Consider the following 995350-nt stretch of genomic DNA (forward strand, 5'->3'; position numbering starts at 1 on the left):
AGCTTATTCAGATAATGTTAAAGTCAAGTATCTTTCAACAATTTAATTTGGACTTAAATACATCTATGCTTTTATTGTGTGATTTATAGATGTTAAAATCATAAAATGTTTATGACGAGGATATGTAGTCTAAATTATACAAAACAACTTTGTTTATTTCACTTTTAAAAAAGGAAAGTGTTTAATTTACATTAAAGTGACAGTGTAGGGCGGAGCTGACCACAGAGGCAGTCAGACGTGTTTTAAAAGAGCTCCGGGCTTTTGGATATAAATATATATCTTCAATTGTACATAATTGATCTATATATCTATGATAACACACCACTACAAGCTTGATCCACTATTCTCCTCAAGAAAGAGATAAGTCAGTTTGAAAATACACTGCCGGGATCTTCCTGTCAAATGTCTAGTTTTAGCTACAAACAGATATGTAGCATGTCTTAGCTTAAATGGGCAGGTAGAGAATGCAATTTAACCATTTTGTTTTAATTTTAGCAAATGTCTGCTTTATGCGAAATACGCATAGGTAGCATGTTTTAGCTTAAATGGCCAGATAGAGAATGCAATTTAACCATGTCATTGTCTCTTTCCGCAAATGTCTAGTTTTAGTTCAAAACAGATATGTAGCATGTCTTAGCTTAAATGGGCAGCTCTAGGATGCAATTTAACCATTTTGTTTTTATTTTAGCAAATGTATGCTTTATGCGAAATACGCATATGTAGCATGTCTTAGCTTAAATTGGCAGATAGAGAATGCAATTTAACCATTTTGTTTTTATTTTAGCAAATGTCTGCTTTATGCGAAATACGCATAGGTAGCATGTTTTAGCTTAAATGGCCAGATAGAGAATGCAGTTTAACCATGTCATTGTAACTTTCCTCAAATGTCTAGTTTTAGATCCATACAGATATGTAGCATGTCTTAGCTTAAATGGGCAGATAGAGAATGCAATTAAACCATTTTGTTTTTATTTTAGCAAATGTCTGGTTTATGCGAAATACGCATATGTAGCATGTCTTAGCTTAAATGGGCAGCTCTAGGATGCAATTTAACCATTTTGTTTTTATTTTAGCAAATGTCTGGTTTATGTGAAATATGCATATGTAGCATGTCTTAGCTTAAATGGCCAGATAGAGAATGCAATTTAACCATGTCATTGTCTCCTTTCTAGTTTTAGTTCAAAACAGATATGTAGCATGTCTTAGCTTAAATGGCCAGATAAACAATGCGATTTAAACATATAATTCTTTTTTAAGGAAAATGTTTATTTTAGGGGATTTTCGTGTACACAAATGAAAAGTATTTAACATAATAATTATTTTATAATAATTATAAATAAATTATTAATATTTGTCATTTTGTTATGTTCATTATTTATAGGTGATTCTGGTTACATGAGCAGGCCTTGGCTCATTACACCGTTGCGTAACCCCACCGACGAGGCCCAGGAGCGCTATAATAGGGCGCACAAGCGGTCTAGGGCTGTAGTGGAGAGGATGTTTGGACTCCTCAAAATGAGACTAAGATGCCTGGACAGGTCTGGAGGAGCCCTCCAATACAGCCCTAGTAAGGTGGTGAAGATCGTTATAGCCTGCAGCGTCCTGCATAACATTGCACAGCGGGCTGAGATGCTGCAGGCCATCCAGGCGCCCCAATGCCTCCTCCAAGATGAGGAGGACGACCCTGTTCTAGAGGGGCCATTCCGGGATGAGGGGCTCAATGTCAGAGCAAACATCATCAACCACCACTTCAGACGGTAAATAATGGAAGTTAGATAGGAGTATTGCGAATATGTGTGAATTCTAGGGAAATGAGAAGTAGAGAATTGTGCAAACATGTTAGGATTGTTCATCAAATGATTATAAAAATGTATTTGGATTATTATAGGTGATGCTCCTGGCATTGGGTCCTGTAACGACTTCGCCACCTGGTTTTTAAAGACATCAGCTGGTAAGTATAAATAATGTATGGACTGTGGCTGGCGAGAATTTGGCACAATCACCCATCATATGGCATACATTTTACAAAGTAGTATTTAGTTTACACATTACTATAAATTTGGATACTCAGAAAGGGATCCTCTAGCAAGACTATATGCTTCAAAGTCATATTCAAAGTCACACATCAGAGGTTAGGTCTGCACAATGTATGACTCATCTTCACACTTGATTGATAGAACATAACACAAGATGCTACACATGCTTAGTAAGCTAGTGATAGAAATAGTTTCAGAAATTGGGGGGGGAGCAGAACTAATTCACACACTTCTATTAATATTTTTATTTTCACTTTTTCTGCCATTAGGGAGATTACTTCATCTAAAGACTGAAAGTGAAGAATTCAAGACTGAAAGTGAAGAATACCAAACTGAAAGTGAAGTATCCCAGATTGAAAGTGAAGAATCCCAGATTGAAAGTGATGAATACCAATATGATCATGTCTGGCATTGTCTTTCAAATGTGCTGACCTTGAAAACTATACAAAGACATGTTCACATGGTAAGTGGCAACAATTGTATGGACTAAGGCTGTGGATGCATCCTATTTGAGACACTTAGATTATTTTTCTTTTAGATGGTGTTTCACAATCCTCTATTTTGAAAATGATGAATAAGACACATAAGGAAGATAAACTGATATTTTGAAGATAATTGCCTTTCAAAGACCATACATCCAGGTTAGTTTGCACAATGCATGCTAGTTAAGAATCACAAGAGGAAGAATGCTAAAAGAATTAGGAATAGATACATATCCTATATTAGAATATGTTTATTTTACATACATTAACCCTACTTTGTGCTAGAGAGGATGCACATTCTGACCAATCAGACAAAGGAATACATTTTATAGTTGATATAGAGGTATATTATTTGAAGGGACATGAAATATTACATTCAATTATGTTCAGCATACAATATAAATAGATTTTTATAATGTGATATGCATTATTTTGTCTAATTTAAAATGCTAATGTTTAATTCTAAGATTGATTAGACAATATAATTATGGATAGATATAGATTTCATGTCTGAACCTTTTTTTAATATCAAGACCAAAAAAATACATGTTAAAGCAGAGACACAAGATGATTTAACAATTATTTTGTATTTAATGAATATCTTAAGACATGTGTTCATGAAATAACTAATATTTATAATATTTTTCTTTCTTTTTCAGAGTTTCATCTGTGATGATTTTTTTTTAAGAAATTTTATTTATTTTCTTGTCAATAAATTTATTTTCATACTATATCTTCTATTTTTTGTATTAAAATACATATTCTTAGAGACATATCTCTATCACAGTAAGATAAGAAGAAATATATCCATCTAATCTGACAAGTAAACAAAATATTACTCCCATGACTGTTAGTCATCTATTTGACAATCACATGCCTGATATAAAATAGAATAATTTTGGTTAATTTATTGAATGTAAAATATCAACACAGCTTATTCAGATAATGTTAAAGTCAAGTATCTTTCAACAATTTAATTTGGACTTAAATACATCTATGCTTTTATTGTGTGATTTATAGATGTTAAAATCATAAAATGTTTATGACGAGGATATGTAGTCTAAATTATACAAAACAACTTTGTTTATTTCACTTTTAAAAAAGGAAAGTGTTTAATTTACATTAAAGTGACAGTGTAGGGCGGAGCTGACCACAGAGGCAGTCAGACGTGTTTTAAAAGAGCTCCGGGCTTTTGGATATAAATATATATCTTCAATTGTACATAATTGATCTATATATCTATGATAACACACCACTACAAGCTTGATCCACTATTCTCCTCAAGAAAGAGATAAGTCAGTTTGAAAATACACTGCCGGGATCTTCCTGTCCTAAACTACGCCACGTGGAGTCACTGGAAGGTGCCTATATCTAACCAAACACGCCAGTATGGAAGCCTTAAACTCATGGGAACGTCGCACCACTCAGATTCTGGAGAGGCATTATCAGTGTTTGAGAGGGGACCTCTTGTCTTAACGCTACTACATGCCTGTATGCCAATGTCGGAACCTACAACCAGAAGCACAGAGCCAGTGCAACGGAGCAGAGTCTACACTATAACCGTATCCGACTCTACAGATATTGAAATAACCCCCTCTGCGGTATTCATAGAGAACATGAGTTCCTGTCATCTGGGTCGAATATCTTATCCGCTCAATAGATTGGCTAAGTGGGATGTGCTGGACATTGAGGTGCCATTATATTCTGATACACAGCATACCCAAGCAGAGGCACCTATGACTGTAGTAGCTCCCTGTGACATCAAGGGCAGGCACTTACCAAGCACTCCAGCTTTAGAGTTTTCCTCAAAATGATCTCACTGCACAGCTGAAGCCACGGCCTATGATACGAGAGCCAAAAGTGTCAGATCAATTCTTGATTAGGCTGAATCACATAAGGAGACGTGGTTTGTCCCTATCAGTGCCTTAGTCGGCATTATGAGCAGCATCAGATCGGGTTCAGAAACAGACTGGGAGATAAGGTGTGATACTAACCCGTCAGCAGCAAAGGCATTACAATGGAGACTTGTCGGACAGGTAACCCCTAAACTTAAACAAGCAGTGGGAGTTGGCTGAAGCAACGGAGATCACTGATGTTTAGGAAAGTTGAAACCGCAATGCTTTTGAGACTCTCCTCCATCGAACTTTTCACTTATTGATCCCTATCCTTACCCTTATAATGTTGTGGACTTCCAATGTTAACACTGTTTTTCAGCGTCTCATGCATATTTGTGCAGCTATTAGACATGGAAGATCACCCCACTGTATTGTCTTTTATTACAGTTTTGCAAGTTTTCCTGAATTTTTTTACTTAAATTTATTGTTATATATTGTAGATGTGTGACACCTAGTTTCATTGCGACACTACCTTCTTAGTACAAGCAGGGAAATATTCATGTAATGCTATTATTGTACATTTGTACCTTCTAGACTGGATCCCCAATAGAGGATATGGGATTAGTTTTGGTATTCAAGTAGGTTGCAGAATAAGCCTTCATGTTAACTCCACTTGCCCTCACTATCTTAACCCTCTAGTGCCACATAACTTTCACATAGAGGATTGTCTTTACTGGAATATGTTTTTTTTTTTTAGGAGGTATGCATAATCCCATGTAACGAAACAGTAGATCTCTATGATATGTCACAATTTAGGAGATTTTGCATAATGTTTTGGTTTAGAATGTTCTGTTTAGCTTCATATTATTATATTTATGTAATGCTTAATCCCTGCATGGGACCTAAATACTTCATATAGGTTAAGTACAGTAGTGGTGCTTTTTGCTATTTAATCTGCATATACATATATAATATCTGGTTTTAGGCAGGTGCTGATTGTATTATCTTTACCACATGTCCCTGGAATTATATTCGGTTCTCCCTATATTACTTATTTTGTGTACCTCAATATTTAATCTTTGAATAGGTTACTTAGTATGACACTGGCCACCGCTTATATTAAAATATTGCTTGAGATACTAGGCAAACTCATATAGCTATCACTAATAGCCCCTGTTTTGTATCTCCTCTTATTGCAACCCTTATAGGCAGTACCCCACAGTTTAGAATGTAAGATATTATTCTCTGACATACGTGTGCTCTATTGAGAAGACAGGGGAGATGTACCACCTTGTTACTAACATGAGCATCTCTCTCAGACTATTTCTTTTGTTCTATATACCTCTGTATCATATCCAAGTATACTATTAGTCTCTAGCTAATATTATGTCAAAATTAGGTATCCATAAAAGCATTCTTCTGGAGTATATTCATGCGATAACTCAGATGTAGGCTTAACGTCACATTCCATCATATCTATAGTAATAGCTTGTAAAAGGATGCAGATGTATTATACAGTTAACCTGCTATTGATGTTATATACTATAGTACCTTAGTGCCGCTGTTAATTTGTGCTTGTGACTATTATTTCAAGAAAAATCCTAAGTGTAGCAATTCAAATCTACCCCACTATTGTAAATTATATTACTTATACATGATGCCTTATATATTCCCCCCTCTGTGCATGTCACCAACCCATTTCTCCACTTTCTCAGATATATCATTGTTTCAATATAATTGGCTCCGCCCCCCTTCTTTTACTTCCCTTTATTTTAAAGCTGCTCTCTGCCCGCTGACTATCCCCTCCCCCCCCATATATATCCATCATAGGGTCCAGATGGGGCCCCCCTAGAGACTACCATGCTTGCATCTTTATTATGATTATCTGACCCATACGTGGTCTGCTAAGTAGTCCCCCAATAAGCTCTTATTATCATAAAAAGGAGGATTCAGAAGCTCATGTCACTTCTTATTTCAATTTCTAATTATAATATATCCTATACTTGTATTTGGTATGTTTTTTTTTTTGAGTTTACAATTGTATTTTCTGTGACTATTACCTACTGCTGTATTGTTTGAAAATCCTCAATAAAAAACTAATTTAAAAAAAAATAAAAAAGTGACAGTGTAGTTGAATGTTAGATTTACATAATAATATCTGGGATTTTCCTTAGGAATCCAAAAACATTATTACAATAAATATAGGTTATTCATCTTTAATTCTTTTTAGGTAATATGTTAGAAATTATCTGTAAATGAAAAGTAAGTTAATTTCATATTTAGACGAAGCTAATTATTGTATGCCATATTGATTACTTTTCAGTTCTAGTGGAGTCATTTGAAGGGTAATTTAACTATAGATAGATCAAAAGATAACTTTTAGCAATTATTCTCCGTACCTCTTGGATAGATATCCCATATCTAGATGTATTTTCAGTCCCCTTTAGTTTCTTTATACAATGTTAACTCCACATATTCCTAATGGTTTGGTCCTTAAAGGGACATTCCAAAAATATTTCATTTAGTGAATTATAGACAATACAAATTTTATTTAAACACCATTTAAATGTACTATTATTATCTAATTATATTCAGTCTTTAGATATCCTTTGTTAAAGAAATAGCAATGCACATGGGTTAGACAATGACATAAGGCATCTATGTGCAACCAACAATCAGCAGCAAAAGAGTCTATCTAGATATGGTTTTCAGTCAAGAATATCAAGCAAAAAAAGCTATTGAGAGAATAAAACTTAATATGACGTTGTTTTAACATTGTAACTATTATCCATCTAAATCAGTATAGAACAAATAGCTTAATGTCACTTTAAGGTAAAGCTGTATAAATATAGCCATTAGAAGATATTTCATTCACAGTGGGGCAAACTATACAGAAGGTAATACAAATATGCTTGATTCTCATGTTATACTCATTTTTAGAAAGGGAGGTGCATAGGTTTATGATCAGCAAAGTATTACTGGGAAATATCTACTTAATTGTGGCTGGCCAACAATGCATATTTACAATGTTTAGACAGATGTATTTAGAACAAATTCAAGATTGCATATTAGCTCATGAAAGGGACGGTAATTAAAAAGCATTTCTTTCAAGAATCATAAATAAAATTTAATTTTAAGCATTAACATTTAATTCTATCATCGATTTTAAATCATTATTTTTGGATTATTTCCTTTACAAACATATCTAGATTTGCTCAGTAGCTGAAGATTGGTGGATGCACAGAGATGCCTTGTGTGATTGGCTCAACCATGTGCATTGCAATTTCTTCTGTTAAGAATATCTAAAGATTAATCTAAATTGATAGTTACATTTTAAAGTATAAAAATGTATTCTCTCTCCGGATCATTTTAAGAAAATATTTTGTTGTAATGTCCCTTTAAAAATAAAGACGCCATTGCCCAATAACAGATGTGAGCAGTTCAGACAAATAAAAGCTTGAAGTTTATTTACTAATAATAAACAAACGGGTAGTTTAACATTTATAAACAGATTATACAAGTTCCGGCCATTATAACCAGAAATTACGCATTTCAGAAATCTCGCATGGGAAACGTATCTTGCAACACGAGATTCGCATCTTTAAAAATTCAATTGGAATGTCACGCAATAGCACACAATCGATGTGCATTATAAATACATTTAATAGAGCAATGTCAATACGTCACAATAAGTCACAAAATTTATTTAATAAATAATAAATACATACAATGTTCAATTTGTATTAATAAAACTTATTTGTATTAAAGAACATGATCGATATTAAACATCGAAATGTGTAAAACATTTAATAATGTGACAGGATTATATATATTTTTAATAAATTGTAAAATTAATATGTAATGGATCACGGATATTACATCTGCGTCACACATATCTGCATAACAGTCCCATGAGTTACAAATAAGTCTACATGAAAAATGTAGTAACAGCACCCCCAGGAGGTATGTGTATGGAAGTTACTAAGAGTTGAAACATTAAGGAACAACCAATCAGAGTTCATCACACAAACATAACTTGAGTCATTATGGTCTCACAGACATGATAACAAAATTTCAATATTTTTTAAAATCAGATGTACAGATACCATGTCCCATGGTGCATCTCATGTTTACTTCACCATATAAAAGTCCATTACATGTTGCCATCTTTGTCAGTTCTCTCATGCCTGCTGGCAGTTTATATTTTATATATATATTCTATTTTGTTGGGACTAGCAAGCATGACGCCTCCCAGGTTCACCAAGCCGGAGAGTGAAGCACTGGTCAATGCTGTCCAGGACTTCTATCCGCAGCTGTTTGGGAACAAGAAGAGGTCGACAAAGCAGAGTATTAAGAAGGCCCTCTGGGTGTCTATCACCAATGATGTTAATTTGGTGTTGGGCGTCCAGAGGAGCCAGGATCAAATCATGCGGAGGTTCGGAGATATGAGGTTTCGTCTGCACAAAAAAGTCGACCTCATAAGGGAGTGGGTAAAAGCCCGTAAGAGGGATGGGGAAAAAACTTAGCCCCAATGGAAACTATACCTACTCCCTTATGAGGTGACTTTATGCGACCTCCTCAATCTCCGGGTCCCTTGCAGATTTAGATCCTCTCACTCCTCAGCCTCTTTTTCTTCCCCCCCAGCTGCTGGATCAGAAAGTCCTGACCCGGAGGCCAGTGCAGCTGCTTCTCCGTCCGGTGGCCTGGGAGAGGATGATAGGGAATCTGAACCAGGTAAATATCCAACTTCATATAATATATTAATATTTGAGTAGACTTTTTAAGAAATGTGTATATAGTCATATATTCAACCTATATAGATCTCACAACATACGCTACATATGATGTTCAGATATCTGATTTTAGATTCGTCACACATGAAATAGGAGTGATGTTTCTTGCGCTCTACAGAATATGCGTCACAGAGCGAAAAAAGAATTGCGCATCTGTGAAATCCCTATCATCCGCCATTTCATAAATTGACCATCGAATCATAACACAATTCTAAATATTATTTGTTATTGTTCAATATTAACAAATATACGATTTGAATCTGTAATACACCCAATTACCAATATATTTGAAGTCTTTATAAATGATACTCATCACACTACTATATCCAAATCAATTCTGAATCACGGATGCGCAATTCTGCTTGGAATCATTGCGCAATGATCACGAAAGATAGAATTGCGCACACACATGAACATGTGTTTGCTGTAACTGGCATCGCTTTAGACATGTTAGTCAAATCACAGATGCACAATTCCGCTTGGAATCATTGCGCAATGATCACGAAAGATAGAATTGCGCACACACGTGAACATGTGTTTGCTGTAACTGGCATCGCTTTAGACATGTTGGTCAAATCACGGATGCGCAATTCTGCTTGGAATTATTGCGCAATGATCACGAAAGATAGAATTGTGCACACATGTGAACATGTGTTTGCTGTAACTGGCATTGCTTTAGACATGTTGGTCAAATCAAAGGTTGCGCAATTCCACTTGAAATCATTGCGCAATGATCACGAAAGATAGAATTGCGCACACACGTGAACATGTGTTTGCTGTAACTGGCATCACTTTAGACATGTTGGTCAAATCATGGATGCGCAATTCTGCTTGGAATCATTGCGCAATGATCACGAAAGATAGAATTGCGCACACACGTGAACATGTGTTTGCTGTAACTGGCATCACTTTAGACATGTTGGTCAAATAATGGATGCGCAATTCTGCTTGGAATCATTGCGCAATGATCACGAAAGATAGAACTGCGCACACACGTGAACATGTGTTTGCTGTAACTGGCATCGCTTTAGACATGTTGGTCAAATCACGGATGCGCAATTCCGCTTGGAATCATTGCGCAATGATCACGAAAGATAGAATTGCGCACACACGTAAACGTGTTTGCTGTAACTGGCATCGCTTTAGACATGTTGGTCAAATCACGGATGCGCAATTCCGCTTGGAATCATTGCGCAATAATCATGAAAGATAGAATTGCGCACACACGTAAACATGTGTTTGCTGTAACTGGCATCGCTTTAGACATGTTGGTCAAATCACGGATGCGCAATTTCGCTTAGAATCATTGCGCAATGATCACGAAAGATAGAATTGCGCACACACGTGAACATGTGTTTGCTGTAACTGGCATTGCTTTAGACATGTTGGTGAAATCAAAGGTTGAGCAATTCCTCTTGAAATCATTGCTCAATGATCACGAAAGATAGAATTGCGCACACACGTAAACATGTGTTTGCTGTAACTGGCATCACTTTAGACATGTTGGTCAAATCACGGATGTGCAATTCCGCTTGGAATCATTGCACAATGATTACGAAAGATAGAATTGCGCACACACATGAACATGTGTTTGCTGTAACTGGCATCGCTTTAGACATGTTGGTCAAATGTATACGTTAATTGAGGAAACAATGAACTCATGTGAATACAAATAGATGTGTACTTTGTCAATTAGAATTAAAAAATCTGATTGTTTGTCTCCATGACCTGATTTGTATTAATGATATCAAATCCTCATTGAATATTTTACAGATCCTGATGTTGGTGCTGGAACCTCAAGCCAGGGTTAGTCACAGCACGGTATGTCTCATATTAATTTACCTTTGTCTTACAAACATGGACATAACATTACATAATACAATCACATTGATCGATATTTATATGGATACTCTTATTATCTTTTCTGGTTATTTTAAAATAAGAATCACGAATCAAAGTTGGGATTACATTGTAATATGAATCTAAAATTATGAGTATTTGAAGATATCCCTTCTATTCTTGATATCTTCACTTTAATGTAAGCTTAGGTTCCTGCCCATTTTATATTCTGCCCCTGTGTAGTTCTTGCAATTTTTTGGATACATTTAGACAACACTAACACATTTTTTAAAAAGTGCAGATTCTAAAAATATAAATTTCATACGTTTTTTGTTTATTCTTATCATTAAAGGGACATGAAAACAAACATTTCACTTTTAGGATTTAGACACGTGATTTCAAAATAATTTCAAATTGTATTTGATTATCTAAATTGCTTCAGTTTATTGTTATCCTTATTAGAAAATCATATCACATGATGTCATAATGACATATTTTTCATAATAACTTCAGTTTTGCATTGTGATCAATATGTGTTGTGTCCTAAAAGAGATTAATGTACATTGCACAAATGGATCTATGTGCCACATGGCTTTGGTTTGATTTTTCACCAGTTGTTATTCAAAGTGTTGTTTGTGTGTATTATTTAAAAAACAACGATCAATAGGTATATTTAGATATGTAATAGAATCATATGAGATGAATAGTCGGTCTAATTTAGTAAGAAATTAAACATATGTTAAAGGCATCATTTTCTTTATAATCACCTTGATTAACTCATGTATTTATTTTTCATATTAGTGGTCTATTCTTCACATTTCTAAGTATATTATTTTGAAAATTCGATACTGATGGGATTTAGTGATGTCCAAACTGTGTTCACTAATATATATCTATATCATTAATAGATGTAGTTGTTGTGGGGAGACCAGAGTGATCCAGCACCAATGATGAGATTCCTTTGCAGGCTTTGGGTAAGTCCATTGACACATGCATATGTAATTGAAGGTGTATTTGTAATAAATATTATGATCATGATTCTGATGAAGAATTACATTTGAATAAAACAGATAATTTACTCCTCTGATTATATATCTATTTATTTTTAATCTTGAAAGATTAAGATCTCAAAGCTTCTTAGTCTACACCTTCTTCAGAACATGGATAACATATGTTTTTTTTATTATAAATTTAGACAACAATCATCAAGTGATACACACATGAGAACTCTTAAACGTTCCATGTACTCTGCTTTTGAGATAATTGTAAAAATACAGACACTAAAATGTAATTATTACTCATCGAGACACTAAAATGTAATTATTACTCATCGAGAATAACAAATCTAATGTCTTTTGTATGCTCCATCAAAATGATGTAATTCATAACTTTGGCTCAGTATATCTTTAATGCAACATTGATGTGTGTCCGTGAGCCACAGTAACTAATGTTATAATATCTGATTTTAATGTGTTCACAACATGTTATGTTTTACAGAGATCGATGTAACATGTGAGACGGAGGAGGAAGTGGCTCCCTTGGAGTCTGATGGTATGTCAAATATATATAACATTTATCGAACATGTATTATTGTTTGAAAACATTCTCTGGAAGAAAATCAAAGTCTACAGCTTTGGCACTTTAAAAATTATTATTCCATTATTTTTAGAAAACACTACTGCCCCCCTTTTTATATCATGCAGCATGAACATATGTTTGTATTTTTCTTTTATTTATGTATGTTTTGTCATTAATGACATCATGATGTTGCATGCATATTCCATGCCAAACCACAATAATCATCTTCTGATTGTACAGTCATTGCTATTCATCTGAGTGCCTATATGCAGACCATATCCTTTTGTCATCATTGTTTATAAATTCAAAAGCACTTCTAATTATACATAAAACATAATCATGTTTAAATGCCTTGATTTCATTTTATGATGTATGAGATGTTAATATATTTTTATTATATATTTCAGATGGACTTTCCTCTTCTGGGCATCAGCTTCTGACCCTCCCCAGGCCCCTCGCAAGGTAGAAGTCCCTCCCCAGGTAGAAGCCCCTCCCAGACCTTCTCATTCCTCCTGTCCTGTCCTTCCCAAAAAACGCCCCTTTGCCCTCCCTTGCCGCTCTCCATGTATTTTGGCCCGTACAACTCCCCCTCCTGACCAGCCCCCAACTCACCAGGCCCCTGATTTCCCAGCTGTACGGGCTAACCCAGAGTGGCAGCCCATCCCTCCCCCTTCCCTCCCCAGCCCAATCCCATCCCTCTCAACTTCCCTCCAAGCCCAATTCCAGCCCTCCCCCCTTTCCTCCCCAGCCCAATCCCATCCCTCCCCCCTTCAATCCCCCCAGTCCCCACCTTCATTGTCCTCGGTTTCGGATTGTCCTTCCCAGGCACAGTTGTAAGTATCATTCTAAATCCACATTTTAACATATTTGATCTCATATCACTCCATATACCAATCACCACTACTTGGATAGAACAATAGAAAAATAACTTTTTCTTAACTTATCTCTTCTATAACCCACTGGGAGTGTAATTTGTTCTGCTTGCTGTGTTTACTCAGCTTGGCCTCAAGGCCAAAAGGTTTAAGGATAGGTGTGGATACCACAGGCTAACTAAACTTTTTCAAATGCCAATGTAAAGACAATGGAAATAATTTTACACAATTTAATACACTCAAGCTGGTAAAGTGGATCATTGTGAACCAATTAAAGGGGAGAACATGTTTGAGTAAACTGTCCCTTTAATGGTTTATGTCTGAAGAACATATTTAATGTGTAAATCTTCGAGATAGAATATTTAATTATAATAATGTATTGTCTTTATTATTACAATGTATCTTTGCTCTCTTTTTATTATGTTATGTAATTATCATTAATATTCTTTTTTGCTTTATTTTAGGTTGTGACTCAGCATGGCTGATGCTATAGGCTCTAGCACGTATAGAGCAGGACGTGCTGAGGAATGGTCTTTTCCTGGGAATGATGCATGACACCATACATGCCCAGCTACAGGTTCAGCAATTGACTCTACGACGTATGATGCGTGTAGAGTCAATGCTTGAATCTGGAGCTGGACATGCACAGGACGATGAGGGTGATGCTGATGAACCATAAGTGGAGGATCAGGAGATGCTCCGAGGGCGCAGATACGAATCTTCCGTCCACATGTTACCTTCTTTACAGTTGTTGTTGTTGCCATTTGGCCTTTTTTGTTTTTTTGTGTGCCTGTTGCACTCTTTTACCTTGTCAAATGGCTCCAATGGGGCTGTGTTGGTCCTTGTCAAGTCCCTCCAAGGACTGTGATGCACTCTTTTTTTTTTTTTTTTTTTTTATAATTCTTTTTATTGATTTATCAATTCTATTATACAAAAAAGAAACAGAGCAGAAGTGTACAGATAAAAAAAAAAAAAAAAAACAACAAAGAAAACACAATAATACAAAAGCAGTGCACCAAAACATTCAATAGCAGAGGCGCCATTTTCTGGTATATCTTAAATCAAAAAACATGTTCATTCTATATCACCAAATAATACATATACCGTTACAATAAATATCAACAGCTTAACTTTTTTTGACTTTGTTCTCCCTCTTATTCCTTTACCCTTCCCCTGCCTTCTTATTTGCCTTCCCTAAAGATAAAAAATACATCTGCAATAACAACAAAAAAACAAAACAAAAAAAAAAAAAAACCCCACAGCCCCCCTCCGCGTGCCCATCATACAAGATAATACCTTGCACCCTCTCCTCAGCCAGAATACAACTACAAATGTACACCCAATTATGCCGCCGAAACTAACCAGGATGCCGGGAATTTCCCCAATAACACTAATTCAGCAAAGCAAACCGATGATCGCACCGGGTCAAGAATCTGCCTTTGTATCCGAAGCGGATAAGACAAGATAATTGGTAACCATCCCTGCAAGAACTCCTTGGTTCTCTTCTCAGATGCTTCCAGTAAATGATATGACTCAAATATAATTTGACCTTGGATTTCTTTAAAAGACCTCTCAAGGCTCGGTGCTCTCCTCGATTTCCAATTTAATAAGACAAGATGACGCACGGCTAAGATAATCGTATTCAGAATACGAGTTAATGACCCCAAGTTTCTATGTGTTTCTGTGATCAATAAAATCACATCTTGAAGTGTGAGAACACAATTTACCCCATACAATGTATTAAACCAGTGACCCAATTTACACCACAATTGATTAATTTTGGGACAGGACCAAAACATATGAAATAAGTCAGCCCTAGAATTTGAGCATCTGGGACAGTTATTTGTTCCAATATGAGAAAATTTTTGTAATTTCAGGGGATGCAAATAAAAATTATTCAAAAGCTTTGTGTGCGATTCCTTCCAGGACATCGAGACCCTACATTTATACGCCCTATTGCAACTCTGAATGATCCTCTCCTCGGAAACATCAGTGATAACCGGAACCAACCAATTACTTATATTCTGCAGATACTTATCACTTTGTTTAGAAAGCATCATATCATACATTAAAGAGATAGAGGAGCTTCCCGTATTAAATTTCTTAATTACAGCTCTAATGAGGGACCATTCTAGTGGCACACTATTCTCCCAGCTTTGTTCACGCATAAAATGGCGAATCTGAAAGTAGGCAAATAAATCGGACCTTGGAAGATCATAAGTTTAAAACAAAGACTCAGCGGACTGAATCAGATTATCGGGCCCTAATAATTGCTTAACCCACAACAAGCCTTTATTTCCCCATACTTTAAACACCTTATGATATAAGCCCGGGATGAAGTTCGGATTACCCTGAATCGGAAGGTATTCTGAGACAGAGGGATCTACTCCGAGACACATACAAAACTTCCGCCACGCAACTACGACATTTTTAAAAGATATCATTCTACTAATGTTAGAGGGCAACTGTTTTGTATTACAATGTAACAGTGCTTTAAGCGCAAATGGGCGGGTATAAAAGGCTTCCTCTTGACTAACTGCTAACCTGTCGGAATCCGCTACCCAATCCAAGGCGAACTTCACCAGCGCCGCCGTGTTATAAAGCCTAACATCGGGCAAGGCGAACCCGACGCAGTTTGATTTCTGCATAACCTTAGCTAATGCTATCCTGGGTCTCTTATCTTTCCATATAAATTTGGAAAAACAACTATATAAATTCCTCATATCTGCATTGGAGATGAAGAGTGGCAGATTCTGAAGCACATACAGAAGACGGGGAAAAACAATCGTTTTTATTAGATTTACCTTTGCCGAAATTGATAAGGGAAATGAAGCCCATAATTGAAGATCTATTTTAATTTTTTTTCAGCAAAGGGACAACATTCGCACTATACCATAATTTCGGATTTTTGTGCAACTCCAGTCCGAGATAATTAATTGCGTTAACCACTTTAAAAGGGAATTTTCCCGGGCAAAGTGAGTTATTACCCAAGTACATGAGTTCACTCTTCTCCAAGTTCACCCGGTAGCCGGAAAAGGAACTAAACTGTGCTAGGAGTTGGAGAATAACTGGGATCGATTGCAAGGGCTTATCTACAAAAATCAACATATCATCCGCATAGAGGAGAGTTTTTAAACGGTGGAGACCCAGAGAAATACCTATTAAAACCTCACGGAATCTAACTGCTAAGGGTTCTAAGGCCAAGTTAAACAAGAAGGGGGATAATGGACACCCCTGCCTGGTGCCACGCTGTAAAACAATCCCCTGTGAACGTATCCCATTAACCAAAAGATAGGAAATCGGTTTGCAATAAAGTTTATGAATGAAGAGCTTAAAGTTACCAGAAAAGCCGAATTTCTGCAGTGAGCAGAATAAATGCTCCCAGACAATAGAGTCAAAAGCCTTGACTGCGTCAAGGGTTAAGACTGCTGAATCACGAATTTCGTCATTACTAGACTCTGGTAGCAAATTCGACATAAAATCTAAAAACGTAGTAACCTTACGTATATTCCGCGACGAATTTCTAGAGGTCATAAAGCCAGTCTGATCCGGATGGATCAGACCCTGCAGGCAACGATTCAATCTGGAGGCTATAATACTAGCAAGAAGCTTGTAATCAGTATTAAGTACTGATATTGGCCTATATGAGGCCATATCCTCTGGATTTTTATTTTTTTTCGCAATAAGTGAAATATTAGCTGCCGCGAAATTATCAGAAATCCCATTGTCTGAAAGATAATAATTGTTGAATATGGCCTCTAATGGTGATAGCAGTTCTTCTTTTAATAACTTATAGAATTCGGCCGGAAGCCCATCAGGGCCAGCGGCTTTATTAAGCTTAAGATTATCAATAGCAATACCAATCTCCTCACGCGAAATCGGCTGATTCAGCATAGCCAACTCTTCTGCTTGTATCTTTGGAATACATATTGCAGACCAGAAAGACTCTAGGCTGTCACGGTCAAAGGTGACGGCCGAATATAATTCTAGATAATACTTATAAAATTCCTGAGCAATCTCTGCTGGGTTAAAAAACCTGTCCTCGCCCTTTTTTATTACTGCAATATAATTTCTCTTTTTTCTATTCTTAACCAAGCGCGATAGATGCTTCGCCGAACACCCGTAAAAACTCCTATATTTAAGATTCAATCTAGCATCTTCCTCCAAAGATTTCTGTTTTATAAAAATCTCTCTCTCCTTTCTGGCCTCAAGATACACTGCCCAGTTCCTTACAGAGGGATCCGACTGAATATCGCTGTACACTGCTCTAATTCTTGTAACAAGGGAACTCCCCTGTTCCTTAATTTTTTTTGAACGCATGCTCATATAAGCTATAATTTTGCCTCGGGTTACAGCTTTAGCCGCCTCCCAATAAACCTCCGATTTATAACTATAATTCGCGTTAAATGATACATACTCCTGCCAGATAGTCTTAATCCAAGATAAGAAGCTCGGATTAGTGTATAAGAAGCGAGGGAAACCAAAGACCTGTGTTGGTAAACGTACCCCCTTCGAGTCGAGAATAGATAGAGAGATTATAGCGTGATCTGATATCTGGAATTCCCCAATTCCGGATTTAAACTGGAAAATTGTCAGTGCTTCAGAAATTAAAAAAAAATCTATCCTCGAGAAGGTCCTGCACGACTTAGATTCACATGTGTATACTCTAGCTAACGGGTTTTGTAAACGCCAGATATCTGTCAATGACAACTTACTACAAAATTTTTTAAAGTATTTAGCTTGATACTTGTATTTAGCACAATTCTTTTTTGAAAAACGGTCCAATTCAGGACACAAGGTAACATTGAAATCCCCACAAATAATTAAATTCTCCCTTTGAAAGGGGAAAATTATATTTTGAATCCGGTCCCAAAATTTTGCTGAAAATTTATTGGGGGCATAAATATTACAAAATATGTATTTGACAGAGTTTATCAACAATTGTAACAACATATATCGGGCCAAAGAGTCATACTCCACTTTAATGATTTGATATTCCAAATCTTTATGCAGTAGAACCGCAACTCCACGTTTTTTAGATGGAGAAGATGAGGCAAATACCTCGCCAACCCATTTCATTTTAAGCTTTACAGCTTCTATTGCGTCCAAATGTGTCTCTTGTAAGCAAACGACATCTGGATTTTCTGCAGCCAGTGTTTTGATAACCAATTTGCGCTTTGCGGGAGAGGAAATCCCCCCCACATTCCATGAAAGAATTCTACAGCCCACCGCTATACTTTAGTCTAACTCGCATACCAAGCCCTATAGCAGACATATAACTGGCGATATCAACCAACAAAAACAGAAGAAAAACAAATAAAGGGGGGGCACGGGAGGGAGGAAAGGGAAAGAAGAGAAAAACAAACAAAAAAAAAAAAAAACAGAACCCAAAATATTGACTCATTTTCAGAGATTTTTGTAGAACAAATTTAGCATATACATGTCTCTCAAACAACATTGAGGAAAAAAAAAAGAAATTTACTAAAAATAAATAAAAATCAGGAAATAACCAAAAACCAGAAAAATCAAAACTTTCCTGAGAGAATATATGAGCCTAAACTGGCCTAAAAACAAAACCTAGCTTAATAACAAGCCCAAATCTAGGAGTCAAGAGTTTTCAGAAATTCTTTAACCTCAGCAACTTCATTAAATGTAAATTTGGCTCCCTTATTTTCCACTATAATTTTGGCCGGATAAAATAAACTGGCTTTAATACCTTTAGAAATCAATTGAGAACAGTACGGGGCCATAAGTCTTCTACGAGCGGAGGTCTCCGCCGAGAAGTCCTGGAACAGCAAAATCTTGCTGTTCCCAAATTCTAATGAACCAGCTTTCTTTGCTAACTTTAGGATCTCAAGCTTATCCTGAAATTTTAATAACTTAAAAATACACATCCTGGGTTTACCCAGACCACTAGCTGAATCCCTTCTGGAACCCACTCTGTTGGCTCTCTCTATTGCTAGAGGGAGAGACTGGGGTATAAAACCAATGGCGAGGGGGAGAGTGGAGGAAGTGAATTTAACAAGATCCTCAAATTCAGGCAATTCAGGGAGACCTATAACCCTGATGTTGTTGCGCCTGGAGCGATCCTCAAGATCCTCCAGGCGCGACTGCATGCTATTGAGTTTGACTTCCTGGGCCTGGATAATAGCACCTTGGGCTGTTAGCCTGTCTTCAGTAGCAGAAATTCTATTTTCTGCTTCTCCAATTCTCTGCGAAAATTTTTTGACTTCTACTGAGAGTGTAGCTAACTCTGAGGAAATACCTCCCAGCTCTTTTTTAATACCCTCAAACTGGGGAGAGAAGATTGCTGTGAGTTGAGCAATCAAGACCTGAGTATCAATTACTGTAGGTGCACTTTCTGCGGATATATCTACACTTGTGTCACCGCATTTAGAGTTTTTCTTGTCCCTAGATTTAACAGGCATTTTAGGTGTAGTGTTGTTACTGTGAGTTATAAATTTTTCCATGAATAGTGACAAGTGAAAGAAAATAACAAAAACAAATACTGTGCACAATTAAACAAAATATAGGTCCCCTCTGTGAGGGAGAACAATAGTGAAGCCAAACTTAGTGAGATAAAAAACCTGACACACAAAAATTTGTCTCTTCTTTTTTTTCCCCTTTTTTCTCCCTTTCTCTTCTCTCCCTTTCCTTCACCCCCCTTTCTCTCTACTATTTCTTTCCTTTCCTTTCCTTAACTTAAGTGCACACTTACATTAGTGCTTGTGCGTGGATATAATCTATATAGTGGAAATTAAAAAAAAAAAAAAAAGCCCCTAGAAAAATTGTGCTATATAGACTTTCAAAAATGGAGCCTAATATCAATGGCCAGTGTTATTATAAAATAAAAAAAATAAAAAAAAACGTGCCTTGAGGAAAAACCTATAAACAAATGCCTGTACTTTTATAAGAAAAAAAACAAAAAAAAAGCACACCCCTTTATATTCTTATGTGTATGACAAGATAAACACCTGTGTAGAAAAACATTGCCCTATTAAACCTTCCAGCATAACACACAGGATATAAAGTATTATATTGATATAAGACTCAGGGTGACAGTCCCCACTCTGCCTAAGCCCCAGGCAGAGTCCTTTAAAAGTTCATAGGGCCCAGTAGACTTCACGGCCTTGTATCATACAGCTTCACTTCTGAGGAAATTAAGTAATCTCTGGAAAGAGAAATGTTAGTACTTGATAAGGCCACCTCTAGGCTTTTTATATCTCTGGGACCAAGAACCATGAAGGAGACTATATCCTGGGGTATTTATAGGGTACCTAGGGAGCTAGGCTGAGCCTGAGAGAAATTGGCCTCTGACCGGGGGAGCTCCTACCCGGAAGAGCAGTACAGATAAAGCATAAAGTACCTGAATTGAAGCACCCCGGTGCCTTATCTCAAGTCCGGACTAACGGCTGGCCAGTGGCAGATGCAGGGCCGGTTATTATAGCAGCCTCTCCTTGGGTAGTCAGAGGGGATGTAAGCTCCAGGTACCTCTGTAGATTCCAATGCGGCAAACCGGCCTTCAGCAATAGGCCTGCCTCTCTCCCCGAGACCTTTTTCTCTACCGTGGGACAAATCTCCAGGGCTGTCCCTCCCGGGCTGACTACCGACAGGGCCGATACACCTGTCGCTCACGGTAGCTATTGGCAAAAGCGAGGCCGGCTATGACCACGATCTCTCCTCAGGTGGCCAGAGGGGATGCAAACTCCGAAGTCCCCAGCAAATTCCAATGCGGCGCACCTGCCTCCAGCAGCAAGCCCGCTTCTGCTCCTGGCACAGCTTCCTCTATAGTGGGACAAGACTCCAGGGCCGTCCCTCCCAGGCTGGCTGCTCACAGGGTCGATTCACCTGTCACTCACGAGGACTTACTCCACCTCCTCAGGCTATCTGCTCCGCTCCTCCACCAGCCCCACAGAGGGGCCGCGAGACCGGCGATTCACTCCGGCAAGCAAGATAGAGGCAGGTTAGTGCTAACTCCTTGGCAGTTCCGATAATTCTGGCAACAGTTTGTGTAAAAATAAATGCGGATTTACCGCTGCTAATTCAGCAATAGAGGTTTCCCTTAAGCTTGCGGTGTCGTGTCAAGCTATAGCCCAAGCCCAAACAGGTACAGCGGGCAAATAGTGAAGGCTGTGATGGCTGCTGTCGGCTCAGACGCCGAGTCGGAGCACCTGTCTTGTTGCTCCGCCTTCTCACCAGAAACCTCTCGAGTGATGGATGCACTCTTATACCTTGTCAAATAGCTCCAATGGGGCTGTGTTGGCCCTTGTCAACTCCCTCTAAGGACTGTAATGCAATCTTTTACCTTGTCAAATGGCTCCAATGGGGCTGTGTTGGCCCTTGTCAACTCCCTCCAAGGACTGTGATGCACTCTTTTACCTTGTCAAATGGCTCAAATGGGGCTGTGTTGGCCAGTGTCAACTCCCTCCAAGGACTGTGATGCACTCTTTTTCCTTGTCAATGGCTCCAATGGGGCGTCAACTCCCTCCAAGGACTGTGATGCACTCTTTTACCTTGTCAAATGGCTCCAATGGGGCTGTGTTGGCCCTTGTCAACTCCCTCCAAGGACTGTGATGCAATCTTTTACCTGGTCAAATGTCTCCAATGCTGCTGAGTTAGCCCTTGTCAACTCCCTCCAAGGACTGTGATGCACTATTTTACCTTGTCTAATGGCTCCAATGGGGCTGTGTTGGCCCTTGTCAATTCCCTCCAAGGATTGTGATGCACTCTTTTACCTGATCAAATGGCTTCAATAGGGCTGTGTTGGCCCTTGTCAACTCCCTTTAAGGACTGTGATGCACTCTTTTACCTTGTCAATGGCTCCGATGGGGCAGATTTTTAAATATGTTTTATTGTAAATTTATATTATTTCTTATGTTTTATGACATAATAATAAAATACATGTCATTCCAATATTATTTGTCCTCTTTATTCATGTCATTGATTGAAATCTATAGTTTATGTGGTTAATCCTTAAAGGGACATAAAACAAAATAATGTTGGCCCTTGTCAACTCCCTCCAAGGACTGTGATGCACTCTTTTACCTTGTCAAATGGCTCCAATGGGGCTGTTTTGGCCCTTGTCAACTCCCTCCAAGGACTGTGATGCTATCTTTAACCTGGTCAAATGGCTCCAATGGGGCTGTGTTGGCCCTTGTCAACTCCCTCCAAGGACTGTGATGATATCTTTTACCTTGTCAAATGGCTCCAATGGGGCTGTGTTGGCCCTTGTCAACTACCTCCAAGGACTGTGATGCACTCTTTTACCTTGTCAAATGGCTCCAATGGGGCTGTGTTGGCCCTTGTCATCTCCCTCCAAGGACTGTGATGCACTCTTTTACCTGATCAAATGGCTCCAATGGGGCTGTGTTGGCCCTTGTCAACTCCCTCCAAGGACTGTGATGCACTCTTTTACCTTGTCAAATGGCTCCAATGGGGCAGATTTTTAAATATGTTTTTGTAACGTTATATTATTTCTTTATGTTTTATGACATAATAATAAAATACATATCATTCCAATATTATTTGTCCTCTATTCATGTCATTGATTGAAATCTATAGTTTATGTGGTTAATCCTTAAAGGGACATGAAACAAAATAATGTTGGCCCTTGTCAACTCCCTCCAAGGACTGTGATGCACTCTTTTACCTTGTCAAATGGCTCCAATGGGGCTGTGTTAGCCCTTGTCAACTCCCTCCAAGGACTGTGATGCACTCTTTTATCTGGTCAAATGGCACCAATGGGGCTGTGTTGGCCCTTGTCAACTCCCTCCAAGGACTGTGATGCACTCTTTTACCTGGTCAAATGGCTCCAATGGGGCTGTGTTGGCCCTTGTCAACTCCCTCCAAGGACTGTGATGCACTCTTTTACCTGGTCAAATGGCTCCAATGGGGCTGTGTTGGCCCTTGTCAACTCCCTCCAAGGACTGTGATGCACTCTTTTACCTTGTCAAATGGCTCCAATGGGGCTGTGTTGGCCCTTGTCAACTCCCTCCAAGGACTGTGATGCACTCTTTTACCTGATCAAATGGCTCCAATGGGGCTGTGTTGGCCCTTGTCAACTCCCTCCAAGGACTGTGATGCACTCTTTTACCTTGTCAAATGGCTCAAATGGGGCTGTGTTGGCCCTTGTCAACTCCTTCCAAGGACTGTGATGCACTATTTTACCTTGTCTAATGGCTCCAATGGGGCTGTGTTGGCCCTTGTCAACTCCCTCCAAGGACTGTGATGCACTCTTTTATCTGATCAAATGGCTTCAATGGGGCTGTGTTGGCCCTTGTCAACTCCCTTTAAAAGGACAGTATACACTCATTTTCATATAACTGCATGTAATAGACACTACTATAAAGAATAAGATGCACGGATACTGATATAAAAATCCAGTATAAAATGGTTTATAAACGTACTTAGAAGCTTTCAGTTTAGCTCTGTTGAAAAGGCAGTTAGAAAGCCCACTGCAAGTGGGAAATAAGACACTTGCCCCCTCCCCCTTCTTTTGCATATGAAAAGAGCCTTTACACAAACAGGAGCAAGCTGGAGAAGGTAGCTGACGGTATTCACATAAATCTTTGGGGCTTGGTTAGGAGTCTGAAAATCAGAGTAATGTTCTTTAAAAATAAGCAAAATTATACATTTTTTTAAAAACAAAAAACTTTATGGGCTTTATAAATAGATCATCTACAAAACATTTATGCAAAGAAAAAATGAGTGTATAATGGCCCTTTAAGGACTGTGATGCACTCTTTTACCTTGTCAAATGGCTCCAATGGGGCAGATTTTTAAATATGTTTTTTTGTAATGTTATATTATTTCTTTATGTTTTATGACATAATAATAAAATACATGTCATTCCAATATTATTTGTCCTCTTTATTCATGTCAGTGATTGAAATCTATAGTTTATGTGGTTAATCCTTAAAGGGACATGAAACAAAATAATGGTCTTTCATGATTCATAAATATAATACAATTGTCAATAAATTTAATATTTACATCTCAGATTGAATTTGAGTCATTTTCTTGATAAACTTTTCATAAAGGTTTATCTTCGCAAGATTATGATTAGCATAGGACTGAAACATATAATGTTTGCCCTTGTCAACTCCCTCCAAGGACTGTGATGCTATCTTTTACCTGGTCAAATGGCTCCAATGGGGCTGTGTTGGCCCTTGTCAACTCCCTCCAAGGACTGTTATGCACTCGTTTACCTTGTCTAATGGCTCCAATGGGGCTGTGTTGGCCCTTGTCAACTCACTCCAAGGACTGTGATGCACTCTTTTACCTTGTCAAATGGCTCCAAAGGGGCTGTGTTGGCCCTTGTCAACTCCCTCCAAGGACTGTGATGCACTCTTTTACCTGATCAAATGGCTCCAATGGGGCTGTGTTGGCCGTTGTCAACTCCCTCCAAGGACTGTGATGCACTCTTTTACCTTGTCAAATGGCTCCAATGGGGCAGATTTTTAAATGTTTTTTTGTAATGTTATATTATTTCTTTATGTTTTATGACATAATAATAAAATACATGTCATTCCAATATTATTTGTCCTCTTTATTCATGTCATTGATTGAAATCTATAGTTTATGTGGTTAATCCTTAAAGGGACATGAAACAAAATAATGGTGGCCCTTGTCAACTCCCTCCAAGAACTGTGATGCACTCTTTTACCTTGTCAAATGGCTCCAATGGGGCTGTGTTAGCCCTTGTCAACTCCCTCCAAGGACTGTGATGCAATCTTTTACCTGGTCAAATGGCTCCAATGGGGCTGTGTTGGCCCTTGTCAACTCCCTCCAAGGACTGTGATGCACTCTTTTACCTTGTCTAAAGGCTCCAATGGGGCTGTGTTGGCCCTTGTCAACTCCCTCCAATGACTGTGATGCACTCTTTTACCTTGTCAAATGGCTCCAAAGGGGCTGTGTTGGCCCTTGTCAACTCCCTCCAAGGACTGTGATGTACTCTTTTACCTGATCAAATGGCTCCAATGGGGCTGTGTTGGCCCTTGTCAACTCCCTCCAAGGACTGTGATGCACTCTTTTACCTTGTCAAATGGCTCCAATGGAGCTGTGTTGGCCGTTGTCAACTTCCTCCAAGGACTGTGGTGCACTCTTTTACCTTGTCAAATGGCTCCAATGGGGCTGTGTTGGCCCTTGTCAACTCCCTCCAAGGACTGTGATGCAATCTTTTACCTGATCAAATGGCTCCAATGGGGCTGTGTTGGCCCTTGTCAACTCCCTCTAAGGACTGTGATGCACTATTTTACCTTGTCTAATGGCTCCAATGGGGCTGTGTTGGCCCTTGTCAACTCCCTCCAAGGACTGTGATACACTCTTTTACCTGATCAAATGGCTCCAATGGGGCTGTGTTGGCCCTTGTCAACTCTCTTTAAGGACTGTGATGCACTCTTTTACCTTGTCAAATGGCTCCAATGGGGCAGATTTTTTAATACGTTTTTTTTGTAACGTTATATTATTTCTTTATGTTTTATGACATAATAATAAAATGCATGCCATTCCAATATTATTTGTCCTCTTTATTCATGTCATTGATTGAAATCTATAGTTTATGTGGTTAATCCTTAAAGGGACATGAAACAAAATAATGTTGGCCCTTGTCAACTCCCTCCAAGGACTGTGATGCACTCTTTTACCTTGTCAAATGGCTCCAATGGGGCTGTGTTTGCCCTTGTCAACTCCCTCCAAGGACTGTGATGCTATCTTTTACCTGGTCAAATGGCTCCAATGGGGCTGTTTTGGCCCTTGTCAACTCCCTCCAAGGACTGTGATGCACTCTTTTACCTTGTCTAATGGCTCCAATGGGACTGTGTTGGCCCTTGTCAACTCCCTCCAAGGACTGTGATGCACTCTTTTACCTTGTCAAATGGCTCCAATGGGGCTGTGTTGGCCCTTGTCAACTCCCTCCAAGGACTGTGATGCACTCTTTTACCTGATCAAATGGCTCCAATGGGGCTGTGTTGGCCCTTGTCAACTCACTTCAAGGACTGTGATGCACTCTTTTACCTTGTCAAATGACTCCAATGGGGCAGATTTTTAAATATGTTTTTTTGTAACGTTATATCATTTCTTTATGTTTTATGACATAATAAAATACATGTCATTCCAATAAAATTTGTCCTCTTTATTCATATCATTGATTCAAATCTATAGTTTATGTGGTTAATCCTTAAAGGGACATGAAACAAAATAATGTTGACTCTTGTCAAATCCCTCCATGGACTGTCATGCACTCTTTTACCTTTGTCAAATGGCTCCAATGGGGCTGTGTTGGCCCTTGTCAACTCCCTCCAAGGACTGTGATGCACTCTTTTACCTTGTCTAATGGCTCCAATGGGGCTGTGTTGGCCCTTGTCAACTCCCTCCAAGGATTGTGATGCACTCTTTTACCTTGTCTAATGGCTTCAATGGGGCTGTGTTGGCCCTTGTCAACTCCCTCCAAGACTGTGATGCACTCTTTTACCTGATCAAATGGCTCCAATGGGGCTGTGTTGGCCCTTGTCAACTCCCTCCAAGGACTGTGATGCACTCTTTTACCTTGTCAAATGGCTCCAATGGGGCAGATTTTTAAATGTTTTTTTTGTAATGTTTGGCTCCAATTGGCCCTTGTCAACTCCCTCCAAGGACTGTGATGCTATCTTTTACCTGGTCAAATGGCTCCAATGGGGCTGTGTTGGCCCTTGTCAACTCCCTCCAAGGACTGTTATGCACTCTTTTACCTTGTCTAATGGCTCCAATGGGGCTGTGTTGGCCCTTGTCAACTCACTCCAAGGACTGTGATGCACTCTTTTACCTTTTCAAATGGCTCCAAAGGGGCTGTGTTGGCCCTTGTCAACTCCCTCCAAGGACTGTGATGCACTCTTTTACCTGATCAAATGGCTCCAATGGGGCTGTGTTGGCCCTTGTCAACTCCCTCCAAGGACTGTGATGCACTCTTTTACCTTGTCAAATGGCTCCAATGGGGCAGATTTTTAAATGTTTTTTTGTAATGTTATATTATTTCTTTATGTTTTATGACATAATAATAAAATACATGTCATTCCAATATTATTTGTCCTCTTTATTCATGTCATTGATTGAAATCTATAGTTTATGTGGTTAATCCTTAAAGGGACATGAAACAAAATAATGGTGGCCCTTGTCAACTCCCTCCAAGAACTGTGATGCACTCTTTTACCTTGTCAAATGGCTCCAATGGGGCTGTGTTAGCCCTTGTCAACTCCCTCCAAGGACTGTGATGCAATCTTTTACCTGGTCAAATGGCTCCAATGGGGCTGTGTTGGCCCTTGTCAACTCCCTCCAAGGACTGTGATGCAATCTTTTACCTTGTCTAAAGGCTCCAATGGGGCTGTGTTGGCCCTTGTCAACTCCCTCCAATGACTGTGATGCACTCTTTTACCTTGTCAAATGGCTCCAAAGGGGCTGTGTTGGCCCTTGTCAACTCCCTCCAAGGACTGTGATGTACTCTTTTACCTGATCAAATGGCTCCAATGGGGCTGTGTTGGCCCTTGTCAACTCCCTCCAAGGACTGTGATGCACTCTTTTACCTTGTCAAATGGCTCCAATGGAGCTGTGTTGGCCCTTGTCAACTTCCTCCAAGGACTGTGGTGCACTCTTTTACCTTGTCAAATGGCTCCAATGGGGCTGTGTTGGCCCTTGTCAACTCCCTCCAAGGACTGTTATGCACTCTTTTACCTTGTCAAATGGCTCCAATGGGGCTGTGTTCGCCCTTGTCAACTCCCTCCAAGGACTGTGATGCAATCTTTTACCTGGTCAAATGGCTCCAATGGGGCTGTGTTGGCCCTTGTCAACTCCCTCTAAGGACTGTGATGCACTATTTTACCTTGTCTAATGGCTCCAATGGGGCTGTGTTGGCCCTTGTCAACTCCCTCCAAGGACTGTGATACACTCTTTTACCTGATCAAATGGCTCCAATGGGGCTGTGTTGGCCCTTGTCAACTCTCTTTAAGGACTGTGATGCACTCTTTTACCTTGTCAAATGGCTCCAATGGGGCAGATTTTTTAATACGTTTTTTTTGTAACGTTATATTATTTCTTTATGTTTTATGACATAATAATAAAATGCATGCCATTCCAATATTATTTGTCCTCTTTATTCATGTCATTGATTGAAATCTATAGTTTATGTGGTTAATCCTTAAAGGGACATGAAACAAAATAATGTTGGCCCTTGTCAACTCCCTCCAAGGACTGTGATGCACTCTTTTACCTTGTCAAATGGCTCCAATGGGGCTGTGTTTGCCCTTGTCAACTCCCTCCAAGGACTGTGATGCTATCTTTTACCTGGTCAAATGGCTCCAATGGGGCTGTTTTGGCCCTTGTCAACTCCCTCCAAGGACTGTGATGCACTCTTTTACCTTGTCTAATGGCTCCAATGGGACTGTGTTGGCCCTTGTCAACTCCCTCCAAGGACTGTGATGCACTCTTTTACCTGGTCAAATGGCTCCAATGGGGCTGTGTTGGCCCTTGTCAACTCCCTCCAAGGACTGTGATGCACTCTTTTACCTGATTAAATGGCTCCAATGGGGCTGTGTTGGCCCTTGTCAACTCACTTCAAGGACTGTGATGCACTCTTTTACCTTGTCAAATGACTCCAATGGGGCAGATTTTTAAATATGTTTTTTTGTAACGTTATATCATTTCTTTATGTTTTATGACATAATAAAATACATGTCATTCCAATAAAATTTGTCCTCTTTATTCATATCATTGATTCAAATCTATAGTTTATGTGGTTAATCCTTAAAGGGACATGAAACAAAATAATGTTGACTCTTGTCAAATCCCTCCATGGACTGTCATGCACTCTTTTACCTTTGTCAAATGGCTCCAATGGGGCTGTGTTGGCCCTTGTCAACTCCCTCCAAGGACTGTGATGCACTCTTTTACCTTGTCTAATGGCTCCAATGGGGCTGTGTTGGCCCTTGTCAACTCCCTCCAAGGATTGTGATGCACTCTTTTACCTTGTCTAATGGCTTCAATGGGGCTGTGTTGGCCCTTGTCAACTCCCTCCAAGACTGTGATGCACTCTTTTACCTGATCAAATGGCTCCAATGGGGCTGTGTTGGCCCTTGTCAACTCCCTCCAAGGACTGTGATGCACTCTTTTACCTTGTCAAATGGCTCCAATGGGGCAGATTTTTAAATGTTTTTTTTGTAATGTTTGGCTCCAATTGGCCCTTGTCAACTCCCTCCAAGGACTGTGATGCTATCTTTTACCTGGTCAAATGGCTCCAATGGGGCTGTGTTGGCCCTTGTCAACTCCCTCCAAGGACTGTTATGCACTCGTTTACCTTGTCTAATGGCTCCAATGGGGCTGTGTTGGCCCTTGTCAACTCACTCCAAGGACTGTGATGCACTCTTTTACCTTTTCAAATGGCTCCAAAGGGGCTGTGTTGGCCCTTGTCAACTCCCTCCAAGGACTGTGATGCACTCTTTTACCTGCTCAAATGGCTCCAATGGGGCTGTGTTGGCCCTTGTCAACTCCCTCCAAGGACTGTGATGCACTCTTTTACCTTGTCAAATGGCTCCAATGGGGCAGATTTTTAAATGTTTTTTTGTAATGTTATATTATTTCTTTATGTTTTATGACATAATAATAAAATACATGTCATTCCAATATTATTTGTCCTCTTTATTCATGTCATTGATTGAAATCTATAGTTTATGTGGTTAATCCTTAAAGGGACATGAAACAAAATAATGGTGGCCCTTGTCAACTCCCTCCAAGAACTGTGATGCACTCTTTTACCTTGTCAAATGGCTCCAATGGGGCTGTGTTAGCCCTTGTCAACTCCCTCCAAGGACTGTGATGCAATCTTTTACCTGGTCAAATGGCTCCAATGGGGCTGTGTTGGCCCTTGTCAACTCCCTCCAAGGACTGTGATGCAATCTTTTACCTTGTCTAAAGGCTCCAATGGGGCTGTGTTGGCCCTTGTCAACTCCCTCCAATGACTGTGATGCACTCTTTTACCTTGTCAAATGGCTCCAAAGGGGCTGTGTTGGCCCTTGTCAACTCCCTCCAAGGACTGTGATGTACTCTTTTACCTGATCAAATGGCTCCAATGGGGCTGTGTTGGCCCTTGTCAACTCCCTCCAAGGACTGTGATGCACTCTTTTACCTTGTCAAATGGCTCCAATGGAGCTGTGTTGGCCCTTGTCAACTTCCTCCAAGGACTGTGGTGCACTCTTTTACCTTGTCAAATGGCTCCAATGGGGCTGTGTTGGCCCTTGTCAACTCCCTCCAAGGACTGTTATGCACTCTTTTACCTTGTCAAATGGCTCCAATGGGGCTGTGTTCGCCCTTGTCAACTCCCTCCAAGGACTGTGATGCAATCTTTTACCTGGTCAAATGGCTCCAATGGGGCTGTGTTGGCCCTTGTCAACTCCCTCTAAGGACTGTGATGCACTATTTTACCTTGTCTAATGGCTCCAATGGGGCTGTGTTGGCCCTTGTCAACTCCCTCCAAGGACTGTGATACACTCTTTTACCTGATCAAATGGCTCCAATGGGGCTGTGTTGGCCCTTGTCAACTCTCTTTAAGGACTGTGATGCACTCTTTTACCTTGTCAAATGGCTCCAATGGGGCAGATTTTTTAATACGTTTTTTTTGTAACGTTATATTATTTCTTTATGTTTTATGACATAATAATAAAATGCATGCCATTCCAATATTATTTGTCCTCTTTATTCATGTCATTGATTGAAATCTATAGTTTATGTGGTTAATCCTTAAAGGGACATGAAACAAAATAATGTTGGCCCTTGTCAACTCCCTCCAAGGACTGTGATGCACTCTTTTACCTTGTCAAATGGCTCCAATGGGGCTGTGTTTGCCCTTGTCAACTCCCTCCAAGGACTGTGATGCTATCTTTTACCTGGTCAAATGGCTCCAATGGGGCTGTTTTGGCCCTTGTCAACTCCCTCCAAGGACTGTGATGCACTCTTTTACCTTGTCTAATGGCTCCAATGGGACTGTGTTGGCCCTTGTCAACTCCCTCCAAGGACTGTGATGCACTCTTTTACCTGGTCAAATGGCTCCAATGGGGCTGTGTTGGCCCTTGTCAACTCCCTCCAAGGACTGTGATGCACTCTTTTACCTGATTAAATGGCTCCAATGGGGCTGTGTTGGCCCTTGTCAACTCACTTCAAGGACTGTGATGCACTCTTTTACCTTGTCAAATGACTCCAATGGGGCAGATTTTTAAATATGTTTTTTTGTAACGTTATATCATTTCTTTATGTTTTATGACATAATAAAATACATGTCATTCCAATAAAATTTGTCCTCTTTATTCATATCATTGATTCAAATCTATAGTTTATGTGGTTAATCCTTAAAGGGACATGAAACAAAATAATGTTGACTCTTGTCAAATCCCTCCAAGGACTGTCATGCACTCTTTTACCTTTGTCAAATGGCTCCAATGGGGCTGTGTTGGCCCTTGTCAACTCCCTCCAAGGACTGTGATGCACTCTTTTACCTTGTCTAATGGCTCCAATGGGGCTGTGTTGGCCCTTGTCAACTCCCTCCAAGGATTGTGATGCACTCTTTTACCTTGTCTAATGGCTTCAATGGGGCTGTGTTGGCCCTTGTCAACTCCCTCCAAGACTGTGATGCACTCTTTTACCTGATCAAATGGCTCCAATGGGGCTGTGTTGGCCCTTGTCAACTCCCTCCAAGGACTGTGATGCACTCTTTTACCTTGTCAAATGGCTCCAATGGGGCAGATTTTTAAATGTTTGTTTTGTAATGTTTGGCTCCAATTGGCCCTTGTCAACTCCCTCCAAGGACTGTGATGCTATCTTTTACCTGGTCAAATGGCTCCAATGGGGCTGTGTTGGCCCTTGTCAACTCCCTCCAAGGACTGTTATGCACTCGTTTACCCTGTCTAATTGCTCCAATGGGGCTGTGTTGGCCCTTGTCAACTCACTCCAAGGACTGTGATGCACTCTTTTACCTTGTCAAATGGCTCCAAAGGGGCTGTGTTGGCCCTTGTCAACTCCCTCCAAGGACTGTGATGCACTCTTTTACCTGATCAAATGGCTCCAATGGGGCTGTGTTGGCCCTTGTCAACTCCCTCCAAGGACTGTGATGCACTCTTTTACCTTGTCAAATGGCTCCAATGGGGCAGATTTTTAAATGTTTTTTTGTAATCTTATATTATTTCTTTATGTTTTATGACATAATAATAAAATACATGTCATTCCAATATTATTTGTCCTCTTTATTCATGTCATTGATTGAAATCTATAGTTTATGTGGTTAATCCTTAAAGGGACATGAAACAAAATAATGGTGGCCCTTGTCAACTCCCTCCAAGAACTGTGATGCACTCTTTTACCTTGTCAAATGGCTCCAATGGGGCTGTGTTAGCCCTTGTCAACTCCCTCCAAGGACTGTGATGCAATCTTTTACCTGGTCAAATGGCTCCAATGGGGCTGTGTTGGCCCTTGTCAACTCCCTCCAAGGACTGTGATGCAATCTTTTACCTTGTCTAAAGGCTCCAATGGGGCTGTGTTGGCCCTTGTCAACTCCCTCCAATGACTGTGATGCACTCTTTTACCTTGTCAAATGGCTCCAAAGGGGCTGTGTTGGCCCTTGTCAACTCCCTCCAAGGACTGTGATGCACTCTTTTACCTTGTCAAATGGCTCCAATGGAGCTGTGTTGGCCCTTGTCAACTTCCTCCAAGGACTGTGGTGCACTCTTTTACCTTGTCAAATGGCTCCAATGGGGCTGTGTTGGCCCTTGTCAACTCCGTCCAAGGACTGTTATGCACTCTTTTACCTTGTCAAATGGCTCCAATGGGGCTGTGTTCGCCCTTGTCAACTCCCTCCAAGGACTGTAATGCAATCTTTTACCTGGTCAAATGGCTCCAATGGGGCTGTGTTGGCCCTTGTCAACTCCCTCTAAGGACTGTGATGCACTATTTTACCTTGTCTAATGGCTCCAATGGGGCTGTGTTGGCCCTTGTCAACTCCCTCCAAGGACTGTGATACACTCTTTTACCTGATCAAATGGCTCCAATGGGGCTGTGTTGGCCCTTGTCAACTCTCTTTAAGGACTGTGATGCACTCTTTTACCTTGTCAAATGGCTCCAATGGGGCAGATTTTTTAATACGTTTTTTTTGTAACGTTATATTATTTCTTTATGTTTTATGACATAATAATAAAATGCATGCCATTCCAATATTATTTGTCCTCTTTATTCATGTCATTGATTGAAATCTATAGTTTATGTGGTTAATCCTTAAAGGGACATGAAACAAAATAATGTTGGCCCTTGTCAACTCCCTCCAAGGACTGTGATGCACTCTTTTACCTTGTCAAATGGCTCCAATGGGGCTGTGTTTGCCCTTGTCAACTCCCTCCAAGGACTGTGATGCTATCTTTTACCTGGTCAAATGGCTCCAATGGGGCTGTTTTGGCCCTTGTCAACTCCCTCTAAGGACTGTGATGCACTTTTTTACCTTGTCTAATGGCTCCAATGGGACTGTGTTGGCCCTTGTCAACTCCCTCCAAGGACTGTGATGCACTCTTTTACCTTGTCAAATGGCTCCAATGGGGCTGTGTTGGCCCTTGTCAACTCCCTCCAAGGACTGTGATGCACTCTTTTACCTGATCAAATGGCTCCAATGGGGCTGTGTTGGCCCTTGTCAACTCACTTCAAGGACTGTGATGCACTCTTTTACCTTGTCAAATGACTCCAATGGGGCAGATTTTTAAATATGTTTTTTTGTAACGTTATATCATTTCTTTATGTTTTATGACATAATAAAATACATGTCATTCCAATAAAATTTGTCCTCTTTATTCATATCATTGATTCAAATCTATAGTTTATGTGGTTAATCCTTAAAGGGACATGAAACAAAATAATGTTGACTCTTGTCAAATCCCTCCAAGGACTGTCATGCACTCTTTTACCTTTGTCAAATGGCTCCAATGGGGCTGTGTTGGCCCTTGTCAACTCCCTCCAAGGACTGTGATGCACTCTTTTACCTTGTCTAATGGCTCCAATGGGGCTGTGTTGGCCCTTGTCAACTCCCTCCAAGGATTGTGATGCACTCTTTTACCTTGTCTAATGGCTTCAATGGGGCTGTGTTGGCCCTTGTCAACTCCCTCCAAGACTGTGATGCACTCTTTTACCTGATCAAATGGCTCCAATGGGGCTGTGTTGGCCCTTGTCAACTCCCTCCAAGCACTGTGATGCACTCTTTTACCTTGTCAAATGGCTCCAATGGGGCAGATTTTTAAATGTTTTTTTTGTAACGTTATATTATTTCTTTATGTTTTATGACATAATAATAAAATACATGTCATTCCAATATTATTTGACCTCTTTATTCATGTCATTGATTGAAATTCATAGTTTATGTGGTTAATCCTTAAAGGGACATGAAACAAAATAATGGTCTTTCATGATTCATAAATATAATACAATTGTCAATAAATTTAATATTTACATCTCAAATTGAATTTGAGTCATTTTCTTGATATACTTTTCATAAAGGTTTATCTTCGCAAGATTATGATTAGCATAGGACTGAAGTTCTCTATATATATTGCTGGTTGTATATATATATTTTTTCTTTTTTTTGCACATCCATGTGTTCATTTCTAAACTATTTGTGAATTGATGCACCTTTAACAAATGATCCCAGGATTGATATAATGAGATAATCTATGTTAATTTTAAATTGTATGTAAATAGTATCCTCTCTGTGAATCCTGAAACTTAATTGTTTGTATTTCATGTCCCTTTAAGTGATGCTGACCACAATTCTTAAGGAATGGATATGCATTTCTAATGTATTTGTGTCCTTTTTACATCAACATGGACATATAATATTTATAAAAACAGACTCTTATTTGAATGTTGACAGCACATGTATTCCAATTTCACTTATATCTTCTTGTAGTAGTGTACAAAAATCAATCACTGTGTGTAATGTGCATATTTTAGATGATTAATATCTTTCTCTTATTCTTTTTTCTCTTTAATTATCCTACAATATATTGCTATAGGTAGGCTGACCATATTTCAACTTGAATTAAGTGACACGTTTGATCAATACATGTGTCATTATTGTTATTCCAAATAAATCTTAACATATCTTAAAACATCCCTGACATATGTATTTCTCATGTGTCCCTTTTTAAACGGTAAAGATGGACACCATAGCTATAGGTAACATATAATGTATAAACAATTCCTATTTTCATAATGTATCTCCTAGCATTATTTCTCATTTAAAGGGAGCTTGATACATATGCCCCTTAGTATCCTATTCCAATATTTTCATGTTTGAACAAGTACATGTAGATATACCAACAATCCCTAAGGATTAGTATATGATAGCATATGTTATTTTTTATAGGGACAAGTCAAGAAAAACAGTAATGATTTTAATGTCCAATAATGCAATTTTTACAAAAATATATCTCAAACATTTATCACCAATTTATCTTAGTTCTCTTGTTATTCTTAGTTGATAGCTAAACCTAGGAGGTTCATCTGTTCATTTCTTAGAGCTTGAAGAGTGCATCTAATATGAATGCATTTTCACCATTAGAGGGCATTTTTTTGCATTTTCATATAGAAAACATTGAGCTCATACAGAATAGTTACCCTGGATTGATCAGTGATTGGCTGAAATGTTGGTCTGTCAAAAGAACATAAATAATATAAGTGGTCATTTTTCTGAGGCATAGATACAAGGTTACATGAAGTAAAGCATGTATCTCTCTAAGTGTTGTTTTTCCAAACTTGATAATGCATAATAAAGTGTTTTCTTTGTAAAAAAAACAATAATGTTCTGACTGTCCCTTTAAGCTGTGTTGTTGGCATTCAAGCAGTAATATGCCATCATGTATAATTGTAATGGTCATTTTGATTGAGATTAGGGAAACAATTTGGACATCACATCACAGAAACCAATCAATGTAATCAACAAGAATAGGTATGTGATGATGTGGTGTCCACACACTTGTATCCCACACTCTGCAAACAATCTGCCTCCATGGACCCAGTCCCATAGAAGCAGATTATATACAGAGTGTGGTCCAAAAGTGTAAGAAGACCAAATCATCACATACCTATCCATTACACATTAAATAAATAAAAATGTATATAGCAAAAAATACTTACTTCCTCTTCCTTCCCCTCTTCCCACGAGACTGAAACCCTGAGGGGGCAACTGCCCCCCGCTGACGAGTTCTCATGGGAGATGTTTGTGGAAGAGGGGAAGGAGGAGTACTGGGATGACCCGGCTGAGGAGGAGATTTAGGAGTACCAGGAGCAGATGGCCCAGGATCAGATGGCCCAGCAGCAGATGGCGCAGGATCAGATGGCCCAGCAGCAGATAGCACAAGAGCAGATGGCCCAGCAGCAGATGGCGCGCTATGCGTCTCCTGGAGGACCTGCAATATATCTCTGAGAGTATGCAAGATCTTGTTTTGTCCTTGGATAATGTCTCTTTGGCCTTGTATAAGCTCTCTTTGGCCTTGTTGAATGCCATGAATGTCTTCTGTCATCTGGATTCTGCTTTGAAGATTTTCACTCCGGGAGGCACACATCTGTTCTTGAAAATCTCAAAATATCTGCACCTCTGCTATCTCCTCCTGAGGGGCTGCAGGTGCACGACGGGCTGCTGGTGCACGGTGGGCTGCTGGTGCAGGAGGGGCTGCTGGTCCAGGAGGGGCTGCTGGTCCAGGAGGGGCTGCTGCAGGGATCTCTTCTGCAGTTGGGAGGAGTATAGAGGGATGTCTTCCATGTCTCCCCGAGGTGGCGAGTCATCTCCACCACTCTCATACCTGGGTGAAGGAGGAGCCTGTAGTTGCTGTGCTGCCTCCTCCCCAGACTCTGTATATTGTAAAAAGAAAGAAATGTATATATTAGCATAGTTCTAAATAAAGATGTAAATGCTTTTGCTTACAATAGAATTACAAATGCAGCCTCATTAATCCACTTTGAAATATAACAATCAATACGATTTCCGCATTTTGCAAACCGTGTTTCTGATATCTATCTGGTCAATGTGAATGTGTTTTTGCGTTGTTTTCAGTCTGTTTAAATGCACACCTAACCTGTAGCCTAGATACTAATGTAATCGCAAGGTAATTGTGAATGCGTTTAGGTAATAATGTGTAAAAAAGCACAATTGCGTTAATCATATCGTTGAATACATTCTTTATTTTTGATGTACAGAGATTATTACATGACCTTACCGTCAGATGAGAGTGGTAGGTTCCTGGTATCGACTCCTCCGATCCCGATTATGGCCACCTCGGAGATGGTGGGATGGAACATTTCCTCCCATCGGGAATACTCCACCATCATTTCAGGCCCGCCACCGGTCCCTGTTGTGTATTGGTACTCCCGGGAGATCTTTCTTTTGAGTTCCATTTTGCAGTCCCGGTAGCGATGCTTTATAGACACAACATCCCTGTTACGTGCCCCCACTTCATTAACTGCATCCCTGATCTCCAGCCATAGTTTCCTCTTCTCCCTAGGGGTGGTCTTCTGAGCCTGCAGCCTCCTAGCCCTCTGCATATAAGCCTCTATGAGGGCCTCCTTCTCCTCCATAGTATACCTCGCCTCCCTAGTCAGCTTGGTTTTCCCCTGTGATGGTGTCCTCTGATTCCCGGACTGTGAAGCTCCACGCTGTCCGTCACTGGGCCCAGCCACTTGTTCATCTTGAACAAATTGGCCGGGTCCACCCACCGCTTCCTCCCCCCATTCCTGTCCCCCTTCCTGTCCTTTTCCTCTTCTTCTCCCTCTCCCCCTCCTCCCACTCTCCTGACTAAACTCCTGTCTGACCTCCTCTATAAACTCTCGTCTAAACTCAGTCGTGAGGAACTGTAATAGTTCCGGGCTAATCTGTCCCTTATCCCACCCTCCCGACATACTCCAACAAAAAGTGAATGTGCACAAATGAAAGGGGGTCAAAATAAATAACAAACAATAAAAAGTGCTCAAAGTGTGAAAGGGATATAAATAAAAGAGGGTAAGGAGTATTTAACAAACAAATATGTATAAGAAGACTAAAATGAGGATATGTAAACAAAATCTAACTATGGGATGGGTATGGGCTTACAGGGAATGGGGTATGGAATGAAAGGGAATGGGGTATGGAATGAAAGGGTATGGGGTATGGGATTACAGGGAATGGGGTATGGGATGAAAGTGAATGGGATTACAGGGAATGGGGTATGGAGTGTAGTATGAGAGGGGATGGAGTATGGAGTTTATATAGTGTTATTGATAAGTGTATGTATGAATTGAATGTGTTTGCATGTTAATGTGTTAAGTATACAGAAAAACCACTCGCACACTCACCCAAGCCAACTCTCGCTCACTACTACTAACTCACTATCTCACACTACCGCTAACTAACTAACTCTCTCAGACTACCACTAACTAACTTTCACACTACCACTAACTAACTCTCACACTACCACTAACTAACTCTCACACTACCACTAACTCACACTACCACTAACTAACTCTCACACTACCACTAACTCACTCTCTCACACTACCACTAACTCACTCTCTCACACTAACACTTACTAACTCTCACAAGAACACTAACTCACACTAACTCTCACAACAATGCACTAAATCTCTCTCTATAATCTCCAAAAACCAACCAGCAACACAGTCAAAGATGCTATGCTTGTAGCGTGCTTATATACCCTATGTAAATGTTTAATGATGTACCGGTTTGCCTTGTAAATTCTGTCCAGGTGTGCTTTGTTAGTAATTAGTATGTGTGAAATGTGTATTAGTTGTGTGAATTTGCGCACCCCTTCTAACGCAAAACTCGTAATCTAGGCGTTAGAATTTATTAGTTTAGGTAATATGGGTTTATTTAATGGGTTGTTAGGTTAGGGGGTGTTAGGTTAGGGGGGTTTAGTTTAGGGGGTGTTAGGTTAGTGTACTTAGTTATTTAAATAGTTATTTGCATTGTGGGTTTTGGTGGTTTAAGGGTTAATATGTTACTTAGGTTTATTGCGATGTGGGAGTTTTGCAGTTTAGGGGTTAAGTTAATTAGGTTTATTGCGATGTAGGGGTTTTGCAGTTTAGGGGTTGATAGGATAAATATTTATTGCGATGTAGGGGATTTGCAGTTTAGGGGTTCGTAGGGTAAATAGTTTTATTGCGATGTAGGGATTTTGCGGTTTAGGGGTTAATAGGGAAAATAGGTTTATAGCGATGTAGGGGTTTTGCGGTTTAGGAGTTAATACTTTGCGTAGGTTTTTTTTGTTATATTTCGAGCGGGCGGTATTTTTTAAAAAATTAATGCAGGCGGTTAGGTTTTTTTGTAATACTTGATGCGGGCAGTTAGTTTTTTTTTTTTTAAATACTTTAATGTGGGCTATTAGTTGCTGCTTTTGTAATGCTCTGTTTGCCTTCACTGAATCCAGCGGGATGCAGCTTGCGCTGCATCCCGGTGGATTCTATTTACCTGGATGCAGCTTTGCTGCATCCAGGTGAATTCTTTTCTCCTCGCACTGCCAACATTCCATTGAGGATGCATGCGCAACTGCCAACAGTGACGGACATTACAAACACAATTATAGTATAGATTTGTCTGGAAAACTAAAGCTCAATACATAGAGAGAACAATGGAAAGTTATCATTTTATTACTTAACTATCCTGCACCCCACTGTGAGTTTAATTTCTACTATTGGCTGTGTTTACTTAGGCTATTCAACAGATGAGACTCCAGTATCAAAGCTTTCAGTATAGGTTTGGAAACCACAAGCTAAATCAGCTATTTCAAAGGCCAAAATAGGGGTACAGGAGCTACTTGTAAACAATTTAATACACTCTAGCAGGTAAATGAATAATTAGGAACAATTTAAATGGGAGATTTTTGGGGGGTAAACTGTCCCTTTAAGATAACTTTTCTGCCTATTGCTTCACTCTGATGTTTGCAGCTTTCTAGGATCTGCAGTTTGAACAGCATTTATCTACTGATGTGGATTGAATTCCTGGTTACAGGTTGGGTTAGTCTCTCCAGCATGGCTGGGGGTGCCAGTTTTAATAATTATTTATCTATGCTTAGAATTTTATTCTAATTTTTTATATTGAAATTAGAGTATAAGGGATATAAAGGGCTATTTTATTTATTATGAATGCCGACCCAAGCTTTCTCTGTCAGCCTTCTTCTAACATGTCCCAGTCTTTGACAGATTCACATGCAGTGCCCTGTGGTTCCTCTCAGTCAGTTTCTGGTAGTGTTTGTTTGCCTAAAGATTTTGCTGTACAGTTGACTTCTACAGTTTCTGCTGCCCTAAGTGCTTTACCTAGTTCTGGTAAAAAGAAGAGGAAATCTAAGAACATTTCTATGGGTTCTGATTCTGCCAAGACAGATTTGGTTAGTCTTTCTCATTTTTCTCATTTATCTAGCGAGGATCATTCCTCTGCAGCTTCTGAGGACGAGATCTCTGATTCAAAATCTGCAGTTCCTAGTACAGTAGATTCTGAGGAGGTTAATTTTAAATTTAAACTGAAGCATCTCTGTTTACTTTTAGAGGAGGTTTTAGCTACTTTGGACGACTCTGAAACAGTTGCAGAGGCTCCTAAAAGGGCTAATAAACTAAATAGAGTTTTTTATGTCAAACCTAAATTTGTGGAGGTTTTTCCTGTTCCAGATCACATGTCTGACATTATATCTCAGGAATGGGAGAAGCCAGTGTTCCTTTTAACCCATCTCCTGTGTTTAAAAAATGTTTCCGGTGGCTGATCAATTGCGGGATCTGTGATGCTTTGTTCCTAGAGGAGAGGGTGCTATATCTACCTTAGCCAAGAGAACTGTTATTCCTCTTGAGGATAGTTCCTCTTTTAGAGACACTATGGATAATAAACTGGAGGGTTATTTAAGAAGGTTTCTTCATCAAAGTTTGATGTGGCAACCAGTTGCTAGTATTGTGACAGTTGCTGGTGCAGCCTCTTATTGGTGTGACTCATTGTCTGATCTAATTTCAGAGGAGACTACTATAGAGAAAATCCAGGATAGGATCAAGCCTCTAAAGCAGTGGCGTCACTACAGGGGGGCAACGTGGGGCATTTGCCCCACCTAAAAAATGGCTTGCCCCCCGCCAGCCCCGGACTGCAGTATTGTTGATTTAAAAAAAAAAAAAAATTAATTCCTATTGTGCCCTCCACCAAATGGTAATCACGTGACCAAAATTTCACCCAATACCGGCACAGTCAGTCAGTGCAGTTATTGGCGCATGTGACTACATGTGCTGTGTAATCTGGCCTGACTCTCTCAGTGCGGACAGCGAGGCATGTGGCCGGGGAACAGCTGTGGCAAAGTGTCTCTGAGGATGCTTTCACGACGCCAGTGATCTAGGTCTCTAGTCCAGGAGGTGGGTATCTGACACAGAGTGACTGTGTGAGTGTGTGTTTACGAAGCAGTGAGCACAATAACATTATGAAAATAAGTTTAAAAAAAAACTGCATAACATTTGCGGTACATTTAATATTATTAAATCCGGTGTTAGCAATTTTTAAGATTTAGTGCAAAAACAAGTATCACTAATATTGAGTTCCTTGACACCATGGTATATCTCTCAGGAGGTAAATTGGAGACAGATTTATACACAAAGCCTACTGATCGCAACACTTTGTTGCATAGATCTAGCTTTCACCCCCCTAGAACATTCAAAAGCGTACCCAAGTCCGAACTCATACGAGTTAATAGAATTGTCAGTGACCCAGAGAAACGTCAGGCAAGATCAGGTCAGATGGTGGAGAAATTCATCAAGAGAGGGTATAGCCCACATGAACTTAATCAGATCCAGGTAGATACTACTGTTGATCCTGTAGCTAAAAACACAGGGTATTCAAATAGGATCTCTTTTGTGAGTACTTTTAGTACCATGAGTAAGAGCATTTTTCATATAATCAAAAAATATTGGTTTGTGCTGAAGGAGGCCTGTCCAGAGATTTCAGAATTTAAAGAAGTCCCACGAGCAGCTTATCGTAAAGGCAATACTATGGGCAAAAAATTGGTGCATGCATATGTTAATACCTCTATTAAGGGTCAAACGTTTTTGGGTACCCCTAGGAATGGAACTTTTCCATGCCTGGGGTGTGCACAATGTAACAGCATAATTAAAGGTGGAGAAATATCTCACCCATACACAGGCAAGAAATTTAAGATCCCAGGGTATTTTACATGTAACTCTACATACATAGTCTATGCCCTTAAGTGCCCATGTGGTTTACTATACATAGGCGAGACCACCCAGAAGGTCAAGGACCGCTTCTGTCAGCACAAGTCCAGTATTGGCAATATGAAATTGTCTCATCTTCCTGTCCCCTCACATTTTCTGGAAAAAGGCCATCAAGCCAATCAATAAAGATTCATGGTGATTGACCATGTCAATAAAAAACCCAGAGGAGGAGACAGGTTGAGAGACTTATTGTATAGAGAGGCCAAATGGATTTGGCAATTAGACACCATGTCACTTAAAGGACTCAATAGAGAGTTTGATCTCTTGCCACTAATTTAAAATAATGTTGCTGTTTAAGTATTTTGCTTTTTATTTTTGTTTAACATTTTTATTTTTGATCCTATTATGCTATCTCCAGTCTCTGTGTAATTGCTTTTGTTTTATTATTGTATTTAGTTATTGGACCAATCCTCCAGTTAGTCTCTTATGGGTTAACAATTGAATTTTTCTCTGTGAGTGTGATGTCATAGTGCACATGCCCCTTGTGAGCTTGGGGATTGGCCCTCCACTAATTGCCATGTGAATAAAGTCTTGTTCACTTTTCAGTTTGTGTAAGCTTGAGAAAGAGGCAAGTAGCCTCGAAACGTTGCTCCTATTAAAGGTGTTTTCCAGTTGCTGAGAGTGCTACCTTCATCCTTTTGTCCAATGTGATTGTATTACAATCACACTGCTAATACCGGATTTAATAATAACTCTTTCTATGTAGATTGAATTTGTCACTGACTCACTGATAATCATGGCAATTGTCCTGCTGCCCCCTCCCTTCATTGAAGTTTACATGTGTGCACTATTTTAATTTGTGACATATTTGTATAATTTCACCAGCATTTTATAATAAAGTGTGTTTATAACAATATTTTAAAATATCGCAGTGCGGACATTGGGTGATACACAGTGCCAATTTACATACATTTTGTCCTGTAATATATATATGCATTTTTTTTTATTTAGCTATAAAATGTGTTCTATTTGGATCAACTGTCTAAATTTCTTTGCAAAGTTCAAGAACAAAAATGAACATCTCAGTAACTAAGAGAAGTCAGGAATTGTTTTGTAGGCTGTGGGGCTGCATGTCTGAGTTGGTCGGCACCATTGATAAAAAATGTACATCAAAACAAATGGCCTGAGTGTCAAGAGTGGTACGTGCAGGCAGCAGGGTCCTGTAAGGGGAGAAGTCAGGAATTGTTTTGTAGGCTGTGGGGCGTGTGTCTGAGCCGGCACTATAGATAAAAAAATGTACATCAAAACAAACGGCCTGAGTGTAAAGAGCGGTATGTCCTGTAAGGGGATACAGCTCAAGTCTCCCACACAAAGATCGTTTAAAGGTACATATGCCAACACTCATTAGTTTTGTTATACAAAGAAGTCAGAGCACAACTAGTTCCCACTGAGTGAGACTGGGAGCTCTTCAAGCCAGTTCAGCACATTGTTAGGAATGGAAAACCTGTATGTTATGCTATAAGGGCAGTGACCTACATTAACACCCTTATGGTGGGTCCAGCAGCCATAAAACCGCAATCTCATTAAATGCAGTTCAGTGGGTTGCTAATGTATATGTAAGTAGTAATGCTCCTGGGGTCACTAAATTGGATTAGGCGACTGTACTGCTCTTGATTTATTCCTCATATTGTTTCTCACTCAAGCTTTTCATAAAGTTTTTGTTTTCCATGTTTTTATTTGTAAACAGACAGTGTCTGTGTGTCTATATGTGTGTGTCTGTTATGTGTGGCTATGTTTGTGTGTCTTAATTTTATGTGTGCCTATGTATATGTGTGTGCACCTCTGTTTGTGTGTCTGTGTGCTTCTGCACATCTGTGTTTATGTATTAGTGTGTGCTTATCTGTGTTTATATGTATCTATGTGTGTGAATATGTGTATGTTGTGTAGTGTGTGTGTGTACATGTATATGTGTATGCTGTGTGTGTATATGTAGTGTGTGTGGAATGCTGTGTAGTGTGTGAACGTGTGTGTATGTGTATGCTGTGTAGTGTGTGAACATGTGTGTGTGTATGCGATGTAGTGTGTGAACGTGTGTATGTGTATGCGATGTAGTGTGTGTTTGTATATGTGTATGCTCTGTAGTGTGTCAATATCTGTGTGCTGTGCAGTGTGTGATTGTGTGCGTGTGTATGCTATATAGTGTGTGTGAATATGTGTGTGCTGTGTAGTGTGTGAATGTGTGTATATGTGTGTGTATGCTATGTAGTGTGTGAATGTGTGTGTGTGTGTATATGTGTAGGCTGTGTAGTGTGTGAATGTGTGTATATGTGTGTGTATGCTATGTAGTGTGTGAATGTGTGTGTGTGTGTATATGTGTATGCTGTGTAGTGTGTGAATGTGTGTGTGTATGCTATGTAGTGTGTGAATGTGTGTGTGTATATGTGTATGCTGTGTAGTGTGTGAATGTGTATGCTGTGTAGTGTGTGTGAATATGTGTATGCTGTGTAGTGTGTGAATGTGTGTGTGCATATGTGTATGCTGTGTAGTGTGTGTGAATGTGTGTGTATATATTTGTATACTGTGTAGTGATTGTATGTATATATGTGTATGCTGTGTGAATGTGTGTGTGTGTATTTATTTATTTTCTAGTACATACATTCACATTTAACAAAAATATCGTAAATTACACAAATTCCATCATGTATAACCTACAGTAGAGAATATATTTTTTTGCACTTTTTCAATAAAGTTTTACACTGACTACTAATTAAATGGACAGGAAACCCCAACATTTTCTTTCATAATTCAGAGCAAGGTATGTGATTTTAAACAACTTTCTAACTTCTGTTATCTAATTTTCTTTGTATCCTTTGATGAAAGTCATACCTAGGTAGGCTCAGGAATATCAATGCACTACTGGCAGTAGCCTGTGGTTTAAAGGGCTCCACTAAATGTGAGCAATTGTTCTTCCAGTCCTCAGTATTACCCAACTGTCATATACACACACATAAACACTGGCATATACACTAGAATTGACACCTTTTCTTCAAGCCCAACCAGAACACTAAAGGGCAATCATCAAAAAAACTGAATAAAATGGCTAAATCTGGATCACAACTTCATCATAAACCTGGGCACATAATTCAAAACCCAAACTGTCCGGGTCAATCCTGGACAGGTGGCAACTCTTATATATACACACATAAAGACTGACATATACACAGACACATAAAGACTGACATATATACACACACACATAAACACTGACATATTTACACACACACACAAACACTGACATATATATACACATACACACACACAAAACATAAAGACTGACATATACACACACACATAAACACTGATATATAGACACACACACACACATACACTGACATATATACACATACACATAAACACTGACATATATACACATAGACCTAAAGGATGCATATCTTCATTTGCCTATCCACAAGGAACATTTCAGGTTCATGAGGTTTTCTTTTTTAGATCAGCATTTCCAATTTGTAGCCCTGCCACTTCTCCTCAAATCTTTATGAAGGTTCTAGGGGTTATTTTGGCTGTGGCCAGATCTCTAGAGATTGCTGTGTCTCCTTACCTGGACACTATCTTGGTACCAGGGTATGTTTCCTGGGGACAATCATAGACTCAGTATCTATGAAGATTTTTTTGACAGAGGTCAGAAAATTCAAACTTCTGGAGGCCTGTAGTTCTCTTCAGTCCTCTGTTCGTCCATCAGAGGCAGTATGCATGGAAGTAATTGGTCTCATGGTGGCATCAATGTACATTATTCAGTTTCCTCACTTCCATCTGAGACCTCTACAGTAATGTATGCTCAATCAGTGGAACGGAGACCACACGGATCTCTCTCAGAGGATAGTTTTAGACTCTCAGACAAGGATTTCTCTGTCTCCCAAGACCATTTGTCTCAGGGCACTTGTTTTCTGAGAACTTCTTGGGAAATTGTGACCATGAATGCCAGCCTGTTAGGCTGGGGAGCAGTTTGTGGGTCCCTAAGAGCTCAGGGACTTTGGACTCAGGAGGAATCTGCACTCCCTATAAGTATTCTAGAATTGAGAGCAGTTCTCAATGCTCTAACAGCTTGGCCTCAACTGAAGTTTAGTCCGGTATATCAGATTTCAATCGAACAACATCACTTTGGAGGCGTATATCAACCACCAAGGATGAACTCAGAGCTTTGTTAGCTATGAAGAAGGTGACTCGCATTCTTCAGTGGGCAGAGTCTCACAATTCTCATCTCTCTGCTATTCATATCCCTGGGGTGGACAAAAGGGATTCAGATTATCTAAGCAGGCAGACTTTTCATCCAGGGGAATGGGCTCTCCATACGGAAGTTTTCTAGATGTTAACCCTCAAATGAGGAGTTCCAGAGCTGGATCTGATGGCATCTTGTCTAAATGCCCGCTTACAAAATACAGATCCTCAGGCAGCTATGGTAGACGCCCTGGCAGTGCCATTGAATTTCTCTATAATTTATCTGTTTCCACCGGTTGCCCTCCTTTTTCGGGTGATAGCAGGTTTCAGTGATTCTAATAGCTCCAGCATGGCCTCGCAGAACTTGGTTTGCGGACCTAGTGAAGATGTCATCATTTCCCCCATGGAAATTTCCACAGAGGAAGGATCTTCTTCAGGGTCCCTTCCTCCATCCGAACTTAGCCTCTCTGAAGCTGACTGCTTGGAGCTTAAACGCTTAGTCTTGTCCAGAAGAGATTTTTATGTGAAGGTTATTGAGACTATGATTCAGGCTCGTAAGCCTGTTACTCGCAAGATTTATTATTATTATTAACCCCTAAACCTCTGTCCTCCCACATCACTACCACTAAATAAATCCATTAACCCCTAAACCTAACGTAACCCTGACACCCCCTAACTTTAACATAATTAAAAAAAGAGCTAAACTAAAGTTACAATTATTAACTAAATAATAACTATTTAAAACTAAATACATACTTACCTGTAAAATAAAACCTAAGCTAGCTACAATATAACTAATAGTTATATTGTAGCCAGCTTAGGTTTTATTTTTATTTCACAGGTAAGTTTGTATGTATTTTAGCTAGGTAGACTAGTTATGCAAATATTTATTAACTATTTACTAACTACCTAGTTAAAATACATACAAACTTACCTGTGAAATAAAACCTAACCTGCCTTACACTAAAACCTAACATTATAAAAAATAAAAAATAAACACTAAAATTACTAAAAATAAAAATAACTAAATTACATAAAAAACAAACACTAATTACAAAAAATAAGAAACAAATTATCAAAAATAAAAAAGAATTACACCTAATCTAATAGCCCTATCAAAATAAACCCCCCCCCCAAAATAAAAAACCCTAGCCTACAATGAACTACCAAGGGCCCTTAAAAGGGCCTTTTGTGGTGCATTGCCTCAAAGATATCAGCTCTTTTACCTGTAAACCCCCCAACAGTAAAACCCACCACCCCCACAACCACCCCCCAAATAAAATAACTATCTAAAAAAACTAAGCTAACCATTGCCCTGAAAAGGACATTTAGCTCTTTTACATTACCAGACCCTAAACTAAAAATAAAACCCACCCATTTAAAAAAAAAAACTAACACGACCCCCGACTCCCACAGTTCTTGAAGGATCCATCAAGCCGGCGAAGTCCTCATCCATGCGGCAAGAAGTCTTCATCCGGTTGGCCTCTTCCATCTTCATCCAGCCAGCAAAGTCCTCATCCAGGCAGCAAGAAGTCTTCATCCAGACGGCATATTCTATCTTCATTCATCCGGCATGGAGCGGGTCCATCCTGAAGACATCCGGCATGGATAATCCTCTTCATACGGTATAGGTCACCGCCATAAACAGGAACTTCAATGCAAATGACGTCATCCAAGGATGAGAGCTCAATCCTATTGGCTGATTGGAACAGCCAATAGGATTTTAGCAGTTCTAATCCTAATAGGAATGCATGGGACGTCATCTGGGATGATGTTACTTGCATTGAAGTTCCAGTTTACGGCGGCAACCGTATAAAGAGGATGCTCCGCACTGGATGTCTTCAGGATTTACCCGCTCCACGCCGGATGGATAGAGATAGAAGATGCCATCTGGATGCAGACTTCTTGCCGTCTGGATGAGGACTTTCCCGGCTGGATAAAGATGGAAGAGGCCGCCCGCATGAAGACTTCTTGCCGCATAAAATCCTATCTAAATAAACCTAAGCTCCCCATTGCCCTGAAAAGGGCATTTGGATGGGCATTGTCCTTAAAAGGGCATTTAGCTATTTTACATTGCCCAATTTATTATAATTAATTTAATAATAGTGTAGTGTTAGGTTTAATTGTAACTTAGGTTAGGATTTATTTTACAGGTAATTTTGTAAGTATTTTAGCTAGGTAGTTATTAAATAATAACTATTTAATAACTATTGTACCTGGTTAAAATAAATACAAAGTTGCCTGTAAAATAAAATTAAATCCTAAAATAGCTACAATGTAACTATTAGTTATATTGTAGCTATCTTAGGGTTTATTTTATAGGTAAGTATTTATTTTTAAATAGGAATAATTTAGTTAATAATATTAATTTTTATTTAGATTTATTTAAATAATATTTAAGTTAGGGGGGGTGTTAGGGTTAGACTTAGGTTTAGGGGTTAATAAGTTTAATATAGTGGCGGCGGTGTAGGGGAAGCAGGATAGGGGTTCATAAATTTAATATAGGTGGCGGCGGTATAGGGGGGGGCAGGATAGGGGTTAATAAATATAATGTAGGTGGTGGCGGTATAGGGGGGGCAGGATATGGGTTAGTAGGAATTATGTAGGTGGCGGCGGGTCCGGGAGCGGCAGTTTAGGGGTTAATATATTTATTATAGTTGCGGCGGGGTCGGGGAGTGGCGGTATAGGGGTAAAATCTTTATTTAGTTGCAGGGGGCTCCTGGGGCGGTGGTATAGGGGGTATAACAGTATAGTATAGTGTGGATGCTTAGTGACAGGGGTATCAATAAAGCTGGGAAAAAGCCGAAGAGCAGTGAGTTCAATGACATAAATATCACAGTCCGCTGCTCATCGCTCCGTACTTGGTGCGCGGCTTTTTGACAGCTTTATTGATAAATTTGGCGAGCATATTCAGGTCCGCGGCAGCGAGGTAAGGCAAACTTAGGCGGGCGTATTGGGGCCGGTGAATGCAGGTAAGTACGGAGCTTAATAATTAGAGGCCAATGTAATTATTAGTTATATTGTAGCTAGCTTAGGGTTTATTTTACAGGTAAGTATTTATTTTTAAATAGGAATTATTTAGTTATGAATAGTAAGTTTTATTTAGAATTATTTGAATTATGTTAAAGTTAGGGGGTGTTAGGGTTAGGGTTAGACTTAGGGTTACGTTAGGGGTTAATATATTTATTTAGTGTTAGTGATGTGGGAGGCCAGAGGTTTAGGGGTTAATAACTTTAGTATAGTGGCGGCAGTGACGTTGGGGGCAGCAGATTAGGGGTTAATAAGTGTAGGTAGGTGGCAGCGACATTGGGAGCAGCAGATTAGGGGTTAATAAGTGTAATGTAGGTGTCGGCGATGTCGAGGGCAGCAGATTAGGGGTGTTTAGACTCGAGGTTTATGTTAGGGTGTTAGGGTGTTAGGTTTAAATATTATTATTTTTTCCTATAGACATCAATGGGGCTGCGTTACGGAGCTAGATGTTAGGCTTTTTTTTAGCCGGCTCTCCCCATTGATGTATATGGGGAAATCGTGCATGAGCACGTCAAAACACTGCTTGTATTTGGGTGAGATATGGAGCTCAACGCAACCATATCGCCCGCACAAGCTGGGTTTTTGCAAACCTGTAATAGCAGTGCTATGAAAGGTGAGCGGTGAAACTAACTTGCAAGTTATTAGCGAGCCAGTCATAACGCAAAACTCATAATCTGTCTGTTTGTCTTTTTAAATCCTATATGCTTAGTCACGGTGATGTGGCAATTTAGCCCAAGTAGGTTCTTACCAGGTGGAGAAAAATAATGAAGGCCAGACCAGAATATTTCATTCAACAGTAATTTGCTTAAAGGCTGATGTTTTATTACTGCTAGCAGGACTTCCCTAATAGACAAACTAAAGAGTAGTGAGCTCTTACTACGTGAGGAAACTTATAAACAGTACCATAAAACTTTTGTTGATAAAGGTGAGATTCATTTCTCTAGATAAACTATTTTCTTTGCTACATTTTATGTAACTTGGGCTAATAACAACTATTATATTATAACAAATATTATACATTATATTGTTCTCTTAAAATATATTAAGTAATAAGAGTCCTCACCGGTATTCCTGGCTGCCCTACAGTGCCAGGTGATCAAGGCCTCTACTAATCTACTGCATACATATAGGATAAGGAGTAAAACCCCCTCCCATCAATTGTGACAGAAATTATAAACCCTGGCCATTTGCATAGGTAAACTGTCCATTTCAGTAGTATCTAGGTCAGGCTTCTGGCAGCAATCTGTCAGCTGGAACCACAGGGAGTTGGGAAACCTCTGCACCTAGGGAGGATAAAACAAAAAAGTATAAATACAAAGTAATATAACACTGTCAACCATCATTCTATAAAATACTTTCACAGAGAGTAAACAAAATACTTTCACTGCATTTCTAGATAGAACACTTCATAACACCTTTTCGCATTTTCATTCACATTTACTGGTTACCAGAGGAATAGGGAATGAAAGAGGTAATAGGAAAGATGGTCTACAACTAGTTGGGCCATCAAGGTAGGGGATGGATTGCGGCCTGTTCGTGGCCTGCTCCTATAATATAGCTCAAGACCATCCGTAGGATGTACTGCAGCCAAAGGGCTAGGTAAGGCGTTAAAGAGAAGAATAAAGGGATAGCTGGTGACCCATCTAAATAACAAATCAGTGATTTTAGCATGTAATTTAAAAATACCCCTTAACATGGCCACAAAGCCAGGGATACAGTGGGGGCTAGTTATCAAGCCGTCTACTTTTCTGGCTTCGCCGGCCCAATACGTCCGCCTAAGCTCGCCTACCTTCGCCGCCGCGGACCTGAAAAAATACGCCTAAGTTATCAAATAAAGCTGTCAAAAAGCCGCGGGGCGATGAGCAGCGGACTGTGACAGTTATCACTCATCCGATCTCGCTGCCCTTCGGCTTTTTCCCAGCTTTATTGCTAGCCTGTCACTAAGCACTCACACTAAACTGCACTGTTCTACCCCCTATACCGGCGCCCCCGGAGCCCCCCGCAACTCAATAAAGTTACTAACCCCTAAACCGCCACTCCTAGACCCTGCCGCAACTCTGATAAATGTATTAACCCCTAAACCGCCGCTCCCGGACACCGCTGCCACCTACATTATACCTAGTAACCCCTATCCTGCCCCCCCTATACCGTCGCCCTCTATTATAAAATTATTAACCCCTATCCTGCTGATCCCGCACCTCTCCGCAACTAAATAAATAGTTTAACCCCTAAACCGCCGCTCCATGAACCCGCCGCAACCTATAATAAATTTATTAACCCCTATCCTGCCCCCCACTACGCCGCCGCCACTGTAATAAAATGATTAACCCCTAAACCTAAGTCTAACCCTAACCATAACGCCCCCCTAACTTAAATATTAATTAAATAAATCTAAATAAATTAACTCTTATTAACTAAATGAATCCTATTTAAAACTAAATACTTACCTTTAAAATAAACCCTAATATAGCTACAATATAAATAATAATTATATTCTAGCTATCTTAGGATTTATTTTTATTTTACAGGTACCTTTCAATTTATTTTAACCATGTACAATAACTATTAAATAGTTATTAACTATTTAATAGCTTACCTAGCTAAAATAAAGAGAAATGTACCTGTGAAATAAATCCTAACCTAAGTTACAATTACACCTAACACTACACTATACTTTAATAAATTATTCCTATTTAAACTAAATACTTACCTGTAAAATAAACCCTAAGATAGCTACAATATAATTAATAATTATATTCTAGCTATCTTAGGATTTATATTTATTTTACAGGTAACTTTGTATTTATTTTAGCTAGTTAGAATAGTTATTAAATAGTTATTAACTATTTAATAACTACCTAGCTAAAAGAAATATAAAATTACCTGTAAAATAAATCCTAACTTAAGTTACAATTAAACCTAATACTACACTATCATTAAATTAACTAAATAAACTACCTACAAAGAACTACAATGAAATACAATTACATAAACTAACTAAAGTACAAAAAATAAAAAAAGCTAAGTTACAAAAAATAAAAAATTAAGTTACAAACATGTTAAAAATATTACAACAATTTTAAGCTACTTACACCTAATCTAAGCCCCCTAATAAAATAACAAACCCCCCAAAATAAAAAAAATCCCTACCCTATTCTAAATTACATACATTTCAAAGCTCTTTTACCTTACCAGCCCTTAAAAGGGCCATTTGTGGGGGCATGCCCCAAAAAGTTCAGCTCTTTTGCCTGTAAAATAAAAATACAACCCCCCCAACATTAAAACCCACCACCCACATACCCCTAATCTAACCCAAACCCCCCTTACAAAAACCTAACACTAATCCCCTGAAGATCATCCTACCTTGAGTCGTCTTCACTCAGCCGAGCCACCGATGGAACTGAAGAGGACATCCGGAGCGGAAGAAGTTAATCCTCCAAGCGGCGCTGAAGAAATCTTCCATCCGATGAAGTCATCATCCAGGCGGCGCTGAAGAAGTCTTCGATCCGGCCGATGTCATCTTCAAAGAGGCGCTGAAGAGGTCTTCTATCCGGGCGAAGTCATCTTCCAAGCCGGGTCTTGAATCTTCCTTCCGCCGACGCGGAACCACCTTCTTCACCGACGGACTACGACGAATGACGGCTCCTTTAAGGGACGTCATCCAAGATGGCGTCCCCTCAATTCCGATTGGCTGATAGGATTCTATCAGCCAATCGGAATTAAGGTAGGAAAATCTGATTGGCTGATGGAATCAGCCAATCAGATTGAGCTCGCATTCTATTGGCTGTTCCGATCAGCCAATAGAATGCGAGCTCAATCTGATTGGCTGATTGGATCAGCCAATCGGATTGAACTTGAATCTGATTGGCTGATTCCATCAGCCAATCAGATTTTCCTACCTTAATTCCGATTGGCTGATAGAATCCTATCAGCCAATCGGAATTGAGGGGACGCCATCTTGGATGACGTCCCTTAAAGGAGCCGTCATTCGTCGTAGTCCGTCGGTGAAGAAGGTGGTTCCGCGTCGGCGGAAGGAAGATTCAAGACCCGGCTTGGAAGATGACTTCGCCCGGATAGAAGACCTCTTCAGCGCCTCTTTGAAGATGACATCGGCCGGATCGAAGACTTCTTCAGCGCCGCCTGGATGATGACTTCATCGGATGGAAGATTTCTTCAGCGCCGCTTGGAGGATTAACTTCTTCCGCTCCGGATGTCCTCTTCAGTTCCATCGGTGGCTCGGCTGAGTGAAGACGACTCAAGGTAGGATGATCTTCAGGGGATTAGTGTTAGGTTTTTGTAAGGGGGGTTTGGGTTAGATTAGGGGTATGTGGGTGGTGGGTTTTAATGTTGGGGGGGGGGTTGTATTTTTCTTTTACAGGCAAAAGAGCTGAACTTTTTGGGGCATGCCCCCACAAATGGCCCTTTTAAGGGCTGGTAAGGTAAAAGAGCTTTGAAATTTATGTAATTTAGAATAGGGTAGGGATTTTTTTTTATTTTGGGGGGGTTTGTTATTTTATTAGGGGGCTTAGATTAGGTGTAAGTAGCTTAAAATTGTTGTAATATTTTTAACATGTTTGTAACTTAATTTTTTATTTTTTGTAACTTAGCTTTTTTTATTTTTTGTACTTTAGTTAGTTTATGTAATTGTATTTCATTGTAGTTCTTTGTAGGTAGTTTATTTAGTTAATTTAATGATAGTGTAGTATTAGGTTTAATTGTAACTTAAGTTAGGATTTATTTTACAGGTAATTTTGTATTTCTTTTAGCTAGGTAGTTATTAAATAGTTAATAACTATTTAATAACTATTCTAACTAGCTAAAATAAATACAAAGTTACCTGTAAAATAAATATAAATCCTAAGATAGCTATAATATAATTATTAATTACATTGTAGCTATCTTAGGGTTTATTTTACAGGTAAGTATTTATTTTTAAATAGGAATAATTTATTAAAGTATAGTGTAGTGTTAGGTGTAATTGTAACTTAGGTTAGGATTTATTTCACAGGTACATTTCTCTTTATTTTAGCTAGGTAAGCTATTAAATAGTTAATAACTATTTAATAGCTATTGTACATGGTTAAAATAAATTGAAAGGTACCTGTAAAATAAAAATAAATCCTAAGATAGCTAGAATATAATTATTATTTATATTGTAGCTATATTAGGGTTTATTTTAAAGGTAAGTATTTAGTTTTAAATAGGATTCATTTAGTTAATAAGAGTTAATTTATTTAGATTTATTTAATTAATATTTAAGTTAGGGGGCGTTAGGGTTAGGGTTAGGTTTAGGGGTTAATAATTTTATTACAGTGGCGGCGGCGTAGTGGGGGGCAGGATAGGGGTTAATAAATTTATTATAGGTTGCGACGGTGTAGGGGGGGCAGATTAGGGGTTAATAAATGTATTATAGGTGGCGACGGTGTAGGGGGGGCAGGATAGGGGTTAATACATTTAATATAGGTTGCGGCGGGTTCAGGGAGCGGCGGTTTAGGGGTTAATACATTTATTATAGTTGCGGTGGGCTCCGGGAGCGGCGGTTTAGGGGTTAATATGTATAGAGTAGCTTGCGGTGGGCTCCGGGAGCGGCGGTTTAGGGGGTAATAACTTTATTTAGTTGCGGCGGTGTAGGGGGGGTCAGATTAGTGGTGTTTAGACTCGGGGTACATGTTAGGGTGTTAGGTGTAGACAGCTCCCATAGAAATCAATGGGATGTCTGTCAGCAGCGAACTTGTACTTTCGCTATGGTCAGACTCCCATTGATTCCTATGGGATCCGCCGCCTCCAGGCTGGCGCTTTGAAAACCAGGTACGCTGGGCCGTAAAAGTGCCGAGCGTACCTGCTAGTTTTTTGATAGCTAGCAAAAGTAGTGAGAATGTGCCGCACTTGTGTGCGGAACATCTGGAGTGACGTAAGAATCGATCTGTGTCTGACTGAGTCCGGCGGATCGAAGCTTACGTCACAAAATTCTACTTTTGCCGGTCTCGAGCCTTTGATAACTAAGGCGTATCAGCCTCGCCACAAATACGCTGCGGAATACGCAGCGTATTTGAGGTTGACGGCTTGATAACTAGGCCCCAATGTATGCAACAAGTTGTCTGAGTTTGTTCAACTCTCTATCCCTGTTCTCTTGATTCATATAAGCTCATATAACTGACTGTATGGCCCTTCCAAAGGAATACCCATTATACTGTGACACTATTGTGGTAAGGGATGTAGGATCCAAATGCCTGGCATTACAATATCCATAAAACAAATAGTCACGTTACGGAGTATAACAGACAAGTTTATGGCCACATATACAGAACAGTCCTTTGGGACATTTAGTCTGTAGGGAGTTAACTGGAGAGACAAAACTGCAGTTGGAGCCTTATAGGAAACACAATAAGTCAGTAAGATTAGTATCTGAGCACATACATTTAGCCACCAATCAGCAAGCGCTACCCAGGTGGTGTACCAAAAAATGGTCTGGCTCCTAAGCTTTGAATTTCAAATAAAGATACCAAGAGAACGAAGACAAATTGATAATAGGAGTAAATTAGAAAGTTGCCTAAAAGTGCATGCTCTATCTGAACCATGATAGAAAAAAAAAATGGGTTTCATATCCATTTAAAACAACATTAATGAATCTTTGGTATGTGACTTGTATCAGTAAAAGAAAGCTATAAATCGCCCAACCACTGCCCGGCACAAGCTGTGTAAAATAAATCTTAATGCGACTTAATTTTCAACCATTAAACCATGTGATATTATTTTAAACTCTTTTAAGGCAGATATTTAAAATAGCAAACAAACAAAATTATGTATTTCCCTTTAGCTTTTCAAGGGATACTAAACCCAATTTTTTTCTTTAATTATTTAGATAAAGCATGCAATTTTATTTTTTTTAATATTTATATTCTTTTATTGGTAATCCAGTTCAGGGTACAAAAAAAAAAGGAGCAGGTGTTAACTCACTGTTTACAAGATAAGGGGCAAAGTACAGGCCAAGCTTGCAAGAGGAAAAACAAACAAGAAAAAAAACAAAAAAACACAAAGCATAAAACCATGTTTAAGGCTGTGTTGCGTACTTATAAGTGCTTCATGATCAGCCCTCCCCTTAGGCAGTTGCCCAAATATAAAAAGACTATGTAAACCAAAATACCACTGCTACCTGCTCTAGAAAATAAGGTCCTTAGAGCCTATACTATAAGCTGCGGCTCATCTTAAATTACCCCTGACTGGAGACCAAGGTTTTATTTTTTCCGAAACAAACAATTATGATCAACAAAATTCAAGACATGTACACAGACAAAACAAAACACAAAAAAAAAAAAAAAAACAAAAAAAAAAAACGCATATCTCGGGAAACACATGTACAGAGACAAAGACAAAAACAAAACAAGGAGAAAAAAAAAAAAAAAAAGGGGAAAGGCGGAGGCTACATCGGTTTGTAGGGGAACAAATAGGACATGTTCAGAGTTTACCATATCCCTAGTAGAATAAGTTCGCTGTCTTTAAAGGGATAAATTATATACTCAATCTCGCTAGGAGTAAGTGCTTTGATAAATTGTGACCACTTGGAGAAAAAGCTCTTTATGTCTTTGTCATTTTGTAGGTTAGTATCGAGTTGTTCAATGATACATCGCTTTTTTAAGCAATTTTTAACTTCAGTTAAACTCAGAGTGGCTTTTCATTTCCATTTCTTCAAGATTAGATATCTAACCGCTAAGATAGCCATGCTTATGATTTTTTTTTATTAATAATTTTTTATTGAGGTTTTTGCATAAAATATACATAAAACACAGAACACCTTTTTGTCAAAAGATCGTAATACAAACACAATTAACCGAAACAATTCGGTCTCTATATAATACATTGGTGAAAGGTTAATGAGACCTCATTTTTTAATAGTGTATCATGTATAGCTGGCCAGTTAGAAACCCAATTTTAGGCCCCATGGACCAAAAATATAGAAAAGAATAGATGTCTGATGACCAGAAGTCTAGCTCTTTAAGAGCTTCAAAAGGAGCGTGAATACGTATGTAGTGGGGCGGGGAGGAGGAGATTCAGCGGGTAAGCACCGCTATGTGTAGTAGGGAGAGGGTGGAGGGTGTAAGAAATCACTTGTTTATGTGACAATTCTTTACTTATCTTTAGTACTTTAGAAGTAGAACTGTGGTAATATGTTAATGTAACAAACTGGGAAATATGCTTGCTAGTAAGGAAGCATATAATCCTAATCTGTATTTATATTGCCTCAATAAGCTTCCAATATCAAAGAGTAATGAATACAGGAATGCTTTAGAGGCAGAACAAAGGATATATATTTCTCAAGACAGGAGCAGTAACTAGTTAAGGAAAATACCCTGATTAGTACTCATAGCATGTTTAATATGGCACACTGCAGGTGAGGAGTTAATATAACCATTTAGTAATGGTAGTGCTAGTAGCTTGCTGGCAGATTTATACAGTGTAACACATAGAGGAATGTCAATATTATGGCAAGCTTAAATATGGAAGTAGTGAGATTAGCAGACTTAGAACACTACAAGTAAAAGCTTATACGGAACCTGATAACCTCATGTGTCGCTATACTTGTTGCAAGCTGAAGGCACTGTGAGTGCTTGAGATCCGGAAGGCTGTGTCAGAGCAGCTGGAAGTCTGTGCACGCTGTGAAGTTGGAACGCTGCCAGGCCTGAGCAGCGTGTGAGGAGTGAATGGCTTGCAGTGACGTCAGAGGAAGCCAGGTAGGAAGACAACAAGCAGCGCTTTTGCCAAGGTGTGCAAGTGAAGTAGTTTAAATGCAGCCGAGTACTTTCTTACACCAGGATACAAGCTGGAGTTGTGAGTTAATCACTTCAATAAACCAGCAAAGAGTAATTAGACAGTGCAGGCTTTATAGGCAGGAGGAGACAATGTTAAGGTGGTATAGGCTTGATATGGCAAAGTATATATTAAGGTGGAATGTGTGAGATAGGACCATGACATACTCCCCCCCCAAGGAAACATCAAAGAGGTTTCAGGGAGAAGGACAATCCGGATGCCTCCGATGAAACAAAGAGACCAACCTATCTGCAGAGAGATTTGAGGCGGGTTCCCAAGAGTCCTCCGAAGAGTCGTACCCGGACCAATGAACCAGATACTGCAGTTCACCAAGCCAACGTCTAGAGTCCAGAATGGCCTGGACCTCGTACTCAGGATCCGGGGTAGGAGAACCCAGGGAAGTGGCTGATAGAGGGGTAGAAGAGTAGCAAGGCTTGATGAGGGACACATGAAATGTCGGGTGAATGCGGTAAGTGGAAGGAAGCTGTAGAGTCACCGTAACCGGGTTTGGAAGAGCAATGATAGAAAAAGGACCAACAAAAAGTTTGTTAAACTTCTTGCAAGGAGTTGGAATCCTCAGATTCTTTGCCGATAACCAGACTTTTTGTCCTACAGCGTAGGTAGGATGAGGGCGATGGCGTAGGTCATAGAACCTCTTTTGGGTGGCCTGTGCTTGCTTGATGTTATCCTGTATGGCGACGTAAGTCTGCTTAATGGAATTGACGAGATCATTCACCTGAGGACAAGGTGAGTGTGTCATAGGCAATGGATGAAATCGGGGATGGTAGCCTGAATTGATATAAAAGGGAGAAAACCCCGTAGAAGTATTGGTGGTATTATTATATGCAAACTCAGCATGTGGGAGGTACGTGGCCCAAGATTCTTGTTTGTGGGAACAGTAGCAACGTAAAAATTGCTCCAGCCACTGGTTGGTTCTCTCACACTGTCCATTGGTCTGTGGGTGGTACGATGTGGTCAAACACTGATGTATGTCTAGTGAGGTACAAAGATGTCTCCAAAATTTTGAGGTGAATTGTGAGCCTCTGTCGCTGAGTACTGTAGTGGGTATTCCATGTAAACGAATAATCTCTCTAAGAAATAACTGAGCTGATTTTTGTGCAGTGGGTAGAGTTTCGGTTGGAATGAAATGTGCCATCTTTGACATGAGATCCACAACAACAAAAATGACGGTGTAACCTTCAGATTTAGGCAAATCAACTACAAAGTCCATGGAGACAGAAGTCCACGGAAATTCGGGAATAGGGAGGTTCTGTAGTAAACCCAGAGGTGGTTGGTGTGAGGGCTTACAGGTTTGACAGGTAACGCAGAGTTTGATGTATTCTTTAACAGTGGTTCTCATAGAAGGCCACCAAAAATACCTCTGTAGAAGGTCAAGTGTCTTGTGTATACCCATATGACCTGCTAATAATGAATCATGGGCAATGGACACTGCCTGATCTCGCAGCGAGGGTGGAACATATAGCCTTGAATCCTTGTAGAGGATTCCAGCATTATCAGGGGTAAGCGTGTAAGCGGTCTTAGTAATGTCTTGTTGTTGATGTGTTTTTAGATCTGTGAGATCATTTGATAGAAGACCTACAAAAGAAGATTTTGGAATGATGGTGGATGGAAATTGAGTAGACTCAGGCTTTTTATCCCTTCTAGATAAAGCATCTGCCTTTCCATTCCGTATGCCAGGACGGTAGGCGATGTGGAAGGAGAAACGAGAGAAGTAGAGGCTCCAGCGGAGCTGTCGAGCAGAAAGAGTTCTGTTTGTCTGGAGATACTGTAGATTCTTATGATCAGTAAATATCACTATAGGTTGCTCCGTACCCTCCAATAAATGCCTCCATTGGTCAAAGGATGACTTAATAGCCAACAACTCCTTTTCACCAACTGGATAATTCAGCTCAGCTGGTGTCAGGAGCCTAGAGAAATAAGACACAGGATGTAATGAGTCCTTAGGAGTGGATCTCTGGGATAACACGGAGCCAATGGCATATTCTGATGCATCAACCTCTAATACGAATTGACACTTTGTGTTTGGTAGATGGAGTATCGGAGAGGTGGTAAAGAGATGCTTTAATTGGTCAAAGGCGGTTTGAGCCTCAGGTGTCCAACAAAATGGAGTCTTTCCCTTAGTCAGATTTGTCAGGGGTTTTGTGATGGCAGCAAAGTTTTGAATAAAGCGTCTATAAAAATTTGCGAAGCCCAAGAACCTTTGAACTTCTTTCACAGAAGAGGGTATAGGCCATGATGATATGGCTGAAATTTTGTTATCCTCCATCTTAATCTGACCCTTACTGATGTGATAACCCAAGAAAGACACCTCTGTGACGTGAAACAAACATTTTTCTAATTTAACATAGAGTCTATGTGTTTGTAGTCTAGACAACACAAGCCTGACATGTTGTATATGTTCTGTCAAAGAGGGTGAGTAAATAAGAATGTCGTCTAAGTAGACAACCAAAAACGTGTCAAGGACATCTCTAAAAATATCATTAATGAAGTTCTGGAATGTCGCCGGGGCATTGCACAGACCGAATGGCATAACCGTATACTCATAGAGACCATACCTAGTCCTAAATGCGGTCAGCCACTCGTCCCCGGCTCTTATTCTGACAAGGTTATAGGCACCCCTCAGATCTAGTTTAGTGAACACTGTGGCGCCACGTAACCTCTCAATCAGTTCTGGGATGAGAGGTAGTGGGTATCTGTTTTTTATTGTTATTTTGTTCAGCTCGCGATAATCTATTATCGGGCGTAAAGACCCATCCTTGTTCTTTACAAAAAACATAGCTGCTGCTGCAGGTGAGGTGGAGGGACGGATGAACCCTTTTTTTAAATTCTCAGTAATATAAGTTTTAAGGTGTTGTAACTCAGGTCTTGAGAGGGGATAAATATGACCATGAGGTATGGTTGCACCAGGCAGCAGATCTATGGGGCAATCGTAGGCCCTATGGGGAGGCAATACCTCTGCCTCTTTTTTATCGAAAACGTTTGAAAAATCAGAATATTCAACTGGTATGACAGGAGTGGATGTGATCAAAATATGTTTCCTAGGGAAGCAAGTGTTAGAACAGTAAGAGGAGGGGAAGGAGAGAGAAAGAGTGGACCAATGCAGAGTGGGTTGGTGTAAACGAAGCCAAGAGATGCCCAGTACAATAGGGTAAATAGGAGAGGATATGATATCGAAAGTAATTGTTTCAGTGTGACCAGAGGGAGTTGTGACTAACAGAGGGACAGTTTGATGTGACACTGGACCAGAAGCTAAATGTGACCCGTCAATGACTTTGAGAGGCAGTGGAATGCTTTTTAACTGAAAAGGAATTTTATTAGAATGAACCAAATGAACATCAATGAAATTGGTACAAGCGCCTGTATCAACGATGGCGTTACTGCTGATCCTGTGCTGATCCCACTGTAATTGTAAAGGTAAGGTAAAGTAAGTTGATGTAGCTGACTTTGTGTGAAGACAGTTACTATTTGATTTTGTCTTACCTCGCTTTTGCTTCAGAAGCAGGGGACAATCCTTAACCACATGCTGCGTACCAGCACAATACATACACAGATTGAGATTACGGCGTCTGGTCTTTTCTTGCATAGTGAGAGGTCCTCTCAGAAAGCTAATGTCCATAGGCTGGTCAGGGGGAGCAGTAGCAGTAGGCGGAGTCGGGAGCAACCGGCGTGTGGGGTGGCTAGAACTACCTTTTTCCTGCCTTCGCTCTCGGAGCCTGCGATCTATAGTAGTTGTTAAAGTATAGAAATCCTCTAGGCGATCTGGTATGCCAGTTCTGGAGAGTTCGTCCTTTACTTCCTCTGACAACCCCATTCGATACTGATTCTTGAGAGAGACCTCATTCCAGAGCGAATCTCTGGCCCAAATCTTGAAACGAGTAATATACTCCTCCACTGGAGCTTTTAACTGTTTGAGTCCTCTGAGTTTAGTTTCAGCAGTAATCTGACGATAAGGATCATCATAAAGGTTGGATAAAGCCTTTAAGAAGGCATCAAAAGAATTCAGAATTGGGTCCTGGGACTCATAAAATGAGTCAGCCCAGGCCCGAGGTTCCCCTCGCAGGTATGAGAGAACAGTTAATACTTTGGATCTGTCTGTAGGATAAGTTCTCGGTTTTAAATCGAATAACAACAGGCAGGCGTTTCTGAACTGGCGAAAAGTGGATCTATCACCAGTAAATTTCTCAGGGTAAGAAACCTGGGGCTCAGCCTGGTGGTCATTTCCAGCATTCCTATTGGCCAACACTTCTCTAAGACAGGCTTTGAGACTTTGGTTTTCCACCTGTATATCTCTAAATGCCTGAGTTAAGTTGTCCAGGCGCTGGTTTAAATTATGTAGCTGGGGGGCCACATCTGATGGCTCCATAGTAAAAAAAAATTTATTTTATTTTTTTTATTTTTTTTAAGGCTGGTTTATTATGTAAGAAATCACTTGTTTATGTGACAATTCTTTACTTATCTTTAGTACTTTAGAAGTAGAACTGTGGTAATATGTTAATGTAACAAACTGGGAAATATGCTTGCTAGTAAGGAAGCATATAATCCTAATCTGTATTTATATTGCCTCAATAAGCTTCCAATATCAAAGAGTAATGAATACAGGAATGCTTTAGAGGCAGAACAAAGGATATATATTTCTCAAGACAGGAGCAGTAACTAGTTAAGGAAAATACCCTGATTAGTACTCATAGCATGTTTAATATGGCACACTGCAGGTGAGGAGTTAATATAACCATTTAGTAATGGTAGTGCTAGTAGCTTGCTGGCAGATTTATACAGTGTAACACATAGAGGAATGTCAATATTATGGCAAGCTTAAATATGGAAGTAGTGAGATTAGCAGACTTAGAACACTACAAGTAAAAGCTTATACGGAACCTGATAACCTCATGTGTCGCTATACTTGTTGCAAGCTGAAGGCACTGTGAGTGCTTGAGATCCGGAAGGCTGTGTCAGAGCAGCTGGAAGTCTGTGCACGCTGTGAAGTTGGAACGCTGCCAGGCCTGAGCAGCGTGTGAGGAGTGAATGGCTTGCAGTGACGTCAGAGGAAGCCAGGTAGGAAGACAACAAGCAGCGCTTTTGCCAAGGTGTGCAAGTGAAGTAGTTTAAATGCAGCCGAGTACTTTCTTACACCAGGATACAAGCTGGAGTTGTGAGTTAATCACTTCAATAAACCAGCAAAGAGTAATTAGACAGTGCAGGCTTTATAGGCAGGAGGAGACAATGTTAAGGTGGTATAGGCTTGATATGGCAAAGTATATATTAAGGTGGAATGTGTGAGATAGGACCATGACAGAGGGCGAAGCCTTATAAATATGAAAGTACTTTAGGAACTTGGTGAGGACTCTTAGTGTTGTCCATATAGTAAAGTAGGTAGGCTATGACACCGTGTTATCCATCTATGTATTATTAGTCATGCATGAGCATAATGGGGGTATATAAAAGGGCAATTTAATATTAAACATGTAAGTTAAGTAATCTATTGGTAAACAAATAAAATATAATGTATTAGCTCCTTAATTAGCTGAGAGAGAGAAAGAGGGCTATGGGAAGATGGGTATTTTATACTTAAAGGGGGATAAAGTGGAGAGTAGGCCGTAGGGTTATAAAAGTGCACGTTAGGAATGAATATCAAAATTATGCAATAATCAACATCATATCTATATTATAATAGCAAGAACTCTGAAACTGAGTATACTAAGGAGTATATATAATAATAAACTTGGTGGGTAGCGTATCAGGGTTAAGCCCAACATCGGTCTTTGGAGGGGCATGGGCAAGTACAGTCTTACATAAATACAAATCAATCACCATCATGGAGGATTGCCTTACAACAATTAACGCTAGAGTCACATTTGATACAGGTTAGAATCTAGGAGCAGTTGGCCTATTCCTATTCTTAAATGGGACAATGTAGTAGCAAGTTTTCCAGGTAGGGGCGTGAGGAAGACAATGTGAAATGTAAGTCCATAGAGGATAATACCTAGTCCTCCACCTCCAGACCATAGTTGCATATACAGCCAATTCCCTGTCTAATGTGGATTATAGGGAGAGCTGCGGCAAGTAGGAGTCTTAGATAATGCAGCTAGTGCATATTAAGGATTTTATGTAATAAACTGCTCGTGAACTGACTGTTTATACTATATGATAACCCTCTCAGATATCGCCTTGAAAGGTGGCATATAATACTATAGTATATAGAAGGTGGTAGTGTTGCGTATAAATATGGAGTGCCAAACGTGGCAATACATGTTAGTATTTAATATATGACCGTAGTGCAGTAACTGAATCAAACTTAAATAATCTAACAACAGTGCTATAATTTCCCCCATGAGAAGTATATTATCTCTGATTTACGCTGACTGTGCATGAAGTTCATTTTTACAGCTCTGAAGTGACAGTGCGCATAAGCCTTTACATAAGTTATACTCATAAGGCACAAGTCTTAATAGTAAACAGGTCAATATATAACAGCAGTAAGAGGGGGTGAGTGCCTCTGCCTATATGGCTAGTGTAGGCTAAAGAACAAACTTGGGTATGACATATTGATTACTCTATAAAAGCTAAGCCAGTATTTTAGCTAGTCCACTCAAATAAACAAGTGTTCAAGTGTAATATGGGTATTAGAGAATTCAGCAGCATGTGTATAATTACTTTTCATCAAATAGTTCTATAGCCTGTTGCAAGTTTAGAATAGACCTGGGGAGGAAAACTTTAATTCAGCTAAAGGAATATATAAAAAACGAAGTATACTAATAAACAAGCATGAGGTACAATATGTTGGGCACTCTTATCAAACTGGTCATCATTCACCAAAATGCCCCAACAGTAAAAACCTGGCGTCTGAATCAGGTTACATATACAAAATTATTTGCAAGACATTAAAACATTTGATGCCATCCTAAAAACATTTGCTTGGGGCATCTGTCTTCTCAAGTAACCTATCAGGAGTGGTTTACACCTAGTGTCTTGTCTACATAATCTATGCATATTGAAGCATTTACCCAGGTATATTATGACATATAGATATATATAACACTTGATATACAGGGGGATTATACTATGATTAAACGCATCTAAACATGCCTTTCTTAGGTACCGAGTTAAGCAGACTCTGTGTAGACAGACTAAGAAGAGAGACTAATAGAGCTGTTCGTTTTTTTGTTTTTTTTTCCCATATGTAAAGAATAGCAGTGTGTCTCTTTTAAAACTCGTATCTAGATACCAATTTAAACTATATTAAGGGTCTGTTGGTGTGCATATTTTGAGATTGAGTGCACATATTGTCTTAAGGCAGCTGGTGGTATTGTCTATACAATCTGATCTCTTCAGACATAATAACCGAACTGAGCTGCCAGAAACTCACAAGAAGGCCATCTTCTAGCCCACTCCAGTGGCTGCTGCGACACCAAGCTCCGAGTGCCACACTGGGTCATAAAAAACCCAGAACCGTGGAGCAGAGACCTGCTTAACTTCACCACAGCCCAAGGTCTGGTGCACTCCGTCTTCCATGCGGTGAATCACTGTGCCGTCTGCGATGGTTTTTATTTGCGTATGTGCGCCTATTGATATGGCTCTCTGCTGTTGTAGTCTGGTCTCTATGGCCATCCAGGCTCCCGCCGCTCTCAGATCTTGGTCGCTCCGAAGTAATAGTCCAAAGTAGACTGTATTAGTAGCAGGAGCCTGTGGTGCCGAGGGCTGTGGGATCCCCGGCAACTGCGTAGAAGGAGCCTCCTTTTTCTTCAGGTCGTCCTGACCTTTAATGGCAATAGCTGCGTTCCGGGTTTGAGTGACAGCCTCTGTGCAAGCGTCGGGATAGATGGGCCACAGGGGCCGGTGGTGTTGGACTGAGCCACACTGAGGCAAAGTCTGGAGAAGCGAGTCGGTTTTTACTGACCGATCTGACGTTTCACAAGGCACTCCCGCCATTACCACTGCCAGCGTGTCAGATAGGTCTGAGAAGCAATCATCCGCCTGATGTATCAAACCCTGCAGTAGAGCCTGTAGGGTCCCCTGATGTCTCTTTATATGAGTCATCGTAGTCCTGTAGTTGATAGCTAGCTTTTGTGTAGTAGTTGTATCTTTCACACCGGGAGAGGTCGGCGAGGATCTTTTGTATGTAGGCCTCACTGGCCTGATTTAGGTTATATTCTCAATAAAATCCACAAAGCCAGGTATTGTCCTGATCAGTAGTTTCTCATGCAAGTGATAGAATCAGATTTTCTTATATCTGTTAGCTAGTTTTCTGAAAAAGTCAGGATTTATGAGATCTCTAACTGGAGCTGATAAAATATGCGTCCTCTCCCGGTGGTGCTTGGCCACGCCCCCCCCATGCTTATGATTTTACTAGTGCAGTGTGGTATAGCTAAGTTGTCGGCAAAGAAAACTATCCTCCTGGGAGAGAATGTGAAGGAAGGAGCCCTGACTGTGTTATTAAGCCAAAATTGCACTTTCAACCAAACGTTATGAATTTTTGGACAGTCCCATATCATGTGCATTAGGCCGGCAGCTGGAAATGAACATTTTGGGCATTTGTTAAACCCAATATTCTTGCATTTAGAACCTTTTTCTGGGGTAAAATAAGTCATGTGAAGAAGCCTTACATGTGACTCCCTCCAAGTGGCTGAGAGAGTGGCTCAGGAGGCCTCCTGGATTGAAAAGGTAAAGAAAGCTGGATCTAAAGAGTCCTGTCCAAGCATTGAGGACCATTTACAGTGAAGTTTCTCCAAGGTGCCAGAGCCCTTAGAAGCAGTCAAAGTTTGATAGATGAAAGAGATTGATGTGATCCCATTTTTAAATAATATCAACCAATTCTCTAGCTCTCCAAGCGACCAGTCCCACCCGTAATCAGCTATCTGCTTAAGAGCAAAGTGTCTCACTTGCAGATAAGCAAAGAAGTTTTTATTGGGAATATGGAATTCCTGTTTAAGGGAGTCGAAAGACCTAATATATCTCCTCTCAAAATCTAAGAGTTGTTCAAGTTTTACCAAACCTAGCGATGCCCAATTGGAGAATAAAGCAGACTGTAGCCCTGCTGGGAACTGGGGGTTATTGGTTATTGGAACATGACTTGAAACTTCAGCATTCACATGAAGACCAAGGCATAACTTCCTCTACATAAGGATTGGGTTAAATATAGAACTCATCTTCTTTATTTTAGTGGGTATTGTTTTACTATTACAGTGGATCAGTGCTACCAATGAGTATGGATATACCATATTACTCTCTAGTTCGCCATTTGTAATGTAGTTGCTATTGGTAAGCCAATCTGCCACTATTCGTGCCAGAAAAACTTGGTTATAAGAACGAAGGTCAGGGAGGGAAAGTCCTCCCTGATCTCTAGACAAAGATAGTCTGGTTAGCGAGATTCTTGATTTTCTCTTCTGCCAACTAAATGCTCGTAAAGCAGAATTAAATGAAGTGACATCCTTTGTTCTAAGAAGCAAAGGAGTGTTCTGAAGAACATAAAGAATTCTGGGGAGAAGAGACATTTTGTACAAAGCTATGCGCCCCGACAGCGAGAGTGGAAGATTCTGACAATTTTTTAACGTTTCCTTAACACTGGCCAAAACCGGAAGTATATTCATGGGATACCAGTTATCAGGGTTCGCTGATATCCAAATACCTAGATACTTGAGGGAATCTTGAATAATATTAAAGGGGATAGATGTTGATGAGTCCTGGGTTCGTTTAATCCAAAGGAGCTCGTATTTTGCGGAGTTGACGCTGTAGCCAGAAAATGATCCAAACTGTTGTATTATAGAAAGAAGTTTTGGGATGTTTCTGGAGGTGTTTGATATATAAATTAATACATCATCAGCATATAGTGCGGTTTGCAGGATTTTTTTTGTTGATCTTGATCCCCTCTATGTGCTGCCGAATTTGATTTGCAAGGGGTTCAATAGCTAGATCGAATAGAAGCAGGGAGAGAGGGCAGCCCTGCCTTGTACCTTTCTCCAGCTTTATAGTCTGTGTAAAGGAGCCATTAACTATAATCCTCGTGCAGGCGTTCTTGTATAAGTTATTAAAGAAGCTTAAAAAATGGCCCGTGAGCCCAACTTGTTGTAAGGTGAATGCTATATGGTCATAATGTACTGAGTCAAATGCCTTACCCGCGTCTATTGAAATAATCGCCAGGTCGGGAGTGCCCATTCTACTCACCTCTTGCTGCCCCTCCCCTGCTCTGAAATGGTCTATTGCAAGAAACACTTCTCTTATTTTAGCTGAAGAATTACGATTCTTCAAGAAGCCAGCTTGATCCTTGTGTATAATTGTAGACAGATAGAATTGCAGCCTTTGCGCCAATATTGCTGATAAAAGTTTATAATCTGTGTTGAGGAGTGCAATGGGTCTGTAGGATTCTTTTTCAGCTGGATCTTTGCCACGTTTAAGAATTAGAGAAGTGTATGAGGCCACAAAATCAGGAGAAGGGATGCTACCCTTTATGTAAAGATCATTAAAAAGTAGCGTTAGATGTGGTGTTATTACAGAGATGAGAATCTTATAAAATTCATTTGGGAGGGCATCCGGTCCCGGAGTTTTATTAAGGACAAGCTTTTTAATTGCAGCAGATACCTCAGTCTCTAATATCGGGGCGCATAGCTTTTGGATATTCAATTCTCCCCCAAAACTCCTCCCGTTCTTTAATATCCGAGGTCTTATGTGCATAAATAGAATTGTAATAATCTGCAAAGACACCAAGAAGTTCCTCGGGTGTCTTATAGGTTTTACCTTTAAAGTGTATTGAATTTATTAAAGGTGAGGCCCTATCTCGACTGACCAGGTTCGCAAGTAGCTTCCCAGACTTACTCCCAAAACGATACAGCTTCGCCTGTAGTCTAAGATCTTTTTGAGATGATTGATAAAGAAGAAATTAGTCCCTTTCTGCTAAAGCAGTTATATACTTAGCCCAATTCTCAGGTGATTTAGAGAAAATAAATTGATTATAAGCATTTGTGACTGCTTTTAATAGTTCCTTTTCTCTTAACTTAAATTTTTTTGTCCTTGCTATGCTGTATGCTAAGATATCGCCTAGCAGAACTGCCTTAGCTGTCTCCCAGAAGACAGCAGGTTTGGTGATGTACTTGCGGTTAAATACCGCAAATTCACGAAATTTGGCTATGAGCCAATTTTTGAACTTAATATCATTAGCTAAATAACGAGGGAACCGAAAGCCAGTGTTCCTTGGAGAAATGGAGTTTAGCTGAAAATAAAGAGAGATCGGGGCATGGTCCGAGATAGTAATTGGAAAGATTTCTGCAATGACATTTGACTTAGAGAGCCTATCGTTAAGTAAGAAAAGATCTATGCGGGATAGTGATTTATGGGCCCTCGAATGGCACGTGAAGTCTCGTAGAAGAGTGTCCCAGAAGGTGGGGTTGAAAACATTTGGGGCATAAACATTACAGAAAGTATAGAGGATTTTATTTATTTTAATTTTTGCAATTATGTATCTCCCTTCTTGATCTGTATCTACATGTAAAATCTCAAATTAAAGTTTTTTCCCCAAGAGGATCACGACTCCACTCTTTCTATTAGAAGAAGAAGAAAATAGAACTTTTTTAACCCAAGAGGTCCTCAATTTAAGCACTTCTTCAGCTTTTAAGTGGGTTTCTTGCAAGAAGGCTAAATCAACATTGTTTTTCCTCAGATAACATAAAATTGCCTTACGTTTAATAGGTGAAGTTAGACCCCCAATATTCCAAGAAATGAATTTGATTTTATTATCAGTAGCCATTTAAAAATAAGAAGATTATAGAACAGGAAGGAAAAAAAAAAACCACCAAAAGAAAACACAGCACAAAAAACACTAAAACAAAAAGTATTTCAGAAAGAAAAAATCCAATGTCCCAATGTGGGCAGACTGCTAGGGGAGGTTTACTCCAGCTCCTCTCCCTTCTCCTGCTTCCAGTTATTCTATACAGTTTTATAATAAATAGAATGTCTAAATTGTCAGCCGTATCTAATCTCATTTTTTAATCGTGTCCTGAGGGAAATATTTCCTCATAAAATTTCGCTGCATCTTGAGCTGAGTCATAAAAGTATGTGCAACCCTCCCTTTGTATTTTTAATTTTGCTGGATATAGTATGGTGGCCCGTACGCCTTGGCTTATAAACCTTGAGCATACTGGGGCAATCTCCCTTCTTTTTGCGGCGACATCTGCCGAATAGTCTTGGAACATTAAGATTTTTGCATCGCCTAGGAGTATGGGTTGATGTTTGCGGTAGGCCTGGAGCATTGCCACTTTATGCTGGAAGTTCAAAACCTTGGCAATTATGGGTCTTGGTCTCGTGTTGATTTTATTTGGGGTAAGTGTCCCTATTCTATGAGCCCTCTCAATATCTATCCTAGGGTAAGACTCAGAAAGCTGCAGTAGTCTGGGTAATGTTTCTGTGAGCAGTTTGTCTAAGTTTTCAAACTGTTTCTCTTCTGGAACACCAATGATTCTTAAATTATTCCTTCTAGATCTATTTTCAAGATCTTCCACTTTATTCTGGAGTTTTAATAATGTTGTATTTATGGCCTCAAGGTTATTTTTGTGGGCTATATCAGTGTCCTCGAGATCTGAGATTCTCTGCTCAGCCTCAGCGAGTCTATGTGAGAAGTGCTTAACCTCATTTGTTAGGAGTAGAATGTCTTGCTTAATTTCTATTTTTAAACCATCAAATTTAGGAGCCAGGGCTTCTGAGATATTGCTAACTAAGGTTTGGATGTCTAGTGGCTCTGCTGGGGGGTGCCCCCAGATGTATGTACCTCAACTGAGGTTTCATGAGTCGCTTTATTCTTTTTATCTCGTTGCCTTCCTGCCATGGCTGGGGGAGAATTTTTAGAGTGGGTATGGAAATATTTATCCATATGCTGTGTTTAAGGAAGATTTCTCGCTTTTGCTCCTTCCCCCTACCTCCTTTTTAAAAATAGTGATTTTGTGGGGGGGGGGGGGGAAGGGAAAAAAGAAAGGACCCTTAGTGTGTGTGAAAATTAGAATTAGTGATGTAGGTGCGTGAATTATGTGATTATAAATTGTGAACAGTTATGTGCAGACACTTTAAGTGAAGATATGGGGTATATACTACCATAGGTGAAAAAAAAAAAAGAGAGTGGGGAAAAGGAGGTGGGTGAGTGTGTGAAGGAGTGAGTTTTTATTCTGCGTGTGTTTTTCTTGTAATTTCTGTGCAAAAAAATAGGAGGGAGATCGAAAAGAGAAGAAAAAGAGAAAAAAAGAAGAAAAAAAAAAGAAAAAAGGGAGACGCAGGGGGCAAAAGAGAAGAGAGAAAAAGAAAAATCTACTTAGATATGGAGGTAGGGAATTTTCCAGTGGCCTTGAAACAGTCTTGGGGGGCCCTTACTCAACCCAAAAAAATAACCAAGCGTATTATTTACCTCTACTCCTCCTTAGCTCGTCAGGCATTTGTTTATAACAGAACTTATGTGCAATTAAGAGGGGAGTAAATATTAGATGCAGTACTATCCAGGAGTTACTAGCTATTTAAAGTACTTTCTGTTTCAATGATGCGTTGAATTTAGATTTAATTTACACCTAAGGGAGTATAGAATGTGTGGAGCAGAGTTACCCCTGCCGCAGAGTTGAATATATGGAGGGACCTAAGCCCAAGTTTAACTGAACAGAGCCTGTTTTGACCCTTTCCTTTCCCTATAACCTTCCCTCCCTTCCCCAGCCAAAGCAGTGGGGCCCAATTTATGGAGGGGTGATTCAGAGAGAAATAGCAAGCAGAAAAACCAAATCAAAAATATCAGGCATTTACAGAGCTTTAAGTGAAAACAGAAGTTAACAATATCTAATACTGTTTTCCCCAATCAAATTCACCCAGGTATGACAGCCCTCCTTTTATGATCACAACCATCTACACGGCCTAGGCTGATTAATGTAGGCTTATGAGGTGGGAGAAGAAAGTTAGATATTTCAAGCTTCTGCACAATCTTTCTCCAACTTTTGATTAGTTTTTATATAAAGCACAGAAAGAAAAACATAATAAAAATAAATAAATAAGTAGATAAATAATGTAGCAGTGATTTATAACCTATTATTAGTGGCCCAGAGTATAGCTTGCAAGGGCTAAGCTTAATTTTTTGCCATATAATTTTTTTTCCATATTTAAGCAAGTGCCCAATTATTTATTGACCCCAGGAGAGAAAGGAAGAAAAAAAGGAAGGGAGAAAAAGAAGGACAAGAAAGTAACTGTTTGATGCTTTATAACTAAGATAGCATATAATTAACCAAATCAACTCTTCTACTACAATAAACGTATCTATCTTAAAGATAAGAGTCAATTGTAGCGAGGTTGTGGATTAGAGTTCACTTAATTCTGAGTGCTTCCCAAGTTGATATGGCCCAGCTGGGGAGAGAGAAAAAAAGTACCTGACCCTTTCCGTATGATCCTGCTGACACTGCTGCTATTGTGGCTGAGGAAGAGAGATGCTGCAGGGCCAGTACCCCCCCGCGCAGCACCGGTGGGGGGGGGGGGGGGAGAGCTGGTGTTGTAGAACAGATGCGAGCAGAGTGGGCCAATTACTGCCCTTGATGATTTGGCTCCAAGATCACAGACCTCCTTTCAAGAAAGCTAGCTTTGCCACAAGATCGGAAGGAAAAAAAGGGTGCCACAGAGTTAAGGCCGGGCCGCTTGAGTAGCGGGACTGCTGCTCTCAGTGAAGAATTTGAAATTAGCACGGTGGCCCCCAGCAATCCCCCCCTCACGCAGCACCGGTGGGAGGGGAGGTGTCGTCCAGAGAGGCGGGGAAGCAGACCGGAGGCAGGCACCACAAGGAGGGATCCGTGCGCAGGGCAGGCAGAGGAAGAAAGGGCAGAGAGCCGCACAGGCGCACCAGGGCGCAGAGCAGATCCACGGCCCACCCGCAACCACGGCAAACAGTAAAAGGTGAGTGAAATCTCCGCAAACCCCCAGCAACTCTCGTCGTGGTCACCTAATAGATTGCAGGCATAGAAGCCGTGGCGGAATGATATCAGGTGAGCACCTCTCGATGTCCCACAGTTGGAGCGGGAGGAGAGAGAAGGGGGGAAGAATAACCAGCCCAAGTATGTAGTCAACGTAGAAAAAATGCCACCAGCCTTAAGCGATAGTGGAGGACCAACAGGGCAAGTTATCTTGGGGAAACACTTGGAGTCAGCAAGGGTTTGGTCATCTTGACTGGAACAACTGTAAGATAGCGTCTGCCCCTTCACACTTAAACTCAGCGTCCAGGTTCCGACTCAGAGTTTTACCCGCAGTGCAGGGTTGTAATATTATAGTAGTAGGCAGACTGTACTTTCTAAACACAGGAGAGTCCAAACGAAGTCTGAGTCACAGAGTGTTAGTGCAATGGTGTGGCACTATGAGGCTCGAGTAGCGGCAGCAGTAGTTTCTCGCAGTACAAGCCGCCTCTGGTCGTGGGGTTTAGGCGCAAAGCTCGCCAATGGCTTGTAGGAGGATAAGTCAGAGCAGGTGCAGCACCTGACCACACACCTGCGCTCCTCCCTCTAGAGCCTCCCAAAGCATGCAATTTTAAACAACTTTCTAATTTACTCCTACTATAATTTTGTCTTCGTTCTCTTGATATCTTTTTTAAAAAAAGCAGGAATTTAAAGCTTATGAGCCAGCTCATTTTAGGTTCAGCACCCTGGATAGCGCTTGCCTATTGGTGGCTACATTTAGCAAACCAATAAGCAAGCATAACCCAGGTCATCAACCAAAAATGGGCTGGCATTTAAGCTTTACATTCCTGCTTTTTAAATAAAGATAGCAAGAGAATAAAGAACAATTGATAATGGGAGTAAATTAGAAAGTGGCTTAAAATTGCATGCTCTCTCTGAAAATTATTAAAGAAAAAATGTGGGTTTAGTGTCCCTTCAAATGCAATTTAAAGAGTTGTATTTATTTTTTAGCTACTAGTCTGGCTCTCTGCCAATGCACTTATTATCTCTTTTAGAAGCTAAGAAAAATCTCCTCTGTGCACAAAAGAAAATATGTAACAGGCTGACAGAATTACAGAACAATAATGAACTTTTCAAAGTGAAAAAAATGTAACCATTGGATGCTTGGACTCTGATGTCACTTCTGACTCTTTTGAACACCTGAATGCGTTTTCTGCTATAGCGGGGTTTGTTCATAACAGAATTCTGTTTGACCCAAGTGACTTTTACATGTAATAAATATGTTTTTATATGTTTGGAGTCCTTATCGGTCCTCTGTTTATTTCTCAGGGATGCATTACATGGGCTTTTAAAACTAAGAGCTTAGTTATAGCTCTTGTCTGTGACATTATTACTGAAGACATCTGGACTGCATATCCTATCTTTTGGTGCACTTATATTAAACATTTCTTTGTGTTCCTGAACTTTTCAACAACAAAAAAAAACAACCTAGATTGCAAGTTGTGCGTTCGTGTTTTAACGCTGAAAAAATTGTCATTTCAGCGTTAAAACAGCAACGCAGCCATTACAAGTCTTGTCGGTATAGCTGTACTGCAAGCCTTTTAGCCTGTAATGCAACGTCAGTCCCGCATACGTAAAATTATGTTTTTTCATGGGACTTCCATAGCCCAGCCATTATTCGAGTTTTGCAGTGAGGCTAAAAAGCTTGCATTACACCCTATTCTGACACGATCCGTTTTGCAATCTGAGAGCAGTAGTTATGAGTTTTACGCTACAAAACTGTTACATAGGGACAGATTTCTAGCCAGAGTCTATTCGAAAAAAGTAATTAAAAAAGGATACAAAAGGGCCAGTGAAATTTCTTGTGAAATTTTTTTGTATAAAACAGTTGATAGACACTCTAGCTCAGAAGTAAGAAAACATTGGAATGTCCTTACCACAGACACAGACTTACATAATATGGTAGGGGACTACACACTAATGACAGCTAGACGTGCTCCTTCCCTTAAAGGGACACTGAACCCAAATTTTTTCTTTTGTGATTCAGATAGAGCATGCAATCTTAAGCAACTTTCTAATTTACTCCTATTATAAATTTTTCTTCGTTCTCTTGCTATCATTATTTAAAAATGAAGGCATCTAAGCTTTTTTTTTATTTAGAACTATGGACAGCAGTTTTTTATTGGTGGATACATTCATCCACCAATCAGCAAGAACAACCCAGGTTGTTCACCAAAAATGGGCCGGCATCTAAACTTACATTCTTGCATTTCAAATAAAGATACCAAGAGAATGAAGAAAATTTGATAATAGGAGTAAATTAACAAATTGCTTAAAATGTCCTGCTCTATCTGAATCACAAAAGAAAAAAATTGGGTTCAGTGTACCTTTAAGGATAAACTGGTACATAGTTATTATAAAGGCAAGAATGATTGGCTAGGTAAGCATCAAAAGAAGGATGGCTGTTATAGATGTGGCAAATGCAAAATGTGCAAACATCTAACAAGAGGCCAATATATGATTGCCATAACAGGGCATTCACACAGAGTAAAGGGTCACATAATATGCCTTAGTGAGGGAGTTGTATATGTAGCCTACTGTTCTTGTTATATGTGGGTAAAACATACAGAGAATTCAGGGAACGAATGAAAGACCACAGAAGAGATATCCTTAATGAAAAAATTAAGGACAGTGGAGTAGCGAGACATTTTTATGAGGTACACCAAAGCAGCAAACAAGATATAAAATGTATGGGTTTTGAACTTGTAGATATTAAAGAAAGAGGGGGTGACTGGCATAATCTACTCCTTAAATCTGAATGCAGGTGGATCTACAACCTCAATTCACTACAGCCTAAAGGGCTAAATGAATAATTAAATTATGCCCCTTTTCTTATCAACTGATATAATCAATGAATAGATTTACTTAAGGGGCCTATCTATGTGAATTTTAAGTGGTTAGGAATGTCTATTGATAGATACTTTACGTATATATAGTAGTCCCCTCTATCTAATTATGTCTTAGAAAGGATAAAGTATGAAGCAATGTTAGCACTTCCCTTCAGGTGCTCGCTGCCAGCCCCGGTTCTTCCAAACCGTGTATAGAAGCAGAAAGTGTTGGAAATGGCGGAGCTGTGTCACCTCCAGGGAACCAAGCTGCCCATGTCCTCTGAGTCAACCTTGTTGCTTTCACCTCCAAAATAAAATAGCTCTCAATAGTGTAGCAGATTTCAGACAATGTGGTAGGCGCACAAACTGGTTATACTCACAAGATTGCAGTTAAAATAAGCCTTTTATTAAAATCATCACAAAGGTGTTTTCAGGTGCAGCTTCAGGTTTTATTTAAAATACAGCTCAACGTGTTTCGGCTAAAAGAAGCCTTTATCAAGCGCATAAAGTTAAAAAAAATTTTGGATAACTATTTGTTCCAGAAATTGTTTTAACTTTATGCTCTTGATAAAGGCTTCTTTTACCCGAGCTGTATTTTAAATAAAACGTGAAGCTGCACCTGAAGACACCTTTGTAAAAAGAGCTCTTTGTGAGTATAACCAGTTTGTGCACCTACCACATTGTCTGAAATCTGCTACACTATTGTGAGCTCTTTTATTTTGGAGGTGAAAGCAACAAGGTTGACTCAGGACGTGGGCAGCTTGGTTCCCTGGAGGTGACACAGCGCTGCCATTTCCAACACTTTCTGTATCTAATGATGTCTGTCTAACATGTTCATCTGAACCAATCCTGTAAACATTAATATAATGCAAAGTAATTTGTAACATTGATTAGATATGTTATGGTGACAATGTATTATTATTGGGGACATATTCTTGGTAAAAGATTTTTGAAAATGTATATATTCTTTAGATGGATTAGAAGCTGCTGATCACGGATGCTGGTTAGTTATAAGTTAATAATATTGCAGCAAGTTGTATGTTTATGTATAATTTATTTTTTGTTTCATTGTGCAACAAAGCAATCAAGTATCAATTCACCTGTGGGAGTCATGGTAAATAGGACAGACTCCATGCAATAGTCATTGATTAATTGTGCCTGAGGAAGCCCCAAGTGTAGGGGGAAACACGTGTTGCAGTGTTTGCATTGGCTGGTGCCAATTTCCATGCTGTCTGGGATTACAGCGTTCTTATTTTCTCTCATTATAATAAATCAGTATATTATTTCCAGATATCCGTGGTAGTGTCTATCTGAGGATTTGTAGGCTGTTACATATTTTTTTTATTAAGGCTTAATATGGGGTTGCTGGATAAGGTTTAATTTTTTGTTTTATATATATATATATATATATATATATATATATATATATATATATATATATATATATATATATAGTTCCAGGAAGAGACTGCACTCACTGAGTTTGTCTAAAAAAAAACACTTTTATTTCAAAAATACAAAATTAAACATATAGTGACCTGTACCACTACCTATATCGTATATCTTCTGAATTGTCCATGTGGCAAATACTATACCGGCAAGACGACAGACGATGCCAGGACTAGGATGGCAAACCACCGGTCCAGCATTAGATCTGCAATTCACAGTGGCAAATCAGACCAACCGGTAGCTCGCCATTTTCTAGAAGCTGGACATACGGTCACGGATATGAGGTTCCGGATTATTGACCATGTTCCTAAACTAAAGAGAGGAGGTGATAGGGCGACAATCCTCCTAAAGAAAGAAGCCAGATGGATGTTTGAATTGGGGACATTACAACCAAGAGGCCTCAATGTCCATACAGGATGGCAATGCTACCTTTGATGGGAGCACACTGATCCATTTTTTATTATGGGAGTCCATGATCTACAGATGTCAGTGAGAGTCCACGTGTCCTTATTTGATGTAGTTTTTGCCTTCATTTCATAAATATTAACTAATATATCTAGTTGGTTACTTAATTTGGTCCTTTGATGTTAAGATATTAAAAAGATGTTCAATGGGTATTTTCATAATGATTACAATAGGTTACTATTGTTTTTAATTTGTTCGTTTGTGTATTTTGTTTTTATTCTACAAGTAGTTCCTGGTCAGCAAATGGTTAAGTCATAATCACAAGAGTGATTGGCCGGATGGGCATGGAATTGCACACTCGCGACCAATTCCATTTGTTTCAGTATCATGGTTAAAGTTAACCAATGTGTTTTCTGTTGATTTGATTAGGTGTTATTTCTTTACACTTTAAGGTTGGGGTGATTTTTCGATGATAAGAATTACTATTATGATTATTATGGTTTAGTGTGTTTAGGATCCTGGTTGGATCTACACACTGTGAGGGTTTACTAATTAAGGATTTCACTTTTTACCTTTATTTGACACTGGGGTACATTAGCATTTGTTTTCTATTTGTTTTCTATTTTTTATCTTTATTTTTATTTTTTTATTTTAAATAATGGGATAGCCGCATGACAATTTTATGAGGATAAAGGGATGGGTTGTGACCCATGATCTATGATATAACATGGTTAGGGCTTATCGGTTGGTAGCATAAATATGCTCCAAATGATTGTTTAGGGCACTCTTCATTGTTTATATTAATTTTGTATATATATACATAGGGGATCTATATTTGTGAATCACACACTATAGGTCACGTTTAAATTTAATTTTATTTAACACATAATATTGCTGAAATGACTAAACAGTAATTGCACGAGTAGTACTAGGTCAGTCATTCCTACTTGTTGTGTTTTGTTTGTTAAAGTAATACATTGTGCGATATGGTGCCGCAGCAGCTCTTAACTAATGGAGACAGATGATTCTTTCAATAGACAGTTATACTGTGTTAGATATGGGCGTGCATGAATATTTGGTAGCACACGATTGGTTGCACAGGGGTGTGTGGTTTCACTCGATAACACCCGTTGATTGTAGACTAGGCTAGTGATGCATTACCATAGTAGCGAGTCAACAATACGTATGATTGGTGGACCGGCGGTGTGTGTCTCCACACTGATATATCATTGGCCGGTTACGCACAGAAGAAAACAAACACTGGCCTGACATGTATAGTGGACAGCGAGATTCTCTCTGCTTATTAGTGATGTGGGTATAATGCGGTATTGTGGCGAGCGTGACATGGGTGCGCTCCCGGTAGTCATGGTGACATCACTTTGTTTCCGGCGTGCATTTACTGACATACTGATATAATGGCTTTGGGGTTCTGTGAGTGACCGGTAATCCTTTATTTGGGTACATAAATGTGAGAGCCCGTTGTATAGGCTAAGATCTATAATTGGATACACAACCTGATTGACATAGATGGTCTGATGCAGTTAAACTATGTTACACGGATAAGCCAGTAGGTGGAGTCGAATAATGGTGACTCATTTTACCCTCCGGCTGACAATGAGTGTGATTGGCTGCCCGGGCACATACCTTTTGCATTGATTAATTCTATTGGTTGGTGTAATATGCAATTCTTGCGCCAACCGTGCCTCATTCAAACATTTATATTGATACCCTTTGTTGTCTATATATGCTTTCTACCATTTGCTGACCTGGCACTTTGTTTTTAACACACTTTTGTTCACTTTTATAAGCCAAACGAATATGCACGTTTGATTGACAGGTTTCTGTCCAATCAATTTATCTGATTTTTGATCACAAACCTATCAAGAGACTTGTCTCTCTAATTTGTTCACGCAGACTATAGTGATTGGTTTTTCACAGAGGGGAGGGCTTTTTTCACCTTTAAAAGTTTGACATTTTGTATTGTTGTTTGTCAGAGGAAGGGACTGTTTGTGTCCCGAAACGTCACCAATAAATACTGTTTACCACACAGATGACTGAAGTCCAGTGAGTGCTTAACTTTTCTGAAATGACTATTATACCTTAAAGCACCCTGGCAGCTGTTGACAGATGGTGAGAGTGCACACACTCACAACAAAAAATTCTTTATATATATATATATATATATATATATATATAGTTCCAGGAAGAGACTGCACTCACTGAGTTTGTCTAAAAAAAAACACTTTTATTTCTCAAGGGTTTAAAATAGGGAATAGAGCATGTTTCAAATGTCCAAAAAAAGTGTCAAGATAGCAACATACCAGCATGATGTCCCAAAGGAGGTCTGATTACAACTGCAACAGTTCAGGCTTTTATAGTCACTCCTCTGTGAGCAATCGGTAAAGGGAACCACATTCAGCAGTGTACAATTAAGTTTGCCGCTCAGTGTATAGATTGATATGTTCAGCACGTTGCCAGATTGGTGCTTCATGCTGATTGGATCCTGTAAGTAGTCACACGTGCCAATCACTATTGGGAAACAGAGAGCCGCATGGCTAATTAACATATTTTCAACACGGCCGTATAGCCACGCCCCTCTGGCGTACGTCATAGAGCTGAATGGCGATGTAGTCAATGGGAATACAAACAAACAAGCGATCGGGTAATACACACGTTAGTGTTTCTAGTGGCACCACAGTCACCTTTGGAAAACAAGACTTCATAAACGTGCCCCACATTTCATATAGCAGGTTATCCCGTGTTGATACATGCAGCCCCACAGGACGACATTGCCACCACCATGTTTTACTTTAGGCACCATGCATTTTTCCTCACATTTGCGACGCCATACAGTTTTGAAGCCATCAGTTGCAAAAACGTTTATTTTGGTCTTATCACTCCAGTGTACAGAGTCCCAGTAGTCTTTTTCTTTTACAGCATGTGTCCTGCAAGTTCTAGGTTGGCTTTTTTGTGCATGGGCTTTAGGAAAGGCTTCCTTCGTGGACGACACCCATGCAAGCCATTTCTCTGCAGTGTGCGCTGTATTGTGTCACGGGAAACAATCACCCCAGTTTGGCTTTCTACTTCTTTAGCTAACTGTAGTGAACTTGCATGGTGATTTTTTTTCAACCCTTCTCATCAGAAGACGCTCCTGTCGAGGCGTTAGCTTCCATGGATGGCCTGGACGTCTCTGTGAGATGGTTGCAGTTCCATCTGTTACATTTTTGTATCACTTTTAATAATAATATCATCAGTATATCATTTAAATAGTACAAGATTTGCACCAAGCTCAGAGAACTGTAGGAATCTCTGTTTCCAATCTCCAATGAACAGATTTGCATAGCTTGGTGTGAATCTTGTACCCATTGCTGTACCCTCTATTTGCAAGTAAAATAATTATGTTTGAGTATAAAACGAATACTCTCAAGTAGAAATTCAAATTAACACATTGTAACTATCTAGGAAGGAGATAGTCCAACAAGAGAGGCTTGTTTTAGGTAAAGATCAGCGCTTCACTTCACACACATAAAAAAATACTTTGTAATTACACTCACCTGTTGCATGATTAACCCTTAACCATTAGGGTCAAAAAAACTTTTCAATCAAAAGTTAGACTTTAAATATTAACTTATATATAAAAAAAATTCATTAAAGATGAATTATGCACATTATTGGAGTGTTTCCTGTATTAGAACCCAGAGTTGTCACTAATTGTTTACAAAAAGAAAACTTTATTTTGGAGTTTAGACTTAAAATCTCATAGTTATGTATGCATATTTAAACTGATACAAAATTACCCAATTTTTTTTTAGTAAAACAAATCAACATCCATAATAGAATTAAGATAAAAAAAACACCTCCCTTTGGTCTAAAAGTCTCTTCCTATCTCATCCCCTTCTGTGTCTAGGGACATGGTCTATACCCTGAACTGTCAAAAGGGAATCATTTGAATTGTGTTCCTGTCTAAAATGTTTAGCTATTGGTTCCCTATATCTTAGATGTTGTGGTAGATAACATGTGTGGTGTTACATGTAATGCTGAGACAAATGCCATATTCCTTGTTGGTGGTGCCTGATACAAAGTTTGTCCCTTGTTGTATGTGTGTACAAGTTTTACAAATTCTCCCATTGCAGTTCATGCAACCTATTTTTCTGGAAAGCCAAGTTTGGTTTTTATTTGGCTGTAACATAGATAGCGCTAATATACTTCTCAATGTCTTGGCTTTACGAGCAGAAAAAATGGCAGCCTTCTGCAACAATTTTACTTAGTTTGGCATCACTTTTAAGTATGGGTAAACAGTTTCATACAATACCACATATTTTCTTGTAATCCTAACTATAGATAGTAACAAATATTGGTCTGTTATTATTTCTTTTCATCTATTTTTTTTTTGTGTAATAGATCCTCTCTATTTAGTTTGTCTACTCTGGATTTGATATGTTTTAAAAGATTACTGTAAAATCCACGGGTCTCTAGTGTCACACCGCTCCTCTGTCTCCGGTTCTGACCACCAATCCGTTGTCATGGCCGTTGCCATGGACGCAGCGGTTGTTTCAGGTGCATGCGATGACGTCATTGCCGCACGCCCTCTCTTTCCTGATGCCGGTCAGGATCTCACCTGTGCTCCCCTTGGTGTGAATCCTGCCTCCTATGTAAGTACCTCAGTTGCTCTCATCTCTGCCCAAGTATAGGTGTTACTGTGTGTACTCCGGGATGCTTATATTTTGCTGAACCACTTTTGCCCTAATTATTACTGAACTCTGCCTTTCTGAGCACTCTTGGAAAAGAGAAAAGGAAACCAATGGCACTACTAGTATAGATTGAGAAAAGCTCTCAATCACTCAATATCTAATGATTAGTAGATCTTACTAGATCACAATATATTCAATATCTGAGTTAGTGGTGCTATCTATGTACTAGTTACAGACTTTGGCAAGTGGATAGTGGATACAGGAGTAACCACTAGAAAGAGTACATCTCTAGCACTCAAGAGCTTTATAGATTCAGGTTACTGTGCTATACTGTTTCAATTGTAATCTTTAATTAAGATTGCATATCTGAAATCTCTGTACAGAGAAAGATCTATTTAATAACTTTGTAAATATCTCTCAAATGGAAAGTGGTTATATAATATTTGTAAATATATGTATATGACCTTTGGTTCAATGTTAAAGTGCAATTGTGTTTAATATTAATAGGCGATTGGCAGTACTTGCAATAATCGTTTGTTGAAAGTCACATTGTATTTTTGTAAAATCAAAACCAACGTAGATCCTGGGAAACAAAACAAACACAGTAGTGCTACCTACACTTTGATGTCCAACACTTGTCTTTAGCGGCACTCTTTCTCAGAAGTAATATGTCTGTTGGGATATAATGTATATGATCCATGTGCAGGGATAATGGGACCTCCGTGGTGTAGGCCAGAACAATAGTAGACACACTCTGCAATCCCGTATCTCCAGACATAAAAGAAAGAAATAATTTAAAAATATCCAAAAACTTTATTAATAATTTTTTTTTCTCAAAACTATAACATGTAAAAACATGATTATAAAGCAAATAACTCTGTAACACAGACTAAATTGAGTGCATCCAACACTTTATTATAAAACATAAAATTATTTTACACTCACAAAGGTGCCCTCAAACATATGAGGTATGTGTATGCCTTAAGAGATTATGAGGCCTATTTATCATATGTCTGTCGGACCTGATCCGACAGTGCGGATCAGGTCCGACAGACATTGCTGAATGCGAAGAGCAATACACTCTCCATCTTCAGCATTGCACTGCAGCTCACAAGAGCTGCTGGTGCAACGCCGCCCCCTGCAGACTCTTAGCCAATCGGCCGCCAGCAGGGGGGTGTCAATCAACCCGATCGTACTTGATCGGGTTGAATTCCAGCGATTCCTGTCCACCTCATCAGAGCAGATCGTTCGAAATTGTAATATTATAACTTTAGAATGAAATGTATGTCACATATTATGATTAGGTTACATCACTAGTTGTGTTATTAACACTTGCACACCCATTGTTTATGCGCTTTTGTTGCTGGTGTGCTGTTTACTACTCAAAGTTTAATTGAACTTTGAGGTTATTGTGGTTTATTATTACCATTTTTATTTAAAGGGACACTGAACCCAAATTTTTTCTTTTGTGATTCAGATAGAGCATGTAATTTTAAGCAACTTTCTAATTTACTCCTATTATCAAATGTTCTTTATTCTCTTGGTATCTTTATTTGAAATGCAAGAATGTAAGTTTAGATGCCGGCCCATTTTTGGTGAACAACCTAGGTTGTCCTTGCTGATTGGTGGATAAATTCATCCACCAATCAAAAACTGCTGTCCAGAGGTCTGAATCAAGAAAAAAAGAATAGATGCCTTCTTTTTTATATAAAGATAGCAAGAGAACGAAGAAACATTGATAATAGGAGTAAATTAGAAAGTTGCTTAAAAACAGAATTTATGCCTACCTGATAAATTACTTTCTCCAACGGTGTGTCCGGTCCACGGCGTCATCCTTACTTGTGGGATATTCTCTTCCCCAACAGGAAATGGCAAAGAGTCCCAGCAAAGCTGGCCATATAGTCCCTCCTAGGCTCCGCCCACCCCAGTCATTCGACCGACGGACAAGAGGAAATATATATAGGAGAAACCATATGGTACCGTGGTGACTGTAGTTAGAGAAAATAATTCATCAGACCTGATTAAAAAACCAGGGCGGGCCGTGGACCGGACACACCGTTGGAGAAAGTAATTTATCAGGTAAGCATAAATTCTGTTTTCTCCAACATTGGTGTGTCCGGTCCACGGCGTCATCCTTACTTGTGGGAACCAATACCAAAGCTTTAGGACACGGATGAAGGGAGGGAGCAAATCAGGTTACCTAAACGGAAGGCACCACAGCTTGCAAAACCTTTCTCCCAAAAATAGCCTCCGAAGAAGCAAAAGTATCAAATTTGTAAAATTTGGCAAAAGTGTGCAGTGAAGACCAAGTCGCTGCCTTACATATCTGGTCAACAGAAGCCTCGTTCTTGAAGGCCCATGTGGAAGCCACAGCCCTAGTGGAGTGAGCTGTGATTCTCTCAGGAGGCTGCCGTCCGGCAGTCTCATAAACCAATCGGATGATGCTTTTAAGCCAAAAGGAAAGAGAGGTAGAAGTCGCTTTTTGACCTCTACTTTTACCAGAATAGACAACAAACAAAGAAGATGTTTGTCTGAAATCCTTTGTAGCCTCTAAATAGAATTTTAGAGCACGGACTACGTCCAAATTGTGTAACAAACGTTCCTTCTTTGAAACTGGATTCGAACATAAAGAAGGTACAACTATCTCCTGGTTAATATTCTTGTTAGAAACAACCTTCGGAAGAAAACCAGGCTTAGTACGCAAAACCACCTTATCTGCATGGAACACCAGATAGGGCGGAGAACACTGCAGAGCAGATAACTCTGAAACTCTTCTAGCAGAAGAAATCGCAACCAAAAACAAAACTTTCCAAGATAGTAACTTAATATCTATGGAATGTAAAGGTTCAAACGGAACCCCTTGAAGAACTGAAAGAACTAGATTTAGACTCCAGGGAGGAGTCAAAGGTCTGTAAACAGGCTTGATCCTAACCAGAGCCTGAACAAATGCTTGAACATTTGGCACAGCTGCCAGTCTTTTGTGTAGTAAGACAGATAAAGCAGAGATCTGTCCCTTTAGAGAACTTGCAGATAATCCTTTCTCCAAACCTTCTTGTAGAAAGGAGAGAATCTTAGGAATTTTTATCTTATCCCATGGGAATCCTTTGGATTCACACCAACAGATATATTTTTTCCATATTTTATGGTAAATCTTTCTAGTTACCGGTTTCCTGGCCTGAACCAGAGTATCTATCACAGAATCTGAAAACCCACGCTTCGATAGAATCAAGCGTTCAATCTCCAGGCCGTCAGCTGGAGGGAGACCAGATTTGGATGTTCGAATGGACCCTGAACAAGAAGGTCCTGTCTCAAAGGTAGCTTCCATGGTGGAGCCGATGACATATTCACCAGGTCTGCATACCAAGTCCTGCGTGGCCACGCAGGAGCTATCAAGATCACCGAGGCCCTCTCCTGATTGATCCTGGCTACCAGCCTGGGAATGAGAGGAAACGGTGGAAATACATAAGCTAGGTTGAAGGTCCAAGGTGCTACTAGTGCATCTACAAGAGTCGCCTTGGGATCCCTGGATCTGGACCCGTAGCAAGGAACATTGAAGTTCTGACGAGACGCCATCAGATCCATGTCTGGAATGCCCCATAATTGAGTTATTTGGGCAAAGATCTCCGGATGGAGTTCCCACTCCCCCGGATGGAATGTCTGACGACTCAGAAAATCCGCCTCCCAGTTTTCCACACCTGGGATGTGGATCGCAGACAGGTGGCAGGAGTGATCCTCCGCCCATTGTATTATCTTGGTTACTTCCTTCATCGCCAGGGAACTCCTTGTTCCCCCCTGATGATTGATATACGCAACGGTCGTCATGTTGTCTGATTGGAACCTTATGAATCTGGCCTTTGCTAGTTGAGGCCAAGCCCTGAGAGCATTGAATATCGCTCTGAGTTCCAGAATGTTTATCGGGAGAAGAGACTCTTCCCGAGACCATAGACCCTGAGCTTTCAGGGATTCCCAGACCGCGCCCCAGCCCACTAGACTGGCGTCGGTCGTGACAATGACCCACTCTGGTCTGCGGAAGCTCATTCCCTGGGACAGATGGTCCAGGGTCAGCCACCAATGGAGTGAATCTCTGGTCTTCTGATCTACTTGAATCATTGGAGACAAGTCTGTATAGTCCCCATTCCACTGTTTGAGCTTACCCTTGTTCCAGCCTTGCATCGGTTTCCAGGCTGGTTTGGGTTGTGAGGCATTACCCTCTTGCTTAGAGGATGCAGAATTAGAGGCCGGTCCGTTCCTGAAATTTCGAAAGGGACGAAAATTAGACTTATTTTTAGCCTTGAAAGACCTATCTTGTGGAAGGGCGTGGCCCTTTCCCTCAGTGATGTCTGAAATAATCTCTTTCAATTCTGGTCCAAATAGAGTTTTACCTTTGAAAGGGATGTTAAGCAATTTTGTCTTGGATGACACATCCGCTGACCAAGACTTTAGCCAAAGCGCTCTGCGCGCCACGATAGCAAACCCTGAATTTTTTGCCGCTAATCTAGCTAGTTGCAAAGCGGCATCTGTTACGGTTACCCTTAGTCTCGCTGAGAGATGGACCGCTTAGTAGCCTGGATCCCTATTGCTAAAGAGGGGAGAAGCTGCTTTCCATAGTATTCTATATGAGTCTCGCAAATATAGAATAATCTCCCTTAGCTGCAGTACAGCTAGGATACCCTTCTGCCCACAAAAACGAGTCAACGCTGCGATTGAGGGTCAAAACAAGAACTCAGGACTGGGATGCCCAGCCTGCTTTTTATTAAGGTTACATGCACACAGGGCACTCCCAGGGGGAGAGGGGGGGAAGCACAAAATCCCCCATCACACATTTAGATAGAGAGCACTGTCCTTTGACAGGCCACAATAGGATTACAGTACTTAAGATAACAAGTTTACAAGTTCATCTTATCAATTAGCAGTCTGGCTCCAGAGGTGATTAGACAATAGTTTCTAAAAGCTGAAAAAAAAGAGTTAACTCTTTATGAAATGAAACTTGTTACGGTTTTCTTGGAGCCCTTCTTAGGCGCTGGCTTGCTGGTTCAGGCATTGCTGCTGGGAAATAAGCTTTTCACAACAAAATAACTAATGCTTCTGTAACATTGCTCCCTTTCTGTGGAACACTCTGGCAGACACGGTCTGACCCCTTTTCGGGGCAGACTAAGGCTGTCCAGACCGCTGGTTATGCGGGGCTGAGGTCGGTTTGTCTGGACAACCCGTCGGCGTTGCCATTCTGTTTCCCAGGTCTGTAAGTAATGGTGAAATTGAAGGTTTGCAACGATAAGCTCCAACGTAATAGCCTGCCGTTATCTCCAGAGACCCGGTTCAGCCACACCAACGGGTTATGGTCGGTGACCAGAGTGAACTCCTGACCATATAAATAGGGAGTCAATTTCTTTAATGCCCACACCAAAGCCAAACACTCCTTTTCGACCGCTGCATAGCTGACTTCGCGGGGCAGGAGCTTCCGGCTGATGTAGGCAACTGGATGCTCCCCTCCATCTTCGCCTACTTGGCTGAGGACGGCTCCCAGCCCGAACATGGAAGCATCGGTATGGACGATAAAACGTTTGTTAAGGGCTGGGGCCGCCAAGACAGGAGCGTTAATTAGAGCATTTTTGAGAGCCTGGAAAGCCGTTTCACAGTGGGGAGACCACAGGACCTGTCGAGGTAAGTTCTTCTTGGTCAAGTCAGTCAGGGGTTTGGCAAGTGTGCTGTAGTCTGGTACGAACCGTCTATAGTACCCTGCCGTGCCCAGGAAGGCTAGGACCTGAGTCTTAGTGATGGGGGTGGGCCAATTGGCGACAGCTTCTATTTTGGCCGGCTCTGGTCGCTGCTTTCCACACCCCACCCGGTGACCCAGGTACTGTACCTCGGCCATCCCAAAGTGGCATTTTTCTGGCTTCAGAGTCAGGCCAGCAGCCCGGATCTGATCCAGAACCATTCCCACATGAGCTAAGTGGTCCTCCCAGGACTCACTGTGGATCGCTATGTCGTCCAGGTAGGCGCAAGCAAAACTCTGGAAGCCATCCAGGAGCCTATCCACCAAGCGCTGGAATGTAGCTGGGGCATTCTTCATCCCAAACGGCATTACCCTAAACTGATATAAGCCGAATGGGGTGACGAATGCCGACTTGGGGATAGCCTCCGGGGCCAGGGGAATCTGCCAGTAACCTTTGCAGAGGTCAATAGTGGTCAGGTAATTTCCCCTGGCTATACGATCGAGTAGCTCGTCTACCCTGGGCATAGGGTAAGCGTCCGTCACGGTATTTTCATTGAGCCTCCGATAGTCTACGCAGAACCGGGTGGTCCCATCTTTCTTGGGCACCAAGACAACTGGGGAGGCCCAGGGACTATCGGAGGGCTCAATTACCCTGAGCTGGAGCATCTCATCGATCTCCTTCTTCATTCCTGTCCTAACTGCTTCGGGGATTCGGTACGGAGCCTGGCGCAAGGGAGCTTGTCCCGGAGTATCTACCTGGTGGGTGGTTAAAGTAGTGTACCCTGGCTTCGGGGAGAAGGTGAGGTGTTTGGACTGGAGGAGTTGGTTGAGCTGCTCCCTTTCAGTGGGGCTAAGTCGGTCCCCTATCTGAACCTGAGCCACTATACCTGTGGGGAGGCTCTTTTCTAATAGGTCTGGAATGGGTAAACTGTCGGGGTCTTCCTGAGGGGAACAACATATGGCCGTCACGTTCTCTGGTCGCTCAAAATATTCCTTGAGCATGTTTACATGGAATGTCTTTCTAAGATTGTTGTCGTGGCAGCTAGCTATCACATAAGTGGTGTCTCCCCTTTTCTCTACGATCTGGTAGGGACCCTGCCAGGACGCCTGCAATTTGTCTGTCTTCACCGGCTTAAGTACTAACACCTTTTGTCCTATGGTGAAGATTCTCTTTCGGGCCCCCCGATCGTACCATACTTTCTGTCTTCTCTGGGCCAACTGGAGATTAGCCCGCACGGATTTGGCTAATTGCTCCATTCGGTCCCTGAGTTCCAGCACGTATGGCACAATTGGGACACCGTCAGCCTCCATCTCTCCCTCCCAGTGCTCCCGGATCAGGTTTAGGGGTCCCCGTACCTTTCTTCCGTAGAGCAACTCGAAGGGAGAGAACCCTGTCGTTTCCTGGGGCACCTCCCGATAAGCAAATAGGAGGTGCGGCAGGAAGCGTTCCCAGTCTCGGTATTCCTGAGTGAACGTCTTGAGCATTTGCTTGAGGGTCCCATTGAACCTCTCACACAGCCCGTTCGTCTGGGGGTGGTATGGGGAGCTTAGGAGGGACTTAATTTTGCAAACCTGCCAGAGTTGTTGGGTCAATTCAGCCGTAAATTGGGTGCCTCGGTCGGATAGGATTTCTTTTGGAAATCCTACCCGGGAGAACACCTGTACTAGTGCATTCGCTACCGTATCCGCTTGTATGTTGGATAGGGCGACAGCCTCTGGGTACCTGGTAGCGTAGTCCACTACGGTAAGAATGTATCGCTTACCGGAGGGACTAGGGGTAGCCAGTGGTCCCACTAGGTCAATAGCAACCCGGCTGAAGGGTTCCTCTACAATGGGCATATTTACTAGCTGGGCTTTAGGGTGATCGCCTCGCCTTCCTACTCGTTGACACACATCGCAGGTGTTACAGTAAGTTCTAACGTCAGCGTGCACCCCTGGCCAAAAGAACGTGTGAGTAATGCGGTGTAGGTTATGGGTAACGGCTAGGTGGCCTGCTAAGGGGATGTCGTGGCCTATTTTGAGGATTTCTTGACGGTATTTGTGGGGCACTACCAGCTGTCGCCTACGCTGTCCCCTTTTCTCTGTCCAGCGGTATAGTTTCCCTTTTTCCCATAAGAATGTTTCGTTATCTGCCCCGCCCCCTCCGGTCTCTGCTTGTTCCCGGTACTTTTGTAAGGTCGGGTCAGTCTTAGACTCTGCCTTGAAAGCATCTGGGGTGTCCCAGGGTATGGGGCCTAACCTGTCAGGCAAGGTCGGGGTAGGTCTTACCTGTGTCTCCCGCACTGGTGAAAGCTCTCGCTCCGTCCGGGCTTGGGCCCGTGTAGTCACTGGGTCCGCCTCGTTGTTGCATACTGGAGCATAGGCAGAAGTCATGGGGCCCAAATCGTTGCCCAGTAGTACTTCGGCAGGTAAATTATCCATTAGGCCCACGTTCACAGCCCCCTTTCCCGCTCCCCAATCAAGATGCACTTTAGCTGTTGGAATTTTGTACACATCCCCCCCCGCCACTCTAACGGCCACAGTCTGTCCGGATCGCTTGTGCTCTGGCACCAAATGACTCTGTACCAGCGTGATAGTAGCCCCTGTGTCTCGCAATCCCTCGGTAGATCGCCCCTCGAGCCATACCCTCTGCCGATGGTGCTGGCGGTTATCTGAGGCAGCATATACAGGGTCTGCCTCGTGAAGCGGCCCCACATATCCCTCCATAGGGGCCTCTTGGTTAACACAGAGGGCCCGGGCCGGACGATAGGACCCAGAGGGGTCATTGTAATTCCTGGGTGTCTGGTGCGTATTAAGGGGGCAGCTAGCCATGAAATGCCCTGGTTGCTTGCATCGGTGGCAAGTCGGTCTGGGACGCTCAGAGCTGTTATTGGGTGGTCCTGAGTGTCGGACGGGCCCTGTGGGCACCGGGGCTCGGAATTCAGCACGAGGGGGTGCACGGTAAACCTCTCTGGGTTCGACCCGTGCTGGAGCTCGGTAGTTCATGGGTTCGTGAAGACGGGAGTCATAATGTTCATCGGCCAATTTGGCTGCTTCTTCTAAGGTAGAAGGCCGCCTGTCTCGCAGCCATTCCTTCCCTTGCTGTTCCATGCCATTATAAAAATGTTCTAAGAGAAACAATTGTAAAATTTCCTCCCCAGTCACCGCTTTACTTCCGCTCAGCCAGTGATTTGCCGCTCTCCGCATTCGGTGCGCCCATTCCATATGGGTATCGTTAGGCTTCTTTTCCGTGCCCCGAAACTGTCGGCGATACGTGTCCGGAGTTACAGCGTACCGTCGCAACAGTGTCTCCTTAACTAGCTCATACTGTGTCACTTCCTCAGCACCCAGAGTACGAAAGGCTTCCAGGGCTCGCCCGGATAGTTTCCCAGACAATATCGTGGGCCACTCTCTGTTGGGAATCTGGTGCAGGGCACATTGCCTTTCGAAGTCCGCCAAATATTCATCAATCCCTGTCTCGCTCTCTAGGAAGGGTCGAAATGCCGCATAGGGTATCTTGGGCCTCCCAGCATTTTCGACAGGGATGATTACCTGCGGGGCTTCAGCATTGCGGTGTGCGTTCGCTAGGTTGAGTTCGTGGGCTCGAGTCTCTCGTATATCCTCGTCCGCCTCCGCCATCAACTGCTGTACCAATTCCATGGAGGGGTTCGGCCCGTATAATGAGAGCCTTTCCCGAACAATCCTGGTTTTTTCGTCACTAATCGTGGTCGGTGTTTCCGCCATTGTGAAGCTCTGATCCAGTTCGGTCAATTCTGCGATCAGCTCTCTCCTCGGCCGGTTGCTGGCGTACCCCCCTCTGCTTTCAAGTAAATCCTTTAGGGTTGTACGCTTCAATTTTTCGTACCTTTTTCCGTTCTGTACCTCTCCTAGGAAATCCAGGAAAATCCCGCCGCTGCCGCCAAATGTTACGGTTACCCTTAGTCTCGCTGAGAGATGGACCGCTTAGTAGCCTGGATCCCTATTGCTAAAGAGGGGAGAAGCTGCTTTCCATAGTATTCTATATGAGTCTCGCAAATATAGAATAATCTCCCTTAGCTGCAGTACAGCTAGGATACCCTTCTGCCCACAAAAACGAGTCAACGCTGCGATTGAGGGTCAAAACAAGAACTCAGGACTGGGATGCCCAGCCTGCTTTTTATTAAGGTTACATGCACACAGGGCACTCCCAGGGGGAGAGGGGGGGAAGCACAAAATCCCCCATCACACATTTAGATAGAGAGCACTGTCCTTTGACAGGCCACAATAGGATTACAGTACTTAAGATAACAAGTTTACAAGTTCATCTTATCAATTAGCAGTCTGGCTCCAGAGGTGATTAGACAATAGTTTCTAAAAGCTGAAAAAAAAGAGTTAACTCTTTATGAAATGAAACTTGTTACGGTTTTCTTGGAGCCCTTCTTAGGCGCTGGCTTGCTGGTTCAGGCATTGCTGCTGGGAAATAAGCTTTTCACAACAAAATAACTAATGCTTCTGTAACAGCATCTAAAATAAAAGAGTTAGCCAATTTAAGTGCGTGAACTCTGTCCATAACCTCCTCATATGGAGTCTCTCTACTGAGCGACTTTTCTAGTTCCTCGAACCAGAACCACGCTGCTGTAGTGACAGGAACAATGCACGAAATTGGTTGTAGAAGGTAACCTTGCTGTACAAAAATCTTTTTAAGCAAACCTTCCAGTTTTTTATCCATAGGATCTTTGAAAGCACAACTATCTTCGATAGGAATAGTAGTGCGTTTGTTTAGAGTAGAAACTGCCCCCTCGACCTTAGGGACTGTCTGCCATAAGTCCTTTCTGGGGTCGACCATAGGAAATAATTTCTTAAATATAGGGGGGGGGAACAAAAGGTATGCCGGGTTTTTCCCACTCCTTATTTACTATGTCCGCCACCCGCTTGGGTATAGGAAAAGCGTCGGGGTGCACCGGAACCTCTAGGAACTTGTCCATCTTGCATAATTTCTCTGGAATGACTAAGTTGTCACAATCATCCAGAGTAGATAACACCTCCTTAAGCAGTGCGCGGAGATGTTCTAATTTAAATTTAAATGTCACAACATCAGGTTCAGCTTGTTGAGAAATCTTTCCTGAATCTGAGATTTCTCCATCTGACAAAACCTCCCTCATGGCCCCTTCAGATTGGTGTGAGGGTATGACAGAACAATTATCATCAGCGCCCTCCTGCTCTTCAGTGTTTAAAACAGAGCAATCGCGCTTTCTCTGATAAGTAGGCATTTTGGATAAAATATTTGCTATGGAGTTATCCATTACAGCCGTTAATTGTTGCATGGTAATAAGCATTGGCGCACTAGATGTACTAGGGGCCTCCTGCATGGGCAAAACTGGTGTAGACACAGTAGGAGATGATGTAGTATCATGTTTACTCCCCTCATCTGAGGAATTATCTTGGGCAATTTCATTATCTGTGACAGTACTGTCCTTACTTTGTTTGGACGCTATGGCACAATTATCACATAAATTTAAATGGGGAGACACATTGGCTTTCATACATATAGAACATAGCTTATCTGAAGGTACAGACATGTTAAACAGGCTTAAACTTGTCAACAAAGCACAAAAAACGTTTTAAAACAAAACCGTTACTGTCTCTTTAAATTTTAAACAGAAAACACTTTATTTTTTTCTTGTTGGGGTCTTTATTTTTATATATAAGTAAATTTTTTCTTTCTTTTAGTAGATCAAAAAGAAAGTAGTAGTAGATCAAAAAGAAAGAAAAAATTTACTTATATATAAAAATAAAGACCCCAACAAGAAAAACTATAAAGAAGAAAAAGAAATGTTGCACTAATTACAGATTACAATAGTGATCACCACATTTTACAAAAAATTGTCAAGAAACACTGGCATCTGGTTCAAACAGATCCCTTAATAGGCGAAAAAATGAAAGATAATCCAACAATCATATATAGGAAAGCTAAAAATCTGAAACAGATACTTGCCCCCAGTGAGTTTAAACAGAAACAAAAAACACATATAACACAAAAGGATCTAACAGGAAACAGATTATCAGGTTTCTTTCCTTGCTTTGGTTGTAGATCCTGCAAATACAGCAGTAAATACAAGAAAATTATATCCAATACAAATAGGTCAGTACACCATATAAAAGAAACCATCAGGTGTCAAGACAAAGGGGTCATTTATATTATACAGTGCACTTGCCAATTACAGTACATAGGGGAAACCACAAGGACTTTACGGGAACGAATACGGGAACACTTGTCATGTATAGATAAGGGAAATTTAGAAACGCATCTATACACTCATTTTAGAGAAACACATAAATATAATCTAAAAGACTTCAAATTCTGGGGTATCAAAAAACTAAAGCCAGGATGGAGAGGGGGAAATTTCGAAGAAAAGCTATTAAGAAAAGAAGCAGAATTAATTTATAACATGCAGACCCTATACCCATCAGGATTGAACTCAGAATTGGATCTTTCCCCATTCCTCACCTAATAAATATAAAAATCGACAAAATCAATAAAAAAATAAATAACATTTTAACAAGATTATAATAACTATTAAACAGATCGATTAAATTCATCTTATATCAATTACATAAGTAAATTATCAAAGAATAATTTATCCTTGATCTTATTATTTCAAAAATCTGAAATTGAATTGATAATCTTAAAAATAGAAAAATTCATTGATAAATTAGAATAATTTATGAACCAAAATAATATGACCAAATAAAGAAATAAAAAATTCTGGTAGAATATCCTTTTTTAAAAAAAGTTGAATATCTAAAATCTAATAGGATGTATTAGACTTCACATCCCAATATCATATAAAGTGAAGAATTATATTAAGTATATGAAAGGAGACTATGTAAATGGGACAAATACGATCTAGAATTATATAGACTCGTAAGAATGATATCTTTAATCAATACACTAGTTAATTGTATAAATGCATTACAAATATCCGTGTACATATCATCAGAATATAAAAATCCACCTTATATTAATAACACATCGCTATCTATACCACCATTAAAGATATGTGTAACCAAATAATCCACCTTAAATCTTTGGTAAAAATCCACCTTGAACAAACCACCAATCAAAAAGAAGAAAGCACAAACCAATCAGGAAGAGAGGAAGGCTTTTTAAAATACCGGGTTTCAGAACACAAACTATCCGTCTTGATAAAGCCAACCGGCGAAACGCGTAGACGTTATTCTATTGCAACTCACACATCCCCTGCAAGATCTCAAAGACAAATTGAGTACGGGGGAAGAAGAAGGTAATCAAAACAAACGGCCGTTTGTATACTGAACATCGGAGGAGCTGTTTACACGCCGGAGCGTGCAGCGCAAGTTCATACCCAATCGAAAAGCTTGCTGCCGGAACTGACAGCCAAAGATAAAACATAATAGAGGGTATTGAACCACCGGAGCCATACAGGCAAATACAGGCTCAAAAGAAACAAACTTCCAGGAGATTCTTGTATCGTACAAGATTAGAAAGCAGAAAGGAGGCATACAAAATCTTCCCGGTAAGATTGAAATACCGCCAGACACAGCAAGTGTCAGAAGACCCGGTAAGCCCTTTAATAACACTGACAAATATTTGCAAAAAAGACTTAAGTATTACAAATTTATAAATAACATTCCTGCATTTTCTTCTGAGAACAAAAGAACAAAAGTGTATCGGATTACATAGTATATATGAACTTTTAGCTGGAACTCCGCAACTTTGTATCAATATTGAGAAGAAATGAACTTTTAAAAATCAAAGTTTTTATGATGAACATTTTATTCATTTAAAAACCATGAAAGTATTATTTTAAAAAAACCGTTTATATAAGGTGGATGAAGGTGGTATTTAAGAAATAATTGATTAATACAAATAAATGATATAAAGTATAAGATATATTGTGTTATAAAGTATAAGATATAAGATAGGCTAGATATAATAATTTTGACATAGAGGGAGACGTCCCATATCTGAACAGATTGTTTTTATAGTCATTATCTTACACAAATCACGTGCCATAAATCTCAATATATGTTTTAATAATACAAATCTGTTTTAGTAATAGAAATCTGTTTTTATAATGTTCGTAAAGGTTTTTTAACATACTTGTTTTCTAATCTATGTTGTAAATAAATTACATATATATAAAATATCAATCTCCATATCTTCCTTTAAGCTTTTCAAGCGCTCCCAAACTATATAAATTTAAAGGTATCTGCTCTCAAAAAACAACTGCGCAGTAATGGCATGAAAATGAGACTCAGTCTACAACTAGGAAGGCCCCCTGACTGGAAAAGGTGTCTAACACAGTGCCTGCCGTTTAATAAACGTTCCCCAAGTTTATAAATGCAAATTGTCAGCATAAATATGAATAAAATGCCCAAATAAAGCAATCGATTTAGCCCATAAAAATGTCTACCAGTTTTTTAGCCCATAATAAGCCCTTTATTCTGTTTGTTTGACTAAGAAAATGGCTTACCGGTCCCCATGAGGGGAAATGACAGCCTTCCAGCATTACATGGTCTTGTTAGAAATATGGCTAGTCATACCTTAAGCAGAAAAGTCTGCTAACTGCTTCCCCCAACTGAAGTTACTTCATCTCAACAGTCCTATGTGGAAACAGCAATCGATTTTAGTTACTGTCTGCTAAAATCATCTTCCTCTCACAAACAGAAATTTTCATCCTTTTCTGTTTCAGAGTAAATAGTACATACCAGCACTATTTTAAAATAACAAACACTTGATAGAAGAATAAAAACTACATTTAAACACCAAAAAACTCTTAACCATCTCCGTGGAGATGTTGCCTGTGCAACGGCAAAGAGAATGACTGGGGTGGGCGGAGCCTAGGAGGGACTATATGGCCAGCTTTGCTGGGACTCTTTGCCATTTCCTGTTGGGGAAGAGAATATCCCACAAGTAAGGATGACGCCGTGGACCGGACACACCAATGTTGGAGAAATTGCATGCTCTATCTGAATCACGGAAGAAAAATTTTGGGTTCAGTGTCCCTTTAATGTGGCGCGGTCTATATGGTTTTTTGTGTTATGTAGAAACATGATGTTTAAGTTACAGCCCTGTAACCAAGTTAGAACTAACAGCCAAGTCTTAATATGTGTATATAAATATATTAACACATAAATATATATGTATATCAGCATATACATATATATTTACTGGCAACACACAGTTCCCATAGACTGCAATGTAAAGGCACTTTTCAGTGCTGTTTTTTTCTAACACCCCACTCCCACCAACTGTAACCCCAAAATGGTGCCTTGGGCAGTAATTTTATTAAAAAAATAAAGATAAAAAAATATAAAATAAAATACACTGCTCAGTATTTTGGGGGCATTTGGTAGCTATAACCAGCCACGTAATGGCAGATTAAATATTGCACGATAATTTAGCACTCCATTTGTAATCTAGCCCAATATATTTAAGCAAACAACAAGATGAAATATATACAAAATATTTCATAAAATGTAGAAATATTTATTTTTAAACACTGCAATTATAGTCTGTGGAGATAGGACTTATCCTAATTATTGTAAATTAATTAATGGGATATTAAAGTCATGTTTATGCATCAGAAATGATTAACAGCATTACAAAAAGATTTGCATGCAAAATAAATGTTTCAAAAAAGATATAAAAACTGCCAGGCCTGGGATACAACCCTTAAAAATGCTCTTAAATGTTGTCTATCTTAATCCCTTTCTTGGGACAATTAGGGGGCGCATATCATATTAACCAATCACAATAAACTATATGGCACTCCAGCTTCTTTGAAGGGAGCGAAGATAGTACAATATTAAAATACAGGAAACGTAGACAAAATAAACAGGAACAGTGTATCAGAATTTTTTCTTTTTTCATTATGCATGATTAAAGGGACACGAAACCCACATTTTTTTCTTTCATGATTTAGAAAGAGTATGTAACTCTAAACAACTTTCTAATTTACCTCTATTATCTAATTTGATTCATTCTCTTGATATCCTTTGCTGAAAGCATATCTAGATAGGCTTATTGGCTGCTGATTGGTGGCTGTACATAGATGCCTCACGTGATTGGCTCAATCATGTGCATTGCTATTTCTTTAACAAAGAATATCTAAAGAATAAAGCAAATTAGATCATAGAAGTAAATTGGAATGTTGGTTGAAATTGTATTCTCTATCTGAATCATGAAATAATTTTTTGGGGTATATTCTCCCTTTAAACATTTTGGGCTAGATTAAGAGTGGCATGCTAACTTTTGAGCACAAGGGATATCTGCTTTTTGCATGCAACAGAAATAACAAAAACATGTTATGGAAAATGCATTTGCTCAAGAGCAATCCCGATTTATGCTTGTGGGGTTAGTGCAACTTGAAAGTGTAAAGGTTAGGGGAAGAAAAAGTTGCATTAAACACAACATAAATACACTTAAAAGTACAGTTATACTCATATAAACCCTAGGGTCAAGATTACGGGGTAGATTTAACAAGTGCTGGGCGAACATGAGCTCGGGTTTGCATTGCGAGGAAGCATTATGCACACAAGAGCGTGCTTCCATAGGCTCCTATGGGAGCCTAGTTCTGATGCCGTCAGAGACCTCAGAACCTTTTGAAGCAAAGGGGGGTAAGTAGCACAGCGATTGGCAGCATTTTTAAATATATATGTATATGAATATATACTGTACATATTTATTTATGTGTGAATATGTGTATATACACATATTAACACATAAATATATATGTATATAAGCATATACATATATATTTACATGCGGTCTATGGGAACACACAGTTCCCATAGATCGCAATCTAAAGGCACTATTCAGTGCCGTTTTTTTTCTAACATCCCACTCCTACCAACTTTAAAGCCCCAAAACTGCCTAGTTGGAAAGTTGTTTAAAACCGTATTCTCTATCTGAATCATGAATTTATTTATTTTTGTTTCATGTCCCTTTAATTTTCAGATTTTAATTACAGAAAAGGGGGCAAAATGGCAAAGCAATGTTTTACCACACATAATTAAACAATTTATATTAAGATTTCAAATAGTTTACTTTCCCTTTAATGTGATAGCTCATAATATTGTCTGTTCCTTAGGCTGTTTTAATTGTCAGTCATTAAAATGTTGTCAAAAGACTGCATAGCCCAACATTGGCCAGAGCTTTAAGGATATATAAAGTTTAGATACAGTTGCTTCACTACAGAAACAACAGAAATTAATTTATATGAAGATTTATCTACCATTTGTTTCTGCCAGTGCATCCAGCTTATCTAAATCCCCTTACAGAGTAATTACATCTTGAGCAGTATGCACTGGAAAACATTAGTATTATAGTGAAAGCCAAGGTCTGTGTGTTTTCCTCCAGATCGCTAGCAAAAATGTGTATATACTGCATTATTTGACTTCACAACCAAGCAAAAATATAATGGACGCCCATATTAGAAGCTCATACTAAGCAATGAAACAGAAATGAACACAGAGTTTGTAGTGAGCATATTAAAAATAGAGTTCTACATTTTTAATTTATCCCAATAAAATGTTGACTGATCTCTAATAGGTGTTCCTTTCCTTTAACATATATATTTTTTTTAAATGGCCCATTACATGATATTCCGCTAAAAACTTGGACAAACAAAAAAATACAACTGCAACTTTGCAAAACAGGATCTGCAAATCAGTTTCAATGTTAAATGAAACAGAGTTTTACAGTGGTTGTTCCAGGATGTTTCAGGCATTATCAAGGGGAGGTTGGGACAGTCAACACTAAAATTAAAAAAATTAAAAAATTACCTAGCTTTGCACAACCAACATTGTTATAGTAATATACTTTATAACATTCAAACCTCTAAATGTCTGTCTATTTCTAAGCCATTATAGACAGCCTCTTATCACATGCTTTTTTATAAGCTTTTCACAACAGGAGGCTGCTAATTCATGTGGGCTATATATATATATATATATATATATATATATATATATATATATATATATATATATATATAACATGCTTACACCCTGGGAGTTATTTAAGAGTCAGCACAACACAGCACCGATTGGCTAAAATGCAAGTCAATAGATAATAAATAAAAAGTCATGTGATCAGGGGGCTGTCAGAAGATGCTTAGATACAAGGTAATCACCAAGGTAAAAAGTGTATTAATATAACCGTGTTGTTTATGCAAAACTGGCGAATGGGTAATAAAGGGATTATCTATAATTTAAAACAATACAATTATTATTACTATTGCAGACTGTCCCTTTAACAAGGACTCAAAATGCAAGATTCCGAAATATGCATTAACCTGTGTGTAATGTATCTTGTCTTTTGGTTGTGCATCACCATCTTAAAGCTGACAAGGTTGTCTTTTTTATATTATTTTAATTTTCTTTACCCTTTTTCTAGGTTTTTTTTTTTATATGTGACAGTGGAGTGTGTTACAGTGTGTTGTTTATATTCATCTTTTTTTGTTTTGACATTTTTTTAAAAAAAATTGTGACACCGGTATCCTTAACAGGAAAAGTTGCTCTTATACTGTGTGAAGTAAACAGTTGCTAAAGAGACATGGCTTCACCTTATTTAGTGAAGCTGATCTTGCCATTGGCTGATATGATGAAGGGCAACTACAAATCTCTTTCAGTCTTGCCATTTTACAGTGGTTATGGTGTGGGTGGTGATTTTTTTTGTAGACATGTGTGTTTCTTTTCGAATCGAAATTCGGACGAATATGCCAAATTCGGAGATTCAAAATAATTTAATTTTCTGAATTACCCTAGCAACGAAACTGAACTAATCCGAATGTATTTGTAACGAATAAATTCTAATTAGTTCAGATTTATTTGTTACATTCGAATGGCCATGGACAAATCACAATTCACTATAAAAATTAAATTTATAATCACAATTCAATATAAAAATTTAATTTAGTGAGATTTATTGAGATAGAACAGTAAAATAATTTTTTGTGTAACTTGGAACCATCTGAACATAACTCATACCGAACTTATGAATTTACAAATCGAATCTGAAACGAATACATCTGAATTTATTCAAATCCGAATGAAGACGAAACAAATATATTCTAATGTATCCGAATAAAAATTTATCCGAAACAAAATTCGAAAAAATCCCAATCGGTTCGAAACAAATTTTTCTGCTGCGCACATGTCTAATTTTTTGGCATATTATTTTAAAATCATATGGAATTAAAAACTTAATTTTTGTGATTCACAAACGTCGTGCAGTTTAAAAATAAAGACATAAGACCTTTTTTTTAGCTCATTTCCATGATAATATGCTAATTGCTAAGCACAGGCTCAAGACCATAACTTAAAATGCCAGCAGTTTGTAACAATGTTATAGTGCTCAAAATATGTGCCGGCTTCCGAGCCTATTAGATATGCTCTCATGGGATGGATAAAGGATAACAAGAGAAAAAATAGATATGGTAAAGTAAATTTTAAAGCTTTTTGAAACTATACAATCTTCCTAGCTCATAAAAGTTGAATTATGACTTCCATGTTTCGTTAAAACAGTAAAGAAATCAGAGTTTTTAAATCAGGAAAAATGTTCACAAATAAAATATTAAAATTAGAAGGCTATTAATCATTACAATTAAGTGACTAATTGCTTTTAAATAATATTTTCACAAAATGGCATAAATTCCAGTTATCTAAAGTTTGCTGGCAAAATCATGATTCTCAATTTATTTTTATTACAATGGTATACAAACCTATTCAAACTGTCTCATTTTGGAAGCCAGAATTGTGAAAGCAATAATGCCAGAACCTCTAGGATTTCTAAACTTGAACTTGATAAACAAACAAAATCCTGCATGCTGGAGAAGCTCTTGCAGGCATTTTGCAGATCAACACAGAAGCAAAACTAAGTATTCACCAGAAAAGGATACACATACACCCACACAATTGGGCGACACAAAAGGAGATGGGTGGCTGACTTGACCAAACAGGCAGGTCAGGATAATGGCGAGAGTGGGGCCAGTGATCGTTTAAGAGGGTCAGTTTACACTGAACAGACAATAATCCCTCATTACTGATAAGAATAAAACACCCCCACATGAAATGGTATTGCTTCTAAGATTTATGCTCTTTACATCAAAAAAACCCCAATTAGTTATTAGTTATAGTTGATGTATGTGATTGCTGCTTGTCAGAATCTGTTAACATACTTGTTTAGGGATAAAGACAACTGCACTAACATATTTCAAGGGGATGTTGTAATCCGAAATGTTACTTTATGCATATGAAGTACCAGAAAATCAAATTTTTTTTTTTTGTCAAAATATTTTTTATTGAAATTTTTTCAAAATCGAACAAGTGATCATCATATACATAATGTATGAACAATCAATTAACAGAAAGATAAACATTCAGTATATCAGTGTATAAAATATAACATTTAGGTATAATTGCTTAGAATTGAATGTGGCATGTCATACTTCAGTTATATTTCTCATTTGTATTTACCGTAATGGCATTGTAGATTTACTAAGTAATTAACATTTAACCAATATGAGGTCTGTGTCGGAACCATAGCAATAGGGACAAGCGAGAGTGGGTAGAAGAGCAGGAAGGGAAAGAGCAGAATATAGGGTAGAAGAGTAGCGAGAAAAAAAATATATATATTTTTCTTCCCATGTTTTTCCTCCCCTCTCTCCTCTCACTATTAGAATTCGTCACCAGTATAAAAAATGTAAACTTCTATTTAGAGAGCCTAATGTGGGCTATAAAATAATCATTATTTATGGAGCCATATGTCCCAAATTAGCCAGTAGATGTCCATTTGATCAACCAAATTAAAAAAGTATCTCTCCATGTTAGCCATGTAGTCTATTACTGCTTTATTCTTTGAGAGGTGTGGATGTTCAAGAGTTTTCCAAGCCCGAGCAATGCACAACTTTGTTGCAGTGAAAATGTATACCAGTAGTCTTCTCGACATCTGCGGTATGTCAGTTGCTATAACATGTAACAATGCATTAGCAGGCGATATATCAGTGATAAGTTCCAGAGAGTTACACATGCTGCCCACCCCTTCCAATAATGTATTCAGTTTTGGGCATTCCCACCAAATATGTAGATCTGAGCCGGTTCCACCACAACCATGCCAACATAAGGATGAGACCTCAGGGTACATCTTTGCAAGCTGTATCAGGGTTCTATGCCACTTCAGGAGTACTTTTGTATATACTTCCAGCATGGTAACACAGTGTATGGTCTTTTTAGTGAGCGTGATCGCGCACTCCCATTCGCTATCAGATATATTAATGCCTAACTCCCTAGTCCATGCTTTATATTGCCATGGTATCCCAGGAGTAATATCCGACAGGAGTAAATTGTAGTGAATTGTGAGGGGTTTGGGGAACTTAATCCCACATTTCCATCTAGTCTCCCATGGAGTGGATCTCCGAATAGGATTTGTGAGGAATCCCCAGGATTTCAAAAAGCTCTGAACTCTAAGAGATTCAAATGGCAGCCAAGGAGGGCAAGGCTCAAATTTACTAGCTATTAGAGGCAAATCAGGGGTGTGATTCTGATCAAAAAAATCTTCAACAATTAAGAATCCCTTCTGTTTCCATTCATTGAAATGAGTATTTTTAAGATCCCAAAATAAACTTGCCATGTGATGAACTGGTGATGGATGGGGGGCGATTAATGATCTATTTCTCAAAGATTCCCATATTAATAAATTATGTCGAACCACAACGTTAGAGATATGTGGGAGTAGTTTCCTAATGTTAGGGACCCAAATTAAATCAGGGAGCTCTAAATTGTCCGGTACTCCCAGGGCCTCAAGGGGGTACCAACCTGGCCTATCTTCTCCAATGCCCCATACCGTAATATGTGATAGTCTTGCTGCCTCGTAATAAGTAAAAATGTTAGGAGCCCCTATCCCTCCACGTGAGTATTGTCTCTGTATCGTGTTATAGGCTATACTTTGTGCTTTGTTTTGCCATATATAATGAGAGAATAGTTTATGGATTTTAAATAAGATAGAATGTGGAACATTAAGTGGAATACAATGGAATAGATATAGTGCCTTCGGAAGCAAGGACATTTTAACTGAGGCAACTCTCCCTAACCAGGATAGTTCTTTGAAGTCCCATTTTTCCAGTAACGTTTTAAAATTATGGATTAAGAGGCCGAAGTTATCATGAATCAGACCTTCCGGGTTAGCACTCAAGACTATCCCTAAGAGGGATCCCGGTTATAGAATCAGATTGTCTAATCTTTTGGGAAAAAGGTTCCATCATCAACGCAAAAATAAGTGGTGAGAGTGGGCAGCCTTGTCTGGTCCCGTTGGAAATCGGGAACTCTGGGGAGCAGAATCCCATTCCCTTTACCCGACAGGGTTTTAATTGCCATGATAAAGGGTTTGGGAAACCCAAAAGCCTCCAGAACCACCCAAATATAATCCCATCTGACCCTGTCGAAGGCTTTCTCAGCGTCTAACGACGGGGCCACCATGGGGATGTTTTTGTGCTTCCGTGAAGACTGAGATTAGTCTTCTAGTGTTATCTGGCCCTTGTCTGCCTAACGTAAAACCTACTTGGTCATGCTGTACGATCGTTGGCAGGAGATGAACTTGCCTATTTTACTATGAGCTTAGAGTAAAGTTTTGTATCTAGATTAATAAGCGAAATGGGGCGATAATTACTACATTCAGTCTGATCTTTCCCTGGCTTTGGGATAGGGATGATAGTAGCCTCCAAAAATTCTCTTTGGATCTGGCCTGTTCCCTTAATCTCATTAAAAAGGTTTCTCAATATTGAGTCTATTTATGGTTTGAGTTTCTTATAAAACGTCCCTGTGAAGCCGTCTGGTCCAGGGGCCTTGTTATTTTGGATCTGTTTAAGGACATCTTCAACCTCTCTTAATGAGAACGGTTGTGTTCATTTTTCTCCATCCTCGTCTTTGAGCTGTAGTAGATGCAAACCTGTCAAAAATTCTGAGATGTCCTGGGGTGATACCGATAAAGGGGACTCATGTTTTTTGATAGTATATAAATTTGAATAATATTCTGCAAACATCTCCCCAATATCTGCAGGGGTGTGTGCAGTTTGACCGTCATGTGATATGTAAGGAATTCTCGCTGCGGCTGTTCTTTGTCTAAGCTTTTTTGCAAAAAGGGAATCCCCCTTGTTACTTTTAGAATACATGACCTGTCTAAATCTCGTTGCGGCCTCTTGAATTTTTTCGGTTTCTCTGTCCTTGATAATAGCCTTGAGTCGAAATATTTCGTCTGAGAGAGCTGTGGTAGGGTTAATTTTGTTTAATCTATCTGCCTGTCTAAGGTCACACATCAGCTTTCCTAGGGGGGTTCCTCTATCTTTTTTAGCCTTAGCTAGCTTACTAATACAGAAGCCCCGAATATATGCCTTAAAAGCACTCCATCTAGTTTGTTGGGAAATTTCCTCTTCTCCGTTATTCCGGACAAAGTCTGTGGTTGTTTCTTGCAGTGACCCTAGAAATAGAGGATCCGCCCAAAGGAATTGAGGGAATTTCCATCTTGGTTTGGATGTAAGCGCCGTATTTCCAGGTAAAGTAATGGATACTGCATCATGATCCGACCACGGACAAGAAGAAATTTTGGCCTGTCGTATGCAGTTTAAGGTCCAAGAATCGGTAAAAAAATAGTCTATTCGGGAATATGATTTATGTGTTGGGGATAAATATGAATAGTCTCTATTTGTTGGATGTAGGGACCTCCAGATGTCGAAGAGCTGATACTGGTACACTAAGTCCCAGAACTTTGGGGCAGATGAATTAATGTATGCATCACTTGAGTCCGGATTGGAAAACCTCTTATCCATCTCCGGATCTCATATTAAATTGAAGTCTCCCCCTATAAGTAGAGTCCCCTGTTTAATTTTATCCATCAGATCAAATGTCTTCCTTAGGAATTTTAATTGACCTTGATTGGGAGCATAGAGATTAACTATGGTAAACATGCAGTTATTTAGTTTACATACTAACATTACATATCTCCCCTCCTTGTCTCGCTCTACATGTAAACATTGGAAAGACACATTTTGGCTGATCAAAATAGCAACACCTCTACTTTTTCCTATATAAGAAGCCGAATATACATAAGGAAATAATTGAGTTTTAAGTCTCTTATCGTCTCCATCTACCAAGTGTATCTGCTGGAAAAATCCCACATCTGTTTTTAGTAATGTCAGGTATTTTACAAGTAGACTTCTCTTTGTTGGAGAGTTCAATCCTCTGGTATTTAACGTAGTAAACGTGAGAGGGGGAGAGTATGCCATAATGAATGATTGATTATTTTTTTTTTGGACCGGGAGAAAAAAAAAAAAAAAAAAAAAAAAAGGGGGGGTTAAGGGGAGATGGTTCGAGGGGAGAAAGTAAAGGGGAAAGGAGAGAGATTAGTGATATGGAAGATGATATAGGTAGCGGTTAGGGGTAGGACGAAGGATTAGGGGATAGAAGGTTCGGGGATAGGGGAGGTTCAGAAAGGTCACGTCTCTTTAGATTACTAAGAAATCTGACAAAGCTTACAAAGCTTGTTTCGGTAAACCAAACACAATACCAATTAATTGTACTAACAGTGAATTATAAAACATACATAACGATCTAGGTAAGTTTCTACAGGATATATTTTCTGTTGCTTACGGAGTAAGCTCAGGGGTGTAAGAAGTGGGTAGGGAACTTGGGTATCCAAGGGTAGGAGAATAAGGAGGGGGCAGTAGTGGATGGATTTTATGATACCTTGGAGGGTAAACGTTGGTTCTAACTAAATGGAATCCAATTGCATCTCCGAGGTTAAATGGAAATTGGTGGAATTATGAGCATAAGGGCCTATTCCCCAGAGGGTCTATATTTTCCTCCACTAACGGAGTAAACTCAAAGGTATATATAGTTGGGGTAAGAGGTAATAACCATACAATATGGTAATGGAGAATAATAAGGGGGGGAGGAAAGGTTGGAGTGATAATGGGAGGGGGGGCAGAGCTTTTAAGGCTATATGGGTTTGAACTCAATATATATAGTAACAGGAATATAATATTTTCTCTAAAAGGGCAGATAGAATCGGAGTAATATAGAGCATAGAGCATGGGGGCTTGTCCCCAGAGGGGCCAATATTTTGAAATTAAGATAAAAAGAGTAAGTGACATCTCGTGGGATTAATGAGATTAATAGGGAACATATTTTGGCTATCAGGGGGGTCGGGAAACATTTCTTATTTTATCAGACCTGGGGAAGAGCCCCGGGATATGAAAGCATGGGGGGGGGGGAAACATATAATAAAGTATATCACAATTCGGTAACAACAACAGTTCAGTGATTGTAAACAAACATGCTGAGAAGATTTGATCCCATAAATAAAAAAATAAAAAAACACAAGGTACTAACTTATCTGAAAACTATATGATAGATGAGTAAAACTAGGTGCCTAGGGGCTTATATATCAGCTTTTTATGTACCCTAGTGTGTGGGTCTCAAGAGGAGCTACTATCACAATGGATAAAGATGTACTGCTAGGGGGAGATTCCAGGTTAAAGGCATGTACACTATATAATGTATAATGGGTCTTCCCTGTTGGCTAGTAGAGATTCAGTTAACTGGTCACCCCACATGGTCTGTTCCAGTAAGGTTGCACATAATTTGGAATAGTATGGAGTAACGTGTCCTAAGGGGGCTTTTGTATCAGATAACATCTTAAGTAGCTATATCCCAAGTGTATGGGTGAACAGCCATTCTATTATGTCCTAGACTTCAGTTCTAAATCCAGAGTCTAACAAGGGCGTGTCCTAAAGTCACGGGGCTGAATTCGAAAAACTGAATATTCAGCTGACAGCAATCATTTAGAGGCACCATTAAATAAGAACTTAGGGTGAACTTGTCAGAATAGAAAAAACTAGTGTAAATTGGGAGAGATACACTTCAGCGGCCCACATCCCCAGGTCCCTGTGATGTATAGACTATCATCCCAGGGAAGCTAAGTACATCTAGTTACTGTCAGTTAAAGTCGGAGATAGAACCCTGATTTTGCTGTTTAAATTCTAAGTAATAAGGAAAGCTTCATCAGGTTACTAACTACAGGTGTTAGAGTGTTCCTATAACAATGGAGTCCCTCCCGTACAACATGGAGTCACCCTGGGGTATTTCCCCTAGCCATACAACCTAGCTGGGCCCTCATGGATCCCCCCCTAAGGAATGGTGTTGTGGTGAGATAGCAAACAATTCTCAACAAATAAACAAGATAACCATGATAATCATAAAAACAAGAGCATGTTAGGATTAAGTGTAAATATACATTACTGTTTGACGTTCACAGGTCTTCGTTATTGGTTACAAATGCTAAGAAGCACAGCCAAGTCCACATTTGCTTAGTCCAGAACAAAGTCAGAGTCCTGATTCTGACGCTTAGCACTTGGGGCTAGCAATCTCTGTGGGAGAGGAGCCCACTCCCTAGCTGTGGGGCTGAGTCTCGCAGATCTATGGTGTCCAGGGGTTTGGAGGTCCTGAGTCCCAAGAGGTCTAGTTGGCTGTGGATCGCGTGGTCTCGGCTGTCCTTGGGGCCACCGGTCCAAGAGATCTCTGCCTCGGGAAGGGTCGTCTAGAGTGATTAGAAATCCATCTTTATGTATAAGGAGCTTTGTTGGATATCCCCAGCGGTATTTAATGCCCCGTTTTCTGAGAGTAGTTGCAATTTCCCGGAAAGAGGCCCTTTTCTTCATTGTATATTGTGAGAGGTCAGGAAAGACCTGTATGTGTCTGACCCCTTCAGGTAAGGAGGAGGTGTTGAAAGCTGCTTTCAATATTTGTTCTTTATATGTAAAGTAATGGAATCGTACAATTGTGTCTCGTGGTTTATTGGCTGAGACGTTCCGCCCTCTCGGGAGTCTGTGCACTCTGTCAATAAGTGATTCAGACTGATTCGTGGAAGGTTTGAGGTGTTTACAATATTCTAGAACGAAGTCTTCAAGTTCACTGGGCGACACCTCTTCTGATATGCCTCGGAACCTAAGATTGTTCCTTCTAGAGCAGTCTTCGAGATCTGCAACTTTTGCCTCAATAATGTCCACATGGTCTACTATATGCTGTGAGTGGGTTAGCAAGTTAGCTTGTTCTATAGCAAGGTCCTCTTGCTTTCATTCAAGAGCATCTGTACATTCACTAATAGCTCCAATGTCTCTCCGTAGTTCAGCAACTGATCCTCGGATCGTCTTAGTAAGAGTTTCTTCTAGGTTTTCATTCTTTCTGTTAGAGTGTCAACTATAGCTGACGTTGTTGCCCCTTCCATAGTTGCCAAGGAGGTTATCGGTGGTGATAAGTTGGGGATCGGAATCTCAGATTGGGGATTCACCCCAGGGCTCTGACGGTTGCTTTCAGTGTGAGTAGCGGCCTTGAAGTGATCCGCAAGAGATTTCTTTGGGAGTATAGCTGAGTGTCTCCTTCTACTGCCTTGTGGCATGATAATCCTATACAGTCCCGTATAAACTTATATGAGGGTCCGAGACTCTGGCGGGGCCCCCAGGTAGACATTGCCCAGATGGTTTTTAGGCCATGGCAGCACTTATTGAAAGTTCCATAGAGAAAGAGGTAGAGCTCGTTGAGTGGGGGGTGATGTTAGTCACAGAAGGCACTTAGTATCCTTAATCTTGCTCTAGGATGTAAGCGTGTCTCTCCCCAGGGACTATGTCACCACTGGACACTGATGGCAAAGGGATAGAGGATATGATCCGCTCGTGACTTAGGAGTGGGAAAGGGTGAGGAGAGACACAGCTGAATGATCTATAGGTTAGTTTTCCCGTTTCCTTTTTTTTTTCTACTTATTTCTTCTGCCCCTTCTTCTTTTTTGTCTTTCTTCTTCCCTTCCCTCTCTTTCTTTGTTCCTCAATAGAAAAAGGTAACTACCATCTATTAGGGATGTAGTTGGGGCTTAATCGCCAGACAGAAGGTGTAATATATCTCTCCATGTAGTATGAAATGTGGGTTTACAAACAGTCCCTTTCAAATCTTTCTCAGCCCTTGAAAAGCAAGAAGGGAGGGGGAGAGGAGTAGTTCTCACTGATTAGAGTGTCTGAGGATTCTTTATTCAGAGGCTTGTCTGTCTATGTGATTGCTTTGGTCTGATGTCTGTTGTGATATACAGTGTAGGGTAATCTGCCAGTAGTAACTCTGTATAGGTATCTTGGAGCTTCTTGAATTACATCTAAGTAGCAGTCAAAAATTAAGTGTTCCCTTGGATTTGCCCTTAATATAATAGTGGCCACAACAGCTGAGGATTTGGTAAAATTATAAGTAACTGTAAAAATGTTACCAGATCTTCACAGATGTCTCTCAAGTTGGTTAGAAATATCTCCCTGAGAGAGTCACTATAGCATGTAAGGATTGCTATCACATGGGAGATTCCTCTGTATTTAACGTTAATTGCAGGGCTGTATGGTTTCGAGCTATTCCTTTCACTCAAGCAATTAATGGGCCTTTAGTCAGCAATCTGAGCAGGCAATATGGCTCAACGTGTTAGGGGTTTAATGTGCTGCGCACTTAGCAGGCAAGATGGCGACCCCCCTCACTATGAATGCCTCACCGGGTGTATGATGTGTCACCGCTCACTTCAGGATTAGCACACTGGTCCGGTCTAGAAGGCTGCTGGAGGTTGGATAAAGTAAAACCCTGTATACCCGATATAGTGAAGGAATCCGGGTGATCCGTCGGCACTGGTGCACGTCCCTGGTGCACGTCCCTGAACGATCTGCAAAGAGTAGCTACAGACCTCTGCCCCTGATATCTTAGATGTCTCTTGTGACCTCACCAACTCCGGAGCGGAGTTCTAGGAGTAAGATGCTGACCGGAGAATTTATAGGATTGTCCTCTGTCTGTCACGCAGTCAGGATATCCGTCGCTCCTCACTCCGTCACATATCCGTTCCACGGACCTTAAAGGAACACTGAACCCAAATTTTTTCTTTCATGATTCAGATAGAGCATGCAATTTTAAGCAACTTTCTAATTTACTCCTATTATTAATTTTTCTTCGTTCTCTTGCTATCTTTATTTGAAAAAGAAGGAATCTAAGCTATTTTTAGCTTCAGCCCTGGACAGCACTTGTTTATTGGTCAGTTAAATGAATCCACCAATCAGCAAGAACAACCCAGGTTGTTCACCAAAAATGGTCCGCATCTAAACTTACATTATTGCTTTTCAAATAAAGATACCAAGAGAATGAAGAAAAATTGATAATAGGAGTAAATTAGAAAGTTGCTTAAAATTGCATGCTCTATCTGAATCATGAAAGAAAAAAATAGTGTTCAGTGTCCCTTTAAGGTCCATGCAACGGATAGAGTGAGGAGCGGCGGATATCCTGACTGCGTGACAGACAGAGGACAATCCTATAAATTCTCCGGTCAGCATCTTACTCCTAGAACTCCGCTCCGGAGTTGGTGAGGTGAGGTCACAAGAGACATCTAAGATATCAGGGGCAGAGGTCTGTAGCTACTCTTTGCAGATCGTTCAGGGACGTGCACCAGGGACGTGCACCAGTGCCGACGGATCACCCGGATTCCTTCACTATATCGGGTATACAGGGTTTTACTTTACCCAACCTCCAGAAGCCTTCTAGACCGGACCAGTGTGCTAATCCTGAAGTGAGCGGTGACACATCATACACCCGGTGAGGCATTCATAGTGAGGGGGGTCGCCATCTTGAGTTTATTTCACTGCGGCTCAGTCCTTAGTAGTCGGCAATACTTCCCAATCAAAAGTTAAAGGGCTAGATAAGCTTTAATAGTTTTTAATATAATTTAAAAATGATCTGGGCCCAGGAGCCTTCAGAAACTGCGTCCGGTACGTTTAACTGTTAGCTCCGCCCCCAGAAAATCAATATTTAATAAATATATTTTGCATGAAAAAAGATGGTTGAAACCACGTCATTTTCTTTACTGCTGATAAAACATACCATTTTAATCAGTTATCCAATTTACTTCTGTTATCAAATTTGCTTCATTCTATTGGTATCCTTTCTTGAAGGAGCTGCAATGCACTACTGGGAGGTAGCTGAACACACTGAGTATGTGCAGCCACCAGTCAGCAGCTAGCATCTAGTACTGCATTGCTGCTCCTGAGCCTAAATAGGTTTGCTATTCAACAAATAATAACAAAAGAACAACGCACATTAGATGTTACAATTCAAATTGAAAAGTTGTCTAAAATTGCATCTTAATCATTAAATTTTAATTTTGACTTTAGTGTCCCTTTAAATTTAGATTTAAACTGTTAAGACATATATTGCTCTTAGGGACTTATTTCTTACTGGCTGGTAATGACAATCTCTGCAGACTAAAGAGTGGTCAGGGACAATTGTCTACAAGGGTGGCAAGAAAAAGTGACAGAAAATAAAGTCTGCATGCCTAGGTATTAATGCTTTGTGGTTGAAAGGGAAAATCCCCTCACAACTTTTAGCGGAACATTAAAGTGATGGTTAACCCAAAAGATAAGTTTGTATATGTGCGCTGACAGCTGGGGGATATGGTTAAAAGTGGGTATATATACAATAAAGAAAATGCTAAGTATAGAAAAAATCTATTATTTATTACATAAAATATTCTATACCCTTATGAGTAATAACTAAAAATTTTTAAAAAATAGTGAGATTCACTTACATATGACCGGTCATCTAAAAGCTATAACAATATCACCTATTATGTCAAAAATGAAATGATATAAACAGTTTCAACATTGTGTATCAATTCTGGTAACTGTTACCATATAAACTTAATTGTTAGTAATATACTGTGGTGAGTCCAAGGATATATATAGCCTTTATATTGTAGCTAGTAGATAGAATCTTCATTCTTCTCATTTAAAAGCTAGTTTGCACAATATAGACTAGTTTGCACAATTTAAAAAGTCCTTTAATAAGGATCCATATGAAATGTCTTTCGTTAAAATACTTATTTGCAAATATTGCAGGATTGTGTTTTGTGTGATTACAACTTGTCAGTAGTGATGTCCCGCGAACGGTTCACAGCGAACATAGCTTGTTCGCGTTCGCGTTTGTGGGCGAACACATGGCGATGTTCGATCCGTCCCTATGTGTCATCATTGAGGAAACTTTGACCCTTTATGTCACAGCCGTCTGACACATTAGAGCCAATCAACATCAGACACTCCCTCACAGACCCTCCCAGCTACTCGGAATCCGCCATTTTAGACTCATAACGACCTTGCTTTCTTAATGAGAGGACGTGTTGTGTTTTTGCTCCTGACATTAATAGGAAAAACATAGCTAGGCTAGTGTATTTACAGTCCAGAAGGACTCCACTCATCTCTGCTGCATGCACAGCACCCCAAAAAGCCCTTTTTAGGGCTATATTTCGTGCCGTTATTTTTTTTTTTTTTTCGTTTTTTTTTTATTAGCATTTGGCTGGCTTTCAGGCTGTGTGTTTAAAGCTCACAGCATATGCTGCTGTGATTAATGCCACCACTGATATCTCCCTAACAACATTAGTTTAAATTTAACTAACCAAAAAATTTAATTATTTTGCTAGTGTAATTTTTTTTCATTTTCTATCAGGCCTGTGTCACACAGCATATACTCTGGTTCATTGCTCTGTGCCAGCCACCAGTGTTAATATCCGTTTATAACATTATTTTAAATTTAAAAAAAAAAAAAAAAATATTTTGCTATTGTAATCTAATTACATTTACTATCAGGCCTGTGTCTGTCAGGCTCACTCAGCATTAATATACCTCATTTTTTCAGTCTTTTGGTTAATTGGTCTGTGCCAGGCATCCACCCAGCACTCATATCTTCTTCACCTTAATTTAAATTTAAAAAAATAAATTTTTAAATTTGTTTGATAGTGTAATCTAATATAATTTTCTATCAGGCCTGTGTGTTTTGCTGACATACAGAGCCTACTGTGTTTACTTGCTGCCCTCCCTAGTCTATGAGCCATGACTCATATGTGTTTAACCTTTTTTTAATTCCCCCCCCAAAAAAATAATTTAAATCATTTTTCTAGTGTAATCTAATAGTATTTTCTATCAGGCGTGTGTGTATCTGACTTACAGAGCCTACTGTTTTTAATAGCTGCCCTTCCAAGGCTAGACAGCCACGACTCATATTTATGTGCTTAACCTTTTTCTTTAAATTGCCAAAAAAAAGTCTTTAAATCATTATGCAAGTGTAATCTAATTTTATTTTCTATCAGGCCTGTGTCTAACTGTCTATCTGACTAAGGCCTAGATTTGGAGTTTGGCGGTAGCCGTGAAAACCAGCGTTAGAGGCTCCTAACGCTGGTTTTAGGCTACCGCCGGTATTTGGAGTCAGTCAGGAAAGGGTCTAACGCTCACTTTTCAGCCGCGACTTTTCCATACCGCAGATCCCCTTACGTCAATTGCATATCCTATCTTTTCAATGGGATCTTCCTAACTCCGGTATTTAGAGTCGTGTCTGAAGTGAGCGTTAGAAATCTAAAGACAAAACTCCAGCTGCAGAAAAAAGTCAGTAGTTAAGAGCTTTCTGGGCTAACGCCGGTTCATAAAGCTCTTAACTACTGTGCCCTAAAGTACACTAACACCCATAAACTACCTATGTACCCCTAAACCGAGGCCCCCCCACATCGCCGACACTCGATTACATTTTTTTAACCCCTAATCTGCCGACCGCCACCTACGTTATCCTTATGTACCCCTAATCTGCTGCCCCTAACACCGCCGACCCCTATATTATATTTATTAACCCCTAATCTGCCCCCCACAACGTCGCCGCCAGCTACCTACACTTATTAACCCCTAATCTGCCGTCCGCACGCCGCCGCCAGCTACATTATAGCTATGTACCCCTAATCTGCTGCCCCTAACATCGCCGACCCCTATATTATATTTATTAACCCCTATCCTGCCCCCCACAACGTCGCCGCCACCTACCTACAATAATTAACCCCTAATCTGCCGTCCGCACGCCGCCGCCAGCTACATTATAGCTATGTACCCCTAATCTGCTGCCCCTAACACCGCCGACCCCTATATCATATTTCTTAACCCCTAATCTGCCCTCCCTAACATCACCGACACCTAACTTCAATTATTAACCCCTAATCTGCCGACCGAATCTCACCGCTATTCTAATAAATGTATTAACCCCTAAGCTAAGTCTAACCCTAACACTAAAACCCCACCAAAGTTAAATATAATTTAAATCTAACGAAATAAATTAACTCTTATTAAATAAATTATTCCTATTTAAAACTAAATACTTACCTGTAAAATAATCCCTAATATAGCTACAATATAAATCATAATTATATTATAGCTATTTTAGGATTTATATTTATTTTACAGGTAACTTTGTATTTATTTTAACCAGGTACAATAGCTATTAAATAGTTAAGAACTATTTAATAGCTAAAATAGTTAAAATAATTACAAAATTACCAGTAAAATAAATCCTAACCTAAGTTACAATTAAACCTAACACTACACTACCAATAAATTAATTAAATAAAATACCTACAATTACCTACAATTAAACCTAACACTACACTATCAATAAATTAATTAAATACAATATCTACAAATAAATACAATTAAATAAACTAACTAAAGTACAAAAAATAAAAAAGAACTAAGTTACAAAAAATAAAAAATTATTTACAAACATTAGAAAAATATTACAACAATTTTAAACTAATTACACCTACTCTAAGCCCCCTAATAAAATAACAAAGACCCCCAAAATAAAAAAAATGCCCTACCCTATTCTAAATTACAAAAGTTCCAAGCTCTTTTACCTTACCAGCCCTGAACAGGGCCCTTTGCGGGGCATGACCCAAAGAATTCAGCTCTTTTGCCTGTAAAAAAAAACATACACTACCCCCCCCCCCACATTACAACCCACCACCCACATACCCCTAATCTAACCCAAACCCCCCTTAAATAAACCTAACACTAAGCCCCTGAAGATCTTCCTACCTTGTCTTCACCTCACCGGGTATCACTGATGCGTCCTGGCTCCAAAATCTTCATCTAAGCCCAAGCGGGGGCTAGACATCCATCATCCGACGGCTGAAGAAGTCCAGAAGAGGCTCCAAAGTCTTCATCCTATCCGGGAAGAAGAGTAGATCCGGACCGGCAACCATCATCTTCCAAGCGGCATCTTCTATCTTCATCCGATGAGGACCGGCTCCATCTTGAAGACCTCCACCGCGGACCCATCTTCTTCCGACGACGACTTCCCGACGAATGACGGTTCCTTTAAGGGATGTCATCCAAGATGGCATCCCTCGAATTCCGATTGGCTGATAGGATTCTATCAGCCAATCGGAATTAAGGTAGGAAAATTCTGATTCGCTGATGGAATCAGCCAATCAGAATCAAGTTCAATCCGATTGGCTGATCTGATCAGCCAATCAGATTGAGCTCGCATTCTATTGGCTGATCAGAACAGCCAATAGAATGCGAGCTCAATCGGATTGGCTGATTGAATCAGCCAATCGGATTGAACTTGATTCTGATCGGCTGATTCCATCAGCCAATCAGAATTTTCCTACCTTAATTCCGATTGGCTGATAGAATCCTATCAGCCAATCGGAATTCGAGGGATGCCATCTTGGATGACGTCCCTTAAAGGAGCCTTCATTCGTCGGTAGTCCGTCGGGCCAGCAGGATGTTCCGCGTCAGAGGTCTGCAAGATGGATCCGGAAGAAAGAAGATTGAAGATGCCGTTGATAGAAGACTTCAGCCGGATCATGTACCTCTTCAGCTCCAGCTTGGATGATGACTTCAGCCGGATCATGGACCTCTTCAGCTCCCGCTTGGATGATGACTTCAGCCGGATAATGGACCTCTTCAGCCCCCTGCTTGGGCTTGGATCAGGAAATCGGAGGAGCTCTTCTGGATCGATCGGTGAACCTGGTATGGTGAAGATAAGGTAGGAAGATCTTCAGGGGCTTAGTGTTAGGTTTATTTAAGGGGGGTTTGGGTTAGATTAGGGGTATGTGGGTGGTGGGTTGTAATGTTGGGGGGGTATTGTATGTTTTTTTTTACAGGCAAAAGAGCTGAATTTCTTGGGGTATGCCCCGCAAAGGGCCCTGTTCAGGGCTGGTAAGGTAAAAGAGCTTTGAACTTTTGTAATTTAGAATAGGGTAGGGCATTTTTTTATTTTGGGGGGCTTTGTTATTTTATTAGGGAGCTTAGAGTAGGTGTAATTAGTTTAAAATTGTTGTAATATTTTTCTAATGTTTGTAAATATTTTTTTATTTTTTGTAACTTAGTTCTTTTTTATTTTTTGTACTTTAGTTAGTTTATTTAATTGTATTTATTTGTAGGAATTGTATTTAATTAATTTATTGGTAGTGTAGTGATAGGTTTAATTGTAGATAATTATAGGTATTTTTTTAAATTTATTTATTGATAGTGTAGTGTTAGGTTTAATTGTAACTTAGGTTAGGATTTATTTTACAGGTAAATTTGTAATTATTTTAACTATTTTAGCTATTAAATAGTTCTTAACTATTTAATAGCTATTGTACCTGGTTAAAACAAATACAAAGTTACCTGTAAAATAAATATAAATCCTAAAATAGCTATAATATAATTATAATTTATATTGTAGCTATATTAGGATTTATTTTACAGGTAAGTATTTAGCTTTAAATAGGAATAATTTATTTAATAAGAGTTAATTAATTTCGTTAGATTAAAATTATATTTAATTTAGGGGGGTGTTAGTGTTAGGGTTAGACTTAGCTTTAGGGGTTAATACATTTATTAGAATAGTGGTGAGCTCCAGTCGGCAGATTAGGGGTTAATGTCTGAAGTTAGGTGTCGGCGATGTTAGGGAGGGCAGATTAGGGGTTAATACTATTTATTATAGGGTTAGTGAGGAGGATTAGGGGTTAATAACTTTATTATAATAGCGGAGCGGTCCGGTCGGCAGATTAGGGGTTAATAAGTGTAGGCAGGTGGAGGCGACGTTGTGGGGGGCAGATTAGGGGTTAATAAATATAATATAGGGGTCGGCGGTGTTAGGGGCAGCAGATTAGGGGTACATAGGGATAATGTAAGTAGCGGCGGTTTACGGAGCGGCAGATTAGGGGTTAAAAATAATATGCAGGGGTCAGCGATAGCGGGGGCGGCAGATTAGGGGTTAATAAGTGTAAGGTTAGGGGTGTTTAGACTCGGGGTACATGTTAGGGTGTTAGGTGCAGACGTAGGAAGTGTTTCCCCATAGACAACAATGGGGCTGCGTTAGGAGCTGAACGCGGCTTTTTTGCAGGTGTTAGGTTTTTTTTTTCAGCTCAAACAGCCCCATTGTTTTCTATAGGGGAATCATGCACGAGCACGTTTTTGAGGCTGGCCGCGTCCGTAAGCAACTCTGGTATCGAGAGTTGAAGTTGCGTTAAATATGCTATACGCTCCTTTTTTGGAGCCTAACGCAGCCATTCTATAGACTCTCAATACCAGCGTTATTTTAAAGGTGCAGCCAGAAAAAAGCCAGCGTTAGCTACGCGGGTCGTTACCGTCAAAACTCTAAATCTAGCCGTAACAAAGCATACTGTTGTTAATTGCTGCCTTACGTAGCAGCCAGCCAGTGCGACCACTCATATGTGCATTGCACTTCTTAACATTATTTTAATATTAAAATCTAAAATTTTAAAATATTTTGCTAGTGTAATCTAACTTAATTTTCTATCAGGCCTGTGTTTTTGTCACTTACACAGCATACTGTGTTAAATTGCTGCCCTACCTACCATCCACGACTCATATCTGCCAGCCTGTGTGCCAGGCCCAACTAGCCAATTAGTGGCACCAATCATAATTCTTGTAACAGTATATACAAAAATAAAAATCATAATTTTTTGGACTGCAAATATTCAGTCTCCTAGTGTCCTTGAATTGCATTTACCTCCTTCCTGCCAGCCTTTTGTGCCAGGCTGTCTTGCCAACTATTTACACCAATCCTAAGTGTTGTCACAGTATAGTTACTAATTAAAATTAAAAAATATTTGATTGTTGATCTTAATCCTCAGTTTGCTCGTGCCCTAGAATTGCACTTTTCTACTGCCTTCCAAGCCTGTGTGCCAGGCCTACTTGAAAAATATTTACACCAATCATATTTGTTGTCACAGTATTCTTATTAATTAAAAATTAAAATTTTGGGTAATATTTGTGGCGAATCCTCAGTTTTCTGGTGCCAGTGAATTGCACTATTCCTCCTGCCTTGCAGCCTGCTGTGTGCCAGGCCCACCTAGCCAATTATTGCCAGCAATCCTATTTCTTTTAACAGTATTGCCAAAATGGTCAATCATCACTGTTTTGACTGTCAGTAATCAGTCTCCTAGTGTCCTTGAATTGCATCTACCTCTTGCCTGCCAGCCTTTTGTGCCAGGCCGTCTTGCAAACTATTTACACCAATCCTAATTGTTCTCACAGTATAGTTACTAAATAAAATTAAAAAATTCTTGATTGTTGATCTTAATCCTCAGTTTGCTCGTGCCCTAGAATTGCACTTTTCTACTGCCTTCCAAGCCTGTGTGCCAGGCCTACTTGAAAAATATTTACACCAATCATATTTGTTGTTACAGTATTCTTATTAATTAAAAATTAAAATTTTGGGTAATATTTGTGGCGAATCCTCAGTTTGCTGGTGCCAGTGAATTGCACTTTCCTCCTGCCTTGCAGCCTGCTGTGTGCCAGGCCCACCTAGCCAATTATTGCCAGCATACCTATTTCTTTTAACAGTATTGCAAAAATTGTCAATCATCACTGTTTTGACTGTCAGTATTCAGTCTCCTAGTGTCCTTGAATTGCATTTACCTCCTGCCTGCCAGCCTTTTGTGCCAGGCCGTCTTGCCAACTAATTACACCAATCTTAATTGTTGTCACAGTATAGTTACTAATTAAAAAATTCTTGATTGTTGATCTTAATCCTCAGTTTGCTCGTGCCCTAGAATTGCACTTTTCTACTGCCTTCCAAGCCTGTGTGCCAGGCCTACTTGAAAAATATTTACACCAATCATATTTGTTGTCACAGTATTCTTAGTAATTAAAAATTAAAATTTTGGGTAATATTTGTGGCGAATCCTCAGTTTGCTGGTGCCAGGTGTTAGTACCCTTGAAACAACTTTTCCATCACTATTGTGGCCAGAAAGAGTCCTTGTAGGTTTTAAAGTTCGCCTGCCTATTGAATTCAGGTTCGCGACATCACTACTTGTCAGTTGTAAGGGCTCATCCACACAAATGGTGAAGTCTAGATGTTATAATTGTACTTCCAGTTGCTGGCAAAAAGATAACCCACAAAGGAAGAAACCACACTCACGGGCTGTTACACCTCTGTGTGCCTACCTGCATCTAGTTGTTTACTTGCCGTATAGTGTAGCAGGGCACAGGTGTCTGTACAGCTCTGTGTCGCTGGTTTCCCGGGTCCGTGACGTCACTCGCTGTAAGTAGTTCTGCATGAAAAGATTATCCTTACTCTGCACAGAGTTCTGTTGTTGAAATATAGTCCCTTTTAGGATCCGTGTTAATCCTATGAAATGGCTTAAAGATTTTATCCTCAGCAAACTGTTAAATCACTACCAACGCTTTTCGCCGCGTAAAAATCTAAATCTTCTTACACAGATGAGTCTTTAATTTTAGGATAAATAAAAAATAATGCACACAAAATGCTTTAATTGACATTCACTTAAACATTCAGGGATAGATTACAAGTGAGGCGCAAACGTTTTTGCGGTAGCACAATCGTGTTTTTGGGAGTTGTTATTTTGCTGATATTACAAGTGTAGTGAAATGGTGATTGCGCTAGCGCAATTGCCATTTATGCTTCAATCCTTACAGACAGCTGTGGTTAACTGTTTTCCAAAACTACTAAGTTGCAAAAACACTTCAAAAATACATTACAAAGTACAGTTACACTCATGTTAACACTGACTAATAAAAGTTATTTAAAAAAATATTGCTCAAAAAAGTTATAAGGGCTCAAAGATATGAGATCTCAAGTTTTAGAAAAAAAAAAGGCAGGCAAATGGCTTTTAACATTGAGACACATACATTGCTAAATATGTATTTGTATGTATATATATATATATATATATATATATATATATATATATATATATATATATGTGTGTGTATGTGTGTGTGTACATATATATTAATGAATTTATATGTGTATATACTGTATGTATTTACAGTCATATATACCCATATAAAAACATTAATATATGTGTACACATATATAGACATATATAAGTGCATTATAGCCCTTTGCAATTAAGCAGATAAAAACAAGGGGAATGCGAAAAGGTGATGGAGTTTGTGCTATCTCGGGTATTGTTTTTCCACTTTTTTTCTCCATTGATCTATATGGGGGAATACATTCACGCACACGCGGACAATTAAGTTTGTTTTTTTGCGCTATTAGGGTTACAGCAAGCGCAAAATAAGTATTTTTTGAACTTTTAATACGAACGTAAACCTGCAAGCACAAAAATTAAAATCCAAGTGGAGTTTTTGATTAAAAAAATAAATAAATACTGCACCATTTTTAATCCATCCCTCTATTTTTCATTTCATTGATGTTGAAGTGTACTCAATATAGTATAAAGTTATAGATATCTTATTGTATTCTCTTAAGTCCAAGATGTATGCTAGATCTGAGACTTTACAGATAAAACCTGACATATAGTAGAGTTAAAGAGACACTGAACCCAATTTTTTTATTTTGTGATTCAGGTAGATCATGCAATTTTAAATAACTTTCTAATTTACTCCTATAATCAATTATTCTTCGTTCTCTTGCTATCTTTATTTGAAAAATAAGGCATCTAAGTTTTTTTTTGTTTGAGAACGCTGGACAGCACTTTTTTATTGGTGGTTGAATTTATCCACCAATCAGCAAGAACAACCCAGGTTGTTCACCAAAAATTGGCCGGCATCTAAACTTACATTCTTGCATTTCAAATATAGATACCAAGTGAATGAAGAGAATTTGATAATAGGAGTAAATTAGAAAGTTGCTTAAAAATTCATGCTCTTTCTGAATCACAAAAGAAAAAAATTGGGTTCAGTGTCCCTTTAAAACTCTTTTATAGAGTTTTATTAGATACATATTGCCCAAAAAAATGTGATTATAAGTGCTGAATGTTATATTCAAAATATATGTCTTAATGATAGTGTAGGGCTGCTTGTCAGTAGGGAACGTATTAAGGGCCTTACCCCCTGCCTGACATGGGATCTAGCAGTGTGTCTGTATACCATGCAACATTGTTGCAAGGTAGGGGGTGGTTCTTTGGTACTCAATATTTAAGCAGATGCTTGTTTCGGATTGTTCAAGTGGTTTTTCTGCAGCTACAGTCAGGATGGAGCGTTCCAGAAGATCTGCAGCAGTGCCCAGTCGGTTCAGAGCTCCTTCAGGGGCCCCTGCTCGTCGTGGATCACCTGCAGAAAAACGGATGAGTATTGTGCAAGATTTGTCACCCGGTCCCACTTCCCCTCCCAACCCTCCAGCATCTCCTTTGATAACTGAGCTGTACCCCATTGTTCCTGTTTCTGGGTCACTGGGGGAGGTTAGCCCGGGCCCTGCATGTCATGGGCTAGGCCCGGGATTCGCCCCTGATCTCTCTAGTACCCCCTCCTTGTTTTCCCAAACTCCCTCTACCAGCAGTGGGGTTACCGCTTTTCCCGTCATTACCCCTGGGCAGAGATCGAGTGGTCCGGAGGTGGGGGCTGCGATACAGGCCGCATTGGCACCGACAGGCCTGTCAGCGTAGAGGCCTTGTCTGCAGTCATGTCCCTGGTGCAGTTAATCGCAGCGGCGGTGTCCTCCGGGGGCGTGTCCGGGTCTGACTCTCCTGCTCCTTTAGGCCCCTCGTCGGTTCAGGCCCCCACAGTCTTTCCATGCCCAACCAGAAGTGCGGGCCTCGGCAGCATGGTGGCCGGGCCCTTCACTTCTGGTTTGGCGGCCCTCCTGACGCGCGGTGATGATGTCACTTCCGGCATCATCGCAAGGAGCGCAGCTGTGCATGGCCAAAAGAGAAGAGCTTCTCCAACACCGGGAGGTAGGATGGGAGTCCCCACAGCCAGCAGAGCAGGGGGGCACCTAAGGGTACGGCGCAGTGGGCAGCAAAGGCAGTTAAAGGGGCAGCAGTGACCTTGAGGGGTAAAGCTATGAAGCAAGCACAGGCTAAGAGATTGCAACAGTTAGAAGGGTCAGAAGGGGCCATGGGTATGCAATTGTGATACCCGGTTAGCGCAGCTGGGGGCAAATTTGGCAACTTTGTCTACCCCTGTGCAGCAAGTGGGCCTGTTAGGTATGAGAGAGGGCATGGGGGGCGTGGATGGTACAGCAGCTGGGAGTGATGTCAGTGGTGTAGCAACTTATGCTCCAGGCCTGGGTACTCCCATCTCTTTTTTGTCTCCCCCTCAGGTGCGGGCTGTCTGTTCCGGAATCATGGCAACCCCTGCAGGTCCCTCAACTTCTGGTGCAGTGTCTGTTGCAGTTCCTTATGAGAGGGGCAGCTTCCAGGATCCGGTGTCAGCGGCCAGTAGCCCAACTTTGGAGGACAAGGTGAGGTGGTACCTTTTGGGAGGAGACAGGGTTTAGCAGTGACTCTGATTCAGACAGTGGGCGAACTCTAGGATTAAATTCAAAAGGGCAGAGAAGGATGTATCGCATGCTCAGGGCGCTAACGGCACATCAGGGTACGACAGCAAAAGGGTTACCCCTGCAAGCTGGATCTTTGGGGGATTCATTCTTGGGTACAGTACCACTTATCCAACATGGGGGGGGCTCCGCCCTAATGGGGTATGGTCAGAGTAGTAGCAGTGTTAGCGCGGCAGGGCAAATGGTGCCGTATGGAGCAGCTCAGAGTGGGGGTGCAGGCATCCATTTGAGGAGGGTTGCCATGGGGGGAGACTCTTACCCATGCTTTGTGCCGTCCCTTCATGCCCATTTGAAGCCCAAAGTGATTGCTAAGATCAGGGATACCAGATACGTTAATGTATTTGAACTATTCCTAGAGGCTCACAGGGGTAAAGAAAGCAGCAAGGATGGGACAGGGCCTAAGAATATCAAGCGCCTGGACAGTTATCTTGAATGGCTGCTCTGTTTTTGGGTCCTGGCGTCTTGTTACATCGAGCAGCACCCTAATAGGGCCATAGATATTATTAAGTACATGGACACAATAGACTATGTCCATGCCAGATACGAAGAAGGTTTCTGGTGCAGTTATGATATGGAGTTCCGGCGTAAACTCTCTGGTAATCCCGTGTTGACATACGGGGCCATGGACATGCATCTGTGGGCGAGATTAGGTCCAGAGGCCCAGCGCCTCACCACAAGTCGGAGCTTGCAGGGTGTTCGGCGCAAAGGGAGGGAATGTTGGGAGTTTAATGACAAACAGTACGACAAAGGGAGCGGATGTTCCTTTTGGCACGTCTGTTTGTACTGCAGTGGCCCACACCCTGGCGTTGACTGTGCCAGAAAAAGGGACACCGGAGGGTCCAAGGGGCTCAGCAGAGGCCCTGCTGCAAACAAAGGGCCCAACGCCCTTGAATCTGGCCGCACTTAAGCTGTGGTTGGATGCCTACACTGACAAGGGGGCGGCAGCAACGCTGTTTAAGGGGATTAGGGACGGTTTTATTATTCCTGTGTCATTGGTGGTGCGGGGCTCACTTAGGCATCACAATCTGAAGTCTGCCAGTGAATACCCCTCAGTGGTGTGGGAGAAATTAGGAAAAGAAGTAGCACTGGGACGCATTGCGGGTCCATACTTCCAGTTGCCCCTTCCTGATTTGGTAATCTCTCCTTTGGGAGTAGTTCCAAAGAAGGAACCGGGGAAATTTCGCCTCATCCAGCACCTATCATATCCCAAGGGACAGTCGGTGAATGACGCGAATGATCCGGCGGTCAGTTCGGTTCATTACCAGTCCTTCGACGAGGCACTGAGATTGGTGAGGGAAGCAGGTCACAGATGTCTGATGGCGAAGCTGGACATCGAGTCAGCTTTTCGCTTGCTTCCTATTCACCCTTCTTCGTTTAGGTTGATGGGCATCAAGTTTGATGGCCTGTATTACGTGGATAGGTGTTTGCCAATGGGCTGCTCTGTCTCTTGCGCATACTTCGAGTTGTTTAGTACCTTCCTGCATTGGGCAGTGGAGATGGCGACTGGCGGAGGCTCCGTCGCCCACTACCTTGATGACTTTCTGCTGGTCGGGGCGCCTAGGTCACGGGAATGCATTAGGGCAATGGGGTTAATGAGGGAGCTGATGAAAAAATTTGGGGTTCCATTGGCGGAGGATAAAACCCAGGGACCCTGCACGAGGCTCACATTTTTGGGTATCGAGATCGATTCTGGGGCTAGGCTCTGCCGTTTGCCCGAGGGCAAGGTTAGACTTAAGCTGGAAGTGGTTTCAATGGCTGCTGCAGCTTGTTCGATACCCTACGGGACTTGCAGTCCCTGCTTGGGCTCCTGAACTTTGCTCGCAGGGTAATTCCAATGGGGTGGATATTTAACCACCGTCTGGAAGAGCTGCTGAAGGGCGGAAGTAGGAAGGGTAGGCAGATCAGGATTACGCCAGATATGAGAGAGGATCTGGGTGTTTGGTACCGTTTTCTGAGGGAGTTTAATGGTGCTGTTATGGAGGGAAGGCCCTGTATCTAGTAAGGCACTTCACTTATACACTGATGCAGCTGGAGCTTTCGGGTATGGATCGTTTTTGAATGGAAAGTGGAGTGCGGAGCCATGGCCTAGTAGCTGGACAGCTTTAGGGCTTACCAAAAACCAATCGTGGTGGCGGTGGAACTATGGGGCGAAAGGTTAAAGAACCGCTCTATAATTTTCTGGTCGGACAATATAAGGGTTGTCTTTGCCATTAATAGACTATCTGCTTCATCCCACCTGGTGGTGCGATACTTGCGATACTTGGTACTTAAATGTCTCAGTTTGAACATTAACTTCTGGGCACACCATGTGCCTGGCATAGAGAATGTGGTGGCTGACGCTCTATCCAGATTTCAATGGGGACAGTTTAGGAGATTGTAACTAGTGCTTCAGTGATGGGGTCACTCAATGCACTAATAAGATGCGCCTAGGATGGATGTTAATAAGGATAAATTATTAAGGGAAGTATAATTGATATATGAACTCAAAAGAGTAATATGATTAGTACATGTATCAAATTGCAACGTCAATATAGTAACATCAGTATAATTGCATTCAAAGTGAAGTAAAAACAACAATAACAACTGTACAGTCCAGGGTATATATTCTCTAATATAAAGTTCAGGAATATAAAGTAAGTAATTCCAACAGCTGACAGATGGACAGCAGTAATCCAAACAAGTGTAGGCCGCTCCTCCAGGGTGTTGTGCCGCAACACAGATGATAAGTCTAGGAAGGAAAGGATAGAGGGCGCCACATAGTGCAAATCAAATGGATAGAACAAGGCAACAATTAGATCACAAGAATCTTACTCACACAATGTAAGGCACCAATGTGCAGTATGCGCAGTCCGGAACCACACGTCGTCCGGTAGACCTCCTTTGGAATATATCGTCAGATGGGGTTCCTCGTCTCACCAGGGAGAGTCCAGGGAAGCTCCAAGGATGGTGTGGTGGGAGCAAATAGGTGTCAGGTAGGTGTCAGGTAGCTCACACCAAAGATCCAAAAAGAAACTCCAAATATAATAATTCTGGCCTAAGCCAAGAAGCTGCAGCAGATAGAGAGTTAAAAAATAAAATAGGATTTTATTCCAAATAAAAACAGCCAGTTTAGGAGATTGGTGCCGAAGGCAGCAGCTAAGGGTCTCCCGTGTCCCCCTCTTCTTTGGCAGATCGCGCAAACAGGGATGCAGTTTTGAGTCTGGTGCGGGCTTCTCTGGCCCCGTCAACTTGGACGTCTTATTCGCATCATTGGGAGGAGTGGCTTGTTTTCTGTCAGGAAAGGTCAGTGGCGCTAGTTGAGAGTTCACAAGAATTGCTATTGGAATGGTTGTTGAGTTTGCGAAAAGAAGGGGTTAAAAAAGGTGGAGTGCATGGTAAATTGGCGGCTTTGACATTCTTTAATAAGATGTATGGGTTACCAGATTTCTCTTGGTCGTTTTTGGTGCGCCAGGTGGTGAAAGGTTGGGGCAGACTGGAACCATGTCAGCAGGATGTGAGGGAACCCATTACAGCGCGGCGCCTGCAGAACCTCATTAGGTGCCTGGATCAGGTGTGCCCTTGTGATTTTGAGATCAGGCTTTTTAGTCTAGCATTCGCATTAGCCTTCTTTGAGTCGCTGAGGGTCGGTGAGTTAGTGGCTCCTGCTAAAAGGATCCAGGGACAGGGGATACAGATGAAGCATGTGAGAGTCTCAGAGGAGTCTCTCCTGCTTTTTGTGCCATGGTCAAAGATGGACCAGGATACACAGGGGACATGGCTATCCCTTCCGGCCCAAGTGGTGGGGGGAGTTTGCCCGGTAGTGCTTGCAAAGTCTTTCATGGAGGTTAGGCCGATAGGAGGGGCCCAGTTCTTGGTGCATGAGGATGGATCCAGTTTATTGAAATATCAGTTCCAGCGAGTTTTGGCCAATGTGGCGGCTCTGGCAGGGATAGATACAGCGAGGATTGCACCACATTCTTTCAGAATTGGGGCCACTACTAGTGCTGCGGCATTAGGTTGGCCTGTGGAAGCAATAAAGAGGTTGGGGCGATGGAAATCCCTGCGCTACAAAGGGTACCTCCGCCCATCTGTAGGTAGTTGAGTAGCGCATGCCGTTGTTGCTTTGTCTGCTCAGGTTCTCTACTTCCCCCCCTTTTTTTTTCCCCTTACCCTTCACCCACCCACCCCCACTTTTTGTCAGCTGCATAGCATGGTCCAATTATGTTCATTGTGATAATCATCTTCATTTATCCTAGGTGTCGCCAATCGGCCAGTTAGGGTCTGGATAGTTGAGTACTCCTTTATTCATTGGGCCTCCATCAGAGCCCTATCCCTCCCAGAAGGACAGCAATTAGGATTCCCGCTTTCTCGGGCATCTCTGAGATGGCTTGGTCGCAGGGGACTGCGTTGGTCTGATTTACCCCAATTGCTTCAGGAGGCTCGACATAGATGGGGTGTTCCCCAGATAGTTTTGTTACATTTGGGGGGTAACGATTTAGGCTCTGCCCCGGCTTTAGATCTTATATTGGCCATGAAGTCTGATATTCGTTGGTTAGCAATGACTTTTCAGGTAGTCAAAATTGGATGGTCTAACATAGTGGCCCACCTTCAGTGGCGCGGTTTTCCCCCTAGAGCAGCGTATAGAGTGCGTAAGAAGGTTAATAGGGAGTTGGGTAGAGCGTTCATGGCCACAGGGAGGTTTGTGGTAATGCAGCCGATAAACGGCACCTGTACAGGCCGGATGGGGTTCACTTGTCCGATGAGGGCTTGGGGATTTTCTTGGCTGACCTAAAGAAGGCCTTTTAAGGGTGGTGGCGGCAAGAGCTTCCTGTAATTTGTTTTTTTTAAACCCTATGCCACCGGGGTATGGCCAATTAAAATTCATACTCCCCATCTAGTGCTAGAACTTGCTATTTTATTAAAATTAGCACTAAAGTCAAAATTAAATTTTAATGATTCAGATCGAGAATGCCGTTTTAAGAGACTTTCCAATTCACTTCCAATATGAAATTGTGCACAGTCTTTTTAGTAACTACTGAGCATGTGCAAGAGTACACAGTGTGTATATATATATATATATATATATATATATATATATATATATATATATATATATGATACAGGGGGCTGCAAATTGAAGTGCATTTTGAAATTTGACAGAATATAATCAACTGTTCATTTAAAATTCAGAGTAAGTGCTATTGCATTGTCTTTTAATTATACACTTGTCAATTATGCAATTCTACTGTAGTTAATAGTTCTTTGATAGATTGTGCTGTTTGGTTTTTGATTGGCTGTAATGTCCCTTTAAATATTTGAAAGCTACATTTTACATGAACAGACTAATTTGCTCTTTTGCACAGCCATAATAATAATATTTTTCCCTGTCTTACCTACTTGTGTTCATTAAGTTTCCCTATTGTATTTGCTTAATGCATGTATTAGGGTTTGAACAACACGATTATTTTGACTGCTACTAAATCAACATTGTACTAACTCTATGTCCTCTTATAATATAATGATTTATCCTGTAATCATTTATTATGTATATAATGTGTACTTATGTGCTATTGGCTACTTCAGTTAAATATTCTCCATCTAGGCAAAGCTTTCAAAACAAGCTTAAAGCTTATGTATTTAATCAGATATTAGGTTTTTGCACCAAAACCAATCTGACAGAGATCAATCTTTTTCCTTCTGCATTTCATTATGTCTGATATTTAGTGTGTGCTTTATTGTTGTGTCACTTTTCTCTAGTGATTTTTAGCTTTCTATTTAGGATAGATAGCTTATAGATAGATAGACAGAGAGATAGATAGATAGATAGATAGATAGATAGATAGATAGACAGACAGACAGACAGACAGACAGACAGACAGACAGACAGACAGACAGACAGACAGACAGACAGACAGACAGACAGACAGACAGACAGACAGACAGACAGACAGATAGATAGATAGATAGATAGATAGATAGATAGATAGATAGATAGATAGATAGATATACAGACAACAGAGAGATGATATGTAGATAGAAATTGAAATAAATAATTATATATATACAGCATAAATGATTCTCTCTCTCTGTCACTCTGCCACACACAATTACAGTATATATATATATATATATATATATATAGATATAGATACACACACAACACACACACACATACGTAGCCAATACTATCTATTTAACAGCAATAGTTTATTTAATGTCATTTTAAAGTATTAGCAAATACAAATAGATATATCCAGGTGCTTTTTGCTGTAGAGAGCAAACAATAGATTCTTTAAAAGGCAGAATGTTGTTTATAGCAACATAGGGTAACTACTTTTCATTGCTGTTTGATAAAAATACACCATGAACACAGGTCTTAGACCTTAACATTTTGGAGTGCAGAAAACTAACCACGAATAATCAACTCTATTTGAGATTTGAGGCTGCTGCAGTAATAAATGGGTATGTACAGTATATTCCTCTCTAGAACTGCCTCTGCATGGATGATGTTTATCCTAATTTATCCTTCCTAGCCACAGATGATTAGCTCCAGAATATTAATTTACAGGCATAGGCTTTATTCAAAATCGGCAGTAAAATATTACACAGAAGGTGTATTGTGAAGCCCTCCTAGTTTGCAATTAACAACTATATACCTTAAATACAGTTTATTTACAGGATATAAGTAATACAATTATCAATATAATCTTGCAGAAAATAGATATTTTAAAGAAAAATGTTCTCTCTTATTTTTAAGAATCTTTATTCAATTGAACCTGGCTTTCTAAGGTTTGAAAATTCAAGTTCTGCAATCAAATAAATTGATTATTAATATACGTCATAAAATCAAGGCAATACAGACATTTAAGATTGTATATCATAATTTTATGGCTAAAATGTAACTACATATTACAATTTAGAAGAAGCAACAACGCTTTTCAAAAGACAACTCAGGTATATAGTATTCTTGTATTATCCGGCTTAAAAACCTGCATGCAGGTCAGATCAATGTTATTCAGATTTTCTAGAAATCCCTTGTCTTTGTAAACCTATAAAAGTGCAGATGTCCATGGAACGCTCTTTGTCACATGACCAGAATTTATCTAACACCCACCAACCCTCAGCAACCTTTGCTAAATATAACATATTTTTAATCAGAAACTGTGGTCCCTGGTTTGTGAACTTAATGTCTAGCTTGGTATTGTTTTCCCTTCTGTCAACAGACATGATTTCAACTATGTACATTTTCGGGACTTTTAATGTTTGTCTGCTAGATGACCTTAGTGCACCATTTCTTCCTTTGAAATTGACCTGATAATTCAGTTCCCTGTTGGAGTAAAAAGTCACTGAGCAGCATTTGTGGTTTCTTGTTTGCGTTATGTGATGATTATGTACAGCATTTTATGAATTGAACATTAGTTGCCTGCTGTATTTTTTATTGTGTTTAATAAAGCTAAGTGATTAACAGTTGACATGTGCAGATAAACAGCCAGCTTGTTTTGTTTGTGTATTTAAATAGGTTTACTTACACTTACCCATGATTTAGACAAAACAAGCCAATATAACACTACAAGGAAGACTTAGGTATAACAGTGTCTGCAGTCTTAGAGGCAAAGTCAATATAAAGGGTTTTAATTTCTGTATAGTGTAAAATATTTAATATTATTTTATATTTTAGTAAGAATACTCCTACAAGCAGCTACGTCCAAAGGATTGGAAAAAAAGTGTTACTGTAGTAGCTGGTAGGGTTTCTATTAACACAGCTAATCAATACGTAGTTCTATTTTGGAAAGGAAAAAATACTGTAAGTGGTGAAATTTGAGTTGACTGTGCAAGAATAGAAAAATTCTGCAAGCCGACACTGCAGAGCCTGATACACAGAACTGGTCAAGGTGACTGAGCTCAGGGATAGAAATGGGAGAAATTAATTAATAAATAGGAGAGAGAACTGAAATGAGAGAGGTCTGGGATGAGAGAAAAGGAGAAAGTGGGATCAGATAAGAGGGAAATGTGCAATAAGAGAGAGAGATTGAGATAGAGAGAGAGCAATGTTCGATTATAGACAGAAGACAAAGAGAAAAAAGAAGAGAAAGAGAAAAAAGGAAGAGAAAAACAAAAAAAGAGGACTGGGATGATATAGAAGCAAGACAGCCGTTGGATAAGGGACAGTAAGGAGTAAGGAGTGAGAGATGATATAAAGTAGAGACATGGAAGAAATGTAATGAGTTTAATTAAACAAAACAGAAAAAAATTAAAAAAAATTTATGAACAGCAAAAAACATAACATACTAATAACTGTGGTTTGAAATTAAGAGAATAACAAGTGCATATCCATTAACTCTTTCATATTCAATGTACATCAACTTTCTATTTTTAGTGCAACATATATATTGAATACTGAGCCCAAGATATACAGAATATTACTTATATATTAGGGATAATCTTCCAAAGCTGGCAACAAGTTAAAATGTGCATTATTATGCAATAAATCACATAAAAAGATTAAACATTACTTCAATATACTTTAAATAAAACAAGGATTTTGGTTATATTCTTTGGCCATAGTATAATAATAAACCAGCAATTCGTACCAAAGTAATCTTGATATGCAGGTACTAACATTGGGATAAAATTTTCCAATCACGTTTATTTTTTTATGTTTTTTCAGCTCTTGATATATGTTTTTTAAAGTTCAGAGTGATCACAATGCAAATGATAACACTATTTAAATATTGGGAACAGATTGCAACAGATCAGACTGGATATTGGAAAAGTCTCAGATATTTATTGACTTTGGAGATCACAGTCCACCTGACCAGAAGTTTTCAAATATCGACAATAAAATGGACACATCAAATTCTACAGTGAAAGGTGCTTGATAAATGTGACACAACCACAAAACAAGCAAGAATACATATGAGATAAGCTATAACAATATTGGACAACCTGTGCATGCTCAGATCAAAAACAAGACGAAGCTGCTCTTGCCAACAACAGCGACAGCCATTTTTGATGATGTTTGAAAAGTGACAACTATCAAACAATGCCAAATACATCAGCATTAATTTCATGTAAAAATAAATAAACATAACTACACTATATTGACACTTGCAAAATTGATACAGATCCCAAACCAATGCATATTTTTCGGAGAAATACATTAAAAATGAAAATTTGGCTACAAAAAATACAACACCCATTGCAACCCACATATAAACTCAATTAACCCCATTAACCCATAATAAAATAAAGTAATAACTGATAAGGGCTGTGTGCCTTCGGAGATTGTATGTGGAGAGTTTGATATTGCAATGCAGAGATACAGAATGACAGGCAAGGAGTAAAGAATGTTGACAAATGTCCTGGTCAGTTGGTGAGAGCTGCTGATCAGTAAAGAGTGCATGTGGGTGAAGCTGGCCATAAGAGAGTGCATGGGAGGCCTGCCTAGTTGGTGAGAACTGCTTGGAAGCCTGGAGAGCAGGAGAGAATGAGAACCCCCATACACTTAGAGGTAGGAACAGGACCCATGAGATACTACGTCAGATGGTTTTACTTCATATCTTGAGGGATGTGGAAATAATTGAGAGGTATCGTTAAATACATGTAAGTCCCCTTTATCTATTTGACCTGATGAAGAATGGCAAGCAAAGTCAAAGCCCAAATGGGAAACCAGATGTTAAGGAGCCAGAAGCAAATAGGAAGCACAGGGCACACAGCAGGTAATGGAGATAATAGGACCATTTCCACCAAGGAGGGTAACTGGGATCTGAGGTAACTAATAACTTGTTACTAGAATAACCAAATAAGGAATGATATGCTTCAGATACATTTATAGGGTCTAGTGTGCCATCATCATGTAGTGCAGAAGGAACACTTGAATGGTTGCAGTCCCTTGGCATACACTAACTCGCCAATTGCTCCTTTAAATATTAGTGAGGTCTTGCATGAGCGGGTATCAATTAGCACACTTCCATTAGCAGAGGTAGTCCATTAAAAACGTAATGTCCACAGCACCTATGTATAATGAATATTTCCTTTATTGAGACATGTTAAAACAGCAACATTTCGTGACTGTGTGTCACTTAAAGGGACATTATACACTCGCCAATTGCTCCTTTAAATATTAGTGAGGTCTTGCATGAGCGGGTATCAATTAGCACACTTCCATTAGCAGAGGTAGTCCATTAAAAACGTAATGTCCACACCTATGTATAATGAATATTTCCTTTATTCAGACATATTAAAACAGCAACGTTTCGTGACTGTGTGTCACTTAAAGGGACATTATACACTCATTTTTTCTTTGCATAAATGTTTTGTAGATGATCTATTTATATAGCCCATAAAGTTATTTTTTTTTTTAAATGTATAGTTTTGCTTATTTTTAAGTAACATTGCTCTGATTTTCAGACTCCTAACCAAGCCCCAAAGTTTTATGTGAATACCATCAGCTACCTTCTCCAGCTTGCTCCTGTTTGTGTAAAGGGTCTTTTCATATGCAAAAGAAGGGGGAGGGGGAGTGTCTTATTTCCCAATTGCAGTGGGCTTTCCAGCCACCTTTTCAACAGAGCTAAACTTAGAACTTCTAAGTACGTTTTTTAAACAGTTTTATACTGAATTTTATATCAGTATCTGTGCATCTTATTCTTTATAGTAGTGTCTATTACATGCAGTTATATGAAAATGAGTGTATACTGTCCTTTTAAGCATGATTAAGTGACACACAGTCACAAAACGTTGCTGTTTTAATATGTCTGAATAAAGGAAATATTCATTATACATAGGTGCTGTGGAAATTACGTTTTTACTGGATTACTGGAGGGGTTTGGCAGTTTTACCCAGTCTTCATGAGCACCTTTGCAGGAGTGCTGGCCCTTACTTTGTAATTTTGATTAACAGAGGTAGGAGAGACAGAAGGGGTTAGCGTGGCCGACAGATTTTGGGTCCAGCAGTGCACCCAGGCATAGCACACCAGAAGACTCCTCTGAAAATAGCGTGATGGAAGGTACCTAGCAAAAGAAACCAGCTTTCAGACTTAGCGCTCTTGGAGAGGTTAGCATGGCTACCTGGTGACCACTCTGGTAACTATAGCGCTGACATAACCCCTTCCTTATAGGGACAGTATACACTCATTTTCTTATAACTGCATGTAATAGACACTACTATACAGAATAAGATGCACAGATACTGATATAACAACCCAGTATAAAAGTGTTTAAAAACTTACTTAGAAGCTCTCAGTTTCACTCTGTTGAAAAGTGTCAGGGACTCTGTACCTTTAAGCAGTAGCATTCCTTTCTGTCTTCCTATTGGTTGCTTCCCTGTTAAATACCTGCTACTTCCTGGCAATCACTGCTTAGTAATTCTTGTTGTTTCTACATTCACCTGAAGACCTGAGCTAACATACCTACTACCTGAGAAGGGATAAATTCACTACTTCAATATCTTCTAAAATTCATGGATAATTAAACTCACACCGACAGAGGCAAACTAGTTCAACTGTTGCAGCCACGGCTCTCCGCTAACCATAGAACACATTTTACAGACCTACAATCAAGTAGCAAGTATATTACCATTTCTCTCACTGTTGTCTCTACCTTGTAATCTCCGCTGTCAGTTTATTTGTTTGCTAATTCAGCTCCTCCGCATCAGCCGCACTCGGGAGCTGCCCCCTCCCCCTACACAGACTTCCGCCTGCACACGCTGCTAGAGAACGCCGCGGTAAGAATTCAGTTCAACCGAGAACAGGGTAAATCCAACCGCAAAGGAATTGGCAGGTAAAACAAGTATTTATTTCAATTGAATTTCTGACTCTGATAAACTGTATTTAACCGGACATTAATTACTCTCTGAAATAATAATATTCATATGAAGACAGTTGCTTGTATCAAAAAGTATTGGTTCATGCTGCCAGTGGAAATCATCATATAATAAGAAAGGCCTCAACATTATACCAACTGTTATTCTGGGAATTATTACCAATCTGTACAACGTGTTATTTGTTACAGACTTTATAACTCTATTACTTGCTTGCTAGCAATACTGATTAAATCACTGCAACTAAAGAAACCCTTTTCACATAGGGGAATTCTGAAACCTCAGTGACACAAACACAAAACAGGTTTACCACTATTGCCACTTAAATAAACTGGGCATTACCAACTATATTATAAGCATTAACAGCTCAAGAAGTAAACTGCAGTTGTGCTCCCTAAAGGGATACTAATCTCCTTACATAATTACTAAGCCACTAGCATGGAGCCAGCAGAGCTTCCTCAAATAGTGTATAACCTCACACAGAAGGTTGATCAGCTAGCACAAGCTGTGCATGACTTACAAATTGAAAATCAATCCCTCAGGAACATTATTAGGGATTCAATTTCAACTAGACCCTCACATCATGACCCAACTCCAGAACCACAGATTGCACTTCCAGAGCCTTTCTCAGGGAATCATAAACTTTATAGACAGTTTAAGAGCTCCTGTCAATTGCTGTTCAACCTAAAGCCTAGAACATACCCCACTGAGAGGGTTAAAGTATTAAGTACAATTTCTTTCCTCAGGGGTGAACCTCGCTCTTGGGCAGACAACCTCTGTGAAACAGATGATCCTTTACTGGGATGCTTAGAGGATTTTTTTTCTTCCTTGGATGAACTATACCAAGACACTGATGTGCAACTCACAGCTGAAGCCTCCATGAGGAATCTAAAACAAGATAAGAGACCAGTGGAGGATTACATAACTGATTTCAAATTGTATGCTAAAGATTCACAATGGAATCAAGTGGCTCTCAGGAACCAATTCAGGCTTGGATTGACTGATAATTTAAAGGATGAGCTAGCACGGATTGAACTACCTAAATCTTTGGAAGCACTCATGAGGAAGGCCAACTTAATGGATCGTAGGTTACGTGAGAGACGCGCTGAGCGCTTTGCAATAGAAGCTCGTCCAAGACCCTCATCTTTTCCACCACCCAGGGAGAATCCCTCCACTACTAAACAGTTGGATCAACCTATGGAAATTGGAATAATAAGAGGCCCTTTAACTCCTGAGGAATGACTTCGAAGAAGAGTTAAGTCCCTATGTATGTACTGTGCCAACCCTACACACTTACAGTACAAGATTGCCCTACTCTACAAAAGAACAAACGAAGCAAGTCTCAAAATGTCTATACATCAGTAACTAATGCTAACAAACCTGCTTACTGCATTTGGTCTCTTTCCCTACAGTGGGACCAAAGCCAGCTGACACTTGATGGAATTATTGATTCTGGAGCCTACGGAAGCATCATTGATTTACATACTGTAAAATCAAATAAAATTCCAATTATTCAAAAAACAAATCCCATCTGTGTCCGTGTCATTGATGGTTCTACAATCATTACTGGTCCAATAACTCACCACACCATACCCATAAAAGTTTTCCGTTGCTGGTCATAGTGAATTACTTTCTTTTGATGTGTTACCTTCTCCTCATTTCCCTGTTGTTTTAGGTATTAAATGGTTGCGGCTCCACAACCCACAAATAACATGGTCTCCTTTGTACTCATCATTGCAACCAAGATCAAATTCTGTTAAATACCAATCCTATTATTCCGGGTTTGCCTGTTGAATATTCTGATTACTCCGACGTTTTTAGTAAAACTGAGTCAGAGACTTTACCACCACATCGTCCGTATGATTGCCCGATAGACCTTCAACCTGGAGCAGCCATACCCTACGGACACCTATACCCCCTGAGTCAACTCGAATTGGACCATTTAAAGACTTACTTGGAAGAAAACCTTAAGAAGGGGTTTATCAGGGCTTCAAATTCACCAGCTGGAGCGGGCATCTTCTTTGTTCGTAATAAAGATTCAAGTCTCAGGCCTATCATCGATTACCGGCAGCTGAACAAAGTAACGATTAAAAATCGTTATCCGCTCCCTCTAATACCTGAGTTAATTGAGCGTCTCTATGAAGCTACTATATACTCTAAACTTGATCTAAGAGGAGCCTACAACCTCATAAGAATCAAAGAAGGTCATGAATGGCTCACAGCGTTCAGAACCAGGTATGGATTATACAAGTATTTGGTCATGCCCTTTGACCTATGTAATGCTCCTGCCACCTTCCAGCATTACATCAATGACGTATTTCGTGACCTCCTGGACATTTGTGTGGTCATCTATTTAGACGACATTTTAATTTATTCAAAGTCTTATACAGATCATATTTCACATGTAAGAAGTGTTCTCTCCAGGTTACGACAGCACAAGCTTTTCGCAAAACTAGAAAAATGCATGTTCCACACTGACAGAGTATCATTCCTCGGTTATAATATTTCACCAATTGACATAGAAATGCAGAAGGAAAAGGTTGAAACCGTGATAAATTGGCCTACACCAAAAAACAAAAAAGATCTTCAGAGATTTCTTGGATTTTCCAACTATTACAGGAAATTTATAAAAAATTTCTCAAAACTTGCAAAGCCATTGTCCAGACTCACTAGTTCATCTGTTGTATTTCATTGGACTTCAGACGCAAACTCAGCTTTTCAAACCTTAAAAAACTGTTTAATCTCCGCACCTATCTTAAGGTTTCCAGATCCATCCTCTTATTACGTTCTTGAAGTAGACTCCTCTGACTACGCTATTGGTGCGATATTATCACAACAGACTTCATTGGACAGTCCTATTCACACAATATCGTATTATTCTAAGGTCATGTCTACAGCAGAGAGCAACTACCCGATTGGGGACAGAGAGCTGTTAGCGATAAAACTCTCCCTGGAACATTGGAGACACCTTCTAGAGGGCACAAAATACCCCATTAAGATCTATACTGATCACAAAAATCTCCAATACTTGCAAAGCAACAAGACTCTTTCTGCGAGACAAGTTAGATGGAGCTTGTATTTCTCTAGATTCTCCTTCAACATCATTTACAGACCAGCTAATAAGAACGGGAAAGCTGATGCTCTGTCACGTTTACCTGTAAAGCCAGAAATTGAGCATATCAACTCTGACATAATTCCAAAAGAAAGATGTATAGGATTAACTTCATCCTTTATGTCACAACTCAAAGAATTTACAATAAAGGACAGCAAAGATGTAACACTTGACCATTCCACCCTTACAAATAGATCAGGGGTTCTCTATCATGAAGGAGAAATATACGTACCTGAAGGCATGAGACCAACTATATTGAAGATATTCCATGATACACCACTCTCTGGTCATCCAGGCTTTCGAAGGACATCAGAACATATCAAGAGAACCTTTTGGTGGCCCAAAATGGATGATACTATACACCAGTATGTCAAAACCTGTTTAATTTGCACAACCTCCAAATCTGAAAAGAAACCTCCATACGGGTTACTCATGTCTCTTCCAGCTCCTACAAAACCATGGCAACATTTGTCAATGGATTTCATTGTGGACTTACCAATATCAAAAAAATCAAACCACTATATTTGTTGTTGTGGACATTTTCACCAAGATGGCTCATTTTCTGCCATGCCATAAACTTCCAACCTCTTCAGAGACAGCTCAACTTTTTTTGCATCATATAGTTAAACTCCATGGAATACCACCAACTCTCACAACTGACAGAGGTTCCCAGTTTACCTCTCGATTTTGGACCAACCTCTGTAAGGTGACACACATGGATCATAGGTTTTCTACCTCCTTCCATCCACAGACAAATGGACAGGCAGAGCGAATAAACCAGTGGTTGGAACAGTACCTGAGATGTTTCTGTGCTTATCATCAGAACGACTGGATGGACTACCTCTCCATGGCAGAGTTCGCTTATAATAATTCGGTTAACTCATCTACTAAACTTACTCCTTTTTATGCGAACTACGGATACCATCCAACCTTTGCACTATCCTCACAAGAAACCATTGATTCACCTTTAGTGGATGATTTGCATAATTCACTTGTTGATAACTTTAACTATATACATCAAAATATTAAAGATGCCCAAGACATCCAAAAGAAGTATTATGATCTTCGTAGACGGGAACCCCCTGCATATTCAATTGGAGACAAGGTTTGGTTGTCCACAAAGAATCTTAGGTTACAGATCCCCAGTAAGAAAATGGCGAGTCTTTTTATTGGACCTTATCCGATAAAACGGATAGTAAATCAAAATGCAGTTACTTTGGATCTACCTGATAATCTAAAGATCCATCCCACTATACATGTCTCTTTATTAAAGCCTTACAGACAATTACGTGACACCAGCACTCTACTTCCTCCACCTCCAACTGTTCTGGATCCTAACGAATATGAGGTCCACTCTATATTGCACTCCCGTATGCGCTCTGGCCAGTTACAATATTTGATACGCTGGAAAAACTTCTCATCAAAAGATGACACCTGGGAACCTGCTTCCAACCTCAAAGCTCCCAGATTGCTTTCTGTTTTCCATCGGAGACACCCAGACCGACCTTGTCTGGTAGCTGTGGAACAGCTCCCTTAACGGGGGGGTCATGTCAGGGACTCTGTACCTTTAAGCAGTAGCATTCCTTTCTGTCTTCCTATTGGTTGCTTCCCTGTTAAATACCTGCAACTTCCTGGAAATCACTGCTTAGTAATTCTTGTTGTTTCTACATTCACCTGAAGACCTGAGCTAACATACCTACTACCTGTGAAGGGATAAATTCACTACTTCAATATCTTCTAAAATTCATGGATAATTAAACTCACACCGACACAGGCAAACTAGTTCAACTGTTGCAGCCACAGCTCTCCGCTAACCATAGAACACATTTTACGGACCTACAATCAAGTAGCAAGTATATTACCATTTCTCTCACTGTTGTCTCTGCCTTGTAATCTCCGCTGTCAGTTTATTTGTTTGCTAATTCAGCTCCTCCGCATCAGCCGCACTCGGGAGCTGCCCCCTCCCCCTACACAGACTTCCGCCTGCACACGCTGCTAGAGAACGCCGCGGTAAGAATTCAGTTCAACCGAGAACAGGGTAAATACAACCGCAAACCTACAAAGGAATTGGCAGGTAAAACAAGTATTTATTTCAATTGAATTTCTGACTCTGATGAACTGTATTTAACCGGACATTAATTACTCTCTGAAATAATAATATTCATATGAAGACAGTTGCTTGTATCAAAAAGTATTGGTTCATGCTGCCAGTGGAAATCAGCATATAATAAGAAAGGCCTCAACATTATACCAACTGTTATTCTGGGAATTATTACCAATCTGTACAACTTGTTATTTGTTACAGACTTTATAACGCTATTACTTGCTTGCTAGCAATACTGATTAAATCACTGCAACTAAAGAAACCCTTTTCACATAGGGGAATTCTGAAACCTCAGTGACACAAACACAAAACAGGTTTACCACTATTGCCACTTAAATAACCTGGGCATTACCAACTATATTATAAGCATTAACAGCTCAAGAAGTAAACTGCAGTTGTGCTCCCTAACTAATACTAATACTAATCTCCTTACAAAAGGTAGTTGGAAAGCCCACTGCAAGTGGGAAATAAGACACTCCCCCTTCTTTTGCATATGAAAAGACCCTTTACACAAACAGAAGCAAGCTGGAGTAGGTAGCTGATGGTATTCTCATAAAACTTTGGGGCTTGGTTAGGAGTGTGAAAATCAAAGCAATGTTATTTTAAAATAAGCAAAACTATAAAAATAAAATGTAAATAAAACTTTATGGGCTATATAAATAGATCATCTACAAAACATTTATGCAAAGAAAAAATGAGTGTATAATGTTCCTTTAAGCACCAAATCCAGGCGCCTAATGGGGAAAGCTTGGCTGGATGAGCTCTCTGAAAGTAAAGTAAAAGCTGGGGAGCATGTATATTGGATCATGGTTCCCAGGATCTTTCTTAAGGACCATAGCCTTTTTTTTTTTTTCAAAAAACTTTATTTAGAAGATCATCAAATATACAATATGCTTTTCAGGTTAGAAGGGAAACAATCCCTCTCCTCCCTCCCTTCGAAATAAATCTTTCAAGTTATCATCAACATTTGCTTTTCATTTCTCTATTACTGATTTTAACTTTATGTCCAACAAGGCATCATAACATTATTAACAAGTGTCCAACCGCACTGTCTGTTTCTTACAATGTCCATTAGGCAGTTCAAAGCTAACTACGTTCAGTTAGCAGGTATTATATCAAATATCATAATGTTCAGCATTACCATTAATAAGCATATTACAACACTAAATGCATGTCTATGTATTGCTAGTATAGCTATCAATCTTTTGGCATATTTCAACTTAGCCTGAGTAAGATTATTATATCATTCCCTTTGTTACCATTTCTCACCAATATAGCTTGTGCTCTGACCTCTGTGATGTTATAGTGTGAGGCTATTAATCTCTTGGTCTGTAAGATTCTCGGCATTCTTTCCACTGCATCAGCATTATCTCGTGAGTGTCCAATGTGTCATTCTGCATGTGGTGGTACCTTTCTAAATGTAGTAATGTGTCTACCTGTTGTTTCCACTCCTCAACTGATGGTGCGACTTTATTCGTCCAATGTTTGGGGATCAGCATTTTTGCCCCATTCAGCATGACTAGTCTAAGGGCATTCGCCGCCTTACTTTCTAGGCTGGGTAGCGAGATAAATAACAAGGTCTTGGGATTATTCTGCAGTGATTTCCCTGTTGCCACTCGAACATACTCGAGTATTTCTGTCCAGAACCCATATAACCTAGGGCAATCCCACCATATGTGAGTCAGTGTGCCTTCACGTCCACATTCTCTCCAGCACTTCCCTGTGGTTGTTTTATATATTTGTTTTAGTCTGACCGGGGTCAGGTACCATCTTGATAAAAATGTATAGCTTGATTCTTGTACCCTATTTGAGATTGAAGATTGTTTTGTGGTTTGAAATGCCACTAGCAATTCCTGCAGTTCTATATCTGTATGTAGTTCCTACTCCCATGCTCTAGTGTATGTGGGCAAGGTTTGCGCATCTTCTGGTATCAATATTTTGTATAAAATAGATGTGGCATGGTCTGTGGGGGTTTCACGTAAGCAGAGAGTTTCAAATGCAGTGACTTGTCTGAGTAGATTATGTTTATGTTTGTGTGTCGCCAGATAGTGGTTCACCTGTGAATACATCAGCCAATTCATAAAACCTATCTCAGTCTCTATAATGTTCTCAAGTGATTTCATTTTACCATCGTCAGTAAAAATCCTAACTACTCGGTTTTTAATGTGGGGGTTTTGGTCTAAATCTGTGTCCCTGTAATTCCAAGGCAATGCAGGGTTCTGGCATATTGGTGTCATGGGTGAGAAGTGTGATGAAATCTTTTCTAAAGTGCTCATAAGTTTGTCCCATATAGTGAAAAAAATCTATGAACAATGGGTAGTTTTCTACCGTCCGTGGTCTGTCCTTTTTTGCTAACCATGCCGAGTTTCCCACGTTCCCTGTGCCTAAAATGGTGTGATCTAGTTGTACCCAAATTTTGTTATTATCATTATGGCACCAATCAAGCAAAGTGCGCAGCACAATCGCTTGCTTGTATACCTCTATATTTGGTAGTCCCAACCCTCCTCTGTCTCTTGGCAGGTAGAGCATTTTTCTTGGGATTCTTGGTCTAATGTCCCCCCAAATATATTGTTCTATTATATTTTGAATTCTCTTTAAGTATCTAGGTGGCAGAGGTATGGGCGTTGTTTGTAAAAGGTATAAGATTCTTGGTAAAACGTTAATCTTAATGACGTTTATCCTACCTAACCATGATATTGTTTTGTTTTGCCAATTAGACAGATCAGTTACCAGATTTTTTTCCAATTGTTTATAATTTGCCTGAAAGATTTCTTGTTGGTCTGGAGATATATAAATGCCTAAGTATTTCATTTTGATCTCTTGTCTTCTGAGTGGACATATTTGTAGTGTGTCATTAAGTGTTGTCATATCACATGTTATATTTAATAGTTCAGATTTTGATAGATTTAGCTGGAAGTATGATACCTTTCCGTACTCTTTGAAAATTTCTAGTGCCTTAGGCAGCAATGTGTCTATATTTGTTAAAGTGAGCAGAATGTCGTCTGCATATAGTGCCAATAGATATATGAAACTAGAAGCGCTTGTCTCAACCAAATTATGAATAGTGAAAAAAAGAGGAATCAATAAATTTCCGGTAATCTTAATAATAGTACACACTTATGAACTAATCAATTGATCAATGTTCTTACTGATATAAATGTCTGTAATGTCCATAAGCTTTGATTTTATAAAGTGTAGCAAATGTTCTCCAGCGTTACACACTTTGTTTCAGTCACCTTTCAAACTGCTGCTCACAGGGGGTTGGCTGTTTGTCCTGCAGCTGAGTAGAATAATCCAAAGTAGAAAAGATCTGGAGCGCAAAAAGAAAAGGGAACTGCAATAGTGTGAGATCCAACAACACTTTTTATTAGCACGCAATTAAAATCTACTCACAAAATTTCCAAATAAGTCAAGCACATAGCATCAAACATGAAGAGTATTCCGGTGCTTCTCTCACGGCTGTATCCTTGCAAGACTCGGCGTGTGACGTCACCACCCGATCTACTGCCGCGAGATTTTGATCACACCTCTCTACTTCGTCAACGTAATTATAAACGCATCCTCCAGGGCAGTGGCACTAGGCACTGGGGCAGGTCAGCAGCTCCTCTTACTCTCTGAGTCCTAGGCAGCTTGGAAGAGTCAAGACTCAGCAGGGGCAACACAACTGGCACCCACTCCGTCTCCTTGTATCAGATAGTGTAGAGATGGAAACAATCCTATTCAGACTTGCTGACAGGCTGCTGACACACTGAATCAGAGTAGGCTGCACTGAAGCTGAATGAACAGAGAGTGATGTCACAAAAGGGGGTGTGGTTAAGTTCCGGTTTTACAATCCAGTTTTCCTCTTTGTAATTGCTTTGGTTTTCTTCTGGTTAGTTGTCTTGTACTCAGGAAACAACCACTAAGTGCCAGTGGAGTTGTGGCAAGAAGGGAGCGCAAGAATTTATAATGTCTGTTTGCTATGTTGAGACCGGTTACTAGTTTATCCTCCCGGATTCTCTGGGCCAATGCTTCTATTGTAAGTGCAAAAAGTATAGTGGAAAGTGGGCATCCCTGCCTTGTGCCATTCTTAATCAAAAACTTTTCAGAAAGCACTCTGTTCACTTTTACTTTTGCGGTGGGGTTCTTATACAGTGTGAGAATTAATTGTATAAACCTGCTGCTAAATTTCATTTTACAAAGGACTGATTTAAGGAATTGCCAATTTACCCTATCAAATGCTTTTTTCCGCATCTGTAGATATAAGGGCCATTTGTATTTTATTTATTTGCACATATGAGGTTAGTTGGAAGGTTCTAAGTGTATTGTCACATGCCTCCCATCCCGGTACAAATCCCACTTGGCCCGGGTGCACTAATCCCGGGAGATAAGTGTTTATTCTAGTGGCTAGAATTTTGGCAAATATTTTTATGTCTGAATTTAGGAGCGATATGGGTCTATAATTTTCAGGTCTATCTGTTGATTTCCCCGGTTTGGGGAGAACTGTAATATGGGCTTCTAACATATTCTCTGTAAAGCCCCCTTCCTTGAGCAGAGAGTTGAATAGTGTGGTTAGGGGAGCCAGTAAATGATGCATGAATGTTTTATAATATTTAATACTTAGGCCATCTGTTCCTGGACTTTTACCGTTTGGCATGTTTTAATGGCTATTTTTATTTCTTCAAGTGTTATTGGCAGGTCTAAGGATTCAGAGTCTTCACTATTTAGTTCGTTAAGTTGTATGTCCGCAAGGAAACAGTCTATATCTTCCTGTGTAATTTTCGCCTTAATATTGTATAGCTTCCCATAGTACTGTCTAAAAATGTCAGAAATTTGCATACTGTCTTTTTGTGTTTGGCCTGCCGCATCTAACATGTTGTATACATGGGCATCTAGTTGTTTTCTTTTAAGGGCTTTCACTAGAGAGGAGCCAGTTTTGTCATTAACATCAAAGTACCTTTGCTGCAGTATATTTGCTTTCCTCTGATATTCCTTCATCAAGTAATTGTTAAGTACTGTTTTACTTTTGGTTAGATTATTTAATATGTCAGTGGACTTAGGGTGTTTTTTGAGTTCTGTTTCCCAATACCTGATTTGGGAGGTTATTGAATTTGTGAATTGCCTATTGTTTTTATTTTCCCTTGCTTTATGTCTTATAAATTCTCCCCTCATTACGCATTTATGTGCCTCCCATAGTACCGAGGTGGCAATATCTTCGCTAGTGTTTTCCCGGAAATAATGGCTTAAGGTAGAATCTAGTTCTGTCCGAATTAGTTTATCATTTAGCATGTGCTCGTCCAATCTCCATATGAATGGTTTTACCGGTATATTTGGCCATCTAATTGTGCATTTTACTGGGGCGTGATCTGACCATGTGGTCGGCAGTATTGTTGAGTCTTCTATCAATGTTAACCCTACCTGGTCTGTGAGGATGTAGTCAATTCTGGTGTATATGTGATGCGAGTGTGAATAAAATGTATAATCCCTTTTGTGTGGATTTTTGGCCCTCCAAACATCGTGCAATCTAAGTTGTTGCATTTGAGTGTGTATACCCTATATCACCTTGTGAGATGTGCTGGTTTTACCTAGAGAGGTATCCTTTATTGGATCAAGTGGGATGTTGAAATCTCCCCCAAGCAAGATAACACCCTTCAAGTGTTCCAGTATCAATTAGGGGACTTGTTTGAATAGCAAGTGTTGCCCTGCATTCGGCAAGTAGATATTTACTAGTGTGACCTGCGTGTTGAAAAGTAAGCCTATCACTATTAAGTAAGCGCCATTGGGGTCCTTAAGTACATGCGATGGACAGAAATGGATATGGTTTCTCATAAATATACCTACCCCTCCCTTTTTTGTGGGGCCTGATGCCATGAAAGCTGTTTTGTATCTATTATGGATAAACTTAGGTTATTTTCCCTTTTTAAAATGTGTTTCTTGTATGTACACTATATCCCCTAGTTCCTTATGCGTGTGATTGAAGGCTATTGAGCGTTTCTCCGGGCTGTTTAATCCTTTCGCGTTAATGGTTATCATTTTTATTTGTCTCTGTTGCATGATAGTACTTAGACTTTAGTTCTGTGTTTCTAGATGCGTTGACCTACGCTGTGTCGGCCGTTGTTATGTTTCATATATGAGGAGACCTTAGCTGTTGCCAACAGTCTATATATTAAGTTGTCAAGTACTATACTAACTAGATAGAGAGCAGTGTGCAGTCTGTTAAATAGTGTTTTCGGGTATGGTATGTTCCCTTGTGCGTCTGTGTGTTATCAGTACTGGTATATATGCTTATGCACTGAACTTCTTTTAACTGAGAAATAGAAAATAGGTGTATTCCTTACAAATATAAATCTAACTTTTTTGTTTGTCAGTTAATTGCAAAAACTTATGGTATCAAACACAATTATTAACCTTTATCTCAATGCAATGCAATATGAAACAATGCAACTGAACACAATTCAAAAAATAGTTGAGGCAGTATCCCTGCCCCCCAAACCCAACCTGTACATAAAAAATGAAAAGTTAAACATTATTAGCATACGACCTTATGTCATCTGTCCAATTTCCAAGTTTACACTTCCGTTATCTCACAACAGTCAACCCCCAGTTCATGGGTCAGATTCTGTAATTACATCTGCTGTTATCTTGTGCTGAGGGGTTTTCTCTATAGTGGATGCAATCTTCTTTAGAGGTGAACGGGAGCTGTTCCCACGTGGTGTTAGTCTTGTTTCAGCGTACCTCACTTTTTCCAAATGTTGCAAATTGAGCTTCAAGGCCTCACAGAAATGTGGCAAATCTTCTTGGTTTTTAAGAACCACGGTGGTGTTGTCTCTGGTGGTGATAATACTGACTGGGAAACCCCATGTGTATACAATCTTTTGCTCTCTTAAGATGTTTGTAATGTAGTTGAGTTCTCTCCTCTTTTGAAGAGTTGTCGGGCTAAGATCCTGGAAGATTTGAATGTGGTTTCCCGCGTGTGTGATATTTTGCTTCATCCTGGCCTGTCTCATTATTTCTTCTTTATCCTTGAAGTGTAGCAGTTTGATTATTACATCTCTCGTGGTGCTTTGGGTGGCGGTTTTGCACGTAATGCTCTACAGGGAGTGCAGAATTATTAGGCAAGTTGTATTTTTGAGGATTAATTTTATTATTGAACAACAACCATGTTCTCAATGAACCCAAAAAACTCATTAATATCAAAGCTGAATATTTTTGGAAGTTGTTTTTAGTTTTTTTTTAGTTTTAGCTATTTTAGGGGGATATCTGTGTGTGCAGGTGAATATTACTGTGCATAATTATTAGGCAACTTAACAAAAAACAAATATATACCCATTTCAATTATTTATTTTTACCAGTGAAACCAATATAACATCTCAACATTCACAAATATACATTTCTGACATTCAAAAACAAAACAAAAACAAATCAGTGACCAATATAGCCACCTTTCTTTGCAAGGACACTCAAAAGCCTGCCATCCATGGATTCTGTCAGTGTTTTGATCTGTTCACCATCAACATTGCGTGCAGCAGCAACCACAGCCTCCCAGACACTGTTCAGAGAGGTGTACTGTTTTCCCTCCTTGTAAATCTCACATTTGATGATGGACCACAGGTTCTCAATGGGGTTCAGATCAGGTGAACAAGGAGGCCATGTCATTAGATTTTCTTCTTTTATACCCTTTCTTGCCAGCCACGCTGTGGAGTACTTGGACGCGTGTGATGGAGCATTGTCCTGCATGAAAATCATGTTTTTCTTGAAGGATGCAGACTTCTTCCTGTACCACTGCTTGAAGAAGGTGTCTTCCAGAAACTGGCAGTAGGACTGGGAGTTGGGATTGACTCCATCCTCAACCCGAAAAGGCCCCACAAGCTCATCTTTGATGATACCAGCCCAAACCAGTACTCCACCTCAACGTTGCTGGCGTCTGAGTCGGACTGGATCTCTGTGCCCTTTACCAATCCAGCCACGGGCCCATCCATCTGGCCCATCAAGACTCACTCTCATTTTATCCGTCCATAAAACCTTAGAAAAATCAGTCTTGAGATATTTCTTGGCCCAGTCTTGACGTTTCAGCTTGTGTGTCTTGTTCAGTGGTGGTTGTCTTTCAGCCTTTCTTACCTTGGCCATGTCTCTGAGTATTGCACACCTTGTGCTTTTGGGCACTCTAGTGATGTTGCAGCTCTGAAATATGGCCAAACTGGTGGCAAGTGGCATCTTGGCAGCTGCACGCTTGACTTTTCTCAGTTCATGGGCAGTTATTTTGCGCCTTGGTTTTTCCACACGCTTCTTGCGACCCTGTTGACTATTTTGAATGAAACGCTTGATTGTTCGATGATCACGCTTCAGAAGCTTTGCAATTTTAAGAGTGCTGCATCCCTCTGCAAGATTTCTCACTATTTTTGACTTTTCTGAGCCTGTCAAGTCCTTCTTTTGACCCATTTTGCCAAAGGAAAGGAAGTTGCCTAATAATTATGCACACCTGATATAGGGTGTTGATGTCATTAGACCACACCCCTTCTCATTACAGAGATGCACATCACCTAATATGCTTAATTGGTAGTAGGCTTTCGAGCCTATACAGCTTGGAGTAAGACAACATGCATAAAGAGGATGATGTGGTCAAAATACTAATTTGCCTAATAATTCTGCACTCCCTGTATGTGCTCTTTCAAACACCAGATCTGGTGCACAGTTATCTCCTTTAACTGTTCTGAATAGATCTTGCAAACACCCCTCTAATGCCCCCAGCTGAACCGTTTCTGGAATACCCCTTATCCTCAAGTTGTTTCTCCTTCCTCTATTGTCCAGATCTTCCACCTTATCTAATAGATGTTGTATGGTCTCTTCCTGATCGTATGCCTGACGTGACATGTGTTGAATATCAGTGTCCATGATATTATGGCTTTCTTCCAGATTTGTTACTCTCTGTGTCACCCTAGATAAATCTCTTTTTAAGTCTCCGTACCAATTTTTCACTTCTGCGACCATCTCTTTAAGGTCATTCTTAGTGCATAGTGGTAATAAGTCCTCTTTTGTAAGCCCAGCCCTATCATATATCAATGGGGTGCTCTCCACCATGTCTTCTTGTGGGTTGTCTGTGTTGGTGGTTGCTGGTGTAGAATCTGACGTGTGGTCTATTGGCTTCAGGTATTGTTGTAGCATTTTGGACCTTGGTGTGTTGTCTAGCTTATTGGGCTTGCGTCCTGACATTTCACTTATGTAGGGTGAACAGATGCTCCACTGAGTGTGTCTGAAAAAATAAAAAATGTGCACAGCCTGTGCGGTTGCTTTAAGATGTTCTTGAAATTGTAAGACAGTGGGGAAAGTCTAGCTGGCCCAGCTTGTGAGTTGAGATTCTGTTCCCCTCTTCCCTGTGAACTTTTCAAGAGTGTCTCTTTTTTACACACCCGGTTTTAGCTTATTTTCCCTTATGTGCCTTTTTGTTTATTTTATTCTCCACCTCTGTACAGTGTTGTTTCCCCCTGTAAGTTGTCTGTGTTTCCACTTTTCTTTTTATTTAATTTATAGAGCTTAGGTTTTGATGCTCCTGTCTATGACCAAAGTTCCCAGTGAGTGGTGTTAAGTATTCACTTACTATTTGTTAACGTCCCTCTTGCTTTTCGGAGCTGCCGCTCATGCAACCTTACTCGCTCCACTCCGTTATTATGGGCCTTCTCTGGTCGCGTGACCACGTGGTGTTGCGGTTCCGTTTTTCGGCCTCTATCTCCGCTGTTCACCGCTTCTACTCTGGATCCTCACGGAGCTTCAATTTGAGTGTCTGCACCTTTTGGTTCCTGTGCCTCCAGTTCGGCACTCTATTTATGCAGTTTTCTGTGTTTTTATGCCCGGTGCCTCCAGTCAATCCTCTCTCCTCCACTGTTTCCCCTTATTTGCCTGTTTCCTCTTACTGCCGATGTCTGTGAGGTGCTAGGTGACAGATGTTGCTAACATGGGGGTATAAAAATGCCAGTGTCTGCTAATTTAGTTGGGTTTGGGGTGCTAGGGCATGGGAGCTATTGAGTCACGCAGCCATCTTCCAGACCGGCTAAGCCCCGCCTCCCAGGACCATAGCCTTTTAAATTAATTAGATACGCCAACCAACCTCTTTGTGAATGGAGTAAAAAATTCCTTCTATCTCAAAATCCTCACTATCACTGAGAATCACTGGAAGAGGAAGGATAGTTCTCTGAGGGAAAGGATTTGGCTTTCAGGGATTGAGTAACAACATGAAAGACTGGATGGATCTTATATCTTGTAGGTAGAGCCAAGTGCACCACAACAGGAATGATACCTTGTGTGGTGACATTTTATCACTGGAATATTAAAATATTGCATCACAGATTCTATCCCTGGCAATTCACATAGCTGGTTTTACAATTGAATATTCAAGTAGTTATTTTGCCTAGTGTCTGTCTAAGAAGGACAATCCCAATAGCTTTTGAATGGCATTTGATAAACCACTTCCTATTGAATTGGGGTATAAAAAACTGGAACACCATCTCCCTCTTCCATCTCCTGATGAAAATGATGGCTGATGTTGGACACATTGGTGAATTTGGCTAAGTATATTCCTAGGATTATTTTGGCAGTATTGCACAAATTTGGGTTGTAGTAGAGTTGCCCTGTATTAATTATTTGGACTGTTTTGCTGTAAAATAGATGTGTATATATACCTGTAAATATTTCTCTTATTATTAACATATATTGATTCCCAGAAGCTAAAAACCCCAAGTGTAAAAGTTTTTTTTAGAGATACTAACACAGGTAGTAACTCTTAAAAAGATTAATAATAATAATAAAAAAATGTATGATAGTGCAGGCAGTGATTTCAACAACAAACATTATTGGAGACTTGACAGAGAAAAATAAAGATCTGAAATTAAAGTTAGATAAAACACAGTCTGACAGAGATTGTATTAAGCTTTCTGCTTTAACTAACACCATACAGATCGGTAAATTACAACGTCAATTAAAATCAACAGAACACAGCAGAAATGAATACTCAAATAAAATTACTTACAGTTACAGAGTTACAGATGAAAATATAAAAAGAAGAAAAAATAATTAGTGATATTTCTGGGAACAAAGCAGATTGTGATCACTTACTGTCACAAAGGAGATAGCCAAAACAAATACAAAAACAAGATAATATGCAAATGGGTCCCACTAAAAACCGAAGGTCTGTTCCAATTGCCCCTGTCATAATATCTGAGCATTTTAACACCCTGAACGTTCCTACACGGTTTTCAAATCAGACTAGGCCAATGACTGTAGCAGATAAATATTTTTTTCAGAAATGGTGGGGCACAATCCCCACAAACAGCTTTAATAACTTTTCACATTGGTTTTACAAGGGGTCTGAAAAAGCCATAAAAGTAGTTATGAGCATGCAGGAATGGACAGAATTGCTTCAAGATGTCATGGGCCCCTATGCCAACAGGTTATTAGGATTCAACTCAATCATATCTGATCAGGCTGGGAGAATAGTTAAAACCTTTTCCAACTTTACTAGTCTAGAAAAAGAGATTAGTAAAATTAACATGAGACCTCTATATCTGCCATTTGAAGTAGCAAAAAGAGGGTACTTGAAGCTCTCCCTAGAAAATGTCAGGAGTTTGTAAAGCTGTATAATCCAAACTCTATAAACTTAGGAATGGTGCTCACTAGAGCTAAGTGGTGGAATTATCACCCATACACCATTAAGGTACTTTCTGTAGTGAAACACTCAATGGAGAACAATCTGAATATTCACAGGCAGGAATCAGAGAGGGGCATCAGGAGACATGTTTGGGGATATCAGAATAGTAGAGCATTAAAAACAGAAAACTGGAGAGACAGGAATTTAAATGGCGATATTAAAAGAGGAGAAAATAAGTATAATTGGAGACCAAGGTCAAATGAGATAATCAATAAGGCCAACTTAAGTTATTGGGAACTCAAACAACAAAACAGGAGAATTAGAGATGAAATTGGGTTTCTAAAGAAACAGCTGAAAGTGCTCAAATAAAATCATTCATTTTTGTTTATAAGCATATTTGTTTGCAGTGCATTTGTATCATGTAATTTGTACTTTAGTTTTAAGTTCAATTAATAATTTTAAGTGTTTTTATTATTAAGTTTTAAATATGCCAATATTTAAAATGCATAGTTAATTGATGAATTTTCTTTCTAAAACACAAATAACAGATACCTCCATTGTGATTACTTTTGGGAGGCTACATGCAAGAGAATTTCCATGCAAACTGTCTGAAGTCTTATCTTGCAGGAAGAAAACCAATGAAGATAGAAGGCTTCTCACCGTTCCTTCCAGCTTTTCCCAATAACACATATTATAGTAATTTATAGATTGTTGTTTTTCAGGTGTCATCAGGACTGATCTAACCAAGAATCTATGATGGTGGTGTTGGACAAATTAAAAAGGTATTAAATGTATCACAATGGAGATGTAAAATGGGGCATTAGGCCAAAATAATATATGGCATAAAGGGGTAAATAATCATATAGAACAAGCAACATACGTTTAAGTAAGGGGGTGAGTGGGATGATGCAATGTTAGAGGCACATCCCAACTTAAAGTTAATAACTGTGACTGTGGTTTCTACTGCAGATGGAGTGTTGTAGTATGAAGTAAATAGAAACACAAAATCCTATGTAAACCCCATTAGCAACATTTATACAATGGTCTTAAAATTTGGAAAAATGTAAAGTGGTTTTTAATCTCTTTTCATTCCTTCGAGGGTCCTGAAAAAAACTAAGTGGTTCAAAGAGAGGTGATTGGTAAAGCAAATGCAAGGACCAGATGCCAAGAGCAAGGACCAGATGCCAAAAGATGACAACAAACAACTTCCGTGAACCATTAAAACTTTTGATTTACAGTCACAATTCACACTTTATTAATAAAGATTTACTACACGCATACCCATCTAATGTACCCACACTCACGCACTTGTTGATGATATACTTACCCTGGACTGAATAACTTCTTCAGACCAAGACAGGTTAAAAAGAGTTTGTTTATTGATTACACACTGCAGTATGGAGAGAAACAATACAGTTTTCTCTGAGGGGGTCAGTCCCCTTCCCAGGTATTTATACATTCCACATCTAGGCTATTTACAGTTTATGATTAGCTAGCTAAAAAATGCAAGGGTTTTAACAAATATGGTTACAACATAAGTAAATAACAGTTCTACACATCAGAATTGTGTTTGACAATATATAAAAAAAACAAAGGTCAGGGATGAACTAGATACATTCCCAATGTTTACAATGAGTTGTGTACATACATTCATATATTTGGCCTACCAAGATAACCATGTATTTACTGATACTAGCTGGAATGCAAGGACTTAAACAAGGATAGAAAAAGTAAACAGACACACTCAGAACTAGCTACATTTTATGGCCCCATTAACCAGTTGTGGCCGATCCTGACTAATAATGCCCGCATACAAATTAACCCATTCAGACCTCACAAGGCACTGCAAAAAACAGATATTGCTTATTATTTTCAACAGTCCCTCCTCTGATGCTGTTAAACTCTGTGACAATAGCATCAAACAGCAATATAATTTAGTCGGGTGAACTCCATCTCAAACTGCAGTGCAGAGTCGGCGTGGTCATAGCGATGGGGCACATGCAGGGCTGAATCTTCACAGGAGGGCATCAGTCTGCTGGTTGCTGGGCTGACAAGGCTGCAGAGCTTGTGTAGCATTAGTTTGAGACAGATTACTACGAGAGAAAGAAAAACACTAGTTTATCCTGACAGGCCAAAAGTCAAATCAGAAATAGTGATGTTGCGAACCTAAAATTTTGCGTTCGCGAAAGGCGGACACGAACTTCCACAACTGCTCGCGAACGGGCGAACCGGGCGAACCGCCATAGACTTCAATAGGCAGGTGAATTTTAAAACCCACAGGGACTCTTTCTGGCCACAATAGTGATGGAAACGTTGTTTCAAGGGTACTAACACCTGGACTGTGGCATGCCGGAGGGGGATCCATGGCAAAACTCCATTGGAAAATTACATAGTTGATGCAGAGTCTGGTTTTAATCCATAAAGGGCATAAATCACCTAACATTCCTAAATTGTTTGGAATAACATGCTTTAAAACATCAGGTATGTACACTACTGTTACACCAGATATGAGTTGCACTGGGGTGACACTGTGCCCTGGCAGGCAGGCACTGAAACGCACACGTGTGAAGGAAACTGACTGCTATTATTTAGCACAGTCAAAAAAGTGGGTTTTTTTTAAATCTACACTACTGTTACACCAGATATGAGTTGCACTGGGGTGACACTGTGCCCTGGCAGGCAGGCACTGAAACGCACACGTGTGAAGGAAACTGACTGCTATTATTTAACACAGTCAAAAAAGTGTTGTTTTTTTTAAATCTACACTACTGTTACATCACATATGAGTTGCACTGGGTTGACACTGTGCCCTGGCAGACAGGCACTTAAACGCACACGTGTGAAGGAAACTGACTGCTATTATTTAACACAGTCAAAAAAGTGTTGTTTTTTTTAAATCTACACTACTGTTACATAAGATATGAGTTGCACTGGGATGACACTGTGCCCTGGCAGGCAGGCACTTAAACGCACACGTGTGAAGGAAACTGACTGCTATTATTTAACACAGTCAAAAAAGTGTTGTTTTTTTTAAATCTACACTACTGTTACACCAGATATGAGTGGGGGCACTGGGCAAGTGGGCAGAGTATACGCCATGAGCCTGACACACACGCTGGCAGGCAGGCAACTGCAATTAGATTACACAGGAAAAAAAAAAAAAAGCAGGGCTTTTTGGGGTGCTGTCCTTACAGCAGAGATCAGATGAGTCATTCAGGACTGTAGTGGACACTGAATACACTAGCCTAACTATAGATTTCCCTACTAAATCATCAGCAACTACACTGTCCCTCCTCTCACTAAGAATGCAGCTTCCGAATGAATCTAAAATGGATGCTGTCTAGGAGGTAGGAGGGTCTGGGAGGGAGGGTCTGCTGCTGATTGGCTGGAATGTGCCTGCTGACTGTGAGGTACAAGGTCAAAGTATTACTTAATGATGACGAATAGGGGGCGGATCGAACATCGCATATGTTTGCCCGCCGCGGCGAACGCAAACATGCTATGTTCGTTGGGAACTATTCGCGGGCGAACAATTCGCGACATCACTAATCAGAAACCAAAACACTAAACTAAGTATCATGCAGAATGGGTATGTAATAAAATTATAATTTTTCCATTTTTCTCTCTAAGTATAGAGCTTTGGTTCTCCACATAATTAAAAGATAAGGATGTAAGTCTGTGTAAATAAAGTGATAACATAATGGAATATGATATTACCTGAAGATAGGCTGTAGTTTTAAAGCACAAAACCAGCTACTTCATATACACAAATAAACCCGAAAATGCAATTTCTCATAAATTGTATACTCTGCAGCTGCTCTTACAAGTCTAAAATAGATTAATATAAAAATAATTTTTCAATGTACTGTCCCTTTAAGATACTGGGGTTGCCACAGACATACAATATATTGCTTTGTAATTTCTATCTAATAGCTAAACAGAAGTACATACTTATTTGAGCACAATTATATTAACACCTAAACTACCTTGAATGCTCACTGCTATTAAATGGATGCAAAACTAATAATCCATCTGAAAATAAACAAAAAAACAAATAGAGAATGTGGGGAAGGTGCAATATACAAAACCTCCCAGATACATTAGCCAAAATAATTAATCCAATCATCACTGGGAGAAAATTTAACAAGTATAATTTTTATATGTAAGCAAAATAAAAATGAATGTATAGTAATGTTTCATTAATAGTGAAACGTTGTATACATTGTTGAAATGCCTAATTTAATAGTATTTTAACTAAAAGAACATTAATACAGAGGTACCAGACTCATGGATATGTGGTATGAAACCACAGATCCATCATGCACCTGTACCATCAGTGTGGCAGTAACTATAAATGCATTGTCTTGTTCCCATGGGTGGTATGGCAGACATAACTGGAAACAATGAGAATGCACAAAAATATAAAAGGATACATGGTGAGTTTGATATACATATAAAAATTACACAGTAATAGAATAAATAAACCATACAAAAATGAACTGTTATTATCTAAGTGACTATTAGAGGGTATATAAATCAGGGAATTTTCCTTACACTCTAGTAAACATCACCAGAGTGTAAATGCAGCATACAGGAATAATAACAAGTAAAAAATGAGTCAAATCTCAGGAAATAGTCAAGCACTGTCAAAGAATAATACTTCCCAAAGGCTCAATCTTTTTGGACTTCCTTGCCAGTGATAGGATCAGTCTTCGGTGGCACCAATTTACAATGAGATACGTGGATCCACAATTTAACTTCTGCAACTTTAATGGCTGTATGCGTGATAAGTAGTACACGGAAAGGTCCCTTCCATTTTGGCTGTAGAGCTGTTTTTCTAGAAAAACTTTTAACCATTACGAGATCACCAGGTGAGATGGCATGCACTGCACAATTATCGTCCTGTGACTGCGCAGCACGTACCTGGAGATGGAGAGACTTAAGTATTGATGTTAGTTACATGCAATAGTCTCCAAAATCAACATAACAGATATTATATTTACAGCCTGTTTCTGAGCAATGTTAAACTAATAGTCATCATCAGCATTTTACACAGGGGGTATTGTAAAATACAGGGTAATTTACATTTTTCTTTAAGGGGTCAATAAAATTAAACTTTAATGATTTAGATAGGGCATGCAATACCAAACAACCTTCAAATCTACTCTCATCATCAAATCTGCTTGGTTCGCTTGGTATTCTTTGTTGAAGGCTAAAACCTGGCAGGCTCATAGGCTGCAACACTAATTTCCAAATTGCAAGTTTATAAAAAAGCACTGAGATAGGTGGGTAGTCTGCAGAGATTTGGATACTAAGTAATCACAGCGGTAAAAGAAGTCTATCAATACCACCGTGTTGATCATGCAAAACTGGGGAATGGGTAACAAAGTGACCATCTATTTTTTTTATTTTAAACAATAAAAATGTCAAGTACCGTCCCTTTAATTTCAATAAAACATTTCCCCTGCTGATTTTATTAGTCACTAATCTTTAACACATAGATTCTGCAATTATCACTCCAAGGCAGGTATACACGTTCTTGTTCCCCTCCAGACACATTAAGGAAAACTTTCCCTAGTTTACACAGTAAGTCTTTCCTAATGACATTATTGAACAGTTTTGGAACATGTCATTCTGTATCAGGACCTACAGTTACACTCAAAGGTTCTGATATGTGCTTATTCCCAACTCCAATAATCATTAAAGCTTTTGGCTATATTTACAAAGGGCTATGTACTTTGTCTATCAAGAACTGACAGTCAGTCAGAGTCTACATTCTCCCCTCCTCCCTTTTCTTATAGCACCACAGCTCCTATGTTTTTACTGTCTGACTGCTCAAAGTCTTATCTGTGTCACATTTTTTTTAATAGTTAAAAAGTTTTATTCCACTTGAAAAATTAAGTAAAAGAAGTTAAGCAACCATATACAAACATCTTCATTAAGATTATACCTGGTTTAATTGTATTCATCCACTAAATATTATTTGAACTAAATGTTGTCTTTGAATAATTATTGCAGCTGGCCAGTTCTGCAAATCAATACAAGACAACATGCATATATGAAAATTTGCAGCATATAATTTACCATCAATAATTCTGTGTAATTTCAGTGGAGATCACAATAAACCTTATACACACAAAAGTTAAAAATACAACATTTACCTTTAACTACACATTGTACACTATTGCTCTGACAAAATCATACAGCAGAGACACATTGAACATTGACAATCAACCACTAATTAAAACTTAAAAAATTATTCATTCCTAATAAGTGGAAAAAAACCTACCATACAAACTTCTAATATCTCCTTACATACCTCCAGTACTTCTTCAATATTTATACACATTTTCATGAGCATTACATTCTGAACCATCTAACAGAGAAATACATTTCATCTCAATTATTTCTATTTTTACAAAATTGTGTAATATACAATTACTTTGTCTATGGGTATTCACTGATAACAAACACTAAAACATGCTTTACCCTACTTAAAATGTCACTTAAAGAATATAAAGCACAGTTTTAATTTATTACTTAATCCTTTAATCATTAAAACACAAACTTTTCTAACACATACTTTTGTCAGTCCATCTATCAGTATTCCTATACCCCTTTTACACGCAGCTCTTGTGTTTGTATTTTAGTGCTGCTGGAGTGACCAACAATCTTTGCTCATGTGTCCCACCTTTCCACTTTTGAAACATTTTATTCTTTTACCCCTTGCACTCTTTTTCTTATTTTTTTGCTCTTTTTCTTCCCTTACTAGGAGATTTAAAGTTAAGTTTTTAATTTCTTTTTGATAATCCTTTAGTGAAGCCTTTAACGACTCACACTGTCTTTTTACTGCCTCAGTATTCCATTTAAAATATGCTTTCCACTCTTCTGATGTAGGGTTGTTCTTTTTTGAAACCTCTATTAAAACATTACTTAGGGTATTTATTTTATCTAGGTTCCAAGAGCCACCCTCTGGCCATATATTGGACCCTTTGTTTTGAGTTAGTCTGGACCATTTAGTATGATACGTATTACAAAAAAGTCCATGGTGTTGATTTATATATTCTGCTGGGGAACCCTTTGGCCATTTAGGATTAGTGGAACAGCTGTCACTTGGGGTTTTTACTTACAATTAACACAAATTCTTAAAAACGAAAACAACAAAAAACAACAAAACAGAACAAAAGAGAATTGTATTGTATCAGGGGAACCTCCACCCCAACCTGGCAACACTACACCACGTGTTTGCCCTCAAAGGGGCATTATACACTCATTTTTTTTTTGCATAAATGTTTTGTAGATGATCTATTTATATAGCCCATAAAGTTGTTGTTGTTGTTTTTTTTTTTTTTTTAAATGTACAGTTTTGCTAATTTTCAAATAACACTGCTCTGATTTTCAGACTCCCCACAGTTTTATGAGAATACCATCAGTTACATACTCCAACTTGCTCCTGTTTATGTCTTTTTCCACAGAGCAAATTGAGAGCTCTGAGTAAGTTTTTAAACAGTTTTATACTGGATTTTTATATCAGTATCTGTGCATCTTATTCTTTATAGTAGTGTCTATTACATGCAGTTAAATAAAAATGAGTGTATATGAGTGTATACTGTCCCCTTAAATGACTGCTGCAGTCTTACGTCTACCTAGGATACCCCCTTCCTAAGATTAACAATATTTTCTTCACTGGGAATACTATCAGTGCTCACACAAGAAATAAAGCTGTCTAATCAGGACTTATCCAAGAGGTTTTCCTAAACATATAATCAGAACAGGTAACTATGTGTCCTTTTAGGGTGTCTGCCAGGTCACAGTTTCGGATATAAGTTTGTCACAGTTCCCCTTGCATTCAAACACTGACTGGTTAACATCTGGTGGGACTGCAGTCAGGTTGGGGCGGCTAGAACTGTAAACCCAGTTTCCTAATCCCAGTTGCCTTTAAATAGACACCCTCCTAGGTCACAAGTTTTAATTTTTTACAAAAAAAATTTCCACAATACAACACATAACATTAATAAATCAATAAACAAAGCCTCTTAGGATAGTGTCACCCAGAACGCCAAACATCTCTGACCCCTTACCCAGAGACACTCAATTACTGTTAAACTAAAAACAAAAATGTTCTTATCATTCAGAAGACCGGTCTAAATTGAGTGTCCCTGGAGCAGAAAGTCTTTGCCACTTGGACTGCTGTCTGAGATTTTGCCATCCGGCCGACTACGCCATGTGTTGGTGATATACTCACCCTGGACTGAATAACTTCTTCAGACCAAGACAGGTTAAAAAGAGTTTGTTTATTGATTACACACTGCAGTATGGAGAGAAACAATACAAAGTTTTCTCTGAGGGGGTCAGTCCCCTTCCCAGGTATTTATACATTCCACATCTAGGCTATTTACAGTTTATGATTAGCTAGCTAAAAAATGCAAGGGTTTTAACAAATATGGTTACAACATAAGTAAATAACAGTTCTACACATCAGAATTGTGTTTGACAATACATAAAAAAACAAAGGTCAGGGATGAACTAGATACATTCCCAATGTTTACAATGAGTTGTGTACATACATTCACATATTTGGCCTACCAAGATAACCATGTATTTACTGATACTAGCTGGAATGCAAGGACTTAAACAAGGATAGAAAAAGTAAACAGACACACTCAGAACTAGCTACATTTTATGGACCCATTAACCAGTTGTGGCCGCTCCTGACTAATAATGCCCGCATACAAATTAACCCATTCAGACTCACAAGGCACTACAAAAAACAGAGACAGACATTGCTTATTATTTTCAACACACTCATACAGGAACTTTACATTTTTCCAAATTTTAAGACCATTGTATAAATGTTGCTAATGGGGTTTACATAGAATTTTGTGTTTCTATTTATAATATTGAGTGATTTTTTTAATGAATTGTATAAAGTTAGACTAGGAATTGACAGTCCTAGGATAGTACAGAAGAGCTTGTATCGCCGAGGGAATGATATTCCGAAGGGATGGTGGGAGAATTTTGGACTGTTTTGCTGTAAAATAGATTTGTATATATATCTGTAAATATGTATCTTATTATTAACAAATATTCGGCTAGATTACGAGTCCTGCGTTAGCCTCAAAAAGCAGCATTTAGGGGTCCCAACGCTGCTTTTTAATGCCTGCTGGTATTACGAGTTAGGCAGGTACAGGTGTACCGCTCACTTTTTTTCCACGATTTTAACATACCGCAAATCCCCGTACATCAATTGCGTATCCTATCTTTTTAATAGGATTTTCCTAACGCCAGTATTGCAATCCCCTGAAAAAATGAGCAGTAGACCCTCTCCTGGCAAGCCTCCTACCGCATTTAAAAGTCAGTAGTTAAGAGTTTTATGTGCTAACGCCAGAACATAAAGCTCTTAACTAAAGTGCTAAAAAGTACACTAACACCCATAAACTACCTATTAAACCCTAAACCGAGCCCCCCCCCCCACATCGGAAACACCTAACTAAAATGTTTAACCCCTAATCTGGCGACCGGACATCGCCGCCCCTAAACCGCAGCACTCCCACCTCGCAACACTAGTTAAATTTTATTAACCCCTAATCTGCCATCCCTAACATCGCCGACACCTACCTACATTTATTAACCCCTAACCTGCAGCCCCCAATGTCGCCACTACTATATTACATTTATTAACCCTAACAATAACACCCCCTAACTTAAATATAATTTAAATAAAACAAAATAAATTTGCTACTATTAAATAAATTAATCCTATTTAAAACTAAATACTTACTGATAAAATAAACCCTAAGCTAGCTACAATATAACTAATAGTTACATTGTAGCTAGCTTAGGGTTTATATTTATTTTACAGGCAACATTGTATTTATTTTAACTAGGTAGAATAGTTATTAAATAGTTATTAACTATTTAATAACTTCCTAGTTAAAATATGTACAAATTTACCTGTAAAATAAATCCTAACCTAAGTTACAATTACACCTAACACTACACTATCATTAAATTAATTAAATAAGTTACCTACAATTAACTACAATTGAATACAATTAAATTAAATAAACTAAAGTACAAAACCCCCCCCACTAAATTACAGAAAATAAAAAAAGAATTACAATTGTTTTAAACTAATTACACCTAATCTAATCCCCCTAATAAAATAAAAAAAGTCCCCCAAAATAATAAAATTCCCTACCCTATACTAAATTACAAATAGCCCTTAAAAGGGCCTTTTGCGGGGCATTGCCCCAAAGTAATCAGCTCTTTTACCTGTAAAAAAAATACAATACCCCCAACATTAAAACCCACCACCCACACACCCAACCCTACTCTAAAACCCACCCAATCCCCCCTAAAAAAAACTAACACTACCCCCTTGAAGATCACCCTACCTTGAGCCGTCTTCACCCAGCCGGGCACAAGTGGACATCCAGAGGGTCAGAAGTCTTCATCCGATGCGGCCAGAAGAGGACATCCAGACCGGCAGAAGGCTTCATCCAGACGGCATCTTCTATCTTCTTCCATCCGGAGCGGAGCGGGTCCATCTTGAAGACAACCGGCACGGAGCATCCTCTTCCATCCGATGGCAACTGAAGAATGAAGGTTCCTTTAAGTGACGTCATCCAAGATGGCATCCCTTCAAGTCCGATTGGCTGATAGAATCCTAACAGCCAATCGGAATTAAGGTAGGAAAAATACTATTGGCTGATGCAATCAGCCAATAGGATTGAAGTTTAATCCTATTGGTGGATCCAATCAGCCAATAGGATTGAGCTCACATTCTATTGGCTGATTGGAACAGCCAATAGAATGCAAGATCAATCCTATTGGCTGAACAGTTGCATGCGAAAAGGCGGTTATCATGGCTCTTTGTAAATGTCAAAAGTAGTGCACATATTACAGGTTGAAAGTAAACACGTTCAGTCAAGCCCAATTGAATTTACCGTGCATCAGGATATTGCGACTTCAGAGCTCTGGTTAATTGTTACGCTTGACTAAAAAGTTGCCCAAAAAACATTAAATATACATTTAAAACTACAGTTAAACTCATAATAACACAATATAATAAAATACTTAAAAAACTATTGCATAAAAAAATGAATAAGGGTTCTTAGTTATTAGGTGTTAGAAAAAAAAAAGGCTGCAAAGGGCTATATATACAGGGAGTGCAGAATTATTAGGCAAGTTGTATTTTTGAGGATTAATTTTATTATTGAACAACAACCATGTTCTCAATGAACCCCAAAAAACTCATTAATATCAAAGCTGAATAGTTTTGGAAGTAGTTTTTAGTTTGTTTTTAGTTATAGCTATTTTAGGGGGATATCTGTGTGTGCAGGTGACTATTACTGTGCATAATTATTAGGCAACTTAACAAAAAACAAATATATACCCATTTCAATTATTTATTTTTACCAGTGAAACCAATATAACATCTCAACATTCACAAATATACATTTCTGACATTCAAAAACAAATCAGTGACCAATATAGCCACCTTTCTTTGCAAGGACACTCAAAAGCCTGCCATCCATGGATTCTGTCAGTGTTTTGATCTGTTCACCATCAACATTGCGTGTGGCAGCAACCACAGCCTCCCAGACACTGTTCAGAGAGGTGTACTGTTTTCCCTCCTTGTAAATCTCACATTTGATGATGGACCACAGGTTCTCAATGGGGTTCAGATCAGGTGAACAAGGAGGCCATGTCATTAGATTTTCTTCTTTTATACCCTTTCTTGCCAGCCACGCTGTGGAGCACTTGGACGCGTGTGATGGAGCATTGTCCTGCATGAAAATCATGTTTTTCTTGAAGGATGCAGACTTCTTCCTGTATCACTGCTTGAAGAAGGTGTCTTCAAGAAACTGGCAGTAGGACTGGGAGTTGAGCTTGACTCCATCCTCAACCCGAAAAGGCCCCACAAGCTCATCTTTGATGATACCAGCCCAAACCAGTACTCCACCTCCACCTTGCTGGCGTCTGAGTCGGACTGGAGCTCTCTGCCATTTACCAATCCAGCCACAAGCCCATCCATCTGGCCCATCAAGACTCACTCTCATTTCATCAGTCCATAAAACCTTAGAAAAATCAGTCTTGAGATATTTCTTGGCCCAGTCTTGACGTTTCAGCTTGTGTGTCTTGTTCAGTGGTGGTCGTCTTTCAGCCTTTCTTACCTTGGCCATGTCTCTGAGTATTGCACACCTTGTGCTTTTGGGCACTCCAGTGATGTTGCAGCTCTGAAATATGGCCAAACTGGTGGCAAGTGGCTTCTTGGCAGCTGCACGCTTGACTTTTCTCAGTTCATGGGCAGTTATTTTGCGTCTTGGTTTTTCTCCACACGCTTCTTGCGACCCTGTTGACTATTTTGAATGAAACGCTTGATTGTTCGATGATCACGCTTCAGAAGCTTTGCAATTTTAAGAGTGCTGCATCCCTCTGCAAGATATCTCACTATTTTTGACTTTTCTGAGCCTGTAAAGTCCTTCTTTTGACCCATGTTGCCAAAGGAAAGGAAGTTGCCTAATAATTATGCACACCTGATATAGGGTGTTGATGTCATTAGACCACACCCCTTCTCATTACAGAGATGCACATCACCTAATATGCTTAATTGGTAGTAGGCTTTCAAGCCTATACAGCTTGGAGTAAGACAACATGCATAAAGAGGATGATGTGGTCAAAATACTCATTTGCCTAATAATTCTGCACTCCCTGTATATGTGTGTGTGTGTGTGTTTATATGTATTTATATGTGTCAATATATAATTCAATAATGAGCACTCTCACCTTAATGGCAACTGCCAGGGTGCCAGCGGTTAAATATATCAAGTAGGAGAAGGCACTCACTAGTCTTTTCAAGTGTACTTTATTTCAAAAGCGTGACGTTTCAGGGACACACTCCCCTTCCTGTATTTGTATGGGTATATTTACAGACATACAGTATATACACATATAAACACATAAATACATATGTATACACATACACACACACACACACACATATATATATATATATATATATATATATATATATATATATATATATATATATATATATATATATATATATATATATATATGTGTGCATTGGAGCCTTTTGCAGTCAAGTAGCTGAAAATATGTAAAATCATATTTATGTTTAATAAAGTATTTAACTATGAAGTGCACCCATGCACATTTCAATTTTGACCTTCCTATCCCTTTAATATTAACAGATATGACTATGTTTAATATTATAAGATGCATACTAAAGTCCAGATTGGGTCCCCCAAATAAGAGTCCCCCAAATAAGTGTTTGGTGGAATTGCACCAAAGAAAAATGTGTTTGTTTTTATATTATTAAACTGAACTGTTGAATAATTACAAGATGTTCACTGTCCCTTTAAGATTATATGTAATTTATACTCACTCCTATTGATGAGTTAATATCCAATGTGTGATAAAACAAAAAATAATCTTTTTTTTAATAATATAATTATAATGAATATTATCTTAAATATAAATTATTAGACCATTGCATAAATATAAACTTATAGGGGCATGTTTATCAAGCTCCGAATGGAGCTTGATGCCCCGTGTTTCTGGCGAGCCTGCAGGCTCGCCAGAAACAGCAGTTATGAAGCAGCGGTCACAAAGACCGCTGCACCATAACCTGTCCACCTGCTCTGAGCAGGCGGAAAGACATCGCCAGAAATCAATCCGATCGAGTACGATCGGGTTGATTGAAACCCCCTGCTGGCGGCTGATTGCCGCTGAGTCTGCAGGGGGCGGCGTTGCACCAGCAGCTCTTGTGAGAGGTCTGGCGGGCCTGATCCGCAGTGTCGGATTAGGTCCGCCAGACCTTGAAAAATAGAGCCCATACCTGGACTGAATAGTCAAGAAGTAAATTTATATTTATATATAAATATATATATATATATATATATATATATATATATATATATATACACACACAATAACAGAATCTACCCTCCAGGGCCAGCCACCTGTGTTTCTACTCAAATAGCATAGCCCACACAAACAGTGAAGTCACAGGATTTTCTCCGAAAAAGTAAAAGTTTAATTGACGTGCACAACTGTTTTTCTCAGCAAAAGTAAAAGTTGAATTGAGGTGCACAACTGTGAGTGTATGTGTATAAAGTATAATAAAGGGAATACAATTATAAACATATAAACACAAAATACAAAATAAAAAGTACATAAGTTCAGTGGAAAAAAAGACCTGTTCCTGCAATACAGATTACTGTGTCAGTGAGATGATATCTCTCAACTGATGATAATTACATTAAATGAACAAGTGGTAATGTTGTATACCAAGCTCCAATGTAAAGGGGCAAACAAATAGCTAATAGTAACAGGTCTATAGTACTATGTACAATCATTGTCTGTAGACATCTCCAGTTCTCCTCAGTATACTGTTGCACATTTGAGTATGCAACCTGCACAGATTGTACCAATAACCAGCTCTACTTCTGAGGATATCATCACAGAAGAATCAACTTTCAGTATACAACAAGTACAGCAAGTTACTGTTTCTTTTTCTCAAGAAGATGCAGCGAGGATCTTGTTTGCTCCGATACAGCGGACAGTAAGTGAGACCCCTATTAACCTAAATTACAGTTTGCTTAAACTTAAGAAAAGAGAAATCGACCTCAGTTTACATGGTAGCTATCTGTCAGAATATCACCGCTTAAACCAGATACCCCATGGGTTCAGAGTAAGAAATATTCCTACATTTGGTAGGGATAACCCCGAATTTGAAAGGAAGTGGTATAACATCCTTAATAAATTTTCTTATGATTTGATACTACTTGTCATTGAGGAAGTCACTGCATTACTTAATAGAGTTAAACTTGAATCTAAGGAATTTGAGGATTTACACAAACACACCCTAAGTCTAGACACCACTGATGACTGGTTACAGAAATTAAAACAACAGACTGACACATACAGAAATGATCTGATTATGTTTAAGAACAGGAAATTAGATACAGTTAAGAGTGATTATGAGAGGGGGCGGGTTTATAGGTGGTTGACTAATACCCAGGAAGGTAGGATTCAGAAACCATACCACCAACAGAGGGTTAGATTCGACACCATTGACACCAGTGGAGGTGAGACCTCAGACTCTGATAGAGAAACCTCCCAGACTGGACAATATAATTTTCATTCACAAACAGGGTCTAGATCCAACCAGACTGACAATAGGCAATCTTTTTTAGGGGTTACCACCCATTCAGGAGTCAGAGGCAGCGGCCCTCCATCAGGTCCAAGAAGGATCACACACAGACCTCCCAGGAGAGGCAGATGAAAGAAGACAATAATAATGTCATAAATCTTAGCTCTCACTTTATTACTGATGGAGAAAAATTTCTGTTAAACAGAGGTTTGTCTTTTGTTCCTAGTCGTAATTTAAGTGAACTTGATTTGATGATCGATATGTATAAAATTCAAATACAATTGAAAATTAAAGAATATTTTCAATCTACTACTATCACACAACCCAAGGTTTTAAAATCACTAAAAAAGATAATCTTTTTGACCCGGTTAATTTCAGTGCAAACATAAAAACATACACGCATATGGTACAGAATGACATTCTAGTATGGATCAAAAATGGAAAGATAATTTGACCAGGATAGAGAGGGAAGCTATCAAAACCCTCAGGAATGACACCACCCTTGTCATTCGCCCGGCTGACAAGAGTGGTGCCATTGTCTTATTGTACTATGAGTTCTATAGACAGGATATTTTGCACCAACTGAATGAGGAAGGGACATATCAGAAATTATATGTTGATCCTATATATAGGTTTAAGGAACAGCTTGATACATTACTAAATTTTGGTTTTGAACAGGGATTCCTCACAGAGAAGCTCAAAGATTTTATGATTACAAAACACCCAAAGATCCCTATACTATTATCAGAATAACCTGTTTTCAGATTTACCTGTGAAAGAGGTTTTATTTTATAATTAGGTAAATGGATCTCAACTGCAGAACTAAATTTAATACTATAAGTTATGCATGGTGTGTATGTAAGTTTCCCTGCACATGATTAAGGAGTAAGCTTAAGTTCAATGTGTGAACTATATAATGGCTGCAGGGAAACAAACAATTAATCTGTGGCTATCGATTGACAACTACATAAATACTGTGATGTAGTTGTTTTCCCCTGCCCCTTAATACTCATGAGTAGAATAACATGTTATGATAATCATATATAAGAATAATAAGCTTGAACTGAGACTAGTATGAATTAAACAATGAATTATGCGTTTGTCTCTTTAAATATAGTAGCAAGCGTGACACACATAAGAATCTGTGAGTTAGGTAGTGACAAGAAGATCCTTGAAAAAGTAACACGTCACAAAGCACACTTCCTACAAAAATGACAGAGTGCCTAGTTGCTATCAGTAAGTAAGAAGTCTGACCTGTTACAGCTCGCAAGTATCGAGGAGCGTGAGCGGGTTGAGTTCGGCACCGCAGGAGATTGATGATCTGTCGGCGTGTGACGTCACTGCTAGGATACGGACAGCTGAGAGATACAGTCAGCTGGTAGTATGCTGGAGACGTGCTGAGGCTTGCGTCTGAGACAGTTGGAAGTCTGCTGGAGACGTGCTGAGGCTTGCGTCTGTTAGTAGGAGGGGCTTGCAGGGTAAAAGGCCACAATAAATCTTAAAGGTACAGCGCACATTTTATTCAGAGTATACTTGAATGGAAGTTAGAGGGATAAGTGGTGTTGAGACTTGGTGTCATGACAGGACACCCCCTCCAATGATCACCTCCGGAGATCGGGTGAAGGTTGATCTGGATGTCGACGGTGGAATAAGGCTGTCAATCTGGGTGCGGAGACCTGAGAAGCGGGTTCCCAGGAATCTTCCTCTGCTGGGTATCCTCTCCAATGTACCAGGTACTGTAGTACACCCCTAACTCTTCGAGAATCGACAATATTCTGAACCTCGTACTGATTGGAGGAGTCTAAGAGTTCAGGAATGAGAGGTTTACCAGGTGTGTGTCCTTGTAGGCTCTTGTATGGTTTCAGAAGAGAAACATGAAAGGTTGGATGGATTTTCATGTTAGAAGGTAAGGATAGGGTAACCACATTTTGGTTGACAATTCTTGTTATCGGAAAGGGTCCAATGAAGGCTGAAGAAAGCTTCTTTGAAGGATATTGTAGTTTCAAGTTGCGAGATGAAAGCCATACGTAGTCACCTATGGAATATCCGGGGGAAGCCGTTCTTCGTGGGCATAATATTTCTTTTGTTGAATCTTTGCATGATCAATATTATCTTTGATAAGGTTAAATGAGTCACATAGGGTGTTGACAAGGTCATTAACGACAGGACAATCACTTTCTTTGGTGGAATCTCAATGGAAGGTTGGGTGAAATCCATAGTTTACATAGAAGGGTGTTAACTTAATGGAATTATGGTATGAATTATTAAAAGCAAATTCAGCATGGGGAAGTAATTCTGACCAGTTGTCCTGTTTTGCTGAGGTGAAACAGCGTAAGTACTGTTCAATCCACTGGTTTGTCCTTTCGGTCTGTCCATTGCTCTGTGGATAATATGCAGTTGAGAGTCTTCTTTTGATACCTAATTTAAAGCATAACTCTTTCCAGAATCTACTGTTAAATTGCGTTCCTCGGTCAGAGATGATGGATTTAGGAAGTCCATGCATTCTGAAGACATTATCAAATACAAGGTGAACTGTCTTGAGCGCAGTGGGTAATTTATGGAAAGGCACGAAGTGCACCATCTTACTGAATAGGTCCACAACAACAACAATAGTTTTATGTTTGTTTGATATATGTAGTTCCACAATAAAATCTAATGCAATATCTTGCCCGGCCATTCTGGAGTGGGAAGAGGTAATAAATGACCATAAGGGGAATTTTTCCCTTTTTTAGAAATGGCACAGACCTTGCAGGTCTGCACATAATCTGCCACATCACTGAATAAACTGGGCTACCAAAAGAACCTTCTAGCCAAGTCCTGAGTTTTTTTTATTCCTGGATGTCCTGTGAGTGTCGAGTCATGTACGGTCTGGTATATCATATTCCGTAGGGATTGAGGTACATAGATTCGGTCATCATGATAATACAACCCATCTTCACGGAGATGTAGTTTTGATCTGGGAAGTAAAGGATCAGATGATTGTTTAGATTTAAACAGCTGTTTTTGATCAAATGAGAGTCTTTAAAAGCGTTTGGTTGGTATTATGGCACTCTCTTCTTTGATGTTATTCGCAGTATCAAATTGGCGTGAGAGAGCATCTGCTTTACATTTTTTTATGGCTGGCCTATAGGTAATCAAGAAATTGAACCTGTTAAAGAATAAATTCCAGCGGACTTGCCGTGAGGTTAGAGTTCGGTTAGTTTTAAGATACTGCAAGTTCCTATGGTCGGTATAGATGAGAACGGGAATAGAAGTACCTTCCAATAAGTGTCTCTAATGCTCTAGGGAACTTTTAATAGCGAGAAGTTCTTTTTCCATAATTGGATAGTTTCTTCGGCTGAGGAGAGAGTACGAGAGTAAAAGGCGACTAGATGAAGGGGTTTAGCTAGGGTCTCTCTTTGTGAGAGTATTGCTCCTATTGCAACATTCGAAGTATCAACCTCTAGTACATATTGTAATTTAGCATTAGGAACCGCAATATGGGAGCACTTGTGAAAGAACATTTTAAGTTATCAAAAGCTGATTGTGCTTCTGAACTCCATAAGAACGTAGTTTTACTTCTAGTAAGATTTGTTAATGGTTTAGTTAGGTGTGCAAAATTGTATATTAATTTTCGGTAAAAATCTGCAAACCCCATAAACCTCTGTACCTGTTTTTTACTAGTGGGTATGGGCCAGTGTAAGATGGCTGAGATTTTATCGTCTTCCATGTTTATCCCAAGAATGTTATTTTATTGGTATGAAAGATACATTTTTCCAGTTTGACATAGAGTAGATTTTCACGTAATCTGGACAGAACTACACTAACATGTTGAATATGTTCCTTGAGTGTCTTTGAGTAAATTAGAATGTCATCTAAATATATGACAAGGGAGATGTCAAGACGGTCCTTAAAGATATCATTGATTAAATACTGGAACGTTGCGGGGGCATTACACAACCCGAAGGGCATCACAGTATACTCATACAACCCATAACGGGTTCGGAAAGCTGTTAGCCATTAGTGCCCAGATTTTATACGGACAAGGTTATAAGCACCCCTGAGGTCCAGTTTTGTGAAATAAGCAGCGTCTTGTAATACTGTATGTCTATCAAGTCAGGTATTAATGGTAGAGGTTAGCGATTTTTGACTGTGCGTTTGTTCAGTTCACGATAATCCACTATTGGTCTGAGACTCTGATCTTTGTTGCGAACAAAAAAAATACCTGCTCCAGCAGGAGAATTTGAGGGCCTAATGAACTCCTTCTTTAAATTCTCCTGGAGGTATGTTTTATGGAACTCAAGTTCTGAATCTGACAGAGGAAACACATGCCCATAAGGAATGTCCATGCCAAGTAGCAAATCTATGGGACAGTCGTATTTCCTATGGGGAGGTAGATTCTCAGCCTCCTTTTTATCAAACACATCTGAGAATTTCTCATATTCAGGAGGAATTGCTGGTGAATCTGTTAACAATACATGTGAGTGGAAACAAGTATTTCTGCAATAGTCTGAAGGGAAATCAATAGATTCTGACCAGTTTATCTTGGGATCGTGTAATGTGAACCAGGTTATTCCAAGTATAATGGGATAGAGTGGTGATGGTATAACATCAAAAGTTATGTACTCAGTATGAAACTGATTGGTGTTTACTCGTATGGATATGGTTTGGTAATGTATGGGACCTGACAAAATTTCTTTACCATCAATAAAACTTAAAACTGTAGGAGTAGATTTTTTTATCAGTGGAATTTTATTAAGGTGAATGAAATGTACATCAATGTAATTCAAACTGGCTCCTGAGTCAAGGATTGCCTGGGTTTTGACTTGAAGATGATCCCACTGCAAAAGAACAGACAATGAGCAGTGAGTAGGATGTTTATTTAACGTTGACAAACAAGTAGTGGAATGAATTGGCTTACCCTTCCGTTGGCGCAATAGAGGACAGTCTTTTACTGTGTGATCAGGTGCACCACAGTACATGCAGAGGTCTTCTTAGCTTTTCCTGCTGATTTTAGGGCCCTCTGATGAATCCTAAGTCCATCGGTTCTGAAGAATCTTTAACGATTGACTTGGTACTTGGTTCTGGGTATAGTGATGTAGGCATTTTTTTAATAGGGTATTCAGTATGATATTTTTCAACTCTCCTCTCCCTGATCCTCCTGTCTAGGGTTATGCATAGGTTAATTAATTCTTCAAGAGAATCAGGTAGCTGTACTCTAGCCAACTCACCTTTTAATGGATCGGATAATCCCAAACGGAACTGATTCCTCAGTGAGAGGTCATTCCATAAAGTGTTTTTCAACCACTTTTTGAACCCAGTGATATATTCCTCCACCTGTCTTTTGTTCTGCCTTAAAGGCCTCATGGCTGTCTCAGCAGTTAGCTGTTTGTTTGGATCGTCATATAACTGACTCATGGCCTTAAAAAAGTTCTTGAGTGAATGGAGGATGGGGTCACCAGTTTCAAAAAATGTATTTGCCCAGCTTCGGGGCTCCCCCCTAAGTTATGAGATTGTGGTGAGGACTTTTGTGTGGTCATTGGGGAAAGTCTTAGGTTTCAGAGCAAAATACAAAAGACAGGCATTTTTGAATTCCCTGTACTGCTTACGGTCACCTGAGAATTTATCTGGGGGACTGGGTTGTGGATCAAGTGATGAATCTGTAAGTTTAAAGGATTGCAGTTTCTCATTAATATAATGTTTTAAGTTAGTGTTCTCTTGGTGGAGCCTATTATATCCTTGTGTCAGGGTTTCAACTTTTTCAGTAAGTACCTGCACATGATTCACTAGATCTGCTGGATCCATGTTTGTTTTTTTGGGCTTGGTATTTCTATCAGAATAACATGTTTTTCAGATTTACCTGTGAAAGAGTTTTTATTTTATAATTAGGTAAATGGATCTCAACTGCAGAACTAAATGTAATACTATAAGTTATGCATGGTGTGTATGTAAGTTTCCCCGCACATGAATAAGGAGTGAGCTTAAGTTCAATGTGTGAACTATATAATGGCTGCAGGGAAACAAACAATTCATCTGTGGCTATGGATTGACAACTACATAAACACTGTGATGTAGTTGTTTTCCCCTGCCCCTTAATACTCATGAGTATAATAAAATGTTATGATAATCATATATAAGAATAATAAGCTTGAAATGAGACTAGTATGAATTAAACAATGAATTATGTGTCTGTCTCTTTAAATATAGTAGCAAGCGTGACACACATAAGAATCTGTGAGTTAGGTAGTGACAAGAAGATCCTTGAAAAAGTAACAAGTCACAAAGCACACTTCCTACAAAAATGACAGAGTGCCTAGTTGCTATCAGTAAGTAAGAAGTCCTGTAAGACCTGTAACAGCTCGCAAGTATCGAGGAGCGTGAGTGGGTTGAGTTCGGCACCGCAGGAGATTGATGATCTGTCGGCGCGTGATGTCACCGCTAGGGTCCGGACAGCTGAGAGATGCAGTCAGCTGGTAGTATGCTGGAGACGTGCTGAGGCTTGCGTCTGAGACAGCTGGAAGTCTGCTGGAGACGTGCTGAGGCTTGCGTCTGTTATAGGAGGGGCTTGACACGGCATATTCTTAGTTAGGAATACCAAGCGAAGAAGAGAAGGCAGGAAGGAAATTTATATGCAGGGTAAAAGGCCACAATAAATCTTAAAGGTACAGCATGCATCTTATTCAGAGTATACTTGAATGGAAGTTAGAGGGATGAGTGGTGTTGAGACTTGGTGTCATGACAACTATATACAATACCTAAGATACACAAGTGTCTCACAGAACCCCCTGGCCGTCCTATAGTTTTGGCCAGGGAATCCATTCTTCAACCGGTGGCACAATTCCTTGATTATCTTTTACAGCCTACAGTAAAAGCAGATAGATCCTTACTGTTGGACACTAATGACTTACTTCGTTGGATGAAACAGATCAATGTCATGGAGGATGATTTATTGGTCACACTTGATGTTAACAACTTGTATACCATCATCCCCCATGACATCAGTCTAGCAGCCGTTAGAGAGACTCTTAGTCTGACTGACAAATATACAGGTCCTCCTGTTGAATATGTTATTGAAATGCTTGAATTCTGTTTAAAGAATAATTATTTTAAATTTTAAAAGACATTCTTCCTCCAAACATCCGGCATGGCTATGGGGTCCAATGTGGCCCCAGCCTATGCCAATATGATTATGGCTAGTTTTGAGAGAGAATATCTTTGGTCTAAGAATATATCTCCTGTTATTTTTTACAGGAGATATATTGATGATATTTTCCTAATATGGAGGGGGGATGTAAATAGTCTTCTAGATTGGTTTTCAGTCTTTAATGACACCCCAACCACAGTTAGATATAAAATGAACTACAGTTCATCTTCTGTCCAATTTCTTGACTTGCAAATTATGAAACATAACAATAAACTTGAAACCACTCTATACACAAAACCCACAGACCGTAATTCGTTACTAAGGGCCGAAAGTTGTCATCCCCCTTCACTCACTAAAGGGATTATTAAATCTCAACTTTTACGCACGATACGTAACAACTCAGATTTAGGGGTAGGGGTCTCACAACTGAGTGGAATGAAATCTAAATTCCTAGCTAAGGGATACAAAGACTGACTCCATACTTGAAAATATTAAAGGCCTCACTCAGGAGGATGATCTGCAAGAGAAGACCAGCAATAAAGATGAAATTCCAAGAATAATTTTCACTACAACTTTTGCTCCAAACACCAAACATTTAGGCCAAATTGCTAAGAATAATTGGACTATTCTACATTCTGATCCTAAACTACTATTTGCAAAAACCCACACTCCTATGGTGGGATATAAACGAAATGCCAATATTCGAGATCTTCTGGTAAAAACAGATCCTGTTCAAGCATACTTACCTTTTAATACAACCAGCATCAGAGGCTGTTACAAATGCCCAAACTGTACAACCTGCAATGGCTTAATAGCTACCAAAAACATTCAGTCACCCACATAACAATAAGAAATTCAGCATCTTACACTCTATTACATGTACTATGGAATTTGTAGTCTACATACTGTTTTGCCTGTGTGGGAAACACTATATCGGAAAGACGCAGGGGACACTACAAGAATGCATGGCCACAGATCGGCCATGCGACAAGCTCTCGCTAAAGGATGCTCTGATCAGCCTGTAGCTCATTACTGGCTAGAAGCCAAACACTCGGTTGCGGCAGTAAAGGTGATCCTGATCAACCATATCCCTATGCCACCTAGAGGTGGGGATAGAAACAAGCTCTTACTCAAACGGGATGCTGAATGGATCCTGAGATTGGACACTATAGCCCCAAAGGGACTGAACTCTATGCCAGATCTGGGTACATTAATGTGACCAAACTGAGTGTTGAGGGATAGTAGGGTAGCTGGATGTTTTTCCATTCCTAGGAGGGTTGCAGGTGTTTGTCATCTTTTGATGATGGATATGTGCATGTACACTCCTACCCAGGGTGCCGCTTTGAATCTTATGGTCCAGGGGTGGCACCCTGATTACTGGATATATACATTCCTTGCCATAATCCCTTACTAGTATGAGTAGTATCCCCAACTAACACTTATGCCTTGTCTGCTACACAGTGAAGTCCTTTACTCTATTCTGCAGATCCAGATAGTGTCCCGGTAGTGCCACAGCTTGCTGGGCGTGAAACCAATAGCCTATTTTTTGTCTTTAATGTGTTGTGCCTATCACAGAATTTGTATATATGTTTATTTTATGTGATTACTTTCTGTGTGTGTCATCATTGCACAGATACAAAAATTAGTGCTGTATCAACAGGTCCTCTTGTTTTTCTACAGACAATGATTTTACATAGTACTATAGACCTGTTACTATTAGCTATTTGTTTGCCCCTTTACATTGGAGCTTGGTATACAATTTTACCACTTGTTCATTTAATGTATTTCTCATCAGTTGAGAGATATCATCTCACTGACACAGTAATCTGTATTGCAGGAACAGGTCTTTTTTTCCACTGACAGTGAACTTATGTACTTTTTATTTTGTATTTTGTGTTTATATGTTTATAATTATATTTTATAATATTTTGTTATGTTTAGTATGCTACAGATGTGTATTGTCGGACCGGAAGTGATGTGATATTGAACTTCCGGTTTGACGATTTTGAGCATTCAGTGTGTATGTGTATTTTGGCACTTTTTCACAGGGTTTGAGGTATTGTGGGATCATTTGTTAAAATATTTAAGTGTGTTGTTATGCACCATATTTGTGTTCTGAAGAAGGGGAGAATATATCTCTGAAACGTCAATTAAACTTTTACTTTTGCTCAGAAAATCCTGTGACTTCACTGTTTGTGTGGGATATATATATATATATATATATATATATATATATACACACACTTATATAATAAGCTTAGGATATAAAAATATGGGCAGCAATTCTCAATGTAAACATAAACTTATTTCATTTTATTTTTCCTCCAAAAAAAGATCAGCTTTAGTTTGACAATTTCTGAGCATCTAGAAGTGGCTATGATCAGGAAATGGTGCATGTAATCACTGCTTTCCTGCAACAGTGTTGCATATTGTTCTATTTTTCCATTTTGCGTCCAAGCCGAACTCCCAATAGAACAGTGTTAATAGCGATCGCTGGGCCACCGGCTAAATATTATATATATATATATATATATATATATATATATACACCTATGTATAATCATCTATATAAAGGTATAAATATATATTTGTTTTAAAAAAAAATCATATATATGTAGAAATATTTATTTATGAATAAATAGACCATATTCCATTACGTAAAGAACATTGGAATTTGAAATATTCATATTTTCATGTCGGATTAGCGCTAATGAGAATATGTAATGGTGTTTGCGCAAGAGTGGGGTGTTAGGTTTTTTAAACTTTTTTTCTCCATTGACTTCTATGGGATAATACATGAAGGCGCAGGTGATATTCTAAGTTCAGATTTTTGCATTAGTCGGGTTACCACTAGAGTGGAAACAGTTCACTTGGAGCTTGTAATACCAGTGCAACCCAACTAGCGCAAAAATCTTAATTCAAAATACCGCTCCACTTGTAATCTGGCCCATAATATTGTAATTCTGTCTAACATCAAATATATTTGTAAAAGTTGAGCTTTCATCTACTCACGTGGAGCAGCACTATAACTAGCAATGTATGATGCACACACCTACTTTTATAATGGTAGGTAAACAGTATCCCTTCGCAAAGTGTTGTAAAATTTATTACAAAAACATGGATTTAAAAATGGCAGATATTAAGATCAACATTGTGTACATAGGGTAAATATGTATTACAGAACACAAACACTGTACAGAGCTTTTATACCTGGATGGTAACAGATTGAATGCAGTATCGATTTTGCCTCAAAAGCCACTATGGCCAAATGGAAAGGTCATTGCTCAGCCCTGACATCACCTACACATTGTGGAGATTATCGCTTCCTGGGAACTGTAGCTTCAGTTATCTGTACCTTTCATAGCTGTGGTAACCTGGAAAACATGGAAAGGGAAAAATAAATATGTGTGTTGCCATGTGTGCTACTGCTAGTCTTCTCACATAGCATTACTGGGCCTTTACAATGTTGTGTTTGTTATTACTTATGTCTTATTGGGGACTTTAGATTCTGTGATTTATCCCTTTCTTTTGATTGGTGATCTGAAAAATATGGAAAAAAGATGGAAAATGTAATTATGAAAGGTTGACATATGTATATGTACTAGTCTTGACACATAGCAACAATGAGCCTCTCGTGACTTTAGCTCCAGTGATCTGTCCCTCTTGGTTGATTGGTGATCTGAAAACATAAAAAAAAAATAGTATGAAAGGTTGGCATGTGCACTTCTTTTACTCTTGTCACATAAGATTTTTTTATTTGTTCTTTGAACGTACTCAAAAGTTTTGGGGATCTGTCCATTTCTGATCCTTTTGGATCTGTAAAACATTGAAAGAGAAGGAACTTGTAAGTATAAAAGGTTGACGTGTACACTTCTCTTACTCTTGTCACAGTTCTTATTTAGCTCATGATGTTACAAATGTTTTTCAGTCACACATTCTCCAACTTAAAGATATAACTGGTCAACTGAAATGACCCAATGGTGTTTATGTGAAGTGTTATGCATCTTGACCTCTTCTGATATGTTCTTTCATTCTCCATGTATCCCCCGGAACAACCAAGAGAATGTGTCTTATCCTCTACATATTGTATTTCTGCACCCTAGTGGGTATGATTTCCTGGGTATGCATATTTTTATCCGTGAGTTGCTTGGATCTGAATATGAAGAAGAGTGTAGTCTACATTTCTCAAGATATCCTAGTGTGTTACCTTTAATTGACCTAAGGCCCGTGACTTGATAAGACACTGTTTTCTGCCCCTCTGTTGTTGACATTATGGGGCCATAAACTGACTTTAGGCACCAGGCCTCTGGTTGTGTGTAACAAAGTCTGCCCAAGTTAAACTTAGAAACTTTTTATGATAGGAGGTCTGTTTTTTTAAGGATAAAAAGGGAGATACTCATCTGGAAGAAAACCCCTCCACAGATAAAAGGTTAACTCCTCACTACCTAAAATTATAAGGTCTTCATTCATGACACCTCCATTCATCAAAATTATTCTTATTGTTTAGATTTGTGTTAACGTAAATGTTTTTAAGTGTAAACTATCAGATGTGTGATGTGCCTTTTAGGTTTCTGTATTGTTTTGTGTGTATGGGAGATTTTGTGTTTAAGGTGTCTATATTATATGCTGAATGTTGTATATATTAATGACATTTTAATTATTTTTTTCAACTCTCCAGGCTTTCTGGGTATAGATGGATTATCAGTATTTATGCTATAATGTGTGCCTCTGACCACCTCTGGTGTCATTGCCTTTTACAGCATCTCCATCCATTGAACTTGATATTATAATTTCAATAATGGCCTTCTGCAGGTTTTTTAGAATACTTAGAGATCATGGGCTCCATGTACAAAGAAGCGTAAGCTGCTTTGGAGCCAATCTGGGGCAGGTTCGCAATGTTAAAAGCATCAGTGATTAGACTGCTGCGTTTTATACTCTGTCACCTCTGTAGTGGCGTCAAGAAATCACCCCGCACACACTTACTTGGGGTGATTGACAGGCCATTCACTATCGTGATTGGTCCGGCAAGAGAAGGGGCGTGCATTACATGCTTGCTTGAGTGTGATATATATACAGATAGTTTACAAACAGGATCTGGTGAGCAGACAACTTCTCAAATTGATAAGATTGAATGCTAGCCTTATAATACATGGAGGCCCATGTCCATTTTTTCTTTACAACAGCTTTACAGTCATAATATCTATGTTTGATAGAAGCAAGAACCTTGCACTCCGGTGTATGTTAAAAATGTAAAAAGTTACTTTTATTCCCTCGCTTAATCATAGCTAAGATAACAACAGCAGATATGATCCTTTTAATCTAATAGCAGCCAATCAAATGTAATTAATCCCCATTATCTAAATTTGGTTAACTAATTAACTCCTTCAATCCTATTAATACATTAGGCTGCATGCTGAAATCAAAATACATTAAAACAACACTAAAAAACTAAACAACAAAAATACACATAATATGATATGTATGACAACATAGTTATGAATAATATCCACAAATCCTTCACAAAACTCTGAAAGAAAAACTAATCAATAAAATAAAAATATCCTACTGTAATGTCCGCTGTACCTTTAAGGCATCCTTCTTCTTCCCCTATAAATTCTTGAGTCTCCCAGAATACTTTGCTTGGTATTCTGGTCTCAACTTAGGTATCAGCCCTCTCAGATATCCTGTGTTGCATCTGTATCCTGCCTACCTCCTCCCTCTCTCTAGGGAATTTCAGATTGCAACGCTATTGCACTTCCTATCCAGCACTCCACTACACTGACTTCTCCTACCTGCTACGGAACCAGCGAAGCTCCCCCGGACTACCCGGTGACGTCACCGCCAGCTGCTTCCTGTTCCTTCAGACGCTGACACCGCTCTGCCATTCACCTTGTGTGTTCAGCGTTCTCACTGACAATTACCCTGCTTCATCCTACGGTTAATCCGGTGTGAGTACTTGGGAGAATATTATTTTAACTCCTTCATATTATTTACCTTATTCTTATTTGCGCAATGTCCACATGCTGTGTATTTCAATCACTGTTACCAAACTTATACTATAAGCTCAATATTAATAACTGAACCGAAGGTTATATTAACTAGTAGATGACAGAGATAGGGTTATCTACTATATCTGTAACCATAGTAAATCTCCTTGCTTATACCTACTTATATTCAGCCATAATATAAGGGCTCTATTAAGGAACAAATACTTAGGCTAAGTTGTAAATTACATGAATACTACCTAATATAACTAACAGATGTAACCAGAGACTAAGTTGCATTTAACCCCTTAATGACCGGACCATTTTTCAATTTTCTTACCCTTAATGACAATGGCTATTTTTACATTTCTGCTGTGTTTGTGTTTAGCTGTAATTTTCCTCTTACTCATTTACTGTACCCACACATATTATATACTGTTTTTCTCGCCATTAAATGGACTTTCTAAAGATACCATTATTTTTATCATGTCTTATAATTTACTACAAAAAAAATAATAAAATATGAGGAAAAAATGGAAAAAAACACACTTTTTCTTACTTTGACCCCCAAAATCTGTTACACATCTACAATCACCAAAAAACACCCATGCTAAATAGTTTCTAAATTTTGTCCTGAGTTTAGAAATACCCAATGTTTACATGTTCTTAGCTTTTTTTGCAAGTTATAGGGCCATAAATACAAGTAGCACTTCGCTATTTCCAAACCACTTTTTTTCAAAATTAGCGCTAGTTATATTGGAACCCTGATATCTGTCAGGAATACCTGAATATCCCTTGACATGTATATATTTTTTGTTAGAAGACAACCCAAAGTATTGATCTAGGTACATTTTGGTATATTTTATGCCACCATTTCACCGCCAAATGCGAGCAAATAAAAAAAAAACTTTACATTTTTCACAATTTTAGGTTTCTCACTGAAATTATTTACAAACAGCTTGTGCTATTATGGCACAAATTGTTGTAAAAGCTTCTTTGGGATCCCCTTTGTTCAGAAATAGCAGACTTATATGGCTTTGGCACTGATTTTTGGTAATTAGAAGGCTGCTAAATGCTGCTGCGCACCACATGTAAATTATGCCCAGCAGTGAAGGGGTTAATTAGGTAGGTTGTAGGGAGCTTGCAGGGTTAATTTTAGCTTTAGGGTAGAGATCAGCCTCCCACCTGACACATCCCACCCCCTGATCCCTCCCAAACAGCTCTCTTCCCTCCCCCACCCCACAAATGTCCCCGCCATCTTAAGTACTGGCAGAAAGTCTGCCAGTACTAAATAAAAGGAGTTTTTTGTTTTTTTTATAAAAAAAAAAAAATATTTTAGCTCTGATGGACTCCTGCCTTAGCCCCAACCTCCATGATCCCCCCCCCCCAGCTCTCTAACCCTCTCCCCTATCTAATTGCGGCCATCTTGGGTACTGGCAGCTGTCTGCCAGTACCCAATTTGCCCCAAAAACAAGTGTTTTTTGTTCTTTTGCTTTTTTTTTTTTTCTGTAGTGTAGCAGCCCCCCACAATACCCCTATCCCCCTCCCCCTCCCAGATCCTTTTATATTATTTTTTAAAAAAATATTTTCCCCCCCCCTCTTCCCTCCTCATTGGTGTCAGTGTCAGTGCCAGCTAATGCGCGATCGCGCACGCGCGCACGCGCGCCCCCACACGCTCCCGGCACCCGGCGTGCACATTGCACTTCAAGGAACCGGATGCCGGGTAGCGATGGGCCGCCCACCCGCCTCCCTGTTACGCTCCCACCCACCAACAAACCGGCACCATCGCTACCGGTGCAGAGAGGGCCACAGAGTGGCTCTCTCTGCATCGGAGTCTTCTAAATGGTATTGCAGGATGCCTCCATATGGAGGCATCACTGCAATACCCTGAGAGCTGCTGGAAGCGATTGCGATCGCTTCCAGCACTCTCTTAGACAACTGACGTACCAGGTACGTCCATTGTCATTAACTGTTAGTTAATGCATGACGTACCTGGTACGTCAGTTGTCATTAAGGGGTTAAAGGACTTATATTAACTACAATTCATGTTTGGGTTATTATACCTACTTAAGACTTATTTATAAACCCAAAATATATTAAATTTTATAAGTAATTTATATATATTTCCCCCTTTGACAGGCCATTTGATCATGTAAATTACTCTGATGTTGATGTTTGGGACATAGGTGAAATGGTCACAATAGAAATATCTAGCTATTGATTAGTCTTTTTTTATAATTCTCAATATCTCTTAGATGCTCTGCCTCTAAGCTCTCTTGAGGTTTCTCCTACATACTGTATCTGACATGACTTGATGTTTTGGTCTGGTAACTTCTGGGCCTTGTTTAGTGTCAGAATAACAGTTGGTATGTTCACAACAAATGTTGTTTTTGTGTCTACATTTATAAATACCACATTTTCTTGTATCTCATAGTGTGCTTTTTATCTACCTTTTAATGATTACACGAGCTAGATATGTTTAATAAAATGAACAAATTTCAGAGCATATCTCTTTATTTTTTCATGCAAAATAGTTTTCAAATGCTTTGTTTTAAAATTCACCATTCATGTTATATTTAAAGGGAAAGTCTACACCAGAATTGTTATTGTTTTAAAAGATAGATAATCCCTTTTTTACCCATTTCCTAGTTTTGCATAACCAACACAGTTATATTTATATATTTTTTTACCTGTGAATATCTTGTATCTAAGCCTCTGCAGACTGCCCCTTTATTTCAATTCTTTTGACAGACTTGCAATTTAGCCAATCAGTGATGGCTCCCAGGTAACGTCACGTGCATGAGCACAGTGTTATCTATATGAAAAACATGAACTAACACCCTCTAGTGGTGAAAAACCTGTTAAAATGCATTCTTAAGAGGCGGCCTTCAAGGTCTAAGAAATTAGCATATGAACCTCCTAGGTTAAGCTTTCAGCTAAGAATACCAAGAGAACAAAGAAAAATTGGTGATAAAAGTAAATTGGAAAATTGTTTAAAATTACATGCCCTATCTGAATCATGAAAGGTTTTTTTCTACTAGACTGTCCCTTTAAGAATGGTTGTCGTTGTTCCACCTATACAGTGCACTGCTTATATAACCCTGCCCCTGAGCTTCCTCAATATATTATGTTTCATTTGCTCTACATATCACTAAAATAGCATTCTTGAATAACTAGCATCGTATATCTCTATTTCAAATGAAGCTGTAAGTGAAAATTATACACTGGAGCAGCAAATTGTCAGTCAAATTCTCAGCACACTTAATATAAAAATATTTGCAGCAGATAACAAACTGTAGTAGTCACTTGACCAACAAGACAGAAAGCCCTAGGCAACCTCCCACTTCGGTGAACAATATATTTGGCTCTGCATGTTTCACAAGTTAATGCATAGTTTTTATCTCAATGCTAGTATCTCAATGATGGATTATATTTTAAGACAATTGCACAGTACTTTAGACAAAAATATGTGAAATTGTGAATCTTCCACATACCATTATAAAGATAATGTTAGTTTTCTTGATACTTGTTTGAAACAAAAAAGATAAAGATCAAATAAAAATGTTATTACAGACTGAACCTTAAAGGGACATGAAACACCAAAATAAAATTATTTCATGATTCAGACAAAAACACAATTTAAAAAACTTTCCAATTTACTTCTATTATATTATTTGCTTCATTCTCTTGGTATGCTCTGTTGAAGAAGCAGCAGTACTCTACTGGGAGCTAGCTGAATGCATTGTTGAGCCAATAATATCAGGCATATATGTGCAGCCACCAATCAGCAGCTCCTGAGTCTACCTGGGTATCCTTCTCAACAAAGTATACCAAGAGAAAAAAAAGAAATGAGATAATAAAAGTAAATTGGATTGGAAAGTTATTTAAAATAAGGTTCTCTATCTGAATTATAAAAATTGTGTTTCATGTCCCTTTAAGGAATGTAACGCAATATCAATTTCTGAGACTAAATAGACTAAATTTGTTTCTGGCTTCCAAAACCACCCACATTTTATATCAGTTGTAGAAGGTGGCATTGCAAGAAAAATGTGAAAATGACAAACCGAGATCAACACGTGTATGTGAAAAGTAAAGTGTTACAACATACGCATGAGTCATACATCATTTATTTCAAAGTGTGTATGTGTGTGTGTATATATATTTCACATTGGAAACATTTATTTGTAGTTGTTTTCATACCATTTACATTTACATTGGGCAGAACACATTTATGCATTGTTTGACCGGCCATGTACTGATAACTATAAACACAGAAATATTTAGTCTGCAGACTCCATTGCAAGCAAAACATTTTAATTTACTCTTGTTGTGCTTTCTGGAATTCTTGTGTTTTGTTTGCATTAAATAAATTATTAGAATGTTCCATTTAAATGGACATTTAATGAAAATGAAGCATTTTTATATGCATACATACATGTAGAATTGGAATTGTCCCCTAGTCTGGACAAGTAGCTTTTTTCGGCTGAATATTAAACTTTCCTGCTTTGTATTTAAAGGGACTGTCTAGTAAAAATTAAACCTTCATGATTCCAAAAGGGCATGCAATTTTAACCAACTTTCCAATTTACTTTTATGATCAAATTTGCTTTGCTCCATTGGTATTCTTTATTGAAAGCTAATCCTAGGTAGGCTCATATGCTAATTTCAAAGCCGTTAAACTGACTCTTATCTCAGTGCATTTTGACAGTTTGACAGTTCACGTGTGCCTTATAGATAAAAATTGTGCTCACTGTCGTGGAGTTATTTAAGGGTCCGCACTGATTGGCTGAAATGCATGTCTGTCAAAAGAACTAAGATAAGGGGGCAGTCTGCAGAGGCTTAGAAGCAAGGTAATCACAGAGGTAAAAGGTGTATTAATATAACAGTATTGGCTATGCAAAACTGGGTAATGGGTAATAAAGGTATTATCTATCTTTTTAAACAGTACAAATTATGTGGTAGACTGTCCCTTTAAGTGTAGTATGTATGTGCGTGTGTGTATGTATGCATGTGTGTGGAAAAATGATGTGGAAAAATGTGCAGAAGTGCTCTACACTGATCTCTCTCTGTATATATTGGCTGATAGGGAAATTCAATCTATTATAATTAGTTAGGAAAATATAAAGCTTATACAGTATATCAGACCAATAGTCACAACAAAATGTTGAAATATACTCTTTTATGTCCAACAGAGAAAAATGGCTTGATATGTCCATTTAAGGTTAACACTGTGATGCTGTGGTTCAGTAGTAAAGCGTAGCTTCATATACAGCGTGCTGCACTGCACATCTTCAGATATGCTTCACTGCACTGTAGCTATCATACAACTACCGCATCATAATGAACACACCTGGTCTGAATCTGATTAATATAGGATATAGTTTGATAATAAACAGCATATTCATTAGACTGTACTTTAGGCACAGTGACAGCATTTTAAACAATTGTAGAAGAGTTAGTAAATAGCAGCTCCATGCTGAATACATTATTTAGCACCACAATACCACAGACTAAAATAGCTGTGCATTTTCTTTTGATGACGCATGTATCTTATGCTCATATCATTTTTAACCCTTTACAGAATTAGAGGAGACCCATAATACTGGGTTTTCCATAAAGAATGAAATATTTACCTCCCCCCATCCTGCATTAGCTTGAGCTGCCTCTTTTTTTGCTTTCCTTTTCATCTGAATCCCCATTACAATCACAGCTGCTGACTGCAGCATAAGATGTTCTCTGCATACTAATACGATCTCAGAAAAACCTGATTGGCTGATAAGTGAAGAGACAAGAGCATAAAGCAGGTGTCTCTATTCATGTTATATGTTTGTATGTATGCACCAACACAGTCACAAACACTTCTATTGATGTGTTTGTGCTAGAAGTCTGAGGAGACAGCAAACGAAACCTCAAAATCACAGAAGAGAGAGAGAGAGGACAGAGGGAGAAATTAGTATCAAAGACCTCTGTTCAATAAACTGAGAAGCTCAGAAACAGTTATTGATGCATTAACATCTATGTAAGTGAATGAAGGTTACGTTAAATATATATGGGAGGATGATGAGGGAGAAAGAACAAAGGATACTGATATTTGTATTAAAGAAGGATTTTACCAGGCGATAGAATATGGATGTATGGTCAGAACAAAGTAGGCTCTGTAATCATAGTCTACAGATAGGTGGCATTGCTATGCTACATGTTAATATAGTACACTGACTGCACATCTGACATAGACTAGCAGAAGTACATCTCCTTTACCAGTTTTGGAATATCTGAGAGAAAATAAGTTTCATTTGTGAATATAGGCACAAAACACCTGTGCAATTCTAATTTCTATTGCATGGACAAGAGAAGCATACATTTTTTTTCATGCCGTTAAAATATGTGTATCTAAATGGATAGATAGATAGATATATAGATTGATGATAGATAGATAGATAGATAGATAGATAGATAGATAGATAGATGATAGAAAGAAATAAAAACAGACAAACCCACTCACGCACACACACACACACATATATATACAGTATCTCACAAAATTGAGTACACCCCTCACATTTTTTTAAATATTTATTAATATCTTTTCATGTGACAACACTGATATTTTATTATTTCTTTTCATGTGACGACTACAATTTAAAGTAGTGTGTGTACATCCTGTATAACAGTGTAAATTTGCTGTCCCCTCAAAATAACTCCACACACAGCCATTAATGTCTAAACAAAAGTGAGTACACCCCTAAGTGAAAATGTCCAAATTGGGCCCAATGAGCAATTTTCCTTCCCCGGTGTCATGTGACTCGTTAGTGTTACAAGGTCTCAGGTGTGAATGGGGAGCAGGTGTGTTAAATTTGGTGTTATCGCTCTCACACACTCATACTGGTCACTGGAAGTTCAACATGGCACCTCATGGCAAATAACTCTCTGGGGATCTGAAAAAAAGAATTGTTGCTCTACATGAAGATGGCCAAGGCTATAAGAAGATTGCCAATACCCTGAAACTGTGCTGCAGCACAGTGGGCAATACCATACAGCGGTTTCACAGGACAGGTTCCATCAGAACATGCTTCCCATGGTCGACCAAAAAAGTTGAGTGTACGTGCTCAGCGTCATATCCAGAGGTTGTCTTTGGGAAATAGACATATGAGTGCTGCCAGCATTGCTGCAGAGGTTGGAGGGGTGGGGGGGTCAGCCTGTCAGCGCTCAGACCATACGCCACACACTGCATCAAATTTGTCTGCATGGCTATCGTCCCAGAAAGAAGCCTCATCTAAATATGATGCACAAGAAAGCCCATAAACAATTTGCTGAAGACAAGCAGACTAAGGACATGGATTACTGGGACCATGTCCTGTGGTCCGATGAGACCAAGATAAACTTCAGATGGTGTCAAGCATGTGTGGGGGCAACCAGGTGAGAAGCACAAAGACAAGTTTGTCTTGTCTACAGTCAAGCATGGTGGTGGGAGTGTCGTGGTCTGGGCCTGCATGAGTGTTGCTGGCACTAGGGAGCTACAGTTCATTGAGGAAACCATGAATGCCAACATGTACTGTGACATACTGAAGCAGAGCATAATCCACTCCCTTCAGAGAATGGGCCACAGGGCAGGATACCAACATGATTACGACCCTAAACACACCTCCAAGATGACCACTGCCTTGCTAAAGAAGCTGAGGTTAAAGGTGATGGACTGGCCAAGCATGTTTCCAGACCTAAACCCTATTGAGCATCTGTGGAGAATCCTCAAACGGAAGGTGGGGGAGCACTCCATGATGTCGTCATGGAGGAGTGGAAGAGGACTCCAGTGGCAACCTGTGAAGATCTGGTGAACTCCATGCCCAAGAGGGTTAGGGCAGTGCTGGAAAATAATGGTGCCACACAAAATATTGACACTTTGTGCCCAATCTGGACATTTCCACTTAGGGGTGTACTTACTTTTTAGACATTAATGGCTATGTGTTGAGTTATTTTGAGGGGATAGCAAATTTACACTGTTGAACTGGCTGTACACGCACTACTTTACATTGTAGCAAAGTGTCATTTTTTCAGTGTTGTCACATGAAAAGATATAATAAAATATTTACAAAATTGTAAGGGGTGTACTCACTTTTGCGAGATACTGTATATACAGTATACAACAGAAGTGAGTACACCCCAGTACAATATCACTTAAATGTCAAATGATTCAAAATTGTATAACCTAACAGTAACTGCATTATGTCTAAGTTTTACAGTAGGGTATTTGCTGTTATGTAAAATTTAAAACTAACAGTTTAGATTTAAAAATACTGGCCCCAAAGCAGGAAATCAATTAAACAAAAGTCAGTGCACCTTTTATTACTAAGATTCAAATCTTTACTTTTTTTAATACTTTGCATGTCCACCTTTATTTTTGATGACAGACTCAATCCTCCTTGGCATGGAGGAAACCAGTGTTGTACAAATTTCTGGAGAGATGTTCTGCCCTTCTTCAGAGATATTTTTTTTCAGCTGCTCTTTGCTGGAGGGGTTGTGTTGCTCTACCATTCTCTTTAAAATACCCCAAAGGTGTTTTACTGGATTCGAGTCAGGTGACATACTTGGCCTGGTCATAGTTTTCACTTATTTCTCCTTAAGAAACTCTTTTGTGATTTTGGCAGTGTGCTTTGGATCATTATCATGCTGGAATATTCATCCTCTGCCAAACTTCTGGAGATTGGGAGTCATCTTGTCAGCCAGTATTTTGGTATATTGCAGGCATTCATGGTGCCATCTATAAATGTCATCTCCCCAACACCTTTTGCAGTCATGCAGCTCCATATCGTCATAATCCCACCTCCATGATTCACTGTTGTGACTATGCATTCACTGTAATAATCCTGACCAGATTCACATCAAACATGCTGCACCCCATCTGAGCCGAAAAATTGTATCTTGGTCTTGGCCATCTTACCAAATATTGTGCTCCCAGTATTCATCAGGCTTTTCATGTTGTTTAGCAAAGTTTAATCTTGCAGTTTTGAAGAGCAAGCAAGGGTTTTTTCCTTGGATGCTGTCCATAGAAGTTGACATCATGCAATGTCCTTAGTAATGTCTGAGCTGTTACAGAAACTCCAAATTCTATCCCTGAGCCAAATCTAAAGAACTTGCCTTGATGCAAATCTGAAGCACTTGCCTGTTACCTGTTTTTCAGAGCTAGATTGTGCAAGTAGCGCACTGTCCGTGGCGTCATTTTAGGAGGACAGCCACTGAAGCTCTGATTTTCAGCACTGTGTATCGATCTATACCTCCTGATTACTGCTGCAACTGTGTTTTGACTGATTTTTAGTTGGTCACCAATCTTCCTGTATCCTTTTCCATCTTTGTGAAGTCTCACAATCAGATTTTTCAATTCCTCTGGCAATTCTTTTCCATGTGGAGACATGATGCAAACTTGCAGATAGACACAGCGCATTGGTAAAAAAAAAGACTGTTCTGGTAACTATGCTCATGCAATTAGGCTAATTGGAAATCATAGGTGTACTCAATTTTGTTTCAGTGACCCCAGGTGTATTCACTTTTGTTGCATTAAGCTTCTACTTTGGGGCCTGTATTTTCAATATAATTTTTCTAAAGTATTTGTTTGTAATAGGAAACACTCTACTTGTCAACTTAGAAATAAAACAATTATTGAGAGGTGATACAATTTTGAATAATTTTATATTTAAGTGATTTTGCCCAGGGGTGTACTCACTTCTGTTGTATACTGTAGCACAATACTTTGTATAGAGTAACCCCTGTCATTCCTCCAGGGGATACCCAGCATGTGTTTAGTTTGTGAACCCTAAACAGAGATATTTCCGGCATCAAATAGATTTAATTCTGCTTCCTGTAATACACTCTTGGTTTCCTCAGAGAGACAAGCTACAAACAAACAAAACACAGCAGCGCAGAGACTCTAAGTGGAGTATTTAATGGAAAGAAATAAAAGCGCATATAAAAACACACTTACAAAAAATAAAATGCTAAAACCATATTCCCAATAAACGGTACACCTCACCCAATCCCCTTCTGTCTGCCTGTGTGATCCTGCAGTGTTTATACGGGAACTCATATAACATAGATGTTACACTCCAAGATACAGATGGTTAGAAAGGACGTATAAGTCCGTCTTGTTGAAAGATAAAGGGATATGGAATTCATCTTTCACCAAGATGGACATTTCCATCCTTTCTAACCATCTGGGAGTGGATTGGTTGAGGCGTACCGGCTATTGTGAATATGCTTTTACTATTTTATTTTTTGTGTGTTTTTATATGCACTTTTATTTCTTTGCACTTAGAGTCTCTGTGCTGCTGTGTTATTTTGTTTGTTTAAATTACGTATTTATTACAACATTTTCAAACAAAAAGCTATCCTTATATTACATAATTCTGCACTGTGTGCAGAATTATGTAACGTTACCCAATACTTATGGTCCCTTTCTTGTTTCTGTCCATTTCTGAAACATTTGAAAAAAAAGAATAGAATTTTTTTTTAAAATTTTCATCTATATACTGTAAGTTGCAGAGAGAGCTGTAGACTTGAGCCATTTAGCTTTTTTTTTTGTCACAGATATATTTCAGATATCACTTAGATATTACTTAGCAAAATGGTCTGCTAAATATTTTAATTTGTATTAAATTATAAACACAAAAAATGATAATAAAAGTTGTTCAGTATTCTGTTTACTTCTGGATTCAGAATAAAATAAGTTGTAGGCTTGCTGATTTGTAATTATGACAACAATAGTACTAAGAAACCAGTAAAACAAATATTATAAGACAAAATTGGCACCTTAGAATTTTGAAATGTCAATAATTATTGTGTTGTTTAATATATTGGAAGGACACTAAAATATTTTTAAAAAGTACAGAATTCAATTCTTATGTTAAGTGCTGCCTGATTTCATTGGACTAACTTGGTCCCATGGTTGAACTGGCCCTGACAAGACTACCGAAACAGTATTTTGTGTCCCTTTAACAATTTTTTTATGTAAGATCGTCCAAGGTATACATTTTTCTATTGTGAAAAGGGACATGAAACTAAATGTGTCCCATGCCACGTATCATGAAACTACACTTATTTCCTAAGTGGTATGGTCCTGACTACCAAATGGAACATCATGAATTCCATGATGCATCTTTCCTAGGAGCACAGTGCCAGCTACCTAGGAACTAGATACACACTTCACTTACTATACTGTATGTACACATTGTATAAACAGAAAAGTCATATACCTTACTATGAGGAGAAACACATCTACACCCAGCTGCCTATTTATTCTCTCCTACAGAGTCCCCATTATAATGGGATGAAACTATTTGCAGGGACACTTTACTACAGAACAATCATGTAAGAAATTTACAGGTGTAGCGACCATTGCCATGGTGGTTTCTAATACACTTCACTTTCCCAAACACCTATATATTATGCTGTTAGTATAATTTAGCTATAACTAGCAGATGTTGCTCAGGTGGGAAACATATGGAATAATGTTACAAAATAAAAATATAAATAGCTTTGTAGCATTCATACAAACTCTAGAGCATACTTATTATTAATATTTTACTTACAGAACACACTTCTTTCACAGTACATCTGGGGCACTCATTTTTACACTGCTCCTCAAGGACATTCTTTAATTAAAACACCTCTAGGACACACATTTTTAAGAGCATCTGAAGGACCACTATTTAGACAATGTTTAAATTACAGCACCTCTTTTCATTATGAGACACATTTAGAGCACAATCCCATGGACTAATGAGATCAGAGGAACACCCATCATGAAAGCTTATCAGAAATCAGCATGTGGATCTTTGATTTTAAGATAAGAGACAGACATGAAAAGCAAAATACAGTGATGGTATGTATGGCCATGTGAAATGCTTGATAGCATAATAAATAGTTAAGCCTCCCTACCCACATGCTCAAAATTTGATTATTACAAGCTTCTGATATTCATACATCAGTGGTCTGTTATGTTCCAGACAAGAAAGAGTGAAGAGTAGTGATGTCGCAAACCTAAAAATTTGGGTTCGCGAACTGCGAACGCGAACTCCCGCAAAAGTTTGCGAACCGGCGAACCGGGCGAACCCCCATTGACTTCAATGGGCAGGCAAATTTTAAAACCCACAAGGACTCTTTCTGGCCACAATAGTGATGGGAAAGTTGTTTCAAGGACTAAACACGTGGACTGTGGCGTGCCAGAGGGGGATCCATGGCAAAACTCCCAAGGAAAATTACATAGTTGATGCAGAGTCTGGTTTTAATCCTTAAAGGGCATAAATCACCTAACATTCCTAAATTGTTTGGAATAACTTGCTTTAAAACATCAGGTATGATGTTGTATCGATCATGGAAGTGTAAGGGTTATGCCCGCTTCACAGTGACAGACCAAACTCCCGCAGCAGGTACAACATCATCATCATCACACCGTACGTCCATGTGTGTAATGCTGCCTGACTGAGACATATCCCTGTTATCTACATACTCTGGCAATAATGGTTGCGCATCACTCATTTCTTCCAACTGATGTGTAAATAACTCCTCTGACAGATCAAGTGAAGCGGCTGTGGTGCTAGTGTTGGTGGTGGCGGCAGGCGGGCGAGTGGTAACTTGAGAGGTGCTGCCCAAAGATAAGCTGGAGAAGAATGGTGCGTCAAGGTTCGGAGCGGAAGCTGTAGAAGATTTGGTGTCCTGTGTTAAAAAGTCAACTATGTCCTCAGAACTTTTCGAGTTCATGGGACGTGGCCTCTGAACACTGGGCATTATTCTAGGGCCAAAGGGAATCACAGCACCATGACCACGACGGCACCTGCGGGGTGGCCTGCCTCTGCCTGTCATTTTTTTTTTAAATGTACACTTACACTACTATTAAACAAGATATGAGTGGTGCCACTGGGCAAGTGGGCACAGTATACACTGTGAGCCTGACACAAAAAAGCAGACTGATGTTTCACAGTCCAAAAAGTTTTTATTTTTTTAAATGTACACTTACACTACTATTAAACAAGATATGAGTGGTGGCACTGGGCAAGTGGGCACAGTATATGCTGTGAGCCTGACACAAAAAAGCAGACTGATGTTTCACAGTCCAAAAAGTTTTTATTTTTTTAAAAGTACACACACTACTATTAAACAAGATATGAGTGGTGGCACTGGGCAAGTGGGAACAGTATACGCTGTGAGCCTGACACAAAAAAGCAGACTGATGTTTCACAGTCCAAAAAGTTTTTTTTTGTTTTAAATGTACACTTACACTACTATTAAACAAGGTATGAGTGGTGCCACTGTGCAAGTGGGCACAGTATATACTGTGAGCCTGGCACAAAAAAGCAGACTGATGTTTCACAGTCCAAAAAGTTTTTTTTTTTAAATGTACATTTACACTACTATTAAACAAGATATGAGTGGTGTCACTGGGCAAGTGGGCACAGTATACACTGTGAGCCTGGTGCACACGCTGGCAGGCAGGCAACTGCAATTATATTACACAAGCAGACTGATGTTTCACAGTCAAAAAAGTTTTTTTTTTAAAATTTACACTACTGTTACACCAGATATGAGTGGTGGCACTGGGCAAGTGGGCCTGGCACACACGCTGGCAGGCAGGCAACTGCAATTACATTACACAAGTAGACTGATGTTTCACAGTCAAAAAAGTTTTTTTATTTTTTTTAATTTACACTACTGTTACACCAGATATGAGTGGTGGCACTGGGCAAGTGGGCCTGGCACACACTCTGGCAGGCAGGCAACTGCAATTAGATTACACTAGCAGACTGATGTTTCACAGTCAAAAAAGTTTTTTTTTAATAATTTACACTACTGTTACACCAGATATGAGTGGTGGCACTGGGCAAGTGGCTTGGCAGGCAGGCAGGCAACTGCAATTAGATTACACTAGCAGGCTGATGTTTTACAGTCAAAAAAGTTGTTTTTTTTAATTTATACTACTGTTACACCAGATATGAGTGGTGGCACTGGGCAAGTGGGCCTGGCACACACGCTGGCAGGCAGGCAACTGCAATTAGATTACACTAGCAGACTGATATTTCACAGTCAAAAAAGTTTTTTTTATAATTTACACTACTGTTACACCAGATATGAGTGGTGGCACTGGGCAAGTGGCTTGGCAGGCAGGCAACTGCAATTAGATTAAACAGGAAAAAAAAAGAAAAGCAGACTGATGTTCTAGCCCTAAAAAGGGCTTTTTGTGGTGCTGTCCTTACAGCAGAGATCAGATGAGTCCTTCAGGATTGTAGTGGACACTGAATACACTAGCCTAGCTATCAATTTTATAATTAAATCAGCAGCAGCTACACTGTCCCTCCTCTCACTAAGAATGCAGCTTCCAAATGAATCTAAAATGGATGCTGTCCAGGAGGTAGGAGGGTCTGGGAAGGAGTGTCTGCTGCTGATTGGCTGGAATGTGTCTTCTGACTGTGAGGTAGGGTTCAAAGTATTACTCAATGATGACGAAAAAGGGGGCGGATCGAACATCGCATATGTTCGCCCGCCGCGGTGAATGCGAACATGTTATGTTCGCCGGGAACTATTCGCCGGCGAACTATTCGCGACATCACTAGTGAAGAGTAGGAGTCAGCAAAGGGGAAGTGAGAGAAGCTGGGAGAAGATGGAAGGCATCTTAGTGGCAGCACTAAGTTGGCAAACACTTCTTCTAAACTAACTCTAACCCTACAGATGCCAGCCCTCTATGCTTTGACCCAGGTACAGTGTGCTGTCTCTTATTGTGACTAACAGCACTGTGCACTAGTGAAGCCAGGAAAGGGGAGTAAAACCTTCTTTGTAGATTTTAACAACCCTGGAAGGTCAATTATTGACAAACCTTTGGAAATGTAATAGCTACAGCACTGAGTGGAACCAGCTACACTTGCAGCCTGATCAGCATATTATACATTCCCTCCTTTTAACAGATTTTGCACTCAGTTTCCTGTCTGCAGCTGCCTGCTCTTCCCCATGCCACAAGAAATGTCCGTGCCAATAAGAGAAGGAAATGGAATCTCTGCTTTGCATAAACTACCAGCAATAGGGAAGGGGATGTGAAGATCAAGTGTGCTACTCACCTTGTAGTATCTCCCTGACTTGCTGCTGAAAAGGTCCAGGAATGAAACTGGAACTGGCTATACCTGCAGCTTTTTCCTTTTGCTCACAGATCAGCATTCCCTCCTTTTAACAGAGCCTGTGCTCTGCTTGTCTGTCTGCAACTGCCTGCCCTTCCATTATACAACAAGACATGTCAATGCCAATAAGAAGAATAAATAAAATATGCTCTGCACAACTTTAGCAGCAATAAAGAAGGGGATGTAAGGATCACTACAATATCTCACTGACTTGCTGCTGCAGATTTCCCTGGCCACTTGTGAGATATTTATTGCATATAATCATAGAAAAAGCACAGCACAGCACCTGCTTGTGTGAGTGCACACTGTATCCAGGATGCCGCAATATCCTCCAAATCCAAAAACCAACAGCCAGCAGCACTTCTTTGGATAAAAAAGACCTTTATTGGGAGTAATGGGTCACCAGTACAAAAACAAGCACTGTTTCAGATTTCTAATCCTTAGTCATGCTTAATCAGCAACAGGTAATGTTGTAATTTATACACCTGCAGTCATGATGTCAACCAATCACAGAATAAATCACATATGCTCCCGCTAGCAACCATTCCTCTGACAAGTAAAAAAAAAGTTGCTGTCCCTTCATACTACCCACATCTGTATGTACCAGCTCAGCCCTTAGATTTTTCATTCTCCTATATGCTGGTCTAGGTGGAGTATTAAATTCCACCACCTCAGGATGGCATGACTGGAGAATTGGGCCAATTCAATTGGCCAATGTTTCCTAACTATCAGCTAGATTACAAGCTGTGCGTTATGGCCCATAACGCATCAATTTCCATAACGCTGCCATTACAAATTGAAAAACCTCCATAACGCAACGAAAATCCCCATCTACGCACAAATCCATAACGCTATCCAAGACCAGTAGTTATTGATCTATCCCAACTGAAAACCTACACTAATTACTTCAAAAATATTATACAAAGTACACTTACACTCATACAAACACTGTACAATAAATTAATTTTTAATAAAATATAAAAATAATTTTTGATACATTGACTCACATAGACCTACATGAACATACACTCATTTAGCTATAGATATGTACAAATATCATCACATACATAAATAATTAGCTACATACAAACAATATACAGCAGATTACGTACACAAAACATTTTTTAAATATGAAATTATCACAATTTCATGTACTGTTTTACGGAATGACATGACATCACTCAGCGCTGTTTGAAGCTTTTTTTTTTCTATTTCTCTCCTCAATTGACTTCTATGGGGAATACGTGCTTGTGCACGTGATTGGCCTCTTTCCGTAATGAATGCAATAATTTTTTCTTTTTAAACTCGTAATACTGGCAGTCTACGGTTAATTAATTCTTGCGTAGGCCCCGAATGACAAATAGATCTCAAATATACTATTTGGCACTGTAGTTATGTGTTTTACATGTGTGAACATCAGTACATTGAGTACAAGGTCAAATCATTTAGGAAATTACATTACATCAAGTATAAATCATGATCAATTGAATCATCACAAATAGGAAAAATGAACACATATTTAAAGGGACATAAAACACCATTTTTATATTTCATGATAAAGAGTATGCAATTTTAAACAGTTTTGTCATTTACTTCTATTATATCATTTGATTTATTCTCTTCATATCCTTTGATGAAAAGCATATCTAGATAGGCTCAGTAGATGATGATTGCACATAGATGCCTTGTGTGATTGCCTCACCCATGTGTATTGATATTTCTTCAACAAAGGATATATAAATATGCATTCTGTACAATTTAAATCATCTATCTCTCTTTAAGACAATTTTTACATAATCCAGACATCCCACATATTACCACAACATCAACAACAAGGAGAAGGGGGGGGGGGGCAGCCTGGGTGTGACTAGTATATGAGATCCCTATCGTACTATATAGTAATCTAGATTAAGGGTTTAACCCCTGCCTCAGGAAAAGAGGGATCCAACCCAAAGGAAGGGGAAAAGGAAGTGGGAAATGATCCACCCAGACAAGCTGAGCAGGAGAGGAGAACGCAGGAGTTGTGGCCCACCCTGAACACATGAGCTATATCTAACTGTCTACCTTGTTAACTTGCCTTCTATTCCTGTTCTCAATATACATGATCCAAGGCTCCCAAATAGAGAGGAATTGATCTTTAGGGGCCTATTTATCAAAGCTTTAACTATGTTGCATTCTCCGGCGTCAATACGCTCACGAGACATCACTGCGGATCTGAATATGATCTCCTTATTTATAAAAAAAAGCGCGCGTCAAGTACGGTATGAAGAGCATCGGACTGATGTTAACTAACATTCATCGATGTTGCGGTTATTCAAGTTTTTCCCAACTTTATTTATACCATTTCATTACTATCCATGAACAAGCACATTTTTCTAAAGCTAATCTTTTATTTTTCATCTGTTGATGTCCAAGAAATAGATTGATTTATAGCTCAACAAACAATATCTAATAGAAAGTTATTTTTATATTGATTTGTTATATGATACTTTCACAGAAATTAATGTGTATTTGTATTTCTAGGAGTCATATTTTTTATTTATTTTTTAAATTATTATTAAGCCTTTAAGGACACAGCTTTCAGTTTGCTCAATTGTTTTGTGACGGAAAAATTCCGTCATTTGTCCTTAAGAGGTTAATGCTAGAATTTGTACATATATCCTTGCACATACTTGTATATAAATAAATACATAAATAAACATATATGTGTGTGTGTTATGTCAGAAATCTTTAGCAAACATATTTGCATGTCTCTAATTTCCTTTTGTTGTTCTAAACAATGTTGTTTGTCATAGCTCTGTGTTTATTTATACCACTATATGTATATATTGTAAATGTATTATTAGTCTGAGCAGGAATCATTGCAAATATAACATGTAATCAGAGTATCATATGTATTTATTTCCAATCAATGGATATTTTAAAGGGATAGGAAAGTACAAATTTAAGTTGCACTAGTGGGAGCTAGCTGCTAATTGGTGCCTGAACACATGTGTCTCTTTTGATTGACTAAATAGATGTGTTCAGCTAGCTGCCAGTAGTGCAATGCTGTTCCTTCAGTGAAGTATAACAAGAGAATGAAGCAAATTTAATAATAGAAGTAAATTTGAAAATTGCATGTTCTATCCAAATCATGAAAGAATATTTTGGGGTTTCCTGTCTCTTTAAGAGCTGGACCAGTTTTATCTCTGCACCTGTCTAACCCCTCCTGATTGCAATCTATTTTTAAAAAACACCCCTACACAGGTGTTATAAAATGGGCTGGCATTATAAGATGACATTTCTTACTGAAAAGAAATTCAAGAGAAGGAAGAAGTACACTAATAGCATGACAGTAAAGAGGTGATTTTAATTTCTGCTGTATCTGAATCATGACAGTTTAAAATCAGGTGGTCTATCCCTTTGAGCTATCAGTTTAAGATTATATTGAATCAAAGATCAATTCAAATTTTAAAATCCTTGTCTAAAATATTACACTGTGTGTCCTAATGTCAGCATCAATGTTTATCTTAAATACTAATTTCACATTAAAAAAAAATACTTTGCACCGAATATGAAGAAATAATATTGTCCCCTTGCTTTGTAATGAGAGACAAATTTGTAGCATAATCCATAAGTAGTAATGTATTTTTCATTTTTATCCCTATATCTACTAGTGGACCAAATGTGGAGCAATAATATTATTTGATTTAGAAAGGGTATACAATTTTAATAGAGTTTCAAATTTACTTTTATTATGTAATATACAGTACTTTATTCTCTTGCAGCATCGAACATAAGCTTTCTGTGTTTTCAGACTCCCTTTGAGTTCTATGGCATCCACGACCTCAAGGGTGCCGGATAGAAAACTAGGTATGCTGAGTCGGAAAGACGTGAGCGAAAATGTAGAATTTTTGATAACTTCATGAGAGCTTCAAATAGTGTCGAATAGGAGGTGAGAATGAAGACAATTCTGCTCGAATACCACGGTTTTTTAACTCGCATCAATCTGCGTTTGATTGAGATCGCGAGATCGTATTTTATGTCACAAATTTCAACATGTGCTGATCTTGACGGTTTGATAACTACGGCGGATCAATCTCACGACAATTACGACGCGGAATTGAGATCGTATTTTCAGTTTACACTTTGATAAATAGGCCCCATAGTGTCCAATAAGTCTGCAGAGGCACTACGCATCTGGTAATAGAAATTAATCTTACTCTGAATTATCAGAAATGTTGGAATTATGATTTTCCGGTATCTTGCTATACTTAATTTAGCTATAGTACAAATTATAGCTATCAGTTTATTTGCTTTAGAATTTAGGCCTGGAATTGGCTTGTGTAAAAGTGCCTGAGTAGGGGTCGAACAAATTAGTCTGTCTAGCAATTTACTCAAAAGGGCTGAAGTTTGAGTACCACCACATATCAGGATATGTACCTCTGTCAGCACAAACACGTAAACCATTATTGTTAGTACGATCTTTATTATGTATTCTGAAAGGGTGAAAGTACCATCGGAACGCTACGTTAATAAAATTTTCTTTTAAAGGAGCACAAATTGAAAAAGAAGAACCTGACCTCAATGTGTCACACCATATTTCTGCCAACTAGTTAAAATTAAAGTCAGACTTCCATTTCAACATAAAAGGTAGTTTAATTAATTTAAAAGGAATATTAAACTGTGTATATAAGTTAGAAATAGTAACTCTTGAGCGCCCTGGTGTTAAACAGATATGCTATATATAAGAGTTAATACCAAGCTTGTTAGTTCCCATAACCACAGTTATTCTAGCTCTCAGTTGGAGATAATGAAACCAACTTGATTTCTCCTGATTATTAAGTTCAGCATATTGGTTAAATGTCAGAAACTTATTAACTATAAAAGTATCTGCTATACGATATAAGCCTTTGTTAGCCCATTTCTCTTGAAGGACATGATCATAATCAGAAGACAGTGTTACCAGAGGAGTTGCTCTTGAACCCCTCGGAACCAAAGAATATTTAACTTTCAAGGATTACCACAATGATAGGGTATGTGAAATAGCAACAAATGATCTCCAATTAGGAGGTCTATCAATTTTATCAGACCAAAGCAATGTATATATAGGGTGTATCATCATCATATCTAATTCAATTAGGACCTATTGAATATTATCTAACTGATTATGCCATAGGATAGATTGTGCTACTCTGGCAGCATAATAGTAGGCAAGTAAATCTGGGAGACCCATTCCGCCTCCCTTCCTATGACGAGTAAGAGTTTTTTTTTTTATTGATTCTAGCCCTTTGGTTCTTCCAAATAAATTGAATCAGGTCATTTTGGATTTTATGTAAAATTGAGGTGGGGATATTTACAGGAAGGGAGCAAAACAATTATAGAATCTTAGGCAAGATTATCAACTTAACTGTAAGCCTTTGTTAGCCCATTTCTCTTGAAGGACATGATCATAATCAGTAGACAGTGTTACCAGAGGAGTTGCTCTTGAACCCCTCGGAACCAAAGAATATTTAACTTTCAAGGATTACCACAATGATAGGGTATGTGAAATAGCAACAAATGATCTCCAATTAGGAGGTCTATCAATTTTATCAGACCAAAGCAATGTATATATAGGGTGTATCATCATCATATCCAATTCAATTAGGACCTATTGAATATTATCTAATTGATTATGCCATAGGTAAGATTGTGCTACTCTGGCAGCATAATAGTAGGCAAGTAAATCTGGGAGACCCATTCCGCCTCCCTTCCTATGACGAGTAAGAGTTTTTTTTTATTGATTCTAGCCCTTTGGTTCTTCCAAATAAATTGAATCAGGTCATTTTGGATTTTATGTAAAATTGAGGTGGGGATATTTACGGGAAGGGAGCAAAACAATTATAGAATCTTAGGCAAGATTATCAACTTAACTGTAATCAGTCTACCAAATAGGGAAATATTAAACTTACTCCATCTAGATAACAACTTTTTGATTTGTGAAAATAGGGGTGAGTAGTTGAGTTTATATAGTAGTTCCAAGTTATTAGGAAAGGTGATGCCCAAATATCTCATACCCTTATCTGACCACTTGAAGTCGAAATTCAGTTCTAATAATTTTTTAGTATGTTGTGGGAGATTTATGCTAATTGCTTCACATTTATAATTATTTATTTTGTATCCTGAAATTTTCGCAAATTTACTAATAGAGTATATTAATGGAAAGGAAATCAATGGGTTTAGTGACCGAGAGAATGACATCATCCGCAAATAGAGTAATTTTATGTTCATGGGTGTTTTTTTTTATTCCTGAGATATCTACATTTTTCTGAATATGTGCTGCTAAAGGCTCAATACATAAAGCGAACAGTAATGGCGATAATGGGCATTCCTGCCTAGTTCCATTAAGAAAGCTTATAGACTTAGATTTGTAACCTGCTATTTTAATAAATGCAGATGGGCAACAGCATATTGATGAAATCACAGCACAAAAATTACCTGAAAATCCCATAGTTTCCAGTACCAAATCAAGATAACCCCAGCTCACTCAATCAAATGACTTCTCTGCATTCAGTGAAAGGAACAGAGAAGGCATTCCCTGCTTCGCTAAAAAGTCTATTAAATCTATCATTTTTCTTATGTTATCAGGGGCATCTTGACTTCGAATACATCCAACCTGATCCGGATGAACAAGTCAAGACATGACTAAGGACGAGAGGTCCGAAACGTGTCTTTCCTTTGATGTCTCAATAAAGATGGAAGCTTTTGCATAAGTGGTGAGTGCTGCTGTTTTCTTGGACTGTGCTATATTATTGGGGAATTGGTGTGGAACCCCTAAAGCTTGCACCACCCACTACCTCAGTGCTGTGCCGCATGGACATTGTAGGCACACATTATAGACAAGTATGCACTTTCAATTATTTGAGCGTGGACATTGTGTTTACTAAGTATTTGTTACGGATATGAACAAACATTACGAAGATACACTGTTTATGTTATATTTTACACTTTTAACACTTTCACATTACGATTTATTAGGAAAAACTAAATTTCAACAAACACAAAATAAAAAAACGCCCACTTTGAAAGCATTCGCGCAGCTCAGATACAATCAAGTATATACAATCAGCAATCTTTACGAACATGCTACCATTGGACATTTTGCACTATAAATCACTGAAACACCATGGCCAATATGTCCCTTATGACCGACATTGTATCAGATCGCTTTTGTGTGTTTGAATACCATGTTACTAATTTCGTGTTTGCTCTGCTATTTGACTTCTGCTGCTTGGCCCTGCAAATATGGACAACCCCCAGTTAGATTGTGTTGTTGATGTTAGACAAGTTATGCACAACAGACTCAGACATGCCCAGCACTTCAAAGAGGATCATATGGAATGCCTGAGGATTAGGGCTCCTCCTGTTCACAGGGTGAGGCTCACCTTGGATAACATGAGCAATGCCAAGGTTTTTGACAAGTATCGGTTCAATAGGCAGCAGCTATTGAATCTGTACGATGTACTAAGACCTTATCTGGAGCCAAGCAGATGTATGTGCACTGCAAACTCTGGCATGTCCAAGATGCTTTGCTGTATACATGTCCTGGTGTCCGGAAGCTTTCAATCCACAGAGGGTTACTTTTCCGTCTTGTCTCAAGACACCTTCTCTTTGGTTTTTGAAAGGTTTCTGAACGCCATGAAAAGAATTTGTAAACTTTTCGTAGGATTCCCTCAAAATGAGGATGATTGGAGACACCTCAAGAGGGAATTCTATGGAATAGCTGAAAGGCCAAACTTTTTGGGAACAATAGATTGCACCCATGTTGCTCTGTGGGCTCCAGCAGAAGAGGATCCTTTCCTAAATCACAAACACTTTCATAGTTTGAACGTGCGGTTCATTTGTGATGCACGGATGTGAATTATCATTGTGTTTGCGAATTTCAGGGGTGCCAGTCATGATGCCCGTATCCTCAGGCAGTTCTTACTCTGGCAACAGTTTGAGGACAGTTCACCCACAGGAGGCTCATTGGTGAGTACTTATGCACAGCATGGTTAAGAAGTTAGACAATTGCCACTGAAATGTTCGCAAACAGTTGTGTTTGTGTAATGCGCAAAATGTGCAGATACAGGCCTCTAGTTATCAACGTGTCTACTTACCTGCCTTCGCCTGCCCAATACGCCCGCCTAAGCTCGCCTACCATCGCCGCCGCGGACCTGAAAAATCTCGCCAAAGTTATCAAAAAAACTGTCAAAAATCTGCGCACCAAATACGGGGCGATGAGCAGCGGACTGTGCTAGTTATCACTCATCCAATTTCGCTGCTCTTCGGCTTTTTGATAGCTTTATTAACAAGCTGTCACTAAGCACTCACACTAACTATACTGTTCTACCCCCTATACCGGCGCCCCCGGAGCCCCCCACAACTAAATAAAGTTATTAACCCCTAAACCGCCGCTCCCGGACCCCGCCGCAACTATAATAAATGTATTAACCCCTAAACCGCCGCAACCTATAATACATTTATTAACCCCTATCCTGGCCCCCCTACACCGCCGCCACTATAATAAAATTATTAACCCCTAAACCTAAGTCTAACCCTAACCCTAACACCCCCCTAACTTAAATATTAATTAAAAACATCTAAATAAATTTAACTCTTATTAAATTAATTATTCCTATTTAAAACTAAATACGTACCTTTAAAATAAACCCTAAGATAGCTACAATGTAATTAATAATTACATTGTAGCTATTTTAGGATTTATATTTATTTTACATGTAAATTTGTATTTTTTTTAGCTAGTTAGAATAGTTATTAAATAGTTATTAACTATATAATAACTACCTAGCTAAAAGAAATACAAAATTACCTGTATAATAAATCCTAACCTAAGTTACAATTAAACCTAACACTACACTATCATTAAATTAATTAAATAAATTACCTACAAAGAACTACAATTAAATACAATTAAATAAACTAACTAAAATACAAAAAATAAAAAAAGCTAAGTTACAAAAAATAAAAAAAAGTTACAAACATTTCAAAAATATTACAACAATTTTAAGCTACTTACACCTAATCTAAGTCCCATAATAAAATAACAAATCCCCCAAAAATAAAAAAATGCCCTACCCTATTCTACATTAAAAAGTTAACAGCTCAATTACCTTACTAGCCCTTAAAAGGGCCTTTTGCGGGGCATGCCCCAAAGAAAACAGCTCTTTTGCCTGTAAAATAAAAATACAACCCCCCCAACATTAAAACCCACAACCCACATACCCCTACTCTAACCCAACCCCCCCTTAAATAAACCTAACACTACCCCCCTGAAGATCATCCTACCTTTAGCCGTCTTCAGCCAGCCGACCACCGATGGAACAGAAGAGGAGATCCGGAGTGGCAGAAATCATCATCCAAGGGGCGCTGAAGAAGTCTTCCATCCGACTAAAGTCATCATCCAAGGGGCACTGAAGAATTCTTCCATTCGATTGAAGTCATCATCCAGGCGGCGTCTTCAATCTTCATCCATCTGGAGCGGAGCCATCTTCAGACGAGCCTAGGCGGAGCCATCTTCTTCCACCGACGACTGAACGACGAATGACGGTTCCTTTAAGTAACATCATCCAAGATGGCATCCCTCGAATTCAGATTGGCTGATAGGATTCTATCAGCCAATCGGAATTAAGGTAGGAAAAATCTGATTGGCTGATCCAATCAGCCAATCAGATTGAAGTTCAATCCGATTGGCTGATCCAATCAGATTGAGCTTGCATTCTATTGGCTGTCCCGATCAGCCAATAGAATGCGAACTCAATCTGATTGGCTGATTGGATCAGCCAATCAGATTTTTCCTACCTTAATTCCGATTGGCTGATAGAATCCTATCAGCCAATCGGAATTCGAGGGATGCCATCTTGGATGACATCACTTAAAGGAACCATCATTTGTCGTTCAGTCGTCGGTGGAAGCAGATGGCTCCGCGTAGGCTCGTCTGAAGATGGCTCCGCTCCGGATGGATGAAGATTGAAGACGCCGCCTGGATGATGACTTCAATCGGATGGAAGACTTCTTCAGCGCCCCTTGGATGATGACTTCTGCCGCTCCGGATCTCCTCTTCTGTTCCATCGGTGGTCGGCTGGCTGAAGACGGCTAAAGGTAGGATGATCTTCAGGGGGGTAGTGTTAGGTTTATTTAAGGGGGGTTTGGGTTAGAGTAGGGGTATGTGGGTGGTGGGTTTTAATGTTGGGGGGGTTGTAAGTAGCTTAAAATTGTTGTAATATTTTTTAAATGTTTGTAACTTATTTTTTTATTTTTTGTAACTTAGCTTTTTTTATTTTTTGTACTTTAGTTAGTTTTTTTAATTGTAGTTATTTGTAGGTAATTTATCTAATTAATTTAATGATAGTGTAGTGTTAGGTTTAATTGTAACTTAGGTTAGGATTTATTTTACAGGTAATTTTGTATTTCTTTTAGCTAGGTAGTTATTAAATAGTTAATAACTATTTAATAACTATTCTAACTAGCTAAAATAAATACAAACTTAAATGTAAAATAAAAATAAATCCTTAGATAGCTACAATGTAATTATTAATTACATTGTAGCTATCTTAGGCTTTATTTTACAGGTAAGTATTTAGTTTTAAATAGGATTAATTTAGTTAATAAGAGTTATAATATTTAGATTTATTTAATTAATATTTAAGTTAGGGGGGTGTTAGGGTTAGACTTAGGGGTTAATAAATGTGTTATAGGTTGCGGCGGTGTAGGGGGGGCAGGATAGGGGTTAATAAATTTATGATAGGTGGCGACGGTGTAGGGGGGGCAGATTAGGGGTTAATAAGTTTAATATAGGTGGCGGCGGGGTCCGGGAGCGGCAGTTTAGGGTTAATACATTTATTATAGTTGCGGCGGTGTCCGGGAGCGGCGGTTTAGGGGTTGATAACTTTATTTAGTTGCGGCAGTGTAGGGGTGTCAGATTAGGGGTTAATATGTATAATGTAGCTTGCGGTGGGCTCCGGGAGCGGCGGTTTAGGGGGTAATACATTTATTTAGTTGTGGCGGTGTAGGGGGGGACAGATTAGGGGTGTTTAGACTTGGGGTACATGTTAGGGTGTTAGGTGCAGAAGTTTCCCATAGGAATCAATGGGATGTCGGGCAGCAGCGAACATGAACTTTCGCTATGGTCAGACTCCCATTGATTCCTATGGGATCCACCGCCTCCAGGGCCAGAAAAGTGCTGAGCGTACCTGCTAGTTTTTTGATAACTAACAAAAGTAGTCAGATTGTGTCAAACTTGTGTGTGGAACATCTGGAGTGATGTAAGAATCGATCTGTGTCGGACTGAGTCCGGCGGATCGAAGCTTACGTCACTAAATTGTGCCGAACTTGTGTGCGGAACATCTGGAATGACGTAAGAATCGATCTGTGTCGGACTGAGTCCGGCGGATCGAAGCTTACGTCACTAAATTCTACTTTTGCCGGTGTGTAGGGCTTGATAACTTAGGCGAATCAGCCTCGCCACAAATACGCTGCGGAATTCCAGCGTATTTGAGGTTGACGGATTGATAACTAGGGGCCACAGAATGTGGTTTAACCATTTACTTGTCTCTTTCAGCATATGTCTAGGTTTAGCGCCAAACATATATGTAGCAGGTCATAGCTAAAATGTGTAGATATAGAATAAGGTTTAACCATTTACTTGTCTCTTTCAGCAAATGTCTAGGTTTATATAAACAGATATGCAGCAGGTAATAGCTAAAATGTGCAGATATAGAATGAGGTTTAACCATTTACTTGTCTCTTTCAGCAAAAGTCTAGGTTTATATAAACAGATATGCAGCAAGTGATAGCTAAAATGTGCAGATATAGAATGAGGTTTAACCATTTACTTGTCTCTTTCAGCAAATGTCTAGGTTTAGCTCCAAACAGATATGTAGCAGGTCATAGCTAAAATGTGCAGATATAGAATGTTGTTTAACCATTTACTTGTCTGTTTCAGCAAATTTAAGTGACATCATCCAAGATGGCATCCCTCGAATTCAGATTGGCTGATAGGATTCTATCAGCCAATCGGAATTAAGGTAGGAAAAATCTGATTGGCTGATCCAATCAGCCAATCAGATTGAAGTTCAATCCGATTGGCTGATCCAATCAGATTGAGCTTGCATTCTATTGGCTGTCCCGATCAGCCAATAGAATGCGAGCTCAATCTGATTGGCTGATTGGATCAGCCAATCAGATTTTTCCTACCTTAATTCCAATTGGCTGATAGAATCCTATCAGCCAATCGGAATTCGAGGGATGCCATCTTGGATGACGTCACTTAAAGGAACCATCATTTGTCGTTCAGTCGTCGGTGGAAGAAGATGGCTCCGCGTAGGCTCGTCTGAAGATGGCTCCGCTCCGGATGGATGAAGATTGAAGACGCCGCCTGGATGATGACTTCAATCGGATGGAAGACTTCTTCAGCGCCCCTTGGATGATGACTTCTGCCGCTCCGGATCTCCTCTTCTGTTCCATCGGTGGTCGGCTGGCTGAAGACGGCTAAAGGTAGGATGATCTTCAGGGGGGTAGTGTTAGGTTTATTTAAGGGGGGTTTGGGTTAGAGTAGGGGTATGTGGGTGGGGGCAGATTAGGGGTTAATTAGTTTATTTAATTGTAGTTATTTGTAGGTAATTTATCTAATTAATTTAATGATAGTGTAGTGTTAGGTTTAATTGTAACTTAGGTTAGGATTTCTTTTACAGGTAATTTTGTATTTCTTTTAGCTAGGTAGTTATTAAATAGTTAATAACTATTTAATAACTATTCTAACTAGCTAAAATAAATACAAACTTAAATGTAAAATAAAAATAAATCCTTAGATAGCTACAATGTAATTATTAATTACATTGTAGCTATCTTAGGCTTTATTTTACAGGTAAGTATTTAGTTTTAAATAGGATTAATTTAGTTAATAAGAGTTATAATATTTAGATTTATTTAATTAATATTTAAGTTAGGGGGGTGTTAGGGTTAGACTTAGGGGTTAATAAATGTGTTATAGGTTGCGGCGGTGTAGGGGGGGCAGGATAGGGGTTAATACATTTATGATAGGTGGCGACGGTGTAGGGGGGGCAGATTAGGGGTTAATAAGTTTAATATAGGTGGCGGCGGGGTCCGGGAGCGGCAGTTTAGGGTTAATACATTTATTATAGTTGCGGCGGTGTCCGGGAGCGGCGGTTTAGGGGTTGATAACTTTATTTAGTTGCGGCAGTGTAGGGGTGTCAGATTAGGGGTTAATATGTATAATGTAGCTTGCGGTGGGCTCCGGGAGTGGCGGTTTAGGGGGTAATACATTTATTTAGTTGTGGCGGTGTAGGGGGGGACAGATTAGGGGAGTTTAGACTTGGGGTACATGTTAGGGTGTTAGGTGCAGACGTTTCCCATAGGAATCAATGGGATGTCGGGCAGCAGCGAACATGAACTTTCGCTATGGTCAGACTCCCATTGATTCCTATGGGATCCACCGCCTCCAGGGCCAGAAAAGTGCCGAGCGTACCTGCTAGTTTTTTGATAACTAACAAAAGTAGTCAGATTGTGCCAAACTTGTGTGCGGAACATCTGGAGTGATGTAAGAATCGATCTGTGTCGGACTGAGTCCGGCGGATCGAAGCTTACGTCACTAAATTGTGCCGAACTTGTGTGCGGAACATCTGGAATGACGTAAGAATCGATCTGTGTCGGACTGAGTCCGGCGGATCAAAGCTTACGTCACTAAATTCTACTTTTGCCGGTGTGTAGGGCTTGATAACTTAGGCGAATCAGCCTCGCCACAAATACGCTGCGGAATTCCAGCGTATTTGAGGTTGACGGATTGATAACTAGGGGCCACAGAATGTGGTTTAACCATTTACTTGTCTCTTTCAGCATATGTCTAGGTTTAGCGCCAAACATATATGTAGCAGGTCATAGCTAAAATGTGTAGATATAGAATAAGGTTTAACCATTTACCTGTCTCTTTCAGCAAATGTCTAGGTTTATATAAACAGATATGCAGCAGGTAATAGCTAAAATGTGCAGATATAGAATGAGGTTTAACCATTTACTTGTCTCTTTCAGCAAAAGTCTAGGTTTATATAAACAGATATGCAGCAAATGATAGCTAAAATGTGCAGATATAGAATGAGGTTTAACCATTTACTTGTCTCTTTCAGCAAATGTCTAGGTTTAGCTCCAAACAGATATGTAGCAGGTCATAGCTAAAATGTGCAAATATAGGCCTAGATTTGGAGTTCGGCGGTAAAAGGGCTGTTAACGCTCCGCGGGTTTTTTTCTGGCCGCACCATAAATTTAACTCTGGTATCGAGAGTTCAAACAAATGCTGCGTTAGGCTCCAAAAAAGGAGCGTAGAGCATTTTTACCGCAAATGCAACTCTCGATACCAGAGCTGCTTACGGACGCGGCCGGCATCAAAAACGTGCTCGTGCACGATTCTCCCATAGGAAACAATGGGGCTGTTTGAGCTGAAAAAAAACCTAACACCTGCAAAAAAGCAGCGTTCAGCTCCTAACGCAGCCCAATTGTTTCCTATGGGGAAACACTTCCTACGTCTGCACCTAACACCCTAACATGTACCCCGAGTCTAAACACCCCTAGCCTTACACTTATTAACCCCTAATCTGCCGCCCACGCTATCGCTGACCCCTGCATTACACTTTTAACCCCTAATCTGCCGCTCCGTAAAACGCCGCCACCTACGTTATCCCTATGTACCCCTAATCTGCTGCCCTAACATCGCCGACCCCTATGTTATATTTATTAACCCCTAATCTGCCCCCCACAACGTCGCCGACACCTACCTACACTTATTAACCCCTAATCTGCCGAGCGGACCTGAGCGCTACTATAATAAAGTTATTAACCCCTAATCCGCCTCACTAACCCTATCATAAATAGTATTAACCCCTAATCTGCCCTCCCTAACATCGCCGACACCTACCTTCAATTATTAACCCCTAAACTTCCGATCGGAGCTCACCGCTATTCTAATAAATGGATTAACCCCTAAAGCTAAGTCTAACCCTAACACTAACACCCCCCTAAGTTAAATATAATTTTTATCTAACGAAATAAATTAACTCTTATTAAATAACTTATTCCTATTTAAAGCTAAATACTTACCTGTAAAATAAATCCTAATATAGCTACAATATAAATTATAATGATATTATAGCTATTTTAGGATTAATATTTATTTTACAGGCAACTTTGTAATTATTTTAACCAGGTACAATAGCTATTAAATAGTTAAGAACTATTTAATAGTTACCTAGTTAAAATAATAACAAATTTACCTGTAAAATAAATCCTAACCTAAGATATAATTAAACCTAACACTACACTATCAATAAAATAATTAAATAAACTACCTACAATTACCTACAATTAACCTAACACTACACTATCAATAAATTAATTAAACACAATTGCTACAAATAACTACAATTAAATAAACTAGCTAAAGTACAAAAAATAAAAAAGAACTAAGTTACAGAAAATAAAAAAATATTTACAAACATAATAAAAATATTACAACAATTTTAAACTAATTACACCTACTCTAAGCCCCCTAATAAAATAACAAAGCCCCCCAAAATAAAAAATTCCCTACCCTATTCTAAATTAAAAAAGTTACAAGCTCTTTTACCTTACCAGCCCTGAACAGGGCCCTTTGCGGGGCATGCCCCAAGAATTTCAGCTCTTTTGCCTGTAAAAAAAAACATACAATACCCCCCCCCCCCCAACATTACAACCCACCACCCACATACCCCTAATCTAACCCAAACCCCCCTTAAATAAACCTAACACTAATCCCCTGAAGATCTTCCTACCTTGTCTTCACCATCCAGGTATCACCGATCCGTCCTGGCTCCAAGATCTTCATCCAACCCAAGCGGGGGTTGGCGATCCATAATCCGGTGCTCCAAAGTCTTCCTCCTATCCGGCAAGAAGAGGACATCCGGACCGGCAAACATCTTCTCCAAGCGGCATCTTCGATCTTCTTCCATCCGGTGCGGAGCGGGTCCATCTTGAAGCAGGCGACGCGGATCCATCCTCTTCTTCCGATGTCTCCCGACTAATGACGGTTCCTTTAAGGGACGTCATCCAAGATGGCGTCCCTCGAATTCCGATTGGCTGATAGGATTCTATCAGCCAATCGGAATTAAGGTAGGAATTTTCTGATTGGCTGATGGAATCAGCCAATCAGAATCAAGTTCAATCCGATTGGCCGATCCCATCAGCCAATCAGATTGAGCTCGCATTCTATTGGCTGATCGGAACAGCCAATAGAATGCGAGCTCAATCTGATTGGCTGATTGGATCAGCCAATCGGATTGAACTTGATTCTGATTGGCTGATTCCATCAGCCAATCAGAAAATTCCTACCTTAATTCCGATTGGCTGATAGAATCCTATCAGCCAATCGGAATTCGAGGGACGCCATCTTGGATGACGTCCCTTAAAGGAACCGTCATTAGTCGGGAGACATCGGAAGAAGAGGATGGATCCGCGTCGCCTGCTTCAAGATGGACCCGCTCCGCACCGGATGGAAGAAGATCGAAGATGCCGCTTGGAGAAGATGTTTGCCGGTCCGGATGTCCTCTTCTTGCCGGATAGGAGGAAGACTTTGGAGCACCGGATTATGGATCGCCAACCCCCGCTTGGGTTGGATGAAGATCTTGGAGCCAGGACGGATCGGTGATACCTGGATGGTGAAGACAAGGTAGGAAGATCTTCAGGGGATTAGTGTTAGGTTTATTTAAGGGGGGTTTGGGTTAGATTAGGGGTATGTGGGTGGTGGGTTGTAATGTTGGGGGGGGGGGTATTGTATGTTTTTTTTTACAGGCAAAAGAGCTGAAATTCTTGGGGCATGCCCCGCAAAGGGCCCTGTTCAGGGCTGGTAAGGTAAAAGAGCTTGTAACTTTTTTAATTTAGAATAGGGTAGGGAATTTTTTATTTTGGGGGGCTTTGTTATTTTATTAGGGGGCTTAGAGTAGGTGTAATTAGTTTAAAATTGTTGTAATATTTTTATTATGTTTGTAAATATTTTTTTATTTTCTGTAACTTAGTTCTTTTTTATTTTTTGTACTTTAGCTAGTTTATTTAATTGTAGTTATTTGTAGCAATTGTGTTTAATTAATTTATTGATAGTGTAGTGTTAGGTTAATTGTAGGTAATTGTAGGTAGTTTATTTAATTATTTTATTGATAGTGTAGTGTTAGGTTTAATTATATCTTAGGTTAGGATTTATTTTACAGGTAAATTTGTTATTATTTTAACTAGGTAACTATTAAATAGTTCTTAACTATTTAATAGCTATTGTACCTGGTTAAAATAATTACAAAGTTGCCTGTAAAATAAATATTAATCCTAAAATAGCTATAATATCATTATAATTTATATTGTAGCTATATTAGGATTTATTTTACAGGTAAGTATTTAGCTTTAAATAGGAATAAGTTATTTAATAAGAGTTAATTTATTTCGTTAGATAAAAATTATATTTAACTTAGGGGGGTGTTAGTGTTAGGGTTAGACTTAGCTTTAGGGGTTAATCCATTTATTAGAATAGCGGTGAGCTCCGATCGGAAGTTTAGGGGTTAATAATTGAAGGTAGGTGTCGGCGATGTTAGGGAGGGCAGATTAGGGGTTAATACTATTTATGATAGGGTTAGTGAGGCGGATTAGGGGTTAATAACTTTATTATAGTAGCGCTCAGGTCCGCTCGGCAGATTAGGGGTTAATAAGTGTAGGTAGGTGTCGGCGACGTTGTGGGGGGCAGATTAGGGGTTAATAAATATAACATAGGGGTCGGCGATGTTAGGGCAGCAGATTAGGGGTACATAGGGATAACGTAGGTGGCGGCGTTTTACGGAGCGGCAGATTAGGGGTTAAAAGTGTAATGCAGGGGTCAGCGACAGCGTGGGCGGCAGATTAGGGGTTAATAAGTGTAGGTAGGTGTCGGCGACGTTGAGGGGGGCAGATTAGGGGTTAATAAATATAATATAGGGGTCGGCGATGTTAGGGGCAGCAGATTAGGGGTACATAGGGATAACGTAGGTGGCGGCGATTTGCGGTCGGAAGATTAGGGGTTAATTATTTAAGTAGCTGGCGGCGACGTTGTGGGGGGCAGGTTAGGGGTGAATAAATATAATACAGGGGTCGGCGGGGTTAGGGGCAGCAGATTAGGGGTACATAAATATAACGTAGGTGGCGGTCGGCAGATTAGGGGTTAAAAATTTAATCGAGTGGCGGCGGTGTGGGGGGACCTCGGTTTAGGGGTACATAGGTAGTTTATGGGTGTTAGTGTACTTTAGGGTACAGTAGTTAAGAGCTCTATAAACCAGCGTTAGCCAGAAAGCTCTTAACTCCTGCTATTTTCAGGCGGCTGGAATCTTGTCGTTAGAGCTCTAACGCTCACTGCAGAAACGACTCTAAATACCGGCGTTAGAAAGATCCCATTGAAAAGATAGGCTACGCAAATGGCGTAGGGGGATCTGCGGTATGGAAAAGTCGCGGCTGAAAAGTGAGCGTTAGACCCTTTAATCACTGACTCCAAATACCAGCGGGCGCCCAAAACCAGCGTTAGGAGCCTCTAACGCTGGTTTTGACGGCTACCGCCGAACTCTAAATCTAGGCCATAGAATGTTGTTTAACCATTTACTTGTCTGTTTCAGCAAATGTCTAGGTTTAGCTCTAAACAGATATGTAGCAGGTCATAGCTAAAATGTGCAGATATATAATGTTGTTTAACCATTTACTTGTCTCTTTCAGCAAATGTCTAGGTTTATATAAACAGATATGTAGCAGGTCATAGCCTTGACAATACTTTTATTTGAATTTTTTTTTATTGATTTTAAGCAGTAATACAGAGTTCTACTAATTTACATGTACAAGATAAAGTCTCTTTGACACAAATCAGTAACTTCTGTCATGTAAACATTGTGATACAAAAACTGTACAGCAATGGCCTAGACCAGACACCTCTACATTCTGCCATTTTGGGCGTTTACCAACATATATTAAGAAATTTAACTCCCCAACCTATAAAACTCATCCCCCCACCCCCCTTCTTCCAGGCTGTTACAACATGTCTCCCCCCCACAAGAGGGTTATTATGTTTCTCTAACCTTCCTCATAACTGCCCCTTACTAAACGGGAAATGTCACCATTACCTATACTAACAACTTTCGCTACATCTCTCAAGCTCTACCACTTGTTCTCTTATAGTCCACCCTGTACTCACAGGTTCTGTATCTCACCCTTCCTTAACATCCAATAAAACCATATCTTATTAAACTGCTCCAGCTGACCTTGTGACCATGCCGCCACCTCTGATAAGTGGAAGGTGTCTACTATTTTATCTGTCACTTCCTGCCATGTGGGTGTCCCTGCCTTCCAATGTCTTGCGACACATATTCTCAGGCACGTACAAAGGATTCTAATGAAGCAATTAATTGTTGAAGGGTTTCACCCTGTCGTGTAGCAATGCCTGTGATATTGTAAGTGTAACTCTTTCATTCAGAAGCTGGCTCACCAGCGTTGACAATTTTACCCAAAGTGTCTGGACCCCTGGGCAGTCCCACCACATGTGTCTAAATGTCCCTTTCTCCCGACATCCTCTATAGCAGTTACCGTCAAGTGTTGGCGCATAGTGCGCCATTCTGGTAGGCGTAAGGTACCATCTAAATGACACCTTGATAGTATTCTCTCTCAGGTCAGCGCTGATTAAACCCTTACCTGCATCCCTCAATAAGACCTCCCATTCATCCTTCTCTCTCACTTCGCCAATATCCCTTTCCCATCTCTCCATTAAGGGTGATTTAGACCGGCCCCTCGCTCCTTGCAGTAGCAAATAAATTCGGGAGATCAGTTTTTTCCCCCTGAATGGAGCACCTAACATTCTCTCCAGATCAGTAGGTGGTGAATACCGTTGTGTTGACATGTAAGTGTGTATGGATGAACTAACCTGTAAGTATAAATACCAATGAAGGGGTTCTGGCTCTATTTTGTCTCTGATCTGATTATATGTGAGTAGTTTTGAATTCTGTAGGAAATCTGCCACTCTGTACAAACCTTTATTTTCCCATTTTCTCACCGACCTCCTCAGATCTCTAGGTATCAGAAATTTAATGGGTTTCAACAAGGACCCTGGTCTACATGAGTTTTTGTCCATAAGCTTAATGCCTCCCTTGTGACCGGTGATTTATATTCTTTAACTTTCAAAAGCCTCTCTTGGTCCCATATGATGTCTGCAGCCCTGTCATTTCCTGCTATTTCTGCCTCTATCTTAGGCCAAATTAATTCATTGTCACTCTTCCCCATTACAACTGACTGAGCTAGCCTAGAGGCCCTATAATATTCAGCCAGATTTGGAACCCCCACCCCCCCCAAGTGTCTATGTTGTTTTAACACCTGTGCCGCTATCCTAGTCTTACCGTCCCCCCTTAAAAATTTTACTAAATCATCCTGTAAGGCCTCTAGGTCTTTAATTGGGACACCAATGGGTAAAGCTCGAAAAAGATACATTAATCTTGGAAGGAGGTTCATCTTGATTGCCATCAATCTGCCGTACCATGAAAAGTTCCCTTTTTTCCATTTTACCAGGTCCCCTCTAATGGCTCTGTAAATTGGGAGGTAATTTAACTTATATAAATCTGATAAGCTATCACTTAATTTGACCCCTAGATAGGTGATGTGTTTTTTCTCCCCCGCAATATCAAAGTTTAATTCGATTGCCTTGACAATACTTTTAAAGGGACGGTGTAGCTCTTTAAACATAACTAACGTAGATAACAGTTTAGCAGTTTGCTGATTTTACAGAATCTTTCAAAGTCACTAGGAGAGCAATTCAAGTTTATTACATATAGACATTTTAACTAGGTTGTGTAAACATTTAACCCTCATTTTAATTTCATTGAGTTTATGTAGTTTTCATATGCACAAATGCATTGTATCATTTTCTTTCTTTAAATGTATTTTTTCATCTTATTATTTATCATATATAGTATTTATAATATTTAAATTTCATAATGTTAATTATTTATAGGTGATTCGGGTTACATGAGCCAGAATTGGCTCATTACGCCTTTACGTAACCCCACCAATGAGACACAGGAGTACTACAATCTGGTGCACAAGTGAACTAGGGCTGTAGTTGAACAGATGTTTGTGCTCCTTAAAATGTGCTTTCGATGTCTGAATAGGTCTGGAGGAGCCCTCCAATACAGCCCTAGGAAGGTGGCGCAGATCATTATAGCCTGCAGCGTGCTTCATAACATAGCTCAACAGGCAGAGATGCTGCAGTACATCCAGGTGCCCCAAGCCCTCCAAAGAGATGAGGAGGACAACAAAGTTGTAGAGGGGTCATTCCAGGATGAGGGGAGCAATGTCAGAGACAACATCATTGACAACCACTTCAGAAGATAAATACTATAAGATATATAGGCACATTGCGAAAATGTGACACTTCTAGTAAAATTAAAGTAGAATCATGCGAACATGTTAGGATTGTTCAAGAAATTACTATATCAAAATCTAATATATATTTTATAATCATAGGTAAATTATACTTCATATGTCTCTGGCATTGGCTTCTGTGATGACTTTGCCACCTGATTTTTAAAGAGAACATCAGATGGTAAGTATACACAATGTATGGACCAAGACTGGGGGGGGGGGGGGATTTGGGCTACCGATCCATCATATGGCACACAATTAGTTTACATGTATTATTCATTTTAGACATTATTAGATTTTAGATAGTCTGAAAGGAATGAATGCCACAGATAGCAGATAAAGGGATACTCTGAAGCACATCGAATTGGCAAAGTCATACATCAAAGGTTGAGTATGCACAATATATGTGACTCAGCGTCACACTTGATTTTTATCACATAACACAAAAGAGTAATCAAGGAAAAAACCCTATTAAGAAAATAGGGAAAAGTATGCTCTTTGTACGCATAAAGTATATATTTGTCCACTTAAAATTGAACCTCTCTGAGGAAGCGTATAAGTGAAACGCGACCACGTCAGGGGCTTCATGTTTATTTTAACTGCACTCTGTTAATTTCTGACTATCTACTAAATGATATTTTTTATTTGTTGTTTTAACATTTGTTGTAACATTTGGGGCATATTGTGGGAAGGATAGGGAAGGGAAATTTAGTATATTTAGTGTAAAAAACTGGCTTATCTACCCTAATATAGGGCAATACAGGACACAGTTCCTAAATAGAGGCTCTTACATTTACCTAATATCGTTGATTTTTTCCCCTCCTCCTCATATGTGATAGACAACCAAAAATCAGCAACATTGAAGTACTTTATACAAGTCACAGTTACAGAGTTATTATTATTATTATTATTATTATTATTATCATTATCATTTATTTGTATAGCGCCACCAAATTCCGTAGCACTGGATGTGTTTTTAACTATTTTTCTGGCACGCTAGATACAACTTCTATTTCTGCTGCCTTTTTTTAACTATAAAGTAGTAAAAGTTAAATTTTAAGTGGAAAAATATATACTTTATGTGTAGAAAGAGCATTCTTTTCCCTATTCTCTTAATAGGGTTTTTTCCTTGATTTAAATGTTATAATATGCTCTAAGCACACTCCCAGCCAGTTACCTCCTTCTATAATATAGACAACAAGGTCAGCTGGGAGACAATAGAATTTTTGCCTTTTCCAGCAAATCTGGGATCACTTCCCTTTATTTTGTTATAACACAAAATAGGCTACATATGCTTATTAAGCTATTGTTAAGAAACATTTAGGAAATAGTTAGTGTTATGGGGAGGGATGCAGAACTATGTACCACTTTATTAGATATTTTGATTTACACTTTATTTTCTATTAGGGAGATTTACTTTATCTACAGACTGAAAGTGAAGAATACCAATGTGATCATGTCTGTGGCATTGTCTTGCAACTGTGCTGACTTCTACAGCATCTAAAGACACGTTCACATTTTAAGTATACACAATGTATGGACCAAGACTGGGGGGGGGGGGATTTGGCTACTGATCCATCACATGGCACACAATTAGTTTACATGTATTATTCATTTTAGACATTATTAGATTTTAGTCTGAAAGGGATGAATGTCACAGATAGCAGATATAGGGATACTCTGAAGTGCATCGAATGGACAAAGTCATACATCAGAGGTTAAGTATGCACAATGTATGTGACTCAGCTTCACACTTGATTGTTATAACATAACACAAAAGAGGCTCCATATGCTTATTAAGCTATTGCTAAGAAACATTTAGGAAATAGTGTTAGGGATGAAGAAATATGTACCACTTTATTAGATATTTGATTTACGCTTTATTTTTGATTAGAGAGATTTACTTCATCTACAGACTGAAAGTGAAGAATACCTATGTAATCATGTCTGTAAAATATCTTTCTTTTTCACATAGAGATGTTCAGGTGATATTTTCTAGTGAGCTTTTAACTGCTATACTGCTTCACTTTCAAGTATTTCAACATTTGGGTATCATGGCCCTTTAAGTTTTAAATGCTGACAATAATACTGTTAATGAAAATATGGAAAATCTTGATATCCTGTATGCAATCATACCAAATTATCACAAAACTTAAATTGACTAAGAACTTAGAAGATATTACAAGCATTGTTTAATTTCTTTTGTTTGTAAAATATATTCGTTGTAAAACCAAAAAGACAATTGGGCATATTTATCAAGCACCATACGGAGCTTGATGCCCCGTGTTTCTGGTGAGCCACAGAAGTTATGAAGCAGCGGTCTAAAGATCGCTAATCCATAACCTGACCACCTGCTCTGAGGCAGCGGACAGAAATCAACCCGATCGAATACGATCGGGTTGATTGACACCCCCTTCTAGCGGCCGATTATTTGAAAATGAAGCTGCAATGTACTTTAAAATCATATATTTTATTTTCAATTTAATGTCATTAATGATAGCCCATCAACAAGGGCTGTTCTACTTGAAATATATACGGACAAACAACTACATAATATTTGCACATTTATTTTTGGTCTTCACGCTCAAGTCCTCATGTGCAGTGCTGTGCAATGCATCAGTCTCATAGAAGGATTCAATGAACATTTATAGGATTTCCTAAATTCATATAAATTTAATTTTTAAACATAATTTGTATGGGGAAGAATGTATATGTATATTATAATAAATATGTTTAATTATTTATTTTGCCCTTTAAAATAAAAATTTATAATATATACATATTTCAATGCTTGTTATGACCCCTTAGTTTTCCCTCCCGCTTCATTAAATAAATAACTACTAATACTGAAAGATGGGTTGAAAAGTCCGCAGCCCAACTTTATTAAAAAATGTTAATACAATAAATAACCTATTTACATAACCATAAAAACCCAGGGTGCTTGCCCACTTAAAACCATGTGCCGACAATCTCTGCTAAGCACACCCACAGACCATACCTCTTCTCTTCTGCTCTACCCAGCAGGAGGTACCAGCAAACACTTACAGCCACCCAAAATTAGCAAACACCCACCAATCCATAGCTGCGACATGAACTTCCAAATAAACATGGAAGGGAGAGAGATTCCTGCTTCTCCAATTCTTTTTAAAACCTGCTGCCACTTCCTGTTGTCACTCCCTTATCATACCTCCTAATCTCCACCCTCCACACCTATACTTCACCCCTTATTTTTGCAGGCCCACAGGGAAGGTCACCCCCCCCCTCCTTTCATTTTTGTCATACAGGGTGCCTATCCTAAGGGTGATTCAGTCTGCCAGCGCTCTATACTTACCTATAAAAGCTGCTTTTGCTCTGTACTACTCAATGTCAAAGATTGAGATCCTCAGATCCATGGAGAGCACTGCAGATGTGAGAGAGACACCACTAGGGTTGTCAACTTTTCTTGAAAAAAAGGGAGATGTAGGAATCAACATAATTTCACGCAGGAAATCGACAAACTATATTCACATACTCTGGATTGACTTGCTGGTTTCTGCACGAGGAATAAAGTTAAAGAACTCTGTTCTAGAATTAATTAGACTAATATTGTACTAAAGTGTCTTTCCACACAGTACAGGAAATCAGGGCATACATGCAATTTATGGTGCCATTTTCAATGTTATATTTAATATAAAAAAAGGGAAAACAAAACACAAAGGAAACCAGAAAGTAAAACTGCTTAAAATACATTTTAATTAAAATGATACTGTTCCAAAGGATCATAGAAAGACTGATGAAAATTGCCTGTTTTCAAAAACCTTTATTGGATATGTCATTGATACAAACAGAAAAAAAAAGAGGCGAGTAAATATATATTAACAGTGCATGGACGTATACTGTCCTCAAAACAGTATAAAATTACATAGTTATAATAAACAAAACTCTGTTCAAAGCTATATCAACAACTCCGTATTTGGTCCTAAACCATGATGGTACCATTTACCTTGTATAAAGGAGACTCCAGAGTCTCTCAACTCAGGGATAGGGAAGAGAGGAAATGAGGCTAGAAAAGGGAGAAGGGGGGGGAAGAAGGGAGAAGGGGAGGGTTATAGACAGTCATGGGCGGGTATGGCGCGTAAGCTATCCGCTGTCATATGTATTAGGCCATGGATGAGGTCTTATGTCGCCAGAGGGAAGCTAACTGGGGGATAATACATTAGGTTTCCAGGTTGTGTCAAAATAATCTTTCCAGTCAACTCATGTAAGCTCAAAAAGATTGGAATTACCTAATCTATAAAATATGTCTTTTTCCATGGTATAGAGATAGGCCATATAAGAGCAAACTCTTGACCAGCTGGGTGGAGAATCTTTTTTCCAATCACAAGCAATTAGGTGTTTAATGGACATAAAAAGATAAATGCTTATGTAAGCATGATGTTTAGGTATGGCGTGGGCACCTATGTGTAGTAGGGCTACTACCGGTGAGCTACGTAGTGATACTCCTAGTTTAGAAAGAACCCTAAAGCATCTTAACCATAAGGGGCGAATTTTGGGGCATTCCCACCAGATGTGTAGAGAGACCCCCCTCTGACCACATCCTCTCCAACATATAAGGTTGCGCAGTGTATGGCCTTTTTGGTGCGTTCCAAGGTGTGTCCCAAAACTCTTCTGGGAATGATTTATTGAGTAGGGACTCCCACTTTGAAAGGTGGGGAGCTGTTTCCGAACCTAGGTTAGGGTCTAAGAGAGTATAATGTCTGGAGAGAGGTCGACATAACCTGTTTCCCTGACTCCAAGTGGACTCCCAGGGGGTTAGTGGATAGGCTAGTTGAGGCTTAAAGCCCCAAGTGGTCAGGAAGCTCTTGATTCTGTGGTGTTCAAATGTTAGGATATGGGGTAAGGCTACACCCTCTCCTAACTGAGAGGCGGTTCTGAAACCACTTTCCGGTGGTGGGAGCCAGAGGTCTGAGACCATATTCACTCCGATTTGAGCCCATTTCCGTGGATGGGTATCTTGTAACCCTGCCAGTAGGCCAGGGATATAGGTAATGGGAGATGGATGAGGGGCAATATGTCTGGAGTGGCGGATTTTGTCCCAAAGGTGCAGGCATTCCCGAATAATGGGGTTCGTCAAGGTTAGATCTCTACGACAATGTGTGGGCGTCCAGATCAGATCTCGTAAAGTTAGGTTGAAGGGCAGCGAAGCCTGTTCAATGGAGTGCTAATTGGAGTCAGACTGTCTGACTCCCCACTGCGAGATATGGGTGAGCATCGCCCCCTCATAGTATCTTATTATCGAGGGGGAATCTAGTCCCCCTTTTATCCTGGGCAATTGCAGAACTTTCTGCACCACTCTTGGAGGTTTGCCTTGCCAAATATGCTTAGTGAATTCACTTTGAAACTGTAGGAGAGTTTGTCTAGGGACTCTTATTGGAAGGCATCGGAATAAATATGTGAGCCGGGGTAGGAAGGACATCTTTAGAGCTGCGATCCGCCCCATCCATGAGACATGCGAAAGATTCCAACTCTTGCTGAGGGAGCGAAGCTCCGATAGCAAAGGGAGGTAATTGTCTCTGACAGTCCTGGGGAGATCATTGGAGAGCCTGACTCCTAAATGTGATACTGACATTTCCGACCACCGGAAAGGGCACTTGGCTTTTAAGGGAGCCAGGTACGATTGTTGGAAGCCTTGGGTATAAATCTCTGTTTTAGATATGTTTAGTTTATAATAAGAATGGGCATTAAATTCCTTATCTATCTGCAGGAGTCTGGGGAGAGTGGTCGAGAGATCTGAGGAAAAAAGGGTAATGTCATCAGCAAACAAGGCAATATTATGCTTGGTGCCACACAGGGTGATCCCACTCATGTGTGGGTCTAATCTGATTTGCTCTGTCAACGGCTCAATGGCCAGCGCAAAAAGCAGGGGTGATATGGGACATCCCTGCCTAGTCCCGTTTGAAATGTAGAATGGGGGGGTTTGGAAGCCAAGACCTCTCATCGAGGCGGAAGGAGTGGAGTATAAGGCCTTTATTGCACCCATAAGGGAGCTTGGGAATTGGAAGGTTTCGAGTACTTCCCAGAGAAACTGCCATCTCACCCGATCGAAGGCCTTTTCAGTGTCCAATGAGATAATCGCCATAGGTTTGTTAAGGCTAGACAACAGGCTCATCATATTTAAAAGTCTTCTAGTGTTGTCTGGCCCTTCTCTTTTGGGAATGAACCCCACTTGGTCCGGATTGACCAAATGAGGTAATAGATTGGCAATACGGTTAGCCAAAAGTTTTGAGAATAATTTTATGTTAGTATTGATTAGTGAGATTGGCCTGTAACTGGCACAGAGAGTAGGGTCCTTATTAAGTTTCAGAATTGTTATGATAGTGGCTTCCAGGAATTCTCTCTTGAATTTACCCTCATCTCTGGCTAAATTATGAAGTCTAAGCAGCAAAGGAAGAAAGTTCTTGGATGTAAGTTTTATAGAAGTACACTGGAAAACCATCAGGGCCTGGCGATTTAAATGATTTAGAGTTCTTAATAACGTGTTGTACTTCTCTAATGGAGAATGGCAAGTTTAAAGAGTCCTTTTGATTGGGTGAGAGGGACGGGAGATTCAAGGCCTTTAAGTACTCACTTATTGCGTTTGTTGGGGTCGCAGGGGGGTTCTCAGACTTTTCTATGTTATATAACTTAGATTCATTTTAACAATGCTGTGTATGCGCGAGACACTAGTTCTGTTTCTAATTTTGTTGGCCAGGAGGGTGTCCACCTTATTACCCTTATAGAAGTACAGTTGTTTTAGTTTAACTAGATTATCTTGGGTTCTCCTAAGCTCTTATTTGCGAAATGTGATTTTTAAGATCAGTAATTTGGGCTGCTAAAGAGCTAGTAGGCTTAACTCTGTTTTGGGATTCTAAGTTTCTTAGTTTAATATGGGCCTGGGATAACGAGAGTCCCGCCTGCCTTTGGAGTTTGGCCTGTTCTGAGATCATCATGCCTCTGATGGTTGCCTTAGCGGCTCCCCAAAGGGTGTCATCTCTAACTTGGGCGTTGTCATTAGCTTCTATAAAATGTTTAATTTCTGAGCGCAAATTTTCTCTAAGGACAATATCCTGTAAAAGGTTATGTGGCATGCGCCAGGAGGCCTTAGAACAAGTAGTGTTTGTGGAGATGAGGTCAGCAGTGCCACAGTCATGGTCAGACCAGGGGCAGATAGAAATGGCTGAGTTGGTAATCAGGTCTAGAGAGTCTGCCGTAGAGAACAGGTAGTCAAGTCTGGCATATTGTCGATGTGGTTGCGAATAGTGCGTGTAGTCTCGATCCTTAGTGTGAGTGGCCCTCCATATGTCAAAGTAACCTGAGCCAGTCATGAGAGTGCAAAATTTCGCAGCCAGTCGCTCTGTAGGAGGAGGAATCTTGGTCGAGTCAGAGGATTTTCTATCTACTTTCGGGTCCCAGATCATGTTAAAGTCTCCAGAGATAATAACTCTACCCTGTTTGTGCTGGGAAATGATATGAAGTATGTTTTTGAGGCACTTAGGTTGGTGTGTATTAGGCAAATAGACTGATACGAGGGTGTATAGTACATGGTTGATTTTACAAATCAGGATGACATATCTGGCCTGAGGGTCTCTAATGGTCAGGACTGGATCGACAGCTAGCCTCTTGTGTAAGAGAATAGCCGTGCCTCTGGCTTTTTTTGTGAAAGGGGCGTACTCTATATGCGTGTATTCCCTAGAGTAGAGTCTAGTCAGCTCATCAATTAACCATTAATGTGTCTCTTGGAGGAACACTACGTCAGGGTTGTGGTGTTTCAGTGAACGTAATAAAAGACTTCTCTTAAAGGGAGTGTTCTGAGTGAGAAACCTTAAAGGGGAACTAGCCATATCTAGAACCAGGTAGGAATTGGGTACCGAAGGTGAAAGTACCAACATCTAGGAAACAGAATGGGGGGAAAGGTAAGGGGAGAAGAGAAAAGGAGCAAGAGGAGACACTTAAAAGTGCCTCTGGAGCAGTGGAAGTAGTCCACCTCAAGGGAGCCCTAACGTGGGCTTCAGTGTGGGGGTGAGCATACAGCTTCGGATCTAGTGCAGTGGGGCAAGAACGTCAGCCCCGCTCTAAGAACTGAATCATCTTAACATGAAGTACAAAAACTTAAGTAGTTACAACACAGCAAATAACATTGAACTTATAAAATGAACAAACAGTTAAGCGGCTCTCTAAGCCTCACAATTACCTCGCCTGACTCAAGGCGCAGGCTGGATTGAGACTTTTTGCAGTTAAGTCCTAGGAGCCTGTATACGCTCCGACTAGGGCCAGTGGCTCCTGTCGGGGCCTACGGAGTAGACTTAGCGTGTTCTTGGGATTCTAGAGATTGTTGCATCTTAGGTCTCTTTGCCCTCTGTTCCTTTATCGACCATTCAGGAGCTGAGGCTCTCAAGGCAGGTTGGGGTTGAGCCCGCGTGTTCAGGGGGTCCGAAATCAACCCCCATGAGGCAAGAAGAGACATACCTTGAGAGGGTGTGGTGATAGTTATGGTCTGATTGTCTTTGGTTACCTAAAGCCTGGTGGGGAACCCCCAGCGATACCGAAGATTGGCCTTACGTAAAGCAGTGGTGACTGGCTGATAGTGCGACACTTCTGGAGGGTGTGTGCTGATAAGTCAAGTAAAAGCTGGACTCCCTCGAACCTGCCACCAAGATTTGTTTTTTTGTAGGCGGCTTGTAGCAGGCGGTCTTTATACAAGAAGCTATGGAAGCACGCTATGATGTCTCTCAGCCTATCAGAGCTCACTGTCCTGGGGCGCAATGCCCTGTGAGCCCTCTCCAATGTGCTAGACAGGCCATCAGGGGTCCCTATGAGTTCTTTGAAGAGATCTTGAAGATAGCCTTGAATGTCTGCCGGGGCTACGGACTCTGGGACTCCTCTGAATCTTATATTACTGCGTCTCGACCTGTCCTCCATATCAGCCAGTTTAGCTTCCAGTTGTGAAATTTGCTCAGCCAGATTCTCAGCATAGGCCAAAATATTGGATTGATCTACAGCCTGATCATCCTGCTTGTGCTCCAGCGCATTGACTCTGTCACCAATTTCTGAGATCTCTTTCTTAAGTTCTGCAGAGCTGCATTGGATCTCTTGAGTGATGGACTTAGTCTGAATGGCTAGGAGTTTCTTGAGAGATGATTCTGTAATATAGTGTTGAGAGGCAGTTGCAGAGTGTAGGCTGGATTGAGACTCCTCATCCTGAGAGTCCGGTTCGCTCATTTCAACACCTGGTTGAGGTAGGGACTCCCTAGAAGATTGCACAAAATGGTCAAACACTGTCTTCTTAGGTTTGGGGTTTGACTTTGAGTGTTTCTTCATTATGTGAGGCATGTTAGGTACTAGGAACTTGTTCCCAGAGAGACAAAGTGAGGGGTCACTGAGGGCTCGTAGGAAAGATACTGCTGTGCTGGTAACAAAAAATCAAGGGTTATGCATGGCACATTCAAGTATACAGCTTAAGGATATCCTATCACTTGGTTAGAGCGGGGCTGAGTCACACTTCATAATAAGACCTACATCATTAGCATAAAATAAACCTATTACAGAAGAGTAGGGCCCTCGTGTAATTCCCTCACCTTGGGGAGCCTAGGGGATATGACCCGAAGGATGGGGGAAGGAAGTTGGAGGTGACCCACCCAGAGAAGCTGGGCAGGAGCGGAAAGGTGAGGGACCCACGTAGAAGGATTCTCAGGCAAAGAGTAGTAGCTCAGCAGAAAGCCAAAATTTTGTAAACATACAGTGATCCTACTGTAAATGTGCTGGTGGCCTACTCAAGCCCCTCACCTAGGGGAACCTAGGGATACAACCCGAAGGAAGGGGAAAGGGAATAGGAAGTGACCCATCCAGACAAGCAGGGTGGGAGCGGGAAGGTGAGGGTCAGACGTGCAAATTTCTCAAACAGATAAGAACAATTTACAATGTGGGGATGCTAGGTACACAGATAAGTAACAAGTATTTAGTATACGTTAAGTATCACAATTAACACTACCAGGTGGGCCTCCTCTGTTCTAATAAACTGCCTCTCAGCTCAGGAAAAGGGGATACGACCAGCAGGAAGGGGAAGGGGGGGGTGGTGGTGACCAACCTAGATTAGCTAGGCCGGAAAAGGAGAGCTCTGAGGAGTTGATGGTGGAGGACCCACTTACTTAAATTACAACCAGTGGACCTGTAAAGAGCAAAATATGATTAGCATAACAGTGAAATAAAGAAACACTCCACTTTGGGTTAGGAACCCAAAGGCACATAGACTGTCGCAGCAGCCACACACTAAATCTTAGTAGACAAATCAGATGCAACCAAGCAAGCAGTAGAGGTGTAGAGGGGGGAGCATAGGATTTAAACCCTTGCTATTAAGGTGTGAAGGCAGTAGTTCCCAAATATTTTGAGAGTCTAGAGGCACACGGCAGGATTGTGTTATATATATCTGATGCCTAGTTTTTATGTTGTACTGAGAAGGCACTGAGTTACTTAACTGCCAAAAGGCAATCTTTATATATATGTATACTGCCTGGGCCTGGCCTAGGTTAATAAGGCAGGTTTAATTCTGGCTTCAAATGTTCAGTGCACTCAGACCCTATGTGAGAGCAGAGTTGGCAGGTAATGAATGCCCTGATGGGTCCTGTGTGAGGTGTTTTGATATTTAATGAGGGTAGTTCTTCTGGGTGTGTTAGCGTCACTTCCCCTGAGAGAGGTATCACATGCAGAGAAGGCTGTATCAGCCACAAAAACAATAGTGGGGTGTGGGTAACTCACACACCTCCAGTAGGCATTCACCCCAGGCTGTGCATTAAAACATTACACATGAAGGCCCCAAGCACCTAGCCAGAAAATGTGGAGAGTGTAAAGGTGCAGTCTCACCAATTTATGAGGGGCAGCTGGTTGATATATCCTCCTCAGCAGAGGGAAGTCCACAGTCTAGCCACCGGGGTCAGAGGAGAGAAGGGTACGTCCGGTGCAACACAGGGCCTGAAGTGCGTCCCAGGCACACACAGAGAGCCGGTATGCCACCCGCCCCCAAGCTGCTTCAACCTAGTGACTCCACAAAGATCCAGAGTCAAGTGAGGGGAGTTCCTCTGTTCCGGTGTATCCAAACTGTATGGGCCTCAGAAATCTAACAGGCACTGGGGAGGGATGGTGTGAAGGCCCAAAATGGCCACCATTCGCGAACTTCTGGGCTGCCTTACCGGGTGAGCAATCCTCCAACTGCCCTCGGAGGTGAAGCTGGTCTCCCGACACTTCCCTTACTATGCCTCCGCCTCTTCACAAAAGCGGGTCACAGCAGCCAGACTCTGTAGTGCCCTCAGGTCTCAGTTCGGGCCTCCCACGTGTAACACCTCCTGAAGTCCCTCTGAGCGGGTAAGTAAGGATCACTCGGTATCCGACAGATACCAATCAGGAGGTAAGTGCTCCTGAGCGGGTCCCCGGCCCTCCGGAGCAAGGTAAAGTACAAAGCTGGAGGTGGGGAAGGGTAATCCAGGGCGGGCCAAATCTTGAAGTGGAGGATACCTAGGAGCTGGTCTCTATATTCCGGCGAAGTTGATGAGGGTTATGTCCCCTTCCTAGATCTTCTGCTGAAAGTGGTTGCTAGCCCACCGGAGTGGAGCCCCAACCCTCCGGAGAGCAGATCCCCCCTCTGTCACAATCAGTAGCGCCTTAGGCCAGGAGGCGATGAGATGTAAGGGCTACAAGTAAAGAGCCCACAAACACTTTTAGCAAAGTCATGGGTGTTCAAAGTTGGTAGGGCAAATTAGGGAAGAATAAAAACAGAATTTTCAATTTTATCTATTAATTAATTAAAGATAACTATTTTTCTGGACAGAGCTTCTAACAAACACGTCCTATCACTGCAGTGGCTAACTCCGCCCCCCTAGAGTATCCTTTTTAATTACAGGACATATGATATGCTAAATCACTTGTCTGGGACAAGCATTTTGATTGGATTAAACAAGCCAATAACGCTTTAAAACAAGCAATTAAGCAATATCATCCCCATCTGAGTGCCTCTCAATTTAGTTTTATACTTAAAAGGTATTTAAGGTGTTAAAAAGTATTTAAAAGAAAAATCAATGCTCACACTGTTGAAATGATAATATTAATTATCATCAGTTTTAAAACCACTTGTGTGTTGCCACCTGGGAAGTGTAAAGTTATATATCAATAGGATATAGCTGTTCTTAAAAACATCAAACATGCTTGCAGAAATACAACAAAATCCTAAATCTTACACTACAAATGTGAGCTTTGTTTTTATGCTACAATAAAAAAAGAAAACAGTTCACCTGTGTCCACCCATAACTTGAAAGTATCTGAGGGAAAACAATCCAAGCTTTATGAGAAATTCTACTAGAACCATATAATCATGTTACCATTTAGTACATTTTGGCAAACATAGGAAGTCTGACAGTGGAGACAATGGGGAAGTTTTAATAAGTGTAAAATGCTTGTGTGATGCTACCCCCTGCACATTCCCAGCCAATTGGCCGCTAGCAGGGGGTGTCAATCATCCTAAAAGGTGGCAGAGAAGTTAAGGAGAAGCTGTCTTATGACCACTTCGGTCGATTTATTTAAGTTTAGAAATAGCGGTTGTAAGACCTTTTAGTTGGCAGAATAAAATTATCCCGATCCGATCTGATCAAAATGATTGACACCACCCAGTTAGCGGCCGCTTGGTCGTGAGTGTACAGGGGGCTGCATTGCACAAGCTTTTTACAAGAAATGCTTGTGCAATGTTAAATGCCAACAGCGTATGCTGTCGGCATTTAGCGAGGTCGAGTGGACATAATTTGCTACAGAAAGTCATGTCCGCTCGACCTGTAAAAAATCTACCCCTTTGAGATTTTCACATCACAGGGAACAGTACAGCCCTATAGTATTTTTATCTGGGCACTACATGCTAAACATTATAACATTTGTGTTTGAACAAGCATACATTTCAGCTATGCTGCATGAAAAATTTGAATTGCATATGTGCATGACATTATAATGATTACTATTACTCTACCTTTCCATATACAAAACACAGAACTTCCACCCACAAACTGTACCTTTGCAACTGACACCAGACATGGAAGAGCATGCTTCTCTTGCCTTGTATTGCCTGACAGATCGATCCTTGTCCGCGTTGTTGGGGGTGACCAAACGGATGAACAGGTTTTATCTGAAGCCTCTAGTCTATAGCATGAGGCTCAGGATAGTAACACTGATGGGATGGGCTGGCTGCCTCATTGTAGGAACAAGAATTGCTCATGAGGGCCGCAGTCAAGTAGAACAGAAGCGAGTTACCCCAAATCCTCCTGAAGCAAGTCTAGCAGCAGGGTTAACCAAGAGTGTGCACACTGATAATCCTTTCTGCAATATTGAAGTGGAACTGGGAAGAGCACATGCTTTCTAGAGAGAGTGCACATTTACTCTGCTTCCCTTTGTATAACTTCACTTCCTGATTTCCAAAAAAAATACATATTTTTGCGCCCCTGACCTGCTACCGGTCTCTCAATACTCTGAACCCACAGCATGCACGAGAGATTTAGGACCAGAGAGAGGTATAATACGGTAGCCGGGAGAAATGGAAAATAGCCATGCAAATAAGAGAGAACCTTGAAAATACGTGAGAGTTGGCAACCCTAAATGCCACTGATAACGTCAGCGGTTCTGACTGCTCATGTGCAGCATCGTAAACTCTCTGCCATACTCCTACCCGGGTACATCCCCGTAAAAGGACTCATATAATGATTTTTATGGTGGGTTTTGAAAGGCACACATTTTTTAAATATAAAAATATAGAAAAACTGAAAAATATTAATACAGTGAATAAACAGTAATAATTTCATATTGAAACATTCTTTTTAATGATACGTGTTTTTTTTTACAGTTTCATATCCTTCTAAAGTCCAGCTACAGCAGATATAAGCTGGACCTTATTGCAATCCTTGCAAAGCTAATCAGTGGAATCTTGAGTTTACAGCCACTTTCATTTTATACCAGGAAACTGTTTTTAAATCTTTTTCTGCAATGAGTAAGCATTTCCTATAACATTGCTTGATCTTTGACCACTTCTTTGGAGTTTGATTCTGCCCTGGATTACTCTTTCTGATCACGTATTCCCTTTCATATTCCCTTTAACATCTGACAGTTCCAACTAGTATTGTTGTTATTTTTAGACCTTGCTTAACATTGGCAGTTCATGACCACAAGTACTTATAAGAGACCACAAGACTGGTTTAGTTTTTCCTGATACAACCAGAAATTTAAGCAAGATACACTTGGGCCCACTCTATTTACAAGCACAGCCCAGCAGATAACATTTTTGTGTACAAAGCACATAACAAATAAACTCCTAAAGATAGTATACAAAAAATAGGGAAATTGCCCATTGGGGATATGCCTGTGTAATATAAGTAAGTTCACAAAACAAAAGTCTAGCTTGTCACACCGTTACAGAGCATCCATATTCCCTCTACCACCCAGTTGTAGACAGTAAGGTCACTATAGAGGGTCTGTGGGGCCACACTATGCCTCCAAACTCTATAACCAAGACAGTATTGGATAAATCCAGAGGACCGGGAATATCTCCCTCCTATCCCTATGTTAATGTTCAATGTTGCTGGGTCGGATCAGACGAGGTCTGTGTATGCGGTGTCAACTCCGTGAGTAGTAACACCGGGACTCACCAACTGTCGTGTCCGTTCAGGGATCCGGGAACTTTGGCACTTCAAAAACCTATGGTGGGGAACATCTCACTCCACCTACTGCTGTGGCAAACTTGTTCTCCGATCGACCTCCCTGCTGCAGTGGTATCTGTCTGTATGTTAAATTGAAGTGGTGACATCACAGGCAAATCTATGAACAGCTAGCGATTGGCTCCTGGCTCAAGGGTAATGGATGCTTAGATGCTTAGGGAACCACAATGCTCCGTATTAAACGTGAAGAAAAGAGGATACAAACTAAAGCAATCCAGCCTCACATCGTAAAAAATAAAAAGTGAAAGTTTATTAATCCATATAAAATCATGGCAAAACAATGTCAATGCCAGTCTCTAGGTAAAACATTCAGCCAAGAGAAGAATGGTCTAACCGGTTTTGGTCCTGACGACCATAATCATAGACGTAATTGTATACAGTTAGGTAGTGTTTAAAAAGAAATAAAAACACATTCACCTAGATTACGAGTTTTGCGTTAGCCTTAAAAAGCAGCGTTGAGAGGTCCCAACACTGCTTTTTAACGCCTGCTGGTATTACGAGTCTGGCAGGTACAGGTGTACCGCTCACTTTTTTTCCGCGACTCGAACATACCGCAAATCCACTTACGTAAATTGCGTATCCCATATTTTCAATGGGATTTTCCTAATGCCGGTATTACGAGTCTTGGAAAAAGTGAGCGGTACAGCCTCTCCTGTCAAGACTCATACTGCATTTAAAAGTCAGTAGTTAAGAGTTTTATGGGCTAACGTCATAACATAAAACTCTTAACTAAAGTGCTAAAAAGTACCATAACACCCATAAACTACCTATTAACCCCTAAACCAAGCCCCCCCCCCCCACATCGCAAACACTTAAATAAAATTTTTAACCCCTAATCTGCTGACCGGACATCGCTACCACCTTAATAAATATATTAACCCCTAAACCGCCGCACTCCCGCCTCGCAAACATTAGTTAAATTTTATTAAATCTCTAATCTGCCGTCCCAAACATCGCCGACACCTACCTACATTTATTAACCCCTAATCTGCCACCCCCAATGTCGCCGCAACCATATTAAATGTATTAACCCCTAAACCCAAGTCTAACCCTAACACCCCCTAACTTAAATATAATTTAATTAAATCTAAATAAAAATTATTATTATTACCTAAATAATTCCTATTTTAAACTAAATACTTACCTATAAAATAAACCCTAAGCTAGCTACAATATAACTAATAGTTACATTGTATCTAGTTTAGGATTTATTTTTATTATACAGGCAACTTTGTATTTATTTTAACTAGGTAGAACAGTTACTAAATAGTTATTAACTATTTAATAGCTACCTAGTTAAAATAAAGAAAAATTTACCTGTAAAATAAAAATAAACCTAAGTTACAATTACACCTAACACTACACTATAATTAAATGAATTCCCTAAACTAACTACAATTAAATACAATTAAATAAAATTATCTAAATTACGGAAAAACACCCCACTAAATTACAGAAAATAATAAAATAATTACAATTTTTAAGTTAATTACACCTAATCTAATCCCCCTAATAAAATAAAAAAGCCCCCCAAAATAAAAAAAAGCCCTACCCTATACTAAATTACATATAGCCCTTAAAAGGGCTTTTTGCAGGACATTGCCCCAAAGTAATCAGCTCTTTTACCTGGAAAAAAAATTACAATACCCCCCAAAATTAAAATCCAACCCTACTCTAAAACCCACCCAATCCCCCCTTAAAAAAACTAACACTAACCCCTTGAAGATCACCCTACCTTGAGACGTCTTCATCCAACCGGGCAGAAGTGGTCCTCCAGACAGTCCGAAGTCTTCATCCTATCCGGGCAGAAGAGGTCCTCCAGACGGGCAGAAGTCTTCATCCAGAGGGCTTCTTCTATCTTCATCCATCCGGAGCGGAGCGGGTCCATCTTCAAGACATCCGACGTGGAGCATCCTCTTCTTTCTGACGACTAACACTAAATGACGGTACCTTTAAGTGATGTCATCCAAGATGGCATCCCTTCAATTCCGATCGAAATTAAGGTCGAAAAAATCCTATTGGCTGATCCAATCAGCCAATAGGATTGAGCTCGCATTCTATTGGCTGTTGCAATCCTATTGGCTGATTGGATTAGCCAATAGGATTTTTTTCTACCTTAATTCCGATTGGTTGATAGAATTCTATCAGCCAATTAGAATTCAAGGGACGCCATCTTGGATGACGTCACTTAAAGGTACCGTCATTAATGTTAGTCGTCGGAGAGAAGAGGGTGCTCCGCGTCAGATGTCTTGAAGATGCACCCGCTCCGCTCCGGATGGATAAAGATAGAAGATGCCGCCTGGATGAAGACTTCTGCCCGTCTGGAGGACCTCTTCTGCCTGGATAGGATGAAGACTACAGACCGTCTGGAGGACCACTTCTGCCCGGTTGAGTGAAGACGTCTCACGGTAGGGTGATCTTCAAGGGGTTAGTGTTAGGTTTTATTAAGGGGGGATTGGGTGGGTTTTAGAGTAGAGTTGGGTGTGTGGGTGGTGGGTTTTAATGTTGGGGGGTATTGTATTTTTTTCCAGGTAAAAGAGCTGATTACTTTGGGGCAATGCCCCGCAAAAGGCCCTTTTAAGGGCTATTTGTAATTTAGTATAGGGTAGGGATTCTTATTATTTTGGGGGGCTTTTTTATTTTGTTAGGGGATTAGAGTAGGTGTAATTAGTTTAAAAATTTTAATTATTTTATTATTTTCTGTAATTTAGTGGGGGGTTTTCCGTACTTTTGTTTATTTAATTCAATTGTAATTAATTGTAGTTAATTTAGTTAATTTATTTCATTATAGTGTAGTGTTAGGTGTAATTGTAACTTAGGTTAGGTTTTATTTTACAGGTATATTTGTCTTTATTTTAACTAGGAAGTTAATAAATAGTTAATAACTATTTAGTAACTATTGTACCTAGTTAAAATCAATACAAACTTGTCTGTAAAATATAAATAAACCCTAAGATAGCTACAATGTAACTATTAGTTATATTGTAGCTAGCTTAGGGTTTATTTTATAGGTAAGTATTTAGTTTTAAATTGGAATAATTTAGTTAATTATAGTAATTTTATTTAGATTTATTTAAATTATATTTAAGTTAGGGGTGTTAGGCTTAGACTTAGGTTTAGGGGTTAATAACTTTATTACAGTGGCGGCGACGTTGTGGGCAGCAGATTAGGGGTTAATAATTGTAGTTAGGTTTTCTGGAGACATTGGGGGCGGCAGATTAGGGGTTCATAAGTATAATGTCGGCGGTGTCCGGAGCAGCAGATATGGGGTTAATAATATTATGCAGGTGTCAGCGATGTCGGGGGCGGCGGATTAGGGGTTAATAAGTGTAATATTAGGGGTGTTTAGACTCAGGGTTCATGTTAGGGTGTTAGGAGTAGACATAAAAGTATTTACCCATAAGAATCAATGGGGCTGCGTTAGGAGCTTTACGCTGCTTTTTTGCAGGTGTTAGACTTTTTTTCAGCCGGCTCAGCCCCATTGATCCCTATGGGGAAATCGTGCATGAGCACGTTTTACCTGCTTACCGCTAATGTAAGCAGCGCTGGTATTGAGGTGAGATGTGAGGCTACATTTTGCTCTCCGCTCACTTTTTTGCGGCTAACGCCAGGTTTGTAAAGACCTGTAATACCAGCGTTGTCTTAAGTGAGCGGTGAGAATAAAATGCTCGCTAACACCGCACAGCCTTACCAACAAAACTCATAATCTAGGCGAATGTCATTGGCTGAAAGTTAATTATATCATCCTAGTTAGCCAAATCTACCAGCTACTAGATGTTTGATTATTATGTTTAACTAGTTTGACAATATGGAACTCTGTATTATCCAGTATATGGACAGATGTTAGTTGTCAATATTAACTCCTAGTTAGCCAAATCTACCAGCTACTAGATGTTTGATTATTATGTTTAACTAGTTTGACAATATGGAACTCTGTATTATCCAGTATATGGACAGATTTTAGTTGCCCCATCCTACGCTAACCTCTTCATGGGAGCGGTTCCATGTCTATGGAGATGGCAACCTTTTTATCCTCCAGATCATCAGTTATGTTTGTTACATCAATGACATCTAGATAATCTGGTCTGGTGATCTGAACTCTGCTGGGAAATGTGTTCATTATTTGAACAGCAATGACTTGGAGATTAGTTTCACTTATGAATGGAACAAAGAGAACATCAACTTTTTGGATGTCACTTTCATGTCTGATGAAGTCCTTGAAGTCCAAGCAAGGGTTGTCTCTACTCTCTATAGGAAACCTATAAAAGGTAACTCTCTTTTGCATGCCAGGAGCAATCACCCCAGAGAAGTGTTTGGGGGGATAGTAAAGGGCCAATTCATGCATATAAAATGGAACTGTACCTTGGAGGGGGATTTCCTAAGAGACAGTGGAGACCTTACTAGGCACCTACAACAGAGGGGATACCCCAAGAGAGTGGTGAGAGGTGCTTTTGCTCAAGTACAAAAAATGGACAGAGCTACTCTGTTCAAAGGTAAAGAAATAAATCGTCTGACAAATAGTGAACAACAAATACATAAGAAAGGTCTCACTTTTGTTACAGCATTTTCTAATCAATATAGAGAAGTATGTTCTATAATCAACAAGAATTGACCTATACTGATGGGGGACACTAAATTGAGGTCATATGTGGAGAAAGGCTGTAGATTAGTATACAGAAAGAATCTGTCCTTGGGCAGCCTTTTGTCTACTAGTCTCTTGAGAGAAGACAGCCCAGCCTGCTCATGGCTACGACATAAAGGCACCTTTAGGTGCGGTAAGAGATTCTGCAGATCTTGTGATAATGTGAATGTCACGGACAAGTTCTACTCGGTAGATAGCTCAGCAGAATATAAGACAAAGGGATGTGTAAATTGTACTAGTAAATTTGTAGACTATCTAATTTGCTGTACAATTTGTTACAGGCAATATGTAGGAAGAACAACCCATGAGGTGGGCACTAGAATAAAGGAACACCTCTCATATATCTCTAGTGAAAGACCATGCTCGGCCTTATCCAAACATTTAATCGAAACACATTACAGCAATGTAGGGTCCTTTAGGTTGCATTCTATAGAACAGATAGTGAGACCACCTGGTGATAAACTGCAGATTCTGAGTAGATAAGAGATCTATTGGATCCATAAACTGGATAGCCTGCTACCTAAGGGATTCAATTTTGAGTTCGACATCATTAATATATACTATTGTCTATTATTAATATCTACCACTGTTGGATGTACTTAGGATCATCTAGTGGGGATCTAAGCCCTAGAGACTTGGCTCCACCCACTATTTAACATTTAGTACTATATCAACAGAAGAATTACGTCACATATATAGTACATGGATTCTGGGTTCCTTTCCTATAAGGCAGTAGATAAGAGTAGCAATTCTATTACCTGTAGCGACTGAGGTCAGGACAGTAGCTAGTGTACTTTACTTGCCCCTGGGGCTTGGTTATGGTTTAGCTCGTTGAACTTGAGTGTAGCTGCCTGCTATAGTATATTAAGGTATCCTTTTAACTACCTCATGTAATAGCAGAGGAGTAGGGAATTTTCACTTTTTCTTCACTTTTCCTTTATATCCACTGTAGGATTGATATATATGTGTACCTTCACACAAATGTATTTGTTTTTCATATGTGTTGACATTTCTAATCTCCACCATATCTATGTATGTACCTGTAAAGTGATTGGTAAATATTGTAATATTGACAGCATATATGATAGTATCCATATACATGTTTATAAAGTTGGACATATTATGTAGTCGTTTACCTTTCTCACATGAGGGGCTCTTGCCTTCTGAAGTCACGATATATTGCAAATTACAATGTGTTTTTTCTATGTATGAATATGTGATATATGCATATGTGATAGTTGAGAGTTGTTAATTCTATATATATATATATATATATATATATATATATATATATATATATATATATATATATATATATATATATATATATATATATATATATATATATATATATATATATATAGATACTTGCCCCAAATCATTGTATGCATGTTTTACAACTAACATCTGTCTATATACTGGATAATACAGAGTTCCATATTGTGAAACTAGTTAAACATAATAATCAAACATCTAGTAGCTAGTAGATTCGGCCAACTAGGAGTTAATATTGACATAATTAAATTTCAGCCAATAACGTGTTTTTATTTATTTTTAAACACTACCTACCTTTATACAATTACGTCTATGATTACGGTCATCAGGACCGAAACCGGTCAGACCATTCTTCTCTTGGCTGAATGTTTTACCTAGAGACCAGCATTGACATTGTTTTGCCACGATTTTGTATGGATTAATAAAGTTTCACTTTTTATTTTTTATGATGTGAGGCTGGATTGCTTTAGTTTGTATCATTTTTTCTTCCTAAAGATGGTGTCAACCTTAAACAACTAATTGACATTTGACACAATATGGAAAAAATATCAAAATAATGTATTATTTAATTGTATATGCAAACTGCAGGAGAGTCACCAAATTTTATATATTATTTTATTATCGTGCTCTTCTACTGTAATGTGCAGGATACCCAGATATTACCATATGGAAACAAATATATACAAAGGGCTGATACTCCATAATCCCCATTGTCAAACGTCCATGCCAAGCCCCAACTGCAGTGCATACTTGCATAATTTGAGTTCTGAGATATTATACCATGGTACAGGAGGCTAGGACTGCCCTTGGACAGCTTCCAAGTATGCTATTGTCTTTAAATACTAAGGGCAAGATTACGAGTGGCACGCTAACAGTTGCGTACAAGCGATATCGGGATTATTGCGGCTGTTTGGGCACTTCAGAAGGAGGGCTTATATTACAAGTTAAAAGTAAATGCGAACATGTAAGTGCAATAGCGATTTAGAACTAGAATGATTATTGCAACCTCAGAGCTCTGTTTAACTGTTTTGAAAAACAAAAAATTGTCACAAACCACATCAAAAATACATTAAAAGTACAGTTACTCTCATAACTCATAACTCATGATTTTTAAAAACATTGCACAAAAAAGATAAAAGGGCTTAAAGATATGAGGTCTCAAAAAAAGGACTGCATAGGGCTTTAACATAGAGATGTATACATGTACATGTCTAAATATGTGTATATATATATATATATATATATATATATATATATATATATATATATATATATATATATATATATATGTGTGTGTGTGTATACATAATTACAGACATATATACACATATAAACACATAGATACACATATATATATATATATATATATATATATATATATATATATACATGCATTGGAGCCCTTTGCAGTTAAGTAGATAAAAAAACACGTAAAAACATATTTATGCAATATTAATATTTAGTAAAGTGTTACACCGTGTATTTACTGTAAATATTTCACATTCCAATGTTCTTCACATAGGGGAATATGTATTTTTAAATAGATATTCCTACCTATATCTGTATAAATCTTTACCTATACATAATCATATACTATACATATATAGGTATAAATATATATTTTACCAACAAAACCCATTATATATAAATAAATATATATATATATATATATATATATATATATATATATACACAAAACACGGAAGGGAACTGCACTCTCATACCGGACCGGGTACACATCTTATGACCCTGCAACATGCCCAGCCCTGGGTGCCACTGGCACTCACAGGAAGCTGTGCTGTCCCCAGAGCCACAAGCAGTTAACCCCAGACAGGTCTGGGTGCAAGAACCATAGGGAAAATTACAAAACAAATTAATACAACACACAGAGAAAACCCAGCACTCACTTACAAGCTCTCAGCTAAGATTTAAAAGCAAAACTGGAAAGGTTAGTCACCGCATCTGGCCAAATGGGACAAGCTCAGGTACCACGTCAAGGTCCTTTCCAAATACCTGAGACCCTATAACAGCCACACAATGCAAGCTTTCAAATCCAAACAAACTGAAAACAAAAAAAGGGTGCACAGGAATATGTAATCACCCTAGACATATACAAAACACGGAAGGGAACTGCACTCTCATACCGGACCGGGTACACATATTATGACCCTGCAACATGCCCAGCCCTGGGTGCCACTGGCACTCACAGGAAGCTGTGCTGTCCCCAGAGCCACAAGCAGTTAACCCCAGACAGGTCTGGGTGCAAGAACCATAGGGAAAATTACAAAACAAATTAATACAACACACAGAGAAAACCCAGCACTCACTTACAAGCTCTCAGCTAAGATTTAAAAGCAAAACTGGAAAGGTTAGTCACCACATCTGGCCAAATGGGACAAGCTCAGGTACCACGTCAAGGTCCTTTCCAAATACCTGAGACCCTATAACAGCCACACAATGCAAGCTTTCAAATCCAAACAAACTGAAAACAAAAAAAGGGTGCACAGGAATATATAATCACCCTAGACATATACAAAACACGGAAGGGAACTGCACTCTCATACCGGACCGGGTACACATCTTATGACCCTGCAACATGCCCAGCCCTGGGTGCCACTGGCACTCACAGGAAGCTGTGCTGTCCCCAGAGCCACAAGCAGTTAACCCCAGACAGGTCTGGGTGCAAGAACCATAGGGAAAATTACAAAACAAATTAATACAACACACAGAGAAAACCCAGCACTCACTTACAAGCTCTCAGCTAAGATTTAAAAGCAAAACTGGAAAGGTTAGTCACCGCATCTGGCCAAATGGGACAAGCTCAGGTACCACGTCAAGGTCCTTTCCAAATACCTGAGACCCTATAACAGCCACACAATGCAAGCTTTCAAATCCAAACAAACTGAAAACAAAAAAAGGGTGCACAGGAATATGTAATCACCCTAGACATATACAAAACATGGAAGGGAACTGCACTCTCATACCGGACCGGGTACACATCTTATGACCCTGCAACATGCCCAGCCCTGGGTGCCACTGGCACTCACAGGAAGCTGTGCTGTCCCCAGAGCCACAAGCAGTTAACCCCAGACAGGTCTGGGTGCAAGAACCATAGGGAAAATTACAAAACAAATTAATACAACACACAGAGAAAACCCAGCACTCACTTACAAGCTCTCAGCTAAGATTTAAAAGCAAAACTGGAAAGGTTAGTCACCGCATCTGGCCAAATGGGACAAGCTCAGGTACCACGTCAAGGTCCTTTCCAAATACCTGAGACCCTATAACAGCCACACAACGCAAGCTTTCAAATCCAAACAAACTGAAAACAAAAAAAGGGTGCACAGGAATATGTAATCACCCTAGACATATACAAAACACGGAAGGGAACTGCACTCTCATACCGGACCGGGTACACATCTTATGACCCTGCAACATGCCCAGCCCTGGGTGCCACTGGCACTCACAGGAAGCTGTGCTGTCCCCAGAGCCACAAGCAGTTAACCCCAGACAGGTCTGGGTGCAAGAACCATAGGGAAAATTACAAAACAAATTAATACAACACACAGAGAAAACCCAGCACTCACTTACAAGCTCTCAGCTAAGATTTAAAAGCAAAACTGGAAAGGTTAGTCACCGCATCTGGCCAAATGGGACAAGCTCAGGTACCACGTCAAGGTCCTTTCCAAATACCTGAGACCCTATAACAGCCACACAATGCAAGCTTTCAAATCCAAACAAACTGAAAACAAAAAAAGGGTGCACAGGAATATGTAATCACCCTAGACATATACAAAACACGGAAGGGAACTGCACTCTCATACCGGACCGGGTACACATCTTATGACCCTGCAACATGCCCAGCCCTGGGTGCCACTGTCACTCACAGGAAGCTGTGCTGTCCCCAGAGCCACAAGCAGTTAACCCCAGACAGGTCTGGGTGCAAGAACCATAGGGAAAATTACAAAACAAATTAATACAACACACAGAGAAAACCCAGCACTCACTTACAAGCTCTCAGCTAAGATTTAAAAGCAAAACTGGAAAGGTTAGTCACAGCATCTGGCCAAATGGGACAAGCTCAGGTACCACGTCAAGGTCCTTTCCAAATACCTGAGACCCTATAACAGCCACACAATGCAAGCTTTCAAATCCAAACAAACTGAAAACAAAAAAAGGGTGCACAGGAATATGTAATCACCCTAGACATATACAAAACACGGAAGGGAACTGCACTCTCATACCGGACCGGGTACACATCTTATGACCCTGCAACATGCCCAGCCCTGGGTGCCACTGGCACTCACAGGAAGCTGTGCTGTCCCAAGAGCCACAAGCAGTTAACCCCAGACAGGTCTGGGTGCAAGAACCATAGGGAAAATTACAAAACAAATTAATACAACACACAGAGAAAACCCAGCACTCACTTACAAGCTCTCAGCTAAGATTTAAAAGCAAAACTGCGGTGACTAACCTTTCCAGTTTTGCTTTTAAATCTTAGCTGAGAGCTTGTAAGTGAGTGCTGGGTTTTCTCTGTGTGTTGTATTAATTTGTTTTGTATTTTTCCCTATGGTTCTTGCACCCAGACCTGTCTGGGGTTAACTGCTTGTGGCTCTGGGGACAGCACAGCTTCCTGTGAGTGCCAGTGGCACCCAGGGCTGGGCATGTTGCAGGGTCATAAGATGTGTACCCGGTCCGGTATGAGAGTGCAGTTCCCTTCCGTGTTTTGTATATGTCTAGGGTGATTACATATTCCTGTGCACCCTTTTTTTGTTTTCAGTTTGTTTGGATTTGAAAGCTTGCATTGTGTGGCTGTTATAGGGTCTCAGGTATTTGGAAAGGACCTTGACGTGGTACCTGAGCTTGTCCCATTTGGCCAGATGCGGTGACTAACCTTTCCAGTTTTGCTTTTAAATCTTAGCTGAGAGCTTGTAAGTGAGTGCTGGATTTTCTCTGTGTGTTGTATTAATTTGTTTTGTAATTTTCCCTATGGTTCTTGCACCCAGACCTGTCTGGGGTTAACTGCTTGTGGCTCTGGGGACAGCACAGCTTCCTGTGAGTGCCAGTGGCACCCAGGGCTGGGCATGTTGCAGGGTCATAAGATGTGTACCCGGTCCGGTATGAGAGTGCAGTTCCCTTCCGTGTTTTGTATATGTCTAGGGTGATTACATATTCCTGTGCACCCTTTTTTTGTTTTCAGTTTGTTTGGATTTGAAAGCTTGCATTGTGTGGCTGTTATAGGGTCTCAGGTATTTGGAAAGGACCTTGACGTGGTACCTGAGCTTGTCCCATTTGGCCAGATGCGGTGACTAACCTTTCCAGTTTTGCTTTTAAATCTTAGCTGAGAGCTTGTAAGTGAGTGCTGGGTTTTCTCTGTGTGTTGTATTAATTTGTTTTGTAATTTTCCCTATGGTTCTTGCACCCAGACCTGTCTGGGGTTAACTGCTTGTGGCTCTGGGGACAGCACAGCTTCCTGTGAGTGCCAGTGGCACCCAGGGCTGGGCATGTTGCAGGGTCATAAGATGTGTACCCGGTCCGGTATGAGAGTGCAGTTCCCTTCCGTGTTTTGTATATGTCTAGGGTGATTACATATTCCTGTGCACCCTTTTTTTGTTTTCAGTTTGTTTGGATTTGAAAGCTTGCATTGTGTGGCTGTTATAGGGTCTCAGGTATTTGGAAAGGACCTTGACGTGGTACCTGAGCTTGTCCCATTTGGCCAGATGCGGTGACTAACCTTTCCAGTTTTGCTTTTAAATCTTAGCTGAGAGCTTGTAAGTGAGTGCTGGGTTTTCTCTGTGTGTTGTATTAATTTGTTTTGTAATTTTCCCTATGGTTCTTGCACCCAGACCTGTCTGGGGTTAACTGCTTGTGGCTCTGGGGACAGCACAGCTTCCTGTGAGTGCCAGTGGCACCCAGGGCTGGGCATGTTGCAGGGTCATAAGATGTGTACCCGGTCCGGTATGAGAGTGCAGTTCCCTTCCGTGTTTTGTATATGTCTAGGGTGATTACATATTCCTGTGCACCCTTTTTTTGTTTTCAGTTTGTTTGGATTTGAAAGCTTGCATTGTGTGGCTGTTATAGGGTCTCAGGTATTTGGAAAGGACCTTGACGTGGTACCTGAGCTTGTCCCATTTGGCCAGATGCGGTGACTAACCTTTCCAGTTTTGCTTTTAAATCTTAGCTGAGAGCTTGTAAGTGAGTGCTGGGTTTTCTCTGTGTGTTGTATTAATTTGTTTTGTAATTTTCCCTATGGTTCTTGCACCCAGACCTGTCTGGGGTTAACTGCTTGTGGCTCTGGGGACAGCACAGCTTCCTGTGAGTGCCAGTGGCACCCAGGGCTGGGCATGTTGCAGGGTCATAAGATGTGTACCCGGTCCGGTATGAGAGTGAAGTTCCCTTCCGTGTTTTGTATATGTCTAGGGTGATTACATATTCCTGTGCACCCTTTTTTTGTTTTCAGTTTGTTTGGATTTGAAAGCTTGCATTGTGTGGCTGTTATAGGGTCTCAGGTATTTGGAAAGGACCTTGACGTGGTACCTGAGCTTGTCCCATTTGGCCAGATGCGGTGACTAACCTTTCCAGTTTTGCTTTTAAATCTTAGCTGAGAGCTTGTAAGTGAGTGCTGGGTTTTCTCTGTGTGTTGTATTAATTTGTTTTGTAATTTTCCCTATGGTTCTTGCACCCAGACCTGTCTGGGGTTAACTGCTTGTGGCTCTGGGGACAGCACAGCTTCCTGTGAGTGCCAGTGGCACCCAGGGCTGGGCATGTTGCAGGGTCATAAGATGTGTACCCGGTCCGGTATGAGAGTGCAGTTCCCTTCCGTGTTTTGTATATGTCTAGGGTGATTACATATTCCTGTGCACCCTTTTTTTGTTTTCAGTTTGTTTGGATTTGAAAGCTTGCATTGTGTGGCTGTTATAGGGTCTCAGGTATTTGGAAAGGACCTTGACGTGGTACCTGAGCTTGTCCCATTTGGCCAGATGCGGTGACTAACCTTTCCAGTTTTGCTTTTAAATCTTAGCTGAGAGCTTGTAAGTGAGTGCTGGGTTTTCTCTGTGTGTTGTGTGTGTGTGTGTGTATATATATATATATATATATATATATATATATATATATATATATATATATATATATATATATATATATATATATATATATATATATATATATATATATATATATATATATATATATATATATATATGGCCCTCGGTTTACGCCAGTTCAATTTGCGCTGTTTCAGAATAACAACCTTTTTTTTTCAGTCATGTGACTGCTATTGAAAAGCTTTTGGAAAGGAATGCACTAATTAAAATAGCCAGTAGGTGGAGCTGTATGCTTGTTTTGCAGCAAAGTTATGCAACTTAACAGCCTTAATTTGATCTGTGTACACAGATCAGACCAGATCTATCGAGCAAAATTTAGCAGCCACTTCCCTATTATCTTCCTGTCCAGCTGCTTAAGGTGAGGGTGCCTAACTGCGTATTAATCACTGCAGATTGAAATGCATAGAATAGGTGCAGACCCAATAGTATCTAAAATGCTAACAATGCAGAGAACTTTTTGCAGAAAAATGCAAGAAATTTTTTTTTTGTTCATTAAACTTAGTTTGATGATGATGCAGTCTGTTGTGTAATTATTTTATTAGGTGATGTTTAGCAAATGTTTTTGTTCATTAAACTTAGTTTGATGATGATACAATCTATATTATTAGGTTTATAATGCTGTTTAGCATTTAAAGACTTTATTTCAAAGCTTTAAAAATAATGTATTAGGTGTTACTTATGACAATTTTGAGAGGGGCCTGGAACCTAACTCCCTCACTTCCCAATGACTTACATTATAAACTGGGTTTCAATTTACAACAGTTTCGATTTACAACCATTTCTCCTGGAACCTAACCCCAGCGTAAACTGAGGGCTACCTGTGTATATATATATATATATATATATATATATATATATATATATATATATATATATAGTTAGGGCACTTGAAAAAATGCGATTGGGTTTGCATGCATGTAGGGTGTTTCTTGTCACACTTTTTGCACTCAATTGATGTCTATGGGGGAAAAGTTAACATGGTTGCGATATTAGAAGTTTGGCTTTGTGCGCGTGAGCAAAAACTTTTTCCTTTCAACTTTTAATACTATTCGGCTAGATCACGAGTTTTGCGTTATGAGCGGCTCAGTATTAACTTGCAAGTTATTTCCACCGCTCACCTCCCTATAGCGCTGCTATTACAGGTTTGCAAACACCCGGCGTTAGCAGGCAATATGTCAGCATTGAGCTCCATACCGCACTCAAATACCAGCGCTGCTTTTATGTGTTCGTGCACGATTTCCCCATAGACATCAATGGCGAGAACCAGCTAAAAAAAAGCCTAACACCTGCAATAAAGGAGCGTAAAGCTCCGTAACGCAGCCCCATTGATTCCTATGGGGAAAGAAAACTTATGTTTACACCTAACAGCCTAACATAAACCCTGAGTCTTAACACCCCTAATCTGCCGCCCCCGACATCGCCGACATTTACCTACATTTATTAACCCCTAATCTGCCGCCCCTAACATCGCCGATATCTACATTACAGTTATTAACCCCTAATCTGCCACCCCCGACATCGCCGTCACCTACCTACACTTATTAACACCTAATCTGCGGCCCTAACATCGCTGCAACCTACCTTATACTTATTAACCCATAATCTGCCATCCCCGACATCGCCGCCACCTACATTTCACTTATTAACCCCTAATCTGCCGCCCCCAACGTTGCCGCCACTATACTAAAGTTATTAACCCCTAAACCTAACCCTAAATCTAACCCTAACCCTAACACCCACTAACTTGAACATAATTAAAATAAATCTAAATAAAAATTACAATTAATACCTAAACAATTCCTATTTAAAACTAAATAAATACTTACCTATACAATAAAACCTAAGCTTGCTACAATATAACTAATAGTTACATTGTATCTATCTTTTTTATTTCACAGGTAAGTTTGTATTTATTTTAACTAGGTAGACTAGTTAGTAAATAATTATTAACTATTTACTAACTACCTAGCTACAGTGGGGCAAAAAAGTATTTAGTCAGCCACCAATTGTGCAAGTTCTCCCACTTAAGAAGATGAGAGAGGCCTGTAATTTTCATCATAGGTATACCTCAACTATGAGAGACAAAATGTGGAAACAAATCCAGACAATCACATTGTCTGATTTGGAAATAATTTATTTGCATATTATGGTGGAAAATAAGTATTTGGTCAATATCAAAAGTTCATCTCAATACTTTGTTATATATCCTTTGTTAGCAATGACAGAGGTCAAATGTTTTCTGTAAGTCTTCACAAGGGGTCACACACTGTTGCTGGTATGTTGGCTCATTCCTGCCTGCAGATCTCCTCTAGAGCAGTGATGTTTTGGGGCTGTCACTGGGCAACACGGACTTTCAACTCCCTGCAAAGGTTTTCTATGGGGTTGAGATCTGGAGACTGGCTAGGCCACTCCAGGACCTTGAAATGCTTCTTACGAAGCCACTCCTTCATTGCCCGGGCGGTGTGTTGGGGATCATTGTCATGCTGAAAGACCCAGCCACGCTTCATCTTCAATGCCCTTGCTGATGGAAGGAGGTTTGCACTCAAAATCTCACGATACATGGCCCCATTCATTCTTTCATGTACACGGATCAGTCCTCCTGTTCCCTTTGTAGAGAAACAGCCCCAAAGCATGATGCTGCCACCCTCATGCTTCACAGTAGGTATGGTGTTCTTTGGTTGCAACTCAGCATTCTCTCTCCTCCAAACACGACGAGTTGTGTTTCTACCAAACAGTTCTACTTTGGTTTCATCTGACCATATGACATTCTCCCAATCCGCTTCTGGATCATAGACTAAACTAAACTGCCAATAGCCCTTAAAAGGGCCTTTTGCGGGTATTTCCCCAAAGAAATCAGCTCTTTTACCTGTAAAAAAAAATACAAACAACCCCCCAACAGTAAAACCCACCACCCACACAACCAAACCCCCTAAATAAAATCCTGTCTAAAAAACCTAAGCTCCCCATTGCCCTGAAAAGGGCATTTGGATGGGCATTGCCCTTAAAAGGGCATTTAGCTCTTTTTCAGCCCAAACCCTAAGCTAAAAATAAAACCCACCAAATAAAACCTAACACTAACCCCCGAAGATCCACTTACAGTTTTTGAAGACCGGACATCCATCCTCAACAAAGCCGGGAGAAGTCTTCATCCAAGCGGCAAGAAGTCCTCAACGAAGCCGGGAGAAGTCTTTATCCAAGCGACAAGAAGTTTTCCTCCATGCGGGCAGAAGTCTTCATCCAGACGGCATCTTCTATCTTCATCCATCCGACACAGAGCGGCTCCATCTTAAAGACATCAGGCGCAGAGCATCCTCTTCATACGGTCCCAGCCGTACACTGAAGACAAGTAAAAGAGCTGATTTCTTTGGGGCAATTCCCCGCAAAAGGACCTTTTAAGGGCTATTGGCAGTTTAGTTTAGGCTAGGTTTTTTTTTATTTTGGGGGGGCTTTTTTATTTTGATAGGGCTATTAGATTAGGTGTAAATAGTTTAAATATTTGATAATTTCTTTTTTATTTTGTATAATTCAGTGGGTTTTTTTTGTAATTTAGTTAATTGTATTTAATTAATGTAATGTATCTAATTGTAATGTAAGGTTAGGTATTATTAACCCCTAACTAGGTAGACTAATTAGTAAATAGTTATTAACTATTTACTAGCTACCTAGTTAAAATAAATACACATTTACCTGTAAAATAAAACCTAACCTGTCTTAGGTGTTAGTGTAAGACAGGTTAGGTTTTATTTTACAGGTAAATGTGTATTTATTTTAACTAGGTAGCTAGTAAATAGTTAATAACTATTTACTAATTAGTCTACCTAGTTAAAATAAATACAAACTTGCCTGTGAAATAAAAATAAACCCTAAGATAGCTACAATGTAACTATTAGTTATATTGTAGCTATCTTAGGGTTTATTTTATACGTAAGTATTTAGTTTTAAATAGGAATTATTTAGTTAATGATAGTAATTTTTATTTAGATTTATTTTAATTATATTAAAGTTAGTGGGTGTTAGGGTTACACTTAGGGTTAGGTTTAGGGGTTTATAACTTTAGTATAGTGGCAGCAATTTTGGGGGCAGCAGATTAGGGGTTAATAACAGTAATATAGGTTGCGGCAATGTTAGGGACAGCAGATTGGGGGTTAATAATATTTAACTAGTGTTTGCGGTTTGGGAGTATGGCAGTTTAGGGGTTAATATGTTTATTATAGTGGTGGCGATGTCAGGAGAGGCAGATTAGGGGTTAATAATAGTATTTTAGTGTTTGCGATGCGGGTGGGCCTCGGTTCAGGGGTTAATAGGTAGTTTATGGGTGTTAGTGTACTTTTTAGCACTTTAGTTATGAGTTTTATGTTTGTAACATAAAGCCATAACTACTGACTTTCAGTTTACGGTATGGACTATTATTATATTATATATTAATATAGGCTGTACCGCTCACTTTTTGGCTGGACAGGCAAACTCATATTACCGGCGCTATGGAAGACCCATTGAAAAAGGACTTTTTGAAAGCTGCGGTAGTTAAGTTGTGTTACGGCCAAAAAAGTGGAGCCCCGTAACTCCCTAAACTGCCTGCAAAATAAAACCTAACACCTAACACATTTGCAATGTCTATCTACCTGTCAACCACAATCCCCCACCGCAATACCTAATAAAGTGTTTAACCCCTAAACCGCTGCTCCCGGACCCTGCCACCACCTACATTAAATGTATTACCCCCTAATCTGACCCCCCTACACCGCCACCACCTATATTAAATGTATTAACCCCTAATCTGATACCCCTACACCGTCGCCACTGAAGACCGGCGGAGAAGGTCCTGTTCCAGGCGGTGAAGTCTTCTTCCAAGCGGTGACCTCTTCTTCTTCCAGTTACCAGCCGGCGTGGAGCGGAGGAGTTGAAGACCGATGACCGTGGAGCTGAAGACTGTCCACTCTGGAACTGAAGACCGGCGATTCTGGAACTGAAGATCGGCAATGCTGGAACTGAAGACCGCGGAGCCATGGAGCGTGGAGGATCCTTTTCATACGATCTCCGCCGTACACTGAATAAGAATTCAAGGTACGCGATTAAAAATGACGTCCCTTGAATTCCTTTTGGCTGATTTGAGCCTTCAAATTCAAATCAGCCAATCAGATGAGAGCTACTGTAATTCTATTGGCTGATTTGAATAGCCAATAGAATAAGAGCTACTGACATTCTATTGGTTGATTTGAATAAGCAATGGAATGTCAGTAGCTCTTATTCTATTGGCTATTCAAATCAGCCAAAAGAATTACAGTAGCTCTCATCCGATTGGCTGATTTGAATTTGAAGGCTCAAATTAGCCAATAGGAATGCAAGGGACGCCATTTTTAATCGCGTACCTTGAATTCCTATTCAGTGTACGGCGGAGATCGTATGTAGAGGATCCTCCACGCTCCATGGCTCCGCGGTCTTCAGTTCCAGCGTCGCCGATCTTCAGTTCCAGCATCGCCGGTCTTCAGTTCAAGAGTGGACGGTCTTCAGCTCCGCGGTCATCGGTCTTCAACTCCTCCGCTCCGCGCCGGCTGGTTCCTGGAAGAAGAAGAGGCCACCGCTTGGAAGAAGACTTCACCGCCTGGAACAGGACCTTCTCCACCGGTCTTCAGGACAGGTAAGGAGCACTTGGGTGTTAGACTTAGATTTTTTTAAGGGGGGATCGGGTGGGTTGTAGAGTAGGGGTGTGTGGGTGGTGGGTTGTAATGGGGGGGTTGTTCTTTTTTTTACAGGTAAAAGAGCTGATTACTTTGGGGCAATGCCCCGCAAAAGGCCCTTTTAAGGGCTGGTAATAGAGCTGATTACTTTTGTAATTTAGTTTAGGGTAGGGAAATGTTATTATTTTGGGGGGCTTTTTTATTTTATTAGGGGGCTTAGAATAGGTGTAATTAGCTTAAAATTCTTGTAATCTTTTTTTATTTTTTGTAATTTAGTGTTTGTTTGTTTTTGTAATATAGTTTAGTTAATTTAATTGTATTTTAGTTTAGATAATTGTAGTTTATTTAATTAATTTATTGATAGTGTAGTGTTAGGTTTATTTGTAACTTAGGTTAGGATTTATTTTACAGGTAAGTTTGTAATTATTTTAACTAGGTAGCTATTAAATAGTTATTAACTATTTAATAGCTATTGTACCCTTTAAAATAAATACAAAGTTACCTGTAAAATAAATATAAACCCTAAAATAGCTACAATGTAATTATTAATTCTATTGTAGCTATCTTAGGGTTTATTTTATAGGTATTTTGTTTTAAATAGGAATAATTTAGTTAATAATATTAATATTATTTAGATTTATTTAAATAATAATTAAGTTAGGGGGTGTTAGGGTTAGACTTAGGTTTAGGGGTTAATATATTTAATATAAGTGGCGGCGGTGTAGGGGGATTAGATTAGGGGTTAATATATTTAATATAGGTGGCGGCGGTGTAGGGGGCTCAGATTAGGGGGTAACATAGTTAATATAGGTGGCGGCGGTGTAGAGGGGTCAGATTAGGGGGTAATATTTTTAATATAGGTGGCGGCGGTGTAGGGGGCTCAGATTAGGGGGTAATATAGTTAATATAGGTTGCAGCGGTGTAGGGGGATCCAATTAGGGGTAAATAAATTTAATATAGGTGGCAGCGGTGTAGGGGGCTCAGATTAGGGGGTAATATAGGTAATATAGGTGGCGGCGGTTTAGGGGGGTCAGATTAGGGGGTAATATATTTTAATATAGGTGGTGGCGGTGTAGGTGGCTCAGATTAGGGGGTAATATAGTTAATAATAGGTGGTGGCAGTGTAGGGGGATCAGATTAGGGGTTAATAAATTTAATATAGGTGGCGGTGTAGGGGGCTCAGATTAGGGGGTAATTAACGGCTAGATTTAGAGTTTTGTCGGTAAGGACCCGCGTAGCTAACGCTGGCTTTTTTCTGGCCGCTCCTTTAAAATAACTCTGGTATTGAGAGTCCATATAATGTCAGCGTTAGGCTCCAAAAAAGGAGCGTAGAGCATATTTAACGCAAATGCAACTCTCGATACCAGAGTTGCTTACGGACGCAGCCAGCCTCAAAAACGTGCTCGTGCACGATTCCCCCATAGGAAACAATGGGGCTGTTTGAGCTGAAAAAAAACCTAACACCTGCAAAAAAGCCGCGTTCAGCTCCTAACGCAGCCCCATTGTTTGCTATGGGGAAACACTTCCTACGTCTGCACCTAACACTCTAACATGTACCCCGAGTCTAAACACCCCTAGCCTTACACTTATTAACCCCTAATCTGCTGCCCCCGCTATCGCTGCCCCCTGCATATTATTATTAACCCCTAATCTGCCGCTCCGTAAACCGCCGCTACTTACATTATCCCTATGTACCCCTAATCTGCTGCCCCTAACATCGCCGACCCCTATATTATATTTATTAACCCCTAATCTGCCCCCCACAATGTCGCCTCCACCTGCCTACATTTATTAACCCCTAATCTGCCGACCGGACCTGAGCGCTACTATAATAAAGTTATTAACCCCTAATCCGCCTCAATAACCCTATAATAAATAGTATTAACCCCTAATCTGCCCTCCCTAACATCGCCGACACCTAACTTCAATTATTAACCCCTAATCTGCCGACTGGAGCTCACCGCTATTCTAATAAATGTATTAACCCCTAAAGCTAAGTCTAACCCTAACACTAACACCCCCCTAAGTTAAATATAATTTTAATCTAACGAAATTAATTAACTCTTATTAAATAAATTATTCCTATTTAAAGATAAATACTTACCTGTAAAATAAATCCTAATATAGCTACAATATAAATTATAATTATATTATAGCTATTTTAGGATTAATATTTATTTTACAGGTAACTTTGTAATTATTTTAACCAGGTACAATAGCTATTAAATAGTTAAGAACTATTTAATAGCTAAAATAGTTAAAATAATTACAAATTTACCTGTAAAATAAATCCTAACCTAAGTTACAATTAAACCTAACAATACACTATCAATAAATTAATTAAATAAAATACCTATAATTATCTACAATTAAACCTAACACTACACTATCAATAAATAAATTAAATACAATTCCTACAAATAAATACAATGAATTAAACTAACTAAAGTACAAAAAATAAAAAAGAACTGTTACAAAAAATAAAAAAATATTTACAAACATTAGAAATATATTACAATTTTAAACTAATTACACCTACTCTAAGCCCCCTAATAAAATAACAAAGCCCCCCAAAATAAAAAAATGCCCTACCCTATTCTAAATTACTAAAGTTCAAAGCTCTTTTACCTTACCAGCCCTGAACAGGGCCCTTTGCGGGGCATGCCCCAAGAAGTTCAGCTCTTTTGCCTGTAAAAAAAAACATACAATACCCCCCCCCAACATTACAACCCACCACCCACATACCCCTAATCTAACCCAAACCCCCCTTAAATAAACCTAACACTAAGCCCCTGAAGATCTCCCTACCTTGAGTCGTCTTCACCCAGCCGAGCCAAATTCTTCATCCAAGCGGAGCAAGAAGAGGTCCTCCATCCGGTAAAAGTCTTCATCCAAGCGGGGCAGAAGAGGTCTTCCATCCGATTGAAGTCTTCATCCAAGAGGCATCTTCTATATTCATACATCCGGAGCGGAGCGGCAGCATCCTGAAGACCTCCGACGCGGAACATCCATCCTGGCCGACGACTGAACGACGAATGACGGTTCCTTTAAATAACGTCATCCAAGATGGCGTCCCTCGAATTCCGATTGGCTGATAGGATTCTATCAGCCAATCGGAATTAAGGTAGGAAAAATCTGATTGGCTGATTAAATCAGCCAATCAGATTGAGCTCGCATTCTATTGGCTGATCGGAACAGCCAATAGAATGCAAGCTCAATCTGATTGGCTGATTGGATCAGCCAATCGGATTGAACTTGATTCTGATTGGCTGATTCCATCAGCCAATCAGAATAATCCTACCTTAATTCCGATTGGCTGATAGAATCCTATCAGCCAATCAGAATTCGAGGGACGCCATCTTGGATGACGTCATTTAAAGGAACCGTCATTCGTCGTTCAGTCGTCGGCCAGGATGGATGTTCCGCGTCGGAGGTCTTCAGGATGCTGCCGCTCCACTCCGCATGGATGACGATAGAAGATGCCTCTTGGATGAAGACTTCAATTGGATGGAAGACCTCTTCTGCCCCGCTTGGATGAAGACTTCTACCGGATGGAGGACCTCTTCTTGCTCCGCTTGGATGAAGAATTTGGCTCGGCTGGGTGAAGACGACTCAAGGTAGGGAGATCTTCAGGGGCTTAGTGTTAGGTTTATTTAAGGGGGGTTTGGGTTAGATTAGGGGTATGTGGGTGGTGGGTTGTAATGTTGGGGGGGTATTGTATGTTTTTTTTTACAGGCAAAAGAGCTGAACTTCTTGGGGCATGCCCCGCAAAGGGCCCTGTTCAGGGCTGGTAAGGTAAAAGAGCTTTGAACTTTAGTAATTTAGAATAGGGTAGGGCATTTTTTTATTTTGGGGGGCTTTGTTATTTTATTAGGGGGCTTAGAGTAGGTGTAATTAGTTTAAAATTGTTGTAATATATTTCTAATGTTTGTAAATATTTTTTTATTTTTTGTAACTTAGTTCTTTTTTATTTTTTGTACTTTAGTTAGTTTAATTCATTGTATTTATTTGTAGGAATTGTATTTAATTTATTTATTGATAGTGTAGTGTTAGGTTTAATTGTAGATAATTATAGGTATTTTATTTAATTAATTTATTGATAATGTAGTGTTAGGTTTAATTGTAACTTAGGTTATGATTTATTTTACAGGTAAATTTCTAATTATTTTAACTATTTTAGCTATTAAATAGTTCTTAACTATTTAATAGCTATTGTACCTGGTTAAAATAATTACAAAGTTACCTGTAAAATAAATATTAATCCTAAAATAGCTATAATATAAATATAATTTATATTGTAGCTATATTAGGGTTTATTTTACAGGTAAGTATTTATCTTTAAATAGGAATAATTTATTTAATAAGAGTTAATTTATTTCGTTAGATTAAAATTATATTTAATTTAGGGGGGTGTTAGTGTTAGGGTTAGACTTAGCTTTAGGGGTTAATACATTTATTAGAATAGCGGTGAGCTCCAGTCGGCAGATTAGGGGTTAATAATTGAAGTTAGGTGTCGGCGATGTTAGGGAGGGCAGATTAGGGGTTAATACTATTTATTATAGGGTTAGTGAGGCGGATTAGGGGTTAATAACTTTATTATAGTAGTGCTCAGGTCCGCTCGGCAGATTAGGGGTTAATAAGTGTAGGCAGGTGGAGGCGACGTTGAGGGGGGCAGATTAGGGGTTAATAAATATAATATAGGGGTCGGCGGTGTTAGGGGCAGCAGATTAGGGGTACATAGCTATAATGTAGGTGGCGGCCCTTTGTGGTCGGCAGATTAGGGGTTAATTATTGTAGGTAGCTGGCTGCGACGTTGTGGGGGGCAGGTTAGGGGTTAATAAATATAATATAGGGGTCGGCGGTGTTAGGGGCAGCAGATTAGGGGTACATAAGGATAACGTAGGTGGTGGTCGGCAGATTAGGGGTTAAAAAAATTTAATCGAGTGGCGGCGATGTGGGGGGGCCTCGGTTTAGGGGTACATAGTTAGTTTATGGGTGTTAGTGTACTTTAGAGTACAGTAGTTAAGAGCTTTATGAACCGGCGTTAGCCCAGAAAGCTCTTAACTCCTGACTTTTTTCTGCGGCTGGAGTTTTGTCGTTAGATTTCTAACGCTCACTTCAGACACGACTCAAAATACCGGAGTTAGAAAGATCCCATTGAAAAGATAGGATACGTAATTGACGTAAGGGGATCTGCGGTATGGAAAAGTCGCGGCTGGAAAGTGAGCGTTAGACCCTTTTTTTAATGACTCCAAATACCGGCGGTAGCCTAAAACCAGCGTTAGGAGCCTCTAACGCTGGTTTTCACGGCTACCGCCAAACTCCAAATCTAGACCATAGTTAATATAGGTGGCGGCGGTATAGGGGGCTCAGATTAGGGGTTAATATAGGTGGCGGCGGTGTAGATGGGTCAGATTAGGGGGTAATACATTTAATGTAGGTGGCGGCGGGGTCCAGGAGCGGCGGTTTAAGGGTTAATACTAGGATAGGTTTATTGTGGTGTGGGCTATGGTGGTTTAGGGGTTAATAATTAGGCTTATTGCATTGTGGGGGGTTGTCGGTCTAGGGGTTAATACATTTATTGTTAGGAGTGAGAGAGGGGATTGCGGATAGAGGGGTATACGTGTCGGGCTATTTTTGGGAGGCGTGTTAGAAAGTTATGGGAGATTTAAGACTTTAGTTAGTTTTTTTAGTTTTTCTAAAGTGCCGTAAGTCACTGGCGACTCCAGAAATTTGTACTTATGCTTATTTCTTGACATCGCTAGTTTGTCCGACTTACTGCACTTTAGCAACTGTCGGCGCCGTATATGTGATAGCCCGATGTGCGAAGTGAAACTACGGGCGGTGCAGGTTTCCACGCTTGCGCCGAAACCTGCGCCGTATATCGGATCGCGCCCCAAGTGAGAGTGATAGATATTGCTCCACTCATAATCTAGCCCTAAATACATTACTAGCGTTTGCACCGATTTCCAGTATGTCACAAAGAATCCATTTAATAGATCTGTCTAAACTTCACATCATGTTGGATGTCTCCCCATATTCATTTATTGCTTAATGCTGTGTAAAGCGTTTAAAAATTTGTAGATATATTAAAATCCTTTAAAAAAATGTTTATGTGCATGATTGCTGAAATCAGTTACTTCCTTAAAGGGACACTAAACCCAATTTTTTTCTTTCATGATTCAGATAGAGCATGCAATTTTAAGCAGCTTTCTAATTTACTAATATTATCAATTTTTCTTCATTCTCTTGCTATCTATCTATCTATTCAAAAAGCAGGAATGTGATGTATAGGAGCCGGCCCATTTTTGGTTGAGAACCTGGGTTATGCTTGCTTATTGGTGGGTAAATGTAAGCCTCAAATAAGCAAGTGCTATCCATGGTGCTGAACCTAAAATGGGCTGGCTGCTAAGATTTACATTCCTGTTTTAAAATAAAGATAGCAAGAGAACAAAGAAAAATTGATAATAGTAAATTATAAAGTTGCTTAAAATTTCATGCTCTATCTGAATCATGAAAGAAAATATTTGGGTTCAATGTCCCTTTAAAGAGCATACAATTTTAAACAACTTTTCTATTTACTTTTATCATTTTTTCTTTGTTTTCTTGTTATTCTTTATTAAAAAAGCAGTAAGGTATGCTCAGGAGTGTGCACGTGGCTGCAGTTATACATTAGCAAGAGCACTAGATGGCAGCACTTTTTCCCGTCATGTAGTGATCAAGACATGTGCACGCTACCTATCTAGATATCTCTTCAACAAAGAAAGAACATAAGAACACTGCAAATTTGATAATAGAAGTAAATTGGATTTTTTTTTATTTATCAGAATCATGAAAAAAAATGTTTGGGCTTTATATCCCTTTAACATCATATCCATTATATTTTAGCTCTCTTTCACAATTAGATATATTGCAGATATTTTATATGAACAATGAAATATTTTAAGAAATAATAATAATATATTGCTATTAATAATAAAAATAACAAGCATACAGATATATTTTCTTAAATTCATGTGCATACAAAGACGCAGCAATATGTTCTTCATTACATGGACGGTGCAATTAGTGCATTGCACAAGTCCTATAGCAGCAGAGATCTTTGATTTCACTGAATATTCACTGCTCAGAAAATAACCTTGTTATTCTCACCTCATTTTTATTACATGTAGTTTCACAACAAAAAGTGTAACATTTGTGTACACAGGGTCCTTTCTCGAAATAACTCGCTGATAACACTTTATTTTACTTAAGGTGCAACTTTCTAAGTAACAAGTATTTCAATTATCTACTAATTTATCTTTGTTCTTTCAGTTTGTTCTTCCAGGAATAAAAACGACACATTCTTAAAACCCTTGATCCATTATGCATGTTTCCAAGACTCATTTGATAACCATTAACCACTTTGGCAACTAGAGAAGACGGAAATGTGCTGTGAATTAAGGGGTTAAATAGTTTGATATTGAAATAGCATTTTTTTATTGCATCAACAAAGTTTTAAGAAAACAGTCTTAAAACATTTTATCCATTACCTTAGTGCCTATTACTAGTAGTTATACAATTAGTACTTTGTCCTTCTAATCTAACGTTCTCTAAAGCATCTGAGATATCCTATCTTGATTTTGAACACAGGAGTTATTGGAAGAAAAAATAGCTTTGGACTACTAATTCAAATGAATCCATATGATATCATAGTATCAGGTTTATCAAGATTAAATTAACCATAACGTTTTTAACTAAAAAAGTGAGACTGTTTTAGCTATGGAAGCAGTTTTTGAAGTAGACCATCTAATTAAGAATAGGTCAAACTACCATAAAAATGATCAATTCAACTTACAGTTTAGCAGTCAATTATACATACAAAGAAGGCATGTATACAAATTAAAACACCCATGGAAGCCCTAACCTGATATCCAGTTGTAACATTCCTATTTATGACTTTCCTGAACTGCTGACGTCTTGAAAGACCTAGAGAATAATTGTTAGTAATTTATTATAAGCTGTATTGTATCTTCCAGTCCATGCAAAAAAATAATAAAAATAAAATAAATAAATAAAATATTTAGATGATCAAAGTTGTACAAATATCACTGAGGATCATTCATCCAACAGGCATCTGTATCTACATGTTTATAATAACATCTAAATATAATTTACACATATAGAGATATATAAAGGCCATGCAGGTCAAGACTAGATGCAAATTTTGGGGAGGGATGCAGTCTATGTGAGGTCCATTCCAAGGGAGGAACTCATTAACAAATATATTTCACTTATTGTCCGTTCTATCATAAAATCAGTCTCACTTTTAGTTCAAATACAACTGTACATTGACACCATACATTTCAAAATGTTGGATTTGAATGTCCCCATGGTTCAGTTTTAGGTCCAAACATGCAAAAAAGGAAATGCTCTTCTTCTCTCAAGCACTCTGTATCAAGTGTGTGATAAGTGACATCATGTCAAGCAGTCAAGCAAAGAAGCAATTATTCTTCATGATATCTTGAGACATTAAAGAACCCAGAAAGAGAAACTACTAAACCTTATTCAGCTTTATTGTAATGTGAAACACCAGATAACTGTCTCAGATCCCAGAAGGAATGGATTCACTGTAGCATCCTGTTCCCCGCACAGCACGTTACAACACTGAGTGCCTGTCTGAGTTGCAGGTAGGGAAGGAGGAATATGAATGAGGCAGAAGTTGCTTTGAAAGCCTAAACAAAGAGAATACCATGCTGGTAAAAGGATGGGAGCTGATCAAGAAGGCCTCCTTCAATTGCGTTCCTCGCAGTATACACAGAGGGTTCACACCAGAGATATGGGCACTGGGCTGTGTGGATTAGAGTGTGGATTAGTGTGGACAAATGCTGGATTAATGTAGGTGAATCCAGAAAATTCACTCTGGTCAATGCCGGCCAAGACCATTTGGTCTGGAGGTGTAAGCACAGGAGGAGCTCGGGTGAAGAACTTGTCAAAATTCTCTCCACTTTTCCCACACTGTTAAAAAACAAACAAAAAAAGGAAGAAAATAATACACTGTGTAAGAGTATGAAACAATAAAATAGTCACTTACATTTTAATAAAGTTGAATGATAATGATCGCACCAAATACACTTAAAGGGACATAAAACCCAAGATTTTTCTTTCATGATTCCGATGGAAAATTCAATTTTAAACAAGTTTCCAATTTACTTTTATTATCATACTAGTGGTAAAGCTTGCCCAGAGGGCAGTCTATTGTGGTGACGGAACCACCAAACCACCCTGCCATTTTCAGAAGGGCAGTCTATTGTGGTGACGGAACCACCCTGCCATTTTTGGAATCCACCTTGATGCAGCGAAAATGGCAGAGTGGAGAAAGAATCCACCTGGATGCAGCTTATGCTGCATCCAGGTGGATTTTTCACCACCCTGTCATCCAGATGGATTCCAAAAATGGCAGGGTGGTGAAAGAATCCATCCAGGTGGATTCTTTCACCACCCCTTTTGCTCTCTCTCCCCCCTCTCTTTTGCGCTCTCCCACCATCTCTTTTGCTCTCTCTCCCCTCTCATTTGCTCTCTCTCCCCCTCTCTTTTGCTCTCTCTCTCCCCTCTCTTTTACTCTCTTTCTCCCCTCTCTTTTGCTCTCACTCCCCTTCTCTTTTGCTCTCTCTCCCCCTTCTCTTTTGATCTCTCCCCCTCTCTTTTGCTCTCTCTCTCCTCTCTTTTGCTCTCTCTCCCCTCTCTTTTGCTCTCTCTCCCCTCTCAGTCTATGTGTTAAATTAAAATAAAATAAAAACTACGGAAAAAAATAAAGAAATTATCAAAAATAAAAAAATAAACCCTAATCCCTATGAAAATAAAAAAAGCCCCCCAAAATAAGAACACCCTCTAATCTAATGCTAAACTAACAATAGCCCTTAAAAGGGCTTTTTGTAGGGCATTGCCCTAAGTTAAATAGCTCTTTTGCTGTTACCAAGTCCCGCCTAACAGTAAACCCTCTTAAAATAAATAAACCTTACACTAAAAAACCTAAACTATCCATTGCCCTGAAAAGGGCATTTGTATGGGCATTCAGCTCTTTTGCTGCTTATCCCTAATCTAAAAAAAAAATAAAAAAAAATAAAAAATAAGTCTAACTCCTAAAAATTAAAATATTAGACCTAAGTTTAAATTAACCAAAATTACGGAAATTAAAAAAAAAAAAAACAACATTACAGAAAATAAAAAAACAAATTACCAAAGTTTACAAAATTAAACCTAATCCCTATGAAAATAAAAAAGCTTCACTGAATAGTGAATTCAAGGTACGCGATTAAATATGGCGTCCCTTGAATCCCTATTGGCTGATTTGATTCTTCAAATTCAAATCAGCCAATAGGATGAGATCTACTCAAATCCTATTTGCTGTTCAAATAAGCCAATAAGATGAGAGCTACTGAAATTATATTGGCTTTTAAAATCAGCCAATAGAATTTCAGTAACTCTCATCCTATTGGCTGATTTGAATTTGAAGAATCAAATCAGCCAATAGGAATTCAAGGGACACCATCTTTAATCGCGTACCTTGAATTCACTATTCAGTGTACGAAGGCGATCGTACAAAGAGGATCCTCCATGCTCCATGGCTTTGCAGTCACTGGTCTTCAGTTCTAGGGTCACCGATCTTCAGTTCCAGAATCGCCGGACTTCAGTTCCAGGGTCGCCGGTCTTCAGCTCCACGGTCATCGGTCTTCAGCTCCGCTCTGCGCCGGATGTTCCTGGAAGAAGAAAGAAGAGGTTGCCGCTTGGAAGAAGACTTCACCACCTGGAACAGGACCTTCTCCGCTGGACTTCAGGAATGGTGAGTACCAACCTGGGGGTTAGACTTAGGGTTTTTTTAAGGTTTTTTTTTTTGGGGGGGGGTTGTTTTATTTAGATTAGGGATGGGCAGTAAAAGAGCTTGCTTTATTGCGATGGGGGTGGTTGACGGTTAAGGGGTTAATTACTTAATTATTTTGTGATGTGTGGGTTTGCGGTGTAGGTGTTAATACTTCGTGTGGGAGGTTCGTTTTTTTTTTTTTATACTTCGAGCGGGCAGTGTTTTTTTTGTTGTTGTAATGCTTCGTTTGGCTTCGCTGCATCCCGGTGGATTCCAAAAATGGCAGGGTGAATTATTTTGGCTGCGCGCACAGCCAACATACTGTTGGCTGCCTTGCACTGCCAACATTACATTGAGGATGCGTGCGCAACTCCTGACGGCGACGGACATTACAAATGCAATTATAGTATAGATTTTCTTTGAATGTTCTTGTTATCTTTGGTTGAAAAGCAGGAAGGTAAGTTCAGGAGTGTGCATGTATTTGCAGTAAGATATGACAGCAGTTTTGCAACAATGTTATACATTAGCAAGAGCCCTAGATGGCAGCACTATTTCCTTGCATGTAGTGCTCCAGATATGTGTATGCTACCTATCTAGATATCTCTTCAACAAAGAATAACAATCAAGCAAATCAAATTTGATAAAATAAGTAAATTGTAAACTTTTTTAAAACTGTATTCTCTATCTGTATCATGAAAGAAACATTTTGGGTTTCATATCCCTTTAAGTCATCACATGCAAGGATGAACAAAACAAATTTGTTATCAAATGATTGTAAACTGTATTAAAAAAATATAATTTACTTCGACAAGCATGAACACTGATAATGGAGATGTATAACACAAACATTTTACTAGTTGCAAACAGTATTTTTTTTTTTATGGACATAGATCCATATTACAAGTGGTGTGCTAATTTTATTGCTAGTGTGTAAACTTTGATAGAAGTAAACTGTTAACACAAGTGGGTTAGTGCGCATATTGACCTAGATTACGAGTGGATCGCAAAAGTGCTCTTTAATGAGCCAAATATTTGCTCTCCACTCAGTAATACCAGGGTACACTAATGTGCGCTGGTATTACAAGTTAAGCGCAATGCAAACACAACCTTGCGTTCACATTTCCTGGAAGCTTTGCACTCACAAGAGTGCACTCCCATAGGCTCCAATGGGAGCGCAGGGCAGGGGGTAAGTCACACAGCGTTGGGCAGCAAATTAAAACTATATATGTATATGAATATATACATCTATATTTATGTGTTTATATGTGTATTTACACATATTAACACATAAATATATAGGTATATAAGCATATACACACAGTCATAGACCTCAATGTTAAGGTACTTTTCAGTGACTAATTTTCAAACACCCTAGATCCCCTCACTTACCCCTTATAACTGCTTTGTGAAGTTATTTTTTTCTTTTTTATTTTTAAAAAAGATGCTCATATTTTTTATTTTAATAAAGGAACTGTCCACTTTATTTGGATGCAATTGGGGGACATTTTTTTAATTAAACAGGGGTCCGGCCATAGCGCAAAGTGCTACCTCGAGCTTGAGGTATTTTTACAGGTGCATGTTAAAATAACGCTTCACTTGTAACCTAGCCCATTATAAATTGAAAGTAAAAAGTTTGTGTGTGAGCGAAAAAACCTAATGCGTTATAACTTTAGAACTTTAGATATTGCAATTGCATAAATTTATCCTCCCCATAGACTTCAATGGAGCATGCTGTTAAAAAAATAAATAAAAAAAATACTAACACGTATTGCTCGCCTGCTAACCCAACACCACATTACACCAACTGTGCTAAAGCTGAAGGTAAAAATACAAAATTTACGTTTCAATGTTCTTCAAACAGAAGAATTTTTTTTGTTTGTTTTTAAATATTTATTTCTATATATCTGATTAGTTTTTGTAGAACATATCTATACCTATATGTATCTATATTAATGTATGTGAAAAGGAAAGTACACCCTCCTGGAATCCTATGGTTTTACGTATCAGGACATAACAATAATCTGGTCCTTAGCAGGTCTTAAAATTAGGTAAATACAATCTTAGATGAACAACAACACATGACATATTACACTGTGTCATGATTTATTTAACAAAAATAAAGCCAAATGGAGAAGCCATGTGTGAAATACTAAGTACACGCTTACTGCCAAGTACGGTAAGTCCAGCCCCGAAATACCAGGCAATTCTCCTCTGAACAAGGAACATGACAATCCCAGACAATCGTTTCAGTCTCCTATGGGTGAGGTGCAGCCACATTCCTCTAAGCACACTGGGCAAGGAGCCCTTGTCTGGTTTCCCCCATCACCCATAGGGAGACCTCCATAGGGTCATATTAATTTGCATAGGAAGAGAAAAGCGCTCTACCAGGAACGAACAACAGCTCATCAGCTAGTTCTATGGCGATTTACCACCCAGGAGCAGCCTCTTTAGACCAGTGTGCTTTTCACAGAGGATTTGTATTGCTTTTAACAGAGGATTGATAGCCTTTGGTGAAAAGTATGCCTAGGTAGGCTCAGGAAATTAACTAATGGGAGCTAGCTGAACACATTCGGTGAGTCAATGACAAGAGGCATATATTGTACAACTAGCTCCAATTAGTGAATTGCTGCTACTTCAACAAAGGAAACCAAGTTAATGAAACAAATTAGACTTCTCCAGGATTATTGACAAGCCCTGCACTGGTGCAATAGGTTCTCTGAAAACAGGGGGAGGGGCAGCACATTTAGTCACATGTAAATAAAAATAAATACACATGCCACTTTGCTAGCCACAAATGTAGAGGTATAGATTCCCTGACAGATTCCACATAATGATGAATGGGGGATTCGTTTTTTTGTTGGCAGGTTAATAATAAAATTAGCTGAAAAATGTAAAGGTAGACTGTAGTTAAAAGAAAATTATTTTTGATAGTAATAAAAGAAAAATTCTCACAGGACGTGGTTTGAAAGGTGGTTGGATTTCTAATAGTTCAAGACGCTCCCAGTCAATCCAGCGGAAGAAAGCATGGTCACGTATATCACGTTCTCCATCAGCACCGGAGCCAAGACGCTTCAGAGGGTGTTTTGTAAGCAACTAGGAAAAAAAAAATCTGTTAAATTATAAAGACTCACCTACACCATTATATTTGCAGCACATTAAAAATAATATATATCCAACACTGAAGATGCTATAAATTAAAGTTTTCAAGTTGAAAAATAATCAATTATTGCATTACGTTATAGTGAATGTAACAGTTAAATAAATAATTAACAAATGTATTAAAAAAATGTGTGAAACAGGGAAATGAACACAAAAGTATTGATTCCTTTAGACTTTATACAAAACAGAATTTAAATGCTATTTTATTCCTTATGTTTGTTTATTTGAAAGGGTGTTGTATGCCCCAAATGTGTGTCATTAATATGAAAAAGCAACATTTAAGCATGTTTTTGCCTGAACAACATTAAAAAGTAAAACAAACAGATCAATGATTAGCAATGATGGGCTGTGTGTTTCTTTAACATAATTAAAAAGCTCAGTTCATGATTTTTGCAAACAAACTTATGAGTTTTGCGGTAAGCTGAAAAAGCAGCGTTAACAGGTCCTAACGCTGCTTTTTCACTACCACTGGTATTACTAGTCTTGCAGGTTTAGGGGCACCACACACTTTTTTGGCCTTACCGCAAACCGACTTACGTAAAGTTTGTAAAGCTTTTTTCTATGGGACTTCCATAGCGCCGGTATTACGAGATTGACCTGGGAGGCCAAAAAGTGAGCGGTACATCCTATACCGTCAAGTAGTTATGAGTTTTACACTACAAAGCTGTAGCATAAAACTCATAACTAAAGTGCTAAAAAGTACACTAACACCCATAAACTACATATTAACCCCTAAACCGAGGCCCTCCCACATCGCAAACACTATAATAACAATTGTAACCCCTAATCTGCCGCTCCGGACATCGTCGCCACTATAATAAACATATTAACCCCTAAACCGCCGCACTCCCGCCTCGCAAACACAAGTTAAATATTATTAACCCCTAATCTGCCGTCCCTAACATCGCCGCCACCGACATTATACTTATTAACCCTTAATATGCCTCCTCTAACATCGCCGCAACCTACATTATATTTATTAACCCCTAATCTGCTGCCCCAATGTCGCCGCAACCTACCTACACTTATTAACCCCTAATCTGCCGCCCCCAACGTTGTAGCCACTATTCTAAATTTATTAACCCCTAAACCTAAGTCTAACCCTAACACCCCCTAACTTAAATATAATTTAATTAAATCTAAATAAAAATTATTATTATTACCTAAATAATTCCTATTTTAAACTAAATACTTACCTATAAAATAAACCCTAAGCTAGCTACAATGGAACTAATAGTTACATTGTATCTACCTTAGGGTTTATTTTTATTTTACAGGCAAGTTTGCATTTATTTTAACTAGGTAGAATAGTTATTAAATAGCTATTAACTATTTAATAACTACCTAGCTAAAATAAATACAAATTTACCTGTAAAATAAAACCTAACCTAGGTTACACTAACACCTAACACTACACTACAATTAAATAAAGTAAGTAAATTAAATACAATTAAACAAATTAAATTAAATTAGCTAAATCACAAAAAAAACCCACTAAATTACAGAAACTAAAAAACAAATTACAAGATATTTAAACTAATTACACCTAATCGAATAGCCCTATCAAAATAAAAAAAGCCCCCCCAAAATAAAAAAAAAACCCTAGCCTAAACTAAAATATCAATAGCCTTTTGCTACAAAGAAATCAGCTCTTTTACCTGTAAAAAGAAATACAAACAACCCCTCCAACAGTAAAACTTACTTTTGGAGGGGTTGTTGGAACAGCCAATAGAGTGCGAGCTCAATCCTATTGGCTGATCCAATCAGCCAATAGGATTTTTTCTACCTTAATTCCGATTGACTGATAGAATTCTATCAGCCAATCGGAATCTAAGGGAGGCCATCTTGGATGACGTCATTTAAAGGTACCTTAATTTGTCGTTAGTCCGTCGGATGAAGAGGATGCTCCGCGTCGGATGTCTTGAAGATGGACCCGCTCCGGAAGGATGAATATAGAAGATGCCATCTGGATGAAGAATTCTACCCGTCTGGAGGGCCACTTCTGCCCGTCTGGAGGACCACTTCTGCAGGCTTTGTTGAGGACATCTTGCCGCTTGGATGAAGACTTTTCCCGGTAAGTGAATCTTCGGGGGTTAGTGTTAAGATTTTTTTAAGGGTGTATTGGGTGGGTTTATTTTTTAGGTTAGGGCTTTGGGCCTGCAATAGAGCTAAATGCCCTTTTAAGGGCAATGCCCATACAAATGCCCTTTTCAGGGCAATGGGGAGCTTAGTTTTTTTTAGTTAGGCTTTTATTTAGGGGGTTGGTTGTGTGGGTGGTGGGCTTTACTGTTAGGGGGGTTGTTTGTATTTCTTTTTACAGGTAAAAGAGCTGATTTCTTTGGGGAAATGCCCCGCAAAAGGCCCTTTTAAGGGCTATTGGTTGTTTAGTTTAGGCTAGAGTTTTTTTCATTTTGGGGGGGCTTTTTTTTATTTTGATAGGGCTATTAGATTAGGTGTAATTAGTTTAAATATCTTGTAATTTTTTTTATTTTCTGTAATTTAGTGTTTTTTTTGTGATTTAGCTAATTTAATTTAATTTATTTAATTGTATTTAATTTAGGTAATTTATTTAATTGTAGTGTAGTGTTAGGTGTCAGTGTAACTTAGGTTAGGTTTTATTTTTCAGGTAAATTTATATTTATTTTAGTTAGGTAGTTATTAAATAGTTAACTATTCTACCTAGTTAAAATAAATACAAACTTGCCTGTAAAATAAAAATAAACCCTAAGCTAGCTACAATGTAACTATTAGTTATATTGTAGCTAGCATAGGGTTTATTTTATAGGTAAGTATTTAGTTTTAAATAGGAATTATTTAAGTAATAATAGTAATTTTTGTTTAGATTTATTTAAATTATATTTAAGTTAGGGGGTGTTAGGGTTAGGGTTAGACTTAGGTTTAGGGGTTAATAAATTTAGAATAGTGGTTACGACGTTGGGGGCGGCAGATTAGGGTTAATAAGTGTAGGTAGGTTGTAGTGACATTGAGGGTGGCAGATTAGGGGTTAATAAATATAATGTAGGTGTCAGCGATGTTGGGGGCAGCAGATTAGGGGTTAATAAATATAATTTAGTTGGCGGCGATGTCCGGAGCGGCAGATTAGGGGTTAATAAGTATAATTTAGGTGGCGGCAATGTCGGGGGCAGCAGATTAGGGGTTAATAAGTGTAAGATTAGGGGTGTTTAGACTCGGGGTTCATGTTAGGGTGTTAGGTGTAAACATAACTTTAGTTTCCCCATAGGAATCAATGGGGCTGTGTTACTGAGATTTACGCTGCTTTTTTGCAGGTGTTAGACTTTTTCTCAGCCGTCTCTCCCCATTGATGTCTATGGGGAAATCGTGCACGAGCACATACGACCAGCTCACTGCTGACTTAAGCAGCGCTGGTATTGAAGTGCGGTATGGATCTCAATTTTGCTCTACGCTCACTTCTTGCCTTTTAACGCCGGGTTTGTAAAAACCCGTAATACCAGCGCTCCAGGTAAGTGAGCGGTGAGAAAAAACTGCACATTAACACCGCACAGCTCATAACGCAAAACTTGTAATCTGGCTGTATGACATCCAGACACCAAATTGCATTCATGAACCATCATTCTGATGAAATATTTAATTTTTCAACATTCCATAGTTTAAAAGTGTAATTTGATCAATATTCACACATTTTTACAAAACTAGTAAATTATTGTTTTTTTTTTCTTTTTTTTTTTAATCTGAGTATGGTGAGATGGACAAACAAAAGGAGGGCTAAGATGGGTTTTCAAAAGGGTAAGGAAAATTAGATAAATCTAAAACGCATGAGACAATAGATGTGAAATTGTTTTAAAGATAGATTGGAATACTTCTTGTGAGGCTACTCATTTAAAAATATCTGAACACCATTCACAGTGCAAAGCAATTTGAAAATCCTATGATTTTTAAAAAAATGTTTTTTACATTTTAGACTGGAAATGCTTCAGTTTATTAAAACTGCGTATCACACTGTAAAACACAATTTGAAGAGTTCTCCTAACTGGCTGGAACAAAGCCCTATGTCAGAAAAAAATGTTTTAAAGTAAATAAATTATTGTTTCATTACCCCTTTACATATTGAGACAGCTTCTCTGGACATTGACTTAGGATAAGAGACAGTCTGTTCCATAATGGACTGGAATAATTCATCTTCATCTTCCCCATCAAATGGAGGCTTTAAGATAAATAAAACAATGTAATATATTAGTCCAGATGATAAAAAAGACATTGCTTTTCTAACTTCAATACAATAAACCAAAGAATTTAGGTTGTAAATGTCATTTTTTTTGTATGTCAGCAAAAAAGTGTAATCTGTACTTATGGGCACAAGTGGGATAAATCCAGTTCTGTTTTCATCTTAAATCCTATAGACCAGTGGGGAAGACTAACAGTCAGGAGCTTCCACATGGCCCTCAGAAGATTCTAATACAGCCATATTATGTCCCATGGAGTAAGTTAAGATTCACAGTTCTTAGGTTGGAGCTAAACAGCATTGGGTAGCAACAATCTTCACTAGAGATGATAATCTATATAAAAAAAAGTATTGCTGGCAATCTCAAGGCTCTTTGCACCTTTGGGGGATGCCGGTGCTACAAAAACAATTAGGAAGGCTCTAATAACCCTTTGGCAACCCATAAAACTACTTCTGCACTCTAGATGTACATTTGTATACTTTCTTGCAACTTTGCAAAATACTGTGTAAAAAAACAAATAACATGGAACATAGTTTAGAGGTAGGTGGACTCAGGTTGGAACCATGAGTTCCTAAGTGTAACTGATTTCATCTAAGACAGTCTGCTCCTACCTACAAGGAGGAGTCCTGGCTGTAAAAAGTCATCTCTCTGTACTTTGTTTTCATTCATCTGAAAGGACCTCTGATGGACATTTCTGGAATTGCACATTGGAAAATATCTAGTATAAATTAGTTCGCTTTATTTTCCCTCTAGCTCCTTGCTTTGGCATTATTGTGTACATTCCTTTTAATGTGCTTGTTGCTATATTGTTTGTTTGTATAGGTTTGTTCCTTAAAGGGACTCTCACGTCAAAATTAAACTTTCATGATTCAGATTTTTCCAATTTACTGAGCATGAGCAAGAATTCACAGAATATACATATTTGCAATTGTGATTGGCTGATGGCTGTCACATGATAAAAGGTGAGGGGAAAAAACATAATTTGGAAATTTGTCAGCAAAAAAACTACTACTCATCTGAAGTTCAGACATAGGGGCTGATTTAACAAGCTGTCAATCGGCCTCAATGCATCTGTTTCTGCACGAGCCTTCAGGCTCTCCGGGAACAACAGTTAAGAAACAGCGGTCTTAAGACCACTGCTCCTTAACTCGTATGAGGCTGAGGACATCAATCCACCCGACGGTATACGATCGGGTTGATTGACACTCCCTGCTAGCAGCCGATTGGCCGCAAATCTACAGGGGGTGGCATTGCACAAGTCTGTTGGACATGATTTGGTGAGCAGATCATGTCGGACAGACACTAGATAAATCGGCCCCTAAGTGCTATTGCATTGTCTTTTTATCATACATTTGTCGATTATGCAAACCTACTGTATTTACTGGTCCTTTAACTCAGCTTGACTACTGACTGCCCTCAGACCCCTGGCTTATCTTACTTTGCTCTTGCCTTTAGCGCTCTGTACATTGCCCTAATATCTTCTATATAAGCATTAGATGATTTGTCTGTTTCTATAGCAATGTTTTACTAGACTCCAGTTTCAGCCTTTGTGTTATCAATTATACATATGTTTCAAGGCTCCAGCATCTTCTATGATGTATACCAGCAAGTATTATCATACATTCAATAATACTACCTCCGACTTGACATTTTCCTTTGTAAGGCTGGGATCTTCTGGTCATTCTACAAAACCACAAGCTATTCCTTTTATGGAGTCCTACAAAATTGTTGCCTTCTATTCACAGGTCATTGCTGTAAATTGTGGTAATCTTTGACAGCCAAGTGGTTACATTTTTTCCATGTTTTTGTTTTGTTATATCAGACTTGAATCTAGTTATTTGTCTTACCTGTCCCGCCAACATTTCATAGAGTAAAACTCCATAAGACCACCAGTCGACTGATTTTCCATAGGGCTGATAGGCTATAATCTGTAACAAAATAATAAATCGTATTACCAAAAATATTAACTTTTTTATTTTTAATTTGAACCATTTAAAAAATAAAGACTAAGGGGCCGATTTATCAAGGACTGAATGGCCCCTGATGTCCCTGTTTCCGTGTGAGCCTTTAGGCTCGCCGGAAATAGTAGTAATGAAGCAGCGGTTGGTTGAAAAAAATCCTATTGGCTGATGCAATCAGCCAATAGGATTGAGCTTGCATTCTATTGGCTGATTGGAACAGCCAATAGAATGCGAGCTCAATCCTACTGGATGATTGGATCAGCCAATAAGATTGAAGTTCAATCCTATTGGCTGATTGCATCAGCCAATAGGATTTTTTCAACCTTAATTCCGATTGGCTGATAGAATTCTATCAGCCAATCGGAATCTAAGGGACGCCATCTTGGATGACAGCTTAGGTTTTATTTCACAGGTAATTTTGTATTTATTTTAACTAGGTAGTTAGTAAATAGTTGAAATAAATACAAACTTACCTGTGAAATAAAAATAAAACCTAAGCTAGTTACAATATACCTATTAGTTATATTGTAGCTATCTTACGGATAGATTACGAATCTTGCGTTATTATCAAAAAAGCAGCGTTAAGCCTCATAACACTGCTTTTTTACTACCACTGGTATTACGAGTCTTGAAGATTTAGGGGCACTGCACACTTTTTTGGCCTTACCGCAAATCAACTTACGCAAATTGCGTATAGTCTTTTCTCTATGGGACTTCCATAGCGCCGGTATTACGAGCTTGTCCTGGGAGGCCAAAAAGTGAGAGGTACACCCTATCCTGTCAAGATTCGTACCGCATTCTAAAGTCAGTAGTTATGAGTTTTACACTACAAAGCTGTAGCATAAAACTCATAACTAAAGTGCTAAAAAGTACACTAATATCCATAAACTACCTATTAACCCCTAAACCGATGCCCTCACGCGTCACAAACGCTAAAAGAAAATTATTAACCCCTAATCTACCATTCCAGACATCGCCACCACTATAATAAACATATTAACCCCTAAACTGCCGCACTACCGCCTCGCAAACATTAACATATTATTAACCCCTAATCTGCTGTCCCTAACATCACCGCCACCTATCTACATGTATTAACCCCTAATCTGCCGCCCCAACAACGCCACCACTATACTATATTTATTAACCCCTAAACCTAAATCTAACCCTAACCCCCTATTTTAAATATAATTTAAATAAATCTAAATAAAACTTACTATTAATAACTAAGGCCTAGATTTGGAGTTCGGCGGTAAAAGGGCTGTTAACACTCAGCGGGCTTTTTTCTGGCCGCACCATAAATTTAACTCTGGTATCGAGAGTTCAAACAAATGCTGCGTTAGGCTCCAAAAAAGGAGCGTAGAGCATGTTTTCCGCAAATGCAACTCTCGATACCAGAGTTGCTTACGGACGCGGCCGGCCTCAAAAACGTGCTCGTGCACGATTCTCCCATAGGAAACAATGGGGCTGTTTGAGCTGAAAAAAAACCTAACACCTGCAAAAAAGCAGCGTTCAGCTCCTAACGCAGCCCCATTGTTTCCTATGGGGAAACACTTCCTACGTCTGCACCTAACACTCTAACATGTACCCCGAGTCTAAACACCCCTAACCTTACACTTATTAACCCCTAATCTGCCGCCCCCGCTATCGCTGACACCTGCATATTTTTTTTAACCCCTAATCTGCCGCTCCGTAAACCGCCGCTACTTACATTATCCCTATGTACCCCTAATCTGCTGCCCCTAACATCGCCGACCCCTATATTATATTTATTAACCCCTAATCTGCCCCCCTCAACGTCGCCGACACCTGCCTACACTTATTAACTCCTAATCTGCCGAGCGGACCTGAGCGCTACTATAATAAAGTTATTAACCCCTAACCCGCCTCACTAACCCTATCATAAATAGTATTAACCCCTAATCTGCCCTCCCTAACATCGCCGACACCTAACTTCAATTATTAACCCCTAATCTGACGACCGGAGCTCACCGCTATTCTAATAAATGTATTAACCCCTAAAGCTAAGTCTAACCCTAACACTAACACCCCCCTAACTTAAATATAATTTACATCTAACGAAATAAATTAACTCTTATTAAATAACTGATTCCTATTTAAAGCTAAATACTTACCTGTAAAATAAATCCTAATATAGCTACAATATAAATTATAATTATATTATAGCTATTTTAGGATTAATATTTATTTTACAGGCAACTTGGTATTTATTTTTACTAGGTACAATAGCTATTAAATAGTTAAGAACTATTTAATAGCTACCTAGTTAAAATAATTACAAATTTACCTGTAAAATAAATCCTAACCTAAGATATAATTAAACCTAACACTACCCTATCAATAAATTAATTAAATAAACTACCTACAATTACCTACAATTAACCTAACACTACACTATCAATAAATTAATGAAACACAATTGCTACAAATAAATACAATTAAATAAACTAGCTAAAGTACAAAAAATAAAAAAGAACTAAGTTACAAAAAATAATAAAATATTTACAAACATAAGAAAAATATTACAACAATTTTAAACTAATTACACCTACTCTAAGCCCCCTAATAAAATAACAAAGCCCCCCAAAATAAAAAATTCCCTACCCTATTCTAAATTAAAAAAGTTACAAGCTCTTTTACCTTACCAGCCCTGAACAGGGCCCTTTGCGGGGCATGCCCCAAGAATTTCAGCTCTTTTGCCTGTAAAAGAATAAATACAATACCCCCCCCCCCAACATTACAACCCACCACCCACATACCCCTAATCTAACCCAAACCCCCCTTAAATAAACCTAACACTAAGCCCCTGAAGATCTTCCTACCTTGTCTTCACCATCCAGGTTCACCGATCCGTCCTGGCTCCAACATCTTCATCCAACCCAAGCGGGGGTTGGCGATCCATCATCCGGTGCTGAAGAGGTCCAGAAGAGGCTCCAAAGTCTTCCTCCTATCCGGCAAGAAGAGGACATCCGGACCGGCAAACATCTTCTCCAAGCGGCATCTTCAATCTTCTTCCATCCGGTGCGGAGCGGGTCCATCTTGAAGCAGGCGACGCGGATCCATCCTCTTCTTCCGTTGTCTCCCGACGAATGACGGTTCCTTTAAGGGACGTCATCCAAGATGGCGTCCCTCGAATTCCGATTGGCTGATAGGATTCTATCAGCCAATCGGAATTAAGGTAGGAATTTTCTGATTGGCTGATGGAATCAGCCAATCAGAATCAAGTTCAATCCGATTGGCTGATCCAATCAGCCAATCAGATTGAGCTCGCATTCTATTGGCTGATCGGAACAGCCAATAGAATGCGAGCTCAATCTGATTGGCTGATTGGATCAGCCAATCGGATTGAACTTGATTCTGATTGGCTGATTCCATCAGCCAATCAGAAAATTCCTACCTTAATTCCGATTGGCTGATAGAATCCTATCAGCCAATCGGAATTCGAGGGACGCCATCTTGGATGACGTCCCTTAAAGGAACCGTCATTCGTCGGGAGACAACCGAAGAAGAGGATGGATCCGCGTCGCCTGCTTCAAGATGGACCCGCTCCGCACCGGATGGAAGAAGATTGAAGATGCCGCTTGGAGAAGATGTTTGCCGGTCCGGATGTCCTCTTCTTGCCGGATAGGAGGAAGACTTTGGAGCCTCTTCTGGACCTCTTCAGCACCGGATGATGGATCGCCAACCCCCGCTTGGGTTGGATGAAGATGTTGGAGCCAGGACGGATCGGTGAACCTGGATGGTGAAGACAAGGTAGGAAGATCTTCAGGGGCTTAGTGTTAGGTTTATTTAAGGGGGGTTTGGGTTAGATTAGGGGTATGTGGGTGGTGGGTTGTAATGTTGGGGGGGGGTATTGTATTTATTCTTTTACAGGCAAAAGAGCTGAAATTCTTGGGGCATGCCCCGCAAAGGGCCCTGTTCAGGGCTGGTAAGGTAAAAGAGCTTGTAACTTTTTTAATTTAGAATAGGGTAGGGAATTTTTTATTTTGGGGGGCTTTGTTATTTTATTAGGGGGCTTAGAGTAGGTGTAATTAGTTTAAAATTGTTGTAATATTTTTCTTATGTTTGTAAATATTTTATTATTTTTTGTAACTTAGTTCTTTTTTATTTTTTGTACTTTAGCTAGTTTATTTAATTGTATTTATTTGTAGGAATTGTGTTTAATTAATTTATTGATAGTGTAGTGTTAGGTTAATTGTAGGTAATTGTAGGTAGTTTATTTAATTAATTTATTGATAGGGTAGTGTTAGGTTTAATTATATCTTAGGTTAGGATTTATTTTACAGGTAAATTTGTTATTATTTTAACTAGGTAGCTATTAAATAGTTCTTAACTATTTAATAGCTATTGTACCTAGTTAAAATAAATACCAAGTTGCCTGTAAAATAAATATTAATCCTAAAATAGCTATAATATAATTATAATTTATATTGTAGCTATATTAGGATTTATTTTACAGGTAAGTATTTAGCTTTAAATAGGAATCAGTTATTTAATAAGAGTTAATTAATTTCGTTAGATGTAAATTATATTTAAGTTAGGGGGGTGTTAGTGTTAGGGTTAGACTTAGCTTTAGGGGTTAATACATTTATTAGAATAGCGGTGAGCTCCGGTCGTCAGATTAGGGGTTAATAATTGAAGTTAGGTGTCGGCGATGTTAGGGAGGGCAGATTAGGGGTTAATACTATTTATGATAGGGTTAGTGAGGCGGGTTAGGGGTTAATAACTTTATTATAGTAGCGCTCAGGTCCGCCCGGCAGATTAGGGGTTAATAAGTGTAGGCAGGTGTCGGCGACGTTGAGGGGGGCAGATTAGGGGTTAATAAATATAATATAGGGGTCGGCGGTGTTAGGGGTAGCAGATTAGGGGTACATAGGGATAACGTAGGTGGCGGCGCTTTGCGGTCGGAAGATTAGGGGTTAATTATTTTAAGTAGCTGGCGGCGACGTTGTGGGGGGCAGGTTAGGGGTTAATAAATGTAATACAGGGGTCGGCAGGGTTAGGGGCAGCAGATTAGGGGTACATAAGTATAACGTAGGTGGCGGTCGGCAGATTAGGGGTTAAAAATTTTAATCGAGTGGCGGCGATGTGGGGGGAGCTCGGTTTAGGGGTACATAGGTAGTTTATGGGTGTTAGTGTACTTTAGGGTACAGTAGTTAAGAGCTTTATGAACCGGCGTTAGCCAGAAAGCTCTTAACTCCTGCTATTTTCAGGCGGCTGGAATTTTGTCGTTAGATTTCTAACGCTCACTTCAGAAACGACTCTAAATACCGGCGTTAGAAAGATCCCATTGAAAAGATAGGATACGCAATTGACGTAAGGGGATCTGCGGTATGGAAAAGTCGCGGCTGAAAAGTGAGCGTTAGACCCTTTAATCACTGACTCCAAATACCGGCGGTAGCCTAAAACCAGCGTTAGGAGCCTCTAACGCTGGTTTTGACGGCTACCGCCGAACTCCAAATCTAGGCCTAAGTAATTCCTATTTAAAAATAAATACTTACCTGTAAAATAAACCCTAAGCTAGCTACAATATAACTAATAGTTACATTGTAGCTAGCTTAGGGTTTATTTTTATTTTACAGGCAAGTCTGTATTAATTTTAACTAGGTAGAATAGTTACTAAATAGTTATTAACTATTTACTAACTACCTAGCTAAAATAAATACAAATTGACCTGTAAAATAAAACCTAGCCTAAGTTACAATAACACCTAACACTAAACTACAATTAAATAAATTACCTAAATTAAATACAATTAAATAAATTAAATACAATTACCTAAATTACAAAAAACAAACAAACACTAAATTACAGAAAATAAAAAACAAATGACAAGATATTTAAACTAATAATAAAACCCACCCAATAAACCCTTAAAAAAGCCTAACACTAACCCCTGAAAATCCACTTACAGTTTTGAAGATCCGACATCCATCCTCAACGAAGCCGGGAGAAGTCCTCATTGAAGCGGCAAGAAGTCCTCAACGAAGCCAGGAGAAGTCTTCATCCAAGCCGGGAGAAGTGGTCCTCCAGACGGGCAGAAGTCTTCACCCAGACGGCATCTTCTATCTTCATCCATCCGGTGCGGAGCAGGTCCATCTTTAAGACATTCTATCAGCCAATCGGAATTAAGGTTGAAAAAATCCTATTGGCTGATGCAATCAGTCAATAGGATTGAACTTCAATCCTATTCGCTGATCCAATCAGCCAATAGGATTTAGCTCACATTCTATTGGCTGATTGGAACAGCCAATAGAATGCAAGCTCAATCCTATTGGATGATTGGATCAGCCAATAGGATTGAAGTTCAATCCTATTGGCTTATTGCTTCAGCCAATAGGATTTTTTCAACCTTAATTCCGATTGGCTGATAGAATCGGAATCTAAGGAACGCCATCTTGGATGACGTCATTTAAAGGAACCTTCATTCGTCGTTAGTCATCGGAAAGAAGAGGATGCTCTGCGTCGGATCTCTTGAAGATGGACCCGCTCCGCGCCGGATGGATGAAGATAGAAGATGCCGTCTGGGTGAAGACTTCTGCCCGTCTGGAGGAACACTTCTCCCGGCTTGGATGAAGACTTCTTCCGGCTTCGTTGAGGACTTCTTGCCACTTCAATGAGGAATTCTCCTGGCTTTGTTGAGGATGGATGTCGGATCTTCAAAACTGTAAGTGGATCTTCAGGGGTTAGTGTTAGGATTTTTTAAGGGTTTATTGGGTGGGTTTTATTTTTAGGTTAGGGCTTTGGGCCTCAATAGAGCTGAATTCCCTTTTAAGGGCAATGCCCATCCAAATGCCCTTTTCAGGGCAATGGAGAGCTTAGTTTTTTTTAGTTAGGGTTTTATTTGGGGGGTTGGTTATGTGGGTGGTGGGTTTTACTGTTGGGGTTGTTTGTAAAAAAGATTTTTAAGGTAAAAGAGCTGATTTCTTTGGGGCAATGGTAGTTTAGTTTAGGCTAGGGGTTTTTTTTTGGGGGGGGGGCTTTTTTTATTTTGATAGGGTGTATTTTGATTAGGTGTAATTAGTTTAAATATCTTGTAATTTGTTTTTTATTTTCTGTAATTTAGTGTTTGTTTTTTTTGGTAATTTAGGTAATTGTGTTTAATTTATTTAATTGTATTTAATTTAGGTAATTTATTTAATTGTAGTGTAGTGTTAGGTGTTAGTGTAACTTAGGTTAGGTTTTATTTTACAGGTAAATTTGTATTTATTTTAGCTAGGTAGTTATTAAATAGTTAATAACTATTTAGTAACTATTCTACCTAGTTAAAATAAATACAAACTTGCCTGTAAAATAAAAATAAACCATAGGTTAGCTACAATGTAACTATTGGTTATATTATAGCTAGCTTAGGGTTTATTTTATAGGTAAGTATTTATTTTTAAATAGGAATTATTTAGTTATAAATAGTAAGTTTTATTTAGATTTATTTAAATTATATTTAAATTAGGGGGTGTTAGGATTAGGGTTAGATTTAGGTTTACGGGTTAATAAATGTAAAATAGTGGCGGCGACGTTGGGGGTGGCAGATTAGGCGTTAATAAATGTAGGTAGGTTGCGGCGACATTGGGGGAAGGAGATTAGGGGTTAATAAATATAATGTAGGTGTTGGCGATGTTGGGGGCAGCAGATTGGGGTTAATAAGTATAATGTAGGTGGCAGCGATGTCCGGAGTGGCAGATTAGGTGTTAATAAATATAATGTAGGTGTCGGCGATGTCAGGGGCGGCATATTAGGGGTTAATAAGTGTAAGATTAGAGGTGTTTAGACTCGGGGTTCATGTTAGGGTGTTAGGTGTAAACATAAAATGTGTTTCCCCATAGGAATCAATGGGGCTGCGTTACTGAGCTAAACGCTGCTTTTATGCAGGTGTTAGACTTTTTCTCAGCCGGCTCTCCCCATTGATGTCTATGGGGAAATCGTGCACGAGCACGTACAACCAGTTCACCACTGACTTAAGCAGCTCTGGTATTGTAGTGCGGTATGGAGCACAATTTTGCTCTACGCTCACTTCTTGTCTTTTAACGCCGGGTTTATGAAAACCTGTAATAAAGTGCATGTTAGCAATGCACCCCTCTTACCCCAAAACTCGTAATCTAGCCCTTAGGTTTTATTTCACAGGTAAGAATGTATTTAGTTTTAAATAGGTATTATTTAGTTAAAAATTGTAACTTTAATTTAGCTCTATTTTAATTATGTTAAAGTTAGGGGGTGTTAGGTTTAGGGTTAGGGTAACGGTTATGGTTAGGTTTAGGGTTACGGTTAGGTTTAGGGTTAGGTTTAGGGTTAGGTTTAGGGGTTAATAATTTAGCGGTTAATAGGTTTATTTAATGGTAGTGATGTGGGAGGCCACAGGTTTAGGGATTAATAACTTTATTTAATGGTGGCGATAGCGGGGAGCGGAGGATTAGGGGTTAATATCTTTATTATAGTGTGGGCGATGTTGGGGTGCGAGGGAATAGAGGTTAATAACTTTAGTATAGTGGCGATGATGTTGGGGAGTGTGGAATAGGGGTTAATAAATGTTATTAGTGGCAGCGATGTCAGGAGCGGCACAATAGGGGTTTATAACTTTAATATAGTATTTGCGATGTGGGAGGGCCTCGATTTAAGGGTTAGTAGGTAGTTTATGGGTGTTTAGTGCACTTTGTAACACTTTAGTTATGAGTTTTATGTAACAGTTTTGTTGCGTAAAACTCATAACTACTGCTCTCAGATGGCGTAACGGATCGTGTCGGTATTGGCTGTAATGCAAGCCTTTTAGTCTCACCGCAAAATTCGAAATGCCAGCGCTATGGAAGTCCCATGAAAAAAAGTCATTTTTTTTTAGTGTGGACTGACGCGTTACAGACTAAAAGGCTTGTGGTACAGCTATACCGACAAGACTTGTAATGGCTGTGTTGGTGTTTTAACACTAAAATGACAATGTTTTCAGTGTTAAAACACGAATGCACAACTTGTAATCTAATTGTTTATTAGATTATTGTTATTATGAGTGTAACTGTACTATAATGTATTTTTGATGTGTTTTGTGCAACTTTTTTGTTTCATAAACAGTTAACCAGAGCTTTGAGGATGCAGTAATTATTTGTAGCATAAAACATAATTTATGTAAGAACTTACCTGATAAATTCATTTCTTTCATATTGGCAACAGTCCATGAGCTAGTGACGTATGGGATATACAATCCTACCAGGAGGGGAAAAGTTTCCCAAACCTCAAAATGCCTATAAATACATCTCTCACCACACCCACAATTCAGTTTAATGAATAGCCAAGAAGTGGGGTGATAAAGAAAGTAGTAAAAAGCATCAACAAAGAAATTTGGAAATAATTGTGCTTTACACATAAAAACCATAACCACCATAAAAAAAGGGTGGGCCTCATGGACTCTTGCCAATATGAAAGAAATTAATTTATCAGGTAAGTTCTTACAAAAAATTATATTTTCTTTCATGTAATTGGCAAGTGTCTATGAGCTAGTGACGTATGAGATAGCAATACCCAAGATGTGGAACTCCACGCAAGAGTCACTAGAGAGGGAGAGATAAAAATGAAAACAGCGATTTATCGCTGAAAAAATTAATCCACAACCCAAAATATAAGTTTATTCTTATAAATGAAAGGAAAAAAAATAAATAAAAAGCAGAAGAATCAAACTGAAATGGCTGCCTGAAGAACTTTTCTACCAAAAACTGCTTCCGAAGAAGCAAATACATCAAAATTGTAGAATTTAGTAAATGTATGCAAAGAAGACCAAGTAGCAGCTTTGCAAATCTGATCAACTGAAGCTTCATTCTTAAAAGCCCAGGAAGTGGAAACTGATCTAATAGAATGAACTGTAATTCTCTGAGGTGGGGCTTGACCCGACTACAAATAGGCTTGATGAATCAAAAGCTTTAACCATGAAGCCAAAGAAAAGGCAGAAGCCTTCTGACCTTTCCTACAACCAGAAAAGATAACAAATAGACTAGAAGTCTTCCTGAAATCTTTAGTAGCTTCAACATAATATTTCGTAGTGGGGAAACAGGAAGGCGCCAATAGGGTGATAACGTAAAGGACCCTGACAAGTAGGTTAAAAGGAAAAGGGTACTCACAAGCAGGGCGGCACTTGGACGTGCCTAACAAAGCAGGCCGGGACCTCAGCGTCGCCCGGAAGACTCGCAACGGCAACAACCAATCCTCGAGCCGGACCAAGTTCCGTGTGGCCAATCAGGAACGCTGGATACTAACACACCCTCCTCTTCGTATGCCGAATCCGAACACTGGCAGAAGGGTAGGGGATAGTGATATACCGTGTGTGACTCTCCCAAATACCGAGAGTTGAATAACACAGGCCAACAAGCTGGAAAGAGGAAGGAGCAAACTCCAGCAAAGTTGATTAAAACAATTTATTAAAAAGTTTTAAAAACAATGCATAAAAGCAACGCGTTTCTCGGCTACACAGAGCCGTTTCATCAGGCTGTTATACACATTCTAAAATGCCTACTGCTTTAAACACTTCCTCTAACCAATCAAAACACTTGAAATTTCCACACCCCCTCCCTACCTCAGCGTGCGTGTCAGCCACAGCTGATATGGAGAGTGCAAGGATACATATGCGTTCAACTTAAAATCCAACAATTTGATATCACCTTATATTTTAGTGTCTATTCTAATTCAACATTATATTATTGTTCACATCACAACTGGGATCAATTACGGTTGTTACGATTTTTCATGTGTCTTACCCTTTATGTTAATATACGTAACAAATATTCACAAATGAACATTCACTTCAGGGTTAAATACACCATAGATCTTGCACATTAGCCATTGATCAGAACTGGACTTATATAATATTCTTAATTGGTCAAATAACAAATAAATAAATATTGCTCCTCATTAAAAACTAACAGATTGTACAGTTTATACAGTTCACCAATATAGCACACAATAAATACTCAATCACAGTAGATAATTTAATCAAAACCAAACCGATAGAAAATTATTTAATCTCTAAACTGATGATAATGGACCCTAAAACAGAGATATAATATCTCTGCAGATCTACAGTTACTCATATCCCCAAAAAGAGACTAAATAAAATATATATATATACACTTAGTAAAAAAAAAAAAAAAAGACAAATCAACTATGGAAAGCTGCAAGATCAATATTGGCATTGAGACCTGATGGAAGTCTGAAGCCTATAGATCCAAAAGGTCTCTCTCTGTCTAAGTCTATAGAAACGGTTATAAAAGTCTGATCTTGGAATGTGTTCAATGGGAGTTATTTGTAGACAATGTAAATTTCCACTATGTTTGGTGTTACAATGTCGTGGTACACTATGTAATTTGAAGTTCTTTTTGATGTTTCTAAAGTGTTCTGACCACCTAATGCTCAAGCGTCTGCAGGTGCGCCCTACGTATTGAAACCCACAAATGCAGGACAATAAGTAAATCACATAATTCGACGCGCATGTCATCCGATAACTCATTTTATAAGTTTTGGAAGTTGTGTTTGATTTAAACGTATCTACATTATGTGTTATAAAGTCACACATTTTGCATTTTTTATGGTTACATTTGAAACTGCCCTTTCTTTGTATTTTACAGATAATGTCATTGGCCTTATTGGTATTGCTACTAGTCATGTTGGTCCTATTTTTAACCACTTTACTAGGTGCCAAAATCCTTTTTAAATTGGGTGCTCTTTTGTAAACAATAGTGGGTTTATTATCCAACAGTGGGCCTAAAATAGGATCTTTTAATAGAATTTTCCAGTGTTTCATAATACTCTTTTTGATTATACTGTGATTACAATTATATTCAGTAATGAACATGGTCCTATTGCCCATGCCCACCTGAGTTTGTGTGTCTAATAATATTTCAGAGCTCTCACCACATTCAAAGAATGTAAAGATCTCTCCAAATAATTCTTAGGATTAGGACACAAGGAAGGAACAAAAATTCCTCTATTAATGTTGTTAGAATTCACAATCTTAGGTAAGAATTTAAATGAAGTCCGCCAAACTGCCTTATCCTGAAGAAAAATCAGAAAAGGAGATTCACAAGAGAGAGCGAATAATTCAGAAATTCTTCTAGCAGAAGAGATGGCCAAAGAAACAACACTTTCCAAGAAAGTAGTTTAATGTCCAAAGAATGCATAGGCTCAAACGGAGGAGCCTGTAAAGCCTTAAAAACCAAATTAAGACTCCAAGGAGGAGAGATTGATTAATGACAGGCTTGATACGAACCAAAGCCTGCACAAGACAATGAATATCAGAAAGTTTAGCAATCTTTCTGTGAAAAAAAACAGAAAGAGCAGAGATTTGTTCTTTCAAGGAACTTGCAGACAAACCTTAATCCAAACCATCCTGAAGAAACTGTAAAATTCTAGGAATTCTAAAAGAATGCCAAGAGAATTTATGAGAAGAACACCATGAAATGTAAGTCTTCCTAACTCGATAATAAATCTTTCTAGAAACAGATTTACGAGCCTGCAACATAGTATTAATCACAGAGTCAGAAAAACCTCTATGACTAAGCACTAAGCATTAAATTTCCATACCTTCAAATTTAATGATTTGAGATCCTGATGGAAAAACGGACCTTAAGATAGAAAGTCTGGCCTTAATGGAAGTGGCCAAGGTTGGCAACTGGACATCTGAACAAGACCCGCATAACAAAACCTGTGAGGCCATGCTGGAGCCATCAGCAGCACAAACAATTGCTCCATGATGATTTTGGAGATCACTCTTGGAAGAAGAACTAGAGGCAGGAAAATATAAGCAGGTTGATTCCACCAAGGAAGTGTCAATGCATCCACTGCTTCCGCCTGAGGATCCCTGGACCTGGACAGGTACCTGGGAAGTTTCTTGTTTAGATGAGATGCCATCAGATCTATTTCTGGAAGCCCCCACATCTGAACAACTTGAGAAAACACATCTGGGTGGAGAGACCATTCTCCCGGATGTAAAGTCCGACGCCTGAGGTAATCCGCTTCCCAATTGTCTATACCAGGGATATGAACCGCAGAAATTATACAGGAGCTGGATTCCGCACAAACAAGTATCCAAGATACTTCTTTCATAGCTTGAGGACTGTGAGTCCCACCCTGATGATTGACATATGTCACAGTTGTGATATTGTCTGTCTGAAAGCAAAGGAATGGTTCTCTCTTCAACAGAGACCAAAATTGAAGAGACCTGAGAATCGCACGGAGTTCCAAAATATTTATTGGTAATCTCGCCTCTTGAGATTTCCAAACCCCTTGTGCTGTCAGAGATCCCCAAACAGCTCCCCAACCTGAAAGACTAGCATCGGTTGTGATCATAGTCCAGGTTGGACGAACGAAAGAGGCCCCTTGAATTATACGATGTGATCTAACCACCAAGTCAGAGAAAATCAAACATTGGGATTTAAGGATATTAATTGTGATATCCTTGTATAATCCCTGCACCAATGGTTCAGCATACAAAGCTGGAGAGATCTCATATGAAAACAAGCAATGGGGATCACGTCCAATGCTGCAGTCATGAGACCTAAAACTTCCATGCACATAGCTACTGAAGGAAATGACTGAGACTGAAGGTACCGACAGGCTGCAACCAATTTCAAACGTCTCTTGTCTGTTAGAGACAAAGTCATGGACACTAGTTGATTTGTGTCAGATTCTGCAGAAAGTAAAGACTGAGCAAGTATCAAGATATCATCCAAATAAGGAAACACCGCAACACCCCGCTCTCTGATTACAGAGAGTAGGACACAGAGAACCTTTGAAAAGATTCTTGGACCTGTCGCTAGGCCAAAAGGAAGAGCAACAAATTGGTAATGCTTGTCTAGAAAAGGGAATCTCAGGAACTGATAGCAATCTGGATGAATCTTGATAAGAAGATATGCATCCTTTAAGTCTATTGTGGACATATAATGCCCTTGCTGAACAAAAGGCAGAATAGACCTTATAGTCACCATTTTGAAAGTTGGTACTCTTACATATCGATTCTAAATTTTTAGATCCAAAACTGGTCAGTATTGAATTTTCTTTCTTTGGGACAATGAATAGATTTGAATAAAATCCTAGACCCTGTTCCTGAAAACAGAACTGGCATGATTACCCCAGATAACTCCAGGTCTGAAACACACTTCAGGAAAGCCTGAGCCTTTACTGGGTTTGCTGGAATCCATGAGAGAAAAAATCTTCTCACAGGTGGTCTTACTCTGAACCCCTGAGAGACAATATTCTGAATCCAATGATTTTGAACCGAATTGATCCAAACATCTTTGAAAAATCTTAATCTGCCCCCTACCAGCTAAGATGGAATAAGGGCCGCACCTTCATGCGGACTTGGGGGCTGGCTTTGATCGCTTAAAAGGCTTGGATTTATTCCAATTTGAAGAAGGCTTCCAATTGGAAACAGATTCCTTGGGGAAGAATTAGGTTTCTGCTCCTTATTTAGGAACGAAAATGGTTAGAAGCTTTAGATTTACCATTAGATTTTTTATCCTGAGGCAAAAAAAACTCCCTTCCCACCATTGACAGTTGAAATCATTGAATCCAACTGTGAACCAAAATATTTATTACCTTGGAAAGAAAGAGATAGCAATCTGGACTTAGAAGTCATATCAGCATTCCAAGATTTAAGTCACAAAGCTCTTCTAGCTAAAATAGCTAAAGACATTGATGATATCAAAAATGATATAAAAAAATGGCATCACAAATGAAATTATTAGCATTTTGAATCAAGTTAACCATGCTAGACAAATCATGATCCGATACTTGTTGTGCTAAAGTATCCAACCAAAAAGTTCAAGCATCTGCAACATCAGCCAAAGGAATTGCAGGCCTAAGAAGAAGACCTGAATATAAATAAGCTTTCCTTAGATAAGATTCAAGTTTCCTATCTAAAGGATCTTTAAAAGAAGTACTATCATAGGAATAGTAGTACGTTTAGCAAGAGTAGAGATAGCCCCATCAACTTTGGGGATCTTTTCCCAAAACTCCAATCTTACTGCTGGCAAAGGATACAATTTTTTAAACCTTAAAGAAGGAATAAAAGAAGTACCAGGCCTATTCCATTCCTTAGAAATCATATCAGGAATAGCATCAGGAACTGGAAAAACCTCTGGAATAACCACAGGAGGTTTATAAACAGAATTGAAACGTTTACTAGTTTTAATATCAAGAGGACTAGTCTCCTCAATATCCAATACAATCAACACTTTAACAAAGAACGAATGCACTTCATTTTAAATAAATAAATACATTTGTCAGTGTCAATATCTGAGGAAGGATCTTCTGGATAAGATAGATCCTCATCAGAGGAGGATAATTCAGTATGTTGTCGGTCATTTGAAATTTCATTAACTTTATGAGAAGTTTTAAAAGACTTTTACATTTATTAGAAGTCGAGATGGCAGACAAAGCCTTCTGAATAGAATCAGCAATACATTCTTATAAATTCACAGGTATATCTTGTACATTAGATGTTAAAAAAACAGCAACAGGCAATGTACTATTACTGATGGACACATTGGGGCATATGTATCAAGCTCCGATTGGAGCTTGATGCCCTGTGTTTCTGGCGAGCCTGCAGGCTCGCCAGAAACAGCAGTTGTGAAGCAGCGGTCACAAAGACCGCTGCTGCATAACCTGTCCACCTGCTCTGACCTTAATAATTAGAGGCCATTCTCTGCATTTAAAAGTTTATCATGACAACTTATTACAAACCACAGCTGGAGATATAATCTCCACAAGATTACAACAAATGTACTTAGCTTTGGTAGAACTGTTATCAGTCAGCAGGGTTCCAACAGTGATTTCTGAGACAGGATCAGATTGAGACATCTTGCAAATGTAAGAGAAAAAACAACAAATAAAGCAAAATTATCAATTTACTTATATGGTAGTTTCAGGTATGGGAAAAAATGCAAACAGCATAGCCCTCTGATAGAAAAAAGGCAAGAGGCTTATAGTAATGGGGTTTAAAATAATGAAAATATTTGGCTCCAAGTATGATGCACAAACAAACAGAGAAATTTTTTTGGCGGTAACAACATCCGGAAATGACACACTTGCGTCATTGAAGACGCAAACTTGTGAAAGGACTTGGCGTCGACAAAGACGGCAGAAATGGCAAATTTGCGTCAATTTAACTTCTCTGCAAAAAAAATCTTGCACCAAAAATGACGCAATATAGTTTGGCATTTCGCGCCCTCACGAGCCTAATTCTGCCCACGAATTTAAAATGACAGTCAATTGAAAAAAGACTATACCCCAGGTAAGAAATACATTTTCCTAAAAAATACATTTCCCAGATATGAAACTGACAGTCTGCAAAAGGAAATATACTGAAACCTGAATCATGGCAAATATAAGTACAATACATATATTTAGAACTTTATATAAATACATAAAGTACCAAACCATAGCTGAGAGTGTCTTAAGTAATGAACAGTAGAGGTAATGGAATATGAGAGTATATCGTCGATCTGAAAAGGGAGGTAGGAGATGAATATCTACGACCAATAACAGAGAACCCATGAAATAGATCTCCCGTGAGGAAAATTGTTGCATTCAAAAGGTGATACTCCCTTCACATCCGTTTGACATTCACTGTACACTGAGAGGAATCGGGCTTCAAAATTCTGAGAAGGGCATATCAACGTAGAAATCTTAGCACAAACTTACTTCACCACCTCCATAGGAGGCAAAGTTTGTAAAACTGAATTGTGGGTGTGGTGAGGGGTGTATTTATAGGCATTTTGAGGTTTGGGAAACTTTGCCCCTCCTGGTAGGATTGTATATCCCATACGTCACTAGCTGATGGACTCTTGCTAATTACATGAAAGAAATCACGATTGTTCTCACGCATTCGAGTTTACTGTCAACTTGTAATAAGGGCCCTACACCAGAAGATCTCAAACACCCGCAATGAACTCCTTTTGGTAACTTTTAGCGTGCCACTTTTAATTTGGCCCTATATATATTATAGCCCTTTGCAGTCAAACACCTTGTCATATACAGTATACCTTTCAACCCTTATAACTTTTTTTTTAAATTAATATTTATATGTATATTTTTTATTAGATAATGTATGCATATAGGAGTGTAAATGTATTTTTGAATGTATTTATGTTGTGTTTGGTGAAACATTTTTTTAACCCTAACTCTTAAGTCTTCAGTCGCGCTGACCTGTGAGTTCTTAAGTCGCAAGTTATTTCAATATAGCCTAGTATGTGTGAATATGTGTGTGTGTGTGTGTGTGCATAACTGTAAATATATTTATAAGGATATAATAATATAACATTTATAAACAAAAACAATTTACGCAGAATACTAATTTATAATTAACATCTTGTCTTTACGTAATGGTAAACGGTCTCCTTTTAAATGACCATGACTCATACTATAATTAATTTGCATGTATTTTGCATCGTTTACCAATGACTGCAGGATTCTTTTACACTACACAAAGACCACAATGATTGTTCAACGAAGCAGAAACAACTTGCGTGAAAAATAGATTTTAGTTTGACAAAAAGTTTCCTTGTTAATTAAATTGTATGATGCATCAGTATGTATTTGTTCTACATGCAAAGAATATTAAGGGCCTATAAACTATTTGCAACCCCCTCCCCCCCAAAAAAAGATATCTATTTACAGAAAACAGTCATGCGTAGGGTGTGCTATCCTTTGCATGACTTTGTGCTAAATATAGTGCACAATCTGGTGTTACAACTAGATAGTAACAAAAAGGATTATTAGAGAAACCTATCATGGTCAACATTTTTTTTTAAGGTACCCTACACTTTTAATAGATAGCACAGGGTGCAATATTATAGTGGTGAGTTAAGTGTTTTGCTCAAGTGCAATGTATAATAGTGTTCGAAAATGTAGTGCTTTTAGAGACATCAAGTAAGGTGTTAATGCTTAAATGTATCATAACCAAAAATGTATAATATATTAAAATGACGTATTTAACTCATATGTATACATTATAAATCTAAAATTAAGGTTTATTATTGATTGGTTGTGTGTGTACAAAATCTATCTATCTATCTATCTATCTATCTATCTATCATCTATCTATCTATCTATCTATCTATCTATCTATCTATATCATCTATCTATCTACCATCTATCTATCTATCATCTATCTATCTATCTATCTATCTATCTATCTATCTATCTATCTATCTATCTATCTTTCTGTATGTCTATTTGTCTATGTGTGTGTATATTCATATAGATTTATAACTGCACATATATATATATATATATATATATATATATATATATATATATATATATATATATATATATATATATATATATATATATAAAGGAATAGAATAGGCTGCAGCACTCCAAATTTCTTTTTTATAATTTTATTACAAGCACTGAACCATAGGCGACGTTTCGGGCTTCTGCCCTTTCTCAAGCCTTTCTCTTGGCTTGAGAAAGGGCAGAAGCCCGGAACACAGTTACAAACCCAAAGTGCAGAATACAAAATACAATTCCAGACATACATTAGTTATCTATAAAGTAACTAATATCACATTCCCTATTTATTCAGGAGGGGATTCTTGTTTTTAGTTTTAAAATCCAGAATGATTCTTTTTTTATCTAGAATTTTGTTTTTATTCCCTCCTCTCATAGGAACTCTGGCTAAGTCTATGGCCTATATTAATCAAAGTCTGGCGAACCTGATCCGCCAGTGCGGATCAGATCCACCAGACCTCGCTGAATACGGAGAGTAATACGCTCTCCGTATTCAGCATTGCACCAGCAGCTCACAAGAGCTGCTGGTGCAATGCCACCCCCTGCAGACTCACAGCCAATCGGCCGCCAGCAGGGGGGGTGTCAATTAACCCGATCGTACTCGATCAGGTTGAATTCCGGCGATGTCTGTCCGCCTGCTCAGAGCAGGCGGACAGGTAATGGAGCAGCGGTCTTTGTGACCGCTGCTTCATATCTGCTGTTTCTGGTGAGCCTGCAGGCTCGCCAGAAACATGGGGCATCAAGCTCCATTCGGAGCTTGATAGATAGGCCCCTATGACTTGTACTGATATGTCTGCTTTATTTGTGAAATGTATGCCATTAAAATGGCTTGCTACAGCTGATTCTTTTACGTAATACTTAACATCTCTAATGTGTTCCCCCACTCTTTTTCTTAACTCTCTGGAAGTTTGTCCTATGGCCTCTATTTAACAAAGTCTGGCGGACCTGATCCAACAGTGCGGATCAGGTCTGCCAGACGTCGCTGAATACGGAGAGCAATACGCTTTCCATATTCAGCATTGCACCAGCAGCTCACAAGAGCTGCTGGTGCAACGCCGCCCCTTGCAGATTCTCAGCCAATCAGCCACCAGCAGGGGGGTGTCAATCAACCCAATCGTACTCAATCGGGTTGAATTGCGGCGATGTCTGTCCGCCTGCTCAGAGCAGGCGGACAGGATATGGAGCAGCGGTCTTTGTGACCGCTGCTTCATAACTGGTGTTTCTTGACAGCCTTCTGGCTCGCCAGAAACACGGGGCCTCAAGCTCTATCCAGAGCTTGATAGATATGCCCCTATGTATTGACTGTGCCATAAATTGCAAGTTAACATGTAGATCACCCATTGGGTGCCATAATTTGTATAAAACTTAATCTCAAATTTTTGATTAGCGATACTTGATTTGGGGTTTGCTCCCACAAACAAATTTTCCAGTTTCAGCACCTTGCTGGATGTTAACAAATTCATCAGGTCCTGACTCTGACAAGATACCAACATTATTCCCTATTTGCCTTTTTCTGATGCTTGTGCTCTAACAGCACTGAATGAGTTGTCTAGTAATACCTCTGATCTTACACCCAAGCGATTACAAAAACCTAAAAAGTACAAATCAGATTTTTACCCTATTCGATATAGAGGTGCAATGTTAAATGCTTTTCAAAAAGCAGTACAGGATGACATCTTGGCCTAAAATTAGTGGCAATACTACAGTCTTCCACAAGACCTCGCTAAATGCGGAGAGCAATACGCTCTCCGCATTTAACATTGCACCAGCAGCTCACAAGAGCTGCTGGTGCAATGCCAACCCCTGCTGACTCGCGGCCAATCGGCCGTCAGCAGGGGGTGTCAATCAACCCAATCGTATTCGATCGGGTTGATTTCCGGGGATTCTTGTCTTTAGACCACTGCTTCATAACTTGTCTTTCTGCCGAGTCTGAAGACTCGCCAGAAACACGGCCCTTCAAGCTCTATACGGAGCTTGATAAATATGGGCCATTGTCTTCTATTTACGATATATAGATAACTTGCTTTTTGTAGTCAAAAAACCATTAGATGATTCTTCATACCAAAAATTCATGTGCTATCTGATTGATAACCATATGGGCTTTAAGTTTACAGGCACCTATAGCAGAACAGAGGTCAATTTCCTTGATATAGTTTTACTAATACATAACAATCAAATATGCACAAAAACATATACTGCTAGATTACGAGTCTTGCGTTAGCCTTAAAAAGCAGCGTTGAGAGGTCCCAACGCTGCTTTTTAATGCCTGCTGGTATTATGAGTCTGACAGGTACAGGTGTTCCGCTCACTTTTTTTCTGCGACTCGAGCTTACCGCAAATCTCCTTACGTCAATTGCGTATACTATCTTTTTAATAGGATTTTCCTAACGCCGGTATTACGAGTCTTGGAGAAAGTGAGCGGTACACCCTCTCCTGTCAAGACTCCTACCGCATTTAAAAGTCAGTAGTTAATAGTTTTATGGGCTAACGCGTAACATAAAACTCTTAACTAAAGTGCTAAAAAGTACACTAACACCCATAAACTACCTATTAACCCCTAAACCGAGCCCCCCCACTCACATCGCAAACACTTAAATAAAGTTTTTAACCCCTAATCTGCCGACCGGACATTGCCGCCACTATAATAAATATATTAACCACTAAACCGCTGCACTCCCACCTCGCAAACACTAGTTAAATTTTATTAACCACTAATCTGCCGTCCCTAACATCTCCGACACCTACCTGCATTTATTAACCCCTAATCTGCCGCCCCAACGTCGCCGCTACGATATTAAATTTATTAACCCCTAAACTCCTAACCCTAAATCTAACCCCCCTAACTTAAATATAATTTAAATAAAATGAAATAAAATTACTACAATTAAATAAATTATTCCTATTTAAAACTAAATACTTACCTATAAAATAAACCCTAAGATAGCTACAATATAACTAATAGTTACATTGTAGCTAGCTTAGGATTTATTTTTATTTTACAGGCAAATTTGTATTTATTTTAACAAGGTACAATAGTTATTAAATAGTTATTAACTATTTAATAACTACCTAGTTAAAATAAAGACAAATTTACCTGTAAAATAAATCCTAACCTAAATTACAATTACACCTAACACTACACTTTAATTAAAATAATTACCTAAACTAACTACAATTAAATACAATTAAATAAACTAAAGTACAAAAAAACACTAAATTACAGAAAATAAAAAAATAATTACAAGAATTTTAAACTAATTACACCTAATCTAATCCCCCTAATAAAATAAAAAAAGCCCCCCAAAATAAAAAAAGCCCTACCATACACTAAATTACAAATAGCCCTTAAAAGGGCATTTTGCAGGGCATTGCCCCAAAGTAATCAGCTCTTTTACCTGTAAAAAAATATAATACCCCCCAACATTAAAACCCACCACCCACACACCCAACCCTACTCTAAAACCCACCAAATCCCCCCTTAATAAAACCTAACAATACCCCCTTGAAGATCACCCTACCTTGAGCCGTCTTCACCCAGCCGGGCAAAAGTGGTCCTCCAGACGGCCAGAATTCTTCATCCAATCCGGGCAGAAGAGGACCTCCAGATGGGCAGAAGTCTTCATCCAGGCGACATCTTCTATCTTCATCCACCTGGAGCCGAGCGGGTCCATCTTCAAGCCAGCCGACGCGGAGCATCCTCTTCTTCCGACGAATGAAGGTTCCTTTAAATGATGTCATCCAAGATGGCATCCCTTGAATTCCAATTGGCTGATAGGATTCTATCAGCCAATCGGAATTAAGGTAGGAAAAATCCTATTGACTGATCCAATCAGCCAATAGAATTGAAGGTCAATCCTATTGGCTGATCCAATCAGCCAATAAGATTGAGCTCGCATTCTATTGGCTGTTCCAATCAGCCAAAAGAATGCAAGCTCAATTCTATATGCTGATTGCCTCAGCCAATAGGATTTTTCCTACCTTAATTCCGATTGGCTGATAGAATCCTATCAGCCCATTGGAATTCAAGGGATGCCATCTTGGATGACGTCATTTAAAGGAACCTTCATTCGTCGGGAGTCGTCGGAAGAAGAGGATGCTCCGCGTCGGCTGGCTTGAAGATGGACCCGCTCCGCTCCGGATGGATGAAGATAGAAGATTCCGCCTGGATGAAGACTTCTGCCCGTCTGGAGGTTTATTTAATTTAATTGTATTTAATTGTAGTTAGTTTAGGTAATTAATTTAATTATAGTGTAGTGTTAGGTGTAATTGTAACTTAGGTTAGGTTTTATTTTACAGGTAAATTTGTCTTTATTTTAGCTAGGTAGTTAATAAATAGTTAATAACTATTTAATGACTATTGTACCTAGTTAAAATAAATACAAACTTGCCTGTAAAATAAAAATAAACCCTGAGATAGCTACAATGTAATTATTATTTATATTGTAGCTATTTTAGGGTTTATTTTATAGGTAAGTATTTAGTTTTAAATAGGATTAATTTATTTAATTGTAGTAATTTTATTTTGATTATTTTAAATTATATTTAAATTAGGGGGGTTGTTAGACTTAGGTTTAGACTTAGGTTTAGGGGTTAATAACTTTATTATAGTGGCGGCGACGTTGGGGGCGGAAGATTAGGGGTTAATAATTGTAGGTAGGTTGCAGCGACATTGGGGGCGGCAGATTAGGGGTTAATAAATAGTATGTAGGGTTCAGCGATGTTGGGGGCATCAGATTAGGGGTTAATACATATAATGTAGGTGGCGGCGGTGTCCGGAGCGGCAGATTAGGGGTAAATAATATAATGCAGGTGTCGACGATGTCGGGGGTATAAAAAAGAAAAATAAGGGTAACTCCTCTTGTAAAAATCCCAAAATATTTTTATTAGACAGGATCAGACACAGAACACCACAACGTTTCGGGGTCAGTACCCCTTAGTCATGTGATAACAAACATACACACCACACCTGTTTAAATAGGCTGGGCCAGGTAATTGTTTCATCATATTAACTCTTTAAATTCTTTCTAATAACAATGGCCCATTAGTATTAATGCTATACTGACCCCTACTGGTCAGGGGTGGCGTGACATGCAAAATTAAAATAAACCTGAAATATAAGGAAGCCTCAAGAAAATATTTACACGTTTACATTATTCAATTAAACTAATGTACAGACATAAAAGAAATTGCAACATGTTATAAAATGTACGTTTCACATTATATTTCATTCTGCAAAGCTGGAGAAGATCAATAACTTCCAAAATCAAAATTGGATTGAATCAAATAACAAAAAAGGGGACTGTCCATTTTATTTTTTAAAGGTAGAAGCACTATCTCAAATCAAAAAGATGTCTTTATATAAAGAGGAACAAAGAGTAATAACTCATTGAACCTCAAAAAGACTGTCCCCTTAAATTGCTAAAGATGGCTCTATCTTAAATAAAAGGATGTCTATATATAAAGAGGAGCAGAGAGTGAAAACTCATTGAACCTCAAGGTGAAAAGTTTTTGGCATATAAATATACATGCTATACATTCTATACATCCATGTAAAGAGGGGCAAGCAGGGCATCAATAGAAAATAGACCAGTCAATTTCACGGTTCATACCCTTAGGTTCCAAGGTGTCCAACTTAAAAATCCAATAGGATTCCCGTTGTTTCAGTAACAGAGACCTGTTACCGCCCCGTCTTGGAGTCTTAACGTGGTCGATAACTTGGAAGCGAAGTTGGCTCACATGATGCCCAGCTTGTAAAAAGTGATATGCTACTGGGGCAGTTAATACCTTGCACCTGATATTACTTTTATGTTCCGTGATACGGTCCCCTACCCGTCTAGTGGACTCGCCCACATAGGCGCGCCCACACGGACACTTTATCAGATAGATTACAAAGTTAGTGTTGCAGGTATAATAATACTTGAATTTGAATTTATACCCGGTCTGAGGATGTACAAAATGTGGACTTTTGATTATGGAGCTACAGTTAATACAGCTCAAACAGGGAAAACAGCCCAAATTCTTTTTAGTGATGTAACCTTGTTGGGGTGATCTGCCAGCGCCCACATCAGCTTTAACAAGTGAATCTTTCAGATTTTTATTCCGTTTGTATGCTGGCATTGGGCAATGGCAGAACTCCTCAACATTGGGTATACAGTTTTGTAGAATTGACCAGTGTTTGTGAATTATTCGAGTGATTTGCTGACTTTGTCTGCAATAGCTAGAGACAAAAACCAATCTCTTTTCCTTATCATGATGAGGTTTGGTTTTAAATAGCGTGTCTCTATCAATTGCAGCCACTGTCTGTATAGTGTCATGTACCAATTTCGTGGGATAGCCTCTTTGAATAAATTTATCCCCCATCTCAGATAGTCTAATCATGGCATTGCCCAATGCCAGCATACAAACGGAATAAAAATCTGAAAGATTCACTTGTTAAAGCTGATGTGGGCGCTGGCAGATCACCCCAATAAGGTAACATCACTAAAAAGAATTTGGGCTGTTTTCCCTGTTTGAGCTGTATTAACTGTAGCTCCATAATCAAAAGTCCACATTTTGTACATCCTCAGACCGGGTATAAATTCAAATTCAAGGATTATTATACCTGCAACACTAACTTTGTAATCTATCTGATAAAGTGTCCGTGTGGGTGCGCCTATGTGGGCGAGTCCACTAGACGGGTAGGGGACCGTATCACGGAACATAAAAGTAATATCAGGTGCAAGGTATTAACTGCCCCAGTAGCATATCACTTTTTACAAGCTGGGCATCATGTGAGCCAACTTCGCTTCCAAGTTATCGACCACGTTAAGACTCCAAGACGGGGCGGGTAACAGGTCTCTGTTACTGAAACAACGGGAATCCTATTGGATTTTTAAGTTGGACACCTTGGAACCTAAGGGTATGAACCGTGAAATTGACTGGTCTATTTTCTATTGATGCCCTGCTTGCCCCTCTTTACATGGATGTATAGAATGTATAGCATGTATATTTATATGCCAAAAACTTTTCACCTTGAGGTTCAATGAGTTTTCACTCTCTGCTCCTCTTTATATATAGACATCCTTTTATTTAAGATAGAGCCATCTTTAGCAATTTAAGGGGACAGTCTTTTTGAGGTTCAATGAGTTATTACTCTTTGTTCCTCTTTATATATAGACATCTTTTTGATTTGAGATAGTGCTTCTACCTTTAAAAAATAAAAGGGACAGTCCCCTTTTTTGTTATTTGATTCAATCCAATTTTGATTTTGGAAGTTATTGATCTTCTCCAGCTTTGCAGAATGAAATATAATGTGAAACGTACATTTTATAACATGTTGCAATTTCTTTTATGTCTGTACATTAGTTTAATTGAATATTGTAAACGTGTAAATATTTTCTTGAGGCTTCCTTATATTTCAGGTTTATTTTAATTTTGCATGTCACGCTACCCCTGACCAGTAGGGGTCAGTATAGCATTAATACTAATGGGCCATTGTTATTAGAAAGAATTGAAAGAGTTAATATGATGAAACAATTACCTGGCCCAGCCTATTTAAACAGGTGTGGTGTGTATGTTTGTTATCACATGACTAAGGGGTACTGACCCCGAAACGTTGTGGTGTTCTGTGTCTGATCCTGTCTAATAAAAATATTTTGGGATTTTTACAAGAGGAGTTACCCTTATTTTTCTTTTTTATACTCTATTGCTGGGAGTGTGGCAGTCACTCCAAAGGAGTACCCTCTATCTTGGGGTTTGAAGCCGGTGCTGGATTATCCTCATTTCATAGACGATGTCGGGGGTGACAGATTAGGGGTTGATAACTGTAAGATTAGGGGTGTTTAGACTCGGGGTTCATGTTAGGGTGTTAGATGTAGACATAAATGTTCTTTCCCCATAGGAATCAATTGGGCTGCATTAGGAGCTGAACGCTGTTTTTTTGCAGGTGTAAGTTTTTTTTCAGCTGAATCAGCCCCATTGATTCCTATGGGGAAATCGTGAACGAGCACGTTTAGCCAGCTCACCGCTACCGTAAGAAGCGCTGGTATTGAGGTGAGATGTGGAGCAAAATTTTGCTCTCCGCTCACTTTTTTGCGGCTAACGCCGGGTTGAAAAAACCCCGTAATACCAGCGTTGTTTGTTGGTGAGCGGTGAGCTGAAACTAAGCATTAGCACCGCACCCCTGTTACCGCAAAACTCGTAATCTTGGTGATAGAAAACCCACTGCTGGAATATAATTTTACATGCCACATCACAGCATTCGAAACATTTAGTACAAGCTATTCCCAAGGGACAGTTCATTAGACTTAGGAGGAACACCAAATCAGATGAAGTCTATGAACAACAGGCTATTGAACTTGAAAATAGATTAGTCAACAGAGGATATAACAAAAATAATTTATCCAAATGTCACCAACAAGTTAAAAGATCTGACACCTGTTCTAAACATTGACAACACAAAGATTAAAAAAACCTGTGATTTTAGTGATTCAATAGTGTTTACAATTGAGTACACTATGCAGTACAATCAAATTGTTAAGATACTCAAAAAACATATGCATCTTTTGTTGGGGGATGAAATTTTGAAACCAATTGTTAGAAATTGTAGATTTGTTCCAAAGAAACCTAGAACATTAGCGCAGTCCCTATCCCCCAGTATGGTCAAGAATAATATTCTATCCACAGAATCTAAATGGCTAAAACATAAAGGCAACTTCAGATGTGGCAGTAAAAACTACAATACTTGCATTATAGCCTAAGAGGTGATTCTTTTAAATCAAGTATAAACAATCAAAAATTTGAGATTAAGTTTTATGCAAATTGTGGCACCCAATGGGTGATCTACATGTTAACTTGCAATTTATGGCACAGTCAATACATAGGACAAACTTTCCAGAGAGTTAAGAAAAAGAGTGGGGGAACACATTAGAGATGTTAAGAATTACTTAAAAGAATCAGCTGCAGCAAGCCATTTTAATGGCATACATTTCACAAATAAAGCAGACATATCAGTACAAGTCATAGACTTAGGGCTCCATGTACTAAGAGGCAGGCGGACAGCTTCTTAACTCGCGAAGCTGTCCGCCCGCCTCCGCTACACACGGGCAGCGGATCTATTGATCCGCTTGCCCGTATGTACCATTACACACTCAGCGGAGTGTGTAATGCCCGCCCCTTCAGTCGCGCGACCAATCACGCGACTGAAGGGGCTGTCAATCACCAAGAGCGAGCTCTCTGTGATTTTGCTTCGCCACTTAAGAGGTGGCGTAGGGTGTAGGAAGCAGCGGTCTAATGACCGCTGCTTCTTACATTGCGGGAAGCAGGCTCGCATATGCGAACCTGCACCGCAAAGGCTCCGGAGCAGCTTTCGCTGCTTCGTACATGGAGCACTTAGCCAGAGTTCCTATGAGAGGAGGGAATAAAAACAAAATTCAAGATAAAAAAAATAATTATTCTGGATTTTAAAACTAAAAACAAGAATCCCCTCCCGAATGAATAGGGAATTTGATATTAGTTACTTTATAGATAACTAATGTATGTCTGGAATTGTATTTTGTATTCTGCACTTTGGGTTTGTAACTGTGTTCCTCTTCCTCCTTTTTCCTTTATTATGTAACATTTAACTTAGACAAAAAATTATCTTTTGTCTTCGTGAATGATTTATATTATATAATCTATTATATTAGATTGGGTATCTACCTCCAGATATTCTACTCCTTTTGTTAAATAGTGAGTACCTCTTTCCTCCCTATATTGGTTACTTTTATATGGAGTTGTCTAATAAATTTAGTTTCTTACAATTATAGCCAAAGTGATACAAATCATAACAATTTACTATAGATGCACTATAGAAGTCTAAGGAAAAAAGTAGTTAACATGGTTGTGGTATTCGAAATCCTTTAGTTAGCATGCCTTTTACTCTTGTGCTATCTTTTTACTTTCAACCTGTTATACCAGCCTAAGTACGATCGGCTTGATTGACACCCCCCTGCTGGCGGCTTATTGGCCGCGAGTCTGCAGGGGGCGGTGTTGCAACAGCAGCTCTTGGGAGCTGCTGGTGCAATGCTGAATACGGCGAGCGTATTGCTCGCCGTATTCAGCGAGGTCTGTCGGACCTGATCCGCACTGTCGGATCAGGTCCGACAGACCTTGATAAATAGAGCCCATAATGTGACAGTGCACAATACTTCACAGGAGTGCTGGATCATGGGAGCCCTGCACATGTGTGAACTCAGGGGCTAAAAACAGGACACAAGACAGTACCCATAAAAAAAAATAGGACTATTGGATGGGGTACATCCTTCCAGTGAATTCAAACCCTTATCCTGCTGAATTCAGATAATAGAGATCCCACACAGTGAGGCAGCACAATACATGGCACAATATATACTGATTAATTGCTGCAAATTTATTGATGTGATTTGATCATTGCATCAGCAAGAGTAAATATTGTGTCCTCAACACATCAGTGACAGTTCCATAGGGGTGCTATTCAAAAGCACCTCCATTGAGCTGCAAAGGGCTCTTTCTATTGTGTGTGCTCTGAAAACTTTTTCACTACCTTTGTTAGTCCCCCCCATTAGCCCCCCCCAAATATTAAGTTCTAGAACTGCCAGTTTTTAACATAAGTTCTAGAACAACCAGTGATCAAGCTTCTCAAAAGTATTTAAAAACAAGGTATTAAGGACCAATCCTCCTTTGTCTGATCCTTCAGCGTTGCAACTCTGGCAATAATCCAGCCTTTTCAGAAGCGATTGCTGTGAACAAGCTCTTATTGGGCTTGTCACAGAGTACACAGTACAGCTGACATCATCAGGAAATCCCGTTATGAAAAGTGCTTAGTGAGGTGAAGGAAGCAATCAGGCTATGTTGTGAGCTGGATAACCAATGTAAACATACAATGCAAAAGAGTTTAGTAAGTGGGTTAAAAACCGGGAACTTTTTATTTAAAAAAAATAATGCATTCATTTGATTTATCTGATGCAGCAGCATCATAGATGAAATACTTAAAATGGCATTATAAAAACAATAGTATAATGTCCCTTTAATACAATATTTTTTATGTATTTTATTTGGCACTTTGGGGTCGATCCGATATAAATCGTCGTCCGCAAAAGCCGGCGACGCCAATATTTGCGCGGGTTTGGTATCACATATACGGCGTAACCTAGAAGTTACGCCCGTATATTTCTGCCGTCGCCCGTAGTTTTTTGGGCCATAGGCAGGTATACCAAACCCGCGCAGTTTGGTATCCAATATGCAGCGTAAGGACTTACGTGGCGAAAATGGAGAAAACTTACTCCATTTTCACCTCGCCACAAAAAGCAGCCGTAAGAAGCCTTACGCTGACTATTGGAGCCCCGTAACTCCCTAAACTGGCTGCTAAAATAAACCTAACACCTAACGCATGCGCAGTCTATCTCCCTGTCAACCGCGATCTTCTAAAATAAACCTAACACCTAACGCATGCGCAATGTCTATCTACCTGTCAACCGCGATCCCCCCCCCCCCCGAAATCCCTAATAAAGTTATTAACCCCTAAACCGCCGCTCCCGGACCCCGCCGCCATCTACATAAACTAACCCCCTACTGTGAGCCCCTAAAACCGCCCCCATCTACCTTATCTATCCCCTAATTAGAACCCCTTACACCGCTGTCATCTACCTTATCTATCCCGTAATCTGACCCCTTACACCGCCGCCACCTATATAAAAATTATTAACCCCTAATTTAATCTACCTACCCCGCCGCCAGCTATATTATCTATATTAACCCTAAGTATATTATAGTTAATATAGGTATTACATTATATATATTAACTATTTTAACCCTAATTATATTAGGGTTAATATAGTTAATATAGTATTTATATTAACTATATTAACTCTATCTAACCCTAACTAAATTTATATTAAATTAATCTAATTCATTTATAAACTAAAATATTCCTATTTAAATCTAAATACTTACCTATAAAATAAACCCTAAGATAGCTACAATATAATTAATAATTACATTGTAGCTATGTTAGGGTTAATATTTATTTTACAGGTAAATTGTTAATTATTTTAACTAGGTATAATAGATATTAAATAGTTATTAACTATTTAATATCTACCTAGTTAAAATAATTACCCAATTACCTGTAAAATAAATCCTAACCTAAGTTACAAATACACCTACACTATCAATAAATTTAATAAACTACAAACATCTATCTAAAAATACAATTAAATTAACTAAACTAAATTACAAAAAAAAACAAACACTAAATTACAAAAAATAAAAAAAAGATTACAAGATTTTTAAGCTAATTACACCTATTCTAAGCCCCCTAATAAAATAAAAAACCCCCAAAATAAAAAAAATTCCCTGCCCTATTCTAAATTAAACAAATTTCAAAGCTCTTTACCTTACCAGCCCTTAAAAGGGCCTTTTGTGGGGCATGCCCCAAAGAATTCAGCTCTTTTGCATACAACAAATACAATCCCCCCCCCCCATTACAACCCACCACCCACATACCCCTATTCTAAAACCACCCAAACCCCCCTTAAAAAAGCCTAACACTACCCCCCTGAAGATCTCCCTACCTTGTCTTCACCACACCGGGCCGAACTCCTGATCCGATCCGGGCGATGTCTTCCTCCAAGCGGCAAAGAAGAATTCTTCCTCCGGCGATGTCTTCCTCCAAGCGGCAAAGAAGAATTCTTCCTCCGGCGACGTCTTCCTCCAAGCGGCAGCAAAGTCTTCATTCTTCCGGCGGCATCTTCAATCTTCTTTCTTCGCTCCGCCGCCGCGGAGCATCCATCCAGGCCGACGACTGAACGACGAATGAGGTACCTTTAAATGACGTCATCCAAGATGGCGTCCGCCGAATTCCGATTGGCTGATAGGATTCTATCAGCCAATCGGAATTAAGTTAAAAAAATCTGATTGGCTGATTGAATCAGCCAATCAGATTCAAGTTCAATCCGATTGGCTGATCCAATCAGTCAATCAGATTGAGCTCGCATTCTATTGGCTGTTCCGATCAGCCAATAGAATGCGAGCTCAATCTGATTGGCTGATTGGATCAGCCAATCGGATTGAACTTGAATCTGATTGGCTGATTCAATCAGCCAATCAGATTTTTTTAACTTAATTCCGATTGGCTGATAGAATCCTATCAGCCAATCGGAATTCGGTGGACGCCATCTTGGATGACGTCATTTAAAGGTACCTCATTCGTCGTTCAGTCGTCGGCCTGGATGGATGCTCCGCGGTGGCGGAGCGAAGAAAGAAGATTGAAGATGCCGCCGGAAGAATGAAGACTTTGCTGCCGCTTGGAGGAAGACGTCGCCGGAGGAAGAATTCTTCTTTGCCGCTTGGAGGAAGACATCGCCGGAGGAAGAATTCTTCTTTGCCGCTTGGAGGAAGACATCGCCCGGATCGGATCAGGAGTTCGGCCCGGTGTGGTGAAGACAAGGTAGGGAGATCTTCAGGGGGGTAGTGTTAGGCTTTTTTAAGGGGGGTTTGGGTGGTTTTAGAATAGGGGTATGTGGGTGGTGGGTTGTAATGGGGGGGGGGATTGTATTTGTTGTATGCAAAAGAGCTGAATTCTTTGGGGCATGCCCCACAAAAGGCCCTTTTAAGGGCTGGTAAGGTAAAGAGCTTTGAAATTTGTTTAATTTAGAATAGGGCAGGGATTTTTTTTATTTTGGGGTTTATTATTTTATTAGGGGGCTTAGAATAGGTGTAATTAGCTTAAAAATCTTGTAATCTTTTTTTTATTTTTTGTAATTTAGTGTTTTTTTTTTTTTGTAATTTAGTTTAGTTAATTTAATTGTATTTTTAGATAGATGTTTGTAGTTTATTAAATTTATTGATAGTGTAGGTGTATTTGTAACTTAGGTTAGGATTTATTTTACAGGTAATTGGGTAATTATTTTAACTAGGTAGATATTAAATAGTTAATAACTATTTAATATCTATTATACCTAGTTAAAATAATTAACAATTTACCTGTAAAATAAATATTAACCCTAACATAGCTACAATGTAATTATTAATTATATTGTAGCTATCTTAGGGTTTATTTTATAGGTAAGTATTTAGATTTAAATAGGAATATTTTAGTTTATAAATGAATTAGATTAATTTAATATAAATTTAGTTAGGGTTAGATAGAGTTAATATAGTTAATATAAATACTATAGTAACTATATTAACCCTAATATAATTAGGGTTAATATAGTTAATATATATAATGTAATACCTATATTAACTATAATATACTTAGGGTTAATATAGATAATATAGCTGGCGGCGGGGTAGGTAGATTAAATTAGGGGTTAATCATTTTAATAGAGATGGCGGCGGTGTAAGGGGCTTACATTAGGGGTTAATAATTTTAATATAGATGGCGGCGGTGTTAGGGGCTCACTTTAGGGGGTTATAGATATAATATAGCTGGCGGCGGGGTACGGGAGCGGCGGTTTAGGGGTTAATAGCTTTTTTATTGTTAGGATAGTGAGGGGGGATAGCGGATAGAGGGTTAGACGTGTCGGGCTATGTTAGGGAGGCGTGTTAGACAGTGCGGGCTATGTTAGGGAGGCGTGTTAGACAGTGCGGGTGTTTTAGACTTTAGTCAGGTTTTATAGGCGCCGCCAGTTTCTAACGTGCCGCAAGTCACTGGCGACGCCAGAAATTTGTACTTGCGCAGATTTCTGGACATCGCTGGTTTGTCAGACTTACGGCACGTTAGCATCTGACGGCGACTTATATGGGATAGCTCGAGTTGCGAGCTGAAACTGCGGGCGACGCCGGTTCCCTCGCTTGCGCCGCAAACTGCGATCTATATCGGATCGCGCCCTTTGTGGTTAATTTTTTTTTGTTTATGGTCCAATTTATTAAGCTGCAAATGTAGCTTCAGCCTGAAACGCTTGTAAAGTAGCTGCTTTTATCCTCTCCACCACCTCACATTTTGAGGAATTATATCATGCTGATTTAATTAGGATGATCATCAACAAAGTGCATGACAGCAGGGGGAATGACTGAACAAGCGACTGCTTGTGCATTATAAACTATGGTCAGTGGATGATGCCTAGACACCGTGATGCTGGGTGTACAGGGGTCCTGTATGGAAACATTGTCTGTCTGGCCATTGATAACTTGTTTTTACCATTATGGTATTAAACTAAGCTGTTTTGTATTCTGCTGCATGCAAGAGAGAGAGAGTGTGAATGATATATCAGTAGGCAGCATGACTACAGCTTTTAGAATTTAGAAAAAAGACCATTGGACTTCTGCATGGCACCCATAGAAAATAATTGGGCTCACAGGGAAATAGCATTTCTTAGTTTAAAAGGAACTGGGATGTGGACACTCAGCACTTTAGAGCTTTTCTGCTTGATGCAAATACAAATGAAAAAGCAATATTGTTATGACAGTTGTATTTGTTCAGACACTTCAGCAAGATCATCTTTTATCTGCAAGCAAACATACAAATATTTATTCAGATCAGCCAGATAAAGGGCTAAATAAATACACAAAGAACTTTTAGATCACTTCAAAGATATGTCCTTATTCAGCTTGTTCTCTGATACTTTAATAATTGATTTGTAATAAAACTAATAAATAATAATAACAACTGATATAGCGCTTTTCTCCGGGATGGACTCAAATGAAATACATTTTTTGGAGAGCACAGGAATGGGAACACATCATATCATAGAACAACTACTCAAAATGTGCAGCCCTAGTCAATCACAGGCCTAGTTTGTATGCAGTATATAATTAATGGGAAAACAAATACAAACTATGAGGTGATTAAAACTTGCTTTTATCTGAGTACAGTAAGATATTGAATTAGTCGTTCCTTATCTAGGAACCTTGGTGACACCTACCAAGCGCTAATGTTAAACTTCTCTTTACCTCAGCCTTTACATTAGTGTTAGCAAACCAAATAACTAATTATTCTATGCCAGTGAGGTCTAAAAGGAGTACCATTCCACCCATGAGGCAAACCTAGGTGGTCATCTAGGATCTAGTTTCTCAACCTGTGTTATGTGTACCCCTGGGGGTACTTGGGGCATTGGCAATGGGTACTCTAGGGATTGGCCTTAATTTTTTGTCCTACTTTGTCTTACTGTAAACATGACATATCAACAAAAGCTGTGTTTCTCATTTCTACTATTGAGCACTCCTAACATGACATATTGTGAGTATTTCTCTGCTTAGGTAAGACCAAAGTTCAATCACTGATTCACCTGAAATTAGTAAAACCGTAGATTGGCTTATATTTGGCTTCTTAGTGAAATATAAGGGCTGGAGTTGAGCTTCACTGATATGAACTGAGAAAGTGTATTACTGTGACCAAGTGTCACAGAGACAAGTGGCAGATAAATGTGCCACTGTGAAATAGGTAAAGTGCATCATACTGAAGTGTGTCACAGTAAAACAAGACAAACTGTGTATGAAATGGTTATTAACTTCTTCGTGACCAGACCACTTTTCCATTTTCTGACCGTTTGGGACCAGGACTATTTTTACATTTCTGCGGTGTTTGTGTTTAGCTGTAATTTTCCTCTTACTCATTTACTGTACCCACACATATTATATACAGTTTTTCTCGCAATTAAATGAACTTTTTAAAGATACCATTATTTTTTATCATATCTTATAATTTACTATAAAAAAATAATAAAATATGATGAAAAAATGGAAAAAAACACACTTTTTGTAATTTTGACCCCCAAAATATACACATCTATAAGTACTAAAAAACAACCATGCTAAATAGTTTCTAAATTTTGTCCTGAGTTTAGAAATACCCAATGTTTACACGTTCTTTGCTTTTTTTTCCCAAGTTATAGGGCAATAAATACAAGTAGTACTTTGCTATTTCTAAACCAATTTTTTCAAAATTAGCGATAGTTACATTGTAAAAACACTGATATCTGTCAGGAATTTGTGAATATCCCTTTACATATTTATATTACTAGTCCTAAAACCTGTGTACACGGACCATTTCTTGCAGTACAGCGGTTCCACCCCTTGCTCTCTCTCTATCACCCCTCTCTTTTGCTCTCTCTCCCCCCCTCCCTTTTCCTCCCTCTGTTTTGTGCTCTCTCTCCCTTTTGCACAATCGCTCTCTCCCCTCTATTTTGTTCTCTCTCCCCCTCTCTTTTGCTGTCTCCCTCCTTCTCTTTTGCTTTCTCTATCCCCCCTCTTTTGCTCTCTCTCTCCCCTTTCTTTTGCTCTCTACCCCTCTCTTTTTCTGTCTCTCTCCCTCTCTTTTGCTCTCTCTATTCCCCTCTTTTGCGCACTCTCTATCCCCTCTCTTTTGCTCTCTCTCCCCCCTCTCTTTTGCTCTCTCCCCTCTCTTTTGCTCTCTCTATCCCCCCTCTTTTGCTCTCTCTATCTCCCCTCTTTTGCTCTCTCCCCCCTTTCTTTTGCTCTCTTTCCCCCTCTCTTTTCCTGTCTCTCTCCCCCTCTCTTTTGCTCTCTCTCCCCCTCTCTTTTGCTCTCTCTCTTCCCCTCTCTTATGCTCTCTCTCTCCCCCTCTCTCTTTTGCTCTCTCTCTCCCCCCTCTTCCCCCTCTCTTTTTCTCTCTCTCTACCAGGACTATTTTTACATTTCTGCGGTGTTTGTGTTTAGCTGTAATTTTCCTCTTACTCATTTACTGTACCCACACATATTATATACCGTTTTTCTCGCAATTAAATGAACTTTTTAAAGATACCATTATTTTTTATCATATCTTATAATTTACTATAAAAAAAATAATAAAATATGATGAAAAAATGGAAAAAAACACACTTTTTGTAATTTTGACCCCCAAAATATACACATCTATAAGTACTAAAAAACAACCATGCTAAATAGTTTCTAAATTTTGTCCTGAGTTTAGAAATACCCAATGTTTACACGTTCTTTGCTTTTTTTCCCCAAGTTATAGGGCAATAAATACAAGTAGTACTTTGCTATTTCTAAACCAATTTTTTCAAAATTAGCGATAGTTACATTGTAAAAACACTGATATCTGTCAGGAATTTGTGAATATCCCTTTACATATTTATATTACTAGTCCTAAAACCTGTGTACACGGACCATTTCTTGCAGTACAGCGGTTCCACCCCTTGCTCTCTCTCTATCACCCCTCTCTTTTGCTCTCTCTCCCCCCTCCCTTTTCCTCCCTCTGTTTTGTGCTCTCTCTCCCTTTTGCACAATCGCTCTCTCCCCTCTATTTTGTTCTCTCTCCCCCTCTCTTTTGCTGTCTCCCTCCTTCTCTTTTGCTTTCTCTATCCCCCCTCTTTTGCTCTCTCTCTCCCCTTTCTTTTGCTCTCTACCCCTCTCTTTTTCTGTCTCTCTCCCTCTCTTTTGCTCTCTCTATTCCCCTCTTTTGCGCACTCTCTATCCCCTCTCTTTTGCTCTCTCTCCCCCCTCTCTTTTGCTCTCTCCCCTCTTTTTTGCTCTCTCTATCCCCCCTCTTTTGCTCTCTCTATCTCCCCTCTTTTGCTCTCTCCCCCCTTTCTTTTGCTCTCTTTCCCCCTCTCTTTTCCTGTCTCTCTCCCCCTCTCTTATGCTCTCTCTCTCCCCCTCTCTCTTTTGCTCTCTCTCTCCCCCCTCTTCTCCCTCTCTTTTTCTCTCTCTCTACCCCCTCTCTTTCCCCCCTCTCTTTTGCGCTCTCTCTCCCCTCTCTTTTGCGCTCTCCCCCTCTCTTTTGCTCTCTCTCTCCCCCTCTCTTTTTCTCACTCTCCCTCCACCCCTCTCTTTTCCCCCTCTCTTTTGCATACTCTTTTGCATACTCTCTTTTGCATACTCGCCCCTCTCTTTTGCTCTCTTTCTCTCCCCTTTCTCCCCCTCTCTTTTGCTGTCTCTCTCCCTCTCTTTTGCTCTCTCTATCTCCCCTCTCTTTTGCTCTCTCTTTCCCATTTATGTTGCTCTCTCTTCCCCCTCTCGTTTGCTCTCTATCTCTCCCCCTCTCTTTTCCCCCCTCTTTTCCCTCTCTCTTTTGAGCTCTCTCTCCCTGCTCTTTTGCGCTCTCCCCCCTCTATTTTGCTCTATCTCCCCTCTCTTTTGCTCTCTCTCTCCCCCCTCTCTTTCCCCCCCTCTCTTTTGCGCTCTCTCTCCCCTCTCTTTTGCACTCTCCCCCTCTATTTTTCTCCCTCTCCCCTCTCTTTTGCTCTCTCTCTCCCCCTCTCTTTTGCACGCTCTCTCTCCCCTCTTTTGCACTCTCCCTCCTCTTTAGCACTCTCTCCCCTCTCTTTTTGCTCTCTCTCTCCCCTTTTTCACCCTCTCTTTTGCTGTCTCTCTCCCTCTCTTTTGCTCTCTCCCCTATCTTTTGCTCTCTCTCCCTCTCTTTTGCTCTCTCTACCCTCTCTTTTGTTCTCTTTCTCCCCCTCTCTTTTGTTCTCTCTCTCCCCCCTATCTTTTGTTCTCTCTCTCCCCCCTCTGTTTTCCTCCCTCTCTTTTGCGCTCTTTCTTCCTCTCTTTTGCGCTCCCCCCCTCTCTTTTGCGCTCCCCCCCTCTCTTTTGCTCTATCTCCCCCTCTCTTTTGCTCTATCTCCCCCTCTCTTTTGCTCTATCTCCCCCCCTCTTTTGCTCACTCTATCCCCCTCTTTTGCTCTCTCTCTCCCCCTCTTTTGCTCTCTCTCCCCTCCTCTCTTTTGCTCTCTCTCCCCTCCTCTCTTTTGCTCTCTCTCCCCTCTCTTTTGCTGTCTCTCTCCCTTTCTTTTGCTCTCTCTATCCCCTTCTTTTGCTCTCTCTATCCCCACTCTTTTGCTCTTTTTCTCTCTCCTCCCCCTCTCTTTTGCTCTCTCTCTCCCCCTTCTCCCACCCACGTCACGCCCCCCTCACACCCGGTCGGCCCCAGATGCCAGGTCAGTCTGTTGAAGGCCAGGTGTGTTTGTCCTCGCGCAGTGTCTACTGCACATGACAGCTTTGGACAAACACACTTGGCCTTTTATATTATCGGATTTTTAGTAGACAATCCAAAGTATTGATCTGGCCCATTTTGATATATTTCATGCCACCATTTCACCGCCAAATTCGATCAAGTAAAAAAAAAATTGCTAACTTTTTCACAAACTTTAAGTTTCTCACTGAAATTATTTACAAACAGCTTGTGCAATTATGACACAAATGGTTGTAAATGCTTCTCTGGGATCCCCTTTCATCAGAAATAGCAGACATTTATGGCGTTGGTGTTGCTAATTGGTAATTAGAAGGCTGCTAAATGCCATTGCGCACCACACTTGTATTATGCCCAGCAGTGAAGGGATTAATTAGGTAGCTTGTAGAGTTAATTTTAGCTTTAGTGTAGAGATCAGTCTCCCACCTGACACATCCCACCCCTGATCCCTCCCTGAACCCTCACAAACAGCTATATTCTTTCCCCCATCCCACAATTGTCACCGCCATCCTAAGTACTGGCAGAAAGTCTGCCAGTACTAAAATAAAAGCCTTTTTTTTAGCATTTTTTAAAAAATATATAAATAGATTCTGCAGTGTAGGTTCCCCCATAACCCCCCAATCTCCACAATCCCCCCAAAACAGCTCTCTTAAACTCTCCCCTCTTCCTATTTGTGGCCATTTTACGTACTGGCAGCTGCCTGCCAGTACCCATTTTCTTAACAAATTTGCTCATTTTTTAAAATTATTTTTATTTTACCCCATTTTTCCATAGTGTAGCTGCCCCCTCAGTATCCTACCCCACCCCTCCCCCAGATACCATTCCAAACAATTATTTCTCCCCTCCCTCTCCCTTTGCCTCTCCATCAGGCACAGATTGGTCGATCATGTGCATGCATGCACCCCCTTGCGCACACGCTCTCGCCCCCCCTTCCTTGAACAATGGCCGGAACTAATCCAGCAATGGGCCGCCCACCCGCTTCCCTGGAGCTGCTCCCACCCACCAACGATTGACAACATTGCTGGCCAGTGCAGAGAGGGCCAAAGAGTGGCCCTCTCTGCATCAGTGTGCAAAAAAAAGGTATTGCAGTGATGCCTCAATAACGAGGCATCACTGCAATACCTTGAAAGCGTCTGGAAGCGATCACGATTGCTTCCACCGCTTGAAACCCAAGGACAGGACAGGCCAGAAACGTCCTTGATCATTAAGGGTATTTTTTGTAGGACGTTCCTGGCATGTCCTCGGTCGCGAAGGGGTTAAAACTAGAAAGATGGTACCATAAATTACTTTCCTCATTATGCAGAAAAGTTTATTTTCCTCTTTTTTAATGTAAGAAGCACATTAACTGCATATAATTATTAATATCAATGGACTATATATCTGTGTTTTAATATTGCAAAACATTGAATTCTGGAAAACATAATAGAAATATCAGATTCCTATATATATATACTTTATTAAGATATCTGTTACAAGCTTGTCAAACAAAGTAATACACAATTTCCATTTTTGCTCATGTAAAATAGCAATAACACTTGTGCTACTGTTGGGGTACATAGAAAACAAGTGTATGCCTACAGGGGTACTTGCTACAAAAAGGTTGAGAAACATCGACCTAAGGCACAAAGGCCTTGGGGACTAATCTAACTAGGGGCTTTTGGCTTCTCTTAACTAGCTAATCAAATGTTTAAAATGAATAGGCCTTGCACAATCAATTTTGGTATATATACAAGTAAAGTTGCATATTAGATTTGCTTACATTTCCCATCAACTAGTTTGTCTTTGGCCAGTAAAAAAATGTCTATCTTAGTCACAGGCTGTGAGCAGCAGTTGTTTATCCAGGTGTTATGGCTGCTTACTTTCTTGTTTCAACATATATGCTTTCAAAGCAGTAAATAATAAAATACTTAATTGCTTCCAAAGAAACAATCAATACAAGTAAGTAAAATTATAGTCCTTGGTGTTGGTGTGATAACTACCTCTGTGACAATTAAAAGTTAAGCTCAAGGTTTATCACGACTGTTTGCGTGCGTTGGGATATTCCCTCGTATTATAAGTTAAAAGTAAATGTGATCGCTTGAGCACAATTGAAGTTAACGTGCATCGGGTTAGCATGACCTCAAAACACTGGTTAACTGTTTCACAAAACAAAAAAGTGACATCAAAAATTAAGACATCAAAAATTAATTTAAAGTGCATTTACATTCATAATAACACTCTCTAATAAAAACTATAAAAAAACAACAGCAAAATATTGCACAAAAAATTTATAAGGGCTCAATTAAGATATGAGGTCTCAGGTGTTAGAAAAAAAAAGGCATGCAAAGTGCTTTAACATAGATACATAGAAATGCATGTCTAAATATGTGTATGTATATATATACAACAGTCCAAGAATGGAAAAAGAAAAAGCGCTCCAAGCCTTATAGTAAAAAATATTCAAATCTTTATTAAAAAAAAAGTATTAAAAACATATAGGATAAAAGCGGTCAGCACAAGAAAAAGTGCAAAAATACAGGCGACAGAACAGGTGCTCCCAGCAAACGTTTCGTGCAGTTATGCACTTGGTCACTGCTGATTAGTTCACCTGTTCTGTACTCTATTTATAGCCTAGAATTCCAATTTCTTAAAGAAACATATCAACCTGTATTTTAAATATCAGAAAGTGAGCCTATGACAAGAAACCTAATTGTAGAAGAAATTAAATTACTCAACTCCTATTGTTAGGACAGTATTTGAGATTAGCTTTAGCATCTAACTACTGTTTAAAATCCTAAGAGACATAATAACTTATGAGGTGAACAGGGAGCCTGTGACAAGAAACACATATGTGTACAAATAGATAACATTGGGGCACATGTATCAAGCTCCGTATGGAGCTTGATGCCCCTGTTTCTGGCGAGCCTGCAGGCTCGCCAGAAACAGCAGTTATAAAGCAGCAGTCACAAAGACCGCTGCTCCATAACCTGTCCGCCTGCTCTGAGCAGGCGGACACACAGCGCCACAATACAACCCGATCGAGTACAATCGGGTTGATTGACACCCCCTGCTGGCGGCCGATTGGCCGTGAGTCAGCAGGGGGCGGTGTTGCACCAGCAGCTCTTGTGAGCTGCTGGTGCAATGCTGAATACGGCGAGCGTATTGCTCGCCGTATTCAGCGAAGTCTGGCGGACCTGATCCGCACTGTCGGATCAGTTCCGCCAGACTTTGATAACTAGAGGCCAGTGGCTTTGCTAGATTAACATTAGGGATGGGAGAATGTTTCTAAAAATTCGAAATTTAAAACAAATTTTGATACATTCGTTCGTTCGAATCAAATTTCGAATGTTTATATAACATTCTAACATTCTATTTTCTAATTTTCGTTTTCGAATTTTTCAATAAAATTCGAAAATATTTGTTGGAATAATAGAATGTTTAGCTATGTATTCATTCAATTTCGAAATGTAATACAACTGTGTTTAATAAATGTAATATTCGAATTAGAATGCTACATTCGAATTCGAATGTCACATTCGAATTCGAAATAGTATTTCTAGTCTAATACTGTGTTTTAAATGTGATATTCGATTCGAATGTGATATTCGATTCCAATGTGACATTCCAATTCGAAATAGTATTTCTAGTCTAATACTGTGTTTTATAAATGTAATATTCGAATTCGAATGTGACATTCGATTCGAATGTGATATTTGATTCGAATGTGATATTCGATTCGAATGTGATATTCGATTTGAATGTGACATTCGAAATAATGTTTCTAGTCTACAATTGTGTTTTATAAATGTAATATTCGAATTTGAATGTGACATTCGAATTCGAATACATTCGAACACTGTAAATAACATTCGAAAATTGAATTTTTAAGAATATTCGTTCTTATCAACATTCTATTATGTAAATCTAATTTCTACAATAACATTCGTTCTAACATTCGAATTCGGATATAAACACATTCGCCCATCCCTAGTTAATATATACTAAAAACAAAGACTCACTACATTGAGTAAACATATCAACCTGTATCACAAATGTTAATTCATGAGCCTATGACAAGAAACCTATCATATGTATTTATTTTATACTATGTGAACTTCCCTCACTATTGTATGTACCTGAATTATTTAGCAAACAAATCTGGATCTCTTCTCATGTTTAAACCCAAAGGGTAGGTTGTCTGGAGGTTAAACATCCAAAGCACCTCTCTTCTGTCTAATGTAATTTCCCTGTCACCACCTCTTCTCCAAAGAGGAACACAGTCTATTCCCTGAACAGATAAAGCTGATGTATCAGAATTGTGTAGAGTTTTGAAGTGTCTGGAAACTGGTGTGTCAGAGTGATCATCCTCTATTAAGAGCTATAGAATATCTCTTGAGCCATAATTTCTTTCTGTTTCAGAATGGATTCTATCTCCAGAGACGTGGGACAGCGATGGGGGTGAAATTTGCCCCCTCCTACGCCAACCTTTTTATGGGTTGGTGGGAGCTGTCCCACATCTTTGGAGATAGAAATCCTTATAGGGACAAGATCATCCAATTTTACAGATATATTGATGATCTTTTGTTTGTATTTGATGGAGATGAGGAGGAAGCAGCTGATTTTTGTAAATATCTTAATCAGAATAATTGTGATCTAACTTTCACCAGTGAACAAAATAACAAGCAGATCAATTTTCTAGACATAACACTAACCAGCACAGATTATCATACTATTGAGACCACTATGTATAGAAAGTTGACAGCTGGCAATCCAGTTCTCAAGTATGACTCTTGTCACCCCAGACATGTAGTCAAGGGTATTCTAAAGGGTGAATATACCAGGATAAAGAGAAATTGCACAACCTATACAGAATATCAGAGGAATGCTCAGGAAGCAACAGAGAGATTTCTTGATAGAGGGTACACTAAAAAAAACTTTGAATGAAGCAAAACAAAGTGTAGATCTTATCCCGAGACAAGACTTGCTTAAATACAAAAACAAACGAAAAGGGGAATTACCTAATCGTAAAATTAAATTCATTACTACATATAGTAAGGAATATAACAAAATATGTAATATTATTAAGGAATCAATACCCATTCTACACTCTGACCCGATTCTGAAAGAAATTCTTAAGGAAGGTTGTGATTTTGTACCTAAAAGAGGAAAAACTTTAGCTAACTTCCTTTCACCCTCGGATTTGAAACCTAAGAAATCAACATGTTGGTTACAGAAGAGGAAAGGCGTTTATAAATGTAGACGACCGGTATGCACCACATGTGATTTTGTAAGTGAGGGAGAAGAGTTTACATGCACAGTTACTAATAAGAATTACAAAATTCACCATTTTATTAACTGTACGACCACACATGTAATATATCTCCTCACTTGCAAAATCTGTCAAAAACAGTATACAGGGAAAACGAAACGCCCGTTGAAGGAGAGATTTCTAGAGCATCTGCGTTCAATAGAGGATGATCACTCTGACACACCAGTTTCCAGAAACTTCAAAACTCTACACAATTCTGATACATCAGCTCTATCTGTTCAGGGAATAGACTTTGTTCCTCTTTGGAGAAGAGGTGGTGACAGGGAAATTACATTAGACAGAAGAGAGGTTATTTGGATGTTTAACCTCCAGACAACCTATCTTTTGGGTTTAAACATGAGAAGAGATCTAGATTTGTTTGCTAAATAATACAGGCAAATACAAAAGTGAGTGAAGTTCACATAGTATAAAATAAATACATATGATAGGTTTCTTGTCATAGGCTCATGCATTAACATTTGTGATACAGGTTGATATGTTTACTCAATGTAGTGAGTCTTTGTTTTTAGCATATGTTAACCTAGCAAAGCCACTGTTATCTATTTGTACACATATGTGTTTCTTGTCACAGGCTCCCTGTTCACCTCATAAGTTAGTATTATGTCTCTTAGGATTTTAAACAGTAGTTAGATGCTAAAGCTAATCTCAAATACGGTCCTAACAATAGGAGTTGAGTAATTAAATTTCTTCTACAATTAGGTGTCTTGTCATAGGCTCACTTTCTGATATTTAAAATACAGGTTGATATGTTTCTTTAAGAAATTGGAATTCTAGGCTTTAAATAGAGTACAGAACAGGTGAACTAATCAGCAGTGACCAAGTGCATAACTGCACAAAACGTTTGCTGGGATTACCTGTTCTGTCGCCTGTATCTTTGCACTTTTTCTTGTGCTGACCGCTTTTATCATATATGTTTTTAATACTTTTTTGGAATAAAGATTTGGATATTTTTTACTATAAGGCTTGGAGCGCTTTTTCTTTTTCCATCCTTGGACTGTTGTGTTTGTAATTAGTGCGTGTGCAGACGCACTGGAAAAAAAGGTTGCCGCCTGTGAGTATAAATCAATTGGATATAACTGATTTGGGACCGGATCCATATACATATATATATGTTTTTAATACTTTTTTGGAATAAAGATTTGGATATTTTTTACTATAAGGCTTGGAGCGCTTTTTCTTTTTCCATCCTTGGACTGTTGTGTTTGTAATTAGTGCGTGTGCAGACGCACTGGAAAAAAAGGTTGCCGCCTGTGAGTATAAATCAATTGGATATAACTGATTTGGGACCGGATCCATATACCCTCTCTCATGTTTTACCTTTGCTTATAGACATTTTACTATATTGTTATCTTATGACCCTCTGAGTGCTATGTTGAGCAGGTTTGGGTATCTATATATATATATATATATATATATATATATATATATATATATATATATATATATATATATATATATATATATATATATATATATATGAAAATAGGGGAGTGTTGTCAGCACTTCCAGTATTACCTATAAAAGGGCTGGTAACAGTGATCTGAATTGAAAGTAGATATCAGATCACAGGCGCAAGGGGAAAAGAGTTAAATTAAATTGGGGTTAAAAGGATTCCTAAGCAGTTCCTGTCCAGCACTAACCAATCCCTATAAAATAAATGGATATACTCCCTAAACAGTGACAAATTCCCCTATAGCTAAATAATAGTGATTATTAACCAATGCTCAATAGCATCAATACACTACACGAAAAGGAGCATAAAATTCAGTGTTATATATTATATTTTAACTTTAGATTACTGTATAGCTAAGAGTGTGGGAAATATACCTCAAATGATGGCAAGAAAAGCTTCAAACCTTAAAGACAAACTTGTAAAAAGCCATTTTTCTGCAAATAAAGATGGAAACTGGCTATCACAATATAAAACCAAGATGGCAATATTAAATGTTCGAAATGTTCAGTTTGCCTTAACAAATTCATTGATAAATTTGGAAAGCAATGGCACATCCAGGGACATATAAACTGTCATAGTGAAGGAGTAGTATACTTAGTTTACTGTAGCTGCCCTTGTTATTACGTTGGAAAAACGTATAGAGAACTAAATGAAAGAATAAAAGAACACAAAAGAGACATAAAAAATAAACTGATTGACACTAGCAGTGTAGCACAACACCTTTTCCATAATCATAACAGCAACAAGCATGAATTAAAATTTAGGGGGTTACAAAAAATGGACCTCAAAGATAGAGGAGGAAACTTAGACACAATACTATTACACAATGAGTGCAAATGGATTTTTAATTTAAAGTCACTTGTCCCTCTAGGAATGAACGAGGAAATAAATTATGCATGTTTCTTGACTAAATGAAAATAGTGTTATTGTTCTTTATCTCTATCTTGTGTTCCCTAACAGCAAATATGTCTAATATGTGTTGGGGGAAGGTTTGGTTCATATCAAGGCCAAAAATCTAAAAATCCTAAACTAAATATTCTAAACTAAAAATCCACAATAAAGGATTAAAAATTTCTTTAAATTCAATCAATTTCCAAATATTGAATATTATTCATAGCAAAATTGGTATAATATTATAAATCCGTCGTTTCAATAATCACTTAAGATTTATAAATAAATGACAGATGACACAATTTTTCTTTAATAAAATCCCTTACTTTAAGGTGTAGACAATTTTCTTGTTAAATAAATAGTACACTACAGCAAAAAGGAGCAGATTATATTACCATATTGTTGGTATTCCTTATTTTCTTTTTGTTTAGCACTAAGAAATATGTATCAAAGTAACAAATGATTATTTTCTTTGTATAAAAGTGTTACCATTTTGCCCCAAGAAAGTATGTAATTCAAAGACTTCAAAGATGGGAGGAGCTTTCCTCCATTATTTTTCTTTAAAGGGAATCCTAAGACACCTGTGATTATCTGATTACTATTTGGAGCCGGAAGAAGCCCCAGAGCCTTAGGGGTGAAACGCGCGTAGCTGGCAGCAGTGTTTGTTGGAGACATAAAGGCAAAGAATTCAAGTACGGAGATCTATGAATGCAGCAGCCTGGAGGTGGGAAATGCACCCACAAACAGTTGGTTTATGAAGCATCACTGTAAAGTACAGAGAGGAGCACCCTAGGATAATCACACACCATAATTGTGATATCGTCAGATGTACCTAGGAGGTGTGGCACAGCGATATTGGCACTCTCTTGTAACCGCAAGTATTCACCACTACGGCGGATCACGCTGACATACACAGTGTTAATGTTGCTGAATTTCAGGATTACTGTAGCCATACTATGGGATTGCTAGAAATGCCAAGTTGCATCTAAAATAAGGGTACTGCTATTGAGCTAGCCTGTTAATACCCAGGCTTACTCCATTCATCTATTCATATAAGTATATGGAACATTTCAATATTGGATATTTCTCCTCCATCATAGAATTGGAACCTTGATTGTGACCTGTGAATCTAACATGCGTTCATTTATTATTTTGAAATTATTTGATGTATAATTTGGATAGTTATTTTTATTATTTGCATGCAATATTTCAGAGGGGATTCAATGATCATAGTGCACTATGATAGGAGTTTGAGTCTATCCAATAATTTTGTTTACTAATGGCTTTTGCGAACTCCAATAAACACTGAATTTTATGCTCCTTTTCGTGTAGTGTATTGATGCTATTGAGCATTGGTTAATAATCATTATTATTTAGCTATAGGGGAATTTGTCACTGTTTAGGGAGTATATCCATTTATTTTATAGATATTGGTTAGTGCTGGACAGGAACTGCTTAGGAATCTTTTTTACCCTAAATATATATATATATATATATATATATATATATATATTTATTTATATGTGTATACATATGTATTTATGTATTTACTAGGCAATACGCCTGCCGAGAGGGCAGTCTATTTAGAAAAAAAAACTACAAACCCAAAAGCACAAATAACACAATATAAAAAAATTGAAATTAAAGAAAAAAATAAACAAAGCTATCCAAAATAAAAAAATGTATACCTAAACTAATACCCCTATAAAAAATCCCCCCAAAAATAAAAACACCCCCTAATCTAATACTAAACTAACAATAGCCCTTAAACGGGCTTTTGTAGGGCATTGCCCTAAGTTAAACAGCTCTTTTACCTAAACAAATTACCAATTATCCCTAACAGTTAAACCCCTCACCCACTAAACCCCCCCAAAAAACTAACATTAATTAAAAACTAAACTACCCATTGCCCCTAAAGGGGCATTTGTATGGGCATTGCCCTTAAAAGGGTATTCAGCTCTTTTACTGCCCTTAAAAGGGCAATCAGCTCTTTTCCAGCCCAAAAAACCCTAATAAAAAAAAAAAAGCCACCCCAAAAAATAAAAAAAAGCCTAAGACTAAGCGCCAAATAGGTACTAACCGTTCCTGAAGTCCGGTGGAGAAGATCTTCTTTCAGGCGGCTCCATCATCTTCTATCTTCATTCGGAACGAAGGCGGCACAGAGTGGATGTTTGGAGCTGTCTTCCCCGACATGTGGATCATCAGTGGCGGTCCTCAACAATGGCGGTCCTCGGCAGAGGTCCTTGGCAGCTGCATTCCTCTGTGGCGTGGAGGCTCCTCTTCATCCGATGTCCGTTGTACACTGAAGATTGAATGCAAGGTACCCAGGGTCGGACTGGGAATAAAAAGCATCCCTGAAAAAATTGTAGACCAGCCCAACAGCCCTGTAATCGGTCAAAGCTATATATATATATATATATATATATATTTATATTTATATATATATATATATATGTATACACTGTATATATAGTCCACCAGGTTTAAGCAATCACTGTAACTCAGCAGCCTCCGGGGTGCACTTCAAAAGATACTTATTTAGAAACACTGATATAAGAAGGCACTCAACGTAATTTAAATTAATAATTTTAATCAAACGTGAACGTTTTCGGGGTCACCCCCATCCTCAGACATTCATACAACATATAAATACCTAAATACATATAAATACCTAAATACTCTCCATGCTCCATACAATGATTGGATCACGGCATCGTCACAGCGCAACTGCGCATGCGTGGAAGGGTAAATGAACATCTACAATTCAAAATATCTTATAATGTGCAACACATTCACTTTCTTGATCTTCGGATATATAATTGTGGAGACAAGTTGGGGACAACGTTGTTCCAAAAGGAAACAGACAGAAATTCCATCTTCAAAGCAACAAGTTGTCATCCTCCAAATTTGAAAAAAGCCTTCCCTAAATCCCAATTTAAGAGGGTTGTGCCAAATAACAGTGAAGAGCAAAAAAAATCAGAACTAGTAGAGATGAAGAATAAATTTAAGAACAAGGGTTATAGTAAGTCAATGTTAGATGAGCCATATCAGACCAGTATGAGGACTAAACAATATCAAGTCTTGGAGAAGAAGAATGAGAAAAGAGGTACTGAACGGTTGGTCCTGTCTACAACATTCACTCCAGAGAGAATGAACTTTCCAAGTTCTATATAGAGAACATTGGCAGATTATAGCATCAGATCCTACACTACCGTTTGAGGGGGTTGAGTGCCCTATGGTTGGCTTTAGGAGAGGAAAATCTTTGAGAGATAGATTGATGCGTCCAGACTGCAGAGAGTGCTATACCACTTATACATGGTTAAACACTACTAAATTGGGGTGCTTCCGGTGCAGTGGATGCACTACCTGTAGTGGGTTAATGTAGAGCAAATTCTTTACACATCCTTGAAAGAATTAAAAATTTTAAATAAGGCACAGAGTGATGTGTACTACAATCTACTTTGTATACATGCTGCACTATCCCTGTGGTCGTTATTACATAGGGAAGACCCAGGATGATATGCGCACCTGAATGGCTAATCATAGATCTGCCATTCGGGTAGCTTTAAAATATGGAAAATCAGATCAGCCTGTAGCTAGATATTTTCCACAGAATAAGCACAGTGTAGCTGATTTACGTTACATAATAATTGACCATGTTCCTCCACTTCAGTGTGAAGGTGACAGGGGGAGGATTCTTTTCAGAGAGGGAATCCAAATGGATTTTCCTGTTGGACACCCTAAGTCCTAGAGGTCTGAATGTGCACCTTGATATGCATTTTTTTATTTAGGTTTAATAGGGATCCTTACAGGCAAGGTTACCCTTCCCTTATCCATTTGCCACTAAATTGTCTGTATGTAGATTTTCTGCAGGTAGATTCTGTAGTATAAATTGTGTACATTCTTTACAGCTAGTCTCATGATTTGCATTACTTTTAATATCACTAGGCATCTCTAACAGTTAGTGATAGGAATTGATGGGTTAAACCTCTAAGTATGTACCTGTCTATAAATATGTTCTACATAGTTGTTCTCTTAGTACATCTAAAGCTAGAATGTGACTGACAGCTTAGAGTTAGATTGACTATTAGCAGTAGGGAGTATTGTTTTTATTATGGATAGCTTTCACTGGGTCCTGCAAGTTAGTTCCTCCATTTTGAGTTGAGTATAAGATTTCCCTTAACCGGGATTGGTAGATGCTGTAATGCCCTTTAAGGTTTGCTTTTTACACAGGGTTGGTAGTTTGGTTAGTTAGTAACACCGTATGGACTTCTGCGCATGCACAGTTGTGCTTTGAGGACGCCGTGATTCAATCATTGTATGGAGCATGGGGAATATTTAGGTAAGGTTTTTTATATGTTGTATTTATGTCTGAGGACGGGATGACCCCGAAAAACTTTCACGTTTGATTAAAATTATGAGCTGAAATTACAGTGAGTGCCTTCTTATATCAGTGTTTCTATATATATATATATATACAGTATATATATATATATATATATATATATATATATATATATATTAAAATATTTTCTCATCATATTGCAAATTTCTGTTTTACACTGGCTCCTAGATTTTTAAATCCTCAAGCCCTTCTTATAGCTAAGCAAAAGCACTCACTTGTCACTCTTTTGGTGCTGATAAACTACCTTGTCTAAAATGATGTGCAGCTCATGCCCAAGACAAGCAAATCTGTCTGCTTCACATCTTGCTGGAACTTTTATTATGCTTAACCCCTTAATGACCGACGACGTACGGGGTACGTCAACTAACAAAATACAGTTAACGACCAAGGACGTACCCCGTACGTCGTCGGTCTTGGAAAGCGGTGGAAACGATCCTGATTGCTTCCATCCGCTTTTCTGTTATTGCAATAATGTTTTTTAGCCATCCGATGCAGAGAAAGCCACTCTGTGACCCTCTCTGCACCGGACATCGATGGCCGGAATCTTTGGTGGGTGGGAGCTGATGGGGGAGGCAGGTGGGCGGCCATCAATGGCGTTGGTACGGGGCGGAAGCGGGTGGGAACTGCTACACTACGGAAAAATGTCGTTGTAATAAGTGGAAGAGAGGGTGGAGGGAATTGGTAAATATAAGATTTAAGGGATCTGGGAGGGGGTGGGAGTTTGGTCTTTGTGGGGGAAGCTACACTACAGAAAAAGTAAAAAAAAAAATCTATTTTTTTTGTAAACTGGATACTGGCAGTCAGCTGCCAGTACCCAAGATGGCTCCCAATAAGGTATAGGGGGAGGGTTAGAGAGCTGTTTGGGGGGGGGGGTCAGGGAGGTTGGGGGCTAAGGGGCGATCCTACACGGCAGAATAATTTATTAAAAAAAAAAAACAAAGCAAAAAAAAACTTTTATTTTAGTACTGGCAGACTTTCTGCCAGTACTTAAGATGGCGGGGACAATTGTGGGGTGGGGGAGGGAAGAGAGCTGTTTGGGAGGGATCAGGGGGTCTGATGTGTCAGGTGGGAGGCTGATCTCGACAATAAAGCTAAAATTAACCCTGCAAGCTCCCTAATTAACCCCTTCACTGCTAGACATAATACACGTGTGATGCACAGCGACATTAGGAGGCCTTCTAATTACCAAAAAGCAGTGCCAAAGCCATATATGTCTGCTATTTCTGAACAAAGAGGATCCGAGAGAAGCATTTACAACCATTTGTGCCATAATTGCACAAGCTGTTTGTAAATAATTTCAGTGAGAAACCTAAAGTTTGTGAAAAAGTGAACAATTTTTTTTATTTGATCGCATTTGGCGGTGAAATGGTGGCATGAAATATACCAAAATGGGCCTAGATCAATACTTTAGGTTGTCTACTACACTACACTAAAGCTAAAATTAACCCTACAAGCTCCCTAATTAACCTCTTCACTGCTGGGCATAATACATGTGTGGTGCGCAGCGGCATTTAGCAGCCTTCTAATTACCAAAAAGCAATGCCAAAGCCATATATGTCTGCTACTTCTGAACAAAGGGGATCCCAGAGAAGCATTTACAACCATTTGTGCCATAATTGCACAAGCTGTTTGTAAATTATTTCAGCGAGAAACCTAAAATTGTGAAAAATGTAACTTTTTTTTTAATTTGATCGCATTTGGCGGTGAAATGGTGGCATGAAATATACCAAAATGTGCCTAGATCAATACTTGGGGTTGTCTAATATACTACACTGAAGCTAAAATGAACGCTACAAGCTCCCTACATGCTCCCTAATTAACCCCTTCACTGTTGGGCATAATACACATGTGGTGCGCAATGGCATTTAGTGGCCTTCTAATTACCAAAAAGCAACACCAAAGCCGTATATGTCTGCTATTGCTGAACAAAGAGGATCCCAGAGAAGCATTTACAACTATTTATGCCATAATTGAATAAGTTGCTTGTAAATAATTTCAGTGAGAAACCTAAAGTTTGTGAAAAAATCTGTGAAAAAGTGAATATTTTTTTTTTATTTGATCACATTTGGCGGTGAAATGGTGGCATGAAATATACCAAAATGGGCCTAGATCAATACTTTGGGATACTAGAGAATACCAATTGCCTTGGCAATTGAAAGAATGTACATAAATAGCACTCAACAGCACTGAGGAAAAAATTATCACAAACTGCCATAGGAATCTTGATCCTAGGAAATGGCAGACTTAAAACTTAACATTTATTGGATATATTAAAAACGGGGAATATGTGAATTAAAATTACAGTCAGTGTGAATGAGTGAAGGGCAGCCAATGGCCATGCAACCCACAGGTCACGAATTGTTTCAAATTGAATGAAACTGAGAAGCGTTATGGTGGTACATCACTAGTCTAACAGTAATATAAAAGTCTGTGGTAACAACTTAGGTTCTTGTTTGACTTATATTATTAAATTTCTGTGATGCCCCCCAAAAATAGGTTGAGAAGGAAATGTGAGGTATACTCTATTACTTCTCCAACGGTTATATTGGCTGATAATTAAGGTTGTTAATTCAATGTAAAACAATGGCCTTCTAGTGGGTACCAGAGGAGAATCTTAAACTTCTACTAGAGTACACAGGTGGTGTGCCTAGAGCTGTCAGAGTTAAGATCTAATATATGCTTGGTACTGGTTTATACCGTAGAATAAACTCTTGTAGCTAGGTTGAAATTTAGTTTGTGCGTATCCCAATTGGGTACTTGTATAGAAATAGGGATAACATCAATTGGTAGTCACCACTCTCTGTGCATTAATACAGGGAGTGCAGAATTATTAGGCAAGTTGTATTTTTGAGGATTAATTTTATTATTGAACAACAACCATGTTCTCAATGAACCCAAAAAACTCATTAATATCAAAGCTGAATAGTTTTGGAAGTAGTTTTTAGTTTGTTTTTAGTTATAGCTATTTTAGGGGGATATCTGTGTGTGCAGATGACTATTACTGTGCATAATTATTAGGCAACTTAACAAAAAACAAATATATACCCATTTCAATTATTTATTTTTACCAGTGAAACCAATATAACATCTCAACATACACAAATATACATTTCTGACATTCAAAAACAAAACAAAAACAAATCAGTGACCAATATAGCCACTTTTCTTTGCAAGGACACTCAAAAGGCTGTCATCCATGGATTCTGTCAATGTTTTGATCTGTTCACCATCAACATTGCGTGCAGCAGCAACCACAGCCTCCCAGACACTGTTCAGAGAGGTGTACGGTTTTCCCTCCTTGTAAATCTCACATTTGATGATGGACCACAGGTTCTCAATGGGTTTCAGATCAGGTGAACAAGGAGGCCATGTCATTAGATTTTCTTCTTTTATACCCTTTCTTGCCAGCCACGCTGTGGAGTACTTGGACGCGTGTGATGGAGCATTGTCCTGCATGAAAATCATGTTTTTCTTGAAGGATGCAGACTTCTTCCTGTACCACTGCTTGAAGAAGGTGTCTTCCAGAAACTGGCAGTAGGACTGGGAGTTGAGCTTGACTCAATCCTCAACCCGAAAAGGCCCCACAAGCTCATCTTTGATGATACCAGCCCAAACCAGTACTCCACCTCCACCTTGCTGGCGTCTGAGTCGGACTGGAGCTCTCTGCCCTTTACCAATCCAGCCACGGGCCCATCCATCTGGCCCATCAAGACTCACTCTCATTTCATCAGTCCATAAAACCTTAGAAAAATCAGTCTTGAGATATTTCTTGGCCCAGTCTTGACGTTTCAGCTTGTGTGTCTTGTTCAGTGGTGGTCGTCTTCGAGCCTTTCTTACCTTGGCCATGTCTCTGAGTATTGCACACCATGTGCTTTTGGGCACTCCAGTGATGTTGCAGCTCTGAAATATGGCCAAACTGGTGGCAAGTGGCATCTTGGCAGCTGCACGCTTGACTTTTCTCAGTTCATGGGCAGTTATTTTGCGCCTTGGTTTTTCCACACGCTTCTTGCGACCCTGTTGACTATTTTGAATGAAACGCTTGATTGTTCGATGATCACGCTTCAGAAGCTTTGCAATTTTAAGAGTGCTGCATCCCTCTGCAAGATATCTCACTATTTTTGACTTTTCTGAGACTGACCAAGTCCTTCTTTTGACCCATTTTGCCAAAGGAAAGGAAGTTGCCTAATAATTCTGCACACCTGATATAGGGTGTTGATGTCATTAGACCACACCCCTTCTCATTACAGAGATGCACATCACCTAATATGCTTAATTGGTAGTAGGCTTTCGAGCCTATACAGCTTGAAGTAAGACAACATGCATAAGAGGATGATGTGGTCAAAATACTCATTTGCCTAATAATTCTGCACTCCCTGTATCTGTATATTGTGAGCTAAAGTGGCACAACTAATTACTAATTATCCCAATATTTTGGGATGTCTTCTAAAAAAAAATATATACATGTCAAGGAATATTCAGCGATTCCTGAAAGATATTAGTGTTCCAATGTAACTAGCACTAATTTTGAAAAAAAGTGGTTTGGAAATAGCAAAGTGCTACTTGTACTTATTGCCCTATAACTTGCAAAAAAACCAAATAACATGTTAACTTTGGGTATTTCTAAACTAAGGACAAAATTTAGAAACTATTTAGCATGGGTGTTTTTTTTGTGGTTGTAGATGTGTAACAGATTTTAGGGGTCAAAGTTAGAAAAAGTGTGTTTTTTTCCATTTTTCATTATATTTTATAAAATAAATTATCGTAAATTATAAGATATGATTAAAATAATGGTATCTTTAGAAAGTCCATTTAATGGCAAGAAAAACTCTATATAATATGTTTGGGTACAGTAAATGAGTAAGAGGAAAATTACAGCTAAACACAAACACAGCAAAAATGTAAAAATAGCCCTGGTCCCAAAAGGACAGAAAATGGAAAAGTGCTGTGGTCATTAAGGGGTTAAGGTATTTTATTTGTTTGCCCCTCTGGAAAAAAATTCTGTGGACTCTCATGGTTAAATGCTTTAACATAATATAGCATATTGATTTTTATAAATTAGATTTCACACTTATTTGGAGTTGTGACATTACAAAGAAATAGGATTGGGACCTGTCTCTTCAAAAACAGGTAAATACAGACAAATACTGACATTTGTCAATGTCAAAATTATACCTTGCCAGGCTAAAACGGCTGCTAACATAAAGGTTATATAGGAGTTAAAAAGAAACTTGAAGAACCAGAAACACATTTTGTTTGAGGAATCAGTTTCCAGTGTACCCCTGCATATGTAAATGCTTGATACCCTAATAAGTAATACTGAGAATGCATTTCTATTGACTTATGAAATGATACCTCCATGTAGTATACTATTAACTAAACATAAAAAGGGTAAATACACACTCACATGGACAAATAACCTACATTAAATATTTAAATATTATTAATATTTAATGTAGTTTTGTCCACGTGAGTGTGTATTTACCCTTATTATGTACTATATATACTGTATATATATATATATATATATATATATATATATATGTATATATACTACATGGAGGTATATAATTTAATAAGTCAATAAAATTATTATATAAGGTTTTTGCACTGTTTTCAGAAGAAACAGCAGCCTTGACCAGGGCAGACATTGATAGGTGGATAATAGGGCAGACTAAAGGGTCATGTATATTTGTAACTGTTGATTTAAATTACAAATATAACAATGGGCCATTACACTACTGTACAGTATAGTCTTATTACCCTATCGAATACATATACAGTACATAATTGTGTTCCTTCACGCTTTCCCCTAAACTCAGTATTTTTAATTAACATACCTTAAAGTTTCTTTTTAAAATTTCTTTTTGTGCTAGGCTAGTAGTGCACTGGTCTGTCTCGTGATCCGTATTACCGGTGATTGCCGTCCGACTCCCACGTGGCTTCCAAGTTGCTCCAACTAGGCTACTGAGCTCCCTCCTGACACGTGTGACTGTGTGTAACAACTGCTGTTCTAGCCGGCCCACCCCCTGCCCTATTGAGGGACAGACAGGCAGCCAGTGAGTGACTGAGTGAGTCTGACGGCAGACTGATTGCGGTAGGGGATCGGTTAAGTTGACTTAGCCTAAAGCAAGCAAATGTGTGATGCTGTTGTGGCGCTGCCCCATTGCCTATATTGGAGCGGTGATTGGCTGCCACTGAGTCCTGACCGCCTCAGCTGACAGCTGCTCAAATTGCATGTAATGTAAATGCGGCAATTCGACAAATGCCTGAATGAGTGGCCGAGCCTGTCCATCTGTGTGCAGTGCTGCTTGCTGGCGGCTCTGCCACTGCACTCGCTCACAAGTGAGTCACAACTTTGCTGCTCTTCACACACTTCTGCAGCTGCCCTAGCCGAGCCCAGCATCTGCCGGCCCACCAGGATTTTTCCCGGTATTCCGGCGACCCAATTTGACCCTAAAGGTACCGCATTCAATGTGGGGTACCTTGCATTCCTATTAGCTGAAATTTTGAAATCAGCCAATAGGATTAGAGCTACTGAAATCCTATTGGCTGTTCAAATCAGCCAATAAGATTTCAGTAGCTCTCATCCTATTGGCTGATTTTAAAATTTCAGCCAATAGGAATGCAAGGTACCCCAATAAATATTGGGTACCTTGCATTCAATCTTCAGTGTGCGATGGACGATCGCATGAAGAGGAGACTCCACACCACTGAGGACCGCCCCTGAGGACCGCCACTTAGAACCGCCACTGAGGATCCGTACATCGGGAAAGCCAGCTCTGCACCTCCGCTCCGTGCCGCCTTAGCTTCGGATGAAGATAGAAGATGATGGAGCCGCCTGCAATAAGAATTTCTCCACCGGACTTCAAGAATGGTGAGTACCTATTTGGGGCTTAGTTTTAGGATTTGTATTTTATTTTTTATTTTTAAGTTTAGGAATTTAATGGACTGTAAAAGAGCTGATTGCCCTTTTAAGGGCAGTAAAAGAGCTGAATGCCCTTTTAAGGGCAATGCCCATACAAATGCCCCTTTAGGGGCAATGCGTAGTTTATGTTTTTTTAGTGTTAGGGGGACTTAGTATTTTTTAAATGTATAACAGCTGTTTAACTTAGGGCAATGCCCTACAAAAGGCCCTTTTAAGGGCTATTGGTAGTTTAGTTTAGGGGGTGTTTTTATTTTGGAGGGGCTTTTTTTATTCCATCATTTTTTTTATTTTTGATAATTTTGTTTATATTTTTCTATAATTTTAGAGTTTATTATTTTTTGTAACTTTAGATTATTTTTTTTGTAATTTAATGTTAGATTTTATTATTTTAATTGTAACTTAGTAATGGGGTTAATTTAGGGTGTGTTAGGTTAGGGGGCTTAGTAATTAAATTAGTTATTTGCATTGTGGGCGGGTTCGCGGTTTAGGGGTAATAGGTTAATTAGGTTTATTGCGATGTGGGGGTTTGGCAGTTTAGGGGTTATTAGGTTAATTAGGTTTATTGCGATGTGGGGGGTTGGCGGTGTAGGAGTTAATAGGTTAATTAGGTTTATTGCGATGTGAGGGTTTGGCGGTTTAGGGTTAATAGGTTAATTAGGTTTATTGTGATGTGGGGGTTTGGCAGTTCAGGGGTTAATATTTTAATTAAGTTATTTGCGGATAAGGGGTTAATTACTTTATTATCTTACAATGTGGGGGGTTGCAGTTTAGGTGCTTTTTAATACTTATATTATACTTTGTGCGGGCGGTTAGGTTTTTTTGTTATTTCTTGCAGGTGGTTACATGTTTTTATTTCTTGTGGGCAGTTACGTGCTTTTCGTTATTTCGTGAGATCTGTTGCGTTTTTTTTAAGTCATCGGGTTTGCCTACGCTGCATCCAGATGGATTCTGAAAATGGAAGGGTGGTGAAAGAATCCTTTCACCATCCTGCTTTTCGGAATCAAACTAGATTCTTTTAGCTGCACGCAGCCAACATTCTTTCGGCTGCCTCGCGCAGCCAACATTCAACAGGATGCATGCTCAACTGGCTACGGTTGACGGACACTTTACAAATGCGATTATAGTATAGATATGTATATTTTTGTATTTACAGACATTTAAACACATACATACATATGTATACCTTCATAATTAAAGCCCTTTGCTAATAAGTAGATGGAAACTTGTTAAATCATATTTATGCAATATTCATATTTAATAGTGTTATACTGTGAATTTACTGTAATTATTTCACATTCAAATATAAGTATTTATAAATATATATTCATATATATATATATAAAGAAGATCCAATAATCGCACTCTCTGGGTTTAAAACACAGACGGTCTGAGGAAGGGGTGAATGCACGTTGATAAATGCCGACAGCATAAACTGTCGGCATTTATCATTGCACCAGCAGTTCTTGTGAACTGCTGGTACAATACTGCCCCCTGCAGAATCGCGACTAATCAGCCGCTAGCAGGGGGTGTCAATCAACCTGATTGTATTCGATTGGATTGATTTCTGTCTGCGGCCTCAGAACAGGAGGACAAGTTATGGAGCAGCAGTCTTTAGACCCTTGCTTCATAACTTATGTTCTGTTCTGCTCGCCAGAATCAAGGGGCATCAAGCTCCGTACGGAGCTTGATAAATTGACCCCAGAGAGTGCGATTATTGGATCTTCTTTATATGCTACTTCTGCGCCCTCGTATGATATTTCAAAGCGAGTGAGAGTGTGCTACGTACCACTGTATACATATAAATATATATATATATATATATATATATATATATATATATTTATTTACACACATACATATATATATATATATATATATATATATATATATATATATATATATAACTAGGTATAGATATATATTTTACTTAAGAATATGCAATCATATTTGAGCGAGAGTATGGTGTTAGTTTTTTTTCCACTTTTTTTGTGCCATTGACTTCTATGGGAGAATAGGTTATCGCACGTGTGATATTCTAAGTTCGGCTTTTTACGCATGTTGGTTTAGCATGCAAGTGAAAACAGTTTGCTTTCAACTTGTAATATGAGCGCTACCTGAAGTGCGCAAAAAGCTTACTTCTAGCGCAGTTAATGCTCAAGTGGGAGCTTTAAATAACACTCCACTTTAAATCTGGTCCTTAATCTACAATAATATTTCACAATAATATGAGTGATACCCCCATATTAAAAAGCTGCCATTTGCAGCTTGATTTTGATTTGATTTTTGTTATAGCTGAACAAGACAAGGGGGTAGATTTATCATACCCCAGGCGGACAGGATTCGCTATAGCGAATCATGTCCGTCCTGCATTTCTAAATGCCGACAGCATACACTGACGGCATTTAACATTGCACAAGCAGTTCTTGTGTACCGGTTGAGCAATGTCAACCCCTGCAGATTTGCGGACAATCACCCGCTAGCAGGGGGAGTCAATCAACCCGATCGTATACGATTGCGCTGATTGCTGTCCGCAGCCTCAGAGGCGGCCGACGAGTTAAGGAGCAGCGGCCTTAAGACCACTGCTTCTTAACTCCTGTTTATGGCGAGCCTGAAGGCTCGCCCAGAAACAGGTGCATTAGCCACTATTCGGGTTGTCATGAGATGCAGGACACAGCAAAGATAGTACAACTCTATTTTATTGCAGAGCATGAAAATATACATCTGGTAGCATTGATCTCATTTAGTAACTGCGACACAGACAAATGGGCTAAGCCCCGCCCCCATCCAGTGACATCACTTCCTACTCTCATCACATCTTCCCCCTTTTCAAAGGACAAGGCATACATTTTTTTTTCATTTGAAAACAACTAATAACAAAGTATACAAGAAGCATACAACAACAATTTTGAATAGTATATAACAAATAACAAGTTAAAGAGAATATCTGTATAAACAACATGAATTACATCCTGACTTGAATATCGGGGTAGACTACCCTAGTCCACAGTGACTATGGGATTATTCTGCCCATACTTTCGGTCACTGCTCTAGCTAATGTTAATCCTGATATCGGGCCGGAAGTTTCACCACTCTACATGAACTGTCCTCTGATACAGAAGAAGGTGATTGAGAGTCTGCTGGAGGCAAAGACATATCCCTGCTGTGATCTTGCTGAGGGGAAGGCACCCCTCTTAAAACAGGGGATCCCAGCGGCGGTGGTACTGAGGCATCCAGTTCCAAACTCTCAGGTACAGGCTGAAGATGTTTTCGATTTCGACGTGTGACTGTCCCTCCATCAGTAGGGACTACATAAGACCTTGGTTCTGGAGAGCGTCCAATTACCGTAGCAGGCGTCTTCCATTTCTTTTCATCATCCAGTTTAATTCTGACACTTTGCCCCGCATTCAGCTCCTGCAAGGGCCTCACAGAATGTCTCCTGTCATAGAAGAATCGATAGCCCCTTTTTGCTTCTTCATCCCTCCTAAGGACTTCGTCCCGAGGAATAGAGCTAGTTGGCTGGAAGACACCCACAGTGGGTAAGGTGGTGTGAATCTGGCATCCTAGCATCAGCTGTGCTGGGCTAAACCCCGTGACTTGAATGGAAGTCGCCCTATAGGACAAGAGGGCCAGGTACGGCTCAGATTGCTTCAAAATGAACTTTGTTGTTTGAACTGCCCTTTCAGCCATTCCATCGGCCTGCGGGTAATGTGGACTTGATGTGGAATGTACAAAATCATATTCTCTGCTGAAAGAACTGAACTCTGTAGAAGCGAACTGCATTCCGTTATCACTCACCAACTCCATTGGTATGCCCCACCGGGTGAACAAGCTCTTGAGACGAGTGATAACGGCTTGACTTGTGATTTTATCGCAGGCCACCATACTGCCTTAACTGCCCTTTCTCTGCACTTTGTAATGCCTAAGTGACCATCATGAATCCTGCTTAACATCTCCTGCCACATGCTAACAGGAATAACAATGCGGTCCTGGAACAGCACCAACCAATCCAGCTCCGTGAGCTGCGGCCTTTATGACTGGTAAGAACTTAAAGACATCCAGGCTGCCCGACTCTCGGGCCAACCTTCTTCTTTTTTTTTTTTTTTGTTCAAATAGTTTTTATTGAAAATCGGTACAATGACAAATGGTAACATTTACAGAGTTATTACAATAAGATAACATCATAATAAATTTGCGAGGATTATTGTATCATTCTGTCAGAGATCCAACTTTCTTGGTATTTTCAAGTTATTATTATCAGTGATATTCATCAGCTTAGTTAGTTAAGTAGAAATTTAGTAACAGAAAGAGGGGGAGAAAGGAAAAAGTAAGTGAGGTAAGTGGGATGAGGGAAGGAGGGGAGGGGTAGGTCTCTTGATTGGTTACTTCTGTACGACCACTTAGTTAGGAGATGTTTATGCGTGGTTTTAAGGATTTTGTTCCCAGATGAATTGAATGTTTAATATTGTGTCTGATTTACCCTGATAACAATAGTGCATTTTCTCTAGTGTGAGAACATGAGTGACTTCTGATTTCCATTGTACAATAGTGGGTGTGTCTTGAGTTTTCCATAACCTAGGTATTAATCTTTTTGCACAGGTTATCATTAAGAGTAAAAGTTTCTTGCGATAAAGGCAGGTAAGTTTTGGGATGTGGTTTAGAAGGACTATCTGCGGTGAGAGTGTTATGTCTGTACCTAGTGTTTTGTTTATATGCCTTTCTATCTGTGGCCAGAAGTCTCCTAGTTTTGGGCATGTCCACCAAATATGTGTTAGGGTACCTACATCATCGCATCTCCTCCAGCAACTGGAGGAAGCCATGGGGTAGATCATTCGTAATCGTTGAGGAGTTAAGTACCACCTGGCTAGTATTTTGTAGTTTAGTTCAGACATGATTATTGAGGTGGAAGAGGTGTGGGTGTGGTGGAATCCGCGTTTCCAGGACTCAGGATCTATCTCTGTGTGTAGTTCTTCAGACCATCTTGTTAGATATGTTGGGCGTTTTTCCGGAAAGGAGCCTCTGAGGATTTTATATATCTGCGAGAGGTGGGCTCTGATATTTTTCGAGTTTGTGCATATTTGTTCAAATTTAGTCATTGATCTAAGAATTTCCACTCTGTGTGGGCTGTGGTCAATCGCATGTCTTATTTGAAGGTATGCATACCAGTTGTGGAATGGAGGTCCCAGCTCTTCATTAAGTGAAAGTCTGTCTCTTACTCCACTAGGAGTAGTTATTAAGTATATTGGTAGGTTTGTAAGGAGTTTATTTTCGTTTACATGGGTGTGTAGGCTATGTTTTAAGAATATATGATAATGCAGGATAGGGGTTAAGGGGGATACTGGTGTTGATATTCCTTTTGTACGTGTGATCAGTTCGTCCCATATTGCTAGGGTAGTTTTAATATATTCATTGTGCTGTATAATATGGGGTCTAGAGTCTTTAGGGATCCATGGCAAATCCCTCATGAGGCTGTTTTGTGATAGATGGCTTTCTATTTGTATCCATAGATTTGACGGTGTGGCGTGGTTCCAAGCCACCACTCTAGTTAGGTGAGTTGCTCTATAGTAGTTCGTCAAATTAGGGACATTGAGGCCGCCATCCTCTTTACTGAGGTATAATGTATGTTGGGCTATTCTCGGGCGTTTATGCGACCAGATAAAGGAATTTATCATCTTTTGCTGTGTTTGAAGATAAGATTTAGGTATAGTCATAGGTAGGGTTTGGAACAAGTACAAGTATTTGGGTATAATCATCATTTTCACCGTGTTTATTCGGCCTAACCATGATAGATGTCCTTGTCTATGCCATGAGTCTAATAAGTTCTTGATACTGTTATGGAGGGTAGTATAATTTTCAGAGAATAGCTTGTGTGTGTCTTTGGGAATCACTAATCCTAAATATTTAAGTTTATCTGTCAGTGTGAAATTTGTTTGCTGTGTAATGGACTGTATCTCCTCAGATGTTAGATTAATTGGCATCAGTCCCGACTTCTCCATATTAATGGAGAAGTTGGATACTGTTTTATATCTGTCCAGTGTTTCTATAAGGGCTGGTAGGGAAGTATTTGGAGATTGTAATGTGAGAATCACATCGTCGGCAAACAGAAGGCATTTCTGAGTAATATTACCGAATTTCAATCCTTGAATATGTTGATTGCTTCTAATTTGTATCGCCAGGATTTCGACCGTAAGAGCGAATAGTAGTGGGGAAAGTGGGCATCCTTGGCGGGTGCCATTGGAAATAGGAAAGGGCTGCGAAATGGTGTTGTTTATTCTGACTTTGGCACTTGGGTTATGGTATAAGGCCTGTATTCTAGTGATAAATTTGTCTGAAAGGCCAAATTTTGACAGGGCGGACCACATAAATTGCCAGTCCACCCTGTCAAAAGCTTTCTCAGCATCAGTGGAGAGCAGAATTAGTGGTGTATTGTTATGGGCTGCGTGGTGTAGTGAATGAAGTAGTCTTATGGTATTGTCTTTCGCCTCTCGTCCTTTAATAAAGCCCACTTGGTCAGGATGTATTATATCAGGTAGTATCATGCTCAGACGATTAGCAAGAATTTTCGCATAAATTTTTATATCAATATTTATGAGTGATATCGGTCTATAGTTACCTACTGTGTCGCCGGGTTTACCTGGTTTGGGAACCACCGTAATCATTGCCTCAAGAAGTGTACTAGGGAGAGTGATACCGCTATCTATATCAGTATAGAGTGATAATAGATGGGGACTTATCTGTTTCTGTAAGAGTTGGTAGAATTTTGCTGTAAGGCCATCAGGGCCCGGAGATTTGCCGTTCGGTAGTGACTGTATTACTAAAGTAATATCCCGGTGGGTAATAGGGGAATCTAACAATTGTCTATTCTCATCAGTAATGTTTGGTGTATCCATAGCAGCTAGAAATGACCTTAGGTTTTCTGTTTTGTCTATGGCTGTGTTGTTTTGTATATTATATAAGTTCGTGTAATAAGAGACAAATGCTGTAGTAATTTCTTCGTTTGTGTGAATGTTCTTTCCTGTGTGGCCTTTGATTGTTTTAATAAAATTGGAAATTCTCCTTTTCTTGAGAGATCTGGCTAGTAATCTACCTGCTTTATTACTTTCAATGAAGAACTTGGACCTAGTGGTCATCGCTCTCATATGGGCTTTTTGTATAAGAAATTTATTGAGGTTTTCTCTTGCTTGTGTTAAATTGGTTAGGTTAGGGGCTGAGGTGGGGTCTGCTCTAAGAGCTGCCTCACAGGTGGATAATTCTTCAGTCAGAGTTTTATATTGGGCCGTATGTTTTTTACGTTGTTGGGCATTGTGCTTTATGATAACTCCTCGGATGAAGCATTTGTAAGCTTCCCAGTTATTTGCCATGGATGTATCTTCAGGTTTGTTTAGTAGAAAATATTTGTCAGTGTGTTTTTTGATATCGTCTACTGTTTCTTGGTCAGTAAGTAAATGGTCGTTCAGTCTCCAGCTAAATGTATGTCGTGGTCTGTCAGACCATTTAAAGATAGCAGAGACCATGCTATGGTCCGACCACGAGGTATGAGTGATCTTTGAATGAATGAGGGTTGAGAGGAGGGTTTGATCACATAGGATATAATCTAACCTGGAGTAGGAATGTTGCGGATGTGAGAAAAAGGTATAATCTCTCTTGTCTACGTGTACTGTTCTCCAAGTGTCAAAGAGGTTAATGTTTTGTAAGGCTGTGTAATTAGCTTTGAGGGTATTGTTCCGTAGATATGATCTCCCTGATGATGTGTCTAATATTGGATTTAAGGGGAAGTTGAGATCTCCTCCAACAATAATTGGGCCTTTAGCTATATCTAAGATTAAGTTGACAAGAGGTTTGTAGAAATGCGGGGTAGGTTTGTTTGGGGCATATATGTTGACTAGTGTTACTGGGGCTCCATAGCATAGGCCCACTAGAATCAAAATTCTACCTTCTTTATCAGAGTGTTTCTGTAATAGTTCAAAGTGAAAATTTCTTTTAAATGAGATGCTGACTCCATTTTTCTTTTGTATACCTGAGCTACAATAGTGTTGATCAAAATATCTTTTAGACAACGTAGGTTCGTGATTTTTCTTGAAATGGGTTTCTTGAGTCATTATAATATCTATTTTTCTTTTGTAAAAGTCATGAAATGCTATTGATCTCTTCTCAGCTGATAGGAAACCTTTGACATTTTGTGTAGCGATGTGTATATTACCTGTTTTAAAATGGGATGCCTGAGTCATCTTAGAACTTGGTACTATGTGTAGTGAAGTCGGGTGGTTCGCGTGAACCTTCAAGGACACTAGGGGATATCAATTATACTCCTGTGTATAATCTCGATGTGTATTGGGTCTGGAAGGAATTATATGAGAAAGGGAGGGAAAAGGATGGGTAAAAGAAGGGGGAGGGTATAGTGTTAAAGAAAAAGTTTAGCGTAAATAAGAATATATATAGCAATAACAATATCAGCTGTGTTAGAACGTATCACTATAGCAAAACTGACAATAGCTTCTTTTTTTTCAAATTTAGTATGGGAGCTATATTTTACAGACCGGGTGTTTGCACATTGTGGGGTTGTATAGAAATTCTCTATTCAATCAACAATTGGTCTACATTCTGAAATCTTACTGTAAATTAAAATTAAGCCATAAGAAGTAGGTCTAAATCTACTTCGTATTGCGTTTATTGTATTTCTTGGGCATGTCGATTCTTGAATTCGAATCTCAATAGGCTAACATTAGTATTTTAGTACTAGGGACAGGAACAACAGTATTTTTATACCAGGGAATTATGGGACCATTTAGCAGTTAGTACAAGGTATGTAAGTGCTGGAACAACCAAGTGATCATTCTGTTTCCTTTAAGGGTGATAGAATTAGGTAATGATCATCGGATTTTAAGGGTATGGTTATTGGACTATGGGTGGCAGTTCACTATTTACAGGTAATTAGGCTAAGGGAAGGGTATGAATAGTTGGTTCTATATGTGGCATGTAATAAACATGAATGTGCTAATGAGGTGTGGGGGAACAGCTATATGAGTAGCATGATACTGTAGTGAAGTAATAGGGTTCTCCTACAGCACAATATTGTTTAAGCCTATCGGTCAACATGTAGTGGATTGTGTTCAGTTAAGATAGCAAAGTATTAATAAACTTGAAAAATTACATTCAGTTAACATATTAACCTTTAAACCTGTTGAGCAACATATAAAAAATTAAGTTACAACAAAAAATTGCTAAGTAGTAATGAACTCAAAATACTACACTAAGCAAGTAGTATCATTGTATCATCAATAGGGTGGTCATTTTTTCCTCATATGAGAGTCCCTTGGATTTTTCGGTGTCCAGATAGTCCTCTATCTCCTCCTGGTCAAACCAATAGGGCACTATTTATAGGTAGTTAAGCCAAGGGAGGGGTATGAATAGCTGGTTCTATATGTGGCATTTAATAAACATGAATGTGCTAATGAGGTGTGGGGGAGTACCTATATGGGTATCATGATACTGTAGTGAAGTAATAGGTATTCCCTATAGCACATTATTATTTAAGCCTATCAATCGATACATAGTAGATTGTGCTCAGTTAAAAACAGCAAAGTATTAATAAACTTGAGAAGTTACATTCGGATATCATATTAACCTTTAAACCTGTTAAGCAACACATAGTAAATTGAGTTACATCAAAAAATTGCTAAGTAGTAATGAACTTAAAAGATTACATTTAACAAGTAGGATCATTGTATTATCAATGAGGTGGTCATATTTTTCTCATATGACAGTCCCTTGGGTTTTTCGGTGCAAAGATAGTCCTCTATTTCCCCTTGGACTAACCAATGGGGGACATAATTATCTAGTCTCTTTTATTGAACTATTAGGTATTTCGATGAACAGTAGTTACAAAGAAAAAAAAAATAGAATAAAATAAATGGACATTTATAGTTACTCATCCTGGAGAGTCTGTGTCCTCGATATCAGCGTTGTTCTGAGTTATCTGTCTTCTCTTGGACTGTTTATTGTTAGTATCAGGTCCTGGTCTTCTTTGTGACTTGGGATTTTCAAGCTTGTCTAGTCGAGCATGGGGAGAGGAGGATTTTCCGCTATCTGGTGGGTTGATGTTTAGTAGGTTATAGAACCTGTTGATATCTGCTAGAGAGGAGCATTCGATTTTCTTTCCATTCCTCATAACTATGACTGAGGTGGGGAAACCCCATCGATATGGGATGTGTAATGACCTCAGATGTGATGTTAAAGGCTGAAAATCTCTCCTCTTCTGAAGGGTTCTTTGGGATAGGTCTTGAAATATTTGAATTTTGTGGTCTTTGAAATTTATAACTTGGTGTTTCCTTGCAACATTATATACTTCTTCTTTTTGCCTATAATTTTGGAAGTGTACTACAATGTCTCTTGGAGGCATATCATCCGGAGGTTTTGGGCGAAGCGCCCGATGTGCTCTATCTAGGGGAATTTCTTCGTTGTCTGATATATCATTTCCAAGGATCTCCCTGAATAAAGCTTGTAGATAGTCTCTAATATCGTGGTTTGCAATTGTTTCAGGGATTCCTCGGAAGCGAAGATTCCCTCTTCTTGTACGATTTTCCAAGTCATCAATTTTATCCTCGAGGTCAGTTAGAAACTGGGCTTGTTGTGTTTGGTTGGTAGTAAGTTTCGCTAATCTTTGTGAGACCACAAATTCGTGTTCCTCTAGTGTATCTACCCTATGACCAAGGTCTGTTATCTCTTTTTTAAGGTCTGCACACTCATCTTTAATACAGGATTTAACCTGTTCAATCAGGGCCGCCATAGCTTGATATGTGATGGGAGTGCTATCTTCGTGTGTCTGAGTGGTGGCTGGTCTGTCGTCCATTTTGGTCTGTATGCTGTCTTGGTCCAGTTCTTCTATTGTGGTAGCTTGTAGGTCTTCAGCATCTTTGCATTTAGAGCTGAGGTCTGTTTGTTTAAAGAAGGTGTGTACTGTATTTTGGCTGTTTTGTGGTAACTTTTGCGGCTTGTCCTGTCGAAGATTTTTTCTCTGTGACATTGTGACCGTTGCTGGTTTTTATTTTTGGGTAGTGTTTTTATAGTAATGGTTGACTCTGTACCTCCAATGGGACTTTACCCTCACAGGGCGATCTCTGGAAAAGGTAATAGGGATATGACCCGTCACCACTTAGTGTAACGGGAAAAGGGATAGAGGTAAGTGCCTAATGGTTTGGTAGTAAAGGTAGATCAGATGGTATTGAATAAGTTATATAGTAGTGTGTTTTGTTTATACTGTACTTCTGCAGTATTAATCTTGTCAGCAGTTCAAGAGCTTCTTTTGTGATATTCCAGTGAGTCAGTGGTATCTCTGGTTATACAGAGCAATTAGCAAACAACTAATCTTATGCCCAATTTGTCAGTGCGTCACAGTGTTGTTATCTGAGAGTTCTTTTTAGGCTTTTTATCTTTCTGTTCTTTTATTTTTGCAAATGCTGGTTTTAAGCTCTGCTGGTGCGTTTAAGCTAGTCTTTAGTAGCTGTTAGATAAGTTAGGGCTTTGTGTGCTAAATGCTTGTAGGCTTGTAGAAAATAGCAGTACTATGTAAAGTATTTGCCGGAGGTGCTGTTAATGGATTTAATCTGTTTTTCGGCAATACAGAGTCTTTCAAACACCGAAAAGCCCCTTGATACGGTCAGCTTCTTTTATCTTGTGTTTTAATCTAGTGCGTATGATATCGGCACATGTTAAATGTTTGTAAGCTTGCAGGAAATAGCAGTATTATGCAAAGTATTTGCCGGCGGTGCTGTTAATGGCTTTAATCTGTTTTTCGGCAATACAGAGTCTTTTATACACTGATGAGCCCCTTGATATGATCAGCTTCTTTTATCTTGTGCTTTAATCTAGTGCGTATAATATCGGCACATGCTAAATGCTTGTAAGCTTGCAGAAAATAGCAGTACTATGCAAAGTATTTGCCGGAGGTGCTGGTAATTGCTTTAATCTGTCTTTCGGTATTACAGAGTCTTTTATACACTGATAAGTTCCTTGATACGATCAGCTTCTATTGTCTTGTGCTTTAATCTAGTGCGTATAATATCGGCACATGAACCGTTTACTCACCGGCTGCTAGTTGAATTGTGCGTCACCAATGATGATCTAAGTGGTACGACAGCCTTCTCTCTTGTGTGAGTAATCGGGTTGTATTCGCCTGTTATTTAGGACTGAAGTTGAAGCGCTAGTCCGGGCTGACTTCTTCTGTTGTTGTGAGCCGCGTGGTGCGTATGAAGTCGGGTTCACGGCATAGGCCTTAAGCCTCGAGGAGCTCGTTTCAGGTTAACAACTCTTCCCGGGTATCTAAATGGTCTTTAAAATGTCCTCTGAGATGTTAGTTGTAGGTATCAGATGTAGACTGCAGCCCAACTGTCGATTTCTGGCTGTTACATACTACAACACCCGGTCTGTTTACGGAGCCTCAGCAAGATGCAGCCATCATGGTCGGCTGCTCGCTCCGCCCCCGGGCCAACCTTCTTTTATGTACTTTACAATTTCTTGAAGGTCTGTATCTAAACAGGTCTCTTTCTTTATTTGTTCTAGCTTCCCTGAAGAAATGGATTTGGAGGCTAGAACTGAATCTACATACACTTTCACATCTGATTCCATTGAAGACTCTTCAGCAACCAGCGGGAGCCTGGAAAGTGTATCTGCCACAACCAGTTTCCCCGGCACATGCACTGCCTGAATGTTGAACCTGAGCAGCCTCATTAGAAGTCTCTGGCATCTTAGGGGTGTTTTGTCAATATCATAGGAGTTGATTAGAGGGACTAGTGGTTTATGGTCAGTCTCCAGACTAAATTTCTCTAAACCCACTAGGTAATGCTGAAAGCACTCACAGGCCCAAACTGCAGCCATGCACTCTTTCTCAATTTGGGCGTATTTTGACTCAGCAGCCATCAGTGTACGGGAACAGTAGGTGATGGTCTGTAGTTTGTTTTCATTCAACTGCAGGAGGGTGGCCCCTACTGCTTGCATCAGCACTAACCACAGTCTTTTTGGAAGGATCGTAGAACCCCAACACTGGGGCAGACCCCAGAAGGGACTTGACCTGCATAAAAGATTCTTCCTGTGAAGGTCCCCAGACCTAGGCAACATCTTTCTTTAGCAACTCTGTGATAGGGTGTAGTACTGTGGATAAATCTGGAAGGAACCTGCCCACATAATTTACAAGGCCCAATAATTGTCTCAGCTCATGTACATCAGAAGGACTTTTCATCTGTTCAATAGTAGCTTGATGCCATCCCCATTGATGATATGCCCAAAGTAACATAACTCAGCTTGCCTAAAATGGCATTTCTCTTTATTTAGCTTCAGCCCAGACTCTCTGATAGTCTGCAGTACACAGCTCAATCACTGATCATGTTCCTCCAATGTAGACCCATACACCAAGATGCCGTGCCCATGTGGTCTCTTAGGAGAGAACTCATTTCTCTTTGAAAGATTTCAGGAGTAGAGGATATCCTGAAGGGGAGTCTGCAGAAGCAAAACTGACCTACTGGTGTAATGAAGGTAGTCAGTTTGCGGCACTTTGGATCTAGAGGTATCTGCCAGAAGCTGCTAGAAGCATCCAATGTAGAGAAGAACTTCACCCCAGCCAATTTCGGAGCTATGTCTTCAAGTGTCGGCAGCACATATCTCTCTCTCTTCACCGCCTCATTCAGCCTTTTCAAGTCTACGCAGATGCGTACGGTCCTGTTTTTCTTCGCAACAGGCACAATGGGGGCACACCAGTCAGTTGCTTCAACAACCTCTTCAATAACCCCCATATTATTCATACGCAGAAGCTCCTTCTCCACTTGAGGCATGAGCGGGAACGGAATTCTACGGGGAGTGGTAATGCTGTATGGGACTGCGTCACCTTTAAGTGATATACAGACTGGGTTGCAATTCAGTAGGCCCAATTCACCAAACATATCTTCTGAGATCTCATTCACTCTGGCTACTAGGCCCAAACCACAGGCTGCTTTTCTGCTCAATAAGTTGTTAACACACTGACCTCTAATTACATACACCCACATGGTGAATTTCCTTTGCTTGTACTTGCAGCTGACAAGAAATTTCCTGCACAATCAATGCGGCCACCAGGACTATGGACTTTTGTTGTGACTTTCGCCAGCTGGGGCTGTCGAGGCAGTTTTATGAATGCTGCAAGGGACATAACAGTGATGTCTGCTCCTGTGTCAATCTTAAAGGCAACTTTGGCTCCCCTTACAGTAAGAGTAACCCTCCAATCATCTTTTGAACCCGGCCGTTCAACTACAAACCCTACAAAGGATACTTCTTGACCCTCCTGGTTGCTATCCACCTGCATCTCCTTCATATATTCAGTTTTACACAGCACTTCAAAATGGCCTATTCTGTTACATTTTCTACATCTTTTGTCTTTAGCAGGGCATATGACACTCTGATCATGGGCACGGTTGCACCGTGTGCATCGGGCATGCTTCGCCCATCCTCTTCTGGGCCTATCTGTTGCCCTAGGTCTACCGCTCACACTGTGCCTTTCACCTGCAGCTCTCCTGAACTGCTGCACTTCATCCACAATACTCTCAAACCTCAGATCAGCACTTTGCTTTTTCACCAGGTCACTCTGGCGGGCTATTCTAATAGCCCCATCTAATGTTAAATCAGACTCTAACTGCAGCTTCAGTGAGACTTCAGCATCTGCAATTTTTTATGACTATTCTGTCTCTGACTTGCTCCTCTTTAGCAACACCAAACTCACAGAATTCCGCTAGTTCATACAGGCTGCGCACAAATGACTCCACAGATTCTCCCACATGCTGAGCACGTTTGTGAAAACAAGCCCTCTCATGAATCATATTTCTTTTGGGCACAAAGTGGGCACTGAGTTTATTCATAACTATTTCAAAGTCAAATTCTTCCCTTCTTGGAAAGCAAAGGCATTGATTGAACACTGGCTCCACATCTTTCCCCATAGAGTATAAAAGAGAATTAACTTGTACTTCACCACTCTCCTTGTCCAGCTTGGAAGCAATCCTGAAGCGCTGAAACCGCTGACGCCATGTGGGCCAAGGTGCAGGCTGAGAAAAATCAAAAGGCTCAGGTGGGGTAAACTTCGACATCGTCATCAATCAGGAAACAGAAGCGCAGGCAAGAACCTCTGACACCATGTCATGAGATGCAGGACACAGCAAAGATAGTACAACTCTATTTTATTGCAGAGCATGGAAATATACATATGGTAGCATTGATCTCACTTAGTAACTGCGACACAGACAAACGGGCCTAAGCCCCGCCCCCATCCGATGATGTCACTTCCTACTCTCATCACACGGGGTATGTTAAATCAGCCCCAAGGTCTCTCCTGCCTTCTCTTATTCAGCATAATATTAAAGAGACCAGGAGGAACCTGCAAAACAAGATGATTTTCAGCATCAACAGCATTAGGAGCACCAACATCATTTGCACAGACGGCTAGGAAGGAGTTGCATACCAGAAGAGAGTTCAACAATAATACTCAAATTACTAGTTAAAAAAGCTGTCTGCAATGGTTTATAATTCAATTGAAATCCTGAAAATAAAAATGTTAACTGAACCATGTAATAGGGTTAAATTTGTGTTTAAAAGACACATATACACCATACTGCTACATGACCACAAAACACAATATTCGTGCAGTGAACAAATAAATACTATTGCCAGAATTTTAATAGTGTCATACAAATAAGGCCACAACAGGATCACAATTAAACTGATATTATTTGAAAAATAATGATCATCCTTAAATAATTGACCCTTTATAGCTGGTTCTAATGACCAGATGCCCGCCAAAAAAATAGAAAATAAAAAAGTTGCTTATACATATATATCGTTCAGGTATAGACTGATCCTGCCTAGTAAATCTTACCCACAACTCCCACCACAATAAGCCTTTATTTCAACCTCCAACAAGACCAGCCCTCACACGTTCATCTTAATTTTACCTGCTCCTCAACACAATCAACCAAACTGCATTAACCCTAACCCCACTATGCAACCCCAGCCCCCTTTGCAACCACTTCACCTTACTCTACAAAATGCCCCAACATCCAAGGATCCTCATATAAATACACAAATGTAAATCTCTACATAACAACCCAGTTCTTACAGACTCTCCTCGTACCTCCAAGTACCTCAATATTCCCCTCTATCCCTCAAAAAAAGGACTTACCCTGCCTTATACCTTACTTTTCTATTCCTTGCTTTCAGCTTGATTCTACCACAGTGTACCCCTACTATATATATTGAAAACAAAAATAATAAAACCAAATGGTTTAGGAAAACAATCTGTCAGGATTGTGCTGGGAGATTTCTCTATCGAATCATCTAACTTCCTGCTTTTTGTTAATCGAAGGATTGAACACTTGGAACCAGAATTTTTTTTAATTGAATTTCTAACACCAGTTATTTGTTCTACATGAACAGGGAAATGGGCATTTGCAGAGACCCTACTTTCCCTTTGGTTTTACATAGATGGTCAACACCACTCATTTGAACGTGCAACTAATAAACCTTTCAATTTCTACACCTTGATTCAGTTTGCCTTTACCTGGATTTTGGGATTAAACATTAACAAAATTGTATTTTATGAGGACAATCATTGTTTTGGAGTTTTACACATGTATTAATTGCAGGTGTTATTAATTTATTAATGCTTAAGCAATAAAACTGCATGCATACATATTAGTTGGTCACTGAGTATTAAATTCGCTTTTTAAATTTGTTTTGTTGAGCTGGATTTTCTTGTAATACCATTTTCTAATTCAAATTGCAGTTATTCTAATTGATTGGCTCATTTTAGGAAACCACACAAAAAATCACTTGAATTGCCATACCATGGTTTTATGGGGTCATTCTGATTAATTGGTATGCAGGACATAGTTAATTGTTTTTTTATCTATTCATCTTGTACATACATTGCAAAATGACAATATTACATTTTATTTCCAAAATTTCAGTTACTGATGTAATCCTACATTTTGTGACGGGGAATTGGTGTTAAATGTGAGCAGAAAAGTATACTATGGCAAACTGACTCATAGTTATGTACTAGGTACAGTATAAAAAAATGACAGAAACAACTGGGTAGTTATGTTTTGACATTTTTAGGAACTGTATTTTCTTAAAGATGTGATGGAATATGTATGATTTGTATGAGTCAATCAAAGAAAAAGAACCAAACTGAATTAATAGGAAGAGCTCAAAATTATAAAATAAATAAATCAATGTGCCTCCTTACAGGGAGTAAAAAAAGTTAAATACTGAAGTATTTCTCACAATTATCTTGCTTTTAAAATGTACAACTCAACTTTTGCCACATGGTTGTTGTTTTTTTTTCAGTATGCTGGGTTCAGAGACAGATCTGCACCAAATCTATAGATGCCATACTCCCAACATTACAGTTCTCTTAAGGCCTCCAGTCTGCAAATTGGTTGCTTTAGTATTCCATTTAATAGCATTTCCAAGATGGCTGCTATCACAAAGAAACACTGTGCATATGCATAATTTTCACACAAGCTCTGTGTCATGGCTGACTCGTGTACAACCATCTTGGATAGATTGCTGACAAATTTTGAAAGGAAACACAGACTTCATTAATTTAAAAGTAACACCCCATAATTGCAGGAAAGTACTACAGGTGTGAATGATTAATCAATTGCTTTGTGAGTTTCCCTTTGGGAAATGTATTAAAGTACAGTCGCTGGTTTTGAGGCTTTGCAGTTCAGCCATGCATGAACACACCTTCAACTTCAAATTTAAGAACTATTATCTGCTTTGTTTGCCTCTCCAACTTCTCAGAGGTGGCACCATCAATCACATCAACATTTGCTTGTTCTGGGTGATTGACATGCCCTGCTCTTGCACAATTGTTACATGAGAGCAAGGGGCGGCATTGCACAAGACAGCTCTTGTGCAATGTGAAATTTGCAAGTGGCGATTGTAGGCACAGTTTCTCTAGATAAGACCTTTTCTGCCTGCAATTTTGATACATTTTTACTTTGTGAGTGATAACGGCAACAAACATAGGGGAAAGATTCCTTATCTCTGTACGTTATTGATATGTAAAAGGGGGCAAAGCCACTAATATCTGTATGTTACTGACATCCAGAAGGGGACAAAACCTCTAATCTGTGTATGTTTCTGACATCCCAAAGGAAGTAGACATACTGACACCGATAACCCCCATTAATTAAGAGGTTGATCACAATTTATAATTTGATAATGTCTTTTCGATGTTGACGTGATCACAATCAGCCATTTTCATTGTTTAACAGTAGCACATTTTTCATGGCATCTACACCACTAAATGCTCCTGTTTTCAAACTTTTTATAGAGACATACGAACTGCATGTCTATAGTTTTTGTACACAACAGGTTAATTGCATACATGTCACTATGAAAAGGGATCATTCAACATTCAGGACCTTCAACCTTTAATGTAATCACTAAAACCACAAAAATGCAAGTCATTTTATGTTGCTTTTTTAGGTAACAATTCCAAGCTTTATTGGTATCAATGGCAGAGGCATGTTGTGATTGTAATCACTGAAAAAAAGCACAAACAATACCTGCTCATATTTCACCAGTACTTAACAGTACGTAACAGTGGCCTAGGCAGTAGAGGAATCTTATGCAATTAAATAGGGAGTAAGTATCTTTTTTTCCCCAAAAACAATGGTGAATTAGAATAGAAAGCAATGTCTGCTTTACAGTTGATTGAAAGCAGACCTCTGCTTTGATTGGGTTGTGGAAAATTACATGAGCTTTGATTGAGAAGCAGATCTCATTGGATGTTGAGTACATTTATCATGTTGTGTTTTGAACTGATAACTACAGCTGCCCTGGGCTAAGTATTAAACTAAAACTGAAAGGACAGTGAAGACAGTGGTGGGAATAGCACTGCATTGATAGGTTTTCCTTTAGAAGTTCAATCACGTTGTGCCCACTGCCTTTATGCAATTTTAGACACTGTACATGAATGAGCTGTTTATTCCCACAGCTATCAGGGAACATACCAATTGTGTTTATGCAAAGCTGTTTGACTATTTAGATGAGACAGGGAATACTGATCAACTGTGCATATTTATAATTTTATTAAATATTACAGATGAGATACTGAATATGGCCCCCATATCTAAAAAATATTAGTTCAATTGAAAGAATATTATTACATACATTATAACAGAAAACACTGTGAGAAAGATTACAAGTCGCGCGGAACATCAGTTGTGAAAACACCGCACGCGTTATGGCTTTTTTGTATTTGGGGTTGCGCAGGTATAACTAGTTGCAAAATAACCTATTTTGCGCGTCCGTAAAGCCACGTAATGCAAACCACGAAATTGTGTGCGCGTTTGCGTATTCCCCTTTGAAGTCAATGGAGAAGACATTCCTTTAAAACCAGCAATATGCATACAACATTGATATACAATATCTCACAAAAGTGAGTACACTCCTCACATTTTAGGAAATATTTTATTATATCTTTTCATGCAACAACACTGAAGAAATTGCACTTGCTACAATGTAAAGTAGTGAGTGTACAACCTGTATAACAGTGTAAATTTGCTGTCCCCTCAAAATAACTCAACACACAGCCATTAATGTCTAAACCGTTGGCAAAAAAAGTGAGTACACCCCTAAGTGGAAATGTCCAAATTGGGCCCAAAGCGTCAATATTTTGTGTGGCCACCATTATTTTCCAGCACTGCTTTAACCCTCCTGGGCATGGAGCTCACCAGAGCTTCACAGGTTGCCACTGGAGTCCTCTTCCACTCCTTCATGATGACATCACGGAGCTGCCACACACGCTTGACACCATCTGAATCGAATAAGTTGATCTTGGTCACATCAGACCACAGGACATGGTTCCAGTAATCCATGTCCTTAGTCTGCTTGTCTTCAGCAAACTGTTTGCGGGCTTTCTTGTGCATCATCTTTAGAAGAGCCTTCCTTCTAGGATGACAGCCATGCATTGATGCAGTGAGCGGCGTATGGTCTGAGCACTGACAAGCTGACTCCCCACTCCTTCAACCTCTGCAGCAATGCTGGCAGTACTCATATGTCTATTTCCCAAAGACAACCTCTGGATATGACGCTGAGCACGTGCACTCAACAATTATTTTTTTCAGGTCCTCAGAGAGTTCTTTGCCATGAGGTGCCATGTTGAACGGTTTAGACATAATGACTGTGTGTTGAGTTATTTTAAGGGGACAGCACATTGACACTGTTATATAGGCTGTATACTCACTACTTTACATTGTAGCAAAGTGTCATTTCTTCAGTGTTGTCACATGAAAAGATAAAATAAAATATTTACAAAAATGTGAGGGGTGTAGTCACTTTTGTAAGAAACTGTATATATATATATATATATATATATATATATATATATATATATATATATATATATATATATATATATATGTGTAACAATAGATGTGGGATAATGGAATGATTTGCCGCTCAGCATCAGATCTAATCAGAATCATCCTGCATTCAGGAAAAAAGCATGTCACTTTAACCATAGTTTCCAAAGTAAAAAAAAATGGCCTATTCCTCACAAAAAAGCATTGATTTGGATAGTTGACAAGAATCAGAATGGTCAGTAAACCTGCCAATATTTCACTTGGAAATGTAAGCTTAACAAATTCTTAGGATACCTTTATGAGGGTCTCAGGCATTGTTTAATTTCCAAATGGCTAGATCACTAGTTTTGTCGGTAAGGCTGTGCGGCTCTAACGCTACTTTTTTTTCTAACGCTACCTTAAGCCAACGCTGGTATTACAGGTTTTTTTAAACCTGACATTAGCCGCAAAAAGGTGAGCGTTGAGCAGAATTTAGCTCCACATCTCACCTCAATACCAGCGTTGCTTACGGTAGTGGTAAGCTGGCTAAACGTGCTCATACATGATTTCCCCATGGGAAACAATGGGGCTGAGCTGGCGGGAAAAAAACCTAACACCTGCAAAAAAGCAGCGTCCAGCTTCTAACGCAGCCCCATTGTTTCCTATGGGAAAATAAAAAATATGTCTAAACCTAACACCCTAACATGAACCCTGAGTCTAAACACCCCTAATCTTACACTTATTAACCCCTAATCTGCCCCACCAACGTCGCCGCCACCTACCTACAATTTCTTCCGACCAGGCATCGCCGCCACTTTAATAAATGTATTAACCCCTAAACCGCCGCACTCCAATCAGCCAATAGAATGCAAGCTCAATCCTATTGGCTGATTGGATCAGCCAATAGGATTTTTCCTACCTTAATTCCGATTGGCTGATAGAATCCTATCAGCCAATCGGAATTCAAGGGACGCCATCTTGGATGAAGTCATTTAAAGGAACCTTCATTCTTCGTTAGGACGTCGTTTGAAGAGGATGGCTCTGCGTCGGCTGGGTAGAAGATGGTTCCGCTCCGGAAGGATGAAGATAGAAGATGCCGCATGGATGAAGATTTCTACCGTCTGGAGGACCTCTTCTGCCCCGATCGGATGAAGACTTCTGCCGTATGGAGGACCACTTGTGCCCGGCTGGGTGAAGACGGCTCAAGGTAGGGAGATCTTCAGGGGGTTAGAGTTAGGTTTTTAAGGGGGGATTGGGTGAGTTTTAGAGTAGGGGTGTGTGGGTGGTGGGTTTTAATGTTTGGGGGGTATTGTATTTTTCTTTTACAGGTAAAAGAGCTGATTACTTTGGGGCAATGCCCCGCAAAAGGCCCTTTTAAGGGCTATTTGTAATTTAGTATAGGGTAGGGAAATTTTTATTATTTTTGGGGGCTTTTTAATTTTATTAGGGGGATTAGATTAGGTGTAATTAGCTTAAAATTCTTGCAATTCTTTTTTTATTTTCTGTAATTTAGTGTTTTTTTCTTTTCTTCGTAATTTAGTTTATTGTATTTAATTGTAATTAATTGTAGGTAGTTTCGGTAATTTATTTCATTATAGTGTAGTGTTAGGTGTAATTGTAACTTAGGTTAGTATTTATTTTGCAGGTAATTTTGTACTTATTTTAGCTAGGTAGTTATTAAATAGTTAATAACTATTTAATAACTATTGTACCTAGTTAAAATAAATACAAACTTGCCTGTAAAATAAAAATAAACCCTAAGCTAGCTACAATGTAATTATTAGTTATATTGTAGCTAGCTTAGGGTTTATTTTATCGGTAAGTATTTAGTTTTAAATAGGATTAATTTATTTAATTATGTTAAATGTATTTCGTTTAATTTAAATTATATTTAAGTTAGGGGGGTTAGGGTTAGGTTTAGACTTAGGTTTAGGGGTTAATACCTTTAATATAGTTGCGGCAACATTGGGGGTAGCAGATTAGGGGTTAATAAATGTAATTAGGTGTCGGCGATGTTAGGGACGGCAGATTAGGGGTTAATAATTTTTAACTAGTGTTTGCGAAGCGGGAGTGCGGCGGTTTAGGGGTTAGTACATTTATTAAAGTGGCGGTGATGTCCGGTCGGCAGATTAGGGGTTAATAATTGTAGATAGGTGGCGGTTAATAAATATAATGTAGGTGTCGGCGATGTTAGGGGCAGCAGATTAGGTGTTCATAGGTATAATGTAGGTGGCGGCGATGTCCGGTCGGCAGATTAGGGGTTACATTTTTTTATTATTTTTATTATAATGTTTGCTATGTGGGGGGTCTCAGTTTATGGGTTAATAGGTAGTTTATGGGTGTTAGTGTACTTTGTAGCACTTTAGTTAAGAGCTTTATGTTCTGGCGTTAGCCCATAAAACTCTTAACTACTGACTTTTATATGCGGTAGAAGTCTTGACAGGAGAGGGTCTACCGCTCACTTCTTCCAAAACTCGTAATACCAGCGTTAGGCAAGTCCCATTAAAAAGATAGGGTACGCAATTGACGTAAGGGGATTTGTGGTAGCCTCGAGTCGCGGAAGAAAAGTGAGCGGTAGACCCTTTCCTGCCTGACTCGTAATACCAGCGGGCATTAAAAAGCAGCGTTGGGACCTCTCAACGCTGCTTTTTAAGGCTAACACCAAACTCGTAATCTAGGCGATAGTATTTAAGCCTTACCACCTCTACTGGAAGTCTGTTCTGTGAATACTTGAAATCTACTTCATGAATTAAACACCTTTTCTGAAAGAACCTGAATACATACAGATAACACCAAAACCTGCTACACTCTTCTTTCTACCACCAATTTTATAGCATCCTTCTCTATAGTGCAATGTAAAGTATTTAACTGGTTACAAATTTGTTCTCCTTTTCAAAAAAGCTTTACCAGTTTATATGTTATACATGATATATAGATGATAGATAGATAGATAGATATATAAATAGAGAGATAGATGAGATAGATAGATAGATAGATAGATAGATAGATAGATAGATAGATAGATAGATAGATAGATAGATAGATAGATAGATAGATAGATAGATAGATAGATAGATAGATAGATAGATAGATAGATAGAGAGATAGATGAGATAGATAGATAGATAGATAGATAGATAGATAGATAGATAGATAGATAGATAGATAGATAGATAGATAGATAGATAGATAGATAGATAGATAGATAGATAGATAGATAGAGAGATAGATAGATATATAAATAGAGAGATAGATGAGATAGATAGATAGATAGATAGATAGAGAGATAGATGAGATAGATAGATAGATAGATAGATAGATAGATAGATAGATAGATAGATAGATAGATAGATAGATAGATAGATAGATAGATAGATAGATAGATGAGATAGAGAGATAGAGAGAGATATCGATATAGATATAGATAGATAGATAGATAGATAGATAGATAGATAGATAGATAATTGACAGACAGATAGATAGATAGATAGATAGATAGATAGATAGATAGATGAGATAGATGAGATAGAGAGATAGAGAGAGAGATGAGATAGAGAGATAGAGAGAGAGATCGATAGATATAGATATAGATAGATAGATAGATAGATAGATAGATAATTGACAGACAGATAGATAGATAGATAGATAGATAGATAGATAGATAGATGAGATAGATGAGATAGATGAGATAGAGAGATAGAGAGAGAGATGAGATAGAGAGATAGAGAGAGAGATCGATAGATATAGATAGATAGATAGATAAATAGATAGATAGATAGATAGATAGATAATTGACAGACAGATAGACCGATAGATAGATAGATAGATGATAGAAAGATAGATGATAGACAGGTAGACAGACAGATAGATAGGCATTGTCAGTACTCACTATGGGAATAATTAAAGGGCACTTAAAGGTACATTTATTTTTAATGCCTCGCTTCAATGTCCCTATGAGGACAGTAGTACAAAAAAGTCTTCATACATAGGGGTATATTTATTAATGTGCGAGCGGACATGATATAATATAGCGTATCATGTCCGCTGTACATCGATAAATGCTAACAGCATACGCTGTCGTCATTTATCATTGCACAAGCAGGGGGTTTCAATCAACCTGATCGTATTCGATTGGCTTGATTTCTGTTTGCGGCCTCAGAGCAGGCAGACAAGTTATGGAGCAGCGATCTAAAGACCGCTGCTTCATAACTTCTGTTAACGCTGAGCCTGAAGAATCGCTGGAAACAAGGGGCATCAAGCGTTCCATACGGAACTTGATAAATCGGCCCCATAGTTTAATTTAAATGTATTTGTTTTTTTGTTTGTTTGTTTTCAGTCTCCAGCCTACCCTCAGCTATTCCAGTTTTTTTTTCTTTCATAACTGGTTGCTGGAGCTACATCTGAACAAGAGGCTGTAGTTCTAAAGCCATTACTGTAAATGGCAGAGTACTGTTGCCAACATTAAAATGAATGCAGCACTTTATTATTCCTTTAAACATGGCATCATTTAATATAGTTAAAGTTATTTTTCTAAACAACAAAAGCTCAGTGAGTATAAAGATATTACTAGTTATAGTGCTAGTGAAAACTATCCAGAGCTGTGTTTTTTAATATTAAAGAGCACAAACAAAATACAGCAGTCTCTTCATCCCTCACGACCTATAAGGTCAGATCAATACTGTGAGCAGACAACACGTTTTGTCACTCAGATGGTTTTCAGCACTCTGCATTTTCCATTGAAATATTATCTTTCTATTAAGATCTAAAAGACAAATCCTGGCTGATAATTTGCATCACTGCCAGACTCTTTGTATAGAATGTATCTTCTGTTCAGCAATCATAATTAATTCAAGAAGTTTGTGCTCTACATTTTTCATATATAAAGCATTTTTATTTTCTCTACTTAAAGGGACATGAAACCCAATTTTTTTCTTTGATGATTCAGATAGAAAATACAATTTCAAACAATTTTCCAATTAACTTCTATTATTTAATTTGCTTCCTTCTCTTGTTATCCTTTGCTGAAAGGTTTATCTAGGCAAGCTCAGGAGCAGCAGATAACCTAGGTTCTAGCTGGTGATTGGTGGATGCATATATATATATTGATTGTGATTGGCTCACCCATGTTTTCAGTTAACCCCTAACATAACCCTAACCCTGCTCCTTCAACAAATGATACCAAGAGAACAGATTAGATAATTGAAGTAAATTAGAAAGTTGTTTAAAATGGTATTCTCTATCTGAATCATGAAAGACAAAAATGGTGTTTCATGTCCTTTTAAGTAACATCTTATCAGGTTCGGGAATATTGTCTGAATGCAAATCCATTTGACACAGAGTTTGAATTGTTTAATGTAAGTCCATAAATAATCATGACATTTATGAGTTGCTCAAAAAAACTTGCAAGAAAAATAAATATGTGAAGGAAAATATTTTATTTTGGTGTCGTGTTGATGATTATTAGTCATTATGTAGATAAGGTACATTCACCTAGATTACGAGTTTTGAGCGCTATAGAGAAATGAATAAATGCAACAAAAGTTACGTTATTTAATTTCCTATAGCGCTGCCATTACAAGTTTTAAAACATACGCCTTTTGCGTGCGATATGGTTGCATTGAGCTCCATACCGCACATAATCAGAGCTCTGCTGAGACGTGCTCATGAACGATTTCCCCATAGACATCAATGGGAAGAGCCGGCAGAAAAAACTAACACCTGTGATTGCGGAAACAAAAGTTCCGTAACGCAGCCCCATTGATGTCTATGGGTGAAATAAAAATACTGTTTAAACCTAACACCCTGACATAAACCCTGAGTCTAAACACTGCTAATCTGCTGCCCCCAATATCGCTGACGCCTGCCTACAGTTATTAACCCCTAATCTGCCACTCCCAATATAGCTGCCACTATACTAAATGTATTAACCCCTAAACCGCCAGCCCCTCACATCGCAACAAGCTATATTAACCCCTAACGTAACCCTAACGTAACCCTAAGCCTAACGTAACCCTAAACCTAATCCTAACACCCCCTAACTTTAACATAATAAAAATATAGCTAAATTAAATTTACAATTATTAACTAAATAAACCTATTAACCCCTAAATCGCCAGCCCCCCCACATTGCAACAAGCTAAATTAAACTATATTAACCCCTAAACCTAGCCCTAAACCTAACCCTAATCCCCCCTAACTTTAACATAATTAAAGTAGATCTAAATTAAACTTACAATTATTAACTAAATAATTCCCATTTAAAACTAAATACATACTTACCTGTGATAATAATATTAAAACTAATAGTTATATTGTAGCTAGCTTAGGTTTTATTTTTATTTCACAGGTAAGTTAGTATTTATTTTAACTAGGTAGACTAGTTAGGTTTTAGTGTAAGGCAGGTTAGGTTTTATTTCACAGGTAAGTTTGTATTAATTTTAACTAGGTAGTTAGTAAATAGTTAATAACTATTTACTAACTACCTAGTTAAAATAAATACAAACTTACCTGTGAAATAAAACCTAACCTGCCTTACACTAAAACCTAACATTACAAAAATAAAAAACCTACCATTACAAAAAATTAAAAAAACCTATCATTACAAAAAAAACAACGAAATTATCCAAAAAAATAAAGATTAATCCTATTCTAATACCCTATAAAAAAAAAAGACCCTACTCTAGAATAAACTACCATTTAAACCAGTTAAACAGCTTTTTTTCTCCCAAAAGAATACAAACCCTCACCCCCCAAACTACCAGGCTCCAAAGAAAATACAAACACCCCCTAACACTATACAAACCCCCAGCCCCCAAACTACCAAGGGCCCTTAAAAGGGCCTTTTAGGGGGGCCCTTAAAAGGGCCTTTTGTAGGGCATTGCCCTGAGATAAACAGCTCTTTTGCTAAAAAAAAAAATCACCCCCTAAAAATATAAATTACACAAAATAACAAACAAATTATCAAAAATAAAAACAAAATATTCCTATTTTAATATCCATTAAAAAAAACACCCCAAAATAAAAAACCTAATCTAGAATAAAATACCAATGGCCCTTAAAAGGTCCTTTTGTAGGGCATTGCCCTAAAGATATCAGCTCTTTTATTGAAAAAAAAATTACAAAGACCCACTAACATTACAAATCCCCTCTCCCAAACCCACAAAATAAAAAAAAAACTATCTAAAAAAAACTAAGCTACCCATTGCCCTGAAAAAGGCATTTGTATGGGCATTGCCCTTAAAATGGCATTTAGCTCTTTTACTGCCCAGACCCTAAACTAAAAAATAAAACCCACCCAATAAACCATTAAAAAAGCCTAACACTAACCCCCTGATGATCCACTTACAGTTTTTGAAGTCCCGCTTGAACGATCTTCATCCCGGCGAAGTCTTCATCCAGGAGGCCTCTTCAATCTTCATCCAGGCGGCATCTTCTATCTTGATCCCGGAGGCATGGAGTGGGTCCATCCTGAAGACATCTGGCAAGGAGCATCCTCTTCATACGGTTGCCGCTGTACACTGAATCTTTAATGCAAGGGACGCGACTCAAGATGGCGTCCCTTGCATTCCTATTGGCTGAAAATTTTGAATCACCCAATAGGAATTAGGGCTGATAAAATTCTATTGGCTGTTCAAATCAATAGGATTTAAGCAGCTCTCATTCTATTGGCTAATTCGAATTAGCCAATAGACTTCTGGCAAGAGGGTACAGCAAGAAAGTGATCAAAAAGGCAGAGAACCGAGCAAGATCTACTTCAGGAACAGATATGCTTCATTTCAACATATACCCCAGGAAGTAAACAAGTAGTTAACATCTTGCAAGAGAATTGGTATATACATAAAACAGATCCAATCTTAACACAAATCGTGGGGGACAAAGTACACACAGGATTTAGAAGAACATAATATCTTAAAGATTTAGTAAGCCCAAGTCATCTAGAGGGCCCAAAAACAATTGGATTAACTAAACAGGGCTCCTTTCAATGTGGTACTTGCAGTACCTGTAGCTTGATGCTAAAATTGCAAGAAATAAAAGACCGCTTTAACAAAAGCCACAAAATCCAGTCATACATAAATTGTCAAACAGAGGGAGTCGTTTATGACCTAAAATGCAAATGTGAAAAACTTTACATTGGCATGATGACCAGAAAAATAAGAACAAGGTTACAAGAGCATATGAGGAACATTAAAAATGCCCCACTTGATCACCATGCAGTTAAACAACTAATATCAGTAGCCCATCACTTCCTCTACAAACATAATTCCAGACAATCTGATCTTAAATGTTTTGGTATTCAGAAAGTAAAGAGGAGGTGACTTGGAAAAAACACTGCTGAAGGCAGAAAGTAGATGAATATTTCTACTCAATTCAATCCAACCCTTTGTTCTAAATGACACAAAACAATTTCAGTCCTTTTCTTAAATATTACAAAAAAACTAAAACTTTTAATTAAAGTCTCATATTCCATCCAAGCAAGAGTGTACATAGAGACATGGATTAATAGTGATTCTACAAGACAGGAGTGACAAGAATAAATTACCATGTAAGAGCGATACAAATTGCAAGATTTTAAATTTATACTAAAATAACACATATATGACTTGTCAAGTTGATATACCTTTGGCAATTAACTATTTAAAGTTAGCAATACACTAAAGATATATCTAAAAATCAATATTAGAAAATTTCCAATAAGGATTATAGAAATTAGGATATTAAATCACCTATAGCACAAATAGGGCTAGAAAGATCCTTTAACACTTAATACCACATAACAATGTTTCATCACCACAATTCACAAGAGAGATCACATTTTTTTTGCAAATTTCTATTTTCTTATTCACAGTCGGGCGATGACATATCTTGGTTTTTCCCCATCAGCAGATCTTGGCCTCAGTGCCCGATGTACCCTGTCTATCAAAGCTTCTTTGTTCAAGGTAGGGCCCAGAATTGTTGTAAAGGGGTCTTGGAGGTATCTTTCAAGATCTTGGGGTAACACCGTTTCTAGGACACCTTTTATACGTAAATTATTACGGCATGACCTATCCTCTATGTCAGCCAGCTTCATTTCAAGATCTGATAGTTGTTCAGCCAAATTCTGTGAATACTTCAGTAGGTTGGTACCATAAGGTCCTCTTGTTTGCACTTGAGAGCATCTGTGCACTCCCCAGTCGTGGCTATATCTCTCTTTAAGTCCGCATGTGACCTGATGAGAAGCCAGAACCAATGATTTGAGTCCATCATGTTGTTGGAGAGGTTATCAGCTAGTGGAAGATGGGAAGCCTGCTGTGATAATGCAGTGCTGATCTGTGCATCCGAGAGGCTTCCAGTATCTGAACCCTCTTCATCTGAGCCTGTGTGGGCCACTATATTTGATTGTTAAAAGTGTTCTACTACCGTACGCTTAGGGGTAGAGTGGGGTTTCTGTTTCCTCTTGAAGGCATGAGACATGTTTACCTTGTTAGAAAGGTAGTGATTTATAGGTATCTTTGTTTGATCAGAGTATGCTGTGATTCGCAATCAGACTGGCGGGATTCAAGCCTCTAGGTTGTGGTTACATAGTGAGGAAGATCAGGGTACCCAGATGAATGGTGCTGCTCCAGGTATCATGAAAGTAGGCCTCTCTCAAAGGGATGTACCCATAGAGGGCGGTAGAAGGGCAGGGTAGTTTGAAAATGTCCAGTAGGAATGTGTAAAACGGAAGGGGTGAAAGAGGTCTATCCCCCAATACCACACTGGGCTGTTATATAACAATGAGGCAGGGTATGAGAAGAAGATGCAGGGCCTGTGTCTGTGGCTGAGGTTGAGGTTATCCTGTCCCTTCTCTGTAAAAGGATCACTATAGAGCTTCTGTAATCTGGACCCAAAAGTGTTCCCAATAGTAGGTGGGGTTGGTAGCAATCTCTCTGTATGGGGCTTAGTGTTGGCCCTTTAACAGCAGCGTGCTTTCTGCAAGCTACTGGCCAGTGCTGTGGGCGAGAGCCATGCTGATCCTAGATAAGTAGTTAGTGGCCTGGAATAGCGGCCTACAGGCTTTTAGTGTGATCTAAACCATTATTCGGGAGTCTTGGATTAGCCGGTGCAGGGCCTTATGTAAGTGGGGGTTGTACTGCACACTTACTATGAAGGGTAGAGATTTGATCTAAAAACTGTTAGAAACTCTGTTTCGTGGCTGTTAAGACCTCTCAGGTAAAGGCCTTTCCATCCGGTAGGCTACTCTTAGTCTCCTACATGCTGGTGGGTCAGTGGGTCCCCGTGCCTCGTTAGATGGTGTTGTCTTGTGCGGTGCTTACTCTGATAATCTATGAGGGAGTGTGAGGAGCAGGGTCATGTTATGCTGCTCTGACTTTGCAGATCGTAGGCCAAGGTGTCACTGGAACTCGCTGGCACCTGATTTATCACTCTTTAAGGTCTCAGGACTAATGTCCCTTCAGTATACTGATCTTTAGTTGGGTATTCTGTCAATTTTAGGTGTTATTTTTTTCTACGTGTGCCGAAGTTTAACAGAGGAACTGTAGTTTTGCACATGTACTCTGCCTGCTGGCTAGCTCTGCACCCTGCAGCTTTAGTACTTTCTATTGGAGGCACTGCACCACTTGCTGGAACTTACAGGCCCAGCTCCATTTTTTCTAGAGTTAAGTGAAGTCCACCCATGCAAGGAGAAGAATGATATTTATATCTATGCTGGCAAGCTTAGGGACTCAGAACCATAGAATAAATGGAATGCCCCTTAAAGGGACATATAACTCATATTCTAAATCACTTGAAAGTGATGCAGCATAACTGTAAAAAGCTGAAATGAAAATATCACCTGAACATCTCTGTGTAAAAAGGGAATATAAGTTACCTCAAAATTTCTTCATCTCACTAAAGTAAGTGCTCTGTGAACAGTTTTATTTCAGTGGCTGTCCAGCTGCAAAATGAAAAAAAGCTTTGCTTTGCTGTGATCTATTGAGATTTCACTGAAATATTGGCAGATTTTATAACTTCCTTTAAACTGAATAGGGAAAAAACATGAGAGATGTACACTCCCTTGCAAGTCCTGGGACTAGCATCTTGTTTGGCTGCTTAAAGTCTCTTTACAATGGGGTGTGAATACTTTGGACTTTTTTTGGTAAAATATCTTCCTTTTTTAAATAGAGATGTTTAGGTGATATTTTCTAGTTAGATTTTTACAGTTATGCTGCCTCACTTTCAAGTGCGTCAACATTTGGGTGTAATGTCCCTTTAAAAAGGCCAGGAGGTAGGTTTTCAAATGAATGCATCTTTCTGAAGTGTTCAGAAAATTTTAGATATTATCCAAATACATAATTGAGAATAACTATTGATTCAGATCAATAATTCATTAAATCAACAGCAAATGACCTATATAACTACATGTCTGTGTTTAGAGGAACATTAAAATAGTATGTAGCAGGCTTATTATTTTAAGTCCTTATATTTCACATGTTTAAACTATTTTGAGTTGAGGTAAATGCTAAGCTTGCAAAATATTTCACCCATTACATCAAGATTTGTGAATATAGGTCAAAGTGTTGACTGAATAGTATTAACAAGTCATCTAAATATGTTGTGATTGACATCCCTCCAGAAGTCACAGTGTACATTGTCTGTGTGCAGAGCATGCTGGTATAAGCTGACCATTGAATTTTGCAATCCAAATAAGATGATAGCAGAATACAGGGCTATAGCTATTCAATTCCTTCCACAGAACAATGAAGATCTTGCAACATAAACATACATATTCAGAACACAACACGGCTTCCCAGAGAATATTAATTTATTCTTCTTATTTTAGCCTATCATTTTACACATAAATATCTGCTGAATTTTGTATGATAGAAAACCATTCTGTTTAATGTTTTCTGTCCTAATTTAGAAAGTATGTTCTAGAGAGACACCTACTGCTTCCTGCATGTATTGCACTTTACTATAACCTCCCCCCCACCACTTAATGTGCACAACAGTTATTCAGATAGAACATGACAAGTACAAGATGGAAGAGCTAAGATGAAACAAATGGAGGCAGGTTACATCTTTTGTTTTACATATACCGAGTTAGTGAAATTCCCCTGTGATTTCCTTCAGGCTTACTGAAGCACATGAATCAGCATACACAAAAATAAGCCATAGCAATTACATAGTTATTTATAATTCTCTAGCAACTGAATACACAAAATTTAGTTTGGCAAAAAATATACAGACTTATACAAAACTATATATATTTTTTTATAAAGCAAATGAAACATAATTGCAGAAATTTTAAATAAGGCATTCCTTTTACTGGAGTTTAAATAATGCTCTAAGGATCATAACAAAACCACAATACAGTAGGAAAGAATGGAGAAGAGTATTACTGGTTAAAGGGGTATGGAAGTCTGAATTAAACTTTCAGATAAAATGTAAAATTAAAAAATTCAATTTACTTTTATCAAATATACATCTGTCTCTTTGTACCTTATGCTGAAACAGCTTTTTCATGAGAGCAGACTGAGGAAGACTTAGAAATATGTCTTCAGCACCACATTACAGTATTTTTCATAATAATATTACATAAGCAACATTAAGAGTAGCTAGCTTCAGACACTATATGGTAAAACTCTATGGTAAATTCGCTGTATAGCTAGAAGCACTGTGTAATTAAGAATATTTTTGACACAGAAAAAGCACATCTATCTTTGAACCAGATACAACCAAATGTATGCAGAAGACGTAAACTAAGGGATAGCTCTGTGTGTGTTCCCTGCAATCATTGCTGCTGCAGCCTTCCTCTACAAGTTGCTTTCCAATGGTGGGTCTTGGGGGTCTGTAGTTGCTTAGATCCCTGAGATACAGGCTTCTAAGCAGCATGCCCCCTTTCCCTATCTTGTCCATTGTAACTTTTAAATAAAGTTGCGCGGTGACGTCGTCACGTCATTGCGCATGATGTCCCCGTACGTAACGGGAAGCCCCAGCGATGCCTGTCACTATACAGGCCCGATCGCCGGGGTGGGAGTTGATGGGAGTGCTAGCGACGGCTCTGAGCCATCGTTAGCACTCAAGGTAAAGTGTTGTAAACTCTACCATTTATAAAAACAGATCTGGAATGTTTTGATATTTTAGATGGAGTTTAATTCATCAGTGTAATGAAGTTGCACTATAACTTACTTTTTAATATAGATAGAGGGGCCTATCTATCAAGCTTCGTATGGAGCTTACAGCCCTGTGTTTCTGGTGAGCGTTCTGTTTTGTTGAAATTCTGTTTTGTTAAAAAAAATACCTGTTTGCTCAGGAGCAGCAATGCACGGCTGGGAGCTAGCTGCTGATTAGTCACTGCCCATATATGCCTTCTGGCATTGGTTCCCCAGATGTGTTTAGCTAACTCCCAGGATTCCATTGCTGTTCCGTCAGCAAAGGATTTGAAGAGAACATAGCAAATGTAATAACAGAAGTAAATTAGAAAGTTGTTAAAATCGTATGCTCGATCTGAATCATGAGAGAATAAAATTCTGGTTTTATGTCTGTCTAATGTAATAGTGTAGTAGGTGCCTATTCACATGCAGCTGCTCTCTCATTTCCTCTCCTGTACCCTACACATGTTGGTATTATTTTATCCACCTTTATAAATTAGCACTAGTAGGATTAGTAGAATTGCAAATAGCCTTGAAAATAAGCACTATAGGGTTGAATTATCAATGCCCGCTGAACATCGATAAATTCCGACAGTATACGCTGTCGGCATTTATCATTGCACAAACATTTCACTAGAAATACTTGTGCAATGCCGCCCCCTGCACATTCGTGGCCAATAGGCCCATAGCAGGGGGTGCCAATCAACCCGATTGTATACAGAAGAGTTTTTCTCTTGAGATATTATTGAATGTTTTGTCTTTGGCACAAGCCAATTAACTTTACAATCAAAGGGATAACCAGATACACCACCGGCAAATGGAGTTTGCCGGACTGGTATCAATAAGAGGCGCCAATATAAAACAATAAATTAATTAAAGATACATAGTGATAAACAATAACATGTCAGATATACTAATAATTATAAAAAATACCTTCAACGGATATCAAAATTAGATAATAAATAAAATCAATAAAATAATATATAATTGACGATTTTATCGACCATAAAATTCAAACATCAAATATGTAACACATATAATACACAATAATGCTGTAACAAATTTGGTGGTAACAATTAAGAGTCCTAATAGAACTTATCCAAAGGCATAGGAATGAAGGAAGACCAAGTCCATAGACAGTCCTCAGGCAGCTACTCTGGTGTGTCTCTGCCCACTACCACCTTCCATCTTTTGTTAGTATGATCTGCACCATGTGGCGCCCTCTACTTTTTGTATTTTAGAACTGTACAATCAGCTTGATTGAGTCGGACATTCTATTTATGTGCCCTTGAAGATTTCATAAAATACATTATATATTATCATCAGTAGTTCAAGGTGCTTCAGGCTTTTGTAGAGCTTTAGCTTAAATATGGAGCTGTATTTTGCTTTGTACATGAATCATTTTATCATCATTTATCTTTCCCAAATCAGTAATTGGTGAATAAGAGTTTTTATTAAAATGTATAAGATGATATATCACATAACCTTTAACTTACCTTCTGGTGGTTATTGTTTAATACATGCCTGATATGTTTGTTTCATCTCTTTAAATTATACATGGAATCTTTAGCATTTTGTTGGTCCAGAATGTTTACTATATTATAACTATAATTTTAGATTTAGCAATGTAATCTGAGATAATGCTGGGAAAACAAATTTTAATCCCACTTTCAGTATCCCACAAAAATGAGTACACCCCTCACATTTTTGTGATTTTTTTATTATATATTTTCATGTGACAACACTGAAGAAATTACACTTTGCTACAATGTAAAGTAGTGAGTGTACAGCCTGTATAAAAGTGTTAATTTGATGTCCCCTCAAAATAATTCAACACACAGCCATTAATGTCTAAATCATTGACAAAAAAAAAAGTGAGTACACCCCTAGTGGAAATGTACAAATTGGGCCCAAAGTGTCAATATTTTGTGTGGCCACCATTATATTTCAGCACTGCCTTAACCCTCTTGGACATGGAGTTCACCAGAGCTTCACAGGTTGCCACTGGAGTCCTCTTCCACTCCTCCATGACAATATCACAGAGCTGGAGGATGTTAGAGAACTTGCGCTCCCCCACCTTCCATTTGAGGATGTTCCACAGATGCTCAATAGGGCTTTTGTCTGGAGACATGCTTGGCCAGTTCATCACCTTTACCCCCAGATTCTTTAGCAAGGCAGTGGTCGTCTTGGAGGTGTGCTTGGGGTCATTATCATGTTGGAATATTGCCCTGCGGCCCAGTCTCTGAAAGGAGGGGATCATGCTCTGTTTCAGTATGTCACAGTACATGTTGGCATTCATGGTTCTCTCAATGAACTGTAGCTCCCCAGTGCTGGCAGCACTCATGCAGGCCCAGACCATGACACTCCCACCACCATGCTTGACTGTATGCAAGACACATTTGTCTTTCTACTTCTCACCTGGTTGCCGCTTGACACCAACTGAACCAAATAAGTTTATCTTGGTCTTATCGGACCACAGGACATGGTTCCAGCAATCTGTGTCCTTAGTCTACTTGTCTTCAGCAAACTGTTTGCAGACTTTCTTGTGCTTCATCTTTAGAAGAGGCTTCCTTCTGGGATGACAGCCATGCAGACCAATTTGATGCAGTGTGCGGCGTATGGTCTGAGCACTGACAGACTGACCCGCTACCTCTTCAACCTCTGCAGCAATGCTGGCAGCACTCATACGTCTATTTCCCAAAGACAACCTCTGGATATGATGCTGAGCACGTACACTCAACTTCTTTGGTCGACCATGGCGAGGCCTGTTCTGAGTGGAACCTGTCCTGTGAAACCGCTGTATGGTCTTGCCCACCGTTCTGCAGCTCAGTTTCAGACAATCTTCTTATAGCCTAGGCCATCTTTATGTAGAGCAACAATTCTTTTTTTCAGATCCTCAGAGAGTTCTTTGCCATGAGGTGCCATGTTGAACTTCCAGTGACCATCAAATTTAACACAGCTGCTCCTCATTCACACCTGAGACCTTGTAACACTAATGAGTCACATGACACCGGGGAGGGAAAATGGCTAATTGGGCCCAATTTGGACATTTCCACTTAGGGGTGTACTCACTTTTGTTGCTAACAGTTTAGGCATTAATGGCTGTGTGTTGAGTTATTTTAGGGGACAGCAAATTTACACTGTTATACAGGCTGTACACTACTTTACATTGTAGCAAAGTGTCATTTCTTCAGTTTTTTCACATGAAAAGTTATAATAAAATATTTACAAAAATGTGTGGGGTGTACTCACTTTTGTGGGATACTGTAGGTATTGCTGTAAAATATACCATTTAACAACACACCTTTACTGCTGAATTGTGGTTATACACTGAAAGACCTTATCTGAAAGCTATCTGCTGTTACTATGAAACACACACAATCTCTTATTTGGCACCCAGTATTCACCTGTGACTATTAATGATGAAACTAATATTTTCAGACAGTTGTAAGCCTTCAATTTTAACAGTAATTACCTTCTTCCACTTTTATCAGTGTTAGATGGATGGCAAAACAGAGTCAAATGCAAGTATAGATTATTCATGGATTCTCTGTGACTGTAAGCAGTGCACACATTTGAACAAGAATACTATAACCTTTATTCATAAATATAACTGTATACATTTTAAAAAGTTGCAGCTACATGGAGCATGTTGGTAGAGAAGAGTATTCCCTTTACATTACGGACATTAAGTCTGTACATAAGTTATTATTCTTGTTCCTTAACTGGAACAGTTGATGCATTTTTTTACTACCTTGTTTGTTTTGAAATTGTGTACTTCTATTTTGTATTTATGTTTTAAGAGTGAAATTGGAACAGTTTTTAAAAACAGTACTGAGAGGCTGTGAAATGGTCTGAAATAATAATCTCTAATCAGGACAGTTGGATAGACAGTAATTGTAGTAAAGTGATCCTTGTGCCATCCAGAAAATTCTGAGAGGGGTTTTAGATGGTCTTTCATTTTATCTTTGTGTAACTTGGACAAAATTAGTTTAGGGAAGAAGGAACTTCCAAAAAATGGCAATCCTACAAAATGTGGTATAGTTAGGAATTCTGGTATAGATGTGTTAAAAAAAAATAATGTGAGGATAACAGAGAATCAGAGAGACAACATGTATCTATATACTAAAAGACATCCAATGTACTTCAGGATTATAAAGCAAAGGGCTCCTATAAAGGTGTAGGTATAAAGTAATCTAACTAAGCTAGAGTACTTATTGGCCTCTAGTCATGAAGCTCCGTATTTACCTGCATTCGCCGGCCCAATACGCTCGCCTAACATCGCCGCACTGAACCTGAATACGTTCGCCAAAGTTATCAAGAAAGCTGTCAAGAAGCCTGAGCAGCGGACTGTTGTTAACTGACAGTCATCAATCTCGCTGCTCATCGGCTTCTTCGCAGCTCTCTTGCTAGCCTGTCACTAAGCACCTACACTATACTATACTGTTTTACCCCCTAAACCGCCGCTCCTGGAGCCCCCCGCACCTAAATAAACCTATTAACCCCTAAACCGCCGCTCCTGGACCCCGCCACAGCTATAATAAATATATGAACCCCTAAACCGCCGTTCCCGGACCCCGCCGCTACTATAATAAATATATGAACCCCTAAACCGCCGCTGCCGGACCCCGCAGCCATTATAATAAATATATGAACCCCTAAATCGCTGCTTCTGGACCCCGCTGCCACCTACATTATACCTATTAAACACTAATCTGCTGCCCCCTATACCGCCGCAAACTACCTAAAGTTATTAACCCCTATCCTGTCGATCCCGGACCCCGCCGCAAATAAATAAATTGTTTAACCCCTAAAACGCTGCACCCGGAGCCCGCCACCACCTACATTACATTTATTTCCCCTATCCTGCCCCCCTCTAAACCGCCGCCACCTACATTACATTTATTAACCCCTATCCTGCCCCCCCTACACCGCCGCCACCTACATTACATTGATTAACCCCTAATAGTAAAGCCAGCCATGCTTTACTAATCAAAAAATTAAACACTCACATAAGACACATTCTCATCTCCTTTCACTCACCATCTTTCTTCTTCTTGCAGCTGGTGATGTCTCGCCTAACCCAGGTCCACCCCAAATGACACCTCATACACCTTGCACACGAAACCCTCTAAACCTCATTAACTGCACCTCTATTAGTACACCACAATTCTCGTGTGCCCTTTGGAATGCACGCTCGGTATGCAATAAGCTTACATCTATTCACGACCTATTTATTTCACGTTCACTTAACCTGTTAGCCCTCACTGAAACTTGGCTCTCCTCCTCTAACACAACTGCTGTAGCCTCTCTGTCCTATGGCGGCCTGCACTTCAGTCACACTCCCAGGCCTGGAGACAAACAAGGAGGAGGAGTAGGAATTCTCCTGTCTCCACACAGTACCTTTCACTGCATTCCTTCACCCCCCTCTCTTTCCTTCTCATCTTTTGAAGTTCACGCTATCCGCCTCTTCTCCCCTATAGCTCTTCGTGTTGCAGTTATCTATCGGCCCCCTGGCCCAGCATCACAATTTCTGGACCACTTTGAAGCCTGGCTTCCACATTTTCTCTCTTCTAATGTCCCTTCTCTCATCTTAGGGGACTTTAACATACCCCTTGATAAGCCTAACACGCCTGCTGCCTCTAAACTTCTATCCCTTACCACCTCTTTAGGCCTGTCCCAGTGGACAACATCTCCAACACACTGTGAAGGCAACTCCATAGACCTGGTCTTCACAAATCTCTGTGCCGTTTCCAACTCTCTTAACTTCCCCTTTCCTCTCTCTGACCACCATCTATTAACATTCTCTCTCACTCTACCTGCTACATCTTTGCAAGCCCCCAAAAAAATGCTACCTCACAGGAATTTAAATGACTTGGATCTCACAGACTTTTCCACTCAACTGAGTCCTCTCCTCTCTGACATTTCATCCCTCTCTTGCCCAACCCTCGTGAGTCTACAGTATAATTCGGCACTAAAATCAACACTTGACAAAACTGCACCCTCCACTCTTCGACGTACATCAATCACTCGACGGCAACCGTGGCACACTAAACAGACCAGATATCTTCAGCGATGCTCACGGGCCGCTGAACGGCAGTGGAGGAAATCACGCACCTTTGCTGATTTCCAACATTATAAATTCACCCTTAAGTCCTACAACTCTGCGCTCAGCCTGGCAAAACAAGTCTATTTCTCCTCCCTCGTGTCATCTCACGCATCAAACCCCAGAAAACTGTTCTCAACCTTTAACTCCCTTCTACGTCCGCCTGCCCCCCCGCCCACTACCAACCTCACTGCTCAAATTATTGCTGATCACTTCAAAAATAAAATTGACACCATTAGAAAAGAGATCTGCACCTCGCACCCCGCAAACCCAGCGATCCTACCCACCCCTTCTATTAACAAAAATCTATGCTATTTCCCTCCTGTAACAGAGGAAGAAGTCTATGCACTCCTATCCTCGGCTCATCTCACAACCTGCCCACTTGACCCTATTCCTTCACGACTTATTCCCCTTCTCTCTGCTTCACTAACCCCTACCCTAACTTATCTCTTTAACCAATCCCTCACTGCTGGCACATTTCCTGACACATTCAAGCATGCGACAATCATACCAATCCTAAAAAAGCCCTCGCTTGACCCCTCCACGCCTTCTAACTATCGACCAGTCTCCTTACTTCCCTTTGCTTCAAAATTATTGGAACGACTAGTCTATAATCGGCTAACTCAATTTCTCACAACTAACTCCTTACTTGATCCACTACAATCTGGTTTCCGCCCTAAACACTCATCAGAAACCGCTCTTGCTAAAGTAACAAATTACCTGTTATTAGCCAAAGCAAAAGGCCATTACTCATTACTAATTCTTCTTGACCTGTCCGCAGCTTTTGACACAGTTGACCATCCTCTCCTCCTAAAAATACTACATTCATTTGGCATCCGAGACACAGCCCTCTCCTGGTTTGCATCATATCTTTCAAACCGCTCGTTTTCAGTTTCCTTTAACAACACATCTTGTGATCCTATGCCTCTCTCAGTTGGAGTACCGCAAGGCTCTGTCTTGGGTCCCTTGCTTTTCTCTCTTTATACATCCTGCCTTGGAAAACTTATAGCCTCCTTTGGATTCCAGTACCACCTATATGCTGATGATACCCAAATCTATCTTTCCTCTCCTGATATCTCTCCCTCTTTACTCAACCAGATTTCTGACTGCCTCTCTGCAATTTTCTCTTGGATGTCTTCACACTACCTCCAACTCAATCTGTCCAAAACTGAGCTGCTTCTTATTCGCCCCTCTTCGAGACATCCGACACCTGACATTTCTCTGATGGTTGGAGACTCTATTCTCAACACCTCACCCCAGGTCCGCTGCCTTGGGGTCACACTAGACTCAGAACTCACATTCAACCCACATATACAAACGCTTACCAAATCCTGCCGGTCACACCTACGCAACATTTCCAGAATTCGTCCCTTCCTTACTCAAAATACTACAAAAATACTTATTCATTCCCTCATCCTGTCACGCATTGATTATTGCAATCTACTCTTAAATGGCCTTCCAAAACACCGCCTCTCCTCCCTCCAATCTATTATGAATGCTTCTGCTAGACTCATCCACCTAAGTCGACGATCTACATCAGCTGCTCCGCTCTGCCAGTCTCTACACTGGCTCCCCATACACTCCAGAATACAGTTTAAAGTATTAACCCTAACTTACAAAGCACTCAACAGTCTAACTCCCAACTATATCTCCTCTCTCATCGTGAAATACTCCCCATCCCGTCCTCTTCGATCAAACTCTGACCTACGTCTCTACACTCCTGTTATCTCTACATCCCGCTCCCGCCTCCAAGACTTCGCACGTGCTGCTCCTGTCCTCTGGAACTCTCTACCCCGCTCCATCAGACTGTCTCCAACCTTGTATAGCTTCAGAAGATCCTTGAAAACCCACCTATTCAGAGAGGCTTACCATCTCTCCTCCATCCCGCATCCGGACCAAGCTAATACATGTACATGAACTGCCTGACTCACTGCTGAAAATACAACCGATGTAACAAGCTACCCCAACCTTATGTCTCTGCACCCTAAACCTATAGACTGTGAGCTCTCCGGAGCAGGGCCCTCTTCATCCTGTGCTAGATTTGTTTAGTCTTGTTATGTTTTGTATTGTATCACAGATCTTTGTCATTGTATACCCCCATCATTGTACCAGCGCTACGGAATTTGGCGGCGCTATACAAATAAATGATAATAATAATAATAATAATCTACCCCCCTACACCGCCACCACTATATTAAATGAATTAACCCCTAAGCCTAAGTCTAACCCTAACCCTAACACCCCCCTAACTTAAATATTATTTAAATTAATCTAAATAAATATTCCTATAATTAAATAAATAATTCCTATTTAAAACTAAATACTTACCTATAAAATAAACCCTAAGATAGCTACAATATAATTAATAATTACATTGTAGCTATTTTAGGATTTATTTTTATTTTACAGGCAACTTTGTAATTATTTTAACTAGGTACAATAGCTATTAAATAGTTATTAACTATTTAATAGCTACCTAGCTAAAATAACTACAAAAGTCCCTGTAAAATAAATCCTAACCTTAGTTACAATTACACCTAACACTACACTATCATTAAATAAATTAAATTAATTAAATACAATTACCTACCATTAAATAAAATTAACTAAAAATAACTAAAGTACAAAAAAAATCTAAATTACAGAAAATATTTTTTTTTTAAACTAATTACACCTAATCTAAGCCCCCTAATAAAATAAAAAAGCCCCCCAAAATAATAAAAATCCGTACCCTAAACTAAATTACAAATAGCCCTTAAAAGGGCCTTTTGCGGGGCATTGCCCCAAAGTAATCAGCTCTTTTACCAGCCCTTAAAAGGGCTTTTTGCAGGGCATTGCCCCAAAGTAATCAGCTCTTTTACCTGTAAGAAAAAGAAATACAATACCCCCCAACATTACAACCCACCACCCACACACCCCTACTCTAAAACCCACCCAATCCTCCCTTAAAAAAATCTAACACTACCCCCTTGAAGATCACCCTACCTTGAGCCGTCTTCACCCAGCCGGGCACAAGCGGTCATCCGATCCGTCCAGAAGTCTTCATCGAATCCGGGCAGAAGAGGTCCTCCAAGCGGCAGAAATCTTCATCCAAGCGGCATCTTCTATCTTCAATCAACCGGAGCGGAGCGGAGCCATCTTGAATCCAGCCGACGCGGAGCCATCCTCTTCCATAGACATCCTAACACTGAATGAAGGTTCCTTTAAATGACATCATCCAAGATGGCATCCCTTGAATTCAGATTCGGCTGATAGGATTCTATCAGCCAATCGGAATTAAGGTAGGAAAAATGCAATTGGCTGATCCAATCAGCCAATCAGATTGAAGTTCAATCCGATTGGCTGATCCAATCAGCCAATCGGATTGAGCTCGCATTCTATTGGCTGATTGGAACAGCCAATATAATGCGAGCTCAATCCGATTGGCTGATTGCATCAGCCAATCGGATTTTTCCTACCTTAATTCCGATTGGCTGATAGAATCCTATCAGCCAATCGGAATTCGAGGGACACCATCTTGGATGACGTCATTTAAAGCAACCTTCATTCAGTGTTAGGACATCGGAAGAAGAGCATGGCTCCGCGTTGGCTGGATTAAAGATGGCTCCGCTCCGGTTCATTGAAGATAGAAGATGCCGCTTGGATGAAGACATCTGCCGCTTGGAGGACCTCTTCTGCCCCGGATTTGATGAAGACTTCTGGCCGGATCAGATGAAGACTTGTGCCCGGCTGGGTGAAGACGGCTCAAGGTAGGGTGATCTTCAAGGGGGTAGTGTTAGGTTTTTTTAAGGGGGGATTGGGTGAGTTTTAGAGTAGGGGTGTGTGGGTGGTGGGTTGTAATGTTGGGTGGGTTGTATTTTTTTTTTTTTTTCAGGTAAAAGAGCTGATTACTTTGGGGCAATGCCCAGCAAAAGGCCCTTTTAAGGGCTGGTAAAAGAGCTGATTACTTTGGGGCAATGCCCCGCAAAAGGCCCTTTTAAGGGCTATTTGTAATTTAGTTTAGGGTAGGGAATTTTATTATTTTGGGGGGCTTTTTTATTTTATTAGGGGGCTTAGATTAGGTGTAATTAGTTTAAAATTCTTGTAATTTTTTTTATTTTCTGTAATTTAGAGGTTTTTTTTGTATTTTAGTTATTTTTAGTTAATTTTATTTAATGTTAGGTAATTGTATTTAATTAATTTAATTTATTTAATGATAGTGTAAGTGAACTTAGGTTAGGATTTATTTTACAGGTACTTTTGTAGTTATTTTAGCTAGGTAGCTATTAAATAGTTAAATAATTATATTGTAGCTATCTTAGGGTTTATTTTATAGGTAAGTATTTAGTTTTAAATAGGAATTATTTATTTAATTTTAGGAATATTTATTTACATTAATTTAAATAATATTTAAGTTAGGGGGGTGTTAGGGTTAGGGTTAGACTTAGGTTTAGGGGTTAATTCATTTAATATAGTGGCGGCGGTATAGGGGGGGTAGATTAGGAGTTAATCAATGTAATGTAGGTGGCGGCGGTGTAGGGGAGCAGGATAGGGGTTAATAAATGTAATGTAGGGGGCGGAGGGCTCCGGGTGTGGCGGTTTAGGGGTTAAACAATTAAATTATTTGCGGTGGGGTCCGGGATCGGCAGGATAGGGGTTAATAACTTTATGTAGGTGGCGGCGGTATAGGGGGCGGCAGATTAGGGGTTAATAGGTATAATGTAGGTGGCGGTGGGGTCTGGGAGCGGAGGTTTAGGGGTTCATATATTTATTATAGTTGCAGCGGGGTCCGGGAGCAGTGGTTTAGGGGTTCATATATTTATTATAGTTGCGGCAGGGTCCAGGAGCGGCGGTTTAGGGGTTAATAAGTTTAATGTAGGTGGCGGCGGGGTCCGGGAGCGGCGGTTTAGAGGTTAATAAGTTTAATGTAGGCGGCGGCGGTGTAGGGGGGACAGATTAGGGGTGTTTAGACTCGGGGTACATGTTCGGGTGTTAGGTGCAGACACTTCCCATAGGAATCAATGGGATATCGGGAAGCAGTGAACATGAGCTTTCGCTGCTGTCAGACTCCCATTGATTCCTATGGGATCCGCCGCCTCCAGGGCGGCGGATTGAAAACCAGGTACGCTGGCCCGGAATAGTGGCGAGCGTACCTGCTAGTTATTTGATAACTAGCAAAAGTAGTCAGATCGTGCCGAACTTGCGTTCGGAACATCTGTAGTGACATAACCATCGATTTGTGTCGGACTGAGTCCGGCGGATCGTATGTTACGTCACTATATTCTACTTTTGCCGGGCTGTAGGGCTTGATAACTACAGCGAATCAGCCACGCAACAAATACGCTGCGGAATTCCAGCGTATTTGCGGTTGACGGCTTGATAACTAGAGGCCATTGCATCTTCATTTTATTGACCTGAACAATATTAAATTCTCTATCAAGTGAGGGTGTTCTATATACAGCTAACTAAATAATATAGGGGCATATTTATGATTGTGCGAGCGGATATGATCCGATATAGCGGATCATGTCCGCTGCACATCGATAAATGTTGTCAGCATTTATCATTGCACTAGCAGTTCTTGTGAACTGCTGGTGCAATGCTGCCCCCTGCAGATTCATGGACAATTGACCACTAGCAGGGGGTGTCAATCAACCCAATTGTATTCGATTGGATTGATTTCTGTCCGCTGCCTCAGAGCAGTCGGACAAGTTATGGAGCAGCGGTCTTAAGAGCGCTGCTTCATAACTTATTATTCAGGCAAGGCTGAAGGCTTGCCGGATACACGGGGCATCAAGCTCTGTACGGAGCTTGATAAATATGCGCCATAGTCTTCTAATGGTTGGTCAGTAATACACATTTATGTTTAATTTGTTTTACACTGCTTATGCTTTGCAGAGTTCAGTTTTGTTCTTGGTACTGTTTAACTTAGTTCTTATGCTTGTGGATATGCTTTCATTATTCCAGTCTTCAGTCACAAAAACTAAATTTACACAAATGCAAAACATATTTTTAGTCTATGTTTAATTTGCTAAGCTAAGCTACATTTCTTTAGTTTTATTCAAATTTACAGTTCTGTACAATTATTAGCACTTATTATGCATAGTTATACATGTTTATTACACAATGATTGGATTGAATGCCACCACTGACCTTTCTAATGGGTTATTTAACCCAAGAATGAGTTAGTTTGTTGTAGCTCTATGTCTCACACACTTAAGTGATCTTGGGATGGATTCCTTCATTTATTACTTGGTAAATGAGTATTTGTTTTCTGTGAATGCTGTGACACACCTATCCGACCTAGTTATAAATACAATTATTGTGTAATTTTATATTGTATTTCTTATAACTAATGTCTCAGAAAAGAAGGATAGCACATTAACACTAAACGTCCCATACTCAGTTCCCCACACAGCAATTAGCAATTAAGCCCTATTCATTTCTGACCTTATCCCCCCAATGTAATACTAACTTTTGCCAACTCATCCCGTTATCACATTTAAACCTAACTACAAGCATCTCCAAACTCAGTTAACCTAAGAGTAACCTTCTGCCAGCCGAGTACTACAACACCCACAACAATGACCATCCACATTATCCCTCATTGGTACACCCATCTCTAAATGTTTTCCTCATCATAAATATCCTATTAAAAATATAATTACAAAAAATAAAAATGTCCAATAGTAATAACATTTCAAATGTAATTACTTGAAGTCAGATTAATGAACTTTTATTCTTCAGTCTCTTCTGGTCTGCATCAAGAGGTCCTCTCATAATAATAAACACTTTCACATTGTATGCTGTTCTACTAAATAATCCCCATGGCCTCCTTATCCCTCACCACCATCTCCATCTGCCAAATTAATTGTAATTGCAATGGCTCCAACTACTGCTAATAATTCACCATTCAAACCCCTATCATATTACCTCTTTCCAAAACTTCCCCTACATTAAACCTAACAGCATGCCCCTCTCTACAACTATTAACCCTAACCCTAGAGAACATGGCCTCTCACCTAATAGTATGTCCCTAAAATAACTCTCTAAACAACCTACTGCCTAGCATATATAAGGTCAAACTAGAACTAGGTGCAGGGCCTTAGGTGGCACATGAGGACTAACCAAAAAAACAACAAAAAATAATAAAAATAAAAGTCTAATACCAGTTCCTTTAAATAACGGAATGCTCAATTCAATGACACAAATCCCCCCTACTTCACTCCTAAATCATTTCTTAAAAAGTCAGGATTTAAAAAAAAAAAAATAATCACACATATATATATATATATACATATATATATATATCTATCTATATATACAGTATATACACTGTATGTATATATATATATATATATATATATATATATATATATATATATATATATATATATATATATCAAACATTAGTCAAGAAGAAGTAGAGGTTTATAATAAAACCTCATCAAAGACTGGGGCATCAGCACTCTTTTCAAAATAGAGAAAAAAAGCAACACAAATTACATTTGAAAAGGTCATTTTTATTCTCACACTGTGCTGGGCGCAGACCCGTTGGAATGGCAGCAACCAATCAAGTGGATAAAGTGGATATTGTGGTTAAAAACAATAAATATATAGTATAAGATATATACATAAGTTCAGAAATGCTAGGACCGGTCCATGTGAAAAGACATGCATTTAGTGGAAATTAGAATATTACTAGAAATATACCCAGACATGTAGTACTAATGTCGATATTATAGCTGACTAAGCACAGAATGTAGTTCTCAATCTTACTTTCACAGACCTAAATAGATTTTAGTAGAACTGGACATGAGAGTTACTGCATCTGTGCATAGACGCCTATATCCTAAACGTATCACCAGGTTAACAACCAGGCATTAAAGTTAAACTGCTAGACATAGCATAACTAAACTTATTATACGCATCTACACTGGAAGGTATACAGTATAAAACAATTAGGTGGATTTTCCAATGATACCTAGGATACCAAAGCATTAGACAAATGTAATACAATAAGTCTATAGATAACAAATAGACTAAAATGTCTTTCTGTAGGTATCAACTTCCCCTATAGCCAGGGAAGTGGTGTGTGGTGTGTCACAGAGTAACTTGAGCCATAGTAAGCAAGGGTGTATAATAGATCATGTAGCACTTAAATCATGGATGTTAGTATTGCAGCAAGAGAAACTATTTTGAACAAAGACAAAGATGCAGGAGGATATCTTTTGTTAGTTAGTGTACCCCTCTGTCAACTGCACCCATCTTGTTTGAATCACAACATGTATGAAGCAATGTGGAAGCAAAGTTGTAAGAACAGTAATGGCACAAAGGACATGAGAGTTACTGCATCTGCTCTATCTGATAAAACCTGGGAGACAGACCTTTTAGCCTCTCTGTCTATGCCTAACACCCTAGAGGGCAGTAATACCAGTGGTGAATATATTTGTAAAACAGGTAGAAAAAGACATATGCAGTATGACTCTAACAAACATAGTTGACGATAATCTAAGTCTGAAAGAAAAGCATTAAATTAACTAATAATAGCAGATAATGTGGTGATAAAATCAGTAGACAAGGGGGGCAATGTGGTCCTATGGGACCAGATTAGTTATGTCCTAGAAGTTAAAAGACAACTTCTTAATAGAGATCAATACTTACGTTTAATGTCAAATCCAATACATGTTATTCAGTACTTAATTTTTAAGAAATTAAATGATGCTAAAAGCTGTGGCATAATTAATCTTGCTGAATTCAAACTGCTATTTCCAGTAATGCCAGTTTTTTACTGTAACCCCAAAGTCCATAAAAAATTGAAAAATCCTCCCGGCCGCCCAATAATATCAGGGATTGGTAGCGTGACAGAGAACCTTGGAAATTATATTGACTTTTTTTCTGAAACCCTTTCTGAGCACTATGCCTTCATATGTCATAGACACTGCAGACTTTCTGAGGAAAATCGATTGTCTCTCCATACCACAGGATGCTTTATTAGTATCATTGGATGTGGAGGGTCTTTATTTATCCATTCCACATAATATAGAAATTGATACAGTTAAGCATTATTTGGATTCCAGAGGACTGGCTTTCTGTAACCACACTGATTTCATTATTGATTTGTTGCATGTAGTCCTTGAGAACAATGTCTTTTCATTTGATAATAAGATCTATAGGCAAGTTAGAGGTACTGCTATGGGGCAACTTGTGCCCCCACTTATGCATGCCTCCATCTTGGGGCCTGTGAAATGGAAGAAGTATATCAAAAGAAATTGTTTAATGAAAAAGTCCACTTATGGCTCCGCTATGTGGATGAAATATTTGCTATCTGGGAGGGTACACAAATAGAACTAAGTACCTTTGTTGAGGATCTAAATTTGAATGATAGAAACATTGTTCTTACGGTCAACTCCAGCAAGGTCAATCTTTCTTTACTAGATATTGATATAAAGTTTGAAAATTATACTTTAGCGACCGAAAACTTCCGTAAGGAGACTGCAACAAATAGCATCCTTTCAGCAAAAAGCCATAATCCGAATCACCTAATAAATGGGATCCCTAAGGGACAGTTTCTGCGTCTCCTCAGAAACTGTTAATCTAGATCTAAGGATGACAAACATGCAGCCCTAATGACTGACAGATTCAAAGTTAGGGGCTATCCTAAATGCATCTTAAAAAGTGCAAATAATGAGGCAAGAAATACATACAGGGAAACTCTTCTTTTTCCAAAAGAAAAAAAAAAATAGTAGTAATATTAGACTAGTGACAAAATATAACGGTCATTGAAATGGGATCAGGGAGATTCTTAAAAAGAACTGGACAATTCTACTTAATGATGAGAATGTAGCAAGGGAGGTTGGTACAACTCCCACTCTGACAGCAAAAAGAGCCCCTAATTTAAAAGACAAACTTGTGAGAAGTAGATTCATTACTCCACAAAAGAATTGGCTTTTAATCCAAAAGCTGGTAGGTAATTTTGCTTGTAAAAAATGTGTTGCCTGCAAATTCATGACAAAAACTAAAAAAATTTCGGCTTGTACCAAAAGGGTTTATAAGCTATTTCTTTAATTGCAATACGGAAGGAGTGGTTTATTTACTCAGCTGTAATTGCCCCAGTTTTTATGTTGGGAAAACAAAGAGATTACTGAAAGATAGGATTCTTGAACATAGAGATGACATTAAGAATAAAGTACAAAATAGCAGTGTGGCAAGACACTTTGAAAGTTTTCATAATAGCAGCTCAGACTGCATGAAGGTGATAGGCATAGACAGAGGCATAACTAATGGCAGAGGTGGCAATAATGACAAGGTTCTTCTCCAGAAAGAGTGTAAATAGATATTTAGCCTCTCTACCATTGGTCCTTATGGGATGAATGAAAGGCTTGACATGGCTTGCTTTCTATGGAAACTCTCTAGAAATGATCGATATCATCTATAGGTTTTATCCGTATTTATTTTCAAACAAAAAGGCCATTATATATTTATGACTTGCTATATATGACTTACTCATTTGGATGTTGATAAATCGTTTCGTAAATACTTTTTTATTTTAACTGTTAAGATAATGCTCTAATTCACTTTGTAACGTTCACCTCCCATAAGGGTGGAGTTTGCATGGTTTAAAAATAGACCAAGAATACATCAATTCACAAAGCCCTGAGGAAGCCCCATCTCCCTAGTGACAAGGGGGTGAAACGCGCATCGGCAATTGGCTGGCCGCCCCATGTGACCTGACACGCTTGTTTGTGGATCGGATGGCGGAGCAACTTATGCGTGCAACAAAGTTTGTGAGCCTAAGCAAGGTTGTCCATTCCGGAAATTGTCCTGAGTGATACAGATGCTATCTATTTGGTTTGTGCAGCGGATTCCATACTCCAAATGTAAAGTCATTTGTCAGACGGAAGGAAGAGTGATGAAGCCTGGCAGTAATCAGGTGTAGTTGACAGAGGGATACGGATATACGCATGTAGTATCCTCCTGCATCTTTGCTTTGTGCCATTACTGTTCTTACAACTTTGCTTCCACATTGCTTCATACATGTTGTGACTTAAACAAGATGGGTGCAGTTGACAGAGGGGTACACTAACTAACAAAAGATATCCTCCTGCATCTTTGTCTTTGTTCAAAATATTTTCTCTTGCTGCAATACTAACATCCATGATTTAAGCGCTACATAATGCTATTATACATCCTTGCTTACTATGGCTCAAGTTACTCTGTGAAAGTTGCCACACACAACTTCCCTGGCTATAGGGGAAGTTGATACCTACAGAAAGACATTTTAGTCTATTTGTTATCTATAGACTTATTATATTACATTTGTCTAATGCTTCGGTATCCTAGGTATCATTGGAAAATCCGCCTAATTGTTTTATACTGTATACCTTCCAGTGTAGATGCGTATAACAAGTTTAGTTATGCTATGTCTAGCAGTTTAACTTTGATGCCTGGTTGTTAACCTGGTGATACGTTTAGGATATAGGCATCTATGCCCAGATGCAGTAACTCCCATGTCCAGTTCTACTAAAATCTATTTAGGTCTGTGAAAGTAAGATTGAGAACTACATTCTGGGCTTAGTCAGCTATAATATCTACACTAGTACTACATGTCTGGGTATATTTCTAGTAATATTCTAATTTCCACTAAATGCATGTCTTTTCACATGGACCGGTCCTAGCATTTCTGAACTTATGTATATATCTTATACTATATATTTATTGTTTTTAACCACGATACCCACTTTATTCACTTGATTAGTTGCTGCCATTCCAATGGGTCTGCGCCCAGCAAAGTGTGAGAATAAAAATGACCTTTTCAAATGTAATTTGTGTTGCTTTTTTTCTCTATTTTGAAAAGAGTGCTGAATCCCCAGTCTTTGATGAGGTTTTATTATAAACCTCTACTTCTTCTTGACTAATGTTTGATAAATGTTTAATGAGTCTGCACCATATTAACTAGACGTTGACCTTCTAAAAAAATCTTTTTTGCATATGAGCTGGTACCACTACACCCGCAACACTATTTAAACCTTAGCAGTTTTTTCCATCCCCACTTTCTAGTATATATATATATATATATATATATATATATATATATATATATATATATATATATATAAAGACAAGTAGAATGTCCCAAAACACAGAACACACAGTGGGCTGAATCTTTGGGCAAGCAGCACTGCAAATATGCGCTAGTAAATAAAGAAAATTTGGCAGCTGTTATATTGGTGTGAAATATAATAAAAGAAAAAACTCCTATCATCACCTATAAGAGAAAGATATGTAAAAGAGAGGGAAACAGCGTTAAAGATTCTATACTAAAACAAATAAGAAAAAGGAATCTTCGAGGTGTCAATAATGATAGTTCATAAAGTCTGAGTAGTAAAAAAGTGAAGGAATTCCCCTAACCAGAAATTACCTCAATCTAATGAGGTAAGTTGCTGCTTCTATGAGGGAGAGACCTCCACGTGCTTGTTCCTTTTGGACTGTTGGAGTAGTTTTCATCAACCTCCTGGAGTGTGTTGTTAATAGTAGTTATCCTTTTATCCCCTAATTCAGCGAAAGACACTTAGATAAGTTTGAATAAACAAAAAGAAGTCAATAATTTTTCTGGTAACGAGGATGTGGGGTGTTTTGTTTCTCTTGCTACACAGGATTCATTCCATTCAAGTTCCCAAACACAAACAGTCAATAGTGCAAGCAGCAAACATATATCCTTTTTCAATGGGACTTCCATAGCACCAGTATTTTGAGTTTTGCTGTCCGGCCAAAAAGTGAGCGGTACAGCCTATACCGTCAAGATTCATACCGCCATCTAAAGTCAGTAGTTATGAGTTTTACGCTACAAAGGCCCTCCCGCATCGCAAATACTAAAATAAAATTATTAACCCCTAATCTGCCGCTCCGGACATCACCGCCACTATAATAAACATATTATCCCCTAAACCACCGCATTCTCGCATCGCAAACACAAGTTAAATATTAGTAACCCCTAATATGCTGCCCCCAATGTCGTTGCACTATACTAAAGTTATTAACCCCTAAACCTAACCCTAAGTCTAACCCTAACGTAACCCTAACACCCACTAACTTTAACCTAATTAAAATAATTAAAAATAAAAATTACAATTAATACCTAAATTATTCCTATTTAAAACTAAATAAATACTTACCTGTAAAATAAAACCTAAGCTAGCTACAATATAACTAATAGTTATATTGTATCTAGCTTAGGTTTAATTTTTATTTCACAGCTAAGTTTGTATTTATTTTAACTAGGTTGATTAGTTAGTAAATAGTTATTAACTATTTACTAACTACCTAGTAAAAATAAATACATATTTACCTGTCAAATAAAACCTAACCTGTCTTACAGTTAAACCTAACATTAAATACAATTAACTAAATTACAAGAAAAATTAAACACTAAATTACACAAAATAAAAAAAGAAATGATCAAATATTTAAACTAATAACACCTAATCTAATAGCCCTATCAAAATAAAAAAGCCCCCCCAAAATAAAAAAACCCTAGCCTACAATAAACTGCCAATAGCCCTTAAAAGGGCCTTTTGCGGGGCATTGCCCCAAAGAAATCAGCTCTTTTACCTGTAAAAAAAAATACAAACAACCCTGCAACAGTAAAACCCACCACCCACACAGCCAAACCCCCCAAATAAAATCCTATCTAAATAAACCTAAGCTCCCCATTGCCCTGAAAATGGCATTTGGATGGGCATTGCCCTTCAAATGGCATTTAGCTCGTTTGCATTGCCCAAAGTCCCTAATCTAAAAATAAAACCCACCCAATAAACCCTTAATAAAACCTAACACTAACCCCCGAAGATCCACTTACAGTTTTTGAAGACCGGACATCCATCCTCATCCAGCCAGGAGAAGACTTCATCCAAGCGGCAAGAAGTCGTCCTCCAGATAGGCAGAAGTCTTCTTTCAGACGGCATCTTCTATCTTCATCCTTCCGACACGGAGCATACTCTTCATACGTCCCAGACGTACAGTGAAGGTTCCCTTTAAGGGACGTCATCCAAGATGGTTTTTTAAAGGGTAAAAAATCCTATTGGCTGATGCAATCAGCCAATAGGATTGAGCTTTAATCCTATTGGCTGATCCAATCAGCCAATAGGATTGAGCTTGCATCAGCCAATAGGATTTTTTACCCTTTAATTCCGATTGGCGGAATTCAAGGGACGCCATCTTGGATGACATCCCTTAAAGGGAACCTTCAGTGTACGGTTGGGACCGTATGAAGAGGATGCTTGAAGATGGAGCCACTCCGCGTCAGAAGGATGAAGATAGAAGATGCCGTCTGGAAGAAGACTTCTGCCCATCTGGAGGACGACGTCTTACTGCTTGGATGAGGACTTCTCCCGTCTTCGTTGAGGACTTCTGCCCGCTTGGATGAAGACTTCTCCCGGCTGGATGAGGACGGATGTCTGGTCTTAAAAAACTGTAAGTGGATCTTCAGGGGTTAATGTTAGGTTTTATTAAGGGTTTATTGGGTGGGTTTTATTTTTAGATTAGGGACTTTGGGCAATGGAAAAGAGCTAAATGTCCTTTTAAGGGCAATGCCCATCCAAATGCCCTTTTCAGGGCAATGGGGATCTTAGGTTTATTTAGATAGGATTTTATTTGGGGGGTTTGGTTGTGTGGGTGGTGGTTTTTACTGTTGGGGGGTTGTTTGTATTTTTTTTTTTTTACAGGTAAAAGAGCTGATTTCTTTGGAGCAATGCCCCACAAAAGGCCCTTTTAAGGGCTATTGGCAGTTTAGTGTAGGCTAGGTTGTTTTTTTTGGGGGGGGGGCTTTTTATTTTGATAGGGCTATTAGATTAGGTGTAAATAGTTTAAATATTTGATAATTTATTTTTTATTTTGTGTAATTTAGTGTTTATTTTTTCTTGTAATTTAGTTAATTGTATTTAATGTTAGGTTTAACTGTAAGACAGGTTAGGTTTTATTTGACAGGTAAATTTGTATTTATTTTTACTAGCTAAATAGTAAATAGTTAATAACTATTTGCTAACTAGTCTATCTAGTTAAAATAAATACAAACTCAGCTGTGAAATAAAAATAAAACCTAAGATAGCTACAATGTAACTATTAGTTATATTGTAGCTAGTTTAGGGATTATTTTAAAGGTAAGTAGTTTTAAATAGGAATTATTTAGGTAATGATAGTAATTTATATTTAGATTTATTTTAATTATATTAAAGTTAGGGGTGTTAGGGTTAGACTTAGGGTTAGGTTTAGGGGTTAATATATTTATTTAGTGTTAGTGATGTGGGAGGCCAGAGGTTTAGGGGTTAATAACTTTAGTATAGTGGCGGCGGCGACGTTGGGGGCAGCAGATTAGGGGTTAATAAATGTAGGTAGGTGGCGGCGACGTTGGGGCTGGCAGATTAGGGATTAATAAGTGTAATGTAGGTGTCGGCGATGTCGGGAGCAGCAGATTAGGGGTGTTTAGACTCGGAGTTTATGTTAGGGTGTTAGGTGTAAACATAACTTTTGTTTCCCCATAGACATCAATGGAGCTGCGTTACGGAGCTTTACGCTCCGTTATTGCTGGTGTTAGGCTTTTTTTTTTAGCCGGCTCTCCCCGTTTATGTCTATGGGGAAATCGTGCAGAAGCACATCAAACCAGCTCAAAGCAGCGCTGGTATTTGTGTGCGGTATGGAGCTCAATGCAGCCATATCGCTGGGTTTTTGCAAACCTGTAATAGCAGCGCTATTAAAGGTGAGCGGTGACAATAACTTGCAAGTTATTAGAGAGCCAGCCAGAGAGCCAAAACAACTTTTGCGTTATGAGTGAAAAAGCATCATTATGGCCCATAACAATGCTTTTTCCCTACCGCTGCAATTACAAGTTTTGTCAGAATAGCTGTACCGCACACTTTTTTGCCTCCACGCAACATCAGTACCGCACTTTTAAAAAAGTCCTTTTTCAATGGGCCTTCCATAGCGCCGGTATTACAATTTTTGCGGGGAGGCCAAAAAGTGAGCGGTACAGCCTATACTGACAAGATCCGTACCACCATCTAAAGTCAGTAGTTATGAGTTTTAAGTTACAAAGCTGTAACATAAGACTCATAACTAAAGTGTTAAAAAGTACACTAACATCCATAAACTACCTATTAACCCCTAAACCGAGGCCCTCTCATATCGCAAACACTAAAATAAAATTATTATCCCCTAATCTGCCGCTCCGGATATCGCCACAACTTAAAAAAATTATTAACCCTTATTCCGCCGCTCCCCGACATCGTTGCCACTATAATAAAATTATTAACCCCTAGACCGCCGCCCTTGTATGTATTGCATGCATATGCCCCCCCCCACACCAAAAACGTTGGCAGAACATGTCTAGAATTTACGTTAAAATTTCCGTTTATAACAAATATAATTTGAAATTTAGGACTCATTTTATTCTTGCGTAAAATCAGCACAATAAAGTACCAGCACTTGATTAATCGTCAAACTAGTGCACTGTTTTATGCATTTTTACTTATATATATTTTTAAACTCTTGATTTTATATATTACGTTACCTCCATTTGCAAAAGTCCATATTCTTGTATATATAAAAAAGCAGCAACATACTTCACCTATAAATGATTCTACTCAGACTTTCCAGCAAAAGCCAATAATCAGATCACTCCATTTAAACCATAAAAGGACATACAACTGAAAAAAAAAAAAAAATCTAATGCATTTTAGAATTGAACTATATTGTTACTGTAATTTTGTGCTTAACTCCTGCAAAGGAGTTATACACATAATTAAAGTCAGCTTCACAGCAGCAATGCACCACTGGGAACTAGCTGAACATAGTGACTTTTAAGCAGTTTCAATTGCTGTTCAGTAAGCCCAACTTCAGATGTCGAATTCTCCCAGATGGTTGGGTTCCTGGTCCTTTTAATGGTGTATTTGTTAATACAGCTGTGGCCATTTTGTTAAATCAAAATAAAAAATGTGTGTCTGTTATGTATGTGGGAACTTTTATGTTGGTGTTATGGAAATAGACTGGTTTTTAGTCGATGACTTCTGGGTCACGATTTTCTTGACTGTTATTTTGAAACAACAGCTCTTAGAGTGCAGGTTGATACTGTGGTAACGGTAACAATATTTGCAACTTTATAGATATGCACTCTGCAGTAATTTTCCCACTTACAAAAAAATAAATAAAAATCCACTGATTACAGTAATGACCTATCTTTGTAGAAGGAAACTGTTTCAGTTCTGGCATGGTACGAGAGATGTGGGACAATTGGAGAATACTATTTAAGAATCTGATTTAAAAATATGAGTGTTTTTTAAATTAAAATAAATGATCTGAACATTCAAATGTGTTCATTTTAGACGCACCTTTGCAAATAATGTTTAGCAAATTTGACAGTACTCATTTTTCATATCTATATAATCAGAGGCAATGTACAAAGAAATAAAAACTTAACAAGTATTGACTGGTCTGAAAAAAAATAATATATAATTTTGTTTAAAAAAATGGATATAATACGGAGGACTACAAGGAAGTATGAATAAATGAATTGATTTAAGAGTTAGTAAGGTTTTTAAATGTCTGTCTAATTCTAGAACTGTCTTTAAGAAACTGACACCTTTTTGGATCCAGACTTGAATAAAACGGTAGACACATTAGAGAGTTTCCTTATTTAACCTGCCACCGCAGTCCCTGTAAAGCTAGCTAATCTCTAGTAAGAGGAGACCGATAATGCTACAGACCTGCTAAACTGAAGTACTGATGGATGATGTTCTGTCATCTGATAGATAAATGGGAATATATCCCAGAACAGCTGGTGCTTCCCAGTGAGCTGCATGCATCAGTCATCAGTAAAGATTATTAATGAGGGAGACCCTCGGAGAACACAGAACAGACCATTTATAAGAAGAAAGATCAATCTAGAATTTTATTGCTAGCTGCAATAGGAAGTTGAAAATCCCAGTAGAGTGGCACTTAATTTAAAGTGTCTGATTTTATTGTGTGATTATGTTTGCACTTCTTGTTATTGCCAAATGTAATTTTCTTTTTTTCCCCCAGCTAAATATGTCAAAACATTATTTCGTGTTTAACATAAAACAAATTACCTGTAATATTTTGATTGTCTTAAATAGAACATGTAGTCTCATGTCCTCTGCATATTTCTACAACATCCCTCTTCCATCCTCATTTATCCCCTAAGCTAAGCTGATTTAACCCTCTTCCATGGGGACCAATGGGTTAAGAATTTTGACTCCATGCTCTATGTCTATGAAAAAAGGACATGGATCTTGCACCATCTAGTGGTGACAAAGACCTAATGTCTCCATGGTTAATATATAATTCAGAGTTTGTACATAAAAAAAGCATTCAAGTGTTTAGAGCTTATTAATTGGCAAACATGCATTGTTAAAATTCTCAGTGATTGTATTCTTGTATATTCTGTATCTTTTTCATTATCAGACGCAAATGGTTTTTTTTTTGTTTGTTTGTTTTTGCAACCCATAAAGCATTTAAAACGTCTAACATGAAAACAGCTGTACACAGTACACATATATGTGAGGGCTTGATATTACATTCTGTTAGATTGAACAATACATGTTATAAAAGTTTAGATATAATACTATACTTTTTTAACTATAGATAAAATTGTACGCTACTGAACTGAAAGGAAAGTTACACTAAAAAAACACATGTATATGGAATATCAGCAAATATATCAGCAAATAAAATTGTTAACAATAAAAAAAAATGTGTAGTAGCCTTTAATGTTACTGCAATTACTTTAAAAGCATTGTAGCAAAATATATAGAAGACTTCCTGCAACCCTTCTAACACGCTTCCTTTAGCTAGTTTTATACCCCGACTATTGTTCTTTCCTTGCCCACACTGCCAGCCTCCCTCTCATGGCAAGCCTTTATTTTATTATTATTTTTTTTAGGATGAAAACAGAGCTTACTTCCTGCTGTGCATACAGTGAATTGATGTAGGCTTTAGGCAGAGCAGCACATGCAAATTCTGTTTAGTATATGGGGCTAATAGTACAGTACCCGATTGGCTGTCCTGCTTGCCAACTAAAATCTAAAACAAAAGGCTTGCCACAGGGTACAGCAGAAAGTGCCAACAAGGAGTATACTGCATGGGGCAAGACTAGCTAATGGAAACATTTAACAAGAGCTTGAGGTAAGCATTCTATTGCCTTTGCTGTAATAATGTTTAATGTTTTGCAGTGCAATTTTAGAACTATTGCCCCTTTAAAAAGACTACTAAAGTCAACATTAAAGTTTCATGATTTAGATAAAGCATGCAATTAAAAAAAAAGTACATTTATCTTTGGTTGATGAGACTGACTCTTGCAATTCTACTGCATATGTACTTTCATGCACAAACACAAAACATGGTTTTATTTCATATAGGAATATCCACTTTTAAAAGTGTGATATGAGTATGAGAAAAATAATGTGGATATCCATTGCCCAGCTTTAAACACAGTATTTATTTATATAGAAGGTGTAACCATAGATCTAAGATTATATATTAAAGATTAAGATGCCGGTACATTACATACAAAAATCCCATCAAATGTTTATGCTTTAACTGACACAAATGAAAAGCGAGTGACATAGAGGATTTACCTCTGGAGCAATGTAGTCTGGCGTCCCACAGAACGTACGTGTTGTGGACCCACTGAATATGTTTTCTTTGCACATACCAAAGTCAGTGATTTTAATGTGTCCTTCTGCATCCAGCATAACATTATCCAGCTTCAAGTCTCTGAATGCAAATATGGAAGGAAAAGGGGGGGAATTAGTAATGTTACCTCTAGTTTAAAGGGACAGTTTGTTCCCAATGATCTATTTTATCTGCTTGAGTGTATTCATTTTTTTTTACAAATAGCTTTGTCTTTGCCCTTATTTCAGCATTTAAAATATCTGATTTAGCCTATGGTATTTCTACCTACACTGATAATTTCTATACTTAAAGTGACAGTCTACTGCAGAATGTTTGTAGTTTAAAAATATAGATAATTCCTTTATTACACATTCCCCAGTTTTGCATAACCAATAATAATATAGTAATATACTTTTTACCTCTGTGATTACCTTCTATCGAAACCCCTGCAGACTGCCCCCCTTATCTCAGTTCTTTTGACAGACTTGTAATTTAGCCAATCAGTGCTGACTCATAAGTAACTCCACGGCAGTGATCACAATGTTATCTGTATGAAACAGATGAACTAGCACTGTCTAGCTGTGAAAAACTGCAAAATGCAGTAAGATAAGAGGTGGCCTTCAAGGGCTTAAAAATGTGCATATTATCCTACCTAGGTTTAGCTTTCAACATAGAATACTAAGAGAATGAATCAAATTTGATAATAAAAGTAAATTAGAAAGTTATTTAAAATTGCATAGCCGATCTGAATCATGAAAGTTTAATTTTGACTAGACTGTGCCTTTAAGTATAGGCTATTGGGCTTTAGTTTACAGACATATATAACATAAGGAAGCATGTGTGTGAACACAAAGTGATAAAAATAAATTTATGCTTACCAGATAAATTCCTTTATTTCCTGGCAGGGAGAGTCCACAACTTCATTCATTACCAGGAGGAGGCAAAGACACCCCATCCAGAAACATTAGGGTATAGAGGTTCCAGAAGAAAAAATAAAAGGGAAAGCCGCCTAAAAAATATTACGGGCTTGGTTGTGGACTCTTCCTGCCAGGAAAGAAAGGAATTTATCTAGTAAGCATACATTTTGTTTTCTTTACAAAGGCAGGGAGAGTCCACAACTTCATTCATTACTGTTGAGAACCAATACCCAAGCTCCAGAGGACAGTGAATTAATAAAATGGGAGGGCAAAAAATAAAGGCGAACCCTAATCTGAGGGCACCACAGCCTGTAACACTTTTCTCCCAAAAGCTGCCTCCGCAGATGCAAAAACATTGAATATATAGAACTTTGAAAAAGGATGTAAGGAGGACCAGGAAACCACCTTACAAATCTGATCCATAAAAGTTTTATTTTTGAAAGCCCAGGAAGAAGAAACTGCTCTAGTGGAATAAGCCGTTATCCTCTCAGGAGGCTGTTGTCCAGCCGTCTCATAAGCCAAACTAATGATACTACTCAGCCAGAAAGATAATGAAGTCGCAGTGGCCTTCTGACTCCTGCGCTTACTAGAGTATAACACAAACAAGGAAGAGGATTGCCTGAAATCATTAGTAGCTTGAAAATAGAATTTTAAGGCACGTACAACGTCCAGATTGTGGAGCAAAACGTTCCTTCGAGGAAGAAGGATTAGGACAAAGGGAAGGAACAACAATTTCCTGATTGATGTTACGATTCGAGACAACCTTAAGTAGGAAACCTAACTTAGTACGTAAAACCACCTTATCAGCATGGAAAATAATCACACTGTAAATGAATAGGGGGGTATATGAGCTGCACTTGCAGATGTCTTAAATAAGGCCAACTGATTAAAAGGATATATGCTACGCTTGCAGATGATCACACTGTAAAGCGGAAATCTCAGAGACTCTGCAAGCTGAGGCATAGCCAACAAAAACAAAACCTTCCAGGATAGAAGTTTAAGATAAACAGAATGGATAAGCTCAAATGGAGCCTGCTGCAAAACACAAAGAACAAGGTTGAGGCCTTGAAGAGGAGCAATAGGTTTAAACACAGGCCTGATTCTAGCCAGAGTCGGAACAAAGGACTGCACGTCCGGAAGATCCGGTAATCTCTTGTGCAGTAAGACAGACAGGGCCGAGATATGATCCTTCAGAGAACTGGTGGATAAACCCTTTTCCAAACCATCTTGGAGAAAGGATAGAATTCGGGTAACCTTCACCTTGTGCCATTGCGTACCACACACCAATGAAGGTAAGTACGCAATACCCTGTGGTAAATAAGGCGAGTGACCAGCTTGCGAGCATGGATTAAAGTGTCTATCACACTATCTAAAAAACCTCTCTTGGATAAGACTAAAAGTTCAATTTCTATGCAGTCAGTCCCAGAGAATCGAGATTTTGATGTAGGAAAGGACCATAAGTCAGAAGGTTCGCACGACCAGGTAACCTCCACGGAGTGGAGGAGGACATTCCTATTAGATCCGCAAACCAAGTCCTTTGTTGCCATGAAGGAGCTATTAGAATCACCGGAGCGTGCTCCTGCTTGATGTGAGCCACTATTCAAGGAAGAAGGGCCAATGGAGGAAAAAGATATATGAGATTGAACCTTCATGGAACTGCTAATGCGTCTACCAATTCCGCTTGAAGTTCCCTCGATCTTAACCCGTATCTGAGTAGCTTGGTATTGAGATGAGAAGCCATGAGGTCTATCTCCGGAACTCTCTGAGAACACCCTGGGGTAGAGAGCCCACTTCCCCCGGAAGAAAGGATTGTCTGCTGAGGAAGTCTGCTTCCCAGTTGTCCACCCTAGGGATGTGAATCACTGGAAGAAGAATTTGAGACACCTCTATGATTTCTAGGGAACTTCTTGTTCCTCCCTGGTGGTTGATGTAAGCCACCAAGGTTATATTGTCTAATTGGAATCTGATATACCGGGCAGAACAGAGCAGGGGCCATGCCCTTAGAGCATTGTAAATCGCCCGAAGCTCCAAGATATTGCCTGAGAGGCTGGTATCTGTAGTCACAATCTCCCAGAATGGTCTCAAGAAGCATGTGCCTGAGGCTAGGTGCTCTTGACAGAGCCACCAAGAGAGATAGTCTCTCGTCAGATTGTCCAGAACAATTTGATGAGACAGGTTTAGGTGCTCTCCGTTCCACTGCCTCAACATGCATAGTTGTAGAGGTCTGAGATGGAATCGAGCAAAAGGAATAATGTCCATGGAGGACACCATGAGACCAATTACCTCCATGCACCGAGCCACTGAAGGACTTGTGGTCTGAAGGGACAGACATGCTCCAGTAGCTTTGAGCGTCTCTGATCTGTCAGAAAGATCTTTATGGATTATGAGTCTATGATAGTTCCGAGAAAAACAACCCTGGTACAGGGAACCAGAGAACTCTTTTCTATATTTATCTTCCATCCGTGAGTTCGGAGAAGACACAGAAGAGACTCCGTCTGATATCTTGCTGAAAAAAAAGATGGAGCTTGAACTAAGATATCGTCCAGGGCTACAGAGATAGAGATACCCTGAGGCCTGGCCACAGCTAGGAGAGCTCCCAAAACCTGTGTGAAAAATTTGGGAGCAGTAGCTAAGCCAAATGGCAAGGCTATGAACTGAAATCTAAATAACAACCCTTTATTAATTAGCTCTGCTATCCTGTTAGAGATGTTAATCCCCAAAAACTTCTCAGAAGAAAATTAAATAAAATATGAAATACAGGATGCACCCTAAAAAGGTTGGCTATTTACTAAAACAAATAATATGACAAGCAAAAGGGATAATACAAAATGTACATTTTAATAGGAACTAATATCTGCATATAAAAACATAAAATATAAACCACCGGTGGTTACACACACATAAAAAATAGGAACATATAATCTAAAAATGTTGCCAAATAGTTGCTAGAAATGTGTCTTGAAACAAGGACAAAGAAGCTTAATGGCAGGCTAATATAGCCAAAATTGAAAGCAGTGAATAAGAGATTCAAATTCTGGTAAGTTTGTCAACTTTTTTTATCCTGGAGATTTTACCAAATACCACAATTGAATTGCCTAAAAGTGTGACTCTAATAAGGTGAAATCCTACAGGAATTATTAATTTGAGGGGTAGAATCTTTAAGGTTCCTCTATTTGAATCCAATGAACTTCCAATAAAGTGATTCATAGTAAAGTCAACTTATAGGATTACCAAAGACTGCAGTTTGTTCTTATGAACTTATTAATCCTTTGGGCTACAACTTAATTGAGTGAAGCTACTAGATACATTTCTAGCATCTATTTAGTAGCATTTTTAGATTATATGTTCCTATTTTTTATGTGTGTATAACCACCAGTGGTTTCGATTTTATATTTTATGTTTTTATATGCGGATATTAGTTCCTATTAAAATGCACATTTATTATTATCCTTTTTGCTTGTCTTATTCTTTGTTTTAGTAAATAGCCAACCTTTTTAGGGCGCATCCTGTATTTCATATTTTATTTAAAGGCAATGAACTGGAAATGTTGGTCAAGGAATGCGAACCTCAAAAAATGAAAATGATCCTTGTGGATCGGGACATGAAGGTATGCATCCTTTAAGTCGATAGTGATCATGAACTGCTCTTCCTGGATCAAAGGAAGGATGGACCTGATAGTCTCCATTTTGAAAGAGGGGACCCTGAGGAACTTGAGACATTTTAAGTCTAGAATAGGGCGATAAGTTCCCTCCTTTTTAGGAACTACAAAGAGGTTTGAGTAAAACCCCTGGCACCTTTCTGATGAAGGCACCTGGACTATTACTCCCAAGGAGAGGAGCTCCCAAACACAGTCTAAAAAGGGGCAGAAGAAATCTGCCCCTTGAGGGATGAGATTTGAACCCTATCCTGTAACCCTGGGAAACAACGTCTATTACCCAGGGATCCTGAATGTCTTGGACCCAAGCCTCTAGGAAAAAACTCGATCCGGTCCCAGATCAGGGGCTGGCCCTTCATGCAGTTTGTTATCTATAGTCTTCTTAGCCTGTTTGGATTTGTTCCATGACTGGTTGGGCTTCCAAGAACTCTTGGGCTGTTCAGGTTTGGAGAAGGACTGAGTCCACTTAGTTTTGTCTGAACAAAAGGAATGAAAATTAGAGGATTGGCGACCCTTAGTTCTCGTCTTCTTATCCTGGGGAAGGAAAGCACCCTTCCCTCCTGTTACTGTGGAGAAGACAGAATTCAGGCCTGGCCCAAACAAAATCTTCCCCTTGAATGGTAAGGAAAGAAGTCTGGTCTTAGAAACCATATCTGCGGACCAAGACTTCAACCAAAGAGCTCTACACATCAAAACTGCAAAACCTGAAGCCTTAGCATTCAGATAGACAATTTGCATATTAACATCACAAATAAAGGAGTTGGCTATCTTGAGAGCCTTAATCCTGTCCTGTATATCTTTCATGGGGGATTCAACTTCAATTAGTTCTGACAACGAATCACAGCAGTAGGTAGCAGCACCTGCAACTGCAGCCACAGCAGCCGCTGGCTGAAATAGGAGGCCCATGTGTTAAAACATATTTTGTAGATAACTTTCCAACTTCCTGTCCATGGGATCATTTAAAGAGGAACTATCCTCTAGAGGGATAGTAGTACGCTTGGCAAGAGTAGAAATGGCCCTGACTACCTTAAGGATAGAGTTCCATAACTCTAAGGCCCCAATTTATCAAAGGTCTTGCGGACCTTATCCGACACTGCGGATCAGGTCCACAAGACCTCGCTAAATGCGGAGAGCAATACGCTCTCCGCATTTAACATTGCACCAGCAGCTCACAAGAGCTGCTGGTGCAACGCCGCCCCCTGCTGACTCGCGGCCAATCGGCCGCCAGCAGGGAGGTGTCAATCAACCCGATCATATTCGATCGGGTTGATTTCCGGCGATTCCTGTCTGCCTGCTCAGAGCAGGCGGACAGGGTTATGGAGCAGCGGTCTTTAGACCGCTGCTTCATAAATTGTGTTTCTGGTGAGTCTTAGGACTCGCCAGAAACACAGCCCTTCAAGCTCCATATGGAGCTTGATAAATGGGCCTGTAAATGTGATTCAGGGGCCGAAGCTTCTTAAAGGTAGAAGAAGGGGAGCAAAAGAGTTTCAATCTTTTCCCATTGTCTAGAGATAGTTTTCGCTATTCGTATGGGTACCGGGAAGGTTTCAGGGACCTTATTCTCCTCATAAACCCTATCTAATTTAGGGATAATAGGTACTTCAGAAAGCTTAGCTTCTGGAAACCTCTAGGGTAGACAATACCTCCTTCAAGAGAAAGCAGAGGTATTCAACCTTAAACCTAAACTTTGGTTCCTCAGGAGTAGGAGATTTAATTTCAGATACCTCTGACTCCGAAAGCTCACTTTCAGATGCAACCGAAGTTAGATCATCCTCAGAAAGGTGAGACAAACTAGTCAACTCAGACTGAAGAGAGGTGTTGACCACCAAGTCAGTGGAACTATCCTTAACCTTTCACTTATGTTTTCCAGAGATTGGTAAAGCGTTTAATGCAGCTGATACCGCAGATTGAAGCTTTGAAGTAAAGTCTGCTGGCAAAAAATTACCTCTAGTCTGAGATAAATGTGCACCGCGGGGCACTGCCTGTGTCATAGGGATAAAAGGGAACTGTGACGGCAGAATAGACATCTCATGGACAACGAAGTCCTGAGAGGTAAAAGGCTCAGAGCGCATACAAGTTCCAGGGGATAAACCAGATTTAGACCCCTTCTTGGTCTTTAACACAAAACATAAGCAAACAGAAAAGAATTGTGCAGGTGGGCAAACCATAGTCTCCTCACAATATAAACATGCATTTGTCACAGTGATCGCTGAAACAGAACCCTCTGAGGGGTTAATATCAGAGTCCTCCATAGCGGGTATAAGGTCTCAATATTATAGCAACCAAAAATAAAATTGTTCTTAACACTTAGCGTGGTACCTCTACCCTGAGCCTTGGCTGAGGAACTCACCACCTCCTAGCTAGACAAGCGTGACCTGAATTAAGTCAGAATCTCTCCCAATGCCTGCAGCAAACTCAGTATGCTGATCGCTAAGCAGGAACACACTTCTGACCAGCTTCAGAGAAAAACTGTGCCCTTGTCACATGGTGCGCATCTAGAGACCCCCCCTATTAGAAGAGAAACTGTGCGAAGCACAATATCAGCTGCATAGCAGTAAAAAAGACCCCAGTGGGAAATTTTCCCTAACTGTCCTGCATCGTCTGTCAATGTTCTTAATGAGTAAAAAAAAAAAAAATCTTACACACGTGCTCCGGTTGGCAAGGATCTAAGCAGCACACATAGATTGGCCCCAAATGCTCAGTAAATAACCTCATATTATAAAAGGTATTAAATGTCCTCATATCCGGAAGAGAATAAAGTATCACACTGTGAACTGTATAATTCAATGTCCACATAACCTCAGGGAATTTGCAGCCCTACTAGGCATAATTCCTCAAAGAAATATAAAAGACTTACCCTCCAGTATCAAGGCTGTCGAGCAGATACAGTGCCTCAAGGTCTGACAGTCTCACCAAACACATCTGATAGAGACCTGAAGATAATGGGGCCGATTGATCATATGTCGGGCGGACATGATCCGCTGAGTGGATCATGTCCTCCCGACATCGTTGAATGCCGACAGCATATGCTGTCCTCATTTATCATTGCACAAACAGTTCTAGTGCCGCTAGCAGGTGGTGTCAATAAACCCGATCGTATTCAATTGGGCTGATTGCTGTTCGCCGCCTGAAGGCTCGCGTGGAAACAGCTGCATTGGGGCCGATTGACCGCTTGGTAAATCACCCCCAATGGGAAAACAGTGTAAAGCATTAACACTGATTTCTCAGGAGGTGAAAGCTTTAAGTCTAGATAGTGGTCAGAGATCCTTCCCTGCGACATCTAGATCCAGCGTTCACCACAACTCTCACGGAGAGGATTATATGGTTACTCAAACACCCCAGCCCATACTTGAAGGGAACATACCCATTAATGGACTACAGTTTTCTTCTAACACTTCTCTGCCATCCTCCTATAGTGACGAAAGGAAAAGAATGACTGGGGGATTGGGGATGTTGTAGGGATATTTATAGCCTTTGGCTGGGGTGTCTTTGCCTCCTCCTGGTGGCCAGGTGTTGATATTCCCAACATTAATTAATTAAGTCTTGGACTCTCCCTGCCTTTGGAAAGAAATAAAGAGATTTTATTTTACCTGCAAGCTCAACCCATTTTAATAAATTGTGGGTTCAAAAACGCTATTTTTCTCCTACATTTTATACTCTTCAGCTGATCTAACAACACATCTGGCCTATCTATCAAGCTCCGAATGGAGCTTAATGCCCCGTGTTTCTGGCGAGCCTGCAGACTCGCCAGAAACAGCAGTTTTGAAGCTGCAGTCACAAAGAGGCGGACAGACATTGCCGGAAATCAATCCGATCGAGTACGATCGGGTTGATTGACACCTCCCTGCTGGCGGCCCATTGGCCGCAAGTCTGCAGGGGGCGGCGTTGCACCAGCAGCTCTTGTGAGCTGCTGGTCCAATGCTGAATACGGAGAGCGTATTGCTCTCCGTATTCAGCGAGGTCTGGCGGACCTGATCTGCACTGTCGGATCAGGTCTGCCAGACTTTGTTAAATAGAGGCCATTGTATATAGATTAAAGTGATGGTAAATCCTAGCATTTGTGAAACACTAGGATTTACCATTGGAACACATAAATGGGACTTTTACTCATGAAGTATACCATACTTAATGCTGAAAGCTCCTTTATTTGTTTGCAGCATTCGCCGCACTGAGCTGCTAAGGCCACCCATGTTTCCACCTCTTAGCCAATAGCCGTGTGGGAAATCAGGTGCCAGAAGACACTGTTACATAAAGATATCTGCAGAATGTATATTAAACTTTAATGGGACAGTAAAGTGAAAATTAAACTTAAATAGATTTGATAGATCATGATGTTTTAAACAACTTTCATTTACTTCTATTATTAATTTTCCTTAGTTCCCTTGTTATCCTTATAGAGTAAGCCTATGTGAGCTAAGGAGCGTGCACGTATCTCTAGCCATCTGGTAGTAGTGCTTGCAACATTGTTTGTAACAGTGTTATACATAGTTACAAACCCTCCTGCCATAGACTGCTAAAGAATTATGCAAAATTAGGGAGGGTAAAAATAAGTTTGGCTAAACATCTAACCCCTCACCCCAAAGCAGAACTATAGAAACATAATAATACTATATTATAAAAAAAAACATAATATTAATAATATTATAAATAATAATAATAATAAAACTTTGTCAGGGTACCTGTAAATGATGCCTTTATTGTGTAGAAAGAAGAGTCCAATGGCAATCTCAGCAGCATAGAACCTAGGATACAGTAAAATTGGACAGGCATGTGAAACTCTGCCTGCATGTGTGTCTGTGTATAGACAAAACAACAATGTCCTCAAGCTTCCAAGTGTAAAAACAGAATTTATGCTTACCTGATAAATTTCTTTCTCCAACGGTGTGTCCGGTCCACGGCGTCATCCTTACTTGTGGGAATATTCTCTTCCCCAACAGGAAATGGCAAAGAGCACAGCAAAAGCTGCCCATATAGCCCCTCCTCAGGCTCCGCCCCCCCAGTCATTCGACCGACGGTTAGGAGAAAAAAAGGAGAAACTATAGGGTGCCGTGGTGACTGTAGTGTATAGAGAAAGACATTTTTCAAACCTGATTAAAAAACCAGGGCGGGCCGTGGATCGGACACACCGTTGGAGAAAGAAATTTATCAGGTAAGCATAAATTCTGTTTTCTCCAACATTGGTGTGTCCGGTCCACAGCGTCATCCTTACTTGTGGGAACCAATACCAAAGCTTTAGGACACGGATGAAGGGAGGGAGCAAATCAGGTTACCTAAACAGAAGGCACCACGGCTTGCAAAACCTTTCTCCCAAAAATAGCCTCCGAAAAAGCAAAAGTATCAAATTTGTAAAATTTGGCAAAAGTGTGCAGAGAAGACCAAGTCGCTGCCTTACATATCTGATCAACAGAAGCCTCGTTCTTGAAGGCCCATGTGGAAGCCACAGCCCTAGTGGAGTGAGCTGTGATTCGTTCAGGAGGCTGCCGTCCGGCAGTCTCATAAGCCAATCGGATAATGCTTTTCAGCCAGAAAGAAAGAGAGGTAGCAGTAGCATTTTGTCCTCTCCTCTTACCAGAGTAAACGACAAACAAAGATGAGGTTTGTCTAAAATCCTTTGTTGCTTCTAAATAAAACTTTAAAGCACGGACTACATCTAAATTGTGTAACAAACGTTCCTTCTTAGAAACTGGATTCGGACACAGAGAAGGAACAACTATTTCCTGGTTAATATTCTTGTTGGAAACAACTTTCGGAAGAAAACCAGGCTTGGTACGCAAAACAACCTTATCTGAATGGAACACCAGATAGGGTGGATCACACTGCAAAGCAGATAATTCAGAAACTCTTCTAGCAGAAGAAATAGCAACCAAAAACAGAACTTTCCAAGATAGTGACTTGATATCTACGGAATGTAAAGGTTCAAACGGAACCCCTTGAAGAACTGAAAGAACTAAATTTAGACTCCAAGGAGGAGTCATGGGTCTGTAAACAGGCTTGATTCTGACCAAAGCCTGTACAAAAGCTTGTACATCTGGCACAGCTGCCAGGCGTTTGTGTAACAAAACAGATAAAGCAGAAATCTGTCCTTTTAGAGAACTCGCTGACAACCCTTTATCCAAACCCTCTTGGAGAAAGGAAAGAATCTTAGGAATTTTAATTTTACTCCAGGAGAATCCCTTGGATTCACACCAACAGATATATTTTTTCCATATTTTATGGTAAATCTTTCTAGTCACAGGTTTTCTGGCTTGGACCAGAGTATCTATCACTGTATTTGAAAATCCACGCTTGGATAAAATCAAGCGTTCAATTTCCAAGCGGTCAGCTGCAGAGAAACTAGATTTGGATGTTCGAATGGACCTTGTTCTAGAAGATCCTGTCTCAAAGGTAGCTTCCATGGTGGAACCGATGACATATTCACCAGGTCTGCATACCAAGTCCTGCGTGGCCACGCAGGAGCTATCAGAATCACGAGGCCTTCTCCTGTTTGATCCTGGCTACGAGCCTGGGAAGGAGAGGAAACGGTGGAAACACATAAGCTAGGTTGAACGACCAAGGCGCCACTAATGCATCCACTAGAGTCGCCTTGGGATCCCTGGATCTGGACCCGTAGCGGGGAACCTTGAAGTTCTGACGGGACGCCATCAGATCCATGTCTGGAATGCCCCATAATTGAGTTAACTGGGCAAAGACCTCCGGGTGGAGTTCCCACTCCCCCGGATGGAAAGTCTGACGACTCAAATAATCCGCCTCCCAGTTGTCTACTCCTGGAATGTGAATTGCAGATAGGTGGCAGGAGTGATCCTCCGCCCATTTGATGATCTTGGATACCTCTCTCATCGCCAAGGAACTCTTTGTTCCTCCCTGATGGTTGATGTAAGCTACAGTCGTCATGTTGTCCGACTGGAATCTTATGAATCCGGCCTTCGCTAGTTGAGGCCAAGCCCGGAGCGAATTGAATATCGCTCTCAGTTCCAGGATGTTTATCGGGAGAAGGGACTCTTCCCGAGACCATAGACCCTGAGCTTTCAGGGAGTCCCAGACCGTGCCCCAGCCTAATAGACTGGCGTCGGTCGTGACAATGACCCACTCTGGTCTGCGGAAACTCATTCCCTGAGACAGGTGATCCTGAGTCAACCACCAACAGAGTGAGTCTCTGGTTACCTGGTCTACTTGAATCTGGGGAGACAAGTCTGCATAGTCCCCATTCCACTGATTGAGCATGCACAGAGATCTGAGAAAGGCTAGAACAATGTCTGTTTGAGCCTTTGCCTTGGAAAGAGACGACGCTTGAATTAGAATGTCGTCTAGATAAGGTGCCACTGCAATGCCCCTTGGTCTTAGAACCGCTAGAAGGGACCCTAGCACCTTTGTGAAAATTCTGGGAGCAGTGGCCAAACCGAACGGAAGAGCCATGAACTGGTACTGTTTGTTCAGAAAGGCGAACCTTAGGAACTGATGATGATCTTTGTGGATAGGAATGTGTAGGTACGCATCCTTTAGTAGTCATATATTGACCCTCCTGGATTGTAGGTAAAATTGTTCGAATGGTTTCCATTTTGAACGATGGAACTCTGAGGAATTTGTTTAGAATTTTTAAATCCAGAATTGGTCTGAAAGTTCCCTCTTTTTTGGGAACTACAAACAGGTTTGAGTAAAACCCCTGACCTTGTTCCACTGATGGAACTGGGTGTATCACTCCCATCTTTAACAGGTCTCCTACGCAATGTAAGAATGCCTGTCTCTTTATCTGGTCTGAAGATAAGCGAGACATGTGGAACCTTCCCCTTGGAGGAAGTTCCTTGAATTCTAGAAGATAACCCTGGGAGACTATTTCTAGTGCCCAGGGATCCGGAACATCTCTTGCCCAAGCCTGAGCAAAGAGAGAGAGTCTGCCCCCTACTAGATCTGGTCCCGGATCGGGGGCTACCCCTTCATGCTGTCTTGGTAGCAGCAGCAGGCTTCTTGGCCTGTTTACCCTTGTTCCAGCCTTGCATTGGTTTCCAAGCTGGCTTAGCCTGGGAAGCGTTACCCTCTTGTCTAGAGGCTGCAGAGTTAGGAGACGGTCCGTTCCTGAAGTTACGAAAGGAACGAAAATTGGACTTATTCTTAGCCTTAAAAGACCTATCCTGTGGGAGGGCATGGCCTTTTCCCCCAGTGATGTCTGAAATAATTTCCTTCAATTCTGGCCCAAAAAGGGTCTTACCTTTGAAAGGAATATAAAGCAATTCTGTCTTGGAAGATACATTTGCCGACCAAGACTTTAGCCAGAGCGCTCTGCGCGCCACAATTGCAAACCCTGAATTTTTCGCCGCTAACCTCGTCAATTGCAAAGCGGCATCTAAAATAAAGGAATTAGCTAACTTAAGTGCGTGAATTCTGTCCATGACTTCCTCATATAGAGTCTCCATATTAAGCGACTTTTCTAGTTCATTGAACCAAAAACACGCCGCCGTAGTGACAGGAATAATGCACGAAATTGGTTGGAGGAGGAAACCTTGCTGAACAAAAATCTTTTTAAGCAAACCCTCCAATTTTTTATCCATAGGATCTTTGAAAGCACAATTGTCCTCAATAGGAATAGTCGTGCGTTTGGCTAACGTAGAAACTGCCCCCTCAACCTTAGGGACTGTTTGCCATGGGCTAGATTTAGAGTTGGGCGGTAGCCGTGAAAACCAGCGTTAGGAGCCGCTGGTTTTAGGCTACCGCCGGTATTTGGAGTCAGTCAGGAAAGGGTCTAACGCTCACTTTTCAGCCGCGACTTTTCCATACCGCAGATCCATTACGTCAATTGCGTATCCTATCTTTTCAATGGGATCTTTCTAACTCCGGTATTTAGAGTCGTGTCTGGAGTGAGCGTTAGAAATCTAACGACAAAACTCCAGCCGCAGAAAAAAGTCAGTAGTTAAGAGCTTTCTGGGCTAACACCGGTTTATAAAGCTCTTAACTACTGTGCTCTAAAGTACACTAACACCCATAAACTACCTATGTACCCCTAAACTGAGGTCCCCCCACATCGCCGCCACTCCATTAAATTTTTTAACCCCTAATCTGCCGACCGCCACCTACGTTATACTTATGTACCCCTAATCTGCTGCCCCTAACACCGCCGACCCCTATATTATATTTATTAACCTCTAATCTGCCCCCACAACGTCGCCGCCAGCTACCTACAATAATTAACCCCTAATCTGCCGACCGCAAAGCGCCGCTACCTACGTTATCCCTATGTAGCCCTAATCTGCTGCCCCTAACACCGCCGACCCCTATATTATATTTATTAACCCCTAATCTGCCCCCCTCAACGTCGCCTCCACCTGCCTACACTTATTAACCCCTAATCTGCCGAGTGGATCTCACCGCTACTATAATAAAGTTATTAACCCCTAATCCGCCTCACTCCCACCTCACTAACCCTATAATACATAGTATTAACCCCTAATCTGCCCTCCCTAACATCGCCGACACCTAACTTCAATTATTAACCCCTAATCTGCCGACCGGACCTCACCGCTACTCTATTAAATTTATTAACCCCTAAAGCTAATTCTAACCCTAACCCTAACACCCCCCTAACTTAAATATAATTTTATTCTAACGAAATAAATTAACTCTTATTAAATAACTTATTCCTATTTAAAGCTAAATACTTACCTGTAAAATAAACCCTAATATAGCTACAATATAACGAATAATTACATTGTAGCTATTTTAGGATTAATATTTATTTTACAGGCAACTTTGTAATTATTTTAACCAGGTACAATAGCTATTAAATAGTTAAGAACTATTTAATAGTTACCTAGTTAAAATAATAACAAAATTACCTGTAAAATAAATCCTAACCTAAGGTACAATTAAACCTAACACTACACTATCATTAAATTAATTAAATAAAATACCTACAATTATCTACAATTAAACCTAACACTACACTATCAATAAATAAATTAAATACAATTCCTACAAATAAATACAATTAAATAAACTAACCAAAGTACAAAAAATAAAAAAGAACTAAGTTACAAAAAATAAAAAAATATTTACAAACATTAGAAAAAATTACAATTTTAAACTAATTACACCTACTCTAAGCCCCCTAATAAAATAACAAAGACCCCCAAAATAAAAAAATGACCTACCCTATTCTAAATTACAAAAGTTCAAAGCTCTTTTACCTTACCAGCCCTGAACAGGGCCCTTTGCGGGGCATGCCCCAAGAAATTCAGCTCTTTTGCCTGTAAAAAAACACATACAATACCCCCCCCAACATTACAACCCACCACCCACATACCCTTAATCTAACCCAAACCCCCCTTAAATAAACCTAACACTAAGCCCCTGAAGATCTTCCTACCTTATCTTCACCTCACCGGGTATCACCGATCGGTCCTGGCTCCAAAATCTTCATCCAACCCAAGCGGGGGCTGGCGATCCATCATCCGGCGGCTGAAGAGGTCCAGAAGAGGCTCCAAAGTCTTCATCCTATCCGGGAAGAAGAGGCGATCCGGACCGGCAACCATCTTGATCCAAGCGGCATCTTCTATCTTCATCCGATGACGACCGGCTCGATCTTGAAGACCTCCAGCGCGGATCCGTCCTCTTCTTCCGACGACTTCCCGACGAATGACGGTTCCTTTAAGGGACGATCAGCCAATAGAATGCGAGCTCAATCTGATTGGCTGATCGGATCAGCCAATCGGATTGAACTTGATTCTGATTGGCTGATTCCATCAGCCAATCAGAATTTTCCTACCTTAATTCCGATTGGCTGATAGAATCCTATCAGCTAATCGGAATTCGAGGGACGCCATCTTGGATGACGTCCCTTAAAGGAACCGTCATTCGTCGTCTAGTCGTCAGTTGAAGAGGATGTTCCGCGTCGGCTTGGAAGAAGATGGCTCCGCTCCGCTCCAGAAGAAAGAAAATTGAAGATGGGGCTTGATAGAAGACTTCATCCCGATGATGGACTTCCGACTTCAGCCCGATGATGGATTTCTTCAGCCGCCGCTTGGATCCAGACTTCAGCCCGAGGATGGACGTCACTCTTCAGCCCCCCGCTTGGGCTTGGATCAACACTTCCGAGGACCGATCGGTGAACCTGGTATGGTGAAGATAAGGTAGGAAGATCTTCAGGGGCTTAATGTTAGGTTTATTTTAAGGGGGGTTTGGGTTAGATTAGGGGTATGTGGGTGGTGGGTTGTAATGTTGGGGGGGGGGGTATTGTATGTGTTTTTTTTACAGGCAAAAGAGCTGAATTCTTTGGTGCATGCCCCGCAAATGGCCCTGTTCAGGGCTGGTAAGGTAAAAGAGCTTTGAACTTTTTTAATTTAGAATAGGGTAGGGCATTTTTTTATTTTGGGGGGCTTTGTTATTTTATTAGGGGGCTTAGAGTAGGTGTAATTAGTTTAAAATTGTTGTAATATTTTTCTAATGTTTGTAAATATTTTTTTATTTTTTGTAACTTAGTTCTTTTTTATTTTTTGTACTTTAGTTAGTTTATTTCATTGTATTTATTTGTAGATATTGTATTTAATTAATGTATTGATAGTGTAGTGTTAGGTTTAATTGTAGGTAATTGTAGATATTTTATTTAATTAATTTAATGATAGTGTAGTGTTAGGTTTAATTGTAACTTAGGTTAGGATTTATTTTACAGGTAATTTTGTAATTATTTTAACTATTTTAGCTATTAAATAGTTCTTAACTATTTAATAGCTATTGTACCTGGTTAAAATAAATACAAAGTTGCCTGTAAAATAAATATTAATCCTAAAATAGCTATAATATAATTATAATTTATGTTGTAGCTATATTAGGGTTTATTTTACAGGTAAGTATTTAGCTTTAAATAGGAATAATTTATTTAATAAGAGTTAATTAATTTCGTTAGATTTAAATTATATTTAATTTAGGGGGGTGTTAGTGTTAGGGTTAGACTTAGCTTTAGGGGTTAATACATTTATTAGAATAGCAGTGATCTCCAGTCGGCAGATTAGGGGTTAATGTTTGAAGTTAGGTGTCGGCGATGTTAGGGAGGGCAGATTAGGGGTTAATACTATTTATTATAGGGTTAGTGAGGCGGATTAGGGGTTAATAACTTTATTATAATAGCGGTGCGGTCCGCTCGGCAGATTAGGGGTTAATAAGTGTAGTTAGGTGGAGGCGACGTTGTGGGGGGCAGATTAGGGGTTAATAAATATAATATAGGGGTCGGCGGTGTTAGGGACAGCAGATTAGGGGTACATAGGGATAATGTAAGTAGCGGCGGTTTACAGAGCGGCAGATTAGGGGTTAATAATAATATGCAGGGGTCAGCGATAGCGGGGGCGGCAGAATAGGGGTTAATAAGTGTAAGGTTAGGGGTGTTTAGACTCGGGGTTCATGTTAGGGTGTTAGGTGCAGACGTAGGAAGTGTTTCCCCATAGCAAACAATAGGGCTGCGTTAGGAGCTGAACGCGGCTTTTTTGCAGGTGTTAGGTTTTTTTTCAGCTCAAACAGCCCCATTGTTTTCTATGGGGGAATCGTGCACGAGCAAGTTTTTGAAGCTGGCCGTGTCCGTAAGCAACTCTGGTATCGAGAGTTGCAGTGGCAGTAAATATACCTGTACGCTCCCTTTTTGGAGCCTAACGCAGCCATTCTGTGAACTCTCAATACCAGAGTTATTTAAAAGGTGCGGACAGAAAAAAAGCCAGCGTTAGCTACGCGGGTCGTTACCGACAAAACTCTAAATCTAGGCGCATGCGTCCTTCCTTGGGTCGACCATGGGGAACATTTTCTAAAATATAGGAGGTGGGACAAAAGGTATGCCTGGTTTCTCCCACTCCTTAGTCACTATGTCCGCCACCCTTTTAGGTATGGGAAAGGCATCAGGGTGCACCGGGACCTCTAGAAATTTGTCCATTTTGCACAATTTTTCTGGAATGACCAAAAAGTCACAATCATCCAGCGTAGTTAGTACCTCCTTAAGTAAGGCGCGGAGATGCTCCCTCTCACATGAAGCTGCATGTACTGCATCCAAAAGAAACTGTGCAATTATGGCGCGAAAATGAGGCTCTGCTTACTAGAGAGAAAGGCCCTTCTTGACTGGGAAGGTGTCTAAACTACTGCCTGGCGCCTAAAAACGTTCCCCAATACTTAGGTTTTGTAAAAAACACTTCAAACCTCATATAAATATTAAATAAAGCAATCGATGTAGCCCACAAGAGTGTCAACCAGTATATAGCCCATTAATAAGCCTTCATTCTGTTATGAGTCTAAGAAAATGGCTTACCAATCCCCCAGAGGGAAAATGACAGTCTTCTAGCATTACACAGTCTTGTTAGAAAATGGACTAGTCATACCTTGAGCAGAAAAGTCTGCAAACTGTTCCCCCCAACTGAAGTTCTCTGGGCTCAACAGTCCTGTGTGGGAACAGCAATTGATTTTAGTTACTGCTGCTAAAATCATACTCCTCTTTTAAACAGAACTCTTCATCCTTTTCTGTTTTAGAGTAAATAGTACAAACCGGCACTATTTTAAAATAACAAACTCTTGATAGAAGAATAAAAAACTACAACTAAACACCACATACTCTTCACCATCTCCGTGGAGATGCTACTTGTTCAGAGAGGCAAAGAGAATGACTGGGGGGCGGAGCCTGAGGAGGGGCTATATGGGCAGCTTTTGCTGTGCTCTTTGCCATTTCCTGTTGGGGAAGAGAATATTCCCACAAGTAAGGATGACGCCGTGGACCGGACACACCAATGTTGGAGAAAACAGATATTTATTGTACAAACATGAGTCCAAATGTTGGAACCATGTTTGTACAATGAAGTTCTGTTTTTACACTTGGAAGCTGGAGGGCATTGTTGTTGTGTCATAATTGGGGCTTGGTAAGCCTACTCCATTGCTTTAGAGACTGTGCTGTGTCCACACCTGTATGTGTGTGTATAAATAGACAAATACACAAAGCTAAGGGAGTCAAATAGAAAGGAAAATGAAGGGGTATTAAATTCCAAATTTTTTATACCTCCAGTATGGTGAAATGTATGTAACCCTGTTATAAGCTTATTTACAGCTGTCCCTATCTGGTGTCAAATACAGACACCAGGGACATATATTCGACCAAGCTTTCAAGGAGTGTATTCCTGACTTCCTCTTTTGTAAATCCTTGTAAATTATACCATCAAAATGACATTGTAAATTGTTTAATATAATTTATTTTGCATCTAAATCATTCACAATGCAGCACTAAATCACTGTTACTTTTATATATATATAAATAAAATTTAATGTCCCTTTAATATAAGAGAAACAAACATTTACAGAGTAAAGTAAACATAATTTTGTTATGGCAGAGAAATTAAAAATAAAGCCAGATGTGATCAATTAAAAATAAATGTTTAAATACAAAGGAAAGTTAAAAAAGGGAAAAAAACACTGGAGAAAGAAAGCATTATAAAAAGCTAAAGTTATGATTTAATGAAATAGCAAATAAAATAAAACATAAATGCATTGAGAAATTAAATAAAACAATGATATAATTCATAGTACAACCATTTTTTTTGGAATTAGATCTATATGTTACTTTATTAACTAAAGACATTCCAAGGAATATCTTCAATGTTGTTGTCATTGTGAGGGGAACTTACATGGCATGAGGTTCCTTGAACTTGCCCACCTGCTGGATGTGGTACATAAGATCCCCCCCATTCACGTACTCCATAACAAAATACAAGCGGTCCTGGGAAAATAAAAAGAGAACAAGGGTTCTTACCTGGTAGTTATTACTTAATCTGTGCATTGTTTGCTCTTCCAAGATTGATGAACCTCTGCTACTCTCTCTACCACCATACAGCTTGCTGCAATTGTAGCATCGGGTGACTTTAGTTTTTTTTTAATCCATGCTATATTTAAGCAACAAAGCTAAAAAAGGGACATGATACCCAAATGTTGAAGCATTTGAAATTGATGCAGCATAGCTGTAAAAAGCTGCTTAGAAAATATCACCTGTACATCTCTATGTAAAAAAGGAAGATATTTACTTAAAAATCGCTTAAGTATTCACACCCCACTGTAAAGAACGGTAGTCCCAGGACTTGCAAGGGAGTGTGCATCTGGTATGTGCAGGCACAGTCATGTTATTTTCCTATTCAATTTTAGGAAGTTTACAGTGAAATCTCATGAGATCACAGCAAATCAATGCATAGATGCAGATTGGCTATTGTGTTTTTCTTTCCGAACTTGCAGCTTTACAGTAGCTGAAGTAAAACTGTTTACACAGCACTTACTCTGGTGAGTTGAAGGAATGTTGAGGTAAAATATCTTCCCTTTTTACATAGAGATGTGCAGGTGATATTTTCATGTCAGCTTTTTACAGTTATGCTGCATCACTTTCAAGTTATTTAGCATATGAGTATTATGTCCTTTTAAATTGTTGATATATGTTGTGGATTTATGTAGGGTGACCATATTGCCGCTATAAAAAGGGACACATATGAAAAATACATATGTCAGGGCTATTATACAAAACATTTCTGAAAACAGCCCTGACATATGTATTTTTCATATGTGTCCCTTTTTAAAGCGGCAATATGGTCAGCCTACTTTAATGTCACATTAATATTCCTTTATGTTTTTTAGTGCTCTGGGCACTAGAGAATGTTTTTTTAATATCACCAGTTTAGGGGTTAATAACAGTAATGTAGGTTGTGGCAATGTTAGGGACAGCAGATTAGGGGTTAATAATATTTAACTAGTGTTTGCAATGCGGGAGTACAGCGGTTTAGGGGTTAATATGTTTATTATAGTGGTGGCGATGTCGGGAGCAGCAGATTAGGCGTTAATGATTTTATTTTAGTGTTTGCAATGTGGGAGGGCCTCGGTTTAGGGGTTAATAGGTAGTTTATGGGTGTTAGTGTACTTTTTAGCACTTTAGTTATGAGTTTTATGTTACGGCTTTGTAGCGTAAAACTCATAACTACTGACTTTCAGTTTACGGTACGGATCTTGCCGGTATAGGCTGTACCACTCACTTTTTGGCCGGACAAGAAAACTCGTAATACCGGCGCTATGGAAGTCCCATTGAAAAAGGACTTTTTGAAAGCTGCGGTAGTTACGTTGTGTTACGGCCAAAAAAGTGTGCGGTACAGATATACCTGCAACACTCGTAATACTAGCGGTAGTAAAAAAGCAGAGTTATGAAGCTTTTTCACTCATAAAGCAAAACTCATAATCTAGCCGAATATTTATAATTAAAATGAGAATATATATATTTTTTGTATGTAAAGCTTTAACATATTGCAAAGGTAATCTTATGAATTTACCATAACTATAATATACTGCTGCAAAATTGGAATTCACATTATTCCAAACAAATCTTCCTTAGATGATGTAGAAAAAATGTATTCAGTGTTGACAGTTTAACTTGTATAGGGTACACAGTTATTTACTTTATTTATATTGTAAAATTAGCCTTGCAGCATTTGCAAGTGGGCTGAACAAGGACGTTCTTTGAGTTTATATCAAGTTCCCTTGCAACTGGTATCAAACTGATTTAAGCATATTATGCCTGCAGGTCTTGTAGTTTCATCTCTCAGAATGTAAGCTGGCAAGTTTGTCTCAAAATATGCATTTGCTTATTAAGGTGAAGGAAAAGAACATACAGGTATATGCAAAACTAGAAACAAATGCAAGGTAAATTATGAAAAAACTATTATTTGATTTGCATGTGCATAAAAAAGAAATGTTGTAACCAGTGTCGCAGCACAATGTCAGTTTCCATGTGAGAATATGCATTATAAATTACTTTCTAAGGAGGTTAACTTGCAGCTCACAGGGAACTCCTGGTTTAGTTCCTATTCTTTGATCATTCTGTGAGGTCTGCCCATGCGAAGGTCAACATATTTCTCACCATGATAACAAATTTAGATCATTGTTCCCTTGGTGCTAGCAATATTTTTAACAAAATCTATATGAGGTAAGACACAATTGAATTTTAATAACGTTCCATAAATGTTAAATTAAGGAATATCTTAAACATTTATCTGAGAACGTAAACTCTGAAATTCAAACAAGTTTTTTTTGCCATTGAATGTATTATTTTTTAACACATAAAAATTGGTAATTGCCTAATCCCTTGGCTGATGTGCCTTGGGTTTGAAACAAGAATGTGTTCAATAGATTACATGTACTCTTCTTCTGCCTAATATACACTATATGGCCAAAAGTATCTGCACACTACTAATTATTGAGTTCAAATATTTCAGCCACTCCCACTGCTAACATAAAATCCAGCACATATCCATGAAATCTCCATAGACAAACATTGACAGAACAATGGGTTGTACTGAAGAGCTCAGTAACTTTAAACGTGAGCCTGTCATAGGATGCCACCTTTGCCACAAGTTGGTTTGTGAAATGTTTGCCCTACTAGATCTTCCCCAGTCAACTTTAAGTACCATTACATAGAACAACAGCCCAGTCACAAAGTGGTAGACCACACAAACTGACAGAGCAAGGGCGCTGATTGCTGAAGCACATTTCACAAAGTCACCTATCATCTGTTGCATCTTTCACTACAGAGTTCCAATCTGCCTCTGGAAGCAACAAAAGTACATAAAATGTGCATTGGGACCTTCATAAAATGGGTTTTCATAGCAAAGAAGCTGTACACAAGTCTCAGATCAAAATTTGCAATGCCAGGCACCAGCTGTAGTGGTGTAATGCATGTAGCCACTGAACTCTGGAGTAGAGGAAACGTTCGCTGGTGTGAGGAATCACTCTTCACTGATAGAACAATCTGGGTGTGTGGCGGATGCCAGGAGAGCACTACCTACCAGAATGTGCAGTTCCTACTGTAAGGTTGATGCAATAGGGATAATAGTGCCCTGCTGTTTTTCAGGGTTTAGGCTAGGCCCCTTAGTTTCAGTGAGAGGTTATTTTAATTCTACAGGATACAAATACATATTTTACAATTTAGCGCTTCCAACTTTGTGGAAGGCCATTTCCTGTTTCCACCATGACTGTGCACAAAATGAGGTTAATTAAATGGTTTGTTGAGTTAGGTTTGTAGAAGCTTGAGTGGTCTGTACAGAGCTCTGACCTCAACCCCACTGATCACCTTTAGAATTAATTGGTATGCAGAATGCGAGCCAGACCTTCTTGTCCAGCATCAGTACCTGACCTCACAAATGCTCTTTTAGCTGAATAGGCACAAATTCCCACAGATTCAGGAGAGTGCCAGCTGTTATAGTTGTGAACGGGGGTCAACCCCATACTTTTTGAATGGGCTGTCCAACAAGCTCATATAATTGTGATGGTCAGGATTCCACATAGTTTCGGCCATATAGTATATATGTATCTATAGAGGTTTAGAACACTTGAATATAAGCTATAATAAGTGACTAAAAAAATGCCTTAAGAGTAAAATGAACCATAACACTTATAACACTAGTCAGAAGCTTTGTCCCCAGTTTGGATGGCTTTTGCAGCTTCTAATTTATTATTGAATGCACATAGAGGATTAGCCATTAAGTGTATCATACATATTAACAAACAAACTCTAGATACAGTTTATCTTCCCTCACAGACACCTAGATTACGAGTTCTGCAATAAAAAGGGGGCGAAACTAACGCCCAAAAAAGTTGCGCACAAAATCCAAGGGCTGCATTGACGTGTTCATGCACGCTTTCCCCATTAGACATCAATGGGGAGAGAGTGTTAGAAAAAACCCACCTGCGATCATGGAATGAAAAATCTCCATAACGCAGCCCCATTCATGTCTATGGGGAAAAAAAGTTACGTTTAAACCTAACACTCTAACACCCCAAGTCTAAGCACCCCTAATCTGCCGCCCAGACATCACCAACACCTAAATAAAGTTATTAACCCCTAATTTGCCACTCCTGGCATTGCCAACACTAATAAAAGTTATTAACCCCTATTCCGCCGCTCCCCGACATCGCCGCCACTAAATAAACCTATTAACCCCTAAACCTCCGGCCTCCTACATCTCCGCAACTAAATAAACCAATTATTTTTTTATTTTTATAGGGCTATAAGATTAGGTATAATTGTTTTTATTTTCAATAATTTCGTTTATTATTTTTTGTAAGATTAGTGTTTTTCATTTTTCGTAATTTACTGTTTATTATTTTTTTGTAATTTTAGATTTTTTAATTTTTCTCGCAGTGTTAGGTTTTTTTAAATTTGAAGTTTTTTTTAATTTTATTAGAATAGTAAGGTTAGGTTAATTTATATTTTAAAGTTTTTTATTTCACAGGTAATTTTTGTATTTATTTAAATACAGTTATATTGTAATTTTAATTTAAAGTTAGGGGGGTGAAAGGTTTAGGGGTTAATAGTTTAATTCAGTGTTTTGTGATGTGGGGGGCGGCAGTTTAGGGGTTAATATGTTTATTTAGTGGCGGCGATGTCGAAGGCTGGAGGTTTAGGGGTTAATAACTTTATTATAGTGTCGGCGATGTTAGGGAGCGGCGGATTAGGGGTTAATAGCATTATTATAGTGTATGTTATGTCGGGGGCGGCAGACTAGGGGTTAATAAATGTATTTAATAGTTGCGATGTGGGTGGGTGGCAGATTTGGGGTTAATAAGTTTAATATAGTGTTTGCGATGCAGGAGAGCAGCAGTTTAGGGGTTAATAGGTAGTTTATTGGTGTTAGTGTAACATTTTAGTTATGAGTTTTGTGAAACATTTTTGTTACACAAAACTCATAACAAAACTCATAACTACTTCTCTCAGATGGTGGTATGGATCTGGTCGGTATAGGCTGTAACGCAAGCATTTTAGCCTCACCGCACAACCGGCGCTCATTTTTTTGAGTGCAGAATGAACGTTGCGTTACATGCTAAAATGCTTGCGGTATAGCTATACCGACATGACTCGTAATGGTGCGTTACTGCCATTAAGCTGAAATTGCCATTTTTTCAGAATTAAAAGCCGTAACACAAAACTCGTAATCTACCTGAGAGTTAATTAAAACATGCATTAAAACATCCATTAAAATATACAAATATTCATATCTATACATATCCTATTTTAAATTAAGAGGTTTTCATTGGTGCAAAAAAATAAAGCCTTCTTAGCATTTCTAGACACTTCTAGGCAATTCAGTATTTCTCCCTACCAATTTAATAACAATCGTATCACCTATTTAAGTTATTGTACTATCTAATAATTTTATTGTCATTAGAAAATTACAATATCTCAGGAACATTTGAACCTATTCTCACATCAAAATGAGAAATGTTGAATTTTTTTTATTTAAATGGAGCTATGGCTACACTATTATATAACCATAAAATATATTATATATTTAGTGATGATCTATTATGTCTGCTTAGTACCTAAGAATGACAGCAAATTTATTCAGGGATACTAAAACTAAAAATGAATGACTCACGAACACATAATTGTACTCAAGTTAAAATTATCCTAAAGCACAAGTAATAAAACATTATATTCCTGCCTGAAGATACCTCAGAAATACTTGAGATCTACATTATGGATGCCTTCAAGGCCTTATCTGTAGAAGATTCATCAAGGCTTGACAATATTTATATTGAAAAAGCCTACCATACCTTGAGATAAAAACCTAGCTCTTTTCAACCACCGAGAAATGTTCTAATCAGGATTCTACAACTCTAGATCACATAACAGATTTTGGGATATGCCAGAAAAAAACTAAATTTCTATTCCAAGACAGATCTATTCAAATATTTGCAGATCTTTCTACCAACACACTTAAACACCCCTAATGTTATTGTTATTAAGAGAAAACATTGAATACAGATGGGGTTTTCCTAAACATCTCTCAGTACTCAAAGCCAGCATAAGACATGTTTGCAAACACCCTAATGATATAGCTGACATTTGACCGCAACAAACCTCATCTTAACAACCATCACAATCCTTGCCTCCATTATTGAAACACACAGATGTCACTAACTCTAAGCCTGGCAAGAAATTTGACACAAGAAATATAAGAGGGGACCCTCAAGGGAGGGATTTGCAACAACCATATCAGAGACTAACTCATATTAGTTATTAAATTATATTCTATAAAGAACAAATGGCAGTCATTTCTTATTTGCACTTGTTTCACTAGCCCTGATCAGTAGCAGTACAACACTACTTAAATTCATATCTTACAATTCCCTTACTCCAAAAGCAAATATTCCTCCACATCCCTATCAAACTTGTAGTCTGTAGGGTCTTTAGTATACGCCTCCAGAATTATTCCTTCTTTCTTCAGAGTTTTGAGGCCGGATGGTCCTGTTACTGAAATTCTCATTTTAGTTTTACTTTACTGTTACTCACATGTGCATGTTTATTTTGTATTGTGTTGTGCATTAGACAAGTTAAGTTACTATTTAAATGAGCTGCTATTTTTGACAGTCATGTTGCCTAATATCTATTATTGGTTAATATCTTATTAAAGTATGATTGCTATATCTTTTATTCATGTGTATTTTCTAAGTTTCAGGATGTAAGACTTTCTGAAGCAACTTTCTTGCAGCAGTCAAGATGGACAGATCCCTTAGCTCATTTTACATACCAAAATTTTGAGTTTTAAGGTACCCTAATAAACCCACCATCCCATATCAATTCCAACTCAAAATGTCAAGGGCTTCCTTTCCTCTAAAAAAATATCCATGGCTTTACATGATTTTTTTTTAAGCACCTCCAATCCAGTTGTAATCCAGGAAACACATTTTAAATTGACCCATGAACCCAAAATATCAAAATGTTATTACCCTATTCATTACCTCAGCTCAAATATGAACAAACATAATGGAGTGGCAATCCTAATAACGAAAAATATCCCATTTACTCTGTTATCCCAATATAAAGATGAAGACGGTAGATTGTTCATTATTGTAGGCATTTGTAGGCCTACTTTATTGTAGCCCAATTACAATCACCAATAAATATACCCCAAATAAAGGACATAACATTTTTTTTCAATATAGCACAAACAAACTGTTAGAGGACCCATATTTCTAGGTGGGGACTTCAACCTAACATTAGAACCTATCTTGGATAGTTCTACAGGTCGCTCAAATGTATCTGTGATTAGGTCAGTGGGCAAAATCATTACACCATTTGCACATGCTGCAACACCCCTCAATTAGAGATTATGGGGTAGATTTAAAAAGAAGCTGATGCTGCTTTCTACCCCTGAAGTTTCCGGCTCACCGGAAACATAAGTTAAGAAGCAGCCATCGTAAGACCGCTGCTCCTTAACTTGTCACTGCAGTCATCCTGATCCGATATGACCAGGATGGTTGACACCTCCTGCTAGCAGCCGATTGGCCGTGAATGTACAGGGGGCAGAATTGCACAAGCATTTCACAATAAATGCTTGTGCAATGTTATGTTACAGAGTATCATGTCCACACAATGTTTAATGGATTGGCCCCTATACTTTAGTTTGGATTATTTTTTTCACCGATCACCAGGGATTTAATCATGTGTTCTTCTCACTTTACATAAATCACGTGGTCAGACCATGCTAATGTAATATGTAAACTGGCTCAATACCACAAATTCTAAATTTAATTGGAGATTAGATGATTCTATCTTCACAGATGTTTTAAACCTTAATTCACTACAAAAGTGCATTAAAGAATATTTTCAGTTTAACAGAACAGAAGGTACCACTCCTTTCACAAATTAGATGGCTCATAAATGCTATGTCTGAGGAGAATTTATAAAAAATTAAACCCAGACATATATTATATAACTGTATGTATATACTAACCCTAATTTATATGCAGAGAACAACAAAGCAGGGACACTACTAGCTAGGGCCATCAACAAAAGTATATATGGGCATATGTAAACTTTCTGAGAAATAAGAAGGGTGATACTATCTTCCCTAGCAACAAAATTGCAGAATCCTTCCGAAAATACTACATCACTATACAACAGCTCAAATAATCACAGCATCCTCTCAAAGAATCCACCCCTTCTCTCCAAGAGTATCTAAAAGACACAATAGTACCTAAAATAATGGAGGAAGATAAACAATCCTTAGACTCCCGTATAATCTTACAGGAGGTTTTAAATACAATTAGGAAAAGCGCTAGGTCATGACGGATATAGCACAGTATTATTCTGGCACCTCATTTATTAGAAGTCTTTAATTATATAACTAAAGTTCATCCCCTGCCTAGTAAAATGCTAGAAGTCCACATTTTGGTTCTCCCTAAACCTGGGAAACCGCCGAATCATCTAAAAACTTTAGACCAATATCATTATTAAAAAATTACATATAAATATATGCAAAATTTATAGCAACAAGACTTAACACCCTTCTCCCAAAGTTATTTAATAAAGACCAAGCAGGTTTTGTTCCTGGAAGAGAGGCCAGGGACAATATTATAAAAATGTTGCAACTGATTAACTGTACAAACTATATATTTGAACAATTTATTCTATTGGCTATGGACGCAGAAAAAGCCTTTGACAGGGTAAGCTGTACTTTTATATCCTCTACCCTGTCTCGGTTCGGTTTCAGTCCCTTTACAATCGACGAATTGCACAATTCAAAGTAAATGCAGAAATATCAGACCATTTCACAATACTAAATGATATGAGACAGTGCTGCCCACTGTCACCTATACTGTTTATACTTACCATTGAAGTCCTGGTGAACAGGATTAGGGAAATGTGCATACATTTAAAAAATAAAATGAAAAATTAAATAATAAAAGGTTTGAAAATTGGCTCCTCAGAACATAAGATCTCCCTGTTTGCAGCTGATCTTCTTTTAACCTTTTCCAACCCTACCTGCTCCCTTAAATATCTCGAGGAAGTAACATTGGAATATAGTCATTGGTCCAACTTTTTAATAAACATGGCTAGATCAAAAATTCTAAATGTAATATTCTCTTTGCCAATCTAAACCTTACCAAAAAACTATTTCCATACCAAGGGACATATCTATCAAGCTCCGGATAAAACTTGAGGCCTCGTGTTTCTGGCGAGCCTGCAGGCTTGCCAGAAACACCAGTTATAAAGCAGCAGTCTAAAGACCGCTGCTTCATAGCCTGTCCGCCTGCTCTGAGCAGGCGGACAGACATTGCCGCAATTCAACCCGATAGAGTATGATCAGGTTGATTGACACCCCCCTGCTGGCGGACGATTGGCCGCGATTCTGCAGGGGGTGGTGTTGCACCAGCAGCTCTTGTGAGCTGCTGGTGCAATGCTTAATACGGAGAGCGTACTGCTCTCCGTATTCAGCGAGATCTGGCGGACCTGATCCGCACTGTCGGATCAGGTCCGCCAGACTTTGATAAATAGAGGCCCAAATCTCAGAGCACACCCTTAAATATTTAGGAACACAACTATCCCAATCCATAGACGAAATATACAACAATAATTATATTAATTTACTTGTTCATTTAAAAAAAGATTTGACAACATGGCAAACCAAATCTTTATCCTGACTTGGCAGGATAGCAGCAGTAAAAATTATGATACTCCTTAAACTCTTATATTTGTTTCAAGCTATTCCAATGTTCCCTCCCAATGCCTTTGTTAAAGAAGCACAATCTCTTTTAAATAAGTTTATCTGGAATAACCAACATCCCATAATTCCAGAATATATATCTTATAAACCAAAAGAAAAAGGTGGTTTGGGAATCCACAATCTCTTACTTTACTATTAAGCTTCCCATCAGGTTCATATTTGGAAATGGCATAGAGGCGGCATAGAAAAACAATGGGTGGATTTAGAAGAAAACATCATGTCTGCTAATAATCTTGGTAGTATGGGGTCAATTTATCAAGTTCCGTACGGAGCTTGATTCCCCCATGTTTCTAAAGACCGCTGCTCCATAACCTGTCTGCCTGCTCTGAGGTGGTGGACAGAAATCAACCAGATCGAATAATATCAGGATGATTGAAATTGGCCGCAAATCTGCAGGGGGCGGTATTGCACTAGCAGTTTACAAGAACTGCTGGTGCAATGATAAATGCAGACAGCGTATGCTGTTTGTATTTATCGATGTGCTGCGGACATGATACGCTACATTGTATCATGTCTGCTCGTACATTAATAAATTGACCCCCATGTGTGGACCAAAATGATAGATTTCCATGAAAATGTGAAAATTCTTTAATATCAGTCTCCATGAAAGTCTGGGAAAGATTGTAAATAGGGGCAAAAATATCAACCATACAATCAGCTCTGACTCCTCTGCTAGAGAACCCAAATCTCCCCTTTAATAAAATATCCTCACCCAATGCCTCTCCGGACTTTACATGCAAAATTCTATTTTTTAAAATTATTCATTCTGGAGCTCTTAAACATCTGATAGAACTTAAAGAGGAATTTGAACATACATTTACACACAGGTTATCATTTTTTCAAGTGAGGGATTATATCACTCTCCATAAACATAAGGCCAATTTCTTTCATCCCTTTACCCCATTTGAGCAAATTTGCATCTCGGGGAAACCAGAGAGACATTTATTATCTCTATTTTGTAAATTCTTATAGAATTAGATTCCAGTACAGACCCCCCAATTCTCACCAAATGGTAGAATGACCTTCAAATCTCATTCACCCTCTGCAATAATCAAAAGCTCTATGTCAGTCCTTACCCTAGAATCAAACATTAAACTACTATTCCGCTGGTACCTTACAACAGGTAGGCTACACCAAATCTACCCAAATGCATCATACAAATGCTGGAGAGGCTGTGGCTGGAAAGGTACTCTTCTACATAAATGGTGGGAGTGCCTGGTTAGTCAACCTTTCTAGGATCATATCCATTTTATCACTGAAAAATTACTTAATTGTAAATTCCCTTAAATTCATTAATTATTCTTACTGAATGGAAAAATCAAATTACCATGTAAATTCTGAACCTCTTTGTTTAAGATATTACTTAACTCTGCTAAAAGACCAATACCTCATTATTTGAAAAAAACTCAACCCCCAAAGTTTATAGAATGGTATAATTTAGTGAACTTTACATTAAAACTAGAACAAATTGCATACACATATAAAGGGAGGAAATATTTCTTTTAAAAAACAAGTCCTCTTAAATATTAACATCAGTAGGAGCACTCCAGCACCAGGCACCATGAAACATTTCAGTAACAGCATTGCTTTATTCATTAGATTTTGATTACTTTGCAATAGAGGCATCTGGATATTATTAGAGGATCTGTCTTTAAATACATTTAAACATATTTAATATGTCCCTTGTTCTCTTATGTTATCCTCCTCTCTCTTTTTTGTTGCATTTATACAACAAAATACCTTTATTTCATATAGCATATTCATCCCTTAACTCCATCTGTTGTTTTAAATAGATAAGTATGTGGCCAGCTATTTACCCATTAGCCCTAATTAGCTCTCATGTTATTCTATGATCATTTTGGGATAATTCAATATCTTGGGCAATACATTTTATGCAGCAACTTTTTAAACCAGGTATATCATAACTGACTTTATTTACTTTTTGCTTTTCTATCTAAAAATGTTGAAGCTTCACCTCAGGCAATAAAGAATGACCAATCCATAAAGTGAGAAACTAAAAAAATAAATAAATATACAAATCACTCTTTCTAGACTTTAGTATACATATTGTTATGTGATAGAGGAATGTCCTTGTATACGCACCACAGTCTGAAATGTAGAATGGAGGTGCGTGAGAAAATGAGGTCGGTCAGAAAGCGCCAGCACTCGCTTTTCTACCATGGTACATTCTACATCATCATCCTGGATAATGACATCTTTCTTTAGAATCTTGATTGCATAAAGTTCATCTGACCCCCGTCTCTCAGCCAACATGACCTGTAACAACATGGATTATTGTAAAGATTAGAATATGAAACTCAAAAATCCTTCTGCATTACACAGGGTTTAAAATCCTACTACAACTTTTTCAATCCCTGTTGACAAGCACGTTTTTCAGTGAAGAGGTAAGGCAGGTTCTCCTGAATAGACAACAAGAGTTCTAATCACACAAAATGTGTGTTATTCCCTGCTGGCTTGTGCATTTCTACATTATCTCTATACTACTCATCACTTGAATAGAGGACTGGTTGGTAAAATACATACTTTTTTTTCCCCCTCACATTTTTTAACTTGTATTGTTTTATTAGGATATAATATATGCTTTGCACCTGACAGTGATATATAACAGCCTTTTCTAGAGCCCTTAATTACAAAGTATCTAAAGAAAGCATGTAATTTAATACAATAACGTAAGACATTTCCCCTTAATTTTCTCTGATCTCCTGTTTTCTAAACTATGTAGGATTTCAAGTTGTTACTAGCTTGTTCTTTTTGTAATACCATACCATGCTATTTGCATAATAAATCAGTCACCTCTTCTTCTACAATAATGGGGGGTTTTTCGGAAAAGGAAGCTTTATAAGTTTGCCACTGTTTCTAAATTTATGCTGATTTATATTTTAATGTAAACTACTTTTCCGAGTGTTTTATTTTAGATAAATTTTAGATATTATGTTTCCTATTTGCTAGAAATTAAATCACTACAATTGTGTCCAATAAATATTGGACTAGATGTAGTTTAAAGTGATGGTAAACTCTCCCATTTTTAAAATCAGATCCTGAATGTTAGTGACATTTTAGATGGAGTTCCATTCATCAATTGTAATGAAGATGCGCTATACCTTACTTTTTAATATTGATATAAATTCAAAAGTGAATTTTTCTATGAGCTAAAGGTTTGAGTAGTTCTCCAATAAACACTAGCTACAACAAAAGTGTCATATGGGGAGAGCGCTGATTGGATAACAATTCAAACCTTTAGCTCAGAGAAAAATTGACCTTTAAAGTTGGCAGCAGAGGGTGGGGAATTTTAATTTAATATCTATATTAAAAAGCAGTTATAGTCCATCTTCATTACAACAGATTAATTAAACTCCATATAAAATATCACTAACAGTCCGGATCTGATTTTATAAAGGGGAGTTTACCATCACTTAAATCTTTCTTGATAATATATAATTAGCTATCAGGGATGTTGCTAGCTAACAAAATGCTCTTGATGGCCCCTAACAGAATACAGTACATTCTTGAGTCTTCCCCTTAAAATTACATTAAAGTCAAAATTAAACTTTTATGTTTCAGATAGAGCATGCAATTTTAAGAGACTTTTCCATTTAACAAATGTACTCTTTTTTGTTGGAATTATTTGCTGAAAAGCAAACCAAGGAAAGCTCAGGAGCGGCAATACACTACTAGGAGCTAGCGGATTATTGGAGGCTATACACATATACTTATTGTCATTGGCTCACAAGATGTGTTCAGCTAGGTCCCAGTAGTGCATTGCAGCTTTGGGGCTGACATTAATTATGTGTTTAATTCCTGTGCATGAGTTAAACCTATTAGAGTCAATTTCAATCTATCTAATTTTTTTATTTAATTTTTTTTTGCATGTTGGAAAAATATAAATGGACGTTATTTTTTTTTCATTAACAAACTTTCAGAACCAAACACAGCCGACATTGTTAACACACATGAGATTAAATTTTCCAACAATGGCACACGGAACTGACAATAATGGATGCCAATCATTGAAATAACAAATAAATATTAAACAATGTGAATGACATTTGTATCTGGGCATGTTTGATCAATACTGTTTTTAAAACTTTTTATCTCTATAGTATTTTTTATTTATTTTTTAATTAATTTAAAAAAAAAAATGCTTTCCATTTTGGTGCAATATTCATCTAAATCAAGAACAACAGTACAAGATATTAATTTCCATAAGAAAAGCAGTCTCAATTTATCTCATCTTATAAAACAGGATTTTGACAGTTGTCACACTGTAAATCATGAAACTGCTAAGTGACAATGTTTTAGATAGTGAACACTACCTACCTAGATATCCTCTTTAACAAAGAATACCAAAGAACAAAGCAAATTTGATAGAAGTAAATTGGAAAATTGTTTAATTGCATGATCTATCTGATAAATAAAAGAAAAAATAGCCAAATATATAGCGAACTATTAAATAAATCAATTTCTTGATACATATTCTTTTATCTTTTAGACTAATGTGGACACAATTTATATGGAAATGAATGGAGGTTTAGATCCATTGTATATAAATTCATAGAACTTTAACCACTGATTGACCTATAAATAATTCAATGACACTGTAATCATTGCTTGCATTTTAATCTCATGTTTTTCATGCAGCTATTAGCCTTTTTTAATATGAAATAAGAAGGACGATGACAGCAAAATGATGTATGTGCAAGAGACGAATAAGGTTAAGATTGCACTGTATTTTATTAAGCAACTAAGTTCCGTGTTAATCAGCTTATAAGGCCTCATACATAAACATCTCATTAATAAATTTACTAAATGAATAAACTTATGCAGTGCAAGTAAAAAATGGTGCAGTTTGCATGATTACATTACAACTGTCTTAAAAGGTTATTAAACCAGGTCTCCTCTGTCTATTGACCACATCTGACCTGCCAAATGGTTTTTGTGAGACCTTATTCATTTTTGTTTATAACAATATATAAAAATGTGCATTTGTACATTTTATAAAGCTGAGTAATATATACAGTGTAGTTAAACATTTTAACTAAAAATCTAATTATAATATACATATATATATATATATATATATATATATATATATATATATATATATATATATATATATATATATATATATATATATATATATAGATATATATATACATACTGTATGTATTTATTTTTTTATTTTGTGGTGTCATCTTTAGTGAAATCATGAGAATACTGTAATGTGCATCCAGTGCTACAAAATTTAGTGTCAATGTACAAATAAATGAGTATAATAATAGTTTCAAGTAGTATATATTTATATTGAGATAAGTAACATTAATAATTCCCTGTGTAAATATTAATAATGTGATAAGAATCTAATTTTATTTTGAAAAGTTATAGTTTTCTTGGTAAGTCTGTGGGATAAATGGGTTTTTTTTGGTTGTTTTTTTGGGAAGTAAGTGAATTTCTATCTTTATATTAAAAAAAAGAGTTCATCTGAGGACATCTAACATCTTCCCACTGGGATTTAATACCTACAGAGATACATACTTTGGATCTGAAATGGAAAGTGAAGGCAAAATTAAACTTTCATGATTCCGACAGAATTTTAAACATTTTTTCAATTAACTTCTGCTATCAAATATTTTTTTTGCCAGGTAGGACCAGGAGCAGCAGTCCACTACTGGAAGCTAGCTGTTGATTGGGGGCTGCACACATATGTCTCTTGTCATTGGCTCACTCAACTAGCTCCCAGTAGTTCTTCCTGCTTCTAGGTTTTTTGACTTGATCTGGTATTATAAGGTGTTAATTTAATTGCTTAACCAAAGTGTTTTTTCCATGTTTGCTATAAATATATCACTCCCTATAATTTCAATATTAAAGGGACAGTCAAGTCCAAAAAAATATTCATGATTCAGATATGGCGTGTAATTTTTAATAACTTTCCAATTTACTTTTATCACCAATTTTGCTTTGTTCTCTTGGTATTCTAAGTTGAAAGCTAAACCTAGGAGATTCATATGCTAATGTATTAGACCTTGAAGGCTGCCTCTAATCTTAATGCATTTTGACAGTTTTTCACCACTAGAGGACATAAGTTAATGTGTTTCATATAGATAACATTGAGCTTACGCACGTGAAGTTACCTAGAAGAGAGCACTGATTGGCTAAAATGCAAGTCTGTCAAAAGAACTGAAATAAGGTGGGTAGTTTGCAGAGGCTTAGATACAAGGTAATAACAGAGGTAAAACGTGTATTGTGCTTTAAATAGTGCATTTCAAAATTTAGGCGCCAAAAATAAATAGGTGAGTACTGCCACCTAGTGAATATACTTATTGTACAACATAAGAAGAAATCCAGTGCACTTGCTATATTATATGAGGTTACTCCATCTAGTGGTTGCAATTATAATTTATATATAGCAATATAAACACAATATTCAAATATTACAGTTGTTAGTAAATACTCCCTAAATGATCAAAAATGTTTTATTATAAATATACCCTATAATTAAAAACATTACAATATCAGTAATAAAAGATCTGAAGAAACACAGATATATCCATAAATATATTATGTATCACAATTTGGATGTATACAAATTGCAAAGAAATTAGATATTATGTAGTAAATTAAAGGTATATAACAGGTTATACAAATAAATGTCTATTATATTGTCACCAAAAAAATGTCCAGTCACATTCACGGTTTAGGCCTTTGGGAGTTATGGCATCTAGTTCATTTATCCAATGTACCTCTCTTTTATTTAAAATCCCTTCTCTATTACCCCATCGTCTAGACATTTGGATATGTTCAGTTATTTGAAATTGAAGTTGGCTAATACTATGGCTTGCTTGCAGGAAATGTGAAGAGGCAGGGACTTCTAGATTTTTACACCTAATATTAGATTTATGTTCAGAGATTCTATCTCTGGCCTCCCTGGTCATTTGTCTTACATAAATTAAAGAGCATGGGCATTTCACAATATAAACCACAAAATAAACCAGTACTCAGCTATTTATTTTTGGCGCCTACATTTTGAAAAGCACAATTTTGGTAATATGTGACTAAGTATGAATAAGGGATAAGTGTAAGCCAGAACCATCGCTTTGGTCTGTTGGAACCTGGACTTATGTGAAAAATAAAGGTATTTTAAAAGGTTCAAGCAGCTGTAGGCAAAGAAGGTTTTTCATTAAACAAATGTAAAGGTTACCTAGCTACAGGTGAAAAAGTTTACCTGTAGCTTATACTTACCTATAGTGTTCTGGAGAGCTGTGCTAATCCTGACCCTTTTTCACAGAGCCCCAGGCCGCACTAATAGGAGGCCTAGTGCACCCTAAACCTCCTATTAGTGTGGTCTTGGCCTCTGTGAAGCACAGTTCCCCAGCACGCTATAGGTAAGGTTTTTTTAACCATTAAGTTAATTTAAAGGAAACTAATGAATATTGATAAATTTTGTCAGTATTTATTTGCTTTCTTTACATTTCTTAAAACATTCGTTCATATACTCATTTTGTAAAATGAATATTTGTGTTTTGTTAACTAATTTGCATTTGTAACAAAAAAAAATGCACATGTCTAATGTCTACCACTGCAGAATGCAGGGAGCTGTAGTTCCCGGCTGCAGAGCTGCTAACAGCAGCAAATATTGCCTTAGCGGTGCAATGGACATAAAAGAATACCAGTGTGAGAGTTGTGCAAATATAATAAAAAAATAAAAAGTAAAGGTTATGACAAAACAAACGGCCTCCTTTCAAAAAGTTCTGGGTACAACGGAACAGTGTGTTAAAAATAAGACAATCCCATAAAAAATTGAACAATTCTGTTAATCCTGTAATTTTACAGTAGTCTTATCTTTCCAAGCAATATCTGATTTTTTTCGTATTCTCTAGACTAACTTTTTGTTGCATGTCTACAACACTTTAATTGGTGCACTATTTTTTCAAATCTCAAAAAAGTTTCCATTAATGCCCCCTCCCTGTTTTACAAACCCTTCTTACAGCCGCACCTTTCCAAAGCTCCCCTTGCCGAGCACCATGAGAAAATTGAAATCAGAGATGTGAAAGCGACTAATGCCAAAGAAGCGTTTGGAGTCTGTAGGACTTGGGCTCGGCCCTGGACCTCTTCTCACCTTCTGTATAACAAGAGTAATGGGAAAAAAGCATTAACTGCATTGCTAAAACATCTATACTGCTCTCTATGAATTACATATAACTTAAAAATGGCAACAACAAGACTTAGAACTCATAGACACGAAGAGAAACAACATATAACACTTTGCTAAACAAACAGAAATATGATCCTGCTTAAAAGAACATGAAACGCCCTAAAAAAATATTTCAAGATTCAGATAGAAAATACATTTGTAAACAACTTTACAATTATCTAATATCAATTTTGCTTGATTTCCATTTTTATCCTTTCTTGAAGGAGCAGCAATGCACTACTGGGAGCTAGCTGAACACGTTGGTAAGCCAATCACAAGAGGCATATATGTTCAGCCACCAAGCACCAGCTAGCTCCCACTCCTTAGAATACCTTAGTATCATGTTCTACAAATGATCCTAAGAGAATATAGGAAATTAGATAAAAGGGGTAAATTAAAAAGTTGTTTAAAATTGCTGATAATTATCCTGCAGGGTAAAATGGATTATTTTTTATTTGTTTTACAGCAAGATAAATATGTTCATTCACCATTAAAGCAGGGTTACAAATATAATGGGACATTGGGACAGTATACCGACAAACTGATAAATCTGAGTAGTTAAATAAACATTATACTTGCTGTATACATCCAAGGTCATACAAATACAATAAGGCAATAGCAATTAAACAGTTGTGAGGAACATTTTAACATGAAATCTCCTTTTTCTAATATATATATATCCTCCTAAAAGTAAAAAGACCACTCTTGGGCCTGTGCATAAGTATATAGAATACTGGAGGTGAGATATGATTTCTTGAGCATAAGCCACAATATAGTAACTATATAATGAGAAACAAAGAACATGGATTTGTTGTGACTATAACAATTAGATGCTTAAGTAAACAAAAAGAATAATATGTGTTATCAGAATTTAGAAATAGCATAATAAAAGCTCCCATGAACATATATAAATTCTCCAAAGAGTATAAAGACCGTTCTGGGTCTGTAGATAATTATATAGAGTACTGAAGATAGGATCTAGTATATTCTGTAGGAGCCACTATGTAGTAGCTATAGAGAGTATAGATAATGATGTGGGTGGGGGAAGACAGCGGGCAAGAGCCACTTCAAAAGATGCTCTAGGTATTTGGGGTTAGTGTAATGAGAAGGGAAGGGTATATCGATGAGAGTGGCTATGTCATTGAGCAGAAATATTATAACTCTTAGTTGTAGAGATAAACAATCTAGTAATAATAAATTAGCTGATAAATTTTAGTATGGGGCCACAATGGAGCTGATAGTCCAGCTTTGTTAAGCAGTGAGTGACCTGCTTCGGGTAAAATAATACACTGGTTAAGCCTAATCTATAAAAAATATGACATAAAATAGGCTATCATCATAAATTGAAAAGCACTGTAGATGAACATAAGGGGAAGGAAATCTGTAGTTGACATTGACATTTGGGAGGGCAAAGGAATAAACCTGCATGTCACCTTGAGCGATAAGGAAAAAGTATGCAAGTCTTGTGAACATGGTAACAGTGGATGATACACTCAGCGCCTACCCCAAAGTGACCCTAGCTTTGGGTATTGACTCCTAGTAGTCAATAAATATAATAGAAATTTGGAATAAAAAATCCAAAGCGCCTAAAAGGCTGGGTCTAGAGCTAATAAGAACAGATAAACAAATATATATATAAAAAAATAACAATTTAATAATACAAGCATGGATCCATGTTAACAAACAAAGAACATATTAAAATAATTAAACTAAAAACAAAGGTTTCTGGTAGCGCCTCAGCGGACCGATCCCCCTTCTATGGGATCGTTGATCCTCTGTCACCTTGCTACAGGTGAGGGTCGCCTCGTTAGGGGCTATAACAAAACATCTCTGTGTGTTCCTTGGTATAGCAGTAACGATCAACCCAGAGACTAATTAGAAAACGTGATGTGTAGTGGTGATGCACAAAAGATAAGAGAAGAAGAATGCTAAACCTCGCTAAAGGTAGTGAAAAAGATGCTAAACCTAGTTAGCAGTAAGAGATATATAAGAAGAGATTTTCGTGTGTGTCCCACACACACAATTGGTGTTACCTAATACTCTAAGTTGAGATAGTGATACATGTAAGTGGTGTGACAATCAGTGAATCACGTGAAAAAAATGTACAATCAATGCAAATCAATCAAACAGATGAATAAGGTCAATAGCAAAAAACAAATGAATAAGGTCAATGGCAAAAAACAAAAAACAAAAACAAATACAGTCCTTTAGAAAGTAATGTTCAATCCAACCATCCTAACGTGAAAAGAAGGGGTGAAAAAACAGTGGCCACTGTAATAAAAAGTTTGTTGTGTTCCTGATAAATTTCTGTTAAATCCTGTGAAATAGTGGCAGCCTGAAATAATACCAGGTAGTGGTGATGTAAAAATATATTTTCGTCAGGGGCCCGGCCGACCCGAAAAGTACCTAAAAATAGAAAACAAACACACAATAGTGCAGAGCGTAAAGTCCCAAAATAATAAGAAGGAGCAAGACTCACCAGTACAGACCGAAACGCGTCGACTGGTGAGTCTTGCTCCTTCTTATTATTTTGGGACTTTACGCTCTGCACTATTGTGTGTTTGTTTTCTATTTTTAGGTACTTTTCGGGTCGGCCGGGCCCCTGACGAAAATATATTTTTACATCACCACTACCTGGTATTATTTCAGGCTGCCACTATTTCACAGGATTTAACAGAAATTTATCAGGAACACAACAAACTTTTTATTACAGTGGCCACTGTTTTTTCACCCCTTCTTTTCACGTTAGGATGGTTGGATTGAACATTACTTTCTAAAGGACTGTATTTGTTTTTGTTTTTTGTTTTTTGCCATTGACCTTATTCATTTGTTTTTTGCTATTGACCTTATTCATCTGTTTGATTGATTTGCATTGATTGTACAATTTTTTCACGTGATTCACTGATTGTCACACCACTTACATGTATCACTATCTCAACTTAGAGTATTAGGTAACACCAATTGTGTGTGTGGGACACACACGAAAATCTCTTCTTATATATCTCTTACTGCTAACTAGGTTTAGCATCTTTTTCACTACCTTTAGTGAGGTTTAGCATTCTTCTTCTCTTATCTTTTGTGCATCACCACTACACATCACATTTTCTAATTAGTCTCTGGGTTGATCGTTACTGCTATACCAAGGAACACACAGAGATTTTTTGTTATAGCCCCTAATGAGGCGACCCTCACCTGTAGCAAGGTGACAGAGGATCAACGATCCTATAGAAGGGGGATCGGTCCGCTGAGGCGCTACCAGAAACCTTTGTTTTTAGTTTAATTATTTTAATATGTTCTTTGTTTGTTAACATGGATCCATGCTTGTATTATTAAATTGTTATTTTTTTATATATATATTTGTTTATCTGTTCTTATTAGCTCTAGACCCAGCCTTTTAGGCGCTTTCTATTTTTTATTCCAAGTCTTGTGAACATGCGCAGAAGGTTCGACATAAAACAGTTTAGTTCTTAATAGGATACAAATGTGATAAAACAAAGTTCCTATAGAGGAAAGAAGGCATGTAGAGCGAGACTTAAGGGTATGGCCGTATAATGGCATTATTAGATCCAGACTATGTTCGCGCCGTATTTATTTATGTCCCACCACTTCTTCTTAATGTGGTGGAGAGACTTAGGACAGTGCAGCATTCCAGAGTTCTTGTGAATTTGAGAGGTTGTCTCAGTGATCTGATGGGGATCGGTCCTGCAGTGATTTTCGACTTCTGTTTGGGGCCATCATCTGTCAAAGTGAAAAGCACTGTTGATTGAAGCAGCAAATATTCTCCCAGCACAGACAAGCCAGCCGCCCTCCCCAGAACTGGGGTAAAACTGACAGACGATGTCTCCTCATGGTTCCTTTTGGCAGGGTCCCAGAGAGTATACATTGTGGCTTGGAAAGGTTTTGGTGTTGAGACTCTGTATAGCTCATTAGGGGCTATGTCAGCTATTTTGTTGTGTTCTGTATTTTCACAATTAGAGCGAGTGAAGTTAGATAGTGGGATGAGGTCTTTGAAGCCATGATCCATTTTGTGCCCAAGATCCCTTAAGGCCCTTTGGAAAGTAGCATAGATGTCCTCCATTTGTTCAAGTGTGGCTAGGCGTAAGTTAGCGAATGTGGAATGAGATAGCAGGTCAGAAATACGTTTGGCATACCAAGAGCTGCTCTACCCAACTGATGTTCTAGCCGGGGGGGGGGGGGGGGGGTTGACATAGTGTTGAAGGCCGCCACTGTCAAGCTGAGGATGTCTGATTCAAGTGTTCGGCTTGTGGGATCTCTAAATATATGGGCACGGCTGACTCTGGGTATTTCCCTTATTGAGCATACAGAGCTTTAAAGTAGATAGATGTGCTTGTTACGGTACCAACTGTGTACCAAGGGTTAACCCCAGATGAACAATGTCCTGCATAGACAATCAGCAATTCACAACCCAGCCAGTTTCAGGTTTAAAACAGAATGACAACTTTATTTGAAGGCAGCACACAGATTTATACAGGTTTTTGACCCCCCCTCAGATGGGGGTTGAAAGAATGTTGTACATTAGATAAAAGGGAGAAGCGCCCTTGACATGATACAATAGGATTATATTACTTAAACACTTCAACCACAAGACACTCTTGACTCTTCGTATCACTTTCTCTCTGGAGGTGATCAAACAATAGAATGCTAAGCATTAATTAGATTGTAGCTGGAGCCAGCCACTTGTGGTTAGAAAATAAAGTTAACACTTTCAGTCCTGACCGAAGGGTCTGTCACATAGCTCCCCCCTTGTGGAACACTCCGGCAGACCCGGCTTGACCCTTTTGCGGGTCAACCTGGGGATGACCGGACTAAGGGGTGGTAGGCATGTCAGTTTGCTGGGACGATCCATTTGTATTCCCGTTATGAGAGAGAATTCCTGTCCATACAAACAAGGGTTCAACTTCCTCAGTGCCCAGACTAGGGCTAAACAGTCCTTCAAAATCTCATCAGCTTCTTTACGAGTTTTCTGTACCTGCTCTTTATAGGTATCCACAATCCCTTCATACTGACATAGGGTGCCCTTGAGTTGCTGCACCTCACTATGAGCCAGCGTCAGCTTCTCCTCAAGTGTCACTAAGTTTGTCTTTAAGGTTTCATGTTCCACTCTCAAGCTGGTGTTTTCTGCAGTCTGTCGGTGCAGCCTGTCTAGCAGAGATTCCTGTTCTAAACGTGCTTTTTCCTCTGCGCTCCTCTTCTCCTTCATCAGCGCATTGTAACGGGACTTCCACGTATCAATAGCGGATAGAGATTTACTGAGCTCAGCGTCCTGGGGCTTAGCAGCAGGGGGGTCAGTCTCTGCTGCACGGATCTGAGCACGGGTAGTCACAGGGTTAACATCAGCGGGACCCATGGGAGCATAGGCAGAAACCAGGGGGACCAAGGTATTTCCAAGGAGAACATCAGCTGGTAAATCCTTCATGACCCCCACATTCACAGGTCTAGCGCCCCCACCCCAATCCAAATGCACCCTGGCAACAGGCAGGCGGAACACAGTGCCCCCTGCTACCCTCACAGCCACAGTGTCTCCTGTGTGCTGTTTCTCAGACACCAAGTTCTTTCGAAGCAAGGTCATGGTAGCACCAGTATCCCATAGACCACTGACCTCCTTCCCATTCACTTTAACCAGTTGCCGGTTATTCCGGTGGGCAGCTTGCACAAGGTCTGCCTCATGTAGGATGCTCCAGCATTCTTGCGCCTCTACGTAGCGGGCCGCAGGCTGAGGGTTACGTGTGATTCCGCCGGCAGGTCTTCTCCAGGACTGTGCTTGGTTCGCTGCATTTAGGGGACACTCTGGTCTTTTGTGCCCTAGTTGCTTACATCCAAAGCACCGAATAGGTTGTGAGTAGCCCCGCGAATTGAACCGGGCTCTCTGAGGGTAGTTCGTGGCCAGAGGCCGTGTGGTATAGCGGTGCGCCGGGGGTTGGTAACTGGCAGCTGCTGGGGTGACTGGGGGTCTGTACTCCACTCTGGCAGGGGGCTTAGTGGTAGCAGTGTCCAGTTTGCGGGCATCCGTATACTCATCTGCCAGGCGAGCAGCTTCATGCAGGGTGGAGGGTTTACGGTCCCGAATCCACTCTCGAACTCCTGCGGGTAACTTGTCGAAGCAATGTTCCAACAGGAATAGCTGCAGCACCTCTTCCCCAGATACGGCTTGGCACCCCGCTATCCAGTGAGCTGCTGTGCGGTGCACCTTACATGCCCACTCAAGGTAGGAATCACCAGCCAATTTAACAGTGTCTCTGAACCGTCTCCGGTATGCCTCCGGTGTAACCGCATACCTGGAGAGCAGAGCCTCTTTTACAGTATTATAATCCCTGACTTCCTCATCTGGAATGGCCCGAAAAGCCTCACTGGCCCGGCCGGATAATTTTCCGGATAATATCATGACCCAGTCCTCTGCGGGTACCTTGTGTAGTGCACATTGCCTCTCAAAATCTGCAAGGTACCCATCAATCTCTCCTTCTGTTTCCAGGAAGTTTTTAAAAGCTGCAAAATTTACTTTTCTCTTTTCCACTGGGTTTGCTGCAGCGCCGCTTTGGCGAAGTAGGTTGGCCTCCACAGCTGCTATGACCCGGTCGATAATTTCCGCAGATGGGTTGGGGCCATAATGTGCCAGTCTTATTTTAACCGCCCGATCAAAGCTTGCTTCTGCGGGGGTTCTGTCTGCTATGCTGGGCCCATTGGTTCCTTCTGTCCCTGGTACTCTTTCCATCTTAGTCAGTATTGTAATAATCCCCCTCTTCCTGAGGTTACTGGCATGTGTAGTTGCTCTTCTGGGCGATAAGGTTCATTCCGTCGCTTGCCACCAATGTTACGGTACCAACTGTGTACCAAGGGTTAACCCCAGATGAACAATGTCCTGCATAGACAATCAGCAATTCACAACCCAGCCAGTTTCAGGTTTAAAACAGAATGACAACTTTATTTGAAGGCAGCACACAGATTTATACAGGTTTTTGACCCCCCCTCAGATGGGGGTTGAAAGAATGTTGTACATTAGATAAAAGGGAGAAGCGCCCTTGACATGATACAATAGGATTATATTACTTAAACACTTCAACCACAAGACACTCTTGACTCTTCTTATCACTTTCTCTCTGGAGGTGATCAAACAATAGAATGCTAAGCATTAATTAGATTGTAGCTGGAGCCAGCCACTTGTGGTTAGAAAATAAAGTTAACACTTTCAGTCCTGACCGAAGGGTCTGTCACAGTGCTCAATTAAAATATATCCGGTTAAATATTAAAAGTTTAATCAGAGCTACAGAGTTCTAAGACTTAGCATTGCTGCGGATTAGACACACCCTCTAAAATGGATTATTTTTAACCCCCTATGTATGTCATCTTTGTGATGAATTCATTATTTGTGCTCATTTTATCCCTTTAGTGAGTCTATTTTTCATTTTGAATAAGGCAAACAAATGCCACTTTACTGTTGCTAACTATATATACAGTATATATATATATATTTAGCTTGCACTCAGTTTTTTCAATAAGGATGTTACCACTTCATTCACATATTGTGGTACACTTCACATACAAATACATCCAACGCTTTGATCCTCCACCTGGGACCTTTATCAAAACAAACTTAAACACCCACGTTAAATAGTATTCCACACAGGGATCTATACACACTTCTCATCTGAAAATCACTAAACAGGAACAGCAGACACCAACTTCCTGTGATGACATCATCACCAAAAAAAACTACTAAACTAAAAATTAGAAAAAAGTACTGAAAACTGATTTCCGCTTCAAAATAAACAACAGGAGGGCTAAACCACATCCTTGTGCTATATATTTTATGCATAGATCATCCAAAAAACAGATCAGTTGTCATGGCGACAGATAAACAAAAACCAGTCAAATTACAAAAACGGAAGTTGCTGCCTCCTGTCACTAAGATATATATATATATACACTGTATATACGGGCGCCGCTGCTGGCTGCCACACTTTCCTCAGTCTCCTGACCTCTCCAGGATTTATCTTAATTTTAACCTCCTTATATTCAAAATTCCTCACAATTATTTCAAGGACCAATATCGACTCCACATAACGCACAACTAGACTTATCAAAATTGAACGGATGGCATTACTACACTGAGATATTTAATGGATGGAAATATACTCCCACCGGACCATCTTACTACCAGAAAGAGATACCTTTAGCTGTACAGCACAAACAAGGTAAACTTAAACTAAAAAAAAAACAGACTCAACCCATGCACAAACTGGGTTTTGGATTTGATCATCCATTAATCAATGCTCAGATTTCATTTCTAAACACAAGAAAAACTAATTGATGAAATCTATTTCACTAAAACACATACGGCTAGTTTACGAGTCTTGCGTTAGCCTTATAAAGCAGCGTTGAGAGGTCCCAACGCTGCTTTTTAATGCCCGCTGGTATTACGAGCCTTGCAGGTACAGGTGTACAACTCACTTTTTTGGCCAGACTCGAAAATACCGCAAATCCACTTACGTCAATTGCGTATCCTATTTTTTCAATGGGACTTGCATATCACCAGTATTACGAGTCTTCCAAAAAGTGAGCGGTACACCTTCTCCTGTCAAGACTTCTACTGCATTTTAAAGTCAGTAGTTAAGAGTTTTATGGTCTAACAGCCAATAGGATTGAGCTCACATTCTATTGGCTGTTCCAATCAGCCAATAGGATTGAAGTGTAATCCTATTGGCTGATTGCATCAACCAATAGGATTTTTCCTACCTTAATTCTGATTGGCTGATATAATTCTATCAGCCAATCGGAATTGAAGGGACACCATCTTGGATGACGTCATTTAAAGGAACCTTCATTCAGTCATCGGATGGAGAAAGAAGAGGATGCTCCGTGTCGGATGTCTTGAAGATGGATGAAGATAGAAGATGCCGTCTGGATGAAGACTTCTGCCGTCTGGAGGACCTCTTCTTCCTGGCTTGGATGAAGACTTCTGCCCGTCTGGAGGACCACTTCGCCCGGCTTCGTTGAGGACTTCGGCCTGGTTGGGTGAAGACTTCTCAAGGTAAGGTGATCTTCAAGGGGTTAGTGTTAGGTTTTATTAAGGGGGGGTTGGGTAGTTTAAGAGTAGGGTTGGGTGTGTGGGTGGTGGGTTTTAATGTTGGGGGGTATTGTACTTTTTTTTACAGGTAAAAGAGCTGATTACTTTGGGGCAATGCCCCGCAAAAGGCCCTTTTAAGGGCTATTTGTAATTTAGTATAGGGTAGGGCTTTTTATTATTTTGGGGGGCTTTTTTATTTTATTAGGGGGCTTAGATTAGGTGTAATTAGTTTAAAAAAACTTGCAATTATTTTATTATTTTCTGTAATTTAGTGTTTGTTTTTTTCGTACTTTGTATAATAATTGTATTTAATTGTAGTTAATTTAGGGAATGAATTTAATTGTAGTGTAGTGTTAGGTGTAATTGTAACTTAGGTTAGGTTTTATTTTACAGGTAAATTTATCTTTATTTTAACTAGGTAGCTATTAAATAGTTAATAACTATTTAATAACAATTCTACCTAGTTAAAATAAATACAAAGTTGCCTGTAAAATAAAAATAAATCCTAAAATAGCTACATTGTAACTATTATATTGTAGTTAGGTTAGGGTTTATTTTATAGGTAAATATTTAGTTTTAAATAGGAATAATTTAGTTAATTGTAGTAATTTTATTTAGATTTATTCAAATTATACTTAAGTTAGGGGGGGTTAGGGTTAGACTTAGGTTTAGGGGTTAATAACTTTAATATAGTAGCGGCGACATTGGGGGCAGCAGATTAGGGGTTAATAAGTGTAGGTAGGTGGCGGCGACATTGGGGGCATCAGAGTAGGGGTTAATAAATATAATGTAGGTGTCGGCGATGTTGGGGGCAGCAGATTAGGGGTTCATAAGTATAATGTAGGTGGCGCCGGTGTCTGGAGCGGCAGATTAGGGGTTAATAATATAATGTAGGTGTCGGCGATGTCGGGGGCGGCAGATTAGGGGTTTATAATGTAAGATTAGGGGTGTTTAGACTTGGGGTTCATGTTAGGGTGTTAGGTGTAGACATAACTTTTATTTCCCCATAGGAATCAATGGGGCTGCGTTAGGAGCTGAACGCTGCTTTTTTGCAGGTGTTAGGTTTTTTTTCAGCCGGCTCTCCCCAATTGATTCCTATGGGGAAATCGTGCACGAGCACGTTTAGCCAGCTCACCGCTAATGTAAGCAGCGCTGGTATTGAGATGAGATGTGGAGCAAAATTTTGCTCTCCGCTCACTTTTCTGCGGCTAACGCCGGGTTTGTAAAAACCCATAATACCAGCGTTGTTTTTAGGTGAGCATAAACTGCTCGTTAGCACCGCACCCCTTTTACCGCAAAACTCGTAATCTAGGCGATTGGTTTTAAAACCCCTGCATGCTTTCTTATCTGTTATCTACAATGCAGCCTAAAGTGCAAAATCTCACACCTCACTCTGGCCTGAATCCTATAGAGCAGGGCAATGTAACCAGCCCCCACTGCTAACATCCCTACAAAAACTAGAAGCTATTTTAACCCCTTCACTGCAGAGGCAATGATCACCTATACGCCCTCACATCTGCACTCCCTAAGACTCCAAAAAGCTGTCACGGCACTCAATCCCTCACTAGTGGCTACCCTAAAATCACTCAGCATTTTCAAAGGGACCGACAGGGGCTGTTGTGGAGGAAAATGAAAATTTAAAGTTCTATATCCTGACACTATCACAGCTGCCCGACCACCCTGTCCACCTGCAAGCCCAATTGAATTGATCCAACCTAAAAGCCACAAAAACAGCATCAAAATCAAATCAAGAAAATCTCTTTGTGTGATCCCCATTAGATGACACGCTGTCTCCAAAGTATAGAACAAATGATCTGTGCAAAATTATCCTTAAATCCCAGACAAATATCAGTCCACAAAACCCAATCTTTTGAATGCGTAGCTGCCAGCCTCTCAAAATAGAGAGGATTACGAATACTGCTAATATACAGACCCCCAGGAGATTGGAAGAGATTTCTTCAGGAATACCCAGACCTTTTGGCTGGTTTAATCCTTGAACACCCCAGATGGCTTATTTTAGGAGACTTCAACACTTGGATTGACAACACCCTATCCCTGCTTGGGCAGGATCTCCTCAGCTTGATGAGTACACTCGTCTTCACACAAATCATCACCACTCCCACCCACAGAAAAGGTCATACACTTGATCTAGTGTTCCAGTCTGGACTAGAAGTGTCACCAGTCAGTAACTGTAAACCCAGTTACTTGGTCAGACCACCACTCCATTCACTTCTCCATTGTATCACAATCAACCAGTCACCAGTCTCAGAACCTGGTCAAACACCACTCATTAAAAGGGGTGACACCATTGGATGAGGCATCCCATATGGATCTAAGTGAACTAATGGGCACCTGCGAAGACCCCAGCTCCTTAGTCCGACTCTACAACAAAACACCCTAGAAAGTATTGCACAAACTCGCATACGCACTGTCAAAACCCACAACAATGCACCGTGGTTTGATAGCTCCATCAGAGAAATGAAAAGAACAGGACGTAAACTCGAGAGAAAGTGGAACAGAACACATGATCCAGAGGATAAAGCTGCTCTTATGAAACATCTAAATAAATATCAATCCAAGATTACTCAGAAAAAATCTTAATTTTTATCACTAGAAATTGCACTCTCCCACACTAGACCCAGGCAACTGTTTCACACAGTAGAAAGGCTCTGCAAACCAGCATGCATGCTTAGCCCCACCAACTTTTCTCAGGATAAATGTGAAGCATTTGTGAATTTCTTCAGAGCCAAGATTTCCTCAATCCGAACTGCTATCACAGCAGGCCAAACAGTTACACACCAGATCCACTACAATGGAATGCCAGATTGCCCCAGTTTATGGTCCACTTTTACAAATGTGGATATAATAGGAGTTAAAAACACCATACAAAAGTTGCACCCTACTACGTGTGACTTAGACCCTGCTCCAACTCAGCTCATTTCTGGATGCATTGAAACATTTGCCCCAGCCCTCACAAAAATAGTGCAGTGTTCACTAAAAACAGGAGACTTCCCAGATCCTCTAAAAGAAGCTGTGGTAAAACCATTCCTAAAGAAACCTTTATTATACCCAGGCTGCATGACTAATTACAGACCAGTATCCAACCTCCCATTTCTGGGGAAAATAATTGAAAAAGTAGTGGCAACTCAATTGGAAACCCATCTATCACGCCTGAATATATTCGATTCTTTCCAGTCAGGCTTCTGGTGCCACCACAGCACTGAAACAGCGCTAGTCTGAGTGCTAAATGAACTCCTCATGGCAAGAGACAAAGGTGATTACTCCAGCCTAATCCTCTTGGATCTCTCAGCTGCATTTGGCACCATTGACCATAGGATTCTAATAGAGTGCTTGCAGCACATCTGTGGTCTAGGAGGCACAGTCATTAACTGGTTTAAATCTTTCCTTGCTGGTAGATCACAGAGAGTAATATCAGGATCAAGCTCATCAGCAACAACAGAACTGCCCTGTGGAGTTCCACAAGGATCCATCCTGTCTCCCATGCTATTCGCAATTTACTTACTACCACTGAGGGACATCATTAACCAACATGGCCTAAGGTATCATTGTTACACTGATGACACACAACTCTACTTCTCTTTTGCTCCAGATACTACAGACCCAGCATGCCATATAAACAGTTGCTTAACAGACCTCACAGAATGGATGAATGCTAGCTGTCTCAAAGTGAACCCCGACAAAACTCTTGGTGAGGGGACCCCGGGCATCAAAAATATCTCACGATCACCTAACTGGCCTGGAGCTTGGAGGCTCTGAACTCTTTAGTTCAGCAAAGGTACGAAACCTCTGAGTGCTGATTGACGCTGGACTGTCTGTTAGACTGCAGATTTCCTCCGTAATAAAATCTGCCTACTTTCATCTGAAAAACATAGCCAGGATACAACACTTAATTCCACCGGATGATATGCCAACATTAATCCATGTATTTATATCCTCTAGGCTAAATTACTGCAATGCACTTTACTTGGGCTTCCCAAAAAAAAGAACTCCATCGCCTTCTTTCCCCACATTTGCCTTTTTGGCATTTTTGCTATTTTGCATTTTTTATTTTTATTTCTACATCTGCATTCCCTTACATTTTGACATTTTTTTCACTTTTTCTTTATCTCAATAATACGTTTTGAGTCGTTTTTATTGCTGCAGCAATTACCCTGTAAACATGTTTTAATATAACATTCATATGTCACCGCATTTTAACATGTTCTAGTATGTTACCATATGATATTATGTTCTCATACGTTTTACCAAGTATAAAATGTTTATATGAGATACATAACATTTCATTTTATATTTCATCAAATAAAAGGTTATTAGTAAATCATCATATAGCTTATTGCACTTCCATCTTGAATCTGCAAGGATTGCAAAGATTTAAATCCTCACACACAACGTAGTTTCACTCCTTTTTTCCCCTACAGGACGTATGATTCACACTGAATGTTTGTTAGCGTATGTAGCAATCTGCAACAGACAGTGTTGCAATTTTTACATTGCCACTCCTCTATACAAAAGTAGCCATAAGGCTTCCTCTCTCTTTCTTTTTGATACATATTACTTTTTGATACACAAGTAGCTATAATGTTTTGACTATAAGATTAGTCACTTTCTATTTCACAAACCACTTATTTATCTTTAGGACACTATACACGACTTTAACACAGTGTTACCTCTCTATACACTGTTTGTTATATTGTATTAAGCTTCCTAAGCACGTACTCTTGCATTTTATTGATTACAATTGATAACCACTGATGATTTTTTTTTTTCTTCATAATCTTTATCTGGGTATGGTCAGACATACTGCCAGACACTATATGTAACATAAAGGGACAGTCAAGTCCAAAAAAACCTTTCATGTTTCAAATAGGGCATGTAATTTTAAACAACTTTCCAATTTACTTTTATCACCAATTTTGCTTTGTTCTCTTGGTATTCTTTGGTGAAAGCTAAACCTAGGAGGTTCATATGCTAATTTCTTAAACCTTGAAGGCCACCTCTAATCTAAATGCATTTTGATAGTTTTTCACCACTAGAGGGCATTAGTTCACATGTTTCATATAGATAACGTTGAACTGATGCACGTGAATTTACCATGGAGACAGCTGTGATTGGCTAAATTGCAAGTCTGTCAAAATAACTGAAATAAGGGGGCAGTCTGCTGAGGCTTAGATACAAGGTAATTACAGAGGTAAAACGTGTATTATTATAACTGTGTTGGTTATACAAAACTGGGGAATGGGTAATTAAGGGATTATCTATCTTTTAAAACAACAACAATTCTGGTGTTGACTGTCCCTTTAAATAATGTTACACTTGTTTACATAATACATCTCTACGCCTTAAGCCATTCTTCCTGTGAAGATGGCACTCCTATCTTGTATATCTATATCCTTATATTAGGAACGATTGTGTTGGGCTATTGTTCATCTCCAGTGAGCTTGTGCGGTATTGACACGAGGCGCAGAACACTCTAATTTTGTGTCTAGATTTTGCATTGACGTTAAAAAATCTACAAAAAGTTACACTACACTATACAGTAATATTTGATAATGTATTATAAAAACAGCAAAATCAATAGCTGCTGGTGCAATGCTGAATATGGAGAGCATATTGCTCTCCGCATTCAGCGATGTCTGTCGGACCTGATCCGCACTGTTGGATCAGGTCCGACAGACATATGATAAATAAGCCTCATTGGGTTAGATACAGGGGAGAAATACAAAGAAGAGAACAGAGACATGAAGATGAAGCCTGTTTCAAAGAGAGCTATGACACAGTCAAATAATGGCCTATAGGCATGTATTGAAGGAGGTAAAAATTAGATTTGTTAGTCCAGTTTGAAGCAAAGGTTGCATAGATGTGTTTCCTTTTAAAGGCCTAAAATAGTAGCTTGCAAAATCAAGACAATTTGTATTACACAAACAAGATAATTCTTGAAGATCGGGGGAAAATTTGCAAAGCTAAGCAAGTAACATGAAATTATAGGTTAATATGCATATGGGTAGATAAAAACTGCAACACTAATTAAATCAATTGAAATGAAATGAAGAAGGTTCCATTACTCAAGGCTCACACTAAGCATCATTGTCTGGGGAAAAAGTGGTCTAAACAATTGTATGGAAGTAATCAGGTGTTATGTACAAGTGAATGGAGAGAATATTACAAATTCCATTTTAGAAAACTATATCTTATATTCTAATTTAATATCCAAAAGGAAATGGTTAGTGGATAGTTGATAAAGTGATATATGAGATTTTGGGAAAAGATAAAATGTTCAAGCTTGCCAGTAGAGAAAAATAATTCTTCAAGTATTTAGCTTTAGGTCAAGAACTTTGTCTCATATACTAACAATGATTGGGCTTGTTTCCATTGAGACTCATAATAAGGTTTGCGTGCACTCGCAAACCGATAAATATGCTGTCGGAAGTAACATCGTTTGCCGACTGCTTCCAACGGCCTGTTGTACCTCAGTTTCGGCTACCGGACTCCAGCTGCCGAAAACATTTTCCTGTCCATAAAAAGTTTCAGAAGTCGCTAATATATATATAATACCAGGTTTCCAATGCCCGCACAAACCGTTTAATACACTGTCGCAGGCTGCCAATACATTGAGAAACATTACACCCAGCTCAACTAGGTGTAAAATAGGAAATATTAGCTTTTTGAGACCTATTTCCCATTGAAATCTAACCCGCCTCCCAAAAAATAAACCCCTCTATCCGCCATCCCCCCACATCGCAACTTATAATAAATATGTTAACCACTAAACCGCCAAACCCCCACATTGCAACTAAAAATAAAAGTTATTAACCTCTAAACCGCCATACCCCCACATCGCAACTTATAATAAATGTATTAACTACTAAACCATCATCCCTCCACATCGCAACTAAAGTACCTATTTAAACTAATAACCCTAAACCACCATCCCCCCACAATCCAAAGTACCTATTTAACCTTTTAACTCCTAAACCACCATCCCCCACAACGCAAAGTATTAATCTAATCACTAACCCTAACCTACCTAACACCCCCTATAAATTAACCAAATTACATAAAATAAAATAAAAGACTATTAAACTAATAAATAAATTAATTAAACTACCAAAATTAAAAATCCTCATCTAAAATTTTAATCAAAAATCCTAACATTACATAAAAAATAAAACCTATGATTTAATTTAAATACAAAAGTTAAGATTACATCAAATAAAAAAAATCTAAAATCACAAAAAAAAAAAATCTAAGATCTCATAAAAAAATAAACAAAATTATACAAAATAATAAAATTTAAACCTAATCTAATACCCCTATAAAAACAAAAAAGCCAACCCAAAATAAAAACACCCCCTAATCTAATACTAAACTACCAATAGCCTTTAAAAGAGCCTTTTTTAGGGTATTACCCTAAAGCGATCAGCTCTTTTAGCTAAAAAAAATTACAAAGTACACCTTAACAGTAAAACCTCCCACCCAACCAACCCCTCAAAATAAAAAAAACCTAAGTCTAAAAAAACCTAAGCTACCCATTGCCCCTAAAAGAGCATTTGTATGGGCATTGCCCTTAAAAGGGTAATCAGCTCTTTTGCTGCCCATTAAAAAAATCCCTAAGTTAAAAAAATACCCCAAAAAATAAAATAAAAAACCTATCACTAACCCCAAAAAATGTACTCACCGTTCCTGAAGTCCGGACAGCCATCTTTATCCAGGCGGTGACAAGTATTCATCCAGGTGGCGACATCTTTATCCAGCGCAGGGATGACATCTACAGTATCTTCTTCCTGGAGGTGAGGAGCAGTCTTCTGATGCGCAGCGTGGTCTTCCGATGCCTGGAGCGGTCTTTGGCGGCGGCGTGCTCATCCGACATGGAGCCTCCTCTTCAAGTGATTGTCTGCTGCACACTGAAGCTTGAATGCAATGTGCCAGTTCCGATTCGCGGAAGTACCTTGCATTCCCAAAATCAGCCAATATGATGAGAGCTGCTTAAATACTATTGACCAATAGGATTTAAGCAGCTCTCATCTTATTGGCTGATTTTAAAAATTTCAGCCATTAGGAATGCATGGTACCACAATATAAAATGGGTACCTTGCATTCAAGCTTTAGCATGAGGTGGACGATCGCATGAAGAGGAGGCTCCACGTCGGATGACCGTGCCGCTGCCAAAGACCACTACAGGCATCAGAAGACTGCTCCACGCATCGGAAGTCCGTTCCGCACCTCAGGGAAGAAGATAGATGTCGTCTACGTGCTGGATGAAGATGTCACCGCCTGGATGAAGACTTGTCGCCACCTGGATAAAGATGGATGTCCGGACTTCGGAATGGTGAATACATTTTCTGGAGTTTGTGTTAGGTTTTTTATTTTATTTTTTGAGGTGTTTTCTTTTTTAGATTAGGGATTTTAATGGGCAGCAAAAGAGCTGATTGCCCTTTTAAGGACAATGCCCAATACAAATGCCCCTGTAGGAGCAATCGGTAGCTTAGGTTTTTTTTAGACTTAGTTTTTTATTTTATTTTGGGGGGTTGGTTAGGTGGGGGGTTTACTCTTAGGGGGTACTTTGTAATTTTTTTAGGTAAAAGAGCTGATCGTTTTAGGGAAATGCCCTACAAAAGGCCCTTTTAAAGGCTATAGGTAGTTTAGTATTAGATTAGGGTTTTTTTTTATTTTGGGGTAGCTTATGTTTTTATAGGGGTTTTAGATTAGGTTTAAATTGTATTATTTTGGATAATTTTGTTTATTTTTATGTAATCTTAGAATTTTTGTGATTTTAGATTTTTTTTATTTTATTTAATCTTAGCTTTTGTATTAAAATTAAAGCGTCGGTTTTATTTTTTATTTAATGTTAGGATTTTTTATTTAAATATAAGATTTTGATTTTTAATTTTGGTAATTGAATTAATTTATTAGTTTAATAGTCTTTTTTTTAATTTTATGAAATGGGGTTAATTTAGGGGGTGTTAGGTTAGGGGGTTTAGTGATTAGAATATTACTTTGCATTGTGGGGGATGGCGGATTAAGGGTTAATAGTTTAAATAGGTAGATTGCGTTGTAGGGGGATGGCGGATTAGGGGTTAATAGTTTAAATAAGTACTTTGCGTTGTAGGGGATGGTGGGATTAGGGATTAATAGTTTAAATAGATACTTTGCGTTGTGGGGGGATGGTGGATTAGAGGTTAATAGTTTAAATAGGTATTTTATGTTGTGGGGATGGCAGATTAGAGGTAAATAGTTTAAATTGGTTCTTTGTGTTGTGGGGGGGATGGCCGGTTTTAGAGGTTAATATATTTTTATTGTTAGTTGAAATGTGGGGGGATGGCGGTTTAGGGGTTAATAACTTAAATAGATACTTTGCAATATGGAAGTTGGCAGTTTTTTTATGTAAGAGTAGTGTTTCTCTTTTTTTTGCAGTTTTACTTTGACCATTCTAAGTGTGTATTGAGGAATAGCATAATAACATAAATATGAGCATAGTACAATAAAAGGCAAAAAATGTCAAATTTGGAAATTGTTGTAGTCACTATATTTATGTGGCCACTGTTTATTATTTGGGGTATACTTCGAAAGTAATAAGGAAACATATTTAGTCAATACAAAAATTGCAAGGGTTGAATTTAATTATATTATTCTAGTGTATCTATCTATCTATCCATCCATCTAATCTATCTATCTATCATCTATCTATCTATCTATCTATCTATCTATCTATCTATCTATCTATCTATCTATCATCTATCTCTCTATACAGGCACTTGCTGGATTTTCAAAAAGCAAACACACTGTGTAAGTGATGTTTCAGAGATATCACCCCTTCCTCAGACAGTATGAGGAAGGGGTGATATCCAGAAGTGTAACCTTTTTCTTTTTTTTTTTTTTTAAATCTAGCAACTGATATTTTATATATATATTAGTTACCTGCTGAAGCAAAGAGTCATTAGATAGATAGATAGATAGATAGATAGATAGATAGATAGATATAGATATACATTTATATAAAATAGATGTAGATATACAGTACATATGTATAGCTTAAAAAGCAAACCTCTCATGAACAATGGGTGTCCTGGCCATATGACATTGCTAATTCCTACAAAAGTGCCACAAACCCACCTAAAACCCACAAATTTAGAAACATTTGACATGGCTACTCCAAGAGTTGACAGTAATGAGGTAGTTGTGCAGAAAGAGGAACAATGTCTTACTCATCAAAAGCTGTTAGTTGTATACATGGATTATGTGTATAAAACACACATATATTGGGTTTGTATTAAAAAACAATATTGAGATTGCGTAACATTCAATTTTATTTTTATTTTATCTCTTCAACTATGTATGTTAAATCTGCTCTTAAGCTGGAGGATGCTTGTTGCCTAGCAACAGAGACTGATTTAAAGAAAATAAGGCAACTGATAACGGAAGAACGGAATAAAAAATTGATAATTTCTCTGTGGAGATTAAACTGTCTACCTTATCACAACTGCTGTGCTATTTGGAAAAAAATTAAACAATGGTGTGCAAGGGCCAAGAAGAAAAACAAGTGCAAAATGTATGTCAGGGAAAAATATATATCATGGGAAAAAGGAAAACTATTTGAATAAAATAGGGTTTGGAACGTAAAACTTAGATGTAAAAGTAACAGTTATTACAACTATTTCAGGATGGCTTTTTACCAAGCAACAATACGTACTTTATAGCAGTAGAATGATGTGCCATTATGCTCATGTTAAAGCAGGGATTGGGGACCTTAGCCCTCCAGATGTTTTAGAACTACATTTCCCATGATTCTCAACTGGACTTCAGAGTGCCTAAGCATTATGGGTAATGTAGTTCTGAAACATCAGGAGTGCCAAGATTCCCCATCTCTGTGTTAAAGGGACAATAACGTAATTTTTTTATATATATGTATAACATATATTCAATAAATTACTTTATTGCAACAAATCGGCATAAAACATTTAAAACTTTTGTTAACAAAATTAGAATTGTTTTGCAGTTCAGGGATATATCCATGAAAGTCTCCTAAGTACTGTTTATCATATCTCTGGCTTGATGTGACCAGTTCCATAGAAATATAATTAAGATCCTGTTTCAGGGTTCAAAATCCTGTAGAAGGTACCCCAGACTTACTCGACAAAGTGAAAAAAACCACAACAATTTTTGAAGAGTTAAATTAAAGGACCAGTCAACACAGTAGATTTGCATAATCAACAAATGCAAGATAACAAGACAATGCAATAGCACTTAGTCTGAACTTCAAATGACTAGTAGATTTTTTTCTGACATTTTTAAAAGTTATGTCTTTTTCCACTCCTCCTGTACCATGTGACAGCCATCAGCCAATCACAAATGCATACACGTACCATGTGACAGCCATCAGCCATTCACAAATGCATACACACTTATTCTTGCACATGCTCAGTAGGAACTGGTGACTCAAAAAGTTTAAATATAAAAGACTGTGCACATTAGTTAATTGAAGTAAATTGGAAAGTTGTTTAAAATGGCATGCTCTATCTGAATAATGAAACTTTAATTTTGATTGAGTGTCCCTTTAAAGGAAAAGGGAGCAAAATTAATTAGGCTAGTTAGTATGCTCATTTCTTTTTTGCTACATTTGGACTTGATTACAAGTGGAGAGCAACAGATTAGCAAGACCCTGCAATAAGAATTGAACGAAACCATGTATTACAAGTTTATCAGAGATCCTTAACATGGCCAACATTTATTTGGTGCCCCCTATACTTTGAACGCATAAAGCAGAGTGCACTTTTATTTACAAAAAAAGCGCTGGAACATTTAGTGCTTTTGGAGACCTGATGTAAAGTAAACACTTGAATATCTACATAGCAAACCACTTGTATAATATATTAAAAACTTCTTTTGAGAATGGGGTTGACCCCGAAACATCAACAATAAAGGATTTATTTTGTTATAAGATCCAGTGAGTGCCTTCCGTACCTTGGAGCTTTATATGTAAACATTGAAGCGCACCCTGGGCATTACAGGCTGAATTGCCTTATAATTTAAATACCAGGAGTGCTTTTACCACATTGGACTGATATATATTTCTGTATGTGTGTACTTATTTATGTGTGTGAGAGTGTACTTACATATGTGTATGTATGTGTATATGTGTCTATGTGTATACAGTGGGGCAAAAAGTATTTAGTCAGCCACCAATTGTGCAAGTTCTCCCACTTAAGAAGATGAGAGAGGCCTGTAATTTTCATCATAGGTATACCTCAACTATGAGAGACAAAATGTGGAAACAAATCCAGACAATCACATTGTCTGATTTGGAAATAATTTATTTGCAAATTATGGTGGAAAATAAGTATTTGGTCAATATCAAAAGTTCATCTCAATACTTTGTTATATATCCTTTGTTGGCAATGATAGAGGTCAAACGTTTTCTGTAAGTCTTCACAAGGTTGTCCCACACTGTTGCTGGTATATTGGCCCATTCCTGCATGCAGATCTCCTCTAGAGCAGTGATGTTTTGGGGCTGTCGCTGGGCAACACAGGCTTTCAACTACCTCCAAAAGGTTTTCTATGGGGTTGAGAGCTGGAGACTGGCTAGGCCACTCCAGGACCTTGAAATGCTTCTTATGAAGCCACTCCATTGTCCTGGCGGTGTGTTTGGGATCATTGTCATGCTGAAAGAATCAGCCACGTTTCATCTTCAATGCCCTTGCTGATGGAAAGAGGTTGCACTCAAAATCTCACAATACATGGCCCCATTCATTCTTTCATGTACACGGATCAGTCTTCCTATTCCCTTTGCAGAGAAAACAGCCCCAAAGCATGATGTTGCCACCCCCATGCTTCACAGTAGGTATGGTGTTCTTTGGTTGCAACTCAGTATTCTCTCTCCTCCAAACATGACAAGTTGTGTTTCTACCAAACAGTTCTACTTTGGTTTCATCTGACCATATGACATTCTCCCAATCCGCTTCTGGATCATACAAATGCTCTCTAGCCATACTTCAGACGGGCCTGGACATGTACTGGCTTAAGCAGGGGGACACGTCTGGCACTGCAAGATCTGAGGTCCCTGGCGGCGTAGTGTGTTTACTGATGGTAGCCTTTGTTACGTTGGTCCCAGATCTCTGCAGGTCATTCACAAGGTCATTTTTCTTCTTCACCGTTCTTGTGATCATTTTGACCCCACGGGGTGAGATCTTGTGTGGAGCCCCAGATCGAGGGAGATTATCAGTGGTCTTGTATGTCTTCCATTTTCTAATTATTGCTCCCACAGTTGACTTCTTCACACCAAGCTGCCTTGCCTATTGCAGATTCAGTCTTCCCAGCCTGGTGCAGGTCTACAATTTTGTTTCTGGTGCCCTTCGACAGCTCTTTGGTCTCACCATAGTGGAGTTAGGAGTGTGACTGTTTGAGGTTGTGGACAGGTGTCTTTTATACTGATAACAAGTTCAAACTGGTGCCATTAATACAGGTAATGAGTGGAGAACAGAGGAGCCTCTTAAAGAAGAAGATACAGGTCTGTGAGAGACAGAAATCTTGCTTGTTTGTAGGTGACCAAATACTTATTTCCCACCATAATATGCAAATAAATTCTTTCCAAATCAGACAATGTGATTGTCTGGATTTGTTTCCCCATTTTGTCTCTCATATTTGAGGTATACCTATGATGAACATTACAGGCCTCTTTCATCTTCTTAAGTGGGATAACTTGCACAATTGGTGGCTGACTAAATACTTTTTTTGCCCCACTGTATATCAAAGTGTTGCAGTGTCTTAAACATATATTCCAATACAAAATCCTAGTTTACAAGTAACTGAAAAACTCCATTATTTGGATTTTCAAATTAAAACATCTTTGGCTTACTGCTCAAGAGATAGCCTGACATGAGTTTTTTCGGTTGCACCCCATGGGAGTTATTTCTTGTTTTAAACGTTAATGTTAAAGTGACTGTATTTTGGAAAAGGTACACTATAAAATACTTAAAATTAGCATTTTAAAACAAGAAATATTTTTTGTTCTCACTATTTCTTTTTATTATTCTCACTAATTGACTATATAATGGGATGAATAAATATATTTTCATTTGTAATTTACTTTTTTTTCCACTATTTGTTTTTTACCATTTGTTTCTATATGTATCTTAGTGTTGACCATTGATATATGGACAACTCCTTAACAGATGGACATCAGAACCTTTGATAGATTGTTTTTCCATTAATAATTTGAATGAAAATCTGAAAAATCCGACCTATAACAAGTTTTGTAAATTTCTGGTATCGATGCCTTCTGATTGGTTCACATGCACCACATGACCCACTGAAAGTAAAAAAAAAAAACAGCCACGATGAGTGATTTTTTCATTGAATAAAAACAAACATGTGATCTTCCTTTTAATAACAAGGACTTATTTGGAAACTATATAAAGAAAAATACTTGACTGAGGACCTGATAAATAATGATTGATAATTGGATGTTTTTAAATCTCTGACCAAAATGCTGATAGGTTAATAAGCTGAAACGGGTTTATTTACACACAATGAAAAGAAGGTTTGATTTTAAATTTAGTTTTACCAGAACAAGGTTTGATCAAAGTTTTAAAAGGCATACTTAATTATCATAAGTTTTAAGAATTAAAATATATGATTGGTTGGGAAATTAACACAATATATTATCTGTGATTATTTTTTTAATTGTAAATCCAAACTCCGGTATGAGAAGAACCGGAAAAGGTAATAAGAATACCCTGTATTTAAACCACTTGCGTCAGTGGTAACAACATAGCATTTTCAATGCCTCTTGAAAAAGGATGACTTAGATAGTTGAAACGCGTTGAGCCCAAATAAGAAGATATTTTGTTCTTGTATAAGAAGAACATTCCGACTTTTATTACATTGCTGACATTTTATCCTAGTGAGTATTCTGCTTTTATATAAATTGGGTTTTGTTCATATACACATATGGAGTTTTGTTCCTAGTTTTACCAAGAAGCCATTCTACATTGGAGGATTCCAGGGTTGCGCAGAGATACTCGTTTGAGCCTAAGGTTACCCCTGGACCTGCGCCCCCTATACCGAAACAATTTCATACAAGCAGTTCCTTTTGGGAGAGGCTGTTGGAAGGCAGCGGTTTATCCATTGAGGAGTATTGTGCTTATCCATATATACAGCAGTTTTGTAATCACATCTACTGATATTGCTTTGTATTTGTATATATACTTTTTTATCATTTGAAACCAACTTTTGCAACTTACTTCTATTATAACATTTGGTTCGTTCTCTTGGTATCCTTTGTTGAAGGAGCAGCAGTGCAGTAACTGGTAGATAGCTCAGCACATTGAGTAAGCGAATATATGTAATAGCCACCAATCAAAAGGTAGCTCCCAACAGTGCATTTCTGCTCCTGAGGCTATCTAAGTATGTGTTTTTTAACAATGATACCATAAGAGCAAAGCAAATTAGATAACCAAAGTAAATTGGAAAGTTGTGTAAAAATTCATGCTCTGAATCATAAAAGTTTAATTTTGACTTTACGGTCCCTATAAAATTTAACTACTGGACTGTTTGTTGCTTTTGAATGGACTGATTCATGTGCAAAACATACAGCATAAATAATTTATTTTATGTAAAGTATCCAGTTTTTGATTATGTAAATAGTTATTACATTTCAGTCAAGAAAATGAGAGCTTTATCATCTATTCGGTTTTTCTCATGAGAATGCTGATATAAGTCAAGAAATTACATTAATATGGAAATTTAAAGACCAATTAGGGAAATATTTTAAACTTTAAAAATGATGCTCAAGAAGATTATGTAAAAGGGGGGGATAGAGCTAGCAGCCGTTGAGTGCAGATATGTTCTGATTGAGCTCTGTGACTTAAGATCTAAAAAACACTGTTTTCAGAAGAAATCAAGTACATTTCAAGGAATTCTGGGCCCTACCTTAAAGCTCCATCACACTGAGATCCTGCACACCAGAGGGTCTGGGCTCCACTCTGGTGAAAACAGACATATTGCCTTCATCCTTCTAGTGGCTACTAACGAGAGGGAACTCAGCCAGTATACCAACGTGGTGACTTAGGCATTAGGGTAAATCAGGAGGAAAAAGAAAATACCTACTCACCATCTAGAGAGTGGAACTTAAACTATATTGCAAGTATTAACGTTTTATTGCTGAATAAGGGAAAATACATGAATTAACAGTCTTTAAAGGAGGGTTGTTTGGTGGTACCCGCCATCTTGGATTTAGAGACGCTACACAATACATATTATATAGGCCAGAACTGAGACATATTGATGCTTTAAAATTGTCAGAGACATAGGCTGTTAGCTTTTGCTAAGGGGCCAAGCACAGCCCCTTACTGAACCACCGATATTCACCTCCTAGGCAAAACCTATAGGGGCCTTCAGGACACAGGCCGTCTTGTGGCCTGAAAGATTATACCCAAAGAGAAACAGATTGCAGGTTCTGACAGCTTTCGGAGCAAATCTCCACCTTTAAACAGTAAGTGTGCAGTAAAGCATTCACCTACATAGGGGCCTACACCGGCATTTCTAAGCCTTATAAACAAATCTCTAGACCAAAATAGGAGGCCTTAGGCCGCAGCTGAAGGCCACCAAAAACACACCTAAGGCCGACACAGTACTTATTCATAGAAATTGCAGGTAACAGGCAGAAACCACACTGCATAAGGGGCCAACACCAAACTCCAGTACCTAGCCCCCTTCAGAGAGACTGAATCCATCCCCACTTCCCCTTGCGACTAGTCAAGGATACAGACCATAGAAGACCTACAGTAATTCTCTTACAGTTTGGGGATAGGAGAAATTCAACCACAGACATAGGTCCTGCATCTTCAGCTTTATGCCTTACCTCACCGTCGACCTCTCTCACCCTTCCTGTTTTACACGTTCCCAAATGGACATATACCAACTACCTTGCCCTTTTGCCGCCCTCTATGGGTACGTCCCTTTGAGAGAGGTCCACTTTTCTGCCACCTGGAGCAGCTCCATACATCCTGGCACCCTGATTTCCCTCACTATGTAACCATTAACTAGAGGCCTGAACCCCACCAGTCTAGCTACAATTTTCAGCATACTTTGCTCAAACAAAGATACCTATTCACTACTACCCACCTGGTAAGGCAAAAATATCTCAAGCATATAAAAGGAAAGGAAAAGACCTACACTACCCCTAAACATACGGTAGTAAATCACTTTCATAAACTGAATATGACAGCCCAAACAGGCTCAGATGAGGAGGGCTCAGATCCTAGGAGCCTATTTGATGTACAGATAAACACTGCACTGTTACAAAAGTCTTGCCATCTACTAGAAGCTGACAATCTCTCCAACAACATGATGGATTCAATCAAGTCACTGTTGGCCTCTCATTATGAATCTCTGTCTAAAATATTTAACAAATCACATGCTGATTTAAAGAGAGATATTGCCATGATTGGAGAGCGAACAGATGTTCTGGAGCGCAAACAAGAAGATCTGATAGTGGATCATACCAACCTACTGAATTACTCGCAGAGTTTGGCTGAGCAACTGATGGATCTAGAAATGAAGCTTGCCGACTTAGAAGACAGGTCGCGCCATAACAATATACATATAAATGGCTACCCAGAGATGGTGCTGCTCCAGGATCTTGACAGTTACCTGCAGGAACTCTTTACAATAATTCTTGGACTTAACTTAGATAATGAGGCTTTGATAGACAAAGTACATTGCGCATTGAGACAAAAATCTGCTGATGGGGAAAAGCCAAGAGATGTCATTCCCCGGCTCCATTACTACCTCCCGTGAGAAATTACTAAGAGGCCTGGCCAAAGACAAAGCATTACCAGACAAATTTACAGATCTCCAAATCTATCCGGACCTCTCACCTCATACACTTCAACTCCGTAGGCACTATAAACCTTACACTAGACTGTGGAGAGAAAAAGGCTTCAAATTTCTAGATCCATGGCTCTATATCAATAAAACACTAATGTATGTGAGGACGTCCTGGTAACTAAAACTGTGCTCCTATTTGGTATTACGATGTACACTGACACATAAAAAGTATGTATTATTATTGCAAAAGTCTTGACAATGTACTATATAGACTCTGATATATGCTATACACCTGGAGTGGATTGGGTCTCCTCTTCTCACATCTCTGGGCCAGTAAGAGGGAAGCTTAGACATAAGTAAAAAACTGAGATTCATAACCAGTTGTCAAACATATTGGGAGATGGGTGGGGGAGACAACAATCTACCGGTTACCTACACACTGTTTACCGCTGTTCCTGTCTGGTTGACTTGTTAAACCTTAAAATGCTTCTTAAAAAAAAAATGTTCTTTGCATGTTTAAAGTTCATTACTTGATTTTTCTGCACTTTCTGACTCCTGAAATTTTCTCTGCACTTAAATTGATATCATCACTTACACAATAATTGAAACTCCACTAATAATGACCCAGGTGATTTTAAATTACAGAGCCAGCTAGATGCACCTAACCTTTTATACTGATAAGTATGCTACATTCTTTTTCATATGACTGGCGGGTGGGAGAGCCACACCTGTCTACCTCCTCCCCCCCTCCCTCCCCGCATATTAGTTGTGTTCTCCTAGGTAAAAGCTTGAGAGACCACTCATTTAGAAAGTGTAAATGAATCACTTTTTTTCACACCTTGAGACTCTAAGACCTCATTTTATAGGGGACATACCCATAAGCTGCTCTTTGCACAAACACTGCGCACAATTAGAGTTCCTTCCACGTAGTTCTCATTGAGTTACTAGTACTTTTTCTCCCCTTTTTTCCCCTCTGCCTCCCCTCCTCTTTTCCTTCCCCTTCCTCCCACATAGATTACAACATGGTTCTGATCAAAGTAGCCACTCTTAATGCCAAAGGACTTAATTCCCCTACAAAACGTAGCCTTCTATCATGTTATCTATTGACCCAGAAGATTCAGTTGATCTTCCTACGGGAAACACACTGGACGGGGGGTTCCCAGTTCTTCCAGAATTCTCCATACTACCCAGTTTGCGAGGCAGCCTCAATTCTGAGGAGAAAAAAAGAGGGGTTGCCATACTGATTTGTAGGGATATAAAATATACACTGGAATATATCGAACGAGACGCAGAGGGCCATTTCATTATAGTTGTCCTGCACTTTGAACAACGTTATGTTTTACTCTTGTTTCAGGTTTATACTTCCTAATACCCAACAACTGCCTTCCTACGGAAACTCATTGAACGTATCGACCAACTCAAGAGGGAACATTTGTTAATTGAGGGGATTTTAACCGGGAATGGGATCCGACACTTGACAAAAAATATACTAACGACTCCCCACACTGACAGAAACCAATCCTTGACATCCAACACCTTTCGCAATCTGATGTATCATGATGTCTGGTGATGTTTGTCAACCTCAGAAAGGGACTTCACACATTACTCAAAATTACACAACTCCTACTCACAAATTGATTACCTATTATGCGACTCTTGGTCACTAGGACATCTTTAGTAACTCTGAATCTAAAGGTTTGCTCCTGGTAAGACCATTACAATGGTATGTTCCTAACCTTAGCCTACTACAATCATCTACCTCCTGACCCTCTTGGAAATTGCCTGACCAATAGCCTATCTGACACTGAGATTCCAGAACTAACTGAGACTATCCAAGAATGTATAGCACACAATGACATAGGTAATACAAGCTTAGATATGATCTGGGCTGCTTTAAAGCCTATCTTAGAGGATATTTCATAAAGAAAACAGTGCAAGATAGGGATACGCATTGGCAAAACTTTATTAAGCTCTCTGTACACTTGAAATAGCAGACAAGACGGAACCTAGATCCTTAATAGCTCAACAGAAGAAATTGCTAGGTGAGAAACCTTAAGGGGTCCAAGAGAATCTCCAGGAAACTTAAGCAAATGTACTATTATAAAGGTAACAGAGCAGACAGATTGCTTGCAAACAAACTCATAAGTGCATGCAGAAAAAAGGATTGCAATAATTAAAATGGCTAGAGGCAATGTCCATTCACCAAAAGAGATAGGAAAGGCATTTGTGGAGTTACTATACCTCCCTATACGGCCTCGTAAACTTAGTAGAAGACCCCACAAACCAACTGTAGTACTATCCAGAGCTTCTTGGGGGGGCTTAACTTTCCCACCCTAATTACGGAAGCAATAGAAGAACTAAAAAGCCCATTTACATTAGAAGAAATCAAAGCAGCGGATAGCAGCGATAGCAGCGATAGAAGCGATAGGCAGTTCTAACGCCCCAAAAGGCCAAGAGGCCAGATGGATTTACTAGTATCTTTTTATCAGAGACTAGTGATAACCACTATCCCCCAGCTCTTACTTACATTTTTTTACCAGTGTAGCAGATAGAGGTCACTTCATACAGGATATTCTTAGAAGCAAATTACTATTACCAAAAAAGGGGAAAGACCCGTCACTCTGCTCCAGCTTATCGACCAATTTCTATTATCAATATTGATGTCAAAATGTATGCAAAAGTATTAGCATCTAGATTAGAGAAGCATTTGCAACGATTATTCATTTTGGACCAAGTGGGATTCATTTTAGATAGACAGGGATTGGATAATACCCACCGCTTGCTAAACATTTTTACACATGTGGCAGACATGGAACTTCCCTTACTCACCCTTTCACTAAATGCAGAAAAAGCATTTGACAGGGTGAGGTGGGAATACTTGTTCCAAACTCTTACAGTGTTTGGAGTGCCAGATTTCTTCCGCATAGCCACTGAAGTTTTATACACGGCCCCATCCGCAGAAGTCAGGGGAGTGGGGTTTTGCTCCCCTAGAATCCCAATTAAAAATGGTACAAGGCAAGACTGTCCTCTTTCCCTGCTTCTGTTTGCCCTAGCGAGTGAACCATTGGCAACAGCAATCAGGCAGAATAAAGATAATCAGGGACTCCAACTACATGATACAGAACAAAAATTAGCATTGTTCACTGATGACTTTACCATTTTTTTTACAGATCCCCTAGCATCACCCCCCCCCCCCCAATATCCTTATTGAATCTTTTTGGAGAAATCTTCTATTATAAGGTCAAGGTGGGGAAAACAGAAGCGTATTCCATTAATATCCCCCCAGGGAAGCAGAAAGATAGCTGCCCTTAAGATGATGATTCTCCCCAAACTTACATATCTGTTCAGGTGCATACCAATTCCTGTCCCAGCGACCCTCTTTCAAAAGTTGCAGGCGTTATTCAATTCATACACCTGGAATGACAAAAGACCTCGGGTAGCGGTGCATATACTTCAATCCCCAATAGAGAGAGGAGGAATAGGACTCCCAAGGGTGAAATTATATCATGACGCTGCAATAATATCACATGCCACTGCTTGGGGACCTGATCTCCCACTCACTAGATGGAGGGAACTGGAGCAGGCAACTCTACTTGCCTATGTAGATCTAGCTGACCTTCTTTGGCTACCCTCTCACCAACAGAACAAAATACACATAGCGAACGATATTGTAAGGGGATGCCAATTAACCTGGTTCAAACAACATCAAAATAATTTAATTGCTCCACACCCCTCCCCTGTGCATTCTATAAATGGACCTGCTACATGAACTTTCCAACACACAAATCAAGAGTTGGACACAGGACAGAAATAACCTGCTTAAAAGACTTTTATACAGACAATAGCTATTACCACTCTCGGGACATGCTCACACCTTTCCACAACTGGCCCCCAAATTCAAGTCTGACCTAGCTTAGATTGAGATCTTTGATGAAATCTTGGGGGAGTCCTCAGCAATAGTCTAACGCAACCTTACTCGTCTGGGAGACGAGATGGGCAACAAATCTCCAACTTTACAAGCCACTTTCGACACAGTTAAAAATGTCTACTGGAGGGACCTGATTCCACTTAAAACAGTACACATGGAGGCCTGGGAAAAGGAATTGCAACAAACATACACACCTGTAGACTGGACAAAGCTATCAGTCAGACTAAAATGGTGATTCATTGTTTCACATTGTATGAATTGTATTTAAGCTCATAACCAGATGGCACCTAGTTACCCAAAAAAACTGCAGAAATATCTTCCTGAACATTCCCCTACGGTGCTGGAGGGGATGTGGAGAACAGGGGACCCCCCTTCGACATTTGGTGTTCGTGTCCGAAACTGAGCAGGATATTAGTCCAAGGGTCAAGGGCAGTTTGCATTGACTTAGATCTCCCGGAAGTGTCAAATCCAGCCCTAGCTATACTCCATTTTGGGATTGAGAATCTACCCACACCTAAGCAATATCTTACTGCTGTACATCCTCACCTCAACTAAATTGTTAATTGCGAGAAATTGGGAAACAAAACAACCCCCTAAATGCAAGGAGGTGGTAGACTGCATAAACTACATTAAAATCCTTGAAGACTATATTTTCAGAGACAGGTGACAGATTATAACAACTTCTGCCTCAATAAAATAAAATAAAAAAAGATTATGTAAAAGACGGTTAAAAACAAATTTGCATGGATTTATGTTGTGTAAATAATATGGATATTGCAAGTCACTAAACAGCTCCTGCACCATAGAGTTTCTATGATCATATAGAGGTGGAAAGCTTTAGGCATATGGTCTTTGTACTCATTTACAGAATTTAGAGATGACTTTCATCTGTTTAATTTGTTGAATTTTATTTTGCAACCCCCTTGAGTGTTTCAGGGGGCTGTGAGAGGGGCATACAACAAGGCAGAAGCGGATTTGCTCCCTCAAAATGCACTTTAAGAAACAGCCCAAGTCTCTAAAATCAACATCAACTAAGAAGTATACAGATTTTTAGATTGTGTACATACAGAACATAAGCACTTTTATTAAAGTGACATGAAACCCAAATGTTGAAGCACTTGAAAGTGATGCAGCATAACCGTAAAAAGCTGACTAGAAAATATCACCTGAACGTCTCTCTGTAAAAAGGGAATATATTTACCTATGAATGTCCTAAATATTCAAACCCCACTGTAAAGAAACTTTAAGCAGCCAATCAGGATTCTAGTCCCAGGACTTGCAAGTGAGTGTGCATCTGCATTTGCAGGCACAGTCATGTTTTTTCCTAATTAGTTTAAGGAAGTTTACTATGAAATCACAGCAAATCAATGCATGACCTCAGCACTTCTGATGCTGATTGGCTATTGTTTTTTTTCTTTCAATTTGCAGCTGGACAATAGCTGAAGTATATGGGGGGTAGTTATCAAGCCGTCTACTTTTCTGCCTTCGCCGGCCCAATACGCCCGCCTAAGCTCGCCTACCTTCGCCGCCGCGGACCTTGAATATGTTCGCCTAAGTTACCAAATAAAGCTGTCAAAAAGCCGCGGGGTGATGAGCAGCGGACTGTGAGAGTTATCACTCATCCGATCTCGCTGCTCTTCGGCTTTTTCCCAGCTTTATTGCTAGCCTGTCACTAAGCACTCACACTACACTGCACTGTTCTATCCCTATACCGGCGCCCCCGGAGCCCCCCGCAACTCAATAAAGTTACTAACCCCTAAACCGCCGCTCCTAGACCCTGCCGCAACTCTGATAAATGTATTAACCCCTAAACCGCCCCTCCCGACACCGCTGCCACCTACAGTATACCTAGTAACCCCTATCCTGCCCCCCCTATACCGTCGCCCTCTATAATAAAATTATTAACCCCTATCCTGCTGATCCCACACCTCGCCGCAACTAAATAAATAGTTTAACCCCTAAACCGCCGCTCCCTGAACCCGCCGCAACCTATATTAAACCTATTAACCCCTATCCTGCCCCCCCTACACCGTCGTCACCTATAATAAATGTATTAACCCCTATCCTGCCCCCCACTACACCGCCGCCACTGTAATAAAATTATTAACCACTAAACCTAAGTCTAACCCTAACGCCCCCCTAACTCAAATATTAATTAAATAAATCTAAATAATATTTCTATTATTAACTAAATTAATCCTATTTAAAACTAAATACTTACCTTTAAAATAAACCCTAATATAGCTACAATATAAATAATAATTATATTGTAACTATCTTAGGATTTATTTTTATTTTATAGGTAAATTTCAATTTATTTTAACTAGGTACAATAGCTATTAAATAGTTATTAACTATTTAATAGCTTACCTAGCTAAAATAAACTGAAATTTACCTGTAAAATAAATCCTAACCTAAGTTACAATTACACCTAACACTTCACTATACTTTAATAAATTATTCCTATTTAAAACTAAATACTTACCTGTAAAATAAACCCTAAGATAGCTACAATATAATTAATAATTATATTGTAGCTATCTTAGGATTTATATTTATTTTACAGGTATCTTTGTATTTATTTTAGCTAGTTAGAATAGTTATTAAATAGTTATTAACTATTTAATAACTACCTAGCTAAAAGAAATACAAAATTACCTGTAAAATAAATCCTAACCTAAGTTACAATTAAACCTAATACTACGCTATCATTAAATTAATTAAATAAACTACCTACAAATAACTACAATTAAATTCAATTACATAAACTAACTAAAGTACAAAAAATAAAAAAAGCTAAGTTACAAAAAATAAAAAATAATTTACAAACATTTTACAAATATTACAACAATTTTAAGCTACTTACACCTAATCTAAGCCCCCTAATAAAATAACAAACCCCCCAAAATAAAAAAAAATGCCCTACCCTATTCTAAATTAAATAAAGTTCAAAGCTCTTTTACCTTACCAGCCCTTAAAAGGGCCATTTGTGGGGGCATGCCCCAAAAAGTTCAGCTCTTTTGCCTGTAAAAGAAAAATACAACCCCCCCAACATTAAAACCCACCACCCACATACCCCTAATCTAACCCACACCCCCCTTACCAAAAACCTAACACTAATCCCCTGAAGATCATCCTACCTTGAGTCGTCTTCACTCAGCCGAGCAGCGATGGAACCGAAGTGGACATCCAGAGCGGAAGAAGTTAATCCTCCAAGCGGCGCTGAAGAAATCTTCCATCCGATGAAGTCATCATCCAGTCGGCGCTGAAGAAGTCTTTGATCCGGGCGATGTCATCTTCCAAGAGGCGCTGAAGAGGTCTTCTATCCGGGCGATGTCCTCTTCCAAGCCAGGTCTTGAATCTTCCTCCCACCGACGCGGAACATCCTTCTTCACCGACGGACTACGACGAATGAAGGCTCCTTTAAGGGACGTCATCCAAGATGGCGTCCCTCGAATTCCGATTGGCTGATAGGATTCTATCAGCCAATTGGAATTAAGGTAGGAAAAATCTGATTGGCTGATGGAATCAGCCAATCAGATTCAAGTTCAATCCGATTGGCTGATCCAATCAGCCAATCAGATTGAGCTTGCATTCTATTGGCTGATCGGAACAGCCAATAGAATGCAAGCTCAATCTGATTGGCTGATTGGATCAGCCAATCGGATTGAACTTGAATCTGATTGGCTGATTCCATCAGCCAATCAGATTTTTCCTACCTTAATTCCGATTGGCTGATAGAATCCTATCAGCCAATCGGAATTGAGGGGACGCCATCTTGGATGACGTCCCTTAAAGGAGCCTTAATTCGTCGTAGTCCGTCGGTGAAGAAGGATGTTCCGCGTCGGCGGGAGGAAGATTCAAGACCCGGCTTGGAAGATGACATCGCCCGGATAGAAGACCTCTTCAGCGCCTCTTGGAAGATGACATCGCCCGGATCGAAGACTTCTTCAGCGCCGCCTGGATGATGACTTCATCGGATGGAAGATTTCTTCAGCGCCGCTTTGAGGATTAACTTCTTCTGCTCCGGATGTCCACTTCGGTTCCATCGCTGCTCGGCTGAGTGAAGACGACTCAAGCTAGGATGATCTTCAGGGGAGTTTGGGTTAGATTAGGGGTATGTGGGTGGTGGGTTTTAATGTTGGGGGGTTGTATTTTTCTTTTACAGGCAAAAGAGCTGAACTTTTTGGGGCATGCCCCCACAAATGGCCCTTTTAAGGGCTGGTAAGGTAAAAGAGCTTTGAACTTTATTTAATTTAGAATAGGGTAGGGCATTTTTTTATTTTGGGGGGGTTTGTTATTTTATTAGGGGGCTTAGATTAGGTGTAAGTAGCTTAAAATTGTTGTAATATTTGTAAAATGTTTGTAACTTATTTTTTAATTTTTTGTAACTTAGCTTTTTTTATTTTTTGTACTTTAGTTAGTTTATGTAATTGTATTTAATTGTAGTTATTTGTAGGTACTTTATTTAATTAATTTAATGATAGTGTAGTATTAGGTTTAATTGTAACTTAGGTTAGGATTTATTTTACAGGTAATTTTGTATTTCTTTTTGCTAGGTAGTTATTAAATCGTTAACTATTCTAACTAGCTAAAATAAATACAAAGTTACCTGTAAAATAAATATAAATCCTAAGATAGCTACAATATAATTATTATTTATATTGTAGCTATATTAGGGTTTATTTTACAGGTAAGTATTTAGTTTTAAATAGGAATGATTTATTAAAGTATAGTGTAGTGTTAGGTGTAATTGTAACTTAGGTTAGGATTTATTTTACAGGTAAATTTCAGTTTATTTTAGCTAGGTAAGCTATTAAATAGTTAATAACTATTTAATAGCTATTGTACCTAGTTAAAATAAATTGAAATTTACCTATGAAATAAAAATAAATCCTAAGATAGTTACAATATAATTATTATTTATATTGTAGCTATATTAGGGTTTATTTTAAAGGTAAGTATTTAGTTTTAAATAGGATTAATTTAGTTAATAATAGATATATTATTTAGATTTATTTAATTAATATTTAAGTTAGGGGGCGTTAGGGTTAGTGTTAGACTTAGGTTTAGGGGTTAATAATTTTATTACAGTGGCGGCGGCGGCGTAGTGGGGGGCAGGATAGGGGTTAATAAATTTATTATAGGTGGCGACGGTGTAGGGGGGGCAGATTAGGGGTTAATAAGTTTAATATAGGTTGCGGCAGGGTCAGGGAGCGGCGGTTTAGGGGTTAATACATATATTATAGTTGCGGTGAGCTCCGGGAGCGGCGGTTTAGGGGTTAATATGTATAGAGTAGCTTGCGGTGGGCTCCGGGAGCGGCGGTTTAGGGGGCAATAACTTTATTTAGTTGCGGCGGTGTAGGGGGGCAGATTAGTGGTGTTTAGTCTCGGGGTACATGTTAGGGTGTTAGGTGCAGACAGCTCCCATAGGAATCAATGGGATATCTGGCAGCAGCGAACTTGTACTTTCGTTATGGTCAGACTCCCATTGATTCCTATGGGATCCGCCGCCTCCAGGGGTGGCGGATTGAAAACCAGGTACGCTGGGCCGTAAAAGTGCAGAGCGTACCTGCTAGTCATTTGATAACTAGCAAAAGTAGTGAGATTGTGCCGCACTTGTGTGCGGAACATCTGGAGTGACGTAAGAATCAATCTGTGTCGGACTGAGTCCGGCGGATCGAAGTTTACGTCACAAAATTCTACTTTTGCCAGTCTCGAGCCTTTGATAACTAAGGCGAATCAGCCTCGCCACAAATACGCTGCGGAATTCCAGCGTATTTGAGGTTGACGGCTTGATAACTACCCCCCTAAATGTTCACAGATCACTTACTCTGGTGAGTTGAAGAAATTGAGAGGTAAAATATCTTCCCTTCAGGTGATATTTTCATGCTAGCATTTTAATGTTATGCTGCATCACTTTCAAGTGATTTAACATATATGTTTGATGTCCCTTTAAAGTAGCATGAATGTCAAACTTACGGCTAGATTTAGAGTTTTGCGGCCAAAGGGGTGTGTTAGCTACGCATGTTTTTTTCCCCCGCAACTTTTAAATAACGCTGGTATTGAGAGTTCTCTGAAGGGCTGCGTTAGGCTCCAAAAAGGGAGCGTACAGGCATATTTACCGCCACTTCAACTCTCAATACCAGCGTTGCTTACGGTAGTGGCTAGCTGGAAAAACGTGCTTGTGCACAATTCCCCCATAGGAAACAATGGGGCAGTTTGGGCTGAAAAAAAACCTAACACCTGCAAAAAAGCAGCGTTCAAATCCTAACGCAGCCCCATTGTTTCCTATGGGGAAACTGTTTCTAAGTCTGCACCTAACACTCTAACATGTACACCCCTAACCTTACACTTATTAACCCCTAATCTGCCGCCCCCGCTATCGCTGACCCCTGCATTTTATTATTAACCCCTAATCTGCCGCTCCGGACACCGCCGCAACCTACATTATACCTATGTACCTATAATCTGCTGCCCACAACATCGCCGACCCCTATATTATATTTATTAACCCCTAATCTGCCCCCCCCCCAACGTCGCCAATAGAATGCGAGCTCAATCTGATTGGCTGATTGGATCAGCCAATCCGATTGAACTTGAATCTGATTGGCTGATTCAATCAGCCAATCAGATTTTTCCTACCTTAATTCCGATTGGCTGATAGAATCCTATCAGCCAATCGGAATTCGAGGGACGCCATCTTGGATGACATCATTTAAAGGAACCTTCATTTGGTGTTAGGACGGCGGAAGAAGAGGATGGATCCGCGCGGGCTGCTTCAAGATGGACCCGCTCCGGATGGAAGAAGATAGAAGATGCCACCTGGATGAAAACTTCGGACCCTCTGGAGGACCTCTTCTGGCCGGATAGGATGAAGACTTCGGACCCTCTTCTGGACGGATCGGATGGTACCCGGCTGGGTGAAGACAAGGTAGGAAGATCTTCAGGGGCTTAGTGTTAGGTTTCTTAAGGGGGGTTTGGGTGGGTTAGATTAGGGGTATGTGGGTGGTGGGTTGTGGGGGTTTTGTATGTTTTTTTACACGCAAAAGAGCTGATTTCTTTGGGGCATGCCCCGCAAAAAGCCCTTTTAAGGGCTGGTAAGGTAATAGAGCTGTTAACTTTTTATTTTAGAATAGGGTAGGGAATTTTTTTATTTTGGGGGGCTTTGTTATTTTTTTAGTGGGCTTAGAGTAGGTGTAATTAGTTTAAAATTCTTGTAATCTTTTTTTTTTTTGTAATTTAGTGGGTTTTTTTTTTGTAATTTAGTTTAGTTGATTTAATTGTAGGTAATTGTAGGTAGTTTAGTTAATTAATTTATTGATAGTGTAGTGTTAGGTTTAATTGTAACTTAAAGGGCCACTGTAAGTAAATATTTTCTATGCCTGTTACTAACTAACTACCCCAAATACGCTTTTTATCAATAGCATTTCATTAACATATCTCTACCGTATATCAGAAATCTTGTCTGCAAATTTAATTGTTTTCCAAACCCACTCCGTGGGTATCCTTTGCTCTGTACCAATCCGTTTACAATACCTAGGTTTCAAAATGGCGCTTTAAACACAAAGTTATTGTTTTAAGTATTTTGAACATGCAGTGCTGAAAATAGTGGGCAGGATAACGTTACATCATCGGCGAATGAAACATATAACTTTTAGAACGTTATAACACTTCGTTTTGGAGAAAATATAGGTCAGTAGGTTTTAATTAATGTTTATTAACCTTAATATGTTAGTTGTTTAGCTTAAAAATTATAACAGAAAGTAATCCTTTATGTTAGGATTTATTTTACAGGTAATTTTGTAATTATTTTAACTAGGTAGCTATTAAATAGTAAATAACTATTTAATAGCTATTGTACCTAGTTAAAATAAATACAAAGTTGCCTGTAAAATAAATATAAATCCTAAAATAGCTACAATGTAATTATTATTTATATTGTAGCTATATTAGGGTTTTTTTTACAGGTAAGTGTTTAGCTTGAAATAGGATTAATTTTTTTAATAAGATTTAATTTATTTTGTTAGAATAAAATTATATTTAACTTAGGGGGGTGCTAGGGTTAGGGTTAGACTTAGCTTTAGGGGTTAATACATTTATTAGAGTAGCGGCGAGGTCCGGTCGGCAGATTAGGGGTTAATACTTGAAGTTAGGTGTCGCAGATGTTAGGGAGGGCAGATTAGGGGTTAATACTATTTATTATAGGGTTTGCGAGGCGGGATTGAGGCGGTTTAGGGGTTAATACATTTATTATAGTGGCGGCGAGGTCTGGTCAGCAAAATAGGGGTTAATAAGTGTTGGTAAGGTAGCGGCGACATTGGGGGGGCAGATTAGGGGTTAATAAATATTATGTAGGTGTCGGCGATGTTAGGGGCAGCAGATTAGGGGTTCATAGGGATAATGTAGGTGGCGGTGGTGTGCGGTCGGCAGATTAGGGGTTAAAAAAAATTATTAGAGTGGCGGCGATGTGGGGGACCTCGGTTTAGGGGTACATAGGTAGTTTATGTGTGTTAGTGTACTTTAGAGCACAGTAGTTAAGAGCTTTATGAACCGACGTTTGCCCAGAAAGCTCTTAACTCCTGACTTTTTTCTGCGGCTGGAGTCTTGTCGGTAGAGGGTCTACCACTCACTTCAGCCAAGACTCTAAATACCGGCATTAGGAAGATCCTATTGAAAAGATAGGATACACAATTGGCGTAAGGGGATCTGCGGTATGGAAAAGTCGCAGCTGGAAAGTGAGCGTTAGACCCGTTCCTGACTGACTCTAAATACCAGCGGGCGGTAAAAAGCAGCGTAGGACCCCTTAACACTAGTTTTGACGGCTAATGCAGAACTCTAAATCTAGGCGTTAAACTTTCCAAAGGATGAAAGGAGCTCATTTTAAGAAAATATAGAAATAAAGGAGTAAATTTGATGATAAAAGTAAATTGGAACATTTTAAAAACATATATGCTCTATCTGTATTATGAAACTTTCATTTGAACCTAAATGTCCCTTAATACATACATTACCTCCCAATTGTCCCTGTTTGAGAGGGTCAGTCCCTAACTCATAGCTGTTTCCCACTGTCCCTATAAAACAGCCACATGTCCAAATTTCCAGAATTTCCCTTAGCTCCAACTATAGACCACCAGACATGCACTCAAATCATCCAGACACACACACCGACCTCACAGATAAGATTAACAGATTAACTTTACTTTTTTTTTTTCAAGAACAGGTTATTTGTTAGCTTCACCATTAGACTATAGAATGCTTTTATTAATCTGTAGATGCAGCTTTGGAGCCCATGAAAATTATTGAAGTAAAGAAGCAGCATTCTTAAAACAGCTGCTTCCTAACCTCTCTGCAACCTCATGATTGGCAAGCCTTACTCAAGGGGGCGGGGCTGCACAAGCACTTGTATGTCCAATGTTAAATGCTGGCAGTGGATCCTGTCACGCAACCCCTAAATGTGGGAGAATGGCTAGAATATTGTCTGCTTACAACTTGATAAATGGGTCCCTATGGGTCCCTAAGTCCCTAACTTTGTGAAGGGTGCATGAATCAAGCCACGTAAAAGGTTATCCTGAAGGAAAACTTTCTTCCTTTTGCTCTGACAATCACCCAACTCTGAGGAATGTTTTTTTCCAGCAGGACAGCACTCTATGCCACACAGCTAGGTGAATCATGGTGTGGATGGAAGACCACCATATAAAGACTCTCCATCTCCAGACCTAAACCCTATTGAAAACCCTCTGGAATGGGATCAAGGGGAAGATAGATGGTCACAAGTCATCAAACAAAGCAAAGCTGCTTGAATTTTTGTACCAGGAATACCATAAAATCACCTAACATCAATGTGAAAGACTGGTGGAGAACATGCCAAGAATCATGAGAGCTGTGATAGAAAATCAGGGTTATTCCACCAAATATTGATTTCGGAACATTAGTATTGTTTTGATTAAAAATTAATATAAGGTCTGAAAATACTGCATCATTTTTTATTTTTAACAGTTGTCATTTTCTTCAAATAAATGCTCTAAATGACAAAAAAATTATTTTGAATTTGGGAGAAATCTTGTCAGTAGTTTATAGAACAAAACAAAAATGTTAATTTTACATAGCTATAAATAGCTGTATAGTGTAGGTATATAAACAGTATATATATATATATGTATATAGGCTCCATAAAGGGATATGAAACCCAAAAATTATTTTGTAATTCTGACAGATCACACCATTTTCAAAAGGTTTACAATTTACTTCTTATATTACCATTTCTGGAGCACTAAATGACAGGAAATATTGCTGCCTTCTAGTGCTCTTGCAAATGGATACAATTCTTGCAAAGTAGGTGCCACATAGTGCTCCAGAAATGGACCGGCTCCTAAGCATACATCCCTGCTTTTCAACAAAAGATACCAAGAGAATGAAGAATTGAAAATAGAATTAAATTAGAAAGTTGTTTAAAATGGCATTTTCTATATAAATCATGAAAGAAAATGCTTGGGTTTCATATTCCTGTAATGCATTTGAAATATTTCATAACTAAGCTGATAGAAGAGAAAGAGGTAATACTAAATAAACAACACTAGATGGCAGCAAGCGTGAACTGTAGAAAAAAATGAAAGAACAGAATGTGCCTTAAGGACAAGATGTGAAAAAAAGGAAGATTTTGCTTGTGTCACGACTGCAAATAGCAAAGCAAAATTTCAGCTAGAACTGAACTATATTTATTAAGAAAACTGAACTCACAGAAACCAACTGCAGCTTTTTCTGCCAAGCTTGTTAGAATCACTTTAGATTTGGAATCACAATAAAAGCAATCTTTCTAGAAGTTGTATCAGCCAGTATCACATTCACACGTGTTGTTAGAATCATATTTGATTTTCTTTGTATATTTATCTTCATGAAATCGATTCTTTGTTTTATTAGATTATCATTAAATATTCTGTAGGGTTCCTACAGTAGTGGACCTATTTAACAGAGGGCCCTGGTGAAAAAGTTTTCTTGGGCCCCCAAAGGAATCTAATTATAAACAAATGATCATTTGGTTCCTGATTTATGTTATATAATTAAGTAATAGTAATAATATACATGCTGCTCTGTATAATGATTTTGAAGATAAATACATAGATAAACCTGCAATCTGTTCAAATAAAAGTCTCTGAATTAGGATTCTATACATTCTGCACACACCTGTGTATAAACTGGTTGCTATGGGCCCCCTCCAGCACCTGGGCGGGTCCTTGTGCCACTGCACCTGCTGCACCAATAGTAGATCTGTCCCTGGTCCCATATTTGTGAAACTCCTTGTCCTTCTATATTGGTATTTTTAGAGATAGCAAGCACCTTTAGTGTATTATTATTTACTGTATATTATTGTTCCACCGGACACCCCATGTTCATGATTCTATAAGTTAAGGAAATATGAGCTAATGTCAGCTTCTAATCTGATATTTTAGTATTCACTAAAACATTTCAAAAACATGTCTCCATAATCTGTATTTCCCACTTTACCGTAGTAAATAATTTAATTAATCTGTGAGTTTGGTAAAGGGGAGGATTAATGTAGAAAGGAAGTGTGGGTGGATAATGAACAGTTATTATTTTAGGTAAACATATATGGTCTATATATTCTGGGTTCAAAAACTGAGCATTAATTGATATGTTAATATAAAGGCAGCACCATTCACTTTAGAATATTCAGGGATTCATGTACGTACAACAAATGAATCACTCACCCTTTAAATATATACGAAATTCCCACCCAACAATCTATTAACTATTTCTATGTCAATATTCTTCAAGCTGTCTATACAATAGTGCCACCTAGTGTGAAGAACTTAATACATCAAAATAATAAACTAATGAACAAATAAATGGAGATAGAAATATTCATACAATATCTATACATATTGAGATTCACTGGCTATAATTTGTGAAATCTAATCTCATGCTTTTTTCTAAAAGCATTGTCTCTAAACATTTTCTATTGTATCTTTGATGTGGAATAAAATAATTGAAATACGTAAAGGAGGTAAGAAGGTGTGTGTGCTACTACCATTATATTAAAGGGACAGTCAAGTCCAAAAAAACCTTTCATGATTGAAATAGGGAATGTAATTTTAAACAACTTTCCAATTTACTTTTCTCACCAATTTTGCTTTGTTCTCTGGGTATTCTTAGTTGAAAGCTAAACCTAAGAAGGCTCATTTGCTAATTTCTAAGACCTTAAAGGCCGCCTCTAATCTGAATGCATTTTGACCGTTTTTCACCACTAGAGGGTGTTAGTTCATGTGTGTCATATAGATAACATTGTTCTCACACACGTGGAGTTACCTAGGAGTCAGCATTGATTGGCTAAAATGCAAGTCTATCAAAAGAACTGAAATAAGGGGGCAGTTTGCAGAGGTTTAGATAATAACAGAGGTAAAAGGTGTATTGGTTCTTCAAAACTGGGGAATTGGTAATAAAGGGATTATCTATCTTTTTAAACAACAAAAATTATGGTGTTGACTGTCTCTTTAAGGTTCAGGTCAAAGTTGAACATTAAGATTAAATATAGAAATAAATATGCTATCATGGTCAAATTTATTTTAAGTGCATTGGAATCTAATTATAAACAAATGATCATAGTTCGTGACATGTTATAAAGAAATGATCATATAGTTCCTGACATTAGCCCCTGATCAGGGCTAATGGCCCTGATCAGTATTTTTTTCAGAAACGCTGGCAACCTTAGCTATAAGTGAAACCTCTAAAGGGCCTTATGCAACCTTTGGGCTACTATTTATTTTTTATGAATCTCTGAAGTGTAGACTTTTTAAGAACTTGTAATTATAGTCCATAATGTTTGAAAATAAGATCACAGCAAACTACACTTACTTCTTCTCCAAAATAATTCAAATAAATTCATTTAGACAATTGGAAAAAATAAACTTTAGTTTCAAACAACGTTTCATTTCTTGCCCTCACAAATAAAAATACATACTTAGGTTTATTTTCACACTTTTCGGAAATCTTTGGTCAGTGTTTAGCAGTAACACCGTATTCCCTGAAGTTGGTAACTTCAGGGAATACGGTGTTACTGCTAAACACTGACCAAAGATTTCTTCAAACCTTAAGAAGTCTGAGGGAACCCAGATGAAAACAATATTTGGGCTATAAGAAGAAAGGAAAACAAAAAAAGGATAACTACATCACCAGAACGGATCATCACCCCTGACCTCTGAATCAAAGAGAAGGTCAGGTGACTTATCAGAAGCACCAGGAACAAACAGTCTGTGAATCCCTCACAGTGAAGAATATCAGCGGTTGCAACCAGGACAGATTAAGGTACCTCTACACTAATTTGCACTACGTTTTTTAAAACACGCAAACTGAACTTTAAAGACATCAAGGTAATCATATGTTAAATTAACCATTTCCATTAACCACGATTGTTTTGGCACCTAAATCAGAACAACGGCTGTTTTTTGCCTTTTTAACTATCCAGCACACCTGAGCCAATTATATGTCCAAGGAAAGTAACTATGTAACTTTATAACGGTATTTGTTACTGAAGAACAGTTGAACCTAAGCCGTTACGCTCACCTTCTAATTACAGTTGAATCAATTTGAACATTAGCGCTGAATCTATTTGCTTTTAATATATTAGGATTGATACATTTGTGCCTTTTAAATATTCAATTCACCATTTATCTTAGAAATTTGTTGCTTGCCATATGTTATCTATATAATTAATTCCTTTATACCTGGAATTCTAGGGTTTATCAATATATGGTTCTAGTCTGTTTTTATAAGTGTTGTATAAGGGAGACGTCCCTTTATTAATTAGGAATAGCATTTGCTGTTGTTTTTATGTGTTATAAGAATTTTTAAATACACAAGATTGTATAAAACATAAATTAGATTGGTATCATCATTTCCTAGCTTTTTTTAGCGCTGCTAAATAAACCCCATTTTTTCTTCAGATCTACATTTTTTCCCATTTTAGGTTTTGCTCAAAGTGTTCACAAACAAGTTATATAAGTTAATTATATTCCATGTATATTCCCTTGTGTTCAAGATGTGTGCATAAAATCCACTTAAACCTCCCACTTACATCTAATAACTGGGACATTTCTAGGTCTCCCATTTTATACTGAGAGCATTTTTTAAAAATATTAAAATATAGGCTCCTCCTAATGTTTTATGGGACACACATACACAATGAGTATATGTTAATATTCTTAGTAAAGAGATGTTAGAAGATGAGTGACTGTATAAGTCATAATAAAATTTAGGACCTATACGTGACCATTGACTTTTTTATTACCGTTGACATGAAAGGGATGAAATTATTTTCCTATATTTATTAACACGTTATAAAATAGTCAAAATGAAAAACTGTATTTTAGTAAGGTTAATATGGTGATACTTGTATGTATTTAAGCAGATAAAATGTTACTCAAGTACAGGGATAGGCAGAGACAAAGGCTGTGGCAAACATTTTACAAAGTACAGACCTTAGTGAAGGACATCAAGGTACATTTAAAATTAAAATCATTATTTTATAGTGCTTGGTGTTATTATACTGATGCAGATACCACTGATCCTATAACCAGCCCTCCTCTGGCTATACCCATGAGCCAGTGTCACTACTGTGTCATTATATAGCGCTGGGTGTTATTATACTGATGCAGATACCACTTATCCTATAACCAGCCCTCCACTGGCTATACCCATGAGCCAGTGTCACTACTGTGTCATTATATAGCGCTGGGTGTTATTATACTGATGCAGATACCACTGATCCTATAACCAGCCCTCCACTGGCTATACCCATGAGCCAGTGCAACTACTGTGTCATTATATAGTGCTTGGTGTTATTATACTGATGCAGATACCACTGATCCTATAACCAGCCCTCCTCTGGCTATACCCATGTGCCAGTATCACTACTGTGTCATTATATAGTGCTGGGTGTTATTATACAGATGCAGTTACCACTGATTCTATAACCAGCCCTCTTCTGGCTATACCCATGTGGCAGTGTCACTACTGTGTCATTATATAGCATTGGGTGTTATTATACTGATGCAAATACCACTGACCCTATAACCAGCCTTTGTCTGGCTATACACATGTGCCAGTGTCACTACTTTGTCTTTGTATAGAGCTGGGTGTTATTATACAGATGCAGATACACATCCAGTACTTCAGCTTTATTTATTCCATAACTTATTACCTAATATCGCTAGCAGTCTCTTGACAAGCCACTAACTTTATTCACACCACATATTATTTTGTATTCCTATTATTTAATCAGAAAGAAAATATATACTAAGATTGTGGAGGACACTGCAAGGGCTAGTCACGGACACCAGTGTCCGTGTACGGACACCTTGCCTATCCCTGCTCAAGTAAACCACATTTTTTTTCGATTTAAATTTTTATACTTAATCTTGAGTTTGCTCACATTGTAGATGTCAATAACTAACAGAGAAGACTATAACACAATACTATATATTTGTGTTACAAATTAGTGTTTAGTATTACAATGACTGACTGAATGACGGATGAAATTGAACATAATAAAAGACTCAGATCTGTACCAGTCAGAGGGGTAAATAAAAATACAAACTTTGAATTTTTTCAGCTCCATTTAGCAGAACTCCAAGCTGCTTATTAAAGTTCTGAAAGGTCAGTGAAATACAGAAATGTAGTACTGAAATACACGCTAAATGTGCAAAAACATTCTACTTGTTCATAAGATATTGCATTTTTGTTATTTTATATCAAAAGCCAAGTGCAGCATCATATTCCAGCAAGTCCATTTTTTAAATATGCCATCTCTTGTATTTTCCTGATGTTGTTTCCCAAAATATATTTATATAATACAGTCTGATCTACTCCATATTCTTGAAAATAACAAAATGTCAGCTGAATAAGTGCACATATGTTATCTCTACTGATTTTGAAAACATTCTAACAAGAATATCTGATTGGGTCAGTCTTACAGGTTAACATACATCAATGGAAATTAACACTGTGATGACAGTTAAACAAGACTCACATGTAGGACTTTGTGATTGTATTCACAACAGATAACATTAAAATTACCTCATAAAGTTCAAGAGGGAAATTGCACGCCTGAAATAAAGAGGAAAATCAAAAGTGTGGGAAAAAATAAGGGCAGATAAATGTTGAGAAATAGAGACACAGGAAAGGAGAAAAGTTTGGTTAAAGAAAATAATAATTCTTAAATGTAAAGGTGACTGAATAGAAATATAGGAGAGTGATCTCAAAAAAAATTTAAATAAATTTAAAATATGTATGATATTCGCCACTAAAAAAATGAGTTAAAGGGATAAAAGTTCAAAATTGAAATGTCGATGGGTGCATTTCAGTTTTAAATAGAAATATTTTTTAATTATACTTCCATTTGCAAAACTGCTTCTAGTAAAATATAGAGAGCTTGTGGTGTTATACCTGTGAAAACTTAATTTGTAGCATACAAGCCACTGCTGACTACTTGAGGTTTGGTGTTTGAATACTGCTGAAAGGCCCCTAACAGCATATGTGCATATGCTGCTAAAAATAGTAATAGCTTTTACTAGAAGCATTTTTTGCTAATGGAATATATTGCAAACATGCTGCTATTTGAAAACTGAAATGCACCCATGTACATTTTAATGCTGACCTTTCCATTCCTTTAAATAATTTAATCATGGCAAGATAAAAAATAGCACTCCATTTTATTTTAACAAAATTAGAAGAGTTTTCAAAGGGTTTCCTCTGCATGAATCTCTACTATTTGGTTGAATTTATTGGATGTTTTTCAGTTGTCTGTTTTGGGCCTTGATTTTCATGTCATATTATAATATACCTAACACATTTTTCTTATTAAAATGTAATATTTTTCATTTAAATAATTCAATTTCCTCCTAACAAGAACATGAAAACAATGTGGTCCATGCTAGAATGTAACTAATACAGCAGATAAGTGATGCTAGATTCATATAATAAATGCATTATACACAAGAGCTTGACAGAGTAAGAGGCATTGTCTGATTTAACATATTTAAGTCAGGTGGGACACCTAGTCCAATTAGAGCAAATGTGAACAACTGAAGACAGCTAATCTGGGAACATAGTAGCCTTCTGGCTACCAGTTTAGCATGAAAAGTGTGCTTCACTTGACAGGCAGGTGTCAGTCTTGCTCACAGGCTTAAAGCAATACTAAGCCCAATGTTTTTCTTTTACAATTCAGATAGAGCATGCAATTTCAAGCAACTTTCTAATTTACTCCTATTATCAATTTCTCTTTGTTGCCTTGCTATCTTTATTTAAAAAAGCAGGAATCTGATCTTAAGAGCCGGCCCATTTTTGGTTCAGCATCCTGAATTGAGCTTGCTTATTGGTGGCTACATTTAGCCACCAAACAGCAAGCGCTATCCAGGTGCTGAACCTAAAATGGGCTCTTAAGATTAGATTCCTGCTTTTCAAATAAAGATACCAAGAGAACGAAGAAAAAATGATAATAGGAGTAAATTAGAAAGTTGTTTAAAATTGCATGATCTATCCGAATAATGAAAGAAAAAAAAATTGGGTTTAGTGTCCCTTTAACAATTATACTAGGGCTTGAAGTATCAATGACTTGCAGAGCTGAATTGTGCTGTAATTTTAACTCTAAAGCAAACTAGCATGATTTTTGCTTGCTACCAAAATATCACTATTAAACTATAAAGGGTATGATGAATCTGCTGATAGTGTAATGATGGCATTTTGGAAAGATATACAGGACATATTCTTACTGCTTCAAGTCACAAGAAATGTATTACTTTTTACTAATGTTTAAATGTATTACTTAGTGACAATCAGAAGCAAATATTCTCTTCTGCATACCACAGGAAATATAAAGTATATCTAGGGTGGGGGGGCAAAAGTAAAGAATCGCCAAGAAGATAAATGACATTAACAGATGTGTAACAAACAATGACTGCTTCTTCTCTATACCTGGCCTATGCTACAATTTTTATAGAAACAAATTGTTTTGTACAAACAGTCCATAATAATTTAGCCCTAAAATGTATTGCTAAGGATATGAGGATGATTATAAACAAGCCAGGTATTCCATAGAAAGTAATCGAAGTTGCTAATATTTTAGAGTTCTGTGATTTTGTTGTAAATGAATTGCAGACAACAGTTTGATCTCATGCAAATCCCTATTAAAAGTGATTGGTTTGACACTATTTAGCAAATGTGTTGCTATCAACAGAGACACACATATAATCCAGGCCCTATTTAAATGTTTGCACTTAATCTCTCATACTCTCATGTTATGACTTTTTTTCTGTTAGTTTTTGTGAGTAGGGAATGGCACTTGTTTAAAATCTCTACATGCATATAAATATATAATTGTGGTTGCTGTTCAATATGTAATGCAGGGTGAGTCTTGTTTAACTTTTACTTTTTTGTCATTTATTTAGAGCGCAGAGGAAAAAAGGAATTTTAATGCTACCTACATTCAAAAATGTCTAAACCAAAAGGTTTACGTGGGTCATCACAATATGAAGATGCTGTCTCTATATTGAGGAAACACTTATGTGACTAAAATGGTTTTACATTCAAAGAACCTCAGAAATCCATCTTATTACGATTTGCTTCTTTTCAAATAGTTTTTAAATGTCACCAAATTTGGATTATATACAGTTTATTAAATACATACTTGAGTTTACAATTACCTTCAATATATGTAATGGCTTCTTTATTTTTTTAAAAAGGAAATAAGAATGTAAAATGCAATTGTCAGCACATTTAATTTGTAAATTATATCTCGTTTTTCACAATTTAAATATGGTGAGAGGGTTAAACATAGTTTAAAGCTGTGCACCCAAGCACATCTATGCTGTACGTGAGAATTAAAAGGCTTTAGGTTTTGCACTAGATAATGCAAACCAAAACATATAATAGAGCTGTGAATTTACAGAACGGTTGCTTCATTAAACTATAAAAATGTTGTATCCCTACAATATTACTACAATACCAGCATAAAAAAAATTAAATCAGCTTAAATAAATTATTATAATTATTATGGCAATGCCATTTGTGTAAACACAATTCTTACTCTTACCCTGCAGATGGTGATTGGTGGATACATAAGTGTGGGACTCCTAATTGGCTCACCTACTTTGTCCTTCTCTGGAGCAGCAATGCATTGTGTATGGGTGTGAAACTGACTTAAATACATAATGAAAAAGGGACTTTGTTTAAAAATAAAATACTCTAACAAAAATCTTTTTAATGATTTCCATCAATAAACTTTTTATATTCCACACATCTCAACATTTTGTGTATTTTCTCTTGTTCTATACTACTTGAAAACTCTAGTTACCAAGTCTCTGAATTTTTTCATCCATTTATGTATTGGACTTTTACACTGATATATCCAGTGCCAAAATGAAACAAATTGGAAATCTTAAAATTTTGCCCATGTTTAATATGTATAAATTTACTACACCTCATTGTAGGCCGAAACGATCGTCTGGGGTTGTCATGTTCCTTGTTCAAAGGAAGATTGCCTGATATTTTGGGGCTGGACTGACCTTACTCTTTGGGATCAGACTGATATACCTCAAGAAAGTTCTCCTCTGTGAAAAGTGCTGTTCCTAGGTGTTAACTCACCATAGAAAAAGCTACTGAGCTATTGTTTGTTCCTAGTAGAGCGCTTCTCTTTCTGTATGCATTTGTATTATGACCCTGGGTGATGGGGAAATCAGATGCAAACTCATTTCCCAAAGCTCCTAGAGGAATATACACCTCACTGACAAGGGAAGGTATTTCAGGGCTGGACTGACCTTACTCGGCGGGATTAGACTGATATACAGTTCTGAGGAAAAGTTTTAGGCCACCATTATTTGTTGTTTTAGAAAAGTCTCTTTATTAAGATACAAAACAAAAATACAGGAAAATATGTACACAAAATATATATTAAAAAAAAAAATCAGAATAAAATGGCTTTTGGGGATACTGTCCTGAAGTTTTCTGAAGTAATCCTCTGGTATATTACACCAGGCTTCATTCAGCACTTCCCAGATTTCTTCTTTAGATTTGGGTAGTCTTTTATTTCTTTCTCTGTCCCATACTATTCAGGTCTGGACTCTGTGGAGGCCAGTCCATGAATGTCAGCGTTTTATCAGCTGTTTTTCTCTCCATATATGATTTCACTGCATTAGCAGTGTGCTTGGGATCATTATAATGCTGAAAAATAAAAACATTCCCTATCAGGCACTTTCCAGAAGGAATAGCATGATAAATTAAAACCTGTCTGTACTTTTCAGCATTCATGATCCCATCAATTCGGACAATATCACCAACAATGCTGGCAGAAATGCAGCCGCAAACCAGGACAGACCCTCCACCATGTTTCACTAAAGGCAGCAAGCAACTCTTCTCACATATTGTCGACGATTGGACCCAAAAATTTCAAACTTGGATTTGTCACTCCATAATACTTGTATGCACTGATCTACTTTCAAATCTTTGTGAGCTTTAGCACATCTTAGCCTTTTCACCCTGTTCTCCTTCCAAAAAAGTGATTTCTTGGCTGCTACCCTTCCACAAAGACTATTCCTGATAAAGCTTCTTCGGATTATAAAAGGGTCAACTTGGCATCCCAAAGAAGCTTCCAGATGCTGAGCCAGGTCCTTGTTGAGCTTCTTCCGGTCTCTCAAAGAAGAAACTCTAAGAAACTTCTCATAAGTTTTTGAAAGTTTTCTTGGCCTTTCAGTCCTTTTTTTGTCATTGACCTCTCCTGATACTTCAATTTTTTTTTATAACAGCTTGAATACCACATCTTAAGTATCCAATTTGATTTCCGATTTCCCCTTGACAGTGGCCTTGCTGATGCAAAAGTATGATTTAATGTCTGTCAGATTCTGTTATCTTTGGCAATTTGAATGGAATTATGTGATTGAAAATTGGATTGGTCTTATTAGCAAGTTTCCAATGAATTAAACTCATACACATGTGTATGAAATGTTCAAGTATGTTTTACAAACCTGTTGTAATAAACCTTTTTCACAGCAGTCATTTTGACATGAAATAGTAGGACAAACACAGGTGTTAGCAATGACATTAACTATGGTTCCATTCCATTCCATTTAGATTTACGAGAGCCAGGTTCCTGCTATTGCTCAAGTGAAAGGGGCGGTCACACTAAATAATTGCTGTTTTTTCTGATTTTTTTTTTCTGTTTTTTAATACTGCATACAAATATCATGTGTTTTCTGGTTGTATTCTAATAATGAGACTGATAAATAATTATATATAGTCATTATACCATTGCTAATGCAACAGATCTAATGGTGGCCTAAGACTTTTGCACAGTACTATACTTCAGGAAAGTTCTCCTCTGTGAAAAGTACAATGGGCTAAAAGAGGCTGCTCATAGGTGGTAACTGACCATATAACAAGCTACTGAGCTGTTGTTAGTTATTAGTGGAACACTTTTTTTTCTGTATGCATTTGTATTATGATATTAGGGAAGTCTACATAAAGGGAGTTAGGGAAACCAGATGTCGATTCCATGCCCCATGTACTTAGAGGAACATGACTACACCTCACTGATGACGAGGCCCAATGAAGGCTGAAACGATTGTCTGGGGTTGTCATGTTCCTTGTTCAGAGGATGATTGCTTGTTTTTTTGGGGCTGGACTGACCTTTCTCGGTGAGATCAGACTGACATACTTCAGGAAAGTTTTCCTCTGTGAAAAGCACAATTGGGTTAAAAGAGGCTGCTCCTAGGGGGTAACTCGCCATAGAACAAGCTACTGAGCTGTTTTTTGTTGCTAGTAGAATGCTTCTCTTTCTGTAAGCATCTATATATATATATGTACTACTTAGGAGATAGAGTTCATACGTATTTAATAAACCAAAGCAGGACTAGGGCCGCACTGGATACTTGTAACAACACTATTACTATTATAGTGATACACTCACCGAGTTTGCCTTAACATATATAGTTTTATTAAAATACAAAGCCACAAACAAGAACAGATGATAGTTCCGTACAGAGGTACATATAAACTGTCACAGTTCCCCCAAAGAAAAATCAGCATGCTAGCATGTGAATAAGCCAGCTATTCAACAGTCCACCTGAGTATCCGGGCCCTTAGTGTTAGCAACACGCTCCGGTAAAAGTGAACAATAATACCGTCCTTAACCCTCTTTAACTCTGGATGCTTTTCCGGTACCGGACTCCGTTTTGTCTAAGAGTGTCAGTAATGGACAGTAGATAAATGCCAAACTTCTTATTGCTTTGCGTGATTAGGGGACCACTGGGTGCAAGACTTATTGCTGCACGGCTTACCTTCACTTTTCCAATAACATTACGGGTACCTTCCGAACACGGATCCCTTCCGTAGTACAATCAACTGTGATGTAAACCAGCCTGTGCAGCGCTTCACTTGACATGCCAGTAGTGTGTAGACCGACTCTCACGGAAACCACCAGAGCTGTAAAGTAATCCAATCATTACACGTTTTGCCGCTCCCCCTTTCCGGGCTGGACTTAGGGCTTCATCAGATGTATCGTGTTGCCAGCTCCACTGGTCTTTAAATACTTGTAAGGATACATTGTTTCCTTCCCCTTCACTGGTTCTTTAGATTAGGGGTTAATCAAATTTATTATAGTGTTTGCGAGGCAGGAGTGCGGCGGTTTAGGGGTTAATACATGTATCCTTACAAGTATTTAAAGACCAGTGGAGCTGGCAACACGATACATCTGATGAAGCCCTAAGTCCAGCCCAGAAACGTGTAATGATTGGATTACTTTACACAGTGTGGTAACGCTATCATGGTGGAGCAGCTCTGGTGATTTCCGTGAGAGTTGGTCTACACACTACTGGCATGTCAAGTGAAGCGCTGCACAGGCTGGTTTACATCACAGTTGATTGTACTACGGAAGGGATCCGTGTTCAGAAGGTACCCGTAGTGTTATTGGAAAAGTGAAGGTAAGCCGTGCAGCAATAAGTCTTGCACCCAGTGGTCCCCTAATCATGCAAAGCAATAAGAAGTTTGGCATTTATCTACTGTCCATTACTGACACTCTTAGACAAAACAGAGTCCGGTACCAGAAAAGCATCTGGAGTTAAAGAGGGTTAAGGACGGTATTATTGTTCACTTTGAACTGAGCATGTTGCTAACACTAAGTGACCGGATACTCAGGAGGACTGTTGAATAGCCGGCTTATTCACATGCTAGCATGCTGATTTTTCTTTGGGGGAACTATGACAGTTTATATATACCTCTGTATGGAACTATCATCTGTTCTTGTTTGTGGCTTTGTATTTTAATAAAACTATATATGTTAAGGCAAACTAGATGAGTGTATCACTGTTGCAATAATAGTGTTGTTACAAATATCCAGTGCGGCCCAAGTCCTGCTTTAGTTCATTAAATACGTATGAACTCTATCTCCTAAGTAGTACATATATATTTTGGCACGGATTAATGGTTTTTATATATAGTAATCTGAGTGCCCCCTGCCCTTTGTATTATATATATATATATATATATATATATATACACACTGTATGTATGCACCATTCATAATAACTCATACCTGTGTTTTAAAATTCTACTTCTAATAAGTGTTTTGGTATTATCTTCGTCTTCATGCTTTACTTATAATAAGAAGATCTGTTTGACTGGAGTATAACAAGCTCACAAGCTTAATAAATGCTGTGCATCTTTTTTTAAGGATATTGCTTTTTGTAATTTTATTGTCCCTATCCATCTGTCACATCTTTGCATATTTTAATTAGGCAACTGAGACAGCCTCATTAAACTAACATTTCTATAAAGATTTGGAATTAAGTGGTTATGGAACTCTACACAATAAAGAAATAATACAATATTTTAACAGTTCTGTGCTTTGCTAATTGAATATTTGTACCAGAATTTACTGTGGTAAGGCCATGTAAATCATTATATTATTATCATTGTTTCTAAGATACTGAAGCTATTTAATCCCCTGGCTACCAGGGGAACTGTAAAACACTAGTATAATCTACACTGCAACCATATCTGGCAGTCAAGCAGTTAATTACTGATAGTAAAATAGATAACACTGAGTAATCTGGATAGAAAATATAACTGTATAAGTGCATTAGAGGTCATTTTTATAGTACAAAGTCCAGTTTTATCCAAAGGTACTGGAATCTTAGTTTATGCCCTGATATCTACTTGGGCAAGTCCTGTACCTCAAACTTTTGCCGGAGTCCAAAGTCATCAGCGTCATCAGATACAGGCACATTGTAATACTCGCCTTCTTCTTGGTTCAATAACTTGTACCTGAGAGAGACACGGGCAGACAGACAACCAGGACCAAAGGAAGGAGAAAGGTAACGTGGATAAAGAGCCAATGAAGGATGATGTCAGAAGGAAGCAGCAGAAACCACCAGAATAAAAAATCAAAATATGGGATCATGATGAACAAAGAATAGACAACATTGGATGTGACAGCATGAAAGATGGATGATATATCAAAGGAAAAAATGTGGGTTAAAGAGATTAATATATATATATGTGTGTGTTAATAAAATGTAGTAAACATAAAGTTTATTTTTTTTCCCAAAGCAGTACATTGAAACACATCATTAGATGATGAAAAACAAAAAACAAAACAAAATAGGAAACACCAAGAGAACAAATATAAAAAAACAGAGATAGAAAGATAAAGAAAAAAAGAGAAAGGAAAGTAAGGTAGGTTCTCTCATTATGAATATAATCATGTTGTGATGGATGATTCCATACAATTCCATACTGTTTTGTCTCTACATTTTCATCTGTGCAATGGGACAAGGGTTACAGTATGTTACCTTACGACAGCAAGTTGACAATATAAACGGCAGACATTAAGATAAATGTCATCTACAACGAATATATCATCCAGTAAAAATGTAGAAATCAAACATAATGGGAGTCAAATGCAATTACCAGCCATCCACAGCATTCTTCATTATTTCTGAGACACCAAATGACATGGAGCCCATGAAATCATTTCGTGAGGTGCGGTCCCAGTCCCAGGCTTCTACCGATAGCCTCCTGTCTTCATCACCTGGTTTTAACGGACTAAAAATACGAAAAAAATGTGTGTTTATAAGAACAGTTCATTAAAGTTATAACTTACACATAAAATGGAATGACATACAATGGACTAGATTACAAGTGGCGCGCTAACTAACGGCTAGATTTAGAGTTTTGTCGGTAACGACCCGCGTAGCTAACGCTGGCTTTTTTCTGGCTGCACCTTTTAAATAACTCTGGTATTGAGAGTTCACAGAATGGCTGCGTTAGGCTCCAAAAAGGGAGCGTAGAGCATATTTAACGCAACTTCAACTCTCGATACCAGAGTCGCTTACGGACGCGGCCAGCTTAAAAAACGTGCTCATGCACGATTCCCCCATAGAAAACAATGGGGCTGTTTGAGCTGAAAAAAAACTAACACCTGCAAAAAAGCCGCGTTCAGCTCCTAACGCAGCCCCATTGTTTGCTATGGGGAAACACTTCCTACGTCTGCACCTAACACTCTAACATGTACCCCGAGTCTAAACACCCCTAACCTTACACTTATTAACCCCTAATCTGCTGCCCCCGCTATCGCTGACCCCTGCATATTATTATTAACCCCTAATCTGCCGCTCCGTACACAGCCGCTACTTACATTATCCCTATGAACCCCTAATCTGCTGCCCCTAACACCGCCGACCCCTATATTATATTTATTAACCCCTAATCTGCCCCCGACAACGTCGCCTCCACCTGACTACACTTATTAACCCCTAATCTGCCGAGCGGACCGCACCGCTATTATAATAAAGTTATTAAACCCTAATCCGCCTCACTCCCGCCTCAATAACCCTATAATAAATAGTATTAACCCCTAATCTGCCCTCCCTAACATCGCCGACACCTAACTTCAAACATTAACCCCTTATCTGCCGACTGGAGCTCACCGCTATTCTAATAAATGTATTAACCCCTAAAGCTAAGTCTAACCCTAACACTAACACTCCCCTAAGTTAAATATAATTTAAATCTAACGAAATAAATTAACTCTTATTAAATAAATTATTCCTATTTAAAGCTAAATACTTACCTGTAAAATAAACCCTAAAATAGCTACAATATAAATTATAATTATATTATAGCTATTTTAGGATTTATATTTATTTTACAGGTAACTTTGTATTTATTTTAACCAGGTACAATAGCTATTAAATAGTTAAGAACTATTTAATAGCTACAATAGTTAAAATAATTACAAAATTACCTGTAAAATAAATCCTAACCTAAGTTACAATTAAACCTAACACTACACTATCAATAAATTAATTAAATAAAATACCTACAATTATCTACAATTAAACCTAACACTACACTATCAATACATTAATTAAATACAATACCTACAAATAAATACAATTAAATAAACTAACTAAAGTACAAAAAATAAAAAAATATTTACAAACATTAGAAATAAATGACAACAATTTTAAACTAATTACACCTACTCTAAGCCCCCTAATAAAATAACAAAGACCCCCAAAATAAAAAAAAATGCCCTACCCTATTCTAAATTTAAAAAGTTCAAAGCTCTTTTACCTTACCAGCCCTGAACAGGGCCCTTTGCGGGGCATGCCCCAAAGAATTCAGCTCTTTTGCCTGTAAAAAAACCCCATACAATACCCCCCCCAACATTACAACCCACCACCCACATACCCCTAATCTAACCCAAACCCCCCTTAAATAAACCTAACACTAAGCCCCTGAAGATCTTCCTACCTTGTGTTCACCTCGCCGGGTTCACCGATCGGTCCAGAAGAGGGTCCGAAGTCTTGATCCAAGCCCAAGCGGGGGGCTGAAGAGTGACGTCCATCCTCGGGCTGAAGTCTGGATCCAAGCGGCGGCTGAAGAAATCCATCATCGGGATGAAGTCGGAAGTCCATCATTGGGATGAAGTCTTCTATCAAGCCGCATCTTCAATCTTCTTTCTTCCGGAGCGGAGCGGAGCCATCTTCTTCCCAGCGGACGTGGATCCAACCTCTTCAAGCGACGCCTACTAGCCGAATGATGGTTCCTTTAAGGGACGTCATCCAAGATGGCGTCCCTCGAATTCTGATTGGCTGATAGGATTCTATCAGCCAATCGGAATTAAGGTAGGAAAATTCTGATTGGCTGATGGAATCAGCCAATCAGAATCAAGTTCAATCCGATTGGCTGATCCGATCAGCCAATCAGATTGAGCTCGCATTCTATTGGCTGATCGGAACAGCCAATAGAATGCGAGCTCAATCTGATTGGCTGATTGGATAAGCCAATCGGATTGAACTTGATTCTGATTGGCTGATTCCATCAGCCAATCAGAATTTTCCTACCTTAATTCCGATTGGCTGATAGAATCCAATCAGCCAATCGGAATTCAAGGGACACCATCTTGGATGATGTCCCTTAAAGGAACCGTCATTCGGCTAGTAGGCGTCGCTTGAAGAGGTTGGATCCGCGTCCGCTGGGAAGAAGATGGCTCCGCTCCGCTCCGGAAGAAAGAAGATTGAAGATGTGGCTTGATAGAAGACTTCATCCCAATGATGGACTTACGACTTCATCCCGATGATGGATTTCTTCAGCCGCCGCTTGGATCCAGACTTCAGCCCGAGGATGGACGTCACTCTTCAGCCCTCCGCTTGGGCTTGGATCAAGACTTCGGATCCTCTTCTGGACCGATCGGTGAACCCGGCGAGGTGAACACAAGGTAGGAAGTTCTTCAGGGGCTTAGTGTTAGGTTTATTTAAGGGGGGTTTGGGTTAGATTAGGGGTATGTGGGTGGTGGGTTGTAATGTTGGGGGGGGTATTGTATGGTTTTTTTTTACAGGCAAAAGAGCTGAATTCTTTGGGGCATGCCCCGCAAAGGGCCCTGTTCAGGGCTGGTAAGGTAAAAGAGCTTTGAACTTTTGTAATTTAGAATAGGGTAGGGCATTTTTTTATTTTGGGGGTCTTTGTTATTTTATTAGGGGGCTTAGAGTAGGTGTAATTAGTTTAAAATTGTTGTAATTTATTTCTAATGTTTGTAAATATTTTTTTATTTTTTGTAACTTAGTTCTTTTTTATTTTTTGTACTTTAGTTAGTTTATTTAATTGTATTTATTTGTAGGTATTGTGTTTAATTAATGTATTGATAGTGTAGCGTTAGGTTTAATTGTAGATAATTGTAGGTATTTTATTTAATTAATTTATTGATAGTGTAGTGTTAGGTTTAATTGTAACTCAGGTTAGGATTTATTTTACAGGTAATTTTGTAATTATTTTAACTATTTTAGCTATTAAATAGTTATTAACTATTTAATAGCTATTGTACCTGGTTAAAATAATTACAAAGTTGCCTGTAAAATAAATATAAATCCTAAAATAGCTATAATATAATTATAATTTATATTGTAGCTATATTAGGGTTTATTTTACAGGTAAGTATTTAGCTTTAAATAGGAATAATTTATTTAATAAGAGTTAATTTATTTCGTTAGATTTAAATTATATTTAACTTAGGGGGGTGTTAGTGTTAGGGTTAGACTTAGCTTTAGGGGTTAATCCATTTATTACAGTAGCGGCGAGATTCGGTCGGAAGATTAGGGGTTAATAAGTGTAGGCAGGTGGAGGCGACGTTGAGGGGGGCAGATTAGGGGTTAATTAATATAATATAGGGGTCGGCGGTGTTAGGGGCAGCAGATTAGGGGTACATAAGGATAACGTAGGTGGCGGCTCTTTGCGGTCGGCAGATTAGGGGTTAATTATTGTAGGTAGCTGGCGGCGATGTTGAGGGGGGCAGATTAGGGGTTAATAAATATAGGGGTCGGCGGTGTTAGGGGCAGCAGATTAGGGGTACATAAGGATAATGTAGGTGGCGGCTCTTTGCGGTCGGCAGATTAGGGGTTAATTATTGTAGCTAGCTGGCGGCGACGTTGTGGGGGGCAGATTAGGGATTAATAAATATAATATAGGGGTCGGCGGTGTTAGGGGCAGCAAATTAGGGGTACATAGCTATAATGTAGCTGGCGGCGGCGTGCGGACGGCAGATTAGGGGTTAATAATAATATGCAGGGGTCAGCGATAGCGGGGGCGGCAAATTAGGGGTTAATAAATATAATATAGGGGTCAGCGGTGTTAGGGGCAGCAGATTAGGGGTACATAGGGATAACGTAGTTGGCGGCAGTGTACGGAGCGGAAGATTAGGGGTTAAAAAATTTTATAGAGTGGCGGCGATGTGGGGGGGCCTCGGTTTAGGAGTACATAGGTAGTTTATGGGTGTTAGTGTACTTTAGAGCACAGTAGTTAAGAGCTTTATGAACCGGCGTTAGCCCAGAAAGCTCTTAACTACTGACTTTTTTCTGCGGCTGGAGTTTTGTCGTTAGATTTCTAACGCTCACTTCAGCCACGACTCTAAATACCGGAGTTAGAAAGATCCCATTGAAAAGATAGGATACGCAATTGATGTAAGGGGATCTGCGGTATGGAAAAGTCGCGGCTGAAAAGTGAGCGTTAGACCCTTTCCTGACTGACTCCAAATACCGGCGGTAGCCTAAAACCAGCGTTAGGAGCCTCTAACGCTGGTTTTCACGGCTACCGCCAAACTCTAAATCTAGGCCTTAAAGTTTCTTTGAATTTTTCACACTTCTGAAATAGCGCTCGTATTACAAGTTGGAAGTAAACACATTTGCTCGAGCAATGTCAAGTTAGCTTGACTGATGTACTTGTGTAAAGGGTAGTAAGTTAAAAAAAATGCATTAAACACAACATAAATACATTTAAAAGTACAGTTACACTCATATAAACACTATCGCCTAGATTTAGAGTTCTGCTTTAGCTGTCAAAAGCAGCATTAAGGGGTCCTAACGCTGCTTTTGGCCGCCCGCTGGTATTTAGAGTCAGGCAGGAAAGGGTCTACCACTCACTTCCCTACCGCGATTCGAGGCTACCGCAGATTCCCTTACGCCAATTGCATATCCTATCTTTTCTATGGGATCTGCCTAACGCTGGTATTTGGAGTCTTGGGAGAAGTGAGCGGTAGAGCCTCTACCGACAAGACTCGAGCCGCAAAAAAAGTCAGTAGTTAAGAGTTTTATGGGCTAACGCCGGAATATAAAGCTCCTAACTACTGTGCTCTAAAGTACACTAACACCCATAAACTACCTATGTACCCCTAAACCGAGGCTCCCCCACATCGCCGCCACTGTAATAAATTTTTTAACCCCTAATCTGCCGACCGGACATCGCCGTCACCTACGTTATACTTATGAACCCCTAATCTGCTGCCCCTAACATCGCCGACCCCTATATAATATTTATTAACCCCTAATCTGCCCCCCCCCCAACATCGCCGCTACCTAACTACACTTATTAATTCCTAATCTGCCGACCGGACCTCGCCGCCACTATAATAAATGTATTAACCCCTAAACCGCTGCACTCCTGCCTCGCAAACACTATAATAAATTTGATTAACCCCTAATCTGACCTCCCTAACATCGCCGCCACCTACCTACAATTATTAACCCCTAATCTCCCGCCCGCACCGTCGCCGCTACTATAATAATGTTATTAACCCCTAAACATAACTCTAACCCTAACCCTAACACCCCCTAACATAAATATAATTTATAATAAACGAAATAATATTCCTAAAATTAACTAAAGTATTCCTATTTAAAACTAAAAACTTAACTATAAAATAAACCCTAATATAGCTACAATATAATTAATAATTACATTGTAGCTATTTTAGGATTTATATTTATTTTACAGGCAACTTTGTATTTATTTTAACTAGGTACAAAAGCTATTAAATAGTTAATAACTATTTAATAGCTACCTAGTTAAAATAAATACAAAATTACATGTAAAATAAATCCTAACCTAAGTTACAATTAAACCTAACACTACCATTAAATTAATTAAATAAATTACCTACAATTAAATAAACTATTCTATAATACAAAAAAACACAAACACTAAATTACAAAAAATAAAAACAGAATTACAAGCAGTTAAAATAATTACACCTAATCTAAGCCCCCTAATAAAATAAAAAAGCCCCCCAAAATAAAAAAATTCACTAACCTATTCTAAAATACAAAAGTAATCAGCTATTTTACCAGCCCTTAAAAGGGCTTTTTGCGGGGCATGCCCCAAAGTAATCAGCTCTTTTGCCGGTAAAAAAAAAATGCAACCCCCCCAACATTAAAACCCACCACCCACATACCCCTACTCTAACCCACCCAAACCCCCCTTAACTAAACCTAACACTACCCCCCTGAAGATCTCCCTACCTTGAGTCATCTTCACCCAGCCAGGCCGAAGTCTTCATCCGATGGGGAAGAAGAGGACATCCAGACCGGCAGAAGTCCTCATGCTATCCGGGCAGAAGAGGACATCCGGACCGGCAGACATCTTCATCCAAGCGGCATCTTCTATCTTCATCCATCCGGAGCGGAGTGGAGCCATCTTCTTCCCAGCCGACGCGGAACCATCCTCTTCAACCGACGCCTACTCACCGAATGAAGGTTCCTTTAAATGACGTCTCCAAGATGGCGTCCCTCGAATTCCGATTGGCTGATAGGATTCTATCAGCCAATCGGAATTAAGGTAGGAAAAATCTGATTTGCTGATTCAATCATCCAATCAGATTCAAGTTCAATCCGATTGGCTGATCCAATCAGCCAATCGTATTGAACTCGCATTCTATTGGCTGTTCCGATCAGCCAATAGAATGCGAGTTCAATACGATTGGCTGATTGGATCAGCCAATCGGATTGAACTTCAATCTGATTGGCTGATTGCATCAGCCAATCAGATTTTTTCTACCTTAATTCCGATTGGCTGATAGGATTCTATCAGACAATCGGAATTGAAGGGACGCCATCTTGGATGACGTCCCTTTAAGGTACCTTCATTCGTCGTTAGTCCGTCGGTAGAAGAGGATGGCTCCGCGTCTGCTCCTTTGAAGATGGCTCCGCTCCGCTCCAGATGGATGAAGATTGAAGATGCCACCTGGATGAAGACTTCTACTGGATGGAGGACCTCTTCTTGCCCCGCTTGGATGAAGACTTCTACCGGATGATGGACCTCCTCTGCGCACCTTGGATGAAGAATTTGGCTGGGCTGAGTGAAGACGACTCAAGGTAGGGAGATCTTCAGGGGGTTAGCGATAGGTTTTTTTAAGGGGGGTTTGGGTGGGTTAGAGTAGGGGTATGTTGGTGGTGGGTTGTAATGTTGGGGGGGTACTGTATTTTTATTTTCATGCAAAAGAGCTGATTACTTTGGGGCAAGGCCCCGCAAAAAGCCCTTTTAAGGGCTGGTAAAAGAGCTGATTACTTTTGTATTTTAGAATAGGGTAGGGAATTTTTTATTTTGGGGGGCTTTTTTATTTTATTAGGGGGCTTAGATTAGGTGTAATTAGTTTAAACTGGTTGTAATTCTTTTTTATTTTTTGTAATTTAGTGTTTGTTTGTTTTTTGTATTATAGAATAGTTTATTTTATTGTATTTTATTTTATGTAATTGTAGGTAATTTATTTAATTAATGTAATGATAGTGTAGTGTTAGGTGTAACTTAGGTTTAGATTTATTTTACAGGTAATTTTGTAGTTATTTTAACTAGGTAGCTATTAAATAGTTATTAACTATTTAATAGCTATTGTACCTAGTTAAAATAAATACAAAGTTGCCTGTAAAATAAATATAAATCTTAAAAGAGGTACAATGTAACTATTAGTTATATTGTAGCTATATTAGGGTTTATTTTATAGGTAAGTATTTAGTTTTAAATAGAAATAATTACGCCTAGATTTAGAGTTTTGCGGCCAAAGGGGTGCGTTAGCTACGCATGGTTTTTTCCCCCCGCACCTTTTAAACAACGATGGTATTTAGAGTTCTCTGAAGGGCTGTGTTAGGCTCCAAAAAGGGAGTGTACAGGCATATTTACCGCCACTGCAACTCTAAATACCAGCGTTGCTTACGGACGAGGCCAGCTTAATAAACGTGCTCGTGCACGATTCCCCAATAGGAAACAATGGGGCAGTTTGAGCTGAAAAAAACCTAACACCTGCAAAAAAGCAGCGTTCAGCTCCTAACACAGCCCCATTGTTTCCTATGGGGAAACACTTCCTAAGTCTGCACCTAACACCCTAACATGTACCCCGAGTCTAGACACCCCTAACCTTACACTTATTAAACCCTAATCTGCCGCCCCCGCTATTGCTGACCCCTGCATATTATTTTTAACCCCTAATATGCCGCTCCGTACACCGCCGCAACCTACGTTATCCCTATGTACCCCTAATCTGCTGCCCCTAACACCGCCGACCCCTATATTATATTTATTAACTCCTAATCTGCCGCCCCCAACGTCGCCGCCACCTACCTACAATTATTAACCCCTAATCTGCCGACCGGACCTCACCGCTACTCTAATAAATGTATTAACCCCTAAAGCTAAGTCTAACCCTAACACTAAATATAAAATAATTCTTATTAAATAAATTAATCCTATTTAAAGCTAAATACTTGCCTTTAAAATAAACCCTAATATAGCTACAATATAAATAATAATTATATTGTAGCTATTTTAGGATTAATATTTATTTTACAGGCAACTTTGTATTTATTTTAACCAGGTACAATAGCTATTAAATAGTTAATAACTATTTAATAGTTACCTAGTTAAAATAATTACAAAATTACCTGTAAAATAAATCCTAACCTAAGTTACAATTAAACCTAACACTACACTATCAATAAATTAATTAAATAAACTATCTACATTTATCTACAATTAAATCAACTAAACTAAATTACAAAAAAAACAAAACACTAAATTACAAAAAAAAAACCCACTAAATTACAAAAAATATAAAAGATTACAAGAATTTTAACTAATTACACCTACTCTAAGCCCCCTAAAAAAATAACAAAGCCCCCCAAAATAAAAAAATGCCCTACCCTATTCTAAAATAAATATTTTACAGCTCTTTTACCTTACCAGCCCTTAAAAGGGCCTTTTGCGGGGCATGCCCCAAAGAATTCTGCTCTTTTGCCTGTAAAAAAACATACAATACCCCCCCCCAACATTACAACCCACCACCCATATACCCCTGATCTAACCCAAACCCCCCTTAAAAAAACCTAAAACACTAAGCCCCTGAAGATCTTCCTAAATTATCTTCACCACGCCGGGTATCACCGATCCGTCCAGAAGAGGGTCCAAAGTCTTCATCCTATCCGGCAAGAAGAGGTCCAGAAGAGGGTCCGAAGTCTTCATCCTATCCGGCAAGAAGAGGGCATCCGGACCGGTAGACATCTTCATCCAGGGAGCATCTTCTATCTTCTTCCATCCGGCGTGGAGCGGGACCATCTTGAAGCAGCCGACGTGGATCCATCCTCTTCTTCCGGTGACTCCCGACGAATGAAGGTTCCTTTAAGTGACGTCATCCAAGATGGTGTCCCTCGAATTCCAATTGGCTGATAGGATTCTATCAGCCAATCGGAATTAAGGTAGGAAAAATCTGATTGGCTGATTGGATCAGCCAATCAGATTCAAGATCAATCCGATTGGCTGATTGGATCAGCCAATCAGATTGAGCTCGCATTCTATTGGCTGATCGGAACAGCCAATAGAATGCGAGCTCAATCTGATTGGCTGATTGGATCAGCCAATTGGATTGAACTTGAATCTGATTGGCTGATTCAATCAGCCAATCAGATTTTTCCTACCTTAATTCCGATTGGCTGATAGAATCCTATTAGCCAATCGGAATTCGAGGGACGCCATCTTGGATGAAGTCATTTAAAGGAACCTTCATTCGGACTTAGGACGTCGTTAGAAGAGGATGGATCCACGTCGGCTGCTTCAAGATGGTCCCGCTCCGCGCCGGATGGAAGAAGATAGAAGATGCCGCCTGAATGAAGATGTCTACCGGTCCAGATGCCCTCTTCTTGCCGGATAGGATGAAGACTTCGGACTCTCTTCTGGACCTCTTCTTGCCGGATAGGATGAAGACTTCGGACCCTTTTCTGGACGGATCGGTGATACCCGGCGTGGTGAAGATAAGATAGGGAGATCTTCAGGGGCTTAGTGTTAGGTTTTTTAAGGGGGGTTTGGGTTAGATTAGGGGTATGTGGGTGGTGGGTTGTAATGTTGGGGGGGTATTGTATGTTTATTTAAATGAAAAAGAGCTGTTTTCTTTGGGGCATGCCTCGCAAAAGGCCCTTTTAAGGGCTGGTAAGGTAAAAGAGCTGTTTAATTTTTATTTTAGAATAGGTTAGGGCTTTTTTTTATTTTGGGGGCTTTGTTATTTTTTTAGGGGGCTTAGAGTAGGTGTAATTAGTTTAAAATTCATGTAATCTTTTTTATTTTTTGTAATTTAGTGGGGGGTTTTTGTAATTTAGTGTTTGTTTTTTGTAATTTAGTGTTTTGTTTTTTTTGTAATTTAGTTTAGTTGATTTAATTGTAGATAATTGTAGGTAGTTTATTTAATTAATTTATTGATAGAGTAGTGTTAGGTTTAATTGTAACTTAGGTTAGGATTTATTTTACAGGTAATTTTGTAATTATTTTAACCAGGTACAATAGCTATTAAATAGTTAAGAACTATTTAATAGTTACCTAGTTAAAATAAATACAATGTTGCCTGTAAAATAAATATTAATCCTAAAATAGCTACAATATAATTATTATTTATATTGTAGCTATATTAGGGTTTATTTTACAGGTAAGTATTTAGCTTTAAATAGGATTAATTTATTTAATAAGAATTATTTTATTTCGTTAGAATAAAATTATATTTAACTTAGGGGGGTGTTAGGGTTAGACTTAGCTTTAGGGGTTAATACATTTATTAGAGTAGCGGTGAGGTCCGGTCGGCAGATTAGGAGTTAATAATTGTAGGTAGGTAGCGGCGACGTTGGGGGGGCAGATTAGGGGGTAATAAATATTATGTAGGGGTCGGCGATATTAGGGTCAGCAGATTAGGGGTACATAGGGATAATGTAGGTTGCGGCGGTGTGCGGTCGGAAGATTAGGGGTTAAAAAAATTTAATAGCGTGGCGGCGATGTGGGGGGCCTTGGTTTAGGAGTACATAGGTAGTTTATTGGTGTTAGTGTACTTTAGAGCACAGTAGTTAAGAGCTTTATGAACCGGCGTTAGCCCAGAAAGCTCTTAACTCCTGTCTTTTTTCTGTGGCTGGAGTCTTGTCCTTAGATTTCTAACGCTCACTTCAGCCAAGACTCTAAATACCGGCGTTAGAAAGATCCCGTTGAAAAGATAGGATACGCAATTGACGTAAGGGGATCTGCGGTATGGAAAAGTCACGGCTGGAAAGTGAGCGTTAGACCCTTACCTACAAGACTCTAAATACCAGCGGTAGGACAAAACCAGCGTTAGGACTCCCTAACGCTCGTTTTGACGGCTAAGGCAGAACTCTAAATCTAGGCGTTAGTTATTAATAGGAATATTATTTCATTTAATTTAAATTATATTTATGTTAGGGGAGTGTTAGGGTTAGGGTTAGAGTTAGGTTTAGGGGTTAATAAATTAATTATAGTAGCGGCGACGGTGCGGGCGGCAGATTAGGGGTTAATAATTGTAGGTAGGTGGCGGCGACGTTAGGGAGGGCAGATTAGGGGTTAATACAATTTATTATAGTGTTTGCGAGGTGGGAGTGCGGCGGTTTAGGGGTTAATACATTTATTATAGTGGCAGCGAGGTCCGGTCGGCAGATTAGGGTTTAATAAGTGTAGATAAGGTAGCGGCGATGTTGGGGGGGCAGATTAGGGGTTAATAAATATAATATAGGTGTCGGCATTGTTAGGGGCAGCAGATTAGGGGTTCATAGGGATAATGTAAGTGGCGGCGGTGTCCGGAGCGGCAGATTAGGGGTTAATAATATAATGCAGGTGTCAGCGATAGCGGGGGCGGCAGATTAGAGGTTAATAAGTGTAAGATTAGGGTTGTTTAGACTCGGGGTTCATTTTAGGGTGTTAGGTGCAGACTTAGAAAGTGTTTCCCCATAGGAAACAATGGGGCTGCGTTAGGAGCTGAACGCTGCTTTTTTGCAGGTGTTAGGTTTTTTTTCAGCCCAAACTGCCCCATTAATTCCTATGGGGATATCGTGCACAAGCACGTTTTTCCAGCTTACCGCTACCGTAAGCAATGCTGGTATTGAGGGTTGAAGTGGAGCTAAGTTAGGCTCAACGCACCCTTATTTGAGCCTAACGCAGCCCCTCAGACAACTCTAAATACCAGCATTGTTTGGAAGCAGCGGTAGGAAAAAAGCTGCGTTAGCTACGCGGGTCTTTACCGACAAAACTCTAAATCTAGCTGTATCTGATTAAAATGTATTTAGAAAAAAATTTATAAAAAAGTTAGAAGGGCTCAAAGCTATATGGTAGGAGGTGTTTGAAAAATAAAGGGCTCTAATATATATATATATATATATATATATATATATATATATATATATATATATATATATATGAATAACGAGTGGTAACAGCGCTAAGAGAGTGCAAACATCTAATTGGTATTAAGAGTACTGCGTGTTGGGTATACTCAAAGCGCCAGAAAACACCTATTGGCCTGGGAGAGGTGATACCTAGCTAGCACCTAAAAAGACTACAAGTGTGGAGGGGATCCCGGGCGCCAACTAACGGAGGCTAGGTGTACTACAATTGTTTAAGATACAGAAATTTATTAAAAACAATATAAAAAATACAATATAGAAAATACAATATATGCATATATAATCTCATGGATCCATGGTACAGCGAAAATATTCAGCATAAAACAGTTAACATAAAAACATAGTAAGATGAAAACAGAAACGGATGTTGTTGGTGCAAATTTATGCACTGGCTAATGCAGACCTTATATAGAAATAAAGTAGAGTGGTCTGGTCCAGGGGGGTACAATAAAACCACAAATGATATCCCAACGTGACAACAAATTTGATAGTGATAAAGTTAAACTAATAGTGATAAATAAAACAATCCAAATAATGTCCAAAATCAATCAGAAAATTCTACAAAAATGTTGATATTTGTGAATTCCGGTGCTCCTATCAAATCGAAAAAAAAAAAAAAAAAAAATGAAACTTTGAAAAAATGAATGAAAAAAATGAAAAAATGTGAAAAAAATATGCCCAGATTGAAAATAAGTAGAAAAAAAGGAAGAAATGGATGTGAAAAGGACTTTCCGGTGTAAAAGGTAAAAAGGTAAGTTCCTCAAATAGATAAATAAATAGTTAGTGTTAGTCTGTCAGCAAGTGGAAAGAGCAATTCAGTGTCAGAACTTCGATTGTAGTGTTGTATCCAAGTGAAAAACAAATGAAGAACTCTTATGGCAGCAAAAAATGTGCAATTGAGACCACGGTCTCAAACCCAAGTGCAAAAGACAAAAAATCAGATATCCAAAACGTCAAATATAAAATCGCTTGGCAAAAACAAACCTGTGGAAAAAACAGAAAACAGCAATGTGCAAAAAAATAAATAGCAATCAGCTAAGATCGAAATCAAACTCACCAGTACTGGTCTACGCGTTTCGGCCTCATATAGGCCTTTTTCAAGACTGGTTTTCTAAGCTGACTGGTGGTCTTTTATAGCGTTCCGGCTATCATAACCCGGATGTAAGTTTTACTCATCACTTCCGGTTGCGTATTGTGTCAAAAATACCTGATTAGGATACTTAAGACCATCCAAATGGCGATCTTTTTTACTCTCAAAGCTTTTTCTATCATGTTCTCCTAGTATTACAAATAATCCGTTATTGGGTATTATATGCTAACTGTATACAACTTAACCTCCGTTCGGGCAGTGACGTCACTTCCGGTTGGCGTAAAAACTGTCATAGTTTACAGTGTATTCCAATGTTTATATCTATTAACAGGAGCACCTAGATAATTCTCCCAAATGTTTAGTTATTATTAATAATACCAGAGGAGTTATTTATTATAAAAATTTTTGTGATATTCATATAGATATTCTTTACGATCGCATTCTGCTTATCCAATTGGTCATGACGTCACTCTTAGCCCTAATATTCATTACTGTCTCGTTAGAGGATCCTTGTTGTATAACATTAATGCTGGCTCCTTCTACAGGGGGTCAGGTCCTTACTAAGAATCGCTTGGGTAAACTTGATGATACAATGACCCATATAATCTATCAACACAATAGCGATAAGATACACCTTGGTGTTGGTGACCATATTTACATATTCCTGTATAATACGATGTATGTAGGCGATGTGTTATTTGTAGGAATAATAGGGGGGACATCTGGTATGTCTTGTCTAATCTAGTTATACCAAGTACGGAATTCAGTTCATATGTTTTATTTTGAAGAATCAAGAAGTTGAAAAGTCAAAAAGTTGCCTCATATTACCAACAGAGCAATTAGTGCTACATTTCACATGTTGCACTAGGCCTATATTTTCTTAAAATAATCGAGTCGCTTAGTTAGAACTTATTGGTTATCAGAGACCCCTCTTACTTTGGCAAATGTACCTTGCCAGTTGTTAGGGGAATCAGGCCACTACATCTCTATAATATCGTGATAAGAAATTGATGAAAGAGAGAATAGAGAGAGAGATTATGTCTTCCTGATGATGAAAATATGTCATGTTTAGGAGAAAGGGAATAGTCGTCGGGTGTGTTGGATCTATTAACATTCTGATTTAACTGTGACCCAGGGGAATATTCACTATCATTATCTGTTCGTATAGTTTGCATAGTATTGGATTTTTCAATCCACCCTTGCAATATCGGACACACTTGTTAGTAAAATAATTATAAGTTATTTATGAAGGATCCGTGTCAGTTGTTGTGGAAATATGTGGTAGTGTAATCGTAATTGGTCATGTAGTCATAGTGTATCGCATGATCCCATCGAGCCTGTGTGTCATTAAGATAATGGACGTGGTTGACCTAATGAGGTGCCACCATGGGAGGGGAGCACTGATAATTGTCGAAGAAGAGGACAATATACATAGGGTTAGGGGTAGTCTATGGATTTATGCAAATCTGTTTATAGACTTAGGGCTAGGGGTAGTTACATATGGACATATTAAAATCTGTTTTCCAAAGCCACTGATCTTAGTGTGCTTAAAACCCACTTCGATGATTATAAGTTGGTGCAGTTGAAGCTGAATCTGGGCTATCCATATCAAGCTATAACATATCGGAGCCGGAATATCGAGATAGAGATGTTTTTCGGATTTGGCAGGATATATCAGCCTTTTATTCCATTTTTGATGGTTAGACTCATCAGGTGGTTCAGTCTATGGATGATGCAGTGAATCTAGAAGGGTATAATAATGGTAGACTTCGTTCATCAGGTGGTTCAGTCCTTAGATGATACAGTGAATCTGGAAGGACGTAATAAGGATAAACTTCGTTCATAACTTATTTCTTCTTTGATATTTTTTAATTTTATTAAATTCACAGGGGAGACAGGTTTATGTGTACGGTCTCGTGGCCATCCTCATGCTTTAAGGCTGCTCATCAGTTATGGCTATCCAATTATGAGTATCAGCTCATATTGAGTAGGTGGGAGAGGTCCTCCTTGTTATTTAATCCTTTTGGGAAAAGACAGTCAAGGTTGAAAATCCATTTTGATTCCGTAAGGCGTATTTTGTCTACATAGTTTCCGCCTCTCCAATCTTTTGTTACTTTCTCTATGCCCATAAATGATAAGTCTTTTATGTTTCCTTGATGTTTAGTTGAAAAATGGCGATAGAGTGCTGTGTCCATATTTAGTTTTTCAATGCAAAGTAAATGCTCCCGGATTCTCTCCCTTAGGGTTCGAGAGGTCTGGCCTACATACTGCAGTCCGCAGGTGCATTGCAGCAGATAGATCACTCCGCTATCCCGACATCTGATCAGGTTACGGATCTTAAATTTTTCTTTCGTCTGGTGACAACTGAAGGTTGAGGATTTGATGCCGTGCCCACATGCTTTGCATGATGGACAGGGGAAGAAACCGCTTATTTCTTTACCATAAACGTCCTTGACACCTGATGCTTTTTTTCTCTGTAAGCTAGGAGCTAGTTTACTTTTTAAATTTTTCGTCTTCCTATAAATGAATCTCGGTTTGGAAGGGAGTAACTCGCCAATGATGTCCAAAATAAAATAGAAACTTCAACATTCTTTAAGAAAGTGGATAGCAACAACTTCATTCACAGAATGAGCTGCCACCACAAGTCCTGGAAAGATAACATACCGACCGGACAACTATTACGAATAAGGAAAAATTGCTCTACTAATGAAAAATGGGAACAACAGGCGGAACTCATAAAGAACAAATTCCTAGAGCGAGGTTATAATGAGATTGATTTGGAACAGAAAGTGCAGGATATCAGCCACATTGAAAGAACTAAGTTAATGACTTACAAAAGAAAAGAGAAACCACTAGGAGATGAGACTCTCAACATTAATATGATCACCGAATACAGTGGGAATAAGAAGATTATCGAAAGGATAATCCAGAAACATTGGTCACTTCTAAGGGATGATGACATCATTGGCGAGTTACTCCCTTCCAAACCGAGATTCATTTATAGGAAGACGAAAAATTTAAAAAGTAAACTAGCTCCTAGCTTACAGAGAAAAAAAGCATCAGGTGTCAAGGACGTTTATGGTAAAGAAATAAGCGGTTTCTTCCCCTGTCCATCATGCAAAGCATGTGGGCACGGCATCAAATCCTCAACCTTCAGTTGTCACCAGACGAAAGAAAAATTTAAGATCCGTAACCTGATCAGATGTCGGGATAGCGGAGTGATCTATCTGCTGCAATGCACCTGCGGACTGCAGTATGTAGGCCAGACCTCTCGAACCCTAAGGGAGAGAATCCGGGAGCATTTACTTTGCATTGAAAAACTAAATATGGACACAGCACTCTATCGCCATTTTTCAACTAAACATCAAGGAAACATAAAAGACTTATCATTTATGGGCATAGAGAAAGTAACAAAAGATTGGAGAGGCGGAAACTATGTAGACAAAATACGCCTTACGGAATCAAAATGGATTTTCAACCTTGACTGTCTTTTCCCAAAAGGATTAAATAACAAGGAGGACCTCTCCCACCTACTCAATATGAGCTGATACTCATAATTGGATAGCCATAACTGATGAGCAGCCTTAAAGCATGAGGATGGCCACGAGACCGTACACATAAACCTGTCTCCCCTGTGAATTTAATAAAATTAAAAAATATCAAAGAAGAAATAAGTTATGAACGAAGTTTATCCTTATTACGTCCTTCCAGATTCACTGTATCATCTAAGGACTGAACCACCTGATGAACGAAGTCTACCATTATTATACCCTTCTAGATTCACTGCATCATCCATAGACTGAACCACCTGATGAGTCTAACCATCAAAAATGGAATAAAAGGCTGATATATCCTGCCAAATCCGAAAAACATCTCTATCTCGATATTCCGGCTCCGATATGTTATAGCTTGATATGGATAGCCCAGATTCAGCTTCAACTGCACCAACTTATAATCATCGAAGTGGGTTTTAAGCACACTAAGATCAGTGGCTTTGGAAAACAGATTTTAATATGTCCATATGTAACTACCCCTAGCCCTAAGTCTATAAACAGATTTGCATAAATCCATAGACTACCCCTAACCCTATGTATATTGTCCTCTTCTTCGACAATTATCAGTGCTCCCCTCCCATGGTGGCACCTCATTAGGTCAACCACGTCCATTATCTTAATGACACACAGGCTCGATGGGATCATGCGATACACTATGACTACATGACCAATTACGATTACACTACCACATATTTCCACAACAACTGACACGGATCCTTCATAAATAACTTATAATTATTTTACTAACAAGTGTGTCCGATATTGCAAGGGTGGATTGAAAAATCCAATACTATGCAAACTATACGAACAGATAATGATAGTGAATATTCCCCTGGGTCACAGTTAAATCAGAATGTTAATAGATCCAACACACCCGACGACTATTCCCTTTCTCCTAAACATGACATATTTTCATCATCAGGAAGACATAATCTCTCTCTCTATTCTCTCTTTCATCAATTTCTTATCACGATATTATAGAGATGTAGTGGCCTGATTCCCCTAACAACTGGCAAGGTACATTTGCCAAAGTAAGAGGGGTCTCTGATAACCAATAAGTTCTAACTAAGCGACTCGATTATTTTAAGAAAATATAGGCCTAGTGCAACATGTGAAATGTAGCACTAATTGCTCTGTTGGTAATATGAGGCAACTTTTTGACTTTTCAACTTCTTGATTCTTCAAAATAAAACATATGAACTGAATTCCGTACTTGGTATAACTAGATTAGACAAGACATACCAGATGTCCCCCCTATTATTCCTACAAATAACACATCGCCTACATACATCGTATTATACAGGAATATGTAAATATGGTCACCAACACCAAGGTGTATCTTATCGCTATTGTGTTGATAGATTATATGGGTCATTGTATCATCAAGTTTACCCAAGCGATTCTTAGTAAGGACCTGACCCCCTGTAGAAGGAGCCAGCATTAATGTTATACAACAAGGATCCTCTAACGAGACAGTAATGAATATTAGGGCTAAGAGTGACGTCATGACCAATTGGATAAGCAGAATGCGATCGTAAAGAATATCTATATGAATATCACAAAAATTTTTATAATAAATAACTCCTCTGGTATTATTAATAATAACTAAACATTTGGGAGAATTATCTAGGTGCTCCTGTTAATAGATATAAACATTGGAATACACTGTAAACTATGACAGTTTTTACGCCAACCGGAAGTGACGTCACTGCCCGAACGGAGGTTAAGTTGTATACAGTTAGCATATAATACCCAATAACGGATTATTTGTAATACTAGGAGAACATGATAGAAAAAGCTTTGAGAGTAAAAAAGATCGCCATTTGGATGGTCTTAAGTATCCTAATCAGGTATTTTTGACACAATACGCAACCGGAAGTGATGAGTAAAACTTACATCCGGGTTATGATAGCCGGAACGCTATAAAAGACCACCAGTCAGCTTAGAAAACCAGTCTTGAAAAAGGCCTATATGAGGCCGAAACGCGTAGACCAGTACTGGTGAGTTTGATTTCGATCTTAGCTGATTGCTATTTATTTTTTTGCACATTGCTGTTTTCTGTTTTTTCCACAGGTTTGTTTTTGCCAAGCGATTTTATATTTGACGTTTTGGATATCTGATTTTTTGTCTTTTGCACTTGGGTTTGAGACCGTGGTCTCAATTGCACATTTTTTGCTGCCATAAGAGTTCTTCATTTGTTTTTCACTTGGATACAACACTACAATCGAAGTTCTGACACTGAATTGCTCTTTCCACTTGCTGACAGACTAACACTAACTATTTATTTATCTATTTGAGGAACTTACCTTTTTACCTTTTACACCGGAAAGTCCTTTTCACATCCATTTCTTCCTTTTTTTCTACTTATTTTCAATCTGGGCATATTTTTTTCACATTTTTTCATTTTTTTCATTCATTTTTTCAAAGTTTCATTTTTTTTTTTTTTTTTTTTTTTTTCGATTTGATAGGAGCACCGGAATTCACAAATATCAACATTTTTGTAGAATTTTCTGATTGATTTTGGACATTATTTGGATTGTTTTATTTATCACTATTAGTTTAACTTTATCACTATCAAATTTGTTGTCACGTTGGGATATCATTTGTGGTTTTATTGTACCCCCCTGGACCAGACCACTCTACTTTATTTCTATATAAGGTCTGCATTAGCCAGTGCATAAATTTGCACCAACAACATCCGTTTCTGTTTTCATCTTACTATGTTTTTATGTTAACTGTTTTATGCTGAATATTTTCGCTGTACCATGGATCCATGAGATTATATATGCATATATTGTATTTTCTATATTGTATTTTTTATATTGTTTTTAATAAATTTCTGTATCTTAAACAATTGTAGTACACCTAGCCTCCGTTAGTTGGCGCCCGGGATCCCCTCCACACTTCTAATTGGTATTAATATTGGTGTTTATTTGAAGTGTAAAAAAAACCGCCTCAACCTAAATTCTTAATTATATACAACATATGCAAACATTGTTACAACCTCTATGCAGAGTAGACAATCCCAGCTTTGATTATGCTAGATGGTAATTGCTTATACACTTTAAGATGTGTTGCAAAATAATTGTATCTTAATACATCAATGCCTACGAGCAGTAAAGTACAATAGAAATTGTTAGCAATGATATCAATAACAACATACATACAAAGATAAAAATATATTAAATAAAATAATAAATTGAGTAAAAGTTAACAGCAAGTCGCAACCTACTGGTCTGGCCTGACAACTCAAACAATATACTCACTACGCGTTTCTGGGTCATTCCCCTTCATCAACAATGTTTGCATATGTTGTATATATTTAAGAATTTTAGTTGTGTTATTTTACACTTCAAATAAACACCAATATTAACACCAATAGGCTGTTTGCATCTTTTTAGTGCTGTTACCACTCGTTAATCATTTTGTTCCTTTTTTATAACAGCTGCTTATACACATTTTTTTCATATATTTTTCTTGTGGCGCTCTCCACTTCTTTTTCATTATATATATATATATATATATATATATATATATATATATATATATATATATATATATATATTAGGGTATATATATTAGATAGAAGACAGCACTCACTGGACTTAAATAATGCAATAAATAATTTTAATTACGTTTCAGGGAATGCTCCCCTTCATCAGACCAGGTTGGTCTGATGAAGGGGAGCATTCCCCGAAATGTCACTTAATTAAAAGCATTTATTGAAATATTTAAGTCCAGTGAGTGCTGTATTCTATCTACTGTACTTCATCCTACATTCAGCACCCTGGCAATTGAACACTGTCCGTGAGAGTGCACCTGCCTCTGCAACTATATATATATATATATATATATATATATATATATATATATATATATATATATATATATATATATATATATATATATATATATATATATATATATACAGTATATATACACAGTATCCCACAAAAGTGAGTACACCCCTCACATTTTTGTAAATATTTTATTATATCTTTTCATGTTACAACACTGAAGAAATGACACTTTGCTACAATGTAGTGAGTGTACAGCCTGTATAACAGTGTAAATTTGGTGTCCCCTCAAAATAACTCCACACACAGCCATTAATGTCTAAACCATTGGCAACAAAAGTGAGTTCATCCCTAAGTGGAAATGTCCAAATTGGGCACAATTAGCCATTTCCCCTCCCCGGTGTCATGTGACTCGTTAGTGTTACAAAGTCTCAGGTGTGAATAGGGAGCAGGTGTGTCGTATTTGGTGTTATCGCTCTCACACTCTCTCATACTGGTCACTGGAAGTTCAACATGGCACCTCATGGCAAAGATCTCTCTGAAGATCTGAAAAAAGAATTGTTACTCTACATAAAGATGGCCTAGGCCACAAGAAGATTGCCAAGACCCTGAAACTGAGCTGCAGCACGGTGGGCAAGACCATACAGCAGTTTCACAGGACGGGTTCCACTCAGAATAGGCCTCGCCATGGTTGAGCAAAGAAGTTGAGTGCACGTGATCAGCATCATATCTAGAGGTTGTCTTTGGGAAATAGACATATGAGTGCTGCCAGCATTGCTGAAGAGGTTGAAGGGGTGTGGGGTCAGCCTGTCAGTGTTCAGACCATATGCCTCCACTGCATCAAATTGGTCTGCATGGCTGTCATCCCAGAAGGAAGCTTCTTCTAAAGATGATGCACAAGAAATCCCGCAAACAGTTTGGATTTTTGGATTACTGGAACCATGTCCTGTGGTCCGATGAGACCAAGATAAACTTATTTGGTTCAGATGGTGTCAAGCATGTGTGGCGGAAACCAGGTGAGGAGTACAAAGACAAGTGTATCTTGCCTACAGTCAAGCATGGTGGTGGGAGTGTCATAGTCTGGGCCTGCATAAGTGCTGCCAGTACTGGGAAACTACAGTTCGTTGAGGGAACCATGAATGCCAACATGTACTGTGACATACTGAAGCAGAGGATGATCCCCTCCCTTCAGAGACTGGGCCGCAGGGCAGCATTCCAACATGATAATGACCCCAAACACACCTCCAAGACGACCACTGCCTTGCTAAAGAAGCTAAGGGTAAAGGTGATCGACTGGCCAAGCATGTCTCCAGACCGAAACACTATTGAGCATCTGTGGGGCATCCTCAAATGGAATGTGGGGGAGCACAAGGTCTCTAACATCCACCAGCTCCATGATGTCGTCATGGAGGAGTGGAAGAGGACTCCAGTGGCAAACTGTTAAACTCTGGGGAACTCCATCCCCAAGAGGGTTAAGACAGTGCTGTAAAATAATGTTGGCCACACAAAATATTGACACTTTGGGCCCAATTTGGACATTTCCACTTGGGATGTACTTACTTTTGTTGCCAATGGTTTAGACATTAATGGCTGTGTGTTGAGTTATTTTGAGGGGACAGCAAATTACACTGTTATACAGGCGGTACACTCACTACTTTACACTGTAGCAAATCCTTCCGAGGTCGGTAAGATGAGTACCATTGAGTTGGGTAATAATAACACCTGTTATCAGCGCCATGAGTCGGTTAAGTCAAAGGTTGTGCGCTATACATGTATCCATTATTCTATATCTGAATATTTTTTTTTAAATATATATCTATACCTATAAATCTATATAAATATATACAGGTATAGGTATATATCAGATGTATATAGAAATATATATTTAAATATAAATATTACATATATTTCAATGTGAAGAATATTTGAATGTGTAATATTAATAGCTTAGTTCAGGATAACGAACGAGTTTTCTTTTTCATTTTTTTTGTGTATATGTATGTATGTATACATATACATACATACATATACACACACATATAAATATATATATATATATATATATATATATATATATATAAACTAATAAACTAAACTCCATACTGTCTATAACTACCTAAGATGGTTATAACCAGTGGGAGGGAGGAAAGAGACATGTTTGGGAGGGATCAGGGGTGGGAGGTGTAAGATGGTAGGGTTATCCCTAAACTACAACAACAATTAACTTCGGAGATTTGAATGGTTTAAATTTCCAAATTACCCTAACAACAAAACGAATCTAATCCAAATGGATTTGTACCAAATAAATCCAGGTTAGTTCAGATTTATTCGTTACATTCAAATTGTAATATTCAAATTCGAATGTCACATTCGAATTTGAATGTAATCAAATTTGAATTCTACATTCGAATTTGAATGTCACATTCGAATTCAAAATATTATTTCTAGTCTACAACTGTGTTTAATAAATGTAATATTTGAATTTGAATGCTACATTCGAATGTGACATTCAAATTTGAATGTCACATTTAAATTCGAAATAGTATTTCTAGTCTAATACTGTGTTTTATAAATATAATATTCAAATTTGAATATGACATTCGTTTTCGAATGTCACATTTGAATTTGAAATAGTATTGAACTTCCGAATTTATTAATCGAATCTGAAACAAATACATCAGAATTTATTCGAATACGAATGAATCATAAACAAATGCATTCAAATGTATCTGAATTCGAATCGATCCGAATTCTAAATTAGAAAAAATCAGAATCAGTCTGAAACGAACCAAAACTAATTTTTTCGCTGCATACAAGTCTACTTACAATCTAACTAATTAGCCCCTTTGCTGCGGGGAATTTCATAAGTTTGGTGCACTGCTGCAATTAGAAGCCTTCTAATTACCCAAAATCAATGGCAAAGCCATGCATGTCTGTTGTTTCTGAACAAAGGGGACCCTAGAGTAGCTGTGTGTTGTTTGCAAATATTTCAGTAAGAAACCCAAAGTTAATAATTTTCATTTATATGATAGTATTTGGCGGCCAAATAGCGGTATCAAATATATCAAAATGGGCATAGATCAATACCTTTGGGTGTTAACTTTAAAAATATATAGATTTCATAGGTAAATCAAGAAAACAAAGGCTCTCATTCAGTTTAAAAAGAGTGATAGCAAAACTGCTAAAAATTCTTTTGCACTAGTTTTTCTCTCAGTTCCCCTGAGCAAAGTGGTTAATTACATTCCGTTAGGTTCAGTGTGTCATTTTGCTTGTTTATGAATCTGTACATATTGTTAACCATGAGATATTCTTTAATTTTCTTCCTGAGAGACTGACATATCTAAAACAATTCAAATGACCTACACTATTAATACCACAAATAGATCTGGCGTACGTCTGAGCAAAACCATGTAACATAATTTCCTATTTTCTGTTTGTAAGAAATGATAAATACATATATTATACAAATAATACTCCAAACACATGAACTTACAATATAAAAGACTCATTCCAAACAGGATTAAGAGTTGACTTGACTGTCCTGGTTTTCTGTTTGGTGAGGTTCTTTGGATCTGGTATCAGCTTCAGCTTTACATAAGGATCTGACAAACCATTGGGATCCATAGGAATGAGATTTCGAGCTTCAACAACTAGTAAAAGCAAATTAAAAACATACTTTTATTTATGCATTGTTATATGATGCAAGAAACCAAATGTTTTAACTAATATTGTTTAGAAAAATAACATTGCAGTTGCTATCTGTTAAACAGCTAAAGGTAAGTTGTTTTACTTCATTTTAAAGCCAGAGAGATTTCAGACACAAAACATACTTATTCTTTTCCTTAGTAAATCTGTTTTTTTTTTTTTTTTTTTGCGAAACCACCAGTCCACAATTTCATCCTAAGTTAAAATTAATACACCACCCCATTGTCCAACATGGAAGATATATTGTTATTTGCGGTATGGGCGCTAGGAAAGTACACTCCTTATAGATACAATGGGGCCGATTTATCATAGTGCAAGCCAAACTTTACCCCAAATCACCTGGGGAAAAAAACAATAAGACATTCAACACAGTAGGCTTAAAGGGACAGTCAACACCAGAATTTTTGTTGTTTAAAAAGATAATCTCTTTATTACCCATTCCCCAGTTTTGCATAACCAACACAGTTATAATAATACACGTTTTACCTCTGTAATTATCTTGTATCTAAGATTCTGCTGACTGCCCCCTTATTTTAGTTCTTTTGACAGACATGCAGTTTAGCCAATCAGTGGTCACTCCTAGGTCACTTTACGTGCATGAGCTCAATGTTATCTATATGAAACACGTGAACTAATGCTCTCTAGTGTTCAAAATGTATTTAGATTAGAGGCAGTCTTCAAGGTCTAGGAAATTAGCATATGAACCTCCTAGGTTTAGCTTTCAACTAAGAATACCAAGAGAACAAAGCAAAATTGGTGATAAAAGTAAATTGGGAAGTTGTTTAAAATTCCATGCCCTATTTAAATCATGAAAGGTTTTTTTGGACTTGACTGTCCCTTTAAGGAATGACAATAAACAACTTAAAAAATAGTAATTTGACTTTATTAGTTAATTGCAATATATAGTATCAAGCAAACTATGCAATTTAACTATATCTTAGTATTGGCGTAAATATCTTTATTTAATTTAAATGTTAACTACATTATCACCATAGATTTATCAGTGCAAGTTTGAAAATAAAAGGTATTATTCTAGATAATGCAAAATGGTACACGATAGTCTTATGCAATACATTCTTGGATGCGTTTATCAAGCTGTGTATGCAGGTTAGGAGCCCTTATAGAGCAAGCTTGCTTGTTGAAAAACAATTGTTTCTTGATTCAAATAGAGCCTATAATTTTAAACAACTTTATAATTTACCTCTGTTATCAAATTTGCTTAATTTACTTGGTATCATTCATTGAAGGAGCAGCAATACACTACTTGGAGCTAGCTTCATTTATTGAATGAGTCAATGACAAGAGAGATATAAGAGCAGCCACCAATCACCAGCTAGCTCCCATTAGTGCATTGCTGCTCTGGAGCCTACCTATGTATGATTTTCAAGAAAGGATATCCAGAGAACAAAGCAAATGAGATAATGGAAGAAAATTGGAAAGCTGGATTCCTATCTCCTAACTTGCATATGTTTTTTTCTTTTATTTTTTTAGCTGTTTTTTGACTGGATACTCTAGCAGTTTTTGTTTTTATGTGATACTTTAGTTTCAGATTAAATTGTTGCTATCTATATTCCTATACAAATTATTTCATATTTTTTGTCATATAATGTCCTTTAGGCTGTATTTTTTTTATAGCGCTATGGTGTAATTTCTCTCTGTTTTATGAGGGTATTTTTATATTCCAATGCATTTATAGAGGTTTTAGGGATCCTTTGTTTTCACCATTGGCTTTGTGACTTTTTATTCTGCACTGATGTCTTACTCGAAACTTCTCTATTCAGCATTTATCATTGCACCTGCATTTCTAGTGAAATGCTTGTGCAATGCCGTCCCCTGCACATTCACGGCCAATTGGCTGCTAGCAGGAGGTGTCAATCATCCAGAATCGTATCCGATCGGGCTGATTGCTGTCTGCCGCCTCAGAAATGGTGGACGAATTAAGGAGCAGTGGTCCTTAATTAAGAAATATAAGCACCCCTATATAATTATTAAATTGAGGAAAGTGACCCCCATTTTGGAAACAGGAGACACCTCTCTTTCACATGAAGGGCTGTACACCTGCTAAACCTAATTAGGCTTATAAGCTCATTTATAAGCTACCGAAAGCCGCCTCTTAAATTAATGTATTTGGCAGATTTTCAAAGCTAGAGGGCCCTAGTTTATGTGTGCCAAATAGATAACATTGTGCTAACGCCTGTGGAGTTACCTAGGTAGTCAAAAAGGTAAAAAGTATATTAATATAACCGTGTTGGTTATGCAAAACTGGAGAATGGGTAATAAAAGGGATTATATGTCTTTTTAAACAATAACAATTCTGAAGTAGACTGTCCCTTTAAATATGAAGCTATTAAATTATTAAAGTATTTTACTGTAAACTTTAGAAAATCAAAAAGTATGCTTACCTGATAAATTTCTTTCTTCGCTGGCATGGAGAGTCCACAATTTTATTCCAATTACTAGTGGGAATTCAACTCCTGGACAGCAGGAGGAGGCAAAGAGCACCCCAGCAGAACTGTTAAGTGTCACTTCCCTTACCCATAATCCCCAGTCATTCGGCCAAAGAAAAATTGAAAAAGAAGATAAACACAAGGGTATAGAGGTGACTGAGGTTTGTACCAAAAAACTGCCGTCTTAAATGTAATTAAAGGGACAGTATACACTCATTTTCATATAACTGCATGTAATAGACACTACTATAAAGAATAAGATGCAGAGATACTGATATAAAAATCCAGTATAAAACTGTTTAAAAACTTACTTAGAAGCTCTCATTTTAGCTCTGTTGAAAAGGTAGCTGGAAAGAAGTGGGAAATAAGACACTCCCACCCTCCCCCTTCTTTTCCATATGAAAAGACCCTTTACACAAACATGAGCAAGCTGGAGTAGGTATCTGACGGTATTCTCATAAACCTTTGGGGCTTGGTTAGGAGTCTGAAATACATTTAAAAAAAAAAAAAAACTTTATGGGCTATATAAATAGATCATCTACAAAACATTCATGCAAAGAAAAAATGAGTGTATAATGTCCCTTTAAGGGCGGGTCGTGGACTCTCCATGCCAGTGGACTCTCCATGCCAGGAAAGAAAGAAATTTATCAGGTAAGCATACATTTTGTTTTCTTTCCAATGACATGGAGAGTCCACAATTTCATTCCCATTACTAGTGGGAACCAATACCCAAGCTAGAGGACACAGAATGAAAGGAAGGGAGAACAAGACAGGCGGACCTAAACAGAAGGCATCACCACTTGAAAAACTTTTCTCCCAAAGTAGGCCTCAGCCAAGGCGAAAGTATCAAATTTGTAGAATTTGGAAAAGGTATGCAATGAGGAACAAGTAGCCGCCTTGCAGATTTGTTCCACAGTAGCTTCCTTTTCGAAAGCCCAGGAAGAAGAGACATACCTAGTAAAATGAGCCGTAATTCTCTCTGGAGGCTGCTGTACAGCTGTCTCATAAAAAACAAAAAGATTCCAGCCTCCAAAATCAATAAAAGACCTTTATTCTTCCATGTAGGGTCCCAGAACGTAACGTACACACGTAACGTTTCAGGCCTGCATGTATACTTAATTATACAGGTTCCTGTCTTTTATACCTCCACCTGTTACCTATTCACATGGGAGCATTTCTCGCACAGTAGTGACATCTTGTGGATGTAAACCATATTGCATCCAATTTTGTTCTTATTTAATGCTCCAATGTGAATATTTGTTTTTTTGCATTGCAAAAAAGCATTAAAAACATTATAAACATTAAAAACCCATATACACAATTTAAAAGAGGAGCACATAACATTATCAACAGAATAACCTAAGTTGAAGAGGAGTATATCTCACAATGTGAAAAAATTAATGGAAATAAGCAAAAAAAGTTACAATGTCGTTATAACTTGAAAGAACATGTTCTGGTAATAGCTCCAGCCTAAAGGAGTTGAATTCCCACTAGTAATTGTAATGAAATCGTGGACTCTCCATGCCATTGGAAAGAAATGATGAATTCACACTCAGCTAGATTACGAGTTGTGCGTTTGTCTTTTAACGCTGAAAATATGGCATTTTTAGCGTTAAAACAGCATTGCAGCCATTACGAGTCTTATCGGTATAGTCAGTACCGCACTAGTAAAAATTACGTTTTTTCATGGGATTCACATAGTGCTGCCATTACGAGTTATGCGGTGAGGCTAAAAAACTTGCGTTACAGCCTAAAACTACAAGATCCGTAACACAATCTAAAAGCAGTAGTTATGAGTTTTACGCTACAAATCTGTAACATAAAACTCATAACTAAACTGCAACAAAATACACTAAACACCCATAAACTACCTATTAACCCCTAAACTGAGGCCCTCCTGCATCGCAAACACTATATTAAATGTATTAACCCCTAATCTACTGCTCACGACATTGCCGTCACTTAAAAAAAATATTAACCCCTATTTTGATAGGGCTATTAGATTAGGTTTATTTATTTTTTATTTTTCATTTGTTATTTGTCGTAATTTAGTGTTTGTTATTTTTTGTAATTTAGTATTTTTTATTTTTGTATTAAGATACTTTGTTATTTTTAGAGTAGTGTTGGGATTTTTTTAATATGTAGTTTAGTTTTATTTAATTGGTAGTTAGTTTAATTTTAGTTTAATAATTGTATTAGTTTAATTGTTAGTTTAAACTTAGTTTTTTTTAATTTGACAGGTAAGTTTTAATTTAATTTAAGATAGGAAAATTGTAATTTTACTCTAAAGTTAGGGGGCGTTAGGTTTAGGGGTTAATAGTTTAATTTAGTTTATTGCAATGTGGGGGACTTTTGGTTTAGGGGTTAATAGTTTACTTTAGTATATTTCGTTGTGGGAGGCTTGTGGTTTAGGGGTTAATAGGTTTATTATAGTGGCAGCAGTGTAGGGCTTAATAACTTTAGTACAGTGGGGGAGATGTGGGCGGACATCAGATTAGGGGTTAATGATATTTAAATAGTGTTTGCGATGCGGGAGGGTGGCAGTTTAGGGGTCAATACATTTATTATAGTGGTGACGATGTCGGGGAGTGGTGGAATAGGGGTTAATATTTTTTTTAAGTGGCAGCGATGTCGGGAGCGGCAGATTAGGGGTTAATACATATAATATAGTGTTTGCAATGTGGGACTCGTAATGTAGCTGAGTGTGACTTCATCATTTCTTTCCAATGGCATGGAGAGTCCACAATTTCATTCCAATTACTAGTGGGAATTCAACTCCTGGCCAGCAGAAGGAGGTAAAGAGCACCCCAGCAGAGCTGTTAAAGGGACACTGAACCCAATTTTTTTCCTTTCATTATTCAGATAGAGCATAACATTTTAAGCAATTTTCTTATTTACTCCTATTACTAATTTTTCTTTATTCTCTTGCTATCTTTATTTTAAAAGCAGGAATGTAAATCTTAGCAGCCAGCCCATTTTAGGTTTAGCACCATGGAAAGTGATTGCTTATTGGAGGCTTACATTTATCCACTAATAAGCAAGCATAACCCAGGTTCTCAACCAAAAATGGGCCGGCTCCTATCCATTACATTCCTGCTTTTTAAATAAAGATAGCAAGAGAACGATAACAATTGATAATAGGAGTAAATTAGAAAGTAGCTTAAAATTGCATGCTCTATCTGAATCATACAAGAAAAAAAATGGGTCCAGTGTCCTTTTAAGTGTCACTTCCCCTCACCCATAACCCCAAGTCATTCTTTGCCTCTATCATTGGAAGGATGTGCGAAGACGGTGTCTGAAGATTTTAATCCTTAAAGGGTACTTCCCTGCAAGCAATTATTGGGGCTATACTGTGTCCATGTCAATCTCTTTAGTAAGAGTGTTTTTTAGCAGTTAGAAGACGGAGAGATGGGCTTTGTTTAACTTCTAACATTTTTGCTACCCCTTTATAGAAAACCAGGGTTGGTTACTCTGTTTTTTCTTTGACTGCAGGTCACAGTCAGAGATTGGCTGAATCTGTCACACCTGGAGTTGATGAGAAGAATGAAGACTTCTAACCGTGAGTCCCTGTATCCCTGCCCCCATGGCTTTTTGTCTAATCAAATGAGGCTTTAAGGGTGAGGGACTTATATTTATTTTGCAGGGTACCCTCCAGAGAGGGAAGGAGATATATTATCCAGAACAGATGACTTCTAGTAAAGCTTTTAATTTCTGGGTTTAGATACTCCTCTGGGGCAGCGGTTTCATTTATCTTTCCTAAATTTTTCAGAGACAACCGCACGCTAGCATTTCATTAGGCTGGCAGCTCCTGATCCCTAAGGTAAGGATTTTGTGTTTACGGCCCCTTTACACTCCTTATTTGAGGAGTTTGTGTATTTTATACATCCCTGGGGGATTTAAGGAAATGTTACCTAACTTCTTGGGTGGGTTAAACTTTTTCCTTTCATGTAGATCTTTTAGGCGTGTGATCTGTGTAGCCAAAGCTCTTTTAACAGTATTTTTTGGGCTGTTTGTTTGATTGGTGCTGCCATTTTATCTCCTGCGTTGTTTCGCATTTTAGCTCAGGACTAGGAGATTGGCGCGCTCTTGTAAAAGACTCCGGGGGGATCTTGTGATCTTAGACTTAGCAATCAAATCCCTTGGTATATTCTTATCTCTACTGTGTATTATAATGGAGCAGACTTAATATATTTTGTGTTCATTATATGCTGCTTCATCTGATGCGCCTTTTGAAAATTTGCGCCATTTTATCTGGCATGTACAGCTAACTGAAGTCATGGCGGCAGTAAGTTACGATATTATGATTGCTTTTATAGCGACATTCGTTTGCCCATCTTGCAGCGGTTTTATTCTGAAAGGGCTAACTCACTTTGTAGCGCTTTATTTCGTTGTATATTTTAACAGAAAGCAGCATGGTCAGGAATAAGTTATGTATTATTTGAGCTTAAGGAGATGCGTCTTACTGTTTTATATGAAGGCACCCTTTTTTCCCTCAGGGACAGCAAAGCTGTAGTCATGTAGGCAGTGAGTTGCGTTCTTGCTTGAACAAATGTTAGTGCCTTCTGTACGCACTCCTTGCTCTTGCCAGATCTCTTTCATCATATTATTGAGACTTTGATTTTTTCCCATTTATGTTTAGCACAATAAAAAAAAGAGAGTTCAGGGGAAAAAAAATTCTGAATAGATCCTTTATGTTGAATGCAAGGTACGTGATTCAAGATGGCGTCCCTTGCATTCTTTTTGGCTGAAAATGTTGAATCAACCAATAGAATTAGAAGTGCTAAAATCCTATTGGCTGTTTAAATCAGCCAATAGGATTTAAAGGGACAGTCTACACCAGAATTTTTATTGTTTTAAAAAGATAGATAATCCCTTTATTACCCAGTTCCCAGTTTTGCCTAACCAACACAGTTATAATAATATACTTTTAACCTCTGTGATTATCTTGAATCTAAGCCTCTGCAAACTGCCCCTTTTTTCAGTTCTTTTGACAGACTTGCAGTCTAGCCAATCAGTGCCTGCTCCCAGATAACTTCTCGTGCACGAGCACAGTGTTATCTATATGAAATACGTGAACTAACACCCTCTAGTGGTGAAAAACTGTTAAAATGCAATCTGAAAGAGGTGGGCTTCAAGGTCTAAGAAATTAGCATATGAACCTCCTAGGTTAAGCTTTCAACTAAGAATACCAAGAGAACAAAACAAAATTGGTGATAAAAGTAAATTGGAAAATTGTTTAAAATTGCATGCTCTATCTGAATCATGAAAGTTTATTTTGGCCTAGACTGTCCCTTTAAGCAGCTCTTATATGATTTGAACAGCCAATACAATTTCAGCAGCTCTAATTCTTATTGGCTGATTCAAAATTTTCAGCCAATAGGAATGCAAGGGATGCCATTTTTAAATGGCTCCCTTGCATTGAAGATTCAGCGTACGGCGGCGGCCGTATGAAGAGGATGCTCCGTGCTGGATGTCTTCAGGATGGACCTGCTCCACACCACCGGGATCAAGATAGAAGATGCCGCCTGAATGAAGATTGAAGAGGCCGCCTGGCTGAAGACTTCTCGACGCTTGGATGTGTTCAAGCGGGACTTCAAAAAATGTAAGTGGATCTTCGGGGGTTAGTGATAGGTTTTTTAAAAAAAATTTGGGTGGTTCCCATCCAAGTGCCCTTTTCAGGGCAATGGGTAGCTTAGTTTGTTTTTAGAATTAGGTTTTTAATTTTCTGGGGTTGGTTGGGTGGTGGGTTTTACTGTTGGGGGATCTTTGTAATTTTTTTTATAGGTAAAAGAACTGTTTAATTTAGGGCAATGCCCTAAAAAAGGCCCTTTTAATGGCTATTGGTAGTTTATTGTAGGCTAGGGTTTTTTATTTTGGGTGGATTTTTTTATTTTGATAGGGCTATTAGATTAGGTGTAATTATTTTTTATTTTGTATAATTTTGTTTGTTATTTTTTGTAATGGTAGGTTTTAGTGTAAGGTAGCTTAGGCTTTATTTCACAGGTAAGTTTGTATTTATTTTAACTAGGTAGTTAGTAAATAGTTAATAACTTTTTACTAACTAGTCTACTTAGTTAAAATAAATACAAACTTACCTGTGAAACAAAAATAAAACCTAAGCTAGCTGCAATATAACTATTAGTTATATTGTAGCTAGCTTAGGTTTTATTTCACAGGTAAGTATGTATTTAGTTTTAACTAGGTAGTATATACTTAAAAATTGTAAGTTTAATTTAGCTCTATTGTAATTATGCTAATGTTAGGGGGTATTATGGTTAGGTTTGGGGTTAGGGTTAGGATTAGGTTTAGGGGTAGGGTTAGGGGTAGGTGTAGGTGTTAATATTTTAATTTAGGTTGTTGCAATATGGGGGGCTGGCGGTTTAGGGGTTAATAGATTTATTTAGTTGTAGTGATGTGGGAGGCCAGAGGTTTAGAGGTTAATAGCTTTATTTTGTTGCAGCGATGTCAGGGAGTGGCGGAAGAGGGGTTAAAAGATTTATTATAGTGTGGGTGATGTTGGGGTGCGAATGAATAGGGGTTAATAACTTTTGTATAGTGGCGGCGATATCGGGAGCAGCAGATTAGGGATTAATAGTTTTATTTAGGTGGCGGCGATATCGGGGCGGCAGATTAGGGGTCAATAGCATTATGTAGGTGCTGGCGATGTCGGTGGGGGGCAGATTAGGGGTGTTTAAACTCGGGGTTTATGTTAGGGTGTTAGGTTTAAACGTTATTTTTTTTCCCCATAGACATAAATGGGGCTGTGTTACGGAGCTTTTTTTCTGCGATCGCAGGTGTTAGACTGTTTCAGACACCTTCTCCTTATTGATGTCTATGGTGAAAGCATGCACAAGAACGTCAAAACGATGCTTGCTTTTTGTGTGGTATGGAACTTAAAAGCACCATATCGCATGCACAAGCCGGGTTTTGAAAAACTTGTAATGGCTGCGCTATAGGGGGTTAAATAACGCAAATTTCTGTGCGTTCGTTAATTTCCCTATAGCGTGCATAACTCATAATCTATCTTACTGTTATTAACTAGATGGGCTAATTGAGACAACAAAATAGGGTTGCCAACATTTCTGGGGAGAAAAATGACTGGCCATGCTCATTAGGAAAAAGTTGCAAAAATTAATTATACAACATACATTAGAAAATAAAGCTGTTGGGACTGGTTTTAAACCAAAACTGTTTTTTTTTAATTAGATTCTAACACACTTAGAAGTTTCATCATGATAGCATCTTTATTTCTATATTTATTTTCAGCTTTGACCTGAACCTTAAAAGGACATGCAATACAAATTTGTCTTTAATGATTCAGAAGGAGCATGCAATGTTAAGTAACTTTAAATTTCATTTCTATTATCTAATTTGTTTAGTTATATTTGTATCCTTTGTTGAAAAGAATACCTAGGTAGGCTCAGATGCTGCTGATTGGTAGCTGCATGTATGCCTTGTGTAATTGGTTTTTAGTTGGCACCCAGCAGTTTATTTCTGCTCCTTCAACAAACAATACCAAAATAATTAAGCAAATTAGATGCAATTAGAACAGAAGTAAATTGGAAAGTTGTTTAAAATTGTATGATCTATGTCAATAATAACAAAAATAATGGATTCTGCTTACGTAACCATAGCAACATTGCTCCAGTGGCTACAACCCCTTTTTAGTCCATTTGAACTACCTCTTGGAGTCAGAAAGGGGTAGATACAGGAACAAAGTAACTGTAGCAGTAGCAGTTTTAAATGAGATTGATTTCCCTTCCCTCGTTTTTTGTAAGTTACAAGAAATAAAGAATGTATTTATATTTATATTTACAAAAAAAGAACAGTCACACAGTAGCATTTTATTATACACATAAATACAACTGCAAACATCTTAAAATAATTAACAAATAAATTATGCAGGTATCACACAAATATTTATTTAAAAAAGTGCAGTGCAAAGATTAATATTTATGTTTTGTAATATTTTAAAACCATAAGTATATTTAACAATGTTTTGGTATTACTACTAACTCCATTATAGTATATATCTATTAAATTAAATTTAGTTTTGATAATATTTAGTGGTGTTTTGACATATATACCAAAAGGAAAGATTAATAAACGTAACTTTCAAAGTTTATTTTTTAATCTAAAATTCAATCTTATAAAGCTTAGTTATTAGAAAAGGTTTTACCTCTTGACCTATAGCCATGTTAGGATGTCAGATGACATGCATGGCTATTGGTTTAGAGGTGGGAAATTCCACTTATTGAAGAAAGTGCTGTGCCGTGGGCGGCCGGAGGCCCTGAGTTAGCGATATACTCTTGCCTTACAGATAGGGGGAATTTTAACATAGTTTTTTAAGAAACAATGACAGAAACAAATGTTTATTTCTAGTGATGGTACATCCTACCGTTTGCTATAGGCTTGGATTTACCATCACTTTAGCTGAATCGTCCTATAGCAAGAAGAAATGTAGCAACAGCTTAGAAATATTAGTAGATTTCTAGCAAGCGTTGTATGATATGTTGTCTACAATGCAGAAATACCATTAAAAGTATAGCCAGCCACAACTTCTGGCTTCTCTACATGAGCTAAGCTTCCTTGTTCTTGCTATAATTAGTAGCAAGCAGTGTTCCCTTTAAGGCCAGTTTTGTGAGTGGCCCAGTAGAGAAATAGTTATTTTGGTCAATTAGCAAACACTACACAATGCAGAATACAAGGTATGGTTCCCTTATTAACTGTTTCGCTGCTGGGCTGCTCTCAAAACTGGCCTTAGAGGGAACACTTGTAACAAGTGAAGTTTGATAGCTAATGATTTGCTATTTGTAGTTAGTGCTGAAACAAAGATCTTACTACAGGAAGCTTATTTCATTTAATCCAGCCCCATGGCATTAAAATACTGTCTGGGTGGCATATCAAGGCTAAATTCAAGTTTGCTAACCTGAATCTTTGTTTTTCATGTTGATTAATACATTCAATCAAGCAATCACCTTTTTTCTACTCTGTAAGGTATTATGTGCATGTAATTCAATTCTAATAATATATTAGACTTTGTTACACCTATGAACATGATTTGTACAGGTAGTTTGTTCTTGAGTGAATATCCAAGAAGAAAAACTGAAAACACATAAAGGTAAGGACATGCTTTACTGCAATCTGTGAAAAGTAACAGATATGATTTGGTTTCTATTGTTTTTCATTCATTGGTATTCTTATTGTTCAATGTTAAAAAAAAAAAAAGCTATTGGTTCAGGTAGTATTAACCTTTATGTTAAATAAAAATTTAGATATCTTTATCTATACCCTAAAAATACATACATTATATATCATTTGCAGCTTGAAATAGCAAAATGATAAAAATAGCAAAGGTATTGCTTTAAATAATCCTGGTGCCGTCATTTGTGAACCCCAGAACACTTTAAAAACATAACATTATAATTTTCATTGGCACAGTAGAAAAGACTGAACTGCTGTTTTAAAATGCACACACAGTTGAAGTGAATTCCAAGTATAGCATAAGGGTTATTTTTAACAGGAGCTTGTTGCTAAGAGAAATCTCAGCTCAATGTATGAAATACAAAAAAATAAATGCACCAGAAGGTGGCGCTAGATGAACATGAATTTAACCCTTTTGCTTCAAATACCTGTAATCACTTTGGATCTAAAACAAAAATAAAAGTAATGAATATTAACTATCAGAGGGAGTTAGACAACAAATTGTTTTAAATTAATATAAACTGTGAAATCATCCCAGCTACAGGTTATTTTTCTCACTGGTATTGTTGGAAGTCTGACCATTTTGATCAAGTTCCTTTTTGATGATGATATTTATTTTTATTAAATTTAAAATTAGATCAAATTGGTACCACAGTTGTTTCCAATTTGTTGTTTTATTGAAATTCAGAGCTATTTGTACTTATTTTATTTGTGTTCTTTTTATGAATTTTTTTTTTTTTTAACTGTGTTCTTTCTTATGTGTTCTGCAATCATTGTTTCATTGTTTTATCAAGTAGTCACATACTTAAACCTCCCAGTAATAATGACATTATTTTCTATGGGAGCCACTAGCACATAGCAGTGCCCTCTAATTCTATTATTTGACCCCTTTTATGAAGCAACTATTTCAACTTGTGCATCTGCTTTTTGGTTAGACAATCATGCATACCCTTACTACCCACTGCCCACCTAATTTCCTACCACAGTTTAACACAAACTGCAATTCTGACCATCATAATTCTAACTGCAATTAACCCTAACAGGTTGGGAGCTCTGTCGCCTGCTGTCCTTTCCTCTAATTCCCTTATAGGGCAAATGTCCCAGTTTCCAAAGTGAATAAAGGAACTGCCTCACCTCCACCTAATTTTCATTCTGTATCCACTCAACCAGGAAACCTGTCCATACAAGATTGTGACATCTATCATTGTGCGAGCAGCAGCCCAAGCAATGCTGCCCCCCACTCTAGTACAGCCAGACCTACAAGAGAAGGCTATGAATCACCCTGGTCGGATTTTTATTCAACACCTTAGAGGTGATGGAAAGATTAAGAAACACTGCTTTTAAGACCATTGCTTCTATTGGCTACAGGTTCCATAAGGGCTCCAAAGGTGCCTCCACAGCTTGATAGGTTGACCTCATAAAGCTGATTTTGATGCATTACATTTTCTAGAACTCACAGCTATAATACTGATTGCCACAGACTAATGTTTAGTAAGTGTTAGTGAGTAAGAGTTGGTATTAGAGCAGAGGGTTTCAAATGTGTCCCCAGGCCTCCCTAACAGGACAGATTTTCAGGATATCTGAACTGGAGCACAGGTGAAAATTTCAGCTGATTAGTAAACATGGTTGTTAACCTGTTCAGGACGTTAGGATGTTCTATGCCATCCTAGAAATGTTGTGCAGCCCCTTTCTGCTCTTCATTGTTAAACACTGTGGTAGATCGGATCGGAGCATAGATGCAGTGATGATGAGTCACTGATACAATGCGACAGCCAATAAGTGGAATCATTGGCTGTCAGCACTCTCTTGTCTGATCTGAGGTGAGAGAGGAAGACTGATCTGTGCTACAAAGTGTCCCACAATTCTTTACTGCGATGATATAAAGAAAACAAATCACCATTTCAGTGCTGATAACAGTGCTATTACTCTGATCAGTACAATAGTACTGTTTATTACTTTTGAGGTGTGATTTTTGTTTTACTAATACCTTATTTTTTATGTTTTTAACCTTTTCCTGCACTCTGTCTGATCACACTTTTTTTTCTTCTTTCAATATTAGTTAAAAAAAATAACCCTTTCAGTGCTCTTTAACATTTTTTGGGTGGTGTGTAGGATAGATTCTGTTGAGTGGAAGTGGAAATTGTGGGATGAAGTGGGAAGTGAAGGTGAAGTAGGTATTGGGGGGTGGGTTGAGGGATTTAGTATTAGGTAGGAGTAAAAAAAAGAAATAAACCTTTTCTGTTCTGTTTACAACTGGTAAGAGTACTTTTTTTTGAGTGGTTTGTACGGTTTATTTTGATGGATAGAAGAGATAATTGGGGGATGCAGTGGGAATTGGTGGGTGGGTTAAGGGAAAAAAAATGTTAAAAAAAATCCCCTTTGGCATCATACTATATTCAAAAGAGGCTTACGCCATTCTCACTCAGGATTCAGAGAGTGACACCTTTGCTTTATCTGATAGTGATCTTCTAACAGTGATACTTCTAGTGATGGTGCTCCCAACCTACCACCATCTAAAAGTGAACAATAGTGTTTATGCTATATAGATCTAAGGCATAAAAAAGACTTAAAATATTAATTACGTATACAATGAAAGGACAAATGTATGCGCTTCAGCGACAGGGGAATTTTAGAAAATATCAGGAAATAACTAATGTGCATATGGTATATGTATTGGTACGTATTACGCATGATTGGCTTAGTGTCTTAGTGCCTGCATATAAACTCTTAGATATTCTCTAAAATTCATCTGTCCCTGAAGTGCATACATATGTCCTTTCATTTTATACTTAATTAATATTTGAAGTCTTTGTTATGCCTTAGATCTATAAAGCATAAACACTTTTGTTCGCTATGAAGATACTTTGTTGCATATAATTTCTTAATACTTTAGACTTACCGTCAGGAATGTCAGTTAAGCAACAAAGGCAACAAATGTATCCGTTTGTGCAAAATATGCTAATTGTATTCTACCTAGTAACTCCTTACACACACGAAATATAATTTTGCTATTGGCTAAATCTTTGCCGATACATCACTTTCAGTTTTGGAAAATGGGCGTTGAGCTCAGTGACAAAATCGACCGGGCATTTAAAAGCTGGCCTTTCCAGTTCAATGGCATGTCACCTTTGAGAAAGCCTCGGCAAAACACGTCAGGTGATGCATGTGGAGGGTCAGAGGTAACGCTCTCTCTATTTTTTTAGTACTGCTCTGTCCAGGTCTGTACAACATTGACTTTTTACCGTAACTTTGATTAAATGCTACGTTTTACTTGCTATCAGTTTGGCCTTTATAAAAGTCAGTATCTGCCTTAACACTCTGTTATTACCTACACTTACTTGTTTTACATCGCATGAAGAGTTGAAATTTCAAATAGCACCATTGTGCTTAGTTTTGGGGCTAACACAGCATTTTTTCCAATCTCTGTGTTTTTTTATGTACTGAGAACCCTTGTGCTCTTCTTGGAGTCTCATATCAGTACTTATGAGGTTTAGCACTGTAAAAACACTGCAAATCGGTGAGCACATACAGCTATTGTCTATTGTGGATAGCGTTGAGAACATAGCTACTCAAACAAATTTATATGCCAACCAGTATCTGTTGGCAAATCCAAATTCTCACTAGGTTTAAAAAAAAAAAAAAATCTTGCACCCCACTGACCTAACAGAAATTAAAATGTTTTTGGCACTGAACTTAGTAATGGGTATAGTGAGAAAAAAAACATGGCATTCGTCACCAGCATCTCATTCTGGCTAACTATCCTATTTCCCAAGGGATTATGAAGAGGGATAGGTGCAAACAACTTCTGCGGTTTCTGCATTTTAATGACAATGCCCAGTGCCCCCCTAGAAATGACCCCTTGCATGACAGTCTATACAAGATACAGATAGAAGGGAGAAAAAAAGGAGGCGCCACAATAGTGTGAGATTGTAGATGACAGAGACCCCCACATACGATACATAATCACTTACAAGATTGCAAGCACTTGAGAAGTGCCACAGGTGCAGACTGAACCATTAAAAACTGTCCAGTGAGCTTATCCTCACGATAGAAGAGTCAAAGGGTTAACTTCAATATCCCCCACACGTACTGGAGTCAGATATGAGCCGAACTGGTTTAGGAAATCCCAATCTAGGAAAAATTCAGCTCCCAAAAACTTTAGCCAGTAAGGTGAAAAATCGGCTGATATATAAAAACAGTAAAATAAAACATGCGTGATGACAGGTTAAAATATAACAATTACGTTTATTATAACCTAATACACTATGCGTTTCCCGGTCACAACAACCGTTTAATCAGGTGTAAATTACTAACACAGTCATCACGCTATTTAAAACAAATCTCGGCGTCTCAAGCCTTACAATGCGCATGCACGCTAAAACTATGAACCAATGAGGTGTTCATCTGAGCCGGCTCATTGTTGATAGGGCAATAAGGAGGGGCGTGTGATACCAACCCAAAGTGGGAGTGTTACCTGTCACTCTTAGGAAGCCGCTGTAGAGCTTCGCTATGCTCATTAGCAAAAAAACGCCGACAATAAATACAAACATAATACTTATGGAAAAATCACTAGGCAAAAATTATATAAGTATAAAAATATAAAAATATATATCATATTCTACCTTATGACTCCGCATAACAAACTGGCAATAATACTAACTTGAGGCTTGAGACGCCGAGATTTGTTTTAAATAGTGTGATGACTGTGTTAGTAATTTACACCTGATGAAACGGTTGTTGTGACCGGGAAATGCGTAGTGTATTAGGTTATAATAAACTTAATTGTTATATTTTAACCTTTCTGTCATCACGCATGTTTTATTTTACTGTTTTTATATATCAGCCGATTTTTCACCTTACTGGCTAAAGTTTTTGGGAGCTGAATTTTTCCTAGATTGGGATTTCCTAAACCAGTTCGGCTGATATCTGACTCCAGTACGTGTGGGGGATTTTGAAGTTAACCCTTTGACTCTTCTATCGTGAGGATAAGCTCGCTGGACAGCTTTTCATGGTTCAGTCTGCACCTGGGGCACTTCTCAAGTGCTTGCAATCTTGTAAGTGATTATGTATCGTATGTGGGGGTCTCTGTCATCTACAATCTCACACTATTGTGGCGCCTCCTTTTTTTCTCCCTTCTATCTGCAGATCGTCACTGGTGCCATCAGCCTTGGAAGGAGTGTTTGCTGCCGCACACCCGCTATTTAGTGGACGTTTGGAGAAATCTCCAGTATTTGGATTTTGTATGAGGACTATACTTATGATCTGTAGTGCCTGGGTACCTTACTGTATGTATCCTGCTATACTGTCACCATTGTTTGATATTATTTTTATTGTTAGTCATTTGCACTTTTTTTTCAAATATCTTTTTATTGTTGTCCGGTAAAGCAATACACACATTCCAGTTATTACATTTTGTGCGGATATCATGTCTGGTGACAAGATTTACATTGTAGATCCAAAATTAAACACAGTATGAAACATAGCAATGTCACATTATGAGAGGTGGAATATTTTCTTCACTTGACCACACTACGTTCTTATCTTACATGATATTTACTTGGTCTGAGTGATTGCACTTCCCCGACATAATCTTTTTCCATTTTCTTTAATATACCATTAACATACCTACAACTAAACACTTAAGTAACCTATTCTAACTAATAACCTAAATAAATAAATCCTTGAGGCCCGGCGGAGGAGGAAAAAAAAAAAAAAAAAGAAGAAGAGGGGAAAACGGGAGGGGGGGGGGGGAGGCTGTGGGAAGTGAGGGAGGAGAGGGGGGGGAGTCAGGTCCCCTATGAGACAATTGTCGTTTTAAAATAAATGTGCCCACTCCCCTCTCAGTCCCGCTTCTATGAAAAGAACTGAGTCCCTAAAGGGGATCAGAATAAGTCTCTGAATCTCCAACTCGAATGTAAGTATGAGTCTGCGCCATTTACGCAAGAATAAACCCAGCCTGTTCTGAGTATCCATCCTAACATCCATTTGTTCTGTGAATATTTGTGTTCTAAGTAGGTTCCTAAAGCCCACAAAGGAAGGGCCCTTCCTTACTGTCCACTTTTTTAAGATACATTTTCTAGCTAATAGAATTACCAGGCTTAATATTGCGTCTTGTTGCCTATGTTGTGGTTCCCAATGCAAAAATAGAATAGTTTCTGGGCTAAGCGTGAGGTGTATCTGTAAGGACTTATTGATCCAATATTGTATTTTATTCCAGTACTGTCTGACTGACGGACACTCCCACATATAATGTAAGAGAGTAGGTGCCTCTGCTGCACATTTCACACATTGGTTAGGGCGCGTAGGAGCCCATTTGGCTAATGTTCTTGGTGTGAGATAGGCCCTATGGAGGAAACGTATCTGAGACTCCCTGTACATGGCGGACAATGTGGCTGATTTGGTTCGTTCGAGGCCTCTTCTTATGTCTTCCCAAGTAATACCCTCAAATCCCATACGGGACCACCCTGTCTGTATCGAATCCCTTGTGCTCTGTGCTCTATGTTGTATGAGAGTTTGATAGATTTCCGATAAGGAGAACCTACCCATGGTGTATAGTGTTTGTGAGATGCGGAAGGGGGAGCCCTCCCAAAATTCAGGTGTGCTCCGAGTTAAAGAGTTGATGTAGTGACGTACCTGCAGAAAGGCAAAGAAATGTGTTCTCGGTATCCCGAACTCTCTCTGTAAAGCACCAAAGGTTTTAACCTCTTTTGTTAGCGGGATTAATAATTGTTTAAGTGAGGTCAGTCCTTTCTGCTCCCAGACCACGAAGGGTTGGGTTTCCGAACCCGCCGGGAAATCTGGATTTTTGATAATAGGCAGGTAGCTTGAGGCATGACAAGATTTATTGAGGAACTTATGAGCCTGATGCCAGGCCTTTAGTGGTTCGCTAAATAACATATTAAGGCCTAGGGCCCTCACCGATCTCATGTTTGAGACATGTGGTAGGTATGCCAGGGAGACATCCCCCAGAGTGGCCTGCTCCACAGAGGACCGACAATAATGATGAGTTCCCACTTGCCAGTCAAGCACCAGGCGAATCAGAGCTGCCCAATTGTACAGCCTGAAGTCTGGCAAAGCCAGGCCTCCATTAAGAAAACCCATGCTCAGTTTTTCCCTCGAGATCCGTGGCTTACCCCCCTTCCAAATGAAGCGGGTCGCCGCCGCGTTTAGCATTTTGACATCAGCCTTACTTAATAGTAGGGGAAGCATAAGAAGCGGATATAGAAGGCGGGGAAGTATCACCATTTTAAGAAGATTGATCCTACCTGAGAGTGACAGAGGAAGGGATCTCCAGCTGTCCATCTGCGCCTGTAGTTTTGCGCATATGGGTGTCAAATTATTAGAGTATAGCTTATTTGGGTTAGCAGAAATCTTAATGCCAAGGTAAGTGATGTCATGTTTAGCCACCGAGAACGGAAACTCCCCATTTGAGTTGGTTTTTCCGAGAAGCCACAGGATCTCGGATTTGTGCATATTGACTTTATAGCCTGAAAATCGGCCAAAGTCGGTGAGGGTTTCTAGTATATGCGGTATATAAGTGCGGGGGTTCTGTACAAACAAGAGCATGTCGTCCGCATATAGCGCCAAATGTTGTGGATGCCCTGCCAAGTCTATGCCAGGAAAAATCTGTCTTAACTTGATAGCCAGCGGTTCCAGGGCAATGTTAAAGAGGAGGGGTGATAAGGGGCAGCCCTGTCGGGTGCCTCTATGTAGATAAATGTTCGCCGAGAATATATTGTTAACTAGTATGTTAGCTAGGGGGGCACGGTACAAGTTTTTGATAAAAGTCAGAAATGGGCCGGAGAAGCGAGCCTTAGCCAAGGTGTAGAGGAGGTGGTCCCACTCCACTCTATCGAAGGCCTTCTCTGCATCAAGTGACAGCAGGAAGGCCTCCTCGTCATCTCTCACTACATCGCCCTTCCTTTTGGGCCAAAAGTGTTGGATAACTTGTAGAACCCTGCGGACATTGACCACTGACGATCTTGCGTACATGAATCCTGTTTGATCCATGTGAATGATATCAGGTAATATAAATTTAAGTCTCTCAGCCAGAAGTTTAGTTAGTATCTTGTAGTCGGAGTGCAGTAAAGAGATAGGCCGGTAGGACTCCGGCAAAACACTGTCCTTCCCTGGCTTGGGTATGAGAGTGATATATGCCGCTGAGAATTCTGGCACCGGTGTCTTTTCCCCTTCGAAGTAGGTAGTATATAGACTCGCCAGCGTCGTAGAGACCTGATCTTTTAAAAGCCGATAGAACTCTATCGGCAGTCCATCCGGGCCTGAGGCTTTGCCCAGGGCCATGGACATGATCGTTCTCTGGATCTCTTCTTCCCCTATGGGGGCATTTAGTTTCTCCAATTGAGAGTCTGAGATCTGTGGGAGGTTGATATTGTCCCAGAATTTATCTTGTAGTTCGGTGTCTGAGGCACCTTCACTGGTATAAAGAGTGGTATAATAAGACGCGAATGCTTCGGCTATTGCATCAGCATCCTTCACTAGTTTTCCCTGTCTTTTCAGGGCTGTGATATGTTTGGAGGATGTGCTCATATTCACTAACGCCGCCATAAGTTTCCCTGACTTATCCCCGAATCTATAATATTTGCCCCTGGTTCGCAGAAGGGCTTGTGAGGCCTGATTGGCCAGTAAGGCATCATATTCCTTTTTAGTGTCAATATAATTCCGGTAATTGAGGCCAGAGGGAGTCGCACAGTAAGTGCGGTAATTCTCCGCTAGGCGATCTCTCAGCTTCCCTAGTTTCTCGGTGAATTGCTTTTTCCTACGTGCCAGGTAAGCAACAATGTTGCCCGACAAGACAACTTTCGCAGTTGCCCAGAATAATTCTGGGGTGTTCATATGCTGTGCATTGTTTACCCGGTAGTCATCCCAACAGTGAGTTAGGTGGCTCTGAAATTCCTGAGAATAGAGCAAATATTTTGGGAATTTGAGAGTTCGTCTATTGCAAACCGACGGGTTCTTATCTATGAAAAGCGCAATCGGTGCATGGTCTGAAACCGCCACTTCCCCTATTTTGGTGTCTATGGTACGTGTAATGAGAGAGTCTGAGATCAGAAACATATCTATGCGGGACATAGAGGGTGAGGTACGTGACGCACAGGTATAATCTTTCCCATCAGGGTTCAGTTGCCTCCATATGTCCACCACACCCAGGGAGCTCCCCAGTAGAGCAAAAGTGTCCTTTTCAAATTTTTCTGAGATTTTAGCCACCCTTCTGGGCTCTCCGCTATGTGTCCCTCTTAACCTGTCACAGTGAGGATTAGGGGTGAGGTTAAAATCACCCCCTAGTATAATATGTGTACCCAGGTAGGGGGAGAGGATTGTTACAATATTATTCCAGAACCCCCTATCTTTTATGTTCGGGGCATAAATGTTACAAAGTGTATATGTTTGTTCTGCAGCACATATTTGTACAATGATATATCTGCCTTCTGGGTCTTTAAGCACTTCCTTAACTTCATGTTCAAGTCTTTTGCCTAGAAGTATTGCAACCCCCCTGCTGGCAGAGTTAAATGAGGCGTATTCAACCCTCCCTACCCAGTCAGATCTCAACTTCTCATGTTCCGCATCTAAAAGATGCGTCTCTTGAAGAAATGCGATCTCTGCTTTCTTTTTCCTAAGTAGTGTGAGTATTGTTTTTCTTTTTATTGGGGAGTGGATGCCCCCAATATTCCAAGAATAGACGTTAAATTTTAATACTTAAGTGGATCCTGTATCTTGTTTTTGTATCCGTATATGAGTATGTGAATAGTGTCCCAAGTGCGAGGGTGGGGAGAAGAGAAGGAGAGAAGAAGAAGAAGAAAGAAAAAAAAAAAAAAAAATTTAAATTCCTCACCGTAGTGATCAGACTCCCGGTTCAGTCTTCCACCACTATGAACCACCGCCAGGCCTCTATTAGTGTCCCTAAATAACAGTAGCTTTACCCTGAAAAAACATAAAAGAGTTATTACCCTGAAATGAGTCGTGGACTGTTCAACAAGCATGTGGAAAAGTAGTGGAAGAATAGTAATAACTTTCATACAGGATGTAATAGGTTCCATCATTCTGACTATGTCTGTATGAGTTATGATCTGAGAATACTGCATATATACATATGTGTTCAAAAACCATGAAACATTTAACAGAAGGGTTGTTACATTCCAATAATCAAGCGAGCATATTAAATCTCTCATCAACATTGTACCTTCTAACATAACCTGTGCTTGGGATGGAATTAGGAGCGATGGATTACAAGAGTTTACACCCCTCCCCTTTTCCCACGCAACTGATCCTACTCCTTTGCTTACGTGTTCTAAGTGCCCTGGACCTAGAAAGTAACCTATGTTAACATATAACATTATAAAACTCAAACCTGAACTTAAACTGAACTTCAAAGTTCTAAGTCCGCGTGTAGCTGCGGACCCATTGTCAGTTATTTCAGTAGCCATCAGAACAGACTACTTGATTGAAAACCTAGGGTGAATTCCTATTTACTGCAGTTTCAACCCTCCTCCCCTCTTAGATGATTCTGGCGTGGGCTGTGTGGGGGGGGCCCCCCCACCTTCTAAGAAATTTTGAGCCGCAGTTGGATTGTCAAAGAATTTTGGGCCTCTGGGGGTCATAATTTTAAGCCTAGCTGGGTACAGTAAGAAGGCTTGTCTACCCTCCCTATGAAGTTGTGAGCAAATTGGTGAAAATTCCCTCCGGCGTTTCATAAGATCCGCCGAGAAATCTTGAAACAGGAGCAAGCGTGCATTTTCATACATCACATTGTCCATTTTTCTGTAAGCTCTTAGTAATGCTGTTTTGGTCTGGAAATGTAGAAACTTGATCATAATTGGCCGGGGTTGGGGCAAGTTGTCTAGGCCAGTCCTTTCCGGGCCTACCCTATGAGCACGTTCCACCCCACCCTCGAGGTCTTGTGTAGGTATCTTCAGTAACGTGGGGAGTGTATTTTCAACAAAGTGGATGATATCTGCTGGTTTTACTGATTCGGGGAGACCTAAGAGGCGCACATTATTGCGTCTCGACCTATTTTCTAGGTCATCTAATTTTAATTGCAATGTGACGGCTTGTCTCTCTAAGGCTTCAATTTTATTTGAGTTAGATACATTAGAATCTTCCAAATCAGAGATTCTATTCTCAGCTTCTGCTACACGTGTGGAGAACTGTTTAACATCATCTGAGAGGGTATCAACCCCCCTCTGCAAATTATCAATTTTAGGCATAAATAGTAAAGATATCTGTTTAACAATGGGGTGTGCGTCAAGTGAAACATTATCTAGGCAGCTATCAGTGTTAGCTCCCGCGTTTGAGGAGTCAGCTCCAGGTTTATTTCTGCCAGAGCTAGTTTTGCTGCGACTTGCCATGGTGGTATTCGTCAAATATTTCTCCATATACCTTTACAAGTGAGAAAATGGCTAGCATATATGGATGTTATTCTAACAGCAAACTAGAAAGATCCTTTTCAACCAAAGTGTGGCACAGCGTATATGAATGACTTAACCAGTACTAGCAATATCCCTATCCCTATCACTGAGGGAAACCAAATGTTAGTGGGAGAAAATGGGTTAATACAAATATACAATACAGTAATACAATACAGTGAGAGTTCCATAGATTCTACCACTCAGCCCCCAGCAGAGTACAAGGGGGGTAACCCAAGACTGTCAGCATAGCGTCCTTCATGTGCTCTTTCAGGAGTGTGAGAGTTCTGTATTTGGTTAGGTATGATAACACAGTCTTACAGTTTGCTATAACTTAGTGGTTCTAACTTATGTGAAGATCTTGCCGGGGTCAGGGTTCCCAACTCTAATAATGCCCCTGATGGTATGCTGAGTATCCAGTATCGCCAGCTCTAAGGCCCATTCATGTGCTGACAGGGTTAACATCTGCTATCAGAGGTGCTATAAGTATGTCTTGTAGTGGAAATTGCACAGTGTCCCTGCCAGGGGTGTAGGTGGATGATCGAATGAGCTGAGTGATATACCCCAGAGTTAGTTTCTATATGCAGAGCCTTGCAAAGTCCCAGCTTTCTGATTTTATTGGCTGCCTTTGGGGAAAATTATGTATACACTGGCAGCAGGTAGCCGTTATCTTGGTTCCAGCCTCTCTCATGTGATGTTAGGCCCAGTGTTTGTGGCTATAAGGCCGTTTTCCCCAGTCCCCTATACAAAGCAGCGGTATGCAAGAGTCCCCAGGAGCAAAGATGTGGACTGTGATGTGTGCATGCAATGTCGTACTTTACCCAGTGTGGGTTCTGGCTCCCGCCAGCCTGTGGAGCTGTAGATTCGCGCCCAATGGCGGCCTCTGTATCAGAGGTTCTCCGGTGTCTGTAGCTCCTCACCAATTCGGCCCGGGTAAGTTGCTGAGTGGTGTGTGTTATTCCGGGGGTCAATCCTGGTGCCTGCCTGAGTCCCAGCGTTGTGTCGAGCATTCAGCACCTCTGTAGTTCCGAGGAGGAGCGGGCCACGAGGTGTCAAAATGGCGGCTCACATGTGTGAGAGGAGTCTTTCTCAGCTGAGGAATGACCGTTGCGGTAGTCCTCCAGTGCCGTTTTCGACACGGTCTAGTGTCCCGCTGCTGCAAACTGTGTCCCAAGGGTTCGATGGCACTGGTAGCCGGCTTCGGTGGTGGAGCGGTGTGTGGCTCGCCTGAAAAGGGCAGAAGGATACTCCGTTGAGAGTCCCCTCCACTCCGGGCAGCAATGTCTGCCAAGGATTTTTCAGTGGGCTCCCGGTCGGCAGCAAGACTGATGAGAAGCAGTGTGAGGGCAAAATAAAGTATTCCAAGCCGTTTTATAAGCTCTTTTAGGCACTTTTAAGCAAAGTCTGTGCGGAGCTCTGCTAGTCTGCTGCCTTCCAGGAAGCCCACCCACCGGAAGTCTAGTCATTTGCACTTTATTATATATTTTAGTGTTGTTTGATTATCATTTATATTGCTGGTTATTAGCATATTATTATTTGAATGCATATTCTCTGCATTGCCCGTTCCAGAATCTGAGAATTTTTGCTCTTTTGTTGAAGGACATCAGAGCATATCTCAATAGACTGGCAATGTTTATTACGTTTTATATTTTGTTCACATTTTTTCACATTATTGTGAATCTATTGTCAGTTTTCCTTGATATTTTTTGGTGGATATTGTTACCAAATTATATCACTCATATTTTTAGATTCTCTCATTTTCCTTTGTTGAAAGATTTTTAGAAGACATATCTTTTGCACGCATAACTTTTAGGCACTTTCACTTTTTATATCACATTTTGTCTATACAAGATACAGCCCCTGATAAAACACCTCTCTGAAAAGTTTTCTGAATATTGCACCCCTGACCAGAACATCTGTGTAGATGAATCCATGATGACATTTAAGGGAAGATTTCTTTTTAAGCAATATATTGCATCTAAGCATTCACCTGTGTTATAAATTGTGTGAATGCACTACAGGTTATACCTGGGCATTTTACATGTATGAAGGGAAAGATATCTACCTAGAGCCACCTAGTTGCCCAGATTCTATTGGCACAAATGGCAAGATTATGTGGGATATCCGCCCACCCTTGCTGAACAAATACTACTATCTATGGCTGAAAAACTACTATACCAGCATAGTTTTGTTTAAAAATGTATTTTATTTTGAAAATCTAGCCTGTGGCTCAGTGCACAAAAATCACACAGGTTTCCCCAAAACAATGTAAAGGGAAAGCATCAGCTTTATGCCATGATGAAATGCTGGCCCTTCAGTACACTGAAAAAAAAAAGATAAAGTCTGTCCACAATGCATGATGAAAGTACAGTGCCAGTGTCTGTCAGTGGAAATAATTACCAAATCCATAAAACAAAACTACATTGTTGAGTAGAGCAAATATATGGGGGGAAGTAGATTTAGCTGATCAGTGCATACAACCATATCTGGTTCAGGACAAGACCAAAGCCTGGTACACAAAATTAGCCATATACTTAACACATATAGCAGCCTATGATTCATATGTGCTGTACAAAAAGCAGACAATACAGAAAAAGCAATACACTTTCATGGAATTCGTACTAACGATCAGATATTTTGTTTAACCAGACCTCTAATCCTCCCACATTTGAATCAGAGAATGTCCAGAGACTTTGCGAATAGTACTTTCCTTCTAGGATTCCCTCCAAAGCTTGCAAAGAGTCCACCCCCCAGAAAAAAGAGCAGAGTCTGTTTAAAAAATGGAGTTAGGACTGATTTTAGCTACAATTGCCCATCCTACCAATCTCTACCTGGACTATGTATCACAGATTGTTTTAGAATCTACCATACAGAGAAACTATTGATTCAAAAGACTCTGTATGTGTTATTTATTTATTTTATTATTCTGTATTCCTGACCTAAGCTTGTCCTGATTACTATTTGTCCCAGCTTGGCATGTTCCTTTTTAGGTTAAGCCCAGCTACTCTAAGGTCATGATAAACTAGGTGCACAAAACAACACACAATACCCTACCTAGAATACCCTGGGTTATCTACCTTAGCAAATGTTATGACATGATGGGGGTAATTTTTTTTCCTAGGCTGCCATACTGTCTCAAAGGTAGCGTAGGATCCGAAAATTAATGTGTGAAATTTGCCATATTTAGCCCTGTAACTTCCCAAAACCCTATAAAACCTGTAAATGGGGAGTATTGTTGTACTCATGGGACATTGTTGAATACAAATATGGATGTTTTGTAGCAGTAAAACATATAAGGATTATTATATAAACAGCGAAAAACACACACACACACAAAAAAATGACAACTAAATTTGCCCAGGTTTTGTGACTAAGTGGCTACAAAAAAAGGAAAGTTCTCCTCTGTGAAAAGCATAATTGGACTGATCCTAGGGTGTTACTCACCATAGAACAAACTACTGAGCTATTGATCATTTTGGTACAGTGCTTCTCTTTTAGTATATATTTTTATAAAATAAAAAGACCCCTTTTGGAATTACCTGGGTTGTCTACTTTTACAAATGGTATGCAATGATGGGGGTAATTTTAATTTCTGAGCTGCTATACTGTCTCAAATGCAACATAGGCCCAGAAAATCAATCTGTCAAATTTCCATGTAAATGGGCAGTCCGTTTATTTGGGTCTGTAACCACCCGAAATCCCAGAAAACCTGTACAAATGGGGGTATTGTACTCATGGGACATCACTCAACACAAATATGGGTGTTTTATTGCAGTAAAACCTATTACGATTATAATATTCACAATAAAAAAAATCTGTGTGCTTGCTTGGAAAACATAACATTTCTTAATGTTTCACACTTACTTAGATTTTGTTCAAATTAAATTATAGTTCATATATAAATATTTTATCTCAAAAGATAGCATTATCTGTCCTCTGAAAAATGACATAAGTGTGGGTGCACTTAGGGCCAGATTAGAGTGGCGCTCTAACATTTACGAATGATCGATATCAGGTTTATCACGGCTGTTTGCGTGCATCGGATGTAGCACTCGTGTTACAAGTTGAAAGTAAACACGATCGTTCGAGCGCAATTTAAGTTAATGTGTCTGGGGATATCACAACCTTAGGGCACTGGTTGTGTTTTTCGCGAAACAAAAAAGTGTCACAAAACACATCAAAAATATTTTTTTAAAGTACAGTTACACTCATTATAATACTATCTAATAAAAATTATTAAAAAAATACATAAAAAAGTTATTAGGACTCAACGATATAAGGTCTCAGGCGTTAAATAAAAAAAGGTCTGCAAAGGGCTTTAACAGAAAAACATACATATGCATTTCTTAATTTGTATATGTATGTTTGTGTATATATATATATATATATATATATATATATATATATATATACATATATATATATATATATATATATATATATATATATATATATATATATATATATATAAAAACACTTACATACATATGTATACACATATAGACATTTATATAAGTGCATTGGAGCCCTTTCAAGTCAAGTAGCTGAAAACATGAAAAACATATTTATGCAATATTCATATTTAATAAAGTGTTTAACCATGTATTTACTGTAAATATTTCACATCCCAATGTTCTTCACATAGGGGAATATGATCTATGTATTTTAAAATAGATATTCCTATATATTTCTGTATATAACTATACCTATATATAATTATATATATATATATATATATGTATGTATATATTTTACCAAAAAAACACTATATATATATATATATATATATATATATATATATATATATATATATATATATATATATATATATATATATGTATATATATGTATATATATATATATATATATATATTTAAGAATAAATAAAACATATTCTGCTATGTGAAGAACATTTAAATGTGAAATATATATATTTCAAGTCAAGTAAGCACACTTGAGAAAATACTATTGGGCTTGTGCGACTTTTTGGGTGTTGTTTATTTTTCCACTTTTTGGGCTCCATTGAAGTCTATGGGGGAATAGGTTAACGAGGTTGCGATATTCCAAATTTGTGCGTTGGGCTAGCACTTGTGTGAAAATATTTTTTACTTTTGACTTGTAAAAAGCTTACTTCTAGCGGAATTAACGTGTGCGCGGGAGCACAAACTACCGCTCCACCCGTAATCTAGCCCTTAGTAGGCAAACAGAAACTTTATAGTTGTGGTCCCTAATCCACAGAAAGTAACATTTGACAATGTAATTATGTGACCAGGATGGGTATCCACATATGACATTTTCTGACAATAATATTAGGGAGAAAATATAACAAAAATAATACAAATATAATAATGCTTATTATTGCTAATATATGACAATAATAATAATAATAATAATAACAATAATAATAACAATAATAATAATAATAATAATAACAATAATAATAATAATAATAACAATAATAATAATAATAACAATAATAATAATAATAATAATAATAATAACAATAATAATAACAATAATAATAATAATAATAATAATAATAATAATATATTCATTGGATAAAATGCAAGCTGATATAAAATCTCAAAAAGCCAGAAGAATTATTTGGTGTAGCAGGTTGATTATTTATAGGTGCCACCATTTTGGATCCTAGGTTTCACTGCAGGTATGTGAAGGTGCTGAGAGGTGCTGCACATGTGCAAATACATCAGCAGTGGTATGCAGTGAATTTTAAAATGGCGGCACCCATGACTAGAGGAAGGTAGAGAGTAACCCCAATACTATACTTATAAAATGAATTACATCTTAATGTCCCTTTAAGTAATATCTGGAAGTGGGTACAAGAAAATAGAGAAGGGGCAGTATGTGAACAAAAATGTACTGCACATATGAAATGGTACAGTGAGCACAGACGGATTAAAAGTCTTATACACATTTAATAAACAGTTCTTATGTCACAGATGGCTTGAACATTAATGCTGCATTGAATTGAAGGTGCTGACAGCATTTCTGAACTGGTGCGTGGATACGCTTCTTTACAGTGTGAGAGTCTTATGGACAGAAATCAATTCATTTCCATGTACTCTTTAAAAATATGAACAGCAACCGAGGCATATGTTAAAATATTTAGGACTAGATTACGATTGGAGCACTAACAGTTATGCACGAAAAGGGGTTTATCACAAGTGTCAGGTTATTCTCTCGTATTACAAGTCGAAAGTAAACATGATCGATTGAACACAATTAAAGTTAACACGTGTCAGGTTAGCTTGACCTCAGAGCTCAGAGCTCTGGTTAACTGTTTTTCGAGACAAAAAAGTTTCACAAAACACATCAAAAATATGTTACAAAGTGCACTTACAGTCATACAAAGACCATCTAATAAAAATTCTTTAAAAAAAAAATATTGCAGAAAAAAGTTATAAGGGCTCAAAGATATGAGGTCTCAGGTGTTAGAAAGAAAAAGGCAGGCAAAGCGCTTTAATGTAGACATAGATACATATACATGTCTAAAGATGGATATCTAAGTATATATATATATATATATATATATATATATATATATATATATATATATATATATATATATATATATACGTATATATATGTATGTGTGTGTACATATGTATTTATATGTATATATATTTATTTATTTAGACATATCTGCAGTATACACATATAAACATATGTATAAATATATACACAGTGACAGAGCCCTTTGCAGTTAAGTAGATGAAAACATGAAAAAAAATATATTTATGCCATTTTCATATGTAATAAAAAGTTTAACTGTGTATTTACTATAAATATTTTACGTTAAAGTGTTCTTCACATAGCAGAATAGGTTCTATGTAATTTTAAACAGATATTCATATAAATATCTGTATATATCTATAACTATATATAATCATGCATATATATATATATATATATATATATATAGTATAGATATATGGTACCAAACAAAATACCATTTGGATATATATGTAGAAATATGTTTTTTATGAATAAATGGAAGATATTCTATGTGAAGAACATTGGAATGTGAAATATTCATATATTCACGTCGGGTTAACGCTCTTGACAATATGTGCTCGGGTATGTGCTTTTGACTCTCGTTTACTTTCAACTTGTAATATGAGCACAACCCGATGCACGTAAAAAGCTTACTTTTAGCGCAGATAACACTAAGGGGGAAAAAAAAGACTTTTAGCTCTGTCTCAATTTGATTGCATAAATGAGGCATATGAATAAACCTACATGAGTTTTTTTTTTTTTAATGCAGCTCCATTTATGTGACATATACAAACAAATCATTATTTTTTAGTGATACCTGTAAATTAAAGTGCCAACATGTTGCTGTTTGAAATACGCTGTAAGGGCATAAAATGCATTAAAAATCTTGTTTGAACGTAACGTTTTTTAAGATAAACAATGGTGACTTCTGTACAACAAATCATCTAGCGATACAGCAGCATACCTGCTCAACAGAGGGCCCTGCTGCAAAATGTTTTTGGGTTCCCCAAAGGTAACTCAGTGGTAAACAATAGTAATAATATACATGCTGCTCTGTATGGTGATTTTTGAGAATAGATAATGATAGATAATGATAGATAGATAGATTCTACACACATCTATATGGCTGCTGTACCCCCCCAGCACTGGGCCCTGTTGCCACTGCACCTGCTGCACCAATGGTGCTTTGTTTTTTTGTATCGATTTATATTATCACCAGCAGAAACCAATAGAATTTATCAAGAGAAGTTAATAATCCAGTGAAAAAAATTCAATAAAAATTACGGTTCTGGTTTAAGAAATGATGAGTTTTGCTGCACTTACCTGTGACCTGGAACTCTTCATCATGTATTGCTTCCACCCTGATGTGCATCCTACCCCGACGCTCAGTATGATCCATACCGCAAAGACTGGGCACACTCTGAACACACCGTTTATGCACATTCATTTCACAGCCTGCAGGAAAGTAGCATGGTAAGACTGTCATTATGAGAAATATTTGTAAGGGTTTTTTCTAAGTACTCTGATTTTTTTAGTTAGGCCTAAGAGCAAACTGTCTATGTTCAAAGAAACACTATCAGTTGTGTGGGTATCTAATGATTTGATTTTTCAGCTTCTGTCTATCTGTTATTTCTGTCCATGAAGCAGCAATTTATACAACAAATTTACAGAACAAAACAGGTGAGGAATTATACCTTATCGATAATATTATTTTTAGTAGGGTTTTGTAAATTACCTCAGCAAGAGCATTTTAATGAAAATACAGGCAGACAAAAAGTCCTTTATTTATTTAAAGGACTTGGTAGTCAAAATTAGGGTCCTCTTATCTGTTTGATGGCTGGAAAACTGTAAAATCTATTTTTACACTTCACATTTACCCTATCTCTGGAGGGTACAACTGGCATTCATAATTCAAACGTGCATGTTGTGCCAGGGTATATAATTTTGCAGCCAATTATATTCACTGTTGACACAGGTGCTTAAAGAGTTTTACAGTTCTACCATTTAAAGAACGCTTATTTTGACCACTAAGTATATTTTATCTTTTTAATTAACTGTATTCATTTTTGAAAAATAGAAAAATGGATGTTACATTTATGAAGATAAAGTGCAGTACAATTATACATAGTGGCCTCTGATATGAAACTATCAGTATGGGAAAATATGTGGAAGCATTAGCTTTCCTCATTTAAAATTTCTTTGGTATTTTGTTAAAAAGATAGTAAAGTCCAAATTAAAATTGTATGATTCAGATAGGGCATGCAATTTTAAACAACTTTCCAATTTACTTTTATCATCAAAATTGCTTTGTTCTCTTGGTATTCTTAGTTAAAGGGGAAACCTAGGTAGGCTCATATGAAGGCCGCCTGTTATCTGAATGCATTTGACATTTTTTCACAGCTAGAGGGCGTTAGTTCATGTGTTTCATATTAAAAAAACATTGTGCTCACGCACATGGAGTTATTTAAGAGTCAGCACTAATTGTCTGAAATGCAAGTCTGTCAAAAGATCTGAGATAAAGAGGCAGTCTGCAGAAGCTTAGATACACGGTAATTACAGAGGTAAAGAGTATATTACTATAACAGTGTTGGTTATGCAAAACTGGTAAATGGTAAATAAATCGATCATCTATCTTTTTAAACAATAATGTTTTTGGTGTTTACTATCCCTTTCATCTTCACTGTATATTTGTAAATCACACACACAAATACATGTTTTTTATTTTTAAGTATGACATAAAGGTCACTGTATAGCACATCTGCAAAATCAAAATAAATGAGATTACTTATTTCTAAAGAAAACTTCTGCTAAAACAGTTTGCACTAATATAGGAGTGTCTATCCTTAGAAAGATTGTTATAAGCAAAAACAGAAGGCGTTGTAAAGCTCACTTGGATATCATTGCTGTTTAGTCATTTCCCTACCTCTGAGAAGTATAATGTGCTAGTTTGATTTACATAAGCATTTAAATTGTATAATACCCTTCAGTCACTGTGTAAATTAGGTAGCATTAAATCACAAAAAAATTTTTTGAAAAGTAATTAAAGGGAAAGTAAACAACAAAAATGTTATTGTTTAAAAATATAGATAATCCCTTTATTTACCATTCCCCAGTTTTGCATAACCAGCACTGTTGTAGAAATATACTTTTTACCGCTGTAATTACCTTGTATCTAAGCTTCTGCAGACTGCCTCCTTATTTCAGATCTTTTAAAATACTTGTATTTCATGCAATTAGTGCTGACTCTTAAATAACTTCACGTGCGTGAGCACTGTGTTATCTATATGAAACACATGAACTAACGCCTTCAAGCTGTGAAAAACTGTCAAATGCATTCATATAAGAGGCAGTCTTCAAGGGCTTAGAATTTAGCATATGAGCCTACCAAGGTTTAGCTTTCAACTAAGAATAACAAGAGAACAAAGCAAATTTGATGATAAAAGTAAATTAGAAAGTTGTTTAAAATTACATGCCCTATCGGAATCATGAAGGTTTAATTTGGACTTTACTATCCCTTTAAAAGAAACAAAACAAAACAGGAGCTATTGAATCTCACATTTAAATAAAGAACAATCAAATGAGACCTCCAGTGACCTGATTCACAGTGGACACAAGAAGTCAGTGAGAGACAAGGCATGAACAAATAATAATGCTGGGGACTGGGTGGGGCTAAGGTAACCAGCATGCAACTGCCTTATCCCACCAGGCAAATGCCCTATCCACAGTCTGGCATGTAGTGGAGTAGTTTCTTATTTATTTTGAGAATAAATTAAAATGTACTGGAATTAAAATTATTACTTGTTTATTTTATTTTTTAAGGAACTGTTTTACTTTTGCTTTAGTTATTTTTTGTAATACAATTATAGCACTACCATATGATTATACATTGCTATATTTGTTTTAAAAAATAGGTCAAGCTATTTTCATTGGCTGGGTTTTATTAATGTAAAAAAAAAAAAAAAAAAACGCAACCAGAAACTCATCAAAATAAGGGATTGATAGAAATATATATATACTTGTTAAACTTATGTTACTAGCTATCAAAACACAATTCTGACACTGATAACTAGGGATGGGCATATTTTGCAACATTCAGAAAATGTAACCAATTTTAACACATTCTTTTGTTTCGAATTTCGAATGTACAACATTCTAACATTCGTTTAATGTAATGGTATTTCTAATGCTTTCTTTAAATGTAATATTCAATTTTAATTTTTCTAATATTTCAATTTGAATTATGCAATATTCAAATTCTAAATATTTGAAATTATATATTTGTAAAAAAAATATTTCTAATGCTCTCTTTAATAAAGGTAATATTCAAATTATGCAATATTGGAATTAGAAAAATTTAGATTAATATATTTGTCTATTATGTATTAATTTACTAAATTCCATACCACATGAACTATTGAAGTTCTGAATAGTATTTGTTAAATCGAATGTTACATTATATATTTCGAATCTGGATATTCGAGCAATAATAATGGACATTTGAGAATGAAAGTAACAGTCGAAAACTGGAAATAACATTTGATTACTAAATTTTAATTTATTTTCATTCTTATTAACATTCGATTGTCCAAAACAAATTTCCACTGGACTATTCATTCTACCAAACGCATTGCATTTTCAGCACATTCGCCCATCCCTACTGATAACGCATTGATAATTGATTTAATACTAATGCAGTGACTCTGGGGTTCATTCTAAATTCTTGGGGTTAAGACAGTGAAAAGGGACACGAAACCCAAAATATTTCTTTCATTATTCAGATGGAGAATACAATTTTAAAAAAGTTTCAAATTTATTCTATTATCAAATTTGCTTCATTCTCTTGTTATTCTTTGTTGAAGAGATACCTAGGTAGGTAGGGTCTGCATGTCTGGAGCACTACATGACAGGAACGAGTGCTGCCATTTAGTGCTCTTGCTAATGTATAATATTCTTCCAAAACTGCTACCATAGGGTGTTTTAGAAATGTGTCAACTCCTAAGCATACATCCCTGCTTTTCAACAAAGGATGCCAAGAGAACAAATAAAAATTGATAATAGAAGTAAATTAGAAAGTTGTTTAAAATAACATGCTCTATCTGAATCATTAAATAAAACTTTTGGATTCGCAAAACTGGTGCCATATAGTACTGCAGACATGTACATGCCCCTGAGCTTACCGTCTTGCTTTTCAACAAAGGATAACAAGAAAATAAAGACATTTTGATAAAAAAAAGTAAAATGGAAAGTTGTTTAAAATGATATGTTCTCTCTTAATCATGAAAGAAAAAATATGGGTTTCAAATTCCTTTCATCTAAAGGCATATGCAGTGACTTTGGGGTTCAAGATAAAGTCTTGGTGCTAAAACAGTGGTACTGGGATTCTGGATTTAATCTAAAGGCATCGGCAGTGGCTCTGGGGTTCAGGCTAAATTATTGGGGTTAAGACAGAGATACTAGGTATCAGGCTGTAATATCAAAGCACAGACACACTAGACAGTGATAGACAGTGATAGTAGGGTTCAGGCTACATTATTGGGGTTAAGACAGTGATACTGAAGACCAGGCTGTAATCTCAATGCACTGATGGATACATTATTGGGGTTAAGACAGTGATACTGGTGATTCAGGTGTTAATTTTAAGGCACATACAGTGATACTGTGGATCAGGCTGTCATCTCAAGGCACATATAGTGATATTGGGGATCAGGTTTTAATCTTGTTGCACAGATAGTAATACTGGGGATCAGGCTGTTATCTTAAGGCACAGATAGTAATACTGGGGATCAGGCTGTTATCTTAAGGCACAGATAGTAATACTGGGGATCAGGCTGTTATCTTAAGGCACAGATAGTAATACTGGGGGATGGGGATCAGGCTGTTATCTTAAGGCACAGATAGTAATACTGGGGATCAGACTGTAATCTAAAGGCACAGATAGTAATACTGGGGATCAGACTGTAATCTAAAGGCACCGATAGTAATACTGGGGGATGGGGATCAGGCTGTCATCTTAAGGCACAGATAGTAATACTGGGGGATGGGGATCAGGCTGTCATCTTAAGGCACAGATAGTAATACTGGGGATCAGATTGTAATCTAAAGGCACAGATAGTAATACTGGGGATCAGGCTGTTATCTTAAGGCACAGATAGTAATACTGGGGATCAGGATGTTATCTTAAGGCACAGATAGTAATACTGGGGGATGGGGATCAGGCTGTCATCTTAAGGCACAGATAGTAATACTGGGGATCAGACTGTAATCTAAAGGCACAGATAGTAATACTGGGGATCAGGCTGTAATCTCGATGAGCAGATAGTAATACTGGGGAATGGGGATCATGCTGCTATCTTAAGGCACAGATAGTAATACTGGGGATCAGGCTGTCATCTAAAGGCACAGGTAGTAATACTGGGGATCAGGCTGTCATCTAAAGGCACAGATAGTAATACTGGAGATCAGGCTGTAATCTCGAGGCACAGATAGTAATACTGGGGATCAGACTGTAATCTAAAGGCACAGATAGTAATACTGGGGATCAGGCTGTCATCTCAAGACACAGATAGTAATACTGGGGACCAGGCTGTCCTCTTAAGGCACAGATAGTAATACTGGGGATCAGGCTGTCATCTAAAGGCACAGATAGTAATACTGGGGATCAGGCTGTCATCTAAAGGCACAGATAGTAATACTGGGGATCAGGTTGTCATTTCAAGACACATATAGCAATACTGGGGGTCAGGCTCTCATCTTAAGGCACAGAGACAATACTGGGGATCAGGCTGTCATCTTAAGGCACTGAGAAAATACTGGGGATCAGGCTAATATCTTAAGGCACAGAGACAATACTGGGGATCAGGCTGACATCTAAAGGCACAGAGACAATACTGGGGATCAGGCTGTCATCTTAAGGCACAGAGACAATACTGGGGGTCAGGCTGTCATCTAAAGGCACAGAGACAATACTGGGGATCAGGCTGTCATCTAAAGGCACAGAGACAATACTGGGGATCAGGCTGTCATCTTAAGGCACAGAGACAATACTGGGGATCAGGCTGTCATCTTAAGGCACAGAGACAATACGGGGGATCAGGCTGATATCTTAAGGCACAGAGACAATACTGGGGATCAGGCTGTCATCTTAAGGCACAGAGACAATACTGGGGATCAGGCTGTCATCTTAAGGCACAGAGACAATACTGGGGATCAGACTGATATCTTAAGGCACAGAGACAATACTGGGGATCAGGTTGTCATCTAAAGGCACAGAAACAATACTGGGGATCAGACTGATATCTTAAGGCACAGAGACAATACTGGGGATCAGGCTGACATCTTAAGGCACAGAGACAATACTGGGGATCAGGCTGATATCTTAAGGCACAGAGACAATACTGGGGATCAGGCTGTCATCTAAAGGCACAGAGACAATACTGGGGATCAGGCTGATATCTTAAGACACAGAGACAATAGTGGGGATCAGGCTGACATCTTAAGGCACAGAGACAATACTGGGGATCAGGATGTCATCTAAAGGCACAGAGACAATACTGGGGATCAGGATGTCATCTAAAGGCACAGAGACAATACTGGGGATCAGGCTGACATCTTAAGGCACAGAGACAATACTGGGGTTCAGGCTGTCATCTAAAGGCACAGAGACAATACTGGGGATCAGGCTGTCATCTAAAGGCACAGAGACAATACTGGGGATCAGGTTGTCATCTAAAGGCACAGAGACAATACTGGGGATCAGGCTGTCATCTTAAGGCACAGAGACAATACTGGGGATCAGGCTGTCATCTTAAGGCACAGAGACAATACTGGGGATCAGGCTGTCATCTAAAGGCACAGAGACAATACTGGGGATCAGGCTGTCATCTTAAGGCACAGAGACAATACTGGGGATCAGGCTGTCATCTTAAGGCACAGAGACAATACTGGGGATCAGGCTGTCATCTTAAGGCACAGAGACAATACTGGGGATCAGGCTGTCATCTAAAGGCACAGAGACAATACTGGGGATCAGGCTGTCATCTAAAGGCACAGAGACAATACTGGGGATCAGGCTGACATCTTAAGGCACAGAGACAATACTGGGGATCAGGCTGTCATCTAAAGGCACAGAGACAATACTGGGGATCAGGTTGTCATCTAAGGCACAGAGACAATACTGGGGATCAGGCTGTCATCTTAAGGCACAGAGACAATACTGGGGATCAGGCTGTCATCTAAAGGCACAGAGACAATACTGGGGATCAGGCTGTCATCTAAAGGCACAGAGACAATACTGGGGATCAGGTTGTCATCTAAGGCACAGAGACAATACTGGGGATCAGGCTGTCATCTTAAGGCACAGAGACAATACTGGGGATCAGGCTGTCATCTAAAGGCACAGAGACAATACTGGGGATCAGGCTGACATCTTAAGGCACAGAGACAATACTGGGGATCAGGCTGACATCTTAAGGCACAGAGACAATACTGGGGATCAGGCTGATATCTTAAGGCACAGATACAATACTGGGGATCAGGCTGACATCTAAGGTACAGAGACAATACTGGGGATCAGGCTGATATCTTAAGGCACAGAGACAATACTGGGGATCAGGTTGTCATCTAAGGCACTGAGACAATACTAGGGATCAGGTTGTCATCTAAAGACACAGAGACAATACTGGGGATCAGGCTGTCATCTTAAGGCACAGAGACAATACTGGGGATCAGGCTGTCATCTAAAGGCACAGAGACAATACTGGGGATCAGGCTGACATCTTAAGGCACAGAGACAATACTGGGGATCAGGCTGTCATCTTAAGGCACAGAGAGAATACTGGGGATCAGGTTGTCATCTAAAGGCACAGAGACAATACTGGGGATCAGGATGTCATCTAAAGGCACAGAGACAATACTGGGGATCAGGTTGTCATCTAAAGGCACAGAGACAATACTGGGGATCAGGCTGACATCTTAAGACACGGAGACAATACTGGGGATCAGGCTGTCATTTTAAGGCACAGATACAATACTGTGGATCAGGCTGTCATCTAAAGACACAGAGACAATACTGGGGATCAGGCTGTCATCTAAAGGCACAGAGACAATACTGGGGATCAGGCTGATATCTTAAGGCACAGAGACAATACTGGGGATCAGGCTGATATCTTAAGGCACAGAGACAATACTGGGGATCAGGCTGATATCTTAAGGCACAGATACAATACTGGGGATCAGGCTGACATCTAAGGTACAGAGACAATACTGGGGATCAGACTGATATCTTAAGGCACAGAGACAATACTGGGGATCAGGCTGTCATCTAAAGGCACAGAGACAATACTGGGGATCAGGTTGTCATCTAAGGCACTGAGACAATACTAGGGATCAGGTTGTCATCTAAAGACACAGAGACAATACTGGGGATCAGGCTGTCATCTTAAGGCACAGAGACAATACTGGGGATCAGGCTGACATCTTAAGGCACAGAGACAATACTGGGGATCAGGTTGTCATCTAAAGGCACAGAGACAATACTGGGGATCAGGCTGACATCTTAAGGCACAGAGACAATACTGGGGATCAGGCTGTCATTTTAAGGCACAGATACAATACTGTGGATCAGGCTGTCATCTAAAGACACAGAGACAATACTGGGGATCAGGCTGTCATCTAAAGGCACAGAGACAATACTGGGGATCAGGCTGACATCTAAAGGCACAGAGACAATACTGGGGATCAGGCTGTCATCTCAAGGCACAGAGACAATACTGGGGATCAGGCTGTCATCTAAAGGCACAGAGACAATACTGGGGATCAGGCTGTCATCTTAAGGCACAGAGACAATACTGGGGATCAGGTTGTCATCTAAAGGCACAGAGACAATACTGGGGATCAGGCTGTCATCTTAAGGCACAGAGACAATACTGGGGATCAGGTTGTCATCTAAAGGCACAGAGACAATACTGAGGATCAGGTTGTCATCTAAAGGCACAGAGACAATACTGGGGATCAGGCTGTCATCTAAAGGCACAGAGACAATACTGGGGATCAGGCTGTCATCTAAAGGCACAGAGACAATACTGGGGATCAGGCTGTCATCTTAAGGCACTGAGACAATACTGGGGTTCAGGCTGTCATCTAAAGGCACAGAGACAATACTGGGGATCAGGTTGTCATCTTAAGGCACAGAGACAATACTGGGGATCAGGTTGTCATCTAAAGGCACAGAGACAATACTGGGGATCAGGCTGTCATCTTAAGGCACTGAGACAATACTGGGGATCAGGCTGTCATCTTAAGGCACAGAGACAATACTGGGGATCAGGCTGTCATCTTAAGGCACAGATACCATACTGGGGATCAGGCTGACATCTAAAGGCACAGAGACAATAATGGGGATCAGGCTGTCATCTTAAGGCACAGAGACAATACTGGGGATCAGGCTGTCATCTAAAGGCACAGAGACAATACTGGGGATCAGGCTATCATCTTAAGGCACAGAGACAATACTGGGGATCAGGCTGTCATCTAAAGGCACAGAGACAATACTGGGGATCAGGCTGTCATCTAAAGGCACAGAGACAATACTGGGGATCAGGCTGTCATCTTAAGGCACAGAGACAATACTGGGGATCAGGCTGTCATCTAAAGGCACAGAGACAATACTGGGGATCAGGCTGACATCTTAAGGCACAGAGACAATACTGGGGATCAGGCTGTCATCTAAAGGCACAGAGACAATACTGGGGATCAGGCTGTCATCTAAAGGCACAGAGACAATACTGGGGATCAGGCTGACATCTTAAGGCACTGAGACAATACTGGGGATAAGGCTGTCATCTAAAGGCACAGAGACAATACTAGGGATCAGGCTGACATCTTAAGGCACATAGACAATACTGGGGATCAGGCTGTCATCTTAAGGCACAGAGACAATACTGGGGATCAGGCTATCATCTTAAGGCACAGAGACAATACTGGGGATCAGGCTGTCATCTAAAGGCACAGAGACAATACTGGGGATCAGGCTGTCATCTAAAGGCACAGAGACAATACTGGGGATCAGGCTGTCATCTTAAGGCACAGAGACAATACTGGGGATCAGGCTGTCATCTTAAGGCACAGAGACAATACTGGGGATCAGGCTGTCATCTAAAGGCACAGAGACAATACTGGGGATCAGGCTGTCATCTAAAGGCACAGAGACAATACTGGGGATCAGGTTGTCATCTTAAGGCACAGAGACAATACTGGGGATCAGGCTGTCATCTTAAGGCACAGAGACAATACTGGGGATCAGGCTGTCATCTTAAGGCACAGAGACAATACTGGGGATCAGGCTCTCATCTTAAGGCACAGAGACAATACTGGGGATCAGGCTATCATCTTAAGGCACAGAGACAATACTGGGGATCAGGCTGTCATCTAAAGGCACAGAGACAATACTGGGGATCAGGCTGTCATCTAAAGGCACAGAGACAATACTGGGGATCAGGCTGTCATCTAAAGGCACAGAGACAATACTGGGGATCAGGCTGACATCTTAAGGCACAGAGACAATACTGGGGATCAGGCTGATATCTTAAGGCACAGAGACAATACTGGGGATCAGGTTGACATCTTAAGGCACAGAGACAATACTGGGGATCAGGCTGACATTTTAAGGCACTGAGACAATACTGGGGATCAGGCTGTCATCTTAAGGCACAGAGACAATACTGGGGATCAGGCAGTCATCTTAAGGCACAGAGACAATACTGGGGATCAGGCTGTCATCTAAAGAAACAGATTGTGGCTCTGGGGTTGAGGATGAAGTCTCAGAATAAAGACAGTGATTCTGGGGTTCAAGATATAATCTCAAGGCACTGACTGTGGCTCTAGAGATCGGGTTAAAGTATCAAAATACAACAGACATTAATACTGGGGTTCAGGCTGTAAATTAATGATACATTCTGTGGTTCTGTAGTTTAGGCTCAAGTCTGAGGGTGCAGACAACTGGGGTTGTCTATGTGCACATTTTATAATAGATGTAAAATTGAAAGTTGTTTAAAATTGCATGCTCTGTCTAGACTATGATAGTTTAATTTTGACTTTACTGCCCCTCTGAGTCCCATATTGAGGTTAAATATAAAGGGACATCAAACCTAATTGTTTTCTTTCATGATTCATATAGAGAATACAATTTTTTTTCCAATTTACTTATATGATCAAATTTGCTTCCTTCTTTGTTGAAGAGGTATCTAGATAGGTAGTGTGCACATGTGTGGAGCACTACATGACAGGAAATAATGCTGCCATCTAGTGATCTTGCTAATGTATCATAGTGTTGCAAACTGCTGCAGACACGTGCACATTCCTGAACTTACCTTCCTGCTTTTCAGCAAAGGGTAATAAGAAAACAAAGACAATTTAATAGAAGTAAAATGGAAAGTTGTTTAAAATTGTATGTTCTATCTGAATTATGAAAGAAAATGTTTGGGTTTTATATCCCTTTAAGATAATGCTGTTCTCATTAAGGCATATCTTTATCTGTGCAAAAACCGGGAGGCCCCAGAGCACAAGAATATTTATAAATGCAAAACTGTATTTTTTATTTGTTGTTTCCTCCTAGAAATATTATTTCCAAATGCAAGATCAATGTCATGTTACAATAACTGATTTTGAGATATTGGCCCCTACTTATCAAGGCGTCAACCTCAAATATGCTGGAATTCGCCTTAGTTATCAAGCCCGGCTGCCCGGCAAAAGTAGAATATAGTGACGTAAGCTTCGATCCGCCGGACTCAGTCTGACACAGATCGATTCTTACGTCACTCCAGATGTTCCGAACGCAAGTTCAGCACAATCTGACTACTTTTGCTAGTTATCAAATAACTAGCAGGTACGCTCTGCACTTTTCCGGCCCAGCGTACCTGGTTTTCAATCCACCGCCCTAGAGGCGACGGATCCCATAGGAATCAATGGGAGTCTGACCATAGCGAAAGTTCATGTTCGCTGCTGCCCGATATCCCATTGATTCCTATGGGAGATTTCTGCACCTAACACCCTAACATGTACCCCGAGTCTAAACACCCCTAATCTGTCCCCCCCTACACCGCCGCTACTAAATAAATGTATTACCCCCTAAACCGCCGCTCCCGGAGCCCACCGCCACTCTAATAAACTGATTAACCCCTAAACCGCCGCTCCCGGACCCCGCCGCCACTATAATAAATATGTGAACCCCTAAACTGCCGCTACTGGACCCCGCCACCACTATAAAAAATATGTTCACCCCTAAACTGCCGCTCCCGGACCCCGCCGCCACTATAATAAATATGTTAACCCCTAAATTGCCGCTCCCGGAACCCGCCGCAACTATAATAAATATGTTAACCCCTAAACCACCGCTCCCGGACCCTGCCGCAACTATAATAAAATTATTAACCCCTAAACCTAAGTCTAACCCTAACACCCACCTAACTTAAATATTAATTAAATACATCTAAATATATATTATTCTTATTAACTAAATTAATCCTATTTAAAATTAAATACTTACCTATAAAATATACCCTAATATAGCTACAATATAACTAATAATTATATTGTAGCTATTTTAGGATTTATTTTTATTTTACAGGCAAATTTCAATTTATTTTAACTAGGTACAATAGCTATTAAATAGTTATTAACTATTTAATAGCTACCTAGTTAAAATAAAGACAAATTTACCTGTAAAATAAATCCTAACCTAAGTTACAATTACACCTAACACTACACTATCATTAAATAAATTATTCCTATTAAAAACTAAATACTTACCTGTAAAATAAACCCTAAGATAGCTACAATGTAATTAATAATTACATTGTAGCTATTTTAGGATTTATATTTATTTTACAGGTAACTTTGTATTTATTTTAGCTAGTTAGAATAGTTATTAAATAGTTATTAACTATTTAATAACTACCTAGCTAAAATAAATACAAAATTACCTGTAAAATAAATCCTAACCTAAATTACAATTAAACCTAACACTACACTATCATTAAATTAATTAAATAAATTAGCTACAAATAACTACAATTAAAAAAACTAACTAAAGTACAAAAAATAAAAAAAACTAAGTTACAAAAAAAAAGTTACAAACATTTTAAAAATATTACAACAATTTTAAGCTACTTACACCTAATCTAAGCCCCCTAATAAAATAACAAAGTCCCGCAAAATAAAAAAATGCCCTACCCTATTCTAAATTACGAAAGTTAACAGCTCTATTGCCTTACCAGCCCTTAAAAGGGCCTTTTGCGGGGCATGCCCCAAAGTATTCAGCTCTTTTGCCTGTAAAAAAAAATTCAACCCCCCAATATTAAAACCCACCACCCACATACCCCTACTCTAACCCAAACCACCCTTAAATAAACCTAACACTACCCCCCTGAAGATCATCCTACCTTTAGCCGTCTTCAGCCAGCCGACCACCGATGGAACAGAAGAGGACATCCGCAGCGGCCGAAGTCATCATCCAAGGGGCGCTGAAGAGGTCTTCCATCCTATTGAAGTCTTCATCCAGGCGGCGTCTTCAATATTCATCCTTCCGGAGCAGAGCTTAGCCATCTTCAGACGAGCTGACGCGGAGCCATCTTCTTCCACCGACGACTTCCCGACGAATGATGGTTCCTTTAAGTGACATCATCCAAGATGGCGTCCCTCGAATTCCGATTGGCTGATAGGATTCTATCAGCCAATCGAAATTAAGGTAGGAAAAATCTGATTGGCTGATTGAATCAGCCAATCAGATTGAAGTTCAATCTGATTGGCTGATCCAATCAGCCAATCAGATTGAGCTTGCATTCTATTGGCTGTTCCGATCAGCCAATAGAATGCAAGCTCAATCTGATTGGCTGAATTTTTAAAATGTTTGTAACTTTTTTTTTTGTAACTTAGTTTTTTTTATTTTTTGTACTTTAATTTAATTGTATTTAATTGTAGTTATTTGTAGCTAATTTATTTAATTAATTTAATGATAGTGTAGTGTTAGGTTTAATTGTAACTTAGGTTAGGATTTATTTTACAGGTAATTTTGTATTTCTTTTAGCTAGGTAGTTATTAAATAGTTAATAACTATTTAATAACTATTCTAACTAGCTAAAATAAATACAAAGTTACCTGTAAAATAAATATAAATCCTAAAATAGCTACAATGTAATTATTAATTACATTGTAGCTATCTTAGGGTTTATTTTCCAGGTAAGTATTTAGTTTTAAATAGGAATAATTTAGTTAATGATAGTGTAGTGTTAGGTGTAATTGTAACTTAGGTTAGTTTTTATTTTACAGGTAAATTTCTCTTTATTTTAACTAGGTAGCTAGTATTTAGTTGCGGCGGGGTCCGGGATCGGCAGGACAGGGATTAATAAATGTATTATAGGTGGCGGCGTTTTGGGGGGCAGGATAGAGGTTACTAGGTATAATGTAGGTGGCGGTGGGCTCCGAGAGCGGCGGTTTAGGGGTTAATACATTTATTATAGTTGTGGCAGGGCCTAGGAGCGGTGGTTTAGGGGTTAATAACTTTATTTAGTTGCGGGGGGCTCCGGGAGCGCCGGTATAGGGGGTAGAACAGTGTAGTTTAGTGTGAGTGCTTAGTGACAGGGGTATCAATAAAGCTGGGAAAAAGCCAAAGAGCAGCGAGATTGGATGAGTGATAACTATCACAGTCCGCTGCTCATCGCCCCGTACTTGGTGCGCGGCTTTTTGACAGCTTTATTGATAAGTTTGGCGAGCGTATTCAGGTCCGCGGCGGCGATGTGAGGCGAGCTTAGGCGGGCGTATTGGGGCCGGCGATGGCAGGTAAGTAGACACGTTGATAACTAGAGGCCAAAGTATTTTATATCAAAGAGAACCAATATTTAATTTTTATTTTTACGTTTACTTTTTTAACATTTCCCACATTGTTCCTTTGTTTAAAAAAACAATGTTCAATAAAGTTTTGGTTGGCCATTATAATGCTCCTTTATAATTTTACTTCTTGACTTTTTAAAAAAGGTATAAGTATTTCTACTTATGTGTGCATCCCATACCCTGGAAAGATTAAACACTTTCTATTTCAAAGGGAGGTTTAGAACTTCTAATTCTATCAGTTTGCTGTTGAATTTTTCCTGTAGGTTTTTTAAAGAAGATGTATAGAGCTTAGTGATCTTGAAAGCTTGTATCAGGTTATATTTCAGTTTCCTCCACTCAAAGCATTAGATTCTTAGTACCTTCACTTCTTATACTGGGCTAGATTACGAGTTGAACACTATCTATAGCTTCCGCTCATGCATTAACTACGATCAACTTCGGCTTTTAAAGGATGTCGGGTACCACACGTATTATAAGTGTAAAGAAAAAAAGTTTTGGCTCTTGTGCTAACCCTGCTGCTCGCAAAAAGCAGACTTTATAATATCGCTAACATATTCTCCCATGAACTTCAATGGAGCGCAAGAAGTAGAATAAAAACACCAACACCCAAGCAGTCGTGCAAACGTAATCGCGTTTAACTAAGTGTGCTAAACCGACATGCAATTTGAATACATTCCAACATTCTTCACATAGAATAATATCTTCTTTTTATTCATAAATACACACACATATATATATATATATATATATATATATACATATACAGTATATGTCTGTAAATACACATATACACATATAAATATATAAATACGCACACATATATATATACAGTATATGTCTGTAAATACACATATACATATATAAATATATAAATACACATGTACACACACCTCGACATATATATATATATACACACACACACACATTGTAAGTTCCCACGGGAACAGGGCTCTCAATTCTCCCTGTATTTGTCTGCAAAATGTTGTTTTTTATTGTATTGTTTAACCGTTCTACTTTTTTGTACCCATGGACAGCGCTGCAGAATCTGTTGGCGCTTTATAAATAAAGAATAATAATAATAATATATATACACACATATTTAGACATGTAAATGCTTCATGTATTTCTATGTTAAAGCCCTTTGCAGCCTTTTTTTTAATCAGACACCTAAGACCTCATATCTTTGAGCCCTTATAACTTTTGTTTGTAATTTTACTTTTAAATAATTTTTATTAGCTAGTGTTATTTTGAGTGTTACTGTACTTTTAAATGTATTTTTAATGTATTTTGTGCAACTTTTTCGTCAAATGTAACAGTTAAACAGAGCTCTAAAGTTGCACTATCACAACACAAATAAAATTATTAACCCCTAAACCTCTGGCCTCCAACATCACTAACACTAAACAAATATATTAACCCCTAAACCTAACCTTAACCCTAACATAACCCTAACCATAAATCTAACCCTAACGTAACCCTAAGCCTAACACCCCCTAACTTAAATATAATTAAAATAAATCTAAATAAACCTTACAATTATTAACTAAATAATTCCTATTTAAAACTAAATACAAACTTACCTATAACCCCCCCCCTAAGCTAGCTACAATATAACTAATAGTTATATTGTAGCTATCTTAGGTTTTATTTTTATATCACAGCTAAGTTTGTATTTATTTTAACTAGGTAGACTAGTTAGTAAATAGATATTAACTATTTAATAACTACCTAGTTAAAATAAATACAGTTACCTGTAAAATAAAACCTAACTTGCCTTACACTGAAACCTAACATTACAATAAAATAAATTAAATTATTAAAATACAATTTTCTAATTTACAAAAAAATTAAACACTAAATTACAAAAAAAATAAAAAAAATTAAATTATCAAAAATAAAAATGAATTACTCCTAATCTAATAGCCCTATCAAAATAAAAAAGCCCCCCCAAAATAAAAAAAAACCCTAGCCTACACTAAACTGCCAATGGCCCTTAAAAGGGCCTTTTGTGGGGCATAGCCCCAAAGAAATCAGCTCTTTTACCTGTAAAAAAAAAATACAAACACCCCCCAACAGTAAAACCCACCACCCAACCAAACACCCCCCCAAATAAAAGGGCATTTAGTTATTTTACATTGCCCAAAACCGTAACCTAAAAAAAAACCCCACCAAAAAACCCTTAAAAAAACCTAACACTATCCCCGACGATCTTCATCCAGACGGCATCTTCTAATTTCATCCATCCGGCGTGGAGCCGGTCCATCTTCAAGACATCCAGTGCGGAGCATCCTTTTCTTACGGTCGTCGCTGGAAAATGAAGGTTCCCTTTATGTGACGTTACTCAAGATGGCGTCCCTTACATTCCTTTTGGCTGAAAGATTTCTATCAGCCAATAGGAATTAAAGGGGAAAAAATCCTATTGGCTGTTGCAATCAGCCAATGGGATTGAGCTTTCATCCTATTGGCTGATCCAATCAGCCAATAGGATTGAGCTCTCATGCTATTGGCTGTTCCAATCAGCCAATAGGATTAAAGCTCAATCCTATTGGCTGATTTGCAAAAGCCAATAGGATTTTTTCCCCTTTATTCCTATTGGCTGATAGAAATCTTTCAGCCAATAGGAATGTAAGGGATGCAATCTTGGATGACATCACTTAAAGGGAACCTTCATTTTCCAGCGACGACCGTAAGAAGAGGATGCTCCATGCCGGATGTCTTGACGATGGACCTGCTCCGCGCCGGATGGATAAAGATAGAAGATACCGTCTGGATGAAGACTTCTTTCCGCTTGGATAAGGACTTTGTTTCTGACAAGAGGTCATAATTTAAGGTTGGAGGAAAGGAGATTTAATCTCCTGCAACGGAAACGTTTTTTCACTGTAAGAGCAATAAAATTGTGGAACTCATTACCAAAGGAGGTAGTGAATGCCAATGCCATAGATACATTTAAAAATAGTCTGGATAAATTTCTGTATATAAACAAAATTCATGGATATGATTGCTAGTATTAAATGGGTCACATTTTAATGGGGTTATTTAAGCTTAACTGGAGCTTTTTGAAAGTATTTTAGATTTGTATAGGTTGAACTCGATGGACTTCAGTCTTTTTTCAACCTTATCTACTATGTTACTATGTTACTTTCCCGGGTGAATGAAGATCGAAGAGGCCTCCTGGATGAAGATTTATTTCCACTTGGATGAGGACCTCACCGGCTGGATGAGGATGGATGTCCGGACTTCGATAACTGTAAGTGGATCATCGGGGGTTAGTGTTAGGTTTATTTACGGGGTTTTTGGGTGGGTTTTTTTTTTTAGGTTAGGGTTTTTGGGCAATGTAAAAGAGCTAAATGCCCTTTTAAGGGCAATGCACATCCAAATGCCCTTTTCATGTCAATGTTTAGCTTAGGTTTATTTAGATAGGTTTTTATATGGGGGGGGGGGTTGGTTGTTTGGGTGGTGGGTTTTACTGTTGGAGGGTGTTTGTATTATTTTTTTACAGGTAAAAGAGCTGATTTCTTTGGGACAATGCCACACAAATTAGGAGTAATTCATTTTTATTTTTGATAATTTCGTTTTTTATTTTTTGTAATTTAGTGTTTATTTTTTTTTGTAATTTAGTAAATTGTATTTTATTAATTTCATTTATTTTATTTTATTGTAATGTTAGTTTTTAGTGTAAGGTAGGTTAGGTTTTATTTTACAGGTAACTTTGTATTTATTTTAACTAGGAATTATTTAGTTAATAATTGTAAGGTTTATTTAGATTTATTTTAATTATATTTAAGTTAGGGGGTTTTAGGCTTAGGGTTACGTTATGGTTAGGGTTACGTTAGGGTTAGGATTAGGGGTTAATATATTTATGTAGAGTTAGTGATGTGGGAGGTCAGAGGTTTAGGGGTTAATAATTTATTTTAGTATATTTCCTTGTGGGGGGCTTGCGGTTTAGTGGTTAATAGGTTTATTATAGCAGCGGTGTGGTCGGACGGCAGATTAGGGGTTAATAATATTTAATTAGTGTTTGCGATGCAGGAGGGTGACAGTTTAGGGGTTAATAGGTTTATTATAGTGGCGACGATGTCGGGGAGTGGCGGAATAGGGGTTAATAATTTTATTTTAGTGTTTGCGGTATGGGAGGGCCTTGGTTTAGGGGTTAATAGGTAGCTTATGGGTGTTAGTGTACTTTTTAACACTTTAGTTATGAGTTTTATGGTACAGCTTTGTAACGTAAAACTCATAACTACTGACTTCAGATGGCGGTACGGATCTTGTGGTTATAGAGTGTACCGCTCACTTTTTGACCTCCCAGGCAAACTCATAATAGCGGCGCTATGGAAGTCCCTTTGAAAAAGGACTTTTTTAAAAGTGCGGTACTGACGTTGTGTAACGGCCAAAAAGGTGTGCGGTACACCTATACCTACAAGACTTGTAATAACAGCGTTAGGGAAAAAGCAGCGTTATGAAGCATAACGATGCTTTTTCACTCATAACGCAAAACTCGTAATCTAGCTGTATGTTTTTATGGAAAGGAGCTAAGTTTAAACCAATTACATCAAGTGGAAGGCATACAGTACATTTGATAATAGAAGTGAAGTGGACAGTTGTTTTTTTTTAAATTGTGCAATCTATATGAATCATGAAAGTTTAATTTCGACTCTCATGTACCTTTAATATATCACAACACTAGGCATTTCCAAGTTACACTATAATCACTATATTATACTACTTACAAGCACATTTCATCCCCTGGTGGACCAGCCCATAAAGAAGTGAACCACAGTGGTCACAGAATGTGGGACTGCTGTAGCTGTGGACCTTGAACTTATGTCGACTGCGGGGATCCTGTAAACAACAGAATTGAAAATATTCTTCAGTGGGAAAAACTTATTTCTTTTGAATATTGTAACATCATAAAAACGGTGTTAAAATTATTTTAAATGACCACTGAATACAATAGAATTGTATTACCAAAAAGTGCATGATAAAAAGATGATGCAATAGTACTTACTTTGTATTTGAAACGAGCAGTAGATTTTATTCTGACATATTTTTAAACTTTAATTTAACTTGTATCATGTGACAGCCATCAGCCAATCACAGACTAGTATACATATACACTGTGAACTTGTGCACATGCTCAGTATTTGCTGGTGCCTCAGAAAGTGTGTATATAAAAAAAGACTGTGCACAATGTGATAATGGAAGTAAATTGGGAAGTCTATTAAAACTGCATTATCTATCTCAATCATGAAACTTTCATTTTGACTTTAGTGTCCCTTTAACAAACTTCAAAATACTACAAAAATCTTTATTTAGATTATTTATAAAAAACACAGATCCATTTGTTATGACATGTATTTAAAAACATAATTTATGTAAGAATTTACCTGATAAATTCATTTATTTCATATTGGCAAGAGTCCATGAGCTAGTGACGTATGGGTTATACATTCCTACCAGGACGGGCAAAGTTTCCCAAACCTCAAAATACCTATATATACACCCCTCACCACACCCACAATTCAGTTTAATGAATAGCCAAGTAGTGGAGTAATAAAGAAAGGTGTAAAATGCATCAACAAAGGAATTTGGAAATAATTGTGCTTTATACAAAAAATACATAACCACCATAAAAAAGGGTGGGCCTCATGGCCTCTTGCCAATATGAAAGAAATTAATTTATCAGGTAAATTCTTACATAAATTATGTTTTCTTTCATGTAATTGGCAAGAGTCCATGAGCTAGTGACGTATGGGATATCAATACCCAAGGTGTGGAATTCCACTCAAGAGTCACTAGAGAGGGAGGGATGAAAATAAATAACAGCCATTTTCTGCTGAAAAAATAATCCACAACCCAAATTATAAGTTTATTCTATAATGACAAGAAAAACTTAAAACATCAGCAGAAGAATCAAACTGAAACAGCTGCCTGAAGAACTTTTCTACCAAAGACTGCTTCTGAAGAAGCAAATACATCAAAATGGTAGAATTTAGTAAATGTATGCAAAGAGGACCAAGTTGCCGCTTTGCAAATCTGATCAACTGAAGCTTCATTCATAAAAGCCCACAAAGTGGAGACTGATCTAGTAGAATGAGCTGTAATTCTCTGAGGCGGGGCATGACCCGACTCCAAATAAGCTTGAAGAATCAAAAGCTTTAACCAAGAAGCCAAGGAAATAGCAGAGGCCTTCTGACATTTCCTAGGACCAGAAAATATAACAAATAGACTAGAAGCCTTCCTGAAATCTTTTGTAGCTTCAACATAATATTTCAAAGCTCTTACCACATCTAAAGAATGTAAGGATCTCTCCAAAGAATTCTTAGGATTAGAACACAAGGAAGGGACAACAATTTCTCTACTAATGTTGTTAGAATGCACAACCTTAGGTAAAAATTTAAATGAAGTCTGCAAAACCGCCTTATCCTGATGAAAAATCAGAAAAGGAGATTCACAAGAAAGAGCAGATAGCTCAGAAACTCTTCTAGCAGAAGAGATAGCCAAAAGGAACAACACTTTCCAAGAAAGTAGTTTAATATCCAAAAAATGCATAGGCTCAAAAGGAGGAGCCTGTAATGCCTTCAAAACCGAATTAAGACTCCAAGGAGGAGAAATTGATTTAATGACAGGCTTGATATGAACTAAAGCCTTTACAAAACAGTGAATATCAGGAAGTTTAGCAATCTTTCTGTGAAATAAAACAGAAAGAGCAGAGATTTGTCCCTTCAAGGAACTTGCAGACAAACCTTTATCCAAACCATCCTGAAGAAACTGTAAAATTCTAAAAGAATGCCAAGAGAATTTATGACAAGAACACCATGAAATGTAAGTCTTCCAAACTCGATAATAAATCTTTCTAGAGACAGATTTACAAGCTTGTAACATAGTATTAATTACTGAGTCAGAGAAACCTCTATGACTTAGCACTAAGCGTTCAATTTCCATACCTTCAAATTTAATGATTTGAGATTCTGATGGAAAAATGGACCTTGAGACAGTAGGTCCAGCCTTAACGGAAGTGGCCAAGGTTGGCAACTGGACATCCGAAGAAGATCCACATACTGAAATCTGTGTGGCCATGCTGGAGCCACCAGCAACACAAACGATTGTTCCATGATGATTTTGGAGATCACTCTTGGAAGAAGAACTAGAGGCGGAAAGATGTAAGCAGGTTGATAACACCATGGAAGTGTCAACGCATCCACTGCTTCTGCCTGAACATCCCTGGACCTGGACAGGTATCTGGGAAGTTTCTTGTTTAGATGAGAGGCCATCAGATCTATCTCTGGAAAACCCCACATCTGAACAATCTGAGAAAACACATCTGGATGGAGAGACCACTCCCCTGGATGTAAAGTCTGACGGATGAGATAATCAGCCTCCCAATTGTCTACACCTGGGATATGCACCGCAGAGATTAGACAGAAGCTGGATTCCGCCCAAGCAAGTATCTGAGATACTTCTTTCATGGCTTGGGGACTGTGAGTCCCACCCTGATGATTGACATATGCCACAGTTGTGATATTGTCTGTCTGAAAGCAAATGAACGGTTCTCTCTTTAACAGAGGCCAAAACTGAAGAGCTCTGAGGATTGCACAGAGTTCTAAAATATTGATTGGTAATCTCGCCTCTTGAGATTTCCAAACCCCTTGTGCTGTCAGAGATCCCCAAACAGCTCCCCAACCTGAAAGACTTGCATCTGTAGTTATCACAGTCCAGGTTGGCCGAACAAAAGAAGCCCCTTGAACTAAACTCTTGTGACTTAACCACCACATCAGAGAGTGTCAAACATTGGGATTTAAGGATATTAATTGTGATATATTTGTATAATCCCTGCACCATTGATTCAGCATACAAAGCTGGAGAGGTCTCATGTGAAAACGAGCAAAGGGGGTCGCATCCGATGCTGCAGTCATGAGGCCTAAAACTTCCATGCACAAAGCCACTGAAGGGAATGACTGAGACTGAAGGTGCTGACAAGTTGCAACCAATTTAAAACATCTCTTGTCTGTTAGAGACAGAGTCATGGACACTGAATCTATCTGGAAACCTAAAAAGGTGACCCTTGTCTGAGGAATCAAGAAACTTTTTGGTAAATTGATCCTCCAACCATGTTTCTGAAGAAACAACACTAGTTGATTTTTGTGAGGTTCTGCAGAACGTAAAGACTGAGCTAGTACCAAGATATCGTCCAAATAAGGAACCACTGAAATACCCTGTTCTCTGGTTACAGAGCATAGGGCACCTAGAACCTTTGAAAAGATTCTTAGAGCTGTTGCTATCCCAAATGGAAGAGCAACAAATTGGTAATGCTTGTCTAGAAAAGAGAATCTCAGGAATTGATAATGTTCTGGATGAATCGGAATATGAAGGTATGCATCCTGCAAGTCTATTGTGGACATATAATGTCCTCACTGACCAAAAGGCAGAAAAGTCCTTATAGTCACCATCTTGATAGTTGGTACTCTTATATAACGATTCAAAATTTTCAGATCCAGAACTGGTCTGAATGAATTTTCCTTCTTTGGGACAATGAAAAGATTTGAATAAAAACCCAGACCCTGTTCCTGAAAAGGAACCGGCATGATTACCCCTGAAAACTCCAGGTCTGAAACACACTTCAGGAAAGCCTGAGCTTTTACTGGATTTGCTGGGATGCGTGATAGAAAAAATCTTCTCACAGGAGGTCTTACTCTGAATACGATTCGATACCCTTGAGAGACAATGCTCTGAATCCATTGATTTTGGACAGAATCTATCCAAATATCCTTGAAAAACCTTAATCTGTCTCCTACCAGCTGAGCTGGAATGAGGGCTGCACCTTCATGTGGACTTAGGGGCTGACTTTGGTTTCTTAAATGGCTTGGATTTATTCCAATTTGAGGAAGGCTTCCAATTGGAAACAGATTCCTTGGGGGAAGGATTAGACTTTTGTTCTTTATTTTGACGAAAGGAAGAAAAATGTTTAGAAGCCTTAGATTTACCCTTAGGTTTTTTATCCTGAGGAAGAAAAACTCCCTTTCCCCCAGTAACAGTTGAAATAATAGAATCCAACTGAGAACCGAATAAATTATTACCTTGGAAAGAGAGAGATAGCAATCTAGACTTAGATGTCATATCAGCATTCCAATATTTAAGCCACAAAGATCTTCTAGCTAAAATAGCTAAAGACATGGATCTAACATCAATTTTGATAATATCAAAAATGGCATCACAAATAAAAGGATTAGCATGTTGCAGTAAGCGAATAATGCTAGATATGTCAGAATCCAATTCTTGTTGCACTATATTTTCCAACCAAAAAGTTGATGCAGCCACAACATCAGCCAAAGAAATTGCAGGTGTGAGAAGATTACCTGAATATAAATAGGCTTTCCTTAGCTAAGATTCAAGCTTCCTATCTAAAGGATCTTTAAAGGAAATACTATCTTCCATAGGAATAGTGGTACGTTTAGCAAGAGTAAAAATAGCCCCATCAACTTTGGGGACTTTTTCCCAAAACTCTATAGAAATTGCTGGTAAAGGATACAATTTTTTAAACCTTGAAGAAGGAATAAAAGAAGTACCTGGCTTATTCCATTCCTTAGAAATCATATCAGAAATAGCATCAGGAATAGGAGAAACCTCTTGAGTAACCACAGGAGGTTTAAAAACAGCATTTAAACATTTACTAGACTTAATGTCAAGAGGACTGGTTTCCTCAATATCCAAAGTAATTAACACTTCTTTTAATAAAGAACAAATATACTCTATTTTAAATAAATAAGTAGATTTGTCAGTGTCAATATCTGAGGTTGGATCTTCTGTATCAGATAGATCCTCATCGGAGGAGGATAAGACATCATGTTGTCGGTCATTTAAAATTTCATCAACTGAGTGAGAAGTTTTAAAAGACCTTTAACGTTTATTAAAGGTGGAAATGCAGGCAAAGCCTTCTGAACAGAATCAGTAACAAATTCTTTAAAATTCATAGGTATATCATGTACATTAGAAGTTGAAGGAACTGCAACCAGCAATGTACTATTACTGATACACATTATCTGAATGTAAAAGTTTATCATGACAACTATTACAAATGACACTCGGAGAAATAACTTCCACAATCTTACAACAAATGCACTTAGCGTTGGTAGAACCGATGTCAGGCAGCAAAGTTTCAACAGATACTTCTGATTCAGGATCAGATTGAGACATCTTGCAAAATGTAAAAGAAAAAACAACATATTAAGCAAAATTATCAATTTCCTTATATGAAAGTTTCAGGAATGGAAAAAATGCAAACAGCATAGCCCTCTGACAAAAAGGCAATTGGCAAAGAGCAATGGGTATAAAATGAATGAAAAATTTGACGCCAAGTATGACGCACAATGTAAGTGAAAAACTTTTGGCGCCAACAATATCCGGAAATGACACACTTGCGTCACTAACAACGCAACTGTGTGTAAGGCTTCTGCGTCAACTACGACGCCGGAAATGACGAACTTGCGTCAACGGATGTACTTTTCGCGCCAAAAAAATTCTCACGCCAAGAAAGGCAATAAAGTCTAGCATTTGGAGCACCCGCGGGCCTAATAATGTCTGTATTTTGTAAGACAAGAGTAGTCAGTTTGAAAAAAAGCCTAAACTCCAGGTAAGAAAAAATATTTCTTAATATGTTTATTTCCCAAATATGAAACTGACAGTCTGCACAAGGAAATACATGAACCTGACTCATGGCAAATATAAGTACAATACATATATTTAGAACTTTATATAAATGCATAAAGTGCCAGAGTAATAAATTAAGTAATAAAAAACATACTTACCAAAAAAAGACACCCATCCACATATAGCATATAGCCAAACCAGTACCGAAACAGTTATCAGTAGAGGTAATGGTATATGAGAGTATATCGTCGATCTGAAAAGGGAGGTAGGAGATGAATCTCTACGACCGATAGCAGAGAACCTATGAAATAGACCCCTGTTAGGAAAATCATTGCATTCAATAGGTGATACTCCCTTCACGTCCCTCTGACATTCACTGTACTCTGAGAGGAATCGGGCTTCAAAAAAGCTGAGAAGGGCATGTCAACGTAGAAATCTTAGCACAAACTTACTTCACCACCTCCATAGGAGGCAAAGTTTGTAAAACAGAATTGTGGGTGTGGTGAGGGGTATAACTTTGCCCCTCCTGGTAGGATTGTATATCCCATACGTCACTAACTCATGGACTCTTGCCAATTACATGAAAGAAATAGAAAGTTTAACCATGAAAAAAGAAACCTTAAAATGCATAGGGTTGAGAATCTTAGCTTTAAAGAACAATTAATAAGCATTTTTCTCAACTAAACGGAGCCTGAACCACTGTTTATTTTCAGTAGAGTGGAGAAAAACTTGCAAAGACCTGATTGAGATGTAGCACAACAGTACAAATTTTGGTCTTTATGTCACTCACTTGGCATTTAAATGGTTGTGTTTGCAAATTATATATAAATGGACGCTCAGTACAAGTTGTAAATGCAACAAGTTTTTTGTTAGAATTAGCATCTTACATTTAAAGATAGTAAAACACTGTTTATTAAACCACCTCTAGGTATCACCTCTCTGTATTTCATGAATAGATTATTAAGCACATTTCACTGTAGCACACTTTGTATACCACAATTTACTTAGCGTAGGTAATCAGTCAAGTTTATTTGATACACATTACCATTTCGGTAGGCTACACCTGGTACATTCCATCACATTATATATATATATATATATATATATATATATATATATATATATATATATATATATATATATATATATATATATATATATATATATATATATATATATATATATATATATATATATATATATATATATATATATATTCTATGGATTATTTGATTTTTATAGTACATCTATAAAAATGATTTACATTAAATATTGATATTTGTCAATATTTTATATTTAATAAATACACAAAGCACCTTAAGATAACTCATGTTGGGTTAGTGCACATAAAGAATTAGTGTATTCCTGTCGTGTTTAAATATTTTAGGGTGTGCACGGGTTATGCGCACATACTTATGTAATATTATGACAGAAGGCAATACATATGTTTTTAATGTAAAGCTGATAAATAATATTTATTTAATTTATTTTTGCTTTATAAATTAAATTAGTTTTTAAATAAGATACAATAAAAAATTAAAAAAAAAAAGCCAAATATGGTACTTTAGTGAACACTTGGGGGGTCGATTTATGAAGCAGCGGATGCTGCTTCCGACCCACTCCGCTCCACTTCCCCCTGAAGCGGAAGTTAAGAAGCAGCGGTCCTAAGACCACTGCTCCTAAACTCGTCCGCCATCTCAGAGATGGCGGACAGCAATCAGCCTAAAAGAATACAATCAGGTCGATTGACACCCCCTGCTAGCGGCCGATTGGCCGTGAATCTGCAGGGGGCGGTATTGCACCAGCAGTTCTCAAGAACTGCTGGTGCAATGATAAATGCTGACAGCGTATGCTTCGGCATTTAGCGATATGTAGCGGACATGATAAGCTACATCGTATCATGTCCGTCCGCACAATAATAAATTGACCCCCTATTCTCTGTGCTCTTGTTTGCACCAACCCACTTCCTTTACAGAGGCCAAACCCTTTGCAGGGTTGTAACCAGAAGCTATGGAGCCTGTTACCAGGAAAGAATAAACAGGTAAATAAAAATTAATAAAATACACATGCTTTGATATAGTGTGTGTTTTATTATGCTGTGCAATTGATCTCAGAGGAAATTAGTTATGTTTGAGCAAAGAGATTGCTGCAACTGTTTAAGTCCCTTTAACCCCTTAACAACTGACAATGTGCAGGGTACGCCCTCCAAAAAAATACAGTTAACGACCGAGGATGTACCCTGCACGTCGTCGGTCTTGAAAAGCAGTGGAAGTGACCCTGATCGCTTCCAGCTGCTTTCCGGTTATTGCAGTGATGCCTTGATATCGAGGCATCCTGCAATAACCATAATTGGCCATCCGATGCAGAGAGAGCCACTCTGTCAAATCATAAAAACTAACCATGTCCCCCCCCCAGGAACCCCCCCCTTCACCCCCTCCCTCCGCCGGTGAGCTATGCAATCTCTATCCATGTTGTGCAATTAAGCCAGGAGAGGCAGTGAGCCGTTCAGCTGCCCTCCATTGATTGCGCAACATGGATGCTTGATAGTGTTAATAGCTCACTATCAGCAAACAACACCCAGTGGTAGCTCTTGCGGGCCCATACACGCTCCAATAGAGGTGGTTCTCCAAACCACCTCTATGATGGAGCTAATACCAGACAGCCAAATTAGGCAATCAGCTACCAGTGTTGCTGAGGAGGCGTGCCGGGCATGGACATGAATGACGTCTGGTTGGACTCACTGATACTGGTGCAGGCGCTGGCAGGAACTAACTGAAGAAGCAGGGAGCTGCTGCTGATTGCTAACTGCCCACTCACGTGGGTGTGACTGACATACACTGTGTGTCTGTGTCGCAGTGAGAAAATTGACTGTGACCGGAGTAGAGTGAGAGCCTCAGTCTGAGGGTGTTGTGCCACGTCGGGTGCCAGAGTTCAGTTTAAGAGCGAACTCTGGAGCTGCCCATTATTACAGATACCAGCCAGCAACATTGATAAGTGAATGTTCTTATAATTTGATTCCATCCTACCATTAAAACTGATGTATTAAAAAAAATGTTGTTTTATCTCTGTATCTCTATCCTTTACATAAAAAAAAAATTCAATTCTATTTTTTTACTCAATATTTTGGATAACCAATAAATCACTATACAGCAGAATACCTTAATTTGGGGGCAATCAAAAATGCATTGGATAATATTATAGTCTCCTACTAAGCTATATCTTTTACAGAAAAATCTTCATTCTTCAATTTTAACATCATTTTAGGCGTTATAATTATTGCAATGAACTTCAATGATTACATGTATCTGGCTGTAATATAGAGGGATATTTATCAAAGGTATGTTGGACCTGAACCGACAGTGCGGATCAGGTCTGACATACCTCTCTGAATGCGGAAAGCAATACGCTCTTCATATTCAGCATTGCACCAGCAGCTCTTGTGAGCTGCTGGTGCAACGCCGTCCCCTGCAGACTCGCGACCAATAGGCCACCAGCAGGGGGGGTGTCAATCAACTTGATCGTAATCGATTGGGTTGAATTCCGGCGATGTCTGTCCACCTGCTCAGAGCAGGTGGACAGGGTTATGGAGCAGCGGTCTTTAGAACACTGCTTCATAACTGCTGTTTCTGGTGAGTCTGCAGGCTCGCCAGAAACACGGACCCTCAAGCTCCATTCAGGGATTGATGAATAACATTTACAAAGCAGGATCATCCTCTATAACCTATCCTGTCTCCTGTGTTTAAAGTTACCCCGTGTGTTGCTCTTTCCATCTTTCCTAGCTTTTCCTCTATCATATTTTAGCTGTACAGTCACCTGCTTTTTTCTTCCTTTAGTACTTGTATTAACCCTTTCTGCCCTGAGTGTCTAGATTCCTGCCCTTTCTGATCTCATTGTCTGTAGAATAGGACTAATCAATATTGGCACTGGACCCCAAGTAAGATGGCTGGGTAGACAATTGGATGCAGAAAAATAGGTCTTGAAAATTCCAATATTTTGGTAATTTTGTGGCCGAGGTGCCAAAATAACAACTGGTTTTGCTTAAGCACCACCCTAGAACTGTTACTGCCTAATTTTTAGGTTTCAAGATTATGATGCACAAGGACTGAAGAAGATGAAGGCTCAACCTGAGCCTACAAAGCCCCAGTGAGTGCCCCTACTGCCTAGTAGAACTAGAAGTGCCAGCAGCCAGACCACATGACCAGTGCCACTGACTGACTGCCCTGGATGGCTGGAGGACGCCTCACGCCGCTAAGATAACTACTGTCAGTGTCATGTATGGTGGCGGAGGTGGTCCTATTTACACATTCTCTGGAAAGCATTTACAACCATTTGTGCCATAATTGCACAAGCTGTTTGTAAATAATTTTAGTGAGAAACCTAAAATTGTGAAAAAATTAACATTTCTTTTTATTTGATCGCATTTGGTGGTGAAATGGTGGCATCAAATATACCAAAATGTGCCTAGACCAATACTTGGGGTTGTCTATTACACTACACTAAAGCTAAAATTAACCCTAGAAGCTCCCTACATGCTCCCTAATTCAGTGGCATCACTAGGGGGTGCGGGGGGTGCGGCCTTCACCAGGGTGACACCACTAAGGGGGGTGACACTACACCACACATCATCAAGTTGCTATAAATGTATTTTACTATATTTAGGAATATTATATACTTTTATTTGTAATCTCGTTTGGTATCGAAGCACCGCCCCCCCACTCACACTTGGCAGATTTGGCAGATGCTGGCGCTGGCTCACACATGGTCTCTACTCTAGTCTCTCTCAGACTAGACATATGATGGCCCCCACGTCTGGCACCACCCACCCCATGGAGCACAGGGACACTGAGGCTGCGCAACTGAGGAAATACAGAGAGCAGTAGTCGGACGACAACAGCAGGCTGGACTGTGACTCTGCTGTCTGTGGTCGTGACTGTGGAACAAAAAGAGAGACTGTCTCCACCATCCCAATACCCCATCCACATGCTGCTATATGCTCCTCCGGTTCCAGCCAGGTTATGTTCCTACACTGCACAACCGGGACATGACCGGAGAGGAAGAAGGAGGAGCCAGCCAGGAGCTGCACTGTGCAGAACTGAGGAGGTAGAGAGCGGGAAGAAGGGGCAGCTCCAGCACTGCAGACAGCAAAAAAGTTGTCAGAACAAGTGACTGTCACTGATGAAGATCTGGGGTAAGTGGCGTAATTTTATAATATATTATGTGGTGTACTGTACACACAGAAAGCCTGCAGTGCTCAGAGTCATCATCCTTGGTGAGGTCAGCCAGCACTGTATGAGGATGTGCAATATATTAATATGGAAGCACATATTCTCTGCCTATATATATATATATATATATATATATATATATATATATATATATATATATATATATATATATATATATATATATAGTGAAAGAGTTTATATTCTGCGCCTTTCTTCTGCGGTATACAAAGTTGTGGGGCAAGAAATACCCCCTATATCTAAAGACTTACTTCAACCCTGTTTCATAGCACATTGGATATATTGTTTCACTTACATCAGTGAATCAGCTTACGGACGACAACCTGCATTGATCCTGGAATAACATCTATACTCTGGTGATTACTTACCTCATACGGATTGAGGTTATCTGAAGTAAGTCTTTAGATATAGGGGGTATTTCTTGCCCCACAACTTTGTATACCGCAGAAGAAAGGCGCAGAATATAAACTCTTTCACTATATATTCTTTCTATCCGTGGAGACAAGCTGGGAGTCTCCACAAATCTTGTTTCAGCTGCCTTTCTGAATATCTAAATAGATCTGTGGACTTGTGCTATTACGCATATGTATTTGCATATATCTTAGTTATACTATACTTGATTTATGATATTCTACCTTTCATATTTGTGATCACTAACTGTGTACATATATACATTTATATTTATACGTCACTTAATAGAACTAATACAGCGCGGATATCTCGTCTTTTTTACATATATATATATATATATATATATATATATATATATATATATATATATATATATATATATATATATATATATATATATACCTAGAGAATTTTCCTTCTGGCTCCTAAGATTTAGTACCATACAGATCTGTAAATAAAAATCCTTGACTGGCCCCTTTGTCTGTTTAGGTGCTATCGTTTTTCATAACTTGGGCTGGGTGGCATGATGCTGATGATCTGTTACTGTTATGTATGTATGTGTGTATGCATGTGTGTATGTATGTGTGTATGTATGTGTGTGTGTATGTATGTATAAGTGTGTGTGTGTATGTATGTGTGTGTATTTATGTGTGTGTGTATGTGTGTATGTGTATGTATAAGTGTGTCTGTATGTGTGTATAGATGTGTGTGTATGTATGTCTGTGTATATATGTTTGTAACTATTTATGTGTGTGTGTGTGTGTGTGTATGTGTGGTGTGTGTATGTGTATGTATATGTGTGTGTATGTGTATATATGTGTGTATGTGTATGTCTGTGTGTATGTATGTGTGTGTGGAAACAACCAATATAATGCTGTAGTGTAGGTCATTTACTTTTACTATTCAAAATTGTAATGTGCCTAACCTTACATCAAGCTCCTTCATATTATAAACACCGACCCTTAACCTTTTCAGTTCAGTCTGTGAGGTAGTCACAATGGTAATTCTCAAAATTAATACTAAATAACATAAAATGTATAGTATGTGTGTGTATATATATATATATACATTGTATGTTATTTAGTATTAATTAACGAGGAGAAAAATAGGAGACTGGAAAAGCGGCTCATTATTGATTGTCAAGCGCAAACATTACCTCATAGGATTGAGGTAATCTCTGGTAAGAAGAAAACCATTTACCAATCACAGTGTGTGGGACTATAAATATTGCCTTTTATTGGACTATAAATTTATTAATGTATTGATACTCTATCTGTGCGCTGAGCTATATTGATTTTCTCTTGTCTACTATAATTTCTAACAGTGCTACAGGTACACTGTATCATTCTCAAGCAGCACGATCAGAAAGATTTATATTAAGACATTTTGTGCTTTACACTTGTACACGTGTTATGATATAACAACTTATTAAGATTTAAGTTTTAAGCGCTGGTAATTCATCTTTACTTTTAATATATGTGTGTTTGTATATAAATATATGAATACAGTGTCGTAACTGCTGCGGGGACTGCGGACTGCACTTGAGTGTCATGCTCAGAGGGGGGGACACCATGAGTTACCGCACCGGGTGACAACAACCCTAGTGACGCCACTGCCCTAATTAACCCCTTCACTGCTGGGCATAATACACATGTGGTGCGCAGTGGCATTTAGTAGCCTTCTAATTACCAAAAAGCAACACCAAATACATATATGTCTGCTATTTCTGAACAATGAGGATCCCAAAGAAGCATTTACAACCATTTATGCCATAATTGCACAAGTTGTTTGTAAATAATTTCATTGAGAAACCTAAAGTTTGTGAAAAAGTTTGTGAAAAAGTGAACAATGTTTTTTATTTGATCACATTTGGCGGGGGAAATGGTGGCATGAAATATACCAAAATGGACCTAGATCAATGCTTTGGGTTGTCTTCTAAAAAAATATATACATGTCAAGGGATATTCCGGGATTCCTGAAAGATATCAGTGTCCCAATGTAACTAGCGCTAATTTTTTAAAAAAGTGGTTTGGAAATAGCAAAGTGCTACTTGTATTTATTGCCCTATAACTTGCAAAAAAAGCAAAGAACATGTAAACATTGGGTATTTCTAAACTCAGAACAAAATTTAGAAACTATTTAGCATGGGTGTTTTTGGTGGTTGTAGATGTGTAACAGATTTTGGGGATCAAAGTTAGAAAAAGTGTTACATATTTAAAACATTTTTATAGTAAATTATAAGATATGATGAAAATAATTGTATCTTTAGAAAGTTCATTTAATGGCGAGAAAAACGGTATATAATATGTGTGGGTACAGTAAATGAGTAAGAGGAAAATTACAGCTAAATACAAACACCACAGAAATGTAAAAATAGCCTTGGTCCCAAACGGACAGAAAATGGAAAAGTGTTGTGGTCATTAAGGGGTTAAGGGCCCAAATCCAAGTTTTTCTTGGCTACTTTCTAAAATCTCATGTTTTTCAGAGTTGCCAATTGAACATAGGCTGAGGCTCTCACATAGTTTAATGTTGATGCCCAAGATAAAGTAAGATAAATGAGCAAGCAGAAAATCAACAGTACTGTCAGTGACACAGTGGAGAACTAAACCTTGGTCCTTGATTTAACTTGACACTCTTTAATTGCTTCTTCAGCAAAGAAATTGGGAAAGAAATTGCAGGTGAATCTTGTACTGTGTAAATACTCAGAGAAAAAGCCTGCAGGTGATATGTATGTTAAAAAGATAGTAAAGTCCAAATTAAACTTTCATGATTCAGATAGGACATGTAATTTTAAAGGGACATAATACTCATATGCTAATTCACTTGAAACTAATGCAGTATAACTGTAAAAAGCTGACAGGAAAATATTACCTGAGTATCTCTATGTAAAAAAAGAAGAAAATTTACCTAACAATTTCCTCAGCTCAGCAGAGTAAGTTCTGTGTAAAAAGTTATACTCAGCGGCTGCCCAGCTGCAGGTAAAAAAAATAAAAAAAAATTAAGAAATGAACAGCAGCCAATCAGCATCAACAGTGCTGAGGTCATGAACTCTTTTACTGTGATCTCATGAGATTTCACTTAACTCTCATGAGATTTCATTGTAAACTTCCTTAAACTGAATAGGGAAATAAGATGAGTGTGCACGTAAGCTCACTCCCTTAGCTGTCCCGGGACATACATATTGATTTGCTGCTTTGAAGTCCTTTACAATGGACTGTGGCTATTGAGGAATTTTTGAGGTAAAATATCTTTGTTTTTTACATAGAGATGTTCAGGTGATATTTTCTAGTCAGCTTTTTAAAGCTATGCTGCATCACTTTCAAGTTTTCAACATTTGGGTATCATGGCCCTTTAAACAACTTTCTAATTTACTTTTATCATTAAATTTGTTTTGTTCTCTTGTTATTTTTAGTTGACAGCTAAACCTAGGTAGGTTCATATGCTAAATTCTAAGCCCTTGAAGGCCGCCTCTGCATTTGACAAGTTATTTAAGAATCAGCACTAACTGCCTAAAATGCAAGTCTGTTAAAAGATCTGAGATAAGGAGGCAGTCAGCAGAAGCTTTAGATACAAGGTAATTACAGAGGTAAAAAGTATATTTCTATAACAGTGTTGGTTATGCAAAACTGGGGTATGGTAAACATAGGGATTATCTATCTTTTCAAACAATAACATTTTTGATGTTTACTATCCCTTTAAATGCAAACTATGCATACACCAGAGAATAAATAGATGTAAGATTTATGTTAAAATAACTTATGAAGTCAATAGTAGTTTATGCATAATTATGTTATTATAAAATAAATGTTTATTTTTTTACTTTTGATTCGGATCATACATGTTTCTATATATTATAATCTGCCCTTCATGCTAGAATGCTGTCTATATTGGCATGCAGACCTGTTAACAAGGAGTCTGCTCAATCTCAGTTCAAGTGGAATGGAACATCTGTCGTACCCTCTGGATAGTGGATCAAAAACCTGGTTGCTGCATGGTCCATTTACAAGTGACTTACAGCCTCAACCAATATTTCAATATTAAAATATATGAAAGGGCCAAAACAGCTTTATTGCCCACAAAAGTATTTGATGTAAAATTATCTAATAAAATTATAGTTAATTAATTATTAACTCTTATAAAGACATATCATTCTTTTTTTGCATTACATCCTATTATATAAAAGGCCAAGGCCTCTAGTTATCAAGCCGTCAACCCCAAATACGCTGAAATTCCGCAGCGTATTTGTGGCGAGACTGATTCGCCATAGTTATCAAGCCCTACAGACTGGCAAAAGTAGAATCTAGTGACGTAACCTACGATCCGCCAGACTCAGTCCGACACAGATCGATGGTTACGTCACTCCAGATGTTCCGAACGCAAGTTCGGCACTATCTGACTACTTTTGGAAGTTATCAAAGAAGAACCAGGTACGCTCGCCACTATTCCGGCCCAGCGTACCTGGTTTTCAATCCACCGCCCTGGGAGTCTGACAGCAGCGAGAGCTCATGTTCGCTGCTGCCCGATATCCCATTGATTTCTATGGGAAGTGTCTGCACCTAACACCCTAACATGTACCCCGAGTCTAAACACCCCTAATCTGCCCCCCCTACACCGCCGCCACCTACTTTATACTTATTAACCCCTAAACCGCCGCTCCCGGACCCCGCCTCAACTAGAATACATTTATTAACCCCTAAACCGCCGCTCCCGGACCCCACCGCCACCTACATTATACCTATTAACCCCTAATCTGCCGTCCCCTATACCGCCGCCATGCGAGCTCAATCACATTCTATTGGCTGATTGGATCAACCAATCGGATTGAAGTTCAATCCGATTGGCTGATTACATCAGTCAATCAGATTTTTCCTACCTTAATTCCGATTGGCTTATAGAATCCTATCATCCAATCGGAATTCGAGGGATGCCATCTTGGTTGACATCATTTAAAGGAACCTTCATTCTTCGATAGGACTTCGATTGAAGAGGATGGCTCCGTGTCGGCTGGATAGAAGTTGGCTCTGCTCCGCTCCGAAAGGATGAAGATAGAAGATGCCGCATGGATGAAGATTTCTACCATCTGGAGGACCTCTTCTGCCCCGATTGGATGAAGACTTCTGCCATATGGAGGACCACTTGTGCCCGGCTGGGTGAAGACGTCTCAAGGTAGGGTGATCTTCAAGGGGTTAGTGTTAGGTTTTTTTAAGGGGGGTTTGGGTGGGTTTTAGAGTAGGGTTGGGTGTGTGGGTGGTGGGTTTTAATGTTGGGGGGGTTGTATTTCTTTTTTTTACAGGTAAAAGAGCTGATTACTTTGGGGCAATGCCCCTCAAAAAGTTCTTTTAAGGGCTATTTGTAATTTAGTATAGGGTAGGGAATTTTATTATTTTGGGGGGCTTTTTTCTTTTATTAGGGGACTTAGATTAGGTGTAATTAGTTTAAACTTCTTGTAATTTTTTTTATTTTCTGTAATTTAGAGAGGTTTTTTTGTACTTTAGTTATTTTTAGTTAATTTTATTTAATGTTAGGTAATTGCAGTTAATTAATTTAATTTATTTAATGATAGTGTAGTGTTAGGTGTAATTCTAACTTAGGTTAGGATTTATTTTACAGGTAATTTTGTATTTATTTTAGCTAGGTAGCTATTAAATAGTTAATAACTATTTAATAGCTATTGTACCTAGTTAAAATAAATTCAAACTTGCTTGTAAAATAAAAATAAACCCTAAAATAGCTACAATGTAACTATTAGTGATATTGTAGCTATCTAACGCCTAGATTTAGAGTTTGGCGTTAGCCGGCAAAACCAGCGTTAGAGGCTCCTAACGCTGGTTTTGGGCTACCGCTGGTATTTAGAGTCGTGTAGGTAAGGGTCTAACGCTCACTTTCCAGACGCGACTTTTCCATACCGCAGATCCCCCTACGCCATTTGCGTATCCTATCTTTTCAATGGGATCTTTCTAACGCCGGTATTTAGAGTCTTGGCTGAAGTGAGCGTTAGAAATCTAACGACAAAACTCCAGCCGCAGAAAAAAGCCAGGAATTAAGAGCTTTCTGGGCTAACGCCAGTTCATAAAGCTCTTAACTACTGTGCTCTAAAGTACACTAACACCCATAAACTACCTATGTACCCCTAAACCGAGGCCCCCCACATCGCAGCCACTCTATTAAATCTTTTTAACCCCTAATCTGCTGACTGCACACCACCGCCACCTATGTTATACTTATATACCCCTAATCTGCTGCCCCTAACACCGCCGACCCCTATATTATATTTATTAACCCCTAATCTGCCCCCCCCCAATGCCGCTGCTACCTTACCTACAATTATTAACCCCTAATCTGCCAACCGTACCTCACCGCAACTATAATAAAGTTATTAACCCCTAATCTGCCTCACTCCCGCCTCAATAACCCTATAATAAATAGTATTAACCCCTAATCTGCCCTTCCTAACATCACCGACACCTAACTTCAAGTATTAACCCCTAATCTGCCGACCGGACCTCGCCGCTACTCTATTAAATTTATTAACCCCTAAAGCTAAGTCTAATCCTAACACTAACACCCCCCTAAGTTAAATATAATTTTTATCTAACAAAATAAATTAACTCTTATTAAATAAATTAATCCTATTTAAAGCTAAATACCTGTAAAATAAACCCTAATATAGCTACAATATAACTAATAATTATATTGTAGCTATTTTAGGATTAATATTTATTTTACAGGCAACTTTGTAATTATTTTAACCAGGTACAATAGCTATTAAATAGTTAATAACTATTTAATAGCTACCGAGTTAAAATAATTACAAAATTACCTGTAAAATAAATCCTAACCTAAGTTACAATTAAACCTAACACTACACTATCAATAAATTAATTACATAAAATACCTACAAATAAATACAATTAAATAAACTAACTAAAGTACAAAAAATAAAAAAAGAACTAAGTTACAAAAAAATATATTTTTTTTTACAAACATTAGAAAAATATTACAATTTTAAGCTAATTACACATACTCTAAGCCCCCTAATAAAATAACAAAGCCCCCCAAAATAAAAAAATGCCCTACCCTATTCTTAAATTAAAATAGAAAAGCTCTTTTACCTTACCAGCCCTTAAAAGGGCCTTTTGCGGGGCATGCCCCAAAGAAAACAGCTCGTTTGCCTGTAAAAAAACACATACAATACCCCCCCAACATTAAACCCACCGCCCACATACCCCTAATCTAACCCAAACCCCCCTTAAATAAATAAACCTAACACTAAGCCCCTGAAAATCATCCTACCTTATCTTCACCACGCCGGGTATCATCGATCGGTCCAGGCTCCGAAGTCTTCATCCAAGCCCAAGCGGGAGCTGAAGATGTCCATGATCCGGCTGAAGTCTTGGCCCAAGCGGGGGCTGAAGATGTCCATGATTGGATCAGCCAATCGGATTGAACTTGAATCTGATTGGCTGATTCTATCAGCCAATCAGAATTTTCCTACCTTAATTCCGATTAGCTGATAGAATCCTATCAGCCAATCGGAATTCGAGGGACGCCATCTTGGATGACGTCCCTTAAAGGAACCGTCATTCATCGGGAAGTCGTCGGTGAAGAAGGATGTTCCGTGTCGGCGGGATGAATATTGATCCGGAAGAAAGAAGATTGAAGATGCCGCTTGATAGAAGACTTCATCTGGATCATGGACCTCTTCAGCTCCCTCTTGGATCAAGACTTCAGCCGGATCATGGACATCTTCAGCCCCCGCTTGGGCGAGGACTTCAGCCGGATCATGGACATCTTCAGCCCCCGCTTGGGCCAAGACTTCAGCCGGATCATGGACATCTTCAGCCCCCGCTTGGGCTTGGATGAAGACTTCAGAGCCTGGACCGATCGGTGATACCCGGCGTGGTGAAGATAAGGTAGGATGATCTTCAGGGGCTAAGTGTTAGGTTTATTTAAGGGGGGTTTGGGTTAGATTAGGGGTATGTGGGTGGTGGGTTGTAATGTTGGGGGGGGTATTGTATGTTTTTTTTTACAGGCAAAAGAGCTGTTTTCTTTGGGGCATGCCCCGCAAAAGGCCCTTTTAAGGGCTGGTAAGGTGAAAGAGTTTTTATATTTTAATTTTAGAATAGGGTAGGGCATTTTTTTATTTTGGGGGGCTTCGTTATTTTATTAGGGGGCTTAGAGTAGGTGTAATTAGCTTAAAATTGTTGTAATATTTTTCTAATGTTTGTAAATTATTTTTTTATTTTTTTGTAACTTAGTTCTTTTTTTATTTTTTGTACTTTAGTTAGTTTATTTAATTGTATTTATTTGTAGGTATTTTATGTAATTAATTTATTGATAGTGTAGTGTTAGGTTTAATTGTAACTTAGGTTAGGATTTATTTTACAGGTAATTTTGTAATTATTTTAACTAGGTAGTTATTAAATAGTTATTAACTATTTAATAGCTATTGTACCTGGTTAAAATAATTACAAAGTTGCCTGTAAAATAAATATTAATCCTAAAATAGCTACAATATAATTATTAGTTATATTGTAGCTATATTATGGTTTATTTTACAGGTAAGTATTTAGCTTTAAATAGAATTAATTTATTTAATAAGAGTTAATTTATTTTGTTAGATAAAAATTATATTTAATTTAGGGGGTGTTAGTGTTAGGGTTAGACTTAGCTTTAGGGGTTAATAAATTTATTAGAGTAGCGGTGAGGTCCGGTCGGCAGATTAGGAGTTAATACTTGAAGTTAGGTGTCAGTGATGTTAGGGAGGGCAGATCAGGGGTTAATACTATTTATTATAGGGTTATTGAGGCGGGAGTGAGGCGGATTAGGGGTTAATAACTTTATTATAGTAGCTGTGAGGTCCGGTCGGCAGATTAGGGGTTAATTATTGTAGGTAGCTGGCGGCGACATTGTGGGGGGCAGATTAGGGGTTAATAAATATAATATAGGGGTCGCAGTGTTAGGGGCAGCAGATTAGGGGTACATAGGGATAATGTAGGTGGCGGCGGTGTACGGAGCGGCAGATTAGGGGTTAATAATAATATGCAGGGGTCAGTGATAGCGGGGGCAGCAGATTAGGGGTTAATAAGTGTAAGGTTAGGGGTGTTTAGACTCGGGGTTCATGTTAGGGTGTTAGGTGCAGACTTAGGAACTGTTTCTCCATAGGAAACAATGGGGCTGCGTTAGGAGCTGAACGCTGCTTTTTTGCAGGTGTTAGGTTTTTTTTCAGATCAAACGGCCCCATTGTGGGGGAATCATGCACGAGCACGTTTTTGAAACTGGCCGCGTCCGTAAGCACCGCTGGTATTGAGAGTTGCAGTGGCGGTAAATTATGCTCTACGCTCCTTTTTTGGAGCCTAATGCAGCCATTCTGTGAACTCTAAATACCAGCGGTATTTAAAAGGTGCGGGGGGAAAAAAGCCAGCGTTAGCTACGCGGGTCGTTACCAACAAAACTATAAATCTAGCCGTTAGGGTTTATTTTATAGGTAAGTATTTAGTTTTAAATAGGATTAATTTATTTAATTATAGGAATATTTATTTAGATTAATTTAAATAATATTTAAGTTAGGGGGTGTTAGGGTTAGACTTTATGGGTTTATAATGCATTATATATACTTTTAAATAGTGCAAAGCAGATAATACCGAGATTATGGAAACAGAAAAGAGCCCCAACAATAATAGAATGGCAGTCGCAAATACAATATTCTATATCTATGGAGAAACTATATTATCAATCAGTGGATCAGTTGGATCTGTATTACAATATAAAAAATCTTTTACAAATGAAAACATGAGGAATATATTTATGTATTATATCAAAGTAGTTATAAAAATTATCTGTTGCTGAAGATGTTATAAATAATAACGTAAGGTTATATCCATGGGAATAATTTTTTTTGTTATATCTTTTTCATCTTTTATTAGGCTTTACATAAACTTTGTATTCTTAGCTTGCATTATTGTTAAGGAAAATGATTTTGTGGACAGCAAAAGACCCCAGGGAACTTGAAGGGGTCTATTGATGGACTATTATGGACTTTAATTTAATATAAATATGAGAAAAGAACATACAAGGATCAAATGCGTTAAATATGATTTATTAAGTATGAGGTCGTTTTATAATTGTTCTTTTTGTTAAATATTATTATGTGTAAATGTGGAATAAAGCCTAAATAATAAAAATAAAAAATAAATAAAAAAAAAGACTTTATGGGTTAATTCATTTAATATAGTGGCAGCGGTGTAGGGGGGGTAGATTAGGGGTTAATCAATGTACTGTAGGTTGCGGCGGTGTAGGGGGGCAGGTTAGGGGTTAATAAATATAATGTAGGTGGCGGAGGGCTCCGGGTACGGCGGTTTAGGGGTTAAACAATTAAATTATTTGCGGCTGGGTCCGGTATTGGCAGGATAGGGGTTAATAACTTTATGTAGGTGGCGGCCGTATAGGGGGCAGCAGATTAGGAGTTAATAGGTATAATGTAGGTGGCGGTGGGGTCCAGGAGCGGTGGTTTAGGGGTTCATATATTTATTATAGTGGCGGCGGGGTCCGGGAGCAGCGGTTTAGGGGTTGATATATTTATTATAGTTGCAGAGGGGTCCAGGAGTGGCGGTTTAGGGGTTAATACGTTTATTTAGGTGCAGGGGGCTCTGGGAGCGGCGGTTTAGGGGGTAAAACTGTATAGTATAGTGTAAGTGCTTAGTGACAGGCTAGCAAGAAAGCTGCGAATAAGCCGATGAGCAGCGAGATCGATGACTGTCAGTTAACAACAGTCCGCTGCTCATCACACCGTACTTGGTGCGCGGCTTTTTGACAGCCTTCTTGATAACTTTGGCGAACATATTCAGGTCCGCGGTGGCTATGTTAAACGAGCTTAGGCAAGGGTATTGGGGCACGTTGATAACTAGAGGCCCAAGTGTGTTTGTCCGAAGCTGTCATGCGCAGTAGAGACAGCACGAGGACAAACACACCTGGCCTTTAAGTCCTACTCCCTGGCTGATCTGCAGTAGAAGTGGGTGTGGCCAGGCATGAGAGGGGCATGGCCGTCGTGAATGGGCACAAAAGGGGGCGTGGCCGGGCATGAAGGGGGCGCAAGATAGAGAAGGGAGAGAGATAGAGAGGAGGGGAGAGAGAGGAGGGGATTGAGAGGAGAGGGGGAAATAGAGAGGAGAGGGGGGGAGAGAGAGAGGAGAGGGAGGGAGAGGGAGAGAGAGAGGAGAGGGGGGGAGAGAGAGAGGAGAGGGGGGAGAGAGAGGAGGGGGGGAGAGGAGAGGGGTGGGGAGAGAGCTCAAAAGAGATGGGGAGAGAGAGCGCAAAAGAGATGGGGAGAGAGCAAAAGAGAAGGGGAGAGAGCACGAAGAGAGGGGGAGAGAGCAAAAAAGAGAGGGGGAGAGAGAGCGCAAAAGAGAGGGGGAGAGAGAGAGCAAAAGAGAGGGGGAGAGAGAGAGCAAAAGAGGGCGGAGAGAGAGAGAGCACAAAAGAGAGGAGGGAGAGAGAACAAAAGAGAGGGGGGAGAGAGCGAGGGGTATGGCCAGCATGAAGGTGGCGTGGCCGGGCGTGAATGGTCGCAAAGGGGGCGTGGTCCGGCACGGTCACGAGTTTGAGAGGAGGGGAGAGGAGAGGGGAGAGAGATAGAGAGGAGGGGAGAGAGAGGAGAGGGGGAGAGAGAGAGGAGAGGGGGAGAAAGAGAGAGAGAGAGAGAGGAGAGGGGGAGAGGAGAGGGGGGGAGAGAGAGAGGAGGGGGGGGAGAGAGAGAGGAGAGGGGGGGAGAGAGAGAAGAGAGAGGGGGATAGAGAAGAGAGAGAGGAGATGGGGGAGAGAGAGGAGAGGGGTGGTGTTATGTTTAAGTATGAATTAGTACCCTTGTTTTTATGCAGGACCACTCAGTCTCACACCTTACCTCGGGTTCACTAAGATCTAACTTGTGGAACCCTGTTATGCTCATAGATCTGAGGGTCACTACTGTAGGATACAGTGTGAAGATGGTATACAAGAGAAATGGAATGAGCAAAACCACAATATAGTATGTAATGTAGGATAACTCCAATTCCAAAGTTTAGAGAGATTCAAAAACTTATTCACTTTCCAAAATAGTTGCAGACTCACATCACGGACATATAAAATATTTACATAGCTTGCACACACACACACACACACACACACACACACACACACACACACACACACACACACACACACACACACACACACACACACACACACACACACACACACACACACACACACACACACACACACACACACACACACACACACACACACACACACACACACACACACACACACACACACACACATACACACACACACACACACACACACACACACACACACACACACACACACACACACACACACACACACACACACACACACACACACACACACACACATACACACACATACACACACACACACACACACACACACACACACACACACACACACACACACACACACACACACTCTTTAGTTATAGTTGTGCAAGGTAGGTTCATTGGTCATTTACAGCCGGATATAAGATTTGCAGTAATAAGTAGTTGCTGAGTTAAAGTCAGTTTAAGCACATAATGTACATCAGTGGTTAATGCTAGAGGGAGCAGTACCTTGAAGCATAATGTTAGATTTACAGAAGTCACTATGCAAGTAAATGAAATGAATCACAAACGGAAGAAATGATTTCAAAGTTAGTACATGAAATAAGCTGGTTAATAGCTTGGTATGGCAGGTAAACTTGATTACTTGAGGCTAAGCAGAAACAAATGACATGAGAGGCAAGATATCCTTATTTGTACATAGGTAATACAGACCGGTAAATCCTGATGGTAGAATATATAAACCGGCTTCCCAATTAGTATCCTCAGCGTGGAGCAGAGCGGTATTACCGAAGAGGCAACGCAGACAGCGTGTGCTGAGATTCACTGAGTGTGTGTGGCAGCTGCGGTTTCACACAGAGACAAGTCGGGCGTGACGTCACACGCCAACGGAACAGCATGCGAGTGTACAGGATGCAAGAAGCAGCGTGAGAGACAGGATCAGAGGTGAGGTGCTGCAATTCCACAAGTCTTGAGAAACTGGAAATTAGTATCAGTAGAAGGAAATCCCAACTTAGACAGGAGGGAATAGCTGGGTGTGTAGCGTTCAGGAACAGTGAGTGACTGAACAAATTACCAAGCAACGTTCAACACTAGGTGGAGCCTTAAATAGCAGTATGGTAATTAGAAGTTAAAGGTACAGAATGGTAAAACCCTGACAGGGGGAGAGAGAGGAGAAGGGGGGAGAGAGAGGATGGGGGGAGAGAGAGGAGAGGGGGGGAGAGAGAGCTCAAAATAGAGGGGGAGAGAGAGCGCAAAAGAGATGGTGAGAGAGCAAAAGAGAGGGAGAGAGAGAGCGAAGAGAGGGGGAGAGAGGGCAAAAGAGAAGGGGAGAGAGAGAGCGCAAAAGAGAGGGGGAGAGAGAGCGCAAAAGAGAGTGGGGAGAGAGAGAGCACAAAAGAGAGGGGGGAGAGAGAGCAAAAGAGAGGGGGAAGAGAGCGCAAAAGAGAGGGGGCGAGAGAGAGCACAAAAGAGAGGGGGAGAGAGAGAGAGCAAAAGAGGGGGAGAGAGAGAGGGGAGAGAGGGGGAGAGAGAGAGAGAGAGAGAGAGGGGGGGGGGGGGGGAGAGAGAGAGAGGAGGGGAGAGAGAGAGAGAGAGAGAGAGAGGAGGGGAGAGAGTGGAGAGGGGGGATAGAGAGAGGGGGGAGAGAGAGAGGAGGGGGGGAGAAAGAGGAGGGGGGAGAGGAGGGGGGAGAGAGAGGAGGGGGGAGAGAGAGGAGGGGGGAGAGAGAGGAGGGGGTGAGAGAGGGAGGGGTGGAGAGAGAAAGGGGGTGGAGAGAGAGAGGTGGGAGAGAGAGAGGAGAGAGAGAGCTCAAAATAGAGGGGAGAGAGAGCACAAAAGAGATCGGGGAGAGAGAGAGCTCAAAAGAGAGGGGGAGAGAGAGCGCAAAAGAGATGGGGGAGATAGAGCAAAAGAGAGGGGGAGAGAGCACGAAGAGAGGGAGAGAGAAAGCGAAAGAGAGGGGGAGAGAGAGAGCGCAAAACAGAGGGGGAGAGAGAGAGCGCAAAAGAGAGGGGGAAGAGAGAGAGAGCAAAAGAGGGGGGAGAGAGAGCACTAAAGAGAGGGGGAGGGAGAGCAAAAAGCGAGGGGGGAGAGAGAGAGAGAGAGCAAAAGAGGGGGAGAGAGAGAGCACAAAAGAGAAGGGGGGAGAGAGAGAGAGAGAGAGAGAGAGAAGAGGGGAGAGAGAGAGAGAGAGAGAGAGAGAGGAGGGGAGAGAGAGAGGAGAGGGGGAGAGAGAGCACAAAAGAGATGGGGGAGAGAGAGAGCTCAAAAGAGAGGGGGAGAGAGAGCGCAAAAGAGATGGGGGAGAGAGAGAGAGCAAAAGAGATGGGGAAAGAGAGAGCGCAAAAGAGAGGGGGGAGAGCGCAAAAGAGAGGGGGAGAGGGAGAGCCCAAAAGAGGGGAGAGAGTGAGTGTGCAAAAGAGAGGGGGAGAGATAGCGCACAAAAGAGAGGGGGGAGAGAGAACACGCAAAAGAGAGGGCATAGAGAGAGAGAGAGCAAAAGAGAAGGGGGAGAGAGAGAGAGCAAAAGAGAGGGGGAGAGAGAGAGAGCACAAAAGACAGGGGGGAGAGAGAGCGCAAAAGAGAGGGGGGAGAGAGAGCACAAAAGAGGGGAGAAGAGAGAGCGTAAAAGAGGGGGGGGAGAGAGCGCAAAAGAGAGGTGGGAGAGAGAGGGGGGAGAGAGTGCAAAAGATATGGGGGAGAGAGAGCGCAAAAGAGATGGGGGAGAGAGAGAGCGCAAAATAGATGGGGGAGAGAGAGAGCACAAAAGAGAGGGGGAGAGAGAGAGAGCACAAAAGAGAGGGGGAGAGAGAGCGCACAAAAGAGGGGGGGGAGAGCGAGCGCAAAAGAGAGGGGGAGAGAGACAGCACAAAAGAGAGGGGGGAGAGAGAGAACGCAAAAGAGAGGGGGGAGAGAGAGAGCGCAAAAGAGAGGGGGGAGAGAGAGAGCTCAAAAGAGAGGGGGAGAGAGAGAGAACTCAAAAGAGAGGGGGAGAGAGAGAGCAAAAGAGAGGGGGGAGAGAGAGAGAGCAAAAGAGAGGGGAGGGAGAGAGCTCAAGGGGTGGGACCACTGTACTGCAAAAAATGGCCCGTGTGAACGGGCTTTAGGACTAGTTTACCAATAATTGGCAATAAGTACATTTAAAAAAAAATGTTATACCGTACAATCAAACAGAAAGCAACTGTTCACAACAGCTTTGACCTATTTAAATCTTTTTTTCTGTTTCAAATTACTTATTTGGCTGTTTGAAAAGTTATTTGTAGGGATGGGCGATTGTTTCTAAAAATGTGAAATTTAAAACGAATTTTGATACATTTGTTCATTTGAATCGAATTTCGAATGTTTATAAAACATTCTAACATTCTATTTTTCAATAAAATTCGAAAATATTTGTTCAATGTTTAGCTATGTATTCATTCAATTTCATTCAATTTGGAAATATAATATTCGAATTCGAATGTGACATTCAAATTTGAATGTAACATTAAAATTTGAAATAGTATTTCTAGTCTACAACTGTGTTTAATAAATGTAATATTTAAATTTGACTGCTACATTCGAATGTCACATTCAAATTGGAAATTGTATTTCTAGTCTAATACTATGTTTTTTAAATGTTTTTTGGGCATGGTCGGGCGTAACGGACGGGAGCTCAGCCGTGGGAGGGCCTGGGTGGGAGCGTGGGTAGGACCGCTGCAATAAAGAATATGGCCCGGGTACATGGGCTTCACCACTAGTAAGTATATAAAGGAAAAAGAGAAACAAATGTATTACCAAACAGGCAGTAGTAACAAAAGGTACTAATGAGATTTATGGGTCTAAGACCATACAAACTATTATTAGTTTTACCTACTAGATTGTACCTAGATATAATCTTCAAAAGGCACTCAATTACTATATAGACCTCATTTGTGTTAGTTTTTTTAGATGGAAATGCCCTCCTCAATCAATGAAGGCCACTCTAGGACCTCAGCAGACTAGTACAGTATTGTGCAAGGAGGAGAACACAACTATTAACATTGAACCAGTATTGCCTAGAAATATATAATGAAATGGTTAGACCTGTAGAGGGTACTTGTAAATAGAAATTAGATAACCCTTTTTGGAATGCAATATGGTGCAACTATCGTGTAAGTATAAATGACATAAAAAAGACATGTCCAACATATATACATCTTCTGGATCTGGTAAAGTATATATGTTACCACTTAAGGGGTGTATAATATGAATAATATATGTATAGCCATAATTATTTAATAACCTGGTAAGCCTAAATGTTTCATGACAGATATGGTCAAGAACACTAAATTGTTAACATGTTAAAGTTAAGAATCATTAAGTGCAGCCAATACCACAAGAAGATATGTTTTCCATATTAAAACCAGGTATAAACCGATTCTGAATTCTATATAACATAATAAACATTATCTGAAATAGTTCAAATTGCACAATATATTGATGGGGTAGGTATAAAAATACATATGTATGCGAGTATGTGAGAAATGTTTGCGGTTTTGCAAGAAAGACTGTGCTTTAAGTCTTTGAATATAAATTACAGATACTAGAGTACTTTTGAATTGGTCAGTCACTGACAGCAGATCACCTGTCATTGGAGGGCTTGTATCGCAGTATATATTAGAAACAACTGAGGCAATATAGTTCAAAGCCAAATGGTTTAATTACAAAGCAGGACTATGCAGTACTTAAGAGGAACAGAGTCTAATAAAAATAGTTAAAATATGAACATTACCTGTACTTTGGTTCCTGCATAGCAAAATTTAGACTCAGTTAAATGTTTGTGCAGTGCTAATAGGAAAAAGTAAAGCTAAGAGTATAGTGCATATATGTAAAAGCTAAGGCTTGCCCCACTTTCAATAAAGCATGACGATCCATAATAAGAAAAAAGAAGGTATTCCGTTATAGAAGTTAGTTTTCTCAGTATTCATAAGAATCTTTACAGATACCACTATATTCACAACAAAGTAACGTCTGAAACAAAAACAGAACACAATTAGAAAATGGAGTGTAGTACTTTTACTAAACGTCTATGATATAAGTCCACCAACATAACAGTCTCAGGGAAAAGAAGAAATTAAACCTAAGCTTATAGTAAGGGTAAGGGGCTACTTGAGAAAGTTGCTTTAATCTCTCATTTGGGAAATAAACTTAACCCACACCTGATTTCGCCTTTTCAATGCATATATCCAATTCAAACCTTTCTCCCTAAGCGTGACCCACTGTCCGCGTAGAAATTAACATTACAGCCCGAGTGAGGTGTATATTGCTGCCGCTTGAAGAAATGTGTGCCAGCTCAGGTGTCCCCTTTTCTGATTAAACTGTTTGGGTTTCCCTCGATCTGGTCACCTCGTGGTAGGATCGGGCTCCCATGTCCAGGTTGACATTAACTTATCTCTAAGTTCCTTAGCGAAGGTGCAAATCTCCGCTGTTAGATGGCTGCTTGCTCGCTCCATGGGAATATAACCATTCATATGCCTTTCCCAAGAGTAGTAAGTAGGAGGCTTTAGTAGAGTGTTAGGAGGGAGTATTCCCAAGTATATATAACTGGTTAACCTGATGTATCGGGAAACTTAGGAGAGATAGATGAAGGTCTCAGCTGTTGTTAGGCCTCTGTTGCGCACCTCCCCCCATCCAGGCCCTCTGGGTCAAGTTTTCACATAAATAAGACACAAAGCTGTTTTTTAGGTGTTATCCGCCATATAGCTTCCAAGAAAAACGTAAAATATGAGGTTCAGAAGATATAAATAGCAGATTTATCAGCTCTATTGTTCAGCAGTAACTGAAAGGCTTCCATCTTGGTTGCTGGTCAGAACCCCCCCACCCCGTGTTTATTTTATTTTAAACAACTTTCCAATTTACTTTATTATCTAATTTGCTTGGTTCTCTTAGAATCATTTGTTGAAAAGCATACCTAAGCAGACTCAGGAGCAGCAATGCATTACTGGGAGATAGCTGCTTACTGGTTGCTGCACTTAAATGTTTCTTGACATTGGCTTATCTGATGTGCTTAGCTAGCTCCCTTAAGTGCCCGATTATACTCTTCAACAAAGGTAACCAAGAGAATAAAGCAAATTTGAATATTGTTAACTGCAAATTCATAAACTTCCATTGGCTTAGATTACAAGTGGAGCATAAAAATGGTAGCTCTATAGTACATAGCTCACTAGTTGTAAAATGGGCGGTTAGCATGGGCACACAATTTATATGGCTCGTTAAAAGAAATGTCTGCCACTCGAACATTCTGTAGTAAAATTATTTCACCATTGACTTGTAATCCCAGATTGTGTGCTATAATTAGTGCAGGGCCGCGATATGGGTAGCTAACCGTATACTATCAATAGAGCTCCATTTGTATTCTGGGCCATTATTAGTTAAATGAAAACAAATCTGCATTTAGACATATCTGGCAGTCAATGTCAATAATGAACTAATGAATCTTCTTGGGGTTTTTTTCTCTTTGGTACATATCTTTTGATTAATTAAGGTCTCAGGAAACACCTGGGAAAACCACTTTGAAAAGCCTGTAAAACACCAGTTTTTTGCATGTTTAACCAGATTTTTCTGCTATACCCTGTACTTCAGCGATAGCCAGCTTGTAACCAATGGGCCACATGTGACCCTCTGCACTAGTTTTTGAAGCCCCCAGCAAAAATCACAACTAAAAATGTTTGTCATCGTTTGTGTGGCCCAAGGAAAAGTAGAACTAAAAATGTTTGTTTTGAGGACTTCTGGTGGGTGTGCAAACAAGGCAAACAGAGCTTACCCTGCAACTTTACCTAAATCTGGCCCTATGTAACAAGGGATTTTTAAGAACGATAAGGCTTCTAAAATATTGATCTGCACCTCCCCATTTGTTAAGTTGGTTATCATGGATTTACATAATTTGAGGGGTTTTACTTATTCATTCCTTTGCTTTTTGGTTTGGAGTAACTTGGAAAAGGAAACCAAAATCTACCTGATCATGAACATGATGTTTTCACATTGATATTCTGATGATTTTAATTTGACGTTTGCTATTATTTAACTTATTTTATTGGTGAATAAATAGATTTCATATTACTCACAAATAAGCGTGCAAGCAAATAATGTAGTCCTGGCCAATTCTGTTGTGTGGCATATACCAAATAAAAGCAAACTATCCTTTTTGTTGCTATGTATATTTCTATGCTTCCAAAATACTTGCATGTTATTTTAATGTTTGTTATTTGCAAGTTGTTGGTTTACGATTTGTATTTAATTTGAGTTGATAAATAAATACAGTTAAATATGTTAGTTGGGCAAAACCTTTATTTAAATCACAAAAAAGCTTTTTGATGAATGCAAAATATAGTTTACATATATCTTATGAAGCTCATTTCTTGGGTTACAATGTAGATAAATCAATTTCTTCACACTCATAGCTGAACTATATTCCACATTGTATCATGGCGCTAATAATAGTAGGTAGAACTAGAGACCCATGTATAGACTGCACGTGGCAGTCTTGGACACCTCTTCAAGAAAACCCACCTAACAGTACATTAGGCTTCATTAGCCACAGTAAATAAACAAATGAGTTGAGTCACTAAAAGAAACTTGCTCCTTCCCAGATTCCTATGATTTGAAATTCTCATAGTGAAGCAAATTGGTCAGAGACACATTTGAAGATTTCAGCCCTTTCCAACATCAGAATGGAGGACAAAATGAAAACCAGTCTACTTGGTATCTTTAGTAGCTTTTTATATGTACCTAAGAGCTCAGATGACATGTGGCCCATAGAACCTTCTGATCATTTGATGGATTTGGATAGAGGAAACAACTTAAGAAAAAAGATTCCAAGAGTCCTGGAAACAAATAAGGTCCAACAAGTTCTGAAATGCATTTGGATGTAGACAGAGCAAGATGCAGAGGGTGTCTGCCATGCACTAGTATCCAGCTCTAGTACCCAAGCCCTGCAGAGGGCTTCTGCCAAGCACCAGTATCCAGTTCCAGTACCAAGCCTTTCAGAGGGCATCTGCCAAACACAGATATTCTGCTCCAGTACCCAAGCCCTGTGGAGGGCATCTAACAAGCATCAGTACCCTGCTTCAGTCCTCTGCCCTCGAATTGGGCATCCAGTCCCCGGCCCGAGTGGGCACCCCAGTTCCACTCCATAGCTCTCAAGTGGGCACTCCTGTCTTCAACCCTCAAGTGGGCACTCTAGTCTTTGCCTTAGAGTGGGCATTCCTGTCCTTGGCCCTTGAGTGGGCAATCTAGTCCTCAATTCTACAGTGGGAATTCTAGTTCCAGGCCCTAGAGTGGGCAATACTTCTAACTTTGGCTCCAGTGTGGGCATTACTGCAGACTATCTTGTTTCCAGAATACGACCCGATTTTCTGTACAATAACCCTAACATGTCTGTCTCTTTGCTATTATGTATAAAAAGGATAATTCCTCAAAGAAGCCCATTCCACTAACCTCTTTTAGTGCTCAAGATAGTACTATGTCTGACACCTCTACACATGAGCTTCAAACCCCTAAACCAGCTCTGCCAAGCAGGACAGAATGTCAGTGCCAAACAATGGAGCTTACTAAAGAGGTTAAATTCCTGTTTACTATGATGGCACAAAAGATTCAACAATTTTTTTTAAATGTTTCAGAATCTGCCTAAGACAATCTCACCTGTAACACAGACTTTGTCAACTGGTTTTCAGGCATGGATAATCAGAGACTTTCTGCAACAAAATTTATGCAATCTTAGGCCTAGATTTGGAGTTTGGCGGTAGCCGTGAAAACCAGCGTTAGAGGCTCCTAACGCTGGTTTTAGGCTACCGCCGGTATTTGGAGTCATTAAAAAAAGGGTCTAACGCTCACTTTTCAGCCGCGACTTTTCCATACCGCAGATCCCCTTACGTCATTTGCGTATCCTATCTTTTCAATGGGATCTTTCTAATTCTGGTATTTAGAGTCGTGTCTGAAGTGAGCGTTAGAAATCTAACGACAAAACTCCAGCCGCAGAAAAAAAGTCAGTAGTTAAGAGCTTTCTGGGCTTACGCCGGTTTATAAAGCTCTTAACTACTGTGCTCTAAAGTACACTAACACCCATAAACTACCTATGTACCCCTAAACCGAGGTCCCCCCACATCGCAGCCACTCGATAATTTTTTTTTAACCCCTAATCTGCCGACCGCCACCTACGTTATACTTATGTACCCCTAATCTGCTGCCCCTAACACCGCCGACCCCTATATTATATTTATTAACCCTTAACCTCCCCCCCACAACATCGCCGCCAGCTACCTACAATAATTAACCCCTAATCTGCCGACCGCAAAGCGCCGCCACCTACATTATAGCTATGTACCCCTAATCTGCTGCCCCTAACACCGCCGACCCCTATATTATATTTATTAACCCCTAATCTGCCGCCCTCAACGCCGCCTCCACCTGCCTACACTTATTAACCCCTAATCTGCCTACCGGACAGCACCGCTATTATAATAAAGTTATTAACCCCTAATCCGCCTCACTAACCCTATAATAAATAGTATTAACCCCTAATCTGCCCTCCCTAACATCGCCGACACCTAACTTCAAACATTAACCCCTAATCTGCCGACCTGAGCTCACCGCTATTCTAATAAATGTATTAACCCCTAAAGCTAAGTCTAACCCTAACACTAACACCCCCTAAGTTAAATATAATTTTTATCTAACGAAATAAATTAACTCTTATTAAATAAATTATTCCTATTTAAAGCTAAATACTTACCTGTAAAATAAATCCTAATATAGCTACAATATAAATTATAATTATATTATAGCTATTTTAGGATTTATATTTATTTTACAGGTAACTTTGTATTTATTTTAACTAGGTACAATAGCTATTAAATAGTTAAGAACTATTTAATAGCTACCTAGTTAAAATAATTACAAATTTACCTGTAAAATAAATCCTAACCTAAGTTACAATTAAACCTAACACTACACTATCAATAAATAAATAAAATAAAATACCTACAATTACCTACAATTAAACCTAACACTACACTATCAATAAATTTATTAAATACAATACCTACAAATAACTACAATGAAATAAACTAACTAAAGTACAAAAAAATAAAAAAGAACTAAGTTACAAAAAAAATAAATATTTACAAACATAAGAAAAATATTACAACAATTTTAAACTAATTACACCTACTCTAAGCCCCCTAATAAAATAACAAAGCCCCCCCAAAATAAAAAAATGCCCTACCCTATTCTAAATTACTAAAGTTCAAAGCTCTTTTACCTTACCAGCCCTGAACAGGGCCCTTTGCGGGGCATGCCCCAAGAAGTTCAGCTCTTTTGCCTGTAAAAAAAAACATACAATACCCCCCCCAACATTACAACCCACCACCCACATACCCCTAATCTAACCCAAACCCCCCTTTAATAAACCTAACACTAAGCCCCTGAAGATCTTCCTACCTTATCTTCACCATACCAGGTTCACTGATCGATCCAGAAGAGCTCCTCCGATGTCCTGATCCAAGCCCAAGCGGGGGGCTGAAGAGGTCCATGATCCGGCTGAAGTCCGGCTGAAGTCATCATCCAAGCGGGAGCTGAAGAGGTGCATGATCCGGATGAAGTCTTCATCCAAGCGGGAGCTGAAGAGGTCCATGATCCGGATGAAGTCTTCTATCAACGGCATCTTCAATCTTCTTTCTTCGGGAGCCATCATCTTCCATCCGACGCGGAACATCCTCTTCTCCCGACGCCTACTAGCCGAATGACGGTTCCTTTAAATGACGTCATCCAAGATGGCGTCCCTAGAATTCCGATTGGCTGATAGGATTCTATCAGCCAATCGGAATTAAGGTAGGAATATTCTGATTGGCTGATGGAATCAGCCAATCAGAATCAAGTTCAATCCGATTGGCTGATCCAATCAGCCAATCAGATTGAGCTTGCATTCTATTGGTTGATCGGAACAGGTATCGAGAGTTGCAGTGGCGTTAAATATGCTCTACGCTCCTTTTTTGGAGCCTAACGCAGCCATTCTGTGGACTTTCAATACCAGAGTTATTTTAAAGGTGCGGCCAGAAAAAAGCCAGCGTTAGCTACGCGGGTCGTTACCGACAAAACTCTAAATCTAGCCGTATATCTTTAGACTTCTCCCTCGTTTGTGGAATCCTCTGCATCACCCAGGACTGCCTCTTCTTCATGTAATAGGAGTACTTCAAAATCATATGCAGAGGGAAAAACAAAATCAACTAAAGTGTCTCCTTTTCCTACAGAGAAGATCAGAAAGAGAACTCAAGTACTTTACTTTTACTGTGGGGGCACTGGTAATCTCATTCTGTCCTGGGAGACCTCCAAAGAGTTTTGCTTTACATTCTATCCATGAGTCCTCAGCTCCTGTTTATGAACCTGGTTCATCTGCTGTGGTGGCTGTAGGGAAGAGACTTAAAGGGCCACTGTAAGTAAATATTTTCTATGCCTGTTACTAACTAACAACCCCAAATACGCTTTTATCAATAGCATTTCATTAACATATCTCTACCGTATATCAGAAATCTTGTCTGCAAATTTAATTGTTTTCCAAACCCACTCAGTGGGTATCCTTTGCTCTGTACCAATCCGTTTACAATACCTAGGTTTCAAAATGGCGCTTTAAACACAAAGTTATTGGTTTAAGTATTTTGAACATGCAGTGCTGAAAATAGTGGGCAGGATAACGTGACATCATCGGTGAATTAAAGATGTAACTTTTAGAACGTTATGAAACTTCATTTTGGAGAAAATATAGGTCAGTAGGTTTTAATTAATGTTTATTAACTTTAATATGTTAGTTGTTTAGCTTAAAAATTATAACAGAAAGTAATCCTTTAAGATACACAACGTTTTAAATTCACCTAAGGCTCTATCCTTGTGCCACTTACCAAATTCTACAGCTAAAGCACTTTTAACTATTTACTGAGTACCCCAGAAGTTTGCAAATGTAATATTGGTTTTACACATGTGTTTAACACACTGAAATTACCCCCAGCATACTGAATTACATTAGGGTACAACATATTGTACAAATAATTCAGTAGTAGATAAGAACCAAAAAGGCCCATTAAGTTTACCCATAATAAGTTATGTATTTCTTAGGATAGCCTTATGTGTGTCCAAAGCAGTTTTTATTTCTTTTACAGTCCCTGTGTTTACCACCTCTATTGGAAGTTTATTCTATGGATCCACCACCCTTTTTGTAAAAAACTGCTTCCTCACATATCTCCTGGAAATTGCTTGAAGCTTCCACTTAAGTCTCTTCATATATTTGAAGGCTTATATCATGTAATTTACACTAATACAAATCAGTGAAACTTATAACCAAACACACACACACTATACAGATAATATACTTGTTCAAATCTCTTAAAGGGCCACTGTAAGTAAATATTTTCTATGCCTGTTACTAACTAACTACCCCAAATACGCTTTTTATCAATAGCATTTCATTAGCATATCTCTACCGTGTATCAGAAATCTTGTCTGCAAATTTAATTGTTTTCCAAACCCACTCCGTGGGTATCCTTTGCTCTGTACCAATCCGTTTACAATACCTAGGTTTCAAAATGGCGCTTTAAACACAAAGTTATTGGTTTAAGTATTTTGAACATGCAGTGCTGAAAATAGTGGGCAGGATAACGTGACATCATTGGCGAATAAAAGATATAACTTTTAGAACGTTATGAAACTTCGTTTTGGAGAAAATATAGGTCAGTAGGTTTTAATTAATGTTTATTAACTTTAATATGTTAGTTGTTTAGCTTAAAAATTATAACAGAAAGTAATCCTTTAAGAGACATACACAAATATCTCTATGGTTTTGGAGCACAATGGGTTAATTGCACAACTGTCACCTATTAAAATCACTTCCCACTATTAAAGGGATCAACCAGATTACAGACTCTTCCACCTGTGGTGCAAATACTAATTCCAAGAAATCACCATTTTGTCTGTCGATAAAGAGATATAAAACCCATTTTTTTTATTTCATGATTCAGATAGAGCATGTCATTTTAAGCAACTTTCTAATTCACTCCTATTATCAATTTTTCTTCATCCTCTTTATTTGAAAATCAGGTATGTAAGCTTAGGAGCCAACTCCTAAGGTTACATTCCTGCCTTTTCAAATGAAGATATCAAGATAACTAAGACAAATTGATAATAGGAGTAAATTAGAAAGTTGCTTAAAATTGCATGCTCTATCTAAAGAAAATATTGTGTTTCATATCCTTTTTATTGTGCCCATTTCATTTTTTTATTATGAAATTGCAAGATTAACATTTCAGATAATGATTTTGTGTTTTTTCAGGAGGTATCCATTTCAAGCTTCATTAATAGTTGAAGCATTTTGGTATTTTGATTATAGATGTCTCTGAGGGGAAAACCAGTGTAGCATTTGCCCACTACCATTCCACACAGGACAGATCCACATTCCACTGGCCACGTCTCCCTATGAATGTACACCTGTGAATGTCTGTCCTTCTCTGTGTTTGTGTTCCCTTTTTCCCCCTAAAATACACTTAAATTATTTTTTGTTTAAACGGACAGCTACCACTAAAAAATCGGTGGATGTCCCTGTGCTAAAAAATGAATTGCTAGAATTGATGAGCTAATTTATCGCACCCCTGCAAACTGGCAAATTTGCACACAGTAGCAAATTAATCTGAGATTACATCTCTGGGGTTATTTTCTAAAAGTGCCCCAAATGCCCTAAAAATAGAGGGCATTATATTTTTTTATTTTAAAAAAATGTAGCTTTTTTTAAATAAAAAATAACTGCACTAGGCAGTTTTGGGGCTTTAAAGTTGGCAGGTGTGGGATTTTAGAAATAAAAAACAGCACTGAAAAGTGCCCTGCGGTCAATAAGAACTGTGTGTTCCCTGTAAATATATAAGTTATGCTTTTATACATATATATTATGTGTTAATATATGTATATACACAAATTAACACATAAATATATATGTATATATGCATATTTAGTTAAAAATGCTGCAATCGCTGCGCTTAGGTTCTGTGCCATCTCTGACGGCATTAGAACGAGGCTCCCATTGGAGCGTATGAAAGTGTGCTATTGTGCGTGCAATGCTTCCTAGCAATGCAAACGTGAGATCACATTTGCATTGCGCTTAACTTAGCATGTGATGGTATTACAAAGTGGAGCGCTAATATCCCTTGCATTCAAGCGATATTTAGCGCTCCACTTGTAATCTAGCCCTAAATGTTTATTATTCCTGACGAGAGTGCCACTGCCCACCAATAGAGCTGTTGGAGATAACCTTATTAACCAGTGACCAGCTGTGCACAGAGATAAACTTCCCATTAGTTTTAAAATCAAAACTTTGTTTTATGCTTCAGAGATGTACCCAGGAAATCACATGGGAGGAGCAGATAATGCAGACCCCTCCCCCACAATAAATGAAGCAGGAGGATTGCTTAGCACAGGGCTGGAGCCTACAAAACACCCTTGGCTTCCCGCAAACTAACTCCCACCATCTGCAGCTTGCTGTTGCCAGTCACGCCTAAAATGTACCCAGGTGCGGCTGGTTCCTTTCTAGGCTGCTCCCGTGATGTAGGTGTCCTCTTGCTCCTCTGGCCATGCGGCATGCTGGGACTTCTAGTTCCCTTGACCCACGTCTAGAGGATGCCTACATTATAGCAGAAGCTCACATCTACAGCAAAAGGGGGGGAAATGTATGCTGCAGAAGATGTGCTATATATAGCATACATTGTGAGCGGCACCTGGAGCCTATAATACCTCCAATGACACCTGCAGCACCCAGAGGATATACCACCACTTAGTTGTGTACCTTGGGAGTGACTGGAGGCTTAGGAACCTGACCATCCTCGCAATTATTTTTATTAGTAGAATAGTCTATACAGATGCAGGAGTTGGACTACTGTGGGGGGCGGGGGGTGGACTTTAGAACTGTATAGAACAAATCTCCCAGCTTCCTCTCACAAATATGTAATGGGGATTTTTTTTTTTTTTTTGCATAACTGTCACTAGCATTTTAAAGAGCAAGTGTAACCTCGGCTCCCAGCCCCTCCTTCCTAAGATAATTAAGATTCCCCCTGTGCTGTGCTGCGTTAGGGACATAATACCTAAATGCTGAAACACTTGAAAGTGATGCAGCACAGCTGTAAAAGAAAATATCACCTGAACATCTCTATGTCAAGTATGATTGGGTTGATTGACACCTCCCTGCTGGCGTCCGATTGGCCGCAAATCTGCAGGGGGCGGCGTTGCACCAGCAGCTCACAAGAGCTGCTGGTTAGGGATGGGCGAATGGGTAAGTTTCCGAATTTCGAATGTTAGAACAAATGTTATTACCGAAATTTGAATTATAAATCCGAATGTTGATAAGAACGAATATTCTTAAAAATTCTATAATCGAATGTAATTTACAGTTTTCGAATGTCACTTTTGAATTCGAATGCTTATAATTATATCGAATGTCCACATTCGAATTTCGAATTTAACATTCTAATTAACAAATACTATTCAGAAGTTCAATAGTTCATGTGGTAGGTAGGGAATCTAGAAAATTGATACATCATAGATACAAATATATCATTTAGAATGTTTCTATATAGAATATTGCATAATTCGAATATTACATTTAAAGAAATCATTAGAAATACTATTACAAACATATAAATTCGAATTTTTCAAATTCGAATATTGCATAATTTGAATATTACATTTAAAGAAAGCATTAGAAATACTATTACAAATATAAATTCCAATTTTTCGAAAAGAATATTTTCAAATGTAATCGTAGAATTCAAAACCAAACATTCGAAAATCGAATGTTAGAATGTTATGTAAACATTCTAAATTCGATTCGAACGAACGAATGTGTTAAAATTTGTTTCATTTTTCGAATGTTGCGAAACATTCGCCCATCCCTACTGCTGGTGCAATGCTGAATATGGAGAGCGTATTGCTCTCCGCATTCAGCGATGTCTGTCGGACCTGATCCGCACTGTCGGATCAGGTCCGACAGACATTTGATAAATAGGCCTCACTGAATTCAATGACATAAAAATTATTTTGTGGTGTGAATTTATAGTAAAGAGAGCAAGATTTATCAAAGACTGGACAAACAAGGTTTGCTTCTGCAAACCTGTCCACCCAGCATCGCAGCCAGTGGGCAGCAATACGCTGCCTGCATTTAGCATTGCACAAGCCACTGCTTGTGCAAAGCCACACCCTGCTCATGCTCAACCAATTGGACTTGTCTGGGGTGATTTAAAACCACCAACTCAGAGCTGGTTTATAGGTTTAGAAGCAGTGGTCTTAATATAGGGCAGTTTAAATTCTATAGTGCCCCCCAATGACTTCTAAGACACCAGTAGCAGCAATGAATGTGCTTAGAGAGAAGTGAAAACCATGATCATCTGTTTTACAAAAAAAATGAAATGCCCTTTACATACAACAAAGAAAACATATTTTAGTTAATTAATTAATTATTTTAAGTGTCCCTTTAAGATTTGCCCTATCCCTAATCATTTGCTTTTTTTGGATAGACCAAGACCTAGCTACATGCCAGGTGCTGAGACACAAAATTGTTTTGGCAGAAGGCGGTAACTTTGCACAGCTGGCATACAGTATGAAATAGCAGCTCAAGAATCTATGAATGTGTAAGAGGCACTTGCAATAATTCTATTGGAAGTATTGTATTCCTCCATTGGTGGGATTTCTTCCATGTAGAAACTATATGACATAGCAATTGGATGTTGACAATACTGTTATTATATTTTCCTGTTTTTCCTTTCAGGTAGTTTCTATTCAGACAAAACACAGGACGTCTGCCAGCAATCATGAAATCCACACAAGAGACTTTGTCTTAGTCCTGTTGTTTGGTAAAGTTACAAAATATACAATGTCACCTTCAGGTTTTTAATGAGAGATGAGTAGTGTCATTTTTTTTCAACATCGCAGGAGGTAGCTGCTTTGAAATATTTTACAAATCATAAGCCAAGTGAATCGGCTCATCCAATTTAAACCCTTTTACTGTCAAAAGAATCTGCTCCACATCACTGTGTAATCCTCCACAGGTCATTTGTGCAATCATTATTTATGGAATAAATTGGCAAGATTCCCTTTAACACTTGCCTGCCCAAGAATATCTGAAATTTACATCAGTCTACTAGACCATGGCATGTCATTTAGAATATATATTAAAATATATTATAAATATAAATGCAAGTACTAATATCTCTCTCTATTTAAAATTGTAGAAGGTATTTATTCTAATGAAGCAATATATGTTGTATATGCTGATTCCATGATTATGTTACGTAGGTGTAGTTTGCTGTTTTTGTTCCTTAGCTACCGTAATAATGTGTTGTGGGAAATGACAGCTAAAATGGTTGTGAATAAAGAGACCAAGTACTATATTAGATGCCTGATGTACAGTCATAAAATGATGATCACATTATTTATGAAGTCAGTTTATACACCAAAACAAGGATCTTACTATGTGCCAGAAACTTCCTGTATCTAGGGCTCATTCTATACGTCTTGGTTCATCTTTTTAAAGAAATCCCAGATAACAACTATTAGGTAAACAGTTTATCACCTTCACCCCACATAATTAAATCCGTTATATGCCATGTAATTCCACCTACAGAGAGCAGTAATAGAAATCACTGTAACAAGCAAGAACAGTTATAACCAGTGATTAATGACTGTTCAAAAATGTCTGCATATGGATGTTAAATAATCAGAAAAATAGTGTGACATAATTTGATTATGTGTCGGGTGTTATGGATAACACTCCGGGCTTCATTCCCTAAAGGCTCTGAAATACAGCAATATACATTATAGCTTATTAGTTATACAGAAAAAGAGGGTAAGGAAGCTAAATCTATATATCTCTATGCCTGTATGTCTATCTATCTATCTATCTATCTATCTATCTATTTATCTATCTATTTTCTCTCCATCTGTCTATCTCTCTGTCTGTCTTTCTAGCTATCTAAATGTCTGTCTGCCTATCTATCTATCTATCTATCTATCTATCTATCTATCTATCTATCTATCTATCTATCTTTATCTATCTATATATCTATCCCTCTGTCTGTCTGACTTTCTTTCTATCTATATCTATCTATCTATCTATCTATCTATCTATCTATCTATCTATCTATCTATCTATCTATCTATCTTTATCTATCATCTATTGTTCTATCTATCACTCTGTCTGTCTGACTTTCTTTCTATCTATCTATCTATCTATCTATCTATCTCTATCTATCTATCTATCTATCTATCTATCTATCTATCTATCTATCTATCTATCTATCTATCATTTATCTCTCTCTATCTATCTCTCTATCTATCCGTCTGTCTATCTGTCTGACTTACTTTCTTTCTTTCTTTCTTTCTTTCTTTCTATCTATCATCTATCTATCTATCTATCTATCTATCTATCTATCTATCTATCTATCTATCTATCTATCTATCTGTCTCTCCTTCTGTCTGTCTATCTGTCTGACTTTCTTTCTTTCTTTCTTTCTTTCTTTCTTTCTTTCTTTCTTTCTTTCTATCTATTATCAATCTATCATTCTATATACACATAGATAAAATGAGAGAAATTTATGTTGAAAGGAGGAAAGATCTATATATAAACACTGTTTTGAGGGAGGAAGACACAATGCAATTGCTTTTAATATTCAAACAAACTACCAATAATACCCATTGCTTTTGCGCTAACTGCGCTCAAAATGATATCTTAACGTGGCCGGGTTTGTGCGCGTATTACAAGATGAAAGTAAAGATGTCCACCCAGCCTTTGATAAATCTAGGCATATAGGCCAGCTTCTAAAGCTGGTTGAAACACATTTAACAAAATCACTTGAATAAATATCAAATTTGGATAAAAGAAAATGCATGAAGCACATTTTAATGTTACCGTTTTTTATCAGAAGCGTTTTTCATTATATTTAACTTAAACATGATTGGGCTCCATGTACGAAGCAGCGAAAGCTGCTCCGGAGCCTTTGCGGGGCAGGTTCGCATATGCCAGCCTGCTTCCCGCAATGTAAGAAGCAGCGGTCATTAGACCGCTGCTTCCTACACCCTACGCCACCTCTTAGCTGGCGAAGCAAAATCACCGAGAGCATGCTCGCTCTCGGTGATTGACAGCCCCTTCAGTCGCGTTATTGGTCGTGCGATTGAAGGGGCGGACATTACACACTCCGATCAGTGTGTAATGATACATAGGGGCAAGCGGATCAACAGATCCGCTGCCCGTGTGTAGTGAAGGCGGGCGGACAGCTTCGCGAGTTGAGAAGCTGTCCGCCTGCCATTTAGTATATGGCCTCCAAGGTCTTAAGCATAGTTTAGTTCTGAAAACATGATGTACTCCTAGTGTTGCCAGGTGTCCTGTGTTCAACCAGATAGTCCAGTTTTTTAGCCGACTGTCCAGTAAAATCTTCACTTAAATGTCCAGTTTGTTTAAGTCCATTAGTGTTAAATCTAAATGCCTCCTATTCCTTTATGCATTACAACTATGGAGCAGTAAAAAGTGAGAAGCAGTCAAGAGTGTTAAATCTCTACAGCTTACAGGGGTTGCTGGCAACCAAAGAGGTACAATTATTGGCGTGTATGTTAATGACAACCAAGGGGTAAAATGACTGCCTTTTTAAGAAATCCCAGATAACAACTATTAGGTAAACAGTTTATCACCTTCACCCCACATAATTAAATCCGTTATATGCCATGTAATTCCACCTACAGAGAGCAGTAATAGAAATCACTGTAACAAGCAAGAACAGTTATAACCAGTGATTAATGACTGTTCAAAAATGTCTGCATATGGATGTTAAATAATCAGAAAAATAGTGTGACATAATTTGATTATGTGTCGGGTGTTATGGGTAACACTCCGGGCTTCATTCCCTAAAGGCTCTGAAATACAGCAATATACATTATAGCTTATTAGTTATACAGAAAAAGAGGGTAAGGAAGCTAAATCTATCTATCTATCTATCTGTCTATCTATCTATCTGTCTATCTATTTATCTATCTATCTATCATCTATCTATATATCTATCTATCATCTATCTATATATCTATCTATCTATCTATCTATCTATCATCTATCTATCTATCTATCTATCTATCTATCTATCTATCTATCTATCTATCATCTATCTATATATCTATCTCTCGTTACTTGACAAACGAAGAAGTGCAGGTACTCAGGAGGATAATATAAAAATCAAAAAGTTTATTCATATGCAAAAAATGTAAAAAAACAGCACAAGAAGCTGTAGAACACACAGATATAAAGTCACAAAAGCGGGCAGACATAAGACACAATGGTGTGAAGTGTTTCGCGTCCCCTAGTGGCGCTTACTCATAGACATGTTTGTAGCATAGAGAATACACCTTTTGGTCATCAATAAAAAAAAACATTAATGATAAGGAATTTAAGAAATTTATGTGTTACATAAATAGTAATTCCTTTAACCTTCAATTTACTGGACAACATAGTCCACAAATGGTTAATTATTTAGATCTCACATTGCACATATGAATAAACTTTTTGATTTTTATGTTATCCTCCTGAGTACCTGCACTTCTTTGTTTGTCAAGTAACCTATTGTGTGTGGCCTGGTTCCGCCACAACTACGGTACTCTGTTACCTTAGGAGGTGTGCCTTGGTGACCTGATAGTGGGTTCACTTCCGCTTTTGTTTACGGAGAGATTTTTTTGTTGCTCGGACGGTCATTACACTATTCAGCTTTTGCCTGTGGGAACTTCTCAGACGGTCCTGCCCCAAACTTCAAGTGGAAAAGTGAATATATTTATCGATCCTTTGTCTTATGTTACAAGTGATGTAACGATTCTAACTGTTTGCATGGGAACGCTTTACTGTGACAACGTACAGCGGTATATCAGCACAAAAACAACTGTTACGCATTATATCTCCTGTCATCATTGTTCAGACAGTGTGAACTTGTAGTGATATATTTTTCACGTTCTGGATCCGTTGTTTAATTCATGATAAATATATGTCAAACTGCTAGTATCTACATTACGATCTTTTGCTCACATTGATTTTCCTTTTTAAAAAGCAGTTATTCTCCTCTGCCTCCCATAATTATGTATATAGGATAAAATTGCATTATTTTTAACACACAGCATATATAGCCTTTTTAGCATTTTTCAGCCATGGCAGGTGCAGACTTAAACATGTCAGATCCTAAACCTGATGACACTAACATTACATCTAACCATGAGGACTTTTTTTATTTGGACACTAGAAAAGATTATTTTAATACTATATTTACTATGGAAGAAATCATTATGGAGAATTCGGAAATGAAAAAGCATTTTAGGTCCTTAGAACATTCTCTGATTATGGACTTAAGAATAATATGGGACATCATTGCTTTTAAGAAATACATTAAAACTAAAAGAATACCTAGAGGGTTGCGTATAAAAAAATACCCCTCTTTTCGATTTGATGACCCTGAAGACATTGAGGAGTGGAACATGGCATTAAATGAATGTTCCTTCACATTACTAAGTACTTTGATACGAGTTAAAAACAAGAAAGGTCTTAAGTTGGAACAGACCATATGTTTACTAAAGGATGAAATTCAACCATTCAGAGACAATGCTGATTTTCAATCTCTTAACAAAAGGATGATTGATTCCATAGCAAAACAGGACAAAGAACAAGCCCAAAGAAAAGGGGAAAAATTCCAAAGAGATTAAGAAGATTATGAACAGCCAAAGGTTTATAATTGGGCGGCACTACTTAGACAGCAACGGGCCAATAGAAATAAGAACAAACAAAATAAAGGAAAAAATAATCAAGGAAATAAGTAACAAGAAAAAAATCACCAAAAAATGGACAAAATGCTCCTAAATCCATCCTTAAAAAAGATGGTAAAAATCAAAGAAAAGTTATCTTCAGTGCTTCTGAAGGAGAGACCACTGATTCAGAAACCTGTTTTTCAGGCACCTCTTTTGTTCCTCTCTTTTGTCATCTCCATCTATCTCTCCCTCTTCTTCATGTAATTTTTTACAGGAGGCCACAGAGAAGGAGGAAGCGGAGAATATACCCCAAGAAGTTCGTCCGAAAACACGCCAGGTCATTGCGTTGTTAAAGGGAAACGAAAAAAAACAATGGAGAAATAAAATGCAAAGGAAAGCAATCAAAGAAGGGACAATAATCAGTGCCTTTAATCAACAATGTGAAATTGGCAGTACATCTAAATGATTTATGTCTGACAGCCTTAGCATTATTAACCTGTCTAAATATACTCTAAATGCAGAGGAATCTAAAGTACTATCTAGGGGTTTGGGATTTGCACCTTCTAGTAAATTTTCAAGTTTTAATACACTTCTTGATGTTAATAAATTTATACATAAACTTACCCTTAAAAGGTTTTTTGCTCTTACAAAATCTAATGAAGCACCTTCAGAAGTCCCCATTGAGATCAATACGGTGTCCACTCAAAATTCTGATTTGCATCTTTTGTTTGCTGATGCACAGATGCTTACTACTTTAACAGAATTATACAGTGGTGAAATAAATTCAGTGCAAGCAGGTGACATGATGGGTCCTCATAAAACTAAATCTGACTTTTATCCCACTCATTTTAGAGGTCAAATTTTAAATGCGTACCATAAGATGGTGCAGGAGGACATTCTGGAGTTAGCGGATAAAGTTACTAATGATGCTGCCGCCTTTAATCTGTCTCGTAAGGAACATCTTGCAATTAAACCTTACAGAACAACCAAGATATTGTGATTAAAAATTCAGACAAGGGCGGCAGCATTGTTATCTTGGATAAAGTTTATTACTTTAAAGATACCAATATATATAAAAACTGTCTTCTAATACTTTGATTCTATATAAGAAAAAATTAGAAAAATTGGTTTATGAAGGAGCAGCCCTTGGTGTATTTAAGAAAAGTGACATTGACACACTTTTTCTGACCATCCTTTAACTCCTATCTTTTACCATGTCCCCAAGGTTCACAAGGATCCCTTCTTTCCTCCGGGTAGACCGATTGTCTCGAGGTGGGATCCTTGTTTGAGCCTTTGGGGGAATGGTTAGATAGTATTTTACAACCATTAGCCAAAAATAACTTTCCTATCTTAAAGAGAGTGCACAACTATTATTATCCCTTCAGTCAGTAAAATGGGAAAGTAACTATTCATGGTTTGTTATAGATGTTTGTTCTTTATATACATGTATACCACAGGACTTGGGAATTCAAGCTGTAGTATTCTTTTTGGACAGACTATGATTATGGAAGATACCATCAAATACTTTATAGGGGACGTACTTAGATTTCTTTTGTCCCATAATTATTTTCTTTTTGATGGTGTCTTCTATAATCAAATTTGCAACAATTGTTTTACCCTTACAGCATACTTAATGTCCAAGTTGCGCTAAATATTCTAGCACTGTTTCAACTTTTGCTTGAGTGCAACCTTTAACTTTCAACTTGTAATACCAGCGCTATTTAGCACAGTCACCATATCCATTGAAAGTATAGGTTGCAATAGAGTGATGTCGGACACACTAACCCTTCTCTGGTAAATGAGATTTACCATTGACTTGTAATATAAAGTTGAGTACTTATGATAGCGGGGTCCAGCAATATTGCTAATTGCAACCTGTGCTATCATAATGCACCACTTGTAATCTGGCCTATGATCGGGTATTAGAAAGCTTAAATATTGCTAGAATCATCATTTTAAATTACAAAACACATACTCAAGTAAAATATTTGCTTGTTCATGTTTGTACAATTAGTATTGATTAAAAATTAACACAAAATAAAATAAACACATAACAGGATAGTCTTAATTTCATCATAAGTTAAAGGGACAGTCTAGTAAAAAATAAACTGTCATGATTCAGATAGGGCATGTCATTTTAAACATAGGGCTATATATGTCTAAATGTGTGCATGTGTATGCATGCATGTCTATATATGTGTATATGTGTGTATTAATGTGTTTATGTATGTAAATATGTATATGAACACATACATATATATATACACACATATATATATATATATATGTATACTTTTGGGTTCTCGGACAGAATGCCGATGGACAGAATGCTGAAGCACATTTGTCCATCAGACATATGTCCGAGAGACGGCCGAGGGCAGATATGCTCCAGAGTGCTCTGTTCTAATCAGAGCCTCTGGCGCCGAAACTGCCTCTGGGAAACTAACCATTGGTCCCACCTTTTAACGCACATACAGAATACGTGAGTACTGTGTCCCTTTTTGTGGTTCTATCTATCTAATCTATCTAATCTATCTATATTTGGATCTGTATCAATCCTTATCTATCTATCTATCTATATATCTTGTGACTGGACTGTTATCCAACGGAATATTATCCGTTACCCAAATGGAAGTCGGACAAATGTTCGTCAGATAACAGTCTGCCAACGATACTTTTGAGCCCTTCGCATTCAAATACCTTGAAACATGAGAATATATATTTTTTATAAATTTTTAACACATTTAATGTGTTTTGAATAGAAATACTTTACATTCATATGTTCTTCACTTTGAAAAAAAAATTGTTCTTTTTATTTTTAAATAGATATTTCTATAGTATAGTATCTTATATACTATATTTAGATAGATAGATAGATAGATAGATAGATAGATAGATAGATAGATAGATAGATAGATATAGATGTGTATATATTCAATTTTAGATAAAGAAAGAAAATATACAAAAAAATTTACAAAAAGATAGGGATTTCAGCACACTCATAAAACTAATTAATATTCAAATGGAAGAATCTTTTTTTTATATTTATAATGTTGCACGTGTAAAACTCAAAAGAGGCAGTGAATAATACTTACAGACCACCATGTGTTTGAACAATATTTTTTTATTAAATACAAAAATAAGAAAGAAAAAATTATTAAATCAATATTAATTTTCTATGAGAGAGACGTTTCTGAAGAAGTCCTTGTCAGTCAAGGGGGTTGAAACGCGTAGGCGGCAGCTGTTTTCTCTGATGAGACGCTGACTTGGAGGATTTGCCTACTGACTCTACGGAGTTATTTTGGTTCTCTTCTATGGAGCTATTGTTTGGCCTTTTTACATCCTGATGTGCCACTATGCCTTTGGATTCATGAATGGTTTTACAATTACAAGAGACTGTGAGTGTTTGGTGTGAATACCTTTTTGAAGCTGATTGTTGTGGGCCTTCCATGCTATACTGAGTACCATTGGAGTAAGGACTTCAATCTGGATGATTGCAACAAGTGACACAACATAGTGCTTCAATTTTAGAAACATATGGCTAGATTTAGAGTTTTGTCGGTAAAGACCCGCGTAGCTAATGCCGCTTTCTTTCCCAACGCACCCTTAAGACAATGCTGATATTGAGAGTTGTCTGAAGGGCTGTGTTAGGCTCCAAAAAGGGTGCGTTGAGCCTAATGTACTGCCACTTCAACCCACAATACCAGCGTTGCTTACGGTAGCGGTAAGCAGCTAAAACGTGCTCGTGAACGATTCCCCCAAAGGAAACAATGGGGCAGTTTGGGATGAAAAAAACCCTGCAAAAAAGCAGTGTTCAGCTCCCAACGCAGCCCCATTGTTTCCTATGGGGAAACACTTTCTAAGTCTGCACCTAACACCCTAACATGAACCCAGAGTCTAAACACCCCTAACCTTACACTTATTAACCCCTAATCTGCCGCCCCGCTATCGCTGATCCAATCAGCCAATCAGATTAAGCTTGCATTCTATTGGCTGTTCCAATCAGCCAATAGAATGCAAGCTCAATCTGATTGGCTGATTGGACCAGCCAATCCGATTGAACTTGAATCTGATTGGCTGATTCAATCAGCCAATCAGATTTTTCCTACCTTAATTCCGATTGGCTGATAGAATCCTATCAGCCAATCGGAATTCGAGGGACGCCATCTTGGATGACGTCATTTAAAGGAAACTTCATTCGGCGAGTAGGCATCGTGGAAGAAGGATGTATCCGCGTCGGCTGGAAGAAGATGGCTCCGCTCCGCTCAAGATGGATGAAGATAGAAGATGCCGCTTGGATGAAGATGTCTACCGGTCCGGATGTCCTCTTCTGCCAGGATAGGATGAAGACTTCTGCCGCTCCGGATGTCCTCTTTTGGTCCATTGGTGCCCGGCTGGGTGAACACGACTCAAGGTAGGGAGATCTTCAGGGGGGTAGTGTTAGGTTTATTTAAGGGGGGTTTGGGTTAGAGTAGGGGTATGTGGGTGGTGGGTTGTAATGTTGAGGGGTGGTATTGTGTTTTTTTTTTACAGGCAAAAGAGCTGATTTCTTTGGGGCATGCCCCGCAAAAAGCTGGTAATAGAGCTGTTAACTTTTTTAATTGAGATTAGGATAGGGAATTTTTTTTATTTTGGGGGGCTTTGTTATTTTATTAGGGGGCTTAGAGTAGGTGTAATTAGCTTAAAATTCTTGTAATCTTTTTTTTTTTTTGTAATTCAGTTTAGTTTATTTAATTGTAGGTAATTGTAGGTACTTGTAGTTAATTGATTTAATTTATTTATTGATAGTGTAGTGTTAGGTTTAATTGTAACTTAGGTTAGGATTTATTTTACAGTTAATTTTGTAATTATTTTAACTAGGTAGCTATTAAATAGTAAATAACTATTTAATAGCTATTGTACCTAGTTTAAATAAATACAAAGTTGCCCTTTAAAATAAATATAAATCCTAAAATAGCTACAATATAATTATTCGTTATATTGTAGCTATATTAGGGTTTATTTTACAGGTAAGTATTTAGCTTTAATTTATTTTGTTAGATTAAAATTATATTTAACTTAGGGGGGTGTTAGGGTTAGACTTAGCTTTAGGGGTTAATACATTTATTAGAGTAGCGGCGAGGTCCGGTCGGCAGATTAGGAGTTAATAAGTGTAGGTAGGTAGCGGCGACGTTGGGGGGGCAGATTAGGGGTTAATAAATATTTTGCAGGTGTCGGCGATGTTAGGGGCAGCATATTAGGGGTTCATAGAGATAATGTAGGTGGCGGCGGTGTGCGGTCGGCAGATTAGGGGTTAAAAATATTTATTATAGTGGCAGCGATGTGGGGGGGGCCTCGGTTTAGGGGTATATAGGTAGTTTATGGGTGTTAGTGTACTTTATAGCACAGTAGTTAAGAGCTTTCTAAACCGGCGTTAGCCCATAAAGCTTTTAACTACTGACTTTTTTCTGCTGCTGGAGTCTTGTCGGTAGAGGCTCTACCGCTCACTTCAGCCAAGACTCTAAATACCAGGGTTAGGCAGATCCCATTGAAAAGATAGGATACGCAATTGGCGTAACGGGATCTGCGGTATGGAAAAGTTGGGGCCTGAAAGTGAGCATTAGACCCTTTCCTGCCTGACTCCAAATACCAGCGGCCGGCAAAAAGCAGCGTTAGGACCCCTTAACGCTGCTTTGACGGCTAACGCAGAACTCTAAATCTAGCCGTGTATGAATTATCTAGATGTGTATGAATTATCTTTAAATATTACTTAGCTTCTGAGGTCATTACATGGATCCTTATTTAAATATCATGGCAATATATCCCTGATGTGAATTTGTGGGGTTGCCCTCTGATGGAGATGTTGTAAGTTTCCTCTTTAGAAACTAAGTTTTGCATCTTTACATGTGTTCTAAATTGTTATGAATTAACTATATACGTTTCGATTTCAAGGTTACTACATAGCTCCTCATTTGTATTTCATAGCAACATATCCCTCATTATAGCCTGTGGGGTTGCCCTCTGATGGAGGTGTTGTAGGTTTTCTCTTTTCAAAACCAATATACTAGCTAGCTCCTCTACTTGTTGGCCCCTTTAAGAGACGTCTCTCATAGAAAATTAATATTGATTTAATATTTTTTTCTTTCTTATTTTTGTATTTAATAAATTTATTTTGTTCAAACACATGGTGGTCTGTAAGTATTATTCACTGTCTCTTTTGAGTTACACGTGCAACATTATAATTATAAATAGATTCTTCCATTTGGATATTAATTGGTTGTTTTAATTGTGCTGAAATCCCTATCTTTTTGTATATAAGGACTATTGATCCTTGTATTTTCTTTCTTTATCTAAAATTGAATTAAGCTTCATAGGGTCTGCACTTCTGAATACAATTTTCCAATGTTATTACTTTGTACAGTTCCCTTCAATTTACTGGTTTATGTGTATATATTCATGTAGATATATAGGTATAGATAAATATTTTACAAAAATATAATTGAGAGAGAAAGAGAGAGAGAGAGATTTAAAAATAAAAATAAAATTTTCTTTTATGTGAACATAAGAATGCAAAATATTCCTAACGCACCTCTGGGTTTAGCGCAGTTGATCTAGATTAGTGTTGCCTTAGTGCGTAAGTGATAACTAATAGGTGTATTTGGTAGTCTATGCGGAGGTGGAGTTAGCACTGAAACAATAATAAAAGTCATGAAGTTAGCTCGACTGAGTCTTTCTCTTGCATGTTAACTTTTTACTTTCAACTTGTAATACCAGCAATAATTGGAGCCAAGCTAACATTTTACTTTGTGCTTAGCGCAAGCAGAAAAAAAAATAACAACGTGACAATTATCTGGCCCTGTATTTCTTAGTGTGAATTGAGTAATTTTCCAGTGACAATGCTAGTGTAAGGCTCATTGAGTAGACCAAGAGAAGAGAGTGTTAATGCTTTTTCCTTTCCTGCCCTGCTTTCTTTCTTTCTTTCCCTCCCTCCCTCCCTTTTACCTATGTGTTTCTTCCAGGTTACCTTGGGTGGTGGATATGTGTTATTCAGTTTGCTGGTTGGTTTAATAACTTATATCAGATATTTGTTTAGTTAAACTGACCGTTGTAAGTCCAGGTCCCATAATATTTTACTCCCAAAGGATTGCAGTAAAGCTCAGAAAGCTGAGTCCTTTAGGGGTTACAGATCTCATTACCCCTTTACGCAGGCAAAATCAGTACTAGCTTAGTTATGGAGGGAGTGATAGTCTAGGGGATCACCATGCCAACATGCATAATATTGTGCCCCCCTCTCTGCTCAATTGTGAAGCTGCTGCTGTACTGCACGGGTTCTGAAGCCGCTGTCATAATGACAGGTAAATAAGCAGCATCAGTGATAATCTCACGCAGGACAGCAAGGAAATGTGCCTTAGACAAAGTGAAACTCTTGAAGATAACCTCACCCCTGAGTTTCAGAAAACTTTTCCTGATTGGCTGTCTCCTTCCCTTGCTGAGCTTTATCTGTTTGTTTGTCCCCATAATGTCAGCCTGTCTGAAGACTTAATAAGGGGATGCTGGCCATGACAGAGAATATCATATTCCTCAGTGAATTATGGCATTGGCTGCAAAAGATTACGCAAGTTAAGATTTAGTATAAATGCACAACTAAATCTACACAGGAAATGTGTGAGTATGTTACTTAACATAGAGACTGTATGACTGATCATTTAGTTACCTATTAGTTGTGTTGTGTGATCCTCCTGATTGGAATAAAATAATAAGTTCTAGATATAAGATCTAAACTATTATCTAATTGTTGGTACCTCTACTGATTTCTTAACAGGGGGAATTATTTTTATTTGCTTATTAAGCTATTTTGATGTTCTGTTCAATATGCATGAGTTATGGTTAGTTTTATCCAACACATGGTGTTGTGCCATTGTAATATTCATCCAATTAATGTCACTGTGTTAAGGGGTGACTGAAAAGTTTTTTTAACATGCTAAGAATGGATTCAAATAAACGCTTTTGCTCTTTGCTAGAAGTAAACTTTTTGCGCATGTTTGGTTGCGCTCGTATTGCACGCATAAAGCCGAACCTTGAATATCGCATGCGCAATAACCTATTCCCTCATAGAAGTCAATGAAGCAAAACAAGTGGGGGAAAAACCTAACACCCCACTCGTGCGCTAACCTGAACATATATTCTCAAGTGCGCTAATCCGACATTAAAATATTAATATTTCACATTCCAATGTTCTTCATATAGAATAATATGTTCTATTTCTAAATATATCTGATGGTATTTTGGTACAATATGTATTTATACCTAAACATATATATATATATATATATATATATATATATATATATATATATATATATATATAAAGGCAAAGATATATACAGACAGATACATTTAGGCATATCTATTTATAAATACTTAGAATATATTCCCCTATGTGCAGAACATTTGAATGTGAAATATTTACAGTAAATACACAGTATAACACTTTATTAAATATGAATATTGCATAAATATGATTTTACATGTTTTTATCTATCTGAGAACAAAGAACACCAATACACTTTTATATAAATAAATTTCTAAATATGTGTAAATATGTATTTATGTGTTTATATGTGTATATATGTCTGGTCTGTAAATACATACTGCTGTATATACACATATAAATACATATGTATACATATATAGACATACATACATCCATACACCTAAGATCTCATATCTTTGAGCCCTTATAACTTTTTTTGCATTATTTTTTGGTAATAATTTTTATTAGTATTTTTTTTATAAATGTTACTGTATTGTGTAATGTATTTTTGATGTTTTGTGACACTTTTTTGTTTCACAAAACAGTTAAGCAGACCTGAGTACGCGCTAACAGGATGAGCGTTAATTTAAATTGCGCTCAACCGATCGCATTTACTTTCAACTTGAAATATTAGCCCATTTTTAAATGAGCGCAAACAAACACGAAAACCTGTTATCGCTTGCACGCAAACTATAGAACTCAACTCATAATCTGGCCCATAGTTATTAGATAGATAAATTAACTTTGGCCCTACAATTGTTTTTTAAATAATTTCCTATCCTCGTGATGGACACTAGCTGTTATATATAGTCATATGCTAATATCCTTGAGCTGCTACAATTTTCATCCATTATGTTGCTGTAATAACCAGATTTATTGCAACTGACAGAATAGGAATTTCTCCAATAGATGGTGTTGTACTGATTCTGCTTTAGCAAGTAACTGATTTCTGAATAAATCAGGTTTGACTAGAACAGCAATTATTAGCCTTTAAAAGTGTATTTTAATGTTACATAATGAACCACTGAGAGAGTTCAGATTCAGAGGTGTTTTTCAGTGGTTTTTCAACTAATATTTCCAATGGTTAATTCCCTTTTATTTACAGTTATATATCCGGTTATATTTCATAAAAGATTTACTGTGTACCATCAACTGACCAGTTAAATTGTAATAATTTATTTATTAAAGGGACAGTAAAGTCAAAATGAAACATTTATGATTCAGATGGGAAATGCAATTTTAAACAACTTTCCAATACACTTTTAGAATTTACTTTTATCATCAAGTTTGCTTTGTTCTTTGGTATTCTTTGTTAAAGGCTAAACTTATTTCTAAATTCTTAAAGACAGCTTCTTATCTCAGTGGAATTTATTAGCTTTTCAAAGCTAGAGATTACTAGTTTATATTTGCCTTATAGATGACATTGTGCTCACTCCCATGGAGTTAATCATGCATCAGCACTAATTGGCTGAAATGCAAGTTTGTAAAAAGCAGTAAGATAAGTGGACAGTCTGCAGAGGCTTATATACAAGGTAATCACAGGGGTAAAAAGTATATTTATATAACAGTGTTGGTTATGCAAAACTATAAATATAACTTAAAGGGACAGTCAATACTAAAATTGTTATTGTTTAAAAAGATAGATAATGTCTTTATTATCCATTCCCTAGCTTTGCACAACCAACATTGTTATATTAATATACTTTATTACATTTTAACCTCTAAATTTCTGCCTGTTTCTAAGCCCCTACAGAAAGCCTCTGCCACTACAGACAGCCTCTTATCACATGCTTTTTTATCTTTTCACAACAGGAGACTTTTAAGAGTCAGCACAACACAACACTAATTAGCTAAAATGCAAGTCAATAGATAATAGATAAAAAGTCATGCGATCAGAGGGCTGTCAGAAGATGCTTAGATACAAGGTAATCACAGAGGATAAAAGTATATTATTATAACCATGGGAAAAGGTAATAAAGGGATTATCTATATCTTAAAACAATAAAAATTCTTGTGTAGACTGTCCTTTTAAATAATTTATTTCCAAAGCATTATCATGTGTTATCTTATGCAAACTAGCAAGAGATAATATTTTACCTCATTTTTCAAAAAAGTGCTAAAATTTTAAAGTGGTATCTTGAATTGGGCTCGAGCTCAACACGTAATTTGCCATTGAGCACAATGAGCAAACTAATATTGCCCTGAGCTGTCCATTAAAAGGTGAGCAAAAAAGATTTAGGCCACGTTAAGATGCCTTGAGTAACTTTTTTAACTATCCATTTGTAATACCAGATTATTAAGGCCAAGCACAAGATAGTGCACACTGCATTATCAATTGAGCTTCACTTGTAATCTAGTTCTCTGTTTTCTTTTTGATTTAGATGGAGCTATATGTGACCTGTACCTTGCTCTGATACAAAGGTGCAAGTCCCAGCACTTTACTTACAAAGCTTGTATTTAGGTCTGTAATATCCTTGGATCTTGGATGACGTCACTTAAAGGTACCTTCATTCTGTTTTACCCGTCGATTGAAGAGGATGCTCCGCGTCGGATGTCTTGAAGATGGACCCGTTCCGGATGGATGAAGATAGAAGATGCCGTCTGGATAAAGACTTCTGCCCGTCTGGAGGACCACTTCGCCTGGCCTGGATGAAGACCTCTCCCGGCTTCGTTGAGGACTTTGGCCCGGTTGGGTAAAGACTTCTCCCAGTAAGGTGATCTTCAAGGGGTTAGTGTTAGGTTTTTTTAAGGGGGTATTGGGCAGGTTTTAGAGTAGGGTTGGTTGTGTGGGTGGCGGGTTTTAATGTTGGGGGGGGATTTGTAATTTTTTTTACAGGTAAGAATGCTGATTACTTTGGGGCAATACCCCGCAAAAGGCCCTTTTAAGGGCTATTTGTAATTTAGTGTAGGGTAGGGCTTTTTTTTTATTTTGGGGGGGCTTTTTATTTTGTTAGGGGGATTAGATTAGGTGTAATTAGTTTAAAAATATTGTAATTTGTTTATTATTTTCTGTAATTTAGTGTGGTTTTTTTTTGTACTTTAGATAATTTTATTTAATTGTATTTAATTGTATTTAATTTAGGGAAGTAATTTAATTATAGTGTAGTGTTGGTGTAATTGTAACTTAGGTTAGGTTTTATTTTACAGGTAAATTTGTATTTATTTTAGCTAGGTAGTTAGTAAATAGTTATTAACTATTAGTTATATTGTTACTAGCTTAGGGTTTATTTTATAGGTAAGTATTTAGTTTTAAATAGGAATAATTTAGTTAATTATAGTAATTTTATTTAGATTTGTTTTAATTATATTTAACTTAGGGGGTGTTAGGTTTAGGGTTAGACTTAGGTTTAGGGGTTAATAACTTTAATATAGTGGCATCGATGTTAGGGCCGGCAGATTAGGGGTTAATAATATTTAAAGGGACACTGTACCCAAAAATTTTATTTTGTGATTCAGATTGAGCATGAAATTTTAAGCAACTTTCTAATTTACTCCTATTTTCTTCATTCTCTTGGTATCTTTATTTGAAATGCAAGAATGTAAGTTTAGATGCCAGCCCATTTTTAGTGAACAACCTGGGTTGTCCTTGCTGATTGGTAGATAAATTCAACCACCAATAAAAAAGTGCTGTCCAGAGTACTGAAACCAAAAAAACGCTTAGATGCCTTCTTTTTCAAATAATGATAGCAAGAGAACGAAGAAAAATTGATAATAGAAGTAAATTAGAAAGTTGCTTAAAATTGCATGCTCTTTCTGAATTACAAAAGAAAAAATTTGGGTACAGTGTCCCTTTAACTAATGAGGCGGGAGTGCGGCGGTTTAGGGGTTAATATGTTTATTATAGTGGCGGCGACGTTGGGGGCAGCAGATTAGGGGTTAATAAATGTAGGTAGGTGGCGGTGACATTGGGGGCGGCATATTAGGGGTTAATAAATATAATGTAGGTGTCAGCGATGTCCGGAGCAGCAGATTAGGGGTTAATAATATAATGTAGGTGTCTGTGATGTCGGGGGCATCAGATTAGCGGTTAATAAGTGTAAGATTAGGGGTGTTTAGACTCAGGGTTCATGTTAGGGTGTTAGGGGTAGACATAAAATGTATTTCCCCATAGGAATTAATGGGGCTGCTTTATGGAGCTTTACACTGCTTTTTGGCAGGTTTTTTCAGCCGGCTCTTCCTGTTGAGCACGTTACACCAGCTCACCGCTAACGTAAGCAGTGCTGGTATTGGAGTGCGGTAAGGAGCAAAATTTTGCTCAATGCTCACTTCTTGTCTGGGTTGTAAAAACCCGTAATACCAGCGTTGTCTGTAAGTGAGCGGTGAGCATAAACTGCACGTTAGCACCGCATAGCCTCTAACGCAAAACTCGGAATCTAGGTGTAAGTTTACATTTTGTAATGAGAGACAAAGAGAATTGCTAATAATTTATTACTCTTTTGAGCTTTGTTACGTAGGCAAACAGCGTACCAGAAAATCAATCTGCTCTAAAATTTACTGACAGTACTAAAGTAAACAAACTGAAGTTAAATATTTGCAACTAGTCATTACATGGTTCACAAACTGTTATCTCCTAAAATAAATAAGTGAAACACTCCACACTGCCAGTGCCATCGCTGCTTTCACTGTCGCCCCCGCTCAGAAGCTTCTGGCATACCCCCATCCCATTTTTTTTCAAGATCCCCCTCTTAGCATTTATGTGTAAATGTCCCCTCTAAATACTGGTGCTCTGGGAGCAAGATTTTGCTCCGACTTCCAGCTGCCAAGATAGATTGGAGAAAACTCATTATATATCATTATACATGCAGCATAATTATAACAAGAAATTGGCAAGAGCTAGGTATACAGTTTTAATTTCACTCAAATTTATTTATCCGATTTCAAAACATTGGGACAAAGTATAGTATAAGCACTAAGCTTGCTGTGCCCTTGTCTCCTTCTGTATCACTATATTTACTTGTGTTTTGTCTGTGTCTGTTCATTGTGCATATTGTATAGTGCTGCCGAGTGTGCTGGGGTTTTATAAAGGAAAATAATATTGTGTATCTATAGTTTTCTAACAAAATATGATCAAACAAACAGATGTGTAGTCTCAGTCTCAAACTCTGATCCATTGTAACAGGATAAAAGGTATGAAAATTTTCATTAGAATCTGAATGAATGTTATTCACCAAATATTAATTGCTATTCAAATGTTTACAATAGTAGGGGCTTCACAACATTATTATATTAGTTATTCTGCATATGTTATCGTCAGACATGTACACAAATCTTACAATAAAGAAGTTAAGTAAGCCATTTTGAGGTTATATTTAGAAACAATTCTTTGACAACATAATATGACAACATAATAAAGAGTTCTGTGTTATAAATTCAGAGAGTACATATTTTATATTGCTCTATTTGACCGTTTATGCACCCTGGTCTGTATATTTTGGCGAGTGGGAGTGTGCTATCTACTATCTATCTATCTATCTATCTATCTATTTATCTATCTATCTCTCTCTGTCTCTCTGTGTCTCTCTCTCTCTCTCTCTCTCTCTCTCTATATATATATATATATATATATATATATAGATAGATAGATAGATAGATAGATAGATAGATAGATAGATAGATATAGATAGATAGGCAAAGCCTCTGACGAAGCAGAACTATTCTGTGAAATGCATTAGGCCACGCCCACCTTATGCCACGGAGCAGGACGCTGATCGGGATACACGCTACATTGTAGCACTTTGTACACACAGCTCCGATATTTGTTATAAATGTATCAACTTTTTTGCTGACGGCCACTTGGTTCTTCTGCCACTTTGACTGGGCTGCTTTCTTTGGAACAAATCAGTGAAGATTACCACATTATGGACATATAGGGTTTGGTTCCATCTGCAGCATACTGGTCTATTATACTACTGTGTAAGACACGCATGCAACTTACCTCATACTGATTGAGGTAATCTGTGTGAGTACCCACCCTGAAGGGATTGTTGAAAGTGTGTTTTTTTATGGATATTTATTAAACAGACTATACTATGAGAAGTTTCTTTGTGCGCTTATTTTTCAGATTGGACACGTTTTACTTTGGAATCCCTCACTAGGTATTGGAGGATTTATTCATAAGCTGCCGTTTCTTCTTGGACGTCTAGAAAACTGGATCAGAACATATTCAGATAAGACTGTTTATAATTGTGTCCTTATTTTAGAGGAGCTCTTCTAATCTATTCACTTTATTATAGAGTTGTATTTAGTTTTTCTTGTGTGCGCAGTTAACATTGTTTGTGTGTGTAACATACTAAGGCCTAGATTTTGAGTTCGGCGGTAGCCGTCAAAACCAGCGTTAGAGACTCCTAACGCTGGTTTTGGCCGCCCGCTGGTATTTGGAGTCAGTGATTAAAGGGTCTAACGCTCACTTTTCAGCCGCGACTTTTCCATACCGCAGATCCCCCTACGCCATTTGCGTAGCCTATATTTTCAATGGGATCTTTCTAACGCCGGTATTTAGAGTCGTTTCTGAAGTGAGCGTTAGAGCTCTAACGACAATATTCCAGCCGCCTGAAAATAGCAGGAGTTAAGAGCTTTCTGGCTAACGCCGGTTTATAAAGCTCTTAACTACTGTACCCTAAAGTACACTAACACCCATAAACTACCTATGTACCCCTAAACCGAGCTCCCCCCCACATCGCCGCCACTCGATTAAAATTTTTAACCCCTAATCTGCCGACCGCCACCTACGTTATACTTATGTACCCCTAATCTGCTGCCCCTAACCCCGCCGACCCCTGTATTATATTTATTAACCCCTAACCTGCCCCCCACAACATCGCCGCCAGCTACTTAAAATAATTAACCCCTAATCTTCCGACCGCAAAGCGCCGCCACCTACGTTATCCCTATGTACCCCTAATCTGCTACCCCTAACACCGCCGACCCCTATATTATATTTATTAACCCCTAATCTGCCCCCCTCAACGTCGCCGACACCTGCCTACACTTATTAACCCCTAATCTGCCGAGCGGACCTGAGCGCTACTATAATAAAGTTATTAACCCCTAACCCGCCTCACTAACCCTATCATAAATAGTATTAACCCCTAATCTGCCCTCCCTAACATCGCCGACAGCTACCTTCAATTATTAACCCCTAATCTGCCGAGCGGACCTCACCGCTATTCTAATAAATGTATTAACCCCTAAAGCTAAGTCTAACCCTAACACTAACATCCCCCTAACTTAAATATAATTTACATCTAACGAAATAAATTAACTCTTATTAAATAAATTATTACTATTTAAAGCTAAATACTTACCTGTAAAATAAATCCTAATATAGCTACAATATAAATTATAATTATATTATAGCTATTTTAGGATTTATATTTATTTTACAGGTAACTTTGTATTTATTTTAACCAGGTACAATAGCTATTAAATAGTTAAGAACTATTTAATAGTTACCTAGTTAAAATAATAACAAATTTACCTGTAAAATAAATCCTAACCTAAGATATAATTAAACTTAACACTACCCTATCAATAAAATAATTAAATAAACTACCTACAATTACCTACAATTAACCTAACACTACACTATCAATAAATTAATTAAATACAATTTCTACAAATAAATACAATTAAATAAACTATCTAAAGTACAAAAAATAAAAAAGAACTAAGTTACAAAAAATAAAAAAATATTTACAAACATAAGAAAAATATTACAACAATTTTAAACTAATTACACCTACTCTAAGCCCCCTAATAAAATAACAAAGCCCCCCAAAATAAAAAATTCCCTACCCTATTCTAAATTAAAAAAGTTACAAGCTCTTTTACCTTACCAGCCCTGAACAGGGCCCTTTGCGGGGCATGCCCCAAGAATTTCAGCTCTTTTGCCTGTAAAAGAATAAATACAATACCCCCCCCCCCAACATTACAACCCACCACCCACATACCCCTAATCTAACCCAAACCCCCCTTAAATAAACCTAACACTAAGCCCCTGAAGATCTTCCTACCTTGTCTTCACCATCCAGGTATCACCGATCCGTCCTGGCTCCAACATCTTCATCCAACCCAAGCGGGGGTTGGCGATCCATAATCCGGTGCTGAAGAGGTCCAGAAGAGGCTCCAAAGTCTTCCTCCTATCCGGCAAGAAGAGGACATCCGGACCGGCAAACATCTTCTCCAAGCGGCATCTTCGATCTTCTTCCATCCGGAGCGAAGCGGCAGGATCCTGAAGACTTCCAGCGCGGAACATCCATCCGGACCGACGACTGAACGACGAATGACTGTTCCTTTAAGGGACGTCATCCAAGATGGCGTCCCTCGAATTCCGATTGGCTGATAGGATTCTATCAGCCAATCGGAATTAAGGTAGGAATTTTCTGATTGGCTGATGGAATCAGCCAATCAGAATCTAGTTCAATCCGATTGGCCGATCCAATCAGCCAATCAGATTGAGCTCGCATTCTATTGGCTGATCGGAACACCTGGATGGTGAAGACAAGGTAGGAAGATCTTCAGGGGCTTAGTGTTAGGTTTATTTAAGGGGGGTTTGGGTTAGATTAGGGGTATGTGGGTGGTGGGTTGTAATGTTGGGGGGGGGGTATTGTATTTATTCTTTTACAGGCAAAAGAGCTGAAATTCTTTGGGCTTGCCCCGCAAAGGGCCCTGTTCAGGGCTGGTAAGGTAAAAGAGCTTGTAACTTATTTAATTTAGAATAGGGTAGGGAATTTTTTATTTTGGGGGGCTTTGTTATTTTATTAGGGGGCTTAGAGTAGGTGTAATTAGTTTAAAATTGTTGTAATATTTTTCTTATGTTTGTAAATATTTTTTTATTTTTTGTAACTTAGTTCTTTTTTATTTTTTGTACTTTAGCTAGTTTATTTAATTGTATTTATTTGTAGCAATTGTGTTTAATTAATTTATTGATAGTGTAGTGTTAGGTTAATTGTAGGTAATTGTAGGTAGTTTATTTAATTATTTTATTGATAGGGTAGTGTTAGGTTTAATTATATCTTAGGTTAGGATTTATTTTACAGGTAAATTTGTTATTATTTTAACTAGGTAACTATTAAATAGTTCTTAACTATTTAATAGTTATTGTACCTGGTTAAAATAATTACAAAGTTGCCTGTAAAATAAATATTAATCCTAAAATAGCTATAATATAATTATTATTTATATTGTAGCTATATTAGGATTTATTTTACAGGTAAGTATTTAGCTTTAAATAGGAATAATTTATTTAATAAGAGTTAATTTATTTCGTTAGATGTAAATTATATTTAAGTTAGGGGGGTGTTAGTGTTAGGGTTAGATTTAGCTTTAGGGGTTAATACATTTATTAGAATAGCGGTGAGGTCCGCTCGGCAGATTAGGGGTTAATAATTGAAGGTAGCTGTCGGCGATGTTAGGGAGGGCAGATTAGGGGTTAATACTATTTATGATAGGGTTAGTGAGGCGGATTAGGGGTTAATAACTTTATTATAGTAGCGCTCAGGTCCGCTCGGCAGATTAGGGGTTAATAAGTGTAGGCAGGTGTCGGCGACGTTGAGGGGGGCAGATTAGGGGTTAATAAATATAATATAGGGGTCGGCGGTGTTAGGGCAGCAGATTAGGGGTACATAGGGAGAACGTAGGTTGCGGCGGTTTACGGAGCGGCAGATTAGGGGTTAAAAAAATATGCAGGGGTCAGCGATAGCGGGGGCGACAGAATAGGGGTTAATAAGTGTAATGCTAGGGGTGTTTAGACTCGGGGTACATGTTAGAGTGTTAGGTGCAGACGTAGGAAGTGTTTCCCCATAGGAAACAATGGGGCTGCGTTAGGAGCTGAACGCTGCTTTTTTGCAGGTGTTAGGTTTTTTTTCAGCTCAAACAGCCCCATTGTTTCCTATGGGAGAATCGTGCACAAGCACGTTTTTGAGGCCGGCCGCGTTCGTAAGCAACTCTGGTATCGAGAGTTGCATTTGCGGTAAAAATGCTCTACGCTCCTTTTTTGGAGCATAACGCAGCATTTGTTTGAACTCTCGATACCAGAGTTAATTTTATGGTGCGGCCAGAAAAAAGCCCGCGGAGCGTTAACAGCCCTTTTACCGCCAAACTCCAAATCTAGGCCTAACTTTGCACTATTATATATATATATATATATATATATATGTGTGTGTGTGTATGTGTGTTTGTATTTTACATAAACAGTATCAGATATATATAGAAATATATATTTAATAATAAAAAAGTACATTATTTTCTATGTGAAGAACATAGGAATGTTAAATATGCATTTTGCGCATCGTGTTTTCTCAATGTAGATCTTAATGAGGTTAAACATTTCTGCTTTTTCAAATATAGATACCAAGAGAACAAAGAAAATGGATAATATGAGTAAATTAGAAAGTTGCTTAAAATTGCACGCTCTATCTGATTCATGAAAGAAATAATTTGGTTTTGTATATCTCTTTCAGTTAACAAGGCTAATTAGGGACATGTATGTAGCAGGTTAACATTGAGAACCATCAGGGTGCATTTTATGTTCTGAGAATTATAAAATCCTTAATTTTTAGAGCCTAATAACATAAAAAGGGGGCAAAATAAATAATGAAAGTATATTGCAAAGTTGTTCCATTATGCATAATTAAACATTTTATATGCAAATCTCAAGTGCTAATTGTCCATATAATGACATGTAAGAGATAAACAACAGTGTGTGTGTTTACCTTAAACTCTTTAGTAAAAATAAATGGTTATCCTTATATAAAAGGGACTTTTGTTACTGATATGTAACTTTGATCTGCACATAGTGTCTCCCATCTGCCTCTATTCAAATAAATTGACATTTATTCATGCCAGGTGATCACAATCACCACAGTAATCACCTGGCTATTATAAGTTGTATAGGGGCTTTGTTTTAAAGACAGGCTTCTGGGCCTTTGCGATCAGCAGTTACAGGCACATAGAGACCCTCTTTCTACACAATGTGTGAGCATTTTTATTTAATTTAACATTGTGCTTAAACATTATGAATGAGCAGGTGGCTGCCTTTCAAATGGTGGGTTTTGGGGGTTTCTATGGTTTAAAGGGGCAGTAAACCTAGAAAATAATGTTATATAATTCTGCACATAGTGTAGAATTATATAACATTATATTAGTGCTAGCTTTATACAACATACTATTGCAATCATAATTTATTGAAAACTACAGTTTTTCAGACCGCCGCTCCTTGCTCTACTAAGCGGGTCTGTTTTTTTTTTATAAGAGCATCTGGACAGCTGTTTACTCACTGCCGGCCTGATCACACCATTAAACTCAATGTAGCTTGCTCCTGCTACCAGACTAGAGTGGGAGCAAGCTACATTGAGTTTAATTGGAGCTCCAAAAGAACCCCCCTACATTGAGTTTAATTGGAGCTCCAAAAGACCCCCCCCCCCCGATGATGAAATGTGGTCATCATCTACACTAAATATATACACACTTCAGGGGTTGAATAATTTTCCTTTAATAATTTACCATTTGCATATTTATTCTAGAGTTGAGCAGGTAACATAGTAACATAGAAACATAGTAGATGAGGTTGAAAAAAAGATTGAAGTCTATCGAGTTCAACCTATACAAATCTAGTCTACTTACAAAATGTTGAGCTTAAATTAATCACATTAAAAGGCGGCCCATTTGACTTCCGGTGGGCGGGGTATCTGGCAAGCAGCAGAAAAACGGAGCTCAGCAACTTCATCTCCAAAAAAGTATAACAAACTGCTTTCCAGCTTGCCCCTGTGCCTTGTTCTTGCCTGGTGGACGGTCGGATTCCCCATCGCCACACTTCGGCTGAAAAAAGAGTGAAACTCTCGCACGCAGGACTCTGTTACTGGTCCTAGCCCACGGAGGGAGCGAAGAAGAGGCGTGAACGGCGCCATATTAGGAAGGGGTGCCACAGGCCTTTCCACAGCCTGGATCCCCATTGACCCTACAACCTCAGCTCTGCATAGGAGGAACAGTGGTCTGGCCTGCATACTTTAGGCGGATCCCACCGGCACTCACATTGTTCTCCGAGTAAAGAAGGGCTGCCTCTGCAAGCAGACACCATCTTGGGACACGGTCACAGTCGCCGGCCCTGTATACCCCACGCCGGTTCAGGTGAGCTACTGAGTAAACCGGGCACGTTATCCTGCTCATCCTGTAATTACCAGAAAGGCACCTTTATTCAGAGGCCTAGAATAAAGACATTCTTTTTCATTTTGACACACACTGAGGCTAAAGCTTAAGGGATCTCACAGATACTGAAATTTAACTGCCATCTATGCAATAATTATAGGCTGCTAGTCGACATCAGCTCTATTTACATTTTGTGGAGTGGTGGGTGTGGCCCCCACTTAGATATATAGCATTTCCTTCAGCCTGGACTGCCTACTCTTATAACGTTTGTGTAGGTGGAGGTGGAAAGATAGCAATATCACTGCATCTGAGAAGTTTTATTTGCAAGTCCTTCTTTAGGGCTCTATGAAAGTTAACGATTACTTCACAAGGCTGTCTAAGCCTAAAAAAGATGCCATGAGTCATAGATCTAGAACACAGGATAAGAAGCTCAAACTCTCTGCAGAAACCAAAGCTATAAACTCCTCCCAGTCTGACTCTGGAAATAGCCCTCTAGATGACCACAGTTCTTTACTACAAGAACTCAAAGCTTTTTTCTTGCCAAAGATGGACTCTCTATAAGCTGGGGTAGATACGATAACCAGTGAGGTAAGGCATTCTCCAGACACCTTACTGCTGCGGAGCTGGTGGAGTATAGGCAGCAGGAATCAGATAGTTCCCTTAAAAACCTCTTGAAACAAAATCAATACCTACAGGATAAAGTAGAGAATCTTGAGAACCGCAGCAGACGGAACAATATGCGTATAGTAGGGGTGCCAGAAACAGTCAAGGAGAAATATCTATTGCACTTCACAGTTTCTATCCTGGCTTAACTGCTTTGGATGTCTTTGGAATACTTACCTTTGGACATTGAAAGGTCACATCATATAGGTCCAGACAGGTTTCTTGAAAACTAGAAAGAGAGACCCTGCCAAGTTATCTTCAAGTGCCTAAACTATCAGGACAAATTGGCCATGATGAGAGCTTACAGAGTTATAAAGGAGGTCAAGTATGAAGATCATCACCTCCTGCTGTTCCAGGATTTTTCTATGGAGGTATTCAGAAGATGCAAAGAATTCTCTCTGTTCCCAACTCCACAATCAGGGCCATCGGGTTGCCCTCTTGTACCCAGCCAAATTGAAGTTTCAAACTGCCTCTGGTCCCAAGATATTCCATTCCCCGACAGCACTTCAAGCCTATTTGTCCTCTGAAAGGAGGCAGGACAATGGTTGATAATTATATGTACCTATCTTTTCTAGCCTATATATTGGTTTACAATGTATATTAACCTTTGCTTACAGGTGGTAACCTTATTTCTCCTATTACCCTTTGTTCCAACGGGACATTTTTGTTTGTTATGTACCAAAATGTTTACCTCAGGGAACTTCCTGACTTCAACCACAAGCTTTTTACTCTGGACTTAAAGTTGTCTCAGAAAGTTCATAAGGCATACGTACCTGATTTTGACCTGTTTGATACCACTCAAGGAGTGAACATAGCAAGTTGTTTTGAGACCCAGGGGAACTGTAAATATTTACTTTATTTACATTCTGTCCTTTATAAGTTGTATGAGAAACACAGTTCTGTTAATACTGTTTTTATATTGTATGATGTGTGCCATGCTCTCAATGCATCTGCTGCCTCCTATATATCAGATACTCCTTATCCTAGGGAAGCCACTGTGTTCTTCATTATACATGATCCATGCCCTACACACCTCACACTATTTAATTATCCCTGGGTCTGGCTGGGCCCTAATCACATGCTCACTATTCATATTTCAGATGTGCCCTGGGGATTCAAGATTTTATGTCTCTACTTTTATGTGTGTGTGTGTGGGGGGGGGGAACTGGTGTTCTTTTTTGGCTGTTTTGTCCCCTTAGCTGCTCAAGTTGTCCTTGGTCTCCTCTTGCACCAACTTAATCCGTATAGTGCTTGGATGGTGCTGGATTCCAATTCCCCGATTATTGATTATCTGCAGTCCTTTCATGTCCCCTCAGTGATCGAGACATATTCTCTTTCTTTTCCTTCTATTGTCTACTTGTCTTCTTCTACATATGTGCCTTTCACTGATATGCTCAGTACTGCCAGATTTATTCAAATCCTGCTATATTGTGTCACTGATATTGTTACGTCATGGTGGATAGTTATGTACTTAACAACATGTTGTTTTTTCTTTCAATTCATATCGGGGGGGGGGGGGTTTACAATGTATATTAACCTTTGCTTACAGGTGGCAACCTTATTTCTCCTATTACCCTTTGTTCCAACGGGACATTTTTGTTTGTTATGTACCAAAATGTTTACCTCAGGGAACTTCCTGACTTCAACCACAAGCTTTTTACTCTGGACTTAGAGTTGTCTCAGAAAGTTCATAAGGCATACGTACCTGATTTTGACCTGTTTGATACCACTCAAGGAGTGAACATAGCAAGTTGTTTTGAGACCCAGGGGAACTGTAAATATTTACTTTATTTACATTCTGTCCTTTATAAGTTGTATGAGAAACACAGTTCTGTTAATACTGTTTTTATATTGTATGATGTGTGCCATGCTCTCAATGCATCTGCTGCCTCCTATATATCAGATACTCCTTATCCTAGGGGAGCCACTGTGTTCTTCGTTATACATGATCCATGCCTTACACACCTCACACTATTTAATTATCCCTGGGTCTGGCTGGGCCCTAATCACATGCTCACTATTCATATTTCAGATGTGCCCTGGGGATTCAAGATTTTATGTCTCTACTTTTTTTTTTTAAATTCTTTTTATTGAGAGTATCACACATGAAAACACATAGTTACATCAGATATCAAAAGAACATCAGAATCAAGCACCAACACAGTTGGGCACATTGTCATATCTTAATCTTGCAACATAACCTTATGTCCAATGGCTGTAACATGTTTATGTCATGAATTTATCCCAAATGTGTTCACCTCTCACTGATTTTGTATTTTATAGTACCCCTCACCCCCACCCCTCCGCCCTCCCTAACCTCTACCCAAACTGTCAAAACTCCCACCCACACCCTGTAGGCCTGAACTTATAGGACCTCTCGAGCTAGCTTTTTAATATGTTACTTAGTGAACAGCGTGAAGAGGGGAAGGGAAAAAAAAAAAAAATAATAAAAAAAAAAAAAAACTTACAATTGTCTCTCCCACCCCTCTCTCCTTCTGCAGTCTTTAGGTGTTCCATGGATAAAGTATGTGTGCCCACTCGCCCCTCAGGGAGTTCTCCAAGAATATCTCAGAGTGTTGAAATGGTAGTAAAATCTGTCTTTGGATCTGGAGTTCAAAGGTCAAAATCAGTCTGCGCCATTTCCTTAAGAACAAGTTAAGCCTATTACCGACATCTACCCTGGTGTCAACCTGTTCTATAAATAAATGAGTTTTCAGGATGTTACGAAAGTAAGCTATAGTAGGTCTTGTCCTCTTGGTCCAGTGATTTAGGATACACTTTCGTGCAAGTAGGATAGTCATGGTCAGTTCTATGTCACAGTGTTTATATTGGGCAGCCCAATTTAGAAACAGGACATCTGTGGAATTGAGGGAGATAGTGATCTTCAATTTCCTGTTAATCCAGTATTGCAATTGATGCCAGAATTGTCGAATCACTGGGCAATCCCATATACAGTGTAACAGACCCGGGGCTTCCGCCGCGCATTTAGAACATTTATTGGGGCAATTAGGTACCCATTTGACCAGTCTTTTAGGGGTCAGGTAAGCTCTATGTAGAAATTTAGTTTGGGTCTCTCTGAGATTCACTGAGAGAGTCGCCTTTCTAACTTTCTGCAACACCTTCCGGGTCTCCTCCACTGTAATCCCCGAGACTCCCTCTCTCTCCCATCCCATCACAGCAGACGACTGTATTTTCGTCAGTCTATCCTGTAGGAAGGTTTGATAAATCTCTGATAGGGAGAATCTGCCCATTTTAAAGAGGGATTGGGTAAATCGAAAAGGGGAACCATCCCAGAAGTCCGGATTATCCCTAATCAGTGTGTTCAAGTAATGACGCGTCTGCAAGTAAGCATAAAAGTGGGCCTTCGGAAGATTAAACTCCCTTTGCAGCGTAGAAAAGGATTTGACCGAGCGAGTCAGGGGCTCCAGTAAGGATCCCACTGACTTCAGACCTAGCTTCTCCCAATAGTCAAAGGGTCTCATATCCAGCCCCGCTGAGAAGTCCGGATTATTATGGAGGGGAAGAAAGACAGAGCTGTGGCAGCTTTTTTTAAAGAATTTATGTGCCTGGTGCCAGGCTTTTAATGGGTCACAGTATAGCAAGTTCATGCCCACCAATTTAGCTGCTCCAGATTTCGCCATGTGTGGCAAATATGCCAGGGAGATACCCCCAAGGGCTGCACGTTCCAAGGTAGGCCTATAGAAATGTTGTGTATCCACCTGCCAGTCGAGAACCAAAACGTATCAGTGCTGCCCAGTTGTAAAGTTTAAAATCCGGTAGGGAGAGACCCCCTTTTAGGTAAGGCATAGATAATTTATCTGTCGATATGCGGGGTTTACCCCCCCTCCAGACAAAAAGTCGTGTTGCCGCATTCAATAATTTCACATCTGACTTCGTCAGTAATAGAGGCAGCATAAGTAGCGGGTATATGAGGCGGGGAAGAACCACCATCTTCACTAGGCTGATCCTGCCCGCTAGTGACAAGGGAAGAGATTTCCAGCTTCTCATTAAACTACAGAGCTTGGCACACAGGGGGGTTAGATTTATAGAGTATATCTTATTAGGATTAATAGGAATATGAATTCCAAGGTAAGTTAGACTCCGGGAGGCCGTTACAAATGGGTAGGCATGCACACTGCCTTTTTTTTTATTTAACCACAGAATCTCTGATTTTTGCATATTGACCTTGTACCCCGAGAAGGAGCCAAAGTCACTCAAGGTGTGCAAAATCGAGGGGATATGCAGCTTCGGATCCTGTACGAACAACATCATGTCGTCCGCATATAATGCCAGTTGTTGGGGGGCCCCTCCTATGTCGATACCTGGGAAGATCTGGCGCAGCTTGATTGCCAGTGGCTCTAGGGCCATATTGAATAGGAGCGGCGACAGGGGGCAGCCCTGTCTGGTGCCTCGTCCCAAAGTCACATTGGGGGAGAACGTATTGTTTACACATATGTTCGCCACGGTAGAGGAGTATAGGTTTTTGAGGAAGGCCGTGAAGGGGCCCGAGATATTGAACTTGGTCATAGTGTGAAACAGGTGACTCCATTCCACCCTATCAAAGGCCTTCTCTGCGTCCAGGGACAGCAGGAAGGCCTCCGGAAGCGGTTTGTTCACTCCATTGTGATTTCCATCCCAGAAATACCGAAGCAAGTGTAGCACTCGTCAGATATTAACTACTGATGATCTCGCATGCATAAAGCCGGTTTGGTCTTCATGGATCACGTCTGGCAGGATGAATTTGAGGCGCTCTGCAAGTAATTTCGTAAGAATCTTATAGTCTGCATTAAGCAGCGATATTGGTCTATACGATTCAGGGAGAAGAGTGTCCTTTCCCGCTTTAGAGATAAGGGTAATATAAGCCGCTGAAAAAGAACTGGACGGTGTGTCAGCCGTCAAAAAGTATGCCGTGAACAGATCTGTCAACACTGGGACTACCTGTGGTTTCAGCATGCGATAGAACTCGATGGGCAATCCATCAGGGCCAGCCGCTTTGCCCAATGCTAGTGATGCTATTGTTTTACCTACTTCCTCCCTGGAGATAGGCGCATTCAGCTTGTCCAACTGATCATCTGAGATCCCTGGTAAGTCAATTGAGCTCCAGAAGTCTCTCAGGACCTCTTCAGAACAGCTTTGGTCACTGGTGTACAGCTGGGAGTAGTAGGAGGCGAATGCCTCTGCTATTCTCTTGGGTTCCCTGACCACTTTATCGCCTTCTTTGAGGGCAGGTATAAAGCGTTTTGAGGTTTTTAAATTGACCAAGGAGGCCAGCAACCTACCTGACCTGTCACCGTACCTGTAATATTTACCTCTGGTCCTTAAAAGGGTCTGAGATGCCTGATAAGCCAGGAGTGCGTCATACTCATTTTTGACAGCAATGTATTTCTGGTGGTGTGACCTCGAGGGTCCATTACGATAAGTTGAGTAGGTGGCAGCTAAGCTGGTTCTAAGTGCTTCCAGTCTCTCTGCATGTACTTTTCGTTTGCGGGAGAGAAAAGCCAAGATGTCTCCTGCTAGCACCACCTTTGCAGTTTGCCAAAAAAGTTTGGGCGTTGCCAGATGTTGCGCATTGGTTGAGTGGAAATCATCCCAACATTTGACCATGTACTGCTGGAATTCCTGAGATGTGATTAGGTATGCGGGAACCTAAGAGTTCGCCTCTGATTTGGTGGATCTACCGCATCAAGGAAGAGCCCCACAGGGGCATCACCTCACCTATCTTGGCATCTATGATCTGCGGAATCAAAGAGTTAGAGGTCAGGAACATGTCAATGCGGGACATTGAGGGAAGAGCCCGGGAGACACATGTATAGTCTCTTCCGTCCTGATAGAGTTTGCGCCAGATGTCGACAACATCCAGAGAGGCAGTTAGAGCTTGAAAAATTTCAAATTCAAATTTACCGTCCGATGTAATTTGCGTTCCAGGGGCAGCCCTAGAAGCGTCCCTGAGCCTGTCACACCGCGGATTGGGAGCCAAGTTAAAATCCCCTCCGATGATAAGGGCAGAGCCCAGAAAAGGAGTCAGGACTCCAATCAGATTTTCCCAGAATATCCTATCCCTCTGGTTGGGGGCATAAACATTACATAGAACATATTTTTTATTGTCTATTGTGGCTTGTACAATAAGGTACCGGCCCTCTGGGTCTTTAGTCACTGTCATGTCTATGAGGTCTAGTTTCTTCCCAAACAAGATTGCCACCCCTCGGCTAGCACTCTTATATGAAGCAAACTCAGCTTTACCCACCCAGTCTCTCTCTAACTTAGCGTGTTCGATGTCAGTCAGGTGCATCTCTTGCAAGAATGCGACATCAGCTCTTTTTTTCCTCAATTGAGTAAGTATGGTCTTTCTCTTTATAGGGGAGTGGATACCTCCTACATTCCAGGAGTATATATTAAATTATAGTATTAAGTGAGATACCTCGTGAGAGACAAAAAAAAAAAAAACCAGGTGGGGGAGGGAAGGAGATAGGGGATCTTCACGCTGTCACCTACCTCTTGATAATTTTCAGTTCTCCAATGTAATACAGGGTCTTGTAAGCTACAAAAGAACAATAAGATACAAAATGTCAACCAAACATCAACATAGCTTATATCAGTGAGCAGCTTATTACAACCTAAGTTGCTGAACGAACATTCTACACCAGGTTCTAAGAGCCCCTGTTGCAGGGCCAGGGGAAGGCTGTTCCAGCCCCTTGGTAGCAGTTGTAAATGCAATATAGAAAGATCAGTGGATAAACCACTGTTTTTTAACATACAATATTCAGCGATCTCAGTAGACATAAATATAAGCAGGATAAGCATCAACAGGTTAAACCTTGCATAAGAGAGTAAGCCCGTGTTGCTGGGCATTGGTCTCGGTATTTTAACTATAAGCAATTTCAGGAACTCAAACATTAAACTTATAAACAGTCTAAACTTATATAATATCAACCTGGGTGTCCAAAGATTGGGCAACCACCTTCTTGATTCGGCTACTGCAGCCATTTAACACATTATAATGGAGAAAATGTAAGCGTTGCGAATGAGTCAAAGTTTTCAACCCTCCCCACCCCTTTCTCTCCCTGGGCTCATGCCTCCCCGTTCTACTTCTAGAAAAGCTTGCGCCGTTTCTGGCGAGTCAAAAAATTTGGGTCCCCTCGGGGTCGAGATTTTCAATTTAGCCGGGTACAGCAAGTAAGCCTGTCTACCCTCACGGTGTAATCTGGAGCATAGCGCAGAGAATTCCCTACGCCTTTTCATCAAGTCTACAGAATAGTCCTGAAACAGCAGGAGCCTGGAGTTATCATAGGTTAAGTCCTCAACTCTTCTATATGCCCTCAAAACTATGAGTTTAGTTTGGAAATGGAGGAACTTTATCATTACTGGGCGGGCTTGAGCATCGCGATCCATGGCGGGTCTTTCTGGGCCTACTCTATGTGCCCGCTCAACACTCCCCGCCAACTTATCAGATGGGATATCTAGCAGTGTCGGGAGAACAGTTTCTACAAATTTTAAAAGTTCCGTTGGTTTAACCGACTCAGGGAGCCCCAGTAGGCGAACATTATTGCGCCTCGAGCGATTCTCGAGGTCATCAATTTTGTGCTGCAAGACCAGAGAGTGTTTTTCTAGATATTTTAATTATTTTTCAATAAATAGACTTTTTATTTAAATAACAGCAACTGACATTTCGTTTTATTTTCTGAGTGTTTTTCTAGGGCCTCTAATTTACTAGTGGTGGCAACCTGCGTGTCCTCGAGATCAGAGATCCTGGTCTCTGCCTCAGTTACTCTAGTGGAGAATTGTTTCACCTCCTCCGCCAGGGTATCTACTCCCTTTTGGAGGTTCTCTATTTTGGGCAAAAACAGGGTGGAAATCTGCTTGACTATAGGGTGTGGATCAAGTAAAGTGTGGTCTTGCTGGACCTCATAGGAAGGTCCTTGTGCTACAGCTTCTGAGCCCTGTCTGGCTCTACGCTCAGCATTCTTATTGCGGTTTGCCATTGGGTCTGGTATGAGATATTTCTCCATGCACACACACAGCTATGTTTTAGGGTACACCATACATCGAACTTTTTGCCAAAAGAGTAACGGGTTCTAGAAAGTCACCCCAAATGTACCTATATAACCACAAATATAAGGACCAGCAAAAAACAATTCCTGTTAAATCAACAATTTAAAAAGTACACCTGTAGGAAATAAAGGGAAGGTTAGATACATCAACACCATCAAAAGCACTTGTAATAAAAGGTCCTTTTCAGTCTTCGTCCACTTGTGTGGCCCCAGAACAACTGGTGTGAGTCAGGGTCCCACAATATGCTAAACAAAGTTGCCCTTGTATAGGGTAAAATATCACAAGCTGAGCAGAGAAGTGAGTCTTTAATTTGGCAAGAAAGTTTATGTTCCCCCAACCTAATACTTTGTTTTGCCTCACAGGCACCTGCATATACTGAAAGTCCTTAGGGGGTAATGAAAAACAAGGCTTGCTCTTTCAAGGCTGTACACAAGCAGGGTTCTGCAACAACAAATAACTGGATGTATCACACTTCAACTCTGATCTAGTCAGTCTTTAATAGCTCCCAAGTAAAGGCCTCAGTAGTATGTGGATAAGAAATGCTGGAGGCCATCCCACGTGGCTATGCCCCAGTTATATGATGTAGTGTTATTTCCCAGCTATATTATGAGTGCTGCATGGGGCTCATTTAACTGTGTGTCCCAGGCTTAGGGCCTTCTTATTTATCCCAAGTCTCGATACTCCCAAGAGTCAGGAGGGCCCCAGTGCAATAAATTGAACCAGCAAGGTGGCACTAAGTAGTAGGGACTGTAAATCAGGCTGTGTTAAAGGCTTACCAACCGCCACTGTAAAAGCCGTCACCGTCCATGTGTCCTCATTAGCCAGATAGTACCTAAGTGTAAGCCAGGAGAGCCCTTTGCCAAGATTTGCCCCAATTCCAGGTTGGGTATTGATGCTTGTCTCCTAGGTGGTAGCAAAGCGTGGGACAAGTCTGCAGGGCCTTTTAATTCTTATCGCTGAGTTCCCCACCGATCTCCGGTACTGCAGCGCATCCTGGGAGTCTGGATATGTGAATGCGCTCCTCCGGAACCTCTTCCGATACCACCGCTACAAGCAGCACTTGTTGCAGCTGCAGTAGTCACTTCTCCTGGCCGATTCACTGTGTCCGCTTCATCCCGCGGCTATGTACACAGCTCAGTCCCTCTCTGCTTTAAGACGCCAATATGGCCGCCGCCGCTCCCGCCAAGAGAGCCAAGGTTCTTCACGGACCTCCGTGGGGGAAAGATGTTCTAGTTCCGCCTCTTCAGTGCCCAGACATGATGACTGTCAAGGGCAGTTAGGCTCGGGCAAAAATTGAGGCTGAAGTCTGCGAAAAGCACTCAATTTAGGGGTACTGTTCACGGAGCTCCACACACACGCTGCTGCTCTCAAGACCGTCCCACCGGAAGTCTATGTCTCTACTTTTATATGTGTGGGGGGGGGACTGGTGTTCTTTTTTGGCTGTTTTGTCCCCTTAGCTGCTCAAGTTGTCCTTGGCCTCTTCTTGCACCAACTTAATCCGTATAGTGCTTGGATGGTGCTGGATTCCTATTCCCCGATTATTGATTATCTGCAGTCCTTTCATGTCCCCTCAGTGATCGAGCCATATTCTCTTTCTTTTCCTTCTATTGTCTACTTGTCTTCTTCTACATATGTGCCTTTCACTGATATGCTCAGTACTGCAAGATTTATTCAAATCCTGCTATATTGTGTCACTGATATTGTTACGTCATGGTGGATAGTTATGTACTTAACAACATGTTGTTTTTTCTTTCAATTCATATCGGAGGGGGGAGGTCCCAGATGCCTGCTGTTTCACCCTCTGCAGACAAAGACCTTCATGAGCTTCTCCCTTTATTATATATCCATTTCCCAACCGTGAGTTTTACCACTTACTTCCTCCTCCCAAAATCCCTGAGTAGCAATCATAAGCCTATCAGACACTCTTTTGCTTTGATTTTGTTACCACATGGCTAAACACCTTAAAGTGACTTCTTGGAATGTAGGGAGCATTACGTCCCCTGCAAAGAGAAGCATGATTTTACAACAACTTAAAAACCTACATACAGTCATAGCTTTCCTACAGGAAACTAAGCTAACTGCAGAAGAACGTGAGAAGTTAAACACTCGTTGGGTGAGACAGATACTGTATTCTCCCACAGAGGGTAGAAAGAGGGGGTGGCCATTCTGGTAGGTAAGGGCCTCTCTGTATCCTTTTCACATGTGGTTGTGGGCAAGAGGGTTAGATATATTCTGGCTCTTTTACATGTCAACTGCCTTACTTACACAGTATGTAATGTCTACGGCCCTAATGAATTTTGCCCCAATTTTTGGACTTCCCTGCTGGCAAAATTGGCAACATATGACGCACCCTTTATTGTAGGGGGAGACTTTGACTTAGCTCAAACTTTACCCTTAGATAGGTTCAGAGATCCCGCCACATCTAGTACTTCCAAAACATATTTAGCTAGATATAAAAGAGAGGGCACGTTGATTAAATCTTTTAAAGACACTTTAGACCTAATAGATTTGTGGAGAGTGCAAAACCCTGACACCAGAGATTTTACTTGTCTGTCCAAATCACATAACTCGTTGTCAAGGATTAACTACTTCTTAACTTCTCTGACACTTACCCCCAAAATCAACCACACTTCTATAGGTCAAGTAACGCTCTCACATAATGCTCTGATTGCCTTTATAATGCATCCAGCACCTAATATGGCCCCAGACAGAGCATGGAAATTTCCTTCCTAACTTTATGGTAATGTAGACTTCTAGTAGCACCTTAAATCCTCCTGGACACATTACACATTGGACAAAGCCCAGCACCTCAATAACCCTGATTTGTTTTGGCATGCCTCAAAGGCAGTGATGAGGGGGTGCATAACATCTTTCACTGCGCATTATAATAGACATCTTAAACGGATAGACAATAAATTTCTCTCAAACCTAACAGAAGCTTATAACAGGTATCTTTCTGACCCCACACCCTCAGCTAGACATAAATATTATGACCTAAAACAAGCCAGAGACACTTTCCTGACACAACAAGACTATAAATTTAATATTCATAGACAGGGACAATATTTTAGACATGGTAATAAGTAAGGTAAACTCTTGGCGAACATAGTTAAAGCCTACAACCCAAAATCTTATATATTAGCTATCCATTCTCAGTGTTACCTAACCTCAGATACTAAGGCGATTATGGCAGAATTTGTGAATTACTACACCTCTCTCTATGTTAGCCAGAGGGTAGAGATAGAAAAAAAGCAGCAGTTCTGGAACTCCATACAACTCCCTAATCTGTCAGAGGTGCAAACATTGCTACTTATCACCAGTAATAAGTAATAAGCGTGCAGGAGGTCGCTAGGGCTATACGTAATGCCAAGCTAGGGAAGGTAGCAGGTCCAGACGGATTGCCCTCAGAATACTACAAACTCTTGGGTGACAACATAGCGCTAACCCTTTCCCCTTTTTATACTGCCTATTTAGAAGAAGCCACGCCAATTAATTGTAGATTTTCAGAGGCAAATATCTCCCTACTGCGCAAGCCTGATAGGGACCCCACCAAAACCTCCTCATATTGCCCAATCTGCTTATTAAATGGAGACTATAAGCTGTTAACTAAAATCTTAGCAGATAGGTTGTCCCAGGTTTTGCCCTCAATTGTACATTCTGATCAAACAGGATTTGTCAAGGGCCGTTCGTCGGTAAGAAATATAAGAAACATTTTAGCAATTACTTCTCATTATTGGTATAATACCCACTCCCCTAAACCTAGGCTACCAGTTGTCTGCCTTTTAGCTCTTGATACAGAAAAAGATTTCGATAGGATCGAGTGAGACCATTTGCATACTTCTCTAGAACGGTTTGGCTTTGCAGGCCATTTTACAGACTTTCTTCAGAGACTGTAAAGGGTTCCTAGGGCGGCTCTAATAGTTAAAGGTGGGCTCTCCCCCTCCATCGAGTTACAGAGGGGCACAAAACAAGGGTGTCCCCTTTCTCCCCTGTTATTTTGATCTAGCCATAGAGCCTTGGCTTGTTATATTAGACAGAATTGTGAGGGACTAAAATGGCTTGACCATACGGAACATTTGTTGTTATACACTGATGATTTGTTGCTCTTTATAGGTAACCCACACACCAAATTAAACAGGCTCCTGAAAGTTGTTAACGATTTTGGTACCTTCTCAGGTTTCAGGGTTAATATTGATAAATCTGAGGTCACCTGGTTACAAATTCTGCAAAACACCACACTTCCAAATATGGAATTTAAAATCATGGATGGCTCTTTTAAGTATGTAGGTATCCACATACATGTCAACCCCAACAAAATATATCAGCTGAACTTTAGGTTAACCATTAAGTATATCAACCAGCTGCTTGTGGGTTGGGCGAGATTACCAGTCTCCCTCTCTGGTAGGGTCCATCTTTTAAAAATGGTGTCATTGCCTAAACTTCTTTATCAATTACAGATGCTCCCTCTTCTCCTTTCACAACAGGACACTAAGTCCTTGCAAACTGCTTTAGGACACTTTATATGGAAAGGGAAAAAAAGCATAGAATAGGGAAAACCTTTCTTTTTATGCCACCAAACAAGGGTGGGCTTCGCCTCCCAAATATCTTATGGTACAACTGGGCGACCCTAGCAAAATTGACGCTAGACTGGTTAGTAGGGAATAATCACTTCACGGTTCATGTTCTCAAGGCAGGCCTAATCAATCCAATAAATAAAGCATTTCTCCCCCATGCTGATCTGACTTCACTGCAAACACACATACAAACTCATATATTCTATGGTGATCCCTTGAGGGCGTGGGACAGAATTTGTAGATTAGGGGGAATACAACGGTCCGTGAGTAAATATTTGCCAATTCAGGGTAATCTGCAGTTTCTTCCTGGCTAAACCACGCAAACTTTTAGATTATGGCAGCAAAAAAGGTTTTACCACACTTAGACAACTAGTTAATCCACTAACGCTGGGCGTTGTATCTTTTCAGGAGCTGCAACATACATTTGGTCTTCCTAATAATCACAGATTTGCTTACTTCCAATGCAGGCTCTATATACATAAGTTGAAATCTGATGGTTTTCTCTCTGTGAATACAACCAGTATTGACAAGTTGTGTGCATTGGCTAGGTCAGGGTCATATAAAATTGGCAACACATATAATCTGTTTCTTCAACATTACGAGGGCCTCACCAGGCAACAGATATTATCTAAGTGGTCTGGTTTCGCTAGCTTAGTGGTGGATGAGGAACTTATTAAGGCTAGCTTGAATAAGATACAGGGCTAAGAATATTTGTACGAAATGTAGCTTTGCCTCGCCGGATTGAATTAATCTATTTTGGAACTGTCCCAAACTACTACAGTTATTGTCTTTGCAAGGCAGCTGATCCTATCTGGTTGGGCAAACAACAAAACTCCCCCCTTCCAATATTTTATAAAAAAAGGTTCATTCCCAGATGTTGATAGAACAGGCAGACGCTAAGGGTGACCTGGAGAAAAGGATCAAAAGGTTTATGCTTAAATGGGAGGCCTATTTACTAAATCTACCGGCCACTGTTAGAGATTAAATTGTTTACCCATTCAGAAACAGTCTCTTTATCCTAAATGAGAACTTTAGGGGTAATTGGTGTCTCTCTAGTCGTATTAACTAACTTCATCCTGACTGGGCCTGAGCCAGTGGACAATGGGGTTCTTCCCCTTCCCACATCTCCTTTTCCCGCTCTCGGGCTCTTGGCCTGTGGAGGGAAGTCTGGAGGTACCTTGGGTAAGTTACTATTTAGGTGCTTATATTATGTATATGTTTACATTATCTTATTTTCTTTTTGTTCTACTGTTGTTGTTGTTTGTATTGAAAAAAAAAATGAAAAATGGATTTAGACCACTCTTTGACGGGCTTGAAAACCTGTCTACAGTTTTCCGGACTTTACTTACCCTGCTTAAGAAAGACTTTATTGCATGAAAACATGATGCACGGAATTTGCTTTACTTGGTCATTGTACTTATTATTACAGTATATGTACTTATTTCTTCTTTGTACGGCCTGTCATGAGTGTAATGGATCCTGAAACTATAAAAAAGTAATATAAAAAAAAGGTGACCCATTTAACACAAGCAATCATATCCCTGGATTCTGTTTCTAGCCAGAAATGTATCCAAACCATTTTAAATGTATCTAGGGTATTAGCATTCACTACCTCCTTTGGTAATGAGTTCCACAATTTTATTGCTCTTACAGTGAAACAACGTTTACGTTGCAGGAGATTAAATCACCATTTCATTAGCCTTAAATTGTGACCTCCTGTCACAAACAATTTTCTTGGAATATAAAGAGCTTCTACCATCTCTGTATATGGGTCTTTAATATATTTATATAAAGTAATCATGTTACTTTTCAAGCGCCTTTTTTCTAGAGAATAAATCCCATTCTTGAAACTAATAAGGCTTTTCAGAGTGTTGCTTTACAGAAAAACCTACCTCCATAGTTGTACAACAAGGGTGCATATAACTTCTGGAACAAACTAACCATGGAGATATGACTCTCATTGATAGCACATCCTCTTTTATCTATGGGGCTGCCATCTTTGTTGACTGCAAACAGCCAGAAGGGTTCTGTATAAATGGGGTCCCACCACATGCTTTTCCCTGAGGCCCTGCAAGGTATAGTTACGCCCTTGGCAGGAACGCTCATTAATGAAACATTAGAAATATAGGTGAAGTGAGGCTCAATGAATTTGATAAAAAAAAAGTCTCTCTGCAAACCACAAGCACCTATTAATCAAGTCTAGTAAATTGTGTGTTTCATAAAAAGTATATCAGCACAGCAAGCACTTATATAGAATGTCAAAATCTTATGGGTTAAAATGTAAATCATAAAGAATTAAGAGAAGGTAAAGAGTGCAAGTTCTAGACGATTAAATTGATATTAGCACTGCGGAACCTGTTGGCGCTCTACAAATAACCAATAATAATAATCAGCTGGATTACGAGTTGTGCGTTATGAGTGAAAAAGCATTGTTATGGCTCTTTTTCCACTACCGCTCGTATTACAGGTGTTGTATGTATAGGTGTACCGCACACCTTTTTGGCCGTCACGCAACGTAAGTACCACACTTTTTAAAAAGTCCTTTTTCAATGGGACTTCCACAGCACCGGTATTATGAGTTTACCTGGCAGGCCAAAAAGTGAGTGGTACAGCCTATAACTACAAGATCTGTACCGCCACCTGAAAGTCAGTAGTTATGAGTTTTACGTTACAAAGCTGTACCATAAAACTCATAACACTAACACCCATAAACTGCCTATTAACCCATAGACCGAGGCCCTCCCGCATCACAAACACTAAAATAAAATTATTAACCCCTAATCTGCCACTCCGGACATCGCCATCACTATAATAAACCTATTAACCCCTAAACCTGGGACTGTATGAAGAGGATGCTCCGCGCCAGATGTCTTGAAGATGGACCCGCTCCACGCCGGAAGGATGAAGACTTCTGCCTGCCTGGATGATGACTTCTTGCCACTTGGATGAAGACTTATCCCGGCTTCGTTGAGGACTTCTTGCCGCTTGGATGAGGACTTCGCCGGCTAGATGAAGATGGATGTCCGGTCTTCCAAAACTGTAAGTGGATCTTCGGGGGTTAGTGTTAGATTTTATTACGGGTTTATTGGGTGGGTTTTATTTTTAGCTTAGGGTTTGGGCAATGTAAAAGAGCTGTATGCCCTTTTAAGGGCAATGCCCATCCAAATGCCCTTTTCAGGGCAATGGGTAGCTTAGGTTTTTTAGATAAAATTTTATTTGGAGGGGTTGGTTGTATGGGTGGTGGGGGATGTTTGTATTTTTATTTGCCAGGTAAAAAAAAGCTGATATCTTTGGGACAATGCCCCGCAAAAGGCCCTTTTAAGGGCTATTGGCAGTTTAGTTTAGCCTAGGGGTTTTATTATTTTGGGGGGCTTTTTTATTTTGATAGGGCTATTAGATTAGGAGTAATTCGTTTAAATATTTGATCATTTCTTTTTTATTTTGTGTAATTTAGTGTTTATTTTTTGTGTGATTTAGTTAATTGTATTTGTTTAATGCAATTTATTTAATTTTAGTGTAATGTTAGGTTTTATTGTAAGACAGGTTAGGTTTTATTTTACAGGTAAATTTGTATTTATTTTAACTAGGTAGTTAGTAAATAGTTAATAACTATTTACTAACAAGTCTACCTAGTTAAAATAAAATACAAACTTAGGGTTAGACTTAGGGTTAGGTTTAGGGGTTAATAACTTTAGTATAGTGGCGGCAACATTGGGGGCAGCAGATTAGGAGTTAATAAGTGTATGTAGGTGGCGAGGACATTGGGGGCAGCAGATTAGGGGTTAATAACAGTAATGTAGGTTGTGGCAATGTTAGGGGCAGCAGATTAGGAGTGTTTAGACTCAGGGTTTATGTCAGGGTGTTAGGTTTAAACATAAAAAAAAAATTCCCCATAGACATCAATGGGGCAGCGTTACAGTGCTTTACGCTGAGTAATTGCAGGTGTTAGGCTTTTTTTTAGCCGGCTCTCCCCATTGTTGTCTATGGGGAAATCGTGCACAAGCACGTAACAGCAGCTCAAAGCAGCGCTGGTATTTATGTGCGGTATGGAGCTCAACGCTGCCATATCGCCCGCAAATGCCTTTTTTTTTTTTAAACTCATAATATCAGCGCTATAGGGAGTGAAATACCGCCGAAAATGCTGGGGTCGTTAATTTCCCTATCGCGCTCAAAACTCGTAATCTGGCTGATTAATAATAATATTAATAATAATAATAATATAAATTTTCATGATTCAGATTGAAAGTCTATTTTTTTAAAAAAGAGCATTATATAAATAACAATGTTGCAAATATATATAAAAAAATGGAGGTAAATTTGATAATAGATGTTTTAAGAGTGCACTTTGAATCATGAAAGATGAATTTTGATTTCTATGTCCCTTTAATATACTGACATCTTAAAGGGAAAGTACACATACTGAGATTTCAATATAAAAGGTTTAGTTATGCATAGTAAAAAAAACGACAACTTTACAAATCACTAAAGTTAAAATTAACCCTACAAGCTCCCTACATGCTCCCTAATTAACCCTTTCACTGCTGGGCATAATACACGTGTGGTGCGCAGTGAAATTTAGCGGCCTAATTAACAAAAAGCGACGCCAAAGCCATATAAGTCTATTTCTGAACAAAGGGATCCATTAGAAGCATTTAGAACAATTTGTGTCAAAATTGCACAAGTTGTTTGTAAATAATTTCAGTGAGAAACCTAAAGTTTGTGTGAAAAAGTGAACAATTTTTTTTATTTGATCGCAATTGCCGTGAAATGGTGGCATGAAATATACCAAAATGGGCCTAGATCAATACTTTGGGTTGTCTTCTAAAAAAAAATATATACATGTCAAGGGTTATTCATGGATTCCTGACAGATATCAGTGTTACAATGTAACTAGCGCTAATTTTGAAAAAAAGTGGTTTGGAAATCGCAAAGTGCTACTTGAACTTATTGCCCTGTAACTTGCAAAAAAAGCAAAGAACAAGTAAACATTGGGTATTTCTAAACTCAGGACAATATTTGAAACTATTTAACATGGGTGTTTTTTGGTGATTGTAGATGTGTAACAGATTTTGGGGGTCAAAGTTAGAAAAAGTGTGTTTTTTCCATTTTTCCCTCATATTTTATGATTATTTTATAGTAAATTATAAAATATGATGAAAATAATGGTATCTTTAGAAAGTCCATTTAATGGCGAGAAAAACGGTATATAATATGTGTGGGTGTAGTAAATGAGTAAGAGGAAAATTACAGCTAAACACAAACACAGCAAAAATTTAAAAATAGCCCTGGCCCCAAACGATCAGAAAATGGAAAAGTGCTGTGGTCCTTAAGGGGTTAACTATTTGTTTAACCACAACAATGAGTCACTAGTGTCAAAATGACAAGTTAAAGGGACATAATACTCATATGCTAAATCACTTGAAACTGATGCAGTATAACTGTAAAAAGCTGACAGGAAAATATCACCAGCTGAGCCTCTCTATGTAAAAAAGGAAGATATTTTACCTCACAATTTCCTCAGCTCAGCAGAGTAAGTTCTGTGTAAAAAGTTATACTCAACTGCTGCTCAGCTGCAGGTAACAAAATTTTTTTAAAAAATGAAGAAATAAATGGCAGCCAATCAGCATCAACAGTGTGGGGGTCATGAACTCTTTTACTGTGATATCTTGAGATTTGACTTAACTCTCATGAAATTTTATTGTAAACTTCCTTAAGCTGAATAGGGAAATAAGATGAGAGTGCATGTAAGCTCGCTCCTTCCTCTGTCCCAGGACAGACATACTGATTTGTTGCTTAGAAGTCCTTTACAATGGGATGTGGCTACTGAGAAACTTTTGAGGTAAAACATCTTTCTTTTTACATAGAGATGTTCAGGAGATATTTTCTAGTCAGCTTTTTACAGCTATGCTGCATCACTTTCAAGTGTTTAAACATTTGGGTATTATGGCCCTTTAAAACATGCATTTTTTTTACTAGAATGGCACTCTAATTTCAACATGGAATAATCAAATGACAGCAATGCTTTTGTGCCTTATAAAAGTATATTTTTTCAGGTTTCTAAGTTTGGAAATATTCAATAAGTTTAAATGTTTTCCTGCCACATTCAACAAGTGGCTTAATTACATTAGAAATTAATATAATGTCCTCAGCTGTCCGGTTTTAAATGTACAGCATATTTAAAAAAAAACAAAAAAAAATAAAAAAACGCTTGGTAACAATATTTTTATTCAACAAAAAGTGACAAGGAAAATGGTAAAGAATAAATGCTGAATGAGCGTTAGAAGACATTTATGTTTTTAAGGCAACATATTTCCCCAAGGGTAACATCACTTTTATAGACAATGAAATGTATAACATTGTCAGAAGGAAGCTCTAAAGTTCCTAGGAAGAGATATGAATAATTATCTGAAGTAATTGTTTAGAACTCCTCAAGGGAATCTTTCATCTCTAACAGGACTCTTTTCTTTAAACAGAAGAGAGAATAAACTAAAAAAATGACACAGGGATAAAGTGTTGGCAAAGGTAAAGAAAGAGGGGGGTTAAAAGGTTCAGGAAAAATAAAGTTAAATAATAATATAATGTAAAAACAGCTTAATTGAAGATGAATATAGCAATATTTTTATTACTGCATGGAGAGAGATTTAAAGAGACACAAAACCCAACATTTTCTTTCATGATTTAGACAGAACATACATTCTTAAACAACTTTCCAATATACTTCTATTATCAAATTTGCTTCATTCTCCTGGTATCCTTTGTTAAAGGAGCTAGCTGAACCCATCTGTAAGCCAATGGCAAGAGGCATATATATGCAGCCATGAATCAGCAGCTAGCTCCCACCTCCTGAGCCTACCTAGGAGAACTAAAGAAATTATATAATAGAAGCAAATTGGAATGTTGTTTGAAATTGTATGCTCTATCTGAATCACGGAGGAAAAAAATTGGGTTTGATGTACCTTTAAGAATAATGGTTTAATTGGAAACCATTTTTAAGGCTACAAATTCCCTTGAATTTTTTTTTCCCATCAGCGACTAACTGCATCTCCCTCTAACAGGTTTATTAGTTAGCAAAAAATCTTTTGTACTGACTATTGAACTGAAATCAGACAGAAACTTTAAAAAAACAAAACACTTTACTGTCCATTTAGCAGAGGGCTAATACATCACCAGCACAGCAAGGCGCATACATTTATCAGTCCTGCTGATGTCCATCCTACTACAGCATTTACTCACAGCCTCCTGGAAGACACAGTAAACTGTGTGTAACATTAAGAGAAAATGAAGTTCTAATGTGTGTGTAAATTTTAAACAAATTTGTCAAGTCATACACTAAGGGCTCCATGTACTAAGAGGCGGGCGGACAGCTTCTTAACTCGCGAAGCTGTCCGCCCGCCTCCGCTACACACGGGCAGCGGATCTATTGATCCGCTTGCCCGTATGTATCATTACACACTCAGCGGAGTGTGTAATGCCCGCCCCCTCAGTCGTGCGACCAATCACGCGACTGAAGGGGCTGTCAATCACAGAGAGCGAGCGAGCTCTCTGTGATTTTGCTTCGCCACCTAAGAGGTGGCGTAGGGTGTAGGAAGCAGCGGTCTAATGACCGCTGCTTCTTACATTGCAGGAAGCAGGCTCGCATATGCGAACCTGCCCCGCAAAGGCTCCGGAGCAGCTTTCGCTGCTTCGTACATGGAGCCCTAAATGATCATTACTGTGCACAGCTTGGTTCTTGTCCTGCCATTTTGGAGAGAGGGTGGACCAAACAAATGGTTAATAAGGGACCCCATATTTTCAATTCCGTAGGACTGATGAATGTTGTAAAATGAAAGTAACACCTGAGGTTTTAAAATAGACTTTCTAAGACTGAATCACTAATTTAGTTATAGCTGGAAATGTCCCTGCTATTACAGAACCCTGTGTTCTAATTAGGGTTGCCACCTCGGCCATGTTTTCCTGGACACTTATGAGTTACACATGCTGCAGGGTAAGCAGAGGGGAACATGCATTGCAGACCTAAACCTGTTTTCAGGTTTCTAAGTTTGGAAATATTCAATAAGTTTAAATGTTTTCCTGCCACATTCAACAAGTGGCTTAATTACATTAGAAATTAATATAATGTCCTCAGCTGTCCGGTTTTAAATGTACAGCATATTTAAAAAAAATAAAAAAAAAATAAAAAAACGCTTGGTAACAATATTTTTATTCAACAAAAAGTGACAAGGAAAATGGTAAAGAATAAATGCTGAATGAGCGTTAGAAGACATTTATGTTTTTTAAGGCAACATATTTCCCCAAGGGTAACATCACTTTTATAGACAATGAAATGTATAACATTGTCAGAAGGAAGCTCTAAAGTTCCTAGGAAGAGATATGAATAATTATCTGAAGTAATTGTTTAGAACTCCTCAAGGGAATCTTTCATCTCTAACAGGACTCTTTTCTTTAAACAGAAGAGAGAATAAACTAAAAAAAATGACACAGGGATAAAGTGTTGGCAAAGGTAAAGAAAGAGGGGGGTTAAAAGGTTCAGGAAAAATAAAGTTAAATAATAATATAATGTAAAAACAGCTTAATTGAAGATGAATATAGCAATATTTTTATTACTGCATGGAGAGAGATTTAAAGAGACACAAAACCCAACATTTTCTTTCATGATTTAGACAGAACATACATTCTTAAACAACTTTCCAATATACTTCTATTATCAAATTTGCTTCATTCTCCTGGTATCCTTTGTTAAAGGAGCTAGCTGAACCCATCTGTAAGCCAATGGCAAGAGGCATATATATGCAGCCATGAATCAGCAGCTAGCTCCCACCTCCTGAGCCTACCTAGGAGAACTAAAGAAATTATATAATAGAAGCAAATTGGAATGTTGTTTGAAATTGTATGCTCTATCTGAATCACGGAGGAAAAAAATTGGGTTTGATGTACCTTTAAGAATAATGGTTTAATTGGAAACCATTTTTAAGGCTACAAATTCCCTTGAATTTTTTTTTCCCATCAGCGACTAACTGCATCTCCCTCTAACAGGTTTATTAGTTAGCAAAAAATCTTTTGTACTGACTATTGAACTGAAATCAGACAGAAACTTTAAAAAAACAAAACACTTTACTGTCCATTTAGCAGAGGGCTAATACATCACCAGCACAGCAAGGCGCATACATTTATCAGTCCTGCTGATGTCCATCCTACTACAGCATTTACTCACAGCCTCCTGGAAGACACAGTAAACTGTGTGTAACATTAAGAGAAAATGAAGTTCTAATGTGTGTGTAAATTTTAAACAAATTTGTCAAGTCATACACTAAGGGCTCCATGTACTAAGAGGCGGGCGGACAGCTTCTTAACTCGCGAAGCTGTCCGCCCGCCTCCGCTACACACGGGCAGCGGATCTATTGATCCGCTTGCCCGTATGTATCATTACACACTCAGCGGAGTGTGTAATGCCCGCCCCTTCAGTCGTGCGACCAATCACGCGACTGAAGGGGCTGTCAATCACAGAGAGCGAGCGAGCTCTCAGTGATTTTGCTTCGCCACCTAAGAGGTGGCGTAGGGTGTAGGAAGCAGCGGTCTAATGACCGCTGCTTCTTACATTGCAGGAAGCAGGCTCGCATATGCGAACCTGCCCCGCAAAGGCTCTGGAGCAGCTTTTGCTGCTCCGTACATGGAGCCCTAAATGATCATTACTGTGCACAGCTTGGTTCTTGTCCTGCCATTTTGGAGAGAGGGTGGACCAAACAAATGGTTAATAAGGGACCCCATATTTTCTATTCCGTAGGACTGATGAATGTTGTAAAATGAAAGTAACACCTGAGGTTTTAAAATAGACTTTCTAAGACTGAATCACTAATTTAGTTATAGCTGGAAATGTCCCTGCTATTACAGAACCCTGTGTTCCAATTAGGGTTGCCACCTCGGCCATGTTTTCCTGGACAGGGTAAGCAGAGGGGAACATGCATTGCAGACCTAAACAGCACATGATTAGTGACCCTGGACAGCACTATTAAAGGGACACTGAACCCAAAAATTTTCTTTTGTGATTTAGATAGAGCATGACATTTTAAGCAACTTTCTAATTTGCTCCTATTATCAAATTGTCTTTATTCTCTTGGTATCTTTATTTGAAATGCAAGAATGTAAGTTTAGATGCCGGCCCATTTCTGGTGAACAACCTGGGTTGTCCTTGCTGATTGGTGGATAAATTCATCCACCAATAAAAAAGTGCTATCCATAGTTCTGAACCAAGAAAACAGCTTAGATGCCTTCTTTTTCAAATAAAGATAGCAAGAGAACGAAGAAAAATTGATAATAGGAGTAAATTAGAAAGTTTCTTAAAATTACATGCTCTATCTGAATCATGAAAGAAAAATGTTGTGTTCAGTGTCCCTTTAATGTTCCTCCCTGCACACCCTGCAGCATGTGTAACTCATAAGTGTCCAGGAAAACATGGCAGAGGTGGCAACCCTAGTTCCAATAGTGACCCAGGAATAGCATATTAAACCTACAATGGAGCAAATAACTCTTCAACTGAGGGTTAAAACCAGCCCAGGTTTTCAGCTTGATAGGTGCTGTAATGGAAATTACATGATAGCATCTGTGTTACTTTGTGAGAGTTTAGCCCTATTCTTCCTACTAACCCTAGTAATACATGTGCCAACATACAAATAAATAAGGTTCATGTACGTAAAACTGTCATATGTTAATGAAATAGTGCTTATGCAGGTTTTAATTCAAGTGAAATGTATTAAGGAGGGGACTCTAAGGTTTCCATGTAGGCGAAGCAGCAAAAACAGAATGTTTTAAGCAATTAATGCCTAAGGTGCTGCAATTAGTCTATGCAGTGTAAATATATCACTTTGCACTTAAATTTGCAATGAACCAAAACATTTTACATTAAAAAAAAATATTGCACTTATGTTGCAATTAAAGGGATTCTAAAACTCAAATGTTTTATTTCATGATTCAGATAGAGCATGCATTTTTAAGCAACTTTCTAATTTACTCCTATTATAATTTTTTCTTTGTTCTCTTGCTATCTTTATTTGAAAAGCCTGAATCAGCTTAGGAGACGGTCCATTTTTGGTTCAACACCTGGGTAGTGCTTGCTGATTGGTGGCTAAATGTACCCACCAAACAGCAAGCGCTATCCAGGGCGCTAAACCAAAAATGGGCTGGCTACGATGCTTAGATTCCTACTTTTTCAAATAAAGATAGCAAGAGAATGAAGAAAAATGATATTAGGAGTAAATTAGAAAGTTGCTTAAAATGGCATGTTCTATCAGAATCATAAATTAAAAAAATGTGGATTTTGTATCCCTTTAATAAAGTTTACCAAAATAGAATACAGGGATGTTGCATGAGTTCAAGTAAAGGTTGCATAAATGTAGCATTAAAATATTGCAATAGGTCAGTGCTACAGAGGTAGATTTTAAATACACAGTTTATTGCTGCATTTTATCAATGCTTGCAAAACTATTGTAAAATATTCTACATTTTAATGTTTGATATGTGACTGATTGCTCTTTGGTCCAGTAAATTTTCTATCAGATCAGTATGTTATAGAAAGTCCCTCCCACCTGCTGCACCTTCTTTTGCAAGAAACCTATTTAGATGTATTTTATCATATGCAAATGTCCTCTACACACTGCAGTGATCTATATGTACTTGTTTGTATGTAAGTGTTTGCTTTTTTTCATCAGAAAACGTCTGTTGCATTTATCAGTGACAGACGTGATCACTGGGAAGCTCTGTCCCAGAAATAACTTGCCTGAGGTTGCCTTTATAGCACTATTTCTGTGATTCTTTACTGGTGAGACGGCTAAAAATAGCATGGTCTGGGCACCATCCATGCCACTTTCCATGCCACCGTCCTTGCCACTACTGCCATGTAAATGGCTGTGTATGGCATCATGTTTTAGGGCTTAGCAACAGCCATTGCTAAAGGGTTGATCTAAACGTTTGCTTGGGAGAAGCGCTAAAAAAGCTGCTGGATGGGATAAAATGAATAAATAAAAATGTCCTACTATAATTTAAATATATATAAAAACAATTAATATCTGTTAATTATAGAAATATACGCACATAGGACATAAGTGGTATTTCAAAAGGGGAGATACTTTCTCTAGATAAACCAGGTTGTATCTAAAAGGCAATTTTATTGAAAACAATATTTATTATATATAAATATATACTATCGGCACATCTTAATCAAACATAAAAAAAAATCAGAAAACAACAATATATTTCTATACGATATATAAACTGAGAAATATATTAATATAGAATATATTGTTACCGGTATCAATATGGATTAATATTTCGATTGGATAACCTCTCAAACTAAAAATGTATCTAAATACATAATTATATGTGTGAATTTAAAAAATCCTAAAATCTTATATATGATTGTGTAGTTAAAAATACCAAATGATAAAATTAAAAGTATACGTATAACAGATGATATAGTCAAAACTTGATTGCCAGAGGAAGTTCTATGAAGTGTTACATAAAGTTAGCTCTCAATTAATGATGGTTTAATAGGGTTAATAGGGTCGATCACATCCATACAGGTACACGGTAAAGTAACCGCTAAACTCTGGAGTGTCTCAACTGAAGGCTGCAAGTGGAGAAAGTCTGTCTTTCGTATTTCGGTGAGTTCATTTACAGTGTAAATAGCGATCTAGAAATCCACACATCAGATTGGCAAATATTGTTTAGTGTGCACGGCTATTGGACTTGTCTATGCAACAACGGGCACATATATAGCTCATTGTGGAAACCGTCTATAACATAATCATTACTCTCCTTCCTTAAAAAAGACAGAGGACATACTATTTGGATCCATTTGGATACATTGTGGACACTGGGTAACAATTTTTTGAAAATCAGTGTAAACTTTGTAACGGACCGGTTAACCTTTATTAAACCATCATTAATTGAGAGCTAACTTTGTGTAACACTTCATAGAACTCCCTCTGGCAATCATTTTTTGACTATATCATCTGTTATACGTGTATTTTTAATTTTATCATTTAGTATTTTTAACTACACAATCATATATAAGATTTTAGGATTTTTTAAATTCACACATATAATTATGTATTTAGATACATTTTTAGTTTGAGAGGTTATCCAATCGAAATATTAATCCATAATGATACCGGTAACAATAAATTCTATATTAATATATTTCTCAGTTTATATATCCTATAGAAATATATTGTTGTTTTCGGATTTTGTTTATGTTTGATTAAGATGTGCCGATAGTATATATTTTACATGTTTTACCGGATATATAATAAATATTGTTTTCAATAAAATTGCCTTTAAGATACAACCTGGTTTATCTAGAGAAAGCATCTCCCCTTTTGAAATACCACTTATGTCCTATGTGCGTATATTTCTATAATTAACAGATATTAATTGTTTTTATATATATATTTAAATTATAGTCGGACATTTTTATTTATTCATTTTATCCCATCCAGCAGCTTTTTTAGCGCTTCTCCCAAGCAAACGTTTAGATCATCCATTTTTTGAGAGGGTTGGATATCACCTCTCTAATAAGGAGATAGCTAGGCTGGACATAGAGTATTTTCACAATATTGTCTTTTTACATTGCTAAAGGGTTATTATTATGTATCAATGCAAATTATATGCTGCAGTTTAAGATTAAAATATGTTTTTATGAATTTCTATTGCAATTGAAAATTAAATATACTGGGGGGTTTTTTCATACTGGAGTTTTTTGTTCATAAAACAATATATATATATAAAAAAGTAATATTGTGACAGTGTTTATAAAAACTATAATGTAACTTCACAAATAAGAGGGGCTTTATTAGTGCTAAAATTAAATTCTCTAAGGCATTGGAACATGCAATTTTAGGACTGTAATGAACCTGATTTGAATTTTCAATCAAACTAAAAATGTAACTCACCATAATTTAATTAATCATTAATATAAATAAAACTACATTCAGAATTTATTTTGCCTGTTTCTAATATAAAATACCATTAAAATGTGTTCTTATCTCAGAGGCTGGAACTTAAATTGTGTTCTTAAAGGGACAATGTACTGTAAAACCGGTTTGCCCTTAATGTGTTTCCAATTACTTATACCAGCTACAGAGTATAAAATGTATGGGGAATTGCCCCATTAGGTTACTTTTATTTAGTTTTTTTAATTGTTTATATATACAGTATCTCACAAAAGTGAGTACACCCTTCACATTTTTGTAAATATTTTATTATATCTTTTCATAAGACAACACTGAAGAAATTACACTTGGCTAAAATGTAAAGTAGTGAGTGTACAGCCTGTATAACAGTGTAAATTTGCTGTCCCCTCAATATAACGCCATTAATGTTTAAACCATTGGCAACAAAAGTGAATACACCACTAAGTGGAAATGTCCAAATTGGACCCAAATAGCTCACCGCAAACAGTTTGCTGAAGACAAGCAGACTAAGGACATGGATTACTGGAACCATGTCCTGTGGTCCAATGAAACCAAGATAAACTTATTTTGTTCAGATGGTGTCAAGCGTGTGTGGCGGCAACCAGGTGAGGAGTAAAAAGACAAGTGTGTCTTGCCTACAGTCAAACATGATGTTGGGAGTGTCATGGTCTGGGCCTGCATAAGTGCTGCCAGCACTGGGGAGCTACAGTTCATTGAGGGAACCATGAATGCCAACATTTACTGTGACATACTGAAGCAGAGCATGATCCCCTCCCTTCAGAGACTGGGCCGCAGGGCAGTATTCCAACATGATAACGACCCCAAACACAGGTGTATATATATATATTTACAGACATATACACATAAATGCATATGTACACATATATAGACATTTTCTGACTGGAGGTAGTGTATAGGAATTTTCAGCATATCAACATCTGAATTATTAAAGATTTGTGAATGTTAAAATTTTCAGGCATGGATCCATCATATAGTTTTAAACTGTAATTCTTGGGGAGCCGTCCCTATCTTATTTTATTTGTATTGTTTATGTTCCTACACTGTTATTTGATTCAATTCTGAATATTTATGTGGAAACTATTGTAGCTTCCCTCTTTGTATGCTAGATATACATATACGTATTTATTAGTTATTCTAGATTGTAAGTTCCCATGGGAATAGGGTCCTTAATTCTTCCTATATGTGTTTGTAAAATGTTGTCTCTTACAAGTTTTATAACAATGTTGAATTGTACCCATGGACAGCGCTGCGGAATATGTTGGCGCTTTATAAATAAAGTCTAATAATATAATAATAATAATAATAATAATAATAATAATAATAATTACATTTTGGTGACTTTAACTTTTAGCGTCCTCCTTATTTTTTATTTTAGTTTTACCTTGTTTGATTTATTTGTAAAGGAGTTAGATCTTTAGGAGTGGGTTGGGACCCTAGTTCTAGTGCAATACCTTTATGTTATATATGGGGCTGATATTATCAGTGTGGGTTTTTTTCAATGATCAAAGTCCCAATATGGTTCCCTTTGAAGCCTCCCGGAAACAACACAAAATATTTATTTATCTGCCACCTTTATCTCCCTATAATGTAATCCAAAAAACCAAGGTCTATATCAGAAGTAGAGCACTGTCAATAATGCTGGACCTTTCTAAGATAAGCTAGCAATCTGGCATTATAAGTCTATGGTAAAACAGAATTACCAAAGTGCAGCCGACATCTCTTTAGCACTCCCTATACATTCAATGGATATCATGACTGTACTTAACATTGTTCATATTACAAGTGGAAAGTTATGTGATGCAACATAGGTTCTAATGGTAGGTTTATAAACAAAATCTTTTACCATCACTTTAAAGGGACAATCTAGTCAAAATTAAACTTTCATGATTCAGATAGGGTATGAAATTTTAAACAACTTTACAAATTACTTTTATCAAATGTGCTTTGTTCTCTTGGTATTGTTTGATGAAAGCTAAACTTAAAGGGACACTAAACCCACATTTTTTCTTTCATGATTCAGACTGAGCATGCAATTTTAAGCAACTTTCTAATTGACTCCTATTATCAAATTTTCTTTATTCTCTTGGTATCTTTATTTGAAATTCAAGAATGTAAGTTTAGATGCCTACCCATTTTTGGTGAACAAACTGGGTTGTTCTTGCTGATTGGTGGATAAATTCACCTACCAATAAACAAGTGCTTTCCATGGTTCTGAAACAAAAAAATAGCTTAGATGTCTTCTTTTTCAAATAAAGAAAGCAAGAGAACGAAGAAAAATTGATAATAGGAGTAAATTAGAAAGTTGCTTAAAATTGCATGCTCTATCTGAAGCACAAAAGAAAAAAATTGGGTTTAGTGTCCCTTTAAGTAGGTAATATGCTAATTTCTAAGCCATTGATGGCCACCTCTTTTCTCAGTGCATTAGTTTTTCACAGCTAGTCAGCTCTAGTTCATGTGTGCAATATAGATAACAATGTGCTCACTCCTGTGGGATTTACCTAGGAGTCAGCACTTATTGACTAAATGGAAATCTGTAAAAAGAACTGAAGAAAGTGGGCAGTCTGCAAAGGCTGAAATACAAGGTAATCACAGAGGAAAACGTGTATTAATATAACTGTGTTGGTTATGCAAAACTGATGTATGAGTAATAAAGAGATTATCTATCTTTTTAAACAATAACATTTCTAGACTGTTTACATTAATCTTTTTACTAAAATGTCCTAGTTGTGTCCCTAAAACAAGGCTACCTTTTCAGTTTACTTATTCCATAATCATGACTCTGAAACAGAAAAGAGATACTAGGCTATAAATAAAGTACACAGGTCTGAGACAACAAATCTCATAGGGACTTGCTGAGCTTGCAGATTGCCATCACTTTAATATTAATTAAGAAAAGAGAGTTGTGAGCTTAGTCCCATAGAAAATAATGAGACTCATATGGTTCATGGTTTATGGAATTGCTCCCAGCTTTATTGCCTTGGTTCATGTCAACACTTTAAAATGAATTAAAATAATTTGAATTACATGATTGATTACAATGAATGTACAATAACCACTTATAAGAAACAAGTACTCTAGCTACATCTAGGTCACATGTTATAAGCTTGTAATATTGGCCAACAGTTAATTAGGCTGGAACCTATACTGCCGGAGTATGTACCTACTTACCAGCCTTTCCTTTTGATAGGAACAAATAGATGAACTTTGAAAGGCCTATTTATTTTCTATTTTAGAGTGTACATAATGTGCTACATTCTCAAAAACCAGAGCAGAGAAAATAAGTATTCCAATAAATATATTTTTTTAAGTCAGATATAGTGCAATCATTTATGTAACTTTAACGCATTGAGTGCAGAAACCTATTTTTTTTTTTTTTTCATTTTAGTTTTTAGTTTTCCTGCCGTACGCCCCCCCCCCCTTATTCCCACTGCCTGAGACACTTAAAATTGATTAAAAACCTAATGTAAACTGCTACTATTAAAGGGACAGTCTACACCAGAATTTTTATTGTTTTAAAAGATAGATAATCCCTTTATTACCCATTCCCCAGTTTTGCATAACCAACACAGTTATATTAATGTAATTTTAACCTCTGTGATTATCTTGTATCTAAGCCTCTGCAAACTGCCCCTTTATTTCAATTCTTTTGACAGACTTGCAGTTTAGCCAATCAGTGCCTGCTCCCAGATAACTTCACGTGCACGAGCACAGTGTTATCTATATGAAACACACAAACTAACACCCTCTAGTGGTGAAAAACTGTTAAAATGCATTCTGAAAAGAAATTAGCAGATGAACCTCCTAGGTTAAGCTTTCAACTAAGAATACCAAGAGAACAAAGCAAAATTGGTGATAAAAGTAAATTGGAAAATTGTTTAAAATTACATGCTCTATCTGAATCATGAAAGTTTATTTTGGCCTAGACTGTCCCTTTAAATAACAGTAAAATGTTACTTTAAGTGACGTATTGTAATAATAAAATGTTCTAATGTCTTATTCATTAAGACTTTATTATTAAACAAATGCTTGATTAGCATTGTGTTAAAACCCTGCATAGTTTAAGTCATGGGAACAGGTCATGTTTGGTGATTGGTGAATATATTCATATGGCTTTCCTGATTGGCTCAACAGACATGCTTTTCCTTCAAATTACAAAGCATGGAAAGCCCCTTATTTGGTATTTAAAGCCCATTTTTAGGCGATGAACATAAACTTATAAATAAGTTATTAAAGAGAAATGAAATCCATTTTTTTTTCTTTTATGATTCAGATAGAGCATGTGATTTTAAACAACTTTCTAATTAACTTCTATTATCATTTATTTGTTCTCTTTCTATCTTTATTTGAAAAGCAGGGACGTAATGCTTAGGATTCGGCCCTTTTCTTAAACACCCTATGGCAGCAGTTTTGCAAGAATGTTACCCATTTGCAAAAGCACTAGATGGCAGCCATGTAGTGCTCCAGACACCTACATAGGTATCTCTTCAACAAAGAATATCATTGGAACAAAGCAAATCTGATAGCAAACTGGAAACTTTATTTAAAATCAACTCTGAATCACAAAAGAACATTTTTGGGATTCATATATCCCTTTAATATTAAAATTCTCTAACCTATTATACATTTAAAATACATACAGCAGAAGGTCCCTTTAATGACTCTTTGTCAGTATAAAGCATATACAAAAGATTATTGTAAGATCTATTTCACATAATTATTAGTAATAAATAATATTTACTATGAAGTATTTCAGAGTGACTTATGACTTATCTGACAGTACAAAACATAGCTACTAGTGTTAAAGATAGGCTGGTGATTGACAGGGTCATGAAATGGTCTATTATGATTGGCACATCCTATATGTCCTGCTCAGGTTGAAATTGTTAAACTTTCCCTATGTATTTAAGCCCTTTGCAGAGTTAGTTAAAGTGAATGTCAAGTTTTCAACTCCTGAAGCCTTCTAACACTACTTTAGCACTTCGCTATTCCAAGCGCTAACTTTTTAAAATAAATAAATAAACAATTTTTATTATAGTTTAAAAAACAACTTAGCTCCGGTTTGAGATGGAACTCCTCCCATCCGGCACTTCCTTGAAAGCGCGCACCCATGGTGCTCTTACTATGCGCCCTTACTATGTGCATGCGCATGCGTTTAAAACTGATGTACACAATCTGCGCATGCGTTAAAAGCATACAACAACATTTACAGAAAAGCGGACAACAACATTTATTTTAGTTTTTTCACTAAACATAATTGAAACGTGTTATGGAGATTTGCAAGTCAGTTCTCGGGCGGAGGGCAGCGAGAAATAGAGTCTGCTGGAGGAGCTGGAGGATTTCGCATTCAAGGGTTGCCCTCTTCTGTATATCCCCCATGACAGGGAGCCTATTGTGTTAAATCCCCCGGCAGGCAGAGCTGACAGTATACTCTACGAGACACGCATGCTCTATCGATACAACATAGACTATGATGTATTGATAGAGCATGCATGTCTCATGGACGCGCATTGCTTCCGAAAAGGAGATTCTCATGTAACGCATGCGCAGAAGAAATGCATGACGTTGGGGAAAAGGGGCTGGACGCCACAGGGTGGAAAACACTTTTGGAAATCCTTGATGTCAATCAACCACAAAAAAAGGAACTAAATGGCGGGTGGAGGAAGGGCGATTGAAAAAACAATAGTATAAGGTATTTTTCAACTTTCAATTTTAAGACCTGCAAAAACGATGAATGAAAGTCCCCCTAAATTGTTTTGATTTAACATATGGCGTAAACAGGTATGGTTGAGTTGACATTCACTTTAATGATCCCATATGTCCTTATGACCCGTGTGACATGTCTGCTTTAAAGGGATAGTAACGTCCAAATTAAACTTTCACTTTTCAGATAGGGCATGTAATTTTACACAACATATGATAATTTCTAAGACCTTGAAGGCTGCCTCTTATCTGAATGCATTTGACAGTTTTTCAAGGCTAGAGGGTGTTAGTTCAAGTGTTTCATATAAATAACATTGTGCTCATAAGATAAGGAAGTAGTCTGCAGAAGCTTAGATACAAGGTAATTACAGAGGTAAAAAAGTATATTTCTATAACAGTGTTGCTTATGCAAAACTGGGCAATGGTAAAATATTTTATAAATAAATAAATAAAAATAAAGCGATTATCTTTTTAAACAATAACTTTTTTGGTGTTTATTATCCCTTTCTGGGTGTCAAGTAAATGCTACAGTTCTTTATTTGCTATTAGAGATATGTTCCAGGAGTCTATATAAAAGTACAAATGCACTGGCTTTATGATAAACTGCCATTTATGTTTTCTCTTTATTTTTAAATAAATTTTCTATTTTAAAAGTCTGCCCATCTTTTTTTTTTTATCACAAATTTACCTCTCTCATTTTCTCCATAATAAGGCCAAGGGTAGATTAAAACAACACAGAGAAAGTGTGTTAATGATAGATGAACCACTTTTTTTGTTAGTTCATATTAATAATAGAACCTGAAAGTGGGACATAGGGCCTTGGAGATAGAATTTACAGGTGTTAGAACAATAGGGATATCAACCAACAAGTTCATTCAAGGTAAGTCCCTGTTATACAAAATTAACAAGTAGGTTAAAACTGAAATATGCCTCTTTATAATAAATACTGTCTTTTTAAAGACTTGCATTTAAATCAATGCATTGGCGCCGATTTACTAAAGTGCGGACGGACATGATACGATGTGGCGTATCATGTCTGCCGCACATCGATAAATGCAGACAGCGTTTATCATTGCAAAAGCAGTTCTGGTGAACTGCTTGTGCAATGCCGCCCCCTGCAGATTCGCAGCCAATCTGCCACTAGCATGGAGTGTCAATCAGCCCAATCGTATAGGATCGGGTGGATTGAAGACCGCAGCCTCAGAGGCAGCGGACAAGTTATGGAGCAACGGTCTTAAGACCGCTGCTTCATAACTACTGTTTCTGGTGAGCCATTATGAGCTTGATAATTCGGCCTCATTGTCTTGACACATAAGGGGCTAGATTAAAAGTGAGGCGCAAACGGTTTTGCACTAGTGCAATCATGTTTTTGCGAGCCATTTTCATTCCACTGATATTACAAGTGGAGTGAAATCACAATTTCACTAGCACAATCGCCCTTTACGCTTCAATCCTTACCGTAATCTCAGAGCTGTGGTTAACTGTTTTCCAAAACAAAAAAGTTGCACAAAACAATTCAAAAATACATTACAAAGTACAGTCACACTCATGTTAACACTGTCTAATAAAAAGTATTAAAAAAAATGTTGCACAAAAATGTTATAAGGACTCAAAGATCTCGGGTGTTAGAGAAAAAAAGACTGGCAAATGGCATTAACATTGGGACACATACATTTACATTGCTAATGATGTATTTGTATGTACATAGATATATATATATATATATTTACAGACATATATACACATATAAAACATGAATATATATGTACACACATATAAATATATATATATATATATATATATATATATATAAGTCACACAATACAAAGAATGAGTGCGAATCAAATCGATAAACAATCACCTTCTGTGCTTGTACTGAATTCAGACACACCAATAAAACAGCCAAAAAGTGCACAAACCCCAAATGAATGTCCGTTATTCGCCGGTTAAGGAATTCAGTCTTTTTGTTAAACTGAAATAAGGCAATTTTAGCACTGAGTGCGTGCTTTCTTACCCTTCACCTCTTCTGGCTTCCGAGAACGAGGGACCGCTTGTCTCACGGGCAAAACTGCTCCTCAGTACCCTCCGCCTCCCTCTGCGTCTCCAGCCGGAAGTACTCTGCAGGTGGCCCGGTGGTTCCGGGTGACGTCAACAGGTTTTCCGGGTCTTGCGGATTGGCTTGTTGGCAGGACGTGCAGTGTACAGCGGTATTGGCAGTGGATATCAGGATAATAAGATAGATCATCGGAAGAAAGAATCATCCACGCCAAAGTAAAAGTAAAACTTGACCTTTATTTTCTTAGGTTAAAAAGTTGCAAGTCGCTTACGCGTTTCGGCGGTTAAGCTGTAGTCATAGCCTGAGGCTATGACTACGGCTTAACCGCCGAAACGCGTAAGCCCAGTGCTTGTTTGCAACTGTTTGCAACTTTTTAACCTAAGAAAATAAAGGTCAAGTTTTACTTTTACTTTGGCGTGGATGATTCTTTCTTCCGATTATCTATATATATATATATATATATATATATATAGATATATATATAAGTGCATTAGAGCCCTTTGCAATTAAGTAGACAAAAACATAATAAAACATATCTATGCAATATTCATATTTAATAAAGATTTTAACTATGTATTTACTGTAATTTGTCATTTGCTAATGTGAATATGCTACGTTGTTTAATAAGTGTTTATATTTTTTTCAACAATTTTTTTCTCTCCATTGATTTATTAACAGCCGAATGCTGCTAAATACAGCTGTTTCCGCGCGAGCCTTCAGGCTCACTGGAAACATAAGTTAAGAGGCAGAGGTCTTAAGACTGGTGCTCCTTAACTCGTCCACCACCTCTGAGGCGGCGGACAACAATCCGCCTGATCGCATACGATTGTATTGATTTACACCCCCTGCTAGCGGCCGCGAATCTGCAGGGGGCGGCATTGCACAAGCATTTCACAAGGGATGTCTGGCGGACATGATTGCTACAGCGGATCATGCCTGCCAGACACATGATAAATCGGCCCTTATAACTTAAGTTATTTGCGATATTCAGGTTAACGTAAGCGCAAAAAAAAATAATTCTTGGAACTTGTAATATGAATGCAACCCGACTAGCGCAAAAATGAAAATCCTAGCAAAGTTTTCGCTTACACAAGAAGAAAAAAATACTGTGCCAATTGTAATCTAGGCCAAAGGTTGTTTTTTTTTTAAACAAGGGTTTTATTATATATTTTTATTTTTCATTAATTACCTACTGCCTCCTGCCCCTCCCCTTAAAAAGATTTTTTTCCCCATGCAGTTGTGCCACATGTTCCATCCATTATCATAAACGCACAATATAGGAAGACAAACTGCGCATGCACAGTTTGTTTGCATGGATAGTGTGGGACACTTTAGTAAACATTGCAAGATCATTGCGATTCACTCTTTACTGGTAGCATGTCAAGGCAGCATTAGAGCGCATGGATCATATACCCTCCGGAGTGCAACAAGCATAATACAGTTGTAAAGAAACATTTGTCAATCCTTTGGAATTACCTGGATTTCTGCATTGATTACTAATAAAATATTATTAGACACAAACCAGCAAGCTCTAAAAAATAACATTATGTTGCCCTAAAATATTAATGAGAGTATGTCTTAATAGTTGGGGATATAATAATAATGTATCATGGCCCATATTAAAAACATCTTAAATACATCATAATTTTGAAAAGAGAGGTCCAAGACTAAACAACAAACATTTGCCTAATTTATGAGTTTTGCGTTAAACAGGGTAAAAGAAAAATGCCAAAAAAAAGCGTTATTTCACTCTCCATAGCGCTGCCATTATGAGTTACTGAAAAGCCTCCTTGTGCTGTGCCTTATTGTGTGTTAAGCTCCATACAGCACAAAAGCCAAGGGCTGATTTGACGTGCTCATGAACGCTTTTCCCCATAGACTTCAATGGAGAGAAAGTGTTAGAAAAAAACTAACACCTGAAGTGTGGAATGGAGATCAACGTAACGCAATGGAGATCGCCGTAACGCAACCCCATTGATGTCTATTGGGAAAAGAAAGTTACATTTAAACCTAACACCCTTACATAAACCCCTAGAGGCCTATTTATCATAGGTCTTGCGGACCTGATCCGACAGTGCGGATCAGGTCCGCAAGACCTCGCTGAATGCGGAGAGCAATATGCTCTCCATATTCAGCATTGCACCAGCAGCTCACAAGAACTGCTGGTGCAAAGCCACCCCCTGCAGACTCGCGGACAATCGCCCGCCAGCAGGGGGTGTCAATCAACCCGATCGTATTATGCTCGATCGGGTTGAATTCCGGCGTTTCCTGTCCGCCTCATCAGAGCAGGCGGACAGGGTTATGGAGCAGCGGTCTTTAGACCGCTGCTCCATAACTTGTATTTCTGGCGAGTCTTCAGACTTGCCAGAAACACGGGCCCTCAAGCTCCATTCAGAGCTTGATAAATGGACCTCAATGTCTAAACTCCCCTATTCCGCCGTTCCCAACATCGCTGACACTAAATAAAGTTATTAACCCCTAATCCGCTGCTCCCCGACATCACTGACACTAAATAAAATCTATTAACCCCTAATCTGCCGCTCCCCGTCATTGCCGACACTAATAAAAGCTATTAACCCCTAATCCTCCGCTCCCGACATCAATACAAATTATTACCCCTATTCCGCCGCTCCCCGACATCGTCGCCACTATATAAAGTTATTAACTCCTAATCCTCCACTCCCCAACATCGTCACCACTAAATAAATTTATTAGCCGGCCCCCACACATTGCAAAACACTAAATTCAACTATTAACCCCTGAACCTAACACCCCCTAGCTTTAAATTAAAATTACAATATAACTATCTTAAAATAAATAAAAACTTACCTTTAATAAAATAAAAATACTACCAATTAAAAAATCTCAATTACAAATTTAAAAAAAAACTAACACTACTAAACAATTTAAAAAATCTAAAATTATAAAAAATAAATAATAAATACTAAATTACGAAAAATAAAAAACACAAAGGGGCATTTGTATGGGCATTGCCCTTAAAAGTTCATTCAGCTCTTTTACACTTTGCCCAAAGCCCTAATCTGAAAAAAAAAACACCTAAAAAAAAAATAAAAAAATACTTAACACTAACCCCAGAATATCTACTCAAGGTTTCTGAAGTCCAGACATCCATCTCCATTAAGGCAGCGAGAATACTTCATCCAGGCGGCCACATCTTCATCCATTGCGGGGGCATCTTATATTTTGATCCTGGCTGCGCGGAGCGGTGCTATCCTGGACCAGCTATGACATCCTGTGTGGAGTGTCCTCTTCATACGGTCACCGCCATACACTGAAGTTGAATGCAAGGTACCTGTTTCAAAATGGAGTACCTTGCATTCCTATTGGCTGATTTGATTCTTCAAATTCACATCAGCCAATAGGATGAGAGCTTCATCTGAAATCCTATTGGCTATTGAACAGCCAATAGGATTTCAGTAGCTCTCAATCTACCTCTCATGCTACCTTGATATTCTCCTGTAAAATGTCTTGATACACTTTTAAATTAATTGTTCCCTCAAGGCATCCAGTCCCTGAGGCATCAATGCAGCCCCAAACCATGATGCTCCCTTCCTCAGGCTTCACAGGTGGGATACAGTTTTGATGTTGGGGTGAAGTGCCGTTGTGCATTTTGCCAAAAAGTTAAAGTTTTGTCTCATCTGTCTACAGCACATTTTCCCAAAAGCATTGTAGAACGTTCAATGGTCTTGGGCAAACTTGAGTTTTTTTAGACAGCAGAGTTTTATTGTGGTGTCCTTCCATGAACACCATTCTTTAGACACAGGTGAAAAATTTGGTCGGCCAAATGTTCAGAAAATGTAGTATTTGGCTGCCATGCTATTCTGTATTTGTTTTGCTTTAAACTAAACTAATACGGAATGTTCAGGAACACTTACATTTTTGTTAAACAAATGTATATATTCATTTGCTACAGGTGAAAAAGTTCACCTGTACTGTTACATGCATATCTCTAGCACGACTCTTCTTCACAGAACCTTGTGCCACGCTAATAGGAGGCTTAACAAGGCAGATCTCAGAGACTGCACAAAAGGACCTCCACCTTAAATGCAGGCCCTAGGATCCACCATGGCAAGCCTCCTATTAGCATGCTCCGGGGCTCTGTGAAGAAGGGTTGTGATAAGCGCGCTAGAGGTATTTTTAACCCCTACGATTATTTAAAGGAAACAAATGAATACTGACAAATTTCGTCAGTATTTCTTCATTTTTTTTTATTTTGTGGTGCATTTGTTTGGATATTTGTTTTGTGAAAATGACGTGAATATCCATGTTTCATTAATGAATTTGCATTTGTAACAAAACAAATGCACATGTCTACTATTCTTGTTTATAGATTTTATGATAGTGAACACATGAACAAAGACCTTTGCAGTTTGTAGAGTTTCCTGGATACCTTTTGCTGTTACCCTTGGGCAGGGCTGGATTTACAGCCCAGGTGCCTATAGCCACCAAAATATGAGCGCTCAATGCTCACTGTTCCCCACTGTGCTGGCAACCTTAACTAAGATAGCCACCATCAGTGAAACAACAACAACACGTATGTGCAGCCATCTATGTTAAGGCCACAGGCATTGCGCTTGTGGGGGAAAATCTGGATACCGCGCAAGAGTAATACTCATTGTGACTTAGTTAAGATCACTGGCTGACCGGTATTTATAATAGGTAGAGAGTGGCACCCCTCTATGGAGGGCGCCTGTAGGCACATACCTACTCTGCCTTATTATTATTCTTTCTTACCTCTTTCAGGATTGGCCATTGTGCTTTTGGAGTGAGCTTTGCACAATTCGCATTCCTAGGGAGAGTAGCAATAGTCCTGAATTTTCTCTATTTGTAGACACTTTGTCTTACTGTAAGTTTATGCTTTTGGAAACGTTTCCAGCTTTGTGTGTCTTTTAAGGTCCAGTAAAAGTTGGAATTGAGGCATGGTTCACGTTAACCAATCTTTATTGAGGCAAACAGATTTGCCAGTTATCAGACTTTTTGTGCTTTATTTAAAGTGCAGGGCACGCGTGCAACCCACACTTTCAATCTCATCTCCTCAACTGAAACACCTGACTCTAAATAGCTTTTGAAGAATTTGTTAACACAAAGATTCACTTACTTTTTCCAACACACACTGTGAAAAGTACAACTGTTTGTGTGTTATTAGTTTAGTCAGATTGTGTTTGTCTATAATTGTGACACATTTTGGGCCAAATTACAAATGGAGCGGTATTTAACACTCCCGCTTGAGCACTAACTCCGCTATAAGTAAGGTCATTGTGTTTGTCAGTTAGCGTTTGTATTACAAGTATTAAGTAAAAAGTTGTTTTCATGTTTTCATCTACTTGAATATTGCCTGAATATGCCTGAACATTTTTTTCTAGCACCTGAGACCTCATATCTTTGAGCCATTATAACTTTTTGTGAAATATTTTTTTAATAATTTTTATTAGTGTTATTTTGAGTGTAATTGCACTATTTAATATATTTTTAATGTGTTTTGTGACTCTTTACTGTTTTGTGAAACAGTTAACCAGAGCTCTAATAGGACAGTAAGGGAGTGGAGGGACGATACTAAGGCAGACAAAATAAAAAGATCAACATTGGGGGCAGAGCCTATAGCTGTCGCAGCAGGACGTGTTTGCGGAGAGCTCTTGGATTTTGATAGAATCAAGCTGTTCAGACTCGAGAAACTCTGGAAAAATCTGAGGGTTCACAACATAAAACCAGTCCTACCTATGTTCTTCAGCTTAACTGCACAGAGTCTGGCCATGAGGCTTATCCTGTGTGCTTGATTCCTTGTGCCATTTGGGCTGCCCGCACATATAACCCCCTCCACCTGGAGTTCCTGATTCTGGGTGAACAAACCAGATTTTTCATGCTGGTTATATTCCTACCTAGTGGAACAATGAAAGAGATTCAGTACGCACTTCAGCAAATCCTGCTGGACTTTGAACAAAAGTTTGGCGCTATGCTGGATGAGGCATTTCAACCCCAGCTAAATATGAAGAGGAAGAGAGCGTTGACTTCATACCTCCAATGACGGATGCCAAAGTTTGCACTGTCTCGAGCCAAGACCAAAAAAACTCTGACCTAATGTTCCAGCCGCAACTTGTTCACTCTGAGCTGCCAGCCAATTGAACGTCAACCAGCTCTAACAACGATCAAAGTGCCTGGACTTTTGGACAGTGCCCAACGCCTCTATAGAGCCCAACAGCTGGAGCGGCCGAAAGAACTGATGCAGATGCAAGCAGAAATTCGGAGCCTTAATCCCCAACAATGCTTGCCGCCACTTTTGCAAGCTGAGAGCTCCGTTACAGTCACACTGCAGGCCATGCTTATGAAGTCACCCAGTCTGCTATACTTAAAGCCACACTCTGCCTATCTAGCTGCTACTGGAGGGATTAGCAGGCAAGTGATCAATGACCATGGGAGACTTCGCAATCATCCCTTAGGGACATCACTACGGAATGCTTTAATATGGAGATGTGTCGATAGAAGAACCGTTTATTTTTACATGATACATATACGCAAAAAAAAGCAAAAGAGGCTTACTTTTTATTTTTTGTTATTTTGACATCTTTATATATTGTGAATGGTGCAATTCAATCGCTGTATTTTGTTTAATGCATATTTTGCACCCTGCGTGGTGCAGTTTCATATTCAAACGTATTGTATTTTGTTTGTTTTTTCGCTTACTGGCACAAATAAAAAAGAATAAATAAAAAAAAATATGGAGATGTGGAATCAGCTAAATGAGTAAGGACTGAGCTGAGAAAGTCATTATATGGCGGATTAGTCAAAGTTATACAGTTGATTGCTCAATTATTTATTTTGAGTTGTTTTTTTTTCTGTTCTGTTCCCACTGTCACTCAGAGTATAATCTGTGCATTATGTAGTAAATATATAGTGGTAACCGCATTATAGCAATGTCATACCCAACTACCCAACATACTATGCAATCCCTATAATATCCTTTATATACAAACTTTTTTATTCAAACATATTACTATTGGTAGTTCATAACATGCTTGCTCCTAATATATTGCTAGCATATGTAAGCATTTGGCCATCCTTTGTATCCTACACTGAGCTTGAGATGCAGAGGTGTGGCTAAGACTCCTTGTACTACAAATCTTGGCTATCAAGAACTAATTTGTTTTACACGGACACACAGGAGGGCTGAGAGACTTGGGTGTGACACAGAATTCATTCATGCAGCTAATGGACTATAATTTATACAGAGACACCTGCGTATATGACCCCATCAAAGTCTGGATGTTGCTCATATTTATTGTCCCTAGAATTTAGTGATTACTTACTTGTAGAGCTTTATTGTTACTCTTAGTGTGCCCCCAGGCTTTCATGAGACTATTGATAATATACCTACGTGTGGTCCATTTAATTTTACTCGGTCAGAAAAGATGATTCTCTCCACTAATTTGTTAACATACATATCAGCTTCAACTAGTTGTTACCATATATGTTTTTTGTTACCATTGTTGTTCTTAATATACTTATACTACACAGAACTAATATATCAAAGGTCCAAAAGTGGCTCTAGAAAACTTTGGAGGAAGTTATTTAATAATTTAATTATATAATAGTAGAAAATGAGGTTTTATTGCCGGTCACTTAAAAGTTGCATTGCATTTTAAACTATTAAGAACTTGAGGCTTAATGAGACATAGGCATCTATTTATCAAAGCGTCGACTTTCTTGCATTCGCCAGCACCAATACGTTCGCCTAAGATCGCCTAACATCCCTGCCGCGGACCTGAATACGTTCTCCATAATTATCCAAAAAGCTGTCAAAAAGCTGCGCACCAAGTACAGTCATCAATCTCGCTGCTCTTCGGCTTTTTTACAGCTTTCTTGGTACCCTGTCACTAAACACCCACACTATACTATACTGTTTACCCCTTATACCGCCACTGCTGGAGCCCACCGCAACTCAAATAAAGTGTTTAACCCCTAAACCGCCGCTCCCGGACCCCGCCGCAGTTCTAAGAAATGTATTAACCCCTAAACCGCCGCTCCCGGACCCCGTTGCAACTCTAAGAAATGTATTAACCCCTAAACCGCCGCTCCCGGACCCCGCCACAACTAAATACAATTATTAACCCCTAAACCGCCACTCCCAGAGCCCACTGCCACCTACATTATACTTATTAACCACTAATCTGCTGCCCCCTACACCGCCGTCACCTACATTATATTTATTAACCCCTAATCCGCCCCCTACACTGCCGCCACCTACCTACATTTATTAACCCCTAATCTGCTGCCCCCAACGTCGCCGACACTATATTACATTTATTAACCATTAAACCCAAGTCTAACCCTAACACCCCCTAACTTAAATATAATTTAAATAAATCTTCCTATCATTAACTAAATTATTCCTATTTAAAACTAAATACTTACCTATACAATAAACCCTAAGCTAGCTACAATATAACTAATAGTTACATTGTAGCTAGTTTAGGGTTTGTTTTTATTTTACAGGCAAGTTTGTATTTATTTTAACTAGGTAAAAGAGTTATTAAATAGTTGTTGACTATTTAATAACTTCCTAGTTAAAATAAAGACAAATATACCTGTAAAAAAAAGTCTAACCTACGTTACAATTACACCTAACACTGCACTATAATTAAATTAATTCCCTAAACTAAATACAATTAAATACAATTAATAAAGGTATCTAAAGTACAAAAAAACAACACTAAATTACAGTAAATAATAAAATAATTACAAGATTTTTAAACTAATTACACCTAATCTAATCCCCCTAAAAAAATAAAAAAAGCCCCCAAAAATTAAAAAAGCCCTACCCTACACTAAATTACAAAAAGCCCTTAAAAGGGCCTTTTGCGGGGCATTGAAGACCTCCAGCGCGGATCCATCCTCTTCTTCCGACGACTAGACAACGAATGAAGGTTCCTTTAAGGGACGTCAACCAAGATGGCGTCCCTCGAATTCCGATTGGCTGATGGAATCAGCCAATCAGAATCAAGTTCAATCCGATTGGCTGATCCGATCAGCCAATCAGATTGAGCTCACATTCTATTGGCTGATCGGAACAGCCAATAGAATGCAAGCTCAATCTGATTGGTTGATTGGATCAGCCAATCGGATTGAACTTGAATCTGATTGGCTGATTCCATCAGCCAATCAGAATTTTCCTACCTTAATTCCGATTGGCTGATAGAATCCTATCAGCCAATCGGAATTCGAGGGACGCCATCTTGGATGACGTCCCTTAAAAGAACCTTCATTCGTCGTCTAGTCGTCGGAAGAAGAGGATGGATCCGCACTGGAGGTCTTCAAGATGGAGCCGGTTGTCATCGGATGGAAGAACATAGAAGATGCCTCCTGGATGAAGATGTTTGCCGGTCCGGATGTCCTCTTCTGCCCGCTTGGATCAAGACTTCAGCCAGAGGATGGATGTCTTCAGCCCCCCGCTTGGGCTTGGATCAAGACATCGGAGCCTGGACGGATCGCTGATACCCAGCGAGGTGAAGATAAGGTAGGAAGATCTTCAGGGGCTTAGTGTTAGGTTTATTTAAGGGGGGTTTGGGTTAGATTAGGGGTATGTGGGTGGTGGGTTGTAATGTTGGGGGGGGGTATTGTATGTTTTTTTTCCAGGCAAAAGAGCTGAATTCTTTGGGGCATGCCCCGTAAATGGCCCTTTTAAGGACTGGTAAGGTAAAAGAGCTTTTCTATTTTAATTTTAGAATAGGGTAGGGCATTTTTTTTATTTTGGGGGGCTTTGTTATTTTATTAGGGGGCTTAGAATAGGTGTAATTAGTTTAAAATTGTTGTAATATTTTTCTAATGTTTGTAAATATTTTTTTATTTTTTGTAACTTAGTTCTTTTTTATTTTTTGTACTTTAGTTAGTTTATTTAATTGTATTTATTTGTAGGTATTGTATTTAATTAATTTATTGATAGTGTAGTGTTAGGTTTATTGTAGATAATTGTAGGTATTTTATTTAATTAATTTATTGATAGTGTAGTGTTAGGTTTAATTGTAACTTAGGTTAGGATTTATTTTACAGGTAATTTTGTAATTATTTTAACTAGGTAGCTATTAAATAGTTATTAACTATTTAATAGCTATTGTACCTAGTTAAAATAAATACAAAGTTGCCTGTAAAATAAATATAAATCCTAAAATAGCTACAATAAAATTATAATTTATATTGTAGCTATATTATGATTTATTTTACAGGTAAGTATTTAGCTTTAAATAGGAATAATTTATTTAATAAGAGTTAATTTATTTTGTTAGATTTAAATTATATTTAATTTAGGGGGTTGTTAGGGTTATGGTTAGACTTAGCTTTAGGGGTTAATAAATTTATTAGAGTAGCGGTGAGGTCCGGTCGGCAGATTATGGGTTAATAATTGAAGTTAGGTGTCGGCGATGTTAGGGAGGGCAGATTAGGGGTTAATACTATTTATTATAGGGTTAGTGAGGCGGATTAGGGGTTAATACATTTATTATAGTAGCGGTGAGGCCCGGTCGGCAGATTAAGGGTTAATTATTGTAGGTAGCTGGCGGTGACGTTGTGGGGGGCAGATTAGGGGTTAATAAATATAATATAGGGGTCGGCGGTGTTAGGGGCAGCAGATTAGGGGTACATAACTATAATGTAGGTTGTGGCGGTGTACGGAGCGGCAGATTAGGGGTTAAAAATAATATGCAGGGGTCAGCGATAGCGGGGGCGGCAGATTAGGGGTTAATAAGTGTAAGGTTAGGGGTGTTTAGACTCGGGGTACATGTTAGGGTGTTAGGTGCAGACTTAGGAAGTATTTCCCCATAGGAAACAATGGGGCTGAGTTAGGAGCTGAACGCTGCTTTTTTGCAGGTGTTAGGTTTTTTTTCAGCTCAAACAGTCCCATTGTTTCCTATGGGGGAATCGTGCACGAGCACGTTTTTGAAGCTGGCCGCGTCCGTAAGCACCGCTGGTATCGAGAGCTGCAGTGGCGGTAAATTATGCTCTACGCTCCCTTTTTGGATCCTAACGCACTGAAAACCCAGCCATTCTGTGAACTCTAAATACCAGCGGTATTTAAAAGGTGCGGCCAAAAAAAAGCACGCATAGCTAACGCACCCCTTCTAACGCAAAACTCCAAATCTAGGCCTTAGGGTTTATTTTATGGGTAAGTATTTAGTTTTAAATAGGAATTATTTAGTTAATGATAGTAATATTTATTTAGATATTTTTAAATTATATTTAAGTTAGGGGGTGTTAGGGTTAGACTTAGGTTTAGTGGTTAATACATTTAATATAGTGTTGGCGACGTTGGGGGCGGCAGATTATGGGTTAATAAATGTATGTAGGTGTCGGCGGTGTAGGGAGGGGGCAGATTAGGGGTTAATAAATATAATGTAGGTGGCGGCGGTGTAGGGTGCGGCAGATTAGTGGTTAATAAGTATAATGTAGGTGGCAGTGGGCTCAGGGAGTGGCAGTTTAGGGATTAATAATTGTATTTAGTTAATAAGTTTATTTAGTTGCGGCGGGGTACGGGTGCGGCGGGATAGGGGTTAATAACTTTTATTTAGGTGGCGGTGGTGTAGGGGGGCAGATTAGGGGTTAATAAGTATAATTTACATAGTGTTGGTTCACGCTTTTCTCACACTGGGTGTCAGGGTTTCTCAACAAGCTTTTTGCTAGGAATTTCCTTAAAACTTTAGAGAAAATAATGATAGTTATTCCAGATTGTAGTTTCTCTCTGGTAGTTTCACATGGAGTTAAAAAAATATATATATTTTTGTTGTTGGTTTAGTTTTTTTTTTTTTAAATAAAGGAGGATCAGATTCTGCCTACAGAACGTGGAGAGGATCAAAGAACTGTTCTATGGGGAAGCTGCCACCATCCTTTTAAGGCTCTGCCACTCAAAATAACATCTTGTAGTAGCTCATCTGAAACTACAAGAATGTTCCCAGTTAAAAAGCCAGCAGATTGGAGGCGGAGTTTGGCCATGCCGGGGCATGGCTGCTTAGAAAGTTAGCTCCGTAGCTGAATCTCTCCATCGCCCTACACAGATATCTAATGTGACCTACAGATGGCTAAAACATTAGCAGAATACCTCCTGCATCGAGCTCGACCATGTACATTGATAACTTCACTCCAGAGCCAATGATGCTGGAGCTCTTGTAACTGAGTATTGAAGCACTGAAGGAGGAAAAAGGCCACCTTGCTCTTCGAGGCGCACAACACTCATTTGCCTAAGAGTCTTAGGCTAAGACAGCTGTGCACATATAAACGGCCGGACATATTTATGACACCCACGCTCCACTGGAGACCCAGCAACATGTAAGACCTTACACAATAAGTTACACAGGACATCACACTGCAGCACTACTACAAATATTGTCCTCAAGAGAACGATCCAGATTTACGGACATTATTTAATATAAATTATACTGCTGGCTCTGCAAGATTGTTATCAAATATATAACAGAGTTGCTTTTAATCTTACCCCTCCAAACATCAAAATATTACACATAAAAAGCACAGGACAATAGTCTCCAATTCCTGTGCCCTTCAATAACCTGCACATCACATTATCCTGGGAACACAAATCTCTCTTAAAGTCAAGGTTTCTGACCTGTGAACATAAAGAGGAAATAGTGTCCAGTCCACTAACACACAGTGAAAGAGAGGATTGATTAAGCTTCAGGAATCTTACCTTCAGCTTGCTGCCATCTGACCTCTCTTACACCCTTGCTTATCCCATCTTACAAAGCTGTCCTCTGACAAACTATCCTTAATGATAATTGTGACACGAGGCATAATATATCTTCAGGTTTTAAATAAGCTTTAACAATGCTGCAACAATAGCCAAACCACATGGATTCTAAAAAAGCTGTGAAAAAGCTGACAAAAGTGGTAAATTATCCACCCACTCTGCTAACCTTAACACCTTCTTCATTGCACAGGAGCATAGAGACACAGATACAACAGACATGCTAAAAGAAGGCAATACAACAGACCTTGCCTATTATGCCTTCTTTATAGGAGTGATTATCTTATATCCAAATCATCATTGAGAAACTTTCATCAAAATCAGATATAGCAAACATCAAGATGTTTATAAAAACAGAATTATCCACAGTAGACTTAAGAATCGAAGACCTAGAAGTGGGCCCTGAAAACACTATAGTCTCCTTAACAGAAACCTGTATGGCTCAACATGCCTCTACTCTCCAGTCTCTGCAGGAGAAAGTAGAAGACCTTGAAAATAGAGGCAAAAAGGAACTACCTGAGAATCTGAGGGATACCTGAGGAAGTGGCCCCAAAAAAACTCCTACCATACTTAATTAATATGTTCAACTCCATTACCCAATCAACTCAAATTACAGAAGTCTCCATAGAGAGAGCACACAGGGCCTTGAGACCCAAACCTCCTCTATCCAGTCCACCAAGAGATGTTATAGTGAGACTACTACACTACATAGATATAGACCTCATCTGGACAGCTGCTCGGACATCTCAAGCCATCAAATATCAAAGACAGGAGCTTCAAATGTACTAAGACCTCTGCCCAGCCATGATAGAGAAGAGAAAGGCAGCAATATGTATTACATCTATTTTACAAGAAAGGAAAATAAAATATAGATGGGGCTTCCGCTTCAGCATTATTATCTCATATGCTGGAATTTTTTTTATATAGTGAGACTTATCAGACCTAGGAACAGTGTCCAAGAGTTTGAATATTAACATTAATCTACAACATAACTCAATGGAAAGAGATAATGCCAACCAATCTGCATCTCCAACTCCTCAACCTAAAGACCAACGACCGCACTGGTCCACAGTACGGAGGAAGAAGAAACAGAATCCGACTATCTCACGAGACCAACTCCCAACATGAATGCGAAACAAAGCAGATTCCTACAAGGGTCATTACTAAGAGCTTATTACAGAAACATAACTCATAGTTTTTTCCAAACTTATTCATGTACTAAAATCTATACATTCATAGTTAAGGGAGGAACTCCATGCAGTATACACTCAAAATTAAACCAGTCTAGAGCTACGCTATGTAGTGCACTGTCTACCTCATATTCACCTCTTTAAAACGTGATTACGCTCTCATATCCGCATATTTTGTTTTCACACAAATGTCTCTACTGCACCCCTACCACCTTTTTTTAAGGAGATCAATAGTTTCAGACGTACAGGTAGAGACCCCTAACTACCTAGGAACACAGACCCTCTGAGAGCACAACTGGGCCTAGACCTTAGAACTTTAAAATCTCTCACACGCCTTTTTAAATACTATTAATCTAACAATGTTGTGTTGTTGTGTTAAACATGTACTATGCCTTCACACTGCTGTTGTTGAATGCTCAGTTTCTAAATGTTGTTGTTTCTGCGGATTACTAGTCACAGATGTTTAGATGACCTACCCCCCCTTCCTTATATTCTTCTTCTTACTCTAGGATATCCCAGGGGGAATATAAGGGTGATGCAATAAAACTTGCTTTAAATGGGTTAGCATATTACTTTTTCAAAGATGGAGAGAGATTGCTATACCCCATTGATGTTCGTATTTAGACTTTTGACAAGAGACTTGATCATGTTTTTGCAAACTTGTTTGTTATTGTAACACGTTCAAGTTACAGACTGGAGTGCTTCTATGTTTCACCCCTTCAACTACCAAGAGACCAGCTTCTACATTATCATTCCCAGATCAGGCTTATCATACTACACTATGCATAAACTATATTCTTATGCCTTCACATATGAACACGCACAAACTTAATAATTTAATGCATATCCTAGCAATAAATTCCAAAGGACTCAACTCTCCTAGTAAACCAAACATAGCCCTAAATAACTTCAAAGGACTTACAGGAGATATTGTTCTCCTCCAAGAGACCCATTTCTTGAAGGGTAGGGAACTCAAAACATTTCAATATAAATTTGGTAGCTATTGTTTTGCATACCACACTAAGCGCAAAATCCAAGTAGTAGGAGTATTAATTAAAGCAGGGATCCCATCCCAAGAACTTAAAGTTATTTGAGAAGCAGAAGGGAGATACATCCTAGTAACAGGCTTATTATATGGTTGAATAATTACAATGCTATCCCTATACACCCCTCATTCTAAACAACATATATTTCTTAATAAGATAACTAATATTATCTTAGAACATCAGAAAGGTACACTTATCTTGGGAGGAGACCTAAATATACCATGACATCCTGATTTAGATTGCTCATCTAAACATTCTTCTACCCCAACATCTGTAATTTATAAAAGTAATTTCTTGTTGCAACAAATAGCTGTAAAGGACGTATGGTGAACATGACATCTGACACAAAACAATTTCACTTTTTACTCCTACCCCCATAAGAATTATATAAGAATTGACTATATATTCACATACATTACAGGAATGTGTATATTTAGATCAATAAGAACATCCCCCATTTCCTGGTCTGACCATGCCTTGGTAGACTCCACTTTTATATGGCCCACATCAGAAACTACATTTGGAGACTTGACGGTAGATTACTTACAGGTCCAGAAACACAACTTAAGCTAACAAACTGCATCACATAATTCTTCTTAACAAATAAACAGAAAAACTGGGAGGCACATAAGTGAATCATAAGGGGGGAATTAATAGCTAACAAAACAATCCTAAACAAACTTAGAAGAGAAAAAACAACTGCAATCATAAGATAAATAGAGCATATAGAATCCCAACATGAGATCAGCCCAACCGATACATAAATCTTAGAAGATGATGTGATCCTAGAAAGGTCCTACCGGAGGGGGTTTGGTGCTAGGCCTCAAAATCAACTCTGAATCTTTGTAGAATGCAGCAATCTCAGCAATTCTAGTAGCATTAGATAGACAATGTTTCTTGACAGTAGAATCTGCTGGACATTAGTCGTGATGTCAGTTAGATAAGAAGGTTTTAAATAGATAATACAAGAAAGTTGGAGCAGCTCACAATGTTGCATCTAAACATGGCCATTGCCTGGAAGTCTTACCCTGCACTGTGTTTAATTTATTGATGCTATGTTCAAGATGTGTTATGCAAACTCAGATTGGTGGGCAGATTATAATATATCAGTCTTCTGGGTTTTAATAAGGCATGGGTTAAGACAAGCGCTCTGGCAGATGCTATAAGGTTGTCAACCATTGTTTGTCCAAAAAAGTAACATTAATAAATCACTACTGCTGTTGAAAATGCAGTGAGTGAAAACAATCTATGTTTGAAATTATGTTGGCCATTGCTTTGGCACCCTGTTAGTTTTGAAGGTGAAGTTGGGAAATAGTTCTCCAAGATAACTTTAATCATACAGTACTTACCCTCTATAAAATATACTAATTGACAATTGCAACAGTATGTTGAGCAGTGTAATGACTTATGTTAACAATGATAACACCATATAATAATCATTGCATACATAATATTGAAATTAAAATCACGTTTTATCCAGTGAACAGATCGATAAGACAAGATGCATTTATCTAAATATAACAGACAACTAAATTTAGGCCCAAGAAACGTTTTAGAGATTAACATTTTTTTAAAAACTTTTTTTTGACCACATGAGAAAATGCAGATAAAGTTATGGCATATTCATTTTCTCTAGAAAAGGTACAATCTGTTTAATAGTGTAATAGTCTATATTGATGGTTCTCTGATTTTAATGAGATGGGGTCTATATTTTATGCAGTATACCAGTGTACGCTGGTATTGTACATACCAGGTTTTAAAATCTTTACCTGAATCACTAGCAAATCATGCAAATACCTGCATTTTTACCTGAAATCCCAGTAGTAGTGTAAATCACTTTTTCATTTTCTTTTTTATAGGAAATTAAAGCACCACTATACGGAATATCACAAAACAGAGACTGACTGCTCAGCATTTCCACTGGTAGACCACAAGCTACCATTTGAATGTACTTGGTGTATTGATCATTTTACAATTTACAGATGGTGTAATCTACAGGGCCGCCATCAGGGGTGACAGGGGTGACTCCTGTCAGGGGCCCAATGGGCTAGGGGGGCCCCATGAGGCAAGAACTTAAAAAAAAAAAAAAATCTTTTGTTTTAAATTTTGGCAGCCACCAGTGGGTACTACAGCAGAGTACTAACTGAGCATGGGAAATGTTATTACAAGGAGTAAAGTATTGGCATTTGAGAGGATTTCTGAGTGTGCACTAAACCGCTATGCAGAGTGTGAGACAGACTTGGCACTTTGTAGAGTGTGTGCCTGAGTCAGAACGGCTGATCACTTTCATTTGCAGAGGAGGTAGGAATTACTTAGCAAATGATTTTTATTTCTTTGTGCAATTTAAGATTGTAACTTTAGTGTGGTAGTAGTTGTATGGTGGGGCCAGGGGTCCATAAAAATACATGTTTTTTAGCAGCAGTGTATTTATGATTATTTGTCAATGCTGTAGAAATTCTATATTTAAAACCATGCAGAAATGTTTCCTCCTCAATACACAAATGATATATATTACATTCCAGTTTACTGCCCCTTTATGCAAGGACTTTCCAGATACAAGGAGGCATTTTATCTAAGATTTTTACATCTGCATAAAATGTTATACTCTCAGACTAAGATTGCTCAGTGTTGGAAATGAGATAGGTTAACTTAAAACTGTTCAGTTTACCCTACAGCTGACTTAATTTTGAAATACATACCAACAAGCTTAAATCCTGCATTTAACCAGATCTAATGGTATGAGTACCACAGCTTATGGTTCCACTAAGACCATACAGAGTACAGCATTTTCAAAATCCACAAGTACAGCTGACATATAGGAACATTTGTACGCTATATTTGAAGTGGTGCTCTTGGTTGGGGAAAATGGGGAAAATATGAAACAAACATATGTCAACCTTTTAAAAGTAATTTTATTCATCTAGCCATCTACCCAGATCATTATTGTATAATTTTGAATTCACTGAATTATTTTTGATTGCACATTTACAAATATGATTCTTTAAAATGTGATCTCTTAATTTCTGCATTTTTTTTATCATGCATGTCACACACTGTTGATTTAGGGGATGCAAGATGCATAAATGTTTCCTCCTGTGAGTGTTTCTGTGGGTGTCTGTGTTTATGTCTTTGTGCTTTGGTTTGTGTCTCTATGAGTGTGTATGTTTTTTTTCTGTTGGTATCTCTGTGAGTGTGGGTGTGTATGTATTTGTGCATTTTCTGTGGATGTCTGTGAGGGTGTGTGCATATGTCTTTGAGCTTTTTCTATGGGTGTCTCTGTGAGGGTGGGTGTGTGTTTGTCTTTGTGTATTTTCTCTGGATGCCTCTATGAGGGTGGGTGTGTATGTCTGTGTTTTTTGTGGATGTCTCTGTGAGGGTGTGTGTCTGTGTGTGTATGTATGTCTGTGTTTTCTGTGTATGTCTCTGGGAGGGTGTGTATTTTCTGTGGGTGTCTCTGTGAGGGTGTGTGTATGTCTTTCTGTGTTTTCTGTGGGTGTCTCAATGTGTGTGTATGTCTTTCTGTGTTTTCAGAGGCTGTCTCTGTTGGTGTTTCCTTGGGTGTATGTGCAAGTTTGAGTTTGTTTGTGTGTGTGTCCATTGTCTGTTCCTTTTTAGGACATTTTGACCTTACTACTGATTATTCACATCTTTCTACAGACTTTGAGACTAATAAGACCTTTCCGGAAGTCACCAATCTACCATTTAACCTTTAAATTATTTTTTAGTTTAGGCAGTTCAGGACCCTTCCTTTCAGCCACTGCATGCTGTTGTCATCATTTAGTTGGCATCTTCCTTTACAAAAAGATAATCAGAACTCCATATTTTGTTTTCTAATTCTCCTTTTTTACAAAACTGTAGTTTACCTCATTACTTGTCAGGTAAATGTAAACAAGTGCTAAGTGTCTGTTTGGGTGTCTGTGTCTGAGTCTCTTTGCGTGTTTGCTAGAGTGTCTATATGTGAATCCTTATGTGTGAGTGTTTGTGTATGTTTCAGTGTATGTTACTACCTTTAAAACATTTCCAAGTTTAAATAGACACTTAAGAATAAAGTGCACATAAGTTTTAGTCACTTGGTCAAAAATTGCACATGTCAAAGGGGGGGGGGGGGCCCTGATCAATGGTTAAGTCAGGGGCCCCAAAATTTCTAGTGGCGGCCCTGGTAATCTAGTACAGGTTAAAACATATTATAAATGGACTTGTTTTTGAATGATTTTGTCAATCATAATACACACATCAATGATGTTTAGATTGGTGACAATTATAATTTTGATATACTAAAATTATTGTATTTAATTAGTAATATTTCATAATTATCTAATTTGTATTTCATATTTGTATAAATTTTTTTTATTTCAGAGTCGCTTATTAATTTTATAACACTTGTTAAACTATATAAATAAAAGAAAAAAGAAAAATAATCACTGCTGTTTTATTTTTTTATGGTTTTGCCTCTGGATTAAAGGACATTGATATCAGTTTAACAATTTAGAAATTTTATTGAAAAGCTTTTCAGTTCAGTTTCATATTTGCTTATTTCATGTTGTTTTCATTTGTACCAGCCAAGAATAAGCCAGTAATTTATTTTGTAGGGAGTCATAAACAAGTCAAAAGGCAATGTGCCTTCTCCGCTAGTGGTAATTAATTACTGAATGCCAGATGGGTAACGGTTTCTTGCTGACCAATTCAGTACAGGAAAAGCTTATGTATTTTCAAGAGCCCAACTTATTACTGACTATATAACTGACAAGATAATAAGACCAAAATATATCACACCAATATTTTTCATTTTCAATTACATCAACAGCAACCCAGTCATGTATGTTAGAATAGCTATATATTTTGTTTGCAATGTCACATTCCTTTATAATAATTTATACAATATGGAACACAGAAGTATTTTTATGACATTGAACATCAATCTGTGAAATCAGTAGACTTTTTTTCTGACACAGAAACAAATAACAAGAGGTGGTTGGCAAATAGGAACTATCTCTGGAGTATTTCTGTTTTTAATATATGCTGTCAAGTACTTACATGATGAATTGGTACCATAAGGTGGGAGGAATCTCAGATCTAATGAGACCCAGCAGCCATATTACTGTCAAATTTCGATTGATGTGCCTTTATCCATATAATATTGCATTGACACTTGTTTTATATACTACTATTTCTGTCCAAAGTTGCAGACCAATTATCATTCAATGTAATATCTTACATATAAATTAGATACTTACATCTGCTTGTGGTCCTTTACCGGCACCAGGGCATTCAAATGTGACAAATTCATGGCATCGTTTGTGAACCACAAAGCTGCAAACTGAAAAATGATAAAAAAGGTAAACTAAAGTAAACATGTCACAAACTGCCATAATTTTTTTTTTCACATACAACAGTTTAGTCTAGAGCTGGGATGGGAACCTTGGCCCTCCAGATGTTTCAGAACTACATTTCCCATGATGCTCAACTGGACTTCAGAGTGCCTAAGCATCATGGGTAATGTAGCTCTGAAACAATAGGAGTGCCAAGGTTCCCCATCCCTGGTCTAGAGCATTGGTTTTCAAACCTGTCTTCAGGCCTCCTCAACAGGCTAGGTTTTCAGGATTACCTTGGATGAGAACAGGTAAAATAAGAATGTTTACTAATATATACTAAGATATCCTCAAAATGCCTGTAAGGTAAGCCTGAGGACAGGTTTTAAAACCAGTGGTCTATTGATATTACTCATGAAGCTCTCTTCTCCTCGTCAGAGGACCATTTGACAAAGTAAAGAGAGCTTTATGAAACGCGTAAGGGCACAGCTACGCAGCGTGATGTCACATCCAGATTTGCGGTCCAGGAGCTCAGAGACCCACACCGGAGCTGCTTATTTGTTTTCCTGAACGGAACTGCCTGATTCTTCTTTTATGAAAGACTACATACACCGGATTCTTCAAAACGGATAAGTTTACATATCTGCACAGTGTACTAAAAAGACAGTGGCTGGCTTAATTTGAACATTCTTTCATATGAACATATAAGTGTTGTGGAGGCTGGACTGGCCATTACTAGGCATATTGCTGTGTTATTCCTTTTAGGAGTTTAATTACTCTGTCCATCTTTTGAACTACATCCATTTTTTAACAATAAAATGTTTTTTAAATAACTAACCACTACAAGTACTTAGGACTAAGAATTTCATCTTTAACACAGTGGGGATATATATCACAACAGAGCATATTAAATACCTCATACTGATGAGGATTCACCAGATGAGCACTAATAATCTCACAATTTTGTAACTAAGTGGTGATCATACTATACTATGATGCTTTCTTGTCTCTTTGTTTTTTAACTTCTTTCTATGATCCTCTGGCTAATGGCAATTAAATCTTCTACTTGAGAGCACTGTCTAAACACCTCACTTTGTATGTATGTATGTATGTATATTTATACTGTAAATGTTTCACATTATAATGTTCTTTACATAGGGGAATATGTTCTAAGTATTTATAAATAGTTATTTCTATACATATATGTATATATCTATACCTATATGTATATGTATATGTATATATATATATATATATATATATATATAATATATATATGTGTGTGTGTGTGTGTATTTATGAATAAATAGAACATTTTCTTCTATGTAAAGAACTTTGAATGTGAAGTATTCATATTTCATGTCGGGATAGCACACTAGAGAAAATGCAATCAGGTTTGTGCGCTATTAAGGGTGTTAGTTTATTTTTCCACCTTTTGTGCTCCTTTTAAGTCTAGAGGGGAAACTTTTTGCTTTCAACTTGTAATACAAATGCTACCCGACGTGCGCAAAAAGCCGAAGTCTAGCGTAGTAAATGCACAAGCGGGAGTGATAAATATCGCTCCACTTGTAATCTAGCCCTAAATGTTAATTTTACGTTCATACATTTATTTCAGTACATTTAATGTTACATTTAATATGTGACATTTTGTTATCAAAACGTTTAAATGAGGGAATCAATTTAAAATGAGTAAATATTGTTTCTACCAATAATGTCACAACAGACATTCTCACATCACAATATTTACAGCTGAACACAATTATATATTAATATCGGTTTATAGAATTTCTGCAATTTTACCATAGTAATATAATAATTTCTAAATACCACTTTTAAAGAATATTCATTTTTTAGAGGTTGCAGTTATATGAAATGCAACTCTAGCAAAAGTTTAGAAAAAAATCTTTAGCATATTCAAGTGCTGTTCTTTCACAGGTCTTACTTATTTGTAACCAAGAGGATGATGCATGAATAAAGTGTTATTGAAGTGAGTTTTTTTCATTGTTGTAGGTAACAGGCTATTTTAAAATGTATTACAATTATTAATTTATTCATGTAATGTAATACATTTTCTCTGTAAATTAAAATAAATATCTTTCAATTCTAGTATAGATGTCGGCCTGGAGTTGTAGAGATTGTCCGTGTTACCTACAGAGCAAAACATTCCAAAGGTTGAATTATTAAATTAAATATTTAGTTTAATGTCCATTTAATAATACACCAGTATTTTTTCCTCCAACAAATGTCATAACCACAGACATACTTGGAGGTAGCAACAAACCCAAAGCCTTATCTGATTGGTTGTGTATCCGGTGACCTCACAGAGACATGGACCAATCAAATGATGCATTAATAATGGCCGAGGCAGATACACTCCAGAGAGTTCTGTTCTAATCAGAGCCTCAAGTGCCGCAACCGCCTCTAAGAACGTAACTATGGGTCCCCCCCCCCCACAATGTGGTTTTAAAAGTTCTCATGATCTGTATGGTCCGCGTCTCTGTGAGGTCACAGGATGCACAACCAATAGGATAAGGCATATGGTTTGACGCTAGTGCCTCGCATAAACACATGTGGATATGTAAATATCACTTGTAATGTATATGACAGCATAGACAAATGCAAACAATGTTTTGAGATTGTTTTTATGATTTTATATACAATATAACCTTGTGATGAAATGTCCTATGTCCTGCTAAGCTGCTGATTCAGTAAAGAATGGATGGAAATGTGTAAGCTTTAGTGACTCAGCTACACAGAATAACATAGGTACAGGTGATGTATTTTTGTGAATGTTACCATAGGTCTGGGTAACTGTTTGTCTGTGTAGGAAAGAATCTGTTCTCTAGAATGTGCATCACAGACTGATAGACATTTAGACATCTATCAAGCAGAGTATCTCTGAGGAGGTGGACAGACATGGTCGCAATTCAACCCGATTGAATACGATTGGGTTGATTGACACCCCCTGATAGTGGCCGAATGGCCGCAAATCTACAGGGGGCGGCGTTGCCCCAGCAGTTTACAAGAGCTGCTGGTGCAATGCTGAATGTGGAGAACGTATTGCTCTCCGCATTCAGCGAGGTCTGTCGGACATGATCCGCAATGTCGGATCATGTCCGACAGGCCTTTCATAAATAGACCCCTTAGAGATTTTTTGAATGACATTCTCAATTAAGCCTGAAGCTGAATTCATAGACTGCTTTGCAATAGACATGCGTGGAGTCCATGACATTGCCGACATTGTGCCAGATTACAAATGGCACGCTATTTAGTGCTTTCTCTTACTTGCAAACACCTCCAGAACTAAACTTTTAAAATGTGGGTTAGTGCACGCATTACAAGTTGAAAGTAAATTGTTTGCGTACAAGTGGAAATCGCTGCCTACCTTTTTAAGGCCTTCAGATACCCCAACCACACAAACTTCTTCTCCCCCTAGACTTTAATGAAAAGTGCAAAATTAAAAAAATCTGTATTGCTCAACCCAACACTGAGTAAGACCAACTGTGCTAATGAAGGTAGTTATGAATATTTTACATACCAATGTTCTTCACATAGAAGAAAATGTTCTATTTATTTTAAAATTAATATTTCTATATATATTTGACAATTTTTTTTAAAATATATATCTATACCTATATATCTATATGAAAATATACAGGTATAGTAAGTATATATAAAGAACATTTGTCCCTATGCAAATATACAGTAGGACACATTATAAAATATTACAATTTATTTAAAATATTTCATGTTTTCAGGTATTTGAGTGGAAAGGGCTCCAAAGTATATATACATATGTATATATGTGTATATATAAACATTAATACACATGTACACACATATATACATATGTATGTGTATATATATATATATATATATATATATATATATACACACACACACATATTTAGACATGTATATGTATGTATATATCCATTATAGGCCTTTCTCTGCAAATACCTTGTCATATACCATATACATTTGAACCCTTAGAACTTTGTTTTAATATTTATATGAATATTTTTAATTAGATGGTGTATATATGAGTATAGCAGTAACTTTTAAAGTATTTATGTTTTGTTTGGTTCAACTTTTCCTTTAGCCCTAACCCTTTACGTGTGGTCTTCAGTGACGCTAACCCGACAATCGCAAATTTAGTTTACTCTTGTGCTGTCATTTGGCTTTCAGCTTGTAATATGAGCACAATTTAGAGTGGGTGCAATGTTTCAATATTGCTCCACTTGTAATCTGCCCATTGTATTATGGCAAAGACACCTCTGATGACAATTAATTTGGACTAGTTATAAAAAACAGTTAGTTATTTGGGAGTATTAATCAATAGATCTCAACAGTTAAAAATATCAAACAAAAGATATATTTGCTATAGTTTCTTTTTGTAGTATATCCAGATCAAGTCCCCCCCCCCCTGCAGCTAATCCCAGCCCTCAATTAATTGGCACATCAAGCTAATAAGCCATCTCTGCGGGGGATGATGCTAAGTGTATGATGCCAATGTCTGACTGTTTGTACCAGCCAGCACACTACAACAAGATTCTTGATTCCTCTGCCAAGTTCTTTGATCCGCAAACACTTAAATGCCAGTGCTTTGATACGCATGTTTTATAAGGAAGTAAAATCATGAATCATACAAAAGCCACTGTTACTGTGACACAAAGATGAAATTCCCAGCTGTAATTCTTCAGATACAACTTTGGCTGAGACTTTGGTAAAGACACCACTGAAAGATAAATACAAAATAATCCTCTGACATATTTATATACAAAGCAGACAAGAGCAATAGCATTGTGAAGTTTAAAAATTAGCATTTATATATAAGGGCAACAGCAGATTTTTTTTTCTCCAAGCAAAACTGAATATTTCCAATCCATGTTGAAATAATATCAAAGCAGAAACACAAATATGAATTAAATGTATTATTAATTATGCAGTCAGCTTGTTCTGAGAGTGCTGCACATGTATTTGGGATATAAACCTATTTCAGGAGCACATCCAACATCCATATCTAAAATTAATATGTACTTTCTAGAGGAACTACAATTTAATTGTCTCACCTTCAGAGCTCCAGCAAGCATTATTAAATGCTAATTAGGTGGGCTTCAGTTAAGATCCAAAGACTGCCGGTGCTAGTGTGCAGGTTTTTGGGCTTATTATTTTAGAAACTAAGTACTGAATCATCAAATTTCATGTTTTTTTCAGTTTGGTGCTGACTTCCCCAGGAGTGTGTGTCAGCTAATCTGTTTCTTTGGTATGTATAGTATTTTTTATGGGATATACAGTTTAGTTTGAGGACATTCACAGACATTTTTGAAAGGATTCCAAATATACTATAATTTTAAAAAGCAGAGTCATATTTATGAATGAAAAAACATACTCCTTATAATCATAAATTCTTACATATATATATATATATATATATATATATATATATATATATATATATATATATATATATATATATTATATATATATATTGACTTAAATCTTCACACATGTATTCACATAATCACATTTTACATACACAAGCACATAAATATATATGGATAAATATACAGTGAGAGTATGTCAAAACTTGCATAATCATCTAGCATTAAATTGTAAAGTTTAACTATCGTAGAGCAAAAGGAGGCAGTGCAAACTTCACTGCCTCCTTTTCCTCTACGATAGTCAAACTGTTGGCCTTGATTGGCATTTTTGTAAAACTTAATCCATATTATCTGCTTATAGGGGCATTTTGTTGGGAACGATAGGGCTGATCCTGAGGGCTCTCCCTTTATAGTTTATGGATATATTCCCTATAGGTTATACTGGAGTTTGTCTGCTCCATGAACCTCCCCTACTAGCATTTGGGTTAATTTGTTCAACACACCGTACTTCTTATATATTGTAGCTATACAGGTTTATCCAGTATACTCTGCTAGAGAAGGCGGTGTTTGTTCTACACTCTTATGTTTTTAAATATGTTTTAACATTGGGTGGCATGTTCCACAATTAATTTAACTTATTTTATTTATATGAATTAAACATTATGTTTTAATCACCTACACTCCATTCAGCACATATTCTCAATAACTACCCTCTCTAAGTGTGCCATTAAATGCTTCTATTTTGTCTTTTGATTCTCTCAAAATCCTTAAGAAGCTTACCTAATCTGGTTCTTGCCAAAGATAGTTTGAAAAAAATATAATACCTGCCATGTATTCCTTAAAATGCAAACCAATGAATGCAGCCATTGCCTACAAGTTGGGCATACCTATTAAATTGTATCACACTCTTCATCCAATATGATCCACTCTAGTGATAAAATGCTCTGTGGTGCCTTGTTCTATCCATTATTCATAACTGAATATTTATCTGTCAACAACCTGGAGAGCCATTAGGTCTGAGTAGGGGGAAATCAATTTTTACTGAAGATTGCCTTTCTCATATAACTGAAGGATTCTTTCAAACTCTACAATCATTTTCTCTGCAAACCTTGACATTTTCCATTATGTACTCAGTTAATCGCTTGATGTCCATTGCAAATTATTGTCACAAGAATTTAAAGCCACAATCATGAAACATAGGAGAGATCTTTGCCTTCATGTGGACTTACAGAACCCTTGAAAATAATAAAATACCAATTGATCATAGAACTTAGGAGAGATCTTGCACCTATTGGTGAACTTACATGCCATTTAAAAGAAAAATCTGTAGCAACTGATCATGACAACTATTAGTACAGTTTCCAAATCTTGTGGGTCATTGTTTTCACTCTAGCACAAACTTTCAGACTGAGGATTGTTCTAGAATATGTTTAAATGCTGCTAGGTTTAAACAGAGGATAAAGCTTCAGATGATCATGTTCATAGTGAATTAAAGTGATATTAAACTTTGCCCTTTGTCTAAACAAATCCAGAATGCTAGAGATATCTTAGATGGAGTTTAATTTATCAGTTGTAATGAAGATGCATTATAACTTACTTTTTAATCTAGCACTGAAATTCAAATTCCCCACGCTCCCACTTCAAAAGTACTTTTATTGTTGAGCGGTTCACCAATGTGTTCATGCTAGACATAACTACCTATATATCCAGCCAACCATTTCCATGGGTTTCCTGCTAGGTATTAGAGTCTGTGCATCCTGTTGACCATTTCTGTCTCTGTTTCTGCTGGACATCACTGACTGTGTATCCTGCTGACCACTGTTATCTATGTTTTTGCTGGGCATCATTGTATCCTGCTGACCATTGCTATCTATGTTTCAGCTGGACATCACTGGCTGTGCATCCTGCAGACCACTGTTATCTATGTTTCTGTTAGACATCACTGATTGTGTATCCTGCTGACCAATGTTATCTATGTTTTTGCTGGGCATCATTGTATCCTGCTGACCACAGCTATCTACGTTTCTACTGGACGTCATTGACTGTGGATCTTGCTGACCACTGTTATCTATGTTTCTGCTGGGAATCATTGTATCCTGCTGACCAGTGCTATCTATGTTTCTGCTGGACATCACTGACTATGTATCCTTCTGACCCCTGCTATTTATGTTTCTGCTGGGCATTATTGTATCCTGCTGACCACTGCTATCTATGTTTCTGCTTAGATTAATTGTATCCTGCTGACCACTGCTATCTATATGTCTGTTCGACATCACTGACTGTGTATCCTGCTGACCAGTGCTATCTATGTTTCTGCTGGAAATCACTGACTGTGTATCCTGTTGACCACTGCTATCTATATTTCTGTTGGACATCACTGACTGTGTATCCTGCTGACTAGTGCTATATATGTTTCTGCTGGACATTATTGTATCCTGCCGAACACTGCTATCTATGTTTCTGTTGGACATCACTGACTGTTATTCCTGCTGACCAGTGCTATCTATGTCTCTGCTGGGCATCATTGTATTCTGCTGACCACTGCTATCTATGTTTCTGCTGGGCATCACTGTATCCTGCTGCCATTGTTGTTAGTGTTTCCTGGTGACTAATGATATATGTGTTCCTGCTAGGCTTCACTTCCAGTTTATCCTGAGAACAACTCTTCTCTGTGTTACTGCTGACTATGGCTGCCTATGTTCCTGGTGATCATAACTGGCTTTGTATCTTTTTGACCATTGATGCATGTGTTTCTCCTGGTCGTTGCTGCCTCTGTATTTTACTAATTAATACCCTGCGTTTTCCTGGTGACAATTGCTATTTGTGTTCCTGCTGGTGTATCCTGCTAATTGTTGCCTTTTTGTGCTCCTGCTGGCTCTCTGTGTGTTTAATGATAATCACTGGTGTCTGTGTATCCTGATAATCATTGTCATCTAAGTACTCTGTACATTGTTGTCGGTTCTGCATCCTTATGGACATTAAAAAAGAAGACATAGATGAGTGGCCAGAAGAGTAGGTGATCTAATGTTTTTGTTTGGACTTTTGGGTCAATGAGCTCAAACACTCACTAAAGGCCTGCATCAGAAAAGGAAGATAATTGTCTGGGTGAATGATATCTGCAAGTAACCAGTCACCAATTATATCTTCCAGAATGGTAATAGATTGTAATAGACATTCATGTAAAATGTGCAGAGTGATTGCAAACCAAGTAGTATCTCATGTTTTTGTCTGAGGAGCTAGGTAGAGGATAAAAAAGCAGATTTTGAAATATTTTCTGATATATCTCGTTGATTGGAGTAGCCGTGTTAGATATTTAGATATCAAAATAACAAGAGTATTGCATTGAGCAATGATACTTTTTTATTGGACTAACTATACATTTAGTCTAAGTAGACAAACTTTCGGAAGAGTTCCTTCCTTTCTCAAATCTGAAGCAATACTGACCAATTCAATGGAATTTACAGATTATTTCTTCAAATACAGGATAGCTAATAAGACAGAAAGTGTTACAGAGGTCTGAGTGCAGGGAGAGGAGGGGGTGTTGTAAAAATCATGGGGGGGGGTTAGGTGACAGACAGACAGTGTCCAGTGTAGGAGAAGAAACAGGGGGAATATATACCTTTACATAGAGCATATACTGACATAAAGTTATATATCAGCAAACAAAGGTGGAATCCAGCACACAGTCCCAAGGAGGAGAACCGCCAAGAGCTACTACCAAGCTCTCAAAAACATATGGAACAAAGAGAGCGGAGGGTCTCCATTGATGCAGAACTTCTTTATTATGCAAGAAGGAAAAGAGGGCGCCACAATAGCGTGATATTGTTTGGTAATGTGAGTAACAATATAAGAACAGGTAATATGCTTACCAGAACAAGAGGCACTGTACTGTGACCAGTGCGTGACAGCTTGCTAGCACTTAACAGTGGCTAGTACACTGGGGGGAATACGTTCCTTGGAGTCTTTTCAGGTACCCCCTGGGCAAACTTTTCTTGGTGCTTGTAATTTGAAATAGAGAATCGGACTTGGCGTGTTGTTGTATTATGATAGAATACCACAAAGCACGGACAACTTCTTAATTAAAATGGCTTTAATATGACGCGTTTCTCAACCCCAACTGGGTCGTTTCCTCAGATAAAAGCGAATGCAAGTAGTTACATTTGTTAGCATTATATACACATTGTATCTTAAAAAACAGGAAGTTGTCATAAAATATTTGTCCAATGGGAGTGCATTTCAATTGTGAGAGCCCAATCTTAACCATCAGCTGTTACAAATTTAAATATATAAAAATTATACGTAGAAAAATAATAAAAAAAATAATAATATATAGAAAAATAATATAGATAGAGAGATAAACAAATCCTTTATAGGGACTTTCTGTATTTTTCCATATAACTGTTAAAACCTAACTAACGACCGGCATGCTAGAAACATGCATCTATTTGTTTCATTAGTATTGATACTAAAAATCCTTGGTGCGTGTTCGAGACCTATGGCTCTGCAGAAAAAACTATTCCTATATGGCCAATATAGGATTTCATATAGTTGTGTGTGTGATAAAAAAATAATCTTGTATGATGGCCCCGTTGATATCCTGTAAATTTGTAAATCTGTAGTAAATATTCCAAACTAGCCTGACTAAAGTGTAAAATGAAAGAGATTTTTTAAAAATACAAAATCCGGGTATTGCCCATTATTATCATTTACCAAAAATTCATAAAAATAAAATTAACATGACAGTGGAACTACCAATTGTGTGTGTAAGCAATGATGTTGCTGTGGGAGAATAATGTAGATACGAGGTAGAAAAGGGGAATTGAATCTAACATGAGTGAAAACAAACTCATGGATATATAGATAGGTGTACGATGATGTTTGAGTGTATGTGATGAATGGAGTATTGTGTAAGACCTGTAAATGAGGTGGTGTTGGGGTAATAGTGTGGATGGATATAAGTTTGGTAAAAAAGAGTGTGAAAAAAATGTGAAAAAGTTGGTGGGTTGTGAGGATCTATTAATTGAAGGCTGCCAAATCCAAATTTGCATTAAGCCCATAAGGATGTAGTGTCTTCAATCGATAGATCCAATATGTCTCACGTTGTCTGAGTCTATTGAGTCTATTGTAATCCGAACTTTTGGGAACATAATCAATGGGAATATATTTGTAAATATATGGATTCCCATTGTGTTGGGTTAAACAATGGTTGGGTATACTATGTTTGATTTTGTTTTTTTTAGAATTTTTGCAGTTGCGATGGTGTTCTCCCCATCGATTTCTCAGCTTCCTGGAGGTGCGGCCTACATATTGGAGGCCACATACACACTCCATGAGGTAGACTGTGAAAGATGAATTGCAATTAAAAAAGATGGGGATCTGGAATAACTCACCCGTTACTGTGGACTTGAAATTTTTTATACCTGATCTTATAATTTTACATGATCCACAACCTGTCTTGCCACATTTATAAATTCCATACATGCCAAAAAGCCCTTTGTTTCTGTTCGAGTAGTGTGATGTTTTGTTAGTTAATTTGTGTTTGACTTTCTTACTGGGAGCTAGCTGGTTTCTGAGTGTGGGCGCTCTCCTATAGACAATTTTTGGTGTATCCTTAACTAGATGTTTAAGAACAGGATCTCTTTGTATTATATGCCAATGTTTATGTAGTATGTTTTTGATTTGATGGAAATCAGAGTTGTATTGTGTTATGAAAATAGTTTCTTTTCCAAATGTATTTTCTGTATTGGTGTTTTTTTTGTCTGATAAAATATCTTCTCTATTTAGGTTTTTGGCTCTTGTTAAAGCTTTATCAAGTAAACTTGAAGGGTATTCTTTTTCTATAAACCTATTATACAATATTTGGCTCTGTTCCAAGAAGATATTATAATCACTACAATTGCGTTGTATCCTACGAAACTGGCTGTATGGTACATTGCATAACCAATTTTTATGATGATTGCTATGGTAGTTTAAAAAGCTGTTGCTATCAACATCTTTAAAATAAGTTTTGGAGGTAATGTTGGATTTATCCATACTTAATATAAGATCTAGATATTCAATATTTTTGATTTGTATATTTGCCGTGAAGTCTAAACCCATGTCATTACAGTTCAGATGTTCTATGAATTGGTTGGCCCTGGTGATGTCTCCCTCCCATAGAAAGATTAGATCGTCTATATAACGGCCATAGAAGACCAGGCTTGCCCCAAACTCTGTAGGGTAGATGTACCTCTCCTCAAAATAACCCATGAAAAGGTTAGCAAAGCTTGGGGCAAACCTGGTCCCCATGGCCGTCCCTTTGGTTTGTAAGTAATACCTGTCTTGATAGATAAAATAATTGTGCTGTAAAATAAAAAGAATACTTTCTAAAATAAAATCACATTGTGTACTAGGTAAAAAAATATCTTTTTTCAAAAAATGAGAAATGGCTGCTAGACCTAAATTGTGTGAAATGTTTGAATATAACGAACTGACGTCACATGTAATCCAAATGAGATTTCTATTTCCAATGTTGATTTTGTGTGAATGCTGTAATAAATGGGTACTGTCTTTAATGTATGATGGTAATGTTACCACATATTTTTGCAAATATTGGTCTATAAAATATGACAGGTTGTAAGTGAGATAACCGATGCCGGCAATGATGGGACGTCCTGGAGGGTTAATTTTATTTTTATGAATTTTTGGTAAATGATAATAATGGGCAATACCCGGATTTTGTATTTTTAAAAAATCTCTTTCATTTTACACTTTAGTCAGGCTAGTTTGGAATATTTACTACAGATTTACAAATTTACAGGATATCAACGGGGCCATCATACAAGATTATTTTTTTATCACACACACAACTATATGAAATCCTATATTGGCCATATAGGAATAGTTTTTTCTGCAGAGCCATAGGTCTCGAACACACACCAAGGATTTTTAGTATCAATACTAATGAAACAAATAGATGCATGTTTCTAGCATGCCGGTCGTTAGTTAGGTTTTAACAGTTATATGGAAAAATACAGAAAGTCCCTATAAAGGGTTTGTTTATCTCTCTATCTATATTATTTTTCTATATATTATTATTTTTTTATTATTTTTCTACGTATAATTTTTATATATTTTAATTTGTAACAGCTGATGGTTAAGATTGGGCTCTCACAATTGAAATGCACTCCCATTGGACAAATATTTTATGACAACTTCCTGTTTTTTAAGATACAATGTGTATATAATGCTAACAAATGTAACTACTTGCATTCGCTTTTATCTGAGGAAACGACCCAGTTGGGGTTGAGAAACGCGTCATATTAAAGCCATTTTAATTAAGAAGTTGTCCGTGCTTTGTGGTATTCTATCATAATACAACAACATGCCAAGTCCGATTCTCTATTTGAAATTACAAGCACCAAGAAAAGTTTGCCCAGGGGGTACCTGAAAAGACTCCAAGGAACGTATTCCCCCCAGTGTACTAGCCACTGTTAAGTGCTAGCAAGCTGTCACGCACTGGTCACAGTACAGTGCCTCTTGTTCTGGTAAGCATATTACCTGTTCTTATATTGTTACTCACATTACCAAACAATATCACGCTATTGTGGCGCCCTCTTTTCCTTCTTGCATTTTCCAGCTTTTTTCCCTACTCTCTGGGACCAAGAGGAGCTGCCTGCCTTCACGCCATTATTGTATCTAAGAAGAAAAACACCTACACGGATTCACAGAAACTTTTTATTTTAAGGACACACTCACAAGCCGATTCACGGTTGAGTTGTACACTGACTCTGTTTGTCAATTTTTTTATGATTTTTGTTTGTATTTTATCAGCGCACTTTTTTTATCCCCACCTGGGATATCCTAGAACTTCTTTATTGTTTAAGAGTCTCCAGAACAGGATCAGAGAAAACCTGGTTTTTCTCTGATCCTGTTCTGGAGACTCTTAAACAATAAAGAAGTTTTGCATCATTGGAGACCCTCCGCTCTCTTTGTTCCCTAAAGTTATATATCAACATGGAATCAATATCTATAAAGATGTGAAATTATATATACAGGGGGAATGCAAAAGTAAAAAAAAAAAAAAAAATGGCAAATGTGTGGACATATGCTTACCTGTGTACCTATGTATAACGAATGTGGAATATACAATGTAATTAATTAAATTAAAGTACATTACAAAAACAATTGATAATGTGTTAAGAACAAGCCAAAAACTGCACCTTTGGATGAACTTACACAGCCACTCAATCAAAAATCACTGTGAAACAAAATACTGTACCCCTGTTGGTCACCATTTCACCCAACCTGACGACTCATTCCAAAACCTCAAAATCAAAATTCTCAGAGGCAACTTCAAAAACACCATCAGCTATTACAAGTTTTCTGAATGTCTGTGTTAGCTTCAGAAAAGTGAGCGTTGAGCAAAATTTAGCTCCAGTTCTACCTGTAATACTAGCGTTGCGAACCCGAGTCTAAACACCCCTAACCTTACACTTATTAAAGCCATCTTCTATCCAGCCGTCCTTTTCTTCCGATGTCCTAACAAAGAATGACGGTTCCTTTAAATGACGTCATCCAAGATGGCGTCCCTCGAATTCCGATTGGCTGATAGAATTCTATCAGCCAATCGAAATTAAGGTAGGAAAATTCTGATTGGTTGATTTAATCAGCCAATCGGATTGAAGTTCAATCCGATTGGCTGATTGGATCAGCCAATAGAATTGACCTTGCATTCTATTGGCTGATCCAATCAGCCAATCGGATTGAATTTCAATCCGATTGGCTGATTAAATTAACCAATCGGAATTTTCCTACCTTAATTCCGATTGGCTGATAGAATCCTATCAGCCAATCGGAATTCGAGGGACGCCATCTTGGATGACTTAATTTAAAGGAACCGTCATTCTTCATTAGGACATCGGAAGAAGAGGATGGCTCTGCATCTGCTGGATAGAAGATGGCTCCGCTCCAGAAGGATGAAGATAGAAGATGCCGCCTGGATGAAAATGTCTGCCGGTCCGGATGTCCTCTTCTGCCCCATCAGTGCCTGGCTGGGTGAACACAGCTCAAGGTAGAGTGATCTTCAATGGGGTAGTGTTAGTTTTTTTTAAGGGGGGATTGGGTGGGTTTTAGAGTAGGGGTGTGTGGATGGTGGGTTGTAATGTTGGGGGGGGGATTGTATTTCTTTTTTTTATAGGTAAAAGAGCTGATTACTTTGGGGCAATGCCCCACAAAAAGCCCTTTTAAGGGCTGGTAAAAGAGCTGATTACTTTGTAATTTAGTTTAGGATAGGGAATTTTATTATTTTGGGAGGCTTTGAATTTTTTAATTTTGGGAGGCTATGAATTCTGTTCCAGGAATAGTGTTCCATAGGTCCTCTAGATAATTTCTTGAGCATATGGCTCTATTACAGTTGTCCATGACTCCACCTTTATGTAATTGTTCCCCATGGGCCTCTATATTTTTAAGTGCCAGTGGGTATAATAGACCTACTAATGTTTTAAGCCCTAACACAATATTACGTAACAATGATTCCCTATATATGTTTCTTTATCACTAGAATAACGGGAACACGAAAATCATATGGCCCAGTGATGACAGTTTGACCATATTATAGTTACTCTATTATTGTTATGTATATTTGACAGCATTGGATACAGCCTGGAATGCTATGTTTTTATACTTCTAATTGTATTTGTTTGTATCTCATCTTTTCACTTTTATGATGGTGGTTTAGTACCATTCACTCTCTGGGCCCGATGAGTCTAGTATTTCAGGGTCCCTAGGTGGTGGGAGATTCAGGCAGATTCTAAGGATACCTTGCACTCTCTCTAGACATTTGATCCTTGGATATTTTTGTCTATATATGATCTACATGTGTCTGGTTCCATGGAAATTTAAATATATTTTTTTATATACCTTAACCAAGTCATGGGGCTGGATGTGTAGTGGTACAACTACATAACGGTCTTTGACCTTTTTATAGTTCTTACCTCTGGGCAATAGTACTTATACTGCTTATTGTGTCAATACTTATATAGTGTTACATCTCTATTGATGCACACTTAAAACTCCTGGTAGTTTTTTCTTGTAATTTATCCTTATAATTTTTTTGGGATGACTGATATCTCAGCTTTTTTTGTTGTTGTGTGAAAGCTATATGGCTAGTCTCACTGTTTGGATAATTATATTTGTTATATAGTCAGTTGCACTTTTTTATTTGTTGCATAAAAAGTAAATAGCTACCTTTTTGATTTATTGGATCGTCACCTGGTTAGGCTTATAGCGCAACAAAAGGTTTTTGATCACATACTAGTTTTTTTCTGCACTCTTGCTAATAGAGGGTACATTATTTTTTAGTTCCCCCTTTTTTCTGTAATATGGATTCTTTGTATCCGATTGTTACACTTAGCTTTGTTTGCTGATTGGATCGCTTTTTTAGTATTATATAATATTGTACACAGGATCCGCCCCCTTAATGATGTCTCCCCTGGTCCGTCATTTACTTGAGAGGCTTGTCGGTGATATTGATCTCTGATTGGTCCATTTTCGATTGTACTAACCAGTTAGGCTCCTTGTTGCGCATTCCATTCAGGAGGAGTGTTTGACACCGTGGACCCTGCCTGGTTGATTACAATAGGCTGGTTTTCTATAATGCACATTCTGTTGCTATTGTGACTTCATGCGATTGGACGATCGAGGTTTTGGTTTTAGTCTAACGTTGTGTAGCCTGTACAGAGAATCCACCCCCTTAATGACGTCTCTCCTGGGCCGTCATTTACTTGAGAGGCTTGTCGGTGATATTGAGCTCTCATTGGTCCAGTTTTGATCATACTAACCAGTTAGGCGCCTTGATGTGCATTACATGCTGGTTTCTGTTGTCCATTCAGGAGGAGTGTTGGGCACTGTGGACACCGCCTTGCTCATTGCAATAGGCTGGTTGTCTATAATGCAAATTCCGTTGTTGTAGTCACTTCATGCGATCGAATGATCAAGGTGTTTGTTTTAGTCTAATGATGTATAGCCTGAATGTTTAGCTGATCGGGTCATAGGGGGTGAATGGAAACCACCACATTTATATTTCACATCTGCTTATTAACCACTGATAATGGCAACACGTCTTTTTGACTGCTAATGATTCTTAGCACCATTTTGGAGCATTTACTTTTCTTTTTAAGGGAGGGGTACACAGGCCTTTAAAAGTTTTGGTTTGTTCACTTGTTGTTTGTCAGGGGAAGGGACAGTATTTGTCCAGAAACGTCACAACTATTAAAGAATTTTGTCATGGATGGCAGAAGACCAGTGAGTGCTTATTTCTTTAAATATATAATATATATATATATATATATATATATATAGTGTACCAAAATACAATCATATATATGTAGAAATATGTATTTAAATAGAAAATATTCTTGTATGTGAAGAACATTGAAATGTGAAATATTCATATTTTCATTTTGGGTTAGCGCACTTGAGAATATGCATATCCATTGACTTCTATGGAGGAATACGTTATCGCACAATATTCTAATTGCTCTTGAAGTAAGCTGTTTGCGCGCATCATGTTAGAGCAAGAGCGATAACTTTTAACTTTCAACTCCTAATAAGAGCCCAACACACAAAAAAATTACATCTTAGCGCTCTAGCAGAAGCTTCAAATAGCGCTCCACTTGTAATCTATATGTCCTATATGTCTATAATCTATATTATAATCTATATGCCCTATATGTCTATTAAATACATATGTAAATGTTTGTACCACGCACTACTGAGAGACTATACAATAATGCTTAATAAAGATTTAATGAATCTAGACCATATATTGATCATCCAAAATGGTGTCAGTGGCTGTTTCAGGGGAAATTGCACATGCGAAAGATAACATAATTATTAACAATCATCTTGGAATACTGGCAAACATCAAAAAGGGCAGTTTTACATTTTATCAATACCTTTTTGAATTCGATATGTCAGTTTTCTTGTCAAAATATAATGCAAAGCACGTGGTTGGGGATTGTGAATACTCTACCTGAAGTTTAATTTTGACTTTCAGAAATTAAGTGGCACATAAGGATATGAAGGACTGCAGACATTCTACACATATAGAAAACTAACAGTACTACTTGGAAAAGGACTCAAAAGAAATGTTATGGCTTTGCTAAAGTTTGTAATGGAAACATATACCTTTCTCATAAGGTTTCTTAATTCTCTAAAAATAAAAAAATATATTCTTGTAGATGGTAATCAAAGTAACACAATGGCATCCAGTGGTTTTAGTGATTGCCATGTTTATGTTAACCACATTTTATTTGTATAATTATGGGATCCCTCATTGAAAGAACTCACTTCATTCCAGTGTGTATTATCTTTTAACAGAGGTAGCTGCATTTATTGAATAGCTATCCCCTTTTCTATTTGAAATGCAATGCCTAGTTAAGTAAATATTTGCAACGTCTAGATATATAATTTTATATACAGTGGGGCAAAAAAGTATTTAGTCAGCCACCAATTGTGCAAGTTCTCCAACTTAAGAAGATGAGAGAGGCCTGTAAATTTCATCATAGGTATACCTCAACTATGAGAGACAAAATGTGGAAAAAAATCCAGACAATCACATTGTCTGATTTGGAAAGAATTTACTTGCATATTATGGTGGAAAATAAGTATTTGGTCACCTACACACAAGCAAGATTTCTGGCCCTCACAGACCTGTATCTTCTTCTTTAAGAGACTCCTCTGTCCTCCACTCATTACCTGTATTAATGGCACCTGTTTAAACTTGTTATCAGTATAAAAGACACCTGTCCACAACCTTAAACAGTCGCACTCCAAACTCCACTATGGTAAAGACCAAAGAGCTGTCGAAGGACACCAGAAACAAAATTGTAGACCTGCACCAGGCTGGGAAGACTGAATCTGTAATAGGCAAGCAGCTAGGTTTGAAGAAATCAACTGTGGGAGCAATAATTAGAAAATGGAAGACATACAAGACCACTGATAATCTCCCTTGATCTGGGGCTCCACGCAAGATCTCACCCAGTGGGGTCAAAATGCTCACAAGAACGGTGAGCAAACATCCCAGAACCACACGGGGGGACCTAGTGAATGACCTGCAGAGAGCTGGGACCAAAATAACAAAGGCTACCATCAGTAACACACTACGCCGCCAGGGACTCAGATCCTGCAGTGCCAGACGTGTCCCTCTGCTTAAGCCAGTACATGTCCGGGCCCATCTGAAGTATGCTAGAGAGCATTTGGATGATCCAGAAGCGGATTGGGAGAATGTCATATGGTCAGATGAAACCAAAGTAGAACTATTTGGTAGAAACACAACTCGTCATGTTTGGAGGAGAGAGAATGCTGAGTTGCAACCAAAGAACACCATACCTACTGTGAAGCATGGGGGTGGCAACATCATGCTTTGGGGCTGTTTCTCTGCAAAGGGAACAGGACGACTGATCCGTGTACATGAAAGAATGAATGGGGCCATGTATTGTGAGATTTTGAGTGCAAACCTCCTTCCATCAGCAAAGGCATTGAAGATAAAACGTGGCTGGGTCTTTCAGCATGACAATGATCCCAAACACCCCGCCTGGGCAATGAAGGAGTGGCTTCATAAGAAGCATTTCAAGGTCCTGGAGTGGCCTAGCCAGTCTCCAGATCTCAACCCCATAGAAAACCTTTGGAGGGAGTTGAAAGTCTGTGTTGCCCAGCGACAGCCCCAAAACATAACTGCTCTAGAGGACATCTGCATGCAGGAATGGGCCAACATACCAGCAACAGTGTGTGACAACCTTGTGAAGACTTACAGAAAATGTTTCACCTCTGTCATTTCCAACAAAGGATATATAACAAAGTATTGAGATGAACTTTTGATATTGACCAAATACTTATTTTCCACCATAATATGCACATAAATTCTTTCCAAATCAGACAATGTGATTGTCTGGATTTTTTTCCACATTTTGTCTCTCATAGTTGAGGTATACCTATGATGAAATTTACAGGCCTCTCTGGTGGCTGACTAAATACTTTTTTGCCCCACTGTATAGGCTGTCATGTGACTCTCCTCTTCACCATAAGAGACCTTGTGTGCACTGGTTTGTTTATAGGAGACAGTTGCATAGATTTGGTGCCCTTACCCTTTAATTTTTGGAACTTTTTACCTGGTAGTTAAATAATTGACAAGTTTACATCAATCATATGCAATCTAGAATGTCGTTACTTTTCTCCTCTTTCCAATGAACATGATTAATTAGGTTGAATGGGAACTGAGCTATGTAATAGTTTTCCAGATACAGGATTTGGTACTGGTATGTGTCCAAGCAACCACTATACTGTAAAGTGGATCTGAGGTTCCTTATTCCTTATTAGATAAAGTAGGTTACTGTTTTTACAGTGGAACATCCGCCTGCTGCTAGGGTAATGGAGCCTTGAAATTATTTCTACTTAGTCTTACAGTCTGAGTGCTGAAAATTTGGCTGAACAGTAAAGACTTCAGAAGATGTACTTAAGAATCTATAACTTGTTATAAGTTATCTATTTTTATAGCATAAATAAAAAGAACATATGTTATATATCAAAAACACTATACAGTATATAATATAAATGTATTGTTTTTACCAGTTCTTAAAAATTGTGCTGTCAATCAACCTCATTGTACTAGAGTAAGAACTATGGCCTCCAATAAGCAGCTTCAATACCATTTATGTGCACGCTCGCTTATGTGAACCTGAAAGCGAGAGTTAAAAGCGCTGGTCTTATGACCGTTGCTTCTTAACCTATCTGCAACTTCAGAAGTTGTGAATATCAAGCAACCCTGATTCAATTATCTTATTAATTTGTCTGACAAGCCTTGGAGAAGGGGGCGGCCTGAATGAGTATGCCATAGACTACAGCCATTTTTTTATATTCATTTCACTAGCAAATGCAGAATTCCGCTTATTTACACATCCCTAGAAATCAATTTCTTACCTTGAAACAGGAGGATTACAAAGATTTTTACCGCCATTGTCACTTATCTTTGAAATATTTGCACTCTATCTTCAGATAATAATTACACATGTAAAATATTCATTGGATATTCAAAGTGGAAATGACATATTTAGAAATATGCTAATATATCATTGTTATTATGTGCCAAAGGGCTTAAGGTCTTTTGTGATATGCAACATTCAAATTAGGATATTGTAATGAATCTAACAAATTGAAGACCTAAATATTTTCCGGTTATAAAAAGGACTTATTATTTTTAATCAAAAGGGCATTTCACTCATTTTTTCTTTGTTCCATTTAAAAAAAAAAAAAAAAAAGAAGAGAAATGGGAAATGAAAATCCACTTTTTTTTTTTTATTGAAAAGCAGATATCTATGTGCTGAATATTTCCTTTTTCCTGGTCTTTCCCTGACTTGTGAAGACTTGTCTGTCAGCTAACACAGCGGTTAGAGTTCTCCTCATCAGCCACTGAGCATTACAGATAATATATATGTGAAAGGAAAACATTTTCATTTCTTTCAAAATTTTAGTTTCATTAAAAATACAATTTTCGTTTTAGTTCATATTCATTCATGGTCACATTAATTTCAAATGAATTTTGTTAGAAAGTTTTGTTTTAATTAATATTTTCGTTCTGAGCTACAGTGCAGATTTTTTTTTTGCTAATTTTAGGCTGTAACCCGATATATTAGGTTTAGTTTTGTCATTTTATGGAATTTTTAAACTTATTCTTTTATTTATACATCTAATATTTGTGCACTGCATTTTTGGTAAAACTAAAAAAAATACTTTATGGTAAATTTAGTAAAAAAAAAACAATAAAACAGAGAACTTGTTTTTTTTTTGGTTTTTTTTAAACTATTGACTTAAAGAGACATTATATATATACAGTATATATATATATATATATATATATATATATATATATATATATATATATATATATATATATATATATATATATATATATATATATAGCCCATAAAGGTTTTTTTTTTTTTAAATGTATAGTTTTGCTTATTTTAAAATATCATTGCTCTGATTTTCAGACTCCTAACCAAGCCCCAAAGTTTTATGAGAATACCGTCAGTTACCTACTCCAGCTTGCTCCTGTTTGTGTAAAGAGTCTTTTCAAATGCAAAAGAAGGGGGAGGGGGGAGTGTCTTATTTCCTACTTGCAGTGGGCTTTCCAGCTGCCTTTTCAACAGAGCTAAACTGAGAGCTTCTAAGTAAGTTTTTATTAAACAGTTTTATAATGGATTTTTATATCAGTATCTGTGCATCTTATTCTATATATATATATATATATATATATATATATATATATACATGCAGTTATATGAAAATGAGTGTATACTGTCCCTTTAAGTTAGTACTGAGAAGAAAAATGTCCCTTTAAGGGAAGACACTAGCAGCGGGTAGAACTATTTAAAATTATTATAACGAAAAAATGCAGAGCTTGTTTTACTCAAACTATTAATATTACTAAAATGTTTAGTACTACTAAAATGTTTAGTACTACTAAACTGCTGTACTAACTTTTTAAAATTAAATATTTAACAATTTACACAACTCTTGGGGGTCAATTTATTATTGACCGAATAGGGCCAAATCACCCTGTTTCCGCGCAAGCCTTTAGGCTCGCCAGAAACAGGCGTTAAGAAGCAGCGTTCTATAGACCACTGCTCCTTAACTCATACGCCACCTCTGAGGCTGCGTACAGCAATCCACCTGATCCTATACAATCGGGCTGATTGACACCCCCTGCTAGCGACCGATTGGCTTATCATGTCCACCAGACTTTAATAAATTGACACCTTGAACTCTACAACTAATCGGCAGTCCTGCAGATAAGAGATAAATATATTAATATATCACAAGCTGCTGGTATATTCTTCTAATCAAATCTCTCTTTAAAGCAGGCACTGCCAGGCAGTGGCACAAGCATTATAGCAATATTCCATAATATATTATGGGCTAGACTATAAGTGGAGAACAAAATATCACTTACACGAAAGCGATATTTACGCTCAACTTAGTAATACCAGTGCACACAAATGTGCACTGGTGTTTTGGTATTACAAGTTAGGTGCAATGCAAACACGACCTCACTTTCGCATTGCACGGAAGCATTGCACTCATGAGAGCGCACTTTAATAGATTCCAATGGGAGACTTGTTCTCATGCCGTCAGACATGGCATGAGAACTAGCACTGTGAAGGGGTAAGTCGCGCAGTGATAGGCACTTCTAACCCCACTTCTGACCACTTCTGACCCCACCCACTACACTCCCACACCCACTGCTCCACATCTCTTTGAATATGTTTAGCCATTGTTAACAACCCATTGTTCAGTAATTTTTACAATTGTTTTTATTTTCTACCATAACAAATTAAATAATGCTACATACAGTAACAAAAGGGGTTCTGGTGAAGACAACATCTGGATGGAAAAAGGAAGTTGTTGAACTGAGGAAATGCAGAGAGTACTATCAGTCATGGAAGGTCATCGCAGACCTGGAGATTTTCTTTTTAATAATTATCATCTCTCCCTTCTTTCTTAAAGTGATGATAAATATTAACTAATCAAATGCCATATATGTAATCTTTGGCAGCAATAAAATGTATATGTGTACCTTTTTTTGTATTTAATCCATCTGTGAAATGGTTATATTAGTTCCTATAGTAATGCTTCTATTGCAATGTTCTGCTGGCCCACTTAGATGAACTCTTTTTTTCTTTCATTTAAAAAAAATGAAAATTCCAGTGAACATCCAATCAGCATGTGTGTCATAGGATAATCTTGAAGTTCAGCCACTTTATATATTCACTTAAAAAATAATTATGCGTTTTTACTTGCAAACTAATATATTTTTCTTTGCTACATTCTTATAGTCTGAAATGTACCATTACTTAAACTAGGGCTCAACATTTCCACTTGCCCACTAGCCACTGGTGAGTGGAAATGTATCTGTGGCGAGTGAGTTAGTGAGTGAAGTTTAATCAACATTCACTCAATTTGGGGTGTTGTAAGTAGCAAACGGCTAGATTACGAGTTTTGCGTTATGAGCGACTTGGTGCTAACTTGAAAGTTATTTCCACCGCTCACCTCCCTATAGCGCTGCTATTACAGGTTTGCAAAAACCCGTCATTAGCAGGCAATATGGCAGCGTTGAGCTCCATTGAGCTCCTTACCGCACCAAAATACCAGTGCTGCTTTGAGCTGGTTTTACGTGCTTGTGCATGATTTCCCCATAGACATCAATGGGGAGAGCCGACTAAAAAAAGCCTAACACCTGCAATAAAGGAGCATAAAGCTCCGTAACGCAGCCCCATTGATTCCTATGGGGAAAGAAAAGTTATGTTTACACCTAACACCCTAACATAAACCCAGAATCTAAACAGCTCTAATCTGCCGCCCCCGACATCGCCGACACCTACATTATACTTATTAACCCCTAGACTGCCGCCCCCGACACCGCTGATACCTACATTACACTTATTAACCCCTAATATGCCTCCCCCAACGCCGCCGCCACTATACTAAAGTTATTAACCCCTAAACCTAACCCTAAGTCTAACCCTAACCCAACCCTAAGCCAACACCACTAACTTTAACATAATTAAAATAAATCTAAATAAAAATTACAATTAATACCTAAATAATTCCTATTTAAAACTAAATACCTGTAAAATAAACCCTAAGCTAGCTACAATATAACTAATAGTTAAATTGCAGCTATCTTAGGTTTTATTTTTATTTCACAGCTAAGTTTGTATTTATTTTAACTAGGTAGACTAACTATTTAATAACTACCTACTTAAAATAAATTCAAATTTACCTGTAAAATAAAACCTAACCTGTCTTACACTAACACCTAACATTACACTACAATTAAATCAATTACATTAATTAAAAACAATTAACTAAATTACAAAAAATAATAAACACTAAATTACACAAAATAAAAAAGAAATTATCAAATATTTAAACTAATTACACCTAATCTAGTAGCCCTATAAAAATAAAAAATCCCCACCCAAATAAAAAAAAACTAGCCTAAACTAAACTGCCAATAGCCCTTAAAATTGCCTTTTGCGGGGCATTGCCCCAAAGAAATCAGCTCTTTTACCTGTAAAAAAAAATACAAACAACCCCAACAGTAAAACCCACCACCCACACAACCAAACCCCCCAAATAAAGTCCTAACTAAGAAACCTAAGCTCCCCATTGCCCAGAAAATGGCATTTGGATGGGCATTGCCCTTAAAACAATAATAAAAAATTACTGCACAATGGCTTAATATATGCAAAGAGAGATGGAGTAGTGGGTGTGGGAGTGAAGTGGGTGGGATCAGAAGTGGAGAGTGACATTTTGCCCTGGCTAGTAGCTTAGGACTTGAAATTTTGAGCCCTGTTTAAACTCTTTCTCCACTCCCTCCCCTCTTCAGTCTCTCAGGCAATATCTTCTCTTTACACTCTTTCTCCTCTCTCATATAACTTCTCTATTTCTTTTTTCTCTCCACTCTCTGTTAACTCTTTCTTCTCCAATTTCACTTTTCCTCTCCAATTCCTCTCTCTGCCCCCCGTTTAGTCTCTCAGAAGTAAGCACTAATGGAGTCCCTACATTTCTAAAGGATTAACCTTTCATGGACATATAATATCCCTTCAGATAATATTTTTAGCACATAGCCCAAAATGTGTGTCAATGCTGCAGTAGGAGTGTACATTTTGAAAATACAATTTGCTAACTTACGAGTTTTGCTAAGATTACGAGTTTTGCGCTATAGAGGGTGAGAAACGAATGCAACAAAATTTGCGTTATTTCACCTTCCATAGCGCTGCCATTACAAGTTTCTGAAAAGCCTCCTTGTGCGTGCGATATGGTGGCCATAAGCTCCATACTGCACAAAAGCCAAGGGCTGAGACTACGTGCTCGTGCATGCTTTCCCCCATAGACATCAATGGGGAAAGAGTGTTAGAAAAAAAACTAACACCTGAAGTGAGGAATGAAAAGCTCTGTAACGCAACCCCTTTGATGTCTATGGGGAAAAAAAAGTTATGTTTAAACCTAACACTCTAACATAAACCAAAGTCTAAACACCCCTAATCTGCTGCCGCTGACATTGCCGACACCAAAATAAAGTTATTAACCCCTAATCTGCCGCTCCCGACATCGCCACCACTAATAAAATGTATTAACCCCAATTCCAGCGCTCCCCGACATTGTCGCCACTAATAAAAGTTATTAACCCCTATTCCGCCGCTCCCTGACATCGCCACCACCAATAAAAGTTATTAACCCCTATTCCCCCGCTTCCTGACAACGCCGTCACTATAATAAATTAATTAACCCCTAAACCTCTGGCCTCCCACATCACCACCACTAAATAAACCTATTAACCCCTAAACCACCAGCCCCCCACATCGCAAAAAATAATTAAACTATTAACCCCTAAACCTAACAACCCCCTAACTTTATATTAAAATTACAGTATCCCTATCTTAAAATAAATAAAACTTACCTGTGAATTTTAAAAAACTTAATTTTAAACTATAAATTAACCTATAATAACTATTATACTAAACTATTATACTAAAAATAAAATAACTACCAATTAAAAAAACTAAATTACACATTAAAAAAAACCTAACACTACTAAAACAATTTAAGTCTAAAATTACAAAAAAAAGTCCCCCCAAAATAAGAAAGCCCCTAGCCTACAATAAACTACCAATAGCCATTAAAAGAGCCTTTTGTAGGGCATTGCCATAAAGAAATCAGCTCTTTTACCTGGAAAAAAATACAAACCCCCAAAATAAAAAACATAACTCTAACAAAAACATAAGCTACCCATTGCCCTGAAAAGGGCATTTGTATGGGCATTGCTCTTAAAAGGGCTTTTAGCTCTTTTACCTAAAGCCCAAACTCTAATCTAAAAAGAAAACCAACCGAAAATGATTTTTAAAAAAAACTAACACTAACCCCCGAAGATCCACTCACAGTTTCTGAAGTCCGGACATCCATCCTCATTCAGGTGGCGAGAAGTCTTCATCCAGGCAGCGAGAAGTCTTCATCCAGGCGGCGTCTTCTATCTTCATCCCGGCGGCGTCTTCTGTCTTCCATCCTTGAAGACATCTGGCACAGAGCGTCCTCTTCATACAGTCTCCTCAGTACACTGGATCTTCAATGCAAGGGAGCCTTTTCAAAATGATGCCCCTTGCATTCCTATTGGCTGATTTAATTCTTGAAATTCAAATCAGCCAATAGGATAAGAGCTACTGAAATTCTATTGGCTTATTTGAATAGCTCTCATCCTATTGAGTAAATGTTGATTCAACTTCACTCACTAACTTTCACTCGCCACATATAAATTTCCACTCGCCTATGGCTAGTGGACGAGTGGAAATTTTGAGCCCTGTACACATAAATATATATGTTTATCAGCATATACATATATATTTACTGGGAACACACAGTCCCCATAGACCGCAATTTAAAGGCAGTGCCGTTTTTTTTTTTTTTTTATATATATATTTTTTTTGAGGTTGTAAAGAACATTACAGTAAATATTCATCCATTGACAATAAGGATATATCAGTAATTATATACCCCAAAACATATCAAAGAGATAAAGACAAAACCATTCTGGGCATGAAATTTGTGCATCTCTGGAAGAAAATCAGAACCATAGCTATATGATAAAGAACAGTGTCAGGTATCCGCTTCACTGGCATTATAAACAATTAAATTTAGAACCAGAATCCAGCAAACAAAAGTACAATTATTAGACAAGTGTAACCTGAATATAAATAGATGGTAATGGAACCTCTTTTTTTTTTTTTTTTTTTTTTTTTTTTTTTTATAAATTTTTATTGAGGAAATTCAAACATAAACAAAATTGCCAAACTTAAAGATTACAGACCTTGTGATAAGGTTCACATTGATAGAAAAATGTACAGTCTTAGAAACATATATATTCAAAAATCAAGTGGGCAAAAATAATAATAATCACATTTTTCCAATTATATAGTCCTCCTCTGGAAATAGTAGGTCACTCTTGGACCATAATAAAATAATAACTTTCAATGGAGGTAAATTAATCCATGGCCACTCTTGGGCTTGGTATTGTTAGCAAAATAACAGGTACATATGAATCAAGACTACCCTAAAAATACATACAATCTCTAGGCAGGCAAACATTGAGAGCCATAAGTGAGACGCTCAGTAATAACACATTATTTGTCCCCCCCATCTGAACATTGCTGGCCATTATAAGCATCCTCTGCAGCTTATTAACACTAGGGTTAACTGTTAAGTTATTATTCAGCAACTCTAAGCAGGGCTTGCATACCAAGTATATTGACCATTATATATAGGCTCCAACACTGGGTTTTTGTACTGGGTATGATATATTATTGCAGAGTATATCACACATCACACTTCACTGGTAGTAGTATTAGTGGTACATAGAATGGCACCTACATATGGAATTTAACAGTCATAACAATCCTATATTCCCTTCTATTAAATCTCAGTTTACTAGCCTCTCAAGTATAAATTTAACAGTAAAACAGGACTATTTATGGGCGCCATGTGCCTTGTATATACCCTGGAGGGAGACTAAAACAATCTAACAGTTCTAGACTTCAAAGTGAGTCTCAACGTTAATAACAATCTCACATGTGAAATAACTAATTAGGGAAGACACATACATAACTCTTAGTTATATGGATAAGTAGAAACCATTAAAAAGGGAGTTATCCGAGTGGTAGTATTGAATCTGTACATAATCACACATAGCCCCATGATTATAGACTGTTATAAATAAGAGCAGGGTATATAAACAAAATTATGGCAATATAGGGGGGATATATAGGAGTACAAGTCCCCCAGCTTAGTATATGCCTTGAGAACATGAGCAGCTAAATCAGACTGTGTAAGAAGGATTATGGAAAAAGGGAATTAAGATTGAGCAGTATAACACCCCAAACGTAGCATATTGTCCTGAAAACATGAAAACATGAGCAGCCCTCCCATTGAAAACGAGTGAATACTGTAGTGGGAGATTATAATGAGAATAAAAAATAAATAAACATGCATATACGTTTGCAACGGAACGTTAGTAGAGGGTGAGCTAGGTATGATAAAGATACATAGGATTATGCTCCACAATAATTTCACAGTAATGCATATAGTCACCCCACTCCGGTTTTCAAAGGGTAGGTAAAGTCTGGAGTAAGGACCCAGTGTAAGCGAAGTGTAGTTTCCTTTAAGTCCTTTCGTAAAGCTACCAAGCGAAATGATCCCACAGCCAGGTCCCTGCACTGTATCTGAGCCAGGTAGTACTGCTGCCCTTTGTTTTGTTGCAGCAAATGTCTCTTTACCAGCACGAGTCCATCTGCGGTGGCCAAACGGTGATCCCCTCCTGGCATGGTCTCAGTGTCACTTATTAAAGAATGGTAGAACGAATCTGATCCTTGCACATAAGTTCCATTTTGACCCACATGTGTAGTTATGTCTATCATTGTGGTGTGATTCGTAGCGGCGGTCAGCTCAGGTATGGAAGCGGGCACAAAGTATATTTCCTTGCGGGTCTCCACCGCACTTGTTATGGCTGCCGCATTATCTTCTCCTTCAAGCCTGCAATCCGGCCAGTGGCTAAGAGGCACCGTGATGTGAGACACATCTCTGGGTAACTCGTGGGGCTCCTGCACATTCAGGAGGGACTTTTCTGAGCTCAGGCTTATTGGTGTCTGGGGTGTAGTCGAGAGGGCCTCTCCCCCATGAGCCCTCCCGGTCGCATTGATATCCAGGCTCTCCGCTATCACCAGAGCATGTATAGTGATAATTGCACATAGATCCCTTTCTAGGTCACAGAAGTACTCCTGTAGTAGGCTATGCATATGTGTCTCCCACCGTGCTAGGGCCTCCATTTGTGCTCGTGGGGCTAGGAATAGTTACTTTAGTAGGGTAGTCTCTTATGATAAAAAAAAACAGTCAGTATATGACTGCTGGCTATCCTATATTAGGATATCTTAACCCCGGAGTTCAGGGGGGGGTAATGTTGCGGCAGCCCCAGACCTACGCTCCAAATCCTTTACAGGCACTTCTTCTGTTGCTAGACTTACTGTGTAGATGCAAAAGTTTTTCAAGATGGCTTCAAGTCTTGAGAAGAAGTGTGTCACGTAGCTGACTCAACAAACATAGGCTTAAACTTTGTCAAATCTATCCACTCTTAGAGTTTAGTTGTTAATAGTAGGAAAAAGCTGCTACAGGATAGGAAATGTCGAGATTTACAATATATAACTCCTATAACTAGTGCCTGTCTCAGAGAGCTTCATTGAGACACGTCTTGCCGCATTGAGTGTAGGCTCCGCCCCCCATGGAACCTCTTTTTTATACAGGGAGTGCAGAATTATTAGGCAAATGAGTATTTTGACCACATCATACTCTTTATGCATGTTGTCTTACTCCAAGCTGTATAGGCTCGAAAGCCTACTACCAATTAAGCATATTAGGTGATGTGCATCTCTGTAATGAGAAGGGGTGTGGTCTAATGACATCAACACCCTATATCAGGTGTGCATAATTATTAGGCAACTTCCTTTCCTTTGGCAAAATGGGTCAAAAGAAGGACTTGACAGGCTCAGAAAAGTAAAAAATAGTGAGATATCTTGCAGAGGGATGCAGCACTCTTAAAATTGCAAAGCTTCTGAAGCGTGATCATCGAACAATCAAGCGTTTCATTCAAAATAGTCAACAGGGTCGCAAGAAGCGTGTGGAAAAACCAAGGTGCAAAATAACTGCCCATGAACTGAGAAAAGTCAAGCGTGCAGCTGCCAAGATGCCACTTGCGACCAGTTTGGCCATATTTCAGTGCTGCAACATCACTGGAGTGCCCAAAAGCACAAGGTGTGCAATACTCAGAGACATGACCAAGGTAAGAAAGGCTGAAAGACGACCACCACTGAACAAGACACACAAGCTGAAACGTCAAGACTGGGCCAAGAAATATCTCAAGACTTATTTTTCTAAGGTTTTATGGACTGATGAAATGAGAGTGAGTCTTGATGGGCCAGATGGATGGGCCCGTGGCTGGATTGGGAAAGGGCAGAGAGCTCCAGTCCGACTCAGACGCCAGCAAGGTGGAGGTGGAGTACTTGTTTGGGCTGGTATCATCAAAGATGAGCTTGTGGGGCCTTTTTGGGTTGAGGATGGAGTCAAGCTCAACTCCCAGTCCTACTGCCAGTTTCTGGAAGAAACCTTCTTCAAGCAGTGGTACAGGAAGAAGTCTGCATCCTTCAAGAAAAACATGATTTTCATGCAGGACAATGCTCCATCACATGCGTCCAAGTACTCCACAGCGTGGCTGGCAAGAAAGGGTATAAAAGAAGAAAATCTAATGACATGGCCTCCTTGTTCACCTGATCTGAACCCCATTGAGAACCTGTGGTCCATCATCAAATGTGAGATTTACAAGGAGGGAAACCAGTACACCTCTCTGAACAGTGTCTGGGAGGCTGTGGTTGCTGCTGCACGCAATGTTGATGGTGAACAGATCAAAACACTGACAGAATCCATGGATGGCAGGCTTTTGAGTGTCCTTGCAAAGAAAGGTGGCTATATTGGTCACTGATTTGTTTTTGTTTTGTTTTTGAATGTCAGAAATGTATATTTGTGAATGTTGAGATGTTATATTGGTTTCACTGGTAAAAATAAATAATTGAAATGGGTATATATTTGTTTTTTGTTAAGTTGCCTAATAATTATGCACAGTAATAGTCACCTGCACACACAGATATCCCCCTAAAATAGCTATAACTAAAAGCAAACTAAAAACTACTTCCAAAACTATTCAGCTTTGATATTAATGAGTTTTTTGGGTTCATTGAGAACATGGTTGTTGTTCAATAATAAAATTAATCCTCAAAAATACAACTTGCCTAATAATTCTGCACTCCCTGTATATGATAGAAATGGTCCCCAAATTGCTGTTTATACAATTATTTAATCTGGAAAAGGGACAACGTTTGAGGCAATTGGGGGTTAGATTTTATTTGGCCACTTTTGGGCCAAGTTAGCGGGGAGGGGGAAAGGAAGTTCAGTGGGCAAGAGCCGCTCACAGTGGAATAAGGGGGGGGGAATGAGGGGCGGAGTCCTGTAAAATGCCAAGTTCGTAAAGCGGAGGGAGTAAACAAAGGTCACCTTCTATAAACAGAGGGGCATACATCAAAGAGACAATTTGTTGTATATTCAGTCAAAAGGCAGGGACAGAGTTCACTCAGAGTATAGTGGTGAACAACATAAGGTATATCCATAGGGCATAACATTTCCATAGAATCCCGTTTATATATCAGTATATTAGGTTCTAATTGAGAGTTATAGATAATGTTCCATATGATATATGGCAGCCAGGTTCTTTCTCTGTTAAGGCTATCTAGCATACTTCCACATGAGTTAGGAGATTATACTCTAGGGACTTGGTCATTGATCTACTAGTGTATCACTATAGGAATTAGATGTAGAAATTATAGAGAAATTAGAAACTTTCTAGTCAGGCGTAGACATTTTTGAGAGCATATACATTCAAGTGAAATTCTAACAGACTTGACAACAGAATCATGCAAAGCTTAAAAATCTTTATCTCAGAGATTAAGGCCTAGATTTGGAGTTTGGCGGTAAAAGGGCTGTTAACGCTCCGCAGGCTTTTTTCTGGCCGCACCATAAATTTAACTCTGGTATCGAGAGTTTAAACAAATGCTGCGTTAGGCTCCAAAAAAGGAGCGTAGAGCATTTTTACCGCAAATGCAACTCTCGATACCAGAGTTGCTTACGGACGCGGCCAGCCTAAAAAACGTGCTCGTGCACGATTCTCCCATAGGAAACAATGGGGCTGTTTGAGCTGAAAAAAAACCTAACACCTGCAAAAAAGCAGCGTTCAGCTCCTAACGCAGCCCCATTGTTTCCTATGGGGAAACACTTCCTACGTCTGCACCTAACACCCTAACATGTACCCCGAGTCTAAACACCCCTAACCTTACACTTATTAACCCCTAATCTGCCGCCCCCGCTATCGCTGACACCTGCATATTTTTTTTAACCCCTAATCTGCCGCTCCGTAAACCGCCGCAACCTACGTTATCCCTATGTACCCCTAATCTGCTGCCCTAACATCGCCGACCCCTATATTATATTTATTAACCCCTAATCTGCCCCCCTCAACGTCGCCGACACCTGCCTACACTTATTAACTCCTAATCTGCCGAGCGGACCTGAGCGCTACTATAATAAAGTTATTAACCCCTAATCCGCCTCACTAACCCTATCATAAATAGTATTAACCCCTAATCTGCCCTCCCTAACATCGCCGACACCTAACTTCAATTATTAACCCCTAATCTGACGACCGGAGCTCACCGCTATTCTAATAAATTGATTAACCCCTAAAGCTAAGTCTAACCCTAACACTAACACCCCCCTAAATTAAATATAATTTTAATCTAACGAAATTAATTAACTCTTATTAAATAAATGATTCCTATTTAAAGCGAAATACTTACCTGTAAAATAAATCCTAATATAGCTACAATATAAATTATAATTATATTATAGCTATTTTAGGATTAATATTTATTTTACAGGCAACTTGGTATTTATTTTAACTAGGTACAATAGCTATTAAATAGTTAAGAACTATTTAATAGCTACCTAGTTAAAATAATAACAAATTTACCTGTAAAATAAATCCTAACCTAAGATATAATTAAACCTAACACTACCCTATCAATAAATTAATTAAATAAACTACCTACAATTACCTACAATTAACCTAACACTACACTATCAATAAATTAATTAAACACAATTCCTACAAATAAATACAATTAAATAAACTAGCTAAAGTACAAAAAATAAAAAAGAACTAAGTTACAAAAAATAATAAAATATTTACAAACATAAGAAAAATATTACAACAATTTTAAACTAATTACACCTACTCTAAGCCCCCTAATAAAATAACAAAGCCCCCCAAAATAAAAAATTCCCTACCATATTCTAAATTAAAAAAGTTACAAGCTCTTTTACCTTACCAGCCCTGAACAGGGCCCTTTGCGGGGCATGCCCCAAGGATTTCAGCTCTTTTGCCTGTAAAAAAAAAACATACCATACCCCCCCCCAACATTACAACCCACCACCCACATACCCCTAATCTAACCCAAACCCCCCTTAAATAAACCTAACACTAAGCCCCTGAAGATCTTCCTACCTTGTCTTCACCATACCAGGTTCACCGATCCGTCCTGGCTCCAACATCTTCATCCAACCCAAGCGGGGGTTGGCGATCCATCATCCGGTGCTGAAGAGGTCCAGAAGAGGCTCCAAAGTCTTCCTCCTATCCGGCAAGAAGAGGACATCCGGACCGGCAAACATCTTCTCCAAGCGGCATCTTCAATCTTCTTCCATCCGGTGCGGAGCGGGTCCATCTTGAAGCAGGCGACGCGGATCCATCCTCTTCTTCCGTTGTCTCCCGACGAATGACGGTTCCTTTAAGGGACGTCATCCAAGATGGCGTCCCTCGAATTCCGATTGGCTGATAGGATTCTATCAGCCAATCGGAATTAAGGTAGGAATTTTCTGATTGGCTGATGGAATCAGCCAATCAGAATCAAGTTCAATCCGATTGGCTGATCCAATCAGCCAATCAGATTGAGCTCGCATTCTATTGGCTGTTCCGATCAGCCAATAGAATGCGAGCTCAATCTGATTGGCTGATTGGATCAGCCAATCGGATTGAACTTGATTCTGATTGGCTGATTCCATCAGCCAATCAGAAAATTCCTACCTTAATTCCGATTGGCTGATAGAATCCTATCAGCCAATCGGAATTCGAGGGACGCCATCTTGGATGACGTCCCTTAAAGGAACCGTCATTCGTCGGGAGACAACGGAAGAAGAGGATGGATCCGCGTCGCCTGCTTCAAGATGGACCCGCTCCGCACCGGATGGAAGAAGATTGAAGATGCCGCTTGGAGAAGATGTTTGCCGGTCCGGATGTCCTCTTCTTGCCGGATAGGAGGAAGACTTTGGAGCCTCTTCTGGACCTCTTCAGCACCGGATGATGTTCTTAACTATTTAATAGCTATTGTACCTAGTTAAAATAAATAACAAGTTGCCTGTAAAATAAATATTAATCCTAAAATAGCTATAATATAATTATAATTTATATTGTAGCTATATTAGGATTTATTTTACAGATAAGTATTTCGCTTTAAATAGGAATCATTTATTTAATAAGAGTTAATTAATTTCGTTAGATTAAAATTATATTTAATTTAGGGGGGTGTTAGTGTTAGGGTTAGACTTAGCTTTAGGGGTTAATCAATTTATTAGAATAGCGGTGAGCTCCGGTCGTCAGATTAGGGGTTAATAATTGAAGTTAGGTGTCGGCGATGTTAGGGAGGGCAGATTAGGGGTTAATACTATTTATGATAGGGTTAGTGAGGCGGGTTAGGGGTTAATAACTTTATTATAGTAGCGCTCAGGTCCGCTCGGCAGATTAGGGGTTAATAAGTGTAGGCAGGTGTCGGCGACGTTGAGGGGGGCAGATTAGGGGTTAATAAATATAATATAGGGGTCGGCGGTGTTAGGGGTAGCAGATTAGGGGTACATAGGGATAACGTAGGTGGCGGCGCTTTGCGGTCGGAAGATTAGGGGTTAATTATTTTAAGTAGCTGGCGGCGACGTTGTGGGGGGCAGGTTAGGGGTTAATAAATGTAATACAGGGGTCGGCGGGGTTAGGGGCAGCAGATTAGGGGTACATAAGTATAACGTAGGTGGCGGTCGGCAGATTAGGGGTTAAAATTTTAAATCGAGTGGCGGCGATGTGGGGGGAGCTCGGTTTAGGGGTACATAGGTAGTTTATGGGTGTTAGTGTACTTTAGGGTACAGTAGTTAAGAGCTTTATGAACCGGCGTTAGCCAGAAAGCTCTTAACTCCTGCTATTTTCAGGCGGCTGGAATTTTGTCGTTAGAGGTCTAACGCTCACTTCAGAAACAACTCTAAATACCGGCGTTAGAAAGATCCCATTGAAAAGATAGGATACGCAAATGGCGTAGGGGGATCTGCGGTATGGAAAAGTCGCGGCTGAAAAGTGAGCGTTAGACCCTTTAATCACTGACTCCAAATACCAGCGGGCGGCCAAAACCAGCGTTAGGAGCCTCTAACGCTGATTTTGACGGCTACCACCGAACTCCAAATCTAGGCCTATATGAGCAGGAACCCTGTGCCCAAGGAGCTTAGGATAAGAAAAAAGAAAGATGTAACCTGTCTGAGGACAACATATGAAACTGGTGGGGGCAGATATCATTTTGGAGGCCGTACCTTAAAGGGTTATACGTGTACTAAAAATTTCAACAGAGACACAAAATGTCTATATTAGACTCATTTCCTAGCTTAAACTGGGGGCACTGTATAAGTCAGTTTGCTATACCCAAGCTACACCCTTATACTGCAGGGCTCAATACAATACTTATTACTGCACACAAGTTAAACCTATATGCTAAAGGCCCTGTATTAAACTCTTTACTATACATAATATGTGCCCATATACAAGGGGTCCCATATAAGTCTTGTTACTATATGTAAACTTACGGGGACAAGTTTAACAGTAATTTGTCCACAGTGCTAACTTCTGGGTATCACCAGTCTTATTATTATAAGTATTTATATAATCAGTCAGAATATGACACTTATACTCTGATATCGCAGACGTTAATGCCTATATGATAAATGTCTCTTGTACAATAAACAACTTGGAAACTAGCATAGTGTTAACTAGGACGCCAGCTACCGCATATTGCGCAGTACTCTAAGCTCTCAAGTATATGTAGAGGCCCCATAGTGTTTCTAGTTATTATACAAAGATGAGTCAGGGTCTAAGTTGTGAGCCCTACAGATGTAAAGTCTTGTGAGCCCGCCAAGAACCCAGGGAGGTGCCTCTAGTAGACTATACTTCACTCTCACAGGGTACGCATCATAACCAAAGATATGTCGTCCAGGACAGGCTGGGAAAGGAGCATGAGAGGATAGGCATAGTAATAAATTGCTACAATACCAAATATCAAGTGAACCACATATAAAACTGAGTCAACCTGTGTCTCAACCTAGGGAACACTTTAGTCTGGGCTGTATACTTAGAATTGTTTAAAATAACTCAAAAATAGGGAACTTGCTAAATATTTCAGAAGTGACACAACACAACTAGCAGTTCACACGTGGGTAACATGGGTAACAGCATATAGGTTTTATGAACAGATGGAGATAATGAGATATCATATTAACAAAAATAAAAAAACAAACTGCAAATAACTGGAGTTGATCTATGCGCTGTCAATTTATAGTTATCATATGCGAAATTGCAACGGCAGCTACTAACATGGCTGCAGCATCAAAACTATAGTGAGAAGTCATCAGTAAACCCTATCGCCAAACAAGTTCATGGCTCACCACTAGGACAAAGTTAGAGTTAACAGGCCGTAGGGCGCCGACACAGCTCCGGGTATAGCATTGTAGATCGTCTCTGCCTCACCCGATACCAGCTCGTGGGGGCCAATGGACGAGATGAATGAGGTCATCAGCTGATTGTCAGAGTCTCACAAGTCCCCGAAGCTGCGTAGAGGCCATCAGCCAAAGTAGGTAAGAGGCAACCAACAAATCAGCCTCCTTGTTACCTGCCAGAAGACGGAGCAGAAAGTCCACAGTGGGGTTGGAAGACGAGAGTGGGTCTGGAGTTCTTTGGTCTGCGTATGCGAGGGTGATCTTGTCCCTGCGCCGCTCACAGGTTTCCAAGGTAGGAATCTCAATCTGGTCATCTCTGTTAGTCATGTCTAGGGTGGGAAGTAGCCAGGGAGAGGTAGATTGGGTGTTAGACTGCTGGCTCCCCTCTGCCCCTAATGCTGTAGTGTCATCGATAGGTCTAGTGACTGCATCCTTCAGAGACTGAGCAAGATCAGCGAACTGCTCGGACATTTTCTTTTCCAGCCATACTAGCCAGTATCCGATGATATCATAAGATATCTGTGCATCCATGTTAGTGATATCACCGTGAGCAGCAGAGGCGAAGGAATTGCGGGACAGAGTCTGCTCTTAGGTTACCCTATTGCCCGGTGGCGGTAAGTATCTGCTCCCTCAGGCCTCAGTAATCCATCGTGCCCCGGAACGATCACTCAATGGGTTAGACGTGCATATGTTGTAAAAAGTAATTGCCCCATTCTGATAATAGGAGGATGTACTCTCTCTTCTCTATTCTGCTGTTAGTTATGACGACCGCCTGCAGACAAGTAAAAGTTGTGCGTATATGCGGTCTAGATAAGATGGCGCCCATTAACGCTTCTCAGCTCCTCATTGACTTTTGCTTATTTCAGGATGTGTCTCCAGTCTTCATAATCCAGCCTTCACAAGACTCTTCTCCGCTCTACATAGTTTTAGGACTCAAAGGAAATACTCTGTTAAGGGTGCAATCTAGGGTTATAACATATCTTTTAACCCAGTTTCACGGAGCTCCAGAGAAATGCGACTATCCCAGAGCCCTGCCAGGCTCCGCCCTTCTCAGTGCCGTTTTTTTTTCTAATACCCCACAGCCGCCAATTTTAGCCCTCAAAAACTTCTTAGCGCATTTTAGTTTTTTTGTTTTATTTAAATGCTGACTTCACATTTTATTTTGGGGGCAATTGGGGGACATTTAAAAAATTAACCAGTGCTAAGTGCTAATTGCTATGGTGCCACTTGTAATGGCTGGTTATTTATTGCACGCCTATAAAGTGGCAAATTTGCCCATTTATGGGCTCACAATAAATTAGCGCTCCACTTGTAATCTAACCCTATATTAGCAATAGCAATATTAGTAACAAGCAATAGCAAATGACTCTCAATGAGGGGGCACAGTCACACAGGTACTGCTAGCACACTAATACACACTTGTCTGAGGCTGAAAATGTTAGGCAGTAATTTAAAATTCCCTCTTTGGGGCCGATTTTTATCAAAGCTTCAACTGATAATACGCTGGAATCTCGCTTCAAATTAGACGCAAACTTGATCCGCTGTAATTAACAAAGTATCAAGATTGTGAAATGTTGAAATGTGTGACCTAATACACTCTCCCACAATATCAATCTGATGCAGATCGATGCTTGCGTCATTCCAAATGTTTTGAATTCATATTTGACTCTATTTAACCCTCTTCCAAATTTATCAAACATTCAACAGCTACGCTCACGTCTTTTCCGAGCAGCAAACCTATCTTCAAACTGCCACCCTTGAGGCCGCGAATGCCATAGAAATCAATGCGAGTCTGAAAACACAGAAAGGTTATGTTCGATGCTGCAAGACAATGAAGCATATTAGCAATAGCTAAAAAAAGTAAATTAGGGAGATGTTACCTTACTTATGGATTGTATTACAAAGCAATTATTGCTCCAAATTTGGTGCAAAGTATTGCTCCAAATGCGGTGCACTAGTAGATATAGGGATAAAAATGAAATAAATACTTTGCTACTTATGGATTATGTTACATCTTTGTCTCTCATTAATAAGCAATTATTGCTCCAAATTTGGTGCAAAGTATTGCTCCAAATTTGGTGCACTAGTAGATATAGGGATAAAAATGAAATAAATACATTGCTACTTATGGATTATGTTACATCTTTGTCTCTCATTACAAAGCAAGGGGACAATATTATTGCTACAAATTTGGTGCACTGTTAGATATAGGGAAAAAAATTAAATACATTACATAATATAGCCAACTTCCTTTTTTTAGATAAATCTATTTGCACCATGTTTAACGCATGTAATAAAAGTCTTACTCTCCACTTCACACCAAATTTGACGCAAACTCATAAACAACCCACAAACTAGTGAAGTTTTCCACCACTTTTGATTGGGATATGCATAATCACATGATTTATGACATCAGCCAATCTGATTGAAATATACATTTTATACTATCACTAACAAATCAAATTGCTTGATACTTAAAGGGACAGTCAAGTTAAAAAAAAACTTTCATGATTTAAATAGGGAATGCAATTTTAAACAACTTCTCAATTTACTTTTATCACCAATTTTCCTTTGTTCTCTTGAATTCTTAGTTGAAAGCTAAACCTAGGAGGTTCATATGCCAATTTATTAGACCTTGAAGACTGCCTTTAATCTGAATGCATTTTGACCACTAGAGGGCATTAGTTCATATGTTTCATATAGACAACATTGAGCTCATGCACGTGAAGTGACCTAGGAGTGAGCACTGATTGGCTAAAATGCAAGTCTGTCAAAAGAACTGAAATAAGGGGGCAGTCTGAAGAAGCTTAGATACAGGGTAATTACAGAGGCAAAGCGTGTATTATTGTAACTGTGTTGGTTTTGCAAAACTGCCGAATGGGTAATAAAGGGATTATCTTTCTTTTTTAACAACAAAAATTCTGGTGTTGACTGTCCCTTAAAGTCACTGATCACTCATCAGAACTTGTAAGTGCAATTTGTTACATTGTGTATTATACTTTGAAAGTATGTATATGTGAAATTAGTATTAAAGTTAAACATTGATGATGACATTAGGACACAGTGTAATATTTCTGACAATGATTTTAAAAATCGAATGATATTTGATTCAATATAATCTTAAGCTGATAGCTCAGAGGGGTAGTCTACCTAACATTAAACTGTTGTGAATCTGATACAGCAGAAATTAAAATCACCTCTTTACTGTCATGTTATTTTCAGTGTTCTTCTTCCTTCTCTTTAATTTCATTTTCATTAAGAAATGTCATGTTATATGCCTCCCATTTTATAATACATGTGTAGAAGTGGTGTTTAAAACTAGTCTGCAATCAGTAGGGGTTACACAGGTGCAGAGAGAAAACTAGCCCAGCTCTTAAAATATCCATTGATTGCAAATAAATACATATGATACCCTTATTACATGTTATATTTGCAATTATTCTTGCTCAGAATAATTATATATTTATACCATATACATATAGTGGTATAAATAAACGTAGAGATATGAAAGACAACATTGTTTAGAACAAAAAAAGGAAATTAGGGACATGTGAATATGTTTGCAAAAGATTTCTGACATAACACACACATATATATATATATATATATATATATATATATATATATATATATATATATATATATATATATATATATATATATATATATATATATATATATATATACACACACACACAAGTATGTGCAAAGATATATGTACAAATTCTAGCATTAATAATAATTTTAAAAAAAAATAAAAAAACGATTTCTAGAAATACAAATGTACATTAATTTATGTAAAAATAACAAATACATAGAAAATAACTATCCATGAGATATTGTTTGTTCAGATATAAATCTAGCTATTTCTTGGACATTAACAGAAAAAAAAGATTAGCTTTAGAGAAATGTGCTTGTTCATGGACAGTAATGAAATGGTATAAATAAAGCTGGAAAAATAGAATATCCGCGACATCAATGACTCTTATTTATCAACAGTCCAATGTTCATCGTGCCGTACTTGCCGCGTGTGTTTTTGACAGAGTTTTAATAAATAAGGGCGTCATATATAGATTCGCAGCAGCGATGCCTAGCGATGTCTGGCGAGTGTATTGACGCCAGCGAATGCACAGAGATTAATGCTTTGATAAATCAGCCCCTTTGTCTGAAAACGTCACAAGCTTCCACTTATAGACTCATAGAACCTGTCGATCCATTTACTGCTTCTTCCTGGTCTTCATTCTTTGGCTAAACCCTGTCTGCATCATAAAAGCAGCATCCGAAAATGAAAATGCAAAAGAAAATATTGCACATTTCTTTTCTGTGTCATTTTCTTTTTCCGGATGTTGTGTTTTTGGTATACAAAGAAGATTATGAAAACAAATGCACACCCTTAACTTTGCCTTATGTTTTTTTTAATTTAAAGGGAAAATGTAATAAAAATCTTTCTTTCACTTGTATGAAAGTGCAGCATTTAAACATGTAGGGGCCTATTTATCCAACTCCGGATGGAGCTTGAGGGCCCTTGTTCTGATGAGCCTCACAGGAGCTGCTGGTGCAATGCTGAATATGGAGAGCGTATTGCTCTCCGCATTCAGCGAGGTCTGGCGGACCTGATCCGCACTGTCGGATCAGGTCCGCTAGACCTTTGATAAATATCCCCAGTAGACAAAACGGTGGTCTTTAAAATAAGGTAATCTCTTCACTATCACTATTTAAAATTATTTAAAAATTATTTTCCCTCGAAAAAATCCATACTTTGGGTTAAATTTATAAAGCTGTATATGCAGCTTTTCAGGCTATGGGGAGCAGGTTCCAATAAGCAAGTCTGCTAATGGCAAGATCAATCACCCTGACACTCGCTAGTTAGGGGTGATTGACATTCCCTGCTCTAGTGCAGTTGGTTTGCGTTGGAGCAGGGGGCAGTATCGCATAAGAATCCTCTTGTGCAATGATACATTTCGCCATAAGATGAAACATTGCAAGTTGCTATTTCAGGAAGATAAGTTAACTATTTTTGAACCTGTCTGTCTGCAGGAATGATAAAATTACCCTTTAATGTGAGAAACATGGGAGTGGTCACTATAGTGCTCTTTAATTCAGTAGCTAACCCCACCTCCTGATTCCCATCCTCCTACCCATTTAGATTGTAAGTTCCCACTGGAATAGGACCCTCAACTCCCCATATATTTGTCTGTAAAATTTTGTCTTTTATTGTATTGTTTCTTTGTTGTACTTTTATCCCTGTACCCATGGGCAGCGCTGCAGAATCTGTTGGCGCTTTATAAATAAGTAATAATAATAATAATAGCTAACGATAGGTGAATTTATTGGTGTAAGGAGTACACTACAGGTTGAAGGGCCTGCATATTGACTTTTAATAATGTGTAGTGATGTTAATAGGTGACCTGTAATCTTAAACTATTGTGCTACAAAACCATAGAAATATGTGTGTATGTATTTTTAAGGCATTTGAATTGTGGCATTATCAGTATATATGTGAAATATGTATTAGTTTAAAAGTGTTTATTATAAATGCTTTTGGTGACATTGCTTCCTAATGCCATCTGTTATGGTGTGTGTGTGTGTGAACATGCGTTTGTGTGTGTGTGTGTGTGCACATGCATTTGTGTGTATGTGTGTGTGTGAGAGAATGTGTGCATGTGGAGGGGTCGGGGGGTAAAGTTAGCGTGCTTTGCCAATGTGCAAAACAAATTTTACATTTTGGGGTGCTCTGTAATAAGTTAAAAAGTGTTATTTGGGGATTCAATAAAGCAATTTTAGCTGCGGAAGTATAAATCCGGCCCTGATTAAAGTGGCTGATTGTGAATGCGTCAACATTGAGAAGCACAACACACAACTATTTGTGCAAATCCAGATATTTGTGAGTTGCTCTTTTCCTATAATAAATCTAAAATGAGCTAAATGCCAGAGACCGCAACCATTTTCAGCATTCGTTTCACTAATGAATCCTGAATATTTGCCCATCAATATTGGTTTCTGAAGAACTTTAACCTCTTCACTGTCTGAGAAGGAAGCAATATTTTATTTATTTACTGAAGCCCTCTCTAGTAGCCAAAGTGTTATTTATTCAAGGAATTTGAGCATTTATAAATATTTAACAAAATAGTACACTATAATATAATGCTTAGTCAGTTTAGAGTTGGAGAGACATTGTTTAAACAAATATAGACCCTTGCAGATGTTGGAAGAATTAAAAAAAAAACATAATTTAGACACAGCCATGAATTGCGTCTGTCATAGGATTTCCCTCATATTATTTTCCTCTTTTTCTTTCTACTAACACATCTTTAGAAGTAGAGACAAACAAGGTTGTACAGGGAAAGAGCTACAAAATGTATTTAGATTCTGTGTCGCTATGGAAACCTGTGGCAGATTCCAAAAGTGGTATTAGCGGACTGTCACCTTTGTACAATCTGGAAATCAGCAGAGAGGAAACTGCTATATAAAGAGACTGAGGAGGTGGGAGGCAGAAATTGAGTACAGAAAGGGGGTTGGGTGATAAACAATCAGCATATTCAAAAGCAAACACTCACTTTGTAGTAAATATTTAAATTATTTAGTATCTCCAGTTGATCTAGTCTTTTCCTACACCTTAAACAAACTGTAATATGGGTAAACAGAAATGTTTGCAGGAACAGGATTATTATTGACTCTTAAAGATAAACAATTTTTGAACTGAATTCATGAAAAGGCATAAAACTGCAATAAAGAAAATGCTCTAAGGCTAAAAGGGGTTAAATACTATGGGGTATATTTAACATAGTTTGAGCGAATATGATACAATGTAACTTATCATGTCCACTGCACATGGATAAATGCTGACAGCATATACGCTGTCACCATTTATTCATTAAAAGCCTAGATTCATTAAAAGGCCATACAATTTCACAGATTTAATGAATCTAGGCCACTGAACGCATTTATAATTGCACCAGCAGTTCTTGTGAATTGCTGGTGCAATGCTGCCCCCTGCAGATTAGCGGCCAATCGGCCACTAGCAGGGGGTGTCAATTAGCCCGATCGTATTCGATCGGGTTGATTACTGTTTGCGGCCTCAGAGCAGACGGACAAGATAAGGAGCAGCGGTCTTTAGACCCCTTCTTCATAACTTCTATTTCCGGCAAGCCAAAACAAAGAGCATCAAGCTTCATACGGAGCTTGATAAATCGGCCCATTAGTCAGTTCCAAAGCGGCAATGTAATGCTGATCCTGTGCTGAGCATGAGCCCATCAAAAACAAGATAATATGCACTAATATGTTTGTTCTGGAGTGGAAGTGTATGGTTAATCTGGAGCTTATTTGAACAATGGGTTTACCTCTTTGTAAAGAAGATTAAACACAAAGTTACTGGCAATCAATAGGAAATAAGAACATTTTCTAATGCATTACATTTCTTGTTGAACTTTTATGGCCTTTTAATGAATCTAGGCTACTTTTAGAACCAGTCTACTCAATCTGAGCTGTTGTTTGTTCCTGGCAGACTGCTTCTCTTTCTGTATATAAACACACTCAATCTGAGCTGTTGTTTGTTCCTGGCAGACTGCTTCTCTTTCTGTATATAAGCATACTCAATCTGAGCTGTTGTTTGTTCCTGGCAGACTGCTTCTCTTTCTGTATATAAACACACTCAATCTGAGCTGTTGTTTGTTCCTGGCAGACTGCTTCTCTTTCTGTATATAAGCATACTCAATCTGAGTTGTTTGTTCCTGGCAGACTGCTTCTCTTTCTGTATATAAGCATACTCAATCTGAGCTGTTGTTTGTTCCTGGCAGACTGCTTCTCTTTCTGTATTTAAACACACTCAATCTGAGCTGTTGTTTGTTCCTGGCAGACTGCTTCTGTATCTGTATATAAGCACACTCAATCTGAGCTGTTGTTTGTTCCTGGCAGACTGCTTCTCTTTCTGTATATAAGCACACTCAATCTGAGCTGTTGTTTGTTCCTGGCAGACTGCTTCTCTTTCTGTATATAAGCATACTCAATCTGAGCTGTTGTTTGTTCCTAGCAGACTGCTTCTCTTTCTGTATATAAGCATACTCAATCTGAGCTGTTGTTTGTTCCTGGCAGACTGCTTCTCTTTCTGTATATAAACACACTCAATCTGAGCTGTTGTTTGTTCCTGGGACACTGCTTCTCTTTCTGTATATAAGCACACTCAATCTGAGCTGTTGTTTGTTCCTGGCAGACTGCTTCTCTTTCTGTATATAAACACACTCAATCTGAGCTGTTTGTTCCTGGAAGATTACTTCTCTTTCTGTATATAAGCACACTCAATCTGAGCTTTTGTTTGTTCCTGGCAGACTGCTTCTCTTTCTGTATATAAGCACACTCAATCTGAGCTGTTGTTTGTTCCTGGCAGACTGCTTCTCTTTCTGTATATAAGCACACTCAATCTGAGCTGTTGTTTGTTCCTGGCAGACTGCTTCTCTTTCTGTATATAAGCATACTCAATCTGAGCTGTTGTTTGTTCCTGGCAGACTGCTTCTCTTTCTGTATATAAGCACACTCAATCTGAGCTGTTTGTTCCTGGCAGACTGCTTCTCTTTCTGTATATAAACACACTCAATCTGAGCTGTTTGTTCCTGGAAGATTACTTCTCTTTCTGCATATAAGCACGCTTCTCTTTCTGTATATAAGCACACTCAATTTGAGCTGTTTATTTGTTCCTGACAGACTGCTTCTCTTACTGTATATAAGCATACTCAATCTGAGCTGTTTGTTCCTGGTAGACTGCTACTCTTTCTGTATATAAGCACACTCAATCTGAGCTGTTTGTTCCTGGCAGACTGCTTCTCTTTCTTTATATAAACATACTCAATCTGAGCCATTTGTTACTGGCAGACTGATTTTTTAATGTATATAAGCATACTCAGTCTGAGTTATTGTTTGTTCCTGGTAGACTGCTTCTCTTTCTATATATAAGCACACTCAATCTGAGCTGTTGTTTGTTCCTGGCAGACTGCTTCTCTTTCTATATATAAGCACACTCAATCCGATCTGCTGTTCGATATCTGGCTGACATGATCACTACAGCGAATTATGTGCACCAGACAAATGATAAATCAGCCCACATATCTGAAAATAAAGTATTTCACTCATATGTATACATATTGAATATATTATTATTTAAATAAATGTTTTAACAGTGATTTTAAAGTATATGGTATATGATAAGGTGCTAGACTGGAAAGAGCTCAAACGGTTATGTGTGAATTGGTAGGTGTGTTTGTATGTATGTATGGAGAGATATACAGACAGACAGATAGATAGATAGATAGATAGATAGATAGATAGATAGATAGATAGATAGATAGATGATAGATAGATAGATAGATAGATAGATATGTGTGTGAGTGTGTACATGTGTGTGCATGTGTACATATGCATGTACATAATAATAGTTTAAAAGTTAGTGAAGAACTATATTTGTCCTTTGTCTTAGTGCATTTTCCGTTTAGCATAATTTCAGCCTTGCACTCCAGCCATAGCAGACATTATTTTTCAGAGCACCCTCGTAGTTGCCTATTATGGGCTAGACTACAGGTGGAGCGCAAACATTTGCGCACAGGTTTTTTTAGCGATCGTTTGTGTGCAGGTTAAATTGTGCTCGTATTTCAAGTTGAGTGTTATGCTAGACTGATTACTACAACTTCAGAGCTGTGGTTAACTGTTTTGCGACGCAAAAAAGAGTCACAAAACACATCAAAAATACATTTCAAAGAACACATACTCATAATAACACACCTAAAAAAATTAGTAAAATATATATGGCACACAAAGGCTCAAAGATATGAGGACTCAGTTGTTGGGGGGAAAAAAAGCAGGCAAAGGACTTTAACATTGAGATACATACATATACAGTACATCTCTGAAGATGGATATGTATGTATGTATGCAATGTACATAGGTACAGATATATATTGTACCAAAGTACCATCAGACATATGTATAAATATGTATTTATGAATAAATAGAACATATTCTTCTATGTGAAGAACATTGAAATTTGAAATATTCATGTTTTGATGTCGGATTAGCGCATATATGAATAAGCGTTCGGGTTAGCGCATATGAGAATATGCAATCGGGTTTGTGCATATGAGAATATGCGATCGGGTTAGCGCACAAGTAGGGTGCAAGGTTTTTTTACCATTTTTTTTTTTATTGACTTCTATGGGGGAACAGATTATAGCGCTCGATAGTCTAATTGCGCTAGTAGTAAGCTGTTTGCGCTTGTCAGGTTAGCGCGAGAGCACAAACATTTTATTTTCAAGTCATAATATATATAAGTGCAAACTGACAAGCGCAAAAAGTTTGCTTCAAGGGCAATTAGCGCTCTAGAGTAAGTGCTAAATTGAGTTCCACTCATAATCTGGCCCCATATTAATAATGTTAGCGCACCCTAGACTTTAATTTGAGAGCAAATATATTACTTTTAACTGGTAATATGAGCGCAAAAATTAAAGCCCTATTTATTTAATTTGAGTGACGTTAGCACACAATTATGCTAATATTTTTGCACACCACTTGTAATCTAGACTTTCATTTGCAATGTGGTGTTTAATTGCTTATATATACTATGAGTTTGATGCCCATTCAAACACTTGTGATTAGGGATAAATATAAGGCATAAAAGTAAACATTTTTTTAAGAATAATTTAAATCCCAATCTATTAATGTCCTAGTTTCATAAAGTGAATCCAAGAAACCCTAAACCTCTTCAAAAAATACTTAATCCACCACAATAAAAAAACACTCCCAAGGCGCTCACATGACTGAAAAACCACACCCCCATTTCATCATTGCTCCACCCCAACTCTGCTCGGGGGTACAGCAGCCTCAAGGTACTTACTCTTCTAAACCTCCCGGTTTTGGCAGCTTAAAGGGATAGTCTACACCAGAATTTTTATTGTTTTAAAAGATAGATAATCCCTTTATTACCCATTCCCCAGTTTTGCATAACCAACGCAGTTATATTAATATACTTTTAATCTCTGTGATTATCTTGTATCTAAGCCTCTGCAAACTGCCCCTTTATTTCAGTTCTTTTGATAGAATGCAGTTTAGCCAATCAGTGCCTGCTCCCAGATAACTTCACGTTCACGAGCACAGTGTTATCTATATGAAATACGTGAACAAACACCCTCTAGTGGTGAAAAACTGTTAAAATGCATTCTGAAAAGAGGTGGCCTTCAGGTCTAAGAAATTAGCATATGAACCTTCTAGTTTAAGCTTTCAACTAAGAATACCAAGAGAACAAAGCAAAATTGGTGATACAAGTAAATTGGAAAATTGTTTAAAATGACATGCCCTATCTGAATCATGAAAGTTTATTTTGGCCTAGACTGTCCCTTTAACTCTAAATGCTGGAAGCTATAATAATAATGCAAAATACCTAATTACTACATTTTTACTAGTGTTTACTAATTTTTACTACTGCTTTTTATTTAGTAAGCTAAGATTACTCTTTATGTTCCCTATATTCTATACCAATACATTTTACTTCTTATATCAATAATACACAGAAGAGATGTGCATTCATTTTGTCACAAATACACATTTAACAAAATGAAAATCGCAATGAATGCACCAAAGAAACTTAAAGAAAACAAAAAAATGCTGATGAAATTCGTTAGTATTCATTTGTTTCCTTACATTTTTTTAAGGGGTCAATACTTATCTTAATGTGCACTGGAGAACAAGCTAACCTGCTCCTCTTCTTGCCAGAGCCTTGGCCGCGCTAACAGGAGGATTAGCAGACTCTGCTCCCAGGACCTGCACTAAGTTAGTCCAGGTCCTGAGAACCAAGGGCATTAAGCTGTCTGTTAGTGCGACCTGGACACTGGCAAGAATAGGATAAGGTTAGTGTGCTCTCCAGAGCACATTAAGGTAAGTATTGTAGCTATCTGTTGATAATGAACATAAACAGAATCTCTGAGAGATTCCAGCCTGCTTTGTTTGCACCATCTCACAAGCAGGGGCGGAACTACAGGGGGTGCAGAAGTCGCAACTGCTACCGGGCCTCCGAGGGTGGGGGGCCCATCTTAAAAAAATAAATTAAAAAAATGTTACCAATAAAAAACGTTGACCTGCCACTGCCTGCACTGATATCATGTGAGTGTGACGTGATGCTTCACTAGTGTCTCTGTCTCTGACTACAGGGGTTAGGGTTTCTGTTTTACCCATTGGTGTTTATGTGTGTGTGTGTATGTGTGTATGTATGTATGTGACTGTGTGTATATTTATGCATGTATGTGTGTGTGTGTGTGTGTGTGTGTATATGTTTGTGGAACCAGCAAATTACAGAGCTTGTTAATACAGCAAGGGGGGGGGTAAACAGTGTCACTATACAGTACCACTATATACAGTACGGGGGCTAGACCATGTCACTACTGTGGTCACTTTATAAAGTACTGGGATGGGTAGGGTCAGGCCAGCCATCTCACCGGCAGATTACAGACTGTATCACTAACTCAGTATATACAGTGCTGGTGGGTTAAACAGTGTCATTATATACAGTAATAGGGGGTCAGACCATCTCACAGACTGTGGGCAAAGGGCACCTCCTTTTGCAGACATGTAATCTGATTTACTTTTCTTTCTGTGTTAAATATAAAAAAAAAAAAAAAGATATGTAACAAATTCACTTTTTTGGGGGGTGGGACCCTTCTTAGATTCTTGCACCAGTTACACCTTTGCTCACAAGGGTGCTATTTTACATGTGAGTGCATTTTGACATCTTGTACCCATATCACTGCATTTCTGGCAATACTAGGCCATGTGGCGCTTCTGTTTATGTTCATTATCTACAGATCATATATCTACAGATCACATATCTGTTATCTACAGACCACATATCCATCCACAGAGAGCTGCCTGGGCCTGGATACACAATTGTATTGGACTTAATATTATTGTGAACATTCTACTTTTTCACTCCATTTGTGCTTTTTCATTTTTAATATTGATAATTTGATTGCAGGTATCTTTTTTTGTTTTACTAGTTTATGATTGTATCCTCTATAGATCATTTTATCACAAGTTTATGTGTATTTGACCTTGGGCGTCTCCTATCTCTTCACAAGTATTGTAGCTACAGACAGAGTTCGAGTATTGAAAAACAATTGCAGCAAATAAGATGTTAATTTAAAAAGGTAATTTATTTCTGTGTAGGATTTAATAGATTGCATTTTAAAATGAATAATATTTTTATTGTAATTTTCAAAACAAAAAACAATTACAGAAACGATAATAAGATAAAAAAAGATATAGTATATGACAGCATATACAGTTATATATCAAATGTTATGAAAAAATAAATAACGACTGATACATCTTTAAGGATAGGAAGTCAATAAAATAAAAGTGGCAACCATGGACAGAAACAGGTCAAATGAAACCTCAGCAATAAAAGAGTGAAACAATGATAATCTAAAGCATGTACTAAATGCTTCATTAACTATTGCCCAAAAAAAAGGATGACGCATTTTGGAAAGTAAAAATAAATATGAATATTAGCAACGATTCATAACTCTATTGTATTCTAATGCTGGGACTAGAAAGGGAGGGTACTCGACTACAAAAGAGTGTGTTAAACTTTTCCTGATCCTAAAATGATTCAATTGTCACGTAGAAATCTATTTTCCTTAATAATCTTAATACATTTGTTTCATCTTTAGAGTATCAGTTACAAAATAATCCATTCATGTAGGGTTGATGTTTCAATTTTTCTCAATATCCTATATCCTATTTCCTATAATCCTAGGAATAATCAGGATATCTGTTTATACAGTTAACCTTCTGTTTCTTTTTATATTTGTTGTTATGGTTTTTGTGCATTGCTGGGTGAGGAGTGGATAGATTAGATAGGTGCTCCTTGGCTATCAGGGACTTTTATAAGATCCTGAGGAGCTACAGGAGGGAAAATGGACAGAGTTCCCAGACCCTGACAATCCCACAAAATTCAGGATGGTTGAGAACTCTGCAGTAACCCACTACCGAGGTATTCTGCTGGATAAGATAAGCAGTTGTAAGTTTTTAGATCACTTGGTTTTCATTAAAATAGCTTTTAATAATTGTTTTCAAATTTAAAGAAATTCCATTTCAAGAAAAGCATGTTATCTAATGGTTTTAAAATAGCCTTGTACTGCAAAACCTTACTAGGTATGTGGCATTGAGAACCCAGTGGTATTTCAGTCTATCACAACACATTTTTTTGCATGAGTTTTTGCAGTGTGTGTGTAGCAGTGCTATAAAAAATACTGTAATATGAGCTTTAGAGTGCAGTAGTTTTAGTCACTTTATGATAAAACTCTGTGGTTAAATAGGCTATAACGGTATAGCTTGAAGCTCTGTTTAATACATAAGACTGATTGAACCCAAAATGAGAGTATAAATATCTTTGGATATGAGATTTCCAAGCAGTGTGTGTAAGTAGCAGCAAGTGACACTGTGGGTGCTTCCTGCTGTTACTCAGCACTGTATGCTGCAGCCACCCTCTACAGGTTTCTTGTTCATTGCTACCATAGTGCTCAAGACAGGTTACTACAAAGCCTTCTTTAGAAAGAACTCATAGAAAGGAGCCAAGTTTCAGCCAAGGAAACCAACGAGTTAATGAGAATGTTTTTCAAAATTCTACCCTCTATCTAAATCATAAAAAGTTTAACTTCCATGGCCCTTCATGTTTTTTACCTTTATCAAATTAACATAAAACTATAAGAATGAAAATAGTACATTTTATGAATTGAGCTTATGGAACTCAATCTTCAACCAAACACACAAGACAATACAATAGGTTGGTTACATTTTCTTTTCATTGCTCTTCCAAAAAAACCCCAAAAAACTTGCAAAGTCTACACATTTACCAAATTCAGATATAGGAAATTCAGAACTTGTGGATATATTGCATATGTAACTTGGGCTATCTAATTTAAACAGACACGCTTCTAGTTAATGAAATGTTGTTGTTAAGAAGCGGCGGGCAGACATGGAGGCCTATCTATCAAGCTCCGAATGGAGCTTGACGGCCCGTGTTTCTGGCGAGTCTTCAGACTCGCCAGAAACACAAGTTATGGAGCAGCGGTCACAAAAACCGCTGCTCCATAACCCTGTCTGCCTGCTCTGAGCAGGCGGACAGGAATCGCCAGAATTCAACCCAATCGAGTACGATCGGGTTGATTGACACCCCCTGCTGGTGACTGATTGGCCGCGAGTCTGCAGTGAGCGGCGTTGCACCAGCAGCTCTTGTGAGCTGCTGATGCAATGCTGAATACGGAGAGCGTATTGCTCTCCGTATTCAGCAAGGTCTTGCGGACCTGATCCACACTGTCGGATCAGGTCCGCCAGACCTTTCTTAAATTGGCTTCATGATCTGCTGCTTCTTAACTTACGTTTCTGGCAAGCTGGAAACTGCGGGGCTAGATTGCAGCATCAGCTGCTTGGTAAATCTACCCCAAACTCTCAAAATGTGAAACGTTAGTAAATGTAATGTAATGAAGCAAATTAGATAATAGAAGACAATTGTAAAGTTGTTTAAAATTGTATTCTCTATCTGAATCATGAAAGAAAAAAATTGTGTTTCTTTTCCCTTTAAAAATGAGGGTTTCAATGGGTAGCGTACAGACTCTATATTTGTTATTGTATAATACTTCAGTATGTACTAAGGTTTACTGTCTCATCTGTAAATGTATGCTTACCCAAGAAAATTGTCTGTAATTCAGTTGGTTTGTATTGTATTCTCTATAAAACTTCAATATAAATGAAATTAAAAAAAAGAACTCACAAACAATATAGGCACCACATATACACCACAAAAGTGTTCTGAGGCCTTAAAACCTACCAGCTAGCTGGTCACTGGTAATGATACATAGAGACTGTGGGGACGATTTATTATAGCGCGATCGGACATGATCTGCTGTAGCGTATCATGTCCACCGCACATCGATAAATGCCAACAGCATATGCTGTTGGCATTTATCATTGCACAAGCAATTCTAGTGAAATGCTTGTGCAATGCCGCACCCTGCACATGGTATCTGATCGGGCTGATTGCTGTCCACCACCTCTTACGACCGCTGATTCTTAACTTCTGCTTCGGGCGGACCTGAAGTGGAGTGGGTCAGATGCATAAATCGACCCCTGTGAAACAAAATCACTGAGCTATTATAAAGCCCCAAGAGGTAAGAAATGTCTAAAATAAGAAACAAAAATAAGAAGGAAAGACCTAGAAGGGCTCCAAATGCTGAGACTTCAACATAGATATCTAAAAGAGAATAGAAAGTGCAGCATTGTATCAGAGAAATCTCTAATGGCAGCTTGTTTCACAGAATAACTTCTCAGAAGAGCTCCAGCTTTGACCTGAGTTTTCATATTAAGAGGACAGTCAAGTCAAAGTAAAATTGTCATGATCCATATAGAGCACACAATTTTAAACAACTTTCCATTTCACTTCCGTTTTCTAAATGTGCACAATCTTTTTATATCCAAACTTTCTGAGGTACCAACTCCAACTGAGCATGAGCAAGATTCAAATAATGTACAGTACGTATATGCATTTTGTGATTGGCTGATGGCTGTCACATGATGCATTGGTAAGAAAATGTAACTAACTTTGACATCTGTCAGAAAAAAATCTACTACCAATTTGAAATTTAAGGGATTTTGTACTGTCTTTTTATTGTGAACTTATTGCTTATGCATTTCTACTGTTTTTAGTGGTCGTTTAATGTATTGTAGCTCTGTTTAATGTGAGTAATACAACGGCCAGCTGCTGGTTTCAGATATTTCTCTGGTACAGTGTTGAACTATTTTTCTCCTCTCTTTGAGGCTATGTAGAAGACAGAGCACTTGGAGCTCTTCCAGGTCTTTCCTTCGATTATCTCTTATTTGGGACATTCTTTACATCTTGGGACTTTATAAGTGCACAGCGTTTTTAATTACCGTTTGTATTGTTACATTCTTTGTGGTTAATCACTGTTTGTGAACGCTTTTTATGCCAAAATTCAATGTCAGTCTCCATATTCAAACAAACCAGTCACTGGTAAAGTCCATAAGAAAGAAAAAAGGTAGCTCACACTCTGTAGCTAAAAAAGAGTCAAAACAATGAAGGAAAACATGATTTAAGCAACACATTTTTCAGCACAAACAAATTGCCATTTCATCAAGCTTAATACAGAGAAACAGACATTGAGGCCCATTTATCAAGCTCCGAATGGAGCTTGAGGTCCCGTGTTTCTTGCGAGTCTTCAGACTCGGCAGAAACAGCAGTTATGAAGCAGCGGTCTAAAGACCGCTACTCCATAACCCTGTCAGCCTGCTCTGAGCAGGTAAAAAGGAATCGCCACAATTCAACCCGATCGAGTACGATCGGGTTGATTGAGACCTCCCTGCTGGTGGCTGATTGGCCGTGAGTCTGCAGGGGGCGGCGTTGCACCTGCAGCTCTTGTGAGCTGCTGGTGCAATGCTGAATACGTGGAGCGTATTGCTCTCCGCATTCAGCGAGGTCTTGCGGACCTGATCCGCACGGTCGGATCAGGTCCGCAAGACCTTTAATAAGTAGGCCTCTCTGTGTTTAAAACTTACAACAAAAATAACGTGCATGCACAAACCCATCTACAGGCAAACAGATATTATCAAATAATAATACTGGATAAATACTGCATATGTGAGACAGCAAACTAAGGAGAAAAAGAGAGGCGCCAACCATAAAACAGTATCGTTGGAAAATACACCGGTGGCTCACAACACCTCCCCCCATGATGGAAATACTCACAAGCGATGCGGCACACGTTAGGTACCTAAATCCGCAGATCGGGACTATTAGACAGCAAACTATAATATCATGTGATAATAAATATCCACAATTCAAAACTGAAAAAAAGTGCAATTTTTAATATAGATGCAAATGCATGGATTTATGGATGAGTATGTCTTTCTCTCGCTCTCTCTCTCTGTCTCTCTCAGAGCCAAATTCTCTAAAGCTTTCTGGGTTTGTGATATTCTAGAAGAAATCTCCAAAGTACTATGAAGCCCCTGTTGTAATGCCCTGCAAATGTCAGTGCTGTTTTTTCCTGTCTGACCCAGAAAAGAAATATTTAAAAAGGAAAATATAATCGGCTAGATTACAAGTAGAGCGCTAATTTATCGCACGCTTGTAAATTGGCTGGTTATTGCTACCATATTTTTTTAAATCATTTTTAAAACATTTTTTTTTAAATATAAAACTATTTGTTTTTTACAAAAATGTTTATATATGAGGAAAATACATTATTTTACAGTGTTTTGTATAACTTTTATCTTAACCCTAACACTTGCTAATTGTTCAAGCAATATTTTGGGTTGCTCTCAAGTGCAAGCCAAAACGTCTAACTTATAATATGAGCAATAACTTTCAACTTGTAATTTGAATGTGGTCATGATCTCCATTGAAAGTCTCAGACACTCTAAAACTTCTCTGGTATATCTATTTTACCATGGACGTATAGGGGTCGATCCGATAAAAATCGTCGCCCGCAAAAGCCGGCGACGCCAATATTTGCGCTGGTTTGGTATCACATATGCGGCATAACCTAGAAGTTACGCCCATATATTTCTGCCGTCGCCCGTAGTTTTTTGGGCTATAGGCAGGTATACCAAACCAGCGCAGTTTGGTATCCAATATGCAGCGTAAGGACTTACGTGGCGAAAATGGAGAAAACTTACTCCATTTTCACCTCGCCACAAAAAGCAGCCGTAAGAAGCCTTATGCTGACTATTGGAGCCCCGTAACTCCCTAAACTAGCTAGAAAATAAACCTAACACCTAACGCATGCGCAATGTCTATCTACCTGTCACCCGCGATCTGCTAAATAAAACCTAACACCTAACGCATGCGCAATGTCTATCTACCTGTCACCCGCGATCTGCTAAATAAAACCTAACACCTAACGCATGCGCAATGTCTATCTACCGGTCAACCGCGATCCCCCCCCCCCGAAATCCCTAATAAAGTTATTAACCCCTAAACCGCCACTCCCGGACCCCGCCGCCATCTACATAAACTAACCCCCTACTGTGAGCCCCTAAAACCGCCACAATCTACTTTATCTATCCCCTAATCTGACCCCAAAAACCGCCGCCACCTATATAAAAATTATTAACCCCTAATCTAATCCCCCTATACCGCCGCCACCTATATTAATATTATTAATTCCTAATTTAATCTACCTACCCCGCCGCCAGCTATATTATCTATATTAACCCTAAGTATATTATAGTTAATATAGTTATTACATTATATATATTAACTATATTAACCCTAATTATATTAGGGTTAATATAGTTAATATAGTTACTATAGTATTTATATTAACTATATTAACTCTATCTAACCCTAACACCCCTAACTAAATTTATATTAAATTAATCTAATTCATATTATAAACTAAAATATTCCTATTTAAATCTAAATACTTACCTATAAAATAAACCCTAAGATAGCTACAATATAATTAATAATTACATTGTAGCTATGTTAGGGTTAATATTTATTTTACAGGTAAATTGTTAATTATTTTAACTAGGTCTAATAGCTATTAAATAGTTATTAACTATTTAATAGCTACCTAGTTAAAATAATTACCCAATTACCTGTAAAATAGATCCTAACCTAAGTTACAAATACACCTACACTATCAAGAAATTAAATAAACTACAAATATCTATCTAAAAATACAATTAAATTAACTAAACTAAATTACACAAAAAAACAAACACTAAATTACAAAAAATAAAAAAAAGATTACAAGATTTTTAAGCTAATTACACCTATTCTAAGCCCCCTAATAAAATAATAAAGCCCCCCAAAATAAAAAAATTCCCTGTCCTATTCTAAATTAAAAAAAGTTCAAAGCTCTTTACCTTACCAGCCCTTAAAAGGAAGAATTCAGCTCTTTTGCATTTAAAAACATATACAATACCCCCCCCATTACAACCCACCACCCACATACCCCTATTCTAAACCCACCCAAACCCCCCTTAAAAAAGCCTAACACTACCCCCCTGAAGATCTCCCTACCTTGTCTTCACCACACCGGGCCGAACTCCTCATCCGATCCGGGCGATGTCTTGCTCCAAGCAGGAAAGAAGAATTCTTCCTCCGGCGACGTCTTCCTCCAAGCGGCAAAGAAGAATTCTTCCTCCGGCGACGTCTTCCTCCAAGTGGCAGCAAAGTCTTCATCCTTCCGGCGGCATCGTCAATCTTCTTTCTTGGCTCCGCTACCGCGGAGCATCCATCCCGGCCGACGACTGAACGACGAATGAGGTACCTTTAAATGACGTCATCCAAGATCAGCCAATTGGATTGAACTTGAATCTGATTGGCTGATTCAATCAGCCAATCAGATTTTTGTAACTTAATTCCGATTGGCTGATAGAATCCTATCAGCCAATCGGAATTCGGCGGACGCCATCTTGGATGACGTCATTTAAAGGTACCTCATTCGTCGTTCAGTCGTCGGCCGGGATGGATGCTCCGCGGCGGCGGAGCCAAGAAAGAAGATTGAAGATGCTGCCGGAAGGATGAAGACTTTGCTGCCGCTTGGAGGAAGACGTCGCCGGAGGAAGAATTCTTCTTTGCCACTTGGAGGAAGACGTCGCCGGAGGAAGAATTCTTCTTTGCCGTTTGGAGCAAGACATCGCCCGGATCAGATGAGGAGTTCGGCCCGGTGTGGTGAAGACAAGGTAGGGAGATCTTCAGGGGGGTAGTGTTAGGCTTTTTTAAGGGGGTTTGGGTGGGTTTAGAATAGGGGTATGTGGGTGGTGGGTTGTAATGGGGGGGGGTATTGTATATGTTTTTAAATGCAAAAGAGCTGAATTCTTTGGGGCATGCCCCACAAAAGGCCCTTTTAAGGGCTGGTAAGGTAAAGAGCTTTGAACTTTTTTTAATTTAGAATAGGGCAGGGAATTTTTTTATTTTGGGGGGCTTTATTATTTTATTAGGGGGCATAGAATAGGTGTAATTAGCTTAAAAATCTTGTAATCTTTTTTTTATTTTTTGTAATTTAGTGTTTGTTTTTTTGTGTAATTTAGTTTAGTTAATTTAATTGTATTTTTAGATAGATATTTGTAGTTTATTTAATTTCTTGATAATGTAGGTGTATTTGTAACTTAGGTTAGAATTTATTTTACAGGTAATTGGGTAATTATTTTAACTAGGTAGCTATTAAATAGTTAATAACTATTTAATAGCTATTAGACCTAGTTAAAATAATTAACAATTTACCTGTAAAATAAATATTAACCCTAACATAGCTACAATGTAATTATTAATTATATTGTAGCTATCTTAGGGTTTATTTTATAGGTAAGTATTTAGATTTAAATAGGAATATTTTAGTTTATAATATGAATTAGTTAAATTTAATATAAATTTAGTTAGGGGTGTTAGGGTTAGATAGAGTTAATATAGTTACTATAAATACTATAGTAACTATATTAACCCTAATATAATTAGGGTTAATATAGTTAATATATATAATGTAATAACTATATTAACTATAATATACTTAGGGTTAATATAGATAACATAGCTGGCGGCGGGGTAGGTAGATTAAATTAGGGGTTAATCATTTTAATAGAGATGGCGGCGGTGTAAGGGGCTTACATTAGGGGTTAATAATATTAATATAGCTGGCGGCGGTATAGGGGGATTAGATTAGGGGTTAATAATTTTAATAGAGATGGCGGTGGTGTTAGGGGCTTACATTAGGGGTTAATAATTTTAATAGAGATGGCGGCGGTGTAAGGGGCTTACATTAGGGGTTAATAATTTTAATAGAGATGGCGGCGGTGTTAGGGGCTCACTTTAGGGGGTTATAGATTTAATATAGCTGGCGGCGGGGTACGGGAGCGACAGTTTAGGGGTTAATAACTTTATTAGGTTGCGGCGGGGTACGGGAGCAGTGGTTTAGGGGTTAATAACTTCTTTTTATTGTTAGGCTAGTGAGGGGGGATAGCGGATAGAGGGTTAGACGTGTCGGGCTATGTTTAGGAGGCGTGTTAGACAGTGCGGGTGATTTAGACTTTAGTCAGGTTTTGTAGGCGCCGGCAGTTTCTAACGTGGCGCAAGTCACTGGCGACTCCAAAAATCTGTACTTACGCAGATTTCTGGACATCGCTGGTTTGTGAGACTTGCGCCACTTTAGCAAGTGACGGCGCCGCATATTGGATGGCTCGAGTTGCGAGCTGAAACTGCGGGCGACGCGGGTTCCCTCGCTTGCGCCTCAAACTGCGATCTATATCGGATCGCGCCCATAGTATGAATTTGCGTGCTAATTTTAGCGCGGTTCAGTGATATTACTATTGCATACCACACTAGCATTAGCGCTCCTCTTATAATCTGGGCCAATATGTTTTAACTGTAGCCTGCTTTTCTGTGTGTAATGTTTTCTCATGCCGATATTGGCAGCTGGGCGAGTTAAAGGGATACTAAACCCACATTTTTTATTTCATGATTCTTATAGAACAGGCAATTTTAAGCAACTTTCTAATTTACTTCTATTATCATTTTTTATTTTTTCTCTTGCTGTCTTTATTTGAAAAAGCAGGAAAAGAAGCTTAGGAGCCGGCACATTTTTAGTTCAGCACCTGAGTAGCACTTGCTGATTGGTGGCTAAATGTAGTCACCAATCAGCAGGTGCTACCCAGTGTCCTGAACCAAAAAATCTAAAAAGTTTAGATTTGTGCTTTTTCAAATAAAGATAGCAAGAGTATGAAGAAAAATGTAGATAGAAGTAAATTAGAAAGTTGATTAAAATCGGAATTATGAAAGAATTTTTTATTGTTTAGTATCCCTTTAAAGTAACAAAACTTTCTCTGTTTATCTAGAACTCATTTACTCCATTTTAACAAACTTCAGTGTCCTTTTGCATTTCTTTTGCTCATATTTTTGCCAGTATGGAGCACTTTACACATGGCAACTCTCTGAGCATATGAAATGCTCTGCTTCAGCAGGCAAGAAAGGCTGTCCTTCTCTGCCCCACTGACTTTATGTTTTTTACTTGTTTATCATAAATATAGTTTTATTTGTTTCATGACAGACAGGTCCAACCAAGGGTTGAGACAAAACAATGTGTATATATACTAGTGCCAGTGCAGCATCATTCTGCTTCACTAGTCTCCTTTGAAAATATCTTCTCTCAGAATGCAGATATTCAAGTCTATTTTCTGGTATACTCCAAACCCTAATGCCAAAACAGAATATTGATTTACATAATCCTAAAAACAAAACTGTCCTTTGACTGAAAATTACCTCAGTAATAAATTGGTCTAAGCTCTTTTTTAAAATTATGATATTTGAATAATTTTAGGCCAAGACATAATTTTAGGAAATATAAATAGGATATTATTATCACAGAATAAGAATTACCTTTCACAAGCAGTCTGGTACTTTTGTGTTCAGTATGGGCATTGCCACATTTGCTTGTATTACTGCTCAATGTGACTAACACTTCACCTGCATATTTGCCAGCTATCTGCATCATCTTAAGACACAGAAAACGTTTTGCATGCCTATTTGACTGTTAATCTGCTTCCTTGCTGACAACACTTTGTGACATTTTGCAGCTATTTATAGTTATTGCAAAGTTTATTACTTTACTGCCTAGTATATAAATTTATTATTAAAAACATCGGTACTTTCATTCATTACATTTTTTAATGATGCTTCATTTGTAAAACAATTACCATTTAGTGATGGTAAACATTGTGTTGTTTATACATTATTTAGCTGATCCAATTGTTATGTGCCCCACGAGTTGGACGCAGGGGCGGAACTACAGGGGGTGCAGAGTTTGCAACTGCGACCGTTCCCCAGATGGTGGGGGCCCATCTTAAAAAAAAATTAAAAAATTCAAATAAAAAATGTTGAGCTGCCACTGCCTGCACTGATATCATGTGAGTGTGATGTGATGCTTCTTTAGTGTCTCTGTCTCTGACTACAGGGGTTAGTGTTTCTGTTTTGCCCATTGGTGTTTATGTGTATGTGTGTATGTGTTTATGTGTGTGTGTATGTATGTGACTGTGTGTGTATTTATGCATGTATGTGTGTGTGTGTATGTTTGTGGAACCAGCAAATTACAGTCCTTGTTACTACAGCATGGGGGGCAGGGGGTAAACAGTGTCACTATACAGTACCACTATATACAGCACGGGGGGGCTGGACCATGTCACAGACTACTGTGGTCACTTTATAAAGTACTGGGGCGGGTAGGGTCATGCCAGCCATCTCACCGTCAGATTACAGACTGTGTCACTAACTCGCTATATACAGTACTGGTGGGTTAAACAGTGTCACTATTTACAGTAATAGGGGGTCAGACCATCTCACAGACTGTGGGCACAGGGTACCTCCTTTTGCAGACATGTAGTCTGATTCGCATTTTATTTTCTGTGCTAAATGTTAAAAAAAAAAAAGATATGTATAAAATGCACCTTTTTTTGGGGGGGGGGGGGCTTCTTAGATTCTTGCACCTGGGCCCTGTGGTTTCTAGTTATGCCTCTGGTTGGATGCAAAAGGGGGCACTGGTCTATAAACTTGAGTATATAATACTCTTACATTTTAAAGAATTGTTAATCAGGTAGCACCGACTGTTTTAAAATCTAGAACTTTTAAATGGAAAAAAAATAAAACATTTGCTAAAGATATGATGAGTGATCCCTAGTCATAAATGCTGATCTTCCTGGAGTCCTTCTGAAGCAATCAATGACTCCAGACTAGTTATTAGAAGCCATTCTGAAGTATGCCCACAGGCTAAAATATTTAAATTAGATGACTAGAGTCATTCACTGGATGGTAATAAAGTAATCAGTAAGATAATCTGCTAATCATTCTGAAGTCATCACCCAGAATTTTTTACCTTAGCTGATAACTGTACAAGCCTGATGATGTCTGATGATGTGCAAATTAGTACGAAAGAAGCTTTATGATTATCAAATGACTCCAGTATGGTCTCTAAAGTAATCCTGTTTGTCTTGGGATGTATTTAATCTCAAACTGTATTTAAAAGATTTATTTCATATTATAGATTATATTTTCATATATTTTAGCTATTTTATTTTTTTTACAGGTGCACTACCAGTCCAAAGTTTTAGAGCAACTTTCTTTTTTGTTTTTAAATGTACACAGTTTATTGTCTCAATGTAATTTAAGTATAGAACAAATAAACAATTAAAGATATAAAAAAGGAGAAATCATGGAATTGTTAAGTTCAACAACATTTAGGGGTCTATTTATAAAGCAGCAGATGCTGTTTCTGACCCTCTCCGCTTCAGTTCCGACTGAAGCGGAAGTTAAGAAGCAGCAGTCCTAAGACCGCTGATCTTTAACTTGTCCGCCACCTCTGAGGTGGCGGACAGCAATCAGCCCGATCGAATACGATCGGGTTGATTGACACCCCCTGCTAGCGCCCGATTTGCCGCGTATCTGCACGGGGCGGTATTGCTCCAGCAGTTCACCAGAACTACTGGTGCAATGATAAATGCCAACAGCGTATGCTGTCTGCATTTATCGATGGGTGGCGGACATGATTTGCTATAGCGGATCATGTCTGTCCTCACCTACATAAAAAGACCCCTTAATGTAAATTTTTACCATTTGACAGATAAATATATATCTGTATATTTTTTTCAAAATATACACCTAGACCTATATATCTATATGAATATATACAGATATAGATACTAAGAAACAACAGAACTACAGCGCTCTCTGTATGTACAGATCGGAAGTAGAATGCAGTGACCACTGAATAAACTGTGAAAAAAAAGGGTCTGCAGTGGTAATATAATAAAAATTCAGTCACTGTAATGGCTTCAAAAAATGTATGTGCAAGTGCCTTCTGTGTATTACCAGCACAGTACAAAATGTATATATATACAGTTGTGCTCATAAGTTTACATACCCTGGCAGAATTTATGATTTCTATGATGAAAGGTACACCATTCCTACTGTGAAACACAGAGGTGGATCACTGATGTTTTGGGGATGTGTGAGCTACAAAGGCACAGGACATTTGGTCAGAATTGATGGCAAGATGAATGCAGTATGTTATCAAACAGAATGCCTCATTTTCCACTTCTTGATTAGAGTTTGAACACTGCTGATTTGCATTCTCAATTACTTGGATATCTTTTTATATCCCTTTCCTGTTAACTTATGTAAACTTATGAGCACAACTGTATATATGGAAATAAAGATAGAAAGGATCACAGAACCGTATCCTGTAATGTGCTGGTATGACCAGGGTGATTTCCGGTATGATATGGATTCCAAGTAGACTTAGGATGCCAAGTAGATTTAGGAAGTCCTTGTAGTATGGTGGAAAACTGTGATAATCAGGTGGTGATAAAATCCAGATGATAGTAGTATCCAGATGATATTCCTGCTTTCGCGCCATTCCTGGAGTAGGGTTTAAACCGAGCTGGTTGCTGCTGCTGGATATGGGAAGCTTCCGTTTAAAAAGATCCTTATATGTGTGTGGCTGGAGATAAAAAAAACACAACGCATACCATCTAAAAGTAAAAGTATTTAATAAGCACACATATTGCGCACCATAAAATGAACACTTACAAGATGTAGTAAAAACAAGCAATATTTTAAAGCTCCGTATGTCTGAGCATCCTAGGATAGCCAGGAATAGCTGGAGAAGTTTTTAGAGCCTCGTCCGTGGTATGCGCTGTACCCATGGGCTAGTAAGGAGGGCCTTGTTCATCAGAGGACGTCAATGAGTTGATGACCTCAACGCGTTTTGTCTGGTAGCGTCCAGACTTTATCAAGAGGAATATGTAAACTGTCAGTGCATGAGATACTAAGTAGGCTGTGTGCAAGTCTGATTGGCCCAGCTTTTGTCAGAGTTCAGAAAGTGCTGGTAAATAATCGGTTATTAAAAATGCCAATCCAGAGCCACATGAATTGTGATCCACATGAATTGGGCAAAATGATTACAGATATAATAAATATAGAACCAAAAAAAGTTAAATATATATATATATATATATATATATATATATATATATATATAATTACAAAAAATGATAATGAATGAATTTGTGTTTTAAAACATACGAGTAAGTTACAACAAGTGTGTAAAATATGGACAATAAATGCCATAAAGGAAAATACTGAAAAGATGAAAATACAGAATGTAAAGGCTTATTGCCTTGAAATGATTTGTATCGTTAGTTCGATTGTTCAGCAACAAAATCAAGTAAGGCCGATAAATAGCATAGTACAAAGATTATTAGTGAGGTGAGAGAACATTACAATCATGAGGAATCAGATTGAGTGAGCCACTAAATAAATAGAAAATAGTCGAATGAGCATGTATAAGACTGGGATAGTAGCTCAATGTATTATACAATAGAAAGGAGATTTTTTTGTATTTAAATATTGTGCTGTTGAAATGGCAAGAAATAAATAGAGACTATGGGGCCCATTTATCAAGCTCCGTATGGAGCTTGAGGGCCCGTGTTTCTGGCAAACCTGCAGGCTCGCCAGAAACACCAGTTATGAAGCAGCGGTCTAAAGACCACTGCTCCATAACTTGTCCACCTACTCTGAGGAGGCGGAAAGACATCGCCACAATTCAACCCGATCAGGTAGGATCAGGTTTATTGACACCCCCCTGCTGGCAGCTGATTGTCTGTGATCTGCAGGAAGCAGCGTTGCACCAGCAGCTCACAAGACCTGCTGGTGCAATGCTGAATACAGAGAGCGTATTGCTCCCTGCATTCAGCGAGGTCTGTCTGCACTGTCGGATGAGGTCCGACAGACCTTTGTTAAATAGGCCCCTATGTAGGAAAGGGCATTCAAATAGCACAGGATATGACATCATTTATTTTGTAGGAAACTGGCTACATCTAAAATAAATATATCAGAGTAATGGTTCCTAAAATCTCAGTTTGTGTTCAAGTATGTTAAGATTTAAGGGAATATATATTACTACCATTACATTGACGACGTGATCATAATTTGGAAAGGAGAAGAGTCCAGTATTTTAGAATTTATCAAACATATAAATAATAACAATATTAATTTGAAATTTACCTTTAATACCCATAAAGAACACATTGACTTTTTAGACCTCACACTCTTTAATTCTTCTGATAACAAAGTGGCAGTAAAAAACTTCAGAAAGACAACTGACAGAAATATATTCCTGAACACCAAAAGTGGACGCCTCCCCAGATGGAAGAGAAACATCCCATCAGGTCAATACCAGCGTGTTAAGAGAAATTGCACATTTCATTCTTATGTCAAAAGAGAATCAGAACTATTAGATAAAAGATTTACAGAAAAAGGGTACAATAACACACTTCTAACTCATGTCAAAGAAAAAGTACAATTCGTGGATAGACATGAGATGCTAATACCCCCAGTACTGTAAAAGACGAACAAAACAGATGATCACATTAGGTTTATTTCAACCTTCAGCCAAGGTAGTAAGGCCATCGAACGTATACTTAACTCCCATTGGGATATACTTAAAGCTGATCCTGTTTTGGGCCCCTCATTACCCAACAAACTGATTATTACTTACAAGAAAAATAGAGATCTTAAAAACATCTTAGCCCCCTAAAAACTAAGATCCATCATACAACACCCCCCTCCATTATTAGTAAACCTAACACCTGGTTAGGACCATCATGAGGAACCAAGAGATGTGGTGTCCAATGATGTAGGATGTGTTCACACATATGCCACAATGACAAGTACAGCAATTCAACTAAGATTAAAGAATTCCTGGTTCACAAAAGTTTCTCTTGTAGCTCGACTTATGTAGTTTACCTGTTGAGCTGTAATTGTAACTTATTATACATAGGACATACGAAAAGGACAATCCACAAGAGGTTCAGTGAATATATGTACCACATTACCCATAAATTAGGCACACACAGTGTGCCCTATCATTTCAAAATGAAACATGGGTCTAACCCTGACAGTTTGAAAGTCAAAATCATTGAAACTATTCAGCCTAACAAATACTCAAATAGGCTAAGAACTCTCCGCCAAAGAGAGACTTTTTGGATTCACTTTAGCTCCTAAAGGTCTAAATATTGATCTTGACTTGAATGCCTTCATGTAAGCAGTTTATCTCTATTGTTATTTCCTCACACCAGTGTGATTAATTCATACTGATTGGAGTATATACATATATATATTCCCTTTAATCTTAACATATGTTACAGTTTGGGAAATTGATTATGTTATAGTTCTATTTCTATGTATATATTGTATGTATGTATGAACATATTTATGTATTGGTATATAATATTCTAGTCATATTAACTAGCCATGAGAAATATAGAAGCCTTCTATTTACTGTGCCCTGTTCACAGGAAATGAAAAATACAAGGGATTCCATAAAATTATTCATTCCCCAGGCTTCCTCCCATTCAATAGAGTCACCAAATGTTTACATGTAAATAGGAGTCTTTTTATGAGGCTGTTGGGGTGTGGAGGTGGTAAATACCAGGTTATCATGAACAAAAGAACATCTGACCTTACAATCAGAACAGTGGTCCAAGCCCTGTGATTTATAGATATCTACCCCCTACAATAGCCCCTATTTACATGTAAACAGAGCTAGACCAATGACGTTCATTGTTCCAAATATGGTTAGAGAGGGAAAATTGAGCCAATTACATCAAGGTTAATATTAACAGATAGGACATTGTTTTAAATATATATAGAATATATAGTATAGTTAGTCAGTAAGAAGGAAGGAAGGAGAGGAGAGAGAAGAAAGGGGAGGATGAGGACAGGAAGCTAGCAGAAACATCCAGATTGTCCAACACAACCCTATTACAACACCTGAATAAGGTACCTGTATCATGTATGTTTGTATAACTGTATATTTGTCTTGTAAGTAAATGTAATTGTTATTGTAGTTAGGCCTAAAGCGTCGAATATTGTGTAATTTCATGTTTTTAGCTGATCTAATAAATAATTGTGTATTTGGAAACCAACAGTATTTTTTAAGAGTCTTATTACATTGGGTTATTTATCATTTGCTCATCTATATGTGTATTATGCAATATTTTTAGGCTAACCTAGTCAATTCTGTATATTAATCTAATATAAGAAATATCTAATCCCATAGCTACAAATTGTATATTGTAAACCCCTTTTAAGTTAAATAATAAGCTAGATAAGTATATATTTCTGGATTATTAGAATTTAATTGTTAATTCCTCAATGAGCCATAAAAGCTGTGTAAATAAACAGATATATTTTGTGGACATAGCTAAATTGTCACCTTGGGGTGAAATAAAATAATATTGCATATGCGGATGACATCCTTTTTTCCTTAACAGAGCCAACTAAGACTATTCCTCCCCTTCTGGAAGAATTAGAGGTATTTCATAACCTGTCTAACTTTAAAATTAACCAAAGTAAATCTGAAATACTGGGTGTGGCCATTGACCCCCACTTGGAATCCTTAATTACTAAATATGCCCATTTAAATGGAACAAAGATTCCCTAAGATACTTGGGGATACAACTAGCAGATAGCATTGAAGCGTTATTCAAATTAAATTACGTCCCAATTAAAAACACCCTAATACGAGACCTCTCATCCTGGACTAGGAAACACCTGTCCTGGTTGGGCAGGATCAATACTATCAAAATGAATGTCTTCCCGCGACTGTTGTATATTATGCAAACCCTTCCTATACAGCTTCCCAACACATATATATCACAGATGCAGCAGTTTTTTGGATCATTCATTTGGAACAGGCGTCCTCCTAGGATAAATAAACTCACAATGTCACGCTCAACAACTCAGGGAGGTCTGGGTGTCCCAGATATCGATTCATATCGGAGGTCCCTATTTCTCCAGAGAATCCTTGATTGGAGAATACATAAAGATCATAAGAGATGGATCTCATTAGAGGAGAATCTAAATGTTTAACCTATCTTCGATTTGTTGGCACCCAAAATTCCATACATTATATAAACAAATTAGTAACCCAATCACCCATGAAACATTGAGAATTTGGGATTATTCCAATAAGACAAACCCGTATCTATCCTCTTGCCCAGGACCACTAACATCAATTATTCATAACAATGAGTTCTCCTTATTATCCTTAAATAGGGACATAGAGACACAAATTCCTGATAGAGAGGTTCCAATTATGCTACTCACTAATAACGACCAGATGAGCACCCAGGAGTGGCTGGTAGACACGGGCCATAATTTGGCCAGCAATTGGTTTTCCTACAGGAGAGCACATCACTATATCACAACCCATCAACATTATATAAATATGTCACGTTCACTAACCAACATTGAAAAAATTGTATTACATCCACACCTCCAATTAAGCATAGCCTCTCACATATCTATAATATTATTACCCAACCACCGCCAGGCAATCTACCACGTTCTATTGAAATGTGGGAAAGGGAACTGGGGGTAATTATTACTCCTCAGGTCACAACAAACATCTTTCACAACACTAAATCTACCTCCACATCTGCATCCATCAAGGAAATAAATTACAAAATACTGCATGGCTGGTACTTGACCCCCAAGAGGTTACATAAATTATTCCCACAGACCAATAATCGCTGTTGGCGATGTGGACATGTAGGAAGTGGTATGAGTCATATGTGGTGGTGGTGCTCCCAGATAAATACGCTATGGCAAAATATAATTAACGAGATAGAAAACATCTTTCAAACCCTTCTTCCCCTGGACCCTCTTATATGGTTGTTAAATAAACCAATCAAGTTACCCCAATCTCACTTTAGACCCTTACTAAAAATTATGACAAACAGCATAAAAGTTTTGATAGCACAAAACTGGAGATCAGTAGAGGTCCCTTCCCTAAAATTATGGCGCAGCAAGGTCACAGACCTGATTGATCTAGAGGAGTATGGGTCTTACCTGTCTGACAAACGAGAGCAATTCATTGAATCGCAAAATACATGGGAAAATTATATTAAAAACACAAAGTCCTAGCTAACCCTACTTGACGACTTTTAGCGCACTATAGACTATAATTCATATTGGTCTAGATCACACCTGAGTATAGTTTTTGAACAATCTTCAGGGCAGAATAATGAGTATATTGTAATGGGCACTGAGATGCTATTGTTACTGTTAGAATTGAATTTCTTTTATTAGCAATGAAAAAAAAGGTTAAAAACAAGAATCCAGGGTACGTGTTATTATACATTAGTACTTTTAAACATGGGGGTGTTTTGTTTTCTCCTGTAAAACTTGCTAAACGAATGTCATTTATCTTTTTTTCGCACTCCTGTATGTTTTTCTTTTCTTTTTCTCTGTATTTTGGATTCTTAATAAAAAAAAGATTTGAAAAAAAAAATAATAATATTGCATAAATATACATATTTGCACTTTAAATTTAACCCAAAGAAAACTATTTAAAAGTCAGATTAAGGAGTTTAAATTCCTCATATTAAATAACCTTTAAAATTAAATATTTTTAATCACTAACGGCTAGATTTAGAGTTCTGCGGCCAAAGGGGTGCATTAGCTACGCGTGTATTTTTTCCCCCGCACCTTTTAAATACCGCTGGTATTTAGAGTTCACAGAATGGCTGCGTTAGGCTCCAAAAAGGGAGCGTAGAGCATAATTTACCGCCACTGCAACTCTCATACCAGCGGTGCTTACGGACGCGGCCAGCTTCAAAAACGTGCTCGTGCACGATTCCCCCATAGAAAACAATGGGGCAGTTTGAGCTGCAAAAAAAACCTAACACCTGCAAAAAAGCAGCGTTCAGCTCTTAACGCCTTAACGCAGCCCCATTGTTTCCTACGGGGAAACAGTTTCTAAGTCTGCACCTAACACCCTAACATGAACCCCGAGTCTAAACACCCCTAACCTTACACTTATTAACCCCTAATCTGCCGCCCCCGCTATCGCTGACCCCTGCATATTTTTTAACCCCTAATCTGCCGCTCCGTACACCACTGCAACCTACATTATACCTATGTACCCCTAATCTGCTGCCCCTAACACCGCCGACCCCTATATTATATTTATTAACCCCTAATCTGCCCCCCACAACGTCGCCGCCAGCTACCTACAATAATTAACCCCTAATCTACCGACCGGACCTCACCGCTACTATAATAAATGTATTAACCCCTAATCCGCCTCCCTCCCGCCTCAAAAACCCTATAATAAATAGTATTAACCCCTAATCTGCCCTCCCTAACATCACCGACACCTAACTTCAAGTATTAACCCCTAATCTGCCTACCGGACCCCACCGCTACTCTAATAAATGTATTAACCCCTAAAGCTAAGTCTAACCCTAACACTAACACCCCCCTAAGTTAAATATAATTTAAATCTAACAAAATAAATTAACTCTTATTACGGAATTAAGGTAGGAAAATTCTGATTGGCTGATGAAATCAGCCAATCAGATTCAAGTTCAATCCGATTGGCTGATTGGATCAGCCAATCAGATTGAGCTCACATTCTATTGGCTGATCGGAACAGCCAATAGAATGCGTGCTCAATCTGATTGGCTGATTGGATCAGCCAATCGGATTGAACTTGAATCTGATTGGCTGATTCCATCAGCCAATCAGAATTTTCCTACCTTAATTCCGATTGGCTGATAGAATCCTATCAGCCAATCGGAATTCGAGGGACGCCATCTTGGATGACGTCCCTTAAAGGAACCTTCATTCGTCGTCTAGTCGTTGGAAGAAGAGGATGAATCCGCGCCGGAGGTCTTCAAGATGGAGCCGCTCGTCATCGGATGGAAGAACATAGAAGATGCCACTTGGATGAAGATGTTTGCCGGTCCGGATCTCTTCTTCTGCCCGGATAGGATGAAGACTTCTGCCCGAAGATGGACTTCTTCAGCCGCCGCTTGGATCAAGACTTTAGCCGGAGGATGGACGTTCAGCCCCCGCTTGGGCATGGATCAAGACATAGGAGCCTGGACCGATCGCTGATACCCAGTGTGATGAAGATAAGGTAGGAAGATCTTCAGGGGCTTAGTGTTAGGTTTATTTAAGGGGGGTTTGGGTTAGATTAGGGGTATGTGGGTGGTGGGTTGTAATGTTGGAGGGGGTATTGTATGTTTTTTTTTTCCAGGCAAAAGAGCTGAATTCTTTGGGGCATGCCCCGCAAAAGGCCCTTTTAAGGGCTGGTAAGGTAAAAGAGCTTTTCTATTTTAATTTTAGAATAGGGTAGGGCATTTTTTTTATTTTGGGGGGCTTTGTTATTTTATTAGGGGGCTTAGAGTAGGTGTAATTAGTTTAAAATTGTTGTAATATTTTTCTAATGTTTGTAAATATTTTTTTATTTTTTGTACTTTAGTTAGTTTATTTAATTGTATTTATTTGTAGGTATTGTATTTAATTAATTTATTGATAGTGTAGTGTTAGGTTTAATTGTAGATAATTGTAGGTATTTTATTTAATTAATTTATTGATAGTGTAGTGTTAGGTTTAATTGTAACTTAGGTTAGGATTTATTTTACAGGTAATTTTGTAATTATTTTAACTAGGTAGCTATTAAATAGTTATTAACTATTTAATAGCTATTGTACCTGGTTAAAATAAATACAAAGTTGCCTGTAAAATAAATATTAATCCTAAAATAGCTACAATATAATTATAATTTGTATTGTAGCTATATTAGGATTTATTTTACAGGTAAGTTTTTAGCTTTAAATAGGAATAATTTATTTAATAAGAGTTAATTTATTTCGTTAGATAAAAATTATATTTAACTTAGGGGGGTGTTAGTGTTAGGGTTAGACTTATCTTTAGGGGTTAATAAATTTAATAGAGTAGCGGTGAGGTCCGGTCGGCAGATTAGGGGTTAATACTTGAAGTTAGGTGTTGGTGATGTTAGGGAGTGCAGATTAGGGGTTAATACTATTTATTATAGGGTTATTGAGGCGGGAGTGAGGCGGATTAGGGGTTAATACATTTACTAGAGTAGCGGTGAGGTCCGGTCGGCAGATTAGGGGTTAATAATTGTAGGTAGGTGGAGGCGACGTTGGGGGCGGCAGATTAGGGGTTAATAAATATAATATATGGGGTCGGCGGTGTGTAGGGGCAGCAGATTAGGGGGTACATAGGATAATGTAGGTTGCGGCGGTGTGGCGGTGTCGGCAGATTAGGGGTTAAAAAAATTTAATAGAGTGGCGGCGATGTGGGGGGGCCTCGGTTTAGGGGTACATAGGTAGATTATGGGTGTTAGTGTACTTTAGAGCACAGTAGTTAAGAGCTTTATGAACCGGCGTTAACCCAGAAAGCTCTTAACTCCTGGCTTTTTTCTGCGGCTGGAGTTTTGTCGTTAGATTTCTAACGCTCACTTCAGCCACGACTCTAAATACCGGCGTTAGAAAGATCCCATTGAAAAGATAGGATACGCAAATGGCGTAGGGGGATCTGCGGTATGGAAAAGTCGCGGCTGCAAAGTGAGCGTTAGACCCTTTCCTGACTGACTCCAAATACCAGCGGGCGGTAAAAACCAGCGTTAGGAGCCTCTAACGCTGGTTTTGACGGCTAACGCCAAACTCTAAATCTAGGCGATAATTTTTAAGACATACTTGAACACAAACTGAGATTTTAGGAACCATTACTCTGATATATTTATTTTAGATGTAGCCAGTTTCCTGCAAAATATATGATAAGTCATATCCTGTGCTATTTGAATGCCCTTTCCTACATAGTCTCTATTTATTTCTTGCCATTTCAACAACGCATATATTTAAATGCAAAAAACATCTCCTTTCTATTGTATAATACTTTGAGCTACTATAACAGTCTTATACATGCTCATTCGACTATTTTCTATTTATTTAGTGTCTCACTCAAGCTGATTCCTCATGATTGTAATGTTCTCTCTCCTCACTAATAATCTTTGTACTTTTCTATTTATCGGCCTTACTTGATTTTGTTGCCAAACAATCAAACTAACTATACAAATCATTTCAAGGCAATAAGCCTTTACTGTCTGTATTTTCATCTTTTCACTCTTTCCTTTATGGCAATTATTGTCCATATTTTACACACATTCGTTGTAACTTTCTCGTATGTTTTAAAACACAAATTCATTCATTATCATTTTTAAATTATATATATATATATTTTTTTGGTTCTATATTTATTATATCTGTAATCATTTTGCACAATTCATGTGGATCACAATGCATGTGGATCTGGATTGGCATTTTTAATAACCAATTATTTACCAGCACTTTCTGAACACTGACAAAAGTTGGACCAATCAGACTTACACACAGCCTACTTAGTATCTCATGCACTGACAGTTTACATATTCCTCTTGATAAAGTCCGGACGCTACTGTAAAAATGCGTTGAGGTAATCAACGCTCCGACGTCACTGACGTCCTCTGATGAACCAGGTCCTCCTTACTAGCCCACGGGTACAGCGCATACCACCGATGAGGTTCTGGAAACTTCTCCATCTATTCCTGGCTATCCTAGGACGGTCAGACATACGGAGCTTTTAAATATTGCTTGTTTTTACTAAAATCTTGTAAGTGTTCATTTTATGGTGCGCAATATGTGTGCTTATAAATACTTTTACTTTTAGATGGGATGTGCAGTGTTTTTTTTATCTCCAGACCCAGATATAGATATTTATAGTTATATATTATATACAGTGTATATATATATATATATATATATGTATATATTCAAAGAATAAAAAAAATAAGTTAAGAACATAGGAATGTCAAGCATTGCTATTCAAAACACATTAAAAAACATGTAAAAATATGTTTTTTTTCCTGTGTTCTGATTTTTTAAACCCTTACACTTTAGGGGGCCAATTTTCAAGTGTTGGACGGACATGATCGTCTGCAGCATTGATAAATGCACATTCATGGCCAACCGGCCGCTAGCAGGCATGTCAATCATCCGGATCATATCGATCAGGATGATTGCTATCTGCCACCCTCAGAGGTAGCGGATGAGTTAAGGAGCAGCGGTCTTCGCTGCTTCTTAACTTTTGTTTCTGGCGAGCCTGAAAGCTCTTGCGGAAACTGCTGCATTCACAGCATGATAAATTGGCCCCTATGGTCTCAAGTCGGGCTAAACATTTTAGTGCAATTTTGGGCTTTCGATCTAGTGCAACCTATAACTTTAAACTTGTAAAATGAGCGCAAGGTTAGCATGTTAGGCAATCTCAATGGAAAGTAAAGATTGTGCTAGAGCGATGTCAGTCACGCTAACCTTTCTATGATAAATGCAATTTATCATGGCTTGTAGTATCAAGTTGCATGCTAATGTTAGAGCCGTCCAGTGATATTGTGCATCATGTCCCACACTTACATTACTGCACCACTGTAATCTAACTCGTAATTGATAATTACAACCAGGTGGTGAAAACATTAACCGCTTCATGACATATCATAAAGTGACATAAGTTAACATAGTAATCATTCCCTGCACAATATTACTGTTGCTTAATATCATATATAAGGATACTATATATAAAACAGATGTATAAATATATAGTAACATATAAGTAACATATAAGTAAACTTTTTGAATTAATATAACTCTGTTGATACCATAATGGTTTCTAGTTATGGTATCAATATGAAGTCTAATATTAATTTTTATTTTTTAAGAAACCTGTTAAGAACCATCAACGAGAAAATGCAAATGAACAACCTTGTCAACTTTCAAATAGTGAGACAAAATAGTTCACAGGGGCTAAAAAGTCTTTAAGAATGTCGCTCAGAGGTTTAGATAATAAATCCTCTACAATTCCCCAAAAATGCCAATAGCCTGCCCCTAAAGACACATTTTGTTAACTGAATGAGACTACTTTACAACAACATACAATAATGAGAATATTTTACCATTGCAAACATTGTACAAAAAACCATAATGAGGCCCTTTGGCAATCTCACAATCATCTATGGAATGTAGGCCAATGGTTAGGGAACACATTAGTTAATTGCTCTTGTTTAAACATAAAGATGTATACATTTTATAGCAGAATTTAATAAGCAATCTAAAAAGGTATTTATGTGACTGCAAAAACAAATCACTAGCAGGATCATTCAGGATGGTTCTTAAAATATATTCTATAAAATAATATTGGAGTCAGTTACATTTTTTTTTTAAAACAAGTGAGAATTTCAGAAAAATTGGGATTGTCTGTTATTTATTTTTATTTTATTTTTATCAAAGTGATCACAATCTTTCTAATACATATGAGGCTGATAACTTCAGTGATATTCGAACTACATTTCACCACAACAACAACTTTAAAGGCTGATAATAGCTGCCAATTACAAAAAAAGGGATAGTGAGGTCAGTATCAATTGGAGAAAGCAATCGGCCAGATTACGAGTTTTGTGTTATGAGCGGCACGGTGCTAAACTTGCACTTTATTGTCACCACTCACTTACCTACAGCGCTGGTATAACAGGTTTTTACAAACCTGGCGTTAAAAGACAAGAAGTGAGCGTAGAGCAAAATTGAGCTCCATACCGCACTCCAATACCAGCGCTGCTTAAGTCAGCGGTGAGCTGGTTGTACTGCTCCTGCACGATTTCCCTATAGACATCAATGGGGAGAGCCGGCTGAGAAAAAGTCTAACACCTGCAAAAAAAGCAGCATAAAGCTCAGTAACGCAGCCCCATTGATTCCTATGGGGAAACACATTTTATGTTTACACCTAACACCCTAACATGAACCCCGAGTCTAAACACCCCTAATCTTACACTTATTAACCCCTAATCTGTATCCCCGACATCGCCGACATCTACATTATACTTATTAACCCCTAATCTGCTCTGCGCCGGATGTCTTGAAGATGGAGCTGCTCCACGTCGGAAGGATAAAGATAGAAGATGCCGTCTGGGTGAAGACTTCTGCCTGTCTGGAGGGACCACTTCTGCCGGCTTCGTTGAGGACATCTTGCTGCTTGGATGAAGACTTCTCCTGGTAAGTGGATCTTCGGGGGTTAGTGTTAGGATTTTTTAAGGGTGTATTGGGTGGGTTTTATTTTTAGGTTAGGGCTTTGGGCCGCAATAGAGCTAAATGCCCTTTAAAGGGCAATGCCCATCCAAATGCCCTTTTCAGGGCAATGGGGAGCTTAGGTTTTTTTTTGTTAGGTTTTTATTTGGGGGTTTTGTTGTGTGGGTGTTGGGTTTACTGTTGGGGGGGTTGTTTGTATTTTTTTTACAGGTAAAAGAGGCTGATTTCTTTGGGGCAATGAACCGCAAAAGGTCCTTTTAAGGGCTATTGGTAGTTTAGTTTAGGCTAGGTTTTTTGTTTATTTTGGGGGGGGGCTTTTTTATTTTGATAAGGCTATTAGATTAGGTGTAATTAGTTTAAAGATCTTGTAATTTGTTTTATTTTCTGTAATTTAGTGTTTGTTTTTGTAATTTAGCTAATTGTTTTGAATTTAGTTAATTGTATTAATTTAGGGAATTTATTTAATTGTAGGGTTAGGGTTAGGTGTTAGTGTATGAAAGGTTAGGCTTATTTTACAGGTCAATTTGTATTTATTTTAGCTAGGTAGCTAGTAAATAGTTAATAACTATTTAGTAACAATTCTACCAAGTTAAAATAAATACAAACTTGCCTGTAAAATAAAAATAAACCCTAAGCTAGCTACAATGTAACTATTAATTATATTGTAGCTAGATTAGGGTTTATTTTACAGGTAAGTATTTAGTTTTAAATAGGAATTATTTAGTTATTAATAGTAGGTTTTATTTAGATTTATTTTAATTAATTTAAGTTAGGGGGTGTTAGGGTTAGGGTAAGACTTAGATTTAGGGGATATTTAATATAGTGGTGACGACGTTTGGGGCGGCAGATTAGGGGTTAATAAATGTAGGTAGGTGGCGGCGATGTTAGGGACAGCAGATTAGGGGTTATAATATTTAACTAATTTTGCGAGGTGGGAGTGCAGCGGTTTAGGGGTTAATTTGTTTATTATTGTGGCGGCGATGTTGGGAGCGGCAGATTAGGGGGTTAATAATTTTATTTCAGTGTTTGCGATGCGGAGGGCCTCGGTGTACGGGTTAATAGGTAGTTTTATTGGGTGTTAGAGTACTTTTTTTTTTTTTTAAAAACAAGCTTTATTGTTGACGAAGATATGACAACATGAAACATATTACAATATTGCAAGACAACAGTGCAAAAACGATGACATAAAATAGCAGGCACATTCTCAATCGCTTTGCAAGTCTCTGCCTTTTACTTAGCCCAGAATCTAGGAATCCCTGTCGTCCTCCTCCTCATAGATAAGTTATGATTGTTCTATTGGTTATGAGCTTGTTTCAACGAGTTGGATTTCCTGTTGCTTTTTATTGTCCTTATCATCAGATAATCCATTTCTGAGAAGCTTAAATCAGGTTTTTAAATACTGTATAGATTTAAATGCTCAGCCTACTTAACACATACAGCTGAGGTTTTCCTACCTCCTGATGTTTCCACCCATACAGGTGTAAAAGTGGAGAACTAAATAGGTGAGGGATAGGTAGAAGAGAGAGAAAGAGGGAAAAGGAGGGGGGGAGAGAAGGAGGAGAAGAAACCCCCCCCCAACAAAAAAACCCCACACAAGCACCTCTCCCCTGTCAGCCCCGCCCTCGGGCAGCCTTTACTTTGGGTCTGAGTATATATTAGAGTTAGAGTTCTCTCCCCTCCCAAATCAGAGTCATCATTTCATGCGTTGCCAATTTGCCAATTTTCAAATAATGATACCTTTCCAGTCTGAGCAGGTCAACTACTTTAAATCTCCAGTCCTGGACGCTCAGGACTTGTGGTCTTTTCCATTACAACCGGGATAAGCCCCTTTGCTTCATTTAGCATTAATAAAAATAGCAGATATTTGTCTTCCCCTACAATCTTAGGTAAGTCATGGTATATCAGATACGGTTGGCTTCGGGGGGACAGTAATTTTGAGAATTCTGCTCATCTCTCCCAGCACCCCCTCCAGATGGGCCGTATGAGTGGGCATTCCACCAGATATGCAGGATGGTACCGTCCCCTCCGCAACTTCTCCAGCACTCCCACGTTGTGTGTGGGTATATTCTTTGGAGTCGATGGGGCATCAGATACCACCTACTCAATCATTTATAATGCGTCTCCTGGATTTTCATCGAGACTGAAGCTTTTTTTGCCCTTACCAAAGATCTTAATCCAGTCTTTCATCTCTATCTCCTGTCCAAGCTCAGTTTGCCATGCGGATGCGTACAATGGTAGGGCTGAGCCTCCCCTAGTCATTAGAAGTTTATATCACTGTGAGATCAGATGGGTCGGTGGCTTGTGACATTGTGCAGAACACTTCAAAGAGTGTTCGGTGTCTTACAAACCAGGCTTGTCTTTATGTGTGCTGAAATAGTGTGTGACCTGTGCTACTCTATACCACGAAGCAAAGACAACTGGGTCCCAGTCGGCTAACTCCACTCTGATTTTAATTTTGTCATGTTGTAGAATGTTGGATATGGAGGTCTCAGCTAGAGTATAATGCTCTCCTGAGACATATGGTCTGATCTCCATGCCCAATTCCGGATTCTCCCAGATGGTAGTGTTTGGTGATGCAAGGGTGGAGACATATGAGTCTTCCTTTGACTAGAACTCCCACCTCTTAAAGACTTCTGCAAAATCATGGATATTGCAAAATAAGTTTTTGGCGGCTGTTGGTGAAACCCAAGCCATTGCCCCTATATTGCCTCGTTGGATTAATCTTGTTATCGATTTGTATCCACGCTTTATTACGCGAGTTCTGACTCCACTCCACCAATCTTTGAAGAGATATGGCTCTCTGATATTCCCTCAAAAGAGGGACTCCCAGTCCTCCTCTATCTCTGGACATGTAAATAGTGTGTTTTTTAATTCTAGGCCTTATCCCATTCCATATATAAGCCTCAATTGCTGATTGCATGTGTTGTATATATTGTGCAACCGCTGCTAGCGGGGACCGTCTGCATCATATATAGTACTCTCGTAACACATTCATCTTAATTATCCTGACTCTGCCCATCCATGAAATAGTTTTTTTTTTCCAATCAGAAAGGTCCCTTAGAATATCGTCTCTAATTTTTTTATAGTTAAGGTCAGAGATTTCAACTATATTAGGTGAGACTGTTATCCCCAGGTATTTGAGTATGGTGGGAAGCTATTTTAATCGGGCAGTTAGATATGAGGGTATCAAACAATTCTGACGATTATGTAATATTCAGAATCTCAGATTTCAGGGGGGTGAGAAGAAAGTTGAAACCTTACCAAACGCTGAAAACTCCAATAGGGCCTCCGTTAGGAGTTAGCTGAATCTGAGATGGTCAGTAAGACATCATCAGCATACATAGAGAGTTTGTGTTCAGCTTTACCTATGGAAAGGCCCCTGATCCGAGGGTTAGCTCTAATTTTACTCGCTAGGACCTCGATGGTGAGGGCAAATAAGAGTGGCGAGAGGGGCACCCCTGACCTAGTCCCATTTTTGATCTGGAAGGTGTTTGAGAGTGTTCTTTTGACTCTTACCCTAGCATTCGGTGATGAGTATAGTGACTTTGTTCGATTTATGAACCGGGTCCGAAGCTGAATTTTTTTAGCGTTTGCCGGATAATTAACCAACTACCCGGTCAAACACCTTTTCAGCATCAGTTTGTAACCTAGGAGAGGGGTGTTTTGATTATCTGGGCATAAGTTATCATCTGCAAGATTTTCAGGGGTGTTTATCCCTGGCCTCTCATGGCAGGGACAAAACCCACTTGGTCAGTGGAAACCAGATCTGGGAGGTATTCAATTCGATTGGCCATGACTTTAGCAAGAATTCAGCAGGGATATGGGCCTGAAATTTTTGGGTTTTAATCCGTGCATTTCCCTGGCTTAGGGATAACCGCTATGTACGCCTCTAGCATAGAACTTGGTAAGGATGGGGATTTGAGCTAGCAGTATTAAATAGAGTTGCCATTTCAGGTGGCTAGGATATCTACATATACCTTATAAATACTTAAGTCGCAAAGCCATCCGGCCCGGGGCTTTTTCCTGATGGGAGATCTTTGATTGCTTTTTTAATTTCCTCAATCGAAATAGGGGAGTCCAGTGCCTCTGCCTCCTCCTCAGTGAGCTTTGGTAGATCAACACCTTCAAGGTATCCCCTGTACTCTCCTCATCAACTTGCAACGGCAGAGAACTACCATCCCCATTCTGGTTGTTTTGTTGCAAATTGTTAGGGGACTCGATAATACATTCCTGAACATTCTGCTATTGCCTCCCCATCTGCTCTGATTGGGTCCCCTCCTATCTGTCATGTGAGGCATATAGGCCCTTAGTCTTTTCCTCGACAGTAGCTTCCCAGCCCTGTCACCCTGCTCAAGATATAACTGGTCTCATTATGAGAGCATTTTTTTGATGGTCTTCTTGCAGGAACTGCAGCAAGGTCCAACGGAAGTCAAATGCTTTAGTTTATTCTCATCCAAAGGGTGAGTTTTGTGAAGCTGTTCCGCCTCTCTACCCAGGCCAAGAGAGTCCCATAATGCTCCCTCCTCAGCCTGTTCAGTCTCGCCCTTCAGCTAATCAGGAGGCCGGCCCCTGATGGGTGCACTTATGAGCTTCCATAGTAGTGGAATTCTCAATGCATTTGATTGCGTTAAGGGTGAAAGAATTCAGGTCAACGCTTTTCTGACCTCGCGCTAACACCTGGTCATCTAAAAGTGTGTCATCGAGTTTTCCACAGAAGGGTGTGGATCGGAGTACTAGGCCACTCGATTGAGCAACTGATTGGGGCATTGGTCAGACCAAGTAATTGCATGTATATTACTGCGTTTTGGTGATTATAAGGCCTGTGTAGTCAGTGAATAAATAATCAATCCTTGAATAGTTCCTATGCGGGTGTGAGTAAAAGGTGTAATTTTGAAGGTGATATTGGTGAACTGCCAGTTAGCCAATGAGGTTGCTATAACGCTTCAGGATCTTGTGGGGGAGTGCTAGAAACACCACTGGATGTGTCAAGAGAAGGATCCAAGGATGCGTTGAAATCTCCCCCCAGGTACAGTACACCAGTCTGCACCTCCAATATCCTACGGATGACCCCTGGAAGGAAAAGGTGCTGGGATCGATTGGGACAGTAAACATTGGCAAATGTGATAGGTCTGCCATAAAGTGAGCCTGTAATCACTATGTATCTGCCCTCCGGGTCTTTATACAGCTGCTGAAGTTGGAAAGGCATTCTTGAGCTGAGGATTACCATAATCAGAAGGAGCCCAGTGCTATAAAACAGCTTGCTTGAATAGTAGAAAGGGCCTTTTATTATTACCTCCACACCTACTTCTGCTATACTTTTTCTGTATGGGTTACTACGTATCACTGCTGAGTCCAATCACTTCAACCCTCTGCAAGGGAGACAGGGGCTCTCCAGGGAGCGAGTTTGAACCTGTCACTGTGGTGTTGGAAGCCTTTTACATGTTAGGCCAGACAGAGTAGGTTCTAGTCTGGGGCCCCGTGGGTGCGGCCTATAAAAGTCTTGTGCGGTAGGAGGTAATGTTAGGCTGCCCCAATAGGAGGGTATATCCGCAGTGCCGGTGTTATTTCAGGTGGTCGAGGGGTAGTTTGCCTGTGCTTACAGGGGTGTCTGCGATATAGTCCTGTTGGGGAGACTGGCTCCTTAAGTCTTGTGCTGAGGCGGTCAGAGCTCCGTGTGCACCGCAACTTGTCAGATGAGCGTCCGTTGTGTGTTCCTATGCGTCAGTAGAAAACTGCTCTATGCCTGGTTTATCATCAGGTGACCTCTAATGAGTGTCAATACTCCGGGAACGTGCTGATTTGCAGCAAAATACCCATCAGGGGACTACAGAGGCACTATTAATGTGCGGCCATCTCTGATCGGGGACTAGGCTCCGCCCCCCGTTAGTGTAACTTTTTAGCACTTTAGTTATGAGTTTTATGCTACAGTTTTTTGTAGTGGTAAAACTAATAACTACCTGACTTAAAATGCGGTAGGCGAATCTTGCGGGATAGGCTGTACCGCTCACTTTTTGGCCTCCCAGGACAAGCTCGTAATACCGCGCTATGGAAGTCCCATAGAAAAAAGACTATACACAATTTGCGTAAGTTGATTGACGGTAAGGCCAAAAAAAGTGTGGCGGTGCCCCTAAATCTGCAAGACTCGTAATACCAGCGGTAGTAAAAAAGCAGCATTATGAGGTTTAAGCGCTGCTTTTTTACTCATAACGCAAGGACTCGTTGTCGATGAGATGCAGGACACAGCAAAGATGGTACAGACTCTATTTATTGTAGAGCAAGGAAACACAGCCTCCTGGTAGCGATTGAGTTCACTAAGTAATTGCGACACGGATAAACATACCGAAGCCCCGCCCCAAATCTGGTGAACGTCACTTCCCACTCTCAGTCACATCTTCCCCATTTCTAAGGATGAAGCATACATTTTTTTTCATTAGAATATAACAAATAACAAGGTATACAACAACAGTGTTGTATAGTTATAAGCAAATAACAAGTTACAGAGAAAATATAAACAACATGAATTACATCCTGACTGAACATCGGGGTAGACTATCCCTAGTCCACAGTGACCATGGGATTATTCTGCCCATACTTCCGGTCACTGTTCGAGACTAAAGTATCCTGATATCGGGCCGGAAGTTTTACCACTCTTCCGCTTGATGTAACTCTACATGAACTGTCCTCTGATACAGAAGAAGGTGATTGAGAGGTCTGCTGGAGGCAATACATATCCCCGCTGTGATCTTGCTGAGGGAAGGCACCCCTTTTAAAACTGGGGATCCCACTGGCGGTGGTACTGAGGCATCCAGTTCCAAACTCTCAGGGACAGGCTGAAGATGTTTCAATTACGGTGTGTACGACTGTCCCTCCATCAGTAACGACTACCTAAGACCTTGGTTCTGAGAGCGTCCAAGTACTGTAGTCAGGGGCGGTCTTCCATTTCTTCTCATCATCCAGTTTAATTCTGACACTTTGCCCCGCATTCAGCTCCTGCAAGGGCCTCACAGAATGTCTCCTGTCGTAGAAGAAACGATAGCCCCTTTTTGCCTCTTCATCCCTCCTAAGGACTTCGTCCCTGAGAAATAGAGCTAGTTGGCTGGAAGACACCCACAGAGGGGTAAGGGTGTGCGAATCTGCGTCCTAGCACAGCTGTGGCCGGGCTAAACCCCGTGGCTTGAATGGAGTCGCCCTATTAGGACAAGAGGGCCAGGTACGGCTCAGATTGCGTCAAAATTGAATTTTGGTTGTTTGAACTGCCCTTTCAGCCATTCCATTAGCCTGCGGGTAATGTGGACTTGACGTGGAATGTATAAAATCATATTCTCTAGGTATACAGCCCGACACCAGTCTGGCTCAGAGAGGGCCTGCCTGCATACAAATCATACGAGGGCGCCGCATCTGCATGCATTTCCCAACGCTCACGGATCTATCTTCCAGGAGAAGGCCCGTCCCTACCCTGATCAAACTGGACTTGCAAAATGTGGGGGCAAAACAGTGCTTAACTCCTCAGAGTCATGCTGGGGAGTACACTATTAGCATCAATTTCCTTACTACCCACAGAGCCGTACCTCTTAGGTAGCGCTACTAAGACTATGGAAGTGAAACAGAATACGGCTTTGGTTTATAGATACCCCCTCAGTTCATGGATCCTTGAGTTTTCGGTGCTGAACTGTCAGTGGCGAAACTTTGGTGTAACATCAGTTATGGTCTCTGTCCCCATTGCTTCCGAGACTGCACCCACCTGATCACTGGCCCCTAGCGTGAACAGCTTTCTTAATCTACCTCGACTGGTCGGGAAGTAACTGGTACTCCTGGTTAATGCGTGTAGGGTTGGATAAACTCTCTATCATGATCCTGATCAGCACACTTTGATACTCAGACTTATGGTTAGGTTTGATAATTTTCATTGCAAGAATAACGGAACTGTGCTTTACTACTGCAGTATCTTCTTTAAGGTACAATTTGGGTGTGCTTTGTGTTAGATCTCAACTGTGGCCCTGTTGGCCATATATGTTTTCTTTCTTTTGCCCCTCTCTCCCCTCCTTTGATTTCTCTTTTTTTTTTTTGTTGTTGTTTTGTTATAAACATTCTGCATACAAAGGGAGGAATTTTGATCTGCATCATAGCTTTAATAATCCTCTGCAAATAATATACATCGTTAGGTTACTGGAATCTCTAAACACCCCCAGGGCAGTATACATCACCTACCACAGAAACTGACATGAAAGAGTACTCTCTCTCACCCTTTAAGTCTCACTAACTAGGTATTGGCCATGGCGACTAGCAACAAATTGGGAGCTGAATTGGATAAACTACATATACCATATCATACTCAGCTGGTTATGTCAAAAGGGTATTAACATTTTTGTGCCTCTATAGCCCTGGTGTTCATCCACTTCTAGATCTTTTTTGGAGTATTTGAAAAACTTATCTTTATAGCTATAGTTTAAATTATATACCCATAACTATGCCCACTGCTGAGAATCTATAGTAGTACTCTAGTGACCCCTACTGATATCTATAAAATGGAGAGGTAAAAGCTAAGCTAGAACTATTCTGCTAACAGATGGTTATGATCTCTCTTTGTTTTTTTTAAGTTTTTAACTGCTAGAAAGAACCTTACACTTGGAATCAATTGTAATTCTCTACCACACTTTTATTGCCACACTATAAGGCTAGTCAAAGAGATGTGGGTTTGGTTCTTCTCTTGTTCATGTTTTTGTTTTATATTGGTTTATTGTTTGTTTTTGTTTGTTTGTTTATTGGAAAATTAAGGAGCTCAGGAGACTTCATCATAGGATGTTTTAATATTTTAATTTTCTTTTTATGCTACAATCATCATCCTCACTCATAAAGTGCTTATAGCTATACATTGATAAAAGTTTCGTCCCATAATTATGCAAATATTGCCTTAAGTGGAACTATATATGACTATTAGGTTTTAATACACTGTACAAGTAAGGGATCTACTGTTCTATATGTTGCATTAAATCTTGTGTAATGTTATCTGCATACCAGAATGTAAATTTGATTTCAACTACTGTTTTATACTCCGCATCAACTATTTGTGGCAATACTGGGCCTCTGTCTGTACCTGAGTTCCTTGAATAAAAAGAATTAAATAAAAATCATATTCTCTGCTGAAAGAACTGAACTCTGTTGAAGCGAACATGCATTCCATTATCACTCACCAACTCCCATTGTATGCCCCACCGGTGAACAAGCTCTTGAGATGAGTGGATAACGGCTTGACTTGCGATTTCATTCAAAGGTGGCAATTCCAAATACCTGGAATAGTAATCAATCACGGCAGGAACTTTTTCCCGGTTTTTTGGGGGGGCAATTCGCACAAATCAGGCAGCTATTTGCTGCCACGGGCCTGCAGGCAGCGGAGTAGAAATCAAGGGGCTGGCCTTCTCTGAGTAGGCCGGCGTCCCCGGCGAAAAGGCACATTTAGACACATGACTTGCAATGTGCGGAACTGATCCCCAGTCCACCATACAGCCGTAGCTGCCCTTTCTGTGCACTTTGCAATGCCTAAGTGGCCATTGTGAATCCTTTTAACATCTCCTGCCTCATGCTGACAGGAGATAACAATGGCGGTCCTGGAACAGGCACCAGACCCATCCAGCTCCGTGACTGCGACCTCTCTGACTGGTAAGAACTTAAAGACATCCAGGCTGCCCGACTCTCGGACCACTTTCTTTATGTACTTTATAATTTCTTGAAGGTCTGTATCTAAATATGTCTCTTTCTTTATTTATTCTAGTTTCCCTGAAGAAATGGACTTAGAGGCCAGAACTGAATCTACATACACTTTCACATCCGATTCAGTTGAAGACTCGTCAGCCAGCAGGCCAGCGGGAGCCTGGACAGTGTATCCGCCACAACCAGTTGTTTCCCCGGCACATGCACTGCTAACGTTGAACCTGAGCAGCCTCATTAGAAGTCGCTGGCTATCTTAGGGTGTCTTCGGTCAATATCATAGGAGTTGGTTAGAGGGACTAGCAGTTTATGATCAGGTCTCCAGACTAAATTTCTCTAAACCCACTAGGTAACACAGAAAGCGCTCACAGGCCCAAACTGCGGGCCAGGCACTCTGTCATGTTCAGTCCACCTTAAAAAGGCATTCTCTATATTATTACATGTCCACCTTAACAAAGCAGTTACCTCATTCCTGTTTGGATAGAAATGCCCCACTTCCTCTGGCTTCATTGCGGGTTTATTGAAGAAGTTTGCTAATCTCCCTTCTCCAGCTCTGAAGCAGTCGTTATAACCTAAAGAGTCTTCCTTGCACTAGTCTGAGACATCGTATTCCCTGCATTTTCATCTTCTCAAGCCGCACTCAGCTGCAGACTCCGGTAACTCTCACCTCTCCTAAAGAGACCGAATCTGGGTAAGGTGTATTCTCTCCTGTCGGTTCTGCTAACAAATCTTACTTGGTAACCGGACACTGTGAGTAACATTCTCAGAATTGAATCAGCTTGCTTGTAATATCAAAACTGCCTATTCAGCTTGCTTGTAATATCAGACTGCCTAATCAGCTTTGCTTGTAATATCAGACGGCCCCCCCCCCATTCAGCTGCCTGTACTAACAACCATGCCTAAATCAATTGCAGCTACTCTCGTTTGTGCTTTCACTGCATTAACTGCTTATTGCCTGTCTGGTATAACTAAGTAATTATTGCTACACTATTCTGCTTACCATATTATTGTGCCTTACTCTGTTTTGGGAGATTATATTCCTGGGTATTTTCCTCCAATCTAACTTAAAAGGCTACATATGAACTCATATATATTACATATTTAAAGGGGAAGTAACATTATCATGAGACACACCTGAACAAGCGGTTAAGCTCTTTCTTAGCCGTGACACACTCTTTCTCAATTTGGAGCGTAGTTTGACTCAGCAGCCATCAGTGTGCGGGAACAGTAGGCGATGGGCTGTAGTTTTTTTATTTCATTCAGCTGAAGGAGGGGCAAGCCCCTAATCCATAACTGCTCGCATTCAGCACTAACCACAGTCTTTTGGAAGGGTCGTCGGAAACCCCAACACTGGGGCAAACCACAGCAGGGACTTGACCTGCATAAAAGATTCTTCCTGTGAAGGTCCCCCAGACACAGGCAACATCTTTCTTTAGCAACTCTGTGGATAAGGTGTAGTATTGTGGAAAAATCTGGAAGGAAACTGCCAACATAATTTAGAAGACCCAATATTTGTCTCAGCTCATGTACATCAGAAGGACTTTTCATCTGTTCAATAGCACAAATTTTCTCGGGGTCTGGCTTGATGCCATCCCCATTGATGATATGCCCAAAGTAACATAACTCAGCTTTCCTAAAATGGCATTTCTATTTTTTAGCTTCAGCCCTGACTCTCTGGTATCTGCAGCACACAGCTCAATCGTTGATCATGTTCCTCCCAATTAGGACCCATACACTAAGATGTCGTCCATGAAGGACTGCCGTGCCCACGTGGTCTTTTAGGAGAGAACTCATTTCCCTTTGGAAGATTTCAGGAGCAGAGGATTTCCGGAAGGGGAGTCTGCAAAAGCAAAACTGACCTAGCCGGTGAATGAAGGTAGTCCAGTTTGAGGCACTTTGGATCTAGAGGTAGTCTGCCAGAAGCCGCTAGAAAGCTGCCAATGCAGAGAAGAACTTTGCCCCGGCCAATTTCAGAGCTTTGTCTTCAAGTGTCGCAGCACATATCTCTCTCTCTTCACCGCCCGCATTAAGCCTTTTCAAGTCTACGCATATGCGTACTTTCCCATTTTTCTTCGCAACAGGCACAATGGGGGCAACACCATCAGTTGCTTCAACAACCTCTTCAATAACCCCCCATATTTTTCATATGCTAGAAGCTCCTTCTCCACTTGAGGCATGATCGGGAATGGAATTCTATGGGGAGTGGTAATGCTGTATAGGACTGCGTCAGCGTTAAGGTATAATACGGGACAGGGGTTGCAATTCAGTAGGCCCAATTCACCAAACATATCTTCTGAGAGTTCATTCACCTCTGGCTACTAGGCCCAAACCACAGCTGCTTTTCTGCTCAATAAGTTGTGAACGACACAGACCTCTAATCACAGCACCCACATGGTGAATTTCCTTTGGCTTGTACACACAGCTGGCAAGAAATTTCCCCGCACAAGTCAATGCGGCCACCCAAGGGGGGCCAAACTATGGACTTTGTTGTAACGTTCTCCAGCTGGGGCTGTTGAGCAGTTTCATGAATGCGCAAGAGACATTACAGTGAGTGTCTGCTCCGTGTCAATCTTAAAAGGCAACTTTGGCTCCCATTACAGTAAGAGTAACCCTCCAAGTCATCTTCTGAACTCAGCCGTTCAACAACAGACCCCACAAAGGACACTTCTTGACCCTCCTGGTCGCTATCCCCTGCATCTCCTTAATATATTCAGTCTTACACACCAACTTCAAAATGGCCCATCCTGTTTATATTTTCTACATCTTTTGTCTTTAGCAGGGCATATGACACTTTGATCATGGGCATGGTTGCACCATGTGGATTCGGGGCAGACTGGCGCCCATCCACTTTCTGGGGCCTATCTGCTGCCCTTGGAGCTACCGCTCACACTGTGCTTTTCACTAGGCAGCTCTCCTGAACTGCTGCACTTCGTCCACAATACTCTCAGCCTTAGATCAGCACTTTGCGTTTTTTCCCCAGTTCACTCTGACGGGTCATCCTAATAGGCCCCATCTAATCTTAAATCAGACTCTAACTGTAGCTCAGTGAGAGCTTCAGCATCTGCAATCCTATGACTATTTGGGTCCTCTGATTTACTCTTCTTTAGCAACACCAAACTCACAGAATTCAGCTAGTTCATACAGGCTGCGCACTAGGGAATGACTCCCCAGATTCTCCCACATGCTGGAGCACGTTTGTGAAGAACAAGCTCTCTCATGAATCACATTTCTTTTGGCACAAAGTGGGGCACTGAGTTTAGTCATAACTATTTCAAAGTCAAATTCGTCCCCTTCTTGGAAAGTAAAAGCATTGAACACTGGCTCCACATCTTTCCCCATAGAGTATAAAAGAGAATTAACGTGTACTTCACAACTCTCCTTGTCCTGCTTGGAAGCAATCCTGAAGCGCTGAAACCGCAGACGGCCTTGTGGGGCCAAGCGCAGGGCTGACAGAAATCAAAAGGCTCAGGTGGGGTAAACTTTGACATTGTCATCGAAACAGAAACGCAGGCAAGAACTTCTGACACCATGTCATGAGAGGCAGGGACACTGAAAAGATGGTACAACTCTATTTATTGTAGAGCATGGAGAACACCACATTTGGTAGCATTGATTTCACTAGGTAACTGCGACACAGACAAGACGGGACCTAAGCCCCACCCCCAATCTGGTGACCATCACTTCCCACTCTCATCACACTTCGTCAATCTAGCCGAATGTTTTTTTTTTTACAAAGAAATAATTTTAATGTAATTTACTGTTAGGATACATTAGCATTGATAGCTGTTTACATTTTGCACTGTTGATACATAGTGAGATATGTTTTTGTGTGTTATTACTTTGCATTGATGATGATGATGACGTAAACAGTATCTTTTTTTATTTGGGTTCATCAAATCCTCATCAAAAAGTCCAAAAATGTGCAGATCTGTGACAAATGTGTATTATCAATTAATCTGTGAGTACTGATGTTTATCAAGGGCCTTTGGCTGTTGACATCTACGGCACCCAATCAGTCGTCTAAATAAACCCGGATATCACTCGCGCATAACTGTTAGCGCACCACTCGTATCTGGCCCTTAATGTAGTTACTGTATGGGGATAGTCATTCAAATACAGCACCCTCCTTCTACAGATAGCACAGCACACACAATACCCATTATATGCAATAGTGGATTAGGCTATTTAAAACAAGGGGGTCTCATGCCCCTTAAGCAGTGGGGGACTGCCGATAGGAATAGGCAATCTACCTCTTTTATAAGATTACTGTTTTGGGGCCGATTTATTATAATGCGAGCGGGGCATGATACAATGTAGCGTATCATGTCCGCCACACAGTCGATGAAATGCAGACAGCATACGCTGTCGGTATTTATCATTGGACAAGCAGTTCTGGGTGAAACTGCTTGGTGCAATGTCGCCCCCCCTGCAGATTTCGTGGCCGAGGTGTCAATCACCCGATCGTAGAGGATTTGACTAATTGATGTCCGCAGCCTCAGAGCAGGCAGATAAGTTATGGAGCAGCAGTCTAAAGAAAGCTGCTTCATACTGCTGTTTCCAATGAGCCTGAAGGCTCGCGCGGGGAAACGGGGGCATCAAGCTTCATTCGGAGCTTGATAATTTGCCCCCTTTGTGGCGCCCTGGACTCTAAAAAGGATGCACTACCCTCATATAGGAGCTAACATTGGGGAAAAGGGGGACACAGGCCCCTCTTTCCAAAAAGGAGCCATTCACTCATATACTATGAGGTGGATGACTAAGGCAACAGTGAATTACTTTAGCCATGAGTCATATAGAAAGAATCGATCGCAGGAGGTATGCCGGAAGGAGCATTCCACCCCTTATTTGAAAAGTAGCATCCTCTTCTTTCAGATTAGTGGTCATATGGTACATCTAGCGGGGCATAACAAATAACAAATACCTCATAGCACTGGCCCTATTTTAGAGGTTTCTGGTGACTCTAAAGAGGCTCCTATAAACCCCTCACCATAGAAATTTATTATAAACAACTTGTCATTCTAAAGAGGGAGAAACCAAGAAAATAATATTTATATAATATCTTTCATATCCTTGTAGCTGTATAGGGACTATGATAGTAGAGAAATGGTCACCTTGCAGCAACCTCTATCCTATCTTTTGTTATGTTTGTTGATGTCAGGGGTCACAGCCTTGAACACTGCAGCTAGCCAAATAAAGCATAGATTTCAAGTAGAATGCTACAATTGTAATTAAAATTATTCAACCCCCCATTGCAAATCAGGTTTATTGTCGAAAATTATAGACTTTCAGCTGTTTGCAATGAACAAGATCAAACAAAAAAAATTGAAATAGCTAATACAACAAATGTTTAAAGTGGTTTTCCCCAAATACAACTAAAAATGCAACTTTTGATATGAATTCTGCAGTCTCAAAATGTATTTAAACCCCCTGAATAGAATCTCTCACATTATGCAAAAATTATCTCAAGCACACCTGATGCAACTAATCAAGGGCTTCATTAGTTGCACCAGTTGCGTGAGCTAGAACACATGCAATACCTGAACTGGCAAGGGTTTGTGAAGTGTCAAGTTTGGCTGCATGTTATAAATATGGCTTAGTCAAAGAATTAAGAGAAGCGATCATTCCGCCCTTTACAAACAAGGAACAGGATACAACAAGATAGTAAAGGCACTGAAATGTTCGTAGAGACATAGTTGGAAGCAGAGTCGCAAGTTCAAAGTTAAAGAAACAGAGGTAACACTACCTGACGGGCAGACAAAGGAAGCTATCAAGTGGGCTGGTAACCAGATTTCTGAGAAGACAGGTTGAGAAAAACCCTTGAGTGACTGCAAAAGACCTGCAGCAAGACTTGGTGAATACAGGCACTGAGGGTTTCAGTTTGCACAGTAAGGCACATACTAAAAGCAAGAAGGGTTTCTATGCCAGAACTCCAAGACCAACACCACTACTGACCAAAAAGCCACAAGAAAAGTTGGCTCCAATATGCTCAAAATCATATAAATAAGCCACAGAAGTTTTGGGATTTCTGTTCTGTGGAACGATGAATACAAAACTGGGCCCCATAGAGTCAGCGGTATGTCTGGATGGAAGAAAAATTAAGCATACGCGGAATAGAAACACTCTGCCTACAGTTAAGCAGTTTGTGGCTCGGTGATGCTCTGGGGCTGCTTCGCATCTCTCTGGCCTTGGAAATCTGCAGGCATGTGGAAGGCAAGATAGATTCATTGGGGTATCAGGAAATCCTAGGAGGAAAATGTCATGGCCATCTGTGAGGAAACTAAAACGTGGGCGCATTGACCTTTCAACAGGACAATGATCCCAAGCTTAACTCAAATTCCCACCAAGGCGTTGGATAGCAGAAGAAGTCCTGGAAGATACTAAAGTGGCCATCACAGTCACCTGACTTGAACCCAATGAAAATCTCTGGTGGGATTTGAAGAAGGTGGTTTGCAGCACGTCAAACCAAAGAATATTACTGAGCTGGAGGCAATTGCTCATAGGAATGGGTTAGGATTTCTCAGGAAGGCTGCCAGAAGCGGGTGTCTGGCTTATTCATCTAGTTTGCAGCAGGTTATACAGCAAAAGGGTGATCTATTAATTACTAAAGATGCTTGCCATGAAGGGGGTTGAAAAACTTTGAGACTGCAGAATTCATTAAAAGTTGCATTTTCAGGTTGACTTAGGGAAACCATTTAAAGCATTCATTGTGTTGAGCTATTTCAATTGCTTTTGTCTGATTTGGGGTTCATTGCAAACAGCTGCAAGTCTGTAAATTTTTACAATAAACCTGAGTTGCAATGGGGGGTTGAATACTGTTGGGAAAACAATTACAACTGTAATTTATCAATCCTGCTGTCTCGCTAACTGCACTAGAGATTTTGTTTTTTTGTGCACCTCAGGGTACCGCGCCTATTTACAATTGAAAGTAAAAACTTTTTAATTGTGCGCTAACCCAACGCAAAGTTAAAAGTATCATGATTTGTTAACATATTTTTCCTTAGGGGTCAATTTATCTAAGTGCAGCAAACATGATCCGAGTATAGGCGGATCATGGTCCGCTGCACATCGATAAATGACGACAGCAATTTATCATTGCACCAGCAGTTCTTGTGTCAATCAAGCCCGATCATATTCGATCGAGTTGATTTCTGTCTGCTGCCTCAGAGCAGGCGGACAGGTTATAGAGCAGCGGTCCTTTAGACCTGAAGGCTCATCGGAAACACGGGGCATCAAGCTCCATACGGAGCTTGATAAATTGACCCTTAGACTTCAATGATGCGTGAAAAGTGAAAAAAAAAACTTAACACTCTTACTCACAACGCATACCCGAAAGCATTTTCTCGAGTGCACTAGCCTGACATGAAATATTAATTCCTATTCCAATGTTCTTCACCATAGGAGAGATATGTTCTATAATTCTTAAATACATATTTTAATATATATATATATATATCATAAATATATATATACCCTGTTCCAAATTATTATGCCAAAGATATCTTTTCATTTACCTAAATATTTTGATGTAAACAACAGACGAGCATAATTCTCATGTTATCATCTATTAAGAGTACAATTCAAATTTTAATTGAACAAACCTCCTAATGAGAACAGTATTTTTTTTCTAAATAAAAAACTTACAATGCACTGTATCCATAATTATTACACACAGTAAGTTTCAAAACACTTTATAGGGTTGTAAAGAACTGAAAATTGTCATTTGTTGTGGTTGCAGCATATTTACTGAAATCAAACGCTATTTCAATCAATCAAACTTTGGAACAACATTTTAACTTTTTTAAACATTTTAACAGGTCCACGTTACATTTTAAAATAGGACCCCTTATTTGATAGCAGATTCACAAGTCTTGCCATCCATTGAACTTGTGAGTTTTTGGATAGTTTCTGCTTGAATTTGTTTGCAAGATGTCAGAATAGCCTCCCAGAGCTGCTGTTTGGATGTAATACTGCCTCCACCCTCATAGATATTTTGGCTTGAGGATGCTCCAAAGGTTCTCATAGGATTGAGTCAGGGGAGGATGGAGGGCCACACCATAACTTTCTCTCCTTTTATCCCATAGCAGCCATTGATGCAGAGGTATTCTTTGCAGCAGAGATGGATGCATTGTCATGCATGAAGATGATTTTTATTACGGAAAGCATAGTTCTTCCTTCTGTACCAGGGAGAGGAAGTGGTCAGTCAGGAACTCCACAGTACTTTGCAGAGGTCATCTTTAACACCTTCGGGGGACCCTAAAGGGGCCGACCAGCTCTCTTCCCATGATTCTGGCCCAAAACATTACTCCACCACCGCCTTGTGACGTCCCCCCCAGCCTTGTTGGGAAACAGGGTTGGCCGTCACCCAACCATCTACTACTCCATCCATCTGAACCAACCAGGGGTTGCACGGCACTCATCATGAACAGCGACTGTTTGAGAAATTAGTCTTCATGTATTTTTTCGTGCCCAATGCAGCCATTTCTGCTTGTGAGCAATGGTTAAGTGTGGCTGAATGTAAGGGTTTATGCACAAGTTGCAAGACTCTGAGGACTCTACACCTTGATGTCCGTCGGGACTACCAGAGGCACCAGCAGCTTTAAATATCTGTTTGCTGCGATGTAATGGTATTTTTAGCAGCTGCTCTCTTGATCCGATGCATGGATCGTGGCAGAAAGCTTCCTCAATGTGCCTTATATCCGCACAAACCCGTCTGTTGCTCTGAATCAGCCACAAATCTCTTAATAGTGCGAATGATCACCTTAATTTTTCATGAAATATCTAATGTTTCATACCTCGTCCAAGGACATTAACCTATTTCACTCTTTTCGGCAGCAGAGAGATCCTTTTTCTTCCCCAGATTGCTTGAAAATGGTGCCTCCTGCTTAATAATGTGGAACACCCTCCTTTAGTAGTTTTTCCTTTTAATTGGGCTCACCTGGCAATCTAATATCACAGGTGTCCGAGATTGTTTTCAGTGATCAAAAGAGCCCTGAGACACAATGCCATCCAAGAGTTAAACTGAATAAACAAAAATATTTAATCTTTGTGACACTGAAATAGAATTTGCATAATAATTTGGAACAGGGTGTTATATATATATAATAAATATATATATATATATATATATATAATATATTACAAAAAAAATAGATATATTCATCATCTAGGAAATGTAGGCCAATGGGTTAGGAAGAACATTAGTTAATTGTTCTATGTTAACCTAAAGATGTATACGATTTTACAGCAGATTTTAAAAAGTCAATTTAAATGGTGTTTATGTGACTGCTTAGACAAATCACTAGGCAGGATCATTTTTCATAGGCAGCAGTTGCAACTGTTCTAAAAATGCAGCAAATATATATTCTATAAACTTATAATGGAGGTCAGTTCGAATTTTTTCTGAAATTCTCGCTTGTTTAAAAAAAAATAAAATTGATTGTTAATTCTTTATTTTCTTTATTTTTTTTTTATCAAAGGGATCACAATCTTTCCATACATAGGAGGCTAATAACTTCAGTGATATTCGATCTACATTTTAATTTCACCACAACAGCAACTTTAATGGCTGATAAAAGCTGTTGATCACAGAAAATAAACAAAATGGGTTGAGGTGAGGTCATGTGAGTAGTCTATTGGAGAAAGCAATTTTTTTTTATAAATAAAGTCATTTTACATTTTACAACTGGGTTGATATATATTGTATATGATTTTGTGTGTTATTTTGCATTGATGATGATGAGGATGATGTATACAGTATCTTTTTTTTAATTGGTTCCTGAGTGGTGTTACATCTTTTGGACCCTAACAAGCCTCCTACCATTGTTAGAAGCATTTATGATAAGCTGGCCACAAGCAAAATCTTTATTCGTATATCTGTACAAGTCTCCTGTAAAATAAGCCAATTTTGTTTTAGTATTACATATACATTGTCACTAAGGGTACATAAATGATAACAAAAGACAACCTTTTTTTATCCTTAGGTCTACATCTTAGTGGTGTTTCACAGAATTCATATAATCAATTGTATAACCCCTATCAAGGAATTTCTGTACCATTTCCTTTGTTCTAATTTTCCTTTTCTGAGGATCATGAGACACATTTTATTAACTCATAACAATTTGGATTATTAAATGAATGAGGTGGATGAAAACTATCCCTACTCAAGTAAGGTATTCCTATCTGTGGGCCTTAACCATACAAAATCGACGCCAAGGAACCACTGAATTTATAAATCAATATACCAAGAAAATTAAATCTGCTGATGAGGATATTAGTGGTAAATTTCAAACAGAGGGCCCCTCTTTCAATATCCTGCTGTAAAATGTTGTAAAGTCTCAGATGGGGCTCTGCCACCCAATAAACAAATTGTCTATGTAGCAGAACCATCACCTGGCAATATTCAATAAAGCATCATGATTTTACACTAATTTCTCTTCCACTATATCCATCACTAAACATGCATATGATGGGCAACATTGGACCCATCACAGGTGCCTGTTGTTTGCAATTTGAATTATGTAAGTGGGTTTTCTTATTGAATTAATGGAAATTATATTAACATGTAACTATTTCCTTTTTTATAGTTCTGGAAAATAAAAACATGCATTGTGAAGAGCCACAATAAACCCAATGTCACTCACAACGCCACTTAATCTGGTGGCTGTAAAGGGGAACATTTGTCGGGAATAAATTAAGATGACAGAAAATTATATGGTGAATGAATTTCTTTGTGTTGTTCTTTTTTTTTTTTGGGTGCTAGAATTTTGGAGTTTTCTTTTATTCCTTTAAAAATCCTGAGCCATTCCAGCTCCTGTGCTGAGCTGTTTGCAGCTTGTAGATGCTGCTCACGCATATAAGCCCCCATTGTAGGCCATTTGTCAGTAAGAAACCCATAGGATATATCTTTTTTTTTCAGGAGACCCAAAAGGATTCAAACTATGCCAGAATTTTATGTTTGTATCATGACGTACAAGAAACTTGGCTTCAGAAATGTGTGAAAATAATGCATTTTTTGTATTAAAGATTTTTATATAAAAAAGGTTATAAACAATGGGTGTGGTTTTCCCCTAAGCGCTAGTATAAAAGAAGGGGTTATCCTCATATAAATAAGGACCTTTCAGTTTAGTTTAAATATACAGAGAGTGATCAATTAAACTAATTTTTGCACAGTGTTGTTGAAGGGTTCATTCTTACTAATTGGTCTAAACTTGTCAATTAAATTAGGAAAGAACAAAAATGTGAGTCTCATTAAAGGGACACTAATGCCAAAATAACATTTCATGATTCAGATAGAGCATGCAGTTTTAGGAGACTTTCCAATTAACTATCCATTTTCAAAACGTGCACATTCTTTTTAAATGCACACTTTCTGGAGGCTCCAGCTCCTAGTGAGCATTTGCAAAGGTGCACCAGTATATATAGAGTATATGCATTTTGTGATTGGCTGACAACTTGTCACATGATACAGAGGGAGAGTAAACTGGGATGAACTTTGAAATTGCCATATTGCTATTGGGCTCATTATTCAAATTCATATTAAGGGCGATCACAATGTCTTTTTTATTTTTGTATTTGTCAAGTATTTATTCTACTGTATTTAGTTGTTCTTTAACTAAATTGGCAGAATCTATCATGATGGCAATATGTTTGTAAGATTATGAGATTACATTATAATTTAGTTAGTCTCTCTGAGGCCCGGGCCACGCAAGATATTTGTTGTCTGGGTGCAAAAATAAAGAAAGACCTTAACTTTGCATCCAAAACAACCTTAGACAGCTGTTCCAAAAATTAAAAATGAGCTGATTGAAGTGTCATTTTACAAAGAATACCTGATATCTGGGTGATGGACCCACTATGAAAATAAAATAATAATAATAATAGTATTATCCTGACTTTGCTCTTGCTAGGTTCCACCACTGTCCAAGATGTTGTTTGTGTTATGGTCTAATCTGGTTTAATTATAGAACCAACCCTGCTCCGGGGTTAATAACATATAAAGTATTCTTATTTTAGTTGTTTAAATATGTGTAGTATAATCATTATCAAAGTACAGCTTTTATTATTGCTTTTCATCCATTTTGTAGTGTATTTTACCCAAAAAGTAGTAATAAATAATGTCATTGTTGAAAGAAAAATATGAGCTGTAGATGTAATTTGTCAATATGTTTAATTATTTCACAGATAATATAATCATTTTTTTTTTTGTTACCAGTTTCAAGTTTTTCTCTTATGATCAGAGAGTAAAAAATATGCTATTTAATATTTAAAAAAACTGCTATCCACATATGCCTAAAGGAACAATTTTTTTGCTGTCTCTTTAGAGTTATATTCAAAGCATTCACCTGTGGAATAAAAACTAACACTGTTGAAATGAGTTAGAAAAATAACCTCATCCATCTAAAACTACAGAAGGGAGAGATGCAATGCATTTCTTAGTAGCCTAGAATCTGATACTGGTCTCCATGACAACAGATTCCCCAAATATACTCAGGTTTTTTCTGCATTGCTGAAGAAGGCCAAGTCTTGGGAGTTGAATGAATGAATATATATATTCATGACCACTTTGCCACAGAACATTTAATGGCATCTTCTGCTATCTATCAGATATATTTACGAAGATATCAAATTCCACCTCACTTTACTAAGTCCGAATTAATCAAGCTTTGTACAACTTCTATGTGTTTAAGGCTTTTAAAGTGTGTTTAGCAAAATTGGGTCATTTAAAATTTTGGGTCAATTACATATCTTTCTGATCATGTATATCTGCTGGTTTTACAGCTCCCGATACACTTTTTTGTCATCAGGAATGATCCCAAATGCAACAATAACACCATTTGCAGATTGGAAAGAGAGCAAATCAGATCTCAGCAGATATCAGACAATTGACCAATTGTACCAATAGCACTTGAGTAAATGCTCAGTACCCACAGATTAGTAACAAATATGGGCCACATGCTCAGAACCAGGAGATGGCACAGGCCCATTCCCATTTGATGACGATAAATTTGCAACAAATAATAAATATTACTGAATAGTTAATCATCAATATGTAAATGTAAACACATGAATAAACCATGATCTATAAGACAGTTGCAAAATCAATACAGATATCAATGTAGATAATTAAGAAATTACATAAAACACACATGGACACGATTAACCCCTTTAACCAACTATAAAAGGGGAAACCAGACTTCCTTATAGGGGCCATGTTGTTCATTGTTCATTTTGTCTGATTTGCTGTGGAGGTGATAGGGATGTAATGTAGAGGTATAAAAAGTGCAGATCTACCACTTTATATTTGCACAGTTATTTTGTTTGGTGGAATCCTGGTGTTTGTTGATTGACAGCCATTATCATTTGTGTCAGGTGCCGTAGTGGTAAACGGAGATCAAATCTCATAGCAGTTTATAATTCTCAGTCACACTGTGAACATTGTATTAAAACAAATAAAAAAGATGAACTGACAATCCCATTTTTCTGATATTGAAGATGAAAAAATAGAAAGAATGGAATCAACTCTTTTGTGTAGGGTGCACCCCCATTTAGATAGAAAGCAGCCCAGATTAATATTTTTGTCTCTAGCTCACTCCATTTATTTTCATTACCTTTGGATATCTGGTTTAATGGCTCTGGTTCTGCTGTATATTTGGAATAGACAATAAAACATTATAAGATTGTCATATAAAATACTGAATTGTAAGTGGCAGGGGATGCATCTCTATGAAGCTCTCAATTATAATATAATTCTCCCCTGGAGTTTTACCTATAAGAAATAATTTAATTTGAAACAGACATACCATATATATTACTGGTAGACAGAGAGTGGATGTTTGGATTGAGACCCTGACCTATGCTCTTTGGGAATGCTATTTGCAGCTACCGCTAACCTTAGTGGAACTACACGTGGCTAAGGCTGCTGCATAGTACCCACCCACCCCCAGATTCTGGGTTACAAGGCACAGAGGCGCCCTGCACAAATCTAACCTCTAATTGCCATTGTTTACGTTACCACAGAGGACTATGCACCTACTTGCTAGGAGAGATCAGCGACTGCTAACAAAATACCAAGTGACTTTCATGGAGATGTTGAACAAAGCATTTAACCCCACTCCTCCACTCTCTCCCACAGAACCCCTACCAGTCGACACAGCTGACCAGCAGAGCGAGGGTGGCAAGGCTTTTGGGCCTGACCTTTGCCATCTATAGAGCTTTCTATGGTAGCAGTACGGGAGTCTTACAGAGCACTTGTGACGGAGCAAAGTCTAAACGATGCAGACACTGAACAGCGCCTTAGCGAGTAACCAAAGCTATCCATCCTCAAAATGAAAGGGACTTGCCTGCATGGAACATGTTATTGCAAGACACACCGGACAAACCTTAGAAATGTCTTGAGGAACCATCTATGCTACGCCCTAACAACCTGGGGAGGTCTAAATACCAAGAGTGGATGCCCTATCCCAGGATTGCCATGTTCTTATCTACCTTGTCTATCGACCGGGACTTGCAAATACAAGGTACTATCATTTTGATCAGTAGCTGCAATCCTCTTGAATTTTGGCCTCAAAGCCCTGGGATACCGTTATGGGAGATGGTGAATTGCAATGCTTTGGTTTGGGCGACTTGAAGTGGAAACTGATCTTATATTTGAACTTTTCCTCACTACTCAGACATCGTGATCTGGAGTAGGCTAGGGTCTGGGCTGTCCCAGCGCTGTGCCGCTCCACCTGATTGAAACTCTGGAATGATATTTTACTGGTATTTAGTTTGTAAACGTTATGAGATAAAAACTATTGATCGAGGTATAGGCTTAGTAATTATTGTGGAGGATAGCCTCTCATATTTGTTTTGTGGAATAGGGCACACTGGAGTTTATAACATATGCATAATCTTTATTATATTATTTGTTCAATGATAGAATTAGAGGCATAAGAGAACCCTACCACCTAATTTGTTCAGAGATTTTGATAATGCCTTCACATTTTGCTCACTTACTAACTGCAATGTGGACTGGTGGGGGGAGGCATGTAGGGGCCACTACAGGAATTCAGCTATGAATGTACACTATAAACTGTAATTGAGAGAAGTCAGGCTTTATAGATACTCCATGGTGAGCCCGATGATATCAGTGAAGGGTTTGTATTTCTTCTTATGCTGAGTGCGTTACTGCCTGGGATCTAGAGTTAGACCTGTCACTAGCTTTCTATATATATCTTGTATGAAACGCTTTATACCTATAAAATTTCAATATCAAATTCATACCTTGCTGTCAAGACATGTATATAAAAAGCTATCAGGTTTTTCATACTAATAACTTTTTTTACATGATAATATATTGTTGTTGGTTGCAAAGCCTTAAAGGTAGGTGAATAACTCATAACTATGAGTGAACAGTTAAATGGTGTAGGTATATTTATTTAACTATGTACCCTATAGATGTACCGTGGGTAATCAGACCCCAAGTTTGGGTAGCAGGTCTGAATACACATGATGAGATGACCAATTGTCTGATCCCTACATGAGCTCCCAATTATCAAATCATGGATGGACAAGGTTCCCAACTAGAGATGCTTGATGCCGCGAAATCAACATTTATCATTGGCACAAGGGAATCCTTGAACTGAACTGCTCCTGCTCTTTCACAACTGGTCTGTCAATCACCCAAACAAATTAGTTTGTGGTGTTGTATCAGAGGGAGAGGGTTACAGAGTTTTTGAAGACCTTAACTGTACTATAATACTTGGTGAGTGTGAATGACAAAACACATGAAAGGTTATATGGAAACAAATTATTTACGTTATATTTAGACTTAATACTTTGGAAACAAATGTTTATTAAGAAAAGAAGGTTTTGTGGCAGTATTAGGACATGGTAGGCAGGGCTGGGAAAGGGACAAAGGTCCCATTGTGTACTGCACCATTGGGGGTGTTTCTCTCCTTTTTTGTATCTGCAGTAGAGATTTGATTTTTGCTTTTGCAGACAGCACATTGTGGACTGGATCACCATTGTATGAGGCTGATTTAAAGCTCCTAAAGGTTCAGCCCATCTGGAAAGCTCTAGTTAGTACACCTTGGTATTGTGAGTATCTGGTATTCTGGGGCCGAAGACAACTTGTGTGAATGGACTGCACTATTGGTGCCCCCGTCTTTTGGTATGTAATCTACAGCTGTATGTGTGTGTATATGTTGCTCAAGCAATAAAAAAATAACTTTGGGCTTGTAATATTGAGTGCAAAAATAAAACCAGTAGCAATTTTGCTTGAGCAATGTTAAAGGGATACTAAGACTCAAATTTTTCTTTGAGATAGATAGTGGCTACATATAGAGTGCTACCCAGGGTGCTGAACCAAAAATGGGCCGGCTCTTAACCTTACATTCCCTGCTTTTTCAAACAAAGATAGCAAGAGATGGAAGAAAAATTGATAATAGGAATAAATTAGAAAGTTGCTTAAAATTGCATGCTCTATCTGAATCAAGAAGATAAAAAAATTTGGGTTTTAATATCCCTTTAATTGCACAATATACACTAATATTTTGCGCTCTGCTTGTAATCTGGCCCTTTAATTTGAAATTTATTGGGAAGTTAATGTACCTTTAAGGTGATCAATTTCCCTGGTCCTTATTATTTAGTTTTTCATAATGGAAAACGGTATATAATGAGTGAAAACTATTTAAATTAGAAAACAGGTTCTGCTTTACATCGTCTATCAAAGGAGAAATTCCGAGCTATTCAGTATAATGCTTAGAAACTTTAACAAGTTCAATTATTCATCTGTGCGGTCGATTCTAATTTTTCTAAACCTGTTTATCAGCTGTTTTTGTTGTTTTTTTGCTCCTAATATGTGTTATTCAATTTGTGAGTAATGAAGAGGATATGCAAGAAACATAAGAAAACAAAAACCCCTGACTGTGACATCTTACAATGTTTGTTTTTATTTCATACTTGCATCTTACCAATTGTAATATACAGTAGCAGATATACCTTTTATTGCAATTTGCTTTATTGTGCTTTGGCAGGATACTGCTTTTTTTTTCACAAATTTATGGTTTTGGCAAACTGCACCGAACTGAGGTCTATCAGCGCATTTTTACAACATATATAGACATAGAAACACATAAGTACGACATTTATACACATATACAAACACATATACACGTGTGTGTGTGTGTGTGTATATATATATATATATATATATATATATATATATATATATATATATATAGAGTACCTAGATGAGCACTCTTACTTCAAAATTCAGGCAGCCAGGGTGCAAATGGATAGTAGATAATATGATAGCAAAAAACTTGCACAAACTGGACTTTTCAAACACCAAACATTTAATGTAACGTTTCGGAGACAAAGTATTACCCGTCCTCAGAACGTCCTGAGGAAGGGGATTACTTGTCTCCGAAACGTTACATTAAATGTTTGGTGTTTGAAAAGTCCAGTGAGTGCAAGTTTTGCTTTCATTTTAATATATATATATAATATATATATATATATAGAATTATATATATTATAGTACATACATATATATATATATTTATTATATATAGTATATATATATATATATATATATATAATTACTCCAACAGAGCGCACGCCCGACCTTCAAAACCAGCAACCAGGGTGCAGGCAAGCAATTTTAAAGTTCCTTAAATAGCATGCACTCACTGGATTTGTGCAAAGGTGCTTTATTGACACACACCTAGATTACGAGTTTTGAGCGCTATAGAGAAATTAACGTATGCAACAAAAGTTACGTTATTTAATTTCCTATAGCGCTGCCATTACAAGTTTTCAAACATACTCCTTTTACTCTTAAACCACAGCGCCCCACATCGCAACAAGCTAAATTAATTTATATTAAACCCTAAACCTAACCCTAAACCTAACCCCCCTAACTTTAACATAATGAAATTAGATCTAAATTATATTTACAAATATTAACTAAATAATACCTATTTAAAACTAAATACATACTTAATGTAAAATAAAAACTATGCTAGCTACAATATAACTAGGGCAAAACTACTGGGGGTGCAGAGGTTCACTATTGCGACTGGGCCCCCCCAACGGTGGGGGCCCAGCTAAAAAAAAAAAAATTACAATAAAAAACGTTGACCTGCCACTGCCTGCACTGATATCATGTGAGTGTGACATGATGCTTCACTAGTGTCTCTGACTACGAGGGGTTAGTGTTGTCTGTTTTTACCCATTGGTGTTTTATGGTGTGTGTTTGTATGTGACTGTGTGTGGTGTATTTATTGCATGTATGTCTGTGTTTGGGTTGTGTGTATTTTGTGGGAACCAGCAAATACAGACCTTGTTACTACAGGCATGGGGGGGGGCGGGTAAACAGTGTCATTCTATACAGTACCACTATATACAGTACGGGGGGGGGCTGAACTCTGTCACAGACTACTGTGGTCACTTTATAAAGTGCTGGGGCGGGTAGGGGTCAGGCCAGCCATCTCACCGGCCAGATTACAGACTGTGTCACTGACTCACTATACTACAGTACTGGTGGGTTAAACAGTGTCACTATACACAGTAAGATAGGGGGTCCAGACCATCTCGTCGGAACTGGTGGGCACGAGGGTACCTCCTTTTGCAGAAATGCAATCTGATTCACTTTTTTTTCTGTGTTAAATGTTAAAAAAAATATGTATCAAATTCACAGTCTTTGTGTTGGAAGGAAGACTATGTGTTGGTTGTTCTGCAGACTTAGAATAACCTCCCTTTCCTTCTTGACAGTTAAAGGGCACATCCAGAACATTAGTTTTGAGAGAGCAGTGAGATCCTTTATCACGTCGTCTTTATGAAACACCTCTAGACACTTGCCTCTAACCTGTAAAGGATTAAAAATTGATTTAGGACCTCAGAGTCTACATGGAGCGAATTTCACTTATTCACTTGGCCCAAATCAGTCTCCGTCTGAATAGCAGATCTTCTAATCATTGAGGGGCACAGATGTCAGCAAAAGATGCAAGGTCAAAATCATCCCCGGGGCACAATTCTACTTAAAGTTGTGTTAGTAGTAGAATATGAGAATCTTCATTGGAGAAAAATTTCCTCAGGGGTAAGGTCCATCACTAGTTTGATTAACATCCAAAATAATTTGGAACAAATCAAAGTTCCGGGAGGGAACAAACCCTAACCCATAACTGAGGACTTTTTCTCTGGTATGTGGATAGATTAATGACCATATTATGCATCACTGGTACTTGTTTCTCCACATTTTCGATTGCCCCTTGTATGATATCTCTGGTCTTAGATTGGCTCCTTGTGATTTCCCGCTCCCCTTGATTGTACGGGGGGCCCTGTGAAAAACCTGGGGGAGAAGTACCCACAATGGTGGACAGGTTCACTAATGGATACATTTTCCTCTGTGTAATGAGATCTGGTCTGAATCTGTTGTATATTTTGTTTAGGTAAGTGCCCCAGGTGTCTTGTGTCCCTTAAGGGATACCCTTAGGTTGAGTACTGGTACTTTCACTTATCCCTGCATTCTGAATAGGAATTTAAAGTTGCCGGATGTGATGAGAGTGGGAGGTACATCACCGGATGGGGGTGGTTTATAGGCCATTATAATCTAGTCGGCAGTTACTAAGTTAGTATGGTGTTGTTAACAAGCGGTTTACTTCTATGCTCTAATAAAATAGGTGTTGTACCTCTATGCTGTGCCCTGCATCTCATGACATGGTGTCAGAAGTACTTGCCTGCGCTTCTGTTTCCTGAGTAATGACAATGGTCGAAGTTTACCCCCACCGGAGCCTTTTGATTTCTCTCAGCCAACAGCTTGGCCCAGCATGACAGAAGTGGTTTCAAATGCTTCAGGGTTATTCCAAGCTGGACAAGGAGAGTAGGGACGTACAAGTTAATTATCTTTTATAGCTCTACGGGGAAAGGATGTGGAGCCAGTGTTTAATTGCCTTTACATTCCAAGAAGAGGGAAGAATTTGACTTTGAAATAGTTTATGAGATTAAACTAAGTGCTCACTTTGTGCCCAAAAGAAATAATGATTCATGAGAGGTGCTTGTTTTCACAAACATGCTCAGAGTGTGGGAGAATCTTTTGAGTCATTTGTGTACAGCCTGTATGAAATAGCTGAATTCTGGTGAGTTTGGTGTTGCTAAAGAAGAGCAAATCAGAGACAGAGATAGTCATCAGGAATTGCAGATGCTGAAGTCTCACTGAAGTAATAGTTGGAGGCTGAATTAAACGTTAGATGGGGCTATTAAGATGGCCCACCAGAGTGAACTGGTGAAAAAGCAAAGGTGCTGGATTTGAGGTCTGAGAGTATTGTGGATGAAGTGCAGCAGTTCAGGAGAGCTGCAGGTGAGTGGTAGACCAAGGGCAACAGATAGGCCCAGAAGTGGATGGTCATCGCAGGCTCGCTGCACACCGGTGTAACTGTACCCATGATCAGAATGTCATATGCCCAGCTTAAGATAAAAGATGTAGAAAAGTGTAACCAAATGGGCCATTTTGAGAGTGGCATGTAAAACTGCTAACATTAAGGAGATGCAGGTGGAGTAGTGACCAGGAAGGTCAAGAAGTGTCCTTTGTAGGGTCTGTTGTTGGACGGTCTGGTTCAGACAAAGATTAGCTGGTTACCCTTACTGGGTAATGGAGCCAAGGTTGCCTTCAAGATTGACACGTGAGCAGACATCACAGGTAATGTCCCGTACAGCATTCATAAAACTTCCTCAACAGCAGCAGCTGGAGAAGAGTTACAATGAAAGTCCATAGTCCTGGGTGGCTGCATCAATTGGTGTGGGGAAGATGGTATTGGCCAGCTGCGAGTACCAAGAAGAGGAAATTCATTTTGTGGGTACATGTAATTAGAGGTCAGTGTGTTAACAACCTAATGAGCCAGGAAAGGCAGCCTGTGGTTTGGCCTTGTCCCGCCAGAATAAATGAGATTTTTGGGAAGACATGTTTGGTGAATTGGGCCTACTGAATTGCAACTCAGTCCGGAATATCACTTAAAAGTGATGCAGTCCCATACAGCATTACCACTCCCTTGTAGAATTCCGTTCCGGCTCATGCCTCAAGTGGAGCAGGAACTTATGCGTATGAAGAATATGGGAGTTATTAAAGAAGTTTCTGAAGCAACTGACGGGTTTCCCCCATTGGTAACTGTTTTGCGAAGAAAAATGGAAGGTACCCATCTGGATAGATTTGAAAAAGTCGTAAATGAGGTGGTGAAGAGAGAGAGATATGTGCTGTCGACACTTGAAGACATAGCTCCGAACTGGCTGGGGCAAAGTCTTCTTCCCACACTGGATGCTTCCAGCGGCTTCTGGCAGATACCTATAGATCCACAGAATGGCTTTGCGTTTGCCACTTGGGCATTACAAAGTGCAGAGAAAGGGCTAGCTACGGCGGAATGGTGGCCGAGGATCAGTTCTGACATTGCAATCCATATGCAAGAATGTCTTTTGCCGGGAACGCTGGCCGAGCTCAGGGAAGGGACCCTGATTTCTACCCCGCTGTCTGCAGGTCCAGTGGCAGAAAATACCGGAAGATTTGGGCGAACTGCATAGGAAAAAGTACCTAGTCTTGATTGACTACTATTCCAGGTATTTGGAGATTGCACCCTTGAAGGAGATCACCAGTCATTCCGTTATCGCTCGTCTCAAGAGTTTGTTTGCCCCGGTGAGCAATACCAATGGAGTTAGAGTGATGATAACGAAAGCAATTTGGGGCTTCCATGGAGTTTCAGTTCCTTCAGCAGTGAATATGATTTAGATCCATTCAACATCAAGTCCACATTACCCGCAGCGCCAATGGAATGGCTGAAAGGGCAGTTCATAACAACAAAGTTCATTTTGAAGCAATCTGAGCCGTAACCTAGCTCTCTTAGCCTATAGGGTGACTCCCATCCAAGCCACAGGCTTTAGCTCGGGGACAGTTGATGCTAGGATAGACAGATCCGCGACTACAATGACCGTCTGTGGGTGTTTTCCAACCAGCCCCTCTGTTGCTTGGGGACGAGGTCCTTAGGAGGGATGAAGAGGAAAAAAGGGGCTACTGATTCTTCTACAACAAAAACACTCTGTGAAGCCCTTGCAGGAGCTGAATGTGGGCCAAATGTCAGAGTTAAAGCTGGATGATGAAAAGAAATGGAAGACGCCTGCTACGGTAATAGCACTCTCTCCAGAACCAGGTCTTATGTAGTCCTTACTGGGAAGAAGGACTGTCACATGTCCAAATAGAAGACATCTTCACCAGTACCTGAGAGTTTGGGACTGGATGCCTTAGATCCACAGCCGGTGGGAGCCCCTGTTTTAAAAGGGTTACCTTCCCCTCAGAAAGACCATAGCGAGAATATTTTTTTGCTTCCAGCAGACTCTCAATCACCTTCTTCTGTATCAGAGGACAGTTCATGTAAAATGACGTCAAGTGGAAGAGTTGTGAAACTTCCAGCCCACTACAAGGATTAGCACTGTAGTTAGAGCTGTGACCAGAATAATCCAATGATCACTGTGGACTAGGGTAGTCTACCCTGATGTTTAAGTCTGGATTGTATTGCTTGTTGTTCATATATATTCTCTTTAACTTGTTATTTGTTGTACACTAAACAAAACTATTTTTGTATGCTTCTTGTATACCTTGTTATTTGTTGTATAAAAAAAAATGTATGCTTTGTCTTATGGAAAATTTCACAACGTTAGCTACCTGTGCAAGAGCTTTGTACCAGCTCTAGCTACAAGTAGAGAATCATCATCTATCACACATCACTTGCTACAAATAGTAGCAAGAGCTCTTGTAGAGTAGCAAAGGATTGTGCCTGCCTATACTTTTGATGGGATTTTTGAATGCATTATAGCTGACAAATCATACAACACTTGCTACAAATTTATATTCTGTCACTAAATCTCTTCTTGATATGGGTGGATTCAAAACTCGCAAGTTCTTACTAGAATAATGTTTGTGTCGGAAAGCAATATAAAATTACACTTTTTTTAAAAAAAAATAAACATTATAACTTACGTTTATTAATCGTTCCATTGGTATATATGTCAAGACCAATGTTCTTACTAAGGCCAGTTTTGTGAGTGGCCTGGCATTGAAACAGTTACGGCGAGATTACGAGTTTTGCGTTAGGAGCTATGCGGTGCTAACGAGCAGTTTTTTCTCACTGTTCAATTACCTGCAGCGCTGGTATTATAGGTTTTTACAAACCGGGCGTAAAAAGCAAAAAGTGAGCGTTGAGCAAAATTGTGCTCCATACCGCACTCCAATACCAGTGCTGCTTAAGTCAGCGGTGAGCTGGTCGTAAGTGCTCATGCATCAATGGGAGAGCCAGCTGAGAAAAAGTCTAATACCTGCAAAAAAGCAGCGTAAAACTCAGTAACGCAGCCCCATTGATTCTATGGGGAAACTAAAGTTATGTTTACACCTAACACCCTAACATGAACCCCGAGTCTAAACACCCCTAATCTTACACTTATTAACCCCTAATCTGCTGCCCTTGACATCGCTGACACCTACATTATTCTTATTAACCCCTAATCTGCCTTTCCGGACACCGCCGCCACCTACATTATACTTATTAACCCCTAATCTGCTGCCCAACATCGCCGCCACTTACATTATATTTATTAACCCCTAATCTGCTGCCCCCAATGTCGCCACAACCTACCTACACTTATTACCCCCTAATCTGCCGTCCCCAACGTCGCCACCACTATATTAAATGTATTAACCCCTAAACCTAAGTCTAACCCTGACCCTAACACCCCCTAATTGAAATATAATTTAAATAAATCTAAATAAAATTACTATCATTAACTACATTATTCCTATTTAAAACTAAATACTTACCTATAAAATAAACCCTAAGATAGCTACAATATAACTAATAGTAACATTGTATCTAGCTTAGGCTTTATTTTTATTTTACAGTCAAGTTTGTATTTATTTTAACTAGGTAGATTAGTTATTAAATAGTTATTAACTTTTTAATAACTACCTAGCTAAAAAAAATACAAATTGACCTGTAAAATAAAACCTAACCTAAGTTACAATAACACCTAACACTACAATTAAATAAATTAACTAAATTAAATACAATTAAATAAATTAAATTAGCTAAATCACAAAAAAACAAACACTAAATTACAGAAAATAAAAAACAAATTACAGATCTTTAAACTAATTACACCTAATCTAATAGCCCTATCAAAATAAAAAAGCCCCCCCAAAATAAAAAAAAAATCTAGCCTAAACTAAACTATCAATAGCCCTTAAAAGGGCCTTTTGCGGGGCATTGACCCAAAGTAATCAGCTCTTTTACCTGTAAAAAAAAATACAAACAACCCCCCAACATTAAAACCCATCACCCACACAACCAACCCCCCAAGTAAAATACTAACTAAAAAAAAACTAAGCTCCCCATTGCCCTTTTAAAGACATTTGGATGGGCATTGCCCTTAAAAGGGCATTTAGCTCTTTTGCAGGCCCAAAGCCCTAACCTAAAAAATAAACCCACCCAATACACCATTAAAAAAAAACTAACACTAACCCCCGAAGATTCACTTACCGGGAGAAGTCTTCATCCAAGATGTCGGCAGAAGTGGTCCTCCAGACGGGCAGAATTGGTCCTCCAGAAAGCATCTTCTATCTTCATCCTTCCGGCACAGAGCGGGTCCATCTTCAAGACATCCGACGCAGAGCATTCTCCTCAAATGACGGCTTCTTCATAATGAATATCTCTTTATGTGACGTCATCCAAGATGGTGTTCCTTAGATTCCGATTGACTTATAGAATTCTATCAGCCAATCGGAATTAAGGTAGAAAAAATCCTATTGGCTGATTGGATCAGCCAATAGGATTTAACTTGCATTCTATTGGCTGATTGGAACAGCCAATAGAATGCCAGTTCAATCATATTGGCTGATTGCATCAGCAAATAGGATTTTTTCTACCTTAATTCCGATTGGCTGATAGAATTCTATCAGTCAATCGGAATCTAAGGGACGCCATCTTGGATGACATCACTTAAAGAGATATTCATTACTAAGAAGCCGTCGTTTGAAAGGATGCTCCGCTGTCTTTAAGATGGACCCAATTCGCGCCGGAAGAATGAAGATAGAAGATGCCATCTGGAAGAAGACTTCTGCCCGTCTAGAGGACCACTTCTGCCCGTCTGGAGGACCACTTCTGCCGGGCATCGTTGAGGACATCTTGCCGCTTGGATGAAGACTTCTCCAGGTAAGTTAATCTTTGGGGGTTAGTTTTAGGATTTTTTTAAGGGTGTATTGGGTGGGTTTATTTTTTAGGTTAGGGCTTTTGGCCTGCAAAAGAGCTAAATGCCCTTTTAAGGGCAATGCCCATCCAAATGCCCTTTTCAGGGCAATGGGGAGCATAGGTTTTTTTAGTTAGTATTTTATTTGGGGTTGGTTGTGTGGGTGGTGGGTTTTACTGTTGGGGGGTTTTACAGGTAAAAGAGCTGATTACTTTGGGGCAATGCCCCAAAAGGGGCCCTTTTAAGGGCTATTGGTAGTTTAGTTTAGGCTAGGTTTTTTTTTATTTTGAGGGGGCTTTTTATTTTGATAGAGCTATTCAATTATGTGTAATTAGTTTAAAGATCTGTAATTTGTTTTTTTATTTTCTGTAATTTAGTGTTTGTTTTTTTGTGATTTAGCTAATTTAATTTATTTAATTGTATTTTATTTAGTTAATTTATTTAATTGTAGTGTAGTGTTAGGTGTTATTGTAACTTAGGTTAGGTTTTATTTTACAAGTAAATTTGTATTTATTTTAGTTAGGTAGTTATTAAATAGTTAATAACTATTTAATAACTATTCTACCTAGTTAAAATAAATACAAACTTGTCTGTAAAATAAAAATAAACCCTAAGCTAGCTACAATGTAACTAGCTCAGGGTTTATTTTATAGGTAAGTATTTAGTTTTAAATAGGAATAATTTAGTTAATTATAGTAATTTTCTTTAGATTTATTTAAATTATATTTAAATTAGGGGTGTTAGGGTTGGGTTAGACTTAGATTTAGGGGTTAATACATTTGATATAGTGGCGGCGACGTTGGGGACGGCAGATTAGGGGTTACTAAGTATAATGTAGGTGGCGGCAATGTTAGGGTGGCAGATTAGGGGTTAATAATATTTAACTAGTGTTTGCGAGGCAGGAGTGCGGCGGTTTAGGGGTTAATATGTTTATTCTAGTGGAGGCAATGTCCGGAGCAGCAGATTAGGGGTTAAAAATTGTATTATAGTGTTTGCGATGTGGGAGGGCCTCGGTTTAGGGATTAATAGGTAGTTTATGGGTGTTAGTGTACTTTTTAGCACTTTAGTTATGAGTTTTATGCTACGACGTTGTAGTGTAAAACTCATAACTACTGACTTTAAAATGTGTTAGGAATCTTGGAGGTAGAGGGTGTACCGCTCACCTTTTGGCCTCCCAGGACAGACTAGTAATACCAGTGCTATGGAAGTTCCATAGAAAAAAGGGTTTACGAAGTTTGCGTAAGTCGGTTTGCGGTAAGGCCAAAGAAGTGTGCGGTGCCCCTAAACCTGCAAGACTCGTAATAGCAGCGGTAGTGAAAAAGCAGTGTTAGGACCTGTTAACGCTGCTTTTTTACCTTACTGCAAAACTCGTAATCTAGCCGTTAGTTAGGTAACTGCACCCTGCGATAAACAAATACTGCACAATGCAGACTGCAAAGAATGGTTCTCTTATTAAACTGGCCGTAGAGGGAACACTGGTGAAGACAGTTAGTAGCAATGCCAGAGCATTGGTAAAATGCACTTATGGTTTTAAAATAATACATGAGTGAAAAGGGGTTTATGTTACACTTATAATAACACTATCTGATAAAAAAAAAAGCATTAAAAAGTTATAAGGGCTCAAGATATGAGGTCTCAGGTGTTAGAAAAAAGGCCTGCAAAGGGCTTTAACACAGCGATACATACTAAGGGGTATATTTATCAATGTGCAAGCAGACATGATACGAAAGTAGCGTATCATGTCCGCTGCACCAGCAGTTCTTGTGCAATGCTGACCCCTGCAGATTCACGGCCAATCGTCCGCTAGCAGGGGGTGTCAATCAACCCGATCGTATTCGATCGGGTTGATTTCTGTCCGCGGCCTCAGAGCAGGTGGACAAGTTATGGAGCAGCGGTCTTTAGATCCTGAAGGCTCGCCGGAAACAAGGGGCCTCAAGCTCCATAAGGAGCTTGATAAATATGTCCCATGAATATGTCTTGGTGCATTCTTCGGATATTAATTTTGTTAAAACGCAACAAAAAGGCCATTTTTTGATGAATGTGCATTTGTCTGAAAATGAATGCACATCTCTAATTCATATATAAGCACATAAATACATATGTATAGATATATAGACATATATACAGTATATGTCAATTAGCTGAAAACATAAACAATCATATTTATGCAATATTCATATTTAATAAAGTTTTTAAAGGGACAGTTTCCACCAATTTTTCATATAACTACATGTAATAGACACTACTATAAAGAAGAATATGCACAGATACTGATCTAAAATCAAGTATGAAATATTTTTGAAACCTACTTAGAAGCACCCAGTTTAGCAATGATGATGAGGTTGGGCTGGGACACCCACTAAAAAGGTCTGAGAAAGCAGGCAGAGCAGACCCTCTCCCAATCCTTTGCATATGACAATACTCATTACACAAACAGAAGCAAGCAGGAATATGTAGACTAAAGTCTACATCTGATACTTTGGGGCTTGGTGCGAAGTCTAAAAATCAGCACAATATTATAAAAACATAAGCAAAACTAATCATTGTTACAAAACACTCCCAGATGGGCTTTATAAATGGACCATCTACAAAACATTTATGCAAAGAAAAATGTAGTGTACAATGTCCCTTTAACTATGTATTTACTGTAAGTATTTCCTATACCAATGTTCTTCACATAGGGAAATATATGTTCTATGTATCTTTAAATAAATAAATATATATACATATATATATATATATATAAAATACCGTTCAATGTACAGTGTTACCCTCCTTGGGACATCTGCCTGGGTGCAAACATGCAATGGATACTCCTGGAAAAACGAATGCACTCTCAGGTCTTTTTTAGGTAAAGAAAAAGCAATCTTTAATGGAAAGTTTTCAGGGACTTCTTCCCCATCATCAGCATCAACAGTCCCTGAAAACGTTCCATTATATATATATATTTTTTTTTTTTAAAAAGAAAGAGAAAAAAACTTTATCCCAAACAAGGATTCATAGCCCTGGTAATATTTGTGCCATTTTAGACCTTTTTAAAGGTAATGGTGCAGACCCTTTGTGTAGAAATTTAAATTATTTTTAACAGAAGATGTATAGGAGGATAATTACTTCCTCCCAAAAAAATTTAATCTATGTTGCACATTCCTTAAATGTGTGTGGCCATACAGCTTAAACTAGCTCCCATCTTAGGCCACATATTACACAAATATACATGAGTTATATACCACAGACATATTATTGTAGAACATAAATTCATACAGAGTTGGTTTGCTATATTTTGCTCAAATTAGTAACAATTCGACACAAAGAGGCCGAATTATCAAATGTCTGTGGGACCTGATCCGACAGTGCGAATCAGGTCCGACAGACATCGCTGAATGTGGAGAGCAATACGCTCTCCGTATTCAGCATTGCACCAGCAGTTCACAAGAGCTGCTGGTGCAACACCGCCCCCTGCAGAGCATGGAGGTGTCAATCAACCCGATCGTACTTGATCGGGTTGAATTGTGGCGATTCCTGTCTGCCTGCTCAGAGCAGGCGGACAGGATTATGGAGCAGCGGTCTTTAGACCGCTGCTTCATAACTGCTGTTTCTGGCGAGTCTGAAGACTCGCCAGAAACACGGGCCCTCGGAGCTTGATAAATGGGCCTCAAAGTCCAGAGTAAACTTCCCGGTATAGCTTATTGCACAAATCCTCATTTTAGTTTGAAAAGCCAGCAATTGAGTGCAACATTCAGAATACACCTTCCGGTATATGACCATGAGTCTCACTGCACTCTAGGTCAGACCGGACTGAAAGGTTAGTCATTAATGAAGAAATGTACATTCAATGCCAACAAGCAATTGTGCTTACGTGATCCTGTGTGAGAAGCGACTTACATTCCCCTCCTGGGGCTCCTTTTTGTCAGAGCTTGTGTACAAATGAGTAGCATCACTGCGTGTGTTAAGCCCTCCTGCTCCTCTGATGTCACTGGGTTCACTTCGATAACACAGGTATAGTATTAGTAAAACCTGTAAACGTATCACTATTTTATGGGTGCTTTGTTTCGGGGAAAGAGCGGCCATCTCCTTACCCCCAGACTTTTCCTCCCTAGACACTTTTAAAGCTATATTTAACAAACTCCAAACACAGCTGTGTATTTCAGATACAGGAGCCAACTTAGGATCACAAACTCTGTACCTATAACTCATACATGTCAAGTGCAGAATAGATAATGCATTAAAATGTCCAGACTGTGTCTGTTTTGTAGAGCATAACAAAAAAAGTCTTTGGCGACAACATATGTGTTTCAACCCTCAGGCAATCTCATGCTGGGGCTTCGTCAGGGCTATAATCACCTAAACTCAAGACAGCCTATTTAAATCTAATGTGGCCCAACCTACTTTCTACAATATACCTGTTGGCTCTTAAAGGGACATATTTACTATGCTCTACTTAAATTTTAAATACACTACAAATACTTTACATATATCTATTTACATGGAAATTTGCCTCTCTCACAGTTAAAAGCATACACCTCCTCAGACCCAATAGCAATCATATTGAATACCAATCCCATTGGATATAATATTTCCATTTAAACTTTTAAACATACAAATGTCATAAGAATGCACTTTAGAGATTACTTATCGACTATAGAAAGCAAGCGTAATCCAATTTATCATTAAGGCCTATGGGAGATCTTGTCTTTAACACAAAGATCCACCTGGCTTCTTTTTGAAGAAGAAGTTTGTCCACATCACCACCCCTACTACTGGAATCTCCCTTATCAATAGCTGTAAATCTAAGGGAGTGTGGATCACCTGCATGAAAGGTAAGGGCTGAAAACTCTAGCCTTAACAACTATATTAATAGTAAAATGATACCTAGGGGTTTACGTTTGCATCTTGACCCAGTACAAAGAGGATGAGGACCCTGATACCTTTTTAGAGGATTGGAATAATAAATTAACAGGTGTGTCCTTAGATCTTATTGACATGATGGTTAAGAGAAATGACAAAAGATTAGATAAGTTAAAACTTGAAGTTGAAACAGCATTAACAACAGTTGATAATTTTAAAAATGATCTTAACTTTAGTAAGCTGAATGATGATATGAAAATGATCATTTCTAAGATACAAACTGAATTTTAAATCTAGAAAATGCCGTAAATTGCATAGGAATCAGGAAGACTATAGACTAAAAAAAGTTTATGTATATAAATCTCAAAAAGGTCCTATGATTCAGATACAGATGCATCAGACACAGATGGTGAAGGGAACAGAACTAGAACAATGACAAATTTTCAGAGCGACACTATGGGAGAGGGATGAGGAGGAAAGGTGGCAGAAAGAGAAGGAGGAACCTTAGTAAGTTCATTTATAGATGAAAGGAGATATCAAACGAGACAAAGAGGGAGGAGAGAATACTTTTTGGAACAAAGGTTAATGAACAGGGGGAGACACGAATGAGGTATCAAAGGGGCTATTAGGTGGGTTTAAAGGTGATGAGCTCCAGATTATCTTCTTTTAGGTTGAATCTTATATTCTTTTAGGTTGAATCTGGCACATATTAACCTACTTAAGAAAGGTGTATCATTTAGCCCCACACACCACTTGGATAAATTTGAAGTGACCAAAGATCTATATTTATTTGCCAGGAAACTAGTACTGGCCCAAATAATGAAAAACATCTGAGATAAATGTAGATACTTTAACAAAGGAGGATAGAGAAATGCTTATGATTTTAATCTCTAGGAGGTGAAGGTACAGACCCTGAAACCCCCCTGATTTATCTACCCCCTTAAGATAAAATCTTCATTCATGCCTATTTTGTCCCAGGTCCCAGCAATTAATCTGTTTGTGAAAGCAGTAGAGAAGGACATTGAACAACTTCCAGAATACTCTGGTACTGGGGACAATCTAACATGGAATGAAAGACAGGCCCTTAAAGAGTTAAAGGGACACTGAACCCAAATTTTTTCTTTCAAGATTCAGATAGAGCATGCAATTTTAAGCAACTTTCTAATTTACTCCTATTATCAATTGTTCTTCGTTCTCTTGCTATCTTTATTTGAAAAATAAGCCATCTAAGTTTTTTTTGGTTCAAAACTCTGGACAGCACTTTTTGATTGGTGGATGAATGTATCCACCAATCAGCAAGGACAACCCAGGTTGTTCACCAAAAATGGTCCAGCATCTAAACTTACATTGTTGCATTTCAAATAAAGATACCAAGAGAATGAAGAAATTTTGATAATAGGAGTAAATTAGAAAGTTGCTTAAAATGTCATGCTCTATCTGAATCACAAAAGAAAAAAAATTGGGTTTAGTGTCCCTTTAACTAAAATCACTAATGTCATAATAAAGCCAGCGGACAAGGGTGGCAATTTAGTCCTCATGGATGAGGTCATCTATGTATTTGAGGTAAAAAGACAGCTGGGGGTACAGGAACAATATACTAAATTAAGTGGTAATCCAACAAAAACAATGAAATCAGACCTGTTTAAATTATTACGTAAAGCAAAGAGACCTATTGTTTATGGTACAGGTAGTAGTACGGAGAACCTTGGACAATTTTTTGATTATTTTCTGAGCCCTTTTCTGGCTAACCTACCCTCTTATGTAAAAGATACTTGTGATTTGCTAAAATAACCTTGATGGTATTACAGTTTCTGAGAATATGTTACTTGTATCTCTTGATGTAGAGGGCCTTTATTCCTCTGACATATAGTGGGTATAGGAGCAATAAGGACCTTTTTGGAAACAAGAGGCCCAAGTTTTGAAAAAGCATACTGATTTCATATGTGAATTACTTGAATTTATATAAAAAAACAATGTGTTCACTTTTGATGGAAAAAAATTACAGGCAGGTGAGAGGCACAGCAATGGGGGCAATAAGTGCCCCACTTATGCATGTCTCCACCTAGGAGCCTGGGAACATGACATTTTTTTATATGTTTAGTGATATTTTTGAGTCATCAGTTGTACTATGGATAAGATATTTGGACGACATCCTACTATTGTGGGATGGTCCTCTTGAAAAACTACATGATTTCATTGGTGGATTAAATAGCAACAATCAAAATATTTTACTGACTAGTGAAATTAATACCAAAGAACTAGCCTTTTTAGATATAAAAATAAGGAAGGAAGGAATATCTTTAGTCACAGAAAATCATAGAAAAGCGAATGCCACCAATAGTATACTGGGAGCAAAAAGTGCTCATCCCCAATCTCTCATAAAAGGTATTCCAGTTGGTCAATTCTTAAGATTGAGACGTAACTGTTCATCTCTTAATAAGTTTGATGAACATGCAGCATCTATGAAGGATAGGTTTAGCAAGAGATGGTACTCAAAGAAATGTATAAAAAAAGCTTATGTCAGAGCTAGAAACAGCAATAGGGATGATCTCCTTTAAACAAAAAGAGAATACTAGACAAATAAGATTCATAGCAACATACAATGATCAATTGAAAAATCTAATATATGCACTTGGAAATAATTGGCATATTTTACACCTGGATGATAAGGTGAAAGAGGTAGTGGGAGATTATCCCTGCTAACAGCCAAAAGAGCACCCAATTTAAAAAATAATCTAGTAAGAAGTAAGTTTGAAAGAAGCCCCTCTACAGCAGATTGGCTCAGAAAAAATAGGGGCATAAAAGGAAGCTTTCTATGTGGAAAGTGCGTGTACTGTCCCTATATGGAAAGAAAATTCATAGGTTCTCAGGTAACTGTAATAGAAAATTTGATATTAGGTTCTTTTTTTAACTGTGACTCAGTGGGAGTAGTGTTTTTACTGCATTGTGATTGCCCCCATTTTTATGTGGGGAAAACTAAACGTGTCCTTAAAGATAGGATTCAGGGACATAGAGGTGATACATAATATAAGAGAGACACAAATGTTGACAGCTATTTTAAAAAATGTCATGCAGGTGATCCACACTCCCTTAGATTTACAGCTATTGATAAGGGAGATTCCAGTAGTAGGGGTGATGATGTGGACAAACTTCTTTAAAAAGAAGCCAGGTGGATCTTTGTGTTAAAGACAAGATCTCCCATAGGCCTTCATGACATATTGGATTATGCTTGCTTTCTATAGTCGATAAGTAATCTCTAACGTGCATTCTAATGACATTTGTATGTTTAAAAGTTTAAATGGAAATATCATATCCAATGGGATTGGTATTCAATATGATCGCTATTGGGTCTGAGGAGGTGTATGCTTTTAACTATTAGAGAGGCAAATTTCCATGTAGATATATGTAACGTATTTGTAGTGCATTTGAAATGTAAGTAGAGCATAGTAAATATGTCCCTTTAAGAGCCAACAGGTATATTGTAGGAAGTAGGTTGGGCCACATTAGGTTTAAATAGGCTGTCTTGAGTTTAGGTGATTACAGCCCTGACAAAGCCCCAGCATGTGATTGCCTGAGGGGTGAAACACATATTTTGTCGGCAAAGGCTCTTTTTGTTATGCTCTACAAAACAGACACAGTCTGGACATTTTAATATATTATCTATGCTGCACTTGACATTCATAAGTTATAGGTACAGAGTTTGTGATCCTAAGTTGGCTCCGCTATCTGAAATACACAGCTGTTTGGAGTTTGATGAATATCGCTTTAAAAGTGTCTGGGGAGGAAAAGTCAGGGGTATGGAGACAGCCGCTCTTTCCCTGAAACAAGGCACCCCATAAAATAGTGATACGTTACAGGTTTTACTAATACTATACCTGTGTTATCGAAGTGAACCCAGTGACATCAGAGGAGCAGGAGGGCTTAACACACGCAGTGATGCTACTCGTTTGTACACGAGCTCTCACAAAAGGGAGTCCCAGTAGGGGAATGTAAGCTGCTTCTCACACAGGATCATGTAAGCACAATTGCTTGTTGGCATTGATTTTGCATTTCTTCATTAATGACTAACTTTTCAGTCCGGTCTGACCTAGAGTGCGACGAGAAACGCGGTCATATACCGGAAGGTGTATTCTGGATGTTGCACTCAATTGCTGACTTTTCAAACTAAAATGAGGATATGTGCAATAAGCTATACCGGGAAGTTTACTCTGGACTTTGTGTCGAAATTGTTACTAATTTGAGCAATATATAGCAAACCAACTCTGTATGAATTTATGTGCTACAATAATATGTCTGTGGTATACAGTTCATGTATATTTGTGTAATATGTGGCCTAAGATGGGAGCTAGTTTAAGCTGTATGGCCACACACATTTAAGGAATGTGCAACATAGATTCAATTTGTAACTTTTAATGGTGGTGTCCCACAGAGATTTTTTGGATTTAGATTTGATTATAAAAAAAATTGACTGTGCTTGAAAAATATAAAAAGAGTCTCTGAATTCCCTTTCTTTTTTTGGGGGAGGAAGTAATTATCCTCCTATACATCTTCTGTTAAAAATATTATATATATATATATATATATATATATATATATATATATATATATATATATATATATATATATAGTAGACAATTTCCAGTTCAGCCCACCGATAGCCAACTCGCCTGGGTGCAATGATATAGCATCAAATAGAAAACAAGAGAATGCACTCTCAGGACTTTTTCAAAAGAAACCAATTTAATGGAACGTTCCATCCGCTACATTCTAATTGATCACATACCCCCATTGGATCGGGGGGGCGACCGGAACAAGCAACTTCTGAAACGCGAGGCCCAGTGGATGTTCAGACTGGGCACGATACAACCAGGCAGCTTGAATACCATGCCGGACTTTAAGAGCATTATGTGATCAACAATTGGGGTGCTACATACTTGGGGTATGTCAGGTGGACATTGTGGCTCCATTCTGGTACACATTCCATTTGCCCCTATTTGTAGGGGGAAGTGTTGTGCACCTAACGGCACGGAGCAGGGGGGACATCTGTCTCCATCTTCTCCGTGGAAGCCTGGTCTGCCCTGTGCAATTACCCACTGTTCAAACACGCACCACCAGTCTTAAAGCGGATATGAATACTACTATACCCACTTGGAGAAATCTCTGATATGGGGACTGTTTATATGAGCTACATGTCCTTATTATCATTATCTCTTCTATCTTGTGATATAGGTTGCTTTGCAGTCATGTTTGAGGCTATAATTCCACAATAAGGTTTCCACCCTTATACTTTTTCCCAGCCACTACATATAATCATCTGCATCTATATTTGGGCCGATGTATGCTATAACCGCCCAATGGCCAAATTTACTTTATATGAACACGATGTGATGCCCCAGCGGTATAGCTGATTATTTGCACAGCCCTACAATATCCCACATATTCCTTTCATTACATATTGCTCTCACTTTATGCATCTATCTGTTCACATATCGATTGGAGCAACATTCATGCCAACGGTCAGTGGGTCCAAGTTTACTATATGTCATATTGGTGATAAACTTTAATTTTTTCCATCCATATTTGCAGCATTTCATTTGTTTCTTATTTAGAAAATGTCATTCCAACCACACGTACTGATATATGGTCCAATTAATTTTTTAACATTATTATTATTTTTACGGTAACGAGCATATTCAGCATGAATTTATGCTGTTTTGCAAATTAAGAAAATCGTTGTTCTGTCCAGTTGGTAGTCTGTTTTAAACTTAACACAGGTAATGGCACTTTTGGGTAATTTACATTGTATACAATTACCATGGTTACTGTCACCATGCCAACTTGATGCACTAACACTTTCAAATATTTATTTATCACAATTTTAGGCATTTGTGACAATGCTCCACATGTTTGTCTATATGAAGTTTTCTACATTAGTATGTCACACAAGAATGTTCAGACATGTAGATTGCACAACTTTATGATTAAGTTCACGATTGTATATTGGAACCGTAAACCGGATGTGAGGTAATGAAACTTCCGGTTTCGGACAGCACTGTGGAACGCAAGATGCGTTCCAAGCTCGAAATAAAAAAAAATTGTTCACTTTTTCACAAACTTTAGGTTTCTCACAGAAATTATTTACAAACAACTTATGCAATTATGGCATAAATGGTTGTAAATGCTTCTCTGGGATCCCCTTTGTTCAGAAATAGCAGACTTATATGGCTTTGGCGTTGCTTTTTGGTAATTAGAAGGCTGCTAAATGCCACTGCACACCACACGTGTTTTATGCCCAGCAGTGAAGGGGTTAATTAGGGAGCATGTAGGCAGCTTGTAGAGTTAATTTTAGCTTAAGTGTAGTGTAGTAGACAACCCAAAGTATTGATCTAGGCCCATTTTGGTATATTTAATGCCACCATTTCACCGCCAAATTCGATCAAATAAAAAAAAAAATGTTCACTTTTTCACAAACTTTAGGTTTCTCACAGAAATTATTTACCAACAACTTATGCAATTATGGCATAAATGGTTGTAAATGCTTCTCTGGGATCCCCTTTGTTCAGAAATAGCAGACTTATATGGCTTTGGCATTGCTTTTTGGTAATTAGAAGGCTGCTAAATGCCACTGCGCACCACACTTGTTTTATGCCCAGCAGAGAAGGGGTTAATTAGGGAGCATGTAGGCAGCTTGTAGAGTTAATTTTAGCTTAAGTGTAGTGTAGTAGACAACCCAAAGTATTGATCTAGGCCCATTTTGGTATATTTCATGCCACCATTTCACCGCCAAATGCAATCAAATTTAAAAAAAACTTAAATTTTTTCGCAATTTTAGGTTTCTCACTGAAATCATGGCACAAATGGTTGTAAATGCTTCTCTGGGATCCCCTTTGTTCAGAAATAGCAGACATATATGACTTTGGCGTTGCTTTCTGGTAATTAGAAGGCCGCTAAATGCTGCTGCGCATCGCACGTGTATTATGGCTAGCAGTGAAGGGGTTAAATAGGTAGTTTTTAGGGAGCTTGCAGGGTTAATTTTAGCTTTAGTGTAGAGATCAGCCTCCCACCTGACACATCAGACCCCCTGATCCCTCCCAAACAGCTCCCTTCCCTCCCCCCCACCACAATTGTCCCCGCCATCTTAAGTACTGGCAGAAAGTCTGCCAGTACTAAAATAAAAGGTTTTTAAATTATTATTTTTTTAGCATATTTACATATGCTGTGGTGTAGCATCCCCCCTTAGCCCCCAACCTCCCTGATCCCCCTCAAAACAGCTCTCATCTGCCTTATTGGCGGCCATCTTGGGTACTGGCAGCTGTCTGCTATTATTTCACAGTCAAAAAAGTTTTATTTTTTTTAAATGTACACTACTGTTACACCAGATATGAGTGGTGGCACTGGGCAAGTGGGCACAGTATACGCTGTGAGCCTGACACACACACTGGCAGGCAGGCAACTGCAATTAGATTACACAGGAAAAAAAAAAAAGCAGACTGATGTTCTAGCCCTAAAAAGGGCTTTTTGGGGTGCTGTCCTTACAGCAGAGATCAGATGAGTTGTTCAGGACTGTAGTGGACACTGAATACACTAGCCTAGCTATCGATTTCCCTATTAAATCAGCAGCAGCTACACTGTCCCTCCTCTCACTAAGAATGCAGCTTCCAAATGAATCTAAAATTGATGCTGTCCAGGAGGTGGGAGGGTCTGGGAGGGAGGGTCTGCTGCTGATTGGCTGTAATGTGTCTTCTGACTGTGTAATGTGTCTTCTGACTGTGAGGTACAGGGTTAAAGTTTACTCAATGATAAAGAATAGGGGGGCGGACCGAACATCGCATATGTTCGCCGTCCGCGGTGACCACGTACATGCTATGTTCGCCGGGAACTATTCGCCGGCGAACTATTCGCGACATATTCTGCTATTGAGAACATTGGATTGTTATATTTTCATATCTTTTATGTTGGGTTAGTGTGCTTTAGAAAACACAATGAGATTTGCATGAGTAAGGGTGTTGGTTTATTCCCACTTTTTACACCCCATTGTTTATGGGGGAATATGTTAACGTAGGCGCAATATTATGATTTTGACTTTTTGCGTGCGTCGGGTTAGTGCTCATGCGAAAACTTTTTACTTTCAACTTGTAATACGTGCACAAAAAGCTTACTACTTGCAATGTTAATGCACGAGAGGGAGTGATAAATAGCGCTCCAATTGTATTCTATCCCTTTGTACAGTCCTTATGTTTCTCTTGATGTTTTGGTAATTCAGTGGTTTCAGAGATTCTTATATTGCTGGAGTGCATTATATATCTGTATAGACTCCGTCTGTGAAACGTAAAGCATCATCATTAGGATACTGCCTGAGGACTTTATTTATACTAAGGCTTATTTTATGTGTCACTCTGTGGCCAGCAAATTTATATATTTTTATTAATTGTAATAAAAGCACTTTATTTGATATGGTTTAAAATAACAAATACTAAAAATTACTACACAATGAGGTGTTTCGCAATGGCTAAACATATTCAAAGAGGGGTGGGGTAGTAGGTGTAGACGGATGATATCTAGGGTAAGTGGCTAGTTACATTTTGTCCTGGCTTGTAGCTTAGGAATTAACATTTTGAGCCCTGTATATATATATATATATATATATATATATATATATATACTGTATATTTATATAGATAGATAGATAGATAGATAGATAGATAGATAGATAGATAGATAGATAGATCCTTCAGCATATAGACAGATATTTTAGACAGTCACAAGGGCGTTACAAGGCATGTTTGTGTCTCCTTATAATGTATGCTGTAGGAAATACCTCCCTCATATATCACGCTCTGGAACGTTTTTTTCTCCTTTTGGAAGATATAAATGTTCGCTGCCTCTGTGATCCTTCTAAAAATCTGTTTCAGTTACTTCAACTCTAGCGTGAAACTGACATTTATTTTCAGCTGGTTAACTGCCACAAAATATATATTTACTGCGGCACACTTTAATTGGGTAGTAACAATGACAGATGCATTACACCCAACTTAACAGATTATACATTACAGAAGAAGCACCAGGCAGGAAAAGTACAGACTACAATTTTGGATGCCAACAATTTATCCTCAAAAAGACGTAGAGGGGGATACACTAAAAGACTTTCATGTCAACAGCAGAAGTCAGTAAATTGCTTTTCTTTATTAAGAATAGAATATAAAAAAAAAACCCTGGTTCATTGCGTAAATTGTGCAATTTTCCAACAGATTGTTTTTGCTGTTGTTATTTTCTAAATGGTACTTCACACATTGGAATACATAGTGCCAGAGCTTATTCTTTGAGGGATATATGGGAAATATTAAATTATAACATCTGAAAAGCATAAGCAATATATTATACATAGGAATGGAAAATTGGTTTTACAGTCAGGGAAATAGTTACTAGTTCACTAAAAGGTAACATAAAACTATTCTGGAGCTCTGCAGCAAACTACATAGCAGCAGTTGTTATAATGCATCATTAAAAAGTCTGCTTTATTCTACTTTTAAAGGGATAGAACATACAGTTTTAAACAATTTTCCAATGTTCTTCTCTTATCAAATTTGCTTCATTCTCTTGGTATCCTTTGTTGATGGGGCAGCAATGCTCTGCTGGGAGCTAGCTGAACACATCAGGTTAGCCAATAACAAGAAGTATATATGTGCAGCCACCAATCAGCAGCTAGCTTCCAGTAGTGCGTTGCTGCTCCTGTGTCTACAAGATATGCTTTCAACAAAGGATACAAAGAGAATGAAGCACATTATATAAGTAAATTGGAAATCTGTTTAAAATTGTATGCTATTGTATGCTATGGGGCCTATCTATCAAGCTCCGAATGGAGTTTGATGCCCCGTGTTATTAAGCAGTGGTCACAAAGACCGCTGCTCCATAACCTGTCCAAATGCTCAGAGCAGGCGGACAGACATTGCCGGAAATCAACCCGATCGAGTACGATCGGGTTGATTGACACCCCCTGCTGGCGGCCCATTGGCCACGAGTCTGCAGGGGGCGGCGTTGCACCAGCAGTTCTTGTGAGCTGCTGGTGCAATGCTGAATACGGCGAGTGTATTGCTCGCCGTATTCAGCAAGGTCTGGCGGACCTGATCCGCACTGTCGGATTAGGTCCGCCAGACTTTGATAAATTGGGGCCTATATCTGAATCATGAAAGTTTAATTTTCACTTTTTAATCCCCTAGATTAGTATTATGTGCACAAGAATGGTAATGTGCTGACACAGGGGCACTGGTTATTGAGTTGATCACAATCCTGCACTTGTTTTTGGCAGATAGCGATTTCTGAACTTTGGATAAAAACAGGGCCAGTGCTACAATAGAGACAGGCTCCGCCTAAGGGTGCCCCTGCAGGGGGGGGGGCACACAAATTTGGTGCCATTATTGTTTTAATGTGTATATTTATTTTTTTGCTGCCTAACTTGGGCTTTAAAGTAGGGGCCATAATGTGGTGGCTAATATGGAAGAGAAATCCCCTGAAACATATGGAGGCAGAGATTGCAAGTCAGCCAGAACAGCTGGAAACATAAGGCTGAAATATCTCACTGTACAGTTCCTATACTCTTTGCAAAACATTAGCAGCTTTCATGAAAGTTGGTGGAGCTCAAATTAAACCCAAATTAAAAAAAAAATACAAATAATTTCAATTCATCAGTGAAGTGACATACACATCTACTACATATTAAAAGTTATGAGTTTGTTCATTCAAGGCGCTAGATTACGAATGTAACTCTGTTGTGTGCAAGCAATATGGGGTTTGTCTTATTGTGCGTCAGAAGAATTACACATATTACGAGTTGAAAGCAAACACATTTGCTTGAGAACAATTGAATTTAATGCACGTCGGGTTAGAGAAAATTCAAAGCTCCAGTTTTCTGTTATGCTTCACTAAAAAGTTGCATAAAATACATTTTAAAGTAAAGTTACACTCATAATAACATTGTAATATACAATACGTTATAAGGTCTCAAAGAAATGAGGTCCCAGGTGTTAGAAAAAAAAAAAGGTTTGCAAAGGGCTTTGACACATACATACACATGTCTAAATATGTATATGTATGTATGTATGTGTATATAAATATATATACATATATATATATATATATATATAATCAGAAGAAGTCCTGATTGACTTATCAATACCCAGCTCAAACTGTTTAGCCTAGGAACATGAAATTTGGAAGTATGTTGTTGTTTTTTTGTGTTTTTGTTTAAATTCTTTTATTGAGGATTTTCAAAAAGGTACAACAAATAGTATCTGTCAGGTTACAAATGGCACATAGTCATAAACATTCTAATATAGAAATGCATAAACAGAATATACCAAAATTAATTAGTAATATAGAAAATAACATGGCATAAGCTTGTGAGTCCTCCATTTTACAATAATAATAATAATAATAATAGACTCTCCACGAGTCCCGAGAGGTCACTTTTGAACCCAAGACAAACATAAACATCAGCGAGGAGAGCTGTGATAATATAAATAGAGCAATGATATAGGCGTGTGTTATATCGTTAAGAGCTTTCACAGTTGACTAAATATCCGGCCACACGAGGGCCATCTGTAATATATCAAATTGGCATATTTGGGTTAGTCAGATCAAAGATCCTATGGTGTCTAATTACACCAAGGGGTTATAAGTATAACAGCGGGTAAACACCACTCATAGCTGAGCTATGGGGAGGAGGAAGGGGGTGGAGAGGAAGATATTGAGAGTCAAGGGAAGTTGACAGTTTTAATAAGCAAATTTGAGGTTGCATTGTATCTCTTAGGCTATAATAGTGTAGAGGGTGAGAGGTGGGCTTAAGTTTAAAAGAGTACTGCAAGTTATGAGGATAGGAGCTTCGTACCTCTACGAGGTTCAACCCCTAGACAAAGTGTTCGTACTGGGTTTTTGACATAAAAAGATACCTAGATGTATTATCCCCAAAAATAGGTAAACCTCCATCAAACCAGAGAAGTCATAACACAAGGTGAGGAACTTAAATAAGGGATAAAATTTGGGATGGCGTTCACCATTACAATCAGTACCAGCACACTCATGGTATCTCTTGTGAGATATATAATGTATATAATGGCCATCATTTAAGAAAATATATGCCTATGTATGTGCTTGTACAGAGCATTGCGCTAAATATCTGGCGGGCCATCCTCTTATATCAGACTTTGGCATAATGTTATTTACCATATAACTTGGTGGGAGGAGTAGGCAGAGCCAATGAGCATGTATGATAATTACTACAAGTTCTCACCCCTCCTCACCGGCTAAGGAGGAGAGATAATATGAATTGCTATTATGAAGGAATAGGTATCAAAGAGCATCATGCCTCTACATAGTTTAACCCACCTTCACCTATAAAAAAGGAGTGTAAAACATTCTAATAGTGGATTTAGCATCTATACAATAAAATCAGGTTTCAAATACAGCATAAGCCAACATTATATGAACATTTAGGACGGTGCATCAAAGTATCCTAACCACCCCACTCCACATTAGAAACTACAGGATGCAAGATCATGATATATATATATGGTGATTTGCAAACATTGGCGATAAATTGCGCTATATCAATAGACACAGATATGTCATAGTAAGGAAAAAAGTATGTGCCAGGACCCCCAATAATAAGAGCAATTACCACAGTATGCAAAATTTAAACAAGATATCCAAACTTCATGAGCCCAAGTATAACTATGTGGTTAATTGACATGGGTATAGTAAACCGAGCCCTAGTGTATAAGCCTTAAGCTCACTTCCATAAGTCCCCTAGAGGACTTAAAAGGGTAACAGAGTAGGAATAGTGTGGAAGGGAGCACTACAAGCAGAAAGGCTAAAGAAAATATGATAGGATGATTTAATACATACAATATAAAACAATAAGCATACGGTATATAAAAAAACAACAACAACAACAGTCATGCATACAATATTTAAAACCTCCATGGATCCATGATGTATATGTGAGCAGAATAAGATTATATATAAAATGAGATAAACCCAGTAATGGGTGGTTTGAAGCAATTGGGTCACAGCATAGACTATACTGTGGGTGAATACACAAATGCAATATGTGAATGTATCAACAAACAATTATAAAGAAATCGTGTGGTTGCTACAATCATACACTGAGTGAAAATAGAAATGCAGTAAAAAATGTTCAAAAGTGTTCAAAATATCCAATGTGATAATGTCAAAAGCAAAATGTTCAAAACTGATGTGTAAAAATTAATCCAAACCAAAATGAGTCATAGAAACGTGGTAGGGAAAAAGTGAATCTATAAGATGTGACCACAATCTCCGGATAAGTGTCCAAATAATAAAAAAGTTTGGAAATTATGAATTATATAGATGTGATCAAAGGTGGTATCCAAAAAGTGGCAATAAAAACATATAGAAATAAAAAATATAAAAACATATGTAGAAAATATCCTGTACCTGTGAAGAAACAAGAAAAAACGATGATGCAATAAGGTTTTTACACTTCTTATAATAATAGAAATTGGCTCACCAGTAGTATGTCAACGCGTTTCAGCCTTTCCCAGGCCTTTTTCAAGACTATAAAAACTTTATTGCACCATCGTTTTTTCTTGTTTCTTCACAGGTACAGGATATTTTCTACATATGTTTTTTATATTTTTTATTTCTATATGTTTTTATTGCCACTTTTTGGATACCACCTTTGATCATATCTATATAATTCATAATTTCCAAACTTTTTTATTATTTGGACACTTATCCGGAGATTGTTGTCACATCTTATTAAGTCACTTTTTTCCTACCACGCTTCTATGACTCATTTTGGTTTGGACATCAGTTTTGGACATTTTGCTTTGGACATTATCACATAGGATATTTTGAACACTTTTGAACATTTTTTACTGCATTTCTATTTTCACTCAGTGTATGATTGTAGCAACTACATGATTTCTTTATAATTGTTTGCTGATACATTCACATATTGCATTTGTGTATTCACCCACAGTATAGTCTATGCTGTGACCCGATTGCTTCAAACCACCCATTACTGGGTGTATCTCATTTTATGTATAATCTTATTCTGCTCACATATACATCATGGATCCATAGGAGGTTTTAAATATTGTATGCTTTACTGTTGTTGTTTGTATATACCATATGTTTATTGTTTTATATTGTATGTAGTAAATCATCCTATCATATATTCTTTAGCCTTTCTGCTTATAGTGCTCCCTTCCACACTATTCCTAACTATGTGGTTAAGTATGGTTTTCAAAGAGTGTGTTTCCCCATTTGCACCTTATATGTAAAATCTCTGGAGGGGAAAAATGAGATTGGATAAGAAGTGCCATATAAGTTAGACCTCTTACGGAGAGTCTTATCTGAGATATAATAAATATGATCACTATCTGGGGTTTTGGAGAGTGCTACATTCAGGAGCAAGATGCTACCCTGCAAGATTTAAATAACTTAATTCCATTGGGAATACCTTAATAGGGTGGGCCTGGGATAATGCGTAGTATATTAAAAATGAAAATTACTAGTCTAGAGGAATGGCGTCTACTAACAAGTTGTCCTTTAAGTAAGGGTATTATATAAAAGACCCATTAGAACTATCTCCTAAAGGCTTATCTATGAAACATATGTGATACATGTGCATACGCTACTGCTACAACGACTTTTTAATGTACTGAGATCAGACCCAAGGCCATCATTAAACAGTGCATCAGTAAAAGGGGAAGATCATGAAGAGCTTAAAAACAATAGACTCACAGGGTATGTGAAGCGGCAATCTCAGCCCACACTTCTCCTATGTAGCTGCAGACTGGGTATATAGAGCAAGAGAGACTGGGTGAGTTGGTGCAAGAACCGCAACACCACCGGAGATGCCTGTTCACCGTAAGATGCAGGGAATAGGAAGACCCAGCAACCACATGTCCCCCCTGTAAAATTACGTACACCACTGCTTCCACCAGTCTCCCTCAGCGCTACTAATGTCTGGACTTCCTTCCACTTAGCTTGTATTCGTTTGTCGTCACCTGCCAGGAGGTCGGACCAGGTAACCCCAGAATTAGCGCAATAGCAGACAAGTAATGGGATCCGATGAAAAGGCACTGAAAGGCACTCCGGTGATGTCTCTAGCCATGTTTTTTCTGGCTCCATGTTATCTAGGGTATCGCTTGTTGTTCCCGTCATTACAGCTGTTAGTGTGTTGGTAAGGTCTGTACACAATTATCAAATTGACGGTTCAAATCTTGTAGTAAGACCTGCAGCGTCCCATGAAACTCTTCAGAATAAACCATTGTTATGCGCTAGGTGGTAGATTGTTAAAGGTCAGCAGTTGTATTAGGCACACGGGAGAGGGCGTCAAGGATCTTGCATGCTAAGACCTCATCAGTCCGGATCAGGTATTTTCATGATCAGCCAGCTTTCGTGTAGGTGGCTGAGCAATAATATATCACCTATACTGATCTATTTCAGAGAGAGTTGAGATATTTGGAATCTCAGGCTGGAGATCATTGAATTTGCGTCCTTTCCCGGTGCAGGTTGGACACCACTCCACAAGGTATGTTGTTTTTATGATGTAGGCACCCACTAAGGAAGGATATTTGGAAATTATCAGCTAGATTACGAGTTTGACATTATGATTTATGAGTGAAAAAGCATTGTTATGCTTCATAATGCTGCTTGTTCCCTAACGTTGCTATTACAAGTCTTGCAGGTATAGGTGTACCGCACACCTTTTTGGCCGTCACGCAACATCAGTAACGCACTTTTAAAAAAGTCCTTTTTAAATGGGACTTTCATAGTGCCAGTATTACGAGTTTGCCTGAGAGGCCGAAAAGTGAGCGGTACACCCTATAACCACAAGATTCGTACCGCCATCTAAAGTCAGTAGTTATGAGTTTGATGTTACAAAGCTGTAGAATAAGCTCATAACAAAAGTGTTAAAAAGTACACTAACACCCATAAACTACCTATTAACCCCTAAACCGAGGCCCTCCCGCATCCCAAACACTAAAATAAAATTATTAACCGCTAATCTGCCACTCCGGACATCGCTACCGCTTAAAAAATGTATTAACCCCTATTCCGACGCTCCCCGACATCGTCACCACTATAATAAACTTATTAACCCCTAAAACGCCGCCCTCCCGCATCACAAACATTATTTAAATATTACCCCTAATCTGCAGTCCGCTCACACTGCCGCTATAATAAACCTATTACCCCTAATACGCCTCCCTCCCTTCATCACTACAAAAATATATTGACCCCTAAACCTAACCCTAACATAATCCTAACCCTAACAACCCCTAAATACATACTTACCTGTAAAATGAAACCTAAGCTAAGCTAGCTACAATATACCTAATAGTTACATTATAGCTAGCTTAGGTTTTATATTTATTTCACAGGTAAGTTTGTATTTATTTTAACTAGGTAGACTAGCTAGTAAATAGTTATTAACTATTTACTAACTACCTAGTTAAAATAAATACAAAGTTACCTGTAAAATAAAACCTAACCTGCCTCACTAAAAACTAACATTACAATAAAATTAAAAAAATAAATTAATTTTTGCGCTCTCTCTCCCCCTCTCTTTTGAGCTCTCTCTCAACTGTCTTTTGCTTTCTCCCCTCTCTTTTGCTCTATCCCCCCTCTCTTTTGCTCTCTCCCCCCTCTCTTTTGCTCTCTCCCCCCTCTCTTTTGCTCTCTGTCCCCTCTCTTTTGCTTTCTCTCCCCTCTCTTTTGCTCTCTCTCCAGCTCTCATTTGCTCTCTCTCTATCCCCCTCTCTTTTGCTCTCTCCCTTCTCTTTTGCTCGCTCTCTCCCCCTCTCTTTTGCACTCTCTTTCCCCTCTCTTTTGCTCTCTCCCCCCTCTCTTTTGCATTCTCTCTCCCCCTCTCTTTTGCGCTCTCTCTCCCCCTCTCTTTTGCTCTCTCTCCCCCTCTTTTTTGCTCTCTCTCCCCCTCTCTTTTGCTCTTTCTCCCCCCCTCTCTTTTTCTCTCTCCCCCTCTCTTTTTCTCTCTCTCCCCTCTCTTTTGCTCTCTCTCTCCCCTCTCTTTTGCTCTCTCTCCCCCCTCTCTTTTGCTCTCTCTTTCCCCCCTCTCTTTTGCTCTCTCTCTCCCCTCTTTTGCTCTCTCTCCAGCTCTCATTTGCTCTCTCCCCCCTCTCTTTTGCTCTCTCTCTCCCCCTCTCTTTTGCTCTCTCTCCCCCTCTCTTTTGAGCTCTCTTTCCCCCTCTCTTTTGCTCTCTCTCTCCCCCTCTCTTTTGCTCTCTCTCCCCCTCTCTTTTGCGCTCTCTTTCCCCCTCTCTTTTGCTCTCTCCCCCCTCTCTTTTGCTCCCCCCCCCTCTCATTTGCTCTCCCCCTCCCCCTCTCTTTTGCTCTCCCTTTCCCCCTCTCTTTTGCTCTCCCTCTCCCCCTCTCTTTTGCTCTCGCCCCCCTCTCTTTTGATCTCCCTCTCCCCCTCTCTTTTGCTCTCCCTCTCCCCCTCTCTTTTGCTCTTGCCTCCCCTCTCATTTGCTCTCCCTCTCCCCCTCTCTTTTGCTCTCCCTCTCCCCCTCTCTTTTGCTCTCGCCCCCCTCTCTTTTGCTCTCCCTCTCCCCCTCTCTTTTGCTCTCCCTCTCCCCCTCTCTTTTGCTCTTGCCTCCCCTCTCATTTGCTCTCCCTCTCCCCCTCTCTTTTGCTCTCTCCCCCCTCTCTTTTGCTCTCTCCCTCCTCTCTTTTGCTCTCCCCCTCTCTTTTGCTCTCTCCCCCCTCTCTTTTGCTCTCTCCCTCCTCTCTTTTGCTCTCCCCTCTCTTTTGCTCTCCCCTCTCTTTTGCTCTCTCTCTCCTCTATTTTGTTCTCTCCCCCTTCTCTTTTGCTCTCTCCCGCCTTCTCTTTTGCTCTCTCCCCCCTTCTCTTTTGCTCTCTCCCCCCTTTTCTTTTTTCTTTCCCCTTGTCCTTTTTTTTTTAATTGGGGAACTCCCACTGCCTCCCCTTCCCTGCTGAGCCACCCACCCACCACCCACTCACACCTCCCACTGGCACCAGCAGAAAATCGTTACAGACGGTGACACACACAGACGGCGACGGACGCTTACAAACACAATTATAGTATATATATATATATATATATGATTATATATATGATTATATATAGGTAAACAGAAATATAGGAATATATATTTATAAATACATAGTAGAATATGTTCTATGTGCGGAACATAGGAATGTGAAATATTTACAGTAAATACATAGTTAAAATTTTTATTAAAAATAAATATCACAAATTATGTTTTTCATGTTTTCATCTTCATAACTGCAAAGGGCTCCAATGCACACACACACACACACACACACATATATATATATATATATATATATATATATATATATATATATATATATATATATATATATATATATATGTATAAGAATGTATTTATGTGTTTATATGTGTACTGTATATATGATCGTAAATACATATATACACAAATAAATATATAAATACATATGTGTATATAAATAATATAGATTGCAGTTTACGCTGCATCCAGGTGGATTCTTTCACCACTCTGCCATCCAGGTGGATTCTTTCATCACCCCTTTTGCTCTCTCTCCCCCTCTCTTTTGCTCTCTCCCCCCCTCTCTTTTGCTCTCTCTCTCCCCTCTATTTTGCTCTCTCTCCCCTCTCTTTTGCTCCCTCTCCAGATCTCATTTGCTCTCTCCCCTCACTTTTGCTCTCTCTCTCCCCCTCTCTTTTGCACTCTCTTTCCCCTTCTCTTTTGCTCTCTCACCCCTCTCTTTTGCGCTCTCTCTCCCCCTTTCTTTTGCTCTCCCTCCCCCTCTCTTTTGCTCTCTCTCCCCCTCTCTTTTGCTCTCTCTCTCCCCCTCTCTTTTGCTCTCTCTCTCCCCCTCCCTTTTGCTCTCTACCCCCTCTCTTTTGCTCTCTCTCTCCCCTCTCATTTGCTTTCTCTCCCCCTCTCTTTTGCTCTCTCTCTCCCCTCTCATTTGCTCTCTCTCCAGCTCTCATTTGCTCTCTCTCCCCCTCTCTTTTGCTCTCTCTCCCCCTCTCTTTTACGCTCTCTTTTGCTCTCTCTCCCATTCTCTTTTGCGCTCTCTTCCCCCCTCTCTTTTGCTCTCTCCCCCTCTCTTTTGCTCTATCCCCCCTCTTTTTTGCTCTCCCCTCTCTTTTGCTCTTCCTCCCCCCTCTCATTTGCTCTCTCTCTCCTCTGTCTTTTGCTCTCCCTCTCCCCTCTATTTTGCTCGCTCCCCCCTCTTTTGCTCTGTCCCCCTTCTCTTTTGCTCTCTCCCCCCTTCTTTTTTGCTCTCCCCCTTTCTTTTTTGCTCTCTCCCCCCTTCTTTTTTGCTCTCTCCCCTTCTCTTTTGCTCTCTCCCCCTTCTCTTTTGCTTGCTCTCTCCCCTCTCTTTTGCTCTCTCTCTTCCCTCTCTTTTGCTCTCTCTCCCCTCTATTTTTCTCTCTTTCCAGCTCTCATTTGCTCTCTCTCCCCCTCTCTTTTGCACTCTCTTTCCCCCTCTCTTTTGCTCTCTCTCTCCCCCTCTCTTTTGATCTCTCTCTCCCCCTCTCTTTTGCTCTCTTCCCCCCTCTCTTTTTCTTTTCCTCTCCCCCTCTCTTTTGCTCTCTCCACCCTCTCTTTTGCTCTCTCCCCCCTCTCTTTTGCTCTCTCCCCCTCTTTTGCTCTCTCACCCCTCTCTTTTGCTCTGCCTCTCCCCCTCTCCCCTCTCTCTTTTGCTCTCTCCCCCCTCTCTTTTGCTCTCCCTCTCCCCTCTCAATTGCTCTCTCTCTCTCTCCTCTCTATTTTGCTCTCCCTCTCCCCTCTCTTTTGCTCTCTCCCCCTTCTCTTTTGCTCTCCCTCTCCCCTCTCATTTGCTCTCTCTCCTCTCTATTTTGCTCTCCCGCTCCCCTCTCTTTTGCTCTCTCCCCCTTCACTTTTGCTTTCTCCCCCCTTCTCTTTTGCTCTCTCCCCCTTTCTCTTTTGCTCTCTCTCTCCCTTCTCTTTTCTCTCTCCCCCAGTCCTTTTTTTTTTATTTGGGGCACTCCCGCTGCCTTCCCTTACCTGCTGAGCCGGCATATTTTTTTTTTTTTAGGGCAGTCCCACTGCCTCCCCTTCCCTGCTGAGCCGCCCACCCGCCACCTGCTCAAACCTCCCACCGGCACCATTAGAAAATCGTTACAGACGGTGACACACACAGTGTCACCGTCTGTAATGATCAGGCATCTGGCCTCATATGGAGGTGGAGCACCGATCGCGCTCCAGCTCCATATGCGGCAGATGCCTGAAGCTCCAGCTCTCAGCTGTTATGTTACAGCTGAGAGTTGGAGCTCCTGAAGCTGTCTGTCACTGCAATGCGGCTGCACGCGCATCCAACATTCCTTTGAGAATTTCGTCCCTTTCTGTACAAAAATCTGCGGCCACTTCTTGGCTCTTTCCTCTAATTGACTATCCGCTGCAAATAAAGGGAAATGTTTTTGAATGATCATAAATACCTCATGATATTGGTCACTATATTGAGTTATGAAATTTACTCCTGTGTGTTCTTGGTAAATGTGTTTCCTATCACAAAGTAGATCATCTCTTATGATTCTAACCACAAACTTTCCACATTACACTGTAACCCTTCTCTTTCACTTAATTTGTCAATTAATCTCCCTGGTTCCAATAGGTCCCCTGTTTATTTTTTTATTTGAGGAAATGGATGGGCTCTTTATCAAAGCTAATAAACTGAAGTGGGGCATACATATCCTGAAAGAATACCACAGATTAGAAATAATACCCAGGGACTCTAAGAGGCCTATTTAACAAGGGTCTGTCGGACCTGATCCGACAGTGTTGATCAGGTCCGACAGACCTCGCTGAATGCGGAGACCAATACGTTCTCCGTATTCAGCATTGCACCAGCAGCTCTTGTGAACTGCTGGTGCAACGCCGCCCCCTGCAGATTCGCAGCCAATCGGCAGCCAGCAGGGGGTTGTCAATCAACCCGATCATACTCAATCGGGTTGATTTGTGGCGATGTCTGTCCGCCTGCTCAGAGCCGGCGGACAGGTTATGGAGCAGCGGGCTTTAGACTGGCTCACCAGAAACACGGGCCCTCAAGCTCCATTTGGAGCTTGATAGAGAGGCCCCTAAATATGTTTCCAACCTGCGATACGGATGATGAGGTGTTCATAAAATCCTGGAATGTTCCTTTAAGTTGATGTTCCTTTTGATAGAACACAAGATGCAATACAGTAAAAACTCAAACAGCATAGCATAGAGCCAAAATTCCCTGAGTTTGATCAATTAAGAAACACAGTAGCAGATGTTAAAAAATAAAGGAATATAGAAATCATATACAATACATATTTGATCTTGAAGACTATAATGCTAAGTTCTGTATTTGAAATAGAAAATTAAGGTTCCAGTTTGTAAAACATATACTTTTTACCTCTGTGATTACCTTAGGGCCCATTTATTAAGCTCTGTAGGGAGCTTGTGGGCCCGTGTTTCTGGCAAATCTTCAGGGGGCAGTATTGCACCAGCAATTCACAAGAACTGCTGATGCAATGATAAATGCTGACAGCGTATGCTGTCGGCATTTATCGATGTGCAGCGGACATGGTTCGCTATGATAAATAGACCCCAATAACCTGCATTTCAACATAGAGAAACTTGAAGAAGAGAGGGGTGCTTTATCCACAGAGATGGTTGACGAATAAGGGATGCTATATAAATTTGCCTGAAGAAATGTCCATTGGGACTGTGAAATGCACAGCGATGTTTCTGTAGGTTTTAATAAATGTTGCTTTTATTTTACACAGTGTGTTTGGGACAAATCTGCTTTAGACAGGACACCAGACATAGGATCAGTGTGATTATATTTATTTAACAGTTGGGCCCTGTGATCGTGGATTCTATCACACCTGCAGCATCTCCTGTGGTTCCTGCTTTTTCCATGAACTTAGCTGGGTTCGAAGTATCTGGGGTTCAGCTTACTGGCAGCTGCAAATGAGTACAAATTGTGCTTTTTTATAGCCACTCTTGAGACAGATAACTTGTGAGTACATTTCAGCTTTTCTACTGTCATCAGTTGAATGGATGACATTGCACCATGAGGTCCCCCTTCTCTTTGTATTTTTCAGTTTATCTATACAGATTGAGTTTTACACAATATATTATCAGAAAGATGGAAGATATTTTTTTAATACACAGTGCTGTAATTTGATGTAATTCAGCTGATATAGGGCTGTGGTGCACTATTGTTAGCAAAATTGTAACCACGCTAACTAGAACGCATATTACATATATAACTAGCACGCATATTATAAGTTAAAAGTAAATGGATTGAGTGCAAACAAAATTTGTTCTCAATAGATTAGCGCATCTGAAGACCTAGAGGCATATTTAACAATGTGCGAGCAGACATGATACGAAGCAGCGTATCATGTCCACTGCACATTGCTGCCCATCGATAAATGCCCACAGCATACTCTGTCAGCATTTATCATTGCACCAGCAGTTCTTGTGAACTGCTGGTGCAATGCCGCCCCCTGCAGATTCACGGCCAATCAGCCGCTAGCAAGGGGCGTCAATTAACCTGATCAAATTGCGGTCTTTAGACCACTGCTTTATAACTTCTTGATAACTTCTGTTTCCGGTGAGCCTGAAGGCTCGCCAGAAACAAGGGGCCTCAAGCTCTATACGGAGCTTGATAAAAATGCTCCCTAGTGTAAAGTGTAAGGGCTAAAAAAAAGGTTGCACCAAACACAACATAAATACATAAAAATAAAGTATTACACTCATATATATCAATACAAAGAGAAGCGTGCAAACTACTGTTTAAACACGAATAGAATGTTTGTATACAAAACTACCTTTCTATAGATGTATAAAGAAATCTTTTTAATGATCTATATTAGCATACATTAGAACTGAAAGTATATAAAAACTAACTGGGAAAATCAATGAGCTTCTGGGGTGCCATCATGCAGGACACTTTCACTCTCATATAGGGACATATTTCGTCCCCCCACATTCTATAAATCAGCCTATATAATCTCATGGGAAAGGTCATTAAGCTTTACAGCAAAACAGGAGGCTTGGTCTAAGGGGTTTATCTCCACAAAGTCGGCCCTCCATTGTGTTACACTCTTAGAGCTTCATTTTAAGCTCCTCACGCAATGGCATCTAACTCCTCTATGCTTTTTTAAAATCTCAACATTTAACTCACCTTTGTGTTGGAGGGAGTGTTGTGAAATAGGCTCTCCAGTGCATATTTGGTGGGAATGCCCACACCTGTGCACATTTTGGAGCACACTATTTAGGGAATGCTCCAAATTGAAATTCACTGTCCTGAGTAATGCCCAGGCAGTATTATTCCACTTGGACATAGAACAATTGCCTCCCTATGAGCGCTTATTTTTTATTTACCTATTTACTGCTGCTAAATTAACCATAGTTTAAAAATGGAAGCAGATGAGACCACCCAACTGGATAGAGGTTTTTGACACCATGGATTTTTTTAGAATCTATGGAAGAATATGTTTCTTCCTTGAATACAGCATTACACTGTTTGATCTGGGACTCCTGATAACTGGTGAGATCCTGAGCTCTACTGTACAATGGGGAACAACACAAGTAATAAGAGAAAAATAATAGAAGACCATTGGAACCTACCATTCTCCTCTTGCAATTATTTCCTTTTTATTTTACGCGTATATGTACATACTGTATATTGTGATGGATCCCCCTCTGTGCGATGCGGATGGTGGGCAACCACGAGAGCTCATATTTTAACCTTGGTTAATTTAAGTACAAATCCTCCTTTTTCCAACCATATACCCTTATGCTTAAGCTAGGTTTATCTTTTCATAGCTCTTGACTCCTTTTTTGCTCAACTTGTATTATATGAAGCAAGGCCAGAACTTGGCTATTCCTAATGTTTAATAAGATTATGAGTTTAAAATTGAAAATCTGTGGTTGTCAAATTGTACATAAGAGTTGTAGGTTTTAAACCAGCGTTTTGCATAGCTTGGAGTTTAAACATGTATTTGATTCATCATATTTCACTATATAAATGTACATGTGATATTACTATATCCTACTACATATATCTCTGATTGTATGTTTGTGTAACATTTTGTAATTTGTTCATACTGTTTTGTCAATGGCAAACCTCAATAACAATTTTTTTTTTAAAGTTTATAAAAGATATCACAGATATCTGCTATATATTTTTAAGTTCTAATGTATGCTAATATAGATAATTAAAAATATGTATTTTTATACATCCATATAAGGGTTATTTTGTATACATACATTATATTAGTGTTTAAGCATACGTTTGCACCCTCCTGTTTGTATTGATATTTGATCTAGTTGGGGGAGGTAATCTAGTAGGAAGAATATTAGGAATGGCTTACACAAACACTAGTGATTGTTTACACTCAAATATACACTTTTTAATAAAATATTTTAAGGTTTGACTAGTATTGATATTCAAAAAAATTTCATGTATTTTCCTATATGAACAAGTTATGTTCTTACCTTTTATTTGCTTTTCAATGATACTATATATATTATTGTTTATATTGGTCTATTGTTTGACATTGAAAATATTTCAATAAAAAATATTTAAAAAAAATAAAAATAAAAATATTTTATATAAATATTAATAAAAATGTTTTACAAGGGTTAAAAGGGATATGGTAGGTATTTCACAGGGAAGGGCTATTACCTATAAATACACATACATATATATATCTCTATCTGTATATATATAGATATATATATATATATATATATATATATATATATATATGTATATAAACTGTATATCTATATATCTATTGATGTAGATATATAGCTACAGATATACAATTTAGAAAAATATATATATATATATATATATATATATATATATACGTACATACAGTATATATATACACATACACACACAGTATATATACAGTACTGTGAAAACGTCTTACAACACCATTGGATTTAATGTTTTAGCAAAGTTTTAATGGCCATCCATATTAATTTTTCGGTCTCTTTATTAAGATACAAACAGAAAATACAGAAAATATGTACACAAAAACAAAGTGAACTCTTTTGGGGAGACTGTCCTGAAGTGTTCTTAAGTAATCTTTTGGTATATTATACCAGCCTTATTTCAGCATTTCCTTGAGTTCTTCTCTAGCTTTAGGTTGTCATTTATTTATTTCTCTGTCCAGGTGATCCCATACTGCCTCTAATATTTACGTCTGGACTCCAGTGTTTTATTAGCTGATTTTCTATCCAAATATGACTTTACTGCATTAGCAGTGTGCTTGGGGTTGTTATCATGCTGAAAAATAAAACCATTCCCAATCAAGGAATGGCATGATGAATTAAAACCTGTCTGTACTTTTCAGCATTCATTATCCCATCAATTTGGCCAATATAGTCAACACAACTGGCAGAAATGCATCCCCAGACCAGGACAGACCCTCCACCATGTTTAACTGAAGGCTGCAAGCACTCATTCTTCTTTTATCTCTCTCCAACTCTTCTTCTCACATATTGTCAACAATTGGACCCAAAAATTTCAAACTTGGATTTGTCACTCCATAATACTCTTTTTCCCTGATCTTCATTCCAATCTTTGTGAGCTTTAGCATATTTTCAGCCTTTTTACCCTGTTCCCCTTCTGAAAAAGTGGTTTCTTGGCAGCTACCCTTCCACAAAGACCATTCCTGATCAAGCTTCTTCAGACTAAAGAAGGGTAAAATTGGCATCCAGATGAAGCTGCCAGATGCTGAGACAGGTCTTTGCTGGACTTATTCCGGTCTCACAACAAAGAAAATCTGAGAAACTTCTCATCAGATTTTTAAAATTTTCTTGGCCTTCTAGTCCTTTTTGTCCTTGACCTCTCCTGATTCTTCAAATTTATTTATAACAGCTTAAATACTGCATCTTGAGTATCCAGTTTGTTTGATAATTCCCCTTTGAGAGGGTCCTTGATGACGCAAAAGTATGAATTCCAATTAATTAAACTCATACCACATGTATATGTAATGCTCAAGCATGTCTTGCACAAACCTGGTGTAATAGACCTTTTTCACAGCAGTCATTTTGACATGAAATAGTAAGACAAATACAAGTGTTAGCAATGACATTAATTAGGGTTCCATTCTATTTAGGTTTACAAGAGCTAGGTTCCTGCTATTGCTCAAGTGTAAGGGGAGGTCACACTAAATACTTGCCACTTTAGCCAATAGATTTTTTTCAGATTTTTTTTTTTAATACTGCATACATATACATATCCTGAATTTTCTGGTTGTATTCTAATAAAGAGACTGAGAAATAATTATATATGGTCATTATACCATTACTAAAACACCACCTGTATATATATATATATATATATATATATATATATATATATATATATATATACACGATGTAGGAAGGCGCTCACTGGTCTTTAATTCAAAAGAAAACTTTTAATAAGCGTGACTTTTCGGGGACACACTCCCCTTCCTTGTCTGAGGAAGGGGAGTGTGTCCCCGAAACGTCACGCTTATTAAAAGTTTTCTTTTGAATTAAAGACCAGTGAGTGCCTTCCTACATCGTGTATATTTAACTGCTGGCACCCTGGCATCAAGATTTGTAAGTGAGAGTGCTCTCTATCTACCTATATATATATATATATATATATATATATATATATATGTGTGTGTTTAAAAAATAAAAGAACATTTTATACGTAAAGAACATTGGGATGTTAAATATTCATAACTACCTTGGTTTTAGTGCAGTAAATCTAATGCATGTCAGGTTATAACGCGAACAATAAGTGATATATTTTTTTTTAACAGCCTCTATGGGGAGAAGAAGTTAAAGTGATTGCAATATTGAAGTCCTAAGTTAGCGTGCATTGGGTTTTGCCAGCACACTAACTTTTTACTTTCACCTTGTAATACACGCGCTAAACCACCCACATTAACAGTTTACTGTTGACTGTAGTTAGCTTGCGAGCGAAAGTATAAGTTAGCATGCCACTTGTAATCTGATGCATTGTTAAATAAATATTTTATTTAATATTTTTAAAATGTACTTAACCCCTTAAGGACCAGCAACGTACCCTATATGTCGCTGGTCTTTGCATTATTAATAGCGCAGTCTCGTAGCCAGCGCCACAATATTTCCAGTGACCAGAAGGGAAGAGGGAAGGTATAATACTTTAATAAACAAGGAAACCCTTAACGACCAGTGACGTACATATGTCACAGTTGTTAAGGGGTTAAATACTTTTAAATTACTTTATTTCCACTATTTTTTTTTCTTTTTCTCTCTGTCTTCTTAAAAATAAAATGTTAAAAAGTCCTGGAGATAGGAAACATTCCAGATTTACTTTCACTCCTACCTCTAATTTGATCTTGTTTTTCCCACCTGACAAAAGTCTTATCAAATTAAACAATCTGTTACGTAAAGTTTAAGGGTTAAAAATAAATTTGTCCTTATATTATTACCAAATTTTCGGCCAGATTAAGAGTTTTGCATTAGGAGCTATGCGGTGCTAACAAGCAGTTTTTTCTCACCGCTCACTTACCTACAGCGCTGGTATTACGTGTTTTTACAAACCCGGCGTTAAAAGGCAAGAAGTGAGCGTAGAGCAAAATTGTGCTCCATACCGCACTCCAATACCAGCGCTGCTTAAGTCAGCGGTGAGCTGGTCGTACGTGCTCGTGCACGATTTCCCCATAGACATCAATGGGGAGAGCCAGCTGAGAAAAAGTCTAACCCCTGCCAAAAAGCAGCGTTATTCTCAGTAATGCAGCCCCATTGATTCCTATGGGGAAACACATTTTATGTTTACACCTAACACCCTAACATGAACCCCGAGTCTAAACACCCCTAATCTTACATTTATTAACCCCTAATCTGCCGCCCCTGACATCGCCGACACCTACATTATTCTTATTAACCCCTAATCTGCCGCTCCGGACATCGCTGCCACCTACATTATACTTATTAACCCCTAATCTGCTGCCCCCAACATCTCCGACACCTATATTATATTTATTAACCCCTAATCTGCCGCCCCCAATGTCGCTGCTACCTACCTACACTTATTAAAGGTGCATAAGTCCCTTACAGAAGTAACTGGAAGACCAATAGCGAGTGGCATAGGGTCCATAACAGAGAGATTGTCACAATGGCTTGACTCAATCCTACAACCATTAGTGCTTACTTTATATATGGCTAGATTACAAGTTCGGCGTTAGCCTTAAAAAGCAGCGTTAAAGCATACCTATGAACCCCTAATCTGCTGCCCCTGACATTGCCGACACCTACATTATAGTTATTAACCCTTAATCTGCCGCCCCCAACGTCGCCGCCACCTAACTACAATTATTAACCCCTAATCTGCCGACCGGACATCGCCGCCACTATAATAAATGTATTAACCCCTAAACCGCCGCACTCCCGCTTCGCAAACACTATAAAATTTGTTATTAACCCCTAATCTGCTGTCCCTAACATCGCCGCCACCGACCTACAATTATTAACCCCTAATCTGCAGCCCCCAACGTCGCCGCTACTATATTAAAAGTCTAACCCTAACCCTAACACCCCCCTACCTTAAATCTATTTTTAATAAATCTAAATACAATTACTATAATTAAATAAATTATTCCTATTTAAAACTAAATACTTACCTATAAAATAAACAATAAGATAGCTACAATATAACTAATTGTTACATTGTAGCTATTTTAGGATTTATATTTACTTTACAGGCAACTTTGTATTTATTTTAACTAGGTACAATAGCTATTAAATAGGTAATAACTATTTAATAACTACCTAGTTAAAATAATTACAAATTTACCTGTAAAATAAATCCTAACCTAAGTTAAAAATACACCTAACACTACACTATCAATAAATTAATAAAATAAATTAACTACAATTATCCAAAATAAAATACAATTAAATAAACTAAACTATATTACAAAAACAAACACTAAATTACAAAAAATAAAAAAATATTACAAGAAGTTTAATCTAATTACACCTAATCTAATCCCCCTTATAAAATAAAAAACATTACAATCCACCACCCACACACCCCTATTCTAAAACCCACCCGATTCCCCCTTAAAAAAAACTAACACTATCCCATTGAAGATCACCCTACCTTGAGCCGTCTTCACCCAGCCGGGCACCGATGGGGCAGAAGAGGACATCCGGACCGGCAGAAGTTTTCATCCTATCCGGGCAGAAGAGGACATCCGGACTGGAAGACATCTTCATCCAAGCGGCATCTTCTATCTTCATCCATCCGACGAGGAACAGCACCATCTTGAAGACCTCCGGCGCGGAACATCCAAATAGGCCGGACTAACGATGAATGAATATTCCTTTAAATGACATCATCCAAGATGGCGTCCCTCGAATTCCGATTGGCTGATAGGATTCTATCAGCCAATCGGAATTAAGGTAGGAAAAATCAAATTGGTTGATTTAATCAGCCAATCGGATTGAAGTTCAATCCGATTGGCTGATTGGATCAGAATGCAAGCTCAATCCGATTGGCTGATTGGATCAGCTAATCGGATTGAACTTCAATCCGATTGGGTGATTGCGTTAGCCAATCGGATTTCTTCTACCTTAATTCCGATTGGCTGATAGAATCCTATCAGCCAATCGGAATTCAAGGGACACCATCTTGGATGACGACATTTAAAGGAACCTTCATTCAGTGTTAGGATTTCGATGGAAGAGGATGGCTTCCCGTCGGCTGGATTCAAGATGGCTCCGGTTGATTGAAGATAGAAGATACCGCTTGGATGAAGACTTCTGCCGCTTGGAGGACCTCTTCTGCCCGGATTCGATGAAGACTTCTGGACGGATCGGATGACTGCTTGTGCCCGGCTGGGTGAAGACGGCTCAAGGTAGGGTGATCTTCAAGGGGGTAGTGTTAGGTTTTTTAAGGGGGGTTTGGGTGGGTTTTAGAGTAGGGTTGGGTGTGTGGGTGGTGGGTTTTAATGTTGGGGGGGGTTGTATTTCTTTTTTTTTCAGGTAAAAGAGCTGATTACTTTGGGGCAATGCCCTGCAAAAAGCCCTTTTAAGGGCTGGTAAAAGAGCTGATTACTTTGGGGCAATGCTCCGCAAAAGGCCCTTTTAAGGGCTATTTGTAATTTATTTAGGGTAGGGAATTTTATTATTTTGGGGGGCTTTTTTATTTTATTAGGGGGCTTAGATTAGGTGTAATTAGTTTAAACTTCTTGTAATTTTTTTTTATTTTCTCTAATTTAGTGTTTGTTTTTTTGGTACTTTAGTTAATTTTATTTAATGTTAGGTAACTGTAGTTAATTAATTTAATTTATTTAATGATAGTGTAGTGTTAGGTGTAATTGTAACTTAGGTTAGGATTTATTTTACAGGTAATTTTTTAGTTATTTTAACTAGGTAGCTATTAAATGGTTAATAACTATTTAATAAGCTATTGTACCTAGTTAAAATAAATGCAAAGTTGCCTATAAAATAAATATAAGTCCTAAAATAGCTACAATGTAATTATTAATTATATTGTAGCTATCTTAGGGTTTATTTTATAGGTATTTAGTTTTAAATAGGAATAATTTATTTAATTATAGGAATATTTATGTAGATTAATTTAAATAATATTGAAGTTAGGGGGGTGTTAGGGTTAGACTTAGGTTTAGGGGTTAATCCATTTAATATAGTGGCGGCGGTGTAGGGGGGGCAGGATAGGGGTTAATAAATGTAATGTAGGTGGCGGCGGGCTATGGGTGCGGCGGTTTAGGGTTTAAACAATCTATTTAGTTGTGGCGGGGTCTGGAATCGGCAGGATAGAGGTTAATAACTTTATGTAGGTGGCGGCGGTATAGAGGGCGGCAGATTAGGGGTTAATAAGTATAATGTAGGTGGCGGCGGGTCCGGGAGCGGCGGTTTAGGGGTTAATATATTTATTATAGTTGCGGCGGGGTCCGGGATGGCGGTTTAGGGGTTAATATATTTATTATAGTTGCGGCGGGCTCCGGGAGCGGCGATTTAGGAGTTAATAAGTTTATTTAGTTGTGGGGGGTTGCGGGGGCTCCAGGAACGTCAGTTTAGGGGGTAAAACTGTATAGTATAGTGTTGGTGCTTAGTGACAGGGTAGCAACAAAGCTGCGAAGAAGCCGATGAGCAGCGAGATCGATGACTGTCAGTTAACAACAGTCCGCTGCTCATTGCACCGTACTTGGTGCAAAGCTTTTTGACAGCTTTCTTGATAAATTTGGCGAACGTATTCAGGTCCGCAGCGGCGATGTTAGGCGAGCTTAGTCGAGCGTATTGGGGCCGGCAAATGCAGGTAAATACGGAGCTTGATAACTAGAGGCCAAAGGCTTGTGATCAGTAGAATCTTGACATTCTATATGGAGATAAATAATAATTATTAATTCATTTTAAGTGAGATTCTTTCATGACATGGAAATTTGTAGTTTATCCAAAGTCAAAAAAACTTTGTTTTATCCTGTCCTCCTGTATGGAGGGAACCCCCCCCACACCAGAAATTACCTAATTTATTTACATATAATGCACCCTGTTTAGACAACATAATATCGTAAATAAGATAGATTGATGTATTACCGGCCGTGAATCTTTGCATGACATTCTTGATATCAGACCAACCACGTAGGGCTTCAAAATCCCACTTCTGGGAGAAGACAAAAAGAAAGTAAGACAAACTGAAAGTAAGCATATAGATTAGACCTAGGAAGATTGAACTGAAACAACGATTCTGAGGTCAAAATTTGGGATGAACGTAAAGCAGTCTATGATCAATCCAGTGCCTGAATACTTCTTGATATATATATACTATCTTGATATATATATCTTGATATATATCTGGAATAAACTTCGGGTTACCTACTATCGGTAAAAACTCTGAAAATACTGGAGACACTTCCAATACTCCAAAGTTTATGCCATGCTGAAATAACGTTTTTTATAGAGATCAACTTTGTGACATTAGAAGGTAGCTTTTTCACTGGACAGTGTAAAATAGCTTTTAAGGAGAAGGGTGCAATCAGAAATACTTCTAACTCCAAGGATACAAACTGATTCAGCTCTGTAATCAATCAAATCAATCAAAGGCAATTTTAGCCAATGATGCCCAATTATATAGTATCAAATCTGGTAAAGCCAGCCCGGCTGATAACCTCTTTTGCATTAATCTTTTTAATGCGATCCGTGGCTTCTTATTACCCCAAATAAATTTAGACTGCCAATAATATAAATCAGAAATATCTATATTAGATATTAGCAATGGGAGATTTTGTAGAAGATAGAGTATTCGTGTAAAAATTATAATTTTTATCAGATTGACTCGTGCCGAAATAGAAATTAAAAGAGAGGACCATGTTTCTGAAACAGTGGATGAAAATTCAACTTATACCAATTTTCCGGGTTTCTGTGTAAGACTATACTTAGATAGCGAAAAGAGTCCACTACTTTAAATGGGTGATCAGAAAAATTAGTCCCAACTTTACTCAGCCATAACAGTTCACTCTTATTGGAGTTAATTTTTTTAGCCAGAAAATGAAGAGAAAAAAATGGAATAACCATAAAACTAGCGGGATTGTTTGCTGTGCATTATCGAGAAATATGAGTAAATCTTCTGCGTAAAGAAGAATATTAATTATAGATACCCATAGGAATACCTGGTAAACTGTCCCTCAACCATATGGCAAATGCCTCCAATGCTAGATTAAAAAGTAAAGGTGAGAGCAGGCATCCCTGCCTTGCCCCTCTCCTAAGATGTATCTTTGGTGACAATGTCCCATTGATAAACAAATATGATAAAGGATTTTTATAAAGATTTCAAATAAATTTTTCTATGGCTACAAATAGATGATTCCAATTAATTGCGTTGAACGCTTTTTCAGCATCAACGGTAAGGATACCTGAATCCTAATAACATCTGTATTCTGATTTATTAGCATCTAAGTTCCAAACATACGGCTAGATTTGGAGTTTGGCGGTAAAAGGGCTGTTAACGCTCCGCGGGTTTTTTTCTGGCCGCACCATAAATTTAACTCTGGTATCGAGAGTTCAAACAAATGCTGCGTTAGGCTCCAAAAAAGGAGCGTAGAGCATTTTTACCGCAAATACAACTCTCGATACCAGAGTTGCTTACGGACGCGGCCGTCCTCAAAAACGTGCTCGTGCACGATTCTCCCATAGGAAACAATGGGGCTGTTTGAGCTGAAAAAAAACCTAACACCTGCAAAAAAGCAGCGTTCAGCTCCTAACGCAGCCCCATTGTTTCCTATGGGGAAACACTTCCTACGTCTGCACCTAACACTCTAACATGTACCCCGAGTCTAAACACCCCTAGCCTTACACTTATTAACCCCTAATCTGCCGCCCCCGCTATCGCTGACCCCTGCATTACACTTTTAACCCCTAATCTGCCGCTCCGTAAACCGCCGCCACCTACGTTATCCCTATGTACCCCTAATCTGCTGCCCTAACATCGCCGACCCCTATGTTATATTTATTAACCCCTAATCTGCCCCCCACAACGTCGCCGACACCTACCTACACTTATTAACCCCTAATCTGCCGACCGGACCTGAGCGCTACTATAATAAAGTTATTAACCCCTAATCCGCCTCACTAACCCTATCATAAATAGTATTAACCCCTAATCTGCCCTCCCTAACATCGCCGACACCTACCTTCAATTATTAACCCCTAATCTGCCGACCGGAGCTCACCGCTATTCTAATAAATGTATTAACCCCTAAAGCTAAGTCTAACCCTAACACTAACACCCCCATAAGTTAAATATAATTTTTATCTAACGAAATAAATTAACTCTTATTAAATAAATGATTCCTATTTAAAGCTAAATACTTACCTGTAAAATAAATCCTAATATAGCTACAATATAAATTACATTTATATTATAGCTATTTTAGGATTAATATTTATTTTACAGGTAACTTTGTATTTATTTTAACCAGGTACAATAGCTATTAAATAGTTAAGAACTATTTAATAGTTACCTAGTTAAAATAATTACAAATTTACCTGTAAAATAAATCCTAACCTAAGTTATAATTAAACCTAACACTACCCTATCAATAAAATAATTAAATAAACTACCTACAATTACCTACAATTAACCTAACACTACACTATCAATAAATTAATTAAACACAATTGCTACAAATAAATACAATTAAATAAACTATCTAAAGTACAAAAAATAAAAAAGAACTAAGTTACAGAAAATAAAAAAATATTTACAAACATAAGAAAAATATTACAACAATTTTAAACTAATTACACCTACTCTAAGCCCCCTAATAAAATAACAAAGACCCCCAAAATAAAAAATTCCCTACCCTATTCTAAAATACAAAAATTACAAGCTCTTTTACCTTACCAGCCCTGAACAGGGCCCTTTGCGGGGCATGCCCCAAGAATTTCAGCTCTTTTGCCTGTAAAAAAAAACATACAATACCCCCCCCCAACATTACAACCCACCACCCACATACCCCTAATCTAACCCAAACCCCCCTTAAATAAACCTAACACTAAGCCCCTGATGATCTTCCTACCTTGTCTTCACCATGCCAGGTTCACCGATCCGTCCTGGCTCCAAGATCTTCATCCAACCCAAGCGGGGGTTGGCGATCCATAATCCGGTGCTCCAAAGTCTTCCTCCTATCCGGCAAGAAGAGGACATCCGGACCGGCAAACATCTTCTCCAAGCGGCATCTTCTATGTTCTTCCATCCGATGACGACCGGCTCCATCTTGAAGACCTCCAGCGCGGATCCATCCTCTTCTTCCGACGACTAGACGACGAATGACGGTTCCTTTAAGGGACGTCATCCAAGATGGCGTCCCTCGAATTCCGATTGGCTGATAGGATTCTATCAGCCAATCGGAATTAAGGTAGGAATTTTCTGATTGGCTGATGGAATCAGCCAATCAGAATCAAGTTCAATCCGATTGGCTGATCCAATCAGCCAATCAGATTGAGCTTGCATTCTATTGGCTGATCGGAACAGCCAATAGAATGCGAGCTCAATCTGATTGGCTGATTGGATCAGCCAATCGGATTGAACTTGATTCTGATTGGCTGATTCCATCAGCCAATCAGAAAATTCCTACCTTAATTCCGATTGGCTGATAGAATCCTATCAGCCAATCGGAATTCGAGGGACGCCATCTTGGATGACGTCCCTTAAAGGAACCGTCATTCATCGTCTAGTCGTCGGAAGAAGAGGATGGATCCGCGCTGGAGGTCTTCAAGATGGAGCCGGTCGTCATCGGATGGAAGAACATAGAAGATGCCGCTTGGAGAAGATGTTTGCCGGTCCGGATGTCCTCTTCTTGCCGGATAGGAGGAAGACTTTGGAGCACCGGATTATGGATCGCCAACCCCCGCTTGGGTTGGATGAAGATCTTGGAGCCAGGACGGATCGGTGAACCTGGCATGGTGAAGACAAGGTAGGAAGATCATCAGGGGCTTAGTGTTAGGTTTATTTAAGGGGGGTTTGGGTTAGATTAGGGGTATGTGGGTGGTGGGTTGTAATGTTGGGGGGGGGTATTGTATGTTTTTTTTTACAGGCAAAAGAGCTGAAATTCTTGGGGCATGCCCCGCAAAGGGCCCTGTTCAGGGCTGGTAAGGTAAAAGAGCTTGTAATTTTTGTATTTTAGAATAGGGTAGGGAATTTTTTATTTTGGGGGTCTTTGTTATTTTATTAGGGGGCTTAGAGTAGGTGTAATTAGTTTAAAATTGTTGTAATATTTTTCTTATGTTTGTAAATATTTTTTTATTTTCTGTAACTTAGTTCTTTTTTATTTTTTGTACTTTAGATAGTTTATTTAATTGTATTTATTTGTAGCAATTGTGTTTAATTAATTTATTGATAGTGTAGTGTTAGGTTAATTGTAGGTAATTGTAGGTAGTTTATTTAATTATTTTATTGATAGGGTAGTGTTAGGTTTAATTATAACTTAGGTTAGGATTTATTTTACAGGTAAATTTGTAATTATTTTAACTAGGTAACTATTAAATAGTTCTTAACTATTTAATAGCTATTGTACCTGGTTAAAATAAATACAAAGTTACCTGTAAAATAAATATTAATCCTAAAATAGCTATAATATAAATGTAATTTATATTGTAGCTATATTAGGATTTATTTTACAGGTAAGTATTTAGCTTTAAATAGGAATCATTTATTTAATAAGAGTTAATTTATTTCGTTAGATAAAAATTATATTTAACTTATGGGGGTGTTAGTGTTAGGGTTAGACTTAGCTTTAGGGGTTAATACATTTATTAGAATAGCGGTGAGCTCCGGTCGGCAGATTAGGGGTTAATAATTGAAGGTAGGTGTCGGCGATGTTAGGGAGGGCAGATTAGGGGTTAATACTATTTATGATAGGGTTAGTGAGGCGGATTAGGGGTTAATAACTTTATTATAGTAGCGCTCAGGTCCGGTCGGCAGATTAGGGGTTAATAATTGAAGGTAGGTGTCGGCGACGTTGTGGGGGGCAGATTGGGGTTAATAAATATAACATAGGGGTCGGCGATGTTAGGGGCAGAAGATTAGGGGTACATAGGGATAACGTAGGTGGCGGCGATTTGCGGTCGGAAGATTAGGGGTTAATTATTTTAAGTAGCTTGCGGCGACGTTGTGTGGGGCAAGTTAGGGGTTAATAAATATAATATAGGGGTCGGCGGGGTTAGGGGCAGCAGATTAGGGGTACATAAGTATAACGTAGGTGGCGGTCGGCAGATTAGGGGTTAAAATTTTTAATCGAGTGGCGGCGATGTGGGGGGACCTCGGTTTAGGGGTACATAGGTAGTTTATGGGTGTTAGTGTAGTTTAGGGTACAGTAGTTAAGAGCTTTATGAACCGGCGTTAGCCAGAAAGCTCTTAACTCCTGCTTTTTTCAGGCGGCTGGAATCTTGTCGTTAGAGCTCTAACGCTCACTGCAGAAACGACTCTAAATACCAGCGTTAGAAAGATCCCATTGAAAAGATAGGCTACGCAAATGGCGTAGGGGGATCTGCGGTATGGAAAAGTCGCGGCTGTAAAGTGAGCGTTAGACCCTTTAATCACTGACTCCAAATACCAGCGGGCGGCCAAAACCAGCGTTAGGAGCCTCTAACGCTGGTTTTGACGGCTACCGCCGAACTCTAAATCTAGGCCATAATCTAGAAAGGATGTAACTTTCAGGATATTTTTTTAGGAATTTCTTGCTTTGATGAATCCTGTCTGATCTGAATGAATAATTGTATCCAACCTTAATGAGATAATGGCAGTCAGTAATTTATAATCAGCATTAAGAACGGAAATAGGTCTATAGGCTGCTGGATCCTCAGGATCCTTACCTTTCTTCAATATTAACGAAATACGTGCTGCAGAAAAATAATTTGACATTACATTACTGGAGTAAAAATAATAATTAAATAAGCTCACTGATGTATCTTTAATCATCCTTTAAGATTTTGTAGAATTCTATCGGCAAGAAATCCGAGCCAGGGGCCTTATTAATACTGGCTGATTGGATAGCTTCCAGAATCTCATCTTCAGTTATAGGGTGATTCAACACTAGGAGGCCCATTTATTAAGCTCCGTATGGAGCTCGTGGGCCTGTGTTTCTGGCGAGTCTTCAGACTCGCCAGAAACAGCAGTTATGAAACAGCGGTCTAAAGATCACTGCTCCATAACCCTGTCCGCCTGCTCTGAGCAGGCGGATAGGAATCACCACAATTCAACCCGATCGAGTGTCAGGTTGATTGACACCTCCCTGCTGACAGCAGATTGGCCGCGACTCTTCAGGGGGCCAAGAGCTGCTGGTGCAATGCTGAATACGGAAAGCATATTGCATTCCGCATTCAGCGAGGTCTTGCGGACCTGATCCGCACAGTCGGATCAGGTCCGTAAGACCTTTGATACATAGGCTTCTAGGAGTTCTTCTTCAGAAAGTCTAAGGCCTAGATTTGGAGTTCGGCGGTAAAAGGGCTGTTAACGCCACGCGTGTTTATGTCTAACGCACGTCATTGTTTGACTCCGGTATTTAGAGTTAAAATAAGACCATCTAACGATGCTCCTAACGCGTGTATGTCACACGCGTAATACTGCCCGCGTTAGACAGTCTCCCATAGAGATCAATGGGAAAGGCAAAAAATTGCTTTTTTCACCTAACACTCGATCTCGCGAGAATACGTACAGCTCGGTCATATGACGCATACCACATCATGCACAACAATAACACGCCGCAAATGTCACAACAACAATCAATCAACAAAGCACACAAGCATTACACATTCACAAGCGGGGGATGTTTTAATAAAATTTTATACGGGGAATACGCATATACTTTAAGATGCGGAAAATCGCAAAATAACAACAAGGATTAAAAATGATATACATACACTCGAAACAAAATCGCATTCAATATCACTATATATTATGACAAACATACATATACAACACTTCACGAAGAACACACCATCGCAAAATCACATTTAAAAAGAATACTATTGGACAATGTTAGAGAAAACGACCACTATGACATCATCGCATTCTACACATTCCACAAATACCAACTCAAAATGAGCATGCGCAAATTCACACAACTAATACACATTGCACTAATATTAATTGCTAATAAAGCACACCTGAACACAATTTACAACTGAAATTGGTACATCATTAAACATTTACACAGGGTATATAAGCACCACACAAGCATGGCTTCTTTGACTGTGTTGCTGTTGGGTCTTTGGAGATTGGAGGTTTAAGAATAGAGAGTTTGAGAATTTTTGCGAGTGAGTTAGTGTTAGCGTGAGAGAGTCAGTTGGTAGTGTTAGCGTGAGAGAGTGAGTGAGTTAGTGGGAGTTAGTGGGAGTGGGAGAGAGTCTGTTAGTGGGAGCGTGAGTGAGTTAGTGGGAGTTATTAGTGAGAGTTGTTAGTGGGAGCGTCAGTTAGTGGTAGTTAGTGAGCGTTAGTGGGAGTGTTTGTTAGTGAGAATTAGAAGTAGTGTGAGTTAGCGAGCGAGTGATTTTTCTGTACACTTAACACATTTACACGCAAACACATTCAATACATACATACACTTATCAATAACACTACATACACTCCATACCCCCTACCCCCTCATACTACACTCCATACCCCATTCCTTGTAGTCCCATTCCCTTTCATCCCATTTACTCTTATCCCATACCCCATACCCATCCCATACCCATACCCTAGTTACATTTAGTTTACATATCCTCCTTTTAGTCTTATTCTTTTCGTTTATTTAAATACTCCTTACCCTCTTTGTTTTTTACATCCCTCTCACACTTTAAGCACCTTTTTTGTCTTTTTAGTTCTTTATTTTGACCCCCTTTAATTTCATCACACTCACTTTTTGTTTGATTATTTGGGGTTTAGTTTAGGGAAGAGATGGAGGCCAGGCAGGGGACAGGTAGAGGGGGGAGTAGAGGGAGGGGGAGAGGAACAGGGCAGGAAGGGGGGCAGGAAGGGGGGCAGGAAGCGGGGGTGGAAGCGGTGGGTGGACCCAGCCACTTGGTTCAAGATGACCAAGTGGCTGGGCCCAGTGGCGGTCAGAGTAGGGCTTCACAGTCCGGGAAACAGAGGGCATCGTCACAGGGGAAGGCCAAGGCGACTAGGGAGGCGAGGTTTACGATGGAGGAGAAGGAGGCCCTCGTAGAGGCCTATATGGCCAGGCATAGGATGCTGCAGCACCAAAAGACCACCCCGACTGACAGGAGGAGGCTCTGGAACGAGATCAGGAATGCAGTCAATGCAGTGGGTGGCCGGAACCGAGATATGGATTCTATCAAACATCGGTACCGGGACTGTAAACTTGAACTGAAAAAAAAGTTAAGCCTGGAGGCCCGACATGCCGCAGGGACCGGTGGCGGCCCTGCCATTGAAATGGAGTACTGCCGATGGGAGGAAATGTTGCGGCCCAGCATCTCCGAGGTGGAAGTAGTCGGTATCGGAGGAATCGATACCGGGAACCTGCCACTCTCATCTGACGGTAAGCTCATTGAACAATAATTTCACATACAAATGTATTTCAAGGGACACTATACGCAAACATTTACTTTCATGATTGAGGTAGCGAATACAATTTGACAAAACATTCAAATGTACTTATATTACCTAATTTGATTCATTCTTGAGATATATTTTAATGAAGAAATAGCCATGCACACAGTGAAACAATCACAGGAGGCAGCTATATTCAGCTAACAATCAGCATCTTATAAGCATATTTAGATATGCTTTTCAGCAAAGAATATCCAGAGAATTAAGCGAATTAGATAAGAAAAGTACATTCGAAAGTTGATAAAAAATGTATGCTTCTAAATCATGAAAGATAAAACATTGGGTTTCATGTGTTAAGGATCAGATTAATGCTATAACGTTGTTTACACGCATTCTATTACTTTGCGGTTACATCAGTATCTAGGCTATAGGTTAGGTGTGCATTTAAACAGACTGAAAACAAACGCAAAAACATTCACATTGACCACAGATATCACAAACACGGTTTAGAAAAAGCGGAAATAGTATTGATTGTTTGTTAGATTTCAAAGTGGATTAATGATTCTGCATTTGTAATTGTATCGTAAGCTAAGTCATTTAAACCTTTATTTGCAAATATGCTAATATATACATTTCTTTTTTTTTTTTTTTTTTTTTTTATATACAGAGTCTGGGGACGAGGCAGCACAGCCTCCTGCATCTCCCCGGGATGAGAGTGGTGGTGAGGAATTTCCACTTCGGAGGGAAGAGGCCCCCCGTGACGAACAGCGCACGGGAGCTGATGAAGAGGCCCCGGAAGCACAGGAGGAACCCGCGGAACCCGAGGTCCCTCAAAGACCCGCACTCCGCCGTGCACGGGCACCCCGCCGTGCACGGGTTCAACAAGCACAACAAGAGGAAATAGCGGAGGTGCGGGTTCTACATAGACCACATGCGTACCTCCCGGATAGAAAATATAGAAGGACGACACAGAATACTTGATGGCCAAAATCAAATTATTCAAGGACAAAATGAAATCATCAACATACTGAATCGAATAGAAGAAGGCCAAACCAGAATATTTCAGCTACATCAAGAAATGTTCACTTTTTTCCGGGAGGCGCATGCTGGTCTACCTCCTGTTGCTGTGCCTCTTGTTGCTGGGCCTCTTGCTGCTGGGCCATCTCCTCCTGCCGGCCCATCTCATCCTCCTCAGCCATCTACTCCTCCTCCTCAGCCATCTACTCCTCCTCCTCCTCAGCCATCTACTCATCCTCCTCAGCCATCTTCTCCTCCTCATCCATCTTCTCCTCCCCAGCCATCTACTCCTCACCTTGGTCGTCCCAGTACTCTTCCTTCCACTCCTCCCACAACAGCTCCAAGGAGGACTCTTCGGAGTCGGCAGTTGCCTCTCCCAGAGCCTCAGCCCCGTGGGAAGAGGGGAAGGAAGAGGAAGTAAGTATTTTTTTCATCTTCACTGCTTTTTTTAATTTAATGTGTAATGGATAGGTATGTGATGATGTGGTTTTCATACACTTGTGGACCACACTCTGTATATAATCGACTTCTATGGGACCGGGTCCATGGAGGCAGATTGTTTGCAGAGTGTGGGTTATAAGTGTGTGAAAACCACATCATCACATACCTATCCTTGTTCATGATATTGATTGGTTTCTGTGATGTGATGTCCAAACTGTTTCCCGAATCGCTAACTAAATTACCATAACAATTATCCATGATGGCATATTACTGTTTGAATGCCAATAACACAGCTTAAAGGGACAGTCAGAAAATTATTGATTACAAAGAAAACACTGTATTACGCATTATAAAGTTTGAAACAACAAAACATGGAGAAATACATGTGTGACTTATGTGCTTACCCTTGTATCTATGACTATGAAAAATGACCACTTATTTGTTGTTCATACATAACAACATTTTAGATATCAATGATCAATACATGGTCAATAATATGCTGTATGAGCACAAGGTTTTACATATACAAATGCTATCAAAATGCCCTCTAGTGCTCAAATTGTATAATGATTACAAGCACTCTTCAAGATCGAAGAAATGAGCACACCAACCTCATAGGTTTAGATAGCAAATTTAAATAAACCCAGACAAATGTTCAATTGTTGAGAAACATTTGATATCCTTGATATTACATAATTGACTTTTAGAATAATGAAAAACATTATATTTTTTCTAAACTGTCCCTTTAACAACATTACATATGCTAACACATATTTTAAGCTTGTTGGTATATCTACATGTACTTTGTCAAAAAAAAAATATTGAAATCACATTTATATTGACGTGTTAAATAAAGTCTATTTTCTTTAAGAGACATTATTGTGTTAATATTTTATTGTAAAGACATTTTTTTTTAACAATGAATATGGTTTAAAGTCCTTTTAGGAGTGGGGGGGGGGTGAAAATATGCTAACAATAATATATTTGAAGATTAAACTATGTGGATCTCATACATGATACAAAAAACAACATTTGCATTCAAGGGACAGTATCCTATATTTTTAACATAACTGTATGTAATAGACACTACTACAAACAACAAGATTAACATATACTGATATCAATATTAAAAAGCTTCAAACACTTTAAAATAAAATAGGGTTAGCTATATTGAAAATATAGATGAACCCCCATTACAACCGTAAAACAACACAATACCCCATCATTAACATATGAAAAGACCCTTTACACAAACTGGAGAAAGCTGGAGATGGTACTCACATGAAACTCAGAGGCTTTGCGAGGAGTAAGAAAATTAATTACATTTTCTTAGAACAGAAGAAAAAATAAACGTATTGGTTAAACAATGGACTATCTAACTAGAGACAAAATCCAAGCTTTTGATTTATAATGTGAGTGTCTAATGAACCTTTAATAAAATATACAACGAAATTACATTTAGAAGAAGTCGGCATCATATATTTAGCATATGATAAAGATAAATGCATATTGATTACTTTATTCAAACACAATAGCGCATATTTATTAATTAGATATATTCAACATTAAACACAACATTAATTTTTTCAGAAAAAGGAACATATTGTTGACAAACATATTAAACATGGACTGTAGAGATTTGCACTTGCCTAGAAATATCCTATGCATGAAAACATTTTTCTTTCGTTCGTTGATTCAACCAGACATACAGCAAAAGAGAATGTGGTGGTCTTTATCAGCTACGGGTCAACAATGTAACATGATGCAAATAATACATATTCACAAGCTTTTTAAAATTGGATGCAGTCACAAACGTTTTTAACGTGCACAAATATTGCGGGACTACGTAATCCAATCAGACGTTTTTTTACCTTTACATGTGCCGTCTTAACATGGCGCTTCCTTGATCACGTAAGAACGCCATCCAATGAAAGTCACATTATTGATCACGTAAGAACGCCCAAAAAAAAAGGCGCATCCTTGATCGCGTCAAAACGCAATCCAATAAAAGGCATATTCCTGATCACGTAAGAACGTCAGTCAATACAAGGAATCATTGGACAGCCTGGCAGGTGACGTCTTAAGCAACATGGCGCATCCGAGATCGCTGAAAAACCGCAGACAATACAAGGACTCAGTGACATCTTGGCATATCACTAAGAAATGTATTTATATTTTAGGAACTAGTATGTGTGTAGATTGCTATCTAGGAATGACAACAAATCCTGAATCATCTTTTCCGACTTGACTGTCCCTTGAACTATAGCTATGGTGTATATCTTTAACATTTAAAAGATACACATGAGAAATACATATGCCATTGATGTTTTAAGATATGTTTGGATTGTTGTTGAATAACAATAGTTATACATGTATTGATTAAACGTGTCATTTATTCAAGTTTAATTATTGTCAGCCTACCTATAGCCATATATGGGAGGAGATGTATTTTGTTAACATATTAGTTAACTAATATTCATCATCTAAATTATTTGCATTACACACAGAGATTTATTTGGTTACACTTTTACACTAATATAGATTTGAAAATGAAATACAGGTGCTGTCAACATTACAATAAGATTGTTTATTAATAAAATTATATGTCCTTGTTCTTGTAAAAAGGACAAAAACGCTTTACAAATGGAAATACATTCATTAACAATTGTGATCAACATCACTTAAAGGGACATTATTTTGTTTTTAAAAAGAGCATACACATAGTCAATACTATTTCAATAAAATGAAGACTTTACAGGGATTATATCATTGTATCAATACTCAGATCATTTGGTAAAGGTGCATCAATTCATGCAGACTTTCTAAATACACACATGGATCTGAACATTTAAATATACATATATACACAAATACCAATCTATATATACATATATAAAGAAATTACTCTGCTAATCATAATCAGGCAATGATAGAGCTAAGAGAAAATAATATAAAGACAAATAATAAGATTACATTGGAGATGTTAATATTAAAGTCATTTACTATTGTCTTACATATATGATTTCAGTATAACAAATATATTTGGTAGGTCCCTTTAAGGATCAACAACATAAACTAGAGCTTTAAAAAAATAACAGGAAGAATGAGGACAAAGATTTGTGAAATAAAATGTATTTTATTAGTATGTAAGAAAACATACACAACGTTTATAAATAATCTTGTAAAAATAAGGAATATATGAGCCATATGACAAGGTAACACAGTGCATCACAGTCCATGAAGAGAGTTGCCAAGGGCCAGCATAGCCCCATTGGAGACACATGGCAAGGTAACACAGTGCATCACAGTCCATGAAGAGAGTTGCCAAGGGCCAGCATAGCCCCATTGGAGACACATGGCAAGGTAACACAGTGCATCACAGTCCATTAAGAGAGTTGCCAAGGGCCAGCATAGCCCCATTGGAGACATATGACAAGGTAACACAGTGCATCACAGTCCATGAAGAGAGTTGCCAAGGGCCAGCATAGCCCCATTGGAGACACATGGCAAGGTAACACAGTGCATCACAGTCCATGAAGAGAGTTGCCAAGGGCCAGCATAGCCCCATTGGAGACACATGGCAAGGTAACACAGTGCATCACAGTCCATGAAGAGAGTTGCCAAGGGCCAGCATAGCCCCATTGGAGACATATGACAAGGTAACACAGTGCATCACAGTCCATGAAGAGAGTTGCCAAGGGCCAGCATAGCCCCATTGGAGACATATGACAAGGTAACACAGTGCATCACAGTCCATGAAGAGAGTTGCCAAGGGCCAGCATAGCCCCATTGGAGACATATGACAAGGTAACACAGTGCATCACAGTCCATGAAGAGAGTTGCCAAGGGCCAGCATAGCCCCATTGGAGACATATGACAAGGTAACACAGTGCATCACAGTCCATGAAGAGAGTTGCCAAGGGCCAGCATAGCCCCATTGGAGACACATGGCAAGGTAACACAGTGCATCACAGTCCATTAAGAGAGTTGCCAAGGGCCAGCATAGCCCCATTGGAGACATATGACAAGGTAACACAGTGCATCACAGTCCATGAAGAGAGTTGCCAAGGGCCAGCATAGCCCCATTGGAGACACATGGCAAGGTAACACAGTGCATCACAGTCCATGAAGAGAGTTGCCAAGGGCCAGCATAGCCCCATTGGAGACATATGACAAGGTAACACAGTGCATCACAGTCCATGAAGAGAGTTGCCAAGGGCCAGCATAGCCCCATTGGAGACATATGACAAGGTAAAAGAGTGCAACAGGCACAACAATAAACAGAAAAAAAGGCCAAATGGCAACAATAAAAATACAAATTCAACATGTGGACGGAGGATTCTTATCTGCCACCATGGAGCATATCCAGATCCTCCACTTACTGGTCATCCTCTTCATTGTCCTGTGCATGTCCAGCTCCAGATTCAGGCCTTGAACGTAATCGCATAATTTCACGCAGAGTCAAGTCCTGAACCCGGAGCTGGGCCTGCATGGTGTCGTTCATCCCTCTCAGGACAGCTGCGTTCCTCAACACGGCCTGCTCTACTCTTGCTATCCCTTCTAGCATGAGCCATGCTGAGTCACAGCCTAAAATAAAATAAAATTAAATATTAAGGATAATTACACAACAGACTAAAAAATTTTAATACATACATTGTCATCATAAAGACAAATAATTCTTCACATAAATTAGTTTACATTTATTCTTTACACATGAATTAGGTTATTCAGACAGACAGAAATCATTAAAGGGACATGTTACTCAAACATGTTGTCCCCTTTAATTGGTTTTAGATGATCCACTTATACAGCTTGAGTGTATCAAATCTTGTTAAAGGATTTACATTGTACTTACATCAACAATTTAAAAATTAAATTTAGACTGTGGTAGGCACACCTATCCTTAAACATTTTTGCATTGAGGACAAGCTGTGTAAACATAGCAACCAGAAGAAATTACATTCCCACTGTGTTAGACAAGAGATAATGTATCCACATTTGTACATAAAAATTTGGATCCAAGTAGTGGTGTTTGGTATATGTAGTGATATCCAATTAAAGGGACACTGAACCTAAATATTTAATGGACTGATTCAGATAGAGCATGACATGACAAATCTTTATAAATTACACATATTCATTATATGTTTTAATTCTCAAGCTATATTTTGAATGCAAGAATGTTGCTTTTTATGGAAGCCAATATTTGTTTATCAACTTTGTTTGTGCCTGCTGGTTGATGGATACATTCATCCAACAATAAAGAAATGATGGCCAGATTTATTTTATTGTTTAAACTAATTATAGGAATTACTTTTTTTCAAAAAATATATCAAGAGAATGACGAATAATTCATAAGAGTATTAAATTATAAATTTGATTAACATTGCATGCTGGATTTGAATCACAATTTAACCAATTTAACTTCACTGTACCTTTAAGTATCTTATAAAGTGTATTTAGAATGATACTTACAGCTGTGCCTGGGAAGGACAATCTGACACCCAGGACAATGAAGGTTGAGACGGGGGGAGGGATGGGATTGGCTTGGGGAGGGATGTGAATGGCTTGGGGAGGGGTGAGCTGCCGCTCCGGGGTAGGCCGTACAGCTGGGGAGTGGGAAGTTTGGGTCTGGGCAGCTGTACGGGCCAGAATACGGGGAGAGCGGCGAAGGGGGGTGTATGGGCGTTTTGTGGGAGGGACAGGATATGAAATATGGGAAGGGCTGGTAGTGGTCTGGGCATGGTCATGAGTTTGGTCATGGGAAGGGCTCTGGGTCTGTGCAGGGGTGTGGCCATGGTCATGGGTGTGTGCATGGGGAGGGGTCTGTGACTGGGCAGGGGCAGAAACCAGATGACCAGAAGTGGTGGATCCATCTGAAAATGTAAAGAAAATATATTAACATCTCATACATCCTGACATCAAATCAACGCATTTCAAATTGATTATGTTTTCAATATACTTCGAAGTGTGTTTGAATTTTTAAACAATTATGAAATGAGGATATGGTATGTATATAGGCACTCAGATGAATATCAATGACTGTCTGTACAATTTGAACCTTATTATTGTGTTTTGGCATGGAATATGCATGTGACATAATGATGGCATGAATTATAAATTTTTAAAAATAAATATACAAGCAGAATTTCATGCTGCCTGATATAGAAAGGGGGCAGTAGTGTATTTGAACAGACAAATAATATTCCTTTTTAAAGGGAAAAAGCTGTAGACTTTTAATGTCTTCAATAAAATGATTTCCAAAAAAGAAACATGTTGGAAACATGATAGATATATTTCACATACCATCAGACTCCAAGGCAGCCTCTTCCTCCTCCGTCCCACATGTGACATCAATCTCTGTAAAACATAACATGTTGTGTACACGTTAAGATCAGATATTATAACATATGTTACTGTTGCTCAAATACGCACATCAATGTTGCATTAAAGATATACACACACAAAGTTATGATTTACATCATTTTGATGGAGCATACAAATGACAATAGATTTGTTATTGTCAATGAATCTGAATTTTAATGTATTGTTTGTATTAATGTTAAATTCATAAAAGCATAGTACATAGAACATTTAAGATTTCTCATGTGTGTATCACTTGATGACTGTTGTCAAAAAATCAAATGGAAACAAACATATGTTATACATCTTATGAATAACAAATGTGTAGACTAATAAAGTTGAAATTATTAATCGTTCAATATGAAAAATAAATTAATATATAATCAGAAGATAAATATTTTGAATTTTTATAATGTTATGCTTCATCAGAATCATGATCATAATATTGATTAGCAATACACCTTCAATTACATATAAATGAGTCAATGGACTTACCAGGAGACCGCAAAGGCGGCTCTATGTCACTGATGGATTCCTGTGGGCTCACCACACCAACTCTCTCTATGAATGATATAGATATATATTATTAAACACATTTGGGATATCACTAAATCACATCTGTCTAGAATTTTAACATTAATCAACTTTAAAATGTGAAGAATTGAGCAGTCATTACACCAGAAAATGCTTGATTGAATCAAGGGGATTCTGTAAAAATATCTGTATTGAACATATGTTTAATGTCAGACTACATTAGACATCAAATTCATCTCAGATGCTGCTATTGCATATCTAAATATACCCAATGATCAATGTTCTTAACCCTTTAAGGACACAGCTTTCACTTTGCTCAATTGTTTTATGACGGAATAATTCCGTCATATGTCCTTAAGAAGTTACAAGAATACACACAAACCACATATTGAGGAGCATCTGTTGACAAATCTAAACAAACACATGTGTCACATCGAGCCATTTTTGCAATGTACAGTAATCTTGTTTAGGACACAACACATATTTATCACAATACAAAACAAAATTGATTATTACAAATATGTAATCATGGTGCTGTTAGAGTATGCAGATATCTATAAAGTAACTCCAACAGAGAATGTGATTTATATATCAATAGTTTTTAATAAAAAGAATGTAAAGATGAATGAATCTATTTTGTCTTAAAGGGACACTGACATGATTAATTTAAATAATTGATTTCTATGTTCAAACTGTTAAAAATGATTTAACATTGACTCCTATTATAATTAGAATGTTGCTCGATATTAATCTTAAAGGCAGATAAGGAATATTGGATTCAATAAATATTGTTTGTTGAAGGTATCCACCAATCATCAATAAAAACCCAGGTTGGTCAACCAAAATTTAGATGCACATAAACGTACTTTCTTTATTTTAAAATACATTTAGCAATAGAATATGTCACATATGATGATAGTATTATATTTTTATGTTTATTAATATTGCATACTGTATCTGAATGACAATATTAATAATTGTAGCTCAGTATCCCTTTAATCTAAAATTAAATTGATTCCACAATGTTGTTGTTAATGAATTATCTACTCCATATGTTGATGTCATGAATGGTATTGAGCATGCAATTAAAATCTAATATGTTATTTAAGGATATCCGAATAATTATTTAATTTTCATCTATTAAATAGACATTACATATAAATATTGAACAATGTGTATTTAGTATGTAATGTTCAGTCCATGTTTCTAAGACAAATGTCAATTAAAAAGAGACATACAATACTGTGACAAGCCCTGGCTTGAGGATCCAGCAGCCACATCCATATCTGTAATATATTAAATGAGGATTGCATATCATTAATACTAATCATGCCATGTTTAAAAAATTTACATTAATAACAAATCAATTGAAAAATATTAATCCTTTGGTAGTCCCATGAGTTAATTGTTTCCTCAATTAAATTAATTATAAATATATCCTGGACTCTTATTTTCAATCAGTTGTGTTGTTTACTGTATCTTTAAGAATATCTGCTTGTTATTACATAATCATCAATTGATGGCCATATGTTATAATTTTTTTGTATTATTCGTTTTTTATTAGCTATAATATTTAAAATAAGAATACTGTATTCTTCACTAATCTAAGAATTCCCATTTAATTTTTAACAACATGTATAAAGCAATGCCACTTTCCGCAAACCCATGTTAACGTGGATGAGAAATGCCATTTTCGCGATCATTGCGCAATGATTCCAAGCGGAATTACGCATCCGTCATTTCACCAACATGTATAAAGCAATGCCACTTTCCGCAAACCCATGTTAACGTGGATGAGAAATGCCATTTTCGCGATCATTGCGCAATGATTCCAAGCGGAATTACGCATCCGTCATTTGAACAACATGTATAAAGCAATGCCACTTTCCGCAAACCCATGTTAACGTGGATGAGAAATGCCATTTTCGCGATCATTGCGCAATGATTCCAAGCGGAATTACGCATCCGTCATTTGAACAACATGTATAAAGCAATGCCACTTTCCGCAAACCCATGTTAACGTGGATGAGAAATTACATTTCCGCTCTGTGACGCATATTCTGTAGAGCGCAAGAAACATCATTCCTATTTCATGTGTCAATAATCTAAAATCAGATATCTAAACATCATATGTAGTGTATGTTGTGAGATCTGTATAGGTTTAGTATCTGACTATATACACATTTTTTGATTATAAAAAAAAAAAAAAAAAAATATTATATGAAGTTGGATAATTACCTGGTTCAGATTCTCTATCATCTCCTCCCAGGCCACCGGACGGAGAAGCATCTGCCCTGTCCCCCGCGTCAGGACTTTCAGATCCCGCAGCTGGGAGGGAAGAAGAGGAGGCCGAGGATGGCGAGGATCTAAATCTTTTGGGGACCCGGAGATTGAGGAGCTCGCATAAAGTCACCTCATAAGGGAGTAGGTACAGTTTCCGCGGGGCCTTTCTTTGGCCCCCTCTTTTACGGGCTTGTACCCAGTCCCTTATGAGGTTTACTTTTTTCGATAAACGCAACCTCATATCTCCGAATCTCCTCATGATCTGATCCTGGGTCCTCTGGACGTCACACACCAATCTAACCGCATTGGTGATCGACTCCCAGAGGGCCTTCTTAACAGGCGCATCTGTCAACCTCCTCTTGTTCCCAAACAGCTGGGGATAAAAGTCCTTGACGGCGTGGACCAGTGCAGCGCTCTCCTCCTTGGTGAACCTGGGAACTGACATGCCTGCTCGGTTGGCTACTAAATATATTATAATAATATTAATATATAACACTGCCTGCAGGCATTAGAGAACTGACAAAGATGGCAACGTGTAATGGACTTTTATATGGTGAAGTAAACATGAGATGCACCATGGGACAATTTATCTGTACATCTGATTGGATAAAAGTTAGAAATATTGTTATAATGTCTGTGAGACCATCCTGACTCAAGTTGTGTTTGTATGATGAACTCTGATTGGCCGTTCCTTAATGTTTCATATCTTAGTAACTTCCTTACACATACCGCTTGGTGGTGCTGTTACTTCATTTTTCATGTAGACTTATTTGTAACTCATGGGCCTGTCATGCGGATATGTGTGACGCAGATTTAATATCCGTGATCCGTTAAATATTAATGATTAAATACTCTTTAAAATCTAATACTGTCACATTATTAATGTTGTAGACATTTCTCGGTTTAATAACGGTCTGTTTCTTTAATACAAATACACATTTCATATTGTATGTCTTTATTGTTCTTTAAATACATTTATTGTGAAGTATTGACATTGCTCTATTAAATGTCTTTATAATGCACATTGATTGTGTGCTATTGCGTGACATTAGACTCTAATGTTTAAAGATGCTAATCTGGTGTTTCAAGATGCGTTTCCCACGCAATATTTATTAATGTTAAAATTCAGGTTAGAATGTCAGTAACTTGGATAATCTGTTTATAAATATTAAACTACAGCTTTGTTATTCGCAAATAAACCTCGAGCTTGTATTTGTCTGAAGTGCTCATATATGTTATTGTGCAATGGCGTCTTTAGTTTTAAAGAGACATTACAAACAATTGTATCAAATGATCTGTAGAGATAGAAGATTGTTTAGACTTTAAAATGTGAATCATTTTCCCTTAGTATTTATATATCCTCAACAGAAGAAATTTAAATGCACATGGTTGAGACAATCACATAAGGCATCTCTGTGCATCCACCAATCTTCATCTACTGAGCCGATCTCGATATGCTTTTCAAGCAAAGTATGTCAAGATAGCAAGATAAGTAAATACACTCTTTAAATCTCTTAAAGGGACACTGTCCAAACAAATTTAGCATTGGTGATTGAGCATGAAATGTTAATCAACTTTATTATTTAATCCGATTATCAAATGTTAACAGTTATCTTGTTATGTTTCTTTGCAAATCAATAATGATATTTTATATTACGGACAATTGTTTAATAAAAACCTGGGTTGTCCTTGACGATTGTTGCATCAATTATTCCAAACAATCAAGTTCTGTCCAGAGTACTGAAGCAAATAAATTAGCTATTTACTGCCTTATTTTTAAAGTAATGATAGCAACATCACAATGAGCATTCATAATATGAGACAAGTTTTAAAGTTGATTCAAATAGAATACTCATTCAGAATGTATAAATCATTAATTTTTTAACTGTCTACCTTTAAGTATATTTTGAGTTCATGTCCCTTTAAATAAACATTTCACAATAATGCTTAAAATATCATAAACCTAGGCACCTTCCTTTTGCTAAATGAGTCTAACATATGAGTAAAGCAAATTTAGATTAACTTCTAGATTGTTTTACACACTGACTGAAATATATTTATTAAATGTGGTCTTTTTTAGCCTTCAGCGTAGAGGGACATTAAGCTATATGTTATGTATGCATTTTGTATAATATTCTTATATTTGAACAACTTAATATGTTTTGTTATTCAATCATTATATTGTAATTATATATATTCTTGGATTAAATACATCTCTACATAGGCTATTTTGATGCTGATTGTTGTTTGCATATAGATGCCTTATATCATTGACTAAGATATGTGCATTTTTTTTTTTATTTTAACAAGTATATTTAAAGACTGAATGTAATTCTATAGTACTTTCTAAATATGTTTAAATTCTTGTATGATATTTTTTAAAATCTATACAAAATATACTTTGTGAATGTCCCTTTAAGGACCCAAACATTTTGTATTTTGATTTAACATTGACAAAATAAACAAAAGGGGAATTTACATTCTATATAGATATTTGATGTCTAACACAAGAGGTAAGATTGTAATAAATACATAATATTACTAAGTATAGTTAAATGACTCCACTAGAAAATTACATAGATTAACCTGGCATCCAATAACTAATTTTTGAAAAATATCAAGTTAAATGACCTACCATTTATAAATGTAATAATTTAAATAATTTTTCAAATAATGTTTTGAGATACCTAAGGAAGATACATGATCTTATACAATTATTTTTACATTCAACAACACTGTCACTTTCATGTAATTGAACCACTTCACCTTATTAAATGTTAAAACAATTAAAATTTTACTACATATCCTAAATAATTTTAATATATACATTTTCAATATAAAAGCATTGAAGAATCTGACTCCCCAATTAATGTTATAAAATATATTTTAATATTCTCGGAAGCATTTTATTTTCTAATATTAATGCATTATTTTATCTTATGCATGTGCTTGTCAAATAGCCACTACCAGTCATGGGAGTCCAAGTTTTATTTATTTACAGATTATATTGATATTTAGTAGAATCTGTTCAAAATAATGTATTTAATAATAAAATGTTTAGTATTAACATGTAAAAATATATTTAATAGAAAATAATTAAATATTCCTGGAAGTCATCAGATGCCAATCTGAAATGACAAATAATAAAAATGGAACAAAGTTAATACACACGTTGTCAAATATTCATAAAATACATTTAAAATCATATGGTGTCTATGCTCTAACTTTGATCAACATTTTTTAAAGATAATCATTAAATTGATTTAAAATTAATGAAATACATACACCATTATATTGTTGATTAAAAATTCAATTTAAATATCCAAAATTCAAATTATACATAATAATGTATATCACATTTCAACAATATATGTATGCTGAACATAAATCTAATATTTCATGTCCATTCAAATACCTCTATATCAACTATAATATGAATTCCTTTTTCTGATTGTGATCCCTAAATATCTAATGATGAAATAAGTATGACTAATGTATGTAAGCTAACAATAATCAACATTCTTCATGTGATTCTTAACTAGCATGCACCAACCTGGATAATGCATGGTCTTTGAAAGTCAATTCAGGGGTAAACAGTTGATCTTCAATAGGTGTCTTATTCATCAGTTCATTAAATAGAGGACTGGGAAATACCATCTAAAAAAGTACAATCATCTAAGTGTCTGATTGTGATCCATAAATATCTAATTAACAACTAAATATGACTAATGTATATAAGCTACTAATATTCTACAGTCTTCACTAGCATGCATTGGTACACCAACCTGGACAATGCATGGTCTTTGAAAGTCAATTCAGGGGTAAACAGTTGATCTTCAATAGGTGTCTTATTCATCAGTTCATTAAATAGAGGACTGGGAAATACCATCTAAAAAAGTACAATCATCTAAGTGTCTGATTGTGATCCATAAATATCTAATTAACAACTAAATATGACTAATGTATGTAAGCTACTAATATTCTACAGTCTTCACTAGCATGCATTGGTACACCAACCTGGACAATGCATGGTCTTTGAAAGTCAATTCAGGGGTAAACAGTTGATCTTCAATAGGTGTCTTATTCATCAGTTCATTAAATAGAGGACTGGGAAATACCATCTACAAAATAGAAAATCATCTAAGTGTCTCCAATAGGATGTCTCCACAGCCTTATTCTATCAAATAGTTTGCACTTACCATGTGAACATGTCTTTGTATGGTTTTCAAGGTCAGCAGAATTGAAAGATAATGCCAGACATGATCCCATTGGTATACTTCAATTTCAATCTTGGCTTTTTCCCCACTGTCAGTCTGGGCAATCTTCACTGTCAGGCTTCAAATAGTTCCCTTTCAGTCTTTAGATTAAGTCATCTCCCTAATGTAAGAAATTTTTAAAAAAAAATTCATACAAGTGTGTGAATCAGTTCTGTACCCCTCTCCCACCCCCCATTTCATAATAAATATCTGTCACTAGCTTACTAAGCCTGTGTATGAACCTGGGTTATTTTCTATCAAGTGTGAAGATGAGTCATATTGAGCAGAAAAAACCTCTGTGTGACATTGAACCATAGTCATTCTAGAGTATCCCTTTCTGATTATGTACATTTTAAGTAATGTGTAAACAAAAATCTATTTTTGAAAATGTATGCCATATGATGTATTTGTGTACAAATCATGCCAGCAACAGTCCATACATTTCTACTTACCATCTGATGTCCTCTTTAAAAACCAGGTGGCAAAGACTCGCTATAGGACCCAATGCCCAGAGCATCACCTATATTATGAAAATTAAAAATTATTCTAACATTTGATCAATACTAACATGTTTGCACAATTATCTACTTGTCATTTCCATAGAGTTCACATCTATTGAAAATACTCCAGTGTAACTTCTATTCTTTACCGTCTAAAGTGGCGGTTGATGACGTCTGCTCTGACATCAAGTCCCTCGTCCTGGAATTCCCCCTCTAGAACAGGATCATCCTCCTCATCTCTGAGGAGGTCTCTGTCCACCGGGACGGCCTGCAGCATCCCAGCCCGCTGTGCAATATTATGCAGGACGCTACAGGCTACAACGATCTTAGCCACCTTCTTTGGGTTGTACTGGAGTGCTCCTCCAGAACGGTCCAGGCACCTGAATCTCATCTTCAGGAGCCCGAACATCCTTTCAACCACCGCCCTGGTTCTCTTATGAGCCCTATTGTAGCGCTCCTCAGACACATCAGTCGGGCTACGCAAGGGGGTAATGAGCCAAGGCCGGCTCATGTACCCAGAATCACCTATAAATTTTGAACAAAACATAATTCAAACAGAATACTTAAACTAGTATATTGTTGTATAAATTTTTATTTTTAAAAACGATAATCCATATTAAAAGTTGTCAGAAACATCCAAAAAATAAATTTCTATATTATTCTGTATCTTCCCATTTCAGCTAAGACATGCTACATATGCGTATTGTTCTGAAAACAAACCTTGTGTAAAATGCTAACTACATGGTTACATTGCATTCTCTCTCTGAACACTTAAGGTAAGACATGCTACATATCTGCATTTAAATAAAACTAGACATTAGCAGAAAGAGACAATGACAGGGTTAAATTGCATGAGATAATATCTTCCCATTTCAGCTAAGACATGCTACATATGCGTATTGTTCTGAAAACAAACCTTGTGTAAAATGCTAACTACATGGTTACATTGCATTCTCTCTATGAACACTTAAGGTAAGACATGCTACATATCTGCATTTAAATAAAACTAGACATTAGCAGAAAGAGACAATGACAGGGTTAAATTGCATGAGATAATATCTTCCCATTTCAGCTAAGACATGCTACATATGCGTATTGTTCTGAAAAAAAAACCTTGTGTAAAATGCTAACTACATGGTTACATTGCATTCTCTATCTGAACACTTAAGGTAAGACATGCTACATATCTGCATTTAAATAAAACTAGACATTAGCAGAAAGAGACAATGACAGGGTTAAATTGCATGAGATAATATCTTCCCATTTCAGCTAAGACATGCTACATATGCGTATTGTTCTGAAAAAAAACCTTGTGTAAAATGCTAACTACATGGTTACATTGCATTCTCTATCTGAACACTTAAGGTAAGACATGCTACATATCTGCATTTAAATAAAACTAGACATTAGCAGAAAGAGACAATGACAGGGTTAAATTGCATGAGATAATATCTTCCCATTTCAGCTAAGACATGCTACATATGCGTATTGTTCTGAAAAAAAACCTTGTGTAAAATGCTAACTACATGGTTACATTGCATTCTCTATCTGAACACTTAAGGTAAGACATGCTACATATCTGCATTTAAATAAAACTAGACATTAGCGTCGGTAAATAACAAATGGTTAAATTTAATCCTATAGCTGAACATGACGCTAACAGTTAAAAAATACAGGGCCAATTGTCAAAATAATTAACCATGTTGAGCACAAATACTCACCAACGAGATAACCAGGGGGCATTTGTCTTTCCTCAAACTGGCTCCACAGGGACGACAGAGAGAGGATGCGGGCATCATGACAAGCCCCTCCAAAATTCGCATACACATGCATAATCCTCATCCGTGCGTCACAAACATACTGCACGTTGAGGCTATGAAAATGTTTGCGATTTCTGAAGGGCAAGTCATCAATTGGAGCACGCAGCGCAATGTGGGTACAATCTATGGCTCCCAAGACATTGGGCAATTGAGCAATATCAAAGAATTCCCGCTTCAGGCGCCTCCAATCACCATCATTCTGTGGGAATCCTATGTATTGCTTACTGATACGTACCATGGCGTCCAGAAAGTTATCAAACACCACAGAGAATGTACCTTGAGCCAGGCCATGCATGTACAGTTCTCCGGATTGAAAACACCCGGAGGCCAGGACGTATAGACAGCTTAGCATCTTACTCATGGGGGGAACAGCAGTCCTTATTTGTATACGTGGCTCCAAATGAGGTTTAAGAAGATCGTAAAGGCCAATGAGCTGTTCGCGATCGAGCCGATACTTATCAAAAACCTCAAAGTCGCTCATGTTTTCCAAGGTGGGTCTCACCCTGTAGACACGAGGACCTCGAACCAGACGACCCCTTCGTCTCGGTCTGAGCCGCCGAGGCTGCCTGATTCGACCAACAGCTAGTTCGCCAATAGCAGCACCAGCAGCGTCTACCATGTCATCGTCATCCATCTTTCAAAACAGCGTAACAAGGTAAGCACTTGATCTGATGTGGATCACAAGTGATGCATTGGCCATGTTGTTTGGGGGATTTATAGTACAATTAGTCCAATGGTATTGAGTTTGTAATGATTGCTAATTGTATTCACTTGTTTGTATGTGAGCGGCGCGAATGCTTTCAAAGTGGGCGTTGTATTTTTTTGGCTGAAATGTTGTTTTCCGCCAATAAATCTCAATGTGAAAGTGTCAAATATCACACATACAGTGCATGTTTGTAATGTTTGTTCATATGCGTAATCAATATTTATTAAACGCGATATTATAGTAACAAGTACACGTCCAGGCTAACATGAATGAAAGTGCATAGTTGTGTATTATGTGCATCGAATGTGATTGATCAATGTTGCTGCAACATTGTTTATAAACGATAAAGTAACATCTGCCATCTGTAGTATTGTATATATATAAGTGATTGCCGAGCTGTCAATATTGTATGCGTCCCTTTAAAATCGCAATAATACTGAATAACTTCCGGCTGTCATCTGTAGTATTGTATATATAAGTGATTGCCGAGCTGTCAATATTGTATGCGTAACATTCAAATCGCAATAATAATTCTGAACTTCCCGTCTGCCATCTGTAGTATTGTATATATAAGTGATTGCCGAGCTGTCAATATTGTATGCGTCCCTTTAAAATCGCAATAATAATTCCGAACTTCCCGTCTGCCATCTGTAGTATTGTGTATATAAGTGATTGCCGAGCTGTCAATATTGTATGCGTCCCATTCAAATCGCAATAATAATTCTGAACTTCCCGTCTGCCATCTGTAGTATTGTATATATAAGTGATTGCCGAGCTGTCAATATTGTATGCGTCCCATTCAAATCGCAATAATACTGAATAACTTCCGGCTGTCATCTGTAGTATTGTGTATATAAGTGATTTTAGATCTGACAATATTGTATGCGTGCCATAAAAATGGCACTAATACTGAATAACTTCCGGCTGCCATCTGTAGTATTGTATATATAATTGATTTGCGATCTGACAATATTTCTTAATTGTCCCATTGAAATCTCCATAATAATGCTGTTCAAAAGTGTGGTTTACGTATATGTTGTATTGTAGTATTGAGTGTTAAAGTTCCTAAAGGGGCGGTACAGTGGTGAATCTGTAATGTGTATGGTTGAATCTTCTAATGACGTCATCATATTATTAACCTGCCTATGTAGTTGTGAAATCCTCATTGTGTTGTTGTATTGTGCTACATTGTTATTGTGTGCTGAATAAAATCTAAATGTGTGCTTTGTGGTTGCGTGATGGTTGATGCGTGTTATGTACATGTACGTATATATTGTGATTGTGTCCCACATATGCTGACTTCTATATAGCGGTCTGGCATTGTTGTTCCTTCCCATAAAGTGACATCTGTAATCTGGTGTAATGATGTATTTTTTGTAGGTAATTCCTAATGGTTTATTGTGATGGAATAATGATGTTACAAGTACCGTCAAATCCATATGTTGTGTTTTGTGATTCCTGTAGAGAATGTAATGTGTTTGTCCACCATCATTTGAATGCACATGTATGAGTGAATGTTAAAAGTAATATATGTGCATCCATGAGTGATTATGTGTTAAGCCTATGTAAATATGCAGTTGCTGCAAGCATATGAGTTGAATAACTGAAATGCGATAATAAAGGTAAATGAGAGGTGTTTCCCATTGTGTAGTGTTTGTGAATCCAGAAATGTGTATTGAATTTTATTTTAATTTTAAATGTAATTTTATTGAAATAATAATGTGTTACTAGTGATGTGGATTTGTAGTTGATGTAATCTAAAAGTGTGAAACAAATTTATGGTGTTGTGAATATTTAATAATTAAAAACTGTGGCAAACCTAGCCACTTCTGGACTATAACGTAAGAAAGGTTGTCTATAGGCTGTATATTGTGCTATGTAGATGTGACAGACCCTTCTATCAGCACTGAAGGAGTTAACTGTGTTCAGCTTTAGCCTCAGCTATTGTGCACTGTCATTAATGTTATTGATACACAGTCCATTGTTTAATCAACCTCAGAGAGCAGACCCTAGATGATAAGGAAAGCCAAGTGTGTGTCTGTGTTTAAATTGTTATCAGCTTGAGCAAGGTATTCTATTGTATCATGTAAAAGGGCGTGTTCCCTCCATCTAATGTACAACATTCTTTCAACCCCCCTTCTGGGGGGTCAGATCTGCATAAATACTGGGCATATGAGCCTTAATAAAAGTCATTCTGTTTAAACCTGAAAACTGGCTGGGTTGTGAGTTGCTGATTCCCTATGCAGGACATTGTTCCCTGGTGTTAACCCTTGGTATCCTGTTGGTACCGTTACAATTGGTGGCAAGCGACGGAATGAACCTTATCGCCCAGAAGAGCAACTACACAAGCCAGTAACCTCAGGAAGAGGGGGATTATTACAATACTGACTAAGATGGAAGGAGTACCAGGGACCAAAGTGAATGGAGATGGATTTTTCTAAGCTAAAGAGACAAACGTTAAAGGAACTGATAGAAGCCAGGGGAAAGATAGGCAGCAGCAAACCCAAGGCTATATTAATTGCTGAGCTGATGGAGGGAGACAGAGCTCGCAGCGCTACGCCTCCAGCAGCCATGGAGGAGACCCTATACCAGAGGGAAATGAGGACCAGGCTGGAATTTTTACCCCAACCTGTACCACGGGATATGCTATCCGTGGTAATGGCAGATGTGCAGGAGTACGTGATGGCACACAGTCCGCGGAATGCATCCTCCCGAGCAGAATCCATTTTGGACGCACTCAGCAACCCAGTAAGACCCAAAATCCCATACCATGCATTTAAAATGTTTTGTGAGGAGAAGGATGAGATCGATGGGTATTTACAGGATTTTGAGAGACTGTGTGAGTTACATGATTTGGAGCAGTCCGTATGGGTGCCGGTGCTAGCAGGCAAGCTAGCCGGTAGAGCAGCGGAAGCGTATCGCGCTGTACCCAGGGAGGACAGCAAGGATTACGCTAAAGTGAAGAGAGCGATCTTGGAAAGATATGCCATTACCTCAGAGGCATACCGGCGCAAGTTTAGAGGCCTGCGCAAGCCAGAAAGAGATTCACATGCAGAGTGGGCCCACAAGCTGGATCAAGCATCTCAAGGGTGGATACAGGCCAGCCAAGCTACCACCATGGAAGAATTGCGACAACTGATGCTGTTGGAGCAATTCTTTAACGGCTTGTCCCCAGAAGCCCAAGAATGGGTGAGAGATCGAAAACCCCTCACCTTAACCGAAGCAGCCAGATTAGCAGACCAGCATTTTGATGCCAGGAGGCACCATGGACTACAGCCTAACAACGGACGGGCGAATATACAATGCCACACCTGCAAGCAGTGGGGACATATGGCACGTGAGTGCACCCAAAATCGGAGCAGACAAGCTTGGAACCAGGTCAGACAGAACCTGGCCCCAAGGGCGGCTGCTCACCATTACCAAACGGAGCCAGCCGCTCATGAGGTGTTGAGCACCCAAGCCGAGGAACCCCTGGGAATTCTGCATGAGGTGATGTCGGTCCAGGGACTTCGGGATTCGGGAACTACTTTAACCCTGATAGCTCCCCATTTGGTGCCGGATACAGCACCCACTGGCGGATCCGTGGCAGTACGAGGGGCAGGGGGAGCAGTATACCGATTGCCCACTGCTAGAGTGGAGTACAGACCCCCAGTCACCCCAGCAGCTGCCAGTTACCAACCCCCGGCGCACCGCTATACCACACGGCCTCTGGCCACGAACTACCCTCAGAGAGGCCGGTTCAATTCGCGGGGCTACTCACAACCTATTCGGTGCTTTGGATGTAAGCGACTAGGGCACAAAAGACCAGAGTGTCCCCTAAACGCAGCAAATCAAGCACAGTCCTGGAGAAGACCCGCCGGCGGAATCCCACATAATCCTCAGCCTGCGGCCCGCTACGTAGAGGCGCCAGAATGCTGGGGCAGCCTACATGAAGCAGACCCCGTGCAAGCTGCCCACCGGAATAACTGGCAGCGGGTTAAAGTGAATGGGAAGGAGGTCAGTGGTCTACGGGATACTGGTGCTACCATGACCTTGCTTCAAGAGAACTTGGTGTCTGAGAAACAGCACACTGGAGACACTATGGCTGTGAGGGTAGCAGGGGGCACTGTGTTCCGCCTACCTGTTGCCAGGGTACATTTGGATTGGGGAGTGGGCACTGGACTTGTGAATGTGGGGGTCAAGAAGGACTTACCTGCTGATGTTCTCCTTGGAAATGACTTGGCCCCCCTTGTTTCTGCCTATGCTCCCATGGATCCCGCTGATGTTAACCCTGTGACTACCCAAGCCCAGTCCCTCCGGAAAGAGACGCTTCCATGTTTGGAGTGGGGGCAGTACTGAGCCAAGTTGGAGCAGATGGCGGAGAACACCCCGTAGCTTACTTGAGCCGAAAGCTGTTGCCCCGGACATCCCCAAGCCGATCCGTTGGGATCAGACTGTGTATGCCGGCTTGGTTCTGGGGGAGCATTGTGGCAAACCTAGCCACTTCTGGACTATAACGTAAGAAAGGTTGTCTATAGGCTGTATATTGTGCTATGTAGATGTGACAGACCCTTCTATCAGCACTGAAGGAGTTAACTGTGTTCAGCTTTAGCCTCAGCTATTGTGCACTGTCATTAATGTTATTGATACACAGTCCATTGTTTAATCAACCTCAGAGAGCAGACCCTAGATGATAAGGAAAGCCAAGTGTGTGTCTGTGTTTAAATTGTTATCAGCTTGAGCAAGGTATTCTATTGTATAATGTAAAAGGGCGTGTTCCCTCCATCTAATGTACAACATTCTTTCAACCCCCCTTCTGGGGGGTCAGATCTGCATAAATACTGGGCATATGAGCCTTAATAAAAGTCATTCTGTTTAAACCTGAAAACTGGCTGGGTTGTGAGTTGCTGATTCCCTATGCAGGACATTGTTCCCTGGTGTTAACCCTTGGTATCCTGTTGGTACCATTACAAAAACCATAAGTCCACCATAGGGAAATAGTCATTTCTTAATCTATTTATCATAGCTGTGTCTAACGCATGAAATCATGTATTTTCTAGCGCTGGTATTTGGAGTTTTTAAGTCTACGCTATTTGCGTGCGTTAGGGAAATGAGGGTTTCGCGTGCACGAGCACGTCTTCCCAATAGAAGTCAATGGAGGCTCTAAAGATTTCTAAATTTTTTTTCTAAGACTGGTTTTCCTCGTAAAGTGAGTGACGTCATGAGCTTGTGTGAAAAAGTAACTAAATCGTGTTCTTTTTGGAATAAATAAATATTTTGTGTATGTCATGTGGTGTATATTGTTTGTATGCATCGATGAGTGTATGTTTGTGATAATGTTATTAGTTAGATGTAGGTATATGAGGGTCTTTTCCCGTATGTCCATGTAAGTCAATGGGAAAATGGATTTGTGTGGATTTTTTTCAAACACCCGAGATCTCGCAACTTTAATCCTTTGTATTTTACCGAAAAAAAAAAAAATATGAAAAATAAAGATAGTGTAGTGTTTGTATGACTGTAAGTGTACTTTGTGTAATATTTGTTTTGTGATTCGTGGATGTTTTTTTTGTCGGTATATGTTTACTACTGGGTCTGAGGTGGCGGTAGAAAGGTGAGCGTTAGGTGTATTTTGAGTGGCGGTAAATAAACTCTAAATACCGGAGTGCGTAAGAAACCCGCGTTAGGAGCCTCTAACGCTGGTTTTCACGGCTAACGCCGAACTCCAAATCTAGGCCTATGTATATTGATCTTGGTCCAAAAGTTAGAAAAATTATCCAATTCACCCTCCGGTTCTGCATAGAGTTTCTGGAAAACCTCAAAAAAAGCTTTATTAATATCATAGGGGTTAGAATATCTCATACTATCCACTTTAATAGAAGGAATAAGATTTTTATTCTTTCTATTTTTTACTAATTTAGCCAAATATTTTGCAGAATTCCCATAGAATCCTCTAAAATGAGGATTAATCTTCAATTCCTCTTCATGGGATATTTGCTTTAAAATGATATCTCTTTCCCTTCTTGCCTTGCAATATTTATCCCAATTATACGCAGATTTATCATTATAATAGCATCTTACTGCGTTTCTGACTTGTGAAGCTAACTGAGATTCTGTGGCCATAGCTTTCTTTCTCCAGCTGTAAAGATAAGATTTAATTTCCCCCCGCATAACGGCCTTGGACGCTTCCCAATAAGTCTCAATTTTGTTAAAATGGGAAATATTAAATGTGGTAAAATCCTCTTCTGTTTTAGCCACCTCACAAATCTTGGATTATTTACCAGGAAGCGGGGAAAATAACAAGAGTTTTTATTTTTAGTAGTAGATGCAGTAAAAAATGCAACTGAAATTATAGGATGGTCCGATATCACAATGTCATTAATACTCGCTTCTGAATTCAAAATAGCCAAAGGTTTAGAAATTAAGAGTATATCAATTCTAGAAAAAGTCTTATGAACTTTTGACTCACATTTAAAACTTCACACATCAGGGTTTTTTAGCCTCCATATATCTACCAAGCTTAGCTCATAACAAAATGTTTTAAAATATTTTGCGATTTTATGATATTCTCTTAATTTTTTTATTGACAACCTATCCAACTCAGGGCAAAGAGACATATTAAAATCACCCCCTTATATTAAATTTCTACTGATAAAAGGGAATAGCTTAGATCTAATGTTATCCCAAAATTTGGGGGCGAATGTATTTGGAACATCTACATTACACAACAAATAGATACAGCCATTAATCTGAATTTGTAGGATAATATAGCTTCCTACTGGATCTACTTATACTCTTATAATATTATAATCCAGGTTTTTGTGTAGTAGGATCGCTACCCCTGACCTCCTTTTGACTACAGGGGTGGCCACTATCTCCCCAACCCATTTGTATTTCAATTTAGGGAGTTCTGACTCTTTAAGATGGGATTCCTGCAACATTACCAGATCTGGATTAAATTTGGATAACTACTTAATAATAAGTTTATGCTTCCTGGGGGAGGTTATACCCCCTATATTCCAGTAAAGAATATTCAATTTATCTGAAGCCAAGGCCATAGCTACCTCAAAGTCATGAACACATGCTTCCCTCAGGCCTAACTATATAAAAACAGGGAGGGCCAAGCAGGATGAGGAAGGGCAGGGGGGGAGAGAAAGAAAAACAAAACAACAACAACAAAAAAACCACAAACCCCAACACATAAATTAAAAATATTACAATCCCATAGCGTAATGTACAAGGAACAAGGTTTATATAAATACTGCTTCTATCCTCAGAGCCGCATCAGGGGATGAAAGGGGTGACGTCTGTCAGGGGCCTATTGGGCCAAGGGGCTCCATGAGGCAAGCACAAGTATTATTTAAAAATATATATACATTTTTTTACATTTTGGCAGCCACTAGAGGGCGACACAGCAGAGTGCTATTGAGCATGGGAAATGTCATTACAAGGAGTAAAACATTAGCATATGAAAGGATTTCTGAGTGTGCACTAAACCACTATGCACAGTGTGAGACAGACTTGGCACTTCAGTTTGTACAGTGTGTGCCTGAGTAAGATGGCAGATTACTTTCATTTGCAGAGGAGGTAGGACTTATTTAGTAAATGTGGATGTCTGTGAGGGTGTTTGGGTATTTCTTTGTGCATTTTCTGTGGGTGTCTCTGTTAGTGTGTGTGTGTGTGTATATGTATGTATTTGTGTATTTTCTGTGGATGCCTCTGTTAGGGTGGGTATGTATGTCTTTGTGTGTTTTCTGTTGATGTCTCTGTGAGGGTGTGTATGTATGTGTGTTTTCTGTGGATGTCTCTGTGATTCTGTGTGTACATGTCTGTGTATTTTCTGTGGGTGTCTCTGTGAGGGTATGTGCATATGTCTGTGGGTTTTATGTGTGTGTCTCTGTGAGGTTGTGTTTGTGTCTGTCTTTGTGCATTTTCTGTGGGTGTCTCTGTGAGGGTGTGTATGTTTGCATGTCTGTGTGTTTTCTGTGGATTTCTCAGTGAGGGTGTGTGTATGTATGTCTTTGTGTGTTTTCTGTGGGTGTCTCTCTGTGTGTATGTCTTTGTGTGTTTTCTGTGAGTGTCTGTGTGGATTTTCTATGGGTGTCTGTGAGTGTGTATGTCTTTGTGTGTTTTCTGAGGCTGTCTCTGTGGGTGTTTCCTTGAGTGTATGTGCAAGTTTGTGTTTGAGTTTGTGTGTTTGTCCATTGTATGCTCCTTTTTAGGACATTTTTACCTTACTACTGATTGTTCACATCTTTCTACAGACTTTGAGACTAATGAGACCTTTCCGGAAGTCACCAATCCACCACTTAACCTTTAAATTATTGTTTAGGCAGTTCAGGGCCCTTCCTTTCAGCCACTGCATGCTGTTGTCATCATATAGTTGTCATCTTCCTTGAAAAAAAGATAATCAGAACTCCATATTTGTGTTTGTGCGTTTCTTTGTGTGTCTGTATATGAATCCTTATGTGTTAGTTTGTGTTTCAGTGTATGAGTGTGTCTGTGTGTTTATATATTACTACCTTTACAACATTTCCAAGTTTGACTACACTTAAGAATAAAGTGCATATACGTTTTAGTCACTTGGTCAACAATTGCACATGTTAAAGGGGGGGGGGGGGCTGAACAATGGTTAAGTAAAGGGCCCCAAAATTTCTAAACTTGAGAAGCACTTAATGATTATGTGGTAAGAAAACAAAACCATATATATATATATATATATATATATATATATATATATATATATATATATATATATATATACACACACACACATACATACACACACACACACACACACACATACATACATACATACATACATGCATACATACAAATACAATATGTTTTTTTAGCACACCTTACAAAAAGTTTATATACACTTCTTTTGGAGTGCTGCCAATATGACTCAGTAATTATACAACAAAAAGGTATTGGCGCACCTCCATTTTCAAAAGCACAACATATTTTTTAAACTGCTGCAAAGAAATGCTTGCAAACAACTATTCTTTTTAAATAAAATTGGGATCTTAGTCACACAATATGGCCATATTTTGCTTAGCCAGTCACCACTTACAAGGTGTTCCAATATAGACTGGTCCAAACACTACAGTCCTTTTGCCACAGAGGGCAGAATCATTCCTTTAACTGTCCCTTTAACTCCTCGTTATAGAATAAGACTCCCTGGCTTAAAGGGACAGTCTAGGCCAAAATAAACTTTCATGATTCAGATAGGGCATGTAATTTTAAACAACTTTCCAATTTACTTTTATCACCAATTTTACTTTGTTCTCTTGGTATTCTTAGTTGAAAGCTTAACCTAGGAGGTTCATATGCTAATTTCTTAGACCTTGAAGGCCACCTCTTTTCAGAATGCATGTTAACAGTTTTTCACCACTAGAGGGTGTTAGTTCATGTGTTTCATATAGATAACACTGTGCTTGTGCACGTGAAGTTATCTGGGAGCAGGATCTGATTGGCTAAACTGCAAGTCTGTCAAAAGAACAGAAATAAAGGGGCAGTTTGCAGAGGCTTAGATAGAAGATAATCACAGAGGTTAAAAGTATATTAATATAATTGTGTTGGTTATGCAAAACTGGGGAATGGGTAATAAAGGGATTATCTATCTTTTAAAACAATAAAAATTCAGGTGTAGACTGTCCCTTTAATATTCACAACTCTGTTACACAGTCATGAGCACACCTGAACTTGGGTGGGGTGCTTAAACAAATGGGAGATGTTCAGTCTCCATAATTAAATACAATATGGGGCCCCATTACATATGCGGCGTCGCCCCGAAAATGCCGGCAATGCCGGTTTTTACGTGTTTTTGGTATCCTATATACAGAGCCACATATAAATGCGGCACGTATATTTCACCCGTCGGACGTAGTTTTTTTACCCATAGACTAACATATAAGAGACGCGCAATTTGGTATCCAATATCCAGCGCAAGGACCTACGTGGCGAAAATGGAGAAATCTTACTCCATTTTCACCTCGCCATAAAAAGCAGCCGTAGCAGGCCTTGCGCTGAATATTGGAGCCCCGTAGCTCCCTAAAATGCCTTCCAAAAAAAACCTAACACCTAACGCATGTGCAATATCTATCTACCTGTCAACCGCAATCCCCCACCGCAATACCTAATAAAGTGTATTAACCCCTAAACCGCCACTCCCGGAGCCCACCACCACCTACATTATATGTATTAACCCCTAAACCGCCGCTCCCGCACCCCGCAGCACCTAAATAAAGTGTTTAACCCCTAAACCGCCGCTCCCGGACCCCGCCTCCACCTACATTAAATTTATTAACCCCTAATCTTACTCCCCTACACCGCCGCTACCTACATTAAATTTATTAACCCCTAATCTCCCGCCCCCAACGTCACCGCCACTATATTAATTTATTAACCCCTAAACCTAAGTCTAACCCTATCACCCCCTAACTTAATTATTATTTAAATAAATCTAAATAATATAACTATTATTAACTAAATTATTCCTATTTAAAACTAAATACTTACCTATAAAATAAACCCTAAGATAGCTACAATATAACTAATAGTTAAATTGTAGCTAGCTTAGGGTTTATTTTTATTTTACAGGCAACTTTGTATTTATTTTAACTAGGTAGAATAGCTATTAAATAGTTAATAACTTTTTAATAGCCACCTAGTTAAAATAATTACAAAATTACCTGTAAAATAAATCCTAACCTAAGTTACCATTACACCTAACACTACACTATCAATAAATAAATTAAATTAATTAACTACTAAACTATAGTACAAAAAAACCCCCACTAAATTACAAAAAATAAAAAAAAATACAAGAAGTTTAAACTAATTACACCTAATCTAAGCCCCCTAATAAAATAAAAAAGCCCCCCAAAATAATAAAAATCCCTACCCTATACTAAATTACAAATAGCCCTTAAAAGGGCCTTTTGCAGGGCATTGCCCCAAAGTAATCAGCTCTTTTACCTGTAAAAAAAAGAACAATCCCCCCCCCAACATTACAATCCACCACCCACATACCCCTACTCTAAAACCAAGACGATCCCCCCTTAAAAAAAAACTAACACTACCCCATTGAAGATCACCCTACCTTGAGCCGTCTTCACCCAGCCAGGCCGAAGTCTTCATCCGATCCGGGCACAAGTGGTTCTCCAGCCGGGCAGAAGTCTTCATCTGATCAGGGCAGAAGAGGTCCTCCATCCAGCAGAAGTCTTCATCCAAGCGGCATCTTCTATCTTCATCCTTCCGGCGAGGAGCGGCTCCATCTTGAAGACACCCGACGCGGAGCATCCTTCCTGCATGACGACTACCCGACGAATGGCTGGTCCTTTAAATGAGGTTTTTTTAAGGGGGGGATCGGGTGGGTTTTAGAGTAGGGGTGTGTGGGTGGTGGGTTGTAATGTTGGGGGGATTGTTCTTTTTTTTACAGGTAAAAGAGCTGATTACTTTGGGGCAATGCCCCGCAAAAGGCCCTTTTAAGGGTTATTTGTAATTTAGTATAGGGTAGGGATTTTTATTTATTTTTTGTAATTTAGTGTTTGTTTTTTTGTACTATAGTTTAGTTTATTTAATTGTATTTAATTTTAGATAATTGTAGTTAATTTATTTAAGTAATTTAATGATAGTGTAGTGTTAGGTGTAATGGTAACTTAGGTTAGGATTTATTTTACAGGTCATTTTGTAATTATTTTAACTAGGTAGGTAATAATAGAATAGGTTTATTGCGGTGTGGGCTATGGCGGTTTAGGGGTTAATAATAGAATAGGTTTATTGTGGTGTGGGCTATGGCAGTTTAGGGGTTAATAATAGAATAGGTTTATTGCGGTGTGGGCTATGGCGGTTTAGGGGTTAATAATAGAATAGGTTTATTGCGATGTGGGCTATGGCGGTTTAGGGGTTAATACATTTATTATTAGGAGTGAGAGGAGGGATTGGGGATATAGGGGTATACGTGTGGGGCTTATTTTTGGGAGGCGTGTTAGACAGTTAGGGGACATTTAAAATTTTAGTTAGTTTTCTTAGGTGCCGGCAGTTTCTAAAGTGCTGTAAGTCACTGGCAACTCCGGAAATTTGTACTTACGCTTATTTTTGGACATCGCTAGTTTATCCGACTTACGGCACTTAGGAAATGCCAGCGCCCTTTATGTAATACCCCGATGTGCGAGGTGAAATTACGGGTGACGCAGGTTTCCACGCTTGCACCGAAACCTGCGCCGTATATCGGATCACGCCCATGGTTTTTTAGCACACCTTACAAAAAGTTTATATACACATCTTTTGGGAGTGCTGCCAATATAACCCAGTAATTATACAACAAATTAAAAAGAATAGTTGTTTGCAGGCATTTCTTTGCAGCAGTTTAAAAAATATGTTGTGCTTTTGATAATGGAGGTGCGCCAATATCTTTTTTGATATATATGTATTTATGTATGCATGTATGTATGCATGTATGCATGCATGTATGTATGTATGTATGTATGTATGTGTATATATATATATATATATATATATATATATATATATATATATATATATATATATATATATATCAAAACTATGATTCCCTTAAGAATATAAATATCATTCAGCACACTCTGGTCACATGAGAATTACAGAATCCTCATGAAAACATCATGTAACAGCTCAGGTTTTTTCAAGATTTCAAACCAATTCCAATAATAACAATTTCCATTTGAATAAGACAAAAATAATAGCAAAATCTATTTAAGGGGACATGGAAGTCAAATTTAGACTTTTAGGATTGAGAGTCTATGATTTTGCAAACGCTTCTTATTAACGCTGAAGCACGCATTTATCTGGCAACAGCACTTGCAACAATGTTTGGAATATTGTAATATATTTAGTGGTCAGCTCAAGACACATCCACACTGATGACCCTAGCTCATTATGCTCTCATCAAACAAGCTACCTGAATTTTGAGAATTTAAAGGAACATTAAATTACTGTTTCCAATATTTATTATACTTGCAAAAAAACTTGTTGCAATAGCACTCCACTATTAATGTTGGGGATGCTCTATATTATATCCCTTTAGATTCGTATGAACATTTGGGCTACAGTGCTTGTGCATAAATGAAATGTACAGAGTGAAGTCACAACAAACTGACAGATAGTATGCACCTATAATAGCACCTCTGTGTCCCCTTAAATGATCATCTGTTCCAAGGGGTGATGGAACATAGCTATAATTAAAATATATATTTTATTGGCATACATTTAAAAAGATGTGTGCAATAAAGACACAAATATGATTTGTGGTACTCAATAATAATTGAATACATATACCACTTTGGGCGCCATGTACTAAGAGGTGGGCGGACAGCTTCTTAACTCACGAAGCTGTCCGCCCACCTCCACTACACACGGGCAGCGGATCTGTTGATCCGCTTGCCCGTATGTATAATTACACACTCATCGGAGTGTGTAATGCCCGCCCCTTCAATCGCGCGACCAATCACGCGACTGAAGGGGCTGTCAATCACAGAGAGCGAGCGTGCTCTCTGTGATTTTGCTTCGCCAACTAAGAGGTGGCGTAGGGTGCAGGAAGCAGCGGTCTAATGACCGCTGCTTCTTACATTGCGGGAAGCAGGCTGCATATGTGAACCTGCCCCGCAAAGGCTCCGGAGCAGCTTTCGCTGCTTCGTACATGGAGCCCTTTATGTCTGGTTAGGACTCAATACAATTTGTGCATGGCCCGGCTCCTCATCTTTATTTGAAAAAGCAAGAATGTAAGCTAACAAAAGAGCAACAAAAAAATGATAATAGGAATAAATTAGAAAGTTGCATAAAATTGCTTGCTCTATCTGAATCATAAAAGTTTAATTTTGACTAGACTATCCCTTTAACTTTAGCGCATTAGACTGCTGCACTATCTCAGTCCTCTTCTTCACAGAGCCCTGTCCAAGCTAATAGGAGGTTTAAAAATGGCGGTTCACAGGGACTGCATTAAAGGACCTTCTCCCTGCTTGCCCCCACACTAAGGGTCCTATTTATTAATGTGCGAGCGGACATGATACAATGTAGCGTATCATGTCCGCCGCACATCGATAAATGCTGAAAGCATACGCTGTCAACATTTATCATTGCACCAGCAGTTCTTGTGAACTGCTGGTGCAATGCCGCCCTTCTGCAGATTCACGACCAATCGGCCGCTAACAGGGGGTGTCAATCAACCCGATCGTTTTGATTGGGTTGATTTCTGTCCGCGGCCTCAGAGCAGGCAGACAAGTTATGGGGCAGCTGTCTTTAGAGCTGGAAACAAAGGCCATCACGCTTCATTCGGAGCTTGATAATTCGGCCCCTAAGCCTCCTTTTATCGCGGCTTGAGCTCTGTGAAGAAGAGGACCAGGATAGTGCAGCTCTCAAGAGCCCTAAAGGTAAGTATTTAACTATTTAAAGGCAACAAATAAATGCTGACAAATGTCATCACTATTCATTTGTTTTAATTCAATTTTGAGGCGCGTTCATTTGGATATTCGTTTTGTGAAAACAAAATGAATATTCATGTTTTGTCACTAATGCACATATCTAATATAGAGTAATCTGCCACTGTTTACAAATCCAATTAGCACACACAAACAGAAAAATACCTTATCCGATATAAAAAAATAAAAGGATCAACCATCTCAGAGAACGTATTTTTACATTTCCTTTATCAGTAATAAAACATGTTAAAATGTATAAAGAGGTTTAAGAAATAAAACATGATATAATTACAATAGAAAATGAAAGCATTGAAAATCATTATAAAGCATAATCAAACATTTTATAATGTACACGCGATACTGTAAGTTAACTGTGTCCCTAGGAGGTGGGTGGAGAATGAAAATTCATACAGACAAGCTGTCCCTAAGATGAATGACAATTTTGAATCATCTTTGCCAAAAATAAAAAACACTTCCTGTGCAGTATGTGATTACATATTAAAGTTCTGCCCACACTCAGGAACAACACAAGCAGAATGTTCCCCTGTCCATCCATCTCACAAGTGTAATCAGTTTCAGAGCCTGACGAAGTGATGTTAACATTCCATAACGTATTCCCATGATTGACAGGTAATCGATTTCACTTCTCATGCTGCAGATAAAGCCCTCTAGCTTACCAACGGGCATCAACACACATAAAGTTTAATTACTCCCACTGGCAGCATAAAGGTTAAAATTAACTGGAGTTAATAACACTAGATACATTAGGCAGTTGCAAAGTATCTATTGCTGCATAAAAAAAAATGTACATGTAACTAAAAATTAAATGGTGACTGCTGTATATTTAAGTATAAAATAGTATTACTTGACCAGTGTGAGTTTACCAGCATTATTTGTTTATAACATTAAAGGGACAGTGTACACCAATTTTCTTATAACTGCAAGTAATAGACACTTCTATAAAGAAGAATATGCACAGGTACTGGTGTAAAAACCCAGTATAAAACCTTTTAAAAATGTATTTAGAAGCTCTAAGTTTATCAATGTTGATGAGGTTAGGCTGGGACACCCTGTGAAAGGGGGCTGGGAAATCAGGAAGAGCAGACCCCCCCCCCCCCTTCCCTGCATTTGGAAAGACAGATTGTACAAATTATATCAGCATGAATCTGTAGACCTGGGTCTACATCTGATATTTTGAGGCTTGGTTAGGAGTCTGAAACTGAGCACAATGGTATTATAAAATAAAACAACTCTATACATTGCTACAAAAACACTCCCAGATGGGCTATATAAATGAACAATCTACAAATCATTTATGCAAAGAAAAGTCTAGTGTACAATGTCTCTTTAAAGAGATATAAAAGAGCATGCTCTCATGGGTTAGCCCATTTTAATATGGATCTATTGCTTGTAAATTACTATGGCCTTGATCACAATTTTTCCAATATTGGCTTCCAATAATAAAGTTTTGGTTTTGGGCGATACTGGAAGCTTGTTTGAAAGATCACAGTCATGGATTATATAGTTGTTATCAGGATCGAAACTAGCAATCCAGCCAGAAAGTGACAAATCTAATGTTTGTTTCACACTGTTAAAGATCCCATTACAGGTGTTTTGAATTAATCCCTTTGTATGGTGCTTACTATAAATCAGTATTTACATGTTTACATGTGTGAAATTAAAGAGACACTAACGCAACATTTTTCTTTCATGATTCAGATAAAGAATACAATTTTAAACAACAATCCAATTTGCTTCTAAAGAAATAGCAATGCACATGGGTGAGCCAATCACACGAGGCTTCTATGTGCAGCCACCAATCAGCAGCTACTGAGCCTATCTAGATATGCTTTTCAGCAAAGTATATTAATAGAATGAAGCAAAATAGATAATAGAAGTAAATTAGTAAGTTGTTTACAATTGCATGCTCTTTGTAAATCATGAAAGAAAAAAATTGGGTTTCCCTTTAAGCTATTGTGATCTGTATCAATGTTGATAACTGATAAACGGTATGTGTGCCATTAATCCATGGGCACAATGGATATACAGGGCATGTTTGCTCAATGAGTGTATTAACACTTAATATTTAATGTTTTCCCCATTTCTGCAACCATTAATGAAAATGCACTGCTCTCCAGTTCAGCATAATTTATATCATAAACCAAGAAGAACACAGCTGAAAATTAGTTTCTGTTAGATAGAAGTGTCAACAACTTATCTGAACTTCTTGAACAGGATTTTAACAGTTCTCATACTGTAAATCATGAAGCTGCAATGTTACAAGTTTTACTCCATAGCTACAAAATATTTTGCCAAAATGTTCTAAACCTCACTGTACAGAACTAGATTTTTCATTGCCCAAATTCTTTTACTGTAAGCAGATGGTGACACAAGGTTCTCAATATTGTAAACCAAGATTATTCAAAACAGTATTTTGGGACTTCACATTTTTTTAATAAACCTGTGCAAAAGATCTCAGTTGTCAACAAAGAAAACGGAATGTCAAACAGTTAACTGCTTCATGTCATTAGGACGTTCCACGCCGTTAGGATGCCCTGAAATGTCCTATCTTATATGGCATCCTGCAGCCTCCCCCTTTGAGTAAATGGAAAATTGGGCTGGGGGGGCGTGCCCAGCATTGTATGCAGTCCCTCATGATCCGATCCTGGCCTTAAAGTCATGTGATCGAGATTTCCTATTTCCAGAAGTTCTGATGTTAAACACTTGCCCCTGACGTGAAGGGGTTAAACCCCATTAAAAACTATGCGATTGCCAACGAAAGTCCCATTTAAAAAGATGAAAGTATTGTAACTGACTATTAAGAAAATGCAAGTACAAAATAAGTTTTAAAAAACCCCAATGTAGAATGCGAGTGATACGTGCAATTTCTAGATTTTGTGATCATGATTTGTATTTTCTTACGTTTATTGCAGATCTTGTTAGCAGTACTCATACTAAATATATATACATTTATTATTATTATCAGTTATTTGTAGAGCGCCAACAGATTTCACAGCACTACATATAACTGTATATAGATTTCTGTCCTGCCCACTGTCGACAAACTATACAATAGCAACCAAATGAGGTTTATTTAATCTAGAGACAATAGGGCATATCTATCAAGAAGACTTGCCAGAAATAGCAGTTATGAAGCAGCGGTCACAGAGACCGCTGCTCCATAACCTGTCCGCCTGCTCTGAGCAGTTGCACCAGCAGCTCTTGTGCGTATTGCTCTCCGTATTCAGCGAGGTCTGGCGGACCTGATCCGAACTGTCGGATCAGGTCCGCCAGACCTTGTTAAATATAGGCCTATATATATATATATATATATATCATGGCATCTGTGACCATTTCAGAGTGTTTTGCACAAGTGCAACATAATAGAATTACTCTAGATCGCTTTGAATACTTGCAAATATGTAAAAAAAAAAAACACACACACTTTGGGATTTTATAAATTGCCTTCAGATGTCAAATTTGATAAGTCAAAAATGGTCTTGAAAACCTGTTGAAAAGTATTAAGAAAATAGATTGTGATTATCGAGAAAATGTTGGTTCCATGTTAAAAAATAGGGCATTTTTAAGCATCAATAATATATTTATGACTGGGAGAAATACCTAAAAATCCACAATTGTGATAGTCTCAAAACAAAAGGTGCTTTTTGCCCTGAACCCCCCCCCAAAAAAAATAAATATATATATATATATCAGCTGATAGATTGTGATCGAGGCCTATGTGTTTAGCCCCTGCAAAGATGACTGGAATATTATAGAGAAGAGAATGCCTTTGTGTATTACAAATGGGAATATGCAGATGAATAATGGGGATAGGCATCTGATAGGTCAGATAAAAGGCACTGGAGGTCAGCATTATATCTCTGGGTCTATGGTTGGAGAACCTTGTTATAACCTATTTACAGAGCTTCCAACTGTGTTGAATTTTATAGTACTGTCATGGGTTATGAGTTCTCCCTCCCACAACTTTCCTTTATCTCTTTATGTCCCAGTTTCTAGAAAAAAAAACTAACTGTAAGCATCAAGACTGCCAGTAACAGTTATTACTGCTCAGTACAAGAAGCATAGCTCAGCAAATTGGACGGAATCATGTAAGAAGCAGAGCTGGATAGGGATTGGGCTGAGCTGGGTGAAGAATTTAGATAAACTTGACAGACTGTAAATCAGGACTATTACAAGGTCTTGGAGAGCTGCAAAAATGGAACTCGGCAGAGCTCCCAAACATGACAATCTCGTTAAATGTAGGACACATGGGAGCTGTGAAGTAGCTAGGCTGTGACAGAGGTCCCGATTTAAACGAACGCTAAAGTAAAAATTAAACTTTCATGTATTAGATAGAGCATGCAATTGTAAAAAAAAAACTTTTCAATTAATATCTATTCTCAAAATGAGCACAATCTTTTAATTTGCACACTTGAGGCACCAGCTCCTACTGGGCATGTGCAAGAATTCAACGTATACATACATACATTTTGTGATTGGCTGATAGCTGTTCCCATGATGCAGGGGAAGAAAATTTGAATTACCTTTGAAATGTATTAGAAAAAGTTTACTGCTTATTTGAAATTCAGAATAAGTGTTTTTGCATTGCTTTTTCATTATGCATTTGAAAGTGCAGACTTCTGCTCAGAGGACTAGAGATCAAATGTCATTCACCTTGCCTCTTTAAGAAGCCCGGTCGTAGATTGGGGGAAATGCGTTAGGCTCCTGCATATCATCTGCAATACCTGTTAAAAGGCAGACCAACTATGCCTGTGATGTGAGACAAGGCTGCTGTAGGAACACAGTGCTCCATCTGAATGCACATTTTATCTTGATTCTAGTAAGTGCAATATGTTTCGCGTGTGCAGTAATTTGAAATAAAAACTTTTCACTTGAGTCTTGCTTCTTCTATTTTCTTTTATGTTACCGTACCTGAGCTAAGGTCCTGAGAATACCTAGCTGGACAAAGGCGGCACGAATACGGCACTACAACTCCACCTGTTACCTAAAGGAAAATTCTTCAAAATCCTATCAAGGGTCTTATATACACCTATTCTTCATCAACATTTTACCTCTTGGGGCTTCATATAAATCAGAGATTATTAAGTAGACAGCTCCACAGGACATCATATGTTAACCCTCCCATACAGGTAACCCTTTAAAAGGTACTGTTAAATACAGATAACCAGGAATTGTACAAACAAACAGAACTTTGCCTTATGATTTTTTAGATTTCTTAAGATCTTTTCTAATATATTCTTTAAATATTCTTGTATGGTTATTATTAGCATTTAGTTTTAGTTATAGCTATTATTATTAATATTTTCATCAGTTTCAATCATCATTTTGTATTTTCTGATTCTCAAGGTATAACAACAAAAGGTATAAAACAAGCACGAGAAGGTGTAGAATAAGCATATGAGAAGTGTGCATTTATAACAAATCCATATTAAATCTATATTCATTTGGAGTATATATATATACATACACCACATCCTTAAATAGTAATGAGAAAACATCTATTTAGGGTCAGAACTTAGCGCAATTTATTTCCTTGTGTTCATATTGGTGAAAAAGAAAATGCAGATTAGCGCTGCATAATCTGTTGGTGCTCTACAAATAAATAATAATACAGTATTTACACAAACACAGACGTAAAGGTTCTGGGATACGAATTACCAAATGACAGTGTTCTTCATCAAATTAAAGGGACATGAAACCCAAAATGTTTATTTCATGATTCAGCAATTTTAAAAAAACGTTCTAATTTACTTCTTTTTCTAATTTTCTTTGTTATTTTGCTATCTTTTGTAAAAAAAAGTAGAGACTTAAGCTCGGGCCGTACTCGTGTCTAGAGCACTCTACGGCAGCAGTTTTGTATCCATTTGCAAGACCACTAGATGGAAGCATTTCTTGCCATGTAGTTCTCCAGACAGCTACCTAGGTTTTTTTTTTTTTTTTTTTTACAAATAATACCATGGGAACAAAGCAAATATAATAATAGAAGTAAATTGGAAACTTTTTTAAATTGTATGCTCTGCTGAATTGCAAAAGAACATTTTTGGGTTTTATATCCCTTTAAGTTACCAGCTGCATGGCTAAGTCAAATTTGGGATATAATGTGTGCTGCTAAGTGGAACGCTAGAACAGTGTTGCGGGATGACAGGCAAATTCTAAAATGTAAGGAAACACAGCAGTGTACTGTATAAAGGTAGCTCTTGGCTACATTCAGACTTAAAGGGACATGAAACCCAAATTAATTTTTTTTTTGTGATTTAGAAAGAGCATGCAATTTTAAGCAACTTTCAAATTTACTTCTATAATCTAATTTGCTTCATTCTCTTGATATCCTTTACTGAACAGCATATCTAGATAGATTCAGAAGCTGCTGATTAGTGGCTGCACAAAGATACCTTGTATGATTGGCTAGCCTGTGTGCATTGCTAGTTCTTCAACAAAGGATATCTAAAGAACAAAGCAAGTTAGATAATAGAAGTAAAGTGGAATGTTTTTTAAAATTGTATTCTCTATCTGAATCATGAAAGAAAAAAAAATTGGGTTTAATGTCCCTTTAAGAGAATTGATGCTAAGGCCCCCCATTTATCAAAGCTTCAATTTTAGTATTGGAGTTATGAAGAGCACAGTCTAAATTGCCATGTGCCCAATGATATGTTCATTAACAATTCAAATGAGTGAAGCTATTTTCCTTTTTTCTAGACGATAGTTAAGGTAATTATGCATATTTTTTTTTTTACATTTTCATGACTAACAACTATTTAATTTGAGATATCTCATTGACAAAAATGTATAATTATTGAGTTTAATAGGTCTTATATCACAATTGGCACATATATACTGTATATATATATATATATAAAACAATACTAAAAACACCTTGCACACCTGTACCACAGTACCAACACATATAGACCTGCAAAGAAAGGGCAACAGCATTTGCCAGAAATAATCACTATCATTTACAGACCTTATGTGTCTTCCTTTAGCATCACCAGTAGCCGGGATCACAATTTTCTTTTGCAGAGCAGTGTCTCAGTCTGTAAAAGCCCACGCACAGGCTAGCATTTGGCTGAATTTGATGCCAACTTTGGCGATTTCTGAGTTGAAGCTTTGATAAATGAGGGCTTAAATCTCCATGTTTCAGACACAAACTTTATACATACAATTCTATTTAAAGTGACATTAATGTAGAATATAAACTACACAGTTGTGCATTTCAAGTTTTATTAGAAGCAGTTTTGCAGTATACTTGTGTTTGTAAAAATATTTCTTAGAAAAACTATTACTGCTTTAGTACTTTAAAGGGACATTAAACACTAAGGGGCCGAATTATCAAGCTCTGAATGGTGCTTGATGCCCCTGTTTCCACGCAAGCAAGACCGCTGCTAAATGATTGGTCCACCTGCTCTGAGGTTGTGGACATCAATCCGCCCGATCCTTTACAAGTTGCTGGTTATTGCAACCGCAAGCTTGCGTTAACAATTAGCGTTTTGAAAATTAACTATAGATTAGATCTCTGGATAATTTTCTAAAAGGGCCACAAATGCCCTCAAAATAGAGGGCATTGTAGTTTTAATAAATAAATAAAAAAACTGCATTAGGCAATTTTTGGAGTCTAAAGTTGGTGGGAGTGGGGTGTGTGTTCCCATAGACTGCAATTTAAATATATTTCTAACATAAACTGAAAAGCTCACTATTTCAGAATGTAATTACAGGAAAAGGGGACAAAATAAATAATAAAGGTATGTTGCAGACTTTTTATATATATATATATATATATATATATATACACACACACACAAATACAAATGTTACTGCACACCATACAAAAGTATTTTATTAATATTACTTAGGGGTGCAGGCAAACAACCAAATAATTACACAAAATAGAATATTGCCACACATCCACTTCTATATTATCAAATCAGTTTAAATATTGCAAAAAATCACACAATATGGCCATATTTTGCTTAAGCTAGTCATCAATTTACAAGGTGTCCCAATTGTGATGATTGTTATAATGTATTAGCAAACAACAAGGAGAGAGAACAAGAATACAGACTTTATTCAGCAGCATCCATCTTAACAACAACTGCCCGCCCCCTCAGATCACATGCCTAAAATGTTAACTGTTTATAATGCACAGAGTGAACTAAGCATAACTTCTGAACTTAAAATATAACATAAAGCATACACATCATTACACCAATGTTGACTGGTCCTAACACTGCAATGTGATACCTTTCTGGGCTCTAACATTCCTGCTTTAACTATGAATTTAAGAATGAGCCTCTCTGGCTTTATACACACTTCCAATGTCCTATAATGAGAGCACCTGAGCAACTGGGGGGTGTGGTGCTGGAAACCATAAAGGTTGTTAGTCTTCCTTTAAATACAAATGTTTCTGCACACCTTACAACATTATTTTATTAATATTACTTAGGGGTGCAGGCAAACAACCTACTTTGTGTGTGTATATATATATATATACGATTTTTCATTTTATATTACTATCTCAAAGTATTTAATTTCCATTTAACTGTGCAAACTACTTGCAGACCATACAATGCTAAGGCATGTGCAAGCCCATCCTCCTGATATATATTTTACTGAAGGTACTTGAAGCATGTGCACATTACAACCATTTACTCTACAGGTTGTTCAAAAAGCAAGTTATCAGTAAAGCAGTGAAATGTTTCTCTCTAATTATTATTATTTTTTTTAACTTAAAGGGGCATTCCGGTCAAAATATAAATGCACATAGATTAATTACATCTTTGAATAGAAACATATTTGCAATATACATGTATTAGCAAAAATGCTTCTAGTAAAGGTTATCATTGTTTTAGTGTTAACATTTTTCTCTGCACGTGCATGCGAAGCATAGCTAGATATTGTCACTGCACCCACATTTTAAATAATGTAGCTGCTCAGATCATCATTGGGGCTTGTATCATGTCACCAATTAACAAATTAAGTCATTACCAGATGTACAAGCACCTTAGGCTCTCTGAGCAAGTGCTGTGTTTAAAATGCTGGTGCACGGTGCATACTTAAATACACCTTTGAAACAGCTATAGCTTTTATTAGAAGCATTTTTGCTAATGCATGTATATTACAAAATTGCTTTTGTTCAATACCGAAATGCACTCATGTGGTTTTCAATTTTGGCTGGAATATCCCTTTAACTATTTTGCAAAATTTTGCTATGTAAGCATTCTACTATAATGTCCCTTTAAGTGAGGGGTAAAATAAACACACTTTCTGGATCCCAGCTCTAAGGTTGGTCAATACTGGGTTTAACCCTTTTGCTTGACAGAGAGGGCTGCATAGTAGGGGTTAATCATTGTTTAATATTTGATCAGTGGACATGTGTTGCTTATTAACATCAATCAGCTGCAGGGTGATAGCATGTGCAAGCATTTACGACCACGTGCCTAGGGCTTATGCCATGTGAGTGATAGAGCCCGTGTTGTGAAGCTGCTTAAATTATTCATAAAGCTGTTTAAAATAACTCAAATTAGACAAGAAAGCCCCAAAGAGTTGCTAAATATAGCTTTGACAAAATTGCACTACTGCAACCACAGCCTTTAAAGCCCAATTCCATTAAGCTATTGTGTAGACATCTCAGATACATCAAGTAAAACTAATAATACACGTCTACATAGCAACATGAAGTCATGTCGTGTTCCAACACATTTTAATTAATTAGATATACAGACAGAAAGGTATCTGGGTAGGTGGTTTAATAGTTCACATTTACATGAACCAAAATGTAATGCAAATTCCAGATGTATTTGTTTTAAAAAACTATAGAGGTTAAATAGCCACACCTTCCCTAACTGCTTGTATTGATAATTATGTTTTGTGAGAATTTGTCAAAAGAAGATCACTTGCAGTATAGTTATAGTCAGATAGATAGATATATAGATAGAAAGACAAACAGACGGACAGAGAGACAGACAAATAGATAGATAGATAGATAGATAGATAGATAGATAAAGACAGGCAATCAGATAGATAGACAGACAGACTGATGATAGATAAAGATAGATAGATAGATAGATAGATAGATAGATAGATAAAGACAGGCAATCAGGCAGATAAATAGACAGATAGACGGATGATAGATAGATAAAGATATATAGATAGATAGATAGATAGATAGATAGATAGATAGATAGATAGATAGATAGATAGATAGATAGATAGATGATAGATAAAGACAGGCAATCAGGCAGATAAATAGATAGACAGACAGACTGATGATAGATAACGATAGATAGATAGATAGATAGATAGATAGATAGATAGATAGATAGATAGATAGATAGACAGGCAATGAGGCAGATAAATAGACAGATAGACCGATGATAGATAGATAGATAGATAGATAGATAGATAAAGACAGGCAATGAGGCAGATAAATAGACAGATAGACCGATGATAGATAGATAAAGATAGATAGATAGATACATGACCAAGTATTTTGCTTTTAACACATTTGGGCCTAGATTACAAGTGGAGTGCAATTCTTAACATGCAGTGCTTTATTTTGCACTCAGTCTTGTTTCAATAATGCAAAATCTGTATTGCAAGATATTGGTTAAAATATTGAACTAAAGCATTTTCAAAGCTCCTGATGTTTACATAGCATGCCCTATAATTTTAGTAGCCCGCTCACTGTACTCTTATTAGTAGACATCAGTTAAGTGTTTCACCTGCGAGCAATCCTAAATACTGCTTTCCCTTTTAACACTATTAAAAAACAGGTATTAAAGGGACAGTACATAACCATTTAGAAACCACCCTTTAACAGAAGATGACCTCAATTAAAAAGACGCCCAATAAGAAAAGCTTGTTTTTTTTTTTGTTTGTTTTTTTTTACAAGATAAAATAAGTTTTATTTCTAATTTGCCAGATCTAAATAAATTTACATCAGATTTTACTTCAATTCTAGGTTAAGCTAACATTTGCAAATTATTGGGTCGATCACTTTTATAAAAAAAAAAACTATCACTGATTTTAGTATATTTTGAGATGCATAGTTTTGGTGCAAAATTAAATCTCAACCTTATAGTGGGAATTATTTATAATTGCTATTGTTGCTTTGAAAAAGTGCAATCACTGTGTTTTATTAATTGTTATTTTAATTTTTTTATTTTTTATTTTTTATTTTTTAAACAAGCTTTATTGAACATATATGTCAATGGTACAATAACAGAGTAAACAAGATATCCGACAAAATTACGTTAATAGGTGTTCAAACCAGATAAACTCAAAGTCCATTATGAATAATAGGCACGAAGTGAGATGTTCAGAGGGTCCTGACCAAAAGGTCCCTAAGTTCAAGGACTCAATAGTAAGGAAGTCCCAGATCACTCTGAATTGTATGCTGAAAGGAAAAGCTTGACATTTTAACAATTTTTAACTGTATCGAAGTGAATATAAACATATTCCCTCTCTCCTTCAAAGAGAGAGGAGAGAAAGGAAAAATACATAAGCATAAAAGTACTAATGTTACAAACTTTAAGGTCTAGGGTGCACCGGGAGAGAGAAAGGAAAGAGAACTTCAAAAAACCAAAGGGAAGGACATCGGGGGGAGGGGAGAAAAAAAATAAAAAATAAAATAAAATAAATAAATAAATAAAATAAAAAATAATAATAATAAATGGGAACTTGGTTCTCTTGTCTTGGTATGAACTTTCTCGTCCAGGTATATACCTCACAATTGATTTGGCCCCAAGCTATAGTTTGCTTAACCCTTCTCTAGAAGTATTGCTGGTTTCCTGCCATTGCTGGACAGTAACTGAATTATAACTTTTTACACAGGACTTACTCTGCTGAGATGTTGAAATTGTGAGGTATATACCTGGACGAGAAAGTTCATACCAAGACAAGAGAACCAAGCTCCAAGAGGCAACAAGCCCAGGAAGTTTTCTAAGAAAACCAGCACAAAGGGGACCCACATCCCATTCTACTCCAAGAGGCAGCGAAACTATACAGATCAGAATACCTGGGACTCATCCAATCATCAGATACATCCTCCAATGCGGCAAACTTACCTCATAGGATTGAGGTAACTTTTGGTAAGGGTATCTAATACTCCTACACTACACCTGGATCTTCATATTTCATCTAAGACTTTAATATACAAGCGTACAACCATATAGATATATTTCTTTCCTCTTATCTACTTTTACCTACCAACACTGTCGAGACTCTATAATATATACAGTTTGTAAGAAAATCTATAAGCGCTGTTTGTCCTTTGATACATATCCTCTTATATTGTATAGACTTAGTCTATTACACAATATTTGTACCCTAATAGCTGCTCTATGAGATTTTCAGACCTCTGACTAGCGCATTTTATTAGAGTAACGCTTGTTTCTACTCACTGACACTGAGTGGTAACATTCTACTTATATCCAGACACACACAAATATATATATATATATATATATATATATATATATATATATATATATATATAGTCCAATAATATGCACTCCCTGGATTTAAATACAACACACTTTATTAGTGACGTTTCGGGGCATTCACCCCTTCTTCTGAAGAAGGAGTGAATGCCCCGAAATGTCACTAATAAAGTGTGTTGTATTTAAATCCAGGGAGTGCATATTATTGGACTATATTGATTATTTTCTTATGCACCCTGGTCTGGAATAATAGTTAAGCTGGTGGGAGTGCGCTATCTTGGTTTATTTTATATATATATATATACATACATATAAATGTCCTTGGTCAAAGAGATTGTTATTTATCTTATGAACAGAAGTGTCTCTAACAGCTTGATAGAAACTTAAAAATACATTACAACTGAGTGGGTGAAGTTACTCATATAAAATTTGCCATGAGCTACAAATCACTTTAGAAGTTTTGATGGTTTCTATATGAAATATAATACATGCCATGAGTGTAATTTGAACCTGTGAATATAGTAACATTGTAATATATCTCTTGAACTATCTGAACTCTCAAAAATGCTAGGATTTACCATCACTAAAAATAGAAAGTCCAGTGTGTCCGAGCACCAAGGTAACCCCTGTAATAGGACTGCAAATATGCACCACAGTCTCAGATACAATGCAATTCCAAAAGAGAATAGCAGCACCACCAACGTTTTAAAGTAAAAAATATTTATTTAAGCCAACAAAATAATATTATGTTGGCTTAAATAAATATTTTTTAATTTAAAACGTTGGTGGTGCTGCTATTCTCTTTTTGGAATCACTAAAAATATAGTCCACCTTCATTCATTAGTTAAAAACAACTGATGTAAAGGTGCCTTTATTTCACCGCCGCTTCACTGCTTAGCTAAACGGCTCTGACGGCCCATGGCACTGCTCATTTATGCTGTAGGCACGCATGGCTATTGGTTAAGAGGCGGAGCGTTAACAGGTACGCGAGAGTGATAAGGGGTTTATCGCGGCTGTTTGTGCACGTCGGATGTAGCGCTTGTATTACAAGACGAAAGTAAAAGTGATCACTTGAGCCCAACTGAATTTAATGCACGTTGAGATAGCGCAACCTCAGAACTCTGGTTAACTGTTTTACAAAAAATATTGCACAAAAAGCCTCCATCTAGCAAAGTAAACATGCAAGCCTTTCATGACGTAGTCAACTACCTGGGTCCAAGGCCAAGACAAGCACCTCCAGTTAAAAGGATATAACGTTTGGTCTGCTCACACACACACAGGTCCTCACAGAATTAAACAGACATCCATATTTACAGTTGTAAATGCTTTTGACACATGTATTTGGCAGGCAGATCTTTTGCAGTAAATGATTTTAAAACATCTAGTTTGTGTGCCAATCTTTACACTATAGCTTATCTCCTGCGATATACTATGCATATATAAAATATTACTTTAATGTTCCTATAATGGTGTCACATTTCACAGTTTCTTATCCATGAATCATTTAAGACGACACGCAGGGCTGCAGCAGTAAGAAGCAGCTGATAGATCTGAGAGACCCCCAACATTAACAGCGGAATACGCAACACAGTGGGAGGGATAGAGCCAAAAGCATCAGATGCAGAAACAGCCAGGGACAGACACTGCCTAAAGGCCACAGGCTGATTATGGATTACTCAAGTAATTACCCTCCTGCTCCCCAGCCTGCCCTTTCTCATACAATCTCTTTAAAATACTATTTTTCATAGTGTTATTAAAAACAGGTTTTTTTTCCTGTGAAATAGTTCTACGCCAGAAAATTCTCCTGATTTGTTTTTAAGGTTTTTATAATGTATTTATTTCTTTGGTACCCTGTTTATTGAGTTGATATTTGCTTATTTTAAAACTAGGTAACACAATCATTGGAGTAGATAGCACAAAATTTCAAAGGGGCCAAGTTATCAACTGGTTTGTCAAAAATATTCCCAGATAGTAAACCTGTCTGTGTGAGCACGGTTAATATTGTATATGCTCGCCCATCTTTGCTTCACAGGGAGTACAGGTGATTTAACTCCTATGAAGTGTGATTTGTTTAAAGGGACACTTAGGTCATTATTGTTTCTTTAAAAAATAATTATTAAGTAACAGCACCACTCCAAATTTACAAATATAAAAATAAATTAATGATAAACAAAACAGTTAGAATGGCTGTTTTCTTGGGATATGATCAAATTGTCATATCCTGCTGGGCCATTTTTATATTTTCTTTGTAGCATTTAAAATAGGACATTATAAAATGTATTACATGGATGGGGTTACACTTCTGTAGTTTGTCACTGTCCCCCAATATACAGTAGCTAGCTGACGCTCTGTCATATGAACAATAAACATCCCAACTAATCATACTTTGCATGGGGCATGCATCCAGTGGCAATTCTTTGAACCTTTACATTTCAACTCATTTAAAATATTTTTTTTTTTTTTTTTTTTTATTATAATTTTATTGAGGTCAAAGTATTGGCATACATAAAAAAATAATATCAGTGAACAACAGTGCATGGTTATGTTCCTAAAAAAAAGGACTTATAAAAAGAGAACCATAAAGATTACATATTAAGAAAACATATGCAATTAATAATATCTACCATATCAATAGAGCATGATGTGAATAACCTGTAACAAACAGCGACTATTATCTGTAAACTATAACTGTAAATACAAATTTTGGTGCATAGATGACTCTGTAGCCCTGCCTAGTCATATGTCGTCCAAGCATATAGTAACGTAGACTCTATAAATTACACATTGAAAAGGCATATGCAATCAGTAACATCTGCTACATCAAAGAACATAATGCAAAAATTTTAAGTAGAAGTTTGTATACAATAAATGATGTCCGCCATTTATATAATAATACGCTCTATGACTGAACATTTACTAGAAAAGGAAGAGAAACATATGCCAATATTCATCTAAGCCTATTATGGGGAGCAGGAGGCTACTCTTGGACCTCATACTTTATAGGGTGATAACATGGACCAAAGGCTATATGGAAGAGAAGAGACCCCTTGTGGGTCTCAGTATAAAGACCTCTTTTGTTTTCTTACTAGAGTTAAACAAATCCCTTTCATGCTAAAATGAGCCACTCATAGGCCCCAACACATTATAATTCTATGTAGAGGGAATATAAGAAACAATCTTACTGAACTAGGGAAGAAACAAGTGAAGCTGACCAATCATGCTAGGTTGGGTAGATAAAAAATAAGGTCATATGGTAACATGTAAGGATTACTATAAGAAGAATGGTAGTGAAGGTTGCGGTATTTGCAAGATAAACCGCTTGTTTAGTCCTCCTAAACAAGGAGGCACATTATATAGGGGTTGGGGCGGAGGTGGGCATTTAAATATAGGAGGTATGATAAAATAAACTTCACACTAACAATATATTTGGTGAAAGCAAATGGCAATAGAGATAAATCCCTGCATAAAACAAGAACCTGTAAGCATATAAAATGGACTAGGGTGGATTATAATACAAAAGTATGTACCAAAATAAGGTAGGGGAGACTACTTATAGCAGAGAGATATAGTTAAAACTTGATGGGAAAAACCAGGTTTGTGTACATGAATAGGGGAACTTAGTAGATTTCAGCTTATCAAGATTGGGATGGGTAAATATATGCATTTGCTGTGATTACATAACAGTTAAACATATAGTCTTGGCACTACTTATAAAGGATAATTTGCACAGCAATGTAGGGCTGGATCCAAAATCTTGCCACAGAGCCACACACTGGTAAACAAAAAAAAAACTTAAAAGAAAATGGGCACCCACTACCCCGGCCGCTGGCAGTAGTGTGTCCTGACTAAAAGTAACTTCAACGCTCCAGAGGCATGACTGACGTATGAAAGACATCTGTGAAGCTGGGAAATATATATAGTGGCGATAATCCAGCCCTACCCATGCAAACCTGGGAGTATAGTATAAAAATCACTATATGGAAATTCTATTAAATCTCATGGGATGTATGACCAGACTATATGAAGTCTGGGAGTATAGATCAGTAAGTATATGTGAGCAGGGATTAGTTAGTGTTTAGATCTTAAGGTTTCCAATATGATAACACAAGCACAGTAATGTTTGGCAAAAAACATCAGCTAGATTTTTAAGAGAATACTCCTAACATATGCAGCTTAGAACTGAGAGAGATGCGTTAAAATACATACTTTATATATAGAAAAAAAATATAAAAAAATAACTCACATTATCTATATAAGTCATAGCCCGTGCCAATTGAACAAAGAACATCAAAACCATAAAATTAACATAATATCTAAAGTAGATGTTAGTAAAATAGCACTTAACCAAAAGTTCTGCGATGTGACATGTCCCACGTTCCACATACTGTGGATGCAGTAAAACAGGTCTGAGAGACCATTACACACTACCGTGTATTACCTAGATTTTAACCCACTCCACATTTCAAGGAACAAATATGGGCTTCAGGAAATGGCGGACAAACCCACATATTGGCAACAGATAGATCGTTTTGCGAGGAATCTCTCCCATAATCAGGGATTGTCTGTAAGTGACTCCAATATTGAGTTAAAACCAAAGTCTGTCTGGTATCCGTTATGAGCTTCTGCCTAATGCCATGCCGTTTTAAGTGAGGTCCGGAGCTCTTTGTAATTACAGTGGTTAACTCTGGGGCAGAATACAAGGGTTTATGTCTTGGTTGTTCAGGGGGGATAGAACGTTCCCCATAAGCTGGCTGGAGAGCATGTAAGGGTTGAAGGGATGGAAAGGGGTCTGAAGTAATTAGGTGTCCTTGGTGCAGAGGTTGGGACTTTGTAAGGACTCTCACCTCTAAATGGCCGCCCGCTGCATCTGTCTCATGTTGCTCCGTAGGATAAGGTGTCACCGATTCCTTGGTGTTTTCTAAAGTAATTGCGGTCTTGTCAATTGCAAACCCATCCTGCTGCCGTGCTGTGCTATAGCCATATCCCCACGCTGCCGCCAAATCTTTTTCCAGCATAGAGAAGTGCGCCATTAGTGTGTCACCAATCACTTTCACAGATTGACTGTCGACGACTTCCATGTTATAGACGTGCAGTGTAATTACTTTTCTCAAGTTATATATCGTGTTAAAGGCCAAGTAGTGCAGGTTGTAAAAAGGCCTGAGTTTTTCTGTTAATACCTTAGGATAAACTTGGACGCTTCAGACGGGCTGCTGAAAAAAGACTGTAGACGCGATCCCCAAAGCACCTTCATGAATTATTGCCAATCAAGGGGTTAACTGAGATCGTGTACACACTAGAGCATAAATTGAGCTTGATTGTAGCAATCAATACTTAGTTGTAGGTTTTGAATTCAGGAGCTGAGGACAAACACGTCCAGCCGCTTCAGTTGTTGGCTCCGCCCCCTATTTAAAATATTTTGAAAACGCTTCATGCACAGTTAATTTTTTATTTATTTTTTGTAAACCAAAATAATAATAATAAAAATCATAATTTAAAAATATACTTCAAACCTTATTTTTAAACTATGCAACTTGCACACAAATTAAATACAATGAGCTACATTTTTGCGTGCAACAGAAAAATAGCGCATATTACAAGTTGAAAGTAAACATGTTCGCTCGAGCGCAATCAAGATTTGTGCACCTCGGGTTAACATGATTTGAAAGAACAGATGGCGGATGAAAGAGGAGGGGATAAGAGGGGATATGGGGTATAAGGTGTGAATGAGGTGAGGATGAGTTAGGAGGACAAAGGGTTTGAAGAATGAATGAGAGAGGGGAGGATAAAAACAGATGAAGGGGAGAAAAGAGGAGAAGATAAGTGGGAGGCAGGGTGTATGCAGTGTTAATGAAAGAGGTGAGGATAAGTTTGGAGGATGAAGGGTCTGAGGGATGAATGAGAGAGAGGAGCATGAGTGACAGCAGGAAATCTAAGGGGTGGATGAGAGAGGGGAGCATGAGTGACATCAGGAAGTCTGAGGGGTGAATGAGAGAGAGGAGCATGAGTGACAGCAGGAAGTCTGAGGGGTGAATAAGAGAGAGTAGCATGAGTGACAGCAGGAAGTCTGAGGGATGAATGAGAGAGAGGAGCATGAGTGACAACAGGAAGTCTAAGGGGTGAATGAGAGAGAGGAGCATAAGTGACAGCAGGAAGTCTAAGGGGTTAATGAGAGAGAGGAGCATGAGTGACAGCAGGAAGTCTAAGGGGTGAATGAGAGAGAGGAGCATAAGTGACAGCAGGAAGTCTGAGGGATGAATGAGAGAGAGGAGCATGAGTGACAGCAGGAAATCTAAGGGGTGGATGAGAGAGGGGAGCATGAGTGACATCAGGAAGTCTGAGGGGTGAATGAGAGAGAGGAGCATGAGTGACAGCAGGAAGTCTGAGGGGTGAATAAGAGAGAGTAGCATGAGTGACAGCAGGAAGTCTGAGGGATGAATGAGAGAGAGGAGCATGAGTGACAACAGGAAGTCTAAGGGGTGAATGAGAGAGAGGAGCATAAGTGACAGAAGGAAGTCTAAGGGGTGAATGAGAGAGAGGAGCATGAGTGACAGCAGGAAGTCTAAGGGGTGAATGAGAGAGAGGAGCATAAGTGACAGCAGGAAGTCTGAGGGATGAATGAGAGAGAGGAGCATGAGTGACAGCAGGAAGTCTAAGGGGTGAATGAGAGAGAGGAGCATGAGTGACCGCAGGAAGTCTGAGGGATGAATGAGAGAGAGGAGCATGAGTGACAACAGGAAGTCTGAGGGGGGAATGAGAGAGAGGAGCATGAGTAACAACAGGAAGTATGAGGGGTAAATGAGAGAGAGGAGCATGAGTGACAGCAGGAAGTCTGAGGGATGAATGAGAGAGAGGAGCATGAGTGACAGCAGGAAGTCTGAGGGGTGAATGAGAGAGAGGAGCATGAGTGACAGCAGGAAGTCTGAGGGATAAATGAGAGAAAGGAGCATAAGTGACAGCAGGAAGTCTGAGGGATGAATAAGAAAGAGGAGAATGAGTGACAGCAGGAAGTCTGAGGGGTGAATGAGAGAGACGAGCATGAGTGACAACAGGAAGTCTGAGGGATGAATGAGAAAGAGGAGCATGAGTGACAGAAGGAAGTCTAAGGGGTTTATGAGAGAGAGGAGCATGAGTGACAACAGGAAGTCTAAGGGGTGAATGAGAGAGAGGAGCATAAGTGACAGCAGGAAGTCTGAGGGATGAATGAGAGAGATGAGCATGAGTTACAGCAGGATATCTGAGGGGGGAATGAGAAAGAGGAGCATGAGTGACAACAGGAAGTCTGAGGGGTAAATGAGAGATGGGAGAATAAGTGACAGCAGGAAGTCTGAGGGGTGAATGAGAGAGAGGAGCATGAGTGACAGCAGGAAGTCTGAGGGGATAAATGAGAGAGAGGAGCATGAGTGACAGCAGGAAGTCTGAGGGATGAATAAGAAAGAGGAGAATGAGTGACAGCAGGAAGTCTGAGGGGTGAATGAGAGGAGCATGAATGACAGCAGGAAGTCTGAGGGATGAATGAGAGAGAGGAGCATGAGTGACAGCAGGAAGTCTAAGGGGTGAATGAGAGAGAGGAGCATGAGTGACCGCAGGAAGTCTGAGGGATGAATGAGAGAGAGGAGCATAAGTGACAGCAGGAAGTCTGAGGGATGAATGATAGAGAGGAGCATGAGTGACAACAGGAAGTCTGAGGGGGGAATGAGAGAGAGGAGCATGAGTGACAACAGGAAGTATGAGGGGTAAATGAGAGAGAGGAGCATGAGTGACAGCAGGAAGTCTGAGGGATGAATGAGAGAGAGGAGCATGAGTGACAGCAGGAAGTCTGAGGGGTGAATGAGAGAGAGGAGCATGAGTGACAGCAGGAAGTCTGAGGGATAAATGAGAGAGAGGAGCATGAGTGACAGCAGGAAGTCTGAGGGATGAATAAGAAAGAGGAGAATGAGTGACAGCAGGAAGTCTGAGGGGTGAATGAGAGACGAGCATGAGTGACAACAGGAAGTCTGAGGGATGAATGAGAAAGAGGAGCATGAGTGACAGCAGGAAGTCTGAGGGGTGAATGAGAGGAGCATGAATGACAGCAGTAAGTCTGAGGGATGAATGAGAGAGAGGAGCATGAGTGACAGCAGGAAGTCAAAGGGGTGAATGAGAGAGAGGAGCATGAGTGACCGCAGGAAGTCTGAGGGATGAATGAGAGAGAGGAGCATAAGTGACAGCAGGAAGTCTGAGGGATGAATGAGAGAGAGGAGCATGAGTGACAGCAGGAGGTCTGAGGGATGAATAAGAAAGAGGAGAATGAGTGACAGCAGGAAGTCTGAGGGGTGAATGAGAAAGACGAGCATGAGTGACAACAGGAAGTCTGAGGGATGAATGAGAAAGTGGAGCATGAGTGACAGCAGGAAGTCTGAGGGGTGAATGAGAGGAGCATGAATGACAGCAGGAAGTCTGAGGGATGAATGAGAGAGAGGAGCATGAGTGACAGCAGGAAGTCAAAGGGGTGAATGAGAGAGAGGAGCATGAGTGACCGCAGGAAGTCTGAGGGATGAATGAGAGAGAGGAGCATAAGTGACAGCAGGAAGTCTGAGGGATGAATGAGAGAGAGGAGCATGAGTGACAGCAGGAAGTATAAGGGGTGAATGAGAGAGAGGAGCATGAGTGACCGCAGGAAGTCTGAGGGATGAATGAGAGAGAGGAGCATGAGTGACAACAGGAAGTCTGAGGGGGGAATGAGAGAGAGCAGCATGAGTGACAACAGGAAGTATGAGGGGTAAATGAGAGAGAGGAGCATGAGTGACAGCAGGAAGTCTGAGGGATGAATTAGAGAGAGGAGCATGAGTGACAGCAGGAAGTCTAAGGGGTGAATGAGAGAGAGGAGCATGAGTGACCGCAGGAAGTCTGAGGGATGAATGAGAGAGAGGAGCATGAGTGACAACAGGAAGTCTGAGGGGGGAATGAGAGAGAGCAGCATGAGTGACAACAGGAAGTATGAGGGGTAAATGAGAGAGAGGAGCATGAGTGACAGCAGGAAGTCTGAGGGATGAATGAGAGAGAGGAGCATGAGTGACAGCAGGAAGTCTGAGAGGTGAATGAGAGAGAGGAGCATGAGTGACAGCAGGAAGTCTGAGGGATAAATGAGAGAGAGGAGCATGAGTGACAGCAGGAAGTCTGAGGGATGAATAAGAAAGAGGAGAATGAGTGACAGCAGGAAGTCTGAGGGGTGAATGAGAGAGACGAGCATGAGTGACAACAGGAAGTCTGAGGGATGAATGAGAAAGAGGAGCATGAGTGACAGCAGGAAGTCTGAGGGGTGAATGAGAGGAGCATGAATGACAGCAGGAAGACTGAGGGATGAATGAGAGAGAGGAGCATAAGTGACAGCAGGAAGTCTAAGGGGTTTATGAGAGAGAGGAGCATGAGTGACCGCAGGAAGTCTGAGGGATGAATGAGAGAGAGTAACATGACTGCATCTCGTGGAGACATCTCTTTGCCACATTGACCCAATTTGGCCTCGTGGGTAATTTTTTTAATTTCATCAAAAAAGTTTATCAGAATCCGGTATCATATTTGTTAGTAAATGGTAGGATCTTTCCTAGCTTACTATTGCATAGAGGCACGCGACAGGGCTGCCCTCTCTCGCCCCTACTATTTAATATTGTATTGGAACCTTTGGCGATTAGGTTACGTGAGGTTCTTCCAGGGATCCAGTTAGGTCTTCAGAATCTGAAAAACAGAATTTATGCTTACCTGATAAATTACTTTCTCCAACGGTGTGTCCGGTCCACGGCGTCATCCATTACTTGTGGGATATTCTCCTCCCCCACAGGGAAAGGCAAGGAGAGCACACAGCAAGAGCTGTCCATATAGTCCCTCCCAGGCTCCGCCCCCCCAGTCATTCAACCGACGGTTAGGAGAAAAAAAGGAGAAACTATAGGGTGCCGTGGTGACTGTAGTGTATAGAGAGAGACATTTTTCAAACCTGATTAAAAAACCAGGGCGGGCCGTGGACCGGACACACCGTTGGAGAAAGTAATTTATCAGGTAAGCATAAATTCTGTTTTCTCCAACATTGGTGTGTCCGGTCCACGGCGTCATCCATTACTTGTGGGAACCAATACCAAAGCTTTAGGACACGGATGAAGGGAGGGAGCAAATCAGGTTACCTAAACAGAAGGCACCACGGCTTGCAAAACCTTTCTCCCAAAAATAGCCTCCGAAGAAGCAAAAAGTATCAAATTTGTAGAATTTGGCAAAAGAGTGCAGAGAAGACCAAGTTGCTGCCTCACATATCTGATCAACAGAAGCCTTGTTCTTGAAGGCCCATGTGGAAGCCACAGCCCTAGTAGAGTGAGCTGTGATTCGTTCAGGAGGCTGCCGTCCGGCAGTCTCATAAGCCAATCGGATAATGCTTTTCAGCCAGAAAGAAAGAGAGGTAACAGTAGATTTTTGTCCTCTCCTCTTACCAGAATAAACGACAAACAAAAAAGAAGTTTTGTCTGAAATCCTTTGTTGCTTCTAAATAGAACTTTAAAGCACGGACTACATCTAAATGGTGTAACAAATGTTCCTTCTTTGAAACTGGATTCGGACACAAAGAAGGGACAACTATTTCCTGGTTAATATTCTTGTTGGAAACAAATTTTGGAAGAAAACCAGGCTTGGTACACAAAACAACCTTATCTGAATGGAACACCAGATAGGGTGGATCACACTGCAAAGCAGATAGTTCAGAAACTCTTCTAGCAGAAGAAATAGCAACCAAAAACAGAACTTTCCAAGATAGTAACTTGATATCTATGGAATGTAAGGGTTCAAATGGAACCCCTTGAAGAACTGAAAAAACTAAATTTAGACTCCAGGGAGGAGTCAAAGGTCTGTAAACAGGTTTGATTCTGACCAAAGCCTGTACAAAAGCTTGTACATCTGGCACAGCTGCCAGTCATCTGTGTAACAAGACAGATAAAGCAGATCTCTGTCCTTTTAGAGAACTCGCTGACAATCCCTTATCCAAACCTTCTTGTTAGAAAGGAGAGGATCCTGGGAATATTAATCCATGAGAATCCCTTGGATTCACACCAACAGATATATCCTTTCCATATTTTATGGTAAATCCTTCTAGTCACAGGTTTTCTGGCTTGGACCAGAGTATCTATCACTGAATCTGAAAACCCGCGCTTGGATAAAATCAAGCGTTCAATTTCCAAGCAGTCAGCTGGAGAGAAACTAGATTTGGATGTTCGAATGGACCTTGCACTAGAAGATCCTGTCTCAAAGGTAGCTTCCATGGTGGAGCCGATGACATATTCACCAGGTCTGCATACCAAGTCCTGCGTGGCCACGCAGGAGCTATCAGAATCACTGAGGCCTTCTCCTGTTTGATCCTGGCTACAAGCCTGGGAAGGAGAGGGAACGGTGGAAATGCATAAGCTAGGTTGAACGACCAAGGCGTCACTAATGCATCCACTAGAGTCGCCTTGGGATCCCTGGATCTGGACCCGTAGCAAGGAACCTTGAAGTTCTGACGAGACGCCATCAGATCCATGTCTGGAATGTCCCATAATTGAGTCAACTTGGCAAAAAACCTCCGGGTGGAGTTCCCACTCCCCCGGATGGAAAGTCTGACGACTCAGATAATCCGCCTCCCAGTTGTCTACTCCTGGGATGTGAATTGCAGATAGATGGCAGGAGTGATCCTCCGCCCATTTGATGATCTTGGATACCTCTCTCATCGTCAAGGAACTCTTTGTTCCTCCCTGATGGTTGATGTAAGCTACATTCATCATGTTGTCTGACTGGAATCTTATGAATCCGGCCTTCGCTAGTTGAGGCCAAGCCCGGAGAGCATTGAATATCGCTCTCAGTTCCAGGATGTTTATCGGGAGAAGAGACTCTTCCCGAGACCATAGACCCTGAGCTTTCAGGGAATCCCAGACTGCACCCCAGCCTAATAGACTGGCGTCGGTCGTGACAATGACCCACTCTGGTCTGCGGAAACTCATTCCCTGAGACAGGTGATCCTGTGACAACCACCAACAGAGTGAGTCTTTGGTCATCTGGTCTACTTGAATCTTTGGAGACAAGTCTGTATAGTCCCCATTCCACTGCTTCAGCATGCACAGTTGTAATGGTCTTAGATGAATTTGAGCAAAAGGAACTATGTCCATTGCTGCAACCATCAACCCTACTACTACCATGCACTGAGCTATGGAAGGCTGCAGAATAGAGTGAAGAACTTGACAAGCTTTAGAAGCTTTGACTTTCTGACTTTTGTCAGGAAGATCTTCATTTTTAAAGAATCTATTATCGTTCCCAAGAAGGGAACTCTTGTCGACGGAGACAGGGAACTCTTTTCTACGTTCACCTTCCACCCGTGAGATATGAGAAAGGCTAGAACAATGTCTGTATGAGCCTTTGCTTTGGAAAGAGACAACGTTTGGATTAGAATGTCTTCCAGATAAGGTGCCACTGCAATACCCCTTGGTCTTAGAACCTATAGAAGGGACCCTAGCACCTTTGTGAAAATCCTTGGATGATCTTTGTGGATAGGAATATGTAGATACGCATCCTTTAAATCCACGGTAGTCATAAATTGACCCTCCTGGATTGTAGATAAAATTGTTCGAATTGTTTCCATTTGAACGATGGAACTCTGAGAAATTTGTTTAGAATTTTTAAATCCAGAATTGGTCTGAAAATTCCCTCTTTTTTGGGAACTACAAACAGATTTGAGTAAAACCCCCGACCTTGTTCCACAGTTGGAACTGGGTGTATCACTCCCATCTTTAACAGGTCTTCTACACAATGTAAGAATGCCTGTCTCTTTATTTGGTTTGAAGATAAGTTAGACATGTGGAACCTTCCCCTTGAGGGTAGTTCCTTGAACTCCAGAAGAAAACCCTGAGAGACTATTTCTAGTGTCCAGGGATCCTGAACATCTCTTGCCTAAGCCTGAGCAAAGAGAGAGAGTCTGCCCCCTACTAGATCCGGTCCCGGATCGGGGGCTACCCCTTCATGCTGTTTTGGTAGCAGCAGCAGGCTTCTTGGCCTGTTTACCCTTGTTCCAGCCTTGCATTGATTTCCAAGCTGGTTTAGTCTAGGAAGCGTTACCCTCTTGTCTAGAGGCTGCCGAGTTAGAAGCCAGTCCGTTCCTGAAATTGCGAATGGAACGAAAATTGGACTTATTCTTAGCCTTGAAAGGTTTATCTTGTGGGAGGGCATGGCCCTTTCCCTCAGTGATGTCTGAAATAATCTCTTTCAATTCTGGCCCAAAAAGGGTCTTACCTTTGAAAGGGGTATTAAGCAATTTTGTCTTGGAAGATACATCCGCCGACCAAGACTTTAGCCAGAGCGCTCTACGCGCCCCAATTGTAAACCCTGAATTTTTCGCCGCTAACCTCGCTAACTGCAAAGCGGTGTCTAAAATAAAGGAATTAGCTAACTTAAGTGCGTGAATTCTGTCCATGACTTCCTCATACGGAGTCTCCCTACTGAGCGACTTTTCCAGTTCCTCGAACCAGAACCACGCCGCTGTAGTGACAGGAATAATGCACGAAATAGGTTAAAGGAGGTAACCTTGCTGTACAAAAATCTTTTTAAGCAAACCCTCCAATTTTTTATCCATAGGATCTTTGAAAGCACAATTGTCCTCAATAGGAATGGTCGTGCGCTTGGCTAGAGTAGAAACCGCCCCCTCGACCTTAGGGACTGTTTGCCATGTGTCCTTCCTGGGGTCGACCATAGGGAACAATTTCATAAATATAGGAGGAGGGACAAAAGGTATGCCTGGCTTCTCCCACTCCTTATTCACTATGTCCGCCACCCGTTTAGGTATCGGAAAAGCATCAGGGTGCACCGGGACCTCAAGGAACTTGTCCATTTTGCACAATTTTTCTGGGTTGACCAGATTGTCACAATCATCCAGAGTAGATAGCACCTCCTTAAGTAATGCGCGGAGATGCTCTAATTTTGATTTAAATGTCACAACATCAGGTTCTGCCTGCTGAGAAATTCTACCTGTATCAGAAATTTCCCCATCTGACAAACCCTCCCTCACTGCCACTTCAGATTGGTGTGAGGGTATGACAGAAAAATTATCATCAGCGCCCTCCTGCTCTACAGTGTTTAAAACAGAGCAATCGCGCTTTCTCTGAAATGCTGGCATTTTGGATAAAATATTAGCTATGGAGTTATCCATTACTGCCGTCAATTGCTGCATAGTAACAAGCATTGGCGCGCTAGAAGTACTAGGGGTCGCCTGCGCGGGCATAACTGGTATAGACACAGAAGGAGATGATGTAGAACTATGTCTACTTCCTTCATCTGAGGAATCATCCTGGGCAATTTTACAATTTGTGACAGTACTGTCCTTACTTTGTTTGGACGCTATGGCACAATTATCACACATATTTGAAGGGAGAACCACATTGGCTACCATACATACAGAACATGATCTATCTGAAGGTACAGACATGTTAAACAGGCTTAAACTGGTTAATAAAGCACAAAAACCGTTTTAAAACAAAACCGTTACTGTCTCTTTAAATGTTAAACAGGGCACACTTTATTACTGAATATGTGAAAAACTATGAAGGAATTATCCAATCTTTACCAAATTTTCACCACAGTGTCTTAATGCATTCAAAGTATTGCACCCCAATTTTCAAGCTGTTAACCCTTAAAATGTGGAAACCGGAGCCGTTTTTAATTTTAACCCCCTTACAGTCCCAGCTACAGCCTTTGCTGCGACTTCACCAATCCCAGGGGGGTATATGATATCAAATGAAGCCTTCTAGGAACGTTTTTAGTGGATTCCAGACCCACACACATGCAGCTGCATGTACTGTACTCAAAAGTAACTGCACAGTAATGGCGTGAAAATGAGGCTCTGCCTACTACAAAGAAAGGCCCTTCCTGACTGGGAAGGTGTCTTAACAAGTGCCTGGTGCTAAAAAACGTTCCCCAATGTTATAAAAGTGTGAAATTCAACTTCAAACTGCATATAATACTTAAATAAAGCAATCAATTTAGCCCTTAAGAGTGTCTACCAGTGTATAGCCCATAATAAGCCCTTTATTCTGTTTGAGACTAAGAAAATGGCTTACCAATCCCCATGAGGGAAAATGACAGCCTTCCAGCATTACACAGTCTTGTTAGAAAAATGACTAGTCATACCTTGAGCAGAAAAGTCTGCAAACTGTTCCCCCCAACTGAAGTTCTCTCATCTCAACAGTCCTGTGTGGGAACAGCAACTGATTTTAGTTACTGTCTGCTAAAATCATAATCCTCTTTTAAACAGAACTCTTCATCTCTTTCTGTTTCAGAGTAAATAGTACATACCAGCACTATTTTAAAATAACAAACTCTTGATAGAAGAATAAAAAACTACAACTAAACACCACAAACTCCTCACCATCCCCGAGGAGATGCTACTTGTTCAGAGCGGCAAGGAGAATGACTGGGGGGGGCGGAGCCTGGGAGGGACTATATGGACAGCTCTTGCTGTGTGCTCTCCTTGCCTTTCCCTGTGGGGGAGGAGAATATCCCACAAGTAATGGATGACGCCGTGGACCGGACACACCAATGTTGGAGAAATCCTTCTATATGCTGATGATATCCTATTATTTTTGAGTAAAACAGCAGTTACTATCCCAAGAGTGATTGATACGATTAAGCATTTCAGTACATTCGCCGGTTACAAAATTAATATGGAAAAGAGTGACCTGATGTGGCTCGGATGTCAGAGGGTGGATCGACCTAGTACAATATTTCGTAAGGTCAAAGCGATCAAATATTTGGGATTAGAGATAGATAGGAATCCGAAACAATGGTATCAGGCAAATTTTACAATTCTTTTTCAGAAAATACAGGAAGACCTCAAGCTTTGGACGGCTTTTCCACTGTCACTTACTGCGTCGGTTAATTTAATAAAGACTATAATTTTCCCTAAAATTCTTTATTTTCTACAAAATTTACCCCTAATTATCCCTAATAAGGATCTAAAGAATTTGTCTTCGTGGCTCTCGAAATTCTTGTGGAAATCTAAAAAACCTCGGATTTCGAACAATAGGCTAATGCAGAAATTTACGGGAGCAGGATTGGCTCTACCTAGTATTAGATTATATAATTGGGTATCGTTAATTAAAATAGCGGTAGACTGGATTGCTAGGGCTGAGTTGGTCTCTACATATGACCTAGAATCATATATGGTCAAACCATGGTCCTTAACGGCTCTTTTGCATTGTGTCCCACAGTCGTTACCCAGAAGGGTATTTTCCCTTATTTCTGTAAGGAATATAGTGGTGATTTGGCATAAGGTTTGTAAGTTGTGTAAAGTAGACCCATCTTTCTCTTACTTTTTACCCATTAGAGGAAATCCTTTATTTTTACCTGGGCTAGATCAAAAATGTTTTCAGGACTGGCAGAATGGGGGACTGGTATATTTGAATCAGCTCCTTAATATTGATCGTCAGATTTTACCTTGGGAGATAATTAGGGAGCAGTTCTCTCTTCCGAGTACTAATCGGTTTGCTTATTTTCAAATTCGACACTTTCTTAGTGGACAAAGATGGTATGCGATGGGAAGATGGGATTGGCCTGAGATTAAGAGTTGTATTAGGAAATTTAATATGGGCGATGCATCAATCTCACCAATTTATGACATTATGTTGACGAAACAGGGTATGTTGGAGGAGGACAGATTAATCCGTGCATGGTCACCTCATATTCCAGCGATAGACCGGGAGATGCTAATTAATAGCTTGGCAACTGTGGCTAGATATCCAATAGCAGTAAACTGGAAAGAATCTCATTTAAAACTTTTAAATAACTATTATTATTCTCCAGCGAAATTAGCTAAATTTTTTCCGGGTAAATCTTTCAAGTGCGAACATTGTTCATGTGTACAGGCGGATATTTGCCATATGTTATGGACCTGCCCTAAAATTTCGCAATTATGGCAGAAAATTCAATATTGGTATAATAGAGTCTTTGAAACCTCTATCTCCCTTTCTCTGAAATATATTGTGTTGCTTTTTCCTGGTGAGAGAGATAATTTGTCGTTGCATGCCCTAAATACTATTATACTAATTGTGAGATATAATATTTTCAAAAAATGGATATCCAAGACACCCCCCTCTCTCGCATCAGTGTTAAGAGACATCCAAGCTCAGATTATTTATGAATCTTTTCACTTACAGCAAGTGTCAGAAAAAAGAATTAGAAAATTCTTGGAAAGCTGGGCCCGATTATTAAATCTTATTCTTTCTGCCTCCAGAGACAGATCTTGCTGCCCTTCTTGGCGTCGGTAAGCTTTGCCGAGCTTGTTATACTACAGGTGTTCCCGGATACCTGGTTAAGGAATGCAGGGGATATAGACTAAGAGGGTAGTACGCATTGCATGACCGATCTTGGTAGGGGGGGGTTGTTGTTTTTTTTTTTCGTTTTTTTTTTTTCGTTTTTGTTTTTTGTTTTTTTTGTTGTTTTTTTTGTTTGATTGTTTTGTTGTTGTTGTTGTTCTGGTGTTTTTTTGTTTCTATGTTTTTACTTGTGTTCAGGAGGTAAATATTAGCCAGTACATTGTGAATGGATATGATTAATTTATAAGGACAAAGTGTAATTTAAATATTGTTCTCTTATTTTCTGATTGTATGCCTGTGTTTCTATAGAGAAGATATTGTTGATAAATTTTTCTCTTTGTTTGTCCTGCGTGACAATACTTTTGTTTATATTATAACTGGTTGTTTCGTTTTGAATGGCTATAATAAACAGAAATTTAAAAAAAAAAAAAAAAAAAAAAAGGAAAGTCAAAATTAAACTTGCATGATTTAGATAGAGCATGCAACTTCAAGACACTTTTAATTCACTTATATTTTCAAATGTGCTTCGTTCTCTTAGTATCCCTTGTTAAAAATGAATACACACATATCTTACACTAGTGGGAGCTGCTGCTAATTGGTCCTGCACACATTTGTCTCTTGTGATTGGATAACTAGATGTGTTCAGCTTCCTGTCAGTAGTGCAATGCTGTCCCTTCAGCAATGGATAACAAGAGAATGAAGCAAATTTGATAATGGAAGTCAATTTGAAAGTTGTTCAAAATTGTATGGTCTATCTGAACCATAAAAGAAAATTTTGGGGTTTACTATCCCTTTAAGTGAAAAAACAACAACATGTTATTGGTTATTTAAATGTAAAGATACAAAACTTACATAGCCCGCCCCCTCACAATTCTTCTGTATATTTGTTAGTGTTACCCAATTAGTAGATGCTTAGCTTTGGCTGGCATGTAGCATTGTAACAACTGTTATGTCTTGATTTAGTTGAATGTGTATGTATGTGTGTGTGTGGGGGGGGGGTGTTGAATACATGACTCACAGTTTGATTTCAGACTAAACTAAATTGAAAGTTTTATACATAAAATGAATTTGCGTTTAATGCATTAAAGGGATATTGAAGTAAAAAAAAAAAAAAATGAGATGTGGTAAATGAGGTAAATGAGAGAGAGTAGCATGAGTGACAACAGGAAGTCTAAGGGGTGAATGAGAGAGAGGAGCATAAGTGACAGCAGGAAGTCTGAGGGATGAATGTGAGAGAGGAGCATGAGTGACAGCAGGATGTCTGAGGGGGGAATGAGAAAGAGGAGCATGAGTGACAACAGGAAGTCTGAGGGGTAAATGAGAGATGGGAGCATGAGTGACAGCAGGAAGTCTGAGGGGTGAATGAGAGAGAGGAGCATGAGTGACAGCAGGAAGTCTGAGGGGATAAATGAGAGAGAGGAGCATGAGTGACAGCAGGAAGTCTGAGGGATGAATAAGAAAGAGGAGAATGAGTGACAGCAGGAAGTCTGAGAGGTGAATGAGAGAGACGAGCATGAGTGACAACAGGAAGTCTGAGGGATGAATGAGAAAGAGGAGCATGAGTGACAGCAGGAAGTCTGAGGGGTGAATGAGAGGAGCATGAATGACAGCAGGAAGTCTGAGGGATGAATGAGAGAGAGGAGCATGAGTGACAGCAGGAAGGCTGAGGGATGAATGAGAGAGAGGAGCATAAGTGACAGCAGGAAGTCTGAGGGATTAATGAGAGAGAGGAGCATGAGTGACAGCAGGAAGTCTGAGGGGTGAATGAGAGAGGGGAACATGAGTGACAGCAGGAAGTCTGAGGGGTGAATGAGAGAGAGGAGCATGAGTGACAGCAGGAAGTCTGAGTTATGAATGATAGAGAGGAGCATGAGTCACAGCAGAAAGTCTGAGGGGTGAATGAGAGAGGGGAGCATTAGTGACAGCACAAAGTCTGAGGGGTGAATGGGAGAGAGGAGCATGAGTGACAGCAGGAAGTCTGAGGGGTGAATGAGAGAGAGGAGCATGAGTGACAACAGGAAGTCTGAGGGGTGAATGAGAGAGAGGAGCATGAGTGACAGCAGGAAGTCTGAGGGGTGAATGAGAGAGGGAAGTATAATAACAGGTGGAGAGGAGGGTGAGTTAAGACAGGGGATAAAAGAGGAGTAGTGGCATGGGGTATGAGAGGTGAAAGAAAGAGGATAAGCAAGGACAGGGGGAGATTAAACAACAGATAATTGTGTGCCCTGAGAGATTTGTTTAACCTTTTATATAAGGAATATATTCAGCTTGTAACAAAGGTACCAGTGCATAAGATGGATGGCCACTACTGTCAACTGTAAGGAAACACTATTATTTAATGACAACAAAATAGCACTGTTCCAAAATAATATCTGTGTGATATGATGCCTGTGAAAAGCCTTACAATTGTAATATGCATTTTCATTAATGTTGACCTACCACATCTACTGGAAAGCCTATTCCAGGTATACACAACTCTTTCCCAAATACATTTTCACCTGCTACTTCCCAGTTTCAACATGAGTCCTTTTTTATTTTAATAAAAACTCATTATTCCTGAACATCAATAAATCCTTTAATGCATTTTAAACTTGCTATCATATAACTTCTCTCTCTTTCAAGCTACCTAATTAAAAGCCATGAATAATGCTTGGTTTTAAATTTTAAATAATGCACACTTTTATGTTTGCCATTTAATGGGATTCTCCTATTTGTGAAATATTCATATCTAGTTACCCTGCTGGTTTTAGTTCGTGTTCTGTTCACTGGTTTTATGTCACATCATGCTGGGACAGGCTTGTCTGAATGGAAGTTTTATAAAGGATCAAAAAAGGGCTGCATTATAAAACCCATAGAGGAAAATTTACAGCATAACAAAAGTGTACCGGATACTTAAATGTTCTTTTATAGCTCATACTTATCTAAGATGTCCCTTGAAGTGACAATGGGAAGTCTACTGTCTTTGTAAGAGTCACTTTCTATAATATGACATTTGAACTCTACTGATTCACAATGTATCACTTTCTCTGTGGCAATGAAAAAAAAATTCATGGATATTCTTCCTATGGCAGAAAGCAAGATTAAGGGTGGTTTCCATTAATGCTTTAAACTGTGTAAACTGGTGCCAACAACATATCTCTTCATTAAAGTCTATGGAGATGTTATATGTGACCACCAGTTTAAACAGCAATGGAAACTAGACTTAAGTTCAGTTGTCCAATTTTTCTAGCCAAAGGCCCCCATTTCTCAAGTTGCATATGCAGCTCTGGGGGCCCATTGATCACAGCCTGCAGCTGAAAGTTAGGAAGCAGTGGTCATCAGCTTCCTAACCAGTACGCCAGCTATTACCTGGCAGATTAAATCACCCCAGGGATGTTTGCCCTGGGGTGATTGAAAACCCCTACTCATGAACCATTGGGCTATGTTAAATACAGGCAGCATGTGTATCTGAAGGACCATAATACAGAGAGAAGCCTAGACCATGCTGATTGCTCACCGGTGACTTTGGGATTAACATTGAGCCGAACAGCCGCTTCGGAGCTACCTGCCATACATCTGAGCGCCATTTTGGCGGAATAACATACTCATCAGGGAGAATCACTGCAGCGTTCAAAAACACTTAATAACCCTCCAGGCCTCTGCCCAACATGAAGAGCCAAGTACCTTACACTGTTCTCAGAGACCTGTTGGAGGAGCATGGGAGGAGGCTATGTGGGAAGCTGGATGCCCTTATAGTCACAATGCAGGCGGCTCGTAAGCATGGCGACACTGCCGCAGAGGAACATAGAGAAATAAAGGAATCGCAAAATAGCATAATACCCGCGGATCTTCAGACGTGCTCTCTGTCACTGGCGTTGGCGGAGACAGGCCCTGAGATGGAGCTTAGCTCTTCCTGTGCCGCTGGCGGCGGATCGCACACATGTGGAGGAGTGCAGTGCGGCTGCTCGCACACAGGAACAAACACCACAGAGCGTTGCGGTGCTCTCGCAGCTCCTAACATGCTCCTCACTGCCCTTAGCTCTGTAAGCTCAACACAAATCCCTTGCACAGAAAGCCATCAGACCCTGCGGATACATCAGGTTATGTGTAATTTCCCCTTGTGGGAGTTATGGGACAACATACGAACCGCACTTGGGCTGATGCGGTCATTCAGAGTGGGAATCGGTTAGGGGAGTGCATGGAAAGAGGCGATTTTGGGCGTACTTTGACCATCGGGAATGCCTAGCGCCTTGAGGGCTCCCCTCCGCTACACTCTCTGCAGCGCGTAAAACGGATGTTATGCTTCTCCCTGCTCCGGATTACATATACACATGTGTTGATTTCATTATTCAATAAGCCCTAGCTGGCAGTGGTGAGGCTTTGAATTTATATTGAGTCCCTGGTGCACCTAGAGTAAGATACTCTCCTCTACTTACCAGCCATGGCACGCTTTAAAACTGGGGGAACACTGTTCAGATTCGCACAACTATAGGATATTACACTTTTCTCTATTGTGAACACTTTTGGCTTCTTGATGCCAGCATGAATGCCGGATCTGGGTGCTGTGTCTCTTCTTGTGGGGGATTGCAGCGCTTAGATACCCATAAGCTCCTAATTCACCCTAGTTACCAGACTCCCTGAATAGTTTTGCTATAATTGAACTGAGGACTCTATACTCATGAAGGCTAATCTCAGATACTGTATTGATCTTGTGACTGCATTATCTTGATGTCTCTACAGGGGACCTTTGGGTGCTCCATTGCCTGATAAAGCTTGCTACTCTTAATATGTACCCTAATGTCTTATCCTACAATGTTAACTGTTTTGTCCTTTAGACATACTTATCATGGTGGGAAGTATCTCATGCTAATATAATATTTTGTTAGGCTTTCTTACTGTCCAGAGGTAAATAATTGAGACTCTAAGGTCAAACCCCTGTATATCTGAGTATATTTAATGTAAATTTTAGACCTATGGCAACTTAATAAGTATTAAGAAGTTCTACATACTTATTCGTATTTTGAGCAGTGATGATGATCTAGGTATCAGCAGTTCTTACTGAATGATTGCGTGCTGGCTGCCAGCATATGCTATAATTTTCTAACTAGATAGATAAACTAATCTTTGCTGATGCCAGCTCTCTGATCACTACCTACATTACTGATCTACACCAGTAATTTGACGTTGAGTACAGATCTAAAAGAGATTTATGAAATAGAGTTTGTAACTTCATGTTTAGCTACCTAATGTAAATTGTATTATACAACCTTTGACTTCCATGCCGTAGGATATTTTACAATATGTTTTCGCTTTATAACTGTATAAGATTGCTCAGGTCTGTTCAATTTAAACTTCTGAATTTACCATTTACATTTATTGTCTTCAGCTGATTCGTAACTAAGTGATATGCAGTGTACTTTCCCAATTGACCCTTATGCTAATTGCACAGTATACATAGTTGATTTCCTGAATGAGGATATTATAAAAATGTAGAGAAAACACTTGTTAGCGCTTAGATGCTTATACACTGTGTTGTGCTACTGTTTGTTCCTGCCTCTAACTATGCTCCCAATGTAGAAAGTTATTTACTCCTCATATATATATATGCCTTATGGAAGTGTTCATGGCGTAGGTCAGATGTTAGTGAGCACACCACCGCTGTTGCCCATTACTCCGCCCCCCCTTCCTCCCTTCCTCCCCCCCCCTTCCTCCTCCTCCCCCCCCTCCTCCTTCCCCCCCCTCCTCCTCCCCCCCCTCCTCCTTCCCCCCCCTCCTCCTTCCCCCTTCTCTTCCCCCCTCCTCCTCCTCCCCCCCTCCTCCCTTCCCCCCCTCCTCCTTCCCCCTCCTCCCTCTATGCAGTAGGGGGTGAGTAACTTTCCCCTGTACTCCTACTCCCACTACTTAAGTGTATGGTAGGGGCTCACTGACCATCCCTCCATACCTACTATTTGACAGAGTTTAGTAGTCTCTGTCTTGTCCGTAGAGCCCTTGTTATGGTATGTTCCTGTATGTATGAATAGCTCTCCGGATCTCACTATTGGAGGATGTACTAGGATTACTGTTATGTACTTCGAAAAAAACGCAATCTGTTTATCTACGCACTTTTGTATTGATATTGGCCTAGGTCTATAAGTGCTATATGAGTTTATTAGCTGGAAGGACGCTCTAAAGATAAGGGGGTAGGGGCAACTAGCTTTAATGTTTTCTATGTTCTTTGTAACCTAGAGCCCCAAGGAGAGATAAAGTGGTATTGAACTCCTTACCTAGTACCTGGATGCACACGGTCCCTAAGGGGTGAAATATTTGCTCCTGCCCCAGTATTATATGACTTAATTTGCTCATGATTGACTATATCCTTTCAATTATTATTACCTAGCCACAGTGTCAATTAATGCATCCCTATTTCTCTGATATAATACCTTATGTGTACATCTCCAATATTGTTCTATTTCAGATTGCATTCTCCTTTAATCTTACTTCTAGTTTCCCGGACCCTTTTGGGGTCCTAGCAGCCATATGAAGGAGCGAGTTGGTATAGACCTCGAAAGGGCCTATATCATTTAATAACCCTCTGATTTGTGACGCAATTCTATTGGGGTCCAAAAGTGGCCTCAGGTGCCTTTGGGGGAAAAAAGAGGGCGCTTGTGAGTTTGCTCCTCAATTCCTAATCATTTGAACTTCGTTTTGTCTAGGACATGTTACTCAATAGCCAGGTTAGAGGTCTTACCCCTATATTTTCTTATGTATTTCACATGTCCTTGTTAACTGTTTGTATGTTTACTACTGTCCTTCGTTTGCTGGAGCAAGCGGTTTGATGTTTTTGTATATGTTATTCCCTCAATAAAAACTTTCAAAAAAAAAATAAAAAATAAAAAAAAAAATACAGGCAGCATATTGCTGCATTACGCTGCCCGCATTCTGCATTCCCAGGTGGACAGGTTCGCGAGAGTGAACACTGTCCAACCAGCAGTTGATAAATTCAGGCCAAAATGTTTAAATAGAAATGGTGAAAGGAAAGAACTTTTATTTTTTTTAATTTTTAGAAATGTGGAAATGCTACTCAACTATACACATTATTAAACACCCTAAGGCAACATGGATCACCCCATCATGGTAAATCTTCAAAGTACAATTATTTCGCTGAATATGCATTTTGTTCGCAAACACCCATTATGCGGATATCGATGTTTATAGGATCTCAAGAAAATATTGTTTTATCATAGTTAATGGGTTGATGTAGTAATTAATATTGTTGTATTTACTCATTTGCAAGCATGGCCATTAGGGTGCATCATTAGCTTCTGAATGTAGATGAAGATGGTCGCTCGTGGTGTTCAGCTCTTTTCAGAGCCGTATTTCTTCTTGTGAAAGTGCAACACACTAAGATCTGGATTACCACTGATCTTAGTGTGTTGCACTCTCACAAGAAAGAACCTGGCTCCAAAAAGGGATGAATGCCACGAGCAGCCACCTTCTCCTGCATTGAGATGCTAATGAAGCATCCAAATCTTTATGCCCACATTTGAGAGATATTATGCACATACTTTGAAGTTTATTTCAATCAATCAAAATCCTTTATTGCTATTGAATAAAGGATACCAAGAAAACAAAATAAGGGCTTAATCACAATTTATTGGCCATTTTTTTATGGTGGGTTCTTGGTTGCATATAGCCAATGTGTTTGTGTTTGAACCAATCACAATTTTTTAGTGTTTCTCAGACCTGAAAAATAAATATTGTCTCACTAATAAAAGGCCCTATACGTAACATGGGACAGTCCTTCTCAAGTTGATCACAGTCAATTTTCAGAATACTTTTAACAGGTTTTCTGCACAATTTTGCACTTATCGAATCTAAAAACTAAAGGTATTTTTTAAAGTGCAAGTCTGACCTTTTCAACATATTTTGAGCATTCCAAGACAAATTGGATTAATGCTTTCATGTTGTGTATGTGCAATACACTCTGAAATAGCCAAAAATGCTATTATGGATTTATATATGAATATAAAGTCTAGCATCATTAAACCAGCATTCATCTCTATCGTAAAATACATAATTAGTGGGAGGACCAGAAATGTATATATTTATAAATATTTAAAGGGACACTGAACCCAAATTTTTTCTTTTGTGATTCAGATTGAGCAGGAAATTTTAAGCAACTTTCTAATGTACTCCTATTATCAAATTTTCTTCATTCTCTTGGTATCTTTTTTTTTTTTTTTTTTAAAGTAATTTTTATTGAGGTAAAATGGCAAACAAAAATTCAATTTCTAAAAGAAACATCATGGCAACATGCCCATTTGACATACATCAAGATTTATATTTTGGGTCCAAACAAACATGTCTGCACAGCTGTAGAATTTAAGTATATCGTAAGCAAAAGGCGCCTTGGCTAGCCATGTATATTACCCCATTTTATCAAAGTACATTCTCAGGAGGACAAATAACACAAAGTAAAACGACTAACATAGAATAAGCCTAATTACAATGACCAAATCATAACCTATGCAGGCTTGTTTTTGTCCTTGATATAGTCCACAAACTTTATAATACCTACAATTTCTATGCATGAACCTCCCAACCATAAAGAGGCTTCTCCAAAGCCGTCCACAGCTGTGCGCAAAACATAGGAGGGTTATATATGTGGTAGAGAGAAGGGCAGAGACTCCCTACTTCTGCCGGGAATTGCGGAGGGTTTTGGGGGGGGGGAGGGGGGTACATAGGTAAGGTCGCTGCAGATGTTGTCGGAGCAGACACTGCTTCTAAGTTGTAGTGGACTTGTTTTGGACCTCTAGGTTAAGGAAAACTCTGCAGTGACATTTAACATATGATTAGGGATACAATAGCTACACAATAAGCTGCACTCAACTTACCTCCTCTCTGAGTAGACTAAAGCCCCTTTCGGCTATTTCTTTTAGCTTTTTAACTGAACATCGGTAGGAGGTTTTGTGGCAATATATGAAAATATGTAGTTATATGCAGCCTAGACTCCCTTATATACAACCTATCCCTGTCCCAAAGAACACGTCCGCAGCATTATAAAATAGCCAAATAACTCTAAAAGTGTGGGGGGGAGGGAGGTGGGTGGAGGAAAGAAAGTGAAAAAAGGGGGGGAAATGAGGGAGAGGGAAGGGAGGGGGAGAGGGAAGGGGGGGGGAGGGAGAGGGAAGGGAGGAGAGGGAAGAGGGGGGGAGAGGGAAGGAAGGGAGAGGGAAGGGGGGAGGGGGGGGAGGGAAGGGGGGTGGAGGGCGAGAGCTTTAAGCAGTGTCCCCTGCTGTTATGCGCATGTAGCGACTGGCGAGCGTTCACATAAAAAAGTCATATGGTGCCCAAGGCTGAACCCCATCAACTTGAAAAAGGTCTAAGCACTTCCCCACCTCCTTTTAATATTTTGGCCTCTATCTGACCTTAGGCATCTACTTTATAGAGTATAGGGTTCAATTAATTTCGGCATCCTAAATATATTTGGCCCCATGAATACACCGTAGGGCAGTACCTTGACCAAGCATACATTTTAAAGCTGTAACGATAATTGTAAACAATAAAATGAAGAGCATGTATATTGTGCCATTGACACTATTAGCAGGTTAATGTAGCATTGTATGTTAACATAAGAACAGTCAATCAATCAAAATTGCAAATAAAGCTTCCACCCCTGGCAAGCAACCCCTATTTCAGCAGCCTGACCCCTAATGGAGAACCACAGCCTCATATAATATCAGTAGTATGCTGTATCAATAAGGGGGGAAAAGCAAGGACAGATCACCCTATCTCGGCCGCTGACAGAGCGAATCTGTATATAGAAATAAGTGTACCTGGGGGGGAGGCATGCACCTATAGTGTAAACTATTAAGCTCTCCCTGCTGAGCCAATATTCAAACTAAGCGCTCCATCTTCCCAACTAAAGGAAAGAGGGCTCCAAAGCAATAAATGGGGACTGTATTTATAATGAGGAATGCCTAATTAGACAAATGTTTGGAAAGCTTACATCAGCATGACGTCTAGGCAGCAATACTGCTACCCTCCTGCTAAGTGCAAAGGTATGCGCCCAGATATCAAAAACGAGCATCAGGCTTTTGGGACTTCATAACATATCACATTATATATGGCAAGAGGTAACACCATCATGCTAACAAGCAAACAGTCTTGTGAAGGAATGGTGGCTGAAACTCAGTCCTATGGACACAGTCCCAAGCTTCAACCAGTTCCCTGTCTGCACTTCACAGAAAGTATTTTTTGCCAAACTAAGCAATTAGCTGCAGCAGAATCTAATCCATATTTCAGACAGGCCCATATTCTATAAACTTAAAATGTCTTATGTACATGAGAGAACAGACCAGTCAGTAAACTGAAGGTGGGTACTTGGCGTCATTAGTGTTCTTAGGTATGTGCCCATCTCTGAGCCCCTCAACCAAGAGAGACGGCCTCACCCACTAACCAACACCGACCCTGAAGAATCTGTAGAGTCCCAGTTCATTCGTCGTTGCCTTTAGGAGATCTAGGATGATGTAACTGCCATTTGGGCCTGCACCCCATTCTGAGTGTCTCCGCACGATCAAGTGGGGCTGACTACCCACATCCAGCAGTAGTAGCACAACACGGCAAGCACTTAGCTCCTGCCTGCACAGGGATCGCTGCAGCGTGGCAACATCTCCAAGCTTGAAAGGCACCACCTCTTCCAATGCCACCCGGACACCAAGCCGCCGCATCCCGGCACTTGGGGTAAGTTTGTCACTGCTACTATAATCCGGCGATGCAGCAGTCTGTTCCGTTCCTGCAATGGCCACCATTAGAGGGCTGGGAAGGCTGACTGCCTGCGACTTCTCTTCTAATGCCTTGGAGCTGCGGGAAACAGACCGGAAAGCCCCTTCAGTACCGCTGTTCAATGGTAGCTTATGCTCCTCCGTGGCACTTCTTGTACACCCAGAGCTAGCAGGAAAATCAGCAACTTCCGATGGCAGTTTCACCAGATCTTGCAGCGCTTTGCCCAGCTCTTTTTGAGTGCTGCTTCTAGATATTGTTGGCTTGTTAGTTTTACCTGCCGGAGTAATACAAGGTCTTGCCATGTTACGCAGGTTCTCAACTTTGGTATCCCATACTCTAGATACTGTCTCAAAATGCGAGTATAGGAGGGTTTCAAGTTCCAACAAAGTAATATAAGTCGCGGTCGCCATGATGAGATGGAACTAGGGATTGCAGAAAGTACTTCTTAATCTTGGTCGGCTCCCTTCCAGAAGGCCAATGTCTCTCCAGTCTCCAGGGGGGTTATGTGTCCCGAAAAAAGAGTAACTTTAGTGCCTAAATTCGACTTTTATAGTTTATAATACACGGAGCTCACACATAGTCGGTATCTTTATTTGAAATGCAAGAATGTAAGTTTAGATGCCAGCCTATTTTTGGTGAACAACCTGGGTTGTCCTTGCTGATTGGTGGATAAATTCATCCACCAATAAAAAAGTGCTATCCAGAGTTCTGAACCCAAAAAAAAGCTTAGATGCATTCTTTTTTTTATTAAAGATAGCAAGAGAACGAAGAAACATTAATAGGAGTGAATTAGAAAGTTGCTTAAAATTGCATGCTCTATCTGAATCACAAAAGAAAAAAATTGGGTTCAGTGTCCCTTTAATAAACATACTTGATATCTTGTACAGCAAGAGAGATCTGTAGCAAATAAGAGAAAATAAAAACACCTAGAAATGATTTTAGCAATCATGTTCTTAAAAAACTTGAACAATTTAGTACTTTAGTTTTTTTTTTTTTAAATTAGCTTCTATTGGCACTCACACATCATTGATCATGATTTAATCATTTGTCATTCCATCTTTTTTGTTGCCAACCAAGATGTTTTGCATGAGTTTTTCAAAAAAATCAGAAGTCCCAATAATTGTGTTTTTAATAATCAAAATTTACATTATCTAGAACAATGGGGCCTATTTATCAAAGGTTTTGCGGACCTGATCTGACAGTGCGGATCATGTCCGCAAGACCTTGCTAAATGCGGAGAGCAATATGCTCTCAGCATTTAACATTGCACCAGCAGCTCACCAGAGCTGCTGGTGCAACGCCACCCCCTGCTGACTCGCGGCCAATCGGCCGCCAGCAGGGAGGTGTCAATCAACCCGATTGTACTTGATCGGGTTGATTTCCGGCGATTCCTGTCCGCCTAATCAGAGCAGGCAGGCAGGGTTATGGAGCAGCGGTATTTAGACCGCTGCTTCATAACTGGTGTTTCTGGCGAGTCTGAAGACTCGCCAGAAACACGGGCCCACAAGCTCCGTTCGGAGCTTGATAAATGGGCTCCAATGTGTCATCATCTTCTTACAGCAATACAAATATTAGAAGTTGCCTAAAATATTTTTTAAAAAAGCATGCTAAACTTGTCATAGAAGATTTCTTAGAAGAAAAAAAAATCATAGTTTTATGCCATTATTCAGCTAAACAAACCTTGTTCTTTACACGGAGGTTTATAACTTTTAGTGATATTTTAGCAGCTAAATTCTATAATTGGAGTAAACCTCAGTACTTATTGGTTTCAAAAGTTAGTACAAAAACTGTTAAAATTATTTTCTAGAAGGCACTTTCTTCATATATAAAATTATTTCCTGCACTGTTTTTGATTTCAGTTGAAAATCTTACCAAATTGGAAAATGTTAATTATTATTTTCCTTACACGATGTGCTAAGGGATCAATCCAAACACCTATAATGTTTCTTTAGAGGTTAAAAATAGCTATTGAATTTGAGTTTTGTTCTGATTCCCAGTTTTGATCCTAATAACAAGAACTTAACAATCACAATATATATTCAGGAGGTTTTCATTTGAAAACTCGTTTGCGGTTGGGGCACTATTATTGACAGAATTTGGATTGAATGGGATTGTGGTCACTGAAAAACACATTAACAAATTCAGCCAAAAGCAGAAGCTTTTTATCAAGGCTAAATTTGACAACAGAAATAAAGATTTTTTTAAAACAAATGTTATGCTGTATCTAAGTCATGGAATATAATATTCGCTTGTATGCCTATTTAGTTGAGCATTTGTAATAATTCAAACGGTGGGGTTGATATCAATGCTTTAGAAAAATGATTTATCTACAAAAATACCCATAGACTTAAATAGTAGTTTCTGTTGAAAATCATTAGATACATTTTTTCTTAAGGATTATGATGAACCCCTGTGAGTCTTATAATGGCTTACAAAACCAAGCAAAAAAAAAAAAAATCACACAAACTGCCAGTTTTCACAGGATTCTAATTAATTGGCACTGGGGCTTTTGTTGCTCATATCAATATTTCTTAAACTTTGTTACTGATATTTTCACAGGTTTATTGGTTGACCTATATATATTATGATTATTCATTTAGGAACACAATACCTCCAGGCTTATGTTTATTGTGTGGTCTGATTTATTTGACATTAGTTTAACATATAATGAATGCCTTTTTTTCAGAATTTACAAAAAAATAATCTCAACATAAGCGTATGTGATGGTGCTAAATAGTCCTGTTAATTTAGATATATTTTATAGTTTCACAACAGATCCAGCATGCTCTGCTGTGGGAAGAATAGAACACTGTGACATGTACAGCACTGTATGTCAGTGATTTTTAACCTTTTTTTTGCCGTGGCACACTTTTTTACATTAAAAAATCCTGTGGCACACCACCATCCCAAATTTTTTTAAAAATCACACATTGTAGCCTAATACAGCATATATACTGTATGTATTGTGGTGTTATGGCATGCCTCCTACAAACTACCCCTGCACTGGGAGTAAAAAAACAAGCAACGTTTAAAAAATATGTCACACTGTTGTCAGTCTGCCGTGGCACACCTGAGGATCTCTCACGGCACACTGGTTGAAAAACATTGCTGTATGTAACTGGGCTGGAGCTTGAGGAGGCTCCTGTGAGCATCTCACTGCCTAAGGATGAATACTTGGCTGTTAGTCAGCATACACACCTGGGCACAAGGGACATGTGAGAAGGTTCAGATGATAATGACAATTAATGACAATTAAGAATTATTCACTGCAAGACAGAGCAGACATCAGAGGACGGGTGTGTGTGAAGAATGTTGGTACAGCTTTTTGGGTCATCAGTGCATATTCCTCTCAAAATGTAGAATTGCAATATTTTCTGCTGCACTATTCCAGTAAAATAATAATAATAATATAAAAATACACTCCCCTGGAACGCCCAGCTAGCTGCCTACTGTCAAAAAAATTAATCCCTATACTAAATTATTCTATAAATAATAAACCTCCCCATTATAACTATGAAGCAATGACGCTAAAGTTATCATCAATGATGCAATAATGTGTCACAGAGATGCGCTAAAATGCCAGAGTCCGATCGCTGAAGGTCTGGCAATACCCCGGACCGTAATTGAGCCCAGGTCCGCTACTTCTTAAAAGAGATGTCTATCGAGTAGGGTGTAAGGGATCAAGTCAGTCTTTTAGTATGTTATCTGCAATTTGATGAGGCACCTAGGGGTACCACTTGTTTGGGGGTGCTACCTTCTAGGAGGAATGAGGGACCCCCATTCTTTGTTTACTTCATTCCTTAACAAAATATGCTTTGTCATGTACAATGTGGATTAAAGTATTGGAAATATCTTAAAAGGGATTTAATTGTTGCTTGCTATTTTTTTCAAACATAAAAATATATTTGAAAATATATGTTTATGTTTCAAATAATATTAATCAACCATTAAATCCCTTTTATGATATCTACAATTCTTTAAACAAGACATGACAAAACATATAATTTAAATGTTAACCCCTAATCTGCCATATGTAGAATGCATAATGTTTAAACATTTGCATATACATTAAAATGTAATTAATGTGGCTTGTTGTTTTTATTATTTCTAATAAAAGATAGTATACTTAACATTATAGTTATACATAACTCCATACCTGTTATGTAAAAATATAATTTAATACTATTGACTACTATAACATAAATATATATTAACATATATATCTATGTTATCACTAATAAACACAACAAGCTAACATTAATACATTTTAATGTATATGCAATACTTAAACCATTATGCAAAATACATGCATAACTGTTTTAAATATTGAATATCAATGCAAGGCCCGATTATATGCATGGTCATGTATAATGCATATTAGTTAAAGTATTCAATATATAAATTAAAATGTAGATATTCTTGCTTGATGCATTTAATATTGTAAATATAAATATATTTTTTTAAATAGATATTGATGTTATAAAAGACTGCTGCATTATAATTATAGTATCACATGTTTGTTTGTTTTTTTGGTAATTTAGTGGGATTAGTTTGTGAGGAGGTAGTTTAGAAAGGGGGTTAGGTGTTAGGTACAGTAGTGTTAGATTGGGGTTGTGGCGGTTTAGGTTTATTATTTGTATTAGATTTTAATTGTAACTTAGGGGGTTTAGTTTAGAAGGGGGTTAGGTGTTAGCTTAGTTTGTGTTTGGGATATGTGGTGGCTTAGATGTTAATAGCATAGTACTTATAGTGTGTATGTGGCGGTATAGGGGTTAATAGTTAGCGACCTGCAGTGGGTATATGGCGGCATAGGGGTTTATCGTTAGAGACATAGGGGTTAATAGTTTATTGTGGTGGGTATATGGCAGCATAGAAGTTTATAGTTAGAGACATAGGGGTTAAAAGTTTATTGCGGTGAGTATATGGCAGTAGGGATTAATAGTTAGCGACTTGCAGTGGGTATTTTTGCGCTTTAGATGTTTATTAGTGTAGTTTTAGTTTGTGATTGTGGGGTACTTCGTTTTAGGGGTATTAGGATTAGTGGTTAGGCGGACGGCAAATATTTTCCAGGGATCATTTACTATACTTCGCAAATATGGTCAGCGATGCTGGATGTTGTCTAAAAGCCAGCATCGCCAACCAATGGCATGTATAGTAAACACTCTTGATGATTATGCTATATCGGGAGCTTGGAATATTCCAACAGGCTTGCTCGACATAGTGGCGGATCCCTTTGAATATTTTGCCGTCTTATTTCACTTTCAATCATCGAGGCTTGGGTCTCCAGATATCCCACCGATTAATATTTTTTTAATAGTTTTCAACCTTATTTGGAACAGGCCAGTCTATGAAGATACAGTTTTAAAATGTCAATATCATGTTGGGTATAACAATATTTGTATTCTGAAATTGTTGGAGAGTTTCATATTTAAACCTCCTATTTTTTGCCTATATAGTCTTATATGTGGACTCTGATTTTCTGATGTAATTTTAGTCACATTAAGAGTATATTGTTTTATTTGTAGTTTTCTTTTGTTTTTTTTCTTATTCCTAAATGTCTATCGTGCCTATAGATTAATTTTACCCTTCATCCATCGAAGGTAGCAAATGTGAAAAAAAAAAATAGCTATTACAATGACAATAAAAAATATTGTTTAGCATTTAAATATACATCTGTTAACTATTCCCCAAGCCACCCCTAATTCTGATGCTATACAGAAGGCTTCTTCTCTTTTACATTTTATTTTATTTTATTTATATAATTTTGAAGGTATTTTTGTAATACCTATATCCTTCACAGTGAACCTTTTTCTGTGCTCCAAAAAGCGAACAGTTCTGAGCGAGTTTTCAGGAATTTATCTGCTCACCCTCAGAAAGGTTACAACAAAGAGGTCTTATGACCACAGCTTTGCACCTTGGAGTAAGCCGGTTCACATGAGCGAGCTTGCACAGCAAGGGTTTAAAAACAGTATCCGCTACTTTGTACATGGATCCTAAACTGTGACGAGAAATTAGTTTATGAAATTTTATAGGGAAAATTTAATTTTATAAAGTTAGAGGTAAGGGATACAGAATATCATATAACAAGGAGCACTGAATAGTCCTAGGGAATGTAGATCTCACATATCACCTGCATAGACTCTCCGTACCACTATAACTAAGTGGCTCACCAGAAAAGCTATTTCTCATTAACTGTAGAAACCCATGGGATAACAATCTTTAATAACTATAATAAAACAACCTCTAAATTGGCCTAATTTCAACGAAGGGTAGAACTTTTCTGAATGTGCTTCTGATTGGCATAATTACTAATCACTGTTTACACTAGTTTGAAAGATCATATTATGTGGGCTGATGCCAGATTTTAAACAGCCACAGTGCTCAATCGGAATATATTATTAAATCAACATCTCATTTTCCAAAACCAAAATAAAGGGATTTGTAGCAGTCAAAAAATCATGTGTTAGATGATCACGTTTCAGGATTCTCACAAAACAATTACCTCTGTCTCAGCCCCTGTCATTTTATTAGTTGAGAAACGATTTCTGTGCAATTAAGTTACAATGATCACTTTTTTGGTGTATGGAAACAAAGAACCCAAGTTTTAACACAAAACAGATTTTTATTCAATTCACTCTCCTAAACATTTGATTCATTCTGTTATTTTTCAGCACCTCTGTTATCATATAGATACAGAATAATTATTTCTTCTTTTGCAGGATTTTATATTCATTTAATTTACTTCTGTGCTATTATGGACCAGAAGAAGGGAATAGCGCCCTCCATTATCTAAAACTGCCTTAAGAATGTACTAGATAACGTAACACTTTATTTTAACATTTCATCGAGTTTTGTACCCCAAAATTCTTTATACAAATCCTCTTCATTCATAAAGACTAGAGACCAAAAGAAGGCCAAAATGATCATCTGTGGTTGCTATGTTCCATGTTCAGAGGAGAACTGCCTGGTATTTCATAGCTGGACTGACCGTGTTAAGCGGGATCACACTGATATACTTCAGGAAAGTTCTCCTCTGTGAAAAGCACAATTGGGCTAAAAGAGGCAGCTCCGGGGTGGTAACTCGCCATAGAGCTACTGAGCTGTTGTTCGTTCCCAGTAGAGAGCTCCTCTTTCTCTATGCAGTTAAAGCTGATTAAAATTGCATGCTTGATCTGAATCATGAAAGGAAACATTTGGGTTTCATGTCCCTTTAAGCTCCTTACTGCAGCTCAGCACTATGGGATGTGATGTGGTGATGCCACTGTCATCCACAGATTCCCCCAGCAATGCCAGGCCCCTTTGCCACCTCGTATGTGTGGGTAAATGCTGTGAGGGGGCTGTTATTAGCTTTCCCCTCAGTTAAGAACACATGGTCATCATCTGCACTAAGGGCATTATTTAAATGACGACCACGTCTATAGGGGTAAATGTTTGAAGCTTTTCCTGTGATGCCAGCATAATTTACATCCAAGCTTGTTTTGTATGGCAAGAAATGAATGTTTACGCAATAAATGTAGCTCCATTATTTACAATGAATTAACTTGCAATTTAATGACTATGATGAGGATCAGGTAAATGTCTATGAATTTCACAATTTTCATGTTGCAGCACATTATTGCTACAGTATATTAGTTTCACAAACAGGTTTTATTAAATCCGTTATCCATTGCTGCAAACACTGCTGCTATAAAGTGTTTTAAAGACATGTGTACACTTCTGAGCCTACCTAGGTATTCTATTCAAGAAAGGATACAAAGAAAACAAAGTATATTTGATAACATAAGTAATTGCGTGCTCTATCTAAACTATCATGTCCCTTTAAACATGAAATAGTAATTCCTTGTTGCGTGCTGAATTTCTTCCGAAAGTCAGCAGATGCAAAATGGTGCCATGTGCAGGCATCTCAGAAAAGAAAAAAGTCCCCAGGGATATGTTCTTAACTGAGACAACTTGACAATTGCTATATTTAAACATCCCGTAAATTGGTCTGTGAATTGAATGTATATGCTAATTAAGATGGGGGAAATGCTTTCTGCTCTTCTAGCTTCTTATCAGTGTAAAAGCTGCAAAGAGCTGTTGGAAATCCAGAAAGCAATCCATGTATGATTTTACCATAGTTCTTATTTTATGATTTAAAGGAACACACAAGTCAAAATGAAACTTTAATGATTCAGATACAGCATGCAATTTTAAACAGCTATCGCATTTACTTACATTAACAAAATGTGCACAGTAATTTTATATTTACACTTTTTGAGTCACCAGCTCCTATAGAGCATGTCAAGGAATCACAGAATATACGTATATGCATTTGTGATTGGCGGTTGGCTGTCACATGATGAAGTGGGAGTGGAAATAGACATAACTGACATTTGTCAGAAAAAAATCTACGACTCATTTGAAGTTCAGAATTAGCGAAATTGCATTGTCTTGTTATCATGCATTTGTTGTTTATGCAAATCTACTGCATTTACTGGTCCTTTAAGACATTTTTTTTATACTTTTTGTAGAGATTTTTCAAGTATCTAAAGTAACTATTCTAATTGGTAGATAATGTTTTGACATGATTATTGCTGGATTTTACTGCAGTTGTAAACTTAAATGGTCAGTAAATACCTTATAATTGCAAGATATTTCTGTTATCTTGCTATAAAATAACATATCAGCTGAGTCTTAACATTTGTAAAACAAATTAACACCTTGTGTACTGCACCTGTTTTCAACAGACCTGCCAAATTCCATCTACCATTTGCCTCATTTGGAGGAGCCAATCTGAACTTTAGTTTACAGACAACAAGACTAGTCACGGTCCTAACATTTCTTACGTGTTAAATACAATTAGGGAAATATATGTAGCAGGTTTAGCCTTGAGAAGAATGCAGTGTGCCATTTCATTTCTGAGAATTATAAAAGCAACAATTTTTCAGATCTAAATTGGGCCAATATAAATAATGAAAGTAAAATGTAAAGTTGTTTTACTACACATAACTAAACCTTTCAAATTAAAATCTCAAGTTGTTTACTGTCCCTTTAACTGGGAGCAAAACAGTTTTTGTCTTAAAGAGACATGAAACCCACATTTCTTCTTTCATGATTTAGAAAGAGCATGGCATTTTAAACAACTTTCTAATTTACTTCTATTATCTAATTTGCTTCATTCTCTTGATATCACTTGCTGAATATCAGCTGCTTATTGGTTGCTGCACATAGAGGCCTCCTGTGATTGGCTCACACATGTGCATTGCTATTTCTTCAACAAAAGATATCTAAACAATTGAGCAAATTAGATAATAGAAGTAAATTGGAAAGTTATTTAAAATTGCATGCCCTATCTGAATCATGAAAGTTAAATTTTGACTAGACTGTCCCTTTAAGTCTAATGAATAAGTCCATTTGTCCATTAGGATGTCCCTATGGGGAGACATCTTTGTAAAAATACTTTTAAAGGTATACTTTTGAGGGTACAGGTTTGGATGGGAGGGGACAGACTGTCATGGGCTAAGTTGGGCAGAGCTTGACATGTAATTTGTGGAGCCAGGACAGTCACTGTAAAATGGTTCATTAGTGCTGATGGGGGCAGCTAAAGTAGGGACAGTGCATGGGCAAACCTAGCCCGTGACAATCCTGCAATATCTGGGACACATGAGGAGTATAGAATGGTGACATTATTGTGTATGTATAATAGTAACAAAGGGACGGTCTAGTTAGAAGTGAACTGTAGATGAGAAGCATTTTTACAACACATTTGCTTCTATTTAAAGCTATCAGTGCTTCAGTGTATATTTTTACTGTACATGTGCATAAAAATGCACAAGCACCAGCATTCAAACACTATGCTTACACACAGAGCCAGCAGGGGAATGTGTCTTGTTTATGATAACTCCGTTTGCACTATTGCCGATGCAAAACCCACTGCTACTCTTTCAGCAGAGACTGTGAATGTGTGTGCACAGGGTATATGCACATATGCTCGGTGTGCCAATGCACAGTAAATGTACAGAAGCTCAGTGTGCATGTGAGCTGTAAAGCTATCACTGACTCCATATAGCTTTTACTAGAAGCATTTTTGCCAGCACATTTTAATTGCAAAAAATTTTCTAATCAAAGCTAAAATGCAGTTTGTGACTATAACAAAATCTTTAGTGTTCCTTTAAAGGAACACTAAAGACAAAATTAAACTTACATAATTCAGGAAGAGCACACACTTTCCAATTAACTTTTACAATTAAAATGTGCACAATCTTTTTACATGCACACTTTCTGAGGCATCAGCACCTAATGAGCATGTGCAAGAATTTACAGTGGTATGTATTTAAAATAAATCTACTGTTCATTTAAAATTCAGACTAGGGGGTAGTTTTACCAATGTCTATTCAACATGACTGCTGCTTCTTAACTGCTGTTTCCAGAGAGCCTTGTTAAATCTAGCCCTAGGTGTAATTGCATTGTATATATATATATATATATATATATATATATATATATATATATATATACAGGGAGTGCAGAATTATTAGGCAAATTAGTATTTTGACCACATCATCCTCATTATGCATGTTGTCTTACTCCAAGCTGTATAGGCTTGAAAGCCTACTACCAATTAAGCATATTAGGTGATGTGCATCTCTGTAATGAGAAGGGGTGTGGTCTAATGACATCAACACCCTATATCAGGTGTGCATAATTATTAGGCAACTTCCTTTCCTTTGGCAAAATGGGTCAAAAGAAGGACTTGACAGGCTCAGAAAAGTCAAAAATAGTGAGATATCTTGCAGAGGGATGCAGCACTCTTAAAATTGCAAACCTTCTGAAGCGTGATCATCGAACAATCAAGCGTTTCATTCAAAATAGTCAACAGGGTCACAAGAAGCGTGTGGAAAAACCAAGGCGCAAAATAACTGCCCATGAACTGTGAAAAGTCAAGCGTGCAGCTGCCAAGATGCCACTTGCCACCAATTTGGCCATATTTCAGAGCTGCAACATCACTGGAGTGCCCAAAAGCACAAGGTGTGCAATACTCAGAGACATGGCCAAGGTAAGAAAGGCTGAAAGACGACCAACACTGAACAAGACACACAAGCTGAAACGTCAAGACTGGGCCAAGAAATATCTCAAGACTGATTTTTCTAAGGTTTTATGGACTGATGAAATGAGAGTGAGTCTTGATGGGCCAGATGGATGGGCCCGTGGCTGGATTGGTAAAGGGCAGAGAGCTCCAGTCCGACTCAGACGCCAGCAAGGTGGAGGTGGAGTACTGGTTTGGGCTGGTATCATCAAAGATGAGCTTGTGGGGCCTTTTCGGGTTGAGGATGGAGTCAAGCTCAACTCCCAGTCCTACTGCCAGTTTCTGGAAGACACCTTTTTCAAGCAGTGGTACAGGAAGAAGTCTGCATCCTTCAAAAAAAACATTATTTTCATGCAGGACAATGCTCCATCACACGCGTCCAAGTACTCCACAGCGTGGCTGGCAAGAAAGGGTATAAAAGAAGAAAATCTAATGACATGGCCTCCTTGTTCACCTGATCTGAACCCCATTGAGAACCTGTGGTCCATCATCAAATGTGAGATTTACAAGGAGGGAAAACAGTACACCTCTCTGAACAGTGTCTGGGAGGCTGTGGTTGCTGCTGCACGCAATGTTGATGGTGAACAGATCAAAACACTGACAGAATCCATGGATGGCAGGCTTTTGAGTGTCCTTGCAAAGAAAGGTGGCTATATTGGTCACTGATTTGTTTTTGTTTTGTTTTTGAATGTCAGAAATGTATATTTGTGAATGTTGAGATGTTATATTGGTTTCACTGGTAAAAATAAATAATTGAAATGGGTATATATTTGTTTTTTGTTAAGTTGCCTAATAATTATGCACAGTAATAGTCACCTGCACACACAGATATCCCCCTAAAATAGCTATAACTAAAAACAAACTAAAAACTACTTCCAAAACTATTCAGCTTTGATATTAATGAGTTTTTTGGGTTCATTGAGAACATGTTTGTTGTTCAATAATAAAATTAATCCTCAAAAATACAACTTGCCTAATAATTCTGCACTCCCTGTATATATATATATATATATATATATATATATATATATATATATATATATATATATATATATATATATATATATTAGACACACTTTGTCATCCTGCAACTCCAGAGAAAAAGAGAAACTGTGAAAATATTTTCTTAAAAACAAAAATAAATTTTATTTATCAAAAATGATTAAAAATCATGTAAAAACATGAAAGCTGCATAAACCAGTCGCAGGCCTGCAACAAGGTGTTCAGAACCAAACGCCAAATATATATACCTTTATTACCCATTCTCCAGTTTTGCATAACCAACACGGTATATTAATATACTTTTTACCTCTGTGATTACCTTGTATCTAAGCCTCTGCAGACTGCCCCCTTATTTCAGTTCTTTTGACAGACTTGCATTTTATCCAATCAGTGCTTACTCATAAATAACTCTACGTGAGTGAGCACAATGTTATCTCAATGGTACACATGAACTATCACTGTCTAGCTGTGGAAAACTGTCTAAATGCAATGAGATAAGGGACGGCTACCAAGGGCTTATAAATTAGCATATGAGCCTACCTGGGGCCCGATCCGATATGCAGCGTCGCCCGCAGAAGCCGGCGAGTCGGCGACGTCAAATTTTGCGCGGGTTTGGTATCACATATACGGCGTAGCATACAACTTACGCGCATATATTTCTGCCTTCGCCCGTTTTTTTTTTACCCATAGACTGACATACAAAACACGCGCCGTTTGGTATCCAATATACAGCCTAAGGACTTACGCGTGCAGATTTCAGAAAATCTATTCCATTCTCATCTCGCTACAAATTGCAGGCGCAGGAGCCCTTGCACTAACTAAAAAAACAACGTAACTCCCTGGAAGCCTTAACAAACACATACATTTAAGCAGCATCTCAAGGTTAAAGGGACAGTATATTACGATATTGCTTTTTTAAGGTTTATTTGTGTATTTGAGATAGTTTCAAGCCACAACATAATCAAATGGATTGAGCTTGTAGGTACTTTATCATATTGTGGACATATACTTGCTTATTTACTTTAAATTGGATTACTTTCATCTCTTTAGAACCCACTGGAGTGTAATTTATTCTAATGCTAACACAGCTTGGCACTGATGCCAAAATATATAAAGGGGCAGTCAAGTCCAAAGAAAGCCTTCTTCTTTTAAATAGGGCATGTTATTTTAAACTACTTTCAGATTTAATTAGAGCACTTGCTTTGTTCTCTTGGTATTCTTAGTTGAAAGCAAAACCTAGGATGGCTCATATGATCATTTATAACACCTTCTTGAAGGCTGCCTCTTTGCAATTGTGTCAAACCAATCACACACACCACAACCTCTCACCTGCAGACTTAAAACACCTGATAATGCCCACCCTATCAGTAACATCACTACTATATATACCAATGTGTCCATTTATATTGGATGTGAGATACATTGATTTACATCTTAGAAGTGAATATTACTATATGTACCCTTCAGAAACAACTATTGTGGATGTGAGTTATAGTACAAGAATATGTCAGAAACAGGATAATATTCTTTTTTTTGGGCCATTTCCACACAGGCCTTATTATATGTTTAAACAATATTAGTGTACTAAAACACCCCTCACATGGATGTGAATTATATGGTAAATAACAGAGGACAAGATTTATGGTGAACTATAAGAATATTTTTTTTTTCAGATTCTTGGATGAGGGGGCAGAGGTGACTGGAGTGGATTTCCTGGTTTTCCTGGTTTGAGAAGCTTCAGATGATTCTGCTGGAGTGCTGGCCACAGATGAAAGGCTGGAGGCAGTGTCCTGCTGGTGTGTGAAGTGCTCAACCAACACACCCAAGAGTTGATTTTGTTCCCGCCATCTATTGTCCATCTGCATCTGCATATCAGACTGGATTCTCATCATCTGAGACTGATTTTGTACAATTCCATTTAATGAGGCTGCAATGTCCCTCTGCAGCTCGATGCTACGCTTGAGTAACCTCTCTTGGCTCCTATGAAACCTCTGTTGGCCTCTTTGAATGCTCTTGCAGCTTGTTATGAGCCTCCTCTGGAGTGAAATGTATTCCTCGCCCAGGGGAGAATACAGTGGATCTACAGGCTCTTGAGCAGCAGTGATTCTAGGTGCAGGTTCTGCTCTATCTGCTGGTGCATCATGCACAACTTCAGCTGCTGGTGCTTCAGGGACAACTTCAGCTGCTGGTGCATCATGGACAACTTCAGCTGCATCTGCTTCATGGACAACTTCAGCTGCATCTGCTTCATGGATAACGTCAGCTGCTGGTGCTTCAGGGACAACTTCAGCTGCTGGTGCTTCAGGGACAACCTCAGCTATATGCTCATCTGAGGATGGTGGAGCTCTCCCAAGGGAAGCGGATGGTGGAGCTCTCCCAAGGGAAGTGGATGGTGGATCTCTCCCAAGGGAAGCAGATGGTGGATCTCTCAGGCTGGATTGGTAGTCCCATTGACAACTAGTGTGTGACCACTCAGCCTGTCCAGTTTGCATATCTTGCGACATCCCCTGTTTGGAAAAGCCATGAATGGCCTGATATTGTGTTGGAGGGGGGGTAAAGACATGGACCCTTTGTGGCTAACTTGGCTCCCCCTCAATGCCAAAAGGATATTCCTCAGGCCAGGTATCTTGCCAGGGGTCGTATGCCAATGGTGGTGGCATCACTTCTGGGTCCTCAACAGAGGCAATCCAACCCTGCTGATGCCTGGGAGCATACTGTCCATGTTGCTGCCTGAAGACTGGTGGTGGAGGTGGCTGCATGCCTGTGACTGGTGGTGGTGGTGGAGGTGGCGGCATGCCTGTTTGCAACCTGGTGACAGGAGGTTCTGTGGAGGAGTCAAATGATGATACCGATTAGTACAGTCATATATATGTCCATGTGGGCATACAATGTACATTGATACATGCTAGGGAAAATACTCATTCTCATGTCAAACTGTATAACATGCATGTGCACAATGTGATTTGTGATATGAGGGATTTTAATCTGCAAATTATACAGGTATGTGTTTCATACAATAGTTATGTGTACATGTCAGTGATGGAGAAATTGTGTTCTTTAAGTGACACTATGGTTACACAATTTACTTTAGCCTGATGTAGGCACAGAACCTGCTTTCTGAGCTAAAAGTATTATGATGGCTATAGTGTCCATTTACTGAAAACTCTACATGTGGCTTGTGGCCTGTGTTACTCTGAGACATGTTAGTATTGCACTATTCCACCTCATATCATGAATTGCATTGTGTTAAGTAGCATTAATGTCAAATATAATTGTAGATGTTTTTGTTAGTAGGCCAAATACCATGCTCCTCATTGTGTACATGAATGTGTGACATTAAAGGATGTTATATCTCAAATACATATCATACCGGTGTGTGGGGTGTAACTCACCAGCATGAGGTGCTGTGGTTGCAACCCCTGAATCACGAGCCCCTGGAAGTCCACGGACTGCTGTGATACTCAGGGACCTGCATATCATCTCCTGCCAGACGTTGTATTCTGCTTCCAAGGGTGGACCACAGCCTGTTCCCCTCTGGTGCATGGCTTCCTGGCCCATCTTCTCTTTCACCCGCCTCTTGCAATTGTTCCACATTTTTTTAAGTCCCTCGACAGTGCTCCTCTGTGGGGCCACACTGTTTACAGAATCCTCTACCGCCAACCATGCTGCCTTACGCCTTCGGGCAACGCCTTTGCCCTTCTCCTGGCCAAAAAGGGCACTGTGGTTGTCCATGATGGCCTGGACAAGCGCAACATTCTCATCAAATGAGAAGTTTGGGCATCTCATGCGCTCCTCCTCTGTGGCCACCTGGCTTCCTCCCTGGGATGTCCCTGGTGTGGGTTCCTCCCTATCCTCTCCCTCCTCCCCCCTTCTGTCCCCATGTGCACCCTCTGTCCCTCTTCTAAGTGTGCCTGGTCTCTGGGCATCTCCCCTCCCATCATCCCTTCTAACTCTCCCTCTTCCAACTCCACTAACTCCCTGACGGGGACCCCGCTGCTCCTCCTGTCTGCTACAATACTCCTCTCCCTGCAACTCCGCTCCCCTCCTCCCCTACGCCCTACCTCTCCCTGCCATCCTCAAACTACATACACTCACACACTCACACTCACTCCCAGTTCAATCACAAACAATCACAACCAAACACTCAGCCTATCACACTGTAAAATTGAAATAAAATGTGTGAGGTGTTAGAAAAAAAAGCGGTTGTGTATTTTGTATATGTATGTATGCAATATGTGTGCAATATGTAAAAATAAGTGTAAGTAAATGTACAAGCTTACCCAAACAAAAATCCGACTTAACTAACTATTATGCTGCGCCTCTCTCACTACTCTTACTAATCCTAAACTCACTGTAGTGTGCTGTAGCTCAACGAACCATCCAAACACACTGAAGAAAATGGCTGCTGCGCATGTTTATATATGACTTTTGAATAGTGTAATTACGTTGCGCAGTTTTAGATGGAGTCGAGGGTAATTTTTACGAGTCTTTGCATAAAACTACACTTTATTGAGACTTTACGTGAACAAAACACTGGCGTAAGTACTTGCGACGACTAAAATGTGTATTTGCGCACTTTCGGAACAACGCCAGTTTGTCCTACTTACGCCACTTTAGCATGTGACGGCGCCGTATATTGGATAGCCCGATGTGCGAGGTGAAATTATGGGCGGCGCGGGTTCCCTCGCTTGCGCCGAAAACTACGCCGTATATCGGATTGCGCCCCTAGTTTTAGCTTTCAACAAAGAATACCCAGGGAACAAAGCAAATTTGTTATACAAAGACATTGGAATGGTGTTTACAATTGCACGTCCTATCTGAATCATGAAAATTTAATTTTGACAAGACTGTCCCTTTAAGTATAGATTAACTATTACAGCAAATAAAAATTACGTAACTTTTTACTCTAATTAAAAGTGTTCAGTTATTTGTAAACTAATCTTATTGTACCCAAGATAATTATATGTCATGATAACACTAAAATACCTGTAACCAAAAAAGAAATTGGGCTATTAGTCCTAAGCATAACTTTATGTTGAATGTTATTTTATATTATTGTTAAAATTGTTACTCCCAAATGGTTTGATTTTAATCCTAGACTGCTACCTTCTGCACACCTCCAATGATGATTTAGACATTTCTCAAATGTTAAAGACAAATGAAAACCAAAACATTTCTTTCATATTTAAATTAGAGCATGCAATTTTAAACAAATTTCTAATGTACTTCTATTATCAATATTTCTTCATTTTCTTGGTATCTTTTATTGAAAAGCAGGGACAAAAGCTCAGGAGCCGGCCCATTTCTGGAGCACTATATGGCAGCACTTTTGCAAAAATTTTATCCATTTGCAATAGCACTTGATGGCAACACTAGTAACTGCCATATAGTGCTCTAGATGCAGATACCTAGGTATTTCTTCAACACAAAATATCATGGGAATAAAGCAAATTTGATAATAGAATTAAATTGGAAACTTTTTTAAAATGGTATGTTATTTTTTGGGTTTCATATCCCTTTAAATGGTTGTTCTGCACAATGAACGTACCTAAATGAGTATGGACCAATCAGCATTTACCTTTTCTGACTAGTGGGATGAGCAAGCAGAAGGTGCTGGTTTGGGGATTAAAATAATGTAATTTATAGATAATTTTTTAAAATAATTATATATTGCTGGGGACAATACTTATTTTGCACTTCAAGCAAATAAGTAGAAAGATGATTTATGATGCATCAAAATTTCAAATATTTTTTTAAATGTTTTACTAGAGGAATAACTGATACTATTTAATTATTCAGTATAGATATGCTTGATCTGTATGTTTATAGTCTTAAACCGTGCGCACCCCTTTATAATGCTGGTGTGCGGCAAGGTTACTGCCTTAGGAACCTGCCCACCTGGCTTCATGGCGAAGGAGCAATACGTACTGTACATCTGCTGTTCCTAGGTACTAATACACAAGCCATTGATTGTGCAGCACTGCCCCCTGCAAACGTGCAACCAATCACAATTGAACAGGGCCTGTCAATCACCCTGAACTAACATTAACATGTTCGGGGGGGTTTCTATTCTCCAACTCAGAGGTGGTGGAGATGGTAAGAAGCAGCAAGGGCTCCTTGGCAGCATTTGCTGCTTAATACATGGAGCCATGTGGTTTTAAAAATAAGCTGCTGTTTTTTTTAATTTAAGGGACATGAAACCTACATTTATTTTTATGATTCAGACTAGGAGGCCGAATTATCAAGCTGTCAACTGTGCTGCATTCACCTGCACCAATACGCTCGCCTAACATTGCCTAACATCGCTGCCGTGGACCTCAATACGATCTCCATATTTATAAAAAAAAAGTCGACAAAAAGCTGCGCACCAAGTACAAGGTGATGAGCAGCAGACTGTTGTTAACTAACAGTCATCGATCTCGCTGCTATTCGGCTTTTTCCAAACTTTATTTATACCCTGTCACTAAACACTGCCACTATACTAAAATGTTTAACCCCTATCCTGCCACTCCCGGACCCCATTGCAACTTTAATAAAGTTATTAACCCCTATCTCACCACTCCCAGACACCTCTGCAACTAAATAAATGTATTAACCCCTATCCTGCCGCTCCCGGACCCCACCGCAACTTTAATAAAGTTATTAACCCCTATCCCGCCGCTCCCGGACCCCACCGCCACCTAAATAAATGTTTTAACCCCTATCCCGCCGCTCCCGGACCCCACCGCCACTAAATAAATGTATTAACCCCTAAACCCTTGGCCTCTCACATCACTACCACTTACTAAACTTATTAACCCCTAAACCGCAAGCCCCCCACATCGCCATAAACTAAATTAAAATTTTAACCCCTAAACCTAACATGCCTCTAACTTTACATTATAATTACCTCATCCCTTTCTTATAATAAATTTAAACTTACCTTTAGAATTAAAATAAACTAAATTAAACTATTAATTAACCTACCCTAAATGTTATACTAACATTACATTAAACTATATTAAACTATTAATTAACCTACCCTAACTATTATACTAAAATTACATTAAACTAAAAATTAAATTAACTATATTACATATTTAAAAACCTAACCCTACTCAAATTATTTAAATCTACTATTAAACCTAATTGCAAATTCCAAAAAAAAATAACAAATAAGTTACAACAAATAAAAAACACTAAGTTACAAAAGATAAAAAACCACAGTATCAAAAATAAAAAAGAATTACACCTAATCTAAGATCCCTATCAAAATAAAAAAGACCCCCCCCCCAAAACAAAACCCCCTTAGCCTACACTAAACTACCAATAGCCATTAAAAAGGCCTTTTTTGGGGCATTGCCCCAAAGAAATCAGCTCTTTTACCTGTAAAAATAAAATACAAAAACCCCCCCAACAGTAAAACTCACCACCATCACAACCAACCCCCCCAAATAAAACCCTATCTAAAAAACCTAAGCTCCCCATTGCCCTGAAAAGGGCATTTGTATGGGCATTGCCCTTAAAAGGGCATTTAGCTCTTTTACTGCCCCTAAGCTAAGTCCCTAAGCTAAAACCCACCCAATAAATTCTTAGAAAAACCTAACACTAACCACCGACGATCCACTTACAGTTTTCGAAGACCGGACATCCATCCTCATCCAAGTGGCAGAAGCCCTCAGCGAAGCCGGCATGTGTCTTCATCCAAGCGGGCCGAAGTCTTCATCCAAGTGGGCAGAAGTCTTCATCCAGACGGCATCTTCTATCTTCATCCATCAGCCAATAGGAATTAAAGGGGAAAAATGATATTGGCTGCTGCAATCAGCCAATAGGATTGCACTTTCATTCTATTGGCTGATCCAATCAGCCAATAGGATTGAGCTTGCATTCTATTGGCTATTCCAATCAGTCAATAGAATGTAGCTTTTTACCCTTTCATTTCTATTGGCTGATAGAATTCTATCAGCCAATAGGAATGTAAGGGACGCCATCTTGGATGACGTACCTTAAAGGGAAACTTCATTCGTCGTTGACCATCGGAAGAAGAGGATGCTCCACACCGGATGTCTTGAAGATGGAGCCACTCCGTGCCGGATGGATGAAGATAGAAGATGCCGTCTGGATGAAGACTTCTGCCTGCTTGGATGAAGACTTCGGCCCGCTTGGATGAGGACTTCTGCCGGCTTTGCTGAGGACTTCTGCCGGCTTTGCTGAGGATGGATGTTGGGTCTTCAAAAACTGTAAGTGGATCTTCGGGGGTTAGTGTTAGGTTTTTTAAGGATTTATTGGGTGGGTTTTAATTTTAGCTTAGGGACTTTGGGCAGTAAAAGAGCTAAATGCCATTTTAAGGGCAATGCCCATACAAATGCCCTTTTCAGGGCAATGGGGAGCTTAGATTTTTTAGATAGGGTTTTATTTGGGGGGGTTGGTTGGTTGGTTGGGTGGTGGGTTTTACTGTTGGGGGGGGGTGTTTGTATTTTATTTTTACAGGTAAAAGAGCTGATTTTTTTTGGGGCAATGCCCTGCAAAAGGCCCTTTTAAGGGCCATTGGTAGTTTAATGTAGGCTAGGTGTTTTTTTTATTTTTTTTGGGGGGGTCTTTTTTATTTTGATAGGGCTCTTAGATTAGGTGAAATTCTTTTTTATTTTTGATACTGTGTTTTTTAAATTTTTGTAACTTAGTGTTTTTTTATTTTTTGTAACTTACTTGTTATTTTTTTGTAATTTAGTAATTTTTTATAGTAGATATAAATAACTTGAGTAGGGTTAGGTTTTCAAATATGTAATATAGTTAATATAATTGTTAGTTTAATGTAGTTTTAGTATAATAGTTAGGGTAGGTTAATTAATAGTTTAATATAGTTTAATGTAATTTTAGTATAATAGTTAGGGTAGGTTAATTAATAGGTTAATATAGTTTAATGTAATTGTAGGATAATAGTTAGGGTAGGTTAATTAATAATTTAAAATGGTTTATTTTAATTCTAAAGGTAAGTTTTAATTTATTATAAGATAGGGATGAGTTAATATTTAATGTAAAGTTAGCGGGTAAGGTTTAGGGGTTAATAGCTTCATTTAGTTTCTGGCGATGTGGGGGGCTGGCGGTTTAGGGGTTAATAGGTTTAGTTAGTGGTAGTGATGTGGGAGGCCAGGGGTTTTGTGGTTAATAATTTTATTACAGTTGCGGCAGGGTCCGGGAGCGGCGGGATAGGGGTTCATTTATTTATTTAGTTGCTGCGGGGTCCGGGAGCAGCGGAATAGGGGTTAATATATTTATTTAGTGGCGGCAGGGTCCAGGAGCGGCGGAATAGGGGTTAATAACATTATGTAGGTGGCGGCTATGTTGGGGGTGGCAAATTAGGGGTATTTAGATTCGGGGGTTATGTTAGGGTGTTAGGTGTAAATGTAATTTGTTTTATACCATAGAGATCAATGGGATATCTGGCAGCAACGAACATAAGCTTTCACTGCTTTCAGACTCCCATTGATTCCTATGGCATCCGCGGCCTCCAGGGTGGCGGATTGAAAACCAGGTACGCTGGGCCGGAATAGTGGCGAGCGTACCTGTTAAAAATTTGATAGCTTGCAAAAGTTATCAGATAGTGCCGAATTTCTATTCGGAACATCTGTAATGACGTAAGCATCGATCTGTGTCGGATTGAGACTGGCGTCACAAATTTCAACTTTTGACGGTCTGTAGGCTTTGATAACTAGGTCGAATCAGGCTCGCCACAATTATGCTGCGGAATTCCAGCATATCTGCGGTTGCCGGCTTGATAAATATCCCTCATAGTGTACAATTAAAAAAAAAAATCCCTCTTTACCCCTATTATCAAATTCACTTTGTTCCTTTGCTGTCCTTTGTTGAAGAGCATACTTGGATAGGCTCATGAGCTTGCATGTTCCTATGGACTGCTGCCATCTAGTGTTCAAAAGTATATAACATTGTTTAAAGCATTAGTGCAAAACTAATGCCATATAGTGCTCCAGACACATGAATGCTCTAGAGCAGTGATGGCTAACCTTGGCACCCCATATATTTTTGGAACTACATTTCCCATGATGCTTAGGTATTTAGAAGTCTAGGTAATCATCATGGCAAATGTAGTTCAGAAGCATCAGGTGTGCCAAGTTTAGTCATCACTGCTTTAGAGCCTATCTAGCTATACTCTTCAACAAAATTTACAAAGTGAACAAAATATATTTGATAATAGGAGTAAAATGGAAATTCACTTAAAATGTTTGCTTTATTTCATTCATAAATGGAAAAATATGGGATTTTCTGTCCATTTAATAAACTAAACAATAGCTTCTGGCTAAAACAATGTGATAATATTTAGTTAAAGGGACATGAAACCCAATTTCTTTCTATCATGATTTAGAAAGAGAATGCAACAACTTTCTAATTTACTTCTATTATCTAACTTGCTTCATTCTCTGGATATTCTTTGCTGAAAGGCTCAGCAGCTGCTGATTGGTAAATGCATTTAGATGCTTTGTGTGATGATTGGCTCACCCATATGCATTCCTATTTCTTCAACAAAGGATAACTAAAGAACAAAGCAAATTAGTTAATAAAAGTAAATTGGAATGTTATTTAAAATTGTATTCTCTACCTGAATCATGAAAGAAATTTTTTGGGTTTAGTGTCCCTTTAAAGAAATAAAACTAACAAAAAAAATGTTATTAATGTAAAGGCAATATATATTTATTTATTAAAATGTATTTGTTCAGTGACTTACACAGTCATGTCCAGGGATAGGCACAGCCAAAGGCTGTGGCGGTCATTTTCCAAAGTACAGAGCTTAGTGAAGGACACCAAGGTACAGTTAAAATTAAAAACATTATTTTATAGTGCTTGGTGTTATTATACTGATGCAGATACCACTGATCCTATAACCAGCCCTCCTCTGGCTATACCCATGAGCCAGTGTCACTACTGTGTCTTTGTATAGTGCTGGGTGTTATTATACTGATGCAGATACCACTGATCCTATAACCAGCCCTCCTCTGGCTATACCCATGAGCCAGTGTCACCACTGTGTCTTTGTATAGTGCTGGGTGTTATTATACTGATGCAGATACCACTGACCCTATAACCAGCCATTGTCTGGCTATACGCATGTGCCAGTGTCACTACTGTGTCTTTGTATAGTGCTTGGTGTTATTATACTGATGCAGATACCACTGATCCTATAACCAGCCCTCCTCTGGCTATACCCATGAGCCAGTGTCACTACTGTGTCTTTGTATAGTGCTGGGTGTTATTATACTGATGCAGATACCACTGATCCTATAACCAGCCCTCCTCTGGCTATACCCATGAGCCAGTGTCACCACTGTGTCTTTGTATAGTGCTGGGTGTTATTATACTGATGCAGATACCACTGACCCTATAACCAGCCATTGTCTGGCTATACGCATGTGCCAGTGTCACTACTGTGTCTTTGTATAGTGCTTGGTGTTATTATACTGATGCAGATACCACTGATCCTATAACCAGCCCTCCTCTGGCTATACCCATGTGCCAGTGTCACTACTGTGTCATTATATAGCGCTGGTTGTTATTATACTGATGCAGATACCACTGACCCTATAACCAGCCCTTTTCTGGCTATACGCATGTCCCAGTGTCACTACTGTGTCTTTGTATAGATCTGGGTGTTATTAAACAGATGCAGATGCACATCCAGTATTTCACTCAGGCTTTATTTATTCCATAACTTATCACCCAATATCGCTAACAGTCTCTTGACAAGCCACAAACTTTATTCACACTACATATTTTTTTGTATTCCTATTATTTAATCAGAAAGAAAAGATATACTAGGGTTGTGGCGGACACTGCAAGGGCTAGTCACAGACACCAGTGTCCATGTACGGACACCTTGACTATCCCTGGTCATGTCATTATTATTTTACGAAGATGCTTGGGCCTAGAGCCTTTTGTTCTAGTAACATGACACAGATCAGTAAGACGCATCAGTAAAGTGGCTTATTACTATATGTGCATACTAAATATTCTGTGGTGACCATATTCCAACAATAGCTTAGCTGAGGCATAACCCATCTTGTGATATATTAAGAGATTCAGCATAAATTAAACATTGTTAAGGTTATAATCAGATCTCCCTGTTGTGCCCTGTACTGTAATGTACATACTTTAGCTCCAGCAGTGGGAAGATACATAGTGGTACGAGACCGTGTTTGTGTCTGACGTACCAGTAGGGGGCAATCTCATTAGTGGTGGTGCAATTCACATCTCAGCAGGAAGGCAGCTTCCAGCAATACAAAAATAGATGGACACATACAGAGTACACAGAAATGAGAGAATTTTTTTTTTTATTCCAAGCTAAAAAAAAGGTCATTTAGAATAATAGATATTGCCCACTACAATCTCATTGAATCTCAAAGTTGTTTGGAAAATGAAGTCAGCAAGTAGTGAAAAGTCATCACCATGTAGAATATATATGTTTGTTGATTTGTGTATACATAATCTTTATTTAGAGACACATACTTAAAGCATAACTTTAATGAACCACTTTATCTTCAAATAGAAAATGATGAGATCTATTATGACACTTTAAAAGTGCAACTGATTTATCTACAAAATTCTCCATATTTAATGGTGAAATAGAAAATCATTAGATAAGTATCTCTAATGCAGTGTTTTTCAACCAGTGTGCCGTGGCACACTAGTGTGCCATGAGAGATCCTCAGGTGTGCCACGGCAGACTGACAACAGTGTGACATATTTTTTAAACTTTGCTTGTTTTTTACTCCCAGTGCAGGGGTAGTTTGTAGGAGGAATGGCATAACAGCACAATACATACAGTATGTGTGTGTTTGTGTGTATGTGTATATATATATATGCTGTATTAGGCAACAATGTGTGATTTTTTTAAAATTTTGGGATGGTGGTGTGCCACATGATTTTTTTATGTAAAAAAAGTGTGCCACAGCAAAAAAAAGGTTAAAAATCACTGCTCTAATGGATCGGAATTGACTCCTATGCTTTAGGGGGAAAGAACAAATTTTAATATTGCTGAATGTTGCCCCTTGCCCAGACTTTATTTCTTTTTTTTTTTTTTTTTGCACAGCTCTACTCCCTTATGCCATTCAGAGGATGTATTTTTGCCATGAACAACGTTTTGTGTTTTTTACAAAAAAGAAAAAAGAAAGAAAAAAAAAAGAAAAAAAAAAAGGATATGATTAGCAGTCTCAGGTATGCAGTGTTTGCATATTCATATATTAAAAATAAAATAAAACTTTATTAATAAGGGTATGAAACAAGTAAAGACACACACAGAAATAGGCAGTATATATAATTACATGTGGATACTGATCACTATTTTTTTTCCAAATATCCTAATGGATAGTTTTCAAGAGAAGCTGTGATAAAAAAAAAATCTGCAACAGAATTTTTTTTTAAGTGTGAAAGCACTCAATTTGCAGAAAGTGCAATATGATATTCATTGCAGTATATTGTATCAGTTACTATCACGTAAAGTAAACTGGTGTCATATTTGAAGCTTGCATACAAAAAAAGAAACAAATATTGTACAACAATGAAGTTAGTGATTGTAATTTGTACTGGATACAAAATAGCATATGTTACAAAGGTACAAAATACATTTATCATTTAGTATTACCCAAGGGAAACAAATAACATTATCACATGTTTTATAATAACCATTATTATTTATATAGCTGTATTTATTTCTCTCTTACAACTAGATTGTTATTTTCTCCTATTGACTATATTAAAAGATTCTTGATTCCTTTGGATCTTCTCCAATATATTATCAATAACAGAGATCCTAACCTGCCGTTATAGGCAGACTCTAGGTAGACTATGGGGTCGATTTATGAAACCCTTCAGCAGAACAAGAGAACCTGCAGTCCCTATTTAACCTGCAGCGGTCTGATGACTGCTGCTTCCCTAACCTTTCGCCACCTCTTAGGTGGAGCATTTCAATCTCCTTGGTCTTGTCTGATCGAGGAGATTGACAGCTCCTGCCCGCGCGTGATTGTTTTGCGTGGGCAGGGGGTGGCCTTGCCAAAGAGTGCAAAATTGCGTTCTTGTGCAATGCTGAATTCCGGCAGTAGAATTCAGGCCGCCAGAGGTGAGCTGCTGCGGACAGTGGTGCAAATGTGCGCCCCTGTCTGCCACATCTTGATAAATCAACCCTATGGGTGGAAGGTGGGTGGGGTACTTAGCTATGGGTGAGCCCAAATAACCAAGGGGAGGAGTCCAAGTCTAGGAGACTGAGTATATCTGAATAATCTAGAGTGGAATGGAGATTATAATGATGCAGAACTTAACTTAATCAGTGATCCATTTTATTGTAAACCACAGAAGGTAAAACAACAACATTTGTTGTGCAGATAAGCCGGACAGATAGCTCAGCATGCTAAGGCACTGTGGCTGAGCTCTCTAGCAGGTTCGATCCCCGGTGAGGTCCTCCCAGCCTTTCATCCTTCTGAAGTCGATAAAATGAGCAGTTCCTTGAGACCCTTACAGGTGATTAGCTGCGCTTTACAAGTACCCAATACATACATACAAATGTCTATGAATGAAGGTGAGCACCCACGGCTGTTAGTTTTGCAGGGTTTTAAGATGCGTGTCAAGTCCGGTTTGAGAGTGCAGTCCATTTCCGTGTTCTGTATGTGTGTAGGGAAATTACAATTGTGTGGCTGTAGGTTAGGGACCCAGGGACGGAGAGACCGACTTGAAGTGACCCTGAGTTTATCACTATTTTGCCAAATTCTAAAACCAACTCTTCCACTTTACTTTTAATCTGGCTGTGTGCTTCAGATATAGTGCCAGACTTTCAATCTGTTGTGTTATTGTGTTTTGTAATTCATAGGATGTGTCATAGGATGTGTACCCAGTGTACCCAGTTTTTATTGTGTTAATACTGGTTTTCATTAGGCAAGATTAGTAATTCACATCTTTTAACCCCTGCTTGTTAACTAATCAATAAAGCATCAACCAATTAATTGAAATACTTAATATGGTGCATTCGAAACAATGAGTTTTACAAAAGAATTATACAATTTGCTGGGACAGATTTCTTGCATATCAGTGACTAGCACTGCCTGATAGATGCTCTAGCACTTCTGCTGCAATCTGATGTTTAGTGAAACATAATCGTGTTGCATTTTCACAGGTGTACCACAATTTTGCAGCCTGCAGAAGCTGAAATATAGATCTCTCTGACCATAGACCCAGCTGTGACCATCTACTCATCAAACATCTGAACTTCCTCTCAGAGCCACTCTAACTTGTCCTAAACCAACTCACACTCCACAAAGTCATATTATTGCACATAAGGGACACTACATGATCATAGACTTGCCGACCCAAGTGCTGGTAGTAAATATTATTCACCTCTTTACCTACCTCTTTACCTGCATGCACAATAGTGTCCTTTGTGGAAAACTATACCTAGGTAGACTCAGAAGCAGCAATGCACTACTGGGAGCTAGCTGCTTATTGGTGGTTAGCATTGCTGAATCTGTTGGGGCTCTACAAAAAACTGATGATAATAATAATAATACACACATGCACCTCTTGTCATTGGCTCACCAGATGTTTTCAGCTAGTTCCCAGTCGTGCATTGCTGCTATGGACCTTAATCTAACTATGTGCTTAACTTTTTGCACTTTTCACACACCTCATTAGCACTGCACATTTCTATGGTAGCACTGTAAATGGTAAGGGATTATTATGGCACAGCCAATGTCTTTGCACCTCGCTGTACACACCTTACAGGTAGCTCATAGAGTACAGACTGAGTACATGCACTTTTTCTCCTATGTGAGATCAGATTCTGATATAGGCAGTCTTGTTATGTTGAAAATAAAAGCTACTACAGCAGCCAGCAAAACAGCTACTACAGGGGAGTGTCCCTAGTTCAGTAGTTTCTGAAGGGGTCTGGATTACATCTTTTCTTTCTATATTTATATAGATTACACTGCACAGTGCAAAGTAAAACTTGTGCTATTACTATGTCCCTATCACTATGACCCAATGTCTTCCCTCCTTATTCAAGGTCAATGCATATGTTGTTCATGTAACAGACATGAAGGAGCATTAATATACTGTTCTAAGGTGCTAGAAAATAGTATTATTGCACTTTTGCTTCAAATTGGTTAGACACATAGATAAAGTCATCTGCAGAGCAGCAATGTACTACTGGTGTGGAAGGAAGCCAATCAGGGATGACATATTTGTATTGCCATTCTGTAGCTGCATTTAACTGTGTGTTTAACCTCTTTCATGCAACAGTGCTATAATACAATTCTCTCGCACATTTATTATTGCTCCTTTAATTTGAGAAAATAATGAAATGTACAATCCACCATTTATAATTGCATCATCCGGTGTCAAAGCTTTGAAAATATTTTTCTAAGACAAAACACAGGGGGAATGGTTGATGCTGCTAAACAGCACTGCCAGGTGATACAGAATACAATACTTCAAACCGAAATCTAAATCAATTCCTAACGAGAAGATACTGCCTAATGATTACCATCTGTCTAGTGTGCCATTTCATGTGTATATTCATCAATTCATGTAGGGCAAAAACATTCATAAACTCAATAAATAGCTGCAGTTTTATTTTGTTACTCTCGGTCCAGCTGTGAGATTACTGCTGTTGATTGAGTGACCATCAGTTTCCCCTAAGAACCAGCATCGCTCGGTGGCTCCCAAGTGATAATTTAACTATGTGTTTAACACATTTGAGGGTGATACACACCTAGCACTGCAGATCCGCTAGTGTTAAAATGACATGCTCTAACAAATTAGAGCGCATACGTTTTCCACTGTAATGGCCTTTTAACTTTTTTTTAAATAAGTATAAATTACTTCTATCTTTAATTGCATAAATACTCAATAGTATAATATTATAGTATTTAGACACAGCCATTGCACAAATATTCACAATGTATACAATATAAATCAACCCAGAAGTGTACAGCCATTTCTTTACAGTTATTTTATATTTTATTTATTTCTTTGCCTCTGAAAAACTGTGAGTCTGTGTTATCTACTGGAATAAACAGAACATTTCAGAATAAATTAATAATTTGCTTCCTAGCACAGCTGCTGATTTTTAGCAGTGGGCATTCTCCTGAGAGGTGTGATAACGCAGAAGCCAATACAAAATATGGCACACAAATAGTTACTTACCTTGGCACTGGAAACCTTGTTTTCCAATTCCCCTGGAAAGAAGGAAAAAATACAGAATTTAAAATAGAGAACAAATATAGTAAAGTAGAATATTCTATCTAGAATATCCAAATCATATTGGTTGCTCAGATCAAATATTTAGACACATTGAATATTTAGTTCAAATCATTAGTAATCTTAACTATATATTTGAAGGACTCCATGTTTTTTGTGGAAATATGAAACGCACATGTAATTTCTGCTGCAGCTGTTAAAGGGACACTAAACCCAATTTTTTTTCTTTGATGATTCAGATAGAGCATGCAATTTTAAGCAACTTTCTAATTTTCTCCTATGATCAATTTTTCTTCGTTCTCTTGCAAACTTTATTTAAAAAGCAGGAATGTGATGCATAGGAGCCGTCCCATTTTTGGTTGAGAACTTGGATAATGCTTGCTTATTGGTGGGTAAATGTAAGCCTCCAATAAGCAAGCACTATCCATGGTGGTGAACCTAAATTGGGCTGGCTGCTTAGATTTACATTCCTGCTTTTAAAATAAAGATAACAAGAGAACGAAGAAAAATTGATAATAGGAGTAAATTAGAAAGTTGCTTAAAATTTCATGCTCTATCTGAATCATGAAAGGAAAAAAAAATTTGGGTTCAGTGTCCCTTTAATTTTACTCCTTGGTGATGACAACAAAAATCTTTAAAGAGCATAGTTATAGTAATAAAATTAAATGCACTAATTCATTAGAGCATGCCATTTTATCCTTAGCGAAACAGCAACTTTACGTATTTAATGAGTGTTAAATGGTTAAACACATAGTTAAAGTACTGCTTGGAACCCACAAAGAACTGCTGCTCCCAAGCGGAAACTAATACTGATCCAGTCAGCAGCAATAGTTGCATGACACAGCTGTAAAACTAGTGCTGCTGACTGGATCAGCGTAAGTTTCTGCTCCGGACCAGCAGTGCTGTGCGGGTCCCAAGCAGTATTTTAACAATGTCTTTAACTCCTTTGTGGGGGTTTAATGGAATATGCCATGCTCTAACAAATTATAGCATTTGCTAAAAGCTGGAAGTTAAAAACACACACAAATGACTTTTACAGCTAATTTAATAAAATTCATACATAAATAAAACAGTATAATAACATATCTAATAAATTAATATACTAGGACATCTCCCAGATAGTATTGTTAATCTATAAAAGACAATGCAAAAAAAAAAAAAAGGCATAAAAGTTGAAAACCACCTTAAATCAATTAATAGATTAATAAGGATCCTCAAAAGATAAAATAACTGATAAGGGTGCTAAAATCAGTAAAAAGTACATAACTTGAAACCACCAGACCATGGGGCCAATTTATTAAGCTGTCAACCAGCTTATTCCGTGCAAGCCTTTAGGTTCGCCGGAATCAGGAATTAAGAAGCAGCGGTCTTAAAAGGACACTGAACCCAAAAATTTTCTTTCGTGATTTAGATAGAGCATGAAATTTTAAGCAACTTTCGAATTTACTCATATTATCAAATTTTCTTCTTTCTCTTGGTATCTTTATTTAAAATGCAAGAATGTAAGTTTAGATGCCGGCCCATTTTTGGTGAACACCCTGGGTTGTTCTTGCTGATTGGTGGATAAATTCATCCACCAAAAAAAAAGTACTGTCCAGAGTCCTAAACCCAAAAAGAAGCTTAGATGCCTTCTTTTTCAAATAAAGATAGCAAGAGAACGAAGAAAAATTGATCAGCACTGCGGAATCTGTTGGCGCTCTACAAATGCCTGACAATAATAATATTAATAGGAGGAAATTAGAAAGTTACTTCAAATTGCATGCTCTATCTGAATCACGAAAGAAAAAAAAAAAATGGGTTCAATGTCCCTTTAAGACCACTGCTCCTTAACTCGTCCGCCACCTCTGAGGCGGCGGACAGCGATCCACCCGATCACATATGATCGGGTTGATTGACACCCCCTGCTAGCGGCTGCAAATGTGCAGGGGCGGCATTGCACAAGCATTTCACTAGAACTGCATGTGCAATTATAAATGCCTTTTATCGATGTGCGGCGGACATGATCCACTAGAGCGAATCATGTCTGCCCGCACATTGGTAAATCTACCCCCATGTATCTGTGGTACAAAAAGCAGGGCAAAAACAGCACTGACACAGGTCAGTCCTGATTACGTTAATACCCACAAATGCTTCGTTAGAAATAGACTCCGGTTTTAAGAGTTCAGAACCTAGAGCAAAGTTGGACGGATACTAAGTTGCCATCACAAGACATAGATATCCGCATAAAGAGCAGCAGGTAGACTAACCTCTCATGAGCCTTAAGAGATACCTCTTAGTATGTAGGATATCTGCACTTGATCACTTCTTTAAACTTAAAGAAGGGATCAAGTACAGATAACCTACGGACTAAGAGGTATCCAAGGATTCTCTTAAGGCTCATGAGAGGTTAGTCTACTGCACCTCTTTATCTATGTCCCATGACGGCAACTAAGTATCCATCCAACTTTGCACTAGGTCCTGTACTCTAAACACCGGAGTCTATTTCTCTAGCGAAGCATTGTGGGTATTAATGGAATCAGGACAGTACTGTGTCAGTGCTGTTTTTGTCTTGCTTTTTGTGCCACAGATACATGCTCTGGTTTCGAGTTGTACTCTTTTTACTGATTTTAGTACCCTTATCAGTTGTTTTATCTTTTGAGGGTTCTTATTAATCTATTTATTGATTTGGGAGATGTCCTAGTATATTAATTTATTAGATGTGTTATTATACTGTTTTTTTTTTTTCTTTTTTTTCTTTTTATTAAAGGGACACTCAGGTTAAATTAAATTTTCATGATTCAGATACAGCATGTAATTTTAAACAAATTTCCAATTTACTTCCATTAAAAAAAAAAGTGCAGAGTCTTTTATAATTACAATTTTTGAGTCACTAGATCCTACTGAGCATGTGCAAGAATTCACAGACTATACGTATATGCATTTGTGATTGGCTGATTGCTATCACATGGTACAAGGGGAGTGGAAATATGCATAACTTTGAAATTTGTTATGAAAAAATCTACTACCGATTTGCAGTTCAGACTAAGTGCTATTGCATTGTCTTGTTATCTTGCATTTGTTGATTATGCAAATCTAATGTGTTGACTGGTCCTTTAAGGTACCATAATCATACAACATATGTCAAAGAAGACAAAATAGTACAGACAGACTGATGCAAAACATATTGACATTCAAAATATAACAAACAGTGTGCTACCTGTATCTTCTCTACCTAGGGCAATATCACCCTCTCTAGCTTATGCAAGTACCCTAAACATTTGCTTAAATTTATGCACACATCCGTACCTTATTTATAACTCTAATTTAAATCTTAAAACCTCATGGCTAATTCCTCTTAGCAATAACATTACATTTGTGATCAGAAACATATATACTAGCCCTTTTAATATACTAGAATGATAATCTGAAGTAACATATAAATTGATGTTCTTATCTCCTAATATCTCTTTTGAACATTTAGTATGTAGAAATATAAACATTTATTGTAAAAGTATAAATCAATAAAGCATTTCTATATTATGAATCAAAATGTGATACAAAATAGCGGAACAAAGCAGCTCTTTGTAAATCCCAGTCTAAGCACTGGGGTGTGTGGCAACCACCTAATCCCATGATAAATAAAATGCTACTGAATATATTGTTGTTAGGTGTGTATAAAAGGGGAGGGGGGTGGAGGAGGAGATCAAGATAACTCCTAATGCAATAATGTACCAAAGAATATCACCTCCTATAACATAATTCATATAGATTAGTCTATTAGTTATAGCTAACACACATTAGTAATTGATAATGTGAATTTGGGTTCTTGCCAATTGCACTTTAATTAGAGCTTAAAACTCTTAAAATTCCTATATATGGAGCGCACGGGGAGATACTCTGAGTCTACCAAACTTTGTAAAAGAACTATATAACTATATCCACTATATTTAGTTCTGAGCCATGGTGATAGTATTAAGTAAACCAACAGACAGTTTGCTCACCAATGTCTCCAGTAGAAAATGAAACTCTAAAATTTCCTATGTATGGAGCACATGGAGAGTTACTCTGAGCCTACAAGACTTTGTAAAAGAACTATATAGTTATATAGTCTGTATTTAGTTCTGGGCTATAGTAAAAATATTAATTAAACCAACAGGCATTCTGCTCATCTTTGTCTCTGGTATGAAATAGGGGTAATCAAGTAATTTTCAGTACCGGGCAGCCACTAATATTAAATAAATGCTTCTACACACTGGAAAGTGTATAGTATCTACTGGAGTAAGTTTTATTTATTTAAAATCTTTAACTTAATGTTCAGCCTACACATAAATAAGAAGAAAGGTGCACCAATACATACAAGTCATTAAATCATAGGTGGATCTTTCGTACATTTAGCCTCTAGGTCGCTTATCACAAGGTTCTATAAAGGAATAAATAGTAATCCTACCTTACCCAGTATGTCCTACTGCCTCGGCCGCAGACAATAGGACTGAACCCAGTACTAGGAGATTCATTTTCTGTAAAATCTTTAACATAGGCAATGCATTGAAACCTAGTGATTGCTAATCTACATGCCACGCTAATGGGAGAAAACAAAACAAATAAGAGGGCACTTAGTAAACTTACAAACCCATAAAGGGAAAGATCCTTTGTGGGAGGGCCACCTAGTGCAGTGCTGGGATACTCCATTTTATATTGGCCTACTGAAACAATACTATAGTCTAGGTGATTTCCCTATGAGTACGGACATTAAGGTATATGTGCAGGCTCAGATTAGTGAAAAAGGGTGTATATCCATTATGTTCTATCCCAAGATTATCTACAAAAGCAGACAATGCACAGCAACATACTATATGTGTATCTCAGAGTCTAATACAGAGTCCACCTAACCAAAGGTCAACTGAAAATGTCCTTAAATTTATTGATATTATAGTACCTTAAACAAACTTTACTGCCATCTCGTTATGTAGGAGCGTATTGAATGCTCAGTCTGTAAGTCAAAGGTCGGTAATGTCCCTGCAGTTAGAAATGGCAGGATAGGCCATCGTTCTCTGGTTAAATAAGAAAAAAAAATCAGCCGATCCTAGATCTGAGGTGACCAGCAGGGATAATGGCAAGGAAACTGCTGACAAGGTGGGCCATGTCATGCCTTTGACCAATATGGTTACCAGCCAGATCAGCGGACATGAATACAACACCTCCTGGTATATGGTCCGGGCTCTCAGCCCGAGTCTCTGGCTGTATTAAGATCGCCCCTGTGATGATCAGCTCTCTCCATCTCTGGACATCCTCCCAGCGACCTTCCGCATCGCTCCAGACGACACCCAGGCTCCACAGCTCCACAAGCCCACTTTGCATAATCTGTGGCAGTCCCGTGTATGTGCTAGCATCTGTATGCCAAGAGGCTCCATCTATTACGTGGCGTTCACTCATAGGCAGCTCCAGTGAGCTTTAGGATAGGCTGTGCTTTCCTGGTGGGATTTGTGGTAGACTTTGGGTGTCTAAAGAGGGATTCACCTTCAATCAAAGGTGTCATAATTCTTACACAGGGCTGTGAACTCCTCTTAGCCAGCATCCATCCTGTGTCCCAGGTCCTCTATAAGAGTCTGTAAAGATACATAAAAGTCCTCCATGATGGGTCAAGTAAGCAGGGAGCCAACAGTTCCTATGCAGTCGTTATACCCCGGTGATCGGGGGAAGTGCTGATGATTAGGGATCCGCAAGAGTATTTAACCTTCTACTGTATCTCCCATATGCTACTTATCTTGTTACCTTTGGGCCTTCAGATGTTATTCCCAAGATGGCGCCCGCAGCTCTCAATCGGCTGGTAATTATCTGAGGATCAATTTTCCACAGTCCTTCAGGGGATTTTGCTTTGTTTTCTGTCACCCTTTTAATCTTGGCACCTTATCTCACTTCTGTGGCTGAATCTGTGTTATATTGTGGCCTTTTTTATTATTATTCAGCCAATATCTATATGGAGCTTCAGACTCATGTGACTTCTCTGTTCCAGGCTTGCTCTGCCCCCATTGTACTGTTTTTTTATGTATGAATTTTATTAAATTAGCTGTAGCAGTCATTTGTATGTGTTTTTAACTTCCAGCTTTTAGCGCCAGCTTTTTGCGCCTTCCGTCCACCAGTGTATTCCTTTGTCTAATTATATCTACCTTGGAGGAGGTAGTTATTCTGTTAGGAAGGCTTGGGAAGTTACTAGCTTAGTGCATCCATAATTCTCTATATTCAAAATTATAGCATTTTATTGGTCCATTAAACGGTATGTTAGCATTGAAAATGAGCTGCATACAAAATAAATGTTAAAAAGCATTTAAACTACCATTGGTTTTGCAATCCAGGGATGTCACCTTTGAAAAGCTTCATGAGTATGTTTATCTTATCTCCTGTTAAGTGGCCAGCTATTGACAGATATAGGTAAGATATAAATAATCTACTACAAGGATCCAACAACCACTGTAATGTTAATGCAGTCTGTACAATTCACTCCAGTCTCTCAGGGAAAGGGGAAAAACACAGTTTTCAAATGTAAATTACAGTAAAAGCAGGTAATAATATATAACTATGTATAAGTATATTGTATGTTTTCTTAACTATGCATAATTAAATATGTTATGGTGAATTACATTTTGTTTCATGTTGCTTTAAATTTTCATGATCTAGAAAAAAAACTTTCTAATTTACTTCTGTTATCTAATTTAACTATTTTTCTAGGTATCCTTTCTTGAAACTAAGCTCTTGTATATGAGAACATAAAACAGTGGGCTCATAAGCAAGCACGTCTTGAGCCATGGCATCACCAAATGGGCACTAGTCCCCCAGCATAATGTCTGCACCCTATTTGCCAGCATCCCTCTGACCAGGCCCCCCAGCTACACCCGGCCTACTACAATTTGGTCCCACCCATGACAGCCTGACCCACTATGATACGTCTGTCCCTACCATAGATTCCCACCCGTAAAACTAATATGAACCTCTAAGAAGTGCCGTTTTTGGGGATATCACATTTGTTGAGCAACATGACTATGGGAATGTGACTATGATACAAAACTAATCAAGGAAGCCAAAAATGAAGTAAATGAAAAAGACGGGAGTATCATCCTGAAGGGTGGGAAAGATAAGGTAAAAGAAGAAAGTTGAATCAGGGTACCATTTATTACTACTTTTAATTGTCAACATAAGGATATGGAGAATCAGAAAAACCTATGTTTGTATACAGGAAGGCCGCTAATCTAGAATATCTTGGCCCCAAGTGAGTACAATGGGAAGAAGAAGGTCATGAAAGAAATTAGATCTTAGAGGAAAGAACCTATGTGGCTTCTTCCCTTGCTATAGCTGTAAGGCGTGTGAGCACAGTAAGAAAGTAAAGTCATATACATCTACAAGCACAGGTAAAGAATATGAAATCAGAGATACCATTCACTATAGGGATAAAGGAGTACTATATATTTTGGAGTGTTCATGTTGGCTACAATATTTAGAAGAAACTACTAGACCATACAGAGATAGAATAACAGTGTATATCTGATAGATATCTATGCAAACTGTAAGACCACATTCACGGTGTATCTACTTACCTGTAATTTATGTAAAAGCCAATACGTTGGTAAAATGACACATGAGGCCAGAACCAGGTATAGTGAACACACCAGGGATGTGAAAACTTATTTCATGGATTCTGCTGTGGCTAATCATTTTAATTATTATCACTTTAGTCATATAGCTGATATGACAATACAAATCATAGACAGAGCAATACTCCCCCCTAGGGGTGGAAACAAACAGAAAATCTTAGACAAAAAAGAATTATACTGGATCCTAAAATTAAATACTAGAGTCCCTAAAGGTATAAATAAGGAATGTGGCATACCTATTGATTTCCTGGGCCTCATATGCATGTTTCTACTAGTTAGCCTCCACATATATCTCTCTAAAATTTCATGATAACGGTGACACATTAACTTTGGATTCAATAGAAGGAATTTTTCATCTAGAATTTATCCTGTATTGATGTATATCTTATATCTATTCTAGGTATAATCCTGCTATAATGTATAAGTATAACTTATATTTAAAAAAAAAAAAAAAATTCCGGTGTGGGAAGGGTTAACTTATCTGTATATAAGGTATACCTGTTCACTAACACTTTAGCCTCTGATTAAGCACCACTAGGGGGCGCAAAACGCGTCAGGTTGTTTCTCCCTCTTTGTCTGTTAGTCTGCTTTATGTCTGGTGTTTACTGCTTCCAATGATTTTTTACTATTGGAAGTTGAATAAAGATTTTTTCTTTTTATTTTACACTCCGAGTAGTACTTGCTCATTTTTTCCCTCTGGTATGCTATCTTGGGGTTGATATGCCCTGTCTATGGATGACCTTTGCCTCCACCCTAGTTCCGGGTTTTGGATTAGAGTAGCCACACGCCGTGGCTTTCTCCTGTATGTACACATATTGTCTCAACACGGTTGGGGCCGCTAAACCTACACAGGATACCTGTTAGATGCTGCTTTGGCTAAAGTTCCATAACGTACACTGTGAGTACTATAACGTTGTGATGCCTTTTTTTTATATATATAACTTTATCACGAGTCTCTTTTCTACAAAAATGTACTGACATTTAATCTTGGAATTACGGCATTCACACTAGCATATCATCAGATTCCTAATTGAACAATTATTCCGGAGTAAAGGCAAAATGCTGTACCGTATTAGGGGGTGCTAATTAAATATTTAAATTAGCATGGCAGGCATTAATGCAGACATAGAGGTTATAGGAATATTACCTATGAATGATGTACCCATCATGGATAATAAATCAGAACATATTGATACACAGGATATGTTCAATATGGGTATCAGAAGGAATTTTTTTGACAAAATATTTTCTAAAGAGGAGACTGAATCTGACAGTAGTGAACTAAGAACAAATTTCAGGTTGCTACAGCATAATTTAATTACTGACATGTGACTTATGTGGGATAGTGTGGCCTTTAATAAATACTTAGAAGCAAAAAGGATCCCCTGGGGACTGAGGATTAAAAAGTATCCCTCCTTTGAATTTGAGGGGAATGGAACACAGCACTAACAGAGTGTTCATTAAAACTTATTAATATATTGGTCAGATTAAAAGAGAAGAAGAGAACAAAATTAAAAGAAGTGGTGAATACTATCAATGATGAACTCAGACTATTACAAGCAAACCCCAAATATTTGATACATAAAAAGAAAATGGATGATGTATTAAGAAAATGTGACCAGGAACAAGCTTCCCATGAAGGAAACTAATTTAACAGAGACTTTGAACAAAATCAAGTTTATAATTTGACAGCTGTTCGCCAACTATAGCAAGCAAATAAAAGTAAATATGGAAAAATTAAACAACTCCAAAAACAGAACAAAATCCCAAAAAAGGACCAAAGTCCATTCTAAAAAATAAAGATGCAAAGAAAGTTGCATTCAGTGCATCAGAGGGTGAAACTTTGTACTCTGAGGCCAATACTACTGCTAGTTCCTTCTCATCTCTTTCATCTCTTTGCTCCTCTTCTCCTTCTACCTCTACTTCCTCTTTTCCCCCCTCTTGTGTTTTTTTACAGATGTGGAAACAATAGTACAAGTGGTACATGCCAAGACGTGAAGGACAAAGGAGAAAGAAAAAGACATAGAAGAAAATGGAGAAAAAAGAGGGGCAAAACCGAACAAAAAGAAGAAGAGACATAATTAATTGATACAGATCTTTAAATTTCTGATGGATTCAGTGTTTATAATATATCTCAGTACAATCTTACTAAAGACGAAATAGCTGTATTATCAAAGGGATTGGGCTTTGCTCCCACTAGTAGGTTTGCTAGCTTCAACACCTTATTGGACATTAATACATTTATTCGGAAATTAGTGTTAAAACATTTTTTTGCTTTAACTAATAGGGACCTAGAAAAAGAGGAAAAAAATAAATGAGACAGGTATTGGTATGGACATGGAGACTGATAATAAATACACTATTAACACACCGCACCTATCCTTTCAAGATACTTGTGCTGTTGTCACTCTCGATGCCCTATACAACCCTGATAATGACCAGGATGTTCCATTAAATGCATAACATAAACCGAAAAGGGACATGTCTACTTTTTATCCTGTTAACTTTAGGGGCCCTATGATCAGCGCCTATCAAAAGGCAGTCCAGGAGGATATTTTGAAGCTTGAACAAGATATAAAAACATACAAGAATGCTGCTGCCCTTAATCTGAAATACACTGAACATGTAGCACTTAAATATTTACAAGACAATAAGGAAATTTTCATTAGGAATTCGGACAAAGGCGGCAGCATTGTAGAGATGGACAAAGCCTTTTACCTCCAAGAAGCTTGTAGACAGCTCTCTGATTCCACAGTATATCGTAAACTACCCAGTAACTCTACTTTGGTTTTTAAAAGGGATATGACAAAGTTAATTGATGATGGTATCATACTAGGTATTTTTACTACTAAAGACAGTGAATCTTTAATCCCAGATTATCCAATAACACCCATATTCCATCATGTCCCCAAGATCCATAAAAACTGGTTCTGTACACCTGGTAGACTTATAGTGGCAGGCATTGGCTCATTATTAGAACCACTTTGGGAATGGATGGACTCTGTCCTCCAACCTATAGCTACAACACAATTGAGCTATTTAAAGGACACCTTGCATCTGCTAGCCACTTTAGATACTATCAGGTGGCAGGAAAATATTTGCTGGATAACAGCAGACATTACATCTCTCTATACGAGTATACCACAAAATCTTGGTATTAAAGCTGTTGATTACTTTTTAGACAAAGATTGCAATTTGGATGACCCAGTGAGATTGTATATAAGGGATGTGTTGTGGTTTCTATTGTCACATAACTTTTTTTATTTGACAAAGCGAACTATCTGCAAATACGGGGAACAACCATGGGGGCAAAATTTTCCCCTGCGTTTCCAAACATTTTTGTTGACTGGTGGGAGCTAATGTACGTTTACTCCCCCATTAACCCATGGCAGGAACGAATAGTGCTCTTCGTCAGATATATAGATGATTTGCTTTTGGTGGCACGTAGTAGTAATGATCCAAACTTTTTGCATGATTTGTTGCTTTATTTCAGCACCAATGAACTAGGTTTAAGTTTCACTGGTGAAATGAATAAAAGGGAAATTATTTTTTTGGATCTTACACTATACACCACCGATAATCACATAATGACTAAGGCTTACAGAAAGCCAACAGCCGGTAACACCCTTTTACATGCCAATTCTCAACACCCAGGCCATCTAACCAAGGCCATACCCAAAGGCCAGTTTATAAGACTCCATAGAAATACGAAGTCTGATAACATATTTGATGAACAGTCATTAGAACTAAAAGACAGGCTCACTAAGCGAGGATATGATCCAGTACTGTTTGAAAAATGTAGGATATCAGTTAAAAATCAAAACTGTTGGTTTGAAAGGAAAAACCAGAAAAATGCAGATAATTTGGATGACTCTATTGTATTTATCACAGAGTACACTCAACAGTTTACTAGTGTACTCAAGATTCTTAGAAAACATATGCACTTGTTGACGGGTGATCCTGTTCTAAAACCGCTTATTAACAAGTGTAAGTTTGTTTCTAGGAAGCTTAAAACATTAGCCAGATCATTATCCCCAAGTGTGGTAAAATGTAAAAATAATGCAAGTAATACATGTTGGCTATCTAAAAAGGGCAATTTTAAATGTGGAACTAGGAATTGCACCACTTGTACTAATAAAAAACTGGAAATAATTTTAAATCCACATATGATAACAGTGTATATCTGATTTCTATGCAAACTGTAAGACCACATTCGTGGTGTATCTACTTACCTGTAATTTATAGAAAAACAAATACGTTGGTAAAACGACACGTTAGGCCAGAATCAGGTATAGGGAACACACCAGGGATGTGAAAACCTATTTCATGGATTCTGCTGTGGCTAATCATTTTAATTATTATCACTTTAGTCATATAGCTGATATGACAATACAAATCATAGACAGAGCAATACTCCCCCTAGAAGTGGAAACAAACAGAAAATCTTAGACAAAAAAGAATTACTGGATTCTAAAATTAAATACTAGAGTCCCTATAGGTATGAATAAGGAATGTGACATAAATTATTTTATTGACAATTAGTTACATTCAGAAAATGTATGCAATAAAGTACATATTGATTTCCTGGGCCTCATATACATGTTTCTACTAGTTAGCCTCCTCATATATCTCTCTAAAATTTCATGATAACAGTGACAAGTTAACTTTGGATTCAATAGAAGGAGTTTTCCATCTAGAATTTATCCTGTATTGATGTATATCTTATATCTATTCTAGGTATAATCCTGCTATAATGTATAAATATAACCTATGTTTTAAAAAAATCTTTTTTTCCGGTGTGGGAAGGGTTAACTTATCTGTATATAAGGTATACCTGTTCACTAACACTTTAGCCTATGATTAAGCGCCACTAGGGGGCATGAAACGCTTCAGGCTGTTTGTCCCTCTTTGTCTGTTAGTCTGCTTTATGTCTGGTGTTTACTGCTTCCAATGATTTTTTACTATTGGAAGTTGAATAAAGATGTTTTCTTTTTATTTAACACTCCGAGTAGTGACTGCTTATTTTTCCCTCTGGCATGCTATCTTGGGGTTGATCTCCCCTGGCTACGGCACTCCGGTATAGCCTGCCTTTCATTGGATGACCTTTGACTCCACACTAGTTCCGGGTTTTGGATTAGTGCAGCTGCACGCCGTGGCTTTCTCCTGTATATATATTTTGGAGTGTTCATGTTGGCTACAATATTTAGGAGAAACTACTAGACCATACAGAGATAGAATAAAGGAATACCTAAACATTATAGAGAGGGGAACCTGGAAACTCGTTTATACAATCATTTTAGGACAGTACATAAAAATAGTATGAAAGGCATCACTTGCTGGGCTGTAAAGAAATTAAAGAAAAATTGGAGAGGGGGGAGATTTTCAGAAAATTATCCTGAGGAAACAGGTAGAGTTAATACATAAATTAGGGACTCTATACCCCATGGGTTTGAAATCAGAATGCGATTTGAACCCTTTTATTCTAGATTGAACAAAAATCTGGCTGTATACCTAAAAAATCTTTTGGGAGAATATGCTTTTCACCCAAAGTTTGTCTTTAACTATAAGACGTTCACATAAAAACATTCCCCATAAGAGTGTGTGTTTTCTCTTTATAACAGTATAAACAACAGAAAAAGGATATAGGTAAAACCAACATATGTTTTTTTTGTTCTTAATGCGTGTGCTTTTTTAAATTAATTTTTTAATTAATTTTTATCACAAGTAAATGTATGTGATATACATTTATTGAACTATCGCCTAGATTTAGAGTTCTGCGTTAGCCGTCAAAACCAGCGTTAGGGGCTCCTAACGCTGGTTTTGGCCGCCCGCTGGTATTTAGAGTCAGTCAGGAAAGGGTCTAACGCTCACTTTGCAGCCACGACTTTTCCATACCGCAGATCCCCTTACGTCAATTGCGTATCCTATCTTTTCAATGTGATCTTTCTAACGCTGGTATTTAGAGTCTTGGCTGAAGTGAGCGTTAGAAATCTAATGACAAGACTCCAGCCGGCAGAAAAAAGTCAGTAGTTAAGAGCTTTCAGGGTTAACTCCAGTTCATAAAGCTCTTAACTACTGTGCTCTAAAGTACACTAACACCCATAAACTACCTATGTACCCCTAAACCGAGGCCCCCCACATCGCAGCCACTCTAATAAAAAATTTTAACCGCTAATCTGCCGACCGCATACCGACGCAACCTAGGTTATCCCTATGTACCCCTAATCTACTGCCCCTAACACCGCCGACACCCTATATTATATTTATTAACCCCTAATCTGCCGCCCCCAACGTCGCCGCCACCTACCTACAATTATTAACCCCTAATCTGCCGACCAGACCTCACCGCTACTATAATAAAGTTATTAACCCCTAATCCGCCTCACTCCCGCCTCAATAACCCTATAATAAATAGTATTAACCCCTAATCTGCCCTCCCTAACATCACCGACACCTAACTTCAAGTATTAACCCCTAATCTGCCGACCGGACCTCACCGCTACTCTATTAAATTTATTAACCCCCCCTAAGTTAAATATAATTTTTATCTAACAAAATAAATTAACTCTTATTAAATAAATTATTCCTATTTAAAGCTAAATACTTACCTGTAAAATAAACCCTAATATAGCTACAATATAAATTATAATTACATTGTAGCTATTTTAGGATTAATATTTATTTTACAGGCAACTTTTTATTTATTTTAACCAGGTACAATAGCTATTAAATAGTTAAGAACTATTTAATAGCTACCTAGTTAAAATAATTACAAAATTACCTGTAAAATAAATCCTAACCTAAGTTACAATTAAAACTAACACTACACTATCAATAAATCAATTAAATAAAATACCTACAATTATCTACAATTAAACCTAACACTACACTATCAATAAATTAATTAAAATACAAATACCTACAATTAAATACAATTAAATAAACTAACTAAAGTACAAAAAAATAAAAAAAGTACTAAGTTACAATAAATAAAAAAATAATTTACAAACATTAGAAAAATATTGCAACAATTTTAAGCTAATTACACCTACTCTAAGCCCCCTAATAAAATAACAAAGCCCCCCAAAATAAAAAAATGCCCTACCCTATTCTAAAATAAAAATAGAAAAGCTCTTTTACCTTACCAGCCCTTAAAAGGGCCTTTTGCGGGGCATGCCCCAAAGAATTCTGCTCTTTTGCCTTTAAAAAAAACATACAATACCCCCCCACACAACATTACAACCCACCACCCACATACCCCTAATCTAACCCAAACCCCCCTTAAATAAACCTAACACTAAGCCCCTGAAGATCTCCCTACCTTATCTTCACCACGCCGGGTATCACCGATCCGTCCAGAGGAGGCTCCGAGGTCCATCATCGGGCTGAAGAGGTCCATCATTGGGCTGAAGAGGTCCATCATCGGGCTGAAGAGGTCCATCAATGGGCTGAAGAGGTCCATCATCCGGCTGAAGAGGTCCATCATCCAGCTGAAGAGGTCCATCATCCGGCTGAAGTCTTCTATCAAGCGGCATCTTCAATCTTCTTTCTTCCTGATCCATCTTCATCCCGCCGACGCGGAACATCCATCCTGGCTGACGGCTTCCCGACGAATGATGGTTCCTTTAAATGAGGTCATCCAAGATGGCGTCCCTCGAATTCCAATTGGCTGATAGGATTCTATCAGCCAATCGGAATTAAGGTAGGAAAATTCTGATTGGCTGATGGAATCAGCCAATCAAATTGAGCTTGCATTCTATTGGCTGTTCCAATCAGCCAATAGAATGCGAGTTCAATCTGATTGGCTGATTGGATCAGCCAATTGGATTGAACTTGAATCTGATTGGCTGATTCCATCAGCCAATCAGAATTTTCCTACCTTAATTCCGATTGGCTGATAGAATCCTATCAGCCAATTGGAATTCGAGGGACGCCATCTTGGATGACGTCATTTAAAGGAACCGTCATTCGCCGGGAAGTCGTCGGCCAGGATGGATGTTCCGCATCGGCGGGATGAAGATGGATCCGGAAGAAAGAAGATTGAAGATGTCGCTTGATAGAAGACTTCAGCCGGATGATGGATCTCTTCAGCCCCCGCTTGGATCAAGATTTCAGCCGGATGATGGACCTCTTCAGCCAGATGATGGACCTCTTCAGCCGGATGATGGACCTCTTCAGCCCGATGATGGACCTCTTCAGCCCGATGATGGACCTCTTCAGCCCCCGCTTGGGCTTGGATGAAGATTTCGGAGCCTCTTCTGGATGGATCGGTGATACCCGGAGTGGTGAAGATAAGGTAGGGAGATCTTCAGGGGCTTAGTGTTAATTATTTTATAAGAGTTAATTTATTTCGTTAGATAAAAATTATATTTAACTTAGGGGGGTGTTAGTGTTAGGGTTAGACTTAGCTTTAGGGGTTAATAAATGTATTAGAGTAGCGGTGAGGTCCGGTCGGCAGATTAGGGGTTAATACTTGAAGTTAGGTGTCGGTGATGTTAGGGAGGGCAGATTAGGGGTTAATACTATTTATTATAGGGTTATTGAGGCGGGAGTGAGGCAGATTAGGGGTTAATAACTTTATTATAGTAGCGGTGAGGTCTGGTCGGAAGATTAGGGGTTAATAATTGTAGGTAGGTGGCGACGACGTTGGGGGCGGCAGATTAGGGGTTAATAAATATAATATAGGGGTCAGCGTTGTTAGGGGCAGCAGATTAGGGGTACATAGGGATAACGTAGGTTGCGGCGGTGTACGGAGCGGCAGATTAGGGGTTAAAATATATGCAGGGGTCAGCGATAGCGGGGGCGACAGATTAGTGGTTAATAAGTGTAAGGTTAGGGGTGTTTAGACTCGGGGTTCATGTTAGGGTGTTAGGTGCAGACTTAGAAACTGTTTCCCCATCGGAAACAATGGGGCTGCGTTAGGAGCTGAACGCTGCTTTTTTGCAGGTGTTAGTTTTTTTTCAGCTCAAACTGCCCCATTGTTTCCTATGGGGGAATCGTGCACGAGCACGTTTTTGAAGCTGGCCACGTCCGTAAGCACCGCTGGTATTTAGAGTTGCAGTGGCGGTAAATATGCCTGTACGCTCCCTTTTTTGAGCCTAACACAGCCCTTCTGTGAACTCTAAATACCAGCGGTATTTAAAAGGTGCGGGGGAAAAAAAAGCACGCGTAGCTAACGCACCCCTTTGGCCGCAGAACTCTAAATCTAGTGGTATGTTTGTCATAGAGAACAGATACATAAATGATTGTGCCAAAGTATACTTTTAAGGTAAGACATCTCTGAGGTCTGGTATAAATGCCCAAAATAAGGAATAATAGTCCACCTTAAATGAAACCATATGGGAGGATTGACCAATTGACTGCCAAAGGAGGGGTATTTAAGGAATTATCAGATATCCATTACTCATCTTGAAAAAGCCTTGAAAGGAGGTGAAACGCGTTGATGGGAGTAAGGAATCTGTAAAGGACAAGGCAAGAACATCCTTGTAAATTTTCTCTGCGCAGAGAGATTATTGTTTTCACCCCATGAGGATGTATTGCAGAAGCCGTTTTTTGAAAGCAGAGATTGGCAGCTTCAGAACACGTGACGTGGAAGTGTTTGTCATTTTGCCATCAGCTGTTTTCTCGGCGTAGAGCCTGGCAACTTTGAGAAGAGGTTCCTTTTGGAAATACGCCCCTGCTCCAACCGCAATTGTGGTGTCCAGGTAAGCACACACAATTTAAGCTTACTGTGGGACTGAGGAGAAGATTCCTGAACATAAGGTATACATAGAAAAAGGAATCAGGAACCGTATAAAGACTGTGTTTGAAATGGACACAATATCAGTCACTATCTGATTCCCAGTATCTGGTATAATAAGTTTAGATACCAAAACTTTTACTTTTAAAACTCTTTTTTTTAAAGATAGATAATCCCTTAATTACCCATTCCCCAGTTTTGCATAACCAATACAGTTATATTTAATACATTATTAATATTAATACACTTTTTACCTCTGTGATTACCTTGTATCTAAGCCTCTGCAGATTTCAATTCTTTTGACAGAATTGCATTTTAGCCAATCAATGCTCTCTCCTCGGTAAATTCACGTGCACAAGCTCAATGTTAAATATATGAAACACAACAACACACTCTAGTGGTGAAAAAGTGTCAAATGCAAAGGCGACCTTCAAGGTCTAAGAAATTAGCATATGAACCTCCCAAGTTTAGCTTTCAACTAAGATATCAAGAGAACAAAGCAAAATTGGTGATACAAGTAAATTGGAAAGTTGTTTAAAATTACATTCCCTATTTGAATCATGAAAGTTATTTTTGGACTTGACTGTCCCTTTAAAGGTGGCTTTTTTCTTTGAAGGTGGCTTCTACTTTGAAGGTGTTTCTATATATTTCAAGATGTTTTTTTGCATACATTCATATGTGGACATTGAACATTATACCTTTTTATATATTCTATAAACTGCAGTTTTTATGTGTGACCGGTCACATTTTAACTTAAATCATTTTAACAACATCAATTTTAGTGTGTGCTTTAACAAATAAATATTTGAGTGTTAAATACAGTTTGAAAGTGTACTATAGAGTATTTCTGTCTCTGCTGGTTTGTATGTTTGCTTCTTTAGCGCTGTTCTAGTTCCCTTTTTTTGGTATTGCAAAAGAGAAATTTCTACATTTGATATTAAAGGTGAATTTTTTCATTATATTTGTTCACTTTATACAAATCTGACTTCTGTGCCCATTTAGTTTTAATTTCCATGTACATTTAAAGGGACATGAAACCCAAAAATTTTCTTTCATGATTCAGATTTAGAATACATTTTTACAAAAGTTTCCACTGTACTTCTATTATCAACATTGTTTCATTCTCATGCTATTCTTTGTTGAAGAGATATCTAGATAAGTAGTGTGCATTACATGACAGGAAATAGTGCTGCCATCTAGTGGTCTTGTTAATGTATAACATTGTGGCAAAACTGCTGCCGTACTGTGCTTCAGACACACTCCTGAACTTACTTCCTGCTTTTAAACAAAGGAAAACAAGAAAACTAAGAACATTTAATAATATATGTAAATTGGAAAGGCTTCTCTGCAGCTTGGAAGGCTTTACATTTTCAATTATGATTTAACAATATCCTTGATAGTTGCAAGCTTCACGTTTGTTCTTAATGACCCTGAACCTATTAAAAACAATACATTTTAAAAAAAAAATCATTTTGCTGCTGCTCGCTTGCAGCAGTAACATTTGTTAATTTTTAAACTTTATTTATGTTTAAGTCAAGCTATTCCTCTCCTGCTCTCCTCCAGATGAACGGATTTTCATTAACAAATTAGTTCTGAACAACCCTATTAACAAATATGACAAAACAAATAAATGTTTGTCATAAGTGATGCATCCAAAACAATAGTTTTAGTCTGTAGACACATCTGGTACTTAATACACAGCCAATCCCACTATGATAGTTTCATTCTAAATTGAAACAACTTTAACGTTACCCTTTTTCAGTAAAAAAAAATAAGTTCAATGTTTTTACAGTGATGGAAAATCATATGTGAAATGCGCGTTGGTGCATTTACATTTTTGAATCGAAGCATTTTTGCAATATACTTGCATTAGCAAAAATTCTTCTAGTAAAAGTTATTACTGTTTCAGTGGCATATGCACATATGGTAAGTGTGACTAGAGCATCAGGATTCAAACACCCTCCGTGCGCAGGAAGCTGGCAGTGGTGTGTAGTGTATTGCACCAGTGAATACTTATGGCCCGATGATTTAAAACTATCTGGGCTTGTAAGATTTTCTAAGAAATCTATCCAATACTAAGAAGACCCTGTCCTAATTCTATAAAGGCAGTTTTTACCTTGAAATCAGGGTGTCTCATAAAGGGGTATTACCTGCTTCTAACTATGTGAAGGTGATGAATGGATTATAATAGGACTCGCAAAAAAAAACATACTAGTTATAACAGAAGAGCAGAGAGGATCAAAATGCTCCATAATGAAAAGGAAAATAACAGGCTGGTAATGAGAAAATCAAGATAAAAACTAAAATAAAGTTAATGATTTAAACATATAAATACAGATATGGTAAATAAAGCAACCTTATACCCAAATAAAGCAGCTCTTGGAAGTAATTAAATCTTATCCCCTTACCAGAGGCTTAAGCAAACTCCTGTAGCATTAAATATTCATACAGCATTGAATGAGTGCTAACCCGCTAACAATTGAACATACAGATGACGAAGACTAAGTGCGCAAAAAAATAAGCGTTCTAAAAAAGACACAGAAACGTCAAATAGGAAATCTACTGGTGCATGCAGGATGATCATATAGATAAAAACACATGCATAAGGCGACACGCTCTTAATAAAAGCGCAAAATAAATGTTGACATGTGTCATGCGTGCTAAACAAGAGAGACTGTTGATGAGTGCTAACCAAGCACGAACAAAAAACAGACAAGAAGCCGAAGCGTGAACTAACTGAAGCCTACAAATAAGCTAACGAGTGCTAACAAAAAATAGGTTTGAAAGAAGATGTTAACACGCGCTATAATAAATACTTAACGCACCTCAAGGCCTATAATAAGGTGAAATAAAGTACTTATATGCCCAATCCTAAAATGTCTGACATAATAGTCCCCAGGCTGTGATATACCCACAAGTGAGTACCTACTAATAGCCTGCAGGGTAAGCAGGTGCCACAACAACAACCTCCACACTTAACTGATAGGCACCGATACTACTGGACTTACCATAAGCAGCAGGAACTGCTTCAAGTAGATATCCCGTCTAATGCTGTATGCATGAAAGCAGAGGATCTAAATGTATAAAGTATAACGTTGAACCAACAGGAGGAAGCTAGGGACCAGCCCCATCGACACATGTGGTCAGGCCTGGGACTAACTCCCATACCCCAAAGACATCCATCTTTTTAAACAGTAGCTCTCTGAGGGGAAAACTGGGCCTCTAATCAGTTTGAGCACCCTTCTCACAAACACCTCCAGCACCTCCCTTCTTTACCTTCCTCCTGAGAAGACAAAGACAAGACTAGTTTCCAATAAGGTGGGAGGGTTTTTTAGTGCTCTTGGTGTTTTAGGATCTTTGCCTCCTCCTAGCGGCAAGGAGTATAATTCCCAGGAGTATTGAACCATGGACTCTCACCACCTTTATGAAAGAACAATGTATAAAATTAATTATTGAAAAAAAAATATGAAGAAATTTTTTTTTATTTTTAGGACTCATAAAAAAAATTGTTATTTAATAAATGTATAAAACAAATAAATGAAAAATTGTATTTCATGGAAAATTAAAATTGATATTGAAATTATGCAGGAAAAAAAAACATTTAAGGTGTACAAATCGTAATAAAACTACACCGCACATGCAAAAGACACTGAAATTCATATTTAGAATATGAAATGTAAAAGAATTGTTTTTTTATTGTTAAATAAGTTTCCCTACCTTTGCTAGGGGGCGTAACAGAGGCGTTTCATGGACGCAGCTGACATTTTTCCTTCAGGTATAATTATTTAAACACTTTCCCCTTTAGATCTCACAGTTTTTTCTCACAAACTAAAAGGTGGCAAAAGGGACAGCCCTTTTTTTAGATAATTCCATGAGGTTTGTCCCTGTGTGTGTCAATGAGGTTTTTCATCTCTTGCACAATCTTGTTTTTTCATTGGGCCCTTAGTTTGTGTCATAAAAACCACTGCTGGTGCACTGTCCTTCACAGTATACGTGCATATTCTGCTAACAGTAATAACATTTACTAGAAGCTAGTAGAAGTATATTGCAAAAATGCCTCTTTAAAACTAAAACGCATCTATGCACATTTCAGTTTTGACCTTTCTATCCCTTTAAATACTGTCTTTATATATATATATATATATATATATATATATATATATATATATATATATATATATATATATATATATATATATATATATATATATATATAACCATTTTGAGTACAATTTGCTTTACATAAATAATATATAAAATAATTAAATGCTGTTAAATTCAGACCCACTAATATGCCAATTTACACCTTCCGTAGGGTTTAAATAAAAAAATGTATATTCCCCGTGACTAATCTGATATATTTCCTACTGTAGTGAGAATATTAGGAGTCTCCAATTTTATTGGAGAAAAAAAAATTAAATCAGCAGATTGGAAATAGAGAACAACTGTCATGTTTTAGCTTCTAACGCTCTGCTCTGCTGTCAAGTCTCCCCCTTGAGAGGTTCTCTTCAACTTCTATACATACTGTCACACATTCTGTAAATACATATTATTAGCAGATTTGTATCCTTGTTTTATCTCTCATCTTGTTTGCATGGGATCTGAAGAAGTTGCTTTTTCTGTAATGTAAATGTCATATTTAACAAGATTCTAATCTGTTGTTATCTCATCCATTCCAAGTCTCATTTCACTTGTTATCTTAATTTCTGATTAATTTAATTCTTTTTTTTTTTTCCTCTTAGAGATATTTTTTCTCTTTCACTCTAAATTACCCTATAAAACAGAATTTCATCTTTTTTTTCTCTAATGTAAAATAATGTAAATAATGTTTAATTAGAAAGAAAACACCCTGTGCACAGTATAAATAGCTACACAAATATTCATATCTAAGCTCTGCAGAAGTAGAACATGATTGCTATGAAATGTTTTATACCAGGGGTGCCCATATTTTAGTGAGACAGGGTCTAATTTTTTGAAATGTTTGTCAGTATGATCTAGTTATCCAGATGCAAAGCATAAAATAATCTAAGCTTGTATGTGAAACTAATCTTTGTTAACAAACTTGTGCAACACATATTTTACATTTCTTTTAACCTAGAGGGACATGAAACACAGAATTTTTATTTAATTAATCAAATTGAGCATGCAAATTTAAACAACAATCCAATGCACTTCTATTATGTAATCTGGTTCATTCTCTTGCTATCCTTTGTTTAAAAGCATACCTAGGTAGGCTCAAGCAGTAGGGCACTATAGGAAGATAAACACTGGTTGGTGATTCCACATATATGTCCCTTTCAATCCATAGTATTATTACTAGCTTTGAGGGAAATTGAAAATCACACAACCATCTTGTGGTCTTCACAGTCTTGTACCATATCTTATCAATTGCCAAAAAGTAAGCATTACCCACAAACGTTGTATAATCATAAAATACAATGTTTATTAATATAAAGCAGATTATGTGTTTAACTAAATGTCCTTTCACTGTATAATTTGAAAACTAATTTGCAGAGTACCTGATATGGTGAACTTCAGTAAGGAGGGGTCATGGTTTCACACTAACTGTGTTGGGTTAACTCGTTGTTTGTTTTTTGCTCCCCCACATATTGTTTTTCTGCCTAAAAGCTGATTGACATCTCCAATAGACAGTAATATTTGTTGCTTTCAAATGGTAGCGGAAGCAGCACTTTTTTTTTTTTAACCGGTCAATTATAAGCAACAATACTTCTCTAATCTCATCTCTACTCTTTCCTCTAACCCAAAACGTATGTTCTCCACATTCAATACTCTTCTCCACCCACCCCTACCTCCTAATACAACCTCTCTCTCAGCTCAAGATTTTGCCAGCCACTTCAATAACAAAATTGACTCCATCAGAAGTGAAATCAGCTCTCAACATACTACCAATCTCCCACCCCCTCAAAAGCTTGCAATCATCCAAAACCCAAATATTAAAAAATGCAGCTCTTTTGCCCCTGTTAACGAGGATGAAGTTTCTGCCCTTATACTACCTCACTACCTGTCCCCTCGACCTCATCCCCTCACAGCTACTCCCCTCCCACTCTTCTACCCTCACCCCCATACTCACACACATTTTCAACCTCTCCCTCAGCACTGGTATATTTCCCTCATCTCTAAAACATGCACTGGTCACACCTATCCTCAAAAAAACTTCCCTCGATCCAACCTCCCCATCCAACTACCGCCCTATTACCCTACTCCCTCTTGCCTCAAAGCTCCTCGAAAAGCTAGTATACGCACGTCTATCCTATTTCCTTACACTAAACTCTCTTCTTGACCCACTGCAATCTGGATTTCCTCCCCATCACTCTACAGAGACAGCAATTGTCAAGGTTACCAATGACCTGCTTACAGCAAAATCCAAAGGCCACTTCTCTCTGCTTATCCTCCTTGACCTGTCTGCAGCCTTTGACACTGTTGACCACCCACTTCTGCTCCAAACCCTCCAATCCTTTGGCATCTGCGACACAGCTCTCTCATGGTTCTCTTCCTATCTGACTAACCATACATTTAGTGTAGCCTTCTCCGGAGCATCCTCTGCCCCGTTACCACTTTCTGTTGGGGTACCTCAAGGCTCTGTCCTTGGTCCCCTTCTCTTTTCAATCTACACGTCATCCCGTGTCACTAACTGTCTTTCTCATATCTCATCTTGGATGTCCTCTCACTACCTTAAGCTAAATCTCTCCAAAACTGAACTCCTTATTTTTCCCCCTTCTTCCAATGTCTCCACCCCCAACATTTCTATAACTGTTGATAATTCCATCATTACTCCTACCCCATATGCCCGATGTCTTGGGGTCACACTTGACTCAGATCTTTCCTTCACTCCTCACATTCAGTCCTTGGCTAAAGCCTGCCGCTTCCACCTTAAAAAAATCTCTAAAATTAGACATTTCCTTACACAAGATACAACTAAGATTTTAATCCACTCTCTCATAATTTCCCGCCTCGACTATTGCAACTCCGTCCTCTCTGGTCTACCTAGCTGCCACATAATTCCTTTACAAAACATTATGAATGCCTCTGCCAGGCTCATCTTCCTTACTCGTCGCTCTTCATCTGCTGCACCCCTCTGCCAATACCTTCAGCTGGCTTCCTCTTGCCTCTAGGATTAAACACAAAATCCTCACTCTGACATACAAAGCTCTCAACTGCACTGCTCCCCCCTACATTTCAGAACTTGTCTCCAGATACTCTCCCTCCCGTCCCCTTCGATCAGCTCAGGATCTCCCCCTCTCCTCCTCTATTGTTACTTCCTCACATTCCCGTTTACATGACTTCTCCAGACTGGCCCCTATCTTGTGGAACTCCCTGCCTTGCTCCACAAGACTCTCCCCTAGTTTTAACAGCTTCAAGTGCTCCCTAAAAACTCTACTATTCAGGGATACTTACAACCAACACTAACCTTCCCTAACTCCATTGCTTTCCCCTTAAACCCTGTAGAATGTAAGCCTACGAGCCCAGCTGTTTGCAGATCGCCTTCATAAGAGCCGACTACAACAGTGAAACTCTCTGCAGGGCCCTCTACCCACTTGATCCCTACAAAAGCTATCCTGTATACCGACTATGTTTACAGCGCTGCGGAATCCGTTGGCGCTCTACAAATACCTGATAATAATAATTATGATGACTGATCTAGGATATTATAGGGTTAGAAATCTTTACTTTTGCAGCATTCTAAAAAATACACAATCACTTAGTTAAGGTTTCATAGATTAAAACCTATTAAAAAACCTATTATACCCGACACGCATAAAAAGCCAAACTTAGTATATTGCGTGAGCGATATCGTATTCCCCCATAGAAGTCAATGGAGTAAAAAAAGTGGGGAAAACGTTTTAACAGCCTACTTGTACGGAAACCCGATTGCATATTCTCATGTGTACTAACCAGACATGAAAATATTAATATTTCACATTCCAATGTTTTGCACTTAGCAGAATATGTTCTATTTATTCATAAATACATATTTTTACATTTATTTTATGTTTTTTTTGGTACAATATATATCGATACCTATAGATATAGATGATTATATATAGGTATAGATATATACAAATCTAAATAGGAATATCTGTTTAGAAATACTTAGAACATATACTGCTATGTGCAGAACAATTAAATTTTAATATTTTTACAGTAAATACATAGTTAAAACCTTTATTTAATATGAATATTGTATAAATATGCTTTTACATGTTTTCTTCTACTTGACTGCAAAGGGCTCCAATGCACTTATATACAGTATGTCTATAAATGTATACATATGTATTTATGTCTTTATATGTGTCTATATGTCTGTAAATACATATATACACATATAAATACATATTTACACACATGTAAACTTATATATATATATATATATATATATATATATACTGTAGACCTGTATATGTATATCTATTTTAAATCCATTTGCCTGTTTTATTTCTTTCTAACACCTGAGACCTAATATCTTTGAGCCTTTATAACTTTTTTTGTCAATTTTTTAAAAATACTTTTTCTTAGATAGTGTTATTATGAGTGTAACTGTACTTTTCAATGTATTTTTTATTTGTTTTGTGAGACTTGTGAGACTTTTTTGTTTTGCAAAACAGTTAACCAGAGCTCTGAGGATGCGGTAATCATTCTAGCATAAATCAACTTGTAATACGAGTGGAAAAACGGACAGGCTCAAACATCCCTGATACACCTCTTATTGCTCACGGGTAACTGTTAACGCGCCACTCGTAATCTGGTCCTTAATGTTTAATAAAATCATATTTTAGTTCCCCTGTAAACGGCTGTAACGACCGCCTATAAATGTAGGCTGGAGTTACAGATAATACATTCCCTCACTTCCTCCAATGGCGCTTCAGCAATGATCAGCTAATTGCAATATTTTAATTAACTCCTCTCCTCAATCTAGGCATGCACATTTTTATGTGTGGCCACTCGCATGAGCAATGCATTGTTAATCTCAGGTCACGCGACTCTTCGTCAGTATTCGAAAAGTTGTTGATGACGCAGCGACTGAAACACCAGGAGTCTGATATGCCCATGCGTTGCAAAACGTTTGTGTAAATGCGCATGTGTGACGCCATCTTAGTTCTACCTAGGTAGAACTCATTAATTTGGCTGCATAATGACTGAAAAGAAGGGTTTGGAAGAATATATATTTTCTACTGCAATTTTCATGTAAATTTAAAAAAAATGGCTAATTTAGTGATTTTAACAATTGGATATGATGTTTTAAAAAATGGGGGAAAATGGGTTTACTATCTCTGTAAGGTCTATCACTAGGGGTCCAATGACTCTCCAAGGTTCTTCATGCAAAGGAAATGTGCTTACAGTATAATATAGTGCTTAAAATAACACAGATAATTTTGTGTGATTTCTCTCCATGCCAGGGAGGTTTTGATCATAAAGCCCTTAGCCACTGCTCTATTGTTATCAAATGGAGTGAGGCCAAATGTTTCATTAACCCCTTACAGCGCTGGTCGTTAAGCCCTTAATGTGCTGGTATTACAAAGTGGAACTCTAATATAATTTGCATGCAAGCCTTACTTAGTGCTCCACTTGTAATCTGGCCCATTATTGCTTCTTCTTGGTTTAGTAATGGAACGGGAAATGGAGCTTTTAAATAAAAGCAACCTGTAAAACCTAAAGCATAAGAACACATCTTTATACCACCACCTAACCTCTAACAACCCCCATCAACATAGTCTTGAAGGGATACAAAACCCACATTTTTTCTTTCATGATTCAGATAGAGCATGCAATTTTAAGCCACTTTCTACTTTACTCCTATTATCAATTTTCTCCGTTCTCTTGCTATCTTTATTTAAAAAGCAGGAATATAAAGCTTACAAGCCGGCCCATTTAAGGTTCAGCACCCTGGATAGCGCTTGCTTATTGGTGACTACATTCAGCCAACCATTAAGCAAGCGTAAACCAGGTTCTGAACCAAATATGAGCTGGTCCTAAGCTTTACATTCCTGCTTTTAAAATAAAGATAGCAAGAGAACGGAGAAAAATTTATAATAGGAGTAAATTTGAAAGTTGCTTAAAATTGCATGCTCTATTTGAATCATGAAAATAACATTTTTGGATTTAGTATCCCTTTAATGAAAAAAAAAACACCACCTGAAAGTGGTTAATTCACTTCCAATAAAGAGCTCCAGTTTGTAACCTGCTAACATCACTTCATTGTTTTGTCAAAGAAAATAGCTTTAAAAGCACTTTCTCTTACTATGCAATTCTATGACCCCCATGCCAATATATTAGAATAGCCATTCTAAAACATGCATATTATTATTAGAAAGTATAAATAAATTATTATTATTATTTAATACAGTGTAAGGAATATTGGATTCTCCATAAAATTTGACTTTCTATATAATTTGACTTTTAATTTTAAGAAGCACAAGCTACTTAAAGGACCATTAAATACAGTAGAATTGCATAATTAACAAGTGCATAACAAAAACACAATGCAATAGCACTTACTCTAAATTTCAAATAAGCAGTAGATTTCTTTTTCTGATAAATTTATTTTCTTCTCCATTTTCCAGCCCCATATCATGTGACAGCCATCAAGCCAATCACAGACTAGTATATATATACACTTGTGCACATGCTCAGTAGAAGCTGGTTCCTCAGAAAGTGTGCATATAAAAAGAATGTGCACAATTCAATAATGGAATTAAATTGGGACATAATTTTGACTTTAGTGTCCTTTTACCTATGACTAAGGATGTTTTGGAATTTCAATGATCATATTAGTATGATCAGTACTTCCTCAATCAGCATCACTATGGTCTGCTTAGCTGCATTTGATATTTATGTTGTTGTGTACTTATTCACACCTGGAGTATTTTAATTATAATGCATAGTAGTTAGTGTTCGGTTAGCTACAGGTGCCCAGTATACTACTGTAGAGTTGTAAGATAAATTATACTGTTTCTATGACAACCTGTTGTTTGGTAGCTGGTTTAGCAAGGTTCCCATGACAACCTATTTCTCTAGACTGGAGGTGACATGATGTCAATTCAAGTTAGCATTTGTTTTGGAATGATGACCTTGATGGGGTAGTCCCAAGGAGTTTGAGGGGGGTAAATATGTATTATTACATTAAATATTTTTTTGCAATCTTAACATTTCTTTCATAACTAGTTTAGCACTGAACCAGTTCAGTCACCTATGTTAAAAGAGCAGTGATGTTATAATTAAACTTAATTAAAAAATCAGATTATGCAATTTTACAAACTGTTTACTTTACTTCTGTTATTAAAAGGACATAAACCCAATTTATTGCTTTTATGAACCAGATAGAGCATTCGATTGCAAGCAACTTTCTAATTTACTTTTATTATTACTTTTTCTGCATTCTCTTGGTATCTTTTGTTGAAATACAGGGACATAAGCTAAGGAGCATGCATGTGTCTGGAACACTATATGGCTCCAGTCACCTACCTAGGTATCCGTTCAATAAAGAATAACATCGTAATGAAGCATATTTGATAATAGAAGTAAACTGGAAACCTTTTTAAAATGTTATGCCATGTCTGATTCACAAAATTGACTTTTTTGGATTTAATTTTCCTTTTAAGTAAATGTTACTCTTTGTATCCTTTATTGAAACGTAGCTCCTTTCGTGACAGCATACCTAGGTAGCCTCATGAGTGTGCAAGTGTGATGAGCACTATATGGAAGCAGTGTTTGCACTCTAAGGCTAACTCAATATGCTCTAATGTAAAGGAACTAAGCTTTTACAAATAGAAAATGTAACTTTAAAGGGCCACTAAACCCCAAAATCTTTCTTTCATGATTCAGATGTAGAATAGAAATTTAAATAACATTACAATTTACTTCCATTATTTATTTTGCTTCATTTTTTAAATATCCTTAGTTGAAGAAAAAGCAATGAACATGGTGAGCCAATCACACAAGGCTTCTATGTGCAGCAACCAATCAGCAGCTAGTGAGCATATCTAGATATGCTTTTCATCAAAGAATATCAAGAGAATAAAACAAATTAGATATAATAAGTAAATTAGAAAGATGTTTAAAATTGCATTCTCTTTCTAAATCATAAAAGAAAAAATGTGGGTGGCATGTCCCTTTAATAGCAGAAGTAAATTGTATTTTTTAAACTGTACAGTCTATTTCATTTATTAATGTTTAAAATTACAGTCAAGTCAAAATTAAACTCTCATGATTCAGATAAAGCAATCAATTTTATAAAACTTTCTGATTTACTTTTATTATCAAAGTTGCTTTGTTCTCTTGGTATACTTTGTTAAAAACTAAACCTAGGTAGGCCCATATGCTAATGTATAAGACCTTGAAGGCCGCTTCTTATCTCAGTGCATTTTGACAGTTTTCATAGTGAGACAGTGCTAGTTCCTGTGTGTATATAGATAACATTGTGCTCACGTGGAGTTATTTATGAGTCAGCACTAATTGGCTAAAATACAAGTCTCTCTAAAGAACTGAAATAAGGGGGCAGTCTGCAGAAGCTTAGATACAAGATAATCACAGAGATAAAAAGTATATTAATATAACTGTGTTGGTTATGCAAATCTGGGGAATGGGTAATAAAGGGATTATCTATCTTTTTAAACAACAAAAATTCTGGTGTAAACTGTCCCTAATTTTGACTTCTGTGTTTGTTTACAGTAGTGGTGTAGTTTACTAGTTTTCAACAATTCAATATCACATTTAAATTGTTGCAGCACCTGAATATTGGGCACACATTTGCATGCAAAGCAGTAAGCAAGTATAGGATTAAAGTGATGTGGCTACCAATTTTTGCTTAGCTTCTTTGTCTATTGTAAACGGTGCCTTAAGGAGCAGCGCAACACAGGCGGTGAAACATGTTACCTACACTATTTTGAATGTTGCCATTTATTTGCCAACAATCTAATAGGACACCCTTCTTCCCCACGTTTTTGACCATATCTTTCTAGCTGCCAAACATCTACCTACATATTAACATCTGAAAGTTCAATAATTGTCTGCCCCCTTATCTGTGTTTTATTTTCCCAGTCAACCATCTTCCTAACCATTGGCATTGCAAGAGTTGAATCTATTTTCAGGCCTATTGACTTGAAGTCTATGGGCTGGTGTTATAGACGCTTGAGAGGTTGCTAAGCGACCTCATTGTAAAGCTGACATCATGTTTGAAATTCATTAAGCATTGATTCAAGTATATGTACAACAGTTTCCTTAGTAGGTGTTCCTACCATTAATTACTATAGTTGTGTGTGGTGCCAAATAATATGATATTTCAAACACCAAAATGAACAGCTGGCAACAGTAATTACAAAGGCAATGCTCAGAAATCACACTTCCAAAACAGTTAATTTAAAGGTTTGTGGTATTTAATAAAACATTATTGCCCCTGTGAAGTATTCCCTGTGAAGTGTCTCTTGCTATTTCTAAGCACACTAGGTTATCTTGCTTGTATATACCTTTTATTTCTCTTTTACAGTTTTAAAGTATTCCTTTTTTTTGCATAGGTTAAATGAGACCGTTTTATAGAAAAAAAAAATCTTTTTTCTGTAATGTTCAGAAATAGCTTTTGCAATGCCAGTAATCCTGCCCATTGAAGCTCAATCTATGCCCCTAAAGGTGAATGATAATTAAATATATTTCAGTTGTGATTTAGCAGCAAGTTTTTCCCTTGAGATATTAGTCTCACAAAAGAGACTTATTGAATTTATACCCATGACTGAAGACTCTCATTTCATTCCTTATATTCACGCTGCCAAAGCAATATTGTAGAACATTGTAAAACTTCCACATTCCTCTCCAAAAAATATTACAAACCTTAATTTACTCTATCATTTTCAATAACACTGACACTTATAATGTCCTCAAATTAGTACCCTCCTAACAAACCTCCCCCCTACTGTAACACATCCACACCGCTGCTATCAACCTCATTTAGCCCACGTTTAATTCATCTTATGTAGTCCCTTTTGGCAAAAACCTGCATTTCCTTCAACTATCCTCTCCAATTTAAACTTTTTATATTGACCTTTAAATGGAATTTGAATTGACACTGAAACCAAATTTTTTCTTTTGTAATTCAGAAAGAGCATACAATTTTAAGCAACTTTCTAATTTACTCCTATTATCAATTTTTCTTCGTTCTCTTGCTATCATTATTTGAAAAAGAAGGCATCTAAGCTTTTTTTTGGTTTCAGTACTCTGGACAGCACTTTTTTATTGGTGGATGAATTTATCCACCAATCAGCAAGGACAACCCAGGTTGTTCACCAAAAATGGGCCGGCATCTAAACTTACATTCTTGCATTTCAAAAAAAGATACCAAGAGAATGAAGAAAATTTGATAATAGGAGTAAATTAGAAAGTTGCTTAAAATTTCATGCTCAATCTGAATCACAAAAGAAAAATTTTGGGTACAGTGTCCCTTTAAATGAATCACTTCAGGTCCCTTTAATGCTGTGTCAATATACTAGTTAAAAGAGAATAAGCAAAAATCAGCACAACTGTGCTTTTCCGTTTTACTAATAGTTTTGTAAATATATTTATTTGTTGCATACATATACTTACAACTAAACAATGATTTTATTAAAATATGCTACATTACAGGGGCACAATGGATATTGCAATTTTTTCCATGTCAGGATGTCAAGATCAAATTTAGAAATTGACAAATAAAAGCAAGTATTAAGGCACAGTAAAATTAAAATGAAACTTTTATGATTCAGATGGAGCATGCAGTTTTAAACAACTTTATAATTTACTTCTAATATCAAATTTGCTCCATTCACTTTTTAACCACTACTAGCATTTTCACCTGCATACTAAATGGTTGGATTTTTAAAATATATAGCAGGCATTGTGTATACATATAGTAAACATTGTATACTGGCTCTTTAAAAATCTTAGGCCTGTAGTCTGTTCTTGTACTGTCTAATTTATATTAAAGGGACAGTTTACTCAAAAATGTTCTCCCAATGATGTTCCCAATGATACACTTTATCTGCTGGAGTGAATTAAATTGTTTTCAAGTATTTCCATTACCCTTATATTGGCATTTAAAATAGTTTATTTAGCCTGTGGTACCTCCACCCATCCTGAAAAGAAATTGGAAACACATTAATGGAAAACATTTTTAAAGTAAACTGTCCCTTTAAAAGAGCAATAATAGTTGATCAGAATAACATTTTACACAACATGTCATGCGATATACGGTGTATTCCTTCCTGGTATGTATTCAAGTATTCACTCAGGATTTGTTTCATAAAACTCTTAACCCCTTAAGTGCCAAAAGAGCCTGCAACACACTGTCATGCAAACTGGCAGTCAAATGGTTAACCAACCTGAATACACCCAGTGAAGTATCAATTTAATTTTAATTCATTTCTAAATATAATTTAAAATGATATAAAAAGCTGATTAAAAAAAAACAATCCTAAATAAATATTGTAGAACTAAAAGATTTGGGATATGAATTGAAATTCCTGAATGTCTAGGATGACTGAAAAAAAACAGGAAATAATTTGTTACAGTACTAAAGGCAAAATCTGTACGCTATACACCAGATATGTTTTAAAACTAAATTTAAATAAATATGTATAAACTAAAAACTCACAAAAACTACTGGACTTTCTTTAATATTCAACAACTTTCAGTGAGAAAAAAAAAAGAAAGAAAGAAAAAAAGAAAAAAAAAATGTACCCCATGTTTGGAGAAGCAACCCTTTCTGGAAATCAAGGGTTAAATAATTAGGAGACATTCTAGTCAAAATTGGAATGCCCATGAGTATGTTTCAATGTTTAATAGTAACATTTCTGCTTACATAACTGCTTCATACATTGAAAGTGCACAGAGCATACACCTGTATTCCCTATACATCTTCATTCAGACATAGTGCCTGCTCAAATGTAGCAGTGATGCATATTGTGTTAAAATAACACAATTATCCTCATTGGCAACATGGAATGCTTTACCTTTGGATCATTCCTAATATGTGTGCATCAGTACATATAAAGATTGATCTTATTCAAAATTGAGATTTACTTGTGTGTTTCAGTTTTGGCTACAATGTCCCTTTAATCACTGTAATTCCATTTTCAACACATTTCTCAACACAAAGTTTATTAAAGTTGTAACACATATTATTGAAATATATGTATATGTAAGACATTATAGATTACATTATAAAGTGGAATATCATTATTTCCTACATTGGAATGGCTATCTGTTAAGAACATTGGAACAAACAATTTGATCTAATAAAAAAATGACAGTATTTCTAAGTATTTGTTGTCTTTTTTTTTTTTTTTACAAATCTACAATAACTTTATAGTTTGATGAATAATTTTGTTTTTGAATAGGATAGCTAATAAAAAAAATGACACATTTGCCAAACATAACAGCATTGTAATATATAATATAATCTCTCACTTCAGTTATTTGCCTAAGTAAGTAGCTTTTTGCCATATCATTTTTAACATTTATTTGTTATGCACTTTCCCATTCTGTGGTGCGTTACAACTGGAACAATGCAGAAATCTTTAAAGGTAATTGCTTGGATCTAAATTAAAGCAAAAGAATTGCATACATAGGAATTTACCAGGTCTGCTATAACATGATTGAAGGGAACCTTTCCTTAGATATATATATAGTTACTGAACACATTGACCTGGCATGCACATTCCAGATGCAGTAGTTGTATATTTCATTAAAAATCAATATTATAACATGTGAACGCATCCTCAGTTAAAACCAAAAATAACCACAAATTTCACTTAAAAAGTAGGTTATGTTAATCATTTTTCCCTGCACATAATACAGATTTTTTAAAAGCAATTAAAATGATAGTTCCCCTTGGAGCAATCATATTAGTAACTAAGGGATTTCAGTTTCCACACTGTTGGTATGCTGTTGCCTGGCAAACTGATCATTGTGAAATGAGTCTATTATAGTTATGTGAATTAAAGGGAAAAGTAGTGCTTAACCAATGGGATAAACTATAAACATACATATCTAATCTAATCTAATCTATATATCTATCTTTCTATTACAGTCTATCTATCTATCTATCTATCTATCTATCTATCTATTTATCTATGTGTCTGTCTATATCTTTATCTGTCTTTCTATATTTTTTCTATTTTTTAATCTGTCATATACTATCATCTATCTATCTATCTATCTATCTATCTATCTATCTATCTATCTATCTGTCTATGTGTCTGCCTATATCTTTATCTGTCTATCTATATTTTGTCCTTTTTTTTAATCTGTCATATATTATCTATCATCTATCTATCTGTCTATTTCTGTCTATCTAAATTTTCTCTATATCTTAATCTGTCATATATGGTCTATGTATGTATGTATCTATCTATCTATCTATCATCTATCTGTCTGTCTGTCTATATCTATCCATCTATCTATCTATCTATCTATCTATCTATCTATCTATCTATCTATGTTTTATTCCTAAAGGATGGATCAATCATGTATGTGTATGATGTATGTTAATTAATTAAATAAGAAATTTCAAAAAACAGGTTGAACAGATATTTTACATTAATTGTGCAAATGCAGTTTAACAAAATATAATTTTATTGCATGTGACAAAGTTGCCTAATCTAAAGCTACTGGGTCAAATAAAACAAATGATACCCTTTTTATATAATTTACAATTTGTTCGTTGCAAGCTAGATTTTACTGTGAGTGTATTTCCTATTTTCTTTAATATATTCTTTAATAGATAGGCAGCTGGGGGATTGCTATTTTAATTAAAACTAATTCCACATTATTAAGAGCATTTTCATTATATATCAATTTGTGATCTTAAAAAAAAACATAGTAATAGCAGAGATTATCAATAAAATATTATGCATAGTGCAACATAGATACATTTTTCAGCTTTAAGCATCGACAAAATGTAAAAAACAAAAAGGCGCTGAAAACAAAAATATATTACATTTTGCTTTATAGTTGAATAATATATTAAATAGTAACAAAATATTGGTATTACTTGATGTATATTAGCAACAATTTGCTATGCAAATGGATTAGATGAAACATTTGCAGTGTTGTTTACTTTTGAGGTAGATTCTATTTCAGTTGAACAGTTTATCACAATTTAATGAAAAATTTATATAGTGGCATGTGAAATTATATAGACATTTACTCAGGAATAGACTGTCAATATAAAAAAAACATTTGTTAACTGTTTATTACAGTAAGGTGAGATGAAATGTGGCACTGAACAAAGCATGCAAAGGTAAAGGAATGTTAAGAAGCATCAAGGAAAAAGTAACAAAAAATATTATTAGAATGACAACCTACCAAATGAAGTCAGTGCAGTGACTGCAGAATGTTGGCTGCTTGAAGAATCTGGCCGTGAACTTGTGGCTTTTGACTTCATGCACTAGTTTCTGCCTGAGAGCTCCTTTCCTACAAAACAGAGGCTTCACAAAAGGTTGCTCCACATCTGTACCAGTGCACACCTGAGCCATCTTATCCAGCTCTGTAATTCTGCTCCTGCTAGAGACAATTCCACAGTCACAAGACACCAGGAATGCTACTATAAGAACCAGACTAAACACCTGGCAAGGAAAAAAAGAGAAAACTGATCTTTAGGTAGCAAAGAGTCTGCAATAAAAGCAGGAGTGCTGCAGAGAACTGACAGATCACAGTCGGTGTAAACAGAGAGCAGCACTCACACGGAGCAATGTTGTGCAGTATGAGAGGGTGACAGTGTGCCTTGATCAAGGAGCTTGAGAGATGGGAATAGAAAGGGGGCAGCTCTTGAACATATCCCTCAAAAGGAGGGACTTTGGTAAGAGAACACAAAAGGAGGAGCCCTCCTTAAAGGGGAACACTTTAGGGTTCAGAAAGGTTATGTAATAGTTAACTCTTTCCACACTATTATTACACAGTAAACTAAATTAACATCATATTAGGTGTGTACATTTTTATTTGTCACAGCAAAATGTTTTCACATTGCATGATATAGTGGCATTTCACTGTATTTGCTACAAGAACAATTAGAATCTGTGTGTTCTTTAAATATCTTGATAGTTTTACACAGCTGGAATAGAAATACTTAATGATGGGGAAAACATATGTCAATGTGTTATATTGTGTATAGTATGTGTTCTGAGCTACACAAGCGCACCTAAAGGTCAATGTGGACCTTCTTTGCATTTTAATTAGCCCTTTTTGCTCAGGAGTTTTGTTATTTGTTGGTGGAGTCTGGCAAACATTGGTGGATTTGGGTGGTTTTTGGGTGTAGATTCAGGACAGGATTCGGCATTCCTGGGTGGAGCTTGGTTGGTCCGAGGTTTCTGCAACAAAAAACAGCACATAAACAGTATAAATCCATACCCCAACTCCAGTGAAACATGAAGACATTTTCAATAAAAAAGAGCGCAGGGATTGCATGAGAACGGATCGGCATAAGGGCTGGGCTCCTGGCTGGAAGGACAGGGGGGAAGGGAGAAGGGGGGGGGGGGAAGGAGTTAGGTTAGAAAATAGGGAAGTAGAATATAAGAATGAGAGGAGGGACTGAAGAGCAAGAGATAGAAGAGGGGGGTTGGAAAAGGTACATATAGGGGGAACAGCAGGAAGTGGCTTTAGTACTAACCTTTTTTGTTTCAGGAGCTGCGTGTAGCTGTTGTAGAAGAAGTTGTTGAAGATGCCGTCCAGAAGCAGGAAGATTCCCAAGCGTTTCCTTACAGATGATGAGACCCTCTGGAAGACGAGAGCGATCCGGGCGCAGAAGAGATAGTTCCTGGAACAGAAACAAGAAGAGAATCAGAAGAAGCAGGAGACGGTATTACAGCAGAAGGCAGCGGTAAACCCCCCAGAGAGAGCGAGAGGACAGGATGGTAATGTGAGTATGAGAGGCAGGGCTGTGGCAGAGGAAGGGGCCAATTTCGATGTGAGTATGGGGGAATTGGTTCTGTTTAGTGGGTCAGAGCGGTCCAGCAGTCCAGAGATTCCTTTAGGCCAAGGGGGCAGTCCGGTTACAGTGCGGGGGCGGGCAAGAGCTTACAAGGTGGGCACAAGGCAGGGCGCAAGGCAGGACACGCAGCTGCGTAATGTGGGCCCAGATGGTATGGGTTTCAGCAGCCGGGCGGGCGGGCAGTTGCGGGGGCGCGAGCGGGCGCATAACGAGCGCGCATTGGCAGCAGATGGAGGCTCAAGTTCCAGACATAGGCGCGGCAGTCCCCTTCCTTCTTCCCCTTCCCCCCCCTCTTCCCCTTCTTCTTCCGGTAGTGCGCGAGATGGGCGCATGCGCACGGCAGCAGGGCGTGCATCACGCGATGACGTCATCGCGGGGGCTTACAGGCGCAGCACAGAGGAGAAAGGCAACAGGCGCATAGTAGCAGGGGGAGCTGGGAGCGGGCGGGGGACGCGTCTTAAAGAAAGTAAGCAAGGCACAGCAAGCGGAGTAGACAGGAGGGCAGACAGGGAAACAGGAAGCAAGGGAGCATCAGGGAATGCTTGCCCTGCAGGCCGGGGACTCGGCGGTCCAGGCTCACAATCAGAGGAGTCAGGGGAAGAGAGGGAGGGACAAAGCAGAAGTAGGGGGGGTTAAAGAAAGAAAAAAATATTGTGATGTATACAGAAGAGGGGCGAGGGACAGCAGGGCCACAAAAAGGGTCAGGTTAGAGGAGAATAGCGTAGAGCGCCCCATGATGATTAGGGATACAAAAGGCCATACATATGTGAGGGTGGAGGAGGAAAGGAGGGTTAAGGATACAGAGGATAGGGGGCGCAGCAGTGGGAGGTCAGGTCACAGATCTTTGAAACAGGATCAAAGAAAGGGGGGGGATGGCACTAATTAAAATATGACTATGTTACAGAAGAGGGACAATGCGGGTAAAGCAATCAACGGAACAAGGGACAAAGAGGGCGAGGTGAGCATGGCAGCGCCGCAAGGAATGGTGGCGGAGACAGACAAGGAGGGACAAGACGGACATCACACGCAGCAGAAGAAACACGGTAAGCAAATGTTTTATAGTGATAGTAGTGAATCTTCGTTAGATAGTTCAACTGATGATGATTTTGAGGATGATAAACGTAATGGGAGGGGGCATAGAAAAATATTGAAAATTGTAAGAAAATTGTATGCTAAGCAAGAAAAAAATAAGGTGGTGAAGGAAGGGTACGAGGATGGGGACAGCAGTGATAATGCAGTAAATTTAGATGATGAAGTAGCAGCGACCAAGCTCTTACCCCTTCCCACACATTTGAAGGCGAAGGTTGTTAGGAAAGCACAGAGAGGACGGTATGTGGATGTATTTGAAATGACTAGGGAAGCTTTAGCAGTTAAATCTAATGAAGGTAGAGGGAGAAAGGCAAGGCAAACATTCCCAGAATGGGTGAAAGGGATGGTCATATGTGCAGAATGTTTTCTAACGGCCAATCCAGATAAGATGAAAGGGGTGCTGAGATACATGCATTTAATAGCGGAATGCTACACCACATACGGGGGTTTTGCATGGAAGGATTACGATAGGGAATTTAGGAAAGGAAATATACAATTGGGAGGTAAAGGTAGGAAGGATTTTGGGGTAAAAATACTGGATACGTGGACGAGGTTGATGAAGGTCCCTGAAGCACAAGGTAGGCCCATGGGGCAAGGGAAAACATTCAGAACAGAGGCAAAGGAATGCTGGGCGTTTAATGACAAGAGGTGCGACAGGGGGAATTCATGTAAATATAAGCACGTATGTAGGCATTGTGGCGGAGCGCACTCAGGAGTAGATTGTAGGAAGGGTAATGCCAATAACAATAGCAAGTTTTCCTTTCGAGGGCACGGGGGCAACGGTAGCGGAGGAGGAATGGCGGGTAATGGCCAAAACGCCGCTGAGGGTAGATAGGATTATTGAGGAATTGGCAATGTACCCGCCGAAAGAGGAAAGGATTTTGTTAACAAAGGGTTTGCGTGAAGGTTTTGTGGTCCCAGTTAAAACAGAAGTTAAAGGGGCTATTCAGGCGAGAAATTTAAAATCTGCAGCAGAATTTCCAGGAGTACTAGTGGAAAAATTGAGGAAGGAGGTTAAATTGGGGAGAATGGCAGGGCCATTCAAGGAGAAGCCGTGTGCTGACTTGATTGTGTCCCCCCTGGGAGTAGTTCCCAAGAAAGAGAAGGGTAAATACAGGATGATACAGCACCTGTCCTACCCCAGGGGGAATTCAGTCAACGACGCAATTGACAAGTTGGATTCTTCAGTGCAATATCAATCATTTGATAGTGCGGTAAGAATAGTGAAACGGCTTGGAAAAGGGGCATTGATGGCAAAGATAGATGTGGAATCTGCTTTTAGGTTATTGCCTTTGAACCCAGTTAGTTTTAATTTAATGGGTTGTAAGTTTGATGGTGAATATTACATAGATAAGTGTTTGCCCATGGGGTGTTCGGTTTCTTGTTCAGTTTTTGAAAAGTTTAGTTCATTTTTGCATTGGTTGTTTACAGAAAAAACAGGATGTGAGAGTATGTCTCACTACTTAGATGATTTTTTGGTGGTAGGCAGGAAAGTGACAGGGGAATGTAGAATCTGGAAGGAAGAGCTAGAGGCCATGTTCAAACAGTTGGGGGTGCCAGTAGCAGCGGAAAAATCGGAGGGGCCGGGTACGAGGCTGGTTTTCCTGGGTATCATGATAGATTCCGCAAAGGGGCAATGCGAGCTCCCTGCGGATAAAATTGAGAAGGCGAGACATATGATAAAAATGATGTTGAAAAGGAATAAGGTGACTCTTAGGGAAATGCAGAGTTTGCTGGGGTCTTAAATTTTGCGTGCCGGGTAATACCGGTGGGTAGATTATTTAAAAGAAGGTTGGAAATGGGGACAAAAGGGGCGAAGCTGCCCGAGCATATGGTGCGCATTAATGAGGAAATGAAGGAAGACCTCAGAGTGTGGGAGGCATTTTTAGATGAATTTAATGGTATCAGGATATGGGAAGAGGCAAGGTCAGTGGAAGAATTGGAGTTGTTCACAGATGCAGCAGGCAGTGCGGGGTTTGGAGCGTATTTGCAAGGTAGATGGAGCGCGGGCGAATGGCCCGCAGATTGGAAGGAGAAAGGGTGGATAAAGAACATGACTTTGCTTGAATTGTTTCCCATTATAGTAGCGATAGAGATGTGGGGCCATGCATTAGAGAACAAAAGAATCATCTGTTGGTCCGATAATAAGGCAGTAGTGGATGTAATGAATAATTTGTCGTCATCATCTAACCCGGTTATTAAGTATTTGAGATATTTTGTGTTAAAGTGCCTTAAGCACAATATTTGTTTTAAAGCACAGCATATACCAGGGTACAGGAATATTGTAGCAGACGCACTGTCAAGGTTTAAATGGGAAATATTTAGGAAGGTGGCTCCAAGGGCGAGGAAGGAAGGTGAACCCTGCCCTGTTCTTCTTTGGCAGATTGGCAGCAAATAGACGGAATCAGGGAGATGGCAGAGAAGTCTGTGGCGCCAAAAACGTGGGCCGTATACAAGAAGTATTGGGAGCGGTGGTGCGAATTTAACAAGATTATAGGTCGCAAGGAAGAAACGGTTTTTCTAGAATGGCTATGGGTATTGAAGCAAGGGGGGATGAAGAAAGGGCAGTTGGGCACAGTACTGGCGGGGGTGTCGTATTTTTCGCAGTTATACGGGAGAAAGGATATAACAAAGAGATTTGTTGTAAGGAAAGTATTCAAGGGGTGGAGCATAGGAGAGAAGAAGCAAGGCGATAGAAGGGAGCCAATAACGGAGGATAGATTGGCAGAAATGTTCGCAGTACTCAGCAAAGTATGTTTCAATGACGATGAGGCATTGGTATTCAGGGTAGCTTTCTCTTTGGCGTTCCATGGGGCATTGCGCATAGGGGAATTGCCGGCGAGGAATAGGAAAGACGTGGGCGGTGGTATAAGACGAGAAGATGTGAAATGGGGCGTGCGAGCAGTGCTAGTTTTAATTTGGAAATCAAAAACAGATACGGAAGGAAAAGGGGTATGGGTGTCAATGGGGAGGACAGGTGGCGCGACTTGCCCGGTGGCAGCAGTAAGGGATTATGAGTTAACAGCAAGGGCAGAGGGCCCGCAATTTGTTAGGCATAGGGACGGATCCGGCGTCATGGGTTTTCAGTTTAGGAAGGTATTGGAAAGAACGGTAGAAAGACTGGGTTGGTCAGATGCATACTATGCGCCACACTCATTCAGAATAGGGGCAGCAACCAGCGCAGCATCTAGAGGTTGTTCAATCGAGCAGATTAAAAAAATGGGAAGGTGGAAATCATCAGCATACAAGTCCTACATCAGGCCAAAAGGGGGGGGTTTGATCCGATTAGGGATGCGAAGTCATGGCCAGTGATGTGCCAACCGAAATGAATTTAATTCTCCATTTTTTCTTTGTTATTTGTTACAGGAAGAGCACTAAGGATATGGGTGGTAGGGCATTCATACGTGTACTGGGCGCAAGTTAGGGCTGCGACATTGGCAAAAGGGACACATTTGGGATTTAGATACACCAAAGCCAGTGTTAGGTGGATAGGAAAGAGAGGAATGAGGTGGGAAGAGTTGGTAAGCACCATACAGCAGGCAAGGCAGAGATGGGGGCGCCCGGACGTAATGATAATACATTTAGGAGGGAATGATATTGGAGCATACCCTCTGAGGGAACTGGAAGAAAGTATAAAAAGCGTAATGGGGTGGTTGGCGATAACATGGCAAGGAGTAAAGATAGTATGGTCAAACATAATATCAAGGTTGGTTTGGAGGAACACTGACACGCAGAGAGCGGGCTACAGAGCAAGGAGGAAGATTAATTTGGTAGCGGCAAAAGCAGTCAGGGGGATAGGTGGATCGGTGCTGGAGCACCCATTGTTGGCAGCAAAAAGGGAAGAGATATTCAGGCACGACGGAGTTCACCTGAACGAGGCCGGTAATGACCAGTTTTTGGAGGACATCAGGAGAATGTTGGAGGAAATGATCAAGGTAAGGAAAGGTCACGGGAAAGGTTAAATGGTGTTTGGCAGAAAGAGTATTTCTTTGGTGGCGGTGAAATCGGGATCTGGCACGTAGGCAGGGCTTGCGAGGGGCGGAGGGGATCCTGTAGCATACCCAGTCTAAGTCGTGATTCGGTGGTCTAGCTAATGGCTGGTATATGCTGCAGGTTCGCTCCTCCCCTTCTGCTCTGCCACAGGGGGGGTTTGTGGTCCCCCCCCCCTGACACGTGGGATCCAAGTTCAAGTTATGAAAATGCTGACGCATTTTTGAGTGTTATGTTGATTAAGGGTATGTTATTACCCAGGGTATGTTATTACCCAGGGTATGTTATTACCCAGGGTATGTTATTACCCAGTGAGAAATTTTTTAATTTAAATTAAATTATTAAATGTGACCTTTCCATATTTAGCCAAACTCCTGTGTTGCGTCATTATTTCAGGTTGCCAGAATGGCAGAAGTGGTAATAGATGGTGGTGTTCAAAAGTGGGTCATTTGGGTGTAAAGTATATGGAAGCTAAATGGAGCCTCTAAGACCTTAAAAAGAGCGCAGGGATTGCATGAGAATGGAGCGGCATAAGGGCTGGGCTCCTGGCTGGAAGGACAGGGGGGAAGGGAGAAGGGGGGGGGGGGAGGAGTTAGGTTAGAAAATAGGGAAGTAGAAGATAAGAATGAGAGGAGGGACTGAAGAGCAAGAGATAGAAGAGGGGGGTTGGAAAAGGTACATATAGGGGGAACAGCAGGAAGTGGCTTTAGTACTAACCTTTTTTGTTTCCCTCCCACCCTCCCTAGATGCAAGAGAGCAGTAAAGACAACTACGCGGAGAGGTCACAACCGGAGATATCGAGAGAAATTGGCATGGTTAGGGGCACGATGTCAGCTACTTAGTTGGATCGCAGTAAGACCGCCCGTGCCCCCTAATAAGGGGATCAAGAGAGCTGCAGCTGGAAGCTAGCGGGTGACTCGAGCGGTCTAAGCTAGCCGAAAGCATTAAGATAAGCAAGCAGCCATATAAGAGAAAAGTTGATAAGTTGTTGCTGTGAAATCGGGATCTGGCACGTAGGCAGGGCTTGCGAGGGGTGGAGGGGATCCTGTAGCATACCCAGTCTAAGTCGTGATTCGATGGTCTAGCTAATGGCTGGTATATGCTGCAGGTTCGCTCCTCCCCTTCTGCTCTGCCACAGGGGGGGGTTGTGGTCCCCCCCCCCCCGACACGTGGGATCCAAGTTCAGGTTATGCAAATGCTGACGCATTTTTGAGTGTTATGTTGATTAAGGGTATGTTATTACCCAGGGTATGTTATTACCCAGGGTATGTTATTACCCAGTGAGAAATTTTTTAATTTAAATTAAATTATTAAATGTGACCTTTCCATATTTAGCCAAACTCCTGTGTTGCATCATTATTTCAGGTTGCCAGAATGGCAGAAGTGGTAATAGATGGTGGTGTTCAAAAGTGGGTCATTTGGGTGTAAAGTATATGGAAGCTAAATGGAGCCTCTAAGACCTTAAAAAGAGCGCAGGGATTGCATGAGAATGGAGCGGCATAAGGGCTGGGCTCCTGGCTGGAAGGACAGGGGGGAAGGGAGAAGGGGGGGGAGGAGTTAGGTTAGAAAATAGGGAAGTAGAAGATAAGAATGAGAGGAGGGACTGAAGAGCAAGAGATAGAAGAGGGGGGTTGGAAAAGGTACATATAGGGGGAACAGCAGGAAGTGGCTTTAGTACTAACCTTTTTTGTTTCCCTCCCACCCTCCCTAGATGCAAGAGAGCAGTAAAGACAACTACGCGGAGAGGTCACAACCGGAGATATCGAGAGAAATTGGCATGGTTAGGGGCACGATGTCAGCTACTTAGTTGGATCGCAGTAAGACCGCCCGTGCCCCCTAATAAGGGGATCGAGAGAGCTGCAGCTGGAAGCTAGCGGGTGACTCGAGCGGTCTAAGCTAGCCGAAAGCGTTAAGATAAGCAAGCAGCCATATAAGAGAAAAGTTGATAAGTTGTTGCGGTGAAATCGGGATCTGGCACGTAGGCAGGGCTTGCGAGGGGCGGAGGGGATCCTGTAGCATACCCAGTCTAAGTCGTGATTCGGTGGTCTAGCTAATGGCTGGTATATGCTGCAGGTTCGCTCCTCCCCTTCTGCTCTGCCACAGGGGGGGTTTGTGGTCCCCCCCCCCTGACACGTGGGATCCAAGTTCAGGTTATGCAAATGCTGACGCATTTTTGAGTGTTATGTTGATTAAGGGTATGTTATTACCCAGGGTATGTTATTACCCAGGGTATGTTATTACCCAGTGAGAAATTTTTGAATTTAAATTAAATTATTAAATGTGACCTTTCCATATTTAGCCAAACTCCTGTGTTGCATCATTATTTCAGGGTGCCAGAATGGCAGAAGTGGTAATAGATGGTGGTGTTCAAAAGTGGGTCATTTGGGTGTAAAGTATATGGAAGCTAAATGGAGCCTCTAAGACCTTATTGGTATAAAAGCGCAATGCGATATGCCACAAATTTATATTGAGACCAAAATTTTAAGCAGACATCAGTTGTGTGTCTTGGCTTAATAATGCAGATATATTGTCACACCAAAATGTCAGGTCAATATTTGCAGTTGAGCAAAACAAAACAATGGCATATATTAAGTTAAAACTTTGCTCATTTGAAGATTGATTTTATAGTTTATAGTATATATATATATATATATATATATATATATATATATATATATATATATATATATATATATAAGTACAGTGAATATATATATATATATATATACTGTGTATATATATATATATATATATATATATATAATTAGGGTGACCATATTGCCGCTTTAAAAAGGGACACATATGAAAAATACATATGTCAGGGCTTTTTTCAGGGCTGTTTAAAGAAAAGTTCTGTATAAGAACCCTGACATATGTATTTTTCATATGTGTCCCTTTTTAAAGCGGCAATATGGTCACCCTATATATAATATGTTATATGTTTACATCATAATATTTCTAAAACTTGCTAGGCCCTCGCACTAAAGTTTGCACATCAACCTCTTTGTGTAAGAAGTGAAACATACAAAATGTTTTATTGCTAGTCATTTGATCTAACCCCTTTACAGTGCAAAAGCTTTTTATGCGATAATGCCAGATTACAAAGGCGCTAATCCAACATGATAATATGAATATTTCACATTCCAATGTTCTTCACATAGAAAAATATGTTCAATATATTCATAAATGCATATTTCTACATATATCTGATGGTATTTTGGTACAATCTCTCTCTCTCTCTCTCTCTCTCTCTCTCTCTATATATATATATATATATATATATATATATATATATATATAACAGCTATAGATAGGGGCAGACATACTGTATGTAAGGCATTTGACTAAGTAAACACACCAAAGACTATTGGGTGACCTCAGTAATTTCAGTGATTGCTTGATCCTTGCGACTGGAAATACCTTCCACACGAGGAGGCTTATTTCACATATTCCCAACAGGAGATTCTAGTTACTATAGGGTCTGATATTCTTCCTTTATTTGCTTCAACTGTTTTGTTTGCTCAAACTATCAGTACCCTACAGGACATTCCATCATCTTATATGAACAGAATGACTGATCCACCAGAATCAGTAGATACCACCCCCACAGGGGGTCTGAATGAGGATAAACGCAGACTCATTCTAGCCACAGCTCTGCAAGGGACCAACACCCTTCCTACAGTGCCAAGGGAAGGCAACCTGCCCATGTTATTTTCAAACCTAGAAAAACTCAGGTATAAGGAAACTAATCTTTGGTGGGACACAGAATTCCTGGACTTATACATCAAAGAGGGCAAAGTGCCACGCGGCTTGAGAATGAAAAAGTTCCCTTCCTTTGCCCAGCAAATACCTGAGTTTATGGAAGAATGGAACCATACTCTAACTAGGTGTTCTCTTACCCTGATGAATCAGCTACTCAGGCATAAGAGACAAGAGAGAGAATCTATCCTCACAGAAATTAATACCATAACTGACAGCATAAAAGCCTTTGAGGAAACTAGCCAGCATAAGGACTATACACTACAATTGGAGGAAACCATCAATAAATTGGACATTGAGTTGTCAAGCAGAAAAGTATCCAAGCATAACCGGGACACTAAAGATTATGACCTCAATATAGTTTATTCCTGGCAGCAACACAGACCCGCTAGGGGCAAGGGAAACCCTAATTCTTCTAAAACCAAACACAATAAACGTAGAACACATTCTAATAAGAAAGTCACTTTCTCAAGTATAGAAACAGTAGATTCTGAGAGCTCATTCCCTCAATCAGCAAGTTTCTCAACTACTGAACTGGTAGAACCACCCAGAGATACAGACATAGGCACTACAGCCTCACCAGGCACCGCTGCCTCACCCAGAACCACACTAGCAGCCCTGGTAAAGACCCCCAACCAAACCAGCACTCCTAAAAGCACTAGTCAACCACATAGATACCCCAGCAGGACAGCCTCAAAAAACAAAAAGAAATAGGCAATGTTATAAATCTGTCTAGCACTCAATTATCACCTGCACAAATATCTATTTTGAATAAAGGTCTCACCTTTGCACTTTCCACTAACTTTGATGTTTTTTCTACAGTGATAGATGTAAATAGGTTGGTTCGTAAGCTTACCTTAAGAAAGCACTTTACTGGAATTGATACTGACCCTTCTCTCACTCTCTCCACTTTACCCACACAAACAGAAAACACACACACAGGCCTGCTATACAAAGACCAGTGTGACTTTATCACTTTGTTAACTCTACAGCATACCACTCCAGGGAACACTACCCCTACACATAATTTCAATCATAAGGATAGGTCCTACTTTTATCCAGTCCAGGCTAGAAGCACCAGCATAGAATTATACCAGGAAACAGTACTGAGAGACATTCTTGCATTAAATGACTCCTTGAAAGGGACAAACACATTGAAACATAACATCACACTACAAGAAAAGAATGCACTTGCAGAATTAGAAGAAAACCCTAATATAGTAGTGACCCAGGCGGACAAGGGAGGGGCGGTGGTTATCTTAAACACCTCAGACTATGTGGAAGAATTAAAAATACATCTTGACAATTCTAACACCTACACTAAACTCAGCCATGACCCCACACTAATGTTCAGCCAGGAACTACTCTCATTTTTGGACACAGCACTGGAAGAGGGGCATATCTCTCAGGAGGTAAAGGAATACCTGTCCACTAAAGACCCTCTAGTCCCCACCTTCAGGGTCGTGCCCAAAATTCACAAAACTCTCACAAAAACCCCTGGGAGGCCCATTGTAGCCAGCATAGGGTCCCTGTGTGAGCGACTTGGAGCATGGCTGGATTCTGTACTCCAACCCATTGTAATGGCCCTTCCTGGCTACATTAGAGATAGTGCCCACTTACTCCTCCAACTGGAGAAAATACATTGGCAACCCACTTTCCAATGGCTGACCATCAACGTGACAGCTCTATATTCGAGCATACCCCACCAAAAAGGCCTGGAGGCCTTGGGTAATATGCTAAGACGGTACACTGACTTCTCTGACAACTTTATAGAATTTGTAGTGTCTACAGCCAATTTTTTACTGACCCACAACTACTTTGTCTCTGGGGGGGAATTCTACTTACAAAACTGCGGCACAGCCATGGGGGCCAAATTCGCCCCGGCCTATGCTAACTTATACATGGGTTGGCTGGAAATTAACACCATTTATGCCGATGACTTCCCCCTCAGAGACAATGTAGTAGTGTATGGCCGTTTCATAGACGACCTAATAATTGTCTGGAACCCCATTAATCAAAGAGAAGCCCAACATTTAGTTGACTTACTAAACACCAACCCCTTCAACTTGAGATTTGCATATAATGTCTACCCTAGATCTATTGCCTATCTAGACTTACAGTTGACCATAGATACTAATAACAACATTGTATCCTCTATCTACAGGAAGGCACTAGCACATAACACAATACTGAGGGCAGATTCATGCCATGTTAAACATACTATAAGAGGCATACCGAAGGGCCAATATATAAGAGCCCGGAGGAATTGCTCTAATTTTTTACAGTACCAAGAACAAGCTGATCAAATTACTGCCCGGCTTGTGGAGAGAGGATACAATAAGACAACTCTGACAAAAACAGCAAAAGAGGTTGGAAAATTAGACAGACGTACACTATTTGCCAACACAAATAGGAAAAATAAAAACAAATGCACTAGTGATAGACAGAACACACTGACTAGAGAAATTGTCTTCTCCACCCAGTATAGCAGACAGTATGATGAAATTTGCAAAATAATACATAAATATTTGCCCATTCTACAAAGTGACCACAAACTTAAAGACATAACTAGACAGCAAATAAAATGTGTAGCCAAAAGAGCTCCCACAGTAGGAGATAAAGTAAGAAAAAGCTTTACATCAAAACCTCAACACAATACAAACTGGTTAACTTCACATCCAGGCTTTTTCAAGTGTGGACGCATATGTAAAAGCTGTAATTACACCCAGAAGAAAGATCAGTTTACATCCTCAAATACAGGCAGGACTTTCCCAATCAAACAAAGAATAGATTGTACTAGTCAATTTGTAATTTATTTAATTACATGCCAACAGTGTCTCCTACAATATGTAGGCCTTACCACACGTCCCCTTAAGGACCGTATTAGACAACATCTATTATCACTTGAAGAGGAAGTCCCCAGAACACCTGTAGCAAAGCATTTTCGAACACATGGCGTACACATCAAACATTTATTCTCATTCTTAGGTATTGATCACATAGGAAAGGATATTAGAGGAGGTGACAGAATCAGTAAACTGCAGAGGAAAGAAGCCTTTTGGATCTTTACCTTGCAGACAAAAAGCCCAAAAGGCATGAATATGAGGCAAGACTTGGATCTATTCATAGATTAATCTACAAGTCCTTCGCCAACTGCTACTAAAGCAATATTATCTGTACAGAGCATTTTTATCCTCCCCCTACCTAGTATTGTAGTCAAATTCCATTGCCCCTTGGCACATATAAATACAAAAATGAAATAATAAACAACAACCAATGAGTGTTCATCGGTTTTATATATAAAAATATAAAGTGTTTTATTTTAAAAAGATTTTTATAGATATATAGGTTTATTCTAGGCTACATCACTCATTAAAATGATTTTATCATTTTATTATTATCAGTTCACTAAATTCTTTATAACATCATTGCACTTTTTTGAGATTCCCTTCCCCAATAGCAACTATTCTTGTATATAAATTTCAAATTATATATATTGGACCTATAGGATGTCACCACCATCATAGGCCCAACAGGAGTGTGAAACACATATTTGGGTAACCACCTGGGTGCCATACAGATAGGATCACCTAGGATTGAGTTCAACAGGCAATTTACAAGTATTCACTATATATATGCCAAACGAATGTTGTCCTCAATAAACACTTACCCACATCATACACCCTTTCACACTTATTCATGCCATCTCGCTATCACCTAGGAACTCAACTTCCAATTAGATACTTTTGTACAGGATAGTTGAAACCTGTAGCAATCACTTTGCTACCTAGGATAGCAGGAACACTATATCTCACATTTCCCGAATTACCACACAACACCTACCATGTCCAGCAATACAGCCACCATGTCAAATTTTCAATTAAATTGTAATTAACAACCAGCACATATAGGTGGCAAATAAATAAACAAATAAACGAAGAAATAAACAAATAAATACTTACCACAAATCTAAAATATATAATAACAACTGCTTAGCCATGGATAGTGTGAAATATTAGGCATTAGCAAGAAAAGCCCTGTAGTTCCCAAACAATAGAGTTGCTACCTTTACCCTTTTCAATCTGCATCTTTATCCTTATTTACATTTCTATTCTTATCTCCTGTGCTCAACTACAAGTTTTCTATATATAATGTGAGCTTTTGATAATAGTTCTTTTTCCTACACCCCTAGAGTACAATCCTGTCTATCACCGTGGTGATTGCTGAACTCGGTTGTGCTTACATCTTTATGTATAGCATAACTACTAAAAAGTCAAACTTTAGTTCTTAGTTCCTAGTAATATGTCACCATTCCCTAACCTAATTATAATAAACACACAACCACGTTATTTTTTGATTATATGCACAGCCTACCAAATCACTGTTTAATAACACTTTTTCCTTTGAGAGTTTCACATTTAAGATTTTCTTTTTTTGCACCAAACACCTGCACACTATGTCTTATTCACACAATATCAATTAGGCTTTGCTTACACACTATTGGCTAACACCAGTATTTAACCCGATAGCAGGTGAACACCACTAGATCTCTGATGAAGCGCATGTGAGCATGCGGGAAACGCGTCAGATCCAGCCCTGCACACTGTGACTGTGTATTTCACTTGACTGTTCATTAAACTAACCACTTTGGAAACAGAGTCTGCAGTTCCTCGTTTTTCTTTCCTCTAATACTGCATACGGCAGAGCTTGCCCTGAGGACTGCGACTCAAATCATCTTTACTTCTCATCTCCTGTTTGCCACTTTACTCGCAACTAACGGACTTTACTGCCAAGAGACTATTGCAATTTTACTACCTATGAGCAACTGCTCACCTACTGGACTTACCCGGGGAGAGGACCTCCAACTGGGGACGCCACCCTGATCGTCTCTGCCTTATTCACGGCGGTGCTGGAGGGGACGTTTTTCGTCAGCCAGGAGGAGATTTCCCCCATTTGCCCCCTGGAGGGCTGTTAAGTTGGGGACATACATCCAAACGGCCGGCTTCACCCAGCGGAGCTCCAGCATCAACAAAGTGGGACATTGGCGCGACGCACGTTAACGAGTGACGTCATCGAGTGCGCCGCCTCGCCACCTACACCGCACGGATACGGCTAGTCGGAAAGGCCACCCTGAGCCCGCTGGAAACGAAGAGCTCCACACCGACTGGGATCCTCCACACTTGGGCACCCCTCCAGCTCGGAAGACAGCCTAAACCAGGACCGGTAAGAAAAATTGCCAATACAGCAATAGCACACCCGCTTAGTCCGTAATCACTGACAGCCTTATACTCACAAACACTGCCCCAACTCTTTTGTATAGCACGCCTAGACAGCCCAAGCCAGCATTTTTTGCACAATCATTGTTCTACTTGTATTCTTTATTGTGCATCTCAACAAGACAGTGCATACATTGCATCTCTGAGTAATAACTTTTACGTTTGCTGGCTAAAACAGCTATAGATAGGGGGCAGACATACTGTATGTAAGGCATTTGACTAAGTAAACACACCAAAGACTATTGGGTGACCTCAGTAATTTCAGTGATTGCTTGATCCTTGCGACTGGAAATACCTTCCACACGAGGAGGCTTATTTCACATATTCCCAACAGGAGATTCTAGTTACTATAGGGTCTGATATTCTTCCTTTATTTGCTTCAACTGTTTTGTTTGCTCAAACTATCAGTACCCTACAGGACATTCCATCATCTTATATGAACAGAATGACTGATCCACCAGAATCAGTAGATTCCACCCCCACAGGGGGTCTGAATGAGGATAAACGCAGACTCATTCTAGCCACAGCTCTGCAAGGGACCAACACCCTTCCTACAGTGCCAAGGGAAGACAACCTCCCCATGTTATTTTCAAACCTAGAAAAACTCAGGTATAAGGAAACTAATCTTTGGTGGGACACAGAATTCCTGGACTTATACATCAAAGAGGGCAAAGTGCCACGCGGCCTGAGAATGAAAAAGTTCCCTTCCTTTGCCCAGCAAATACCTGAGTTTATGGAAGAATGGAACCATACTCTAACTAGGTGTTCTCTTACCCTGATGAATCAGCTACTCAGGCATAAGAGACAAGAGAGAGAATCTATCCTCACAGAAATTAATACCATAACTGACAGCATAAAAGCCTTTGAGGAAACTAGCCAGCATAAGGACTATACACTACAATTGGAGGAAACCATCAATAAATTGGAAATTGAGTTGTCAAGCAGAAAAGTATCCAAGTATAACCGGGACACTAAAGATTACGACCTCAATATAGTTTATTCCTGGCAGCAACACAGACCCGCTAGGGGCAAGGGAAACCCTAATTCTTCTAAAACCAAACACAATAAACGTAGAACACATTCTAATAAGAAAGTCACTTTATCAAGTATAGAAACAGTAGATTCTGAGAGCTCATTCCCTCAATCAGCAAGTTCCTCAACTACTGAACTGGTAGAACCACCCAGAGATACAGACATAGGCACTACAGCCTCACCAGGCACCGCTGCCTCACCCAGAACCACACTAGCAGCCCTGGTAAAGACCCCCAACCAAACCAGCACTCCTAAAAGCACTAGTCAACCACATAGATACCCCAGCAGGACAGCCTCAAAAAACAAAAAGAAATAGGCAATGTTATAAATCTGTCTAGCACTCAATTATCACCTGCACAAATATCTATTTTGAATAAAGGTCTCACCTTTGCACTTTCTACTAACTTTGATGTTTTTTCTACAGTGATAGATGTAAATAGGTTGGTTCGTAAGCTTACCTTAAGAAAGCACTTTACTGGAATTGATACTGACCCTTCTCTCACTCTCTCCACTTTACCCACACAAACAGAAAACACACACACAGGCCTGCTATACAAAGACCAGTGTGACTTTATCACTTTGTTAACTCTACAGCATACCACTCCAGGGAACACTACCCCTACACATAATTTCAATCATAAGGATAGGTCCTACTTTTATCCAGTCCAGGCTAGAAGCACCAGCATAGAATTATACCAGGAAACAGTACTGAGAGACATTCTTGCATTAAATGACTCCTTGAAAGGGACAAACACATTGAAACATAACATCACACTACAAGAAAAGAATGCACTTGCAGAATTAGAAGAAAACCCTAATATAGTAGTGACCCAGGCGGACAAGGGAGGGGCGGTGGTTATCTTAAACACCTCAGACTATGTGGAAGAATTAAAAATACATCTTGACAATTCTAACACCTACACTAAACTCAGCCATGACCCCACACTAATGTTCAGCCGGGAACTACTCTCATTTTTGGACACGGCACTGGAAGAGGGGCATATCTCTCAGGAGGTAAAGGAATACCTGTCCACTAAAGACCCTCTAGTCCCCACCTTCAGGGTCGTGCCCAAAATTCACAAAACTCTCACAAAACCCCCTGGGAGGCCCATTGTAGCCAGCATAGGGTCCCTGTGTGAGCGACTTGGAGCCTGGCTGGATTCTGTACTCCAAACCATTGTAATGGCCCTTCCTGGCTACATTAGAGATAGTGCCCACTTACTCCTCCAACTGGAGAAAATACATTGGCAACCCACTTTCCAATGGCTGACCATCGACGTGACAGCTCTATATTCGAGCATACCCCACCAAAAAGGCCTGGAGGTCTTGGGTAATATGCTAAGACGGTACACTGACTTCTTTGACAACTTTATAGAATTGTAGTGTCTACAGCCAATTTTTTACTGACCCTCAACTACTTTGTCTCTGGGGGGGAATTCTACTTACAAAACTGCGGCACAGCCATGGGGGCCAAATTCGCCCCGGCCTATGCTAACTTATACATGGGTTGGCTGGAAATTAACACCATTTATGCCGATGACTTCCCCCTCAGAGACAATGTAGTAGTGTATGGCCGTTTCATAGACGACCTAATAATTGTCTGGAACCCCATTAATCAAAGAGAAGCCCAACATTTAGTTGACTTACTAAACACCAACCCCTTCAACTTGAGCTTTACATATAATGTCCACCCTAGATCTATTGCCTATCTAGACTTACAGTTGACCATAGATACTAATAACAACATTGTATCCTCTATCTACAGGAAGGCACTAGCACGTAACACAATACTGAGGGCAGATTCATGCCATGTTAAACATACTATAAGAGGCATACCGAAGGGCCAATATATAAGAGCCCGGAGGAATTGCTCTAATTTTTTACAGTACCAAGAACAAGCTGATCAAATTACTGCCCGGCTTGTGGAGAGAGGATACAATAAGACAACTCTGACAAAAACAGCAAAAGAGGTTGGAAAATTAGACAGACGTACACTATTTGCCAACACAAATAGGAAAAATAAAAACAAATGCAATAGTGATAGACAGAACACACTGACTAGAGAAATTGTCTTCTCCACCCAGTATAGCAGACAGTATGATGAAATTTGCAAAATAATACATAAATATTTGCCCATTCTACAAAGTGACCACAAACTTAAAGACATAACTAGACAGCAAATAAAATGTGTAGCCAAAAGAGCTCCCACAGTAGGAGATAAAGTAAGAAAAAGCTTTACCTCAAAACCTCAACACAATACAAACTGGTTAACTTCACATCCAGGCTTTTTCAAGTGTGGACGCATATGTAAAAGCTGTAATTACACCCAGAAGAAAGATCAGTTTACATCCTCAAATACAGGCAGGACTTTCCCAATCAAACAAAGAATAGATTGTACTAGTCAATTTGTGATTTATTTAATTACATGCCAACAGTGTCTCCTACAATATGTAGGCCTTACCACACGTCCCCTTAAGGACCGTATTAGACAACATCTATTATCACTTGAAGAGGAAGTCCCCAGAACACCTGTAGCAAAGCATTTTCGAACACATGGCGTACACATCAAACATTTATTCTCATTCTTAGGTATTGATCACATAGGAAAGGATATTAGAAGAGGTGACAGAATCAGTAAACTGCAGAGGAAAGAAGCCTTTTGGATCTTTACCTTGCAGACAAAAAGCCCAAAAGGCATGAATATGAGGCAAGACTTGGATCTATTCATAGATTAATCTACAAGTCCTTCGCCAACTGCTACTAAAGCAATATTATCTGTACAGAGCATTTTTATCCTCCCCCTACCTAGTATTGTAGTCGAATTCCATTGCCCCTTGGCACATATAAATACAAAAATGAAATAATAAACAACAACCAATGAGTGTTCATCGGTTTTATATATAAAAATATAATGTGTTTTATTTTAAAAAGATTTTTATAGATATATAGGTTTATTCTAGGCTACATCACTCATTAAAATGATTTTATCATTTTATTATTATCAGTTCACTAAATTCTTTATAACATCATTGCACTTTTTTGAGATTCCCTTCCCCAATAGCAACTATTCTTGTATATAAATTTCAAATGATATATATTGGACCTATAGGATGTCACCACCATCATAGGCCCAACAGGAGTGTGAAACACATATTTGGGTAACCACCTGGGTGCCATACAGATAGGATCACCTAGGATTGAGTTCAACAGGCAATTTACAAGTATTCACTATATATATGCCAAACGAATGTTGTCCTCAATAAACACTTACCCACATCATACACCCTTTCACACTTATTCATGCCATCTCGCTATCACCTAGGAACTCAACTTCCAATTAGATACTTTTGTACAGGATAGTTGAAACCTGTAGCAATCACTTTGCTACCTAGGATAGCAGGAACACTATATCTCACATTTCCCGAATTACCACACAACACCTACCATGTCCAGCAATACAGCCACCATGTCAAATTTTCAATTAAATTGTAATTAACAACCAGCACATATAGGTGGCAAATAAATAAACAAATAAACGAAGAAATAAACAAATAAATACTTACCACAAATCTAAAATATATAATAACAACTGCTTGGCCATGGATAGTGTGAAATATCAGGCATTAGCAAGAAAAGCCCTGTAGTTCCCAAACAATAGAGTTGCTACCTTTACCCTTTTCAATCTGCATCTTTATCCTTATTTACATTTCTATTCTTATCTCCTGTGCTCAACTACAAGTTTTCTATATATAATGTGAGCTTTTGATAATAGTTCTTTTTCCTACACCCCTAGAGTACAATCCTGTCTATCACCGTGGTGATTGCTGAACTCGGTTGTGCTTACATCTTTATGTATAGCATAACTACTAAAAAGTCAAACTTTAGTTCTTAGTTCCTAGTAATATGTCACCATTCCCTAACCTAATTATAATAAACACACAACCACGTTATTTTTTGATTATATGCACAGCCTACCAAATCACTGTTTCATAACACTTTTTCCTTTGAGAGTTTCACATTTAAGATTTTCTTTTTTTGCACCAAACACCTGCACACTATGTCTTATTCACACAATATCAATTAGGCTTTGCTTACACACTATTGGCTAACACCAGTTAGCCACTAGATCTCTGATGAAGCGCATGTGAGCATGCGGGAAACGCGTCAGATCCAGCCCTGCACACTGTGACTGTGTATTTCACTTGACTGTTCATTAAACTAACCACTTTGGAAACAGAGTCTGCAGTTCCTCGTTTTTCTTTCCTCTAATACTATATATATATATATATATATATATCAATCTATATCTATCTATCTATCTATCTATCTATATATATATATATATCTCCCATGTGTATCTGCACTCTCAATATGTATCTCCCATGTGTATCTGCACTCTCAATACAATTAGGTCAGCGACCAGGGTGCCCAGTCAATATATCAACAAGTTTCAACAATCAGGGACCAATTTATCTAAATCCAGTGAGTGCAGTCCCTGATCGTTGAAACTTATATATATATATATATATATATATATGTTATGGGTAAAGGATATTGGGTAATCCAGCCAAGTGGCTGTGGGTAAGGTCTGATGTATGATCATAAATCCCCTCAGAATGTGGAGGCACCGCAATATATATACAGTGGATTTAAAAAGTCTACACACCCCTGTTAAAATGTCAGGTTTCTGTGATGTAAAAAAATGAGACAAAGATAAATCATTTCAGAACTTTTTCCACCTTTAATGTGACCTATAAACTGTACAACTCAATTGAAAAACAAACTGAAATCTTTTAGGTAAAGGGAAATAAAACTAAAAAACTAAAATAATATGGTTGCATAAGTGTGAACACCCTTAAACTAATACTTTATTGAAGCACCTTTTGATTTTATTACAGCACTCAGACTTTTTGGGTATGAGTTTTTCAGCATGGCACATCTTGACTTGGCAAGATTTGCCCACTCTTCTTTGCAAAAACACTCTAAATCTGTCAGAATGCGAGGGCATCTCCTGTGCACAGCCCTCTTCAGATCACCCCACAGATTATGAATTGGATTCAGGTCTGGGCTCTGGCTGGGCCATCCCAAAACTTTAATCTTCTTCTGGTGAAGCCATTCCTTTGTAGATTTGGATGTATGCTTTGGATCGTTGTCATGCTGAAATATGAAGTTCCTCTTCATGTTCAGCTTTCTAGCAGAAGCCTGAAGGTTTTGTGCCAATATTGTCTGGTATTTGGAACTGTTCATTATTCCCTCTACCTTGACTAAGGCTCCAGTTCCAGCTGAAGAAAAACAGCCCCAAAGCATGATGCTGACACCACCATGCTTCACTGTGAGTATGGTGTTCTTTTGGTGATATGAAGTGTTGTTTTTGCGCCAAACATATCTTTTGGAATTATGGCCAAAACGTTCAACTTTGGTTTCATCAGATCAGAACACCTTTTGCAACATGCTTTTGGGAAACTTCAGATGTGTTTTTGCAAAATTTATCCGGGCTTGGATGTTATTTTTTGGAAGAAAAGGCTTCCGTCTTGCCACTCTACCCCATAGCCCAGACATATGAAGAATACAGGCAATTGTTGTCACGTGTACCACACAGCCAGTACTTGCCAGATACTCCTGCAGCTCCTTTAATGTTGCTGTAGGCCTCTTGGCAGCCTCCCAGACCAGTTTTCTTCTCATCTTTTCATCAATTTTGGAGGGACATCCAGTTCTTGGTAATGTCACTGTTGCACCATATTTTCTTCACTTGATGATGACTGTCTTCACTGTGTTCCATGGTATATATAATGCCTTGGAAATTCTTTTGTACCCTTCTCCTGACTGATACCTTTTAACAATGAGATCCCTCTGATGCTTTAGAAGCTCTCTGTGGACCATGGCTTTTGCTGTAGGATGCGACTAACAAAATGTCAGGAAAGACCTACTAGAACAGCTGAACTTTATTTGGGGTTAATCAGAGGCACTTTAAATGATGACAGGTGTGTACTGACTCCTATTTAACATGATTTTGAATGTGATTGCTTAATTCCGAACACAGCTACATCCCCAGTTATAAACGGGTGTTCACACTTATGCAACCATATTATTTTAGTTTTTTTATTTTTATTTCCCTTTACCTAAAATATTTCAGTTTGTTTTTCAATTGAGTTGTACAGTTTATAGGTCACATTAAAGGTGGAAAAAGTTCTGAAATGATTTATCTTTGTCTCATTTTTTTACATCACAGAAACCTGACATTTTAACAGGGGTGTGTAGACTTTTTATATCCACTGTATATATATATATATATATATATATATATATATATATATATATATATATATATATATATATATATATATATATATATATATATATATATATATATATATATAAAAATGTGGAAACAAATCCAGACAATCACATTGTCTGATTTGGAAATAATTTATTTTTCAAATTATGGTGGAAAATAAGTATTTGGTCAATATCAAAAGTTCATCTCAATACTTTGTTATATATCCTTTGCTGGCAATGACAGAGGTCAAATGTTTTCTGTAAGTCTTCACAAGGTTGTCACACACTGTTGCTGGTATGTTGGCCCATTCCTGCATGCAGATCTCCTCTAGAGCAGTGATGTTTTGAGGCTGTCGCTGGGCAACACAGACTTTCAACTCCCTCCAAAGGTTTTCTATGGGGTTGAGATCTGGATACTGGCTAGGCCACTCCAGGACCTTGGAATGCTTCTTACAAAGCCACTCTTTCGTTGCCCAGGTGGTGTGTTTAGGATCATTGTCATGCTGAAAGACCCAGCCACGTTTCATCTTCAATGCCCTTGCTGATGGAAGGAGGTTTGCACTCAAAATCTCACGATACATGACCCCATTCATTCTTTCATGTACACGGATCAGTCATCCTGTTTCACCCTTTGCAGAGAATTAGCCCCAAAGCATGATGTTGCCACCCCCATGCTTCACAGTAGGTATGATGTTCTCTCTCCTCAAAACACGACAAGTTGTGTTTCTACCAAACAGTTCTACTTTGGTTTTATCTGACCATATGCCATTCTCCCAATCCGCTTCTGGATCATCCAAATGCTCTCTAGCATACTTCAGACGGGCCCGGACATGTACTAGTTTGAGCAGGGGGACACATCTGGTACTGCAGGATCTGAGTCCCTGGTGGCTTAGTGTGTTACTGATGGTAGCCTTTGTTACGTTGGTTCCAGCTCTATGCAGGTCATTCACTAGGTCCCCGTGTGGTTCTGGGATGTTTGCTCACCGTTCTTGTGATCATTTTGACCCCACAGGGTGAGATCTTGTGTAGAGCCCCAGATCGAGGGAGATTATCAGTGGTCTTGTATGTCTTCCATTTTCTAATTCTTGCTCCCACAGATGATTTCTTCACACCAAGCTGCTTGCCTATTGCAGATTCAGTCTTCCCAGCCTGGTGCAGGTCTACAATTTTGTTTCTAGTGTCCTTCGATAGCTCTTTGGTCTTCACCATAGTGGAGTTTGGAGTGTGACTGTTTGAGGTTGTGGACCGGTG

The 995350-nt window shown here is 38.7% G+C and overlaps 1 protein-coding gene across 1 annotated transcript; it reads right to left on the minus strand.

Moving 5' to 3' along the window:
• Positions 1–260016: 260016 nt before the first annotated feature.
• PRKCG (protein kinase C gamma) lies at positions 260017–971226 on the minus strand. The gene is made up of 18 exons (XM_053690662.1): positions 971057–971226; positions 935291–935322; positions 677211–677293; positions 556026–556137; positions 536740–536871; positions 505618–505774; positions 481112–481246; positions 480376–480466; positions 472232–472261; positions 425088–425213; positions 419180–419353; positions 407168–407259; positions 397217–397279; positions 387929–388067; positions 271470–271550; positions 269496–269603; positions 265214–265354; positions 260017–260418 (listed from the first exon to the last, which is right to left on the minus strand). The coding sequence occupies exons 1-18, from the start codon at positions 971224–971226 to the stop codon at positions 260227–260229; spliced, it is 2058 nt and encodes a 685-aa protein (XP_053546637.1). The 3' UTR covers positions 260017–260226.
• Between the last annotated feature and the right edge of the window lie 24124 nt (positions 971227–995350).

This window comes from Bombina bombina, chromosome 8, assembly GCF_027579735.1.
Source record: "Bombina bombina isolate aBomBom1 chromosome 8, aBomBom1.pri, whole genome shotgun sequence".
In the NCBI taxonomy this organism is placed as follows: domain Eukaryota; kingdom Metazoa; phylum Chordata; class Amphibia; order Anura; family Bombinatoridae; genus Bombina; species Bombina bombina.

What these genes read in the sequence shown, in the direction of transcription:
- PRKCG (XM_053690662.1), bottom strand. Translation starts at nt 971,226, where the DNA reads ATGGCTCAGGTGTGCACTGGTACAGATGTGGAGCAACCTTTTGTGAAG. An exon ending in TTCAAGGAACCTCATGCCAT is followed by an intron (nt 397,280 to 407,167) that starts GTAAGTTCCCCT and finishes ACTGTATCCTAG; the next exon opens with GTTCTATGCTGCTGAGATTG. An exon ending in ATGAAATGTTGGCGGGACAG is followed by an intron (nt 269,604 to 271,469) that starts GTAAGACAAATA and finishes TTTATCTTAAAG; the next exon opens with CCTCCATTTGATGGGGAAGA.